The sequence below is a fragment of the Diceros bicornis genome, chromosome 21 (genome assembly GCF_020826845.1).
Source record: "Diceros bicornis minor isolate mBicDic1 chromosome 21, mDicBic1.mat.cur, whole genome shotgun sequence".
Taxonomy (NCBI): domain Eukaryota; kingdom Metazoa; phylum Chordata; class Mammalia; order Perissodactyla; family Rhinocerotidae; genus Diceros; species Diceros bicornis.
In genome coordinates, this window is record NC_080760.1 from 19,658,014 (window position 1) to 20,811,446 (window position 1,153,433).

The following is a 1,153,433-nucleotide window of genomic DNA, read 5'->3' on the forward strand; positions in this document are numbered from 1 at the left end:
CAGCTTGGCACAAACAATGTGACGTTTATATGAAAGCCTGTGAATAAAGGCATTTCAAAATTTGATCTCTAGTGCCTTTTGCCAGATATTTTAAGTCTCAGTAGGATAAAAAAAAAATTAAATAAAAATAGATTCACTGTCTTTAAAAGACAAACCTTACCAGTATCACATGTTCCCATGTAATGAGTAAGAATTTCTGAGTATCATAGTTTTTTTTAAAAAATCTACATTTTAAAAAAGCACTTCAAGGGAGGCCGGTCCGGTGGCGCAAGTGGTTAAGTGCGTGTGCTCCGCTGTGGCAGCCCCGGGTTTGCCGGTTCGGATCCCGGCCACGCACTGATGCACCACTTGGCAAGCCATGCTGTAGCGGTGTCCCATATAAAGTAGAGGAAGATGGGCATGTATGTTAGCCCAGGGCCAGTCTTCCTCAGCAAAAAGAGGAGGATTGGCAGATGTTAGCTCAGGGCCGATCTTCCTCACAAAGAAAAAAAAAAAGCACTTCAGCTGTTTGACATAGGTAAGCTATAAACTAGTTGACATGTGTGAGTAAAAGGAGGCAATATTAAGATTTATAATGAGGCACCTTAATATCTGATATTAATTTGATATTTAATATTTAAATTAATATTTAAACCAAGACTGTCTCTGGCAAACCAGGATGTATGGTTACCCTAGCTATAAGCCTCATTTTGAGAAAAACTGGCAAACCAGGATGCATGGTTACCCTAGCTATAAGCCTCATTTTGAGAAACACTGGCAAACCAGGATGTATGGTTACCCTACCTATAAGCCTCATTTTGAGAAACGCTGGCAAACCAGGATGTATGGTTACCCTAGCTATAAGCCTCATTTTGAGAAACACTGTTATATTGTTAGAGGATATATTATTATGGCCTCCTTCTTACTAACTAAATTTTAGTAAAATAGAATCCAAAATGCAAGTCTCATTCTGAAGTTTGCAACACAGAAGGGAGTAATAAAGGGAGGTACTTAGTCTACAAAAACCTAAGCCATTATTAATAACAACATGTATAGAAATAACCATGCTGTCTACATAAATGATTAGAAAGTAATATGATTTTAGCATAATTACTTCACACTGTAAATATGCCCATATGGACATAAATAAATGATGGAAGTCTGTCTCTATATGCGCAGGTTTTAATTTGGAGCCATATTACGTACAAAAAATTAGAGCTACAGAATGGCTATTCAAAAACAAAAACAAACAAAAAATCCCCAAAGGATGGTAACTCAGCAAACAGCTTATCCAAAGAACATTTAAAATAGAAGACATTTAATTTTCAGTTTAATATGGTAATCCACAATTAATAACGACAGGTTGAAGTTTTATGAATAACACATCTATTTTCTCAGTTAAGTAGACAGATGTTTTAGTAAATCTACACATTGGAAGCGCTTAAGATTTTTCTGAAACTTTTACAATACATAAAATTAAGCTATCCTGAGAGATTTCAGAATGTAAAGTCATAGTAAACACAACCCCCTAGTGTTGATCTTCATTGCTATACACTCTAAAAAGTATATATCTCTGACCAAAACCAAACCAGACCAAAAACTACCCCCAAAATGAAAAATCTAGCACAAATGAATTGATTCAGATCCAGTAATTTAAATATGGTATTTCAGTTATAGTTTGGACTGTGGTTGATCACTGTATTATAGAAAACGGCCTCTACATTAACCACATTTCAAAACAGGTACAGTATATTCCACATATGAATAAAAACAAAAAACAAGGGGTTTTTTTTTTGGTAAAATAGTAGTGTTGGTAAATTCTATTTTATTCATGCTACATACATCTCCGGTTTGAATTATGATGTGATTAATTAGCTATACAGTATCTTAATATAAAACCAAAAGCATTACCTCAAATCTCAGTCAATGTCATTAAGGACTTATCATCCATTCAATTCAATTAACTGACCTAACCATTTTTCACTTCAGTATTATTTTTATATTAATAGCCAATTACTTCCCACTTCCAACAACTTACACTTATTCTATACAGCAAGGTTTCAGAGCAAGATTTTTCCTTTCATTCTTAAGAAATATTCTTTAGAACCAAAATAGACAGACTGCAGAGCAAGCAATGAGAAACGAAAGAAACCTCTTGCCACCCTTAGAACTACCGAGCTCTACACTCAAGAGACAATTCTAAGAAATAAAAAAAAAATGGGAAGAGGCAATATGAAAAGTCCTAAAACGTAGAAGACATTAGACTAGTTTAGTTTTCTTTAATATCTTCTTTAATAAGACATTACAGCACACAACTGAGCCCCACTTTGTCAGTTAAACATGGGGATGTAGATCCATAAGAAGGAGAACGGAAACAAGTTTAATCTCAGCCCCATTCCTTTTGGCAACTAATGGACATACAGAATACAAACGGACCATTTCTCTCTCCGTGTATTTTATCAAGTCTTTGAAGACACCATAACAGTTTTATAACAAACTTTGCCGTGATCTGTTAAAGAATCTTCAAATTAAAAAACAAGGATGTTTAAGAATTGTAATTTTCCGCTTATAGCAGATTTAACTCAAACACAATAAAAAGGGGATTGTACTAATAATCCTCAAAGTATGAGAATATCTTACGCAAGATCAACGCAGCTCTTTCCCTATAACTGAGATCTAGAGTTAAATATGGTGTCTTCAGCTGCTTATAAAAAAGGGTTAAATACAAGAACAAAAAGCTTTTATTCTAAATTACAGTCAGTAAAACAAACGGAAAAAATATTAAACCAAAACTTGCGAATGATTTTTAAATGATCTGCTCCTAAACATAAACATACATATGCTCAAAGCACTTTTCCAATGCTTTAAACTGTAATTTAACCAGAACTTCTATAATACTCACCACAAGCAATTAGGGAAATTCTAATGTTCTGGTAACCAACATATTGGGAAATAACAGATACTAAATCTGAAACTTAGGAAATTATATACACGAAAAAAATGACTATCTCAAAGTAAGAGGATAAAGATAGGAGTTGCTAAGAAACTATCACCACTGAAGCTTTTCCTTGGAAATATCTGATTTTAAACTTCCAGTGAAGACAAACAAGGTGGGCAGAATATGCACAGCTACAAAACAAATGCAGTGATGAGTTACAGCAGAGAGAGGGAATGCATTTTGTAATCCACAGGATCAGATTTGCAGCTCTAAGCAATTACCAGTAAATATTTGAGTGTTCTTCCTATTAACTTTAAAATTTAAACTAAGTTACAGCAGTTTCACTCGTAAAGTTAATAGCAGACAAAAACAATTTAGAAGAATCCTAAAATTAGTCTTAACTGAGTACGATTTACCTCATTCATCTGAACCAACCCACTTCCCCATCCTCAGAGCCACAAGAAAGAGGATATTGGCCTATTTTAATGCTTTTCTAGTTCAGATGGATGTCATACTATATACAGTCTTTGATTTTAGGAACCAGCACAAAGGAAACTCTTAAAATCAACTATTCAATTTAAAAGGAAAGGAGGGAGAAGGTTCTGGAAATTAACCCAGCCACACGTCATTCCAATCTTCCTGTTAATGCAAAATCCATTCATAAAATCGGCCAAATCACTAACAACTTCCAAAGACTCCTTCAAAACTTGAGTTTCAATGACAAATTAAAGAACTCAAAGAATTTCTAAATAATCCAGGATAATTTATAAAAGACAGATCTTTACCAGTTCACGTAAGTTCCATCGTATTTTGTATTAAACAATAGGCTTACTGATTATTTCATTATGGCATATGCTTCAGAATGTAATCATTCAGAAGGGCTCACTGACAATCCAACCACTTTAGGAATTTATCAGTTATCTACAGGGTATACCTGGCTGGCAGCTATAGCCAGGTCATACAGCAAGCTGAAATATTCCAACCTCAAACACAGCAAACAATCAGGGGGGGAAATGACACATGATTGCAATATACTAAGGCAGCAGGTAAGTCATTCTTCACCTAGATCAGCAGCTGCCAATAAAATAGTGTGCACAAATTTAATGAATGAATCTGCTTTAGTTTAACTGATGAATCTACCACTGAGCTGAGAAAGGGAGATAAGAATTGCGCTTGCTATTCTAGCTGATGAATTCATTAGATTTTTATAAGGCAAATAATGTGGAAAGTTAGAACAGAATTTCTAGAACCATTTATCCTGTGATGTTGTAAAATCAAAGTACTACTTTATTAAATGAGTTATTTTACACAATATGAACATCAATATAATTACAATTGTAAAAAAATTTTTTATAACAAGGATGGACTGATTTTCAGATTTCCAAATCAGAGTCAACTGTACATTTACACAGAATTGTCTTTGCATGAAGCCCAAAAGGGAACAGCATAAAAATGAGTGTTTCTGTAGCCCCTTTATTTTTGCTGATCAACAGTTTGTTAGAAAAGCAGCTGCAGGTTTGTTACCTAAGGGCTGAGAAGAGTCAAAGCTGTCACGAATTCACCTACAAAATATAAGCAAAATTTTCAGTGAATGTAAGCATTGCACAAATGCAACTTAAAATGCATACATTTTAAATGTCTAAAAAAAGCACGACATGCCTAAGCTATCAAGTTAGTCTGACAGATCTGTCAACCGGATTTTATAAACAGATATTTGATGAATTTACTTATTTATTTATTTATTTTTTTGTGAGGAAGATCAGCCCTGAGCTAACATCCGTGCTAATCCTCCTCTTTTTGCTGAGGAAGACTGGCTCTGAGCTAACGTCTATTGCCAATCCTCCTCCTTTTTTTTTTCCCCAAAGCCCCAGTAGATAGTTGTACGTCATAGTTGCACGTGCTTCTAGTTGCTGTATGTGGGACGCGGCCTCAGCATGGCCGGAGAAGCAGCGCGTCAGTGCGCGTCCGGGATCCGAACCCAGGCCGCCAGCAGCGGAGCGCGCACACTTAACCGCTAAGCCACGGGGCCGGCCCCATGATGAATTTACTTTAAAAAGAAATAATTCTTACAATCACTCCATCACCCACCATTTAGGGGAAAAAAAAGCCAACCACACAGAAAGTGTAAACCGATTATTTTCAAGCAACTACCAAGTTTACACAGTATATCCCTACATTTTGCCTTACATTTTAATGCACTTAGAAGCTCTGCTAAGCACTAAGTAAAATACTTGCATAAAGGCACTCAGGAACATTGGTCTGCAGCATTTCTGGGAGCAAGACCCTCAAATACCTATGTAACAGTTATTTTCTTTAAGCTGAAAAGTCTCTTCCCTCTTTGGACCTGGGTTGGCCAACATTCCCTCATCCCATTTTTGGCTATAGTAGTAAAAACTAAGGTGTTTCAAAGGTACTGAAAGGATATGGTCTGGGAAAATGGACTTTTAACAATTATAAAGTTAAACATTAACTTAAAAAGGAGAAGAAATCAAGTCTCAGCTAGAAGGTAGAAATTAATTTCATAATTACAGTATTTTGCTCTTGTATATATCCATGAGATTAACAAATAAAAAGAAGAAAAAGTCAATTACCTGTAAACAGCTTTATGCCTGAACATCAGCCAATTCTGGAGGAAGTGGAGTCTTAGGATGCTTGCTCTCAAAGTGCTGCTTAAAGGTCTTAGGGTCTGGCATTTGTGTCTAATTTTAAAAATTGTGCAAAAAAAAAAAAGTTAGACCTGATTCATGAAATAAAAGTGTATCAACTTTTAAAATCCTAAGCCTGCTCATGAGAGATAATTATTGCAAAATACTTTTAAATTCCTATACCTTAGCGCTGGCATGTGATAAAGAACCTTATAACAAAGAAATAAAAGTTTTTTGTTGTTTTGAGTTTTTAAATATGTGAACTACTCTAGTACTTTTAGGTCAAAGTATTTCACAGTAATTTAGTGAAATTTACTTTTACCCTGCTTCTTTCCAAACAGAATCTGAAGCTGTTCCATTTTCAATATTTTGAGTCTATCAAAGCTCAATATAAACAAGATATTTAACGTAATAGATTTCCTCTCTCTTAGATTAATGAGAACTTTTATCTAGTTCAGAACTTCCATTTCATCAGTAATGACTTCGATAGATGATCAACTTTAGTCTAGGAATCATGTCTTATTAAGACCCCTTCCCAGCCATACCACCAATCCAACCCGTAATAGGGCTTTGGGGAAAATATATACTGGACCAACCTCACTATGCATTTTTCCATTGGCACTTTTATTCACTAACTTCAAGGGTGGAGAGACAGAGACTCCGGATTGGAATTAAAGAAAAACTTCTTTGAGGCAGTGTGGTATAGTGGTCCACAGGGTGAACTCTGGAGCAGGACTGCCCGGGTTCAGATCCCAGCTCTTCTACATACTAGCTAGGTGTCACTGCACAAGTTATTTAGTCTCCATGACTGTTTACCCTTCCGTAAAATGAGAATAAAAGTACTGTATCTCACAGGGTCGTGTGGATTAATGGGCTCATACATGTAAAACACCTGGACCAGTGCCTGGCAAATGGTAAGCACTCAGGAGTAGCTGTTACGATTATTCTTCAAATCTAATAAAACACAATTCTAGTAAAAACCCTCCATGTGAATATACTCTATATAGTTTTGCAGACGTCCTAACTATGGTCTTAGTGAAGAAAGAAAAAAGCCAGTTACAGAAGCAGAGGTATATTCACTAGTATCTTACATAGCTCTAAACTAAGAATGTAGATCTGACTTCCTTACAAAGTTCAAAGTGGATTATTTGCCCTTAAGAAGACATCTTAATTCTCCAGGAGAAAAGGGACTTTGCTTTGTTCACTCTTTTCCCCAATACCTAGAGACTTGTGCCTGGCCACAGGAACTATTCAAAAAAATATTTGTTGAACAGATGAATGAAGATGGATTACCAGCTCTCAAATCTACTATTTCAAGTAAAGCATTTATTTTGCCATGGCTGCAAAAATTTAACCTATACAAACTAATCTCTAATCCAAGAACTGTCCACAGGAAAGCTATGTCTTTCAATTCCCCTTACCCTACAGACAGTGCAAGTATATATTAAGGCAGCTTTGGCAGCAGCCTTTTGGTCATGTCCTTGTTTCTTCTTTTGTCCAGCTTGCTTTTTGGCATTTTTCTGCTGAGACTGAATCTTCTGCTGTCCACGAGCCATATCTAAAAACAGAGGTTGAGGCATTAGAGTGATTTATTTACTTGAATACAGAGTAATCTAAGTATGATAACACTTGCAGAGTTGAAGACTTAAGATTTACAGAAACAGTTGTCAATTAAAATGCATGGGTTTTCAAATTGTCACATACCATGCCACGAGAGGATAAGGTGGTATAACCACTGTGGAAAACTGTTTGGCAGCTGTCTACTCTTTACCCTAAACCAAACAATTCCATTTTTGGTATACGGTATCCAAGAGAAATGCAAATGTATGTACACCAAAAGACACTGTACAAGAATGTTGAGAGCACCTGTTTCCAAAACTGTCCAAATGCCTATTAATAGTAAAACAGATACATAACTTGTGGTATATTTATACAATGGAATACTACACAGCAAGCAAAAAGAAGGAACTATTATTATAAGTAACAACATAGTTGTATCTCAGTGTTAAAGGAAAGAAGCCCGATACAAAGAATATACGCTGGATAAAGTTCAAAACAGGAAAAGAAAACCTAAGACGTAGTGACTGGGAAGAAAGGGTGTGAAGGGGGATTTATAGGGTGCTAATAATGTTCTATATCTTGACCTGGGTAATGGTTATACAAGTGTGTTCACTTATAAAAATTCATTGAGCTACACCTAAGATTTGTGCACTTTGCTACACATAATCTTCAAAAATTCACCAAAAAAAGTTTAGCCCCCTCCTCCAATCATTTGTCTGATCACTTTGCAAAGGTACTTTCCCCTTCTAATACTCATTGTTGCGACTTGAGAGTCTTACAACTGTATGAGAAATAAGAGCTGTCTTCTAAAGCTTCTAAAGGAGATCACAGGAGCAATGGAAATTGTTCCCTTAAATACTTAAGTTTCATGAAACTCCTGTGCTATTCTAAATCATCTATAAAGTTGGTCTTTGCAGGATTGCTGGACATATTATTAAATAAGATTAAATTAGTTTCCAGAAGAGAGAATGAACCTCCTAAAAAGGGTAAAGGTACCTTTATAAAAATGAAAGATACCACTTTTTACTACTGATGATCTGAAATGTACCTAAATGGATTAAAAATAAGTTACTGAAAAAGTTACTTTTACTTTTTTCATTGAAATTAAAGTCTTCTATTAAACAACACAAGTTAAACTTGTTCATAAAGGGTCTATGAGTCTCAGCTGCTTTTTAAATACATTAAAAGTGAGGCCTAAGTAGAATTCCTACCTATAGCTCTGACTAGCACTGCAATTAAATTTTAAACTTTTAAATTGTTGCAGGGCATGAACACACGATAGATCTACATGAACTTGACCAGAAAACAGTGCTGGCTTTTTCTGACTGGAACCTTAATTAGTTAACGGATATGAGGTCAAAGTATTTCACAGAAACACCTGAGCTTCTCTCCCAAAAAGAAAAAAAAAAAGGAAGGGGCCAGCCGGTGGCGCAAGCGGTTAAGTGCGCGTGCTTCGCTGCGGCGGCCCAGGGTTCACCAGTTCGGATCCCGGGCGTGCACGGATGCACCGCTTGGCAAGCCATGCTGTGGCGGCGTCCCATATAAAGTGGAGGAAGATGGGCATGGATGTTAGCCCAGGGCCAGTCTTCCTCAGCAAAAAAAAAAAAAAAAAAAAAGAGGAGGATTGGCAGATGTTAGCACAGGGCTGATCTTTCTCACCAAAAAAAAAAGGAAACAAAAAATAAATAGACTGATTGGACAAGTTCCCACTAGGATCTAACACTGAACTCAAAGTCAAATAACATATAGAAGATGATCAATGCTTTTCTAGGAAGCCAGCTGAATATTTAACAAATTACAAAAATGTCTAGTGTGCTAGCCTAACATAAGAACCCCATTCCCAAATAATGATAAATATTACCAGATATGTTAGTTCTTGAAGACTCAACTTCCATCTAAGTTGTTTTTTTTTTTTTTAAAGCAAATCCTCACTAATTCCAAGCCAAATGGAAAGATTTTTTTTTAAGTATATTTAAGTCCAAATCTTATGGCAAGCTTACCAACCTGTTCCCATGGAAACAGATTTGGATACTTATGTATCACTTGGATGACAGTAGTCTCGTGTTCATCTTTATGTATCCCAATGTTTTATAAAGCTCTTAATGTCTCAATGTCTTGGTATCAGTACCTTACGTTAGACCACTTCAGTCCTCTCATGCATCTGAATTCTTCCACACAAAATATGCTGTGCATGTTAATACACTAATTTTGTGGGTAACCTCAATTGTTTTACGTTGAAAAAAACTTATAAAATGGCAGGCCACTAATTCCAGAAGTTTCTTTGATAACTAGAAGTCATTAACTATCTTAATAACATTTTCATGCAGTGATCTGTACACAGCAATGTCATTAGATGTACACTATTTTTAACTTTTGCATTTAGAACTTCTCCTAAAATAAAACATTATGCAACAGATTTAACCATTTTCCCGTCATCTAACAATGGTAACGAAAAAGCCATAAAAGCTTTAATAAATAAAAAACTGTAGTTGCTTGTTCTTATTTTTAAACAGAAAACTTACCACCAGGTAAAGGAAATCGAATTAAACAGTCTAAAAGCGTGAGGTAGGCCCCTAACTTCTAACAACACCCTGCATCGACTTCCTTTCTGAAAGAAGAAATGCAAACGAACAAGCCACCTGCTTTTGGACAGCTCAACTCAGGACTTGCTCTCCACCCAATCGAATTTTCTACAAAATCTTAAGCATAACTTCTCCTTGACTAAATGCGACAAACTGAGAGGAAAGAAGTCATTTACAAATACCTACTCGCTGGTCTTGAACATAACTCTTTAGTACGGTTTTCCGAGGGGGCTGCAAAGAGGGAAGTAGAACGAATAACGAGTTCTTCCAGAATGAGGAGCTCTTACAGGAGGCAACAAGTAAGCACTGCCCCCAACATCTTCTTAAAACCAAAACAAATGAGTAAGAGAAAAAATTCTGGATCCAGGAAGTAGGATCATTCTCCATAACCATCTGAAGCGAAGTGGCCCGGGCAGTGATCAACATCCTGACCCTAGCTAACTACATCCTTCTGGGGAGGGCAGAGGACGAAAGCACCAGCAGCAAAGTCTGTTTCGCCCAACACCTCACTGACCCCAGGCGCTGCCCGGCCCACCTTCCTTCCCAAACCGGCCTCTGCCGCCTCGGGGAGCCGCCTCCTCTTCTCGGCCCCCAAGAGCCACACAGCCCCCACCTACCCGCCACTCCTCACGGACCCCGGCCCGAGACGCGCCTCCTGGAGGCCCTGGCTGCCCGAAACCCGGTCCCTTCGGCCACGGGGAGCCCCGGCCTCGAGAAACCGGCCAGCTGCTGTCGCCAGGGGGTAAGGTTACCGCTCGGCTCCCGCGGCCGGCCTGCGACCCGGCCACCTGCAGGGCCTGGCAGGCGCCCAAGCTGGCCCTCTCCCGCGGCCCGCGCCGGGACAGGACGGGCCCGGCCGTCCCCAGGGAGGCAGAGGAGCCGGCGGCCTCTCGCGACCCGCGGTGACCCCACAGTCCCGGCCGGCGGGCCCCCACCCGGTTCCCAGGCGTCCTGCGGCGTCAGCGCCGCCCCCACAGCTGCTCACCCGGGCCGGGACAGTCTTGCGTCGGAGAGACCGCGCAGCGCGAGAGGGCCGGGGGAGGCGGCCGGAGGGAGAGGAAGGGGCAGCGCACCCAGCACCGCTTCGGCTCCTTCACTCGCCGAGCAGGGAAAACACGAGAGCCCAGAGCACAACAGCCCGCGCCGCGCGCCCGCCGCCACCGCGCGCGCCCGCCGCCGCCTCAGCCGGGGGAGGCCACTCCGCCTCGTGCCCGCGCACGCCGCGCAGCTCTCCCAGTAGCCCCAGCGCCCGCCCGCTCCTCGCAGTCCCCGCCCACTCGCCTTCACGCTGCGGCCTCCTCCCCCGCCCCCACCCCGCTCGCACGCCTGCGCCCTTTCCGGTCGCGTGGGCCAATGGCAGCACGCCCCTATTACATAAGCGTGAGGGGGCGGGGCTTGGTGGTCCCTGGGAGACGGGAACTGCGAGGGACGTCGCCCTCTGTCTCCGGCGCCGCTCTTCTCCCACGTGCTCCGTCTGGGCGGTTTCAGCCGGCCCTGCGAGCCCCGTGATCTCGGTCTTGGAGGGTGACGGCCCGCGGCGTTTTCACAAGTCACCCGCCGTCTCGCTCCGGCAGTGGCCAGGCCTCGGTCCCTGCGTCCCTCATCACGCGCCTCCGGTCTCGGCGGCGCCCTCTTGTGCAGCAGCCCGGGGAGTGGCCGGGAGAGCAGCGCCAGCGCCGCGGCGGCGTGGGCCACCGACAGGGAGCCCGCCACCCGGGCCCACCGCCGCCCCCGCCCCCAGTGAGGCCGGCGGGCCGGGCGGCCCGGAACTGGGACATGCAGTTTTTGTTCTCTCACCAGGCGCTCTTTACCCGGTTGCCACGGAAACCCCTGTTATTTTACCAATCTGGGGTTTATCTGGGGTTTTTAGTGAGTTCAATTCAAGCCTGACTGTCTAACTGAAAATTGCTGGCTGGGCCTCCCTGACCGGTTTAGGCTGACTACTAACGATATACTGAATTGCTAACGTTTGGGAGAATAGTTAGGTTTATTTTTTTGCCTTCTGATTTACAGGCCGTGACACCTAACTTCCCTTATCTGGATCAAGAACGGTGGCGATTGTAACGATTATTAAATCTGCTGATTATCTGGAAACGGTATTTTAGACATTGACTTTGTTCTGCACCTCCCCACGCACAGACGCACATTGGTTTGCACCCTGGTTTCTAGTTACAACTGTCTGTAACAACAACAAAAAAAGAAGCTTTGGCATTTGATGTTCCCACCTTTCCCACAGCTTCCACTCTCCCAAATTTGCCTTTCAGTGCCCTGGAAGTTTTAGTCGAATATAAATACATCCCAAGGTACCTGGCCTGGGATATAGATATCACAGATTTGTTTACAATAGCCGGGAAGGAGTTAGCTGCTTATCGCATTTGGTTGACATACAATGATCTGGCTGTTCAGTCCTTAGTTTTCACCCTGATTTCAGCTCCTCTCATCTTCACTTTTCACAGCCTCCCTCCCATATTGCAGGTTTAAATTATGTATTTAAATTTTATTAATATCTCTCCAGTACTAAATTGTAACCTGATTTTCATCGTTATATACCCATTGCCTAGCAGTGTGTTAAACATAGTAGACATTGAATAAATGGACACTGACCAAATGAACTAGATATGTCTACAGGAAGCAGGACTTTTATTGACATATCATGAAGCCATAGCTTAATCATTCATAGTCGCCATTACCATAATAATTGTATTAACCTGGCTAATAGGAGCTAGAAAAGGTACCTGGAAGACCTAGAGACAGGAAATCTAAAAAGCTGTATTTGTCTAGCCATGAATGAGAGTGGACAGTGGAAAAGGACAGAGAAATCCGGCTGGCAGAGATGTCTTCTTAACTAGAGAGATGATTTCTGTTGTGAAGCAGAATTAATATGTCACTTGTTACCCAGGCCTAGAAGAAATATCCACTAAAGGCAGTGTTTCTTAAATTTTGAGTTATATTACCTTTGAGAATTTGGTAAAAACTCTGGACTTTGGCCCCAGAACGTTCATATACAGTCATGTGCCACAAAACGACATTTTGGTCAGCAACGGACTGCTTATAGGACAGTGGTCACATGAGTTTAGTACTGAAGGGGAGGAAGACTATCAACTACCCACTCTGGGTCTTTTCTGGCTGGGCTACAAATTAAATTGACATGAGACGGAATAGCAGGAGAAAATCAAACAAAGCTTTATAATTTGTATACATGGGAGAAACCTGGAAAAACTGGGTAACTTGACAAAATGGCGGAGGTTCTCCTCTTAAATACTATACTATCTTCAGATAAAGACAAAGGAGGATGTTGGGGCTGGGGGGAGTCAGTTATGGGAGATTACCAGAAAAGCACAGTAAACAAGAGGAAGGTTGTTATGCAGATTTGAGGCCTCACCTAGCACATTGATAAGTTTCTAGTGATGAGGTCATCCCCCCTTCTTCCCTGTACAGAGAGGGAGATAGCTTTACAAATGGAGATTTTCATTATAAATGTAAATGTTTGGTAAATAGAACTTTGATAAGAATGGGCTTAGCAAGGACCCTCCCAGTCTATCCATATGCAGAGTTATCTATGGTGATGGCCTGTCCTGGGGACAGGCCTTCTATCTTAAATTTTTTTAGGCAGTTAGTGTGAGGGGGAGGTCAAAATTTCAGAGAAAATAATCAAGGTAAAGAGACATATTTTGAGGTGGCCAATTCTGATCCATCACAGTACCATATAGCCTAGGTGTGTAGTAGGTTTGTGTAAGTAAACTCTGATGTTTGCACAACAACGAAATCACCTAACAATGAATTTCTCAGAACATGTGTCTGTCATTAAGTGGCATGTGATTGTACATTTAACTTGTCCCCATCAGTAGAGTTTCTTGACCTTGACACTATTGGGCTGGATAATTCTTTGTTATGAGGGGCTGTCCTGGGGATTGTAGAATATTTAGGAACACTCCTGTCCTCTACACTCTTGTTGTCAATAGCACCTCATCTCCAGTTGTGACAACTAAAAATGTCTCCAGACATTGCCAGATGTCCTCTGGGGGTCAAAATCTCCCCTAATTGAGAACCACTGCCTTAAAGACATGGTATTACGGTAACTTTATATGATGGTTAGGACATTTGAAATATGAAGGGAAAAAATGAAAAAAGGAATGGATAAGCTTCAACATCTGTGAAGTGACAAACAGTAAATGAAAGACGGGTGAATTAGCATTACTACCAGCTGGTGTCCTACTTATGTTATAGAAATGTGACAGCAAATGGAATATGAACTCCTTACAAGGATTTTTATATGCATTTCTAGTTTTAATTGTGAATGCTACAGTACTTCTACTGACTGTTTTTCTCTTTTGCCTTTAGACAATTACTCTTGGTTAATATGCAATAAGCGTGTGCCTATTTTATATCCAAAATCACAATCAGATTAAAGTGCTTCTCTGGGGGCCAGCTGGGTGGCGCAAGCGGTTAAGTGCAGGCACTCAGCTGCGGTGGCCTGGGGTTCGCTGGTTCAGATCTCATGTGCACACCGACGCACTGCTTGGCAAGCCATGCTGTGGTGGTGTCTCATATAAAGTGGAGGAAGATGGGCACGGATGTTAGCCCAGCGGCCAGTCTTCCTCAGCAAAAAAAGAGGAGGATTGGCAGATGTTAGCACAGGGTGATCTTCCTCACAAATAAATAAATAAATAAATAAATAAAATAAAATAAAATGCTTCTCTGAAGATGTGAAAGCCTTGTTTCTATGTTTGTATTCATGTTGGATTTTCAGGGGTGAAAGAGCTGGTGGTTAATCAATATATTATTCTCAAATAAACATAGATTATTCTGAATCATTTTCCCCAATTTACCTGTGGCATGTAGGTTAATATCTAAATGTAGTCAAGTGCTTGGCTCAGGGGTTCATTAGAGAACAAAAGAGGTGAGGTCCTGGCCCTGTAAGTCCTTCCATCTAGTGACAAATAATAACAGCAGTAATGATAATAAACTCAAAGCAAAAATGTTTCTTTTGATGGCTCTTCTTCCTCTACTCAACTTGTTTTTTTTTTGTGTGAGGAAGGTCAGCCCTGAGGTAACATCCATGCCAATCCTCCTCTTTTTTTGCTGAGGAAGACTGGCTCTGCCTAGCATCCATGCCCCTCTTCCCCACTTTGTATGGGACGCCGCCACAGCATGGCCTGACAGGTGGTGCATCAGTGCACGCCCGGGATCCGAACCTGGGCCGCCAGCAGCAGAGCACACGCATTTAACTGCTATGCCATGGGGCCGGCCCGCTCTACTCAACTTCTACTTGTTGAGATTTTTTCAGGGCTGCAACTTGGATTCTCTGGTCTTCTCTACACTCTTTCCCCCAAAGGAATCTCATTCTCTGTTGTAGCTTTACATAATGAATTTCAGATTGATACCGAGCAATGAGCTCGCTCTGCTTGCTGCAATCTGAGCCAATTAATCACAATGAGTTAGAGATCGAGAAACAAAGTTTAATTAGATTGGCCGGCAAATTGTAAGACAGGTGACTAATGTCTCAAAGACCCATCTTCAAAGATTACAGAATCTTGAGGCAGTTATATAGGGAAATTGGGCAGTAAGGAGAGGGTCCAGGGATGTTGGTCTCCAGGCGTGATGGGCTCCAGGCATCACATTGTTCCATTCTTCTGTCTGCTGTGATGGATACCTTGTAGGTGTGTTTCCCGCCTGTGTTCAGCCTGTTCCTGGAGAGAAACTCATAGAAGAAAGTTTTTAATTTATCAAGCTATTTGGGAGTACATACATAAATGGAGGCCATAAATTAGGAGAGCATATGAATTTTTTGGAGTACGTGCAGAACAGCGAGTAGTCACACAGAGGAGGGGCTGGGGCCATTTAGTGTAACAAGATAGCCTCACTTATGCTCACTTACAAGGTGACTCCCACATTTCTATGTCTAGTTCAAGCCTCTCTTCTGACTTCTAAATTGATATATCTGAATGCCTATTTTTCATTTCCACTTCAATGTTTTATAGACATTTCACATTTAATACCATATAGTATTGAATCTAAGAAGCTGTTGATTGTAAGTCACATTCATGTCCATTAAGATAAAAAAATTACTGCCAACTGAACTATGGCATAATGTTAAAATATCCTTGATTGTAAGATACATCTCAATTTCAGAGATGTTAAAATAGGTTTAAAAAAATAATCTGGTTTATTACAATAGCATCAAAAAGAATAAAATACTTAGGATTATTCCTAAGTTTATACTTACCAAAAGAAGTGCAAAATTTACATTCTGAACACTAAAAAACATTGTTGAAAGAAATTAAGGAAGACCTAAGTAGGCATTCCATGTTCATGGATCAAGAAACATAGTATTGTAAAGATGGCAGTATTCCCCAAATTGATCTGCAGATTCAATACACCCCCTATCAAAATCTCAGCAGGCATCTTTGCATAAATGAATAAGCTTATTTTGAAATTCATCTGGAAATTCCAAGGAACCCAGATGTGCTATAATAAGAAATATATTTGGACTTTGTCCCCCTTCCTGGCACAAAACTTTTGAAACCTTTGGGATGTTCTGAGTGATAGGAGTGTTTTTTGTCATTTATAAGGACCCCCTTTTGAGCACACCTGAATTTATGCTAATAAGGTGACTTAGGGTGGGGCTGGTCACCAGAAAGATGAGTGATTAGAGGATTAGAACTTTCAGCCCCACCCACTGACATCTGGGAAGGCAAAGGGTGTGGGGGTGGGGGGACTAGACATTAAGCTCTATAAAGACTCTTGAACAAGGTTTGATGAGTTTAAGTGTTGGTGAATGGGTCATCCACATTCCAGGAGGGTCGCACACCCTAGTTCCATGGGGACAGAAGCTCCTGTACCTGGAACCCTTCTGGACCTTGTCCCATGTAACTTTTCATTAGGCTGTTCATCTGTATTTTATCCTTTACAATATCTTTTATAATAACAGTTTAAACATAAGTAAATGTTGCTCTGAGTTTTGTGAGCAGCTCTAGCAAATCAGTTGAACCTGTGGAGGTGATCATGGGAACCTCTGATTTATAGCAGGTCAGTCAGAAGCACAGGTAATAACCTAAACTTGCAATTGGCATCTGAAGTGGGGAGGTGAGGCACAGGCTTGTAGGACTAAGCCCTTTTAACCTATGGGATCTGATCCTATCTCCAGGTAGTGTCAGAATTCAGTTAAATTATAGGATACTACCTGGTACTGCAAAATTGCTTGATGTTTGGAAAACCTTCATATCTGGTGTCAGAAGTGAAGTGGTGTTGTAGTGAGTATTGAGAGTAGAGGAGACACACAGAGGAAGAGTATGTTTTTTCTCACACCAGAATAGCCAAAACAATGTTGAAAAGAGGAACTAAGTTTGAAGACTTACAGTTCCCAACTTCAAAACTTGCTACAAAGTTACAGTAATCAAGACTGTGGTACTGGCATAAGAATAAACATACAGATCAATGGGATAGAATTGAAAATCCAGAAATAAATCTTCACATTGATTTCAACACAGATGCCAAAAATTTCGGTGGGGAAGGGACAGTCCTTTCAACAAATTGTGCTGGAACAACTGAATATCCACATGCAAAAGAATTAAGTTGGACCTTTACCTCAAGCCATATAAAAAAATTAATTAAAACAGATCACAGACCTAAATGTAAGTGCTAAAACTATAAAATTCTTAGAAGGAATTATAGGAGTAAATCTGCATGACCTTGAGTTAAGCAAAGCCTTCTTAGATATGACACCAAAAACATTAGTGACAAAAGAAATAACCCAATTAAAAAATAGGCAAGAGATCTGATTAGATATTTCTTCAAAGAAGATATACAAATGGCCAATATGTACAAGAAGAGATGCTTACCATTATTAGCCATTAGGGAAATGCAAATAAAAATACTGAAATAGTATTTCAGTAGCCATCTTAGTACTGGCTCATCATCAGTACTTAGTACTGAAGTAGCCAGTAGCCACTGGCTACTTCAGTAGCCAGTGGGTGTGAAGTAGCCCACTAAGATGGCTATAATAAAAAAGACAGATAATAACGAGTGTTGGAGAAGATGTGGAGAAACTGGAACCCTCATACACTGCTGGTGGCAATGTAAAATGGCACAGCCTCTTTGGAAAACATTCTGGCAGCTTCTCAAAAGATTAAAGAGAGTTACCACATGACCCAGCAATTCTAATCCTAGGTTTATATCCAAGAGAAATGAAAATGTACATGCACTTATACATGAATGTTCAAAGTAGCATTTTGGTTATTCATAATGGCCAAAAAGTAGAAACAACCCAAATATTCATCAACTGATGTATTGATAAATAAAATTGTATATCCATAAAATGGAATATTATTCAGCCATAAAAAGGAATGAAGTTCTGATACAGGCTACAACATGGATGAATCTTGAAAACATTATGCTAAGTGAAAGAAATCAGTCATAAAAGACCACATACTGTATGATTCAATTTATATGAAATGTCCAGAATAGGCAAGTCTATAGAGACAACGTAGATTAGTGGTTGCCTAAGGCTGGGAGAACTGGTGGGGAATGGGAGGTGACTCATAATGGGTATGGGACTTTCTTTTAGGTATGATGAAAATGTTTTAAAATTGATTGTGGTGATGATTGCACAACTCTATGAATATAATGAAAACCCTTGAATGGTACACTTTAAATGAGTGATTTGTATCTTTATGTGAATTATATCTCAATAAAAAAAACTTGATTTACAATAATGAAAAGTGGAATGTCCAATATTCTCTTTATTGCCATGCCCAAATCTCCATCTCATCTAGTCTATTGTACCTCATCAGTAAAGGCACCGCCACCCTCTGGGATAACCATTTTAAACACCTTGTTGTTAGCCCTGGCACTTCTCGATCCCTCAGCCTCCACTTCCAATCTATTGCCAAGTCATGTTGATTCTACTCCAAAATATATATTGACTCTGTCCACTTTTCACCATCTCCACTGCCACTATTCTAATTCAAATCACCATCTTTCTTCTAGTTTGTCTGAGGTATTAACCTACCAGAAAGTGGAGAACTTCTCCAGCTCCTGCTTAAAACAATCACTTCTAGGCAATCAGAATGATCTTTTAAAAATGCAGATCTGCTCAGGATGCTTCCATGTTTAAAACTCTCCACTGGCTGTCCACGGCACACAGAATAAAATCCAGTCTTCTTATCATGCCCCGCGAAGCCTTTCCTGGGCTCCTGAAATTCTCTCTTGCTATGCTCCAGAATCAGTGGTCTTTCAGTTACTCGAGCCCACCAAACTCTTCTCCACCTTAGGGCCTGGGTATCTGCTCTTCTCTCTCTTGTAACACACTTCTCCCCACTCTGGCTACTTTCTAGTCACTCTTCAACTTCCAGCTGAAATATCACATTCTCAGAGAAGCCTTCCTTCCTTGAGCCCCCATCTAAATGAAGGTTCTTCTGGTTTAGTGCTCTCATAGCCCTTTGTACTTTTCATCCTTAGCGCTTGTCGTGTTCTGTACTTTATTGTAGATATATAAATATACAGAGATATATACATGTGTATATGTATACATATATGTGTCTAAATTTGTAGAATATATATGTGTATACATATATAAATTTCTCCTTTCCATTTGACTCCTAAAATAATAACAATATGTAACACAACATATTTCCCACTATCTACCAGGCATTGTTACATGTGCTTTACATACTTTGATTCATTTAATCCTCTCAACAACTCTTAGGTAACTAAGGTACAAAATGGTTAAGTAAGTTACCTGAAATTACACAGCCAGTGAGTGGAAAAGCTAAGATGTGATCCCTGGTAGTCTGGTTCCAGAGGTTGGGCCACTGTCCTCCACCATAAGGGTAGGTTCTACATCTGCTCTTTTTACCCTTGTGTAGCTGGCATTGCGCACAGTACCCAGCATGATATAGGCATCCAATAAATACTTGTTGAATGAATATATGTCTGAATGATCCCTCCAAACTAGGTTAGGAGGCCTCCTAGTATCACAGAGCGTGCTGTGAATAGCATTTACATGGTGACAATGATGTAAATATAGATCTAACCACAATTATAACTACAAGTATAACAACTCTATTGGGAGGATGGGGGAATTATAAGTCTATACGTGTGGACAGGCCAAGTGAGGGGAAGAGCTGAAAGATAGTTAAATTCTCACCTACCATAGTGGGAAGTCCATAAATAATACCTAAAACTGGAAAAAACTTTCAAGAAATAGTAGTATAAGAATGTTATTTAGGGGCTGGCCCGGTGGCATAGCAGTTAAGTGCTCGCACTCCACTGCGCTGGCCCGGGGCTCGGGTCCCGGGCGCGCACCCAGGCACCGCTTGTCAAGCCATGCTGTGGCAGCGTCCCATATAAAGTAGAGGAGGATAGGCACGGATGTTAGCCCAGGGCCAGTCTTCCTCAGCAAAAAGAGGAGGATTGGCAGATGTTAGCTCAGGGCTGATCTTCCTCACACACACACAAAAAAGAATGTTATTTAGAGATGTATAGATAAATACCCAAAGAATTGACTAAAAGAATTTTAAGTAGCTGTGGCTGAAAAGAGAGAATTTGGCAGGTGGGAAACTGCTGTTTTTTATAACTATTCTTGCAAGACTAGTTGAATTTTTAAACCATGCGCATGTACTACTGTGATAAAAACTAAACTAAAAAAAAGATTTTTGTTTCTAATAATTTTCTGACCATGTTTGTTTCCAGGTGTTATGTATGTCTTCACCAGTGCTCTGTGCTTCAAAAAGATGGATAAGTCCAGGTATTACAGTAAGCCCAGGTATTATCAGCACCCATGGCATCTCCCTGCAATTTGAGTCTCTAATTTTCCTTCCAGGTAAGGACATGCCCTAAGTTCACTATTGCATTTTCCTAGTTCTCTACGTATCATCCTTATCATTAGATCCTTCCTAGCTGAATGAACTAGGAAGAAGAGAGTGTCCAGATTGAACATGCCCGTCGTTGCTGTTGTTCCACGATTACTCTTAAGCCGAGGAAAAACCAAAACAAAACAGCCAAGTCAAGAATGGAGTGATTCGTTCTTCTCCAGACAGGAATTCATACAGGTGTCTGTTGGGTGAGGGCCTTTGCCTTGGTTTAAACCAGAAAGCTGTCTTGGTCCGGTTGATGGTCTTGATTTCATCTAAAGTCCACTGACTATGCTGGTGATGGAGGGATGGTCCCGGACAGAGAAATCTGTCCTGAGTGGCTCCCATAGTTTTTCCTGACCCCTGATGACCTGCAGAGGCTTTATTCTAATGTCTCCACTTTGAACTGTTACTTTGGAGAAGACAAGAAAAGAAAAGAGTTTAGTTACAGTCTGAAATTTAACCACTTTTTGGCTGAGTGTGGTTACTAATGCTTTTAATTACATGCTTAATTATATTCTATGCTTGATTTTAGGAGTAGTTAAGCCGTTAAGACTCAGAAGAATTTTTAATGACTGATTCCCCAGATATGAAATGAAAAAGTTGTTCTGAGTGACTTCCAAGAACCCTTCTAGTCCTTGGACTTCTATGACTTGATGCCTCAACATGAACTTCAGGGTCTTTTAAGAGAACTCCTTTTATGAAAGGCAGAATAAAAATCACCCCAGACTCCGTCCATATGAGAATTTGAAACCAAAGCTGCTTACTATTTACATATAAAATGAAAATGAAATTTCTATATAGCATAGGGGAGTACTAATTGATGGAGGGGTTTGTAGAAAATATCGTGAACTAAGGGGAAATAATTGTGTGAAACCTCCATGACTGTATTAATCATGTTTTTTATTTTCTGTATCTTATGATGTTTTCATATGTTGAGGGCCTTCCAGCCCCAGGGAGAGACTGCTGCTCCCACGGCTAGCTAATTCCTAAAGATAACAACAACTTGCCTAGGAATATACCTTTATGTATGCAAGCCAACCAATCTTGAGTCTAACTCGCACCCACATCCCCTTATCTAACTCTCACATTTCCCCCGCCCTAAATCATCCCAGGGCCAGGTACCAGGCAACTAGAGACCACCTCTCTAGCCCAAAGCCTGCTGCTTACTTCGCCCTGCCTCGCCTTTCCCATGCAAACTCCAATAAAGGCTCGGGCCCAAACTTTCCCCTCACCCCTGCTTCCGCCTCCTGACCAAAACCAGGCACTCCCCATGTGGCCCTGCGTGGTGTGGCATGCCCCCTCCTCTCTGGAAATGTAAGTAATCAATTCTTCTTTCAATGGTGCTGACCTCTCTGTGTCATCACTCAGTCACCTCCATAAGTTAAAATCCCGTGGGTACAAATGAGACAGTGACCTACATTCAGTTTTTGTTGCATGTGTAAACGGGGGTTATTCCTTATAGCTGTGGTTGGTTGGTTCACTTGCTTAGGGCATCTTACAAATGAAACCCAGACTTCTGACTCAGTCTCCCCGTGCAGGCCATGTAGCTTTGCAATGCAGTATTTCATAATCACACATCAAACCCTAGACTGGGCCAGATTCTCAAAATAAATGACTTTTATCTTAAAGTATAAGGTGACAAAGGCATCTGGGGATAGGAATGGAGAATGACAGATAATCTTGTGGCTATAACTTGTTTCTTCTGGAGCAATTAGTCATAGAACATGCCCTAATGAAGCTAGGTCCCTAGTATTATCTTCCCACATAACATTGAATTCATTATTGCTCAAAGACTCCTAACAATAATAATAATAGCTTCAATTGATTGGGCACCTGCTGTGTGTCTCTAATCCTCACATCAGACCTTCACAATAGGTCCGATTATCCTCAATTTATTGATGAAGAAATAAAAACTCTAAGAGATTCATTTTCTCATTGTCACACAGCTAGAAGGTGGAGAGCTAGTAAGTAAAAGAGCCAGGATTGAGAATCCAAATCTATGTGATTCCAAACCCTACCTTCTTTCCCCTACACTACACTGCCTCCAGAATGAATCCCAGCGTGGAGAATTCCTCTTCCTCTGGCTGTGAACCACTGGTACTGTGCATCAGACTTACAATGTTGACATGGGCACCAAGGTTCTTTCTTTTATTCTTATTATTATTATGATTATTATTATTTTGCTGGGAAAGATTTGCCCTGAGCTAACATCTGTTGCCAATCTTTCTCTCTCTCTCTCTCTTTTTTTCTCTCCCCAAAGCCCCAGTACATAGTTGTATATTCCAGCTGTAGGTCCTTCTAGTTCTTCTATGTGAGCCACGCCACAGCATGGCTACTGAAAGACGAGTGGTGTGGTTCTGCACCTGGGAACTGAACCCAGGCCGCTAAAGTGGAGTGCACTGAACTTGAACCACTAGGCCATCAAGGCTGGCCCACCAAGTTTCTTTCCGTTGTCATGACTATGCCCTGCTACTCTTCTGGGTTGCATGGGGAAATCTTTTATCATCTCTGGCTCTCGTTCCTTAATCTGGAAAATGAAGTATTTGGAGTAGATGTTTTTTATGCTAACAATTTGGATTCTTAAAATATGATTATAACTTTACTAAGTATGAAGTATGAGAAATTTATTTTTTATACCCTTCTTATTTCCAAAGTAGATTCGGAGTACCCAAATACTCAAGTGTTAGTTGTTTTTAAATTTTTTGTTGTTGTTGTTTTTGGTGAGGAAGATCGGCCCTGAGCTAACATCTGCCAATCCACCTCTTTTTTGCTGAGGAAGACTGGCCCTGGGCTAACATCCATGCCCATCTTTCTCCACTTTATATGGGACACCACCACAGCATGGCTTGCCAAGCGGTGCGTCAGTGCGCGCCCGGGATCTGAACCGGAGAACCCCGGGCTGCCGCAGTGGAGCGCGCGCACTTAACGGCTTGCACCACCGGGCGGGCCCCAAGTGTTAGTTTTATTTAGCTGACATTTTAGCTTTTTTTCTTTCATATAATTTCAGAAAATCAACAAAGAACATGAATTGGTTAACCTTAAAGAGAGCTATCTTTAGTGGGTTGGAATTTAAAGCACAAATAAGAGAAGAATGTCTTTAATAAAGAAACGATGTGTCATTTGGGACAAATGCAGTATGCTGTGTGGGTTCATCCAACATAGTCATCAGGATACTTCAGCATACTTGGCGTAGTAAAGATTTCCAGGGTGTATGTGTGGATGTGTCAACCTTAGTAATTAATTTCACCACCGCTCGGCCTCGGCACTGCTTGTGCTTTCAGCTGTCTTTCTGTCAGTGGGATAAATGGAGATACACAGGTCCTTCTCTTGCCTGATCCATCTTTTGACCTATGGCTTGCATGTGTCAGATGTTTGGCTACCTAGAATCTGTGACCATAGTAGCGCATTATTATCTGGCCCACCACGGGATTGGACCCAAGGCTTGTCCCATTAGCCCTAGAGTCTAGTCATCTGACCTCACCAATCACTCATTTCAGGAGATGTGAAATTTTCGTATGAGCTGGGCAAGTCATGCTACCTTATTGTGCCTCAGTTTCTACATTTTTTTCACAGGGATAATAATATCTCTGTGACACTTAATGGAGGACAATATTTTGCCTGATAGTATATGTCGACTGCAAGTAGTTGACTGGCTTATAAAATAACTCAGTTCACCGGAGGAAAAGACAAAACATAAAGTTAAAAACCGTTGTATTGTCTAAAACCTAATTATAACTAACTTGAAAATTGGCTTTTTTAAAAAATAACTTTTTCAGTTGGAAGAAAATTTGATATGGGGGAAAGAAAGAGAAAGAAAGTGAGGGAAACAGGAAGAGAATTTTTCCTATTTTTGAGTCATAAGTTTTTGAGGAAATATACATATTCTAATCATTTCTTTTGCTATTCGGTAAAATATTCTATTGAATAAAACTTGCTATAACATGATGATCTTGAGTTCTTTAATTGTCAGACAAGCTGTCTTTTGCTGTTGTATATTATTGTAATTATTAGAGTGTATTTTTCAGCTGGCACAGCATTTCTTTTTTCATAAAGAAAAAAGTGTAAGTGCTTAGCCTGAATTGTGATCAAGAAGTGGAGGAGTTAAAACTTCAGGTCATAAACATGTGTCGAAACGTGAATGAAGGTAGCAAGTCCAAAATATTGGAAACACGGCTGAATAAGCACTTAACACAGGGTGTGATCCTAAATAACACCAATATATCTGGTTGCTGCCCAGTTGGGAAAGGGATGAGTCGACTTGCTAGACAAGTCCAACAGAGACAAGCACGAAGCTCCGAAATTGTGAGCGAGTTCTCACGTTCTGTTCCCACAGGATGATATTTGTCAGGTTAAAAACAAAAATGCTATGCAACGTGCTTTTCAACAAAACATAAGACAGGCTATAGGATTTTAGTGTTACAGCAGGGTTTTGGTATGATCGGTGGAGTCAGTTTCTGAGAACAGTTGGCTGATGTTTTGCATCTTATAGCTGAATACTCCCCATGCCATGTCGCTGATTCCTTTACTGAAAATCCCTCGAGTCTCCCAGTAGCATAATGCACCTGCAGAGTTACTAATGACTGTCATTTTCCATCATCTAAAAATATGATCAGTCTATTTGCTAAAAGGAATTCTGGCTCCACAAATTGGATTTTTCTTTTCTTTTTTTTTTTGTGAGGAAGACCACCCTGAGCTAACATCCAATGCCAATCCTCCACTTTTTGCCGAGGAAGACTGGCCCTGGGCTAATATCCGTGCCCATCTTCCTCTACTTTATCTGGGTTGCCGCCACAGCATGGCTTGACAAGCGGTGCATCAGTGCGCGCTGGGGATCCGAACCTGCAAACACTCGGGCTGCTGTAGTGGAGCGCGCGCACTTAACCACTGCGCCACTGGGCTGACCCCGGATTTTTATTTTCTTATTCATCTTTTTCCTCCTTCCAAACGAAAATAAGTTAGATAACTGTTGACATTTTCTTAAATCCTCGCTGCTTCATTGCCATGCCAAAGCATGTGGCAGGGAAGGGAAGTGTAGAGGGATTGTCTTAATTAGTGTGCAGACGAATTAGGAATCCCTCTGGAAAATGATAGGGGACAAATCAAGGCCTGCTCAAATGGAATAATCATGAAGTCGATCTAAGGTATGGAATTTATGTTGATTTCTATGAATAACTCAAAATGTCTTGTCTACTTAGCCTCTTTGTAATTACATTGTAGAGAATATTTTTCCCTTTCTCTTTACATCATTTACTTCCACTGCTACTTTGAAACCGTCATCACAGCAGGTGAAGCAGTTGCTTAAAGTAAGAAGAAGAGTGCTTAAAGATCTGTTAACAGATGAAGAATTTGGAAGCTTCGTGGCTTCTGGGTCCTGGTGGGAGTAGGGAGACTGGGACCGACAACTGTGAGACGAATGGGGGTGATGGATGCGCTTGGTTCCTCATGTGGGTAGTGAGAAGGGATAACTGCATAGTCATCCTTTCATGCATAAATAAAAGATAACCTCCAAAAGAGAGTGAAATTGTGCAAACGAGCATGGCAAATCAGAATAATCACCATTTTTTATGCAAGCAAATATCCTCAGGCAAAGGTTGGAGTTCAGATTTAGATCGCACATTAAATTCCGTGTCCTATGTAGTTAATTTTATGTTAAGAATCTGCAAAGCTTTTCTTTCTTTTAATATTTTCCATTATCCATTTAAATTAGGAATGTGTGCATTTTCTGGGATTCCTTTTCTCTGCCACCTGGTGGATTTTACTTCCAACTGCAGTAGAAATGTCCTGAGTTGAACATGTCAACTGTTGTTTTATGTTTTATGGTTTATCTCATTTGAACTTTTCAAACACTGTTAGTAAACATTTTTTAAGCCCATCATAGGTTAATAATAAAAATCCCAAGGATATCTAGGGCTCTTTTAAGGCTCTTTTTAAAAGAATTTTTATTATTAAATTATTTTTTTATTTAGGCCCATTTCTATGCAGAAATGGAGTGGTGATAACTTTAGACAAGAGTCTTGGTTTTGTATTTTTTAAAATACAAAAACTTTCAAGCGTACAAAGAATTTTACAGTACATAACCGTATACCCACCACGGAGAGTCTGCCATTAATATTTTACTTTACTTGCTTTGTCACATATCACACATACGCCTATCTCTCTGTCCATCTTTATTTTTTTATTTTTTATTTTTTTTTCTGGTGAGGAGATCAGCCCTGAGCTAACATCCGCCAATCCTCTTCTTTTTTTGCTGAGGAAGACAGCCCTGGGCTAACATCTGTGCCTATCTTCCTCCACTTTATATGGGACGCCGCCACAGCATGGCTTACCAAGCAGTGCGTCGGTGCGCGCCCGGGATCCGAACCAGCGAACCCCGGGCCGCCGCAGCGGAGCGCGCGCACTTAACCGCTTGTGCCACCGGGCCGGCCCCCATCTTTATTTTTTAATGAAGTTTAAATTTACTTGTAGACATCAGAACAGTTCCCCCTAAATGTATTTCACTAATGAGAGCTCAATATTTGTTTATAGTTATTTTTCTTTCTTTTGAGGTAAAGTTTACATACAGAAGGATGCACAAATCTTAAGAGTACCATTGGATGAGTTTTGGTCCCCTTTAAACTTCTAAAAATATAGAACATTAGCATCACCCCATTTCCCTTCCCTGTCCCAGTCCATCCCTACCCCACCCCACCAGAGGTAACTGCTGTTCTGATTTTATCCACCATAGAGGGTTGGATAAGATGTCTATTCTACAATTTCACATAAATAAAATCATACAGTATATACTTTTTTTTTTGGTGAGGAGAGTTGGCCCTGAGCTCACATCTGCCAATCCTCCTCTTTTTGCTGAGGAAGATTGGCCCTGGGCTAACATCCATGCCCATCTTCCTCCACTTTATATGGGAGGCCGCCACAGCATGGCTTGCCAAGTGGTGCATCGGTGCGCACCTGGGATCTGAACCGGCGAACCCCAGGCTGCCGCAGTGGAGCGCGCGCGCTTAACTGCTTGCGCCACTGGGCCGGCCCAGTATATACTTTTTTAGTAAGGCTTCGTTCACTCAGCATAATGTTTTTGGCAATAAAACATAATAAATTTATTACATGATGTTCTCCTCAGACTATATTTCTTTTTTCTCCCCTCTTGCCGATGGGTATCTTTTTTGATTTGATTCATGATAATATTATATTTGTTCCACACTGATCTTTACCAAGTACTTTCAAATCAAGATTAAATGAAAGGCAGCAAGTTACAGAAAGATATATACAGATAATCTATATGTAAATTTTTAAATACAAAATAAAATCACATCCCATGCTTATTTAATTCTCCAATCAGGGATTATTATTTCCATTTCCCCCATGACAAAGCTGAGGCGAGGTGTCCTGGACATGGAACTAGACAAGAATCCTCACCCTGATTCAACTCCAGCAAGCTTTTAAGTTTTCACATTATTTCCCTCTTTTACCAAATTTTTATCAGCAGAATGTTTTTGAGATTCACCCATGTTGTTGCTTGAATAACTTGTTCTTTCCTTTTTATTGCTGAATAGAATTCCATTGTTTAGGTAGACCACAGTTTGTTTATCCATTCTCATATTGATGGACATCTAGGCTTTTTCCAGTTTTTGATTGTTATGATAGACTGGAGAAAGTCTGGGTACTGCTCTGAACATTCTTGTGCAAGTCCTTTTGTGAACATGTGTTTTCATTATCTTGGGTAAATACATAGGAGTAAGATTTCTAGGTCATATGATAGATGTATGTTAGTTTTTAAGAAACTGCCAGAATTTTTCTAAAGGGCTTGTACCGTTTTACATTCCCAATAACAATGTGTGAGAATTCCAGTCGCTCCTCATTCTCACCAACATGTGAGGTTGCGTGGGCCTTCTAATTTTCACAAAGGGATGTGTGGCCTATTCTCTGCTTACAAGATTGTCCAGTAAATCTGTTTTCCCTTCATCAGTAACATGGGCAAAGGGCTTCCAGGTTCTTCTCAGAAAATATAACCTAAAATTCTCTGCTACTTAACTCTTATTAAGAATTTAGGAGCCAGCCCTGATGGCCTAGTGGTTGAAGTTTGGCGCTCTCACCACTTCTGCCGCCCGGGTTCTTTTCCTAGTCGCAGAAATACACCACCTGTCTGTGAGTAGCCATGCTATGGCAGCAGCTCACATAGGAGAACTAGAAGGACTTACAACTAGAATATACAACCATGCACTGGGGCTTTGGGAAGAAAAAATAAAAATTTAGTTATAAGAAATTGTAATTAAGAAATAATTCCTTGAGCATATGTGGTCTATTCATTCCTCTTAAGATCCAAATTTTATCCCTAGGGCAGAGAACTGAATATTTGGACATATTTACTCCCTCCTCTTACAGTTATTTTTTTCTGAGTTCAAATTTATCTTATACCGTTAGGTTCCTTTGAGCAGCACTGCAGGAAACAGCCACGTGAAACTCAGTTTGTGTTTACTCTAAGGAAGTTAGTGAAGACAATCTATTATATCAAATGGTTCTCCCCAATTCTTTTGTAATTCAACACTGGGAACATCTGGGCTTCTTTTTCCTGAGCAACTGGTAGTTTTTATTTGTTTGTTTGCTTATCCTATAGATCCTATGACTCTTATGACTGATCCTTTCTTTCTTTGTTTGGTCATTAGGAAATTTAGAAATTATGACCTACCTACTTTGCCAGAATTTCTGGTATATTATACATTTTTGTGTATGTTACTGCCAGCTTCATTTTACAATACCATCTTTGGCTTTCTCTTCATCTTCTTCTTTTTACCTATTTTGATTCTTTTGTATTTTGTAAACTTCCTCAAATAATTCCTGGACTGAGGTTAAAATTAAATTAGCCTAGTTTGGTAAACTGTTTAAACCACTGATTATTAAAAAAGAATGTTACTAGTGATTTCCATATATATATACATGAAATTGGAAATGTTTGGAACAGAAGTGAAACACAAAAGCAGGTTAAATACCATTCTTTTATAATTAGGGTAATTAGAATTGCTAGTCATTTAATAATAGCAGCATTATTCACAGTAGCCAAAAGGTGGAAACAACCTAAATGTCCATCAACAGATGAATGGATAAACAACCTATGGCATATACATATTATGAAATATTATTCAGCCATAAAAAGGAATGAAATTCTGATTCATGCTACAACAATGATGAACCTTAGAAACATTATAGTTGTTTCTAATGCTTTCTTGTATCAATGCTAGTTGATATAAGCCAGACACAAAAAGACAAATATTGAATGATTCCACTTATATAAGTTATCAAGAATAGACAAATACATAGAGACAGAAAGTGAAATAGAAGATACCAGGGCTGAGAGAGGGGGGAACGGGAAGTTATTGCTTAATGGTTATAGAGTTTCTGTTTGGGGTGACAAAAGAGTTTTGGAAATAGATAGTGGTGATGGTTACACAACATTATGAATGTACTTAATGCCACTGAATTATCCACTTAAAAGTGGTTAAAATAGTAAATTTCATGTTATATATATTTTACCACAATAAAAACATTTTAAAAACAGGTTAGGGCCGGCCCCGTGGCTTAGCGGTTAAGTGCGTGTGCTCCACTGCTGGCGGCCCTGGTTCGGATTCCGGGTGCGCACTGACGCGCCGCTCCTACAGCCATGCTGAGGCCGCGTCCCACGTACAGCAACTGGAAGGATGTGCAGCTATGGCATACAACTATCTACTGGGGCTTTGGGGGAAAAAATAAATAAATAAAATTAAAAAAAAAAACAGGTTAAATACCATTCTTTTGTGGTTAGGAATAATTAGAGTTGCTAGTCTTGTAATGGAGTGTTAGTGGTTGTCATCCACTTTTTCCGTAAGGAATTCTAGAACCTAGGCCATAAAGTTGATCATTATGAAGAAGATCATATTTTATTAAAGGAACATTATAATTAAGATATACATTTAAGAGTACATGACCGGGGCCGGCCCAGTGGCGCAAGTGGTTAAGTGCGCGCGTTCCACTGCAGCAGCCCGGGGTTCACCGGTTTGGATCCCAGGCACACACCGATGCGCCGCTTGGCAAGCCATGCTGTGGCGGCGTCCCATGTAAAGTGGAGGAAGATGAGGCACGGATGTTAGCCCAGGGCCAGTCTTCCTCAGCAAAAAAAGAGGAGGATTGGCAGATGTTAGCACAGGGCTGATCTTCCTCACAAAAAAAAAAAAAAAAGAGAGAGTACATGACCAAGGAAGCAGTATTATGTAAAGTGCAGAGATGACCAGAAATATGCATAAGAGCTGAGACACTATAATTGTCATTGCTTGGGACTATTGTGTATGTTCATACACAAAGAGAGAGGGCAGTAGGGAAAGGCAGCACCTGACTCCAGACACCCACGAGGGCAGGGGTGACCCTGTGCAAGGGGTCTGGCAATTTCTAATATAGTTCAGAAAAATGGTCTGCCCAAGGAGTCAGAACAGTGGGGCGAGAATCTAGAAAGAGAGCCATGACAGATACACAGGTAGACAGGTCTACCTGTGACATAGCTGTAGCCATGACAGGTAGAGGCAGACAGGAAGTGGGCATCTGGGAGGGGCGCAGGACAGGGCTCCAGTTCCAGGGTGGGGTTAAGGATCTACTCAGTTTCACAGATCAAGAACTCAGAAATAGGGTGCCTGGGAAAGCCATCAAAAGCCTTGATAATATTTATATCCTTCAATTTAAAAATTTGTTTATAAGGAATTTATCCCATAGAAGTAGTTATTTAGTACAGATACAACTATTAATACCAACATTTTTATAACAATAGTGCTTAAAATAATGAAAAACTATGATTAACTTAAATGACGAACAATAAGAAAATCCATACAGCAAAATAACTTGTAGCCATTAAAAAGGCTGTTGTGGAAGAATTTGCAAAGGCACGTGAAGATGTTTCCATTTTTGTATATGCTGTAACTCTTCCTTGGTTAGATAATACTTCTGTAAGTTCTCCACTGAACAAATAAAAGGAGATTACTCTGCCAACATTTTATGTCTGAAGCTATCTATGTTACTCACAACTTCTTTTGGTTGCAAAGTAAGCTCAGGGGATAAGAGAAGTCTTTCTTTCGTTCTTTTCATCATGTTGCTCCAGTGTTTTATTACCTTCGTACAATTTACAGAAAGAACACCTTTACAAAGTCTTGCATGAATGCAGAGGCAAAAGATTATATTAGAAAGTTTGCTTCTGTTATTGCAGGGGGGCCCTGCTCGGTAATAAATACCACTTTCATTCATTCATTTGTTGAAACCTACCATGGGCCCAGCATTGATTAACACCAGAGCCCCTGATTATAGGTTGCTTACATTCTAAAGGGGAGGGTGGGGCAGACCACCAATAAGTAAACCATACACGATTGTAGATAGTGATAAATGCTATTAAAAAGTCGAACAAGAGAGAGCAAGACTAGATGGGGCGGCTGCTGTAGGTAGTGTTCAGGAAAGCAGATACATAACCAGCCATATATGTCAGCATGCCAGGAGGAAATATCCTGCACTTGACACTTCTATTAAATAATAAACCATGTTATTTTATATGAGGTATACTTATATGCTCTGTGTTAAAGTATGGCAGGATGCAGGTGGTGTATTATTGAGAAGAAATTTTCAATAAATGTCATTCTTGGACTCTTTGGTCTCCTGCAATTAGATACTTTGAACTTCACTGAAAAGCCAGAAAAAGTATTACCAGGTCATTAATTCAGACTTTACAAAATGACTCTCAAAATTCTTCTGCCCAGAAAATTTCTAGGACGCTACTCTAAATGGACTGTGCTCCAAAGCTACCGGCCCAGGGTGCGAATGCCTGACTGTGACAGGGAGACAGGCTGTGACATCCGGGTGGTGATGCTGGTAGGGCCCAGCCAGTGCCAAGATAGCTCCTCCTCTTCCTCATCTTCCCCTGTCAGACCCTACGGTGAAGCCACGTCTGTGCCAGCTGCCCTGCTAGAGACAACAGAGTTCATTTTATTCACTCATTTAGTGAATATTTACTGAGCGTCTAGTGTGTGCTAGGCTCTGGGGATAAAACAGGAGGAAGACCAAAACATTCCTCGTGCACAAAGCTTGTGGCCTGGTGGGAAAGGCAGACAGTTAAGTGAGCAATTACAACAAGTTGTAAATGTCGTGACAAGGTGCTGTGGGGATGCTGAACATGGAGCGCAGGGAGAGCGGTGAGAAAACGGAAACCAGAGTCTTAGCCGTTCTCTCTTCTTTTTTTCTGTGAGGAAGATTAGCTCTGAGCTAACATCCGATGCCAACCCTCCTCTTTTTGCTGAGGACTATCGGCACTGGGCTAACATCTGTGCCCATCTTCCTCTACTTTATATGGGACGCCACCACAGCACGGGTTGACAAGCGGTGCGTCAGTGTCCCACTATGCCACGGGGCCACCCCTTACCCGTTCTCTTCGCCCATCATATTTTCAACGTAAGAATTTCAAATACATACTGAAGTAGAGAGAATAACGTAACGAACTCCCATACCCAGTGCCCAGCTTCAATAATTATCAACTCATGATCAATCTTGTTTCTTTATATCTCGTGCGTTTTACCAACTGCCCCTCCCCCAGTCCTTGGGTTATTTGAAGCAAATCCTAGACGTGATTTCACTCGTAAATATTCTTGTATTTATTCTGCACTTATTTTATCTCCAGATCCTGGTATGGTATCTGCTCATGGTAGGTGCTCAATAACTAAATTGATTTGTTTGCTGAACCAATAAACAATTGAGTGGATGAATGAAAGGCAGTGAGAGCCATACGATGAAAGGCGTTGTCTGCTATACCCGACTTTGGACTCAGTTCTGTGGGCACTGGGAAGTCAGTGCAGGGAATTGAATCGGGGAGTGACATGAAGTGGTCACTCTGCCTAAGTTGAGGAAGCATTGGAGGTAGAAGTTGTGTCTGCAGGATTTTTAGGAGGCTGTTGCACGAATCCAGGCAACCAGATTACAGTTATGTGTGGGAGAGGCTAAGAAACTGGAAGAAGGGGAAGGGGAAAAAAAGGCAGAAAAAAACCCCAAACACCCAAGGATAGAAAAAATAAGGGGAAGGAAAGTAGAGAGTGAGAGAGAACAAAGAAAAGGAGTAAGTCAGAGAAAGATGAAGGAAAATGTATGAAAGAGGAGGATGCTGAGAAGCACTGAGGGAGAGGGGTGCAGAGGACAAGGGGACCAAAATGTTCTCATCACTGATTCTGGCTGTGCTGTGCCAGGCAGATGCCTGCTGAGAGGGGGATTGCCTGTTTCCTGCCAGTTCTCTTTGCCCCTATGGGTGAAGTGCCAGCAACAGTCAAGGGGAGAAGTCTGGTTTTAATATTTGATCCAAGGAGTCGGGAGGAAGGGAGGGAGAGAAGGAGGGAAGTGCAACGACAGTAGTTCTCAGGGTCTTGTGGGTATCCAAGGAGCATCCAGGACAATGTGGGGGGAGGTGCAATCTAGGCAGAAAAAGAGCTGGCAGAAACCAGGCTGAGAGGAAAGAGGTTCCAGCCAACCGGGAAGAAGTTCAGGGCCAAGGCCTCTCCCAGAAGGAGCTGGAAGGGGAACAGAGCACGTAGGCTCTAGTTAGATGACCACTGTCCCTGGCATTCTGAGTGGTGTTGAATAGAATGCGGCGCTCCCACAGACACTGGCGGCAGGGGAGGGGGCAGCTACCCTGTCCCCAGGCACCCACTGCGCCACAGGTGTGGGAGCCACCTATGGTTCCTAGCCCCCTGCCAGACTTTTGGGCTCAGTGCCTTGGCAAAATAGCTCTTACAAGTGAACAGCCTTTAGAACCCAAAGATTGGCAGGCAGGGGACCAATATTTGAGATTTTTGTATTTTCTAAACTGGCAAGGTTTAATGAAGTTTCCTAACCATCATGAATGTTTGTTTGTTTTAGGGGTTGACAAGGCTGCCTGTGCTCCCTGAGCCAGACGGTGCTCTGAAGGATTTCCCTCAGTACAGCTGGCCTCTTACCACCCCCCCCGCCCCCGTTCCTCTGTGATCTGGGGCGGGCGAGTCCTCGGGTGGTGGGTGACAGTCGTCGGCCCGTGTTTGTTCGTTGGGCGCAGCGGTCTCCCACAGCTCCTCAGCGTGGGTGGGCGGCATTTGTTCTTGTTCTTCACTTTCCTTCTGGGCCAGCAAGAGGCTGCCGCCTGGGAGTGTGTTTGCTGTGCAGATTCCACTTTCCCCTGGATGGAGGCTGACCTTGGACTGGGGTTAAGAGGCTCATTGCAATGACCCTGAGCTAGCCTCGCTAACCCAGCTTTTCTCGGCAGCAAAGGTAGATTTTGGTTAGCTCTCTGCTACCTCTTCTGAGCAGAACTTGGGCGCTGGCTATTCTCGGTCCCCTGCAGGACCTGGAGAGCATTGGGCAGCCAGGCCTTTGGAAGCAAGGCGTGGCCTCCAGCGGAGGAAGATGTGCTGACCGGGTTTGTTACTCCTCCTGGGCTGACCGGGTTTGTTACTCCTCCTGGGCCCGTGGTGAGAGCCACCGACAGTGTCTTTTTGGCTTATTTGTGATGTACCTGGACAAGTTTCTCCCAAACTCTTTACGGAGACATTTGTATCAAAAGAAAAACTAATAGGAACAGTAAACAAAAGGGGCCCTAAGGGGTTAGAGGATGTCACTCATATTCCCACAGTCCAAAACCACACATATCCTACAGAAAAGGAGACAGCCACCCTCAGCTTATCTTGCTCAAGAACGTCGGTCACCATCTGCTGTGCACTTTGCTCCCGCGGGAAGGACAACCTGTGCATTGCAGGTGCTGGGAGCTTCAGGCCCCGTCTGATGCTTTTCTCTCTCTGTCCCTCCAGACACTGCTGGATCAGATCAAACATGAACCTCTGCCCTTTAGTCTGAATGTCTGTACTTACAGCTGGTGATCCTAATGGTACGAGACAGTAATGGCTCATCATGCCTTAGCAGAGAGTAGTTCTACATAAGGACATTTTCTCTGAAATATTTAATTCAATTAACAATTTAATTCCTGAAATTCATAGTTTGTAGCCATTTTTAAAAAGAAAGCTTTCAGTAATACGTACTCATTACCTGCCTTAGTTAACAGAGTGGGCTGGAGCATAACTTACTTTTCTGTTAATTTGGGATTGCTATTGGACACTCTCACATCGTACTCGGCCCATGGAAGAAACACAGCCTGTCTTTTCCCTGAATTCCACCAGATTACCTCCTAGGCAGCCATCTTTGTCCCTACTTCTATTTTAATAGTTTAAGTTCAATAGTTTAATAGCTTAAGTTTAAGAGTTAAGTTTAATAGTTGTACTTCTGCACCGTTATCCTTTTAGTAGGCTCTCTGAAACCCCAGATAGTCATAGAAGGAGACTTTTTAGAGCTAGAAGGAAATGGGAGCCCCCAGTCTTTGATTATCGCGTAGGGAAGAACTGCAGGTTGCTAAGGAAACCAGAGAATTCAGTATTGTTTGTAACACTAAGTCAAAATCGCTCTCTGTGCATCTGAAGGAATAAAGTATCACCACTTTGTCACAGTTGCCACTGTTGAGGTCAGATGTTTTTTAAACTAATTTACAGTTTATTTTCATGGTCACCGGTAATCTGGAGCCAGGCCCAAGGAGAACGCTACTGCACCCGGATTCGATGCCATCTACAGCAAGAGTCAGTGTCACAGGGTTTGGAACCATCTAAGTTCCCATCTAAAGTTCATGTGCCTCTTGAGTTGGTGTTGGACGCAGCCTTAGGTAACACTGGGCAGTTAGGAGGCGTATGAAATTATCCAAGCCAGAGCTTAGGGAATCATGATGAGAAGAGAGGAGCATCCAGATGTGCTAGATGTTCCACAGTGAGAATTGGTAGGTGTGGTGACTGGTTTCTGGGTGAAGTAGGGGGGTAGTCTCAGATAAGCCAGCTCTCTAACTTGGGTGTGACACAAACCAAGATTTAGAGCACAAAGATAGGAGCTGTTTAAAAAGTGTAGATAGCAGGTTTCTCTTTGTACATGTATTTGAGGGGACATGGGGGGAAATACAGGCATCCATGGCTTAAGAAACATTCAGATTACAACTGTTCTGAAAGATGTTTATGGAATTGCCCCACCTTTGAGGGTCACGTTGTGGAAAGAGGTGGGACATTGGTTCTCTTAGACCAGGTTCTTCCACTAACCAGCTATGTTACCTTAAGCAGGTCATAACTTTTCCGGAACTTCCTTTTTTTTAATTTTTTGCAGGGAAAGATTTGCTCTGAGCTAACATCTGTTGCCAATCTTCCTCTTTTTTTTTTTTTCCTTCCTAAAGCCCCCGTGCATGGTTGTATATCCTAGTTGTAAGTCCTTCTAGTTCTTCTGTGTGAGCTGCCACCACAGCATGGCAACTGACAGACGGGTGGTGTGGTTCTGCAACCGGGAAACGCCAAAGCGGTGAGAGCGCCGAACTTGAACTACTAGGCCATGAGGGCTAGCTCTGGAACTTTCATTTCTTTAAGTCTCTAAAATGAGAATATTTTCAAGGTCTGTTTTTAACTGTGACACCCATAGCCAGATGTGCTTTGATTCTCTCTGTCTCCTTTTCCGGGGTGGTATACTTGCGTGTTTTTTCAATCAATACGTTTGGGTATTGCTGCTGAGACGGCTATGTCAGTCAGTCTCATAGCTTTATCAGCTGAGTTAAGTAGAATCCTTGTCTCTGTGTCAGAGTACCGCTTGCCTGGTATGCTTTGAACCTAGTGCATTGAGTGATGGTTACTTTCTAAAATAGTTGCAGGACCTAAACTTCCAGTACTGTGCTAATTCATTTGCCAAACTATCTCTGGGATTCATTTGCTATTGTGCAACGTTAGGAAGGTTTTTTTTTCTTTAAATTGTGGTGAAAAATCACATACCATAAAATTCACCATTTTAAAGTGTACAATTCAGTGGCTTTTAGTACATTCACAATGCTGTGTGGCTTTTAGTATATTCACAGTGTTGTGCAACCATCACCAATATCTAGTTCCAGAATATTTTCATCATCCCAAAAGGAAACCCTATACTCATTAAGCAGTCGCCTTCTGTTTGCCCTCTCCCACCCCTGGCAACCACTAATCTGCTTTCTGTCTCCATGGATTTGCCTATTCTGAACCTTTGATATAAATGGAGTTATACAATAGGTATCATTTTGTGTCTGGCTTCTTTCACTTAGCATAATTTTTTCATCTATGTTGTAACGTGTATCAGTGCTTCATACCTTTTTAGGGCTGAATAATATTCCATCGTGTGGACATACCACATTTTGTTTATCTATGCATCCATCGATGGACATTTGAGTTGTTTCCACCTTTTGGCTATTGTGAATAGTGCTGTCATGAATATTAGTGTACAAGTTTTTATTTGAATACCTGTTTTCAATTCTTTTGGGTACCTTGCAATGGAATTTCTGGGTCATTTGGTAATTCTATGTTTAACTTTTTGAGAAACTGCCAACCTGTTTCCCACAGCAGCTGAGCCATTTTACATTCCCATGGGCAATGTGCGAGGGTTCTGGCTTCTCTGCACCCTCGCTAACACTTGTTATTTTCCATTTTTTGATTACAGACATCCTAGCGGGTATGAAGTAGTATCTTATTGTGGTTTGGATTTGCATTTTCCCAATGACTAATGATGTTGGTCTTTCATGTGCTTTTTGGCCATTTGCATGTTTGCCTATTACAATTTTTTGCCCATTTTTTCATTAGATTTTTTGTCTTCTTGTTGTTGAGTTGTAAGTGTTTTTAATATATTCTGGATACTAGATCCCTATCAGATATATGACTTGCATATATTTCTCTCATTCTGTGGATTGTCTTTTCACTTACTTAATGGTGTCCTTTGAGTACAAAAATTTTTAATTTTGATGAAGTTCAACTTATCTATTTTTTCTTTTGTTCCTTGTGTTTTTGGTGTCATATCTAAGAAACCATTGCCACAGCCAAGGTTATCAATTTACCTCTATGTTTTCTTCTAAGAGTTTTATAGTTTTAGTTCTTACATTTAGGTCTTTGTTCTATTTTGAGTTAATTTTTATATATGATCTGAGGTAGGGGTTCAACTTCATACTTTTGCATGTGTATATCCAGTTGTCTTGGCAACACTTAGGAAGGTGTTTATACCTGTTGGTTTAATTCCACAGCAGCTAACCATATTAGCTGTGCTATGATTTCCATATATTGTGCCCATGTGTAGTGGACACTGTTCGTTGCCTACCAGTAGCCATTATTCCTTCTTTCTTCCTAGCAGAATCCTAGTTTTTTTAGGTATCTACTTCTCTCTCACGTGATTCAGGGTAGAGCCATCCCACCCTGAGCTCCAGATCCTGCTAAGCATAAGCCTGCTATTGTCATAGTGTAGTCCCTCTGACCTTTTCAGGAGTTCCATGAGATCAAAACTATCTTTGTAAGAGCCCCCCTGATGGCCTAGTGGTTAAAGTTTGGCACTCTCACCGCTTCAGTGGCCTGGATTCGGTTCCTGGGCACAGAACCACGCCACCCGTCTGTCAGTAGCCATGCCATGGGGGCAGCTCACATAGAAGAACTAGAAGGACTAACAACTAGAATATACAACCATGTACTGGGGCTTTGGGGAGGAAAAAAAAAACAAAAAAGAGGAAGATTGGCAACAGATGTTAGCTCAGGCGTATCTTTCCCAGCAAAAAAAAAAAAAGCCAAAAACACAACTATCTTCATAATAATACTAAGGCATTATTTGCCCTTTCCACTGTAGCTGACATTTGCACTGATGATGCAAAGCATTGGTTGGTAAAACTGCTGGCGCCTTAGCACAAAGCAAGTCAGCGGCGCGTACCATACATACTGCAGCAGTGGCATTGTATTGTTGCATACCACCATGCACTTGCAAGAAAAAAACCCAGCTAGTTTCACTTAATGTCCTTGATGAAGAAGTAAAAAATTTTAATTCCATTAAATTTTGACCCTTGAATACACATATTTTTGAGCTATCTTTATGAAAAATATGGCAGGTATTTATAAATCCCTTCTCTGTGTATTAAAGCATCGTCTTGAGGGAAAGCACTTGTGTGATTGTTTGGGTTGTGAGCTAATTTAGCTTCTTTTTTACTTGAAAGAATGATTGACAAACTGTGGGTACTTACCCTTGAGTATTTGGTAGATGTTATGTCAAATTTGGACAAATGAGCAGCTTCAGGGAAAACAATGGACAGTATTTGTTACCTGGGGTAAAGGCTGAGCTTTTGAGCCAAATTAGAATTTTGGAAAATTTGTATCTGCTACTGTGAGCTTGACAGCTTCCAATATTTACTGACAGCTTCCCAATATTTAAAGACTTTTCTGACAAGATCAGTGGTGATATTAATTAATCTGATTATTTTGATACCGTATAATGAAACGTGTCAATATTTGGAAGATCAGCATGACTCAGTGAACTAATATTTTCCAAATGGCCAGTGTTTGACTTTACAAAATTGTGCAGAGATTAAAGATCCATTCAAGGTGCAAAACATACCAATGGATATTAATATACCAGAATATAAAAAGTTCATTGAAATGGTTTCAGATCCACATTATAACTAACCTTTAGGAAACTAATCTTGAATTTGAGGGTAGTATCAAAGAAGAATATATACTACTATCTGAAAAGGCTATTAAAATATTTCTCCCTTTCCTAACTACATATCTGTATAAGACCAATTTTTTTCCATATACTTCAACAAAAACAACATTAACTATTCCTCAGTTTTAATTTTTACTACAATAAATATTGATAGATATAACCCACATAAATAGTGCAAAGGGGTCCTGACACCAAAAGTTTTGAGAACTGCTGGTTTAAGCTATAATGGTATCATTGAGTCAGTAATTTTACTATTATTGGAGGCTGCCCTAGCTCTATGTATCTTGTCTTGAGTGACATTAACTTTCTTCCTCATTAAGCCAAAGTAAGTAAAGGTTTATTATTGCTTACAACCTAAAGCATTCTAATAGATACACCATGGGACAAGTTTCAAATCAATGGACTATTGTTCTCTGATGAAATTGTATCTGATGCTAAAATATTTTCAGCTGTTTTTGTTTTGTATATTTTTCAAATGCATTTTCATCATGTTTTTCTGTGTCGCAAGCAGCATAATCATTTAAGACTAAATAATTTAATTCTTGTTGCCTATCTTCTACAAAATACAGTGAGCTTAACACTACACTTGCTTCCTTCTAGCCAGCCCCTGCTTTTTTCAGCTTCTCCAAGATGTTAGCTTAATGTTGTTATCATTCTATTTGCAGTATCAAATTCTTCCAATTCCTGAGCCTATTCTGAGTATGGCAATAAAGATCTCATGAGCCTTAGCCTAGGACCCAGTGGGGTCTAGAAAGAGATTTGCTGCTATTGGGGCATGGTGGTGAGTTCTGGGTTTCAGGGAGCTCTTACTTTCCTTGCTGTTACATTCTCTGACCCTGTCTCCTTGTTAGTTTCCCTGCTTTGCCTTTCAGTTTCCTATGAATCCTACAGTGACATCCAAGTTTTTTCCTGCTCAATATCCATGTTGCTTCTTCTGGAAACAGCATTAACAGCATTCTGATTTTCCTTTGAGGAACGAAGTTTTCACTGAATACATTCAGTTTTCTGGGGACTGTTGTTCAAGGTACTCCATCCATCACCTGCCAGAACGATCAGGCTCTCTCCTGCTTGGAAACTGAACCTTGGTTGAAGAGAAGAAAGGATAGAGAACTGTTGAAGTTGACACTGGGAAGAGATTTTCCTGTTGTCCTTATTACCTGAATCCTCAGAATCGTCCTAGTTCCTGTCCCTTCTGAGGGCTGGATGTTCAAGTTTTCCATAGATTTGTGAGCCACTTGCATTCTTAATAAATTATTTTTTGCTTAAGGGAGCTAGAGTCCTATTCTGTTGCTTTCAACCAAGAACTCAGACAGAGATGTGGAAAGCTGCTCTGAGCCACCTCCTGCTTGGCCGGGACTCTGATGCTCTCCCTGCCTGTGGGCCTGTTGTGTCTCTCACCCACAGACCAGGGACTTATGAATAACATTGTTAGTGGACAATGGATGGAATTAATTAACCTGACTACCAGCTACTTACCTAGTTAAACATTCACCATCCTTCAATCAGATCCACTCATCAGATCATGTCACCGTGGATAGGGATCCCCTCTCTGGGCCAAGGCTTCTCCCTCCGTGTCCATTCAGACAGCGTGTAAGTAATATCCTGGATGCCTCCTTGAGGACTAAGTACAGCCTGGTCCCGATTCTTTTCCCTCTCCACCAGTTCTGTGCTTATGAGTCCCAACATTCTTTAGACGCAAGATTTCAATGAACTTACAGTAGAGAAAGGACACATACATATTTTATATACATCTTCATCATGCATTGGAATGAGCATGGGACCAGGCAAAAGAACACCTGAATTCAAATCTCAACTTTACTACTTGCTATGTGGCCTTGGCAAATATTTAGTTTCTCTTGAGTCTCAATTTCCTCATTTGTGAGAAGGGGGTTGTAATTATTCACGCTTACTTGCCTTTCAGAGAGGTTGCAAAGATCAAATCGGATGATGCATGTAATAGCAGCTAATTCCACCAGACTGAGTTTCTAAAGGATCAGGATCTATCTTTTACCTGCATTCCAAGTACAGGGCACAGCGCCTGGTTCACAGTAAATACTGGCAACATGTTGGTTGAGTTAATCCATTTTGGCTGGGAGCTGTTCCAAAGCTCAACTAGAATTGGGACTAAATTGGTGATGGGATAAAAGAAAAAAAAAAAAAGAGCAGATCCGGGAGCATGTGGCCTCATTATTCTGTCGTCTTGTTCTTTGGCTCCTCTTTCAGGACGCTTTATACTGGGCTGAATTTTCACAAGGCTGAAAACCTGGGGTTTTTTCCTCCCCTAGTTGCCATTGAAACCGGAAGTGCCTGAAAGAACAGCTGAGCAATTCATCAGGCCCTTGTGGCTTAGAAGGAGATGCGAGCCCACTCTCAATGAGATTTCTAATGACACACAGACTCCAGTGGGGATGTTACAATTTCATGGTCACACGTGACAAGCATTGTTCTAAGCTTGCATGAAGGTTTTTGCTAAACCCAGCTGCCTCGAGCTTCGCATCAACCACTTGGGCAAACTGCCAGTCCCGCTGCCACATTCCTTCCAGACCAGAAAGATTGTTGAGTATCCTTCACAGATTTTTCTAGGGTGAAACGACCTAGCAGATGTAGGTACATGCACCCTTGGAATGAAGCAACGGCCAATGGGATATTTTTTTGTGAATTAAAAATTTGTTTTTACTGAGGTAAAATTTACATGCAATAATACTCAGAGATCTTAAGGGTGCAATTGGATAATTCTTTCAAATGTAATCACCTAAGTAGCCAACCCCCCAATCAAGATGTAGAACATTCCTGTCACCCCAGAGAGTTGTCTTCTATCACCTTCTTTTCAATCCCTGCCCTAGCCAGTAGGCAGTGATTTTCCTGTCTTCCATTGCCGTAGATTAGTTTTGCCTTTTCTAGAATGTCATATAAGTGAAATCTACAGTATGTCCTTTTTTGGTCTACTTTTTTATTCTGAATTCTTGTTTTTGAGATTTATCCTTGTTGTTGCATGTATCTGTAGATCATTATTTTTTAATTGCTGACAAATATTTCTTTATGTAAATATACCACATTTGTTTATCCATAATGTTTTTGAGATTTATTCTTGTTATTGTGTGTATCAGCCTTTCATTATTTTTTATTGCTGAGTAATATTCCATTATACAAATACACCATAATTTGTTTACCTCTTCTCCAATTGGGGGACATTTGGGTTGTTTCTAGTTTTTGGCTGTTATGAATAAAGCTGCTATAAAGATTCTTATGGAAGTCTTTTTGTGGGAGTGTGTTTTACCTAGGAAGGCAATTATTGAATCACACAATAGGTGTATGTTTAACTTCATAAGACACTGCCAGACGTTTTCCCAAAATGGTTGTACGATTTTACATTCTCACCAACAATGTGTGAAGTTCCAATTGTTCCATATTCTCACTTATACTTGCCTTTCATTTTAATCATTTTAGTGGGAGTAACATGTTGGTATCTTATAGGGTATCTTATAGGGATTTTAATGGAATTTTCTATATTTGCTACACACAATTCTAGGCAGGACAGATGAGAGCAATAAGAGGACTCTAGAAGCAGGTAGGGGTTTTGGTACTCCACACTCGCCTTCTCCCTTTCCTTCACCAAGTTCTGCTAATTTTCCTTCATAATCTCCCCAAATCTAATCCTTTTCAATTTTCAGAGTTATTACTATAGTTAATGCTCTGAAAGTTTCTATTTGGGCTTGAATCCCTGAACCTAGGCCAAGCTCCAACTGCCTTTCCAGGAGAGAGGGGGTCCTTGAGGGCAAATGGTATCAAGAAAGGTATTTCCTTCTCACCTCCACCTCATCTCAGCCTTTTGGCCTCCTTTAGGATTATACTTTCACTGGAGTATGCAAATCAGAGCAGACCTCATGGAACAGAAAGCTCTTTGGGTTTTGAAGATGATTCCCAGGAATCATGCAACTTAATCTAGTGATCATCAGAGCTTCACCAAGAGGAATACAGTCAAGGATGACTTCAAGGTTTTGATACTAAACTTAAGGATAGAACTACCATACGATCCAGCTATTGCACTGCTGGGTATTTATCCAAAGAACAGGAAAGCACCAATGCGTAAAGATGCATGCACTCCTGTGTTCACTGCAGCATTATTCACAGTAGCCAAGACTTGGAAGCAACCTAAGTGCCCATCAAGGGACGAATGGATAAAGAAGATGTGGTATATACACACAATGGAATACTACTTAGCTATAAGAAACGATGAAATCCAGCCATTTGTGACAACATGGATGGACATTGAGGGTATTATGCTAAGTGAAATAAGTCAGAGGGAGAAGGTCAAATACCGTATGATCTCACTCATTAAGTAGTAGATAATAACAACAACAAACAAACACATAGAGACAGATTGGATTGGTGGTTACCAGAGGGGAAGTGGGGAGGGAGAAGGGTGAAAGGGATAGTTAGGCACATGTGTGTGGTGTTGGATTGTAATTAGTATTTGGGTGGTGAACATGAGAATATGATGTAATCTATGCAGAAATAGAAGTATAATGATGTATATCTGAAATTTATACAATGTTATAAACCAATGTTACTGCAATAAAAAAAAAAGGTTTTGATACTAAAAGATATCTCTCTGTAGAGATATCTTAGTCTAAGAGATATCTTAGACTTTCATCTTTAGAAAACCACTGGTTTAGAAAACCACCGGGCCAGCCCAGTGGCGCGAGCAGTTAAGTGCACACGCTCTGCTGTGGTGGCCCAGGGTTCGCTGGTTCGGATCCCGGGCGCGCACCGACACACCGCTTGTCAGGCCATGCTGTGGCTGCGTCCCATATAAAGTAGAGGAAGATGGGCATGGATGTTAGCCCAGGGCTAGTCTTCCTCAGCAAAAAAAGAGAAGGATTGGCAGATGTTAGCACAGGGCAAATCTTCCTTACACACACAAAAACAATCATTGGTATGTGGGAGCTCTCCAGGGTACTGGACTTCTGCCTGAAATCATCTTTCACACCAAAGACTATTGTTCCATGCCTACATCTAACTGCATCAAAACTGTGTTTTGAACATTGTCCTCCTTATACCACCTTTTAATCCCAAACCAAGTTCTAAACCCAAACCTATGACTATCTTTAAGACATCCCCTCCTCAGCCACTACATTAGGCCAAGCTACCATAGTCTTCCAACTTAGGGCTTCTCAAACTTTAGTACAAATGAATAATTTGGGGATCTTCTTAGAGTGCAGATTCTGATTCTAGATTTGGGGAGGGGGCCAGTAGTTTGCATTTCCAACAAGCTACTGTGTCAATCTGATACTGCTGGTCTGCAGACCACACTGAGTAGCAAGGCTCTAACTAATTTTCACACTTCCACTTTGCCCCTCAACACTAGAGTTATTGTTTTGAAAACATAAAAGCTTTCAGTGACTTCTAGTTATGATTAAAATTAAATCTAAACTCCTTATTGTGGCCAGAGAAACCCTGCTGTGTGGACTGGCATCTGTTTACCCTCCTTGCTGCGTTAGGCACATCCTTCCCCTCATTCTCTACACTTTAGTTACACTGGACTTTGACTGCACTTACAGAGCACCACATTCTTTGCAAAGCCAAGGCTTTGTGCATGCCATTTCCTCTCCTTGGAACCCCTTCTTTTCTGTAGGACTGCGTCTTTCTAATTCTTTAGGGCTCAGCTTAAATGTTCCCATCTGAGAAATACCCAACTAGAAGGTAAGCTCCATGGTGATAGAAACATGTCTATTTTATTCACTGTTGTAGTCCCAGAATATAGTCCACACTCAATACATATTTGAGTGAATAAGTATAAACACCAAAAACTCTACCTGTACTGGTCTTGGGTTCAAGTTTTTCACCAGTTTCAAATAGATAACTTGGTTTTCTGGCTGGTACTCCAATCATTGATTATTGCACCCCTGAACAATTGCCTATAGCTTTCTAACTGCTTTATCTCTAGGATTTCCACTTGTTAATTCATCTTATTCTCCATCATCAGTTAATGAACCCAAAGCACCTAAATATGTCTACCTCCTAATGCCCAGAACTTGTTAATATGGTACCTTATAAGACAAAGGAGACATTGCAGATGTGATTAAGTTAAGGATCTTGAGATGAGAAGATTTTCCTGGGTTGTCTAGAATCAGAGTCAAAGAAAGGTAATGACAGAAGCAGAGGTCAGAAAGAGAGAAAGGCAGAGAGATTTGAAGTTGCTGTGCTGTGGTTTTTGAAGATGGAGGAAGGGGTCATGAGCCAAGAAACACAGATGGCCTTTAGAAGCTTGAGAAGCCAAGGAAACGGATTATTCTCTAGAGCCTCTAGAAGGAACACAGTCCTGCTGACCCATTTTAGACTTCTTATCTCAAGAACTGTAAGATAATAAATTTGTGTTGTTTTAAGCCACGAAATTTGGTAATTTGTTACCTCAGCAACAGCAAACTAATACAGTTAGTAACATAGAGAATATTCCAAAAGCCAAATTCCTGTATACTAGCCAAGGGTCAGCTCTGTAAGCACGTCCTTCTAAAGAGCAACACCAGGCCTACAAAGTTAACTCTTTCCTGTACAAGCCTATAGCCAGCCAATTACCAAACACATGAGAGGGATCAGCAGAGTTGCCTGCCCAGCCAACAGCAGGCTGCAGAAGAATTAGTGAGCCTAGCCAAGACAAAAAGGACATCTCAGCAATATTATTATTGTGGGCAATAATAAATGCTTACTGGTTTAAGCCACTGAGTTTTATGGTGGTTTGTTATGTAGCAATAGCTAACTAACTCACATGGAATTCAAGGCCTTTGAATAGGAACTCATGAGCCCAACCCATACACCCTATCTTATCTCTTCTTCAGAAACAAGAGATATTTATACTGGTCTGTTTCACGTCATCCAAACAATCCTTGTTCCTTCCTCTCACTGTACTTTCTTCCATGTCATCTTCGTATTTGGAATGTCTTTTCCACCCACATCTTTGCCTACTATTTCAGAATGTAATTGACAGACATTTGGCATGAACTTTTGTAAGTATCTGAGCTTCCAAGTCTAGTCAACTGATGTCATTTGGAATTTGGTTAGGATCATGTAGTATGTTACTAGTATTAAAAAGGCATTTAAGTCATTGCCATCTGTAAGCTCTCAAAAGCACAAATAGAAAACACTTTTCCCTTTGATGAGAAAGTAGAGTTGGTGAGAGAGCTGCCAAAGTTATTTTTTTCTATTAGTGAGAGGGAGGTTTGTTGACCCTTTGAGCGCTCATGGAACTCTTGTTTCTTCAGTCTCATAGCGGAACTGTCCAGTATTCTCACTGGCACTTTGATTATTATTGTATTTATAAAAGCTGAGAGCTTACCTGGCCCCAAGTTAGGCAGCTTATTGTAGTATTTCATTGCCATCTGAGAGTTAGAACTAGCTACAGAGTCCTAAAACCAGCCAGTGTTCTGCGGTAAGAGCTGCAAATCTTGTTGACGATCCTAAAATGGCGAGTCGGCAAATGCTTGTATTGGGTTGTAAAAAAGAAAGACAGCAACCAATACTTTTGGAGTGCTTACTCTGTGCTGAGCCTTGTGCTCAGTCATGGGGATACAGAGAGAATAATACAGAAATAGTCCTTAACCTCATGAATTTATAATATAGTGTAAAAACAATCAGAAGGTCAGAAGTAGGGGCCGGCTTGGTGGCGCAAGCGGTTGAGTGCGCGCGCTCTGCTGTAGCCGCCCGGGGTTCGCCGGTTCAGATCCCAGGCACGCACCGACGCACCACTTGGCAAGCCATGCTGTGGCGGCGTCCCATGTAAAGTGGAGGAAGATGGGCATGGATGTTAGCCCAGGGCCGTCTTCCTCAGCCAAAAAAAAAAGAGGAGGATTGGCAGATGTTAGCACAGGGCTGATCTCCTCACAAAAAAAAAAAAAAAAAAAAAGAAGGTCAGAAGTAAATAATTTCCTTAGGTCGGCAATGAGATGTAAAGGCATTTGAAAATGAAAAAAAATCTGACAATCATGATGTTATCCCAAGAATATCCCGATACCCTTTGTATAACATAACCTTTTCATTTCTAATTTTGGTGCCAATATTCCATAACAATCCCATACTCAATAAATATTTATTGAGTGCCAACTATATCCTAGGCACTCTGTTTGACTTCCAGGAAAACATAGAAAAGACCAACATAACCCCAGCTTTTGTGAATCATATGTTCTATCTAAACATTAACAGCAACTAGGACAAAATATCTGGGCCACAAACGTGTGGTTCATATTACATTATTTGTATGCTTTACATTATTGAACTTTGTATATTTTGTTAAATCATGAAACACATTCCTAAAAGTTCTTTTCTGTCCAAACTCTTAGATATAGAGACATGTAGATTAATTGGATGGTCAGAGTTCGATGACAAATGAACTGCAAGAATGAAAGGGCTGACTCTGGGCCTTCTGAGAATGTTTTCAATGGAGTCCCCAAGTATCTCCCTGTTTGTATGGTGAATGTCGTGAAAAGAGCACTGGACTTGAAATCAAGAGTTCCAGTTTCCACTTTGCCGTGAAACACAGCTGTGTGATTTTGGGCAAATCACCTCACCTTTTGTCTCCTATAAAAACAGGAATTTGGGGGCCGGACTGGTGGCATATTGGTTAAGTTTGTGAGCTCCACTGTGGGTGGCCCGGGGTTCGCAGTTTCGGATCCCAGATGCAGACCTACGCACCACTCATCAAGCCATGCTGTGGCAGCGTCCCACGTACAAAATAGAGGAAGATTGGCGCAGATGTGAGCTCAGGGACAACCTTCCTCAGGAAGAAAAAAAAAAAAGAGGAAGATTGGCAAAAGATGTTAGCTCAGGGCCAATCTTCCTCACCTTAAAAAAACAAAAACAAAAAACTATTAAAAAAACACAAACAAACAGGAATTTTGGCTCTGCTCAGCTCCAAAGACCTGTAACTCTCTGATCTATTTTTCACATATAGTTGTTGTTTATATTCGTCTGTGACTTCTGGAAGTTTAAATTTGGTAGAAAGAACCAGCTATTTAGAGACAGAACTGTCCTATAAGACCAACATCATGTGTTACTACCATTCATTTCAACAGCAAGAACTTGAAATAGCAAAGAGCATTTGCTCATCCAAGAAGACTTCTTTGTATTTAGGCAAACAGGATTTGGGGCACTAGCTATGTAGGATCAGTGATTGTGAAAGCTTGTTTTAGCAACTGTTTCAGAAAGAACACTCGGCTTTAATTCCAGGATGTTAGTCCTGGCATGGGGACCAGAACAGAGAGGAGTGGAGCTGGGGCGTGTGTGGCTTTTGTAATTCTGCCCACCCACAGACCCATGGACTGAAAATGATGCATGGATTTGCCTTTTTTTTTTTTTGTGAGGAAGATCAGCCCTGAGCTAACACCTGTTGCCAATGCTCCTCTTTTTGCTGAGGAAGACTGGCCCTGGGCTAGCATCTGTGCCATCTTCTTCTACTTTATATGTGGGACGCCTGCCACAGCATGGCATGATAAGCAGTGCATTGGTGCCTGCCCGAGTTCCGAACTCCAGGCCGCCACGGTGGAGCGCGCGCACTTAACTGCTACGCCACTGGGCGGGCCCCTGGATTTGCCTTTTAATTGTTTTTCTGCTGCAGAGCGTGAGTGGTTTCTGCCTTAGCAGCCAGGGAAACTGGGGATTCAGGCTTTGCAACTCAGTCACCTTGAAAGCCACCAGGGGCAGGTTAGGGAGATTTCTTAACTTGAAGATGTAAAGAAGAATCAAACAAAATGAAAAATACAATAATATTATTAAAATCCTCTGAACAAATATTGATGCTTAAAGAATTTCAGGATACTTGTTGGAGGGGAGCCCATAGATTGCTTCTCACTAAGGAATCTTGCACACGAAATCCCTGACGGCACCAAACTGGTGGCTCCCTCCTCAAACCCTGGGTGAAGAATGATGACATGGGCAAATAAATGTTCATGAGGCTATCTAGGGCATCAGTATTTATGGAGAACCATTAATGTGTGAAAAAAAAGAGGGCACTGGTGGTAGAGTGCACACTACAAGCTCCTATCAGGCTGCAAAGGAATTTTTGCACCTCACTGAATAGCGTCTTCCCAGATACTCATTCTCCCCGCTCCTACTCCTAACATGGCCTCATTATTTAGAGAGTCAACTTCTTGTTTATACAAAAGATATGTTGGTCATCTGTGGTTGAATACCTCTTCCTTACATCTTCCAAGTGTGACATCTCCTATACCCCAGTAGATTCTGGAGTCTTCTCCTGGTATCTGTTATGGCTGCTCAGGAGATGGGAGCACTTTTTAGTATTAGCCTGAGTAAAACATAATGTGAAGGAGAGTCTGTTCTGTGCAAAGAAGCCTTTTAGACACACAGGACAACAAAGTTGTGAGAAGGGTGTCTAGAATGAGGGACCTGGGTGTGCAGGCCAGCTCCGCCCCCTGCAGGCTGGGTGAGGCTGGCCAATTACTTAACCTTGCAGCCCGTTTTTTCCATCTCTAGGGTGGAAACTCTAGAGTAATGCTCCTTACATCCTAGGGTTGTTATTAGGATTAAATGAGCTAATGATTATGAAGTTCTTAGCACAGCCTCAGGCATACGGAGGCCTTGATACACTCTACCAGTGTATCCATCAGGGCCCCGGCAGGAGCCAGACAGCACATTCAAACTGGGTAATCTGAGGAGGGTTTAATAAAGGGTATACAAAGGTGTGGGCAGAGTTTAAGGGTTAAGGACAAGGGATATTGCAGCACTGTGGGGCCACTGACAGTATAACCACTAAAGGGGTTAGGGGAGTGAGTGGTTCACACAACCCAGAAAGAGGCTGCATGGAGCACCTCCCGACCTCCCCAGGAGCTGTAGCCCTCTTAGAAGAGTCTGGCTGGTCCACGTGTTCTAGAGGGAGGGCGCGTCATACCCTGGAGACTAAATGCTCCTCCTTCACTCTCCTCCTTCCTCCCTCCCTCAATTCCTGCCAGTACCTCCTTTTGGGCTGAACCCAACTTGAAGGGAATCTATTTTTACAGTCTACATGGGTCAGCCTCCCAGGGCTCAGAGTAGGATGGAGAGGCAAGCAGAAAGCACCCGGTAGGGCTAGTATTAAAATCTCACCTGTTACAAGTAGCTGAGGAGACAACTAGTCAATCTAAGTTAGAGAGACATCTGAACTACCAACCAGCCAAGGAAGACACAGCATGGGAAACAGGAGAGTTCCCTGGTGGCTCACCTCAGTAAATAAATAAGAAACCACTTCTAATTAGCACCTCCATCATATGTAAACAGTACTTCTAACCCAAATGAGAGTTTGAAAACAATTTATTCTCTTTAGTAATGTATACATGCTCTTTTATATTGTTTATTCAGCAAACACGAAGATAATACAGTAGAAAATTTACTCAGTGCTCTTCTGAATTTATCATAATTTCTGATCCAGTTGAGCCCCAATGAATAAAAATTCTATTCTGACACATTTCAAAGATCCAATCAAATGATTCTGAGATATTCAAATTTGGAATTTGTATTAATTTGTTAGAGCTGCCTTAACAAAGTATTACAAACTGAGTGACTTACAGAAATTTATTGTCTCATGGTTCTGGAGGCTAGAAGTCTGAGGTCAAGATGTCTGCAGGGCCATGCTCCCTCTGAAGGCGCTGGGAAAGGATCTGCACCAGATCTCTCTCCTTGTTTCTGCTAGTTCCTTGGCTTGTGGCATCATAACTCCAATCTTCCCTTGGTGTTCTCCATGTGTGCATATTTGTCTCTGTGTCAAATTTCCCCTTTTTACAAGAATGCTAGTCATATTGGATTAGGGCCTACCCTAAGGACCTCATTTTAGCTTGATTACCTCTGTAAAGACCCTATATCCAAATAAAGTTAAATTCTGAGGTATTGAGAGTTAGGACCCCAACATATCTTTTTCGAGGAGGACACAATTCAACTCATAGCAGAATTCTTTGGGCCACTGTTTCCTCTTCAGGAAGATAATGAGAGCTGGCTGTGGACTCATCTCTGTGACCCACTTTCATTAAGCTATAGAAGCATCTACCTACATGGGATGATAGGCTTTAGCTGGGGGCTAGTGTCAGGAAACATTGGGCCCCAAGTGGGATGACTCCATGATAGTCTTTAAGAAACAAAGAATAAGGGCAAAGTTAATATAAATAAACCAGATTAAAGGAAATAGAGAGTTGCATGTGAGAAATCAAAGCCCTCAAATGAAACTGAACCTCTTATCTCAAATTCTTGTGCCTAATGTGCAATAAGCCAGTCGTTGAGACACTGATGCTTGGAGATGGAGAAAGGTTTATTTGGACTGGCCAAAATGAGAAGGAGGGAGGATAGGTTCTCTCAAATCCACCTTCAAAGAGAAGAAAGCAGGGGGTTTTATAGAGCTAAGGGGCTTGGGAGGAGGAGTTTCAGAGAAACAAAGGGGAAATCTGTGTTTCTTTCACGCCAGATAAGCCCCTGGACAATCAGACTTCTGGGCATCAAAGGCTGCTGGGGGCTGGTTATCTGGTGATCATAAGTAGTCCTTAAAGGCATTCTTTTCCTTCTGCAAAACAAGCTCATAAACCCTTGTGACCCTTGAATCACCCCACAGGTTAAACAAGAAAACAGCAAATTAACAGGATTAACTTCTTTTTATCTACCTCTGTGTGGAAACAAGGTCAAGGGTAATCACGTTCTTAGTGAATATTTACAGTAACCTTCAGGTACCTGACTTCACAAACAAAGCACCCGATGTTACAGTAGCAGCAGGACGAATGTCCCTCTTGGGAACTTTTGGAGGCAGCCTTTGCCCAGAGCAGCCTTCAGCACCCCCAAGAGAGCTTCTGGGAGTCCACAACATGTCTCATGCCAAGCTAGACACTACCTGAAACACTTAGACTGTTTCAAGTCCAAAACAACTTGAACATGGTTAGCCAGTAACTTTCTAACCAACCTCTTTCCACTATAATCCTTGGTCAGTGATAAAAGGCAACCCTCTCCCTGGCCCCCTTTTTCCTCCTCCCCTTCCCTCATCCCCAGTGTCTCCTACCCTTTCTCGTATGTTTATTCCTTTACTGTTAAGCATCCCACTGAATGTTAACATTTTCCAGGATTTTGTCATTGACCCATCCACTTTTCTCCCTTTGCACACTCCAAAAATAACCTTATTCAGTGTCATGGTTACAACCACAGTCTATGTCCAATTTCTCTGTCCTCCAAGTCTGTGCCAGACAGAGCTTTGCATTTTCTCTATTAGACAACTTGCAACAGTGAATGTTTTTGTCTCCTCCACTAACCCATGTCTTGTTCGTCATTGTATTTCCTGGTTCCTCAGAATAATTGGCATGTGATTGTCACTCAATAAATATTTGCTGAATTGTACAGGACAGAATGACTTTAAAATATTTATCTTGACGTCCCTCCTGAGCTTCAGACACCTACTTACATCTGCCATCTCGTTCCATAGGTGCTCATGTATCCCAAACTGAACAAACCTCAGTCTGGTTTACCTGTCTCTGGATGGCCCAACCATTGCCCTAATCTCCCACACAGGATGCCTGAGAATCCATTCTTTACTCCTCTCTCTCTCACTCTCCATATCTAATCAATCATAAGGCCCTTCCTAATCTATTTTCTAAATATCTCTCAAATCCATTCTCTCCCCAGTCCACTCCCTCACTGGAATATAAACTCTATGTGGTCAGGAATCTTTATCTGTTTTGTTCACTGCAGTATCTCCAGTGCCTGGGAATAGAGCCAGGCACATAATAGGTGCTCAAAAACATTTGTTGAATGAGTAAATGCTGCTAACTCCTAGATCAGAGCACACACCATCTATATCAGTTATCTGTGCTGTGTAACAAAACTCCCCAAAACTTAGTGGCTTTAAACAACACTAATTTATTATTTCTGATTGGTGATTCTTGGGCTGGTCTTGCCTGGGCTCACTTATATAGTTGTAGTCAGAGAGTTGCTGGAATGACTATCCGACTGGGGTGCCTCAGTTCTCCACATGGCCTCTCATCATCTAGTAGACTAGATGGACTTCTTTGCAGCATGGTGGTCTCAGAGTTCCAAGAGGAAGAACGTGGAAGCTGCATGGTCTCTTAAGCCCTAGCCTTGGAAGTCACATAAGGTCACATGTGTCGCATTCTACTGATAAAATCATGTCACAAGGCTAGGGCAGATTCAAAGGTGTGAGGAAATAGACTCAACCTCTTGATAGGAGGAGTGGCAATGTCACATTGTAAAAGAGTGAACACAAGAAGGCATGGTTCATTGGAAGCCATTATGATAACAATGGACCACACCATCTCTCTCCCAGTGTCCTGCAGTGGCCTCTAACTGCCTGAGGTTGTGCACACTTCAAATCTATTTTCTACATAGCTTCCAGGATGATCTTCCTGCAGGACAAACCTGATCTTGCTGTGATCTTCTTTCATTTTTTTCTGAAAGATGGAAGCTGCCAAAAAGATATCCTTTGAATAGCAAACGATTAGCTATAATTACAGCTCCATCTACCTTTCACTGACAGTATTTTGGTGCAGTGCGGAAGGAAATCCATAGACATATGCATCCACCAACCGGTTCAGGCGATGGCCTGCAAGGATACCTGAACGCTTTGTGGGCAACACAGAGACACCCCCTGCTGAGCATGGCGCAAGCAGCCTGCAGTGTCTTTTGCAACATGGAAATCTCCCCGTTTTGACTGAACTGAAATCTTACAAAAGAGGGAGCGGCAAAGAGAAAAACTAAACAGAAGGAAGATCCAGAAACACATGACAGGTGGTTTGGAAAAGGCAAAACCTGTGGGAAGAGGAGGTGATAAGGGGAAGGAAACCAACATCTTTTCTCATTCCTGCTTCAGTTCTCTTTCAGTAACTATGACTTAAAATATGAAGCTGAAATGATGGACAATGTGCACTTTCTTTATCTTTTTGTTGTTTGTTAATTTCAAATATGAATTTTAAGTGTTTGACAGATATGGCAGGAAACTCAAATGCTCTTGCTAACAAGCTTCATAGAGCTAATTTGCCATCATTAGCATCTTGGGGAAATGCTTCTGGAGCATCCACCAAATGCTCCTGGGGAGTGTTTCCTGGTTTTGTTTCTGCACAGGCTGTGTCCTCAGAACATCCAGCAGCAATGATGGAGAATCCCGAGGTGAAAGGAATGCAGTGATGGCCTAAGATAAACAAAATGCATCTCTGCTTATTCTGTTGGCCTCGTGCATGGTGAGAGACTGTGGGATTAAGGTGGGATGGCAGATGGATCTGGGTTACAGGGAAAGGTTGTAGGATAGAGGGGGCAGAAGGGGGTCAGCTCAACATGCACCTCCTCCTGCCTTCATTCATAGGCCCCAGCACCAGGGGGACACTTGGAGGTTCTTATCACTCGGAACGGAACAACAGAGTGGGAGGGTGTTGGCAGCTGAAGTAAAGAATTAGTTGTGGATCTAGGACAATGGGAAACCAGAAAAGAGGATGTGCACTGGGGACAATCAGGATGGGGCACCAGAGTGTCACATGTTTGAAACCTGGCTGCTTCCTTATCTTACCTAGTAGGGTGGTGAGAGGTAGAATGCCCATGTGGTGGCCACCAAGACAGATAACCCTGGGGCTGCAGGAGTCTGGGACCTTGGTAGCTGGAGACACTAGAAGACAACAGACATCCAGGCTAGAAGGAATGGTACTGGAGTAGGGGGCCCAGACACACCTACCAGCTGACTGCCTTCACCCCTTGCTACAACTTAATCCTGAGATAGAATTTTCTGAAGCAGGGGTGCCAGTTCCTACCCATGGAGCAAAGTTTCCTAATGTAACAAAGGTCTCTTGCCCTACAGGTTGGTACAATGATTCCCCCTATATCAGTGATTTGGGGGTAGGACTGACCCTCCTCCATCTAGAGGTAGACCCTAGAGCTGTAGCTCCTCTCTCTGTGTTTTCATAGCAGGCCTCTCAAATGTATCTCTTTAACAGCACTTTCCATGTAGCCTTGCTATTATTTGTTTACACATCTCTGTCTCTGTCATTTTGGGGTCTCAGAACTTGTATAGCGCCTGATATAGGATAAATGTTTGCTGAATGAATCAATGAAAGAATGTTACCTGAGGAAATATCTACAATCCCAGCTTATATTCATATAGACCTGCAAATGGGTAAAGGAGGCTAAACTCTTCAAGTTACATACGGGGCATCAAAAGATGTTACTTAATTCCCTTACTTTGGAAATTAGAAAAATATATGTTCGAATATTAAAAAAAAAAAAAAAGAAAAGATAAATGGCTTCTTCAATCCTCTGCAGTTATTGGTTCCGATGGCTACTATGACTATGATTTTACATGAGGAACCTGCGGCTCAGGGTGGTTGAGTGACTTGCCTAAGGTAACACAGCCAGCAAGCAGTAGAGGTAGGTCCTGTACTGAGACTCTCTGCCTCCAAGTCTCTTTCCACTAGACCACTCTGCTTCCTTCTGACCCTTCACGTAAAGGTTGATGGATCCATTCATTTATCCGCTAGTCTCCCAGCCCGGATTGGGCAATGTTCTAGGCATTACAGATAAAAAGATACATAGAGTTCATACTCTGGTAGCACAGAAAGAAGAGTGATTCATCCCGCCTGGTGGGTCAGAGAAGGCTTTACAGAGTAGTGGCATCTGAGCTAGGCCTGCTCTCCTGATTAAGCCGATAAATTCTCTTTTTGACTTAAGCTAGCATGAGCTATGATACGGTAACTTACAACTAAGAAGTTCCTTGTGTATGCTGTGTGGATGCACCGGAATTTATTAACCAATCTCCTATTGTTGGACATTTAGGCTGTTTCTAAAATTTCAGTATGATTAACAAGATTACGATGAACTGTTTTGCATATACATGTTTGTGCACATGTGCTGTGGGGCCAGAGTTTATGTCTTTGATCTCTGTTACCTTATTGCCTTCCAGAAATATTTATCAATTACTCTTCAACCATAATGCAAAAGAATGTCAATTTCTCCCCAGCGACCTGCTGGGGACCTCCTAATTGCAAGGCTCTGTATTAGGATCAAGATAATATGCATAAAAATACTTTACAAATAGTTATCAAATTTTAATTCATTATAAAACAGAGCTTTCCCCTTAAGAAGGGAAACTATCATTTACTGAGTGCTTCCTATGTGCCAGATGTTGCACTAAGAACTTTATAAGTATTATGCTTTTTAAACTTCACAACAACTCTTTGAGAAAGGGACTATTATGATCCCCATTTTGCAGATGAGAAAACAGGCTCATAGAATTGAAGTAATTTATCCAAGGTCAAATGCAAAGCCAGCATGGAAACCCAGGTCAGTCTGACTTCAGATCCTCATTTTTCTCATTACTTATGTAAGTCGACATGCGGAAGGATGAAAGAGCGGGGGTGCCAGACATCTACAAAGTTAACAATACAACCAGGCAAAGTGGGACAATAGGCAAGCTGAACAGATGGATATATAAGGTACATGTGCGCCCTTTCTAGGATCACTCAGCCTCTGCACTAGGACAGCAGTCGAAGAAATAAGCAGCCTGGGAAATAGTGGTTTCCCAAGATCTTTTCTCCTCAATTTTCTTTCCACCTCTAGGCACACCCTGACTCATCCTGAGCATCCGTCCCTCACTAAATACAGGGCTGGAGAGGGTCCAGAACTTCTTTTATCTCATCCCCATCAAAATTCCCTAGTTCATAAAAAAAACTTAAAAGATATTAACGTTCCTACTTTATTCTTAATAGTAGCTAATTATTATACAGCTATTAGCCTAATAAAGATCAGTTTTTCCTCTCTTCTCCCCTTGTATTTTTACTCGAATCAAAAAGCCTCACTTAATTATAAAAGTAACTCATTTTTATGCTGCTAAAAAATGAAAATGTGAGTCAAATACATTTCTCTCCTTCTAGCACTTATTAGGATACTTTGAAAACTGCTCACAAGTCTTTAGAGACAACCAGCTGGCTTCCATTCTCCTCCCAGACTGGGGCTCAGGTGCCCAAGTCCCAAGCGATGGCTGTCCATTAACACAAGATCAGCCTTATCGGGTTGTGGACAGACGTGCCACCCTCCCAGGTCACCCCTGTGGGACAAAGTGGGGTGAGCTGGCTGGACACTGCCAAGGCGATGTGAGACCTTGTAGCTGCCTGGTAAAGGGATACAGGGACTCTGCAGGGACATTTACGGCCTTAGGCCAGCTTCTACATCTCAGTTTCCTCATCTGCAAAGATGGTGGTAAATGACATCCTCAGGGCCTTTGTGGGATTAGATGGGAAAATGTGCATTAAACTCTTAGCCCTGTAAGAAAACTCCTAGCACCGTACCCGGCACAGAGAGTGTTCAGAACATAGCCATAACGAGTGGCTTCACACTGGGAACAGGAGGAGAAAAGATGTCCATTGCGAACCCGGTCCTAAAACACTCAAACGGCTCTGTCTCTCCATTCGCTTGGCTCTGTACTCCTCTGACCTTTGGGGAGAGGAAAGCAACAGTGAGGGCGGCCACAGCACCTCTCTCAGCAGTCCCAATGCCGTCATTATAGATTTGACCACTGTCTCCTAGTGGTACTCTATCTCCGTATCAGCTGTTGCCTCTGTTCCTGCCTGTCTTGTGCATATTCCTGTAGAGCAAATGCAGGGGCACTTAGTTCTCATCTCACCTCGCCTCCTGCATGGTTATTGCTTGAAGAACACTTGAAGCTGCAGGATTTAAGAAAAAGAATGAAAGTGATGGATTCATATCCATTTGCACATAAAAAGCATCTGCTTTCATCAAAGCAAAAGATAAAAGAACATTCCCAATCTGCTTCAAATCATTTGAAGTTACATTCTTATAACAATAGTAAAGTCAACAAAAGATTTGCTTATAATTCACTATCATGCTCTTCTCTCTTTTAAATCAGCATTTCTCAAAATATACTCCATGGAATACCTCTTCTGAAGAATGTTAGGAGTTAACACAACATTAAAAAGAATCCCTAGCTAGTAAAATATGAGAAAAGATGGGCTAAACAAAATTTAAATGGAAGGACCTCTCAGAGCCTTGAAATGAAAGTGTACACTGTGAATCTCTAAGGGGGGTTATGTGTGCAATATTTTTCAAATTGGATTTCCAGCTCTTTTTGTGGGAAACATCTCATAGGACTCATGTTCTTCTAAATCTACTTTGGAAAACAGATATAAACCCCAGGGAGATGAAACCACATTTACTGATTGTTCTATAAAATCAAAAGTGGAAGTGAGGCTGAGAATGACATACTTGGGGACAGCCAGAGAATCTGCCCTCCTGTTGCCAGATGACAGGAATTTAAGAGAGAGGGGAGGACAGTGGTTAGTGATGGGCCAGCCAGTCAAATTGGGGCAGCAAGTTTTGAGGACAAAGCAGCACATGTGTAGAGAGCTTTTCTGCCTTGGATGCGTGTCATGGAAGGGAAAAGAAAGTGAGCCCTAAAGAGAGTATATGCCACATAGACATGGGATGGGGGAGGGGGCAGATGGGCATGGCACGGGGGTGTGTATGTGTGTGTGTGGGGGTACATTCCTTTCTTTAGCTTTTTGGAAATATCATAGAACTATGCAAAGAAATTAAGCCAGTGCCATAAATTATGAAACAAAAGGCCCAATTATGTATTTCTGCAATAGTATATAAAAATCACAAAATTTTTAGCCATATGGAAAACAAAAACTGTGAGCAGTTCCATTTTGCTCATTTAGACTTATCACTACTATATCCCAGTAGCTTGTCCCTCTCCCCAGCCCCCTCCACTGTTCAGTCAAGCTATCCCTACATGTCCAACCTGTGTACTTGGCCACTGACTTTTTCCCCACCTCTGCACCTCTTCCCAACCTCAGATAAGATATGTCATTTTGTTTAGGACTATTTCACTTGCCTGTGGCAACAAACAAACAAAATGAAATTTTAAAACAAAGCTTGGCTTGAGCAAAAATGGAATTTATTGGATCATCTAACTGAAAAGTTCAAGAGGAATCTGATTTCAGGCACAGCTTGAGAGGGCCTCCAACAAGGTTATCAGGGCCCAAGTTCTCTCTCATCTTTTGGCTCTCCTCCCCAGTGTGTTGACTCCGTATCCAAGCTCCACAGCATGGCAAGATGGCCACAGCTGCTTCTCATAGTCCTCCAGCTCCAAGTCCAGCAAATAGAATGGTCTCTTCTTGGAAGTCCCTGCGATGGTCACTGTTGAATCTCATGGGCTCTGACTGGATCCAATCACTGCACCTAGGCAATGGGATGCTCTAGTTGGCTTAGGCCTAGATCACGTGCTCCACCATCCCAACCAGAGCACAAGGATGAAAGTGGAGAAGGAGCTGATTTCCCAGAGGAAAATCAGTGCTCTATTTAATTACCAGAGGAGGTGAATGGCTGCTTGGGGGCACAAATGAGGGATGTCCACCATACTAGACTTGAGAGGACATTTAGTGCTATGGTCTATAGTTCTAATGTTTGTGTGCTCCCAAAATTCATGTGCTGAAATCCCAACTCCCAAAGATGATGACATTAGGACGTGGGGCCTTTGGGAGGTGCTTAAGCCATAAGGGTGGAGCTCTCATGAATGGGATTGGTGCTTTCATAAAAGACTCTCCAGGGAGATCTCTAGCCTCTTCTACCATGTGAGGACACAGTGAGAAGTAGGCAGTCTGCAACCCAGGAGAGGGCCTTCCTTCACCATACACGACCGTGCTGGCACCATGATCTTGAACTTCCAGCCTCCAGAACTGTGAGGAATAAATTTCTGTTGTTTATAAACCACCCAGTATGTGGTATTTTGTTATAACAGTGCAAATGGACTAAGACATTTAGTGTAGTGGATAAGAGCTCGGATTCTGCAGCAGATAACTTGTTTGAATCCTGGCTCTGCCCCTTGTTATCTGAGTGACGAGTTATTTAACCTCACTGTGCCTCAGTTGTCTCCCCTGACAAATGGAGATGATGATAGTGTTTACCCCTTAAGATTGTTGGGAGGTTCCAATGAATTTCTATATCTGCACCGCTTAGAATGTGTCAGGCACTAGTGTATGCTACCGTGATATTAGCTATTACCCAAGAGCTATTGCCCTGACGTCAAGACTTTCCTCTGAGATGTCTGCACTCACCTTTCCTGGCTATTTCCTCATTCTTTTTAAATTGTAAAGAATGAGTCAAGAGGTGGCGGCTGGTAGGTTTGTGACCGTGGGGCCTCCCTTCCCATCATGCAAGGCCTGAGGCGGCATCAGCACTGCCTTATTTGATTGGGGAACCTCAGCAACTTGGAGTCAATAGATGCCAACAGAGTCATCCATAAAAATGATCAAGGTTCGTTCATTAAGTTAACAAACACGGAATGAGGAGACATTTATTGACTGCTCTATATACTCAGTGCTGAGGTTGCCAAGTTGAGTGAACATGTGCTTGCTTTCTAGAACCTCAGAGACCAGAGGGGAGGACAGAAATGAAAACACATCACGACAATGAAGAGATTTTCTGATAGAAGTGTGTACAAGATGTCAACACTCTGGGGAGTGGGGAATGGGTTCATTGCACACAAAAGAAAAGATGGTTAAGCTGACTCTTTTAAAAGAAAAAAATGTGTAGAAAGGAAGGGGAGGAAAAGAGGAGAAGTCATTCAAGGCTGAGAGATCAGCACGTGCAAAGGCAGGGAGATGTGAAAGAACAATCTCAACAAACCTCTGTGTGGGGATCAGCTTGGGTGTCTAGGTCTGTACTTAAGAATCTAAGAGGAGAGCTGAAGACGGAAGGAAGCTTAAAATTTCTAAAGGCCTCTTAGTGTTTGCTGCTGTGAAAATGTTTGTTACCCTTGAAGAAATGCAAGTGTTATAATCAAATTTCTTTTGATTGCCAGCAACAGAAATCTACTCAAGCTAACTCAGTTAAAGATGTTTATTGAGGCCTCATGGGAAACAGTCACAACAAGACCACTCTCTTCCTTTCCATCTGGCCATAGATCTCTTGTTCAGGCCTCTCCTCAGCCTCTGCTCCAGGCTCCCCTCTCTGCAGATGAGCACCCTCTCACCCCTTTCCCATGGCCCAGAGTCACCTCAGCTCCCAGGCCTACATGACCTCTCAGCTCCCTGGCTCCCCTACTCATTGTCTCAATTCCCAGGCTCTGAGAGAAGAATCAATTGGTCCAGTTCATGCAATCCTGCTAGACGAAAGGAGAATTATTTGTTTAGGGTTTTCTTCCCTGTTGACTATAAACTTTCAAAAGGAAGAGACTTGACACTATTATTCTCCACTATATTCCCAGTACGTATCACAGAGCATGGCATATGTTTGATCCTCAGAAGATATTTGCTACACGAGTGGATGGCCTGTTTGTGGAAGGATTGCCTTCATCTAGCCAGCTGTGGGCATAAGTGAGGGTGGGCAAGAAGGGCCATAGGGCCCATGGACACAGAATATCCTCTGCAGGGCCGGTAGGCATGAGGCACAGCGATTGATATCTCTAGTGCCTATAAGATCATTAGAACCTCATTGAGTTGCTGGCTTAGACTTGGTGGCCATACAGCTCAGATCTAAATTTTGGGCTTAATTTTAGCAACTATCTTAAGCTTAGATTTTCCAATACAAGAATTCCTGTCTGCTCCTTGACTGACCTTCCCCTCCATCCAAAACTTTATGAATTTTTCATTAATGATCACTTTAATGGCCCATTGCCTCTGTGTCTTGATGAACTTCTCTATATCTTAAAAAGTTATAAATCATAGTAACAAAATAATAAGTTATAAAGAATACACGAACAGTGTAGAGACAGATTATTCAGGGACATGAAGGCCTGGCACCAGAGGCACTGCCTGGACTGAGGGCACAAGAGAGTGATTCTCCACTCCAGGCCCAGAAGGGAGTAGGGATCCTCTTGCCCTCCATGCCCTGAAGGAGGTCAAGGGCTGTTGCCTTCCTGCACTTGAGGAGGCCATTGGGTTCTACAGTCAAATCTGATGGAAACAGAATGAACAAGGATCTTTGATCAAACTAGTGATGGAGTAGAAGCAGGCTCTTTCTTGTTTTAATACCTTTGTCTCCTTCTACCCAATATTTAGAATATTCTAAAACCTTCAGCTTTACCTTTCAACCATTCACTGGTGGTTCATCACAGGATTAACCGGGCTGACACGCATAATTCACTAGTGTGAATTTTGTGGCTAAGGTTATGTTCTGGGTTGTCTCATGTTTGGTTCTGTGCCAGCGATATTCTGGATCCAGTCTTCATCTTGCTAGGTAGCTGCTGTGTCCACCTACCCCACACTCCTCAACTCGCCAGCATCCCTCTCCCTCATCCCACCTCTGTCCACGATCTGCCCTGCCTCTGCCTACCCTGCACCCCGCTAGGAGTATATAATAGGGTCCCACTTAAAGGTTCCCTGGCCACGGGTGACACAGGATATTGCACTGTCCCTGCAGCCTTTTCAGTTGAGGTCCTGGAGAGTGGGCAGCTGAAGGCCCTCCCTATCCCTCCATCCCATTTCCTCCTGCTGGCAGCATAGCAGGTAGATAGATATGCTGGGCTCCTCCACACCCACCTCTGTCCTGTTGCCTTAGCAACGAGACTGAGAAAGTTGGGTTTCCTGGTATCCAAGGTTACACTGTGTTCAGACGACTGCTACATGCTACATGTACATAGGAGAGGAAGTTTTAATTGTATACAGGTGTATACAGGCGACGCATTGAATCTGGGTCTGATCATGAGATTCCCTTTCATTTGTGTAACTAGAACTCGAGGTTATAATTAGGAATATTTTGCAATGTTTAATGTGACCTTCCCCCAGTAGACAGAAAGAGCTGCCCTCTTTCTCCCCAGGAGTAAGGGAAGAGGGTTCTTAACTGCAGGGGTGAGAACTGGGGAGAAGGTGGGTGGAGAGACACAACGAAATTTATTATTTACTTTTTATTCAGTATTGTGAATTTACAAAAGAAAAAGAGGGGGAATCTTAGTACTTTACAGTTCATAGCCCTGGGTGCTGTTTCTGGGGGTCCCACAGACTATCTCCCCCAAGGTAGCCAAGTGTCAAGCCTATAGTTCAAGGGACACACATGGCTCACTCCTGATACTGGGTCTGAGCACAGGCAGCAGACCCTCCGCCCGTGGTCCTGTGGTGCCTCAGCCCTGCTCGGCCTTCCCAGCTCTCTCCCGGAGCGGAGGAAGCTGCCTGGGGCCCAGGCTCTTCTCTGGCTCAGCCGTGCCGGTTTCTCAGCTGGGTTCCTGCACGGGTTTCTCAGGCCCTCAGGTCCAGGGCACCTGGCTGCCAACTTGGTTCACAGCAGACAGCTCTTGGTGGTTTCCAGAGCAGTTTCACAGACATCTCACATGATCCTGCAAAAATCCCAGGGGGAGAAGGTTTTATCAGGCCCATTTTGCAAGTGAGCAAGCAGGGCAGCCCACTCGTTGGCTTGGAGACTTGGCTGGACCTAGCGCTGCGCATCCTGAGGCCTGGGACCGCCCCCACCACTGCTTTACCCCATGACCTGGGAATGGGGTCCTGCTGAAGGCAAGCGCCATCCAGTTGCAAAGGAGATTTTGCCTACCCCTTTTACTTGACGTTCTCTCAGAGAAATTGGAAGAAATTAAAACAATCCCATCAGTTCTAGCAGTACAGTTCTCAATAAAAAGAAAGAAAAATAGGACATGTGGTCTCACCAAGGGTTCTTGCTAATTTCTGAATTTGGTTTTATGAAAAAGAAAGCTCATAAAATTTAAATCTCATTCAGCTGTATATTTAGCCAACTGCCATCAATGGAAAAACTGTAATTACTTGAATCAGGATTATTTGGGACAGTTATAGCTGTACTGATGATGCTCTGAGGTATATAGCCATGCTTACTTACTTTTTTTGTTCTTTCAAAAAGATTAATGTGATTTATAAACAAATTCTATTAATACTTTTGTGAATATTGAAATCAAGTTCAATAGAAATTGATTACCTACCAGGCTTTTTCTAAGAAACCTAGCAGAATTAACATTTAAGAGGAATCATAGAATTCTGATCATTAACTACACCTTTTTTAAAAAATTCAGATTGGGGGGCCAGCCCCGTGGCTTAGCAGTTGAGTGCGTGCGCTCTGCTGCTGGCGGCCCGGGTTCGGATCCCAGCCGCGCACCGACGCACCGCTTCTCCCGCCATGCTGAGGCTGCGTCCCACATACAGCAACTAGAAGGATGTGCAACTATGACATACAACTATCTACTGGGGCTTTGGGGAAACAAAGGGGGAGGACTGGCAATAGATGTTAGCTCAGAGCTGGTCTTCCTCAGCAAAAAGAGGAGGATTAGCATGGATGTTAGCTCAGGGCTGATCTTCCTCACCAAAAAAAAAACCCAAAAAAATTCAGATTAGGAAATTTGTAAAGTCAAGAGTTCAAACTTGAAAAAAATGATCTTTGATTTATGATCTTGATCACAATCTTTGATTTATGTCATGATCCATTTTCAAAGGCTTTTAAAGGAAATTTTATCCTACTTTTCAGGTTCTTTTTTTTCTGGTTTCCTTTCAGGGAAGTTTCGGAAGGATTTAATAAACATGCAGGTCAGGCAAATGTCTAGAACTTCTAAGAATGAGATTGTAAACTCTTTGCCACCAGAGCTCTCCTAACAATAAAAGCTGATGACAGCAATGTGCCAAGAACTTTGCTTTATGACTATTAGAAATAGTGAAATTTTAGTATTAACTCAATTAAGCTATGCTCCAGAAATATGGCAGCACAGAAGCCATATCATTTCTTAGAGGTTTTAAAATTAATAAAAACATAATTGCAGTATCATTTTATTACATTTTCATATTGCTTGTAAAATTATAATTATACAAATATGAAGATAGGCTTCTGTTATCTGAATTCTCTTATTTTGTGCTGCTCTTGGAACAACTCGTCCTCTAATATAATACTAAGCACCTTTAAGTCGCCTATCTTACAACATCAACAAAATTAACCTCCCTGTTTGTCTTAATCTAGAATATTTTGCAAGAAAACGTTCTTCAGATTTAGTAAGTGTTTTACAGATTTAAAGAGAATGGAAATACACGAGTCACATGATAGCTTTTTAAAAATGGGATTTGCATTCTCTGCAGATTACTATATAAAAAAAAGAAAGAATGGAATCTTGGAACCATAACATATATTATGGAAGCTAAGACTCTGCAGTGTGTTCCCGCCTTGAACACACATTTGTTCTTGTTTAGCCTTTAAATTGTAAATTACCAACCGCCACGTCTAGTGTCATTTGTGGCCGTCCGTCCAGGACCCTGTTTCTTCCCTCTTTGGAGATGCCCTCTGTGAAACTTACATAAACATTCAGAAACTCACAAAATGGGTATGGCCACTGTTCACAAGGATGGTCGTGTCTCCGGGCATCTCACCGGCGTCACGTGTTCTGACTCTGAGCAGGCGAGACACACAGTCTCTCCTGGAGTCCAGGTCTGCTTCCTGGGGAAACCACACACTGGAGAGAAAGCTAGTACCCAGCATCTCGAGGTTGAATCAGATTCTAAAAACCACCACCAGATTTGCCCAGATTGGACTCTATGACACAACCAAACAACCCCAGTTAAAATGGGTCACAAACAGAGCTTGCGTTACACAAGTGACTGGTCTTTCTTTTCCCTTTCTCTCCTCCTCACTTTCTCTTTGGCTGGGCTACACACCAGCACAACTGGACCTTTGTTCTGCTGCCCACATGCACAGTCAGTAGGGCTTCCTATTCTTGTGTTTTTCCTCTCTCTGCACAAAAAAAGCCCTCCTCCTACCCTCTCAATCAAGATTCATGCCATGGGCAGCAGCTTTGCCTAGTAGAACTTGAACTTGAAAGATGAAAGAGAAAACAGAATTGAGTTGCCTTTTTTGAGGGTTAATTGAAATTAATCCCGGATGGAATGAACGGCTTGAATGTCACTGCCTTCCTTCCCTTCCCTTCCCCAGCCTCTCCTGCCCCACACTCTGCTCCCAATGCTATGACGCCTGGTTCCTGACACACTGTCCTAATGCCAGCTTCTTAACAGAGCCTTTGCCCTGCACATTCGTTGTCTCCAATCTGCACTTCCGAGTTTGGTCAGCCATTTGTTCCTGAGTTCAACACACTTACTGACCTTCTGCTACAGTCAGCATTGCGCTGGGGATGCAAAGATCCATTCATTCAATCAATCAATCATCAGTATTTGCTCAGCAGCTATTGTGTGTTCTAGGTGTCAGTTATACAGCAGAGAACAAAACTGCCTTCATGGAGTTTATAATCTCTGGAGAGGGTGGTGGAGACAGAAGAACAAATTACACACATAAATTATATACTACGTTAGATAAACCTGAAGATAAATAAAGGTGGAAAAAGGATGGGGAGTATTAGGTGGGGTATTGCAATTTTAAAAGGGGTGGTTAAAGGCTGGCCTGGTGGCATAGCAGTTAAGTTCACGTGCTCCGCTTCTGCTGCCCAGGATTCGAACCTGTGAATCCCGGGTGCGGACCTACGCACTGCTTATCAAGCTATGCTGTGGTGGCATCCCATATAAAGTAGAGAAAGATGGGCATGAATGTTAGCCCAGGGCCAATCTTCCTCAGCAGAAAGAGGAGGATTGGCAACAGATGTTAGTTCAGGGCCAATTTTCCTCACGCACACACAGAAAAGGGGTGGTTAGGGAAGGCCTCACTGTGATGATGACATTGTGTCATCATCCTGTGGGAGGTAAGGGAGCATGCCATGTAGATGTCTGTGACAGAACCGTCTAGACAGAGGAATAGCCATGCAAAGGCCCTGAGGCAGAGGAGTGCTTGGTAAGATCGGTAAGGAGTCAGTAGCGTGGCTGGGGCTGCGTTTGTGAAAGGGACAGTCGTAGGAGATGAGATCAGAGAAATAAGAGGTGGTGGCAGATCATACAGGTCTTATAGGACGTGAAAAGAACTTCGACTTCAACTCTGAGTGAAATGGGAGCCCTTGGAGGGTTTAGGGCAGAGCAGTGGCGTGATTTGCCATGGTGACAATAGACTGGATGGGGGGATCAGTTCCAAGGCCCCTGCAGTAACACAAGTGAGAGAAGGTGGTGGTGTGGAGCAGGGTGGAGGGTGGGAGTGGTGAGAAGCATCAGAGCCTGGATGTATTTTGAAGGCAGAGCTGACAGGATTTGCTGTGGATCAGATATGGGATGTGGAATAAAAGAAAGGAAGTATGACGAAGATTTTAGGCCTGAAATCTGAGAAGATAAGGCTGAGACTCAACAGCTGCCCAGAAAGAGCTCAGGCCTCCGAGGGCCCTCAGGCGGAGGAATCTCTGCTGTGTAGAGTTAAGCGCAGTGGGCAAGGCCTGTGCAGGGCGCTGTGGAGGAGTCAGGTCGGCACAGAGGAGGTGCAGTGAGCTGAGCCTGCGAGGAGGAGTCGGAATTTGCCAGGCTGGCAAGGTCGGGGAGGATATTCCAGGCTGAGAACCTCAGGAAGGGCATGATGTGTTCTGGGAACGGTGAGTCAACCCCACCAAGACTGGGCAAGGAGGAAGCGGCTACCAATGAGTTTAAAAAGCCAGTGCGGCTTTAGTGTTGCCAGACCGACCCAACAGTCCTTCCCACTCACTCTTCTCTTGACAGGTCACTGTGGTCGGAAAAGCGAAACCCACATTTCACCATCTCCTTTGCAGCTAGGAGTGACCACGTGACGCAGTTCTGGCTAATGACAGGTAAGCTTATATCTGCCGGGGGTTTGCAGCAGAAACGTGCTCTGCTCTCCTAACGGAGACAGTCTTGGCTGCTGGTCAGGGCCTCTTGTTCCTGCTCAGAGTGCAGTCGTGTCGTGGAGTTGCAGCTGTAAACCCACATGCTAAGGAGAGTGAGAGGAAAGTTGGAAAGAGAATGAGTCTTGATGAGGGTGACCCGCCCCTCCAGCTCTGGTGGCCTACTTCTAGAATTCTTGTTTGTAAATCATGCAATGTCTTTGTTTGCTTAAGCCTCTGTTAGTTGAATGTTCTAGAAGTGCCCAAAGCATCCCTAAGAAATGGAGCCAGAGCCCTGTAGACCTTGCAGAGTTGCTCTGACTTATGGGCAGTGGGGAACCGCTGAAGGGTTTATGGGAGTGTGGCAGGATCTGATTTTTATTATAGAAAAATCTCTCCAGCAGCAACGTGGAGCCAAACTAGAGATTGGAGGCAGGGAGGCCCATGAGGAGGCTGCTTCACCCCTTCAGCAGAGCTCAAGGTGGGCCTGGCCTGGGTGGGGGCAGCCATGGGTGGGTGCTTCTCGAAGTCCTGTTGGCCTGTCCCCTCAGGCCCTCCTGCTCTCTCTGACCTCCTTCCCCACAGGCCTTCACTTGGTGCTGGGCCTTCCATCATGCTCCCTCAGGTCCCCCGCCCCACTATAGCCAACCTAGCAGGAGGTCCTGTTTGCCTTTTCCTTTCCCCTCTGAGATTCACGACCTTTCCCGGATTCTGGCCAATCCATCCACGCTGGTGACTGTGGAACTATGTGGGTCAGCGGGCCCTGGTAAGGGGTCAAAGGGCTGGATTCTAGACCAGGCCCTGCCTGTATTGTGCTGAGGGGCCTCAGACAAATTACTTTAACCTCTGCAGGCCTGGGTCCTTTCCTCTAAGATCAGGGGTAGAAAGAGAAGGTCTGTGCTGCTCTAACCTTCTATAATCTGGGGACATCTGGCCCTAACAAGCAGTCAGACAGATGACTGTCAACATGGTGGACTGGGAGGCATCTCCTGGAACCTTACTGTCCCCAAACAGTGTCCTGTATTCTACTTCATGGTGCCTGAAAACCCAGCATTAGTCATTTCATTCCTTTGGGTCCTGAAGACCTTGAGACTTTCCATACGCTCCTCCTGATGTGCAAATACCCCTGGAGAGGGCACCCTGTAATCTCTATCCACTAGTTGGGGGTGGGGGGGGAGAAGAGAATGCCTCAATAAGAATTTATAAAAATTTCCTCCTATGAGGGGAACACTGGGGCAAGATTGGTTTGAAATGTCCAGAGCTAGACTATCCTTACTTAGAAAACCACTTGTAACTGAATCGTCCCTCTGTCCCACCCTCTCTCCCTTAGCACCTGGGCCATCTGCAAGCCTTTCCAGTTAACATGTTGACTCAGTTCTTGAGTCCACTTCTTATCAAGACCTCACTCTCAACTGCCCTCTCCCCACGTTAGATAAACAGTTCAGGTGACGGCTCGCTCATTTCTTTTCCAGCCCTTGGGATGGCTGCCAAATGTTGATATTTTTAAAGAGAGAGGTTATAGGAGATACTGGAAGGATGTGGAATTCTTCCTCTGAACAATTCCATACCCTTGTTCCCCCCACACATAGACCCTCCAGGTATCCCCCAATCCATCTGCTACTGATGTGACAGAGTGGACTAGGGTTAACTGTGGAGGAGCCAGCCTAGGCTTTAGTCTCCTGTGGAGCCTCTGAATGCAAGAGAAGGATGGGGGCCCTGTTCCATGCCTTCTCCAAGCACTGTCTCTACTTGTGGGGAAAGCAGGAAAAAGGGCAAGAAGAAATTCTAATCATGGACCTTTTTTACTATAGTGGTTTCTATGCTGCATAACAAATTACCACAAACTTAGCAGCTTAAAACCACACCCGTTTGTTATCTCAGAGTTTCTGTGGGCCACAAGTCCAGGCATGGTGTAGCTGGGCTCTCTGCTCAGGGATTCATGAGCTGGGATCAAGATGTCAGCCGGGGCTGTGGTCTCATCTGGAGCTTGGGATCCTCTTCCATGCTCATTCAGTTGGTTGGCAGAATTCAGTTCTTGGGGTTGTAGGACTGAGGTTCTTGCTTTCTTGCTGGCTGTCAGTGAGGGTGCTTTCAGCTCCTAGAGGCCTCCCTCAGGTCATAGCCATGTGGCCCCCATAGGCAGTTCTCAACATGGCAGTTTGCATCCCTCTGTGACCAGCTGGACAAATCTGTCTTATCAGCCTGGTAAGATGGATCATGTGTAACACAAAGTAATCACAGGAGTGCTATCACTATCCCATCATATTCCTGAGTCCCACTCACAGAAGAGAAAGGACTAGACGGGGCATGTATGCCAGGGGGTGGGAATCTTGGGGGCCACTCTGAATTCTGACTGCTCTACCCACTATCCTCCTTTCCCCTCCTCTCGCGTTTGCTCTCTGCACTCTTTTGGAATGTAATCTCTATGTACTTCCTACCTCTAGAAAAATGTAAGTCATATTCTAGAATAGGAATTTTATTGTCAAAGGGGAATTTGAAGTGAATCAAAGGAATTTGAACAGAACTGAACCCCTGGCTAATCTGAAGTCCACCAGATTTGTTTACCAGATCACAGTATTCACTCTGTTCTAGGTACTGCTGTTAAATGCTTTATACACATGATTTTGTCCAGTTGACTCAACAAGTATATGAGGGGAGCATTGGTGTTCCTGTTGCTGAAAAATCAGGACCTTGTCACCATAGCCAAATCAATGAACGCAGCGACAAGGAATTGAGGAAAAAAAAATTTTAATTTTGCTATCAAAATGAGGATGTAAGAAGCCAGCACCTCAAAACCCACTGTCCTCCTGAAGTGCTAATAGCGAGGGTTTTTAAAGGGAAATCCATGGGAAAGAATGTGTTGTACAAGGTTTTAGATAGGGGAGGGGGAGCTGTGGCTTTGTAGGTCGGCGCCTTCCCATCAGCCTGTGTTTGGCCTTGTGAGGCTTTTTGTAGGGTGGAGGATGGTAAGATAGGGGAAACTGCAGGTGGGTGTCCTCGGTTGTCTGTCTCCATGACACATGGTGGATTTTGGTGCCAGGAAGCCAAGGAGTAGGGGTCTGGAAGCCTCATCTTCTTGATATTCTCTGGATATCAGTTTCCCTGTAACAAACCCAAGAATTGGTAATTAGCCAAAACATCATTGTGAAACCACCTGGGCTTTTGACAATTGGTGACTTCTATTTGCCTTGTGAAGTTCAGGGATACAAAGATTTAAAAAACTGATATTTACATGTGAATGTAACTTAGAGAAGCAGGGAAAGGAGATAGTGCTTTTGGTTTTAACCCCATATATGCTGGTTTAACATAGGGGAACTCATTTCAGGGCCAGCATCATTCCCATTTTATAGATGAGGAACGTGAGACTCGAAATGGACTCACTCAGGCTCTCACAGGCGCCAAGCAGAGGGGGCAAGTCTGTCCGAAGGTCTGCTCTTAACCCCTGTGCCATATTGCTTCTGGCTATCACCTCACCAGGGGTTGTGGGGTGAGGAGCCACAAAGGCACCTCTCGGGATGACATTCCTCCACTGCATTAAATAGCAACTGCACTCTCTCCTGAAGCTCTTCACGTCTGGAGCATTAGACGCCCCTTTTGGCTTCTCTCTTTGTGTCTCGCATTTTCAAATCAGCCTTGAAGCATCTTCATTAGAAACACAACTTTGAATAAGAGAAGAAGAATTTAAACCTAAAAAATCAGAAAGAAGAGACTTTGTGTGGGCTAAACCCAAGGCAGAGCTTCCAGCTTTTAGGACTTGCATAAATTTCAGCTGGAAATCAATGGAGCATGAAATAGAAGTGCTGACCGACCCTTAGCAAAGCACACACCTTCCCTGGGCCGATCGCTCAGGCCTTTGCACAGGCCAATGACGCGCTGGCATCGCTTCTTCAGAATTTAGCTCCTGATTGGCTGTTGCTAGGATTTTGACCAAGGCTTACACAGGAGACAGGGAGCTATTGGCACAATATAGCCACATTGCTTTGTTTTAGAATCTTTGTCTACACATGTGGACTGAGAAAGCACCACAGAAAGCCTGGTGAACACGAGAGGGAAGTAACTGAGCACAGTGGTAAAGACCACGGGCATTGGCCCAAGTCCTGTGTTTAAACACCTGCTTTGCCATTTGATAGCTGTTTGACATAGGGATTTTTTTTTTTGTAATGATACAACTTTATTTCATTCACTGTTATACTGCTACAATTTAACTATAAGTGAGTACTAGGGCCGGCCCCGTGGCTTAGCGGTTAAGTGCGCGCGCTCCGCTGCTGGCGGCCCAGGTTCGGATCCCGGGCACGCACCCACACACTGTTTCTCTGGCCATGCTAAGCCCGCGTCCCACGTACAGCAACTAGAAGGATGTGCATCTATGACATACAACTATCTACTAGGGCTTTGGGGGGAAAAAATAAATAAATAAATAAATAAATAAAATAAAGTGAGTACTGATCTCCTTTTTTTTAATGAGGTATAATGGACATATAACATTATATTACTTTAAGTGTAAGATGTAATGATTTGATATTTGTATATATTGTAAAATGACCACCACAATAAGTCTAGTTAATATCCATCACCATACGTAGTTACAACTTTTTTCCTTGTGATGAGAACTTCTAAGATGTACTCTCTTAGCAACTTTCAAATATACAACACAGTATTATTAACTATAGTCATCATGCTGTACATTACATCCCCTTTTAGGGAAGTTTTTTTACACTCTCTGAGCCTCAGTTTCCTTATCTGTAAGCTGGGCACATGAATACCTACCCACGAGAGAATTTAAATGAGATATTAAATCACCTCGCCCATGGCAGAGCCCCTGCCCACCCTGAGGGTTTGATGAGGGACAACTCTTGATGGATTGCTTTTCCAGCTGATGCTTTGCTGCTCTGCACTGTCTGCCAAGTTCTAGCAGAGGCACCTCCATGTCCTAGTGCAGCTTAGTCAAACTGCAAGCAGGAAATGTCACTATTTTGTGTGTGTGAGGAAGATTGGCCCTGAGCTAACATCTGCCAATCCTCCTCTTTTTTTTTGGCTGAGGAAGACTGGCCCTGGGCTAACATCCATGCCCATCTTCCTCCACTTTATATGGGACGCCTGCCACAGCATGGCCTGACAAGCGGTGCATCAGTGCGCCCCCGGGATCCGAACCGGTGAACCCCGGGCCACTGCAGCGGAGTGTGCGCACCTAACCGCTTGCGCCACCGGGCTGACCCCTGTCACATCTTCTAAGAAACCTTTTAGGTTAAGCTCCTGTCGGGGAAGAGGAAGAATCCCCCTCCGCCATTTCCCTTAAGGTTCTTCTGGCTGGCCAAATAATTAAAAGACAGGTTAGCAGGAGAAAATAATACCAAGTTTAATAACATGTATAAATGGGAGAAACCAGGGAAACTGAGTTTCTCAACACAATAGCAGGGATTCTCGTCTTAAATACTATCTTCGGCTAAAGACAAAGGAGGATGTTAGGGGTGGGTGGTGTTTCGGAATTTCAGAGGGGAAGAAGACAACTTACATGAAGAGGGAAATGTAAATGTTTGTCAGACAATGCTTTGCAGGGCCACCTATAGAGAATGTGGCTGGAGAGACAGGAATTTTAGTAATCAAGAGTATGTAGATTTAAGTCGTCTTCTTCCGTCCTGATAAGAGTTTTCACAGATAAGGCCATCCCTCCCTTTTCCCACTACACAGAGGGAGATACCTTTACAAATGTAAATATTTGGTAAACAGAACTTTGTTAAGAATGGGCTTAGTGAGGACCCTGCCAGTCTGTCTACACCCAGAGTTAAATTCCTTTAGGCAGTTTGGGGGAGGTCAAATGTCCATCAGAGAAAATAATCAAGGTAAAGACATATTTCAGGGTGGCCAATTTTGATCTCCCCCACTCGTAACCAAGCCTGGGACACCAGAGAAGCTTCTAGCATGAGAGGATGTTCAGAGCTACACTGATGGATGCACGGGAGTTAGCAAGAGAAGAGAGTGCAGAGAGGACGCCAGGGAGAGGGAGCAGACTGGGCAGAGGCCTGGGCCTGGCAGGCGGCGGGTCCCCAGCGCTCTGTGGTTGGTTGTTGCTGGAACTCAAGGCCCTTATGTTTTACCTGCCCTGATGTCTAGAAGAATGCATGTAGGACTTTAAAACATATGGAGTGTCACCATCCATATCGCTTAGGGATTTAAAGTGTTTTGAAAAGTGTGTGTAGTGTATGTGAGTGCACACACACACACAGGAACAGTTACTTTAAGGCAACACTCTCCTTAAGTTCAATGATGATTCCAGCCTAAGGAATCAGAACCTATTTTGCAAACTGTGACCTAGAGGAGAAGCCCACTGCCTCTCTGATGCAGATACACTGTGAACAACACTTCCCTGCATTTTTTAAAGAGGCGAACCTGTTATCTCAAGATCCAGGCGCTGTGGTAAGCACTTTACCTGTGTGATGTCTTTATCCATTTCCCCTTAACTCAGTCTGCGGGCAATTTCATTTCCTGTAGACACAGAACATTTGACAGGAAGACCAGCTTTGTAATAGCCCAGCCCTGCCTCACCAGGGTTTCTGCCTGTTTGTTTGTTGCTCTTGTTGTTGTTGTCTGGGAAGCCTGAATGGAGGCTCTTTGTATCCATGGCCTCGTGACCTGGAAGGGACAGAGACCAAAGGACTGACTGCACTGGTGAAGGGGATGAGCGCTTACAGCTTCAAGGTGTTGTAGCGATTCCTTTCTGGCTCTTCCAATTCATCCCTACATTGTATTCAGCTTTGTTTGCATTTGTCTCTTTCAAACTATGCCACAGAAGGACACCATCTGAAAAGAAAAATAGCTTCCCCCTAGAGCTCCTGAAAAAGGAGGAAGGAAGGGAGGGAGGGAGGAAGGAAGGAAGGAAGGAAGGAAGGGAGAAAAAGAGCAAGTTCTCATGTCAACCAAATGAAAACCAGGGCAATGTCACTGTTCTTGGACCACCAGATACTCTAACTTACAGGCAAATACAGCTGCAAAAGAAATCACAGACCACCCCCACTCGCAGGGCCCAGATCAGGCCGGGCAGAGACCCCAGGCTCTCCTGCAGGGTCAGTTCAACCTGCCTGCCCCCGCTCCATGCCCCTTTCTGAAGCTTGCGTATCTTCGCGTTTTCATCCTCTTCTCTCTGGAGTCTGCTGTTCACACCCAGGGGTTGCTATGGTAATAGAAAAACCCTGTTGTGTTAGAAATTTTGTAGGAATATAATTTAGGCAGAAGCATGAAAGCAGTGTGTTTATCTTTTTAGGAGGTTGGGAGCTGGAATTCTGACTTTCCCAGGGAGTTGGAGGAATTCGGGTCTGAGCACAACCGTCTAAACCCCCTGGAAGTAGGTCATCACCTGAGCCACTGGACAGGAGCGGAGACTCTATAAGGCCTGGGTGACCAGAAATGGCTTAGAGTGGGCAGTGGACAGCAGGCCTGGCCCTCACTCCTGTCAGGAAACTGCCAGACTCTGGGCGCGCTTGTCGCCCCTGCACCTGAGAAATCTTTGTGAGTGAATAGATGTGCGGGCCTGGTTCTTTGTTCCTTCCCCAAGCTTTCTCTTCCTCCCCTTCAGAGGTGTGTGGGGGGAGGAGGCTGAACTGAGAGCAGGGCCTGAAGCTTACTTGGGTTTTGCCCCTCTTCCCCTGCTCCCCCTCCGGCCCTGATTCTGGGCTCCGTGGACGCTCAATAAATGCTTATGTTGACTTAACCCCCAGCAGCGGAGGACAGGAGAGACATTTCATCAGTGATGCAAAAGGAGTAAGGGAAATGCACAGCCTACTCTGTAGAGCCCTGTCTGAGCAGAGTTCCTGGGACGAGAGGAGCTTTGGGTTATGACCTGAGTCTTAAGACATCTCTCTACAGGGGTTGGGAAAATGATCCCCACCCCTCCTCTAGACAACCCAGACAGTTCCAAATGACTCTATTCTGCAAAACACTCCTATGACTCATGACCTGACCCAGTGGCATATTTCCCCCACCCCCACTCCCCCACTCTTTCTACCATTTTCATAGTTAATTGTCTTTTCCTTTGCTCTGCAGCATAAACCATAGGGAGGTGACTTAGCTGTTCACACTCATGAAACATAAGCACTGCCGTGGATCTTGAAGATCATGTGGCACAGTGAGTGATTCACAATCTTCTTTCCACCCAACATTCCAAAGGGATGAGACACACTTCTATCAGCAGGAGGAGGTTTCTTCAGCAGCAATTTGAACTGGGGGTGGGATGGAGAGGTCACACCTGGAATCTCAGAGGATGGGGAGCACCTGTGGTACCTGTCAGTTTTGCTTTCTGTCATCTAGAAGACAAAACCCTGAGGGAGGCGACACAGGACAGATACATTTTCGTAACGGTGACCAAGAATAGCCTAGACCACACAGTGGGAAGAAGTCCCAAACTCCCTACACCCCGTGATTCTGATACCCTTTGTCTACGTTGAAAATCACCGCTCAAGTTAACACTTCATTTTTTAGTTGTGGGAAGCCAGGGAGACCAGAGAAGTGAGGCAACCAGAAACACACAGTAGAAGTCAATGCTGTGTGTCAAACCCAGGTCCCCCGACTCCCAATCCGGATTAGGATGTAGCTCAACACATAACTCTCTACAAAGGACTGTGCTTTCTGAAGGAGAGGAACAAAGGGTATTGATCGATTCACTCATTAGTTCAAAATCTGGGATGAAGCAGGAGCCCGAGAAGTTCTTGAAAAGAGGCTGAAGAATGCGAGGGAACCCGGGCCTCAGGTAGAGGCAGGGACAGTAGGGACTGGTACTCTGTATGAGAGCAGAGGCTGCGCTCTGAGATCGGGGGGCTGGGAAGGGGTGGGGTGCAGGTGTGCGAGCCGGCTCTTGCTGGCATGTCTCTCCCCAACTCCCTCTTCCGTGATGTCATGTTGGTCACACACCAGCTCTGCCACTTACCAGTTAAGTGACTTTGGCAAATTTCCTCATTGGTAAAAATGAAGATAGTAATGCAAGTCCTCAACTGACAGGTTACTGTAAGGATCAAACAGGTTAATAAGTGTAAAGTGTTTAGAAGAGTGACAAGTTGAAAGTGATCAACTATATTAACAGTGATGACTGTGAGTAATACTCTAACTGGCTTACGGGGCCCCAGAAAGCCAAACAAAGAATGTCAGAGTTGTTATAAAATGTGAGCAGTTACTATAGAGAAAATGCAGCGAGGTAAACTGGAGGTTGACCTGAGCCACCAGAATCCATCTTGGGCAAATCAATGGAGGAGGACTCGAGTGTCGAGGCCGGTGATGTGCCTGCCAAGCTTGGTGCTGAATACTTTCCATTCATTTTCTCCAAGTCCTCCCTACTTTTGGAGCCTTCCACCCACCTCCCAGGTGTCTGCTCGCATCCCACTCTCTGGCAGTGGGTACAACCCCTCCACCACCCGGGGGTGGCTCCCCCAGGCAGGGAGACTCATATTTGCAACTTTACTGAGAGTTACCATCAGACCTTCCCTATGCGCAGATCCCTGTCCCCTGCTAGGTGACAAATAGCTGCATCGATGAACAAATCCTAAACATTCATGAGATCCTGCTTTCTGAGTGCCAGAGTAACCCTCATAACGATTTCAGGTAATGGTCACAATTTTTAAAATCACTATTCCAGAGAAATACATGGTTTTGATAAGAGGAAAACAAATCGCTCATCAAGGAGGATTCTGATCACAGTAAATCAAACTATTCTTTTAGGGTGATCTCGACTACTCTCACAGTTTCCCCTACCACCTGATAAATCCCCAATGCTGCTGCTCACATCTACCTATAAGTCCCAAAGACACCTCCAATTCCATCTGTCCCAAACTGATGCGTCATCTTATCTTCAAAATCAAGTTCTCTTAGGTTTCTTTTCACAGGTGATGGCAGCCCCCATAATTACCCAAGTCTGAAATAGGTCATTCATTCTTGATCCTTCCCTCTTCCCTAACTCCCTGCCACCATTCAGTCAAGTCTGCTGAATGTAGGGTGACCAACTGTAAGGTCTGAATGTTTGTGTTCCCCCCAAATTCATATATTGAAATCCTAATCTGCAATGTGATGGTATTAGGGGGTGGGGCCTTTGGGAGGTGCTTACATCATGAGAGTAGAGCCCTCATGAATGGAACTAGTGTTCTTATAAGAGAGACGCCAAAGTTCCCTAGTCCTTTGTGCCGTGTGAGGATACAATAAGAAGCCTGCAGCCTGGAAGAGAGCCCTCACTCAACCATGCTAGCACCCTGATCCCAGACTTCCAGCCTCCAGAACTGTGAGAAATAAATTTCTGTTGTTTTTAAGCCACTCATGCTGTGGTATTTTGTTATAGCAGCCTGAACGGACTAAGACACCAACTGTCCCAGTTTTCCTGGGACTGAGGAATTTCCCAGGACATCAGACTTGCGGTGCAAAAATTGGGAAAGTGTCGGGAAAACAAATGAATTAGTAACCCAGATGAACGTCACCTCCAAAATTTTTCTTGACTCCATCCCAATTCCCATCTTCATGGCTATCTTGCTATGGTTCTTCTCACCACTCATCTGGACCACTGTAACAGCCTCCTGATATATCCTGATGCTCTCAGTCTTGCCTCTCACATTCATCTTCCAAACATCCAGCAGAATGATCTTTTTAGAAGCAACTCTGAGCAGTTCACTTCCCTTCATTGCTCTCCTCTGACCCTATTGACTTCTTGGCTCCCCATTGCCTAGAGGGTGGACCCAAGTTCTTTACCTGACACATGGTGGCCTATGTGATCTTGCCACTGGCAACCACTCCAGACTCTCAACAACCTGCTGGGCACCTTCACACACCAGTAAAACCAACTGGCCTCTAGTATCTTTCATGCCCTCATTCCAAACTGCACAGGTCTTTGCTTTTGTATCTTTGTTCCTGCTGTTTGTCTTGATTTGGACTCCCCTAGAAGCAGAGCCTCAGACAAGGATTTGGATGCAAATAGTTTATTTGGGAGGTGATCTAAGGAGGCAGGAGTGAGAGAGTGGAAATGGTGAGACAGGGAAGGAGAAATAGCCAATCCATAAGTGTGCATGGTCTTCAACATCTTTTTGGGAGACATAATTCAACCCATAATAAGGGGAATGCTCTCCACACCCAGGCCCTGCTCTTAGTGATGAGTGGAGAGCTTGAGCATTTGCACTTCAGAATGTGTTGGCATGTAAGCGAGCACCCAGGTCACCGCACTGATCAGGCTTGTAACCTCTGCGGTATATCCACAACATCTAGAATCCAGCACAACATCTCTTTATTTTTCCTGTCAATTGGTCTTTCAGACCATGTAGAATCTGTCTGTCTAAGCACCTTGAGTTCCTGTTCTCTCTCCTTTCCTCTCCCTTGACATCCCTCAGCATGTCCTGCTGCAGGGGCTGGACCACTCTCTACAGAGTGACACAAAATCAAGGTCATGGACATAATGCTCCAGGCAAAATTCTGGGAGGAAGGTGAGTCATAAGCATCCGTGTAGTGCTTGGTGTTGTGCAGTGTCCATATATCTCAGACTTTTGGGGTGCTCTGGTCAACTTTCACTGCCAGTTTCTGGCTCTGAACCTGAAGGCTTCTCCCCGGACCCCAGCCCAACCTTTGAAATCTCTGCCCACCTGCAGGTAGACCAGAAGTGCTAGGAAACTCATAGCCCTGGAAGCAGTTCACAGGAATGGTGTACAAATACCCCAGCTTCTTCTCTTTGGATGGGATAATTCTGAGACGTGTATTTTATACCATCTTTCAGTTTCTCCGCAGATTTAAGCAGGTCATTAGCTGCCTGCCCTTCTCTGTGTCACTTCCCTGCTGGTGCTCCCTGCACTTTTCAAATAAACTACTCACACTTGAATCTTTGCCCCCAAATCTGCTTCTGGGAAAACCCAAACTGAAACAGCCACCATAGGAGGAGCCCCTAGGCCTTTCCGATCGTTGGATTGAAGCTCGTAGATCAGCTCTGTCCAACAGAACTTCCTGTGATGATGGAAATGTTCTAGATCAGTGCCGTCTATATGGATAGCCACTAGCCATAGGTGGCAATGGAGCACTTGAAATGTGGCTAGTATGACTGACAGGTTGAATTTTAAATTTTACTTAATTTTAACTAATTTATATTTATTTAATTTTTTTTTGGTGAGGAAGATCAGCCCTGAGCTAACATCTGTTGCCAATCCTCCTCTTTTTGCTGAGGAAGATTGGCCCTGGGCTAACATCCATGCCCATCCTCCTGCACTTTATACGTGTGATGCCTGCCACAGCATGGCTTGATAAGCTGTGCATAGGTCCGCGCCTGGGATCCGAACCTGCGATCCCCAGGGCAGACGAAGCAGAGCGCGCGAACTTAACCACTGGCCCTAACTAATTTCTGTTTAAATAGCCACATATGGTTTATGACTATTGTGTCATTTATAAATGTCTAGAGGACACTCATAGCTTTCTGTTGCCCACCCTTCATAAAACTAAAAAATGTTTCGATTTGTTAAAAACCAAAGATTGGAGGTTGATAAGGAGAAAGGGTAAGGGAAGGGTGAGGCAAAAACCTTGGCTTTTAACAGTTCCCTTTCACCTGTTTCTCTGGAAGAAAGTTGTGCGGTTGGAGGATCGGGATTCACTTAGGCAGATGTTGCCACTAAGAGAGTCCCCCTGGCAGGACTCACAAATCACAGCCTTACCTGAACTCATTACAAGGCTTGTACCACTCACGGTGCTCGTAGGTCTTGTAATTAGTTCAAATAAAATCACTCGAGTGTTTTCTTGGCAAAGTCCTTAAAAATCCAAGCTAATTTAATACCTCTTGTTCTTTTAGCCACGTGTTCTTAGCGACAATGTTTCCCATGACCTTGAGTTTATTAGGTCGTCACGAGAGGTTGAGAGCAGTCTCCTTTGGAGAAACATTGAACACATTTTCCTAGGACGGAATGTTTGCTAATAACCATTTGTAGTGCAGAGAAAGAAACCAAAATCTCTTCTGCATAAAAGGCCAAGTCAGGCTGTCCACAGGGCCTGAGGGCCCTCCTAATTATGCAGGGCTTCGTATTGTGATCAGTTGGTCGGGTCTCTTGCTGTTCTTGAGACAAAGGATGCAGTACAGTGACAGGTAAGTGCTTGGGCTTGGGGGTTGCCCTGACCTGAGGTGGACGCCTGACTCTTCCTCTATGTGACTGTGAGACTTGGGGCTCGTTACTTAATCTTTCATCTGCAAAATGGGCATAATCATAGTACCTAGTAGCTGCCCCCTAGCGGTGGTGTGAAGAGCAGATGAAGCAGTGGAGGGAGAGGTCAGCATGTTGCCTGGCACTTAGAAAGCACTCAGTAAATGCTGTCGTCTTGGGGCCGGCCCCCTGGCGTAGCAGTTAAGTCCATGCGCTCCGCGTCCGCGGCGGACCGGTCCGGATCCTGGGTGCGGACCTACACACCACTCATCAAGCCATGCTGAGGCGGGGTCCCACATACAGCAACTAGAAGGATGTATAACTATGACATACAACCATCTACTGGGGTTTTGGGGAGAAAAAAGGAAAAAAAGGAGGAAGATTGGCAACAGATGTTAGCTCAGGGCCAATCTTCCTAAAAAAAGAAAATACTGTCATCTTCACCATTGTCTGCAGACAGACCCAAGTTCCAATCCTGGCTCAGTCATTTGTTGATTGTGCGACCCTGGCCGAGTTGCCTAACCTCTCTGTGTCTCAATTTCTTCATATTTAAAATGGAGATAATATCTAGCTTGAAGTGTTATTACGGAATAAAGATAATTTGTAGGCAGTACTTGGTATGCAAAAGGTACTAATCATGTAATTATTATTATATCTTTTTTCCCTGTAGTGACAGGCACATGGGAGGAATGTAATAAATACTTTCTGACTTGATTTTTTTCCCCTCAGTCCTCTTTGAAATCACTTAGGTGGACTCTGAAATTTGTGTAGTATTCTATACTTTATTAAAATATGTCCAGAATATTCTCTCGTTGACTTCTTGTTTTTACTGACTGTAATCAGGGATAAATTTTGTATTTCACATGTTAATTTCAGTCATATTTTTGTGTATACTCAAGTCCACTTCAGGGATGAGGAGTCTGGGCTAGGAATAAACTAACATTACCTGGGCACTTGGTGTCCTGCACTGGGTCCAGATTTACCCCTACAACCTCATTTTGTCTTCATAGCAATCCTTCATTATTCCTCTAAGGGGGCTATTATCATACCTGTTTCACAGATAGGGAAACTGAGGCAAAGAGTGGTTAAATAGGTGGTCCGAAATCACACAAGGCAAAGCCAAGTTTCAAAGCCAGGCTGTCTCCCTCCAGAGCCCTAATTCTTCATCACTCTGCTATCTCGCCACACTATGGGCTTTATCCTTCTTCCTCAAGGATCTCTACTCTGGTGACATCTTGTCAAAACGAGTCTGGCCATACCAGCCTCAGCTCTTCTATGAGCTCCTCTGCTGTTTCCTTGAACCATTGGGTCCCAGCAGCATTTCGACCCCCGGCTCCCCTCTCCCCTCAAGGTCTACGTGGACTACAGGTGTCCCCACTTGCCATACCATGGGGATGGCTCCTGTGCTCACTTCTCTGCAGTGAAAGAGCTCGAAGAAGCATATACTGTGATAATGGATGTCCTTTTGCTTTAGCTAGCATCTTGGTAAATCGGTTTCCCCTGCAGGCCTTGTTCATTCTGGTGGAGACCAGGCAGGTGAAGATTGGTGGGTAAGTGCGAATGCAATGTGTCCTAGTAAGTGTGTCACAAGGAGGCAAAAGCAAGTTTGCTGGTTGTGTTTAATCTCTCTCTCTCTTTTTCTCTCTCTGTCTCTCTCTCCAGCAAACTGAATGGATGTTATTTCACAAACACAAATGTGTTGCAAAATCCCTTTTCTTAAAGCAAGATGTCCTCTTGTTTCCAGGCTTGCTGTGGTGGATTGAACGATAAGTGTGCATGGGCTCCATCCGGGCTGCATGTCACATAATTCACATTCTTGGTTTCCTGAGTCACTGTCATTATCTAACCTTTCCGGAGAGCCTGCAGTGTGTGGGTGTAGATGGACAGGAAATCAGATAAGCCCCATCTGTGTGCACATCTGCTCAGGGACCTCTTTACCTGATTCTGGAGAGAGTTTCACATTTAAAGTTACGTGACTGAAGAATTCTCATTTAAATTGCTTAATCCTTCGCTGGAGTCAGTGGACATTTCTGGAGCGGAAGACATATGGCTGCCATGAAAGGCTGAATCAGAAGGCAGAAAGCAGCTCTTATATCCAAGACCTCTTTAATTGTGGAGTGAAACGTCAGAGACTCAAAATAGCGACAGATTGTAAAACTGTTCTCGGAGTGAGAATCATTCTCCAAGTCTAGTTTTAATTCCAAACCTGTTCCTATTCTCTTTAATCTCACAACTGTTGGGACAGATTCTTCTACACTAAATCAGCCCTCTTCAAATGGGAAGCACCTTTGGAAACCTTCTCCTGGAAGGTTATCCCTAAGTGGTGGAAGACTTCTGTGCCCCTTTTTCCAGCTGCCCACGTGACCACTCCGTCCATCTTTGCTCCCTGGTGTGTGTGGAAAGCCTTAATAGGAAACAAGCCTGTGCAAGTCTTCAAGGGTCTGCAGTGAGGATGCGGTGCAGTTGTTCATTATACTCCACAATGGTCTGTCCCTTTGTGAGATCCAGGCTTAGGACCGGGACACCCATGTTCTCCTGAGGAACTGGTCCGCTTCTTTCTTAGGGACCCTGTAAACTAATCCTGCCGGTCACACACTCAGAGGCCCATGCAGGTGACAGATGAGGAGCATGGGCTGGGCGGGCCACATGGTGAACTGGAGAGCATGTGTGTGGTTCAGAGGGGCAGCTCCATCAGCTCCAGCTGCTTGCTGCCAGGTGGGAAGGCAGGCCTGGTGTTGCTGCATCTTCTGATTTTTTTAAAAAGGGAAGCCAGAAACTTTCAAACAATATGAAATATCCCAATTTTTAAAGGTTGGCAACCAACCAACAGAAAAATAAACAAACAATACGGGAAACGCCCAAACAGAACATATCCAGGGGCCACATTTGGCACACAAGCTGCCATTTGCAACTTCTGGCAAAACCTCCTCCCATTGACCACTGGAACCCACGTGCATGGCCTACCCTTGGCCAGCCTATTGGAGTGTCTTGGATTTTTTGTCCTTGACCATATTTCAGGTTCATTTTATGTATCCTTGGTTTTTTTTTTCTCCATCCTCATCAATCCTGTTGAATATTATCTTGTTAACTTGCACGTGTCACCAAAGGGAGCTTTTGGAGTAAGAAGAGGAAGTCATCAATTCGTTAACTGCATAGAGTGAGTTCTCCTTTGTTCTCCCAGGTCCGCTCATTTGGACTAGTCTTCGGGTGAATGCTAATTAGTCTAAGATAATCATGGTAATTCTACTCCCCTGGCCAGTGATTGGGTTAGGCATGGTCATGTGATATAACTCTGGCCAATGAGATATAAGATAAAATCCAGAGGAGGGGGATGCACCCTGGATAAATTTTCCTCCATGAAAAAGCTCCTGAATGTTGACGCCATTGTGAGTCCCAGAGCTGACAACCCTGGGCCTCCCTCCGTCTGCTTTTGGTTAGGGAAGATCATCAATTTTCCTTCTTATTCAAGCTGACTTTAGTCAGGTTTTTCTGTTGTTTGTAGTCAAAGCACCTGAACTGATACAAAAAGAAAATTTCTGGGTCACTCACCATGCTCCACTCATGAGATCAGATGACCTACCCATCCGTGCACAGACTGGCTGCCTCTGGAGGGCCATTAAATCAAGAAGACCAAATGGAAGACTCAGTCCCTCTCTTGCTATTGTCAGGTGGTGGAAGCAGGTCGTTGCAGGCCCATTCATTCATGTGACAACATTTACCCAGTGTCTACATGTGCTACCCTCACCTCCAACGATCGTGTGAATAGGGGCAGGAGGAGCTGGATGTGTGTTCGGGGACAGCCTCACGAAAGTCAAGTCCAGAGATGAAAGCTGAAGGGAGTCCTTGCTGAAAAGGGTCAGATAAATACATTTTCTTCTCAAAACCTGTCAGGAGTCCTAAACTATCAGAATTGGGCCTGTTTTTGCTCATTTTCTTTCTTGTATCAACATTTTAGCCATATTTGACACTCTTACTGTACAGTAAGCTAGGAAATGTGATTGGTAACACCTAGCAGAGGCACCGAGGGCTCAGCCATCCTTGAAGGGTCTACAGTGAAGATGAGGTTGAGGGTGTTCATTGGAACATTCCAAGTGGCCACGGTGCTCAGATGTGCCACCCTCTGGTCGGGGAGTCCTCGTCCCTAATTCTACCTTCCTTCTGACACTTTCCATTTCCTGAGCCCATCAAGCCCATTAACGATGATGGTGATGATAGTAGCAGCAGCAGCAGTAGTAATGGCTAATCCATACTGGGACTTTGTACACGTCAGACACTGTTCTAAGTGCTTTATGCATATTAACTCATGTAACTCGCACAACAAACCTATGAGGTAAGTTATCCCCATTTTACACATGGTGGAACTGGGGCCAAAGTCACATAGCTAGTTGCCCCACAAAGCTGCAATTCAATGCCTAGAGGTCTGGTGCCAGGGTTTGTGACAACACTGTCCTACCGAGTGCTGATGGTGCTCACTGCTGGGCATGGGAAGAGGGACAGGAGGCTGTGAATGTCTCACTCTATGCATAATTTGGATTTTCAAAAATCTTGAACATGAACTACTTTTTGCTGGGTTAAAAATATTAGACATGACAGCCAGCCACACTCTTGGGAGTATGTGTCTAAAGACTGAACACCTAAATGTCTGACGTGCTAACCCTCATAAAAGTCTACGTGTCTTTTTCCTACAAACCTCCACCATTCTCTCCACTGATGAGATACCAGAAGAGGAGAGAGAAAGGGCGGATTCTATAGGAACAATTTGTGGCTCCCATGCGGTCCTTGGATATCCTTGGCTAGAACACCTCTGACTTGGGGGTGGTGAAGCAGGGAATTAGTCAAGTCAAGACATGGGGAGGGTGAGCTAAGGCAGGGTGTTGATCTGGACTCTTAGCTTGCAGGGTTTATAGCACAAGTCAGGGGCTATTGATAAGTTTTTACGAAGTGAACATCTGATTTTCTTGGTTCGATGTCTTTCTTCATTTAGATGTCATTGGGTACATGTGTTCCAGTACTATGGCTGCATGAAAATTACCCCCTACACTTGTTGCAAAAACCAGCCATTTATCATGCCCATGGATTCTGTGGATCAGGAATTCAGTCAGGGAGGGGTGAGGATGGCTTGCTTGTGTCTGCTCCACAATGTCTGGGCCTCAGCTGGAAGCCTGGGGGCTGGGATCTTTTGAAGGCTCATTCATTCACGTATCTGGTGGTGGATGCTGGCTGTTGGCTGAAGGCCTCCGTTCATCTCCATGTGGTCTCTCCACTTGAACTAGTTTGGGCTTCCTCACTGCATGGCAGCTGGATTCCAGAAGTGAGCGTTGAGAGGGTGGTAGGGAAGGCAGGAAGAGAGAGAGAAATTTGAGCACCAAGTGGAAGCTGTAACCTTCTCATCATCTAGCCTCTGAAGTGACGTAGCATCACTTCCACCATTCTCCAGGGTTGGAGCAGTCATAGACTTGTGCCTAGACTCAAGGGGGAGGGGAAGCAGACCCCGCTTCTCAGTGGCAAGGTGTCAGTCACATTGTGAGAAAGCATGAGGGATGGGATAGATATCTCCATCTTTGGAAAACACAATCTGTCCCATCATATGATAGTGGCAGAGTGGCAATAATGGCAGCAGCAGCAGAATGAGACTTGACTCTCCTTCCCGCATCTACCAGAGAGCCTGCCCACCCCTGTTATAGTTTTGAAAAGTCTCCTAACACTAGTTTTAACAGGTACCCATCCTATATGCCTTTCCATCAGAGCCTTGTTCTGAGCCGGTTAATCTGAGAAACTCATGTCTGTTAATGGGTGCTAATGAGTTACTCATCCCATGAGACCTAACTGCAGTTAACAGGGATCTGCCTTCTGGAGACACAATTCCTTAACCTCAGAAGTGACTTAATAATGGCCCTAGAAGGAGGGAGTGGGTACAAATGGCTTTCTTTTGGTGCCACTCAGCTCATACTGTGTGGGCAGACACCTGTCTCCCCAAATGCAAACCAGGATCTGTGTGACAGTTCTATTAATGCCAGATTGCTAAGTGCAGATATCCACTACCACATGAGCTTAGAGAAGTCATTTATTTTCTGGATCAAAAATTTCCCTTTTGATCTGGAAAACAATATGATGTTGAAAATGATTTGTTTGAGTGGTAAAACTCAAGGTGGTTTTTGTTCTCAAATTTTCTCTATTTTCTAATTTTTTTCGTGAGTACATATTACTTTTATAATGAAAGTAAAGATAATTATTTTTAAAAATTCCATCAGTAAGAAATAGGAAAACAGGGGACCTGGCCTCCAACCCTCCTCTGTCACTATCAGCTCGTGACATCTGCCAGGGCCCTAGACAGCTCTGTAACTTTGTTTCCACAAGTGTCAGTGTTGGCACCATTCCTAACTCCTGCTACTTCACAAGGTTGCCATGATTATCTCATAAGTGAGTAGATGCAAAGTATTTGGGAAAAAGCATTATTGCAAAGATAAGATTTATTATTATTTTCCCTTTGTCTTCCTGAAGAAACTAGACCTCTTAAAAACAAAAGTGAGGTCAAGTTGTCTACTTGTTTACCCTAACATGCAGGGCCACTGCAACATCTGAGGCTGAAATAGAGGATTCACGATATGTTTTGAAATCCTATGAAGCTCTTGAATCTCCTGAATACGTATATTCGTATACTATATATATATAGTAGTCTCCTCATCTATAGGGGATATGTTCCAAGACCCCAGTGGATGCCTGAAACCGTGGATAGTACTGAACCTTATAGATGCTATGTTTTTTCCTATACATACATACCTATGATAAAGTTTAATTTATAAATTAGGCACAGTAAGAGATTAACAATAATAACTAATAATAAAATAGAACAATTATAACAACATACCATAATAAAAGTTGCTGTAGATCTTAGCAACCTCAGTATACGACTCTTTTTCTTTCCTTGTTAAGTCAAGAACTTTCACCTAAAGGAAGCACTTTATGGCTTCTCTCTGGCATATCCGAATTGCCAGCATCACTATTCTTGTGCTTTGGGGCCATTATTTAGTAAAATAAGGGTTACTTGAACACAAGCACTTCAATACCACGACAGTCGATCTGATAATGGAGATGGCTACTAAGTGACTAACAGGTGGGTAGTGGATACAGCATGGATACGCTGGACAAAGGGATGATTCAAGTCCCAGGTGGGATGGAGCAGGATGGTGTGAGATTTCATCACGTTACTCAGAATGGCTTGCAATTTAAAATTTATTAATTGTTTATTTCTGGAATTTTCCATTTAATATTTTTGGACTGCAGTTGATTGTGGGTAACTGAAACCGTAGAAAGTGAAACCCTGGATAAGGGGGGACTACTGTATACATTAAATGTGATTTGTGGTTAACGGAAAGAATAGTTTCAGAGGCACCAACAGAAATAAATTTCCCTGAGCATTTCTTCTTTGGCCTGCTTGACATCTATCTTATAGCTATATGCAGCACCTGTGAGCTAATAAATAATGTATCCAAAGAACTCTGCAAATCCAGAAAGGTCACCGTTTGTGCATCATCTGTCTGTCAAGAGAAATTTTGGTTCAAAGCAAAAAAGCAAGTTTATTTTGGGGACTGGTGACTTAAAATAACAGCTGCAAAATGAAATGGGAAATAAAGACCTGCCACTTAATCCTCTTTCTAAATATTCACTTAAAGTCCAGGTTTCATGAAATTTGATTGGTTTAAATGGGCGAAATCTTGCCAAATGGGGCCGAGAAGACTGGGGAAGCAGTATAACCTGGAATTCAGAATTGCTAGATTTATACAAGCATTTGTTAGGAACTGACTTGTTCTTAACAGTATTGACTTGCACTAAATGACTTCATCACTGGTTTCTTAGGCTATAGCAGCTCCTTCCTTCCTGTCTCTCCCTGCGTTATTAATTTGACCTGCAACAGGTGTTCTGCTATGGAATCCTCAACCCCATGAGGTAGACGATATCCTCATTCTGCCAAGGAGGAAGCTCTAACTCAGAGAGGTCAGGGGGCTTGTCAAAGGCACACACAATTGGCCAAGCCGAGAGCTCCTGTCCCAAGTTCCTCCCTTCTGACCTCCGCGCTGAACTGTCTCCCCGGGCTTCCGCTGGGTCCCTCATGTGAGTCTCGTCTCCACCACCTTGCGCCCTCACCTGAACGGTGCTGGTTTGTAGGTTAACACCTGTGTCTTCCTCTGGGGCACTTCCCTGTTGCTTCCCGTGTTCTGCAGCCTGGCCATTTCAGGGGTGTAATCATTGAGTGTTAGTGAATTGGGCATTGAGAAATTTCACCTTTGTTGGGAGAAAGGAACACTTCCATTCCTTTCTCAGCCTAAACAAACGTAGATCACAGCCAGGGAACAGAGTATTGGCAATTTCCTCTCTCCAGGCCATGGTGCTGGATGGGAGCCTAGACTCTGGCTTCAATGTCTGGCCCAGGGCACAGCTGGTTCCCTTGCAACAAGGGGCCCTGTTTTCAGAAAATGGTGCCCTGACCTTGGAAAAGTCATGTACCCAAATGTACAGTGACTCCCACAGTGAAAAAGGGAAGACCTCAGACACAGAAAAGCTAATGCCCCAGGCTACACTGTCTCCTCTAACCTACTTGACCTCGGCAGTCCCATGGAAGGCCAAACAATGGCAGGCCTGGCGTGTTTTCAAAGCCACACGTTTTGTCTGTTTTCGGTCAGAGTAGGCTAGTTGACAATGAACAAAGCCTTTCATATGGCTAAAAACATATGGAAATTCCAAACTGGTTTTTAAAATTCAAAATTGAACGTTCCGCCCAGGAATCGTACTCTACAAGAGAGAAATGTGCATTTGCATATTCTGTCTCAGTTGCTTGAGAACAGACTCCCCTATCTTGTGACCAAAGGCCTCGGGTCCCAGAGGCTGCACTGGTCTGGTTCCTGACAGCCCTTGAATTCCGGCTTCTAATCTTTTACAGACCACACTATGGACCGGCAACTCGAAATGTCCTCAAAGGCAGCTCTGTGGCATTGCATGTGCCAGCTGTGTTCGGGGCTCAACCGCACTCCTTGAAGTCGTGAACTGTCTTCCCGAGAGAGGCAGACTCATTCCACTGCAGCTCTTTCATCATTGTGTGAGGCTTGATCAAACTTTCTGAAGGGCAAGTGATTTTAAGTAAGTAATCACAGGCTCAAGTGAAGCCTACGAAAGACATTTTTATTCTGCCACCGTGGAAGGGCACGTGTGAAACTGCACAGGGATCAGAGAGGGCAAGAGAGAGGAGGGTCAGCTCAGGACAGGAAGAGAAAACATTTGTCCACAAATTACATAATCCACAATTACATAATACCTCAGCAGGGAACACATTAGGTTCCAAACTCTCTGGGAGGAAAAAAAATAATTTGTTTTCCTTTTCCCTTGTCCTTTTTTCCCTTTTAAATGCTGAAAATGAGTTATGATGCAGAATCAAATTACTTTAAGCCTGTTGTCAACACCTACGCTCGGAGACAATATTAAGCAGGCAGAGAATGACTGTTGTTCGTTTAGTTTCTCCTGTAATCCTGTTGCTATAACTACCACTACTGACTGTGGTATTGGAATAGGTTTCCTCAGATTACAGAGCTCCTCCTGCTCCACGTCACCCCAAACAACACTGTGACCCCCCTCTCCATCATTGCCACTTCAGAGATGAGTCACCTCATCCGTTTATCACTGTGTGGAGGGGGGATCCAGATCAGCACTCTCGGATAGTACCACAGACTGGGATTTGTGGATGGCTGCCCCCTAACTTTCCACCTTCAGATCCTAGAGAAAGTGACTAGCACACAGTGCATGGAGTGGTCACCACATTCGATTCTGGTTATCTTTCGCTGCATTCCAGACTACCCCCAAACCTAGAGCTTTACCACCACAACCACTTGCTCATAGCTCACAGTGTGGTCGAGCAGGAATTCAGGGAGGACTTGACAAGGTGGTTCTTCTCCTCCCCGTGATGTGGACTGGGTCACTTGGGGGTATTCAGCTGGCAGCTGGGCTGGGCTGGACGGCCCAAGACAGTTTGCTCACACACCTGGTGCCTTGGTAGGGACAGCTGGAAGGTGTGCTCAGCTATGCCTTTCTTCTCCTCCTAGTAATCTCTTGGCATCTCCATGTGCTCTCTCCAGCAAGGTAGTTGGACTTATGTGGAGAATCAGGGCCCTCGGAGCCAGTATTCTGAGAGACAGGAGGTGAAAGTTGCCTGGCTCTTGAGGCTTGGCCCTGGTCACAGCAGTTACAGAGCCTGCCCTGATGCAAGGGGGATGGCAAATTCATCTAATGTTTGCACAACCCCAGATAACAAGGGAGGCCCCAAACTGATGCTGTTTGATGAGGATAACTGAACAGCTATTCATGAATAGATGCTCACAGTTTTGAGCAATTTCCATACACAAGGGAGAAAAGAATACATGTTATCTGTTTTGGGGCCCACAAATTTCTACCCTCAGACAAATGACCAGCTCTGGATTTCCCAGAGCACAGTGGATGTGATGGTCCACTGACCACCCCCGGGAAGACTTTACAAGAGGAGACAGTTCCGAGGTGGTTTGTAAGGCCTGGCTTTCCAACAGCTCTTTCCTCACCTGTGGTAGGTTGAATGCTAGCCCCATGAAGATGTCAGAATCCTAAGTCCTTGAGCCTGGGAGTGCTACCATATACAGCAAAAGAGACTCTGCAGATATGTTAAAGATGTTGAGATGGGGAAATTATCCTGGATTATTTAGGGGTGCCCAATATAATCACAAGAGTCCTAATAATGAGGTGAGAGATCAGAAGGGGTAGTAGGAGAGATGGCAGAAGCGAGAGGTCTGAGCGACGTGAGGAAGGGGCCATGAGCCTGGGAATGTGGGCAGCCTCTGGAAACTGGAAGAGGCAAGGAACAAATTCTCCTCTGGAGCCCCTAGAGGGAACCAGCCTTACCTACATCTTGATTTTACTCTCATAAGACTCATTTTGGACTTCTGATCTAAAGAACTGTAAGACAATAAATTTGTGTTGTTTTAAGCCACTAAGTTTGTCGTAATTTGTTACAGCAACAATAGGGAACTAATACATGCCCCTAAAGCATAGCTAAGAAACTACCTACAATATCTCATGGGCTTCATATCAACAAAGACTCAGTAAATAATAAAGTATAGGAAAATCTCTCTCTGCCCAGAGATAAATTATAATTCAGCATCCTACCTCTGACGAAATCCCTGTTAACAACTATTTGATTTTGCTCTCCCTTCCTAAGTGAACAGCCTATAGGGAAAAGAATTAAAACTAACAAGGGTGAAAGACCATCTTCTAATGACTGAGGGAGGGAAGAACAGTGAATTTTGCTTTTGTTTAAACTTCTAAATGCAAAAGAGCGGTTCAACTGGGAGGTCTCTTTTAAGAACAAGGCCATTAAACATTGAATGCATTTCTTAAGAATTATCTGGGTGGTTCGGTTGACTTCACACCAGAGAACCAAGCTCAACTGATAACTTTTTTACAGGGAAATACTGTTGGAGATTTGTGTAATAATGTTTACTTACTTTTTGTGTGTGTGTGTGTGAGGAAGATTAGCCCTGAGCTAACATCTGTTGCCAATCCTCCTGTTTTTGCTGAGGAAGACTGGCCCTGGGCTAACATCTGTGCCCATCTTCCTCCACTTTATACGGGATGCCGCCACAGCATGGTTTGACAAGCAGTGCATCAGTGCGCACCCGGGATCCGAACCTGCCAACCCCGGGCCGCTGAAGCAGAGTGCACGCACTTAACCGGTATGCCACCGGGCCGGCCCTACTTACTTTTGACGAGTACTTTCACAGACTACTCTCCATGAATTTTAAGGATTGTAACAAGTAAGCTTGTCTTCCCATAAGAGAGGCTGGGAAGGGAAGGCTTCATCTAGAACCCACACTGATCATGAAGGAGCAGATCTGGGATTGAGTCTGAGCCCATGTCCCTGGCGCCTTCCACTAAGGCGCTGAGGGACAATGTCGGAGGTCAATGTCAAAGGTATATGTTCTTACCTAACTCCCTGCTCCTCGCCCAACAAGAAGGGTTGGAGAATTGAAGGGGGTTACACAGAAAATCACTAAGATGTTTGTCTGTATCTCTAAGAGAACTGACCTTTGAGACAACAGGGAGATAGGAATATGAACTAATACGGTATTAGATAATAAAGGCCTGGTGGGTATGTTTAAAAAAAACTATCTGTTAAAGATGTCCCTCTGATATATTGGTGAGTAAAATGACGTGTTGTCTCAAATGTGCTTTAAATTCTCCATCCCTGCCTACCAGAGTTATGACAAAAGATGACATAAGATTGGCAACCTGATGTAACTGAGTGATGGGTTCCACGGGGCTTCACTTTACTATTCTTTCTACTTTTTTGTATGTTTTGAATTTTCCATGATTAGAAGTAAAGAGAAAGAGAACTGTGGCCTTGGGTCCAAGGACAAATACCACGGCAATCTCGTTACAGAGGGTTCTCTTCCCCTAGCATGCCTATCCTGGGCCTAGATCCTGAGACTGGCCTCCTTGAGCATTTCAGTGTCTGAAAGCAAAGATCTGCCCTGGGGCACAAGCCTGAGGAAGGTGGATGTGGCGAGCTGCTCACTGACGGAAAGACAATCCCAGCTTGTCTGAAAGAGAAACAAGGAAATGCTCCCAGGGGCAGCCAAGCGGCATCTGTCACCACCTCTCTGTTGGGCACCAGTGGAGGTGGGACCCGTGTGTCCCAAGGAAGACAGAATGGGGGGCAGCAGCCAAGGGCTGGAATTTGGCTGCAGGAGCACAGCTGTGCCCACTCATCAGTTCCAGAATCTACTTTTTTTTTTTTGTGAGGAAGATCAGCCCTGAGCTAATATCTGCCAATCCTCCTCTTTTTGCTGAGGAAGACCGGCCCTGGGCTAACATCCATGCCCATCTTCCTCCACTTTTATTTTTATATGGGACGCTGCCACAGCATGGCTTAACAAGCATTCGTGGGTGCGCGCCGGAGATCCGAAACCCCGAGCCGATGCAGCGGAGCACGGGCACTTAACCCTCTGCCACCGGGCCGGCCCCAGAATCTACTTCTTTTTTTTTTTTTTTAATAATCTTTTTAAATTTATTTATTTTCTGCCCAAAGCCCCAGTAGATAGTGGTATGTCATAGTTGCACGTCCTTCTAGTTACTGTATGTGGGCCGTGGCCTCAGCATGGCCAGAGAAGCGGTGCGTCGGTGCGCGCCCGGGAACCGAACCCGGGCCGCCAGCATCAGAGCGCGAGCACTTAACCGCTCAGCCACGGGGCCGGCCCAGAATCTACTTCTAAGATCCCCTTTTCCTTAAAGATGCTTAATGAATTCCAGAGCAGAAGGAGGAGAGGTAAGGAGTTCAGGCACAAGGTCAGAAGAGGTGGGGGTGTGGGAGGAGGTAACCTGGGGAGCAAAAAGGGTGCTCCCCTCCCTAGGGCAGAGAGATGGCAGGACAGCCCCCCTGCTCCCACGCAGGCCACTTGGGTGAACCCACATGGGGGTAGGAGAGGGCAGTGGCCAGGTCTCCCCTGCTCTTCAGAGAAGTGAGATGAGGACTGGCAGAGCACGAGGCGTTTTCTGGCTGGCTGAGTGAGCTCTGCTGCCCTGCTCGACTGGATTTCAGGTCACACCCTGGGACAGTGCTGCTACCGGCCTGGCCCCAACCCAGGGCCTCTAGGCTGCAGCCAGCCATATTTCAGGCAGCAGCAAAAAGAGTCCCTGACACCTTTTTGACCTTCTGAATAACAGACCGCTTTTCATTCAGCTGCAGGGTAATTCCCTACCAAGGGGCATGATTCCCTGCTGAGACATTTAGAATTAATGGTTCTCAACATGGCTGCACATTAGGATCACCTGGGAGAGTTAGAAACCCCCAGTGCCCAGACCCCACCCCAGACCATCTAAGTCAGCAGGCCTGGGGGTGGGCCCCGGGCACCAGTGTTGTCAGCTGCCCAGGGGATTCCACGGGGCACTTGAGGCTGGAGCCACCTATTTAGAATCATTCAGGCCTCTGCTCTCCTGTTGCCTCCCCAGAAAGGCTGTCTCAGACCTGCCCACTAAAAGAGCCTGCTTATTTTTCTTCTGAGTACCTATTGATGCCAAACATTACATGATAAAGTTATTTGTGTTTTTATGGGACATCATTTATTTTTGCTCACCACCATGTCCCCAGCTCCAAGAACCGCACCTGGCACACGGGAGGCATTCACTGGTTGCTGAGCAAATGAATATATTAGTGGGAAGCAGTTTTTATACGTTTTCTGACCCTTTCACAGGCTTGTGGTAGATGAATAATGTCTGTAAGATTGCAGAGGAGAGGAGAGTGAATCAGAGCAGAGACTGGCCCTAACTCCCGGCTTTGGGGGCAAAACCCTTCTGTTCCAGGGTTGGTCGAGTCGGTCAAAATCACCTTTAGATCGCTCTGCAGAGCGCGGTGCGTAGCGCCATCTGCTGGATAAAACATAAAACTGGGTTTATTCTTTTAAGATCCTGGAGGATTGCTTCAAAGCAGCTCTTCTTGGAAAAGCGCAGCAGGCAAGCCTCAGCCTGGACGCGTTCACCAGTGTGGGTGCACACCATCATGGATGTGAGTGTGAATGTGTGTGTGTGTGAGTGCGCACATATGTGTGTGTGTGTAAGTGGAGAAAGTGATTGAGATATCACCTAATGCACAAATGCAAAACCAAATCCGCTGCTCTTCCAGGACTGCTCCAGGCAGTGAAGAATCTCTGGGTCTGTGCCGGAAGAGTCAAAGCTAAGCATCTTCAAATAAATCTAGAAAGTAAAAGCTGCCAGGCTTGAACTCCGTGGGAGTTTCTGTTTTCTTTCTCTTTCGACATCTGTTGCTCCGAGGCCAGACTGAGGTGACCACATAAAGGGCTAATTTGTGGTCTTTGATCAATTTCCTGGAGCTAAAATGACAGGGGGCCCAGCTGGTAGGAGAACTATTCCAAGTACTTAAGTGGGTTTGCAAATGCTTACCTTATGTTCATTAAACTTGAGACTGGTGTGGTATTTTTATACCGTAACCTGATCTTTAGAATGAAAGCTCCGTAATCTCTCAGACACACACACACACATGCCACACACACCACACTACACACACAGACACACACACCACACTACACACAGGGTTTAATATATTTAGAAGCTTCTCTTAGACCCTTACAAGAATATTGTTTTCTATTTCAACTTGAAACTATTGGACAAGGCCAGAAATAATCCCTGGGAGAACTGAGATTAACTCAGAGGAGAAAGTTGGTTTAATGGAATCTTCAAATGAAGAGCAGGTCTTGATTAGGTGGAAATAGGACTAAAATGTTTGTGTGAGCTGGTTACACCATGCCGGCTTCCACCTCATGGGGTTCTGTTCAGGGGTCATCACGCTACCCTGAGTGACAGCAAATCATGGTGTAACAGAGTCCTGAGGTCTCCCAGAACCGTTACGCCAAATATGGGCACCAGCTGTTCTCCAAAGTGCAGAGGTGATAACAATAATGGAAAAATCAGCTTCCAATGTGGCTGGAGAACTAAATTAAACATCAGGAAGAATTTCCCAGCAGTGAGTTATTAGATTCCAGACCAAGTCATAGAGAGAAGCTGTGAAATACCATTTTCTGTGAGCCTTTGCAAGATACAACGGATTCTTGTTTAAGATTTCTGGGATCTCAGAGTCTTAGGAATTGGAGACAATGAAAAAAATTAAGTAAACTCTGCAGGCATTCAGCAAATATTAATGAGTAGCGGGTCTATGTCAGGCCCAGTCCTGGCCCCTGGGGGGCACGCAAGCATGTACATGACCTGGTCCTGCCCCTCTGGGGTGAGTGTGGGAGGGGCAGCGAGGAACGATGCAAATAAGCACTACAGGCCCCAGGAGGGGCTGCTGCTCATGGAAGTGATGGTTGTTCTTGACTTGAGCCTGGAAGGATGGGTCGGATTTTGTTTGATGGACAGCTGGGAGGGAGGTGAGGCAGGTGCAGCCAGGTCAAGGCCAAGGAATGAAGACCCGGACCTCCTAGGAATACACAAGTCAAGGCTAAAGGGTGGTGGGCCATGTGGACTGCAGAAGAGGTGTCGGGGGGGAGTGGGAGCAGATGAGTTAGGGAAGGTAGTTGTGGGTGGCCTTGAAGGCCAAGCTTAGGAATTTGGGCTTTGTTCTGTGATATATTAGTTATGACCTTCAAGATGCCAATGGTCAGAAAGAACAGTGCGACCCACATAAGTTTTGAGCCTGCATTTTATACTACTGGGTGTTGGGACTCGTGGGGGCCCCCTCTGTGTCCTGACACATCTGGGAATAGGCAGGGGGGAGACTGCTGGGGCCTTTTCAGCAGGAAAGGCAGCTGTGACACAGGAAGATGCCATGTTCCATCAAACATGCTTGAAACCCAGCTCAGAAGGCATAACCTGAACAGCATTGTGTCATAAACGGATTTCTACCTTATTATGCTTGTAAATTATAATCTTATACAGATAATAACTCTGCTATTCTAGAGACTAAGAGGTCTATAAACTTCTTGTTATTCTTCTAGGAGGAACGCCCTTCTTTGGTATTTTGAGTGTGATTTATCTCCCTTATTTTAGGTTTTTACCTACACTGTATTTGCTCTCTCTGACAGGCCTAGTGCTATTTGGAGGCATTTTTAAAACTGAAGTCCTTCCAGTATTTCTGGGATAAGAGTAGCAAAGTGGTTAAAGTCGGGCTCTTGAGTCAGACTTCTTGGGGTCATATCCTAAAAACATATTGTGGGCATTTTACCTACCCTCTCTAGGCCTCAGTTTCCTCCTCTGTAAAATAGGCATAATAATGGTAGGGCTGTGAGGATTAGTGACCTGGCGCATGTAAAGTGATTACAACAGTGCCTAACAGAGTCAAAGCCCAGGAAATGCTCTTTCCATCTTTTACTTCCTGTATGTGGGTCAAAGTCAGCCTCTTTGTTAACACCACGCCTGGCTCCCGGCTGGCTCGGTGCTCTGATTCTCAGAACAAGAGCCCTCTCTTGCCTGACTCCCGCCTCCTCCCTTCACACTGCACACTGGACAACACCAAACTCTGCTCCCCTAGACACATGTGCCCTTTCATGCTTCAATGCCTTTGCACATATATTCCCAGGACTTGTAACATCTCTGCGTCCTTCAAACCCAGCACAGGGGGTGGGTGCCTCCCCCGTGAAGACTGCCCTGCTCTCCACACCATGCTCCGTCACGCCCCACCCACCCCCGGAGAGAGAGTTGTGCTGTCTGCTGTCATGGCCTGGGTCTTACTCCTATTTCTATTACCCCGTCCCTGACACTGGTGGGTAACCACATCTTTACAGGCCTGTCTCCCTCACTGCACTGCGAGCCCCCTGAAGACAAGGACCTCATCTTATTCATTTCTGTATTTGTAACACTGGCATAATGTGAGACAGAGCTGGCACCCGGTAAGAGTGTGCTCACCCGAACTAAATGGAGCTGAGAAGATTCAAATCCCACTTGGAGCCCCGGCTTGTAAAAGATGCTGTCTCAGGTACCTTGTGGGGGACACACAAACTCAGTGAGCAGTGTTCCACGAAGCTTACGGTCTAGTTAGGGACTCCATAGGCTTGTAGGTGAAAGGGCCCCCGAGGAGCCAAAGAACAAGATAAACAGGTACAACATAATGAAGAGCTTGGTAAATACCAAGGGAAAGTGCTGAAGATGAGATGGGGTGAATTTGAGTCTGGAGATAAGGGAAGCAGAGACCTGGATTTGAGGAGGGAGGTGGAGGGTGAGGCAGCGTGGGCAGGGCAGGGCCGGCGGGATTCCAGGATAAGGGCAAGGCTGGAGAAACACACACGTCTGGAGGGCAGGACACACATTCTCTGGGCGGGGCAATAGTCTGCTGGAGGAGTCTGGTGAGGGTGGGGCTTTGAAGTAAGAATTAGATGGGGAAGATTACCATACATTTTTGGGCAAGGGACCTTCATGATATGTGTCTTATTCTGCTAGTTTTTAGGTTCTTTTATTTTTTATTTATTTAATTATTTTTGTGAGGAAGATCAGCCCTGAGCTAACATCCGTGCTAATCCTCCTCTTTTTGCTGAGGAAGACCGGCTCTGAGCTAACATCTATTGCCAATCCTCCTCCTCTTTTCTCCCCCAAAGCCCCAGTAGACAGTTGTATGTCATAGTTGCACATCCTTCTAGTTGCTGTATGTGGGAGGGGGCCTCAGCATGGCCAGAGAAGCGGTGTGTCAGTGCGCCCCGGGGATGGAACCCGGCCGCCAGTAGCGGAGCATGCGCACTTAACCACTGAGCCAAGGGGCTGGCCCTAGGTTCTTTTAATAAGAGCCTTTAATAATTATTTTTAGAATGAATAGCAAGGAAGGAAGCAACATGTAGAAGAAAGAAGATGAGCTGTGGACTCAGACCCCTGGGTTTGAATCCTGGATCTGCTAGTTCTGTGACTTAGGCATGTTCCTTACCTTCTATAAGCCTCAGTTTCCTATCTGTGAATTGAGGATGATACATGCTTCATTTTGGGGGCAAGGTAAGTTTTATTTAGGTATAATTTACATATAATAAAAATTCACCAATTTTAAGTGGTCAGTTGGATGAGTTTTGTATTATATATATAAGTGAGTAACCACTACCACAATAAAGATATTGAACATTTTAATCACCTCAGAAAGTGTCCTTGTGCCCCTTAGTCAACCCCCTACCTTAACTCCTGGCCCCTGAGAACCAATGGTCTATTTTCTATTATCATAATTTTGCTGTGTCTGGAATTTCATATATATGGAACCAGATAGTATTATAATCTTTATGTCCACTTTTTTTTTACCTTTTGAAATTCATCCACGTTGTTGCTATTATCAAGAGTTCATTCCTTTTTATTGCTAAGTAGTTTCCTATTTTATATGTATTCTACAATATATTTGTCTATTCACCAGTTGATAGCCGTTTAGCTTGGTTCCAGTTTTTGGCTATTATGAATAAAGCTATTATGAGCGTTGGGTATAACTCCTTGGGCAAACATATGTTTTCACTTCTCTTGGGTAAATACCTGAGTGCAAAATTGCTGAGCATATGGCAAGTATATGTTTAACTTGATAAAAAACTGCCAATCTGTTTTCCAAAATGGCTGTGCCATTTTACATTCTCACCAGCAACGTATGAGTGCCAATTTTTTCACATCTTTGCCAACATTTGATATTATGTATTTTAAAATTCTAACCATTCTGATGTGTTTATAGTAGTGATTTATTGTAGTATTAATTTTCATTTTTTCTGATAATACTTTTTATGTGCTTAGTGGCCTCCTGTATCTTCTTTGGTATAGTGTCTGTTCAAATATTTTTCCCATTTTTAAAAAAATTGAGTAGTTTGTTTTCTTAATATTGAGTGGTAAGAGTACTTTATATATTCTGGATACAATCTTTATCAGATATTTGATTTGCAAATATTTTCTCCCATTCTGTAGCTTGTCTTTTCATTTTTTAGCAATGTTCTTTGAAGAACCGAAGTTGTTAATTTTGATGAAGTCCAATTTATTAATGTTTTCTTTTGTAGTTCATGGTTCTTGTGTCCTATTTAAGAAATCTTTCCCCAACCCAAGTCACTAAGATTTTTTCCTGCATTTTCTTCTAAAAGTTTTATAGCTTTAGCTCTCACTCTTAGGTCTATGATTTATTCAGGGTTAATTTTTACGTATAGTGTGAGATAAGGGTCAAGATTTATTTTCTTATATATGGATAACCAGCTGGTCCAGCAACCATTTGTGGAAAAGATTGTTCTTTCCGCAATGAATTGTTTTGGCTTCTTTGTCAAAAACCAATTGGCCATATATGAGTAAGACTATTCCTGAACTCTCTAGTCTATTCTGTTGATCTCTATACCTATCTTTACACAAATACCACAACGTCTTGATAGCTGTAGATTTGTAGGGAGTCTTAAAATCAGGTAGTGTTACTCAAATGTTGTTCTTTTTCAAAATTTCTTTGCTTCTGCCCCTAACAAAGATGGCTGCCTACTCTGCCTTACCCCGCCCTTCAGCAGGTGTCAATAGGAGTCCTTTGAATTTCCACATATGTTCTAGGACCAACTTGTCAATTTCTATAAAAATCCCCCCAGGATTTTGATTGAAATTGTGTTGAATCTATATATCAATTTGGGGAGAATCGATATCTTGACAATATTGAGTCTTCTGATCTGTGAACATGATATATTTATCCTCCTTTAATTTCTCTCAGTAATGTTTTGTGGTTTTTAGTGTACATGTCTTATACATATTTTGTAAAATTTACACTAAATAATTTAATATTTTAGTGTTATTGTATATGGAATTTTTTATAATTTAATTTATGATTGTAGTTAGAAATACAAATGATTTTTCTGTATTGACTTTGTATCCTACGATCTTGCTAAATACACTTTTTAACTAATAGCTTTTTTCTAAATTCCTTAGGATTTTCTACATTAACAATTATGTCTTCTGTGAATAAAGACAGTTTTACTTCTTCATTTCCAATCTGCATGACATTTCTTTTTCTTACCTTATTGCGCTAACTTCACTTCTAACACAAGCTTGCGTAGCAGTGGTGAAAAAGCATCCTTGACTTGTTCTCAATCTTAGGCATACAATCTTTCAGCATTAAGTATGATTTGCTGTGGTTTTTTCATAGATGCTCATTATTAGGTTGAGGAAATTTCCTTCTATTCCTAGTTTTTTGAGAGTTTTTAAAAAAATCTGAATTGGTATTAAATTTTGTCAAATGATTTTAGCTCAGCTATTGACATGATCCTATGGCTTTTCAATTTTAGGCAATCGATGTAGTGAATTACATTGATTTTTGATTGTTAAACTGACCTTTCATTTTTGGAATAAATTCCACTTGTATTATCTTTCTTGATTGCTAGATTTGATTTGTTAAGGATTTTTGCATCTATGTTCATGAGGGATTCGTCTGTACTTTTCTTTACTTATAATGTCTTTGATTTGGTATCAGCTCTGTCTCCTCATTCATGGAGTCCGTTGGGAATCCCCCTCCTGGGACTGTGGCCCACATACTCTTTCAAGGCAGTAAGCTGGGGCAATTGTAGGACTCACCTTATTGCTTTTCTGTCTCTAAAGATCACTGCCCTTCATTGCCTAATAATGGCTGTTGTTTCAGGTGAGAGGGAAACCCAATCTCTGTTACTCCATCTTGGCCAAAAGTGAAGTCCTCTAGATGCTTTTAGATTTTCTCTTTATCACTGGTTTTCAGCAATTTGATTATTCTGTACCGCGTGATTTTTCTCATGTTTCTTCTACTTGGAATTTGTTGAGATTCTTATATCTGTGAGTTTATAGTTTTCAGAAATTTTGGAAATTTTTTTCAGTTATTATTTCTTTTTTTTTTTTTTTTTTCTGAGGAGATCAGCCCTGAACTAACATCCATGCCGATCCTCCTCTTTTTGCTGAGGAAGACTGGCCCTGAGCTAACATCTGGCCAATCTTCCTCCACTTTACGCGGGATGCCTCCACAGCATGGCCTGACAAGCGGTGCGTCTGTGCACCCGGGGATCCGAACCTGGGCTGCCAGCAGCGGGGCACACGCACTTAACCGCTATGCCACAGGGCCGGCCCCTCAGTTATTATTTCTTTAAATTTTCTTTTGTTTCCTCTTTTATATTAGTTTGCTAGGGCTGCTGTAACAAGTACCATAGACTGAGTGGCTTAAACAACAGAAATTTATTTTCTCACAATTTTGGAGACTAAAAGTCTGAAGTCAAGATGTTAGCAGGGTTGGTTTCTTCTGAGGTCTCTCCCCTTGGCTTATAGATAGATGTCTTCCCCCTGTGTCTTCACATGATCTTCTCTCTGTGTGTGTCTATGTCCAAATTTCCTCTTCTTCTATAGCGACATCAGTCGTATTGGATTATGGCTCAACTTTTTTTTTTTTTTTTTAATTTTATTTATTTATTTTTTCCCCCAAAGCCCCAGTAGATAGTTGTATGTCATAGCTGCACATCCTTCTAGTTGCTGTATGTGGGACGCGGCCTCAGCATGGCCGGAGAAGCCGTGCGTTGGTGCGCGCCCGGGATCCGAACCCAGGCCGCCAGCAGTGGAGCGCATGCACTTAACCGCTAAGCCACGGGGCCGGCCCAAGGATTATGGCTCAACTTAAATGACCTCATTTTAACTTAACTACCTCTTTAAATGTCCTATCTCCAAATACAATCACGTTCTGAGGTACTGGGGGTTAGGACTTGAACATATGAATTTTGGGGGATGCAATTCAGCCCATAACACTCTCTCTCTCCTCTCCTTCTGGAATTCCAATTACATGTCTGTTAGATCAATTTATATTGTCCTACAGGTTACTGACACTCCATTCCTACACATTTCTTTTCAGTCTTAATTCTCTCTATGTTTCATTTTGTATAGTTTCTGTTGTTCTGTTTCCAAGTTGACTAAATTTTCTTCTTTCCCGTCTAATCTGTTGTTAATCCTACCCAGTGTATTTTTCTTTTCAGATAACATATTTTTCACCTTAGAAATTCCATTTGGGTCTTTTTTATATCTTCCATTTCTCTTCTTATCATGTTCGTGTTTTCCTCTAACTTTTTGAACATGGAATATGTTTTTAACAGCTCACTTAACATCCATATCTGTTAATTTAGTTCTATCATCTGTGTCATTTCTGTGTCTGTTTCATTTGATAGTGTTTTTTTCCTGGTTGTGGGTTGTATTTTCCTTCTTCTTTCCATACCTGGCAAGTTTTTATTAGATGCAAGACATTGTGAATTTTACATTGTTGGATGCTGTATATTTTAAATATTCTTTGAATATTGTTGGGCTTTGTTCTGGAATGCAGTTAAGTTACTCGGGAAGAGTTGATCCTTTCAGGGCTTGATTTCAACTTTTTTAGGAAGGGGTGTTCAGAACAGTCTTTAATCTAGGACTTACTTGATCCCACTATGAAGCAATATCCTCTGAGGAGTACCCAGTGCTCCACGTACTTGGAGATTTTCCCACTTGGGCTAGTGTACATGAACTAATCTAGTCACTTTGTGAACTCTTGGAATTGTTCCACTTACCCTTTTCCAGTGATTCTTTTCGCCCTCCTCAGTGGTTTCCTTACATCCATGTAGAGATCAGTACAACACGACCAAAGATATAAGTGGATCTCTCTGCAGAACTCTGAAGTGTTCTTTCTCTCCACATCTGTGTCTTCTCCATTATTATCTCTCCAAATTTTAGCTGTCTTTGCCTCCCTGTACTCTGCATTCAGTCTTCTTAACTCAGTGAGACCACTAGGCTCTGTTTGGGGCCACCTTCTCTGCATTGCAGCCTATAAACTTGTTCCAAGTCCCAAGCTAAGGCACTCATAAGACTGACCTTGTTAGTTTCTTTTCTCTCAGTGATCACTATCCCGTACTGCCTATTATTTAATGTCTGAAAAGCATTGATTTATATATTTGGCCCATTTTCCTGTTGTTTAAGGCAGGAGGGTAAATCTGGACGCTGGCTGGAAGCAGAAGTCCTCATATTTTTAAAATTTATATTAAACTGGGTAATGTGCCGAGAATCTGAAGCACCTAGCACAGCACCTGGCACTTGAATAGAGATTAGCTCCTTTACTCCTCCTCATTTTGAAATGGTACAGGAACAATCTGAGCCATTTGAGATGGTACAGGAAATGAGTGGTTAGAAGAACATGCAGTCTTTGTGCCTTAGATATATAACTCAATTCCAGATGCATTTATTGAACACCTACTGATGTCAGTTGCTGTTCTAAAGCAAAATTTTTGCCAACAACAGTGGTTTAAGAGCTGTCAGCATTCTCTCTCTTGAGACTCTGCCTAGATTCCATTTTATGAGAAACTGAGGTTTGATAATGAAGTAGGGTACTTCCTGGTGAGATTTACTGCTAAAGACTTTATCAGAGTAGATTTCTTCTAATGATCAGCCCTCTTAGTAAAATGTATCTTCTACATTTCTAATTATAACTGACCAGGGAAATAAAGAATTCCTAATCAATATTTGTGGAAGTTGAAGCCTACACTGCTATTATATGGTGCTTGTCTTTCACGCCTCCCTGCGTTCTCCTTGTCCCGAATGCCTGGTTCTGTCTGTGCGATCCCAGTATGCGGTGCGTAATGCTGTTAAACTCTCTGTGCTTCCATTTCCTCCTGTATACAGTGGGGATAATAATGGTGCCTACATCATGGGATTGTTGGGTGGATTCAGTGACTTCATATGTGTGAAGAACTGTGGACTTTGCCTAGCACACAGTGAACCCTCAATTAATGTTCTCTATGATTATTGTTATTGTTATTATTGCTGCATTGTGGTTTTGTTTATTATTTTATAATACACAGGGAGAGCAGGATGTGCTGGAGAGGTTCGTTATTTTCACTAGACTGATTTTCTTGAGGGCAGGGTCTGTATTTTATTTATCATTGTCTCCCTAATGTCCACCTAGTCCATGGGAGCACTATGGTGAAAGAGTTAAGGTCAGAAGTCAGCAAACTTTTTCTGTAAAGGACCAGATAGTAAATATTTTAGGCTTTATGGGACATATGGTCTTTCTGTTCTTGTAGCACAAAAGCGGCCATAGACAATGCAAGTGGCCATGGCTATATTCCAGTAAAATTGTGCTTACAAAAACAGGCAATGGAACAAATTTGGCCCATGGGCCATAGTTTGGCAACCCTTGGTTCCAAACTGCCTGGGTTCAAATCCCAGCTCTGCTATTAACCTTGTGACTTTGAGTTACTTCATCTATCTGTAACTCAATTTCTACATCTGTAGGGGGTGAAATGAAGTAAAGTATACAAAGCATTTAGAACTTTGCCTGGTATGTAAATATTAAGTGTTAACTTATTATCAGAATGCCTGACAGACAGTAGGTGCCCAATAAATGTTGCCTAAATGGCAAACAAATTCTCTTTTCCTTTAAATATTACTCGTCCTTGAAGACCAAACTCAAATCTTCTTCTTTTGGCAATCCCCCCTTGATGGCCCAGCCTCAGGCCACCTCTGCCTCTTACTGTTCCTGGCAGTTCATTTAGCATCACACTCTACGTGGCTTTGGGTTCTCCAGAGCACTTTTCGCCATCTAACTTGTCGCCACATATTTTCCATGTTTATTTTGTTAATTGGCTGTCTCCCTCAGAAGAATGTAAGGTCCTCATCATTATTTCTCCAGCACCCAGCAGAGTGCCTGGCACATAGCAGGTCCTCACTATATTGTTTATTGAATGAATGAATCCTTTGTATTGTTGTACCCTATTGTTTTTTTTTCTTTTTTTTTGAAGCCTATGATAATTTCTTTTTTTTTTTTTTGACATCCGTTTCGTTTATTGCAGTAACATTGGTTTATAACATTGTAAAAATTTCAGGTGTACATCATTGTACTTCTATTTCTGCATAGATTACATCACGTTCACCACCAAAATACTAATTACAACCCATCACCACACACATGTACCGAATTATCCCTTTCACCCTCCTCCCTCCCCCCTTCCCCTCTGGTAACCACCAATCCAATCTCTGTCCCTATGTGTTTGTTTATTGTTGTTATTATCTACTACTTAATGAAGGAAATCATGCGGTATTTGACTTTCTCCCTCTGACTTATTTCACTTTGCATTATACCCTCAATGTCCATCCATGATGTCAAAAATGGCTGGATTTCATCGTTTCTTATGGCTGAGTAGTATTCCATTGTGTATATATACCACAGCTTCTTTATCCATTCGTCCCTTGATGGGCACTTAGGTTGCTTCCAAGTCTTGGCTATTGTGAATAACGCTGCAATGAACACATGGGTTCATGTACCTTTACAAATTGGTGTTTTCAAGTTCTTTGGATAAATACCCAGCAGTGGGATGGCTGGATCATATGGTAGTTCTATCCTTGATTTTTTGAGGAATCTCCATACTGTTTTCCATAGTGGCTGCACCAGTTTGCACTCCCACCAGCAGTGTATGAGAGTTCCCTTCTCTCCACATCCTCTCCAACACATGTTGTTTCCTGTCTTGTTAATTATAGCCATTCTGACGGGCGTCAGGTGATATCTCATTGTAGTTTTGATTTGCATTTCCCTGATAGTTAATGATTTTGAACATCTTTTCATGTGTCTGTTGGCCATCTGTATATCTTCTTTGGAGAAATGTCTGTTCCCCCATTTTTTAATTGGGTTGGTAGTTTTTTTGTTGGTAAGATGCATGAGTTCTTTATATATTTTGGAGATTAAGCCCTTATCAGAAGTATGGTTTGCAAATATCTTCTCCCAATTGTTAGGTTGTCTTTTCGTTTTGTTGATGGTTTCCTTTGCTGTGCAGAAGCTTTTTAGTTTGATGTAGTCCCATTTGTTTATTTTTTCTATTGTTTCTCTTGCCCGGTCAGACGTGGTGTTTGAGAAGATGTTGCTAAGACTGATGCCGAAGAGCGTACTGCCTATGTTTTCTTCTAGAAGTTTCACAGTTTCAGGTCTTACATTCAAGTCTTTAATCCATTTGGAGTTAATTTTTGTGTATGGTGTAAGGTAAGGGTCTACTTTCATTTTTTTGCATATGGCTATCCAGTTTTCCCAACACCATTTGTTGAAGAGACTTTCTTTTCCCCATTGTATGTTCTTGGCTCCTTTGTCAAAGATTAGCTGTCCATAGATGTGTGGGTTTATTTCTGGGCTTTCGATTCTATTCCATTGATCTGTGTGTCTGTTTTTGTGCCAGTACCATGCTGTTTTGGTTACTACAGCTTTGTAGTATATTTTGAAATCAGTTAGTGTGATACCTCCAGCTTTGTTCTTTTTTCTCAGGATTCCTTTAGCTATTCGGGGTCTTTTGTTGTTCCATATAAATTTTATGATTCTTTGTTCTATTTCTGTGAAAAATGCTGTTGGAACTTTGATAGGGATTGCATTGAATCTATAGATGGCTTTAGGAAGTATGGACATCTTAACTATGTTAATTCTTCCAATCCAAGAGCACGGAATATCTTTCCATTTCTTTGTGTCGTCTTCAATTTCTTTCAGAAATGTTTTATAGTTTTCGGTGTACAGATCTTTCACCTCTTTGGTTAAGTTTATTCCTAGGTATTTTATTCTTTTTGTTGCAATTGTAAATGGGATGGTATTCTTAATTTCTCTTTCTGCTACTTCGTTGTTAGTGTACAGAAATGCAACTGATTTTTGTATGTTGATTTTGTATCCTGCAACTTTACCATATTCGTTTATTACTTCTAAAAGTTTTCTGGTGGATTCTTTAGGGTTTTCTATATATAAGATCATGTCATCTGCAAATAGTGACAATTTCACTTCTTCCTTTCCAATTTGGATCCCTTTTATTTCTTTCTCTTGCCTGATTGCTCTGGCTAGGACTTCCAGTACTATGTTAAATAGGAGTGGTGACAGTGGGCATCCTTGTCTGGTTCCTGTTCTTAGAGGGATGGCTTTCAGTTTTTCACCATTGAGGATGATATTAGCTGTGGGTTTCTCATATATGGTCTTTATTATGTTGAGGTACTTTCCTTCTATACCCATTTTATTCAGAGTTTTTATCATAATTGGATGCTGTATCTTGTCAAATGCTTTCTCTGCATCTATTGAGATGATCATGTGATTTTTATTCTTCATTTTATTAATGTGGTGTATTACGTTGATTGATTTGCGAATGTTAAACCATCCCTGCATCCCTGGAGTAAATCCCACTTGATCATGGTGTATAGTCTTTTTAACGTATTGTTGTATGCGATTTGCTAGTATTTTATTGAGGATTTTTGCATCGATGTTCATCAGTGATATTGGCCTGTAATTTTCTTTTTTTTTGTGTTGTCCTTGTCTGGTTTTGGTATCAGGGTAATGTCAGCTTCGTAGAATGAGTTAGGGAGCTTCCCCCCCTCCTCAATTTTTTGGAAGAGTTTTAGAAGGATAGGTATTAAGTCTTCTTTGAATGTTTGGTAGAATTCACCAGGGAAGCTGTCTGGTCCTGGACTTTTATTTTTGGGGAGGTTTGTGATTACTGTTTCGATCTCCTTACTGGTGATTGGTCTATTCAAATTCTCTACTTCTTCTTGATCCAGTTTTGGAAGGTTGTATGATTCTAAGAATTTATCCATTTCTTCCAGATTGTCGAATTGGTTGGCATATAGCTTTTCATAGTATTCTCTTATAATCTTTTGTATTTCTGAGGTGTCTGTTGTAACCTCTCCTCTTTCATTTCTGATTTTACTTATTTGTGCCTTCTCTCTTTTTTTCTTGGTGAGTCTAGCTAAAGGTTTGTCAATTTTGTTGATCTTTTCAAAGAACCAGCTCTTGGGTTTATTAATTTTTTCTATTGTTTTTTTGGTCTCTATTTCATTTATTTCTGCTCTGATTTTTATTATTTCCCTTCTTCTACTGATTTTGGGCTTTGTTTGTTCTTCTTTTTCCAGTTCCTTCAGGTGCATTGTTAGATTGTTTATTTGAAATTTTTCTTGTTTGTTGAGATAGGCCTGTATCGCTATAAACTTCCCTCTTAGAACCGCTTTTGCTGTATCCCATAAATTCTGGCATGTCGTCTTTTCATTTTCATTTGTCTCCAGGTATTTTTTGATTTCTTCTTTGATTTCTTCATTAACCCAGTCGTTGTTCAGTAGCATTTTGTTTAATCTCCACGTATTTGTGGCTTTTCTGATTTTCTTCCTATAGTTGATTTCTAGTTTCATACCGTTGTGGTCAGAAAAGATGCTTGGTATTATTTCAATCTTCTTAAATTTATGGAGACTTGTTTTGTGGCCTAATATGTGATCAATCCTGGAGAATGTTCCATGTGCCTTTGAAAAGAACGTGTATTCTTCGGTTTTTGGATGGAATGCTCTGTATATATCTACTAGGTCCATCTGTTGTAGTGTGTCATTTAAGGCCAATGTTTCCTTATTGATCTTCTGTTTGGATGATCTATCCATTGGTGTAAGTGGAGTGTTAAAGTCCCCTACTATTATTGTGTGACTGTCTATTTCTGTTTTTATGTCTGTTAATAATTGCTTTATATATTTAGGTGCACCTACATTGGGTGCGTAGATATTTACAAGTGTTATATCCTCTTGTTGGATTGTTCCCTTGATCATTATGTAATGCCCTTCTTTGTCTCTTTTTACAGTTTTTGTTTTAAAGTCTATTTTGTCTGATATGAGTACTGCTACCCCAGCTTTCTTTTCATTGCCATTTGCGTGGAGTATCTTTTTCCATCCCTTCACTTTCAGTTTGTGAGTGTCTTTAGGTCTGAAGTGTGTCTCTTGTATGCAGCATATATATGGGTCTTGTTTTTTTATCCAGTCAGCCACCCTATGCCTTTTAATTGGAGCATTTAGTCCATTGACGTTTAAAGTAGCTATTGATAAGTATGTACTTACTGCCATTTTTTAACTTTTTTTTTTTCTCAGTGTTTTAGTAGTCCTTCTCTGTTCCTTTCTTCTTCTATACAGAATTGATGGTCACTTTAGTTTGACCTCTGTCTGAAAGCTGTACTCTTTAACTCCCCTCCTCCCTCATGTTTTTGATATCATATCTAACCTCTTTGTTGTGCATTTGTATCCATTACATTCTAATCATGGAAATAGATAATTTTTCCTATTTGTGGTCTTTTCTTTTCCCCTTAAATCAGTCCCTTTAACATTTCTTGTAGCACTGGTTTCTTGGTGACAAACTCCTTTAATTTTTGCTTCTCTGGGAAAATTTTGATCTCCCCTTCCATTTTGAATGATAACCTTGCTGGGTAGAGTATTCTTGGCTGTAAGTTTTTTCCTTTTAGCACTTTAAATATATCGTGCCATTCTCTTCTAGCCTGTAAGGTTTCTGCAGAGAAGTCAGCTGATAGCCTTATGGGGTTTTCTTTGTACGTAACTTGACATTCTCTTGCGGCTTTTAGGATTCTCTCTTTATCTTTAATTCTGGACATTTTGATTATGATGTGTCTTGGTGTGGGCCTCTTTGGGTTTATCTTGTTTGGGGCTCTCTGTGCTTCCTGTACCTGGATGTCTGTTTCCTTCCTTAGGTTAGGGAAGTTTTCATCTATTATTTCTTGAAATAGATTCTCTGACCCCTTGTCTCGCTCTTCTCCTTCCGGGACACCTATAACACGGATGTTAGTGCGCTTGATGTTGTCCCAGAGGTCCCTTAGACTGTCCTCAGTCTTTTTAATTCTTTTCTCTTTTACCTGTTCACCTCGGGTAATTTCTTCTAGTCTTTCGTCCAGCTCACAGATCCGTTCTTCTGTATCCTCTACTCTGCTTTTGAGTCCCTCTAATGAATTTTTCATTTCCAGTATTGTATTCTTCATTTCTGATTGGTTCTTTTTTATATCTTCCATTTCTTTGTTGACATTCTCACTGAGTTCATCTATTCTTCTCCCCAGAGCAGTGAGCATCCTTAACACTCTTAGTTTGAACTCTCTGTCGGGTAGGTTGCTCATTTCTGTTTCACTTAATTCCTTTTCTGGGGTTTTGTCCTATTCCCTTACTTGGAATGTATTCTTTTGCCTCTTCATTTTGCCTCTTTCCCTGTGCTTGTGTCTACGTATTAGGTAGGTCAGCTACATCTCCTGCTCTTGGATAGGTGACCTTATGTAAGTGATGGCTTAGGAGGCTTCCAGTGTGCTTCCCTCAGTTCTCAATGTTCCAGGCGTGACCCCTATGTGGGCTACGTGTGTCCTTCTGTTGTGGCCTGTTTGCTATCCCTGTAGGCGCCCAGGGAGGCCGAGTTATGCTCCTGGCCAGCTGTTGTAATGCTCAGCTGCTTGTAGTTTTGTGGGACCTTCAGTCTCTTTATCAGGTGTGAGGATCCCCAGCACAGTTGGCTGCAAGTTCTAATACCACATTTGTGTTGCAGTATTTCTTTTAAGTGAGTAGGCCCCCACCGTGGCAGGTTGTTAGGCTCAGGGCCTTACAATTGCTGTAAGCCTCTAGCCTATTAGGTCTCTTGTCAGCTCTCTGAGGACTGCAGCTGGGTGGGGCTGGCCTCAGGCACAGGAGCACCCAATTGTTTCAGGTTTTGGAAGGTGGAGCAAACCTCCTATGTGGGTCTTTGAGAAGGACAAGTCTTCTGCAGCTGAGAAGCCCTGCCGCCCACAGGTCCACACACACAGTCAACACAGTCCTGCCCCGTGTGAGTGCCCCGACCTCCCCAAGCAGACCCAGTCTCTCCACGGCGGGAGCCCCACACTCTCCACCTGCTCCTTGTGCACACCCTGCCCTGCTCAAGTTGGCTCAGTTGCCAGGCTGGAGAGAATCCAGTCACCAATCTATGCAGGCCCACAAGTTGCCTGATGGCTTGTTGTTGGGTGGGGCCAGTCTCTAGGGTGGGCTGCCTGCCCTGGCTGAGCTGGATTAAATCGGTGCTCTAGCGGGTGGGGCAGACCCTGGGCTAGCAGGCCTCAGGGAGAACTCCAATGGTGTCTGTGTCAGCACGCCCACACCAGGCCACAACAATGGCTGCCGCCAATGTCCCAGTCCCTGGAGAGGTCTCACCCCTCACCGAGATGCACTCAGGGCCTATTAGGTGAGTCTCTTGTCACCAAAGCACTGTACACCTTTCTTTCTGGTGATTTTAGGGTGCTTCCTGAAACAGGTGAGTTTGTGCGCGGGCCCTTTAAGAGCCAGTTTTAGTTTCTTCGTGAACCGGGTTTTCTGGGGGTGCTCCCCAGTGTTTTAGCAGCAGGCACAGTCAGATATTATGCCTCTGGTCTCGATTGTGCTGGGTCCACAAAATGCCCACAGCGGGGGCGCTCCCGGCTCAGGGCCCCGTGCCTCCAGGGAGGCTGCGCACCTGTGAGCTGCTCCCGGCGGCCGTGAAGCTGGCGGCTTGTGAAGGCGGCGTTTTTCCTCTCCCGAAGGGAGTCTCTGCCTCTTCTACCCCAGTTAGGATTGTCCGTTGTTGCAGGAGTTCCTCTCATCCAGTTTTCAGTTCTGTCTCAGGGGTAATTTTTCCACAAGTAGTTGTAAATTGGCTGTGTCCACGGGAGGAGGTGAGTTCCGAGTCTGTTTACGCCGCCATCTTGACTCCTCTCCCTACCCTATTGTTTTTATCACTTAACTTTTCTCCATTATGCTTTATCTCCCAAACTAGAGCCTAAGTTCCTTGAAGATACCTCTCTGATCAGTTCAGGACTATTATAAAGGTTAAATTTAGTTATATGTGAAAGTGTCTAGCCTAGAGTTTGGTGTATATAGATGCTCAATAGAGATCAATTGCTTGTTTACTAATTCATACTTTCTTTTATATGTTTAATAAATGTTTACTTGCCGGTCACCATGAAAGGCACTGAAAGGCAATGTTCTCAGAAATATGACATCTAAGACACTAACTGAGGTATGTCATCAGTGTAGCTACATGAAATTGCTGTATTTTAAACTCTGCAGTTCTGGAGGAAAGTGGTGATATTTTTGCCACAGCCCACATCAAAGTCCAGATGGAGTGAGGGCGAGATGGAAATGGGGCCCCATAACCCCCAGGAACTCTTAAGATTTCGTCTCCTAAGTAGTATGGTCCATCTGTTTCTGCAACTTTCCTAGCAACTCAATAAGTACATCTTTAAATAGTAACTGCCAGCAATATTTCAGGGTTTTTTGTATTTCTTATTATGTATGAGAGCCGTGAAGGTAGCCCTTTATAAACTGTAGCACTATTTGAGTCGTCTGTGAAACTGCTCTTCTTAGACCCATATGCCCTTCCAATCTGCCTCTAAGGGGAGGCCTGTAGTAGCTGTTAATGAGCCAACACCCGCAATCCTGAGTACGGACATCCATTGTTTCTGCCAGTCGAGCATCTAAGACCCCTTCATGAGGTAGCAGCTCCATGATTTTCCCTGAGATCCCTCCCAGTCTCAGACTACATGGTTAGTGTGAGGTTGGTGCCCCTTGGATAATTATTTCTTTAGGGAATCATTCTGAGAAGCACATCTCTTTTTTAAAGAAAAATGTAAAAATAATGTTTGTTCTTGCAACTGTGATCTCCTTTGATTCTATCTTTGAAGAGTTTTCAAAAAAGAATACAGAGAAAACATTTTGTTATGCATTGTGGTTCGATTGGCAGTTTGCTGGTCAGGCCTGGGGATACGATGAGTGTGTTCAGACATCAAATAGATTTCTTGTCTCAGATGATGTTTTTCAAATCAGAGCTTTTTGTTTTTATTTTATTATTTTTAATATGACTCCAGTTTCAGTCACCACCAGGGTTCTCATTTCTTTATTATTCAAACTTTCCGGTAGCTGGAATCCAAACCTGGGAAAATGTGAGTGTTCTAACATTGCTCACCATCATGGAATGACATCAGTAGATTGGAACAGGAGACTTCATCTTCTTCATGTTGGTTGTTAGGCTCTGTCATGAGTCTAACCGGATTCCCGGTACATGTGAAGCCCAGATATGACAACCATACATATTTTCAGATTTTTCAGTCCTGATTTCAATAATGTCCCTTTGTCCCCATCTGTATTTGGTTGGCCAGCTATCTTGATTTTTGGATTGGGATCTAAAGTCACTGTAAAGCTAGAGAGCTTGGTTTCATCACCTGGATTCTTGGCTCCACCACCCCACTTCTCTTCTTTTCGTCGACCTCTCTTGTTCATTCTGCTTCTGGAATGTGGATCTTCAGCTTTCTGTCATTCTTTTGGAAAACTGATGACCTGCTATCCTGATGACCATTGTAGGGACAATGCCATGCTTCTCGATCCCCTTGGGTCACTTAAAAAAATTATTTTGGTGTGTTTGTAACCACACAAAGATACACACAGTACTGAAAGTGCCTATGAGTATCCATCCCCTCCTTCACAACCCCAAGGCCATTAGTCACTGACTGTCAGTGCAGGAGCATGAAAGCCCAGCTTGGGTGGGGACAACTCTGAGGCATTCCTTATACCCACAGCTCCCCTGAGGGGTGAGGCTGAAGCTGCCCCTTTTAGAACCTTTTGCCTGAGATCTCACCCTTGCTTGGTGTTATGGTTTGGATTGTGTCCCCACAAAATTCATGTGTTGAAGTCCTAACCTCTGGTACCTCAGAATGTAACCTTATTTGGAAATAGGTCATTACAGATGTAATTATTCAAGATGAAGTTATACTAGAGTAGGGTGGGCCCTAATACAGTATGACTGGTGTCCTTATGAAAAGGGGAAATTTGGACACAAAGACATACATACACACACAATGCCATGTGCGTGTGAAGGCAGAGAGTGCAGTTTCTCATCCATAAGCCAAGGAACACCAAAGGTTGCTAGCAAATCACCAGAAACTAAGAGAGAGACATGGAACAGATTCTCTCCCATGGCCCTCAGGAGGCACCAACCCTGCCTAGACGTTGATCTTGATCTTCTAGCCTCCAGAACTGTGAAGAGTACGTTTCTGTTGTTTAAGCCCCTCAGATTGTAGTACTTTGTTATGACGGCCCTAGGAAACTGATACACTTGGCTTCTTACCCTTCCCTGTCCTACTTCCCACTCCCTTACTGGTCTCCTCTGGAAGCGCTTACATGATAAACCACTTGCACATGAATCCTCATCCCCAGGAAGGGCCTGCTTCCTGGGAACCTGATACAGATACCAGATACACATCAGATGTCCCCTGCCAGCCTGGATCTCCTGAGCTACGGGCCGCAGAGCCAACTGCCTACTGGACGCCTCCACCTGGATGCCCCTCAGATATGTCAAATTCAATGTGACAAAACCAGATGTATCATTTCCAAAGTCTCTATGTTCCCCAGTCCTGCTCCTCTAAGGTGTAATGGCACCATCAAGCTTCAAATGGCTCATGTCAGCAACCTAAAAACTACCCTTGCCTTCTTTTCCTCTCTCACTCCCTTAGAGCTTGTTATTGTCCAAAGCCTGTCAGGTTTCCCCTCAGCTCCCAAGTCTCTCCTCCCCACCCCATTCCTACCTGCTACTGCCCTGGCTAGGCCTTTATTTGTCTCTCTTGGACTACTACTCTAGTCTTCTGGTCCCGAGTCTTCCCTCTTCTATCCCTTGTATGACTTCCAGAATTTTTCCATGACACGACCCAACAGTGTTGCTCTTTCTCTTAAAACTCATCAATGGCTCCCTATCACCAATAGATGAGATCCAAACTCCTTGGCACAGCAAGCCTAGCACCTGCCCTATGTGATGTCTTCTTCATGGGCCTCACTGAACCACCAGGACTTCCACAGGTATGTATGCCATGCTCTCTCCTCCTCCTACTCTGCACCTGTCCTCAAGTCTAGGACCCCTTCCCTCTTCATCCCTCAGCTGGCTAACTCTCATTCACCCTCCAAATCTCTTCTGAAGCTTGACCTGCTCCATGGAGCCTCCCAGACACTCCACATGCCAACTCTCCTGTGCACCCTGGATGCCTTGGCCACACTCCGGGATGTTGCCCATCACTCTGGACTGTAATTGTTTGCTCTTCCTACTAGACTGTGAGCTCTGTGAGGAGCAAAGGAGAGAACATGGCAAGAGCCAGAGCAAGAGAGCTGGGCAGAGCCTGGAGGAAGGCTTTCCAAGACCTGCTTTCAGTGTTGGCTATCAAACCTCCTGGGAGAAGCCTGAATTCCATCTGGGTGTCACACATTCGCTTGAAAGATACCCCAAGTTCTTTGTTATCAAACCAAAGGTGTTTTCTTTGACTCTACGTTCCTGAGCAGTACAAGTCCAGAATTAACCTCGTCCCAATCTCCCTCTCCTTTCCCCTATTGGTGCCACCCTTTGCCTGGGACAGGCAGACGGCTGTGCCCGTTAGTCTCTGCTGGCAAAGGACAGACAAGCTTCCTTCTAAGGCCTCAGAGATTACAGGTGTCTTCTTGGATAAGCGAGGACCGTGAAATCAGAACTCTGGAGAGTGAGGTTAAGCTCAACTTTAGGCCCAATTAGTCTTTTTGTTTTCTACTTCTTGTCTGTTGTTTTAATATAAAGGTTTCCATGCTTAAAGAAATGAGAAGTCATCTGGACTTTGAGATTAGATTGCAGGTACTAAGTATCCTTAATGCACTACTTGTATAAAAAGCATTTTAGTTTTATCCTTACTGAGTTTACACTGAAATGTTTGTGCTCTGTGACTGTCCCGTGTGATAGTCATTCGTTGGGTAAGCCTTTACTGAGCACCTCCTATGTGCCAGCACTGGGCTAGCTTCTGGGGATGCAAATGTGACTAAGAAATGGTGTGTCTCCACAGACAGACACTGAAACACTAAAGAGAGCACAGTGTGACTGGCAGATGGCCAGTTGTTCCCCAACATCTCTTCTCTCCTTCACAGCAATAGAGTTTTCTCAGCCCCTTTGGGTACCTGGGGCCAGTAGTGAGAGAGGGGCTGAAATTCTGAGAGGCCAGGAGGGAAGAGTAAGGGTGGTAGCAGGTGTTGGGAGTGGAGGTAGTTTGCAAGAGCAGAGAGGAAGGAAACTTTGCAGTCGTAACACGTGACCCAGACTTCAGGTCTGTAGGTCCTCCCCTTCAGACCCATTCCATAAATGTTAGTTGAAATTCATTTTATACTCCTAAGTTTTATGCTTATGGAAAGTCATGTGGCAAGCTTGCTTAACCAAGTGGTTGTGAGAATGACCCACAGAATGAATTTGTTCCGGAATCAAATGCAGTCCAGCTGGGTCACCATGGCCTGATGCTATGGCAGACTTGTTAACAGCTTTGAAATAAATAGAGAAATTGGAGTTACATGGGAATAAGAAATCCAAGGGACCTCCTACATCCTCCACCTAGATCTTCTCCCTTCAATCTTCCCTGTGCTGAAAAAATTAATTGTTTCTAATATTTAAAGGTTTCCTGTAAAATAAATTGCTAGCAGCTATTTTGGAGCCTGTATTCTCTGCTTCCAGATCTGGGTGTCCTAGTCAATCCCAGGTCTCTTCAGGCTTCAATATTCTCCTTTTTATCTTCTATAATGTGTGAAAGAACAGTTTGATCTTTGGATGTAACTCTCTCTCCTCCAAGTTAAGGAATCTCAGTTCCAGGGATCTCGCCTTCCCTGCCTGCCTACGATGATTTTCCTTGATGGAACCCAATTCCACCCTTGCTGTCCGGGCAACATTCCTCCCACGATCAGTGACTTGAAGTGGAGAAGGGTCTCCGAGAGACAGTCTACTCCCTCCTCTCGTCTCTGCTCAAGCTGCAGAAAGCAAATCCCTTGCCTCAACCAGAGAAGGATTACTTGGTGTTCTCTTTCATTCCTCATTTTAATTCTCATTTAAATGCATTAAAATTCACCATCTGAGCCTTTGTTTTTCTTTTAACTGCACTTCAAGGCGGTTCAGGATTTAAAGACTAATCTTTCTGTCTCCTGTTTTTGTTTTGCCATTTGGATTAGTCAGACAAAGTCCTTTCTTTGTAAGGAAATTGTCTTTGTAACTCGGGGGTTATTCATCTCCTAAAAATATTCTTGGGACACACACAAAGCTACAAATGCATACACAATATGCTGAGTGAGTAAGTACAGAGCCACAGAATCTTTGTACATAATATCGGCCTTCCAGCTATTCACAGCTTCGTGGTTTCTAATAGCGCTTTAACCTTTGTTAGCCACACTGTGGAAAACCCCCATTTCTTTTTTTTTTTTAAATTTTTGTTTATTGCAGTAACATTGGTTTATAACATTGTATAAATTTTAGGTGTACATCATTATACTTCTATTTCTGCATAGATTACATCATGTTCACTACCCAAATACTAATTACAACCCATCACCACACACATGTGCCGAATTATCCCTTTCGCCCTCCTCCCTCCCCCCTTCCCCTCTGGTAACCACCAATCCAATCTCTGTCTCTATGTGTTTGTTTATTGTTGTTGTTATCTACTACTTAATGAAGGAAATCATACGGTATTTGAGCTTCTCCCTCTGACTTATTTCACTTTGCATAATACCCTCAATGTCCATCCATGTTGTCACAAATGATTGAGAAATGGGGTTCCTGACGAATTGTTTCTTTGGGTTACCAAAATGGCATCAGTGATGATCAATGTTCAAATAAGCCCACAGCAAAGTGTACTTAACCCTAGAACCACCCAGAACATTCTTGGATCTTTCTTTGATGATTCAGGAGGTCTTCTCAGTCTTATAGTTTATTACTCAGAGCATCGCTAGACTGTTGATTATTCATACTGGAAGAAATATCCCAATTATTTGAACTTCCTAGAATTTAGCATTCTGGACTTTTCTAACGTTAGTAAATGTGTTGATGTATAAATGGCCACATTTTGAGCAGGTTAAATATTAACAGGTAAGAAACAATTTGGCCTTAAAATAGATTAACAGATACAGATGATCAGATCCAGTTCCTTTATTTATTTTTTTTCCAGGGTGGAAAGCAGCGAGAAAGAGCAGCAAGGAAATGCAGCCAGTTAGCCATCCAAACTCCGGAGTCCCCCTTCACAGTTTTCAGAAAATTCTAAGTATGGAGGCCATGAGCTCGGCTTATAATCAGCTTGGCTACTCGTTCATTTATTCTGTCTTCTAAAGATGTTTAATGCTAGCATTGTTCTGACAATATGCCTGGGATCTTCAGCTGATACATCCCTGCACGGCAAATCAGCTGATATCCTGTCTCATTTGCTGGATGTCTGTTCTAGTTAGTTGGGCTCATGCCATACAAGTTGTTAAATATTTTGAATAACATCCCAGCCTTATAAAATTGTAATAGGATAGTAGTTTGTAATATCAGCCAAGATTTGCTTGTTTATTTCTTTTCCCCTCAAGGATCTCACGTGCTTCTGGTACTTCCTCAATCAGTTTGCAAGAGCATCATTCTATGGTATAAATCAGTATAGGCTAGATTATGCCACAATAACAAACAGCTGCAAAAGTCTTCACAGTTTAACACAACAATAGTTTATTTCTAACTCATGCTATATATCCAGGGTGGGTCCGTGAAAGACTCTGCTCCACACAATCACTCAGGGACTCAGGCGGAAGGAAGTGCCGTCATCTTGTAGTTGCACCATCTGCGCACATGTCCTTGGCAGCCACAACAGGAGAAGAAAGCACACGGAGGCTTGTGCATGGGTGCAGGGAAGTGACACTCAACACTTTTACTACATTTTATGGCCAGAACTGGTCAAGTGGCCCCATTGAACTGCAAGGTGTAGTTATAGGGGATATAGGGGACCTAATGGAATTTTTACCTCAGGAAAGAGAAGATCCAGCAAAAACGCTGAGAAAAGGAAAAGAGTCAACTGAGTTTCAAAATAAACTATCAAAATATTTGGTAATGAGAATAGCTTGGAGATAAAAAGGTATGGAATTACAAGTACCCAGGCTTTGAACCTCAGAAGCCATACCTAAAGAACTCAAAGCAAAAAAAAAAATTCATAAATATAGACTGGAGGGAAAATAGGTGAAGAGTTCTAATGATTGCTGAAAAAGAGAGGAAAGTCAAAGAGAAAAGTAATGGGGTTAGATGTTGATATATGTCTCTGAAAAGGGTCCTCTCAGGTTGAGATCTGGGTCCAGAGAGTCGGGGGTTCATGTTGAAATTCCAAATAGGTTTGGTGATATTCAAGAGCACAGATGACCTGTATCTATGTCTTTGATGATCTAACCTTGCAAGATCACACAGACCCACTCGGGAACAATGTAAGAGAGTACCACCCAAGATTGTAAGTATCAGGCGGCAAGGACTGGGGCCATCTTGAAGGCTGTTTACCACAATGCCCAAATGATGTAATCAGTATCCAGTTTTATGTGTTCTCTGCTTTCTTTTGTTTTGACTTCATGCGCAGACAGTCTGTCTAAACATGGGGAAGACGGATCCCAGAAGCTCCAGCGTTCTGCACTTCAAGTCCAGCATTCTTTTCCCCAATTTGTTCTTAATGCCATTGAGTGCATTCTGACTCCTAGTGACACTGTGTACAGCAGAGGAGAACCCTGTCTGGTCTTTTGCACCATCCTCTCACCTTCTGGTGCTATATCAGACAATGCTCTGCTGCTATTCACAGGGTTTTCATGGCCAATTTTTTTTTGGAAGTGTGTGGCCACATCCTTCTTCCTAGTCTGTCTTAGTCTGGAAGCTCCACTGAAACCTGTCCACCATGGGTGACACTACTGGTATTTGAAATACTGGTGGCATAGCTTTCAGCATCACAGCAACACGCAGCTGCCACAGTATGATGACCAACAGACGGGTGGTGTGGTTCCATGACCGGGGAACAAACTCGGGCCGTGGCGCACCGATTCTTAACCACTAGACCAGGTCTGGCCTTTTCCCCAATATCTCCAACCAAATTCCTGGAGTATAGTCTTACCGGCTTGGATTGGTCTGGCTTGCACCATTTTTCAACCAATAACTGTTATTGGGGGGAAGGGAGGACTTGATTCCCAAACTTAAACCATGGACTTACCTCTATATCAGAAGAATGGGGTCAACGGCACCAAAGTCACATGGTCTGAGAGTCAGGAAGATGCAACGCCCTCAAGGGGAAACCAGGGACTTATTAGAAGAAAAGAGAATGGATGCTGGGTAGCCAGAAACAGCAGATGTTCACTACAGCCTGTAACCTGGACCAATCTCTCTACTTCTTCCTTAACCAAATCAGCTTTTAGAAAAATGGAAATGGTCTGAGAAATTCGCCATGATTGAGGTGTTAAAACAACTGATGTCACATGAAGAGTTACTCCTTTTTGCATTTTAATATAGAATGTAATTTTAATCCCCCAAAATGAAGCTATGATGAGGTAATTTCAGGCATTCATGAAAACAACATGGCCATATTTTGGGATAGGAAAGTTCAAGTGTCCTTGTGCCCCTCCAATGAGGCTATTTCCATAGCTACACTTCCAACTATTCTGTATCTATGCATTTTATATCACTTTTAAAAAACAGCTTTATTGAGGTATACTTAATGTACAGTTGTTCACATTTAAAGTATAGGATTTGATATGTTTAACATATGTATACATCCATGAAACTAATCAAGATAATAAACATATCTATCAACCCCCAAATTTCCTTCTGTTCCTTTTGTAATCCCTCCCTCCTGCCCTACCCTCAGTGCTACTCTGGCCCCAGGCAAGCACTGGTCTGCTTTCTTTCACTATGGATTAGTTTGCACTGTCTAGAATTTTATATAAATGGAATCATATAGTATGTGCTCTTTTTTGTTTGGCTTCTTTCACTCAGCATAATTATTTTGAGATTAATCCATGCTGTGGTGTATATCAATAGTTCATTTCTTTGTATTTCTGGGGAGTATTCTATTGCATGGATATATCACAATTTGTTTATGCACTCACCTGTATACAGCCGATATACATGTATTTTGTCAATTTATCCCTAAGTATTTCGTGTTTTTTGATGCCATTGTAAATGGTATTTTTATTTCAATTTCTGATACTCATTGCTAGTCTATAGAAGTATAATAGATTTTTATTGTATTCTGCAACCTTGTTAAACTCACATCTTTGTTCTAGTGACTTTTTGTAGGTTCCACTGGATTTTCTAGACAGACAATCGTGTCATCTGCAAAAATAAAGATAATTTTATTTCTTCTTTTCTAATCTGGATGCATCTTTTTTCTTACTTTATAGCATTGGCTAGAACATGCCGTACAATGGTGATTGAAAGTGGTGAGAGAGGACATCATTTTCTTCTTCCTGATCTTAGGGGGAAGTATTCTATTTTTCACCACTGAGTATATTATCTGTGAGTTTTTCATAGATAAGCTTTATCAAGTTGATACAGTTCTCTTCTATTTCTATTTTTCTGTGAGTTTTTAAAAAATCAGGAGTGAATATTTCATTTTGTTAAATGCGTTTTCTGTGTCTATTGAGATGACTATACAGCCTTTCTTTGTTCGTTTCTCGATATGGTGAAATTACATTGATTGATTTTTTTTTTTTTTTTTTTTTTGTGAGGAGATCAGCCCTGAGCTAACATCCACCAATCCTCCTCCTTTTTTTTTTTTTGCTGAGGAAGACGGCCCTGGGCTAACATCTGTGCCTATCTTCCTCCACTTTATATGGGACGCCGCCACAGCATGGCTTACCAAGCAGTGCGTCGGTGCGCGCCCGGGATCCGAACCAGCGAACCCCGGGCCACCGCAGCGGAGCGCGCGCACTTAACCGCTTGCGCCACCGGGCCGGCCCCTACATTGATTGATTTTTGAATGTTAAACCAGTCTTGCATGTCTGGGAGGGATAAACCCCGTTTGGTCAAGATTTATGTATTGTTGGATTTGAATTGGTAAAGTTTTATTTAGAATTTTTGCAACAATATAGTTAAATCTACATGAGGGATTTTGGTCTGCAGTTTTCTTGTAAAGTCTTTGTCTGATTTTGGAATCAGGGTAATGCTGGCTTCATAAAATGAGTTGGGAAATCTTTGATTTCCTGGAAGATAATGTGTAGATTTGGTATTATTTCTTCCTTAAGTGGTTGATAGAATTCACTAATGAAGCAGCTGGCCAGGAGGCTTCTTTGTGGGAAGGTTTTTAACTATAAATTCAATTTCTTTAATAGATTTAGGGCTCCTCGCCTTTTCTGTTTCTTCCTGAGTGAGTCTTGTTAGTCTGTGTTTTTCAGGTAATTTTTCTAGTTCATCAACGTTGTCGAATTTATTGACATAAAGTTGTTCATATTATCCCATTATTATCACTTTAATGTCTGTAGAGTTTGTAGCAATGCCACCTCTCTCATTCCTGATATTGGTCACTTGTGTCTTTCCTCTTTTCTTTATGATTGGCTTGGCTAGAGATTTATCGATTTTATTGATCTTCTCAAAGATTTTGGTTTCACTGATTTTTCTCTATTATTTTTGTTTTTTTCCCCCTTTCATTGATTTCTACTCTTATCTTTATTATTATTTGTTTCTTCTACTTTGGGTTTCACTTGCTCTTCTTGTTCTAGTTTTTTAAAATGGAAGCTGAAGTCATTGATTTGAGGCCTTTATTCTTTCCTAACACAAGTGTTTGGTGCTGTAAGTTTCCTCCTAAGTACCGCTGTAGCAGAATCCCACAAATTTTGTGTTTTTTTTTTCATTAAGTTCAAAATACTTTCTGTTTTGCCTTTTGATTTCTTCTTTGACCCGTGAGTAAGTCAAAGTGTGTTATTTAGTTTCCTTGGGGTTTCAGAGACCTTTCTGTTACGGATTTCTAGTTTAATTTCATCGTGATTAGAAAACATACCTTGTATAACTTGGATCCTTTTATGTTTATTGATTCTTATTTTATTGCCCAGAATATGATCTTTCTGGTAAATGTTCTGTGTGCATTTGAAAAGAGCGTGTGTTCTGCTGTTGTTGGGTGTTCTATAAATCCCAGGTCAAGCTGGTTGATAGTGTTCAAATCTTCTATATCATCACTGATTTTCTGACTACTTGTTGTATCCGTTATTGAGAGAGACGTATTGAAAGCTCTGACTATAATTGTGGATTTGTCTATTACTCCTTGCAGTTCAGTTTTTGCTTCCTATATTTTCAATCTCTGTTATTAGATACATAAACATTTAGGATTGTTATGTCCTCTTGATGAGTTGATCCCTTTATCATTAAGAAATGACCTTTTCGGGGCCGGCCTGGTGGCTGGTGGTGCAAGTGGTTAAGTGTGTGCGCTCCACTGCGGCTGCCCGGGGTTCGCCGGTTTGGATCCTAGACGCGCACCCATGCACCGCTTGTCAAGCTATGCTGTGGCGGCCTCCTATATAAAGTAGAGGAAGATGGGCATGGATGTTAGCCCAAGGCCAATCTTCCCCAGCAAAAAGAGGAGGATTGGCAGATGTTAGCTCAGGGCTGATCTTCCTCACACACACAAAAAAAGAAATGACCTTCTTGTTCCTGGTAATATTCTTTGCTATGAAGTACATTGTTTGATATTAATACAGCCCCTCAAGCTTTCTTTCGATTAGTGTTAGCATGGTATAGCTTTCCCATCTTTTTACTTTTAATCTATTCGTGTCTTTATATTTCAGGTGTGTTTATTGTAGGTGGCATATAGTTGGGTCTTGCTTTTTAATACAATCCGAGAGTCTCTGCGTTGTAATTGGAGTATTTAGACCACTTACATGTGGTATGATTATTGACACAGTTTGTTTAAATCTACCATCTTACTGTTTGTTTTCTAGTTTTCTCATTTGTTCTTTCTTCCCCTTTTTCTTTTTCTGCGTATTTTTTGGATTAATTGAATATTTTTAACGATTCCATTTATGTCCTTTGTTGGCTTACTGACTGCAACTCTGCTTTGTTTTATTAATGGTTATTTTAGGGTTTATAGCATACACTTTAATTTATCACGGTCTATCTTCTGGTGATAACACACCTCTTCACGTAGAGCACATGAACCTTACGATAGTGTGTTTCCCTTTCTCCTTTCGGGCCTTTGTACATCTACCAGAAGCCTGGCAAGTGATTCTCTATTTCAACTTATTATTCAGAATAATACTATTATTAATATAATAATAATGCTAACATTATTATTGAGCACTTTGTATAGGCCAGGCACTAGGTATGCACTCTGCATGTATTTGCTCGTTTTCATTTGGGAACTTGTTTCATCCAAGTACTCTCAGAGTGGCGTTTCCTGTTACAAGACATCTTTATATAAACAACATTTCTGAGTACTCACTTTGCACCCGGCACTGCTCCAGCTGCATGCAACTGCATGAATTAATTCACTTAACCTTAGTAATAACCCTACAGGGGAAGGTGGAAGGAATTTAGGTAGCTTGCCCAAGACAGGGATTTGAGCCTATCAGTCTGACTGTAGAATCCACCTCTTAACTGGTACACTATTAATAGGGACTATATTGATCTATTAAATTAAAATAAATAATTATAATATTTTGAGAAGGAGGCACTTCATATTAAGATAATGGATACACAAAGATAACTAGGAAAAGTTATCTATGTTCTCTGAATGCAACATTTTTCTTTTGAAGACCCACCATCTAGTCTCCCATTTGAGATTTGCCTACTCTGACAGCCCAGAGAGGTCATGCACTCAGATCTCTTTAGCTGTCTGCTTCCTCAGATAAAAGTGTTAGATTTGCTTTAAAAATAAAATTATGTTTGTAAGAGCACAATCTTACTGCACTATATTCTATTTCTTTGATAAGTTATCCAGTGAAAATCAACGTCCATGAGCCATGAAGTTAAAAAAAAGACCAAAAATCTATTCTACCATCTGAATTTTGCTTTTACTTTTAAAGTCTTGTATGAGATTTATGCTTTAAGATCATATTTCTCTTATGATAGTTTTAGAGGAAATATGGCAGACGGGTGTGTATTTAGTTAACAGAATGATTGTTTCTTTAATAGAAGAAAGCTAAATCAATATGTACTAAAGTACTTGTGCTGTGCACCATACATATGCTATTTATTTTGCAAGACTGTCCTCTGTGATAGGTATTCTTATTTCTGTTTTACACATGAAGAAACTGAGGCTCAGACTTACTCAGCTGATGCGTAGGACAAGGGGATTGTGACACTAGGTCTCTCTTCAGCACGCACCCTGCTTTCCTTAGCCCTGTTTACCACCAGATAGTGAATCAATTATTATTTTCTTTCTACAATTCTTATTTATTAACTGTAAAGGCTAAAGTAAATTAAAAATAAAAGACAACCTTGTGGTTTGGTGGTTTCTTATTTTAAGTGGAAGTATATTGCTGAAGAACTCAAGAAAGGAAATGTAATCTGAAATTGACGCTTGCCTGGGTGAAATTGAGAACTATCATAGTTATTTTGAATTGACACACAAATTGCCATAGTTTGTACTTAAAGTTGGTAGCTACTATTTTCTGCACACAATTGTACTATGATATTTTGGTCAGCAGGTGGCGATATTGTGTCACAAAGGACATTCAATGTTCTTAGATGTACACAATGATTTTATTCCCATATCAATTACTGCATTTTAAAATAAAATAATGGGTTACGATTTGATCCCTTGAATCTTGCCTCTTCACATGAACAAAGCAACACAGATATTTCAGACAGCTTCCTTCAGGTGGTGCTGAGACGGCAGGTTGCTCCCCCAGGACCGCAGTGAGAAATGGAATCAACATTCTCAAACTGGACTCTGATGGTGACTTCTTGCCTCCTGAAAGCAGGTGCCAGTCACAAGGTTCAGAGTCACCTAATGGAAGAGTAGGTTCTTTGAGTGACGATGGATATTATAACAATTTCTCACTTCTTTAGAGACCCCCAATCCAATAATTTCAGCTATTAAGATCCCATTCAAAAAGTGAAGCAGGCTGGGGGGAAAGGAAAAGCATTTGTAACAAAATCGTTGCTGAGTAGATGCATAGAGACAAATTCTTGTAACTTATGCCTGAGAGAGCTGTTTACTCTTCCTATAGACATAATTCTAATCTGGCTATTTAGTTTTCTGGTACGTATCAGATTAAACAACAGCTTTTTGGAAGAGGGAAAAATTGTTACAGGCAGGTAAAAAATGGACTCATGTTCAGAAAGCAGGGTAGTAAGACTGGGAACAGAAGGACGAGAGGAACAGAAAATAAGAACTTGAAGCCCTGGGAGTACAGTGCAGGGGCAGACAGCCCCCAAGGGCACCACTGTCGCAGGGCTGGCCCAGTTATAGAGAAGGCCCCTGAGTTATCCAGCTGATGTGCGAGTTATGTTTGCAATGCTCAGTTTCATAAGGCAAGTAAGTGTGTAATGAGATAGAGATGAAGAAATTTCTATAAAGTGGGAGAAATAGAAAAAACGGTTTCAGCAAAGAGCAGTTGCAGTGACGGGAAATGAACTCCTCACCCAGTGAGCAGCAGTGTGAGCTCTTGGGCTCTGGAGGCAGACAGACCTGGACGCAAATCCTAGCTGAGATGCGTGTTACAGGAGCATCAGTTACTCAAGCTCCCTAAGCTTTGGTTTCCTCATCTGTACCACATAGATTGAAGGGTTTTGGTGAGCATGCAAAGTGCTTAGCCCAGGCCAGGCATATGCCAATCCCCATTATCATTTTTTTATTCCAGGCAAACCAAAGTGTAAACGTGTGGTCTCGACCTCCACCACTGTTGGGGTCCCTAGGACCACAGCCACACCTTGGGTTTCTCCCTTCCTGTGACAGGGATCAGGCTGGGTCCCACATCTGAGTCCAGGGTTCTGACTGCAGCCTGCAGGACACTGTTCTCTGTGCTTGCTGCAAAGCATGGCCAGTGGTCCCACCCCACCTCTGTAGTTAGGGATCCCTGGTCATTGGCTGCTCTGCCCCCTGCGTCCCTGGTCACTCTTAGTGCTGCTTCCACCTCGTGCCCGGACACTGCCATTCCATCCCACTAGCAAGGGCCTTGCCGAGGCCCTAGCTTATAGGTGGCCTGCACTTCCAGCTTCCAGCAGAGGCTCAGCAAAGCCAGGGTTGCAAGGTCGAGCCCGGCCTCATGGACAGCACTGACCTCATGGTGAGTCCTCCCAACCCGGGTAGTCCCTGACAGGCTGGGCCTTGTCCCCTTCTTTGTGTGAAATCTTCATCCCCCCACATCACCCCTCCCTGCTTCCCCCAGGAAAGTATTTTTAGCACCTGGTAGCTTTGCTGACAGCTCAAGGTTCCCACTCTGGACTACAGAGTAGAACCCTGGCTGTGCCTGGTTCTCAGATATGTTCCGTATTCGTTTCTCGTGGCTGTAGTTAGTTTCTTGTAACAAATTACCACATACTTGGTGGCTTAAAACAAGATAAATTTATTCTCTCATAGTTCTGGAGGCCAGAAGTCCAAAATCAATATGTCGGCAGGGCAGCGCTCCCTCTGAAGGCTCTAGGGGAGAATCTTTCCTTGCCTCTTCCTGGACTTCTGGGGGCTCCAGGCGTTCCTTGGCTTGTGGCTGCATAACTCCAATCTCTGCCCCCTCTCCATACGGCCTTCTCCTCCTCTGTGTCGATGTCTTCTTCCCTTCTGTCTCTTATAAGGACACTTGTGATTGGATTTAAGGCCGACCGAGTTAATCCAGGGTGATCTCATCTCGAGATCTGTAACTTAATTGCTTGCGCAAAACCCTTTTTTTAAATAAGGTCACATTCACAGTTACGAGGACATGGACACATCTTTTTGGGGGCCATCACTCAACCCACTACACACTCCAGGCCTCGATGGCCACTGAGGGTGGAGGGAGAGCAGTGTGGACGGCCCTGAAGTTTCTGGTTTTGAATGATTTTCCCAGGCTCTTATACTAGTCCATTCAAGGTATCTACTCACCCCTGCCCCACTCCACCTCCATCTTTCTTCTCATCTCCAATGCCCTCCATCAATCCAGGCCATTTTCATGCGTGCTAAGAACTGATTAGAAAGATCTTCAGCATCCCAAGATCTGCTGGCCTCATGCCACACTGTTTCCCCAGACCAAGGCCCTGTGACTTCCACTAGGAGAGCCCCCCGCCCCTCTCAATGCTCTAACCCTGAATCTCTGAACCCGGCCTGAGCCCAAGCACTGTTCCTGGATGTTGACATCACACTGTGAGCATCCAGCTGCAGCCTCACCAGGCTCTTTGTATTAAACCAGCTCCACCAGGTTCAGTCCTATCAAAAGTCCCTGAGCACCTGATGTGTGTCAATCACACACACATACACACACACACACACACACACACACCAACTCAATGCCTCAAGGGGGAGAGTGGTACTGTTAATCTCCATTTTCTGAAAAGTATTCTGAAAAGATTATATCCAAATTTGACTTTTGGAAAATGGCTTCTATTGTCCTATGGATTTTCAATATTTTAGCGATGATCTACATTTCCTTTCTCATTTATTTTTCTCATAATTTAATGTTGCTGTAAACTCCAAGTTGTGATTTGTAAATGTCAAAGCAAACATTCCAAAGTCGTGCAGGAAGAGTGACCACACTTCATCACGTAGGACTGGCCTACACGTTGCAGGCTGTCTCTCAGCCCGCCCCCTTCAGAACCAGCAGTGCCTCATCATCACTGACAGCAAGGGCACCCCTAAAGAGCAGAATGGCGCAGTGTGTATGAACGAACCCCCCTTCCTCGGAGCGGGGCAGGGGGAGCTGTCATATGTGCGCTGTCTGCCGAGGGCAGAGTGCTCAGGAGCACTGAGGCTTGTGTAGTTTCCTCCAAATTTGTTCTAAGCTGTAAGAGTATTCCCTACCTTTAAAATAACTACAGATCTTGGTCCTCTCGCATAAATCTTGATGCCTACTAGTTGGCTACACTGATGAGTGCTTAATAGACTTTAGGTTTCAATCTTACTAACATTCAATAATTTGAAGACCTGCTAGATCTTTATGCCTTATATATGGAAATTTACCTGTTTGTAAAGCCATTTACCTGCATGTAAAGCCAGCCCTGGCCGTCTAGTGGTTAAGATTCGGCACTCTCGTGCCACAGCTCCGGCTCGTTTCTTGGTCAGAGAATCGAAGCATCATCTGTCGGCTGTCATAGGACCTGGCCAGCCACTTCCAAAAACTGGCCATGAAAATCCTGTGAACAGCAGCCGAGCACCGTCTGATAGAGCGCGGGAAGGTGAGAGGATGGCGCAACAAGACCCAGCAGGTTCCTCTCTGCTGCACGCGGGGTCGCTAGGAGTCGGAATCCAGGGCACTAACCACAAACCCATATGTAAATGGCCACATCTGCTGAGCCCATATGCAAAGCAACCTTTGGCTCTGTCAGAGGATTGGTAGCCTCTGGGAGAGTGGACAAGCAGAATCAGCAGATCCTTGCCCAAGGGGGAGCTGCTCTCTTTCCGACTCCTTCAAAGTATTTAGTGGGGACCTTCTAGGGAGGCCCCTGCTTTGTTTATCGTGCTTTCTAACCTGCAACAAACTTCACATCTGCATCGCTAATGATCCATATTCCCAGGTGGCCTGTATTCCCCTGGGGTTTTGAAAAGCCCTTAGAATTTTTACTTTTGGGGGAAGATTATCAGGCCACCAGCAACCAGGTGCTCCCCAGCTGGCCACTAGGAGCCTGCTTTCCCTGGCCACGCTCAGCTGGCAGGTGACTCCCGGAAGCTGTAACCGGGGGAGGAGGAGACGCAGCTCTTTCCCGCTGGGTCAATATTGATTTGTGGTTTCATATCGTGGCAATCAAGGCCTTTTCTGCCCCGACCTTGCCACACTCTGGACTCCCACTCCCTGTGTACACTGCCCCCCACCATTCTATTACACAGACTATTAGATTTCCCATAATAAGTTGAAAAATAAGCATAAAAATCTCTTTGTTTCGTTCACTCGGGCCCTTCTCCTAGATTCTCTTTACTCTGTTTCTCTGTCTAGTAGAAGCTTCCTCCTGCTTCCTGGCCTCAGAGAAGCCCGGTGGCCGGCCCGGGTAACACTCTATCCCATAGAGCAGCACTTCATGCACAGCCTGAGCAGGACCAGGTCCCAGCCTTGGGCAGCCTTCCTCTGAGAATCCGGGTTAGCGGCCCCTCACGTGTGCTCTCAGTGTTCTGGGCATGAACTCCACCAACGCCCATCTCCCTGTATCGTAATGGTCCCTTTGTTCTTTGTAAGGCTGTGAGCTTCTGGAGGGCAAGACCACATATTTGTTTGATTGCTTGTTTTTATGACTCCAATCCCTAGCAAAGTAACTGGCACAGATAATATGTGCTCAGCTAAAGCTGATTGAATTAGTAAATGAGAACTTCAAAGCTGAAGGAAAGATCATCTACTTCAGATCGTCTCCTCCAGAGATTATCACAGGTCCAGAGGAGCAAACTGGCTTGACTAAACTCACCAGTAAGTGACGGTAGAGTGAAGAGTAAACCAAGTTCAGTGAATAAATGGTTCTGGAACACTTGCTTTTTATTAGTCCCCTGCACGGCATCATGGGATCAAAAGAAAAGCAAGGACATTTTTTTCCCATGAGAAACTTACACCACAACCTATTAAGAGCTAGGTGCTCCAATCACTATTGCATCCAAGCCTCAACAAACGTTCACTGAATAAATCAATGGATAGATCAATGAATGAATGAACCACTTATCTCTTTATTATTTAAATTCTTTAATGTGAAGTACACACATAACACAGAAAAATGCACAAATTACAAGTAGGCAACACAAAATTCTCACAAAGTGAGCATGCATTTAACTACCACTCACGTCAAGAAGTAAAACTATGCCAATACCTGAAAGCCCTCATTATGCTTTCTCCCAATTACTGCCTATACCCTCCTCTCCAAAAGTAACCACTTTCCTGACTTAACCATAGATTTGTTTTGTGTGTTTTTTATTTTTATGTAAATGGAATAACACAGTATAATTCCTGTGTGTCTGGCTTCTTTTGCTTAATGTCATGTTTGGGAGACTCAGGTATGTTACAGTGTATTAGCTGTGGTTTGTTCACTTTCATTGCTGTGGAGAATTTCGTTGTACGATTACACTGTGGTTTATCCATCCTTCCACAGAGAGATATCTGGGTTCTCCCTGGTTTGAGGCTATTGTGAAGAATACTGCTTATGAACATTCTTGCCCATGGATTTTGGTGCACATGAAATGCATTTCTCTCTAGAATATTCATGGGAATAGACTTGCTATGTCATAACGTATGTAAATATTTAACTTAAGTACATAATGCCAAGCTGTTTTCCAATGTGGTTCTATCAATATACATGCTCACCAGAAGCGTGTGAGCATTCTCACTGGTTCACATCTTCACCAACATTTGGTATTGTCAGTCTTTTTAATTTCAATTACTTTAATGGGCATATTGAGTAATCATTGTGCTTTGTTTTTGCCTTACTAATGAATCAGTTTGCTGACCATTTGAATATTCCTTTTTTTTTGCAGGGGTGGGGGAATGAAGTGCCTGTTTAGGTGTCTTGTCTATTTTTCTATTGGGGCTGTCTATTTTTTAAAATTGATTCGTAGGAACACTATATATTCTGGAGACATTTTGTTGTTCATATGTGTTGTATATTCTGCCACTTGGTGGCTTGCTCATTTCACTCTCTTATGCTCTCTTTAGAAAAAAATTATGGAAAATTTCAACCTATACAAAAATAGAGGAAAGTGGTATAATGAATCCATATACCCATCACCCAGTTGCAACTCAAACCAGTCTCTGTTCATGTATACCTTAACCCATTTCCTTGCTCTCTCTTTCTTCCCCACTCCTGCGATTGCAGAATGTTTTATAGCAAATCTCAGATGTCATAAGCTTGCATGTGTGTTTCAGTATGCACCACAAAGACATAAGGACTCTTTTTAAATGTAACAATACCATCATCAAGCCTAAAAATATTAACGAGAATTCCATAGTAACAATAAATGCCAGTTTGTTTCTAAATTTACTTGATCATAGTTTTTTCTCCCCTGTACGTGTTTATTTGTCTGAGAATAAAGACAATGTTTTCATTTCCCATCTCTATGCATTTTCTTTCTTTTTCTTTGCTTATTGCACTCTAGTATAATGTTGAATAGAAATGGTGAACGTGAATAGCGTTTAGTACATATTCCACTTTATCTTCACTACTGGCTTTTTAAAAAGTGGTTTCTTTAAGACTTACAGTACACACTTTGATCTTTACTCTCTGTGCTTCAGTTTGGATAGTTTCTATTGTTATTTCTTCTAGTTCAGCATGTTTTTTTTTTGCAATGTCTAATCTGCTATTAATCCCATCCAATGCAATTTTCATTTTAAATGTATTTTTTTTAATCTCTGGAATTTCCATTTTATTTTGCAAATATCTATCATGTCTCTTCTCATTGTGTTTTTTTTTTTTTTCTTTTTTTTTTTAAGATTTTATTTATTTATTTTCCCCCCAAAGCCCCAGTAGATAGTTGTATGTCATAGCTGCACAACCTTCTAGTTGCCGTATGTGGGACGCAGCCTCAGCATGGCCAGAGAAGCGGTGCGTCAGTGTGCCCCCGGGATCCGAACCCGGGCCGCCAGCAGCGGAGCACGCGCACTTAACCGCTAAGCCATGGGGCCAGCCCTCTCATTGTGTTTTTGTTATTCTCTATATTCTTTTTCTTTTTTTTGTGAGGAAGACTAGCCCTGAGCTAACACCTGTTGCCAATCCTCCTCTTTTTAGCTGAGGAAGATTGGCCCTGGGCTAACATCTGTGCCCATCTTCCTCCACTTTATGTGGGACATCTGCCACAGTGCGGCTTGATGAGCAGTGTGTATGTCTGTGCCCGGGATCTGAACCTGCGAACCCCGGGCCGCCAGAAGCAGAGCATGTGAACTTAACCACGAGGACAGCAGGCAGGTCCCTGTTATTCTCTATATTTTTGAGCATATGGACCATATTTAAATAGCTGTTTTAACATCCTGATCTGTCAAATTCATCACCTCTGTCATTTCTGGGTCTGTTTCTATTCACTGACTTTTCTCTTGATTATGGGTGATATTTTCCTGCTTCTTCATAGGTCTATTAATTTTTTATGGGATAGTAGACATTGTGAATCATGCTGTTGATAGACAGATTTTGTTGTATTTCTTTAAAGAGTGTTGGATTTTGTTATGGTAGTCAGTTTGATTAGTTTGGATCTGTTTGATCATTTAGCAGATTATTTTTGAGCTCTCTTAGAGTGGGTCTAGAGTAGGCTTTACTCTACAGCTAATTTAGCCTCACTTCTAAAGTGTGAACCTTCTGCTGTCTCTACTGAATAGTTCCTGTAGTTAACAAACCCTTTCCACTCTGGTTGGTGGGAACTCAAACAGTCCCTGTCCAATGTTAACTCTGGGAATTATTTGGCTTATACCAATTTCATCAAAGTTTGAACAAGATTCCAAGTTATTACAAATATTTTCCATTTAATATTTCTAATTTCTGGAGATGGGGGAGTTGGGAGGATGGAAGAATGGTACTGCTAAAACCAGAATTCGGAGTTGAAAGATATTCAGCAATAAATCTGGGAGTCTTCCCTGACCTATCCCTCTTATTTATCCTCCACATTTAGTTTTGTAGATTCTGTACGCTAATACCTCCACAACTATTTCCTTGTCTCCATCCTCACCACCACTAACTTAGTTTGAACCCTAAATTGCCTGGTTTTAAACACTGGCTCCACCACATAGTACCTGTGTGATCGTGGGTAAATTGATAAATTTCTTGTGCCTCAGTTTCTTTATCTGTAAAATGGGAATAATGATAGTATATAATATAAAAAGGATTATATTATACTCACAGGTCTGAATCTTGCATTTTAAACTTGTTTTGGCTATTTTTACTTTATCTATACAGATCTTGTGCAGATCTGCATCATTTAAAAAAATGGCTGGGGCCGGCCCAGTGGCGCAAGCGGTTAGTGCGCGTGCTCTGCTGAGGTGGCCCGGGATTCGCCGGTTCGGATCCCGGGCGCACACCTACGCACTGCTTGGCAAGCCACGTTGTGGCAGCGTCCCATATAAAGCGGAGGAAGATGGGCACAGATGTTAGCCCAGGGCCAGTCTTCCTCAGCCAAAAAAGAGGAGGATTGGCAGATGTTAGCACAGGGCTGATCTCCTCACACACACAAAAATAAATAAATAAAAACTGGCTGCACAGTATTCCATTATATGAATGTATTATAATTTATTTAAGCAGTCCCTTATTGATAGACATTTTAAGTTGTTGACAGATTTTGCTATTATAAACAATGCAATAATTACTATAAATATACCTTGCTGTACTTTTGCAAATGTATTTTGGGTTAAATTCCTAGCAATAGTATTGCCAGATCAAAGGGCATGCGTATTTTAAATTTTGGTCAAATTTTTCTCCATAGATATTGTACCAATTTATACTTTCAACAGCCACGTATGAGACAACCTGCATTCTCATCAACAATGAACATTACCAAACTTGTCGATTTTTGCAAATTGGATGGGTATAACATTTTTATCTTATTGTTTGCTTTCACATTTTTAAAATTATAAGTTGAATATTTTTACATGCTGAAGAACCATTTGTACCCACCTGCTCTTATTTTTAGTTTATTTTTCTACTAGATTATTTTCAGTTTTGTAAAAAAAATTTAAAACTCTGTATAAATTAAAGAAGTTTCTAAATTAAATAAGTGTACGTGTTGCATATAGTTTCTCCGCCAGCTTGTTATTTGTCATTTGATTTTGTTTAACATACATATTTAACTAGATTGTTGTACAACTTATCAATACCTGCCTTATGGCTCTGGATCTTGTGTTTTGCTATGCCACTCTGAGCTTATATTTTAGTTTTGTATTTTTATGGTTTTTAAAAAAATGTTGAAATCTCTGTCCTATTTGGGATTTATTTTGGTATGAGGCAGGAATTGGACTTTATGTTTTTTCCAGACAGCTAGCCAGTTTTCCCCATAATTTATTGAATAATCTAAATTGTCCAGCTGGTTTGGAATGCTATCTTCATAAGATACTGAGTAAGTATATGTATGTGTTTAACGTTCTTTGTTGATTCTCTTTTCCATTCCATTAAATCATCTATTTATTTCCTCTCCAGAAGAAAATGGACTTTATTCATTCACAGACTTTAATATCTATGAGGGCCAGACTCCCCCAGCCTTCTCACTGCTTACTCTCCCCTCTCTCCCAGGAATTTGCTTTGCATTCATTCCTTTGAATTCCAGTATCAGTTTGTAAAATTTCATCTCTTCCAAAATACTATTTTATTGGAGTAACATAAAATTAATGGGGTCATTTAAAGAGATTTGACTTTATATTATAATTTTATTTTCCAGGAATAAGAGAAATCTGTTACATCGCTTAGCATTTAAAATTTTTCTGTGTATAAATTTTCCATATTATCTATACAATTTATCTCTTAGTATTTTATTTTTTTACTTGCTCTAGTAAAATGAGATATTCCTTTTATTATATTTCCAAGCTGGTTATTATTTGTTTATATTAAAGTTATTAATGAGCCAGCCCTCATTAGGTCTAGTGGTTAAAGTTCAGTGCTCCTGCTTCGGTGGCCCAGGTTCGTTTCCCGGTGGCGGCACCACACCACCCATCTGTCAGTGGCCAGGCTGTGGTAGTGGCTCATGTAGAAGAGCTAGAAGGACTTACAGCTAGGATATACGACCATGTACTGGGGCTTTGGAGAGAAAAAGAAAAGAGGAATATTGGCAACAGATGTTAGCTCAAGGTGAATCTTTCCCTGAAAAAAAAAAAAACTATTAATTTGTGTACTTTAATAAAATAACCACCTTTTGATGCTCTCTTCAGTTCCCAAATTTTGAGGTAAGCATTGTGAGCTCTCTAAAAATACCATATCATCAGTAAATCATGATCATTTTGCCTCATTTCTGATATTTGTATCTCTTATTTTCTTCTCTAACTGCATTGAATCGTGTTTCCAGAACTCTGTTAAGTAACAGTCAGAGGGATAGTTCAACATCTGCAAATCAATCAACATGATACACCACATTAATGAAATGAAGAATAAAAACCACATGACCATCTCAATTTCAGAGAACGCATTTGACAAGATACATTTATGATAAAAACCCTGAATAAAATGGATATAGAAGGAAAGTACCTCAACGTAATAAAGGCCATGTATGACAAACCCACAGCTAATATCATTATCAATGGAGAAAAACTGAAAAATATCTCTCTAAGAACAGGAACCAGACAAGGATGCCCACTTTTACCACTCTTATTTAACATAGTATTGGAAGACTTAGCCAGGGCAATCAGGCAAGTAAAATAAATAAAAGGGATCCAAATTGGTAAGGAAGAAGTGAAACCGTCGCTATTTGCAGATAACATGATTTTATATATAGAAAACCCTAAAGAATCCACCAAAAGCCTTTTAGAAATAACGAATTAATACGGTAAAGTTGCAGGATGCAAAATCAACATACAAAAATCAGCTGCGTTTCTCTACACTGACAATGACGTAGCGGAAAGAGAAATTAAGAATACCAGCCCTTTACAATTGCAACAAAAAGAATAAAATACCCAGGAATAAATTTAACCAAAGAGGTGAAAGATCTGTACACCAAAAACTATAAAACTCTGTTGAAAAAAATTGAAGAAGACACAAAGAAACGGAAAGATATTCCGTGCTCTTGGATTGGAAGAATTAACGTAATTAAGATGTCCATACTTCTTAAAGCAATCTACAGATTCAATGCAATCCCTATCAAATTCCAACAACATTTTTCACAGAAATAGAATAAAGAATCCTAAAATTTATATGGAACAACAAAAGACCCCGAATAGCCAAAAGAATCCTGAGAAAAAAGAACAAAGCTGGAGGTATCACACTCCCTGATTTCACAATATACTAAAAGCTATAGTAACCAAAACAGGATGGCACAAAAACAGACACACAGATCAATGGAACAGAATTGAAAGCCCAGAAATAAACCCACACATCTATGGACAGCTAATCTTTGACAAAGGAGCCAAGAACATACGATGGAGAAAGGTAAGTCTCTTCAATAAATGGCGTTGGGAAAATTGGACAGCCACATGCAAAAAAATTAAAGAAGACCATTATCTTTCACCATACACAAAAATCAACTCAAAATGGATTAAAGACTTGAATGTAAGACTGGAAACCATAAAACTTCTAGAAGAAAACATAGGAAGTACACTCTTCAACATTGATCTTAGCAGCATATTTTCAAGTATCATGTCTGACTGGGCAAGGGAAATAGAACAAATAAACAAATGGGACTACATCAAACTAAAAAGCTTCTGTACAGCAAAGGAAATCATTGACAAAATGAAAAGACAACCTACCAATTGGGAGAAGATATTTGTAAACCATACATCTTATAAGGGGTTAATATCCAAAACATATAAAGAACTCACACATCACAACAACAAAAAAACTAACAACCCAATTAAAAAATGGGCAAAAGATCTCAACAGACATTTTTCCAAAGAAGATATACAGATGGCCAACAGGCATGTGAAAAGATGTTCAACATCACTAATTATTAGGGAAATGCAAATTAAAACTACAATGAGATATCACCTCATGCCCATCAGAATGGCTATAATTAACAAGACAGGAAATAACAAGTGTTGGAGAGGATGCAGAGAAAAGGAAACTCTCATATACTGCTGGTGGGAGTGCAAACAAGTGCAGCCACTATGGAAAACAGTATGGGGAGATTCCTCAGGAAATTAAGAATAGAACTACCATATGATCCAGCTATTCCACTGCTGGGTGTTTATCCAAAGAACATGAAAACATGAATGTGTAGAGATATATGCACCCCTATGTTCATTGCAGCACTATTCACAATAGTTAAGAAGTGGAAGCAACCTAGGTGCCCATCAAGGGACAAATGGATAAAGAAGATGTAGTATATATATACAATGGAATACTACTCAGCCATAAAAAAGGATGAAATCTGGCCATTTGTGACAACATGGATGGACCTTGAGGGTATCATGCTAAGCGAAATAAGTCAGAGGGAGAAAGTCAAATACTGTATGATCTCACTCATAAATAGAAGATAAAAGCAACAACAAACAAACACATAGAGACAGAGATTGGATTGGTGGTTACCAGAGGGGAAGAGGGGTGTGAGGAGGGCAAAAGGGGTGATTAGCGCATGTGTATGGTGATGGATGGTAATAAGTCTTTGGAAGGTGAACATGATGTAGTCTACACAGAAATGGAAATACAATGATGTAAACTTGAAATTTATATAACGTTATAAACCAATGTTACCACAATAATAAATAAATAAATAAAAGTAACAGTGGGAGAGGGAGCACCTCGTCTAGTTCCTGATTTTAATGTTTTCTCTTTCGCGTGTGGGAAGACCTGTGGTTGAGTCAAGATCAGAGCCACTGTTTTACTTCTAGGCCATGCCGAGAAACTAAACGTTGGTAAGGGAATTCCCCAAAGGGCCCAGGCACTGCCCTGGAGCTGTGCAGTGGGGTTTGAGGTCAAAACCTCCATCAGTAAGAAAATATTTGTTGGGCCGACCCCGTGGCTTAGCGGTTAAGTGCTCACGCTCCGCTGCTGGCGGCCGGGGTTCGGATCCTGGGCGCGCACCGATGCACCGCTTCTCCGGCCACGATGAGGCCGCGTCCCACATGCAGCAACTAGAAGGCTGTGCAACTATGACATACAACTATCTACTGGGGCTTTGGGGGAAAAAAATAAAATAAATAAAAATTAAAAAAAAAAGAAATAGCAGCATCATAAAAAAAAAAAGAAAATATTTGTTGCCTTGCTTTGTTGACCAAGTGTATCTCTCTCTATTAGAGTCTCTGTAGAGATGGACGATGTGAACAGAATAGCTGCCCAAGACAGGATTTGGGCTTCCTGGTCTCCCAGCCAAGCAATGTCTCATCCTATTATGTTATTTCCAATGATACATTTTCACTTGTTAACTATAACTCATTTACCATTTGACATTTGTACCTTATGTATATGTTTATTCAAATAGTCTGTTTGTCCAACTACACTTTAAGCTTTTAAAGTTCTGGAATCAAACCATATATGTATATTTATATATGGAGAGAGAGACAGAGAGAGAAAGAGATGAAGGAGGAGGAGGAGGAGGAGAGGAGGAGAATGGAAATTCCCAGGTGCCTGAAATAAGAAGGGAGCTTAAATCCAGAGCCATAAAAAAAAAAAAGCTAAAACAATTGTGAAAAATGTTGTATTTGTTTTAAGCTGTTGCTGAGTACATGAGTGTCTGTTACATTATTTTCTTATCAGTATGAAATATTTCATTATTTTAAGTGGTGATTTTAAAAAAGAAGAAGGATTTGGATCTGGATTTGGACTTAGCACATCTGACTGTAATGTCAGCTGCATGATCTTGGACAAAGAGTTTCACTCGGTCTCCTCATCTGTGAAAGAAGGATAATGCCACCTACTTCAAAGGGTGATTGTGAGCATTACAAGGGAGAGGCTACATCAAGTGCCCAGCACAGGGGCTCCGAATCCTCAGTTTCCTGTTGTCCCTTCCAGCCTAACAAAGAGCCCCAGGAGACATGGGTCTTGTTCTTGGAGACTTTTTCTGGACCAAGGCAGTTGGACACATTAATACTTGCCTCTGACACTTACAAACATCAGAGGCCGTTACAGCCTTTCCCTTTCTTTTATAATGCTAACATTTTTGAAGAATCCAGGCCAATTTTGTAGAATGTCTTTCCACTTGGTTCATCTGATTGTTTCCTCATGTTAGATTCAAGTTACATATTTTGGCAAGAATACTACACAGTGATGTCCTCCTAGGACATTAATGTCCTCTCAGGACATTATCAGGGGTCACATGTATACTGTTTGCCCCTTTATTGATGATGTTACTTTGATCTCATGGTTAAGGTGGTGGCCACTAGATTTGTCCATCGTAAAGCTAGTTTTTTCCTTTTATAATTAATGAAGAAGCTATGTAGCTAAACTTTTAGTCTATGGCAATATATTGTCCCCAATAGCATTTCACACAATGGTTTAACATCAGTTGATGATTCTTACATAAATGATTATAATGGTGCTTGTAACATTCTCTGGCTTCTTTTTGTCTGATTGCCCATTCCTTATATTATTTTCCAGTTTCCTGTTTGAATGTCACACATCCCTTGTGTGTCAGCACTCCCTAATCCCTCACTTCTGGAACTCATTTACCATTTTGTCTCTGATTCACCTGATCCTCTTGCCTGCAATCCACTACCTCATCTGGTTGGTGGCATTTCTCCTTCAGAGTTTATAATAGCTCATCTTGTCTACCCAATTCTTCGACCTGCCTAGTTTGACCTGCAGTCCCTCTCTCATGACTATACCTCCTGTTTACCATGGATAGCCCGAAACAATGGGATTTGAGAGACCCTGTCTGGTTTTCAAGCTTTCAGAAGAATTTTTTTTTTTTTACCTAGATTCACAGTAAATAACACACACACACACACACACACACACACACTCACATTCACACTTATCCTTCCTACTTGTGATGCATTGTGTTTCTATTCAACTTCATTTTTTAAAATGTTAGTCAACTCACTTGATTTCATAAGCTGAAATGGCTGTAACCCTGGAGTTTGAAAATCACTGCGTTAGAGGTTAATGTGACAGATGGTCAGTGACTTCTCCTTCCTGTGAATACACAGCATTTCTTTGGTGACCACTCTGTTCCTGGCTTATGTGAGTTTGAATAATGGACCCTAGGATTGGAAGAGCCCTTAAAAGTCATCTAGTCTCACCGCCCATTGCAAGTAGTAGATATATTACCAGCTTCTCTTTGAACACCTCCAGTGACTAAGAATTTACCACCTTCCCAGGCAGCCCATTCCTTCTTTTGGTAAGTTCCAGATCTTGGATAAGGTCTTCTTTATATTTAGGGTCCTGGAGGCTATATAGAACAAGTTGACTCCCTTTTCCACTTGATAACCGACTGGAGATGGCCATCATGCCTGCTGGGTCCTCCCTCCCCCATTTTCCTCAATGAATCCTTCTAGAGGTACCATGTGGTTTCCACTCATTTATGTCTTTGTGGTCCTTCTCCTCAAAGCACTTTGTGAATATCCTTCCTGAAATGTGACACATGCATTTGACACATCATGCTAGCTCTTTCCTTCTCTTATTTTACTAATTTTTCTTATATCGTTATCTAGCTTCTCATGGTTTTATGCTTTGCCTGCCTTACTAAGCTATATCCTTTATATATGGTGACTGCATTTTGTCAGGTGTGACTCTAAAGTAAGAAAGTTTTTATCCCCCAATGAAACACAAGTACATCTAAATGAATGGTGTACTGTAGGGGCTACCTAGTCATTCCAATGATGCCTCAATCACCCAAATCACCCTTTAGAAATTGTACTCACTCTGGGAAAGAGGGAAGAAAAAACATTTGGAGCAAGGCACACAGGGCTGTCAAATTCAGGGCTGCCTTCATGGGAGAACAACCTGTATAGTCGCATGGAGCCCCACGCTCACCAGGGCTCTGCACTTGGTTTAACGTTCGGCTGTTGTGGTTTGAAATTCTTGACAGTGTTTTATTTGAACTTGTGTTTTGTAAGTGAATTCTGATGGGATAATGGAGTGTGGACATGAGCAGAGGAGAAACATGAAAGAAAGGAAAAAGCTTCATTTTTTAGTACATTTAATAGCATGTTATTCCTGCTTTTTGAATAAGGGGCCCCTCGTTTTTATTTTGCACTAGGAGCTGTAATCATGTAACCAATCCTGGGTAAAGTTCTATTTACCAACCTAGGTGGTAAGCTAGGTTAAGCATACAGATGCTTATTATTATTCCTTAAATGGTTCATAGTTGCTTTATACTCTTCTGACTGTGTGATACTTTTTACAAGAAAAAGAAAAGAAGAGAAAAGGAAAAAGACAGTTAAAAGTGCTCTCAGAGCCTGAGACTCTCTTTTCTATAACCTCAGTGAGGCTGGCCTTTCTTATGAAAATGGATTTCACTTTTGGATACAGCCAAAGTAATTTGGTTATGAGTCTGGTTAATGACTTTGCTGGAAAATGCCACTTTAATTCACACATAAAATTATTACTATGACTGATTTTATCACATGGTTCATAAACTAGTTCTAAAGAAACTCTGAAAAAATGCTTTAAACATACTTTTACACATAAACATCACTAGATTGTTTACACGCTTCGGAGTTGACTCTTTGGATGGGATCAGTGATCTTGGAGAGTGAGTCCTGATATGACCGTTTACAAATTAGGCAAATGACTTCAAAGTCATTTCTCCAAACAATCCTTGAACACTGTCAGAGCATGATAAAAATTTATTTCACAATTTGTTTTTCCAAACAATTTAGGGAAGATTCACCATACAAGGTAGCATAAATGCATCTTTTACTGATTTAAAAAAAAAAAAGATGTCTTCATTATTTGGCTATAATTTATGTGGAAAACATGAGTGTATAATGTACACGGTGTCTTAAATCTATACCATGCTCCACCTGTAGATATGAGATATAGTTTGAAGATAAAGGTCTCTACTTCTAACTAATAAACACCTTTTCCTCTGCTCTGCTTGACATTTGGTAGGACTCTAGGTTTTATTTTGTTTTCTGTGACAATTTAATCATTCTTGCTTAATAATTTAGATCAGAATGGACAAGCCAATTCTCATCATGTCTGAATGCGAATGTAATTTCTACCACATTTAACCTGCAACCTATGCTCTGGTAACGCAGTGGACATAATTACATGCTAACAGCATTCATGGGCTACGTTTTCCATGACGCTGGTTTCTTATTTTTTCTGGAGGAGGAGTAAAACAGAAGAGTCATTAAGGTCATAAAATAAGGCACCACAGCCCTTGAGATGTGCCATCTGTCTCTAGTCCTTTCCTGCCTGGCCAAGTCAACAGTGGGCCTGCCCCTCCACCTCCCTGCTCACCAGAGAGAGAAGCTGTGGAACTCGGGCACAGTCACTAGGGAGCGGGTCTCCAGGGCTGAAGCCAGTGGTGTGCTGGAGCCAGCTCATGCCAGCTTGCTGGAACCGACGATGCACATCTCTTTCCAATTCCGTGTTCAATGACCTCACGCTGATAGCTTGAAATAGGCCATGGTGGGTTTATTTACACTAAGGGAATTAGCAAACACAAAGCTTTTCTTTTTGGAGAGCCTGTTGTTAAATGTTTACCAGCACGCCACTAGCTGAAGCCCTGAGAGCGGAGCCCAGAGCCCATTAGGAGATGAGGGGCAGCAGGCCTTGGGAAGCCTGGGCTGACATCCCTCCAGTCATGATTTAGCTGGTCACACTGCAAAACAAAAAAAAAAACCAAAAAAACCCACAGGGACCAAATTGGCAGGACTGTTCTAGAGAGCACAAACCAGAAGCTTGACTGATCCTTACAGGCTAAAGGTGAACTGGATTTGTTAAATATTCCTTTCATTTTCCACCCAACTGTTTTGGGAGAAGCGAAGCACCTGTTCTGTGTGCAGGCCTGGCCTGTCATGAGAACCAAAAAGATTTCATCAGGCGTTTCACCGTGAAAATAGGTCCCTTTTTTTATGAAAACCATGTGATCCCTTTTGATATGAGTTATCATTTTTTGGTTCTTTTGTGTCTAAATATCTATGAAAAATAGGAAATTAAATAAAAAACTAAATTTTACTTGAAAAAAAGTTAAAGAAAACCTTTTTTTTTAATAGTTTTATTTATTTTATTTTTTCCCCCAAAGCCCCAGTAGATAGTTGTATGTCATAGCTACACATGCTTCTAGTCGCTCTATGTGGGACACGGCCTCAGCATGGCCGGAAAAGCGGTGTGTCCATGCACGCCTGGGATCCGAACCCGGGCCGCCAGCAGCGGAGCGCACGCACTTAACCGCTAAGCCACGGGGCCAGCCCTAAAGAAAACCTTAACAGAACTGATACAGAAGAAAAGGGTTGCATAGCATTTTTTTATATGTCTTTGTCATGTTGTGAAGGTGTTTCCTTAATTTTCCACTTGACTTGCGTGTGTTTATATATCCTACTGGAATGTGAAAATGGAAACCATGATGAAGGCTACAAGCACTGTCACCCTTGGTGAGTTTGGATGGATGGAATATCTGCTGCTTAAAGACAAATGTGGAAAAATCCAGGCTAAATATGTATCGGATAGTCTGTCCCTGCCGTTATTACCTTTACCGATTTGAAGTGTAAAATGTTGCTTTCATTCCGGCTGACGTTATCTGAGCTGAGCAGAATGATGGATTGAATTCACTTAGCAAAGTGACATAGACACAGTAATCCTCAGAAATGTGTAGTTTTAAATATTTTTGTCTCTGCAAAGTAAAATGATTTCTTTTTCTCCTCTCAAGACTAATATCCAGTTTCTAGACTCATTAAACTGTCATTTTTAAATCCAAAATTGATGTTTCTGGTCACATCAATTTTATTCTCATTTAAAATTATGAGTACTAAAAAAAAAGTCACATAAAACTCCCGCTTCACAAATGTCTGGAGATTCTTTTTTGTTTCCATGTGAATATAGATGGAGAAGAGTCTGGGCTAACAGCTGTAGGAAGTGTGAGAAATAGGTAGCGTTTAACTAAACGTGTTCTGGATGTTTGGGGAAAACGGTCTAGGTTTATTCAACATTTAGACAACTGCCATCTTTGCAGACTACAGCTAACATTGCACTCTGGAGAAGAAAGCTCCTAATCCCAGAATTTATTAAATGTTAAATACTTTGTTGAGGAAAGGTTGAGACTGAAAATGTCAATTCTAAAATGTCAGAAAATTCTGGAGTTCTCACGGCAATGTTAATTTGCTCTTCTCATAAGGCATTTTAATGTTAGTAAAAATGCTGTTAAAAGGGAAAAATGCAGCTCCCTCTGAGTCATGTTGAGTAAGCTCATCTTAATAAAGCTACAACGTTCCTCCGTTTTGTGGCTAGACACAGAAAAGACTTTGTTGGTGCTATAGAACCAGAAAAAGAAATGCGTGGAATCTATGGCTAAGAAGCGTCAAGAGAGCAGAAATGCTCTTGGAATGGCTCTGAGATCAAAAGGGCCACGGCCAGCTGTAATTGTTTTATCAGGAAGCAGGTTAACGGCAATTGGATTTTATGCTAGCCCCACCTACTGGGAAGAAGGTGTCCTTGGGACTCCGCGGGGCTTGAAATCCTGGGAGGATTGCGCAATGATGTGGCTTTGGAACCCAAGGCCCACAGTCTGCCTTAAAGGACTAAATCTCAGAGCTTTTCCTAACTGTCCTTAATCCCTTACTGGCTCCTAAAGCTATAGCCAATGTCACTGGTTTCAGATCTATCCTTTTGTGCTGCTTGCAGTAGACCATCGATATAAAACTGCTAAAAATGGCACTCAGGTCTATGGTTAAATCTAAAATAAATCTTCGAGATCATCCTGATGCAAATATCTCAAAACCGACCCGGGCAGGGCAAGTGCCCACATCCCCAGGATTGAGACAAGGTTGCTTCCCTGGTCCTTGCTGGCTAACTGCATGATCCTGGACACATCAGTTAAGTCTCTGACTTGGATCTCATGTGAAATACAGACAGTAATACCTAGTCCATATTTTTTTGTTTGTGTCAAATTGAATGAAATAGTACATTCTAAATACTTAATCAGGTATCTGGCCTAAGACATATGATTTATTTACTTAGATTCCTCCTCTCTCCCACTCCATGTCCCCTTCTCCCTGGCTAGATATACATGTTGTTCTAAAAAGGATTTAAAAGGGAATGCTTTATACATATTGTTTGCTTCCTTCTCTTCCTAATTGCAAATTCTTTGTTTATCTACCTACCTGGGATTTCCTATTTGAGGAGAACAAGATATGTTATTAAAGTGATGTCCAGTTGGCTAACGTTCATTGCAGCTAAAGACATCCCAACTGCTACATCTGTGTCCTTTGAACCTGTAAAGAATTTTGATTGAGATCAAGTCGAAGCAACTGTCAGTGGTGATTTGAGGTATATTCCTTAGGGAATGAATCAGAGGCATTCCATAAACCAACACAGTGATTCTCCACCACGGCTGCACATCATGATCCCCTGGAAACCTCTAAAAATACTGATGCCCATAAGAATCAAAAGCCTTTAAAAATTTTATACCATTTGACTCAAAAATTCTACTTCTAGGAATCCTTCTATTCTAAGAAAATAAAGATGTGGACAAAGATACATGCCCAAGGCATCGCATGTATCTTTTTAAAGCATCTTCCAAGTCCAATTAAAGGAATGGGGAATGGTTAAATAAAATATGATATCTCCATAAATGATTTCAGATCCATTAAAAATTACACTTATGCTGTGGTGTTAGATATCAGGATACCATTACCCTTGGGGTAGGGACAGTGACTAGGAGGGGGCATAGAGGGGGTATAAAGAGGGCTTATGCGGTACCAGTAATATTTTATTTCTTCACCTGGGTGCTGGTTATACAAGTGTGTTCATCTTTTAAAAATTCAAAAAGAGTACTATTTTGATATATACATTTAAAAAAAATTGTGGTAAAATATACTTAACATAAAATTTACCATCTTAACCATTTTTAAGTATACAGATCAGTATATTTAAGTATAGTCATGCACCACATAATGACCTTTTGTTCAACGATGGACTTCATATATGACAGTGGTCCCATAAGATTAGTCCCATATAGCCTAGGTGTGTGGTAGGCTATATCAGCTAGGTTTGTGTAAGTACACTCTATGGTGTTCGCACAATGACGAAATCGCCTAACGACACGCTTCTCAGAACGTATCCTCGTTGTTAAGTGACCATGAGTATACATTCATATTGTTGTGCAACCAATCTCTGGAACTCTTTTCATCTTGTAAAACTGAAACTCTATGCCCATTAAACAACAACTCCCCATTTGCCCCTCCCTTCAACGCTTGGCAATCACCACTCTACTTTCTATCGATATGAGTTTGACTACTTCAGGTACCTCATACAAGTGGAATTATTAACAGGGTTTGTATTTCTGTGACTGGATTATTTCTCTTAGTATAATGTCAAGGTTCATCCACCTTGTAGCATATGTCAGAATTTCCTTTCTTTTTAAGACTGAATAATATTCCATTGTATTGGTATACCACATTTTGCATATCCATTCATTCATCAATGGACACTTGGGTTACTTCCACCTTTGGGCAACTAGGAATAATGCTGCTATGAATATGAGTGTACAAATATCTCTTCAAAACCCTGCTTTCAATTCTTTTGGGTATATTCCCAGAAGTGGAATTGCTGGAGATATATATACTTTTTTATATGTATGTTATACTTCAATAAAAATTTACTTAATACTTAAAAAATACTTAAAAAAATATTGATGCCTGGGTTTCACCTGTAGGAATTTTTCATTAAATGGCCTGGGGTCAGCCTGGACGTTAGAATTTATTAAGCCTTCTCAGGGGATTCTAACATGCAACCCAAGGTTGAGAACCTCTGACTTAGATTCATTTAGCGCATTCTTGCATGCAGCTTTCAGAGAGCTGTGCAGAAGTAGGCATCAGGGACTGGCGTATCCATTCTTTGTGCCAACCATTGCTATCCCTTCAATCTTTTAACTTAGAATCATTCCCATTACATGAAGACTTGGACCAGAATGGTATGTCAGTCAATGCTTGTGCCTACCATCCATTGTAGGTGGGAGAGATGGCACACCTAGGTCTTCATTTCAGCCCTTGCCAGAGTGAGTGGACAGGGCTGGTGTCTCTACGCATGGAACAAGTAGGTGGATGCCTTCGTGATGAGACCAATGGATTAGCCAGAAGGGCATCCCCAGCACACACATACAAAACATTTCTCCCTGTAGCTTCCAAAAGTCTTTCTTTCCTTTTTTCATATGATTTAAGGTCTTGCCAATAAGCGACTGACCAACTGACCATGGAAGGTTGTATGCGGACTATAAGCCATTCAAGTCACATTGCAAATGAATTCAATCACATGCTTTTCAATAACATAGCCATGATGTCAGGACATGAAAGTGGGGTTTCAGTCTCATTCCTGGTGACATTTTGGGCTGGATAATTCTTTGATGTGGGGAGCTGTCCCATGCCTCATAGGATGTTTAGCAACATCTCTGGCCTCTACCCACAGGAGATGCCCATAGTACTCCAATCCTCAGTTGGAATCACCAAAAATGTCTCCAGACATTGTCAAATGTCTCCTTGGTCACAAATTCCCCCCTAGTTGAGAACCACTATATTGAAAGAATGGGAATTTTGATGGAAGAAGAGAGGAAGAAGAAATTTTGCAACATAGGAAGAATTAGAGGAGGTCAGGCCTGGGTAAGGTTGGGAGGATGGGTGATGATACCCTCTTACTTCTCATGATCCACAAGTTTCTCAGCCCCAGAAAACCTGCCTCACTGTTCTGGAGTGAGAGACAGGTGCACCCTGGGAAACAGGAGGTCACTAAAGACAAGCCCATCTGTACAAAATGGTGCCTTGTGCCTGCGTGGAACTGTGTGTCCTCTGGCACCCGATTGGTCTCTTCTCTGCTCCCTTAGTGACTCCAAAATGTGAAACGTTTCGAAGTTAGGGTTTATTATGGGAACCATCCTGCCCCACGCACCCCACCCAAGAAATTTCCAGCTTTTCCTGGTGACAAAGCTACCTCTTGTAAACGCCACAAATGGGGTTTCTTCATTGACACTTCACATCACTTATCACAGGTGAGACCATTATACGCATTCCCAAAGTTCTCTAATTCTAATCTGCCCAAATTCTAAAGGACTCTGTGTTGCTAAAGTAGAGGCATCTTTAAGTACACAGATGGAAGGCAGAGGAGCATTGCTGGCTGAAGGCTGAGGCCCTGCTTTCCAGACCTGGAACCTCCGACCCTGCTTTTGGAGAGGGGTGAAGTCCCTTCAAGTCTTCTAATCACCCTCTTTGCTGTCAGGTCCTTTTCCCACCTTGGAGCAAGAATCTTAAAAGCTATTACCAAGACAGTCTCTAACTGACAGGGCGTGTTTTATGCCTTTTTTCCTTTCATTTTGTTCTCTTCACCTGAGGCCTCTGCTTTATTCCGGTTATGGGATCCCAAGCCCCTCTCTTGGTGAGGAATATGCAGCCAACACTTTCTCCTGCAGGCAGGGGAGCCAGCACACCCATGGATGTAGACGCTGGCCCCATTGCCTGAGCCTTCTCTGTCCCCTGCTCCACCCAGCTCAGCTTATGACCCTAATGGGGTGGCCATTTTGCAATGAAAGACACTGAGTAAACAAAGCATTGGCCCCGGGAGATTGGCTCAGATTTAATAGAGGATGTGTGCAGGCTTTCAGTGCTCCTCGGCCCACAAGCTTTAACCACTGTACAAACTGATTTAGAACACTAAAGCCCAACTGTTTGTTTAGTGCCTTTATTGACTCAATTCCCGCCTCTAAGGCAGGTGGCCTCGGCCAGCCACTCAGTCATTGTTCTGACTCGGTTCTCCTCAGTGACATGGTGGCCTCCCTGTTGAGAGGTCTTTTTTTTATTTCACTTTCTGGTTCTTGAAAAGACGGGCAATTAACTCACACTTAGAGGTGTAGTGTTTCATTTTTAAAAGGGCATAATTCACTCCAGTCAGAATTTTCAGCCGTCGAGTTGGGTTTGTTGCGTAATAGGGATTTTTTTCTATTTTCCTCTTGGAAAGCCAAGGGTTGACTTCCTGGGTGACTGTGAGGAGTGTTGTCACTGTTCTGGTATATTAACTCTTTCTGACCCTGGGGCCTCACTTGTAAATGGCTTCCAAAGTGCCCTAATGTATAATTAAGATGGACCGAAAATCTTCTGCAAACCTCCCGCAGTGCCAGGCTCCACAGTGAAAGATAATGATTTGGCCCAGTGGCAACTTGGAAGAAAGACACAAGGTTATTTTATTCATTGTTCATTGGAACTATAATATCATTTATCATTTATTGAGCACATATTTTGTGCAAAGTACTATACCTAGTGGTGTTTTTTTAGATGCATGGGTTCCTTTGATCTTCACTATAAAGTTTTGTGGTGGGTATTATTGCTCCTTTTTATCAGATGGGGAAACTGAGAGCAGAACAGTTAAGTAGCTTGCCCATAGCCCCTTAGCGTCCAGAGGCAGAGTGGGAATTTGAACCCAAGTCTGTTTGACTCCAAAGCCTGTGTTATTCCCTCCCTAGCACCTGACCTCTTCACTCCACTCATCTAGGAGAAGAGGAAGGCTCACAAGTCCCCAGGTAGCGGGCAGCGCTCACATGGAGTGGTCCAGGGAGCTAGGCTGGCAGGGGCAGAGTGGTTTGCTATGTCCCACCTGTCAGAGAGCACTTGGCAACTCCTCCCAGTGGTGCAGAGTTGACGTCCTCTCTTCTCTGTGGCCAGAGCTGTCCTGGGGCAACTTCCTCAAGCTGTCTCATCAGAGGGCAGAGCTCACGTGTCACTTGATCTTGCTGCCAGTAAAGGAAGTTGGGAACAGCACACAGTCTCAGGCATTGACACACACACATGCAACACACACAAGCACACTCACCTGTGTCACCCAAACATGCACTCATATTCATTCAGACACACACACGTACACACACAGACGTTCACACACATGCACGTTTGCATGCACACACACATATATGCACATGCACTTACACTCATATCTCCACACACATATACACACTCAGACACACTCACACACATCCACCTTCAATGCATTCCCTCGCACACTTATTCACACTTTCACTCACACGCACACACACACATTCACGTACATCATTCCCACACACACCCACAGATGCACTCACGCAGTCACAACCCCCCTACATAACTTCACACCCACACACTCACATATATTCACTCACACATACTCACACGCACATTATTCACACACACACACTCATGGACTCGTGCACACGTACACCTCTCACTTCCTGCATAGAAGCTAAGTACACACTGTGCGGCAAGGTCAGGAGGCCAACACCCAATGTAATAACCTGCCACAGGGGTGGTATACTGTGGGATTTTGTGACTCCAAAGCCACTTGAAATAATTAGAGAGCGTATAGCAAGGACACTGGCTTTGTTTTAAGGAAATTTGGTCCCCATCCTAACTTTATTGCCCCCAGTCTCCATGAGTCAGGTTTTTGGCACCAGGCCCTTTGCTCAGAGTATCCACTTTGGAGCCTCACATACTAGCTCTGTGACCTTGGGCAAGCAGCTTAGCTTCTCTCTGCCTCCATTTCCTCATCTGTAAAATGGGGATAATAATAGTGCTTGCCTTATAGAGAGTTGTGAGCACTAATGGACAAATACACGTGAAGCTCATGGACCAGGGCAAGACACATACGTGTTCAATAACAGTGGGCTATCAATGGCTTGGGTTTGCTCTTTGTCATTAACCAGTGAGAATGGTATTAAGGGCGGACATCAATTTGAAATTTTAATATGGAAGTGAGATCCAAGGAAAGATTTACCAAGTTTTAAGGGCTTTCTGCTCTGCTAGCTGCAATCTGTAAGCCCTTATCCTTGAAAAACTTCAGGGCAGGAGACAGTGTATCCTTTCTCAATCTCAGAGTGTCCGTGACTCCCTTAGGCTAGTGAGCGATAAATTCAGTACTCTGGGTCAGATGGGCAGCATCTCAGACTGCTGGGAAGGCCAGATTTGCGCCTTACTGTCCCCCATCCCCCTCAGTTAAATCAATCCTCATCTTGTGAAAATTTTGCTCAACTCTTACAGAAGGAGCCAGGCAACAACTAAGAATTTTATTTCTGTGCTGCAGCTTACTTAGACTATGTTTACTGAGTAGGTAGAGTGTGAGAATTAGCACATTTAATCTGTGATCCCAAGATATCTTCTCTTAAAAATTAAGAGACTGGAATTATTTTAATTAAGAGTATTGAGACCAATGACACGTTCTATTTCTTTCCTTTGATCAGATCCAGGAACATTTTTCAAAGCATCCAGGTCTTCACTATCCAGTCACCTTACTTTTCCTGCTCACTCGTCTCCTCAGGCCCCAGCAGTTTAGTGCTTCGGTGTAACTCCGGGTCGTACCTGCTCGTCCTTTCTTTGCTCTGTGATGGTTTACACCTTGGTTCTGTCTTTCCTTCAGCAACTCCCCATGGCGAACTAGAGGCTGTTCCTCTCCTTTCCATCGGGCCTCCCCCCTCTTAGGCCAACGCTTGATCAGAAAGACACTATTTGCCTTAGAATTCCAACTATTTCATTATCAGAGCTCATCTCATCAAAAGAATGACCAGAAAGAGGCTGTTTTACAGTCTCTCAAAGCACCCGTTCCTCTCTCTTCTTCACCACAGATACGAATGGAAATTTCCCAAACGATTTTCCTTTGTAATTTGTTTTTGGGTGAAGTTGGCACCCATGTTTACAAAATAATTCCTATCTAGAGACTTGTGGGATGATAGTCACTTGACATTAGTCACAGTGACTTGGGAGGTGGCATCAGGGGTGAGTTTTATTTAACATATTGATTTCTGCTTTGTACTGTTCTATATCGATTGACTTAGATGAACATGCATCGTTTTGTAAGAAATAAAGCCATTTTAAGAAGGAATTTTTAAAAACACATACACAGTAATAAGGCCATACTTTTTTCAAATGCTTTGAAATGCACCAGTTTTTTCTGCATTAGTTTCTGAACCCCTCACGCAGCTGGCCAGTGAAGCAGCACTTCTTTCTGAGCTCTGTTCAAGGCAGGTTTTGAGGTGAAAAGAAAGTTACTAAATATGAAGCTAATGTTTTCCTTCATTTTGGAAGGCATAGTTGAATTATCTCAACTCATATAGCTTTTGTAAAATACACGTTATGGGTAAATCTTTTTTCAGGTATTTTTTGTCAAACCTCTTTGACCAAAATGGTCAGCTGGGAAAAGAGTGTTCAGGGTTACAGTGTGTGGGCTCTTCCCAGCATCTTTCTGAAAAGAAAGCGATCCTTCTATAAATAAATGCCAGCTTTCCCCTGGTGAGCATCATCAGCTATACTTCGGATATACATCCTTGGGGGTGATTTCGACTTTTAATTGAAGTCTAGCTTTCATTCAAACTCAAGTGTGTGAAATTCATCTAATTTTGCATGTAATGGTAGGTAATTCATTTTCTTTGCTGTATAGTATTCTGTTGTGTGAACATGTTATGATTTATTTATCCATTCTGCTGTGGATGATCATTTGAGTAGTTTACACCTTTAAGCTATTATGATCAATGTGACTATGAACACTCTAGTACATGTCTTTTGGTGAACATATGTATGCATTTCTGTTGGGTATGTGTGTAGAAGTAAAACAGGATATGCAAGTATTCAGCTTTGCTAGAACTACTAAACAGTTTTCCAAAGTGGTTGTACTGATTTACATTCCCACCAGCCACGAATGAAATTTCAACAGACCTTTTTTTTTCCACAAGATTTGTGATGGACGCTAACCCTGGAGAGAAATACTTGTTTGAACCAAAAGATGATGAATGCACATGAGTTCTTCCAAGAAATCCAAAGCAGCGTTCATTTTTTACATTAATTTTCAGATCAAAACATCCCCGTGAGAAAGATGGAAGTATGTCTTATCCCACTTCCTCCTGAAGCCGAGGACATGTGACAGAAGCAGCTGAAATGCTCTTTCTAAAAGCCCTGTGAGCTCCATGTCTCTCACTCCAGCCCCAGAGCTTTGATTTTAGGTCCAAATGCCTATTTGCGAATTTGTTACGGGAATGTCACGCTCCTGTTAGCATTTCTACTATAACATTATTAGTCTCAAATAACATGGTCTAACGCCATGAACTCTCCTAGCGCTTTCCAGGCATTCAGCCAGCAAACAGGGGCATATGCATAAACTCTCAGGCCTGACCTTGAAGGTCTTCTGACAGCTCTAAACGGAAAAAGACGCCTGGCTAAGCTTCCTGGCCCGGCTGCTCATCAGACTCCCCTGGGCAGCTTTTCAAAATACAGAGTCCCCATCCCCACTCTAGAACAATTGCACTGAATCTCTCGGGGTTGGGACCCCGCAATCTGTATTTTATAAAGTTCTCAAATGATTCTGATTCGACTAGTCAACCTTTGGAATCACCGTTGCCCTCAGATAGTTTAAAAAATGATAGTTATCTAATGCAAATATGATAGAAAAGTCCTTAAAATGAGGAGAAAAAATGAGTAAAAATCAGGCCTTTTTCCCTCCTTCAAAATATTCTCTCCAAGTACAATGTTTTGCCAAATAAAACACAGATGAGAGGGTTCAGTTAAAGGGTAATAATAATTATAAATAACATACATGGCACTTAATAATATGCTGAATGCTGTCACATATATTATTTCACTTAATCATTCAAGACCTTTGCCTTACCTCTTTAAGGTAAAGTAATCCCCAATTTACAGAAGGGGATACCGAGGCTTGGAGGTTAACTGCCTCCTCTAATGACACACATGCATTAAGTGGTAGAGCTGGGACACAAACTCGAGTTTCCTGAGTCCAAATTTTACGTATTTCTCACTATCCACCAGTGCTCCAGGGGTCAGGAGGCTACCTGAAGGCCACGGGACTTCAGTGTTTCAACAACTCTGAATGAGTTCCATGGGTCTTACTGGACTCCCTTCCATTCTCCTTCCATCCCTCCTTTTCCTCTTCTCCCTTCCTTCAAGATGCCTTTTTTTTTTTTTGCTGGGAAAGATTCACCCTGAGCTAACATCTGTTGCCAATCTTCCGCTCTCTCTTTTTTTTTCCTCCCCAAAGCCCTAGTAGATACTTATATATTCTAGTTGGAAGTCCTTCTGGTTCTTCTGTGTGAGCTGCCACCACAGCATGGCTGCTGTCAGATGAGTGGTGTGGTTCTGTGCACAGGAACCAAACCCGGGCCACCGAAGTGGAGTGCGCCAAACTTGAACCACTAGGCCGTCAGGTCTGGCTCTTCGACATGCCTTTAATGTCGTCCTACAAAACAGATAATCTGCAATATGCTCAGAAATAAAAGATTAGAGAAAAAGTCTCTACCCTCAAAATGTTCACATTCCAGTGGGGAGATAGATAAATCGTTATGTGGTGATGCACCGAATATCACAGCCATATCTCGTCAAATGACAGACTACCACAATTATGGGAAGATGAGACTATGCCGTGATCACCATCCAGTTGGGCATGTGGATTCATAGTCTCTACTCAGGAGAAAAGTCTAAATTCTTAAAGGTAAGAAGAAGTTGCTTTGATGTACTCTCACTTCAAAGGGGGACTGTTTTATTTTGAAACAATCCCACTGCCTCCAATATCCTGTTAGTACACCTTTCAAAATCTTTAGATCTTTCATCTATATTCTATAACATGTGCTTTCCTGACTAAATTTAGAAGCATGCCGTCTTAGTGGTTCATTTACACGCCCTTTAAAGAATTATTAATGTTCAAAAGAGGTATAGAGGCCTTAAATAAGTGTAGGGAGGGGCTTAGAGATTCCCTTCCAAGCCTAATGCATAGGAAAAACAATTTCTGATATACCAGCTTTGTGTATACTTAGCAACTGGGCTAGATAGAGTGGGGGTAGGTAGGTGTGTGTGTTCATGTGTGTGTGGTGGAGGTTGATGGCAAACAGATTTTCCAACATACTATTTCGTTAGTGATGATAAACTACCTACTTTGCTTTCAAACACCTAAGAACTATTCAACAATAATAAATAGTTGTCGGGTGGCTACTGGGCACCAACAGCTTCTTAAACATGGAGTCCACAGTGGTGAATGAGACAGATGTGTTCCCGCCCCCCACTTTCCAAGTAGACTACTAACGACCAATTAAACATTTCTGCAAGAGTGAACATGAATGTTGATCTTAAATCTGACGCTTTCCGTCATTGCCTAACCCACTTGACATTTCTGAAGCACTGCACGCTGTTGATGGCCTATTTATCACGTATTTGTTCACCTTTGGTTTCTGCACCTCTGTTCCTTCCAAGTTCTCATTTTTCTGAGTGCTTGGTCTCCTTCTCGTCTTCATCATATCTCCTTTGGGCAACTGTGGCATCATCTTCCCTGCTTGTGCTGCTCCAGGATCTCCAGCTTTTAATCTAGTCTCATCTTTCCTTTTCCCATTGGAGTTATCTTTGTTTTTTTCCCTTTCCAACTCTAAATAATAATAACTGACAATTGCGCAGGTTTAAAAAACATTTACAGAGAAAGTTCCATCCATTATCTGACTCAACAAGCACTCATTGAGAGCCTTCTGTGTGCCAGGCATGGCACCTGGTACCAACCGCAGTGGTAAATACCGAGTGTGGTCCAAGATAACATAGCCAGGATGTGACAGGCTCAAACAGTTTTTTCATCCTTCATTCTACTTCCTTCCATCTGTTTCAAAGTGGTTCCCTAGGAGATAAAGATTAGCGTGCAGGAGGTTTATGAGGAATACTCTTGGAACCGGAGCCCATAGAAGGGAAGGAGAGGATACAGGATGGGGCAAAGGGAGAAATCGAGTCTTGAAGGAAGTCTTGGAGTTCTGAAGGTGGATGGCTCTCTAGAACTGTCTACTTGTGAAGCAAGACTGACGGCTGAAGGTTGTCTGCTGGCAGCACTCATAGCAGTGAGGGGAGTAAGTCCTTCAGTCATGAAGGGGGATCTGAGTGGTGCATCTCAGCGTCCACAACACCATCGCACATTGCTGAGATTTGCTGGAGGCGACTGACTTGACTTGTTGCCTTGAGCCTTAGCATAAAGGCAGGGAGCTCATGGAGAAAGAGAGCTGAGTTCCTTAGGCGAAGACCACTGCCCTTGGTGGTGGCAGAGCAGGAAGAGTTTGGAATAGTTCTGACCAAGTCCCATGAGATAAATGAGCAAAGGCCAAGGTCAGGCCAAAGTGGGCAACCCTATTTCCTGCCTCAGGTCTTCCTTTACAGATGCTGTCCCTTCTGCCTGGAATGTTCTCCACTCAATTTTCAAGTCTCTGTTTACATGTGACATCCTCTATCCTCTCTCCTTGGGCCCAATTTAAATTAAGATCCTAGAGCCCTACTTTCTTCATATCTTGAAATTTGCCTTTGTCATATCTGTCACTCTATGGTCCGTTGGGGGACTATTTGCTCAATGTTTTCTTTCCTATTTTACTGAAAGCCTCACAAAGGCAGACATTCTTCTTTTTTTTTTACTGTGGCATCCCGCATGTCTAGTGGGGTGCCTGACGCATAGTAGGTGCTCAATAAACACTTTTTACACAATTCAAGTTGCAGTAGGAGTGACATCAGGGTCCTTTGGTTACAAGCAACAGAAACTAACTCTGGAATGATTAAGCAAAAAAATGGAAATACAGAAAAAATGTAGAGGAACCCCAAGATCATAGGAAACAAGGGTGAAAAGAGGCAACAGCCAGCAGCTCTGGGAGGAGCGGGTCGAAAGGCAGGAGCTGCTGGACAAAGCAATCGTCTGCAGCCTGCCATTCAGCCCCAGAGTCCATTTCCATAGGGGAGAGCAAGTGTCTGATTGGTCTAGCCTGAGTCATATGCTGGCCCCTTGGCTGAAAGAGGACAGAGAGCTGGTAACAATCCCACCAGACTATATCCAAAAGGAAGTTGGGGGAGGCTGAAAAAGAAGTGAATTAAGGGCAGCCAACAAAACAAAAACCATTCCCATTACAGAAACCAGAGGGAGGAAGGCGAGTCCTGACAACCTGGGAGTCTCAGAGAAGAATCCATGGGGGTAGGTAAGGGTCTACCTTGTTTACCTCTTATCTCAGTGCCAAGCATCATGCCGGCCACCCTGCAGATGTTTTAAAAATCTATGTGTGCTCATGGCTTTCCCATGGTAAGCATCTGAGACTCTGGCCACTGGACCATGCTTAGTCTGTGGGTGGGCCTGCTGGGAGTTTAGGCCCTGTGAGCAGCCTGCAGCCAGTGACAGATGGAAGCTGGTGGGTGACTATCCCAGCTTCCTCGCCCTTGTTCTACACAGTCACCCACAGGTCCCACTGTGATCGACCCCCAGTTGCCCACAGCAGGAACCTGCTCTTTAATGCACACTCTATAGGCTTCCTTCTCTTCCCTGTCTCACTTCTCCAAGTCCCTTCTGGTGCTTCCTGGGATTACTTCCCAAACAAACTACTTGCATTCCAATCCTTGATCCCAGGTCTGCCTCCTAAGACAGCAGGCAAGAAGGAAGGGGCAGCGGGGAGCGGCTGGCTCTCAGTAACTACATGAAGATGAGCAACACTGTCAGGGGGTGCCAGAGAACATTTGCTCTCAGGTTGACTTGTTTTTCTGTTCCTCCCACCCCTGAAAACTTCCCCTCAATGACGGACCTTCCACGGTCATGTCCACTGGTGCCAGTGGGTGTGTGCCGAGAGTGGTAACTCAGTTTTCAGTCAGTCTGAGGAGAATGTAATTAGATGAGTCTTAGTCCATTCAGGCTGCTATAACAAAATGCCATGGACCAGGTGACTTATAAACAATGACAATTTACTTGGTTCTGGAGGCTGGAAAGTCCAAGAGCAAGGTACCAGAGCAGATTCAGTGTCTGGTGAGGGCCTGCCTGCTGGCTCGTAGATGACCATCTTCTCGCTGTGTCCTCACGTGCTGGAAGGGGCCTCTTTTATCAGGGCACTAGTCCCATTCATGAGGGCTCCCTCCTCATGACCTAATCACCTCCCAAAGGCTCCTCCTACTAATCCCGTGACCCTAGGGATCAGGATTTCAACATGCGAATTTGGTGGGGACACAAATATTGAGTCCACAGCAGGTGGATAAACTGCTGTCAAAGAGTTGAACGTACACACTGTGTGATGGTGACTGCCACAGCTGATGGGACATGATCTGGAGTCCTTGCTGCCCACATGGCCTCTCTCGTGACTCTCCTCCTTGCCTGGGACATGGGATTTCCACAGCTGACCCCCATACGATCACCTGCATCACCCCTAAAACGTGTGACCCCGTAGAATGATGTCACCTCAGGATCAGGTCAAGGTTAGGGCCCTGTCTCCAATTTGATCTTTCTTAAACAGAGATTCAGTCTCAACTTGCTTTTGCTCAGAAAGTTTTAATGGCTCCCCATTGCTTGTAGGATGACATTCAAATTTCTAAGTGTGACTGTTCAGGCTTTCCATACCTGCCCCTACCAGCCTCTCTAGCATCTTCTGCGGCCACTCCTCCCCATGGCCCTGGGGGAGCCACACCAGGCTGCTATTCTCACGTCCTACAAATGTGCAAACTGTTGCCCTATCCCTTTGGTTTTGCTTTTGCTGATCCTATCACTTGAATGACCCTCCCTCTCTCATCTGGGTCTGGTAAAACCTCTCTTCTATAAAGCTGTTCAGAACGCTCCGTCCATACCCAGCTGGAAGTAATCGCTCTTTCTGTCTGTTTTGTTTACTCTGTTATAGCAGCACTTACCAAACTTTATTGCAGTGAGTTGCATGCAAATCTGATTTCCCTAATGGAATCCAAACTACCTGAAGGCTAGGTTTGTAGCTTCAGATTCCCCATGTCACTAGAGTCCATAAATACTTTTCTGCTTTAAATGAGTAATGAATAAGCTGTTTTAAAGATATCTTTGTCCTTCATTGTTATCAGGTCATTCCAGGAAGAATAAGTTAGAGACAAATTGTTACTCCTGAGAATTCATTTTAATATAAGGCTCCCTGAGAAGAGGCTCTGAAATAAACAATATAGCCGGCAGCATAAAGAAATCCTAGAAATGTTCCTGGTACAAACCTGAGGGGTCAAAGAGGAAATGAGGTGCCTAGTGCCAGAATCTTGGGTAATTTCCTGGGACGATCTTTCCCTTAGAAAGAAAGTTAAAAAAAGAAAAGCTTTTGAGATACTTCTTTCAAGTAAGAATTTAAATATACTCAATGCATATATTCAGTTCCTCAAAAGGAGCTTCACAGCATTCATTTTCTCCTGCTGCTATTACCTAGACAGGATCCTTTGGCAACTGCAATTTCAATATTCTTGATTTTGCTTTAAGAAATGGGTGCAGTCTACAGAACAATTAAGAGTCTATTGGTACCAAAGAGGGACTGGGCTCTAAAAGGATAAGCAGGTGCTTTGCTGAGTAATCTCAATAATTTCCACCAAATAAAGTGAGGTAGAGCCAGCCCTGATGGCCTAGGGGTTCAATTTCAGTGTACTCTGCTTTGGCGGCCCAGGTTCAGTTCCCTGGGCGCGGAACCACACCACTCGTCTGTCAGTAGCCATGCTGTGGTGGTGGCTCACGTAGAAGAACCAGAAGAACTTACAACTATACACATCTATGTACTGGGGCTTTGAGAAGGAAAAAAGAAGAAAGAAAAAAGGAGGAAGATTGGCAACAGATGTTAGTTTAGGGTGAATCTTCCCCTGCAAGAAAAAAAAAACAAAGAAAGAGAGGGAGTCACTGCAGCCAGGCCTGCTGAGCCCCAAATGCTGTTCTTTAAGCAAAGTGGGCACCCATCACCAAGTAGGAAGACCAAATCACAACTTGTAAAAACCTTGTTGGTTAACTTAGGATTTAACGTGTGCCAGGCACCAGGAGGTGAGCCCACTGCTTTTGTATCTCATTTAATCTTCACAAGAACCTAGGAGATAAGAAGGACTTTTATGGCTTGCGTTTTGCAAACAAGGTTTAGAGAAGTTAAGGAACTACCCTCGGTCATGAGATCTCTCGACTGCGAGGCAGGACCGGAATCCAGATCTGGATAACTCTGAAGCCTGTGCCCTAAACCTGCTCCTTGCCAACCCGGAAGCATGTTAGAATCACCCTGGGATCTTGGAAAAATGCACAATATATCAGACAAATAAAGAACCACAACAAAACAACTAAAATATATAGTACGTTACATCGTGATAGGGCTTTAGAGAAAAATAAAGCAGAGAAGAGGGACAGAGTGCTACGTAAGAAAAGGGTGGTTTGCCATTTTAAATATTGTCAGGAAAATGGTCAGGGAAATAATCAGTGAGATAACATATCAGTAAAGACCTGAAAAAATAATGAGGGCCCCATGCGGATATACAGGGGAAGAGGCCTCCAGACAGAAGCTATATTGCAGGTATAAGGCCCTGTTATAGAATGGGCCAGTGTGGCCCGAGAGACTGTGTGTGTGTGGGGCGGGGCGGGAGGGGGGAGCAGAACATGAGGCCAGAGAATCATGCAGGACCTTGTAAACCCCGTAAAGACTTTTTCCCTCTTACTGTGTAAGTCTACTGGGCAAATTACTCATATTCAGTTTTCTACAAACGTTTGAAAAATCTCATATATGAAAGTAGAATTGGCCTAAACTACATTAAAAATATATCTTCAAAGTTGGAGCACCTGAGCACACGTTTGGGACCAGGGCCCAGAGAAGGGAGGAGTCAGAGAACTGGGGAAGACGGGCAAGAGGAGCAGCGGGGCCCAGCTGGGGCTCTAGGGAGCCACCACCACAGGCCACCCTCCCTTTAAGATAACAAAGAGCATCGTAGGGGCTCTTCAGAAAATCCAAACTCCTTCATTTAAAAAAGTAATGGCATGTAGATTTGTAAGCACTTTCTTCCCACTTCTCCTCTTTATGAGAAATGAGTAATTTCTCCTATTCATTGCTTAGCTTCTGCTTTGCCATCTACCTGCTTTCTTTGGTTTTTATTCTGCTCTCTTTACCGTGCTATAGATGGTATCTGTTCAACCAGCCAGAGTCCCTTTGTTGAGCTCCTTGTCCCCACTCCCACCTCCAATTAGGCCATTGTTTTGGGTGGCGGCCATGTTCCTATCGTGGCCTCTGCTCCTGGCCTCTGCCCTGCTGCATCCTTCCCCCGCAGCCCCCTTCCACACCCTCATCTCACCCCATGTCCTGGTCTTGGTTCCTGTGGTAGACTGATGGATTGGTGTCCCCCAAAAAGTCACACCTGGAAATAGTCACAGCCTGTGCTGCCCCTCCTACACTGACCTGGGATGGGCCGTGTGACTTCCTTGGGCCAATGAGACCTTGAAATACGAAGAAGAGATACGCTCCATTAGTGCTTACACGTCGAGGCTTACATTTGGAAGTCACCTGCCTCACTGTAGAACTGCTTGGGCCAGACCACCAAGTGTGGAGAGGCCTCGTGGAGAGTCCCTGATGGAGGAGATGCCGCCATGGATACCAGGCCCAGCCACGCTCCCAGGGGAATGGCCGCCCTGTGACATCACGGCAGCAGGTGCAGCTGAAAAGCAGCCCAGCTGAGCCTGTTCAACCCTCAGACTCATGAACAAATAGTACAGTATTTGTTTTAAGCCACTACGTGTTGTGGTGTTTTGTTACACAGCAATAGATAAGGAAAACAATCCTCATCTGATCTGCTCCAAAACCTGTTAGTCCCAGGCCAGGCCAGGCCGTCTCCGCCTGTGGCAGCCACAGTTTCTGCGTGTCTGCGTGCTTTCACCGAGACCCGCCGACGCGGCCGCGCCTGGACCTGCGGCTGCTGTGGGCAGCTGGTTTGGGACAGTTTGGTGTTCGGGCTCTCTGAGCGGGAAACAAATTGAGAGAAGACTAGGTTTACAAATATTCATTACTATCACGCTACCTTATGACTTGTGCATGACTCTCCTCGCTCATTCCTAGGCCTCTATTCTATCTGTCATTACGCTGAGTCATTGTTTGGAAATGAATTCATATTTGCTTTGTCTATCAGCGGGGTGCACAGCGCTCATGGTTTCCTTTCATACATGCACTTTTATAACAGTGCTGTCTTCTGTCTTACTTTCATCCTCCTCACATACTTTAGGGTAAGAGATTGTTGGCAGCTTTATTATTATTATTTTTTGTTTTAAAAAGGTTAGCTGCTTTAAAACAAGGTTTAAAATTTTCAAATTTAGTTCCAGAAGAAATACTTGAGAAAAACTGATATTTTACTTTTCGGGAAAAGAGTTGCATTCTCATTTTTGAAGGGTCACTTACAAGCTCATGAGAATAAATTGATGTCTGGTGCACTAAACGTGCAATAAAAGGCTCTAGAATTTTGGAGGAGCGGCATCTGTCTGAGAATTGGTCACGCTATGATCTGAGTGGTGGACTGCCGAGACATCCACATATCTGATAGGAGTGACCTGGCTGTGAGCACCACGAGGGCAGGGTGATTGGTCTCGTCCACTCCCGTGTTCTCAGCCTTGGGCACAGTGCCTGGCACAGAGGTGGGGTTAATAAATATTTATTGCACGAGTGAATGGATTATCTTTATGAGGAATTTGGTGCCTTGGAAGTGATGTTCAATTTCCTATAGGAAACCATACATCTTAATAAGTCAAAAAAAAATTGGGATAAAGAGGCTGCCACTCCACATACGCTAAAAGCAAGTTCAAGAACACACTCAATTTCTGTGTCAAGTATCGGTGTGAAAATAAGTTCAATATGTGAACATATGAACTCTACAGAATGAGGTCAGAAAGAAATGAATTGTGTGTGCTTATAAGCATTTCATTTGAAATTTGAAAGGGAAGGTGAAATTTTAAAAGCAAATGAGATTTTTTCAAAGTACCGTTTTTCTGATTAAAAGTGATATGTTTGCTTTAGATATTTTAGAAAATACAGATATGTAAAAGTGAACGAAATAAAAACTACCTCTAAAAACAATAAAAACAAATTGTTTTCTACCCAAATTACGTATAACAAAAGTGAGATTATGTTTTGCAATCTGCTTTATTCTCTTACCAATGTGCCACGCATAAATTTTCATTTTGTTAAACATTCTCCTATGCTATCTTTTTGATAGTTGGATTGCATTAACTCTACTCCATTTAGTGTGGGTACTAAGTTATTTTAGCCAATTTTCTAATTTTGGATGTTTACAATTTTTTTTACCATTATCAATAGTGCTATAATAAACATACTTGTGTATGAATCTTTGCAAATATACATGATTGTTTTTCAAGGCCAAATTCCAAGAAAAGGATTTCCTGAGTTAGGTGGTATGCATTTAAATCTTTTGATACATATTGTTAAGTTTCTCTCCAGAAAAATATTGTACTTATTTCTATTCCTCACACTTAGCTCTTTGACATTCATCACCACTAATTATTATTACTGTTTTAGTTATCTTTGTAAATATAATAGGTGAAAATAATAGCTCATATTTGAAAATTCTCTCATTATTAGTGAGTTTGGGCATTTCTCTAATTACTTCTTTGATCATTCATGAAATTAGGTATTTTAATGTTTGGGGACTATTTATGTGTTGTCCTTTGTCAAGCGCCAGTACATGTCCTGTGGCCACTTTTTCTCTTGTCGTGTTTTCCTTTTATGTATTACGTAGGAATGATATTGACTTCTTGTCATATAATTGCAAATATTGGCCTGCATGGTCATTTGTCTTTTAGTATTGTTTGTGATGATTTTCACAGATTTTTTAAAAAAAGTAAACGGTCAAATTGATCTATCTTTTCCCTGTATAGTTTCTGGCTTTGATGCCACAATTAGAAAGCCCATTTGCACTCCCACTATTAAAGAAACATTTATATTTTCTTTTAGTGCTATTGTGGTTTCTTAAATTTTTATTTTACATTTAACCTTTTTTCTGCTTTTTAATATGTCTTTCCTTATACCTTCTTTGAGTTTAATTTCTGTATTTTGCCAATTTCTTGAAATGGATGCTGAGAGTATTGACATTTAACCTTTCTTTTTTTCTAATATGTGCCTTTAAGTCTATATCTTGCTCTTAAGCATGGTGTTAGCTGTATTCGAGAGGTTTTGGAATGTATTCGTTTTCCTCCCACTCAAAATATTTCCTAATTTCCACTGAGATTTCTTCTTTAACCCATGGATTATTTAGATGTGTATTTTAACATTTCCGAACATATAGAGGATTTCTAGTTAATCTTTTTAAAAGAAGTGATTTCTAGCCTATTCCACTCCAGTCAAAGGAACGGTATGACTTCCATCTTATATGGACAGTTTTTTGTTCCGTGTGTGCTTAAAAAGAATATCTATCTGCAGCTGTGGGGTGCAATATTATATATATGTCGATTAGATTAAATTTATCTATCATTGTGTTCAAGTTTTTTCCCCCTGCTTCTATGAGATACCTACAGAAATGAGTTAATACCTCCTGCAGTGACTGTGGCTTTCTCTGTTTCAGTGCTACTCAATATGTGGTCTGCTGGCCAGTGCTAGTCTGCAAACTGTTTGTTACCTGTGCAATAACACATACGTAGGAAATTTAAATTAGCATTTAGCTACTTTTATAGCAATTTGACATTGCTGAAACACCCATGCATGTGATCAGTGGACTTGTATATGGTGGGTTTTTGTTTTTGTTTTTTTGTGAGGAAGATCGGCCCGGAGCCAACATCTGCCAATCCTCCTCTTTTTGCTGAGGAGGACTGGCCGTGGGCCATCATCCATGCCCATCTTCCTCCACTTTACATGGGACGCCTCCACAGCATGGCCTGCCAAGTGATGTGTCAGTGCGCCCCAGGATCCGAACCGGCGAACCCCGGGCGGCAGCAGCAGAGCGTGCGCACTCAACCGCTTGCACCACCGGACCCACCCCTTATATGGTGTGTTTTTCAAATTAATTTTTTCTATTAATCCATTTTTATTGTAGTTTTATAGAAGTACTAATATGCAACAGATTAGAATTTTTTTAAACATTCCTTCACCACAGAGAGTTTGAAAAGCACTATTTTATCTTGTAGTTCTGTCACTTTTTCTTTGCATATTTTCATCTATGTTATTAAAGACATACAATCTTAGAACTGCAAAATCTTCCCAGTGAATTGAACATTTTACTATTATGAATTGTCCCTTTTTATCTCTAGTAATACCTTTTGCCATAAAAATCTCCTTTGTGTAATAATATAGCTACTCCAACTTTGTTTTTCCGTACATCTCTATATCCTTATACTTTAGATGAGTCTTTTATAGGCTTATATTTATAATGAGCTTATAGTTATTTTTTTAATCCTGGCTGACAAACTTTGTCTTTTAATTGGAGCATTTAGTTCACATCTTAAAAGTAATTGCCAATGTGTTTAGATTAAAAGCTGCCATTTTATTATTTTCTTCCTCTTTCTTTTCCGCGTCTACATTCCTTTCTTCTCCTTTCCTAATTTTTTGAACTTAGTGTCTTTTATTATTCCATTTTCCTCTTCCATTAGCTTGACAGTGTTGTATAATTTTATTCTTCTGTTTGTGCTTACTTTTGGGATTACAATATGCTTCCTTCATTTATCAAAGTCTAATATTGCTCTTTTACAAGATAATGCAAGAATTGTAGAACACTGTAACTACATTCACCCCCTCAAGACTTATGCATTGTTGCTGTTTAGTTCTCTCTCTCTCTTATACCCTGAGACAGTAGTGTTATTTTTTTAGACTGTCAATAGTGATTTAAATTAGCCACATATATTTACCCTTTTTGTGTTCTTTATTCCTCCTTGCATCTCTGACCTTCATTATGAGAAGGGCTCTTTTTTCCTTCTGTGTGGAGAACACCTTATAGAATCCCTTTAGTGATGACCTGCTGGTGACATAACATATCTCTTACTTCTTCTTGGCTACATTTAGAATTCTAGGCTGACAATTATTTTCTTTCAGCATTTGAAGATACCATTCCATTGTTTTCTAATCATTGTTTTAGTTAAGGATTAAGCTTTCAGTTTGTTGTGCCTTAGAAGGTAATCTGTCTTTTCACTGGCTACTTTCAACATTTGTTTTTAGTCTTTAGCTTTGAGAAGTTTTACTATGATAATTTTCATTTTATTTATCCTGCTTTGGATTTATAGTGCTTCTCAAATCGCTCTTTCATCAGTTTTCGACAATTCTCAGCCACTATCTCTTCAAGTATTGCTTCTGCCACTTTTGGACTTCTCTCTTTTTTTTTTTTTTTTGTGAGGAAGATCAGCCCTGAGCTAACATACAATGCCAATCCTCCTCTTTTTGCTGAGGAAGACTGGCCTTGGGTTAACATCTGTGCCCATCTTCCTCTACTTTTTATGGGACACCGCCACAGCATGGCTTGACAAGTGGTGTGTCGGTCCACGCCCGGGATCCGAACCTGTGAACCCTGGGCCACTGCAGCAGAGCACGTGAACTTAACCGCTATGCCACTGGGCTGGCCCCCAAAGACGTCTCCTTTTGAAACTCCAATTATACATATGTTAGAACTTTTTACTATATATTCTATTTAATGCTCTTTTCTATGTTTTTCCATCTTTGCTTTCCTATTTATGCTTTATTCTGAGCTAGCTTCCAGTGTACTAATTCTCTCTTCAACTGTGTCTAAGCTGTGGTTAGACTCATCCATTGAGTTCTTAATTTTGATCATTTTCATTTTCAGTTTTAGAATTTCCATTTGATAAGTGTTTTCATAATTTCTACTTCTCTAAAAGAATCCTCAGTCTTGTATTTTATCTCCTTAAACATAGCAAGTACACTTATTTTAAAATTTGTGATAATTCCATATTCTGCATCTCCTCTAGATCTGTTTCTATCATTTCATGTTTTTTATGGATTTTAGTAATATCATCTAGTCTTATGTATGCTTTGTTATTTTTTTGGTGAGTTTCAGACATTGTATATGCAAAATTACAGACTAATTTAAGGCCTGCAAGGATGCTATCTTCCCTCAGAGTGGATTTATATTTGCTTCTGGGAGATAGTTTAGGATTCTAACAATCCAGGATCAACCTAATCTAATTCTAGTGTTTGAGATGATTGGAAGCTGTGTTCAATGTGAAGATACATCTATTTCCACACACACCTTCCAGGTGTAGCCCTTTAGGATCTCAAACCAACGTATTTGGAGTTTACTAGAGGCTTCCCTTTTCAATTATCCTTGTACTCCAATTTTTTTTCCCTTAGCTCCTCAAGGCTCTCAAAAGTACTGTTGTCTACAGCGTGCCAGCCACCTACTTCGGAATTAGCTAACACCTCTAGCATTAAAGCATCCCCAGAGTCTGGGCTTATGCCCCTGAGTTTTCTTCTTCTTTTAGATCTTAATTATGCCATTCTTCACTGACTTTTCAGCTCTCAGATGCCTTCAGGTTGATGTATTTTAAACCTCGGTCAGATTTTCTTATTGTTTTCAGCAGAAGAGTTGATTTCAATTGCCTAGTCTGCCACTGCTGGAAGACTGAAGTTATTTTTAAAACATTAATGCATTTGGAATGCACTTCATTGGGGGTGAGTTATCCTTTCATTTCCAGTATCATTTATTGAGTAATATGTTCAGAATTATATGAACAATCACCATTATCATACTCTACATGATTACATAAATATTTGGGTCTGCTTCTGGACTTTCTATTGTTTTCTGTCCTTCTATATATTTTTGTACCAGAACCATGTCATTTACTGGTTACAGTCAATTACTGTAATTTTATAATACATTTTATTATTTATTTATTTATTTTTTTGTGAGGAAGATCGGCCCTGAGCTAACATCTGCCAACCTCCTCTTTTTGCTGAGGAAGACTGGCCCTGGGCTAACATCCATGCCCATCTTCCTCCACTTTATATGGGACACCGCCACAGCATGGCTTGCCAAGCTGTGCATCGGTGCACGCCCGGGATCCAAACCGGCGAACCCTGGGCTGCTGCAGTGGAGCATGCGCACTTACCTGCTGCGCCACCGGGCCGGCCCTATAATACATTTTAATATCTGGTGAGAGAATTTCTCCTTAGTTCTCTGTCTCTCTTTCACTCACTTTTTTTTATTGGGCAAAAGAATTTTTTGGTTCTCATGTCTTTGTTCTTTTGGGTGAATTTTAGAATTTTTAAATTACATCTCCCCCAAAGAATCCCATTGAAGCTTTGATGGGAATTTTATTAAATTTATATGTTAATTTGAGAATTTACAATTTTCTTTTTACAGGTTTTTATTTTTATTTATTTATTGGTGAGGAAGATTGGCTCTGAGCTAACATCTTTTGCCAATCCTCCTCTTTTTTGCTGAGGAAGATTAGCCCTGAGATAACATCTGTGTCCATTTTCCTCTATTTTGTATGTGGGACACTGCCACACTTGGCTTGATAAGCAGTGCATAGGTCTGTGCCCGGGATTTGAACCTGTGAACCCTGGGCCGCCAAAGCAGAGCATGTGAACTTAACCACTGTGTCACCAGGCTGGCCCTGAGAATTTACAATTTTCAATATTAAGTTTTTAATGTAGAAACAGGGTATAAATCTCTATTTACACAAGTCTTTTAAAATTTATCCAAATAAGTAAGAGTTCATTATCTTTTATTTCTGAGCTCTCTTAATATTTTTCGGTTCATTCCTGGGGTTTTTAAATAGTCAGTATCTGCTAGTAGTGATTAATTTGTCTCATCTTGCTCATAGTTACACCTCATTTCTTTTTCTTATGTTATTGCATTAGCTAGAATTGCCACTGTTCAGAACAATGTTAAATAATAATGGCAATAATGGACATCCTTGTATTCTTCCTGATTTTTCATTGGCTTGCTTCTAGGCTTCTCTTCATTAAGTATAATGTTAGCTACTGATATGAGAGAGATATTCCATTACATGAATTTTTGAAAAATAAATACTGATAAAAGCTCCATGATCTCATGTAAAATATAAGATATAATATAGATTATAACGCATATACTTCCTATATCTTATATTTGTGTCTTAGCTTGGTTTATTAGCTTCTTAGAGATGCTGTAACAAAATGTCACAAATTGGGTGGCTTACAACAGAAATTTATTCTCTCACAGTTCCAGAGGCCAGAAGTCCAAAATCAATGTGCTAGCAGGATTAATTCCCTCTGGAGGCTCTGGGGGAGAATCTGTTTCATGCCTCTCTCCTAGCTTCCGGTGGTTGCCAGCAATCCATGGCATTCCTTGGCTTGTAGATGCATCACTCCAATCTCTGCCTCCATCTTCACATTGCATTCTCTCTGTGTGTCTGTGTCTCTGTGTCCAAATTTTCCTTTCCTTACAAGGCTACCAGTCTTATTGAATTTAAGGCCCATCCTAATCCAGTATGACCTCATCTTAATTTGATTATGTCTGCAAATAAGGTCACATTGACAGGTCCCAGGTGGACAGGAATTTTTTCAGGACATTATTCAACCCAGTACGTTGGGTTCTCCAGAAGTAGACTCTGAGGTGAAAACTCATGTCCAAGTCATTTAGTTAGGAAGTGCTCCAGGGGAGGCCAGTAAGAGGGTGGGAGGGGGAAGAAGCCAAACAACAGGGTGACGACTGGTGAAGTTTCTTAGAGGAATGATGCTTCAATATGGTCAGGAAAGCTCTGATTTAAAAATTATGCCTCATATTTGTCCTAAACTGAGGCAAGGGAGCTGGGCTTTCACACTCTCAAACTAATCACGGGATAAGGGTTGCCTGGGGAGGTGTAAAATACCAAGTACTTCTGTCTCTCTGCATGTGCAAGTAAAGTGCTCCAGTAACTTGAGGGAAATATTCCAAAGAAAAGTCAGAGTTGTAAGCTGTGAGAGGTAAAGCTCACCAAAGCCAGGCAAAGGGCACACAGAAACAGTACGGGGTCCCGGGGGTCTGGTGGAGAATTGACCATGTCTGCTACAACAGGTGTGTCTCTTTTTGGTGTGTGTACACTTATCAGTCAAAAAGTGTCATCAAATATATCCCTTATTTTTTCTGGAAATCTGCCAAGCCTACTCAGAGTAGCTTCTAGCACCCTTCCCTGGGTAAATCTTACATTAATTAACTTTCCTGTTTCCCTAATTTGGGTATCCTCTACAAACAAAGTATTGTAAACCCTACTTTAATGTACTCCAAAATCTGTAACTCTTTACATTTTATTATAACCCTGATTCTAGAAGTGTCCAAAAAAGCTTTAATATATGCAGTGACAAAAAATAGTCAAGTAGAAGTATTGGTAATAACAGGAGAACATCAGGAGGTGAAAGCAGACAGCTGAAGCAGCAGAGAGGGTAATGGAGACAGTGCGAGACAGACACTTTCTTATCAATCAAAGTGACAGATAAGGAGATGTCATGAGGCAAGAGAGATAGAAGCAAAGATTACACAAGTTCTGTTACACACCACACACACACACACACACACACACAGAGAAGTAACAAACATACAAACAAATGAATCCACAAAACCCGAACTACAGAGTATGATGGGCCCAGTTTGGGCCTATGCTATAATCACTCTGGAATTTAGACATGTCTGGGGATTCACAAGAAGACTCTGAATGGAGGACTAAGGAGTAAGGAGTCTTGTAGGAAAGCACTCATCTGAAAAGATAAGAAAGTCAGGCTCTTCCTGCACCAGAAAAGAGGCACATTTTTTATATATACCTCATCTGTCACCAAACTGGTCCTTCAGCTGAGGACTGAGTCAAAGTTCAAAGGGAAGGAGACTGTGGGTAAAAATGGAATGACCCCACAAAAGGTGAAATGTGACAATGGGAGCACCAGGCAACTCTGCATGGGGATCCTTGTAATGAGTGACAGTAAGGGACTCTTCAGAGCAGATAGGCCTGGATGCATCTGTCTGCAGTGGGCGTGGCCTCAGATCAACACAGGGTTCTGGTGGCATCAGCAGGAAGTGGGTTTCAGGGGCCCCACAAATAGGAGAAGAGGTGGCAGCAATAGCAGGGGAAGTCATGAGGCTTTGGGAACATCAGAGACTGTGGTGCAGGCATCTCTCCAGAAAGCCGAGGACAGAGCAGGACGGGAGGAAGAGACTGGGTACTGTGTAGCTCACGTCCATGAACACATGTGAGACACTGCCTGGAAACCGTTGGGACTGGGTGTAGCAGACTTTAAAGGAGAGCAGGCTAGAGGTTCCTGTGTGAGTTAGGTCCTCCAAGAAGCAGACGCCAAGTCAGGATTAGATGTGCAAGGGATCAACTGAGGGCAATGCTTGTGAAGGAAAAAAAGAGGGAGCCAGTGAAGGCAGGGGGAGCCTTCAGATCATGTTGCACGTCTGACCCCTGCGAAGCATGAGTAGGTAGGAAGAGACTCAGACTGCAGGCCAGTTCTCAGAAGGTTTCAGCCAGGCTGATGGAGAGTCCTTGAGCCGACATCTCCCAGTTGAGAAGTCCCATCTTCCGCCATGCTCAGGAAATCCATCGTGCTTAGTTGTCGGCTGGGAGCAGCTCACAGGAAACACATCTATGGTACATACATGACTGGTGATCCAGAGGGGCAGCAATTAGAGCCGTCAGACAATCGTGCTCTCGTGGCAGGAGATCTAAGCAGCTCATCTTCGTGGCCACCACCACCCCTTCTAGCAGATGAGGCCAGCACAGAGAAATAGCACTTGTTATAGTCTGTGAAGCCACATTTTTAAGCTCAGGCCTGTGTGATCTACATGGAGAAACTTGGGTTGCAAATGGTTACAAATTTTAAAACTCTTTGGAGCTTAAAAAGTTATACTCTTAGATATCTGAGTTCCTTTATCCAGAACTATGAATTATTCCCTGATGATGCCTGTTAACTGAGGTGTATCTGTTGTAGATAATACTAGAAGGCATCAAAGAAATTTTGGAACTACAGACAATTTGTGCAGAGATGATCAGAATGAGATTTTCTGGCCTCAGAATATCAAAAGATAATAGATTGTTTGCATTTGTCTAAATGCACAGAGGGTTGGCTGGGGTGATAAAGGTGAGGATAAGCGAAGGAACCCAGGTAAAAGCGAGGAAATAACCAACAACTCCTACTCCAGCTGCTCAGCTGTCTAAGGGGTAGAAAAGCTGCTCTGTATGTCTGGGATTTCAGAACACTGGTGAGGAGAAAGAGTTTAAGGGACTGAAAACCTGAGCCAATATGCATTTGCAATGATGTCATTTGTCAAGACTGTCAGTTCAAGAATGATTTGCTCAACTGGTGCTTCAGGCACATCAGGTTGAGCTTGTTTACCAAGACACCATGCCCAGGGGTTACCCCTGAAAAGTGCAAGAGGTAAATATAGGACAGGGAAAAGGAAGTGAATAGACGGTGGCAACTTACTGAACTTGCTATGTCAAGAGGAAATGACAGCCAAAAACATAAATAGCATCACTATTAAAAGGTTTAGATAAGTTCACGCCTGACAAATCACTAGCTGTGATTTGGGGGTGCCCTTCCTTGGTCTTTTGTGAGTGACATCAGAGAGATTGTCCTGTTTGTCCCACAACAGTATCTACTGCAGCCTCTGTGAAAGCCAGATTTCTGGACCAGATGTACAATGGTTCTAATTTAATTATTCTCAAGTGAACGAATGGATGTGAGGAAATTCTAAGGCAGCTGCTAACTTCTGTGGGTGTGCTAAGCTTAGACCATCACACTTTTGTTGGTGTTGCAGGACTTCTCAACTGAGAAGACAATTTCCTGGGCACCACCCAGACGTCTTCATCTGCTTAGCTCTAGAGGCCCCTGGAGCCCACCTGCTTTCTGAGTTCCCTCTCACACAAGGTGTTGAACCAAAAGCTGGAGCCCCTGGAAGAACAGAGGTTGTTGAAACCCTTTTCAAACAAGTGGTCCCAACCCACAGAAATGGAGCAGCTCCGGTGGAAGGAATGGTCGCGGGAGGATTGGAGAATGGGTGCAGACAGCAGGCGGCCTGTGCCCATCCTCCTTCTCTGTCCCTACTGAAGTCCCTGAGACCTCTCTTCAAGGCATGATTTGAGAACCACTGAGGCAAAGGAAATCACTGTATTTAGAGTTGGACTGGATGATCAGTGACACCTATCCAGTTCTAGGATTGCATGTTTGACTGGATGATTACAGAATGCCACACCACATATGGCAATCAGAGCTCTCTGGTGAATGTGGATGGACTTTTCTAACAGGCAGCATGGTGAGCTGGACAGGGCACGAGCTTTGGAGTCAGAAGACCTGGGTCCCAGTCTTGACTCTGACGCTTACTAGCTTTGTGACTTCGGCAAATAATTTCTCCAAATCTCAGTTTCCTGGCCTTTACGATGGGGAGAATAACATCTCCCTCAAAGAACCGTAGGGAAGGTGAAGTCAGATGCCCATGTTGTCTCCGCCGAGATGGGACAGTCCTGCTCACACAAACGTTCTCCAGGAGCTCTTGTCTGGTTTTCTGACACCGTTTTGTACCTTGATTCCCAACATTCCCCTCAGGGCTCCTGTCTTAGCCACTTACTTTATACACACCATTCCAGCCCAATATCAGTGTTTCTTGGGACACAACCCTGATGTTCACCCCTTGAGTCAGCCTACCACAACCATGGATAAAAGTCATGTGGGCAGCCCTCAGACTGGCCTTGCAGGGCTCTGGCTGCTGGAGAGGGGGGCAGTAGGTGGGCCCCAAACTAAGGGCTCAGAGTCAGCCTCCTACTGGGACTGGGGTTCTGGGCCCTACCCAAGCTGAGAGAACATGCAGAGAATTCACCTTCTATACTACAAAACCTTCTTCCAGTCCAATTCAGGCAGCCCATTTCCTCACTCCAAATAAGCATCTGTCCTGACCACACGCCACTAGGGACAATCTTTAGGTCTGCAGAGGAGGGCATGCACAGAGAAGATCAAACATTAGCCAGGACCTAAGCGTAAGAAGGCAGGTTGGGCTCACCCCAAATGAGTCCTGGCTGTACAGAACAATCTTCTGAAGGCACCAAGGAGAATCCACTCCAGCCATGAGCATAGAAGGCAACAAGAGCTATAAGGAAGAAGGAATGGTGGCCTGAGAGTTAGGACACCTGGGGTCCTGTCTGGGCTCGGCTAGAATCCAGCTGTCACCATACTTCTTGACTTCCTCATCAGTAACTGAAAAGGTTGGAGGAAGTGATCCCATGGACCCCATAGGTTCATAGGAAAGAACCTATGAATACAGGGCTTGAGTTACAGGCGTTACTTATTCCCCAATTGCCCAGCCATATGGGCACATGGGAAAGCAGGAGGAAAGCCAAACCTTCCAATCTGGTTTATTTGGGAGAAGAGACCCTCAGTTCTTAAGAAATTGAGCGGAAGCAACACCTCGGCCTTTTAGCACAATGTATGCTAAACGATACACCACTGATATCTATAACACATGTTCTTGTAATTCCTGATCCCAGCAGATAGGCTCCCTTCTGTTCATTGTGAAGGAGTTAGCAGAAGCGAAAGGATGTGGGTAGCGAGTAATAGGAAAAGCAGGTTTGTCAAGCCCATCACTGTGGAAGCGGTAATTTAATCTGGGGAATGTCAGATAAGCAAACAAATCTGTTAATGGTAGGAAATGGAGTCCAGCTCTGCCAATTTAGAATAGATTGGGCCAGATATTAAAGAGGCTATTCCTCTTCAGAGGCCGTCATTTCTGTCTTCTTGCTGATAAAGGGGATGAGACAGGTGTTTAAATTTTACCTGGTGGTTGTAGCCGCATGTTCCAAATGTTGAGAAGCCTGACAGGAAACAAGAATAACAGAATTTAGCAGAAAGGAGGTGGGAAAACAAGAAGCAAGAATCCCAGTGATTCTGGAGGTGAGAATCAAGGCAGCCAGAACACATGCTGCCTTCTGGGCTCAACATGGCGGCCTTTGGGGCAGGAGGAGATCCTGGTCCATGGGGGCGCCCACGGGGATCAGCCTCCACAATCCTCCTTGAGCCTGCGCCTTGTCTCTAGCTTATCGGAGGAATTTCACGACAACCCAAACCCATTTTTACCGCCATCTGATCAAATCATTTGTGTGGAAATTCTTTATCTTCTGCGTGCCAAGTACGCATCTCGCTGTGCTTACTATGTTTCAGCCTGTCTTCAGAAGATTTTTGGGTATTAGGGAACCAATGAATAATAATGATAATGATGATGATGATGATAACAACAACAACAACAACAATAATAATAGCTAAGTGCTGGAAACTCTCCAAGCACTTTAAGTACATTTTCTCGCTAAATGCTCACAAGAGCCCCCTGAGGTAAGTACTATTATTATCACTATTTTACATATAAGAAAACTAAAGCTCAAAGAGTTGAAGTCGTTTTCTCATGGTTACAAGGCCACTCAGTGGTGAAACTGGAACTCCAACCCAGAACTGTTTGCACCCCAATCCACTTTCATATGCTTAGTTCATGTGCTATCCAACGCAGCCAACAGCAAGCAGGGGCATTTAATGAGCATTGACTAATACTCAGCTCTCTCAGGCACTTTCCATCAATAATCTCATTTAAATACTCACAGCAGCCCACATGTAGGTACCATTATTATCCGTCTTTTTAAAATATTGTTATGATTACAGAAGAAGACAGTGAGGCTTGAGAGGTTCAGTAACTTGCCCGAGGTTACCTGGGGACTTAAGTAGCAGATTTTGGATGCAACCCTGGGCAGCCTAACTGGCAAGCTCATGCCACTAATCACTGAGTTACACTTGGAGAGTACCCTTCCAACTCTCACTGACCCAGCAGTACACATACTGTGTGTTGCCAATAATCTGAATTTCCAGGGTAAATCCTATCTATGCAGCAAGTTCAATTTTGTATTTTTTTTTTTTTTTTTTTTTTGTGAGGAGGTCAGCCCTGAGCTAACATCCGCCAATCCTCCTCTTTTTTTTGCTGAGGAAGAGGGCCCTGGGCTAACATCGGTGCCTATCTTCCTCCACTTTATATGGGACGCCGCCACAGCATGGCTTACCAAGCAGTGCGTCGGTGCGCGCCCGGCATCTGAACCAGCGAACCCCGGGCCGCCGCAGCGGAGCGCGCGCACTTAACCGCTTGCGCCACCGGGCCGGCCCCTCAATTTTGTATTTTAATTGCTTAGGGACCTTCCCGCAGGAGTAACATTTGGCACCTGGTTGACTGCCAACAGTACAAATCTTGGGGCACAACAGTCCAGATCTCTCCCCTATTTCTGCCTGGGCTTGAATGGCGCACCACCAGTGATTTCCCAGGCAAGGGCAGTCCTCCTGTGTGAATGGAAGGATGATGAGCTTAGCCCAAACACAGGGAAATTTGTCTAATCCTTCCTGAAATCGATATGGTGCCAACTCCACACTTATTTTCCTCCTCTTTACCATCCTGCTGGGACGTGAGCCCTATGACTAGAAAGGGCCAACCTCCCAGAAGAATGCTGACTAAACTACGTTGAACCTCTGTGTCGCGGAGGGCTTTGAGGTTTTCCAACGCTAGACCTCCATTTGACTGAAAGTCCTAACCTGTTCCAGGCTTCTTTCCCCAGTCACAGCACTGCCTCACCCCTTCCAGACCTCCTACAGCTTTGAAAAGGCCCACTAAAGCGTTTCTAATGTGCACCTCCATTTCCTGCAGCGAATCTGGGTGTGAGTTTCCTGGAGTCTTATCAGCATGAAGAATCTCGAGCCATTTCTGATGTAATCTGCCCACTTCCCAAATCCTCCTCATCAATCCATCATAATTTGATCCCAGATTAAGAAAATATCAGTTCTTCACACAAATGAATGCAGGGTGCTCCAAGGGTTTCATAATTTCTTTGTCTTATCTCTTATACAACACATTATCCTTTGCCATTTGAGAAAGAAATGACTTTTGCATCCCTAATCTTTTGCTTATTGTTAATTGTTTTTGTCCTTGTGGATGCTTCAAAATGGCCATTTGCATCTTTCTTTCTATAACTGTGCTTTGTCTTTTTGAACCAGGACTTGGCCAAGTCAGTTCACTCTGAGCTTTAATTTCTTCACCTGTCAAGCAGTTGGATTAGATTAGGGCTAGCAACCTTTCTTTGCAAAGGGCCAGAGAGTAAGTATTTTAGGTTTGTGGGCCATACGGTGTCATGGCAGCTGCTCAGCTCTGCCGTTGCAGTGTGAAAGCAGCCATGGACAATACATAGACAAGTGAGCACAACTGTGTTCCAATAAAACTTTATTTATGGACACTGAAATTGAAATTTCATATAATTTTCACCTTTCATGAAATATTATTTTTTTACCAACCATGGAAAAATGTCAAATTTCTGGCTTGCAGGATGTACAAAATCAGGCAGTGGGCCAGGTTTGGCCCCTGGACTAGATGATTCTAAATTTCTTCCTTATTCTAAGTATTATGACATTTCAGAACTAAAGGGAGCCTTAGAAGCCATCAAGTCCATGCCACAGAAGGAAAAAATGACCCAGAGAGGCAAAGTGTCTGACCCACGCTCACACAGATGGCAGGTGAGTGGCAGTTCAGGATCATAATGTGAGTCTGTTGGCTCTCAGTCTGGGTCACACCCACCACTGTGTACCACCTCCAGTGTGTAAATACATATGCTGGGTTCCATTTATTAGCAGAATGAGATCATTTTAAAGAGTTACAAGTTTGGGGTCCAGTCTGCCTGGAAACAGCATTTTATATATCCTTCTATTTAAATAAAAGCATGACCATGAACATTTTATTTGAATGAACGTATAAAATACTTGCTTCTATAAAACACTAAAGAATTTGTGTAGTCTGTGCTTTTTGGTGTTGTTATTATGACTAAGACCAAATCACACAATGGATTAAATCGACTCAGAGCAACTTACAGACATCCAACATTTGTGATGCTTGAACTAATAAACAAAGCAAATGTATCTAGACCATTTTCTTGGGTGAATTGGACTAAAGTACTAAACAGAAGAATAATCACACATATATGCACACACACAGAAGGAAAATTTTTGGTTTGTCTCTTCAAAGACTGGTAAAATTAGCACAAATAAATAAAAAACTACTCTAGACAAGCTGTGTGCAGGACATGCCACCTGTACCCTCCAAGGAGCTCTACAAAATATTAGTGACAAAAACCTTGTTTCTGTAGCAAGAATGAGTCAATCACAGTGCAGCCCACTTAAAATATGAGGCACTATTGTCAAATCTATCTGTCCTCATCCCAAAAGGACTGACCAGGCGATAAGGTAGATCATCGCAAAAGCCTGCATTCTGCTTTCCCTTTTCATCTGCTAAAAATGGATAAAGTGTTTTCCAGTTGTGTGTGTGTGTGTGTGTGTGTGTGTGTTGGGATGGGGACTGGGCAGCTGCTTTAAAAAGTCAGTGCTCTCCCTTCCTTTTTAGCGACCAGGAAGTAGGAAGTAGAAGTTGGGATAAGAAGGAATTTCATAAAAATAGCCCATAAAAACACGTTTTAAGACGGTAGTGAGGGGAGGAGGAGGCGGCCCAGAAAGAGAAGACTGTTCCAGCAATTCCCATCTGGAACTTGGTTTATACTTCCTGAATCTTCACACTATCTCTGCAGCTTCTTGACTTCCAGGAAAGTCTTTGCCTTAGCAGCCAACTCTGGCAAGTATGTCTAGTGATCCAGGGAGAGGCATGATTGCAAAGAGAGAGATGAGAGATACCTCGAGCACCTTGTCAGATGGCCCACATCTCTCCATAGTCACCCTGTTGTGGATTGCAGGCTCACTCAACGTTTCTGAAACCTTCCCTGAGCCTTTCTGCACTCACACCTGGGAAGAAGAAGAACTGGAAGTTCTAGCAGAAGCTAGAATGATGCACGTTCAGGTCTCTGCCTACCAGAGGCGAAGCTGACAACATACCATAGTCAGGCCTTGGTGCTTCAAGCATTCAGCAAGATGCACCAAAGTGCCCAGTCAAGAGGCTAGGTCCACTCTTATACGTGGAATGGGATCTTGCAGGTGATAAACCATTTCTCCCTGTTCCCTTAACCACACACAACCCACTCAGCACCTGGGAAGGAGAACCTGCCCAAGTCCACTCAGTCAGAAATCCTGGGCTTTCTCACTTCCTGCTCATCTGGTTCCATTCTTGGGCATATTTGGCTCCTATCCTCTCAATGTCGTCTTCCTTTTCCTACCCATTTCTAGACCTGTGGACCTTTATTTATGTTTGTTTACTCATTTATTATTTATTCCTGCCACTAATATTGGGTGCTGCCGTGTGCAGGCATTGTGCTAACGCTGGGGATGTATGTGGTGGAGAGCAAGATACAGGAGATTCCTGTGCTTGGGACTTAAATTTTAGCAATGTAGAAGACAGTCGAGAAATAGTTCCCTAAGCACTTACATCCTTACCATGTGGTGAGTGCTATGAAGGACATTAGCTCACTGAATATTTATGAAGAACCTACTAGTGCCAGGCTGAGGGCACAATGGTGACCATAAAGAGACCGCATCCTTATGTTCATGGAAACCAACCATTATTCAAACAATCACCCTCACGAATGCTACAACTAGGATCTGAGTACGTGACGGGGGAATGTAGAGTCCTGGGAGTCAGGGAGGCTTTTGGGAGGAAATGGTGTTGAAGCAGAGACCTGACAGCTGAGTAGGGGGTGCTGAGGCCCAGGTAACTCCTTTGGCTTCTCTGCCCTATACCCACTGGTGTGTGTGATTCCTGGAACCCCTCCATGGACGCGACTTCTGCACCTGCCTTCTGCCTGTCCATGGACTTGCCAGGGAACCACCCAGACTAGTCTAAACCCTCCCCTGGGACTACACTAGGGCATCAGCCCACCTGGCCAGCATCCCCGGTGGTCCCTGACTGTAAGTAGCTGACCATCCGACTGTTTCAGCTTTGCTTACCACCTAGAACAGGGCCTGCATGTAGTAGCCACTCAGTAAATATTAATATTTGCTGTAAAGTAAGTAATTTCTGTTTCTTTGATAACTAGCTCTGGTCCTCTATGGGTGGGTGTCTCCCCTCACATTATTCTCACATTCCTTTGCTCTCTGGGGAGAACTTATTGCTAACATGCTTCTATCTGCCTTAGCTAATTACTACCCACAAACACAAAGCCGATAGCTAATTTCTATTTTAGCCTCTGGGGTGGGTTCATTACTTTGATGAACTTAAACCCATAGCAGTCCATTCTTCCTTGGCCTCTGTTGGTACAGGCTAGAAGATTAAGCTGGAGGAATACATATGGTTTGACGGATTTGTAATAATAGGAAGCTCAGAGAGTGAGTGGTGCACGGGAGCATGGCTGCTCGCTCACGGCAGAGCGGGGAGCACAAGTCCTCATTCCCCTTCACCATGCCCTCTTTTCAGTTCTCACTGGCCTGAGGCGTCGGCTGGGCTCAGCGAGCTAAGAAACGTTCTGAGCCTAGGAACACAAAGTTCCTGTTCCAGGTCTTCTCCCAGGGGGTGTCTGAGCAAGGCACTTAGTGACCTGTTGTACCTCACCGGGAAAGAAGAGTCACAGGACAGCCATGAGCTGACCTCCCGGCGGGTGGAGGGGAATCCTCATTAAGGTAATTTGGAGGCACTTAGCAAAGATGAAGTTCAGGGTCAGTGCGCGGTGTGGTTCCTCATAAAACCTTTGGAGATTTTAGGAGGAGAGTTGTTGAGGAAGGGCGAGGTGCTCTAGAGAATGGACCGGGAGGGCAGCGCCTGGCCCGGAGCCAGCCACCTGTGCTCACTGGGAGGACACGGCCCAGCCTTTTCGTCCATTTCACAGAGATTTCATGACAGTATTTCTGCAATGGGAACAGGCTGCAAGATCTGATTGTGCTTAAGTGGTCACCTAGTTCTCCTCTTGGGTTTTGTTGAGGGACTGTAATTCATGTCCCCAGCCAGCAGGTAGGTGTCTTCTTTGATGCGAACAACCACTCCCTTTGACAGCCTTCTCTGGTCCCAATTCTTCAGCTGACTCCTTCCTTCCTTTTACGGCCTCTCAGAAACTATCCAAACTGCTCAGGTGGAAGCTTTAGGAAAGAGAAGTTTTTTAAATTGTCTACATAAAATAGCCACATTTTAGAAATAAAATAGAGAAAATAAGGGGAAAACACATGTGACCCCATTAACCTAACACATTCTTAGTATTACCATTTTGGTATATTTTCCCCCATCTTTCTAAAATGCGTTTTTTACAATGCCATAATAATCTGCATTAAAATCAGCATCCTATTTTGCTTTATGTTTCTATCTAGTCTTCCTCCTAATCAATTTGAATGGCTAGATACTATTCATTGAAAGAATAGATCACATTTATCTGAATTGTTTCTTATGGCTTCATATTTTCTTTTTAGCATTTTTTTTGTGTGTGTGTGTGTGTGTGTGTGTGTGAGGAAGATCAGCCCTGAGCTAACATCCGATGCCAGTCCTCCTCTTTTTTGCTGAGGAAGATTGTCCCTGGGCTAACATCTGTGCCCATCTTCCTCTACTTTATATGGGACGCCGCTACAGTATGGCTTGACAAGTGGTGCATTGGTACGCGCGCCCGGGATCCCAACCTGTGAACCCCCGGCCGCCACAGCAGAGAGCGCGCACTTAACCACTGTGCCATCCGGCCGGCCTCTGGCTTCACATTTTCTTGCATCCAGTTTTTCCACTAGTGGAATGGCACTGTAAGGAACATTTTTGTACAAGATCCATGGCACAGTTCTAGAAAAGGGCCTGGGTCACATGGCAGAGTAGCTCTCTGCTAAAGGCTGGCTAAAATCAAGGATGCCTTCTGGGGTATCTGGACTGAGGCTAATTGCATTATGAATCAGGCAGTGCTCCATATCATAGATAAGACTCTTTCCTGGACCCTGGATTTGCAGAGTCACCAGGAATCTGTCTCATTTCTCATCTTTGCAAGCACCTGCTTCATACTCTCCCCACCTCTCTGAACACATGGTAGATAGAAAGTGGCCACTCCCTAGCTCCTATGTTCAAACCACCATTCAAGAGACATTCTCAGATGAACCTCTGTCTCTTAATCCCTAGTCCAAATTCCAGGGTGAGGGAATCTGATGGCCCCATTTAGGCCTGGTATATCTCTCCTCTTTTCTGAGAAATGTAGGCAGAGAGGTAAAGTCATCTAGTACCCACTGGAGGCCTACCCTGTTACTATTATGGGTGATGTATCCCTGTCCCTATCCAAGGCCACCTCCTTCAATTGTGCCCTGCATCCTACTCCTCACCTTCTCAAGGACTGACTCCTGCAGCTATCCCCTCCCTCTTTTGCATCTCAATCTCTCCCATTATTCATGTCATTTTGTTTGTCAGCAAACAAACATGTTCTAGTATCTCTCAACTTAAAACAACAAACCTCTTTGGCCCCATGTCTTTCTCCATTTAACACCCAATCTCTCCACTCCTATTGCCTGATAAAAAAATCTCAAAAGACTTATCTGTACCTCTATCTCCATTTCCTCATCTTCCATTTTCTTCTCAGTCCCTTCAATTGGATTTGCATCTTTTCAATTCCACTAAAATTGCTCTGGTTGAGGTCACCAAGGCCTCTCTCTTGGCATGTCTCTATCCTCATCTAAGTCAACCTCTCAGGAATATTCCACACAGTTGACCACTCCTTTCTTAAAATATTCTCTTCTCTTGATTTGAGGATACCATTTATAGTAGATGCTCTGGTGTGCTACCCAGATTTCCCCGGCAGGGCCAAGAAACCCCTTCTCCCAGATGTCAGGAGCATTGATGGTTGACATCTCAGGGCTCGGTCTATCTCCAGAAATTGCCCTCAGATGGGCAAACTGCCTTGCCCAAACTTATGCCCCTTCCCAGGGATAGCCCATATCCAAGGGCTGGTTAATGTGAGGGTACAAAGGCCAGCCCCTTGCCTCAGTTTGAGACAACTCTGAAGGACCATCCCAGCTCCAGAGCTCTCAGTTGGACTGGATGGGCTGAGGCTTCTGTTGCAACAGCATCACATTTGAATTTCTCCCTCTGCCCAATTTTATTTCCCTCACTTCCTTAGAGGTGGTCTTCCTGTGATCTTCCCAAATCTCCATCTCAGAATTTGTTTCCAGGGGACCTGACCCAGGATCACAAAGTCTCCTGGTTTTCCTCTTTCCTCATTTCCTGCCACCTGGATTTCTTACAATTTCATTCCTGTATGTCTTCATTCCTGATTTCTTTTCTGCTTCAACAACTTTAAAACACCTCTTTTTCTCTCTTCCCCTCACTCCTTCTGTCCTCTCCTTGGCCTTCTTGTTTTCTTGTTTGTCTTATCTGGTTGTTACACAGGTGCTTAACAGAGAACTGAGAAGATAGTGGTCTCACTAGAACTGTTTTCCTTAGAAATCACCACACTTGGCAATGGCTGTGTTGGAGTTTTCTGAAATCTACGGAAGAGGGAAATTTCAGCATGGATTTTATCCACGGGGTCAAATGACATGAACACAGCAGCAACTGATCCATTTATTCTTCATAATTAGTTAAGTAAACAGCACTTACCCATGGCTGCACACCTGAGGACCTGATATACAAATCAAACCAGCGCTGGTGAAATGATGTACTTAGTGCGATTTTGTTGTAAGCACATTTCATTCTGTCTCTTCATTCAGCTCTAAAATAAAGAATAAAAAGATCAAAGGTTTGGATTTGGAACAGCTGTAAATTTTCCAGTGGGGCAGAGAGAAATAGAACATTTTTTACAAAGAGCTTCACAACCTGAGGCATCAAAGGGAAACTGGCTTCCTGGACTGTTATGTATAGATGAGATCATCTAGAAAAGCAGAATATCTGTTACATAACATAGTGTCCACATCCTGCAGCACAGTACAAGTACATATACGACCGATGGGGATCTTAGTGTTGACACATGTCCCATGGTCATGTAAGATGTTAACATGAGGAAAAGCTGGGTGAAGAGTATAGGGGAGCTCTCTGCACTAGCTTTGCAACTTTTCTGTAAATCTAAAATTAAAAGTTTAAATAATACATAGTTGAATACGTGAGCCCAATTTGATTAGTAAGCTGTTAAGAGGAAGTTCCTCTGCGATGCTGAAATCAGGTATTTGGTGACTCCAGGCATTCGGAGTATAGCTATGAAAAATAAAATCAGAGAAGTGGTCTTTGAGCAGCTGAAAGCTCTCCAGAACTCGTAGGAAAGGCAGAGTCATCCTCAGGCCTGCTCACAGCGGCTGTGCACGAAGAGATTGAAAAGACTGGAAACTGCTGAGAAACACAGATGGCGGCCAGCAGTGCCAGAAGGAAAACTACCGGTAAATACACAGCTGGCTGGGGACACTTGGTGTAGGGGCAAACAGGATCACATACTTCAAGAAGCGTAACTGAATTATAATGCATTTCAGTGGATGGCAATCAGAATGATGTTCTTGGATGACAAAGAAAGGTTGAAGTTATTTTTGGCTCAGGCAGGAAATGCTTCTTAGAAGTTCCTGCTCATGTCTTCTCACACACTCTCACCCAGGTGGAAATGCGCTGGAGAAGGAAGAGCAGGGCTGTGGGGCTAACACCCCATCCCATCTGACCTTGGTCAGATAGTGCAGAGAGCTCCCCTATCCCCTAATTCCCTCGTCTTTTCGAGTCTTAGTTTCTCCATTTATAAAATGAGGATAATGATAAGTATCCTGCAAAGGTTGCAGTGAAGATTCTGTATTAGAATCTCTATACACGGTTAGCAAACGCCAGGCACTCAATGGGTGAGAGGGGCTCAGGGCGGTAAGGAATGCACATCCGACTCTCTGGGATTTAGAGTCCTGCTGCTCAGATCCCCTCTCCAGCTGTGGCACTTTGGAGCACCCTCTCCAATCTCTCTGAGCACAAGATGCATGATATGGGTCAGGTCAACGACTTTCTTAGGTCTCAGTGATCAAGGTGAAACTTACGGGGTGAACAGCAAAGAGGTTAGAGGCATCTTTGTGGCCTTGGCTTGACTTTGTGTCATCTTCTCTCTTCATTCTTTCTCCCTCTTGAAGTTCCCAGGAGGCTGGCAGAGTAGATGGGTCCAGGGCTGCCACTGCTTTCCAGCTCCAAGACGGCGGTGGGTTGCTCATGCCAGCTCTGCTCTGAGCCTTAAGGAGAAGTGCTCTTTCTGTAGATAGATTTTTTTTTTTTTTTGGATTAATCATTCCTGACACTTTTCACCATAAGAGTAATATGATCCAGAGGGCTAAGATCAGGGGCCAAGGAGGCCATTAGTCTGGTTTTAACCAAGGCCAATTGGGCCTGCCCATTCTGGGAAAAAGAGTTCTCCCTGCTCCATGAAGTCCATCCTCATTCATCAGGGCCAAAGGCTCCAGGTGGTCATTTGGGGCCAATGCTTGAAACAAGGTCTCATCTGCAGAGCTCCCTCAGAATCCTCAGCATAAGCAGCAAGTGGAGAGTTCTTTCTTGACTAACACGGTCCCTAGAACCCCTCCAATCTGCAGGCGTTACTCGACTCCCTAAAGGGGTGATCTTTTACCTGCTCTGACTTTTAGGACCAGTCCTTATCCCTGGTCTGGGCTGAGCCCTGGCTTATCAGTGCTTCTATACTATCCTCTAAGCCTTGCCTCAAAGGACCTGGTCCCAGCCTCTTCCGTTATGTCTACAGTCCAATGCTGTGGTAAGAAATGTATACCCTATGCCTTAGAAAGATATCTGTTCAAAATGGCTCAATAGACAAGGATTGATGCTCAAGGAAGAAAGTACTGGATATCATGAAAATTCATGCACATGAATGTCTTATGGATCCAGACATAAATGAGCACACAGTCGCCAAGTATATTTTCCCTGACTGTGCTCAAATGAGTTGACAGTTTAGGAGACAGAGTTGTTCAAGTTCAGCCTGTCTGTCTTGAGGGCACCCATCTCTTCCCACCTCTCACTTTGCTATTGATTTCCTGAGTCCTTGCTCAGATGTCCCCCACCTTCCCTACCTCCCTCTGGGTCTTAGAACTGAGGAGACCAGACACTTCCCAACATACTTAAAACAAATTCTTAGTTGCCAGACTCTCATTTCTGATCACAAATCTATAGCATCTTTTCAGGTCTAAACTTAAGATGATAATAACTCACAAGATTTTGTTGACAGCAGTGTCCTGGTTTGAACTGCACAGAAAAAGAAGGTAACATTCGAACAAACTGAGCCATGAAGTTGGGAGTCTTGTTTTCTCTGGAACTGCTGATGTTCAGCTCACCTCCTTTATCAGGAGGAGGGGACAAGTTCCTATCATTTTACCTCCTTCCCTCTTCCCTGCCAGATCTATCCTTGTCAGTTCCCACATATCCTTGTCAGTTCCCACAGGCATCTCCTCGTTAGGTTAGTGGCTCCCTCACCCCCATCAGCTCTTTCATTTGCTCCTTTTCTGTCTGGCTCACCTTAACAGTGTGACCCTCGCCTCCCCTCCGAGCACAGTTGCTGAGACCTTCGGCCCGCAGGGATCCTCGGCCAACAGCCACCTCCCCTTGATCAGTGTGCACCATAACAACTAGACTGGAAGGGGTGAGTGAATAGACTTGCTTTTTACTCTCCTTTAGAGGCAAGTATGGATAGTGATGCAGGGAGATGGAAATTCTATTTCCGCCAAGCAGTGGGCAATTGTCAGCACACATTGAAAAGGTGAACTCAACGAAATGTTTTCGAACATCAAGCCCCACACATGTAAGATGAATCTACGGGAGAACCTAAGCAGAAGCAGGAAGAAATCATTTGTTTGTTGTTGTGAAGATGATTTAAAAAAAGGCAAAACTGAGAGGAGAACACATCTGTCTTTAACATTCCTTTCTTCACCTCGGTGCACCCCCTCTTCACCAGGTTCGGCTCTGGCTCAGTCCCTCCTGCCTGCAGGAAAGCTGGCCCTGGAAGCTTGTTTTCACTATGGGGACAGAGAACCCCAAACACATGGCAGTGCTTGAAACAGAAGAATGGGTTACTAATGGAGAATTTAAAAGATCCTAAGTGTTTATTTGTTTGAATTAAATACAGACCAAGGAGATGGGGACAAGACCTTGCCAGCCTACTTAATTATGCATGCTGGTGTCTTCCATGTGTCAAGCTGGCCCAGAGAAAGGGAACAGCTTAGACATGTGCAGAGACATTCTGGGGTACCAAATCATCAGTGTGAGACTTTCTGAACCCTTACCCATTTTCATCTGATTTCCCCAATCTTCAGATGTGTGGATGCCAAATAAAGGCAAGGTTCCAGGTAGTGGGGAGACAAACATGGCAAAGACACATCCCTGCCCTGCAGGGAGCAGACATACGTGTTCATTTTTTTGTGAACGGTTTCAGCAGGAAGAGCTCAAGACAGGACAACAGCAGGAAGGGCAGAGAGGGGGACTACCAGAGGAATAGGAATACAGGAGGGTCCTCTGCCCCAAGCCATCTCGGGCCAGGCTCAGGGGTCCACCAGGGTGGGAAGGTGGGATTGGGTGAGACCCAGCTGGTCTCCTCTTCTTCTCTGGGGGGAGCATCTCTCAGGAAGGCCACTTTCCCACAAGCCTCTCCCATTTCACCACCTGAATTCTTGGGCCTCCGAGCCCCAAAGGCCTGCTGTGATTCTGCTGGGGCTACCTGACCCTCTCCTCAACACCTGAACTGAAGTTCTCTAGGAAGACACTAGGACATTTTTCAAGAATGTTCTGCATGAAAGCTCAGTCAAATGGCAACTCCATCCTTCCAGTTGCTCAGGCTAAAACCTTGGGGTCATCCTTGACTTCTCCCCTTCTTTTTTTTTTTTTTTTTGGTGAGGAAGATTGGCCCTGAGCTAACATCTGTGCCAGTCTTCCTCTATTTTGTATGTAGGATGCTGCCACAGCATGACTGACAATTGGTGTAAGTCCGCGCCTGGGATTCTGGCCCGCAAATCCCAGGCCACTGAAATGGAGCACTCAAACTTAACCACTACACCACCAAGCCAGCCCCTCCTTCCCATTTCTTGAGACACCAAGTACACTTCTGCCTCAAAACCTTTGCCCTTGCTCTTCCCTCAGGGTAAGACATTCTCCCTCAGAAACGGATCCAGCTCCTTTCTCACTTCTTCATGCCTCTACTCCAATGGTGCCTAATCAGTGAGGCCCTCCCTCATCACCCCCAATACTGACCCTGCTGTCTTTTCTCTGTACCACTTATCATTATCTGACATGTGTCTTTGCTGGTTTGGTTTTGGTGATCTCACCCACAAGAATGCTAGCTTGATGAAGTCAGAGACTTTGTCTGCTGATTTACTACTGTGCCTCCAGAGCCATGGACAGGAGGTGCTCAGGAAACAGTTTTGAACAGCTGAGTGAATAGAAATTAATTGGGGCACTGTGAGGCACAGTGGGGGGTGGTGGTAATCTAGATCTAGAACTCTGGTTTTCAAGCATTCCCTATCCCTGGAATACTTTCTTTAAGTGAAACAAAAGGTTGAAGGAGGAGGCAGAGTTGGGGGACTGGAGGCCCATTCATGGGTCTCTCCTGTCACTCCTCAAGGAAGTCCCCAACATACCTTGGCTGAACCTACAGGGATCTGAGGAGCGCTATGTGAAGACCAGTGATCTAGGAGATCATTTTAATATTGTGACTGTTTATAGTAGTTTAGAGGTTGTTTTGTCCTTTGGCTCTAATTTTGGGCATATATATGGGTTCTTTTAAGAGGTTCTCTGATTAAATACCTTTATCTCAAAAGAAGGTCACCCTCCTTCTGAGAAAATAGAGTTTGCTTTGTAGCGATCAACTTTATGGTGTGGTTTTCTGGAACACTCTGTGGTAAAAAGCAGGGACTTCTTGTGATGGTATTTTGGCAAGGCATCATTGAACTAGAACCCAGGAGAAATGTTTACACTTGACTTTTTGATGATAGGTGAAGAGTAAGAAACCAAGGCATTCATTTTCCAACAAACTTTTATGAAGTGGCTGTCTTGTGCCAGGCATCTCTAGGTGCTAGAGATTCAGTCGAGAACTAGACAGACAGAGTCCTTGCCCCCTGGGAGCTTACATTTGAGAGGGCCAGGCAGATAGAAAACACATACACAGATAAACACATACACAGAATTGTTTATTTTTAGATAGTATTGCATGCTATAAAGAAAATTAATTAAGACTATTTTATGGAGAATGACGGGATTTCTCAAATAACCACAGATTTATTCATTAATCAATTGTCAAGAGAATTAATAAAACTAATTTATGTATCACAAGGCTGAACAGTAAAATTTCATGTTCAGAATTATTTGTCCAGAAGAGCTGAAAGGTTAAATTATATCCCTTATGCTCATTTTTAAGAAGGAAAGGAGAGGAAATAGAAGGGAGAGAGGAAGAAAGGAGGAAGGAAAGAATAAACTATGTTCCAGAAAATTTTCTTGCAAGGTGGAAAAAATCCAATTAACCAAAGCATGCCACTCCCAAAGAATTCCAGCCAATGAAGGATTCATTGCACCAATTAAAGCTGTGTCCTATTACTTTGACTACTTAGATTGAAAATCTAGCAACAGTGCTTATATTTATTCATTTTTCCTGATTTTAAAAATCACCTTCTCTCTTTAATAGAGAAATCCTGGTGTGGTTTTTATAAATATTGTTTTGATTTCAAGTATGTCTCATTCCATAATCTAGTTCCTTTTGGATTTACAAATGACATCCTAATCATCTGTGGTCTTTATATAACTGGAAAGAAATACGTCTGCAAAAGTGAAACATTTGTAAAAGTTACAATGTTTTGCAGATCAAAATTGATTCGCATTATTACTGACTTTGAAAACAGTTCAAGGCACTTACTAATTGCTTCCATTTTTCTTGATTGACTAATAAAAGGCAGAGGCATCCTTTTCAGAGTGAGTCCAGTTGAACTGAGTGTGACACAGGCAGGGCCCACATGATTTAGATGCAATTTCCTTCCCATGGATAAAGACAGCTTTTAAAGCCAAGGATAAAGGATATGACCCTGAGCTTGGGGCAGGACTGAGATTTTTCCAAAGCAAAATTTTTGTTATATTGGATTTCGTGGAGAAAACCAAGTGCTTGGTCAGAGTAGAGGCACTCTGGAATGTTCCTCCGTGTGGTGACACCAATCTAGACAGATATAAAATCAGAAGAGTGTAACCAGTAAGCTCTGGAGTGTTAAAATGTGGTTCCAGTGGAGATGCATGAGCCATGGTTGGGGATTGGTTCATCCTCTCCTCCACCATCAGACACCCACACGATAATTGCTAACTTTTGAGTGCACACTAGGTGCCATTTGTCATATTCCTTAGCTCGTGCAACTACTCTGCCAGGTGTGTACCATTATTATACCCATTTTGCAGATGTGGGAATTGAGGCCGAGTTGGATAATTTGGGCAATCTCACATACTAGTGGCTTAGGGAGTTAGGATTCCAACTGAGACCAGTGGTTCTAGAAGCTGCATTCAGAAACACTGCATGATGAAGGACTCTGCTTTAATCTCATCATATGTTGGAATTTCTTACAAAATTTTGTTAAAAGAGAAATAATCATCCTTTTGAATTATGATGTTAAAACAAACCACCTCCCCAAACCAGGTTTGAAGACCACCCACTTAGAGTAATTAGAACATCTCTACCTAGTGTGGCTGTACCTAGCGAAGAGGAGTGAACGGTGATCTCCACGAAGAGGTGAAGCCTTTGTCCTGGGGAAGGGGCTTAGAACCTTCTCACTGAGCCCAGACACCTGGGATAAGAAGGAGGAGACAATGGCAATAACCAATGACAACATCCATCATTTATTGAGTGCTTGCTATGTGCTAGGCATTAAGGCATTATGCTAGGTATGTCACATGGATTATCTCAATTGATCCTTCCCCCAACCTTTTGAGGTCAGTACTGTTATTCTGAATTTTAAGAGGAGGAAACTCAGACTTAAGCCATGTGCCCTGCCCGAGGTCATGCAGGACTCCTAAGTGACAGGTATTTGAACCTTCATCTATTTGATTGCAGAGCCTGAGTCCTTAACCACTGAACAGTCCGAGGTCAGACCAAGCTGAATGTCACAAGGAGCTGGGGTCAGGTTAACTGCCTGAGTCAGAAACAGAAAGATATGAGCCTGCTAAGAAGAAACTGAATTAGGGGTACAGTAGTTTAGAATTTATTCATCAATCCATTGATCCATTCTATTATTCAACAAATATTTCTTGCAAGCTCCCTATTTGTTAAGCTAAGCTAGTTCCGCCCATGAGCTATTTAATTCGTTCAGCAAACATTTACTGACTGCTCCATCCAGAAGAGATAAAGATAAGCCAGTCCCTGTCCCCAGAGGCTCCAGCCTAGCAGAGAAGTTGTGTTGACACATCCCTAAGAAAATAATCACCAACCCAAACAAACAAACCAAACCCCACCGACCCCGGAGCCTTCCTCTCTGGACGGCTCCCTTCCCACTTCCAGAGCCTAGTGGGAGAGGGCGCTCCCCTCTTCCTGTATGTGGGGGAAACTGGTTTCAGTGCTCCCGCTGTTGACGTATGCTGCCAAAGGGTGCGGATCTGTGGGGCACAGCACTTTTTTATTCATTTGTGAGTTTTGGATATCCAAAGGCAGACCCAGATCGTAGTTAGGGGGTGGAATGCAGACTGAAACTGCATAGGGAATTGACAGGAATTAGGGCTGGTCAGTGGAAAGAGGATGGGCGTATGTCGATGGGCTTCAGGGTGAGACAAGCCTCATAACAGGGCAGACCTGGAAGGGGGCTCCCTGAGAGCTGTAGCAGAAGGCAGGGAAAGGCTGGGGGAGTTTTAGGACACTGCCGTTTGACACACACTTTGAAGTTGCTGCCTGTTATGCTTGACTGCAGTTTAACCCTTCCCCCCAAACTTTCAGTCAATATCTGATATTCTGGTGTTACTTGGGGCAAGGAGGGGTAAGGCTTGCTGTGAGAACCCAGGAAGCAGTAAGGAAGCTGGATGCAGACTGACCTGCAGGCCCAGATAGGCTCAGAGACCTGAAGTGGGGAGCTCGACTTGCCAGGACAGAATACCAGACAGATAGGGCGTACTGAGGCTCAGGAATCAGGCCAGAGCTGGGAGGGGGGACTCAGCTGCTACAGCAGCACTTCTGAGGTCTAGCTGACTGGGGTGACTCTGCAGACCCCACACTTGGGGGCACGGGGAGGCAACTGGGTCTGAAAATTAAGGACTTTGGTCAGTACGATACAGTAAGAGCTCAAAAAGAGATTTGCAGGGTGCTATGGAGCAGGAAGTATGGGGCGGAGAGGGGAGAAGGCAGGAGCTTCAACAACCAAGGGCTTCCTGGATGAGACCGTGCCTAGGCTGGGCCTTGAAGGGTGAGAAGGGTAGCACCTCAGAGAAAGGTGGCATGTGAATTCTGGGCCCAATGGGAGAGAACAAAGGCGGTGGGCAAGGAACAGTAAGGTCTGTGGGAGCAGCTGGAAGCATCTTTGCATTGCTGATTCCAGGCAGGGGTATATGAGAGGCGAGAGAGGGCACAGGTAGAGGAGGCCAGGATGGGAAGGTGGGATGCATCCTGGGGAGACTGGTTATCCACCCACTGGCCCATGGCGCCTCAACAGTCTTCCATGATGGAGTTTTCACAGGCTCTGCTGAAATGGGAAAAATATGACAGCTGTCTAATTTAAAGGACTTTTTTCCCCCTGAAATTATATTCTTTTTTTTACTCTTTGGTTACAATGACCTTTCTTTTATGAAAAGATGGTAATCGTTAAGTGGTCACTGTTTTGAATGCCTTCTTTGGCAAAAGCAGATGCTGACAGCTCTACGTGGCTCTCCAATATTATTTTATTTTATTTTACTATTTATTTTATTTTACTTTGCTTTACTTTACTTTCTTGTAAACTTCCCTATGGAATCCAGATGTCTGGAACCTGGGTCGAGGGAAATGGAGAGGCATTTAGCAAGAGAACGACACAGATTTGCATTTTGGAATGAAAAGCGGTCAGGGTGTGAGGGTGACTTCAGAGGGTGCGGCTGGTGGCAGGGAGATAAGGAGGCTGGAGCCACAGCCCAGGTGTGGAGGAGGTCTCAGCCAGGGATGGTAAGGGCAGGATGGAGAGGGCAAAGGCAAGAAATATGTGGGAGGTAAAGCTTAGAACCTGGCGGGCCTGCTTGCTCACCTCTCGATTCCTGGTGTCTAAGACGGTGCCTGGCCCAGCTGATGACCCGCACATGGTTGTTGAAGATGAATGAACTTGGAGGTTGATTGAACGTGGGAAGTGAGGGACAGAGAGGGCAGGTTAGTGATTCCTGGCTGTATGGCTGGGTGGATGGTGATGCCCACAGCTGAGACGGAGGAAAATAGGAAGCGGCAGGGTTGGGGGAGATGAAAACTTCTGCTTCAGAGGTGTTGGGTGTTAAGGGCTATGGGACATACAGGCGGAGAGGCACAGCAGGCAGGCCCATCAGAGGCCTGAAGATCCGGCGAGAGGTCCAGGCTGGGGCTGAACTTGAGAACACTCCCTGACACCCCTTGGAGGTGAGGGAGAGGGAGGGAGGGCTACCACATGATGCTTAAGGAGCTCTCTGACATGACTATAACCCGGCAAGCTAAATTTTATTGAATATACCAGAACACATCAGTATAAGAAACACTTGTCATACTCAATGTTGAAGTACAACGTGGTGACATTGTGTCATTGGTGATACATTGGGGCTTAGAGATTTATACCACTACCACAGCTTCAGCTACCCAGAATCTTCTCTCTCCTCGATATCACCTGACATCCTGTAGCAACTTAAATGTATCCTATTTTTGCTTATTATGAAATTCAAATCTTGAATACACGTAAAAGCTTTCCAAAAGATGAGAAGATATTTTAAATAATTAAATGTATACATCATAGGCTTTACCAGACACATAGTCTGAGCAGGTTAGAAAAAAAGTCTGGGACTGTCCTTTCCTCTCAAATTCAGACTCTGCAGGTTAACCTGGTATCTTCCTCTAGGTTGATGTGATATTTATTCTAACCTGCCTTTATTGCAAAAATTAGAGGGAAAAAAATAGATGAATGAATAAGCATTTGGGATGGGGATGAGGAAGGACACCTCCTTTGGGGCATTTGGTATTTGGCAGGCACTGTGCTGGGCACTTGAAATAGACTCTCATTTAATCTTCACCAGCGCACTGCTGGGCAGGACCATTAGTCCTTACAAACGAGGGAACCAAGGAGCAGAGAGGCTTCCAAACTTGTCCTCAGTCACATGCTCAGGAAAGCGGTCGAGATGGGATTCGAACTCAAATCTGTCTGGCTCTAAAGCCCTCAGAAAGGCCCAGCACATATTCTGATTTCTCATCTGCCGTTTGCCCCAGGTCTTGTTAGGCAAGTCCAGGATCTGGAGAGAACTGTGCTTTGGGCTTATTAGGCCTTGATTTGAGAGGTTCCAGGACGGAATCCTCTCCCCAAATCCTCCACCATCATATTATCCTACTCTATTTGAGAAAAGAGGAGGAGAGGGAGAGAGAGAAGAAAATCAAGAAAATCTGTCAGTTTCCTCCCTGATAGCTCTTAGGAAGGAAGGCAATGCTCAGCCTACGAGGATACCTTCATTGTCATCAGGGCAGGAGACCCAGAGAGGGCATCCAGATCAGGGCAGAGGTGACCTGTCCAGGCAGGTGACCTGCTCACAGAGGTCACTGCAGGGACCTGGGGGGACCCCAGACAGTGATGGGGAGGCTCTGCCACCACTCAGCCTTGTGATCCAGCAGTCTTCACTCACTTGGCAAAAGACTAGGGGAGAGAAGGGGTTTTCGGAGGAGTTAAAATGAGGCTTGTGGCCAGCATTTGGGGAAATACTGAAAACCCGGGCTCTAATACAATAGGACCTGTTGCTGTAGGGCCTATTGATCTATCTCTTTAACAAATATTTTTTGAGTGCCAATTTTGTGACTGGCACTGGGACCACTAGTGGTGAATAAAACAGACACAGGCTTTTGGCTTTGTGAAGTTCATAGTGTGGAGGAGAGGGCATAGATAACAAACAAATCCGTTATAAGACTATGAATTATAATCATTGCTCTGCGGCGGCAGGGGCGTCGCACCTCTGGGAGTCATGCATTCAAATCACAAACTCTGGGAGGCCATGTGGTGTGGGGTGAGGCACCCTGCAAGGCTGGCTGGAAAAGACAACTCTGTCAAAACCAGCTCGTGCTGCCTGAGCAATAACGTGGGACAGTCCGTGCTAAGAGATACTGCCTTGGAGGAAACAGAACATGGCCTGAGAACACAGTATTTGGACCTTGAGGGAGGAAGCTTAGGATAGATGGAGGATCATGCTGCTCTTGGGCAGATATGGGAGAAGGCGGAATGTACATGAATACAAGGGTGGAAGCTGGCTGGTTGTTCAAGAATAGTCACTCCTGCCCTGCCACCTCCATGATAGGAGTATATTTGCCTGTCCCTTGACTTTGGGCTCAGCTATGTGACTTGCTTTGGTCAATGGGTTGCTAACAGATGTAACACAAGCCCGGACAGTTGGGATTGCCTTTCTGCTCCTCTGCCATGGCCATGAAAAGAGCATCCCCGGATAGCTGCTGCCCCTTCTGTCTGGGCCCCAGAGTGAACACACAGACCAAACCCAACCCACAAGAGAAGCCCAGCCCAGCTGGGGCTGGAGCTCAATGCAGTCACTGCTGATCCAGAGTAGACGCTCACACTCAGGAGCGTGAGAATAAATGCTTGCTGTTGTAAGTCGTTGAGTTTTGAGGTGGTTTGTTACACAACATTATGCGGCAATCATCCATTGATACAACCAGTAACAGTGCCAAAAGGTGGTTGGGAGAATTAACCCCCTCTTGCTCAAGCCACCCCAAAACAAACAAGGGAAGTGAAAACAATGGGTATGCTATGCAAATGCAGCTTCAAAAAAATCCCTTAGGGATTCCCTTGCCACCATATCCCGGCTCTCAGCTCCCATAGGAATGCTGGAGCCACCACTGTTGAGAACATCTCTCCTGCCTCCGAAAGTGGGCATTGCTGCGTGAGCATAGCCATCTCCAGGGGCACAGGTGACTCTCTTCACGCCCGTTTTTGGCCTCATGGTGGCTCTGACCTTCAGGGTTAAAGGCAGAAACTTTCATTTCCACTGTGCCTTGACGTGTTTGAATCCCTGAGAGGGTGTAAGCCAAGGCCAGTCAAGGCCTCCCCCAACCTCATGGAAGTCTGTCCTCTAACAGCTCTGTGAAAAGAGCAGGGCGGAGCACAGGGGCTACGGACACACAGCAGCCCCAGGACGGCATTCAGCATGGAGGGAGAGGAAACGGGGACTCCTGGGGAGGCTTTCAGTCCAAAGGGCCTGTCACCTCCTGCCAGAGTGGATGTGCTGCTACCTTCCATCTCTCAAGCACTGTCCCGGAGCAGGACTGGGAGTCTGCTGTCAGGAGCACTGGGGAAAATCTGTTTCTCTCTCTGCTTCTCCATAAGTGCCCATTACATCCTTCTCCCACAGCGTATCTGCATTCTCTGCCATGCATTGCATGTGGGTGCCAAAGATTGTCACATAAATCTCTGTCCTTTTGTCTGGCTTCTCTTCTCCTCCCACTCCCCCTTCTTTCTCCTCCTCCTCCCCCTCCCCTCCTCCTTTCCCTCTCCTCCCCCTTCTCCTCACCCCCTTAAAAATTGGGGAGTGGTCTATTTTTCTCTCATGTAAAAGAAGTCTGGAGTTCAGGATCAGGATGGTTGCTCCACAATGATAGCAATGACCCTGGCCTCCTTCCTTCTGGCTCCACCATTCTTAGTGCTGGCTATTGGCTCCCACCCTTGCGGTTGCTAAATATTTACCTACCACCTATCTATATGTGCTTGGATGCCCACGTATATAGAATCCAGAGACCTCCAGGAATTTCTCCAGGCACCTTGTCTGTGAAGTCTTCTACAGGCAGAGTTAGTAATTACCACCTCTAGTGCTCATTCTACTTTGTTTATATATGTCAAGCATTGTGCCTACCACATTATATTATATGTCATCTTTCTATATATCACATAGATCTGGGCTCTTGACAATGGGTACCATGTCTTACTCTTCTCTGGGTTCCTGGTACCTAGCCCAGTGCTCAGCATCCAGCAGGAGCTTGGTACTTGTGGAATGGATGGATAGATGGAAGAATCAACACATCATTGTGTCCTCAGCTCCCACAGCCCATCTCTAACAAATGAGAATTAGATTATTTGGTCATGTTTGTTTCCCTAGGGGAAAGGGAGAGGAGGAACAAGACACAGCTGATTATCTACAGGTCTGGAGCTCCAGGAGAGGGCTGAGTTGGACGTAGATTTGGGAATCCTAAACCTACATGTAGCAGTTAAATTTATGGGATAGATTGAGATAACAGAGTGGGCCAATGGAGAAAAGAAGACAAAGAGAACTCGAGCAAACACCCACACTTAAGAAGTGGGTAAAAAAAGATGTAGCAAAGGAGACTGGGAAGGAATGCAGAGGTAGGAAGAACATTGAGGCAGGAGAGAGCTTCAGAAGGAAAACATGGTCAGCAGTGTCAAAAGATGTGACGAGGCCAAGAGGTCCACCTACTTGGTCTCCTCTTGACCAGTCTCTAAAATTATAGGGAACCAGCTGAACTGAACACCAATCCTCACTCTCAATACCCTCTGAAATAAGCACATTTTCCAGAAGTTCAGAGAAATCTATTCTCCATACTCAGCCCCATCTAACCATCACAACCACACCTCCTCCACTATAAGGTAATTTTATCCATAGCAAAAGCCACTTACAACCAAAAAATATATTTAAGGAAGGGAGGCAGTTCTTGCTGTGGAGGTTTTATGGCTGGATGGGCATAGCTTAGGTTCGCCTGGGGGTAATAAAGCCAAAATCAAACCATGAGTCAAGGGAGCAATCAGAACCTGAGTCAGGTCTCCAGGCTGGGTTACAAGTAGAGCAGTGTTTCCCAAAGCGTGTGCCAAGAAGCACTGGTTATAGGGAGATGATGAGAAAAACAATATCAAAAAAATCTTGTGGTTAAATAAGAACCAGGAGATGAGAATCAGCTTGCAGAGCCGGAGACTGGAAGATAGAAGCTCGGAATCAAGAGTAAGAGGAGAAGCCCCAGAGCTGGGCCTCAGAGGGTAGAGCAGAATGACAGCCCTGCAGTGTAAAAACTCCAATAGAGATGGAGACAAAGTGCTAAGACAGCGCTGGGGAGAGAAGGATGACTCACACCAGGGAGACCTAGGACAATTTCCCAGACTGGGACATGTGCCTAGCATGCAGTAGGCATTCACGCAGAATCAATGGTTTAGATGGGATTTGAGCTGTACTGGGAAGAATGGCAGATAGGGAGGTGGGAAGGTCATTTGGGGCAGAAGAAAACATCTGCACAATAGCCTGGAGTATGGGTTCGTTCTGCCTGCAGGCGGTTGGAAAAGTGGGGATAAGGCTTTAGCTTTGTGCATTCTCAGCATCTCCCCAGGGAAGGAAGAGCTGCTCTCAGCCTTGTGCTGTTTCAGGGCACAGCCTTGGAATGAAACAGGACCCACTGCTCTCATCAATGCCAGCTTTTGACTGAGAATGGGCCGAGACTGGGCCAGGCAGCCCAAATTCCTGCCTGGACAAAGCAGACACCCAAACTCTGCCTGCCTGGGCCACCTGTGTGGGGCCTGCTAGGCCCAGCTCCTAGTCTCCATTACTCTGAGCTGCAGGCTCCCAGGCAGAGCCCCGGCTGCTTTGTTTGCGACTGCTCCTTTGAGACAAAAGGACTGTGGTGCTGGGATCTCCTCCCCAGCAGAGATGCTTTCTTTGTTCTGCAGGACAGCGCCACCGTTGTGCACTCTGTCACCCGTCCCAAGTTCTTTCTCTCAGTCCACACTCCAGGCCCAGGGAGTGGGAGGTGTCGTGTCCTTGGTTTAAAAGGCTTAAGAGCTGTTGGGAGGAAAGGGAGTGCAGAAAAGATGCACAGAGTGAGAATGTCTATGGAGAGTGCAAACACCCAGCACTGAGCCTTCTGGGAAGACTTCAAATGAATTTTCACATTTAAAATATAACATAAAACAAAATTAGAAAGCTTTCCCTTCATCCAGTAATCACTTATGAGAGACTGAAGAAGGCTAGGAGACATTAATTAAACAGTCGGAATCATTTTCTGGTCTCCTCCAGTGGTTGGTCTTTAATTTCTTGGCAGTTCTATGAGGCCACTAATAGTTTTTCCTGCCTGCAAAATGGGCCACCTCCATCCACAAGTCACATGCAGCTATTGTGACATATGATGAAAGTGTTGATAGAGACACTCAGAGAAGATGAGTATGTCGGGTGAAGACTAGGGAAACAGAGGAGTGAATTCCTCCATCCCAATGGAGGGAACCTTCCAGTGGATGAACAATAACTGCATAGGTGAGTGAACAGAGCTATTTCAGTATTAAGTCAGGGAGATTTGCTGGGTTGCAGTCTTGGCTCTGCCATCTCTCTGCTGGTCAAACCAGGTCCAAGTACTTAACCCAGTCTCCTCTTTTGTTAAATGGAGATAATCACATCTACTTTAAGAATAGTTGTGAAGAGTTAGTGAAATAATGGGTACAAAGCATTTAGCCCAATGCCTGGCACCTGGTAAGTGCTTACTAAGCGTTAGCCCCTCAGTGTGAAAATCACTGCCCTACATGTCAAGGCCACCCTTTTATATCAAACAGATGCACACACACATCATGGCCTTTGATCCAGTAATCCCTCTTCTAGGAATTCACCTGAAGAAATTATACAACCAAGAGGAAATAAGAGGTACATGTAGTAACTTTCTTTGCAAAGTTAATAATAACAGAAAAAAAAGACTAGAACAGTTAAATGATAAAGTATATTTATTATGAAACATCCATTTTATGGACTATTCTGCAACCACTAAAAATTGTTAGAAAGAATAGGCACAAGAATTTAGAAAAAGAAGAACAAAGGTGGAGGATTTACATAAATCCTGTACATGTACAAAGGTACATGATTTTAAGACTTCTTAAGGGCTACAGACATCCAGACAGTAGGGTATCGGCATAAAGATAGACAGGAATGAAGCAAGATTGAGAGTCCAAAAATAAACTGTTACATTTATGGTCAATCGATTATTGACAAAGGTGTCAAGGCAATTTAATGGGGAAAAGATAATCTTTTCAACAAATAGTGGTGAGACAACTGAATAGCCACACGCAAAAAGAAAAAAACTTAGACCTCACATTACAGTAGACACAAAAATTAACTCAAAATGGATCATAGGCCTAAATATAAGAACTAAAACTATAAAACTTTAGGATACAACAGAGGAAAAAAGCTTTCTGACTTTGATTAGGCCAAGATTTCTTTTTTTTTTTTTTATAATTTTATTTATTTATTTTTATTTTTTCCCCCAAAGCCCCAGTAGATAGTTGTATGTCATAGTTGCACATCCTTCTAGTTGCTGTATGTGGGACTCGGCCTCAGCATGGCCGGAGAAGCAGTGCGTCGTTGCGCGCCCGGGATCTGAACCCGGGCCACCAGCAACGGAGCGCGCGCACCCAACCGCCAAGCCACGGGGCCGGCCCCAGGCCAAGATTTCTTAGGTATAGATATCTTAGGTACCAAAAGAGTGAACTATAAAAGAAAAAATTGATAAACTGAACTTCATCAAGATGAAAAACGTTTCCTCTTCAAAAAAGTACCACTAAGAAAATGAAAAGAAAAGCCACAGACTGGGAGAAAATACTTGCAAATCATATATCTAACAAAGGATATAAGTCCAGAATATATAAAAAAACTCTTACAACTCAGTAATAAGAAGACAAGCAATCTAATTTAAAAACAGACCAAAAATTTGAGTAGTCATTTCCCCAAAGAAGATATATAAAAGGCTAATACACACAAAAAGATGGTCTACATCATTAGTGATTAGGGAAATGCAAATTGAAACCAATGAAATATCACTTCACACCTACTTTAAAGGCTACAGGCAAAAAGAGAGACAATAACAGATGTTGGCAAAGACATGGAAAAATTAGAACCTTCCATACACTGCTGGTGGGAATGTAAAATGATGCAGTCACTTTGGAACAGTTTGATTGTTTCTTTAAAAAGTTAAACACAGTTACCATATGACTCAGCAATTCCACTCCTAGTTATCTATCTGGCCAAGAAAAATGAAAACACATGTCCACACAAAGACATATATTCATAGCAGCAGTATTCATAACAACTAAACACTGGAAACAATCCAGTGTCCATCACCTGGTGAGTGGGTAAACAAAGTGTGGTACATCCAATCAATAGATCATTCAGCAGGGCCGGCCTTGTGGCTTAGTGGTTAAGTGCACGCTCTCCACTGCTGGCAGCCCCGGTTCGGATCCCGGGCACGCACCGATGCACCGCTTCTCTGGCCATGCTGAGGCCGTGTCCCACATGCAGCAACTAGAAGGATGTGCAGCTATGACATACAACTATCTACTGGGGCTTTGGGGGAAAAAATAAATAAATAAAATTATTAAAAAAAAAAAGCTTAATTAAAAAAAAAATAGATCATTCAGCAATAAAAAGGAGCCAACTACTGATACATACTACAATACGGATGGACCTCAAAAACATTTTGCTAAGTGAAATAAGCCAGACGCAAATTTACATAAAATGTCTAGGAAACACAAATCTATGACAGAAGCAGATCAGTGGTTTCCTGAGGCAAGGGATGAAACCAGGAACTACAAGTGGGCACAAGGGAATTTTGGGAGTGACGAAAATGTTCAAAAACTAGATTTTAGCAATGATTGCACAACTCTATAAATCTACTAAAAGTCCTTGAATCATGTACTAAAATGGGTTAATTTGATGGCATATAAATTATATATCAACATAATAACTTTAAAAATTATCATGAAGGTTGTGTAGCAACATGAACAAATTGTATGATATATTAAGTAAAAACAAAAAAGCTAATGCAAAATATATAAGTATTTAAAATATAAAGTATGTAAATGATTACAACCATAGATGAATCAGAATAAAGATGAAGGAACTATAGAGCAATAAAAGTTGTCATATTAGTAAAATGGGGAATTTGTTTTTTTTGTCTTTTAACAAAATGTTCTTTAATCATTTTTTGTTATATTAAAAAAGATAAAAAGCTAAGACAGACTGTTTTGTGTTTGGTCTTTCAGCTTTGCAGGGGATGGGGGAGGCGATAATAACACCTCCTGGTTTTCCAGTTCTTTTCTTCTGCATTGCTAGAGAGCTTCACAGACATTAGCTCATTAATCCTCAAGAATCCATGAAGTAGGCAGAGAAGACTATTACCTCTCCCACATTGCTTATTCTGGTTCATTTAAAGGTATAATTTTTTTGAATTTATGATGAGGGCTTTATGTGAAGCCAGTTATAATCACATTTTTATATATTATAAATCCCCACATATGTACACACCATAACAAACGGATTATATTTTAACCACCTCCTCTCAACTAGGTTATTTCTAGTTGAGATACTTTCATTGTCCTTTTATCCTTCTGAGCTAAAGCTGAGGTGTCATGTTACCTTAGCTTCCAAACAAAAAACACTAGGCCTGCTAAATGCTTCTGGTGGGCCAAAATGGAATTTCTTTTTGTGCTCTCCTTAACTTATCTGGACAGTAGAAATGAATGTTCAGGCACCAACTCGCCAGCTGTTTAATAGCATCTCACTTTGTTTTGGTCGGACTTACTTTCCCACAAACAGGTGAGGTCCTATATTCTAGAACAAACGATTCCTAAATAACAAATCCTGAAGAACATCCCTTGTTACACACGAATTCCACTGTGTGTGCTGTCCCTTTGCCTAAAATGCCCTGTCCCACCTTATTTACCGAGTGACGTTCCTTGATCTTTTCAGATGTAGCATGCTTTATAACCTTTTCTCTTTTTCTCCTTTAAGTACCTTCCCACCCTCCAAATTGTAAAGCAGTCCCTCTCCCTTGCTCTAATGGGTACAGACCTCTATTTTTGTCCTATTATTAGCCTGTATTGTAATGTATATTTGCCTATGTGCCTGTCTCCCACTGGGGAGAATTCACAATTTGTGAATTCATTGAAAAAGAGTTAATGGCATAATCATCTCTGAATCCCAGCACATGGGGATGGTGATGATGATGATCGTAATAGTCTGCTGGGGCTGTCATAACAAATACCACAGACTGGGGGGCTTAAACAACAGAAATTTATTTTCTCACAGTTCTGGAGGCTAGAAATCCAAGATCAGGGTGTCTGCAGAGTCAACTTCATTCTGAGGCCTCTCTCTTGGCTTGTAGGTGGCCATCTTCTCCCTGTGTCTTCACCTGGTCTTCCCCCTGTGCCTGTATCCTAATCTCCTCTTCTTATAAGGACATTAGTCATATTGGATTAAGATCATATGACCTTGCTTTACCATAATCACCTCTTTAAAGGTCCTATCTCCAAATATAGTCACACTCTGAGGTACTGGGAGTTGAAACTTCAACATATGAATTTGGGGGGGGTGTGACACAATTCAGCCCATAACAATGGTGATGAAGAGGATGATAACAGCTATCACTTATTGAACGATTACTATATTCTGGGCACTTGACTTTCCACTTGCTATCTCTTTTAATCTTTAATAACCCTATCACTATGATCAATATATTGTCATTCTGGTTTATAGATAAAGGAACCAAGCCTTAAGGACATTAAGTCACTTACCAAGGTCATAGAGCTAATGTGTAGTAGAAACGGGATTCAATCCCAAGTTATTTTGCCTCCAGGATTATACTCTGAATCACCATGTTCTGTTCCTGGTACATAAGAGGTGTGCAGTGCTTGTCTGAAGAAAGAGTGACCGAGTAAATGAATGAAATAATGAATAACGGACACGTGACACAGATTCCGTTGTACCACAGATCATAGCATAGTTTCAACAACTTACAAAAATTACACATGTCAACGTTTGACAGATGATTATCCTAAAAGATAACTTTATCCTTGTCTTCTAATGCCAGATTTTTTAAGGGATTCTATCAAATTTAAAATCTAGCAGATTTTTGTTTAAAAAGTAAAAGTTGAAGGCATACAATCAAAGAACTTCAGAGCCGGCAGAAGTTTCACATATCATCCAGTCCAAGTTCCATCTTATTCAAATGAGGAAAAAAAGGCTCAGAGAGGTTAGCTGACTTGCCATTATTTTATTAGACTGAAAACACATTATTAACTATTGTTTTCATTATTTATCATCACTGAGCTCTTAGGTTTGGAGTAATCGAATTAGGTTTTCCTTTTCCTCAAGATCATTCCAGAGTGGTTGGGAAGTTAGACATGAGGAGGCAATAGAAGTAGTTAAGTCAGCAATCTTTCAAAGCCACCTTCCAAATTCCTTTTTCCTACTTGCCTTTTTTTCCACTGCAACTCATCCCAACTAGAGAAAGGGGGGCTGTTTCTTTCATACACTGGTGGGAGGGTTATTCCCTAACCATTGCGGATGAAAGGAAAAGCAAAATTCTGCAAAATTCCCAGGAAACACTTTCGTTGAGTGGTCCAGCGAACTACTTGTGTTCATAGCCACACTGTTCTTGACAGTGTCTCCTGCCACACTGCTGAGCCCTGCAAGAGAATCCTGGGAAATCACAGATCATTAGTGACAGAAAGGAACTCAGAGCCTATTTAGTCCAACTTCCTTGGATGAAAAAATGAAGTTGTAGGAGACGAGTGACTAAGCCAGGATTGATCAGCCAATTAACGAGGGTGTTGGAACCCATTAGCCTCTTCCAGGGATGAACTGGGCAGACTGCACCAAGTTTCGCTCACACCTAGCATCCTCCTTATAGCCACGCAGTATGCAGTATTTTCCAAAATGTGATCTGCATACCACTCATGGTTCCACGAGATGTTTTTAGCTTTTTTTTTTTTAAATGGGCCAACATTTTTTTCTTTTAATAGCTATGTATTTGTTTCAATTGATATTAGAAAAAAATAATTAGCCCATAAAAGCTATGAATCCACTTTGGAAGATAAATGATTTGGAAGAGATTGATGATTTTATTCAAAAAATATTCTGTTTAGATTTAAAAAAAAAGCTAGCGACTTTAAAGAAAAAAATCACTAAATAATATTACAGATGGTATGGTCAGATGGCAAAAATCGTGAGGTCGTGTGCAAGTTGAAGAGTGGGACACACTGAACTAGGATAATTAGCTCCTTTTTATAAATGTGTTAACTGATGTGTGGAGAAGAGAAGGGATCTACTCATGAACAGAACAAAAGTGGGCCAGCCCAGGGGCATAGTGGTTAAGGTCACAGTTTCGAATCCCAGGTGCAGACAGATGTACCGCCCATCAAGCCATGCTGTGGTGACGTCCCATGTACAAAATAGAGGAAGATGGGCACGGATGTTAGCTCAGGGACAATCTTCCTCAGCAAAAAGAGGAAGACTGGCAATAGATGTTAGCTCAGGGCCAATCTTCCTCACTAAAAAAAAATGAATAGGACAAAAGTATTTTTACTTATAGTTCAGGGGTCTGGCCTTGCCCTGTCCTTACAAACAGGCATGAGGATTGCTCATTTATGTTTGACAGGTCACAAGATTACAACAGTTAAGAGCTTTTTTCCCCCCTTAGGGGGAATAAATACTGTAAATACATCATGAGAACAGTAGTTGTCTTGAACTTTTATTGATACACAGATTTTGGCACTGAAATGATGAACCAGAAAAGATCCTGCTGCAAATATTCTCATGGTAATCTGTCACTTATCAGATCCCAGTCTTTTATCTGAAAATTGGCAGATTGGACAGCAACCAGTCTACACTTGTCCTATGCAGCTTCTGTTCTGACATGTTTACCGCGAACAAATACACTTTGTTTTTATAGGGTGAATAATATCCTGAAAGGGCAACTTAGGTTTCTCATTGCCCAATTTAAGCTGGTCCCAGATATCCTCAGCCTTTAAGTAACTTCTTTCTTTATTTAAAATGCCTCATTAAGTCCTCAAAATACACAAAGTTGAGTAATGAGTTAAGGTAAGGCCTTCTGTAGAGTTTTTCTGTGGTTGTTTCTGTTGTTCGCCAAGTTCCCTCCTTAAAGATTTGTATCTGGAACACTTGTAATCAACCAGCAGAGGCTTACCCCCACCCCCTTGGAGGAGGATCAAGCATTAATCCTCAGATTTGAAGACTGTGGGCCCAAAACTCTAGCCCAGAATCCTCTTCTTAGTCCAGGCCCTGGAGGCCCATGGGTAATTTGTTAAACCTCCCGCTCCTATAGAGAGACTTGTGGTAGTGTTCTCTTGGAGACACTATGTCAAAGGAGTATTTCAGAACAGATTGCAAAGATGCAAGTCCAGCCCTGGGGTCGGATCCCACAGGCATGTGAATGGCATGCAAGACTACAACAAATTATAGGGCAATCCCTGGGTTGGTTTTCAAAATTTCACAAGGAACATTAGGTTCAAGGCATTTCTAGAATGTTCCAGTCTCCCTTGTGTTAAATATGGTTTAAGACATTTACCTGGTCTTAGAAATATATCCTCCTTCTTACCTCTGTACTTCTCTTTAGTCAGAGGCCATGAGACCATAGTAGCTAAGAATTTACAAGTGTTCAAACTGAATACAAGTTGACAATTAGAGTCTCACAAGATAAACACAGCTCCAAGCCTAGGAGAGATCGTACGTGCCTAGTACCTAGCTGGCACTCAACACAATCACTGGGGTCGAGCCCTCACCTAGCTCAGCTCTCTCATATAGCTGACTCTCTGTACTCTTTTTCTAGTTTCACTCTAGATATTCTGGGACCCAAAGTGGTCTGGTTTCTTGTGTGGTTTCTGGCTCGGCTGGCTTTCCTCTCACTCCAGGCTGCAGCTCCCATCTGACCTCCCATTCCTACCTAGGTCTCGCTCAACTCCCTTCACTTCTCACTGTCATCTTCTTGCCATTCCCATGGCCTGAGGTCCTCCTACCACATCTTCTTCAACTGGAAACCAGAGCCCTTCAGTCGAAACACTTTAGTGCTAGCTCAAGAATTTTACACAACATATTAGAAGAGCCAGTTGCTTCAAGTCAACATTCTGTATCCACCACAGAAGGGAGATTTCCATGTTCTCAAAGGAGATTTTCTTCAAGGGAAAACCACATCCTAAGGAATTTGTGTTGAAGATACAACCCTTAGAGATTCTCTTTAAAGACTGGAAGAAAATGGTGGGAAAATATACCTTAAAGGATTTGTTTAATACATAAGAATGTATCTTGAATTTTGATATCATCACATGCCTCTTACCAAATATTGCTAATGTTTCCTGACCAGTCCACATCTCCTGCTACATGGGTAACAGAGAAAGTGAGCTTGTCTCCCCAGACTCAGCTAATTGTACTTGGTGAGGACACAGGTCTCAGGGATGGCCCATCAGTAGCCTGTGACATAGCCTGGCTCAACAGCTAAGCCAGTCAAATCCTTCTCTCAGGACTTAGGTAAAGACACACAGAGGGAAGTTAGTTATGGTGGCTGGACCTGGAAGATCATGCAGATTTGGGGACTCATTGGCCATTTGAGGCCATCTATAAACAAATAACCAGAAATAGCCAGCTGGCAAGGAAGAGGATAAAGGAGGCAACGTGCAGAGAGACTTGGCTATGAGGGGGAGAGTTGGAAATGTGAAAAGAGCTTATCACAGAGCTGCCTTGATTCCTGCCTTTCTTGAGGCTGGGTTCCTTGGCTCCTCCAGGGTTCCCATGCATACGTGTCCTTTCAATAAAGCCCATTATTTCTGGAACAACTTGAGTGAGCCTCTCTTCCTAATTAAGACAAAACCGTGCTGGAAGCACTGAGTGAGTTAGTCTTTATGGACACTAACCTGAGTGATCGTCAGAGCTCTCTCCAAGGTCAGGCTGGTTAGTGACCCCTTCTCAATGTTGGCTTGGACATCAGACCAGGGGATGCACCCAACCGTGTTCAGTCCTCATACGAAGACTATTGCCTCTGCCATTTGGCTTTAAAGGAGCTGCACATCCTTAAAGACAATGCTAAATCTCTAATATAGAATCACCGACTCTCAGTGTAGGTAAAAAAATGAGGCCATCATGTCCAACCACGCATCCCATGGTTGAATCACCTCTGTATATCCCTGGGCAATGATTTGCCAGTCCGGACTTGAATACTTCCCATGATAGAAAATTATAATCACGTCATTTCCATAGCTACCATTCACTGAGCACTACTATGTGCTAGGCACCATGCTAGCTACCTTTCATACAGTATCTCTCAATTTTTTTGAAAACAGAAAATTTATATTTCAGAGGAGAAAGAGAAGACAACCAGCATTTATTGAGCACCTACTATGTGCCTCTCTCTTTATAGATGCTATCTCATTTTAGACTCTAAAACCTACTGGGATTATTTTCAAATGAAGGAACTAGGGCTCAGAGAGGTCAAATTGTTTCCCACGATCATAGCCACACATCTAGTTAATGGTTGTGTCAGTTAGAACTTTTGCTCACATTAGAAAAACACTTCTATTAAGCAAAAAGAGAATTTATTGGGAAGACATAGGTAGATCGCAAAATTGAGAGAATATTGAAGAATAGGACCAGGGATGGTAATAATCCTCTTCTTCAAGGGCAAACCACATCATAAGGAATTTAGGTTGGAGATATAATCCTTGATGATTCTCTTTAAAGCCTGGAAGAAAATGGTGGGAAAATATAGCTTGAAGGAGATGTTTAATGTATAGGAATGTATCTAGTATTTTGGTATCCTCATGGGTCATTGGTATCATGTTCAGGGAAGAATCAGCTCCAGCCATGTTTCCACCCTCATGTTACTCAGCTCAAGACAGAGTGTCTTAGGAAAAAGAATCTGACTGGGCCAACTTGGGTCACACGCTCAACTCTTGGCCCAGGGTAAATGGTACAACTTGATTGATTGTCCCACGCAGGTTGCTCTCAATAGGGAAATGCTATTTCCCCAAAAGGAATCAGATCATTGCTTTCAGAATAAAGAGGAATGGACTCTCGAAAGCAAAAACAACAAGTGCTTAACACAGTGATGGAACTGGCATTCAAACATTCTTTCCACCACTTTCTACTCTGACAGATAACAAACATCTTTATATAGGATCAATATGTTTCCCCCCAACTTCCTCTTATTGGTACTGGTTTTCCAACTTGGAGCCACACAACACCAGCCTATTCTTTCTTGCATCTGACAGTCCTTCAATTATTTCAATCCTATTAGCATACTCTCCCTCCCCAATACCCCAGCCCTAGTCTCCTCAACTCCTGCCTGTAAATATTTCTGGTTCTCTAAACTCTTCCTCACGTGACATGGTTTGAGTATCTCTCCACTCTGATTGTTCTCCTTAAAACCTGCTTTGGATTGTTTATTTTCCCACTTAAAGCACGGTGACCAGAGGAACCCAAGGTGACACTTCTGATATGCTTTGTTCAAAGCAGAGTAGAGCAGAACATCTCAAAATCACACAACCTTAAAGACAATGGTCAAGTGCTTCCACATCCTGCCTGATGAGTCTAGTTCTGCATCTTAGCATTGCCATTTGTTAGCTGTGTGACCTCAGGTAAGTTATTTATACTTCATGAGCAAGCTTCCTTTCTTGTTACCTGTAATCATAATATACACCTATGGCCACTATAATTATTAAATGAGACAATGCATGTGGAGTGTTGGCACAGTGATTAGCCCATAGCAGGCCCTCGGTACACTAATTACTATTACTGTTTATTATTATTACTCTACCCCCAGTAAGTGGCCATTCAGCCTTTCCATGGCCACTGAAAGTGGTTGATTGCCAGAGAAGCCATGTCTGTCCTTCAGAGTTTGCTCAAAGGCACACAATGGATGAATTGGTCAAAGAGCACAAAGTTCAGGATTTATGTACACTATCAGAAGGAAATGTCAGTTGGGAAATAAAAACAACCTTGTAGGAAAATGTGCAGTGCTATAGGATAAGGAAACCACTTTAAGGTTCTTCCCTGTGGGTAGGTAAAGTACAAGCTAATTTTTTTTTTTCAGGATTTGCAGGGAGCAGTCATTATGTCAGAATCCATGCAGATCAAGTTCTAATTATCAAAGGGTGAAAACCAACATGCAAATATTTGCTATTGATAAGATACTTAGTAATCAGAGTGGCTTCTCACACCCATAGTAAGCTCTGCTCACAGGACTTGCAAACTTTGAGTTTACTGCTCCCACACTAGTTCGGCAAATAAAACAAAGCAGGGCTGGAGTGTACATGTCGTATATGCCCCGGAAAATGGCCATTGTCCTTTGCTGCACTGAGACACTGCTACTGAAGGTGTCCCAGCACAGCTAGGAAATGGCGGAGGTGAAGGTCGTGGTCTCTGGTATGGTAATTGGTGGTGTCAGAGACAATGGCAGACTTTGAAGTGTGTGCACCACGAAGAGGCCATCGAGAGGATAGTGAAGAGAACTGGTATTGGAGTCAGAAACAATAATTAGACTCCGTGAAGTCTAACTTGTCCATGAAGGACCAACTCTAAGAGTTCATCATTGTCTTGTGACCCCCCGGGTGTGCGTGTCTCAGAACAGGAGTTCAAAACTGTGAATGAACGAATGAGCTGCCTGGGTTCAGATCCTCGCTCTGCCACTTACCAACAGTATGATCTTAGGCAAGTTCTGGAACTTTTCCGTGCCTCCATCTCCTTGCCTGTAAATGGAGATCATGATAACACCTGTCTCAGGATTGTTGTGGAGATTAAATGAGAAAATGTAGACAGTTGAGCACAGCACATAGCACATAGACAGAGCTCAGTAACTGTAAGTTGTTATTGCTCTGACTTTTCATGATTATTATTATTACTGACTTCTGATCAGTTCTGGTAAGTGGTCTGCACACAATAATCTTCACATTACACAAACACCTAAAGAGTTAAATTGCCACATTAGCAGCTGTTTTACCACCAGCAACAGTCAACAATGAGACAGCTAAGTTTTTATTTGCTTGTTTGTTTCTGCCAATTGAATTTTAAGATCCTTGGCTTCACTATAATTAACTCTTTGAACTGGCAAGGCGCTTTCAGTGTAACCACCAGCTGCGGTTCTTCCTTACCTCACACCTGGACCCCAGCGATGTGTGTCCTGGGACTCTATCTCGGGACTTCAGAGTTTTGAGAGCACGCAGAGGAACGGGAAGCACCTATCATTTATTTGGGGGTGACAAATAATTTCTGCAATGAAGAGAGACGATGCGAAAGAAGGGGAGATTTTATTTGTTAGAAAACTAACTTGGTAAGTTAAAAAAAATTAATGACTTGGAAATTTTCAGAGTTTTGAGTCTGTTTGAACAATGTTCCCTATAATATTGCAATTTTCAGGTCCCAATCTCCCCTGGCTTGATTTTCCCCTTCTCATCAATGATAAATCGGACACAGGGAAGCTGAAGTGATATTACCAAAAACCCCTTTGAATCAAAAGGGAAGTCATGTTATGGAGCTGGGTCCATGTCTGTGTAGCCTGTCCATTATACTGTATATTTTCTATATAATATTATCCCAATCTCCTTCTATTATTTTAAACACCAAATTACTTTCTTTAATTATGTTTTATCAAAACAGTATTTTTAACTTTCAAAATATACAGATTATGTACAATTTATTGAGGAAAAAAACCCAGAACTTTGCTTTTCTGGGTGTCTTCTGCAGCTATGCTAAGAAAAATAGCAAACATTTCTAAACTGTCTCAAGTCAAACACCATCCTTCAAGGAGCCTATCTTTCATTCTCAATAATAATATGATCTCTTTAAAAAGAAAAAGGGAAAAAAAAGTCGGGGGAGGGTGGAGTGACTTCAGTTCTATTATCTTTGGCATTTTGTACCAGTCTGGGGTTTCTCAAGTCTTGAGACAAGAAGCACATATTCATTTTAGACATTAAAAAAGAAGTTCTGAATGCCTTTGCAGTTTCTTCCTTGAGCTGTCTGGAGGGAACTATTTATTTTGCTTCTTTACCTTGCAAATAGCTAACGGCTTCCAGCCAGGGCTCAACCCAACCCTTTTGTGCCCTGCAGTCATGGCTGTGTCTTTAAAAGAAAACCGATTCTCTGGAATGCTGTGCGTGCACATGCCTGTCGGACTCAGCAGGCCCCACCTGCCGAGCAGGTAAACCAGATCCTCCGTGCCGGCCTCTGCAGCCACATTCCAGCCAGGCAAGCTCCTGCTCTCTAATTGTTACCTGTCAAACAGGTCAACCAGGCACTTGGGTCCAGTCCAAACACGCGCATGTTCCCACGAAACCCTAAACCTGCAAACCTTTAACCTTTCCATAGGACCCGAGGTCCCTTGATTATTTTAACCGGGGCTGATTTAAATCCGAATGATGACTTTTTCACGGGCACACAAGTTCTTTTTTCTCCCTCACCATGGATGGTAAAGCTGATCATGTGCTGTTTGGGGTTTCTGGACTAGCACACCATGGTAATTCAAGATGACCGGAAGGCAGAGCTTGGGGTAGCAAGGGCTCCTGAAATGAAATCCACTGGCCCTAAATCACTCATGGAAATCACAGGCTGTCCACCCTGACCAAGTGAGGAGTGAATTCCCTAGGGTGGACTAAAACGGAGGTGACTCACAGGTGAAAATTCCCTTCCTCTCCATTCTGGTACTGGGCTGGCAGCTGAGACTGTGGCCTATGGGCTCAGCTCCAAACCTGCGAGGCACCTTGAGCAAGGGATGTGAACTGTCTGGACCTCAGCTTCTCCTCTTTGGTAAAGAAAAGGAGGGCTACACTGGTCATACGGCCCCTTCCAGCACCGCCTTTATGTTCTTTCCTTTCATTGACGCCGCTCAAAGTATGGGGATCATGTCATAGCAATGCTGATGCCTCTGTACCCTTGTTATCTGGGGCTGAGTTGGGGGCTTGGGTGCTGCTGGGGGCCCCTGGATCAGCTGAAGGCCTGTTTTGATTAGGTTACCAGGTCTGGGGACTTCCCTCAAGTGTGGAAAAACCTTAGGCTTCCCCTCTTGGCACATCAGGATATCCATCTTAGCCTCAGTTTCCCCTTTGTATCTCATCTTGTGAGTTCAGTCTTTTTTAACTGGGATAGGTGACTATTTCGATTGTTTTTGTGGCACATCCTATCATTTTTACTCTACTGCTAATGAATTCAGAATCAAAACTACAGGCTCCCTTAATCCAAACACTTCATTTTACAGATAAAGAACCTGAGGCTTAGAGAGGGGGTATGAGCTGCCAGATGTCTCTCAATTAGGCAGGCTCCTCACTTAAGGGACCATGGGAGTTGGTGAACACTGTGGGCTAGCAAAATCATTGCCAGAGAAGTGACATGGAAAGATGTTCCCAAGACTGCTCCAATTAAGGAATTTCAAAAATCCAGGCAAAGAACACAAGCTCTCGAGGAGGTTTCTGAGATGGGCGGTGCTGTCAGGCCAGTTTGCTGGGGGGTTTCTCCTCTTGGGCTGGACAGGTTATTCTACAAAGAGCTGAGGATCACTCCACGCAGAGCAGGACCTGGCACTTCCTGCTCCCTCATCCAGCTCAGACTTGTCCACCAGAGCCAAACCAGCTGGGCTGGCTCCCAAAAGAGAAACTTCCTTGGGGCTCCGGGATTGTGGAGTCGGGCAGTCTGCAGGCCTGCTTAGCATCCTGCTTACCAGCTGTTCATTTTAGGGACAGCAAAGTGTAGAGTGCATGGGCTCAAGGAGGGAGATGCCAACTGGAAGCCTGCCTGGCTTGTTCTCTGGGGCGCCATTCACTCATGAGGGCTGCTGTATGCTGGGGGTGCCATGTCCCCCCACAAAGGAGCTGTAGGTACTGAAGCTGTATGCCTTCAGAGGTGAAACTGGAGGAACGAGCACTTTGTCTCCTTGTAAAGACCTAGGGGGAACATATAGACCACCGCGTAGTTGCTTTAAAATAAATATTACACAGTTTTTACACAATATAGCTGATTAGCATTATTTTCCCATTACCAAATATAAAACTTCCCACAAATAATAAATTCTTTAGCTATCAGCTTCTATCAAACCCAAACGTCCTAATTTTCATGCTCTTCCCCTGGTTCACTCCACCATGTATGGGCTGTGGAATACTGAGCAAGTTACATCAACTTTCTGAGCCTCAGTTTCCTTATCCGCAAAATGGGAACAACTGTCCTACTTCTCTAATAGCATCATTGTGTGGAATAAATGAGATCAAGTTCCCTGACTGGTATGGGGCCTCGCACATAATATGCATTTAATGTCAGCTATTTTTGTTGCTGTTGTTAATATAAAACTTATTAAAATAGTGACCCAGGTGGCCCAGTTTCAGAATGGTATGTCTGATGATCAAAAAGTAACTTCAGAATAACTCAGAGTGTTTTACTTGTTGTTCTCCCACACTGTGAAGAGGGGACTCAGGTTCTTCACAACCATAGCAGTTCCCATCCAGGCGCTACTTTCACTTCTAGGCTCTTTCCCCTGCCATCCCTCACACTACTCACTGCCTCTACTTGCCATTTGTCGGTAAGGGGTCAGAGGTTTTAGACAGATTTTAGCATCAAAGAATCCAAAGCATGATTAGAAAAGGCACTCTGAAGGAGAGAGGATTTTTGGGTGATGGCTTGGGGTCTTTCCCACCATAGTCCTCCTCCGTTGGCTCAGCTCATTCAAATGACCTCATGGCAGTAGCTCTTTTGGGTGATTGTCCCTCTCTGACCCTTTCTGTAGGCCACCACACTGATTACAAAGCAGGCTTTCAGAGAAAGGAGAAGAGTCTAAAGACTGAGAGAATCCACTAACTGGGTAATCAACTCTCAAATCCTCAAGTGTTGACAGCTCCTTTAAAGTCCTGGCTTTTCTAAAACAAGAATGGCCCAGAGCTACCCTGAATACACTCCATAGGGCAGGGCCTGCCCCAGGCAAAAGCAACCTGGTCTCTGGGGATGGATGAGGATGGACAGGTCAAATGAGGTTTGCTGGACATTTGGCCTAGGGGTTGATAAGGAAGTAAATCAGTCAAGGTCCTGCAAGGAACAGATGGTGTCCTCAACAAGTAGTTGTTGAATCCATGCTGCCTGAACCCACTGTATCCAATGAATCACCAAATCCTGTCACTTCTACCTCCCAAATCTCTCTCAAACCCATTGACTGCTCCACATCCTCATTGCTTTGTCTCCCATTTAGAGCACCAATGTTTTGCATTTGAATTAATGCAATAGCCTCCTAACTGGTCTTCTAATTATGGTTCATGTGGCCTTTGATGGTCCTACTGAGATTTCTCTCTCCAGCCTCACTCCTGGCCTTTCTCCTTCTTTGCTCCAAGGCACACTGCACATGCTGTTCCCTCTGTCTGGAACACCCTCCCTGCCTAACTCCTACTCAGCCTTCAGGTCCCTGCTTACACAGCCCTTCCTACAGGAATAGCTACACTCTACCAAAACCAGTCTGTAACCCACTCCCAGGTTCTAAGCAATGTGATGACAGGCAGGGCTTCCGTCCTGGTCACTGAACAGCAGACTGTTCAACATGTGTTTTCTCATTTAATCTGCATAACCGCCTTAGAACACAGGTGTGATCATGCCCACTTGACAGATGAAGAAACTGAAGTTTCAAGATGAAATAACTCGCCCATGGTCACCCAGCTAGGACAGAGGCAGAGGCTGTACTTTAATCCAGGTCTATGAGATTGAGGCCTATGCTTTTAACTTCTACAAGGAGCTGCTCCAAGAATCCTCAATTCGCTCCATAATTAAACAAGTCAGGGATCAAATAGTTAGTTAATGAGCCTCTGAGTCACTAATGAAGGAAATCAAAAGATTCTAGCTCCCCTCAAAGTCAAATTCCAGGAAACATGTGACCTTTCAGAAGAAGGTGTGCAGGCCCCTTGGGAGCAGTTGCTGTCTGAGCCACACACACAACATTAGCCATTTTTACTCCCATAAGTATTTAAAAAACACATTGAAGGCCGCATCCTGAAAAATTTTTTTATAATGATTAAAAAAGAAGTGCAGACCCAGATGCATATTTTTGCTTTTAGTTTAGACGCTAGCAATTAGAAAGTTTTATGGGAGAGTGAGGTCTGAAGGGCAGCCCGCCAAATGCAGAAGTGTAGGGAGTGGCCCGAGTGGCCTCACGGAAGCGGCCACCCGGAGACTGGGAAGGAGAGCCCGAGGGAGAGTGACAATGGAAGAGCTCGGAACAGTGTGTAGGGAACACAAGAATGCCAACACTCTACCCTTCCAGAGACTCCCAGAGCTCCCCAGTTCAAAGGGGAAAGACTAAATTTGATGCAGAAGAAACAAGACTGTCCTGGCACTGGCGATGGTTAGAGACACAGCAGAGGGAGCTTGAATCTGGGGTGGTTTGGCCAGCTTGGTAAGGACACAGGAAAGAGTATGCACCAAATGCTGTCTAATGTCTCGCCCAGGTATTCCTGCGAGGGCTTCAGGATTAAAGGCCAGAGTTAGTGCCAAGGACATGGAGACATCAACTGATCTGGCCTCCTGCCTTAATGAGAATGAGAGGCAACATTATTTAGCCAAGGGCTTTCATTAGGAATAAGTATGAACAGGAGCAGACAATTAAGTCTCTGAGCGTGAAGGGAGTCACAGCTGGTCGCTTTTGCGCCTTCCCATCCTGCCTTCTCTTAGCCCCACAGCCATCACTGGTGGGACCTCCCGCTTCTGCTCCAGAGAGGAGGGGATTCAAGATCTTGAGAGAATGAATGAGAACACTGATTAGAAACTTACACAATGTAGAAGGATTTATTAAACAAATGATGTGAGGAAGGAACATTTTTCTTAAACTAGCCATCATAAGTCCTTTCTGAGAGAAGGTAAGGTACAAAATAATGAAATGAATTAAAAATTAATATTGAAGTTAAAAAGGGGGGGGATGGTGTTTATAGAAATTCCTCAAATACAGAAATATAGAACTAGAATCCACCGAGTCATCAGTAGCACCCAATGGGTCAGCTAAAGAAAAAATCATGTCACAAGGGAAAACATTCTTTACAGAAAGAGCAATGATGATCTGCAGAAATCAGTTTGTACTTTAAGAGTGAGCATCATATAAGAATGTGCAGGCTATATCCCCAAGTGGAAAGTATTGCTCCTGTTTACGGAAACAAGACATTTAGACTTGAATGTCAGATAACTACGTGAATCAATTAGTGGCTGAGTGAAGCAACCGAAATGCATCCAACTTCCTGCCTGTAAAGGGTAATAATGTTTCCTAATAATGAATGATAATGACCTGCGATGGTATGTGGACACTGGGAGGCTGAAAAATCAAGCTAAAAGGCATGTGTGTGTTTTTTTTAAACAAACACACACATGCACATATTCACACAAACACAAAAGAGTTTGTGCTGCTCAATTACTTCAACAGGAAGTCCCTTCATGATAAAGCTAATAGGACTGAAGATCTGTCTGTGTCCAAAGCAAATCAACGCTGACCCTGATGGGAGCTTTGGAGAGAAAGAAACTACACCGTGCAGTAATTGGCTAAAGCTGGCTACAGAAAAACAGTAGCCTAACTTCGCTAGGGAGGCAGAAGGAAAAGTTATACTGTTCAGGCTTCATTCATACATTATAGAATGTATTAAGAAAATACAATTCTTATGCTAGCAAAATTTCACTGGGACTTTGTAAATTCATACAGAAAGAAACATTCTACCAGTCTAGTGTGTGTCTGAACTTGTCAAGAGCTTTCTGAGATTCAAAGAAAATGGAAGACACCGTCACTTCCCTCCAGTTTCAAGCTAGTTGGGTAGACAAACGCACACTGAAACATGGACTGCCTACAGTAATGGGTGCATGAAGGAAGTCTGTGTGGGGACACAGGGAGTCAGACAGAGAGCAGAAGAGCATGTGCTATGGGACTAGCCAGAGAAGGATAGTCCCATAAAGTAAAGGGATCTAAGGAAATTACTTGGCCTTAAAATGTCCCAGTTCTGACCAGGATGTCCACATAAATCATCACCAGGATCCTTGCTGAGTACCTCCAGGGCATATGACACTCCAGGGCCTACTATGCGCAAAGCACCTCATGTGTGTTATCCCATTTAATTCTCACACCACCACCAAGGCAGGGCCTAACACCATCCCTGTTAACATTTGAGGCTTCTGGTAAGGCAGAAAAATTACCACAATTCTCAGCATTAACCTAAATACTTTTGCTAAAGTAACAACTGCTTTAAAGCACAGAAATGGTTTGGAAATATCGTAGATGTCAGTGCATTACATAACATGACTGCTGTGCAAAGAATTTTCAGTGAACTACTACCACTCGGGATATTGCCAATTAAATACTGAGGTCTTCTCTAAAATTCCATTTAGCTTATAATGCTAATTGTAACGAGCAGAGTTTTGGCAAAATGTCCTTCTTTCCCGAATTAGAATGTCCGATTCTGCCTAGTTTTGTCAGTGAAGATTAGGTTTAATACATACAACCTGATTTCTTGAGCCAGATTTAGTCTTTGCTTCTTTTGACAAAACTTGTAAGAGGTTCACCTAAGATCCATAGGAGTTGGAAGTCTAACCTAATAACATTTTGGAACAAAACAAGAAGTGGTTCAATTTCACTGAGATTTCATTTAAGGTGATCCACTAGTCCTGCTGGAGACCACCTCCTCTACTAAAATCCCACCTGATACAGTGTCAGGATTAAATGACACTGAGATGCCAAGATTTCCAGCTCTTTCCATGGCATTAAGGGTGTGTTAGATTGTTTTCTATAGCCACTCACACATACTGTTTGGGTCTCATTATTATAGTCAATATATTATGTGAACCACTTGGATTTTTCTTTTTAGTTGTATTGGTGTAAAAGTATCCATTATGCAAAAACACATAAGTAATGAGACCTGAAATACATAGCTAATAGACCAGAGAGGGTACTTTTCCCAGATCAATTCTCACGCAGGTGCACAAGGGGACCTACGCAAGGATGGCTCTCACAGTGCCCTGGTGCTGGTGAGCTGGGAGCAATGTGGGTGAATAGCACTGGGGTGTGGCTGGGGAAAACATGGTGGAACCACAGGCTGGAATACTCTGCAGCAGTTAGGAACAACTGACTGGATGTACCCAAAGCCAAACGGATGAAGTGAAAAATTAACAATCAGAATGAGTCTAGAGCACAATACCTTCACATAAAATCAACGAGCAGGCATAAATAGCAGCAGAAGGCATTTTTACAAGAATACATATGAACACAAGTATACACTGTATATACATCAAGTACATTAGAATGGTTGCCTGCGGTGGGGGAAGAAACTTGGAGGGAGAGTGGAGATAAAAGAGAATAAATAAAATAAGAGAGGGCCTTGCACGGACCAGTGAAGACAATGTGCTATGAACTGATGAATGTGATAAACTCAACTCTCCGCATCTGAGGTCCAAAAACCAGAGAAGAAAGACATTTAATGCAAAAAGGATTCAATCTTGGGTGCTCAGGCCCGTGGCTCCTGAACGAGGTGTTTAAGAGCAAGGTTAATGATTGCTGGGTGGGTTTCTTAAGCTCCTTGGATGTGCTTGGGTGCTCTTTAGGCCAGAAGCTCTCAACCTTGGCTGCACGTTACAGATACCTGGAGAGATGTAAAAAATCCATGGCTGGGCCCCACCCCTGGAGAATCTGTTTAAGTGGCCTGTGGAGAGGCCCAGGCATGAGAATTTTTCTAGAGCTCCTCAAGTGATGCTAATGTGCATCCAGTATTGAGAACCATTGCTTTAGGCTCTTGCAATTTTTGCTAGTTGCAAATGTTGCATACTTTGGTTTTGAAAAGAGACTACTGAAATTGGATTACTTTCCTATTGACAAACATTAACTTCATTATTAACAGAGAGCATCAGACATAACAATTCATTTATTCATTTGATCATACAATCAAAAAAACTTTTGGCTGGTCCACTGTGTGTGTTTAGGGCGGGCACCACATAATTCTAGGGAATGTGTCCACAGGGCAGTCTTTGCAAATTGGGGCCCCTGGAGCTGATCAGGGCACAGCCTGCCCTGTTGTACACAGCAGCCTGCCCGGGTGTCCACTGTGAACCACGCACTGGGCCCAGTGCCTTGGCCACATTGCTGGACAAGATGACATGGTTGCTGCTCTGGTGGAACTTCCTGCCTCCAGGGAGGGCGGTCACATGTGTAATTTCTGTGAGATGTGACTGTGCTATGGGGGAGGGGCACTGCAGGAGCTCGGGGCATGGCCCCTCACCCAGTGTAGGTGTCAGGGAGGTCTTGCTGGAAGAACTGAAATTTGAACCGAAACCTGAAGGATAAGTACATAGGAAGGTCTAGGGTGGGGGAGAAGGACAGTGCTCTTCACCCAGAGAGAACATCCCTGAAAGGGCAGGGCAGATTTTACCGTGTTCATGACATAACAAAAGAGCTAAAAGGAACTCAGAGTGAGTGAGTGTGACAGGCAGGGATGAGAAATGGGGACTTCAAAGGAAGACAAGTTCTGGTTACAAAGGGTCTTGTGGGCCAAGTTAAGAGGTCTCGACTTTGTCACATGGGCAATGGGGAATGAAATAATCCAATATGAGACTTAGAAAGATCATTCTGGCAACAAGTGGAGTTGGGGCTGCAGGGAGCCAGGAGTGGACATGCAGGAGTGGTTACGGGGCTATTTGTGCAGACTAGGGTGAGAGATGGTGGTGGCTTGGACAAGGGTAGTGGTCTGGGGAAGAAGAGAAATGGGCACGTGTGAAAGATGGGAGAGACAGGACATGGAGAGTGCCTGAGGGAGAGGGTTGACGCTAGACAGAGGTGGTGCCATTCACTGACAGAGGCATAGAGAAGAGGAGAAGATGGGGTGGGACGAGAAAGAAGGTGACTTTGTTTGAACATGTTGGTGTTGGGGGAGTAGGTTGAGTTCCCAGGAAGTAGGTTCTGAGACATGGTTTAGTGAGCAGAATATTTCTTAAGGTGTGCTCTTGAGGGTGACACAGAGGGAGGGAAAGGAGACAAGAGTACGCAGAGGGAGAGATCCAGCTACAGGGCAGGCATAATGACAGCCTTGGCTGTGGCAGATTATAATTTCCAAAGATGGCCACACCAACTGTGTCCCATTCTACACGTTCTCCTCACAGTGTGATGTTGATGCTCTTCCGTGGAGAGGTGAGCTCTACACTCCACACTCTTGAACTTGGGTGGACTTTTGTAACTGCCTGACTTGAGTGATGCCTCATGACTTCTGAGGAGAGGTCATAAAAGACAATATGGCTTCTGCCTGGCTTCCTTTCTTGGGATATGCATTTTAGAAGCCCTGAGTCAACAACTAAGAAGTCTGTCCATGCTGAAGTCTCCATGCTGGAGACAGTATGTGGAGAGACCATGCAGAGATAGAGAGAGATGCCCAGGACCCCAGCGGTTCGAGCAGTCTGAGAGTGCCCAGTCCAGGTGCCAGATATATGAGCGAGTGAGTGAGCTTTTACATGCATCCAGCCCCAACCTCTAAGCCACTCCAGCAGACACTGAGTGGAGCTGAGATGAACTATCTCCTTGCCCCTTCCCCCCTCGGAGCCTGGCTCAGACTACAGATCCATGAGCAAAATAAATATTGTCATTGTTTTAAGCCATTACATTTTGGGGTGGTTTGTTACACAGCATAAGGCAACTAGCACATCAGCTCACCCCTCAGGGAACTCTAGAGTTAGGCTGGCCTTTCAGAGCTGTTCCAAGTTGGGCCAAGATGGTGGAGCCTTTGTATTCCCACACTGATCAGTGATCGGACATGGGCTGCCCTGAGAAGTGACATGACCTTGGACAGAGAGGTTCTCACCAGCTGGGGGAATCCTGGAAGGGGCTGGCAGCTGAAGCTGGATACAGACAACTCTCCCTGAAGCTGGGGCAGAAAGGCCTTCCCTGAAGGGAGATCTGAGCAGCACATTACTGTGACTGCTACAGCCAAGGAGACATCAAGCCAACCACATGGTGGGGAGTTGGCTATTCCGGTCTGGAACTCAGAAGGACATGGTACTGGGAAATATTAACCTATAGCACAGAGTGTTCATTCCGTGGTCTGAGAACTGAGAACAACCTGCGTTGAATCATCTGAATGTAGCCACCTCTCCTGACCCGACAAATCAGCAGTCAGGATTATTACGAGGCTCCCTCAGATCATCCTCACTCCCACCAACATTGAGAATCTCTGGATAAAGACGTTATCAAAACCATGGGAGAGTAGATGAGGTACCCCGGGGAGACTGCATGGGATGAAATGAGAACCCTGGAACACCACTATTTGGGAAGAAGAGGCTGCAAAAGAGATGGGGTAGGAGTGAGGAACACAAGTGGTTTGCAGTGGGAGCATCACTAGCAGGGAATGGATGTGAATCCAAGCAGGCTAAGAGCACTGGAGTGCCCACTGGACTTGGCAACGAGGAGGTAACTGTTGGCTCTAGCCAGGCGGCCAGGGTGGCTATTAATTACATGGGGAGCTCTGGTGATATTTATCCTGAGCTGCTTCTCGGCTGTGGTTCCTGTGGCAGAGGAAGGAACTAGAGCTAAGAAGGGCTCCAGAGGACTGGACGGGGGTTGTTTTGGGATGGGTTCTCTGCTCAGAGCAAAAAGAAACGGACTGAGTAAACAAAGGCACCGCAAAGTCAGATAGGAGAAAGAAAATGAGTGAGAAGCTCAGGGGAAAGGAAACAAACTATCAGGAGACGAAGGACTTAGCTAAAGGAGTGAAACCCAGAAAAAGGCTGATTAAGCAAGCACCCTTCAGGGTTTACATGACCCAAACACGGCAACCCAAAGGAGGCTTTCACCTGAATACAGTCTTGTGCCGCATAACAACATTTCAGTCAACGACGGACCACATATAGACGGCGGTCCCATAAGATTAGTACCGTACAGCCTAGGTGTGTAATAGGCTGTACCATCCAGGTTTGTGTAAGTACATTCTATGATGTTCGCACAATGACAAAATCGCCTAACGATGCATTTCTCAGAACCTATCCCCATCCTTAAGCCACGCACGACTGTAGTCACTTTAGGAGCCAAGAGAGCAAACGTGTTTGGAATCGACAGACTTGGGCTCAATTCCCAGTGCCACAAAGTGGAATCTCCTTGGAAAGACATTTAACTTTCTAAGCATCCATTTCCTTATCCTCCACTAAAATGGAGATTATAAGGCCTAACTTGCTACTTTGCTGCAAGGACTGTAGCTCATTCATTCATTCAGTGAGTATTTATGAAGCACTGCCATCTGCCAGACACAATGCTAGACGCAAGTGACACAACATGGAACAGCACAGACCTGGCCCATCCCTTCCTGGAGCTTGTCCTCTAGTGAGAGAGATAAATATTAAATAGATTATAGCAATAATGGCATCACTGCAATTGTGATAAGTGCTATAAGGGAGAAGAAAGACGAAGTATGTTAGATGCCGAGTAGTGCCTGGGACCTGGTAGGTGCTCAAGAAACAGTATTTACAACCATCCTCACCATTGGGAAGATATTTCATGGGACCTGTTCAGTAAAATTGGGAAAAGAGACATTTTGTATTCAGTATCTGCAGCTTCCCTTTCTCTGCTGTTTTCCTCTTCTGGGAAACTGTGGTATTTCATGTTTTTCTTATCAAAATTAGTACCTAATTGGCACCATTAAATACTTCCAGGAAAAAGTGAGCAGATTAGGGGGAGAGAGGGCATTGTTTCCAGGCCTTCAAAATCACACGTGGAGATGGCTGCCTGTGTCACTCATCATGTAAACTCACTCTTGAACTTCTTACACATAAAAACAAAGGTTTTCGGGGCCGGCCCGGTGGCGCAAGCGGTTGGGTGCGCGCGCTCCGCTGCGGTGGCCCGGGGTTCGCTGGTTCGGATCCCGGGCGCGCACCGACGCACTGCTTGGTAAGCCATGCTGTGGCGGCGTCCCATATAAAGTGGAGGAAGATAGGCACCGATGTTAGCCCAGGGCCGTCTTCCTCAGCAAAAAAAAAAGAGGAGGATTGGCGGATGTTAGCTCAGGGCTGATCTCCTCACAAAAAAAAATAAATAAATAAAAACAAAGGTTTTCAAAGCATTTTCACCTCATGCATTCATTTATTAGAAGTAGCACAAAGGTGCTTTCTTGTGATGGTAATCTGTGTAGTATATTGGCGCCTCTCTTTTAAAAATTTTTCGAGCAACGTTGACACAAAGCTGACTCATCTGGAAGGAAGGTTTGCCAGTATGAGTGGGGACTGAGTAGGAGAGGCATTTTACAACTTCTCCGTCAGAGGAATCTCTGGTAATAACCCACACTGCTATTGCACATTCATCTCGAGCATGAGGTCTGATAGTCTCCACGACTCCATGACATCTTAACTCCATTTTACAGCTGAGGAAATGGAGACTCAGAGAAGCTGATGCAGCTCACCCAAGGTTCCAGAACTGTGACTTGACCCAGGCCGTGTGTTTCCCAAAGCCCCGTCCCCACACCAAGCTGTCTCCGGAAGAGGGTGAAGATGGAATGGGGCCAACATGCTGGGTGGTCCCTGCGAGAGGGTCAGTGAAGGGGTTCCTGCCCTCCACCCCGATGCCCACTCCCCCAGCACGCTCACTCCTACTTTCAGCAGCCTCTAGTCTCACACACACACATGATTTGAAGTCAGGGACAGTGTGACCAGACTCTGAGGGAAAGGAGAGGACAGCAGGGCAGCTAAAATGAGCCTGGGCCTGGGAAAACGCTGACTGGGGCTGGGCACCGAAAGAAGCTTCGGCAAGTTAGTGCAGCTGCAGCAGTTCTGCCAGAAGTCTGCTGTGCAGGTGAGAGAGAGAGACAGTGACGGAACACACGTGTGTGCGTGTGTGAGAGACAGAGACCACGTGTACATGTGAACGTGTGAATGTATAAGTGTTCTGTGAGCTGGTATGTGCTTTTGCATATGGATATATTGGAGAGCAAGAGTGTATCAGACAGCATGTGCTTGTGTGTGTACATGTCTGAGAGCATGTGTGTGTGACTGCGAGTGTGAAACGTGTTATGTGTGCCATGTCTGAGGGTGTGTGCATGCCAGTGTGTGTGAGAGACTGTGCGTGTGTGAAGACTCCCTCTGAAGACATTCAGAGATAAGGGCTCTAGCGGCCCTGGGTTCCTCTGAGGCAGACCCTCCTGACTGACTAGGACACTGCGATCATTTTAACGTTTCTGGAAGGGGGACTCTGAAGGAACACAGTCCCCGAGTTCCCTGAGCCACTAATCCCCAGGAGTGAAATTCCTACACAGCAGCAGGTATCATTTAGAGCCTTTCTCAATTAGCGATCGTAACACCTGAAGCTTTGAGCAGTTGTTGTATGTTTATCTTTCTCTTCAAGTTCACTCAGTTGGCGCTCATAACCAGTCAAGTTCAAACAACCTTCTGTCTGGCAGCCACAAAGACAGCACCCCAGCCCCCATCCCAAAGCAGTTATAACCAGACAGAGGTTGGAGCTGATTTCCATGATCTCTGTGTGCATTCTCCTGCCTTTTTATTTAGCTTTATAATGTGCCTACTTCCATCAAGGATTTGCAGTGGCTTACAATATTAAAAACACACACTCCACAGAAACGCTTCAGAAACACAAAAAACTCAGATCAAAACCCAAGCCATAGGAAGAGAAAGATGTTCAGTGTGTGTGTTTTGTTGCTTAATGTTCATCTATGGTAAAATAGAACAATTAGAAGTGCAAAACTGGGTAATGGTGAAGAATGTGTCTTGAGGAGTTACCCCGTCTGGATTTTAATTATTGTGCTGTTTGCTTAAATTCCCCATACCTCACTTTCCCCATCAGTAAAAATGGGGACAACAATAGTAGTACCTACCACATAGGATTGAGAACAAAGTAAGATAATATAGGCAAACTGCTTAACACAGTGCCTGGCACCCAGTAAGCAATCAATTTAGTTGTGTTGTTGCTGTCATTTTCACTGCCATTGTGGGATTTCAATGACACTCTTTTTGGTTGTATGCACAGATGTAGGAGGGCTTGCACCTTCTCTGGCCCAGTGAGAAGAGAGGTAAAGTGTTACCGGAGTCCCATCACCCAACAGCCCACGAGTGGACATTGTGGCCTTGCTCTAGTGCACGGCAGCAAGATTATTCAGGCTGCGTGAGAGACTTCATGACTCGGGATTTCTTTAATTTTCTTTTTTAGTTTTAGTTTTGTTTGCAACCTCTGTTGGACATTTGCGTGGGCCAGTTTGGCTTATGGGCTCTGTGATCACCAGACATGGAGCTGAGTCGAGCTGAGGTGATGCCACGTGCCCAGCTGCAGGTCAGGCCGCATGGAGACTAATCTAGGGGTATGGTTCTGGGAGACCCACAGGCCTCTTTCCAAGGCCTACTATCGATGTCTGTGGAACAACTGCTCTTCAGGGCAACTAAGCTCAGAGAACACTAGAAGTCTATTTGACAAATACAGCCTATAGCACAAACACCTCCACAAAACACACGTGGGTTCTTTGCTCAACCCAAAATACCTAGACACACAGTCATCACGTGCATTCATTTTTCATGTCTCCAGTGGGTGAGTGAGAGGTGATCTATGATCTTGAATATCATTAAATGCTCAGGAGAATCCCACTGAGCCCTCTCACCCATTCAAGAATGCCCTCTACCTCCCAGCTCCCTCGTGGCATTGCCTCAATTTCCCAGGTTCCTGAGGCAAGCACCATCTAGACAGGCACACGTGTGGGAGTTATCCCAAGAGCTGTCAATCTAATCCTGCCCAGTATTTCTTTTCCATGCGGATGTCTGTCTCGTCTCTCTCCCTCCATGCAGCAAGATAGGTTCAAGGACTGCAGTTATTCATTCCTTATCTCTTCATCCCCAGCCCCATCTCTCACCCCAGGTCCTCTTGGTGCCTGCCACTTAGTAGGTGATCTATAAATATTTGTTGAATCAAAGCATGAGTATGAAAGCAAGTGAGCAAAGGAGTGAAGTATTTCACAGAACGAGAAAAATCTTAAGGCAGAAATAAACCCTAGAGGCCATCAGATTGAGCACCTGTACCTAACAGTCAAGGAGACGGAGGCTGCGGCTCCCCAAGAGGTGATGAGCCTCAGAGGCAGGACTAGAGTCCAGGTGTCCCACTCTCGCTGTGACCCTGTGCTGCTTATCATTCCCTCTTTCCATCTTCGTCTATTGTTCTTCTCGGAGAGAGACTCCAGGAGTCCACCTGGGTATCTGTCAGTGCCACCTCTCACTGAAGTCACTAGTTCATTAACTAGGGAACAACTTAGCCTGGCCTCATTACAAAACCAAATCAATAAATATTGATTGAGTGCCTACTATGTCGATAGCCAGGTGAGAATGAGGGAAGGCAGGAAGCACAGAAGACAGAAGCTGTGTGCAGCTTGTCTGCCTTATTAATGGTCAGCCTGACCCCAGCTCACGTCCACAGCACAATCCTGAGAAGGCAACAGGCATGCTTGTGGGCTTCCAGCTAGGAAAGAAAAGGGGGGCGGAGGGTCCTACTGGCTCAAGGAAAAGCCCTTTTCTCCCTCAGGCCAGAGGGAGAGGAGAATGTTGTGTAAATAATGAGTCCACAACTACACTCTGTTCATGTACAAAAATTCCAAGAATGATTAAACCTGACTGTGGCTCCAGGATAAACAGAAATTTAACATTGCAATTGCCCAGTGCACTTTCTCTCCGTCTCTGTCTGCCTCTCTCTGTCACATATACACACACACAATGTGCACATCTGCTACCTTGTAACTGGTCCATAAGGAAGACAGTTTAGTCTGATGGAAAGGTAACACTGCGCACAGTCAAAAGACTTGACCATTGTCCCTGCTCAGCTACTCATTCACTGTGATCCTGGGAACATTGATTAATTGCTCCAGGCCTCTACTTGTCCATTGTTGAAAAGCATAATACTAATATTGTTATTTATCTACCTTACAGGGATGCTGTGTTTACATAGCTTCATGGATATTAACCATCCTTAGAAGTTTAACTACTGTACGTTTTGCACAGCCAAAGTATTCCTCAAAGTTGACTATAGACTGCAGTACCCCACAGAAAATCACAAGGAAACAGAAGACCTGAACACCACTATAAACCAACTAGACCTAACAGACATGTACAGCACACTCCACCCAATAAGAGAATATACATCATCTCAAATGCATATAGAACATTCTCTGGGGTAAACCATATGCTAGGCTGCTGCTATGGACTGAATTATGCCCCCTCCCAAATTCATATGTTGAAGCCCTAACCCCCATTATGACTATAATTGAAGTGAAAAAGTAATTAAGGTTAAATGAAGTCATAAGAGTGGGGCCCTGATCCAATAGGATTAGTGACTTTATAAGAAGAAATACCAGAGAGCTGATGTGATCTCTCTCTGCCATATGAGGACGCAGTGAGAAGACGGCTATCTGCAAGCCAGGAAGGGGGCTCTCACCAGGAACCAAATGGGCCAGGACCCTGATCTTGGACTTCCTAGCCTCCAGAACTATGAAAAAATAAATCCCTGTTATTTAAGCCACTCAGTCTATGATATTTTGTAATGCCAGCCACAACACAAACCTCAATAAGTTTAAAAGAATAGAAATGATACAAATTATGTTCTCTGACCACAATGGAATGAAATTAGAAATCAATAGCAGGAAAAAATTGGAGAAACTCAGGAATATGCAGAAATTAAACAATACACTCCTAATTAACCAATGGTCAAAGAAGAAATCAAAAAATACTTTAAGATGAATGAAAATGAACACATAGCATATCAAAACCTATGGAACTCAGCTAAAGCAATGCTTAATGGGAAATCTATAGCTGTGAATGCTTATATTAAGAAAGGATAAAGATCTCAAATCAATAACCTGAACTTCCACCTTAAAACACTGGAAAAAGAAAAACAAATTAAACCTAAAGCAAGCAGAAGGAAGGAAATAATAAAACTTAGAATGAAAATTTAATGAAATAAACACTAGAAAAACCATAAAGAAAAATTTATGAAAGTAAATGCTGGTTCTTTGAAAAGATCAATAAAATGGACAAACATTTAGCTAAATTGACCAAAAGTCATCTATAAACAGACTTCACTGTGGATGGGGCCCTCAGACCAATGCTCACTCTTTACAATGGCCAAAGAGGCTGAGGCTTTAAGGTGGTGGTGTAGTCAAGGCAGAGGCAAGACTAGAAACCAAGTGTCTGCACTCCCACCTGGGGTTTCTGACACTCCACCCCCTCATCTAACATATGTGAAAGGCAATGGGAAAGCCAATGAAGAGAATTTTACCATGATGGAAGATGAGAAATCCTTGAGTGAGTCAAATCATTGCCTCCTACTTTGTCTTACACATGAATCAAAAGTATCCAATTTTTGAGCCAGCCCTGGTGGCCTAGCAGTTAAAGTTTGGTGTGCTCCCCTTTGGCGGCCCGGGTTCGGTCCCCGGGCATGGAACCACACCATGCGTCTTTCAGTAACCATGCTGTGGTGGCGGCTCACAGAGAAGTACTAGAAGGACCTACAACTAGGATATATAACTATGTACTCGGGTTTTGGGGAAGGAAAAACAAGTGTCCTATTTTGACTCACTTGAAGTAGGGATTACTCCCTCAAGCATTGGACTTGTTTTCTCTGGTTGCTTAAGAGCAATCCAGAGCTATAACAGATGTGGCAGGAAAGAGTGTAAATCATGCTTCTGTAAACGGCTATTCTCTTTCAGGGTCACAGTGACTCTTTTGGGATTATAATCCTGGACAGGAAAACGTTGGGCAGTAGAAGAGCCATGGCATGCACTGTACTAGAAAATATGGTCTAGTTTAGGGAATCAGAATCCCCAGAACATTCCCTGTGTCTATCTTGTTGTTATAGAAGCACTAGGTGTGTGGCAGAAGCTGAGACAACCCTCCTCTGTGATTTCAGAGAGAATGCTTGAGTCTCTTCTGAGGAAAGATGAGCCTGATATTACTTCTAAGAAAAAAATTAAAATCTTAGAACACTGCTGCAATGGGGGACCCTACATTGTTCTCCCTCTTGAGCAAGCAGTTCATGGCAGCCCAAATTAACCCAGGTTGGGGCATGACAACTCAAATATCTGGATTTTGCCCCTTTTTAGTAACAGTTTCTTACAGGGTTCCAGCAACAGACATGCCTTCATAATACCACTTGAGCTTGCTCTTCTCCTGGATATGATTCTTTTTCAGCTAACGAGACAGTAGAACCTGAAGGCAGTGAAGGGTTTTTAGTTGTAGTTAAACGAGCTTGGGTCAAAGGAAGGAGTCTTGGAGTCATAATAGTAACAGGTAATATTTATTGAACACTTGCAATGTAGCCATGTAGTGTTTAGAGTACTTTACATGGATTAACTCATTTCATCTTCACAAAAACTCTATGATGCAGGTACTATTATTGACTCCATTTCACTGATAAGAAAACCGAGGCAGAAAAGTTAAGCAATCTGCCCAAGGTCACAAGAGGCTGAGCTCCATTAAGTCTGCATTCTCAACCACACCACATAACCAGCTCTTTGAGGGAGTCAGCTTGAAGACTTGGCTCTACAAAGCACTGTTTTTTATTTATTTACTTATGTATCTATTAGTTTACTCAGTGAGCCTTTTTCAAATTCTTACTTACTTCCTGTAATCCTCTTCAGGAACTTGAGTAATGAACAAATTAAGAATCATAATATGCCAGAAAGTCAGAACCGGGAGGGACCTTTGAAATCATAATCTCCTCTATTTCACAGTTGAGGAGATCGAGGTCTAGAGTGTGCATATAGTGTTAATGATAGAAGAGTTATTTATGTAAGGCACAATCAAATAGCTCTAGTTGCAGTAGAGACCACCAAACAACAAATCTACTTTATAGATCCTTTAAAAATAATTCTGGATCTTTCTGGGAAAGGAGAGAGCCTTGCCCAAGGGTTCTAGACCTTGGCTGCTCATTAAAATCCCCTGAAGAACTGTTTAAACATACTCATGCCTAGGCCCAATGAATCAGAATCTCTGTGGCAGAGCTTGGACAACTACATGTTTTTTAATCACCCCCAGATGAATCTTATGCATAGTGAAGGTTGAAAGCCATTTGCTTAGCCAATATTTGGTATATTCTTGCTGCTTGGCAAAACCAACACTTTATCTGGTCAATGACTCAAATGGTGATGGTGGAATAGTTTTTCATTCCATAGGTAGTCCTTCCCAAACAGAGTTTGGGCCTCTTAAAAAAGCAAAGTCAGCATGGCTGTCAGTGTCTTGAATTCTTTCTGTGAATTAAGAACCACTTGCATCGCATCCGACCACTTCCAGGTACTCCAGAAGCACGACATGAGGTTTAAGAAGACGAGGGTGCTGGAGGAAATACAGCTTTTGGAAGTAAACTGGCTTGTGTTTGTCTAATCCAGAAAGGCATCAGCAGCTGCCCTTCTCCCTGATATCTGTCCACATCTCAGCCTTGGCCTTTCCCTCCCTCTGCATGCAAATGCCTGCAGGTCCCAGACCAACCATCTGGCCCCAAAGCTCAAATCAGGCTAAAATCTAAAGATACTTCGTTGTAAAAAAAAAAAAATTCAAGTGTGGGCCAAATGTATGGCAGGTAGTCTCCCAACAGAAATAATCAGCCTGCTTGCCCAGAGGGCAAGTGCTAATGTACAGGAGCCCAGGAAAGAGGTGGGGAGGAGAGAGAATGCCATCTCCCAAGCCTGCCCCCCACCACGCCTTCCCACACTAAATAAACAAACAGCCATTTGAATCACTTTGCTTCTCCTTTTTGATTCTGCACAATGATAAAGACCATTCCAATAGTCTTTTTAGGGCTAGAGTTGTGTAAAACTGCATTTTGTCAGTTTGAATCAGTCAGTTTGAATGCATCAAAAATTTTTTTAAAAAGCCTGAGATCAAACAGAGGGTGAAGGAAAGTGGGGGGCAGGGTTCAATGGTCCATTTAAGATGTTTGCCTCGGGGAACACGAGAGAGAAGGCAGAACATGTGCCACCAGGCAATGCTGGGCTCTCCCAGCTTCCTGAGACCCTGACAGTAAGGAGAGGCACAGGGCTTCACTCCAATCACCGAAGGACTCAAGGAAGCGTGTCGGAATCCAGCTCCTCTTCTAAGGCAGAATTAGTCTGAAGACGTGAGTTAATGAAAGCTCTTTGATGAGCAGGAGGAACAGTAACTCAAGCATCAGAGTCCAAAGAAAACAATTACAAATGGAAACAATAGCTGAAACTGTTTCTTATACTTGTAAATGAAAAGCAAAGAGTGTGCCAAGAAGGTAAATGTCTCAGTGAGCTGGACCTGTGATCAGCTTGATATTGATGAGGGAGGATGTCAATAAAATGATCACATCGACACATTATTGATCTTCCCTGGGATTCTTGAAGGGAGCGTTTCTGGATTCTGAAATGGGTGTGAATTTTTATGAATTGCCTTCTTTTTTTTTTTGCCTATTTCATAGCATGCAGGAAGACTGAGCTGCAACACCGCCATTCCCCTGCAACACCGCCATTCCCCACCCCCCCACCACTGTCTTTCCTTTTAAGTTTTGGCCCATGTGCTAATGACAAAGGGAGCAACGCGAGGGAGGGCTTTCCACTCCAAGATCCTTTGGGGCTCAGCATGGGCTGGAGTCAGGAAAGGAGGGAGTTCACCTCCATTGGAGACAGAGTGTCTCAAACAGAAGCCTCTGCTTTTTTCTAAGGTGGAAAGCCCTTGAGATGAGGCTGATCATAAGCAGAGATAGGGACACCACTGGCCAAGATTTCTTAACATCTCTTTATTTTTGGTTTGCATAGTCACCGACAAAGATCCTCATTGTTCAGAAGCCATCTGAAATCTTTTTATATGCATTTAAGCAAAGTGAATTTGCTTTCTCTAATCCCTAGGAGGAGGGAGGAGAATCAATATTTACTAAATTCTTAATGTGTGCCAGGTCCGTTACAAACACCCTCATTTTAAATCCTGCAACTACTCGACGAGGTCAGCATTATTAGTTCCCTTTTATACAGATAAGGAAACCAAGGCTCAGAGAGGGGAGGTAATTTTTCCAAGGTCACACAGTAAACCCGTGGCGGAGCCAGGTTTTAAGCCTAAGTGTGCCAGGCTCCAGGATCTTTGCTCTGGTTCTGTATTCTAGGCAGCCTCCTTCTCTGCCATTTTCTCCTTTTGGCCCATCATTATCTTCCTCCAATTCTCTTGTCTCCTGTCCTGAAGGGCGGTTTTACCAAGGACAGGGTCTTCCCCCCACACTCTCCTTATGCCTAGTGACTGAGCCCCCCAAAGGGCCTTACTAAGGGCAGAGGAGTTTCTGAACAACTGCAGCCTTGATGACATTTTACGACCAGAAAAAAGGATAAAAGATAAGCCTATCTTCTGATGTTTCAACTTTGCATTTCTCTAGCTCTTCTTATGCTCCTTCGTGATAATAAGATGACATTTCTGTTCCATCTTAGGTCATTAGGGTTAAAAGCTTGGGCTCTGGAATAAGGAAGAGCCAAATTAAAATGCACCGTGTGGCTTTGTGCAAGTGACTTCAGCTTGTAAAATGAGGATAATCATGGATTTTTGTGAGCGGCACATGAAATAATGCACAAAGAGCTCAGAGTGGTGACCGGCTCACAGAAGGGGCCTCAGTGAATGCTTCTCCTCCTCATTCTCCTTGTCCTCCTCCTCACCCTTCTCCTCTTTGTTATTATCATTATTTCCCCTGGAAATTGGAGGCAGAGCAGGGGTGCAGAGTTGTACGTCTGCCCAGATGGCACAGTGTCACCTGCTTGATTCTCAGCCGTCAGCCGGTTCTCAGGGAAGGTGAGCAGGCGACAATGGCGATACATCGGAGGCAAGTCCTCTCGTCTCTGCCCTTTCCTCTGGCTCCAGACCTCACTGGTAACATGATTAAGAATTGGGGGAGGAAGCTGGGGGCTTGCGGGCAGCAGAGCAGAGGAGGCTACCAAGATTGGAGCTTATGTTAAATACAACTGTAGGAGCACAATGGAAATAACGTAGGCTTTAATTTAACCAAATATACTTGAGTTTGCTGCCATTGCTTATGAGTTGTTATCATGAGGCACATTATTTCACCTCTTTGAATCTCAGTCTCTCCATCCTCACGTTTATTGAGCTGCTACCACATGCCAGGCACTTTTCATACATTTCATACACGTGTATATTTCATATATGTGAGGACTTACATTCACATTCACTCTGCAAGGTGTTATTAACATCCTCGTGTTTTTACGCCACTGCTTCGCATCTACTTGTTTAGTGACTATCTTTTGGGCCATCTATTGTGCTGGGAATAGGGATATGATTGTCAACAAGGCAGGCATGCCCCTTGAACCCTTCTGGCTTGTATTCTGGGGAGAATTCAAGGTATGAGTGGGTTATCAGGCCGAGCACATAGTGTGTCTTCAATAAATGTCAGTTCCCTCCTTCTTTGCCCTGATTCACCCCACTGTGCTCCAGAGAGTTCAACTATTAAGTTGAAAGACATAAAACTGACATTTTTAGAATCAAAATGGTTACAGAGCAACAATTGCATATGGCCCAGCATAACACAGAAGGGCGAAGGCCTGACTTAATTTAAAGCAGTAACAGTAACAACAACCTCCCAGTGGAAGCTGGAGTGGGACCGTTTTTCTTGACTTCCCAGGAAGGCAATTCCAACTCCTGCTTTGTTAAACGCGGCTCTGAAAGCAAGGTATCAAAACAGATGGTTGAACGCTCACCGGGGTAGAAAACCAGAGCACACAGCAGTGTCCACACGGAGCCACAGGTGGAAAGGAGGGAATGGCGAGATGAAACAGCAACAGAGGAAGGCTGACCGGCACCCTGCCCACCTAGACAGACTGACCGAGGCCACCAGCCTTGACCCAGAGCAGGGGCACGCTGCTGGCGTCATTGCCTGAAGCCAATCCAACTGAGAGACAAGCACCCAAGCGAAAACAGTACCACTTTGAACTCAGGCAAAGCACTGTCTAGGGGGACGCCCAGAAAAACATACTCCGCCCAAATGGAATGCTCTTTCGGCAAAAATTGGGCAGCTCAAAGAATTCCACCCTATTAACATCTCAATGCCTCCAAACAACCATCTGATCATCATATCTCATCAATAGCTGCTCTCAAGGACAATTGTCCATCATTATCAATGTATTTTGCCTGATTGTTTTAATTAGGATGATAATGTCCAGTGTAAATAAAGCCTTTGCTAATTTCAATGGCGCACAATGAACAGCTCTTTTTTTCTTTTCCTTTTTTTCCCTTTCCCCCAGGGTTCTTTGGACTGAATTTACTCTGGTTCCTGAAGTGTGGAAAAGGTAAACAGGTTTTGTTTGGATTCTACCCTTCAGTTTCTCTAGATGAAAACACACAAAAGTGCCAGAAAGTTATCCCCATGAAAACAATTGTCCTGCAGTATGGGAATAGTTTCAGAAAATGTTAGGACAAAAAAATCCAGAGATTTTTATAATTAAAGATATGGGGGGGGGGGAATGTTTGGCCTATTTCCAATTGCTTTAAATTTCCACAGAAAGGTAAATGGTTTTAAAATTCATGTTAAATTTTAGCTAAATGGATATTCAGGTCATTAAAAATAGGATCGCAAACGGTAGATTAACTCTTTCACATGATTACATCAAATTTTGATACAAGAACTTAAAGTAATCAACATAAAATTTCTAAAAGAAAGAGATGAAACAAAACACATGCGTGAAGAAACAAAAATCATCTGAAACCAGTGACTTTAGTCTTTCTTTGCGGCCCTTAGTGATCTGTCTAGAGGAGTCTAGTTAGTGAGAGTTGACTTATCTCTGGGGAATGTGCTAATGGTTCCCAGGGCACAGGTGTCCCTCATGTGACACAGCCAGCTTGTCTCCGGCCAAGGGCAGTCAGGAGTGGGCTCCATGCCTCGCTTACGGGAACAAGAACTTCTCCCTGGCCTGTTATGAACGTTGTTTTGAGGCTAAAATGGGGCAAGACCTATTAAATGGCTTGAAAGTCTAGGGCAGAAAATAACTTGAGACAAAAATGCCAACAGTTAGGCGGTTAGATTGTGAATGATTACTGTATTCTTTCTTTCAACAGTGATTATTGAAATGAATTCCATTGCTTTTATAGTAAAAAATTAGGAAATAGAAAAATACAGGAAGCTACATAAGGTAGTTTTAAATTCTACCTTAATTGGCCCATTTAAGGGGGGTTTTACAATGGTTAATTCTCACCCCACTTCCCATTTGTATATAGAGGCTTGCTTTATGCAGGGTAAACCCATAAAGGTACTTCAAAAATCTATAAAACCTCTCTTCTATCTACCATTACCAAAAAATAGATTTTTTTTCTCTTTCTAAGTCTCTTTTATCAACAAAATCCTTGAAAATTGTCTCTAGTATACTGCTAACAAACATCAAAAATATATAGAGGGTGAATAATGTACAAATAAGTCTTTAAAAACATACACTTTTCCTTTGATTATAAAAAGTAATATAAGCCCGTGGAAATTTTAGAAACTAGAAAATAGTACCTAAAAAAAAAAATCACTCATAAACCTACCAACTGGACTCAATCCTTGTCAATATTTCTGTGTGACAGGCAGGAAGCCCCCTGTGGCTGGGGCTTCTCTCCAGAAGACTTGGGCCCTTCAGCTGAGGGGCAAGCATGGCAGGGCCCAGTAGTGTTTGTCACCAGACCTGTTTATGCCCCTTGTAATGGAAGTGATTTACTTGAATGCACATAAATTAATGAAATATGAATGAGAAAACAAAGAGAGTTGTTTCTATGCAAACTAAATTGAATACTTTGGAAAGACTCCATCGAGGCAAGGTTTTTTAAGTGAAAAGTATTCTGCACTCAGGTTGCCTTGCAGGGGTCCCACTTGAGACTAAGATGGCGTTCCTCCTAGGCGCTGCATGCCTTGTTCTAGGATGGCAGCAGTGGGCAGGATGGGCACATGTGGCTGAGGCAGCCACGCGCGTCACCAGAGCCTGCTGGACGGTTGCCTCCGTCCAATAAGTCAGGATCTGGAAATGAACACTGTGTGGACTTCACCTTCCCTCCTTTTGTGATAAGATCACCTGGCTGGAAATCACCAAATCTAGAGGACGGGAGAGACTCTCAAGGGCATCTGCTAGGTCCCTACACTTTTGAGGATCTACTCCAGGTCCTGCAGTTGAGTAACCCACTGACTAAACTGATTCAAACTTTAAACACCAGCTCCAGTTTTCCTCTGCTGCCCCACAGATAGGCCCCCCTTTCCCCCACGGCTTTACCTTTTGGTTTTCATGATTTGGAAAGTGCCCCAGGATGGTTAGGGATGAGTCAAACTCAACCAAAGCCGTGTTGTCTGGACTCTAATCCAGACCTCCTATTTCAAAATGTTGGATAGCAGGGAGCACAGTCAGCTGACATTCCTGGATGGATTCCCAGCTAGGTGCCAAGGCTGGGGGAGGCCTCCGCCTTTCCTGAGTGCCCGTGTAGGGAGCTTCCCAGAGACTTTTTGACAGGCAAAATGAATAGACCCGGCAGCAGCCAGCTCATTTTCCATCTGTACTTCACTATAGGTATAACTGCCCTGATAGTCAGAAGGGATCTTGCAATGGGCCCTGTTGTCTTTGTTTATCTGGACTGTAGTCCTCTTCCTAGCATGCGGTGGGGATCCTACTTTGTCCCATTGGATGCCATTTGGTGGGACTATAAGTCAAGATGGGGCAGGGGGCCATTTGACCAGAGCTGTCCAGTTAGACGCCTTCTCCCTGGGATCTGAATCTTGAGCTAAGGGGCAGAAAATGGTGTGACAGAATCCCAAGGAAACCATCAACTTGTTCCTGCTGACTCAGAACCTGAGAGAAGCCATGGTTCTTGTCCCTCCTGAGCCTGGATATTCGGATTTCTCCTTGATTCTGTCAGCTATCCATGTGTTTCTATTGAAACGTGTTTCCGGTTAAAGTAGCCAGGGCTAATTTCTTCTGATTGTAACTGAAGAATCTGAAGGACATAACTCATAGCAGTGCATGTGTGTGCATGTGTGTGTACACATATGCATTTTGCCCTAGAAGAACAGCCTAGATCTGTGCGTTTTCATAGTCAATGATACAACAAATATATCTTCAGCTTACTACATACATTTCTTTTCACTAACATCTAGGCCACTGAGCTAGGTACAGAAAACAGAAAAAGGAGTAAGATTCAATACTTTTCTTCAAAGCTGTATGTGGGGTGTGTATGTGTGTGTTTAGCCAGGAGAAAAACCACACAAACTTACTACACCATGTTTTAGTGGATACTGACTGGATTATCAGCCCAGTCCTTCTAAATTGGTGGTGGTAGTTGGTGGAGAGCAGGCGGTTGATGGTAGCTGTTTGTCCTGCATGATGCTGCCTGTCTGGCAACAACTGATTAGTCTGCAGGGTGAACACCTGATCTAATCTGGGCCAATCACATTTTTCTCCTAGGAACGTAGAATGGAGATGGGGCAAGAGGGGTGGGAGGGGAGGGGAGAGGGAGAGAGAAGGGTTGAGAGAAAGATTGAGAGAGTTAGTCAGTTTCCTCCACGTGGCTCAACCCTGAAAACTTGAGCGGAAAGGGAAACTATCTTCCACCCGTCATGTGGATGAGTAGCAGAGCAAGATAGTTTACAAGAAAGAAGAATGAGTGGACCATCAGAGAGATTCCAAGGTGAGAGGCAGCCAGAGGGTGCTCTGGGCTCTGTGGCCACCCAGCTGCTGGCCGCAGCCCCTTTTTGAGACCTGGCTGCTTGTCTGTCTTTGGATTCTGTGTGACCCCTGGATCCTGATAATAGAGTCCTGCTTGCATAACCAGCTCAAGTGGGTTTCTGTGCTTGCAACCCAGAGTTCAAACTAACACAAGCATAAGTTCCAAGTGCTGGGAGAATTCAACCTGCAGAATGACATTCTCTAGGGGTGAGAAGAGGCTAGAAGGCTGCTTGTACATAGGAGGTAGCATTTCACTCCTCTTTCATTAGAGCCACAGAATGCTCACCTTTCCTCATGCCCCAAATGCTATCTCAGGTCTTGTATTTCACGTTGTACCACTCCATGGAATCCTCTAAGTGAGATTAGTCAAGTTCTACTTCAAAATGGAAAACAACTATTTACAGATGTAGGGACCTGTTTTTGTATTTAGGGTAACTACTCTCAATAAACTTACAGAATTAAATATTCCAATATTGGCATATTACACTTCAGTTGCCACGTTGTATTGCAGTTCAATAGCTTCCATTTGTATGTTTCATGAACGTAGAACATGTTGCCACCATAGATTAAGATTTGAAGCAACCCTGTCCTTCACAAGGACACCATCAGAGGTCACACTTCTGATGAATTTTACCAATGTAGGCTTATACTGCATAGGACGTAAAACCAGATCTTCTCCTATCACAGTTGCCTAAGTGTTGTTGTCTAAGTTGCCTAAGTTGTCTAAGAATTCTTTGGTCCCATCTAAATTCTCATTCATACCATTCATCAATACAGCTAACTGGAGGGTCCTGTTCTTAACCATGCTTTCATCAATAGAACATGCCTTTAGTGATTTTACAGTGACCTACCTGATTTGAAAATTCGGGAAGATAAACTGGACATGTTGTTTTGGCTTCTCAATGCCTTTCTTTCTCTTGAACAAAGTCTGCCTGCAAGGAGCATGGGTTTTCCTTTGCTCTCCCACACGTCAGTCTGCAGGCCTGGGATCCGGTGGGGACTGGGCACTGCACTTCAGGCTGCAGGCTCGCTTCGGCTCTCCCATTAAGTCGTGACCTCAAGCATGCCTCTCTCAATCGGAAACGTGACATTTTGGCCTCCATCTTTAACCTTTATTTTGTTTCTCACCTCATTTAGAACCTAGGTGGGAAAAAGGAGTGCAATATATTGGGGGCCTCTTCAGAGACCCCAACAAACCATTCCTCTAATTTTTCTAGTCCTATCTGGCACGTGCTGAGTTCCAGTGTTTCCCAGTTGCTGGTCAGGGAAGACGTATTTTGCTACATTCAATAGATACTTTTATAAACTCACCATCTGTAAACGGTTTAAACGCCCTGACATCAAATTTATAATGCATTTTGTGGCAACTTCACTGACTTTATTCACGTGTAGAAACAAAGCTTGAAATGTCTATCTTTTTCAGTTTGGTAACACTTTCATCCTGTATTGTCTCATTTAGCCTAGTTCTTATTATGGATTTTTATGACAATTATGAATTTGTGTTTTTTAGATACAGTCATTCTTTACATAATAAACATAGCAATATTCTTTATGTCCATAGAGAAATAGACTCTCTCACAATTTTCTTAAAATATATTGGTGGTCCTCTCAGTCTAAATGCTTTTGTCCCATTTATGATAAAGGTATAAGAGCAGAAAAAATGTTAGAAAAATAGTAGAAAGTGATTAGAAATGGCAGCTGAGATCCAGGATGATGATTGCAGAGACAGAGGGCGTGGTAGAGGCTGAGCAAATAGGAGGATCTATCTTCAATTAGGGCCATTATTGTCATGTGGGCTTAGTCTTGCCAGATCATCTGATTTTTAAAAAGAAGTTGAAGTCAGATTTTTATGTGAAATTTCACTTAAAATTATTTTTAATTAAAAAAATACTACCTCAATTTAAAAACAAACTCACTGAGCATATCAACAAAATACATTCTTTGGTAGAATCCTCCCAGCCCCCCAAGGCCTGCTAGTTTGCCTATTATCAGAGGCAATAGGGAGCTTCTGAGGTGGTTGGGCATAGATGGCTACATGGATTTCACGGATACATGAAATCTGTTGCGGGGAGGATTGGGGCCCCTCACAGGGACAGGCTGTCTTCCTTTCAGAGGGCTGAGGTGCCCGGAGCAGGGAACAGAGGGGGTTGGGACGGTGGGCTGATGCTGGTTAAGGACCTGTTTTGCATTTTCCTGGGGCAACCCAGGCAGCTGGTGACTCACCAGTGCTCTCTCCGAGACTCCACGCTGGCAAATTCCACTCTCAGACTTTCTTTCCCTTAATTTTTCTTTCCCCTCTCATCTGCCCATTCTTACTGCTTCTACTTTTTAAGTCAGAGAAGTTCAGCTTCAGCTCAGGTTCTGTAGACTGGTGGATACTTGGTAAATTCCTACCAACTGAGGGACACATCTCAACAGCCGGAACAAGAAGGACACAATTAATTAAACTAGAAAGGCAACACGTCTGGAATAATGTATAGCAGCCAGGAAAAACCAAAAAGGCTTTTAACTACTGTGGAGAAAACATAATCCTTAAAGAATCCAAAATGAACACTACTTTTTATAAGAGACATGTAGAATACTTTAAGCTCTCCTGTAAACCTGATTCGATATTCTGAGACGCATACACACCTATATGTTACACAATATCCTCACACATTGTATTACTTTCATGAGCCTTTTGTTTTAATAAGTTGTACTGAAAACAAGTGTGTGTGTATTTTTGAGTACATTTTTATGTTTATTGATTATTTGTATATCTACTTTTTTGGAATTGTTTATTCAAGTTTATTGGCTCATTTTCCATTGGATTGTCTTTTTCTTATGGATTTGTGGAAATGTTTCTCTTTCTTTTCTAAGTTATCTTCTGAAAAGTTTACTGTTTTACTTTTCACATTTAAAATTACAATCCACCTGACATCAATATGTTTTGGGTGAGGTAGGGGTCAAGTTCATTTCTTCCTTCCTTCTTTCCTTCTTTTCTTAATTTGAATATCCTATTGGTCCGGAGTCATTTATTAAAAAGACTGTCCTGTTCCGACTACACTGCACATAGCTTTGTCATAAATGAAGATGTGTCGGTCTGTTTTATCCATTAGTTTTTCAAGTTTTTGGTTTTTTTTTCTTTTAAGCTTTGAAAACTACCCATATGTGGTTGGTGGCCTCCAAGATGGCTCCCATGATCTCACTTCCTGAGAGTCACACCCTGATGTAGTTCCCTCCCACACTGCACCAAGATTGGTTTGTGTGACCAACAGAATCTAGCAGAAGGGGTGGTATGTCACTTCCAAAATTAGGTTATAAAAGGTGCTGAGGCTTTAGTTTTGTACATTTTCTCTCACGCTCTTTCTCCCTCTCTTTCTCTGCCTGTCACTTGTTCTAGGGGAAGCCAGCTGTCATTTCTTGAGGATATTCAGACATCCCTGTGGAGAGATTCACATGGCAAGTAATTGAGCCCTCCATTCAACAGTCCATGGAACAATCACGTGAAATTGGAAAGAGATCCTCCAGCCTTCAGATGACTGCAGACTCGGCTGATGGTTTGAAGACAATCTCATGAGACACTCTGAGCCAGAACCACCCAGCAAAGCCACTCTTGAACTCCTGACTCTCAAAAACCATGTGAGATAATAAATGTTTGTTTTTTTAAGCTGCTAAATTTTTGGGTAGTTTGTTACACAGCAATAGATAACTAATACGCCATTGTTTCATTTAAAAAATGCTTACATATTCAAAAATACAAACAGAACTCCTAAAACAATTTCTTCTTATGAGTTGCTTCTGTTGAAATATCAAAGGCACTTTTTAAATTTTTTGTAAGGAAGATCAGCCCTGAGCTAACATCTGTGCCCATCTTCCTTTATTTTATATATGGGATGCCACCACAGCTTGGCTTGATGAGCTGTGGGTAGGTCTGTGCCCAGGGTCCCAATCTGTGAGCCCTGGGCTGCCAAAGCGGAGCACACGAACTTAACCACTACGCCACCAGGCCCACCCTCAAAGGCACTTTTAAGGCAGAGGATTACCTAATAATTAATGCCTTAAGGTCATAAAATTACAGGTAGCTCTGACTTTGAGCACATCATCGCTATAGAAAATATGTGGCAGCAAGTGACAGAATGAGAAAAAAACAAGATTAAATCCGAGATTCCAAGATAATTTCCGTGGGTCCTTCCTTCTGGACAATTTATGATTCTAGTGGAGGCCTAAGAAGCCTATCTCTTTAAAACTCTTAGAATAAAGAACAATCACCTTTCTTCTTCCTTATTCCTCTCTCTTCATTCCTACACCAGTCTTAAGGAATTTAAGTTAAATTGTTTTAAATACCAGCTGGAAAATGCAGTGAGTATCTAAGACACAATGTGCAGAGCAGTATGCCTGGTGCACAGAGTGGATGAAGGTGAGTGTTAGCAGGTAAGACCAAGAAGAGTGAGTTGATCTTCTTTTGCTCTTGGTCCACAGAGCTGGGCTGAGCAATACGTGAGTCTCCATGGGCTGGCCTCATCACACCAAGGCCCATGCGCTCATCCTCTCTGACTCCAGAGCCCGACTGTGAACCTGCCCCTGATAATTCCTTGGGCTCCTTTGTTTCTGGGGACCTACCTGGCTTTGGGGCACCTGTTTTCTCATCCAGTTTCTGCTCCTTTTGCTTTCTTGTTTTGGGCACCACCTGATATTTTGGGAAAAGAATTCTCTGCTGCAAACTTGGTCCTTAAGAACTTCATCCCCGGCTTAGTCCTCACCAGCTCCCAAGCAAGAGTTTATCATTTTGCATAAATAGCATATTTTCAAGTTGAATGCCCCCCAACACACACACACACACACACACACACACACACACTTACCAAGCTCTCACCCACCCATGCGCCACTGGAGGATGCAGACCCCAGCTGATTCCACCTGCTGGTTCTTAAAGCCTTGTCTAAAGCCCCCCATACCCATCTCCACCTGTCCACTCCCTTCCCTGCAGCCTGATGGCTAGACAAATATAGAAACTGAGTTCTGGATTCTGTTGCTTTTAAAAAAAATTCTGCTTATGAAAAAAAATGAAACTCACACAGTAAGTAGAGAGAACAGTACAATGAATCCTCATATCCCCATTCACCCCAATTCAATAATTATAAAAGGTTTTGCCACATTTGTTTTATCTATTCTTCTTTCCCTCCTTTTGTTGAATTATTTTAAAGCAAATTTCAGATATCATGTCATTGCACCTCTATATATTTCCATGTACATTTCTTAAAAATGTGGCCAATTTCATATATAACCATCATGTCATTATCACATCCAACAAAATCAAGAATAAATCTTTGACACTGCCTAATACCCAGTCCATAATCAAATTTCCCCAATTGTCTCAAAAATGTCTTTTAAAAGTTAGTTGTCTAAATCAAGATCCAAACCAGGTCCACAAATTACATTCGGTTGTCTTTTAAATCTATTTTAATATAGATTCCTCCCCTCCCCCACGGCACAATTTTATTTTTATGTTATTGACTTATTGCAGTACTTATCTGTTTCCTATAGGCTTCTAAACATTCTAGATTTGTCTGTTTGGCTCCTTGGGCTGTCATTTAACTTCTTTCCCTGTCTTCCTATTTCCGGAGGCTTGATTAGACTCAGCTTCATTTTTTAGGCAATAATACCTCAAAGGTGGTACCACAGCCTTTGTCATTGCAATACCTCAGAAGGTCCACAGTGTCTAGCTGTTCTACTTTTAGTGATGGTAAGATTGATCAACGGCTTTAGGTGGTGACCACCTGATAGCTCAATCTAAAGTTTCCCATTAACCATCCATTATATTAGTTTCATCCATTGATAATCTCAAGTGAGTTTTGAAGAGGAATCTCTGCTACATATCTGGTCCACTGGTTACAATTTGCCTACAGCAATCCATTATACTTCTTTGCCCTGAAGCCTCAGGAGAGATGGCTTCCACTCGTGGCTGTATCTTCAAGCCCTAGACAAGTGCTTCTCAAACATTAATGTGCATATAAATCTTGTTAATATGTAGATTAAATTCAAGGAGACTGAGATTTTGTATTTCTGACAAGCTCCCAGCCAGCCCTGGTGGTCTAGTGGTTAAGATTTTGTGCTCTCACCACCATGGCCCGGGTTTGTTTCCTAGTCAGGAAACCACAGCACCAGTCTGTTGGTTGTCATATTGTGGCTACTGCCTGTTGCCGTGATGCTAAATTTACCAGCAGAGTCACCAATGGTGGACAGGTTTCAGTGGAGCTGACAGACTAGACAGACTAGGAAGAAGGACCTGGGCACCCATTTCCAAAAAGCTTGGCCACAAAAACCCTATGAATGGGGGAGCATTGTCTGATACAGCCCCGGAAGATGAGAGGATGGTGCAAAAAGATGGAGCAGGGTTCAGATCTGCTGTACACAGTGTCTCTAGGAGCCAGAATTGACTCCACGGCACTAATAACAAAAAACAAGCTCTCAGGTTCTTACAATATTCCAATATTACTGGTCTGTGGCTCCACTTTACATAGCAAGTGTATCTCTAACACCTAATATCTACATCCCACAGGAGCCAGAATGAGCTACAGGCCACTTAGACATTTTCAAGAAACTCTGATAACTGCCAACTGGTTCTAAGAATCAGGGAGGACATCTGAACTGGGCAACACCACAGAGCTCTCTTCCTGGCACATTTGGCCTCTTCCAACCCGGAAAACTACTACTTGGGGAACACTCATGGCCTCAGAAGGCCTCCTTCATACGGCTTCTGCCTCCAATGCCCAAGCCCCTGACAATCCCCTTCCTGCTGGGCTGGGCCACCTAGACCTAGCCTCCTCCTCCCCTCCTCATGCACATCTAAGCCTGAAGCTCTGCAACTGGAGTTGGAAAAAGTAAAGTGAAAAATATACTTTGCTCTTGTTGTGTCCAAAACCTATTATACTGAGAAGGGCATGGACCAGTATGTGCCACAGAGACCCGCCTACTATCTCCAGAATACCCTGGAAAAGGCTAGGGCTCCTTGCCAGGACCACCCAGGAAGAAATGAGACCACGTGATGCTGAGGAGGGAAGAGGCTGTACCAAGACCAGGGTAGATAATAAAAGCAAATCATCCCTGTCAGTGACTGTCACAGATGATTGCCCTAGATATTTTGCTGTCTGACTCTCAATGCTCCCCACTAGCTTCCACTTGCTCTTATCTCTTGGCTTGATATCTTAGATCCACTGCCCAGTTCTAAAATCTCCTTTGGGCCCACTTAAGCTTTAAGGTCCCTCCAAATACCATTTCTAGTATTTTTAATCCACCTCCCAATTTTCATTCATGGATTTATGTCTCTGCTCATACTTGTGATTTGGGGGGTCTCAAGCCTTGGACAAGGACAGTTCACACCAGTCTGTACCCCTGCAGACCCCACATCAGGCCACACCCAACTCAGGTCTCCTTATGCAGAAGACCAGTGTGAATGGATTCAGGTGATTGGAGTTAGATTGGGAGATATCTCAATTGGTAGATTAGGTTGCCATATGTGTACTGAGGAATTGCTGAAGGGTTTCAACTGGAGAAGGGACAGTTTCATGATATGAGGTTATTTGACTATGTTTTTCCAGGCTGAGAGATTTTCTTTTCTTTTCTTTTTTTTTTTGGTGAGGAAGATTAGCCCTGAACTACCATCTGTTGCCAGTTCTCCTCTTTTTGGTGAGGAAGATTGGCCCTGGGCTAACATCTGTGCCCATCTTCCTCCATTTTGTATGCAGGACACCTGCCACAGCATGGCTTGATAAGCAGTGTGTAGGTCCGCACCCAGGATCTGAACCTGCAAACCTTGGGCCGCCAAAGCGGAGTGCACAAACTTACCCACTATGCCACTGGGCCGGCCCACGACACATTTTCAAGAATATATTGAGGCATCGACAATGTGCATGCCTCATTAAAAATCTCAGAGAGAACATTCTGTTCTGCTGTGGCCCCAGCCATGGTCTCTGGGTTCTCATTTTGGCATGTTCCCTTGGGTAAATGTCATCTCTTCTCAGTCTATTTATAGTTCGTTTAGACCATCAAAGCAATAATAGGGAGAAAGGCTCTGATGATCAATGGGATACAGGAAAAGCATTTTTATACAAGAGTGAAAATGAAGATGGTGGTATTAATATTCCATAACCGCCCTCTCATTCTCTCCATCAACCCTATTTGCATAATTTCCTTCAAGACCTTGCCTAAAGTATTTTTCTTCTGTGAAGACCTTCCTGACTAAATCTACCACATCTGGATACAGGAAGAACTTCTTCATGTTCAAGGCTAGGAGGTGGCACGGTACAGGCTTTGAAATGAGACAAATCAAGATTTGAATCCCAGATCTGCTACTTACATTATCCAAAATGAAGGTCAAAATTATCATCTGTATTATGAAGCATTCAGTACTGTGGTATCACTGTGGATTTTTTTTTTAACCAAACGCCAGTCTCCCACTACTTTCTTGTTAAGGTAACCCTGATTTGTTCAAATATTGAGTGGAGATTCCTTAATCTCATGGAAGGTGGATCCAGCTCCCTGATCTGTATTGGTCATGTGACCCAGTTCTGGCCAATGAGAAATAAGGGGAAGTCTGACGGGTGCTTCTGGGAAAGATTTTCTTCCTTGAGGTGAGTGCCCTGTCTACCTTCTTCCTGCTTTTAAACTTGGTTGTTTAAGGACATGATACTTCATACTGTGAGAGGTGAACAAGTGCAAAGACACTGACCAGCACTCTGAGTTATGGAGCTGTCAATCTAATGCCAGCCTTTGCCTCCCCCTGTTTGAGTCCCAGACTTCTTAAAATGCAGGAGAAATGAACCAGTCTTGGGTAGAGCCCCTCCTAGCTGGCTGCCCTTTGGTTTGCTGCTGAAAGCATTCTTGATAGCTATAATTATCTACGTCATAGAGTATTGTTGAAACTTAAATGAGGAACCCAGTTCGGCTCCTGGAATATAGAAAGTGCTCTATAAATGCTTACGGAATTCATTTATTTTCTCAACATTGCTGATGAAGTGCTCAGTTTGATGTCTCTCTCAGTTGAAGTTCCTCAACCGTGGAATAGTTATAGAATGGGAAGGATGCTCATGATTCAGAGTATTTGTCATTTATTCATTCCTCAAATATTTACTAAATGCTAGGTATGGTGTTAGGCACAAGGGATTACAATGATGAGCCAATAACAGGCATCATCTCCGCCTTTGTGGAGCTTAGAGTCTAGTGGAGGGGGATGGTCAACGATCAAACAGCACACAAGTAAATGTGAGGTGAAAACTGTGATGTGTTTCCAAGAAGAGGAACATGTTGCTACATTAATAAATAATGAGAAAGGTATCTTCCCAATATACCTATCCCTAACCTGGGAGAGCCGAAGAGGCCTCCCTGAGGACAAGATGATTGAGCACTGATCTGAGGGCAAGTTAGGAGCTAGTCAGATGAGGGAGAAAAGAGAACCAGAGTTTTAAGGAGATAGAAGAGTAAATGCAAAGATGCTGGGCAAGAGGGAACATGATGTGTTTGCAATCTGTACTTTAATTTCAATTAATTTTATTTTGATCAAAATTGTATATATGTATATATACCACATATATGTATAAAACTATATACATAGTTTTAAAAGTCAAATAATTATATTGAGTAATAATATTGAAAATAATATTATTGAAAGCAATCCAGGCATTATTCCTCCCCACTTTCCAATCCCACTCTGTTTTTTTTTTTTTTTTTGAGGAAGTTTGGCCCTGAGCTAACATCTGTTGCCAATCTGCCTCTTTTTTTTCTCTCCCCAAAGCCCCAGTATATAGTTGTAGGTCCTTCTAGTTCCTCTATGTGGGATGCCACCTCAGCATGGCTTGATGAGTGGTGTAGGTCTGCACCCGAGATCTGAACCGGCGAACCCCAGGCCGCCAAAGCAGAATGTGTGAACTTAACCGCTACGCCACCGGGCCGGCCGTCCAATCACACTCTTAAGAGGCAACACTTTTTCATGATTTGAGTTTTCTTTGAAAAACTCTGAGATTTACTTCCATATTTCTAAATAATATGCTGATTGGTTAACCCAGAACACAGGTCCAATTTTTTCTTGCATGCTACCCCCACCTCAGGGTTTGGAAGAGCTAGATATTCACTTTTCTAGCCACCCTTGCAGAGAGGGGTGACTGTGTGACCCAGTTCTGGCCAATGAAATGAAGGCATAGACGAGGCTTCTAACCTCAGCGCTTGCACAGCTTTCCTGGTAAATGACATAGCTGAGGCTGGCACCACCCCTTCCCCTTCTTACTGCCTGAAGCATAGATGTCATGGCTCAAGTTGAAGGGATCATCTTCTGTCCACAATAAAAAGGCTAGGAGAATCTCAGAGATGTCACGACTGAGCCTTAGGACCAAAGCAAGCGGCTGCTAACTTTCCGACCACTTTTTTTTTTTTAATTTTTTGTTTATTGCAGTAACATTGGTTTATGACATTGTAAAAATTTCAGGTGTACATCATTGTACTTCTATTTCTGCATAGATTACATCATGTTCACCACCAAAATACTCATTAAAACCAACCGACCATTTTTTTAAAGTGAGAAAAACAAAATCTTCTTTTTCTAAACTACCGGGTGTTTTTTTTTTTTTTTTTTTTTGGTGAGGAAGATCAGCTCTGAGCTACCATTTGCTGCCAATCCTCCTCTTTTTGCTGAGGAAGATTGACCCCGAGCTAACATCTGTGCCCATCTTCCTCTATTTTATGTGGGATGCCGCCACAGCATGGCTTGATGAGCGGTGTGTAGGTCTGTGCCCAGGATCCAAACCCACGAACGCTGGGCCACCTAGCGGAGCATGGAACTTTACCACTGCACCCCTGGGCTGGCCCCTCTAAACTACTGTTAATCAGCCTTGATGTTACTAGCAGCCCAAAGTGTTCCTAGCTGATGTTTATGTTGCGAATTCTTGATTGAGGGGTTTTAGGCAACAACTGCTGACTTTCTGTTACAGTAGATGAAGATTTAACTCTTTCACAAACTTCCACTTCCTCTCCACCCACATGGCACAAGTGTCTTCCTCCTTCCACCTTCCCAATTGAGTTTTATTACCAGTTTTAGTAAATTATCATTCAGTAATTCCATTGTTATGATCATGTGAATATTGTTCACTGTTGAGCCAAGTATGTACTAAGATTAATATGACTATATTTCCATTCTTGTACAATATTTTTTCCCCTGGAGCTACTGAATGCCAAATATTTGCTTAGTTTTCTCTGTACCTGTTACTAATACTTCCCACAGCCTCAAAGGATTTCTCAATATAATTTTGCACAACGTTAAATTTAATAGTTGGATTCCACCTTCCACCCCCACCCAGAGACCTCTGTTGAAAGAGTTTAGCTGCTTTCTAAGCCTGATACAAAGCCATCACTCTGACTTCCCTCAAACTTTCTCTTCTGTTGGCTCCCGTTTTCTGAATCCAAAACTCAGTTTCTTGGTCCTTGCTTGTTCTCCTATGTCTTAATGGAGCACATCACCCAATATCTTTCTGAGAAAGGGTGCATGAGAGGCAATTTTTGAGACCTTGCATTTCTGAAATTGAATTTTATTCCACTTTTATACTTCATTGGTAACTCATCTAGGCATAGAATTCGGTATTTAAAGGCATCGCTTTCTAGTATCTTCCAGCTGGCAGTGTTGTTGAGAAAGCTAATGCAGTCTGATTCCTGATCCTTTGTGTCTGTGCAGTTTCTCTTTGCTCGTTTCATTTTATTTTTATTCTCTGGAAAGGTCAGCCCAGAAATTTGATGATAATCGCTTTAGTTTACATCATTTAGAATCCACTGTGCTGAGCACTGGGTGGGTCATATCAATCAGAAGACTCATAACACTTGAAATCTTAAAAATCATATTTTATCTTTTTTCTAATAATTCTCTCCCCACCATTTTCTCCATTCTCTCTTTCTGAAACACTTGCTAGTCACTTATTAGACTTTCTTGAGTGATTCTGCAATTTTCTTATCTTTTCTCTTTTACTGTCTATTTTGCTGTCTTTTTGTTCTACTTTCTGGGAGGTTTCCTAGATTCTATCTTCAAATATGCCATGAAAGGCTCTACTTCAGATTTTATATTTTAATATCCACAAACTCTTTTTGATTTTCTGATGGTTGTTTTATTGCTTTTACATAGTATGCTATTCTTGTTTCATGGATGCAGTGTCTTCTCGTATATTAATTATATAATCCTTATCCTCTCCCTGTACTATCTGCTTTCCTCAAAAATCACTGTTTTAGTTACACTTTTGTTCTGGTCTTTATACTTCATTTTGGAGGCTTTTCTTAAATGTTTGTTGATACCTGTCCTCATGCTTATATTTAAGAACGTGGCATAAAAAGCTTATTAGAAGCTCTCTTTGTTGACTGATGGATTTTATTGAAAAGAGATCTGGTAGAGAATAAGTTTCCTTCCTTCCTCCCTTCCTTCCTTCCCCTTCTTGCCTTTACTTTTCTTTCTTTCCTTTCTTCCTTTCTTTTCTTCTCTCCCTCCTTCCCTCTCTTCCTCTCTTCCTCCCTTCTCTTTCTGTCTCTGTCTCTCTGTCTTTTTCTGATTGGGGAATATCCACATGTCAGTATCTGTACATCTTTTCTCTAGGACTTCATAATTTATTCAAAGAAAGATCCTCTCATCTCCTACCCCTGGGGAGAGGCATGGGTGGTGGTGGTATAAACTTGGCTTCTGGCTCACTAACCTGGGTGGAGGAAGGTAGGAGACGGTATCTCACAGATTAGCATATGGCCTTTCACTTACTCTCCTTGCTATAGATCCAATGCCTCACTCCTGATGGTTCCCTTGATATACCCAAGCCTGAAGTCTTCCTGGTTCAATTTGACTAGAATACACTTCTGTCTCCTGCCAGCATGGAAGAGAGGAGGTGTTACGAGGTGAACTGTGTCCCCCCTAAATTCGTATATTGAACTCCTAACCTCCAGTACCTCAGAAGGTGATTGTATTTGGAGACAGGGCTTTTAAAGAGGCAATTAAGGTAAAATGAGGTCATATGGTTGGGCCCTAACCCACTATGACTGGTGTCCTTCTAAGAAGAGAATATTAGGACACAGACGTGCATGCTCACGGTGAAAAGACCGTGTGAGGACACAGGAAGAAGATGGCCACCTGCAGGTGAAGGAAAGAGGCTTCAGAAAGAAAACAACTCAGGCAAAACCTTCATCTTGGACTACCAGCCTCCAGAACTGTGAGAAAATACATTTCTGTTGTTTAAACCATACAGTCTGTGCTGCTTTGTCATGGCCGCCCAGGTAAAGTAATATAGATGGAAGCTTAATTATGCTGGGTGGAGGAGGGGACCTCCCCTTTGAATCAGGATTTTGAACCCATCCCTCTGGTTTCAGCCTTACCACTCACTCGCACCTTCAATGACAACTGATACTTGATTTTCCGTGCCTTTATGAAGTTCCACTGGCTAAATAGGCTTGGTCCTCAGAGTCTACAGATGCTCAGGTTCATCTCTCTCAGCCTGACTAAATCAGCTCCTACTCCTTAGTCACTTTCCACTTTCCAAATTTTGTTGTCATCTTTAACCTTCTTATCTCCTCTCTTATTCTTCTATCAGTGGGACGTCAGGAAGAAGTACAGCTAAAGACATGTATTCAGTGTACCATATTTTAACAGGACCATGCTTTCTCCTAAGGAGTTATCAATGGCCAACCCAAGCAACAAAAATGTTCACTATCCTGAAGGAAATATGCAAACCTCAGCTGGCTGCTAGTTAAATTTCACACTGCTAGTTCAAGAGCCTTCATGGAATCTGTGTGTCGATCCAAATACGCATATTCACGCAACCATGACAAACAAGTGGCCCCCAAATGCAAGGGAACTGCCATTGAATGCTCAGTTAGTTAAGTTATAAATCTCTATGTTGACTTCAAATTCAGGCATTCAGGTACATTTCATTCTTTCCAAGGTTTCTTCTTGGGGATGATAGCCAATGGAACAACTTAGTGTTTTTGTACTACAAAACAACCCAGGAGATACCACCTGTCATTGGCTCCACAGTAGATCTGACGACAGACCTACCATAGTGGCCTTGTGTATAACGACATGCAGTGGGCAGACAAGCATAGGCAGACTCATTTGTCAAGATCTGTAGCCCTTAAGACTACAGATATTTCTACCCAAATGCCACAGAAGTGGAATCCTTCTCCCCAAGTCTCACTATAAAAGACTTGCCATAATCAAATAACAATTTAGCATCAAATACTAAACTTTTTACTTTAGGAAAACAAGATTAGCCATCATAATAGATGCTAAAGACCACTACTAAGATGATAATAGCCATAAACAATACTATTTTTCTTCCCGGGGAATTTAACTAAAACTTTAATCTCATGCATGAAATAATTTAGTCTAAAAACAGTACTTTCCTATCACCAGCTCTTTTTTGAAAATTTACTTTGTTGCTGCCACCTAAAATGACCATCAAATAAACTGTGCCAAAACTCCCTAAGTCTATGATGAATACTGTGGCAGATTCCAGGCTCATTTTTTGGATTCACTAACTGCTTCAATTAAAGACAATGGTCAACCATTATATAAACTAGCACTAGGTTGGGAATGGAATAATCCAGACAGGTAAAATCCACTTCTTACCCCATGGTCACTGAAAGTTGTTGGAAAACTCCACGTCCAGCATAATTTAGGATGATGGCCTTCAATTGCTAAGGATGTGCTACGTTTCCCTGTCAGGATACTGTACTGGTGTGTTTCACACTCTAATATGCACCAGAACAACCTGGAGGGCGTTTTCGAAACACACTGCTGCCCATCTCCTTGAGTTTCTGCTTCAATAAGTCTGGGGTGAGTTGGTGAATTTGCATTTCTAACAAGTTCCCAGGTAATCTCATGTTGATGGTCCATCCAGGAACAGGGACCACAGTTTGGGAACCACTGCTGTCTTAAGTGTTTATGGATAAAGATGTTTGGAGAGAGAATAGGACACTCATTCTTACAATGAGTGTGGCAGCAATTTTCATATTCATTTACAACTCTTCTGCCAAAAGCAGAATCAACTAATCAAAGTTGAGTCGTTAGATGTTGGAGAGAGAGAAAGGAATCTTGACCATCATAGACCAATATAAGGAAAGGTTTGATCATAAATGTTGTTTTGTTTGCACAAACAAATTTGGGACAGTTTGGTAAAAGCTTCTGGGTAATTTTGGAAATGCCTTCAGATTAAAGATGACAGATTGACTCACACTTGTTTATCTTCATTGTCTCCTGAAAAGGACAGTAAAGGAACATAAAAAGATAAATCCATAGGGACAAAGAAGATGGAGGAGGGATCATCTGCAAAAGATATATTTCAACACAATTCTGGAAGATGGGGTGGATGGAAGAGTGGAAAGTGGTCTAACTGGAAGCTTATTCTAATGTTGCCCCAGAGGTCAGCACAGAAACAGTTCAGTTATCCTACAAGACCTCAGAGTAGCCTAGATCTTGGAGATGACAGAGATCATCAAAGGGAGATGCTGATGAGAGGCCCCAGGATCCCAGAGTGAAGGAGAGGGGCAGCGGGCTGAGTGAACGTGGGCGTTTGGAGTTGTTAGATCCTCAAGTCCCTGTTCCACTCCTCGCATCCAGGTGATTACTCCAGCATGAGAAACAGGAGAGAGGCTTGCACACCAGCCACAAAGAAGGGCAAGAGTAATGCACTTACAAGAAAGAAAAGAATGTGCAAGACTGCATACTAAGCAGTGACTCGCCCAGACCCCTTCCCCTCAACTGCTTCCAGAATATTGGCAGCCAGGTGAATGTCCCCTGAGGCAAGAGGTTGCAGATATTTCTTTTGAGAAACTGAAGAGCCCGAAAAAAAGATCTCTAGTTTCTGACAGTTAGGGGATCTTCCTATGGAAAGACCAGCTTTCACCTGATCACCATACAGCAAGCCCACCCATGAGCAAGTGCCCTCCCTCCCACTCCTACACCTCACTCTTAAGTGTGAATGGAGTCAAAGGTTTGCAGACATTTGATGAAAGCCTCCAACGTGAGGGGACTAAAACAAATATATGGGAAAAAGGAAGCAGAGAGAAGGTAGGAAGCAGAAGAAAACCCTCAAAAGACAGAAGAAATTTACTGCAACCATGACATAATCATAGAATTCTATTTAAAAAATAACAGAAAACATGAAAAGAGCTCTTAGGATAGCTGAGCTAAAAACTTCAGTAGAAAGTAAAGTAAGGAAATAGTCCCTAAAATAGAACAAAAGATGAAGAGATGTCCAACAGAAAAGAACATTCTAAGATTAATCCAGAAGATCCAAGATCCACCATCCAATTGAGAAGAGTTTCAAAAAGAAGTAAGAGTGGGCAATAATTGGAGACTTACCATGTGTGTGATAGTGTTCTAAGTGGCTCAGGTATATCAGTGAGGTAACTACTATTACCATCCCCATTTTACAGACGAGGAAACTGAAGCACAGCAAGAATAAGTGACTTGCCCAAAGTCATGTAGTAGAGACAAGATTGGAACTCAGGCAATCTGGTTCCAGAGTTTTTATGTTCTTTACTTCTCTGCTAGGATGAGAGAAATGCTAGGATGAGAGAAAGAGAGAGAAAATTTCTCTCCCCAAGAAGAGAGAAAATCATTAAAGAAATATTTCAAGAAAATTTCCTGAACCGGACATAAGCCTTCAAATCGAAAGGGCATAATTATCTGCCCAGCAGATAATTATGAAATTTCAGAATATTAGAGATAAAGAGATTATTCTACAAGTTTCCAGAAAGAAAAATTCCAGGTCACAAAGGAATGGGAATCAGGAGGGCACTGGAATTCTCAGCAGCAATACTGGATGCTAGAAGATAAAAGAGCAATTTTTATAAACTTTTGAATGAAAAATTTCAACTTAGAATTCTCATCTCCATCGGAACAGGAGGACAGTGGACTTTTGGAGGGATGTTTCCAGGGGGGAAAAATGGAATTGATTGTTAGATCATTTGGAAAATAAATTTGATAGTCATGTGATAGATATGTTGTAGAAAAAGTATCAGGATGGGTACACACCAAAGTAAATAGATAAAAGGTTTTATAAGAAAGACCACAGCCATAGTATACTAGTTGGCTCTGTTGTGACTAGTACTTGCACAGTCATCGACTACTTACTACCTCCAAACTGTGAAAGAGCTATATTGGAAGAATGGCAGAAGGGAAAACTGGGTGGGATGTGAAAAAGCTAAATCCATATCTAAAGCAACAGGGGGTCAAAGCACAACATCTAAATTGATAAGTCAAGAGATAGCAGTATAAATTATTTAGAATATGGGAGATAAATGACAGAAGAGACAGCTAAAAGCGGAATGTGGTTGCCTCTAGAAAGGAGGTTAAGAAGGTAGAGGAGAGGTGCGTACTGTATCATCTTAAAATATTATATTATTCTTAAAAAGTGTGTGTGTTTATACTGTCTTTAAAAAGTAAGAATAAAATTAGAGTGAAAACATGGAACAACCAAACCTTGTTTCATAATGAAATTTTCAGGAAATATCTGATCCGTGAAGATTCAAATAGAAGTTGTTTCAACTCTGGCAATGTAGCATTAACTCGAAACAAAATATGGTAAGCTTTTCATGCCCTCCTTCATTTCCACAATCCATATGTACCGGCTAGATTCCTGTCAGAACTTCCACAAATACTCTCTGGGAGCAGCGGTTATGAATTATACCTTTGCTAATTCGTGTTGTTTCCAATCAGAAGAAACAGAACCACAAAAACGTCAGTTTCATCCTGAATTGTTTCCGTAGCAACCATATTAAGCTGGAAGGATAAAGCACCTTTGTAGTCGCTGCTTCTATTGAATTACAATGTAAATGTTGATGCCTGCCTGGAAACGTCAAATGACAACAGGTTTATGGAACGGATTCAGCGGTTGTTTGCAGCTCTGGAATCCCAGGCTGTAGAGACGGAAGAGGTGCGCCTGGGCCATCTTAGTGTCTGTTCAACCATATCTCCTCACCTCATCAAAACCACACCACTCTCCATCTGCCAAGCTCATGAAAGGATGCTAACCTATTTGAAAATCTGTAATCTACCTAGTATCTTTTACACATCGGGACACGAAAAGTGTTTATTGTGGATAAGAATGTTAAAAATGCAATTACGCAACAAACCCGTCAATCTTTGTGTTTTGCCCCCACTCTGAGCACAAAGTAAACTTCAGTTCTGTACTCTCCTGACACTGTCATACAGTTCCCTTAAAGTGGATATTAAAAGCCTTGTGGTTGTGCTGCGCATTTGATTCCGGTTGGCTTGGGATACCTGCGTTCAGCTCTCCTTAGTCCTTCCGTTCGACCCACAATCCCTAGTGGTTGCAGGTGTTGCTTTTTTTCCTGGTTCCTTCTTTCCCTCCAGGCACCCCACCCCCACCTCCCACCCCAGGCCGGCCTCCGGGAAGAAAGAAAACATAGCGTGAAGTCTACTCGAAGCACTGACCCTCAGCTCCCACGGGTTGCCACAGAGCTGCAAGCGTGCCGCCGCTCCACTCAGGTAAACTTCGGAATGAGTTACCTGCACTTGGAGAAGGGCCTTACCTGAGCGCGCCTCTGCCAATGGCAGCTCACCTGAGGGAGCTCCGCAGCCAATCACCGCGCAGCTCGTCCCTCGGGCTTGTACCCTTTAGTGAAAGAATTCAGCTCCTTGCGAGAAAGTTACCTGTGGCCGCCCAAGTCCGCCACTTTCTGCTCTGTGGCTGCCCATTGCCACCATCCAGGAGGACTCCGCGCCGCCCGGCCGCCTCCGAGCTCGGGCCCCATGTGAGGGGCCCCCCCTTATCCCACCTTTCCGGCTAGGTGAGGGCGCGAGCGGGCGAGCGAGCGAGAGTGGTGAGGGGGGACGGAAAAGCAGAATTACCTGTAGCTCTTGTTCTGCCATCTCGGGCGCTCTCACACACCTTCACCTGCACAGACTTGAAAGTCCAGTTTCACCAGAGGCTGAGGCTCCAGGAAAAGGGGAGCGAGTTCATTGGATCAAACATGTCACAAGAGTCGGACAAGTAAGTGGATCACACGCGCCGGCTGCTGCTACTACCACTTTGGGCTGATGGCAACTGGTTTGTTATGTTTTTGTTTTTGTTTTTTTTTTAAGTTGCTATTGTTGATATTTTTTTCCTTCTTTTTTCTTTTTCTTTTTGGTGTATCCAGACTTTTCCAGATTATGTTTCTATCCTGATTAAGGGAAGAAACCCTACAAGTATGTGAATGTTTAATATCCACTTTGGGCCTTGATAGTAAAAGTAGGTTTTCCTCCTTCCTTCCTCCCTTACGAAAGATCTCAGCTCCCATTTCTCAGAACGAATACTTGGATATTGACAGAGGTTTTGGTAGATGAAACGGGAGGCTGTTATTCCCCGGTCTTTTAGTTGCTCCACCGCTTCAGGGTTCTCGGGCCATTTGGAAATTCAGCTGAGTTCCTTCGATTTGTCCAAAGGGCCTGCTGGAAAAGCGGGTCTTGGCGGCTTTTGTGTGAGCGTAACAAAGAGCCTTTATATTGCAGCAGAAACGGCCATCTTCCCGCACTTGGGCAGGAGAGTGTGCGTGTGTGCGCGCCCGCGTGTGCGCCCCCGACGGGAGGCGAGGCGCCGGCGCGGCCAGGAGCCGGGGTGTCGCCCGGCGCCGGCCCCCGCCCCCTGCCCCCGACTCCCGGCTCCCGTCCGCCGCTGCATTGTTTGGCCACCTTACGCAGGTGCGGGAGGACAGGGCCTTTCGGAAATGAGGGGAATTGATTTGAGGGCCCGAGTTTGCGCCTCCGAAGTGCGCAAGGGGCGCCTGCAACTTATCGATTCGCCCACGTCCGGACGGCTTCTGCGCGCCCCTGCGAGCCCGCGGCCTTCCGCGGCCCGGGCGCCCCACGCTGGAGGCCGCCAGCTCGGGCGTGGCTCGCGGGACTGCGTGGGTCGCGCCGGGCCTTCTTGGGGGACTCTCGGACGGAAAGGCGGGGGCCCGGGGCGGCGGGGCCGGCTTGCCGCGCCTCGAAGGGCGAGCGGGGAAGCGCGTCCTTCCCGCCCGGGACGGGCACTGGACTCGCCGGGTTCGGCGGCCTGCGCGGCCCGCGTCGCAGGGAGCCAGGCCCGGGTCCAGTCGCGTCCAGGCGGCCTCCCAGCAGGCCTGGCCCCTCCTTCGGGACGGCTTTGTGCTAGCTGAGGGAGGTGGGGCCGAGGGCGGGAGCGAGAGGGAGCCGGAGGTGGGTCCCGCGGCCTTTCTTGGGATTCGGTGGCGACACTCCCTTCCCCCTCCTTTCGGGCGCGCACCGGGCTGGGAACTGGCAGCGTCCCATTGGAAGTGCGTAGGGGCCACCTTTTTGCTTTCTTTGCTAACTTTACCCTGCTTTTGTGGCCACCCCAAGGAGACCTTCCTGCGGGTGTCTCCGCCGGGGCAAGGGCCGGGCACCTCTCCTGGAGAAGTGGCCGGGACCGGTCCCAAGCTGAGGGACCCTGAGGGGGCAGCGGGAATGTGCTGCGGACCTGTCCACGGGTGGGCGGGAAGGACCATCCTCAAGTAAAGCCGCTGGTAGGATAGGCGTATCTAACAACATACGTCGTCGTACTCATATGCAGAAATCCACCAGATATTAGCACCACGTTACCCACCAACGAACAATTAACTGCGTGCTACACAGCGGAGGGGAGGAACTAGTGTTACAAACACCGGAAGAGGGTAGGAGTGGGGTAGGGGTAGAAGGGTGTATGGTTGTGTGAGTGTACCCTGACTCCCACCTCAGGTTCCCTCTGGAGCCTTTAAGAAATCACTACCCGACTTCGAAAACTTCAGTAAGCCAAAAGCCGAGGTGACAGCAGGTTTTTTTGGTTTGTTTTGATCTTCGTGTCAAAAATGGTTGCAAATCTAGTGAATATCGGATAAGATATTGTAATTCTTAATTAAATCACACAATTAATATTTGTTTGCATTTCTTAGTTTTGTGATACAACGTGATTCAGATGAATTCAGAATGCAAACGTGTCGGTTTTTATTTTAACCGGTTATAGTTAGCACCAATAACGACTATTTATTTAGTATTGAAAATAAGTTCTGAGCACTAGCAATCTGGTTTCACTGCGATGCATTACCTATTTTTTATGGGTCATAACTATCTGGGACTACGTATACTTACACTTAAAGAAAGTAGCATTTATCTAGTCATGGTTTCCAAGACTTAATTTTGTATCCTGGGAAAACTAATACTAACAATACCCGTCAAAAGAGCGTTAGATTCCACTTTCCTCTCTCCGCTTGGGCTGTTGAGAAATGCTTAAATTAATAAATGATTTGGGGATCATTTTTGGAAATTTTAGTCTAGTTTTCTTAATGTTAATATTCTAATGGAGAACTGGCAGGTGTCGGCCTAGCTTTTATGGGCCTGAAGCTTATGCAATTGTGTATATTAGGAGGGATGGGGGTGTGGGCTCTAAGAAAAAGAACATGTTGCTGGGGCTTCTTGCCAGAGCAGAGGAGGTCGCTGAAGCTGGAGCTTTATCAGGTGCATGGTAAATCTACCTAGGAGGCCTGGCTGTATTTTCTGGAAGTAACCTAAAAGAATACGCACAGATATTTCTCCATAAACACATCAAAGTGTAGGTAATCTTTTGGACTGCATACGAGGATAATTCCAATTAGCAAGTCTGGACTGAAGTAGCATCATCTTTCTATGGTTGTGGACTTTTCAGATTGTGTTCTGCAGTGTTGATGCTATCACTAATTAAAACAAAGTTTTTTAGGACAGTTTGTCTTTGTACATATTTAAAAATTCTCTGCTCCTCCTTTCTTAAATTTTATGAAGATTTGTGATCTTTGTCAACAAGCATGTGTATTCTAGCAAGGCAATGATAGATTTAGAAATTCTTATTTTACTGCCAAAATATATAAAATATATTCAGAGAGAATATGATATATAAATATATGTTACATATTCATTTATATAAATATATGTATATAAAATATAATTATATATAAAATACATATTATATTCAGTCTGAATATATTTTGTCTATATGATTTTTAATATATATAATTTTATTTGATGCTCACAGGTGTTTTTCATTACATAAATGTGTTTTCTGACAGCACATTCAGATAGGTATTATAGGAGAATAGAAAGATGTATAAGATGGGCCATGTCCTCAAGGGGCTTACACTCTAATGGAAGGTGAGTCATGAACAGAGATAATTTTAATTAAGGTAATACCTGATAAGTGCCTAAAAGTTACAGAGAAAATACAATACTATATTTATCAGGTCATGGTATATCAATCTCACTTCTTCCTACTCACCCCATTTTTGCCTAGGAAATTACTTTTAGTCATTTTGTGTGTTTTATCTTAAGGAGACCAGCCATCACTCTAGAAAGGAAACAGAAAATGCCCAAAGTTATAGGTACTTTAGGTGGATAAGCTTTCAAGTAATGGGATGAAACATTTTAGTTAAACTTTCTACTCTTTAGTTTTATAAATGCATATGTGTGTTTCCATTTGGCTATATAAAATATCTTTTAAGATCACAAATATTAAGAATTAATCATATCTTCCTCAAACCAGTAAATATACCCACTTATTTATTCAGCAAATATGTCTTGAATACCACGATATACTGGGCATTGATCCTGGCATTGAGATTCACTAGCGGATAGAACAAAGCCTGTGCCATCATGGTGTTTACATTATAGTGCCAGGAAACAGAGAGTAAATGGATCAAGAGGTAAATACATAACAAATTAGATAATGGTAAGTGCTATGAAGGAAAGCAAAGCAGGTTATAGGGATTGAGAATAATGGGGAGCTGTTTTATATGAGGTGGTCAGGGATGGGCTCTCTGATGAGATAACCTTTGAGCAGAGACCTGAAGAAAGTGAGAGATCAAGCACTGAAGATTCATGGGATAAGAATGTTACATGCAGATGGACAAGTAAGTGCAAAGGCCCTGAGGTGGGAGTGTTAGCATATTCCAGGATCATAAGGGAGCCCAGTGGGTGAACCAGAGAGGTAGAGAGATAATGGTCCCTTTAAGTAAATTAACATAATCTTTTCTCTACCTAATAGTCCAGACATTTGTATACACTCAAAACCAGACAAAATTATGCTTATAAATGGCCGTGGCAGTCAACAAGTGAGTAAATAAAGAATCAGCTAATACCTCCAGTCTTGTCTTTTTCCTTCGTATCACCAGTTTAATGGTTAGGATCCAGTGTTCTCGTCCATACTGTGGATTAAATTCTGCATGCCCTTCGTTTGGGGATTAATAAATGCACACGTCCTAGAAGACCCCCTGGGAATTAGAGCTGAAGGAGAGGGACCAAGTACAGATGGTGTTTGCGCTGACACTCTTGATTCCCCCAAACTCTTAATTTAACCTTCCACTCTTCAGCCGCTATCTCAACCCTTTAACAGGAGCCTCCAGCAAAATAAGGCTTGTCTTTCCTGCCTTCCTCCTGTCCTCCAATTTCTGCAAACTTGCATCCATCCGAAAACATAGGCTTGTCCATTGTGTTTAGAAGTGAGCTGCTGCAAACAGTGTGCTTTGGTTAGTTTCACATTTTCAGTGAAGTAAACAAATATACAGGTAGAGTTAACCTACTTGAAAAATAAGAAAATGCTGGGCAACAACATGAAAATCTGGAATGATTTTTAAAAAGTTGAAGATAATTACATATGTGCTTAATTAATAGTAAGAATCTCCGTAGGAATCCTTTAAATCACTGCTGCCCAAACTCATCTGATTACAAAAATATCACCAGAGGCACTTAGTAGAACTACAGATCCCTGGGCCCCACCCCAGAACCGTGGAATTAGATTCTCCAGTGAGGGGCCAGGGCATCTGTGTTTAAACAATGTCCAAGGTACGTTTTATGATTGGCTTAGCGAAATAATGCTGTGAGTACCTAACATTACTTTACATAATAAATTCAATTTATATGCAGCTTCTCAGGTGTATACGCAGTGTGTAAGTGAAATGAAATGTGGGCTTTATTTTACGTTTGTTATTCTCCTTTCTGATATCATTTTAACTTGGGTTTAAGAATTCTTAGGTCTTCTCCTAATGTAGTTTGCTTTCATTGTTTTGCTGAACTGCCCCTTCTCGAAGAATGGGGTCAGTTTGAGAGGTCATATATTTCCAGATCTGCTAGAAACCTGATTTTGAGTGATATTATCCATGTGGGCCTCTGCTAGGCCGGTAGCTAAGGGTCAAGCTCAGATTGTAGGCTGGATTCCACCCACTCGGGAGCTGGGATGGAGTTAGAAGGCTAACCTTGTCCTGCTCCAGTTTCACATTAGAATCTCAAAGTAGTGTTCGTTTTTGGGAGCACAGTTATGAGTTCCGATCTGATGTTGGTCCCTGCTGAAATGACTTAATGGGATGATGGTTGCAGTTTCATTTCTAGGTCTGATGGTAGCTTTAAGTATTACCCTGATAAGATGGTACTAGACCTTCTGTTGGCCTGTCATTAGGTCGTGTTTTAAACTGGCTGCAGAGACCAGGCCATCCAAATGGGCCCAGTACCATCTGATTTAAGGAGGGTTAAAAGTAAGTGCTGGAAGGGGGGGCCCGGCCTGGTGGTGCGGCAGTTAAGTGCTTGCGCTCTGTTTCTGCGGCCCGGGGTTCGCAGGTTTGGATCCTGGGCGCGCACCTATGCACCGCTTGTCAAGCCATGCTGTGGCGGTGTCCCATATAAAGTAGAGGAAGATGGGCATAGATGTTAACCCAGGGCCAGTCTCGCTCAGCAAAAAGGGAAGGATTGGCATCGGATGTTAGCTCAGGGCTGGTCTTCCTCACACACACAAAAAAAGTAAGTGCTGGAGCAGTTGCTGAAGAGCTGTAGCTGGCAATATCCACTAGACTCTGCAAAGTCAAAGGGAGAGTTGAGACAAGTAGCCAGGTAAGTCAGACATACCTAGAAACATTTAAACAACAACACCCAAAACCCCGAGAAGTATTTGTTTGAAATCTATAGATAATTTAAACAAGATTAATATTTTTATGGTAGGTTATTAAATCTAGTTTTTAAAAAGTCTTAGATAAGCAAATACTGCAGTTCCTCTTTGTGACTTTGGTATAACTAGGCATACATTTCTGGTTATAAAATGAAGAATTTGGTTAATTAGTATTTTCCCTCTCTCTTACTTCCTCCCTAGTCTGAACCAACATTTTTCCTCCTTCCCTTCCTCCCTTCCTTCCTTCCTTGGTCTGTATCTGGATGCCGCTTTCCTGATTTTTATTTCCTCCCATATTACTTGGTGGGAATTGACACACGCAGTTTCTATGCATAGAGATAAATGGAAATCTGATTTATGTGTTGTTTTAGTTAGTCAACTTTGCTGTGTTCTTTTAGCATTTACAGCAGCAGCAGCCCATCCTTGTTACCTGAGCCAAGAGTTAAGATGATGGCAGCAGGTGATGTCACCCTATCTAATTTAAGTCAACTAAGTTTAAGCTTGGAAAATATTTACTTTTAAGTTTTTCTTAGTATAAGGAAAGCCTTATCCTAAATTACTTAGGGCCCTCACTCATGATCCCTGGCATTCACATTGGGGTGCAGACACTCTCTTCTTCAAAAGGTATTCAAGAATTCCTGCTCAATTACAAAAACTAGGTCTAAGCTGAAATACGGTAGCGATTGGTTTGGCAGACTTGTCCAGGAAAAATTCCTTAGCGAGCAGCAACAGGCTGAATAGGAATTTTTGCTTTGGCCCAGGAGGACTAGAGGGTTGCTTAGTAACAACAACATGCACCTGGGAGTCCCTCAGACGGCTTCACAGGTCTTCAAATGCAGGCCCCAAAACTCAGATTCACCCTACCTTCCACCTGTGCTGCGCATTTCCATCCTTTAGAGAAGTCCCGGCTACTCAGTTCAGACCTATCTATCTATCTATCTATCCATTTATCCAACCATCCATCCATCCGTTACCAGGAAATTATATTTTATGCTGTAAGTTTTTAAGTGATGAATGGTAAAAAGGCCTGGACTCTAATGGGTTAAGTGGGATAGAAGCAAGAAAGTATCTCTCTGGGGATTTACCCCCAACTCCCACTGCCATTTATATTGGGAAGAGAGTTAAGTGTTTTAGCTTGATGTGTTTTGGTGAGTAGCAAGATTAAAGCTATATTATTTATAAAAAAGGCACATTTTGATTTGCCATATACAATATCAACCAAATACACACGTTTAAAGTTCTATATAAAGTACTGGAAAAGTTGGTACATTTCAGGGGATTTCTAGGTACCTGTAGACAGTAAGTCGGGGTTGTGAGATTGTTCGTGCATTTGAATGGGCATTCAGTGGAAAGCAATCGCTGCCTGTGGTGGATGAAGAGCCTTATTTTACTTTGTAATGAACATGGCAATGACCTTTGTGGGAAGCACTTTTAAAGTGATCTGGCTTCACATTCACTCCCAAGGAAATGCTTCCTTTACAACTGTGAATGCAGACACCCTCCAGAGCAGAAAAGAAGAGCAAGATTCTCTCGTTGCTTCTCTTTATTTTGGTGCCCGCTTTTCATCCCAGCACTGAATGTACAAATATAACTAAACCCCCAGGGCTGGAGTCTCCTGTTTTTTAAGGCCCCTGATTTAGATCGGGGTTTTAGAAAAAGGGGAGAGGTTGAAATGAAGGGGAGAGGAATGGAGAAAGAAAAAGAGAGCAAGAGCAGGAAGAAACTCTGTTTTAGTCACTGTTGAGGTGCCAGCATTTTCTCGGTAGAAAGAGAATCGCTGTGCAGGGCTTGCAGAGCTGGGGTCTAGCCATGTGGGGTGACATGGCTATTTATCTTCCTGGGGAATCGATACTGCTTTTAACTTGAAGCCTGGGGTCCTAGAGCCCGGACGAGCCTTAGAGATCTTACAGGGCATGTGAGTAACCAAGCGTAGGATTTGGGACTAAAAGTTTGGTTTGAGGAGAAAAGTGCCTTACATTCTTTCTTCTGTGTTGCATGTTAGGGTTGTAAGTATGAGTTGAAAATCTGAAGTTTCGATTAACTTGAAAAAAATATGCTGCTTCTTTTGGTAGGGAGATCAGGAACAGGGGATGCCTTGCCTTTTGATTATTTAAAATATGAACGTGAGTATCTGAAATACCTGTTTCAGATTCTGATAGCATTACTGTGAGTTAGAATGGACTTTTCTTCCCACACACCCCAAATCATTGTTTTTAGTTCTCAGTTCAGTGAGCCCCATAAAATAACTGCTGTCTGTTCTTGGATCTAACTTTTCAAAGAGGCAAGGAACAAAGGTAGCTTTGCTTCTTTCCTGTATTGCCAATAAGATAATTAACATAAGATCAGAGCATTTTCTTTCATTATTTTTCATCTGTAAAATGATGCTGAACTGAATGATCTCAGGATAATCACCTGCTCCAACACTCTGTGAGTCCCGTTCTCTCCCTCCAGAGGGGTCTGGGCTGGTGGCAGCTCACAGAAAGAGTGATGGATGTTAGCAAGATGGGAGAGTACAGGGCACAGTGGGACCTGCTCCCCTCCCGTGCCCTCTCACTCCTTTACCAAAATAAAAGGTGGTCTGACTAAGACGACGAAGAAACAGACTTCTGACAGGCAGGAAGAATTCAGAGGGCCACATGCAATTCAGAAGGGCAGCTGGGTGGTAAAATCAGTGGTTCACTTAGAGGACCCCCACACAGACTCACTGAGTTGGTAGATAAACGGGACAAGAAAATCCACGAAAAAGGGCTGGCAGGTACTCTGAGAACTCTCTTCCCAGAGAGAGCCCGGAAAGTAGTTTACTCTGGGCAAATTTGTGGAGTAAGAAGAGTATCGGAACAGATGGAACACTGAATAAAATTTAGTAAGCTGAAAACCTCAGGCAAGTGGGGCAACTTCTGCTTCTCTTTGCCTTCTCTTTCCACTTTCTCCCTCCTCCTTCCCTCCTGTTCTCTTCCCCTCCCCTCCTCCTCCCCCTTATCTTCCTCCCCCCACTCATCCTTTTCTTCCCCGCTCCTCTCCCTCTCTCTCCTCCTCTCCCTCTCTCTCTTCTTCCTCTCCTCCATCCTTCCCTTCTTCCCCTTCAGCCTCCCCACTTCCTCCTTCTCTGTTCTCCCTGCTCCTCCTTCCTTCTTCCTTTTGCTTCTCCGGCTCTGCCCCCCTTCCCTACTCCTCCTCCTCTTAATAAAACGTATTTCAGGGACACCCACTGTCAGACAATATTGCCAAGCCAGTAGTTTAGTGTTCATAAAACATATTAAATAATTTAAGGATAAGAATAGCATCTGTGGTTTCACTTCAATTATAAAGCAATATATTATTTCACTTCAGGGCACACAGTGATGTTCATTTGGGTTAGGAATAAAATCTTTTCTGGTATCCTACTGTGTTAGAAGATTTAAAAGTCTCTGAAGTCTATTTTCTGTGAAGCCAGTACTGGTAGCAGGACAAAATGGACTGTACCCCCTGGAAGGTTCTCATGTTGGAGAACTTTTGATAGATTACAAAACCCTTTAAGTATATTCATGCTTCCAGTGCAGACCATGATTTTTTACCTACTTTGGAGTCTTGGTGTCTACTTTTAAAAATATGTGTATCTTACATAGTTTTGAAACATTTTTTAAAAGGACTAGTGCTTCAATAGAAATATGGTCCAAGAACATGAGTAGACAATTTACAAAAGCTAGACAAGTGGCTAATAAACATATGAAATAATGTTTAGCTTTATTAATAATCCAAGAAATACAGATTATAGAACAAGGAAGTTCCACGTTTCCCTGTAAAATTGGCCAAGGTTAACAAAACTGGGTTTGGGGAAAATACATTTCTAGAAGGATTATAAATTATTACAAACTTTATGGAAGGCGATTTGGCAAAACCTGTTGAAATGGGCCCACCTGTTGACACCGGAATTCCAGTTTTAAGGATTTATCTTAAGGAAATAATCAAGGATATTAATTGTAGCGTTATTTTTGAAAGTGACAAATCAGAAAAACCCTACGTGCCTGGCTACAGAGGATTGATTTAGTAAATGACAGTTCAATGAGATTATGGGATACTGTACAAGGATTATGAATCATATTATGGAAAAATATTTAATGACATGATTCAGTAGACTGTTTATAGGCATAGAAAATAAATAATAAATAATAATAATAAGAAAACCATAGTAGATTAACAGTGGTTTGCTCTCTGCATGGAGAAATTATGGGTACTTTTGTTTCTTATTTGTGCTCTCCGTGTTCTTCTAGTTTGCTGAAGTGAGCTTGTTCTGTTTGTAATTAAGGAGAAAATTTAAAGGTTATAAATAGTCATTCTGCCATGGAGACATTTAAAAATAACACACACATACCACCCTAAATAAAAGGGGAAAGCCTGACTGCTTGCTTGTTCCGGGTAGAATTTGTCTGATCCTCTGCTGAAGTCCCTGCTGCCCTCTTCTTGTTCCAGGCACGCCACCGTGTGCTTCTGTGCTGGCGGGCCACGTGGGCCTTCGCACTATGCCTCCCTCCCCTGTGGATTTGTTGGGTTTGTGGCTCCACAACTCTGTCTTTTTGGATTTGCCCAATTATCAAGTCCAGCTATTTTTCAAAATAGCACGAATAAGTGTAGGAGTTTCCAATCTTTGTATAACTCGAAGCTGGGGAATGACTAAGAAGAAGAGAAACTTCCTTTCTTCCACTCAGTAGGCTGCATGCGCCTGCGAAGTTTCCCTGAAAGAAAATTCTCTGTAGGCGAGGCCACCTTCCATACCATCTCAGGCCCCGCCTGAGTGTTCTTGGGCGAGACTCCTTGGTGGGTCCAGTTGTATTCAATCTTTTGGAGGCGTAGGGAGAGCCCAGAATATGACTCCCTTTAAAAACAAAAAGTAGTTGTAGGCAAGGTTGAGTTTTTATTATTTTTTTAACAATTTACTTTTTCCATAACGTAGACTTGCTTTCCCCCGGAGGGCCGAGCGTGTGACTCATCTACCTGCTTCTACAAGCTGGTACATAGATCATGCCAGACGCGAGCTGGAGTCTGTTAGTTAAGCTGTATGAGATTGCATCACTGGATTTCCTGCAGGCGTCTTTAATGGAGGCTTTGTTGCAAATGTGAAATTATTTGCTTATCGACATATCCGAGGAGCATCCACATCAGGGAACAAAAAGTACACGATGTGAACTTGAGGGAGAAAATGGCCTCCCCAAATCATTGAAGTTGCCAAAATTGTGTCAGGAAAAAAAAAGGGAGGTTTAAAAAAGTGGAAATGAACTTGGTAAATGTGAGCAAAACCAAAGCAATGTTTGGCTGTGGGAATCCCCACAGAGTTTGTGAAACAGGTATACTTTTTGGTCGAGGATTCAAAAGTGAAATTTGCAGTTGCCCCCTTCTCTCCTACCTCTCCCCTCTCCATACTTTTCTTCTCATCGTGCAGAAATTCATCAGATCTCAAATACTTTACCTTACATTTTCAAAAATCATTACTTAGATATTCAAAGTCTAAATAAAGTCATCCTTGCAGGGCTTGTGGGAGGGAGATGAGCTAAGGGCTACAACTGGTTCCTCTTTTTATCCTGTGTTTATCTTCAATTTTAGTAAACAACCTAAAAGCTGCGGTTTGTATTCTATTCAGCCACATGAAACCACAAATTTGCTTTTTGAATTTGCCCACAAATCTGGGGACACAATTCATTGATCACTTCCGGTATCCTGAAGTTGAAATGAACTGGCGTAGCACCTGTAGCCTTTCTCTTCTCTTTTCTCGTTTAAAAGACTATATGCTTTTTTTTTGTCTTCCTGATCCTTCCTCAACAATGAAATACCTATGTGGTCGCTACCCGGACACGTTTAATCACAAGCTGCAAGTTTTTCTACTGCAGCATACCCACGCTTGGCCAGCTGAACCAAATTGAATGTGCTATTCAGAGCTTCCAGGACTAGCCAGATTTTCTTGTACCAAATATTCCTGGAATATGGAGAAATTTGAAAATGTGCTTATGATTCTGAGATTTTTATTGTGCTGAGTATTTGATGGATTATTTTATAAATCACTGTTTTGAAGCATTTCTGAATGAATGCTGCTTTCAATGCTCTCTACCAGGCTGACTTTTACTGTAACTGTTTTATGATACAGTTTTATATTTGCATGTGTTTTTTTTAAGCACCGTTTCTTGAGAAGGCTTTTTTTTTTCTGATAATGAAGACAATATATGCTCATGAGGAAAAACTGGAAACTAGAGAAAGGTATATAGATGAAAAATCACTGATAATTCCAGGACTCTAACACTTTATGTATTTTCTTGCAGTTTCTAATATGTGCATGCATATGAATGCTGTTATAAAAGCCACTCTGCGCTTTCCACTGAATGCTGTATTATTAGCATTTACAATCCCTTAAATATTCTTCCACGTGGCATTTAAAGATGAAATCTACCATCTCCTATTTTTTCTGTTTAGATTGTTTTATTTTTTCATTATTATAAATCATGCTAATACAGTACATAAATCTTTGTGTCTCTAGTTATTACTTTAGAATAGATTTCTAGAAGTATAAGAACAAAAGACATAAATAGTTTTAGGTTCTTGATACATAATTTGAAAGTGAATTCTAGAGAGATTGTAAAAATTTATATTTTCTCCCAACAGTGTTTGAGAGTGTCTTTCTCACATTGTCTCACCTGCAAATGAGAATTATAATGTTTTTGTCAATTTGAAAGGCCAAAAAAAGCATATTTTTATTTTAATGCACTTTGATAGTTAGTGAGGTTAAACATTTTCTCAGCTGTTTATTGGTCATTTACATTTCTTTTTTAGTGAAGCTCTTGCTCTTGCCGTGGGTACTACATGTGGCTGTGTTGTTGTATCCTGGACAGGGGGACTTGGGGGCTGAGATCCAGCTGTGCTTCCCTCTGGCTTCTGCCCAAGGAAAAAGGGCCCCTTCCAACGTCTGTACAGATGTACCATGTGGGTTAGCAGTGCTCTGTTCTTACTTTTCACTCTGTTTTTAAAAAATTGGGATGCTGATATTTTTATTATTGATTTATGAGAACTCTTTACACACCTACAATTATCAACCCTTCTGTCAAAATTCCGGTTATCATTTCCCCAACTTTTTGTTTATCATTTAATTTCATGATTTAAAAAACGTTCAGAGCTTTAAATTTTTGGATGTCAAATATATTGCTCTTATATGGGTGTGAGTACTTTCATTGCCTTCAAATGTGGAAAGTTTGAGATCAACCTTTACGGATTTAACTCATTAAAATTTTTTTCTTTATTTTAGCCTTATTTTTAAGGTTACTTAAGAGCCCCTTTAAAAAGTAATTAATTCATACTTAGTTGTAATAACATTAGAAAATACAATTACTCTCAAAACTACCACCCATGATGTTAACACTACTAATATTTTGACATCTATATTTTTACTCTTTTATATGCATGTACATACAAATATAGTATGTACACAGAGATGAGACAGTAATTTACATACTGTTTAGTAACTTATTTTTTTAATTAATATCCATCACAGATAGCTTTCCATGGCGATAAATGTGTTTAATGGTCCCATAGTTTTACACTGAATGGAAATATCCAAATTAATTTAACCATGGGCCAGCCCCGTGGCTTAGCGGTTAAGTGCGCGCGCTCCGCTGCTGGCGGCCGGGGTTCGGATCCCGGGCGCGGATCCCGGGCGCGCACCAACGTACCGCTTCTCCGGCCACGCTGAGGCCACATCCCACATAGAGCAACTAGAAGGATATGCAACTATGACATACAACTATCTACTGGGGCTTTGGGGGTAAAATAAATAAATAAATAAAACTAATTTAACCAGTTCCCTGTTGTTGTAAGTTTAAATTTTTTCACAACTTTTTACGATTAAAGTGAATATTAAATGATTATCTTTATAGCTAAATCCTCACACACTTCTTAGTTATTTCGTTGAACTACTTTCCAAGGAATAGAAATTCCTCATTAAAAGGTATGCTCTTTTTAAAGGTATTTGGTTCACATTTCCAAATTGCCATCCACATATTTTCTTCTCATTAACACTCCCACCAACAGTGTATCTGAGGGAGAAAGAGTCCACGTTCCTTTCCCAACAATGCATATTATCCTCTTTAGTCTTTGGCAGGTTGATGCGGTAAAAATGGTAACTTGTTTTGAATTGCATTTCTTTTCATTTGCTCATATTATATTTTCTAAGAGAGCTATATGTTTTGTTTTTAATAGATATAGTATTTTGATATCTTAAAAGGTCTTTTTGGGGTTTTGTATAGAGTTCAGCGCCAGTAAAAAGAGTTTATTAGCAGAAAGTCCAGCCATGATCTCTTCTCTCAGTACAAGTCACTGGGTCTGAGAACTGTTCCTAATTCACAGCCCCCATCCTTTGCCAATGAAAACAATGACCCAGGTCTGCACTCAAGCTCCCTAATCAAAGACCACAAGTTCAGGGAACTTAGTCAAGGGATGGAAGTCCTTATCTCCAAACAGACTGATGATGACTGAATTCAGGATGAATCCGTCCAAACAACAACAAATGAGTGGTTCCCACACATATCTACTCCACTTTATGGTTTATTGAGTACCTATAGGCCAGGCACAGAGCTGGGCACCATGCCAGCGGCTGAGACCACAAAGATGAAACAGACTACTAGTTTAAGGTCTGAGAACTTTAAACAATATAATTAGAAAAAAACATAACTTAAAAAAAATGCACATTTACCTTCCATTCTTGAGGTAATTAGTTGTGGGAAAAGTGGAGACAGGTCCAACATAAGACAAAATAGTGCAAGTCTTCAAATTTTCTGCTTTATTTTGATTTGAAAAGACCTGCCACTATTTTTCATCTCTCAGGTTTGGTCAGGCTTTTATCCATTCACTTTTTTTTTTTTTTGGCCTATTATTAGCGGTTAAGAAACACTTTGGTTGTTTATCTAAATCATAGGGCTATTTAAAATGGAGTCACTTTTCAAAGATAAATCTCCAGGGCTCTGTAATTAAACTTTATATTAAAAAATTCTTCTAGAGCTACAGGTTAAAACATCTGTTTGTATTCTCTGTCACATGCATGTTGCATGTAGCGTTAAAGGTAACATCTGTGGAAACTAGCAATTTATGGAAGTAATTTGGTACTTTTCTAAACTGAGATATAACATTAAAACATCTACAACAATTAGGAATTTATTTTAAAAGAGTTGGTGGCATTAGAGCTAGCTGCATTAATAAGGAACTCATTATCTAGGCTGTGAATTATCGATGCTGTTTTCTTCAATCTCCCTCTAATGGTTTTAGATATACAATTTTTTTCTCCCTAGAGATCTAACAGAGAGGACATGAAAAGGAAAATTCAGCTTAATTAGTTTGGCTACTGATTAAGGGAAAAAAATATTTAATTCCAGTAGAAGGTTGAACTCATTATTTTAAATACCCTCTTCTATTATCTAGGATTTCATGTTATACATGCTACACTTTCCCCTCTGTTTTCAAATCTTCTTGAAGAAGTAAATTCAAGGATTGCTTGCTTAGGAAGTCTATCATTTGCAAGGTACAAAATTGCCTTCACCCATGAAACCTATAAAGAACTATGCCAGTGAAGGACAATCTTTAGGTAACTGGCCATATTGCACATTTCTCTCTTTTTTTCAACCTAATCTATAATATAAGTATTTGTCTATGATTTTATAAATTTTTCCTGAACATTTTAATGGCTGCAGAGCATTATGTGCTGTGGATTTACTATTATTCAATTACATTTAGGTTACATGTAGGTTGCTATCATAGTTTTCACTATTATAAAAATCCTCAGACATAAAAACTGTCAAAATTTTTAGATCATTTCCTAGAATGAATTTCTACAAGTGGCATTTACTGGATTAAAATTCACAAATATACAAAATATATATTTCATTATACAATAACTGAAAATTTGGACAGGAAAAATAAATGCCCCTTTGTAATTCTTTCCCCTACTACTTTCAACAAAATTTTGACAGTTTGTTGAATAGCCTTCTGGATGTGTTTCTAGGTATTATTTCACATATGAATGTGCATATATTTGAGAGTTTTAAAATATTTCACTTGTTTTGTTTTTTTTACAGAAATGATTTTGTACATATTGTTTTATGATTTTGATTGTTCCATGTTAATAATACAGAATCACCTCTTTTTTTATGTTCGTAATATTCCACAGTATGCATATATGAGTGACTAAAGGATAAATTCATAGAAGTGGAACTTCTGGGGTAGAGGGTATGCATACTGAAACCTTAGACAGATTGTTCTTCAAAAATGCTACTTTAGTGTATACTCCAATTAATGTTGAATATGCCCATTTCTGCCTACCTTCAAGGCAATGGATCTCATCAGTCTTTAAAATTTTTGCTAACATGAAAAATAATATCTTATTATTCTCTTAATTTACATTTCTTTAATTCTTTTCAAATATATAAAAGCCATTTGTATTTCTTTTCCTGTGAACTGTCTGTTATGTTCTTTGCTTATTTTTCTATTTTGTTGTTGGTCTTTTTTTTTAATAGCTTTATTGAGGTATAGTTGATATACAAAGAGTTGCACATATTTAGTGTATACAATTCGATGAATTTGAACATATGCAAACCACCATGATACCGTCACTACAGTGAAGGTAATAGACATATCCAATGCCTCCCAGAGTTTCCTTGTGTCCGTTTGTGTGTGTGTGTGTGTTAAGAACACATAACATGAGTTTACCTTCTTAATAAATTTTGAAGTCCATAACACTGTATTGTTAACTATAGGCACTATGTTGCACAGCAGATCTCTAGAACTTATTCATCTAGCATAATTGAAACTTTAAACCCATCGTATAACAACTTCCCACTTCCCTCTCCTCCCAGCTGCTGGCAACCACTATTGTATTCTCTGCTTCTATGAGCGTGACTATTCCTCATATAAGAGGAGTCATACAGTACTTTTCCTTATGTAACTGGCTTATTTCACTTAGCATGATGTCCTCCAGTTTCATCCCTGTTGTCAAAAATGGCAGGATTTTCTTCTTTTATAAGGCTGACTAATATTCAATTATAGGTATATATAGATATATAATATCTATGTATATATATCACATGTTCTTTATCCATATATCTGTTGATGGACACTTGGGTTGTTTCCATATCTTGACTATTGAATAATGCTGCAATGAACATGAGAGTGTAGCTCTCTCTTCAAGATCCTGATTATAGTTCTTTTGGATATATACCCAGAAGTGAGATTGCTGGATCATATGGTGTTCTTGGTCTTTTCTTGATGAATTTTAAGAGCTATGTATGTACTGAGAGATTAGCCTGTTGTCTACCAGTTTGTTATTTGTCTTTGATTATGTTGTGTTTTTGCTCTCTTTGCAGAGATTTTTAATTTTTAGGTAGCCAAATTCATCTGTTTTCTTAAATAGTTTCTAGGTTTTATGCATTGCTTAGGAAGGCTTTCTCTCTTCTAAAATTACAAACAACCCCTCCTCCAATACAAACTTCTCCCAAATTTTATCATTCTATGATGTTTATGATTTCACATTCCCATTGACAGCTTTGATCCACCTAGAATTTATTTGATGAAGAAATGAGGTAGGATTCTTACTTAATTGCTTTTCTACATGGCCACCATATGTTTTGGTGCCAATACTATTTATTGAATAATACATATTTCCCTCACTTATTTAAAATCCAGCCCTTATCATATATTAAATATCTATGTGTATTTGGGATTATTTCTTCACTCTTTATTCTGTTCCATTGATCTACCTTTGATGCTTCAGAAGCAACTATCTACCTGTCTATTTATTTATTTATCTTTATAAAACGTTTTAATATCTGAAAGTGCTGTGCCATCTCATTACTCTTCTCTTTAAAAATCTTCCTGGTTATTTTTGTATTTTTTTTTTATATAAACCTTAGAATCAGCTTCTATAGTTCTCAAGAAATCCTGATTTGGGGGTGGGGAGGAAGGGAGGGAATACATTAAATTTTATGGGTAACTTCGGTATAGAGCTGATGTCTTATTAATAGTGTATCTTTCTATTTCAGAATAGAGTGTCTCTTGCTCCATTTGTTTAAATCTTCTTTGATGCTCCTTAGTATCTTGAAAACATTTTCCTCCTATAGACTTTGCACTTTCATTGTTATGTTTATTCAAAAAATTTGTTTGCTCAAAACAATGTTATATTTCTGGTACCATTTTAAGTGGGGTCTTTTCTTCCTTTATATGTTTTAGCTGGTTGTTTTTATATAGGAAAGGTATTGATTTTTCAAATGTTATTTTGTATCCAGCCACCTTACTTTCCTGCCATATGTTTGTAATGGTTGTTCAGTCGATTCTTTTGGGCGTTCCAGGCATGCTGTCATATTGTGTGCAAATGATATTTATTCATCTCTTCCAGTTTTTATACCTTTTATTTCATTCTCATCTCTAATTGTATCAACCTATCACTATAGAACAATGTTAGCTGATACTAACAGGTGTGAGAGTGGACCTCCCTGTTTAATGTCCTTCCAGTTTCAGCATTAAATATGATCTGATCTTTGAAAAACTCTTGGTTTTATATGATCGTATATCTAACCACCCAACTGGACTCCTCTCTTCTAATATCTCTCTGTCCATCCATCCACCCTTCCCCTTCCTCTCTTTTACTGAATCTCAAATTGTCTATTAAGTAATTATATTGTCTACAGATAATGATTACTTTTTCTCCTTCTTTCCAGTATTTAGATTGGTTAAATCTTTTTCTTTTATTACATTGCTCAGGATGTCAAGTACAAGGTTGAAAATTAGGATGGCAGAGGACGTTCTGTAAAGGAAGTGGTTTTAATGTCTCACTTTTAAGTGGTAAGGTACTGTAGGTTTCTTGGCCATCAAGAATGATTTTCATACTGGCTTTTTTTCTTTGTTATTTTCTTAATGTAGTGATATCCTTAGAAAAATTTCCTAATTTTTTTCCAGAACAATCTTGCATTCCTCAGATAAGCTCTATGTGGTCATGACATATTTTTTAAAAATATATCAGTAGATTCAGTTCATCAATTTTTTTTTAGGATTTTATATCTATATTCATCCCAGTCCCACTGCTCTCTGGTGGTGTGACCTTGGGTAAATTACATAATCTCTCTGTGCCTCAGCTTTTCCTCTATAAAACGGGGATCATAGTAAGAGATCTTGCCTCCCAGCATTGGAGTGAGGTATACAACCTTTAGAACAGCCCATGGTACATGGTAAACACTCAGTAAATGTTAGCTATCATTATTATTGTTGTTGTAACTGACCCTGGTCCCTTGTTTTCTGGGTATCTGTGTGTGTCTGTGTGTGTAGGTGCATGCTATCTTTGTTGCATTTTGATATCCATGTTATGCTAGCTGATTAGAATAGTTGGGAAACTTTCCATGTCTTATTGCGTTCTGCAGTAATTCAAACAATGTTGGAATGATCTATTCCTTGAAGGTTGCCTGGGCCTGGTGAAGGTCCTTGACTAACCTTTCAATTTCTTTTATTCTTCCTTTATCTGGTCAAGCTTTCTACTTGAGGCCAAGTTTTAGCATTTATATTTTCCAGGAAATCGTCAGTTTCAGATCTCTTTTGTATCAGTGGTTATGTCTTCTTACTATTTCTTTATCAAATTTCACCTCTCCTACCATCACCTTCACTGCAGCCCCACCCTTACACACACACACACATACATACACACACACACACACACACACACACACAGGACAGACAGCTCATCATTACCTTTACGGATATTTGACTTGAAGAATTGGGCCACAGTAGATTAAACTTGTGCAGTGATTCCTGTGGATAGAACTGGGACTAAAAGGTGAAAATGAGATTTTATCTCAGTTTAGATAAAATATACAAAAGATTTTGTGTTAGTTCAAATTCTCTAAGAAGCAGTCACCAGGATGAGATTAAACCGAGGATTTTCTTAAGCGAATGCCTGTGTGAGGGGGTGTAGAGAGGGTGCTAGGTAAGCAGGAGCTCCAGGCCCTGAGGCAAGTCTCCCTGAGTGGGAGAGAGGAAGGGGAGAGTGGGTGGAAACCTCTTGCCTGCCCAGCAGTCTGGGCAGGCTTCCTCAAAGCCTTGGGAGTCCTCTGCTTGCTGCCATCCGAGTTCTGCATCTGCCTTAGCATCTGGTCTGAGCTCAGTCACTGGCTGGGGCAGTCTGTGGGGCAGGGACCCTTGCAGTTCTCTCCCTGCAGCTGGAGATCTGCAGGGCGCACTCGAGTGACTTCCCACCAACGAGAGCTTTCTACCAGGGGAATGAGTAGCTTTGTAAGGTAGTGATTTCTCCTTACTAGAGATGTGTAGGCACAAGGATGTTGGGTGTGGGGAAGGGGGGGTGTTTTCATTTGAGGGAGAGTCTCAACCTTTAAGTACCATTTCTGCCCTCCTTCCCCTCATCCTCGTCCTCAACTCTTCCTTTTCCCTCTCTTCCTCTCTCTTTCCTCTACTCCCTGCTCCTCCCCCTTCTCATCCTCCTTCCTTCCTCTTTCCCTTTCTTTTTTCTAATTTATTTTTTATTGAGGTAACATTGGTTTATAACACTATATAAATTTCAGGTGTACATCATTATATTTCGACTTCTATACAGACTACATCGTGTTCACCGCCAACAGTCTAGTTGCCCTCTCTCCGACTCAGGGTCAGACTTGCCTCAGAGCCCAGGGCTCCTCACCGTCCCCAGCACCCTCTCTACACCCCCTCACACAGGCATTCCCTTAATAATGCCCGTACACATGTGCCCTTCTACCCCTCTCACCCACCCCCTTCCCCCTTCCCTCTGGTAACCACCAATCTATTCTCTGTATCTATGGGTTTGTTGTTGTTGTTCTTTTATCTTCTACATATGAGTGAAATCATACGGTGTTGGCTTTCTCCATCTGACTTATTTCGCTTAGCATAATACCCTCAAGGTCCATTTATGTTGTTGCAAATCCTTTCTCGTTCTTCTCCTCTCTCCGTCTTTCTCTCTACATACGTACACACACACACTCACATATGTGATTGAGGCGTGTGTAGTTAGTTGCTTTTCCTACTTCATGAACTTTGTTTACAAATAAAAATGTCTTTTAATATTGAAATTAAACAGTTCAGCACCCCTCCCCTCTCGCTGCCCTCCTCTTCCCCTCAGACTGCCTTTCTCCTTGCTCCTTCTCCCACCGTCCTGTCTCTTCATTAAGCTCATGAATCTAGCTGCTTACTTAGGTCAGGGTTTCAGTCCTGCTTACAACAGAGTCAGGAAAATAATACTGTGAAATGGGACCAGGAAGCCTTGACCTTTCCTGCCCTTTCTGCTTTTGCCGCCCTTTGTAGTCACTGTTGAAAACCAAGGCGTGTTGTTTGTTGGTCACTAAGTTTTCAGGTTTCAATGAGAGGCAGTTTAAGTGTTCTAGCACACGACCCTTTTTCCCCAAGGTGTGCCCACAGTGCTTGAGGCTGGGGCAGGAGAGCTTTCCAACCAGGTAGGGTGCCCAGGAAAGCCCGGGGATTGTACCCTGGGCAGCCTGAACATCCTCTCTCCTTCAGGTGAGGCTCCTGTTAGAAACTCCTGGTATTTCTTGCCAGCTGATTGCTGTTGGGACCGCTCTAGTCTAACAGAGATGGCTTAATAATATTGAGCCTTAAACTAATGTCAATGTTAATAGCTAATATGGAGATAATGCTTATTGTGACACAGGTACTAGTCTAAGTACTTTGCCTCTATTAACTCAATTATTTCTCAAACCAAACCTCTGAGGGTTGATGAGAAAATGTGGGCACAGACAGGTTAAGTAATTTTCCCTGGGTCCCAATTGGAAGCCCTATGGTCTGACTCTACCATCTCTGAATTTAGTCCTCATGCTTCCTTACCTGTCAAAAGGAGCAAGGAGGGGTCCTGATCGCCTTCTCAGAAGGTTCCTGTGCCACTCGCCTGCTTCCTCTCACCAGGAGCCTGGTTGTTTAGTGGGGAAAACTGGCAACCATGGGCTGCCTCTAGGCTGCAGACACGGTTCCTATGACCCACATCGTATTTTCTAGCACATATTTTTTTATTTTTATCAAAGAAATGTATTTGGTTTAAAATGTCAAATGCTACTAAAAAGGTTTGTGAAAAGTAGCAGTTTCCTGAGACCCACTCAGCTCCCTGGATTCTGGTCTCTAAAGGCAGCTATGTTCCACTCTCGGCCTCTTTCCCTTCTGACCTACCTCCACGCTCTCAGTAATAAATACTGCCATTTCTTGATCTATCGTGTTAGGTATTATCTATTGACTTCTGAAGATAAAATTCTTTTTTTTCCCCCCAACCAAAATAAAAAATAGTGTTGTTAATTCTGGTGTCTCCCAAGCAAGAAAAAAAAGACACAGAAACCACCCTTCCCCCATCTCAGCCTCAGGTCCAGGTCAGGGGCTGCCAGTGCACACCCAGGGGTCAAGTCGGTCCGGCCATGGGCTCGCAGCCAGACCGGCCCATGGGTTTGGCTCTTAGGGCTTGGCTGGGAGGCTGCCTGGGGAGCCCAGGCCTGACTAGGGATGAGAGATCAAGGTCAGAGGTCTCGGCCATTCAGTTCTGGTGCTCCTGCTACGGGAGCCAGCGGTCCGGTTTCAGATGTGGGAGCCAAAACCACTTAGTTCTGTGGTCCAGCAGAGACGGCCAGAGACTGAGGTTCGAGTTATTGAATCCCGGGCTGGGATCCAGGGTGCGCCAGGCCACTCGGTACTGATGCTCCACTCAGTACTGACCGGTAGCCAGTTCCTCAGCAGGGGCTGGCCGGTCACCAGGCCTCCAGGGCCACTCTCAGGAGCACTGCTGTCCAAGCAAGGAATGTCCCAGGCTGCTCTGGGGGGTGAGGCTGAGGCCTAGGGGCGCTGTGCCTGAGATTTGGGGGTGCCTCCTTTGGGGCTCCCTGAAGTTGGCACCCCCTCAGATCTCCCCAGGCTCCACTTCCCACTAGGACCCTCAGAACTGAGGAGCCCAGGGCTAGGTGGCCTGAGGGCCAGGGACCCTCAGTGGGGGCGGATAAGGGGGTGGTCTGGGAAGTCCAGGGGCGCCCATCACCAGAGCCGCTCAGGGAGGGCCCCGGGCCCGGCCAGGGCTGGTAGCAGGGACTGGTCGCCATGCCTGCTGTGTTCTCAGGTGTGGGGTATGCCAAGGGCCCTGGGTGACGGACGCAGCCGGGCCCAGGCTGACGGGGTGGCTGCCCATGGCTGCGCACGCGCAAGGACCCCGGAGCCGAGGGGGCGCCGGCAGAGCAGGGTGGAGGTGTCCTCGTCTCCAGCACTGCCTCTAGTAGGTTCCCGAGAAAGGATAAACGAAGGGGAGGTCAAGTTTTCGGGCCCTTGCATATCTTAAAATGTATTTTTTCTGCCATCATACTTGATTGATAATTTGATTAGATACGAAATTCTAAGTTGAAAATAACATTTCCTCGGAATTTCAAAGGCACTGTTTCATTTGTTTCTAGATTCCAAAGAGGCTGATCCTTTGCATTTTTTCTCTCTGGAAGCTTTTAAAATTGTCTCCATATCTTTGGTTTTCTGAAATTTCATGATAATATTCCTTAGTCACTTTCTTTTTCCACTTTTTGTAGTTAGGTACTCCATGCACTATTTTTTTTTTTTTTTTTTTTCTCCATGGACTTTTTGATCTGGACGTTCAGGTCCTTCTGTTCTGGGGAATTCTCTAATATTATTTCTGTGATAATTACTTCCGGTTAGTTCTCTCTTCTCCTGTTACAGAACTCATATTCTTCTCACATTGGGCCTGTTGGATTAATTCTCTAATTTGCTCATATTTTCCCTCCTGTTGTCCATTTCTTTGTCTTCTATTCTATTTTCTGGAGACATCTCTGCCTTTATCATCCAACCCTTCCATAGAACTTTTGTCATTTCAGTCATCTTTTTTTTAATTTACAAGATTCTAGCTCTCTCTCTCTTTTTACAGCCTCCTCTTTTTACTACATAGATGCAATAACTTCTCTTCGTTTTTCTGAGGATATTACATTTTTTTCTCTGTTCTCTGCGTTGTCTCTATTACCTGAGGCTTGTTGTCTGTGTTTCTGTTGTAGTTTGCTTTTGTTTGTATCTTCGTGATCCTTGCCTCTCCATTGGGCTATTCAATAGCCCAGTATATTCAATAACTGAATGTGATAGCCGCTCAGTAGCTGACTGGAAGCTTTGTCTGTGGGGTGGTGGAGAGGGCAGCAAACGGCGGGCTTGCTGACTGGCTCATTTCTCTGGATAGTGATCAGGCAGTGAGCCTTTTCTTTGGGGCTGGTGATTGTCTTCAGAGAAGGACCTTCTGGTTATAAGTACAGGGATAGGATTTTGGAAACTGGTGAAGTGGGAGGAGTCTCATGGTTTGTTTGTGGTCCTTTCATTCAGTTCCTCTGTTTTCAGTCAAGGGCTCTACTTTCTCCTAACTGTGCTTGATACTCTCCAACTCAGGGCTTTTTGGGTTAACTATTACCAAAGAATTAACCTTCCATCCATGCTGGGATGTGGGAGAGGTAGATGCTCAGCTATTTGGGGTGGGAAAAGAGATCTGGGGAAAGGGGTGTTTATTCTTTTATATACTTTTAACCAATTCTGCCTTCAGCCACTCCACACACTGCCACATTCCGATGTTCCTAATGCTTCCAGTTCCTCAGCCTTTCATATTCTGTGGTACTGTTTGACTTCCTTCTTGCATGGCCCTCTGCATGCATTTCAGCTTCATATTACTCCACTGTGCTGGGCCAGTTGCCACTCTTCTAAGTTACATCTCCTCTTATTTAATTGATATCTCTAATAGACTTTTGTCTCCTCTCCCAATCCTTTGACCTGTTTGACTACCATTTTAATGAGGTTTCAGATAATGTGTTCAACCTGCCATATTTAATTAGAACTATCTTGGTACTATGAATATTGGTTTTCTTTTCTTCATCCAGTGTTCTACTTCTGGGACATTTATTATCTTCATATTTGTTCCTCTTTGTCTCTGATTATCTCTTACCTAATGACTCTACTTTCTCTCTTTCTCTTCTCCGTTCACTGTGATCATCTCAAGCCTTTCCTCCTTCATTAATTCCATTTTCAGTTCTCTTGGTATTATTTTTTCTACTAATGCTATTGTTTTGGTCTTCTGTTTTCCTAGCTGTGCAATTTCTCTTTTTACCTAATTCTTTTGTGCCGTCAGCTTTGCACTTTTGTTTTATTGAATTCATGTTCTCATTATGTTTTATAATATAAAGCAATTTCTGGGCATTTTATTGTTTTTTAGAGGGGGTTAATTCAATTTTCTTATGCATGCTCTGTTCTTTCATTATTTGTTTGATCTCCTGTTGTATTTTTTGCCCTATTGCTACGCCATTTCTATTTGACTTGTTCATGCTTGACATGTTCTGTTCAAACCTTCTATTGTTGTGATATAGTCAAAATGAATTGTTTCTTTCTGTCTTTCCTCCATCTGAGACCTCTTTGCATGCCCTTTCAAGGCCAGCTTGAGGCCTGGACGTTTGAAGATGTGGCAGGGTGAAAAGGCTCAGCTTGGCCCTGCGTAGCCTATGAGTGACTTGGTTAAATGATCTGTATCAAGTTCACTCCACATCTGTAGGACAGCGTCCTCTTCCTGTGTGTGTGGGGTGTCTTTGGGTTTTAGGTCAGTCCCCTACTTGGTCACGAAGTCCTGGGGCCTCTGCTTCTGCTGGAGACTGTCACCTTGGTTGTTCACATCTCATTTCCATTCTCACTCTCATCAGTCACTAGGGTTAAAAGAAAAAGGTGCCTGAGAGTATGGGCCCCGTCATTAATCGTTAGCAGTGGAAAGTTGTCGCGAAACTTCATCTGGAGCTTTCATCAGTCTTCTCCCTGCCCCTTCCCCAGTTTTCCCTCCTTCAAAGAGTTTTATTGCATTTGTCTACTACATTGTTTTCAGTTTGCTAAGCTCCTCTTCACTGCTGGGGATATTTAGTGCTAGCTCCTTTTTCCACTCAACCTAACCCCTGTAGCTGGACCAGAGTTCTCAGGACAACAAAGAGAGCAGGGAAAGCATCCAGACAGCTGCCACAGTAACCCCAACACATCACAAAAGCCGCTGGGACAAAGGGCTGTGCTGACTGTCACTCCCATGGCCTCTTTCTGTCAAAGAAATCAGGCTGCTTGCTGTATTTGACTAGCTCTGCAGGACACTTTTATCGAGCAGTATTCTAACATTTTTTGGAGAGTCTACGTAATTTTTTAAAATGCTCACTTTCCTCAGAGACAAGGCAGATAAGACAAGGTTTTCACAGAGGGTCAAATAATATAAAGAGTACAACACTGGCATTTGTCTTTTCTCTAGACTTAAAGTAGTCTGACACAAGCTTCACAAGCATTGCCATTAAGCAGCTACACTCCTGGAAGACTGCTTCTTGCAACCCCCACTCTCTTTCTAACAGGCTTAGCACCAGTTTGGCTAGCATCCACTTGATGTGACTGAGGCTGGGAAATAGAGCTGCACATTTTTACATAGCAGTGATACCAGATAGAAGAGGCAAGGCAACTCGGATTCACCAACACCTTGCTATGCTTCTTCACGCTGACCCTGTCCCATGGCCAGCAGGAGCATCGATGTGTCTGCAGGGTCCTAGAAGTTCTAGAGCTTCCAGGCTCAACGTGGTCCTCTTTGTTCATAATACAGGCTCGTCCTCTGTGATTTTGTGCTTTGTCCATGGTATACCACGCCCTTTCTGATCTGTCTTGCACAACCTCCCACAAGGTGGAGACACCCATGTCACATTATAGCCCTGCTCTCAATTTTCACTTATTATACCTACAATGTGACTTTTCCCGTTATAAAACCATTAATATGGGGAAGGGGGCCCGTTGCTAGGGCACCCAGGAATGGTGCCCACACAGAATCTCCTCTTCACTTGGTGGAGCTCCACCTGGCTTCTGGTCTCTCCTCTGTGTTCGATCACAAGAACGTAACCATTCTGCCAACTCTTGGTCCTTATCTTAGATATTTCTGCCAGTGCCTCCCTGCTAGTTACACAATACAACATATTATCCTTCTATGCACTAATCAATGTCGCTTCAATACAGAACGATTCACTCTTAGCCAATGACAGTTACCTATACATGGTTGAGATCATTCTGCACTTCTTCTCTTTCCTCCCAGACTAGAAAGACCTCAAGTTTTTTCATCTCTGCTAAAGTCTGATGGTAGAGGTAATGACTTACCTCAGAGGGTATTCCCAAGCTGTTATTTACTTGTCTTTCGGCTTCTCTCTGATTGGGGAGATATTAGGGAGAATGCTCCATAATTTGTTGATTTAACTTCTGTCTCCTGTACTGCTCTGGTGAGGCACATTGGTAGCAGAATCTTCTGTTTCTTCTCTTTAACACCATCTGTTGAACTGTATGACATGGGGTTGTGCATCTTTGCCGTGCAGTTGGTAAATTTTTGAGATACACACACGTACACACACAGACACACACACAAGCTGCTTTTTGTCCATTCTTGTTAGGTTTTATGGGAGAGAGAGTTTGTAATACAGCCTCTCTCTGATATCTTTAACTTGAAATCCCTACACATTTTTAGTGGTTAAGTGGTCAAAGTTATCTATTTTTCCTTCATAGATTCTTCCGTTATTCTATGCTTAACAAATTCTTCCAAATCTGAGAGCAAATTGAAGGTCCATCTACATATTCTCCTATTCTGTGTGTGTGTGATTGGATACTAAACTTATCCAAAAAATTGTTGGTGGGGCAAGCCCCATGACCTAGTGGTTAAGTTTAGCACACTCCACTTTGGCGGCCCAGGTTTGGTTCCTGGGCATGACCTACACTACTTGTCAGCAGCCATGCTGTGGCAGTGACCCACATACAAAATAGAGGAAGATTGGCACAGATGTGAGCTCAGGGTGAATCTTCCTCAGCACACACACACAAAAAATGTCAGGAATTTATTGTAATGATCTCAAGTAAGTGTCCAACTAAACAAACACACAAATAAAGTAAAACACCTTAACTACATGCCCCAACATCATTTATTGGAAGAGAAAGTCTTTCAATCACCTTCCTTCTTTCTTCCCTCCATCCCTTTCTCTCTTCCTTCTTTCCTTTCTTCCTTCTTCCTTGTAAAAATTTTTTACATGTATATAATTTTGCACACACAGATAATTTATATAAAGGCATAAATGTGATCATATTATACACAGTGTGTTTTTTGTGTCTTCCTCCCTTTCCTGTTCTTGCCTCTTCTCTCCCACACTACTCCCCTTCACCCACATCATACACACCCCACCCCAACCTAAGTATGTATATATAAAGATATATGTATGTATACATATGCATATTCATGTACATTCACATAATATATGCAATTTTTTTTGCTAAATTTTTTTTGTGTGTGTGAGGAAGATCAGCCCTGAGCTAACATCCATGCCAATCCTCCTCTTTTTGCTGAGGAAGACTGGCCCTGGGCTAACATCTGTGCCTCCCTTCCTCCACTTTATATGGGACGCTGCCACAGCATGGCCTGACAAGCGGTGCGTGGGTGCGCACCCAGGATCCGACCCCGGGCTGCCAGCAGCGGAGCAAGGGCACTTAACCACTATGCCACGGGGCCAGCCCCAATATATACAATTTTTAAATTGAGTATTTTAAACTTCAAGCACAGATCTAAGGCCAGAGGAATAACTGAATGCTTTTGATCATTGTCCAGAAGAGGAAAAATAAGTAATTGATTCTTCTTTTCCTGATAGTGTTCTCAAAAGCCCATCTAGTTTCTAAGGCAAACCAAAGTTTAGCTGGTTTTTATTATTTCCAGCATTTTGTTTTAGATCAAGTTTGTCATATAGTAAGGCCCATTTAATGGCCCTATTTTGTTTCATAGAAGGGACATCTTGTGTAATCAATGTGTTTAGTGTGGACTTTCCCATTACTTCCTTGTATAACATTTGTTAGGTCTCTAACCTATTTCCTGGCTTACTAGTCCTGCCATGCTCAATCTGTGGCTAGAAGTAGCCCATGAGGAAGTGTGGCCTTCACACAAACGTCATGATAGATTTCAGAGCCGGAAGCAGGACTCTTGATCAATTATGTTTTCTGTAGTTGGGGGAACATGAGGTGTTCATGACCACCACTAGATCCCCAGGACATATTCTCTCATAGCACCTTGTGTGTTTTCTTCATTAATACTTTGTCACATCTGAATTGTGTATTCATCTGTAAGAGCTTCACCAGGGGAGACATCAGGTCTGTCTTTTTTGTCATTGTATCCGAATACTCAGAGAAATACCAGCCCATAGTAGGCAGTCAATTAAGCCTGTTGAATCAATGTTATCTTGATTTCCAAGGTTTGTAAGTAGAAGTGCCTCCAGTATATGGAACTATATGCCTTCCATGATGCAATTTTCTATTACATCTTTAAACCTGGACCGCTTTATCTAAGGATCAGAGCCTATTACGAAAAGAGGGCCTCAAAGTATGAGCACTGGGATGAGATTTTTGTTAGCTTCTAGAGGAGGGTCTGGTGATAAGATTAGTTGAATGAATGAATGAGTGAATGAACAAATAGCAGAAACTTTGTCTCCCTTGGTTACCACTGTGTCCCTTGTACGTAGAGCGTTGCCTGTTGCACAATAGGACCTCAATAAAGGTTTGTTCAATGAACTGAGGGAGAAATTAACGGTAGGAGGTGTGGGTGGAGGAGGGAACCTTTTGCGCAAAGATGCATATAATTTTCACTTTATCCTCAAATAGAAGAGTGCTTGTGTGTCTACAAAGCACTACAAATTAGCCAATAGCATATGTGTCTTCCAGCAGCTTGTCCTCTAATCATTTTGATGTTAACAAAGAAAATAACTATTTTTCCTAAAACAAAAGAATTTAGTGAGAATAGTAGTATTGTTTTACACTGTTGCAATTCTCTTTAATGTCTAGCTTAATAGATGACTACTGGATTCTCATAACTGCTTCCTTCAGTCTGTTGCAAATATTATTTTGGTTGAAGTATATGGAAAAAATCCTGCTTCTGCTCATAGTTGTTGGAAAATGAAAATGTATTTTCATAGCCTTTTCAGATAATTCTAAATATCCTTTGATACTCCACCAAAATTCAACAAGTGATAGTTTCTTAAAGGTTCATTTCAATGTGGAAACTGAAATCATACTTTCTGTACTCCGTTAACATTAAATCTCTAGGTCTGTCTTGTACTTTGAATGTATCTTTTACCTGTGCATGATTTTGTAATGTCATGCATTGGTATTTGGAAATATTGATGAACTGAGTTATTGAGATCTTCCAAATGTTAACATGTTTCTTGATACATTAGCAAAAAAAAAAAAAAAAAATCCATTAATACTTCTATTGATCTCATCAGAAAATTTTTAAGTTCATACTTAAGTTGTGAATAGTAGTGGATGCAAGTTTTCAAATATAAATGAAAGCTTGAATTTTATTATTGACTGCAAATACTGTCAGTTGTTTTTCTTGAAGTGATAGACTCACACTTGGTTTATATTTGAGAAAATGTCGGCCCAACACCCAAGTCTGAATACGTAGTTTGTCGGTCTGTCATTCTTTCATGTGAAAGTGGAGTTCTATGAAAAAAGCAGCTAGTTCAGTTTCAGTTCAAACAATTGCACAAGTGCATTTCCTCAAGGCAATCATTGTTCTTCGGTATGCAGTAGACGTGCTTTATATGTACTACGCACTTTGTCACACAAAATATTAAAAAGATGTGTACCCACAGTTTGAGATTAATAAAATTAATATTTTATACTGCTTCATCAAGGACATTCTCAAGTGAAACTAGCATTCCTTTTTTTGTTTGTTTGCTTGTTTTGTTTTTATTGTTAATGTATGTCGATAAGAATACAATGACTCAGGTACTGTTTTATGTCACTGCCTTGATTCATGTCAGGAACCAGAACTTTTACCCACCATTAGTTTTGTACCATCAGTGCAAATGTCAATATAGTGAAAAGGCAAATAATGGCTTAATATTATTATGAAAATAGTTTTGACCTCACAGACCCCTGAAAGTATCTAAGTGACCTCTAAGTGTTGGCAGACTATACTATGAGAATTGCTGCTCTAAAATTTCTATATCCTATCTTTGTTCCAGTAATTGTTACCATTGCATTTTTAATAAACATATTTAAAATTTTATTTTCTATCAATACCAGGAATTAATCTTTATCCTTTACTTTTCCTCTATACAAACCAAACTGTAAAATACTTGTTAAAGAACTGCTCTATCACCTCTCTGATATTTCATTCTAGTTTGGTATTATCTTTAAGAATCCTTTCTTAGTGGTATAAATTTAATTTCCATGATCAGAAACTGGTTACAATTAATTTAACATTTTACTGGTTTATTTGATACTCTGATTTCTGTATCACTTTTCTTCCCTATCCATAAATCTCTTTTTTCACTTTGACTTGAGGAATAATTCTTTCAAAAGGGATGAGTAGAATAGTTTTTGAATCCTTTCATGATCAGACATATCTTGATTTTTTTTAATTTACATTTTTTTCCAGTTTTATTGAGAAATAATTGACATACATCACTGTATAAGTTTAAGGTGCACAGCATGATGGTTTGATTTACATATGTGTGAAATGATTACCATGATAGGTTTAGTTAACATCCATCATCTCATATGGAAACATGTCTTTGTTTTCTCATCACGCTAATTGATCTTTTGCTGTGTTTAGAATTCCATGTACCAATCCCTTTTCTCTTGTCTTGCAGCATTTAGTGATGTAGATGAGATGTTTACTGGCTGGCTGTTTCTTGTTTTGTTGAAAGTTGCTTAGTTTTTTTCAAGTGTTTGTAGCATTTTCCACTTGATTTTTAACATAGAAATTTCACCAGGATGTGAATAGATGTATTTCTTTTTATTATCCTTTCAGCCTTTCATTCTCAAGACCCAAGTTTTTTTTCTGCTGGAGGACATTTTCTTCTATTATTTCTTTGATTATTTTTTCCTTTCATCCTTTCATTCTTTTCTTCTGTAACTCTTGTTAGTTGAATATTACACCCCTGAGTCTATTCTGCATGCCTTTTAACTTTGTCTCATAATTCCTTTTTTTCTTTAAAAACTGGAAAAATCCCTTTCTTGGATCTCCCAGATCAAGTCTTTTTTTTCTCTTTTCTGTTAAACCCTCATACAAAATTTTGTTTTTATTTCAGAAATTATGTATCTTGTTTGGTGATTGTTTCTTTTTCATAGTAGCCTGTACTTGCCTTCTAGATGCCATATCTTCTTTTTAACATTATTTTCTGTATCCAACATTAATTATTTTCCTCATCAATAAGCTGTTTTGTTCATCTTGGGGCTTCTCTTTCATTCTTGTTAGATTTCCTTAAATATCTGTTGATTCTTAGTTCTATTAAAAACGAAGTGTTGCTCATCACCTTTCAGAGCTGACAGGGTTTGTTGGCAGAGTGGAGTTCATTCTTGCCAGGGTGAGCTGTTTTCTTAAGTGTAAGGAGTGGCCACAGGTGCTGAGAGTACTTGGAAGATTCTTCTGCTTATGCACAAGTGCAGTCCAAGCAGGCAAGCTGGGGGTTGGACATTTTGGAAGATTTTTCCTTTGTTTTAGGCTGAATTTTTTCCTTGGTTTCCTTTTGGTAGTTTAAAGTTACTCTAGGCATTTTACTAAGTTATTTCTCTCTCTAGTCATAGGGCCTCCCAAAGGCTGATTCCTTCTGTAATTAAGAAGTGAATGCTGTAGCTAGTTCCTCTGGGTGCACTTTACTGGGACTGGCATGGTCATAGGCACTGAGTTAGAGTTTTCCAGGCTCAGCGGGAAAACCAGTGCTCACTGGTGCATTAACCTCTCCTGCACCAGAGCTGGGATGCAGCCTTCTTAACTTGGTTTCTCCTCTATTCCAATCTCTTCTGCTTTTTATCTTCTAGCATTGCAGAAAATTTCTGTTTCCACCTTGACTATACACATTATTATTTCCCTCACTTAAGGGAATCTTTGAGAAAGAAGTAAACACATGAAATGATCTTGAGATGGAAGTCTGTCCTGAAGCGTTTAAGAGGCTTTTGTATTTTGTTTTTTTGCTAGAAATTTGAGCATAAGTTCCTCCAAAGAACTTGATTCTTTTTTAAATTTTTTAAGTGTATTTGGTTTTTAAATGATTCTTTCCTGTAAAAATTATATTTTTGGTCGCTATCTAATGTTTCCAATATTTTTTAATTATTTAATTTATATTTCTATCTTGTGAATTATTTAATATTTTTCCACAGGACATTTAAAAACTGATAGCCTCTAGCTATGGCAAACTAAAGAGGAATGAGGAGTAGTTGCTACCCTACCCCAACACAATTTACTTGTGTTGCCTGCCTGGTATGTACCCTGCAGGATGTTTCAGTGCCTTGGAATTCTACAAATAATTTAAACCCATTGTCTTTGTTTTCAAGGAGCTTATAGACTGCCCCTTTGCACAATTTCTCTAGAACTCTGAATTTGGGCATCATCTCATTTACTTCCATGTAAGAAATCCCCTGTCATATTGGTCTTTTGTATACAATCTGTTTCCTAGTTCCCCCTTTTCAAGTAACTTTTTTTTCTGATTTTGAAAATATAGTGTAGTCAAGAATCTGAAACAGAGAGGGATGCTGAAGAGCTCAGGCTGTGGGATGCAACCCTGGTCTAAGCCGACTGCTATGGGACCCTGGGCAAGTGACTTAACACGCTCAGGTCAATGTCTCCATCTATGTAACGGGCCCGTTTGCCATGCCTGACTGTAAGGTTTTTGTAAGGAATAAATGCATTAAGCCATGTCGGGGGCTTAGAACACTCTCTGGCATGTGGTAGGTGCTCAATAAGAATGTGTGACTTATTATCGTTGCAGACTATTTGAAAAGGGAAAAAGTAGAAAGAAGCAAATAAAAATTCACCTGTAATCACTGGTAGCATTTCGGATTTTGATTCACATACACACACTCATATTAACCAATTTTAGTTATTTCAGAGATTACGATTTCTGCATATTTTCTGCATTTTTTAATTCCTTTCTTGTCCTCTTCCTTCCACTTTCCATTCTGATATCTTGCTTCCTATGGTTGTTTCTATTCCTTGATGATGTGCCTTTCCTGCAGCGTTTTAATTATATTCCTAATTCTCTCAGTCCCCGATTACTTACTAAGTGGACCAAGAGCATGCTTAGCGCACGAGCAAAGATTGGGCACCAATTAGAGAGAGAGAGAGAGAGATTACGCCTCAACCAGTGAATCAGTATATTTTGCAATTAGTATATCTAAAATGGAACTATCTTAATTTCAATAGACGTAAGTTTTGTTTTTCAGTTCATTATTTTTAAAAACTATGCATTTTATGTAGTGGAGGGCATCATAATATTTTCACTGAATTAATTGAATCCTCTCTTTCTCAAACATAGCCACTTTAATGTAAAGATTATCAGTTTCACCCCAGGCTGTAGATTCATTTCATTTCCCTTGAATCTTATACAGATTAGGTCAAGGCCAAGAGGTTAGAGTCATTAAGAACAAGTGCTCAGTGTAGAAACTTCCTAATAAGTTTCAGTCCTTGTTCTAACATGGAAAGTATCTGTTATCTCTTGTGATTTGCCTCTAGCAAGCACCAAAAGGAGGGGTATTACTGAATGTAGCCAGCAGTGAAATGACTAACATTGTTGGCATTTAAATTGTGACATTAACCCTGGTTAGGATGATTGGTTCATTAGTTTCCATTTGAAAGTCTTATTCTGTTAATGGAAAAAAATGCCAAGATTCCAAAAGAAAGAATAAGTGTTAATTCTTGAAACTTTGCTCTTAAGTTTAGTGTCTGAATATGGTCATTTTTTTTTTGTCAGAAGCTGAAGTGGTTGTATGTCAGTGATCAGCTACCGTAAATTAGCTACACGAAATTGAAGTGGATGAAGACTCAACTCCAAGCGCTGAAGACTCAGAGTATAAGATGACACATTCTATTCGGAGAATAGAATTCATACAGTCTCAAGATAAAGGCTGTGTGTGTGTGTGTGTGTGTGACAGAAAGAGAGAGAGAGAGAGAGAGGGAAGATGGGGCAGAGGGAGAGGATTGAGGCAGAGGATGTAGCATGAAATCCTGAGAATTATATAAAAGCTTCACTTCTTTTTAATGAAAGGGAAATGCCTTGTCCTGGGTGAAAAAATTCTTTTGCCCCCAGCTCAAGTCAGTGTTGGGAATGATGGACAACAGGTGGGAGAAAGGGTCATGACGATCAGACCTTTGCTGATTGGAATTCAGTCTCCCGGTTGTCTTGCCTGTCGTCTGCATGTAAATATGCTTGGTTTCCGAGTGCTGTAGGAAACCACTACCTTAAAGGTGGAAAGTGCTATCCACCTTTAAGGAGGATAGAAGAATGAATCCTCATTTTGTTTAATTTGAAGGTGAGAATTAGGAGGTGAGAGAAAGATAGTTCAAATAGGATCGATGCTTATTAAATTTACAATTATGGTTTCTAAAATTAAGGCTACTTACATTTGTGTAGCACTTTATAGCTCACCACCAACTTTACAAATATGCTATAAATTAATTTTATGAAAAATATAGTTCCCCTATTTCCTTCATAGTACTTGAAACCCCAATTTATACCTCAATTCCTCAACTGAACTTTTATTCACTCATTCAACAAATGTTAACTGAGTACCAAATATATGGCAGGCACGATTCAAAGTGCTTATGGTGTATTCACGAGCAAAACAAGGAATCCCAGCTCTTGTGGAGTGGACATTTTCATGTGGGTAGACAGACAATGAACACTGACCATAATAAGTAAGTAAGCTATATTGTATGTTAGAAGATTGTGACTTCTAGGGAAGAAGGTAAGAGTAGAGAGCTGGGTAAAGGAGGCTGAAAGTTTTATAAGAACTGGAAGTTCCAGGGCGGGTGGAGGCAGGTCGCTGCATTAAATAGGGCAGTCAGGGTAAGTCTCATTGTGGTGTGATTTGGACAATAGCTTAGAGGAGCTGAGAGAGTTAGCCGTGGGTATTGGGGGGAAGAACATTCCGGTAAGATGAGACAGCTGGAGCCAAGGCCCTAAGGTGGAGACATGGTGACCAGTGCAGCAAGATCAGAATGAATGACAAGGAGAGTGTCAGGAGAGAAACATTTATTATTTCATGCAGTTCCTGATGGTCAGGAATCTGGGAGCAGCTTAGCTAGATGGTTCTGGCTCAGGGTCTCTCATAAGATTGCAGTCAAGTTGTCATCTGGGGCTGTAACTGATGATAAGACTTGACTCTGACTGGAGAATACACTAAGCTCACTCACGTGATTGTTGGCGGTCCTCACTGGCTGTTTGTCAAGGCTTCTGTTCCTCACCACATTATGGCAGTTTACTTTCTCTAGAGCAAGAGATGAGAGAGAGAGAGAGAGAGAGAGAGAGAGAACTCCAGGATAGAAGCTGCAGACTTTGATTATCTAATTCTAGAAGTGACATACTGTCACTTTTGCCATATGCTATTGGTCCTATAAACCAACTCTGGTACTGTGGGAGGGAACTACACAGGGTGTGAATTCTAGGAGGTAAGGATCATTGGGAGGCTGGCTACCACAGAGACAATTGCAATTATCAGAGTACAAGATGATGCTGGCTTGGACCAGGATGCTTGCAGTGGAATGGTGAAAAGTGGTCAGATTTTGGATATATTTTGAAGGTAGAATCAATGGGATTTTCTAATGAAGTGGATGTAAGAAAATGAAGAATCAAGGATGATTATAAGTATTGCAACTGGAAGGATGGAGTTGCCACCAACTGAGATAGGAAAAGCTGAGGACAGGCAAGGATTTGAGGTGGGGTGTGGTGGTGGCTGAAGATGAGATGTTTGGCTTTCCGACGTGATTTATCTTGCTCTTCTCTAATCTTCATAGTGGCCCAGTTAGAGGGCCACTATGTGCCTGGTGCTCTGCTAGGAGGATCATATACATTACTTCATTTAATTTATGCAACAATTGCTTCACACATCAGAAAGCTGAGACCAGACAGGTTAAATAACTTGTCTTATGTAGTAGGGCTGATAAGGGGCAGGGCCAGGATTTGAATCTAGGTCCATCTCCTGTGGGTCACTTTCTGCAAAACAAATAATCTAACACATTTTTTAAGCTCTGTATCAGATGCCTTTTAAGATGTAAGTGCCTAGGGCCGATCTAGGTGTCTAGGTGTATTAGGGATGGGGTGGGGATTGGTGCTTCTAGAAGAAAGCAGACGACAAAGGTGGAGAAGAAGTGTTCCCAGATCTTTGAGTAAAACCAAGTGGGTTGGGAATCCAAGGTGGGTCAGGGAAAGTGCTGCAGGACAGAGGCAGTGGACTATGTATGGGGACTACTGGGTCTTTTCTTTAATGGATGTCACTTTCTTGGTGTAGTTGGTGGATCTGACAGCTGAATGACAGTTTTCTTTGCATAGTCAGTAAGCTTTCATAGTAAAAATTAAATAGTAGATTATTATACATGTAAATAATATACATTCTGTAGGAGTTCTTAGTAAAGGCACGCCCTTAAGGGCTAAAATAGGGAAAATCAGGGAAGATTTTCTGGAAGATGGGATGTTGCAGCTAGACTTTGATAAGAGTCAAATTAAGATAAAAGAAAGAAGAGGATTTCAGGCAGAGGAACAGTCTGAGCAAAGACATGAAAGTAGGAACGGGCATCTTTAGGGAACTTCAGAGAAATGGCATAATTCCTTATATTAAGCAAATAGAAAGAAATAAATTTTGAGAAGTAGGTAGAGGCCTGATAATAGAGAATCTTAAATATCAGATGGACGATTTTGGACTTGATATTATAGGTGGTAAAGAATCTGTACACTCTTGAAAATTATGTTCTATGAAGATTGTTCCACAGGCTTCAATGTGGATTTAAGAGGGTAATGTTGAAGGATAGAGAGGCTAATTGGAGGCATGAAGAGATAAGATTAAAGCTGTGCTAATGAATGTGGTGACTGACTCTATATAAGGGACAAAGAGAAATAATAGAAGCTAACACATATGCAGATTTTACAGTCAGTATTTAATTCCAACAAAAATACTAGGGAGTAGATATTATTATTCTACCTCATTTAGGGTACATCTCAGTTTTACAGATGAGGAAACTGATGCACAGAAAGGTTAACTAACTTGTCCAGGGTTACATAGCTAGTGAGTGGTGCAGCCAGGATTTGCATGCAGGCAGTCTTGCTCCAGAATCTATATTTTAAACCAGTACATAAGATTTGGCTCTAGATGACCGGGGACAGGTGATGGGTAGGAGCGCCCAACTGAGAAACCATAATTAGCTTAGTTTTGGATTCATTGAGTTTAAGTTGACAACAGGACATCTAAGTAGAAGTGCAGAACTTGCTTTCAGGCGATACACCTCTGTTAGTCATTAAGGTAAAGGATCAATGAAAGCCATATGAATCATCAATGGCAAGAGTACAGCAAAGGGCCAAGGAATGAGCAGAGTTAGAGGAATAAGAAGAGAATTGAGTAGAATGGAAACTAGGAAAGGATGATTGGCTACAGAAGAAAACCACCTTCGTAAGGTGTCTTGGAAGCCAGGCAAGGCAAGATTTTACAAAAGTAAATGGCCAAGAAAATTCAAGTAAATTAAGAACTGAGAACAGTCTATTGGATTTTGAGCAGAGGTCATTAGGAATCAGTTCTAAAGGGAAGTAATACTTCTAACTCTTATTTATTGAAGATCTGTAATGTGCCAGGCACTTCATATGTAAACATCTGAGTTTTTCCTTTAGAACAACTCTGTGAGATTGATATCATGATACAGACAAAGAAATGGAAGCTCAAAGAAGGAAAGTAACTCATCTAAATTCAGTAATTGACAGAACTGAGCTTTATTCAACTCCCAAATCACCTTCCACCTGGATTAAGACAACTTCCCTCCCAAAAAAACAAAACCCCCCAAAAACTCCCCAAACCAAAAACCAATGGCCTTCTAGGAGTTATAAAAGAAATAGATGGTGAGAAATGGATTGAAAGTGATAATTTGTGTGAATACTTTACTGTCCTAGTTCTTATTTTGTGGTCCCAAGTGAAATGGATATACATCTGGATTTGTTGACTATTACTACACAAATTTTTAGGAGATGAAGACGTTATGTGCTCAGTTGCATATATTTCTCCCCAGCAAAACATCCCTGCTTTAGACTCTTGTTAATACTCACAGGGGGGTGGTAGGTTGCCTCTGGCAGAGTGATCTGGAGCTTTTCTTGACTTGTTAGTTCTGATCTCAATGGCATAACTGCTCCACATTTTTCACTACTTCAGCTGATGACTCATTTCTCAGTTTCCCCCCAACATCAGCAAAATGAAGTAGTGGATTAAAGAAGACAAACGAGAGAAAAAACGGTTATACAGTAGCCCATCTTATCCATGAGGGATACGTACCAAGACCCCCAGCCTGAAACCAAAGATGGTACCAAACCCTACACCGAACCCTGTACCACAGCAGTCAATCTGGTAGCTGAGATGGCTGCTCGGTGACTAAGGGGCTGGTAGCGTATACAGTGTGGATATGCTGGACAAAGGGATGATTCACTTCCTGGGCGGGACAGAGCATGAGATTTCATCATGCTACTCAGGACAGCTCATAGTACTTATGAATTGTTTATTTCTGGAATTTTCCATTTAATATTTTTATACCGTGGTTGACCATGGGTAACTGAAACTGCAGAAAGTGAAACTGCAGATAACAGGGGACTACTGTATGTGTGATGGAACGAGGCCTTAGCCTTGCTGTGAGTGCTCAGGTCCTAATCTAAACTTTTCTCCAAAGAAGGACCAGGGATCACGTTTATAGTTGCTGTTTACAGGTCTGTGTTGGAGGGCACCCAGGACCTAAAATACCTAAAGCTACACAAAGGATATTTAAAAAGTTGACCAGAGCAGAATTAGAACTGCCATTCCAAAAGAAGAGAAATGAAACTCAGTCTGAGAAAGTGTTCCAAACTTTGGTAAAAGTTATTCTGTGAAAATTTCCTCTCTTTACAATTCTACATTTTTGCTCAGTGTACCAGAGAGATTATTCTGTTTTTATTAAACCAAGGTTTATTCAACACTGCTCTGTACTGGAGAGATTATAATCTGCGAAGAAAAAAACGAAGTCATTACGCAACTAAAGGGAGGAGCATAAAAGGCTCCTTTGGCCATCAAAAATGTGAAAAGAAATGGCTAGTAAAGTTGTGCTTTCCCGGAATATTTCTTTCCAGTGATCACATAAGGATTCGTCAACCATTTCATCGCCGGGGAAAGGCTGATGAGTTTAAATTTAGGAGTGAACACTCGTGCTGGGAACAGATGAAGTCAGCAAGCCAGGAGACTCAGCAGGAGGGCGTAGGGACTTGAAGACAGAAGACTCAAGGGAAAATCTCTCCAGTGAATCAGGACGCCACTTAGTGTAAATCCAGAATTGGCTCTTATTCTTCAGCCTACCGCTTCCTGCTACACTTTTGGAAATTAGCCAGTGTTACATTTAACGCTCCCTCTCCACCAGCAATATGTGCTTCTTTCAGGCATGAAAGAGAATAAAATCCTCATCTTTTTTCATGGCAAGGTCACTGCAGATAACATGAAAGTCTTCATTCCTTCCTGTAGGACTGAGCATTTTCGGAAGTGTGCATGATGCCTGGGCCCTCATGAGTAATAATTAGGGTTTAGAATCCTCTATTTCAGCCTCTAAGTGAAGGCTGCAGATCAGACACCCAGAGTGGCCTCAACTGAACAGCTGTGGAAGGGGCGGTGGTAGCCCTGCTGCAACATGAGCCTGCCACCTCTGCCTTCTTGCTCTTCCCCAGAGGCCTCATTTCTTCCCCTTATAAACTCTTGGGAGTCCACCAACAAATCTGTCTCCAAATCAACCCCTATCCTACATGATTAGTAACTTGTACAACACAGAAATGCTATTTTACTGTTAGATCAGAATATATAAATTTCTCTAGCTGACTCTCCAAAATGAATACAAATGTGCACCTTTTGTCAAAAATTCCGTTATTCTGCATTACCAAATTATTCTTCACGATAAAAAATATTTCCCACGTCTGCTCACTTCAACATTGACCAGCACATTCCTACCTACCCTTCAGGTCTTTGTGGAAACTTTGGTTCCTCCTTGATCCCCTGATTAGGTTAGTCTCCTCTGTCATACACTCTCATGACACCATCCATTTCCCTTTCTCACATTTATTGCCCCTGTAATAGTGGTACTATCTCTTCCCCACTGGACCGCAAGCTACATGAGCCACAGGGCAGTGTCTTGTTCGCCACTGTATCCTCAACAACTAACATGTGCCTGGCATCTACTGGACTCTCAATAAGTACTTATGGAATATTGCTAAATGAACAACTTCAGTTTCCCTTTAATTAATGATTATCTTTAGCACTTTTAAATTATAATCAACTTTACCAAAAATTGGTATACCCACAAACTTTACAGAAACAATGAACTGTGCAGTGATAGTAATACATGTCATTTGTATAGCATGTGCCGTTTACTGAACTCTATTTTATCCATTATTTTATTTGATTCTCACAATCACATTGTCAGGTAAGTAGGGTGGGCATTGTTATCCTTATTTAAGTTGTGAAGAAACTAAAACTCAGACAGTTTCTGCCACTGAAAGTGGTGAACTAGGACACACTTCCAGGGCCTATGCTACTCCATGTCACCATACTGCCTAATGGTTAGTAAGCCTTTCCACCCAAGTTTTTCTCGTTTACTTCCAGAAACTTGATTGTACCATTTTAATCCAATTCATTTGCAATTGGGTCATTATTCGCTGCTTCTTCCCAACCGGTGCCACCAAACCACAGGCACAGAGTTCAGATCAGGGACCTGGAGACCATCTAGCCTAGAATTCCACTCTGCTAAATGTGAATTCCCCCCTACCCCATCCCCAAATATATCTTAGCAATGTCAGTGTCATTTTCTGACCTTATACCAATGTATGGCACCATGCCAGCACATGAAGGGCCTTCAATAGTCTTTGTTGAGAGTTCACATCAGTTCTCTGTCACAGAGTAAGCTGAGAGACCATCTACCATTGGAAGGTCCTGGAGGAGTGTCAGTAAAACAGGACCTCTTTTAGAACTGAATGACCATCAGAAGGCCCTTGGTGGCTGAATTTCCATTGATTAGTGTAGGTGTTACCTTCACCAGTCCTGTCACTCGTATGTGTCATATTACTATGAGTGGACATAGGTGTTATTAAAATACAATATCATTGTTCCATTTTGGTTCCATTTCAATGAACAAGCCTGGGGAGCTGATGAGGACTGAATTATTATCACTTCCTCCTTAAGAAATTGCCTTTTTTTTTTTGTCAATTGCTGCTTTACCCAAGTTTGGCTTGGTTAGGATTGATAATTGACTCCAACCCTTTTCTGTTTCTACTGAAAATTCTCCAGATTTACTCCTCACTCTCCACGATAAATTTTTATAACCTGTAGCTTCCATATCATTTAAATATAGTAGGATCCTGTGGCAACACAGGATTCATATATAGAGTCTATCTCATTACTGTTCCTTTGTATCATTACCGTGCAGCATATCTGTGATATATCTTGTTTGCAAAGTAGCTTATATTGTCTTTTTTAATTAAGAGACTCGGATTGGTCTATAATTCGCTAGCAATTTCAACTGTAGATAAAATAGTTTTTAATAATCATTAATGTATTGATTATGTTTAATATATTGTATGTTTTTATAATTAGAACTCAGTGAGTTAAATGAAACCTGCTCCCTCACAGAATATTCTAATATTCTTTAATGCAGAATAATTAAATAAAATGATTTGGCTCTTAGAATGATTGGATGTGGAAAAGCAGTGTGAAGAGGACCAACTTACACTACTTATACAACCTTTTAAAGCTCATTATTACTTCTCATACGCGGTGAAAAAATAAATCAGTGGCTTTATAAATGCAATGTGGCAGTCACTTATTTGTAATCTTCCCTTCTCCATTCTGGGGAAGTACAAATTAACCATATTGTGCATTTTTTTAGTGGGAAAAGGAATGTTTCTTTGATAATGAACCTCACATTTCTCTTGCTTACACAGTAATAAACGACTGGTGGCCTTAGTGCCGATGCCCAGTGACCCTCCATTCAATTCTCGAAGAGCCTACACCAGTGAAGATGAAGCCTGGAAGTCGTATCTGGAGAATCCCCTGACGGCGGCCACGAAGGCGATGATGAGCATTAATGGTGACGAGGACAGTGCTGCTGCCCTTGGCCTGCTGTATGACTACTACAAGGTAGAGCCCGCAGCCCCACCTCCCCCTCTTCCTGCCCCCAGGGCCTCCCCTCACTGGTGGGAAGAGGGGACAGAGTCTTCATCCCAGGCCAGAGAGCGAATAGTATCTCCGCACTCACTATGGAATTCAGCCTCTTCCTGTTGTCATTGCCTCCCTGCTTTTCCATCGATGAAGCACAGCTTCCCAACCCATCCAGAGGAAGTTTTCATTTTGGGATAATTCTTTCTGTGTCCTCTGTTCACATGTATACACATTATCTACATATAATTCCTACTTCATATCATATTGCAAATAATTCCTTGCTGCCATTTGTAATTTATGATTGATTTTTGGTGAATAAAGAATACTACATTGTGTGGCTGTACCATGATTTAGTCATTGCTCAGTTATTAGGCATTTAGGTTGCTTGTAGATTTTCCATTTCATGAGAAACATTCAGGGCTTCTAGATTTTTTAGTCTTATAAGGAATATTGCAATGAATGTTTTTGTGGTAGACTTTTGCAGCAATTCCAAAACCTAATTTTGTTACAACCCTGTCTCCATTTGTTTCAATGGGTGCTAAATATTTATTTTGAAAAGCCCTTAAACAAAATGTGATTCACTTATATTACAAATTCACTTATATTACAAAAATACCTACCATACAGTACCTTCAAAATAGGAGTATTTCAGGAAATCAAACAGCAAACAATGGTCCGTCTCAACTATAAAGGACTATATCTGGTATGACCTGCTCCCTTAGAACCAGTGAAGTGTAAAAAATCAACAAGTGTTTACTGACTGAGGAGATTTATTGTCTGCCTTGATTGTAAACACCATTGACTTATGCTGGGAATTGGCACAAAGGTGAGAATGGCTATGTTTATTTTGCTGGTTGGGCACAGTGAACTCTTGATTTTAGAATAAGAACTGAATCCCTGCTTCCGTCTCTCCCTCCATTATGAGAAAATCACCCAAGAGGAACAATTTTCCTTTCAGTAAGTTTCAGTTCTGGCTTCCTATTTCCTTCCTGCTTCCTATTTCCTGTTTCCTTTCAGCAGCCTCCACTTTTGCAAGTTGTGTTGGCTCCTGTCTCTCTCCTAAACCAGAGTTTTCAGGCTTTCCAAAGATCTACCATCACCACCAACTCTGGCGGTACCCCCAGGCATAATTTTTTGCCAAAGTTCTTTAAAATTACTCATTCCTTTTCCAGCTTCCTCCCATTTTTCCTATTAAAACATCCAGGAGGGCTTCCTCCGTGGGAGATAAATGTAAGCAAAGCCAAGCCGGCGTTATCTAAGATGCAATACAAGGCATGAGTACTTGACAGTTCAGCCCATCCAGGGTATATTAAATGAGGACTTATTAACTCACATAAATGCTTTTTGTTTTATTATTAGACAGTGCTGGAGAAATATATAAAGGGCATTCCACAGGCATCCTTGCCAGCCTATGCTGACTTTTCCCTTTACCAAGAGAACTGGAGTTGGCAGATTTTGACAGCCCTCCTGTGAAGGTATACAGCTCCCAACACAGTGCCTGACATAGCAAGAAGGGACTTTAACTCTGGGGGACTTGGGCTTTAGATGAAAGGATGTTTTATGGCCTAAACTACATTTCATGTATGTAGGGCAGTTTTCCACAGTGAACAGGTAGTGCTTGAAAAAAAAAATGAGCCTGAAAAACAAAGATGGTTTCATGGTAGGCTTTTCTTTGTGGTGGTTTTATATTTTTAATCCTTTTTGACTGAAGAGCTCATTTGAAAAACACAAGGATGAATTCTAAATGTTTTGGAGTGAAAAATACCAACATTTATTGAGGATGAAAGGGAAGAACAGAACTTAACAAATTAGACTGCTTTCTGTACTAAGCCATTTCTTGAGGGTTCAGCTTTATTAGACTTTTGTGTTAATATACAATGTTCAGAAATGGTCTCATTCTTAGAAAGAAATGAGAAAGCCATTTTTATTTATGATAAAAAATAGTTAAAACTTGACAGTTTTATCGATCTTTAATATCTAATGAGATACCTTTAAAGTGACTCTGATTCAATCACTTGGGTTATTACAACTTCTTTTTCTAACTTTTATGACTATATTAAACTACTAATATGTTAGTTAATATTTTGTAAAGCTTACAAGAAATATATTATGATATATTTTGAAGAAATAAATCGTTCTTATTATTTTTTTGTGTGTGTGAGGAGATCAGCCCTGTGCTAACATCTGCCAATCCTCCTGTTTTTGCTGAGGAAGACTGGCCCTAAGCTAACATCCGTGCCCATCTTCCTCCACTTTATATGGGACGCTGCCACAGCATGGCTTGACAAGCTGTTGCGTTGGTGCGCGCCCGGGATCCGAACCGGCGAACCCCGGGTTGCCGCAGCAGAGCACGCGCACTTAACTGCTTGTGCCACCGGGCCGGCTCCTGTTCTTATTTTTTTAAATGGACTTTATTCCATCACTGTGAAATGGACATAACTTCAGATACCTGTTCAAATACCTAGATGGCGTTTCTTTTTTATTAATGAGAAAGAGAGTCATACCCTGAAACGAAAATAATTAGTAATTTATAAAAACAAAGTATTTTATTTCCCATAGGTTCAGAGGATGGTTAAGTATTAGTAAATATGTTACCTAGATTACCTCTCCTCTTGCACATTTTTAATATTTAAAGGAAAGTTAAAATATTGCTTTCTATAAATATTTTGGGATGCAGAGTAGGGAGTTTACATAAAACTCAAGTTGTAGCCAAGTCTATAACTTTCTGTTGAATTAACATTTTCCATGATTAATTTATTAATTTAGGATATAAAATATTTAAATAAAATATTTTCTAAGACTATGTGGGCCAGTAGAGTTACATGGCTCCTTTTATTTTACACGAGCTTTACTATATTTTTGCTTGAAACCTTTTAGTGTCTATGGAAAGAATTAGTCTTGTTTCCAAAACTCTGTGTCCAAATGATCATTCTCAGGCCTTAGTCAGCCCTCTGATGTTCACAGCTTATATATGCCGGTATTCAAGTTATAACAGAGTTCAATCTACTCTGAGGATGGGCCTTCTTTCTGTAGTAAAGTAAAATGCTAATGGTATGGTAAAAAACGGGTTCTATTGTTTGAGTATAAACTTTGGGAAGTTAAATTATTGTAACAATTGCTGCCTCCTTATTCCTTTAGTTCTATAGACTTTTTATACCTCTTTGTAAGCAATAATTGATTCTTTTTGTAAAATACACCATTTTTCCTTGCTCCTAAGGTTAGAAAGCACCGCCCTCAGGGGACGGTAGCAGGCTTTCAGAGAGAGGAGTGTGTGTGACACATGGTGGGCGCTCAAGAAACGGAGGTTCCTGTCCCTGGAAACGCAAAGGCACACTCGGTATAACACGTTATACATTGCAAAGTCTTTCACCTACGTCTTTAGACTGTCACCATAGGATCACTGCAGTGAAGCCCATCAGGTTTTCTATTTTATAGTTCAGGCAACTAACTGGGACTTACTCAAGTAGGACAATCCTGTACATTTCCTAATATCTGCTTCCTTACACTGTCTTAGTCTGCTCAGGCTGCCACAATAGAATACCGCAGACTCGGGGGCTTAAACAGCAGAAATTTGTTTTCTCCCAGTTCTGGAGGCTGGAAGTCCAAGATCAAGGTGCCGGCAGGGTTGGTTTCTGGTGAGGCATCTCTTCCTTCCTGGCTTGCAGATGGCTGCCTTCTCACTGTGTCCTCATGTGTCCTTTGTGTGTATGTACTCTTGGTGTCTCTTCTTCTTCTTCTTTTTTTTAAATTTTATTTATTTATTTATTTTTTCCCCCAAAGCCCCAGTAGATAGTTGTATGTCATAGCTGCATATCCTTCTAGTTGCTGTATGTGGGACGCGGCCTCAGCATGGCCAGCGAAGTGGTGTGTCGGTGCGCACCCGGGCTCTGAACCCCGGGCCGCCAGCAGCGGAGCGCGTGCACTTAACCACTAAGCCACGGGGCCGGCCCCTCTTCTTCTTCTTCTTATAAGGACATCAGTCCTATTAGAGTGGAGCCCCACCCTTATGACCTCATTTAACCTTAATCACCTCGTTAAAGGTACTGTCTTTAGATACAGTCACATTGGGGGTTAGGGCTTCAACATAGGAACTTTGGGGTCACAATTCAGTCCATAACACTATCCATCATTAAAAAAATGCCTTTTCTTGAACCCATTTGAAAATGGGTTCAAATTTTTAAAGTAGACATTTGAAGGGGCCAGACTGGTGGCGCAGCAGTTAAGTGCGTGCCATCTGCTTTGGCGGTCCGTGATTCACGGTTCGGATCCCAGACGCGCACCGACGCACCGCTTGTCAAGCCATGCTGTGGCAGCGTCTGGTATAAACTAGAGGAAGATGGGCACGGATGTTAGCCCAGGGCCAATCTTCCTCAGCAAAAAGAGGAGGATGGGCATCGGATATTAGCTCAGGGCTGATCTTCCTCACACACACACACACACACACACACACGCATGCACACACACTATATATACACACATTTGAAGCTACTTAGACGGTATCTATTATAAAAATAACCCAACTGCTGGAATCTCTTATAATTTAGGGGCTCAAATGCCAGCCCAGTTTTCTATCCAGTTCAAGCTATTTACCAATAGCAGCTCCAAAGTCAAGTGTGACATTTTTATGAGTTTCAGGCAGGACAGAAAAACATGCCAGACTCCATTAGTTATTTTTATTTTATATGCTATTTTTTTAAAGTGGTTTGATTTACTTCATCTCACTTTATTTTTCCCCTGAGGGTGCTGGTGGTTCATAATCACTTGATTCCAGTTCTAGTGAAAATGTGCTTCCCTGGCTGGTTGGTTCCTATCTGTTCTGTTGACCTGGTACTCCTGGAAGCCAGTTTGTGCCAGTTTGTTTGTTTGTTTCTCTATCCATAAAGCCATCTATTTATCTATCCATCCATCCAACAAATATTCACTACTTAGCTATGACCTTCCAGCAATGTTGATAGATATTATAGGGGTGGATTGGACACCCAAAGGCAGATGGGACCCAGTTTAAGACCTCAGAGGGGTCACAGTCCATCACAGACCCAGTTCTGTAAACCTATAACCACTTTGTGGTAAGTGCTGTAAGAGGGGTGTTCTCCAGGAGCAGTGAGCAGAGTGTGACAGCTTCCTAGAGAGCTCAGGCTTCCAGAGGAAGCAATGCTAGCTCTACTGGGAAGCAAAGGAGGGTTTGTCTGGTAGAGAGATGAAGAGAGAACCTTCCAGGCAAAAGAAACAGGAGATGAGAAAACATGGGGTATCAAACCCCAGGTTGCACTCAGTGGAATGCAAGTCATCAGTCTTGCTGCGTTGCTGCACTGTGGGGGGTGAGTGAAGGGGATGGGCGGTCAGGAAGGCAGTGGCTCCCTCAGAAGAGGCCAGGCTCGAGGGCTGGGCTTTATTCTCCCAACGGGCGTCCAGGGCGAGGTGCATGGCCTTGTTTTTGCTGGATGTATGAGTGAATAAGTGACTTAATAAATATTCATAAGCTGTCGAAATTTTAAAAGAAAATCAACTTTTTATTTTAAGCTTATACATATGCATTATAGAAAATGCAGGAAAACTTAAAGAAGAAAATGAAATGTCCTATCATACTATTTGGTATCATTTCCTCCAATGCTGAAGGATTTTGAACATAAGCCTGCTAAATTGGAGAAATGATTTACACATATTACAGCAGCAGCAGCAGCAGAGAGGTGGGTAGTGGGCAGAGAATCCAGGGAGCAGTCCACTGCAATAGTCCAGATAAAAAATGATTAAGACCTGAAGTAAGAGATTGTGGTGAGGGTTCCCTGGGTCAGTATTTGTAAGGTTCTCCCTAGGTCAGCCACTGAAATAGACACTAAATAGAGACAAAGCAGTGTATTCAGGAAATCATTAAGTATTTGTTTGAATAAAAGCTGGCAACTGATTGTGTGTGTTTGTGTGTATGAGTTGGTGGGGGGACCCCATAACTAGAAGCAAGATGTCTAAGATGGTTCTCTGATTAACCAAGGCAGGCAGTACAGAAGAAAGACTTTGGGGAGAAAGATAACTGTATGTTGAATTTGATGTGCCTGTAGGATGTCCAGGTAGGGATGTCTGACAGACAGTAATGTGGGTCTAGGCTCAGGAGACTGAGCTCAGAGGTCTCAGTTTCTCTAAGAAGGACAGTCTTTACAGGGCCGAAGGTAAACATGGTTCAGAATGGCCCAGATGGAAGCAAAACCAAAGGTTAATAACCACTTTCGTTGCATGGGCCCAACCCTGTAGACTGCGCAGTCTGCTCAGAGCGCACATCGCATTGGTGCGTCTTGGCCCCAGTAAACGTTTACTTCTATGGGTTGCTAACGTGTTAGTGTTTGGAATCCCTATTTCTTCTACTGCTTTGTTTCTGCTTCTTCTGGGCCATTTTGATTGATTGATTCATTCTTTCAACAAGTGTGTAGTGAGGGCCTGCTACATTCTAGGTACTTGGGACATAGCCATGCACAAGGTAGATACTCATGGAGATTGTAGTCTAATCACAGATGTGGACATTGAGATGGGACTTGAAGTATGCTCATGAGTTACCCTGGAGAAGCATGGGTAGGGTGGGGTGGGGAAGTGGGGTGCAATCCAGGCAGAGAGGACTTTGTGTGATGGCTCTGCTGTGAGAAGAAGCATTGCAAGTCAGAGATACAGTGTGACTGTATGCACAGCAGTGATGGGGACCACCCAAGTTGAGGCGGGAGACTTTTTGGAGGCTATGTTCCTTCAAGAGTTTTAAGTAACAGCCTAAGGGGATCAGACCTGTATGAATCTTCTTAACGGATCCAGCATGGATTTGCAGGGACTAAGTGAAGGAGAGGAGAGACCAGTTAGGGGGCTGATACAGCAGCCCAGGCAAGAGATGAAGGCTGGAGCAGGAGGTGGGCATCCAGAGGGAAGTGGATAGATTGAGTCACATGGGACTTAGCATAACATCTTCAAGGTTCATTCCTATTACAGCATGTGTCAGAATTTCATTTTTAAGGCTGAATTATATTCTATTGTATGTATATATCACATTTTGTTTATTCATTCATCTATAGATGGACATTTGGCTTGTTTCTACCTTTTGGCTGTTGTGAACAATGCTGCTATGAACATTGGTGTACTATATATCGAAATTCTGTGTTTATCTGTCACCTGTGTTTTATTCATCTCATTTATATCTAACACATAGCAGTGCCTGGTACATTGTAGACCCTCAAAATTGACATTTGATGAAAGACTTACAATTGATTTATTTTATTTAACAAATACTTAAAAAGTGCCAGACACTCTAAGTGCTTTAAAAAAATTAACTCATTTAATTTTACTAAAACCCCTGTGAAGTATAGGACTATCATTATGCCCATTTTACAGATGAGGAAAGTGAGGCAGAGTTTAGTTAGTGGTAGAGCTGAGATTTGAACCCAGACAATCTGGTCTAGGTCTCGACTCTTAGCCACCCTGCTATTTTGCCTCCATCATCTGCTGACTGGGCTTGCATATATATTAGGTGAGTGGAAACCATAAGAATGACTAGAGGAATCCAGAAGACAAATTCTTCTCATAATGCTCTTTTATGTCAAAGTAGTGCAGATTGTATTTTGGATGCAAAAGGTTTGGCTAGAAGGAAGATCTGGAGATCTAGCAAAACAAAACAAAACAAAAAAAACAAAAATCATCCAACCAACCAAACAAATCCAAACCTACTACTCACATGTTTTAAAACTATGGCAGAGATTTGTAAATGATGCATGGTGCAGGAGGGCGATTAGATGATGGTGAGAAATGCCCGCCAGTGGAGGTGTCCCTTCTCTCAAGTAGCACTTTTTCAATAATATTTCAGGCAATATGTTGGCATTCTTGTTGTCAAGACAATAATAAAAGTGCATTAGAAGAAAAATTGAGGAAGCAAGTCTGCCAGCTATGTAGGGAGGGTAGGGAAAGGGTGGTCCAGGAGTATTAAATGCTGCTCCCCCATTGGACAGTGCAGCCCCAGGCCCAGTTTGCTCCCCTCCAGGTCAGCATCTGAAGACCCTCATCAGTGGAGGGTCAGTCCCTGTTCCTTAAGAAGATGCTTGTTGTAACTCCAAGATGTTTTCTGTCTGCTCAAGGACATGGATGTCACCCTCCACACGCGGTGCTCCTTTCCCCTCATCCACTTCCAAGGTGGGGAGAGCTCGGGAGGTGCTCAGATCCAGAGAGAGGTGCCCAAGTTAGCAGTGCACAGCAGAATCAGGATTGGTATAGCCCTGTGTTTATCATCACCCTTTAGTGTCTAGTCCCCTGTCATTGCCTCTTGGGCTACCCACCTTTAACCATCTCCTGGCTATAGCAAATCTGCTACCTCTCCCGGAGAATGTTTCATTTCAGTTTCTTTGTTCATGCTGGCGTCTAGCTCAGGACACGGTCATGGTTGCATCTGTGTAAGTCTGACTGATGGTTGGTGATATTTCCAGGTTCCTCGAGACAAGAGGCTGCTGTCTGTAAGCAAAGCAAATGACAGCCAAGAAGACCAGGATAAAAGGTATGATGTTATGTAAAAGAATATGCCTGACTCCAAAAATAAATTTTTCCATGTTTTTTTAAAAAAGTATTAAACTATAAATTTTGTTCTTGTGAAGAGGTGGGATCAAGAGGCTTAGCCTCCTATATCTGTCTTTTTGGAGTCTGGACCAAAACCGGATCTCAGTAGGGAGAGCAAATTGCATTTTTTGGTTGTGCACCCAAGGGTCATCAGCAGGCTCTTCTGATACCCTCAATCCAAGGAGGCTGAAAAATCCCAAGAGTTAGAGGTGATATGCTGGCAAAGTAGCCCACTGCTGGGGTGAACGTGTCTGTCAATCCCATGTCTGTATAACTGTGACCAGGCCCTTGAGGGAGTGAGACACTTGAAGCTCGATTTCAATGAGGGGAGAGGAAGGGGTTGGGCTGTTTCTCAGCCCAAGGAAGCAGCTGGGGGAGAGCCAGGGGTAGCAGGGACACTGTCAGGGTGCAGGGGCAGGGAAGATGCTAGGAGATCATTATGTAACACCTGTTTCCTGCAATCCTGAGTTAAGAACCAATTGAAAAACAAGACACAGTCAGACAGATTGACATTAAAAAGGAAAAAAATGAGAATCAGTTTTATTTCTGATAAAGCCAATTAGAGAATGTGATTTTGAATCCATAGTTTGTAACATTTCAGTTCTGACTTAGATACATCTACTCCTCCAGTCCCAGGCAGGACTTTAAGCCTCCCTGAAGGGACAGGCCACTCATGGCATGGCAAGGGTGACTCCAGTGTCCCCTCTCTTTGGCCAAGATGACCTAGACATAAAGAGGGTACCAGAAGGGACTGAACCACCTTGCTTAGCTACTTCTCCCAAAGTCACCAATCAAATACGTCTGTTCCCCCGCAGAGGGATGGAGAAGCCATATCCAATGCTTTTTTGCTACAGATTTTTTCACGTGGAAATATGAAGCCGTGAGAAATGAAATCTCCTGTTAGCACATATGCAGAATCCTACCTGGTCTTGATAGGAACTGCTTGTGACATTATGATCTTGTTATGTGACTAGCAGTGAAGGCCACACCACTAGCCAGCAGCCCTTTGCTGTGTGTCACCTCCAAGGTACACCCCCAGGAGAAGATTAAAGCTGTCTGCATCTGATTGCAACTCCTCAGGGATTTTCTGATGCTCCCGGCTGCCCTGGGGCTCTGGGCCATAGTTGGCAGCAGTGATGACAGGGAGAGAGAGGCTGACCCTCTTCAGGTCCGGTAACTTTTCCTCCATCCAGCCAGTATTTGTTAAGCTAAGCATGTGCTGTCTGCTGAGACCTATCCCAGTAATCATAGAGCGGTCAGGGAAAACCAAGTCTAAGATGTGTGCTCGGTGCGCATCCTCATAGACAAGAGAGGTTATTTTTTGTTCAAGTATCTTTTAGAACAACATTAAAGAGTGGCAGCCACTCATTGTATTTTAATGGTTATTTTTGTGATTTCAATGGAACACTTTAAAAAAAAAACTGGCAGTGAGGTATAGACGAAACCACCTTTTATAGACTAATTATGACTTAGTTGACTTCTGGTTGGATGTAAGTTGGAAGGATATCATTTGATCTGCTGTGTATTCATGAATTAAGGTGCCATGTGCTAACATGACATCATTACACTGTTTGTATGCAGAAGTTGGTACTTGGAAAAATAACAGAATCTCAGTGATATTATCCAAGTTTTTAAAAAAGTATATTTCATGTACCATTCTTAGCATTGCATTTTTTCTTATATTATAATATTTGGTTCAATTTTAAATTCTATTGCAGGTGAGTCGGTATCTCACAATAATTGTTACTTTGTTCTAATCATCCATTTCTTGGATGCCTTTCTGAGGCTCTCTGGCATCAGCTTCTAAAGCTAATGCTGTTCCACAGAGGCATAGTTACACATTGCAGGAGGGTGCTGAGTCTATTATTACCTTATCATATGGTAATAACGATTCGACTAGATTTATACAACTCTATAGTTCGCTTATTTGTTCGTTTATAAGAAGGCCCAAAATATTTTGACTTGTGATTTTTGTTTAAAATTCTTATGTTTTGCATGAATTAAAAAATTAAGAAACTTGGCCTGAAATGAACTCAACTATAGAGGAGTTAGTTAATTTTGAATATTTTGGCAAAGCCCAGAGGAGCAGAAACTGAATAATTGCTTTGGTAGCTAATGAATGTAGACCAAGCCTTCTACACCCAACTTGCAGGACATTATACACAAGTATTAATGGCTAATCCTCCGCAAAAGAGTCTGGGGCAAATGAGTTTGGGAAATTCTGGCTTACACTTAAGCAGGTGAGGGAACACCTGGGGGCCTTTACTGTGTTAGTGATGTTTGTGACCCACCCAGGGTAGTCTTGTTATGGCAACGGTTTTTGTAATACTGATTTTATCATGAACTCCTTTCTTTGAGGAACATCTATTAACATTCCATGCAATGTTCTAAACAATGAAGTTCAGGAAATGCTAATATAAATGGGTGGTCTGGGCGTTGGCATTATCCAGCTAACTGGATTTCGATTAAACATAATATCTAAATTTTCACTGTGTCTTATGTACAGGTTCACTGCTTTGATTTGTCCATGAGAGCTGGTTATTATTTAAAGCCAAAATGTTGGTAGACTTGCGATTTTATATGGATTATTTTCTAGAATGATTTCTACAGATCTGTGACAGCCTCAGAGAAGTTTAGATATTTTTTTCTGTTGGCTTTGTTCATGTGGAGCCATTCTTTCCTCAAGCTTCACTTTGAAGTTTTATCTGAAAAATCAAAGCTAAAAATACCAAGTCGTGCTTGTGAGTTAGGCAAGCTCAGAGGCTAATGGACTTCCCTTACAAAGAGGAGCCAGCAGAGCTCAATTCTTGGAAGAACCAATTTTATTCAAATATTTCTCTCGATGAGAGATGCCAAGAATCCCCAGAAACACATGCTAGTTTTAAAAAAGTAGACATAGAAGACAGGGCTCCATGCAAAACATGTATTTTCTCTCTATATCATTCAGAATAATTCATAAATAAGTGCGAGGTGGCCCCAAATTTTACTAACCACAGGGAGTTGGCTAGTGAAATCATTTTGCTATCAACAATACTCTTTCATGAACGAGATTCTCTTTGCTTCTGCTCTGTCCCGGAATTCTATAGTGTAAATGAAAGTATTTCATCCTAGCCTGGCAAGAATTAATTTTTTAAATCCTCTCTGTTTTCTTTGTACCAGCCGGGAGGTCTGAGATCTGAGAGACCTGGTTTTACATAAGCCCAATTACACCACCTTCTTAAGCCCTGGAAGTAATTCAATGCTAAGGATATCAATGAGCTCATGGTATTTCTCAATTTAGTGAAAATGGTTTAATGATAAACTCTTATTATCTTATATTTCCTGCAAGGAGTTGAGCCCACAGAGCAGTGAAAAATATCTTTCCCACTCCCTCCTTTTAAATTATTATCCTGCTCCCGCCTTTTTTAAAAGTTATATTAAAACTTTTTCTTTTGAAAGCTTTCAAGCATATCCACAAGAGGATAGAATAATGAACCTCCCAATACCCATCCCGTCCTCCAGGTTCACCAGCGATGACTGTTTGTTACACCTGCTTAATCCCTACTTTGTCTCTCTTTCCCGTCTTTCCTTTTTTTATTGCAGTTGCATTTAGAATAACTCCCTGACATCATGTCATTTCACCTCTAACTACTTCTGATTTGTATCTAAATCAACAAGGACATTTTACTACATAATCTCAAAATGATTATCACACCTAACTAAATGAACAGTACTTCCTTAATAGTACCTAACCCCCAGTCCATAGTCAATCACCTCAAAAATCCCATTGCCTCATAAATGCCTCTTCGGTTTTTCAGATCAGGAGCCAAACAAGATCTACTCGTGATATTTAATTGTTATGTCTTCTAAATCTCTTAATCTAGAGCAAGCCCCCAGTCTTCTTTCTTTTTTCACGCCTCTGACTTATTGAAGAAAGCAGGTCAGTAAGATGCGCTACATTCTGGTCTGTATGACTGTTTCTTTTTGATGTTAAGTCGTTCTTTCAGCTCCTGTATTTCTGAGAGCTGTAAGTTAGCTATAAAGGCTTCTGAGATTTAGGGTCAATGTTTTTTCTTTTTCACAATAACTCTTTGTAGGTGGGGCTGACTGCATGATACCAGGAGGCACAGGTGAGTAGTTGTCCTACTGCTGGTCATGTAAAGATCCATTGCATTCCATTGAAAAGTTCGCCATCAACTTTTTCCCTAATGGTATTAGCATCCACTGATTATTTCCTGCATCAGTTCTTTTATTAGGAGTTGCAAAATGGTGATTTTTCTAATTCTATCATGTTGTGGGGGGCGGGTTTAAACACACAGAAACTGTCTTGGCACCAGCGAAGCCCAGAGTAATTTGAGTGGAGGAGAAAACCGAGTGCAGGTCCTAAAGACTGTTCCTGTGAACCTTTCCCTAAATCAAGACCACCTGGAGAATTCAAAACGGGAACAGTACAGCACGAATGTCCCCGAGAGCGCAGCTGTCGTCCCTGTGTCGGGAATCACGGTGGTGAAAGCTGAAGACTTCACACCGGTCTTCATGGCCCCACCGGTGCACTATCCCCGGGGAGACGGTGAGGAGCAGCGCGTGGTTATCTTTGAACAGACTCAGTATGGCGTGCCCTCCATGCCAGGCCATAGCACCTACCTCAAGGATGACCAGCGCAGCACCCCGGACAGCACCTACAGCGAGAGCTTCAAGGACGGAGCCGCAGAGGTGAGTCCCTCGCTCTTTCCTCAGCAGCTGGAACCCAAACCCAGAACCCCCAGCTAATTTTTTTTTTCGCTATTTGCTTTTTAAGTGGGATAAATGAATTAAATTGCAAGTCTAGGGTTTTTTAAAAAATGATGTTTGTACCTTTCTCTATAAGCAGGTTTTAATAAACCATTGGTCTATGAGTGTGGAGGAATATTTCTATTTTTCTTGACTCTTAGATGACAGATTCCTTTCTTTGTTTTAGTTTTAGTCTTAAAATTAAATATTTATGAGAAATGAAGAGATGCTTGTGTGGAAACTTCCTACTTTGTCAAGTTTTCACCTTGATCTCTTCCAGTTTATAACCTTCCAAATGGTAGCTGACGAGTTGCATGTCCATTCTTTTTTAAAATATAACTCTTTAAGAACTAGTCTGATTGAATACTCAAAAAAGAATTTGTGTTATCAATAATCAAGTGTGTATATGTGTGTGTACTTTATACCTTACAAATAGAGACCACATATTCTTCTCATGTGCCCGTAGAATTTACAGGAACATGATCGTTGCTTGCTTATTTGTTTTAAATTCACACGTTTGAAGTGCACAGTTTGAAAATTTTGGTAATTGTATACGATTGTGTACTCAACCTCAGAATCAATAGAAAGTTCCTTCACCCTAAGAGTTTCCTTGAGCCCCCTGCACTTGAAGCCCTCTCCTCTCCCTTGCTCTTGGCAAGCACTAATCTGCCTTCAGTCACTATAGTTTTGCTTTTTCTAAAATGTCACAAATAGAATGATAGAGTATATAGTCTTCTATGTTGTCTTCTTTTGCTTGGCTTAATATTTTTGAAATTCACTTATTTTGTTGCTTGTATTAATTGTTCTTTCACATTGCTGAATAGCGTTCCATGGTAAGCATATATCACAATGTGTTAATCTGCTCACCAGTTGACGATTGGTTGCTTCCTGTTTGGGGCAATTATGAATAGTGCTGCTGTGAACATTCATGTGTATGATTTACTGTGGACATGTGCTTTCCTTCCTCTTGGGTAAATACCTAGGACTAGAATTGCTGGGTCATCTGGTAAATGTATGTGTAACTTTATAAGGTACTGTGTACAGTGTTTTAAGGTGGCTGTACCATTTTTATTCCCACCAGCAAAATATGAGGATTCTCACCCAAACATGGATTGTCAGTCTTTTTAACGTTAGCTGTTTTAGTGGATATGTGATGGTGTCTCGTTGTGCTTTGAATACACATTTCTCTGATGTCTATGATGTTGAACATCATTTCATGTGCCTATTTGGCCACTCCTATAACTTCTTTTGTGAAATGTCCATTCAAATATTTTGTCCACTTTTTAAATTGGGTTGTTTGTCTTCATTTTCTTAAATTGTAAGAGTTCTTCAAATAATGAGAAGTCAGTTATATGTTTTACAGTCTGGTAGCCTTTTTGTTTTCTTGACTATATCTTTCAAAGAGCAACAGTATTTAATCTTGAGGAAGTCCGCTTGATCAATTTTTTCTTTTATAGTTTGTACTTTTGATATACTGTTCAAAAAGTCTTGGCCTAACCCAATGTCACAAAGATTTTCTCTTGTTTTTTTTTTCCCTAGACTTTTAATAGTTTTACCTTGTACATGTAGGTTTATGATCCATTTTGAGGTAATTTTTACATATGGCATAAGGGAAGGGTTGAGGTCTGTTTTTTTTTCCACATTGACATCCAGTTGTTCCAGCACCATTTGTTGAAAAGACAATTTGTCTCCGTTAAATTGCCTTGAGATCTTTATAGAACTGGTGTAATTGTGGATCACCTCTCCAATTTTTAACCCAGAATATATAATGCATTTATTTTTTATTAGTTCAGGTCAGCTTCTTCAACATTTAGGAGCAGTGCCTCTGCATTTGAGATGATGGTCATTGGCCTCCCAATTTTCAGTCCACCTGGGTCAAGAGAAAACAATGGCAGAAGGGGAAAATTTGTGGTTTATAATTTCTTCAAGAGAAGTTAGTGTGGTGGCAGCATGCCAAATACTTGCAGTCTGCTGCCCCTTTAGTTGCCATTGGGACGAAATGTGGCTACCTGGAGTTGAGATTGCATCCCTAAGTTTAAAAATACTAAACATTTGATGAGCACTACTATGTGCTGGGCGTCATTCTAAGTGATATACAGTCATTTAATCCTCACAGAACCCCTATGAAGCAGCTACTATTATTGTCTTCTCTATTTTCCAAATGAAGAAACTAAGGCACAGAGAACACAAGTATGCCCATGGTCATACTGCAGTAAGTGACAGAGATGAGACTCATCACAAACTGTCTGCCTCCGGGACCTACATCCTTAGCCATTACCTCTGTACTCTCAGAGAAGACTATGGGGCCTTCTGATCTCAGTGATTCCATTGCTTAAGACAGTGACTCACCCAAACTTTTTTTTTTAGAGCTGAGTGTTTTTATCTATGTCATTAGATATTCCTTATCTGTTGGATGGGGAGAAGAGGAACAAACGGGACCAGCTCTCTGCAGCGTTGGTAGGGAGTTAGGGGAGACGAGTGGCACTAGCTACTCTTCTGCTCCTAGCCTCAGTCATTCCTGAGTGCCTGCTGTATGCTAAGAAATTGGGGAAGGAGCAGAGCGAGACATGATAAATTCCCTGCCCTTAAGAGGCTACCATATTTCTTGAGTTCTGGTAGCTTTATAATCAAACTTTCAATGTCCTTGTAATAAAAATATAGTGTTAAAGTTAGCTTCCTTGCTTCCTGTGCGGTATTGCTCAAAATAGTTAACAAACTTCTTTTTTTTTTTTTTTTAAACTAAGCAAGGGATCTCATAGGGTTTTTGGTATTGTTGAATATGTGATTTGTCCTCAAGCAGTTGGGGTGCTTCTGTAGGAAAACCAGATCATTCCACATGGGAATATCAGGTACATGCTTTTTCACTACAGTGTTGCCATCGATGTTTTTCTCACAGGGTGTATAAATATTACATTAGTCACAGAAGTGTCCATGGATGTGGTCCAATGTCAATAGAACCGTCATGCTATTTGGGGGATGTGTTATCAGTTGTATTTGTGTTGTAGATAAAGAGGCTTGTGAAAGGAAGCTATTGTATTTTGGGTTTTATTTTGAAGTGGCTGAGAAAGTAACTTACCAGAAACTGAATGTGAAGATTATTCCCACTGAATTTGGTTTAGCTGCTCTCCTAGTCTTGGAAATCAGTATTTACATTGCATATTGTATTTCAATCTGATGTAAATTAAATGGAATGATCTACAGCCATGGCATTGCCAACTGGTTATAAGATTAGGTGAGTACAGAGTAATTTCACCAAGTAAATTTCACTAAAGAAAATTTGTCTAAAATTTAGTACTTCTTTTAAGCAAACTATTAAAATGTCTAGGACTCTTGTTGAATTAGCAAGTTTCGTTGCTATTAGAGACTGATTCCTCTGTGTGTGTGTGTGTGTGTGTGTGTGTGTGTGTAGTGGTATCAGAGAAGGGAGCAGTTTGATTCAACTCAGGTTGGGAATTTTTTTTGAGGAAGATTTTCCCTGAGCTAACATCTGTTGCCAATTTTCCTCCTTTTTTCCTTTTTTCTCCCCAAAGCCCCATAGATAGTTGTGTGTCATAGTTGCGCATCCTTCTAGTTGCACTATGTGGGACGCCACCTCCGCATGTCTTGATGAGCGGTGAGTAGGTCTGCGGCCTGGATCCAAACTGGCGAACCCCGGGCCGCTGAAGTGGAGTGCGTGAACTTAATGGCTACGCCACCGGGCCAGCCCCTAGGTTGGGATTTTTTAAGACAGTGGTAGCATTAAAATAATTCTTTAATAGATTGATTTTAGCTAATTTCTTTAATATTTTGTTGTACATCCTCTTGGTAATAACACTTGGTAAATATTTGTTTATTTATATGGGTGTTAGGCATTGTGTTAGATGTGGGAGTAGAGGACAGAAAGAGGCATGCCTTGGTTTCTGTCCTCTAGAAACTTATTATCTGTCTATATCTGCAAAGAGAAATAATGATTGCTGCCATCTCTTGAGTAGTACTCTGTGCCAGGCACTGTGGCTTAGACTTTTTATTTCTGATCCTTACTACAATTCTGCAAAGAAGGTGTTATTTTTCCCATTTTACAGATGAAAAGACAGAGGTTCAGAGAGGTTAAGAAGCTTGGCCAAAGGTCACACAGCTAATAAGCAACGAGTATAGTTGATAAATATAAATCAGGGTGGTAATAACACCTGGAATGGTTTTAGAAAACATCTAAAACTTAAGAGATGGAAGAAAGAATTTTTATAGAAAAATTATACATATGTTGCCATAATAAGAATTAAAGTAGAAGGAAGAATTTGCTTATTCTATATTATGATTTTGTACAAGTCAGTTAATATTAGTCTATCTAGCTGTAGAAATAAAGGAACACCAAATCTCAGTGATTCAATACACTAAAAGTTTATTTCTTGCTAATAATAATCCTGATACGTGTCTGCAGACCTCTCTTCCAATTAATGACTCAGGAATCGAGATTTTCTCCATCTTATGACATTATCATCTCTATATGTGGCTTCCAGGGTCACCGCAGCTGGGGAAGAGAGATCATGAAGATGGCACACTGACTTGTAAATACTTAGACCTGGAAGTGATACATGTCACTCCTGATCTCATTTCATTGGCTAGAACTAGTCACACGGTCCTACCTAACTGCAAGAGGGCTGAGAAGTTTAGTTCTCCCATGTGCTCAGGAATGAGAACTATTTATGGGTGACACCAGATCCTTCTACCGTGTATTTCATAATTCAATCCCTGTTTTATTATTTATCAAATTAGCATAGTTTGCAGAGAATCCTGAAATGAAAGCGGAGAATGATATTTGTCATACCCAATAGACACATGTTCATTAATCCATTGATTTTATATTCATCTGTAGACTGATACTGGAAATTATCTGAATCTAAACCCTGAACAACATGGTTAATTTTTAACTGGGAGTCCATTTCCCACCACAAATTTAAAGAAAAAAATCTTTAAAATGTTGATTCAAGTACTAAATTGGAACATGGCTTCACTTGTGATTAATGCACTGTTTTATTATGTTTATTTTAAACATATGATATAGTGCGTGTGGTACCCCCAAACTTCTATCATTTTATTAGTTTGTTTTTGCATCAAGCAAATTTGGGAACATTCCTAGCATATACATTTTATACTTTAGGAGGATTGAGGTTTCTCTCTGTATAGTCAATTTGATGAGATTGGATGACCCATTCTTCAGAATCATGGTGGTCATCCGCCCACTTCATGAATAGAGTGGCTATGGAAATTCCACTGCTGTTAAAGCTATCACCTTGCAGCACCACTTGATACTGTGATCATTCTTGCCTCTTGAAAATGCCCTTGGCTTCATGTCCACAGCTTTAGTTATCATGATGTCCTAAAAACTTTCAAATGTTTTTCTCCAGCCCAGTCCTCTCCTCTGAGCTCCGGCCCTTTATATCCAACTGCTTATTTGACTCTCCACCCATCCAAATCTAATTTATAGTCTTCCCTTGTGTTCTCCACCTTAGTGGGTGGTACCTTCATTCTTCTGGTTTCTCAAGCAACCAGGATTTTTTCTTAATACTTCGCCCTCCCCTCATCCCTCATTATCAATTCTATCAATTTTGCTGTCTAAATATCTCTGAAATCCATCCATTTGTCTCCATTTTGCTTCCACCATAGCAGCCCAAGCTATCCTTCTCTCCAACCTATAATACTGTCTGCTTTTGTACACTGTACCTGGGATGTTCTTATGAAAAATGCTTATCTGATCGTGTCACCCCCTCACTTAAATCTCATTGCTTTTAGGATTAAGATCTAAATCTTTAACGGGTTTACAAGGCATTGCATATTCTGCTTCTCCTTTGCCTTTCCCGTCGTCTTGCACCACTTTCCCCCGTGTGCTCTCTGCACTGGGCTCCATTCAGTTCTGGGAACTTGATATGCTTCCTCCTGCTTCAGGACCTTTGTGCGTGCTGCTCCATATTCTAGAACTGTTCTGCATAATACCATAGCCGCTAGTCACATGTGGCTATTTAAATAAAATTAAGAATTGAGTTCCTCAGTTCCACTAACTACATTTTAAGTGCTCAATAGGTACATGTGGCAAGTGACTGACTACCATATTGGACAGTGAAGATATAGAACACTTCCATTTTCACTCAGAGTTCTCTTGGACAACTCTGTCCTAGAATATTCTTCATCACCTTCCACACCTTTCCTCCTGTGTGACTTCCTCAGGGAAGTCCTCTGTGTCTTCTGCCTTCAGTTCCTAGTAGAGTCAATTTTCTTTGTATCTACGTCCACCAGCCAAAGACAACCATGAACACTTCTGTAGTCAAAGTTACATTTCTTTAGCCTGCTTCAACAGGGAACCCTTAGTGACAACTCAGTAAGAGAGTTGGGAGGAGATCTTTATAGTGTTAGGGCTTTTACTGGATGAGTCTAAGTAGGGATTATGGAAGTGGCAACCAGCTCTGGATTGGATATGTCAAGATGTTGGGGCAATCTGGAAACTGGGTAATCACTGTTCAGGAGATGTGATGAACAAAGCAGGATTTAGGATGTCTTTACTAAGAAACCAGCAATCCCTCAGAAGGGGGGTTGTTATTCACATTTGTAGCTGTGTTATTGTCTCTGGTGTCCTGTTGGAAACATTGCTTAGCTTCAGTGTGCCACTGGAAGTCCATTCTGTTAAGACTATGGAGGCTGATTGTCAGGGGGACTGATTTGCATTTTCTCAGTTGTGCTGTGCTCTCCTAGAGCTTTGTTGCTCTTCTTCAGAGTGTTTGCACACAGTTTGTAAGTTTTTGAATGAATGATTATTTGATTACTGTGTTTCTCCTGCTAGACCAGAAGCTCCACGAGAGTAGGGACCTATTCTCTTTTTGTTCATTATGGTACCCATAGCACCTAGTGCAGTGCCTGATACAAAGCAGATGCTCAGCAAATATTTATTGAAAGAGTGAATGAATGAATAAATGAATAACAAGACCTAAAAAATTGGTGGCTGATGCAAGATATGGAATTGTTTAACTATATCATTTATCTTTTTGCAGTAGATTTTTAGCAGATGTCTCTTTCCTCCCACCCAAGAAAAAAACTAGAATTCTAATACTAAAAACTTAAATATAATATTCTAATGTTGCCTGATGTCTACAGTCCTTTAAGTGTAATCTATAAATTAGATGTTATCATACCTTCTTTACTATCCTTTTTCTCCATCATTAAGAAATCTATAGATACACCACATCAAATCACAGAAAGGTACAGTGTTGGCTGTCTGCCTGCCTCTTGGCATCCTACAAAACTTGGTAACTCTAGCCAGAATGACCCAAGCATGTTGGTTCTAATTATTTTTTTTTCTTTTTTTTCTTTGTGTGGAGGACTAGCCCTGAGCTAACATCCAATGCCAATCCTCTCCTTTTTTCTTGAGGAAGAGTGGCCCTGAGCTAACGTCCATGCCCATCTTCCTCTACTTTATATGGGACGCTGCCACAGCATGGCTTACCAAGTGGTGTGTCGGTGTGTGCTCAGGATCCAAACCTGTGAACCCCGGGCCGCCGAAGCGGAGTGCGCGCACTTAACAGCTTGCGCAACCGGGCTGGCCCCTTGGTTCTAATTCTTAACACTAAATCATTTAGGGCCATGTGACCCATCAATGTGATCAGGTTTCCTAAAGGATTGTGGTGTTTTCCAGGTGGACTATACATTTAATTTTTTATAATTATAAAGATAATGTAACAGAATAAGCATAAATTTTTAAACCTGAGGAAAAGTAATAACCATGTTGGTAACATGTAAACTATTTTTATATTTTCATAGTCCTTGTCCACATGCACTCATGTTATTGGAGTAAGATTCTTTCAGTCAGCATATAGTTGACAGTCTCTTTGAGTCTGAACGATCACAGTATGTCATATCTTTTCACGTCACCGGGGGAATTAGAACTGTAGAATTTATAAGTCCAATATGTTTTAGTAGGCTAGCATATCCCTCAGGCTGCAGAGCTCTATGGCATGGACAATAAATTCGTTCAGGGCCTAGTTCATTAACACTGGCTCACCATGTGTTGTTATGGGTTACTGCATACTCCTTCAAAGAAGTTCTTGGAAATGCATCTTCCCTATCTCAAAGTCACTTTTTTAAATGCCTTTTTCTTCATGCCACCTTCCTACTCCAAAATTTCCTAATTCTTAATTATACTAAGTGTAAATACCTTTTCACAGATCAGCCCTGTCCAATAGAATCTTCTGCAGTGATAGAAATTTTCTTTTGTGCTATCCAATATGGTAGCCACTAGCCACATATGGCAATTTAGTACTTGAAATGTGGCTGGTTGACTGAGGAACTGAATGTTTCATTTTATTTAATTCTAATCACCTTCAGCACATGTGGCTAGTGGCCACTGTAAATGTTTAGGTCCTCCTTTCATAATCAGATCCAGCCCATGTCCTTGGCCCCATATACGTACCACGTTTGTACCCATCATTTTGTCTTGACTCATGGTGGTCCTTTCTCACTTGGATTAGTTTCTCTCAATTTCTTCAATTAATCTAGGTTCTCTTTAGCTTCTCAGGGTCAGAGCAAAGTTCACAATCTCCATGAAATCTTCCTATAATTTTGCTGATCTTCCTTTCCTGGCAACACACATTCTGTGCTTTTCCAGTCAGGACACCTGAATGAATGAATGATTCAACATATGCTTTCATATCTAGTCATTTACTTTATTTTAGTTTCTTTTGTTGTTGTTGTTGTTGTTTTTCGTGTGAATTTACCCATCTCCTCGACCAATTTTTATATCTTTGAGGCCAAGATAGTGTATTATATATTTTTTGTATTTCTCTTGACACCAGTCAGATGGTGAAGCCCCAGAAAATTCCCATTGAATGCTTTGTTGATTGATTGATTGCAAAAGAAGTAAAAATATGTATCTTTGATTCTCTGTCATGATTATTGAGCCAGTCAACAAGTATTTGTAAAACGTCCCTGGGGTGCATTTGGGTCAACTTTGAAGGGCAAATCATTTTCTTGGATACAAGGAATTTATAAGACTGAATAAAAAGGAAGATCATATGTATGTACACATAAACTGTGATGTAAGAGTACACTGAATTCTAGAGATTGTGGTTAGGGGTGAAGAAAGTTTGGAGAGTATCTGTGAGTAACCCTTTCCTGAGAAGGAAACCTTTGAACTGCTGGTCAAAGAATGGAAGTTTATAGCAGAGAAACGAGAGGCAGGAAAGTTGTTTTTCATAAAGAGACACTAGAAGAAAGGTCACAGTGGAAGGATCAGCTGTGTCTGGTCCACCAAATGCTTTTCATCAGTATTCTATTATATTCACTTTAGGATCAAGACATAGGGCTTTTGTGCATCTACTTTGGAAAAGGTCCTAAAATATAGCGAAGTGCATCCTACTTGCACTAAATGTACAACAACTGAACATCTCTGGACCCACGCTTCTCCACGTGTAATACTAAGACTTAGAGTTTCCCCCCAAAACTTACTCTTAGAATATTGTGATAATGCAGATCTCAGAGAAGGATGCTGGATATGGTGAAGTGATTACTGCCTAATAGAATTTAATACACGTATATAGAGCTCACTGTGTACTGGGAACTGTTCTTAGTACTTCACTTCTAGTAACACATTGAATCCTTCTAATCACTATAAGTAGGCATTCTACAGATGGAGAACATATGGCACTAGCCTCAGTTTACACAGGCAGCAGGTTAAAGAGCTAGAACTTGACCCTAGAAAGTCTTGCTCAAGAAACTATGCTCCTAACCACTCTAACTACTGCTTTATGCTATGCTATGTGGCCTCTCCGTAGTTGGTGTTCTATTAACTCAGAATTTGTGCTTTGGAATAGTGTTGGAGATAATAGAAAATGTAAAAAAAGTGTTTTATATGTTTGAGGAAACAATTTCCAGTACCTGCAAACACTTTAGGAAACCTGCGGACATGTGAATAATATACAAAGCACAAATGCATTTTCTGTCGAGTGTAATTCTCAGTGTGCAGGTGCTATGTGAGTTCTGTGCACAAGTGGCAGCTATTTTCACTATAGTTGAAAACATAATACCAAAAATTATATGATTTTCTTTTCTAAAGGATAAAATAGTTTGGATATATTTGTCACTTTTTTTTTTTTTTTTGGCATAATGACTCATCAATTTGTTTTAATTTTGATGATTTTTAAATTTTGCAGAAATTTCGGAGTGCTTCAGTTGGCGCTGAGGAGTACATGTATGACCAGACATCAAGGTAGGTTACCAGGAGATGCCCCTAGAAATGGATGAACTAATAACCCTTTAAATGTATCCCCAAGTTATACTTTTAAACCTTTAAAAGAAAATTCTTTTCTCTACACAATGACTTCCAAATTACTATTTCTAGTCTTGACCAATTTTCTGAGGCCTGTATTCTTTCTTTGTCCTGTTGGCAAGACCTCCCTTCTTAGGTGCTCCTCTGAACCTCAAACACATGGCCTCCAACACAACATGTGCATATGGAACTCTTTATCTTTGTTTTTCCTCTTCTTTCCTTCCTTCTCTATTTCTTTCACATCTGGTCTTCTGCTTTTATTTCCTATTGTGGCTAATGATGCAACCATCCTCCTAGCCACCCCCTCTAGAGGTGTAAGGGTCTTCCTGCCTTCTTGCTACACTTTCATAGCACTTGCCAAGTGCTGAATGTTCTAGTCTACCTGTCCTGTCCCTTCCAACCTACTCTTGTTCATGTTCTCCTGAACTATTGTGATATAACTGATCTCTCTGCCAACGCTTTCCTTTCCCTTCCATTCCACTTTGCTCATATCTAGCTACCAGCTGTCATACACTCTGGTGCCTTCCATGTACCAGCAATGTGATAGGGATTGGAGATAAGATATAACCTCTCCTTCCAAGAGGCCTATCAACTTTTGGAGGAGACAAATGTGGTGATGGACAAATTGCAATACATTTGCTAAATGATAAGTCCTGCTATGGAGATATTAAACAGAAAGCTGAGAGGACTACAGGCCTGGGTGTGTGTGGAGGTGTGTGTGTGTTGGGGGGGCAGGGGCCAGGCAAAGCTTCACAGGAAGTGGCGTTTGAGCTGGATCTTGAAGGATTATCAGCAGATGTTTTCCAGGGAAAGAAGGATGATTAAGGTGATTAAGAAGGGATGATTACCCCTTCCAGATAGAGGGGCCTGATGTTCAAAGCTCTTGGTCATAGGCATGCCTGAAGACAGGAGAGAATGGCAAGAAATGAATTGATCTCTCCCATTTACAAAACTTAGTGATTTCACCATTCCAGGCAGAATTAAGCACAAATTCCTTATGAAGGCAGTCGGGGCCCTCCATGTGCAAGTCCCTTTTCACTTGAAACCTTGTCTCCCACTGTATTTCTTGCCCCTTTGCTTGTACATGTATGGCTCTCTTTGATTCTCTCTGTTCCACTCGAAATCCTCCTGATCGTTAAGGGTCTTGCTCCAACCTGGATGATGGCTCCCAGTCATCCTCCCCAGATCACGCTAGTCAAAATCTGGGTGTGTAGTGGTCGTGAGGGGGAGAGGAGAGGTGGAGAAGATAGAGTTCCAAATTGCCTTCTAAAATGTGGAAATACATATGTAGTTTGCATGCTCTAAATCCAGATCACCAAGTAATCGGCTATCAGGCCAGTGAAGAGAGCATTGATCTATCAGTCACTTGTCCTGGTTTCTCTTTCTGCTGCTGTCATTGTCCACTGGAGTGAGCAAGTTTCTCAGCCTCTCTTCAGCTGTGAAATGAGGAAAGTGGTTCTTATCCTGTGATAGGTGTGGGGGACACGAACCCCCTGAAATTATATTTAAAATCATTTATCTTCATAGGTGCTTTTCTCTGGGAGGGGGTTCATAGCTTTCTTCATGTTTTTTAAGCAGTCTGTGCCCTAGACAAGTTGCAAGCTACTGGTCTAGGCGATTCCTAATATCCTGTCTGGGTCTCAAATTTTATGATTCAATGATTATATTGAAATTGCTTCTTCCAGGCAAAATGACAATGAAATTGGTTCTGTCTTGAATGATTTATTTCCCACCTTGTTCTAAGACATATATTCTGGAATTTGCTTAGTTTATCAGCTTAAGCCTAAGATTTTTATCATGTAAGAGTAATGTTATTTTGCCCTTCAAATTTCTTTTTCACTGTAAAAGTTAAAAGAAATCAAACATTGCAGAAATATTTAACAGAAAGCAAGAGTCCCCTGTAAACTTGAAAGTAGACCATTTTAAGAGGCAAACTTGAAGAGTCAGTTTTGCCCACAGCCCTTCAAAGATTATGAAATTAAAGAGCTAAAAAAAATAGATAGATCCAGTAAAGAGCTTCTGCTAATTCAGAAAACACACAAAGCATTTGTTACTGGGTCATCGCTGTGTGCCATCCTGTAGTGTAGCAGAAATAAATATTTCTGAATGAACATGTTAAAAAAGATTGTGGTTCTTCCTTGCTACTCATCTTAAACCATGGATATAGTCTTCAAAGTTGGGAAAATAAAATGTTTTTATTTTATAAATTAAATCATATTTTAAAAATACCAGGGAAATTATTTAGAGCAGGGATCTGGAAACTTTTCTGCAACTAGGTAGCTAGTAAATATTTTAGGTTTGGCATGCCATACAGTCTCTGTCACAACTACTCAGCCCTGCCGTTGTAGAGTAACAGCAGCCATAGACAAGATAGCAATGAATGAGCATAGCCATGTTCCAATAAAACTTTATTCACAAAAACAGGCAGCAAGCTGAAGTTGGCCCATGCGCCATTGTTTGCAAGCCCCTGACTTGGAGCAGCAACGTTGTTGTGAGTTCTTTTGCAGGCTTAAAAAACAAACAAAAAAACAACAACAGAATCCTCCCAGTTATGGAACTGGATTCTCAGTAATGAATGTTTGAATTTTAGATTTTCAGATTTTGAAAGGTTTTAAAGTGGGATACAGCTATTTGCAACACCTTGGTTAGACAAAAAGAAGACCAGATATGTATATGAATCAAACAAAAGCATTCACACCTTTGGTTTGTTGCTAGGATAAAAGTGGCAAATTCTATCAAGTCTTAAGCTTCGGGCATTGCTGATTGCCAGCTAAGACCTCACAGAGGCTCTCCTGGCGAGGCACTGCACAACTGGACAGGCCCATCGTGGACTTTCTCCCCGTCTAAACCATCTGGTTTATGGGCCACTATTAGGAATGTTGTATACATTGTACTAGCAATGACCTTTGGTCTGGTCTCATCTCTTTTGCCATATGCTGTGTTTTGTCTCTGAAATAGAGTAAATATTGGTTAATATTCATACAAAATGCTATCGATGTGAAATTGATGAGAAAGGCGGAAATGTCCAAGTGAGCCTGACCACTGTTTGTTTTCTGTTCACAGTGGCACGTTTCAGTACACCCTGGAAGCCACCAAATCTCTCCGTCAGAAGCAGGGGGAGGGCCCCATGACCTACCTCAACAAAGGACAGTTCTATGCCATAACGCTTAGCGAGACCGGAGACAACAAATGCTTCCGACACCCGATCAGCAAAGTCAGGGTAGGGGCCTCATTCCTCTAATAAAGCGCAGAGGGATCAGATGAATGCAATTGCTACCTCACAGCCCTGTGGGAAGGGCACGGAAAAGATTCCAAAAGAAATAGTTCTAGAACAAAAGTCAGAGAGTTGGGGCAAGAGAACTTATGGGCTTGTAGTTTATCATTTTAATCAGTAACCAATAAACCCCAGGGAAGGGATGTGTTTGGATGGTTGGAACATGCTTTCCGACTGTATCCAAGAAATTTCCCTGGCTTCATTCATTGCCTGTGTGTTATGGGGTTGTTGTCGTTGTTTTCAATCCACTGATCTTAATTTTTCAAATAAGTATCTGTAAGTCAGAAACATTTGTGGGCAGGCAAGAGCCGGCTGCTGTCTTTTGTAAAGGAGGATGCAATTCATTCTGTCTCTGGGCCCTTTGCAACTTTGTTTAAAAGCCTTCTGCAGCTCAGCACTTACTCAGAAGTCAAGGGGTGAAGCAGGATATGATCCCCACCAGGAGTGACTGGCAGGAAGTTTCACATTCATGAATGTTAGCCCTATTTGTGGGAAATGGAACTGCCCTGGAAGCCTGCCAGCTTCTGGAATTCTTGCTACTGCCAAGAAGGGAGGGAATTGGTAATCCTTCTCTACTGAAAAGGAGAATTATAGCAGAGCTCTGAAAAGAGGTTGAAGGACTTTCCTGGCCTGTTGTAAAATGATTTACGTTACTGTGTGCATGGTGCCCACCCTACCTTATTTTGTCCCTAGCTAGCTCCTCCTAGTCTCTTCAGCACACTAAGAGAGAAACGCCATGCTGTGCCTAGAGTGTGCTGAGTTTACCGCACTCCAGATTTCCATGCATAGGTAACAAATGAGGTAGACGAGAAAGAAGAGTATCCGGGCACCTGCTGGCCAACTTGCCTCTTACTAGCTTTTGGTAAAATCATGGCAATGGCGATCTCCAAATAGCTGGGTTTTCTGGTTTGTTTCAATGAGAAAGACAAGGAAGGATTGCTGCTCATTTCACCATCCAGCAGGCCTTCCTCCCTCCAAGGCTGTCCTAGTCCCAGACCAGAGTTGCAGGAGGCAGGGCAGTTGAGAGTAAGGGGAAGATGTGGAGTTGATGTCCCGCCCAAGGCTGAGCCTGTTGCAAGTAGAAAGGTGCTCAGTGTGTTGTGTGCTCTCCAGGGGAGGCAGTATGTTCCCACCCTGTGGTTAAGGCTGTGATGGAGGGATGCCATAATAATAATAATAATAATAATAATAATAATAATAATAATGATAGCAATAACAACGATGAGCCACAAAATAACAGCTAATATTTACTGAGTATATCTTCTATGTGCCAGGTACTATGTTAAACACCACACATCCGTTAACTCATTTGAAACTAACAACAGCCCTAGGAAATAGGCACTATTATTTTTATATTATTATGGAGGATGAAACTTGGCCTTTTAGAAGCTAGTAACTGGCGAGGGTTACATAGCTAAACTGTGAGGGAACCAAGATGTATCCAGGCAGTCAGACTCCTGGACCTGTTCTCTTAACCACTAAGGTGCTTTGTGTTGAGTAGCATGGAGGGCGAAAAGGCAGAAGAATTTTAGCCTGGGATCCATCTCTGGATATATATCCCAGAATTTACATGCAACACTCTCACGTGTGGATGCCTGGTAAGAAGACACTGGATAAATTTCCTTTTTTAAAAATCTTATAAATTACAGGTAAGTGTATAATCCATATACAGCCTCTTAACACCATTATCATCACTCTGAAGAGATGGGGGATGTTTAGTATTCTAAAGCCATGGCGACAGTTTTGAGTTCAGGGACTTTTCCAAGAATTCTACTTCATTGAAATCATAGAAATATTTTAATATGGAAATTTTATTTCCTTCTGTTTCCATTTTGGCTAAAACGAGGAGCCCTCCTTCTCTTAAGCACTTCAATCTAACACCCTTGGAGAGTAGGATGGTGCCTCTCAGAGAGGATCTTTGTTACTTCTCAGCTCTGGAGGAGCAGGCAGTCTGGAGGAAAGGGGGATGCGCTTGGAACCTTGCAGCATTGATTTCCGTGAACAGTCTTGCATTCCAAGTCAAAGCACCGGCTTGGTAATAGCAGTTTCAAACAGCCTTTTTCTTTATCACTGAAGAAATAAATTTCCATACTAAGAATATGCCATTATTTATGCTAATTTAATCATTTGCTAGAGAAAAAATTACCTTAAATGTAATTTTACTTTGGAACAGACAGAAATAAATACCAGGAAGCCACAGAGTAAACTTTTACATAGAAATGGAAAAGTCTGAGGAAGCTGGAAGGAGAAAAATGAAGAGCTGCCTGAGCTCATAGTTCACCAGCACAGCCAGTGGTTCCCTTTCTCGTCACCTCTCCTCCATGCCTTTGAAGGTCACACTGCTTGTGAATTCGAATAATACAGATATAAATTTCTAAACTAGTTTCTCTAACAAACATCTACTTTCTTGTGTAACAAATTGTTCACACATACATTGGGAATAAGCCACGTTTTGAATTGATACAGCCATAGGCGCTTATTCCATATCTATCATTTGTCAGGCACCACCGGGCCATCGTGGTGGGTGACACTGTCTCTGTCCTCACTGAGTTAGAAGTCAATGGAAAGACATTGCTATTGACTGAATAATTAAGTAAATGACTACAAGTGTGTAAAATGCTACAAAGGAGAAGTTATTAAGGAATGAGAGTCAATGAAATATTCTTCTGGAATAGTAGGAAAATGTCTCAGAAGTATTTTGTATATAGAGGAGGGAGGGAGAGAGCCATATTCCTAATACTGTGATTAAAGGATTTTTTTCGGTTTGTTTGTTTGTTTGTTTTGGGTACCTTCTTCATCTCATAAATGACAGTGAATTGATGTATATTTAGTTTAACGAGGCTGTTTATAATTTAGAACTGAAAGAGATTTTGGATTCTTATTTCTACAAGATATAATTAGTTTCTCAAGCTCATTTTCAAAGTACGTCTACATGTTTAAATAAATAGCAAAGTTGACCTTGTATCTTTGGTTTATGAAATATCTGTGGCTTAGATCTATGTTCATCAGTATGAACTCATCTTTTAGTATTTCTCTCATTACTTCAGTATTCCAGCCTGAGGCACTTAATTAGGCCAGAAACAGGTGTTTGCTCCTTTACCAATGGCACCAAATTCTGTGTTTAATGGTATGAAATTTCAAAAATGTGCTTGTTTTTGGTACAAGAAAAAAATTTTTTGGTATTCTTATTTACCTCACAAAATAATAAATTTGCTGGTAATTGGTTAATCTGGTTGTTTATGACTCATGGTAAAAATGATGTAGGATTCTTTTTTTCTATGTCCTCTTCTCATTTCTCAGTCATTTTTTAAGTACGCCCATTTTAAACAGAATAAACTATACAACTGAGCTTATCTGGGCTTTTGTAAAGCTAGAAATACAACATTACAGAAGCACACCACTGGTAGAACTTCCAGAACTGGAGATTGTGTGAAGCAACAGAGGCACTGAACAGAAAGTAAGATCTGTGATTCTCCCCCTGCAGAGCGTGGTGATGGTGGTCTTCAGCGAAGACAAAAACCGGGATGAACAGCTGAAATACTGGAAGTACTGGCACTCGCGGCAGCACACAGCAAAGCAGAGGGTCCTCGACATCGGTAAGTTGGCCTGGACCTCCCTGCATGGTCTTTGGTAAACTGACACGTTGTCACGGTGCCAGGGAGAGCCCAGCACAGAATCGTAGCCGGGACCCACATTGCTCTTGTGATGTGCCAAACACTATTCTGTGCACTTCTCCTCTGTTACTCCTCTGTTAGTACATTTAGTACAAATCAGCCTGGGAAATCAAAATCAGCCTAAGCTGAGTGCAAAGCACTTTTTGTTCTGTGAAAATCAACTGTCTCTCATATAATAATTGTAATACATTTAGATTTGCAAGGACCATGTCAGTTTCCAAACCATGTTTCCATGCCCTCCTGTGTTTGAGCCTATAGGCAGTCAGGCAGGACAGATGAACTCTTATCCCCCTGTGACGTGAATGACCTCAGGCTCATCTGGCTCTAAGGTACTTGTGAAGGTCGCATGACTAGATAGTGAGTTCTAGTTCTGTAATTCTCCGTCCAGTGTTCCTTTTGCCCCAAAACCCACCTGGTGGAAGTAGTACCAGGTGGTCAGGCAAATGAAATTGTTGAGAGACGTTCCCTGGCAGTCAGGAAGAAATGAATCTGCCGAGTACGTTTTCTCCAGTCTGTATTCTCCTAAACATGAGGTCTGTTCCCTAGAGACCTGTAGCCTCTGGATGGGACTCGGGGCCCAGTCAGGAAGGCAGAGCCCATGCCAAGTGGTTCCATGTAGGGATTTCATTGCAAAGGTTGGGAGGGCTGAGGCACCATGAGGCAATGCAGAGATGAGCAACAGCAGGAATCTGCTGCTATTACTTGTAGGGCTGAGATCAAAGGGAGGAGGTGAGGGCTAATGGGGGAGCCACCCAGCGGGAGCTGGAACCATGATGGGGGCTGCCTCAGCAGAAGCTGGGACCACTGCGGAAGCAGCCTTCCGAGAGGAGGTAGACTCACAGAGGAATCGCTGCCAGAGACGCTTCTCAACGCCGGGAGGGAGGAGAAGGAGTGCCCTGGCTTCTCCCTGTCTCTCACTCTCCCACCAGTGCTTCTGACTGGCCAAATTGACCCTGAAGTCAGGGGGCACAGGACCCTAGCAAATGCAGTTTGCAGGAATCAACCTCTGAGACACAGAGCAAAGCAGGGGATATCAGAGAATGGATCTTAAAATTTCTAGAAATTACTTAAAAACACAGACAGTAATATATACATTTCTAAGTAATTTTAATACTTTACATGCTGTTTCCGTAAGCAATAAGGAATTTCTCGTTTATTGGCTTTATTACCCCATTTTGCAGACCAAGAGGCTGCAGTCCCAGTTAGTGCAGGCAAAGTGAAGGTTCCCATCATGTTGAGTATCAGAAGGTATTACTGAGCCATTAAAAGGATGTTTGCTGGGGCTGGCCTGGTGGGGTAGTGGTTAAGTTCACGTGCTCCTCTTCAGGGGCCCGGGGTTCGCAGATTCAGATCCCGGGCACGGGCATACGCAAAGCTTATCAAACCATGCTGTGGTAGGCGTCCCACAAATAAAGTAGAGGGAGATGGGCACAGCTGTTAGCTGAGGGAAAGTCTTCCTTAGGAAAAAGAGGAGGATTGGCAATGGATGTTAGCTCAGGGCTAATCTTCCTCACACACAAAAAAAGGATACTTGCTTTGATTTCTTACACACTGCAATGATGGATTTTTCAGACCTTCCACCTCATCCTTGCTAGAACCCCTTGACCAGTGGCAGAGAGGTTGGTGACTAGGTCAGGGTTAGAGACTCACCACAGAACATATTGAAACTAATTACTGGTTTATCCTGCAAAATGATTATGCCACTCTTTACCTACACCACATGTACACACGCACACACACATGTTCTATTAACTAGTCAAACATATTTATCTACTAAACAAGGAAATTAAGGCCTAGAGAGCCTCACTGACCCCAGTGACCTGTCCTCAGATAACTAGTGTAAGAGCTGGGGTGAGAACAGTCTTCCTCACCTCGGCCAGACAGTGAGCCTCCGAGACCAGCTGACTAGGACAAGGGGTTTGGGAATGCTTGTCTTAACCTGCCTTGTAGCCAATCTGCATAGAATAGAGGAACAATTTTATTTTATTTGAAAAGGTAACCTTATAATTATTACCCAAGAAAATGAGAGGAGTAATTAGATAGAAATATGGACTAGGTCCAAATAAGGCAAATACTAAAAGCATTTTACTGACATACCTGTTGGGTCAACTTTGATATTGTTACAAGGTTTACTTTCCTTAGAGCAGAAAGATTTCTCAGATCTCATAGGACTTCAAATCTTATCTCTCTTCTTCATCACCTCCTGCCTGCCTTCAGACTTCACTCACATAACCCTATACGCACATGCATGTGTGCACACACTCACATATGCTTTATCTTTGAGATTCGTGACTTTTAATAAGTGGCTTTATGTTTTTCGTTCAGCATCCCCTCCACACTCATGCTCAAGGATTGCTCTGTAGCCTCTTGTACATGGTAATAATAAGGCCTGGCGAACATTCTGTCTTTCCTCGCATAAATTTGTCTCACTTGGACTAGACTGTCCATTGTTCTTTGAGGCTGCTCCTCATCTTCCACATACTCTTCATCCTCTGAGTAGCCCCTCAGTGCTGGTTGCCTAATGGTAAGAGGACCCTCGGTGTCCCCGATGAGTCCTGTCTGTGGGAGCCTGAGGGCCCAGGGCCCAGGAAGGAGGCTGCTCCTCAGAGCACGTGGAGCCTCAGCTCCCAACCTTGTGCCCTGAGTGGAGTTCCTGGTGAGGCCGTTCCTGCATCACATCATGCACTTCTCTCCTTGGCCGAATGCTTGCACCTGCATGGCTTGTTCCCTCACTTCTTTCAGGCCTCGACTTCTTGTCATCTTATCAGAGAGACCTTCCCTATCACCTTACCTAAACGCCACACCCTCGTCACTCTCCAGATCCCTTCCTCTATCACCACCCAGCATGTTATTCATGTATATGTTGCTATTTCTTATTGTTTTTTCCCTTCTGCTAGAAGGTAAGCCTCATGAGGGCAGACACTTGAATGTTTTGTTTCCTGCTCTAGTCCCAATGCTTAGCACAGGGCCTGAGATGTAGTGAGCATTCAATAAATATAAATATTTCCTGAATGAATGAATGAACGAATTAACAAATGTGTGGATGAAACTCTTATTACACTGGCAGAAGGCAGGCCTCTCGAAGGAGTGAACCATGTCTTAATAACAGCTCCCATGTGTTCGTTGCCTTCTATGTACCAGGCTCTTTCTATACGCCATACACAAACATTTCATCCTCAAAACAACTCATTTTGTTGTTTATAAACTAAGATAGTGAGGGATTAAGAATTTTACCCAAGGTCACACACCTGATAAGTGGCGTAGGTGGGATGGGAACCCAAGAAGCCAGAGTCTGCAGCCCTTGTTTTTCATTCTTCTGTGTCCTCCCTCCACTGTGTATCATCTTCGTATCTCAACCCCTAGATAGTTCTTAGCCCCACCGGGCGCTGATTCATGTGAAGTGATGGGGGACATTCATTACTGACCTTGCACAGACCTTGCTTCTCCCTGTGCCCCTTCCTCTCCAGACATGAAGAACGTTTCGCAGTCTGGGTGGTGAGACTCTTGGCTGCTGCTAGTTCTGACGTTTCTGAGAGCCAGTTCAGATATGCACTTCTTGTCCCTTAGGCCATAAACTATTTTTTGGGGAAAGGAAACATTAGCAATTAGCTCTTACTTGATATAAGTAAAACAAGCCAACCCTGGCCCAAGTGGATTCTGCTGTGTTTCAAAGCACACGCGCCAGTTGCCCAAGTCTCACAAGTTCCTTCTTGTGAGCTTGTTGAAAAACAACAATTATTCCAGGTCATAAATAAGTTTACATTCTGCAGCCCAAGGAGCATTCCTGTGCCAATTCTACCTTCTGTTTGAAATAGCCACTTAGATTGTATCTGTCGTTTGCTTATCTCTGAGTGTGAAAGCCCCTTTATACCGGGACGTGGAGTTAGCGTTGATCCCTATTAGTTACCACCAGCTTGTGGAAAGGCATAGTTATTCCACACTCATTCAGCAAACATGCCAGACCCTTTGTTAGAAACTGGCAAGTCAGAGGTAATTGAGGCAGAGCCCCTGTGCTCCAACTGTTCAAGTCTGGAGGCAAGAAGACGAAAGGCTAAGATAACACGGCTGAGTGGCAGCTAAGAGGAGGGCTTCCTGGAGGAGAGGTTTCTGAGACCCTCGGAAAGGATAACAAGAACATATGGGTCAAAAAGCTGGGCGAGGGTGCTGCAAGCCAAGGAAACAGCATGTGCTCGGGTACAGGAATCAAGACAGAGAAACCAAAACGAGATTGGCACATTATTTTATAAAGTCCAATAAAGCTGTTAGCAAAGATGGGAGGGGTGGAAACTCGCATACATGCTGGCTGGAGCGTTAACTGATTCGACAAGTACAGAGTCAGGGAAGGAAGAAAGCGCTGAGTCAACAGGGTTGAGAAAATGAGAGAAGTGTTTGGTAGTTGAGGAAAGGATCATTTTTTAAGGAGAATCTTAAGGTGACAGGGACATGAAGCATAGATGGCATTTGCTGGTCTCAGCTCTCAAAGGAGCCCTGGGTAAAGCTGTTTCCACGCCACACGCACTGAAGCTCCAGGTCCCTGGTGGAGGCTGATCAAGCCCAGCAGGGTATCTAAGGGTCCCCAGGCCTGAAGGTTCCAGGTGTTAGAGGGCTGTTGCCTCTTGCCACCCATGTCCTGGTGGCAAAGCTCAGAGCTGCAGGTGGAATGTTAGGGAATGTTCTCCCAGGGTCTTTGCAGAGGAACACCACCACACCAGATGTCGAGGGTAATTAAGCTCAGAGTTTCTTGCCCTCTGCTGCTCTAACACTGCTTGGCTCCATCAAGTCTTATTTTGCAGTTTTGTTGGGGAGATATTCAAATGTGTGTGTGTGTTTATACTTTTTTTATATTAAAGTGTAACATGCATATCTTGTTTTTAGCTAATCCATGTTTTTCTATTGTTGAATGGAGTAGATTTTAGAGATCCAGGAATATGTAAGAGAGATAATAAAAGTATTATCATTCATCCAAGTAGGTGTGTTCCATTCACATATCAGTCCCCCCAGAATTCTGGTAAGGACAGATAGAGGGGAATGTACAGACCTAACAGGCAAACAGAATATTGTGATGAAGTGGCATTTCTCTTTAATGAGTTACAGTACTTGATTTCAAAGGCTTTGGATTAACCATTGAGGATGTTTAGCAGGACTGCACTGGGATGATATCTGTATTTCCGAGAGGTAATTCTGGGCCAGCATCGGGGATGGGATGAAGTGAAGGAGAGACTGCAGTGAGGAGACCAGTTCTAGTGGGTGAAAGATGAGCACCTGGAGGAGTGAATTGTAAGGGGAGATGCAAAGGTGACCCAAGAATGAGAGACACATTCTAGAACTCATAGACCTTCCATGACTGCGGGAATAAAGGGAAAGAAAGGGATCACAGAAGAAAATCATGGTCTTGTAACGAGGTGGGTGCCCTGCCCTGAGGTAGGGGACTCGGGGAGCAGCTGGCCAGGTGCGGGGTGCGTGGAGCTTGGCCAACCGCTGAGTTCAGCCAGGAGCATAAGGATTTTGAGGCATGGTGTACACACAGAACGGGGTGGGAGTTCCCTGAGACTGCTGTGCACAGTGGAGTTATCCAGTTTTGCAGTGTGAGCCATTTAAAATATATTTGAGGGCTGGCTCCGTGGTTAAGTGTGCGCGCTCCGCTACTGGCGGGCTGGGTTCGGATCCTGGGCGCGCACCGACGCACCGCTTCTCCGGCCATGCCGAGGCTGCGTCCCACATACAGCAGCTAGAAGGATGTGTAACTGTGACGTACAACTATCTACTGGGGCTTCAGGGAAAACAAAAAAAGGAGGAGGATTGGCAATGGATGTTGGCTCAGGGCCGGTCTTCCTCAGCAAAAAGAGGAGGATTAGCATGGATGTTAGCTCAGGGCTGATCTTCCTCACACACACACAAAATAAATAAATAAAATAAAATATATTTGAAATGAATTACAAACCACAAAATGAGCTAGACTACACACCAAGTGTCTCAAACAGTAGATAATTCCAAAACCACTTTCTGGGGATGGGACATTTTTCTATTTGTTCCCTTTTAAGCAGGGAAGGAAAATTAGAAGAGGTTCAACAATGAATATTAACTTTATTGAATGAAAGCCAGAAGCTGCAACAGACAAACTGAAGCACATGCACATACAATTCTCTCTCCTGAACAGAATTGAGTTACTTTACCTCTTTACAATGCAGATGTTCCAAAATAATGAGCATCACAATTTTTGCATTTTCAGAATGGGTGGAATGGATTGTAATGTAATGAGACTGATTCCACAAGCACATCAAAATAAGCATCATTACTTTTCAGTCACGCCCAGTGTAACCATTATTGATATAATTTTGTAGTTAATTATGAAGCCAACCATTTGCTTTTATTCAATCTGTCTTTAATTTTGATTCATAGTAATCTTTCCCTGTATCAGGATGTATTTGCTATATTGTTAATATTAATCCCGTAGTTTTCCATGGTAATTAGCAGGCAATTATAGTACATCTTTGGTTACTAGCATGTGATTATAGGATTTTCATGTGTGCCCTAATACAAATCTATTTCTTAAGAGTCAATTTTTAAATTGTGCTGTTGATAGCAGTTTTATATTAAGATAAAGCTTTCCATGATAAGTTCCAACTAAATCAAAACATTTCTTCAAGTTTAGTTTTAAACAGTTTTTTTTGAGAGTTCAAAGAGAAGCCTTTCAGAAGACTCTCAAACACAGAATTTTGCTGACCTCTGTGGGTTATTCAGCTTGGCTGTTCCATCCATGCCTAGGAGCTCTCTTCAGTCTGCAGTCATAGTCTGCTTTCAAATAGGAATTGTGATTAAAATGAAGTAACACTTTTTTTTTTTTCTTTGAGTTTTCTAGAGGAGGCTGGCTTTGGGTGTGCCCTACAAATGTGCTTTCTTGCAGTTTTTATGGCCAAACCTGGGCTGGGCTAGTCAGAGCTGTGCAGACAAGTGGGAGGATGGAGATTAGGGTCAGGGGCTAGGGAGGCAGCTGCTGCCTTTCAGGGGATCAGGAAGCCAGATAGTCAGTGTGAATTCAAGTCCTCAACAGGCCTAGGAGACAAGAGTGACCTGTGCCTCACCTCTCTCTTCACTGAGATACCCCACCCTGCCATTTAGTTTTGTTCTCTGGGGGGCTCTCCTCCCCCAGAATTATACGAACTTGCTTTCTTCCTGCAGGCGGGCCGGTATGGGCCTTCCCTCTTTTAAAAATAACTCGAGTAAATGGAATTTCCATTTTTGATGTTTTCCTAGACTGTTTCCACCCTTCTGAATAGATATGAAAAGTAAATTTGATTTAAAACAAAACAAAACCTCTTGAGAGCCACCAACTTGAAAAAAAAGCCCAGAGCTGGTGAGAGCCAAGGCAGAGTCAGAGCTAAGTCAGCAGTGACCTGGATCCCTGCTCCCTCCACGGCAGGGAAGAGGCTGGGGGTGCGCCGGGCACTCCCCAACAGGCAGGGGCTCCCTCCAGCTGTCATCACAGCCGGGTGCAGTGTCAGCCACCCTCTGTTCTTAGAGAAGTGCTGTAGCCAGTTCCTGAAAGTTCCTTTTCCTCTTCAACTTTGGTTAGAAAACATTTATGTGATAAAAGTATGGCAGGCCATTAAGGTTATATATTTTAAAACATTATAAAATGCAAGTATTCTTTAAAGTTTAGTCTTAGACAGAATATGTTAATTTTCAATAATAATTGAGCCACTGTAGGTTTTCATTTCTTGCATGCGTGTCTCCGTATGAGTCCTAGAAGCTCATTTTGTTGGGGACAGCAGCTCTGGGGAGAATCACTTCCTCCTTGGCGTGTGTGCCTGAGGTGATCCAGGGGTCCCCCCTTGTTCCCTCCGGGGAAGGGTCCAGGACAGGACCAGGGTTCACACACTGCCCATACGTTCCTGATCCTTGCAGACTTCTTTCAACCTATCGGTAGGTCTTCCTCTTTCCTTCTACTCCTCGTTTCCTAAAAGAGGAGTCCACTTCCTACCCCACGTCCTAAACTATTACTCATGTCCCAATCCAGCATAATCTGTCTTCTATTAAATTTTCTTAATGCCAAATCTATAGGTCTATTTTCACACCTCACTAGTTTCTTAGTTACTTCCAATCTCTCCTTTGTTCCTTCTCTGAGGCTCTCCTTGCCTAGAATGGTCCTCCTTCCCTCCTTCACCTGGCAGATATCTTGCCCCTTAAGACCTTGTTTCCCTGTCCCCACTTGGGTGAGATCTTCCTAGTCTGTCCAGGCAGAGTCAGCCACTCCCTCCATGGGTTTTGGTTGATATCTAGACAATAGCACTTTGCCATGTTTCATCTGGTTTATCAGTTTACATTCTGTCCATCCCACTAGGTGCTGAACTGTTTGAGTGGAGAGAGAATTTTTTTTTTTACCTTTGTACACGTAGCACCTGGTACTGAGCCTGGCATAGAATAGATGCTCAGCCAGTGTTGACTAGCTGATGAACGAACTTCCATGTATGTTTTGTATGTATAGGTAATGGTTATGGTAAGCAGGCACATGTCTAGTTAACTGGGAAATCAGACTGGGGCCACACTCTCTTCTCTTCCATGCTGAAAGAATCATTTTCGGTAGTATTTTTCTAGATGCCAGGGGGCTAAATGTGCATTTGATACTTTAATTACTTATATTTTAAATATTATTTATTATACTATAGCCCTTTTGATGAAACTTGTTTAACAACTCTAAGACTTAACTGTTAGTGTAGAGGTATAATACATATACTAATAAACCAAGGAAGTTTCTCCTTTTTAACTAGAAATTATTACTGTTTCCCTGAAGCAAACAAATAGGAAATTGTTTAAAAGCAAACTTTCCAAAAAAAATTGGGAGCTGGATTTGGAAATTAAAAATTACAATGATTGGAGCCCTATACGATTTTTTATTCCCTGCTCCTAGGAAGTGTGTTTATCTGGTTCCAGGACATTATTATTTAATAAACCTCTTCTGGTAAAGTATTTCTCTGTTGCTGGCAATTTTAAAGCCCTGAGTGGTTAGCCAGAAGGAATGTTACAGAGAGGATTAAAGCATGGAATGGGTACTTGAAGACCCCTCTGGGAATCTATTTTAATGAGAGGGTAAAGCTGTACCATAAAGAGATACTGGTTTCAATTATGAGCTTTCAAAATTCACACACACACACACACACATACACACACAGATAGCTAGAACAACTTAATAGACCTGCCGTATTTAATACCATAAAATGCATTATTTCCAGTCTTCCATCTTTTTTTCCGTTTACTGGGCACCGTATTGTTTTTCCCCTACTTGGTGGGCCCTTTCTATCGCTTCAGCTTATATAAGACCATGGTTTCATCTCAAACACGTAATCTATGCTTTTATTTGATTTCATATTTTCTGCTTGGGGCCTAATTAATTTCTTTCTTCAGAGATGCGTTTAATGAAACCTCAGATAACCTGATGGTCTTACATTTTCTTGGTATTATTTGGTTGGCTTAAAAATTACAAAAAACACCTAGAGATACAGCCTGATAATTTCATGAGACTCATCTATGTACTGAACAAAACTACAGAGCTGGTCTTTTCAGCCATCCTCCAACATTTACTAGAAGCCTCTCTTTCACCATACCTTTCAACAGAAACAAATTTATGTCTTCACAATACCCCCAAGTGTGAAATTAGGCAAATCTAAAGTTTTTCTTCTTTGTTTACAAAACCTAAAACTTGCCAAGAGAAAGTTTTTCCAAAATTAGAGTAAGCTCTTTGAGGTAGTAGAAGCCAAAATAAGGTGATGCTAATCTGAAGAAAACTCTTTGAACGGGCTCCAGGAATGCGGAGCCACCACCAGTTTCTCTGCTCTTGAAAAGACAAGTAGTGAAATAACCGAGTGCTAAATAAATGAGTGCCTCATCATTGTTAGCGAGCCTGCGAGGGAGGTGCTGGGATTATCGCCATTTCACAGATAGGCAAACCAGCTCACAGAGGTTCGGCTGTTTTTCTAAGGTGGCTGCTGATTCATTTGAATCCACACCTACAGTCCCCAGATGCCGCGATCAGCGTTACGAAGGAAAACAGTTACAGCAGTAACACCTTCCCTCCTTTGAAGGACAATTTATCTTCTTGAAGAAATATATTTAAGAGGAGTAGAATTTTTTCCCCCTCCCCATAGAATTTTAATTTTGAAATAATATCTAAATCCTCTGATAATTGATGGAAAATAAGTAAACAGGAATAGCAGCATGAGGAATTCAAATAGCAGTTAATGCAAAAATCACTCCTATAACAAACTAGAATAGCTAATGGGGTGTCCCGTCGTCCTGTCCCCTCCCCAAGCCCCCTCGCGCCCATCACACACATAACAGACTTACCTTCCTGTGTCTGTGACCTAGTTTGGTATGTGTGATTGGGCAGCTGGGGGCAACTGAGGAGACTGAAAGTGGAGGTTAATCTTAATGGAACCTGAGCTTCTGAAAGGATTGGGTTTTTGCTTCAAATTTAGCAAAAGATAATCCATGTGAGGAATTACAGTTCTTGTAATGTGTTTGTGTCCTGCACGACCAATTACCCCAAAAGTCATTTCTTTTGTTTGAATCCATTCAGTCTGCAACTCAAAGGTACAATTATGTATGTTTGATTATTTATGACACTGAGGGCTCTAGACACTAGAACAGGTCTTTGAGAGAGACTGTGGAATGTCTTATCATAGAATGGCAATTCTCAAGACTCTTGCTAGTAATAAAATAGCATCATTTGAGAAAGAGTTCAGTTTTGTTTTGTAAGTTAGTGTTGGTTTAACTGGAAAGTATTATAGTTTCTGGAAATATCATCAGGGGTGGGAAGAGGTTGGAGACTGTACTGCTAGAGAGAGGGAGGCCTGTTTGTTGGTCTGAGATGATTTCGGCTAATTAGCCATTTTGGGCAGTAACTTCTAATCCTATGTGCCTATAACTTCTTGTCCCAGACCTCCCCCCCAAAGAATGTTAGTATAGTATTAAGTAATGAGAGGAAGAATGGAAAACTGGAATAAAGCATGGGTAGTTCATGCAGTGTACAAAAATAAATTATTTACTAAAGCACCATCCATGTCTTCATTCTTTTCGCAAACTGTCAGAGAGTGCCAGGCACTATTTCTTTTTGGGAAGAAGGTTAGCCCTGAGGTGACATTCGATGCCAATCCTCCTCTTCTTGTTGAGGAAGATTGGCTCTGGGCTAACATCCGTGCCCATCTTCCTCTACTTTATATGGGATGCCGCCATAGCATGGCTTGATGAGTGGTGCGTAGGTCCACGCCCAGGATCTGAACCTGCAAACCCCCAGGCCGCCAAAGTGGAGCACATGAACTTAACCACTACGCCACCAGGCCAGCCCCGCCAGGCACTGTTTTTACGAGACAGTAGTTTGAAGAGATAAAATAGCTAGATCGAAGTTAAGTCTCACTGAGTAACATAGACTTATGAGAAGAGTTTCATTCTAAGCCTATGCAAGTTGATTTAAATTCAGAGCTAGAAGCCGTGGTGCATGTATGGGCACATATGCATGTGTGCTTATGTGTCTACATATAGGCTATGACCTACCATCAGTCTGAAATCAAGTTTATGGGTCAGGACCAGCATTCTTGAAAGATGAAATCAAACAGATAAAAAATACTAGCATACATGGAGCAGAGTAATGAGTTACATACGTTGCCAATCCTCCTCTTTTTGCTGAGGAAGATTGGCCCTGGGCTAAGATATGTGCCCATCTTCCTCCACTTTATATGGGACACCACCCCAGCATGGCTTGACAAGCGGTGCATTGGTCCATGCCTGGGATCTGAACCTGCTAACTCAGAGCCGCAGATGTGGAGCGTGCGAACTTAACCACTATGCCACTGGACTGGCCCCTAAGATGCTTTTCTTACTCTAAACTTATGGCCAATGCAATTGAAAGCTATAATATTGGCCTATAAAATTCCTTCTCTAGAAACAGAAAGGTGAGTCAAACACAATAAAACATTAAGCTTAGCCTAAAGAGAAAATTCCAAGAAAGATTCCATCTTGAATGATATCTGTGAGGGTATTAAAATAAACCATAGAGAGTAAATAGTAATAATATTATTAATAACCCCAGCTTTAATAATACTGAAGAGTCACATTCTATGAATCACAAATTATGTCTTCAGAATTTCAGCCATCGTTGTTCGGGATTATGTATGGGAAGGTGCTCATTTGAAAGGCTGTAGATCACAGAAATCAGAGGGCTCTGGCTGTGTCTGTAGACAGAACTTTTGAGGTTCCATTCCCAGCTGGGCCCTTTACAAATTACATGACTGTCGGGGACGGGAGGTACATTTGCCTGGTACCCGTTCTACAAAGCAGGAATGATAAAGAAGCTGCTACTCGGGATTGTCTGAGGTAATGTCTGTGAGGGTGTGTATTTAGCACACACTCGGCTCTCAAAAACTGGTGGCCGTTCCTATTATTTGCTCAGGAGCCAGGACCAAAGGATGGAAATACATTTAGTGCCTCTAAAAATCAACTCGAGTGTCAGCACACTTAAGGAAACCCGGGTTACCTTGGACTTGATAAAAGGGTTATGAGGGAAATTATGAACTCGCTAGAGTTCTTTTGAGTCATTCGGGTTTTAAGAAGCTGCTTCTTTGATTTTGAAAAACAGAAAAAAATCTCAGAACCTACTTGGACTAGGGTTTATTTATTCCATGTGTTTCTAGTCAGAGTGAATACTCCTAGAATGACCCTCGACTGTTTCCTGAGTTTGAGCTGATCCTATTTGGCCGTTGCAGGCAGAGGGAAGCAGATGTGTGAGGGCAGGTGGGATGGGGGAAAGTGGACCAGCGTTGTTCCTGTCACCCGCTATAAGGCTAGTAGGGTCTGTTCTCTGAGATATTGTCTCTCTTGTAGATGAGGAAATACTAGTTCAGAGAAGTTCAATAACTCACTGAAGGTCTCAGGGCTTGGTGAGAGGAGGGCAGAAATTAAATTCAAGTCTTTGTATCTCTACCACCAGTGTGCTTTCTCCCTGAACTTTGGGTACTGCTCTATAAATGGACTCCTTGTAGCATCCTGAGCCCAAATATATAAACTACCCCCAAGTTCTTGGCTTTTTTAAAAAACCATTTTCTTAGGCTGCAATGTATTGTGCACTGAATTGGCAATAGTACCCTGAGCTGTTTTCAGCATTCCAGGTCCATTATTTCACTAGTCCAGACAGAATCCACGCCTTTCAAAAGAGAAGCAACTTTTATATTAATTATACCAATCCTTTTAATCTGCAACAATATATACAAAAAAATAATTAGCAGGTGTAGTTATAATTTACCAAGCACGTGAAGCTTAATTAAAGTGAAGGAATTAACAGTTCCTTTGACAGCATTCCAGAATCACGCTTACACATATAATCAGTGTGAACAAAACTCAATCTACAAGAGTTGGAGTTTAAAAATCTATTAACAGACCACTGATTATATGCAAAAAATAAAAAGATAACAAAAGGATTCACCATCATGCTTCCCATAACAATTAAAATAGAATCAAATCCCATAATTTCTGCACAGAGTGTAACTTGCCAGAAACATATAGAAAGTATTGCACATTCACACATACATAGGAGTCCTTTGCTGAAACACTGTAAAGTTTAACATCTTTTTCCCCCTGCACCTCTTGTTTGGCACCTCTTGTTTTCTCAGAAGGGCTAACTTTTGAATTTTTGTTTCAATCTTCATGGTGGCTGCAGGATATGGAGATGTTTTCTTTGCTTCTTCTCCGCTGTGGCACCCCCAACCTTGCCCACCTTTGTCAAGGAATTTGCAATGGTCCAAAAATGTCCAGCCCCTCTACCTTGTCGAACTTACATTCCCACAGTGCTTCTCTACCAGCTAGTTGCCCCTGTGAGATATGTTGTGATTATTCTCTACAAAGTGTTAATATCTGGTGACAATTTATTATTTAATGTGCAAGATAAATTTGCAAGGTAAATGTAGACAGTGCTTAAAAGGATGGCCTGTGGATCAAACAGACCCAGATTCAAATCACAGGTTGGCCTGTTACCAGCCATTTTCTACAAGCAACTTGACTTGTCTGTAGAAGGAGGATATTAATGTCTTCCTCACAGAGTGGTTGTGAGGATTAGATGAGTGACTGTTGGTAAAAGGCTTGGCACTCAGTAAGTTCTTGGTTTGTGGCAGTTATTGTACCAAGAGCATTTGCATTTTAATGTCACCAGGTGACAATGCCTTTACCCAAAAGAGTGAGTGGTTTAGGATGGGATCTCCGGCATGAGAACAAGCAGACGTCTTGGAGCAGATGGTACTCACGTCTCACTGTGTGGGTAAACTACGTGGTCCTCCTATATGGGTATTTATGTCCACCTAGGGGAGGAAATCTTTTGGGCAGAAGAACAATCTGTCACATGCACTTCATTGATAGTTGATATAGGACCTCGGTGACAGGCCCAGTGCTTTCTAAGACTGTATGTGGAGTGAATCAAATGCACCTGAAGGATTCAGTCATTTCACTTTGCCCAGTGCTACCCACTGTGGTCACCAGACCAGCAGCATCAGCCCGGCCTGGGAGGTTGTTAGAAAGGCAAATTCTTTCCCACATCTCTGACCTACTGAGTCAGAATCTCTGGGAGTGGGTCCAGAGATCTGTATTTTACCAGAGCCCTCAAGGTGCTTCTGACGTATCCCAACATTTGAGAAGCACTGTTATAGAGCATCCACACAATCTATAAACTACGGGAATCCAGAAACACTCATTCTACGTCTTTGGTGGGCATCCTAACTGGCCCTAGAGAATGCACATGGCTGTGCATTTCCATACACCTCACTGTGCTATTCCAAGGACACACACAGCCTTAGAGAGGACCCTGGAAAGTTTGGCTCTTTCATTAGCTACGTGACATTAACAATGACATCAACTTCATTCTTATTTCATTAGATAGACTCTCATTTCATCTTCCTATAGTTTCATTCTTTTTGATGCTTCAAGCTAGTGGTACTTTAGGATTGTTCCTTTGTGTGTAAATAACTAAGATTAATAAGAACTACCTTTCTAACTCAGACTCAATTGGCATAAATTTTTTTAGAAATCCATTTCAGCCAATAATAATTTTGTTCCATCATGCCAGTTTTTGGAAACATCTAAGCCATTTTTCTATTTATATCCCCATCTTCACCAAGTAGATGTTAGTATTCTATAGACATTTACAAACCAGTGTACAAAATTTGCAAGGTAAAATTATATTGCTTCATTCTGTAGGAAAAAAAGTCCACTCAAAATGTCATATGTTCGTGATTACGTGTTTTATAATTCTTTCCAAGTGAGGTGATTACTTTTCAGCTATGGTGGCTATCATGCAAGAACAAGCCACTCACTCAAATTACGTGACTTCCAATCACAGGAGGGAATCCCAGATGCAGGGCGTTGAATAGTGACCCTCAAAAATGATATGTCCATATCCTAACTCTGAGAACCTATGAATATGACCTTATTTAGAAAAAAGGTCTTTGCTTATGTGATTAAATTAAGGATCTCAAGATGAGATCATCCTGGATTAGGGTGGCCCCTAAATCCAATGATAAGTGCTTATAAGAGAAGGGAAGGGAAGGGGAAGGCAGGGGAGGGGAGGGAAGGGGAAACAGACACAGAGACACAGAGCAGAACACCATGTGAAGACAGAGGCAGAGATTGGAGTGATACATTTATAAGCCAAGGGACGCCAAGGATTGCCAGCAAGCACCGGAAGCTAGGAGAGAGGCATGGAACCCATTATCTCTCACAGCCTCTAGAAGGAGCCAACCCTGCCAACACCTTGATTTGGAACTTTTGGTCTCCAGATCTGTGAAAGAATAAATTTCTGTTGTTTTAAGCTACCAAGTTTGTGGTAGTTTGTTATGGCAGCTCTAGGAAACCAAGCTCATTACAATACTTTTTACTGGTTGCAACTATCAACATTTACAAAATGTGGGTTTGAGAAACTTTCTTGAGGACATAAGGAAGGCTTAACAACAGGTTGCTGAGTTCCCATTTCTACACCATGGGTCATAAATCCTTAAGCAAACAACGCTTATCAAAGGACATTAACACAGTTTTCAGAAACTGGAGATACATCTATTAGCATTTTACTCATTGGACAAAAAAGTGTGTGGACAAAGCAACATCAATGTGCATAAGCTATTTAGTCTTTTAGAAAACTTTGACAGTCACGAAGTGATAGCAGAGCTATTTTACCATCTGTAGGTGAATGGCTTAGAGACTAACAATAAAGGGTGGAGAAATCTTGAGTGTGAGGACACTGCCTGGCACACAGAGGGCACACAGTAAACATTTGTTCGATATATTTGGTGATTGAGTAAACGAATATGATAGAAACTGACGGAGACCGTGTGCAAGATTAAGGCACCCAGAAAGCATTTTATTTGTATTTGTATTGCATTTGTTTTTAAAATCTCTTCCTTTTCTAAGCTAATACATTTTCTAGGGGAGAAATTTTTCAGGTGGAGGAGCTAGGGAGAAATAAAACCTAATAATGCAGAAACTCGTGAGATCTAGGATAAGTGTTTGACCAAACCACTTTGGTTTGTCTTTATTTTAAGATATGATGTTTGCTTTTTTAACTTATGATTGACCTTGAGAGCTTTTTTAAAAAAATGCTTATTAAAAACTTCAAAACAAAATTGCAAGACTCTTTTAAAACAAATAGCTATGAAGAATCAGAGAACTCAATTTCTTTAAATTCAGTGGTTTGCTTTTCTCTCGAAAATTTTCAGAGATTGGCTAGCTTGCTGAAAGCACAAGTTTTTAAAAAATCATTTCAAATATAGTCATAAAAGCTTATTCTAAATTTGTAAGATATAAAATGGTTTTCCTTTGCTTTCTATTTTATCTCTTAGCTTTAAATATTTATTTTAAAATCAATAAGAAAATTTGAATATTCTATGAGAAAAATGAGCAATGGACAGAACAGGAAACTGTTGTGATAAATGAATAAATTTTAAAAACAAGGAGAAAGAATGTAAAAAAACAGAAAGAGCCAGAGAGCAAATGAAAGACTATCTCTTTAGTAATCAAGGAATTGCAAATTAAAATAATAAGTTAGCATGTTTTGCATATGAATTTGGAAAGAAACAGTTTTAGGAATACAGTTATTGTGAATATAAGTTGTTTCAACTTTTCCAGGAGCAATTTGGCAAAATGAATCAAAAACCTTAAAAATATATTTCCCTTTGACCTATTAATTTCACTTCTGAGAATATATCTTAATGAAATAATGAAGTATATATGAATATCTAGCCATAAAGATTATTAAATGAAGTGCTATTTAAGGTAGCAAAGTATTGGACACCATTTAAGTGACCAACAAGAACAAAATAAAGTTATGGCACTTTATTTTAATCCAATATAATAGTATTTGGTCATTAAAAATATTTTCCATAAGTTTATGTGTTGACGTGGAAAGATGCTGAAGATGTATTAAAGGGAAAAAGAAAAGCAAATTAAAAAATAATTGTTACAATATTGTGTAAAAATATGTACATATTTTAGAGAAGAGGAGAGTCTGAGGTAGGAAAAATGAAGTATACGCAGATGGGCTTTTTGTGGGTGAGTAGATTGTAGCTGCTTTTAAATATTTTTCTTATTTGTTCATGGTCTCTGACTTTCCTATGGTGAACATACAAGCTTTTATATTAAAATATGTGTGCTTTATTTAAAATGTAAAGATATGTATTTTGCTGTGAAGTTTCCTTGGAGAAACCAATAGAATCATGGACAAAGGGCATGAATAGGCAGTTTATAAGGAGACTCCTGGTTGACTATCTTGGATGAGGAGATGCTTGAACTCATAAGTGGTAGAAGAAATGCAGATATAATGTCATTAGGATACAATTTATACCCATTGGATTGGCCAAAAAAGTAGAAATTTGGTGAGAAAGAGAGGAAATGGAATTCTGGTTGAAGTCTAGATTGACATGACCCATTCTAGAGAGAGTCTGGAGGGTCATTTTGGAGAGCACATCTAAGTAGGTTTTTCTGTGATTAACCATCAATCCAGATCCCAGGAATAAGGAGTTTTTAAAAACAAAACAAAACAAAATAAAACTGACTTTGTTTTATTATGGATTATTATGAACCTATTATTACTATGGACTTCGTTTTATTATTATTTGTATTATGGATAGAAAAAGCAAGTAGGAGTACTACTTTTCTCAACCTAGTTCACACAAACAAAATGAATTGTTTTAATAAGAGAAAGTAATTAAAATCTTGGTAAAGGGTCACATGAACTTAGATTTTGTGATAAATAAGGAGGAAATGGCTAAAAATTGATCAGATATATGAACTTTGGGAAAACAGATTTCAAAATTTTACAGCATTAACACGGAGAACTTGTTAAAGCTTCAAGAAGCCCCCAGCTCTGGAGATACAGCAACTTAACAGAGCAGGATGAGGAAGCCACCATTTGGCCAGAAACAACATGCTGGATTTTGTAGACAATGAACAATTTCTATGTCTTGGAAGTCAGTCATAATACCTAACTCCTATCCTAACTCAGAAAGAAAAACATTCAAAAAGATTTTGTAAACAAAAAGACCTCCTATGTTGTTAGAATCGAACCTTCCTGACCCCCATTGCAGGGCTGCAGTGTGATGGCACAGAGATGTGCAGGGCCTAATTGTGAAGGACGTGATAGCTCATGGTGTAAGTTTTAGCCTTATAAAAAGTTATCAAAAACACACGATCAGAGTTTCATTTTAGAAAAATGATTATGGAAGCTTAGAGAGAAAGAATATGTGATTAGGTGATCAATTTGTGAATGACCCAGGCCCCAAAGAAAAGCAGACGGCCTTGACCATGATGCCAGCCAAGCAGGGCATGACCAATGTTTATTTAGTGCACAAGGGACAGAATTAAGGTTGGGTATCGTGTCTAAGGAGGCCAAGAGTAGGGGGAAAATCCAGGTGGTAAAGCAGAAGCTGAAAACCTCAGGGAGTACAGGAGCCCCTCCCTCATCCTCGGGGGATATGTTCCAGGACCCCCAGTGGATGCCTGAAACCACGGACAGTACCAAACCCTATATGCGCTATGTTTTTCCCTATACATACATACCTAGGATAAAGTTTACTTTATAAATTAGGCACAGGAAAAGATTAACAACTAATAATAGAACAATTATAACAATATACTGTAAAAAGTTATATGAATATGCTCTTTCTCTCTCAAAATATCTTACTGTACTGCACTTACTTCTTGTGATGATGTGAGATGATACACTGCCTACATCATGAGATGAAGTGAGGTGAATGAAGTAGGCATTGTGACATAGTGTTGTTTTTGGACTTCACTTGACCATGGGAAACTGAAACCATGGAAAGGGAAACCATGGATAAGGGGGAACTGCTGTAGTGAGGATGAGGATTAGGAATATCATGTCTAGACTTGAAGATCTACTAAGGCAGTGACAGTGGAGACAATGAGTAATAAGAATTTTTAATCACGGTGTTGTTTGTGGTATCTGAGAGCTAGAGACCACCAAAGGCTCCATCTTTCGGGAGAGGAGTAAGTAAACTGTGGTCCATGGTCACCACGGAATTCTGTGCAGCTGCAGTTAGAAATAGGCGTGCCACCAGCAGCGTGGTTAGATCCGAAAAGGTCCATAGCTAGTGTTGCCAGATAAAATACGGGATGCCCAATTAAATTTGAATTTCTGATAAACAATAAATACTTTTTTAGGATAAATATGTCCCAAATATTTGTTAAATCTGGCAACCCTAGCCAAAGCACAACACAATTTGTGAAAATGAAAGCTATGTACACAGGCAAATCAACTCAACTATTTCGTGAGAATACACGGCACACACGTTGATAGCTATGGTGTTTGTGGGAGGATAATGGAGATAAAGCAGAATAAAGAAAGATTACAGAATAAAGAAATAAAAGAAGAGAGGGCCTTGAATGGACGGGCAGTGATAGTTAGCTGAGTATGATTAACTCAACTCTCTGTCCCTAAGTCCAAAAAGATGTAGAAAAAAAGTTTTCCTGCACAATCCTGGAATTTCTTCCCTGAAGTCCCGATGAGACTGCCTGGCTGATAACAGAGTATTCCGTTCTACAAAACAGTCCCTATGGAATACTCTGGCACTTCCCGCAAAACTGAGTGCAGGAAAATGAGTAGGTGACAAGGGACTAAGGAGGAAAAAAAATAATGATTTTATAAACCTAGTCAAAAAGGAAGCTAATGAACAAATCAGTTAGGAACACTGCTTCATCTAGATTTACTCTTTTAACAGGTACATGCTTCCTTTCTTGTAGAGTAAATATTGGTAGAAGAATATCAGTAAGCACGAATCCTGACCTGTTTCCGTAAACACAGCCAAAGAAGAGGCAGTTTCAGTTTCCCCATTGGAAAATGATAGTTCAATACATGTCACCGAGTAACTCTTACTCTTTTAAAACCTTTTTCATTTTTTAATGTTACAGCCGATTACAAGGAGAGCTTTAATACAATTGGAAACATCGAAGAGATTGCATATAATGCTGTTTCCTTCACCTGGGATGTGAATGAAGAGGCGAAGGTGAGTGAAAGAGTTGCACTGACTCCTTGCTCATGTCTTTTAAACAACGTATCCTTTCTCTGCAGATGATTCTTTTATCAAAGCCTCTATAGGTAGGGAAAGATCTGTTAAATGGAGACAGAAAAAAAGGAAGTGAACCTATTATCTTTCTCTAGAAGTCACATTCAATTATGTGCAGCTAAATTGCCTTTTGAGGGGTAAAGGAGAGAAGGGAGCGTACTTGTTCCTCTGTGGCCTCCTGCAGGATGGGCCTGGCTAAGCCACATGTCCCTGCCAAATCCTCCAGGCCCCTGAGCTCCATTTTAGCACTTGGGGCTGGCAAGACTCGGCCAGAAAACCTTTTCTCCCTGCACTGCAGGTTCTCCCAAACCCCTCTCTAACTGCTGCCTTCTTCAGAGGCAGGAAGGTGTTCAGAGCTAATGTCTTCAGAGGCAGGTGACTGGGCATGCCTCCTGATCCCTGACTCCTTCTGGTCCAAGCTGGTGGAGGAGGGTGCAGGAAGCAGGGCTGCAGGTCTCTCAACTTCATTCTCTGAGGTAGAGCCAGTGTGACCTTGAGCCATTTCTTTCGTATTGACTGTTAAGCTTTCTCTATTTCTCTCTGGTGCCAGTACGGTTCAGAAGGGCTAGGGTAAAATCTCCTGCAGGGGTTATTCCGAGGGTAGACGTACACTGTTGCGCTGGTTTGGGTAAAAAAGTAAGATTCCCTTACACTCCGATTTGCTTTCCAGCCACGAATCTCTTCGAGTTTATGAAAACTGCGAAGGGTTCTGCTATGCCTCTCTCCTCTCTGTGTTCGTAGCTTCTGCTTCTTGATCCTTGTTTTGCACTAATGGGAAGGTTCCAGATGAAACCTAAGCTTGTTTTCTGCTTCAGTTATGTACCATCTGAGGGTGTTAGAAGACTTTGTCTTCAAACTAGTGAAAAGGTCAATGTAAACAACTCCCTTCAATGCTTTATTGTCTGCGAGCAGGGGGAAGGCTGGGTGAGAAAGGAAACTGGATGGGAGTTGTGGGCATGACTTACAGAAGAAGATGAATTGCTCAGTGTCTCACTTCACTCATGTATAAAACAATGTAAATGAAATTGGCTTTAGGCCCAAGAAAGGTGACCTAAATGGGCAAGCAGAAACAGAGTGCCAGAGCAGCCTGGAGAATGTTCCAGTGGCTCAGTGCATCTGAGGGAAGAAAGGAGGCCTTGCAACGCGATGGGAGGTCAGGTCCCACACAGAACTGTAGGGAATGTTTGTCTTCTAGAGTCCACCCGGCCTCCATTCCTAGCCCAAGCCTCGTGATTTCTCTTCATACTCCCTTCTCTCAGAGGCTAGAGTGCTGGGCTAGATAATGAAACGGCAGTCTGTGCAATGGCACGAAGAGGCCGGAGCTGGAGTCCTTAGCATGACATCTGACCTCTCTGGGCCTTGGTTCCCTCACTCAGAACAAAACAAACTTTTCCAGTAGTCTCTGCTGTACCAAGCATGTGCTGGGGGTGTGATGTGTGAACATCCGGCGCTCTCGGGGAGGGAGGCAGAGGAGCCAATAACCACACAGCAGTGTGAAGAGGCAGAGGCAGAGGCAAGTGTCTTGGGAAGACAATGGAATCCTGTCATGGCAAGTGCCTTGTCAATGACAGCAAGATATCAGTGTGAGCTGTAATCTAGCCCTACTTTTCATTATCACGCAGTCTATGATAATGAGTGCTACTGGGTGAATGTGTTAACTGTTGCATGTCAATAAGGACCTTTTAAAGAAAATGCCTAAACCAGAAGCGACAGCGCGGATGATGGACGAGGATCTGTGGTAAACCAGTGAGGTAGTTAATTTGGGGTTGAGTTCTTTCAGCCCTGGTCAGAGATATCACTCATTTCCTACAGGTCGGAGCTCGCTTTTCTTGTTTAAATATGTTTGTGCATGTGTGTTGTTCCAGACTGACAATTTAAGCTCCCATATGCTTTGACAAATGGCAGTGTTTGCTTCTTGCAGCAAAATTTGTTTGTTTTTTTAATACACATTTTTAGTAACCATTACTTGGTTGTTGCAATTGTGTGCAGTCTGAGTTAATCGATAAGTAATAAAAAATAGTTCCAAATAATTTTCCCCAAACTACTAGAAAGGGCTTTTAAAGAAAAAGCATAGAAGTTAAATCCATTTCATTAGGGAGGCTGAGAAGACTTTTTTTCAACCCGCAGATCCTAAGGTATTTCTTGAAAATATTATTGATTTTGCAATAAGCAGCCTGCAAAAAACAAAATCGCGCGTTGAGAAAAAGATTTTTAACAAAGCAAGAAGTAGAAGGCGTCCGTCTCGCAGTGGAATTGTTTGTGATTTTCATATTGTGGACTTCTTCTCAGGAACAGTTGCATTTGCGTTTGAGTTCCTGCCGGCAACATCTACACAGAAATCTTTCATGGGCTTCAGGGCCAGGGCCCCATTCAATGTCACGTGATGTTTTTGGTTTATGAGGACACAAATTTGTGACCTACAGCCTTCATATGGTCCACAGAACGTACACATCTATATGTGTATTATACATTTATGTACTTATATTTCATATTTTTAAATTTTTTGCCCACATTTAATAGTCAAGAGATTTTTTTTTTTTTAATCTAGGTTTCCAGATTTTTTTAGATAACTAAAGATTCTGGCAACCATGAGCCTGAGTGTTTGCAAGGCCATGAGTGGCTCTTGTGAGGTGCTGGCTGTTCTCTTTAATCGTTTCTCTAGACTTCTCCCTTCTGGAACTTTCCCTGCTTGGTGCTGGTGAACATTTGAGTTATCATGACCCAACTGCGTCCCCTCAGACAACTGAATATACATTTTACATCTTCATTGGCTTTCAGTTTTGGGGAAAGTAGTGGCACAATGGAGGCTGACAGAGTATGGCTGCGAGGAGTGGGACCAGGCACCCTGCCTGCATGCCCTGGTTCCTTTGGGCAGTCCTTTGGCAGCACCCCAGAGGTTGACTTGTGTTGGCATGTTAAAGAGAGTTGCTGTGGCATCCTTTTGAACACCCACAATGGTGGTAAATCTTGATCTTTGAAGATGTTTTAAAAAGACATCAGCAATCACTTGGGTCCAAATATAAATACATATCAACAAGTTGGATAATACCACTTCAGGGTTAAAGATGAGATTTCTTGGGGCCAGCCCAGTGGCGTAGTGGTTAAGTTCACATGCTCTGCTTCAGTGGCCCGGGGTTCGTGGGTTCAAATCCTAGGCGCAGACCAACACACTGCTTATCAAGCCATACTGTGGGTGCGTCCCACGTATAAAATAGAGGAAGATGGGCACAGGTGTTAGTTCAGGGCCAATCTTCCTCAGCAAAAGGAGGAAGAAAAAAATGAGAAAAAACAAATGAGATTTCTTTTGCACAAGACCAGCTTTGAAGAAGGCAATGTAGAAGTGACACTGCAAGTACACTTTGTATCGCTTGAGAAAACCATATGTCTTCCCAAGATGATTGTGCTAAATGATAGCTTTTATTTGGATATTTAGTTTTGCCGCATTTATTTAAAAAAAAAACAGTCTAGGGACCGGCCCGGTGGTGCAAGTGGTTGGGGGTGCACGCTCCACTCTGGCGGCCCGGGGTCCGCCAGTTCAGATCCCGGGTGCGCACCAACGCACCGCTTGTTAAGCCATGCTGTGGCGGCGTCCCATATAAAGCAGAGGAAGATGGGCACGGATGTTAGCCCAGGGCCAGTCTTCCTCAGCAAAAAAGAGGAGGTTGGCGTCGGATGTTAGCTCAGGGCTGGTCTTCCTCACACACAAAAGAAACAGTCTAGTATTTGGTGGTCTTACCACATATGTGTAATCAAGACCCAATGATAAGGTTCATAGATTTTTCCAGAGCACATTCCTACTTGTTTCTTTTGATGTTGACCTACATTTTATTTCTACCTCTCCTTTAGCATGAACAGAAGGATGTGGAACTTTAATTGTTTAGTTTAATTTAATTATAGGAAAAAGTTTGGCTAGGAAAGGTGTTAAATCTATTAGTTAAAATAGGTTCGGGGATAAACTCCGGATTTCCAGTCTCAATTGCAGCATGATTCTGGCAAAACTATTACAGAGTTCTTTCACCCAGAACTGGTTTTGCTGGTTGTCCACAGTGTCTCTCTACACAATGACATGAGCACCAGAAATAGTCTCCAACAGGACATTCTGTCCCCCTCAGGGTCTGTGCGGCCTGGAAGCTCATATAATGTAAACAGGTGTCCCTAATAACTCAGGTGACATCTAGGTGGGTGAGGTTCTGAGCGTCCACACTGTCACAGCTTAGAAATTGATGGGGGATGGGGCACAGGATGATACAGAAGTAAAAGCACTGAAATGGGGTTCAAGCAACCAGGTACTAGTCCTCACACTGGAATGGCTTGCCTTGTGACTTTCCCCTTCAGAGCTTTAGTTTCCTCAGCTGGAAAATGGCAGGATGGGGGGCTGGAAAGGGTTGACAGAGTATTAAGGTCCCATTCATATGATTCAAATGGGAGGACTGCGGTGCTACATTCTTTTACATGACTTTCATTTACAAGGTCGTTTCAATTTTTCTTTCTCCTCTTAGTCAAACACAGGTATCTACAAAGTAGATTTGTTGCTCACTAATCCCCAAGATGAGGCGTTCCCACGCAATGCCCTATTGAAGTATTGAAGAGTGGTGAGCTCAGATTCCTGGCACCAAGCGCCCTTTCTCCAGGCGATGACATCACCCCCAGAGCAGGAGCACAGCAAACCCTAATTACAGGCTCCCCTTTCTCCCAGATTTCTAAGGAGATTCTTGAAACCGGGCCCCTTCTATTTGTCCAGTGCTGTTTTCTCTGTTCACAATGATTTCAGATTAAACCAACCTCAGTGTGTTACGAAGGCCTCTCTCATGTGACCACAGAGAATTACTTGAGCATTAAGATGCCACTTTGTGTTTTGAGGAACAAGTTTCTTTTTCCTGTCTTTTCACTGGAACACCATACCAATTTCCCCCTATTTCCATTCTCCCCTCCTCTCATGGGTTATAAACTACCTAAGATGAGGGGAGCTTCTTTCTGTGAGCCCTTTCTTTTAATACACTATATTTTTTATTGATGTAGAATACACGTAATGTAAAATTTGCCATCTTAACCGTTTTTACATGTACTTGTCATCAAGTACGTTAAATTCATTAGGTACATTTTAAGTGTATTAAATATGTTAATATTGTCGTGCAACCTGACTGCAATTCATCTTCAGAACTCTTTTCGTCTTGTAAAACTAAAGCTCTATACCCATTAAGCAAAAACTTCCCATTACCTGCTCCTACCAGACCCTGGCAAGCACCATTCTACTTTCTGTCTCTATGAATTTGACCATTTGAGGTAGCTCATACAAGTGGCGTTACACAAGCTTTGTCTTTTTGTAACTAGCTTATTTCACGTAGCATAATATCTTAACGGTTCATCCATGTTACAGCATATGTCAGTATTTCCTTCCTTTTTAAGGATGAACGATATTCTACTGTATGTATCCACATTTTGCTTATCCATTCATCCCTGGACAGATACTTGGGTTGCTTCCATGTTTTAGCTATTATGAATAATGACGCTGTGAAAATGTGTGTTCAAATATGTCTTCGAGACCACACTTTCAGTTCTTTTGGGTATATACCCAGAAGTGGAATTGCTGAATCATATGGTAACTCTACTTATAATTTCTTTTTAGGAACTGCCACACTAATTTCCACAGCAAACTATGGCATTTTACATTCCTACCCCAGTGCACAAGGGTCCCTTTTTTAATTCCTCTGCAGCCAAGCCTTTTGGAATGATCTTGAGTCAGTGAAAATGTTCCTCTTCCCTCACTACCAGCACTGCTAAATAATCAAGCAAACAAATAAATCTACCCTTAGTCCCTGTCTCTATGATTTAAAAAATATCTATTATAATTCAGTAATATGAAATTCTGTCTCCCCTGAGTTACTCATTGCTGCCTTCTAGCCTCACCCCTCTGCTTGCAGAAGTGAAGTGATTACCCTCTGAGCGGTGCCTACCTTGCCGCTCCGTCCACCCTCTGTGTTGAGTTGCAGGAGGGGCTTCGGAGGATTGGCTATTCTAGCTCTCTGCTTTGCAAGATCAGTGGTAAAAGTTCTTCCCGAATTTTGTGGTCTGGGAGGAACTTTCGGACAGGAAGTTGTTGCAATTTTAGAGAGGGCCAAGGACACAGATAAGGCATATGTTTTCATCCCTGTTAACAAATTTTTGTGGTGAGATTGGAGTGGGCAGGGCTGAGACCTGAGTGGGGTGGGGTGGGGAGCAGAGAGGCTGCCAGACGTCATGGATCATTTTCCTGTGCATCTCAGATTCTGATTCCACTAAGTGTCAACTTTCTGCATAGCGGGCACTATGAGATTAGGCAAGTGGAATAGTTGGACTTGGAACCCACGCCTCTCTGAGGCCAGAGTCCATGCTCTTAACCATCCCTACAGAGGGAAATCTGTAATTTTTTTTAAGACCAAAGCATGCTATGATTTTCCTTCTCAAAGAAATCTATGCGGGTCCAGAAAGAAAGAAAACAAATGATCAACCCTATTTCCTTGAGCCAAGCAGTTCAATCTTGTCATCCTACTTTTCCCCCTATCCTCCCCCCTTCCCACCAACAAAGATGGCTCACGGACCCAACACTTCCAGCACATAGGTCTACCCTATCCACGTCCTTGTTGCCCTGGTGCATTACCTGTTGATATCATACATATTAGTGACCAGAATGGATATGGGAGTGAGGACTATTTGGATTCTTTGACCTCTTCTACTGAGTGTGTGTGTGTGTATTAGCCTTATATTAGTAATCTCATTTGCATAATCACTACCTCACTGTCTATTAATTGAAGATCAGTACATGCTTTCTAATATTGCAACTCTGAGGATTATCAGAGAAAATGAAGGTTGCAGAAGGCACGCAATGGTTGTCTGCTTTATGTTTGCAGTTTAAGAAACCCAAGAAACAAAAACCCACATTTACCAAGCTGGTACGTTGGAAGGGAGTATTTACACATAGGCGATATTCATTTTATAGACAGATTCCTGTAACTTTGGGTCCTGTGGATACTTTAAATGACTTGCATTTAAAAAGAGATTTCCATGTAAGTTTTGAAACTGTGAGAAAATGCAAGGTGTGGGGGGCATGCTGATATTTTCTCTGGACCCTATCTCCCTTAATATTTTTGCCTTATTTATTGCCTTTGTGTCTGATTCTGCTTTAATACCAGGGAGATATCATATAAGAAGTGAGGCCCACTCTGAGGGATGGAAACATGCATGTGCTAAGATAGGTCAGCTGGTGGAGCAGGAAAAGAAAAGAGAACGTTGAGAGTAAAAAGTTCTCTCCTATATTTGTAAATCCATCCTACAGGAAGAAAATGAAGTGGATTTAGTGCCCCAGCACCGCCCTGCACATAGGGCATTTGATGTGGCCCATGTAATGACTTGCTTCGTCTCGTGAGATGTAACTAGAGCTATCCCGTAAGGCGACTTACTTTTTCCATATAAGCTCTAAGTCTCTTCCGTTTTCCACTGTATGGGTCAACTCTTTCTTTTTCCAGTGCTGTCTTTTCAGGGTAGACTAGTGGTCAGCAAGCCAAGCCTAGCTTTTTGCTCCACCAGCCCCTAGTGGATAGGAAAATCAGCTTCTCTGTCTTCATTATCTCAATTCTAGTAGCTTACAAGACAGGATGGTGGGAACAGCAGGGCTTTAATCACAGCCTATGAAAAGGCAGTAAATTGGAGAAAACATAGACGTTCTAACCTTGTACACTGCAAATTATTCAGTCTCTTTGGGTGGAAAATAAGGTTACAATAATTTCAAGGCTGGTTTGAAATTCAGTACCAAATCATGGCGAATCCATTAAATCATCCCAAATTTATTATTTCTCTCTCTCTTTCCTTCTCTGTCTCCCAACATTTCTTTGTGGTCTAAAATATTTAATCAGTTTTTATTGCCCCACCCATGTGTCAAGCACAGCGCTTTAGAGAACTACAGCTTTGGTAGTCTGGATGAATCATGCCTTCCAAGGGGATATTTGTAGAGGGACTGTGTTCTCTTTCTGCCAAACTCCAGTGCTGGACACCAGGGAGAAGAGAAGATATGTAAATATTGATTTTCAGAATGAAAAGAGAAACCAAAGGACCAGCCACAGGAGACCGTATTCCTGAGTGCCTGTGAGTTCATGACCTAGTTCATCCCCCTGGACTCCCACCTCCCATCATCTGTCTGAGGAGTTCTTTTCCTGCTTGCAAGACAGTCTAGGATGAAATGGGGTTGATAGATATTACTGATTAAGAAAAAGTCACATCCTAATTTTTTGCCTAAGTAGGGCCCAATTTTAAACAGGTCATCGTGTGGAAGGTTACAGAATATTATAGGACATCTAGAGCATTGGAGGGGGGCTGCTGGGAGGGGTCTAGAAAGGTTGAGATACACACTGCGAAGCAGGGCAAATGGCATTTTTATGTGCTGGCTGGGGCGTGGTGTGGGTGAAGGAGGCTTTAAAAGGGAAAGGTAAACATTTACTGGAGTCTTTGGTATTGAACTTAAACAAAGCCATGCCTTTGTTCCAGTTTTATAAGGTAATGGATGGCAGGAAAGCTATAAAGCTGGAGTTAATTCATATATAGAAGGAACTCTGGAAGGCATCTCACTGAAGATATCAACGGCTTGATCTTTTGTTAGAATGTGGAGAATCCATGGTTTCTGGCGTGAATTCTGCTTACATGCATGAACTGTTGTGTGTATGCAGAGAATTAGATTACAGACTTAGATTTCATAGACTGATGGTGTGTGTGTGTGTGTGTGTGCGCGCGTGTGCGCGCGCGCACGCACCATGGCTAAAGTTTGTTCAGTGATTACCATATACCAGGCTCTCTGCCAGGAGCTTTATAGATATTATGCAATATTCATATTTTAAGTGGATATCATTTTCCATTTAAATAATGGAGAATTTGAAGGCCAGAGAGGTTAGCTAGCTTACCCAGGGTTGCACAGCTAATGTATAGCAGAGCTGGAATCCCCACCCTGGGCTCTATGAAGCATGTGCTCTTTCCATACTGTCCTTTTGTATTGGGAAGATCTAGTAGTGATATGCTCTACATTATCTCTGGCAAAGGGGCAATCACTCCTTCAGAGCAGTTTGCCTGCTGCACATCATACACTAGGCCAGGCAGTAGGAATTCAGAGACAGGTAAGCCAGGCGGAATGTCTGCTCTCAGAGGGCATTTTGGCTAGGTTGAGAACTAAGACATGGCTGTAATAACTGTAATATGAGGAAGAAAGTGACAAAGACTCTAATGAAAATCGAGTTAAAGTGCCAGGAGAGTTCTGGAGAGGGAGATCACACTGTTTTTTATTTTAAAATTTTTCCCAACTTTTTATTTAAAAAAATTGCAAATGAAAAGTTGGAAGAATAATACCATTAATACCACATACCCTTCACCTAGATTGACTCATTAATGTTTTCCCAGATTTGTGCTATCCGCACCCCCCCCCATACCTCACTTCTAAATACTTTAGCATGTAGTGCATATGGGCTGTGTCCTAAGGGTCAGGTGGAATTGAGGCGTGTGGAACTGGGAAAGAGGAGCGTGCCGAGTGGACAAAGGGGGTGCTCAAAGGTGCAGAGACTGGAAAGCACAAGAATAGCAGGGAATCGTGGCGCTCAGGAGAGAAAAAGAAGGGGTGACAGAAGTCAGGAGAAAGGATGAGATTGCTGTGGAGAGAATTGGAGGGTGGGCAAAAGAAAGTCCAGGACAGGACTTGAGACCCCCCCATGTAAGGGTTATGGAGGAAGAGGAACCAGAGACAGAAGGGGTGCTGAGTAAGGAGAGTAGGGAAGAAGGAGGTGGGAGAGGAGGAGGAGGAGTTGGCTGAGGAAGTCAAACGCGGTAGGCAGTGGTTGCTCATAGCACGCTCCAAACAGCATCAGCATCAACCTGGGGACTTGTTAGAAATGCAAATACTTGGACCTCCCACCTCAGACCTACTGAATTGGAGGCTCTGGGGGGCGGGGCTCTGTAATCCATGTTTTAACAAGACCTGGAGGCATACTGAATTTGAGAACCCCTGCTTATAAGGATGCTATTGAAAAGGCTGGCCTTGAAGAAAGCCATCTAATTAGACTAGTGAAGTCGAAAGTCAGATTAAAAATAGTCAATGACACAGCCTATACACTGCCAGTAATTTGTATGTGCTCATGTGTATGAAAGCCACGTTGAAAGACATGCATTGCAGCATTGTTTATGACATGAAAAGACTAGAAACAACCTAATGTTAAAGAAATTGTTACTCCATATTCATGGTTTTTTAAAAAAGAAAAAGAAAGAGCTATCTTCAAAATGTACGTCAAATGAAGAAAGCAAGATGCAGAACTGTGTGTTTACTATGCTACCATTTGTATAAAAAGGAAAAAGATATGTATTTGCATAGCATACTGCTAGAAGGAAGCACGAGAAACTGAAGGGTACTTGAGAAACTGTTGGTTGGGGAACAATGCTGGCAGGGAGGGAGGTTCCACAGTTTACCCTTTTGAACTTTGTGGTATATTCAGGTATTACTAACTCAAAACAAGTTTTAAGTATTAAGTGTGAACAGAAAATGTTTAAAATAACAACAAATGATCAGAAAGTTGAGTTAATCTTTCAGTCTATGCTTAAATTCCTCCTCTGACTGGGAGCTCATTATTTATAAAACAGCCCAACCAATAGTTATGCGACGTCCAATTCTTCCTCATCCTGAGGTGCTGTTTTACAAGATCTGCTCAGGTGACAGAGCGGAATGGCAGAAATGGGCAGTCTGAAGAGCAGTCAAGACTCTGCCTGAGAGATTCCCCCCTTGCTCTCTCCCCCACACAGCCTGTGCCTCTACCCCCCGACAGTGTTGTGCAGAGATAGGTTTTATGTTTTTAAAATGAATTCACCTTAATTAAATATCTGTTCAAATTAATATGAATCATAACCAATCTACCTTTGAATCATTTGGAGATAGCACTACAAAATGCCTCAAGAGAGAATCCAGATAGGAAGCTATTGTAGCAGTCCCACAGGAAGGAGGGCTTGAACCGGGGGCCGAGGCAAATGCGAAGGAAGTGAGCCTGCAGGAACAGTTGGGGAGGTAAAGTGGATGGGGCTTTGTTTGCTATGATGCGGAGGTGAGGACGAGCTTGGACTCAGAGAACAGGACCAGCTGGATGACTAGTTGTCTGAGAAGATAGAGACCATGGTGATGATGGTAAACGCCTTTAGATTTTCATGGCACTTTACAGTTTAAAAACATGATCTCATTCTAAAGTGTCACAGCACCAATGTAGGGATTGTTGTACCTATTTAAAAGATGAAGCAAATGAGGCCCAGAAAGGTTAAATAATTAGTCCAAGGCCCTAGTGCTAGGATTTGCACCGGGTACGTAATTTTGAGCCTCTTAGTACATGTTTTCCTCACTGTGCTTTCCTCTCGTTTTGCCCTCCAGCTTCAGAGAAAGCTCTTTCTTCTTCTTACAAAACTCCACTTGTGAATTGGTCCCATTTACTCTCTGCTTCCGGGGCTCTTAGCTCCCACAGCTCCTGCTTTCTGCAGCCTCTTGCCTTCACCCTCTCCGATTGTGTGAACGCCTCCCCCATCCTGGAAGGACACCTCTGCTTGGCCCTGATGCCTGCTCCCTGCGTTCCTGGGCTCCCCTCCTTCCTCTGCCAGGCTTCCCACCGGAGGTGCTTCCCTCCATCTCCGTCTCCCTTGCCCCCGCAGTGTAGCTCCACGTGCTTGCCTCCTTTAGTCTGGCCTCTAGAGAGCGGGCAGCCCCTCTTTACTTCTGAACCCGGTGGCCTTTTCTCAGTCCTCACACTCCTTGTCTTCTCTGTAAATTGGATGTTGGATACTGTGGGCACAGTTCTGTCTGCTCTTGGCCTCAGTGATACACACTTGACCTCATCGAGTGTTCATTACTTGATCACAGCAATACAAGCATCTTGGTTGGCCTCTTCCCTCACCCCTCACCTTTTCTCAGGCTCCTTCTTAGCCTCCCCAACACAGACCCTCCTCTCCCATTAGGTTGGTCTTTTTGCTCGTTTCAGAGCCAGCATGCACTTCCTTCTCCTCTACCTCTCTTTCTTTCAGCTTAAGATGCTTCCAGAAAATCTTCCCTGACTCACTTTTTGAGCTCTCTCCTTTTCTTGAAGTTCTTGCAGCATGGATAGTCTGGATATTCAACTTAGTATCTCATTTTTATATTCCACAATGATGAAAACTGTTATATCCCCCCTTTTCCTTGAGGAGAGGGCCATACCATAGACTTCTGTATCTCCCATAGCATTTATAGATAGCATCTTCTACAGCACATATGCATGTACAGACATATATACATTTGTATATCCATACTGAATATGTAGTTGATGCTCAATTTATGTTTGTGGGTATACAGTCAAATAACATTTTTGGGGAATAAATCTGGTTAGAGCAGCTAACTCTGCTGTATTATCTTGACAACTTCAACTACTCAAAGCAATCTCAGCTCTTAGGAGTTTTGCTTGTGAAAGCAAGAGCATGGATAAAGAGGAAAATGTGTGTTTAGAAAAGTAATTTCCTCAATTCATTGGACAAATATTTGTTGAGTATCTACCACGGGACTGGCCCTGGGAATAGAGAGAGCTTGAGGCAGACAAGGGCCCCCTTCTTATGGGCTTACAGCCTTATGGAACAGACAGATAGCACTAAACGGGTAAACACTGAGATAAACCCAAATAATGTTAAGTCCTATGAAGAAAACAGAAAAGAGCGGTGTGATAGAGTGTGCTACTGGTCATGGGCTGAGGTGGGAGGAGGAGGAGGAAGACGACTCTAGATGGAGTGGTCAAGGCAGGTATTTCTGAAGAGCTGACATTGGACTGAAATTTGCATGAGAAGAAAGAGCTGGCAATGTGATGATCTGTGACAACAGCATTGGAGGGCACAGCATGTAGCAAAGGCTGTCAACTGGGAGCAAGCTTGGTATGTGCTGGAAATGGAAAAAATTAAGTACTAAAAAAATATGGAAAACTATGGTAGAAAATGTGAGTAAACCAAATGTGTATCTGTGTGTAACAGATGTACCCACAGTATCTGAAGAAGAAAATAAAGAAATATATTATCAGGTTTTGACTCATTCCCTAAAAGTGCTATATAAACGGAGGTGTCAGGAAATCTAGGAGTTTCTTAGATCCTCAACAAAAGAGTAAGCTCTCTGAGGACAGGGAGTCTGTCTCGTCATTCTTATGTCTGAGTGTAATGCCAGGCACAGAGAGGAGACACTTGATAAATATTTGAGGAATTAACGCGTGAAGGAAATGAAGGAATGCCCAAGACTGAGATTCACAAGTTAATATCGTCTACTTTTAGTCTATCTTTCTGTCTCAATTTGGCATTGCAACTGCACCCAAATACAATCATGTAAAATGGAAGAAAAATGCTGAAATGTAAGAAAACCATCTATAAGGTTTTTAATAATTCCAAGAACCAAGAAGAAAACAGATTAGGGAAATTGGCAAGAGCACTTTTATGTATTTATATATTGTTTGTGTTTTAGAGTGAAATTGCTATTTCTTGATGTATGTCATGTCCCCATAATTTGGAGGCTAATGCATGTTCAATTCCTTGGAAAAGAGCTCTTTAAGTCTGAACCTTAGGAAATGAGTAGCTTTCTTAGTCTTTAATCAGAAAGATCTTTTTGAAAGTGCAGAATACAATTGTTTAGAGGAAAATAAAGACTTCTCATCAAATCATGAAAATTATGATTTTTTAAATCCCAAATTGCTTTGTAAATCAAAGATTGGCTCATTTATTTTAATGGCAAGCTCTCAGAAAAATCTTGGGAGTTAATAATTAAGTTAATACAATTCTAGTAGCAATTCTAAAGCCAATCGATCTGTGTTTATTTTAATAATCTTATTACACACAGAGTGAACAACTGAGAGGTTGGGCAAAGTCACTTGTCTTGTGTAGGAACTACAAAATGGGCATTGCAATTCATATGTAAAAAAACGATTTTATTAAAAAATGTCAATTGTCCTGAGACTGCCTCTATTTCTGGAAAGGTTTTGGTACATTTAGAAACAATCTTTCTCTCTGAATCAATCTTTGAACCAATGACAAAATTAAAATTGTGTCTATTGTCTACCTGGATACACCTGATTTAATGAATATTTTTCTAAAAAATAAGTTATGTACTGTTAGAATTATAGGAAAACGAGTAACTGAGGTTTTGAAAATATTATATGAACGTATGTAATGTTCATAACTCTTGGATGACAGACCAATTGTTCATGGCATTTATATGCTCTTTACATAATCAGGACTCTTACTGAAGTTAAAAAGAACTTTCTGTGCTTGACATTTGGATGAATATTTGGTGGGGGAAAGTATACCTTTCCCTAAGTTTCTGTAACACACATTTACAAACAGTGCTTTGTAGATAAACTTCCAAGAAATTCGCTCTGACATTTCCCTGCTCTGCATGGACCTGGGGCATGGTTGGGTTTGCAAGATGAAACAAATTAATGCTTATCAGTTCCCAAGCTAAGATTTTAGTTAATGTCCTTCCATGCCTTCCCAACCCCTTCAACTGCTGTTAAAGTTCAACCATTTGGCTTTTGAGTGCATCACAGCGAGACTATGATTGATACCATCAGACAGATACCATAGGCAGCCAGGCAAGAGGAAAGTGGTGCCAACCCTGTTACAAAATCCCTGCCTGTTAGGATAACTCTGGGAGCTGCCAAGACCATGGAGCAGAGAAGGCAGATTCTCATGTTGTTTACTTTTTATAGAATCAGGATGCCATGAATCAGAGAGCCCATTTGACCCTCTACTAAGGACCTTCCTCTATTAAGAGGACCTAGTCTTTGTGTCTTCCAGTGGAGTCTAGTATATTGTAGCTCATTTGACCTTTAAAGACCTTGTCCACAGGATGGCTGATTGTTATAGCTCCTCCAAGGAGGATTTAGTCTATTTATTGTAGTGTATTGCTAGTAAGCAGCTGTTATTTCAATGGATCTGCCCTACTCAAGTGGACCTTGTAAATATACACATACCATCAGCCTAGTTCTCTCCACTTGAAACCTGGAGCTGTCAAAGCCACAGTTAATATTGCTTCCTGCCTGTCTGAGTGCATGTCCACTGTGAGTGATGTGTGGATAAATCAGTGAGCCAACTGTGAATCTGAATAGCTTAAGAAATATTTATCAGAACACTTCTCTTCTGGCTTCTGCAGTACTAGGCAGGCTCTATGAGGGAGTGGGAAAAAACCAGTCTGGGTTCAGGTCCCCCTGGATTACAGCCACCAACAGGAAGATTTCCATATGAAACACTTGACCAAAAATATGGACAACGGCATAGCTCACCAGAATGATCATTTGATTTGTGGACATAAAGCTGTGTTTATACATTCTGGCCAAGATAACCCCATCGTTGTTCATAACAATATCGATAAAGAAGTCAGGTGTTCCTAGGAAAGTATGCTTTTATTTTTTTGACCTAAAGATCAGTGTTTGGTGAAGTTATTGTAAGCTTTAGAAAGCACCATCATATTGTCTCTCTCCCCATCTAGCCTCTGACTTCTGTGATTACAGGACCATAATTAGTGCACCTGTGCACCTAGCACAGTCTCAGGGACATGGTCGGTATTTAAAAATATTTGTGGGCATGAGTGAATGTTCTCTGCAGTTAGGGCATCTCCAGGAGCAGCAGACAGCATTTTTTGTCTACTTCTACCCTGCAAGTTCAGGAGGCGAAACAGGCATGGCAAGTTCTTTCTTAGTGGTCTCTGTCACGCAGCTCCCCTAAATCATTTGACATTTGCATCTTTAGTCACTCTTTGTCTTTACCATTCCTAAATATGAACAAGTATTTGTGGAATCCCTGATCTTATCCTGGTGTCTGTGAAGGTTTTGTATTTCACTTGCGTCCTCTAGGTTCAGTGCTCTGTTCTGTGTTCTCATGGCCTCTGTATACACATCTCTCTTTGGAGAGCCTGACCACCCTGTGTTGGTCATTGCTAGATTACTCATCTGTCTTCCCCTTGGACTGTCAGCTCCGTGAGTTTGGGGTCTGGCTTTCTTCTCTATCCTCAGTGTCTAATGTTGTATTTGACCCATTGTTAGCTTGTGTTGATGTTTATAGAATGAATGAATGAATGTATCTTTGGTTAGATCATCTTTAGGCACTTGTTTTCAGATGGTGGCTAGCAAAGTGAGAGCCTGTGGCACAATTCATAAGGTTGTTGTAAATAGCATGTCACTAAGACTTGTCATCTGGCCTTGACTGCTATTCATGTGGTGCCTTGCTAATGTGTTTCTCATTGCAAAGTAAGGGGCTCAAAAATAAAATTAAAAATGATCTTTATATAGATATAGCACTAAAAAAGAGATATCTGGTGGTATAAGTTACCAAAAGCCTGTAGGCATAGGGCTTGAAATGAATTAGATCAGGCCTGGTAGTTAAATTAAAAATTTGAATGTCCTTTAAAATGCAGCTTATGGCCATAGCTCTTTGCTTTCTGCAGGGCTGTTCTCTGTGGTGTTGCTGGGATATGAAAGGTTTCAGGTCAAGGGTTTGAAGGTGAATGAAAATTTCAAGGGGACCAAATAAAACAGGGTCAAATAACACATCCGATGAAATGGTTTTCAGAATATATAACTGTATAATTTTAAAACAGTGAGTGATGTAAAATTTTATGTTAAATGAAAATAATACATATAGTATCAAATGAAAATAGTACCAAGAGTGTATTATAGTACGCCTGGTTTTTCCCAGAGACCACCTCTTGATATTCACGTAGTTACCACATAAATCTAGGTGCTGTACTCATATCTCTCTTTCATGATAAACCAACTTTAAGTGGTATGTATTGACAGCCACCCATTATGTAAAATGAGGATACATTTAGTCATTTATACTCCTCCCTCAATTCCTCCCAATATTGTATAATAAAATTATTATTTTTAGTTTTTCTGTTGGTCAGTGCTATAATCTTTACTATTTACTTGAGTTTCTAGTTTTGGGGAGTCATGTCATTTCCGTTGTGTCTCTTGATGCCCCGTGTTGTGAGATGACAATGCTGATGCCTTTACTACATTTCCTCCCTCCTGTTTCATGTCTTACCTGCATCAGCTCCCCTTTTACTTTTTCACTGCAGGGAAATATGTTAGTATTTGCATTCTGTCCTGCGGGGAGAGATTTGAAGGGAAAATTGAAAAACCAAAGACAGTAAGTGACTTGCCTGAGGTCTCTTAGCTGGTTAATGTTAGAGCCAGGACTAAAACCTGGGGCTTTTGACTCCTAATCTAGTGTGCTTTCTGCAGCTAAATTCATCGATTCATTCATCAAATGTTTATTGAATGTCTATTTTCCACCAGGCACTATGTTAAGTACCAGTAATACAAAAATAATAAGAAGTGGTCTCAAATCTTATACTTCATAGTCAAGTAGAAGAGACAGATATGTAAACAAATAATTAGGTTTCAGTGCAATAACGCACAAGAGAAGGTTTTACTTAGTTGTTGTTTATTTTCTTTTTTATCCCACAGGTCAGAGATTAGAGAACTTGCTATAACTATTAGAAGTGACAGCTTTAATATGTTGAGGAGACAGTGTTTTACCCAGCTAACTTATGCATGTTTGAAAAATAAATAAGACTTTGCTGATATACTTTAAGGAAAGTAATTTTAATTGTCTCTTTCAAGATTAAATATGAAAGCGAAAATTTTTATAAATTTATAATTATAAATTATATATCATGTTTTATGTGCTCAATATATTTTTATGTGAGAGCATCCAAATATTCTTCGGTTATCCTTATAGATTTATTTGGTACTTTGATTTCAAGTCTAAGACTTATGCATTTTTTTATAGATCCTTTTTATGGTAACTTGTGAACTTTTTCCTTTCTTTCTCCCTCCCTCAGATTTTCATCACCGTGAATTGCCTGAGTACAGATTTCTCCTCCCAAAAAGGGGTGAAAGGACTTCCTCTGATGATTCAGATTGATACATACAGTTATAATAATCGTAGCAATAAACCCATTCATAGAGCTTATTGCCAGATCAAGGTCTTCTGTGACAAAGTGAGTAAAGATGACAGTTTGTCATAAAGGTATCTTTGTTATTAGACATTACTTTTAATGACATTTCTCCTTGTCACCTTTTCTTGTCCAGTGGTGTCAAAATAATCACCTTATCAATCACAGTGGGAGTGGTAATCTTTCATTTTCACTTCCTATTAGATATCTCAGGAGTCATCAGTCAACTGAATTTTTTTAGTCAATCATTTTTACCACTAATTTAATGACTGATTGCCATTGCACTGTGCTGTGAGTCTAATTCACTTAGATAACTGATATAATAGATTAATAGTTTTTATTGGGTATAGATCCTATCCCAGAACATATCGATGTAACCTTTCTTATTTTATGGGTTAACTGGACTCTCATCTAGAGCTTTTTGGGATGGAAATGGCACCTATGAAATAAGTTTGTTAGTAAACATGCACTCAGAAGGACATATAGTTTTTGAGTTTCCCTAAATCCCACCATAAGAGACAGAGCAATTAGAGTAGCAAAGCTTAAAATCCCATGATTATGTGACAAGAGATCCTTACAAATCCCAAATATGAGTGGAACTAAGAATCAACAATTTCAAGACCTGTGTGATATCAGCAACATGAGGGAAAGCAGTGGGGCCACATGATGACCAAAGAAGAGGAAACCTATAAAATTGCCCCAAGGTACTCACTGGAGAGTGAAGTGGGCCATCTGAGGACTGTATGTGAAACTGGGGTGGGAGAGTATGGATTCTGCAGACTGTAATTTGTTGCTGGTGCAAGGGGATGTAACATTGGAGTGTTTTGAGCTCTATGAACTCTGGAAAGTTACATATTGAAGTTCCCTTCTAGAACAAAACCCTGCTCTGAGAAGAAGCTGCTGGGAGTAGAATTCAAGTTGAGATGGAACAAAAAAACAATAAGTACAAAGGAAAGAGAAGTTCCAAATAAAAAGAAAGAGGGGGGAGGATACAGAGTAGACAGATCTCAGGAAATACAAGACTATTTTCTTTTATCACTTTGTGAACACACCGGGAGCAGGAGCATGAGAGCCATGAATCTAGAAGAACTATCCTGGTCCTCTCATTTCACTTAAAAATGACCAATAGAAAAGAAAAACAGTTGAATCTCATACAAAGTCTCATGAAAAAAAGAGATGAATATCAGACTAACTTCCCTGTGGACAATGGATGCATGCCAGAAAGATATGCCCACAAAACAGGTGAAAGCCTTAGACTAATGTTCCAAAATGAACTAAATGAAATTAAGAAAATCATAGAAGTTATGAAGATCAACATAAATCACAATTTGAAAAATTCGGATATGAGATGTTTGGAAAATGGAATGATTTGAAAAGAGATGTGATAGAATTCAGGAAAAAATTTAGAAATGAAAGATTAAAATATTTCAGAAGTAAAAACTGCACTAGAAGAACACAAGAGTGAATAAATATAACAGATAATGCCTTAAGGGAAATACAAGCTAGAGCAAAATTTTAAAAATCAGAAGAAATGAAGAAAGAGATGTGAGAAAAAATGATAGATGTAGAAGACAGGTAAAGAAGATCCAATATATGTGTAATAGGAATCTTTGAGGAAGAAAGCCAAAACAATGGAACAGAACAAATGCTACACACAATAAATCAGGGAACCTTACAATAGAAAGTATACATATTTAAATGGCCTACTGCACACTTGGGAAAATTGACCCAGGATAACCAATTCCAAATTGTCAAGCTATTGGATTAAAAAAAAAAAAAAAGAAAAATATTCTTTGGGCATCTAAGTAAAATAAAATAAAATAAACAATAAGTCACTTATAAGGAAACTTTTATCAAACTTTTCAACAGCAGCACCTTGTCAGAAGACAATGATATTTAAGGTCATCAAGTAAAGAAAATGTGAGCCAAGGATTTTATATCCAGCCAAACTGACTTTCAAGTGTAAAGACTATAGGCAAAACCAAAACAAAACAAACAAACAAACCACCAAAAAAAAAAAATAACCCCACAAAAAACAAACAAGCAAAATTCCAGAGAATATCCTTTCTTGGGGAATCTAGTAGAGAACAAACTGTAGACGACGAATATGGCTGTAAAGACATTGATAAAAGGACTGATGGTGAACATTAATAATATATTTTCCTATAGATCTAATTCTAAACGATGGGAGAGAGCGTAATGGCAATATGATATGGTCTGACAATGTAGACACAGTACAATTGTTTAAAAATTGGGGAGGATGGGGAGAGAATATGAAAAATAGAATAAGCTGGCTAACTGCTTACAGGTATTAACTGGATGTGAAAAGATATGACTTTAGCTTAGATCCTAGGGAGAGGAGAGGAAGGGGAAAAAGAGGTCAGTAGCTAATTCAGTATTGCCCAGCACTCTTAAAGGTGCTGCCGTCAGTTGTATCGAAGGTCTGCTATGCCATTAAAATGTCGGGAAGTTCTGGTTCAACAGTGATGGAGTGTAGGGAGAAGTGGGCTTCTGTGAACAGATAGCAGAGATGGTCACGAGAAGAGAGAAGGACACATGAACTAGAACTGCACTGGGGTGTTGGGACGTGCAGCAGAGTGGTAAATGTCCCCAAAATCTCAGTAGCCTTTCAGGTCATGATGATTTCAGTTAGTGCCAGTCATCTAGCCTTCCAAGCGGCACAGCACTCTCGGGGAAAGCAGGCAGCCTCCACAGTACAGAGGTCGGTTCAGTCCATAGACAAGGTTGTTGTGTACATGGGGGAACAGTGGGTCAGCAAGCACAATCACTTGCCCACAGTCGTACACTAATAAAGTAGAGGAGCTGGGTGCAAATACAGGTCTGATTCTAAACTCAAACTCCTTGACTTGGTGAATAACTTTATACATAAAATACCAGAATGACGACTGACGATTTAAAACGTCAACTGAGAGCCAAGGTAGCCTTTAAAAACGAAACAGAACATTCGGTCTATCTTTAATTCGGTATATTAAACATGAAGAAAACATTTTCAAATGATGTACAGCATGGTATTTTTAACATACAAATGCACGAGCATTTAAACAATTTGAATTCCCTTACTTTATTCCAGATGTTTCAAGGGAGAGTGTAGAATCCCCCTCCACGAATCTCCTTAGAAAGGAGAAGTAAGACCAGAGGCAAGGAGAAAGGGAGGGAAGGGTGGGGTGAAGGCCCTGGGCAATCCATTTACTTTATGTCCAAGGTGGAATTGAAAGTGGGAAAGAGAGGGCTTAGGGGATGCTCATATAATTATTTTTTTCTACTATGTTGATGTAATAAATACTGAAAAACAAAACAAAAATGCAGAATGAATAGAGAGTGTTATATGGTTGTTCACCTGTGACCTAGAATGAGAGGGACTCTGAGAAACTAGAGATGTAAAGAGTTTCCAGTGGGTAGCTTTTAGTTTACATATCCTGATGTGGAAGGTCAGGAAACTCATGAGGAAGAAATCCCGAGCAGGGTGTATTAACCTTAACTACTGTTCATGTTTGTAATAAGCCAGATACAAAATCTTGTGCTGTAATTTGTCATCATATTTGCAGCTCTAATTTCAGAACCCAGGCAAAACTCACTCCTGGGAGATTAAAAAGAGAAAAGGTTTAATTTTTGCACTTGTCAAATGGGTGTGTAAATGCAAATGATTAATTTGAATCATACTCTAAAACAAAAGAATGAAGAGCTATTCCATTTTAAAACTGTAAGTTTCTCAATCACAGTCTAGACTCTTAAACGATGGAATTCTGCACTGTTTATAGTTCTCCAGCTTAATTTCTAACTAATACACTGGTGAGATTACAGATGAAAATAAAGACCTTCTCTGACTTTTTTTGATATGATGCTTCTATTGAAATACATATGTTTATGTATTAAAAAAATTTAGGATCTGTCTATATATCTGTCTGTATCACTACCTATGTCTATACCTTTGTATCTATATTCAATTACTTCCATTATCTTTCATGAAAAACAAGAATTATACTACTGTAAACAGTAAATATATTATATTGTGCAAAACTTGAGAAAGAAAGCCACATTTTTTTAAAATAGACTTTTTTTCTCTATTAATTCTTATTTGGAATGATCTTGGAGGAAATGACTGTTGAAGATTATGAAAAGCTAAAGCTATCCCTCCAAACCACCTTCTTGGTTCCTTAGTTAACTTTAAATAGGTTAAAGCCAAATTCTTAAAATACATTTAAGAGAAACAATTTAAACGTCAAATGAAAAACAAAGATAGCCATCACCTCTCAAGAGGTGGCAAAAGTGATCACAATATAATCAGCAAATTTTCAGGCTTCCTTTTCAAATTTAACACCACAAAGTGAACATTTAGGTGGGAGAAATTATTTTCAAATGATAAATTTGATACTGGTTATAGTGTTATGGAGGAACTAGACTTTTTTATACTTTAATAAGAGTGGAAAGAATATTTTCTAGAGGCTTTGGGTCACAAATAATCAAAGGAAGGAAAGGAATTCTTGGAAAGTTATGTTCAAGGAAGACTTCTCCATCTTAATTGATCGTATCTAAGCTTCCCTGGGCCATTGTGAAGTCGAAGCTTTATGTTAGAAATGAGAACTGGGATTCCCCTAAGAGAACCTATCAGAATGGTTTAGTCATGCTGCTATCTGGGCAGGAAATTTCTTATATAGACATGGCACCAAGACTAGGATCTATGGAGAGCTACTCTATGTTATATGTTAATCCTTTGGGTTTGGCATATCAAAGAATGCCTGTAAAATAATAAGCAGGTGACTTTATTTCCTAAAAATTGATATTGAATATTTATAAATCTTGAAACAGATTAATTCCATACCTTTTCCTCATAGAAATAGTACAAAATGAAACACTAAATTAGAAATAAAATTGCTTGACAAACCTTGGAGTGTGTCTTGGGTGAGCTGTAATTTATATAGGTAGATAAGTTCCACATTTCTATTTACATTAAATATTATATTGTACAGAACTCCAAATACATAGAAAAATGTCTTATATGGACCCAACCAAAAAATCAGTAATAGGAGCCTTTTGCTTATATTTCACACCCATCTGAACAAGATGATGTCTGTGCATTTAACACTTTATTTTCTGAAAATATTGTGTGTTATCTAGACACAAAAACTCTATAAAACCTTCAGGTATCTTGAAGAGACTTCCAAAGGAAATATTTCTGTATTTTATCTCCCTCTTGCTGTGAATTTCCATGGTTTATAAATGTCAATGACAATTAAAAACTTAAAAGTGAAACACTGTAAAATAATTACTCCCTTTATATGTGAACAATGCTGTGAATTACCTATTTCATGACTCCTGTCCATTTTACTGTTGGTACGTTAGGTGTTTTTTTAATTTGAATCATTGTATATTAAGGATTTAACACAGCATATGATAGTTTATTGTATTTTCACCAATTCGTCCTTTGCCTTTTCATTGATTTTGCATGTGTGCATATAACAGAAGATTACATTTTTGTATTGTCAAATCTATCTCTTTTGTGTGTGATGACTTGAGGCCAATTTCTAAAGGGTTATAGGTTGCTGGCCAGTCCGTGCTTCTCTGCTCCTTCAATATACTTCTGCAAAGGGCAGGACTGTAAATGCGGATCTGAAACTTAGGGGAGGAGTTTAGGCTGGAGGAGTCTGTCTGGATGTCACCTGTCTAGAGCGTCATAGAAACACGGACGCAGATGAATTCCTCTGCAGCAAGAACGGAGAGAGAGAGAGAAAGAGGAACGTGTGTTGGAACATCTGTATTTGGGGAGTGAGAAGAGGAAAATGAATTAGCAAAGCTGACATAGAAGAGAGACCAAAGAGAGAAGAGAATCAGGGAATCCTTGAGGCCAAGAAGGAAAGAGATATAAGGTGACAGTCAACTGGTTACATAGGATGGGATTTGGCAAGAGAAGCCAAGGAAAAAGTCGGATTACAAGGAACAGAGGAGCAAAAAGGAGATGAATAGACCAAACTTTCTTCTATTTGCTTGGATGAGCACCATCTCCAAGAACAAGTGAACATATTAAAACAAAAACAAAAATCATACTTATATGTACAAAGTGGTCTTACACCCTGTGTAGTTTCCTTATGCCCTCCCTCATTTCTACTACTATAATGATTTCTAAAACTTCCATAACAATGAGAAAGGAAAAGTTTTACAGAGAACACACACTTAACTTGAATGCCCTCTCCATGCCTAAGAATGATGTTAACAGGCCAATGCTTCATCTTAGGACATTTTATTATAATCACTCAAGTTACTTAACCGGCTTCACTGGGATAGGGAACTGGGTCTGGTCTTTCTGTGTGGATTCAAAATTGAAGTTGTTTAAATAGGCAAGATACCAAAAAAAGGGGAAATCTGGGAGAAGTGGGATCACTAGGAGGTCAGAAATGTGGTATAGACTAATGATCAGTCTCAGCCTTCAGACCCAGGGCCCGACCCTGCTGGAGGGATGGAAATGGAGCTGCCCACTCTCCTTCTCCCCACCCCCAACCCCCATTTTGTTTCTTATGCCTGTGACTTGTGTGTGGACAGTATTTTTGCATGCTCTGATAACATGCCTGGCATTGTCTGTATTTGTTTTTCCCTGTCAGGGAGCAGAAAGAAAAATCCGAGATGAAGAGAGGAAGCAGAACAGGAAGAAGGGGAAAGGCCAGGCCTCCCAAACTCAGTGCAACAACTGTGAGTGTCACTGGGGAGGGGTGGGCTCCAGCTGGGGTCACTGGGGGACAGGTGGAAAGAAGGGTTGCAAGTAAAACTATGGATATGCAAGGATGGCTTGCTTTTCCCTAGTAGTGGAGATGGGGTGAATTGTCCCTGTGAAAAGCAAATAGTCAATGATCACAGAGGGTTTGAGCTAGGAGGGGCTTTGTAATATCATGGAAACCAAAATTCTCCTTTTACAGACAAGGAATCTAGGGCACAGAGAGGGACAGGAGGGCATGAGGGGACCAGAACTCTGCCTCAGGAGTGCTCACTCGGAGTCTGAGCTCTTCATCTTGGTTTGGCAGTGGGAGAGGGGGTCTTTAAAGTGTGTTCACATCCATGGCATTTGGAAAGCTTCATAGGAGAAAATCATCAAGTTTAGCCAAGACTAGGGCTTAAGTTGCGAGTCCTTTATCACGTATAACCCTCTCCTTTATGGGTTTTGTGGTCACGTCCAGCCTCTGATGGGAAGTTGGCGGCGATACCTTTACAGAAGAAGAGTGACATCACTTACTTCAAGACGATGCCTGATCTGCACTCGCAGCCGGTCCTCTTCATACCTGATGTTCACTTTGCAAACCTGCAGAGGACAGGACAGGTATGACCTACCTGCTAATATCCCCCTGCCATCCATCCATGGGGCTCATAGAGCCTTAAGAAAAAAATCACTTCAGGCAGTGTTGACCTTAAAAAGAAAACCCACACTCCATGCCTTTGACAAAAAGTCAGTCATTCCCCACAGAAAATGGATTTTTATGGAAAGGAATGTCTCAGGAGAGGAAACCAGCTTACTAAGGGGAAGAAGAGAGTGAGCTGATATTAGTGAACTGTTGGCAAAGCAATGAAAGAGGAAGAAAGTAAGGCTGATAACCTATAAGTAGTTTTGTTTTGTTGGCTCTGTCATGTGGGATTAGTCTGATGCAATAGAGCTCCACCTAATGGTGGGAACTTGAACTGCGCCTATCGTTTCATAAAGTTGCACAAGAGGAGAAATTCTGTGATTAAACGAAACCCTATCAACAATCTTTCCCTTAGTAAACTAACAATTCCCATTGAATAGGTAAATCACTTCATACCAAAAGAAAAATGAGACTGTCGACAAACCTTTTAAAAAACAATTTCTATCTTCTAGGTATATCTACAAGTGAAATGAAAGAGCTAATTTTAAAATAACATAAATGTCCAATAATTAACTCTTTGTGGTAGCTCAAGTTGATGGGATATTATGTGGCCACTAAAATTATAATTATGGAAACTATATAGCAACATGGGAACTAGTTACGATAATGTTTAGTGAAAAAAAGTAGAATACCCATTTGTTCTGTACAGTGATTCCAAGTATATATCTGAACTTGAAAAATTATAACACTTGGTAAGTAGGGCTAGGAGATATGGTTTTTTCTTTTTGTAATATCTTTAGTATTACTTATTTTATGGGATAAAGTTGCATGAAAAAATAATAATTACTTCCCTAGCATTAGCCAGAATTGTCTTTCGCCAAACCAGTAGGGTTTTAGTGAATCTTGTATTGGTTGGTTTTCTTTTAAAACCAAAGTCCTTTGGGGAAAGGTCCATTTTGAGAAGTAGGGGCATACGTGAGACACACTCAAGTTTTTCTTCCATTCTAAGTGTTCAGACACTCATTGGAATTGACTTTAGTCTAGGAGGAGAAATCATTATTAGCTTCACTTTCTCTTTCTTGAGAATATTTTGTCCCCTTGTGTTGTTTCATTATATATATGAGACAAAGCAGTTATACAATAGGGGCTTTTTTGTTGCTGTTCATGACAAACATGGTGACAAAATACCCATAGTTTTTTCTTAGGGTGCATTCCACTAAAAACTAATTTAGCGTTCCCATCTTGTCTTACTTGTTAGATAGGAACAAGGACGCAAAGGAGAAAGGAAGAATGTTAAGATTTATCAAGATATGAGGGCCAGCACCTGATTTTATTTATTTTTAATCCCCAAGAACGTGGTAGTGATTTGTGTATTTGCCCCATGTAAAGGTAGTCTTTGCTCCATAGGATTTTATGAAGCTAGGTCCACACCTTCCAGAAGAGGAGATAATTGAGTCCAATTGTTCTTATTGCTTACTGCCATGACTCTGGCTTCAGCTCCGCGTCGAAGCTGACAGCCTGATCTGTTCTCTTGGCAAGATTTCTCTGAAATATAAAAAGCTGTAAGGGAATCTTAAGAGGAAAAGCGACCCTCATGACTGGCAGTCCAGTGGCTTCACTTGCCCTCTCCTCTCCTGAGCTGGGCTCCTAGCTTGTGGCTGAATCAGAAAGCATAGCCTTTACAGTGTGCTGGTTTCGGCATTTGCAAAGCATCCCAATCAGCGTCATGTCATGTCCCGTGCCCGTCCTGTCCGTCCGTCGTCCCCTCCCACCCCCCCATAGGTAAAGTTAAGTTCTGCTATCTGGGCCTCCCCACCCCCACCCCTTGCAGAGCCCTCGGGCTTCCCCTGTGGCCTTGGAGTCAGAATTAAAGCGTGAGACAGCCTGCCTGAGCTCCGGGCAACAAAGGAACACGCTCTCCTGGGCCCTGGAACAATGTGTGAATATTCTGTGCTTGATCAACTTGCTTGGCCAAAGGAAAGGAGCACCTACAGTAGCTGGCTGGGACTTGAAAGGCTGCCTTTTCTTACAAGAGCTAGAAGCCTGGGAGATGGGTCCAGAGGCAGGAGGGAAGATGGCAGTGCCATGGCATTAGAAGTGGGCATGGGGCAGGGGTTGGCTGACTTTAACGTGCAAAACAAGAGCTAGCAGTGGCGGGTCAAAAGATGGGCCAGTCTCACTATGGGGGTGGGGTGGGTAGGGGAAGAAGGCAAGTGACAGTGTGCAGCTGAGTAACCACTGTAGGCATGAGCCTTGTTAAAATCAGCCATATTGCAGCTCTGCACAACTCTAGCTCTGAACAGTCAGTGAGACACCCCAAGCCATGCTGAAGGCACATGAGCTATAGTACAACGATTCCTAGTCACCCAAAGATGGGGGCTGGGGAGTGGGTATTTTCACTGTCAGCCCACGTGTATCCTCCTCCTTCATTATCCCATTGAGTCACATGTGGGTTGGAATATTCATCAGACAATTGTCAAAAACTAATATGAGGGAAAGAACCCAATATGCAGGCATTGTGAAGATCTTCAGTCTTCCTTTTCTTACATTAAAGCCCTGATATTCACTGTGGCTTTTGTCTGGAATGCCTTTAAAAACAAGTGATAAGGGGACCTTGGGAGAAATTGTGGGATGCAGAGGCATCATCTTTCTGGATAATGGATACTTTGCAGGTATCAGCTTCCTCAGGGCACCTGAACCCCAAGAGGACATCACCCTTCCCTCACACCCTAAAGAAGTCTCCCCAGTTGTGGTTTGTAAATAGTCTGCCGCCAAGTTACAGGAGTTCTTGATACCAATTTAGGTTCCCAATTTCCATTCCAGGTCTTTCAAGTTAAAAATCTCTGAAGGGAGTTCCAGGAATTTGCATTCATGACAAGGTTGCCAGATATTTTTTTATGCACTCAAAGTTTGAGAAACACTCTCTAAAAATTAAACTCAGGCAATAAGCCCTTCAGCAGACAAGGAAGAAACAGCGGGTCATTACGTGAGAGGAGGAGAAACGACAATGCAAGGACGGTGACGGGGACAGTGTGGTAGAGGCCACTCAGGAGGGCAGGAAAACACTTAAGAGAAGGCTGTTTCCGTCTTCGGGTCACCAATCAACTTTGCAGAGAGCTGTCCGTTACCCTGCCATGTGGTCAGCGGGGCAGATGCATTATGCCGCATTTAAAGAAACCAGCAAAAAACAGGCTTACATCAGGAAATTTTTCCAAAAAATCCAGTTGTGTGGCCAGTGCTGTAGCCCAGACTCCCTCAATTATGTGGGTCACTCTATATGCATCTAAATAGATAGTCCCATTTCTAGTCCATCACAATAAGGATGCTCCCTTGCCACACGGAAACTTGGGGCGTGGGGGAGGAAACATCTCGACTTCATTGTTTTCTGTTTAAGAAGAAACAAAGTATACAATACAACAATAGACATAAAAAAATTAAAGAGGAAAAAATTCCCCGTGGAAGTCTGAACTAATGACTAGAATGACTTGTTCCCAAAGAGTTCCAGGTAACCAGCTTTGTTATGGAGCTACATCTGGGCTTGGCAGCATCCCAAAAACTGCCGAGAGCCTTTGAGAAAGTCTGAAGGGAGGGTGTCAGTCTGGGCACAGCTGTGTCTCTCCCAGGTGACTGGGGCAGGGACAGTGATGAAATGTACTAGAACCAGAGGTGACTTTTGAGGTCAGTAGGTAAATGTCTGGTACTAACTTGGGTATTGTTCTTCACCCAAATGAAAATGGTCCTGAAACACAGATAAAGATCATGAAAGGCCCGCAATTCATTTAAGCAAATAGTTGGGTCAAGAGGACCTATGTACACAGCAGATCCCTTCTGGATTTCTATAGTTTTATAAAATAATCAGGATGCTTCATAATTCCTTTAAATCTGATTCTGCCTGCCACTGTGCTGACCACCTAAAGAAGTCTGTTCTCAGAGTCTTCTGGCCAGGAATACCTCCTGGAGCTGAACGACCTTTCCGCAGTCTGAAGACAGTTGACTCCTAGATTTTTGTGGTTGTGGGAGGCCAGAGTAACCCAAGCCCCTTTGGGGGATAAAGACAGGCCTGGGGTTCCTGCTGTGTGGCCACAGGACCCTCGTGCTCCCGCCCCCTCACCGAAGCACAGTGTCTGCCGTCAGTTCACCTGTGGACCAGATGGGGTTGGTAACTTGCAGACCTTGCTCCAGAGCCTTTCTCAACAAAGATTTTTAGATCCTGCAAAAATATTTCCTTAATGTCAAAAGCACAATTTGGCTTAGGGCTATAGGTAATCTGATCAGACTGACTTGAGCTAGAAATAATCAGATTTCCAATTTTATTTCATTAAAGTCTAAGAATTAACCCTAAGGAGAATGTGAGGAGGTTAAATTTGTATTTCCTTAGAGACTTGCACACAGTGTCATTCTCACACACACATACACACAGCATCATTAAACAGGTTGTCTTTTGTCTTTCTTAAGAGACAGTGTAAGGCTTTAGGAAATTCTGTGCATCACATGTTTCCATTTCTTGTGTCTGACCTACAGTGAGCCTATTGTTTTGTTCCACAGGTCTATTACAACACGGATGATGAACGAGAAGGGTAAGACACTCGGTTCTTTCACGTAAACACCCAAAGTCAGTTCATGTCGGTAGAAATGGCTCTTTAAGCACAGGGTGACCACGGGCGGGGACTGGGATCCTCCTCTCATCTCTGGACTCAGAGCTGAGAAACGCTTGATTCTGGGTACTGTCTGGGAAGAAGGCTGGGGGAATGCCATCCTCCTTCCAAGTCTCTCTTTATTCCTCTCTCCTTCCTGTGATCTGCCTTTAAATAACTAGCTATTTTTCTAAGTGACACATCTCTTCGATTCTGCCTTTTCGCCAATACTCCAGTTACTGAAATCTTTGGACCCAACATAAGATCAAGCTGAGCTTGAGGCAAAAGCTAAGGAGACAGACTGCCCTACTTTAGGTACTACCTGGACCCCCCACATATCCCTCCAGAGGCCCTCACTCTGCCAAATGAGCCTGGTGGGCTAGTGGTAAGGCTGGTTTGAATGGGAGCGGGGAAAGCTGAGAACCTCGTCATTGTCCTTAGGGTTGTAGGTCAGAGAGGGTTTACAGAGGGTCACTAAAGGCTCCCAATGTCTTGCACATCAGGTCTTTGCATTGTGCTTTCTATCCATTAACTCATTTTATAGACTCCTAGAATTTTAGAGCCAAAAAGGAAACTTCAAGATCATTTAGCTGACTCTATCCTAGGCAGTGTAACATCTATACCACATCCTTGAGGGGTAGTCAGCCAGCTTCTACTTGAATAGGGATATTCTGAATATTCTCACTGTGTGTGACATAGCTTATTACACTGTTGGATGGTTTCAGCTCTCGGAAAGATATTTTGTCTGTTGAACTGATGTTGCCCTTCTTTTGACTTCTGCCCATTGGCTGTAGTTCTGCTCTCTAGATAAGTCTCATCTTTTCCTCCTCATTCAAACATCTCCTTCCTCCCTGCGACTACACTTTGTAAAACATAGTTTTACCTCTCAACATCTTAATTCCCCCTCTAGCGGATGCCACCAAATTTGTTAATAGTCTCCTTAAAACTGGCTCTCAGAAATAAACATGTGTTCTGAACCACATGAGTTGGAGATTATATTGGGCTAATTTCTTCTTATGACCTGAACACTATTTTTCTTTTAAAGCAACCTAGAACTACATTCATTTTTCAATATCTACATTACATTGCACATATAGAACTAAAATCTTGATTTTAGTTACATAGGTATAACTAAAATTTCTAGATCATTTTTTTTCAAACTAGAGTCAAATGAGGGCTTCCCTGTTCTTATGTAATTTATACATTTACTTGTGAAACATTTGAAGGTGAAGTAGGTGGGGCAGACATTGCTGAGCTCATTTCCAGAGCAGAGGTCAGCAGACGACAGCCTGAGGACCAAATCAGGCCCACCACCTATGTTTGTACTGTCCAGAAGCATTTTTAAACGGTTGAAAAAATCCAAAAGAATAATATTGCATGACACATGAAAATTATATGAAATTCAAGTGTCTATAAATAAAGTTTTATTGGAACACAGCCATGTTAATTCCTTTATATCTTGTCTGTGACTGCATTGGTGCTACAATAGCACCGTTGAGTAGTTGCAACAGAGACCATATAGCCAGGAAAGCCTAAATATTTACTAATCTGGCCCTTTACAGAAAGAATGTGCCACCCTCTGCCCTAAAGAATAGAGAATCTCAAAGGAGTCAAATAATTCCCCAGCTGGTTAGGAGCAGAACCTTGTCTAGGATCTGACCTCTAAATTCTGAGTTCTAAATTTTCTCAATGCCTCATTAGATTGTTCTTTTTATCTTGGCACATAGGTAATATATTTCCAGTGGCTGGAATGAACAGAAATGATTAGCACTATCAATTCTAATCTGTTATTCACATATTTTACAAGGAACAGGGTGGCGTCATGGAAAGAACATTGACTCTGAGCTTAGGAAGCCCGTGTTCTACTCCTGGGCTGCTGTTTACCTGTGTGAAGCCTTGGGTGGCTCCTTGACTTCTGGAATTTGGTTTCTTCAACTGTAAAATGAGAATTTTATATCAGAGACTCTTTAAGATCCCATCCAGCACTACCATTCTATTATTCTCATGGAAAAACTTAGCATTCTGAGTGACAGGTGTCTGAGACCTGAATGCTGCTTCTGTGCAGACCTCAGCTGTAAATCCACCTCGGCCTAAACTGTCTTTCCTTGCAAGTTGGCAACATTTAGGTGGCCAGTTGACCTACTTCTGACTCTTTTGGCTTGGACTTTCAGTAAAAATTGCCCTCTGTTATTGCATAATCACGAGGCCTGAGGACCAAGTCTCTTATTCTTACACGTTTTATAGCGAGAGTCCAGTTGAGCTAATATGGGCGGCCGTGGAACCTCCGTGTTAATACATAGTAGGTACTTGGCTATTGTTATCTGTAAAAGTACTAATTAACATTCACTGGATACTTTGGCTAGGCACTGTGCTAAGTGCTTTATATGCATTATTTTATTGAATTCTCCCAAAATTCCCATGGGGAAGATGCTGTAATTACCCACTTTATAATGAGGAAACTGAAACTTCAGGAGATTGAGAAACTTGTTCTGAGTCACACAGCTGGTAAGTGAGAGGCAGCTTTTGAAGTAGGAGACATTATTGGCCTAAAGTGCCAGCAAACCTGAATACGTTATTAAAGAGGGAAACTACAGAAAATTCAGATGAGGTGGGATGGGGAGCAATCATCAGCCGGGCGCTTAAACTACACAAAAAGAGGAACATTTGTGTGTTCTTGCCTCCCCGTCTGATGATAAAGTGAGTATTTGGGGTGACTTCTGCTGCTGAATTTGGGAATCGACAGACAGACTCCGTGCAGGTTTGTTTTGTAGGCAGAGACACTTAGGAAAGGTTTTTGGATGCCAGTTTTCAGCAGCAGGTCTCTTTTTGCACATTGGAATGAATACCTGACGAGTTAAAAAATACTCATGTCCAGGTACCACCACCAGAAAGTTTGATATAATTGGTGTGGGGTGCAGCTCAGGCATAGGGACCTCCTTCAAGTCCCCAGGTGATTGAAATGCTCAGCAATGTTTGAGAATCACTGCTCTAGAGCCAGTCAGCAGTGGTTTGATCTGACCTTGACCTTACAAGCTCTGTAACTTAATACAACAACCTTTTGGAGCCTCAGTTTCTTCATCTAAAATTAGGAAATAATAATACATACCTGATAGAGTGATTATATGGATTATTATGTAAAATGTCCTGACACATGGAAGGTGCTTTAAAAAAAATCATAGCTATTGTTATTGTTAAGGTTCCTTTTCAGGCCTTGAATAAATGATACTTAATTGAGAAATGGAAGAGGGGGAGGGAAGAAGAATGGAAAGAACAAGTCAAACAGAAGGAATTTTCTGTAGAGCATGGGCCTTTAAGCAGGGATTCAGGAATGGCTCTCATAGAAAGGAGAGAAGGGCTTTAAACCCCTTGAAATAATATGTAAATTGATATGCAAATATCATGCATGGTGAGAAAATTCTATTTCCATTACTTCTGAGGATCTGGTCTCCATCTCTATCTGACCTCTGGTTCCTGGAAAACCTTTCTGGCCTTGATCTAACTTAGATCTGATCCACCAGTGTGGACAGATCTAACTCTGTCCACACTGGTCCCCACTGAGGTGCTGCCTGCTCCAGCCTGCTCTGAGGTCCCCGCAAGCCTAGCAGCTCTGTGGCCCCTGCATTTGGTGCACGGGGATCCTCGGCGGGTTTGGCCATCCCTGTGTCTGGAGAACAGTGGGTTCCCTCTGAGATCCTGCTGTCACTGTGGGATGCTGCTTGGGACCCTCAGACCCCAATACTCTCCAAGAGTTTCTCTAGTTCTCTTGGTTGTTCTCAAAGGCCCACCACTATCTCTCTTGGGGCCACCTTGTATAACCTCCTCAAAGCTGAGCCTCTAGGAAAACAAAAGCCAGAAGAAGGCAAATGTTGGGCCAGGCCACTCTGTAGATAGGTTACATACCAGTTTGGAGAGTCAGCTCCCCAAAGTGACTTCATACATCAGGCACTGAGTGACTCCAGCAGAGGGCCCTGCCTTTCCTCTTGCAGGAGGGAGGGTCCTGTAGATGCTGCCAGACCAAACCATGAGCTTGGTTACAGTGTTGCTGAGAAAAAGAGACGCTTCTGGTTGTTCATCTTCCACGGAAGCCAACACTTCGGCTAGAACTCAATACCCTTTAGGGAAGTTAGGGATCATTAGCCAATCACCAATGACTGCATTTAATCAACATAATATTAAACCTAAAAAGTATTCACTCTGTATTCATCAGCACAAAATAAAATTCATCTAGAATTCTGCACTATTTCTCTTAAAGGAGCAATTTCTGAGAGAAGTAAGTGCTTTTCTTTAATAAGGTTCTCAGGGATGCTAAGCAAACCATCAAGTGTGGGGTATGATGGGCGATGTTTTACCATATTCACATGAATATAAGGTGATTACAAATATAGGGCAATTTCCCCAATTTCCCAAGGAGAAGACGAAAACATAAAGCTTTTGGGCTGACTGGAATAGGTAAATCTTTATGGATATAGCCAAAAGAATCAATGATCTACTGACACTTTGTTAATTTAATTACACATACATTTAAAGAATAACATATCATTTAGAAATATCTGTCACATTTTCTGAAACAGTTTTATTCAAATTCTTCACAATTCATTTTTGACATCAGTGTCTTTCTCATCACTCAAGTTTCAGTTTATATCATCTCACACCTTTATTAGGGCAATTCTTCTCTACTACCATCAAAGTGGAGACACAGCACTTTTTAAATCCATATATATGAGATTGTCCTCAGAAATTTTATCCCAAGGCACAAATATTGATTCTCATAACATTAGAAATAGTTCCATGAGTGACTACCACAATGTTGCCTCCCTGTTTTTAATTAAACTTTTTATTTTGAGATAATTGTAGATGCACATGTAGTTGTAAGAAGCTTGCCCTCTTTTTGATTGATATATTTTTATTTTTCACTGTTAAATATTGCATTTAAAAACTCACCCAGTAATAGTCAAATCTGTATCAGATATGCAAGGGAGGTTTTTAAAAATATTTAAGGAAAGGAAAATCATTTTTACCATCCCTTAGAGTCACAGATTTTCATCAGTTTCTTACATTAGTACTAGTTATTCTTGTTTGTACCAGTTTGCCATTTTGTAAATTGGGATATTTAAACTTAAGACTTTTAAAACTGAACTTTACTTCCTTTTATAAATTTAACCTACGTGTACCCTTTCTGTTGCTCTTTTATTTCTGTCTCTTTGGGATCTTTTTCCTATTGCCTGAAGAACTTTGTTTAGTATTTCTTTTTCTGTGGAAACTTTGGCAAAGAATTCTCTCCTATTATTTGTTGGTTGTTTATTTGTTTGTTGTAAATGTTTGTATTTGTAATCACTTTTGTAGAATATTTTTGCTAGGTATCAAATTCCAGGTTGGCGGTTACTTTCTTTCAGTTTTGGTTTCCATCATTTCTGTTGAAAAGTCAGCTGTCTGCCTTATTGTTGCTACTTTAAACGTAATCTATCTATCCTTTCTTTCTGTCTTGTTTTTGGAGGAAGCTGCTTTTAAAATTTTCTCTTTCTCTTAGGTTTTCTGAATTTTTATTATGATGTTTCTACCTGTGGGGTTTTTCTTTTTTTTTGTATTTTTTTCCTGCTTGATATTTTATAGCACTTATTGAATCTGTGGGTTGATGTATTTCATCAGTTTTAGAACATTCTCAGCTGTTATCTTTTCAAGTATTGCTTCTCTGTTCTCTCTCTGCACACCTCTGAGACTCTATGTGTATTAGAACTCTTTATTGTGTCCTTATGTTTTTCTCTGAAATTTCCATCCTCTTTGCTCACCATGCTTCAGCCTGGATATTTTCTACTGACTTAACTTTCAAATTGTCTCTTCTGTTGTGTCCAATTTACTGTTAAACTCATCTATTGAGTTCTTAATTTCAATTATTGCAGTTTTTAGTTCTAGGATTTCCACTTCATTGATTTATGTATTTTGATAGATTTCAGTTCTATATGCCTTGTCATTTATTTTCTTGAACACAACAATCACAATTATTTTTAAGTTCAAATCTCAGAATTCAAATAACTGTGCTATAAGTATGTTGTCTGTGGGTCTGTTTCTATTGTCTATTTTTCCCTTGGTCTTATTCATTAGTATATTTGATAAACATTGATTGAATGGTGAACAATGATAATAAAATTATGGAGGCTCTGGATGAGCATGTTTTTCTCTTGTGAAGGTTTTCTCTATCCTCTGGCATGCAGCCTGAATGAGTGCAGATCACCATAACTGAGGCCAGGACAGAACTGACTCAAAGCTGAGTTGCAGTTTGTATTAGCCTCAGACTACCTTTGGTTCATCCTAACTCCTGGAATGTAGCTCTGAGGAACTTTCCATGGGCCCTCTTCCTTGGTGGGGCCTGAAATCTGATTTTTGTCTCCTTAGCATAGGGAGACTGCCCAAAACTCTGCTGTGATCTTCAAGGTCTTTCTACTTAACTTTTTAGTCTCTTGTCCTGTGCAGCTTAAGAACTTGGCACATACCTCAGAAGGAATACTGCAGAGTGTCTGGCTTATTTCTCTGTGCTTCCATACTTTCTGGAAATTTGACCATAAGTCCTGGATACCTTTACAGTTCTAAACACCAATTTCTGTTTCTCTAACACCATGAGATTGCCAAAAGCTTGCAAAATTCTTTGCCTCTAGGTATGTGCTTCTGCTGGGATTATCATCCTCTACTCCCAGTCAAGAAATGGCAAATGCTTTCGGGGAAAACTGGCTCATTGATTATCAGCTCACCTCTCTGAAGTTCTCTTCTCTGAGATCTCAGCCCCTCAAGTTCTGACTGACTGATCAGCAGTCTCCAATACCTTCAATAAGATATTTAAACATTTTTTCATACAGTTTTTCACATCATTGTCAGATAGAACATTGGTTTGCCACGAGCTACAACATCTTAGCCAGAAACAGAAATATCTGTATTTCTTCTTAAAATGATACTTTTGGGTCCTACTGACTTAGTCATTTATTGCTTGCAATTTTTTAGCCCTTAACTACAGTAATTATTACTAAATCTATGTGTGAGTTTTGTTTGCTTGTTGATTGTTGTTTTTGTTTTTTTTTTTTTACTAATTCTGTCCAATGAATTCTATCAATATTCCCAACTGCATCGATTAAAGTCATTTCAGGATGATGGGTTCTTTCCCAAAGAGTAATTTGTTGTTGAAAATAAATTAATTAAGATCCTACTCCGTAATGTGAGAGACTTTGTGAGAACTTGAATATAAGAGGAATTCCTCTTTTTTGAGGTTAACATTGGGGAGGAACCTCAATTTATTTAGGGCACACATAGATCGTAAGCAGAGTTGTAAAACTGTGTCTCCGTGGTGCCTGCAACTCCTGTCTAGTGCAGTTCTGGCTGGAGGGTGGGGCACAACACTGCCTTTCCCAAGTGTGGCCAGAGACCCAGGCTTCAGACCTGAACTCCTTCCCAGTTCTTTCTGCTCAAACTTGGCACGCCTTTGTTTATACCTCAGGGACTTGCTTTCCCTGAGATGGATCCCACAAGGCAATGGCTTACTGTGCTGCTGAAGCTTGAGTCACTGCACATATTTCACACATCGTGCCAGTGGGATGGAGCTTGATGTCAGAGAAAGCACCTTCTCCTTGCTCTCGTGTCCTTTTGTGTACAATCCAATATAATCAGACAGGGCATCAGGAGACCTGGAATTTGTGCTCTTTTCATCTGTCAAATGAGGCAGTCATATCTGCCCCTCTTTTCTTGCCTTGCTTTGAAAATAAATGAAACAGTTGAATTCAGACCACACAAACTTATTGACTCCTACTGGGATTATAGATTTGAACGTGTGAAAAAGCATTTTTGAACTCCCAAGAGAAACATAGTTTATCCAAGATGTTATTTTAATGGCAAAGTTTGTCATGGCTTAGAATGGGGTGCCACCAAAAGTCAACAGCACTAGAAAAGTATAAATAAATCTTGCTTGGTGAGAAAAAGAAAATCACTAGTTTGGGAACCCTCACACAGCATGAGAGAGTGTCTGGTGATGTTACAGGCTGTTTATCCATTATTAACCTACTGGTCACTGACAGCTGTGTGATTGGATTTTTAATCTTCTGCTCCTGAGGTCATGATCACTCCAGTTCCAAGATGTGACAGAATAATATGACCCACTTTTATGATAAAAAAAAAAAGTGAGGGGAAGACAGAGGGAACAGTGCTCTAAAAATTTATTATCACCTTCAGCTGGGACTTGAGTTGTTCCTCTTGTTGTTTGTATAGTTTGACTTACTAGGGAATAAAATAGAATGCTGACTCTTAACATCATTTCTCATACCCTCACTCATCATCATCTCAGATTTATTGAGTACCTTAATCATAAGGTTGTCCCTCAAAGCTGGGTTCTCTGAACAGCCTGTTTCACTTATTACCTGCATTGCCCTGCATAAGACACTTAACACACTGAGCCTTAGTTTGATCATCACTGAAATAGGGATAACATTGCTCTTTGCCTTGGCTGGCTTGCAGAGTGTTCATAAGACTCGATTGACCAAGGAGATGAAAAGCATTTTGTACAATGTGAAGTCTTATTCAGGGTGATAGACATAATTTTGGACTGCCTAGAGTATGAGATGGTAAATTAAAGCATTGTTGGTTTGATAATTTAAACTATTAGAATTAATAGAAATACTTTTTGAACTGTCCACAGTTTTGTACCACGTGCTCTTTCTACCACTGGACCGACCATTAGCTCAACTTGAGAATTAGTAAATAGCTTCTTAATGACAATGATGCCAATGGGGAGTTGGCTTGCAAGCTGGGCTTTGGTATTATCTTGGAAACTTGGGATTGATATAATGTCAACTTCCCATGCAGGAAGCTTTTCCAACTTTAGTCCTTAAAGTGGACCAAAGTGGTAGTTTGGACTATTTACTATCTGATGGTAAATGGAAACCTTGACCTCTTTCAAACTGTCTGCCTTATCTACTCTTCTCCATATCTCTCTTCCTCAAATCTCTCCAACTTTAATCATCATCATCATCATCATCATCATCTGTATCTAACGTTTCACTAGCACTTGCAATGTATCAGGCAACTTGGTGAGTGCTTTACATATGTTGACTTCATTTAATTCTCTCAACAGCCTCCTGTTAAAGATAAGGAGACTGAGGCTCAGGGCAGTTGAGGAACTTGTCCCGTGGTTGGTAAATTATAAAACTGGGGTTTAAACCAAGGTAGTCTGGACCCAGAGCTCATATCTTAACAATTCTATCTGGCACTGCTTCATGTACCTGGTTCCAAGAATCCCCTGAGATGTTAAAAATTTCTAAAAACCTGCATCTATTCTCTTGAGGGCTTAAAGAATAGTAAGACTCCATTCAGGAGCATTTTTAGTCATTTTGGGTTGCTATAACAAAATACCATAAATTGAGTGGCTTAAACAACAGAAATTTATTCCTCACAGTTCTGGAGGCTGGAAGTCTGAAATCAAGGTGCCAGTATGGTTGATGTCTGGCGAGGACCCTCTTCTGGCTTGCCAACAGCTGTTTTCTTGCTGTGTCCTCACATGGCAGAAAAAGAGAGGGCTTCCCTTTCTTATAAGGACACTAATGTCGCCATGGGGGCTCCACTCTCATGTCCTAATTACCTCTCAAAGGCTCCCACCTCTGAATACCATCCTACTAGGAGTTAGAGTTTCAACATATAAATTTGGGGGGACACAAGCATGCAGTCCGTAACACTCAGCATCAGTGACTTCTCTTCAGTGACAGTCTATTCCAATTTCCATTCCTCTCGAACAGTCCTCCCCTTCCTTTGAGTGCCCAGGAAGGACAGGAACTTTGGGATGAAATGCAGTACCACCAGAAGTGGCCCAGTTGGGGACATTTAGGGCTTCAGGAAGTGGGACTGAAATCCTCTCCCAAAGGGGAGGAAAGGCTGGGCAGCCGAGGCCTGGGTCTCTGGGAGCTTCCACCACTGCAGCCTCATCTGCTCCAACCAGATGGAGCCGCAGAACAGCAGGAAGTCAGGGCAGCCTCATAACAGAACCAGCTGAGTAGGACTTTGCCATTTCCATAGGTCCCTGCTGTGCCCTCGGAACTGGCAAGAGAGGGCCGGACACCCAGGCCCCAGCTAGATGGGAGGGGCTGATGTAACTTGGAGACCACACAGACACCAGGGCTCACTCCTGCTACCCCAGCCCTGATCTTCTGAGCAGGAAGGGGGGTTAGGTGCAGGATGGAGTGGGTAAAACCTAAAAGTCTCACTTTGGTGGATCTGTATTCATCAATGGGAAGTGTGTCTTAGGTCCACGCCCTAAAGATACCAGTGTGTGTGTTCTGCCTCAGACAGGGATGACTTGGGACCTGTAAGGGGGGAGAAGAGGATTGGTGAGTGGATCCAGTTGTGGAGAACTAGGGATGATATAAGCAAAGGAAAAAGATAGGGCCTGACACATACATGAACTTTTGTTTTGGTACCCTGCATGCTTTACTTAATTCCTGCTCATCTTTTCTAGCAGCAGTGTCCTTGTTAAACGGATGTTCAGGCCCATGGAAGAGGAGTTTGGCCCAGCACCTTCTAAGCAGATGAAAGAAGAAGGGATGAAGCGAGGTATCTCCCCTGTTGGGGCACTCCACTGGCGTTGCTGAAGTAACCCCTCCTTCCGTCGGGGTTGGTGGGGGCGTTTCACCAAGAAGACCCCTGTGGTTCACTGCGGGCTGGGAGAGTCTTTATTGACACAGGAAGTCCACAGTCTTCTCCTTTGCTTTAAACACTGTCCTTTTAAACACCTTAAGCAAACGTTTATTCTTTCTGGACACTGGTTCTTTCTTTTGCCTTGGGAGAAGTGTAGTGAATATACTGACTCATCCAGCAGTAAGATACAAGATTTTTAAAGAAATGCTTGCTGTGTATGTGATAATAGCATCTCATAAGCACCAGCAATTGAGAGTTAATTGTTCAATAGATGAAAATTATTAATCTCACACAAATAAATGAACCTGTTTTCTATGACATCACCACGTATTCATTTTCTCCCAGTCAAGGGTCTTATTCCACTTCACCAAGAAAGTAAGAAACGAAGCCTGAGCGTGTCAATGTCTTGCTTATGATGCTGTCCAGAACTCACTGCTCTTCCTCCGAGTAAGAGGACAGTGATGAGGGTGGCAGTTTTTCCTCCATATCCTGCTGTAGCCAACACCAGGAGCTTCCAGAGACCTTCAACTTTTACAGCACTGGACTTTTTTAATGAGTCAGGTTGCCATTTAAATATAGCCACCATCCGCACAGGCTTGAGTTTTTTGTTATTGAGAAATTTAATTTTTTTCCTAATTGTTGAAATGAGATTGGCCTACTGGTCAAGGGTATCCCCTCTGAAGCCTCGCTCAGCCATGTGGAGTTGTGTGACCTTGGGAAGGTCCTCGGCTCCTTGGAGTACTCATTTGTAAAACAGGGATGACACTGAGTACCTCTCTCATAGAGTCACTGTGAGGATTGATGAGTTAGTGTGTGTAAAACACTTACGTCAAATGCCTAGCACACAGTAAGCACTCGTGTTCACTATCATAACTATTAGTTTTATTATTAGGCTGGATCTAGTTAAGGTATATTAATTGTGAATAGGTAATTAGTGTTTCAAAATGGAAAGAACAGAAATAGCTGGGTAGTATTAATTACGTTAGCAACATTTAAACCTTTAAAAGATTTTCCGACTTCACAGGCTCATCATCAAATATTCAAGTGCATTTTGATGTCCATTCCTGCATGCCTTTTATATCTGAAACTTTGCAATGAGGGCAGAGTTATATGAAAATCAAGAATCACACAGGCAAAAGTAAGCGTAGCTTGTATCCATATGGTGCGTGCTGGCTGCTCCAAAGGTTGTGCTTTTTAGATTATTTTGAGATGGTGAAGCCAGTACAAAAATTGCCACTAGGAATTGTATTGGGCTGTGATGAAAAGCAAGCCTGTGGCCTTTGAAACATCTGAATGGTAGACACATGAGGGCGCTGTAACCTACCAGCAATAGAGAACAGTCTCCCAGGAGTGGCTTTTCTTTGGAAAGGACAGTGGAGTTCCGACTCTGAGCTGGTCTTTGACAAGCACAAGGAATCAGGGTCGCTGACAGTTCCCATTGTTTATTTGCTAGAAGTTCTCCAGGAGAGAAAATGACCGTAATTATCACCAATGCCATTATTTGTTGTTTTGCTTTTGTAGCCACTTCTCAGGGTGGCTCCGTGGGAGTCATTTGGGGCCACCCCCTGTGGCTGTCTGCCTTTGTCTGCACAATATCTGGGGTGCGTGATGGTAGTTATTGCTGTCCCTGGCGGAGCGATGATTATGAGTGCTCTGCCACAGACACACAGATGATGAAAGCTGACTCCCTGGGCAAGCCGTGGGGGTGTGCTGTAAGCCCAGCATGAGAGTGTGGCAGTCAACAAGCCCAGCAAGAAAATGGGGGCACTGCCCTGAGGGTGTCTCTCCCACAGCCCATCAACATGCCACCATACCGCCTTTAACCCTTTCCAGAGACGCCTGCAACAAGATCAGCAGCCACACTGTATCAAAGACAATGATTTTAAAAGAAGAGATTTGTAAATCCAGTGGAAGCAGTCCTCATTTTAATAGAACATGACTTGGGGTTTCCTTAGGGTCAGCTTGCTGGAAATTGTATTTTTCTGTTGGGGGCTGTGGGAAGAAGTTATAGAATGTTCATCTGTAACAGCCATCAGTGGGTTGTTTTGTTTTGTTTACTGTAATTTTTCTCATCTAGTTGTATTTGAGGTCCTATGGTCTCATTATTTCTCATTATACTGCTAACATTGAGTCTTTCTGTAGTGCCATTAGGTCACTAGATCATTTCAGCTGAAATGAAGGCTATAAAATGTTCCTTCCAAAGGACAAAATTTGGAAATTCTTTAGAGACACATCAATATGTTTATTTAATTGTTATTTTATTTTTATACTAGGTAAAGAGAAGAAACTGTGCAATACTTTTTTTTTTGTCATACACCAACTGAACATCGGCTGGCTGCAGAAACAAAATGCAGGCAGAACTCCTGTGCACCCATGTAGACTATGCCTTTATAAATCAGGCGCTGTAATAAAGTCCTTAGGAATTGGGGTGGAGGGGGAGGAGGAGTGGGAGATTTAGTTAGAGCTGATTTTATTTCTGGCTCCAACTTCATTCTTCAGGTGGATGGCGACAGTAGCTCAGTTGGTATCTGATTGTAGTCAAGATCCAGGCTCAGCTGAGTGTTTTGACCTGTGCATTCTTCCTATAGCGGCTGGGTGCATGGGGCTTCATCCTTGGCAATCTTGCTTCCCTCTGAAGGAAGAACCAGAAGCCACATCACTGGGAAGAGGGAGAGAGAAATGGCAGTCAGCTCTCTGGGGCTGGAGGGTCGCATATGAATGGCAGTTCCCAGTTCTTTCTGGGAGCTAAGCCCCAACGAGGTTGCTGTTAGGAAGGTACAGGCAGGGAGGACAATGGTGGAGCATCTTCATTCTCTGAGGCTGGGTTTGCGCATCTCTAATGATACTCGGGGTTCCTAGCATCTCTCATATCCTGTGTATTGTCAAATTCAGAATTTTATGTTATAGAGAAATGAACAGAAAGCTGCATTCGCCTTCTCTGGGGGCACTAGAATCACGACAGTCACTTCATGAGAGCATCCACTGATTGAGGAATGGGTGCTTGCTGTGTGCCAGGCACTGTGCTAAGCGTCTCACATGGATGGTATTTCATTTAACCCTCACAGCAGGTGTATGAAGGAGATATTATTATTATCCCTGTTTTACAAAGAAAACCAAGGCTTGGAGAGGTTAAAAGACCTGGACCCCACAGCAGGCTGAACTGGGGTCAAAACCAGACTTGTCGTGTTCCTCAACTTGCCTGTGACACACACTGTCTCCCTCCCAGGCCTTTGCACATGTTGTTCTGTCTGCCTGGAGTTTGCTCTCCCTGGCTTCTCTTTCTCCCCGCCCTCCCCACCTCCCTTGCCTGTGTTGAGACCTACACATCCTTCATAACTCGGATCTTTCCTTCAAGGTTACCTTCGGGGAGCCCCACCCTACCCACCCCGCTGAAAAGCTCAGGCCCCTATAAGCACTCTCTCATTTCTTTTTCATTCATGACTCTTATAACTCCATCTGGTTGTCCGCGTGTTTGAGGAATGCCTGCCTCTCTAAGGGACTGCAAACTCCTTAAGGGCAGGCTGTGTCTTAACTCGTTGCTCCTAGCACACAGCCTGGGACCTAGGGGCCCAGCAAAGGTCACAGAAAGAGATGTCTCTTTATAGATCATGTCATACAATGACCTTGAGAAGTTTAAATGTGAGCAATGTGTGAAAGCATCTTAACAGCCTGTTAGGTGTTACCCAATTGTCAGTTTATTTCGTCGACCCACTCCTCAACAGTCCCTAGCCGCAGATTGTCTATGGAGGTGCCTCATCACCTTGTAGGATGTTGTCTAGGTCGGGGGTTCGAGACTTAGTGGATAATGTCAGACTCCCAACACCTGTGTGACAGGAAGCAGTCTCCTGTGGCAGTCTTGTAGGCTCCTCAGTCACGGCTTCCCTCCGCCTTCTCTTTCAGTGCTTTTGTACGTGAGGAAGGAGACTGACGATGTGTTTGATGCTTTGATGTTGAAATCTCCCACGGTGAAGGGCCTGATGGAAGCGGTAAGCAGTGAACCCTTTTCCACCTCCAGGAAACCTGTTCATATTCTCCTGAGCTGGGATCCATTTATTAAAATGCAGCCTTTGAGATGGCTCCAGAATGAGCTTTATAAAGGAAAAGAAAAAGCAGAGATTTATGGGGACACAGATCTCCATGCTGTCGTGGCTTAGAAAACTGAAAAACTGCCAATTCCCTGTCAATTTAAGCCTAATCAGAGTAAGATGCCATAGAGGATGGTTAAACTATGAGTTTCCATTTGTCTCTTTGCATGAAACCAATTAAATATGTTGACTTCCAAATAAGTAAAGAAGAAAAACAATTAGGAAGTATCTTGCTAGTTGCGATGGTGTAATCCAAAATAAAAATTTAACTTCTTTTGGTTAAGAAAAAATATATATTGCAGAGTTATAGTGATTTAAGTAAGATTCTGAATTCCCTCCCTCCCTCCCTTCTCCTCCCCGACTTAGTGTAGCATTATACAACCTGGGCTCAGGAGAAGTTCTTTTATGTTTTATCCATATATTATCTGTCTGAATATGGCTTAAATATGACTCTACTTTTAATATGATTTCTAACTTGCTCCTGCCTTATTTTTTTCCTGTCCAACTATGTTGTAGAGGATCCAGGTTTTTTGTAGTGATGGAGACAACAGGGCTGCCAGGGGACAGTCCAAAATCATTTGTTGGTCTGGAAAACTGCTACATTGACAGCATCTTGGGTTATGGGGTGAAAAATTAAAATGTAGAAGATAGTGCCTATTGGTGGAATCACACAATATGTGGCCTTTTGTGGCTGGTTTCTTTGACTTAGTGCTTTTGAGGTTCATTCATGTTGTAGTATCATCAGTACTTCATTCTTTTTTATGATTGAATAGTACTCTGTTGTGTGGATATACCACATTTGGTTTTTCCATTTATCAGTTGATAGACATTTGGATTTTTTCTACCTTCTGAGTATTGTGAATAGTGCTGCTGTAAACGTTCATGTACGAGTTTTTGTTCGAACACTTGTTTTCAATTCTTTTGGGGATATTTCCAGGAGGGGAATTGCTAGCCAGCCTCAAAAGGCCATATTGTATAACTCAACTTATAGGAAATATAAAAAGAATAGGCAAGTTCGTAGACACAGAAAGCAGATTAGTGGTTGCCAGGGGCTGGGTGAAGAGGGAATGAGGAGCGACTGCTTAATGAGTTTCCTTTTAGGGTGATGAAATTTTCAGAACTAGATAGTCCTGATGGTTGCATGACATTGTGAATGTACTAAATGCCACTGAAGTGTACCCTTTAAAATGGTTAAAATGGCAAATTGTATGATATGTAAAAAAAAATTATTCATTGTTCATCTGAAACTTTAAAAAGAAATGCACAGGAATGTTACCACCGCAGATTTTACACTGCCCCTATGGTTGGCATTATTAACAAGTCCCCAGGGCATCCAGGACCACCCTCTAAGAAACACTGAAGGAGGGCTTAGTAATCTTTCCTATTCCACAGGATTTTTCATTAGAATGGAGTTAATTGTTACTGAATCTACTGTGCATAAAGGAAAAACAAAAACAGAAATGAACACAGCAAAAACTATGATCTATATCTCTTCAAATGAACCATAATTTTAAAAATGACCCCAAAATTGCCAGAGGTAGACACATGAGCTAGAGAAGCCTATAAAATATTCAGGCCTCTTTGGGGTCCTTTGGACAAATTTCATGCCCCCAATCTGGCCTTTAAGATCATGTTACTGAAACTGACTTACCTAGGACAGTGGTGAATATGAAAATCCCCTTAGCAGTTGTCTCACATGTGTGTTTGCAGAACTCAACCCCAGATTCTGATTCTGCTGGACGGGAGGTGGGGTGGTGGTGGAGGATCAGGAGTCTGTATTTGTAACAAGCTCCTCAGGGTGTTCTGAGATCAGCCAGGTGTGGGAACCTCTGATCTAGACCAACCCTGAACTGATTCATCATACTATGATTCATTACGCCTTCTTCCTTGGTGTCTTCCTGTCCTGCCTGTGACATCTGGCCAGTTCCACAAGTGTTCTATAGCAGTGGTCTCACTGGACCACAGTGGGGTTAAATGTCACCTTCACTCCCACCCAAACAGCCACCCAGCATCCTCTGGCTGCACTCCCCGCCACAGCAGAGTCAAGCTTTTAATCCCTTTTAGGGGAGCTCGTTACACCTGCCTTGCTTTGCTTAGCTGGGGGCGTGGGGAGAGTAATGCATAGCGTCCTTGGACCTTGTAAGCTGTAGAGAGGTCAGCTTCTCTAGGCTGGCTCTGTTCAGATTCTTTACGGCAAGTTTGACTTCACCTCTCCTTTATTAAGCCTCGCAAGAAAAAGTTTAATTAAAGCACCAACACAAGCTATCTCCTTGCTGCCTAAGTTGTGCAAATGGGAAAGCAGGGCCAGAAAAGCTCCTTTGGGCTCCTCGGCGGGTGCAGTCTGGGGGTGAATTCTGAAGGAACAACAGTAGCAGCCCCTGCCATTGGGGGGCAGCCATGAAGGACAACAGGTTCTATCTCAGTGAAGCCGTGAGCACACCGTGAAGTGAGAAGGCAAAATTGTGAAGAACCCTGGATCCTGCTCACTGTAGTTGTACTCTAAGTTTATTTCTTACCCCACCTGGGGGGGTAAGAAAGGGCTCTCTCTAGGGTCTGGGTTCTCTGAGGACCAGCACCTCAGTAGTGTACGACATTTTACGGCCCTGACACTTACCAACACACACGTGTGGAGGCAGCGTAGCCGAGGGAGCCCAGCACAGAGGCTTTGGGCTCAGAAACCTGCGTTCAAATCTTGACTGTGCTGGGAGCTGGCCCCGTGGCTTAGCGGTTATGTGCACGCACTCCACTACTGGCGGCCCGGGTTCGGATCCTGGGCGCACACCAACGCACCGCTTGTCAGGCCATGCTGAGGCGGCGTCCCACATACAGCAACTAGAAGGGTGTGCAACTATGGCATACAGCTATCTACTGAGGCTTTGGGGAGAAAAAGGAAAAAAAAAAAAAAAGGAGGAGGATTGGCAATAGATGTTAGCTCAGGGCCGGTCTTCCTCAGCAAAAAGAGGAGGATTGGCATGGATGTTAGCTCAGGGCTGATCTTCCTCACACAAAAAAAAAATCTTGAGTGTGTCTCTTACTAGCTGGGCAAGTTCCTTAATTTCTTCTTCATCCTTAAAATGGAAATAATAATAGTACCTACCTCACAGGGTGGTTGTGAGGATGAAACGAGACACTTCAAATATTAAACCCTCTGCCTGATTCCTAGGTACCCAATAAAGATTAGCTTTTGTTACTAAACCATTGTTTTGAGTAGCAATCAGAGCTAGAAAAGTCACAGTGTGACAATTTCCTCCTTTTGCTCAGATTTTGGATTTCTCAAATAATCAGCTTCTTAGAGACGCTGTCCAAAAGATAGAAAGTCATCTTGGCTGGTGATTCCATTACATAATTTTCTGCTAATTTGGCATTTCAGAGGAGGCATGGAGCTGTGGAAATGGTGCAGGTGACTGGGTCTGAGACTCTGGAAGTTATGTGGAGAGTTCCCCTCCTGAGTCTAGAGGCAGAAGGCTGCTTCCTAGAAATGATCTTGATGCTCCACAGTCCAAGGCCCCACACTAAACGAAGTCTCAAAACAAGTAGGCAATGGGACCCCAACCTCCATGCTTTATTTCAACTCTTAATTTTAAAATAATATCATCATGTGTGGGGTTTTATGTTTTTTAACAAAGCCACATTAACAAAAAGTCCCTAACTTTTAAGAAAATATGTTTAATCAAGAGATATTATACTTGACCTCAAGCCATCACTTTGAACCCTGTCACTGGTTGAAAATGGCTTCTCATAAAAACAGACACAGTCCCCCACTCATGGTGGACCTAGCATGTCCTGTGGGCCTAGGGTGTTGCTTCTCTAAGTGGGAGATTCTACTGGAATCTCTTAGGGCACTTTTCAATGATGTCATCCCAGAGCCCCATGCTTGACCTTCAGAATCAGGCTCTCTGGGGGCAGGCCCAGGCATCAGCATTGGTAACAAGCTCCCTGGTTGACCTTGAAGCACACTAAAACTTGGGAGCCTCAACTTGGTGTGTACCTTTGCTGGAAACTAGTGTTAGGGTCTGATTCTGCCCTAAGGTCCTATGTGCATATTCACTTAGAATGGGAATAAACCCCCTTATTATACTCTTTTGGGTCAAAGGTCCTGTAAAAGTCCTTTGGAGCAGGGGAGTGGCCCTGCAGGCTATTCCTTGTGCATAGCCCCAGCCCTGTGGGTTTTGGAAAGTGGCATGGATCTAGGCTACCTCCTTCATCCTTCATCAGCAGACCTCACAACTTCAAAGGTAAAAGTGCGCCTTGTGTCAAGTATGTGTGTGTATCTGACAATTGTTTTTGAAATAGAAACACTTGCTTCATATCAATATTCGTATTGTTTTATTCTCTCCCTGAACTAGTTGTTGAAAGGTTGGTTGTGCCTCAACTTCTTCATCTGTAAAATGGAGTCACTCAGAGCATTAAATGAGTTAACACAAGCATCAGTAGATATTAGCTGAGCAGATGATGGCAACGACATTGGTGACAATGCAGCTGCTTCCACAGCAGGAGGATTTGGATTGCTTTCCAAATCTCTTCTCTTACATCTCCTGCTAAACTCCAGATTCCCTATCCCAGGCACCTGACCTATTCCCCGGTCAGGCATTATTTAGATGTAAGAGAAAATCTCTACTGGAGGATAAAGAACCAAAAAAAAGTCTTCCATTTTTTCCCTTAAAAAAAAATAATTGCTGGCAATCAGTGAAATGTTGATTTGTCACGGAGACAGAATAGAACAGTGTCGTTGCCCTTCCTTCAGATGGGAACTGAGATCTGAGTCAGAAGGTGCCACATCAGACAGATTTATTGAACAGTGTGGAGATGGTGACCGTGTTCCTACAGCCTACACAGATTTCCTAGAGCCTGTAAGTCAGGTCACTTAATAGGATGGAGTACTTCTGTTATCTAGAAATTGGGTTGTTTTTGTACTCAACAGACATTATACTCTCTCTTGAGATAATATTACTGAGTCTGCCTTAAAGACGTGTTCTGTAAGACCGAGGTCTCAGGGCCCCCTGTAAGCGCATGTGCAGTAGCATGTAGAGAAAAGAGGGGACGGGAGACTTGACTGACTTGGGGTCAAATCATTAATGTGTAGTCTTGAGCATGTCAATCTCAGAATCTTTGGTTTCCTTCCTTGCAAAATGTGGACAATGGCTACCTTGAAAAATTGTTTTATTGGTACTACCTTTGACCTCTCACTGTCTTAGAAAGAACTCTTTGACCACAACAAAGAGGAATGGAATTATTGTTTCATCTATGCCAAATTGGGCCACTTTTCTATAGGACAGACTAGGTGATTCTTCCTATTCACTGGTCCTGAACCTCCCAGACCTTCATTTCACATGCCAGAAAATCATTATCTGTACAGATCTAGACACCTAGATAGAAAAAGAAAACAGTTCTCTGTCGCCAGATGTTACTGAATATTCCCATATTTGATGTCATTTGGATGAACTAGAATGTTTCTCTTTTCATCTGTGTGTTTGGTATCATGTCAATCAAACTATCCATATAACTTTGAGGATTCACTTTGGCTTCTTCATTCTTGTAGTTAGGGTTTAAACTTGCTTACAGACAAGAATTTGGTGATGATCATGATGGTAGTGGTGGTGACATGAATTTTCAATTTTTTTTGGCATTGTTGAGTGATTTTGCCTAGTAATCTGACAAATAAAGGAGCTCCAGCCACTGTGGCCCCTTGCTAGTCCTTGAGCCCACCAAGGCTCCTCCTCCCTCAGGGCCTTTGCACTTGTTCTTTCTGCCAGGACTGCTCTTCCTCCATATCTGCAAGGCTCCCTCTCTCACTTCCTTCAGGCCTCTGCTCACACATCCGTTTGTCAGATGGGCCTTCCCAGGCCACCTACAGACACAGCATCTCTATCACTGTTCCTTTACCCTTCGTAGCATTTATCACCACTCGACATAGTTAACATTTGCTAGATGTTTGTTGTTTCTCTCTTCCCAAATAGAATGTAAAGTTCATGAGCACAGGACTTTGTCTCTTGTTGTCTTCTGTGTCCTTGAGCATAAATATTTGCTGATTGAATCGAGCATCTGCTGTACATGTGCTGCCATGCTGAGTGCTCTGGGCAGCCTGATTTCACATGCACTGCTTCATTTGATCCTCACAATATCCCTGCGAACTTGGCAGGGTAAATGCCCCATCATCACCATTTTACAGATGTGGAGACTGAGGCCCAGAGAAGGGGTTTCCCAAGGGCTGATAGCTCCACAGAGTGGTGGAGCCAACTTAAGCCTTCTAGCAACTTAAGTCCAGTTAGGAAGATGTCCACATATGAAAAGTTATTACAAGAAGAATGAAGTTCCAAGTCACAGCTCACAACAATGAAAGGAAAGAAGATGAGGCAGTAATAAGCCATCAGGCAAGAGTAGTATGTGTAGTGGTTGATCCCACACAGTCAGGGGTCAAATCCTGGCTCTGACACTGATGAATGGTGTGAACTTGGGCACATTACTCAACCTCTCTATACCTCAGTTTCATCATTTCTGAAGTGAGAATGATAATAATTTGGGATATTATTATGAGGACAATGATAAAATGAGATACAGGATAGTTGTAAGGATTAAATGAGTTCATATATAAGGTGCTTACAGTAGCACAGAGAAATACTCTATAAATGAATGTCTATATATTAGATGACTGTAAATGCTATGGGTGGGGAGGCAGATTGGGATTCCTCCAAGCCCAAGGGGCTAGAGAAAGGGGCAGGGATGTTTTCTTCTGGTGAAGCTTGCTGATGCATATAAGGAAAAAGGTCACCCATGACCCAGTGGCACCCTCTTCTATCCAACTGAGTTGTTCGTGCATGGAAGTGAAGGCCTGTCCTCCCTGATTCTCCTGACAGGTCAAATGCAGCACCCAGGCAGAGTTTGCAAGCAAAAGTCCTTTTCTCTTTAAACGTGCATCTTAGAGCCTACACTGAACAGTTTATAACTCCAAATAAAAGTCCCAGCTTCCAGAGCAGGCAGTCCTGTTGGATGCCTCTAAATCAGGCAGACTGAGTCCTGCAATGGTGAAAACCAGTGGGAATCTCTGAGTTCTGCTTATCACATATCTGAAGTTTCTGGGCAAAGAGAACTCTCCACAGAGTTAAAGTCTAAAAATTACAGGTCATCAGACAACCAATAGCACATTGAAGAGATACATCCAAGACCTAGGGTCCTCCTGGATGTCAAGGAAGTCTTTAAAAATATTAATAGTGGGCTTTTAAAACTTATGAGAGTATATGCTCTGTTCAGACAACCTGAGGAAAAAGAAAGTACTCCTAATCCCCCTGTTCTGAAAGCACACACACAAAAGACAAGGGCTCCCAATCCCCCATCCTGAGAGAACCATCATGAGCACATGCTTTCCGTGCTTAGAAGGGGGCGTTGTATGGTGAGATCGTCCAGAAGGACAGAAGGAATCCTTCTGTAAGCCCCCCACAGATGGCCAGCTTCCTCCACATAATAGCCTTGCACATTCTCACTTCTTTCCAGGGTTCTGAATTTGGCAGACCACACTTCCTTGCCTCATTTGGAGGCAGAGGACGCTGTGTCAGTGTGGCATATTATCAAGCTGTCTTTGCCTTTGACCACTGCACTGAGGGTAGGACTTTGCCCTCCTGCAGACCGTTGCCCTCGGCCTGATGCACATGTGTCAACTTTGCCCATTGCTTCTTAGTACTGGATGGGGTCCCTTGGTAAGGACGGGGGCCCCTTGCAAACAATCTCAACGTGCCCATTTTCTCTAACAGTTCAGAATCTGAAGCCAGACTGCCAGCTTGTTACCTTTCAAATCCTGTCTCTGCCCCTTACTAGCTGAGGAACCCTGAGCAAGCTAGTTAATGCCTAGAAACAGTACCTATTCCATTGTAATAAGAGGTTTGAGCAAGTAGATAGATGCAGAGCTCCATGCGCCTGCGTGCTAGGCACTTGGTTAGCACTCAATAAATGCCAGCTGCCTCACTGCTGCTGCTCCCAGCAGACCCAAGTCAAAACTGGAATTGTGCAGGTTTTGTGCAAATTTCCTAGTTCTGACTGTTACCAACTGATTTGTGAGCCAAGGTATATGCATTCATGCCTTGGGAAACTGGGAACCAAACCGCTGAAATGAAAAGATCCAAGAATCAAATTCATTTCTCTTTCAGAAAAGGGGAGATAACAGATGTGAGCTTGTTGATGTTGAGTAGAAAAAGGTTCTTATTTGATTTTTCCATTTTATTTTAAAAAGAAGTTCCAAATGGTGCAAACCGAAGTTCAAAAACCCAACTCTTGCAGGCCAAGCAACTCACAATTAGGTACGAATAACATGGACCCCAGGACTCCGGGCAATAGCAAGCGCTATGTACAGCAAAGAATGCTTATCACCTTTTTGTGCCATGGATGTTTTTTTTTTTTTTTTTGTGAGGAGATCAGCCCTGAGCTAACATCCGCCAATCCTCCTCTTTTTTTGCTGAGGAAGACGGCCCTGGGCTAACATCGGTGCCTATCTTCCTCCACTTTATATGGGACGCCGCCACAGCATGGCTTACCAAGCAGTGCGTCGGTGCGCGCCCGGGATCCGAACCGGCGAACCCCGGGCCGCCGCAGCGGAGCGCGCGCACCCAACCGCTTGCACCACCGGGCCGGCCCCTGTGCCATGGATGTTTTTGGCAGTCTAGTGAAATCTGTGGACCCTTTTCAGAATAATGTTATTAAATAAAGTACATAGGATTACAAAGGAAACTGATTATATTGATATGCAGTCATCAAAATAACAAAAAAGCACGTTTGTGATTTAGGAATATATGTGCTCCTTACTCATGATTAAATATCATGATCTCTGGGTACAACTAATAACTACTGTGATTTTGAAGTATGAAGGATGAAGGTACTCAATATTTTGAAATATCTACAGAATTTTAATATGACATGGAAATATCTATGATTTCCATTGGTAATAAAAAGACAAGTACTGCTAATATTACCGTACGTTCGTAATTGCAGGTAATGCTCAGTTCCAGTCCTAGGTTAGTGAAAATAAAGATGGATATTTTCCCCATGCAAGGTCATGGACGTGCTCTTGGGGCATCTGTAGAGCCAGGTTAAGAAGCCCTGGCTTAGAGCAGCCTGGCTGAGGAAATGGCCTCTCCAGAAACGATGCTGAAGCAAGTTACTCCTCAAGCATTTTCTTTGCTTTGCTTTTGCCTCAAGCTTTCTTTGCCAGCTGTGTTAACTGAGCAGTTCTAGAACCCCAGGGAGTGGGGAAGGTGGTGAACTCACTTCTGAGAAATGCCACACCTGGATCATCCTTCCTTTGTCCCTTCAACAAGGCTTCACTCAGAGCCCTCTGGGTGCAGAACCAGCGCACATCAGCCTCTCTCTCTTGCTGTACGTGTGCAGGTGTGGACACCAGGAGGCCTGACAAATAGCATGGGCTCCAGGCTGGGGAGGAAGAGAGCTAGAAAGTCAAAATTCTTCCAAAAGGAGACAGTGTCGAGCTTTGGGGAAGAATGACGAAAACTATGTCAACCCTACATCAGTCAGAGTATCTCACTAGATTTGGAAACAGCATTAAGATGCTCAAAGAAACCTACTAGTATTAGAGTTTATGTAGGCAGATATAACATAGCATCGTCCTAAACAGTTACTGAAGGAATTTGAGTTTCTGAGGAAGTGATGCTGAGCTTCGATACAGCCAGGGTTCTATAGGAATACTTCCAAATGATTAGGCATTTCTGGCAACTTTAAATTTTTATTTCTAATTTTATTGAATTATGATCTGATTTGGCTTATCTTTGTTGTCCAATACATGATAGATTCTCTTTAGGAGATGTGATGTTTGTGTGTGTGTGTGTATCTATATCTATATCTATATCTATATCTATAATATTAAATCTAGTATATTGATTATGTTATTCAACTGTTCTTACTTATTTGTCTATTAGATTTGTCCAATTCTAAAAGAGGTATATTGAAGTATTCCACTGTAATTAGGTTTTTTCCAGTTTTCTGTACATCTGTAATAATTTTCACTCAAGTGCTATGTTATTGGATGTATGGTTTTAGGAGTGCTGTACCTTTTTCATACACTGTGCTTGATACAATATCAAGCATGTATACACTGTAATGATACAATATCATTACACAATGTCCATCCTTTCCTCACCAACCTTGACTTCTGCCCTGTCCAGTGTTGATCTCATCTCTCCCATCTTCCTTCTGTTGAATTTGTCGGGTGTGGCCATCCACCAGTCATCCCCTTATTCATCACATTGGGTTAAGTGTTTTCTTTCTTTCTCCTCATCCTTCTTTTATCTTTTTCTTTTCTTTTTTACCCACTCTGACACTCTGGCTTTTAATGGAAAAATGCAGTTCATTCTAATTTGGTATAATGACTGATATACTTGATTTTATTTCTTCCATCTTACTTTTTCTTTATTATTTATCTCACTCTGTGGTTTCCTCTTCCTTTCTCTTTAGTTTCACAGTTGGATTAAGTTGCTGTTTTTCACCTTTTCTTGATTCTTTACTTTTCCTAAATTGTTTCAATCACTCCTCCTTTATATTTCTCTATGATTTGAAAATAAAATTTCAAGTTTTCCCACCAATGCTCTCTACTCCCCAACTCCTCTTAATGAGGTGAGACTTCCAGAGCTTTTGTTTCCCCCCTCTCCTCCTCTCACTAGGATGATTCCTTGAAGTGTTTACCCCATACTGGCCCCACAAACTCCCAACTTCTTGATGTTGCTGAGATAGTTTAATACTTTCTTTCTAGGAAACAGATTTTTCCTTCCATTATGTCCTTTTTAGCACTTATTTTACATTCCCAGTCCATCTAACTAGTTTCAGGATTCAGGATACCCCTCCTATCCAAAAACATGGGTCTTCTATTATCTGTTTAATTATTTCCTCTTCTCCACCTGTTCCTTTTTCTCTATCTGGGACTTTGAGTATTCACATCTCTTATGGCCTGCCTCTGTTCTTCAGATCTCATTTCTTTTCCTTCACGATTTCCATCTATGCTCCGTGTCTTTGCTTTGCACTTTGAAATTATTTTTCTAGTTGATCTTTCCTAACACTGTTGGTTTGCTGTTCTGACCACCTATCCTTCAATTCATTTACTGAACTTGAAAATTGTTTTAGTTCAATAATCACATTTTAGATCAGAATTTTGCACGTAGGTGCTGCACAGCAACCTTCATAAGTGTTTTTTATATTCTTCGTAAGCGCTTTTTTATGTTCTGTTCAAATAGATGCTTTCAACACGAGTTCTGCCATTGTCTTCACCGCCCATAGGCCGTGTTATTTTACATACCGGGCTCACTCTAGCTTAGTTGTGGCTGTGGGGCAATCCCAGCAGCGCTGGAGCAGTGATGAGCAGCAGGCAGAAGGCTTGGTCCCCAGTCTCCTTTTGCTCTCTCAGCCCTCACCCCACCTGTTCCTCTCCTTCTGGGCTTATGAGGGTGAAGGAGTTCTTGTGCAGTGGTAGGGATAGACGGGGGGCACCTATGATTCTCTGTAGAGTAAGCTCTTCCCAGCATCCAAAGCTATTCTGCCTCTGCTCTCGGGCTCTTCAGCCTTTTTCTAGCCCCTGCTAGACTGCCAGTGGCCCAAGTCCCAAACCTCAGCTGCCCCAGCCACGTGTGAAGCCCCCCCGCCCCGCCGCTTGGCTCAGAAGAGGCAGGCGGATTGGATTTGGGAGAGAGAAGTCCTGAAAGGCGTTTAGGGTAGGTCTCTCCAGAATCCATCTCTCGACTGTTATTACTTTGCATTTATAAAAGTGAGTCACAAAAAAAAAAAAAAAAAGAACAAAGTGAATCACAATCATTGCAAAAATAAAATAAACAGTACAGAATTGTGCAAGATAAAAAGTAAAAGAATCTCCTTGTTTCTGTCCATTCTTCCAGGGTAGCCACTGTTAATAGATTGGTGGTCTTTCAAATATTTTCTGTTTACTTACTTACATATATTTTATACATACAAGTGGGGTCACGCTATATATACTGTTTGGCAACTTTTTTTTTTTCCCCTTAGTGTGTTAGGAACATTTTTTTCATATAGGCTTCCCACATTTCTTTTAATGACTGCATGGCTTTCAACTGTGAAAATATCAAAATGTGCCTAATGGATGTTTGTTAGATACAGTTTTCTCTATCGTGAACAGTGATGCTTTAAAGCTCCGCGTACATCCGAGTGTATTTCTGCGGGCCAGGTTACTAGATGTGGAATATGTGGGTCAAAGGATATAGGCCTTTTAAACTGGAATAGCTTCTTCCAAATTACCTTCCAAAAAGGTTGAGCTCTTTGCTCTCCCATCTATGGAATATGATTTTCGCTGTTTCTCATACTCTGGCTGACACTGTATTATCAATTTTTTAGTTTTTGTTAATTTGATAAAGTAAAAGTAGTATCCTACTGTTGCTTAAATTTGAAATTTTAAAATTAGGAGTGAGGTGGTGTATTTTTTCATATGCTTATTGTCCTATTGTATTTAAAGCCGTGAATTACTTCTTTGTGTTGCTTTCTTCCTTTTCCCATTGAATGATTAGTCTTTTTCTTGATTTGCCTGAGTTCTTTCTCACTTAAGGAAGTTAGTTCTGTGTTCCATTTGTGTTTCAAAAATGTTTCCTCATATATTTGTCTTCAGCTTTTTATGATGGTTTTTGCTATACTGGTATTTTTAATTCAATGTTGCTTTATCAACCATTTAACCTTTTCTTTTTCAGGTTTTCTCTCTTGCTTGGAAAGATCTTCCTTACTTGAAGATGATATCTATACAAAGCATTGACTCATAGTTTCTTCTTGTACTTTTATGGTTTTATCTTTTACATGTAAATCTTTGATCTATCTGAAATTTATTTTGATGTAAGTGAAGAAGGAATCCAGCTTAACTTATTAAATTTTTTCTATATGGCTGCCTGTTCAATCCAACATCATGATTACAGTCCATCTGTTTCCAACTGGTCTGGAATGATGCCTTCAGCATAGATTAAATTCCCATGTGGCTGGATATTTTGTTGAATGATTGTCAAAAGGGAGAGCCTTGCAACTGAGGTGTTTTGAGAGCTTGACTCATGAGTATAGGGCACTAGCGCCCAGGAACACCTCTGAGAGAATGAAATTGGAACTTTCTTTCTTGCCTCTGCTTGGGCTTCCCTTCCGTGCTCATCTGCCTTTTTGTTATTGGTGTTACAGATATCTGAGAAATATGGGCTGCCTGTGGAGAAGATAGCAAAGCTTTACAAGAAAAGCAAAAAAGGGTAAGAAAGAAACTGAACTTAAATTGACTTCCAAATCAGATGTCTACATAGTGCCTTTTAAAAAAATGTTGTCTGTCTTTTGCCTACCTTTCATCAAAATTGTGTGTCATCCTTCCAAAGGATGGCTAGCAGCTTGCAAGTACGATGCATTTTGAAGACTTTTAATGAGAGAGGGAGAGTGATAGTGCATTGACGTGATGTTGGTTGAGATGCCCTATTCCAATGACAGGATGGGCATGTGGAACAGAGGGCTCTAGAAGTGGGGAGGGAGGCAGGGTCACTTCTCTGCAGAAACTGGGGGTTATTGGGAATCACAGACTGCTCCTGGGGTTGGTTTCAGGGTGGCACAGTAGGAACAAGAGGGGTTCGGGGCATACAGGATTCTTCTGAGGTAATTATTAACAAAATGATCCAAACGATCCTTGGACCTGCTTGTTCTCAGTGTTAAGAACAATAGCTCTCATTTATTGGGTGCTCAGTAGGTTCCGGGTCCTCTGCTAGTGCTTTATCTGCATTGGTCTGTTATTCCTCACCACTCTGTGAGGCACATTCTTATCCTTAATTTACTGATGAGGAAACTGAGCCAGATGGAGGTTAAACATCTTGCCCAAGGTCTCATGTTCAGTAGGCGGAACAGAGATTTGAACCCAGGTCTGTGGCCCCAAAGCTCAAGTGCTTAGCTCCACATTCTGCTATCTACCACCTCCAGTCCTCCTGGGGCTTCCTGTGTATGAGGTTCTAAGAGTAGAGGCTGCAGGAGCTAGATTTAGTGCCAGGAGAGGGTCTCCACTGAGTCAGCTTCCAGGGCTATTTTCCTACAAAAAGCAGAAAATCGGTCTTTAAACTCTTCTCTGGGCCTCACACATAAAGGAAATTGATGAGCAGGCTTTCTGAGTGATGTGATCTCTTGGTTGATTGGGAGTCAAGCAGGAAACCCTCTCCACTTGAGGCCTGGAAAGCTCGCTAAAATGCAGATTACAATTCTTTGCAAGGTCAGTGCAATAGGTGGGTGCATTCCTTTGATGGTGAGGTTTGAGCCATGTCTCAAGGTCTTACTGCTGGGCACAAAGCCTCAGTGCAGATGGACACGCCGATGGTGCTAACATTTCACTCTCGTTGAGCGTCGTGTCAGGCCCCGGGCTAAATACTTTAATCCTAACAAGAACCTTCTAAAGCAGGATTGTTATTCGTGTTTTTGAAAAGAATAAACTGAGGCTCTGAAAGGCTAAACAACTTGCCCGATGACACATAGCTGTAAAATGATAGAATCAGTTCTTCATTCCCAAACTGAGATCTGTCTGACTTCAAAGAATGGGATTGGCCCAAGGACTTCTAAATCATGGACAGACCCTGGAAGTTGTTGGTTTTCTTAAAACTAAATCCACTGGGGATAGTTAACCAAGGAGTGGGTCACAAGTGGTTAAGTCTGAGCTTCAGAGTGAGGCAAAACTAGTTTCAAAACCTAGCTCAGCCCCGAACGAGCTGAATGAACTTGGGGAAGTGATTCAACTTTCCTGAGCTCAGTTTTCTCATTGGCAAAATGGCGACGATCACACCTACCTTCAAGGTTGCCGTGAGGATTAAATACAAGGGCTCTGAAACACGGGAACACATTACACGCTCAGCAAAGGCTAGCTGCAGTTCTTGCTTATTTTCCTCTTCCTCCTAAGTGCAAAGTACTTTTTTAAAATGCATATTCAAGAGGCAGTATGGTTTAATATAGCAATAGTTAGGGGACCTAAGTATTTAGCTCCTGGCTCTGTTAATAGCAACTCTGATTTCAGGCTCTATTAACTGCTCTGGGCCTCAGTTTACCAATCTATAAAGCAGGAGGGTTGAGTTGAACGATCTCTGAAGTCCTGTTTAATAAGGTATCATGAGGTTAGTTCTGAGAAAGTGAGGCTTTGCTTTCCTCACACTGCTTTCTGGGGAAAGAAAATATGAGGGTCTTCTTTTCCTGCCTTTTCTCTTCTCTCCTCCACCCCTTGCAGCCTCCCTTAAAAAGAATGGCTAAGGGAACCCCCAGCCTGGAGCCTGCCCTTGTGCTGAGCACGTTGTTCATTGCATCTTTGTTTCTCCCCCGGCACCCCTCTGGCAGCATCTTGGTGAACATGGATGACAACATCATTGAGCACTACTCGAATGAAGACACCTTCATCCTCAACATGGAGAGCATGGTGGAAGGTTTCAAGATCACGCTCATGGAAATCTGAGTCCTGGTCTCAGCATCCCCTTGGCAGGAGCCCTCAGTGCATTTCTCCCCGAGAGAGATGGAGGCCCCAGAACCCACAGACCCCCCTCCCCCCATCGCACACCTGCTGTTACACAACCGCGCTGGGGAGCGGGGCCGGCCACAAAGCCCTGTTCCTTGTCAGTGTGTTTGGCTCATCTACCAGCTCCTTCTGTGGAGCTGAAGCCGAGCCCCTTGGGAAGGGGCCTTGCACCTGTCAGATCCTTATTTATTGTCCACCTTTCTCCAGAGCCTGGGGTCCAGGCCCGCCAGGGCTCTGCAGGTCACTGCTGGCTCCAGATGACACCGTCCAGAGCCCTCCCCTTCAGGGGAGACACGCCAATCCATTCATCCTGAAGAACTCGGGAAGTCTTGTCCCTTCTGTCTCACCTTTCCACTTCTCCTGAGTGGATGGACAAAACAAGCTGCTTCTCGGCGCAGTCGTCAGAGGTGGGGTGAGAGGTGGATGCCCCTTTACTGGTCAAAATCCTTCAGGTTGCTCTGGGGAGGGTCATCTTGCTAAATACCTCCAGGGTTCCTAGCGAGTGGCCACCAGGCCTTGTACGGGAAGACATTCAGCTACCATGTAATTAGTAAGGAAGGCAGAAGGTGTGTCTGGCGATCATGTACATAGTGTTTATAATATTGCAATAATATATTTTACCTGTGGTATGTGGGCATGTTTACTGCCACTGGCCTGCTGGAGGCACGTACCTGAGGACTCTGCTTTCTACAAGAGGTTTCTGCCTCTGTGCTGTTCAGGAGGTGAGCTGGGTTAAGGATGTTGTTTTTGGGGTGTCAGGTGACTGCAGCGGGGGCCAAGATGGACGTTCCAGTGGGCGTGCCCGGGGTCTGGTTCCCTGTCCACAGAGGCAACCCTATTCCCTCTCCAGGGTATGACCACCCTGGACGCCACCGTGTTCATCTATCTCCCGGTGATGTGCTTTGCTTGACTCTCCTTCTCAGATTATCTGAGGACCCAGCTCCTCCAGCTTTGGTGTCAGCACTGCCCGAGCTTTCTGGAAAAACTGCAGGGGGTTTGCCCTCAGGGCCCTGTTGCTGGGCCACTGCAGAACTCGTGGCTATCATGTGGCTCCTGGCCACTGTGTAGTGCCTCACAGTTTACAAGCATGTCCTTCATCTCAAGTGATCCCCTTAAAGCCCAGCTGCGGTTCTGAGAGCAGTGCCAGCAGCTCAGCTCTGAATCCACAGGCAGACTGCCTCCTGGGCCTCGGCCGGAGAGGAAGAGATCAGTTGCCTCTGCTCCAGACTGCTGGATTTGGAGGGAGGGTAGGAGTGAGAATGCCCCAGAACTCCGGAAACCAGCCTCCAGAGAACTGGGAGAGAGGGGTCTTGTCCTCCCGCTCCATGCCCTGGGAGATGAAGAGGAGAAAAATGCTTCCCTAAACAATCACGAGATCCTGACCCATCCTGGGCCGCTGTTCTCTCAGCAGGGACAAGTGGGGGTCTAGGGTTTGCATTCACCCATGTGGGTTGAAGCACTAGCTTTTTGGTAGCCAGGCACATCCCCCAGCCAAGGTCCCGGATCTAGGACAGGTTCTATGTAAGGGCCTAGATCTGTTTGTAAAGCACTTTGACGTCTTACCTGGGGGCTCCCCCTCCAAGGGCTCCCTGCCCCTCCACCCCGTCTGCCCCTGAGGCCCGGAGCAGGATGGAAAAGCTGCTTCCAGCCCAGCTGTGTCTCCTTGAGGCTGCAGAGGATTTGAATGGAATGGAGAGCAGGTGCTGTGCCTAGGAAGATCTCTCGGGGGTGGTAAGGGGGCCCCTTTCTATATGTCTTCTGGATACATTACTCCTCCCTGTGGTGCCAAAGGTTTGCATCCTGGATCCAGCTCTTCTCTACTCGGTGACTGCCATGCCCTAGAGCAGCCACTTGGGGACCCTCCTGGGTACTAATGGGGCTCTGTTCTAAGATGGACACATTCAGTGTTGGAAATACATGATGTACTATGCACTTCCCACACTCCTCGCCTTCGGGGTGGTTTCAAGCATGATTGGCAGTCGTAATGGCAGATACTATTGGGCTGGAGCATAGGACTCCAGAGCAAGGAAAAGACAAAATTCTTGGCAGTCTGACACAGGTTCCCTACCCTTCTCTCTGTAGCCTCTGTGGAAAAGTGTTTGCTCGGCATGCCCTCAGCAGAGGATGAATCAGAGATGCTTTTGTGTTTGTCCTCGGTTCCTGAGCAATCATTATGGTGACCACTGCCAGAACAAAGAATATGAGGTCAGGGCCACCGAAGAGTGGTTCTGAGTGTCACCTCCCATCTGATCTGTCTCTCTTCTTGACCACGTCCCCTCTGCATTCTCAGAGTGCCCATGGCTTAGCTTTGAAGTATCCTACGCTGTGTATGTTAGCAGAGCTTTGATGAGCGAAATTTCCCAAGCAAAAACACTCCAGAAAGATAGGAAAACTTGCCTCCTCTTTTTTTTTGGTCCCTTAAATTAATCACACTCAAATAAATAAGCTTTTTCTTTAAAGTCCATGTAAGATGAGGGACACATGAAACAAGTGTTTTTCTTATACATACCCAAATTACTTAGACTTTACAGGTGTTTGGAAATTGAGACCAACAGAAAAATGCAGTCAGATGTCCATCTTGGCATTGGATCCTAAAATACTAAGCGTGTTCCAGCCCAGAAACTTAGGGAGCCTGAAATGAATCAAACATTTATTTTCCTTCTTATTTAAAATCATGAAAATGCAAGAGAAACAGAGGGTTTGTGCCAAATTCTGTGAACGGCCCTTTCTTAAAGTTAAGTGAGGAAGATTGACGGATGGACAATTTGCTCTTGTTTAAAAAAAAAAGGCAAATGTAACTTAATAGTTTTGTAAATGGGAGAAGGGGAATCTATAAACTATAAATACAGTTATTTTATTTTTTGTACATTTTTAAGAAGAAAAAAATAAATATTCATAATGTAAGAGTAATCGACAGTGTCTGGTGCTTTCCGTGAGGTGGGTGTTGGGGCTCTTTGCCTCATTGGAAAGAAGGCTTGGTGTGACCTGGAAGATTCTCGACTCCTCTTGGGCACCTTCAGGTCCTGGGCTTCAACACAGCAGGCATTTCCTCTTCTGGCTGCCTTGTTGAGCCCACCCCAGGGTGAAATAAGAGGCCTGAAGAAATCAAGGGGCCTTCAGTGTGACCATGACGGGCCAACACATAGTTATTCTTGACGACTTCCTCAGCGTGGGGAGTAGGGTCTATCTGTCCACTTCTTCCTCACACCCAGCTTACTCACCCCCACTTGAATTATCACAAGAGCTTTCCGGTTCCTTAGTTCATCTGCATCAACCTCTACACAGAGGCTAAAATCATGTGGCCGAAACTCCAATTTCATCACAACAGTCCCTTGCCCTGGAACACAGAGGCTCGCGCTAATATCTGTCAGCTCAAATGCAAACACCCAGATTCATTATCCAAGTACTTATTGGTGTTTCCTCAGTGACTACCCACCCACACTCCTTCAACCGTCACCCATGATTATTTCCCGAGAGCCTCTCTGTTCCAAACAAGCAGCGTTTCTACGTTCTTCCACATCTCACATTCTGTCTATCCACGTCCATAGCTTCCAAATCTTGGCTAAAAATTTGCCTTGAGAAAGCCTTCTCTGACTAACTTCAACCCCAGTGGTATCCCCAGCAGCCTCTATGCCTGGACCAGTGGGCAGAGAAGAGGATGCTGGGAAGTGCTTATTGAGGAAGCTTCTGGAGAGATCATGGGATTAGAAATGGGCCACAAGGCCTTTTTGTCATGATCCCTGTTCCACAGCCTCAGGGGGGGTTCTGAATGCATTCCCCCAGAGGCTCGAGGCCTGCTGAGGATGCAGCTGCTCTCCACATCTCCCCTGAGACAGCCCCTCCTTTGGCCTGTGGCTATGGTCCTGCTGTTTGGTGAACTTTGCTCACCATGTATGCCACCCCCTCTCCCACCTCCCTGTACTGGGACTCTGGTTGGGTAGGTGAGGGTGACCAATTGTCAAGGCCATAGGGTCCAGTACCAGCTCTTGCCTTCGGCTCCCTATACTAATTCAGTCCAGTCACTATGAACCATGTGCTGTGCCCCATGCTGAGGACAAAGAGGCAGGTTAGAGCAGTCTGCCCTCAGAGGCGCTGATGTACAAAGTGATAATGGCCTGGCATCATCAGCATAATAATAGGGGCTTACCCTGGAGGAGTCAGGGCTCTGTCATCACCCCACTCCTTAGGCATACAAACCACTCTTCCCCTCAGCCTTTCACAACGTGATGAACAGTCACCAAACGTGAACCCCACTTTGGGAGAGCTGCCAACTCCAGTGTCTGAGCCCATGTATCTGAGAGTCAACAGGAATGGGGAAGGAGATGGTCATTGTGTCAGTTCAGATCCTCCAAGAAGCAGAAGCCAAGATGGGATTAGATGTTCAAGAGATTTATTGAGGGAATTCATGTGAAGGATAAAGGGGAAATGAGCAGGAAGAGACAGGGAGAACGTGCAGACTGACCCCTGCAAAAGGAGAGAGGGAAGGAAGCTTGGGCAGGAGGAGCCTCAGACTGCCTCAGCCAGGCCCATGGAGAGTCCCCCAACAAAGGTCACCTGTGGGAAGAATCCCATTTGGGGCAAGAATGGCCCAGTTCTAATACCCTTGCTATGGGCGGTCATTGACTGGGAGAAGTCCCGGTGATGTGGCCTCAGAGTGAACACTGAGGTGGCTCCAAAAGTTGCAGCTGGAGCCTGTCAATCAGTTGTGCTTCCAGCAGCAGGTTCTCGTAACGGAAGATCTGAACCGGCACCTCTGTGGTCACCACAGCCAACCCCTTCTGAAAAGGTCTCCAAGAGAGATTCACTGGGGCTCTACTTTTATAAGTAAACATACTCCAAGTGAGTTTTCTGGTCTACCACCTTAGTATGATACACCCTGTGTTCCAGGGGGTCCTTCATCTCTACACTTCTCTGAGTTCTGCTAAATGGGTGCATGGGTTCATTTCGGAGACTCAGGAATTCTAGGAAACACAGTGGGGGGCCTCTGATCAACCAGAAGCAGCGAAAGATGAAGGGGATGTCGACAGGACACTAACAGCAAATGTCACCTGCTTGTTCCCTGGGTAGCAAACACCTCTCATGCGCCACTCAGGAAAGAACTTGATTTCTGCTCTGCCATCAGACAGAGGCGTAAGCTACTTTGTAATTGTTTTCAAGGTGCTGGACCGAACTTACCAGCTGAGCTGCGAGCTTGGTCTCCTACTTCCTTGCTAATAACTCCTACCACCCCTCAACATACACACACTTCCAAGAATATAGGTCTTGGTACTGTGTTGGGTTGCCATTAAACACTCAATGTGAGCTCTATAAAATGGTTAAATACTGATATTGGAAAGATACATTTTGAGAGATTCTGTCCATCTGTCTGTCTACACATGTGTGGTATACTGGTAGCAGAGCTGTGAGTAATAGGAGTATGCAGGCCAAGCTGCCCAGAATTTTGAAGTATTTTCACAATCTCTTCTAGAGCTCTATTAAAATGCCATCCATCTCTCGGAATAGTGCTGAGAAAAGAAGTCATGGAATAAGCCTCCCTGAGGCCCTGGCCCCCTCTGAGATGCCCTAGGGGGTTAGCTCCACACTGTGGAATGTTCTTAGAGGGATCATTGTTTGCAACCCCAGGGATGTCTGGGACCATGCATGGCACATTAACACCCAGTGCAGCAAGCGCCCAGGACCTATGTAAGTCCTGGAGACATGGTCAGCATTCAAGTGTGCAGAAACCTGTTTGAAATGCGTATACCATGGGTTATACACTTGGCCTGAACATCTTTTCACTCTGCAACCTTCTCTATTTTAGGTGGGCTCAATGTTCTTCTTGTTGTTTCTCCTTTCTCTTCTTTCTTCAGCTACCTCAAAAACAGAAAATTTCAGGAGAGTGTTGAGCATCCTCCGGACAAAGACAAGAGAGGCGTGTGTGAAGCATCTCCATTTCTTCCAAAGACAGTTCTTGTGATCTCCTCCCTACCTTGACTGAGAGAACACTCGGTCTCCTTCTCAACTGGTGTGTACCCTCCATGCCTGAACTAGGCTGTGAGGGGATCCAGTTGGGTTGAGGTGTCGGGACAATGCCCTGAAAATAGGAGCCTCAGGCTTGGAAATTTGCTGGAAATTGCCAGATTGGCCTCCAACAGGTGTGGGAATACAGGCTTCTAATCATGTTGGAGGCTCCCAGCCACCTTCTCACCATCATTGCAATGAATGACATGATATTATTCATGCTCAACACTCATGAGTATCAGGGCCATTGTGGGTCCATAGAGAGAAACTGTGTGAAGTGGAAAAAGACTCCCCTCCAGGCCAACTCAACTCCTACATGAAGTCTAGTTGGCCCATGAGGCACCTACACTTAGCCCCTTTTTCCTACATGAATGGCCTTCTGTGCTGGAGGCAGGGCCAGTGACAAACAAACACCATGATCTGAACTGGCTTGGAGGGTGTGGGCTTTGTATCATGTCTTTTCTATTGACTCTTCTCCAGACTGAGAGGTGGAGAGAGGGGAGAGGAGGATATTAATTTCCCACTGAAGAGGAAGTTGCCTCAGTTTCTCCTTCTATTGTGCCTAATGTTCGGACTAGAGTTTGCAGCTGCAGTTGTGAAGAAGGAGAGGATGTGAGAAGAAAATGAAGGCCAGGAGTGGAGGGAAGTAAGGAAGCCCATATATAGACCAAGAATGCTTTAGGACAGGGCTTTGGGCTCAGCAGCCCCTCCCATCCTCCCCTTCACAAACCCTGGTTCCTTGTGTCTCTAGGGCAGAAACCATACCCAGGAGGAGGCCAGTGTCAGCACCTGGACCCTCACTCAGGCACAGATTCAGCTGGAGCAGCAGTTAGGCATGGAAACTTCATGTCCCAGACAATCATACTAAACAATCAACATGCTTGAATGGCAAGCTAGAGCGACACAAAGTCAGCTGATATACAGGCCACTTCATATGATGGGACTTACAGATATACATGTTGTTAAATCCACTTGTGGAAGTGCCCCCTGGGGCATATAAATGGGATGAGACCGTACCCTCAGCACCCCTTCCCCACCCTAAACAAGAACATAGACGGCTACTCTGGATCATCTTTCAAGTCGTAAGTCACTTTATTCCAGTCCCTTGAACATCACAGGCTGGCTTGATTTCAGACAGAACAGACTCCATTTCCAGAGGTGTCTCGACGCAGCAATGACAATGGACAGCCCAGCACAGGAATGACATAAACCTTTAGGCATTCAGCCTTCCGGGTGCTGCTGAGTCCCTTGGCCAAACTTGAGTGCATTGGATTAGACACACAGAGGCCTGCCTGGGAAGGAGGAGAGAAAAACAACCTTCGAGAAAATACAGCCACAGTCAATGGCAGGCCAGGACAAGGACTATTTTGGTACATCCCAGGCATGTTGGCGTTCATTAGCCATGCATCTGGCTTGTTGTCCTTCCTACGCAGCTGGAGACCCTCTTCCCTGCTCCTCACTCCAGCTCTAGGTTCTAGGGAACAGAGTGAGTCTGGCTCAACAAGATGTCATGACCGAGGCAGAGCCCAGGTGGGCTTTCCCAAACATTAACTGACTCCACCGTTTAAGGAGAACTAAAAGGAAGAATTAGGCCTTCAACCCGGAGCAAGATAAAGTGGGACACACCTCTGGAACACAACCGATAGAGGTGCTGGGCCCCCTCACCCACTCTGCTGCTCTCCATGTCTTAGGTTAATTCCCTATTTTTCAAAACCAGATTTTACCACTTGGCCCATGGAGGAATTTGGCAAGTCTCAGTACAGAACCACTATGAGAAACTGACACTCGGAGGAAGATTATGATTATTTTACCAAGTCCAGGTCTCAAAATTTTACCCTGCAAAGTTGGTTCATTTTAGTCAACCACACAAATTCCAATTTTTGCTATCAGTTAAAATGGACTCAAGTAACACAGGAATCTGGAGGTTAGAATGGGCTCAGCATCATTTTCCTCATAGTTATGATGTTTATCTTTCTGTGGTTCATGGTCTACAGGAAGTAGCTTGGCAACAGACACACCCACTGGAACCTCTCTGCCCTCTCTTGGGGCAGGTTCCCCCCATTTACATCCTTGAGTATTGGGGCTTCCCCTGCCTACTGTTTGTGAAAATACGACTCCCCTGTTACCAGCAATTTTTACTTGTAAATTTCAAGTTAGTGTGTATGAGGTCACCAGACCAAAGAGCAACTCAAATTTGTGCTGTCACTTCTAGAAATAGAAATCTGCCTTCAAAGAACATGATGATAAAAAATACTTTTGGATTCCCCACAGTGGGCCTTGGAAATCGCACACGCACTTGCCCATGCCTTTTTCTTGGTGAATCAGATGATTGCCCAACCTCTGAGTCTTCGAAGGGCCACTGTGGCATGGAAAAGTCAACATTCCAGATATGGCTCCCTAACCAACCACATGGATTAAACCATTGGAAAGTCCCGAGAAGTTATGCTATATTTTTTTTCCGTTCTACAGAATATTGATCTGCTGAGAAAAACATCACACCTCCAATCTAATACTATCAATGAGCAGCTGAGCTGAGAGCAAGCCATTGCCTCACATCTCTCATAAATATTAACCTTCAGTGGTGCTCCAACTGACATAGCCCACTTACACCTGCTCTGCCTTATTCTCCAGGCACTATCACTCTGGAAAAGCATTCAAAATTAAGGTTGGGCCCTAGTCATGGTTACTTTGTACTTTTCTGGAATATATAAAATATACCTGTTGATTGGTGCATTTGTGCAAAGACAGATATGACTTTAAAACAAGACATAGACATTCATTATAGTTGGCTTACTTCACAATAAGCTACTAAAAACAGTCTTCTGTAATAAGATTGTATTAGTGCTCACTAAACATGCATTTCATTTAAACAAGGCAAAACACTTAATTTGGTCTGCAACACCCGATATTTTATATACAGCAGTCTTTTTTTTTTTTTTTTTAATCACAATAGGCAACAAGATGGGTCTGGTTTTGGAATATAAGTTACCATTTGTGTTTAATTTCCAAAGAAACTCATCTTAGCTCAACTAGTGTAAACCTGTGAAAAAATAGCTGAGCTATCTTTTTCCTCTATTAATTTACCTTGAAATGTTCACAGCTTAGAAACTGCAGTCTGCGGGGGAAGAGGGCGGCGTGGGCCCCCACCGGGGAATTCCCCAGGTCCCTCTAATAGCCTGGCCCCGGAGGGTGACTTGCCCTTGGGGAATCCAGCATCTGGTGCCATCACCCCTACGGCTGTGTGACAACAGACCCCGCTGGGGAGCTTTCTTTTTCAGACGAGCCTCTGGAAGCTTGCAATTAGAAGCACTGGGACTGGATTGGTTTCCCTTCTCTTGCCTCCCCCAGTCTTCGGTTTTAGAACAGAAACATTAGAATCAAAAGGAAAATAATAATAACGACGAAAAATCGTCAGAACAATGAACACCACAAAGTCTGCGCACGACAGCACTGTCCATGCTCTCCACAAGCGCGTTGGGGCTCTGGCCATTCCCACGAAGCGTCCACGACAAAAGAAGCTGAAGGCGTCACGGAGGAAGGTGCATCTGACCGCACGGGGGACAGCATCACCGTCGATATTGTTTGGCAAAAAAAAAAAAAATTGTTAAAAAGAAAAATCAAAAGGGAACACAAGCGGCTCTGCAACGTGGGGTGCGGGGCTCAGAACTGGCCGGCGCTGCTGGGGTCGCACTGCAGGAGGCGCACTATGGACGGGTCGCTCTTCGCCCCGCGGATGAACTCTTCCAGGGAGAGTTTTCCTAGAAGGCAAGAGGACGGTTGAGGCGGCTGGCGGCGGCTGCGCGAACTTACACTCTTCCCACTGCCTCTTGGTGGCAGCGACGCTCGCCTCCCCCCCGTCTCACTCACACCTGCTGTGACGCCCACGCTGTGTCTTTCCGCTGTGAGACCCGCGGGGCAGGGTCTTGTTCACAGTCGCAAAGCCAGCACGTAGCCCGGCACAGTGCTTCCCGGGAGCCCACTGCTGCCCGGCCCCGGCGCGGGATGGGTGGCCCTTCCCGCCGCAGGCGCCGGCCCCGGAGGGGCTCACTCAGTATTTGTGGGACGAACGGCCCCAGCCCTTATGAGACCGAGCTGGGCTCTCGCAGCACCGGGGCCGTTCCCACGGTGTCCCTGGGAGCCTTCCGGGCTCCTTCAGGTCACTCGGGTATACTTAGGTTTGCTGCGAGGGCCCCTCGCCCTGCATGTGGGCACAGAGGCCTGCACAGATATCTGGGGGAGGAGCCCTTCTGTCGGAGGTGTGAGGACGGCTGCACCCCCATCCTAGGTAAGGCGAAGGAAGGGTGATGTGCCTGAGGCAGAGGGGTGACCCCCTGGGTCCCTCCCGTCAATCAGGGCACTTTCCTCCTGTCCTGAGGGGCTGGAGCAGGGAGATGAGGCCGCCCCGGACCCCACTCCTTCCCCGTGTCCCTTTCCCTCCTGCGTAAGCTGGAGAATGTGTTGAATTCCCTTCCAGAAGTTCCCTCTGTCATATTTTTTTGGGAGGAGACAAAGCTTCTCCCCCATTCCTGGTGCTTCCAGGAGGGTCCCTGCTTGGGAGGAGCTGTTGAGCATTCTCACTCTGCTCCGCCCTCGTTCTCTCTCGCGGCAGGAGCTGCCCCAGAGAGGACTTGCTCCGCCTGCCCTCCGAGGATCATGGGGTGCCTGCCCTGCTCCCTGCTGCTGGGGGTTTGTGCGCATGTCCTCAGGCTGGAACACTAAACCGCTCCCTCCAGTGAGGCTGAGTCCTCCGGCCTCAACTAGTGCTCTTTTATTTCTCAACTTACTTCAAACCCAGACCGAGGGGGTGCTATCTATTGGAGACCTCACCTACCCACCCCTCAGAGACACCAACAAGTATGTCTTCCCCTTAGCCATAACCTCCTCCCCCAGAGCCTAGTTCTGGCTTAACCAAATTCACTTTATCTACAAGATAGAGAAAGACAGGAACTTATTTATCTATTTATTTTTATTACGTAGAGCAGCCCCCCTCCAAGCTTTGTGTCCTGGCCATTTCTTACAAGCTGTGCCCCTGCTGAGGCAGTGGTAAAAGCGGTGACTTCTTGGGTTCAGAAGGCTGGCGTGAGGGAAGAGAAATGGGAGCGATCGCTTAACACCTCAGGATCTCTGGAAGGAAGGTGCTGGGAACCGCAAGCCAGAAGTAGCAGAGCAAACCCTGCATTCAACCCTGCATTCAACATCTGGCTCTCTTGGCTTAACTACCCATGTGCTTCCAAGTTGACTCCTGGGCTAACTTGCCTGTGGGCCCAGAATGTTCTCTTCAGTCAGAGGCCAGGGGTTACATGCAAAGAGCTTCTACCCAGAGGAATCTGAGGGCAGGAGACTCTAGGCGACGCCTCTGCTCCAGGCAGGAGGGCGACCTTGCCCTCGGGGTCCAGAAGCTAAGCACTGAGCTGTGCACCAAGTCTCCGGGTTGGCTAAGATTCCTCTGACAGCTCTCAGACTTAAACCCCCTCCTCCTTCCCTATACAGCTCCCACCCCCATATTTTCTTTAAACCGAAGACTTTCCCTTGGGAAAGCACAGGGCTTTCAGCAGTGAGGTGCATTCTGGGAGTGCTCACCCCACCAGGGCTCTGTGATCCCACTGTAGCAGAGCCCAGTGGAGAGGCCCTAACTTCTCACCTGGGATCGACACACAGTGAGGGTTTCATCCTGCGGCATCTGGATCTTCTCCCATCCTGCAGCCCTATTCTAAGGAGGGGGCTGGGCGAGAGCAGATCGCACACCCACCTATGCTCCCCTGGAGCTCCAGCAAAATGCGCAGTTTGACATCAGTGAGTTCATTAACTATTAAAATAATCCCGTTTGTTTTGTCTTTGCAAAACAAGCAAACTGTTTGCTGTGCATCAAGAGGCATAGGGGAAATAGGATGTCGTGGCACCTTTTTATAGAGGAAGCAAAGCCAGCAGATCGGCCTGCACCCTACAAACCCAGGTTCTCAGGCAGCTGGTGCCCCGGAGAGCGTGGGGACAGAAAGAGAGGCTCACTCTGCTACAAAGTCTCCCAGCATTCTGTCCACCAGCACCGTCTGGGGCACACGAGTGCATTTGCACATCGCTGACAAGAATTGCTGGGGACGCCCCGCAGGACAGGGGAGCAGGTAATAACAGCAGGAGCCACAGGTGACCCAGGACTTCTTATGGACCAGGCTCTGTGCTTAGCACTTTACACTCAGGTCTTACGTCTACATAAGGTTGCCGGATCTGGCAAATAAAATACAGGATGCCCAGCTAACTTTGACTTTCAAATAAACAACAAATTTTTCGTATAAGTATGTCCCAAATATTGCATAGGGCACACTTATATGAAAAAATCATTTGTTGTTGATCCAGAATTCAAAGTTGATTGGGCCTCCTGTATTCTATCTGGCAACCCAACATCTAAAATCCACTCTTCTTGAGTTTGAAATCCAGCCTGCCTTTTAACTTTGTTCTGCATCCCTTTGTTGGATTTAAATTGTGGGTGGCACTTTCAGAGTGGAACCTACTGGCCACCTCAGTCCTCTCTCCTCTAGGGGCTGAAGGAGCCCCCTTGACCCCAGAAACTCAGCACCTTAGAGCATGCGCAGGAGACTAACCCCCTGGGCAGGCTGAGGTGAAAGCTCTTGGGGTCTGGGTGGAACAACACCAAGCCCCTCCCTGCTCTCTGATTCGCTGGCCTGCAGGGATCCAGCCTGCTGTGGCCTAGGCCTGTCCCCATCTTGGTCCTCCATCTTGCCCTGGCAGAGAGCATGCAGGATGAAGGGCTGTCAGCCGGATCCTTGTGGCTAATATCGTGTCCTTGAGTGGCATTTCCCTGCCCTGCCGCCAGCCCCTCCAGCATCCCCCGCTCTGAGCAAAGCAAAGCAGCCCCGGCCTCCTACCATCTCTGTTGGTGTCCATCTGGCGGAAGATCTTTTCTGTCCTTTTCTCTGGGGTTGACTCATCTTCAGGCATTTTCATTACGGAGGAAACCATTTTATAGATCGCCTGGGGACAGAAGCAACATGGTGGTAAGGGAAACATGGCTTGGTTCAGCACACAATAGCCCTATCATTAAACTTCCCAAATACAGGGGTGAAGGGAATGTCCCCCATTCACACAGGGAGCAGCCCTGTTCCTGCTGATTTGTGGTTGTAGAAAACAGATGCACAGTCCCTGGTGAGAGGAGCCAGGCAAGCAGAGCTTGCTCTAGCAGTGAGACCCTTCAGGAGTGACAACTGGCAGGAAGACCCACTAGACTCTTTGTGTCTGACTTTAATGTGCCTATGAATCCTCTGAGAATCTTGTGAAAATGCAGAATTGGATTGAGTAGAGTGGGGTGGGAGGGCTGGGGGGGCCTGAGATTCTGTGTTTCTAACAAGCTTCTGTGTGATGCTGATGCTGCTGTTCTGAGGACCCCACTTCTAGGAACAAGGCTGTAGGTGACACTTCTCAGGCCAGAGAGACAGGTCGGCGTCTACCATGGGCTCCACCTAGGTCCCTCAAGGATGATAAACACCTGACACTGTATAAGTGTGTGTCCTCGTCTTCTCCTGGGCAGACGTTACCAATCTATCCCAAGGTTCTTTCCCTTGTATGTGGCAATCGCTTCACATTCCTTCTCAGCAAGTTCCAGGGTATCCCCAGGATGGAAATCTGCCATCTGAGCTTCGGTTTAAATAATTATGCAATCATAGGCTTGAGATAAACTGAGTACATCTGAAATCTGATGGGCAAAAGAGGGTTCTACTGAAAGAATTTTGTAAGCAGTACTGAAACTATCTCCCCACCACCTGTGGACCCCCGATGGTACTCAGTAAGAGGCTGGAAGTCCTCGGGTTTTTATTTTGCAAGACTAATGTAAAGTCATTGTTTTTATCCCTAGAGTATGACTTTGCTCATCGGATTCACTTTGGGAGCTTTAGCCCTCGGAAAGAGTTTTAGAAAAAGTAGATTTTTGCCAGAGGATGGGCAGAAAAAACTGGAAAGTTCTGGAGCTCCAGATGCAGTGGGATAGCTGGAGGGAAGAAAGGAAGGCAGAGGAGGAGAAGCAGCCTCCAAATGGGAAATGTGGGAGCAAAAACTGACACTAAAGGCTAAATTTATCTGCTTCACAGTCTTGTTTAGGATCAACCCTACCTCAAGTCCCTAAAATATTCTGGAGAAAGGGGAATAAATATTCTAATCTTAGTTGATAAACTAGGAATGAAAACTGGACTCAGTCTGCTGACCCTTGGGCTGATCACCCCATGGGGACCCCTCAGGCCAGGCTCCCCGAGTCTCCTTGAACCCACCCAAAGCCCTCACTGACCTCCAGCACTCCCTCCACAGGGATTCTGTCTGGGAGGAAGGTCAAGCTCAGAGTTATGACCTTGTCTGGGATTATGGGTGTCACTGGGGTAAACTCAGCCACAGTCAGCTTTCCCAAGAAACGTTCACTGAAGTGCGCTCCAGAGGAGAGGCAAGCCATACTCTGTCTTCCTCCTGGACCCTTACTTGCTGTCCCCTCTAGCCCAGGTCTACACCACCATCTGTGCTGGGTTTATAGTGCCAGGTGCCAAGCCATTTGTGGAGACCTGATTCCTTGGGGGAGCTAGAAAAGGCCATGGAGATAGAGCCCTTTTTACAAATAGGAAAGCAGAGGGGCTGAGATTTCATGGGGCAGGGCGAATATTCAGCAGCAGGAATAGAAAGCAGGAGTCTTTCCATACCCGCCATGTCTTGAGCTCTAGCACTCTCTCTTCAGCTTTCTTGACTCCCACATGGAAGCTCTTCTGTGACTCTTGACCCAGTCAAAGAGGAATCAGTGGCACCAACTGATGAACACACACACACACACACACGCACACACACACACACCTCACACGGATTTCAGGCTTGCACAATCTAAGTATTTTGTTATTCATAAGCCCACAAATCTTAGAACAACAACAAAACCATATCTAGAAATCAGTATCCCACTGGATCAGATAAGCACAACCTCCTTAAAGAAGCAAGAGCTGACACCTTTCAGGAGTTGTAGAGGTGATATGGGAGAAGCATTGATGCGCAAACGATGTTTATTTTTTGCCAGACGTCTTAAGGATGCTCTGTAATTACAAATCCTCAACCTTTTTTGAGGCTGTGTTGTTCCTTCCCCGAGTCTATTCTGGTCTCAGTAAGGTCATCTCAATTGGTAATTCCAGGTGCCACCTGCTTTGTGTTTATGATAGGCCAGTGGGGGCATCTCCCAACTCAGATGCTTCACAAAGCCTGTCAAGACCCCAAGAACCTGTCCAACACACACCTTGGTTTCCTGGACCAGCAGCTTTGTTCACACCCTCCTCTCATTTGAGTGTTCAGCTACTCCTCCCCTCCTTGGAATCCTACCTGTGTTAAGGGCAGATTGAAATGTTACCCTCCTCCAGGAAGACTTCCATGATCTTCCTTCTTCTGCTATGTATAATCCGTGCTAGCAAATGGCTCCATCTAAACCTTTCTTGGATCATTTTATTCCACTCACCCTGAATTGTAGTTACCCAGGACACGCTCCTTTTAGATGCGAGAGTGGCAATCAATCAGAACCCCAATAGTGCCTAACACAGGGTCTTGCACTGAATTGGGCTCATTAAGTTTAGAGAGTTCATTCAGGAATAATTCCCCCGATGGTCTTCACTCATGCTCTTCCTCTCTCTCAATCTTCTTCTATTCTGCTTCTCATTATAAAGTTACCCCTTTAACCTTATATAATTTTCCCCTCAATTTTCCATCTTCTTTTCTTTTTCTCCTCCCTTTCTTTATATAATTAAACATATTCATGTGAAACCCCTTAAAGAGTCTTAGTCTGTCAAAAGCTATGGGCTCGCACCTTAGAAAGCATGCAAACGTGCTCATGGAGACACACTCGCCATTGCAAATGGTTTCAGGGGCTCATGGGTTCAGGAGCCCATCCAGGGACCCCAGGTTAAGAAAACTCCTGCTCGTAATTTACTTCCTCCCCAATTCTCACCCGTTCAAATATTTACTGAGTGACTGCTATATGCCAGGCATTATGATCAACCTAATCCTTGCCCTCATGGGGCTGACTGTTAAGTAATGCAGACAGACATTATTAAAACAATCAAACAAATAAATGTAAAACCTTTGCAGAGAAAAGTGCTACAAAGGAGGGTGTGTAATCTTATGAGATGAGGCAGTGGGGGAATTGGGCCTTGTCAGGAGGGTTAGGGTAGACTTCCCTGAGGACTGATGGTTAAGCAAAGATATGAGAAAGCATAGGACTTAAAGAGGTTCAAGGCAGAGGGAAACACATGTGTAGAACCCCAGGGTGGCAGGGATGGCCAGAAGGCTGAGACAGAGTGCAGGGGACTGTGGTACAGGATGTGGCTCTGGAGCAGGTTGGGACAGACCACTGGGGCCTCACAGACCGTGTTAGGGTATTTACATTCCTCCAATGAGCAACAAAAAGACGGAAGTCATAATAAATTTGATTTTCCTGTTTACACCTACTTCCAAATCCACCTCTATTCCCTTATTTGCAGGTAATTGTGTTCAGAGAATTAAAAATGGTCCTTCATAATTTATTCAACAATTATTTATTGAGTGTCTACTATGTGCTAGGTGGTGGAGATTCAATTGGAAACATGACTGATAGTTGGGTATAGTGATTGCAGTAATGCCTTAATAATTGTCATGAAAGTCCTCACCTAGACTACCTCTGGGTCCCATGGTGAGAAGTAAAACCCACCGGCCTGGGCTTCTTGGAACTCTCAGTCTCTTAAGAGTTGGGGCTCATGAAATTGTCCTTCTTGGGATTCTGATGGGAAAGCAACTGTGTAATAATCTAGAGATTATTCCCCTAATACTCTTGGTTGAACAAATGAATGAAAGACCAAGCAACAAATGTGTGGTGGAAAATGAGGCTCTCCCTCTCAACAAAAAATCTTTAAGTGTTTTAGTCTTTAGCTATTAAGCTAAAGGAGTGGGGTTATGACAGATAATTGAGGACAGGTTAATAAAAAGAAAAATCAAAACAAAACAAAACAAAAATGAAGAATGTCAGGACACTCTTACATGTGCCTATTTGCAAATGAGCCTTCTGGAATAGGGCAAGAGATGCAATGTCTGTGTATATTGTGAGGTTGAGGAGGAGTGAGGGCTCCTTTAAGAGGCTCACTTTCCAGATGGCTCTTTCATAGCACTCAGACTAGATTTTTTGTTTTAATGTGCATCAACTCACAGATAAGGGATTAGTGGATTATTCACAAAACCAAGTCTATGACGTGGCTGGGACCAGCAGTGAGCAAAGAGCTGAGGTGACAAGTCCCAGTGGTCTCAAGAGTAAGTGGATGACAGTCTTCTAAACCACATTTGGGGAATTGTCTGTCCCTTTGCTCCCTTCCCATGGCATCAAGAACCCAGCGCTGATCGTATTAGAACTTCAAAATCTAGGACTCCACGGCACAGGGAGAGAAAGACACAACCCCAGACAGCAATCTGAAACACATTATGTCTTTTATTAGCTCCAGTTTTCCCCTCAAATTTAATGGGATTAAATCACAAAGAGGCCAGGCTACTCCCCTACTTTATTTTTAGCAATGTCAATGAGAGGCCCAGCAGAGACATCTTGTTTTTAATTAAACTTGAAGAGCCCTATTCCTGTCTCTGGGTAAACGCAGAGCTATGGGACACCTAGGAGCCCAGCTTGGCTCTGCTCTACGCAGGCCTGGGACAGCGTCATACCTGTGGCCAGGGGTCTTATCAGCTTCTTCATGGCCTGTATTTTTCTTTCCTTTTCTCTCTGAATGAACCACTTCCTGGAACGTTGGAAAGGAAAGACTCATGTCTGAACGGATAAAGGTTGTGGGATCGACTGAGGTCAGGCACAATTCCAAGAGTGGAAGTTGAACCTTCTCTCTGAAGGAAACCAGACTGACTCTTTTCATCAGAAGATGTAGGGTCGTCGTCTAACGTGACGTCCATGGCCCAACGACAACCGAACAAGGGCAAAAGAAGTTAGGCAGAATAGGGCTGTTTTTGGATTGTAGATAAAGAACAGCATCCTGCTTAGAAAGCTAATACATACCAGGAAAGGAAGATGGAGAGAGGTCATGAGGATCTTTCTTGGACACACTTTTAAAATAGGACAAATATCTATATATCTGGAATGGCATAGTGTTTTCTTGTTTACAGCTGGAAGAATACATTAAATCAGGAACTTTCACAGTGTTCTACCGAAGTGCTTTAAGGACTTTCACAGGCGAGGAGAGGAGAAGGGGAGAATAAGGGCCCTATGCCTTTTCCACCAGAGTACCTCAATTCTTCTATTAGGTTTCATGTAAGATTTCACTTGAAAAAAACAAACTCATCATCGCTCCCCTAAAAAACTTTCTTTTTTTTGGAAAATACCCCTACCATCCATCCTGTAATCAAGTGAAAGACATCTTTGGTGCCTCTCCACCAACTAGCTCCATAGCCAGGCAGTCACCAGACCTATTAAATCTGCCTTCTTAATATTTTTTACATCTATCACTCCTGCCCATTCCACCTGCCACAGTCTTATTTCAAGTCAATGGTGCTACTCATCATTTTTAGATACGGGCAATTAATATTTTTTTCAGTCTTATGCAAAGGCAGCTTCAAACAACCCCTTCCAAAGAGCCCTTTTATTCCCTTAAACAGACTTTCTGGAGCTGCTGTATTTTAGGCCTTCACATTTTTGGGGGGCAATGATGAGTTTGTTTTTGGAATGTTGACTTTGAGGTACTAGTGGGACCTAGTGGAGATGTCAACAGTTGGACATAGTAGAGGAGAAGAATTGGAAGTAATCAGTCTCTTCATCCATAAAATGGGGCTAATTAGGTTGTTGTGAGGATTAAACAAGATAATACATGTATACCAGGTTGACTAGTATCCTGCAAAAATTCATATCCACTCAGAACCTGTGAATGTAACCTATTTGGAAATAGAGTCTTTGCAGATATAATCAAGTTAAAATGAGATCATGCTGGATTAAGGCGGGCCCTTATCCAATGACTGGTGTCCTTATAAGAAGAAGGAAATTTGGACACAGACACATAGGGAGAACGTCATGTCATGGTGGAGGCAGATTGGAGTGATGTAGCTGCAAGCAAAGAAACGTCAAGGATTGCTGGCCACCACCAGAAGCTGGGAGAAAGGCATGGAATAAATTCCCCCTCAGAGCTCCAGAAGGAACCAACCTTGATTTTGGACTTCTGGCCTCTGGAACTGTGACAGAACCCCTTTCCTTTGTTTTAAGCCCCTCAGTTTATGGTAATTTGTCATGGCAGCCCTAGGAAATGAATTCAGCATGGAAAGCACTTGTCACTCTGCCTAGCCCATAACAAGCACTGAGAAGACGAGACTTCCCAGAGGGAACAAAGGAAAAGAGGGCTGTGGCTGGAACTTGGCTTGGGACTATCCATGTTTAGGGAGCAGGAGAAGGAAGAGGAGTCTACGAAGGAGACTGGGAGGGAGCAGCTAGAGAGGGGTGGCTTCGGGTAGTAGGCACTCACTCATGTTGCCAGATGGCATACTTAATGCTGAGTTAACTCAAACTCTTCAACTATAGTGTGGCTTGCCATAATAAGATTAATCTCCTATTAAGAAAGTGATAAAACAAACACAACTGATAAGCAAGCACTAAGGTTAATTCTTAGAGAAAGTCACTAGCCTAAGTAAATGTTTTAAAGAGTTTTCTCCAAGAAAGAAATCTAAGTTGCATTCCAGAGTAACATCTGCGGTCCACACTCATAATTGAGAATTAGGCAAGAGTTTGGAGCTGAATTCCCAGGGGCTACATCAAGATGGACTAGAAGCTCTCGCCAGCCACTCCTCCCTCTTTTTTTCTCATAATCAGAAAAGCACAGTGTTTCAGGTCTTCAAGGCACAAGCTAAAAGTGACATAGTATCTATGACACCAATTTAGAAAGATCTTTGGAAGAAAAAATGCAAATACCACTCAGGAAGTGATTCTAAAAATAACGTAATGAAGTCTCTCTGGTCCGTATTTTGATCTTCTGTGGCACAAAAACTCACAAGCTGGTTGTCTGAATTGGTCACAGTTGGTGCTTTTGAGACCAGGTGGGATTAATCTGTGAGTCTGGTGCTCATGAAGGGCAAATCTTTGCATGGCCACCACCATCGCCTCCTTCCTCCTCATCTGGTTGCTGTGTAGATGTGTATGCCTTAATTCACCACCTGAGTGAATCAGAAAAAAAAAATTTCCCCTACTGCTCAAAGAAACAAAAATGAAATCTTCTGTGATGGGCTGTCAGTACACCCCCCCCACCTCCTTCCTTCAGATTTTGTTCATTCAAAAGGTGTGAAAAGGTAAACTAAGGGTGTTCTGGAGTTCACTCTACCTTCATCACAAGTGCCAATTAACCTTGAATCACAACTAGGAGGGAGAGTCTGATTCTAAGACAACAGTTATTTGAACACCATGTATTTCAAAGCAATCATTAATATCCAAGTAATGAATATGCTAATTAGAAATTATTCCAGGGCCAGCCCAGTGGCTTAGTGGTTAAGTGCGCAGGCTCCGCTGCTGGCGGCCCGGGTTCGGATCCTGGGAGCGCACCAACACACCGCTTCTCCAGCCATGCTGAGGCCGAGTCCCACATACAGGAACTAGAAGGATGTGCAGCTATGACATACAACTATCTACTGGGGCTTGGGGGGAAATAAATAAATAAATAAATAAATAAAATTAAAAAAAAAAAAAAAGAAATTATTCCAACCCGGTCTTTAAAGTAAGTTCCCTGAGAACTGCTATGAGTAATGTTACGTCAGCCTATATGTTCCTTTCGGAAAGTCTCTACCTTGAATTTGAGAACAAATCCAGACAGGCTGTCCCCAAACAGTCCCAATGTGTGAAGGGCACCTGTGGGCTCAGGTCAACAGTTCAGATTTGGGGAATTCCTGGTGCCAACCACATTCTGTCCCAGAAAGGTGATCTTTTATTTAAGTCCTGTGAGCATCAGAGCAGCCCAGAAGTTTCAGCTTATTCCCAGATGGGCTGGTGTTTGGTAGGAAAGACAACAGCTGAAGAAGGCTGGGAACTCCTCAAATCGTCTGTACAAGAATCTCTCTTCTGTAAGTTCCACCAACGGGAGGTTTAGTTGGGTTACCTCCCTTTTCTTTGTGAACCTACATTTTATAACTAGGTAAATTTAACTTAAAATTTAATGGAAGATTCCATTACCTTGTCTTTTGAATGGAAAATGACATCCTTTTATTTTGCAGGGAAATATCCTGTCCCAGCTCTGGAAACTTCTATAGAATAACAGTAGCCACCATTGATTGAGTGATATCTCTTGACAGGCACTGTTCGAGGTGCTCTACTTGTAAGAACTGTTTAACCCCTACACTAACCCGTGAGGCAGGTGCTATGATTAGCTCTAGTTCACAAATCACAAAAACAATGTACTGGAAGGTTAAGTAACTTACCCAAGGAAGAGAAGGAAAAGGGAGATTGAAAAAGGAAAGAGGCAGATGACATTGACCTGCTTTGCCCAAGACACCCACTCTCACTCGCCAATTCTTCCCTTGGCTCCCTCTTCATCTTTGTTTTGGATACGGGTGACCAATTTTTGTCTCAGCCTGTGATTTTCATTGCATCGTAAGGGTGACGCAATGCCGCCTATATACTCCTAACCGATGACAGCCCTGTAGTTAAAAACTTCTTCTTTCAAGGGTCCTAGTTACTCTCTGAGAACAGAAGCGGGGCCAGTTGAACTCCATGTTCTTCCTACGTTCTCTCCCTGGGAGAGCTGCGGTCCCATCAATGGATCCCTAACTTCAACATTCCCTCAGCCCCAAGATCCCAGACTTCAAGGCCGAATTGGCAATGCCACTCACGTTCTCGCTTGGTCCCTTCCTCAGACACAGTCTGTGATGTGATGGATGTGGGTGTCCAGACCTGCCTCCAGCTGGGCCGAGGGACAGGGAACTGTGTAGGGCAGGAAGGATCGTCCTTCCTCCTGCAGCGGTGGGCCGACCCTAGCCCCCACCCAAAGGTGAGGATCTGCTGTAACATGGGGAAAGGTCAGAGTTGTTGTCTGGCTTAAGACTCCTGAGAGGCGGTTTTGATGAAATAAGAAAATATTGGGCCTAAATTTGTCACTTAAAAAAAAAAAGCAAGCACACGAATGTAAAAATGTTCGTTTAGGACTCTAAAAATAAATCTGCATGTGGTTTTGCTTGTTCATCCAGATGTTGATATGGCACAAAATTATTTTTTAGAAAAGGAACACAACCGCATTTTGGCCTTTGTGGTAGACTGAATAATGGTCCCCCAAAGATGTGCATGTCCTAATTCCAGAAACCTGCAAATGAATATGTTACATTACACAGAAAAAGGGACTTTGCAGATGTGATTAAGTTAAGGATCTTGAGATGGGGGGATTGTCCTGGATTATCTGGGAGTCCCAATGTAATCACAAGGGTCTTTATAGGTGGAAGAGAGAAGCAGAGTGAGACCCCCAGAGGAATGGCAGCATGAGAAGGACTCAATCAACCCACTGTTGCTCGTTTTGAAGATGGATGAAGAGGGCCACAAGCCAAGGAATGCTCCAGTAACTAGGAAAGGCAAGGAAACAAATTTTCCCCTAAATCTCCAGAAGGAATGCAACCTGTGGACACCTTGATTTTAGCCCAGTGACACTGAATTCAGACCTCTGACCTCCAGAACTGTAAGATAATAACTTTGTATTGTTTTAAGTGACTATGTTTATGGGAATTTGTTATAGCAGCAAGAGGAAACTAATACAGTGTATTTCAGTATTACAGAGTCCACAATAGAGTCCTTCCTAGCAATGTTAGGAAATACGAAAGGATTCCAGCTTGTCACCATAAACAATATTCTGTGGACACCAAAGCTAAACTACAGGAAGCAACATCAGGGAAGAAAAACTAGAAAATTTATAAAATCCTACACTCCTTTCATTGTCAAGCCTAATCATAAACTTGTTTGGAGCTCAATCTTCACCCTGACCAGTTATTAGTGTTTGTAGGTGGACACCATGAATTTGCACTTTATTAAATCGTTTGAATTTCTGAGTCTTGGAAGGACGAAGTTCAGCCAAGAATTTATATATTGACACTCATAACTAAGCTGCAGGTTTTACTCACTTGAACAAATAGAACCTCAATTTGTGTATGATGCTGCTGGCCTACAGCTTGCCTCCATCTCATCACTTTCTAACAGATATTCATCCAAGCACAGAGCAGAAACCTAACGGACAGTGACTCCTCTGAAGTAAATGTAGCATCTGCCACTGTACCTTCTCCTATATGGTGTGGACCAGATAGAACCAAAAAAAGAGAATCCCCACGAAGGCACACAGCTTCCTGGGACAGTGACAAGGCCTGGAGTTGGGCTTTCAAAAGTAGGGGTGAGGAGGAAAAAAGTAGAATTGGGGGGCCAGCTCTGTGGCCTAGTGTTTAAAGTATGGCGTGCTCCACTTCAGTGGCCCAGGTTCATGGGTTCAGATCCCGGGTGTGGACTTACATCATTTGTCAGCCATGCTGTGGCAGTGACCCACATACAAAATAGAAGATTGGCGCCAGCCCGGTTTAAGTGTGCGCGCTCTGCTGCGGTGGCCTGGGTTTGCTGGTTCGGATCCCGGGCACGCACCGACGCACTGCTTGGCAAGCCATGCTGTGGCGGCGTCCCATATAAAGTGGAGGAAGATGGGCATGGATGTTAGCCCAGGGCCAGTCTTCCTCAGCAAAAAAAGAGGAGGATTGGCAGATGTTCGCACAGGGCTGATCTCCTCACAAAAAAAAAAAAAAAAAAGAGGATTGTCATGGATGTTAGCTCAGGGCTAACCTTCCTTAAGCCAAAAAGAGAGGAAGATTGGCAACAGATGTTGGCTCAGAGCGAATCTTCCACAGCAAAAAATAAAATAAAATAAAATAGAATCAGAAGTTCGGTAATGTCTTACAGCAAATTCCAATTCATCCAGAATCATTGAAAACCAAAGATTAGCATAAGAATAAGACAGAATACATGAATTGTCAGTTTGCAAAGCAGCAGAATAGAATAACACAGCCCTTAACAGGAAAATGGTTCTAAATTTAATTTAATCTCTTTGGCGATTTGGAAGTCGCCTCAGGGTGCTGCGATGTTTCCTTTCTACAGTCATGAATATGAATCATCAGGGTGCAATCCTGTAGAAAACAATTTAGGAAATTTGAGCCTTCCGTTTCCAGGCTTCTTAAAAACCCTGAGTATATAAGTGTTTATTAAGGAATCTGTGTCCTTCCAGGTATGACTGTGGGCCTGTGAGTGGACCGAGCTACTTTACAGTGAAGACAATGCCTTGTCGGACTGAATGCGCCTTCAGTCATCCGATGACTTCACATTCCGTGTTGAACACGGCGTGAGTCAGAGAGGGCTCAGCAAGAGCTTACCAGCACCTTCTACACATTCTCTGCAAGGTCTCCTCTCTCCCTCGCACCCTGGGCTCCACAGCACAGGGAGAGAGTCTATTTTCTTCCCCCTACCGTGTATTCCCAGTGCCAGCCACTCAGGAGGTGCTGAAGCACAGGTGTGGACTGACTGCGTGAATGCTCTGATTTCCATATGCCCGCGTGGTCTGGAGGGTCCTCCCTTGCCAGGAGGTCCGCATCCTCCTCAGTCCTGGCCACCAAACCATGGACCAGGGGCAGCCAGGAAAACTGCGCAAAAGGTGACATAGGAAAGAACACAGTGGCCGACAGGAATTTTTTTTCTTAGATCCCAGTGAGGAAGCAATTCTTTCTCCAAAAGAAGAACATGCTCCCTCCTTTCCCTGCTGAGACAGAGAACGTGGGGGCGGGGCACGGCACTCCCAGATAAAAAGGAGAGACAAAGTAAAGCCAATGAAAACAAATCACCTTTTAAATGTTAATGTTTGTTTAATTAGCAAAGATTCAGAAAAATCAGAAAAGTGCAAGGATATGGGTCACCCTTCACTCACTCCAGGCATACATTTGGAAAAACAATTTGGCAAAGTGTATCAAGGGCCTTAGAAATAAATGCTCATTCTCTTTGGCCCAGTAATGGCGCTTCTGGGAATCCATTCTAAGGGAATAATCCTAAATATAGAAAAAGCTTCATGCCCAAGAATTATTTGCTATTTTTTAAAGTTACAGTATTGTGTATAATAATGAAAACTGGAAACAACCTAAATATCCAACAATAGGGGAAAATTAAGTAAATTATATCATATGACTATTATGCAGCCATTAAAATATCTTCATTAAAAGATTTTATGACATGAGAAATGTTTGTGTTATTATGTTAAGTGAAAATGGCAAGATACAAAATTTCCTATATATTATGAAATCAATTAGATATTTTTAAATCCATAGAAATAGCATCAGAAGGATATATTAGAAAATTATTAGCAGTGATTCTCTTTGGGGGTGGAGTGGGATTATGGAGAATTTCTCTCTTTTTCTTCTATATTTTTCTATACTGCCCATATTTTTGCAGTAGACATTATATTTTTCATATATTTATCTTGAGGGGAGGGGAGAAATCTTTTATTTTTGTTTAAGATCCCTGTCTCAGGGGCCGGCCTGGTGGCGCAGACAGTTAAGTGCGCACGCTCTGCTGTGGTGGCCCAGAGTTCACTGGTTCGGATCCCAGCCACGCACCGACGCACCGCTTGTTGAGCCATGCTGTGCAGCATCCCATATAAAGTAGAGGAAGATGGGCACGGATGTTAGCCCAGGGCCAGTCTTCCTCAGCAAAAAAGAGGAAGATTGGCATCGGATGTTAGCTCAGGGCTGGTCTTCTTCACACACACACACACACACACACACACACACACACACACACAAAAAGATCCCTGTCTCTGAGGGAGTAATTTAACACAACTTATTCAGAGAGTTACCGCTCTGGGTGAAGGAAAAGCCACCGGTGGCCCAAGCAGAAAGGAGACCTAGCTGGCAGATCTTGGACAGTTTCCTCACACAGAGGGATCATTTGGATTCCTGCTCCTGCATCCCTGCAACGTGTGCGGTGTCACTCTAACTGCCCATGTGGGCTCAGTCCCACTGGCCCAGGGGTGGACCCCAGGCCTCAGCTGTAAGGCTCAATAACAAGACAGTTTTGTGGGTCTCTTTTGGGCTCTTACCTTAGTTTCTGTAACCAGGTCTCCTTGGGTCCTTGAAAGCAAGTGCCCCAACACCTCCACCCTCATCGTGCCAGCAGCTGAGTCCTTCCTGTCTGCTTGTGTTACATCCCCTTCCCACTCTTCCAGCACCCTGCCCCCACAGTTCTCCCAGAGGCTGCGGCTCTACGTCTCAACACAGATGTCCTGGGATGAGTGTTGGCCTCTGAGATGAGTTCTAAGGAAGCCAAATGCCCACTCTCTTGGACCTGCTGTCTGCTTCCAGATGCTTCCCTATTGTGCCCCACTTGCCTGCCAAGTTGGTGAGTGACTGCCAGCCCTTCCTGGTGCTGCCCGCCCACCTAGGCCTTCTCATTGCCTACAGCTAAGGCTTTCCTGACCCTCTCCCGAGCCGTCTCCATCTCCTTTGGTTTGTCTCTGGTCCCACTCACTGCTTATCAAGCTGTCATTGCCATGACCATAGCTCCTTATGCTCCTTCCCCACTTTCCCCTGGGGTCCCAGAAGGAAAACGTGGCCAACACCAGGGCCCTTCTCCAGTTCTGTTCAGGAAATTTACTCCAGGTGAGTGATTTGGGGAAATAAAATGGAGTGCCTCCTATTATAATGATGGAGGCCTCGATTCTACAATGTGTGTATCTCTGATGAGACAGAACCTAGACTACAGAGCCCTACCTTTATTCAAGAGTCCAATAAGGTTGTAAGTTAATGATGATGATGATGATGAGCTTTTCTACATGGCTGGGACTGTGCTAAGTGTTGAAATGGAGAGTCACATCCAATCTTAAAATAACCCCACAACGTGGGTGGGCATTGCTGGCAGTGCCATTCTACAGATGAGGACACTGAGGCTCACTTAAGTGAACTAACTTGGTCAAAGTCATAGAGGTAGTGACTGAAAGGGGCAGGGTTTGAGCCCGGGTAAGAGTTTTCATCATTAAATACCACTTCAGAGGACATAACCCCAAAGGCTCCAGGTCATTGCAATGAGTGGATGGAGTGGCCACAGTAAGCACGATCAACTGAAGAGTGCATGTCCATTTTTAGGATGGGGGTCACCACAAAGCAACAGGTGACTTATGTCAGGCAAGAACAGGGGCCCAGTGTTGCCAGATCTCCTGAGTTTTCAAGAGATGCCAACCAATCTACATTTTTGTGTGCAATCTCCCTATTTTGTAATATGGGTTCAACACTTTCAGACATACTGGGGAGGCCTAATCAACGCCCAGGTGGGCCACCAGTTTGCAACCTCTGCTCTGTGCCATACTGTGCACCTTCGTATTCTTACTTGTGATTCATGCTCTTCTCTTTGTAAAGGGCGAGGGCCACGTACCTGCACAATCTCTAGCATTTCTGCCTTGCTGATGTAGCCATTTCCGTCCAGGTCATACATGCTGAAGGCCCATTTCAGCTTCTGCTCCAGCTTCCCCCTCGATGTTACACTCAGGGCTATGATGAATTCTCTAAAATCTATTGTCCCATCTCCATTGGCGTCAAAGGTGCGGAAGACATGCTCTGCAAATTTGGAAGCATCCCCGTAAGGGAAAAAGTTCCCGTAAATTTTCTTAAACTCTTCCATTGACAAATGTCCACTGGGGCAGTCTCTCAAGAAGCCTTTATACCATTCCTGGATCTCGTGCTCTGTAAAGTCTGTGCTTTCCAGCAAGTCTTGCATGACCTCCGGGCGCAGCTTGCTGTTCTGTTTCCCCATCCTGGCAGCAAGAATTCAGCTGCAGATAGAAAAGAATATATATGATTTTTAGATCTATTCTTTGGGGACACATTTTATAATTTGTGATTGTTCCTTTGGGATAAAGGAAGAAACTCTATTCTAGTCCAACAACGTTGTCTAGGATTTGCAACATTGTGGTCAGCCAAACAAAATAAGAGAAGGACAGGCAGGCATACGATGCAGAGCAGAAATATCGCTGACCAGACAACTGATATTTCTTTTATCCAGAGCCAACTTGAAAATAAGAGATTCATAATGAAAGAGAGAGAGAGAGAGAGAGAGAATTGGTTACTTAGTTCTGCCTTATCTATTTGCAAGAGGTTGAGCCTGGCCTCAAGAAGACTGGGATTCTAACACCCAATCTAAGTATTAGCAGGGAGAATTAAAGGATAGGAAGAGAGAGCAAAAGAAATAATTGACCATGTTTTATCGCTAGAATATTTACAAGTAAAGTGCCACTTAAGTATCTTCTGAATACTACAAACACAGACGTGAGTAAGGAAAAGAGAAATCTATCTAATACCGTTAAATGCTGCCAAGCTAGGGCAGTGGTTTAAATCCACAAAGTCAAATCACTGTCAACATTGGGTTTAGATGGTATAGATGATGCTTCATAAATTTGTTTGTCTTATGATTGTGGCTTATGGACTAGGCCAAACTTTCCTTTTTAAAATACAAATAACTTCATATTTTCTTTCTTATCATAATAGTAGCACACATTCATAGCAAAATAGTAAAACAACATAGTGATGCATAAAGAAAAAAGGTAGTATCATTTCATATCTTCATACTCAGCATTTTGGTGTGTGTTCTTCCAGATTTTTTGAATGCATACTTATCTAAATATGCTATTAATGTATGTTTTAATATATTTACATTTAAAAAACAAGAATATATACCTTTTTGTTACTTATTTTTAAACCTAATATGATGTAGAGGATAAAGGTAACTTTTATTAGATGGGAAAATACCTGTAATTACCATCTATGCATTCACACAGCTATTCAACATTTATTGAGTGCCATATGCCAGACATGTTTCTGGTGCAGTAGATGCAAAGAAGAGTAAGACATGTTCCCCCTTCCTTAAGGGGCACCCAGTTGTGTATGTACAGGGGTGGTGATGGCAGGGAGGGGACAATACAATAGATTGGGAATGGACATGGGGCTGTGAGAGTATATAGATAGGACACCCAAGTCAAATGGGGTATGGGTGCTATCAGGGGAGCATTCTTGGAGGAGGTGATATCCGAGCTTAGCTCCTATTTCCAAAGTCTTATGATTTAAGCGTGGTCAAGATATACCTCTTCTAATAAAGGGGCTCTGCACTTAGATTTTGCATTTTTCTTATATTGGAAAAAATCCTGAAAGTAGGGCTTGGAAAATTATAGAACATATGAAAGATAACACATCTTCATTTTAATCATGATTTCCAATTTCCTTTGAGATTTTATGCTTTGTGGTATTTATTTATTTATCTCTGCCTCCCTCCCACTACAGGGCTTGCCCTTTGAGACAGAGTCTCTATTGGCATTAGTTTCTCTAGAGCCCACCACAAATAATGTTTGGTGAGTTAATGAACAAGAGATAAATAATTACAACATGGAAATATGGAATAATCTTCTTGGAAAGGAGTCTTTCTGCGACAGATGAGGCCCTGGCTTTCAGAACACTGACACACTAAAGCTATCTGGTAGTCAAGACTTAGCCTTGGGATCTCTTTTTCCTCCCCCAGTTTTAATGAGATATAATTGACATATAACATTGTATAAGTTTCAGGTGTACAACATAATGACCTGATGTGTGTATATACTGCAAAATGATCACCATAATAAGTTTAGTTAACATCCATCACCTCACATAGTTACAAATTTTTTTTTCTTGTGATGAGAACTTTTAAGATCTACTCTCTTAGCAACTTTCAAATATACACTACAGTATTGTTAACTCTAGTCACCATGCTGGACATTACATCCCAGAACTTATATATCTTCTAACTGGAAGTCTGTACCTTTTGACCCCCTTCACCCCATTCCCACACCCCCACCCTTGGGATCTCTGATACTGAAGCGCCTGTACTCCTATCTGTTGCCTCCACTAAAAATAAATTTCTAGAGGGCAGTGTTTGCATCTCACATTGCTCAAACTTCTTTCATCATATCCACAGTTCAGGAAACGATGAGCAATCCTCATTCACTGCCAAGTTGATTGATTTTGTTTTTTGAGTCTGCACTGGAAGCAGAACTGGTTGCCCTCTGGCTGGTAGGCAGGCCTCCCCACAGGGGAGGGAGAACAGAGCCTCTTCCTATCAGCAGGACCAACGGCTGCAGGAAGGAGCGTACTTCAGAGGTCCCTCTTCATGCGCAATCAGGCAAACACCATTTTATGCAAGAGCAAAATTAAACCACAACTCTGAATGGAGCACAAACAGATTTTATACATTGAACCTGCCAATAACTTTCACTTCCTTCTTGTGTCCTTTATTTTCTGGAGGAGAAAAGGCAAAGTTGGAGAGGCTGGTTTGCATTAGAATTTTAAAACTGTCATTTAGTTGCTAAATTGGCAATTTGCCTGAGGCAAGAATTCAGAAACATGAGGTAATACATAATACATGGGTTTATGGAGCTCCGAGACATTTTGCGGAATTTACGAGTCACTTGGAGTTTTCCTTTTGGGGAGTTCTTTAGCATAGGGCTCTTTGGTGTGGGGGTCAATCAAATTGCTGTTATCACACTTCCGTTCCTCGCAACCCCCTGTGTGCCTGGCCTGGGGAAAAAACACCATTTTGATATTTAAATCTACTCTCTTCAAGAATGATTTATTTCCCTGGATATATAAAGCACTGTTTCTTCAAAACCAAACTTAAGTTCCTTTCCCAATGTTTAAAAAGTGCTTCTCATTTATTAGCTGTTTTTGCACTAGAAACAAATTATCCACATTTTGGCTAAGTCTCCCACTGAGACTGATCCGTGTGCAGCTATTTTTCAGTAAACAGTAATTAAACAACATTTACAAATTCATTAGCACAGAAAGGCCGCAACACAAACAAGGCAGAAGAGCAGGGAATGAGTTATTTGGGAAGCTGGTGTTTGCAATTTAGTCCAGAATGTGTTTCAGCAGATAACTCCAAATACTTCACTAAGTATGAAGTCTGAACTTGAGAAAGCCATCTGGACTCAGTTAGACTGCACAACAGACATCTCAGGGGACATACGATAGTTTCATCCCTTAGGGGAGGAAAGGAAGATAGAGGAATGCCTGACAGTACCTTTTTCTTTTGGAAGACAGGAATTTCTGCCTGTTTGAGTTGAAGAGGGGAAAATAAATAATATCAGGGAAATGTTCCATTAATTAGCAGCAGTCAAGAAAAAATCGTCTGGAGACAAAAGTTGCACCTCAGGTCAAATCCTTTTCATTACTCCACGCAGTCATTATAACACTTATTTTGTGCCACTAAGACATGATAAATAAATAGCAAGCAATAGGATATATTGGAGCATATGAGCAAGCCATTTGGTGTAAAACTAATTCAGCCTGACCTTGTTTTTCCAAAAGGGGCCTATGGCCTCTGAATATTCACTGTATATCTGCTTTAAGCAATTAACATGTCCCAAAGACAAGAGCAAATGCCCTTAAGATATGGATGCAACTTCCCCCACATTGGCATTTCCTTAAGGATAAGCATTTCTCCCTAGGCTGGGATTTGACTGCTGCACTCATCCTGTGACCACCCAACTCGAGACAACAGACCTGCCACCAGCCCCACCCATCAAGACAGCAGACCTGCTACCTGCTGTGTCCATCAATCACTATGCTGACAGGACAATCTGACAGGGCGATCTTGTGACTATTGTAAAATGGACATTACATTCATATGTGATACATGCTCTTTGACATTATACAACTGCTCTGGACACCCCACTTCTTTGGTGCCCTTCCTTCCTTGGGGAAGGAAGACCCTGGGCTATATGGTCTCAAATTTAGCTCATAATAAACTCACCCCAATTTTGACTTATAGACTGACTATGGATTATTTGCATCAACAGATATAATGGCAAAAGCTTAGGCCATGGAATAAAAATGCTTGGATTCAAAGCCTGGCCCTATTGTTGATGAACTCTTGGGTAATTCACTTAACTTTTAGTGCACCTCAGTTTTCTCATCTGTAAAATGTTCAATAGTACAAGTTCATATCTCATTGATTTGATGTGAGAATTAAATGAGACAGTCCTACATGGAAAGCTCCAGCACTGAGTTACAGCCAGACACCATGGTAAAGGAAAGCCACATCCTATTCCTGAGGGCCCTTTATACATTATTCCATTGAACCTTCACGGCAACCCTGCGATAGGCAGGGCAGCTTTCTCCATTTTATAAGCAAAGAAAGGAAAACTCAGAGAGGCTAAGTGACTCATCCCAAGTCACACAGCCTGTGAACGAGAGAGCCAAATGGTCAGCTTGAGTTGTGCTTGGCTGTCCACTGGTTTTACCACTATGCCCTACTAGCTCCATGGAGAAAGGACACAGAAATTAAGACAACAGTTCCATAAAAAGTCAGAAAAAGTAGTTAAGAGGAAGGAGACAACCTCCTATTAGAACTCATTCATTCCACACACATGTGCCAAGTGTCTCCCAGGAGTGAAGCCCGGCTCCAGGCACTGGGGATTCGGTAGGGAATAAGCACCAAAACCCCCGTCCTCATGAGCCTACAGTCTAGCAGCAGAGACATACAATAAATAAGGTAAAAAAGTGAAACGTTAGATGGAGATGCGCCATGGAGAGAAGTAAAGAAGGATGGAGGTGGGTGGGTGTTGAAATTTTAAATAAGAAGCCAGGGAAGGCCCCAGTAAGGAAGGAACATTTGAAAAAGACCAGAGGAAGTAAAGGGGGTAGCCATGGAGATAACTGGGAGAAGCCTATTCCAGGCAGAGAAAACAGCAAATGAGAAAGGTCTAGACTGGGAGCGTGCTTAGCATGCTCAGGATATGGCTGAGTGAGGGCGTGAGGAAGTGAAGGAGATGAGATCAGAATAGTAATGAGGGCCAGGCGATGTGGGACGTGGAAGTGACTGTGAGGACTCTGGCTTTCACTCTGAGTGAGACGGAGCCACTGCAGGATTTTTAGCAGAGAAGTGATAGGAGTGATTTACAGTCTAACAGTCACTCTGCCTGCTGTGCTGAGAGTCCGCTAAAGAAGTGTAAGGGCGGAGCTGGGGAGACCAGCTGGGAGGCCACTGCAGTGACCCAGGCAAGATATGATGTGGCTGGAACCAGGGTGGTAGCAGCAGAAGAGGTGAGAATTGATCGGGTTCTGAACACAGCTTGAAGGCAGAGTCAACAGGATTGGTTGATGGTGCAGACGTAGGATGTGAAAAAAGAGAACAGTCCAGCATAACTCTAAGATTTTGGCCTAAGCAACTACAAGGATGAAGCTGATACTTACTGAAATGGGAAAAAGGCAGGAGAAGCAGGGCTTTTGGATGAGGCAGAGGGCACGGACATCAGGGCTCAGTTGTGCATGTGTTGATTCTGAGATGCCTATTATACATCCAATTGGAGGTGTCAAGCAAGTAGCTGGATATGTAAGTCTAAAGTTAGAGGAAGATGGCCAAGGAGGCAAAATGTGGGAGTCATCAGTACATGGATAGTATTTATAGCCAAAGACTGCATGAGAGCACCAAAGAAGTGAATGTGGACAGAAAGGAAAAGGTGATAAGGACTGAGCCCTTGGTTGCTCTGACATTCAGACTCTGGGAGATGAGAAGGAACCAGTGAAGGAGAATGAGAAGGAATGGCCAACGCAGGGGTCGGAAAACACAGAGGGTGCAACGATGCCCTCTTCATCGTGGTGTCCTTCATGCCCAGCTCAAGCAAGGTGGCACAGCAGAAGTCCTCAAAACAGCGAAACAATGACAAGTGGAGCTCTCAGTTTCCTCTCTGAATCCTGTGCTCTCCCCACCCCAACGGCCCTGTCTCAGCAGAGGACGCCATCTTCCAGCCCATTGCTCACTCCCAAACCCTAGGACTCACCTGTGATTCCTTTCACTTTTGCTCCATCAGTACGTGCTGTTGATTCTGTCTACAAAATTTGTCTCAAATCCATTTACTTTTCACCATCTCCGTTGTCACCCCCTCAGTCCAGACTACCATCATCTCCTTCCTGGACGACTACCACGCCCTCCTCACTGGAATCTCACTCTTCACTCTTGTCTTCCTTCTCCCACCCTGGTCCCAATCTACTCTCCACTCAGCTCCCAGAGTGACCTTTTAAAAATACAAAACAGACTATGACACTCCTCTGCTTAAAGCTCTACACGGGTTTCCTAACACACTGAGAATAAAATCTAAAATCCTTCTTTAACCCACAGGCTCTGTATGAGCTGGTCCTGGGCTGTCTCAGACTTCTCTCTCAGTCCCCCTCTGCCCCAGGTACCCTGGCCTCCGGCATGGTCCATCTTTTACCTCTTAAGGGTGTTTGCTTCAAGGCCTTGAAGAATACTTTTAAATAACAAATAACTCTTCAACCTTTTAGTATATATAACCTTAAATATATACATAATATATTATATTATATATAATGTATATTATATAGGACATGTGATATATTTTGCTGAATCCGTACTGCATTTCATTAAGTGAAATGCACACCTATTTCTTTAAACATCAGCATTCTGTTACTTGGTAGTTTACTCTGACAAGGGCAATGTGGAATTTCCCAACTTATTTTGAGTCACATCCAGTCTCCCAGGGTCCAAAAAATAAATCTGGGGTTAATATTGACCACAGATGAAAAAGAAAAAATATACAAGAAGAGAAGACACCAAACCACCAACAAAGAACCAGGACCAGGAATCTAAAATACGAAGCTAACTTTCCATTTAAAAAGAAGATAAAAAAGAATAGCTCTTAAAAATGTTGCCACAGAGAAAGGAAATGGCAACTGGTGAACTATCTTTTGGAATGCATGTGCTCCCTTCTTTATTTTGTTATATCTGTGGAGTGAAAGATCTGCAGCATTTCATTTCTGCAATTCCTCATAAGCTTCTAAAAACTCTGTGAGCTAATTCCTCAGATCCCAGAGTTAGATTTTCCAGGGAAAAGTCCATAACTTACCCTGGACAGCCTGCTTAACTTCAGAGGAAAAGTCTCAATGCAAAATGCACTGAGGTCTCCTAAAATGGAATTTACAAGATGCCAGCAGCTGAAGTCAAGTTTAGCTGCAACAAGGAACACAGAACCCACGGTGGTTTCAGAAAGAGACCAGGTTAATTAAAATGTTTGCTTCTTTAGGACATGTAACTTTGTCCTCTAAGAGTAGCTTTGAATTTTCAACCAATGGAACGTCTAAATTATGAAAAATTTACCTAGAAAAAGGTTCTAAAATGTAAGGAAGGAAATGATAAAAGTTACAGATGAATGGGAGCAAGCATTCATTTCCCATAACTCGGACATCAGATATTTTAGCCATCTGAATTTCACAGGCAGCTAAACTCCAGCAAAATCATTTCTAGGTTGGTTGTCCCTGATTTTCGCTGAAAAAAAAAAAATGACTTTATAAACCTGAAGAGCACACTGCTTCAGAAATTTATCTTCAATGGAATTTGTCTCTCAGTGGGAGTTTGAAGGGAAACCATATATATAAACTGACATATTTATATATAGTGGGAAAATTAGGAAATAAAACGCTGTGGTGCATAAAGGGAAAAATTAAAACATTACAGAGGGAGAATTGAAGTTATATAACAATTTCACTAACTTAGTTTTAACCTTGACCAAAGAATGTTCTCGCCTCTGGCTTCTAGTAAGATTAGCTGATGTAAGGAAACCAGACCTATTTCCTACAACCTCATCTGGATCACAAAAGTGGCTTTGCCGAAATTGCCTGACGTATGTCACAAAGACATTGCTTGCAGAGAGGTCTTCTTCCCAACAAGGATAGACACGGGGACTCCCGCCTGTGACTCCTGGTCATACACCCGGCACTTGACCCCCTTGCAGAGAGGTGACAGGTTTTGAGATGAGAACTGAGCTGGTACAAAATATGTAGCAAGCAGGAGGCTCACTAGAAACAAATTTGCTTTTCCTTCTGGCTCCCCCAGGCCATGAGATAAAGCCCAGGAAATCCATCTGGTCCTCTCAGAGTGAGCAGGTCTCTGAAATATCTGGGCCCTTGTTCCACAGAACTTGCATTTCAGACTGCAGAGGGCCTGGCCTTGGGCTCTTTTCCAAGTTTTATTTTCCATAAAAATAAAGTACAACTGCATTACTGCCAGTAAAACATATATTTTTGGTGGAATCTGAACAGAACGTTGTCTAACAACAACCCTCTCCCTCTCCCCTCAAAATGGAAATATCATTTTTGGTTTTGCTAATTACCAAAGTAATACATCATTATTGTAAATAATGTAAGTAATAAAGGAATATAGAAATTAGAACATGAACACCCTCGCTCTGATCCAACATCACTTCATAGATGATAACCACTATTAACAGTCTTATTTATATGCATCCTCTTAGGCATTTAAATGCATATATATGAAATCTGTACAGTGTAACTATAAATGGTATCATATTCTCCTATTCTGCAACCTTCATTTTCACTTAAAAGTATATTGTGGATATCCTTCCATGTTATACATACAGGTGTATGTCATCTTTCTAAATCGCTGAACTTTCATTGATTGACTGATTCCATAGACAGCCTGAGCGCTGACCTTGTGGCAAGCATTGGACAAGGTAGCTGATAGAATGGTTAGTAACGTCAGGCCTACATCCCTTCGGTATTCCATTGCGTGGAATTTATTTAACTAATGCCTCTTGATGGACATTTAGGTTGATTCCACTTTTCTTTTATTCCTTTGGTATTTACCTTGGTCATGGTTCCAGGCTTCCTTGGGCAGTATTTATTGCAAAGAGGTTCTTGATGTCTTTGACAAGTACCATGATCTCTAGACCCTCCCGTATAAATTCTCCAACAAACCATTTTCCTCCGGAGCCTTTACATGCTAACCATGCATTTTGCAAGAGTTTACACACCAGCTAGGATTAGAATTGAATTAGAACTGGAATTGGATTTGGAATTCCACCCCACCTGCTCTGGTCTGCCTGTGCTACAGGCACATACGGGCAAGTCTGCCATTTGCTATTTCTAGCACCTAGAAGGGCGTGTCCACTCTGCTGTTTAAAGAGTGCCCTATTGTAACCATGTAAACGCTCCCTCTCTCATTTCAGCCTAAAGAGATATTTTACCCAAACAGCACCCTAAATCCTCTATTGCTTGATACTCAACTTCTGACTTTTTACGCCCACTCCTTTTCTGGTTACTTCAAGGGAAGCTAATGGCTGACTGCCCCACGACTCCTTCCTAGGATGCCAGCAATTCCAAGTGAACTTGCCTTGCATGCTTAAATTGCCCTTGAGTAAGTGGCCCTCAGCAAGTAGATAGGAGCCATACTAAACGGTTATCTTCCAGGCCTGCAGAAACTACAAAACCGTCCCAAAGAAAGAAATTGTTGGAGTGCCTAAAGTCAAGGGCTTCAGATGAAGGGCATATGTCTCTTCGCCATCAGACCACCTGGCCATCAGATCACTGCAACAGAGCTGCCTGTCTGGGCTGCCTTGAGGCCAGATGCCAGGTCAGTGCCCCCTGCAGGGAGGGAAAGAGTGGGGAGCTCTGGGGACCCTCAACAGTCCTCCAGGGCTGCCACAGGCTAAGACCCTGTCTTGGCTGACTTTTGTGTGGAATTCCGATTGCGATAAACATCTGCTTAGCTCAAGGTACCAAATATTCTCTTATTTGAAAGTCAGAAATTATTACTTTGGGTTTTGATAAAAACCATAAAGCAGAATAGGGAGCTGTCATAGACTGAGGAGGGCAAACAGATCAGCTATGGGGGTCCAGGCCTTATCACTCGACTAGCAGCCAGAGGTACTCCAGGAGCTCAAGTCCTCATTTTTAGACATCCCCCGGGGGCCACAAATGCATTTAGTTAATTGATACAAGCCCTTCCATAGAGTCTAAGAATAGTTCATAATTCTTTTTTTATTTATTCAGCAAACATGTGTTTAATATCTACTGTTTCCTGGCTTAGAATGAATATTCTTATAAAAATAGCATCCTCCATGGGATAGGGAAAGGAAGGGAATCTGGGATTCTGGATGCAGCTCAGAGCATTTTCATTAATTTTATTTTCCCAATTCTGCAGTAGAGTTGGTGACGGGGATATTATGTCTTGGTTTTACTCGAAGGACAAGGGGCTTAGAGAAGCCAATTGTCATGACAAATTCATGCAGCTTGTGATCAGAAGCACCCTCCAACCCCCGCTTCCCCATCTCTGGCTGGATCTCTTTTGGTGTTTGAAGGGCTGCTTCTGTTGGAAAGTACAGATTGATCACTCTGTCTCCTGGCCAGCATGGCTGAAATAGTAATGTTTGTCCATCAAACACATATACCATTAAGGTAGTCCATTAACTGGCTAACAAGGGCCTATGAAGTAACTTCTTTAAACCTCCTCCACCTTTTGTGTCCTCCAGCCAAGTTTGTGGAAAGAGCATTGGACCTGGTAGCAGAGGAACTATATTGAAGTCCTTATCATAGTACCATGTTATGTGACCTCGGGGAAAGTCATTTGACCTCTCTCTCAGTCTCATTCTTCTACAGTAAAATAGGAATAATAACACCTCTCTCATAGGGCTGTTTGGAGAACTAAATGAGAAAAAGGAATCCCAACAAATGGGGAAAAGCTCCATATCATGTCTGGCATCTAGCAGGTTCTCAATGAACATCAACTATTAATCTGAATGAGAGAAGCGTTGAGTTTAGTGGATTGTTTACAAAGATGAGCCCTCCAGATTTGGAGACATTCTCTCCCTTGCTTTAATGGAAAATTAGAAATAACAAGAGCAGGAAAGTGACACGAGAGAGGGTAAGAAAGAGTACCACTGTTAGCTTCCAGCCTGACTCCTGCTCTGGGATCACTTGCCAGATGTGAAAGACATTTGTGGGTTGGCACCCCAGAGGACTCTGCCAGACCCCCGGCTGAGTGTTTTCTTGCATGGAAGTCATTATTCTAACCTGACATTAAGCAAAGAGGTCCTATTAGAGAAGCAGCTGACAGAAAGCAGGACACCGTGTGTCCTTCTCTGCTCTTCTCTCCAGAGGCTGGGGAGAGCTAAGTAGGGTTTGTGCAGAATCAGAGCAGCTTAGAGAAGCCCCATGGCAAATGGGTCATCTAGCTCTGGGAAGGTACTAGAGCTGTAAGGAGGACTTGTAACACATTCCCAGAGTCTGGCTGGACAAGAATGGCATTTTCAGAACAAATTGGATACCACTAACAAACGTTGGATATCAATAATTGGCTGAATCAATTCTTCCTTACCTGGGGAAGAAATGATTCTCAGTTGTTTTATTGCTTTTTTTAACCAGCATGTCATAAGAAGATCAGAGGTGAAAAAGAGGAATAAACTGGTTTCAAAAAAAGCTTCATTTCCAATTACTGCCTCCATTTCTTAATCCAGGCCTTTGTTATCTCCCACCTGAACTCACAAATATTAACTGCCCTCCATCTTTAAGACTCTGTATCTGATCATGTCTTGTGAGTTCTCAAAAATCTTCCATGTTCCCTAATGATGAGAGATTAACCGCTAAACCCCATAGCCTGGTACTCAGGGCCCTTCAAGGTCATGCCCCAATCTCACTGAAATCACTGAATTCCTCTCTCTACCCTGAACTTGCCCAAGTACTTTTATTGCCACTCCGATCCTCACAATGGTCCAATGAATGAAGCTCATGGGAGAATAAACTCAAAACCCTTGTAAACATTAAAGTGTTTCCCAATAGTCAATATTATAACTATGACTGTCCCTTTCTCGACCTGTTGAAATCTTACTTGGTGTTCAGGTGGGTGTTATTACTTCCTTCATTCAGCTGTCCTTCCTCTTCCAAGTGGGCATTAAGCATATCTATGGAGTTTTGCTGGTTCTTCTCTCTACAGCTCTGAGAGAGATGCTGGCATGTGGTAGATGATTAAGAAATGATTGGCTCCATTCTGTTGAGCCTATTTCCTATTGACCATAGAGGGTGTTACATTGCTTGTGTCACTTTTAAGAATTCCATGAAGCAGAGGGAAGCTGGGATATTTACACATTTTGTGTTAGGCAAATAGCAAGATAGCTGGCAAACATTCCTAGCAATTGTTCAGTTGCCAGTAACCAAAGCTACTGTCTATGGACTTCTCCTCAGTGAGTCTTCCTTCTACTAAAAACATCTGGGGAACTGAGATTTTTTTTGTCTAGGGCCAAAGTTTATCAAGAACAATATTAGCATTTGTTTTCTCTTTACATTGTTTTTTCCTAGGAAACTAAGAGTAGTCTCAGGGGATTTTTCTGATGGTAGTCTAGTCCCTATAAGCTGGCTAAGGAAAAGAAAAAGTCCCCCAGAATGCCTCAACAAACATTTGGTGTTTGGAGCATATCTGCTTACACAGGAGAGGTGATAAAGCACAATGCTTAAGTACATGGCAGTTGGAATTAGAGGGCCCTGGGTTCCAATCCTGGCTCCAAGACATACCAGTTGTATGACCCTCAGGAACTTACTTTTGCTTTTCCATGCATTAGTCTCCTGAACTATAAATGGGTTTTTTTGTGATAATCAAGTGAGATAATGCAACAGAGCCTGGCAGAGTAAGCATTCAACGGTATCTTCATCTTCATCATCATCATCATCTTCATATCTTCATCAATATCTTATTCTCTCTCTGACCATATATTCTTCTATCTTCAAGTTTTTTCCCTCCACTTCAGCTTCAGTGGTTTCCTTCCTGAAACATGCCAGGCATGTTCCCTCTTTAGAGTCTTGTATATGATGTTCCCTCTGCCTCAAATGTCCCTGCTCCCCCATGTCCTCATGGCTCGAATGCTCCCCAATCTCCCCATATCCTCATGGCTCAAGTATCCTTCCATATCCTTATAGCTTGAGTGCCTCGCCTCATATCCTCATGGCTCAAATCTCCCTACTCTACACCTCCAGAGCCTCATGGCTCACTCCTCACCTCCTTCAGGTCTACTCTAATGTCATCTTCTCAGTGGCACTCTTCCTCATCCCCCAGTAAAAATGTTAACACTTGATCCTCTTTCTCTACTTTATTGATTGCCTTAACACTTATAACTTCTAATATACTATCAACTTAATTTGGTTTATTGTCTCTCTTCCCCCACTAGAATAGAGGCTTCATGAGGTCACAGATTTTGGTCAGTTTTGTTCACTTTTCTAACCTCAGTGCCTAGAACAAGGTCTAGCACATAATAGTCACTCAATAAAAATCTGTTGACTGAATGAATGGATTATTAAATTCAGTTTGGTCTCAATTCTAATTTAACCTACTTTCCCTTTGCTCCCAATCTCATCATACAGATTATAAAAGTTTTAAATACAATGGAGGACATTGCTTTTGGAATCATGTGCAGCTTATCTGTTAAACCCACTCCATCTTACCACTAGTATTTACTGGATTCAAAGCATCTGCAGGGCACCGTGTCAGCCACCACAACAAAAATGATTACAGTAAAAAACATAATGAAAATAAAGCACAGTCTCTTGCATGAGTTGACAGGACTTTCACATATACTATTTCAACAGATCCAGAAATATTGTGAGAAAGGAAGAGGCAAGGTTAATTACCCCTATATTAATGAAACTGAGGGTGAAGAGTTAAGGGTCACATGGCCAATAAGTTTCAAAGGTGGAAATAGAACACAGATCTTCGTACTCTGTCCACTCAGCAGTGTCTCACAGTAGAAGACAGAGCAAAGCCTCAGGAAGGATGTTGCCAAGTGTTTGAGGATGTGTGCATGTTTGTGTGCTTAAGGAAAAGTCTTCCTGTCTAGCTATTTACACTCTGGTTCCTATTTCCATTTCTTGTTAAGAGAAAATGAAAATGGAGGCTTCATCTGAAGAGAGGGAAGGTGAAAATATATCCACAAAGTGATTAAAATGCAAAAAATCCAAACAACGGATCCCCCCATCTCTAAAAAAGATGAGATCTAAAAGGGATGGTGTACAGCCCTGCGTACAGCCCTGTGTTCAGCTAGACTTTTTTAGGCTGTGTGTACCTGAGTGGCTTTACTCACTTATCATCCTGCACACCTACCCACCCCCTTCCCAGCAGGAACCTCCTAATGTTTTTCCTACTCCTTCTATGTTCTAATAGGAGTGATTCACTTCTGAACTACTTTATTTTCTCTAGTCCTTACATTACAGCAAACACTGTAAAAAGAAAAACACTGTAGAATCAGCATAAGATATAAATATTCTCCAATCAATCTAAAGTTTTACAAAAAAGCTTGTAGCATGTTCCCGGCATGTCAACTACCTGGGTTAGTTGGATAGACCCTACGCCCTGCTAAGTGGCAAGGACACGCAGAGCAGGCCTCCTGCATTCTGTCACTGCACACACACAGGAACCCACGTCAAGACACCCACGCTGCCAAACCACAAAAGGCACCAACTTCATTAGAAGAACTTGTAAAGAAAATTACATTCTGCCTTTTCCTGATTGATGTAACTTCTGGCCTTTTCTATTTAATCTTGTAGCACCAAAGGGCTTTTTAGTGCACATAGCTTAGTAGCTATGGTGTCAGCAAATACAGCCGCAGTGTGGAGCTGCAGAGATGATCTAAGGAGAGGAGACTTACGGACTATGCATTTATCATGTGTAAGTAGTAAACACCCTAAATTTATGAAACAGGCAAGTACGTGTACTCAGAAGCACCAATATAATCATATTACGAGTGGCTAGAACTGACAACCTAAATCTTTCTCACTGGTGACAGATGCAAAGATTCAAATAAGCCTACTCCAACAGTAAAACTTCGACTTTATGGACAGAGTTGGAACAAAATTGATTATAGTGAAAAAAATAATGAAAATATTTTATTGAATAATTTTACTGAAATAATTTTAATAAAGAAGAAAGCAATAAAGGAAGAGTGTTGTATTATATGTAACTATTCTATTTGAAAATGGTGAAGATAAATTTGTAGTACTTCTTTTTCCCTCCATTAATGAATGATGATGTGCAACGATGTGTAAAATGATACAGAACATTATTCCAATCCTTTCAGTCTATTGCTTATTTCTATAAGAGAAGCATTTTCTATTATAAAAGATTACACAAAAAATAGAATTTGATTGTATTCACACAGAAAGTGACAATACAAGAACATAGAAGCAAAGTGAAAGTACTAAAATTAACACACTTCAGTGATCAAAACCAAGTTGGATCCATTTTTACGTAAAAGCCAAAAACAAAAATTTAAAAATCTCAATTTTGATCATGGTTTGCATGTAGTTTAAATCATTTCTTCCATTTAGATTACACGGATTTTAAATATGCATTAAAAGGTGTATTTTTAAATGTTTAAATTTATCCCCAGTAATGATCAAATAATACAATTCAAAAGTTAGAACGAACACTATTCCTAGAATGAAATTGTGAGCTATGTACTATAGTTACAGGAGAAGGTTGGAGCAATGTCTTCACTCAAAGAGATTCCATTTCCCTTTGAATTATTTCACAAGAATGTCCTGAGAGTGCATTGTATGCCTAGGACTGTGCAAGATGTTACAGTGGAGTCAAAGAACTATATAAGACTTTTGGAATGGCAGGGGAGACTGGTCAGCTAGTAAACTAGATAGACTATTGTTTCACATAAAAGACGTGGTCTCTCTACTCAAGGAGGGTAAGGTAAGGTACCTTACCTAATCTAGGTAAGGTAATAACACATCACACGTGAAACAACAAGAGTAGGAGTTCTTTTCACTATGAGATTGAGTGAAGGAGTAGTTAGAATGATTGGATTTTGCCTATAACCCTACCTATTAAAAAAGGTAAAGGTGGCTTTGTGGTCACAGAGGGATGGGGCAGTGCATATGGGGTATGTTGATAGGTGAGTATCAACTTTCAAGTATTAAGAAAAGCATCACTTTCTCTTGAACCTTCCCTGCCCTTATTCCTTAAATAACACTGAACTGTGGGTGACACTACAAATTCTGAGGCTGTTTTCATTAGTCACAGATGCCAGAAGAAACAGGACGACAATAAACCAATCTCTTCATGGATTTATGAGGACATCACATCAGATTCAAATTATAAAAATGCCCTGAGGATGAAGCTCTCAGTAAAACTCTGGATAGCGCATCTCATGACCAAGTTTTGTGAAACCTGCTCCTCTCTCATTGGGTGGGAAATGCAAATGGGGTGAACAAAGATCCCCCTCTTCCGGAACAACAACAGTAGGTGGGAAAGGACCCCTCAGGCCAAGGTTTTGGATGGGAAATCCCAGGGTGGCTTGGAGTGTGAGTCCTCACTCAACCCCTGAGAGAAGGTGGAAAAACATTGAAATGCAAAGAGCACAAGGCATTGATTTGGAGAAGTATTCCATGTGACTTCCAAGGAGAATACAGTTTGTTGGTGGAGGGAATCAAAGATTGATCAAGGCTCAGTCCCTAGGCCATCACTCCATTTCTATTTGCCCTTTCTCTTTTCCTCAGCTCCCACCATCCTTGGCTTTCAGGGTCCTCACCATCCTCTTCAAGGACTCCAGCCGAACCCCCACTCCTCCATCCACTTCTTTCTGCCATCCTCCTTCCACCAGTGTTCACCTGTTGGAGGCAGTACAGCATGGCAGTTGGGAGCTGGGTCTTTTTGATAGATGTGGATGGAACTGCAGCTCTGCCTTTCCAGCAGAATATCCCCCACCCACCTCTTCCCAAAGCAAACAAAAATTTAGCTTCTTCAAAGGAGAGCATTTTAAACATCTCCAATTCCAAGAGAATCATGGCTTTACATTTGCATAATTCAAAGCTCACTTGAGCAGTTTTCATAGTCAAAGAAATAGCCCCAAAGTAATAGAAAAGTCTCCATTTCCAGACAGATAGTGCTTGCAGATTTTTAAATGACTTTTCATTTTTTTAAAAAAAGCTTCTCCCTATCAAGGTTTAAAAATTTTAGGATTGGAGTTTCAGGCTGAGCAGGGATCCTGTTTCACACCCATCTTCATTGTCAAGGTCAAGCTTAACCAGGAAACTACCTGTGAGAATTTCTACTAACCATGAGTTCCCGTTGTGGAGCAGGATGCAGCAGTGCTTCCTGGCCTTTTGCACCTCTCGGCACACAGGGAAGATGACCCTATCTGTGCAGCGCCCTGGGGTAGGCGGATGAGAGTGCTGAAGGCTCGAGGAGGCTGAGAGCTGCTGCCACCTGGAAGGCGAGGGATCCATACCACCCCATTCACAGCTCACCAGTGGGCCCCACACCCGGGCCAAGAACTCCTGGCTTAAATGCTCAGAAGAAAATTTAGTAATTGTAGAAAAGAGGAAATCTCATGACTCTATTATGAATGCCCCACCATTGATTCAGAATAACTCAATTGCTTTTCTTTTGATTAGATCCACTTCACCATTTTAGCCTGTCATCTCTCATTGTATAAAATACACATAAATCCAGACTGGTGATGCTCACTCATCATGCTCCAGCAAATGGTAGTTTCAATCATGTAGAAATTTGGTCACTGAAATTTCGGGGAAGAAAATCAGTCAACACAATCTTTTCTTTTCATCTCACAGCCTTACTCATAGTATGTGAAGTTTTCTTTCAACATACAAAACCAGATATAAGACACCAGAGAGTACAGCCCAGCAGTCTTTCTAAGCACTGGGGAGTGGCTAGAGCTAATCAGAATCTTTTATAGATAGGACTCAGTTAAAACAAGTCTTTTTGGGGGAAAGACAATTACAAAGTGATATCCCAGTGTAATTAGTGAGTAGGCCCAGTCTGCGGAAGTCTGTTCTTTCCTCGTTATTTGGCATTATCACAGTCACCTGCTGTGTGATAGTCTAACTCATATGAGGGCCTCTTAGCATCCCCAGGCCTCATGATCACTCCCACTTCACCACTGGTCACATGCCTGCATTGTGCCAAATGTTTTACGGACATTATCTCATTTAATCCCTGTAAGGACCTTATGAGGAAAGTACAGCTCACCCATTTCACAGATGAGGGCACTGAGGTTTAGGGAGGTTAAATAATTTCTTCAAGATCAGGCAGATAGCAGCAAGTGGTCGAGCCAGATTTGAATCCAACTGTGCCAGACTCCAAGTACCTGATTTATCATTACGCAGCATGTATCACATTTAAAGAAAGGCAGCCGGAAATGAAGAACTCGTATAATCCTTTACAGTTTTACAAAGCACTTCCACATCCGTTATCTTATTTAATCCTCCACAATAACTGCAAACTACTGATTATTAGCCATGCTTTACAGATAAGGAAGTTGAGGCTCAGAGAGGGGAAAGCCACTGAGCCAGAGATTCAGAGAAACTTCAGGTCTCCAATGAAAAGTTGAAATCCAGAAAGAGTAGCATGCAATGAGGTTGCATAATGATAAGGAATGAACCTGGACTTTGAGGTCACAGATTTGAATTTGAGTTCCTGTTCTGTCACTTACCAGTTAAGTGACCCTGGGCAAGTCATTTAACCTGTTGAGCCTCCATTTTGCATGTGTGAAATGGGCATAACAATATTACCCTATAGATGTAGATCCAGTGAGGTACTGTACGTGAAAGTGTCGTGTAAATTATCCAGTACAATACAAATATTAATAATAACAATAGCAATAGCAACAAAAGTTGTGATGCTTTTGTGTTATTTCATGTTCATTTCAGCCTCTGCAGGATGCAAACATGAGAACAGACTCAAGACAGAACTTCAAACAGCTCACGCCGATCATGTTGATTCAGATTCTTGTGATGAGAGTTGAAATTTAGGTCTTCAAATGCAAAGCATGATATTTTTTCCCGAACTTTTGCTAGGTGGATGTCCTTGTTCTCTTTTCAACCACCAAAACCAATACCCCAAATTGTCATCACCATGTGCTTCTCTAATGTAATTTGCACATTACATTACATTTACATCTTTAATGTAATTTTAATTAGATAAATCTTTGAACAGTAATAATGACAATCTTGTAGTTAGCTAAGCATTCATTTCTCACTTGATCTTTCCTAAAATCCCAACAAAAAGATGCCGGATTGAGAGGTTATGCCAGCTTGATGGAATTCTAACGTGGTTCTAGAATAGCTCCCCTCATTCTCGTGTGTATTAAGGGGATAGGAAATCCATTTGAAGACAATGAATATGTGCTGAGGGACAGATATGACCCAATCTCAATTATGTCAAGACGAACATGGCACTCAGAGCAGCCAACTCCACAATATCTAATTACAGTGGTTCCAAAGGATCAAACAAGAAGCCCAGTTTAGACACCTCTGCTTTTGAAAGTCACTGCAGTATGTGCTGTTGGATGCATACCCAGCGCTCTTCTCCTGTTCCATCCCAGCAGAGCCCTGATGGGGTTCTGATGGCTTCTCCTCCTCCCCACTGCAACTCAGGCAAATTCTGATTAGTCTAAGCCAATGATGGTGGTTGTATGCCTCTTGCAAGGAATTGATTTGTGGAAGGCATGAGCCCCAATTCTGGCCAATGAAACACAAAAGGAAGGTCATAGGGGCCTTTGGGGGAGGTTTTCCTCTCTAATAAAATGGCAACACAGGAAAAGAAACAGCCTTCTTCTGCAGCTCAGTGTGATGGCTGAACCTGCTGTGGTCATCTTGTGACCACAAAACGTTAGGATGAAGTGACATTGAGGACGTGAGAAAAGAGAGATAGAAAAATCCTTGATGCCACTATTGAGCCACCACTTGGGCTGTTCCCCATAACTTTCAGTTGTGTGAGATAATAAATTTCCCTGTGGGAGCCAGGATTGGAGATACTGAGACTGACACCTGGAAGCATCCCCACTGGGACACCACGGAAGCAACCACGGTTACACATCCCTGCAGAGTGTTTCCTCCCTAAGTCTATTTTCTAGCTGAGCTTGAGGGAAAATGATTATACACTAAAAACTGTATGAGAAAAGCTCTGATTTGAAGGACTTGCTACCATCAATTCAGACCTTCCTCCTCCAATGAAATGAGACACATTTACTTAAAAAAATATCCCAAAGGCGTGGATTTGATCCCAGAGATTGAGGAGGTTTGGCCGACTTCCTTTTTTTGTGTCCCTATGTCTTGTAAAAAACTGAAGAAATGCCAAAACAGACTTACAAAAATTTTGATTTACTCTAAGTATTTATATTTAGCAAATTTATGCTTTTATAATACTTGTAAAAATTCAATGCACTATAATTATAATATTTACAAGTGAATTATAGGATTCATAAAGAATATCAAGTCATTGTGCACCATAGGTGCTGTGGTCCAGGGACCCAACTAAAGTCGCAGGATGAACATCCCATTCATCAATCTTGTCAGGGTAACTCTATGAGTTGACGTGTAAACTTAAGTGGAGATAATGACAAACGTCTGAATGTGTGAATATGAGGCCCAGGTTATAAAAAAACAGAACATCTTTCCCCATCTGCCTCCTGTCTCCCCCATGGTGGGCTCTGGTTGGCTGCTGTGAATTTTTATTACTTTCCATATTCCTATAGAGCACTCCCTATGAACCCGTGCTTTATACACACTAACTCATTTAATCCTCAAAACAACCCTCTCAAGGAGGTCCTACCATCATCCTTGTTTTACAGATGAAGAAACTGAAGCACAGAAAGGTTAAGTGAGATATTCAAGGTCACACAGCTAATAAGTAGTAGACTAGGATTAAAAGGCAGGGCCATAGCTCCAGAACTCATGTTCTTAACCAGCACATTATACAGTCTCTGTGCTGATACAACCCTAAAACTAAGTGAACCTGGAGGACAGCCCGGAGGTAGGCTCTCTCAAGGCCAGGGAGCACGTAAGATTTGTTGGTGGCACAGTATAATCACCGTGGAATGCGGGTATGGTCTCTTCTGTTCCTCTCACCCTGGAGCGTGTGCATGCATGTGCACGCATGTGTACGTGTGCATACGTGTTCTGTATGCCGGGCATCAACGTAATTGTGCGGCAGCGTCTCGTCAGCTCTGTGAGCTTCACTGTGTGTTTTCACAGTCTCCTCAGTAAAACTTCTCAAAGCCGTCGCTTTGCTCTCTACTGCTTATTTCTAACAGGATTTGACAGTTGATTAGAAAGAAGCCCTTAAAATAATTACATTATTCTGAAATAAGGTCATTTGTCTTTTTCTTTTGAAACAATTTTCATGTTATAATCACTTCAATTGTTTCTAAATTAAGCCTCAAAATGGCTCTGCAGAACGGATGGTCTCCACGGTCAGAAATGCTTGCCAAAAGAACCAAAACTTGTTACTGGAACTGACCTCTCCCCAAATCCCCATTCTACCCTCTGAAGAGGTTAGAAAGAGGACTGGCCAAGTTCCATGTGGATCTCTTTCTGGGACCAAGTTTGACAAAAAGATTATTATGGACTAACTGTTGGATCACAGACCGTGGTGCCCGACAGATCTGGGTCTAAACCCTGCGCTGCCACTCAAAGGTGTGGCGGCTGTTTATGTACACCCTCAGAGCCTCAGTATCGTCACCTGCAAAAGAGGGACAGTAGTGTGTGTTGTATATGGTTGTTGTCAAGAAACACACACACAATGCCTGTACATATACAGAGCAAGGAGGAAACTTTGCCCTTTCCTCTGCTTCTATTTAGGTCACTTCCCAAGAAGCGCTGATGTCACTGGGTGAGTGTCTAGGCTACTATTCGCCAGAGGCAAGAATTACAGTTTGCTGAAGTCCTATACATTCCCTCTGCTTCTTGCTTTCACCTGGCTCTAGAGATAAGCAGAAATCTCTGGTGCTTTCTCCCTCATCCCTTCTGTTTACATGTAGTACAGTGGCTCTGTCCCTCCCAGGTGAGCAGCTGAATGGTGGGAGCACTGAGATTTGAGCTGAGAGGGTGGAGGAGGCCTCACTTGGGCCTTGAGCCTAACCTATCCACTCCAACCTGATCACCAGAGAGGCCTGCCTGGTTGTCCAGCTAATGATAAGAGGCACCTCGCATACTTAAGCTCTCAGGGAAACCCCAAGGAGAGAAGAGGGGCTTGGATATTTCCAGGTCTTTGACTACAATATCAGCTAACACTACCTCACGGAACAAAATGGAAGCCCGCACACACCAAAAACAAGCCTCAGTCTCCTAAACAAAAGCTATACACGATCCTTCTCCGAGTTGCTTCAATCCTAGAGACAGCGACACTTCCTTATCCATTTAAAAATTCCCTTTCCTGCAATAGCAACCAGACAACACTTGGGCTGGAACTTTCTGTCAGATGCTCAGAAGTCCTTCCGGCCCAGGAGTGGCCAGCGGGAAGTGCGCGGCCCCTGCTTCTCATCTTTAGTGAGGTGGTGAGGCAGGGCCGCCTTTTCTGGGAGGTGTTTGCACTGAGCCCTGGGAAATAGGAAGTGCAAAGAGGTCTCCACTTGATAACATCAAGTGGAGGCAGGGAAGTCACAATTTTTTAGAGTGATAACACTTGGGTTTCTTTTTTTCATCAGAAATGGATCCAAATGCAGAAACAGCTGGAGTGTCATTACATGTTTTCAGGCTCTATTAAAAACCACACAGCGCCAAAAGGTGGAAACAGTGCAAACAGTCCATCAACAGATCAACGGATAAACAAAACGTGATACATGTGTAGAATGGAATATTATACAGCCTTAAAAATGAATGAAGTGGGGCTGGCCCGGTGGCATAGCAGTTAAGTCCACGCATTCTGCTTCAGCAGCCTGGGGTTTGCCAGCTTGGATCCGGGGCAGGACCTACTCACTGCTCATCAAGCCATGCTGAGGTGGCATCCCACATAGAAGAGCTACACTCTACAACTATGCTACACAGCTATGTACTGGGGCTTTGGGGAGAAGAAAGAAAAAAGAGGAAGATTGGCAACAGATGTTAGCACAGGGCCAATCTTCCTCAAAAAACAAAAAAAGAACATCTTAAAAAAAGAAAAGGAATGAAGTTCTGACACATGCTGCACCATGGATGAACCTTGAGGACATTACACTAAGTGAAATAAGACAGACATAAAAGGACAAATATCACGAGTCCACTTACATGAGGAGCCTAGAAGAGGCAAATTCACAGAGACAGAAAGTAGAACAGAGGTTGCCAGGGCTGGGAGAGTGGGGGTAAACGAGGAGTTGGTGCTTACTGCACACAGAGTTTCTGTCTGGGACGAAGAAAAAGTTCTGGAGATGGATAGTAGCGATGGTTATGCAACATTGTGAATGTACTTAATACCACTGAATTGTGCACCTAAAAATGGTTAAAATGGTAAATTTGATGCTATATATATTTCACAACAATAAAAAGAAAGAAAGAAGCACTCAGCAGTTCTGGGATAACAACTCCATGGAAGGGGAGGGTCCCAGATTCTATCCCATCTTCTTGGCATCTACATGTCACCAGGGCAGAGCTTTCCTGAGCAACCTGAGGAAAGATCAAAGCCAAAGGAAACAATGCTCTTCACAAGACCTGTCAAAGAGCATTTATTAGAGCAGTCCCCTGACAAAACAATGGACTCCGGGATTGTCTCTGCTCATTCAGGGGGCCAGCACGCCCCAGAGGCAGCAAGTGGCAGGCAGGACTCCACTTTCAAAGGCTCAAAGGCTGCTCGGGCCCTTTGGCCAGATAGTAACCAAATCAGCCTGTTGCAGTCTCCAGCACACGATTTATGACAATGGATACCATTTATTCCCAAATTAGAACTATAAATTCTCCAGACATTTCTGAAAAAAAGATGATTTCCCCCAACAATGACATTTTTTGGCTACTGCTACTATAAAACTTAATTCCTTTATTTCTGCTCATCGAATATTAAAAATTTTTTTTATTTCATTGTGCCATTATAAACAGATTTCCTCCTCAATGTTTTCTAGAATATGTTCATTTCCTTGGTCTTCCAAATAATCCTGGCTAAGAATACAATAAATAGTAAAAAATATATATATATATAATTCTTTTATCCATGAAAAAAAATGTAACTGCCAGCTGTAACTCAGTGGAGTTGAACAGAAAGAGCACAATTTACATCTGTTTCTTTATTCCTAATAACGATCGTAAAAATAACTAAAATATTCTGGAGGTTGTAGTCATGGAGACACCACTACTTTTAAAGTGTAAAATGTAATTTGTTGAGGAATGTCTAATAAGACAGAATGAAAACTGACAGAGACAAGGAGACCTAATCAAAAATTTAAAATTCTAGTTTCTCTTCTTTCAATTTGGATTATTTCATAATAACTTAGTGCCCGGAAGTAACCACAACAAAGAGTGATTTCCAAACCTGGCAAACTTAAAAAAAGCTTCAGACTAGTTGGAACACAGAAAAGAAACCCGTGTGTCAGAAACCAGAAGCAATAGTCAACAACATGAAATCCTCCTGTGCTCTTTCATCTCCAAATCGAGTTGTCTCATACTTTATTTAACCAAGTAAAGTGTTTTGGCTAGGATCCAACTCTGATGGACCCTGAGGTGGAGAAAGGGAGCTACGTGATGAATGAAGAATAAATAAGCTGCAGCCCTGATTCCGCAGGAGCCAGCAATCTAGAGCACAGAAATACAGTGGGAGCTACAAATATGAACCAGGTAGGTAATTTAAAATAGTTGAGTCATCACATTAAAGATTTAAAAGAAACAGGTGGAATTAATGATAAAAATATATTTCATTTAGGGGCCGGCCCGGTGGCGCAAGCGGTTGGGTGCGCGCGCTCCGCTGCAGCGGCCCGGGGTTCGCTGGTTCGGATCCCGAGCGCGCACCGACGCACTGCTTGGTAAGCCATGCTGTGGCGGCGTCCCATATAAAGTGGAGGAAGATAGGCACCGATGTTAGCCCAGGGCCGTCTTCCTCAGCAAAAAAAAGAGGAGGATTGGCGGATGTTAGCTCAGGGCTGATCTCCTCACAAAAAAAAAAAAATATATTTCATTTAACCAAAATGTATCCAAAACATTATCATTTCAACATGAAATCAGTTTAAAAATTATTAATGAAATATTTTACATTTCTTTTTTTTTTCTTTTTCCTTTTTTTTTCTCCTGAGGGAGATTTGCCCTGAGCTACCATCTGCTGCCAATCTTCCTCTTTTTGTATGTGAGCTGCCACCACAGCATGGCCACTGACAGACGTGTGGTGTAGGTCCACGCCCAGGAACTGAACCTGGGCTGCTGAAGCGGAGTGCACCGATCTTAACCATAGGCCACTGGGGCTGGCCCTATGTTTCTTTTTTTGTTGTCCTAAATCTTTGAAATTCAAAGTGCGTTTTATACTTACAACACATTTCAGTTTGGGCCAGCCACGTTTCAGGTGTTCAGTAGTCACATGTGGCCAACTGTCTCTCATCAGGGCTATAAAAGAGCCATAAATGAAATATCTGGGGTAGCTTTAAAGAGGTTGCTGCATCTAAATTGCGTCTTGAGAGTCTTTAATTTAGGAAATGGTATAATCAGACGTGCATTATATAAAAGGCTGACTGGCAGTTGAAGGCAACATTGGATGGTCAGAAAAAGGATACAGACAAGGAATCAAGAGTCCAGGCAGGAGATGCTGGGAACCTGGGCAAAGGCCAGGGTGGATTTAAGAGATATTTTGGAGGTGGAATTAGGAGAATGCAGTGACTGACTGGAGATGGAGACAGAGTGTGGAAGACACTGTAGGTGGTCGCCCAGCAACCATTTCTCTTTCCTTCCCTGATAACGGAGACTTGATTTTGTTCAGGTGTGCTACATCCTCTGCAATGTCAATTTCTATGGAAGTTGAAAGGATTCCAGCCCCAGGAGGTTGGATCTTGATTAGCATAAGCCAATTATAGTCACTTCATCTTATCACTGACTGGCTTAGGAAGGACATGGAATCCAATTTCAGCCAATGAGACTTACAGATAAGTCTGCAAGTGTGGGGGTGGGATTCTGAGAAGGGCTTTTAGATCTTAAGACACAAGAAGAGATAGTCTCCTTATGCTTCTAGTGTGTGGTGTGGTGAGCATGTAACGCCTGGAACCACTGCCGCCAGTGTCACCCTGAGGTGAGTCAACCGACACCTGAGAACGGCAGAGTGGGGATATGGACGCATGAGGACATCATTAAACCATGGAATTAACCACCACGGAAACCCTCCACCTCTAGACTTCTTGTTTTACAAGACAGTGTATGTACGGATTATTTAAGACGTGTGAGGTTATCTCTTATTTACAGTTGTCACCATCCTAATGGATAGAAAAGGGAAGAATCTAGACAATGCTCCAACCACTGGTGGTCCCATGTCTTTCCTCTGTTCAGCACGCTGTATAGGCTGTGAAGCTCTTTCACCTAATGTCCTAATGAATTCTCCCCCTCACAGCCCACAGAGGGGTTTAGGCAGGTACTATTGTCTGCTTTCACCTGCACAGCATCCCTCTCCTCCATTCTCTTTTGTATTCCTGGCAACTAGTACAGTATCTGGATTGCTATTATTCTTGCCTTTTTTTTTCTTTTTTTTGCTATCATTTCTTGAGCTTTTTCTATGTGTCAGAAACTGTTGAATGTTTTACATACAAAATCTCACTTTATTTCCTCCCTTACAATAGCTTACAACAGCTCTATGCATGGGGTATTATTTTCATCGTGTAGCATATGAGGAAACTGAAGCTCAGAGGGGTTAAATTACAAGCTCAAGGTCTCCAAGTTAGTGACAGAGCTGCATTGAACGCAGGTATGTCTCTCTCTAAAGATTATGTTCTTTACCACTGTGGTACCATGGCACAGAGCAAGAATAAATTTTATTGAATGAATCAATCAATTAAACAAAATAAATGGATGTTCAAAGAGATTAAGTACCTTAGATAAGGTCACCCAGCTAAAGACAGGTCCATGACTTGACACAGGTCTTCTAACCCCAAGGCCATTGTCCTTCTTACCACAACCTATGACTATTATTTATTTTCCAGCTTTATTGAGGTATAATTGACAACCCATGACTATCATTTATTTGGCACTTGGTTAGACACTATCTTGAGTAATTAACTGGCAATTTCTTTGTGTATGAGTCTTTTCTCTAAGACCAGATTATCAGTTCCTTCAGGTGGCATAGCTGTTTTGTAGCTCCCACAGCAATTGGAATAATGTATTTTTCACAGTTAAGAGCTTGATCTTTAAATAAAGTACCTTCAAAATACAGATCTATCATGGTTAGAACGACCATAACTCCTGGTTCGCCCACAATAGTCCTGGTTTACACCTGTTGCCCTGGCTTTATTATTAATACTCTCAAAATATTCCTGTTTAGACAATAAATTGTATGGTCCCCTTAATCATAGTAGACAAGAGCTCAGTTTGGCCCGTTGAGCTATCTCGGTCAACCATGCCCAGCAGAGCTATCTTTGCATAAAGATGGATCCAATAGTCATCAATGTTCATACTCAATACTGGAACACAGAGAGCTCTCATGCATCCACCACACTCACCACCTCTTTTCTCCACCATTCATCCCATATTCTCCTTTCTCTCAAAATCCCTTCTCCTTTGTATCACTGGTTTCCCTTCCAGCATGAGAGCCTGCGGCTCACATCCTAAGTCTTGCCAGCAGAAATGGAGTAATAGGTTTTGAAAAGCCAGGGAAATACATTGTAACATTGCTGCTACTGTCTAGCTGCTGTTCTTGGCTAAAACCTTTTCAACTAAAGATCAACACCCCTTTATAAACAGCAAGATAGGAAAAAGCAAACATTTTGTGGCTAACCGTGTACCTTTTGGCCTCCATGTCATATATGTGAATATGTGTATGTTTGGGAATGTGGGGTCACATGGTAAACCAGAGTACTCTTTTACCAGTGAAAATGTATAGTGGTGGCAATAAGAGTTCCCAACAGCGTAATGCCATTGTGAGCTCAGCTTGAACTGCTTTGAGTTCTAGAATCACGACTGATGTGGGGGGAATAAGAAGCAAAACAATTCTTAAACACACCGTGTGTACTAAGGTGTCTTATTAGAGGGGACCTTATCAGAGATTAAATTTTTGTCCCTCCTCTTTTTATGAAGACAAATGGCAGAAAATCAGATCAGAAGTGGCCTCATTTATAAGTATAAATGTAGAACTAGCGGCCCTACTGTCTTTGGAGAGAAGTGTTTCAAGATCCTTTATTCTGAGAATTTAATAGAAAAGCTGGTCCACTGTTTGAATGAAGAACTTGGGAAAAAGATTTCACCTGCCATTTCAGTGGCCGCTGCTCAAGAGGCCATGACTCAGCACAACTGGAACTGATCTGTGTCCCAAGAAGTGGCTGCAAAGGTGAACCCTCTTGGTTGGGATATCCTCTTGGTCTGAGTGGTCAGCAGGACCACAACAAGGATTCCCTACAGCAATGGACAAGCAATGACTGTTAGACTGCACAGATCAGTGTGTTACGTCACCCCTGTGCGACGGTGAGAAGTAAGTAGAGGGTAGACCAGGAGACATCAGCAATCTAGGCTAGCCATGTGGAAGTAAGGGCCATTTTTTAACTGATTAAGCCCTGGAGATTGTCGAACAATTAAGGAGAAGGATCAGATCAAGAGAGATATACTGGCTTGCCTGCTAATAAGACATATGAGAGTTCTAAAGATTTAACTGAAAAATAAGAGACATGCAACTTCACTTGTACCCCAATTTGTGGAATAGTTCTCACCAACTACAAACACATCTGACAAGAGCATCTGGATGAATGAGATTATCCTGGTAAGAATCTGGCTCAAAAACATACTATACAGAGTGTGTTTTGTTCATGATTATTAAATTTATCCTATTAGAATCTCTACTATGCAGTATGTAAGTTATTGACTTTTATTCATCCTTGGCAATAAATTGTGCCACAGTACCCATGGCCATCTTTCCGATAACTTCTGGAAGGATTAACACAGTCAAAGACAATAGTGGCTCCCTCCTCAGTCTCATATGTCTCTGTCTTCTCTTTAAGATTTTATTTTTCCTTCATGAACAACATCTTTCCACTAAGCAAAAACCATCTCATGCTGTAATCCATTTTCCTCTCCTTGTTTCCTCCAGGGTTCCATGTCAATATTTACACATCACCACTCACTCCTACTGTTTACCTAAGATGGCCTTCAGATCCCATCATCAATCTCTCATCAAATAACCTCACATTTTCCATTATTCAATATCACCTCTCATAACATTTCCACTTTGACAGGAAAACAACTTTCCAAAGTCAAGTACTAGTCTCTCTTTTAAAAAGAAAATTAGTTGAACATTCAAGGTGCCATGGTGAGCCATGAGAATATTGGCCAAAGCTGTTCATCACTTCCTCACAGTTCACTCAATTTTCATTATCTCTCTGAGAGCTGATAAAGAGCATGACCCGACCTCAGAAGACCGCTGGACCAACTGCTCACAGACGGCTTGCCATCACTAGCCCCTGTGATTTCCTTTCCAAAAGAATAAGCAGAGGAGGAGAAGGGCAAGAAGAAAAGTGGCTGTTTTTCTTTCTTTCCTAGCTCTGATGAAGTATTTTGAATTCCAACGGCCCAAAAGATCTCATTTTCCCATGAAATTATTTTTCACTTGGCCTTCTCCATCACCCCCACTTCCAGATAGTCACCAGTTTCTATCAATCCTATCTTAGAAAAATTTATTGTATTGTTTCCTCTTTCTCCATCCCTTGCCCAAACTCTGCCTTCATTTGTTTCTAGCACAATGCCCAGACGCAAAGGGCCTTCAACAAATCCTGATAGAGGGAATGTGAACATAATTCCTTGCTTGCACTAACGTGCTCAGTTCCTAACTAGTCTCTCTTGCAGACTATTCCTCACACAGCTGTCAGAAAGGCTATTCTTCAAAACGTACATCTCTCTATGCCACTTTCTTGCTCGCAAACACTAATAACACCCTACTGTCTTCAATGTCAAGTCTAATCCCTCAGTCTGACATTACAAATAGCTTTACAGTCTGGCCCCAACCTGTCTTTTCTAATGCTCTTGACCCTCTCTCCACTCACTCTTGCCCCAACCACAGAGAGGGGCAGGCTTTTCTTAAGCGACCGTGAGCTCTCGCCTTCCCACAGGTGTCTCCTGCTGAGGTCTCAGCCCTCACTGCTCTTCCTCATACCACCCAGTCTTCTACCAAATAAAGCCTGAATCAACTGCTTACTCTCCAGTTACAAATGATCAGTCACTGAGCATGTTCTAGGTGTCAAATGCTGTCCTCAGCATATTCTATACCATTCCAGTATTTCTTTTTATCCCAATACTAACAATGCAAGTTAGGTATTAATTCATTCACTAACTTGTTCACTCAGTTAATAATGGCAGATCCATATGTCTGCCATCAAAGACCAGGTGATCTTACTTACCATGTATACTGCCTCCCACCCCACCCCACCTCTGCCATGTGTCTCGAGCTCTATGCACATATCTTTACTATAGTGCTCACCACACTGCAAGAGAGTCACTGTTGACAGATGAAAATTCCCTGGAGGGATTATGAACACCTCAGTAGCAAGGCTGGTTCTTATATATCTGTGTATCTCTAGTGCTCAGCATAGTGCTGGCACACAGTGTGTGCAAAACACTTTTTTTTTTTTTGTGATTGAATTAGAATCTGTGAATCCAATGGGAAAAAGTTCAATTCCAACTTGAATCGGACAGCTGAGCCACATGTAGATCTCAGACCTCTTTTATCTAGAAGGAACAAATCCAGTGACTCAATTGGATAATAAGGAAGCTGAATCTCTACTTCCATCTCCAATCTTCTTTGTAAATTAATATTTTTAACTCACCTTTAGGAACTTGGCATTGTAATACACACGGCAACCATTTGTAATTCAACCAGCCAAGCATACAAGCAGAAACCACTCACGTTTTCAATGACAGCATTGCTTAATCTGAAATGTTTTTTGGAAGACAAAGAAGCATTCATAAAATGAAACAGTAGAAAATGTTGATAATGAAAAAGTTTTACACCAAAGCGTCTTGCTGATTTATACAGTGCTTCCATGCCAATGGCTAGAAGAAATTTTTACAAAGATTCTCTCTCCTAAGCCTAGGCAACATGGCAGAAAAGTTGTCAGTGTCTTTAAAGATTAGGCAACTGAGGGAGAGGAGAGAGGAAAGGAAGGGAGGAAGAGGGGAAGGTGTGGGGAAGAGAAAGAGAGAGGGAGAGACTTGCTTTTAATCTCCTGGTACATAGAGAAGGGAAATTGTAAGCAAAACAATTAAGAAAACACGCCTTTTTTCTTTTTTCTGGAAGGAGCTCTCATCTGAATTCCAGGCAGGTCTTGAGAATATCCTGGGGACCTGCCGACTCGCAGGACCAGGATAATAGTAGTTCTTTTCTACTCTTATTTCAGTTCAGCCATACAACAAAGAGTTCTGGAGAGCAAGGAGCCACAAAGCTAGACATACATCCCCAAAGAAGACCAGAAAAGAATCCCCAAAATTTCAGGTTTCCAGACTGAATTTCCAAGGGCTACAGTCACTATTATTTCCTTCCCTTGTATGAAAAAATGTGAAAATATACAGCTACCCCCAAGCTTGACTTGGGTAGCAATATCTGATACTCAGAGTGTTGGGTAAAATGTATCATCAGTAGGGCACCTCAGAGGAGAGGCTGACCTCGTCCCTGATTAAACAATGCCCCATACTTACTTTCCCTTAGTAATTCAACAAACGGCAGCCACTCCTGCATTCTGCTGCTGAGTTTCCAAGGCCATACCAGACCCCAAGATGTTAGTCAAGTCATGATGGTGGCCAGTAAATGAGCTGACCCAAGGTTATGGCTCCAGTCCCATTAGCCTGGTTCTGACATGATTCTCCAAGAGCCACTGACTGATAATACACGAAGTAACCCTAGTTAGAGAACATCTCATCCCATTTCTCCCAGGGGAACAGCTCACATACTGACCATTTGTCATTCCAAGAACACATAGCCTGGATTTTCCACTCCTCCCACGCTGCTTGGCTGGCCTGGATAGCAATGGACTTTATTTTTACAATGCTTATCACTGCAGCTTTACCTCCAGGCTAGTGGGCTCTGATGCAGCTGGACACAAGAGTCAGCTGGCTGCCCAACTGAGCAGCCAGCCACTAGGAGCCTTCCACACTAGAAGAAAAAGATTGGCCAAAGGCCATACTGCTAAATATTCTGGGAAGGGCAGATGACAACATGAAGGGGAAGGGACCTCCATTCATTCTAAAGCAAATACAAACTGACATCTGGATTAGGGGCAGCTGAGGTTCCGGGAGAGCGTCCGGCTTTCTTAACCAGATGCAGCAAACTCCTTGCTAATTTGGATAAATGAAGAAAGGCCAGTTTGCGTTAGTAAAATTCCAATACCGTAGTGCATAGACTGTTTCTTTCAAGTCCATAGAGCAATTCAACTTTATCTTAACCATAAAGTTCAAAGTGAGGTGTGGTTTTGCCCCCTGCTATTGAAACTGTATCTCATTTGGCATAACGAGCAGTCATTTCAATTCAATAGTTCATGAAGTTAAGTCCTGCAAAGGTTTGCTCTCATGGATATGATAAACATCAGCCCTTATACTCTTGTTTATCATATTTATTCACCCAGCTTGGCCTTGCTTCAAAGGCATCATAGAGATAAACCCAGGGCCAGTTCAGGTCAAATGATCAAAAACTGCCAGTTAGCAGAGTGCAAGTGGATGAGGTTTTTCCTTTAGAGCTCGAAGCCCTGTGTTCCGTCCCTTCCTCATGGGAGCTGTGAAAAGTGTCAACAGATGTTGAGATTCAGAGGGAGGGATGCTTTACTGCTGCTCTATTTACTTCCTCCAGCAGGATCTGTTTTCATTTCCTTATGGACTAGAGAGAACAATTCTACCAGCCTGACTGCTACCTGGGGGAGGGGAGGTCTGGGATCCTGGTTCCCATGAAGCGTGATGAATTAAGAAAGGAATGCAGTATGCCATGAAGCACACTTACCTCTGGCTTTTAGTTCCCAAAATTAGGTCAGCAAATTTGCTGGAGCAGTAGCTTAATCTCTGGGTGCATTAAGGAAGCAGCCGGTTAGCTGGGACATGAACTCATTTAGTCCAAATCTATCTTTTGCATCTGTTTTACTACAGGACGTCTCTTGAGCACAGACTGAAGGGGTGTGTCAGTGTCCAGAGAATGGATCTATGACCATGGTGTCCTGTGACATTTATTTTCCTGCAGTATTTACCCTGGGACTGAATATGTTTGTTTTGGGCGTTATAATAAAAACTCTCTACAAATCTCTTGGATGAAACTGCAATAACCAAGTCACCTGATCAACAAATATTTGTTGAACACTCACAATGTGCAAGGTGCTGAGAACATAAGACGCAGCCCTGCCCTTCAAGACCTTATTATTTAGTTGAAGGCGACAGAAATATTTACAAATATGGTCAAGCAGGGACTTTGATTTGTCTCCCAACAGTCAGTCTCTTCTTCCTTTTAGTAATAGAAGCTGGGCATGTGGCTACCCTATAGACTATGTTTCTTGGCTTAAGTATGGTCATGTGGCTAAGTTCTGTCCAATGGGATGTGACCAGAAGTGACATGTGCAACTTCTGCATATCTTTGAAAGGAAACCACTTGCTCATTTTTCCTCCTTCCTCCTTCCCAGGGCCTAGAATGTATATGTGCGAGTGTGAGCCAAATTCTACCATCTGGACAAAAACAACATGGTAGGGGCCTGTGGAGCAACAACACGGAAGGAGTTGGGCTCCAGATGATCTTGGGAAACAATCTCGCCCTTGATTGCTTATCTGCTGGGGAGGGAGAGAGAGAGAATGAACCCTTCTATCTTGTTTAAGCCACTGTTATTTAGTCTCTATTAAAGCAGCTGAATCAACATCCCAACTAATATATACACATTTACCCTGATAGACTGGGAGTTTCTGGAAACCTCTTAATTTCCCCAACCCCATCACAAAGCCCACATAGAGTAAGTGCTTACCTCGTATTAGTATATTTGCTCACCTTATACAAAGATATAGTTAATAAAATACCATTTTTCTCTTGTGAAATAATTTAATACCATTATTAGTATTATAAGAAGATAAAAGGATTAACTTATAAGGAAAGCTCCAAAGTGATGTCTTGCTTGGCTTATTGAGAGCTAAAAAAAAAAGGCATGGGGAACATAACATTAATCTATTAGTGTCTGAAGGATGAAAATATTTCACAACAAGGTGATGTTATCAGATGACTGAACGGCATAGAGATAAGAATAAGAGAATAAACCTTTTCCTATGGTCAAGCATAATCATACACATTAGCCCTGCTCTACAGACACTGCTATCTGGATAAGGTCTACTTTTAATAGAAAATGGAAAATAGGTGCCCAACAACATTACTGCAGAAACTTACCTAACGTTAGCACTCCTTACCTGTGACTCTGTTAAGTACTATTTTAGAATAGCTTTACTACTCACTGTGTCCCTTAGCAAATTACTTCATTCCTGTAAGCTTCTGTTTCCTCATCTCTGCAATGGCAAGTCATCCAACAAACATTTATTGCGTGTATACTACGTATTAGGCACTGTTCTAGGCATTCTACCTGAGGCAGACAGGAAAGTGACAATCAGAATAAATAAGGAAATTATACGGCATATAAAAGGTGAGAAGCACAATGGACAAAATTAGAGCAAAGGGTAGTACTGGTAGCAGCAGTTTTAAATATGTGGCTCATGTTAAGGTAGAAGAAATGGAAGTGGCAAGCTATGGTTGAATTCTGGATATATTTAGAAGGTAGAGTAAACAGAATTTCCCAACAGGTTGTATGTGAGATGTGAGTGGAAGAGAGGAGTCAAGGATGACTCCAGAATGACTCTAGCTTGAGACAAAGTGGAAGGACGCAGTTGCCAACCAATGACAGGGCAAAGTGTAGGTAGAGTCGCTTTTGTCCAAAAGATCAAGTCCAGTTTTTGGACACACTGTGTGTGATGGTTAATTTTATGTGTCAGTCTGACTGGGCCACAAGGTGCCCAGGTATTTGGTCAAACACTACTCTGGGTGTTTTTATGAGGGTGCTTTTGGATGAAATTAACATTTGAATCAGTAGACTGAGTAGAGCAGATTGCCCTCCCTAATGTGGGTGGGCTTCATCCAACCAATTGAAGTCCTGAACAGAACAAAAAGGCTGAGTCTCTCCCAAGTGAGAGAATTATTCCTGCTTGAATGCCTTCAAACTGGGACATGGGCTTTTTTCCTTCCTCTTATTTTCCTCCTTTAGACTCAAACTGAAACATCAGCTATTCCTGGATCTTGAGCCTACTTGCCTTTAGGCAAGAATTAAACCATTGGCTTTCCTGGTTCTCAGGCCTTTGGCCTCAGACTGGAACTAAACCGTCAGCTCTCCAGGGTCTCCAGCTTGTCGACTCACTCTGCAGATCTCGGGACTTGCCTGTATCAGTAATCCTCATAAAAACACATACATGCATCCTACTGGTTCTGTTTCTCTGGAGAACCCTGACTAGTGCATGGTGCTTGAGATACCTATTAGATATTCAAGTGGCGAGTCCAGTAGGCAGTTGGATATGAGTCTGGAATTTGGGACTGAGTTTAGAGCTGGTAATACATATTTGGGAATCGCTGGCAAAGATGGTATTAAAGCTAGAAGACTGAGTGGGATCATCGAGGAAATAAATATTGATAAAAAAGAGGAACGGTGACCGAGTCCTGGGTCCCTGCAATGTCTAAAGACCAGGGACTTCAGCCATGGAGACTGAGAAGGAGCAGCCACTGAGACATGATGAAACCGAGGAAGAGTGGTGTCCAGAAGACACGGGGAAAATCATGTCAAGGAGGAAAGAATGATCTCTACCAAATGCTGCTGATTGGTAGCTGCCAGCAGTAAATGCCATTGCATTGAGCAATGCAGTGGCCACCAGTGACCCTGACAAGAAATGTAGCATTGGAGATGTAGGGCCAAAGCCCATTGGAGTGGGTGTAGGAGCAAATGTGAGGAGGGAAGTTGGAGACAGTGAGTATGGGCCCTCTTTGGAAGTACTTTGCTCAAAAGGGGTGTAAGAAAACAGGACAGCTGTGGCAGGGAAAGGGGGGGTCAAAAGAAGAATTTTTTTTTCTAATGAGAGAGCTCACAGCATGCTAATAATATCATTAGCTGCCATTTATGGAGCATTTCACTGTGGTGCTAGGTGCTTTCCATGTGACACCTCGTTTAATCCTCCTAATGGTTTTGCAATGCAGATATTAATACCTCTATCTTTCATGCAAGGAAACAGATGTCAAGAGAAAGTGAGAAACTTTAGAAAACTGCAGTCAGTAAGTGGCTGTGTCAGGATTTAAACCCAGGTTGTTCTAACTTGAAAGCAAGGACTCTTTACCATACAGTGTCTTTATTGCCTCCCATGACAGAGCCTGCCTCCCGCAGGGAGATCAGGCCTGTGAAGGCACCAGGCAAATGCAACTGTCAGATTCTCATCAGGGTATGGAGGAAGCTCTTAATTGTGCAGACCAGTGTGCAAAGAGATTTGTATCCTCCTCTGGTCCCAACCTTTAGGAAGGAGGGATGTAATACGATATCCTTACATGGACTTCTATATACAGCACTCCATGCAAACAGCACTTACATCACATCCAAGGAGAGGAACAAACAGTAGTGTGCAAATTCTATTTGCAGTGAAAAGAAGTCCTGTCCGTTCTTACCTAGCACACTGGTGTGGATCCAAGGAGCTTCATCCAGATTTGCTGCTCCTGCAGTTGCTACATTAAACTGAGGGGGGAGCTGTTCTGGAGACGGGATGCTGTGGGAAGAGGCTCATGCTGTCCTTGGCAATGAGAACTCCTGGGGTCTCCGGCTGGTGTCAAACCTTAACATGTACCAATATCTATCCCACCAAGACTCAATCGGGCTGCAACATTGCAGATTCCTTTTAAAAAATGCATGACAAAATTTTTTTCTCTCAGTTAAAAGTAAGAAGCTCCTGGAATCTTTGTTCACATTCAGAATAAGATTTGATTATAAAGCTGTATGGAAATTCCCTTCATGAAGAGACATGTTGGGGACGAGGTAGGAATGAGGAGAGAAAGTGTCTTCCAAACCCAAAGTTACTATGTAAAATGATGATCCTGACACCTCAACTCAAGGGACAGCAAGAGTGAGCAGGTGAAGAGCTTAAGGAAACTCCCTTGGTTAAGCAGAGGGTGCCCTGGAAACAGCCATTTCGATTAGTGCCAGACTGACTTGAAATGAGGATTAAGAGGTCTTTCCAACGATAGCCCAAGGATAATTTGCTTAGCATACAGAGATCTGCTACAATATACTTCACTCCTGTCCTCTGCAGTGTAGCATCAACCTCATTTACCATTCTGTTCCTACAGAGCACACATTACTAGTCATAAAGGTCCCTTTAATTCTCACATAAAGGACTCCACCAAAAGTTGCACGCACACATCGCGTTCATAGTGGAGAACATTGAAAATGATTTTAGACATTCTCTTTATGGTTTTCACCCCACCCCCTCCACACCTCCTTATTTCCAGTTAACTTACAGGGGAAGTTTCTTTTTGGAAAAAATAGCCCACATTTAGTGCATCACAAAAGCGTTCTTTAAATTTTTTCAGAGGTCTATCCATCATCTCTGGGTTATGACACAGGAAAACATTAAGAAGCCTGGTCATCAGGAGAAAAAGAAGCAGTAAATTCCATTTTAAATTGGAAACACTTGGACTTCGTTTATAATCTTAAAATTTTTTTCTTGATTATACAAATAATACATGTTCGTTGAAAACAAACTCAACCAACCCAGAAAAACATAAAGGATAACAATGAAAAACATCTTACAGTCTCATCCCTCAAAGAGCATGATTAACAATTTGCTGTAAATCTTTCCAGATTTTTCTTCACATGTAATACATATATATTTGAAGTCCCCAACTTGAAATTCTTCAAGCTGTGTGTGAAATTTTACGTGCTTGTATACGTATGCATTTTTAAGGAAAAGGGACCATAACTTTCTTCAGTTTCCAAAAAAGCTTAAAAACTATATGTATAAAATATATATACATTCCTATTTAGTGTACAAAAATATAATCATAATCTACATATACTTCTGCAAGTCATTTTTTTTTGCATTTTTGGACTTTTTCTTAGTTGTTGCTTTTCCTCATATTATTTTATTATCGTTTGGTTTTTCTCCATTTAAGTGCCGGAGTCTGAGGCTTGGAGACAGAAAGATCTGGGTTGGACTCCTGGCTCCACCACTTACAAGTTCTGTAAGTTTCACAAGTTACTCAGTCTTTGGAAGTCTCAATTTTGCCATCTGTATAATCTATTAGAATTGTAATAGAATTATTATCAGGAATAAATAATAAACTGTATTTTAGCCGGCACTTGCCTTGACTGGCATAGAGCAGATATTCAATACACATTGGTGCTTTTAGAAGGTAAGATGCACTTGGTCAGATTCATATATATGGCAACGTCTGGAGAAGGTTTTTAAAATCAGGATTGAGGGTGAGGGTAAAGTAGATTATTGAGAATAATGCTGAAGCCACCCTCCGGGATAAGATGGTATTATTTACCACTCAGGAGTAAGTCAGCAAGCAAATGGTGATTTATACAGCTGTAAATGTTACAAAGGATCAGGAATCGGATGGTTACGACCAGCATAGCTAAGGGAACTGCCTCCTGACTGAGCTGATCGGGACTCCTCTCCTCTAGATCCCAGCCCCTCTCCTCTATGATATTGAGAAGGTCACGATCCATACCATTCCATGTTGAGGTTTGCCCCCCCATTTCTGGGTCTCATTACTAAGTTCTCAGACTTTGCATCTGCAAATGCTGCAAGTTCAGTGTAAGTGCAGAATTCCATTTCCTTTGCAGGATGATGGCAGCCTGCCTCATTTATTAACACTAGAGTGGCTTTGGTCTTTGGCTCGACCTGCAGCTCTCTCCACTCCCAGTGCTCTCTGCCCTGCTTGTGTCCACTTTTGACCTCTGCTGTACTCGGCAGCCCAGACCAGGGGTAGGCCTGGTGGAAGGCTCTACCACGACCACCATTCACTGGGCAACGACCATATGCCAGGCATGTGCTAAGAACTTCGCACATTTTATTTTCATAATCTCACAGCAATTCTGGAAGTTATCATCTCTGTTTTTCAAATATAGAAATTGAGGTTTAATTAAAATAAGAATCCTCTGCAACATTATATACTTAGTAAGGGACAGATTTTGTATTTGGACTGCTTTATTACAGAGCCCTGAAATTATGAATGCTGCCACAACGGCATTTAATTCTGTGTGGTGAGCTTCATGCCATACTGGCAAGATTTTGGTGAAAAAGGAGAAAACATCAATTTGGTGCCTGCTGGAAGTTTCCCTTGGACAGAGCAGATTCCACAGTCGGCCTTCTTCTCGTAAGAGGTCTTTCTGCAGGATGGCATGTTCAAATTCACAGTACACCCCTGCAGATTGTAGCTGTAATTAACTCCTTCAGCTTTGTGGAAGGTCAATGAGAAGACTGATTAAAAAGGCTATATTAATTTATCTGTGGTAGGCAAAATATTGGATCCCAAAAATGTCCATGTCCTAATGCCTGAAACCTGTGAATATTTTACCTTATGTGGCAAAAGAGACTTTGCAGATATAATTAAGTCAAGAATCTTGAGATGGGAAGGTTATCCTAGATTATCCAGGTAGGCCAATGTTATCACAAGGGTCCTTATAAGAGGGAGGCAGGAGTGTTAGAGACAGAGAAGAAGATGTGACAACAGAAGCAGAGGTCAGAGTGATGCGGGCAACCTCTAGAAGCTAGAAAAGGCAAGGAAACAGATGTTCTCCTAGAGTTTCCAGAAGAGAACTTTGTCCTGCTGACCCATTTTAGGCTTCTCACCTCCAGAACTATAAGATAATAAATTTGTTGTTGCAGGCCACTAAATTTGTGCTTATTTGTTACAGCAGCTATAGGAAACTAATACAATGTCCATATCCCAAGTATCTTATAACAATATTGTCCAGAATTAAACTTCAAGTCCTACACGAAGTTTGTTCAAATCCATGGGATTAGTGTTTCCTGGTATTTCAAATAGCCCATTAGTGATATCCTGATGGATCTGGTTCTCCACCTTTATAAAGAAAATGAATTATAATATACTACCTGTGAGCTTTTAAGTGAACACTGCACTGAAAACTTTAGATATTTCTAAAACCTTAAGAGTAGAAGGCCATTTTCCTTCGCCTTGGAAAATAATCTAGGCAGGCTATCCTCTAATTGACACACATTCACTCACTGAGCCACAGCTTTACAAATTTAGAACAGGCAGGCCTGATTGGAAGTAAATGCAAATCCCTTTGTTTGCCGAGACACTTGTGAACATTTTCAACACCCAACTACAACAGCAACTTTCATCAACTCAATTGTACGAAAGTTAAAAACTCTTCCTAATTTTGACTCTAATAAATGACTTGAAGAAATGGGTGTCCCTGTTTGTTTACATATATAAATTTAGAAGCACTGTGAAATCTCAAACAAAATTAGCCACTAGGGAGAAAAAAAATCAAATAACCTAATTAACCAAGGCTGAGCCACTTACATTCACAGGACTCTGGGTAATGCCGGCCAGAATGAAGGGAAAGCAGATAAGCACTGACAGAAGAGCCAGCAGCCCAGGAATAGAATTCAAACAGAAGCGAGAATCATTAGCAGAGTGATGAGGCTTTTGTCGTCCCTGTCACTGAGCGTGAAGAAGAGTCCTGTAGCCCTGGAAGGTTCCTAACATCATCATTGTTATTTGAATAAGCCAGGAAACATCAGATTGCAGAAATGCATCCTTTGGGGCCATATATTCAGAGAGAAAGCTTTGGTTTTTGGAAAACCTGCTCTGTGTCCCTGTGCTCTCCAACTGGACATGGAAGCAGCCCATGTTTCTGTGCAGATACCAGACTGCGTTGGAATAGCCAAAGGAACATTAGTTGTTGTCCTTACATTATTCATTTCTCCGATCGAGAGCTCCAAACAGCTGAATGCGCCCGGCACACCAGACTAACCCCCTTAAAGTAATCTCCTCTAGAGTTGGTGTTATACTCATTAGCCAAAATTATTGTAATTATCATTTTTTTCTGGATTTTCTGCATTATCGATGGTTTCCTTGTAAACAGGCTCTTTTTACTGTCTATAGTAACAATTTACACCGAATGAATGATTAAAAATACCAGATTCACTATGCAAATACCTTGTTGCTTTCCTGCAAAGAAGAAATAGGCCGGCAAATACTTGCTATTTTTTAACTAGGAAAAAATAAAGTTACAGCAAGTGGCTTGTCTGTGTGTGCCAGCTGTCATCTGGGACAGTGGGGATTCTTGACCCACTTGGCAAATGGCATGAACTTCCAAGGCACAGTCCAGATTTCCCAAAAGTCACGATTTCAAAAAATTTCATTTTCAACACAGTGATTTGTTTAATCTAAAAGTAAATGTGGTTTAATCCTGATGCCGGTTGAAGACTGTTCACATAAATGTTTAAAAAATAGATAAAATATTTGGATAAAATAATAGGTAAAATAAAGATGTTTAGAAAACAGAAAAAAAAACAGATAAAAGATTCAGGGTTAAGAAAATGTGGTCACTATATTTTTATACATTATCATGTGTAGTACTAAGGTTTAAATTTAACCCCCAAATCAAACATAATTTACAATGCACAAAATTTGAACGAATGAGCTCTCTTTCCTAGTGGATCTGATGCAGCTGTGGATCTGATATAAGTCCCAAATCCTCCCCATCAGAGTTGCTTTCCTTCTACTCACCCTTTCCAAAATATAAAAAGTGAACTGCTACAGGATAAGTGCAGATGGATGAAACCCACCAGCAATAACAAGCCTGGCTCCCACATGAGGCAGTGCGTGGGTTGGGCTGCATCTGATGTGACCCTCCGCAGAGTTTTAGCAGGAACCACTCTAGCATCATGGTACCTCCAGATGAGCAAGTTCAGGGCAGGGGTGGAGTAGGGTGGGTGAAAACTCTCACAAAAATGCATCGTTCCCAGGATGCAGTAGCACAAAGTATAGAAGAAAAGCTTTACTTATTTGGGAAACTGCTTAAAATAAACATTACCCACAATAAAACAGTCAAAGAAAATAGCCCATTCCTGTTCCTTCTCTCTTCTCCATTTAAACTTGCAGAGCTTACGGTTACAAAACCTCCTTGAGGGCAGCCTTTACTGCCATATGTCTAGATATTCAGAAAGAATCAGACTAGATACTCAAGGGCCCAGCAGAACATTAATAGATGAGTCTAATTCCTAAGAGATACACTACGATTATATTTTATATTTGTGGAGAGTTTAATTTTTGCAAACTATTCCCATGACTGTTTTGAAGTGAGATGGGCAGGATTACTATGAAGTCATTTTGGATAGGTGAAAGAGAAAGGCACCAAGCTAGGCCCAGAACTCACATCTCCTGATTCTTAGTCCTATATAAAATAACCTCAGAAAACACTTGCCCCACAAAAAGAGTGGGTCAATTGAGTATTTAACCCTACCACCCAAGGCACTACCTATGGTAGTGGTTGGAGTTTCACATAAACTAGATTATTTCACTCATTTAATGAATAATCCTTCCATAAATAGGCACTATTTGAGGCCCAACTACGTGTCAGAGAGAAGACGAACAAGACAGGCAGGAGCCCTGCCCTCATACAATTTACAGCCTCACCTTATGCTTCCTCCTGAGCTGTAGGGACCTGGGAACAAGGCCACATCCCACAGATGACTGTACACACCCCTGAGAAGAAAGGAAGGGGCCTTACAGCAGAAGCTCCAGGAGTTAAGATGGCAAAAGAGTCATAGGAGTTAGGGATTCTTCTCAAGAAGAAAGGGTTCCATGGTCAAATTAGTTTGGGAAACACATCTTACCATATCCTCCTCTTAGACATTTACAAGCAAATTAAAAGCACTGAAAAGTCCTCCAATCAAGAAACATGCTAAATTTCATTCACCTACAAATATGCTTACGTGGAACATCCTATAGAACCAGCCTTCTGTGGTTCCCGCTGTGAAACTTGCTGATAGGTCCCACAGGTTTGACTCTTAGAGCAGAGTCAAAGGGCTCCAATTTAGAAACCATGTTTTCCTAGCAGCACACACGCTAGTCAGAACGGCCTGCTGAGATATTTCCTGGACCCTCTAGGCTTAAGCCACTGTCAAAGGAGGCAGAGAACAAAGAAGCCCTGCTGGTTCCCAACAATGAACTCTAGAAGGCTATTCCTGAAACAACTTCCTTCAGCCTTGGACCCCTTCCCTGGTTTCTGGGTCATGGATTTTCTTGGGAGTTGGCTCCATAACCTCTGACTTTGGCAGCTCTCTGCGCTTTTTGAGCCACATCTTGTCACAACCCTATTTGGCTTCCTGGTGCCTGTTCCCATGCTTTGGTTCAAGGACACAGCCTGATCCTGGGCCCCACAGCTTTACCCTACAACTCTGAGGCCAAGGGCCTCCCTTGTAAGATTTCATCCATGAAGTCTCTTGCTTCTGAGTCAACACGTGGCTCACTTCCTTAAATCTAATTTGGCATTTCCTTGTGAGAATTAGTTTGAAGGAGAGGGTAATGGTCCATGCCCATTTTAATCAAGAGAACTTAGCAGTGATCTGATGACCCTGGAAAGTGGGGGTCACTGATGTATCAAATCCTATTATTAGCCCATTTCATTGCCCCAACAAATGATAAGGTGGTTGCAATTTTTACATCTCTTTACCAAATTAAGAAATTGATCATTTGAGGGGTAGTAACTTGCCCAAGATCACAGAGCTTCAGTGATAGAGCCAGGATTTGAACACAGGCAGTCTGACCACAGAGTGCATGCTGCTCTGAACCAATAAGCCTCCCTTGATTTCTCCTCTCTTATCAAGATCTACCTATTCACCTTCTGGAACCCCTCCCAGGAGCATGGCACTCCTATGTGGTCGTGACCATGGGGCAGCACAGGGTTCCCAATACCACTCCTCCCTCACTGATCTGATCAACACACCATACCCTCGGTTTGTTCTCCTCTCCCTATCTCTCTGTCAGAGCGATATATTTCTACTAGAGTTAAGTGGTAAACCACTCTGTGCTAATGTTCCCTTTCTGGTAACAAAATGCTTTAACTCAGGCTAAGTATATATGTCTCCAGAGGCTCCATATGCAGAGGTTCTAATGGTAAGATGGTGGAGACTTATGGAGAGGAGACTATTAAGTCAGACTTGGAACTTAAGCATTCCATGAACCCCTGCTTACTTTGCCTGGATCAGCATTCTCAACCCTCCCTGCACATGAGCATCATGGAAGATTTTTTTTTTTTTTTAAACAAAAAACTTATGCCCAGGTTTCCCCCCAAACCAAATGACTCAGAATCCCTGGGAGTGGGACCCAGTACTGGCATTCTATTAGAACTCTCTAGGTGATTCTTACATGAGACTAGAGATGAATACTTTTTTCCTAAACATAGGGCTAACTATGTAAATGGAAACACATTTTCTAGATTTTGGTCTTTGTACATCCCACTGAGGCCGGTGAGAGATGACAAAGGTGCTTACTCAGAGGAGGGAAGAGGTTTAAGAATCATAGATCTGACTCTGATTACCACGTGCTCTTGGGCCAGAATCAACTTCTTTGGGGTTTGCTTTTCTTACCCAGGAATGAGGGATTCATACTAGCTTACTTCAAAGGTTGGTAATGAGAAACGACTGACTCAGACGGCCATGGGGTACTATATAAGCAAAGTTAAAATGCTTCTGTGATAAGCAAGGGGATTTGAGTGACACGCCTCTTAAATATTGCCAAGAAAGCCCCAATAATTATAAATAAGGAGCCAGAGTGGAAAGCAATGAAGCAGACAGCACAGACTCACTAATTACCTATAGATGGCTGCTACTCTTTCCTCCTGTTAATATCTTTCCTCTGGATAGCAATTTTGGAAAACAAATCAAAAGAAAAGAACACAATATGTTGAAGCTTCTTTGGCACACTCCCACAAAGCCAGTGCTGTCTTGTTGACAAACTGTTTCCTGGAAACAGGTGTGCCCCGACTTAAAGAAAGTGGGGACCTACAATGAAGGAAATAGCCAAAGAGTTCTTCCACTGTACAAAGCTTTCTTGAACTAGCTCGTGCACAGGCTCTTGTGCATAGTTCATTAACTTATTGCCCTTGGGGAGAAAGAATCAATCCAAATGGAGATGTAGCTCTAAAATGATCACGTTAACCAATGGGGAAAGGTGATTTAATTTACAAGATCTTTATGGTAACTCATGATATTTGAAGTGAAGTTTACTCCCATGAAGCCAGAAAGAGCTCTAAGAGAAATAGACATATTCAGGTTGCAAGATACAATTTTCAGCCTCTGCTAATCACCATCTCATCTCATAAGAGATGGAGAGCATGGGCAGTGAGTCAGGGTGGAAGCACTCACCGCCATGGATGTGAGTAGATCTACCTGTGGCGTGTCAGTTCTGCTGGCCAGGATCTCCCCTCCTACAACTTCCAAGAGGCCGGCACCACCGTTAGCCTCCTTTGAATAAGAACCATTTAACACTGACTCCCTGTATATCTATTATAAGCTGAGTGCTATGCTAGGCTTTCTATGAAAGATGAAGATAATAGGGCATGCCCCTTGCCCTCTCTTCTTGTCAACTTATGATGACCAGATATCCAAGTTTGACAGCCTTGATCTTTTGGGAAATGTCCCAAAATATAGGACACCCAGCTAACGCTGAATTTCAGACGACCGATCAATAATGTTTTAGCATAAGTATATCCCAAATGCATTATGGGACATACTTATACTAAAAATAAAAATTCAATGTTTATCTGAAATTCAAATTTAACTGAGTGTCTTATATTTTTATTTGCTATATTTGACAACCTGACTAAGGGCATCTGTAGGTTCTGTTGTGAGCTTTGTGAATTAGCCCCACCCTTAGGTTGCTCCTCCCAGATAGGGAACTTGGGGTTGTTTTCTAGTTGTGGTAGCGACCTGAGCTGATGACTGCCTATTGGCATCAGATCTCTTTGTGACCAATGGCATACATCCACAACAGGAGATTTTAGTGATGCTAGGTGGTCGTGGTGGATTGACGGTGCAGATAGTGACTTCATAACTTACTGACCCCTAAAGGCAAGAGTTGCCTTTGAGCCCTAAAGCAGTGCCTGAACTCTAGAATCACTTGTTAAATCCAAGGGCACAGAACCTGCCTCCTCATGTTACGTGCTGACCAGCCAGCTTGGCTGAAGTTCTAGGTGCTGGGCAGTCTGTCCACAGCAAGGGATCCTTGTAAAGTAAGGAGATTAAGCAGTGCAGAGGCTCTCAAGGTTTAGTTGGTGTGAGTTAAGAATCACCTGGTAAGTTTTGTAAAGAGGCAGATCCCAAGCCCCAGCCCTATAGATTCTGATTCCAAATTTGGGAATTCAGCCTCAGGAATCTGCATCTTTTAGCCACACCACTGTGATTCTGACCCCAGTGGCTGGGGTGCCTGTGTTTAGACCTGCTCCTCTCCTCTCAGGCTCCTGGGAAGATTCCAACCAGCAGCCCTTGGGGTCAGTTCGGGCTGGCACGCCTCTCCACTGACCCAACAGCTCAGATCCAGCTGGGACTTTGAACAATGAGATGACTTCAGCTTCTCTTCCTGTGGCATCTTTGTGCAGTCCTTTCTCTCCTTATGTCTCCAGCCCTGACCACCATGAGGGCTGCCAAAAATGTGTCCCATTTTGCCAGTCACTTCATACTGTTGGCATTCCCAGACCTCATCTTCCTAATAGCACGGCCTGGCATTTCACTGAAGGTTGCCAAGGCGGCTCCTGAGTCATACAGCTGGGAATGTCTGCTGTACACTATCCTACATCTAACGCCAGACTGCTGAGCAGCCACAGAGCTCCACTCGTAAAACACGGCCCAATTGTCTACTGAGAAGTTAGGGGTGTGATGAACGTGTCCTCTGAGTCAGGGTCTCTGCCTCGGCAGGTGGGGAGTGAGCCCACAGGGAACAGCATGTCCCCAGACAATCCTGTGTTATGGACAAATAAAACAACCCTACTGAGACGTCTGTAGTGACATTCTAAATCCTGGGATGAATTATCTCAAAAGACAAGAGATAGATGATGTGTGTGGTACATGATGGGACTGAAAATGGCTAAACCGGGAAGAGTGAATGGCCTGCTGTCAAAAGCAGATACTTGCACTTACCTGGGATAATTTCCACCACACATGCTCCTTAACTCTAATTTCAGAAAAGGCAAACCCAGTCTCTCCTTAAATGTTTCATTCATTCTTTCACCCATTGACAAGTATTTATTGAGCACCTGCTATGCGGATAGAATAACACACCTCGAAATTAAAAGACTCATTTTAATTAACCAAGGATTGAGCACCTACTTGCTTCTGACAACTGGTAGTTTTCTATTAAGTTACCAGAAATAGGAGGCGAGGCATTCAGACCTCTGGGGAGGACTTGCAGTGCTGGTCAAGTCAGAGGCCTTTGAGTAAGGAAGGTCTGCCTGGCAATTACGGGAGAGGCAGAGCTCTGTAACTGAGGGATTCGGGCATCACCAATTTCCAGCAGGCCTACAGGAGCCCCAAGATTACTGGAAAGCTCCATTCTAAGCTGTCTGTGGTTTCATATTGTTCCTATGAAGTGGAGCTCAATACAATTAGTGATAATATAAGTGTAAGCGGATCCTTTAATGTAAACCAGCAAACAAGATCGGTGTAAGTTTTAAGTCATGATTATAAAGAGCCATGAAGGAGAATTTATTGACACACATAGAATTGAGGCATCAGCATTTCTGCTAAAATGCAACAGTTCTAATTAGACCTGCACTCATTGAACTGGCGCAAACTGAAGAACCCTCTCATCGGACTGCTGCTCAGCGTGATGGACAGAGCAGAGATTAGAGATCACGTCTGGATGAACTAACAACCTACAGCCCTCTGGGAACAACCTCCTCCAGTCCCCCAGCAAAGCCTCACCCCAGTTTGCCTTTGAGCCTTTGCCCATACTCTTCCCTCTGCCTGGAACACCCTTCCCCAAAGCTTCTCCTGGCTAATCATTCCTGTTGGGACCAGAAAGTCTCAGGTTCAATGGCTTTCTTTTTGACAAGCAAAGTGGCGAGCTGAATGATTATTATAAAAATTATACTGAATATGGTTTAAGTAGGTGGTTTGGAACACATGTTTCAACCCATTATCTCTGTTGTATGTCTGAGATCTCTGTATCACGGAACCCTGTGTAAATGTTGCCCACTTGTGTAAACCTAAGAAATTTCCAATTATTTCGAGACTTTTAACAGGAACTTTATTAATTGAAGAGCTTATGCAAGAGAACGAGGAACTGTAGGTTTATTTTAAATTTCCTTAAAATGTTCCTGTTCAAAGAAAGTAGAATGGTGGTTACCAGAGCATGAGGGGGAAGAGAGAATGGGAGTTAGTGTTTAAGGGGTATAGGATTTCAGTTTGGGAAGATGAAGATGTTCTGGAGATGGATGGTGGGGATGGTTGCACAACAATGTGAATGTACCTGATGTCTGAACTGTACACTTAAAAATGGTTAAAATGGTTAAAATGGTTAATTTTATGTAGGTATATTTTACCACAATAAGAAAGTCCATTTCTTAAATCTAGATATGATTTAACATGATTTCAGTGAGACATTTTCTTTGTTTACAGAATCTCAAAATCAGTATCTTTTTGTCAACCTGTAGCACAACTTAGTTTTGTGCCTTTTACAAGACACTTTGTGACTTTAACAAAGTAATCTTCCTGGTGAGGATGGTGATGGAGCAGTTAATGGCCTCTTGAGCAGTTCTTGGCATTAATTCCTAGGCTGTTTTGAGGGCCAGAGGACGAAGAGAGTTCTTTTCCGAAGAGCAATGGGTTGGGCTTTTAAAGTTGGAAGTTGACCGATATTTTTGGAGGTGAGCATAGCAGATTTTAAGACAGTTATTTTCACAAAGTGGAATTTGGACCAGAGGCTGCCTCTTTGTTAAATAGCTTCTATTTTGTGAAAACATGTGAATATACCAGAAAAATAATTTCATGAAAACTGTAACTTCAGCTGAAATTTCTGTTCAAGCGGTCTATAAAGAAAACTCTGAAGAGTTTGCTTTAACTGCCCCCAGCAGTTGGCCGTTTAAGAGAGCTCGGGGCTCACCAAGGGCCCTGTGGCCCATTCACTCCTGAATGGGCAGAAGGCAGCAAGGACCATCAACATGGACAAGGGCCTCAGGAGAGAAATCAGTTTCCAAACACGCACAATTGCCAGTAGCAATGTTGGTGATGTTCTATAAGCATAAAGCATACCTTTTACTCTCCATCAGAGACTGAGATAACTGACTCTCTGTCCTCAACTGGTTTAAAATCTTTATGTGATTGGAGATTAAAAAAAATATATCGCAGATTCAATGCCGGTGAGGTGCTGGACTTTAGGGACAGAACTAACCCCCAAGCTGCTGTGGTGAAGTTATCATTGATATAGACGGGTGAACTTAACTTCACTAGAATGGTTAACAAATGGTGTTTTGTTAGGCACACAGGGATTTATTTCTTTTATTCTTTATACTGTACATATATATTATACACAGTTTTGCATGTACCATGTTTTTCTTGAGAACAGGATGCTCTGATTAAGAATATTCTGATTGGGCTGGCCCCGTGGCGTAATGGTTAAGTGTGCGCGCCCCGCTGTTGGCGGCCTGGGTTCAGATCCTGCGTGCACCCTGACGCACCGCGTGTCAGGCCATGCTGTGGCAGCGTCCCATATAAAGTAGAGGAAGATGGGCACAGATGTTAGCCCAGGGCCAGTCTTCCTCAGCAAAAAGAGGAGGATTGGCATGGATGTTAGCTCAGAGCTGATCTTCCTCACAAAAAAAAAAAAAAAAGAATATTCTGATAGTTGCCAAACACATATATTGATGGTCAGTTTTTAAAGGCTTCAGATTTAATGAAATGGACTTACAACTTACAACTAAAACTTCACTGAACATAACTTAACGTTTCGTCAATGACTTAAAAGATTTATCAGATCAATGGTGCAATGTCCCAGGGGGTTCATTCTGAATATCAATTATCATTATAGTATAGTTCTATAAAAAAATGTTACGAAGGTTTGAATTTTTCAGTTAGTTTGGGTTTTATGTGACTATAACTTTGCTAAATAGATTATATTTTTAAAACTATGAAGGTACACAGCTCTCCCCACAGATATCACCCACTAAAACTAAAGGGCCACTCACACAGTATTGAGGGCAAAAGAGAATTCACATTTTTTTTAATTTAAAAAGTTAGAACCTTTCTATGAGAAAAATTGAGGAAAAGCAAACCCTTAACACATATTTAGGATTTTAAAATAAGTTGTCTAAAGAAAAGGAAACAAGATAATTAAAATACAGTAACACCATTTGACACGTATGTCACTTACCTGCTCCCAACCTTTTACTAGCTTCCTACTGTCCATCAGATCAAATCCAACTTATCTTAAATTGATAAAGTCTAGATCCTCCACAGACCCACCTTATGGATTGTACATGTTTTCCTTCCCAACCATTTCCTCGATCTCAGATGGGTGACTGTCTATTTCTGTTGCCAGGATGTGCTCATGGTATTTCTTACTCATGGACAATCCTTTCACTTCTGTTGGTCATGCCAAATATTGTCCATCCTTTAAGGTCCAACTCAAAGCTCACTTCCTCTCTGAAGTCATCTCAATGCCACATATCCTTCTATAGTTAATCTATTCATTAATCACTCAGCAGAGATTTAATGAGTAGATATTATCTCCCCAGCACTACACTAGGCACAATGAGAGGTTGTAACTAGCATAGAAGACACAGCGCTGGACCTCAATTGCATATGCTGTCTAGCTCCTCAACTGGACTGTAACCTTTTCAAAGACTGGCTGGTCCTGTATTACCTGTGTAGTATCCTACTTAGCTGGAACATCTTGGACGAGATAGGACATGTGCTGGTCATTGAAAGGTGTGGGTGATTGGACCACATCTGCCTGATGTTGATGGTAAGCAAATGAGAGACAAGTGGAGGAATGTTACCAGTCCTTGGACACGAAAGAAATCTTTTCATAGGTGCTCAACAACAGGACCTACTATATGGAATTAATAAATGTTGAATAAATACATGAATGAGTGAACAAACCAATTAGCCTTTTAAAGGGAAGGTGGGAAGACCAATCAGGATAGGGTGACTTTACACAAGTAAGTCAGGGGTATTGATTTCTTTGCAGCAAAAGAGACAGAGATCCCTGTTTTTGTTTTTTTTTTTTTGGTGAGAAAGATTAACCCTGAGCTAACATCTGATGCCAATCCTCCTCTTTTTGCTGAGGAAGATTGGCCCTGGGCTAACATCTGTGCCCATCTTCCTCTATTTTATATGTAGGATGCCTGCCAGAGCATGGCTTGATAAGTGGTGCATAAGTCTGTGCCCAGGATCCGAACTGGCAAACCCGGGGCCACCAAAACAGAGAGCGCAAACTTAACCACTATACCACCAGGCCGGCCCCAGAGATGCCTCTTTGAGTGAGGACACAAGGACCACATTTCTGAGTATTCCAAGTGCTAGGTTTGACCAACACATGGAGCCACAAGCCAGTGGGACAGCTGCCATTTTGGCAGCTTTGTCAAGAGGAAAAAGACTTTGCTGAATGAGCTAAATCTTACCTGGCCAAGAGGAATTCCCTAGCTATACTATAAACCATTAGAGCAGAAAAATAGGCTTAGAAGCATTGGAAATGGGCCAACAGAGAATTTCAAGGAGACAGCAGGGTCTCACAATAGAAAACTAGGCAGCAGATTAAACAGAGTAGATGTGAGAGAAGGAAACAAAAGCAGATAAGGAGGACTAAACTCTAACCAAGAGAAAATGACTCAAATACGGCCATCTACACGGACTCTCCTGCAGAGAGGGTCCCAGCCAGCAGAAGGCAAGGAGGGGGATTTTACTGAGGCATACAGTCCAGTCTCAGTGCAGCTCAAATCATCTCCTAGAACCAGCAACAGCATTAATACGTCAGACACTGTTCTGAACCTACAAACAGGATGTGGACCTAAAGCCCATTTGTAATTTGATTGGTAACCGAAATATATTTTCCTCTGGAAATCATTTTAATTAGGTTAGATATTTATGCCAAATCACAAAAATCTATTTAATCTGTATGAACCTAAAGTTTAGCCCTCTATACAGGTATTTCAGTCATCTCTAATTACACATATGTTCCAGTTACTCTGATTGCCTAAGAAATCACTCCAAAACTTAAGGGCTTAAAACAACTTTTATTTTGTTCCTGAATCTGCAATTTAGGGCACGGCTTGGCAGGGATAGCTCATCTCTGGTCCACTTGGCATCAGGAGAGGTAAGGGGACCCAATGGCTGGGGCCTGGACCCCTCTGATGGCTTGCCCACTCACATGTCTGTGGTCGATGCTGGCTGTTGGCTGAAACACCTACATGTGGCCTCTCTATATGGTCTGGGCTTCCTCACTACATGGTGGCTGATTTCCAAGGGCAAATATCATGCATGAGAGAAACGAAGAATAGCCAAGAGAAAAAGAAATTGTATTCTTTTTATGATCCAGCCTTGGAAGTCACCTAGCATTGCTTCCACTGTGCTCTATCAGTTGGACAGATCACAAGCCCATGTGGATTTAAGGAGGGGCATAGACTCTACCTCTTGATGGAGAATGGCAGGGTTCTAGAAGAGCGTGTGAGAGTGGATATAATCATTTGGCCATTTTTGGAGAGTACAATCTGCCACAACATACAACATTACTTCTAGGGAAAATACAATATATTCCAGCTTGAAAGGCAATATAGCAGAGTGAAGAAAGAGCCGAATATCCAGAGCTCCATTATATACTGTGTGACACTGGGCAATTTGCTTAAGCTCTCTGTGTCTCCGTTTCCTCATTTATAAAACTGGGAAGTTGTGGGAAAAAATTGTGATTTTGAAAAGAGCTTAGAAGACTATCTAGCTCCCTGAGTGTTAGCTATTGTCATAACACCAGGGACATACCTCCTCCAACTTTGGCAGTGGTACTTCCTGGTTCCTGGGGGGATGAGGAAGTTGGCAGCACTACCAGAGGTAGGAAATTAATGGTAACAGTTCACATGATTGAGTACCTAATACCCGTGAGTTACTATGCCAAGTAAGTTGCTTACAAATCCATAAGGTAGGTACTAATATCATCCAGGTAAGAAAATTGACTTAGGTAACTTGCCCAAAGTAACATTTGCAAGTGGTAGAGACAGGATGTGCTCTGAGATCAGTTTAACTAGGTAGAAGGAGCCTTAATCCCTGGATAACTGTGTGGAGCAGAACCCTTCCCCGAATCTGATTTGTGGGTGAGTGACGAATGAATGCTATTGTATTATGCCCTGGGGATTTGGGGCTGTTTATTACAGCAGTGAGCCTGTCTTGACTGGGTGCGTACAGGGAAGATGGAAGAGACGTACTTGAGCACGACTAACTTAAGGATTCCTTTCATAAAATAAAACGGCTCTCGTTATTTGCATAAGACCGGGTATTTGCATAAAAGAAAATCATTCTCTAGGCCAGTCCCTCCCAATCTCATTTTCTTCTGAACTAGAGGACAGACAGCCTTTGATCCACTGGGAATAGGGCTGGGCATACTGATCTGGAATCTTTGACACTGATATGAACAGATTACTCCCAAATAGGCTGGCTGTTCGCCAGCTGAAGAATGCCTCTTCTGAAGTTTGACTCTGGTGTAAAATCTAATGGTTCCCAGGTTGTTTGCTTGCCTCTTTTGTTTTGATGTTTGTTCGTTTGCTATTTTCTTTTAGTGAGGATTCTCTTTTTGACTACACTGGCCAGCATAGCTGTAAGGGAGAAAGCTTGGCTGCTGATATACACAGGCCTCCGGGCAAGGTCGCTATGTAGTTAAGACTATTAAGTTCCAAGATGGTAGGACTTGCCTATCTTGTTCATTACTGCACCCCTGCTGTCTAGTTTAATGCCTGGCACACAGTAGGTGATCAAAACTTGTTGAATGCATGAAAGACTAAACGTTTGAATAAAATCTCAAGCAAACAAAAGTCAGAAGTCCATAAAATAACTTGGGATCTTTACGCCAGTGGCTTGTATCACTCAAGTACCACACGAGGGAGGGACCTAAAATGCCTGCTGTAATACTATGGATGGTGTAGCCAGGTAATAAATGCTTGCTGTGGGAGTGATGCTACCTCATGCTGCACCTGGTCCATGGTAAGATGTGGAAAGGTGTAGGATGCGATAACTTTTATGGGATGCCATTTTTTATTTTATCTCCAAGGATGTTGCAAATATGGTCATCACAAAATTGGTTGTAGTTTTAGTTGTATGAATCACATGAAAGTCTGTGGGAGTCAGCTGAGCAGACAGCCATAGAACATAACACTCTTCTCAACATTTACCTCTAATGGAGAGGGTTTAAATTCACAAAAGTAAAGAAAATCCAGAATCATCCTTTTAAAAATTCGTCCTTGCCTAAAAGCAATATGCAACCTTTGGTTTTCCTACAGTCATTGGGAAAGAATTCAGAAACTATGGACAATCCTCCTGCTAGGATAAGAAGCAGCTGGAATATCTTTCAGATTAGAGATTTCTTTCCTGCAAATCAAAATAGAACTTTAATGTTAGCTGAGCATACTATGTTGTTCATTAGTGTAAACTAAATTTTTTTTTTTTTTTTTTTGTGAGGAGATCAGCCCTGAGCTAACATCCGCCAATCCTCCTCTTTTTCTTTTTTTTTGCTGAGGAAGATGGCCCTGGGCTAACATCGGTGCCCATCTTCCTCCACTTTATATGGGATGCCGCCACAGCATGGCTCACCAAGCAGTGCGTCGGTGCGCGCCCGGGATCCGAACCAGCGAACCCCGGGCCGCCGCAGCGGAGCGCGCGCACTTAACCGCTTGCGCCACCGGGCCGGCCCCTGTAAACTAAATTTTAAAGGGATTCTGTGTCTCTAATTAAAGGAATTTATAGAAATATGTCCAAAAAACCTGAAGTTCACTGCAGAAATAAAAAGAACAAACTGTCTGGTTCCAGTGGAGAACTGGAACATAGCTCCAGTGAATTTAAATATTTATCATATAATTTTTACGTCAAAGTCTTAATGAGCACTAACTGTTATGGCATCACTTCTAGACACAATAAAAAATATTATATTTCAAAATGCTATTTCTAATTGGATTTCCATCAGGGGGCACCATTTAAATAACAGTTGATTTCACAAAAAATAATGGCACATTCCTTTCTGAACTTAAAATTTCAAACACCTGCCATCAAAGAAGCAGACAGTACAGCCTGGAGTCAGAGATTTTAGACTTTTTCCAACTTTCTTTAACAAGTTGCCTCAGGGATTCAAAGTCCCTAAAGCAGGTGTTCTTTTCTAGTCCAAAGAATAAGAAATGTTTAAGAAAATCCTTTTGTGATCCCCCCAAGAACACACGAAGAAAAATTGCTAAGCTTCCATTTCAAATGTTAGGGATTTGGATTGAGTTTAAACAACAGCTTGTGCAAAATGTCATAGCTGAGATTCTCTTATGCTGAGATGGTGGATGCTGATGTAATAGACAGGATGGCTTTGGACACTAAACACAGGGCTGGAACGGCAATGATATGTGACGTCAGCCAACTAATTCCAAAGTTACCTAGTTGGTTGGAGAGGAAAATTAGGCAACGTCTTCTACAAATTCAAAGTGACATGACGAGTGAGACAATTACTCACACAGTCACACTAAACAATAATATTGATACCTCTTGTATTGTTCTTAAATATCAAATAAGTCAAATAAGATTCTGAGTACAAATTACTCGGGAAGTGTCTCCATTCCCCACTTCATTTCGAATGTGCCTCATCCTGGGGACCTCTGGCAGATAAATTTTCAGGCTTTATCCTGAGTAACTGGAATTAACATTACAATTATCAATTCACACGTATGTGCTTTACATTAAAACGGAAAGTTATGTAAGTTCTTTAACACTCGTTTCAAATGTTGTACACAAAGTACCTTCTAGAGCTTTCCTTCAGCTACACTCTCGTATAACATCCTGTGTTCTTCATCTAAGAACTACTTGCTTATTTCTCTGAGTGGATAAAGGTCCCTTTGTAAATAGCTATAGTCTTCTATGGTCCATGGTTTTAACTTGCATAACTTGCATTAACACTATGAAATTTTCCTTTTAACCACTATATAACCAGGTAAGAATTTCTCAGTCCAAGTAACATAAGACTACTTATGGATTTCAAGGAGGAAAATAAAGTTACAGTTTGATAGCTATATAGATATATCATCTCTTTCCACACAGAAATTAGAGAATATTGTGCAATTCACACAGAGAATAAAATCAGATATGGTGGAACTGAACGTGGAAATGGTGGTGTGGATTTTATCTGGTGCAGTTCTCTGACCTTTCGGCATTACTAGCTTACATATCATTTAACTCAGGGCTGGATAGAATTAGAGGGAATCCAGAAACTTGGATGGGAAAAATATTACATCTTTAGTTTCACTAACCTCAAACTGAAATTTAGTATTTCTTTTAATTAAAATGTAGGCCACAAACAATAGTACCTGTGACTTGTTGCCAAGAGAAATTACAGATATTCTCATATCACATTACAGTCATTGTAGATATCTAAAATATCTTTTATACTCATCACTACCTCAAAATTATAGTAGTTATATCTGCCACTAGTTTGTATTCCTTAATAACGAATTATTAACAAAGTACATATCATAATTTTAAAAAATTTGGTTAATGTATTTCAATAAAAGTGATTTCCTTTGTAATCCAGCATACTTTATCTTACGCATTTAAAAACATCACTCTGAGAAAAGTCTATAGGCTTCACCAGGCTGTCAAAGAGGTCCATGGTACCAAAAAGGTTAAAAATCCCAGAAACTATACACAAAGCATTTAATAATGCAACAGCCAGGTTTCTAGAGTAAATCATTCCTTGCTAGTATCTTTTGAAGATGAAACAAACTTGAATTTGAAATCAACACAATCTCACTGCTGTAAATAGATGATTCTGATGAGAGTCATTTTTTTGTCTTATTTTGCCATAAGAAAAGACCTGTAGAATCTAGGGCATCTCCGCCTTCATAGCATAGGCTGCTTTCTTCTAATGACAAACTTTATCACTGACATATTGGCATCAACACTGAATTGTTCTCTTACATTTCATACTGCTGAAATCCAGTCTATTTTATAAGGGCGTTGAATATAATCATTTCATAACTTCAATTTAAAACATCATAGAGAAAGTATTAAGAAAATCTTCGCTACCTGGAAAAACTATAATGATAATTCTTTATTTTCAGTAAAAGAAGTAAACATCAAAGATAGTGCTTTTAAATGACAGCACTACTGGTCCTACCCATGCTCATTTGAAATGTTGCAAATCAATTGATGTATCTAGGGCTTTAAGAATCTGTCCTCTGAGTTATTATAATTATGAGATAAATTATATGATGAGATGATGCCTCAGTAGAAGTGCCTTGAGTGTCAGCACATTAGACTTTTTGGAAAATCCTCCATGGAGACTTTGGCCAAAAATAGACACAACAAATGCCAGCAAGTTAAAAGAATATTCACTCATTGAAAGCTATGGAGAAATTACTGATGCACCACAATTATTCACTTATCACTGAACCTAAACATTGTTTAAAATTCTCATCTCCAAGAGCAAAATAAATGCAATCAGAATTCAGAAAGTAATAAAGAACATAAAAAACAACAATATATTCTTGCATTAAATTGACATATAATTCACATACCATAAAATATATATTTTCACACACATAGTTAAACCATTATTTTCTAATCATCAAAATAGTAGGTACATTACATGAGCTGCTCTAAAATTTGTTTTTTTTTCCTGTTAAATTTGTAAGATTTAGAAACCGGGTTATAAATTTGTAAGATTTAGAAACCGGGTTTTGATTGACTTCAATACCAGAGATTTTCTTTGAAACACAGGCTACAAAATGATCTAACCTATGTGTAATGATAGAAAATCCAAAATAATTAAACTTGAGAAGGAAATAAACTACAACAATGCAAATGAAACAATTTGTATTGTATAGTGCTATAGGAATAAGAGATAAAAGGTCTTATTAATCACAATTAGCAAATTATTCATCCAAGATCTGGAGCAAATTTTTAATGAATATTTATATCTGTATTTGAATCAAAGTAGATCTATCAATGATAATTTTGCTTTAGGGCTACTGTTTTCTTCTGTGGGTAATTATTTCAGTTTCTAAATATAAAGACAGCTTACAAGACTCCTTAGTGAAGACTATCCAGTGCCTTCTCTTCACAGCTGAATTTTCAAAGGAAGATACTGAAAATGTGCACTTTGCTTAACAACCAAAAAGCAACCGCATGTACACACGTAAGAGGTTCCACCCAACTTCCTTGGCATCTTCCAGATTATTTTTCTCTAAACAGGAAGCTGTTGACACTTTTCCCTGGTATTTTCAGAATACCCTATTTACAAGAGAAACCCTAACTTTTGCTTCAAAGTATAATGTTCTTTCCCACCGTGCCTATTGTTGCTAATTATGAATGCTGCAAACGAGATAGAAACCAAATTCCAAACTATTCCAGGCTGATTCAGAATAGGGTAACAACTATAAAGAAAAAGCAAAGTTAGCAACATATTGCAAGGCTATGCTGGAGTCTTTAAACGCAAAACAATACAGAAGAGAGGATTCCTGGAATTCAATGGGGACTATTTGGCTCAAGCTGCAAAATCTGTGTCTCTGAATAATGTCATGTTAGCAAATGTTGAGCAAGAAAGGCGATTATATTTTAACCTACTTCACAGAACATTAATCCAAATCTAAGCAAATTCCAGAGACTCCGCACAAAATTAGCAACTAGAAGCTGCTTCACATTTTTCCCCTGGTACAACAATAATTGCTCATGAAGACAAACTTGTAGGAGGTAAGAGAGAGTGGAAAACCACATGATCTATAAAACATCGAACTACTGTATACAAAGCAAACTAATTACCTTACACGGAAGAAGTGCAAGATTTAACAGTCCATGCTCTGCAGCCCCTGGGAAGCAGCAGCAGCCGTGGCAGTGTTCAGAGCAGCAGCAGCAGCGGCAGCGGCAGCGGCCAGCATCCACCAGATTCTCACAGGCCTTTGGCTATGTGGACTCAGCCACAGACTCTGCCTCCAGCTGACGTCAAAGTCCCTGTCACATGGCCAGATGAAAGCCAAGAGAGCATTGGTTGTCGTAGCAACCACAGAACAGCTCTGAAATTATTTCAATAGGTCATCTGTCACTGTGATGTGTGTGTGTGTGTGTGTGTGTGTGTGTGTGTGTACACACACCCACAACCATCACGGACAGCTCCCTGACAACCTCAACCCCTGAAGTGGTGACTCAAGAGTGCCTGCAACTTTCCTCTTTAAGACTTCGGTGTCTGTTCTTAACAGTTACTTGCGGGGAAACGGCCTGCCACTCTGAAGTTCCCATTGGTCTCACTATCACCAGGATGAAGCACGTGTCTCTCTCTGCAGAACAGAAAGAAAGAAACTGAAAAACTCTGGGGGTAGTATTCTGAGCTAATTAAATCTATTTGTAAGCAAATGGATAAAAACAGAAGCTCAAGTGGAGATGGAAGGAAAGGTATTTTAAAAACTCTATAAGAATCCACATCTATGTTCTGAGACCATGCCAGCGATGGAAAGAAAACCAAGACAGGTTTTCTTGGGGGTGGTGGCCCAGAGTCAGATAGAGAGTCTAATGATCCTGACATCAACTAGGATGGGGAAATTGAGTGAGACCAATTCAGAATCCCTGCATTGTAAAACGTCTATGCAAAAATGTTGACCAAGAGAGTTTCAAAACAGTGCTACTCTAAAACAACCTTGTGGGTACATTTAAAACTTTTTTGGACCTTTGCTTTGGGGTCCATACAGGTGCCAAATCCTCGCCTCCTAAACGTTCTCATCCACCCTCCTTGCAGGCTCAGCGTGGAGTAAATGGGCCGGCGTCCTGTAAATACAAAGTTCAGTGAAAGCCCAGAGCAGTAGAGTAAAAAGACAGTCCTGCACATTATCTAACTTCAGCTTCCTCTCCCTTAGGACCACCCTGGCTTACTTCTAACTCCGCACGTGCTTATTTCCTAGTTCATTCTCCCTCTTAATTAACAGGAAAACAAACAAAATGAAATGAAACCCACAAGAAGGTACTCTGAAAAATACATTCAGAAGATGTATACTCATTCAAAGGGCAAAGAGGCTACAAGGCAGGGGAGAAGAGATTGCTCTCAAAATGTCTCAAGACTTTCCACGCTGGAGTTATCAGGATTTCTATGCCGGCTTCTTTAAAAACAAAAAAAGAGTCGCTCTGGGGTGCTACAAAATATAAATGAAAGCTAAGCCAGCTGGGCAGATGACATTTGTGTCACTGTAAAAGAATGAAATTTCTTCAGAGTCAGAAATTGCTTCTAGAACAATAAGACTAATGTCCAAATTGTTTGCCACAGAATCCTCCTATTCTGTCTTCCTTTTCCTTTACTTCTGTCTCAGCCCCAACTGGGAGAAAAGATAAATTTTCATTTGAAAAGTTAATTTCCTGATGCTATTAGCTGTAGCACTGCAAAAGTAAAATCAAAGTATAATGCTATAATGCACCCTCTCCCTTTAATTTCAGATCAATGACAGCTGGGAATTTACCTGTTTGCACAAGGACAATTGGTCCATTGAATCAAATATCTATCTCTGTGGGTTAGGATGTTTCACCAGGGACGGTTTTCAGCAACAGTCACAATTCACAAATTCTCAGTTTGTTTCAGTTATGGTCCTGGTTTTCTGTTCAGAAATGCACATCATAGTAACGAAGTGGATGGGAAGAGAGGAGAAAAATCATGTCTTTCCACACTTCCAGGGTCCCACGTTCTCTGAGCTGCCTGCTTTATCATCTCTTTGACTGCAAATCCATAGCTGCCTGGTCAACTCTTCCTCGATATGCAGCTTCAGTATCTAATAGAGTAAAACTGCAGTACCACACTTTGCCAATAGGTGATGTCCTCTGAAACAAGAAGTTCTCAGTTCTAAAATTTAGGACTTTAATTAATTTGAAATTTAGCAAAAACTAACATGTTTTCATTTTGAATTTCTATCATTTTTAAGACTAAGTGTACCTTACTATATGCTGACCTGGCCTTACACTCATTATAACTTAAAATACAGTGGACTGACCTTCAAAATGAAAAGTGGATGCATGTAATCCTTTTTTCTATAGCATGCTTCCAACCTGCCATCACTCATTTCCCTTTGCAAACTACCTAGGATTAGGAAGATTCCTCTATGGCTATGGAAGCTAATGTTCTCCTGCAGGGTTGAGATCATGATGTTGATCTCTTTGGAGCTGAGGTTTCTACCAATTTGGCTAATTAACCCAAATGTAGTTGAAAATATCATGGGAAATATACACAAGGGCCTTCTTCAATCACAGCCCACCACACTGAAGAGAATATGTGTCATTTTATTTTCTAAATGACAACTCATTTTTTTAGGTGAAAATGATTCACTGTATTTAAAAATACCCATTCAAAAATAGTTCTGCACCAGTTTTCACTTGCTGTATGAATGTCAAGGCTGCCTATTATTAGTTTGACCACTTTCTGGAAATAACTGGTAAATGCCACTAAACAGGCAATCTGACTCGGGTTCACACATCTGAATTAACAGGTGGTTTGGGCCATGAGTAGACAACTATAATCAGCCTTTTATTTGCTGTTTCTAAGTAGAGATGTTGTTGTCTCCTTGTCTTAACATTAGCGGGAAGGTCATGGACCTATTGTTTGGAGGCACTGAGTTCAAATCTCATCTAGGCAAGTTACTTAAGTCCTCTAGGCCTCAGTGCCTACATCCTAAGGTTGTTATGAGGCTTATAAAGTTAATGTATCCCAAAATTCTGACACCCTGCCACAGGGTAGATGGTTCAATGTGCATGTCATTTCTTGTTTATCTGACTGACTCTGATAAGTCTACAAAAACCTTCAGGGAAAGGATGGACTCTTATTCATCTCTATAACTCTCTGGTTAGCACAGGGCCCAGAACATAATGAGCACTCAATAGATGTCAGGTGACTCAATTACAGTCATGTGTCACTTAAAGATGGGATATGTTCTGAGAAATGCATCGTTAGGTGATTTTGTTGTTGTGCAAACACAGAGTGTACTGAAGCGGAACAAAATTTGCCACCCCAAAATCGTCTCTTTAACATAAGGATTATTTTAGGCTAATTATTTTTAAGAAACAAAAGACTCAACGTTTTTCTTGTTACCTCCCCCTTCACTGCCTAAAAGAATTCAGATAAAAACATCTGTCTCAGGAAGCAAGCTACCACCCTATGAACTAGGTGGTGGACAGGGAGGAACCCAGAAAAGCCTGTCTGTTGGGCTCCCCTCTGTGTTCTTCTGTTTCTGTGTGGCCAAACCCTTGTTTTCTAAATGTTTGCTCCTTTTCACCTGACTGTGAATTGTTTTCCTTCCCTTTGAAGTACCTGACTCTCCACACCCCAACGTCTTCTTTTGTCTTTAGCTAAGGGTGGTATTTAAGGTAAGGACTTCAGCCATTTTGGTGAGTTACTCAGTTTTCCCGGGTTTCTCCCATGTACACATGTTACTAAACTTTTGTTTGTTTTTCTCCTGTTTATCTGTCTCATGTCAATTTACTTTTTAGACCAGCCAGAAGAACCTAGAAGGGTAGAGGAAAATTTCTTCCTCCCCTATGGTACTTACACAAACCTAGACGGTACAGCCTTCTACACACCTAGGCTACATGCTACTAATTTTATGGGAGCACAGTTGTATATGTGGTCCATCGTTGACCAAAACATCATCGTGGGATGCATGACTGTATTGGGAAATAAATGCTGAGCAATAGAAAGAAATGGTTCCTTTTTCTTTCTGCTAACCAAAAAGAGAGCCTCCTCTCAACCCCCAAAAAAGGCAAAGGAAGGAAAAAGAAAAACAAAAATGTTGAGTTATCACAAAATTTTCTAGCAATAGAGGGATCCAAGTAAATTTACCAAGTAAATCAAACCCATCTCTACTAAATCATAACTATTTATTATGAGAGCACGTAAGTTATATACTGATGTATTTTATGGCTGTAAGTGTTGATGCTGGATAATCTTTTACATTAACTGAGCACTTACTATGTGTGGAGCATTGTTCTAAGTGCTGTAGATGTATTAAATCATTTACTATCACAAACCTACGAGGCAGGTATTATTCTTTTCCACATTTCACAACTGAAGAAGCTTATGCATAGAGAGATTAAGTAACTTGCCAACCTAGTACCTGGCGGAGCCAGGATCTATACCCAGGAAGCCAGGCTCCATAAATTTTTGGATATAATTTACATTTGATATGTTTTTAGAAAGAAGTGAATTATTTCTTATGTTTATTTTATACTTGAGGGTTGTTTTTATTTTTAATTTCTTGTAAGGGAGAGAAGACCAATTTACTTTTCTGCATCTGAAAACTCTAATGATCTTAATCTAGCTTTGGCCTAAGGAGTAATATGGCAAGAAAACTCTAATCAGGAAGATTTGAATCAAGGAAAATTAGCAAAGTAAAATAGTGAAAATATCCTGAATCAAACTTTCCCCGAATTATTTGGTCTTAACTGAAGCAAATATTTGGATTACACCGGCTTCGGTAACTTCTGTTTTCCACTACGATGGAGTTTTGTGTGTTCAAACCAATATTCTCACTGAGATAACAATAATAGCTGGATTTTTTAAAAAGTGGTTGGAAGGCATCAAAGAGTAGCAAAAGCAGCAAAAACTTTAAGTGCCAAGATCTCAGATGAAAGGAAAATATATTGATGTTAGTTCAACATCTTCCATATGATCTGCTGCTTTTCTCCTCAAATTATTTGATAATTCGTAAGTGGTGTAGGGCTTTTGGCATTCTCAGAGACTGGAGAGATAAGAATTGGGATACAGGTCTTCAAAAGCATCCAGGACTTTGGGGATTGAGATCCTGGTTTGAAAAAACAAGAATCACAGAGAAGTGATCCCAACATTCTGAACTGTTTTCCCTTGACGCATTTGCCCATTCCTAAATGGCGTAAGACAAGAGAACAAGAAGTAAAGCAGAAAAATGCAGCAAAGAGGATAAAAACATAAAGGGAGAGTTTAGCAGTCTTGCAGTGCTGGGGAGACAAAAATTGGAGTTCATGATTCTCCAAGGAGTTGGAGCTGGTAAACACTCTAAGTTTTTAGGTCTCGTAACTGAAAGACTACACTCTAGAAATAATGGAAAACAGGAAATAAATGCACCTTCACAAAAAACAGGACCCATTCTAGAATCATTACAACCTCTAATTGGATCAAGGTAATTTGCTCCTGTTCTAACTACCTTCCAGAGAAAATCAACCCTCTCTAAAGGAAGACAACATCATCCAGAGCCTCTACCATTTCTCATACACCACTTTCAATTCAATCCAAAATCATTAATCGTAACAGAATATAGATCTAACTGACCAAAATCCAAGAGGAAAAAATAGACAATAGAAATAAATCCTTAGGCTACTCATCTTCTGTAGTTATCAGACAGGGACTTTAAAATAACTATAATTGACGTGTTCAAGGAAATAGATGGCAAGATGAAGAGTTCCACATGCAAAAAATGAAATCTATAAAAAAGGAACATTTTAAAATTAAAGAACTAAAATATACAACAACCAAAATTAAGAACATAATAGATGGGTTCAAGAGCAGAGAAGATAGAGCAAAAAAGAAAATTAGTGAAATGAAAGATAGATCAGCAGACAATATTTAGACTGAAGTATAAGAAGAAAAAAGAATGGAAAATATAGGAAAAATGTAAGAGACATTTGGGACATGTTGTAAACGTTAACGTGTATTTGGGAAGAGAGAGAGAGGACGTAAGCATTATTTGAAGAGAATCGGCTGAGAAATTTCCAAAACTTACAAAAGATACAAAACAACAGATTTAAGAAGCCCTATATATCCCAAATAGGATAACTACAAAGAAAATCACACATAGACACATCATGACCAACCTGCTGAAAACTAAAGACAAAGATAAAATCTTCAAAGCATCAAGATGACAGTCATATTAACTTTGAAGGAGCAACAAAAGACTTTTTAAGAGTAAAACTCAACAGTAAAACAAATGATCCAATTAGAAAATTGGCAAAAGACAGGAAGAGACATTTCCCCAAAGAATATACACAGTTGACAAATAAGCATAGGAAACGATTTTCCAACATCATTAGCTATTAGGGAAATGCAAGTTGAAACCATAATGAGATATCAATACAGACCTATCAAAATGACTAAAATAAAAAATAGTGACAACACCAAATGACGGCAAGGATGCAGAGAAACTAAATCACTCATACATTGCTGGTGGGAATGTAAATGCTACAGCCACTATGAAAAACAGTGTAGCAATTTTTTAAAAAATTAAACATGCAACTACCATATGACTTAGCAACTTAACCGAGTATTCAAGAGAAATGAAGACTTATGCTAACACAGAAACTTGTATGCAAATGCTTAGAGCAGCTCTCTTTGTGATGGTCAATAATTGGAAACAACTCAGATGCTTTCAATGGGTGAAGGGGTAAACAAATTTTAATACATCCATACCATGGACTACCACTCAGTACCAAAATGGAACAAACTATTGATGCACGCAAAAACCTGCATGAATGTCCAGAGAATTTTGCTGAGTGAAAAAAACAATCTTCAAAAGGTCACATACTGTATAATTCCATTTATATAACATTCTTGATATGACAAAATTATAGAAATATAAATAGGTCAGTGGTTGTCAGGGCTTAAGAAGAGTGTGGGGTGGGAGGGAAGTGTCTGTGGTTGTAAAAGGGCAACGTGAGGGATCCTCCTGGTGATCGAAACTTTCTGTGTCTCAACTGTACCAATGTCAATATTCTGGTCTTGATATTGTACCACAGTTCTGCAAAATGTTACCTTTAGGGGAAAGTAGGTTAAGGGTATATGAGTTCTCTCTGTATTGTTTCTTACAACTGCGTGTGAATCTACACTTATCTCAAGATAAAACTTAAATTAAAAATTTTAAAAATGAAGGTAACATAATACATTTTCAGTCAAAAAACTGAGAGAATTTGTTCCAACAGAATTACAGTAAATTTCCAAAGAGTTGTAAACAAAAGGAAGAAAAATGATCCAAGATGGAAACACAGAGATACAGAAAGGGCAAATACATAGGTAAATGTAAATGAATATGGGTTTCATAAAATGATAATGTCTTGTGGGGTTTTAAATATATGTAGATTCAAAATATAGGGCATCATTAGCACAAAAGGTAAGAGAAGATGGATAGAATTAAAGCGTTCTAAGCTTCTTGCATTCCGGTAAAAGTACTAAGTAATAATAGTCTCTAATAAGGTAAGGGTGCACAATGTAATCCTTGTAGTATCTACAAAAAGAATAACAAAATAACGTATAGCTAATAAACTAAGAGAGCAGAAAAATAATTTTTAAAATTACTTGATTCTGGAAAGAAGCAAGAAAGGAGGAAAATGGGGAAAAATGATGGGATAAATAAAAAGAAATAGTAAGATTAAAGATTTAATCTCAAACATGTCAAGAGTTACCATAATATATAAACTTATTAAATATTCTAATTAAAAGATAATAAACATCACACTATATTAAGAGCAAATTCTAACTCTTTTTTTGTTTTGTTTTGTTTTGTTTTGTGTGAGGAAGATCAGCCCTGAGCTAACATCCATGCCAATCCTCCTCTTTTTGCTGAGGAAGACCGGCTCTGAGCTAACATCTAAAATTCTAACTCTTTATTGCACACAAGAGACACACTTTGAAAATAAGGGCATGGAAAGGTTAAAAGTAAAAAGATGGAAAGCCATATACAAACTACCTGGTGAAAGCTGGTATAGCAGTAAAAGAAACAGTACTTGATAGTAATATAAGCAAGAAACACTACTAGCGATATAGAGGAACACTTCTTAATTCACTTTTCTAAATATGTGTACACCTAATAAAATAGCATCAAGATAAATAGAAAAATTCACAATCATTGTATTGATTTAACATACCTTTCTCAGTAACTTACAGAACAAATAGAAAAAAATGGAGTTAAAGACTATTTCAATGACAAAATTAACCAACCTGACTTAATTACCATATGAAGAATGATGATCTCAACAATTGCAAAACACATTTTTTCTCGAATGTATTTAACAATATTGACTACACGCTGGGCCATAGAAATGTCTCAACACACTATAAACAATCAAAATCACAGTGTATACTCTGTACACAGTAGAGTAAAGCTAAGAATCAATATTAAAAAGACAAATAGAAAATCCCTAAATGGAAACTAAGCAATATGTTTCCAAATAATCCGTAGATTAAAAATATTTACATTGAGATTTAGAAATATTTTGAACTGAACAAGAAAAATATATCAAAACTTACATGCACCGAAAGCATTATTTAATGGAAATGCATATATATGTTAAACACACACACACACACACACACACACACAAAACACTGAGGTTCCACTTTTAGCAAGGCACTTTGAGGAGCTCCATGGACCTGTTGCCCAGTGTAACAGGCATAACTGGTGAAAAATATTTTAAAATGTCATATAAAGTCTCTAAAAATGGTCCTTAGGGCATACAGCCAACAAAGAAACATTTATTCAAGAAAATATACTAAAATTTGATAAGAACATTGAGAATTTATGGCACTTGAGTCACGGCCCTCTTCTTCCCCAACCTCTTAGCTCAGCTTGAAGGAAGCTCCATCCTGGGAAGATGTGACCAATAACACTGGGCTCCTTCTCCCCTCAGCTCTCAATTAAGGAATCTCACTGGGAAAGGCAGACCATCCACATTTCTCCAGCTCTGGTGTTAAATTCCTGGTAAGTGCAGCCAAGGGTCTGGGGGCTCCCTTCTTCCACCTAGCCCCTACTCTTAAGGCAGAAGCTCTATTCCACGTGCAATAGGTCAAAAATCCTGGCGTACTTATTGCCCTAGACCTAGCTCACTTGTAGGGCAGAGGTTCTACACCAGAGGCAATCTTAGAAGACCAAAGGCTACCACCAATGTCCAGTGCCCAGAGTAGTTACTCAGAGCCTTTTCCCAGAGGGAGAGGCAGTCTATAAGAAGAGAGAGCTCTGAAGATCTTCCTAAACGAACTGACTTTATTTGAAATAGAGTATGAGGAAGTTCAAGTTTAAGGGTGCTCTTGAAAACAATGAAGATTTTGGTGGTAAACAATTGAGAGGAGGCTGATACAAGAGTAAAAGCTAAGCTGTAGACCAGCTAGTTCACTAGAGAGAACCAGGGAAAGAGACAGCTAAAAAGAACCTTCCTGGGGCCAGAAAAAAGCCTCAAAGATTGGCCTCAAAAACTGCCCCTGATGAATTTAATTGGATCAGTCTGTGGAGCAATTTATACCACAGAGCATTGTAAGAAGTATCAGAGCAATCAGCTAAAGATTAGTGGAGCCTAACAGCTGGGTGGGACGCCAAATGTAGCAGACAGCATAACAGAGGTCAGGGAAAGAGACAAAGAGGGCCTCGCTCAAACTAGTCATCCCAGGGTGACTGGGCACAGTCACTGAAACAACGATAAGAATAGCACCCTTGTATTGTGCTTTATGGTTTACATAGCACTTTCATGATTCTGTTTCATTTGACCCGAATCAATAAAAACATTTAATTTTTTAAAAGGCTGAAAATCAATGATCTAAGCTTCTACCTCAAGTAATCAGGCAAAGAAGAGCAAAGTAAAACCAAAGAAGGTCAAAGGAAGAAAATTATATAGAGAGCAGAAATTAATTAAATTGAAAACAATGCACAATAGAGAAAATGAGAAAGCCAGAAGTTGGTTCTTTAAACAAATTAACAGAATTAATAAACCCCTAGAAAAATGAGCAAGGGAAAAGAAAAGAGAAGTCTCAAATCACCAATACCCGTAATAAAAGGGGGACACCATTACAGATCCTATAGATGTTAAGAATAGATTTCACAGGCTCTTAGGATAGAAGATATTTTAGTGGTCACCCAGACCTATCTTCCTTCCAGTGGAGGAAGCCCCTCTATACCATTCCTGAGAGGTAGTAAGCACCTGTTGCTTGAATACCTTCCAGTAATGGTGAGTGCTCCACTACAAAATGTCAGATCATCCATTGTGGGAATGTTCCATCTGTTAGAATGTTCTTCCTTATGATGAGCCAAATGTCCCCTCCCCATCACTTTAATATCAGGCTCATATTTTGCTCTTTGATACTACAAAAAGTGAATTACATTCTGCTGTTCACATGATGGCCCCTCAGGGATCTAAAGGAGCAGCTATTATGTCTATGGCAGTAGCCTGCTAATTGTCCCCCAATACCCATTTTCTCCTTCTTCCACAGACATAGAATCTTTAGCTGGGAAATAGCTGCCCAGAATAATGACATTTTCCAGCCTCCCTTGTAGCTCTGCAGCTTTGTGATTAAGGACAGGCCAATTGGACGTAAATAAATGTCATAAGTAGCTTCTGGAATCTTCCTCAAAAACAAATGAGAAAATAAACTTGTCTGAGCCCTTTTCCCTTTTCTTCTTGATTCCTTTTTGCCATACTACTGCTTGGGAGCATGGAGGTGATAGCCACCACTGTGGACAATGAGGAAGTGCACTGTACACCCTAGAGATGGATGCTGAAGCTGTGAACTGGAAGAAGCCTGGGTTCCGGAAGACTTCATGGAGAAAAGCTGCCATTCCAGTCCTACATTGCTTTCCTCTGAACCTTTTACATGGGAGAGAGAGACACACAAAGTTTTATCTTATTTAAGGGACAGTTAGAATCTGTCAAATCTATTCCCAACTATTAGAGTTTCCACCATCAAAAAAAAATCAGAAACTTTGTGCAAGTGAAATGTCACATGTTAAATAAGCTTATGGAATTTCATGAAATTCCCAAGAATTCTTATAGAAGAAAACAGAATGCACTGCATTCAAAAGCATTGCAGAAGAAATACTAGGAAGCAGCTCTTCATTTTTCCAAGTAATTAAATTAGTAACCTTGAGTTAATATTTGGTAATACGTATTCATGCAAAGACTCTTTAAAGTCTTTCTGGACACTGAGGAGTCACACAGGTTGAAGGTAAAGAAAAAAAGGAAAAGAGACAATAAAATCACTCAAGGAATAAAAATGGCCTCTCCTTTCACCCTGCCTGCCTTTTCATAGACTGAATGAGAGGAATAAATTCTTTTCTCAAAGAGACTTTCTCACATGAAACTAAAGATTTTGTTTTGTAGGAAAATGGTCCACAAATCAATTATTTATATTTATTTTCCCATACAAAAGGAAAGCAGCAAAATGTGACTTTTCCATCAGCAACATCCAGTACAGTTAGAGCAAATATTGTAATAGGATCTTTGTTTTTGCTTTTTTTTGAAAATATTGTTTTAGAATCATAACTCTCTCTTTGCTGTCAGACTGACGCTGTTGCACATTTCTAAACCTGACTTTTACAAATCATCAAGGATTCTCTTCCTTCCTACTTTGACGAGATAAAGAAATGGGCCTGAAAAGCGTGAAGAATCTGGATGTTTTCCTTGTGATGCCTGTGTTGAAAGTGCAACTCTAAACAAGTACAGAGAATCAATCCTGAAATTCATCTCCAACCCAAAATCATACATTTTCTTGAGCTTTTGTGCAATATGCCGGAATCAAGGATTCTTGCTGTGTTATAAGGGAAAGGGTATGAACTTTGGAGTTGAGGACCCTCAGATTTAAATGTGGGCTCCTTAAATGTGACTTTTCATCTCTGTGACCTTGGACAATCTACTTAACTTCTCTGAGCCTTGATTTTATTATCTGTGAAATGGAAACACTAAGAACTTCCTGCAGGATGGTTATAAAGAGTGATGCTCAAATTTAGTAGGGCATCTGGTATATTTAAAGAGACAGAGCTAAGCTTCAAAATTAGGAAGAATGATTAAGAAATGTGCTAATTAGAGCCCAGTTTACCCTAAGTTTATGCTTTCTAAAAAATGAATTTACTTGAAGTGTGATTTCCTGTTCTCATTGTATTCCTTAGTAAGTAAATTATAATAGATCTTAATATCAGAACTGTGAATTTATATTATATTTTCATAGCTTATATTTCCATTTAATAGCATTTAATGACAGTTGAAACCACAGCATAGAATCATAATTAGCCTAGTAAATTATCTATTCAATATAAAGGAGGAAAAATAAAAGAGGGAAAATTAATTTATTAGTTTGCTGATATTAGCTTCTCTTCTAAAAAAGCTATCCTTAAAAAAGCACACACCACATACTCCAAGAACTGTGAATGCCTAGTTATTTTTTTAATGCAAATCTTTTCCATAATAACCCTTACACAGATTTAAATAAAACAAATGTTCTAATACTGTAAAAGGTGTGAATCTTGCTTTAATAAAATCAAACGTGCATAAATCCTAATGTAGCAAAATAATTAATTAGGACATTTAAAGCATAACTACCTCCTCTGGTGAATATAAAATGCAATTCAATTACAGAAAAAATGATTTTTTACAACTTTTCAGAAAGACATTTGACTAAAAGAGGCAGCCATCTACCCGACTATTGTTCTAATAGACTACTGATTTCAATTACTGTGTTTGGGCAACGTGATAGGCAGATTAATGTTCTCCTTCCTCCCTCCCCCACCTCCTGAGATGTCCCTGTTCTAATCCCAGGAATCTATGAATTTGTTACCTTACATGTCAAAGGTGAATTAAGGTTGCCAATCAGCTGACCTTAAAATCAGGAGATTATTCTGGATTATCTGGTGAGCCCAATGTAATCACGAGGATTTTTAAAAGTGGAAGAGGGAGGGAGAAACATGGGAGCATGAAAAGGTCTAGGCCCAATGTTGCTGGCTTTGAAGATGGAGAAAGGTGCCATGAGTCAAGGATGTAGGCAGCCTCTAAAAGCTGGAAAAGGAAAGGAAATTGCTATGGTCTGAATGTTTGTGGCCCTTAAAATCCATATGTTCAGAACCTAACCACCAATGTGATGGTATTAGGAGGTGGGGCCTTTGGGAGGTGCTGAGGCCACGAGGGTGGAGCCCTCCGGAATGGCATTAGTGACTGTATAAAAGAGGCTACAGAGAGCTTGCTCGCCCCTTCCACCATTTGAAGATCTAATGAGAAGTCTGCGACCTGGAAGAGGACCCTCACCCGACTCTGCTGGCATGCTGATCTTGGACTTCTAGCCTCCAGAACTGTGAGAAATAAATTTCTGTTGTTTATAAGCCACCCAGTTTATGGTATTTTTGTTATAGCAGCCTGAATGGACTGAGACAATAGTGAATCCTCTCCTGGAGTCTACAGAAGGGAACACAGCCCTGCCTATACTTGAGTGTAGCCCAGTGAGACCCGTTTCAGATTTCTGACCTCCAGAACTGTTACATATAAATTTGTGTTGTTTTAAGCCATTAAAATTGGGATAATTTGTTACAGAAGCAATAGGAAACTAAGGGTGTGTCCCAGACTGGCTGGATTGGGGTGGTCCATATCCAGAGCTATCCTAGAGGTCTGTCTTCTCAAACCTGCCTTGAGGATATTTTAATTTCCTGTAATCTTATTTGTGGAATGCCACAATATTTTTTATATTGGTATCAACTAAAGAACCAAAATGTAAGTTCTCTCTGAAAAGGCAGCATGACCATTCAAAGGGCACTGGGTAGAGAGTCAGGAGATACATAAATCCCAGCCCCTCGCCACCATCACCAGAAGAGTCTGACAGTCAAGCTCATCACCAAAGTTTTCAGGGCCTTGATTTTTTTTTTTTAACATGTAAAATGAGATGTTCACAAGGATAAGGAGAACAGATTAGTGGTTACCAGAGGGGACGGGGGGCTGGCGAGTGAAGGGGTAAAGGGGCATATATGTATGGTGATGGATAAAACCTAGACTATTAGTGGTAAACACAATGCAGTCTATATAGAAACTGATATATAATAATGTACACCTGAAATTACACAATGTTATAAGCCAATATGACCTCAATAAAATAATTAAATAAAAGAAAACCTAAAAAAAAAATGTGATGTTCAATTATTGAGTTTTTCATAATGTAAAGTTGTTAATGTCCTCAGAGCTCAGCCATGAGATCAGCAACCTCACCAAAAAGAAGTGAGAGCCCACGGGGCCTGGATGCACTTGTGCCAGGGCTGGAAGTGACTCAGAAAAGTTTCTGGAACAACAAAACTTGACACTGGCCTTTTCTCCAAGAAATTTTTTATAAGGAATTTCACCATGGAATACCCAATTGCCAGTAAAGAGCGTTGAAACAGGAATGGGAGTGGAGAAGCAATGGAGGGGGAGTATCCTCACGAAAGGAGGAGAATCATGAAGTCAAGATGAAAGGAATATTTCTGACACATTAACGCTGTCCACTTGGGAATGGGTAACAGTGGAACCTTCTAAAAAATGATGCGAGGCTTGGAGTCAGAGTCCTACAGCATGAGTCCCCAGTTACAGTCTGTGAGCTTCCCAGCATCTCTCCAGTTCCTATGGTTACTCCTTAGGTTCTAAAGCCACATCAACATCGTATCAATAACTTCTCTTTTTGCCTAGCCAGCTTGAGCAGGTATTCCATCATTTGAAAGCACATGAGCTCCAATACAAACACAATCAGCATATCTTTGTCCTTCACTGAATTAGTGTTGTTAATTCCTCAAAACTGAAAAAGACCTTGGAGATTATCTAGCTCAGTTCATTCATTCATTCATTCATTGAAAAATCTTCAATGAGTGCATCCTGCATGTCAGGCACTAGGCTAGGCAGGGAGGACATAGCAGTGCATAAGAAAGACACAGACCTTGGCCGCATAGAGTTTACAGATATTGAAGAATTGCAACATTTAATAAATAATGAGTGATAGAGGAGAGCTACCTGGAGTTAGTTCAGGAGGACCTAACTCAGTCTGGGATTTCACAGAAAAGCTTCCTGAGGACATGACCCTTGAATGAAAAGAGGAAAAGTGAGTGAGTTGAGGAGTTGGGAGGTGTGTTGAGCAGAGAAAACAGTGGGTTTAAAACCTCAGAGATGACAGGCAGCACGACACATTAGAGGACTTGAAAAAGAGGCCAGGACGGCGGAACGCTAAGAGCAAGTGACACATGACGAGCAAGCTGATTGTGGGAGGCAGCTCATGGAGGGCTCCGTAAACCAACATAACGAGGTGACTGAGCCCCTACTCAAGGACACTCAGCTGGTAGGTGGCAGATTGGACCCTAGGTCATCTACAAAGAACATTTTAATTCATGTTCTTTTAAAATTTCTCTTATGACTCTGAAGGTAACACGTGCTGATTATAGAGCAAACGCATCTTCTATCGGCAAAAAACCACTGTGCAAATATTCCCCAGGTGCACGGTACACACCATGCATGATGTACAGCATCACAGAAGCACCCTCCGCAAATCTTCCTCCCCAGACACTAGCCATCTTTAAAATGCCTTTAATTATAGGATTTGTCCAGATTGAGCCATAGAAAAGTCTCAGGATTAGGGTTCATGGTGAAAATCTGATTATTACACAAAGGACACTACACCTTTCCCCACATGTCAGCTGCTTGCCCATTTTTACTGCATACAACTGTAGACTTGAAGATAATCTAGTGATTATATTCAGAAATGTATCTCTGAAAAATTACATCTGCACAGTTCCTTGTCTCTTCATGGCTTGGTCTCCAGAAAGCGTCTATCCACTTCAAAATCAGAAGCTGGTGTTGTCATCACTCAACCACAGAAGCCATTTAGGATGTTCCTGCCTCTTTCCGCACTCTAGCAGCTCCAATTCCTTAGTGAAACCCAAACTGAGCACTTCTAATAAGGATTCTTGTGCCAGAAGAGAAGCTCCTGTTCTTCCTCCTCGGAAGGCACTCTGCAAGGCTAATGGAATCAACTTTTCCCTCCTAGTTGGTGTGGCAAGCAGACAAGCCCTGGGAAGCCTGGGGAGCAGAAAAGGGGCTTGATTCAGATGCCATCCTCTTCATAGTTAACTGGCAGATCATTTTACGAGTTCATCATGCCTTAGAATGTGTTCTTTCTGGATTGTCATTTTATTGTCCTGCCACCCACATTAAAAGAAAGTCTCTTTGGCCTGTTTTTGCAGCTCCCAAGCCTAATAATAATAATGGTTTCAGCCTCTTGCCTTGAGTTTTTGACAGCAAAAATAATACAGGTGCACAGAAATGAAACGTAGCTATGCTGGCTTTTGCTCCTCTAGCCAATCCGCTGCCAAAAAAAAAGCAAAGAGACTGAATTGTTAGAAAGATGCATTTTACTGTCCAGCTGCCAAGAGGGCATTACCGACAATGAGGATTTCAGAATAATAACCCTAAAGAGAGAAGGTTCAGAGCGTCCCATTCACTGCGCCGGCAGCCTGAAAGAAACATTGTTCTGGACAGGTCAGGTGGAAGACCCCTCCGGTGAATGCAGCATTCTGAGGAAACGCTAAGCCATCCAGTTTTTTTAAAGACCCTCTGACACCAGAAATTTCGAACATGATTTGGTTCTCAGGGAGCAATCATCTGTCCTCACAGGTGTGGGATAATCAGGCATCTAAGAACAGCAGCTTCTCTGAAAACAGCTGCGGAAAGGATAAAGATACAATTGGTCCATTTAAAATCTGCACGGTGGACTCCCCTGCTCAATGTTTGCACTCTGTGTGCTGTGGCAGGGTTGCAAAATCGGGCTTTCCAGCTGCTAGAACGAGGAGGGGCCTTGATATGAGGACTTGGCCCTGGGAAGCATCTGGACTTAGAAATACAGTCTTTAAAACATCAACATATAAAACATTATAAAGTGAAATGCTCAAAAATAAAATATTCACCCATTCCATGATCCTGCACAAGACTTTTCTCCCATTTTTTTTCTCATACTCTCTTCTAATCTTTAATTTGACAAAGAAGAAAATAAACACAGTTACAATAATAATGTCTAGGTATGATTCTTTTTTGGCTTCTTTTGCGCTTGGCACTCTGCTGAGTGCTTCCTGTGAATTATCTCATTTGACGTTCACAATAGCCCATGGGGTAAGTACCATCACTACAGACACAGGAAAACGGAGTCATGGGAGAGCCCTCATCACTAGTCTGAGATGCCCGACTTAATCTATGCAGTTAGTTGGTGCAAGGGCTGGCACTCAAATCTAGAAGCCAAAGATTTTAGAAGCCAAAGGTTTTCCCTTTTTTCCACTCAGTGTGGGCTAATGAATGCCTTCTACAAGCCTTCAAAGCTTCCATATTTATCCTTTTCAGTTGCTACATAAATTCCAATGAACTGCTAGGCCATGGAATATTTCACCATGATGGCTGCAGAGTTCAGTTTCTTCTAGATCTTCCTTATTATTTATAAATAGCAACACATAAATATTTTTATACATTTACTTTTTTCCTTTGAGTTGTTTCCTTGGGAAAAAGTCTAATGAGAGTGGTTACTAAGTCAGAGGTATGAAAATTGTTGTGCCTGTTGATACTATTTCTCTTTAGACTTTTAAATGAGCTATAATTGTTTTTATTGCCACCAGCAACAATTGAATAAACTATTTCCCTACAGGCTTGTCAGCACTCATGAGATATATATGTATATATACATATTTGTAATAGTAATACCACATATATGTGTTATTTATTTATTGTTCTTAGTTTAATGTGTCAAATAATAATCTGTCACTATTTGGATTTTATTTTTTAAACTACTGGAGAGGTTTAATATTTTTTCATATATTTGTTTGTCATTTGTATTTCCTTGTCTGTAAATTGCATTTAGGACATCTGTTTCTTTATTCATTGAAACCTGTATTTCTATCCCTCACCAGATATAGCTTTACATACTTGCCAAACTGGTATCTTTCTCTCCCCAATTCCCAATCTCCCCTGCTGAGATGATGATGATGATGATGGTGATATCAGCTGTATGTTGGTCTCCACCTAAATTCCTTCCCACCCCATGGGTTTTGCCAGAAGAGTTTGTGTCAGTGCCAGGCCATTTTTGACACTTACTGTCACACGTGTACATCTGTATATATTCTTTAAAGGATTTTGCATCTTGAAGGAATGATCTCACTTGCTTTTACGCTGTTCTAAGGCTCCCCATTAGTCACGCCTGGTGAGAAAAAGAGCAGCAGCATCCTTTTCACCAAGTGAAGAGGAAAAGAGAGAACCCACGTCCCAACCGTAAGCACGCTGCTGTAAGGGAAGGAGCTGTATGATGCCGCTGATGTTCCATGAGAATTTCAGAAAAATGGGTCTGAGGCCCGAACCCCTCATAAACCTGTGGATGCAACAGTGCTAAAAGTCACTCTGCCTCTCAATTTCTTGTTTTGTTTAACTCCCTTTATTGTCTAGACCATTTTGACTTACGTTACCTGTTGCTAGCAATCACAAGCATTCTAACTGATATAGCATGTTCCCCTTTATAACTATGAGGGCAAATATTTTGATTAATCTTTTATTATTAAGAGGGACCTCAAGTATGAAGCTGTGTTGGCTTTCTGGAAGACAACAACCATGCTCCACCCACCACCTGCTGACCTCCAGTAATTCTGTACACAGGTGACTGTAATCCTGCTTTAACGAAAAGATAGCATCAAAATTTAAGGTGCTTTTGAAGTATTAAGAACTTCAGGATTACTTAACGTCAACATTTTTAAACCAAGGACTTTGCCTATTTTGCTCACTCTGTATTCTCAGTAGAAAGCAGTGCCTGGCACATGGTAGGTGCTCAAAATGTATTTGTATGATGAATGAATGAATGAATAGGTGAAAGAATGAATGAAAAATTATTTTCTAGGGTGAAGTCTTCCAAAAAAGAGATAGACGTATGATCTGAATTTAGAGAGCTGAATTAAGTGTGGTTTCTTCAACTAGGACTAGGATTTAGAAATGTGAAAAATAAAAGAAAACCGACTGTTATCAGTGTAGAATTTTCTGAAAATTGATATCCAGTTTCTATAGCTTTGCCAAAGTAACCTGTGGCCTGGTAAAAAGGAATGTCTGCTGAAGACTAGGACAGGCTCTGAAGGCATTATGGCTATGTCACGATGCATGAAAAGGCTAATTTCAAATTAGCCTTTCCAGGTTAAACCAAAGCTACAAATGTCAGGATGTGCTGACCTTTGACCCTTGCCCCTCAACTTCTCCAAAACAATACACTTGAAGATATGCAGCCAATATTCGAGTTATCTACATTGGCATCAGCCTTGTAGCACGTTCATAGCAGGAAATGGCAAATAGCCAGCAACTGGGAAAGCAACAAGAGTGCAAGGCCAAATGGGGACATTTTAATCATCAAGTGTATAGAAAACCCTTGCTGAGTAAATCTGCCCATGAAATTCCAAAGCATGGTTTTACAGAGGAAGTGAATACCGTGTGTGCAAGTACAGGCACACATGCATGCACACACATGATTTGATTTAGCTGCTACTATAGACTGAATGTGTCCCCTCAAATTCATATGTTGACATTCTAACCCCCTAATGTGATGGTGTTAGGAGGTGGGGCCTTTGGGGGGTGAATGGGTCATGAGGGCAGAGCCTTCACAAACAGGATTAAAGCCCTAATAAAAGAGGCCCCAGAGAGCTCCCTTGCCCCTTCCCACCATGTGAGGACACAGCAGGAAGACAGCCATCTAGGAACCAGGGAGCGGGCCCCACCAGACACCACAAATATGCGGCACATTGATCTTGCACTTCCCAAGCTCCAGACCATGAGAAATAAATTTGTGTTGTTCACAAGGCACCCAGTGTGGTGTTCTGTTACAGCAGCCCAAACAGATGAAGACACCTACATTTGCACCTGAAAACTCAGATCATTTCAAATTCAACCAGTTGCTTTTATCCCCAGAAAGCTTCCAGATACTCAACATATAAAAGAGGTAAATGTTATTTATTTATGAGTGATTTCTCATTTACAAATCTCTTTTTTAATCACTTAGTCACATTTTTTATTGAGTCCTAATCAAATTGATTTTTATGTTTGTTAACTTCAATAAAAAATGATATAATGGTAAACTGGTATTAATTAAGTGCTTAGCATATGCTAGCTACAGTGCCAAGAACTTGATATACATTAACCAATGTATTCTTACGATGACCTTTGAAGGGTGGATGTTATCTCCATTTTATGGAAGAGATTACAGAAAAATTAATAACCTTCCCAAGGTCACACAGCGAGTAAGTAGTGAAGGCAGGATTTGAACCAAGTGGTCTCTGAAGATCATGGTTCCTGTGCCCTGGTCCTGCCTGGCATCGGCAATTCAATAGCCACACATTTTTTGAGCCCCTCCTAAGTGCTAGCCCTCTGCCAGGCCCTGTGTGGGGTCCAGAGATGAACGTGACCACCACTGCAATCCTCAAGGTCCTTTCAATCTATTGGGAGGAAATGACAGAGAAGTAAATGCAAAGTATAAAAGACATACTGAAACTTGTGCTGTAAGGATGTTCAAGCGAAGAGCTCTGGAAGTTCAAGTTCTATGCACTGGAGCGTACAGTGTACATTGTGTCTTTGAGCTCATAGTAGCGTTATAGTGGAAAAAAAATACTTTGGCATCTTATTCTTCCCGCATCCTGATATCTCTTGGGGTGCAAGTAAAAAAATTGCAATTTTTTCCAGGATACGAAGCTACCAGTATTGGCTGGAAACTGTTAGGCAGAGTTCTTGCTCCAGCTCTGGAAATTAAGAGCTGTGAAGCCTCTTCTGCGACACTGCTTTCTGGGGAGATAAAAGAAATTCCAACCTCATAGAGTTGCTGTAAGTATTAAATGAGAAATATTTTTGTATCGCCTAGCATCTTTGTAAAAGGATAAGTTCATGTCAGTTGCCTTTCTCCAAAACTTTCTAAAGAAACAAATTACAAAAGATAGACTATAGAATGTATTGCTTGATATTTTTTTCATTACATTCCATCTTTAAATATCAAATAAGTGAAAGCTACTTAAAATTAAAAAATATTTTGGAAAATGAAAAGAAAACCACATGAACATTTACTCATCCATGAAGCTGGAAAGGGGAGTGTGACGCATCGTGTTGTTTTCTATCAGGTTCATCTAGAACACGTCTCACTTCTGTAGGAAGGAGAGAAATGAGCTGGTCATTGCCTGTTTGCCCTCAATTCCATTCCTTTCCTTCTATGCTTAGCTCTGCTTTGCAGGGAGCTGGACCCGGCAGGTTACATTTTCCAGAATCCTGCCAACTGACTTCTAATTAGATCCAGCAGCGGGAGACACTGGTGTGTGTCTGGAAGGTGGGAGGAGGAGAGAAGCCATTGTTCTTATTCCCTCTGCTCCCGGCTGCATGTCCGGCAGAGGCAGTCAGTTCTGGCAGTGGCAGCAGCAGGCGACTCTGGGCTCCAGTGGTGCTGGCTGTCCCAACAGCAGCAGCAGCAGAAACCTTGGGCTCCAGGACAATTCCGGCAGCAGCTTCGGGAGGTTCAGAAGCAGATGCAGACTCCACCAGTTCCGATGAGCATACACTGGGGCTCTGGGGCGCTACCTCTGCCCTCGTGTTCTTCCGGCTGTAGTAGTTTTATGCTCTGATCACTGAACTCTCCCAACTTTCTTTTTTGTCCCTTCAGCCCTTACTTTTAGAATCAGTCCCCTGTTTTAAATCTCCTTGTCTGACATACCGAGCATGGCTTCTATTTTCCTGATTAAAGCTTTACTGATATAATTAATCAACAGAATGAATCAGAAATCCCTTTTTGATGACTAGAATCATATTCAACAAAAACAAAGCCCGGAAAATGCAGTCTAATTGCTTTTACAAGCTTTGTGAGCATATAGAAATGTCCTTTGATATTTTGCATTTATACAGAGTTCAAAAGTTTTCTGGTGACAAATGGCATCTCCTTGTAGAATGCCAGAATGGTTTTGGCAAGTGGTTAGTTTTAGGAAGTTAAAAATATAATGAGCATGTAGAATGTGAAAATTCTTTTTTCCTGCTGTTAGCAAGGCTATGAAATTTTCTACTTAATCAAAAGAGAAGAAAAAGAGAGATCTTGGAAGTGGCTGAAAAACTAGGTGCTGGAAGCTCCATTTAAAAGGCTTCCATTCTAAGAGGCACCCACACGGAAGACAAGAAGGATTCTTCAATGTTCTTCCTTCAAGCCTAAGTTTCTATAGATAAGGTCTCTCCATTGGTGAATATCACTCCAACCAACATCCTGAGTTTGACCTGCCTTGTAATTTCATAGAGCACTTTAGGACAAAGGTATTAAAACAATATTTTTGCCAATCCTGGCAAGACTAAGCAAATAAAAATGTAAACATCATCACTCTCCAGGCTTCTTAAGGTCAACAACATGGAAAAAAATCATTTCTAGAAAGAAGGAAGGAGCCAATGGATGTTTACAGGTCTAATGCATTCTCGAAATACTCAAAAATTCAAGACTATATTCAGAATGTATTGTCCTTTAACTGGGGTTTAAGATCAGAATTCAGGGAAGCCCTAGAGAGGAGCCAGAAAATTCTCTGAGTATGGTAGAAGATGACAACCATCCCAGCAGCACCGTTGAAGCAATTATATAGGGCAGCACCAAGGGAGTCAACCGAGAAGGAAAATTCTGGAAAGATCCCTCAGTTTGCCTTCCAAAGTCCTGGGAAGAAAATTAAATGTAGCAGCTTACTTATTGATCCACATGGGGGCAGTTTGCCTTGCAAATTTTCATTTCCTTTTGATCAACTGTCAAAAGGAAACAATGTAAACCCTACAGTTATTCTGAACAAAATGTCATTTAATTGTCATGAAACGTCTATATCCAGTCAATTGTTTCTTTGTTCTGATCCCAAAGAACAAGGGAAGAAAAAATACCTCTTGTAAGTAGAGCACGGAACCCATGCTCTATTTAGCTGTCATCTTGGCCCATTCCCAACCTCTGGCTGGAATATGCTATTGTTACTGGCAGTATTTGTTACTGATCCGCGACAACCTCGCTGTCTATTGAGTCCTCCCAGTTTCCACTGGCATTTTGTACCATGGTCCTGATGGGGCCCAAAACCGCATCCTTGAACAAAACATGATTATTGCTGTTCTCACAGGCCAACAACAGCTTCCAAATTACAAATAAAACCCCCATACCGGAGTACAGATATCCACAGACCCTGCTTTCCCTTAATAACTCACTATAGATCTATCCTCTTACTTCATACAAATCCTTAGAATTTGTTTTTTTGGTTGAACCACTGCTCCTACCACCTCTTCAGACAATGCGCTCATTAAATTTACTACCCTCATTGTGAATTTTTCATAGCTCAACAATAAGACCTACTGAAAAGGGCAAAGAATTGAGTGATTACTATTGGCCCAGCAGTGTGTGGAAGTCTTTTGTATTAACTCCTAATCCTGACACAAAGGCTGTCAGTCAAAAGTATTATCTTCACCTTACAGGTGATAAAACTGAACAAATAGGATTTAAGATCATGGCTTCTACTTTATTTCTGCAATTATGTGAATTTGTGACGCTCCTCAATGGCTGGAGACTTCTCAAAGATACAGATAGATACATGTCGGTAAATCATCACAGCATTGCACCACCTCAAGGATCCATGCTGCGTTCTGTGGGAAAGGCATGTCCTGGAATTGTACAATGCGGTGATTCCAAGGGTTACATCAGACTGAAACTGTTTTATGTCTGATCCAAATTGCCCAGAATTGTGTTGAGAAAGGAAGGATTTCCTTAAAATCAGCCTCAGTGACCAACGATATATTCCCCCAATCATCCTCTTTCTCATAATAACCCACTATCGACCACTTGTTTTTCCTTTAGTCCTTAAATAAATTACCTTTTCTACCTCAACACCCTCTCATTCACAATGTGAGACAATTAGCTCTATATAATCCTCAAAATGAGCATAGTGCATTTCCAAAAAGGAGATACTTCATGATTTTTACGAGTGAGGCACTGTGATAGGTGCTGGGAACGCACTATGCAGACGGCAGAAAAACAACAAAAAATAAGTAGATAATTTCAATATAATACAGGGATTGAGAATCCAACCCCCTCTCACCCCTCCATTCTGGTCCCAGCCACCTTGGTCCATCCCTCCTTGATTACTGCAATGTCTCCTAACAGGTCTCTACTTCTACATTTGCCCCATGTTAGGGACTGAATGTTTGTGTCGCCAACCCTTCCCCCAAAATTCAAATGTTGAAACCCTAATGTGATGATGTTAGGAGGTGGGGGCTTTGGAAGGTAATTAGGGTTAGATGAGATCATGCGGGATGGGATTAGTGTCCTTATGAAAGTCGTGAGAGCACTAGCTTCCCCTCTCTGCTCTCCACCATGTGAGGACAATAAGAAGTTGGCAGTCTGCAAACTGGAAAGCAGTCTGCTCTCATCAGAATCTGACCATGCTGGCACCCTGATCTTGAACTTTCAGAATCCAGAACTCTGAGAAATAAATTTCTGTTATTTATAAGCCACTCACTCTATGGTACTTTGTTATAGCAGCCTGAATGGACTAAGACACACCCATTTAGTCTATTCTCTATAAAACAGCCAAAACAGTCCTGTTAAAACATGTCATGCCAAGTCATGTCCTCTGCACAGAACCCTCCAGGGACTTCTCATCTCACTTGGAATAAAAGCCAAAATCTTTGCAAGGCCCCCAAGGCTCTGCACAGTCTGCCACTGCACCCCTCCCTCTGCCCTTCAACCCTCTGACCTCAGCTGCTACCTCTCCCCTCTCATTCAGCTCCAACTAAGACCCGAAGCACAGTCTTTCCTCGGGGATTTCGTCCTCACTGTTCCCTCTGCTCAGTAAATTCCCCAGGTATCTGCAGGACTCACCCTCTCACCTCCTTCGGGTCTTGACTCAAACATCGTATTCTCAGTGATGCCTTCTCTGGTTATCGAATTAAAAATTGCAATGTATTCCCTGGCACAATCTAATTTCCTTCTCTCCTTTGTTTTTCCCCATAACATTTATCACCATCTAACTTACTATATATCTTACTCCTTTTTAAAATAATCAGTTTCCCCTCCTTAGGATGTAAGTTTCATGAGAGCTGGGATTATTGATGGTTTTTCACTGTCTATTTTGTATACCCACCATCTAGAATGCTGACATCAAGTAAGTGATCAATATGTATTTGTTGGAGGGATGGGTGATGGACGGATGGATGTATAAATGGATGTATGGATGGATGCATGGATGAGTAGATGGATAGGTGGGTGGATAGGTGGGTGGATGGATGGATATGTACAGAGGGTAATATAGGAGTGCAGAGAGGAGGAGGGCACTTAGCCTAGCCTGAGGTGATGGGCTTTGGAAAGGCAAAGTGCTCTGTTCACCTGGTCACACCCTTCATGGTGCAATTAAACAATGTCTAATTCCCACCTTCATTCTTCATGACAGTTTTACAGTGTTTTTTTTTTTCAAAAACTATTTTCTAGGTAGCATAATTGTCATCACAGAAAAGGTCTGCAAATTTGGGTCTCATATTTTTACGAAAGAAAAACTAGTAACTCATCTTAAGTTGAACAATTCCTCTAATATTTTGACCAAAGGTAACATACAAGGAATTTACAAGGAACTTCTATGTATTACAAAGGATTTTCATGGCCACTATCCCTCTCATTATACAATGTTATAAAGACTCCACTATATTTTAAAGGTCTTGTTTTTATAAAGTTAGCCTATATGGATGACATCCTGTAACATTTTGTGCCCTTTTGGCATTAACTACTTTGTTATAAAATCTTTCCTGTGTATGATTCAGAGAATGACTTTCACCTGGCCCTATCTCTGTCTCAGTGGTCATATTTACCAAAGTTTTCCCTAAAACATTTTTTTAATTAAAGGAATAATTTAATTGTTGAAGATATATCATTTACAGCACATTTTCCCATGTGTAGTGCATGCACACACACACACACACACACACACACACAAATTTCTAGGTTCTGAATTACTGAAACAGAATCTAGCAAATATTCCAAGCTGAAACATATCGACAACATACATGCTTTTATACACCTACGTGGAAAACATCCTCCACGGTATCATCTGTTCTATCCTTGCATCCTCAGACATTCAGAAATATTTTCTATTTCTATTCCAACAGTATTCTAACAAATAAAGGCATTTTGCTTGTTACTATATATATTCTAGGTATTATTTCAACCATTTTTAATAGCATCCAGAAGAACAAGTATTTATCCAGTCATATGTGACTTTTTTGCTAATAAGTAAGAAATCTCAAAAGAGGCTTTTAAACATTTATCAGTAAGTTTGGCAAATTTCTAAAGTACTATTGAGAATCACATGTCTTTAACCACCACTGGTTGGGGGGAGTGGGACTGTAGAAGTCTGTCCTCATGTCTTGGATGTTTAGTTTTTAAATTAATTGCTAATCACGATGGCTTCCTAATGTCCTTGAGCTTATGTGGATACTTGGGTGACATTCATCTTCAAGGATAGTGAAGGTAATTCATATTTCAAACTATCTTCTTCAAAACGGCAACTTGTTAGCTCAGATGAGATTCCCGTTGTTTTCAATATCGTGTTATGGCTGACAGTGAGCATGTCCCAAGAGTAACAGAAGCATTGGCTTTGCTGTTCTTTGGGTTTGACCTGTGCTTGCTTCATCAGTATTACCCCCATTCGGGGTTTCTTTGCAAGAATCGTTTTAAGCTGCTGGTTCACTCTGTCAGAGGAAGGAAGACAATGACATCCATATATTCACTTTACTAGACCTGAGTAAAGGGCAACATGGGGCGATGTGCTGACAGGAAACAAGCATGCCGGGGGTTGCTCTGACCCTCTGAGATGTGGCAAGTCCCTCGATCCTCAGGAGACCTTACTTGGGCATTGTAATACGGGGCTGTCTGACATACAAACATGGAATGTGCCAGGCTCAATCCATATTTTCAATATTGCTAAATCTTAATTTCTTTCTGATCTTTAGAAAAAAACATCTAAATAGTTTCTTTTTGCAAGCAGTGGATTATCTTATGCACTATCCAGAGTGTGGTGGGCCATCTCAGAGGCCACTGGTCTAGTGGGAGGAGCACTAGCCTTAGAGGGAAATTCCTGCTAAGATTGCCATGAGAATGGTCTATAAACTGTGAAAAGCCATGCCAGTGTAAGAAACGATTATTACTGCTCAGAAGATCTGTCTGTGTCATTTGGATTATCTTAACCTGAGTCCATTACCTTGCATATACCCACTCTCAAATTCATCTCCAACTCCCTGGTGAATCAGAATGGTAATAATTTGACCGATGAAACTTATCCAAGGGTATTTGAAACTCTAAGTTCCTCATTGCCCTCTGTCCTCCTCCCTATTTTTATACCTATATATTTTCCTTTAAAGAAAAACTAGGATGCATTAGACAGACCATTTTTCCCCCAAAAGGTTGTTTGCTTTGTGGGCTCATCATAATCTTTCCCGTGAACCCTGAGAATCACCTCCTGAGGGTGCTCTGCCTGTGCCCCCAACACCTTCTCTTCTGCCCCAGGAGTCTCAGCACAGTGGACTAGGTCAGAACTGCCATGTGCTCCCTCTGACCTCATCTAGAATATTCTAGATCTGCATGGCCAACTGTGGATCATGGTTGGCTCTGCTCCCATCATTTCAAGATGAACCCACAGAAACCCCAGTCCTTGTCAGGAAATCCAAATTTCTTGTGACCCCAGAGGCACAGAGGTTCTGTATCTGTTGCTGCTGTTCCCACGAAGCAGCCATGATTCATACAGCTGTTCTTTTATTAGTAACAATGGAAACATTCTCCTTTATGTTTTGCCAGTACAGATAAAGCCCTCTTGAGCAAACCAAATCTACTTCTGGGATTTGCCAGGACTGTGTCATCAGCCTGACTCTCCACAGGAAAGAGAGAAGGGAATGAGGAAAGAAGACATATTGAGTGGCTCCTATATGCCATATTTTGTGATCTGGTCTGCATTTTCAAGCACATTATATCTCATTTACATGCATCCAACCTTCAATAACAAAGGACTGTTTCCTCTCTCTGCTTCCTCCAGGGGAAAGAAACACTCCTTCTCGCCTTCTCTCCCTCCATCCCTCTCTCCAGGCCCATGACCCCATGGGACCTCCTGTTTCAGGCCTCTGATAGCCTGACCCTTCTGCCTAAGGCACAGAGTTTAGACCCGTACAGGTGACAGGACATTTTAACTTCTTTCTCTCCTATCAGAAATACATGATATTTTATTCTCTCCATCTTGGTTTCTAAAATAATTGTTTTCATTGCTTCCCAGCACATAGCATGATTTGACAACCAGAAATGATTTCTTTTGTATAGTGACAGTAAAATGTTAGAATCCACACATGGGTGGCCAGTTCTGTTGAATTTATAGTCTTATTTACAGTGAAAACAAAATCCAACACAGCCCCAAAGAACTAGGCTGCCTCAGGTAGTAACCACATCAAACCTGAAATATGAGAAACAGGTTATGTTTATTGTTCTAAATGAACACCTGATTTCAGAGACCTGCTCAATAATAGGGGATTAATAACGATGTTTCCTCATATAAACAGAGAAAACTCCAAGATAAATATTGTGGGTTCTGACCTCCAGCTTCCTTGTAAAGCAGACAACTGTGCTCCTGCCACCACTGAGAAACTGTTCACAGCCCAGGGGTCTGAATAGATGGCGACTCATTATTTACCTGACAGGTCTGAAATGACCATGTCAGCCCACGTCTGTCCCACTGGGGTAAGTCTTTCACAGTTATTTTTAGAAAAGTGCCTACCAGGGAAGCAGCTCTAGAACATTCTGTTGCTTCGTGGCCACGTTTAACTATAGTCGGAAGCAGACATCGCAGAGTTTTCAGCCACCCCGTGAGCCTGCATCCGGAAAGACTATGAAGTTCATGGCAGCTTGCCTTTAAGATGGAGCCCTTCCTCCTGAGCAATAGCTTCCATCAGGGAACCTGCCTGTGCCTCGGTTTCCTCAAATGTCAGATGAATGAGTAGGACTAGTGTCTCACATTTTAACGCGTAGACAAATCACCTGGAGATTTTGTTAAACTGCAGATTCTTATTGAATAGGTTTGAGATGAGGCCTAAAATTCTGCATTTCTAGCAAGCTCTTAGGTGATGCCAATGCTGCCAGTCAGTCCATGGACACACTTTGAGTAGCCAGGAGCTAGATGACTTCTAAAGAAATTTTTAGCACTGCAGTTTTTTCCTATTCAAAATGATGCAAAAACGTTAAGCAACAGATGTTGCAACATAGAGAAAAACCTGAATACCTACAGATTGAAATCTCTTAACAATAACCCAGTTCAGCAGACTGTCCAAATCGCTTTGTCCAAGATGGTTAATAGTTTAATTTAACAAGGCACATAGCACCCCAAATGTCTACACATTCCTTTATGTTTTTTCCCACAAGCAATTAAAATGAAATTATTTTTTTACAATGTTATTGGCCTCGGACAATTCAACGATTAACCCCCAGCACACACATCCAGAGGCCTGAAGTTTAATTCTGAGAACTGTTATCCAAACTGGAAGCAAAACAGAGAGAAGTGTTTAAAACCAGTGAGGATCCTAGTTTAAAATAAAATTTGTAATTCTCAAAGAGTGAGGATAATTGTTCCCCTTTTCCCAACTTAACTTTTGGCTGGAAGGAATAGTTAACAGAAGAGAAACACAACTGATTGGAAGGTATTTCGCAGTGGCAAGGCAGAAACTCAGCCTTCTTTGGTGGGTGAGAGCCTGGTTTCGCTACTTGTGAGAATTTATAGAAACTTAACCACCTGGGACAGATGATCATTGTTTGTATAACCCGAGGGAAGGTAAGCCCATTCTTCTCTCTATAATTGGCAAGAAAAAGCTAAAAAGGGACCAAATTGTGGGTATCTTCTGGGAAGAATTTGTAAATCCAGGAGTAGCACCCGAGTCCACATGTCCAGAACTGGCTGTGGGTGGCAGGATAAAGGGAACACGGAATAGAGAAAGGAGGGTGTAAAAATGAGTGTAAGGAGCCTTAGTCGGTGCACTTGCTTTACAGCTTGGTGCACTTGCTTTACAGCTTTCTCCGAAGGACACTTCTGTAACATATGAAGAGGTGTCAATGCCTTCCTGCTAGGACCGGCCTCACCCAGAGGCCCTGGGAGTGGCCTGCAAGCTTAGCACGCCCAGGGCCTGAGCCAATGAGAGTCAGGTCTCAAGTTCTGCTGGAAACATCTTTTCCACCAGCAACTAGGCTTTTCCCTCACTCAGTGCACACACCAGGTGTGGTGAGGCCACCTGACAGGCCATCAGCTTCCCTGGTTTCCTTGTTCCTCAGTCCTCTCCTCATCTGGACTGGAACCCCATGCTGGCCTGGTTTGGGGGACCGACCTGCTCGGGACCTCATTTTTCCCGGGGCCTCCTTATTCTTCTGAGTTAGCTGACTACTCTAATAAAGGATCTATACTGATGGGTAGCACATTTAATAGCATTATTCCTCCTAGGAATAGCTTGTATTTTAACAGGGTCTTTGAAGAGTGAGGCAAAGCCTTACCCCCAAATAGTGACTCAGGTGATGTAACACAATGAACAGGTAGAATAAACATGATGGGGTGATGAACTGAACATGATGGGGCGATGAACTGAAGCTACTTTCTCCACCAGTCCTACCTACAGGACTAGGCTGACATCGGCCCAAGTTTTGGACAAGTTAAACTGCACCCAGGTTTTTGAGACAGTGCTACTTTGCAATGTGGCTGGTATTATCACCTCCATCTGTTGTTGACTGGAGAGGGTTAGAGGTAAGGGACTTCAGGTTAGGGCACTGGACGAAGCCTCTGGAGGCCTTCGTCCTGGGCTTGCCTCTGCAACTCACTAGCTGTGTGAACTTGGACAAGTCACCTTGCTTCCTTGTACCTGGTCCTCATCTGCAAAGGGAAGATGCTGAACTGGGTCAAAAGTTTCCAAAGGTTTGGTTCATTTCACTCTTTTTGAGGAAACCCTTTCTTTAAAAGGAATCTCACACAGAAGTCCAATTTGCAAAGCAGATCAAAGCAGTGTGTTTGGTTAGGTACCACCATGTGCTGTAACCAACAAACCCCAAATTTTCCATAGCTTACTCATCTAATGCAGTAATTCCTGGTTGGCTTTCTATGTCATGGTGATGCAGGGACTCATGCTCTTTCCATCTTGTGGCTCTGCAATACTCTAGGCAGTGGTTCTCAACCAGGGGTCATTTTGTCCTCCCTCTCCCGCCAAACCAGGGGACATTTGATAACGCCTGGAGATATTTTTGGTTGCTACAACCAGAGGGAGGTACTACTGGCATCAAGTGAGTAAAGGTCAGGGATGCTGCTAAACATTCTGCAATGCACAGGATAGAGACTCACAACCAAGAAATATTCAGCCCCAAATGCTAATTGTGCTGAGCTTAAGAAACCTTGGTCTAGGGCCTTACGTTCTGCATATCCAGTGAACAGAGAGGGAAAACGGCTGCATGGGAGGCTTTGATTGGCCCAGCCTAGAAGTGGTCACATCACTTCTACTCACATTGCAAGAGCTAGAACTCGATTACGTGGTCATACCTAACTGTGTGTGTGTGTGGGGGGGGGGATGATATCTCTGAATGAGTAGCTACTTCCCAGAAACAAACCTATGCTACACAAGAGGAGCATGAAAAGCTGGTGGACAGCTAGCTGTCTGCCGCCCAGAGTCTCCTCAGCAGAACACACCTAATAATGAAGATTAAAAATGACGGAACTAGATGACCTAAATGTTGGCAAGGCAGAATTGTGTAGAGCATCGTTCCCCAAAATCTGGCAACACCTGAGAGTCTACAAAGGACCCCATCCCTGCCCCCTGTCCTCATAAAAAGCGTGGGGAGAGCCAACCTGCACTACCTACTGGATAATCACAGAGAAGCTCTCCAACACATAGAAGCTCTCCAAAAAAGAGGCACATGGAAGTCTACCACCTTCTGTGGAACTGCATTTCCCACTGAAGGGAATGGCTGGGGCTGGGGTTCATGGAAGGCTCTCTTTTCTATTTGAAGAGCAAAGATGAATACAGTCAAACACAATAAGAGGATTAAGAAAGACACAGTGGATTTAACCTATTTGCCTCTCAGCCCAGGACACAGCAGTCATTCTTTTCCCCAGTTACTATCACTAATCAGATAGTGGCTCAGTTTCAGAGGACATAGGCATTTAGAAACACAAATGAAAAGACAGACAATTGTGTTAGGTTTTCAGAGGAAAACTCAATGAAATAAGTCAAAATATCTGAACCTGGACCTGTTTCTGCTTCTGACGAGCAGTACTTTGCAGAGATACACTTGCCCTTCCTGGGCTTGGCACCCTCATTGGCCAAATGTGGAAACTGACTTGGAGCAGCAGTTTGCAAAGTATGTCCTGGAGAAGCCCTTGGAGACTCAAATGGTCCAACTCAAGGGAGATTAGTCCCCATATCCAACTCCACTTTTGTCTGTCTGACACACCACACTTCAGTGTAAAATTTTGTTTAAACAAAGGATTCTTTGGCTAAAGAACATTTGAAAACCCCTGAGAGAGATCATCACTCATTTCCAATTCTAACATTCCATGGTTAGCCCACATGACTGAAACAATTTCAGTAAAAACCTCCATTCATGCCACAACAATACAATTTTTTATCTTTAAATTACCATGGAAAAGGCAAAATTAGATTGGCCCAGTCCTTTAATTCTCTGTATATGTTTGTCAGGAAGCCTGTGTAGAAAAATACACAATGAGACCCTTCATTGTCCTGAAGAGACTCTTGGTAGATCCTAAATAATTATTAGTTAAACTGAATTTCACATATCAAATGTAGATAATCCTGATCTCAAAAATCCATAATAAATTTGCTTTTTAGTGTCATCTCTGCCAGTTATTCTCAAGCCCAGCATCTGCTATTATCAACCAAGGGATCCTTCCTCCTGTGTCAAGACCTGGGGCAACTCTCTGTTACCAATCACTCCACTGGGATGAGCTTTTAAAACACCCCAACACAATAATACTCTGGTTTTCCCATTAGGAACCAAGATCTCATTCCATTCACAGTTGGCTTTCTCCCTGTAACCTTGAACCTGCTTACCCTGTGTCCTTGGTTGATGCTATTCCTGAGCTATAAACCCGTTAAATACAAAACAGAGCTCCCTCAGTATCTAGCATGGTTCTTCGCACACAAAAGACACCCAATAAATAACTAAACTTTAGTGTAAGACACATGTGACAAAGACGAATAGATGTATATCAAACAATTTAATTCCATTACTTACTAACATTTGGATATCTATGCAGTTCAATCACATTTTGTTGCATAAACAAAATGTGCTTCTAGAAACTCCCAAAGTAGGAGCTTTTGCTCCACCTTCCAGCAGCAGCAATTGCTTCCCACTTTCTTTATTTGATCACAATCATTGCCACTGGGGCTGTCGTTGGTGACTGCCCCCTCCCGCTACTGATAGACATCGCCATTCTCCTCCACAAACCACTGAGATTACAAACATAAATCTCATTACCCTTAGCTAGCTCCCCAGCCCTACCACAAAAACACCAACAATAACCAAGTCCAGAGAGGTCACTGTGAACCCTCATTGAAACTCCGATCCCTGCCACCAGAGCAATACAACTGGCCCTTGTCTGGGTTACAATGATCTCTTAAGCCAATGATGGAAAGGTCATAGGAATGTCAAGTGACCTGGCAGAGGTAGCCAATGTTTTATGAGCTGGTGAAGGTCTCAAAACTGAAACACATTCTCTACTGTTGCTCTGTCTCTCGTCCCTCAACATGAAGACCTCAAGGTAAGAATCATGTCTATCTTGTTCACTCTTAGGTCCCCAGAGCCTAGCACAATGCCTAGTACATGGTACTTGTTGAATGATTGGATGGATAAAAGGCAGGCACAGTCATTTGGTGAGCCATTATTAATACAGTGTATGGCCACTATTAATACAGGGTATAGCCATTGTTGTTGTGACAACAACTTGATTCTCTAAAGGAAGTGAAAAAACGTAATATAGTTCAAGGTCATATGGCCTTCTGCAGTCACTGAGTATTTAAAAGTCTCCTTCCTGAAAATTAATACTTTTCAGAACAGGAAAATTTTTGAAGTTGACACTAAATGATCTAGGGAAAGATCAATGTATTCCAGATGTTTTATAAGCCAAGTCAACCTGCATTCATTCACTGAAACCAAAATCTGACAGACTTAGCATTTGATGTTTCATTGGGAGATCATTGAATGGACCAATGCTTTGTTTTGTCAATATGTACATTTTATTAAAAGAGCATTGATTGACACCATTATTTCATGGCACCTTCATAAGTCATGGAACACTGCTCCTATTAGAGCTCAGTGTAATAACCAATGCTCACAACAAGAGTTCTGAGTCATGAGGCAAAGCACATGTTAGTCCTTTTTACTAAGGCAGGGACATTTAGCAAATGTAAGTAAGGCAGGAAAAAAATCAAAATTGTTTTTCATCCAGAAAATGTTCAGCATTATAGGGTTCTGTTTTAGCTACTTGTTCACCATGTTATTGGGGAACGCCTCCTTCTCCATTGGTGCTGGTAAAGATAGAGTACCATAGTAACAATAAAAGCTTATGGCAACATGCCTTTATTGAGCTCCAGCCAAATGTCAGAAGCTGTCTGGGCATGGGTGATGTCGAAATGAGTAAGACATGATCTCTTCTTTAAAGAGCTCACCATCCAATGCTGAGAATGCTGTGTGTTGGACAACTAGAATTCCATACCAGACCTGTGATGACTGCAGTGTGGAGGAAATGCTGTCGGCGTACAGGAAAGAGGGTGTAATTAATTCTGTCTGGGGAGGGTTGGAGATGGTTTCTCAGAAGTAGGGTTTTAACCGGGTTTTGGTAGAGGTGCTGGGTGGTAGGGAGGGGGAGAGAATCTAGACCTTGGAAACACCAAAACGAAGGAACAAAAGGAAAGAAAAAGCCGTGTGTCCTCTTCATGGAACAGTTACAAGCCCTGTGTGGCTGCAGCTTGGCTGAGTGGGAGGTTGGGGTGGGCAGGATGGTGGAATGTAAGGGCCGAAAGATAGGTTGATAGTATACTCTAAAAAGCTACACTAAGAGTTTTGACCCTCAATGGCGGCACCAACAGGGGCTTTCCGTGAGAGTAAACAGTGGCTCTGCCAAAGTGGGGTTTATCCTCCCCTCTCCAACCAAATATCCCTCAGCCTCCCCACAGCTGCCTCGAAAAGAAAAATACAATTAAAATAAAACAAAACACATTTGCCCTTTAAGCACACATTCCAGACAAGTCTCCTAGCCTTCTTCTGTATTGCTACCTCTAAATACACAGAAATTCAAGAGCTGCTCCCTGAGGGCTTCCATATCCCGTGAGGATGGGGGTGAACACAGTCAAATGTGTCTAGAATAAAGTAAAACCTAGGAGGTAGCTTGCCTTCCTTATTTCGGTCATGGCACCAAACCAAAATAAGCCGGGGCAATGAGGGACACTGAGGTCACTGAGAGGAAAGCTGTCTCAGAAGCTCATTTTGGATTCAGTTGTGGAGGGCAGGGATCTCATCAATTAGCTCCAGGCTCCTGGTGGCATAAGCTGTACATATTGGCAGTAAAATAACTGAGAACCAATTGTGTCACCCCAGGCAGCGCCTAATTGGATGTACAGTGCATCTTCCACAGCTATTAATAGTAAGGCGCCTGGAGCCAGTTAGAAATATGTCCATGTATCGAGGAAATGAAGCGCTTTTAAATGTGTAAAACATCATTATCTGTCATCCATAGGCAACTAAATAGAAAAACACAGCTTAAGAGCATCTTTGAACTGAACAAATATTCCTATGACGACCCTACATCTATAATAAACTGGAGACTTAATGACAGATGATGGTTCTGGCTTCTAGACACTGCCTGGTTAAAGAAAAGAAGTGAAGGCAAGGGGCCGGCCTGATGCTGTAGCGCTTAAGTGCACAAGCTCCGCTGCGGCAGCCTGGGGTAAGGATCCCGGGCGCACACCGACGCACCACTTGTCAAGCCATGCTGTGGTGGCGTCCCACATAAAGTGGAGGAATATGGGCATGGATGTTAGCCCAGGGCCAGTCTTCCTCAGCAAAAAGAGGAGGATTGGCGGATGTTAGCTCACAGCTGATCTTCCTCACAAAAAAAAAGTGAAGGCAAAATATGTATGTGAATGCACAGGGGCACATAGAAGTGCATACATTAGTGATGATTCTTTAAAGAAACGAATTCCAGTGTAAACTCCTTGTGAACTGATTAAATAATGTTTAAGCAAAAGTGCTGCTTGGTGCGACCTGTAAAGTGCAGCCTATAAAACAGAAAATGCTTTGCAGTTGAAGCTAACAACGCGCTTTTTGCTATATCCAAAGCTGATACATTGTGATATGTACAAAAGTAGACGCATGATCACCTTTAACAAAACCAGACACCATGAAACTGTTAGCCAATTTGGCCAAAGTCTTCTATGTCACTTCTTTCATTTTTATTTGAGGGGAAAATGTGATCTTGCAAACAGCAGCCATAAAGCAAACAGGACAAATTATATATTTGCAAATGAAATTGCAGGTCACAGCATGATTTTTTTTTTTAATCTAGCTACTTTTGTAGAAACAAGTGTGCCTATCATTCACATATAAACCATATTTAAGTATGGTTTAAGTTTGCAAAGAAGTTTAAAAACTGCTGGGTTATTATTTAAACCATAAATACATTCTATCTTTTATACTTATGCCAAAATGTCAAGATGAGTGGATATAAAAAAACCTAATCATTGATTATAATGCTTAAAGAGCTACTCTTAGAAATTATGAAAGTAGTTTAAATGCATATCAATAATATAGCAAAACAAGGTTATTAATATCTTTTAAATATTAAAAAGTATTAATTCTACATAATGACTAAGGCATATTATACTCAGAGCTAGTGAAATCTGGTGACTAGAGTGACAGGGTGCCATATTTTTATATGTTTAGTTCTATTTATGTGTCAGACGGCAGTCTCAGAGGATCTAAATAGGCATATTCAAATTTATTTTCAAATCATCATTTGTTTTCCTCTTTCTAATTTTAGTCTGCACAAATCTGACTCAGCCGGGTCTCTGACACACGGCTGTGGACTGAGGGCCAGCTGGCCCCGTCACCAGATCAGCCTCCACACTCGGGGGTGCTGTGGCCTGAAGCGGGCTAGCCTGACGGGGAGGCGCCGCACATGTAGCTCCACCCGTGGCAGACCCTGCTTCTCGCCCTCTCAAGAGCCACTCCCCTTCCTTCCTTCCAACACGGGGTTCCTCAATCCCGGCACTATTGACATTTGGGCTGGATAATTTTTTGTTGGGAGGTCTGTCCTGTGCATTGCAGGATGTTTAGCAGCATCCCTGGCCTCTACCCATTAAATGTCAAAAGCAACCCTCCCCCCACCAGGTGTGACAACCAAAAATGTCTCCAGACATTACTGATTGCCCCTTGAGTTGGGGGGTAGGAGGGCAAAATTATCCCTGGATGATAACCAGGCTTCTTTTTTTTTTTTTTTTTTTTTTGTGAGGAGATCAGCCCTGAGCTAACATCCGCCAATCCTCCTCTTTTTTTGCTGAGGAAGACGGCCCTGGGCTAACATCTGTGCCTATCTTCCTCCACTTTATATGGGACGCCGCCACAGCATGGCTTACCAAGCAGTGCGTCGGTGCGCGCCCGGGATCCGAACCAGCGAACCCCGGGCCGCCGCAGCGGAGCGCGCGCACTTAACCGCTTGCGCCACCGGGCCGGCCCCAAGCTTCTTTTTTTTTTTTTCTGTGAGGAAGATTGTTCCTGAGCTAAAATGTGTTGCCAATCTTCCTCTTTTTGCTTGAGGAAGATTGTTCCTGAGCTAACATCTGTGCCAATCTTCCTCTATTTTGTATATGGGATGCCACCACAGCACGGCTTGATGAGCAGCGTGTAGGTCCACACCCGGGATCCGAACCCCAGGCCGCTGAATCGGAGCACACGAACTTAACCACTACTCCACTGGGCCAGCCCCAATGACCCTGCTTTTTACAGAATACTATTTATGATCTTGTCCCCAACATTCTGTGAGCATCTTTGATCTTTAAGGGAGGCAGCCTCTATTCTCAGCCAAAGAGGGTGAATCTTGACTGGTCCAGATCAAATATGGTGGTCCCATTGCCCTTCTCAGCTGTTGGTTTACACAAGGGCATGTGACACAATTCTGGCCAAGGAGACAGGAGGAGAAGTTTGTGAGAAGTTTGCTGAAGGACCCCAGTGAAAGGATTCCTCACTCTTGGGTGTCTCTTGGGTACACTACATATATATACGTATATATATACACACACAAACACACACCTCTTGGGTAATATATATATATAAACATCCATTCATATATATATTTGGGTAATATATATATATAGGGTAATACACACACACACACACACACATATATATATAACAAATAAAGGAAAAGAATTAATAGAAATAACAGAGAGTGAGAAAAGGGGAGGCAGGAGCATACCAGTTTGTTAGGGCCGCCATAACAAAGCACCACAGACTAAGTGGCTTAAACAACAAAACTTTATTTTCTCACAGTTCTGGAGGCTAAAAGTCCAAGACAAAGGTGTCATCGGGGTTGGTCTTCTAAGGCTTGTAGGTGGCCATCTTCTCCCTGTGTCTTCACATGGTCTTCCCTTTGTACATCTCTGTGTCCAAATTTCCTCTTCTTTTAAGGACATCAGTCATGTTGGATTAAGACCCACCCTAATGACTTCATTTTAATTTAATTACCTCTTTAAAGACCTTATCTCCAAATACAGTCACATTCTGAGGTACTAGAGGTATGAATTTTGGTGGGGACACAATTCAGTCCATAACAAGGAAAGAAGAAAAAGGAAAAAGGGAGGCAGATGAGAAAAAGAAAAAAAAGGAAAAGGGGATGTGTCAGTTGAGAATGATGGAAATTGACAGTATTAAAATAGGGCTTTGCTTTTATCACTAACATTGTCTGAATGTGCATGGTTTGCTAACATTGGTTCAGATGGTAAAAAATGTTGTCAAAGACCAGGCTGTTTCACTATTTCTACTTTGCCATCTTTGGATTTTTCATTCTAATGCTGGTTGCCTCATGGTCACAGATGGCTGTTGTAGCCCCAGACATCACATCTGCCTTCAAGATAGGAAGACAGGGAAATAGGCTGTATCAGTGATCTTCCTCTTACTCCTGTGTCTTTTATATAGAGACAAAATCTGTCCCAGAAGGCCCCCAGCACATTTCCACTTAAGTCTCATTGGCTATAACTGGATCATGTGATCAGCCACGCTGCCAGGGAATCTGGCGGAGCAAATATCTGGCTTTCCAGAACCTTTGGTAACAGGTAGCAAGGAAGCAGCGGGTTGAGATAGCTATTGGACTGGTCAATCAACCATGTTCATCCATGGGAGAGAGGGAGAGAGGGAAGAGAGAAAAGAATAGGACAGGACTGGGGGAAGGCAAGAAGAGAAAAGGAAAATTATCTGCAATCTTTATTAATTACTGTATACAAAAAAGCAAAGTCCTCACACACAGTCCTCCCCAGAGTGTTCTCCTAGCCTGCTCATTAGCTATTAACATCCTACAGCTTACTTTAGCGTCTAAATGACTTCTCATCTTTTGGCTAAACATATAAAATGTATGTAATGATTGCTTCTTGATAAGGAGTTGTAAGTGTACAGTAAACTGCATATCTCCAGCATGTAACATAGCACCTGGCACATAGTGGGTACCTCCTAAATATCTGTTGAATAAATGCATCAAGCCAATCCAGATCATTGTGGGAAGAGCACATGATGTCTACTTGACAAGACATCAGTAGGATTTCTTTGATGCGAGAACTTACTAGAAATGCAAATTCTAGGGCCTTACCCCAGACCTACTATGTCAGAAGTAGGCAGAGCCAGTAATCTGTGTTTAAAACCTCCTACAGGGCGTAGGTGCCTGCTAAAGCTTCTGAACACACACACACACAACTAAACTGTCTCTGTCCTTCATAGTTTTAGGGCCATGAATATTATATTTACTGCAATTTCTTTCTTGTGTTACACTGATCTTCTGAAGACAATATTCCATTCTAAGGATATTGTTTAAATTTCTTAAATATTCAAATGTAACGAAAAGTACCGAGAAAAGTATAAAACACATATATACTCTTAGGATTGAACAAATGTTAACATCTGCCATAGTTGCTTCCGTGTCTTTTCAACGTTGCCAGGCCCAGCACTGTTCTCTGCCGTCCTTCCAGCCCTCTCTGACATCTCGTCTCTGTTCCTAAGCACCCTGACCTTTTCCCGCTGCTTCCTCAATTCCCAGGCTAAGAGACCGCAAGCATGTGATGGAAGTGCGTTCTCCCCAGAGGCCTAGTTACCAGCAATTTCCATCACCTGGAGCTTTTCTACCCTTCACTTAGGTTCTGATGATACATGCTGAGATTGGCTCCACGTTGGCTCCAACCTAGGAGGGAGGTTGGGAGTGAACCGAATTGTCAATATAACATGCTTCTCACCCAAAATGCAAGTCTAAATTCTTTTGCCTCTTCTTAATTTTAAGAACAATGTTCTTTCACATGAGACCCACCAGAGAGAGAGAAGAGAACGAAGCAAATTCCGCTAATGGCAACGATACTGGGAGTGGTGTGTTCTAATTCTGGCAATATCGTGCAAGGTACTTGTTCTCTTTGCACCTTTTATTCCATCTAATGGAGGAAAGAGAACACTACCCGACTCTTAAATATAATTAGGTTTACTAAGTACTTCCACCCATACATTCCCATTTGATACTACCATCTGATGACAACAGATATCCTCACAGACTGTTCTGTTGCCCACTGTGTCCTGAGCACCCCGCACAGTACTTGGTACACTGTAGGCCCCAACTTAACGTTTGTTAAAGTAATGAAGGACAGGAGGATGCTTAGAGTGGCAGATCCAGAATTTCCAGGAAGGAAGGGCCAGGAGGCTGTTTCCTGGAACGGAGCCATTAGAAGAACAGTGCTTCTCAAAGGAGCCAGTCTGCCAACTATGTTTCTCTCCTGCTCTAATTTCTTCCTTGAGAAAGTCTTAGTATGAAAAAAATGTCCAGCTGAACTAAACAGAGAGCTGAGTAACATATCTGATTCACCTTCTAGTTCAAGTTCTTCATCTCGTTGCAGACCAGTAACAAAGAGTTCTCAGGTGGGATCCACGGGGACCACGCTTTGAGGAGGCCTGGGCCACAAGACCTAATTCAGAGTTGCATGTGCTCTGTGAGCACTTTTTACTTAATAGTATTACTTAGTTTTGGGTTCTTTGGAGATGTGGATGGATATTACGGGATAGCTAAAACCTCCTCCCCACAAGCCACTGAAGCTTAAGGATTATACCTTTCAAATAACCTTTAACTACAAAATCCTAGAGTAATACTTTCTGTTTTGCTACTGCACAGGATAGAAGCCCTTCAGCTGAGTAGGAAGGAAGATGGCATCTGAAGAGAAGAAGCCTTTGGCATTTGCCGTCGTGCTAAAGTTGGTTGGCCTGGTTCTACTTTCATACAGGTTTTCCTTCAAGTTCCTCCTGCACCCAGCAACATCATGACCCTGGATTGTCCTGGCTCTATTTGGGTGAATTTGAATTGCTTTATAAAATTTTCTAGTGCCTAACTTGGCCACCAACCCATCCCAGCCTACTCTGATGATGTCAGGATGGGAAGAGTCTGAGAGGCTAGGACTCCACGCACAGTCATTCCAGGCCGGTGGTCCTCAGATTTTAGCATGCATCAGAACCAGAAGTTCCCAGGTGATGCTGATGCAGCTGGTCTGGGGACCACACTCTGAGAACCACTCTTCTGAGTATTCAAAACAGTTCATTTGTAGGAGGTCTCCCATTCCGTTCAAAAGCAGTATTTTTGCATTCTTACCTTGTTAGAGATTGCAGATTGCCTATCAAATATCCATTATCTCTTTCTTTTTTTTCCCAGCAGGACCCCAATTTTATTAAGAGCAACAACATACCTAGCTCTGAGAACCTTGCATTTTTCAGACCGCTTTTAGCTATGGATGTCCATTTGACGCAGTTTTACCAATGAAATGGAAGGGGAAGTGACTGGGTGGCACTTCTGGGATGCCCTTTTAAATGGGATTGGCTGACTATTGCTTCGTTGGTGTCTTCCACCAACAAGTTTATCCGCTACAAATTGCCCATTCTCCTTCCCCTTCTTGCCTGGAATGTAGACATGATGCTGGAAGGAGTTTGGCTATCTGGGGACCACAGGTGACAAGCAAATGCTAAGAATGCTTGAATAGACAAAGGTGCTTGGGTCCCTGATGACATCATGAGCTGTCATGCCAGGTCTAGACTGCCTACCTCTAGACCTCTGATTATGCGAGAAAAAGAAAATCCCTAATATTTAAGCCATTGTTTTGGGATCTGTGTTATTTATAGCCAAAGGGATTCTTAACTAGTATACCTACCATATTAAAGACCAGTGCTAGTTGTGGAGATGGAAAATATAAGATATGTTTCCTTCCCTCAAGGAGCTTATGGTACAGCTGTGAAGACAGAAAACAGACACGCTCCTGGGTGAATGTGAGACCCAAGGGGCCTGAAGGTTAACAGCAGCCAGAACACCTCCCAGGCAGTCTGAGAAACTGTTTTAAAAAGATTTAGATCAAGGAGTAGAGGGTGGAGTGAGGTCTGAGGTTGAATTTAGATATCCTGAGATAAAAGAGTTTAACTCTAGGCATTTAAGCTCATGAGAAACAGCAAGCCTACATGAAAAGAGGGTGCTGTAAGTGTTCAGGTCTGTCACAGGGATGGGAAATGGTGCAGAACTACCTATGGTGCAAGAGGGCAACGAGGAGGAACAAGCATTACAAAAGTCTAAGAAAGACAATGTCTTGAGAAAGAAGAGACATGATCCAAAGTTGACGTAAAGAGACTTTGCAAGTTGGGCAAGTAATGCCGAGCAAGACAAACATGTGGTTTTGATGGAGGAAAGCAGCGCTTTGCAAATGTTTTCAAAGCCATGGAGCCCTTATTTCAGGAAAGCAAAATAAGAAAAATAGCTAAAAATGGAACTATTCTGGTTAAATAAGTCATAGAGAACCTATAGGTTCAGCTAGCAACCTTCCCTCTCCCATTGCATCCCGGAACCCCCCACAGAGAACCAAGGAGCTACAGGACCAACTTACAGGGGAGAAGATAAAGGTACAGATGGAAAATGGAGTGATTTAGATACCGTGAAATAATTCAGAGATGAAGGAGCAAGAGAAAACTTGAGAAATGTATTGTTTGAGGACTCAAGGGATCTGAGTTCTAGGTCTGCTGAACTATTAACTCTCAGACAGAAGCAAGCAAGCTGTTGGACCTTTCAGAGGATCCATGTTCAAGGTGCTTTCCAGACCTAAAAGTATTTTATCCTAAGTTTGGAGAAATGGAGAAATTTAGAAAAGAAGAAGTCATGGTTCCCAGAGTCTGTGGCTTTTACATAAAGCGTCACATTGAAATGGTCCTAAGATTTTTAATGTTCAGTTGCTCTTTCCTCTTGAAAGTTAAAGTTTCTTTAACTGAGGCCTTTCTCTACTTTCTGTTTTAAAAGAATAAAATCTATGATACTAACTTTGAATTTTTGCACATATCCAATAGTAACGAAGAAAAGAGAAAGATAAAATCCAGCCTGGAAAATGTTGTCCTACAACATTGCTTCTAAAAGTTTTAAGACAAATAAATAGAATTTAGTATCTGATTCAAAGTGTGCCAAGAATCTGTGACCTCCCTGTTGTTTTATAAGATAAAAATTATATGTTGATAGCATGAATATGGAGCTGTTAATTTGTAACATGTCCTGTAATAATTTTTTTGTCAATTATTCATAATGTTGCTCTGTAAAAGGTCTTCATTTCCCTGCCTATTTTCCACATAGCAAACCAGAAAACACACAAGGTAAAATTCACTTAATACAGCTTGAGGATGGCAGCAACTTGCCTGGCTGCATTAGCATAGGAACGGAAGTCTCCTGCATTCTAATCTTTCTAAAATTAGCCAGCACAGCCACTACGATGGAAAGAATCATTCATTTCATGAACTGCCCTGGACAGAATTATAAGGGAGCAGAGACAAGCTAGTGCCAACTTTTATCTTTGCCACTATGACTGACGTGGAATTTGAAAGGAAGAGTGACCACAAAAGAACAGGCTCTCAGCAAGGCAGTTGTGGTACATTCCCACTAAAGACGGAGATCCTTTCTGGTGGCTCCTTGTCTGCTCACATAATTCAGGAAGCTCTCCCACATTCAATATAACTAATAAAATTTTTAAAGTTTTTTTTCAGATGATATTAATTCAAAGTCCTTTCCACATCTGATTAACCATACCCTCGTCACATCTGAAGAGGCCTACAGATTGTGCAGGACATGATCCAGCTCTGGGGGGCGTTACTCAGAGAGACCTGGTACCGCCCTTTGGAGTGCAGGTCATTGAAGAGGCCTTAGGCTTCAAAAGAGCCAAAGGAGGGTCACAGGCCCTGCATCAGCCCCTGCCCTGCAGAGGAAGACTCTCGCTGTGTCTGGAGTCCTATCTCCTCTGGGCTGATACCCAGAAGCACTTCTTCTATGGGGCACTACCCAGATGAACCCTCAGTCGAGGCACTTCCAAGATACAGGGAGATGGCTGCCCACACATATAGCCAGGACACACCAGCTGACCTGCTATGTAAATGAACCTAACATAGAACAAATTGCTTTCTAATAGGTTTTCTGTCAGCAAATGATGAGGGAGAAGTACAAATGTGTGCAGAGCCTGTGAGGAAAAAACACACTACATACTTTTTCTGAAGAAGAATTTGTGTTGGGTTAATGTTTTCCTGGAATGCAAGGTTACTTGGGGAGGAAAAGAAATATGCAAATCTATGAGTTATGGGAGGGCTCTTGGATGTTTTGACAAAAAACAAAACAAAATAATACCTTGAGCCATTATCAGATACAAGATAAAATGTTGAAAGGCTTAGAACAACTTTTATGTATGTTGTACACAAGCTTTCTCCTTAGGTAGCCTTATACCTTCAAATATGAGTGAAGCAGAGGGTAGAAGACATGCTCTTCTGATTTTCTCTTTTAAGTTAGGTCTTTAGAAGTTAGATAAATCTATAAATATACAACATGACACCTTCAGTGAAAGCAGTAGCAACAATAATCAGTCCCGTTTCAAGGTTAGAAAGTCATGTAATGAGCAGACCTAAATCACCAGTCTCCAAGTGTACCCAGCAGGGTGTTAATAGGGTTTACTTGGGAGAGGATAAGTTCCACAGTAAATTACATTGGAGAAATATTGGATTACAAGGTTTTGGTTTTTTATAACTTCAAGACAACTCAAAGCCTTGTATATGTTTTAACATGCACAGCAAACCTCAGAGCAGGACATAAAATATGAAGCATTTCCCAAATTTATTGGACCACAAAACCCTCTTGTTCCTGGAGAATCTGGTGGGATTAGTGTTTCTTGGCTTACAATTTGGGAAATGCTAGACTAGATAAGACAAATCTGTGAATTGCTGTAAAGAAAGAAGGAGTGAGGGAGAGAGGGAGGAAAGAAATGAAACGCAAAATCTTAGATGATTTGAAGTGGCATGCATCTTATAGAATAAGATGTCCATGCAATATTTCAAGGCATAAAGAAAGAGGGAAGTGTATGTCATTCTAACCAAACTTTTCAAAAAGAATATAAATAGTAGGTGTGATAAAAAAACACTTATTATCACCCACAGGTCTACCCTTGCTCGCTCTCCTGTCCCATTTACTTTTGAAAATAAAAATAAACTAAATATAAATAAATACACTCAAAATAAAAATAAAATAAATGATGGCAACACAATGTTAAGTTATAAATAGTCAATCTCCGTCTTGGATTTGCCCCTGAGAATTGATGAGACCCACCCACACCCCGAGCACCCTCTCTGCACATAGGCAAACAGCAAACACCTCCTTATATTCTCAGCAGTCACTCAGGACCTCCTGCGTTCTTTGGGTTACCATGGATCATACCAGGCACCTACTAAGCACTCAGAGTACATTGTCTCATGGAATCCCTACAGCAACTCTGTGAGGCTGGGGCATTGGTTTCATTATAGGACAAGGAAGTGTAGGCTCAGCAGACACTGAGTAACTTTTTCAAGGGAGTCGTATCTGCCAGACTTGAGTTTCTCCTCTAATCCTACATCGTATTGTCTTTTCTCTTCTTTACTCTCCTAACTCCTTCTATGCCCAACTCTGAACTTCTGGCCTCTGTGATGCCCTTGGTCATCTAAACCTTGACCTTGTATTGACCTCAGAACCTTGCCTTTCACCACTGGACACAAATGTGGCTTGTCCTACAATCCAGCTCACTCTGGGAAACCAACTCATGCCATCAGCTGCTTGGCTAGAACCTTCTCCAGAACAATGCGGTTTTAGACCTCAAGCCACAGGGAGTGACTCATTCCCATTCAGTCTTTATTTTGGGGACAGATCAACCATTAGACATAACTTACCAGAAACCCAGTTGCTGGGAGAAGGGAGGAAATTAGGTATCTAAAAGATCAAGGAACACATTTTGGAGCTGCCCTTGCTGTATTGGATCAGTGTCCACACGTACGTCAGCCAGAATAGAGGTCACAAGCTCACAAGCTTGGAGGAGTCAGACAGGAAATTTAACTGGACGCTGTGGTCTGCTGTGGTGGGGACTGTGGCAAACTGGGGTGTGCATGCCTTGTCCAAAGAGCTGACTATTGTCAGCTTTTGTTGCTGAGTTGGGAATGCAAACTTAATGATGCCTGGTATCCCCATTTTCAAAAGAAGTCAGAAAAATCCAGATTTCTCTGTAAATTATCTGAAATTTTAGATTGTGAATGGGTCATGTAAAATATATTTGTGGGCTAGTCTACATCCTCTGATCTAGACTATTAATTGGGAAAATAAATAAGTTGCTTGAGAGGCAGCATAGCATAGTGGTTAAGAACATGAAATTTAGAGCCAGATTGTCCCTGTCCAAATCCTGGATCCATCACTCACTAGCTGTCCTGTAACCTCACTTTGCCTCAGTTTCCTCATCTGTAAAATGAAGATAATATTAGTACCTACTAATTGGGTTTTATGAGCATTAAATAAATTAACACCCGCAAAGTGCTTTCAGTAGTATCAGCACTTAGTTAAGCGCTAAATAAGTGTTTGTTTTAAAATTTCTAAAGAACATATCCCAAGAAAACCTGCCCAGGCCAGCTTTACACCTCTATACGTTCTGGATGGAAAATATATTAAAATTTCTCCCTTGTCCTTAAGCTCACCTGGATGGAAAGACATTTGGAATAAAAGATTCCACAAAAATAGGTTGGGAGAAAAGAGGAAACTTCAATATGACATTTTCAGTGGCAGAGGGACTTCAACATCCAGGCCTAAAATTTGACGGTTTTACACAGAAATGAGATTTGAGTTGATTATGTTTTTCTTTCTGGTCTAAATAACCCTCCCCAAGACTTAGGCAATTTTAAAAGAGACAAAGCAAATGGTTCCTCCCATACACAGGAAAAACAAATAATTGTTTAATTTTCGAATTTGGACTGAACTAAGTTGATCTGCAGGTTTTTGGTGGTGGCCACAGTGGGAAGTTAGGCACAATGGCTGGGGGCTGGCGCTTGTTCTTTGCTAACAGGCAGAAAAGGAGCCACTGACCGCGGGATGAAAGCTCAATAGTTTCCTGTCTTCTCAAGAGACAATGAACTTCCATCTGTTTAAACCTCCCCAGGGGAACCCGACATCCCATTTAACCTCCTTTCCACCAACCCAGTGTGAAGTTAAGAAAACTAAACCCATTTGAAACACTAGCCCTCACACATCAAAAGTCATGGGAGAGGTCTGGTTGACCTACAGGGCACCACATGAGACACAAGAAGCAAAAAGGGACTTTTAGGAACAACTGCTGCTTCAAGGATTATAAGTCAGAGACTAAACATCTGCGCTGGCCCAAGAGCCAGCTTGAGCCCCACAAGATGATATGAAGTACATTAAAAAAATGAAAGCTTTAGTTCCACCTGTTGTTTACTCAGAAAGATGAAAGTGTTCCCTTGTGCCAAAGAGGTCTCTCTGGGGGGTTTGAAATAGAGTAGCAGGCACTGCTTGGGGCCCCTCTAAGGGTCGGGATATGGAATGTACACCAGCTGCTGGCCCAGAGACGAGTGTTGGCGCCTGAGGACAAGCAGCCTCCTTTCCTTTAAATAGATCAAATGAGTCTCATGATGGCAAGACTGGAGACCCTACTTCCAATCTGGTTTCAAACAATTTGGTTACTTGCAACCTAAGACACAAGACAGTGTTTGGGGGAGAATTGAAATCCTGAAGAGTGCAGGACAGGAAGCTCCTACACTCACTTTTCTCCTGCCCATATACCTATTCTCTCCCACTAATGGCCTTTCCACTTCCCCACACAGCCTGCACTTTATTATTCTACTACGAATTCCCCTGGTCTCTCCAGTAAGCCTCATCTTATTTTTTGATGCTTAATTCCTTATAACAGAATACCAGCAGCCAATCAATAATTTATTTACATTCAAAACTGTATTTTACTGCTGAATAAACATATAGTTTTTCCAGTCTGCCACAAAATAATATAGGGGTCTTATGCTTAAACGCAGGGATACACAGCCATTATCCTGGAGCATAACAACATGTTTTGTTACAACATCATATGGCTTTTTTAAAAGTTTCATAAAATAACTGATTAAGACTGGGCACCTGTATCAGTGTTTTAGCAAATTACAACATTCACGCATTCACCTAATACAGCAAACCTTAACGAGTACCTACCTGTACCAAGCACTGTTAGTGCTGGGGATACTGAGATCCATAATGCAGTTACTGAGCTAGCACAACTAGGGAACTGGTGTGTCCCACACAAGTAGAGCAGTGAGGGTGGGGCTGGGTTAAAGCCAAGCACAGAGTACCTTGGAGGCGGGGGTCAGAGGGACGAAGGAGAGTAGTCACAGAAGACAATGGAGATGATACTCAAGCTGAGCATGAAGGATGAGTAAGCGTCAGGCAAAGTCAGAGGGGACTGGCATCCCTAACAGAGAGAACAGCAATTGCAAAGTGATGGAGAGGGAGTGCACAGAGCTTGTTGCAAGATCTTCCAGTTACTGGGTCTGGCTGGAGCATGTGGGAAAGTGATGGGAAATGAGGCTGGACAGGTAAGTTTTCATGAGTCAGCTCAGGAAAGGTCACAGTAAGGGAATAGAGATTACAATGAAGGAGATGGGAGCCGCTCAAACACTTTACATCTCTCTGGAGGCAGTTAGGGGGTAAATCGGAGGAGAATCAGATGGGAGGCAGGTTTATCTGTTAAGAAATTATTGTTTTGATGTAGGTGAAACATGATAAGGATCAAAATGAAGGCAGTGGTGATGGGGTAGATGGCTGGAGGAGATATTTAGAGACAATGAGTAACAATGACACTGGGCTAAGTGACTGATTATATGTAGCAAGTAAAAGAGAAATTTAGGATGATCCTAGCTATCTGGCTTGGTAATATGGTAGAAACTTCTATTGTTGTGCTATATCTGGTTCCCTGCTAGGCACACAGGAGGATAATACTCCATTCCCTTGCTGTTGGGTAGGACCATATGACTAGGTCTAGCCAATGGACTATGAGCAGAAATGATACATGTCATTTCTCAGCCAGATCATTTGCTTGCTAATGTGAGATCCTCTAGCTTTATCTTTCCTTGGAAGCATATGCTAAGAAGGTTCCATAAGATGAGAAGCAGCCTGGAATACTGAGCCAACACATGAATGAGCTACCCTGGTGAGTCACTTGGACCCATAATGGATTTCATGTGGGTGAGAAATAAATTTTCACCGTGTGAAGCCACTGAGATGTGGGGGTTGTTTTTCTATAGCAGCATTATTTAGTCTATCCTGACAGATGTGGTCAGTTGTATTTTGAGAAATAGATACACTCAAGAAATGGATGCTCAAGTTTATTTACCATTTATTTTTAATTTTTTTTTTTTTAGTTTAAAAGGCTTATTTCTTGGGATTATTTCTATTCTTATTTCACATTTGTTTCAAGTTTTAACTTGTATGGACTGCTCATAAAACAACTGTCTTTTATGAGTACATGGATAAGTACAGCTCATTCCTGTTCTTGCCACGCAAAAACTCAGCCACTCTAGGCTCCTTCTGGCTATATGAAAGATTGAACATCCACTTCAATGCCCTTATACTTTTGTATGATTTATCCTGGAGAAAGTTTCATGTACACTTGAAAAGAATGTGTATTCTGCTGCTGTTGGATGGAATGTTCTATATATGTCTATTAGATCCATTTGGTCTAACGTGTGGTTTAAGTCCCATGTTTCCTTATTGATTTTCTGTCTGGATGATCTATCCATTGTTGAAAGTGAAGTTTTGAAGTCTCTTACTATTATTGTATTGCTGTCTATTTCACCCTTCATATCTGTTCATATTTGCTTTATTTATTTAGGTGCTCCAATGTAGAATACATAAATATTTACAATTATTATGTTCTCTTGATGAATTGATCCCTTTATCATTACATAATGACCTTTTTGTCTCTTGTTACAGTTTTTGGCTTACAGTCTGTTTTGTCTGACATAAGTATTGCTACGCCTGCTTTCTTTTGGTTTCCGTTTACACGTAATATCTTTTTCCATCTCTTCACTTCCAGTTTATGTGTGCCCTTAAAACTGAAGTGAATCTCTTCTAAGTAGCATATAGTTGAATTTTTTTTTTTAAATCCATTCAGCCACTCTATGTCCTTTGATAGGAGAATAGTCCACTTACATTTAAAGTAATTATTGATAGGTATGGAATTACTATTGCCATCTTGTCAATTGCTTTCTGGGTATTTTATAATTCATTTAATTTCCTTTTTCCTCTCTTGCTGTCTTCCTTTGTGATTTGATGATTTTCCTGTAGTGGTATGCTTTGATTCTTTCATCTTTATCTTTTGTGTACATACTACAGATTTTTGCTCTGTAGTCACCATGAAGCTTACATAAAACATCTTATAGTTATAACCATCTATTTTATGCTGATAACAACTTAACATTGAACACATACAAGAGCTCTATATTCTTACATCCCTCCTTCCCACATTTTGTTTTTGATCACAATTTACATCTTTGTATATTGTGTATCCATTAGCAAATTATTGTAGTTATACTTATTTTGAATACTTTTATCTTTATACTAGAGTTATAAGTGATTTACCCACCACCACTACAACATTAGAGTATTCTGAATTTAACTACAAATTTACCTTTACCAGTGAATTATACTTTCAAATGTTTTCATGTTACAATTAGCATCCTTTCATTTCAGCTTGAAGAACTTCCATTAACATTTATTATAAGGCTGGTCTAGTGGTGAAGAAGTCCTTTAGCTTTTGTTTGTCTAGAAAACTCTTTATTTCTCCTTCAGTTCTAGAGGACAACTTTTCCAGGTAGAGTATTCTTAGTTGGCAGTTTTTTTCTTTCAGCATTTTAAGTATATCATCCCATTCCCTTCTTGCCTGCAAAGTTTCTGCTGAGAAATCCGCTTATGGTCTTATGGGGGTTCCCTTGTATGTAACAAGGTGCTTTTCTCTTGCTGCTTTTAAGAATCTCTCTTTGTCTTTACCTTTTGACAGTTTAATTATAATGTGTCTTGGTGTGGGTCTCTTTAAATTCATCTTGTTTGGTACTCTTTGGGCTTCTGGGATTTGGACGTCTGTTTGTTTCTCCAGGTTAAGGAAGTTTTCAGCCATTATTTCTTTGAATTAGCTTTTCCCCCTTTCTCTCTCTCTTCTCCTCCTGAGACCCCCTATAATGCATATATTGGTCCACTTGATGGTGTCCTGTAAGTCCCTTAAACTATCTTCATTCTTTTTCATTTTTTTTTATTTTTGCTACTCTGATTGAATGAATTCCACTGCCCTGTCTTTGAGTTTGCTGATCCTTTCCTCCACTTGATCTAATCTGCTTTTGAACCCTTCTATTGAATTTTTCAGTTCAGTTATTATATTCTTCAGCTCTATGATTTCTGTTTGGTACTTTTTAATATTTTCTATCCCTTTGTTGAAATTCTCATTTTGTTCATGCATTGTTCTCCTGACCTAGGTGAGCATCTTTATGACTGTTATTTTGAACTCTCTACTTGAAAGATCGCTTATCTCTATTTTGTTAAGATTGGTTTCTGGAGATTTATCTTGTTCATTTGTTTGGAACATATTTCTTTTTTTCTTGATTTTCCTTGACTCTCTGTGTTTGTTTCTATGCATTAGATAAAACAGCCACCTCTGCCAGTCTTGATAGACTGGTCTCATGTAAGAGATGAACCTTGTCAATCAGCCCTACCCAAGCTCCTAGTTGCCTCTCAAACCTTAGATTTCGTTTGAAAGAAGCTTAGACAGAAGATTATCTAAGCTTCTGTCTTCATTGTTAGTGGTTCCCAGTAGTTGAGGGTTTGCCAAGACCCATCAGTGTGCCAAAGGGGAGGACTGCAGCCAGCACCTAGATACAGGCTGATTAGAAGCCCAACCTTTAGGCAGCAGCTGAGAAAGTATGCAGTCAAATTCCTTCCAGGGAGAAACTGGGTGATAGACATTTTTGCCTGCTTCCTCTGCACTGTGGATGCTCAAGCTTAGAAGGGACAATAAAGAGAAAGTGTTTGACAAGTTAAGTTTGAGATGACGATGGCACATCCAGATGGAGACGTGTCAGGGGCTCAGATGAAATGTGTGGGCTAATTTGAGAGTCACCAGCGGAAAGGTGGAAAATGAAATCATGGGTGTAGAGAAAACATGTAATATAAGACATAGATTAAAGGGGAAAAGGGAAGATCCCCAGAACAGACAATGAGGGGCCAGAAAGATGGAAATAAGAAAGACAATGCTGTCTTAGAAGCTCAGTGCTCTTAAATGTCTATTGTATTGTTGATGCTACATTATTTGTTTCTAATTATAAGGTCTTAGCAATCATTTTCACTTCTTTCCTTTGAAGTCCAGAGATGGTCAAATGTTGATATCTTCATGAACTCACACATTCACACTTCTTGCTGTGACATCCTCTGGGCTTCATCTCAGGCTGAGTCACTGGGTTTCAAATAGTCTTTGCAGGATAGTAGAGTTCCCTAGAGGCATCTTGGAGACAGGAAAACGTGAAGAACGGGATCTAAGTCCCATCCCTACAACATATACTATAGCAGCTCTGATCTTACTTGTTTCTATATTGGGCTTGTGTGTAACTTTTTATTGGAAGAAAAGGTTTTGCTATTAAGAAAAAAATGGCAAACTACTAGTCCAGGTAAATTAAAATATCACAATTTATTTATATAAATATGAAATCTTATGAGACAAATAATGAGCAAAAAAATTATCCTCTGGGGTAGAAAATCTTCCTTGTTACCAAAGTATCAGGGGCCCCTGGAATCCAGGGTCATCCTACTTCCCAGCCTTGTAGTTTGCCACTCTCCACCAAGCCAGACTTACTCCCCAAACATATCATAGCCTCTTAAAGTGTTGTGTCATGACACACACAGATTCTTTATGAAGGATGTCCTACTCCTCTACCTCCCAGCTCCTGCTTTTCCTTTAAGAGCCAGTTCAGATATCTACCTTCAGTGAAGCCTTCCTTAACTCCCTCCTCACTCTTCACATAAATTATTCCTTCCAGTGTGCTTATACTTATAGCACTTCACTAATATCTCTGTGGTAATCTGTTTTATATATTTCTGATTCTCTTCCCTCCCAGTTTGTGAATTCTTTCACCTCTTGGTCCCAAGTGCCTCGTAAGTGAATAAATGAAGACAATATCAAAATCACTCATCAGCCAAGCATTACTACCACAAGGTTGTGTCATAGCAAAACGATGAACAAATAATAGGATGCCAGGATTTGTTTCAACTTGTAACTTGCACTTAGTACACAACAATGTCCAACTTCCTCCTCTAACTCTGTCTCCTTTTTGACTAATACTTGTTTTGGTTGAGATAGTGTCAATAACACTTATTTGGAGGCACAACTACTCAGTTTCTCTTTGGCATGGTGAATTTCCAACATGGGTCCCATCCCAAACACAATCTAACACCGACACAGCCAAGATGATACAGATGCACATATTTACTCATTCAAAGGCAATCTGACTTCTCTCTCCTACAGAACTCCGGCTTTTCATTGAGTTCTAGTCTTCAAGCCTAAGGCCAGAGGAAATAATATAATCTTGGCTTCAGACTTTTCTTTTAATGTCATTCATCCTGCTATTACACTTCCTACACCACCTCCAAAATGCTCCTCCATCTCCAAAGGAAAAGGGGGCAGAGATTTACATGCAGAATAACAAGTCAAATCCTGGTGTTTGTTGAGCAGAAGGAAGCATGGAGGAAATGGAGGTGAAAGAGGGAGAACAAGACATAGTTCTTTTTCTTCCAGTGTCAATAATTACCCCAGCTTCAAAGAGTTTTGGAGAACCCATAAGTCAACTAAATGAAAGCAATTAGTAGGGTGACCAACTCATTTTGGTTTGCCAGTTTTAGCACTGGATGTTCCACATCCCAAAAAACCCCTTTTGTATATATTTTAATTTATCTACAATAAAATCACATAATCTATAATCAACTTATTGAATAAAAAAGGTTAATAAAATGGTAGGCTAGATGCTTAAATACAATGACTCTCAATTTTAGTGAGCATAATAATCACCAGAAAGACTTGTAAAAATGTAGTCCTGGGCCTTGCTCACAGAGATTCTGATTCAACTGGCTTCGGTAGGCCAGCATTCTTTATTGTAATGAGCACTGACACTCCCTCCACTCCCACCCAGAGATTCCAATGCAGCTGGTCTGAAGGCCATTCTTTGAGAATGATTGTTCTAGGGGAGCTGTGATAGGCAGAATAATGGGCTCTCTGAAGATGTCTACTTCCTAATCTCCAGAACCTGTGAATACGTTAGGTTACGTGGCAAAGGGGAACTAAGGTTGCATATGGAATTAAGGTTGCTAATCAGCAGACCTTAAAATGGAAGATTATTCTGGGTTATCCAGGTAGGTTCAATGTAATCACCAGGGTCCTTAAAACAAGAAGAGGGAGACAGAGTAAAAATCAGGAAAGGAGAAGTGATGACAGAGGCAAGGTCAGAGTGATACGATATGAGAAGGACTGAACTGTTGCTGGCTTTGAAGATGGTGGAAGGGAACCATGAGACAAGGAATTTAGGCAGCTTCCAGCAGAGGAAAAGCAGGGAAACAGATTCTCCCCTAGAGTGTCCAGAGGGAACCAGCCCTGCCTACACCTTGATTTTAGCTGAGTGAAACCCATTTTGGACTTCTGACCCCCAGAACGGATAATATGTAAGACAATAAAATTGTGTTATTGTTAAGTCGTAAAGTTTGCAATAATTTGTTACAGCAGCAAAAGGAAACTAATACAAGAGGCTTTGTTGTTCTTGGCTTGAGTTAATTAGCAGGGCTGAGGGGCCAAGACTGGGATATCTGTGCTCCCAGGGGAAGTTCACTGTGAGCTCATTAAACTCTTGCCCCCTCTGGGTCTTTGGGGTTTTCAGCCCCCACTGGGGTAGTCCCACTGTGGTTCTTGCTGTCAGAGCACAATGTATACAGATGCTAGAAGCAGGGGTTGAACATAGGGATGGGAGGAGATGAGGGAACAATGAACTCATAAAGACACTCAGCCTGAGCAAACCAAAATAAGGATTTTAAGACCACACATGTGATATTTTAAAAAAGAAGAAAAAAACTAACCAAAGTATATAAGTGCCCTACTTCAAGAAAAGTGACACATGAAAACTGTAATCTAAATGAGCAAATACACTGAATGGTAATGAATCATTGCACAACTGTGTGTTGAATACCCGCCATAGAGACAACCTTAGATTCCTATTGTCTTCTCACATATTTGATTGCATTGCTCACATATATGATTCCATCTGAGACTCTCTGGCTTCATGAGACAGAAAGGGAAATGAGAAAATTAGTGCTCACCTAAAGTAGGTACCTGATCCACAGCAAGTTAGCTGTCAAGGCTGTGTGTGTACCTAGGTCTTGGCTTCATGTCTAGGTGTTACGTTTTTTTTCACTGTAGGGCGCTGTGGTAGGCAGAAGATATAATCCTTGTCCTCAAAGAACTTATGATCACTTATTATCTCATAATTGTATAATTGTCATTACAAAAAAAAAAAAATCCTTCAAATTGCAAAGGGTTCATCACCAGGCTGCCCTTAAGTAGTAAATAAGACCATTACATTCCCTGACAACACCCAGTATACATTTACAGGTTTTTAACGGCAATGTTTGACAAAGAATTAGAAGTTGCTGTGAATTAAAATCAATCATAAACAAAGACAACGTTTCACAGATATTATAAATGTAAGTTAATGGGGAAATGAATATAGTTATAAAAATTTGTTTTAGGCACAGTTGTTCAGGAACACAGTTAGTAGATAAAGTATGTCTTTACAGTAATTAATGAACTACTATGCAATTGTCACATTTTCTGGGACTTTGCAGATTTCCCCTAACCAAGTTATCATTTTGAGGCCATAGGCACAAAGCCTATAATTTGGGGGCTGGTTCCAAATGAATAGTGTTTTCTTAATTATGACCCATGAAACCTTTCTTGGGCTTGATCTTTCTAAGTCTTGGACAAAAGTTAGAACAAGTTTAGCATGTGCTTCACTTTACTATGCTTTTTCTAAAAGTGAACTATTCAAATTACAAGCAAATATTAACTAGTGATTAATTTCTAACAGCATAATAAAGAACACAATTTGGATAAACATTTTTAAAATGACAAATACCCAAGTACAGCTTTGCACATTTCTCATAACTTGGACCGCATCACTTGGGGTGTAACCTGACACTAGTTTTCCCTAACAGGGACAAATAGAAAACCCTTCCAGGATTTGGGGAAAAGTCAAAGTCTGGGTCACATGTCTTGCTCCAGGCTCCCCGGGATTAATGTCACGTGACTAAAAGAAAACTTTTTCCAGCTGTCTCTGGAAGTTTATACTTTTAAAAAAGGCATTAATAATAATAGATGTTTGTAAGCATTTGCTATTTCCCAAGTACTCTGCTACAAACATTTCCACATTGTTTCATTTATTCTCCTCAACAACCCGAAGAAGCAGGAGCTCCTGTGACTCTCTCCTCACAGGTGGGAAGCGAAGGCCCGGGAAGGAAAGTCTGCATCTCCTCACAGCTGCCTGGTGGCTGGGGCTGGGTTCAAATCCAAGCAGGCTGACCTTGGCACTCGCTTCCCCACCAGTGTGCTTGCCTCTTCAGAATTCCCACCAAGTTCCCCAACCGCCGCCCCCACCGCCCCACTCCATCACCTTCTTATTGCCTCTCATCAGGGTGTGAGGCGTGACATGGGAGAAGGATGAGGCATATTTGTCTCTCATGCCCATTTTTTCCCAACTCTGAGGTTTTTCCTTGACCAACCAGATTTATTCACTCAGTCTGGATGGCGGTTCTGCAACTGCAGGGATAAGGTTTCTTTCCATTCGTCAGCTTGGCCTCTGCCAAAGACTTGCTTTCAATTTTTCGAAAGGTTGGATATCTTCCCCTTTCTTTTTGGAGTGTCTTCAAACCATGTGTCTCACTTTTTTTTTTTTTTTAACCCAGGCTTCCTCTATCATCTGCTTTTACCCACCAGCCAGGAGGATTTAGGCTAGCATGCCATTCTGCAGTTGGTATTCTTAAAATAATAGGGGGTTGGAAATTTAGGGATGACGCCTTGAGAGAGCAGGTCCCCATGCCGCCACGGAAGTGGAATTCAACTCCTTATCATTCCACGTATATTAATATTGTGTCAGGTGGCCACGAAGTGCTTTGAAAAACACAAAAGCAGTTTGAGAAGATAGAGCTGACTCTAACATGCAGCAGGACAGAGAAATGAACTACGTTAACCAGCAATCAGAACACCACCTTATAATCAGACAGTATTACATGTTTTTGAAAGCATTCTCACATATAGTGCATAATGTCAATTAACTTCAACCAGCCTCATAAGACACATGAGGCAAGTCTACTTACTGCCATATGGTGGTTCAAGAAACATTTCCAGGAAGATTTTTGCTTCAAGTCACCCGTGAAGGCAAATCTGAGCTCCAGTCTCTTTCCAAGAGACCAACACAGTGAGTGAAAATGCATCCACTGATTACACACGGATATCAACAACCAACGAAGAAAGAGGATCCCACCAATAACAGCCACCATGCGGTTAGGGTGCTGGAATGCCCATGCTGACTAGAGTCGGCGGATGAATTATGGACACCTGCACAGAAGACTGAACTCTTAAATGCCGAGGGAGAAAAAGGGAGCAACCAGGAGAGGGGAGTGAGCGAGGTAACAAGAAACAGCATCTTTCTTTATAAAGATTTGACAAGAAAAGCCATATTGTATATGACCTGATAGAATTGTTCTAATTTCCTAGAAGGACAAAGAGTACTTGTAATCCTTATCTATCTTGAATGGAGGACTCAAAATAGAATTGCTCATGGGTTAATCACAAAGATTGGTTACAGTGACGTTACTCAATGTCTCCCATCAGCAGGTGGGACTCAAGGACTCAAAAACAAGGAGTCAAGGTCTTCTAGTGTCTACCTGATCATCGACAGACCTGCACACATGTCCATCTAAGATTGTGTGCATTAATACTCTAAACCCAGTTCTTGATTTCCCAGAATAAGAGAGATTTTGAATAATGAAAAGTCACTTGTTCCTAATTTCATTTTAACCAATGAAATTTTATCCTTGTTGCCAATCAAATTTATACCAAAGAATCAACCAAATACAATAGTTTGAATTTCTTTCCCTGTTGTGTCTGTTGGGGCTTGGGGTGTGGGAGTCAGATCCCTTTTCTTCTGACTTTGTGCTTATGTGAAGACTTCTAGGAAGATATTCCCAGCCTCTCTTCTCCCTGCCCCACCGACCTAGAGGAGGAGCAGTGCTTTGGCAATAGCAACTAGGCATGTGTGCCCTCAGCCCTTCCTCACTCTTGTTTTTCTGTTTGGGGTACTAACCGCCTGCAGGAAGCATGAACTCTTGTACGCTCTCAGCATATGCCTCGGGAGGCAGCTTTATCCTTGTGGGGCTCTCTCTCTCCTCTTTCTGGTGGTGGTGGTTCTGGTGATGTGTTTGTGTGGTATTTCTCCCAATTAAGCGTGAATTCACTGGTCATTGTCTCCAGTATGGTAGACTCACCGGATTCTGGTGAAACAGAAACCAAGATTTTTCTCCAGCTACCCTCCTTCACTCAGTGCCATTGGATTTCTGCTATAGTATTTGGCAATACCAAATACTTGGTTTGGGGAACATCCTTGTGCCTGGAATAACTTTTAGGAACCATGGGCTACCTTGTTTTCTAATTTCACGTGTATGGGGCCACTGCTATAATAATATTAAGTGTTCTTTCAATTCTTCAGATTTATTAAAAAGTGATCACTTGATTTCATGTCTAATTCTATTTCTTAGTACTTTAATACTAGAAGAAACTACATCCATCCCATGGAAGACAGCCAGGCTATAGCTGCTGAAGGAACCTCAGCTCTACCCAGGCACCAGAGTGTCCATCTGTCAGGCTGAGGCTATTCTTATCAAAGTCTCCATTAACTTCCTTGTTGCTAAATCCACTGGTCAATTCCCAGTCCTGACCCTCCAACCTCCCAGCAGCGTTTGACACAGTTCTTCAGTCCCTTCTCCTTGAGACAATTTCTTCACTTGGCTGGTTTTCTTCCCACCTTCCTAGTTGCTTGTACTCATTTTCCTTTGCAGGTTCCCCCTCATCTTCCTGATCCCTACGTTGGAGGTCCCCAGGGCTTAGGTTTTGAAATTCTTCTTTTCTGTCCACATGCACCTTCCAGGTAATCTCATTTAGTCTCATGGCTTTAAATAAAATCCACATACTGATAATCACCACATTTATATCTCCTGCTGGGCCCCTCTCCCCTGAATGCCAGGCCCATATGTTCAAATGCCTGCTCACCTACTTTCTCATGTTTAATAGGAATTTAGGACTTTGTATTTAAAAACTGGCCCCTTGATCTTTTCTTCTAAACCGGTTCCTTCTCAGTCTTTCCTAGTCTGTTAATGGCAATTCCACTCTAGTTTCTCAAACCAAAAATCAGTGTCATGCATGACTCTTTTTCACCTCACACCCCAGACAAATTAGAGAATTCTGTTGTCTGGACCATCAAAATATATCCAGAATCTGACCTCTTCTCATTACCTCCTTTTCACCACCAGGTTTAAACACTACAAACCGTCGCCAGGAGTATTGCAATGGCCTTCTAACTGGTGTCACCGCTTCTGTTCTTACCCCCCTTCAGCCTCCTCGTAAGACAGCAGGCAGAGGGCTCTGACTTACACTTTCAGTCAGATGACGTCACTCGTCTCCTCAAAACCTTCCAGCGGCCCCATCGCTCTCAGTGTAAACACCAAAGTCCTCCTCTTCAAGGCCCCACGTGATCTGGCCTCCATTGCCTCTCTGGCCACCTCCTCCTATTCTTTCCCCCCTTACTCTCTCTGCTCCAGCCACTCTGGCCTCCCACTCTTCCTCAAACACACCAGGCCCCACCACAGGGCCTTTGTATTTCATGCTCCCTGTGCCTGGCATGGCCTTCCTCCAAAAATCTGCCAGGCTATCTACCTCACTTCCTCCAAGTTTTACTTAAAAGTCACCTTCTCAATGAAACCATCCCCAGCTATTCTGTCTAAAATCCCAAAATGCCCCGCCCCAATTGCCCTACTTTTTTTTCTCCTCAGCAACCATCACTAAAATACTATATATTTTAACTATTTACATTGTTCATTATAACTCCATAAAAGCATGATTTTTTGTGTTTTCCTCTCTGCTCCATCCTGAGTGCCTAATACAGTGCCTGGCATATAGTAGATGCTCAATAATTATTTGTTGAATGACTAAATGACTGTGAAGTAATTTCTTAGAAATTTCTGAAGTAATTTTAAACTTTGCCTTAATGATTAGAGCTTTGATTCCTTTGGGTTTTTAACTCACAAGGGCAAGAGCTTTTGGTTTTGGACCTTAATTCCTTTGGACTTCAACTTTGGAGTTTTAATTTATAGATTTTACTTTCTTTCTGTGAAATTCATAATGGAAAAAGTTTATACCAAATTGAGGGCTTCACCATATTGTTGGTATGTCATTAACATTTATCTTAATATTGTTATTTAACGTCCCTGCCAAATTTCCAATGTTGAACAATGCAGCATGATTAGGGATGAATTGTTCAGCTTTGGGTTATTTAATTAATGCATCATCTCTGAGCTTAGCGTTGACCTTCATTGTTCACTCATTCAATATAATATTGTTTATTCCTAGGGATTCTGTGCTTATCCCTTTAAACCAGAGGTCAGCTGCAAATTTGAGAGCTGAATGGCCCCATACAGACTTTTTTTGGCTGACAGAGCGTTTAAAATAAAACTAAAACAGATTTCTACTTTGTTCAAAAAACTCAGAAGATGTAGCAACACTGAGTGCCCTTCATCTGGTTCTGTGTATCTGCTGCCTCCTTTAGAAGGGGCAGACAGTCTCCATTTTCCCATAGTCTATCTCCAAGCATTCGATTATGTCACCTGTCTGGCTGCTGGAGACAATACTGTTACAGACGTGAGCGACTGGCCACTGCTCTGTCTGAGCCTCTAGCTTTAGAGGGCCCTACTCTGGCCTTTTTCGGCTACATTCCTCCTCATGGGTCAAGGAATCTGAGAGCCAAGGATACGCACCCATTTCGAGCTCGCACTGACCTTCTTCTAAACCTAGACTACATACAGGTGTGCAGAATTCCAGAATTTGCTGTCCACTGGTCCAAGCCACTTCCAGGACCTGTATAAGACCTTGCCTGGGTTGGCCTTCCCAAGGGCAGACTGGCAGTGCTGCTGCTGTTCCCAAGATCAGACAGGGCAGCCCTTGTATATGTGTGTGTGTAGGGGGGGGTGATTAGAAGCTGGAAGTTGAAAATGTGGAACTGTAGAGTTCACATACATGATAGGCCTCCCAAAGATGTCCACACCCTAGTCCCCAGAACTTGTGAAGGTTACCTTACATGGTAAAAGGGAATTTAGAGATGTGATGACGTTAAGGATTTTAGGATGAAAAGATTATCCTGGATTGTCTGAGTGTAATCAAAAGAGTCCTTGTGAGAGGGAGGCAGGAGGGTCAGTCAGTAGTAGGAAATGATGACAGAAGCAAGAAGTTGGAATGATGAGAGAAAGGGGCCATGAGCCAAGGAATGTAGGCAGCCTCTAAAAGCTAAAAAAGGAAAGGGAATGGATTCTTCCCTCAGGGCCTCCAGAAGGAATGCAGCCCTGCTGAGACCTTGAGTTTAGACTTCTGATCTTCAGAATTGCAAGATAATAAATTGGCGTTGTTTTAAGCCATTAAGTTTGTGGTAATTTGTTACAGCAACTACAGGAAACTAGTGCAGCATGCTTGCATGGGAGGCCTCTCCTGAGGGGCCAGAGACGAGAAGGGAAGGGAAGAGAAGGTGAGGGGCTGCTAGCCAAGGCTTTCATCTGTACGTTTGTCTCGGGCAGACTCAAATAGTAACTTATAATAGTATAGGCTCAAAAGATACTGTTTCAATGAAAGACTTAAACCAAAGTCCATACATGTCATGTCTGTACAGTGGCCAAAATGCCAGGTATTGTTAGCACAATAGTAATTAAGAAATCCATCCACTTATGTATTAGTCATAAAATTATTCAGGAGTGGGCTACAAAGAATAATTTCATCAAACCATGATAAACCAGATGCAAGGAAGAACAACATTTTATTGAGGCTTGATTTCATGACGTTTTTGACAAGCTCCAAACCAAATTTCCCTATATCAAGTTTCTCAAATATTTACTTGTGTTTTCTGTTCCTAGGAAACAGACACCATAATATGTTATTCTACAGTTCAAAAATTGAAGAAATTAGAAACAGAAAATACACCAGGCTGTCGGCATGGGCACAACACTAATTCACCAGGAGAAGGGAGGACCGAATTCGATGTTCTGATCTCTTCAACTCAGACTCCCACGATCCCTTCAATACATATACGTAAAAAAAAATTGTCCCCATCAGAAATGTGACTGCTTCGGTGGCTTAGATCTACAGAACAAAGACTCTTTTTCTGACTAGAAAGCTGTGCTAGAAATGAGTGTTTTGGAGAACGGGCAGAACAAACACCTAATAAGAAAACATGTCCCTACAGTTTCTGTTTTATCTTAGAGGATTCTCTTAGATTTTGATTTGCTTGTATATATACTCACCACAAGTCACTTTGTTCACATAAAGTTCATATGAAACAAACAAATGAGAATCAAAATTGCATAAAAGAATCTGATATTTTTTCTGGTCCAAATCTAAGTTGTTACGTTGCTTGAATCATTCCAGGAACCAGCCAAGGGCAGCCAGCTGAGCTGTAAGATTCACATGAACTCAGTGGCCCACATCTTGTGATGAATGCTCTTCTGGAAGATGCCAGCTCACCATGGAGGCTGTTGAGATTCATGGACTCCACACAAAGGTTTGACTTGGCCAAAGCCTTGATATAGTCTTGAAAATTCTAAAAAGTCAAGGCATATTCAAAAGTTGTCTCTTTTTTTTTTTTGGAGGGGAAAGGCCTGGAGAAATAAAATTTTGTTCAAGTGTCTGCCTCTAAAGAGAATCAAGTATAAAATGGAGAAGAGAAAATAAATGGGGAAAGAAGATAGGGGACCTTCAAGGCACAATGCTCTAAGCAAAAAAGAAGGAAAAAAGTTTTCGTAAGTTATCTAAAGAACATCTGGCAGAAATTGACCTGAAAATGTAATTTCGGTGTTCTCTCAAGTCTGGAAAGAAACCAAAACCTTATTATAAATAACCTAGTTGAGGTTTTGGAAGAACAGTATATGATACTGCGTTTCATGAGCTTCAAGTGCAATTTAACTCTTGGGCTTTTTCTAAATTGATCTCAGGAAGGGATAATCAATAGCATTCTTGGTGCAGCTTGACAAAGAGCTTCTTGTCTTTGGCTGAATCTGTTCTCTTGGAAGTGTAGACCATACCCAGTCTCCTCAGAGCCTCCCAGTTCCTGTCCTCTTTTGGAAAGGATGGAAACTATATCGGCACTCCCTCTTAGCACTATTTTTAAATAGAAAAATCTGGAAAAATACAAAACAACACAGAAGTTTTTCCTGATTGGCCTTTGTGCAGCTGACTTGTCTCCTAACATACCCCGTTCCCCTCCAGTCACGATTCTACAGTATTAGGACTCACCAGCTTCTACAGGAGACCAGTGTAATGCATGCTGGACCGCAACACGATGCCCCCCGAACAGGGCTGCGACCATCTGCAGGCACTTACTTCAGCTGTGTGCCAGGGGAGATGTTCCCAAACAGAGATATTTTAATCCTCTGGAATTCAGATTTTTTAACAAAAATATTTACTCTTTAAATCTCACTGACCCTTGCAGATGTGTGGGTTAGAATCAATCAGATCTGTATCGTGATAAAGGCTAAGGTCCTTCTCTCTATTAAGTGGGAGAGGATGCTAGAGAAAAATCTAGACTCTTTTCTAACTCCTGCTGTCTGATAGTATTAAATCTGTCTTTCATGCCAAGGCCATATGTCGAGGAGGAGCTAACCTGTTTAGTGCAAGATCCCGTTAGCACGGAGTTTATTGGAAATCACCATCTTTTTGGCCCTTCAAGCTGACCCTCAAGTGTATCCAATCAGTTCTCACACCATGAATGAGAGTCCAAACGTCAAAAAGGAGGAAGATATGAGGATCTCTACAAAGTCTTTCAGGTTTCACTCAGCACTCTGCTTCCTTGAGCTAATGCATTTCCCTCCAGTATTTTCCCTCACTACCCCTCTTATTTTCCTGTCACTTTATCTTGCTTCGGTTAATTGTTCTTTCTCTCCAGCCCTTTCCTTTGCCATTGACTCCTATTTTTTAAGCCAGCAAGATAACTTTCTTTCTTTCTTCCAGCTCCCTTTGGGGCTCTCCCTGAAAGGGAAGGCTTTGTCACTTCTGTACTTCATTCCAAACCAAAATAAAGTGAAAAATCCCCAATGTCTTAGAATGGGATCCCCAATAATTTCATTGAAAAGAATGGCTTTTTCTTTCCTCCCAAGCTCTAAGATCACTGGGGAAAGACGTGGACGGCAGTGAAATCTCCAGGATGCTGCCCCTTGCCTTCAAAAAGGTGTTTCCCAAAATGTGGCATGCACACCACTAGTGTTACTCGAGACAATTTTAGGTAGTGCATAGTTATGGTGGATTTTGCTTAGGTATTTATTGTAATGTGCACTAGAAAAAATATAGCTGGCATATCAAATTTGCGATTTCACAGCTATTTACTGCTTAGGGCAAATGTAAGTTAAAATATAAAGGAGTAATTTAAAGAAAGATATTAAGTAAAAAATAGTATAGACAGAATGTGGATATGGCAAAAATCATGAAGATTGGACATGTATGACTAAAGCTTGGGAAATGCCATTTGATGGAAATGACTTGGAACTAAGAAGAACGGGGCATGATGTCAGCTTCTGGCCATATTGCCGCCTTCCTTGCAAAGCCCTGAGCTTGGGGCAGAGGGTGGGAACACAGCTGTTACCCAGGCAGGGATTCACAATTTCACACTAGGAACCAAAATATGTAGAAACGTTTGTGAGTAGATAAATCAAATCAATCCTGCTATAACCAAGGATAACATTCCATTAAATTTGTAAGTAGAAGGACTCTGGTCCAACTCTCTCAGTTTAGAGGCTCAAAAGCCCAGAAAGGCCGCATGACTTGGCCAGTATCACCCCAGTGAATAGTAGCAGAACTAGAACTCACACCCCAAAGTTTGCTCATTCTACATCTTTCTACTACATTATTGCTGCTAGATGGGTCTTTCTGATACTGAACAAGTCCTATCTATTCTTGATTATATCTAGCTAGATTTAAGAAAGTAGTAGGAATTAAAATCAGAGAGGTGAAGTGAAGTGCAGGAGGGAAATTGTGTCAGGACTTCAGGCCAATGAGAGGACTTTTGGGAGGTTCAGTCCAAAGGTGGAGCTGACAGCTGTATCTCATCCAGGCCAGAGAGCCAGAGTAAGTGACGTAAAGACTCAGAGAACAATCACTGGGATAATCTGGTAATATTGTTATAGACATAGTCCTTTTCCCAGAGCCCCCTTTTTTAACTTTTTATTTTGGAATCATTTTAGGTATACAGATGGGTTGCAAAGGTAGTACAGAGAGTTTCCATAAACCCCTCACCCAGCTTTCCCGATTGCTAACATCTTATGTAGCCACGGCATATTTATAAAACAAAGCAATTAACACTGGTACAGTACTATTAAGTAAACTATAGGCTTTATTCAGATTCCCCCAGTTTTTTCATTGCTTTATTATTGTTGTTTGAGAATGCAGTCTAGGATGCCACACTGCATTTGTCACCGTGTCCCCTTAGTCTCCTCCAATCTGTGAAAGTTACTGGACTTTCCTTGTTTTTCATGACTTTGACACTTCAGAAGAAGTCAGATATTGTGTAAACTTTCTGTCAGTTTGGGTTTGTCTGATAATTTCTCATGATTAGACTGGTATTAGGGATTTGGGAGAAGAATACCACCAAGGTGAAGTGCCCTTCTCACTGCATCCTATCAAGGGATAGATGCAATCAGTATGAGTTATCGACAGTGATATTAACCTTGATCCCTTGCTTGAGGTAATGTTTGTGAAGTTTATCCACTGAAAAGTTCCTCTCCTTTCCTTTCCATACTCTATTTGTTGGAAGCATGCCACTAAGTCCAGCCTACGCCCAAAGAAAATTAAACTCTACCTCCTGGATAGAGAGCTATCGAAGAATCTGTGACCACATTAAAATTGCCACAGTAATTCGTAAATATTTTGGGAGAGAGACTTCGAGGCTATGCAAATATTCTCTTTCTCTTTAAAGTTTGCCCAGTAATCTTAGGATTCACCAATGGATTTTTGATGCAGAAATCATTGCTGCGATGGTCTAATGATGATTTTCTATTGCCCTCATTTCTTCTACATTTATAATTTGGAATTCTTCTGTAAGAAAGATTTGTTCCTTCTCTCCCATTTATTTATTTATTCTATCATTTATTTATATCAGTATGGACTCATGGATATTTATTTTATTATTTTGGTTATAATCTGATACTATCTACTTATTTTTTTGCTCAAATTGTTCCAGCTTTGGCTATAGGGACCTTTCAGACTGACTCCTGTATCCTTTTGACATGATGTATTCTTAAAAAAAAAAAATGCTAGTACTTTCAAACTTTCTAGTGCTACAAAGTTCTCCAAATTCATCTTGCATTTCCCTGCCTGAGGTCTACAATAAGCCATTCCTCCAAGGATTCCTGGTTTCTTTGATTGGAGTATGGTATTTAGAAACCAAGATCTGGGAGCCAAGTGTGTTCATTGCCACTGGGGTGTCATTGCTTCTAGGTTCTCTCAATACACAAGAGCTAGAAAATACATGTATGTACATGAACCCATAAGTATATACATATTGATATTAATTTCTATACCTATTTATCAGCACATATACATATATGTATGTATTTGTGTAAATATACATATGTATACATATATGCATAGCTATCTATCAGTATAAATATAAGATTACACTGATATCCTCAGAGCTACTTTGAATCAACTGGTCTAATTCTGACACCCAGTGTCATCTTAAAGGCTCCACCTTGCATCTAAAATCCTAGATCAGCAACTGTTATGGGTTGAATTGTGTCCCCCAAAAAGATATGTTGAAGTCCTAACCCCAACTATCTCAGAATGACCTGATTTGAAAATAGCATAGTTACAGATGTAATGAGTTAAGATGAAGTCATACTGGAGTAGAGTGGATCCTTAATCCAATACGACTGGAGTCCTTATAAGAAGAGGAGAAGACAGAGACACAAAAGGAAGATGGCCACGTGAAGACAGAAGTAGAGATCAGAGTTATGCTGCCACAAACCAAGGAACACCTAGGCTACCAGAAGCTGGAAGAGACAAAAAAAAGATTCTTCCTAGAGCTTTTGCAAGGAGTCTGGTCCTGCCAACACCTTGATTGCAGACTTCTAGCCTCCAAAACTGTGAGAGAATAACTTTCTGTTGTTTTAAGCCACCCAGTTTGTGATACTTTGTTACGGCAGCTCTTGGAAATTACTACAGAGCCTATCTATCCGATACTAATATTTTACCCTGTATAATCTGACAATACATAAATTAAAATAATACACAAAGCCTTTACTCCAAAGGCTTCCTCAGTTACATCACATTTAAGACTATCTGAGGGCCGGCCCCGTGGCTTAGCGGTTAAGTGCAGGTGCTCCGCTACTGGCAGCCCGGGTTCGGATCCCGGGCACGCACCGACGCACCTCTTCTCCGGCCATGCTGAGGCCACGTCCCACATACAGCAACTAGAAGGATGTGCAGCTATGACGTACAACCATCTACTGGGGCTTTGGGGAAAAAAAAGGAGGAGGATTGGCAATAGATGTTAGCTCAGAGCCAGTCTTCCTCAGCAAAAAGAGGAGGATTAGCATGGATGATAGCTCAGGGCTGATCTTCCTCACAAAAAAAATAAAAATAATAAATTAAAAAAAAAAAAAAGACTATTTGATGCCTCCTGAACCTCTGCCCTTGGTTGCAAAGATGGTATCTTATTTTTTGTTACATCCTGGTACAGTGCCAGGTGCAGAGCAGTTGCTCGCTAAATGTTCGCTGGCTTGAATACCTATCAGGCTCCTCTGTCAATCTGGTAGGCTAGCCAGGAAGGCCTCCTCTCTAAGACTATTTTTTTTTTTTTTTGGCCTCAAGCTCTGCTGGGTAAAGTTCATCCCTCTGTCCATCCATCCTTCCTTCCTTCCTTCTTGCCTTCCTTTCTTCCGTCGTTTCTTCTCTCTTCCCTCCCTCCCTCCAACTAATATTCATTGGACACATACCATGTCCATGGCATAGTTCTAGACACTAGAGAATTAGCAGTGAACAAAAGCGACAAAAATCCTTATCATCTTGAAGGCTTGCATTTTAATGAAGAAGAAAAGTCTAGAATCTGAAATTGCAAATCACCTATGTCTAAATGACAAATAAGTAGTAGCACAGGATGAGAATATGCACTTTGGGAACAGTTTCCATGAGTTATTTGGCCAGCTGTGGTCTGATGGCCTCCTTCCCAACAACCAAAGGCCCCATCTGAACAGCTGCACTTTTCTTATACAATTTCAAAATTCCTCTCCTCTCCCTGAGAGGAAGAGTGAAGGGGGTGAGGGAATAAGGGAAGGAAACAAACTGGCCAGAAAGAGAATGGAGAGGAAGGGATGGGAATAATAATTCTCCTACAATGTATTTTAAAGCCAACCCTTCCTGAGCTGTGCCATGCTAAATACCTAACCTCTGTTAATATCTTTATTATTATTACATCATTAAGTTGACAATATTCCTGCATAATAATGGTTAGCCAGTACTGAGAGTTGCTATGTGCCAGGAAGTGGTCTTGACACTCACCAACTTGATCCTACTTACTCCTCACCACAATTCTATGGGACAGGTACTATCATTTTTCATTTCACAGATGAAGAGCTGGGTGCTCAGAGAGGTAAAGTCATTTGCTCCAAATCCCACAGTTAGTAAATGGCAGAGGCCAGACACAGACGTCAGTATGCCGGACTCCAAAGTCCTGGCCATTCCCCCTGTTTTCAGAGAACTTGCTTGCCCAAAAGGAGGCCCCAGCTGGCTAGGGCTGTCCACCCAATACAGCCTTCAAACAGGATCTCCTTCCACAAAAATGTTCTTCCAACACAACACCCTTTTGTTGGCCTTGTTCCTTTCATCACTTCATTGTGAGCATTTTTTTTCTAAGCCCTCTGTCCCAGTGCTCTGTCTCCCCTGGTTACTGAGGTAAGAGATATCCTTGGTGATGTTTGCTGGATTTCCAATGGTCATGGTCTCTCTATCTTTCCCAGCACCTCTCAGCTTTTTAATTCTCTCATCATTATTTAAGACAGCATGGAGTAATTTTCCAAAACATCCAATTAGCAATTGCACAGAATGAACTGGGTCCATAATTAATTAGTGATTCTAGGACACACCAAAGCAAAAGCAAAACCAAAGACGTGGAAAGCACTGAAAACTGAAACTACAGGAAGAAGATGTACACATTCCAGGACCCTCCCCAGGAGGGACAAAGAATCGAACAATCTGCTCACTAATTCTCATCCCAAAAGCTCCTCCACATGTCTTGGGATTGAACAGACATCAATCACTGGGTGACAATCCCAAGTGGAACATTTCCCCTCCAGGATGAATGGCTGCCTCTGTTCTAGCAGTGAACTGATTCTTTCCCCGTTGTTTTCACTCAGGAAGGTTGGCCCCTCTTTCCTCCCACAATTGTTCAAGCCTCTTTAGAGACAGTCTTTCCTGCAAGATGGCCCCAACCCCTGGGATTTCTTGCTCTTCATCAGAGCAGAAGTCGAGTTAAAACACAAGGATTTAAGAGACCGAGCTAGGATAACTGTGGAGGCAGAGAAAGGGAAGATAGTAGAAGAATGCCAGGATTCCAAGATGTACAGTTACTGTTCTAATTTGGAGAAGAAAGGAGAGCTTGCGTAGAAGTCCATCCAGATCAAATTCTCCCCAGACGCCAACTGGTTTTCCAACACACGTGGTAAAGTGTAAATAACAGGGGTGTGCTAGCACTGTTATTAGTGAAAGTGTTACCTTTTCATTAGGAAGAAATAGGGATTATGTTCACTTTTGGTTATTATGAACTCTAGTTAGTGCCTGAAAGACAAGAGCCAATAAAAAAATTCTGAACAGCATTATAGCAAGTTCCCACATCTCACAGGGGTGACATCGCCACCATCACATACTTGCCAGCAGTAAAAATTAGAAGTCTTATATAGAACATTAGAGTTGTAGAAATCTTTTACTACTTTTTCTTACCTGCAGTCTAATTTCCTTTTGTTCTAGATGGCACTAATGCTAGCTTTCAGGGTTGATCTCTGTCCTTAAGGGAGTCTACCTAAACCCCCCACCAAGCCACAGCTTAACACCATGACAATGGATGTAAGCAATGTTACTTAAAAAGGAAAATGAAAACACCTGCCAGGACATTCGCAAGACATACTAGTTGCTGCTGCTTAAAAGAGTAAATACTGTGATGCATGTTGCTAAGCAATGTTGCATTTTCAGTCCTTAATAACTCCATTAGTAACACAAGATGGGACAAACTATGTTCTGAGATTGATGAGATGCTTTGCCTTACTTCTGTGAATAATCAGCCTCTCGGCAACCATGGCTTCCAGCACAAAGCAAAAGAGATTATCCTTTGTCCCCTGGCAGGAATGCGAATTAGAAGTCAGTGATAATTGTCCTATTGGGAAGTCTAAGGTTCCCTGCTAACCCACTCCCCGACAGTGTCTTAGTCTTAAACAAAAAATCAATTAATTAATAAATAAGTGTACATTCTTTTCATGAAATGTCTCCTCTCCGCTACTGTATATGTGTATGTAGCAAATGCTAGAAAATTGTGAATTTTAAATATACTTAAAGATTTGCAGTAAAATGGTTCTACAAATATTCATCCTTCTGATTCAAAGATAATGCTGCTTTTGGGGATCCTGTGTGAGGGTGACCAAGTCTGCAGGACAGTTCCAGATCCTGTATTGATGACAACAACACTTTGGTTTACAGATACTAGAAAGTTGCTCAGAAAGAGTTGCCAACTAATGGCTTCTTGGCCCTTTCCCCCAGTTACCTAACATTCTCTGGTTATCTAGCATTCTTGATTATCCAGCATTCTCTGGTTACCCAGAATTCCCAGTTACCCATGATTCATAGTTATCCAGTATTCATCAGTTACTCAGCATTTCCCAGCTACTAAGTAAATATTAGGCAGAAACAGTCTGCAAGAAAATAACCTCTTCAGCAGGATTCTACCAGTGGAATTCTGGAACTTTTCATCTACTTAGAGGAGCAAAGCTGCACAAAAGACACTACTGTATGAAAGCTAGTGCACCGAATCTGGAGACAGCCAGAATCTGGTGAATCTCAACTACGTATTTTCCCATTGAAGTGACTTAAGGTAAATCAGTGTCTTCATGCCTCTGTTTTCTCACCTGTTACTGCAACGACTAAATAAGTTGACATATGTAAAGTGCTCAGAACAGTGCCTACTTCTTGGGCAGAGCTACAAAAGTGTTTGCAAGAATCTTCAATCAAGAGTCCTCAATCAAAACACGCAAATTCCACAGTTTGTAAAGGAGGAAAAAACTAACTCCAGAATGCACCCTTAGGATCTGTATTTGCTGTTTTTATATTTCAGAGGAAGCCACCGATCTAATAGAGCTGGAAATTGGTAAAATTTGAATTCCTATAACATCAAACTGTTACTAATTATGGTTCTGATCATATGCCGTATGTTTCCCAGAAATAACAGATGTTCCATGGAAAAGTAAGTGGCTAATAAGGGTGGGAAAAACATATAGTAAATGGCCTTGTTTTTCTTGGCTGTTAACTTTAATATAATGAAATATTCAATGAAAAATATGAACACTCCACTGCAACTACTTCTTACCACTTTAGAAAGACACTCTTGAACTACTGAAAGCTAGAAATCTGTGTTCAAATAGCACTGTCAAGTAATGTATTCTGAATCTCTTACATTTTAAATTTTGAAAAACGTTACTCATGTCCCAGGTGTTTTCCCAGTAGAAATTACAGTGATAGACGTTAAACTAACTCCACGTGATCCTCATTTTCAAAAATACAATTTTGGACTGCTTAAGGGTTTTGCTGTATCCCCTTGAGCTGCAAAAAGAAAGCCATTTTGGTTTTAAATATGGTTTTGTTTTTGTGGGTTGTATTTTTTTTCTACTAGGAATACATTTCTCCCAGACAATTTCTCAGTATTGCTATTTAACAGGCTACGTGTTGTAGATTTCTTTTAAGCTCCCTTTGTTTTACTTAAATGAATTCGAATGCAGTGAATTTTTGCAAATATTTAGTGAAAGACAATTAAATTATTGACCAAGTGATCTTCATTTATAACAGCCGTACCAGCACTAGTAGGCTGGAGGTATGTTTTATTTCAGCAGATTTTATACTAAAGAGCATGTATTTTTAAAATAAATGAATTGATATTCTCATTCGTTCTTACTTTCTGATACAGGTAAGGCATTAATACCCTGTGGGTGCTAAAAAGTGATCAAGATCTGATCCAAGCGACTTTGGAGACAGGTGCTATTATCTATAGTGTGATACTTCTACATGTAATAAGTGTGCTTACTATGTGACAGGCCACACCAGGTGCTGGAATTATAATGATGAATAGAGCAGATCTAAGCCCTGTCCTCAGAGAGCTTATAGTCCATGGTGGTGCTACTTAAAGTGTGGTCTGTGGACCAGTGCCACCTCACAAACAATTTCTTATCAGGCTGTAACAGGACAAGCACAGATATTGCCAGTAATTGTTTAGACATTTTTACAGCAGTTAGACATTACTGCAACATCCAAATGTGTGATCAAATGGAGTGTGTGATCAAATGGAGTGTGTGATCAAGTGGACTCATCTCGTTGAATGGGGTATGGACCAGTTTGAATATTGCTGAACTCGCATAGCGAATTTCATGTGGCAGGATCTAAGTTCTGGTCATGGACAGGAGGACACATATTGGCATGTGACAAGGTGAAAATTTAAAAAAAAAAAAAACCTAGTCTTTCCCATAGATAGTTTAAGAAGCCCTAGTCTAGTGGTCTCCAAACTTGATAGGAAAGAGGGAGAGTTTAATTCCAACTGAGAAAATTTGGGAACGTTTCATGGAAGAAGTGAATCTTAGGCATGGGTTGGAATTTGAAGGGTAGAGATTACAGCATGAGACGAGCTATGAAGGCAGAAAAGTGCAAGGATGCCCAAGCCATCTAGATCATTGCAGTTGGAGGGTGATATGGGGACAGGGGCAAATGGAGATAAAGCAGATAAATTTGAAAAGGTTGATTGCAGCCATTAGTTAGTCAAGTGCCATGAAAAAGAATTAGAACTTTATTTTTGAGACAATTGGAAGTTCTTATTCCTGAACATGAACATGATAGTAACAAGGACGAAAGCTCTATTTTACAATATAATATGGGTCTCATTTGAACTATATGCAACACTTTGAGGCAGGAGGCCTTTAGGTAAAGTAAATAATAACAGTAAAAAGGAATATTTGAAAAACAGTTCTCTTAATGGTGGCATATATTAGTCATATGTCTAAGTAAATTTATGCAATCTTAAGTCTCCCCAGGCTCTATAGCATAGTAAAATACTACTTGAGAAGATCTAACCATGTATGATTAAAGCGATTTTGAAATGCCATTTCTTAGCTTAACAGAAAGAGCACAGATTCTTCTCGTTTTCAGAAACTGATTAAATCACAGATATTAAGGAAACATTAAACCAATATATTATTGTAATAACTTACACTAAAATGTCAAGTACCATCCCCAAAGGACACATGAGTGGCAGTTTTTTCTCTCTGTTGTTCTCGGCTTTCTATAAAACTAGAATTGAACTCATTAAATGGGCCTCATTTAAGTTTCTATGTGTCACCAAAAGGCTATTAATTCTCGCAGCTGACTGAGTTGGAGTCTTTGCGGCATTGATTCCCATAAATGTACTTTCAAAAGAATAATTGAGCGACCAAGTTAAGTTTTAAATTTTGAGGGTAAAATTTTATAAAGTTTTAACAAACAAAACAAGGCTCTCAAACTGTATACCCCCCTTCCCCACAGAAAAATGTATTACATGTTAGGATTTCATACGTCTAGCTGAGTAAAAATCTATTTATTTAGTCTTCTAATTCTGGTTTCATAATACTATTTTTAATTGTGATATAAGAACCATAGAATTATACAAATACCATCCTGTTAAATTGAAAGCTCTGCATTCAGAATTGGACTTGTTCACAATACAAATACAACACAAAGCTAAAACACGGCATTGTGAGTCACTGACTATGATATACTAAAGCAGTGGTTCTCAGCTGAGAGTGAGTTTGCGCCTCCTGGGAGACATTTGGCAATGGCTAGAGATGGTTGTCATGACTGGGGGGATACTACTGGCACCAGGCTGCTGCTAAACATCCTACACTGTGTAGAACAGCCCCCTACAACAGACTAATCTGGGCCAAAATGTCAACAGTGCTGCAGTTGAGAAACCCTAACAACATTTCCATTATTCCTCTGTAGAAATTATCACTCCGATTCATGCGATTTGAAAATCAGAAACAAGGAAGTTCCTGAAGATTAAAACAGATATTATGCCTCCCTTTGATACACTGAACTACTCTGATTTTTGCAAGCAAAACCTGAAGGTGACCCTCAGAGGTGCCCTGGTTTAATTCCATTGGTGGTAATACTTTATATGCAGATATGCAAACATTGTCATCAGGAAATCTTCAAGCAGATCTTCAGAAAAGGCAGGCATGACTGAAAACTCAAACCAGTTTCCAGATATCTATTATTTTCTGAGTTGTAAGTCACTGATGATTTTAAGATGCACCATCATTTGAATAACAGTTTTAGAAATGTGACAAAGAAATACCTTTCCTTAAATGTGTACCTTCATTGTAAGAAGTGAACCTTTTTTAGAGATGACAAATGTGCAAAATCTATACAGTATATTAAGCGTATCATAAGATATATGTACTAAGTTCTTTTTGTAAAAAGAAATAGAAAGACTCTGAAATACTTTCCCTCTGAGATCCTTCTCGACCAGTGTTAGCCTCAGTTATTTTCATTTAAGTCTTTTCATTGCTCCTCTCATCTTCCCCTCGCCACTCCAGGAAGAGGTGGTAAGGGGCAGGGTGGGCAGGGGAATCACTAGCTCCTCAGAAACAAGAACAAATACAAATCCCACAGCTTCCCTAGCTTATTTTCTTCTCTTGGGATTTCTCCCAAGTCTCTGACTGTGAATTGAGTACTGTAAGGAACATCTGTACTGAGCATCTTAGTGCTGCTAGGGCATTTAACTTTATTTAACTAAACAGAGGAACAACCACACTTAGATGCAATTCAATGCATATTAGAAATTATTTTTTAAATTCCATGTAAAGACCACCCACACCACTTATTCATAAACAAAATATTACTATAAAACTTGTATACTTGCTTACTGGCATATTATCTGCTTGTTCCACTAGAATTTAAGATCCATGTGAACAGAGATTTTGTCTTATGTTTGTTGGCTGAAGGAGTGAATGAATGAATGAATGAATGAAGACCTTCTCCCAAACAGCAGAGTCATTACACAATTACCTTTTCCTTTCATTTTCACCCTACAGACAGGAGACAACAGGACTCACTCCATGTTATAAACTACTCATTTCTGTTCATTCATTCATTCCCTACCAAGTCTTTCACGATCCGCCCCGGCCACGTTTCTAGCTTTCGCTGGCATCATGCCTCCCTTGCTCTCCAGCAACGCTGGCCTCCATTCAGTTCCCAGTAAGCTCCACGCTCCCTTCTACCTTCTACCTCAGGGCCTCTGCCCGGAACACTCTCCTCACCATCCCCAGCCCTTTCAGATGTCTTCAGGGAGCTCTTCCCTGGTCACCACTTAGACTACATGTCGTGCCTGTATTTTATAGTCTCAGTTGCCTGTGTTTTCCTTTTTTCCATCACAGTAATGATCACATTTGTAAAATGCATTTGTGTAATTATTTGATTACCCTCTCCCCCCCAGCCCACATCACTCAACTGTAGCACAATGCTTGTCATACAGCAAATGCTCAATAAATATTTACTGAATGAATAAATAAATTATGTTTCTAGGAGCAAGATCTCTTACCAAATATATGAGTCCATGTTATACCGTATCATTCTTCTCTAGGGCTCAAGTTAAACAGGCGCTTAATCAACACTTTTCGGTCAACTGAAATCATCATTTATCTGCTGAAAACTACATTCTCCTAAGTCTGCATGACACTGAACTTATTGCAAAATTGCTGGGAAATCAACTGCTCTCTTTTTATTCTTTTTTCTACGTACTAATAAAAAAGCAATCTGTTTGTTTGTTTGTTTCCCTGAATTTACAAGGTGTTTTGGCATTAAGAACATGACTGGATGGAAAATGGTCGTCAGGGAATCAATTATTTGGATGATCAGTATTTGTCTCTATTTGAAAATATCTGGAAGCATACTTTAATTATCCTCTAGATATTTCGTATCTTGTGCTCTCAGCCTCTGAGATAATCTCTCCCCATTACTTTTCCTGAATGAAAGATATTCTGTTGACAAAGTAGGTGTTTTTTGATAGAGGGAAATTTATGGGATATTAAAAATAAAGAGTAGTGAGCTCCTAGACTAAGAGGATTAAAATGGTATTTTTTTTAAGAGGAGGAAGAAAAAGGTCTTTAGCACAGAAAATTGTACAAAAATACAATTCTGTGTAATATCATGTAACTAAGAAGCTAGTCACATAGGAAGCCTTGGCAAAGACTATGGATTTCTTGGGGATCCAGACAAAATGATTCTAGCCTAAGAGAGCCAAAGAGAGACACCTAGACAACAGGAAATCAGAAATAGGTTGTAAACCTAGAGTCTGTTCATATACTTCACCGTAAAATAGTTTCTTTACATATCTGTTCCCTATCTATTCTTATCAGGATCTCTGTCCTTAGGCAATTTTTACTAGAGTGCCTGGAATTCTTGAACAAAATTCCAGAAAGCCCAGGAAATTGGGGCAGTATTTGCTAACTCAGGCCATCCTTTTGGAAAGCCCCGGTTAGGAAGGTTAGCCTCTGTTATAGAGGTCATCCCCTTCCCTGCCTTGTCCATTCCTCTCTTGAGCCAACAGTAGCTGAGCAGGGAGTGGCTCCCTCACTGCCCCAAGAGCTTTTCTGTCAATTTCTCTTCCAAACTGTCCTCCTTTGGGTCTGGCAGATGCCTCAAATCTGCAGCACGAACTCCTGCAGCCTCTCCTTGCTCCACACAAACCAGAGGTGACATAGAGCATATTTGGGGCTCACTTGAGAAGGGAATCTACAGTGAGGAACCACCTGGCCCTGAGATCACAGACACAGAAGAGAGACCTGGGTGTTTGAGGAGGGGCAGAAAGGACCAGAAGCCAATAGCAGACACATTGATTCTCTACACCTCCAGGTCAAGGGGAAAGGTTCTTAGGTTGAACCATGCTCGTGCTTTACTGTCTTTGGGGGAGAATACACATTTGCCTATTATTCTTTAGTTTGATGCCAGAAAGATTCGAGGAACTAATGCAATGGCTCCAATCATGTTTAGGGTTGCGATATGCATAAGTAGTTCAACCAGAGTATCACAACAAGAAAGAGGCCCTCGGGCTGCCTGATCCCTACCAACGTAAATGCACAATTCTATCTTGGCTTCCAGGAGAAGAAATGCATTGAGATTGAAGCTTAATTCTCAAACTCATGAGAGGGGAAAAAAAAAAGCCACATGAGATTTTCTTTAGCATGACTTCAAATACTTTATTACCGTTCTACAGATCTCATTAAAAGGACTGGCCTACCAAATTTACCAAATTTGGAATAAAGATTTTTCACTTTCACTTTCCTGTTACACCTAGATGAGCCATGTTGTTCATCTAACATTCATTAAACCACAGAGACTTAATGGGGATAAAGGAAGTTGGATAAAAAAAGCTAAGTACATTTAAGTTTCATTTTATATCAAAGTTATCTCCCTTCTTTCCCTGCAATATCAGCAAAATAAAAAATAAGGTTTTATTCTTGCTCACATTTATTTTATTTTTGCCATTTGTTCCTCATATAAAATTATTTGGCCAAGTACATGTTAATCAATATTCATGCCTTGTTTACAAACAGCCACAAAATGTATTACTGGGACCTAAGCCATATTACCTTGCCTAAAATCCTGGCTGGCTCTCACCTGGGCCATTAGCCTATTTTGAAAAATTTCCAAAAAATACATATACTAGTAGATTTCCCTTCCTGAAAAGCTAGTTTCCTAAATATTCGATGAGCTGGCTTTCGAGACCCACATCAACAAATTAGGAAAGTAATAATGTTCCTATCTTAACAGGAAATTCAGTACTGCGGCTGCTGCTGCCCTAATTATACTATAATAAAATTTCCAAAGGATCTTTTCTGAATTAGAAAACATCCCATCTACTTGCAGCACAATATCCTCTTCAATTTTCCATACCAAATGAGTAGATTTGGAAAGTAAGGAGGGGCACGTATGTATTGCCTTTTTTTCCAGGAAGCAAGTCAGGGTTTTACTTCATTATAACTTCTGTTTTTTGATTTTTTTCTAAGTAAATCTTTTATACTTAAATAAAGTTTCCATTTAATCAGAGTCACCATAAAAGAGAACAGATTTTTGTTTTTAATTAGAATGAGTGCACGGTTTTCTTTTCAGTAACATACAAATTCATTAAAGTTAACAATGGAAATGTATACCCCACGACAAAGCTTTAATGACAGATATAAGTCAGCATTTTCTATTTACTAAATATCAAAACGTATAAACACAGAACAACCTAACTAGGACGCAACATCTTTGCATTCTGAATCATAATTTATACAATTTAAAACCCAGGCATTCCGAGAGGTTAGAAAAGTAACTCACAATATGCAGTCACACGGCGCCTTGGATCTCAGAGCCTTCCACGGGATCACAACAGATTTTATCACCAGCACTTCAATGGCCCTGCAACTGAGATCACTCATAATTAATGAATATTTTACTTGAACATTTGACAGCTCAGTAAGCAGTTTATGTAAGGCTATTACTTTTATTTCTTATGTAGTTGCTTTTGCAAACAGGAAACAGGAAACACACCTACAAGAACACTGACACATCTCAGCCTAATTGGTCTTTGGGTCAAAGTACTCAGGGGTGAGTCTTGTGCTGCAGGGCTGACAGGTACAGTCCCTAAAAGAGCAGCACTCAGGTCCTAGCATTTCACAGTCTAAAATCCTCTAGACAGATGCTATGCAGGCAATTTATTACAGGAAGAAACAGGATTTCTTAGTAAATTCAAGCCTTATGGCCTTAATCCTGGAAGGATGGTAAACTTCAGAATAAACTCATATATATATAAATATATATATGTACATATATACATAATATATAATATATTTAGTAATATATTATTTTAAGTATATACATTATTTAAAATAATAAATAATATAATATATATAATTTTTTCCTGGAATATATATAGAAACTATCATTTAGGAATCTCTTGGTTACAAGTAACAGATAACCCAACTCAAACTCATTTATACAAATAAATAACAAAACAAGGAAATATTTTTGTTCATTGATCTGGGGGAAAAAAACTCAGATGTAGGATTGGTTTGGGGAAACCAGAGGTTCACTATATCATTTGATTCTCTGCAATTCTCTTGGCACGGGTGTTCGCTGTAGATTGACTTCACCTTCAGGCTGCCTCCCATCATGGTGCAAAAAGTAATAGCTGCAGCAGCTCAAGACCACACATCCATCTTCCAGGAGGATAGTGTTAGCATGCTGATAGTTCCCGGTTCTGAGGTCACTCAGATTGCCCATCGCTGACTCAGTCACTATACTTTGCTGAATCACCTTAAATTAATCGAGGCTTATCCCTGGAGGTAAGGGTAGGATCACTCCAACAAAAATCACATGGAAAGACATTGAGGGTACTGAGAGGAAGGGAAAAGGGGGAAAGAGATATTGGGGAGAAAACTAACAACTGCCCACTATAACAATGTCAGACAATAATCTGAATCTGAAGATTGGTATTTGAGGATGTATATCCATGGAAACGCTAGTTCTTGGGTTATCTGAAGATATCTGAAAGAGAATGAGCTGAAGTTCAACAGATATTGATTATCCAAGGCTCTACATTTAGTCAGACTTTCTATTAACATTAGATTTGCTCTCTGAGAAAATAGGTCAGAATGCTTCCCCTTTGTTTATGAAATACATTTTGTAGTGTATGGAGTGCTCTTGCATTTGAGCTTCCATTTTGTCATTCAAACAGCCATGCCCGGGGGCAGGCATTCCCACTGGATGCTTAGAGAGTGGGGCAGACACTGCTGGTTACCCATCCAATTCCCAGACTACCCCTTTTTCTTTACACAACCTTGATTTGTTCAGGCAGTGATTTGCCCTGTTAAATTACAGCTAAGGATGGGCAGGTGGAACATTTTTGGCTCTGGAGATGTGAGCTGAAGTTATTATGAAGATCTCAAGGAAAAGCTCTTTAAAAGGGCTCTGGCATTCACTTTTTGCTCTCTGCCCTTCTTCTTTTCCATGCCTGAATCACTGATATAATGCCAGAGGTAGAGCCATATCTTGCAGTCATGAAGTGACAAGCATGAAGACAAAAGCCCCATGCTGTGAAGACTAAATGGAAAGCAGGAGCCACTACACTGGGAGTACAGCCTGGTTTGTCTCCTCCTGGGCTGTTACAGGAGAAAAAATAAACTGGATTTGGTTTAGCCACTGTAGAAAGGTTCTTGTTGCACACAGCTGAACATACTTCTGATAGAAAGAGGTTTCATAACCAGGTAATGACAGATCAAGGGTTAACCCCAGGTCTCTTGACTCCCTGTCCAGCGATATTTCCAATAAACTGCATTTCCTCTCCAAAAGCAGAAGCCATACTTTGAATGCTATACAAACAGGTATTTTAAATTTATGCTTTCTTTCTCAACAAATAGCTCATTTAAATGATCTGAGCCGTAGTAGGAGCATGGTGAGAGGGGATTCATTGCTTTTGTTTTGGTTTCTTTAGCTTTTTAACATGTGACTCTCAAGCACTTGCAATATTGCTAATGCAAGAATGCCTTGGTGACAACAAAGGAAACCTAGGTCATGTGACCAAAATTTTTTCCAGGCTGCCTGAGGGAAAATTGGCTATCTTCTCAAATCTTGCCATGGAGGACTTTTCTTCCCGAACTTTCTCATTCACTTAGTTCTTAAAAGACCACAGAGGACTTCTAGTGTCTGTTTCTGCACGTAAGAAGCTTGGAAGTCGCCACTCTGTCCTAACAACAAGTGGAAATCAACAGCTCTTCTTGGATTTGTACACCGCTGCCCCCAAGATTGGAGGGACCAACAGGAATTCAGAAGTCAGACTCACCAGTGGAAACTGCTGTGGGAAGCAGTGCCAGGGCAGGAAAACCTGAACTGTAATTGATGAATTGCTGGAGTCTCCGTGGGGACAACTCTGGTAGTTAAAAACTCCAGGGGGACCCAGTCCTAGGGGGGCCCTCACAATACTGTGAGATTTACTTCCAGGAGCTCTACCAGATTCCCACAGTCAATGTTAGAGAAAACTCCCCTTGGGCTTCTAGAAGGGGGAGTGAAAAAGGAGCCATTTTGAAATATGCCAGAGTACTCTGTTCTTAACAAGGCCTGCCCAGAGGAAAGTAGTTAACCAGAGCCTAACCTGCTGGAGTATTATCAGAGCCTAACTGACCTGGGGAAGGGAAATACTCAACTCCAGCCTCCTCTAGCCTTCCACTGTGGGAAAAGGGATATACTCAACCACAGCCCACTCTAGTCATCCTGTCCCTAGGGCGGGAGAGAAAAAAACTGAGAAACACTTGTGAAGTTCACAGTTCAGAGGCATAGGCTCGCTAAAAGACTGAGACCTAATCATAGGATAGGATAGGATAGAATGCTTCCTCTCCCCAAAAACCTCATCAACATTACTGAAGATCTACTTACAGCAGTTCCTTTTACCTGGTACATCATGTCTGGCTACGAAGAAAAATTACAAGGCATACCAAAAGGCAGAAAACACAATTTGGAGAGAAGAGCAAGCATCAGAACCAAATATGGCAAGGAAGTTGGAATTAAAAGACAACAGAGCTCTCATGAAGGTTGGAATAATTTACTGAGCCAAAAGTCAAAGAGGAGAAATACCTAAAGATCAGTTCCAGAGGGATTAGGTTTTAGTTGTGAAAAGCAAAATGTTAAAACTTGTAGGAGAAAATATAGGAGAACATCTTTCTGATCTCCAAATAGGAAAGGAGTTCCTAAAGCAGGAAAGAGCCAATCACAAAAGGAAGGTTGATAATTTGCCTACTGTAATATTAAGATCTTCTATTTATTGAAAGGTACAATAAAGAAAGCAAAAGACATGCCAATATCTGAGACAAGTTTGCAACATGTAAAATCAACAGAAGATCAGATTATATAAAGAAATGTTACGAATCAGTCAGAAAAAGACAACACAATAGAAAAATGAGAAACATGTCTGACACATACATAGTCACAGAGGAGAAAAATACGACTGGTGAATAAACATATGAGAAGATGAGCAACTTCATTTGTAATCACGAAAATGCAAATTAAACTGATGGTGGGAGTATAAGTTGATATAAGCACTTGGAAACAATTTAACTTTATCTTATGAAGTTGAATATTACATACCCTCCAACTGAGCAAATCCACTCCTACCTATATTCTCTAGAGAAACTCCTGTATATTTGCACTGGGAGACGTGCACAAAGTGTTTATAACAGCTTTATTCAAAACAGCAAAAAGCTATATTTAACACAAATGTCCACCGAAAAGAGAGCAAATAAACTGAGTTATATTCATACAATGAAATATTAGACAACAGGGAAAATCAATAAATCACAGCTATATGCAATAACTTGGATGAACCTTAGAAATAAAATGAATAAAAAAAGCAAGTATCAGGTAACTACACACAGATGATGACTATTTTATAAATAAAGCCTGAGAATAGCAAATCTGAACAACATTTTTGTTTAGGTAAACCCACATGTAATCCATTTTTTACAGTTATAAATCATTTTATCATATGTGAAGATTCACATAAGCAGCACTGCAATCAAGATATAGAATTATTTATCACCACACAGAACTCCATACTATTACCATTTTATAGTCACACCCATCCCCTCTGCTCCCATCTCTTACCCCTGGAAACCACTAATCTGCTCTCCATCTTCATAATTTTGTAATTTCTTGAATTTAATAAATGGAACCATACAGTGTCTGACCTTTTGATATTGGGGTTATTTTTACTCAGTATAAGGCCCTTGAGATCTATCCAAGTTGTTGCACGTATCGATGGTTTGTTCCCTTTTACTGCTGGACAGTATTTCATGGTTTGAATGTACCACAGTTTGTTTAACCACTCACCTATTGTAGGACCTTTTGGTGGTTTCCAGTTTGGGGCTATTACAAATAGTGATTTGTGTACAGGTTTTTGTGTGAATATAAGTTTTCACTTCTCTGGGATAAATGCCCAGGAGAGTGATTGCTGGGTCATATGGTAAGTTCATGTTTAGTTTTTAAAAAGCTGCCAACCAATTTTCCAGAGTAGCTGTACCATTTCAACCACCAGCAATGTATGAGAGATTCGGTTTTGCTTCACCCTTGCCAGTATTTGGCATTACCACTATTTATTTTAGGCTGTTCTAATAGGTGTGTAGTGATTATCTCCATCATGGTCTTCATTTGCATTTCCCTAATAGCTAGTGATCTTCAACATCTTTTCGTGCGCTTATTTGCTATCTATATATCCTTTTCAGTGAAATGTCTCTTTCTATCTTTTCTATCTCAGTCTATAGTTTGCCTTTTCATCCTCTTAAAGAGTCCTACATAGAGCAAACATTTTTAATTTTGGATAAATTCAAATTAATTTATTTTTTTCAAATTAATTTATTTTTTTCTTTTAAAGATCATGCTTTTGGTGTCATGTTCAAGAACTCTTCATGCAGACACAGGTCCTGAAGATTTTCTCCTATTTTCTTCTAAAAGTTTTATAATTTTATGTTTTATATTTAAATCTATGATCCATTTTGAATTGTATAAGCTGTGGGATTTTTAGGTTGAAATTCTTTTTTATTTTTTTTGCCTATGGACACCCAATTGCTCCAGTACCATTTTTTGAAAAGAATATCTTTCCTCTATTAAATTGCTTTTACGTACTTGTCAAAAATCAGTTGGCTATACTTATATGTAGCTATTTCCAGGTTCTCTATTCTGTTCCATTGATCTCTGTGTCTATCCTGCTGCTAATTCCACACATTCTTGACTATTGTAACTATATACTAAGTCTTGAAATTAGGAAGAGTTATTACTCTCACTTTATTCTTCTTTTTCAAAATTATTTTAGACATTCTAGTCCTTTGCTTTTTCATATAAATTTTTAGAATAATATTGTCTATATCTAAAAGATCTTTACTGGAATTTTTATAAGAATTGCATTAAAACTGAATATCCATTTGGGGAGAATCAACATCTTTACTATGTTGAATCTTCCAATCCATGAACGTAGTATGTCTCTTCATTTGTTTAGATCTTCTTTGATTTCTTTCATTGGCATTTTGTAGTTTTCAGCATACAAATTCTGTATATGTTTTATTAGATTTACACGTAAGTATTTCATATGTTTTTGAGTGATTATAAATGATACTGTATATTTAATATAATTTCAGTATCCACTTATACATTGCTAGTATATAGAAATACAATTGATTTTTCTATGTTTATTTTATTTCTTGCAACCTAGCTGAATTCACTTATTAGTTCTAGGAGTTTTTTGTAGATTCCATTGGATTTTTCTAGTAGACCATCATGCCATCTGCAAACAGGAGCAGTTTTGTTTCTTTCTTTCTAATCTGTATGCCTTTTATTTTCTCTTCTGACTTTATTGCACTGTGTAGAACTTCCAGTACTATGTTGAATAGGAGTGGTGAGAGAGGGCATGCTTTCCTTGCTCGTGATCTTATGAGGAAAGGATTCAGTCTTTTGCTACTAAGTATGCTGTTAGCTGCAGGTGTTTTATAGATATTCTTTGTCAACTTTAGCAAGTTCCCCTCTCTTTCTATTTTTCTGAGGGTTTTTTTTAATATCATGAATGGGTGTTGAATTTTGTCAAATGATTTTTCTGCTTCAATTAATATGATTTTAATTTTTTATAGGGTAAATTACACTGATTGATTTTCAAATACTGAATGAGCCTTGTGTCCCTAGAATAAACCCCACTTTGTCATAGTATATAATTATTTTTATATATTGCTGAATATTATTTACTAATATTTTGTTAAGGAATTTTGCGTTTATTTTCATGAGAGTCGTTAGTCTCTAGTTATCTTATGTGATACTGCTTTTTCTCATTTCGTATCAGAGTAGCTTCATAATGAATTGGGAAGTGTTCCCTCTTCTTCCACTTTCTGGAAGAGATTTATAGGATTAGTGTTATTCTTCTTTAAATATTTGGTAGAATTTTCCAGGGAAACCACCTGGGCCTTGAATTTTCTGTTTTAGAAGTTTCTAAATTACTAATTCAATTTCTTTAGTTATAAGGCTATTCAAGTTATCTATTTTTTATGGTGTAACTGTGGTAGTTTGTGTTTTTGGGGAAATTGGTCCATTTCATATAAGTTGTGAAACTAATATGTGTACAGTTACTTGTAGTATTCCCTTATTATTCTTTTGATGTCTGCAGGTCTGTAGTGATGTCCTGTTTTTTATTCCAAATATTGGTAATTTGTGTCTTCTCTCTCTGTCTTTGTCAGTGTTGCTGCAGGTTCATCACATTTGTTGATCTTTTCAAAGAATCAATTTTTGGCTTGATCTATTTTCTCTTTTCAATTTTATAGATTTCTGCTCTTTATGATGTCCTTCCTTATGCTTGCTTTGGGTTCATTTTGCTCTTTTTTTCTAGTTTCTTAAAAAACTAGTGTCTGGAGATGGGAGCTTAGGCTATTGATTTGAGACTTCTCTTCTTTTCTAATCTAAGTATTTAGTGCTATAAATTTTCCTCTCAGAACTGCTTTTGCTGAGCCTCACAAATTTTGATATGTTGTACTTTTGCTTTCATCCACTTCAATTTATTTTTTAAATTTCCTTGAGACTTCCTCTTTGACCCACAGATTATTAAGAATTTTGTTGTTTTAGTTCCAAGTGTTTAGAGATTTTCCTGTCATCTTTCTGTTATTGATTTCTAGTTTGATTCCATTGTAGTCAGAGAATACACTCTGTATGATTTCATTTAAATTTTTCTTTAAATTTGTTGAGGTTTGTTTTATAGTTTATGGTCTATTGACATATTTTGTGGTGCTTGAAAAGAATGTCTTTTCTGCTGTTGTTGGGTGGATTCTATAAATGTAAACTAGATCTAGTTGATTGATAGCGTTTTTGTGTTCTTCTACATGCTTCCTGGTTTTCTGTCTAGTTGTTTTATGAATTGCCAAGTGAGGTGTCTTGAGGTTTCCAGCTCTAACTGTGGAATAATTTCTCTATTCTTTCAGTTTTATCAGTTTTTGTTTCACATATTTTGTACTGTTTGGTACATATTTAGGATTTGCAAGCAAAATATGTATGTTTGCTATGTCTTGTTGGTGGATTGACTCTTTACCATTATGTAATATCCCTCTCTGTCCCTGGTCATTTTCCTGGCTTTGAAATTTTCATCTGATTTTAAGACATTGACTTTTAGATTTTAAGATGCTTTCTTCTGATTAATGTTTGCATGGTATATCTTTTTCTAACTTTTTACTTTCACCCTCCTATACTGTTATATTTGAAGGTAGTTTCTTGCAGACAGCATATAGTTGGGTCATTTTTTTAAATCTGTCTTATAATTTGTATATTTAGGCCATTTACACTTAATATAATTATTGATATGCTTGGGCCAAAGCCTGCCATTTTATTTTTCATTTCCTGTTTGTTTTCTATTTTCTCGTTCCTTATTTTCATTTTCCAGCCTTATTGTGGATACTTGGAAATTTTTCAGAATACCATTTTTATTTATCTATGAGTTTTTTTAGTACAACTTTTTGTACAGCTTTTTAAATGGTTGCTCTCCATATTACATTAAAGATATATAACTTGCCAGAGTCTATTGTTGTCGATGTTATACCAGTTCAATTAGAATCCTTACCTCCCTTGAAGGTCAAATACCGTATGATCTCACTCATTAAGTAGTAGATAATAACAACAACAAACACATAGAGACAGAGATTGGATTGGTGGTTACCAGAGGGGAGGGGGAGAGGGAGGATGGCGAAAGGGATAATTCGGCACATGTGTGTGCTGATGGGTTGTAATTAGTATTTGGGTGGTGAACGTAATGTAATCTAGCAGGAATAGAAGTATAATGATGTACACCTGAAATTTATACAATGTTATAAACCAATGTTACTGCAATAAACAAAAAATTAAAAAAATTAAAAAAATAATAATAAAAAAGAATCCTTACCTCCCTTTACATCCTTTTACTCACCCTCATTTATAAAATCACTTTCTTAAATATTTCTTTTACATACCTTGAGAGTCACATCAGACAGCATTATAATTTTTATTTCAATGATCAAACATAATTAGAAAACTCAAGAGGAGAAGGAAAGTTTATTGCATTTATCCCTATCTTTACTCTTTGTATTATTCTTTCTTCCTTCCTGATGTTCTCTCTTTTATAATTTCCTTCTTGTTTAGAGAAATTCCTTTAGCTATTTCTTTATGATACGCCCGCTGGTGACAAATTTCTAGGTTTTCTTTCAGCTAAGTATATCTTGATCTCTCCTTCATTCCTAAAGGATGTTTTCACTGGATATAGAACTTTGGGTTGACAGTTCTTTTCTTTCAGCATTTAAAAAAATATTATGCCACTTCCTTCTGGCCTTCATGGTTTCTGATGAGAAATCTACTGTCATTCTAATGTTTTCCCGCTATCAATAAGGTCTCATTTCTCTCCTGCTGCTTTCAAGATCTTGTCTTTGACTTCATTTTTCATGAGTTTGACTGCAATGTGTCTTAGTGTGGATTTCTTTGGGTTAATCCTGTTTGGGGTTTTACTCAACTGCTTGACACCATAGGTCTGTGTCTTTTGCCAAATTTGGAAAACTTTGGAAAACAGCCATTGTTTCTTCAAGTCCTTTTTTAGCCTTATCCTGTTTCTCTCCTTCCAGGATGCTGATAATACACATGCTAAATAGTTTTGGTCCCTGAGGCCTTGTCCTTTTTTTTTTTTTTCTTTCCATTTTCAGTTTACTTTCTTTGTTGTTCAGACTGGGTAATTTCTATTATTTTATCTACAACTTCACTGATTCTTTCCTTTGTCCCTTCTATTCTACTGTTGAGCCCGCCCATTGCATTTTTTTTTACTTCATTTATTATATTTTTCAGTTTCTAGGGAACTGAAAGATAATAAAATAAAATAAGAACACAAAAATCAAGTGAAAATATACCTTTTTGAAGCTGCAAAAGGAAACAACTCTCTTCTGCTTCCTAAGAAATGAATACATTGATGGGCAGGCAAGGGGTCCAATGACCATGCAGACTAATGCAACTCACATTTGGAATGGTCTTGCTTCCATGCAACACCCCTCTGTTTGAACATGTCCTGGGAGTTCTTCTCCAGAGCAATGTGTCTATTCTGAGCATGACTGACTCCAGGAGACAGGACAGGCAGTTGAGGCAGAAACAAGCGTGTTTCAGCATTAAGCTGTAACTTACTATGGTGCTATGGTGCTATAGAGCTTTCCTCTTCTGGCCTTTTCAATCCCTTCTCCACACTATCTTACTTTAACCCTTCAGCTCCATCAGATCCTTGACTCTTTGCATGGATTATTTTGTACTTTTCTCTCCTCTGGCATCCTCTTCCACTGGCATTCTGCTTGTTTACCTGGTCTCTGACCCATTTTTGCCTGCATTATGACATTTTGTGCATGTGTGGATTCCCAGACCTAGCTCCTTGACTGAGGCCCTTGACCTAGCTAAACACCACTGATGCATTTTAATGGGTTCACTTTCACCAACACTTGTGTTGCTCTCCAAAGCTAATGGAATACAGATCTTTCTTTCTTCTCTTCAAGGTGGGGGTGGGGAAGATTGATTTTAAAGGGTCACAGTCTCCTCTCTCTAGGAGATGTTTCTATGAGGTCACCAGCTGCTTCTTATACGTGCTCCTTCCATCCTAAGCCCAGCATGCGGAGGCAGGAAGAGAAATGAGTGGGAAGACAAATTAACACTGAAAAGCTTGATAAATACTAACAGCAAATACTAAAAATAACTAGGCAGAAGTAGTCTACTTTTAGGAATTTCATTTTTCCCTTTGTGTTGAGGGCGAGGAGGAGGGAGAGAGGGGGCTGTGGAGGAGGGCTGGAAATGTTAATATTTGCTGGAGGTGGAGGCACTAAGAGCTTCCCCAGGCAGAGAGCCCCACCTCACCCCCTCCCTGAAATAACTCTTTCTCTTTCTCAGCTTTTTCAGGCTTCTGCAGCTCTGCAAATGGCTCCCTCCCTGTGCTGCAAACAGCATCCTGCTCTTGCCAGCAGAGAGGAAAAGCAGCTAAGAGATTCCAGGCTGCTTTGCTCCTCAACCTCACCCTCTCCCAATTGCAGAATAGCCTGGCCATCTTTTGACCTCAGCTCACAGAGAGCAGAGGGTGATCGGGATCAGTGTGTGTTGCCTGTGCATCTGTGAGTGCCTGGTATGCTGGGTATGACATGGCAAAGCCATTAACTCCACATGACACAATCTGCATGGTGGAAACAGGAACTCACAGACTAGCAAGTCCACATGTCCCCAAAAATGCCTTCTGCTGGGCACCTTTACTGCCCCCTTCTGGGACGAGGGACATGGATAAATGACCCTGATCCTTTCATGGCCAGGGTCTCCTAATTGAACAAAATAGAGGAGAACAAGTCTGTTCAATTCTGTTTCTGTCATTTTCCCTTCCCTTGTGAGCAATTCAATTATGTTATGAATCGATATGGATCGTTAGAGCTGGAGGAAGATACAATGTGAGGAAAATAAATGGTTCCCACTTGGATGAATTATATACACCTTTGAGCTCTTCATCATATCTGTCCTGGGAAATCAGCAAAGAGGGAGTATCTTGAGCCAGAGTCTTCCCCTCCTGCTCCCCAATACCTCTGCCATAACAGGCACTCTCAATAGCATAGTTGGATAGCAAAAAGAAATAAAAACTGTTCTTTCCTCTTCCCTCCTCTTAAAATCTCCACATCTTTATCCACTGTCCCCTCCTTCCTTCATCACTTGGATGAAGAAGGAGCATCCTCCATGCAAAGGTTAATCTCTCCATTTATGTCCTGATTCTCCCCTCCAGCATCAGCGACAGCTTGGTCCATCCCTTATCCCCATCATTCTTCTAAATCTTCAGGATGCCACCTCTCTGGGGTCCTTCTCTGAAGCTGGAAAATAGCTTCTATTTTGCAAAACTGCCTTCTATTTTGTTACTCTTTACCATCTCATCTCTCTCCTTCTCTTCTCCATCACACTTCCTAAAAGGAGAGGCTACACTGATTATTTCCGTCTCCCTTCCTTTATTTACTCCTTAACCCACTGCAACCAGACCTCCATCTGCTTTTTCCAAGGTCCCTAATGACTTCCAGGTTGCCAAATGCAATGGCCTTGACCTTTCTGCTCAGCCCTCCTGAAAACCACTCTGCCCTTTGATGTCATGAAAGTACAATACTTGAGCTTTCCTGGGACCTATTTGTCCACTCCTAGGCTCTTCCACTATCTCCCCCTCTTTTGACTATCCTATAATTATGGGCAATCCTCACAGTCTACAGTTGTCAGATTTAGCAAATAAAAATATAGAATGCCCAGTTAAATTCAAATTTCAGGTCAAAAATGAATAATTTTTTTAGTTTAAGTATATCCTAAAGATTGCATGGAACATTCTTACACTAAAACATTGTTCTTTGTTGACCTGAAATTCAATTTTAACTGGGCATCCTATATTTTATCTGGCAACTCTACAATAGTTGTTTCTTCAACTCTCATCTCTTCTCTCTAACTTCCTCCCTTATTGATGTTTTCTATGCCCGTGGCTTTAACGATTATCTTTTCTCAGACAATTCCTAAATCTTCATCTCTAGCACCAATTTCTCTCCCTCTCTCTCCCTCCCTCCCTCTCTCCCTCTGACGCATTTCTCGATTTTCCCTTGGATATTTTACAGCATCTTCAATTTATTAAATATAAAACTGAACTTATTGGTTTTGACCCTCAAACCTACTTCTCTGCCTGGCTTCTCTATCTCTATTAATACTTTCTCTGGCCTCCCAATCACCTTAACTCCAAATCCAGGAGCCCTCCCTAATCAAGTGGCTAAATCTTGGTTGATTTCACCCTCACCGGCACTCTCAGATCTGTCTTTCTTCCCTTCTCCACGGATACTGCTAACTTGAAGCCCTTGTCATCTCTGTATGACTACAAACCATGCCAGGCTATAGAAATCGCCTTCTGATTAGTGCCCCTACTTCTACTCTCACCCACCGTCCCCCCTTCCACAAGCTGCCACTCAGTTACATCCTAAGTAAAGCACAGGATGGAGATGCCACTTCCTTGACTAAGGAAGCTTCCTGCTGGCTCCTGGTTAAAGTTCAAGCTCACTAGGCAGCGTTCAGGGCCTTCCAGGGGTTGGTCTTTCTCCTCTTGTCTCCCTGTGGTCTCCTCCGTGTACCCCAAACTCAAGGCGCATCATAACATGCTGTCGGGGCCCTCCTGGCTCTGTTTGCTCACCCTCAGAAGCAGACTACTTTGAGGGCGACTCTTGCAGTTTCCACATAAATATATTCTCACTAAATGCTTGCTGAATCTGTGAAGTCAGTTCTGAATTATCCACATTAACAGGATGATGTAATTAAATACACAAATTATTTACGTGATAATGCAAAGGAATGTGCTTTTTCACAAACTCACTGTTTGCTTACTGCCAATTATGGGCGATGTCAAGCTCTCATAAGCTTCTCATCTCCTGTGCTGTCATGTCACAGCTGGACTCTGATAGGACTCCCTGGGGCACAGACAGACACAGGCACCACGTACTCTCGGCTGCCTCTCTTGATTTACTTTTTGAACTCTTATCTCCTCTCCATTTCCCCCACTTCTTACACATAGAAGGTTATAATATTCTCTGTAAATATCCTTGAATTCTCTGTTACATAAATCTCCAAATCACTGTATATTCTAAACTGCTGCCAACCCCACATGCTGATCCAAAAACATCTCAGTGCTTTGATAATCAAAATCAGGGGTCCACAACAGGCCAGAGAGTAAATATGTTCGGCTTTGCAGACCATACGGTCTCTGTTGCAACCACTCAATTCTGCCATTGTGTCACAAAAGCAGCCATAGATGACACAAAAACAAATGAGCAGGCCTGTGTGCCAATAAAACTTTACCTATACAAACAGGCAGCTGGCCTGAGGGTCATTGTTTGTCAACCCCCAACTTAAATCAAGCTTCTGATGAACAATTGACTTCATGTTTTCTTTCCAGACTATATCTTTCATTGTAGTCACTTGAGTAGAAAGAACAACAGAATTTCCTTTGATATGGTCTTTTCTTTTTTCACAAGATTTTACTTAAACCAAACTCAGGACCCCAGAGTGGGTGAGGGGAAATAAGGAGTAGGGACTTGAAGCCCCTTCTGGGGCTTTCCTCCCAGCCCAGAGGACATCACCCCCGGGGCGGCGGGCAGGGTGAGGCGAGTGGGGTGAATAGTGCACTCTCCTTGGGTCCAAAAAACTCAGTAATCAAAATAAATAATATTTTAATGCAATATTTAAAAAATAAAAATTAATGAAAACTTCCATGATGAACAAAATATCAACGTTTTAAGTAAAGACAGGATTACTATTACTGACTTTTTCTTTTGCCTTGGGCTCCAATGTAGCTCTGCACAGCACTGTTACTGATCCTATCTTTATTTAAAATGTTGATATTTTGTTCATCATGAATTTTTTTGCATTAATTTTGATTTTTAGAAAATATTGTATTAAACGTTATTTATTGAGTATTATGGCGCCCTCTTCAATTCTCTGCTGAAGCAAGGGCCCTACTTACCCCCCTCCCCACCCCTTAGAACCAGCCTCATGTCAGTGTCCATCCTCATTTCAGAGAATGATGCACATCTATTTAATGTTACCTCTGGACTAGATTATTCCTCTCTGCTGCTTTGTTAGCATTTCGGTTACTGGACCTGCCTCAGACACAGGTGGATTTGAAGCATGGGGAAACTCTTGTACTAGATTCTCTAGAGCCACTTCTTAAGGGACATGTTAAAGCGAGAAGGGAACTAACACTTTATTAAACACAGACTAAGTGCCAAGTGGCACTAGGCTAAGGGACTTTATATGCGTCATTTCATTTAATGTTCATGACAAGCCAATGAGATTTGATTACAGTCTTTTGTATGGATGAGGAAATGGAGGCTCAAACAAACTGAGATCATAGAAAATATTAAAACCAGGTGGAAGCTTTCTGCTACGTCACATTATCTGTTGAGAACCTAACATTCTGGACATAGTTAAGGCACTTTCTTGCCTTCCTGCCTTATCTTTGCACAGAACCTCTCATGTATAAAGAGCTTTCAAATGCTTCATCTCATTTGAGCTTTATGATAATCCTGGGAGGTGAATAGTCTCATATTTAAGACACGCTAGCATGGACTCATCAATTCCATTATATGGGTGAGGACGCATTCAGAAAAGTTAAATAATATAATCCAAGGTCATCAGCTAATAAGTAGCAAAACTAGAATTAAAAACCCAGGTTGTCTGAGGCCTGGTAAGTTGTGCTTTTCATTACATCCTTCCCACCTTAGAGGAGCACATCCAGCATGGGTATCTTTGACCCAATACTATCCATGTTTATATTGCAGTGAGTACCCTAAAGGAATAATATCCGGGACTGGAAATTTTGATAGGAGGAAATTAGCAAGTAAGGGAAGGACCCTGAAGTATTGAGCACTATCTACCCTGATGAGGAAGATCTGAGGGAAAGAGGGGCATCAGAAGCAGAGAAGGATTCCTATTGGGGTTGAGGATGTGTTAGGAGCCCCTGGAAGGATGGAGCCATGAAGAGGCACAGAAGACAAGGTCAACCTTGTCCTGCTTCCCCATTTGGCAAGGGTCATCTCTCTCGGTGCTAGGAGCCATTATAATTGCATTAAGGCAATTGTAATCAAAGCAACTTCTGCTCAACCCTTCCAACCTTTCTGGAGTCCATGCTTCAAGGAGCAAAGGAACAATTTCCAGCTTCAAGTTCCCATTTGTCCCAGATGCTACCATGATTTTGTGATCAGAAGCATCATCTGAAAATAGGGAACAGAGGAGACCATTCAGACGGGGGAGAAGGATCAGACCAAAGTGAGAACAGGATCAGGAGCAGAGGAGAGGGACAGAAAGCATGAGAACATCATTTCCAACCTAATTCTGGGGAGAAAATGGCAGGTGCTCCACTTTGGAAAGAAATAACATTTCATGTTACTCCAGGCAACTTCCAAGGAGGCATCAGCCCATGTGAGAAGTCACGCCTGGTATTATATCTCTGTAATGAGATGCACAACAAGCACTTTCAAACATTTAAAATACTTGAATGTGCAAAGTTTCACAGTCGGTCACAAGTTCATAATAGCTATGTGCCTCTTTCACTGGGGAGATGCCATGCCACGCTGGGATTCCACGGGGCAGCATTGGCTTCCCCATTCTTCAAAACAGAGCGGCTTGAAGAACCCTCTGGCAATTTTAGCTATACAAGAATAGAAAACACCCCAGGCAGACTGTGAGAGACCAATCTTGTAAACAGCAGGATGGCAAGGTGTAAACAAGAATGGGAAGAAAATATACAGCCTTTTAAAACATCGTTGCTTTTGACAAAGACAATAAGATGGGAATAAATTCAGCCCCAAATATCATGAAACAACAAAAGCTCAGAGAAGTGTTAAATCACAAGCCAGGTGGCTGCAGGAATTCACAATGATCCATTCCAATCTGCCAACTGATCCCTTTTGGCATCAAGATTGATTTTACACTCTTCTTCCAGTTTTATATGCTTGGGATTTTTTGTTTTTCCCTTCATGCATCACAACCAGCATTTTCAGGGCTGTTGCAACTTTCTTAAGTCACATCTTTCTTCTTCTCTGACCCCACAAAAAATGCTGCTTCGGAGAACCACAAACCACAATATTTCCATCTTTCATTTGACTGAATCATGTTCTTGCATGCAGGGAAAATATGTTCACATCCTTGTACTGAGTCTTTGTAAACCCTTTATATGATCACTTGTGTTGTTAGAAGATGAGGTGCAGCAAAACTCTAGCATCTTCTATCCTTTCAATCATTCTACAAATAATTAAGTACTGAGCATGTACTCTCAATAGTGGCCTGGGGATAACAGGAATGAACTGTCAGATCCTGGCTTTGAGGACCACACAGTCCAATGGAGGACAGAGACTTAGAATAAATAGTTATGAGAAGGGGTGAAGCTAGCTTTACTTCTCCGCTCTACAGTGATAATGTGTATGGGTCCCACTCATACTTTTTCCACTCCCAGCAGACTGCTTCCAAGCCAAAAATGCCCCTGCAGGCCAACTGATGAGGGGATTAGGTACCTGTGGCTAAGCAAGCACAGATATTGGTCAGCACCTATATTCTCCCATGAGGTAAGGTAGTCCTTTCTAGGCAGTTCTCCTCCACCTCCATCATTGCCTTGCTCTACGTACCTGTTCTCAGTCTCAGACCTCCAAACTGCCTGCTTGGACTTACAATCCTCCCTAGCTCAACTTGCTATTATTGATGGCACCCATGTTATGCATATTTACCATGTGCCAAGAATGGCCCATACATTAGCTCAGTGAATTTTCATTACATCCTTGGGATGGGCTTTGTTATCCTGGTGTTAAAGATGAAGGAAGTGAGCCACAGAAAAATGTTAAAAACTTGTGCAAGGCCACACAGCTGATAAGAAGAAAAACTGAGGTTAGAAGCCAGGACCGTGTGATTAGAAAGGCTCATAAACAGTACACTAGTCTGCCTCCGTAGGCACAAGTATTCCAACTCTCCTGCTAGGTTATTCGCACTGTAAGGACAGATATCAACATTTCCATTCTTTTAATAGTCCCCAGGTAGGGTAGACCTGTAAGCAAGCAGAGTAGGCATCTACCTGTGTGGTGTTATTTAAGGGAGGCCAGACAAGGATGGGTTAAAAATATCTCCACCAGGGCCGGCCCGGTGGCGCAGGCGGTTAAGTGCACGCGCTCCGCTTTGGCGGCCCGGGGTTCGCTGGTTCGGATCCCGGGCGTGCACTGACGCACCGCTTGGCAAGCCATGCTGTGGCGGCGTCCCATATAGAGTGGAGGAAGATGGGCACGGATGTTAGCCCAGGGCTGTCTTCCTCAGCAAAAAAAAAAAAGAGGAGGATTGGCGGATGTTAGCACAGGGCTGATCTCCTCACAAAAAAAAAAAAAAAAAAAAAAAATATCTCCACCATTGCCTATCATAGCATCTGGAGTTTCACCACTGGAGGTGCATTACTTTGGGCCTTGAAGTCTTTCTGGTCTTCAGGATTGCTCTATTAGAACATGATTGCCCTAGGAGGGGTCATACTCAGCCAACAGCTCAGTGAGGGTCAGGGCCTCGGAGAATGAGTCATGGGAGAGATGCCTAGAAAGGAGCCTGGGAGCTCCAAGAATGGGCAAAGTGGTCCTGAGAGGAGGATGGGAAATTCTGAAGATAGAGGTAGACATTTTATTTGGCTGACCACATGTGGCCCTGAGAACAAGGCAAGGCAAATGGAAAGCACATAATTCTCTTGATTTAAGGAAACACTGTTTTGATCAGGTATAAGAGTTGGAGGCATGGGGCATCGGGTCAGGTGGGCATCAAGCGCTGAGGACTCTGGGCATTGTGAAGGCATAAAAGACAAGAAGACAGAATCCTTGCCCTCAAAGCTTACAATCTCTTTGGTGAGAAAAAATATCAATAGCAAACAATGGGTGAATAAGACAAGACAGGAATGACCAAGCAGAGAATATGTGTCTAATAGGAAACTCAGGAAAAGAAGAGCTCAGTGTGGGAGGAGGTGGTGTCAACTTCACTGGGGATATGGGGCCCCAAGAAGAGTACCAAATAAAGAGATACGATGAATGAGTTGGTGAATGCCTGTCTTATGCCAAAAGAAGACCCAAACAGCCACAACCACGTGCTACCTCAGTACACCCAAACAAGGAAATTCAACTTGGATTTAATTACCATGGTGCAAAATGATGTTAGGATGGTCTAGAAGCAAAATCTGAAGACAGATATAATGTACAGAGATACCATTTAGAAAATATATTACTTCAAATTAAACCCAGATCTTTTGATAAAAAGATCTAATGATTGCTCCAATCATATAATAAATAAATCCAGAATTTTAGTAATAGGTGAAAGTACCAGATTTATATATTAAGGCACATGGCAAATAAGTCTGATGAAATCATTAGGCAAGTCTAAACCCCTCAACTAAAACCTGAGACAGAGATCCGATGACCATCACGGGCCAACAACCTTGGCAAATTCCAAGACCTTCCACTGGATTCATCTCTGATAAAGAATCGCTTTATCCTGTGACCTTCCAGCCAAAGACAAACGCTCTTCTTCTGGGCTTTCACTTAATACTTCTTTCACAAGCAGAAAAGGTTACTTCTATTTACTCTAACTTATTTTGTATTTTTTAAAAAGATCCCTTTATTTAATTTCTACAAAGAAAACAATCCCAAGGGAAAAAGGAAGGAAGAAAGCAAGCAAGCTTTGACCTTTACTTGCTAAATGAGTTATTTTACCAATAGCTACAGGTGATTATGTTCTCATCATTCTGAATCTAACCTTTGTACCCCTTGGCATAAAAGAAACCAATAGCTACAGCCTAAGGCTTAGTTGTGAATAAGCAGAAAAAGAAAAATATAGGTAGAAAGAGACCTTAAAAAGAGGTGAAGGGGTGGAGGAGAAGGAGCCAGAAGAAATCTTGCCTCTTCCTAGTTTCTTAATTGAATTATTGTAATATATATTTTCTTTTCCTTTCAACTTGGCGGCTAATGAGCTTCGTTCCCACAAGTTGCCTGTTTTTTTCAAGAGAGCTGTGCATCTGAGACATAAACACCAAGGTCTCTGGTTCAATCTGCTAATAGGTTTGTACCAACCTCAGCGGAGACGCACAGATACAGTGATCACGTTATCCAAACGCACAATTGGACACAGGGTCTAACAAAAGATGCTTCCGCTTTATTTCTAGATGCAAGCAGCGACCCAGGCGAGTGCAGTTCCAATACCTAAATGGTAGGATTTGGGGAACATTTTGGTGTCATAGAGAGCAATCAGAAAAAAAAAATCTGAGTTCCTGAAAATCTAGGTGGTGATTAGAATAGTGGAGCAAAATGATAATCCCAGTGTTTCTGTATTTAATATTTTATAAGAAAAGGATTCAGAACCCATAAAAAGAAATCAGTGAAAATGAATATTTAATACATTTGAAATATACAAATTTATAAGCATCATGTAAAATGTAAAAAATGCAGCCTAAACAGTATCATCCTATTAATAATTATCAGTAGACAGAATTTTAAGATATAAATATTAAAAAACTAAACAGTCTCAAAAATGAAAAAAAAATAAGTCATGAAAAGTTGGCAGTGAGACCATATGATTAGAACTTTTATAAAGAGGGTTCTTAAAGTACATAAACGTTGCCATTGAATTGAGAATATATTTTTGTGCAAATTTCTTCACTGCTAAAAAAAAAGCACTAGTCAGGAAAATGGTGATGTATTTATGAGCTATTTCCACACATTTTTCTCTGACTCCTTCATCTTCAAAGAATCCTAACTTTCATTTGATAACTTTGAGGAGCGTTTTTAAACATAATTTTGTGTATGTGTCGGGGGAGGGAGAGCAGAGATGAAACCTATTTATTTACCTCAGGCTGTTTGCTTGCAAGCAAGAAGCAAGCATTTCCGATTTGTTCTCCTCTCCTTTAGTTTGCTCATTTACGGTGGAGGTCCCAGTGCCCAGCTGCCTGTGTCTGTTTCTCATGTTGTAGTGGACATACCCCAGTGAGTCATGCCCTGGTACAATCCCCTTCCCTGGAGGTGCTGACACAACCTGTGACTTACTCCTAACGATAGAACACAGCAAAGCCAGTGGGATAGTCACTCCCTTTATTAGGTTGCATTATGTAAGACTCCGTCTATGCAGACTGGAGTAAGAGATTCTCCTGCTGGCTTTGAAGAAGTAGGCTGCCATGTTGTGACAGGGCCGGTAAGAAGCAGGCAGCCACATGGCAAGGAACCATGAGTGACACCCAAGAGATGAGAGCACCCCAGGTGACAGCCAGCAAGAAAATAGGGGACCACAGCCTTACAACCTCAACTGAATTCCACCAACAACCACATGAGCTTGGAAGAAAAGACCCAAGCTCCAGAAAGGAACACAGCCCAGCCGACATCTTGACGACACCCTCGTGAGACCCTAAGCAGAGGACCCAGCTAAGCTGCATCCAGATTCCCAATCCACAGAAACTGTGGGATAATAACTATATGTTGTTTTAAACCACTAAATTTGTGGTAATTTGTTATGCTGCAATATATAACTAATGCACATGTCATAATCCACTTCAAACTCCGATAGCGATTATTCTTGAAAGAAAGTTTTGTGTTGCCAGGTGTTATTTTCTTCCTCCTTTTGAGGATTGCAGAAATGTAGCAGAATGCTTTATAGATGTGTACACCTTTATTCAATTCAGAACTTTAATGCAGAATATCATTCTCCACATATGAGTCTCAAAACAAAATGAGTTGAATTTAACATTTTCAAAACACTATTATCTTGAAAGTTGAGAGTACTTGAAAATTGGAGAGTACAGCTCCAAAACAGCTTTTTTAATGTGAATTCATTACTTTTTAAAATAAACTTTTTATTTTAGAACAGTTTTTGATTTACAGAATTATTGTGAAGATAGCACAGAGACTTCTTCCACACCCAGTTTCCAGTATTATTAACATCTTACGTTAGTATGGTACATCTTTCACAATTAATGAGCCAATATTGATACATTACTATTAACTAAACTCCATACTTGATTCAGATTTCCTTAGTTTTTACCCAATGTCCTTTTTCTGTTCCAGGACGCCATATTACATTTAGTTATTATCTCTCCCTAGGCTGCTCTTGGTTGTGACAGTTCTCAGATTTTCTTTGTTTTTGATGACCTTGACAGCTTTTAGGAATACTGGCCAGGTGTAGGATGCATCTCTACTGGAATTTGTCTTATGTTTCTCTGATGATTAGACTGGGTAATGTGTTTTGGGGAGGAAGATCACAGAGGTCAAGTGCCCTTCTCATTACATCACATGAAGAATACCTACAATCAACACGACATATCACTGTTGATGTTGACCTTGATCACTTGGTCTAAGGTAGTGTTTGTTAGGTTTCTCTATTGTAAGTTACTTCTTTTGTGTTTCTCCCTTTCCATGCTGTACTCTTTGGAAGAAAGTCACTATGTGCAGCTCCCATTGGGAGCTAAGTTTTACCTCCTGAAAAGCAGAGTATCTACATATATTATTTGGAATTCTTCTGCATGGGAGATTTGTCTATTCTCCTCAAATATTTATCCAATTATTTATTTATATCAGTACAGATATTTATTTTATACTTTGGGTTATAGCCCAATACTACTTTATTTATTTTGTTGCTTAAATTACTTCAGCTTGGGCCATTGGGAGCACTTTCACTTGGCTCTTGTATCCTCTTGACACACACTGTGTCACACTTACCATTGTGAATGTTTTGTTTGTTTTTCTTTTAGTACTTCCCTACTTTCTGGCACTATAAGGTGCTCCAGTCCTTAATTAGCCATTTCTCCAAGGAACCCTCATTCCTTTTGTTGGGAAATAAGTATTGGAAACCAAGATTTAGGTAGTAGGTGTGTGTATTGCTACTGGCGTATCACTACTTCTAGACCAACCCAGTTTTTCAGTCTCTTAATATGGGACCTCAAAATGTCCCTATATGCTTAATTTATTTTAATTTATTCAACAAACATTTTTACAGAGATTACTATGTGCCAGGCATTATTTGAAGCATTTTGCAAATATTAACTCATTTAATCCTAGTAATAACCGCATAACAAGATAAGTAGTATTATTAGTCTCATTTTATGGATGGAAAAACAGAGGCACTGAGAGGTGTGGACATGAGCCCAAAGTCATGCAGCTAGTAAGTGGCAGAGCCAGGAATTGAATCCAAGCCTCTGGCTCCAGATTTGGGGCACTAACCAGTGTGCCACGTTGCCTCACAATGGAGGACTTCACAGAGCATAAAATTGATGAATTAATTTATCTACCCATTCATTCTCCAACAAATATCTATTATGTGCTCATTAGGTGCTGAACTCTCTGCTAGATGTTAATTGGTTCTCAATGCCATTTGAGATACTTCTTTGGTTATGGCCCAATTTAAAATGAAGGAAGAGGCTGTTGGTAATGTGCCCCTTGAGAGGACTCTGGCAACTTACTGGGATGAAGATGGTATATAAAAACCACTCCACTCAGTGATTGCAAATATAATTTATTATGCTATAGGTAATAGTCAAGAATTATAGGCAGTGCCTTACTTATTTTATTTCTATCCATTATCTTTTCCACAAATTTTAGAGAGGGGGTTTAATATCTTTTCCTATATATGAAACCCCCATTCATTATGTTCCTATTCACTGATAAAATATTTGAATGAAACTGTCTCTTGTGAAAATCAATGAACAAAACTGAGATTTCCATTTACAGCTGATTGAAAGAAAATTTTAAATGTACGCTTACTTTGTGACTGTTGCTAGTGGGTCGTTCCGGGACACCAAAGTTGAGATGATTTAAAAGAAAACAGAAAAAATAACGATGCTGAGTGCATCGTTAAAGGACTGTTTTTAAGGTCTTTTATCCCCACCTATTTTAGTGGCAGAGGCTTCTTATGAGCTGGATTTAGTTGTCAATAACACCTTTTGAGAAAGAGAGTGCAAATGGGCTGGAGGTGAGGCTCGGCAGTAAGGACTTGCCTAGAAAAAGAAGGCAGAGGCTAACATGATGGGGGGCCTGGCATTGACTTCTTGTTGACATTTATGAACTCCTTGGAAGAGGATATGGATCCAAGGAAGGGACAGTCAAGAACATGGGCCTTCATAGTTCAGTTCAGAACAAGTACCAAATAAGCCACCTTCCAGAAATGTATTAAATTTTCGGAACAAATTAGTAGACATAGTGCCTTAATGCAACAATAAGAAATCACAATAAAATAACTCAATAAATGACAATAATGTATTGGTTAGATTCATGGATCAGAAGAAAGGAATGTTCAAAGGGATTAGCCTGTGAGCAGCCTAGCTCAGCACGTCTGATTGAGGTTTCCAGGAAGAGGATATGACCTATTGGATCCCATCACCAATGAACACGGTGTAGGGGGCATGTCTCTCAGACTTTGTTTCCGGCATTTATAACCTCTCTTTGAGAAAAAGTACATTTAATACCTCTGGGAGCACCAGTCTAGACAATCTAATTAGTCTATCAAATACAGCTTCAAAACTACCAACAGGGTCAAAGCTCTCTTGGGAAATCTGTTTAAAAAAAAAATCCCAACTCATGTCATTAAACTCTTAAATATCAGAGTGTCACTTTAATTAGGAATAAAATATCAAGAAATGTGCAATTGTTTGTGTTTCTAAATACTCTTCCTTTTTTATTAAAAAAATCAATTGTAATAATTCAAGAAGAAAAGGTGTTCCAACAGACGTGAGGAAAAAATGTAACATTCTACCGATTTCTGAGTATTTGATGATGTACCAATCATTGCAAAATGCATCTCAGTCAATACACCAAGGACTCATAGTCCTCCAAGCATTTAACACAGAATTGAATACAGTTAAAGCAGAACTAGTAGCTTTACCAAAGAGTTAATAAATTTGTTCCTTTGAACACAGAATAGAGGCAATATATTTCAGTGGTAAGGATCTCAGGCTATCTTGAACCTCTGGATGTTCCACAAATGATAGTTATTATATTATTTTTAGTTCCAGTAATATAAAAATTCTCATCTAAGACAGATTCTTAATTTTTTTCTTACTTATAATAACATGTACATTTTAATAATATAGATATTTAGAAGAGATTTTGGCTTAATAAAATGTAATCTTTCCAAGCATGATTTTTTTTAACTGAAAAAAATCTGTGAAGTGGTTTTTATATATTTTCCTTTACCTCATAGTTACTTTGCTGACATACAAACATATTACAACTTGAAAAGCGATATTTTAGGGTTTTTCATTGTTATGATGTGAAATCAAATCGAAGGGAATTCACAATGTTTTACATTTTAAACTATGTAGAGTTAACTCTGTTTCAGACCTTCAGATTTTAATGAAAAATAAAAGAAAACAGATGCTTGGTTAAAATGGCAAGGTGAATAAACAAGCAGTTACCAGAGCTGACCCTGACATAGGACCCCAAAGGCTTTCTCTAGTGTCAGAGTGGATAAGCATTCAAGACCAAGCTAGTTGTGGCATCTAAGTCAGCTTGGTGAGACCAGGAGAGGACATGACATGAGAGGTATTAAAGCTCTGTCTGTTCTCTATGCCATTGGACAAGTTTCATTGATCTGCTCACAGAAGTACATTGAAACTCTTATCTATTTTTTCTCAGAGATTGATAAGAAAATGATGGAGATGGAATGGGTGGGGCATGGACACATCAGAACGCAGGTGTAAATAACTGAAGGACTATATATATATATATATCTCACTGTTTATGTAACAGCTGCTTTCACTGAAACATATACATACAAGAAATTTTGTAGATTACATATGCATCTTGCTAATTTGAATAACCATTTCAGGGAGACAAAGGATAAGGTAGAAAGAACATAGGACTGGAAGTCAGGAATTCTGGGGTCTCACCCCAGCTTGGCTATTAGTTAGCAGTGGGCTAACTTGGGAGCCATCACTTACCGTCATTAGGTATACACAGAAAAGCACGTTATCATTTTAAAGTCCCTTTCCAACATCCATTTCAAGTTGATCCTTACTTCTCCTTTATAATCTCTATCAGGAAGTTTATAGTTTATGAACAAAAAAATAAATACAGCTGGCCAAATTTGCTTTTCCAGAAGCCTGAAGTGAATCCTTTTTTAATGGTGATAGTGCTTAAAATAGTTACTTTATCTTATTTTGGTTTGCCTATACAAATCTCAAGGTTTATGATATGAAAGTCTGAGAACACTTGGATAAAAACTGCTTTGAAAAGTTTTAAATGTTTTATGAAGATACTATATGGTTACCAACACCACTTACCCACTACTTCTAACTATTCTATCAGTCAGCTGTACCATCCATTCACGCTAATGATGAATGAAATCATTTCTGGTCTCACTGTTGGTATCTAATTTTTTGCCCAAAACATAGCATTTTCACTGAGCAGTATATTCTGACAAGTACTTGTAAATAGAGTCAAATAGCTCTTTACATTTCATTTTAATTTGATTTAATAAGTCTGGTAATTTGAATTTCAGAATCCAACCCTAACTTTCCTCAGGAAGTAAAAAGGGCTTAATATTTGTTCATCTGGAAAAAAAAGTGCACCATGCTCTGAAACACAATTAAACTGGAGACAGCTGATATTCATCCTCTCGGGGGCATTGAGCATAAACTACATATACTCACAACACAGCTAACCATTTATAAACACAGCTACCATCACAACCAGAGAGCTGTGTCAATGGCAGTGCATTCATTGGTCCAAAGTGAAAAGCCATGAATCCTGCTAGGGTGGAGGCCACATCTGAACATCAGGCAATCAACACTGCTCTATTTTACACAAATGTTAATAAAAATATTTTAAAGCATTCCGTTGTCTTGATTTCTACTTTTAGATTGAGTACTTACATGGAGATTAATCTAGTTCTCTCCACTTTAGGAAATATGGACATTATGTATGGAAGGAGCAGGTTTAATAGGATTCTAGCTTCCCTTCAAGGACCTTTGCTATTGCCCCTATTACTCACAGCACAGCCTCACTGGGGCTAGGTGCTCGGTGCTCTCCTGAGCTTCCTTCAAATGCTATGATTCATTCTGATGTCATGATTCTGTGACTCAAATTGTGAGGAATGGATATTTTTCTCATTTCTTTCTCAGAGCTGGTCTTAAATTCAGAAATCATGTTATGAAAAAAGAAAAACAATAATAACACAGAGAAACCAACTTGACTCCAGAGAAGAGAGACTGGCTAAACAGGGGTTAAACAAATGTCTTATTTAGCCAATTGGTCAGTTAACAACATTTACAGAGAATCTGTGAGGGCAGAGCCCAGAAGGAATTCTCCCCTCTGTCCAGGCTATCTGCAATGCCCTGCTTGGGAGAACAGCTGACCGGCTCACAAGCAGAAAAATACAGTCATCCAATAGCCATACTATAAGGGCTGTGTTTACCCACTCATTCAACAAACACTTATTCAGCATCCAGCGTGAGGCAGGGGCTAGGACTAGAAATGAATGACGTGACTTCACCCTTAAGGTGCTCACTCCTAGAGGGGGGAACCCAGCTGGTCATTTATGACAGACAAGGAAACGAGGTAATGAAAATGTAAACAGTTGAATGACAGACTCATATAAACATGAATAACCCATCTGAGCAATAGCCCAACACACTCTTCACTCCTTCCTTTCCCCTGACATAACGGTTTTCTCACTAGCGCTTGGTCATTCACACCAATGCCACTTGACGTGATATATTTATTTAGGCCTGGTTGTCTGTCTCCCCCACTAGAAAGTAAGTCCTTGAGGGCATGGGATTTCTTCCGTTCAGTGAGGTAAATCAGCCCGCAGAACAGAACCTGACACCTGGCAGACGCTCAATAAGTATTTGTGGACTGAATGAACGTATGTATGAATAAATAATATAGAAGTCATTCAAAACAAGGAATGCTTATCTAGAAAGATAGCAAGAAATGATGTTAGGTTATTACAAAAGGCACTAAAATGTTGCCAAAGAAGGAGTGGAAAAGTCAGTCGAGAGAAATTGGCTTGGCAGGTCCTCAAGAACACCCAGCAATTGGTCTGTGGAGAACAGGTAGTTTTGTCTGCCCAGTGTCCTGTCCTCATGGCTTTGGTGGGGCAGCCAATCTCACACTTCTGCTCCTCTGACCACAGGGGAGGGCCCAAACCCGAGCCGGGCCATCTGATTCTCCCTCCTGGGCATTTAAACCCAGAGCCAACAAGAACGAGAGGCAACGGCGGCCACACATCCCCAGCGGCAGCACCTGTGAAAGACAGTTTCTGCATTCTTGCTCCCAAGACTCCCCATTGCCCTGTCCCTGAATTCCCCGAGGCCTGTTTGGTTGTCTCTCCCCTTAGTTCTTTAAGCTATTAATATCCTTCCAATAAACTTTTTTTTTCTGGTTCCAATAGTCTCAGTTTTTTTCTGTTGATTATATCCAAACCTCTCTATGACCACAGGGGCTGATTAAAGATGAGTGTGGTTTGGAAGGACTCATAGTCAAAACCTTTTATTGAACACTAACCATGTGAAGGTACTAAGCTAAGCTCTTCACAGGAGTTATTCAATTTAACCCTCAGAACCATCTCTATGAGGGCCAATTTCCATTTTAAAAATGAGGACATCAGGCCTAAAGAAGTTAAATAATGTGTCCAAGTTCCCACTCTACAAGTGGCAAAGCCATCATCTGACTCCAAAGACCAAACTTCTCCCCACTGTCCTCCTGGGAAACGCAAGTTTTAGCGTGTGATAGATAACTAGAAATGCCGCTGCTGTCATGGCCCGGTTAGGTGGGTGAGGGTGAGGAAGCAGGAGGCGGTGGGTATCCTGGGGAATGGGGAGAGTTAAGGGTAGGGGCACGAGTTTCCACGGTCACCGTCCTGGGCTGCTCTTCCCACACTCCCAATTGTGTTATGGGTTTTGTTTTGTTTTTTCTATACCACGCAAGGAAATTAGGACAGTTGGTTTCCTACTGAGAATTACTAAAACAGGTGCCTGGAATGGGTGGTTCTGAAGTCTCTCTTCACATAACAGACACCGGCCCTGTTCTCCCTTCTGGCTTCCTCTTTCATTCTAATTATTGCTGATTTGCAGTCCTTGCCAGCAAGTGCCAGATCCCAGCCAGTTTATTGACCCTCCAGCATTGGTCCTCAGCCTGCCATCCTCTATCACCCACCCACGCTCTTCCTCCTACCTCATTTTATCTTTTCACCAATTTATTATCATTCAGAAAATATGTGACGACCTGAACGTGCCAGGCTCTGTGCTAGACACAAGACATGTATGGCAAATAAGACCAGCAAAGCCTCCACCCTCATGGAGCATCCAGTCTAGAGAGGGAAATGGACAGAACACAAGAAAGCATATACATCAACATAACACGTGCACATGTTGTAAGTGCGATGGGCGGAGAAGCTGCATCCGAGATGGAGCCTAAGAGAGAGGGTCTAGGTAAGATGAGGGACTCTGAGGAAGTATCTTCTAAGCTGAGAAGTGAAGGGTGGGAAGGAGGCCGCCTGGCCAGGAGTTAGAGGAGAACAGTGTAAGCAGAGGGAACAGCTCATGCAAAGGCCCGGAGATACGAAAGAGTTTGGCGTGTTCAAGGATCTGAGCAGTGAGTTCAGAGGAGAGCAGCAGAGATGAGCCGACTGAGGTGGGCAGGGCCCGGTTCGAGTTTGGATTTTATTTTGAGTGCAACCTATTCTCCTAATACTCCTGTAAGAAAACATATCAAAGAAAACGAACCTAAAAAAAAACAAGGAAAATATTTTTGTCTATTTAATGCCAAAGCAATTGCCAAAGTGTTGTACTCTTGCAACGTTGGAAATCTGTCATGGCTGCAAATTCAATGACAAGCCAGGAACTGACTGGAAAATGACCCTGCAAAAAAAGCCTCACACAGCAACTGCTTTATGAATCTTTAACAGAAATGAATTAATAAATGGACATAGATAATAACAACAACAAACAAACACATAGAGACAGAGATTGGATTGGTGGTTATAGAGGGGAAGGGGGGAGGGAGGAGGGCAAAAGGGATAATTAGGCACGTGTGTGGTGAGGGATTGTAATTAGTATTTGGGTGGTGAACATGAGAACATGATGTAATCCATGCAGAAACAGAAGTATAACGATATACACCTAAAATTTATACAATGTTATAAACCAATGTTACTGCAATAATCAAAAAATTAAAAAATATTTAAAAAAATTAAAAATAAATAAATAAATAAATAAATAGACAATCTCTCAAAGACCCCACGAGGTGGAGATCATGACCCTCATTTTATACACGAGGAAAACGAAGCTCAGAGGAATCCCATTGTTAATTAGGTGGAAGAACCAGGATTTATGCCCAGGCTTGTCTGATTCCAAAATTTAGTCTTAACCATTATACTACACTTCCCCCTAATTCCAACAATTAGTAAAGTACCATCTTGTTTGCTCAACATTACCGAAGGATGATGTATGCTATAGAAGTAAGCCTTCTGGCCCACAATATCCTGTAAAAATTAAAACTTTAAAATATATACCTCTTTGGATGAGAATTTTTCAAATTTTCTGCCCTCTGTAGACCAAATGCCTGTGTTAACCGTATGAACTTCAGTGATTCCTTGATGCTGCCTGCCCTCAGGCACTGCCAAGTGCAAATACCTATTTGCTCCTAAACAAAATGAACCCAGCCTCAGGGCATCATATTATTTTTTGAGTTTTCTGTGTTTTATTCTCTTCCTGTCTCTTTATTCATTTTTGGGACTTTATTTCTTGCAATTTTCAATGTGGTTGCCTCTTGAAACTTTTCCCTGAACATTAGCATGCTAGTTGTTATTTACTTGGCATTAAGAAACTCAACAATTTAGTTTGTTAACCTTCTCAGTAAAAGAAAAATAAAAAGAAGCTGAGCAAAGAATATTAAATGTGAAGACACAGCATTGTGGAAAACGTGTCCTGGGGGCCTGATTTGAAAGGGCAGGAGTGCAGGGTGTCCTCAGAGGAGGGTTGAAGATGAGCTAGAACACGGAGTAGAGGCCAGACCGTGTAGGAGACAGTCGTTACCCAGAGGGTCCTTCCAAGGTGGCAGTTCAGAACTCAGGACACACTCGTCTATGGGAATAGCATTTTACATGGTGGTTGGGTTGTCAAACCATTCTATAAAATCTTATTTAATCTATTATATACATGAAATGTTTTCCCCTTGATTCCATGAGAAACTGAAATAGGTGCAAGAAATCAGAAATCCATGTAGATATTATAAAGCCCTAGCCTGAAGGAGGGGGAGGGGGAGGAGGAGGACGAAGAGGGAAGGGAGGGAAGGAGGGAGGGGGAAGGGAGGAGAGATATTTCCCTGGGGGTGGAGGGCAGATCCAGGTTTGTGGTGTGAGCTTATAACAATTAGAAACCCCTTTTTAAAAAAGAACAAATTATGAATACAAAATTAAATATAAATGTGAATATTTTCAGAATGAGAAAACTAATTAGAGAAATTACAAATTTAAAAGACTGAAAAATAGCTTAGCATAATAACATATTTTTATTAATTAATTACCAGATACATGTATACATGGAAGTGATTGTAAATCACATAAGTACATTTTGTTAAACCCAGACAAAATGTATCCCCAACTCAGCCTGCCCTTAGACTGATCTCAAAAATGCCTCTGGCTACACCAGCGCCTCCCCATATGAGGGTGAATGAAGTCACAGTGGAAAGAGCAAGTGCTGTTAACCAGTTGTAGTCAAAATCTCTTTGTTTTGAAAATCTTACAAAAACATCTGGCCGTGTGGGCCCAACGCTAGGGTGCCTTAAGCTTCCAAGCCCTCAGTGGATCTGGCCGGTGCTTTGCCCTCCTCCAAGTCTGCCCTAACCCCATGATCAGAGCGTCCTCTTCCTCCCACATCTCCCCAAACAGGATCAGAAGAGGGTCCATGCTCCTGGTTTAATGTCAGGAGTCCTCGGGTCTCTTGATCCAGACCCATCCAAATGTGTTGCCTTTCACAGGGAACATACTGGAAGCTGTGCAGCAGGGAGAGTTAGCAACATCCATCCCACTGGAGTTTTATGGAGCCTTGGCTGTACAATATCTCCCCAAGATAGCCATCAAAATAGCCACGTCCAAATCATCCTTCATCAATATCAGTGTGTGGGTGTGTGGGGGTGTGGGTGAGTGTGTCCCTCCGCAGGCCAGGACATCAAACGCCTTGGCTATTACTCCGACTTGTTCTTGTCCGGGGAAGTGGTGACATGGCTGGTCTGGCACTCTTTATTTGTTTCTATTGCAATGTTTGTACAACTCCTTGTTTGGGGATTTTCACCAGCGACTTTGCCTTCTGAACTAGAAGCTCCTTATCAGTGTCATATAACCAGGAGGAGAAGGCTGTGTCCCAAGCATGACTGTTTCTGACATCGCTGAGCCTGAGGCCAGCCTGGACCATTCCACCAACTTTCTTTACGGGCCTCGCAGTCAGCCGGCCCACAGCAGATTAAGTACTAATTATCAGCATTCCAAGGATCAGTGAACAAGTGAACGTCCACCCCAAGGCGAAAAGGCCGTTTGCTGCCAAATGATGATTTGGACTTTACATGAGAACCTGGTTGATGACCTGGAGCAGTTCACTTATCTTGTGTCTGGGTAAGAAATCAAGACTACTCCAATGGATGAGGGCTGGCCTTTCTTCAACAGGCTGGCCAGGTCATGACGGCAGCCCGAAAGCAACCCTGAACTGAGGAGTATGTATCTGAAGTCAGAGCTCTACCAGTGAAATACCAAGGAAGTGGAATGCGGGGAGCAGAAAGAAATCTGGACTGGGACTCAAGCAAAGCACATGCTTGACTTCACGTCCTGAGCCGTGAAATAGCTGCAGACATTAGTTAGCAAGAAACATGAACACATATGACTTAATCTTGTAACACATGTCTCAAGTGACAACCAATAACCTTCCTTTTCTTCCTCTTTCTTTTCTTTTTTCTTTCTTCTTCTTCTTTTTTTTTTTTTTTTTGGTTTGTTTTTTGCTGTCTCTTTCATTTTACTTTTAGCACAACATTTATGGGTATAGGTATAGCCCAGTCCCCGTGCAAAGCATTTTACATACATGATCTCTTTTACTTCACATGACAGTCCCAAAAAGGGGACATTGTTCCTCTTATTTCACATATAAGGGAACAGAGGCTTGGGGAGATGACAGCTGTATTAATGGGATGCGACCCCATATCTGTCTCACTCAGAGCTCAGACTGTTCCAATGGGAACACTTGGCATCTTTCTCTTGATAAACAGATGGCCATCACAGGGTCCTTGCTGCACACCACCTACCATTTGAGAAGAGATTTTTCCGTAACTCTTGCCTTTGGCAGTCTGCATCACATCCTGCCTGCCCCTGGAGTCTTGGCTCGACAATATTTCCCTGCGATAGCAATCAAAATAGCTGCATCCAAACCATCCTTCATCAGCACCAGTGTGGTAGCGTGTGGGGCGGTATGTCCCTCTGCAGCCAGGACATCAGGTGCCTTGGTCATTACTTCAAGTTTTATAGTAAAAAGGGGGAGTGCGGAGGAGGGGAGACGGAGTACAGACTCCTCTAGGGCTGGCAGTGCCCTCTCGGTCATACCCCTGGGCATCTTCCTACTTCTGCCTCCTACTTTCTGCCTCCAGGCCTTCTCCAATGTGGCAGGACCTACAGTCCGCAGACGCAGCCAGGAAATGGGGAGAAAGCCCCAGGGATGGTCCTCTGCCAGTGGAGAGCGGGAGCTGATGGATAAACGCCCCACCGCCCTCCAGATACAACTCTGGGAGACATGCTAAAGTAATCACCCCATTTGCCTACTCAAATCCCTCCCTCAAAATTTGCTTCTGGGAAGAAACCAAACTAAGACATCTTCCAGTGATCCTTTTAATTCCATTTGCCTTGTTAGCAGACCTTCTGCTTTAATGTACATGTGTTTTATACAGCTGGCAAGCTTCTCAAATGAAGGACTTTCTTCCTATTTTTTTTTAAATTAACCAGTTATTTCTCTTAACCACAGCTCCCGTTAAAGAAAAGGATGCAAGAAGAAAAAGCAAGCTATAAACATCTCTCTCTTCCTTTGCTCAGAGTCCTGAAGCTCAGCTTCAAAGCTCCATTAATAGGAGAGCTCACACTAACATCTCCTGCTTTGTTAAGTTGGGGAGCAGACACCTGAGCGTGCTGTAATCAAACAAAACTTAAATGATGATCATCTAACAGGTTAATTAGAGAATATTATTCTGTTGTCAGATATTTAGGGATAAATCAGAGGTAGTTCATATAAATGACTCTAAGGTCATTTTGCACAAAAAACTATCTAGAATTTTCTCCCTTGACATTGTTAGTTTTCGATTACCTAGAAATAGCACCAATAGCAACAGTTTTTCTTCCATGACACACACACACATACACCTTGACCCTTACACCTGCTAAAAACCAAAGATCCTGGATCTCCTTCCACTACAAGTGGAGAGACTCTTGCTTGTATCTCCACCCTGACCCAGGACCACTATTATAGGTTGACTAAGGGGCCCTCAAATATGTCCATGCCCTAATCTCCAGAACCTCTAAATGTTACCATAAATGGCAAAAGCGACATTGCTGATGTGATTAAATTAAAGATCTTGAGATGGGAAGACCATCCTGGCTTATCCAGATGAGCCTAATGTAGTCACAAAGGTCCTTATAAGAGGGAGGCAGGAGGGTCAGCGTCAAGGGAGAGCATGGTGGCAGCAGAGACTGGAGTGATGAGCCAGGAACCAAGGAATGCTGGCAGCCTCCAGAAGCCGAAAATGGCAAAGAAATGGATTCTCCCCTTAAAGCCTCCAGAAGGAACCAGCCCTGCTGACATTTGGCTTTAGCCCACTGAACCTCATGTCATACTTTTGACCTCCAGAATTGTAAGAGAACAAATTTGTGTTGCTTGAAGTCTCTAAATTTCTGGTATTTTGTTACAGCAGCAATCAGAATCTGATACAACCACCCTCTAGTCCTGCCACGTCTCTTCCATGCTGACCTCATCAGCGCCCTCCTTTGCTCCACTCCCCCAACCTACACACTACATCCAAATGAGGGATTTGTGAATAGTTACCTCCTCATCAACGCTGAACATGTCCTGGGTGTTGGAGACACCCAGAAACCGTATACTGTGGTACAGAAATTCTGTACCATGAGGACAAGAAATGCTTGCATGCAAGAGGTAGGATGTGCAGAAATAACCAGTTTAGGACAGCAGCAGGGGCTACAGAAAAGGACTTAGGAGTCATCAGTATTGAGGTGATGGTTGAAGTCAAACCACAGCTAGACCACAAAAATATATGATAGTGACCTTGCTAGAACTAGGAAGTGGATCAAGGGGATCTAGTTTGCAAATGATAGGCCTATCAGAGATACCATAGAAAGTCAACAAGAGAAAATGTGATCTATAGTATAATTTCTAAAAATTTTTCTTGAGCTGAAATACAATCTCAGCTAGATGATGAAGAGGATTATGCCTCATTCAGAGAGAAGCAAGCCTCAAAGAAGCTCTTGAGTTCTGTATTAGGCACAAGGATACAAAAATAGTCATAGTTCCTAACTTTAAGGAGATAACAGATAATTTCATTATAATGTAATGCATGGCATGACAATGGTGTCAGCAAGTGTACTCTGGGGTCATGGTGGAGAGGACAGTTAGTCCGAGGTAAGGACTGAAGAAAACTTTCCTGAATGAAGTAACAACTACGATGAGTTTTGAAGGAAGAGTAGGAGAGAAAAGGGAACACTGAGGGAAGAGGAAATCGCACAGTCGTGCGGGTAGTTAAATGAATATGAGTAGATGAGTTCCACCAAGAAGATTATGTACGGTGAGAAGAAGAGAGGAGCAAGGACAGAGCCCTGCAGAGGAGTTAGGTTAAAGAAAAAGAAAAGGAAAACAAGACCACAAATTAGTCCAGAAAGAAAAAGAGGAGCAGGAGGGAAGTTTAGAGAAAACAGCGTCATGGAATCCAAGAAGGTAGAGAGCTTCGGGAAGGAGGGAGCTGAGGAAGATAGGTACTAAAAGGGATGAGAGAAAGCCATGAGTGAAGTTTCTCAGAGCAGGTTCCTCAGATTATGAGAGTAAACACCGCATCACAAAGGGTTTAGAAGAAAATGGAAGTAAAGAAGTGGCCGGTGTGTTGCAGCCACACTTGCAATTATCTTGGTTGAGAAGGTAACGAGAACCATGCCTACTTGTCAGGTTTTTAAACTTTAAAAATAGGCTTTACAAGCTGCCACTAAAAAGAAGAAATAAGGTTTAAATACACAATGAGAAGATAAGAATCAACTTGGACCATCCTCGTGAGACTTTGGCAAAGCTAAAAGAAGTGGAAATATCACCACAAGAAGAGTGGGGCAAGCTGGCTGGGAAGAAGAAAAACATTTTTGTGTGTGTGTGTGAGGGAGATCAGCCCTGAGCTAACATCCGTGCTAATCCTCCTCTTTTTGCTGAGGAAGACTGGCCCTGGGCTAACATCTATTGCCAATCCTCCTCCTCTTTTTCTTCCCCAAAGCCCTGGTAGATAGTTGTATGTCACAGCTGCACATCCTTCTAGTTGCTGTATGTGGGACGCGGCCTCAGCATGGCGGGAGAAGCAGTGCGTCGGTGCAGGCCCGGGATCCGAATCCGGGCCGCCAGTAGTGGAGCGCACGCACTTAACCACTAAGCCACCGGGCCAGCCCAGAAAAACATTTTAAAAGTAAGAGATTACATACAAAAAACTTGTCAAAGAAGTCTCAAATTAAAGATCCCAAGAAGAATAAAGGAGATCTGGGAGCAGATTGACTAGAGAAATAAGTGGGAATGGTTAAACAGGCTTAAGACAAAGGAGTGGATTCTACATCAAAGAGGCAAAATTAATAATAATAATTAGACAAAATGTTGCAAAAACTACAAGGTAAAAAAATTAGAAATAAGTACTGAATTTCAGACAACTAAGATATAATGATGAAGTAGGAGACAGAGGAATATTCCAAGAATCCAGTTTCCACAGTCAATCCCAAATTTAGCAAACATCCCCTGAGCACTGACCTAGGGGGATAGGATTACATTTATGTAATAGCATAACTCAACAGCAATAAACACAAAAATGAAAACTGAGTTTAATCGTGATACTAAAATATTCTTTTCATGAAACCAAACAGCTAGATAAGATTTTGATGGATCTAGTGTAAAACTAAAGAGTTTAAAGTCCACAACAGAAAACAAGTGATTAAGTGATTAAAAAAAAAAAAAAGAAAGAAACCCCCAAGATGAAGGGAACGATTGGTGGCGTCAAATGCTGTTGAAAAGGCCAGTAGGATGAGAACTGAGAACTCATCCTCAGAGTTAGCAGCATGGAGGTCACTGGCGACCTTGACAAAAGGTTTTAGTGGAGGAGTGGGGATGGAATTCTGAGCAGAGTGAGTTCAGAGGGAAAGGGAGGAGAGAAAGTGGAGACGATGGGTCTGGACACCTCTTTTGCCATCAAGGGGAATGGAGAAATTGGGCTATAGTTTGTAGAATCAAGAGACTCCTTTTTCCAAAGATGAGAGATATTATGTTATGATTGTAAGATGATAGGAATGATCCAGGGAAGAGGGGTAAATTGATGATTAGGGGCCAATTGCAGGAGCCAAGTCCTGAGCAAGGGAGAATATGGCATGCAGGGCCCATGGAGATTGCTGGCTTTAGTTAGCAGCAGGGACAATTCATCTCAGTTAACAAGAGGGAAAGAAGAGCACGTGGTCCAGAAACAGGTGGGTGACGAAATTTTGTAGCAGGAATCTGTGGATGTTCTTTTTTGATTGCTTGCTTTATCTCAGTGAGGGAAGCAGGGTCAAGCAGAGCTAGGAAAGGGTTGGCTTGAGGTTTGAGAGAGGAGAAGGGGCGAAACAGTTAACCAGGAGAGTGAGAGAGTGAGGTGACTGGGAAGATTAGCAGGGTTCCCTGGTGTCACTTTCCACTTGAGGTTTGCAGTCATGATTTTCAGCCAGACCACTCAGCGTGGTTGCATGGTTTTCTCCAGCCACAGCCAGTCTCTCTTCAATTTAATCAGGGTTGGAGTTTGTCAGCTGAAACAGGTGGAGGCATTAAACTATACACAAAATAGAGATTACTAGAACAGACCACGAAGGGAAAGGAGAAAATGAGGGGAGGAAGAGCCAAAAGGTGGTAATGTCAATGGATCAGAGGTCCTAGAGGGCAAAAATGTGGCAGGGGGGTTCTAGGGGGGGTAATTTAGACATTCAGAATGTAATGATCAGAAAGTAGAAGGCTAGAAACAGATTATGGAAGGTGTGTAGTTGTTGGTAAGGACAAAGTCCAGGGTAGAGGTTCTTAACCTTGCCCATAAACTAGACTTGCTTGGGGACCAAAAAAGCAAAAAGCAAAATGAAACAAAACAATACCTGGACCTTTCTCAAAACTAAGTTGAACCAAAATCTCTAGGGGTGAGTCCTGGGCCTCAGTATGTTTTTATCTGTTTGTTTGTTTACCAATTCCCCAGAAGATTCTAATATGCAGCCAAGGCTGAGAACCATTGGTCTAGAGTAGGTTTACATTAAAAATCCAGCATGATGTAGTGTTTATGACTCAGATCAGCATATAGTCAGCTAAAACCCTAAGTGTCTTCCACAAGACCTGTTGCAAAACCTTGTCTCTACTCAGGTGGTCCTTGCATCCTACCTGGGAAACTGAATTTTAGAATCTAAATGTAGGCATTTTTAGTTTTTCCTCTTCATTCATTCAATTGTACTGACTCAGAGTTTAGCTTACTGAGATAATTTTAAATTTTATTTCATTATATTAGCTATATCTTTCAACTCCTATGACTAATAAGCTTTCTACGTCTTCCTGTAAATTATTAAACTGTGAAATGAACCCAACCAAGGAGAGGTCTGTGACATTCTAATAGAGACCTCTTTCCAAGGATCTGGACTTTTTGAGTCACACCTTTTTTATTGGCCAAGAATTCTTTCAATTCTTACTCATTCCACAAATATTTCCTGACCGCCTACTATGGGCTAGGTCCCGTATTAGTTCATGGGGACACATATGTGATCAAGACAGGCGTGGTTCTGTCCTCAGGGAGCTTACATTCCTGTGAGGAGACAAATAATCTATAAGGAAATAAATGAATCAGCAAAATAATTAGATACATGATAAATATGATAAAGGAAAACAGAATGTTGTCATAAGGAACGTGGGGAAACATTACTGGACATATGGTCCCCCAAGCCATGTATTAGCCCCAAATTCTCAGTTCTCCACAAGGGCATTGTGACAGACTTAAAACGATGTTTCCGAAACCCACAGACCCCGAGTCTAATGCATCCTCCTGCTCTAACCATGATCTGGCGTGACTTCTTATTTGTGAATCTCTACTGCTTCTCTCCAACTCTGCCCATAAACCTTCTGCTTAACATCCATCCTGAAGCTTACTGAGTTCAATGAGCAGTTGTTTCAAGAATCCACCATTTTCCTGTTTAAACATCAGAACACTTGGCCCATCAGACTTCGAGTAGTAATGATAAATTAGTACTATTTATTTTGTATTATCTATTTTTATATATAAATATAAATTAAATTATTTATAATATTTATATAAATATAGATTAAATTATTAAATTATATATTAAATAAATAAATATAGATAATACAAGATAATTTAATTTATATATAAATATAATAATTTACATATAAAATATATAACTATATAAAACAAAATAAATACTATGTGTCACGTTTATATATGTAAGTATATATATTTTTGAAGACCCATATTAAATAGTTTAGGTGTAATATTGCATTTAACCTTTATAATACTCTCATAAGGTATATACTCTTATCCCCACTTCAGAGCTGGGGGAGCTGCAGCTCAGAGGGGTTAAGCTTTGTGGTTACATAGTGCTTCCATGAAGTCATGGAGGTTTGAACCCAGACAGCTGACTCAGAGCTAGAGCTCTTTAAACAATTATGTTCTACAGCACCTAGTAACAGTCCTGCCATAGCTTGCAGGCTACGCGTATCTGGATAATATTGTGAGGAAAAGGTCAAAATTGTAGCATCAAGATGTACAGGCAAACAGCTGATCCAACTGAGTCTTGTCATTTCTAATCATTTCTTAACAACTCTGAGCAAGCAAAGAAAAAAATGGTAAAAACTTGCAAGTGGCAATAGAAACACACAACAAGTGATTGCATCCCTGAAGATGTCTTAATAATGATAATGACCTACAGTGTCTTCTCAGGCCTGAAGCTGAGGTCAGACCTTCCACCTGTGCTGAGCAGATCCCCACAGATCCCCAGTAATTACCTGGTGATCACCAGTGTCCGTCTGGCTTTGCCACAGGCCTGGGTCATCTTTGTATTCACAACTGGAAGTCAAAGTTGCCTTGTCCTTATTCATTCAAAGGATGGAGTATAACGTGCAAGAGATGTCATCATTAAACCCTCGTTAAACCTGGTCTCTACCAGTGCTTGGATCTGATCGGGATTCCCACGTCGAGGGAGAAAGCACATTTTCACTGTGAGAGAGGCAAGCTTTACCTCTGTACCCTCATGCCAGAAGAAAGAATCTCCTACTGTAATTGAGTGCCACACCATTGACTGGCTGTCAATAAACGTTCCACGAATTAATGAAGGGAGAGGAAACAGGAGGGCAGCAACAGTGTAAATTAGTATAAGAGAATGAAGGTGCTTCCCGCAGTTTTGGTGACAGATGGAGAACATGTTACCTTGATTCAATGTTCCATTTTTTTCAGCGTTAAAGAAACTCCTGAATTCAGGTTAATTGAAAGGAAAGCACATTTTAATTGATGAGATGTCTGAGATACAGACTAGTTTTAACGAGGCACGCCTTTGTAAATCACACAGAAACCATCCCACACAAACCAGTAGCAAGCATTACTCAACAGGTTGTCTCCCCAACCCTTTCAGTGACCTAGATAATGATTGTTTTTAATTAATTCTTTCTCTTTAATGGCAAATAGGACTTTCTAAAAGCTTTAAGTAGCTTAACTTTTCTCCTTATCACCGTCGTGGTTGACAGAAAAATTTGCTTAGCAAATAGCTTCTTCTTAGCAAAAAAATAAACTTCTGCTTAGCTCTTGTCTGAACAGCTACAAATTCTGATTAAACTAATGAGGCTTTGTAATAATTAAATTTAGTGTCCTTATCAAGATATAACATAACAGCAGCATTGAATTAACAAACCTGGGAGAAAGAAACTAACATTGTGGAATTCCTACCATTTTCGAGTATTTTCCAGTTGATAATGTCATTTGATCCTCACAACAATTCCATGAGGCAGCTACTATTATCCCCATTTTACTGATGCTAAAACTGAGATTCAGAGAAGTGAAACAATGGCCTTAAGATCAGACAGCTAGTAAGTGTCAGCAGCCAATATGATCATAGGTCAGTCTTACTTTAAAGTCCGTGAGTGCTTTCCTCATCGTATTGTAAAAAAAGACCCAGTGCTCCAGCAGCTGACTCAGTGCATCAGAGGAGCTTTTAGGAGAGTGACAGAATGCACTTATCACTATTTTTTTTATCCCTTAATATTCTTTTCAAGGTTGACGTGCTCTTTGAACACATATCCACATCTTGAGCCTAGCAGATTTTGTTCCATTTGCAATTTTGAGAGGAGGAGTACCTTGAAGAATGTTCTGGACTCGGCATGTTGAAATGAATCTCAAACAGTTTTTAGAAAATTAATAATTAACGAAGAGATCCAGGGAAAACTGGTTGCCTTGGGTAGAAATAGGAAGGAATTGGGTTAGATAGTAAGGAGAACTTACTGACAATAAGACAAGATAAGCATTGAAATGAATCAAGGAAATTTAGTGACACCCATGCATGAAGATATGTAACAATCAGTAACCTATCATTTCACAGGAAATGTGTATGGAAGTAAAAGGGTAGTTCATTTGAAATGACCTCAACATGTCTCCATCAAATGTTGACACTAACAGTTAAAATACAAATTGTTCTGTGTTCTTTTATGTGATGGTCAGTCAGGTATGGCCACAAGGGGAGACATAGGAGAAATTCAGGAAAACAAGGTTATTATACTCACACTTCCTAGAGATTGGAGGCCTGCCATGCCATGCAGAACCACATGGGGAAGCCTCAGGGTGGTCAGAAGGCAGAAATAGGAACGAGGGGAAAAGTTAGGCTAGAGCCTTTACTGGGGTTTCCATGGGAAAGGCAAGGCAGGGCAGAGTAAACAACTTTAAGACTGGCTAGTTTGAATAATTCCTGCAGGCTGGGCTTTGGGCTAAAGAGATGGTCTCTAGCTGCCTGGTACCTGGCCCTCCGACGATTTAGGGCAGGGGAAATGTTGGCTTCGTTTGAATGGACCAGACGGAGGAGGTAGGGCTCTAGATTGGTTAGTTTGCATATCAAAGGCATGCTCCCGCTGAGTCCTTTGCTATCTCTGAGAATTGGCTAGCCCAGGCGGGGCAGTCTCTCCCCAGCCAGAAAGGTTTTTAAGATGTAAAAACATCACAATGTACTGAAAATAAAAATATAAGCCATACACAAATATAATAAAAAGCACTAGATATTTGAATCTGGATAGAGCCCCAGCATCTGTTTAACCTTCGGTGTGACAGCCTTTTTCTCCCCCTGAGACTGTGCAAACAGCAGTAGGCACAGCTAGTTTGGGGAAACTCAGAGGGCAAACACAGTACAATGAACACAGCTGTGAAGCCAACAAACAATCCAAACCCAGAACGAGACAAGCTCTGGGTTTGGACAGAAGATATTACAAAGCATCACAACATATAGGATAAACTGCACAGAACCTAACTGGCCAGCTGCTGAATGGAAATCACAGAACAAAGCTGTAAATTAAAGGCACATCGCACAGAACAGCCAAACCCACCACTGCTACAGAGAACACACGTGGATGGATCCAGAGGCTCCTGAACAGAACGCTCCACCAAAGCAATAAAATATTTTAAGATAAAATTAAGGATGTTTACGAATGTTTTTTAAGAAGAGGGGAAATACCAACTTTTCACTAACAAACAAGGCCAACACATTTAAGATTTTAGTTTAGTCTGAAATAAATACAATGGAGAAATTCCATTGGATATATTTCCCCTTGCAGTCTAGGTTATCATACATTTTAAACCTCAAAAGTAATTTATGCTCCTCTTTTATCAGAAATCTAATATAACATTCATACATTTGCTATCTATATAAACTAATGTTTATGATTATTCTGATGTGTAACATAAACTTATGAACCAGATTGCAAAAAATAACATCTGTGTATCCTTCCAATGAATATGACAAATAAGAGCTCACGTTGGGCATTTTGTGGTGCACTCGTCATGTACATGCTCCTGCAAATATGTTCACGAGGGAGCAGGGATGACAGGCTGACATGGGGTGTTGACTGAAAGCACTATCTCAGCCTTAACTACAGCAATTTCTGAAGTAAATCATTGTTTGATGTCAATTCTTTTATAGTCATTAATATATCACAAGCACAGGCCAAATGGTTTCAAGTTAGAAAAAGATATATTTCTTTTTGCTTAAGAAAAACCAAAAACAGGAAGTGATAAATAATTATTTATTTTCTTTTTTTTTTTTTACCCCCCCCCCAAACATCTCCAGTCGTAAGCCTGGGGAGGGAATTTAGTTAGCCATCACCTGAATGAGTCATCTTTGGGATATGGGTGCCTTCACACAACCACTTCTTCATGGTGGCAGAATTCCAATTTGAGTTAAGGGTATGAAACCTACATTTGAAACTAAGCAAACATTTTACATAAAGGGGAGCAGAAATGAGAGGCCCCAAGTCTCACTTAACATCCTTCATTTCAACCACTGTATATGGCTTACCTAAAGAATAGGGGAAGACCCACTCTCACCACTAGGATTCATGTTCTGACTCTGCACTTGGTAAACCATGTGATCTGATGAGGGAGGCAGATACACTCAAAACCAGAAGTCTTAACCCATCTGCTGCTGGCCTCTTAATGAACAAAGAATTTCACTGACAAGCTATCAACATCAATCTGGAGGCCAAAAACCCTGCTGAGCTAGGGCAATTTTTCATTCTAACCAATCTCGAACATTTATTAATTACCTACTCTTGCCTGTAAGGACCTCGAAGTCCAATATGGAAGACAGAATCCAAAGAATGACAATACAATGTGAAAAACGCTATTAGAAGTATGATCAACATACTATGGGAACACAGGGGACAGACAATCTCTCCCTGGCTTGTTGGAGAACAATAAGAAAAATGCAACGTAACAACAACCACCATCATTAATTGAGAACGGACTTTGGGTCAGACTTGATTCCAGTATTTTATATGTTTTACCTAACTTAATCCTTACAACTCAATGAAATAGAAAATAATGAAGTACAACATTCATTAAAGATTACCATGTGTGAGACATTGTTCTACGGGCTTTTTCTTTAAGGAACTTATTTAGTCCTCACAACAAATCTATGCAGATCTTACCACCTCTATTTTACAGACGGAGAAACTGAGGCACTGAGCGGTTCATTAACCTTCTCAAGGTCATATAGCTAGTAGGTGGTCAAGCCAGTATTTGAAACCAGGCAATCTGGCTCTGATGCCTATATTCTTAACCACTGTAATATGCAGCCTCACCCATTTATCATCCCATATTTACAAATGAAGAAATTAAGTCCTAGCTGATGAGAGACTGGACTAGATAAAGTGCAAGTAGCTACAGAGCCTACCCTCCTAAGCACTGTCTCATGGGAAGGGGCATTTGAACTGAGACCTGAAAGATGAGAATCTCACAAGATGGAGGTAAAAGGAAAGTGTGTTCTCCAGGGTGGGAAAAAGTGTGTGGACAGTTCTGACACTGAGAAATGGTCTGGAATGGCTGAATAAGTAATCTTGGATTGCCCCATTGGTTCTGTTCTCAAAGGGGCTCCGAAGAGACTTCACACCAGGGAGAAATGAGCACTCAACAGAGAAGAACATCCTTGCCGCCAATCAAGGCTGCCGTCTTGTAACTTGACCAACAACCAGTTGCTGTCATTTTTTGTAAATTCAACTTTCAACATAACCCAAAATGCCAGAAAACATTCATTTACTATTTGCAGGAGGTTTTGCAGAGCTGATTATGACTAAAAAACAACATGCCCTGTTTCTTTTATCAGGAATCTCATTGACAGAGTCATTTACTTTTTATGAAGACAAATGAATACGGTACTCTGATTAGAAGCAGAACAACATCAGCTCATGAACCAGACTCTGAACACAACATCTGGGGCACAACAGCTGTCCCAGCTAATCCCAGAGCAGGGGAGGGAGCTGAAGATGCATCACACAAGAGGAAGCACCAATGCTGACCACATTTGGTGAATCTAGTTGACAGAGGCAACTTGTCCTGTTTTAGTAGAATCTAACGGTGAGCATTAGCTAGTCCTTCTCAGCAGTCTAACTTGATATTATTATCCTTCATATGGGAGGCCGGTCATCTCAAGGGTAGAAGTGGGGGTGACAACGTACTGAACGTACAAGGTGGCTTCCAGTCAGACTGTTTCCTCACAGAAGTCTGCAACCCATAACCCTTTTTGAGAGATTCTTCATCATAGGCCAGCCTGCTTTGTAGCTAATTGGACCAGAGACGTGTGACCCAAAGGCAGTGTTTACAGACTGGCCTGTGAGTACCCTGTCCAATAGTAGAGGATGACACCATCAGATTGTCTCTGGAAGAGTCTAAATGCAAGACGTGTAAAGAATAGCAGACAGCAGAATGACAAGCAGAAAGACAGGGAAATGCAGAAACTAAAGTCAAGGAACAGCAGACGCCATGATCCAACCGGGTGGGGGTGAGCAGAATAAAGTTGATCACGAGCACTCTCTCTCTATTTAAAGAGAGAATCTCTTACTGACAATAATAGCACATGCTAGCTTTCTTCCCGTCCCCACTCCCACGTCCATCCCCTGCCCTCTGTGCCCCAGGAGGCTGACCATACAGGTTGCATCCCCTGAGATCCCTCACTCTCTGGCTTCTCATTAGGCTGTGCTGATTGGAGACTCAGCAGGAGATCAAAGGGCAGGAAGAGAGAGAGTTTGGATATTTCTTCCTTTTTCCCTCCCTGCTTTGCATTGTGCTTCTGTGAGGCACAATGACTATCCCTCTCCCAGCATGCCCCTGTCGATGGCCCTTTCCACACCTCCAGGGCCATCAGCTCCAGCTTTCACCTCCAGGCCCAAGAGCGACAACAGCTTCTCACTATCGCTGGTCTCTGGATGTTTCGCAGCCTTTGGCTCCTGCTCCTGCTCACACTTCTAGAAACAATCCCTTCGCTAAATTCTCTTCCAAATCCCAGCGCAGGAGCCTTTTCTTTCAGTTGGGGCTGATATGTGGAAGAACACAAAATAGGGAGCAACTGAGACAAAAATGAGTGAAAAGACTGTGAGACTATCAGAGCAATGTTTGTGTTCCACGTGAGGTCTGCTAAGAGGCCTTCTCACTGTCCTTCCTCCTCTGGTACAGTAAATCTTCTTACCTGAGGGAACCAGTGCAGGCCTCTCGGGAGAGCCTCAGTGATCTACGGAGAGGCTGGGGCGTCACTCACACGCTTTCCACCTTATGATGTCCACGCACCCAGTGATTGTTTACACATGCATTTATTGAGCCCCTGCTGTGTGTCAGGCATCATGCTAGCTCTGGGGATCAAGTGCAAACAGAATAGACACGATCTTTGCCCTCATGAAACTTACAGTGGTGGGGGAGCAGGGGTTGAAGTAGGGAGTGGAGCAAACAGCAAACAAATAATCATGCAAATAAGCTTATAATTACAAACCATGACACGTGATTCAAAGGAAAACTGGAGGGAGCTAAGAGAATAATAGGTCTCATTTAGAACATCAACTCTGTTTACTGACTGGAGTTGCTATTGGTCAACTATCCACCTCATGATGAAGAAATTGATAAAAAGGAAACTAAACCACAGGGAATATGGAGAAGAATGTGAGATAAGAATGCGTAGGTAAAAATGCCCAGGCTGATACTGTGAAGCCAGGTCACTTCCAACAATGCATCTTCTGCTTCTAAAAACAGACGAAACTGGGTTTCCATAAGTATGTTAGGTGGAAGACAAGTTTTATGATGGCCAGGGTTAGTCCAGACACTGTCCTCAATCCCTGCTTCCAAAGCTTCCTGTCTCCAGAGAAGCTGTCTCCAAGGAGGCAAGGATTTCAGTGTTTGAAGACGTGTGAAATGAGGCCAAAGGGTGTGCCGGTCGCTACCTTTGTTCAGTTTGGAAAAAGGTTCATTTCTCTTTTTCTGAGGGCACAAAGCATTTAGAAAAACTCTCCAGAAACCCTCCCACCTCATCCACTATTGTCTCCTCACCATCTTATGGCTTCCCTAGGGGTACAAGTGATCCCAGTTAATAGGGCATCAGAATTTCTGAGAAAAAAAGAGGAGTAAAGTCTTCCCCTTACTTCTTTTGTTCCCCAAAGTCTTGAATAACTAGTAGCAAAGATATGTCTTCAGTTTGTCTTATTATGTGGTAATCTATGAGGAACAAAAGAGCATTGAATTTTGGGGGGTCTTACTTTGGGAATGAAGAAATTTACAACCTTTGATGTTTTTATACAATATTCCTTTAAGAGTCAATGAAAAATTATTGAGTTCCTATTATGTGCCAGACATTGCGCTAGTCTCTGGGTTTACAGTAATGAGCTAGATCTACATGGTCCTTGCCCTTAAGGGATTTCTAGTGTAGCCAGAGAGACAGACAATTAAACAAGCAACTGCAATAAATTATAGTAAGTGTTACATAGGGTACTTATAAGGCATTTAATAAAGACTAAAAAAGTCAAGGAAGGCTTCCCAGAGAAAGTTCTGACTTTAAGTTAATACCTGAAGGATGAATGGAGCTGGACAGAAAGGTGTAGTGGTTAAGGGATTGAGACTGTTCTAGGTAAAAGAAACAGCTTCATGCACAGAGGTACTGAGGTGAGATAGAGGTGCATAGAGATGCTGCAAGAAGTTCACTATGACTTCAGGAAAGGATGTAAGGAAAAGAGAAATGGGAGCTGAGGCTGAAGCTGTAGGATTTGGCCAGGTCAAGATCAGCCCTGGAAACCAAGTTACTAGGAGTCCCTCAAAGAGTTTTAAGCAGGAAAATATATGATTAAGTTTATGTTTTAGAAAGATCATATTGACTGCAATGTGAGTTAAGGACTGGAGGGTTGCAAGACTGAAGGCAGGGAGACTATCTAGGGAAGATTTTGCAATAATCTAGATGAGAGATGATGCTGGCCTGGACTGAGGTATTGAGCCGACATAAAAAGTCATAGACGTCGATGAACTTTCTAGGTGGCTGAATTGGCAGGACTTAGTGATAAACTGGATGGATATAGAAGGTGAATAAGGAGACTCAAGGATAATACCAAGACTCTCCCCGCCCACCTAGGTGAACAGCATTGCTTAGTGGATGAGAAGGAAAATTCACAAGTAAAACTTTAGGTATGATGAGTTGGAGGTGATTTCAAGGTATTCAAGTGAAGATACTTCGTAAGCAGTTGAACAAACCTCTCTGGGCACCAAGAGAGAGATCTGGTTGGACACAGATCAAGATGGAAGTCTTTAGTATATGGATGGTAATTAAAGCCATGAATACATAGTGATAGTTCAGGGAGAGGATGGTAAGTGAGATAAGGATAAAGCCTGAGAGAAAACCCTGAAGAACATTTAGTTGGCCACCAGAGGAAGAAGAGCCCAGAAAGGAATGGCTAGAGAGAACAGAGAATGTTCATGGAGGCCATTCCACAACTGGAAAGCAGGGCAGCAGTGACCCTGTAGACTCTAGAGCCAGGCTGCGTGTGTGTGGGTACTGGCTTTGCTACTAAGTTAAGCAACTTAGTTAACTTCTCTGGGCCTCAGTTTTCCTCATTTTAAAATGGTGATAATAACATCTGTAGAACCCACTTCATAGATTCTGAGGATTAGATGACTTAAAACACACAAAATGCGTAGAACAGGGCGTGGCACTTACCAGTGCTCATCAGGTGTTAATTATCACTAACTGCACCTGATAGTGAACAACTTGCAGAGTTCATTAAGCTTGCCAGGAGTAATGTGCTCCAAGTAACGGAAGGTACATAGAAACAGGTTTCTTCCTACCTACGAACCTTGTATAAACTACTTATGTTCATTTGAATAAAGCTTTTATTTAGCAAAGAGCTTTCATTGTCTCCTTTCATTTTCCCAACAACTCTATGAGCAAGGAGACTTGTCTTCTCATGCAAGAGGTCAAGAAAATTACCCAAGGGAATACAGGATGTAAGAATTGGAATCAGGATTTGAACCCCAGTTTTCTAATTCAAGGTTCGCTAATCATTACAGATCAGTCTCTCTTCTTCCCCTGCTTGGAAATACATTTGTAGGTCCCTGTCGCAATAGACTCCAAAATGTTTACATTCAGCTTTGAGATGGCTTTCACCTGTAATAACTCCTTCTGCTACTCTAGCTGTGTATACCCAGTGCTGTTAGAGAGGCTGCAGTTCAAACAGTTTAGGATGAAATGTTATTACTGCTACGGCACTCTTGTTCTGTCTTCCCATCTATCAGATGGTAAGCTCTAATGGTCAACTAACACTTGGAAAACACAAAAGAGCTGATCGACTGTGAGTTATAGAGTATCCCTCTCACTCCCATTATTTCCCAAGAACTGATAGGAAAAGAATGAAGGCAGTCAAAATAGATCAGGTGGGGGCCGGCCTGGTGGGGCGTAGCGGTTAAGTTCATGGACTCCACTTCAGCAGCCTGGGGTTCGCGGGCCTGGATCCCGGGCACGGACCAACGTATGGCCGGTCAAGCCATGCTGTGGTGGCGTCCCATATAAAGTAGAGGAAGATGGGCACAGATGTTAGCCCCGGGCCAATCTTCCTCAGCAAAAAGAGGAGGATTGGCACAGATGTTAGCTCAGGGCTAATCTTTCTGATTAAAAAAAAAAAAAAAAAGACCAGGTAGTTATATTTTGTATTCTTTGCATTTCAACTTAGTATAAGAAAATCCAGCTTGTTGTTATGTGTTGTGCATGCACATGTGTTTGTGTGTGTGTGTGTTTTCAACTGAATGATTCTTATGCCTCAAATTCAGATAAAAAATAGTGATGACATTCAAGACTCTGAAGAGGCATATGATTTCTTAAAATGTATCTGTGTTTATGGACACAACGTTGAGTCAGAAAGGGTTATTCTGCAGCTGACAGTGTGTTCTAACAACCAGCCAGACCGAGAAGTGAGTCACCACCCCATCAAGCACTTCACCAGAGTTCCTCCACTTGGTTGTCTCCGGGCAACAAGGGGCTCTGAGCAGCGCGTAATTAAAGCCAGAGTAGCTGAATAGGGAAAGAGGCTGATCGTTAAGGTGTCAAGAAAGAGCCAGGTGGGAATGACGATGAATTGAAAACATGCATTTAGCCTTACTCTCTTCCAAACTCCAAGAAAATGACGTAAAAGGATTTTATTACAGGCATAAACTCACAAAGAAAATGTGAAAAGAGACAAAAGCAATGAAATTTTGGAAGGTGGAAAGCAGATGGGCAAGTGGCAACTGACTCAACAAACCTGAAAATATGAATCCTAAGGCGATAGTGGGAAAGGCAAGAAGCAATCAGATTTACATTGCATAACCTCCAAATGGCTCAAGAATTGGCAGGACCAGGCATTTCTGGAAGGAGATGATGTTGGGGCTAAAAGCCAGAGGATGAATTGAAAATCTTCTTAAGAGACTATCAGATCCCCAGACAGCCTTCCTATGCAGTGGGAATACTGTAATAGACCTCATCATCTTCTCAATTCTTCATCCCTCACTTTGCCATGTGATGTTGTAGTTGCCACCACTAGAAACAGTACATCTCTGCCTCACTGATGTTGTGAATGGCCAATGGAATCTGGGCAGAGGTGACAGTGAACAACTTCTGAGCCTCGACCTTAAAAGACACTGTGGACTTTCACTTGTCCCTGTCGCAGTTCTGTCATGGCCGTGACAAGACTATGCCCCCAGGAGCCTGCTGGTCCAAGTAGAATGAGAGACATGGAACAGACCTGATTTAAGCCCACAGCCTATATCCAACTCCAATCAAGCCCAGTTGATCTACAGTCACACGAGATAGAAACAAGCACTTGCTGCTGTAATATGCCACCAATATTTTGTGGTTATTTGTTCCACAGCATAGTTGGCTGAGACAGCAATAGGTTTGTGCAAGTGGAATGCTGCTGTTACTAAAACTAAAGTATGTCGTATTGGCTTTGGGAACAGGTCACAGGTGGTGATATACATACATCGTTTATATATTGCAATATATATATTTTGAGAGGCTAAAAAAAATGAGGAGGAAGATACAGGAGCTGGAAAAATGGTGCCTCATGTTTTGTAATGGCAAAACATTTGGTGTAATTATGTACAGTAACTTGGAAGATAGAATCTAAATCTTGAGCAAGGAGGCAGGATGTTGACAGAGGTGACTAGAGTGTCCTCAGCTATATTAGGCCAAAGCTCATAAGAAGTAGGCAAATATGCAAGGATTTAGGGGGATGGCCATGCTCCATGAATGCATGGGAGGTGGCACACGTGACGGAGGGAGGCTGGAGTCAGGCAGAAGACTGAGCACAGACCCCAAACTCCCATCTCCCTTGGCTGGAATGTTCAATGATGTTTCCCAGCTTTATTTGGAGGCATCTGGGTTTGAAATGGCTCCTGTGCCTGCCACTGGGCATGACCAGAGCATGCTGGAACTTGTAACTCCTAAAACACTTTATTCATATCATATTTTAACATTCCTCTCAGTGCCTGGAACTCAGCAAATGTTTCTTGAACAAATAAATAAATGATCTAAAGTCACTTAACTCTTCTGACTTCAATTTCCTTGGACTCTCCTAATGTTAAGTTTCCACGATGGATATTTGTCCTAATTCTCAAGCTATAGCGAGGCCTGGGAACTTCTGGGATCTGTCTGTTCAGCTTTAGACTGTCCATCAGGCATCTGCTGGTAGGAGCCAAGCAATCAGTCCCCTCCACGCTGAGTCCTTGGTTCTCCCAAAGTCAGGACACCAAAGTCAGCTAAGATTGACTAAACAAGAGAGACCGGGGGATAATTTAGTTTATATGTTGTTTAAAGACCTTAGTTCTAGTCTCGCTACCAAGGATTTGTAGTCATTGCAGCAAAAAGGAGCAAATTCTTCAGAGGCCAGTGTTAGATCCAAGTGCTTCTTAGCATTCCTGGAAGACGCCAGGCAGGAGGCAAGTGGGAACCCGCCCCTGCATGGATTTGGGAGGAAGCCCCAGACAGCTGCCCCTCTTTGTTCTCTATTCCTGAGGCAACTGAGAGTGCCGGGTGCAAAGAATGTGAAAGTAAGTTAGACAGGACTCCAGGTCTGTAAAATGAAACCACTAAACAGCTCCCATCTTCATAGGCTCCTCTCTTCTGCTTCATATGCTCACCTCACACTGGACCAGCTGAAAATCGATCAGGCTTACACATCGCCTCTCTTTTGCCAACCTCTGGCATCTCTTTCTGATTCCAGCATCTCCCTCTCCCTGTGACCTCATCTTCCACAGGGCCGTGGCTGGCGGCACCACACTTCATTTTACCTGCTGGCTTCCCTGGCTGCAGGCAATGATGAGACACACTTTGGCCCTCATACCAGGAGAAATGTTCCTAATGTGGACACCCCTGGGCCTGTGTCCCCGTGCCCAACTCTGGTCACAGCTGCAGAGCACATTTGTTATCAAGGGGATCCATCAGCTCCAGAAGCACAAGGAGGCTGAAAGCATAGCTTAACCCCCGACATGCCCTGGCTGAGGAGAGGCAGAAGGGAACGCGGCAGGAAACATTTGACATGCATGTTGTGGTGATGAGAGAGATCCAAGCGTGGCTGGCACTGAGAGGTTTCCTGGGGCTAATTTTTTCCAGGGTGCTAAGGAGTAAAGAGATCTCCCCCTTGTCAAGATTAGAGACTAGCTCGCCATGTGGGCTTGCTACCTGCCAGCCAGCAAACGTGTTTGACAGAACTAGCTGTCAGGAGGCAGCCAGAGACTCTTCTTTTTAGAAATCACACCTTCTCTTTCCCACTTTCCCTTCTGTCTTCCTCCTCTCCTTCATCCCCATAGGTTTTGAGAAGTTTGGGTGGCTGCACATCCTGGATCTCTCTAAGGAGCCTGGATTTCTTTCAGGAACGCTCTGCGGCTGCCCGGGACCCGGATCTCTCGCTGAGTGGAGGGGAGCTGTCGGGACAATCACGCATTCGCATTTGGAAGAACCACAGCATCTCTTCCAACCTGAGGGACACGTGGGGCAGCGGCTGCCCCTCCATCACCCACTTCATCTGTCACCAGATGAAGAACAGCCACTGCTGATGGTGATATGGTCCTCGATTTGCGAGTATCAGACTGCTGGCTCTCTTCCAAACTTAAACAACATCATAAGAAGCACGAGGTTGCCACAGACCCTCTGAAGTTTTCGTGACATAAACTAAGGGTCAGCTGATGGCTACTAGGACCTTGCCTTAATCCAACCATCTCCGTCAGCATCTCTCTTGTCTCCAATCTGGAGAGACACTGAGGGTCAGGCAAAAATCGACTTTGCACTAAATGCTTTGTGAAACCAAGACGTCAGTGCAGTCATCACTCTGTCCTTCTCAAGAGCCGAGGAAATCTTACTGTTTTAAAATGAAGCATCAGAGACCTCAAGAAGATCCTGCAATAAAAACAGTTTAAAAGAGCCACTCACATAGAGAAACAGGGCTTGGCCAGAGCCGTGTTCATGACAGGCACGAGATAAATGCAGGCTGTATTTGATGAGATGGAAGGAGAGTAACTCAGGTTGTGGTGCCGTTTATGAAATGACTACGTGGATTTTAGAGGGCACAGCCCTCTTTGTCTTCCAGCGCTGTCACTGGCTTCCCTTTTGTTTCGATGCACAGGGTCTTGGAATAACCATACCTGGAGGACCATTTGTTAAATATTTGCCTTGTGAGAAGCCAACCTTCAATGGCTCTCTACTGCCAATGGATTTATGTACTGGCTACTCAAGGGTGTCCCTAATCTGACTCCATTGGCCCTTGGCTGCCTATCTCCTTCTACTCCCTCATGCTCAGAGTCACATTAAGGGGCAGGTCAGCCGGATGTCCAGTCTATAAAATGTTCATAACAAAAAGAATGTAAAAAAATGCAAGCAAAATCTCCATTCTCAGTATAAAGCCTTTGGCATTCAACAAGACAGAAGTCCTCAGAGGCTTGGAGTCTACAGGCTTGGAGTAAAGGATTGAGAGGCCCAGGAAGGGGCAATCTGAGAAGGGAAGGCAGGGAAGGGGAAAGCTGAGTGTGGGGAGGGAAAAAAAGGGAGAGGAAACCCAGCAGCAGCAAGGTGGAGAAGCAAGATCTGAGAGAACAGCCAAATCATTTCACGTGGAAGGACTTAACATTTTTCCTCCTTCTCCTCTTTGAAATGCTGAGTAATAATGATATGAGGTAACTTTCTACCACATAGATTATGGGCCAGGCAGTGTGGTGGTTTCCCTATCTAAGCTTGTTCAATTCACACAGCAAAGCTATTAGGTAGATACTATTATTATCCCCATTTTATTATGAAGAAACTGAGGTGCAGGGTGGTTGAGTGGCTTGTCCAAGGTCACACAACTAGAGATGATGGATCCAGGTGCAGCTCTAGGCTCCATGCTCGTCACCAATCCACTCTACCTTTTCTGTCCACTCCATGTTGCTCACACGTTGCTACAGATTCTGGGGGTGGAATTTTGTCTTGGAGAAGACCAGAGAAGGGGTGAAAGGGTCCATTGACACATGGATTAAAACATAAAGGAAGGAGTAAAGAGTTGTTATTAATAGGAAATAGATTGATGCCCTCCCTCACTATATTTTTGAAAGGACACAACATACGGGCCTGCCTGCAGCAGCCACATGTTTTGAGTTGCTGCTGATTGTGCCTCCAACACTCATTCCCTGAAAACACACACGAAGCTTTCCCACCCTGGGGCCTTCCCATGCTCCCTTCCCATCTCCCTTTCCTGTCCCTTCTCTACATTCTGCCTGGCAAAACCCTCCTGTCATCCAGCTCACTCAGATGCCACCCTCTCTCAGCACTGTGAACACAAAGTGGTCACCCCCAGGCATGACAATGTTTCTCTTAGGCCCCATTTTATAGGTGTTTATAAACCCATCTTATTCTTTCTTTTAGAATGAACAATGCTTTCTTGAGCACTCCTACTATATAATAATGAATTTGGCCTTTGTCCCTGGTTCCTAGGAGGGAGTCTCTCTAGCCTTGGAATTTCCCAAGTGACAGGAGTGTCTTTGTTACTCTTGGTGGCTCTTCAGACCACATCTGATTTTATGCTAACAAGGAGACTCATGGTGGGCCCCTACATAGTTTCAGGTTGGGGGATGGCCATGCTGGAAACATGAACCACGAGATTAGAGGGCTGGTGCTTTGAGCCACGTGATATTAGCCTGCCCTCCAGGGAGGGGAGGGAGATTGAAGATAGAGTTCAACCACATGGCCAATGGTTCAATCAATTATGCCTGTAATGAAAACCCACTAGAAACTCAGGACATCAAAGCTCAGTTGAATTTCCTGATTGGTAATATATATCAGCGTGCTGGAAAGGTGATACGTCCTTAAGACGTGGAAGCTTCATTTTTGGGACACTCCCAGACCTTACCCTGTACATTTCTTCATCTGGCTGGTCCTGCTTTGTGTCCTTTATAAAACTGTGATCATAAGTAATAGCACTTTCCTGAATCCTGTGAGTCATTCTAGTGAATTATTGAACCTGAGGGGGTAGTGGGAAGCCCCAAGTTTGTAGCCAGTTGGTCAAAAGTGCAGGTGACCTGAACCCCAGAGCTTGTCCCTAGTATCTGAAATAAGGGGAGTCTTGCGGAGGACTGAGCCCTTAACCCATGAAGTTTGACCTAACTCCAGGTAGTTAGTATCAGAATTGCAGTGCAACTCCCAGTAGACTCTGTTGACACATGGTAAGAAAGACAGACACAGACCCTGGCCTTCATGGGGCTCACAGTCTAGCCAAGATGGCAGACACTGACCAAGCATCAGTAATCTGGGAAAGCTTTGTTTGAAGTGAATTACAGGCTGTGGTGGGGTGTATGGCAGAAGGAGCCTCTGGCACCTAGGGGTACTGGGAGCAGGTCTGTCTCTTACTCATCCATATCTTGCAATAATTAGGATTATGACTTGGCTATCACAGGTGTTCAATAAATTATTCCTGATTAAGAGTTGATGGAATACAACAGCACTTTGTTCAGACCAGAACATTTTCTGCCTTGAAAATTCCTAGGTGAGCAACCCCTCTCACCTGCCCAGGTGGGTCATGCCACATGGAGACCACAAATATTCCCACCCCTGAGCTCTCCTTGTTCCCTGACTCCCCTGGCTTACCTGCCCTCTGCTTTTCTTTCCCTTCACAACACATTCCTCCCACTTCCCCCCTTACCCTTATTCTCTCTCTCTCTCTCATCAGATAAAAATATTCTCACTTGGGGGAGGAACAATCATCATCCTCCCTCAATCTAAAGGATAGCTAAATTGTTCTGCAGGAACAATCAATAGTGATTTGGATGTGAGAGAAGAGGGGACAAGAGGAAGAGAGAATTGGGCCAGAACTCTCCCCGCGCAGAGCTCCAGGCAAGCCTTACAAGGTGACCCAGCGAGCCCTTGAGATGAAACTACCTGCGATGAAACTACCTGCCACTCCTGGCAGCGTAAAGAGACAAATAGACTAGAACTTGTGCTAAAGATAATATAGAAATAAGAATCATCATCGTCATCATGAATCTAAATACTGAGCACTTACTATGTGGCAGGCATGGTTCTAGAGTAGTAATCGTGAGCATAAGTGATTATTCCAGGAAGGTTAGCCCTTCCTCTAGTAAATGTCAGAGCTAAGATAAGGAGTCTTGTCTCTGAAATAGTCTATCTATGGTTTCACCCAAGTCCTTGATGCTCTCTGAGCCTCAGGTCTTGATCTGCAAAGTGGAGGTCAGATCTGTGTTCAAGGTCACACTAACAGCCAATAAAGGATCCAGGGCTTGACTGAGTTCATGTGACTCTGAGCCCAGAGATCTTTCATCCACCCCACAGCTCCCTCTGTCCTCTTTCAAATCACTGCTGTCTTTTGCCAAGCGAATAAATGGCAGAAGCAATAAATGCCATAAGCGTGAAGAAACACTTTAAAGAAAAAGTATCCCCAAATGCCTCGTGGTAGTTGATTAAATAAGAATTTAGAGATGAGACAATAAAATCCCTAGACCTAGTTTTATGTTTTTGATGGGAAGGAAGATGTGGGCCCTGGAGAAACGGAAGTGAAATGCCCTCCACGGAGTCCGCCATCTACTCACTTCACAGAGAAGGCAAATATGAGTACACACAACCTCACTGAAAAGCACAGACCTGCTGGGGCTCTGACAGAGGCCACAGAACACGGGGTAAGCTGAAACACAAGGAGGTGACTCTCAAGGGAAAAAAGTCATAGTAATTAATAATTAGGAAGCTAAGGCATCTGGGATCTAAAACCGGGCTATTATCCACTTGTTCATTTAGCAAATAAAGGTAGCAAATTAAGGGCTCTAGGAGATACAAAGTTTAACATTCATAAGTTATAAGAATCTGCCCTTACAAAACTTGGGCTCATATGCTTATAAAAACTTCCAGTAAAATATAAAGCAGTGCTTTAGAAACCAAACAATTCTTAATATAGTTTCAGTTCAATTAAATATGATAATGAGGGAAAAAAATGGCCAAGCAATACAGAGGTAGCAAAACCAAAACTCTGTGTTTTAAAACATAATTGATTTAAAAACATAGTTATAGAAGATATTGGGACAATTGACAAAATTTATATCTAGACTGTGGATTAGATAATAGTATTAATGCTAAATGTCCTAGTTTTGATCATTATAATGTGGTTATAAAAGAGAATGTGCTTGATCTGGGAAAATGCACACTGAAGTGTTTAAGGGTAATGGTGTATGATGTCTCCAACTTACTGTCAAATAGTTCCGGGAAAAATACAGAGGGAGAGAGAGAGAAGATTAACGCAAATAAGCCAAAATGTAAACATATGTAGAATCTAGGTAAAGGAATTAAAAGCATTATTTGTACTATACTTGAAAGTTTTCTATAAGTTTAAAATTATGTTACAATTTAAAAGATCCCCCCTTCCCCACAACTGATATATTAGATAAATCACAGCTATTAATGGAGCATCTCCTATCCCCAAAGAGGCTCCCTCTGGCTGGTGCTGGCCTGAATCATGGTTTTCTCATCTTCTGCAACCAAAACATAGGAAAATCTCAGGCTGGTTGCATGCCAAGCAAGGAAGGGTAACGTTTTAGAATGTGAGTCAAATGACTGATGTTTAAGTGAACCAACTCAAACAGTTTCTCAGAGTTTATACAAACACAGCTGGTAGAGACACCTTAATCAGAGTGGAACTGTCCAAGTTACAATAATCATTAACCCCCAACAGTCCCTAAGCTACAAATGCTGCAGCAAACATACACAAAAGGCAATTTCTTTGCAATTTTATAGCAATACAGTATGTATATGTATACAATATATAAATACATTGTGGGGAAGGAGGAAAATAAATATTTGGAGAGAGAGAGAAAGAAGAACATCTACTATGGACTATAAGATAATGCTCACTTGAAGGACAATCAAAAAATAATATGGACAATCAGTTAAACTCTGTAGTCCCCTACTTAACCTCACAGGACACAGCATGGAAAATGATCAACAGAAGAACACACTTGATAGGGCTGAAAACTCTGTTACCTAACCCACACCCTCATGCCCAGCTGGAAGAATATAATCAATGTAACAATTACACTTCACCTTCATTCTCAAAAAACATTTTACCCAAAGTTCATTGTACAGCTTAATAAAATATAGAAATACCAAATGGGGAAAAGCTAAATTCTGAACACGCCATATTTAAATAAAAACTTTATTCTCCCCCCACATCACACAAAGAAATAAATGAAAACGGGAACAATGTCTTCCTGAATGGATCTCCAAGATAAACACAGATGCTATGGGATTTATGAAAGTAATTTTGATTCTTGCATTATTGACAGGGATCCAGTTCTGGCATACTCTAAATTCTAATTAAACAAACAAGGAAAAAAGTTTTAAAATGAACAATACAATCAAATATAGACATTCTATTTAGACACAGTAATGTTAGCATGACAAGTGAGTTAAAAAAAGAACAGGGAAAATAATTATTAAACAGATGGGTGGTGAAAAGAAAAGTTGAGGTTTTTTTTTTTTTTTTAATGCACAAAAGCCTTAATCTGAAGCCAAGCAGAGATGAAGATAAACAAGAAGTTGCCCTTCACAGCCAAAGAGCATAATACCCAGGAAATCAAATGAAATCAGTCTAAAATACTGACTGCAGTTAATACGAACTTAGCGTCCTGATGCCAGATGAAACATTGAGGCCAGTTCTCTATTTTTAGGGCTCTGCGTCTGGTGGTTGTATGATGAACTAGGATGTGTCTTGGCAAACTCACTAGCAGCCTGGAGGGTATTTGTTTTCCCACCAAAAATAGTTGGAGGCTCCTAAGCTGTGGAATGGACACAGAGTGACCAGACCCCTTGAGGAATCCAACTTAACCATTGAATCAGAAAGACCAGTGAAGGCTAAGGGCCTGACACCTTGTCTGGCTATGCAAGAACCTGCTGGAACACAGTGACGGCAATCAAAAGATTAGGCAGCGCTTTGTCTATGGCGTGCAAGACACATTGTACAGATCTCCTGAGAAAAATGGGGGTTCCAGAGCTGAGACCTCTCCAGGCTGTGGAAATGGAGCCCCCAGGCTGGAATGCAGTAGGTCAGGACAGAGGTCCCCAGTTGGAATCTGGTAAATTCCTGCACTACCACCTGAATGATGAGCCTTTCTCCACCAGAAACACTTTTCTCCTTCTGTCACGGGACCTCATCATCGCTCCAACTATTTTATCTCTGTGTCAGGATGTCTCCTAACTCCAGTGGTATGATCCTACTTGGGGCATCCTTCACCTCTCTGGGCCTCAGTCCCCTCATCTATAAAATGAGAGGATTGGACCCAGTAGTCTCTAAGGTCCTTTCTAGTTCTAAAAATGGAATAACAATGAGCAATTCTGGATTTCAAACCCAGAGAAATTAACTTTTGGCCTTCCACAGTCTTGGCCGTGGGTACTAGCAATCAACATGATTCTATCTGGCCAAATCTCACAATTATGTCTAGATGGCCAAAGATGGACTGACGGTCCCACAAAAGCTCTTAGGAAGTCTATAACCCTGTCACCATAATCTCAGAGTGCTTGTGGGAATTTACTTTTAGAGCATAATTGGTCATATAAACTGGGGCTTAGTTATGACACCACCGAACATAGAGAGCAGTCCAGTACAAGGAAGGACCTTCTTGGAGCTCATTCAAGGGAGCTGTGTTATTAAAGGACTGAGGAGAATAAATTACATAAATGTTTTACCAGCTTAAGGAAAAGTAAGAATAATAGCTAATATTTGTTGACTGTTTACCATTGCCAAGACCCGTTCTAGGATCTTTGCATGATTATCTCACTAAAATCCTCTTCAACCCTAGGAAATACATTATTATTCCCCATGTGCTCAAATAGATGAGGAAAATGGGCACAGAGGGGATAAATAATTCACCCAAGGGCACTCAGAACTAGAATTCAAACTCAGGCAATCTGGTTTCAGAGCCATCATGTTTTAAACAAGGTTTCATTTTAAATACACCTATACATCATATGAAGGACACCAGTCCCTTGAGCCTCTAGCCTGCAATTACTGAATTTTTTAAAACTTTTTTTGGAAACAATTCCAAACATACGGAACAAGTGCAAAAACAGTACATTTGAAACATTTGCTGGCATTCTGCCTTATCACCTCCATGAATGCTTTAGTGTATTTACGCTGTAATCATAATACAACCATCAAAATCTGGAAATTAACAGTGAAGCACTGCTATCATCTCATCCTCAGACCCCATCTAGGTTCACTCACTTGTCCCACTGATGTCTTAATCTAGCAAAAGGAGCCAGTTCAGAATCATAGGTTGCATTTAACTGTCATCACTATTTAGTCTTCTTCAATCTGCAACAGCTTCTGGATCATTCCTTAACTTTCATGACCTTGGCATTTTTTGAAGATTACAGACTACTTATTTTAAAGAGTGGCACTCAATCTGAGTTTTTCCGATGTGTCCTCATGATTAGATTTTGGTTATGCATCTTTGCAGGGATATCATAGAAGTGATAACTGTATTCTCACTGTACTTATCAGGTGGCATGTAATTTCAATTTGTTCCATTACTGGTGATGTGCCCTGGAGAAACCTGACAGACCCACCAGTGTAAATTACTCATTTTCCTTTGTAATTTATAAGTACTTCATAAGAAGGTACTCTGAGACTGTGTAAATATCCCATTCCTCAAGAAACTTTCAGGTTATTTATGTTTGTTTGTTTATTTCTTTATATTAATATGGATCATGGATTCCTGTTTTATACATTGAGTTACAATCTGTTATCATTTTTTTATGCTCAAAAATTGGGAGACCCTTCAAGCTGGCTTCTGTGTTCTTCAGATATGCCCCATCATTCTTTGAGTATCTTTTTACTTTTTGGCCCAACATGATGCTCCAGGTCTGTCTTGTACCTTCCACGCCCCAGCTCTGGAATCAGCCAGTTCTCCAAGGAGTGCTGGTTTCTTTTAGTGGAAAATGGTAGCTGGAAACCTATATCTGGGCACTAGGTGTGCTCATAGCTATGGCACACTGCCACCATTGCCCTCCCCGCCCCCAGTGTAGACATCCTTTTCACCCCTTTCAGTACCCCATGACTGTGCAGGCACTCTCCTTACCCCACTTGGACTCCAACATCCTGTCTAAGCCACCTCAGCATCCCTCTTCTATTCCCATCATGCCCATCCCCCATGCACACTGAATGAATAGCTACCTTGCTCAGCTGTATCTAATGGCTTTTGGACTAGACTGTTCAGGAAGGACAGAGGAAGAGGATTTAGCCTGACTTTAGATCACCTTGTTTGCTAATTCTTTCAGGTTCACAGGAAGGGACACCAAAGAGCTCCCACATTATTAATTTCCACTTTCTGTACACTTCCACTGAGATGCACCAGTGCCCACCCTGCTGCTTTAGCCTGGCCAGCGTCCAAAAGATAATGGTAACACCAGACAGAACAAAATGCATTGAAGCAGCTGCTGGAAGCTACTTTCAAACATCAGTATCTACCTAAGGAAAAAAATAAGGTCCTTCACTTCTTTAAGAGCAGAATGCAGTGAAGTACGCTGCCCATGACCCATTTATCAGGGAGAAAAATGAGCTCAAGCACTTAAAGTAAAAAAAAAAATTATTTAATGTACTAGTATAACTGTTTTACATATAGGAATAGTGTGAGTACAGGGAAAAATGGAAAACAGCACAGCATGGAATCAGGAGTTGTTCAATTCAGAGCTGATGACACCTATGCCACTTAGTAGCTGAATGACCTTCAGCATGTCACAGAATTCTGCATACCTTGGCTTCTCATTTGTAAAATGAGGAAGTGATAGAAAAGGAACAACAATAATCATAAATTGGATCATTTCATTTCTCTGCTTTTTAAACCCTTCAAAGGCTTTCCACTTTTCCAAACTCTTTACCTCGGACTTGAGGCCCCTTCGTATCTTATTTCACTGCTACCCTCCTCACCAATACAGTCTGATGACTCTGACGTGATTCCTGTTCTTTGAATATACCAGGCTCCTTCCCTCCTGGGCTCCGCACGTCCTGTTTCCCCTGCCTGAAACCCTCTTCTTGTTACTCAGATCTGAGCCCAAATGTCACCTCCTCAATTTAAAGCCGTCTTCTTCCACCTCAGACATCCTCCATTACACCAGACTGTTTTATTGTCACCACAGCCCTCATCACCATCTGAAATGATCGTATTTTTTGGTTTACTTCATCATTGTCTCTTGCTCCCAGTAGAATGTAAGAACATGAGCACAGTAACTCTGGTTGTATCCCCAGCACCTAGGACAGTGGCCAGCACATAGTAGGCGTGTAATAAATATGAATAACATAAATGATTGATTGAATGGTAGTTATTTTATATAGTTTTATGAGTATTCAATGTGATAATAAAAGTAAAATATTTAGCATAGACCTGGTACGTAGTAAATCAACAATCTGTGGTATAATAAAAAAATCGGGATACCCAAGTTCTAGTCTTGGGTCTTTCTCCAGCCAGCAGGGTGACATTGGGAAAGCCATAAATTCTCTGAGCCTTAGTTTCTCATCTATAAATTCTGCAGGGTGGGTTAGAGCATCTCTGAGGTCTCTTCCAGGATTCAAGTTCAATGGTTTTGCATATCTCACAGTCAAAGTTTCCAGCCTTGCCCAATGCTAAGTTAATTCTTCATTGGTAAAACTGAACTACTGTTGCCTTAGCAGCATCTCAAAAAGGCTAATTGTGGTATGCTTTGATATTCCAGTTTCCATTTGCTAGCTATACTTTTAGCTCAAGTTTACAAGGGGTTTCCAGGCAACTTCACAGATTTCTTGCATTTTCCAGTTCACTTCAACTCTTTCCTCCTGCCTAATTTCCAGACACAAAACATAGACTGGCTTTAGCTTAACAGTCCTTTGGCCTGGACCACAGTGAAAGATTTGTCAAAACAGAACCCAGGAAAATTTCAAAAATATCAGTAACGATTGGCATTTCACCCAGATATTCTTAGTGGAATTTCTGGACCCTGGATAGAAATCTACAATTCTGGAGACATCAATTTATCTCCAAAGAGAGAGTTCCTAGAAACACTATTAAAGCAGAGAATCAAACTGTGGCACATTTATTTTGTTATTTCCAATAAGGATGCAGAAGCCTACAGCACCCACACAAAAGCCCATGACAATCTCCTCAGTGACACTGAACTCAGTGGCTTAGCAATCATCCACCCTTGAGAAATAATTCCTGGGCAACAAGGTTAAAAACAAAGCAATGTGTCTCATAGACATAGCTGTGTCATGGGAGAGGCTGCCAAACTCAAGTTGGGAGTTTGCATTCATCTTTTTACCTTGATAGTCCAACAGAACATATGATCTACCTACAAAATAAAATAAACAAAAAAGAAAAAGGATAAACATCTCTTCCCATTCAGCTTGCTCTCATTTCTTGATTTTTTTGCACCAATCAAGCCAATTTGGTTGCTGGTCTGTTCGGTAATGAGCTTCAATCAAATCACTTTTAGTGCTTCCAACAGTCTGCTTCCCAGGTTAGTACCTGGAAAATCTCCTTCCATTTAATTAACTTAACCAAAGTCAGTTTCCTCAGCAGGGCCAGACATAAAAAGGATAGTTCCTTGTCATCACTGCAAAATGTCACCAGAAGAAAGGACCCCCCTGATCTAATACTTTTGTTGTATAGTAACAGTCTCACTCTCCCTTTTCTCCTGCAACAGATTACAAAAACTAAGGGCTGAAGCTTTGCTACCCAAAGTCCCCAGACCAGGAGCAATGGCATCACATTCAATTGTTAGAAACACGAAATCTCAGACACTTCTCCAGATCTACTGAATCAGAATTTGCATTTACAAGATCCCCAGGTAATTGATATGCACACTAAAGTTTGAGAAGCATTAGGTTAGAATCACACACCTTTCAGGTATTTATTTCAAATGAAATAAACTTATTCCCAGTCACTACCTAATCATTTGGGAAGAAGGAGAATAGATTATTAGGTTTGTTTGTAATAGAGCAATAACTGATTACTAACCCCACAAAGTCTTTTTGTGGTATTATGTTGGTCTTAGAATTTATTTTTCCTTTTTATTTAGCAGGATTTCTCATAACCCTGGAGCAGGTTAAGAAAACCAGATGTATTAAGTACACAGCGGTGTGCTAGTAAACTGGCTTTCTGGAGGGGAAAACCCTGATTTGTCCCATTTGCCAATTTCCATGGTGTAAATATTCCTTTATGATCAATTTCAAGCTACCAATGATTTAACAACTATCAAGCTAAATTCCAGAAACTGTAATAATTGGCTTTTACAAGCTGTTCTGAACTACTCCAACACACCACTGAAAGACCCTCCAAAAGGAAACCTGTTTTCAAGTCGTGGCCGATACTTCTCATTACGCCATGCCTCTGTTCAAGAACCCAAGAAGCTTCCCTATTAATTATCAAGCACCTATATCTAACCTTCTTCTTCTGTTTTTCAAAACTCTCTCTCATTCCTCATACCCTATTTATCCCACTTCATTTTCTAGATCTCCTTAACATGCATCGTATTCCCCACTTCTGTTTCCTGCAACCCATGAATTCTTGATGCCATGATTAAGGAAGCATGCTACTCTAGTTGTTGCTAGCATCTAACTTCCAACAATGAGGGACAAAACTGCCACAAGATAGAACTGGCAATGCAAGCAGGAGATGGATAGATGGACAGAATCTGAGTGTTGTTAACATCTTTGAGTTGCTGGATCAACCTTACCTGAACTCGCCCTTCTTATGGACTTTCCATTATAAGAGCTAATAAATATCTAGGTTTTATACCTGCAACTGAAAGCAAACCTAACAGTGGGCCTAGAAGGAAAGTTCCTTGATGGAACAACAAGCCACATCACTGTGAAACCAAATGAGGCCATCACAAACATCCTGTGATGGTTTCTACCAACCCTGAAATCCTAGGAAGAGAGAAACTGTTTGGAAAGATATTTAGATCAACTAAGGAGTTGATCACGATAACAGTAAAAGTAGTTCAGAGTCTCATTGAATCTTAGATATGGAAAGGATCTTAACAGTCTTATAATTCTACTTCCCACCAAAGGCATGCATGAGGGTAATTACCAGCCTCTTAAAGTGAATGGGAATCCATATCCTTCCAAAGAAGTACATTCTATTACTTTAAATTATTCCCGCCCCCCGCCCAAAGCCCCAGTAGATAGTTGTATGTCATAGCTGCACATCCTTCTAGTTGCTGTATGTGGGACGCGGCCTCAGCATGGCAGGAGAAGCGGTGCGTCGGTGCGCGCCTGGGATCCGAACCCGGGCGGCCAGCAGCAGAGCACACACACTCAACCGCTAAGCCACGGGGCCGGCCCTACTTTAAATTATTTGTGATGAGCTGAAATATGCCTTCCTGTAATTTCTAGTCACCAGACGTAAATCACACGCAAAAAGACCTTGAGATATATGAAAATATTGATCATGGTTCTCTTCTAAGTACCTTATTCTCCAGTTTCCAGACCTCACATTTGCAGAGAGGACAGAGCCCAATAGCATGCCTCTAGACATATCCCTACACATTGACGTTAGCTCATAGAATATACTTTCTTTGCACACAATGTTTCAAACTGTTACAAATCTAGATTTTCTCTAACTTGACCACAAGAATATAGTATTAGTTAAGGTAACACCAGTTGCCCTAACCAAACTTCAGTGACTTAATCCAATAAAAGTTTATTTCTGCCTCACAAAGATTCAAAAGTGGGGTTCTGATTGGTGATGATTCAGGGTCCCAGGATCTTTCCATCTTGTGGCTCCACCAACTTCAACACCTGGCTTCCAAAGATACCATGGAAACAGAAAGAACATGGAGCATTTCAGAAAAGATGTGGTTACGGGTCAAGTCTGAAAGTGGCGTACATCACTTCTGCTCACATTCCATTGTCCATGACCCAGTGATATGCCACATCTGACTAAAAACACATGCTTGAGAAACATATTTAGTTGTGTAGCCAGGAAGAAGAAGACACAAGCTTGGTGAACAGCCAGTCAATCTCTGCCACAAATACCATATGGAAACATCAAAACATCTGTCTAAATGTCTAAACATTTACAGAAATCCAAATTATCCATAAGGACAGTGAAGGACTTGTCTAACTCTGAAAAGAGAAAAGTGGAGTCCCACAGGGAAAGAGCTATGGCAACGCATTCTTTATATTTCATGAAAATAGAAAATATTTTGGCATGGAATGGGAAACACCTGAACAAGAGTACTTCCAAAAGATTTCCTAAAAAGTGTATTAGGAAAATTCATTTCCTCTAAAGCATAATAAAAGAGCAGTAGTAGGTCAAAAGTAAGAACAGTTATTTTTAGAAAAAGATTTTCTGCTGCCTGAATTATTTGTAAAGAACAGCAATGGTATGCCGTTATTCTCACATCATTATCAAAACTTATTCATTATTTAGTAAAGTGAACTAGATCATAAAGTGTAAACTGATAGATTTGACTATGTGAAAATTAAAGCTTTTATGTCAATAAACAGCATAAAAATTAGGAAGATATTTGCAACGACTGTGACAAAGCTAATATCCTTAAAATACAAAGAACTTTTGCAAATAATAAAACAATGAAAAATAAATACTCTGATGGGAAAAACAAAGAAGTGATTAGACAATTCAAAAAATATAAATTATCAGTATAATAAGATAGTTTGACTCAATAGCAATCAAAACAAAGGAGTGAAAAAAGTTACCCATATTTTACCGATCAAGTTGGTAAACTTTTTTTAAAGGTTAGTATCCTGTCGACGAGAATGCACTAAACCTAGCATTCTCTTCTAGAACTGTTTGACATAGGTAGGAAGAGGCTTAAAATTGCTTTCTGATCCAGAAATTTCATATTTGGGAGTCTACCTTAAAGGAATAATCAGAGAAGGTCACAGAAATTCCCATGCAAAGTTGTTCATCATAGCATTATTTTTAGTAGTGAAAATGGAAATATCCAATGTGTCTAAATGTTGCTTAAATTATGGTGCCTTTATACAAGAGAATACAATGCACCCATTAAAAGTCACGCTTTTGAAAAATATTTAATAACAGGAAATAATGTTATGTGGGAAAACAAATTAGGAAACAAAATAATATATACTGCATAATCCTGATTTTATAGAATATATGTGTGTGTTCAGTAGTGTTTGATAACACGTCCATGCTAACAAGTAGTTGGAATGCTTGATGAGGAGAAAGAACTGGAGCTTTCAAAGCAGCTGGTGAAAAATTTTGGAAAAAACTAAATTCTAACTATTTCCACTTCTTATCTATCTGTTGGTGATCACGTAGTACTTACTATAAGACCTTAAAATCTTAAAACTTTGCAATTGATCCATGAACAACATTATAAACCACAACAGAGGCTGCTAAGGAAGTGTGCTGAATGCCCATTTCTTCAAGAGGAGAGGAGCAAACAGGATCAAGGAATTCAAAGACGTTTATTAGGGAACCAAAGTGCTTCTTCACTACATTTTGGTGTGAAAACAATATAACTCCAGGACTGCTTCCTCTTTTTAAGGTTAAGGAGGTCTTTCTTCCCCAGGAACTCCCATCTGGGTGGGCCGAGAATCAGGGGGGCCCCTATTCAATCCAAGCAGTCAGATGTGGTTACTACCCCTTTGCAAAGGAGGAGGTAGAAAGGTGGATCAATTGGTTGAAATACCCCATCACCCGCCACTGTAGACAACCCACGGTGACGAAGTAAAAGCAGAATCCAGCGCCAGGGCCTGACAACTATTGGGTGGCCCAGACACTGAGGGCCTAAGGGTTTATCAATCAATGCTAGTAAGAGTTATGGAACTGAGGCCCACCCCACCGCCAGTATGACAGCTGTGAGTAAGAATTCTCTCCCAGACTCACTCTCTTGGGCACTCCAGAGCAAAGCAGGCCTGGATTCTCAGCAGTAGAACTACTTGTTGATACAGGTCTTGTAATTTACTCACACACACACACACACACACACACACACACACACACAGAGCCATTTTCAGTCCAGGCTGCCAGGAAAAGAAGTTAGATCCTCAAAGGGAAATAGAAGATGAAGCATTGCCCTTTAAGAGGCCTTATGCAAATCTGCCCAGCACTCATCCCAGGAACCTTTCGAATCTGCATAACATGAGTTTTGGAGAACTCATGACCATCTCTACCCATCTATAGAGCTCCAGTTTTCTCCAAGCCCCAAACTCTCCTGTTAGATTCTCAGAACAGTGGGTGGGTATTTGTTTTATATCTGCAGAACTAAAGGGGGCTACTCAAGTGAGTCTTCTCAGAACAAAGGGATTTTGATCCCAGGTGAGGAAATCACAAAAGCTGCAAACAGAAATGGCCAACAACCTTAAAGGACAGTTTGTCTTGATGAAAAGAAAAAGAATAATAGGTTTAAGCTCCACTTCACCCGGCCCCCTGTGGCTCATAGCAACTTTTCTGGATCCAACAAGGAAATCAATATGTACTTTTTGTGACAAATAGATTTTTCCATGCTGGAGTTTTAACCAACTAGGACTAAGTCATGGTAAACAAACGTCAACTCTTCAAGGTCAGTGGATGAGACCAAGGCACTGCTGAGAGTGCTTTGCTATTGAAACTCAGTCTTTTTATCTGTAAGATGAGTCACAATGCTTCCTGCCTTGTGGGATGTTGTGAAAAACACATGATATAATACATGCACTGTGTATTGGATGCATGATATAACACATGCACGATAATCTAGCACATGGACAGTGCTCAGAGTTTCCTGCCCCACTCCCCACACTCACCCCCAAACCCTACACACCCTTTTCATGTAAAACAAACAAAGGAAAAACAAAAATAAAATACAAAATGCTCGTCCAAATGGCATGTGCTTTCTACATAGTGCTCTTCAAACTCTTTTGGAGAACTTTTCCCCCTCCAAATAAAATCTCAGCAAAACCCTAAAATGTAAACGAAAGAACTGATGAACATATTCTAGAAGCAGCTTGCTGAAAAGCTCCATTGCCTGGTGAAAAATACCTGTTAGCAAAATGCAATCTAAGCGTCTCTGTGGACTCCAGGTTGCTTTGGAATACAGTCCCGAGTGAATGGTGATTGAATTCTCCCATGTTCACAGGAGGAAAAGCAGGTTGGAGCTTCCATTGGCTCAGTCGTTTAAACCACCTTGGAATTTGGCAACATGGGCGTTCTCTGCATGTGAGGAAAGCACCCAGGGAGAAGCTGACCACACCACCTGTCTCTGTTAGATCGGGGGACATACAGAACCATTTGTTCCTTGCTGTTCTCAGCACAAAGCTAAAGATATTTTTAATTAAAAAGAATAATAAGGTGCCATTCAAATGATGTCTCCATTTTTATCTAAACTGAGCTCTGCAGGCCCATCCTCACATTAAGGGAAGAAATCTCTCGTCTGCATTAGCTGGTGGATATACTGCTAAGAACAAACGGAGAAGTCTGGATAGTTTCTCTTATTCAAGATTACGTTCTCCTGTCTCTGAATAGTCTCAATCAAATTCCCCACACTTGGTAATGATGATGCTAACACTATGTTATCCAAGATAATTTTTAATTTTCGAAGCCATTCAACACTTATTTCATTTGACCATAGGACATACGTGGGAGGAAGGTATTAATTGCACTAATAATCATCTCTTTTAATGAAGACATAAGTAGAAACTGAATCTCCCGACTCCCAGGTGGGCCCACTGGCTATGAGAGCCCAGGATGGCTCCTGCCTGGAGAAAAAAGCAGAATGTTTCAAGATAAATCTCAGAAGGACTTTTTAATTTCTTCCAGTATGAAACTTCGTCCTTGATAACTACCAGCAGATAATGAATGACATTTCACTACATTTTGTGACACATCTAGAGTTGACCAAGCCTTTCACGTATCAGATTGAGTCATGTGAAACTGCTGCTCTCTGGCTACTATTCGACCTAACACTTTACAACTTCCCACCTTCTCTAGAATAAACAGCTCCAAGCTCTTAGATTTATTGTAGGTCTAGGAAATGTCAAAAGCAGGAATAAATCTAATTACATGTGTGTGTTTCTAGATAATAAAGCATAAATCATTTGGCTTAGCCACATAGGCACAATCCCAAAGTGCTCTCGAAATAATAATAAATAAATAAACAAATAAATAAATGAAAAGCAACTATAACAGTAAGCATCTTACCTCTAACTTGATGCCTGTTACCTTTATTTTTCTAATCAATGTTGATCTCTGGAGGTAATTTAGCTAACCCACACCTTTTCCAAGCCCAGCTCCCTACTTATTTCAGCCTGTACTCTCCAGATACTTAGACTACAGGTAACAATAACCTCTTGTATGCCTTTTATTTCTTATTCTTAACAAGGAAATTATGGAGCTTTGTTCATTTATTTAAACTGCTTCTGCTGATTTCTACTTTTCCTTCCAACCTCTTTTCAGCCAGAGGGACGTTTTAATTGCATTATGTATTGCATTGTAACAGTGTTGTAATAACAAAATCTTTCCGTGCATATTTCTCATTGCTGCTACTGCCTGCCCCCTCCTGGAGGGCAGTTTTTTACATTCGAAGAGTTGGAATATTTTGCAGACTGTGGCCCCAACCAGGGAAGATCTATTTGTGTGGGATAACCATGTGCTAGCAGCATGTTACTCTACACAGTTGTTAAGTTTCGGGGCTCAGACTTAACATGTGGTTTAACAAAAACTAGGCTGTTCTTAAGAAGGCACATTACAAAATTCTGCTTCTACCATTATTGTATTAAGCTGGATTTTTTTGAAAAATTCAGAGGAAACCCATAAACCCACTAAGTTGGATCAGCTGTGCCTGTTACAATGTTGTTTAAATTTCTCCTCCACTGAGGTCATTTCACTAAAAGGTTCTGAAGATACAAAGCATAAGGCTTCAGAGTCTATCATGGTCTTCAACTTCTGCTGTCTTTGTAACATCACCCCTTCCCTCAGAGTGCAGAGGTAAGGTGATGGTCCAAAGCTGTACTGGACCCACAGGGGGCACCAAAGTCTTGCCTCTGTTTACTAAAACGGCCTAATAAAAGATGGAAACCCCAGAAGGACTGGCCTGGCCTTCTGACTCTATTTTTCTCCACTTGGTGGTTCACCAGACCCTCTTCCCCTCATCTTACAGCTACCATGTATGAGAGCTGGAAAAGTCATGGGAAAATATGCAACAGAGAAGAAGAAAACCATGCCATCTTCTGCACCTGGGAGAGTGGGCCCTTAGACTTGTCTTGGGTGGGAAGAGAATCGACCCTTGGCCTTTCCACGTGTTCTTACATGATGCCCGGTAGGAGTCAACCAATTCACTAGAGGTACGTGACAAGAAGGAGGATGATAATACTGAGAAGGAGGAAAACCAATGTGTAAATTAAAACTTCTATCTCTGGAAAGCACTGGCAACAAAAAAAAGGAAATGCCAAGGACCTAGACAAAATCTTGTGCTTCCAATGACACAGGCAGCAGGCCTGCTGGAGGGGCTGGGTAAGGAGGTGAGTGGAGCGCAGGCTTTTGGGTCAGGCAGCACTGGGGTCCAGATTTGGTTGGGCCACTCATGGGCTGCACCACTACACACAAGTCCATTCACCTCAGCTTCCTGTGTAAAGTTGGGACAAAAATACATACTTCAAAATGTTGTAGGGATCCAACGAGATAAACTATGAACAGTTCTAGTAAAGTGTGGGTAAATATCTTTTCCGTTTTTTCCCTTCTTTTTCTTGGGATGGCCCTCATGAGAATAACATGGGTCAGAAGCCACTTTGTAACCTAAAGAGAATTCTCTAGGAACGATGAAATTTGAAAGCTCATGTGACATCTGTTATTCAGTGAATGCAACTTATCTTAGAGCCTTCATCACTGAGCACATTTTTTGTGTCCTCAGCATCTGGCAGTGCACTGGAAGTTATTTTTTCCCAACCTGCTTACATAGTTTAGAAATATTTCAACGTTAACTTATGGGGTAAAACCATGTGATTAATATTGAGGAAAAGTCTTAAAAGAAAAGCAAACCTTCACTCCACAATAAGCATTGCTCCTCTTGGTACAATTCAGCTCTCCTGAGCTTGGTCACATGGAAAGACTGTGATCCCAGGATTCCCAAGAACGGTGAAGGTGAGCTGGATCTGGGCTGGCGATCAGCTCTGTCAGTTTGTTTGTTCATTTGCAATGGGAAGAAACAGTAATTATAACTTCAAGAGCAACTGGAAGAGCTAGAGTGAAACAAAGACTCTCCAAAGTGCTCTGTGAAAGAAATTAATGGAGATTAGTGGGGCAAGTATATTTAGAGATGCCCCAAAGCAGGAGAGGTATGAGGAGGAGAAGGGCAGCGATGCGGCCAGGCAGGATGCCAGGCCCAGCACCTGGATCAGGAATGCAAAGAGGAAAATTGGCAGAAAGAAATCTTCTGTTTTAGATATGCGACCAAGGGACTTTTCTTTTTCATTGATAGACTTTACTTTTTAGAACAATTTTAGATTTATGGAAAAATTTGGCAGACAGTAAAGAGAGTTCCATATACTGCACCCCCTCCCCATGTAATTGCCTCTGTTAATATCTTACATTAGGATGGTACATTTGTTATAATTAACGAACCAGTATTGATGCATTGTTATTAACTAAAGTCCATAGTGTATTCAGATTTCTTTAGTTTCTGCCTAATGTTCTTTTTATGTTCCAGGTACCATTCTACATTTAGTTGTTACATCTCCTTAGGCTCTTCTTGGCTGTGACAGTTTCTCACACTTTCCTTGTTTTTTATGACCTTGAGAGTTTTGAAGAGTACTAGTCAGGTATACTATAGGTTGGCCTTCTATGGGATTTGTCTGATGTTTTTCTCATGATTGGACTGGGGTTCTGGGGTTTGGGAAGGATGATCAGAGAGATAAAATGTATCACATCATATCAAGGGTGCATACTATCAATGTTTTACGGCCATTGATGTTGACCCTGATCACCTGGCTGAAGTACTATTTGTCAGGTTTCTCCATTGTAAAGTTATCCCCCCCCCTTTTCATACTGTCCCCTTTGGAAGGAAGTCACTATGTGCTGCCCATATTTAAGGAATGGAAAGTTATGCTCCCCAGGAGAATTTTTAAGAAGAAAACTAATATTTAACCCTAAATTATCTATGTGCTGCCATGCTCCAACTAGTGTCTCTGAATAGTTAGAAGTCTACTGCACACAAATGCTATATATAGAGTTGTTTGGGGGAAACCAAGGAGAGGGGGCTGGTAACTGCATGTGGGTCCACACACGGCAGAGAGAGGAAAATAGCCACCGACGAGCCATACATGTGACCAAGAGCTCAAGAGCAACCAGAAGTCAGAGCAAGAGTGGAACAGGAGACCATGAGACTCCAGGACTTTGGAGCACCTAGAATGGAGTTCAAGTCCATTTTATACACATTTCAAAGAACAAAGTGACCCAGCTAACATCTGCGTTAACATTTATCTGCACTTCAAGTATTTATTTAACAGCTACTAACAGGCAGGCACTGCGCCAGGTGTGGAGGAGCTGGGGAAAGACACAAAGATGAATTGAACACACCTCTTCTCTAAAGAACCTTAAGAAAATATAAATACTACCAGCATAATAATCTTCTGTTCTTGTACTTGATCAGTTCTTTCGTTGGTGTATTATCTTCACAATATCCCAGAGTCACTCAGGAGCTATGTCAAGAAGTGGCTGGGGGTAAGAACTTTAGTCCTTCCTGCCCCAATAATTTCTCCCCAAAAGCCAATCCAAAATTTTTTCTAAAAGAGTATTCTTTGAGTATTCTTTGATTATAATTAATTTCTACTTTATTAATTTCCATATGGTATAAATAAAAGCATCTTTGGAAGACTTTTCTAATTTTATGAATTTTGATATTCAAACTAAGGAAAACAATGTATGATTGCTTTACAAATTTACCTTCAAGTCAAATAAGTCCCTATCCTACTCCCCACCCCCAGCAACAAGTTTACTGCCCCCAGCCCTCTTCTATGTGGAAATTCTGGAGCCGCCACATGTAACATAGGCAGGCAACATATTATTATGGCTTTATGACAAAGAAGAAAATGCAAGCACAGAAATGGTGGGCAATTGCCCAAGCTTTTGGATTTGTAAGCCAAATACAGAACCAGGATTAGAACAACTCTGAGCCTGCCTGCTGAACCATACCACTCTCCATTTTTAAATATTTAATAGCCTAATGCTTACATGCTCAGCTCTGACACACGACTTGATGCAGGCAGAAATGCAATAACACTTTCTGAAATTCTTTGTTTTCAAAACAGCAATAAGATGAAACAACGAAGGACATGCTGCCAAGGAGTAACTGCCATTCTGGAAATCACACAAGCATTCACGGTAAAAGCGTTCATGGGCACACCCCTTTAGCTGCACCACGAAGGACAGGAAATGGAAAAACAGCACCTCTGGCCATAAGTCAGTGTTAACACTTCGAAACGAAACAAAATGCATCCATGTGAGCTACAAATATAGATTCCATACAGACTGAATCAATGTAACTGACAGGTATGCACAGCACCATGGAACATTTGAACAAGAGGGAATCTTTGGTCATCTCAAACAGGGGTTTTCAAATGCTTCTTAAGCCTTTGAACCCTATATTTGCATGAAATATTATAAAAATAAATTTGTTATTCTAGTTAAGTGGATTGGCCCAGTGACCTCCCTGGCTCTGAAGGGGATCAGATAAACACTGTTTGAAAACCACTTCTTTAATCCAGTTTTGTTTTTTACAGGACTATTTAAAAACACACCAAGATTAAGACAAAATTGTGTGAACTGCAATAGTGTGTGTGTGTGTTACTCATACCCCTGAGCTTATTTCTTCTGTTCCAAAACTTAATAATATCTGCTAAAATTTATCAAGCTTAAGCCTGCATAGGAATCACCTGGAGAGCTGTTAAAACACAGATTTCTAAACCCCAACCTCAGAGATGCTGATTCCTTAAGGTCAGGGTGTGGTCATGGATGGATTTGCATTTCTTTTTTTTTTTTTTTGTGAGGAAGATCAGCCCTGAGCTAACATCCATGCCAATCCTCTTTTTTTTTCGCTGAGGAAGACTGGCCCTCGGCTAACATCTGTGCCTATCTTCCTCCACTTCCTCCACTTCCTCCACATGCTGTGGATGCTGCCACAGCATGGCCTGACAAGTGGTGTGTTGGTGCGCGCCCGGGATCCGCACCCAGGCCACCAGCAGCGGAGCGCCCGCACCCAACTGCTACGCCACGGGGCGGCCCCAGATTTGCATTTCTGACCAGCTCCCAGGTGTTGCTGCTGCAGCTGCTGGTCTGAGGACCTCACCTCGAGTATCTGCACTAAAGGACGGCCTACGGATAGAGCCTTGCACTATTGGAAGATGAGGGCACCAAAATTCTCCCTTACGAGGCTCTCATGGCCAGCACATCAAGGTGCTTGCACATACTAACTCAACAAACGACCAGTTAGTGAGACCTCTAGGATTTGAGGTTAGCTGCTGCCACAGAGCATCTCCATGACATTGGATATAACACTTCTCCTCAGTGGAACAGTGCCCAGGTTGGCCCTCTGAGGCCTTCACATAAATATCCTCATTCCATTATGGGATTCTCACATCTTCCAGGCTTTCTGTGTCCTCTGATGGGTTTCAATGAAGAGGATGTGATCTGTGTCTTCTATCTTCTTTTACCTTACATCTTCCGTTTGTGCCTTACATTCACTCTCCAACCTGCGCCACCCTGCTCTGGGCCCAGCACAGCCGACCATTATGGACTAAATCAGTAGGTTCCCTTACGCCCTGACTTCTGGTGGGTTGTACCAACAGAAGGCACTGGCAGAAAGTTAGGAGGTGGGAGAAGAGTGAGGGTGCTGATGCTTTCCCCCAGCTTCCTCCCTGCCCAGATGCTATGGGTTGGCTGTGCTCCTTATCAGCTTCTGTCAGGTGGCTGTCTCCTTCCAGCCACCTTCTATGGGTTCTGGTGACTCTCCATCCCCTGACCTTTCAGGACTCGAGGGAGTACAGGCTTGCAGCTGTAGCTAGCCCTGGGGTACCGCACTATCAATCGTTTCTATAAACTCTATCCTCACTTTAGTAGGTCATCATTTTGATAAATTCTCCTCATATTACCAGTTCAAGAGTGCCTTCCACTTCCTGCTGGGCCCCTGGGTACACAAGCATGTCTCTTTGACGGCTCTCATGAGAGACCAGGACTTGGGGACCCATCCTACCAATGACTTACTCTCCCTATGCTAGTTCCAAGTTAGTAAAACTATCCACACTTCTCTATCTCACACAAGGATGAGAGGATAAATAATTTATTTGAAGTCAGTTCACACTTTCAGAAACTCAAAGGTTCATATCCAACTTAGTTGTAGCATTTGATGTATACATGGCTCAAAAATTCAAAGCTACATACGAAATAAATCTCACACATGGATTTTTTGAGACTTTATTGGCAGTTTATATATTTGATTGTTTGCAAGTATTTTTTTTTTTTTTTTGCTGAGGAAGATTGGTTCTGAGCTAACATCTGTGCCCACTTTCCCGTATTTTATATGTGGGATGCCTGCCACAGCATGGCTTGGTAAGCCGTGCATGGGTCCGCACCTGGGATCCGAACCTGTGAATCCCAGGCCACCGAAGCAGAGTGTGCAAACTTAACCACTACACCACCAGGCTGGCCCTGTTTGCAATAATTTTGAAGCCTGATTCTTTGGACAGTATAAACTGAGCCCCCTCCTTTGTGCCAGGCTCCAGGCCAGGTCCAGCGTATACCAAAGTGAACAGAACGTCTCCTCTCCTGCCCTCGTGGAGATTACAGCCTAGCAAAGGAGGGAGATATTAAAAAACAAATTACAAAATGTACTCTTAAATTACTACTGTAACAAGGGCGATGTAGGAGAAACACCAATGCTAAGAGTACACAAAGTGAAGGGGCAGGATGGGGGAGGGGGTTGGGATGGGGGGGTGCCAGGAAGTTGGGGGAGGGTAGGCTGACCACGGAGGAAACAGTGGGTTTACATGGACTTACTTCTTCTCACTATGGCCTTTCTCAATCTTTTTCTAATGGAAATTTAAATTTAAAGAAGAAAGAAAGACACCCAGAAATGTAAGTTCTTTGAAAAAAACTGAGGAAGGGAATTAGAAGATGGAGAGAAGGAGAAAGAACTGTTTGCCCAGCATGAAATATTATTCAGAAATGGTTCAAGTGGAAAAAAAGACAAATATTGTGATTGTGACACGTGTTTTCACACCAGGAGAACAGGTCTCTGTCTTCTATTTTTGTCCTAAACTATTTTTATTCAATATTCACACTCTACTATGTTTAGATACCTCTGCTGAAAAATAAAATGTATTCTAAGAGAATTGGAAGACATTTTTCTTTCCTTTAGGATATTTTTGGTGAAACCGTTAAGTCTCCCAAGAGTCATTCTAAATGCTCAAATTGCTTAAGAGGCACTAAAAAAAAGAAACTAATTTTCAAATAAGCTGAATTTTTCAAGCAGTAAACTTGGTGTTAATGAGGGGATTTCAACATGGCCCCTTAGACACCTAACTGCTTTGTAACTATCTCAAACAGACACCCCACTGAAGGCCACACACATGTGAACACTCGCAGGCAGCCCCACGTCCTTTCGGGTGCGTTCACCTCGCCCTGAGGGTTTCTGGGGTCTTTTCCCAGGAGAGCTTGGCTCCAGCACCCCCAGGCACTCACCCTCCCATTCTGCAATAAACTCCCTCTTTATGACACTCTGGGGTCCGCTCAGAGTGTGACACGTAGGATTTTCACCCTATTTCAGCATAGGGCAATAGGGCATATTACTCACTTTCATGTAATTTATGGAAGGTCCTGGTACTTAAAATGCTCTTCAATTGTTTAAAGATAAGGCTATAAAAGCTATAAGCAAGTCATGGTAAATAGAGCAGGAAATGAGACAGCCCAGGGGCTTTGTCGTCTCTTCCTTCTCTCCTCACTCTGCACCCTCTCCCCAGCAAGCCCCTTGTCTTGCTCTCAGTAGCTTTTTTGTTACAGGAGATGTGTGGTCCATATACACAGCAACCAGTGGCCCAGATGCAAATACTCTGCCCCCCCTCAGAGAAGCACATATGCATGTTGTCAGACTACCGGGCTGATTTTTTGAGTTCAGAAAACATGATCACTCTACTCATATGTATCCCAACGGTCTTCACCTCTTTTTCCCTTTTGTTTGTTTAAACAGATCCTGTTATCCTTTGGTCAAGCAACTGAAGATTGAGAGCATGTGTATCATAGGCAAGGTCAAACTACACCCAAACGCTCCATCCAGGCCCCCAGCTGTTATCACCATCCTCACTCTATCAACGTTTAGTAAGAGTCAGGTCCTGTCTGAAGCGCTTCACCTCAACTGTATTTATTTCATCTTCCCATGAATTCTGTAAGGGGATGCTAATCTTCTCCCCTTTTTACCAGTGAGGAAGCTAAAGACTTAAGATATTAAGTTACCTGCCCAAGGCCACCCAGGAAATAAATGGAAGACCTGGGATGTCAGCCTAGGCCTGTCTGATTCCACAAGTCAGTGTCCACACCAGAATGACATTTGTTAAAACAGAACTTAACCCTTCAACTGAAGCATGATATGTGTGTGTGGGTGGGGTGGGTGAGGAGCATCTCTAATACACATTTGTGATTATGAGCTCTGAGAGGGCAGGCATCCTGCCTGTCTTATTTACCATGGTATCCCCGGAACTTAGCACAGGACTTGGCATGAAGTAGGTGTTCAACAAATGCCTGTCGAAGAAAAGAAGGGAGGGAGAGAGGGAGGACAGGAGAGAGAGAGAGAAGAAGAGAGGGAAAGAGGGAAAAAGGGAGGGAGGAAGGAAGGAATAAAGGAAGGAGGGAGGGAGGGAGAGCGGGAGGGAAGGAAGGAAGGAGGGAAGGAAGGAAGGAAGGAAAGAAGGAAGGAAGGAAGGGAGGAAGGGAGGATGGAAGGAAGGAAGGAAGGGAGGAAGGGAGGGAGGGAGGGAGGGAGGAAGGAAGGAAGGGTGGAAGGAAGGAAGAAAGGAAGGAAGGAAGGGAGGATGGAAGGAAGGCAGGGAGGGAGGGAGGAAGGAAGGAAGGGTGGAAGGAAGGAAAGAAGAAAGGAAGGGAGGAAGGAAGGATGGAAGGGAGGAAGGAAGGAAGGATGGAAGGGAGGTAGGGAGGAAGGAAGGATGGAAGGGAGGAAGGAAGGAAGGATGGAAGGGAAGATGGAAGGGAGGGAGGAAAGGAGGAAGGGAGGAAGGAAGGATGGAAGGGAGGAAGGAAGGAAGGATGGAAGGGAGGTAGGGAGGAAGGAAGGATGGAAGGGAGGTAGGGAGGAAGGAAGGAAGACCTTCAAAAGAAAACAGTATTGTGGTAAAGACACAGATAGAAATGTATATCTGTCTGAAGCTCAATTCCTGGATTTGAATGCTGTGGCCCCTTAAGAAGTAAGGAGGCAGTTTTTCAGTTGTTCAGGGAGATAAAGGAGTAACGTACAAGACTGGGAGCAAAATATTTGTCATACGGTAAACAGAGTGATCAACTCAATCTGTTCAGGCCACATATCAACGGGCAAAAAATACTCAGAGAGCAAAACTCCAGGGAAGAATAATGCAATGGGCAGCTTTTCGTTCCAGAAAATTCCAAGAGCAGGGTAGGCAGATGACCATTGGTGGTGGGACCCTAGGAGCAACCACAAGGAACTAGCGAGTAACCAGGAGGCATCCTTCAGAGAGCACTAATTATGGAAAGGTTTCTCTTTTTGCTGAAACCCAACAAGGCTCATAAGGCCACTCCCACTCCAAAGTATGGAGAAGAATGCATTTTACACCAAGAATGATGTAACATTCATTCCACAAATATCCACTGTGTGTTGTGTCTACCATGTGTCGGATGCTAGGGACAGAGTAACAAACAATGACAATGTTTCTCCTCTCACGCAGCTTACAACAATCAGCAAATAGAAATATCAGGAAGTGAGAGGTGCTAGGCAGAGAATTATGACACGGTGCTGGAAGCTCTCACGGAGCTTACAGGAAATCAACAACCAAATATGAGAAATGTCAGAATGGGATGAGGGCTCTGCAGAGAAAGCATGCTGCCAACTTGGAAACGACACAGAATGAAAACAAGAAGTCATTCTGAGTTTTCTCAGTAAAGCCAAAAGCGACACTCTCCTCTTCTTCCCCGAGTTTATAGATAGTTTTCCTTTCAGAATGCTGCAGTCAGTGTGCTGAGTTGGACTCTAACAGCTCAAATCATTATGAGACAGAGCGAGACCAGCAAATAGAAGTAAATGAGAGTCAATCTATATAGTGTAAAGGACAGATTCGACAGGCCTCGGTCATCTGTCTTTCTGGGAACTAACCTATTTTCCCAGCCAGTCTAAATGCCACATAAGCTCCCGATAGCCTCTCAAGGAGTGGTGAAAATCAGAAATGGCCAGCATAGCATTTGTGTTACATCAGGGCCTGAGGGCCCTCACAAGCTCACACTCGGGACAGGGGCGGAGGTGGCATTGCCTTGGTCAAAGCTGTGGCAGCTGCGGGCAAGATATAGTGTTGTGCTGAGGCCGGAGCAGGGGGGAGGCCTGGCAATTCCATGTCAGCCTCGGCATCCCTGGAAGCCACCACACAGTGGCCAGAGCAACAAAAGAGCAGGACTTACAGTACTCGGCAATGACCTTGCTCCCTCACCAAAGGAAAAATAGCACAACCACAAAACCCCACTCCCCTTTTTCTCTCTCCCCCACCAAGAACCCCAGGAGGTGGGGACGCATTAGATGCCGCATCACAGTTATGCTGTGTCTTCTGGTTAAGGTGGCATTCTACAGAAGGGGGGACATGGTGCAAACATTTTTGGTTCCCATTGGGGAACTATGCCACAGGTACTGGGTAAACCAAGAGTTCGCATTTATTCTGTGGGCACTGGAGAGCTGCTGAAGGTTTTCAATGGTGGTTTTCAGTACTGGTAAAGGGAGGGTCTCGAGATGCATAGAGAAAAGTGACCAGGATGGCAAAATGTCTAGAAATTATGAAAAATGAGGAATGACTAAAAAAACTGGGGAAAAAAGAAGACTTAGAGGGGCATAAAACAGTCCTCTTCAAATACTTCCAGGACTCACGTATGGAAGAGGGATTTGAATTTCTCTGCAAGGAGAGAACTCGAATGGAAGTTAAAGAGATGGTGCAGGGAAGGGATACAGATTTCACGTGAAGACCAAACAAAAGAAATTTCTGATGACTAATGCTGAGCAAAAATAGAGCAGGTTACCCGTGGAGGCGGTGACTCACTGCTGGTATTCACGTCCAGGCCAGATTACATGATCATGAAGATGCCTGTCCATTTTAAGCTCTATTATTTTGTGATTTTCTCCTGTAATGCTCAAGGCCCTTCAAAGTCTATCCAAGTCCTACTCACTCTGAAAAACCCAACTCAAGTTCCATCTCCAGCACTTTCCAGGCCTTTCAATAGTCATCTTTCACTTTTCTGAATGACGCACTTATACCCTTACGTTTATCTTCGAGACAAGAATGCGTGGCTCTATGGCATTGTTTCCACTGAAGTTACTTATTTCTTGTACATCAATTAGTTTTCATGGGTTTTATCTCTGCAAGCAGACAATAGCTTCTTGAAGGCAACAACCTCATCTTATATTTCTAGAACTAGCTCCATGCCCTGCACATAGCGAATACCTGACCTGTTAGTGTACTACCAAGACTCTCTGTGCCTACTCCGTGTAACTATGGATCTCAGTATAAATCTCTTGTGTGCATCCATACAAGAAGACTTGTGGGCTCTTTCAGATGTCTCATCCTGATTATTTCATTTCCTTATTATACTCAGTTATATTTTAGTTTTATTGAGCTGAATATTTCTCCTAATTAAAATAGTATTTTTCCAGAGCATATTTTTAGAGAAGGGAAAAAAGATTGAAACTTTTAATTAAAAACATTTTTAACCTTTCTTTCTATCACAAAAATAAAAGGAATGGAACAGCAGCAGAAAATGTCGTCCAGAAAACCAGCTACTTATGAAAGGATTAATTTTTCTCACGGTTGAATTAAACAAGTGCAATTAACACTATTGATTTACTTTCCTACACAGAGGTTGCCTTTGTGAATATTTGAATTCAAGGCCAATAACAAATTAAGATGACTTTCACATAGAATGACCATAAGGAAATTTTCAGCCCCTTTGAGTCTTTCCATGGCTACACTTGCTGAACATGGCTCCTTCAGGACATAACCTATTTACATGAACATTTCTTTTTCTATACACAGCCTTCGATAGATACATATTCCCAGTATCAAAAGACAATTCACATCCTTATTTTTCAGAGAAGGAGCCAGCTTCATCCAAATCCTAAGAAGATGGAATTGCCCCAAGATACTGCTTTTGAACAAGTACCATGAGCTTACCATATACCAAGTCCTTCTGACACTTTGACATTGAGGCAAATTGAACAGTAAACACCACAGATCCACTTTACATGTTGAAAGCCTTGAAAATCCCTATGATTTCTTAAATGTAAAAAATTCCATACACTGTTTCCATGTATTTTCCATGACATCACATAATTAGCATACCTTGGAAGCTGTAAAGGCCTTGACAGACACACTCTCTTCCCTTCTATCTGGGGCTGCTTCCTCAATGAAAGGCAGCCTACATGCCCGACTGGGTATGCAGAGTTAGCCAATTCCATTTACAAAGGAGAAATAAACCATGGTGTGAACAGCCCCAAACGGCCAGATTCTACCAGATAAATACACTTTAAGATAAAGTATATTTTGAATGCTTCTCAGAACTTGTTCTCCCCTTTGATCGCATTTATCACAGAAGTTCACCTACCTCTGCAGTCCTGCCCCTCTGCCATCAGGCAATGAGGGGTTTGCAGTCTAATTGATGGGCATATTTCCTCCTCATCCCCATCTCAGGGGCTCTGCCAAGGGTTTGTTTCCCGGTACAGAACCAGGATCTCCTTTTATTGAGGAAAGATTAATTCCAAACACCTTAGCCTTCTTCTGCTATCTAACCTCAGAACTCCATCTCCACACCACGGCATGAAAAAAACCAGAAATATGAAGTCTCAAATTCCCTTTGTCCCCAAGCTAATGAAATCTGGGGGGGAATTTTATGCAATCTGAATTTTCACCCTTAACCTATTAGAGGGAAACATATTAAATTCATCATGTAACCAGGCCCACCCGATGAGCTTGTCTTTGTGAAAAAAACAAGAACAAACAAACCAAAATGGTAGGGTCGTGTTTATCCATTGTGATAGCTATTTTCCATTGGCCCCTTCAAATCCACTCTCTGTGCTTCTCCACCCTGCTCTATACCCCAGAAGGCTAAATTTTACGGAATGTAGCAATGGGCTTCTTGCCTTCTCTCTAGGTTTTGGTTGGGGTCTGCTAATGGAAGGCCTCAGCAGGTTATCAGAAGGAAGGAGAAGACAGGCTGGAGGGTTTACTCTTCCAGTCTTCTTCCTGGAGGGTGGATGTGTTCCTCTGCCAAAAGCACAACCCCATCCAATGTCCTCTCCCACATTCAAGTGTGGTGCCCTCCCTATGCCCCTTTAGGTCCAGGGGTGGTAATGGCCCCCAGGATGCTTTCGTTGTCCTTTGTTGGTTTCCCAAACCATGAGCACCTAGGGAACCAGGTGAGAGGAAAGAAACCAACTGGTTATATATTGTTTATAAAAATGATTCATTCCTTATTCCTGGGACTGTTCTCCCTTAATTGTCTAACCTTTCTAAAGGTTTTAATGCAAAAAAAAAAAAAAAAAAAAACTCTGCTTAATTAAAACATCATATACAACAACTCCAGGCTCTGCATCCAACAGAACAAGCTCCTGCTTCCAAGACTAATGGTACAGACATAGCCTTCGTCCAGCATATGTTTCATGACATAAATAGCTTTGATAAATATCAGTATAACAATATATACTATTATGACATCTGATAGTATTATTTATAGAAGAAATGGCCTAAGCCTTTAAGAATAAGAGTAAAAACCTGCTCTATAAGACACCTGACTACTAAATGTTGAAGCTCTTCAGTGAAAGGAGTTTGGAATTTTTAATACGGAAATGGTTCAGCTATTTCTAAACGACTCAAAAACAATTCTCAGAAACTTGGGAGATCAATAAGCACTGAAGCATGTTCTTTCCATCAGTGGAAAGGGCTTAAAGGACCCTCCAAATAACATCCTCTCTCCCCTGTATTTGAAATTAAAGACAAGCCGGAAGCTATCAAGTGTAACTTCAACCATGCAGAACCCGTCTGAAGAAAATAGAGTACAGGAACATTCCCTTGATTAAGTTTCCTTAAGAGCAAGGTTAAGGGAGTGCTGACAAACCAGCACTTGACTTTCAAATCACAGAGAATGGTATTTTGTGATTGGCTCTGTGACTCTCTAAGACAACTCTACCCAGGGAGTTTCCACCATCATCTCAGATCATGTCTTTGCAGCTCAGCTTCTCACCTCTGCTGAGACCTCAGGCATCCCACACACTTTGGGGGCTAGAATATGTCAAATAGACTCCAGCCCTCTAAGTAACCTGTGATGGTGGACACTAGAGTCAGGGACATCGATTTTATGGAACTATGCAGCTGGAGGCCTATCCAGAGATTATCTACTTTATTAGAGCATAAAATATCTCAAAACAAGGTCAGTCCCATATGCCTTCACTAAGAACTGTCATTTAAACACCAGCTTCAAAGATGAAGGACATCCTCTAAAGCATGTTTCCATTTCTGACTCATATGGATTATATCATCATTTATCCTGCCCTTAAAAAATAATCAAGGAGACTAATTGGACAACAACAAAAAAGAGTTATGGGACACTGGTGATGATCTGCTTCTCCATCCAGCCAGAAGTTGCCGATTGCTGGCTTGGGAGGTTGGGTCCATCTGCTGCAGGTGAGGAAATTTCTCTCCTTGACATCACTGTCACCCACACCCTGCTTCATCATCCGCAGGAGCTATCTGGCCCTGTCCTAGATGGGGTTTTAGGTTCACTCCTATGAACATGTAAAGATACAATTAGAGACAGGGGAAGATGAACCGAGAGGGGAGGAGAGAATCCTGTGGATGCTGTGGTGGTTTTAAAACACGTTGGCCAATTCTGTGACATTTCTCCCATCTAGAGATGGAGTCAAATTCCCCTCCTCTTGAATATGGGATGGCTTAAGTTATTCACATGCCCCACCTCAGCCTTCTGGCAACCTCTGCGCCTGAGCTCCCAGCTACCAACTAGAACCAACTTGCTAGCCGTGTGAGTGTGCCATCTTCGAAGTGGATCCTCCAGCCTCCAGTTGACCTGCCCCAGCTGATGTTCTATGGAGCAGAGAGGAACATTCCCACCCAGCTCAGCTCAGATTGGAGATTCATGAGGCATATAAATGATTGTTATGTTAAGCCCCTAGGTTTTGGGGTGATTTGTTAAGCAGCAATAGATAACCAGAACAGATACTTAGACTCAGAAACTTTTGCTGGTAATTCCAATATGGAACCTGTTAAATATGTCCTCATCCAGTGAGAGGACAGAGAAACGAAAGATGAGGCAGATTCTACAGCTGTCATGTTTTTTAAAATCATGAGAACCTAAATATAACCAAGAAAAGCACCCGTGACCTATCACAGTTTGACATTTTCCTCACTTTTAAGGGCTAGAAAAATTGGAAAAGGAAAGAGGATGAATGTTAATGATGCTGGGACTGGAGAACTAGACATGAGTGGGCACACCAATCCTCGTCCCTTCACTTTAAGATCCTTCAAATATTTCCTTTTTCTTCCCAAGTTGCTTATTTTTGCTAGTAAGATTATTTATAATCAACTCTTCTTCCTAGAAGGACATCAGATCAAATTTCAAAAACACTCATTCAATAACATTCAGGGGCTAGGAGTTGAAGCTCTGAAGCCTTAGGGGCTGTTTTCCCTGAAAATTATCCTGCACACTCCATCGCAGGAAGTTCCTGAAATGCACCCATCAGCATGTCACTCTCTCATTCAAAAACAAATGATCTCTCCCTTTTACTTACTGTATTAAATGTAATTCTCTTTGTCCATCTTTCACGGTACCATTGCTTCATCTTATATTGAACTGTATTTCCCAACCAGCCTTGGCAATTACCACCTCTAAGCTTTGATTCATGCCAAGCCATAGACCCTTACCTACGTCTTTTTTATCAGTCAACCATCTTTCCAAGCCATATTCAAGCCTGATACCAACTGAAAAAAAAAATTCTCTGACCACTGCAGCTGACGGCAGTTCCTCTCTCCATTCAAACTCTTACAGCACTCATAATCCATGGTGCTCATCTGATATTTATGCAGACTTGCTAATTCTCCACCACTTATTATGGGCCCTTCAAGTGCAGGACCATATTTTACTCATCTTGACATTTCTCCCTACCATTCCAAACACACCCAGAGCCCCACTCAGTATCTTGAATATCTTATGTGCTAAATTACTGCTCATTGGATTAGGTAAATGAGCTAAAGAATATGAAAAATAGCTTACAAAGCTCCTTCTAGGAATATTTTTATTTTCACCAGTGCCTAATCTTAAGGAATGAATCTTTAATTGGGCAATTTTGAGCCTGAGGCAGCCACTGAGGGTTAGTAAGGAAGTATTTGGGGGGAGGGGGACACTCCAAACAGGGAGGTGGCTGCCCAAGACCTGTTAGACATGCCCAGGACCCCTGGAATTTCACCATCATAGAATGGGCAGGATCTTAAGGATTATCCAGCACAGAAATTTGTCTTGTGTTTATTAGTATGAAGAAAGGTGTAGAGATTATTTAGTGTAAACCTTCACTTTATACTTACAGAAGACAGTAAGACTCAGAGAAGATAAGTAATAGGCCCCAGAGCAGCTGGTTATGAGCAGAAATGGCCTTGACCTCAGGTCTCCTGACTTCTGTCCCAGCATTCTTTCCACAATGAAAAACTGGAGGATGCTGCCTTTTCTCAGAAAGCACTCTTCTTTGCAGAGCAGACTACAGGCAGTGTTTCAAACTGAATGTTTGAATGACGTTTTTAAAGTCAATTTTTACTGTGAAGAGTGACCTAAATTGCTAGATGTTTTCCTCTCAAGCAAACAAAAAAAATCCATTTTTTTTCCTTCGACTGAGACAGATGTGTTCATGTATCTAACTTGCAAGGAATTTTTCCAAAGGAGAGAGGATTCTCATCTGAGCACTGCATCGGACACTGTCTCTGAGCTGAAAACAATGAACCAGACCAAGTAATTGGCATATCCGAAAGATAAATTAAAATAGGAAAGCTGAGCATTAAAAACAAACCCAGGGGGCCGGCCCGGTGGCGTAGTGGTTAAGTTTGCGTGCTCTGCTTCGGGGCCCAGGGTTCACAGGTTTGTATCCCGGGTGCCGACCTACGCACAGCTTATCAAGCCATGCTGTGGCAGGTGTCCCACATACAAAGTGGAGGAAGATGGGCACAGATGTTAGCCCAGGGCCAATCTTCCTCAGCAAAAAGAGGAGGATTGGCAACAAATGTCAGCTCAGGGCTAATCTTCCTCACCAAAAAAAAAAAAAAAAGAACATAGATAGGACATGTGCATTTACTTGAGAAATTGATAAAAAGCAACCTGAATTACCAATCCTTTTATTTAAGAGGCTCAGCAGTCGCTTCCTGTCAGTATACTAGCAAATCCTTTTTTACTAGATCTATATTTGAGATTCTAAGATGGACTACGTCTTTCTATTGACCTTGTCAAAATAGGGCTTTCTCATAACAAGAAGTAATAAAGGTAACTCCATGGCCTAGATCAATAAGATCAGACGGGTAGACTGACACAGACAGTAGCACAAAATGCTCACGTGATTTTTAATTAAAAGAAATAACTCATGGGGCCAGCCCGGTGGGGTAGTAGTTAAGTGCGTGTGCTCTGCTTTGGCAGCCCCGGGTTCAGATCCTGGGCACAGATCAATGCAACACTTGTCAAGCCATGCTGTGGCGGCGTCCCATATAAAGTAGAGGAAGATGGGCACAGATGTTAGCCCAGGGCCAACCTTCCTCAGCAAAAAGAGGAGGATTGGTTTCAGATATTAGCTCAGGGCTAATCTTCCTCACAAAAAAAAAAGAAAAGAAAAGAAATAACTCATACAAAATGAGCACTCCACTTTGTTTTCAAGTTCTTGCTCTGTATTTTGATAAAATAGGGAAAAAGAGAAAGAGAGAGAGAGAGAGATACCATATATATGCTAAAATAGAAATTTAAGGAGTATAGTACAGTAGTTAAGAACTCATACTCTAACGCCAGACCACCTAGTTCAAATTCCAGCTCTGTCACTTACTGTGTGACATGGAGAAAGTTACTTAAAACATTTTCTAGTTCAGTGTCTTCATCTAAAACGTGGAATTGATAATATTAATTAATTCATAAGATTGTTATGAGGAATCAGTGGCAATACATGTAAGGTACTTAGAACAATGTCTGGCCTAGAGTAAACACTTATAAACATTAGCTGGTATTATTATCCATGACAGGGACAAAATTATTAATACATAACTATGCATGGTCTTCCCCTATCTCCTCCTGCTCCTAATGGGGGTATATTTTTGCTTCTCAGGTCAGCTCCAAGGTTTTCTCTTGTTGTGTGAAGTTTGAGTCTAGGTGTGAGAAAATCCACCAGAGAACATTCAGACTATATTTCTCAGAAGAGCTTCTATGCAGCAAAAAAGGTTGTGTATAGAGTGTGTGAGAAGATGGCTGGATGTATGTGCCAGACAGCATGTGTCAGCAAAAAGGAAACAGAGCAGCCATTTGGAAAGGAGATAGCCATGTGAAGAGAGAAGGAGAGGTTTCAAGCAACTGCAGCATGTAATAGAATTAAAAAGAAGAGAAAAGGTAGTTTTAAGAACTTCCATTTAATGTTCTTTGAGAGACACAATAAAGATTGGAATTAATTTTTTGTAATTGCTTTTGATTGTTGGACATTATTCCCTTGAATGTGATGCTGTACTGAGACTGAACCTCATGGGAACCCAAATTTTACATGGGTTGCATAACAAGTTGCAGAGAGAGAGCAATTTGGAGTCCATAGTTTCAGATTTATAACAAGAATAGACTATCACAAAGTGGTAAATATCACTGAGCAGAGCACACAGCTTTCAAAAGGAGCTAAAATATTCCCTAGATGTACTAACTACAGCCCTTTAAAAAATATTTTGGCAATAGGTATTCAGAGCCATAAAAATGTTTATCCCCCTTGATGTGGTACTAATTCATCCTAAAGGAAAAAAACTTTCCTAAAGGAAACTTTGTACACAAGAAAATGCTCATGGTAACATTATTTATAATGGTAAAAAAATGAAAATAACCAACCAGCTAACCAAAATAGAGCACGTTGATTTAACAGAATGATATAACTTTGTTTAAAATGATAATGCTGAAACTTGGGAAAAAATTTATGCTATAGTATTAAATTATAAAAACCCAGAATACTGATGCTAATTCTGAAGCTGTCCACATCCAGTTTATAGGCCACAGAAAATATCACTGCCCTTAGAATCACGGGCTGTAGCCCTGTTTGCTGATGCTTTTCTGGATAACCCACTTCTCTAGGCCTTCAAAACTCTTTTAATTTCCTCAGACTAAATGACTTTATGAGATTAACCCTCATCCAGCTAGGCTAGTATCTGCAATTGCCTACCCACTTTAAAGAGGTCTGGGCTTGGCTCCTCTCATTCTCCTTAGTTCTAGTACAGAAATAACAAGAACAAGCTTTTGCACTTATTCTCCTGGTTTTGAAGCTTTTTAAATTTCACATTCTCTAACAATTTGATTCAGAGAGTTAATGAGACCTTTCTCAACACATTTCTTTAAATACCAGTCCCGGTATGCCTGGGACAGCAAGTAGAGGACCAGGAACAACGCTTTTGTTGAGAGCCTATGTGATCCCTGCCACACAATATGTAGACTTAGACGCGGTTTTTTATTTAAGGAACTTGCAGAAAAAAAGAGAAACATAACATCTTAACACTATTCATTCATTCAGTCATTCATTCCACAAGTGAGCACCAACTCTGCGCCAGACACCATTTGGGTACAGATTCTATCACAGTCCCAACTTGCAAAAGATGCACGGAACAGGTAATTCTCAGCAAATGTGATGAGTGCCTTGAGAGAGAAAGTGCGGGGAGACTGAGGAGGCACAGCTAACCCAGCCTTGAGAAAGTCAGGAGAGGAGATAACATTCTACTTTAATTGAATCCTAATGAATTCAAATCAATCGTGTAGAAAAAAATAAAGAAATAGGCCCAATTCAGACTCTGTGTTCTTGTTTCTAAGCCATATGTCTCCGACTCTGATGGCATTCTCCAGCTATCATTTCAATAACAGACACCATGAAAGTAATTTGTGAAACAAACTCCCCTCAGCAAATAGCAGATGAACTAACATTCCAACTGCCCACTGTGGGCCAGGCCCCCACCAACTGCTACTCTTGCCATTTTGATTTTCTCTGTCCTAGATGAAAATATGCTCTCTCTCCATCTTGGTTTGGTTTTAATTCAGCTGTTTGAATGACAGTAGTAGGAAGTAGTCTATTTTGGTTTGAAGTAGAAAGGAAGACATATTTTGTTATTTTATTAAGGGTGGCAGAGGACGTGCTGAATAATCTTCTTTTGCCTGGCATCGTATAGACAACATGCTATTTTTATAGAAAAGATTTATCTTCTCCAATTCTGATGGTGTCCTGAGTAACCTCAGTGTGACAAGTTGGAGAAACCACACATTGACACAGCCTTGTCACAACCACTATAAATTATCAGGTACCCCTCACCTCTCATGGAAAAGCCACCAATGCTACTGGCTCCCATGAGGCTGAGACTCTTAGAACTTCACACAAGATGGGAAGTTGAGGAGAAAGAGAGTCAACATCGATCTATCTCCATTGTAATCTTGCTAATACAAAAATCCTAACCTTGAAATCTTCTTATTTTGGCCTCTCCAATAAAATTTCAGGAGAAAAAAATAGTTTTGAAACATGCAGAAGTTTGCAATAGTTATTTTCTTGACATAAATAGTACTAACTCATGTGCCTGAGTTCTCTACCCAGGCAGGTAGGAGCCAAAGAAGTTCAGAGAGGACCGAGGGGGCAGAGGTTTTGATGCCAACAGAAAGGCAAGACAGGGTCAAGGATACAGGGAAAGAAATAGTTCAGCAAACCATCACGCGCAAACGGGCTAGTTTAAGAGGAGGAATGCAAGTAGAGAGTTGGAGAAAATAAAAGCTAATGGAACAAATCTGAAGGTGCTTTCTGTAGGGTGCCTGTGGACAAGGCACGAGCCAGGGAGGGCCCAGCACCATCTCAGGAGGCACAGTCAAGACAGTCAAAACCCTTGCTATGCTCCTCCTGACCACTCCCTGCCCACCATCCAGGGCATTTGAAGAGGTAGTCACCTTGAAAATCCTTCAGGAAGGTGTCTTACTGGGGTCTTGCCACGCCACTTGTCAACCATCCCAGCACAGCTGGTTCTGCACTGGAGTGAATCCCTGTTTCTTCAGTTGAGCACTAGCTGAACTAGCTGGCTTCATTTATAGGCCATGTTGTATGAAAGGTACATTACTAAAACTCCATGTGGCAAGATGCTCACACTATGGAAGTCACGTGAGAAGTGAAGCCATCTGAGCAAAGAGCGTGGGCTGGTGACCTGTCCTGATGGAAGGGCAGATAGAATTGCCGATAGTATTCAAATGTGTAATGGGCTTGTTCTCTCTATGTCTCTCCCTCACTTCCTCCCTCCCTCCCTTGGCTCTAATCACATAGATTTGAATTATAATAAGTAAAAGTATATAACCTTTTCTCAAGGTCAAGTGAGTTAATGAATTTCTATTATTAAGCTAAAATTGTATGTATTATTTAAAAAGGCTGAAAAAGTAAACTGCTTCTAAGAAATATTAAAATACATAGGACAGCCAATGCATGGTGGGTTGATAAAGAACATCAAACTATCAGGGAGATCTTCCCTCTATTTGTGACAACCATGCTGCTCTGTGCCGTAATAATACACATGGCCAACATCCCAGCCTGGCCACTTACCAGCTGGCTAAACTTGGGCAAGGTAATTAACATCTGTGTCTGAATTGTGAACAGGACTAAGAATGGGTTGTTGTGACGATTAGAGAGTTAAAGCATGTAAAGTGATCGGAGCAGTTCCTGGCACAGGGCCATGGCATCGCACAACTCTGGGGGTGATATTCATATGGTTGCCTATGCGGATGGCACCCCCAGGAGCTGTGCGGTGCACAGCCCAGGCCCAGGCCTGGCACAGAACAAATGTTTACTCAGTATTCACTATTCTTATCATTGATTGAGTCCTTACTATGGACAGAATAACACGCTGAACCATTTTCAAGCATTTTCTCGCTTAATCTTCAGAATAACCCTATGAGATAGGTACTCTTATTATTCCTATTTTAGAAATGAAGAAACTGAGGTGCAGAAAGTTTAAATAACTTGCCCAAGATAAGGCAAGGAATCAGGATTCAGACCCTGGTAGCCTAACTACAGCTCAGGCTCTCATTGGTCACATAACCTACCATTGCCCCTGGCAGGGATAAACATAGGGCCAAAGGGACCAGGTCATTCTAGGTTAAGTCAACTAGTTAATGCAAGTAATCCACAAGCATACTCTATAGAACAAAAAAAAAAAAAGGTAATAAATCATCCCTTCATTTCCAGAACGTACAGTCCAGGGCTCATTAGCTGTTGCACCACATTTTCCCTGATGCTATGAAGAATTGGAGCGCCGTACTGAAAATTAACTAAGGTCATCTTGTCCAGAGCCAACAAAGATCTTTCTGTGCTCACAGCTCCTAACGAGGGCACCTGTCATTAGTTAAAGAAGCAAACCACCAGGTTGGTAATAAAAAGGTAGACACAAAGATATCTGCTAACTGGCTGATGAACGCATATCCCAGCAAACCTGAGGCGAGCTCCACTACCCAGAAGCTTCTGGACCATGTCTTGCTGTCCAGGGAATAACACTGGGTGGGAACACCATTTTAAACAGTTAACTCCCAATGACGCATGCAAAGAGGGTGGATCTGATACAGAATAGGGGAGGGGTGGATGAAGCTACAGTAAGTCCTCTCCTCTTGGTCCCTCCACTGCCCTTCTCTCCCCTGACTACTGTCCCTCCATGGCATTTGACTGCCTGCTGTGTTTGGGACATTCTGCACTTTCACAAGCTAAAAGGACACAGATTTCTTGAGGCCATGTGGCAGAAGAGGCTCTGGAATCAGACAAACCAGGTTGAAAACTTGGCTCTACCACCACTAACTGTGTGACCTGCCCAAATCACTGGAGTCCTCTGAGCCTCAGTTTCCCCATCTATACAGTTGGGGCAAGAATAGTATCTACCTTATGGGATTGATGTGAAGATTAAACACATGTCAACTCCCAGAACTCCATAAATAAAAGCTGCTATTCAGGACTCTGGATTGATTGAAAGTGGTGACATATTTTTTCTTTAACTTATAAGGACATAGACATTCAAATGAGCATTATGCTCTTCAAAGCAATCACCTTAAGAATATTTCCAGGCAGCATTTTTTCCCCTAAAGCTTCCTTTGCTTAACACATTTCTGGAACTTCTTTGGAATTGCTTCCAGCCTGAGTACCTTTGTGATGACAAATGTGTTTCCTTCGAGGATGCATTATGACCAGAATGGTCATTCAGAGCCAAGTGCAGTATTGAGAAGAGGAGCATCCTTTTGGTCAAACATGAGGGGTGACTCTGAAGTCCCAATCTGGTCCCAAGACACATGTCCAGCTCTATCAGTTGCCACCACTCCCCATCCTACACACTCAGAGTTCCTCAAACCTCACCATTCCCTGAATGAGCAGTCTTTCCTGTTCCCAGGGCTCTGTGTGGGCTACTCCTCCTGAATGGAATGGCATAGCCTGCTCTCCCTGATCCATCTGGAAACACCCTACTTATCCCTAACCCTCATTCAACCCTTTGGTGCAGCTTCTCCTCTGCCAATGAGGCACAATAATAGCACAGAGCTTAAGAAGACAGACGTGAGAACCCAATGACAAGAGCTCAAGACAAGCAGCAGGCAAGGTAGCGATGTGCATGGACCGTGGAGCCGGGCTACCTGCGTCTAAATCCTGCCTCTATGATGTGGTCACGAGCTCTGTGATCTTAGATGAGTTACTTCATGTCCCCATATCTGAGTTTCCTCAACAGTGAAATAAGATAAAGAGTGGTAGCTACTTCAAACATCTATATTGGAATAGTACCTAGCAAATGTTTGTTTAATAAAGTCCTAAATCTATCATCTCCTAGCTGAGTGATATTGAGTGGGTTATTTAACCTTCATAGGATTGTTGAGGACTAAATAATGCATGTAACTTACCTAGGACATAATGCATGTAGAGCCTTGTATATGGTAGGATTTCAATAAAATGGTAGTTTAAAAACAGTGACTAACGTTGTGAGGCCGGCCTGGTGGCGCAAGCGGTTAAGCGCGCGCACTCCGCTGCGGCGGCCCGGGGTTCACCGCCCGGATCCCAGGCGCGCACCGATGCACCGCTTGACAAGCCATGCTGTGGCGGCGTCCCATATAAAGTGGAGGAAGATGGGCACGGATGTTAGCCCAGGGCCAGTCTTCCTCAGTATAAAGAGGAGGATTGGCATGGATGTTAGCTCAGGGCTGATCTTCCTCACCAGAAAAAAAAAACAGTTAGGTGTTTCTTCTGAACTCCATAACACCTTATTTATATCCCCATTATGGCACATACAAAATTATGTTATAATAGCCTAGACTGGGAACTTCTTGAGAACAGGAACTTTGTCATGATTCTTCTGATAAAGGGAAAACCAGTTCTACTGGCAACTAGGATGTGAAGGGGAAACTGAAAATTGAAACAAAAACCATAATTTGCAAAATTGTATTATGACTCAAAAAATAGGAAAATTGTACCAAACCATGACATACAACACAAACTAAGTTCACACTCTTAACACCAGCTCATTCAGACCCCTGGTGTTCTAAATAAGACCATAGACAAACCAACCTAACAATAATTCCACACAAAGTCACGTGTCCTAAAGATAAGATCACTGATTGTTCCAGCAACTTCCTAGTTTACAAATGCTGACCAATCTCTGCCAGGACCATCCAGTCCTGCAAACTCTATAGATATTCTTCCCTGACTTTCACCTGTTGAAATGTTGAACTCCCCACCGTGTGTGCTCTCCTATGCTGCAGCAAGCTAATAAACCTAAGTGTGTTTGACTACGATGTGTCCCTGGTGGTCTTTGTTTGGTGGGCTTTAGCACAGCTTGGAATATGCCAATGACTTGGCACTGCGCCTGGTACTAAGCAGGCATTCGATAAATTGTGTCTGGAACGAAAGCATGGAATAACAAGACTCTTTTGCTTTCATAACTTAGGAGTTCTGAAGACAATTCTAAATAGAGAGTTTCGAAAATACGAGGAGCCACATCAAGCAGCCTGGACACAAGGGGGACTAGGAACACAATTTTCCAAGCTGCATACTGTAAAGAGCATCCTCCACTGAAAACACGTCATGAGGAACACTGATTCAAAGCCAGTCTTGCTGCTGTGCACTTCCACACATCAGGTGTAATTCCTGCTCTGTGAGAAATGATACACTAATCGAGGACACGAGGTGAACAACAAGCAGACGTGGTCTGTGTTCCCACAGAGGGCCCTGCTCACAGCAGTGCTCATAGAAATTGAGTCAGTGGTATTGGCGGGGATTTTACTCTGTAGGTCACAACTGGCTGAGAGTTTCTGAGAAGAGGCAGATCCTGATAAATATGATGGTCTGGGAAGCTTACCTTCTAGGACCAGGGAAATGCTCTGAGCAGGCAGGCTTGCAGGAGGTTATCTTGATAACCAGGCCATTAGGAAGGTCCTTGCCTTTGGAGGTAACAGTGGAAAAGGAAATGAATGTATCCTGCAAAGCTGGAAGAGGTCACCACGGTGGCTAAGTGACCTTGGAGCGTAGAAGGCACCAGAGTTAAGACACATCGATATTTACCACCACAGTGATTTAGAAAATGATCCTGGCACAGACAGGAATAGCTGCCAAGAACAGAGATGATTTTTACATCAGTGCTAATGCCCATTATCATGGGGTTCGGGTTCTTAACTTAGATTCAAGCAAGCTAGCATGGCCTTCCATTAACCACTACCTACCTGTTCTAACCCCTTACCCAGGTCAGATCAATAAGAGCAAAAGAGGTCCTTGTATCCACTTACAGTGACTACCTATCAGCAGCTGATTGATTCCAGCTACTCAGAGTAACAACACTCCCTTCATAAGGCATGATCCACAGATTTTTTTTCTTTAGCTTTGCTCAAAATTGCAATTAAACTCATTTAAGTTACGAGTCAAAGATCCTTGAACTTTAAGCCAATCGACCATGAGAATGAATAGCTTATGACCATTTTCTGACCTTTTTACTTAACATTATCATGATATAAAGAGATCAGCCGATATAGCTGAAGACAAAGCAAGGCCAGACATTTTTCCAAGCTCAGGAAAGAGGAAACACAGTCAAGAATAATAACAATGTAAACTAACTGACATAAATAAATAAGCAATATTTTTAAAGAGCACAATTTTATTTTATTTTTCCTGGACCCTTTAAGATGAAGGTAGCATTGCCCAAGAATACATTACAAATATGAAAAGGAAAAGTAAGGTTAAATAGGACAAAAATATCACAGCAAATAGGAGACTGATAAGCTTCCACTGCATCATATTTAAAGATTTGATGTAGAGTATTGCAGATACATAGTCCACCAGGAAAAGGAAAATTGAATATGAATTTCTTTTCCCAAGAATGCAATCTTCTGGGCCGATTTGTCACTCACTAAAAACCCCCCGCTAAAGAAAACATGTTCAGGTCCGTCTACTGAAATTGCTGCAACAGGTCTATTTTCAGCTCTATTCCCCTGAGCCTCCCAGTAAAAGTTCTTAAATGATCCTGGGACCAGGCTTGGTTAAAGTTGCCAGAAGCATTTAAGATTGTTTTGTTGCTTTGCTTTTATTTTCAAATAACCCACAACTGGGGATATGGGCTAGAGTGAATGTTCTTCCCAGAAACAAACCTTTCCACCACGTGTCGTCTGGGCCTATTTTCTTTAAATAATTCATGCACAAATAATCAATGAACAACTGGAAGTGATTATTTAGTAATTACATTTCGCTCCAACAAAAACAACCCATTAAGACAATGAGAGCATACACATTATGATGGCCATTTTTAACTCTGAAAATGCCAGTTGGGGCGCCCAACACCACAAGCTATGCTGGTCCCCCTCCCTCAGGGGCCCTGGAGGCCAAATGCAGGCTCCACGCTATGTTAAAGGTCAACAGCTTTCTCACCACACACTGGGCTTGAGAAAACAGGGTCTTTATGCACTAAAACTTCAGAAAAGGCTAGGGGAGTGATATTTAAAACAATGAAATTGGCTCTATAGAAAATGGATTTGCTCATTAATTTAATGCGTCTACTTTGAGTTTCCTCCAAACCTAATGTCACAAGTAATCATTCTGGGGGCTCAATAACAATGGACCATATTGCTGGGTATTCCCCATCCCCCGTCCACGACACCTCCAACCACACTCCACCTCTCCTGCCCCCGTGTCACCCGTCCTTCCGGGCCCTCCAGCTTCCCAGTAGGCTTGACTAAGGGGGGTACCAGCCAAAGATGGGAGGGTGGGAGGAGAGTGATGGAGGGGGCTGTTTTCCCTACTCTCTCCCTGTTTCACTGCAGTGTCTGACAACAGTTACATCCCTTCATAGCTATGGCTCTGTCCAGTGGCCCTTCCTCCATAATTACTACCCTCACTGGACTCCACTATTTGTTCCTCTTGTCCCTTCAGCCTGGGGTGGCAATGGCTTCCTGCTGCTGCTAGTTCCTGGGTGCTAGACCGCCCTTTGCTTGTTCCTGTAACCCTGCCCACAGGTCTGCAATAGTCCCTTCATTAAACTCGCTTCATTCAAACTCTCTGAGGTAAATTCTGTTTTCTGCCAAGATCCCAATGCAACCATTTTGAAAAATAAATATAGAAGTGCTTGTTTCCTGGCTGAGGACAGTGAGAAACACAAAGGAAGACCAGAAACTATGAAAAACATGCATGAGCAAAACAAACCTCCACCAAGCTTTCTGCTTTGGCAAACTTAATGTATTTAATGTCAAAAATGGCAAAATATAGCTAACATTCCTCCTGTCTAAGTTCTACTCCTTTTTTGAAATGAGGGGAAAAAAAAAATCTCACCCGTTCACTTACCAGCCCCCCCACCATCAAAAAACCCCCATTGGATACAACCCAGGAAAGCCCGGTTCTAAAGACTAGTGACTCTCTGTAAGTCTCACGGATGCTTGAGAAAGATGAGCTTTCTTCCATTCTCATTCTCTTGCAATTACAAAAAGAAGAGGAACATTTTCTAAGTCTTTTTCTGTGGGGCCCAGAATTTAATTCACTATACTGCAGGAAAGTGACAATATTGCCTTTCAAAAACTAGAACCAAGTAACAAAATTTAAAAAACGAGAAAAAAAAGCACTGTTTTATCCAAATCGTACAAGGCCGTATATGAGACTCTTAAAACCCATTATCAATTCTAAGACTACGTCTCAGATGGCACTTCTTTTTCTTCAGTCTGGATATTTATTTATTTAGCTGGAGGCTATAGTTCTCTTTATATCATCAACCCACCAAAAGGATATTTGCTGAATTTGCAACAAGTTGATAAATTGTACAGTTTCCAAGGCTAAATGTAACGTTTTTATTGGATCCCCCTTTTTTTTAATTAAGCTATAGACCTCTAATAACATAGTAGCTATGAATTAATAAGCAGAGCACACATTTTAACCCAGGCACGACTAAGTAACCAGGCTATCCCTCTTGTATCTTGCTTTAACACTGTGCTGGTTATTCTTACCTCAACCCCTCTCTAAATCCATTCTCCTGATCCATTCTCCACCATTCTCTCCCTCCTCTGTGCCCAGGAACTGTGTCATCTATTCCTGACTCTCTGGCTTCTTGTCGAGTTCCACCAAGGGGAGGCACCAGCAGGAGATCCAGGGTGGAGGAGACAAGATCCCGGTCTGCCATCCCCCATGTCCTCCACACACTAGGGTCTCGTATTTCTGGCAGTGGCTAGTTCCCCACCGACACATCCCTGACTACTGCTCCACCTGTGTGGCCCCTACTCCTCTTACCCCAGAGTAAAAGCTTTTCACTGCTGAGAGTTCCTGGTTGTCCTCGTATCCCTTATTTGTTCCTTTCAACTTACCTACACTTCTGTAAATAGTACTTTTGCTAAAATCTCTCCAGACTCCTCCAGAGTGTCCTTTCTGTTTCCTGCTGGGTTCCTGACTGACAGGAGCATGACTTGGGATAAAAAGTACAAGGTGCCACCCAGGTAAGCAGTGGTCCCCCCATGCACTTCCTTCTCAACACTTGTCAGGTGCGCCCAGGTCTGTCCTGGCTTTGAAAGAGCAATGGGTGTTGAATTCTAGTGTCTGGGAACCACCTGGGGAGCTTATTAAAAAAGCAGATTCGAGGAAAGACTAAGAAACTATCACAGATTCGAGGGGACTAAGGAGACATGACGACTAAATGTAACAGGATATCCTGGATTGAACAGATAAAAGGACGTTAGCGCAAAAACTGGTGAAATTTGAATGAAGTCTGTAGCTTAGTTAGTATGATTGCACTGATATTAATTTACTAATTTTGACAAATATATTCTGGTCATGTAAGAAGTTAACATTAGGGGAAGCTAGGTGAAGGAAATACAGGAACTTTCTGTACCATCTTTGCAACTTTTCTGTAAGTATAAAATTATTCCAAAATAAAACGCCTATTTAAAAAAAGCAGATTCCCAGGCCCTGCACCAGACCCCTTGAATCGGAATTTCAGCAGTGGATACTTAAGCAGGTGGTTTGAGGACTAAACCTTGAAAAGCATTGCCCCTAAAGGACATGGAAGCCATTAGCTTTGGCAGAGATAAGGATAGAATCAATTGTTTACTGATGCTAAATTACAGCATAATTGCTTGACTATTTAAACAAAAGAGCCAACTGAGGCTTTGTCAAAGTTCTCCTTGTATTCCAGTTAATGACAGTGATTCATCCCTCCACCAGTTGCTGTATTTAGTTTCTTGCATGAAAACACTTGAAAAGGTAGAGGTAATTATAGAAGCAAACAAAGAAAGTGGCAGGAGAGTTCTTCCACGTCCTCCTTCCTCTGAGATGAAGGGTTTTTGCAGGGTGTGTCCTTTTTATTTCCCCCAACTTCGAGTTTCTAAGAGAGCAGGGCCAACCAAACAGGCTGTTGGACGATGGTGATTTTCTTCATCATCGCCATGGTGGGTATTCTGTTTATCTAAGTTGATTTTAAGCTCCCTGAAGGCAGCAGATATATTTCCAGTTCCTTCTATGTTTTTCTGCAGCTCAGTTCAGTGTTCTTCACCCAGTACTTTGATGGATTGACAACCTGCACTTCCGCACTATGCCCCTATCTTTGCCTATTTATTTTAGATATAACTCTTAGACTCAGCATTTCCTACGCCATTGGAATGTGTAAGGAGGGGATAGGTAGAGGTGAAAATGTTGGCATTATTACTATTCATTTATTAACAAAAATGTTAATTAAGCATCTACTATGTGCCAGGTACTACTCTAGGCACTGGAATCAAACAATGAATAAAATATTCTCCACCTTCAGGGAGCTTGAAGTCAAATCAGGGAGACAGATAATTACCAAACAAGCAATAGGTTCTCCCTTGCCATCCTCACCCTTCGCCCACCATGATATGGCAACTCAAGTCTGAATGAGGAACAGGAAGGGTAGGTTCCAGTTCCATGTCTACCTCCTGGTAAGAGCTGATTTTAAAGGAGGCATAATCTTTCTGATTTTCAATCCCCTCATTCAAAAAAATGGGAATTAAAAAAAAAATCTGGGGGCCCGCCCCGTAGTGTAGCGGTTAAGTGCTCGCGCTCCACTGCTGGCAGCCCGGATTCAGATCCGCACGATGCAGTGCTTGTCAGGCCGTGCTGTGGCGGCGTCCCATATAAAGTAGAGGAAGATGGGCATGAATGTTAGCCTAGGGCCAGTCTTCCTCAGCAAAAAGAGGCAGATTGGCATGGATGTTAGCTCAGAGCTGATCTTCCCCACACACAAAAAAAAAATCAGTCTCTCTGCCTTATAGGGGTTGTTACATAGCTCAAATAACAATGGATGTAAAGTGTAAAAGTACTTTGAACACTGCAAAGTGTTGTACACATGTCAAGCAATAGAAATTAAAGACTTAGACCCTGCCTACTAAATCTAAAGCAAATGTTAGTGGTTCAGTGGCCCTTCCATTAAGCGGAAATTTCAGAAAATAAGATTTTACAAAAAGCAACACTTTCAAAGATCTGAGCTCTGTTGCTTTGGAGTTAGCAATTAATGAGAATGAGATTATCATCAAAGAACTGTGTGAGGGGAGAAGTGGCCTGTGAAGAGGGCAGGCCTGACATTTTATTCATGGTTAGACCCATTTTTGCTTCACTCTCCCTGAGTACACAGGAGGGATTAGTTACTTCAACTCTTCTCTGAAATTGAAAGGGATTTCTTAGCCAGAGCTGTTCACTTTCCTATTTTACTCAAAAAGAAGTTTCCAGATCAGAGATGAAAGAAAAGCTGCTACAAGTCAATGCTAGAGCATATAAACCTGTGAGCAGTTTTTGGCAAGTATCTTACAAAAGATTATGTTTGAGAGAAGTTTTGAAAATCAGATTTGCTGTTTCAGATAAATATAGTGTCTATTCTCAGCTTCTAAGGTAGAAAATGTTCTATCAGAGCAATTTACCATCTTTCTCTCTGGAGAAGTCAATGAGCTTCCAAGGGCTCTCTTTGGATGCCATGGTAACCGCATGATTCTGGTCAAGTTCGTTGTGTCTGGGGTACAGCTTAGGGAACTTAAAAACGCTATAAGAAAATATGCATTAGAGGTGCTCCTGGTATGTTTGAACTGGACGTGCGACACATTCCCTTCAGGTGCACACACTGGTAAGCCTCTACTGTGTCCTAGCACTAGGCCAGCACTTGGGCAACCAAGTGAATATCAGACACCATCACAAAGAACTCACAGTGGGTGTGGTGCCCAGGGAGCAGCAAGTTAATTATAAAATGCACAAGAATATTTAGGAATGAGATCGTCAAGTTTTAGCATTTATTCCAAAACTAAAATTTGATTCTCTAGTTTTTGCTGTGACTTCAATTGTGGAAGTCTTTCATGAAAGTTACTTCAGCTAAATATAAATATAAGAAAAAGTTGAATGTTGAGCAGGGGAACAGTAATAGGATCAGAAAGAAGTTTAAATTGCTCCTTCAGGCCTTCAAATGTGCTTAGCCTGAAAAATAATGAGAAGCGAAAGGAGAACTACTGGCCTATGGAAAGGAACAGCATTGGGGGCTTTACTGGGAAGGGAAAATCACATCCAGCATGTGGGAGTCTCTGAGGTCGCCCCAGACTGTCTCCCTAGAGATAATAATTTTTCTTCACCTGAAAGTAATGAACGAATATCAGATGATGGAGACTTCCTCTTCCCCATAGTGTGTGTGGGGGTGTTCACATCACCGTCAGAGGATGTCAGGAATCACCTTCGAGCTCACCATATACAGGAACCAATGAGCACCTCAGTCATTTCAACATATGTGAAAGAAATCTGATCACTGACCCCAAATGATCTTCACAAAGCCCATGAATGAGCTGAATTTCTTCAGAAAATATTTAGGGAGCACGTGCTATGAGCGTCACACTGAACCAGGAGCTGAAGGAGACACAAAAGAAATGTCATGCCTGGCCCTTTTTTGTCCTTTCCTTGAGGAGACAAGACAGACCCGCAGGAAACAGTCACGTAGCATTTTGTTCTCTCTCTCTTGCCCTTTATCCCCTCTCCATTTCTTTGTTGACCTCATGGAGTCCTCCTGTCTTTGGCCTCCACCCACCCACCCACCAATGCACCATGTCCATTAACTGCTTTCTCCATCTTCGTGATATCCCCTGACCACCCCCCCCACACACACACACATGCCTTAGCCTCCCTTCCCTCTGTGCCCAAGCTGAGACACTTATGGTCTCTCCATAGAACCTTCAATATCTTTGTCCTTTTGTCTTTCCAACCCTGGAAAATCCTGTATTCTGTTTTCTGCTCCAACACTGAACACTCTTGGAGAAAAACCACACAGATGTAACCACACGGATGCCTTCAAGGTAGCCATGAAGAAAGGACCACTGGAGAACATTGATTTCCCAGTTAGAATGTAGGCTCCTTGAGGGCAGAAACTGTGTCTCATACTGCTTTGTTAAGATGGAGGGCACCCCAGCAGGCTCAATAAATCCTTGTTGCAATGAGTTAATACCAAAAGCAAAAAATTAGAAAAGAAAGGTCCATACTCCTTGAACAAATAAACTGATGTTTAAAAATTTCATACACAGTTTACATGCAAATAAACACAGCTATTCCAAAATAAAGCATTCAATAAAGTAGCCTTAGATGGGACCACTACTTAAAAAAACAGCTGGTAAAAGTTATTCTATAGACTTTACAGTTGTAAAGCTCTTCAGATTTATTGTATAATTCAGAATATTTTATAACTTAAGATCGTTCTTCCAGTTAATTAAAGCAATGTAGTGAAATCTCACTAATCTTCATGGCAAACCACCTCTACACCTTCACCAAATAGGAGCCATCCTCAGATCATATCTGTGTTTCTCCCAGGGAAAAATGAAAGGGTTTCTCCATATTAGCCATGAAAGGTAAATATCAAAGGCATCCTGAAATAAACATCTCAATTCAGAGAGAAGAAAGTCAGCATCCTATTAGGTCAATGGCCACCGTGAGGTATAAAAGGTCAGCGGGACATTGCTGCCTGAACAGGGGCCCTGGTGGAGTCTGGGTACTCTGAGCCCACGCTGGGAATGGAGAATGCCCTTCCCTCACGCCAGTGGCAAACCTTTCGCAGAGCTGGGTGGGGGCCACTGCTCTGCCAAGCCAAGGGCGCCGCAGGCCTTGATCCTCATAACAGCTTGGCAGGAACAAACTCAAATGTGGCCTGATTCTCCTACAAATGTAATAATATCCAACAAGAGGTTGATTGGACAGCACATGGTGTCATTTCCTCTAATTAAGGAATGCTGGAGAAAAAACAAAATAGCCACAAAGCACCATCAGCAAAACAATCAGCAGCAACGATGAGCTGTCAACTCACAGTCCTGAGCGGAGCCTGGGGTAGGGACCCAGGCTGTTGTCAATCAGCGTGACAGCAGGAGCCAAGGTTGACAAGGCCAAGAAGAGGGACCAGAGCCTGCTGCCCACCAAGGGGGTCTGCATCAGCCCCTCGGTGAGGGGAGGAACAGCAGCTCGTTTGTTTGTTTCTGTATGGCCATGTGGGAGACTCGCTGAAGAACCCTGCAGCAAGCCCCCGAAGCAGCTGGAAGTCTCCTGGCTGCAGCCCAGGCTGTTTATTCACCCTGAATCACCCTTCTCCTTCTCTACCTGGAACAATTCTACCCACTTTTTAAAATCTATAAGCTATTTATCTCCCTCTCCTTTGTGAGGGCTTCACCACTTCAACACATGTGAATTCTCCCTTTTCTCAACTCCCGTAACAAATTACTACAAGGTCATTAATGGCAGGAGTTGAAAAAAATATATAAAGAACCAAATGTAACACAACTGTCACAATATGTCATAATATATAGGAAGATATTGTGCATGTGTGACACACATATGTATCCAACAATTTTTAGGAGAGGCATCATTCTCTCCTTCTAGCATCCCTGCCTGGGCACACAAAACAAAACTGTTTGTCTTCTTAAAACTATTGGAAGGTGATTTCTACCCTTCATTCCTCAAGGGAGTGACTTCTTGAACAGTTCCAACTGAGTGAGAGAAAATGCGTGGAGGTCTGGTCACCCTTGCTTCTCTCTATTTCTGGCCTCAGCAGCGTGTATTTCTCTTTTCTGTGAAAGAAGATCTCATCACTAAAAGTAACAAGAAGCCTGATTCTAGCTGATCCTGTCCACTATTTAAGCTCATTCAATCCAGGATCCCTGGGAGTAAAGCTGATACTGAGCTCCCTGTCTCTCTGATGTCTGCATTGAGTTCTCTATCCACAGCCAACCCAGCTCTGGTTTCTTTTGCAGCAGCAATATGCCCAACTCAAAGACACATTTCCCAGCCCTCCCTTGCAGTTACGGGTGACCACTGAGATTAAAGCAGAATTCACTGGCCCTGAGCAACTAGGACAACTCTTTACCTGGGCTGACGCAGCTGGGAGGCATGACCTTGTGCCCTTCCCTGTCTACCTGCCCAGAACACTCACATGATGGTCCCAAGTTGAACGAGATATGTTAAAATAATTTAACGATATTGTCAGAACTCTTTGACTTCATGTCTCTCACTAAGGGGCAGGGAGGGAAGTGGGCTTCAAAATACCTGGATACAAAAGCAAAGGAAAAGAAGGCAAAATAATCCAGCAATCCCGGCCAGCATTTTTTATGGTGTCAAAGGAAAGAGGACAACCTAAGAATGGGGATAAATGTAAAGTAACCTTTATTGAAAATTCCGGAAAAAAAAAAGAGAAGATTAGAAGTCTGGCAGCAGAGGCCCATCATTGCATCACAGGATTCTCAAAGTTGGGAAGATTAAAAAGCTGAGGGTCTCTTGTCAAGAACCTTTACAGAGAGATGGGTCCTTGCTAGAACATTTTGGGCCAGATTTTGAAGCATCAGTAGATGCTTCATGCAGGAACCTGTTGCTTGAGCTGAAACCAAGGTGGAGAGGAAGACAGTACTGCCCACAGGAGACAGGCTTCATAGGTCTAAGAAATCCCTTTGTAAGAGGAAGCAACAGAAAAATCCCTGCTACAAGAAAGAGTCAAGATTTTTGAGAGCTAGGAACACAAAGCTCAAAGAATTTGAAAATAAGAAGATTTAAATATACATATCAATGATAATTGTTCAATTAAAGTCAATAATTTAACTAGAAAATGCATTTAAATGCCTTAATTTTGTGCACTATATCCCAGTTTATTCTTAAAGTAGGGTTACCTTCACAATATTTTGACTTTGAAGGATTTTAATCTCATTATTAAAAGCACAGTTGGCTAGAAAAAAAAAAAAGAAAGAAAAGAAACTGATTCTATGAAACCTCATTTCTCAAAGATTCAAATGCCTGAGAATCCCTGGGAATCCTGTTAAAATGCAGATTCTGATTCATCAGGTCTGAAGGTGGGACCTGCGATTCTGCATTTCTGACAAGCTCTCAGGTGAGGCTGATGCCGCTGGTCTCCAGACCACCCTCGGAGTAGGAAGGATGTAGAAGGTTAAATAAATTTGAGGTGACTGTTCCTGAGATGGCTGGGGAATCATCACGATCTGTCTGGAATTATGATGGTGCACTCCTTGGCCCCATGGACATCTGCAGTTCTTTAGGATCTTTCGTTTCACATCCCTTTTCTGGGAAGCTGCAAACCTCCAGAGGGCCTGTTACACTGTCTCTTTGTCATCTTTTCCTCTGTCTCCCTTTCTCATCTCCTTCTCATGAAGGCAATTATGGCAGGGAGAGCCATCTTCTTCTTTCCCTTACCCTAGACCTCAGAACCACACTATTCTATTGTGCTATTCCTCCCACTGTAGGCAGGTATTTCCTGAGAAGGAGAAAAGAATGCCAAGTACAGCCAACTCAAGAGAATAAGAAAGTTTAAGTCCTTACAGTTCTCCTGTTAAGTTTTGGACTGTGGTTTTATCAAATTGAATTTAATCAAATTTAATCAAAAGCCTTCTTTTGATTCAGCTTTCATCCCTTTCTGACTGGCATTTTTATTTACAACCAAAATTTTCCTTTAATACCAGTGGCTCTTAAAAAGCTGCAACACAGTTCTGCATCCACATAGGTGAGAAGATATCACTTCCAACTGAACAGCGAGAAAAGGCTGAGAAATCAACAAAATCATAACTCGTATTAAGCCCATCAGAGAGCTAAGGTTACAAGACAACCAGGCGAACTAATTTAGAGAATAACATGGTCCTCCAGGGAGAAATGAGACACACTAATTGCTACCTTGGACAGAGCACAGTAGGAAGAGGTGGCCATCATAAAAGCAGGTAAGAAGAAAACAGCTGAAATTTTGATGAATTCTTAAAGCATGTGTGGGCTAGTGTGATAGTATAGAATCCCTGGGAGCCTCTCTCAAGGTTTTTTCTATGGGTCTCCAATAGGTACTCATGAGAAGGAATAGGGCAGGGTCAGAGACTGAGGAGTGCTCTCTTTAGTGGGGCACGGAAAAGAAACCCCATCCACTTCCCAGAACTTTGTTTCACATTAAGCAAGAGCCTTAAACCATGGGAAAGGAGCAGAAAATCTTCCCACTCCGGAGGACCAAGCAAAGACCCACTGATTCTTGGAAAGGGTAGAAGCAAAAGCCATCTGCCCTGATGGAAGGACAAGAAACTCTCAGGGCCAGAGACACAAAGAAGAGGTCTGCTACCACTCAGGGAGGCAGACCTCTCTCCCACCCACAGATACAAGGCAGAGATTGGCTGCCATGAAGAGGAGCAGGAACATGGACCAAGCCCAGGTCCCAAGGCCTAGACACACAGGCCTGCCCAAGACTGAGGCTGGACCAGGAGAACTGAGGACCCTACCACGCCGGTGGCCACAACTTTGCACTTAGCAATGAGAAAGAGCAGGTCCCCTCTAGGAGGGGAGCACAAACACGGGGAGAGAGTCCCCCAGTGGAGCAACTGGGAAGGATCTGCTGAAAGCTGAAGATGGAGTCTGGATAGTGAGAAAAACCCTCTAGCACACCAGGCCACACTAAGCATAAGGTCAATACAATCCACCACGGGAAAACTTTGGAGTCTGCTGAGCTGAAGATAACCATAGCAATCAGGAGCCCAACCCCACCCCAAATCCCTACCAACTACTAATCTTATTGACGGCTAACAAGATTGACTCAACCCCTCTCACATCAACAGCCTTGCAAAAGAAGTGTGCCCATTTCTGGGTAGCAATATTATTTAGTTTATTATCAATTGCTCTTCTATCAACAATGTCCAAAATCCAATCAAAGTTATGAGACATTCAAAAAACCAAGGAAAAAATAACCCATTGTTAAGATAAAGCAAACAACAGAACTAGACAGGTGACCCAGATACTAGAACAAACAGACAGAGACTTTAAAATAGCTATGATTAATATGTAAAAGGCTCTTGTGGAAAAGAAGGATAAAATCGAGGAAAAGATGGAGAATTTCAGTAGAGACATGGAAACTATAGTAAAGAATTAAATAGAAATCTAGAAATAAAAATGCAATATCAGAAATGAAGAATTCCTTTGGCAGGCTGATGAGGAGACAGGACACAGTTAAAGAGAAGAATCAGTAAACTTAAAGATAAGTCAGTAGAAATATCCAAAGAGAAAGGAAAAAAAAATTTTAAAGTATCCAAGAGCAGGGGCCGGCCTGGTGGAGTAGTGGTTAAGTTCATGCGCTCTACTTCAGTGGCCTGGGGTTCACCATGCTGCGTTCAAGCCATGCCATGGCGGCGTCCCACATACAAAATAGAGGAAGATGTGCACAGATGTTAGCTCAGGGCCAATCTTCCTCACACACACAAAAAAATTATCCAAGAGCTGTACAACAATATCAAACCATCTAACATGCATATAATTAGAGCATCAGAAGGAAAGAGAGAGAAAGGCGCCAATGTAATTAAAAGGGAAAAGGGATAGCTTTTCCAACACATGGTGCTGGAAAATTTGGACATCCATATAAAAAATTGAACCTTGACTCTTACCTCACACCAGATACAAAAATTACCTCATAATGTGTCATATAATTAAATGTAAAAACTATAAAATTTCTAGAAAAAAATAAGAACATCTTTCTATTCTTGATTTTAGCAAGAATTTCTTAGGACACAAAACTACTATCCATAAAAGAAAAAAGATTGATAAATTGAACTTCATGAAAAGTAAAAATATCTGCTCTTTGAATGACATATTTTTTTTGGAGGAAGATTGGCCCTGAGTTAACATCTGTTGCCAATCATCTTTTTTTCTTTTTTCTCCCCAAAGCCCCAGTACATAGTTGTATATCCTGACTATAGGTCCTTCTAGTTCTTCTGTGTGGGACACCGCCTCAGCATGGCTTGATGAGCAGTGAGTATGTCCGCGCCCAGGATCCGAACCTGCAAACCCTGGGACGCCAGAGCGGAATGCGCGAACTTAACCACTACATGCCACCAAGCCGGTCTCTGAACGACATTTTTATGAATATGAAAAAACAAGCCACAGATTGGGAAAAGGTATTTGCAAAGCACACATTTGATAGAGGGCTTGTACCCAGAATATTTTCTAGTATAGCTCAATAATAGAAAGATAGATAATTTTAAAAATGGGTGAACGATTTGAACAGATTCCTCACTAAAGAAGATATACAGATGGCAAAGAGGCACGTGAAAAGACGTTCAACATCACTAATCATCAGGGAAATGAGAATTAAAGCATCAATGAGATAACACTATACACCAACTCAAATTGCTAAAATTACAGAGACTGATAACACCAAGTGCTGGAGAGGCTGTGGAGCAACTAAAATTTCATATATTGCTGATTGGAATGTAAAATAGCACAGTCACTTTAGAAACAGCTGGAGGGATTTTTTTTTTTAATGTTAAACATATACTTGCTACACTTGCCATATGACCCAATGATCCTACTCCTAGTAATTTACTCAAGAGAAATGAAAACACATATCCATACAAAGACCTATTAATAGACCATTACAGTAGCTTCATTCATAATAGCCAAAAACTATAAATAACCCAAATGTTCATCAATCGGTGAATGGATAAACAAATTGTGGTACATCTACATGATGGTATTCTACTCAGCAATAAAAAAGAACAAACTATTGGTACAGGCAACAACATGGACTAATCTCAAAAACTTTATGCTAAGTGAAAGAAGCCTAAAACAAAAGGCTATATACAATATGACTCTATTTATATATTCTGAAAAAGGAAAAAATCTAGGGACAGGAATCAGGTGGTTGCCAAGTGCTGGAGGTACATTTCCTAAGGAGCATTCTTTCAGGTGCTGGATATGTTCTGCATCTTGATTGTGGTGGTGGTTACATGACTGTACATTTGCCGAAACTTATCAAACCATACATTTCAAGGGAGTGAATTTTACCGTCTGTTAATTATACCTCAATAAACACAACTAAAATAAATAAATAGATAAACAGTGCTATGGTAAAGGACGGTGCTTGGTCACGTGCATATCCACATGGGAAAAAGTAATCTTGACCCTCTAGTTCATACCATACACAACAAAACCAATTCCAGATGCATTGTGGATCAAAATGTAAAAGTAAAATAATATAGCTTTCAGAATAAAATGAAAAACATCTTTGTGATCTTGGATTGGGGCCAAGATTTCTTAACTAGGACACAACAGATAATTTACACTATTTTAAAGGAGTTTCTGTTCATAAAAAAAGAATGAAAAGGTAAAGCGCAGAAAAAGAGAAGATATTTACAACACATGTGCCCTACCAAGGCCTCAAATCCAGAATGCATATTATTAAAAATGTCTACAATTCAGTAAGAAAAACAATTCAATAATACAACCCAATTTTTTTTTTCAAAAGACTTGAATAAAGGGGGCCGGCCCCGTGGCGTAGCAGTTAAGTGCGTGCACTCCGCTGCTGGTGGCCCGGGTTCGGATCCTGGGCGTGCACCGACGCACCGCTTGTCAGGCCATGCTGTGGCGGTGTCCCATATAAAGAGGAGGTAGATGGGCATGGATGTTAGCCCAGGGCCAGTCTTCCTCAGCAAAAAGAGGAGGATTGGCGTGGATGTTAGCTCAGGGCTGATATTTCTCACACACACAAAAAAAGACTTGAATAAGCACTTCACTTTTTTTTAATACTTGAAAGGGCTTTTCACAAAACAAGATGTCTAAATGGTCAATTAACATATAAAAAGGTACCCAACTTCATTAGTCTATGGGGAAATACAAATTAAAACTACAATATGATACTACTACACACCCACCAATAGAGCTTAAATAAAAAAATCAAACAAAACAGAAAATGCTTTGTATTGGAAAGGATATGGAGAAATCAGAACTCTCATACACTCCTGGTTGGCACATAAATTCTTCAAATAATTCAACCATTTTGGAAAACTGCTAGATAGTATCTGCTAGAGCTGAACATATACCTACCCCATGACCCAGAAATGTCCCCCCGCATATATATCCAACAGAAATGTGTATATATAACCAAAAACAAAACTTACCAAAATCGACTCAAGAAGAAACAGAAAACCTAAATAAATCAGAAATTAAATCAGTAGGTAAAAATTCTTTTTCCCTCAAAGAAAACATCATGTATTCCACTAAGTATTCAAGTACAAGTAATTCCAGTATTTTGAAAACCATTCCTGACAAGGAAAATACCAGAAAGGAATTTTTTTTTATTGAGGTCACATTGGTTTATAACATCATATAAATTTCAGGTGTACATCATTATATTTTGACTTCTGCATAGACTGCATGGTGTTCACCACCAAAAGTCTAGTTGCCATCTGTAGAAAGGAAAATTTTATCCAATCTCAGGACTAAAACTTAGCAAACTAAATCTAGCTAAATATTGAAAGGATAATGCATCATGACCAAGTTGGTTTTATCTCAGCAATGCAAGGTAGCTTACCATTAGAAAATCAATTAATGTAAATTACCATGAACAGATAAAAATCATTTGATCATCTCAGTAGATTAGAAAAGCATTCAATAAAATTCAATATCTAGGTGAACTAATTTACTTTTAGAAAGTAGGAATAGAAGAGAAACTTCTTAATCTGATATAGACTATTATTTAAGTTCCTCCATCAAATGATGTACCATAATTGATTTGATACGATTTGCCTACTCTTGGATATTTAGATTCTCTCCTCTTTGTTTTGTTTTATTTGTCTATTATAATTTATGCTGTGATGAACATCTTTGTGCATGTCGATCAAGTTGCCTAACCTCTCTGTGTCTCAATTTCCTAATGTATAAGATGGAAATAAAATAGCACCTAACTCATAGGGTTATTAGAAGGATTAAATAAGATGTTGCATTTAGGTCTTAGGGAGTCTTGGGAGAAAAACATCGTTTATAAATCTGAGGAAAACTTGTTCTGTATTTACCTGTGGTGGATCTCTCAAAGCACACTGCTGGCTTAAGTCAGAAGAAGTCACTCTGTCAAAAATAAAGAAAGTTATTGTCCTAGGTTATCAGGAACTAAGGATATAATACCTGAGGAATGCACTCAGTGATGGGGACCATTGCTTGCTTCAGGATTCCCTTGCCTCATTTGATATCTTCTACCCATTCTGGCTTCCATCCCTCTAATCAAGTGAGGATGAATATTACTATGCTCCCTTCATCCACCTTTGACTCACAACACTCCATTTTCGCACAGCAACCGGAGAGACAATTCTAAAATTTGAACATGACACACTACACCCTTCCTGAAACCCTTCCACAACTTCCTCTTACCCTTGGGATAAAGGCCAACCTCCTTGCTGTGACTTACAAGATCCTTCATCATCCGATGCCTGCCTACTTCTCTAGCCTTGTCTCTCATCTCTGCTCCACTCTGTGCCCCAGCTACACTGGACTTCCTCCAGGTCCCCACTCCTTGCCACCTCCCAGCTTTCAACCCACACTGCTCCCTCTACCAGGACTACCTTCCCCGCTCACCTCCACCTGACTAACTCCTACTTGTCCTTCCATTCTCCACTTAAATGTCACTTCCTCAGTCAGGCCATCTGCTCCCCTTGACCTTCTTAAGCTCCCCTATTTACACTTTCAAAGAAGGCTGCACATCTTCTTCTGTAACATCATACATGCAACTACTTATTCAATATATCTTGTCTTCCTTATGAGCCTAGGGATCACGTCTGTTGTGTTCACACTGTATCCTCATGCCTAGCCCAGCACTGGTCTCACAGTAGAAACTTAATAAATATTTATTGAGTAAAAGAATTATTAAACTCATTCCTTAGTCCTTAGCTTTCCAACTCATCTTTTGATTCATACTGATAATAGACTTCCTACTTCACTACCATACATCATTGATTGTTAAGATTCACTGACTGTAAGAGACAATGCTGTTTTATATAACAATAAGAAAGAAAAAAATGGCTACAAATTAAACTATGATACAGCACTAAGATTTAGAATTTTTATTTCATACTTATTGAAAGAGCTCTATTAGACTTATTCAGGCATGGGTTTTATTATATCCATAAAAAAGGAAAATGTGAAAATTTACATGAAATAAATTGGTTAGGTATTCCAATATAATTTGGTTTAGACGTTCACATTCAGAACCCGTTCTTCCGAAGCACTTTTGACACAAGGTCCAACGACTGCGTTTTTCCACACGATATTGTCCTCTATGCCACCAAGAACGTTAGTGATGCTCTTAAAACAATGCACAAGTATTATACGTGGGATTTTCTTCTAGGCTTCTGATACTTTTCCACAAGTGTTGATGTTGGCAAGAAAATCTCACTAATAGATGCTAGCAAAAGATTTCAGTCAACACGTAGGACTCACGGTCTTTTCTCAGATGGTCATCAAATGGATCGATGACGGAAACAATAGGGGTTTCAGTTGTCTTGCCAGGCAACCAGAACTACCAAGTTCACACATGCACAGGCAATGCAACTACAGCACAACCACCACATGACCAATTGCAATAAAAAGTGCTTTCGGTTGTACGACATATCCTGGTATCAAAGTACTAAAATATGAGAAAAATAAAATGTCTTAAAATCAATGAAATGTGAGAAGTCAAAAAAGACTCTTCAGAGAACTCAGGAAAGTTAATAAAAGGGAGAATGCAAATCCATTCTCTCTCTGCCTCTGTCTCTCTCTCTCTCTCTCACACACACATATACACTCATTCACTCACACATGGTCAAAGGCATGAGGGGAAATTCTGACTTCTCACACGTTGGGTGGGGAGACGGGTGCACAAGACACTGGGCTGAGAGGAGGGTAGGGGATAAATTTAGCCTACACTCCTCTAGCCCAGCCCTGGCACCAGGTGCTTCCTCCCTGGAGGAAGAAGGCATTTCCTGACTTTCGGCTAACCCAGGCATGCCCCCATGGACAGTGTCCTCCCAGAGGAGTCTCCTCTCTCTAACTACTTTTTAACCTATTAAAACACCTTTTTTTTTTTTTTTTTTTTGCTTCTTATTCTTTCATGTGTGTGTGTGGTTAAAAACAACAAAAACAAAAACATAACATGAGATCTACCCACTTAACAACTTTTTAGCTGTATAATACAGTGTTGCTAGCTATAGGTACAATGTTGTACGGCAGATTTCTAGAACTTATTCATCTTGCATAACTGAAATTTTATATCTATCGAACAGCAACTCCTCTTTCCCTCACCAGCCCCTGGAACCACCACTCTGCTTTCTGCTTCTATGAGTGTGACTACTTTAGATACTTCATACAAGTGGGATCATGCAATACTGGCTTATATCACTTAGCATAAGGTCCTCAAGGTTCATTGATGTTGTTGCATATGACAGGATTTCCTTCTTTTTTAAGGCTGAATAATATTCCATTGTATGTTTACCACGTAAAATACCAATTTTAAGGACACCATTTTTAAATAAAAAGAAGTTTCTTAGAAATGTGCCATCACATTAGAGCAGAGCAGACTATAGTGCCAGAGGTTTCCTCAACCCCAGTCCAGCTTTCTAGGGCCTCAGGGTCTCAGTGTGTGAATACTCAACCATGGCTGGGAAAAGGAGGAGCAAGGGGACACCACTGGAAAAGCCAGTGGACTGCTCTTTGCCTCAGTTTCCTCATCTGTAAAATGGTCACATTCAGGGTCCCAGCAGGAAAGAGATTACACACTCAAATGGGAGTTTTAATGAAGGAGATTATTTACAAGGTATAGACAGTGTTATGGAAACCACCAAGGGCTGGTGAAGCCGGTTCCTCCCATTGGCCAAATCCAAGAGAAGCCAGAGGTCAGGTAAGTCCATTGATGTGGTCCATGGAGACCAGCCTCCCAGGACCCAGAACAGCATGGAGAAGGAGGGAGAACGGATCTGGAAAGACAGAGAATATCCTCTACAGATCATCTCTGAGTTCCCACAGATCTCCAATATTCTATGACCATTTTGGTACAGAATTAAGCTTTGCTAAAGCAAGAAAAAATTCTATTTTCTCCAAAGATTTGACAAAAATCCACTAGGATGCAGTTTCTCCTCATTTCGTGTGCTTAGCTCACGTAGCTCTCGTTCGCTGCTCTTGGAAACGGCTCAGAGTGAGAACATCACACCCAACAGTCCCTGTTTTTCTTTAACTGAGCTCTTCTTACAAATGAAGTGGGGTTCTTTTCTGAGCTAGTAATTGATGTTTCTTCCTCCTTGTCTCATCCCCTTAGACCTTCCTCTTTTCCCGAAGGAGGCTGCTGTAGCGTCCACTGCCTCACAGAAGAGATGTTCCGGCAGGAGCAAAGGCTTTTGGCTTTCTGCACTCAAGCACTTAGAGTCTCAGAGCACAGACAACATGATGAGCCACAGCAATGATTTCCATCTGCTCCCACCCCCAACCCCACACCCAGACCAGAAAGACTATTTTGTGTTGGGGAAAGTCTGGAGAGAAGACTAGGACTGAGTAGACATTGTAGTTCCTGAGAAAACGGTTCCCGAATCCTTCGCCCAACAAGCTGAGACAGTGCACAGTGAGCGCCCCATGCGTTCTTTTCATCTTCTCACTCACAGCTCATTTTGACATCTCCCATTCTTTCCCTGGACTGGGCCATGCTCCAAGCACCACTTCGCCCCCCGCATGCCCGCCCTCCAGTGACAGCGCAGTCTCAGGAGTCACAGGGGTGCTCAGTCCTAGGACGGAGGTGTGAGATTTAATTTCAAGAGTCAAGGATCCTTTCAAAAGTTTCATTTTGAGAAATGGTTGCTTCTAGGGAAGTTCCTAGTATCACCCTCCCTAAAGACCCAGGCAATGTGCTGACCAGTTTCTAGCATCTGTCCTTCCCTGAATTTAGAGGCAATGCTATGCCTCTATAGTTTTGCTGTAACTGTGACACAGACGTCCAACTGGGCAGCACCAGCCATTAGAGAGATGCCACACTGTACTGTGAAAGCTCTCTCAGAATAGAGGGGAGTCACACTGGGTTAGAACAAAAACCCATTTGGAAAAAAACAAAAATAAGTTTTTTGAGTAAAACATGTTTTTTCTTCTTTCAAGGGAGTTAGATTATTTCCAAGAGGCTTTATAAAGTGAAGGAAGACTAACTTCTGGCAAATAAAAAACTAAAAGGAGGAGGGACGCTGCCATCCTGCCCATTCTGAAGGAAGAGTCTAGCTGGACCCGAGAGTTCAGTAATTGGCTACATGACTGTGGCAATATTGCTTAACCTTTCTGTGACTCGTTCTTCTCAACTGTAAAAATGCCAGGGGTTTGGATTAAAGTAATTATTGAGGTCCCTTCCAACTCCAAGAACATGACTTTCAAGCTGGGAAAGGGACTTTCCAGTTCAGGGTCCAAGGATTTGCCATTGAAAAATGAAGCAAAGAAGGAAGAACTGCCATTATCAGCTAACACGGCCGTAGTATGACTAACAACAGAAAAGAAGTGCTCTGCGGATCCTGTCATCCTGGTGCCTTGACACGTTATAGCTGCTTTTCCATCTTGGACAAGACCATACAAATGGGCTATTCCACGCATCTCAAGAATGCCCCGGCCATATTAGGAATTCTCCTAAGTGGCTCCTCTGTAACATTACACAGTGCTGCCCCTGACGTGGCCATTTCAGTCAGTTAAGAACTCAACTCTAGATGAAAATATTACAACTGGATGATTTGTCAAGTGTTCAGTCTAATCCTTGCTGCTCTTTTTCCAGAGTCCTTAAAAGAGGAGTGCCAGATGTTATACTTGTATATTTAATGCGAAACTGAATGGGAGAAAACAAAACGTGGCAAGCCTACTTGTAATATTTAACTGCTTTTGAAAACCCACCATCTAAACATACCAGAAATAACATATTTTCAGAATTGCAGACAAAGTCAAATGTCTCTCAAATACAAAAAAAATAAGTCTGTCATGAGTAATTCAGAATCAAGAATCTGTCAGTTGTAAAATGCAAGTATTCCTTTATAAGTGGTTTGCTTCCAACTCTCTCAATAAATACCATGTTAATATATCAAAAATATTCAGAGAGAATTCCAACAACTTCAGAAAACATGACCTAATCAGTTAGTTACGTAACATCAGGCTGGAGCTCCCACAAGTGCTTAGCACTTCTCAGGAACAAATCTAACTCATCATCTACTGCCCATTCTGTCCCCTCCTCTTGCTATCCCTTTCCACTCATCACATGAGCCAGGAACCTGAACATCATTTAATCTCCCTCCTCTTCCTCCTCTCATCAATAACCAACTCCTATAGATCGTGCCTACTGAGCATCTTTGCTTTCGATTCTCCAACCCTACTGTCAGTGCCTTAGATCAAGCCTTCATCCTCTATCTAAAGGCAAGATCTTCCAGCCTTCGACATGTTCAATTAATTCATCCATCCTTGAGTTTTTCTTTCTCAAATACACATTTGATACGTCATACCCCTGCTCGTGTGCACTTGTCAATGTTCCCTGTTAGTTACAGGAAGAACTCAAAATTCAACATGGTGTCCTCCCTGACACCCCAGGCTCTAGCCTTGTCGAATTACTTACAATTTCCATTGATTGTGATGTTCAGGTCTCCATGTCTTAACCAACGAACCCCTCTACATCCCACCTCCAAAAGGGTCCATCTAACAATTCTTCTTTCAAGATGAAAACTCCTTACCTCAGGCCTGCATGGTCTGTCCACTGCCTCTCCCTTCACTTGGCACTACCCTTCTCCTCCACTGCTCCGCTCCAGCTCTACTAGCCTTGTGGGGTCTGCTTCCCTCCTCAGGGCAGTCATTTCCACATGGTGGAGGCCCTTTCCCAACTACTCTTCACTTGCTTAACTTGAACTCATTCTTGGGGTCTCAGGTTCAACGTTGACTCAGTCAAAGACAACTTCCCCCAAAATTTGGTCCTTCTGCTACGTATTCTGTAGCCTACTATTCTTTTCCATTATTGCACTTATCACAACCAATGATTATGTTTATTATTGTGGTTATTAATTCAAAGCCCACCACCCTCAGTGGACACTTACCTCTGTGAAGTAGAGATAGTTCAGGTCCAAAGTTTACCCCCAGAGGCTGGCACAGTGCCCAGCACTCAACAAGAGTTTTTAAACCAGTGCATGATGTCTCCAGCCTCACATCTAGGAATAATTTTCTGTTCACTCCCACTCTGCAGGTAACAAGGAACACTTCCTCTCCTGCAGCTCAGCTGTGCCCCACACAGACTGAAGTCAGAGCCCCCATGATGTCTAATGCACTGCCATGTTCTTCTTCTGCTAGACCGTATACTCCTCGGGGGCAAAAATCATGTGATGTCTTTGAGAAATATGAATCCTTAAAACACAATAAAAGGGGTACAGAAGGGACATATGTCCTTAGATATTAATTTGTGAGAATGCCACAAGAATGGCAGCAAGATAATTTTGTACTTCATTTTGCATTTTAGATTTTTTTTCAACATCAAATAACAAACATGAGCCTACTATGCTTATTTATTTATGGGCAAATTCTAGCTAGAATAGAGAAAAAGGGCAGAAATACATTACATCGCTCTTGGGTACCAGGTACCCTCGCTATGCCACGGATCTAGCCCCAGCATCCAGCATAGCATCTGCATATTGTAGGTGCTCAATAAATGTTTGAGGAATAAATGAAAAAAAATGAATAACAGAATGATAAATGAACGATTCTTATCCTCCAAGATTACTATTTAAAGAAATAAACAGCAGACGCATAAAAATTTTGAAATTATTATAGGCATCTCATATTAGGTTGAACCAAATGAAATTGCTGCTTTTGGAGAGCAGTTTCATAAGGTTTAATCGAATACTTATATTCAGTAGTGTACACGCATACATTTTTTCATCATGTTTATTTATAATTTCTATCCATTTGTACAAGATAAGTTGTAGTGCAAACAACAGGACCATATAACTAGGATAACCATGTTTTGGTTTGCCTGACACCATTCTGGTTTAAGCCTATTGCCCTGGAATAATTATTTCACTATCATATTCATATTCGCTATAAATATTTCACAATCAAAAGTGTCCCAATTTGGATGATAAAACTCTGTGATCTGCTAAAATCTTCTAAGACATTCTCAGGCTTGAGATCATAGCCATAAGAAAGCTTTCTCTCTCTATGGACGCCACTACTTTCTCATTTAAAGAGAAAGGAGTGTGTATGATCAGAACAAATACTGGCTTCCCATGAGGCCACATGTTGGGGGACTGTCACATTCAGGGAAACATAGTCCAAAAGTAGCTAATAAATAAGTGTAATCTTTACTCGTTCTTGAAGAATCCAATACATAACTCACAGCAATACTTCCTTCTCATCTCTAAGCCCCCACATCTGAGAGCTACTGGGTTGCGGTGGGCGTAGGGCAGAAGCTTCGCCTTTCCAAAGGCCCAGGACCAACTTCCAAAGCACACACCTCTACTCCCACCTGTCCTTCACTACAGCCCATTAACTTGTCTCCAGATTCCTTATCCCCGAATTATAAAAAGCAAGGAGCAGATCTGGCAAAGGTGGAACTTTCTTTAGAGGAGAGGGCAGGAGGAAGAAGCTGACTGGGCAAAGGCAAAATTCTTTGAGGGGGAGAGGGGGAAGAATTTCAAACATTGCATGTTAATAACGTGTTGCTCACACACACACACACAAAACAGGCAGAGAGACTTTGGGAGATTAAAAGAGATGAAAGAGACATAATGGATCAAATGGATTCTGGATCCAAAAACTGTTTGAGGACATTTGCGTATGGACTGTATGTTAGATGATTTTGTGGAATTATTGTTAATTGTCTTGGGTGTAATAATGGTATTGTGGCTATGTAGAAGAATGTCCCTATTCTTAGGAGAAGCATATAGAAATATTTAGGGGTGAAGTACCATGATGTCCTCAACCTATATTCAAGTGGTTCAGAAAAAGAATGTGAACAATTATACATCAATCTTGCTTCAACAAAAACTTTAACCTACGTGTATGTATATGGAGCGAGTGAGAGAGAGAAAGCATGTAGCAAAATGAAGGGACCGTGACTATGTACTATTTGGTCAACTTTTCTGTAGGTTAATTTTAAAAATAAAAAGGAATGAGAAATAAATAGATAATAAGTAAATAAATAAAGTCCTTTCACATGTGTATTACATAGTACACACAATGCCCAAGTATTCTTCTTTAAAGCTCTAACTGCATTGGTGAGGAGAAACAGTGCCCACAGCCCTCCGTGTTGGGAGGGATTGTTTATTAAACCCTCAGGGAACCCAGCTCTGATGGGAAAGTAATAGTTTCTAGGCAGTGCCATTAGGAGGACTAGCTCTGGAAGGAATCAAAACTAATCTCTTTAGCATTTTCTGATGGCTCTGCAAAGTGGTCCCTGCCCCAGGACAAGGCAGTCTCCTGTCTGTGAATTTCTTTGCCTACCATACGTGGGTTACACCACCCCTCCTGCTAAATGACCAGAGATTCAAGCGCTAGTATGATGCAGCCCCAGTCCTCCAGCCACGTATTCCAAGGGTAATCACTTAATCTATTGTTCAAATCAAGATGCTTTGGGGAGTGCAAAAAGGGGGGGCAAACCAGACAGGGTGCTAGGACAACCAATGTAAACTGGGACTGTTCCAGGAAAATTAGAACAGTCTCAGGAACATTTGGATGTATGGTCATCCTATTTACCCCCCATGAGTGGGTGTATTAGACAAATATATGAACATAGCAACAATAATCATTAACCATATATCTAAATAATACAAAGCAACTGCTTTGTATTATAAACAAATTGCTTGGGAGTTCAAAGGAGGGATAAAGTAATTCCTTTGGAGGAATCAGGAAGAAATTCATGGAGGAGGGGGAATTTCAAATTGGTCTTAAAATAATAATAGAATTTCTGCAGGTAGAGATGGAAAGGAAAGTCATTCCAAATGGAGGGAATTGTTTGGGCAAATGTCAAAGTAGGAAAGCATGGGGTATGCCAGGGGAATGGAAGCAATCTAATAGCCAATCTGAAGAGGTGTCCAAAGGAAAGACAAGCAGATGAGCCTGGAGAGGTAAATTGGAACCACAGTGGAAAGCGCATACTCAGTCCAAAAGGCAGTATGGAGTCACTGAGGTATTCAGGAAGGAGAGTAATAAGACTGTGGATGGCCTTGAATGTCAGGCTAAAGACCTAAGACTAAAAAAAAAAAAAAAAAGACCTAAGACTATAGAATCAGACAGATCTTTTTACAGAAGAGTGTAAATCCGCATTAGCCAGCCTGCAAACATGAATGATATAAACCAAAAGAAAACTGTCACAGACATTGGTGTCATGAGCTTCTCAAAACCACCTTTACTCTCTCTTGTGGGTGGTTCTGTTTTGTGTGCTGGGTCAAGTGTTGCTCCATCTGTCAATTTTTCATCATGAATATTCCTACAGGAGCCTTATTACCAGAGAGCTGCTGTCACAGTAACAGAAATGAGAGAGTTAAAATGTTCAGAATTGTCCAAACTCGAGAAAACGGAAACAGAAAACACAGCATTTGAGCTAAAGGAAAAGGAGGTTACCAAGAGGGGAGGGATGTGATACATTTCCTTTGAGGATGGGAAATTACATTTTGAAGGCACAGCTCATTTTAATGCAAGTCCTTCTGCATCACACAAAGAATCCTGAGGCAATCTCACATTTAATAAGATTAATTATATTTTTTCCCAAAGGTTAATTTATAGATATTTACTGGACTACATAGAGAATTTCAGGGGGGAAAAAAAATTAGAAGACAATGTTTCAATTGTTTTCAATTTTATCCCAGATATTTAACTAGACAAGAGCACATTCTCATAGAAAAAGAAGTCATTCTACAGAAAACTATTAATATCAAATCTTTCCGGAAAAGGTGGACAACGTTGGCAGAGCAATCTCATCTCCAGAGGAGAATGGCCCAACAGGAAGCCAGTGCTCTGGTCTCCAAACACAAAGCCAGGAATATTTGTAAACAGAAAGAGCATATTCCCTTTCTATAGAGGGTGTGCCCTGCTCTTCAAAACATATTCCCTGGTCAGTTAAGGCCATAAACAAATGGGAGAAATGGCTTGTCTAGAGAAGTAGTTCTTGAGTTTTCAGTCCTTGGAGTTTATATCTACAAAGGACCTCCAGGAAAAATAAACAGGAGCCAACTTTAAGAGGCTTCTGCTGGGATTTGAGCTTTCAAAAAGATAACTGCAATTAAATGGAACCCATCAAATATGCTTAAGTCCACAAGTTCATGCATGTATATATACCTTTGGAGGATGAAAGGGAACCAATTCATTATTTTGAAACCTGGTAAATAAGAGGGAAGAATCAAATATTTATCTTGTCTCTCCTACATGAACTGTACCACTGGGTGACCAAAAAGTAGATGAGGGGAAGCAATTCTTTATAAAAGTATTCCACCTGCTAAACAAAAAAATAAAGTCTAAATTAGAACATCACCTTTTAACCAATCCAACTAAGTAAATGAATCTAAGCATTGAGTATCAACAATTGTTAACATTACAAAAGGAGGGACAAGACAGATATTATGCGCTTCCTGATGGAAGAACACTCCTATAGTGCTGCCAAAGGAATTGTATCTGAGTCTGATCAAACTTCTAAATCCAGCTACCACATTGCAGGAAATACAGAAGACAGAGGAACACAGTGCAATGTACCACAAGTATGCAATCAGCAAAATCCAGACTATGAGAAACTCTACCGGTCAGAAGGCTGAGTTCACACACAGATAAACTATAAGGAAAAGAAAAGGATAGAGTAGGAATCCATATATTCAAAGAAGTAAGATTGAATGAAATCTTAGAAAATAAGCAAAGTAAAATCAAAGAAATGAGCAAATTCACTTAAAAAAACTATTCAACTGTATCACCTAGGGATGCACATTTGGGAGATTACTATAAAAGCCTGGATAACAGTTCCTTATGAAGGGAAGTAGGGGATCACGATTGAGATAGGGCTCATGCAAGGGTCTTCTGGAGTGCGTGGCAAATTTTTACTTCCTGACCTGGGTGGTAGTTACAAATGTGTTTGCCTTATGGTAATTTATTAAGCTATATATTTGATTTGAAAGGGAGATTCTGTCTGTATTTTGTTTTACATAAAGTAGCTTGATTAAAAAAAGAAGAAGAAAGAAATTTCCAGCAAACTCCTTAGAAGCATGAAAAAGCATCTAAAGAAGCATCTTATATTGGGCCGGCCCCGTGGCTTAGCAGTTAAGTGCGCGCGCTCCGCTACTGGCAGCCCAGGTTTGGATCCCAGGCGCGCACCGACGCACCGCTTCTCCAGCCATATTGAGGCCGCGTTCCACAAACAGCAACTAGAAGGATGTGCAACTATGACATACAACATCTACTGGGGCTTTGGGGGAAAAAAAAAAAGGAGGAGGATTGGCAATAGATGTTAGCTCAGAGCCGGTCTTCCTCAGCAAAAAGAGGAGGATTAGCATGGATTTTAGCTCAGGGCTGATCTTCCTCACAAAAAAAAAAAAAAAAGAAGAAGAAGAAGCATCTTACATTTTCCAAATTTTGAGGAAGCGTGATAGATGCAATAGTCAATAATGATCCCTACTGGGGGAAGGTGAGTTAAAATATACACAATACATTTCCATGATCAATACTAGAAAAAAGTTAGCTAGGAAGGAATATAATTCAACTAAGAAAACTTGAAAGGAAAGATGTTCATTGATATGTAGAACTCTATGGCCTCCATTCTCAATGTATGTCCCTGTGATCACCAAAAGTGTTGTAGCCCATCTCCCATGTCCAAAAGGGGATCGTGTTCTTACACGATCCTGGGGCAGGCCCTATAAAAGAATCACAACTTAGAATACTAGTGTTTTGGAATAAATACAGCTTTTTCTGCTAATTTTCCCCCTCTGAGAAACAGCTGCTGATTTTTCCCCTTGAAAGCCAGCTCCCAGGCTCTTGTGGAGGCAGACCTCCTGGCCTTGGCCACCTGATAACAACATGATCTGAGCTGCCCACCATAAACTAACTGTGTCATGTGATCCGCCAAGCCATAAAATCAGTTACATGCAGTCACACTCTGTCACCAAGTGGAAATGGTACATAAGATAGGTCTGTAGCAGGTCCTGAAAGTACAAATAAGTTGCATGATTAGATGACTCAGATTCCTATGGCCACCTATTCCTGCTGCATTGCTTTCTCTCTCTCCACCCACACCTATGGCCACATGAGCAGTTCCCTGTAACCAGCTGATGGTGGAAAAAAAACTCAGGCGTGTTTTACAGATGATTCTCCATTATACATCAGCACTAGCTGGAAGTAGGCTATTGCATATTCACGCAGGCGTAGCCCTGAAAAACAGTAGAGAGAGAAAATTCTCCCAGTTGGTAGAATTCCACAGTACATCTGGATATCCACTTTGTCTAGACTCAACGATGGCCATAAGTACAAATCGATACTAATTCATAAGTAGTGGTTAATGATTTGGTCAGATGGTCAGAGAATCAGAAAGAACAGAATTAGAAAATTGGTAAAAAGGAAGAGTGGGGAATAGGTATACGGACGACCTTTTGGAACACGCAAAGGGTATGAAATATTTGTATCCCATGTGCATACTCACGAAAGAGCATCCACTGCAGAGGAGGCTCTCAGTAATCAGGTGGACAAGATGACACATTCTGAGGATGTCAGTCAGCCTTTTTTTTCCAGCTACCCCAGTGCTTGCTCCAAGGACTTATCTTCAGAGCACCCGTGGCAGCAATCAGGCAGGCTATGCATAGACTCACCAAGGCAAATCTGGCTACCATCATTACTGAGTGCTCAACCTCTCAACAGCAGGAGCCAACAATGAGCCCCAGTAGACCAGCTGGCCATCTGATAGGAGGCTGATTAAACTGGTCCCTTTCCATCATGGAGGGGGCAAAGATCTGTCCTTACTGGGATAAACACATTCTGCATATGAATTTGCCTTCTGCAAGCATCAACAACCATATACTTAGACAAGGCCTTATTTACCATCATAGTACCCCTCACAACATTTCTTCCGACCAAGGCACTGATTTCTCAACAAAAGAAGTGCAGCAACTGGCTTAAGACCATGAAAGTCTTTGGTCTTGGCACATACTCCATCGTCCAGAAGCAGCTGCCCTGGCAGAATGGTGGAATCACCTACTAAAAGCTCAATTATGTCACCAACTGGGAGATAACACCTTGAAAGTCTATGGCACTATCTTACAGGATGCAGTATATGCTTTAAATCAACAACCCATAAAGGGTGCTATTTCTTCCATAACTAGAACACATAAGTCTGGGAACCAAGGGATAAAGTCGGAGGGTCTGCTTTTATTTTTACACCTAATAACCTAATGGCAAAAAATTTTGCTTCTTGTCTCTGAAATTTGGGGCACTGCTGGTTTAGAATTATTAATTCCCAAGGAAAAATATTTTCATTGTGAGCACAAGAATGGTTCTATTAAACTCAAATTTGAGACTGCCCTCTCATCATTTTAGAGTCCTCGTGCCACTGAACCAATGGACAAAGAAAGGTTTTACTGTATGTACTGAGGTGACTGGTCCCAATTATTAAGATGAAATAGGATTGCTGCTGAACAACGGAGGCATGAAGGAGAATGTTGGTAATCCAGAGGATTCTGTGGGGTTCCATTTATCACTTCTATGTCCAGTGATAAAGTTAATAGAAGATTTTACCAGACCAATAAAGGAGAAGTAACTAAGAAGAGACTCTTCAAAAATGAAGATTTGTGTCAACCACCAAAAAAAGAATCCTTACAAACCAAAGGGTTAGTTAAGGGAAAAGAAACATGGAAGCGGATAAGGGAAGAAGGAAAATATATAGCTACACATATAGATCTATACATGTAGATCCTATATCTGTATCTATCTATATCTATAGCTAGATAGCTAGATAGGTACAGATATAGATATAGTTATAGATATATATCAATTATGGTCTTGTGATCACTTACAGAAATGAGAACTGTAGCAACTACGCGTATTTTCTTCCTTGTTTTTTATGTACATATTTGTATACAGAAATCATTTTCCCTTTTTTCCTTTTTCCCTACTATGTCATATAAGAAGTGTTGCTTGGGGCTGGCTGGTGGCATAGCGGTTAAGTGCACGCGCTCCACTGCGGCGGCCCCGGGGTTCAGATCCTGGGCGCGCACCGATGCACCGCTTGTCAAGCCATGCTGTGTCAGCGTACCATATAAAGTAGAGGAAGATGGGCAAGTTAGGCGTCGGATGTTAGCTCAGGGCTAATCTTCCTCACAAAAAAAAAAGTGTTGCTTAATAGTTAACTTTATAATTTAGTCTTTGTGGTTATAAAATAAATAGGATTTTGACTAACCTACAAAAGGAATTAACATCATCCAAATATGGATACATCAACTGATGGAACTTTGTATCTGCTTTATCAGGAAAAGGGTGAGCATACCTTCATTTGTGAAAGGGATAGTTGTTCTATCAAGTTTCTATTTGGGTAGAAGGCAGCATATGGATGCAGAAGGGACAAAGGAGTGGACTGTGCCTAATAGTGCCTGCTCTCACTCAGTTCTACATTCACTCTTCTATGGACCTTCCTCTGATAGCATACCACATTTCTCAGACTAACTCATCAGCTGGCTTCCTACTGGGTTCTATCAATTGGGACACTAGCAGGAGACTGGAAGACAAGAAGAAGGTCGAAGCATTTTTGCTCGTTTGGATTTGCGGCAGTGCCCACAGTAGCAGTGGCGATGATGACCTCATGGCCAGCTAATGTGGGTCCTGGGCCCGTGCTCAGGCACCCTGGTTCTAATAGCAGAGGTGGACTGTGAGCCAGCTGAAAGCAGGGAGTGTCTTACACTTACGTGTCCCCTACAGTGCCTGGCCCAGGGCGAGACTCATAGGAGACACACGGTTGTTTTGTTTTTATTGTGGTAAAAAACACATAACATAAAATTTACCATTTTAACACTTTTTAAGTGTACACTTCAGTAGTATTAAGTATATTCACATTGACGTGAAACAGATCTCCAGAACTTTTTCATCTTGCAAATCTGAAATTCTATACCTATTAAATAACAACCCCCCTTGCCTTCTCTCCCCAGCCCCTGGCAATCACCATTCTACTTTCTGTTGCTATGAATTTAACTGCTTTAGATAAGTAGGCATAGGATTTTTTAAATTTACATAGCTGTAGAATCTCAGAGTTGAAAAAAATCTTAGAAGTAATCCAGCTCAGGGTCTTGCCCAGTGCGTAGGTCCTACCTTTTTCATCTTAAATTCAGTAACCTCTACTTTCTGATCACCAGATCTTTGCTGGAAGAATTCCAGCGACTTCAAAAAGGTGAGCTATGCTATGAGTGGACACTTGTGATAAAAAAAAAAAATTCCTCCTGGGGCCAGCCCAGTGGCGTAGGGGTTAAGTTCATGTGCTCCGCTTTGGCGGCCCAGGGTTCGCAGGTTCTGATCCAGGGCTCGGACCGATGCGCCACTTATCAGGCCATGCTGTGGCAGGTGTCCCACATATAAAGTGGAGGAAGATGGGCATGGATGTTAGCCCAGGGACAATCTTCCTCAGCAAAAAGAGGAGGATTGGCAACAGACATTAGCTCAGGACTAATCTTCCTCTCCAAAAAAAAAAAAAGTTCCTCTTTACATTAACCTAAAATGTTGAACTTCTACCCATTGATCTTGGTCTATTTTCCAGAACAGAACGTTTCCTTCATTTTCCAAAGTTTACATGTTTCTGAGCTACTTTAAAAATATGTTTTTATCACATGTGTTTTAGCCTGCCATGAAACAGCAAGATTTGCATGGAGAAAATCAGGAACACAAATTAAGAATATCAACTGCTGTTGATACTCAACACCCAGCAACAGTGTATTGTGTGGCCAGAGGTCTCCATAGCCAAGGGGAAGGTAGCAGAATTCAGGAACTGATTAAAACAGTGAATCAGCACTTGTGCCTGAGGACTGTTGCACATCCAGGCCTTTAGAAATAAATATTCCACCACATGTTCACAAGATTACTGAAAGTTTCTCATTAGATGCCCACTTAGCTCTTTAATAAACCAAAAGATTCCTTCCCAGGTAGTCACAATATTTACCATGATGCAAAGACAAAAATTGTCACTAATGAAACTTCATTCACAAAAGCCTATCAATTCGAAAGGATTTCTGAAGTTACAGAGGCAGGATATAGTCTCATTCTTGTAGCATTTCTACCAACGTTCATGGCAACCCCTTCCTCAAATAACTGCATGGTGTTATTTACACCAAAAGTTGATACTGTTGCTATAGAAACATAATCAGAAAATAATAATAATAAAGAATTTGAAGAACACGGAGACCATGACAAAACATCTCTGATGGAAGATCACAGGCTGGACCAGGCTTGCTCGAGAACTTGGCTATAGGGGGGCTGCTGCTTCTGTTGGATGTGATATATGCCTTGAGCAACTGTCTTCATCATCTTCATCTTCATCATTGTTAAATGTAACCTATATGTCTTTGATATAGAAGAAGCACTTAAAGTCACTTTAAAAGACAAATGTAAAAATAAAGTAAAGGCCAGGAAGCAACAGTTTATAAAGAATAAATGTAAATCGCAAATAAACATGGAAAAGTATCTGTCTGGCTTGTGAAATGCCAACCAAAACAACATAAGATACTACTTTTGTCTCAACAAGTGAGGGTAGGTGGAAACAGACACTCTCTGTACCGCAGGTGGAAGCGTAAACTTCTACAACATTTCAGAAGATTAATTTGCCAATAAATAACAGAAACCTTAAAAAGATTCATATATTTTGGTCCAGAAACATTACTTCCTGGAATATAGCCTAAAGAAATGATGGAAAAAAAAGGGGCACACAAAAAATTGTGTACAAAGGTTTCATAATTTGTAATAATAATAAATTAAAAACATCCAAATATCAAGCAATGGATGATGAATAAATTATGGCTCACCCAGACGATGGAATTCTATGCAACCATTGAAAAAAGCAATCACCATATAGCATTTACTATGTGGCAAGCTCTATTCTAAGCAACTTAGAGATACATTAACTCATTTAGTCTTTACCATAATTCTGTGAAGTTAGTACTATTATTGTCCCCATTTTACATAGAGAAAACTAAGGCATAAAAGTTAAGCAAGTTGCTCACGGCCATCAAATTAGATAATGCTGAGCCAGTATTTAAACTCAGGCAGTCAGCTCTGATCCCAGACTCCATGTTCTTAACCATTATTCCATTACACTATAGAAGAATATTTAATGCCATGTTAAAAAATGTCAAAATATACTTATAAAAATTTTTAAATGAGGTTACTAAATTGTTGTGTATATGTATATGTAATATTATCCATATGTATGCCAAAATATCAACAGCTTTTATTGGAATCATGAGCATTTTTTTTTTACTTTCTTTTTTCTTCTATTTTTCCAATTTTATGCTTTGCAATGAATGTGCATTACATTTATAATAAAAAATATATACATATACAAGCACGCTCTCAGTACCATCATTTAAGTATTCCTGATAGGCCACTGCCCTCAGCCTAGGACTGGAGAGGACCCAGTTCTCAACAGGACTATTTGAGACACACTGAGTACTTCACATCAGTTTACCTCCTTTCTGACCATGAGATGCAGTTGTTGCTATCGTTATTGCCATTTTTAAATCTTCATGAAAACAAAAGAGCAAAGGATCCAGACCTGAGCTGATAGCACTTTGGAAATAAATACATCTTATGCCAATAAAAGATTTTTATTATTTCAATACCTGAAGTTTCAAGTAGCCCAATCTGCGTCCAAATAAAGTCTCTTTATTCTCTGCCTTCATCCCTAAGTCATCTGAGTTTATCAGTTTGCAGATATTTAACTTCCCAAACAGAAGCCCCAGCCTGGTGAGGACAGTGCTGCTTGTTATAGGGCCTTAGCCGCATGACTCACTGGTACTTCCCGACGGCCTCTGCCTTACTGTAGGAAACTGACCCTGGAGCTCCTCCACAGTAATTCCTGACGGAATCAGTTTTGAGGTTTAAATTGTCCCCAGGAATATGTGAGACATGACCGAAATTAAACCAGCACCGATCCACACAAACTTTGCCATGCGGAAAGAAAACAATTGCCTATGGGTCAGTGAGACAGAGGCAATAATTATATTCTCTCAAAGAACAACTCCTGCTCTGGATAAGAAAAGTTTATCCCATAGCACTCTGCATGGGGCTTGCAGAGTCTGTAAGAAGCAGGGAGAGCCTGTGAGCCTGCAAAGGATGCTGCATCAACTGTCATCGGGATCAAGTCCCATGAACTGGGCAGTTTTCACCACGTGTCTTTTGGTGGCCTTGATTATTCCCACAGCAGCAAAGCCCCCAGAAGCCCTAAGGAGAAGAGCTCTAGATTCTGCAGCATTAACCAGAATGCACATAAATACATTTTGGTGGCACATCCATATTCATTAGTAACCCCTTCCATAATTTTCTCACAATTCACTTTAGCAACATTGCTGAGACCCCCATGGGCTCCAAAACCACAATAACTGTATTGGGCAGAATTCTAAGATGGCCCCCAAGATTCTCATCCCCAGGTATACACACCTTGTAAATAATCCCCACCCCTTGAGTGTGGATGGAACCTATTAATATGATGGGATGGTCACTTCCTCAATTAGGTTACATTACCTGGCTAGTGGTGATGGGATAGTAACTCCATCCTAGCTAACTAGAGAGAGATCAGAAGTCGAAGGGATGCGCTCCTGCTAGGCTGGAAGAAAGTAAACATCCGTATTGCAAACTGCCTAGGGGAGCCGCTTGGCAAGGAAGTTCAGGTGGCCTCTAGGAGTGGAGCGTGGTCTCGGCCAACTGCTAGCAAGAAAACAGAGACTTCAGTCCTACGGCTTCAAGGAAATGAATCCTGCCAACAACCAGGGAGCTGGCAAGATGACCCTGAGCCTCAGAGGAGATCACAGTCCCTGCTGCCACCCTGATTTCAGCCTGGGGAGACCCTGAGCAGAGGACCCAGCTGGCCTGGGCTGGACTCCTGACCCCTGGGAACTGTGACATAATATATTTGTGTCGTTTGAAGCCCAAGGCCCTAAATTGTGGAAATATGTTAAACCGCACTAGAAAACTAATACAACGACCACACTGGTGACATTGTCAGAACATGTGCTGCCGCTGTTCTTTCTCACACTTCCACTGTCTTCAGAAGGAATTCCTGCCCATGACATTCACCCCCAAGGAACCTAAAGGAGAGCAACAACTGATATTTGTACAATAGTTTGGAGTTCGTTTAACTTTCAAATACAATCTCATTTGAATTTTACATCATTAATCTGAGCAAGTCCAGACAGCAGTGATCAGGGACAAAGATTCTGGAGCCAGGCTGCCTGGATTTGACTCCCTCTTCTGCCATGAGCTCCCTAGATGAGCTCAGGCCAGTTCCTCGACCTCTCTGTGCCTCACTTCCCCCACCTGTAAAACAGGGATGAGATAGTCCCTACCTCCTAGAGGTTCGTGAGGATTAAGTGATATTACGGAAAGTCTAGCTCCTCCTAAGCATTGGATAAGTGTCTATTGTTATTGTTATCAATGGTATGATCTAAACGCACTAGGAAAGCAAAGTTAGCTTTGTTCACCTCCCACTAAAACATGCTGCAACTATTCCAGCCTAAGGTTTTAACAGGCTCTGCAACAGTGAGCGTGTGCATTATCCTGGAGAAAGGTAACCTGCAGTGGGAAAGAATGGGCCCCCACCCTCTAGCTGTTGTCTTGAGTAGAATGGAGGGAACACAGGCAAGAAAGGGTGAGCTGTCTGCACATCCCAGAAGGACCACAGATCCACAGGCAAGCAGAAATGGGATGGCCTCCTTTGACGGCTTTGTAAATAGAATCTTAGTTCCAACAGAATTCTGAGTCTGAGATGAGAACACAGCCCAGGTGGGTTCCTGCCACTATACTTGGACTCACACAGCCTGCATCACACACAGTCTGAAGCAAAGGTGGGCTGCCTCAGGTTTGATGCCATGTTGATCAGCTCCAACAGGTGTTCCTTCTAGGTGGACTTGGCAATAGTAAAAACCATTAAAAACATTTCCCCTAAATCCTTCTGGCCAGTTAGGATCGGCAGGGGAAGGTTGGCAATGCCTCCTGAGGTGCCACCAGATCCACATGTGACAAAGACAATAGTGGTCTTGTCACTGGGACTGCTCAAGGTGAACTGCCTGGTGTACCCGCTTTCATAACATAGAGGCAGGCTCGTAAAAGGACACCTTCTAGTTCAAAGAGTACCCCACCAAGCCGGGTGGGGTGTTGCGTATATCAGGGCTGCTGTGGCTCAATTGTCGTGTCTGGGTTCTTGGGCGTTTCTGCGGTTATACTCCATGAAAGTTTAAGGGGTAGTTAAAGTTGTATTTTCCCCGTGTAGTTTTTGGTCTCATTAAAGTATTATTGACCAAAGGCCCACTTAGTCACCCCTCACCTGTTTTACTAATTTCTCAATTTAAGTTTTAAAGAATTCTTGGTGGGGAGAAAAATAGTTGTGAGCATCTGAGTAAATATCTAATTATCTCCTATGTTGGGGGTACAATGAATACCCCTCTTTTGTCTCCAGCCCACACCAGTGCAGCCTTCTGCCACAGACAGAGACATGCCCAAGGCCTCTTTTCTATCTTTTTGCTGTTTTCCCATCTCTCCTCCTCCCCAACAACAAATCAATCATTGATAAAGGAAATAGAAAACTACAACCAGAAGTGCTTTACCTCATCTCCCCATTACACAAAGGCATATTGGTTTGTTTCTGAGAGTTTACCTTAGTTCCCACTGGAAGATGTCCTAAGAGACCAAAAAGAGGCAGCAAAGCTCCAGTACCTGCAGGGCATGTGCAGTTAGCATACAGAGCCAGTGTAATCTAAGTTAAGTCTTAAAACCAACAAGCCTAGATGACTTGCCTTTTAAAACACTGTGCAGACCTAACAAAACAACCACAGAAAATCCCACCAGGGGGCCATTACAAACTGGCCTGGGGCCACTAGTTTGTAATGACCCCTGACCTAGAGAGTAGGAGGTTCTTTCAAAAGCCAATTTGATAGAGAGAATGCAGACCCCCAGGCAAAGGCATGAGAAACTCAAAGAGAAAGTCAAGCAACTTGAACTGCCTTTCTGAAAATTGCCAGCCTTGTTGATGTGTGAGCTCAGAATTCTCCACTTGGCACAGCCTTAGAAGCCCAAAGGAAGGCTGGAATAACACAGCAGTCTAAACACAAAAGGCCACAATCAAGAGGAAATGCCTCAGCTGCTGCCACCAAATTACCCTTGATATTTTGATCAAAGAAAAATGTTTCCTCTTTCTAATCAAAAAATCCAATCATTTGCTATGGTAGGGTGGGTTTCAAACCGGTTAGCAGCAAGATCCCACTAATCAGGGCATTACCTATTGAGTAAAAAGGTCTTTAAAGTAGGCTTTTTCCCTGGAAGAATTCCCTGCTAAAATCCCTTGAGAGCACATTTCACCCCAGCAAAGCCTGGTCTAGGCCTATGAGCACATGCAGTCCTCAAGGAGTTTGGTCTATTTATTACATGTATAACAGGACGTCAAAATGGAAAATTTTCTCTCAGTTTAGACATAATAGACCTCAAGGCAGAATTTCAAAGTTAGTATCTAAGAACTAGTTAGAGGACACAGACCCCTCACCTACAACAAGAATATCCAAGTCTGAGATGAGAGAAAGGCAACTGAGAAAAGAATCTGTGAAGAGGATTAGTTTGGAGAGAGCTGTACTTTAACCCCTGGGAAAGGGGGTGTCTATTCTCACATCAAGCCTGGTGAAGGGCAATTCAATGAGACTGTTCAGAGAGCTTAACACGTGACTCCTGCATTACGGAAGTCACAGAGGACTGAAAATCCTACAGGGCAGGATGTAGACTTGAGCTGCCCGCATGAGCTCAAGGAAAGGTGGCTGTGCTGCAATCTGGATGGACCTGCACTCCCAGACTCATCAGCACAAAGCAGGCCTACATATTTCCCATGATGAGATGGACCATTCACCAGGTGTGAGATCACATTAGGTCCTGTCTTGTACGGTCTCCTAGATGCTTGATGAGACCTCAGCAAATGAAAGCTGGAGGGGACTACCAGATTCCTTGGGATGAAGAAGGAGTACCTGAAGAATCAGAGGAGAGAGAGTATTTCATCTGCATCAAGAGAGCCAAAAGTGAAAGGGTCTCAGTGATTAGGGTGATAAGAGCGGGGTGCTGGGGGTGAGGGGGTGGATAGACTCTGAAAAATCCACAAAAACATTCAGGAGAAAAAAAGCTAGCCTTAAACACCGCCAGGCCCAGAAAGTATAAAGTCATCCAACAGCAGTGACATCAAGTAAAACCTCTGGCTCCCTTATCTTTCCATTCAGACAAGGGGGACTCGGACACTGTCATTGGGATAGAAGAGGTGAACACAAGTGAAGGAGACAACCACACCCCTTCATGTGTGTTCCAGCTGTGCATCCACTACAAATAAAATGCCACTCCAACAAAAACATCTCCTGAGACTTATCTTCGATTTGCTGTTGCCAATGTGTTAAGAGCAAAGTATAAACTCCCCTCTCACACAAGGAAGCCACATGGATCACACTGGCTTATTCTTCTTTTAACTTTCTCTTACAGAATTATGGACATTTAACCGGATTCCTCAATTCGAGTATGGCTCATATGGATTCTTTACCCTTTTCTATTTGAGGATGATATTTTATTAAAGTTTAAGTTTTGGAAATTCTTCTTGAGTGAGAAAGGACTTGGAATTTGGGGGTTTTGTTTAGTTTTGGTTTTTTGGTATTCTTCCTGCTGCTTTCTATAATTGTTCCCATAGAGTTGACAGTTTTCTTGCCTTTAACCCAGCAACAAGTATCTGTATCGTTGATTGAACATTAATAGGCTATCATAGGTTGAAAATCTGGATGTGAGCAAAATGCTGTAAAAATAATTAAAGGCTGAGAATTGTGGGCTTGGAAAAGGAAAAGTCAAAGGAATTGAGACTATTAAAGAGTGACCTAAAATTGGACTTAAAAAGTGTAAAGGGCAAAATGTTAGGAGGTTAGCAAGCAGCTTTCTTCATTTCCATTATAGACAGAAAATGGAAAAAAAGAAAAAAGAAAAAGCTACATATATTGCACTAAGTCAGGCTGGAGTTAGAAGGATGGGTTGGAAGGAGAACATTTCATAACTACTCATTTTCCTTGCTTCCCTAGTCCTATAGCCCTACCTGAAGTAAAGGCCAAGCCAGAAAGAAGACATCTGGTGGTGACTCCTAAGCTCTAGGACTCTGGTGACATCTCTACCAGGAGGAAAAATAATTTGAGTGTTTGTTCAAATACTCTAGTTTGCCTCAAATGACTGAAGATAAAATGTTACCAGAATGTCTGAGCACCAACACTTGGAATTTCAACATAGTTTCACTTACTTGCAGCCAGTTACGGCCTTCATTTTAAGAAGAACATGTTAAAACAACATATGGACGATTGCTACATGAGTTACTTAAACATAATCCTTTTTTAAGAATTTAAGCCTGATAAGTTGTCTGGTAAAATACTAGAAGAGACAGAGAAGAAGAAATGAGAAGATGGTTGGAGAGGCTGTAAAGTTATTATTTACAACTTTAAATAATGAATAAAGTAACAAAAAAAAAAAGTTAATCCCTGCTAGGGAATCTAAGGACACAGAGAAATGGATCCAGGAAGAGAAGAACATCTGGAAAACTACTCCTGTGGGCTGAGGGAAAGGCTACATAACTTCCACAGGCCTGGGAAGGAAGGAGCCACACTTCATTCACAAATGACAAGGGATGGTGTAACACTATTAAGTGGATGTTTCTATAGGTTAGAAAGCAATTTCATGGCCCATCAGAAGGGACTCAGACAGGTATCCAAAGAGTTGAATGGGGAAATTTTAAGAAGGATTCCTTTAACCTTTATGGAGGATCTTTAGTGTCATGATTAAGAGTGTACTCTGGAGTAGGTCTACATGGGTTGAATTCTAGCAATGCCTCTTAGCTGTGTGAGCCTGGACAAGTTACTGGACATTTCTAGGCTTCAGTTTTGATGCCAGTAAAACAAGGATGCTAACAGGACCTACTAGGTAGGGTTCTATGAGAATTCAATGTATTAGTACATGGGAAATGCTTAGAACAGTGCCTGGCACAGAGTAAGTACATTTAAGGGCCCGGGCCTCTCCCTAGAAAACAGCCCTACCAAAAAGAATGAAGAAAAGAGAGGAGAAAGCCAAGACTAAAAAAGGGCAGCAACTGCTCAACATCACACTCAGCTCTAAATCTCTGTTTCTAAATTCGAGGCTTTGTACCATAACACACTGCTGCCATGAAACCAAGGGTCCTGTGACTAAAGGAAATCAAGCCTAGTTTCACCTCCTTTTGCTTCTTGGGGGTATACTCTGATGGCAAGATCACTGAGTAACCATAAAAAGATTGAGAATTGCCATATTCAAAGGGGGCTTAGAGTATAACATGGTGATTCTAATTCATTGACCCTGGAGGCAGAGAGTCTTGGTTCAAATCTCAGCTCAACCTCTTCAACAGCTGTGTGACCTCGGGAACCTCACTTTAACCTCACTGAAACGTAGACTGGGAGTAGTAAGTGCCTACCTTTCTGCGTGTTTGTGAGAATGAAGTTTGAAAATCCTTAACATTTTATTCTTTATTACATAACTGAATTATATATAGCATTTTCCAAATAACATGTGATCTGTGTAAAAAAATAAAAGCAAAAAAATAAAAGCACTGCACATGGTAAACATTCTAATTGTAGCTGTTCTTGTCATCATCCTCATCAACAACAGGGTTCAACTATCCAACTGATGCTTGAATTTCCTCTACATGGCTGGCTTTTAAACATTTTCGACCACAACCCATGGAGAAAAAAAGAATTCTCTGTGACCCAGTAGTCCCCTGCATACATACTTGAAGCAAACATTTTGTAACACAATATTTTCCCTTAATACATGCAACATACTCTGGTATTTTCCATTTTATTTCATTTCATTTTATTTGTTAAATGCTGGTCATGACCCACTAACCTGATTCTATGATCACAAACGGGTCACCACCCACAGTTTAAACAGTGCTGCATTGTACCGTTTCCACCAACTGTTTCTAGGAACTCACAAAGACATTTGGTTTAGTTCACCAATCTTCATTGAGCCTATAATATGGTAAGCACTTTGCTAGAAATTAAATGCTTAGATAACTTTCAAATTATATCACTCCCCAAAATAATTTAGCATGTGTGATAAAAATTATTCCAGATACTTAGTAAACAAGTAATGTTGTTATCAATTTTGCTTTTATAGGTCACAATTTACTTTAGACCCTGTCTACCAATTACATTAAAATAATTTAGATGGATGTTCCCTAATATTGCACCAAGTATCTATAAACTCCACTACGCCAATTAAGAATAATGCATAAATCCCCCCAGAACCTTAAAGGATCCTTGTGAAAAACATAAACTCAGCATGTTATCAAAATGATATTAGTCTTTCCTTTACAGTATCTGACCTCCCCATACCTGTTTAAGCTTCTCTGTTAGGATCACATACTCATAAGTACTTCTCTTACTTGTTCTTTGGCGACATTGACAAACTAGAAGAGTGATAGCAATACATTCCACTACCACTATTAAGTTTTACCAGGTAGATAAATATCTAATCCTCTGGCCACATTTATTATTATTATTATAGCTTTATCCTAGTTCATCTCACAATGAGTATTTTATAAATGTTATAGAAGTCATATCTGACATGGTATTAATTCACTAATTAGTTGACATTTGAAAGATGACTCTTGGCTTATGAGTTTATAATGCCATTAGGTATATTTCAGAGCAGCACTGTCCAATAAACCTTTCTTTGATGATGAAAAGGTTCTATATTTGCAATGTCCAATATGGTGGCCACTAGCCACACGTGGTACTGACCCCTTGAAATGTGTCTAATGCAACTGAGGAATGGAATTTTTAGTTTTATTTTATTTTAATTAATTTAAATTTAAATAGTCACATGTGGCTAGTAGCTACTCTATTAGTGCAGATCTAGAGCATTTATCATAGTACATACTAATGATCCTGATGATAAAGAAAATGATAATAAAAAGCGCCACTTATCAAGCATCTATCAGGGGCCAGCCATTAGCCCAAGCCCTTTTTATACACATTATATAACCCACTTCTCACAGCAATTCTACCCGGTAAGTACTATCATTATTCTTCTCATATTTAAGCTGAAGAAACTGAGATCAAACAGCCAATAAGCCATGGAGCTGAGGTTCAAACCCAGGTCTGCCTCCAGAGCACAGAGCAGAACTGCGTCCCTTCCCACAACAATGTTCACTGGCTGTGTATGTGTCTGTTTTTTAATTTCAGCAGATATGAAAAAGAGCTGTACACAGACTTGAGAATAAATGACTTTTTTTCTCTGTCCATTTAAAAATCTCCTCCACTTAGTGCCTAAGACAGCCACTAAAGGAAGGAAAATTCTGTGACGGAGGACTCTTCCAGTTCTAAAAACAAATGTCTCTGTGATTTAAATAAAAGGTTTCAGATCAAAAGGTGAACTAGAACTCAAATTGTATTTATGGTTTGGAGAATCTCCGCCCACTTGAGGATACGATACTATTTTCACATTTACTTAAGATTTATTCTTGCCTGCTCCTGAGAGGATTTGAGGGGGCTTATAGATGAAGACATTTAAGAATCATAGAGAGTAGAGATCACTTGGAAAAAAATTAATGGAATAAAGATTTTTAAGCACCCAATTTCTGAGATAGAGAATTGACTAAAGTTTTCCAGTTAAGGCAAAATATAAATAGTATATAAATATAAATAATAACTAATTAATAAAAATGTGGGGGCATTAACTTGTACACAGAATCTGCTGTTCTCTGTCTTTTTCTTGACAAAGAAATCAATAAAACCGGTGTGCAGGTTTCACTAAAGACCCAGGATGCTCAAGTAATTCTCATCTCTCCTCCTCCATAAAAGTAGACAATATTGTAGGAAAATATAACTCAGTAAAGGCAATTCTCTGAGGAGAGAAGTCACACAGCCCAGGAGCTCATCTTTTTAGAGCATAAAAGTGTCCTTCTGCTCATTCAGCACTAACTCAGATGTGGCTTCCGCCTGAGCCCCTCTGAATGGCCTCTTCTGTCTATTGTTGCTGCTGACCACTCAGAGACTGGACTGCGGGGTTAGTGGCCCCCTCCTCTACCAGCAAAGGAGAGTAGATAAGAAAAGTGGCCACTTGGCATTACAAGCATGCTCTTTCATACCAACGTGGGAAATCTTTATAAATGGAGAACTGCTTGTTGTCACTTACTTTCAAATGAGCTGAATGTGTGTGTGTGTGCGCGTGGGAGAGAGTGAGAGAGAGAGAGAGAGAGAGAAGAGGGAGATTGAGGCTTCATTAAGTGTTTTGAATTTGTTTGTGGGTTTTGTCTCCTTATGTACTTTCTTCTCCCTATTTGGAGAAGAGAAATAATCACAAATATATACACACAACACACTTTTTCTACTTTGAAACAATAACTTCCATGGGGATTTACAAAGAAGAGGTACTTTGTCTTTATTGGTGAATGGAGTGTCAGGTTAAAGAGGATAAGGGAGTAACAAAGCCTTTGACAGCCTTCATGAGCCTCCAATTCCTTAGGGAGATAAAAGGAAAAGTTTATCTATAACTTGTATGTTTAATATGTGTAAGCTGCTTTCTATGCTTTAATTTAATCCTCACAGATCTATCAATGGTAGGTGTGATCCTTATCACCATTTTAGAGATGGAAAATATCGAGGTAAATCGCTCAAGATCCCACAGCCTGTGGCGTCAAAGCTAGAATCAAAACCAAGGTTGTCTGCCCCAAATTTCATGATCAAAATCATTAGACTGTTGGTCCTTGAGGGGAGAGACCATGTCTGTATTGAATACGTGTGTACCTGGGCCTAGCACACAGCGGCGTTCAACAAATACTGGCTGGCTGACTGCCTCAATGTTCTTTACCTCTCTTTGGTTACAGCACAACTGCACTCTAAGTCAGAAACTTGAAAGGAATAGAAATTCAAGAAACTTTCCAATCATTGCTAAGGTACACGCACTCCTTCAGAACACTTAAAAGCCTCAACAGTCTTCTTTTGTTCTAAGTAAAAGGGATTCCTCAGTCTACTCCATTCATCCTTCCATCCCATTCTTACCCATTCCACTCAACAAATATTTCAGTCCAATGTGAACAACAGTGGAAACATACATTCTAATTAATTATGTCTCTTGGTTATGTAAGAGTGGGTAAATTACTGTTCTTTTATAAATTAGATTGAGAGTTTCAAAAATTAATGAATGTTAACAAGAAGAGAAATAGATTAAGACCTAGATGTTGCTATTATCCCTTGCTATTATTTGTTTTTAACCAATAGACTTCATTTTAGGTTTACTGAAAAATTGACTGGAAAGTAGAGCTCCCACCTGCACTCCCTCCCACCCCCCACACAGTTTCCTCTACTATTAACATCTTACATTGGTGTGTTACATTTGTTACAATTGATGAGCCAATATTGATAAATTATTTTTAACTAAAGCTCATAGTTTACATTAGGGTTCACTCATTGTGTTGTACATTCTATGGGTTTTGACAAATGTATAATGACATGTATCCACTGTTATAGTATCACGCAGAATAGTTTCACAGCCTTGAAAATCCTCCATACTCTGCCTATTCATCCCTCCCTCTTCCCTAACACTTGTCAACCACTGATCTTTTTATTGTCTCTACAGTTTGACCTTTCCCAGAATGTCATATAGTTGGAATCATACAGTATGTAACTTTTTAGATTGGCTTCTTTACTTAGCAATATGAATTAAGGCTCCTCTTGTGTCTTTTTATGGCTTGATAGCTCATTTCTTTTTATTGCTAAATAATGTTTCATTGTATGGATGTACCACAGTTTATCCATCCACCATTAAAGGACACCTTGGTTGCTTCCAAGTTTGGGCAATTATAAATAAAGCTGCAATAAACATTTGTCTACAGGTTTTGGGTGAACATATGTTTTCAGTTCATTTGGGTAAATACCAAGGACTGTGACTGCTGGATCATATGGTAAGAGTACGTTTAGCTGTGTAAGAAACTGCCTAACTGTCTTCCAAGTGGCTGTACCATTTTGCATTCCCACTAGTAATGCATGAGAGTTCCTGTTGCTCCACAGCCTTGCCAGCATCTGGTGGTGTCAGTGTTTTGGATTTTAGGTGTGTAGTGGTATCCCATTGTTTTAACTTGCAATTGCTAATGATGTATGATTTTGAGCATATTTTCATATGCTTATTTGCCATCTATACTTCTCCTTTGATGAAGTGTCTGTTAGATCTTTTGCCCATTTTTTAGTTGTTTTCTTATTGTTGAGTTTTAAGGGTTCTTTGTATATTTTGGATGTGAGTCTTTAATCACATTTGTGTTTTTCAAAGATTTTCCCCCAGTCTGTGGCTTGTTTTTTCATCCACTGTTTTTGAGTAAAACTATCAGGGCGTAGTTAGCCATGTAGCTATTTTGGTATATTTTAAATGAACAGAGTTTATGTTATATAACTGAAACTGCAATATAAGATGCTAAAAACTGAAAGAATTACCTTTGGTCAGGGTTTTGACTTATTCTATGTATTAAATAATGATATTACTTTCAATAATCTACTATAGGGCCTCTCAGAGGATGAGAGAAATGGAGCACTTCTATTTTTTTAGGTTCCAATCTTATTAAAAATATGAACACAGTGAAAAAAAAATGGATGATGAAAATTATAGTATGTTTATATATTTTTGCATAGTATATACTTTTTTATATAGTTGATATTTAGTACCTATTATATATACTAAACATATATACAAAAAGTATTTTTTATAAAAATCACAAAAAATCACAATGAGTGTTTCTACACCCTCATTTGGAAGTGATACCAAAAGCCTGAATGTGAGGCCCAGGCCAACCCTCCCCGACCCACCCCTTAACCCCCCACCACAGCCCCTAATAGGTGTCCTTTCTTCCAGGTCTTGTTTGGACCTGCTTGTAAAGTTTAGTTGACCTCTTTGATTCTCTGGAGCCAGATACCAGATTTGGATCCTGGCTCCACCCCAGGAGTTGTGTGACTTTAGGCAAATAATTCAACCTCTTACCGTCTTAGGTTCCAACCTCAAAATGCAGCTAGTCATAACTCCTACCTGGAGTGCTGTGGTGAGGATGAATGAGGCAATGTGTGCAAAGGACACAGACAGGTATCAATGAATGATAGCTACGAGGTCAGTAACAGCTGGACAGCAGCCACTGTGTTCCCCAGAGCAACTCGCACAGCTCCTAACCCTGTCAATTTAGTCAGTCACCTCAAGTGTTCTTAAGCACTTGTGCTCATTGTCTCGTTGTTATAAAAACATAAAGCTTTCTTCTCTGCTCTAGAATTCTCTTCTTCCTTCTGCCAGCCGGGTGTGGCAACTCCACTGCTGCTGCTTTTCCGATGCAGCTGAGCCCACTCTGACATCTGGGTTAACACTTTACTCAGCAGCACTGCACTCCAAAGAGCAATGGGGAAAGGCCAACCAGAAGAAATAACGAAACCAGCTCAACGAGGCCTTGAACAGTCTCAGCCCACAACCAAGCCACCAGAACACAGAAGTCAAAAACCACGGTGTGCCACGTGGAATCCAAACTACAGTGTATCAGGTTAGCACGTGCTCCATTATCTCAGTGTTTCCTAAACACGAGACGTCCTGAAGGTATCATTTCTCTAGGGTGTTCATTGCAAACAATGATGAGGAGCTATGTCGAAAAAGAAATTTCAACAAGAATTTAAATCAAGTCGGTCTTCAAATGGGCAGAAGAATGAACACTTGTAAGACGCAACTTGCCCCAGAGAATTATATCCATCAGAATTCTTCTATCTTGAAAGAAACTGAATTTAATGTTCTTTGGACTTTTAGCAGCAGCGATGTAAACAGGAAGAAGCTCTCAGAAGCACTTTACAAAGTTACACAAAGAACTATTTTTTAAGCATTTCATGGTTGGCAGCTTAAGTTAATTTTTTATTTTTAAGGAAAGAGTTTCTTAGTTCTTTTGACATTTTGATAACATGTACCACAGATCTCAGTAATTACAGCAGATAAATCTGATAAAGCTGTTGAGAAGATCACAGCCTAAGAATATCAGAGAGGAAGAGGAAAAACACTCCCACTAGGTTACACCCTTTTTATCTAATGCATTTGGGCCTAAAAAAATTACAGATTACAGACTTCTATTCACAGGCTCCCTCTTGCCTGCCTAAGCAGCAGGCCCATCTGCCAAGAAAACCTTTGGATATCACCTCTGAAGGCATTTCCCCTCTCTCAGACGGTGCCTCACTGTCTCTAAGTGTTCTCACTCGCATTACCCCGGAAGGTAAGGAGGACTTGAAGAGGTTAAATCCACACATAATCCAGGTACTTATTCCACCTAAAGGCTTCTGTCTTCGACCTCACCTGCTAACAGATTCCAAAATGGACAAAGCTGAATCTCACCTCTTTGCCACATTTGGAACTGAACAGGTGTTGGAAAACCTTTGCTGTAAAGGGCCAGATAGTTAATATTTTAGGCTTTGTGGGCCATACAGTCCCTGTCACCACTACTCAGCTCTGAGCTCTAGCATGAAAACAGCCATGGACAACGCAGAGAGGAATCTGTCTGGCTGTGCTCCCATAAAACTTTATTTATGGACACTGAAATTTGAATGTCATATCATTTTCACATGTCATGAAATATTACCCTTCTTTTGATTTTTTTTCAACCACTTAAAAATGTAAGAACCATGCTTAGCTCAAAGGCCATACAAAAACAAGCCCTGGGCCAGATTGAGCCCCCAGGTCATAGTCTGCCTTAGAAGAACTCTCAAAGCATTTGACAATCACAATATAGGCAGTAGCCAGATCTCCCATTGCAATAACCTGTGGAATCCTATAGAGACAAGCCTCCAACTTACAAATATAAAGAACAATATGCCCAGGAAATTTTTGGTATGTATATTTAAAAAGTCACCATATTTATTTATTTATAACACCTTATGCTATAATCTCATTTCATATGTGCTATGAAATTCAAACCCAATGAAGAAATCTTGATTTCTTTAAAATCGAATTTAATACATCCCCTCAAAAATTGGGACATTCTAAAATAAATATTTAAATACTAATATTAAATATGAATTTAATGTTTTTAATATTGATTTAAGCACTAAATACATAAAACTAGGATATTTAAAAATATTATCTCTGTTCTCAACTGGCTATTAAAAGTGGCATGTTAAAAGTTAAATGTGAAGAGAAGTGCTAATGAGTAACACTGCTTAACCACTTACTATACGCCAGGCACTGGATTCAGCATTTAATTCACATGTGATTCATTTAATTGTCACAGCAACTCTAGAGGCTGATCTCTTTTATCCCCTTTTTACAGTGAAAGAAACTGAGGCACAAAATCAATAAACAGTGGATCCAGGATCCAAACCCAGGCAGTCTAGATCCAAAGCCAGCATTGTTAACCATCTGGCCAAACTGACATACATCACATTGGTTAGATGCCATTTCTCTTTGACTGAATCAGCAATCTCTTAGGATTTAAACAGCTTCTTGTTCCTTTAGGTATTTATATCTTACTTTTACTGACACATGACTGCTTGTTTTTTCAGGACTCTCAGGCTTAAAGTTGTGGATTCCCCAATTAAGGTAAAATGTATATAAGGACCCCACCCCATCATTCACAAAAGTTCAATTCTTTATTCCCATACAAATTGTATCCTTTCCAATTCCATCAGTATGTGACACTTTCACAATTTGAGATTCTTTAATATCTTTCTTTCTAAGATATTAGAACATGTTAACTGAGATTTCCTCACTTGACCCTATGGCATCACTCACAGTTAAAGAACTAAGGCGTTAGCAGAGTTATGTCTTTCTTTCAGCCATTCATTCATACATTCATTCAGAAACACTTGCACCGAACAAGTTTACTATGTGCAAACCATTGTCCCAGGGACAGGAATGTTTAAAAAATGAATAATGTGGGGCCGGCCCGGTGGCGCAAGTGGTTGGGTGTGCACGCTCTGCTGCGGCGGCCTGGGGTTCGCAGGTTCAGATCCCAGGCGCACACCGACCCACTGCTTGTCAAGACATGCTGTGGCAGCGTCCCATATAAAGTAGAGGAAGATGGGCATGGATGCTAGCTCAGGGCCAATCTTCCTCATCAAAAAAACATTAAAAAATAAATAAATAAAAAATGAATGATGTCCTGTGATGGTTAATTTTATGTGTCAACTTGGCTAGGACATGGTACCCAGATATTTGGTCAAACAGCAGTCTAGGTGTCACTGTGACGGTACTTTTTAGATGAGATTAACATTTCAATCAGTAGGCTTTAAGTAAAGCAGATTACCCTTCATAATATGGTGGGCTTCATCCAATCCGTTGAAGTCCTTAAGAGAAAAAGATTGAGGTCCTCCAAGAAAGAGGGAATTCTGCCTCCAGACTGCCTTTGGACTCCAGCTGCAACATCAACTCTTCTTGGGTCTCCAGCCTGCTGGCCTGCCATGCAAGTTTCAGACTTGCCAACCTCCACAGTCATGTGAGCCACGTCCTTGAAATAAATCTCTCTCTCTCTCTCCATATATATACACATAGAGAGAGAGATGTATATGTATATGATATGATATGTATATGCACATATGTGAATATATATAGTATATATGTGTGTTTATATATGTGTGTGTATACATATATGTATATGTATATATACATCCTATTGGTTCTGTTTCTCTGGAGAAACCTAATACACATCCCCTCAGATCCATCAGATTGGGGAACAAACCTTAAGCTCACCAAGTGTTGATGAGATGTGGACAAAGGGAGCTCTCCCACGATGGTGGTGGGAGTACAAACTGTACAACAAGTGTGGGGTGCAATCAATCACTATCTGGTGGAGATAGAGGTGCACTCCTCCTGTGATTCAGCCCCAGAAGAACCACTGTGTAGCACTGCACAGCCAGACCCCCTGGGAATCATTGCTGAGTTGACAAAAATAATTGCCAAGTTTATTAAGAAAGATTGCACTTAGTGTGATGGTTTCAAAACTATCTCAAATCTTTCAGAAAAGAGAGACTTGAGTCACATTCATTCATGTTAAGCTAAAAAAAGCCCATGGAACCGTGTCTAACACTCTCCGGCCCCACTGCTCCCCCAGACAGTGGCAGCAGCTGTTCACACTTACCAGCCACCCACAAATGGCCCGTTGTTCCCACACGGCAGAGTGAAGAGCCTACATTAATGACACAAAGAGAAGAAAGCCCCTAGAGCAGTGTCTGCATATAATAAGTGCTTGATAAACATCAGCTATTATTAAGGATATAAAAATACACATTTCATTGTTTTCCTTTTAAGTGACTTGCTAAATAAACTGCCTGCCTTCCCCTGGCACTTCCGCCCTGTCTATGGTGGTGCCAAATGTGCCCTCTTGATAGAATCACTCCTTTCTGTTGAATAGTCAATTTACTGAGACACAGCTGGATTGATTCTTTTTCCACCAAAATAACAAATGGTGGGAAACGATCAATCATCAGGCAGTCAGTTGGTGTGGGGGCTACACCATCTTATTCTTAAATACACAACACACCATTGTGTGAAATTTCACAATGAACAGTTGATAGAACAAAAGTAAACTAAAATCTAATTTTTCCTTCAGCATTCTTGTTGCTCTCTTTTTATTTCCTAGTGGATCTTGGTGAACCAAACTATCATTAGAGCCTCATTTTCCCACCCCCTGTTGTCGTAGATCAAAACAGAGCCCTTCAAACTCAGTACCGCGAGCACACGGTAGGCACAGAACAAACACTCAGAGGGAGTTTCATTCCCTCCTCAGTTATCTTTTGGATACAGGTTAGTATGAGGAACATACATTTTTGGAAGGTAACTTGGTACTCTTCCTGGAGGTCAGTCTCCCAGATCCATTTTTAAAGACAACATTTTGTATTCCTTTTAACTAAGCAATTCTACCTCTCAGACATTATCCAAAAGGAAAAATAACATCGTCAAATATGTGGAAAGATTTAACTGCATGGTTTATTTTCTAAAATTTCTACAAAGAATTTGTCTCTTCTCTACTGAGAACAATGAGGCTTATGCTTGTGTTTGTTTGTTTGTTTGTTTTAAGAGCATGAGCCTTGGGGTGAAGCAATCCTGAGTCAGAATGCTGAGGCTGCCCCCTTAATAGAATCTTGAGGAAGTCACCTGGTTTCTTTGAGCGCCAGCTTTGAGATCTGTGAAATGGAGATTACATACTCCTCTCTCAGGAGGATATTGTACCAATCTGAAGAGATAAAGTTCATTATAGAGCCTGGCACACATACACTTCACCATCGGTGAGTGCATGAAAGTGTATTTTTGAAGGAAAGGATGGATGAATGAGAGAACAATTGAACAAACAATCCCAGAGGCTCTATGCAGGGCTGCTGGGTCATGGTGAGGAGACCAGGCTGTTCATGGACCAGAGTCCTCCGTCCTGACCACAGATTCCTGGGCTGAGGGAAACCACGAAGGAGCTATGGCTCCGTTACCCTCCCCCGCTATTGCACCAAAGCCCTGTTCCCTTGTCCCACCCTGGCTGGTGAAACTTCAAGACTCTTTAGAGAAAGAAGCCTAATATTGCACACCTACTGTGTGCCAGGCACTTGGCAAGGGGCTGGGTGAACCTTGGTCAATGAGATAGATGTGATTCTCGGGGAATAAAACTTCACTCTATTTCTTAAACATTAGGTGAAGACAGAATGTACATCGTTGACTATTCATGCTTAGAAACAATACTGAGGGCTATGGAGCCATCATTTCAAGTGCTTGTTTTATTTTTGAAATACAAACTTTGAATTTATTGAGAAGAAAACAAAATGTGACAGTAGTCATTCATGAAGAGCCCTAACAACTGTCTTTGAAAGATTTCCTACAACCCTTGAATCAAATGAAAACTCTTGACATGACCTACAAAGCCCTTTGTAATCTGCCCTGCTTACTCCTTTGGCCTCAATTGTGGGCAGTCTCACGTTATAGACACACCAGAAAACCTTTAATTCCTCTATCCCTCCCTGCTACCTCTTGCCTCTGGGCCTTTGCACATGTTTTTCCTTCTTCCTGGAACATTCTCCCTCCTACTTGGCTAATCCCTACTTTCAGGCCCAGCTGCTCCCAGTTCTTAAGCTTACTCTAGTTATTAATACCAGTATTGTTGGGGACTACTCTGTGGTGGGCAGTGTGCCAAGTACTTTTTATGCATTATATCACTGACTCCTCACAACAAGCTTATGAGGTGGCATGTAGCTGTCATGGAGTTTGCAGAGATGAAACTCACAGAGTGTTACTATCATTCACAGGCAAAAGATACAAGTCACCTCTGGTAAGGGAAAGAACACAGCATTTAACTGCATGAAGATGGTTTGCAAAGCAGGGGTCTCAGCAGCATACCACATGACCACCAAGGACCCAAGAAGGTACTCTCTTGCCCTTGATACCACCAGTCAGGAGTGAGGATCCCATCTGGTCCCTCCAGTTTCTCCACCTGGGCCCTTCCTAAAAGAGATCTTTATACCTTTGTGACAATTCTGACTATTCCCTTCAGAGCTAGTGCAGCCAGGTACAAACTCTAAATCAACACTATCAGAATATAAGTGCACTTCTCTTGAAAATATTCACCAGTGAGCTTGAGCCTGACCACTCACATTTCAGAGCAACCTCAGCAGGTCGAATCAAAGACCAATCCTAGGTGTCCTTGAGATCTGACCATCAAGGTAACCAGCCTTCAAGATGGCCCCCAATGACCCCCTACCTCCCAGCATTCACACCTTCATGTAATTCTCTCCCACACTAGTCCAGGGTTGGTCACCATTTGTCTCTGTGACCAATAGGATATGACAGAAGTGATGGTATGTCCCTTCTGAGATTGGATTATAAAGGACTACAGCTTCCAATCTGGGGCTGTATCCTCTTGGATCACTTATTCTGGAAGAAGCCGTATCCTGATCAGCTCTATGGAGATGCTCATCATGTAAGGAACTGAACCCTCCTGACAGTAGTCATGTAAGTGAGCTTGGACTCCTCCAGCCCTTGTCAAGACTTCAGCCCCAGCCAACAGCCTCACTGCAACCTGATGAGAGACTCGGAGCCAGAACCACCCAGGTAAGCCACTCCTGGATTCCTTGACCCTCAGAAACTGTGAGATAACAAAGGTTTGTTGTATTAAGCTTTTAACTTTTGGGGTAGTTTGTTACACAGCAATAAATAACTAATACACTATCCCAAGTAGAACAATCTTCAGACTTCAGTATATATTATTATTGGACCCATTTTACAGATAATGATACTAAGGTATAAAGAGGTTAAGGGACCTTCCTAAGAGCTGCCCAACTAAAAAGAGGTAAAACCAGGATTTGAATATAGTTTGTCTGAATCCAGAGCCAGTGCTTTTTAACCACCACACTATATACTGCTTCTGCTTGCTCCTTACAATCCCTAAGTCTGGGATGGTAGCCTGCCCATGTGCTCCCATAGCACTCCATATTTCCTCTGTCATAGAAAGTACTTACCACATTGTATTTTAATTTTCTGTTAAAGTTTCATTCTTCCTCCCACTAGACTATAAATTCCTGGAGGGCAAGAACCTGTCTATGTTCATTTATCCATTTGACAAATGTTTATTGAGCATCTACACTGTACTGGGCACTGGGAACACAATGACAAACATACATAGATAAGACTCCACTCTTGGACAGCTAACAGTCTAGTGGAGGAGACAGGCATCCACCAAATAAATATAAAATTACAACTGCACAGTGCTACACCAGGGCTCTGGGAAGCATCTGAGCTGGTCAGGAAGAGCAGTGAAGACTTGAGGCTGTGATTGAGGCTGAAGTAGGAGCTGCAGCTGTTACTCAGGGGACAGGCAGAAGCAGAAGCCCTCCAGCAGAGGACACCACACATTTCAAGTTCTCCAGAGGGAAGGAGAACCCCGAGTTTGGCAAACTGAGAGGAGGCCAGTGGGAGGGAGCCCAGAGGCACAGAGTGAGGACACTGGAGGGGGAAAAGGCTGGAAGAAGTAGATGGGGCCAACCATGGGTTGTCACTCTGCAGACCATGTTCAGGAGCCTAACTTGCCCCTAAAAGCAGTGGGACCAGTGACAAGGGGTGGGGCTGCAGGGGTGACAAGATCATACTTAAGGTTTAAAACAGTCACTCTTGCTCCAGGGACAGCCTGGAAGAAGGCTGGAGTGAAGGTGGGCGGATCATTAGGAGGCAGTTGCAATAGGCAGCTGAAGAGGGTGGAGAGCGTGTTCACATCGGACCCCCACGGTGTCTTGCATAGAGTGGGCCCTCCGTAAGTACTAACTGAAATGAAATACTTATTGAAATGAGTAAATGGCAACTTACTGCAAGTCAGACAAGAGTAAAAACAGCACTTAAGAGCTCTGAGAACTTCAGTGTCTCGAGACCTCATAGGAATCTCCCCAGCCTCAAAAGGGAAGGAACAACATGCTTCAAAACTGACAGGTGGAAAAGCCTATTACGCTTGCCTGGTACAACATGTCAGCCCTGGTATATCAATTTCTTCTTCCAAAACTTATTATATGTAAGTCATCCCTCCTGATTACACTTAAAATAAGAAACAAATAAGGACTGTCTGAGACATGAGGCATAGCCTGGGCAATATTTAAGCCACTCTAGGATCCCATGAGTGTCTGCCATTTAGTCAAGACCACCCCAGAGACCATTTTTTTAAAGATGAAACAAAACATGAAATAGTGTGGTGCTGGGCAACTCTACAGTTTATAGAAATTGTGACTACTTTGCTAATTTTATCCAAACCCCAGCAAAATAAAAAAGAAGCAGCGTTAGAAGCTTTAATTTTATGTTTTACCCTTAAAATTTAACATCCCACAATCATATATGTTTCAAAAAAAATTATTTGTTATTTATAAATCCCTCCTACGTTTAAATGATCTTCAATGAGTCTTGACCCCTAAAGGGTTCCTTGTTTGCTGAGCAGCATGAAGGGTATGAATTTACAAGTTTAAAGGAGGTTAGATTAAGCAAAACTGCTTTGCATAGAAAAAGGGAAAGACTGAGAGATGGAAAGATAATGGAAGAGGGGGAGGGATAGTAGAAGGGATGGAAAGAGATCCAGTCACTGATAAGCTAAAATCAGAGATTTAGGTGAAATGTCTAACGGAGATTTTTTTAAGTGGAAAAAACCTATAGGGTATGTGATGTAACTCCCCACTCCACCTCCCAACTCCATCATGAAACCGTCAATAAAATCTAAGCGGATATTGTGGAGGGAATGCAAACAAGTGCCAAGTCCAGCTTCATGGGTGGCATGAGGCAAGACAGGGGTTGCCCTGGAGCAGCAGCAGTATGGGTTATTCTTTGCTGAAATAAGCAGTGAATTATCTGATTGATAGCTGGGCAGCAACAGCCCAATGTGTTCTGCCTCTCTCCTCTCCACAGACCTGCCTATCCTCAGCGAGTGTGCATTCTCCAGTAGTCGTCTCTCTGCCTTTGAAGTGCATATATTCTCATTCTAGCACTGTCTGTGACTGATTCAGGGAAGGCATCCACAAACCCACTCAGCCTCATGTTTAAAGCCTGATAAATGCTAAATTGAAGAATGTGGCTTTAGATGTGAGGCTAAGTGGGTTTGCAGATATGTATATATATAAATATATACAATTTTTTTCATCTGTCTGGCTCCTGTGTTTCTTTGTTAATTAGTTCTAAACTCAAGCAGGAAAGAAGAATGTTATTTATAGAATCCCTCAACTTATGACCTCAACATCTGTGAGTATACTGAAGAAAGTTTGCAAGAATACACAACTAGATATGTAATAGAAGTCATCTCTGTGTAAATAAATTTGACTATATTTTATGGTTGTCCTGTTAGAAACATGTATTACTAAAATTTTCAAACTCCAGCCACTACTAAAAACTGTTTCATTTTACATTTTCACTCATCTTGATGAGCAAGGATTTAAACTGAAGTCAGTGCACGTCCCAAGCCCATGCTCTTTCACTATGTCATCATAAGTTTCTTCCTACCCTGATCTACTATTCTTCCCAGTTTGGGTGAAAATTACTTCTTTTGACTCCACACCCTCTACATTTATTTCTCAGGTCCATCTAACATTCACTGTCTGATTTTCTTCTCTCTTATCTCTTCCCAGTGGTGAAGTACTAGGGGAAAAATATTTTTTAATAATGATAACCTACTTACATTCAGGGTAAGTTTTGCAGTATGAAGCACTTGAATACCAAGCTTTTAAAATGTGAGCTTTAATACAATAAAATATTTGATGGAGACTGGATCAGAAGAGGGTGTGTAGTTTATGGCCAACTAAAGTCCATTACTGCTCAGGATAAGTATTCAACAAATACTGGCTGATGACCATTTGAAAATGCATTCTAGAGCATACTAAGGAAGGTGACTTCCCAGCGAAGGGACTTCAATGTTAGGGACTTTAAAACAGCCAGCAAGGTCTTTAGTGATATGCCATCTTTAACTGGGAAAGCACCTAAAAGAATGAGGACACAGGACAAACGATGTGGTTAGAAAGGAAAGTGAACAAGATTTACTGTTATTTCACTGCAAAAGGACACTATGTCCATCCTGGATGAACCCCTCAGATACTGTGCATATGAAGGGTTTTTTTACTATAGCAATGCAATGCTAGTTTATATTGAACAGCAAGTCTATTGTACCAAAACTCCTGTGATTCACAGTGCTTACCCAATAAATTTTTGGTGAGTGAGACAGATAAATAAAGTAAGAAAAACTAGAAAAAGAAGAAATGGAATTTCTCTACCTACCTACATCTGTCCCTGTGGCCAACATCCATTTTTTTCCTCTACGAAGAAAGGAATTATTTTTCTAAAATAGCCAGTCAACTGAGTTAATTCAGCCACTAAAATTTTTAAATCTTGGGCCTTTGCTGAGAGCATCTCTGTTCCATTTTGCCATATACACATTTCCATTTCTCAGTAGCACTTGCTCCCTCACTCCCAGGCATAGCACAGCTACAGTGGGCTTTCTTATTCTTTCTAACATTCTCCACACTCAGGCATCTACGCTGTCCCTGTGGTAGGCAGAATGATGGCCCCTGAAGATGCCCTAATTCTCAGAATATCTGACTACGTTACCTCACATGGCAAAGGGACTTTGCTGATATAATAAGGTTAACAGCCTTGAGATGGGTGACTATCCTAGATTTTTCAGGCAGGTCCAATCTAATCGCATGAGTCCAGACAACCAGATAGGTGGCCAGCGTGAGAAGGACACCATCTGCCATTGCTGGCTTTGAGGACTGAGGAAAGGTGCCACAGGCCAAGGAATGCAGACAGCCTCTTTTAGTTGGAAAAGGCACAGAAACTCATTGTCTCCTACAGCCTCCAGAGAAAACTGTACTCTTCCAACACCTTGATTTTAACCCAGTGAGGCCCATGTCAGACTTCTGATCTATAGTATAATAAATAAGTTTGTATGGTTTAAGCTACTAAGTTTGTTACAGCAAATACAGTCCCATATGTATTCTCTCCACCTGGAACATTCTTCCCTACTTTGACTACCTGGTAAATGTTTCATTCCTTTAGGTCTCTGCTCAAAGATCACTTTCTCCATGAAAACTTCCCAAGGACCATCCTTCTTTCAGGTTCTATGGGTCACTCCATCCTCTGCTCCCAAAATTTCTTTGTATTCACCTCAGTTGGGCATATTGCAATACTTGTTTTAACAGAACTCCATCATCTACCCACAGTACCCATTGTTAATAGCAGAGACCATGTCTTTTCATCTAAGCACAGGGTTTAGCACATAACAGGTACTCTGTTTTATTTGAATGAATGAATGAAGTCACAGGTATGAGTTCTAAAAGAAGTCAGGGCAAACATGAAAGAAATCAGGCTATAAAGATACAAAACTATTAATAAAATATCAAAATATGATTTAAGCACTCCTTTTTCCAAGTTTGCAATATGCTATGAATCACTGCTATGCTGTTGTAACACGTAGAAGGAACAAATGAATGAGTAGTTAATGATCTCTTAAAAATGACCATCCTGCTAAATTTGTTAACTATTGTGTAGGAGGGAAATTCCTCTTTTCCGTGATGAGACTTGGACACCCCCCTTTCAGTCCTGGGTGACAGATTTGGGGTCCCTGGTGCCCTTTTGTCCTCATTAGGGCTGTGGTTCTCCAACTTAGGATCTCTGGAGGGCTTTTTAGAACAACTTGTCTGAGGTCTCACATGCAGAGTGTCTGATTCGGCAGGCCTGGAGTAGGACTGTGAAGCTGCATTTCTACCAAGTTCCCTGCAATATGGAAGATGCTGGTCAGAGAACACACCTGGAGAACCGCTGCTCTAGGGCAAGGCTCACCCCAGGCCTCTGGTTCTGACCTCTTCCTTGGACAGTGAGTCTAAGGAGCCCTCACTGGCCCAAATCACCTGGCCCAGGCCCTTGGGGGAGGGGTGATTAGGTAAATAAAGATTTCCTTCCTCTCCCTCCCCAAGCACATGGAGGTCTTTCTTATGGAACCAGACTCTCAATTTAGCTTCAGTTTCACCAGCGCTTAATCCTTTCCTACTGACGTTGCCAACACCTTGACTGAAACCCAGAGTCTGATCATTGAAACAGACCAGCCACAGCCTCCAGGCCCTGGGAAGCAGCAGGCTGCCACAGAGCTGGGGAAATCCAACAGCTTTGAGAGCAGAGCCGAGGAGATCATATTACAATTGGGCAACTGTGTCCTGAGTACTCTAGGCTTAACTCAATCAGAAAGAACCCATTTACTTCTTTATCCAGAAATAAAACATTGTTCCTAAATGGATGAACCGTTTCCTACCTAAACATTCTCCTCCAGTTCTGCATGGCCTGGCAATATTCTCTACATCTGGAAACAAAGTGATAGTGTCTGCCTTTCCTCTTTTCTCACCATTTAGGTTGACCATGCTCCTCCAGACTCAGGATGGCCCAAGCGCCTCCCCCAACAACACACCCACACACTTGCACTCCACTCCGGCCTCACTTCCCCAAAAAAGAAAACTCAGCGAGATACAGCAGAGATTCTGAGAAAAAACAAGAAACATCATCCCAAAGATTATGGTGGGTTGAGTGTAGCAGGGGTGTGACTGTCTATAGAATGCACAAACGGGGAAGCAGGATTCTCTCTGAGAGTGGACTTCCGCTTACCAGTGGATCCCCAGGGTGGGTGGATCTTTTATGGCTCCAATGGACATCCAAGTACTTCATGACTGTGTCAATAGGGTTACCCCACCAGCCCTAGACCATTCACATTTGAGAACTAGACAAAATGGAGCTGGACATCAAAGCAAAAAATTCCAAATTTCACTGCATTCCAAAGTACAATAAATTATTTTTCAAACTCCCTGCTGTTTGTTATTACCTATCCAGCACCCACCTGGACAGGCAAGCCCTACATCCTTTCCTACAAACCTGAAACAGGCCTTGCAGCTTTAAGGCCTCTCAGAACTGAATATATACAGCTGCATTTCAGCCCTGCTCTCCATGAAACAAGAAATGTGAAATTTTGCTGCTGATTCCCAATAGTGCTAAATTCATAAAACTACACTTTTCAGTCATTTGAATAATATTTTTAAATGTATTCAACATTACATTCAAATTCCTTTCCCAGGATACTGTTTTCATTCCAGACCAGCCACCACAGACCTCCACCATCGGCAGAATTTTCAGACATGCGTAAATATGAGTGCACACCCAGCCACTTAGCCTGGTGAAATTTCACGTACGCAGGGAGATTATTTATAGTTATGGAACCCAGTCAAAACTTTGTAGAAAACAAAATCAAGCAAGAGTGAAATTGGTAGACAAAGTGATGATGTTCTTATTTTTTTTCATCTATTTTTATATTCTTTTCTAGACACTTCTAGATATGAGTCAAGAGAAGTAAATGCCTTAACAAGAGTAGTTTTGATGAGAAATGGTGGCAACATCAGCAGTCAAGTTATGTCCTGACTTTTTGTTCAATATAAAATCCATATGTAGACAAGATCACACCTCTCCAGATAACTGTCACCTTCCAAACATGTCAAAGTTAGTTTGCATTTTTGGAAAAGAGAAAAAACAAAGCTTTCATCAGATACATAAATAGTCAAGCAACAGTTATTGAACATCTACTAGAATGTGCACTCTCTAAGGGCTGAGACTTGGTCTGTCTTGTTGACTGCTGTGGCATCTACAACAATGACTGGCCCATAGTAATTGCTCAATAAATCCAAGCTCACACATTCCAGCGGATGGCTAACTAATCAATATGCTAGCCCATATCAATCAGCTATTGCCACAAAAATGCTGTGTGACAAACAACCACAGAATCTCAATATCATGCAACAGTAAGCATTTCTTTCTTGCTCACACATCTGTTGGTTGGCTAGAGTTTAGCTAATCTAGATTGGGCTCAGCTGGGTTCAGGTCAGCTCTACATGTCTGCCATCCTCTTTGGACCAACAGCACCTGACCCATGATCTCCCAAAGAAACGGAAGAGTACAAGAGGCCAAGCCAAACCTTTCAGTCCTCTGCTTTTGTGTCTGCTAATATCTCACTGGCCAAAGCAAGTCACATGGCCATGCCCAGCACCCCTGGGGTGGGGAAGTGTACTCCTCCCATGGAGATGGGGTGGGGGAGGGAGAAGGGTCTCCCACAGACCAGCATTTCCAAAATTTGAATAAGGTACTTTTCCTTTTAAAGAAAAAAAATTACTCCAGGATTGGCCAAAGTTATTTTTATTATAATTGACCTAAATATATAAATACAAAATGACTTACATACATCTTGTGCTGGTAGTCTCATACTACTATAAAACAAACGTACAAATTAAACTCAGGCAAAACTGCCAAGCCAATAAAACTCAAAATGCCATTAGTGCATGTAAAGGATTATGTTGTTTTACTGAAACTAAATTGCTGCTTTCAGTGTGACTATGTGCTCATTGCTATGGCCCAACTGCCCTTGCATTCACCCTGCCTATGCTGCTATGTGCTGTATGAAGACCCCATTTCCCAAACGTTTTTCTCTCTTCTAAAAACAGCACTCTTGTGATATCATTTGGTCTGCACTTGACGCAAACGCTTTATTTTTATATTAAGCCTCTTTCTATGTTTTTTCTCGTTAGATCACGACAATTAATGAATTTCTATTCAGAATCAATGTTTCAGAAAACCTAATGCACCAAAAGAAATGGAGAAAGGGATCAATGCTTGTGGTGTTAAGTATCATCAGATGATCCAAAATAAGTTGATAAAGGGATATATTTTTAAGATCATTATTTAAAGGAAATTTCAAAATTTTGAAGTTATCATTGAGAATCCCCCAGAGAAACACAGACCTCAGTTAGAGAAACACTGAGCTGGCCCACCATCTCTGATCTACGGCCTCCTAACCATAGAGCATTATGCAGCCACTCTGAGCGCAGCGTCACGTTCTGGGATCCACAGCTCCATCTCTGCCTCCTTGTTGCTCACTCAGAGTTACCAACACATCCACTGCAAGCCCAAACCATACTCTACATGCTCAAAAGTACTCTTGATAGACTACCGAAAACTAAATAGGCCAGAAAGATTAGGAAGAAGGAGGCCTGAGCAATACACCCTCATTTCATCATCGGGTGGACATCTGTCAGAGTCTGCCTTCCCAGCGTCCCCCGGGACTGCCCTCCTCAGCTGCTTGCAGTCTTGGTGGGCCTTTTGGTAAGGAAACGGGCAGAATGACCCAGCCGATTCGCTCTTCCAGGAATTTGAATCTCCAGGGGAAGAACGTCAGGATGGAAAATGATTGGTGCTGATTCATCCTGATGTGAGTCCTGAAAAGACTACCCCCTTAGAATTCCAGAACTGCCCAACTTCCTTTCTGAGGCCAGCTCATGTACAATTCATGCTTTTCCTTCAATTCTGGGAGCTGCCCAGTAGCCTTCCAGTGGATTTCTTTTTGGCTTAAGTAGCCAGAGTTAGTTTCTGTACCCTAACTGATAAATATTGCAACGTGACTTTCTAAACATCAACAGTCTCAAACAAGGCAATGATTACATGAACAAATGCAACTGTGTTTGCCTTTAGGTTCCCAAAACAGAAGTGATCTCATCCCCAAATGCTGTTTATGCTGTATATTCAGCTGCTGCCGCTCCATGATTAACCCTTCCTCTTCCGTCCTCAGGCCCCAGGGCTCTGGGATTCTCCCACTAAGAGGAGAGAGCACAGGCAAATGTCACTCCGCCACACGGCCAGGGTTCAGGGCAAGGGTCACCGGATGCTTGTGCTAGATGGGTTTATGCTCCTCTAACCCATCCCCAGACCCCTCAAACAGGTGCCACTGGGGCAAGGAGGGCTGAGGGAGAACCAATGGGTGGCTCCCCACACCTCCATGGCACAACTAGGTTCAATTCTAAATACAAATAATACCTGATGAACCACTTTATATTCTTTCATTCTGTGTATGAACATTGTTCCCTCTCCTGCTGACGCATTTGTCCAGCCCTTTCTCCTTCTACAATTGATGCAGGTCAAAACCAAACAGCATTCCAGACAGAGAGCCCCTTGGGGATAGGGACTAAATCTCACTGACTTCCGAAACTTCAGGGCCAAGCAGAGTGCCTACATGTAGCACCTGCTCAGTGAAATTGTTCATTGTGCTGGATGATTGAATCAATTACCCCATCAATCCCAGGATACACACAGGTACTTCTGGAACATCATCATCATCGTCATCATAGCAAACCCTGACGTAGCACCTACCCTGTGCAAGGCACTCTTCTAAGAATCTACGTGAATTAACATTCAATCCTCATAACAGCCCTACGAGACAGTTACAATCATCATCCCAATTTTACAAATTAGGAAACAGTATAGACATGTTAAGTACCTTGCCCAAGGTCACCCAGGTAGTAAGCGGCAGAGTGGGGATTCAAAAACAGGCAGTCTGGCCCCAGAGTCCCTGTTTTCAGTTACTATACTGCATTGTCTCTCCTATGACAAGAATATGCCAGCCCAAGTCCACAGCAATGTCTGGAGAGTAGAGAAGCTGCCTTCATCCCCCACAACACCTGATACAGCAGGTGCTGATGAACTGACTGGCTCAAGAAGGACACAGTTCACTCCTATTCCTTCCAACACCTGCTACAAAAGGGACTCGAGAAACAGTGGAGGAAAAAACAACTACATGTGTATATTTTAAACATGTTGTATCCTGAATACCTCAGGTGCCTACCCAGTCTTATATCCATTAATTACAGCTATTAACCAAGTCCACTGAGAGACACTTGATGAAATGTAACAGACAATAAGCCAAAGCTGAAGTTACTCTTGGAACACCTTATTTTTGAATGACATGAGAAGATTTATTATTTTCAATTCCATGTCTAAAAATAGACAAAAGGAAGAAGATATAAACACTCTCCTATAAGATGATAATGATTTTGAGGAGGAAGGGCTTTTCATAAATCATGGCTTGAAGATGGGAACTGAAACAGAAACTCCAACATCACTTACTGTCATTAATACTGTAACTAACCAATTAAAGGAAAAGCTCAATCAAAAGCACTCAGTACGATTAATGGAGAGATACACTTAAGAGATTAATGCTAGGATATTTCAAACTAGCAAACTTCAACCAGCAACGTTAGCAAAGTTGGCCCTTAAGAGGAAAATAAAATGAAAAGATAAGGAAAGAGTTTTTGAAATTTTAGTGTTCCCCAGAAATAAAATACCGCCACTAAAAATAATTCTAAACATCTTATTTCTTTATGCCTTGCTTCAAATACCAGAAAGAGCCTGTATTTCAATGCTCATGAAACGCAATTTGACAACTTGTGAGTTTTACCTCTCTCAGTTCTCCCATCCCAGTAAATGGCCAAACACCAAACAGCTGCTCAAGCCAGCAGAGGTATAGAGAGGGGAAAAATACATATACATATATGTATGTATATACATATAACCTTAGCCAGCTAACCATTGTCTATAGCAACTAAACTGAGTTTCTGCTGTAGTGATGATATGAAATGCACAAAAATTACATACCACACAGGAACACAAACTTTCTGTCATGGATGTTTGAGCCAGTGTGCAAAGTTAAGTGTTGTCAGTGGGAAGTGCCCTTGCAAAGTGCCCAGGACTGAATGATTCTCTTAATGGAATTTTGTACTTTATCCTTTGGTGTTTTTTCTTCTGCGTGTGTGTCCCCATCTGCTTGTGCACCCACTCATTCAACTAGTATTTACGTAGGACCCAGGCCTGCTTCAATCTGAGATCTCTTCAATGGAGTCCAGCCTATGATAAAATATCAAATTCAACAATTCTTCTCAGCCCAGAAAACAATCTAGAAACCCCAGGCGAAGGACTCCACAGCACTGGAAACATGAAAAATCTAAAAAGCAGAAGGGGCTTTGAGGCTTGAAGGGAGAGTGGAAAAAAGAAGAAAGAAACAGTTGGAGAGATGCTCTCCAGACCCAAAATAGAAAGGCTGAGCGGCTGCAACAGATTTCAATCTGCTAATCTGAAAAGTCACATTACTGTGTCCTGATGTGAATCAGTGAGGCATTTTTTTCGTATCCATCCACAGGCACTCCCTATGAAACCCATCTGCAGGCTGCCTGTTACCTCCGGGACATGAGGGGGCAGGGACAGAGTGACAGCAGCGAGGTGGGAATGTGAACAGCTCCAGGGACCACTCAAGCCCCTGCCCCAGCTACTGGCAGATCCTCAAGGAATGTTCTCTTCAAACCTGTGGGAGGTTATTCCTCCATTTGCAAATGCATCAACACAAAGCCGAGGCTTCTAGTGTCATCAAACGGGAAATGCCAAGGGCAGGGGGATGGAGCCTTTTGGAACTCAGCTTTTTTGTCCCTATTACCTGCATCCTCCCTTCCCGACCTTGTCCCCAATTTTAACCGCCCCCCCGGGCTATATGAGTTATCTACTGAGCACGAATATTATAAATATCACTGCTGCCCTCCCACACAAAAAAAAATCCAGCACATTTCCACTCCACTGCATTTCCAAGTAGATAGGGTTGAGGGGTTGTCTGGACAATTTTTAATAATGTTATAACCAGAAACAATTTTATCACTATATATAGCTCTCAATTATTCACAGGAAGACAAATAATTAAGTCTTTAGAAAAAACCCCACCAGGATTCTTTCAGCTATTTTGCCTTCCTGGACCCAACACACAGATACTAACAAGTAGTGAAATGAGTCGTTTTCTTCACACTCCCTTTCCCCTGATGGTGAGGACAATAAATACTGAAATGATCAAAAAGCAGGCAGCCCAGAGGAGTCTGAAAAGAAACATCGCAGGTGGTGTGTTCTGGAATCATCACAAGGACATGAACTGGAAATAATTCTTTTTTTTTTTTTTGTGAGGAAGATCAGCCCTGAGCTAACATCCGTGCTAATCCTCCTCTTTTTGCTGAGGAAGACCGGCCCTGAGCTAACATCTATTGTCAATCCTCCTCTTTTTCCCTTTTTCTCCCCAAGGCCCCAGTAGATAGTTGTATGTCATAGTTGCACATCCTTTTAGCTGCTGTATGTGGGACGCGGTCTCAGCATGGCCGGACAAGCAGTGCCTCGGTGCACGCCCGGGATCCAAACCCGGGCCACCAGTAGTGGAGCACGCTCACTTAACTGCTAAGCCACGGGGCCGGCCCCCAGAAATAGTTCTTTTCCCAAGAAGGCCAACTGCCTCCTCACTCACCTTTCCTAAAATGTATTGGATTCCAGTTTCCTAGGACCTTATTCATTTGCTATGAAGATTAGTTTAAGCTTTTTGCCCCAGGTGAGAGAAGGTTTGTAGCTCTAATACCATCTTGCATTAATCAGAGCTCTGTTGAGTAGTTCCAGAACCTTTATGGAGCCCCTGCTCTGTGAGCTGGGCGTGGAGGACACACCACAAACAAGATAGAGTGCTGCGGGCCGGCCCCGTGGCTTAGCGGTTAAGTGCGCCCTCTGCCACTGGTGGCCCGAGTTCGGTTCCCGGGTGCGCACCGACACATGGCTTCTCCGGCCATGCTGAGGCCGCGTCCCACAAACAGCAACTAGAAGGATGTGCAACTATGACATACAACTATCTACTGGGGCTTTGGGGGGAAAAAAAAGGAGGAGGATTGACAATAGATGTTAGCTCAGAGCTGGTCTTCCTCAGCAAAAAGAGGAGGATTAGCATGGATGTTAGCTCAGGGCTGATCTTGCTCACAAAAAAAAAAAAAAAAAAAAAGAGTGCTGCCCTTGTGGGGTTGGGGTGTAGCCTGGGAGGAAGCCACTAATTACATAAATAGCCATTTAATTACAATTGTGACATAGTTTTAAAAGAATACCGCTCATTTCCTTTCAAGACTTGCAGTTAGGAAGGAGAGGGAGAATCAGCAGAGAGGCAGGCACGTGCCCACAGGTTAACGTCTGACTCTGGGGCACGTCTGAGAAGGAACTTTCACCTAATTCTTTTTGGTACTCTGAGAAAGCAACATGGGCTTTGCACCCCAAGTCATCTGTGCAAGATGCACAGATTTATGGTAAATTAAAATATTGGGGGAAAGCCTTCAGCCACAGCACAGTTCAGAAAGAGAGTCTTTCTGCCCGTGGCCTCAGATCATGAAGGAGGCATTTGGCCTTGATGTTGTCCTTCCACAGCTCCTGTCAGCACTTTGTCCTCACCCCTCCTGACCTCCTCCAAGCTTTACCCCTCGCCATCTGTCACTGGACGCCTACCCCCAAGCTCATTTCTACTAATTCCAGCAGAAACATTAACTGACAACGTAGGTATTGGGTGATAACAACCTGGCTCTGAATTATTTGCGTTTTAAAGGAGGATTCCAGAAGACTGAAAGAAATCTTTCTGATTCTAGAAACTAAAATGATAAAATGATGTTGTCTGCTTGACCCATCAAACCCCACCTTAGATAGAGAGTCTCCCAAACTGTTGCCCAGTCCTAACCCATGGAGAGAAAGGGGTCCACCCATGAGTTCTCCCTCTCATTTGTGCAAACCATGGATGGTTTCCTTATTTCTATTTATGCTTATTTCTAGCACTTTGGCCTCTGGAACACTTAAGGTGACAGGGAAACATGGGAAGCCATTTTAAAACAAAAACTGAACCTAGGGGCTGGCCCCGCGGCCCAGTGGTTAAAGTTCCACGCACTCCACATTGGCAGCCCGGGTTAGCAGGTTTGGATCCTGGATGTGTACCTACTCCACTCATCAGCCATGCTGTGGAGGCATCCCACATACAAAGTGGAGGAAGATTGGTACAGATGTTAGCGCAGGGCTAATCTTCCTCACCAAAAAAAAAAAAACAAAAAAAAAACTGAATCTAAATCTGCAGCCCATATCAGGATATCAAACTCAGATCAGATATGATTAAAAAAATGTAATTCGAACATTTAACTTCACTATGGCTTTTTTCTCATCTTTCAACTGTGTACTTTTAAGTGATACAGAATCAGTCTTGTCCCAAACACACACACCCCAATTGTCCTTATATGATCTTGACATAATTTCCTTTTAACAAGGACTTTCCAGGAAGAGAAGCTAGTAAAGTACCACTAGGAGTTATCTTTCTGAATCACCACAACTCCTTCCTGATACCACAGAACACTGGTATTTTTGAATAGTAAAATAATATAAACCCCATTCAAAAAATTAAACATACACCTTTTAGGCAGCCTAAGCAGTATCGTTTGTACCTCTCCTCATAATTAGAGGAATTTGTAGCTCAAGACCTCATTGTAAACATTGTGCATTAACGTGCCTCACAATCCTGCAGCAGGAGGCTGAGTCCAATGGAAGAGGGAGCAGAAACATAGAACATAGAACTAAACTGAATCGCGCTAAGCAAATAGACTTCCCCACTCATATTATACTGGGGCCTGGTTTTCCTGCCCTTCTATCTTTCCTAGTCTAGCCATACTACTTTCCATTGTCTTCACAATGCCAGGATCCTTTTCATCACATATTCCACAATTGCGCTGTTCTGTAGAATTGCTTTTACATTTCCAGTCCTCCAGTTTTATCAGTCTTGTTCTACACAATTGGCTTTATCTTCCGGTGGTTCACCCACAGACATACATGAGTACTAATTTTGTGGTCTACCATGATCCAAAGCCCAAAATGTTTAAAGGAGAGAGAGCTGACACTTCACACATTTCTATGCCAGGTGCATACTATAGAGGGGTAGCAAGTTCATCAAGAGGCTGCACACCAACCAGCCACCACTGGCCAGACCCAGAGTGATTGGGAGATCTCATGCCCCAGGTTAAACCCTCCTGTGCTGCCCAGTGCACCCAGAAAAAATTCCATTCCTTCCGTGGCCTACGAGGCCCTGAACGACCTGCCTGTACCTACCTCTCCAGCCTCACTTCACATCATGCACCATTTCTCTCTGCATGCTCAAGCCACTCGGGCCTCTCCCCTATTCCTCTCACAAGCTAAGCCGTACACCACTTCGGGGTCTTTGCACTTGCTGTTTTCTCTGCCTGGAATGTTCTTCCCACTGCTCTTCACAAGGCTAGAGCTGCTCTTGCCTTGGATCTCAGACTAAAAGTCATCTTCTAGTGCCCAGAGAGGCTTCTCCTGGCTACCCAATCTAAAATCACCTCCTCGGTCCAGCCCAGCTACTCTCAATTCTATCACTCTGCTGATTTCCTTCATTCCATTTATTATTTCTGAAATAATCTAGTTTTTTTCACACATCTGTCTTGATCACCACTGTATATCAATGTCTAGTCCATAGTAGCTGCTCAATAAATCTTTGCATGACAAGATAATTAATTAAGAAATTAACTTATGTTTCTTCTCTTTGTATTTCTCTCTCCTTTGTTCCATGAAAGAAGCTAAGTCACTTTCTCTTGGAAAAATCTTGCTTTTCAAAGTTCAAAGTGAAGTTGCTTGCAAGATATTTTCCATCCTGACATTTTTCTCTAAAGCCTGAGTTCATTAAAGGTATTAGCTAAGTGTCCTTAAAGACAGAAAAAGGATATGGGCAAAAACTCATTGACGTTGGCAAAAAGAGATGGGGTGTGGTAGAGATAGCTGACCTACCACCAAAGATTCATATTCCCCTTCCACAGTGTAGAATGCTGCTGGGAAGCAACTGCTTAGCCAGGGACCACATTTCTCAGCCCCCTTGCCCCTAGGTGGGGCCATGTGACTAGTTCTCACCAACGGGAAATGAGAGGACCTGACATGTATCCTTTCCTGGCCAAGGCTTCATCCTCCATATTCTTTTCCTCCTTCCACATGGTGGGGAGCAAAGGACTCTGAGGCCCTGGAAGATGGTGAATTCAGAAGATGGAAACAGCCTGGGTCCCTGAGTCAGCCCCCGGAAGAGAGCTGTCCAACCAGAATATCTGCATTCAACATTGCACGAGGAAAAAATTAATATTTATTATGTTAAGCACTTAGGTTCACGGGTTGTTTCAAAAGTTGTCCATTATCGCTAGTACAAGTTGGGCAGGGCTGGGAGACACAATGAGAGGGGAGGACCTGACTACCCCCTGGTGACAATGTCCTGAGGACAATGGCAAGGTGCGTGTGTGGCACAGCTAGGAAGTCTGGACCCTATGCTCAGGTCCAGGTCCCACTGTTTACAATTAGAGGCCTTCTACCTGTATTCTAAATACCTTAACTATAAGCTTCCTTGACTCTGGTGCAGGCCTGATAAGGAAAGGGGCCTCAAGAATGGCTGACATTACATTTTCAGCAGTCTGGAAGATAAGATCTCCAAGTCACATTTAAACTGGTTTTTAAAAACAAATGTAATATTTTTTACACGTCTAAATTTTTAGACTGAAATTTCTACCTGCTACATTAGTTGAATAAATAAATTAATAGAGATTAGCAACCCCATAGTCACAAAGACTGGAAAGCAAAAACAAAAAAAAACATTCTTAACAAAAATAAGTATAAAATCAATGAAATTCAGTTCATCGCTAGTCACCCAGCGCCACAGCAGAGACAGCTTCCTGATTGGAGCACGGATGGTGGGGAGGCCGTCCAGGATGGCGGCTTGAGTTCTGAACTCATCTCCTCTCCTGGACACACTGAAGCTACGTATGGAACAATTTCCTCTGAAAACTAGCTGTGCAGCGGCTTCACACTGGCAAAACGAGCAAAGAGCCACGTCGGGGTGGGTAGCATAGGCTGAGCTGCAGTACCGCCATTAATCCCACCCCTGGCAGCAAACCGCCATAGGGAGGAAACTCAAACCCAGAGCTTCTCCTTGAGGAGTGAAGGGTTCAAACCCTATCAGGCCCCCCAACTTTTAAGAGCTGTACCTGAGAGATGAGCCCCCACAACATCTGGCTTTGAAAAACAACAGGGCACGCGTCCCCGAGACCCAAATAGCTGGAGGGAACTGAGAAATGCCTCTTAAAGGATTGGTGCAAAGACCCACCTGTCCCAGGGCCCAGTGCAAAAGCAGCCGTTGGAAAAGTGCTCAGACTTTGTGTGAAAGAGATTGATCTACAATCTTAAAGTTCCAGCCAGACGGGCCAGGGCCTGTTGGGATAGTCTCTGGGGCAGAGGAACCGGCGCGTGCCGTTTTCATGCTCTCCCTCTACCTGGATGAAGCAGGCAGGCACCATCCTTTTTTTTTCTTTTTCCTCTGAGGGTACCATCTTTGAGCTCCCCCTCTGCCACACTCCACAGCACCAGTATCTCCTGGAGTGTGACTATTGCCCAGGGCACAGATCACCTGGTCTAGTAGCCGGCGGGCTTACGTTTGTAGTTGCATACTTTAAAAGCTGCTGCCTGAGGGTCTGGCTTCCAATCAGCCTGACTCTAGGAGCTGACTGAGGTCTCCCTTTTGAGACACTGACAGGTCTTGGCACGCCCTCAACAACTGGGAGCCATTAAAAATAAAACATGCTGCTGGGATAATCACAAAGGTTCAAGAGACAACTAAGAGCTAGAGCAGGGTGGAAAGATGAGGTTAAACTCCTACACAAGGCCACTCCTTGAAGACTGGGAGAGGCAGCTGTTTCACCTAATACATAGAAACAAATACAGAGAGTCAAGCAAAATGAGGAAACAAAAGAATATGTCCAAATGAAAGAACAAGGTAAAACCTCAGGAAAAAAAAAGCCTTAATGAAACAGATAAGTAACTTATCTGATACAGAGTTCAAAGTAACGGTCATGAAGATGCTCACTGAACTTAGGAGAATGGATGGAGCAAGTATGTCGATGTCTTTTAAACACCTTTATCTGTACTCTCGACACAGACTATTCAATTATTTAAGAAATATTTATTGGGGACCGGGCCCGGTGGCACAGTGGTTAAGTGCACACGCTCCACTTTGGCAGCCCAGGCTTCACAGGTTCAGATCCTGGGCACACACCAACGTACCACTTGTCAAGCCATGCTGTGGTGGCGTCCTATATAAAGCAGAGGAAGATGGGCACGGATGTTAGCCCAGGGCCAGTCTTCCTCAGCAAAAAGAGGAGGATTGGCAACAGATGTTAGCTCAGGGCTAGTTTTCCTCAAAAAAAAAAAAGAAAGAAATATTTATTGAGCACCTACTATGAGCCAGGCACTTGTCCACAAGCTTGAGATATATCAGTGTGCAAAGCTTACAAACATACCTCCCCTCTGGAGCTTAAACTCATCCAATAGTAAATATATATATATTATTTATTGTTTTTAGAATAAACTGAGTTGATGTACAGAACTGATAAGATGATAAGACTTGGTTATATCAGTAGTGATGTTCTAAGATTAAAATAAAAATAACCCATATTATCTTCTAATTGTCAAATAAAACTAATTGCCAAATGAAGTGTACTATTTTTGATTAAGTGTACAAACAAAAGCCAAAAAAGACCCTTAGAAGAAGTAAAACTTAAGAAAACTTGACATCGAGAATATAAATTGTTGCAGTTTTTAGGTAAAATAAAAATAAAATATATAAAGAGAAGCACATTTTGAGGACAATTTTGATGGGAAAAAGCAAACGAATGAAAAATCTTTGCTATAAAAAGTCAGCTAAGAAATGCAGTTCTAAGGGAGGCTGAGACTTCAGTTTCAGTTAAGAATGTTCAATGCCAAGACTCAACCACCACTGAAAAAATTCCAGGGAAAATAAACCTCCTTTCCAGGATGCCCAGTGTTATGGTCATCTCCACAGGACACCACCCCCAAGGGAAAAAAGGAAATTTAAGTCAGATCGGAAGAGCACACCAGGCCCCAAATTAAGAATGTGTCTGATTAAGGACAGAAGTGATTTGCTCCAAGGCTCAGGTATGAAATAAACACCTTCTGTTGTGCTGCCCACCTTCACTTTGTTTCTACTCCCGTCAGACCTCTTTTCTCCTTCTTTTACTCCCAGTCTCATTCACTCAGGTGGTTACAACTACAATCTATCATACGTTAAAGACCTCTAGCTCCACAATCCAGCCACGTCCCCATCCTGAGACCAAACCCATATTTCCAGATATCTGCTTGACATCTCCACTCGAATGTCTCACAGCAACACATCTTTATAATGTCCCAAACCGAGGCCATTATCTTCCCCCACCAAGCCTTTGCCTCCTTCAGTCAACGGCCTCCGTCAACGGCCTCCCTGTCCACCCAGAAACCTGGAGTCAACCTTGACACTTCCCTCCTTCCACTCCCACTTCCATAAAATCAACCCCCAATTCAAACAATTCTGCCTCTGAAATTCCTTTAACATCTGCCCACTTCTCTTCGTCTCCACAGCCAACACTTATCCAATAGAGGTCAAAATCACTCAACCCCAACCGCACCCCAGGTTCCCGGTCTCCAAGGACAAAGTCCAAAACCTTTTAGCTGAGCCTATACTGCCCCACCCTCCTCTAGCTGCATCATGTTCTGCCCCAGCCTTCTTCTGGTTCCTGGAAGGTACTCCTTTTCCTTTCATCTCAGGCTTCACATATGAGGCTCCTGCCACACTGATTTCTCTTCCCCAACCATCCTTCTGACTGGCCAACTCCTCCTCGTTCTTAGGTCTCAGCTGCCTGCTCTCTCCACATATATCAGATGAGGTCTCCATACTATGCTTCCATTGCACACCACCCTTTTCCTTCTTAGTACTTATAATAATCAATGTAATTAATTAGTTGTATAATTATTTGTTTATTGTCTGCTTTCTCTACTAGAAAGTAAGTTTCAAAAGGGAAGAGACTGTGTCTGTCTTGATCGCTGTTTGACACATAGTAGGAACTTGGTAAATAATTGGAGAATGAACAAATATACAACCTCATTGTCACACTCTGTAGGATCCTCTCATCTCTTGCCCTCAGTCTTGGCTCAGCCTGACCCCTGTGATGGCAGCGCTCCATTAGTAATAAACTTAGACCCTTCGTGAATCCTGACCAAATTAGCCTGGAATCACTCACCACCCCCACACATAATCCCAGATCGTGAGTCTGCTCCCCCATTTGGATGTCCATCTCCTGAAAGGTAATTTCATGTAATCCATGTACACAAAGTCAGCATTAAGGTAAGATGAACCTCCTAACTGACAACAACACCTGATAACTGTATGGTGTTGTATACATTTTAACGCATCACTGACATCATTTAGCTTATTATCCATAAAGACACTTAGGAAAGTGATTAAAAGGCTCATTCAAGATTATAAAGTTAGTGATGGAGCTGGGACTGGAGTCCAGTTTCCTAGACTCCCTGCCCAGAGCTCCCTGACAACTGGGTCGAGTCAGCCCTGTGCTGAGGCCCAGGGAAAAGAAGTTTACCCAGGAACACCCTACAGAGTGGAGAGCCATGGTGACTCCTATCACCATAACTCAAATTTTAGAGGTATCTAGAGAAAGGGACTTAAGGATAGAAGATTCGAGTAAAAGGAAATTCCTTCCCTACATTGCCATCTTCTCCTCCTTGTCCTTCAACATCAAGTTCAAATGTAACTTTCTCCTCTGAACACTCCCAGGACTAACTGTGTTGCCCCTTCAATAAACAAACATTGACTCGGCACCAGGCCCCATGCTAGTCCCAAGGAAACAAAGACAGTATGCCCCCTGGCCCTCCCAGAGCCTGTGGTCTCCCCCAGTGTCTGTCTAGTTCTGCTCCAGCACATATCTTCCTGAGTATAAATATTTGCTCATCTCCCTCACTAAACTGAGAGGGCTTCAAGGGTAGGGACTTATTTGTCTCTGTCCCCTCATTCCAAGTTCAGAGGGAGCATCACAAAAGGAAAGAGGTGAAGGAGGAAGGGTAATGGTCAAAGGTGAGCTGTACAGTTTCACATCAAACCATAGGGCCTCCATGGTACATTTGCCTTTGTACATACGCTTTGTGTGTGTGTGTGTGTGTGTGTGTGTGTGTGAGAGGAAGATTGGCCCTGAGCTAACATCTGTGCCAATCCTCCTCTATTTTGTATGCGGAATGCTGCCACAACATGGCTTGATGAGTGGTGTGTAGGTCTGTGCCCAGGATCCAAACCCACAAACCCCGGGCCGCTGAAGTGGAACACGTGAACTTAACTGCTATGCCACCGGGCCAGCCCCATGTGCACAGGCATTTTAAACCAGAGTTTGTCCTAACTCTCCACTCCTTGGTAAATTGCCTGAGAGTAGGAGCCGTATCTGATCAGATTGCTGGAACTACAATTTATCTCACTTGTTCAGACAGTACAACATTCCACGTATTTTGCAGAAGTTAATGAAACTCTAACTCATACATTAGGAACAAGTTACTAGCATTACGTGTGTCCATGTGATATGAAATTACAGCAGGAAGCACACAAAAATGAGCTGTTGAACTAAGCAAGATCAACTGCTTTTGCATAATAATGTTTAAAAACGTCACAACTTCTTGTTCATTCGTTTTGTCATCTGCTTGTGCTTGCTGGCAGAATAAGCAATAGTAGTTACCAAACTTAATTTCATTCTATAAGTTAACTTCTTTCTTTAACATTTGGAAAATATCATTCTTTGATTTGCGCTGGGAAACCAAAAGTCCAATTCATGAAATCGAGGTCTGAAGAAGCCCAGTTTGGGATTCACTGCTATGAAAACTCTAGCAATTCATCCATCACGTCTATTCTATGGGCGGCCAGCAAAGCCTTCTGGATGCTGTAGAAGCCAGCGGCTGATCAGAGCATGCCTCATCACATTTGCCTGGATCTCCAGAAGGAACCCTAAGAAAAACATAGGTCCTACATCCCAGACTCAAATCCTAACCAACAAGCAATGACATGTGATCTTAAGTTGTTGCCCAAGTAGCCTGCACCCGCTTGAGATGATAACTTCAGTTCACCTGAGTTGGAAATTCCCTTTTTTCTTACAGAATAAGTGATTTTCCAACCATAGGAATGTTTAGAATTTTAAAAAGAGATGAGATAACTCAAACTTTTACTGTTGTGTTGAATTTAGGAATAAGTTTCGTAATCTCCAGGACACTCTACATGCACGTGATATTTAACTGCTTGTAAAATTTAAGAGCATCTGACATTAAGAAATCTGACAGATTTTCTTTGAAATTTCAATTTAAAATGTGTGATGACTTTAGACTTAAGAGCCTAAAGATGAATGTGCATCATTTAATTTAGCTTTTATTCATTTATTGAATAATAATTAGGCACATTCTTTGTACCTAGAACCGGAAGAATACAAATGAGTTAGTATAGCATCTTAGGCTGAAAGAGCCCTGTTTTAAAGAAGTTTATGTCCTGGTGTTATAGGTTGAATTGTATGCCCCAAAATTTCATATGCTGAAGTCCTAATGCCCCATGCCTCAGAATGTGACCTTATTTGGAAATAGTCATTGTAGATGTAATTAGTTAAACTAAGATGAGGTCACACTAGAGTAGGATGGGCCTCTAATCCAATATGAGTAGTGTTCTTATAGAAAGGGTTAACACCTTAATTCCTGATTTCTAGGCTCCAGAATTGTGAGATAATAAATTTCTATTGTTCTAAGCCACCCAATTCCTGGTACTTTGTTATGGTAGCCTGAGCAAAAAAATACAACTGGTTATTGACCTATTGTCTCTTAGCTCCAAGGCCAGCATTCTCTTTTCTGCTCTATGATGCTGAGGCTGGAACTCCACAAAATTGATTTCACTTACTCCCTTGTCAGCTGGCTTCCTGGAAGTTTCTGCCAATACAAGGCACTAGAGAGACTGGAAGGTGAGAGGAGAGAGAAGGGACTTCCTTCTGGTTTCCAGTTTCTGTTAGCATCACACCAAGGACAGCATGAGACTGGCTTCAGTCCCCAGCTTCCCCCTGTACTCCCAACACCAGCCACCCCATGCCTCCTTGGATGGGCTGGCAGCCTGGCCACACCTGCCTGGTAGTCGAAGCGCCAGCTGCTGCTCTCTCTCACCTCAGGTCCAGCCCATCCCTGCCAGGCCCGTCCCCAGAACTCCTAGGTTCTCATCATCCTACCTCCTCCCTTCTCTCTCCCTGCTCCTACTTCCTCCCTCCCCTCCCCAGCCACGGGGAAGATGGCTGCTCTTTGCAGTTACTTCCTCTGGGCAACTTCAGCATTTCCTTTTGGTTCTTTCAGATTTCCAACACATGTGGAACCAATTCCCTGTATGAAATCTCCACTATTTGAAATGCCTAGTGTGCTTTTGGGTTTTCTGACTGGATCTTGACTGATTTAGCTTACAAGCCCCATGAAGAGACAAATATACAAAAATTCAAACACACAAGCAAGTCAAGATTCACAGTAAATAGCGTTGGCAATGGTGCAGGTAAATTACATTCTCAATTTGGTGTTGGAATATAAATTAATTCAGATTTTCTGCAGAGAAGTTTGACAAAATGAATCAAAAGATAAAATATACACAGTTTGAGTCCTAAAATCCCACTCCCAGAAATTTATCCTAAGGAACTAATCAGATAAATGCTCAAGATTTATGTACAAGGATGCCCATTGCAATATTGTTTATAACAGCAAAAAAAAAGAAACTAAAACAAAAATATGTATCAACAAAAAACTAGTTAGTTAAATTATTTAAGACGCACACACAAGAATTCCTAAGTAGCTATTAAAATAACATAGCTCTATATTTCTTGACATGGAAATATATACATATTATAGATTGTTAAGTGACAAAAGCAAATTTCCAAACAGTAGCTACAGCATGGAAAAAAAGTTTGGAAAATAATTGTAATTATTTCATAACAAATTATTACAAACAGTAATTATTTCTGGGTGGTAGGAATTCAGGTGATTGGGCAAAGTACCCGTTGCTGGGAACAAAGAGAAGTTTTTTATTATCAATAGTCACAAAAACACATATAGAACACTGTTTTAATGTCAATATGTAAGTGTTTAAGAGAACCAAGTATATAAAATAGTTGAAAATTTCAAGTATTTGAAAAAAAGTAATCACCTTGCATTTATATTATTTAATCTAAATTTATAAGAGTATGAATTCTTTGATTTTTCTCTTTCCATTATTTCTGTTACTTTCATTTTTGTTCAAGGTGACCCATATTTATTCAATAGCAAAAACATAATTAGCTCATTCATATGCTAGCTCTTTATCAATGAGTGAGCCTAATTTGATAGGAAAATGTCAACCAAAGGGGAGGAGAAGACCAGAGAGCCGTCCCTGTGGCCTCGAGTCAAAACTGCCTTAACTACTTTACCAATGTACTGTTTAAACAGCTAACAGCATGTCCGCAGCTTGCAAAGAAACAGTGGAGTTGCCTCCTTAGAAACAAACTCACCATGCAATGGAAGAAACAACCTCTTCCAGCCACATGGGCAAAGGAATCTACAAAAGAGAAATGACTACTGCAACCCAAACGCACAACGGATACAGTAGTCCCACCTTATCCGTGGGGCATACATTCCAAGACCCCAGTGGATGCCTGAAACCCTGGATAGTACTGAACCCTATACATACTATGTTTTTTCCTATACATACATACCTACGATGAAGTTTAATTTATAAATTAGGCACGGTAAGAGATTAGCAACAATAACTAATTATAAAATAGAACAATTATAACAATATACTGTAATAAAAGTTACCGTAGATCTTAGCAACCTCAGCATATGATTTTTTTCTTTCTTTATTAAGTCAAGAACTTGCACCTTTTCACTTAAAGGAAGCACTTTACAGCTTCTCATTGGCCTATCCGAATTGCCAGTATCACTACTCTTGTGCTTCGGGGCTATTATTAAGTAAAATAAGGGTTACTTGAACACAAGCACTACGATACTGTGACAGTCGACCTGATAACGGAGAGGGCTGCAAGGTGACTAACCAGCGGGCTAAGTATATAGGGTGGATACCTGGACAAAGGGATGATTCGGGCCCCCGGTGGAACGTACTAGGGCTGACTGAGATTTCATCACGCTGCTCAGAACAGCACACAATTTAAAACTTGTGAATAGTTTATTTCTGGAATTTTCCATTTAATATTTTCAGACCTCACTCAACCGTGGGTAACTGAAACAGCGAAAAGCGAAACTGCGGATAAGGGGGGACTACTGTATCAAAGTCCAGTCAGTGCTTTTGCTCCTGCCCTTGGTGTCCGCAGCTCACAGGCTGCCACTTCACAGCCCCATGAATGTTCAGAAGAGGCAGGAGCAGCTGCTTACTGGGAAAGGACCGCCGCCCACTCACGTGAGCCTCAGCCTGGCTCCTTCATACAATTTCACTCACAAACTCCAAGTGCATACTAGAAATCTAAAAATAACATTGCTCATTGGAATTTAAAGGCTCAAAACTGAAAATTTCCCAGGCTTCACTCCAGTAATATTGAAAATGCAGATTTTTTTTTTTCTACATCAACAGAAGCTTGGGGAATTGGGACTGAAGGCAATGAGGTCCAGGGATCCATCTGCTCCGTGCTGTCCTGGGGAGAAGCAGTCACTGCTGTTTTGGAAGTCTCAAACTGCTTAGCGAGAGTCTTATAGAACACAACGAACACTAACATAACATCAGAGAAGCATCCAGGACCTGGGAACCACAAACCAGGCAAAAGGACTCAGAGAGTCTTCAAGGCACCTGTCACAACCATTGCAAATCAAGATGTATCAACTCATAAAAATGAGTTTTAACCAGCATCCTTTCTCCTCGTGGAGTTTCACTGACCATGTAGAATAGTAAATTACAGCTTCAACTTCATTGTTTCTCTCATCATCATTTACATAGTCAACCAAAATTCTCTTACTATCTCCCATGTTTGAAACACCATGGGAGGGCCTTCACCTCCAAGGATCTTGCCTCAAGTAGCTTACAGTCTGGTGAGGGAGGAAAGAGATGTACAGAGATTTTGCAATAAAGCAAGAAAAGAAAAGAAAGGAAAGGCATAAGACAATTTTGAAAAGAAAAACAAAGTTGGAGGGCTTAAACTTCAAGACTTTAAAACTTACCATAACACTACAGCAATTAACACAATGGGCAAAAAACTGGAACAGACACCTTACAAGAGAAGATATCCAAATAGACAATAAGCATATGAAAATATACTCAACGTCATTATTCATCGTGGAATTAAAAACATATGCCTCATTAAAATCACAATGAGATACCACTACACATACAATAGAATGAAAAAAATGTATACCATCAAATGACAGGGAGGATGTAGATCAACTCTTATATGTTTCTGGTGAGAAAGTAAAATAGAATAACCCCTTTGGAAAACTGTTTGGTGGTTTCTATTAACATTAAACATATGCCTACCTTATGACCCAGCAATCCATTCCTAGGTATATGTGCAAGAGAAAGAAAGATTTGTTCAAGAATATTTATAGCATCTTTACTCATAATTCTGAAAAACTAAAAACAACCCAAGTTTCTACCAACAGGAGAATGTAGAAACAAATTGTTATATATTCACACAATAGAATTCTACACAGCAATAAAAAAAAGAACAACCTATTGATAGACACAATAGCATAGATGAAACTCAAAAGCACTATGTTGAGCAGAAGTAGCCAGACACAAAACAGTACATATTGTATGATGCCGCTTATTTGAAGTTCAAGGACATGGAAACTAATCAATAGTGATAGAAATCAAAACAGTCATTACCTTTGGTAGCCGGCAGCAGTTATTAACTTGGAAGAAGCATAAGGGAACTTTCTAGAGTGATGGAAATGTTCTGTGTCTTGATCTGAGTGGTCGTTGCACAGGAATATGCATATTTAAAAATTCATCAAGTTGTACAATTAAGATTTTTGCATTTACTATATGTAAATGATATCCCAATATAAAAAGAAAGTACAGAAATAACCAGATGGTGGGAGGAGAAAAGTTCCAGAAAAGAAGTGCATATATAGGGCTATTGGAATGGTGAAATTTCTATCCGAGCTGGTAGTGAAGGATGGGGAGGCGGCAGTGATCAGTAAAAGTATTACATTTAAAATGACTCTTGAAAGAGGGAAAAGATTTGAATCTAAGGAAATGTAGTATGAAAGTAAGAGAAGAAGGGGAATATTGCAGCAGAGAAAACATTATGCATTGCTATGGTCTGAGTGCTTATGTGCCCCCAAAATTCATTTGTTGAAGTCCTAACCCCCAAGGTCATGACATTGGGAGGTGGAGCCTCTGGGAGGTGCTTAGGTCATGAGGGTGGAGCCCTCATGAATGGGATTAGTGTCCTTATGAAAGGGACCCCAGAGAGCTAGCTTGCCTCTGCCACCATGTGAGGACACGTGAGGAAGTGTTCTTTCACCAGACACTGAATCTGCTGGCGCCATGATCTTGGATGTGCAGCCCCCAAAACTGTGAGAAACAAATATTTGTTGTTTAAAAGCCACCCAGTTTATGGTATTTATATTATAGCAATCCAAACAAACTAAGACACACATTAAGAGAGTCTGCGCTGAGATAGATACAATAGGAACAGAGATGTGCAAAATATTACAGAGCCAGTGTGTACCTGACTTGCCAACTCAAAAAATACCGACATTGGAGCTCAGGAGAGAAGTCAGAGCTGAAGATCGTTAGGGAGTCATTCTTAGAGGGGTGACATGTTGCAGTTGATTAATAAATATTTTTTGAGTGGATAGATGGATGGACAGGTAGAAGAATGGACAGACAATGGAAGGGAGGGAGATTGAATCATATTGTCAAAAGAAACATATCAGGTTTAACCATATGAAATTGCTGGGATGTGATCATTTTTTGACCTTCTAAAAATTGCAGTTTTATATGTCACAGTCTAATAAGTAAAGAAAAATAGGAGTCAAGGACAGCTCTCTGGGGCATGCCTCTATTTAGGGAGAAGAATAAAAGCCAGAGAAAGAAGAGACGGCAGAAAAGGAAAATAATAATAATAGTAACAATGCAATACCTTTAATAGGTGCTATGTTATTTTGGGAAACATATTGCCTTAAGTAAAAATTATCTAATTAAACACTCTTGCCTAAGGACATGAACTGACAATTTAGAGAAGATGCACAAAGCAAAAATGTATATAAGAAATGTTCAGCATCACAATAATCAGAGAAATAAGCATGAAAACCAGGGGATACCATTCCAAAGATTTTGTTAAATAATAGTATGTGTTTCTGGCAAGGGTTTAGGAAAACATTCTCACTCATTTCTTTCAAAAGTATAAATTCACATAGACTTTCTAGAGAGCAGCTTATCTGCATGTATCAAGTTCTTTAAATTTTTCATTTCTTATGACTCAGTAATTTTACTTCTAGGAATTTATCCTAGGAATCTATTATGTGCATAATAAAAATGCACATAAAGATATATGTAGGAAGATGTTTACCACAACTTATTTATAACATAAAAGATATTAAAATAACCTAAATGCCCAATAATAGGGAATTTAAGAATATTATATAACTACTCTCAAAAATCACCCTTTTATAACACTGTCTAATGATATAGGAGAAAGCTCAACATAAATCTAATCTTTAAAATAACATTTTGAAGTTGTTCCCCTTTTGATGAGGGGTAAATAGAAATATATATATATATGTCTCAATAAAAAGAACATCTGAAAGAGAATACGCCAAAATTCCCACATGGCAGGATTCCAGTAAATTTTTTTTTGTTCTTTTTGTTTTTAACAATAACATGGGTTACCTAAACCATTTTAAAACAAACTAATCATTATTTATTAATATATATATAGCTCTCAAATTGTCAGGCAGCATATGAGGCAGTCCAAAGGGTGTACATATGCACATCTCTCTGAAGAAATGGACAGAGATGCATTTACCATAAAGCTAAAGAAGCTTGAGTTCAGGACCATTTCTGAAGGCACACGGGCCTTTCTAAAACTCTAAGAGGGGTCCTAATAGTGTGCCTACGTGGTCATTTGTTCGTTTGTTTCTAACTTTGCATAAACAGGCTATTTCAACAGCAATATCTCTTTCCACCACAATTTCTCCTCCATCATAATTTTTCTCACATTAGATGGCATTGGAATTGCCCTGGGCATTTTTAGGATCTGGATAAGAGGAAGTTGAGTTGAGACACATTTAGTTTGAGGCTTCACAGGATATAAAGATGTTTGTGATCATTTCCAAGTACAGTTAAGTTATCACTGGCTGTCCCAGGGTAGATATGGCTTTCAGGAATGCTCCTAGCACCGACTGTGCCGACTCCCCAGGTGTCACTTAGTGAAGGTTCAAGGCCAGAGGATGTGAACATGTCCTAGGTGCCCAGCACTGGAAGTATGAGGCTGGCAGAGGAGGACTAGGTTTGAAATGTACAGAGCCAGAAGCTAGGCCGTAGAAAAAATCTTCCGATCTTCAGAAGTATAACAGAAGGTTCAGTTCTCCTTGACATCTGCCCTCATCTCTCAGGACTCCATGGGACTGTAGAGGTACCAAGGCAGGGGGAAAGCTGTTAGAGATTTAGGTGGAGGAAACGGCACCAGAAGTACAGCCTGGTGTCCATGGATTGCTTCTCTAGTGCTGATCCACCCATCTGGACAAATTCCTAATAAATTCTAATCCGTCAAGTTCTAATCTGTAAAGTTCTCCCCGTCTTTAACTTTTACCTCAGAAGTTCCTGACCTTGGTGTGACAACTGATTCTGAACCCCTAAGAGTCTGACCTAACTTCCTGTTTGTCACATTTTCTTCCTTTGAGACCTTAATCCTTGTGTTCCAAAGCCAGACAGGTGACCTGTATTCGTCCTCATTGGTCTCTGAGTCTCAGAAATGAGGCTTCAACCCTGATTGAACTTTACCAGCAACTGTCATGTCTGTTCCATAGGAAATCCTCAACCGCTTCCTGTGGGCATACTGACTTCCACAAGATACTTGTAATTTATGTGTATACAGATTTATTCTTACCTCTTTCTACAAAGGACGTGAAGAAGCTTGTAAAAATATATGCAATAAACTAGAACAATGTTTTTTGACTCAATTATGGGTATATCAGGTACAGTTACATTCAGCTGTGTATCTGACATTACTGCTCCACCATTCCTTATGGTGGCTTTCTTCCCCAGGTCATAAGAAGGCTGTGGTACCTCTACACATCACAGCTGCATTCCAGGAAAAAGGAAGGAGGAAAGGGAAGACATAGCACCCCAGACTTCTGCTTACCTCTTATTGATCAGAACTGAGTCCCATAGCCACCTTAGGTGTAAGGCAGCCTGAGAAACTGAGTTTTTAACTGGGCCCATTGCTGCCCTGAAAAACATCAGGGTTCTGTTAGTAAGAAAGAAGGGGGACACGTAGCAAGTAGATACCAACAGCAGGTGCCACACCAAGAAAAGTACAGACCATGTAGATGGTACCAAAGTCTGTGTGGTCCCAAAAACTTTTCCTTGTGTGTCTATGAATATTTATATAATATTATATGTTTATATAATACTATATGATTATGTAAATTTGCTAAAAATTAAAAGTGTAATAACCTAGATAATGACTTACAAACACCTTAGGGTTCCCTTTTCTCCTTCATATTTCTCTCTTCTGAAAATTTCCTTATTTAAATCAATAATAGAATCTTAATGAGAAACTTAAGAGAAGTTTGTCAGTGTGTATCAAGACTCATGAAAATGTTCCTACCTTTTGTCTTATAATAGGGTTGCCAGATTTAGCAAGTAAAAATACTGGATACCCAATTAAATTTGAATTTCAAATAAAAATGAACACTTTTTTTAGTACAAGTATGTACTGAACATTACACGGGATGTACCTATACTGAAAAACTACTCATGGTTTATCTGAAATTCAAATTTAACTGGGCGTCTGTGTTTTATTTACTTTATCCTAAGGAAATAACGCAAAAGGAAGGAAAAGAGCATACAGGGGCAGAATAGCGAGAAACTGGAAGCAAAGTAAATGCTCTCAAAAAAGAGAAAAGTAAATAAACTATGGTCATTCCAATCTATGAAATAGTATGCAGAAAAATAAAATGATTACATTATAAAAATTATAGAATATGCAAGTTTTGTATATGCTATATTTAAAACTCTAAAAATACACACAAATGGTAGAAAAACCAAAAAGGAGTAAGGAAGGAAGAAAGTTTTGTTTATTAGGAAAGATTTGAGAGGTTTTCCTTCCCTCTCAACTTTTGAAATACCTTTATAATCTTTGCAAAATATTCTGCTAGGAGAACACTGGTGAATTACCATTAGTAACCAAGTTAAGCTGAGTGAGCATAGAGGTTTGCAGATGAGGAAAGTCACACTCATTATCTGAACAATTATCTGAACCTGCCTTCTAATCACTTTGCTGGTCCTAACAGAATGCCCCTCTGAAAATGAAACCTAGGGGTTGGGAGCAGAGAAACGGAATAAGATTTTAGCAGCCATGTAGCATTTGCCACATTTCAAGGACATTAAACTCAATAATCTGAGTGAGAAAGGTCAACTCTATTATCCACAGTTTATATGTGAGAAATAAATGCTCAAAATGACTTGCCAGGGAGAATATATCCTCTCACAGCAAGGAGAATCTAAGGAACTAACACGAAATAATACCCATATTCACCTAAGAGGCTTCTGGATTGAATAAGGACTCTCTGATGGTATCTCTGAGCACGTCCCTCTAATGCTGGTGAACGGGTGACTGTAACTGCATACAATGAATGGTATGCCTTCCTTTTTCAAGAATGCACATTTTAAACTGTTTTTCTAATGGTGATGGTAGATTTGTACAATCACCTGCATTTTTCACCCTGCTGTGCCTGTGGCCCACCCACAGCTCACATCTGCACAGCGACCTGCCGGCCAGGATGGAGAATTCAGTCTGAGGCCAGGGAATGGAGTGAAGCAATGCTAAACCAGCTTCCCCAAACAACCCTTTCCCTTAGAGAGCCCCCCTGAAATCATGTCAAGTCTCTTAATCAACATCTGCTCACAGCATTCCCCAACTTAAGTAACACTCTCTAATCCTTCCCCGTCTCTCTTCTGAGGGGAACTGTTCATCTAGACCCTTGGGATGTTAGCACTATTTGGGTGAAAGATTTATTCTGACAGAACCTGCATGAGGTTGAGAGGTTCGTTTCACCACTGCCTGGAGAAGTGCTAACAATGATGGTCACCTCATCCAGTGGTTCCTTCACAGGGTACAAGATACTTGGGATTATAGACACTAGATTGTGTCCATGGATGTGGACTTGGAAAGGAAATTTCTTTAAGGGCCAAGAAAGGAGAGAAGACAGAAGTGGAAAGAAATTCAGATACCGGTGGTACCAAGGGCTTCTAAGATCCTTTGGAAAGTAAAAGGTAAGATAGAACTAGTAAAAAGTCTGTAAAAATAAGACAAATTAAAAGAAAGCTATGCTAAAAGAGAGAGAGAAAGAGAATGAGAATTAATATCCTTAAGAGTTTGTCAACAAAATTCCAATTGTATTTCAGGCAAGTTTTAGAATGCCCATCCTATCCTTTCCCCTTAGGTAAGTTTTAGAATGTCCATCTTGTTCTTTCCCCTTCTCATGAAATCTGATAAAATCCTGCCACAAAACTCAGTGGACAGCAGGCCTCATACCCCCTTCCCTTTCCTCACGACTGACTGGGCCAGCGTACGTAGCAGACTTGAAGGACCTGCACCTTGGTGGGCCAGGTATCAGTTGAATTCACTGTCTCTGGAATTTGACTTCCTCTTCAGTCTTCTTGGCTGGCTTCTCTCCCCCTCCCCACCTCTAGATGTTGGAGTGCCCCAGGGATTAGTCCCAGGCCTTCTTCTCTGTCCTATAAACACAATCTTTCTAGGTGATCTTAGCTGGAACCCTAGTTAAAATTAGCTCCCAAATTCTCATCACCAATCCTGATCTCTCTCATGCTCCAGATTGAAATATCCAAGTAGCTGCTTGACATCTCCATTTGGATGTCTAGTAGGCATCTCAAAACTTAACATGTCCAAAACTTTAATTTAATTTCTCCTCTCTATACTATTCCTTCCCAGTCTTCCCATGTCAGCAAATGTCAAGTCCATGCAGATAGTTCCTCTGGAAAAAAGGTAGTCATAAACCTTGATTTATCTCGTTCTCAACACCCACATCCAACTCACCTGCAAATCTTGCAATATCCCTAAATGGCCACTTCTCACCAGCCCTACTGCCACCAACTGACCCAAGCCACCATCATCTCTCACGGGGATTATTGCAATAGTCTGCTTCCTGGTCTCCTTGCTTCACTCTCACTCTTTTATATTCGATTTCTCACATAGCCACCAGAGTGACCTTGTAAAAATGTGAATCAGATTGTATAAGATTCTCCAACTTAAGATTCTTCCACTGGCTTTCCATTTCACTTAAGAAAAGTCCAAACTCCTGACCATACCACAAGTCCCTTGGTGAGTTGCCCCACTCCTCGCCCTCCGGACCTCATCTCCCAACACTGACCCCTCAATCGTTATGCTCAGCCCCTATGGCTTCTTGCTGTTCCTTCAACCTATTGCTTTCATTCCTGACTCAGGGCCTTCACACATGCTGATCCCTTTGCCTGGAATTGTCTTTCCTAGATCTCTGCATTGCTGGCTCTGCTCTTCATTCAAGTCTATTCAAATACTACTTTGACCTCTTTCTTTCAAGTGGCACAATATCCCCCATCTCTATCACTCTCTATCCCATTATCTTATTTTATTTTGTATTCATTCATCTATATCTGAAAGTGTATTGTTCATTCATTTGTTTGCTTGTTTACCTGATTATTGCCTGAACCTCCCGTTAGAAGGCAGGACTTAAACAGGAACTGGATCACAGTGGGCACTCAGTAATACTTGTTTCAAGTTTTTTTTGTTTGTTTTTTTTTTTCGTGAGGAAGATCAGCCCTGAGCTAACATCCGTGCTAATCCTCCTCTTTTTGCTAAGGAAGACCGGCTCTGAGCTAACATCTATTGCCAATCCTCCTCCTTTTTTTCCCCCAAAGCCCCAGTAGATAGTTGTATGTCGTAGTTGCACATCCTTCTAGTTGCTGTCATTAATACTTGTTAAATGAATGCATATGAGTCTCAGAGTCTATAGACAGTCAGCGGTGAGTTCTAGACCTCATAGGTCAGAAACACACAAGGCCAGGGCCACACTGAACCTAGTGGAGGAAGCTGGCTGAGAAGAGAAGACACGAGCAAAGGTGAAAGAAGCCAGACTACAACTGAGGGCTAAAGACCATGGCTTCGGCTTCTAGTCATTTTCCTGCTGCAGCTCCCATGTAGCCTGGCTGCATTCCAGTACCTCTGTTTGGGAATGTCTGTTGAACTTGTCCCTCCTTTACCGAGCTAGCTTCAGTGAGCTTCCGCTTCGTGCACACAAACAGCCTTGAGTACCAGCGTAGAGCAGGGACTGCAAAGCTACCAGCCGCCTGTTGTTTGTTCTTTTCTAACCCTAACAAGGCTAAGTCACCCTGAGGAAGTGAGCTGGACAAAGAGGATACTCTGCACAAGCATAGTATTTCTCCATTTTACAGGGAGAGAAACTGAGACCCAGAGGTGTATGTGCCTCTGGACAGCCAGCTAGTCCTCGGCAAAGTTAGTTAGAATTTGAAGCTAGGAACGTTAACTCTTCCTCTCATGAAACTGGACCTCCATCCCTAGTACACGGAGCCCACTTTTCTAAGGACAATCACAGCATGAAGCTTCACTTTCCATAAAAGGGGGAATATAAGCAACTCTGCCACCCAGAACGCAATTTTCATTAAATAAGGCTTCAAAGTTACAGCTGTGCATTTCTTTAAAAGGTTGTGGGCGTAACAGCAATGAGTCCTATCTATAGCAGCAACTGCTGCCGTTTTAGCAGTCCTTTCTCGAGCATCTCCTACAGCTAATCACTTGACAGCTTTAAATGAATATTAACTGCAATGCATAATTAATAAATTGGATTATTTTCCCTTTGCAAATCTGAACATATAAAGCAATCTGCCAACATTTAAGGAAATCCCATCATGGAACGAGGCGTTAAATCATATTTAAGGAAGGGAGAAATTAAGACACAAGGATAATGGCAAACTTGCCCAAATATTATAAAGCACATCCAGCGAAGTGCCACAGCAATGAGGCAGGACTGCTGACGCCTCTGCCTCCGATTATTCATGCCTTGTCAAACAATGGGAAAGACCTGATTGCAAACACATAGCCATTTCATTGCACTTCTCAAGCCTTTTTAATAAAAATAGATCCCTGCCACCCACTTCTTAAAAAAAAAATCCACCCAGGAAACACAATTCATCTCTCTTCCAATGACTTCACATGAAAGGTTAATGGCACAGTGTGCTGCCAGCAGCCAGCAGTGTTTGCTATTTTCATTTCTCACTTAAGAGTTTCATTATTCTGAACAATCCCAAGCAGATACCTTTATTTAAACCACCCCCAACCGACCTTTATAGCCTAATACTGGGGTTCATCTTGACAGCTTCCTATAAGTATTCATTTCAAGAATGGCCTGCAGAATTGTCCGAAAACAATACACCGGGTAACACCAGATTCTTTCATATAGCACCAACGTAGGGGGAGGTGAGCCAAATATTTTACTGAGGATTTTAAGGGTTGGCTCCTGAGCATATTATTGTTCTGTTCCTGTTGGGGCTGGTCAGGTAACTTCAAGGGACCTCAACCCGACAGGATTGAAGTATTCTTGTCAGAGGCTGGGTAGGGCAAAGGAATTTAGCAGGTGTTCCCATTAATCAAAATGAAAGCCTTGGGAGTTTATTTTACTTGAAGGAAGGCTTTCAAATAAAAGCATGGGCTCTGGGGAGCCTCTGGGGGACACTAAAATCCTGTGACCACTCCGCAGGGTGGGCATGAAGGGCTTGGGGCTCCCACAGAAACCGCAATTGCAAGGAGACATGGGGATTGGCAAGTGTCATACCTAATCAATGGTTCTCAAATTGTATACTACGGGTGGGGTCTGAGGGTCTCCAGCCCACTCATTAGGCATTAAGGCAAAGCTTCTAAGAGCACACTAAGGCCTAAAGGTTTGAGACATGAGACAAGTTTTGATGCTAGAGAAAGGCTGGAGGTTTTATTTACTTATTTATTTATTTACTTATTTTGCTGAAGAAGATTTGCCCTGACCTAACACATATTGCCAATCTTCCTCTTTTTGCTTAAAGTAGATTCTCCCTGAGCTAACATCTGTGCCAATCTTCCTCTATTTTGTATGTGGGTTGCCACCACAGCATGGCTACCAACAAGTGGTGTAGGTCCATACCCAGGAACTGAACCCAGACCACTGAAGCAGAGTACACTGAACTTAACCACTAGGCCACAGGGCCGGACCCAAGGAGGTTTTATTTTTTAGTTTGGTTTGGTTTTTTTCCCCCCAATGTTTGATACTCAGACCACCGGCATCATAGTCACCTGTAGCATTTGTGAAATATTCAGACTTGTGGGCTCCCATCCTTATGTTCTGAATCTAAACCTCTGGAGGGTGGGTCCCTGGTATCTGTACTTTATGCATGCTCCCCAAGTTTGAGAACCACTCCCTTAAGAATAGAAGCAATAAAGGGGCTCTGTTATGATCCCTTCTCTTGGTAGTTGGTCCCTTATTGTCAAAAAAAAGGTAGAACAAAATATTCATGCTTTTAATAATGTTGAAAAATGTACTGTTTACCACAATGTCAATAACTCACAGTTGCAGGAGCAGCCTGCAACTGGGTCTGCTTAGAATTCAAATGCATTAGCACATTATTTTTGAGGTTAAATCTCTAATGAGTCATTTGGTTTTCACTGTCTCAACAAAGCCCCTTTCATACAGAAAATTGCTCTTTAATGTTGTTGGTATCACACTGATGAAAACAAGACTGTACTGTGGCACAAACAGTCCCTGGGCTTAAAAATAGTTTAGCCCATTTATGCCTACTATTGATTTAATGTTGAGGAGCTTTCAGATAATGGGAAGGTAAAAGCCCATTGGTTTTCCACATGTGCACACTCTCCTCTTCTGAATCAGCGCTCCTTTCCCATGAATTCTCCCACTGATTCAGTCAGCCAGCTACCGTACTACGCACACACCTTAAGCCAGGCATCATGCTGATATTTAAAAGTGATTCTCTTTTCATCATACGAAGAAAATCAACTAGAACATTGGTATGGACTGAATGTTTATGTCTCCCCAAAATTCATGTTGAAGCCCTGACCCTCAGTGTGATGGTATTAGGAGGTGGGGCCTTTGGGAGGTAACTAGATTTAGATGAGGTCACGAGAGTAGAGCCTCTAGGATGGGATTAGTGTCCTTATAAGAAGAGGAAGAGAGAGAAATCTCTCTCCACATGCCTGTACCATGCACGCACAGAGAAATGGCCACGTGAGCACACAGTGACAAGGCAGCCGTCTGCAAGGCAGGAAGCGGCCCTCACTATAATCTATTGGTGGAACCTTGATCTTGGGCTTCCCAGCCTCCAGAACTGTAAGAAATAAATATCTGTTGTTTAAGTCACCCTGTCTATGACATTTTGTAATAGCAGCCCAGCTAAGACAGAAATCATTTGATAGACATAACAATTAAAAAAGGTAAAGAGCTCAGCTATGAGCCCTTTACGAGGCACTGGAGAAATGCTCAGCTGGGTGTGGCTGGAGCTTTCACCAGCACCAAGCCTAATGGAGCCCACCAGCTAGCTGCTGGCGCATTCCTGGAGGCCACGATTTGGTCTGTTGGTGGGAATGTAAGCTGGTGGGAATGTGAGCTGGTAGTGACTGGTGGCCCCAATCATGTGATTCTGACCTACTGCTTTGCCTTGCGACAATCACATGATGAAAGGAACAGAGTTGAGTGTTGTATTTAAACTGCCTTCCTAAATCTGGCTTTACAATCCATCACTCCCCTCCCCCTCATTGAGGATGTTCACTAATGCTGCCACAGCCAAGCTAGCCGCTTGGTTTCTGCCTCTAAGAGTGCAAAAGGAATAAAAAGGCATCAGTATTTGTCCTGAGACACCTTCTGTTGGTGCTATTATTTTTAAATAATAGCCGTTTGGAGGGGCAGTTATTTGAGAAGTAAAGCTCTCTGTGGAAACATGATTGACACATGAACTCTCTGTTCCTGCCAGAAAGTGATACAAATTAAAAGGCATCTTCAAATGGCAGCTTCTCCCCAAATCCCTCTCTAACTAAAAGAGATGTGGAGCATCCACCGCCCTCCAACTCCCCTTCCAAATGGTCTAAATATGCAGCCTCCATAAATACCCAAAAAGAAACTTATCCCTAGGTGGTGTTTAATATTTGAAATTAATATTTCCTCAGTCACTGCTAGAATCATTATTTTTCTTATGTTGGGGGCATCCGTAAAGAAATCACCAGCTTTTTAAAAAAAATGAGAGGAGGGAGTTTTCAAGATAACATGTGGTTGAATAGGAGCCTATTCAGTTCAGAAGACTCTTCCTGGCATCAAGAAACCAAGCGCTGCCTCCCAGCAGGGTGCATTCTTCATGGGGCTGCAAATTCTTGCCAGCCTTTGGCCTGCCTCCAGATCCCTGGCTAAGGCTATGCCTACTGTGGCTTTGATTCAAATCATTCTCCAGTCCATGGGTGAATAATGCAATGGAGAGCTCAGAACAAAAATAACCATTACTACTGCCCCTTAAACATCTCCTCCCCCTGCTTCCAGAAGGGCAAAAAGAAAAGTCAATGTATTTCACTCCTTGTCTTTATTAACAATGATTTTTTTTTTTCTTTTGGTGCATAAGGAACAAAAAAATAACTGCAGGAGGCAACACTCATAAAAGAGAACTACAACCTGAGTGTCTGCCCTACAGATGAGTTCGTAAAGTCTGACTCAATTCTAAAGTGGCGACTGGCCCCACAACTTTGACTCTGAAATTGTCTAATTAAAACTGCAAACCAAGCCAAGAAGACACTTTCTTTCAATTGAAATAATCCATGAATAGCAGACCAGTATTTCAAAATGGCTCAGTGTGATTTGGGCTTATCTTTGGCAATAAACAAACCCTTCCGTAACCCCTTAAAAACCTTCCCATAACCAGTGCCAGCTTGATGGCCACAGTCATGAGCATAAAAGAAAGGTGCAGTGCCTCTGAGGATGGGGACAGTGACCCTTTCCTTAGAGTCCAACTGGGTGATCCTACATAAGGCCAAAGGGTTCCTTTATTCTTTCTATGTCTATTTAACTTGTATTTTTAATCAAACTAACATTTTTTTAAAAAGTCAAATCACACTACAAAGCTAAAAGGAAAAAAGAATAGCCCATTATCCCGCCTCTCCCCACCTCCCAGTCCCATTCCCAAGTAACCACTCTCAACTCTTTTTGGCTATTTCCTATGATCCTAACATCCATATTTTTATATTAAATGTTTCGTTGCTATTTCTTGTTTCCTTTTTCCACTTGGACATTATCTGCTACTTCCTACTATCAAAGATTAGAATTTAACAGTTACGTTATTTCCTCCCGTTTCTCCACCCCACCATCACCTCTATATAGTAATGTCCCTATTTGGATTAAAGCAATACAGTATTTCCATTGTTATGACCACGAACCCAGACTGCCTTGGTTCAAATCTTGCCTCCAACAGGCACCAGCTATGTGAACTTGTGCATCGATTTCCACGCTTGTGAAATGAAAACAGTATTCACATGGGATTGCTGTGAGGGTTACATAAGTAATTGTGTGCGAACACTTATAACAGTGCCTAGTACAAAATGAGTGCTCTCTAAATCACAATAGATTTCCTTTCTTGTCCATCCTCTTTCCTTTGTCTTTGCCTTATTTTTCATTTACTTAACTTTCTATATAACTTTCACAAATGTATCCTGAACTCCCACAAGACTTTAAAATTGCTCTCATTACAGATATTACGTTATGTAGTATTTGTTTGCTTTCCTTAAAGACATCCTTCTTGGAGTGCTCCAGCCTCCTGCTACAATCTGCCCAAACTCTATGGGCCTAGTGCACACTTTAAGTTGAGTATTCCCTTCTCCTCTTCACTGCGCATGTTCCTTGACCTGATCCTATGTCCCATGTCTTCCTCCCTCTTGATTTATACAGCTCTTCCTCAACTTACGATGGGGTGAGGTCCCAATAAACCCATCATAGTTGAAAATATCGTAAGTCGAAAATGCATTTAATACACCTAACCTACCGAACAGCATAGCTTAGCCTAGTCTACCTTAAACATGCTCAGAACACTTACAGTAGCCTACAGTTGAGCAAAATCATCTAACACAAAGCCTATTTTATAATAAAGTGTTGAATAGCTCATGTAATTTATTGCATACAGTACTGAAAGTGAAAAACAGAAAGGTTGGATGGTACAGAATGGTTGTCAGCATATCTGCTGTTTACCTTCGTAATCATGTGGCTGACTGGGAGCTTCGGCTCGCTGCCCAGCATCACAAGAGAGTATCGTACCGCATATCACTAGCCTGAGAAAAGATCAAAACTCAAAATTCGAAGTATGGTTTCTACTGTGTGTGTATCGCTGTCACACCATCGTAAAGTTTGAAAAATCATAAGTTAGGGACCGATGTGCTCCTCTTTGATGGAGCACATCCCCCAGCATATTCCTAAGACAAGGTACATAGGAGGTAAATTCTTTTAGTCATATAACTTTGAAAATGTCTTTATTATACCTTTACATTTGCCTGAAGTTCTGTAGAATATAGAATTCTAAGTGGAAATGATTTTCCCCCCAGACGTTGAGAGCAATGCTCCATCATCTTCCAGCTTCCAGTGTTTCTGTTGAAGAGTCTAATGCCCCTCTGATAACTGATTTCTTTTTCTCTCTAGTAGCTTATAAGATTTTTCTTCATTCCTGATATAAAATTTCACGGTGATATGCATCTCTTGTACTGGGCACTTAGTGGGCCATTTAATCTGGAAACTCATACCCCTTGGGGAAATTTTCTTGTATTTTTTTTCTCTGCTGATTTCCTTCCTTCCACCTTCTTTTTAGAATCTCTATTAGTTGGATATCAATCTTTTGGACTTTCCTCCGTTGCTGTCTTTTCTCTCCTATTTCCCCACCTCTTGGGCTTTATGTTCTACTTTCTAAGAGTTCCTCAATTTTACTTTCCAATCCTTCATTTTTATTTCTGCTCTCATATTTTTAATTTTCATTAACTTCTTTTGTTTTCTCAATATCTCTTTCTTATTAATAGCATATTGTTCTAGTTTAAGAAGTGCAATAGCATCGTATCTCTCTGGAGATACCATAATCAAGTTATTTTAAGGTTTTCTTCTGTTGCTTGCATTCTTTATTTTTCTTCTAAATTCCTCTTTTTTCTTTTCATTTTTATCTCCATTCTTCATGAAGATAGTTTCCTCAACTATCTGGTGAGACTTGGCTCTTTGTTCATATGTAAGAGAGTCTCAAAAAGATCAATGGGAATTCTGGGAGTGTGCGTGGAACTTACAGTGGGTGATTGGCAGGGACCTGTCACATTGCAGGGAGATTTCCAGATGTCGGTATCTTTCTCTTTGCTAGTCAACTTCCTAATAGAGATATTCTCCCACCTCCTGCAGTGCCTGTGTATGCACATGTCTGTGTTGGGTGGGGAAGCAGGAAGTCTCACCCCAGATTTTCACTTAACTCAGAGTTTCTCAACCTCAGTAGTATTGATATTTTGGGGCCAGATAATTCTTTATTGTGGGGGCTGTCCTGTGTATTGTAGAACATGTAGCATACTCTCTGACATCTACCTGCTAAATGCCAGTAGCAAACTCCCACCAAGTTGTGACAACAAAAAATGTCTCTAAGCATTGCCAAACATCTGCTGAATTGTCCTACAATCTGGGAGCTCCTCAGTTCACCCTTTCTAGACAGTAAACTACCGATGCAGAGTGGAGGAAGAGTACTTGCCTAGCATCCGAGCAGAGGGAGGGGATCCCTTTTAAACTAACCCTCCTATCAGCCCCACTTTCAGAAGCATCTGGTGCCACCCACATCTGAGCCTGTCTGGAGTTTTGTGGCACAAATCAGCTTGCTTATTGTTGGCCATAAGGTTTTAGCCAAGTAGAAAAAGCTAACACTCAAGTCAGTCACTATTCATCCATCTGCTTTCCATATCTCAAAATTTTGTTGGCATCTCTTGTATGCAGTCATCTCCTTCCCTATTCTGTTTATCCTCATGGGTCAATGTTGCTTAATCCTTTTTCTGACATTTTAGTGGTGTTAAGTGCAAATAAACATTGCATTTGGGCACCATGTTTAACCTGAAACCTCTCAGTTCTTTAATTCTCAAATTCTGGTAAATGAAGAAAGGTAACAACTCTCATAGAAGCAAGGAAAACATCACCTAAGCATCTCTCATCTGAGTGTACAAGAGCATACAAGTCTTTGGTGTATATTTTATACTTTACCAAAATCCCAGAGTTTAGGATTGGAAAAATATATGAAATCACAAATATTTCACTAAGACCAAATCTCACCCCAACCCAGGTCTGGTGAAGCCTGGGTTATTTTGAGTTTGAACAAACCTCTAGAACAGAACCCTGTTACTATCAATAAATCTAATGTAACCATTTTCTCTTCCATGTTAAAGATGACATTCTGTATCTCAGAAAGACACATGGAGACCATCATTAGCCCTCAGAATAAAGCAGCTCTAAGAACTACATTTGTCCTCCTGAATCCATCTACTTCTCTCCACACTCACAGTTACCATCATTTCTTGCCTGGACTCCTGTCTGGTCTGTCTACCACTATTCGATCCAGTCCAGTCTCTGGGAGATCAAGATTTGGCCACCCTGAAATCTATCTCTACCTTGGTTGTTTTCTCTGAGGACATTTGACCTCCCCCACTAACTGCCTAAAGAATTTGACATGGTAGCTCCTTCCTGGAATAGATCTATCATGATGGCTGTAAAGATAACGTAGGGTAAATGTTACAATAGGAAAGGCACCAACAAGCCCCTCTTATCAGAAGTTCTGTCTCTCTGGCCACATTCTCTGGATGACCCTGCGAAGAGATGCCAGACAATCATTTACATTTATAAGGGAAATCTCCATTTGTAAAGGTATCTCTCTCTCTGTTTGGAGAAGAGAAGGGGGGTGAGCTCATTTCTAGTAACTTATCAATGTGGAAGATGAGGCCTTGGGGCTGTATAATAAACCTTACTCTTGTTTACTGTGCTTTAGTGGTAATCTCCTGTAACTGACTCCCCCCATCCCCAAAATCCTCCTTTGTCATTGGCTGAAAATGGTATTTAAGACGAGAATTTCTGCTATTGTGTTGAGAAATGCAGTGTCCTTGCTTTCTCCCATGTATACATGTTATTAAACTTGGTATTATTTTCTCCTGCTAACCTGTCTTGTTGATTATTTGGCCAGCCAGAAGAACCTTAAGGGAAAGGGCAGAGGGAGATTCTCCCTCTTCCCCCGACAAGTCCATGCTCCACCAGAAAAATCTTTTCAAAGAGCAAATACGATCGTTTCACATGCCCCTAACCCCCACCCTCACCTTAAAACTCAGTTTTAAGGAAGACTGAAATGGTTAACATGCCTAATGAATCCCCACATGACTAGTCCCTGCCCACCTCCCTAGTTTCATTTCATAATGTGCTTCCTCTTGCTCCTCGTGCTCCAGCCACACTAACTAGCCTTTTTCCATGCTCCTCCCACCACTGGCCTTCATCTGTACTATTCCCTCTTTCTGGAATGCCTGGAATTCCTGGAATGCTATTTACCCACACATCCCCTTCAATTAGTTATTTCCTATCCATCCGTCAAATTGCAACTTATCCATGGAGTCAGGAGGCTTCCCCAACTCTATGACCAAGAGACTTCCTTTCATTATACCTAAGATATGTCATTCCTTGTCACCACAATAGGAATTCTTTGTATCTTTATGTGCTTCTCTGATTCACATACCTCACCTCCTCCACTGGACTGTAACTGGGAGAGAGGGGACTATGCCTGTCTTACTTGTTGCTGTATCCTCAGAGCTTCTGACCTTGCCGGACATTTAGGAAACATGCAAACTTACTATTTGTTACATAAATGAATGATTTCACTAAATTTCCATGAGTTAAAGAAGTATCTTAGGTGCACTACAAAAACCTACTCTTTAGTTAAGAGTGACTCCTTTCAGTGTAAATGATCATTTTGGTTGGATAGTAGGAAATGCATTTTCATCATGAAGGGGGTGATCATTGGACTCAACTCAAGGAAGCTGAGTCAGAGATTGCTAGCTGCCAACATATCCATTCTCTCCTAGCTATATTATTGGGTGGCAAAGTGCCCACATAAAAATATTTGCATTTTCCCAGCCTCCCTTACAGATAAGTGTGGTTGATGAGATTTAAAAAACAAAGCAAAACAGAAGGTAAGACTTTGAGTAAGAATCCTTAAGAGGGTTGACTCAGCCAGGAGGCATGGCCTTTTGCCTCTTTCTTCTTTTCTCCATCTTTCTACCTGGAGCATGGATGTGATGGTTCCAGCTCCAGCAGCTATCTTGAGATACAATTATATCTCAGCTTTATTGAGATATAATTAACATATAACATTTTGTAAGTTTAAGGTGTACAACGTGATGATCTGATATAAATATATATTGTGAAATCACTACCACAACAAGGTTAGCTAATACATCTATCACCTCATTTAGTTACCATTTTGTGTGTGTGTGTGGCGAGAACTTTTAAGATCTACTCTCTTAGCAATTTTCAAGTATACAAAACAGTGTAGTTAACTATAGTAACCATGCTGTATGTTAGACCTTCAGACCTTATTCATCTCATAACTGGAAGTTTGTACACTTTGACTGCCTTTAACCATTTCCCCTACCCCTAGGAACCATTAGTTTACTCTCTGCTTCTATGAGTTCAGTTTTTTTGGATTCCTGCTATATATATGAGATTATACAGTACTCGTCTTTCTCTGTTTGACTTATTTCACTTAGCATAATGCCCTCAAGCTCCATCCATGTTGTCACAAATGGCAGGATTTCCTTATTTTTCATAGCTGAATAATATTCCATTATCTATTAAATTGTACTCAGAGCAGCCTAAGTCTTCAAAGTATGTCTTCTTTCATAATTGTTATCAAAACTTGTTATTTTAAGTATCTCCTCATTTGCTGCCCATAGCATCTGCTAGCTGGATGATGATCTGGACTATACCTTGGCATAATCTGAGAAGAGAGGTTAAAGGGTAGTAATAACATTTCCCAAGTTTTGTGCACTTATTTCCAGTTGATCTTATTCAAGGATAAAGATGGCAATACAATGGCTACACGTGACATAGTTGTGATTGAATCTTAGTGTCTCCCTGTGACTTCTTAGCCCTATAATTGCTTTCAACCGTGTTTTTGGAAAAAGGGATCAGCTGCAGCTTTCAGCAATAAAGGACTGCATAATTGAAAGCTTTTGTATTCCTACCCTTTACTTCTACCCAGCACAACAAAGGCCTAACATAAATAGGTTTATTTTCCTAAGAGGACATCTTCTACCATGAAATTAATTTGAAGAAACAAATATTGGGTCAGAGGAATAGATTTATTTTTAGTAACAATAGTACATTAGAAATGATTGCCCTAGCTGTTAAATGTAATGGGAAGAGGACAAAATAACAATCAGTATTTTTCTTCCATTAAAAACTTTTACATTTGTAAAAATAGCAAAGTATCCATACCTTAAGTGTCAAAAATGATCATACCCTTGACTCAATAATTTCACCTCTAAAGAAACAAAGTATTTGTGTGCAAGGATGTTCATCACAACCCCATTTAAAACAGTTAATATTGGAAACGACCTGATTTTCCAACAACTGGGGATTACAGTTAAATGGAACTTATAGTTCATCGTTACAACATAGTGAATAAATTTCGTTTTTCAAGTAATGTTTAATGCATGAAAAATGCTTATGATGGAATGCTCAGTAAAAAAGGTAATACTAAACCACATATTACATACATTATGCACATGTATATGTATGTACATGTATACATATATATGTGTGTGTATATATATATATATTCTGATCCCCATTTTGTTAAAAAATATATTTGTGCTTTGAAATTAGACTCCAAAGAAGTATTCCAAATATGTAAGATAAACATTACAGAACCAAAAAATATAAATTTAAATGTATGATACAAAAGTAAATATAAAAAGTCCTAATAGTTTCCATTCACTCTAAATGGGTTGATAGGTTGTCATACGCACCCCTGGGGTACAGAAATCTTACTTTGAAGACTCAACCCTACTTTGATGCGTGGAATCTGAAGCCCAAGCTTAACCAGGAAAAATCAGTTATATTTCAAACAGGAAGCAGATATTTTCTAATTGTTTCTCTTTCTTGAACTGAATCTTTTCCAAGGAGAAGTGAATACTTTGCTCCCCTTTTCTCAAGGTATAGAAATTTTACATGGTCACAATGACAGGGGAAGAACAATTCATGGTTTGTTCCCCCTCCCTACCTTCTAGGTATAAAGGATACTTCTCTGGCTACATCTTACCATTATACCTTTATTTTCCCTTGTCCTTGAGTTGGTATGTTTTTCACCTTGCAGACTCTATATGGCCAGTCCTGGTGGTCTGGAGGTTAGGATCAGGTGCTCTCACCGCCATAGCCCAGTTTCCTTTCCTAATCAGGGAACCATGCCTTCCATCTGTCGTTGTCATACCGTGGCGGCTGCATGTTGCTGTGATGCTGAAAGCTATGCCACTGATATTTCAAATACCAGCGGGGTCACCCATGGTGGACAGGGTTCAGCAGAGCTTCCAAACTAAGACAGACTAGGAGAAAGGACCTGGCCACCCACTTCTGAAAAAAATTGGCCATGAAAACCCTATGAATAGCAGTGGAACATTGTCTGATCTAGCGCCAGAAAATGAGAGGATGGCTCAAAAAGACCGAGCAGGTTCCGCTCTGCTGTACACAAGGTCACTAGGAGTCGGAATCGACTCCATGACACTCAATGGCACTAATGACAAACACATATATACTTTAATATGTATGTTATTTTCACATTTTCTTTATCCATTCATCCATTGATGGACACTTTGGTTGTTTCCATGCCTTGGCTATTGTAAATAACATGGGAGCACAGACATCTTTTCAAGATCCTGATTTCATCTCCTTCAGATATATACCCAGAAGTGGGATGGCTGGAACATATGGTAGTTCTATTTTTAATTTGTTGAGGAACCTTCATACTGTTTTCCATAGTGGCTGTACCAATTTGCATTCCCATCAACAGTGCACAATGGTTTCCTTTACTCCACATCCTCACCAGCACTTGTTATCTCTTATCTTTTTGATAATAGCCATTCTAACAGATGTGCAGTGATACCACATTATGGTTTTGATTTGCATTTCCCTGATGATTACTGATGTTGAGCATCTTTTCATGTACCTGTTGGCCATTTGCATATCTTCTTTGGAAAAATGTCTGTTCAGAGCCTTTGCCCTTTTTCAAATCAGATTATTTGGTTTTTTGCTATTAAGTTGGATGAGTTCCTTATATATTTTGGATATTAATCCCTTATCAGATATATGATTTGCCAATATTTTCTTCCATATAAAGCTATCTCGAGAACAGAAATGTGCACTAAAGATGCAACAGAAAACTGGAAGAGTCCTGGGTCCCAAGGACAAAGGTGCAGCCACACCTTCCCTGGACTGACTACCTCCAGATATTTTTTGTAAGAAAACAATAATGAATCCTTATGCTTTTGAGCCACTGAATTCATCTCTGTTCCCAGCAGCCAAACACAATTTGTAACTGATGTGATAGTTAATGGAAAGAAACAAATCCTGCCCCCCTAAGAACCTTACAGATTCCTGAGAATAAGCTAGATGGGCCTAGAGCCACAAGAAATCATCAGGGTTAATCAACTACCAAATCCCCAAGGCAGTTGTTTCTAAGTGAGCAAGGGTAGTTGATTATCTATGAAGTCTCCAGTGGTGAACATTCCACCACTCCTTTCATGATGGAAAAGACATTTCCTACTGCATTTCCAAAATTATCAATCACATTTAAGAGTGACTCTTTCGTCACTCTTAAAATACAAAACTTGGGTAATGCTCAGATTGGCTAATAATCTCAACATTAGCCATACAGTTATTACTTTTAAATTCTATGAAGAGCACAGAGAAGTTTGCAAATTCATTTACATGAAGTCAGCTCGATTTAAAAGGGAAGTGAGAGATAACATTAATTGAACACTCAGTCTGTGCCAGTTACTGTCCCAGATGCTTTGTGTAAACCATCTTAGGTAAACCTCACAACAGCTCAGTAAGGTAGATACTGCACTCATTTAATAAATAAGGAAACTGCGGATCAGAAAAAGTAAGTGACTTGCCCAAGGCTTCTCAAACAAGTGGTGGGGCGAGGATTTAAAGACTTCTGCCTCTACATCCTGTACTATTTTCACTACCCTATTCTGCCTTGTGATACTGTGATTCATAACAAGAAATAATTGTTTGATCTTCTTCCCAGTTTCTGGCACAGAGCTCCTAAACCCTTAGAATTTCCTAAGTGATGAGAACAATAAAAGTGTCTTTTGTTATGTTAATGAGGTGACTTTTGGAAAGCCCCTAGGTCACCTAAGGATGGGGGCTGGTCACCAGAGGAAACAACCATGAGATTAGAGGGTTAGAACTTTCACTCCCACTCCAGCCCTCTAGGGAGGGGAGAGAAGCTAGAGATTGAGTCCAATCGCCAATGGCCAATGATTTACTCAGTCATGCCTATATAATGAAGCCTCCATAAAAACCCAAAAGGATGGGGTTCAGAAAGCTTCTGAGTTGGTGAACACATGGAGACGTGGGGAGAGTGGCATGCCCAAAAAGCATGGGAGCTCCACACCCTTCCCATAAACCTTGCCCTATTCATCTCTTCCATCTGGTTGTTCCTGAGTTATATCCTTTTATAATAAACCAGAAATCTAGTAAATAAAATGTTTCTCTGAGTTCTGTAAATCATTCTTGCAAATTAATTGAACCCAAGGAGGGGGTCATGGGAACCTCTTGTCTACAGCTGGTCTGTCAGAAGTACAGGTGACAACATGGGCTTGTGATTGGCATCTGAAGGGAGGGGCAGTCTTTTAGCACTGAGCCCTTAACCCACAGGATCAGTCACTGTCTCCAAGCAGGTAGTGTCAGAATTGAGTTAATTGCTTGGTGGTGTGGAAAAAAAACACTTCGGAGATGGTGTCAGAATTGGAGACTCAAAGCCGGCAATTATTACTATCCTGAGTATGTGGTTGACTTCACCAAGTCCTGTTAACGAGCAAATGCTCTTCTTCACAGGATTAATCAGTAAGAAGTTCTTGTGAGTTGAATTGTGTCCCCCCAAAAGATATGAAGTCCTAACCCCTAGTACCTGTGAATGTGACTTTATTTGGAAATAAGTTCTTTGCAGATGTAATCAAGTTAAGATCGGGTCATACTGGACTAGGGAGGGTCCTATTCAATGACTGGTACCCTTAGAAGAGGGAAATCTGGACACAGACACACAGAGAAGAGAATATCATATGAAGATGGAGACAGATTGGAGTGATGTTCTGAAAGCTAGGAATGCAAAGGATTGCCTGCAACCACCAGAAGCTGGGAAGAGGCAAGGAAGGATCCTCCCCTACAGCCTTCAGAGGAGAATGGCCCTGCTGACACCTTGATTTCAGACTTCTAACCTCCAGAACTGTAGGAGAATAAAATTCTGTTGTTCTAAGCCACCAGCTCAAGGTGATTTGTTACAGCAGCCCTAGGAAACTAACACAGAAGTTAACCCTGACTTGGGGTTGTTTTGGCCTTGGCAGGAACATATGTTTGGTTGAGTGTGAAGTTATGCCCATGTCCTGTGATGTGGGGGCGGTGCACTGGTCAGATGGCGCTGGGGATGTGTCCAATACTTCCTCCTGCCCAGTCCAGGGAGGCACTGAGGAGGATGAGAAAGATGGAGGGTGGCAGATGGAGCGAGGGAGGCGGAACCAGGTGTGGTAGGCGGATTGGCCTTAAGAACTGAGCCGGGCCAGTGAGATATGAACAATCAATTAGCAAGTGTTCAGGATGGTGATGGAGGTGCCCTCATCACTGGATCTGAAGACCTGAAGGACCTCATTTCCATTTGCCCAGAATGGGGCCATGAAAGGTAAACCAACTTAGCCCTGCATTTAGATTTTGATCATCTGTTCGGTTTGCACCAGCTAAAACCCACTGAATAGCGGCTGGCTCCAATTTTGCATTTTGTACAATGCCAAAGATACTGTTAGTGGGTTCATTAAAGGGTTCAATTAACTGAAGCAAATGCTTAGAATCATTGGGGAGATAATTACTCAAAATGTACACCCTGAAATGTGTGAAATTACTAATAATACAAACTCAAGCCAAGAAAATATTCTTGTTAAAATGAAACAAAGTAGGGCGTAATGGAACTGAACAGTATCTCAAACTTGCTTTTCATTAACAGACTTTCATGGTGGAAGCACCCATTTCTAAATAGTTTCTGGAAAAAATAAACATTTCAAAGACAGTAATTTTAACAATATTTATGACATTCTCTTAGACCAGTCACCTTTCAATGAAGCCAGGGGGATGAAATAAATAAATCTTGCCAAAGCTTCCCTCTTATTAGGGTGACCAACTCATCCTAGTTTGCCTGGGAATGCCCTGGTTTTAGCACTGAAGGTCCCAGGTCACAGAAACCCCTCAGTCCTGGGCAAACCGAGACAGTTTGCCACCCTACTGCTAATGAACAAGAGTAATAGCCAAGTGAGCAAGCACTTCAGCAAAATCCAAAATGTATGTTCCAAGCAGTCTGATAAAGTGAACAGGTCCAAGAGATGAGTCCAAAACGAGGCTAACGGGCTGAAAGTCAAAGGTCATTTTTCCAGCACACTCACACTGCAAACCTCTGGCTTCTCCCTGACAGCTCCTCACTGTCCGTCAGCTCGCCGCTCAGAGTCCAGGGCTCAGCCGCAGGCCCTCCTTTCCTATTTACGCCCATGGTCGTCTCACCCAGTCCAGGATTCAAGTACCACCTCTACGCCGGTGACCCTCAAATCTCTCTCTCTAGCTTTCACATCTCCCCAGCAACATACATCCAAATGGTGACTTATCACGCCCACTTGGGTCTAATTGGCATTTTAACTTAACATGTACTGGTTTGCTAGGGCTGCCATAACAAAGTACTGTAGTCTAGGTGTCTTCAAACACAGGTATTTATTTTCTCACAATTCTGGAGGCTTGAAGTCCAAGATCAAGGTGTGGACAGGGGTTTTCTTTTAAGGCCTCTCTCCTTGGTTAGTAGATGGCTGGCTGTCTTCTCTCTGTGTCTTCACGTCATCTTCCCTCTGTGTGTGTCTGTGTCCTAATTTCTTCTTATCAGGACACCAGTACTGGATTAGGGCTCTAATTCTCTTCTCCATCTCCATTACTACTATCGCCCTTTTCAAGCCACCATATCTCGGGTTACAACAAAACCTAATGAGTCTCCCTGCTTCAGCCCTACTCCCTACAATTCGTTTTTATCAAAAGCAACCATTTTTTAAATATAAAAAAGAATATGCCACTTTCCTGCATAAAGCTCATCAATAGATCCCCATTGCCCTTAGGAAAAATCCCAACCCATTGCCGTGGCCTCCAAGCCCGCGTCCCTGGGCCACCCTATCTTAAGCATTTCCCCTTTGCTCTCAGGCCAAACACACTGACACACTAACCTCACTGTTCCTCCCACACATCGAGGTCATTCCCATCTCCAGGCTTTTCCACTGGCTGTTCCTTCTGCCTGGAATGCCCTTTCCCTGCTATTCTCATGACTTCTTCCTTCTCGTAATTCATAATTTAGTTTAAATCCTATTTCCTCAAAGACATTTTTCCTGACCATCCAACAAAATGTGGTCCCACATTCATTCCACTCTGTATGAGTGGTCATATAATTCTACTTTAATTAGAATCCTACTTTTAATTCTCTTTAATTCTATCTATTTTCTTGAGAGTAGAACCCTTGCCTGTCTTTTGCATCCCCATGTTCCTATGGCCTAGACGAGTGGACGGCACAGAGTAGGTGCTTGGTAAAGATTTGCCATTTCTATTGAAACAAATTAGTTACAAGTCCAAGGCAGGGGTGCTACACTTTCTCTAGCATGATGTGGGGAAAAGACATACTAGACACAAGGATTACTTCTCTGATGACTTCTGAGAAATACAGTCACAGCCCTGAAAACATGGGCACAGCAGGAAGTCCTGATATGTAGGGATTTGAGAAGACTGGCAGTTCCCAGATAGCAAACCTAAGCTCGAGTCTTAGCTTACCTAAGTCCCATAGTCTAAGATATTATAAAATGATATGACTGAGAGTTAGGGACCAAAAAGGAAGTAGGACAGGAGAAAAAAATGGAGAAAGGAAAAAATTGGTTCATTCACTGCATCTAACGTTCATACCACACTTGATAGTCTGTGAGTGTTTTGCACCTATTACTTCATTCATCTTCACAATAAGCCTGTGATCCAGCGTTCTCAGTCACAACCAGGGGCCCGCACACCAAATTCCAACCCAAGGGTGCCTAAGCGCAAGGCGATTTTATTATCTCTTGCTACTGAGTTGGTGCCCTCTGCGGCTCATCATCACAAGATGTTTATTCCAGATCCCTCACGCCTGATAAGGCTGACACACAGACAAGATATTTCAACAAAAGTCGAGTGGGTCATGAAGATCAAGGCCAGGGGTCCTGGGCGCCTACGTGAGGCTGGATATAGCTCATTTTTTTAGCATCCACTCTCTGGCAATAACCAATAATCTCTTTTCAAAGTACCTCCTTATTCTGGACTCTCATCGACTTATCTCATCATTTTTACCAATGAAACCTTAGGCCTCCTGCTCTCTGCCCACAGCATCTGTCTGATAACCTTAGAAAACAAAATTCTGCAGCTTTGACAGGTACACAGGTTACTACTTCCAAATTTGAAATGTAAATGTATCAGTTCTAAAATAACTAAATAGGAAGAGATAGGTCCTTATCAAGAGAGAATAGGTCTATATCAAGATACAGAATTGGTCCTAGAAATACAATTTCATGATTAAACCAATTGGAAATGAAAAATGCGCCCACACACATTAAGACTGGCATGTTCTCTTAAAACTGCAAGCCCACTGAAAATAATAAAAAGTAATTATAGTAGGAATTCAGTAATTTAGAGGCAGGGTTGCTGCGTTAGTTTAAAAGTCTAGGTTACAACATGCTTTTAAAGAAATACAATCATAAAGCTTTTAAGAAAACACTAAAACTGGATCCAGCTCTAAAACAAATCTTATGTAATGAGAAAGGAGCTATGAGGGGTCCCAGCTTTGAGGAAGAGAATAGAAGGATTTGTGATTTGCATGTCAAATTGTTTGTAAACTCATACTTTTCAATTTCTGTTAGTACTTGAAAAGAATTTGTTTTCTTAAAGAGTTTAATGTTCTCTGTTCAATGTTCGCTGCTCTCTTAATTTCACAAAGTTATGTCCACAATTGCATTAGTCCAAAATACTAAATAAATATCAGCAACACAAAAGCTAGCCCAGTGTCTACCTAAATAAAAACCAAAATTCTGAGTTGACATCAAGATTTTGTTCACATAATAATGAAATGGAATTGCCATATGCCTGTGTCAGATAATGACATTTAGGCTGATGCTGCCATTAATAAAAAACAAATCAGAAATAGTAATCTCTCAAAAAGAGGAGCAAAAACTTATTCTGACCTTTCCATTTAGCACTCAGTGAAAAAAAATTATACTTTTCCTAGCTTAATATAACCTGAAAATTCAGAAATAAAATCTAAATTATTTTTATATTTCCCATTTATCAACACCTACAAGAAAAAGGTCTCATTAGCATACATAGCACACAGAAGCAAGATGAAGAAGTTTCATTTGGATCAAGAAAACCAAATACATTGAAAATTTCTTTCTCAAATGAGCTTTTCATAACTAAATCCAAGATTGAATAAATCACAAAATGTTACTTCCAGATATATTTATTAATGTGACATTAAGTTTTGAAAATCCCACAGTAACTAGCTTTTATGATTTTAAAGAATCGAAGTCATTTTCATGAGATGTCGAAGGTTTTTCAACACTTCCCACAGAAGTCAATACACTGCACTAGAGCCCACTCCTGGAGTGCTTCGCCTCTGGGACAGCAGAGAAAGAAAGCAAAGCAGGAGCTACAAGGGCATAGCTGGAAAATTGTCACGAAAGTTGTCAAAAGGCACAAATGCTTAAGGGACTCAAACAGATATTTGTACACCCACATTCGTAGCAGCATTATTCACAATAGCCAAAAGGTAGAAGCAACCCAAGTGTCCACCAACAGATGAATGGATAAACAAAATGTGGTACATACATATAATGGACTATTATTCAGCCTTAAAAAGGAAAAAAATTCTGACGCATGCTGCAATAAGGAAGAACCTTGAAGACACAAGCTAAGCAAAATAAGCCAGTCACAAAAGGACAAATATTGTATGACTCCAGCAAATGAGGTACCTACAGTAGCCAAATTCATAGAGACAGGAAGTAGAATGGTGATTGTCAGGGGCTGGGGGAAGCGGGAAATGACAAGTCGTTGTTTAACGAGTACAGAGTTTCAGCTTGGAAGATAACAAAGGTTTGGAGATGGTTGGTGGTGATGGCTGCATACATTTAAAAATAGTTCAAATGGTAAATTTTGTTATGCATATTCTACCATAAAAAAAAATGCAAATGCTTATAGGGGCAGGCAGGCCTGTGGGTGAGTGCAGCGGGTCAGGGTCTGTGACAGCAGGAAGAGAGGAGACTGTGGCAAGCTCGAGCACACGTGTCCTTTCTAAGGAGAACAGGCATCACTCAGCTCCCTGATTGCTGCCGTGTGCCATATTACAGGCAGATACGATTTTTCAAGAGAAGCCTGAAATCCACATTCTAATGAGACGTCTTCTATTTTCTTTTTTAAGTTGGCAACAAATTTTGAAAGTGTTAAAAACACTACAGGTCAAATAAGGCATGTCTGCAGGCCTCTAGTATATGTCTTTTTGATTTAGACAGTGAATTAACAGCATTCTCTTTATGTAGGAAGGCCATACTTGCTCCAGGGGAGCAAGCTGAGTCCTGAACAGCATCAGCTTGTGCAGAGGAATTATTTCCGGCCTGGGCTGCAAGCCTATGCATTCAGGAAAGAAGGCACACGAGTACAGCAGTCTCTCTTTATCTACAGGGGATACATTCCAAACGTCCCCCGGTGGACGCCTGAAACCGCAGATAGCACCGAACCCTATAGATCCTGTTTTTCCTATACATACATACCTGTGATAAAATGTAATTTATAAATTAGGTACAGTAAGAGATTAACAACAATAATTAATAATAAAATAGAACAATTATAACAATACACTGTAATAAAAGTTGTGTGAACGTGGTCTCAAAATGTCTTATTGTACTGTAGTCGCCCTTCTTCTTGGGATGGCGTGAGATGATCAGTGCCTACGTGATGAGGTGAAGTGAGGTGAATGATGTAGGCAGTGTGACTACTATTGTATGTAGTGTTAGGTACTATGTAAGTAGCGTTGGGCTACTATTGACCTTCTGACCATACGCCAGAAGGAGGATCATCTGTTTCTGGAGGCTGTTGACCTCAGGTAACTGAAACCTCGGAAAGCAAAACTGCGGATAAGGGGGGACTACTGTCTATCACAGCTATAACCTTAGTCTAGGAAGCTACAAGCAAGTGGAAATGGAGCGTTTTTATGTGTGTTTAGTTTTGCTTTTACGTATCTAAAATGAGAGCTTTTAGAATTCGTGCACATCTAAGAAGTGGCTGTTCATTTATTGGCCAGTTTAATAGACTCCCACATTAGTCTCAAACAAGAAGTGAATGCTCCATTGAAGAAAGGGTGGGAAAAAGATGTGAGCAGCATTTATTCAAATCACATGAAGGACAACCTAGCAGGGTTAACACCCCTAACTCTTGCAAATGGGGCTGTGGGAGCCTGAATTTTAAAATAAAATCAATGTTTTAACTTTCTATCTCAGGAAATTAGGGGTCTGGGGGTGATAACTTCAAAATAATAAAACGTCTTAGGATAAACTAACATGAGTCGTTAAATGAATGCAACTTTGGAACTGAACTAATAGCCCTTAAAACGCATCCTCTGTTCTTCAAAATAACCACTTTTATTTTTTGTTTGTGTTTATCTTATTATTCCTTTTCTGTAGATAAAGCAAATAATGTCTTTAGTGTAAGAATGTAATTTGAATTAATTGCTTGCTAGGTAGTGACACTCAATTCAATTTAACAGGTGTTTATTGAGTGTCTTTTATATGCTCAATATTGTGATGAGTGTAGTGGATAATACACAAAATTACACCCACTGTCCCCACCATTAACACTCCACCCACACAACCTAGCTTCATTTCGAAGGGCCAACAAGGAAAGCAAACAGAAGGCAGGAGAGGGCAGAATCTACCCTGTGGCTCCCCTTGGATTCCACATGGTGGAAACATTTTGTGCCATAATATCCTCAACCCTTGTTGGGAGTCATCTTGTTAGTGCACAAATGTTAGAGCCAGAAGAGACACCAAGAGGACATTTAGACATCGTCTGCCTTCAGTGGGGAAAGATTTTATCTTCATTGTACAGATAAGGCATCTGAGGCTCAGTTATGGGAACTGTCCAAAGGCACATAGTAAGAGAGAGAAAGGACCAGAACCCAGACCCCTGCTTCCAGGCATGACCCCTCCTGCCCCAGTCCACTGCCCGTTGTTTCACAGCAGTGAGTACTCTTTATTCATTTGAGAAGCATTGAATGAGCATCCTCCTTTGGTGTGCCAGGCTCTGCCCAATCCCACCAGATGTTCGGGGTTCAACTTGTCACACCGTGCAAGTTTAAAGGCAAGAGCAAGGAGGAGGAGAGAAAGAGATGGGCAAGTTCTCTGTTCTCAGCTGGGCCTCACAACGCCTTTGCCTCTGAGGGGTCACCACCGGTCCAAGGCCTGGTCTTCAGCTCTGCACACTCAGGAATTTGATTTTATCAGTTCTCTCAGGGGCGATGAGACTCTTGGGGACTGACTTACGCCAACCAAATGCTCAAGACACTGATTGATAAACCAGGAGGCCAATTTACTCATGAACAATGAGAAACATATTGTTAGGCAGGCCAGGATATGCTTCTATTCTGCTTTGAAGCCCTTTTTGGGAAACTTCTTCCAAGAGGACACTTCTTGGAAAATATAGACTCAGAGAAAGGGAGCCTTGGTGAACTGGGCTCCAGACAAAGCACAGAGCTGTTCACAAATGCCTGCCATGTCTTCCCTCCATTGTTCACACGTCTTCAGCCTGTGATTGGCACCTCTCTTCTCCCCAAACACACCTTACTCCATTCTTTGCCAGTTAAAATAATGTTAATTACTAACTAATATTAGCAACTTACTGAATGCTTCCTACAGGCTAAGCACAGCTCTGGTAGTTTCACATGCATTATTTCATTTAATCCCCCCAATGTTGTGAGACAGGTACTGTCACTATTCTCCCTTTAAAAAAATGAAGGCTCAGAAGGGTTAACTTGCCCATAGTCACACAGCTAGCAAGCCACCATCAGAAAGTCAGACCCCAGGGCCCATGCTCCTGACCATTAAGCAACCCTGCTTGCAAGCACTCTAACTCCCTCCATGCCCACCTTACATGGCACTGGCTCTGGTGAAGCCGTTAATGATCCCCGGACCAGATGTGGTCTCACCGCCTCCAGGCCCCATTGCCCCTCTAGCTTTTGCTGCATATGCAACTACCATCCCTACCTCCCTATTCAAGATTTAAGGCAAATCTACCTGTAACAGTCTGCTCAGGCTGCCGTAACAGAATACCACAGGCTGGGTGACTTAAACAACAGGTATTTATTTTCTCACAGTTCTGGAGGCTGGAAGTCCAAGATCAAGATGCCATCAGAGCACTTGGTGAGGCACTCTTCCTAACTTAGAGATGGTCACCTTCTCACTGTGTCCTCACATGGCCTTTTCTCTGTGCACACACAGGAGAGAGATCTCTGGTGTCTCTTCCTTTTTTTATAAGGACACCAGTCCTATCAGATTAGGGCCCCACTCTTACTTATTACCTCACTTAACCTTAATTAGCTCCCTAAAGGCCCTATCTACAAATACAGCCACTTTGGGGGTTAGGGCTTCAATACATGAATTTTGAGGGGACACAATTCAGTCCATGGCACCATCTAATAATAAATTATACTGTAAAGCAAACCATGTTATTGGAAAGTTTCAGTATATATCTTTAAAGCTTCATTTGCAACTAATAATATTCATTTCCTGGTTATGTCAGGGGCTTAGCCATGGCAGAGGCACAAGGTAAATCCCACCTCCTTGACTTACGCTGCACAATTCATCCCTGAAGGAGGCAGTGTTGGGGGTTCAGCAGAGGTCTAGTTGGCTCCCTATCACACACTACTGATGAGGAGAATCCTCAAGTCAGAGTGCACACCTGGCTCCAAAGGCAGTACTACAGAGTTGTTAGAGGAGTGGGCTCTAGAGACAGGCTTGGGTTTTAATCACTTACAGGCTGTGTGGCTTTGGGCAGGTGGGTTGCCCTCTCTGAGCATCAGATGCCTCACTTTTGCTTTTTAGACCAGCCCCCTGCTTTCATGCAGGGAAGGGATAGAGACTGATGTAGTTGATACTGATGGGGCAACCAAGGACAGTAAAGAGGTAGGTGGTGGGAGGTTACTGGATATCCGCTCAATAAAAAGTAATGAATGTCCCATAAGGCATCAGGCCAGGCGGTCCCTCATGGGGTCGTTCGAATTGTGCTCAGTAGGGAACAGCCCTACTGCTAAGATGGTAGTCACTGTCTTAGAACAACAAGGTATCCAGAGGTAAGTGTAATGATTTGTCATATTTTCTGGCCAAACAGCATTTTTTTGTACACTACTCCCACAGTTGAGAAACTTCCTCCCTATGGGTCTACACTTCCTCACTCAGAAGGAAGTCAGGAATTGGTCTCCTCAGCCTGCCTTGCATCTAAGGTACAGGCGTGTGACCTGGGCTCCACCAATCAGCAGCATCCATGCAAAAGTTCTTTTCAGAAGAGCGTGGGGGTAAAGAAGGAGGTGCCATGTGGAATTCAGTGTAGCGGGGATTGGTTGAGCATGGCAGAGAGACGCCCAGCTTGCAGAGGCGCCAGTGATGGAGTTCCACCAGAAGGACTCACTTGGTGATATGAGCAGAGGGACCTGTGCTCTGTGGTGGCCATACCAGGGTCTCCACTGGAGCCACCAGTCGTGTAATTTGTGTAGCATTCCTAGCTGCATGGCCTCCAAGTCTGACTCTGGTCCTCCTAGAAATTCTGTGAGTTCCTTAATATCCTTCAAAAATTCTCTGTGTAAATTAGCCAGAGTGAGAACTGTTGTTTGCAACTGAGAAACTCAAACCAGCATGAAACCAAAGAATAGTTGCACCATGAAATGAAAGTCAAGAGAGAAGAAACACATTTTGGTATATGAGAGGACTTTTTTAATCCCATAAATATAAATTTTAAATAAGGGAAAGAAATTAAGGCAACTGTCTGCAAAACTTTGATAGTCAAAAGAAGCTGATCGTTTTTCCAAAGGATATCTGGGACCATTGCAGTAAGCACAGTAAGCAAAGAGATATGGCAATTCCTGTCAGCACAAAGTTCTTTCTACACGTGCACGTGCGCACACACACACACACACCCTACTACTCAAGACTTGAGGTTGTATAGATTCAACCTATATCTTCGAGCATGAGGACTTGCTCGCTTAACCTTCCCTGGCCTTGAAGTTCCTGACTTATGAAATAGTTAAAAACCAAGCAATTATTTCCCACTGAGTATCAAGATCATTGCTATATAAACAGGGCAATTTAATCATTACCTAGATAAACTGGGTCTTAAGTCCTAGACATGGCTAACGGTTTATGCAAAGCCTTGATGTAATTCACCAAAGTCATTTCAATGCCACAACAGCTTGGACTTCAAATAGAGGAAAGCTAACAAGAGCCCTTCAAGCTTTATCCTCCTACTTCATCAAAAATTGAAGACACAACCATCATTCAATTGGCTTTCTCAAAAAGATGCAAGTCTTAATAACAATTTCATTTATTTAATAGCATAATCTTTTGGGATTCATGACCTGAAACACATAGGAGATCTAGGCCTTTCCAAACACTTTAGATTTTCCAGGTCTTTGGATTTGTCACATACAAATAAGATAAAGTCAGTGACCCAGACTGCTTACCCTGAGCCGCAAAACCTTCATTATGGATGTCCAGTTATTTTTGTGTGGGTGTGTGTGAGGAAGATCAGCCCTGAGCTAACATCCGTGCTAATCCTCCTCTTTTTTTGCTGAGGAAGACCGGCTCTGAGCTAACATCTATTGCCAATCCTCCTCCTTTTTTTTTTTCTTCCCTAAAGCCCCAGTAGATAGTTGTATGTCATAGTTGCACATCCTTCTAGTTGCTGTATGTGGGACGCGGCCTCAGCATGGCCGGAGAAGCCGTGCGTCGGTGTGCACCTGGGAACCGAACTCAGGCCGCCAGTGGTGGAGGGCACACACTTAACTGCTAAGCCACGGGGCCGGCCCAGATGTCCAGTTATTTATAATAATTTCTTCAGGACTGTCGCTAGAGACCATACTCCCCTATTACCAGTCCATGTGTTTTAATGAGGGGGTGGTTTAACCCCTCTCTGGGGATGGACAGTGACCCAGGCCTAACCAATGAGCCTGGCTGCCATGTTTGGTTGAGAGATTGTCACATAACCAATGCAGGGCAACGAGAATCAAAACCTGGGAATTTTGCTGGAACTATAAGGGAAGAGAAGCTGTCCACTGGCTCACCTAATAGATAAGCCTGGAGCTTCCAGTGGTGTCTTGATATCACGAAAGGAGGGCCTGCCTGGGGATGAAACCAACCCAGAAGAACGCAGAGCCAAGAGATGACAAGAGATAGATTTCTGATGATATTGTTTGAGACCTGGATCCAGCCAAGCCTTTGCCTTCACAGTTACAAGAACCAATTAATTTGATTTTTTTGAAGCCCCTTTGAATTAGGTTTCCATCATTTGCAACTTGAAGAGTCTTAACAGAAGTAGATTCTTTTAAGTTGAGACTTTATAAAAATAGCAAAAGTGTTAAATTATTTAACTGTAAAAATATTAAAGTATAAAATGAGCTTGTACCAGAGACGTTATTTTCCTGCTATGAACAACTTCCCATTCCAGTGTGTGCTGCCTTCCCACAATCCCCTGCTAGGGGAGTCAGTGCTGGAGGTGCTAGGGGCCACCAAGGGACCCGGGGTGAAGTCAACCCAACGGCAGCTAATTATTTTGCTGGCCAGACTCCAGTGGTGTGTGGCCTGGCTCAATGAGCTGGACCAATAGGAAACTCTCACTTACGCATCTAAGCCAGGAGATACTGAGGGAAACGGAGGTCTCAGGCTACAGACTTATGGGTTGGCCATTCAAGGGCCATATGTAAAGTGAAGCAACAGAAGATAGGAAAGAAAACAAGAGAAGCCAATTGAGCAGAGACCACACAACTCTGAGGAAGGTAATGACTCCATTCCCAATCTTCCAGTCCTTTGTTTTGGCCCCCATGATGCCCAGCTGTACTTTGTTTCACAAGCACAGAATCCTTTCAAGGGGCAGAGCAGTACAGTGGTTAGGGACTATGGCTCCCAAGTGACTACCTGGGTGTGAGTTCTGACTCCTGCTTACCACCCATATGCCTTTGGGTGCATTCTCTAAGCCTTCTCCTCCTCAGTAGAATGGGGATAATAACACTCTACCTCCCGCAGTAGGGGAGAAGAGTCTGTGAGATACTGTACTCAGAACAATGTAATCATAGGAGTAGTCACTGTTACAATGAGCCTCTTGTACTTCAATTAGTTTGAGTGACGTCCTAGTCCTTGACCACTGAGAGGGCCCAAACTAAAGCAACAATTTATTAAATGACTAACAAATATAAATATATTTTTACACAATACATATAAAACTGTCAATGTATGGTTGTAACTGCAGTGTAAATTCCTCTGTAATGGGGAAAAACCTGAGCCATGGGTGGCACATGAAAGCGCTGATCCAGTGGCCTATGAAAGTGAACACACTGTTCTCATCTTCATTCTGTACGGTGCCTGTTTCTCTTGGGTCCCGCACTGACCCTCAGGACTAGTTAATTCCATGTGCGGGCTGATAGGCCCACTTCCGGACTTCTCCTCGCTCTGTCTGCAACTGCTCAGAGCTTAGCCACCTCTTCGATTGCATTCTACAGCTCCAGCTCTTTCTGCAGCTCCTTGCTGCTATACAGGAGGTGTCCATGTGCAGTGTGTGTGCCCTGCAAAGGTGCAGATGCTATAGAAGGAGGAGAGCATCTGTGGAAGCCAGCGCCCTGCCTTTCAGCATGAAGGAAACAGCTGAGCCAAATCCAAAAGCCTTCTCTCATTACTCAAATGGCTGTCCTGCAACTACTTCCTGTTCCCAGCCAGCCCAGCCCTTCTGAGGTTGGAAAAAGTTCACCTAGAGGCTGCGGGGTTTTACTCTTTAATGTTTTGTCCCCTTCTGTGAAAACTGCACAAGCAACTGTACAGACCTCGTCCCTTTCCAAATGAGTGTTGTTAAATCATTCTGAACTGCTGACCTATGCTTTCCAGCCTTTAAAAAACAAAATTGATTTTGCTAAAGAAAGATGATATAAATCACCTTTCAAAGAATCTTTTTATTTAGAAAACAGTCTCTATCTCCACAGCAAAAAAAAAAAAAAAAATTCACAGAAATATTCTTCGAATCTGTTCCCCAAAATGCATGAAGAAGAAGAGGCATACAGGAGTCCTGAGAAAGGAACAGAAGTTTGATTTCTTAAGGAAAAAAATAAGGGCCTTTCACAGAGGCCCTGGTGTGATTGGTTTTCCACTCTTTGCTGAAAGGCAATCATCAAGGAATTAAATCTATATACCCAAGGTCTTCCTCTCTCCCTTCTTTTGGTAGAATCAGGATGCGAGTTTTCTGTTATGATTGCTCCTCTAAAAATCAGAGAACTAACGTATTCTTACAGCTCCAGAAGAGGGCTGGGGGAGAAGGGCTGAGCGCATTTGGCACACGCCAATGTTTCGGGCAAGAGGACACTCCCACGTGGGGATAAGCCGCTTTTCAACTTTACAGTCAGTCCCTTGACTTACAAGCTGATCATGTTCTAAGTTTCTTCCTAACCTGGAACGTTTGGAATCTCGAATGTATTCTCCCATAACAACAATGTTCTAAGCACCGACTTATGTCACCCTCAGAGAGCTGTCCTAACCCCAGAGTTCCTGAGGAATCACAGAGTCTTGTCCTGTGGGTCCTGCATAGTCCAGACACAACTTGTGACCTTCCTTCATGGAAACGCATTCAGAGTTCCAAGTAAGACGTAGTGTCTCAGTGCTTCCGACCCTACAGGACTGTCATGGGTGCCAAGACATCAGTGGTGGCCAAGGCCTGCTCTCTTCCCCTCATCCCACCCGTACTGACCGGCCAAGGGAACCAGGAGGGGTAGAGGTAGCGGCGGGAGGGGTCCTTCCTGTCCCTCCTCTGGTCCCTGCATGGCCGCCAGCAAGGGAGGCAAAAAGCAGGACCTCAAGGCCAGCAGGGCAGCCCGCAGGGCCACAGAGCGCAGAACTGGGGGGGAAGGAGGATTCCCGGAGGCCTCGGCTGGCCAGTTCCTCCAGCTCAGCCAGGACGGCCTGTGCTCTTAGCTTTCGTTTCCATTGCTGGTTGCTAAGTGCTATACATAATGCAAAAGTACATAGTTACACAGCGCAGTTTGGGATACACAAAACACACATCAATCAGCCGAGAAAAGAAACTCTCTGGGTTTCTAGGTTTATTTTTAGAACCTGGTTGACCAAATGAGTAACCTAAACGTCCAAAAGGAGAGAAGCTGGGGCTGAGAGTGTATGTAGAAATAGGAGACACTGACACTGCAGATCTCCAGGCCCATCTTAGCTTATAAAACATGCATCAGTCAAGTCCCCACATGTTTTAAGTCCCTCATAGTAGTGCTTTGAATGGCATACAGCAACAATGCGCTCTACTCGCAAGACTTGCTCAATAGAAAACACCATCCCCTGTCACTGCGGTCTCAAGACAGTGGAGTGAGTACAGCACGAAATATTGATGTCGTTTAGTAGAGGACTCAATTCAATGGAAGTAACTAAAACAATGCTGAAGAAATGAGTGTAAATCCATTGAGGAGAGGAAAAGTGTCTTATTCATCTTGTATTTCCCACGACATCTGGCATAGTGCCTTGGACAGAGCAGACATGCAATAAATGTTTGTTGAATAAATAATAATAATGGTCCCAGAAGAGCCCTCAATTCTAGGCAAAACTAACCTTATGACCTTCCTGATATTCCCCACATGGTGATCAAACTAGCCAACCAGACTTGAAGTTTCAAAGATAAATTTATCACTATAAAAGGGAAGCAGAAGGAAGACCAGAACAACAGAGAGAATAATATAAAATAATGAACTCTCAGACTGGAAAGAAGGAATAACCCTGAATAAGTCATTGAGATTTGCTTGGCTTCTTCACCTGTAGGATGAGATTATATCTGTGGCCCTACGAGCTCATGGCAATGCAGTTGACATGGATGAGAAATCGTTAGTGGAAGCACTCGTGTTTCTCAAATTCTGTGCTTCTCAGACTACACCCATGAGTAGCATGGTGATGTTCAAGTTACAAGGCAAAGATCTGGGATCCCAGGGGGCCCAAGTTATTCTCAGTGTAACCACCTAATTCCAGGCAAATGCAAAATATTCCTTTGCTTAGAAAAGACCCTTCGGATTATAACATCTCTAGTTTATAGTTGAAAAAAAAATGCACAAATAAGAGAAGTCACTTGCTTTATGGAAAGTTAAAGAATAAAAGGTGCCATTCACCAAAGATACTGGGACAATTGGTTAGTAAGATAAAGGAGAAAAATAATCAGTTTAGCTCCTCATTTCCTCCTCACTCTACACCAAAATAGTTGTATTAAATAATAATATGGTGTTTTTAAGTTAGGAATTTTTTATAACCAGTAGAAAGAAGAGCTGAGTATTTACCAAACCCTATGAGAAAACAAAACAGGCTGTCCTATCAGTGGACAAAATTATAGTGGAACATTTGCCCACTTAACAATGTAAAACTATGTCAATGCGCAAGTCATACACTGGGGAAGTAACTGCAGCAAATGTGACCAAAGATATTTTATTATATGTTACCAAAGACCTTATGCCCATGATAAATAATTTTTCAATGGAAAACAAAGCCAGTTACAGAATAATGTGTATACTGTGACTGTTTTGGTAATAAAAAGTGAGACCCCTTTGTTTCTTTAAGAAGATGTGTGTTTATATGCACAAACAAGGAGAAATGTGGGGTGACACATCCCAGGCCTTTAACACTGGCTACTGGGGAGCAGAGACAGGCCACGAAAACTTTTCCTTTGTGTATCTTTGTCCTGAATTGTAATTTGAAAAAATAAAATAAAAATTTTCATTTTAACTGATGAGAAACACATCTAAGGGCAAAGAACATGTAACAGAAAATTAGGAAAGGAAGAAATGCAACTAATGTATAATAAGAAAAAGAAATGTTCAGCCTCACCAGTAATCAAAGAAATAAAATAAAAATAAATTATTTCCGTTGCCAAATTAGAAAAAGAATTTCAAAGTGATGATATCCAAGATAAGAGAAAAGAAGACAAAACCAACACAATCACACGACATGAATTAACCCACTTGGAAAGCAAATGGCAAAATGAGTCAAGACTTTTTGAAAGTTCAAACATCCAACCTATTAAATCCACTGGAAATATATCTGAGAATATAATCTTACATATAGAAAAAGTTATTGTACAAAAGTGATAATAGCAAAAAAATTATTCAAAATTTTGACCAAACGACCAATAATGGAATGGCTAAGTAAACTGAGGTATATCCATTCAATGGAACATTATATGCCCAATTAAGCATTGTCTACAAAGAATATATAAGAAAATGCAAAATTCTTATAAAAGTAAAAACTTCCATTTATTTTACTCTCAGTACTTCACATCTGACACCAACGTGTGAGAGTGTTTTCCACACCAACCAATTCTCCAACATTCTGGACACCAACTAAGTATCCTATAATTTAATTCTGACACTAACTACCCAGTGTTAGTGCAGACCCCACAAGTTGAGGGCTCAGTCCCACAAGACACCAGTTGCAAGTCCCAGATTGTCACTTGTATTTCTTACTAATCAGCCCATTCGGCCATAAATCAGGGGTTCCCACGATCCCCTCTTCGGGTTCAATAATTTGCTAGAGCAGTTCACAGAACTCAGGAAAACAGTTTGCTTACTAGATTACCAGGGTATAATAAAGGGTACAACTCAGGAACAGCCAGATGGAAGAGACTCACAGGGCAAGGTATGGGGGCAGGGTGTGGAGCTTCCGTGCCCTCTCTGGGCATGGCAACCTCTCAGTACCTTGATGTGCTCAGCAACCTGGAAGCTCTCCAAACTCCACTGTTTAGGATTTTTATGGAGGTTCCATTATGTAGGCATGATTGATCAGATCATTGGCCATTGAAGATTGAATTCAATCTCCAGCTCCTTTTCCCTCCCTGGAGGTTGGGGGTGATGGTGGGGGGACCTAAAAGTTCCAACCCTCTAATAACATGGTTGGTTCCTCTGGCAACCAACTCCCATCTTCCAAGAATCACCTCATTAGCAAAAATTCAGATACAGGTGAAAGGGGCTTATTAGGAATAACAAAAGACATTCCTCTTACCCCTATCACTCAGAAATTCCGAGGGTTTTAGGAGCTCTGTGCCAGCAACTGGGGACAAAGACCAAATAAATATTTCTTATCATATCACAGTATCACAGCTTGGGGCATATGATTAAATGAAAAAATCATTTTAAAATTATATATAAATATGACTATGTAACTAAGGAAAAATCTCTCTAGAATAATAATGAAAAGAAGTGTTCCAAATATGGAGTCTGGTTGCCTTTGAATATTTGGATTACAGGTATTTTTTCTTCTTTCTGATTTTCTATATTGTGCAGATTTTATTTCATGTTAATACCTTACTTTTATAATGGTGTGGGTGAGGGTACGGAGAGAACAGCACCCAAAGTATGGGGAACATATTCTTTAAATGTCTAGATTAGAAAAACATAAGCACAGTCTTCTTGTTGCTCACTCAAGAAACTTCAGAGGCCAGACTGACTTCTGATTCTCACTGCTTGTCCTCTGACCCCACGTGGAAATGGCCATCATGTTTTCCAAAGGGTGAGGTGGTGGGAACTCAATATCACAGATTTCCCACATCCCAATCCTCCCCTTCCAACAAGTCACCGAGCAAAATCCTATCAAAGAGCTCTTACTTGAAATGTCCTATTAGAAATTTTAGGCCACATGTCTAAAGAGACGTGCACATATGTGTATGTGCGTGTGTGTCTGTCTGTTTGTCTGCTTCCTCTCCTCTTCCTCTATCCTCAAGGGCAGCAAGACAAACTCCAGGGCAATGATGCAGCAATCCGCCTCATTTATCAAATGAGAAACCTGGTTGATAAATGATAAATCTATTTATCAAAATAGAATAACAAAGCAAAAGAGTGAGAACTGAAGGAACCCTAGTCAGGACAACAGCCCAATGTTAAACAATTTTTCAGCAACAACAGATTAAAGTCCATCTCTCCTCTCAAACTTGCCATATGATCCAAATTAATAATCTCAGATCTCGTCTGCAGTATTTCAGGCCCTATCCCTAATACTGAATTAGGCTAAATATTTCTCCTTCAAGTGCATACAACGGTCAGATAAACACTCAAAATCCCCTACAGAGAGCTACAGAGATATGTATCATATAAATCTTTACAAAAATCTTCACATAAAAATAATGAAAGAAAATATCCCAAATATTAACACTGACTGCCTTAGAATTATAGGTGATAGCACTACAGTTATGTTCCTAAAAGTGTGAGGGTAAATTAGAGACTTTTCATTTCAATACCACTATAAAGACACCCAATGGTGTATTCATCATTGAAAAAAATTCTCTGAAATGTTTATAAAAACAAAAAACATTTTAGTAAAGAAAATAATGATCCCCTTAATTTATCTCTTTGGTAAATTTAAGTATTTGCAATATCTTGTACAAAATTATTTTCTGAAAGGTGGTGCACTGGTACCTTTGATATTAAAGAACAGCCACGGCAACAGCGTGACTTCTACAAGTGAGACTTTGCACCTCGTGCTTATATATATTAGCCCACTTAACCTTCTCAACCTCACAACAACCCATGAAGCAGGTACCATTTATTACCCTGTATAAGATACAACCTCCAGGAGGTTGGCAGCTAATAAGCGGCAGTACTAAGACCGAAACCAGGTTAATCCAGCTCCAGAGTGGATGTGCTCTGTCCACTACAGAACTACAGAGTGCCTCTGCGTTCTTTTTCTTATACCAAAAATATCCCTTGCTTAAGCTTGGCTTAGATGACCTGAAAGAAAAACAACTGTTATCAACTAACTAAATAAATAGACTCTCAATACAGATGTAGTAATTCTGAACGAGGAAGGGACTGAATTACTTGGTCAATTTTCAAAAAGTTAACCAGCCCCCAAATTAGAACTAGAGGAAGGAAGCTATACATGGCCTTCCAATAATGGAAACGGAAAAAATAAACCAATTAAATGGTCTGGTGGAGAAAAAGAAAGGTATACAAGGGCCTAAAAATAGTTTCCATTTTATCTCTGCTTTAATAATAGCAGATGAGCACGCATTCTCTTGGGAATGTCACCAAGGCAACCAGAAATACAAAGACAGAGATGTTCGGGAAAATATATGTATATAAATCTATTCTTGCCATCTTTGAACATAAATGAGCACTATTGCAAGAAGGACTGTAATTAGGAGACAATATAAGAAAAAAAAAGTAGGTATAGAAGAAAGTTTTGTAAGTAGGTACCCAGTGTATTGTAGGGTAATAAGGTATGAAAGGAGGTCTCTGTCTGTACAAGAAGCCTTGACCCATTGCCTCAAATCCGGGCCAACAATCTGTTACTAGTGTTAAACATATTTTTTCTATGTTGTTTAAATCTCATGTTTTTATCTCATAAACCAAAGGCAGACTACTACAAAACAGGGTAGGTTGGCAAATTTTAAAACATATTTGGAAAACTATCTTAAGTCCCACTTCACTAGGGTCACCATATGTCCCTGCTTGCCTGGATTTTCTAGGACAGTCCTTGTTTGTGCCTTGTGTTTAGTGTAAGTAGTAAAAAGCTCTCCTCTTTCACTCTCGAAAGTGTCCTGGCATGAATAATAAATTATATGGTCCCTTTATATTTAGCCAAGACGTATTTCTTGACCACTTAACGATGTGCTAGCTGCCAGGTTGGGAGCTTAGATTAATACAAAGAAAATGTTAAGATAGAATCCCTAACCTTCAGAACACTACAATCTAGTTGAGAAGATAGAAATAACACCAAAACAACAGTGAAACAGTGGAAACTTGATAATCATTGGTACAGTCTAGGTTGTAAGTGCCTTAGTTCACATCAGAGACAAAGCAGACAGTGTACCCCCTCGAGTGAGACACTCCATGGAACTAATGGTAAAAGCAACTACACTTCTTGAGCACCTACTCTATACCAGGCGCTGGGCTAAGCATGATGCCCATGTGATCTCACTTCACGCTCAAGACAACCCTAGAAGCGAAGAACCATCATTATGCTCATTTTAGATGAGATGACTCGCCCAAAGTCATACCAGAGAAGGCGAATGCCTGACTCCCAAGCACATGCTTTCCACCACTGTGATGTGGACATACTGCTTCCTGATTGCCCAACCTCACCAGGAGTTGGCACAGAATCACATATTATCAGAGCCACCAGCTTCTCTTTCTGCTCTGCAGCAGTGCAAGGTGTGGTGAAACCCTGGCAAAGCATTGCTGAATCAGTTAGGGCCCAGGCAGGAAAACAGAGGGGGCTCTTTAATCCTACTAAGGGGTGCTGTTGAAGAGGCTATAGAGAAGAGAGCAATAAAGGGTTTAGGAAAGCAATGAAGGCTAGCAACAGCGGGAAGCCATTACCATCCCTAGGCCTGAGTGTGCCAGGGGAGGGCGCAGTTAAAGGGAGTCAATGAGGTGGCTGTATGGAGAGGACGCCTGGTAGGAGCTGTGGCCTTTGCCACAAGCACAAGCCAGCCTGCAGCATGCAACCCAGCAGGAGGGAGCGGGGGAAATAAACACCCTACCTCACCCTTCTCCCACACTCCCAATGGCGGGCTGGACCCACCAGTGGCCAAATTACACCAGAAATCAGAAGACCAAGATGGCCATTGATGCCGATGGTAGGGATCAACCTCTCAGGGCACAGAGCCAGGTGGATAAGGGAAGAGAGAGGACATGGAGGAGCCAACAAGAGATGTCCACCCTGCTTGCGGTGCCCTTGCCCCTACAGAAGAGTATGCTCCACCTGAGGCAGAGTAAACTGTCCTGGTCACTCTTTGGGGGTCAAGAAGGGGCCGTGTAAGCAAGAAGACACCATCCTCAGCATATATGTGAGGCCCGGGCCAGTTCATGGGCAAGTGCCATGCAGTTATACAAGGCCCCGTGCATGCTTGGTCTAATGCTCTGCTGACACCATCTCGAAATTCTTAATTTTTCACAAGGGTCTCATATTTTCATTTTTCACTGGGCCTCGCAAATTATGCAGCCAGTCTTGTACAAGGCAAACCATTTTTCCTCAGCTGGAGAGACTAAATTCTGTAAGTATCACAATATTCCAGGTATATTATTCAAAGCAAACAGATCCAAAGTTAATATTAACCAGAGTAACAATGATACAGCAGAATATATAACATAATAAAGTAGAGGGACATTTCACCTTTTTTTCTTTCCTCTTTCCCTTTTGAAGTCCAACTGCAAAGTGGCTGAGAAACCAAAATTAGCTGCCCCCTGGAGAGAAACAGATCTTAATTACAACTACCTCTCCATAGCGAAGAGGGGATGGATTTTGGCTCTTACCCAGTAAATGGGATCAATACAGACAACCAAACAGAATAATTTATGCCCTGGGGTGGACTCTCTTGGTGTACCGCATTTGATAAACTATAGTCATTAAATTAGCCAGGTAATTGCCAAAGCTACCCTTGCCCTTGCCTTGTGTGCCCAGTGTACCTAGGTCCCAGTTTGGGACTCAGTACTGAAAACACGAGCATAAAATTCTCACTGATGGACCAGCGTCATTTACAAACTATATTTCTAAGCCAATGCTTTCTGAAAACCTAGAAAATTGAGCCAATACTGCTTCTGCTTCTCTTTCCTGAAAGACTCCAACATCCTTAGCCTTCCTCTGAGTAATTATAGTTTTAAAAGCATCTGGGAAAGCCCTAGGTGAGAAGCCAGAACAGGGCCAGTGGCGGCTCTTTCTCCCATTCATTTCCTCCCGGGCCATTGGGCAAAGCACAGCACAGAAAACTTCCAGCCGAGGCAAGGGTCAAAGTGGTTCTGACAGCCTCTTTCACTCACCCCTTCGTTTCAGAAATAAGGGATGGTAGTTTTTTTTTTTTTTTTAATTTTTTGTTTATTGCAGTAACATTGGTTTATAACATTGTAAAAATTTCAGGTGTACATCATTATACTTCTATTTCTGCATAGATTACATCATGTTCACCACAAAATACTAATTACAACCCATCACCACACACATTTAAGTGGTTTGTTTTGTTGTTTAGAGAAAGATTTCAATAGATCGAATCAAAAGCATTTCAAAATCTCTACCTTGTCAAGGAACCTAGAATCCTGGTGGTAAATCCAATCTAGGGGCATCGTGACAGAATCAGAGGATCAAGGGTTGCAGTGTACACTCATGAGCCCTGTGGTATAGTGAATAGTGGCCCCAAAAAGATATGTCCACGTCCTAAAACCCCTGGAACCAGTGAATGTGACCTTATTTGGGAAAAGTGTCTTTGCAGATGTAATTAAGTTAAAGATCTTGAAATAAGATCATCCCGGATTATCCCGGTGGGCCCTAAATCCATTGACAAGTGTCCTTATAAGAGACATACAGAGGAGAAGAGGAGGCCACAAGACCTCGGAGGCAGAGATAGGAGTGATGCAGCCTCAAGGCCAGAAACGCCAACAGCCACGCGAAACTAGAGGAGGCCAGCAAAGAATTCTGCCCCCTAGCCTCTGGAGGAAACTTGGCCCTACTGATACCTTGACTTCGGACTTCTGGCCTCCAGAATGACGAGAAAATAAATTTCTGTTGTTTTAAGCCACTCAGTTTGCGGTAATTTGTTGCAGAGGCCACAGGAAATGAATACAAGCCCTCAGCCACATCTCTTACCCGGGGCCTCAGCTTCGCAACCTCTGGGAATGGAAAATATGAGACCTTTCAAAGCATTCTGTTTTCACAGTGGGCCTAGTTCTAGCCTCAGAACAGGTCTCTCCCCCAGTGCAGTGCTGCATGTATGTGGAGACCACAATGATTAGGCTCCCACAGAGCTTTTTCTGGCTAGAGAGCCCCTTAGTCACGCCTCAGGGGAGGTGGGCTCCATCCCCCACCACACCGGATGCTGGCCTCTGCATTCCCTCCAGCCGGGGCAGCACAGAGGGAACTACCACCGTCTCGTCCTGAACACTCTTCTAACGCAGCCCAACGTCTCATTAACATCGAAGCAGCTGAGTTACACTGTCAGCCCCTGTGAAGCTTTCAACTAAAAGCAAAACGAAACAAACTTATGTCTTTTCCACATGTGTTTCAAAGACATATTGTCACCCCCATCATTATATAGAAAAGATTTTTTACCTAAACATAATCAATCAGCTGTGAAATACATGTTGTTATTTAGATAAAAGGAGGGGGAGGCAGAAATTCTGAGCAGTCACTTTACACTTACAGCCAAGCTAAGTTTGTACAAATCAGATTACTCCCAAAGAATTAAAACACACAGCTTTGGGGAAAACCTAACATTCCAGAAACAAACGGACGTACAGAAGCAGTGTGCCTGGGTTCGAGTCCCAGCTCCACAACTTACTGGCTACTGACCCTGGATAGGTCACTCAACCTCTTGATGCTTCACTTCCCTTATCTGAAGTAAGGATGATCATAATGCTCCCTCGTGCTGGATTCTCCCTGCTTGCCCCTCCAGATCCGCCCTGCTCCCTTCTCCACTCACTTTCGGCCCTGAGAGGCCGATTTCTATGGACAAGGTAGTCCTTGCATCAACAAGCTTTCTTTCCCTCTGGCTTCTGGTTAGTTTCGCCAATTGGGAGGCACCATCAGAAGATCAGGGGGAGGGAAGAGTGGTTGGGGCCTTATTCACCTGGTGTCTCCCTGTCAGGCCACGATTTGGCCATAGCTGTGTTCCTCCACTGAAGAGCAATTCCAGAAACTGGTCTCTCACATCACCCTTTCAGGGCTGGGTAGTAAAGGCTTGTGTGCCTTGCTAGCCACTCTTGGTGATTTCCCTTAACCTTGCCCACATCTTTGTAAATAGTCCCTACTTTAACTTGCTTCAGTTACACCCTTTTGGGTGTGTCATCTGCCTCCTTATGCGGCCCTGGCTGATAAATCCTTCAAAGGTTCATTAATACTTAGTATTTAGAACACTGCTGTGTTCAGAGAAAGTGCATACAGGCATTTGCAATCATTATTATTATTAGCCACAGCAGTCAACTTGTCTGAGTCATCCTCAGCCATGAGATAGCTCAGTGCCATGTTGACCTTTCCTTCCCAAGTCCAATACCATTTAGTGTGGTGATAAATATAATATCCGCCGTTGTATAGATGTGGAGAAAACTATTAGGTTCTCTTTCATCTGGATAATTAAAATAACCTCCTAATTCCTCTGCTGCCTTTCTCCTCTCCACTCTCTCTAATGTCAGGATGCTGCTGATCACGCCATTGCCACGTGCAACCAACATTCAATAGCTCCTCACACCTCTCTGAATGCAATTCAGACTCTACCACTATCCCTCACCACTCGAGCCCAATCTGCTTTTAAGAACGTATTAAACATTTCACACCCATTAGGATGGTTATTATTTAAAAAAAAAAACCTGGGGACCAGCCCAGTGGCGTAGTGGTTGGGTTCTCAAGCTCCACTTCAGTGGCCCAGGGTGCACGGGTTCAGATTCTGGGCGCAGACCGATGCACCACTTACCACGCCACGCTGTAGCAGCGTCCTACATATAAAGTAGAGGAAGATGGCCACGGATGTTAGCCCAGGGCCAATTTTCCTCAGCAAAAAGAGGATGGTTGGCAACATGTTAGCTCAGGGCTAATCTTCCTCACAAAAAACAGAAAACAAAAAACAAAAAACTGAAAATAACAAGTGTTGGTGAGGATGGGGAGAAATCGGAACCCTTGTACATTGCTGGTAGGCATGTAAAATGGTACTGCCGTGGAAAACAGTACGGTAGTTCCTTGAAAAATTAAACATAAAACTACCATATGATACAGCAGTTTCACTTCTGGATGTACACCCAAAAGAAGTGAAAGCAGGGACTTGAACAGATATCTGTACACCCATGTTCATAGCAGCATTATTCACAATCGCCAAAGGTGGAAGCAACCCAAGTGCCCCTCGACAGAGGAATGGGTAAACAAAATGCGGTGCGTCCACACAATGGAATATTATTCAGCTTGACAAAGGAAGGAAAATCTGCCACATGCCGCAATATGAATGAAACTTGAAGACACTATGCTAAGTGAAATAAGCCAGTCACAAAAGGAAAAATACTGTATGATTCCACGTAAGTAAGGTACCTAGAGTAGTCAAATTCACAGAGAGAGAAAGTAGAATGAATGGTGGTTGCCAGGGGCTGGGGGGTAGGGAGGATGGAGAGTTTTTGTATAACAGGTGTGGAGTTTCAGTTTGGAAAGATGAAAAATTTCTGGAGATGGATGGTGGTGAGAGTTGCACAACAATGTGAGTGTACTTAATGCCACAGAACTGTAGACTTAAAAATGGTTAAAATGGTAAATTTTATGTTATGTATATTTAAATATAATAAAAAATAATGTATTCAAGAAATATTTATTGCTTGCCTATCACACAAAGCACTGTATTGGGGATACATCCGTAAACAAACTGGAAGGTCACTGTCCCCATTAAGGGATGCAGCTCCTGCACATCCCCCCACATACCCCTCATTCCAGCCAATCTGTCCCCTAATTATATCTTGCACTTTCAAGTTAGATTATAAATTCCTTAAAGGTAGGGAACTAGATCTTATTCACCCTGTATCCCTAGAACTTAACACAGTGTTGAGCACATAGAAACTGCTCAAAAATATTGGTTGCACAAGTGAGTAAAAATCCAGCCAAAAGAGTTTGTGTCCTCTTTTTTCTCATAGCCTCCAGCCAGTCAGTACTTAACATTTATTGCACTTAGTTAGTTAGCTATATTTTCAGAAATAGAAAGAATAGAGCTTCACGCTAAACGCACATTAAATTGTTCTGTTCACAAATAATTCTAAATAAGGGCGTAAATTGTGGGTTTCAGATCAAAACGCCACTGTTTGCCAGCCATGTGTCCTTGGGCAAGTTATTGAGCGTCCCGAGCCTGTTTCCCTCATCCACGAAGTAGGAAGGCTAGCAGTACTCAGTGGACATCTGTTGTTTTGCAATCCAGAATCCATTGGCTCATCTCCTGGTGACAGGATAGCAATGTTCGGCTGGAGAAATGTCCCTGCTCCTACTCCTTAGCCTATGGCTCAGGGATGGAAACTGCGACCACGCTCAAGCCCTAGTAACCTGTGGAACCCCAACCGCAGGAACAGGCATGAGATGCAATCAAAGCCAAAGAGCCATCGGCAGTCATTGCAAGCAATGCAGGAATAAAGGCTCCCACTTTCTGGCTGGATTTAAAGCCTAGACTATGATTTCCAGAGCTCTTACACCTATCTTACAATGAAATGAGAGCTAAAAATGGTGCCAACTCCAAGAAAGCAAACCAAGAAATGCGGAGAGAGAAATCAGGTCCTGGTAATGATGCTGGAGCCCTGGATCAAGCCACACCTGAAGTATCTTCCTCTGGACTGAGGAGTTATCAGAGTCAAAATAATGTTCCTTTTCTTACTTAAAGTAGTTTGAGCTTTGGGGTTTCTGATACTTGCAACAGAATTCAGTCCTAATTAAAATAAGTATCTCCTGAAAAAATTATTACAAAGATTAAATGAGATCCTTATGTACATATATAGTAGACACTCAATAAGTGGAAGCTATTCATGTTAACTGTGGTGATAGTTTATTGTCGTACTGGAAAGTTCCTAGCTTCTTCTACGTGTCACTTTTAACTCATGTGCTCTGTCCTTAATTTCTGCCATCATCATCCTTCAATGATATTCTGTCATGGTGATAGAGATAGAGGGATGGTAGGGACAAGGCCTGCCTGCCACCACTTCCTAATCTCACAAACTGACAGACATCACTAATTGACCACAGCACTCTTTCCTACTGAGCCTGGACCCAGCCTTGGATTCCTATTCAACCCAGCTCTCCAGGCAGCCACTACCAACCAATCAAAGATGATATGCAAAATGAAACCAATTGTCTCAGCTCCAGAGTGGCAGTTGGCAAAGTTTTTCTATAAAGAGCTAGGTGGTAAGTATTTTAGACATGGTCTCTATCACATATTCTTCTTTGTGTTTTGATTTGTTTTACTTACAACCCTTCAAAAATGTAAAAAGCATTTTTGATCTCTCAGCTGTACAAACCCCCTGCCCTAGAGCCTTGATATCAGACTCTGAGGCTGTCCTGGAGAAGCTGGCACCATTTTATCTACCTCTGCAGGGCTCCTGGGAGCCTCAGTCAGAAGTACACCCACAGAATACACTGAGCTGTGTGAAAAGTAACAGAGGAGCTTTGATGACGGGAGAGTTCCTATCTCATCGTACCAATCCCAGGGCAAGCTGAAATCCACACTCCAATCCAAGGAAGAGCTACAGAGCCCAGGCATGTGGCGACCTTCACCTCTGCCTCCAGAACCAAATTCACTGCACGACCCCTTATAGATTTGGACCTTCATGCCCCACAGTCAAATCTGAGATGTCCAACCTTTTTATGAGGGAAGTGAGGAAAGAGGTCAGACCACTGCCTTTCTCCACTGTTAGTCTAACCCCCTACAATTAAAAAAAAATCTCTGAAATGGTTCCAAGATAGTATGCCACATTTCTTTTGAGCAACCTTTGGTTTCTTACATTTCCCCAAGTTTGTTATTGTAGAATAGTCTATATAAAGATTGGTTTGGTCCTCCTCTCTATTATTCTCCATGTTGGTTTCTGACTTTAGTGAAAAGGACTGAACTTTGCTTGACTGATGTTCATTAATTCATTCAACAAACAATTACTGGTAATCACAATTCATCCCTCAAGGCACGTGCAGCAGGGAAGACTGATATGGAGATGACGATGCGGAGTGATGACAGAGTGTGCAGGGTGATGTACCAGCATGAAGCAAGGGCAGCTCAGTCAGCTCGGGAGGAGGGGGTGCCACGAGGTCTGCCGGCAGGCAGTGCTGCTGCAGCTGAGCGGGGAAGAAGGCATAGGAGCTGACCAGACAAGGAAGGGTGGGAAGATGACAGGTGCTGAGATTCGGTGGCTTGAGCGGAGGCTACACAGGCGGACGCTTGGGAGATGAGGCTGGCGAGGAGACAAGGGTCCGAACTCTATCCTGAAAGCCACAGGAAACCTCTGAGGGAAATTAGGCAGAAAGCCTGGCTTAGATTTTTGGTTGCAAAATGAGCGTTCTAGTTGTAGCTTGGAGAACAGACTGGAGCAAGAGTGTCCTAATGGGGACCAAAGAGCCCAGTGTGAGGCAATTGGAGCAATTCAGGCAAGAAGTGATGAGGTTGTGAACCAAATCAGCGACAGACAACAGGGGCTGAGAGAAGGAAGCACACAACAGCAACAGCAGAATAACAAGAGCTCACACGTCTGCAGCACTTACCAACGACAAAGCACTGTGGGAAGCGCTTTCTGTGTATTAATTCACTTAACCTTCGCAACAAGCCTGAGATAGGTTTGGTACCTATTATCAATCTCGTGCCACAGATCAGGAAACACAGAGAGGTTAAGTAAGGAGCCCAGGGTCTGGGAGCTATTCGTGTCCCGGCCAGAACTCAAATCCAGCAGTCTGGCGGCAGAGCCCTGCTCTCACAGCCCACTCTCCTGGCACGCTTATAGAGGGTGGGTATTCAGGACTGGGCCGAGTGGTTGAAATGGGGGAACACCAGGGCAACGTCCAGGGGTCTTGGCTTGGGTACGGGAACATTTGGGTTTCAGCTTCTTGAGCCTCCTCCTCTGAAGGAAGCCCCATCCCCAAGTCTGTACTTAGCCCCCAACCAGCCCCCCCCATAAACCCACACTCTCACCATCACACCCCTACCCCTTTCTCCTTTGCAGTCCTTGCATCCTGCATTTGACCCTAAAACACAGGCATCTCCCCATTGGAGTGAAAAACCTCACAAGCATTGCCAATTAGGTCTGAGAAACACCGACCGCTAAGGCTGCTTTTGGTAACACAGCTGCTTAGATCTGTTATTTTCAAATCAGTCAGAACTGGGAAAACTTTGAGCAAGCTTGGGTGGTTTCCTCCTCAGCAAATGAGACCTTGGCAACCCTCCTTCTGTGTTCCCACCCTTGTCGCCCTACGGAACAGAACGTGTACCATCATTTGGGGCCAGCGTTGAACAACAGAAGCGCACTCCGCTTGGCCTGCAGCCTCAGACAGACCCGCGGGAAGAAAATGGCCCTGGCCAGGAGACCTTCAGAGAGCCAAATGGCTTTCTTTCTTCGGACATGAAAGTTAAAGCAAGCATCTGCAGCAAGAAACTTGTGTATTTCCTGCAGACAGGGAGACCTCCTGCCCCTCCCGGGTTGATACAACCCACTTTGCACATCCTGCTTCTCTGGGAGCTAAAAATAAATCGGTATGCACTGAAAAACACTCAGACACATCTCCCCAGCACACCCCTTCCCGAGTCCCCCAGGGCAAGAGATACAAATCTTTCAGGTCCTGAGTCCAGAATGCAGCCCACTTCCTCCTCTGCGTTCTACTAGCGCCTTCCAGTCGCTCCCAAAGCCCCCTGCCCAGGCGCCCACCCCTCGCACACTCCTCCTGCAGCCCCTCAGGGCAGACTTGGCAGGCCCGGGAACCAGCGAGTGCCCTCGACCCCAATCCCCCACCTCACCCCTCACCCCTGGGAGGGATGCTACAGAGGTCCCGGGCCACCAGGCACACGAACGCCCCCTTCCGACCCAGCGCGCCCCCATCCTGTCTGCCCCGCGCGCCTCTGCGCGTCCCTCTACAAAGTTGCTCTCTCCTTTTCTGCCGCCCACTCTCAGGGTCTTTGGTTTTGTTTTCTTTTCCCTCAGAGGCATTGAGGGAAGGACAGGGGAATTGACAGGGTGAGCTGCACCCGGGAGCGGCTGCAAGGACGAGGTCCCCAGAACCGCGCGCTCCTCGCGCCCACCCCTGCGCCCGCCGCCCCGGGGCGCGCCGGTCCCCCCAGCAGCCGCTCCCGGCACCACCGCCCCCAGCACGCCCGCCCGGCTGCAACTCCGACTCCGCTCTGGCTCCGGAGAAACGGAGGGAAGGCGCTGCGACTCACCGCCTCGGCCGCTCCCGGCGTCTGTGTCGCCGCGGGTGAGGCGGCGGCAGCGGCGGCAGCAGCGCCTTCCCTCCGCCCGCCTCCCCCTGGACAGCACCGCCGCCTGCCGCGCCCCCCTCCCCAGCCTCGCTCGCCGCCTCTCCCCTCCGGCCGCCGACCCTCCTCCCCACTGCGGCCCCGCAGGCAGCCTCTCCCCGGTGGGCTGGACGGCCGGGGTGCAGGGGGGCAAGCTGAGGTGGGGGGGTTGCAGGTGCAGTGGATGCTTTGGGTGCAGCCCCCAGGCTTATCCCCATTGGGCCCCCTAATCCTAGCCCACCGCCCAGACTTCTAGCCAGTCTGCACTGGTACTTTCCAAGGGGTGCTGTTTTCCTCTCCGGTCGTGGGGAGGTCAGATTCAGCCTACAGCACCTTCTTCTAGGCTTCGATTAGGGGGAGCCTGGGGTCCCTACCATGCCGAAGTGAAGTTCCAGAGAGCCTTGGAAAGACATACCCACGAGGTGGGAGGGGGCTGCTCTTGCCTAACCCAGCGTTTTCTCTACCTAGAGCCTTCTGTGAATCGTCTAGGGATGGCTTAACAAAAAACTCTGTAGGAGGACATCTGAGGAGGGGACACACACACACCCTCTGCCTCCACTACAGAATGTCACCAAATTCTCCATCTCAGCTGGAGATGATGAGAAGCAAATGTCTTGTCAATTCATTCAACCAATATTTATCGAGTGGCTGCCAGCACGTGTTCCTGTCTTGCTGTGTTGGCCACTCAAGACCTTTCAAAAAGCCACTGTAACTTCTTGTGCTTGTCAAGCCCAGCGGCATTTCCAGAAACCACAGAATGTCTCAATAGCAACTCAAATTCATTGATTAAAAAACTTGCTGGTTAAAAATAATAAAAAGTCACCAAGTAAAGCTAAAAGGCACCATGACCTGTCCATGCTTGATATAGTGATTACAAAATCTTTTACTATGACTAGTTATAGAAATGACAGTTACAATTAGGTCCAAACAGCCATCGACTCTAATTTGAAAATCAAGTAAAAGGTTCACCTGACCGAAACTATCCTCTTAGTTCTGCCTTCAATTTCCACATCAATTACTCCTTCGGGCAAAGCATGAAAAACAAACGTTATGTGGAAGGCCATGAAACCATTTTTGGATACTAAAACTTTCTCTTGAATTGGATTAGTAGATTAGAGCAGTGGTTAGCCTCCCTGGATACAGTTTGGAATCACCTCGGGAATTGGGGTTTCGTTTTGTTTTTTAATACTAGGCCTATCCCCCCGCCTTTCCCCAAGATTCTGATTCAACTAGTCAGGGGTGCAGCCTTGCATGGGGATTTTGTACATTGGCCCAGGAGATCCTGACGTGCAGCCAGGGTTGAAAACCCAGGGATTGGTCAATCATCAAACAGGTCCAGAGGCAATGGGATGCTGAACAAGGAAGTTCTGATGCAGGGAAAGGTCTGAGCAGGTGTTGCAAACTCAAATGTCCCTAAGGGATTAAAAAGAAGTGACTAAAGCTGGGCAAACTGGGAAGGGCATCATGCCCTAAAAAGGGCAGTCTCATTTTTCCACATGGGAAATGAAGGTCCAGTGAGGCCATCAAGTGGGATTTTTTTCATTTTGTTTTGATTTTGTTTGTTTTTCCCCTAGAGAAGCCAAAAACCCACATTTAATGTGAACTCTTCTAATTTTAAAATGTTAGTAACTAATTTAAAAATATTTTAAATACTCTATAGGCTAAGAAAGAAGAGTTTGTAGGCCACAAGGGATCCCTAGCTTATCAGTTTGTAAACTGTGGTCAGGACAGTTTAGGGTTGGTCATTGCCTACAGACTCTGCAGGAAGAACCATGGGTGGAGGGCAGTAACAGGAAGGTGGCGGTGCTTGGGGTAGGGGTGTCTCTGTGAGAGAGTGATTTAAAAACCCACTTTATCTATTTTTTAATTTTGCTTTAATGATCGCTGCTTTTCAAAAAAAGCTTTATTGAGATATAATTCATATAGTATACAATTCACCCATTTTAAAGTACATATACAATTTAATGTTTTTAGTATATTCAGAGTTGTACAACTATCACCACAGTCAATTTTACAACTGATTTCACCCCAAAAAGAAATGTCATACCTATTAGCATTCATTCCTTTCCTTCTCCCAACCTCTAGCCCCTAGCAACCACTAATCTACATTCTATCTGTATAGATTTGCCTATTCTGGGCATTTCATGTAAATGAAGTCTTCATACAATCTGAAGTCTTTTGTGACTGGTTTCTTTCACTTAGCGTAATGTTTTCAAGGCTCATCCGTGTCATCAGCACTTCATTCCTTTTCATGAACAAACAACATCCCATGGTATGGATATATCATATTTTGTTTGTCCATTTATCAGTTGATGGACATTTTGGTTGTTTCCACTTTGGGGCTCTTATGAATTGTGCTGCTATGAACATTCGCGTATAGGTTTTTGTGTGGATGTATGTTTTTATTTCTCTTGGATGTATATCTAGGAGTGCAATTGCTGGGTCACATGGTAACTCTGCTTAACATTTTGAGGAAATGCCTGACTGTTTTCCAAAGCAGCTGCACCCTTTTACTTCTCACCAGCAGTGTATGGGGGTTACAATTTGTCCACATCCTTGCCAACACTTGTTATTTGCTATTTTTTAAGTTATATCATCCTAGTGGAGGTGAAGTGGTATTTCATTGTGGTTTTGATTTGCCTTTTCCTAATGGCTAATGATGTTGATCATCTTTTCATGTGCTTATCTCCTTTGGAGAAATGTCTCCTCAGATCTTTTACCCATTTTATAACTGGATTGTCTTTTTATTATTCAGGTGTAAGAGATCTTTATATATTCTAGATGTAAGTCCCTTATCAGATATATAATTTGCCAATATTTCCTCCCATTCTATGGGCTGTCTTTTCATTTTCTTGGTGGTGTCCTTCGAAGCCCATCTAATCTTAACCAAAAGCCCACGAGAAGGTACTACTATTAGCCCACCACTAAATGAGAATTTTGAAAAGGTTAACAACTTGCCTAAGGCTACACAGCTCTGACGATGCTGGATTGGAGTCCAGAATATGTTCATTAGGCACAATAATGGCCCCTCAAAGATAGCCACGTCCTAATCCCCAGGACCTATGAATATGTTACCCTACATGTCAAAGGGGAATTAAGGAAACAGATGGAATTAAGATTGCTGATCCATTGGCCTTAAATAGGGAGATTATCCTAAATTATCCTGGTGGGCCAACTCAATCACAAGGGTCCTTAAAAGTAGAAGGTGGGCAGAAGAAGAGGCAGAAGGAGATATGAGCTACAGAAAACAGTCAGAGAGAGATGCAGCATTGCTGGTCTGAAGATGGAGGAAGGGATCCCAGGGTCAAGAGACGTGGGTGGCTTCTAGCAGCGGGAAAAGGCAAGGAAACAGATTCTCCCCTAGAGCCTCCAGAGAGGAAAACAGCAGAGCCAACACCTTGATTTCAGCTCCTTGAGACCCATCCCAGACTTCTGAACTCCAGAACTGTAGGATAACAAATTTGTGTTGTCTTAAGCCACCACATTTGTGGTAATTTGTTACAGCACCCAGAGGAAACTAATACATAGGGCCAGGTTTTTCTCATTTGAGAGTGCAGGGCCCCATCTCCAGAACTCTCCTCCTGAGTTTTAACTTAGAAGAACATAAGCCAATATTTTTGCATGTATAGCTTGGACTATTTCGCCCTGAATTCCTTACCTTATTCTTATCCACTGTGAAAGGCAACACCAGCCTTCCAACCCTCATGCATCTCCCAGAGACCCTCCTTGTACTTTCTCCCTATGCCCTTGGCATTTCTCAGCTCATCTTCGATTCATCTGAAAACTAGAAGGATTTATTGTATACTGATTTTCTCCTAGAACATTACCCAAAATGTCCATAAGCACAGAGCCATGATCAGAGGGGAGTAATATTTTCATCATCATCATGTCTACTTCTACCAGCCAGGCTACCACTACTGCACCCATCACACCCGGTCCTGCAACTTTTGTAGAACGTGGAGGAAAGCTCAAGTAACCAGTAGCCTTGATAGGAGGCAGAGGTTTGCTGCATTCAGTTAGGCCTCAAAACATCCTTGGTTTGGGCCAAGGCAAGGCATTCTAAAGAAAGAAGAAAATAGCTTTCCTTCCTGCATGTTCAGGCAACTGCCTTGTCTGCAATTCCGTAAGAATGAGTGAAGAAAAAAAACTAGCTCAGGATAGAGGAGACCATGTTTGCTAGCCCCCTGTTGGCTACAGAGCTGCCAACACCACAAGAGCAAGTAAAGAGGAGGCTCTCTCCTGCCTGCTTACCCAGGCCCCAGCAGCTGATCATTTCTTCAGCTTTGTAGTTCATCTTGCAGCCTGTAACACATTCTCTAGGTCTCTTGTCAAGTGGCAACCAGAATGAAGTGCAGTTCGCTAGGAAGATCCTTCTAACAGGCAGGCAGCCGAAGGTGACAGGCACCAACCTTGAGGTCATTAGTGGTGTGCTGGAGTCATGAGAACTGATGGTTAAGTAGTCAGGAATTTTGTGAGCCATGGAAGTATTTACACAACAGAAATAGACAAATGCTACAAATGAGGATTTCTGCCCTCCGCACTCCTGCCCCCACAGCTGGCTTATCAGGATAGCACTGGGTCACACTAGCTGTATGTGTTTTAAGATATTGTGTCTATTTACTTGCTTTTGAAAGCCAGCACCACAAATGAGACTGCCATTCAGCTTACAGGCCAAGAAGACAGAAAAGAAAGGACAGTCAACCACCAAGAAAAATATAGCTTTCAAGCCTAAGTACTGGCTCTTCAACAATTCCTTAAATCCCCAAGACAGCAGGAGTTCAAGTACCAAACATCTTTAACAGACTGAAGATAAAAACCTAGTGTGTTACATTGGTAGGGCAGAAAGTCTCACTGGCGGTCAGAGGAAAGAGAGGATATTAGGTTAAAATCAGAGAAGTCTTTACGAAGGAGTTAGTTGGGGCATTCTTCCTTGTTTTACCAATAATTCCTGAGCGCCTCCCATGTGCAAAACCCTGTTCTAGGTTCTGTGGGGACACAAAGATGAATCTGGATGTGGGCCTTCTCGTGGAAGAGGTTGTGACTTTGAAGAACCTCCAGGAAGGATCCCTGGGCATCTAGGCTCTCATTCAGGAGTTGTGCCAAGACTGTTTTCCTCGATCCTTGCTGTCACCCTCATCTTCAGCTTTTCTGCTCATTGGCACCCTAATTTGACCTGTTCCTTGGCTTCTTTTCTCTGTTTCTCAGGCTTTTGGACTTTGTATCATAAGTCCAGGTGTGCTCTCCCCCCAGGCCTTCCATCCCATTCTCTTCCAGCTGCTCTCAGCTTGTGTGCCAGCCCCTCGGAGAGGCCTTCTTCGCCACACCCTAATGTAGCCCCCATACACATATGCACAAAGACGTCCAGGTACTATTTATCATTTCATTCAATTTATTTCTTTCATGGCAGTTACCATAATCTGTATTTAGGTCGTTCATTTGTTTACTTTTTCGTTATCTGTACTACCACCACCAACTGCCACTAGATAAGTTCTCTAAAAAGCAAGGACCTTACCTGTCTCATTCACCAACATGTCTCTGACATCTATCACCACGCCTGTGCATTGAATCATAAATATTTAATTAATTGACACAAATATAAATGAAGTGCAATGGTTGGATTTCAGAGGAGGGTGTGATTACATCCAACTGGAAAGATCAGGAAAGACTTTACAGAAGAGGTAGGTTTTGAGTTGAACCTTGAAAGATGAGTAGGATTTGGGAGGCAGAAGGTACAAAGTGAATAATAGCTTGCAAGAGTAAGCACAGAGAGCAAGAACTAGCAGAGGAAGAGATAAGACTGCTCCCAAAAGATGGGACACGTAGCTGTTGCCATCAGTTCAACTCTACCTTCAGAACTTATGATTTTGGAAAGAGAAACTTATAATTTTTCTTAAGACAGCGATTTCAAAATTGAGCTCTACAGAATCCTCTTCCCGCACAGCTTGGCTGGAGGTGGGGTGCAGGGAGAAGCATTTATTTGGACTTACCTTCCCCACCTCCCTACCCCCTCCATGCCTCCCCCCAAGTCAACCAGAGCAACTCAGCTTTAATCTATTTTATCTGTTTGTGCTTTTAAGTAAGGTTTGATTTGGGGAAAAGATTCTATCTTTCTTTCTTTATCTTTTCTACATCACAATTGAAATATTTCTTTATGTATCTTTTGTTTTTGTTTTCAACTCTCATGGAAAAACATGCACTTCTCTTTCCTTCTTACATAAGATTTTTTTTCCAGAACTTTGGATGCCTATACCGTATATAGACTTTTCAAAGTAAAGATTCATTCTTTTAAGAAGATAACACTTCTGAAATATAGATTCTTTCTTCTTTCCTATAGATCCTATGAGCCATACATAGGTACATTTGCAAAGTATGTTTATGATTACATTGAAAGACAAGATTGTATTATGGACATGTTTAAAGAAATGGAAATGGAGAAAATATATTTAAATATCTAGGTAGAAAAAAATGCCTTTGGGTACTGGGACAGTGTGCTAAATTTTAAGAGTGAATTGAAATAAATGGAATAGCTGTAAAATATTCTGAATTTCATTCAGAAAGATAATTATTAAAATTCAAAGCACACTTATCAGCTCTGACATTGTTATGTTGCATTCTGCCTCTAACAGGTTTGAGTCCTGCTAGTAATTTCTTTAAAATCAAAAGGAGAATCAATGCCCCTTTTCTTACCCTGTGATTCAAATACCAATTTCTTCACAGATCGTATCTTTTATTTCCATTTAAAAAGCACCCCTACATAAACCCTTATCTGCCATGGCCTGATCAAGAAACATTTCATTTTATCTTGACTGGTATTAAGAATTTTTACATCCAAAAAGATTCAGAAATACTGCTATTGATTAATCCTTACACGGTATTAGACATTGAATCCCTGCTACAGCAAATTCCAGCGTAATTAAAATTTTGTGGTGTCTCATCCATCTAGGAGCCCATTTATTTCAAGAAATTCTAGTAAGCAAAATAATTTGGAGTTCAGTTACAATGGGATTTGGTCAATATTTTTCGTATCTTGGTGAAAAGTATAGAAGTAAAACTGATGGTCTGACATAGAGGTACTAAATTTAGGATTAAAGATCATGATATTCCCGGGTTCCCTTGTCCCATCAAGCCACACAAACTCTACTGCTGATGCTGCCATTCACATTAGAATGCCTTAGTTTCTGGTTCTAGTATACTAAGAATGCAGCAGTGGCTTCACGCCTGTGAAATCCATGCACGCCATCACTAATAGTGGAATGGCTTACCAAAGACTCAATTATAGCACTAGTTGGGAGACAAAACTCTGAATGGATAAGGCAAGATGCAGTTATGCTTTAAGTTAACAATCAGGATAAAGCAATGTCTCCTCAATAAGCAGGATATACAGGGCCAGGAAGCAAAATGTGGAAACAAGAGTAGCTTCTCTCACTACTGCATCTAAGAATCCACTTACAGAAACTTGCGTCCCCTCCCTGCAACTTTGAGCTCTGCTGGTTTGGAGGTCTTCGTTCTTAAGAGAGAAATGTTTCCACCAGGAGAAACAACAAAAGTTCCATTGAACTGGAAGTTTAGATGCTACCTGGTTATTCTGGGTTCCTTGTACCCCTGAACCAAAAGGCAAAGAATAGGATTACCCTTCTGGCTGGCGTGATTTATCCCAACTACCAAGGGTAAATAGGGTTGCTACTACATGATGGGGATGAGGAGGATTATATCTGGAACCCAAGGAGTTCTCTAAGGTGTTTCTTAAAACTCTCAGATCTAAGAGTAAAAGTTAATGAAAATCTACAAGAAAAAAATCAGGGCTACTGAGGATGCAGACTCTTAAGGAATGAAGGTTTAAGTCACCCCATCATGTAAATAACTCTGACCAGCTGAGAGTCTGGCTAAGGGTGAAGAAAACATGGAATGGTAGTGGGAGAAGGAAGTCCAATAACGGCCTCCTTGTGACCATTTATAGACATAAGGACTCTAACGGTTAGGCATATTCCCTTCCTTGCTTGTTATGTGTATTTGGTGCGTATATGTATATGTAGTATATATTTGTGTATATATGTGTGTGTATCTATATATATGCTAATATAATATCTACTATAATAATTAGTATATATGCTAAATATTAGTTTACGATTAGTATGTACATATTTGTAATTTCCTCTACTCTTCTCCCTTCCCTTATTATCATTTACAATGATTGATAGTGATGATTAATTACAATTCACCTTTAGGTAAAAAAATACTCAGATGGCACTGTGACTGAATTTGAGAAGTAATTAACATAGCCCAGAGACGTCTGTCATGATTGTCTCATAAAGATGGATTCAACGGCTTTTGGAACTTTTTATTTCTTCATTTTGGGTATAGGATGAGGAATGTTTTTGGTTATACAAAAATTAGTTGCATTTTGTTAGATGAAAGCATAAAGAAGTTTTTGTTATTGCATGGAACTTTAAACATGGTAGAAAGGTGGTTATGAATGCTGAGTAGCCAAAGCGATGAACTGTGTCAATTATTAAACTATGGCCTCTCAATTTCAACTCACTCTCTACATTCTACTGCTGGAAACTTCCACTCTCCTGTCTCAGCAATAGAAAAACAAGTAGGCAGAAATTCATGGAGGATCTAGAGGTCCTAAATAATACTATTGACTTGACCTAATTGACATTTCTAAGACATTCCACTCAACAACAGCAGAATACGCGTTCTTTTCAAGTATATATGGAACAATAACCATGATAGGCCATATTCATGGCCATAAAACAAACATTAGCAGCTTTAAAAGAATTGAAATCATACAAAGTGTGTTCTCTGACCATAACAGAATTAAACTAGAAACAAATAGCAGAAAGATATCTGGAAAATCCCGAGGTATTTGGAAATTAAGTCCCCAAATGTTTGGAAATTAAATAACACATTTCTAGGTTAAATATTGGTTAAAGAGGAAGTTTCAAGGGAAATAAGAAATATTTTGAGAGAGGTGTTGGTATCTCTGACTACAAATGTGGATTTGTCTATTTGTGCTTGGAGTTCTTTCAGTTTTTTGCTGCATGTATTTTGAAACTCTGTTATTAGCTGCATAAACATTTAGGCTGTTTGTGCTTTGTTTGATATTAATGTAGTCACTCTCATTTTCTTTAATTAGCATGGTATATTTTTTCATCCTTTTATTTTTAACCTATTTGTATCTTTATATTTAAAGTTGGTTTCTTGTAAGCAAGATATAATTGGGTTTTGCCTTTTTATCCAACCTGACAATCTCCACCTTTTAATTAGAGTGTTTAGACCTTTACATTTAATGTGATTACAGATATGTTTTGGGTTTAGAACTTAGAGGCAGTTCTTAGTTCTGCAGTCATCTTGTCCTTATAAGAAGAGAGCCTAGGGCCGGCCCCATGGCTTAGCGGTTAAGTGCGTGCGCTCCGCTGCTGGCGGCCCGGGTTCGGATCCCGAGCGTGCACCGACGCACCGCTTCTCCGGCCATGCTGAGGCTGCATCCCACATACAGCAACTAGAAGGACGTGCAACTATGACACACAACTATCTACTGGGGCTTTGGGGGAAAAATTAATTAATTAATTAATTTAAAAAAAAAAAAAAGAGAGAGCCTAGCAGAGAATGAAACCAACACAACAGAAGTCAGAGCTATGAGATGGAGAGAAACCAGGTCCTGGTGACATTATCTGAGCCACCCAATCCGGCTGCCCCTGTGGCTAGACTAGCCCTAGATCTTCAACCACCTCCATAAATACCCTCTTTAGTTAAGTCAGTTAGAGTTCAGTTTCACATTCAACTTCAACTTCTGCTTGAAAGAGTCCTAACTGATATAAAAGGTTTCTCTCTCTGCATGGGGTTGACTTGGACGTGTTTCTAGGTTGAGAGAAGGCTAGTTGAGTAGACAATTATTTAGGAGATAATAACATAGGAAAACTAGATAATACAGCTTTATTTTATTTATTTATTTATTTATCCAAGGTAATACATATTGTCTTATATTTTATTCCTGATACACAAACATCTCTATTACCATCCAGAGAAAGTGCCTCTGAGACAAAGTAAGAGTTCAATATCCGAAGAATGATTATATGCCATAGTCTACTTACTAAAGGCAAAACTCCCTTTAGAATATCTTTTTCTAGAACTCCCTCATCCCTCATTTATTCATATGGCTAGCTCCCACTCAGCCTTCAAGAATTAGTTCAATGATGTCAAACTCTGGAAGGATGTCCCCTTAATTTTTCCTCAACCCTATCCCACTCCCAAGCTAAATTAGGGGCTTCTCTTTTATGTCCCATAACATTTCCTGCTTATAGGGATCAGAGCCCTTTTAATAGCCACCACGTGATCAATTGATTGCTAGAACCACAAGGGCACCCCTGGCCTGTGGTGAGCTCCATTAAACCATAGAGAGGCACAGCTAATGCAGGGAAATGAGAGTTGAGAAGAAACTAGGTAACCACTACCCTCTGAGACACCCTCTCTTCAACTCTGCATTTGCTAATGAAAGAGTCTGTAATTTGCTGCTCTGAAGTAATGAAAAGCATTAGAAGAAACCCACTTTTTCTTAATATCTAGGGTCTACTTTTATTAACAGCCTTTTTGGTCTGGCTACACTTATCAAACTTTGAGGCTAAAAGGAAAATAAATTGCACCTAATCTACATGAAGTTAAAGGCTTAAGAAGAACGGCTTTCATCTGACTGCGTGAGTATTGCGGAAGGAGAGAAACAGGCACGTACATGTAATTATTTTACTTCTAGGATCCCATTTATTTAAGGGCAAAAAAACCCTACAACACTTCTGAGTGCTTACTTCTATCTGATGTGCTGCTAAAAATCAGAACTGATTAGAGAAGGAAGGGGTCTGTGCCTTTCTTTGTTTGTGGGTTGCCGTTTTAAGAAATCTGCTGAACTAAAGAGAGATGGCACAAACTGCAAGAAGCCCTGGCGGGATGGCGAGATGGAATGCAGGCAAAAGCTTTTCCTGGACCACAACAAAATTTCACTCTGTAACTGTGAAAATAGTCCGTTTTTTAAAAGTATTTTATCTCCCTCCAGCCAGTCAATATGAAATCCAAGAGCAAACTGCCAATTCCATATGTAGTCAAGTTTCCTTCAAATTGATTCTTTCCTTAATCAGTCAATTTTAACATCTACTGCCTTTAGCATGGAGTTTGAGAAACTGGAGGAGGGTATTCAAAACATGACAGGACATGACATAACATAATATGTGAAATTGGCTATGTGAATTATCAATGGTGAACCATGGTTCTATTTGTTATGCTAAAGTATACTCCTCAGAAACTGTTCATTGAGATGGACGCTAAAAGCAAAGATACACTATGAGTGCCATCCCTTTTAGCCCAGGTCCTCTAGGAAGATGAGCCTGAGGCGAGGATTAGGGTATGGATGCTTTCTGTGAGAGATGGAAGCCCAGGAGGAAGTGGGGGTGAAGAAACGTGGAAGTGAGACAAGGAAAGACGAGAGTTATGTGATTCATTACTGTGTGGCTAGTCCTTTACAATGAGTCACAAAGAGATGTAGCAGGTCACTGAGCAGGTTCATTTGCTGGGGCTATGTGACTTTTCTAGAAGGGCTGCAAAGAGGAACTGTACCTCAGAGAAGTGTATAGAAAGAAGAAAGGAAATGGAATTTATCTGCCCACCTCACTCCCATCTCCCATTTCCTATTAATTGAGGTTTATCCCGTGGAAAGCTAGTTCCCCTGCACTGCCAAGTTGTGTCATCCAGCCCCTTGGTGGCCACTGGGAAGCCAGATTCCACACCTGCAAGACAGGATTCCATCCAGGTCTGGAAGTGGAAGAAGTGACTCAGTACAGATGAGCTCTGTAGGGGGTGTGTGGTCCATGAAGGCCTGGGGCTTCCACTTGGGGACACTTGCAAAGACTCTCACTCCTTCCCATTGAGATGTGCCCCTGACCAAAGCTGCATCAGAAGCAGTTCAAGTTGGAAAGTGTGCCAGTCAATAAATACTAAAGGAGCACTCATTAGAAATTCGGTATTCGGTTAGGCTCTGTGAAGGATACAAGAAAGTTTATAACTCAGTCTTTGCCCTTAAATTATCCAAACATAGGCAGAGATCAGAGTTCTGGGCTACCAAGGCCACTGGAATTTCCAGAGCGGGGTCCCTAAAAAGAAGCAGCTACGCAGAGGAGGGGCCCCAGAAGTACGTATAAGGATTCACTGCACCTCTTTGGCCAAGGTTTGATGTATTCGCTATCTATTGTGGCTTAACCTCAAAACTTAGCAGCTTAAAACAACACACATTTATCATCTTGCAGTTTCTGTGGCTCGGGAATCCATTCTTGGGCCCCCTCCTTCAGGACTTTCACAAGGCTGCCATCATCCAGGGCTGAGGTCTCACCTGAAGGCTTAACTGGGGAGGATCTGCTTCCAAATTCACTTACCTCGTTGTTGGCAAGATTCAATCCCTTGAGGGCTGTTGGATTGAGGGCCCCATTTCTTGTTGGCTGCTGGCCTGAGGTCACCCTCTGTTCCTTGCCACATGGGCCTCTCCAATAAGGCAGCGGGCTCATCAAAGCCAGCAAGTATCCTAGAAGACAGAAGTCATGACATGTTGTGACTAATCACAGAAGTGATATGCCATCACTTTTGCTATATTCTATTGGTTAGAAGCAAGTCACTGGGCCCAGCCCACACTCCAGGAGAGAGGATTATGTAAGGGTATGAATACTGGGAGGTGGGGAACCGTTGAGGGCCATTTCAGAACTCAGACTACCATAGTTCAACTGCATATGTGCAAGACAAGATCTACGAGGCCCTGCAGAGATTGAATACTACAGAGCTGACAGCTGGGAAAGCTAGAATGGCGAGACCTCACTGATAGCTAGAAAAGACCCAAATATTTGGAAATTAAACAACACTCTTGTAAATAGCCCATGGGAAAAAAATCACAAGGAAAATTAGAAAATATTTTAAACAGGATGATAATGAATATACAACATTTAAAAATTTGTGGACTGCAACTAAAGCCGTAATTAAAAGGAAAGTTATAACCTTAAATGTTTATATGAGAGAATATGAAAGGTTTAAAATCAATGACACAACTTGACACCTAAAGAAGATAGAAACATATAAGCAAATTAAACCTAAAATAAGTAGAAAGATGAACATCATAAAGATACAACAGAAATCAATGAAACAGAAAATTAATAAAACCAAAAATTGATTCTTTGAAGAGATCACAACTGATAAATCCCTAGCAAACCTAATCAAGAGAAAAATAGAGAAAACACAAATTACCAACGTCAGGATTGAAAGAGGGGTTGTCACTAAAGAAACCACAACATTAAAAGTATAACAAGGGTGGGGGTCAGCCCCGTGGCCTAGTGGTTAAGTTCGGTGCACTCCACTTTCGCGACCCGGGTTCAGTTCCCAGGCGTGGACCTATACCACTTGATGGCGGTCATGCTGTGGTGGTGACCCACATACACAATAGAGGAAGATTGACACAGATGTTAGCTCAGGGTGAATCTTTCTCAGCAAAAAAAATACATATATATATATATATATATATATAATAAGGGAATAATATCAACAACTTTATGCCAATAAATTCAATAACAGACAAAATAGACAAATTCCTTGAAAAACTCAACTAATCAACTAACAGAATTAGTACATGACAGAAGCTTCCTTGGCCCCTGTTTGGCACAAGATCTTAGACAGGGAAGGGAAAATTACAAGAAATGCTAACGGAAGCTCTTCAGAATAAAAGGAAATGACACCATATGGTAATTCAGATCTACAGGAAAGAATGAAGAGCACCAAAAATGGTAGTATATGGATGAATATAAAACTGTATATTTTTCTTTCTCTTCTCTTAACTTATATAAAAGTCATTTGACTGTTTAAAGCAAAAATTATAACACAGTACTGTTAAGTTTAAAACATATACAGGTATTATATTATTCCATTTATAAGAAATGTCCAGAACAGGCAAATCCGTAGAGACAAAAAGTAGATGAGTGGTTACTAGGGGCTGGGAGGAGAGGAGAATGGAGAGTGACTCCTAATAGTATGGGGTTTCTGTTTGGAGTGATGAAAATGTTCTGGAATTAGAGAGTGGTGATGGTCGCACAAATTTTTGGATGTAATAAAAAAACAACAACACTGAATTGTATACTTTAAAAAGGGTGAATTTTATGGTATGTAATTGTACCTCAAAAAATATATAGAGATGTAAAATATATGATAAAAATAGCAAGGAGGATAGGAGGAAATGCAGCTATGCTACTGCAAGGTTTCTACATCTTTCTTGAAGAAATTCAATATGAAGTCTGAGAAGATTGTGGTAAATTAAAGATGCGGAGTATAATCCCTAGAGCAACCAACAAAAAATAAATAAAAAGAGCTATAATTAAAAAGCCAAAGTGAAAATCTTCTGCTTCCAATCATGATGGAGTAACAAGGACAAGCCTTAACCTTCCTTGGTCAGGAAACTGAAGACAATATATGAAACAACAGTTTTCAGACATTAGACAACAGGTAGCACAGGACAGTGATCCATGAAAGAGGAGAAGCTCACAACTGCGCCCTATACTCACGCTGGTCACAGGTATGGGGGGAACTCAAACAGAGACTGGCGGCCTCACTGAAATAAAAATATGCAGATTGGGGCTTGGGGAGACCAAGGCAGCTGGAGGTTGTGGGCCAGGGATCCGGAATGGGGGGAGCTATGCAGACAAGAAGACCCAGAAATTTGCATATAAGTCGGCTTGAGTCTTTGATGAGTGCTGGGTTAGGCATGCATAGAGTGAAATTTCACACAGTGAGGCAAAAATGACCAGGGAGTTGTAAATATAAATTTTCCCAGAATTCACACATGGTGGAAGACAAGAGCTCTGACAAGCCGGGGTGGACAGTCCTCAGTGATCACCCAGGGAATTCCCAAACACAATGAAATATGATCTCAACTACAGCACCTTGCTCAATGGGTAAACCCAGGACATGTAGCAAAAGAAGTAATATCATTAAAAACAGTTTCCACCTTAAGGAACTAGATCTTTCTTCTATTCTAATACATGGACACTCTCATTCATTGCTGGTGGGAATGCAAAATAGTACAACCACTCTGGAAGACAGTATGGTGGTCTCTTACAAAACTAAACATACTCTCATCATACAACCAAGTAATCATGCTCCTTGGTATTTAACCTATGAGTTGAAAACCTATGTCCACACGAAAACCTACACATAGATGTTTACAGCAGCTTTATTCATAATTGCCAAAACTTGGAAGCAACCAAAATGTCCTTTAGTAGGTGAATGGATACATAAACTGTGGTACATCCAGACAACGGAATATCATTCAGCACTGAAAAGAAATGAGCTATCAAGCCATGAAAAGACATGGAGAGACCTTAAATGCATATTATTGAGTGAAAGAAGCCAATCTGAAAAAGCTACATGCTATATGATTCCCATTATGTGACATTTTGGCAAAAACAAAACTGCGGAAACAATAACAAGATCTGTGTTGCCAGGGGTCAGGGGAGAGAGAAGGATGAATAAACAGAGCATGGACCGTTTTTAGCGCAGTGAAAATACTCTGTATGACACTATAATGGTGGATACATGTCATTATACATTTGTCCAAACCCATAGAACGCACAACACCAAGAGTGAATGGTAATGCAAACTATGGACTCTGGGCGATTATGACATGTCAGTGCAGGCTCATCATTTGTAACAAATGTACCACTCTGGTGGGGGATGTTGATACTGGGGGAAGCTGTGCACATGCAGAGGCAGGGGGGTATTTGAGAAATCATTGTACCTTCCACTCAATTTTGCTGTGAGCCTAAAATTGCTCTAAAACATAAAATCTGTTTTCAAAAACTCATATATTCTCTGACCCAACAACTGTATTAAGAATTTATCTCAGATATACCTCTCTATGTACACAAAAATTTCCAAGGAGTTTTATTACAACATTTTTATAGCAAGAGCCTGGAAACATTCTTAATACCCATCAATATAAGATTGGTTAAATAAATTATGGTACAGCCACACAATAGAATATAAAGCAATCGTTAAAAGGAATAAGGCCTTGTGGAAAAGAGATGGCAGTTCCCCAAAAATTAAACATAGACTTGTCATATGATACAGCAATTCCATTTCTGTCATTAATGCCCACAAGAATTGAAGCAGGGACTGAAACAGATACTTGTACACCCACATTCACAGAAGCATTATTCACAGAAACCAAAAAGTGGAAGCAACCACTTTTGGAAGCAAAAAGTCCACTGTCAGATGAATGAATAAACGAAGTGTGGTATATACATACAATGGAATATTAGTCAGCCCTAAAAAGGAAGGAAATTCTCATACATACTATAACACTTGAAACTTGAAGACATGTTAAGTGAAATAAGCCAGACACAAAAGGACAAATACTGTATGATTTCACCTATATGATGTACCTAGAGTAGTTAAATTCATAGAGACAGAAAGTAGAACAGTGATTGCTGGGGGTTGGGAGGGGAGGGAATATGGGGTTAGTGTTATGGAGTTTCAGCTTGGGAGGAAGAAAAAGTCTGGAGATGGATAATGGTGAGGATTGCACAACAATGTGAATGTACTTAATGTCACTGAATTGTACACTTACAAATAGTTAAAATGGTAAATTTTAGCTTATGTAAATTTTGCCACAATAAAAAAATAATTTTGCCCCAAACTGAGATCATTTGGTGATACAACAGAAATAAATAAAAGTTCAAGTTCAGAAACAGGAACAAAATGTCAGTTCTCTATGTACTGGTATGCAACAACAATGAATATTTTAAGTGAAAAAAATTTAGGGCAGAACAATGTAGATAATATGCTATCATTAGTTTAAAAAAAGAAAAGAATATGTGTGTGTGTCTATAAATTATGAGATATTTATAAATACAAGATGTAAACACACACTGTATATGTTTACAACTGTATGTGATAGAATATTCGTGAAAGGATTTACAGACAGCTGGTAGAGCTAAGACTCTTGGATGGAGAACTGGTTGGCTGGAGGTTGGGGGTATCAGGAAAATCATTTAAAAATATATACCCTTTTCTAATTCTTTGAATTTTGAACCAAGTGCATATATTAACCATTCAAACCTTTTAAAAATACATTTTTAATAAGATTTTGTACAGTGCCTTTGCAGGATGCATAGGATTTGGTAAGGCAGACAGGAAAGAGACTAGCCCAGCTGATGAAATAAATTGTATGAAGAAAGAGGCAGAAGTGGGAACTTCCATGTTATTTCTGAAGCCAAGCAAATAAATCATTTTAGCCCACTGAGGGTGACTTTGGGCAGGCACAACGGGATGATGGCGCTGGTGGGATGATTGATTGGGACCAGACTGCAAGGGGCTGGTGGATTGAACTCTCTCTAGAAGGCAGAGCAGAGCCACAGGAAAGATTCTGGCAGGAAAATGACAAGATGAAAAGAAAGGGCATTGGGGAAGATAAATCCAGCTACAGTGTGAGTTTAAACTCCAGGGCGTGAGTGGGCAGCTGCCTGGCGTTTGGCAGGTTGAGAATAGCAGAAAATCACCAGGGAGGACAGATAAAGGGAAATGATGAGGGCAGCAGAGCTATGCAAGAGGCCTGAGGCAGAAGCCCTGAGCCAGAGGAGGAGGGAAGAACAGAGGCAGGCAGAGAGATCCAAGGTGGGGACCTCAGAGGAAAGGAGGATGCGATTTCTCATCCTGAGTCATTGGTTTTGAAACCTGGCCATGCCTTAGATGCACCTATAGAACGTTTTTTAAAATACAGATTCCTGGGGCCGGCCTGGGGGCGCAAGCGGTTAAGTGCATGCGCTCCGCTGCAGTTGGCCCTGGGTTTGCCGGTTTGGATCCTGGGCACGCACCAACGCACCACTTGTTAAGCCATGCTGTGGCGGCATCCCACATAAAGCAGAGGAAGATGGGCATGAATGTTAGCCCAGGGCCAGTCTTCCTCAGCCAAAAAAAAAAGGAGGAGGATTGGCATTGGATGTTAGATCAGGGCTGGCCCTCCTCACAAAAAAATAAATAAATAAATAAATAATAAAATACACATTCCTAGTTTTCATCCTAAATCTACTGAATTGGAAGTAGAGTGGGCGGAGGAGGCAGTAAAAACAGATATTTATGCTATCTCCACCACTTGCCCCCTAGTCCAGAGCACCATCATCTCCCACCTGAAATATGGCAGGTACATACTGGTGGGCATCCTGTTTCCATCCTTGCCCCCTTGCTCATAGTCTATGCTCTTCCACAGAACACCCAGAAAGATCCTTTAAAAACCAAAGTCAGATCTTGTCACTCATGCTCAAAATTTTCAGTGCCTTCCTTATCTCACTTAGTGTAAGATCCTAAATACTTTCTATGGCCTAAAGGTCCCTCCTAATCTGCACCCAGCCTCCAGCTCCCTGCTCTCATCTCCTAAGTCTCCCTCCACGCCAACTTACTCACCTTCAGTCTCTGGCCTCGTTACTATTTCTCGAAGAAGAAATAATTTAAATAAAACAAGTATGCTCCAACCTCAGGACCTTTGCACATGCTATTCCTGCTGCATAATGGCTCTTTGCCCAGATGTCCCCCCAGATATCCACATGCTTTGTCTCACTTCTTTAGGCCTCTGCTCTTATGTCACTTTATCAGAGGAGTCTTCTCTAACCACTTGTCTAAAATAATATATTCCCATTTTCATCACCTCTATGACCCTCACTCTGCTTTATTTTTCTTCATATTACACGTGACCATCTGACATATCATATATTTGTTTATCACTTATCTTCCCACACTCAAGTGTATGCTCCACATGAGCCAGCACTTCGTTTTGTTCATTGCTGTATCCCCGTCTAAAGTACGTGTTACCACTAGTACATGTTAGAGACATGATAAATATTTTTGAATGAATAAAAATTTTTCTAAGCTCCCTCAAGTGAGTTTTATGCAACCAGCCTGGTGTGCAACTACCGGTGTAGTGAATATGAAGTAAATTCTCAAAGATTAACATGTGGCTTTGGCACAGCGTTTCTCTCAATCAGCACTGCTTTCACTGACGTCTAGGGAACAGACATGCACAAGTCTACCCTTTACAGCTATGCCTCCCGTTAGCATAGGGTAGGGCACCAGCTCCAGGCAGATCAGGGAGCAGAACCTCAGCCCATTTTGTTCCCTGTCTAGTTCTCCAAGGCAACCACATCCCCCTGTTCTCCTCTGGATGGAAACAAGACTGCCTCCCCATGGCCCTTGTGAAGGGAGATGCGCCCATTCATGCCAGGAGCCACAGAGTCTGAAGGATTCAGAGCTTGATGAGTGCTCTTTTCTTTGGTTGTGAAATTTGTCGTTTTTGGTTTTTAATTTTCTAATTTGATACTCTTAGAACTTAAAAACTGTATAAGAAGTAACACAACAAAAAATAGAATCATGCTGAATAGCAGTTAAAGGGACAACCAGATAAATAATGCTTTCTATGTAATTAGAACCTCATCATTAACAAAAGATTTTCACATATCTTATCCCACCTGGAACCTCTCAACAGCCCTATGATGGAGACAGTGCCAGCATCGAGGCCCCCATTTTGTAGCTAGGGAAATTGGGGCTCATAAAAGTTGGTTGTCTTCCTAATTAAAATATGAGCCAAAGGGGGGCTGGCCCAGTGGCATAGCGGTTAGGTTCACACACTCTGCTTCTGCAGCCCAGGGTTTGCAGGTTCGGATTCCAGGCACGGACTGACGCACCACTTCTCAAGCCATGCTGTGGCAGTGTCCCATATAAAGTAGAGGAAGATGGGCACGGATGTTAGCCCAGGGCCAATCTTCCTCAGCAAAAAGAGGAGGATTGGCAATGGATGTTAGCTCAGGGTTAATCTTCCTCACACACACACAAAAAAAAGCCAAAGACTTTAGCAGACAGCTCACCAAAGAAGATATATAGATGGCAAATAAGCATATGAAGAGATGCTCCACATCATATGTCATGAGGGAAATGCAAATTAAAACAACGATGAGGTACCACTACACACACTTATTAGAATGTCCAAAATCCAGAACACTGACATCAAGTGCTGGTGAGGACGTGGAACAACAGGAAATCTCATTCATTGCTGGTGGGATTGCAAAATGGTACAACCACTTTGGAAAACAGTTGGCGGTTTCTTACAAAACTAAACACACTCTTATCATATTATCAAGTACATCATGTTCTTTGGTATTTACCCAAAGGATTTAAACTATAAAACTATATCCACACAAAAACCTGCACAGATGTTTATAGCAGCTTTATTCATAATTGCCAAAACTTGGAAGCAAGCAAGATATCCTTCAGTAGGTGAATGGATAAATAAATGGTGGTACATCCAGACGATGGAATATTATTCAGCACTAAAATGAAATGAGCTATCAAGCCATAAAAAGACATGAAGGAACCTTAAATGCATATTACTAGTGAAAAAAGCCAATCTGAAAAGGCTATGTGCTGTATGATTCCAACTATACGACATCCTAGAGGAGGCAACACTATGGAAACAGTAAGATCAGTGTTGCCAGGGGTTAGCAGAGAGGGAGGAATGAATGGGTGGAGCACAGAGGATTTGGGGGGCAATAAAAATACTCTGCATTCTTCTATAATGATGAATACATATCATTATACATTTATCCAAACCCATAGAATGTACAACACCAAGGGAGAACCCTAATGTAAACTACGGACTTTGGGTGATTATGATTTGTCAATGAAGGTCCATCAATTGTAACAAACGTAGCACTCTGGTGTGGGATGTTGATAATGCAGGAGGCTGTACATGTGTGGGGCTAGGGAGTATATGGGAACTCTCTGTACCTTTCTTTTAATTTTACTGTGAACCTAAATCTGCTCTAAAAAAAAAATAGTCTTTTAAAAAAAATTAGTAAAAAAAAAAGGCGACTGTCTTTTCCAAAATGACAATGCCGTGAATGATAGTATTGAGACTCAGACCCTTCTGTTTCCAGATCCCAAGCTATTTCCACTGCACCACTTAATAAGATTGAGAATTAACTTGAATCTATGTAGTAAACACACCGTTTACTACAATACCACTATCATCATGATCACTGTACCTAATATCTATGGAGCACTTACTTTGTGCCAGGCTCATGTTAAGCGCTTTATGTGCATTATCCAATGTAAGCCTCACAACGACCCCAAAAAGGACACATCATTATTACTCTAATTTTCAAATCAAAATTTGAAGCCAAGAGGTTGAGGAACTCTTGCCCCCATAACAAGGCCAGGTAGAGGCGAAAGTGGGTCTTAAACTAAATTCTACCTAATTTCAGAGCTAAGCTCTTAAGCACAATTTCATATTTCCTGTACCAAAATGTTAGTGTCATAATGATAAAACAATTAATGTCACCAAGGTTCATGTCCTCATCTTCTCTTTCCTATACCACAGGAAAATTCCCTCTCCAAACTTTCTCTGAATGTGAAGTCTTACCTACCTCCCCTTCCCCAATACTGCCTCCACATTAAGTCTAAGTAACCTTCCCAAAAGACAATTGGACGGGGAGAATCTCCTATTTGAAAACCTGCACCAATTCCAAATCACTTCCATGACAGAGATTAAACTCCATGTCATTTTGATACTGAACCTCTTAATCTCACATTCATGTGCCTGATGCACAGTAAGCCAATCACTGACACACCAGAGCATGGAGATGGAGAAAGGTTTATTCAAATTGGCCAAAACGAGAAGGCAGGAGAATAGGTTCTCTCAAATCCTCCTTAACAAGAGAAGAAAGCAGGGGCTTTTATAGAGCTAAGGGGCTTGACAGGAGGAGTTTCGGAGAAACAAAGGGGTAATCGTGTTTCTTTAACTCCAGGTGAGCCCTTGAGCACTCCAACTTCTGGGTGTCAGCGGCAGCTGGGGGCTAGTTATCTGGTGATCATAACTTCCTTGAAGGCATCCTTTTCTTCTGCAAAACAAGCTCATAAATGCTTGTGACCCTTGAATCACCCATCAGGTTAAACAAGAAAACAGCAAACTAACAAGATTAACTTCTTTTCATCTGTGTCTGTGCTGGGAACAAGGCTGAAAGATAATCATGTTCTTATTGAATATTTGCAGTAACCCTCAGGTACCCGGCTTCAATCTCACTAAAGGTCCTTCACGAATGGGTCCCAACTTGCCCTTCCAGGTTCATTCTTGCAGCTTCACTCCACTCAACCTATGCTACATTCCCACCACGGTGTCCCCAGACTTCTCTGTGCCTTCTTACACAATGTCCTCTCTGCATGAGATACTCTTACCTGTCTTTTCCCTCTGGCAGACTTGTACTCAGCTGTACTAGTAGGTATAGGTCAGCTTGTGCTGTAGCAAAAAGCAATAAATTCTCAATGACATGAAAAAGGTTTATTTCTCACTCACACTATATGCCTATCATGAGTCAGCTGGAGGTTCTGCTGAGTCCTCCTTATTCTAGAACACAGGCTTATAGAGCAGCCCCCATTTGAATTGTTGTCAGGCACTGGGGCAGGTAAAAAAAAAAGAAAGAATGCTAAATTGTGCATTGGTTTTTAAAGCTTCTATTCAGAAATAATATACATCAGATCAAATCACTTTCATTGACCAAAGCAAGTCACACACTTGGGTTCAGGCATGGAGTCAGCAGAGAGTTAGATTTAGTTAGGTTTGGGATATTCTAGCAGTAATGGAGGGAGAGAGTCAAGGGAGGAGTGTTTAAAATGATGGACCTTGGTGTCTAACCTGGATAGGAAAAGAAGTGAGGTCATGATGGGGTGTTTCATAACGGCGAGTTCAACGCATTGGAGACCTCTATAAGACTGAAGATGAATGGTCTCTGGAGGAATTCCATGTTTATTGGGAAAGACATATGTAAACAGGTTTTGGTGGGGCACAATTCAACCCACAACAACTACTATTTTTCTTTTTTATTTAAATATAGATATTTTCTTAATTTTGGTTTTTCCCTAACTAGATTGTAAGTGCCGTGAGAGCAGAGACCTTGCCTGTCTTTTTTACCGTTATATCCACAAGGGCTAGAATAAAGCCCAGCACATAGTAGCTGGTCAGCAAAAAGCTGACAGCGAATGACTGAATGAATGAACGAGCAGTAGATGTTTTCTACTTCCACAGCACTGCTGAAAAAAGCTGATACATGACCCAGTCACCCTGGCATGATAGATCAACTCCAAAAATGGTACCATTTCTGTCTTCCCTCCTCATATGCCTGTGCCTTTCTTCCATTGAGAAGTGGAATATATTTCTCCTTCTTTTGAATCTAAGAACACCCTAGGACTTCTCTGATCAATAGACTGTAGTAGAAATACATTCTGAGATCTCCCAGCCCAGGCCTTAAGAAGACTAAAATCTTCTATTTCTTCTTCTTGGAAGTCAGCTGTCATGCTGTAGAAACAAACCACATGGGGAAGCTGTATGCAGGAGAACCTAGGTCCTCTGTTTGACAGCTCCACCTGATCTTCCAGCTGACAGTCAGCACCAACTGCTAGGCACACGAATGAGCCATCTTGGACATTCCAGCCCAATATAGCCTCTGCAGCCCGAGATAACATCACATGGAACAAAACAACCTCCTGGCTAAGACAATCAACCAACAAAATCATGAAAAACAATGCAGTGGTCATCTTAAGCCACTAAGTTTGGGGGTGATTTGTTACACGGGGATAGATAGCTGAAACAGAAATTGGCATCTAATCATGTGATGCTGCTGTAAGAAAAACCTTAAACATGTAGGATTGGCTTTGGGAGCAGAAGGTGGGTGGAGGCCTAAACACTCTCAAAAAGACTTGGTGAAGGCTGGCAGAGCAATGAGGAAACTGCTATTGGATGCTGGAGCAAAGGGCATGCAATTTATATACCAAGAGAGATTTTATTGAAACTGTTGCCTGGGGGCCCGGCCCCGTGGCGTAGCGTTGAAGTACGCACGCTCCACTGCTGGTGGCCCAGGTTCGGATCCTGGGCGCGCACCAACGCACCACTTGTTGGGCCATGCTGGGGCAGCGTCCCATATAAAGCGGAGGAAGATTGGCACAGATGTTAGCTCAGGGCCAATCTTCCTCAGCAAAAAGAGGAGGATTGGCATGGATTTTAGCTCAGGGCTGATCTTCCTCACAAAAATAAAAGAAACTGTTGCCTGCAATAATGTCACAAATAGAAAGGGTGCCTCATGAACTTGTGGATCCGGTTAAGGAGATTTCCAGGCAAAGTGTTGAAAGTGTCAATTGGCTTCTCTTAGCTTTCTGTGCTATGATAAAATACAAGAAGTAAGGAATGACTAAATACAGAACTTTTTGAGCAAGATTTAGAGGAAATAGAGAGGGTTCAAGGGAGTCTTCGAGCCAGCAAAATGTTCTTAAAGAAATGGCCTTAAGGCAAAGATTAAACCGAGGGTGCTTTCAATAAAACATAGCTTCAGTGTAAAATTCAGCTCAAAGGTGTAGCTCTAATATCTTTTGCAAAGACCTTAGAAAGATTTAAGTTGGTTCCTGAGAGACCCTTAAGTCAGACGAAAATACTTCTCAAAATCTTAAGGGCATGACTTGTAGCTCTCCAAGAATAAAGCTTCTAAGAATGTCAAGGCTGTTATTCCACAGCATTTTAAAGCAACTTTGATGCCAGTGTATACCTAGTAGACTAGCAAAATTAAATAATCCTGTTAACAATCCAGTGTGGATGTGGCTTCAGGGAAACGTTGACAACACTATACAATTGTTTCAATCTTTCTAGAAAGCAGTCTGGCAATAAGTCACAAGATGTTCAGGTCTTTTTTCCAAATAATTCATCTTTAGGGATATTGACCTAAGGAAATAACCCCAAAAGATAATTTTAAAAGCCATTGGTCTAAACAAACCTTCACAGTCACATTATTTATAATAGAGAGAAACTGGAAACAACCCAGATGTCCAAAAATAGAGATATGGATGAGCAAACTGTGACATATTTACGTGATGGACTGCTCTATAATCATTAAAAAGACAAGTTTATGGATTGTGTTGACTCAAGGTTATGTGGGCTTGAAATATTACTAATAAAAGAACGAAGTACAAAATGGTATGCGTAGCTATTTCAACTCCATAAAAAATAAGTACTGTCTGTATACTTTTAATAAAATAAAGAAAATGTGCATGTAACAATTTAATGTTTAGTATGTTTTAAAATTAAAGTGTTTGATATCTAGTTTGAAAGGGTGAAGTGGATACTTTGGGGAATTCTAGAAAAAAGTTAAGGGAAGTTAGAACATATGTATTTATGTGTATGAGGTGTGTTTGTTAATTAAGAAACATTGACAGGGACCCACAAGTACTCAGCCCTGAGTTAGATTTAGCAAGTAGAACAAAGACAGAACAGAGTATGGCTCCTGGGCTCAATAAACATTCAAGAAACAAAAGGGGCCCAATAGATTACAACAGATGAATTTTTTTTGTTCAGTTTTATGGAAAAGACCAAAGGGTTTTTAGAAACCTAAGTTTTACAAAAACTTGCTAGAGTTCTGTGAGACATTTTGCAAATGGAATTAGGCTTTAGATAATTTTGTGAAATTGTAGACTTTTAACTACTGTTTTTGTTTTTAAAATGCACTTTTAAAACGAACACTGTTGAAAAGAACAAAGAAGGGAGTAAAAAAACACGGCCCCTAAAATCAATCCCATTCCTGAGAAATAATCATTGTTAACATCTTGTAAACATCATTTTAGCTGGGTTCATTTAGTCAGGGTTCAACCAGAGAAGCAGAATCAGTAGGAGACATATTTTCATAGACTTTATTGCAAAGAATTGGTTTACACAATTGTGGGGACCAACTAAACAAGTTCAAAACAGATAGGGCAGGCCTCAGGAAGGGCAGGGTGGAATTCCGGGGCACAGGCAGAAGCAGCTGTATACAGGCAGAATTTCTTCCTTTCAGGAAAACCTCAGTTCAGCTCTTAAAGGAGTTTCAATTGAGTCAGACTCACCCAGATTATCTAGGAAAATCTCCTTTACTTAAAGCCAACTGATCACAGATTTTAATCATATCTAAAAATACCTTCACAGCAACAGCTAGATTAGCGTTTGAATAACTAAAGAGTTCAGCCTAGTCAAGTTGACATGTCAAAAAGACGATCACAGTTCACCCCTTGTCAACTTGGCAGCCATACACATCTTCTTAAACCATACTTAATCTCCAAATAAAGACAATAACAAAGTCATACGTCTGCTTAACATGATACAACTATCCTGTGTACAACTGAAATCTCACTAACCCTTTCCCCAAAAGAGGATGCAAAGTCCTTAGGGTGTTGTTCACTCTTCCTCTTTGACGTCCTGTAAGTTAAATACTGTGATATAAAGTTAGCTATTACTAATATAATCTTATATTAGATGATAAGAAGATAAAAGAGGGAAGAAAACAAAAATATTTGCTTAATGTATATACACAAACAAATTCACAAAAAAATAAGGAAGAAATACTCATAACAATTAGTCCTCATTTCTGCAATTGGTCACTTGGTCATAGTATTTGTAGCTACATTCTTCAACTTCCCATTCCATATTCTCTTTGCGCTCAGCAAGCACCTCAACTGACCACAGCTCTTTACCTGGTGGGGTGCCCAGGCCTTCATTCCTAAAGTGCCTGGGGCATTAGCAGTCCAGCCTGAATTGGGTTGTTGTAGTTTTCCATTGACTTTAATCACAGAGCATGGTAGTACTAAGAGACATCCTAAGGGATCTCCTGTATTCCAGACATACTCTTTGTACCACCATTGTGTAAGAGGTGCCCAGTTTCTTCTCAGTAATCAGGATCAATCACGCCAACCAAGACAGTAACTCCTTCTTTGCCTGCTGATTTGGAGGTGTGAAGACCCCAAAGTGACCAGGTGACAGTCTCAACTTCCAGGTCAGTGGAACCATTGTTGTGTCTCTTGGTAGAAGCATTCCTCCCTTTGGAGCTTAGCCCTCTAGACCAGCAAAGCCTACGGATGGAGATGGAAAGCAAAAATCTTGCAAGTATATCACCAGCCACTCCCATTTCTACCATTTGATTCCTGGGCTCATGAATCCTGGCTATGGGAAAAATAGCCCCATATATTGAGCACTGATTTAGAGCATACAGAAGCCTGGAAGACATTCCCCAGCCCTGCAAGGTATTGTCACCTTGCTGGTGTTGCAATTGAGTCTTCAAAAGGCCATTCCACCATTCTATCAAGCCAGCTGCTTCAGGATGATGGATATTGCAGCAAAATGGTGGCACTTATTCACCAAAGGCAAGGTACCATGGTACCATGGTTACCATGAAGGACAACAGAGTCAAAGCAGTAACCAGAATAGTCTGACTCACAGAGACCTAGGCTTTAACCAGTTCATCATGGGGTTCCATATAGCAGATGAGTACTTGCCAGAGGCTGAGGGGATCTGGGGAGCTACTGCTAATGGGTACAGGGTTTCATTTTGGGAGTGACAAAAATGTCTCCAGAATTAGAGTGTGGAGATGGTTGCAAAACTATCTACTAAAAGTTCCTAAACTGTGCACTTTAACGGGTGAATTTTATGGTGTAGAATTTATGATATATGATAAAATAGAAAGAAAGAATTCACGATGTGTTTACTTTTTTTAAGAAAAAGAGTTAATATAGGCTCATTGTAGAAAATTAGAAAGTACGAATAACACAAAGAAGAAAATGAAATCACTTCAAAATTTTAAAAAGATGAGTAGAAGAATAAGACATAATTTCACCATTCAAGGGACTTATATATTGGTACTCAATATCTTAATATACAAGCTAAAAGCAATACAATATAAAAAGCGCTATTAAAACTATGACCTGTGCACTGCAAGGATTAAATATTTCTGGGTGATCTTTCCCAAGATGTGCACAGATGGGATAAACTGATTGCTAGCTTCCCCTCCACCACACAACCATCCATTATAATTAATGGAGAAGATTCCAAGCGTGGTCCTGTCTCAGGAAGAAAAGTAGATCCACCTTCTGGCAATGGCCTATGCTTTAGGTTGGCTCTTGAAGTAATTGCTGAACTGTAGGTGATATGGCAAAGACTGAGCCAAGAAATATTGATGAATCCAGCTCTAGTCAGAGGAGTCGGTTAAGAAATTTTTGCCTCTTGTCATTTTTGGTGTTCAGCAAGCTCCATTATTTGTGTTTGTTACTCCTACCCATGCCCTTCAGTCTCTGGGAGAAGCTCAAAGATCAAAGTGTGAAGCTTGACAGCACCTCCTCCATCTTCCCAGGTATCCACAGCACATCATGGTCCACCGAGCAGCTCTTCTGGTTGAAGGCACTTTCGCGATTTCTCCAAGAAATCTTCCATGGATGGGGCCATGTCCAATGTCCTGCTAGGTCACCTTAGAGACCATTCTGAAGTCTTTCTCTAATATCAAAATGGAATATTCTGGAGCTTCAGAGACTTTTCTTTCCAGAGAGGCTGAGAAATGATTATCTGTAATCACTTTTCTGTCTTCTCTCTCAGCGCCCTCCCCTCACTGTCTTCAGCCAGCTAGCATTACTCCTGGCGGCTACCATCACATCCACCCTGCGGGAGGCAGCCTGAAAGCCATTCTTTATAAAAAGCCTGTTACTAACCGTGCATTTTCAATTGAGGATGCTATGCTCATGATTTTGTTTTTTGACTCATCCTGCTTTCACTTTTGTGATACAAAAATGTGGTACAAGAGTATATCCCTTCCCCTGTCTCTTTAAACGGTGTTTTGGTTCTGATGGGTCAGCTAAGTGCAAGAAAGATTAACTGGCTTTGTATCTTGAGAAACTACATTACAAAATCTTAACCAAGTGTTATTTGATAGAGAGAATCATGTGGCAACACTGTGCAGGGGGAGCAGGAAGGCACCAAACCTCAGGCTTCAAAGGGCCTGTTTCCTAGTATTCACTTCCCACTCATCGCTTTAAATATCTATTCTTTTGTGTTTCCACATCCTTGTAATCAGTTTTTGTCAGCAGGAATTGTATTGTGAATTCACACCTTTAATTCCTTAGTTCCGTGCCTAGGTAAATTCATAGAACCTAGAAGATCAACCTGAATCAAGTCTGAAGAGGAGAGATGGAGATAAAAGGGAAGTAAGAGCCCGTGGATAGTTCTCCCAGAGGAAAGGAAAGCTGAATGACTTAGCACCACTAAAGGCCTAAGAGAGTGGTGAGTGTTCAATGCTCTGAATTAAGTTGGCAAGTGGGATCCTTTGTTGGGGCCTCTATTATAGGCTGGTCCCACAGAATTAACAAAGCATTATGTTCAGGGTAGGGTACAGACAGCAGAATCAGTCCTACTCTTAGTCCAAGGGTTTAGTGATTGGGCTGGTTTGCATCAGAATCACCTGGGAAGGGCTTTTAAACTTTCCACATTCATGCGCGCGCACACACACACACACACACATCCCCAAGCTATTCTAGAATGGATCCTGCTACAGAAGCAGAGCAAGAGAAGTTTAAAAATCTCCCTAGGTTATTCAGCTATATGACCGTATCTATGACCCAGCCATTTCCCTGGCTTAACAGACAAAACCACAGGAAACTCTCTTGATCCACAAATGCCACTTCCCTCGATGAGCCATTTACAACAGTAAGCACAACTCACATTGGCTTAAGAAAAGACTAGGGAATGTAGTGGTTCACTTTAGTGTGGCTTCGGGTGCGACTTGATCTAGGACTCAAATGATGTCACCAGGACTTGATCCCCATTTCCTCCATTTCTCTGTCTCCACTTCCTCAGTCTTGGTTCCAGCCCCTCATCCCATGTGGCGAAAGATGGCTGCAGCACTTCCAGCAACTACATCCTCTCTCCTTCATGTCCAGCAAGGAGTAAGAGTCTGTTTCCCAGGATTCCTGGTGACTATATCATTGCACATCATTGGCTCACTCCTGAACTAATCACTATGACCAAGAGAATGTGACATGCTGATCAGCCAATCGGGTCCACCTCTAGACCTGGGGTTTGAAGTCGATCCCATCCAAACCACAAAGCTGGGAATGAGAGAGGTAATTTCCCAAGGAAATATGGCATGCTTTTGTCAGAAGGAGCGAGGGATGCTTGGCAGCAAACCACTGGTGACCACTACACTCTTAGTGTGCAGTTAACCAAAGCAAGCATCGCGGGAATTGCTCTAAGTGTTGCTGGTCTGTTTTACACAACATGCCATTCCTCTGACACATCACTCTAAGGCTGACAGAAAATAAATGTCGAGGAGACTCAGACCCTGACCTCAAGCAGCTTACAATCTAGTCAACAAACATGCGTTTTCACTTTAAAAAAAATAGAGAGAGAGAAAAATAATTGATCCATCTAACTGGATGTTCCCTCTCTTAGAATTCAACTCTCAGTGACCTAGCAAAGTTCTGAAAGTAAGAGTTTTTTTAAGTGGCTCATTTTCTTCAGCCAGGTGTTTAATGTCATTCATTTCAAATCTTCCTTCTGAGATTGCTGCCTGTTAAAATTGTGCGAGCCATCTCCACAGAACCACTTAATGCTCTTACGATTGCTTGGGGACGGCTAGTGATGAGAGGAAAGAGCAATGGATTAGGAGGCAGAAGACCTGGCTTCCACCCACTTCTCAGCCATCACTTGTGACAGGATGTGGGTTAAGTGGCTTTGTTCTCTAAATAGGAAAGGGCTTTTAAAACTGTACAACATGGAAATCAAGGGAATTCTGTTCCTCTGAAGGAGCTAACCTTTTCACTTTATATTTAAAAGAACTACAGTAAAAAATGAACTTCCGCTTTTAGGAAAATAAAGATACTCATCCATAGATAACTATTGCACCCACTAGGTGCCAGGCACAGTGCTGGGCTCTAAGAATAGAAATATATAAAAGGCCCAGTTACTATCTTGGATGAGCCCCCATGGTAGTCAGGGAGGCAAATGGGTAAATAACCTATTCCAATGCAATGTGCTCCAGACTATAGTTGAGATATGCGCGGGCTGCTGTTTGAATTACAGGCTGGGCACGAGTCTTGATCTTTGAGGATGAGTTTATCGTGTGAACAAGGCACAAAGAAAAGAGGATCATGTCCAGGTGAGCATTTCAGGCAGAGGGAAAAGCACGTGCAGAGGCATGATGAAGCACAGCGTATATGCTCCATACTCTGTTTGCCTCTCCAGAACCACTCTCCTGTCGACCCTGCTCTGTGCCCTGGGGCTGGACTCTGCAGAATGCATCTCTGGGGCTCCCTTGCCTTCTGGCTGCTAATTGGGTTCAGCCAATCGGACACACCAAGTGGAGAATAGAGGGAAGTGAGAGACAAAGTTCAGATATGTATCCCCCCAGCTCCCTCCCCTCAGAGCAGCAGGGAGGCCACGGCTCCAGCTGTGGTGAAGCAATGGGAACGTAACCACTAGTCCTATCATATTGCACACCACTAGAAGCTATCAGCCTGGGAGCAGCAGAATAGTCTTTTCAAGACATATATGAGGTGCCAGTTAAGAGATGACAAACTGAAAGGATGGGTGCCATCCCAAATCAATGACCATTGTGTGGAGCTGTGTTCCATTTGGTAGAATATATGAGCTCAGGAGACCAAGGGATGGAAGCAAGAGTAGCCCCATTTATCTTCACTCCCCAGAACGTAAGACCAACTAGAATCTCATGAAAGCTCTTCCCAAGTGGGGCAAACTTACCATGAGAAGCAAGTCAATCTGAGTGATACAAGAGTGGCTGCAAAGGATTCTATGGTACTCCACCCAGATCTCTTCAGGGCCAATGCACTTATTCCCACAGCTACTAATATCAGCTGCTGACAACTCACAGGTATGTCCCTCATTGAATATTGTCCTCAGCCACAGAACTCCTTGCCCAAGGCTATGCCCTTTCCCAGAGGACAGCCCATAGCCATGACTAGTTGATGAAGGCTATGAAGGCCAGACCCCTCTGCCTCCATGTGGGACAACTATGAAGGGCTTTCCCATCTCTAGGGCTCCTCAAAGGATGAGCTAAAGACTCAGCTGCATCCACATTGCTGGTTAGCTTATCACTCTAACCAATCCTGCCTTCTTCGTGTCCTTACAAGTATATGTTCCAAGAGCACTCCCCCTGAAAATCCTTCTTCATACAACTCTCTGTCTCAAAATCTGTTTCCAAGGGATACAGATAATATAAGATCTAAAGCTTCCATTCATTCTAACAAAGTAAATACCCTGGAAAAGAAAACAAGAATTACTTTAATTTTAGGTTAGTACTAGGTGCAATTAGACTTTCATTTTGAATTTAGGCAAGTTTGTTTTTTTTAAAGGGAAATATTGTACATACTGACTGGAATTCTCACAGCCACCTCCGTCAGTTCTTTCTTGACGTGTTAGGCACCCACGAGTGTTGTTCAAGCCACCTGATCGATGGTAATTTGTTACGGCAGCCTATGCAGACTAACAGAGGCAGCCCAGAAACTGGTCTGAAGGGCTATCAGGAATCCCCCAGCATGGAAAAGAGGACTTGGTTCTAGCCGGCGGGAGAGAAAAGAAGGTGAGAGTTTTGTAATCCACGTGGGCTTTATTATACTAAATGCAAAGTCTACTGTTTATCACCACTGGAAATTTAATTTGTGGCTGCCTCTTTCCTAGAGGGTTTTGCAGTGGCAAGTGGGAGTACATAAGAGTATGAGTCACAATAGACTAGGTCATCCTGTGGCAACAATGGCTCTAAACACTTCAGTGGCTTACAAACACAAAAGTTGGTTTCTCCCTTACTCTACCCGTCCAGTGAGGGTCAGCTGCTGCTCTGATCCAATTAATTTCCCTTTGGGACTCAAGCGAATGGAGCAGCCTCATAGTGGTATTATGAACCATACACACTGGCTCTTACAACCTCTGCTCAGAAATGGCCCACATTAGGTTGGCAAAGCAAGTCACATGGCCATTTCTGAAGTCAACAAGGCAGAGATGTATAATCTTCCCACCAACAGGGACACCATAGAGAGGAGCACCAAAACTATGGGTAAACAGTAATATAGTCTACCACAGTGAAGTGTTCTCTTGTGCTCCCTAAAGAGTGGACCATATACTCAGAAATTCAACCAAAATGAGCCTGTGACTATAATGCTCTTTGCATTTCTATATTCCTGGGATTTAAGGATTAACAATACAAGACATTTAATCTAAAGACACCAAATATTTTGGATGTGTGGTAGACATCCTACAATCTTTCTCACAGAAGAGCATTCTTACATTGCTTTAGTGTATGATAAACATATTGCTATTCCTAATTACCAGAGAATTAGAATCTCAAAGTCTAAATCTGAAATGTAAGGGGTCAAGTTAAATAGATATACATACTTTTCCTGTAACATCACTCTAATTCATAACACATAAAGGGAGGGAGGTAAAGAGAGGGACAGAGGGAGGAAGAGAGAGAGAGAGAGACATGGCTAGAAATTCAGCACTGTGTCTAACACTGCAAAGTCGTAATATGACTTGTGAGCTCTGTAAGGAACCACCATGGACAGTTCCCATGGTAGGCCTCTGCTGCAGAGAAAGTGACCATAGTTCTAATTGAGAGCTGTGGAGGTCTGGGGTAAATTGCTAGGTTTATCATCGTTCCAAGTAAGAGGGCCATCTAAGTCATCGAAAGCCACCTGCAGTATCTAATAATGTAAATATGCTTGGGATAAAAACATATTTGCTTTTATCAAGTCATAAGCATTTTGGCAGGGTTACAGACGTCTCTGTATCTTCAGGTGTCAAAGAAACACCTGCAAGGTGATCTCGACAAGGCAGAGGAAAATGAAAAGATCTTTGTCCGTGATCTTGTCTTGGCTGTGTCCCTGGAATCAAGATGTGAGATTCAGCCCTGTGAGTAGCTCAAAAACCGGTCCAAGCATGTGGAGCTCCACGACTTGGTCTAGCAAAGTTAGCGGCCTTTGGAGTCAAGCATACCTGAGTCTGAATCCTGTGTCTGCCACTCACCAGCCACGTGACCTTGAACAACCTAACCTCTCTGAGCCTTGGATTCCTCATCTGTAAAATGGGGATAATAATAGCACTTATTCATATTGTTGTGGTGAAGATTAAATGAGATAATGTTCCTGGCACATAGTAAGCCCTTAATAAGGTGTAACTGTCATCATCAATCATCTTCATCAGAAGCATCATTTTCTTCTTCATCTTCATCATCATCATCATGAACCAATCTATAGAAAGAACTGGGGAGATACAAAGGTAGCTCAATCATGAAACATTCCACAGGCTGTGGAGGTAATGTTTGTTTTCACAGATATGTTCATAGATAGTTAATTACATGTCCTAGATTTCTGATTTCAAAAACATTGTGATTAATTATTATCTCATTAATTAACTGATTAATGGTTTAATGTTTTATTTAAAAGCATTTAGAAAAATCTGGATATTACAATGTTAATTGTTTTTTCCATTAAATTTAGCATCAACCACAGCACCACAAAAATGAGTGTCTTCATAATCAAACTATTTCCATTATCATTGAGAAGTGTTTGAAATTTGTGATTTCACGAACTGAAACAATTTCTTTGTCCCCATTCAGAAAGAGAAAGCATCTGTTTTCCAATAATAATGTCATGGAAAAATTACCATAGAAATCAGTTACTTTGTACCTCCTCTTTGGATAAATTTGCAAAACTTCATAACTTTGTAAGTTTCCCTCAAGGGAAAAGACAAATTTAAATCTATCAAAAAATATTGCCTTCTAAACTTAATTGCTATCAAGCTATTTTATTTGCATATTTAGACCGTTAGCAAATGAAGTACAATTTGTAGAAGGGCATTTTTCAGAAAGGTACAGTGGAGAAAAATTAATTATAGAGCTCCATTCACCCAAGTGCACAGAAAATATACTTTAAGTGACTAACTAGAATCCATAGAGCATAAATATTTCCCTTCTTGAGATAGGAATGAATTTTTCTTAGGTGCTTTGATAGCCGTGTACTGTATAAGTAGAATATAGTCCATAAATGGACAGGCATTTTAGCTTCAAAATGACATTCTATGTTAGTTCTCTGTGTGGCCATTTCACTAAGAGTTTAATTTAATCTAAATCTTATTTTATTACTTGAAAAGACCCTTATCCACTGTTGGTAAAACTATAAACTGATATAAACTTTTTGAAAAGTTGGTACTGTGTCTCCAAAACCAAGAATCTGGAAATCTCATTAAAGGCAGGTTAAAGCCATGGGCTCTAGAGTTTGAAGTCTGCCTTCAAATCTCTACCCATTACCTGCTATGTGACTCCGGGCAAGTTTCTCAACTTCCCTGAACCACAAAATCCTCATTTATAAACATTGGAATAATATCAATTGACTTCTCAAGGCTGTTGTGAAAATCAATTGAGACAATATCTGTAAAGTATTTATTACAGAGCATATTAGTTTTCTATTGCTGCATAACAAGTTAAAGCAAATTTTGCAGTTTAAAAAAATACTCATCTCTTATCTCAGCGTCTGTGGGTTGAGAGTCTGGGCATGGCTTATCTGCGTCCTCTGCAAGGTTGCAGTCAAGTGCCAGCCAGAGCTGGATTCTCATCTAAAGGCTCAACTGGAGTAGGGTCTGTTGTTGGCTCTTGAATGGAAACCACTCTCATCTCCTAAAGGCTGCCCTCTGCTCCTTGCCACATGGGCCTTCTAACATGGCCACTTCTTCAAATCCAACAAGGGAAAAAGTCTCTAGAATGAGTCTGCTAGCGAGACTGAGTCTTATATAATGTAATATAATCACATCCCATTACCTTTGTCGTATTCTATTGGTTAGAAGTAAGTCATAGGTCCCGCCCACACTCAAAATAAGGAAATTGCACAAATCCATGACTAACAGGAGTTGGGGATTATGAATGCCATCTTAGAGCCTATCCACCAAACAGAGCCTGGCAATAAATGTTAGCTTTTCTTTATACATGAAGAAGTTCAGCACAGAATTGTTTTTGACATTGAAAAATGTGAAACAACTTAAATGGCCACCATTTAAGAAATGCAAGCTCAATGTGGCTGAAGTATACTGTGTGAAATGCATGAGAGTAGTGGAACTACCAAACCAGAAGGAGCAGGTCAAAATTCTCCTGGCTCCCCACTAATGCCTTCAGACCACAAAACACATACTTTTATCTGCAAGTTGGCCTGAGTGTAACTGTACATAATCCTCATAATAGTAACAGGAGTAGTAAGAGTAGAAGCAATAACGGTAATATAAAAATAACTCTTTTCAAGCTCCAATCATCTGGCCATACCTGCCCCCTTCTCTCCTTGTCACTAATGTCAGATCTCTTCATTCCATCTCTACATTCCTTGAGGACAATCTCAGGTGCCGAAGTTCTGCTCTCCAATTCTGTCCTATCATTGTCCTTGGTTCCAACAAGATCTAAGTAAACTACCCATCCGATATCCTGGCTTCACAAATCCTTTGATTCTCACAACCCACTTCAGTCATTTTTAGCTATGGTCATGCTCTCAATTTTGACAGAATCTCATAAATCTTAGATTCCATCATCCTCGCTAAGCATACTGCTTAACGCTTCCAGCTCCCTCAAGTTTTCACTCCCATTTCCTCAGCCTTCTCCTTTACCAAATCTTCCAGAGACTGGACCTCTATTTTATCTCCTACTGAATCAGATTCTTTCTATCTTTATCTTTCCCAGTCCAACCGATCCAGTGGCCTATCCTTTCAGATATTCTCTCAGCTTTTGACCTTCTTGTCTTATTTTATTTTTACTTTCATATTGTTATTATACAAATATGCATATGTGTGCTGGTTATTTTCCATTCTTCCACCCAGAGTTCCAATCCCTAATTTTCTCTGCTCTGCTCCTGTCCTGGGAGGCTGACCTCTGTGGACAGCACCTGCCAGGTTCCCTTGTCATCTGGCTTCTGGCTAGGTTCAGCTAATGGAAAGCACCAGCAAAAGATTGGTGGGGGGAGAAAAGAGAGGTCAGGGTGCCACTACTTCCCCACACCCACCCTGCTCTGACGCTGTAACTCTAGGAATAAAAACATAAAACCCTACCTGGACGCTTCTCCTCTACAAAACAAAAGCCTTAAGTCACTAAGCATGGGGCAGCAAACTCTGTTGCCCCCAAGGAACAAGTGAAAATCCTTTGTAGCTGGTGAAAGCATAAAAGAAAAAGAACTCTTTCCCTGAGTGAAGGGCAAGAAACAGTCCTGGAACCAGGAACTGTATCAATGCAATTAAAGGTCTCCTACCACTGAGGGGGGTGCAGGAAACTCTCTCTCACACAAGATCTGCCAAACATATAAGACAGAGTTTAGCTTCCACGAGGAGGAGGAGCAGGATGACTGAATCTCCAACACTTCCTGGCTCAGATGTCCTAAGACTAGGACTTGACCAGGATAACAAAGAAAAACTCCGGACCTCCACCACCAGACTAATAAGTACCAAGTAAGAAGCAATAGCAGTCTACTGCTAAGGAGGGGCAAGAGCATGGAAACAGACCCCTTGTGGCACAGATGCACAAAAAAAGCAGGAAGCTAAAAGTCGAGCAGGAACATTAAGGAAAACTCTCTGGTACCACAGCCCCCACCCGTTTCCAAGCACAAATACTATATGCCTCACGCTCTACTGTCCTACATACAACAGAATTCCATCAAAAGTTATGAGACACATATACACACAAAGGCAAGGGGAAAAACCCACCATCAAAATACAAAGCAATCAACAGAACCAGACTAACAGATGACCTAGGTGTCAGAACTATCAGATAGGGAATTTAAAATTACTATGATTAATGTGTGAAATGTTCTAGAGGAGAGACTATACAACATGCAGGAAAAAATGGAAAATTTCATCAGAGAGATGGAAGCTATAAGAAGAATCAAATGGAAATACTTAGAACGTGAACACACACACACAGAGATGAAGAATGCCTTCAATGATATCATCAGTACAATTGACACAGTCAAGGAAAGAAAAAGTGAACTTAAAAGTAAGTCAGTAGCAATTACCTAAACTGAAATATGAAGAAGAAAAAGAATGAAACAAACACAACTAAGTATCCAAGAGGTGTGGGACAATATCAATGGTCTAACATACGTAATTAAAAATCCAGAAGGAGAAGAGGAAGATAATGGGGCAGAAGAAATATTTGAAGAAAGAACAGCTAAGAATTTTCCAAAAATAATGAAAGACATCAAACCATAGATCCAAAAATCTCAGAGAACCCCAAGTAAGATAGACACCTCCCCCAAAAGCACACAGACACATCATATGGAAACTTCTGTAAACCAAAGGGAAAGAGAAAATCTTGAAGGCAACCAGAGAAAAAGGACATATTGCATGCAAAGAAACAAAGGTAAGAATTACAGAGACTTCTTGTCAGAAACTATGCAAGCCAAAAGACAACGAAATGATATCTTTAAAATAATGGGGGCAGGTGAGATCTCTCAACCCAGAATTTTAAACTCAGCAAAAATATCTTTCAAAAATAAGTAAAATAAAGACTTTTCAGATAAAATCAGTTCTGAACACTAAGGATTCAAAAATAAATAAGAAACAATACCTCCTCTCAAAAAAATCATGGAGCCTAATCAGGAAGAGATATTGAAAAAAATAATTTCAAACTAATGTTGTAAGTGATAGGAAAGATAATGAGTTGGACTTGAATGACATCTGGGTCTGTAGGGTATCTAGCGAGTAGGTGGAAATGTGGGTCTGGAGTTTAGGAGAGAGGAAGAGAATCTGGGAGTCACTGATGTGTGATTAGCAGTCAATGCCATGGACATGAAACATGAGAAATCACTCTGTCAGAGTACGTAGAGACAGAAGAGAAAGAAGCTGGCCCAAAGATAGAACTGGAGAACTCCAATATTAGAAAATACAAAGAAGGAGAGCTGCACTGGGCTCCATTTTCATTTGCTTTCTTAAAATATCCATGAGAAACAGGGGGAGGGGGCAGACGAAAGGGAGAGGAAAAATGAACACCAATTGAGCTCTCAGTAATGCCAGGCATTGCTCTCAGCACTTTACATGTATTATCTTATTTAACCCTCACAGTCGCCTGCCAGGCAGGCACTTTTATCCCATTTAACAAATGAAAAAATGAGGCACAGAAGTTAAATAATAAGCCCAGGGCCACATAGTAAGTGGTAGAGCTGGGATCCTAAGCCAGATATTTGGCCCAAACTCCTTCTTCCCACTGTACTCTACTACTTCCAGAGAAGGTAGGAAAGAAGCACCACTGTATCCATAACCACTCAGCCCTCAATCACAGCAGAAATCTAAAACCTAAAGGGGCAATGGAAGCCCCAGCTTTTTTTTTGAGAGACTGACAGAGGTTCCTGACGGAGGGTTTCTGGCAGCGACTTTCCATGAGATAGAGGCGCTCATAGGCACTGACGGTGTCCAACTCAGACCCAGCTTCATGTTTGGTTTCCTTCTAAATGGCCCTACGGTCATGATTTCTCATTCAACAGAATCCAGGTACATATCTACAGAACTCCCCTAACAGAACAATACAAGTAACCCAAACCTGAGAGGATGAGATTATTCACGGAATTTTTAAAAATAATATAAGATATTTCTTTAGCCATGAACATAATGTAATTTCTATCAGTCATAGAGAGGAGAATTTGGCTCTAAAACACTGGTTCTGAACAGCCAGAGGAGAAAGTTTATACAGGGAAACGGTGATATATAATAAATTAAGGGTCTGTTTGGTAGCAGGAGAGACAGCCTTCTTAACAATGCTCTATCCCAAAGATATTTTTTCCTGCTAAAGATGATAGGATCAGTGTGCTGAGAGTGTGGAACTAAAGAATAAACTGAGCTTTGTATTGTGTTTTAACCATCATACAAGGGGAGACAGAGAACTGGTATTTCACGTAGCAGAAATCAGAATGTGGTTTTTGGAGTGTTAGAACAGGAACTTAGCTTTTGGAAGGAACAGAATTTAAAACTCTCAAAGGTTCATTTCGAGTTCAGTTATATCTGAATTGACCAACAAATATAGTTTCTGAACCACTATTACCTCCTATACCAGTCATGCTTTGTAACTTCTCATAATTATCTAAAACATACTTCATGGTTCTTGAGGCGCACAAACACATGGTAAGTTTATACATCAGATGGGTAAAAATAGGTTCTTGTAATAAAATAATTTGGCATCAATAGAGTCCTTATCATGCTACTTTACACTGAACGGCAAAGAACTTCATCACCTAGAATAGCAGAGCCAAGTTTATTTGAGACATTGTCTCCATCTGATTAATGAGTAAATATTTAGCTCCTGAAGATCAAAAAATATACCGAACACTTTGGCTTTTCTTATCAGCAAATAGAAAAGAAAGAAATTTACAAGTGGTGTTGGAATAAATGGTTCCAGTGTTTTCTTCTGAGTTTCCCTATTAAAACTGATTTCCTTCTTAAAAGAAAACTCATATTTCTGTTTCCTACTTTTCTTTCTCAAAGAGAGAATTTGTATTGCTCTGTTTCCAGAGAAGATAAACATACCGACAGACTGAAGGGGAAAGGCAATTAGAATAAACCGTAGGAATATGACCAGAAGGATAGCAATAAGAATACAGATTCCTAGCCAGTAGGTCTGTGTGTGACCTTGGATTCTGTGTGGCTAACAAGCTCCCAGGTGGTGTCTACAGTGCAGGTCTGAGGACCTCACTCAGAGTAACAAGGATCTAGAGAATAACAAGGATATAGGGAGAGTGAGGCCAGAACTGGCTGAGAGGCTATGCTAAGCTGAGTGGGACAGCAGAGCTCACCAATCAGGGAGGTAAGCAGGACCAGGAAGAGCTAGGATACCAGTGCAGACATCAACTTTATAGTCATGTGACCAAGGCAGGCTCCACTAGAGCACAGCATCCCTACAAAGGTACCCCAGGACACTGACCCCTCCGTCTTCAAGTGGCTGGATCTCCAGGCTGGTCATCCCCATCCCCTGCAGCCTCCACTAGGGCTCCAATAGAAACAAAAGTATCATTTTCTTGGTGTGCCATGGTGGGTAAAATGTTGGGAAATGCTGCTCTAGAGATCTGAAGGCTGAAGATTTCGCTTTCATGAGCAGATGCCTAGGAAAAAGTCTTCAGAGGCCATGCAGAGGGCAAAACATGGAAGAAAATGCAAGCAAAAGCAAGCCCAGAATGGAAAAACCCAGAGGCCAAGAAAAGATGAGGCCAGAATAGCTGCTTAAGGATGCATTACAGGTTGGCGGCAAACACTCGTGATGCCTTAAGAGGTACCGAGGATATTCAGGAGTCTAACAGGTAAAGATCATGTGAAACTCCAGCGATGAACACAGGCCGGGACCAGAAGGACAGGATTCAGAAAAAGTGGGCTAAAATCAGATTTGAGATTAGCCATTCACGGCTGGAAGAGTTTGCCAAAATCTTGAGAAGGAATTGGAATTTAAGCAAGAATACACTTGTAATGTGTATTATCTTCATTATTGACATGTATGTGAAGGCTCTTTTTTTAGCAGACTACGTATCACTCATCCATAGTTATGTTTTTGTTCTCAGCTAATACTTTTTGTTTTTTCCAAAGACTGGAACATTAAAGAATGTCTTCAGATAAGCCAGTCCTGGGTAGTGAACCCTGGGCAGACCCAGCTGAGCACCTGGTCTTAATCTTGATGTCTCATGTAAGGACTCCTCTTAGTCTGGTTGCCAGGAGCAAATGAATTGTACGGTTAACTTCTCCTTTCAGATCTTTCTCCAAAGTCCTATACCAAACAAGACCTTTATCAACCCACCAGTTCCCACAAAGAAGATAGCCATGATCTATCTTTGTTATGTTAGTGTCACAATTCCATTCGCTAGAGAACCTTATCTTCACTCTCCCAGCAACATCAGTTGGGCTCTTTCCAGAGCTTCAAGTTTATTTTCCTTCCTTGCCCTCCCTGGAATCCTCCTTGATTGCTTGTAACTCTTCAACTTAGAAGTCCCAGTACATGAATTAAACCTGTTTGCTGTTGTTCAGGTCTTGTAAGGTAAGTTCATTCAGTTCATTCAACCCACTTAACATTTCAGAGTCTCTCATTTCCTCCTCCTTCATACGTTAAATAGGCACAAATTGAGTTGTAACCAAAATGCAACTTTATTTTTGTCACCTAATGACATTTTAAAATTAATTCAATGAGCATACTATTTCCCTGCCCCTGGATGAAAACTTGGTAGGTACCAGGGCCTTTTCTGTTCCTTCTTGGATTATAGACTCTCCTAGGGTCCATAAATTGCAAATACAGATCAACTGAGTAATTTGAATGTCCAGTCTAAGACATCAATCGAAACTTCTAAATTGATTTAGCATTAAATCTATCAAATACACTCCCCTCCTCCAGTTCAAACCTATTTTCTTGCAGTGGAAAAAAGCAATGTGGTTGGTTTTGTCTCAGGACCATTATAACCATGGGCTGTCTAGGACCAGTTCAGCTGACCCCACCTCATCAACAGAGTAATCAAGACTGGTTTTTCAGGAACTGAGAAACGACCCCTTGTCTAGTTCAGGCCTATTGAGACCACCAACCCATCAACTGGGCCTGTGCAACTGCCCGATAAGTGACCCTTTTGAAGTCAAAGGGCTGAAAACTCCACCCTCAGGTCATACTAACACCACCATTTTGTGAACATGCATCCTGTGAAGAGCCATGGAGCTTGACGGCGCTTGCGCAGATCATCAATTACCTCACCTCTCCTTACCTCCAGTCATCTATCTCCACACTTCAGACCCTGCCTTTCGTCCCATAAATTTTGCCCCAAACTCTGGATAGGGGAGACGGATCTGAGAGCTTATGCCTCCTGTCTCCTTGCAGATCGATCTTGCAATAAGGCTGTCTGCTTTTCTCAAAAGCTATTGCTGTCATAATTGGCATTTTTTATGCACATCAGGTAGAAGAACCCCATCTTTGTGCCGTAATATCACCACTTATAATTGTGCAAGTTGGGCACGGAACAACTCCAGGGCAAGTTCATATTCATAGACTTTTCCCTAATTCTCAAAAAGAAGCTGTTTGGTGGGGCGCTTCTTGGCTTCTTCTCTACCTCTCCCTCTGCTCCAGATTGCCTGGGTCAGAACAGGGGGAAGGTGTAGTAAGAGACAGGAAATTGCTTCCTGAACCTGGTACCTTCTTCAGCTAGATTTTCACTCTCTCATCTGACAGATATTCAAGCTGGCTCTTTCTTTCGTGGGCTCTTCTGAAGATTTGGGGAGGAGTCTTCCGTGGGCCACTCCACTTGTAATCCCATGACGTAGGCAATGCCAGCTTTCCCCTATCTGGTAGCTTTCAGTCCCCCTCAGCTACTGCTTTCCTGGGGGGCTGCCCCTCACATCCTCTTGCTGTTGGAGTGCCCTTCTTCTGGCAAAAGCCCTCTTGGTTAGGACTCAGGTCCAGGCCAGCTCTTTCTTTCTGGTCCATGGGAATTCCTGCAAGTCCACCCCACACAACCACCTCAATTCTGCTGCCACAACACTTGAGTTCTCTCAGTGGCGAACACAGATTCCTCCCCTGTGTTTCTCAACTGCAAGGAACACACATCAAGCTCTCCAAGGTGTCCCATGGGAGCCCCCCACTAGACTTGAAATAGAGGTAGCACTCACGTTTCCCTGGAGAGGAGTGGGGCTCACAACAGGACAGCATTTCTCTCCAAAGAAATCCACCTACATCTTCTCTTTGTTCTACTCTGACCCCTATTTATATCTTTAATTGGGCTAAAGGGCCCAGGCATTATGGGATGGTTCTGCACAATCTCCTGGGTACATTCTGAATCTGGGGGGTTGGTCTTACATTCATTTTGGTATCTGATGGCCATTGTATTGTGGTCTTGTGAGGTTAAGCCCCAGTTACATCCATTTTAGAGTCACTCCACTCTTCTCCCAGTATTAACAAAAGCAGTAAGACTAAACTTTCAGGGAAAACCCTAATTCTCCTTTTAGATTTAATAGGAAAGACAACAGCAGAGTTCACTGGGTAATAAGCTCTGTCCAGATCCCTACGGGACTCTCTGGGCAGCCAGGCTGAAGGTCAGGTTGGGCCTCTCTCAGACGCCAGCTCCACAAGAGGCAGGCTGCCTTCTGGTCCAGTTTGTGATGATGTGATTCTTTCCGTCAAGCTGGTAATTGTCCCAGGACTAAAGAACCAAGTGCTAATACATCAAGTTAAAAAAACACTGTGATTGAGAGGCACATAGCCCAAGGCATTGGCTATGAGATGAAAGTGAATTCTTATAATTAAATTTTAAAATACTTTATTTAACATTTGAGAAAGCCCCCTCAGACTCTCCCTGCTAGCCACAGAACCATCTCCAAAATGTGTTTTCTGAGGGTCCAAACATCAGCATCAAAGGGCTCCAAAGATGCCCTCTGTGCTCAAAACCTCACGGCCAACCTTCTTGGGTGAAACCGAGGTTGCAGAGCAAAATGACCAGCTTAATTTTAATTGCAAGGAGGGTGTATGGGAAGGAGGGAGATCTCCCTATGGCTACTGGAGTCCTGGCTCTACCACTGGACTATCGGCTAGAAAACCTAAACACAGAGCACCACTGGGGGTCTCTCTGGCTGCTCTGTGAACAGAGGACAGTGGCGGGGGGAGCCAGGCGCAGAGAGGAGATGGCGGCACGCCCCTGTAGTGGCTGGGCCTGACAGACTGGATCGGCAGCCACATGAGACAACCTATGCCAGCCTCTAGAAATACCTGAGGCTGGGGGACTTCACAGGAACAGATCAGGGCAAGAACAGGAAATTTGGGAGATTGATTGTAGTGGGGCTTCGTTTGCGCCACAAACTGACTCAGCCTTGATTTCCTGACTCTCGGCCAAGGAGAAGCATTTACAAAATGGAAGCATTTACAATCACAGTTGATCTTGGTTGTAACGTCACGTACATTGCATGGATTGAGGCTTATTCTGGGGCAAATCCTGAATGAAAACAAATCCACCACCTATTCAAACCTTGGGGTACATAACAATGACGTCCAGATTCTCTCTAAGCATGCAAATTCCAGACCCACTCCTAGAAAGTCTGATTGAGCAGATCTGGAGCAGGCCCAAGAATCTGCTAGCAAGTCACTCAGGTGTTTCCGATGAACTGAGGCTCAAGCTTTGACAAACACGGCCTTACAGCGACGCACCACCAGGCTTGCACATACAGTAGTTCCCCCTTATCTATGGGGGATACTTTCCAAGACCCCCAGTGGATGCCTGAAACCACGGGTAGTACCAAACCCTATAGTGTATATACTGTTTTTTCCTATACAGACATACCTGTGATAAAGTTTAATTTATAAACTAGGCACAGTAAATTAACAACAATAACTAATAATAAAGTTGGCTCGGGAGACATTATTAAGTAAAATAAAGGTTACTTGAACACAAGCACTGCGATACCATGGCAGTCATCTGATAACTGAGAGGGCTACTAAGTGACTAACAGGAGGGTATACAGCTGTATACAGCTGTATACAGCTGAATACGCTGGACAAAGGGATGATTCACATCCAGGGTGGGATGGAGTGGGGCCACAAGCTTTCATCACACTACTCAGAATGGTGCACAATTTAAAATTTATGAGTTGCTTATTTCTGGAATTTTCCATTTAATTTTTTTGAACCACGGGTAACTGAAACCATAGAAAGCAAAATCACAGATAAGGGGGTATAGCCAAAAGTTGGGGACATTTTAACTTCCCCAATGAGATTGAAAGCTGAGGATAAATCTGCGCACCATGACTGCTGAGACTACTACTCAGGTCCCTCTCTGCACACAAGGTGCCTCTGGCAGCACGTATAACCTTTGAGGACAGTCTTGCTGCTGCAAGTCTCAAAAGTGACAAAAGTTCCACTTGGCTGCCAGGTGAAGAGGTGACCTTTTTAAACAGGAACTTTCTCATCCAAGGGCATCTTCAACTCCCCAGATGGTTGCATTTGGATTAGAATGAGATGTAGTGAAAAGATCCTAGAACAAATGGATTAGGCAGATAAGTGAGGTGCCATTGCTTTGCTCTGAGGGTTGGGTGAAGAAAATGTGTCAAGTTGCCTAGTGATGGGGAAGACACAAGGAACCAGCCCCAAGGATGGGCACTTCTGTGCAATTGTTTCCCTGAGCCTGTAAGAGAGAACCCAATGTTCAGGAAGCTGAGCCTCCAAGATTTCAGAGCCTGGAACCCAAAATTTGGGTGGTATGGGAGGTCATAGGCAAGAGGAGGCTATCTAGAAAACAGTGTTACCAAGATGGAGGAGGCTGGGATGTGCCTCAGCTCAGGACAGAGCCAGAGCGCATGAAGGAGTGGGAACAGGAAGAGGAAGAGGAAGAGGGAGTGAATAGCGAGCTGGAGCTGACGGGAGGCGGAGGAGCACCAGGGGGCGGGGCAACAGCCCGGCAGGCAGCCCTTGCCAAAATACCAAACTAAGCTGGAATTGCAACATGTCTGGCGGTACTGCTGTTGACTTATTTCCTGCTGTTCTTTAGCTGATATTCCAACATCCTCTTATGAGAATAAATTACTGGTTTTACTCCATTCCATAGTCCAGTGGTTCTCAAATTTGAGTGTGCATCAGAACCACCTGGAGGGCTTGTTAAAACACAGGTCTATGGGCCCCAACCCAGGGTTTATGACTCAGGAGGCCTGGCACAGGGCCAGAGAATGTGTGTTCTCACAAGTTCCCAGGTGTTGCTGATGCTGCTGGTCCAGCTATCATACTTTAAGAACGATGGATATAGCCCATCCTTCCCTCAAACAGACGAATAGAGGAGGATGGGAGGAAGCTGGAGAAGGAAAAAGGAGAAAGGGGCCTGGGCAATACGTGACAACGTGGGTAGGGCAGGTTATTCTGCGATACTGTGATTTCAGTGGCTGTGGGAAAGTTAAGAATGAAAGAAAGTTTGTATCAGCTTATTGGTGCAATAAATTTCGTATGCAGTATTTACTGCACTGATTTGAAAGAACACACCCCTGATAGAAAATACTTAAAGAGGTTATCAATCATCTACACTTTACTGTGAACAAGTTTAAAAATTAATATCTGTACGTAAAATTGTCATCTACAACAGAGATAGTTTTACTTCTTCCTTTCCAACTTGAATGCATTTTATTTCTTTTATTGCCTAATTACTCTGGCTGAACTTCTAGTACCACGTCGCACAGCAGTGGTGCGAGTGGGCATCCTTGTCTTGTTCCTGAGCTTGAGGAAAAGCTGTCTATTGAGTGTGAGGTTAGCTGTGGGGAAAATTCATAGCTGAGAAAGTTCGGAGGGTGAGGAGAGGTGAAAGGGCACAAAGGGTGGGGATGGCCTGTAATTTCTTCATTTTACCTCATTTTGCCCATGGCTGGCCTGAGGCTGAAAGTTTTAAAAGCCAAGTTACCAAGCAAGATTTCAGGTTAAAGTGGATTACCTAGGTCTAGTTCCAGTTACTGCTGTACCTAACAATAGCTGTGGGACCTGGGCAAAGTTCTTGACTTTTCTGGACCTTAGTCTCCTTCTCTATAAAATAAGCCTGCAAGTGGCACTAGGTCACCCTGAGAGTAACCCACTTTAAGGAGGGCCTGGCCTGACCACAGGAGGGTGAGCTACCACTTTAAAGTATTTAATGGTTGAAACCCGCCAGGACCAGCTCAACCACAAGCCCCACCCCTCTCTCCCAGCGCACTTCCCTTTCCACACCCAGCTCAGATCTGGGTTCCTCTTATTTTACTGCAGGGAACTGCATGCCTTAGACTGCAACTTCTTTAAACCTCAAATCAAAATGCACCCCCATTTTACAGACAGGAAAACTGAGATTCAGAGGGGTTTAAGCCACTCATCCAAGGTCTACTAAAGTATTTCATCTTTCCACTTTAAGGTTCTCTATGACTCCCAGCCCAGCCTTGTTTTCACTGCACCACACGCTGGGAACATTGGTCTCTGCCAAGTGCACCTGCAACACCCCTACCTGAGCCTCCGCCCCTTCCACTCTCGCCTCAGTTATCGAGTTCTAAGCCAGGAAGGGGGCATCCCTTACTGCCGCCCCTTCCCACACCAGCCACTCGGGATGAGCACACGCTTCCACAGTCTCCCGTTGGGCTGTTTGTGAAAGGTGTGGGCTACAGGATGGAATAAGCCCTGTAATTTATTCCCTGTCACAGGAGACTTCAATATTAGCTAAATCACAACAGGAAACCAGCCATTCAGGACTAATGCAATCAAACATTTCACTCCATCCAAACATAGCTGCAGAAGGAGAAACGATTCCTGCTGTCTTTGAATTTGAAGGGATCGCTGAGTCCTTTGTATTCCAGGCACGAGCACTTCATGTACTATTTTCAGGACAAAAGTTCTGCTTTGAACATTAAGCATTTCTAACTTGGTCTCAGTCAAAAGGCACTAACACAGAGACCCCAGTCACCGTGACCCCTCCTCGGGAAGGAAGGGCGCTAGGGTGCAGTCCTGAAATGACAGGCTGGCAGGGCTGCCCAAGAGCAGAACCCAGGAGTGCCTCAGACACCTTCTTCTCTGACTTTGCTGCCACAGCGGGGGGTTGGGGGAGGCATGGAAGCATGAGGCATGAGGAAGGCAGATGAGTGCCTGGGGCTACCTTGTGTCCTCTGCCAAAATGTGGAAAAGCCAGGCTGAACCAGGGCTGGGTGGGAAGGAATGTTTGTGAAGGATTCCGGAATTGCTGAGAAATGAACCTGGGTGTCTTACATTTTTAAATGGTTTGTAAAGAATGTAATCAGAGTGGGAGTACTGAAACCACCCTATGGGTGAGGGATGCAAGATGAGAAGGGAGGGATAATGATCTCATTTTGAATTGTTTAAAAAAGGGGAGGTTGTTTCAATTAAGATGCATTTGTTATAAGTAATAGAAGCCATTAGTAAGAATGGCTTAGTAATCTTGGTACTTATCGTTTCATGGAACAGAAAATGGGAGATGGGAGGTTCCAAGGATGGTTCAGCCACGTAACAGTATCTTCAAAATCCAGACATCTTTTGCCTTTTACCTCTTTTGTCATCAATATCTTGGCTTCTTTGTTTTTCCTCATGCTTGTTGCCCCATGGTCACAGATGGCTGCCACTATTCCAAGGATCACATCATCACACCAGTTGCTTGAAGGCAGGGCACAAAGGAGTAGGCCTGGCAGAAATTTTCTTCTCACAAGCCTCACTCTTACCAGAGAGGAAGTGTCACCTCTGTGTGGTTTGGATCCCAACCCGGGCAAGGTTCTGTGGAGCCACTCTTTCCAGGTCTTTCCACTCTTTCCTCACCCTTGTTCTGCCTGGGCTATTATTAGGACTGGTGATTTGTCCATTAGCCTTAAAAGGGAATGTTCATGATAACAGCAACAATAATTACACCATTACAGATAATTACGGTGAACTGAGTCTTACTTGCTCCTAATGCTGTAAGCAGAGTAAAGGTATCCTATTTGTTAAGGAAACACAAATCAGAATATATTTCCTGGCCAACTAAAATGCTGGCTACTAAGACCATTTAGAAATGTATGCTAAAAATTTGAACAACCAGTCTATAAGATGAAAGATGAAACCTACACAATGATGAAATTGTTAAAGGTGACATAGCAAGAAGCCCACAGCTCAGCCTGAGAGGAGCGATTGACTTGAAGGTCTCTCTAAGCCAAAGGGAATGTTCCAGGCATAGAATTGGAAATTTAGTGCTAGATGATGCTTTGAGATAACAGCTCCAATTATTGAGTGCCTACTATGTGCTGGGTGCTATTTTAAATGTTCTGCATATTTATACAACACAATAAGTCCACACTGCTGTTCTTCCCAGTGTCACAGATAATAACTTGTCAAAGTCATCCAGACAGTAAATGGTAGAGGTGGGATGTGAACCCAAGAAGTCTGACTAAAGCCTGTGCTTTTCCACACCTCAAGACAGCAGTGTCCTGCATTTTAAGGTACTTTCTACAGGTTGCAAGTGAGTTAACTGGGTCAAGGTAGATTTAGGTTTCATAGGATAGAGCATCATTTAATGACCCCTAGCTCCCAGGAAACCTGCTCCCCAGAACCGAATTGTGAAAATATCTCCACGCTGCCCTGACCATAGGTATCACTCTCCTCAGACTGAGGCAGACAGCAGCTTCAGGTATCCAGGGCCAAAGGAACTCATGTGACCCATTCTGGCACAACAGACAAGAGTTAATATGTTCCCCTCCATCCCCAGATCCTCCCAGAATGGGCCATAGGGTAAGTGCCTCTTTCTGCCATTTCTGACTGCCCCCTCTTCACCATCCCCTCCTCCCAACTGATGGATAAGCAAATACCAAAGTCACAGGTGACTAGTCCAGGCCTCCTGGTAACTCACGAGGATGGGCGGTTTTGTCAGTTGTTTCATAACTACTCAGCATTCATTTATGGAAAGAGGCTTTCCTCTCTCAGCTGGTACAGAAACGCGGGCTTCCCTTGGGGCACTGTCCCCTAGACTTTCCTTTCTATATAGCCAGCCTGTGGTGCAGTTCCCCCAGGGCTCCTGCTGCGAGTTCGCCCTTTGTAAAGGACCAGTGCTGAGCATGAATTTCTTCTGTGTGTTCGGAGGCCTCACCCCTGCCAAGCAGCCTAAGTTCATCTGGAAACAGAATCTTCCTTCTTTAAAATCTCCCTCCTCAGTTCCTGCAGTGAAGGAGCAGCCGCTGAGCTGAGAAACCGGCGGCTCAAGGGCTCCACCACGAGGAAGTCAGGAAATGAGACCCTGGCAAAACATTTCCCTGATCTTCCTGAGCAGGTACCACCTGCAGGAAGGCAAAGGCTGGAGAGATGGGGAACAGGAGACCGGTGGAGCAGCCAGTCGTGGTTCTGGCCTGTCTGGTGGGGAGAAGGACTTGGAACAGTGTCTCCCTTCACCCCTCCCCCATCCTCTTCTGCTTCACCCGGCCCCAGGGAAGGCAGCAGGCCACAGCAGCCTCCTTTGGCTTTCTAGCTCCATGCAGGACACCTGGGGATGGTGACTTAGCTCTACACTAGTAGCAGCTGGCAAGATGCTGCAGCTATTCTTCCCTTCTGGAGAATTAGATGGAATTAGCTTTGCTAAATTCTCCGTCAGCCCTGCCCACCAAATCCCCCACTGATGGCACCAGGGCTGCCTGCCAGCTGCTAGCAGGACGCAGCAATGTCCGGTCCTCTCCTCCATCGGCCTCTCCGCTGGGGCCTGAGCCACACCTGCACCTGCTGGATCTCACCACCAACACCCCTGGCCGTGCAGCCCTTGGAGGCAGGTTGGGACTCACTGCCCCTGGGGCCTGGAACTCTGTGCCCACCAGAGCTGCAGTGATAGCTTGACCAGAGCATTCTGGGGAAGGCATGAATGTTGATATCAAGCAGAACTGGGACAGAATTCTGGCTCCATCTGTGCTACTTTAAGCAAGGAATAGACAAGGAGTAGAACCTCTCTGAAAGTCATCTGAAAAATGGAGGAAATAACATTTTCTTTACTTTGCTTGTTTATCATGTGTCTACCCCACTATGCTCCATGAGGTAGACGTCAGGTCTGTCTTTTCATGGTTTGATCTCCAGCACCTAGCAGAGTGCCTGCCACTTAGGATACACTCAATAAATATTTGTGGAGAGAAGGAGGGAAAAATACCTTCCCAATAGGGTTAAGAGCATTAAATGAGAGGACATGCGGGGTCACGTGTGCTCTGTAAATGACAGCTTCTAGCTACCAGCTTATTTTGATTACATGACACAAGGCTTCATGATTCGACTGTCATTCCTTCATTCATTGAGGAAATACTTATTAAGCAACTGCTACGCATCACATGAACAATAAAAATGTAAAGAACACTGACCTCACTTGAAAGTGGCTCAATTACAATCTTAATACACCGTGTGCCAGATGAGTATAGACAGCTGTGAGCACACAGAGAAAGGGACCTTCCCAAAGGACAAATAGCGACCAGCCAGCAAAGAAGGCAGGAGCAGGGGAAAAATCTGGAAGGTGTAAACAACTTTGTGTCAAACTCTGGTGGCCCACTGATGAAGCTGAGTCCCTGGAGATGAGTAGACGATGAATTGTATCACACACAAGAGACCTGCTTGGAAGAGATTTTTACTTATCTATTTTCTCAGACATAAAGCCTGATTGTATCTGGATGTTGCCTTCAACAAGGTAGACTCTTAGAGAACTGAGTGAAGGACAGTGCAAGTCCTCTGAGATGTCGGGTTCCAAACCTAGAGATCCAAACCAACAGAAGGCAGGAATTAGAGGCAGATGCTGCCTTACGGTCTGGAATTTACACAAATTGAAGCAGGCATATCTTTATTTGCCACACTTGATAACCCTGAGTTCCGGGCAGGACTTCTTAGGAAGGTCCAACCTGAGCAGCTCTTAATATTTGAGTCAGTAGAGATGTGGTTTAAGGTTTCCAAAATTTGTCATATGCCACCACTGTCAGGATATACCATTCTGAGTTCCACCTGTACTATTATTTTAATATTTTTAATTACTTTTTTTTTTTTTTGGTGAGGAAGATCAGCCCTGAGCTAACATCCGTTGCCAATCTTTCTCTTTTTGCTGAGGAAGATTAGCCCTGAGCTAACATCTGTGCCCATCTTCCTCTATTTTGTATGTGGAACACCGCCAGAGCACGGCTTGATGAGCAGTGCGTAGGTCCACGCCCGGGGTTCCAAACCTGTGAACCCCGGGCCCCGGAAGCAGAGCGCGCAAACTTAACCACTACGCCACCGGGCCGGCCCCTTACATTACTTTTTGAAGAAATATTTTTGAAGATTTCCCAAATGTGATTAGCAAACAAGTATCAATTGGCCTTGCAGTTCTGATGTCTTCAAACATTATTGCTACTCCAGCCAAGCCCCAGCAGATAAGCCCTCATCACCCCCTCCATGAAGTGATGCTCAAACACAATTCCCAACCAGCTCTGGGGCAGAACCTCAAGATGGACAAATGAAACTCTAAATTGGCACCTGCCAATGGAGTGTGTTAGGGAGAAAGTGTAGGTCAAGGGGATCATATCCCACCAAAAGTCTCCTTGAATACCACCAGCAGTAGAAAGAGAAATTTGGGTGCACTCACTGAAGAAACAGTGGGATTTAAAGCCATGACACCTGGGTTGGAGTCCTGCCTCTAACTTTTACTAGCTGTGTAGCCTTGAACAACTAACTTAACTTGTCTGACCCTCAGGTCCCTTATCAATACTATTATGACATAGTAATTCCTCATAAAATTAGTGAACCACTGAAATGATTGGAATGACATGATTGCAAAATCACCTTATAAACTCTGAAGTATGTACAAATGTTTATTATTTTACTAGGAATTAAATTTTCAAGATACAGTGAAGCACACATTTGTACTCTCAGAACTTGGACACTATCATTAATGATGAGGGAATATCAAGAACACACTCATTGACCATTACTCAGACAAACTGGAGGAGACTCTTGTTTCCCAGGACGTGTAAATATGCTAACCTGGAGAAATGAACAGAGAGCAGATGTGGTTGTGAGCTGGCACTGGGTACAGAAAGCCCAGATGCACAAGTCACCTAGAAAGTTCATCCAAAACAAGGACAGCTATTTCATTGCAGGATGAACATGCAGACCACGGACGCCACATTCTTGTGTAACAACCCTGCTCTTCTGAGACTCACAACTCAGCTGTACCTCCCTCTCCTACTCGTCATCTTGTCCTCCAGACAGTACTTCTGTTTCACTTAAAAAGCTGGCTCTCGGGGCAGGCCCGGTGGCGCAAGCGGTTAAGTGCGCGCGCTCCGCTGCGGCGGCCTGGGGTTCGCTGGTTCGGATCCCGGGCGTGCACCGACGCACTGCTTGGCAAGCCATGCTGTGGCGGCGTCCCATATAAAGTGGAGGAAGATGGGCACAGATGTTAGCCCAGGGCCATCTTCCTCAGCAAAAAAAGAGGAGGATTGGCGGATGTTAGCACAGGGCTGATCTCCTCACAAAAAAAAAAAAAAAAAAAAAAAAAGCTGGCTCTCAGGGGCCACCCAAGGTGCAAACTCTGGGCTCTCAGCTCCTTGACTGATGCACACATGAACACCCTCGTTCTTTCCAATCGCTTTGTTTCTTTTTGTTTCTAGGAACCAATTTCTGTTTTAACTAGGGTCCTTTTGGTTGCAAATAAAGAAACTTACCTTGAACTATCTTAGGCAAAAAGTAGGCACTTATTTATGAAAGGCTGCAAAGAATCAGGATACAGTTGGGCCTCAGGGGAGTTAGAACTAGGACTCTTTCTCTAGCTTTGTCATTAGAATAAAAGTGATCCTCTTCCTTTAGTTTCAATTAGAAAAACCCTAGGTAAGGACCTGGCCCTGCCTGGATCACACGCCTAACCCTGCGCCCAGACAGGTGGGGTGTGTGCCAGTGTTGGCAGCCCCGCGAGAACCACGTGGTGGGAGCGGGGGGCAGCAGCTCCCAGAATTAAATGGCTGTTGTTCCCAGAAGAAGGGAAGGCAAAACAGATATGCTTCATCACTCTCTCATTGTAACGACTCCACAGAAAAGAAATCATGCATAGAAATTTGTATCTTGAATTCTACTGCCAACTTCTTAGGTTCCAAATTTGGGCTCCTATACTGTCAAATTTTTCTGCTGACTCGGAGAATATCTCTTATGTGCCCGTAGTCCACAAAGAAAAAGCAGATGATAAAGGCACCTCTTTGGGAAGTGAGAGTAGGAGCAGAGTGAAGACTGAAAAAGCAATTGTGGAGAACGGAGAGCAAGTTTATCAGGAAACTGTAGTCGGACTGTCAGACAGCGCTGAGGTAGGCGCTATAAACTGAATGCTTGTGTCCCACCAAAATTCAAGCTGAAACCTAATTCCCAATGTGATGGTATTTGGAGGGGGGGACCTTTGGGAGGTGACTCTGCCCTCATGAGTGGAATTACTGCCCATATAAAAGAGACCCCAGAAAGCTCCCTTGCCCCTTCCTCCACGTGAGGACACAGCAAGTAGACAGCTATCTATGAACCAGAAAGCAAGACTGACTGGACTCCAAATCTGTCAGCGCCTTGATCTTGGACTTCCCAGCCTCCGGAATTGTGAGAAATAAATGTCTTTTTTAAGCCACTCAGTCTTTGGTAGTTTTTTATAGTGGCCCAAATGCACTAAGGCAATAGGGAGTCATAAATTTATAGTAGATTCAACATGTCTTGCATGACTTTAGCAGCATTCGGCTGCTGGGGTGGCACATATGAAAAAACTGGATTGCTGCATTCATACACAGGGTGGGGGAAGTTCCTTGATTTTTCTATGTGAGGTACAAATGCAGAAGAAGAACAGAGTTCAGGGTACTGATAAAGAATCTTACTACTAGGAACATGACGGATTGTAGACTCTCAGCTAGATACAAAGAGACATGAAGAAAGGCTCATGGATTGAGAGAAAGTAGATGAGTGAGACAACTGGGGGGTGCTGCTTAGGTCAAAGAACAGCAGTGGGGGAATAGCTGAATAAAGTAATACCAACATGTATTTGTCTGTATACACAAATAGAAAATACATACATTCCTTGATTAGGGTAGCCCCTGCACTTACAAAGAAACATTCTTACCCAAAAAGGACATACACAAAATGATGTAGCTATGATACAGTTTATTTTAACATATTAAGCCAAAATAAATAACATTTCTTTGAGGGAAAAAACCCAAATCCTATATATGCAGGGGTGGCTTAATTGACCATAATGTGTTTTAGCAAAAAATATTTAAGTACACCACACCTAGTAAAGCTCTCTCTATACACAGTAGATATCAAATAACTTGCTACATGACCAGAAATTAGAAAAATCAAAACACAGTTGCAAAACAGAATCAAATGCATAAGTTAAGAATATCGTGAACTTCGTCAGAAAAAGGCTGATTTCTTATATTTTTATCTGTACAAAAAAAAAGTCATTCTCCAGCTTTCCATTTTCACTGATATTTTCTTTAACTGAATTAAGCCCCAAATTTGAAGGCTCAAATCCTTTCTTTCTAAGGCCTCAGGAATATCAGACTTTCCTTCAAACCTGTAGCTGTCTAAAAAGGAGCAAACCATTTAAAACAAAGATATACAGATTTCACTTCTGTGCCACTCACGCAGATTCTGCTGGGGAAGATTTCCTGAGCTGCCTACCAATTCACTCAACTCAGTTCAGAAACATAATACCTGATTACAGGACTAAACTGCCTTTACTGCAGCCCATCAGCAGCTTTCTTTATCACTGAAAATCAGTTAGTGACATTTAGCCCTCAGTTTAATCTGCACAAATGCAATTTGGGAATTCTATGACAGTGATGGTAGCATATTTAAAAGTAAAATGCAAAATTCTGAATATTAAATAATTTATTTTTTATATATGCAAGCTGCTATGTTTTCTCAATTATTTTTTCATGAACAAATGAAAAATAAAACGGCCAAAGAAGCAGAAAAATTTGGATGTTCCAAAATTAGACAACTGTAAAAAATTCATATATCAAGACATGACTGGGATAAGCTTATGTTGTTAGAATAATTGTTTATTGTTGTATATAATTGGACAGCAAAACAGCCCTGTCTGAAAGCACTGGGTCAAACTGTCTTCCCAAGTACTTCCAAGCCATGATACTACACACTACAATGAAACATTTTTAATAAATGCAATCTATCATAGCACTACAAGTTTTTAGATTCCGAAAGAATGAACTTAACTTTAACTACTATAGCAATGATTTAAATACATTAAAAAAAAATTGTAAACATACTCTGAATTTTTTTCTTTACCTGCAAGATAACATTAAAAAGAAATTCTACAACTTCTCCATTCCTTAAGAACTAAGAACCAAAATACTAAACATAATAAATAAATATGCAACCTAGACGCCTGGAAAAGGGTATAGAACATTGAATAGAATAAACCAGTGTATTAAAAATCCAGTATTTCGATATTAAAACTTCTTCATCTCAATATAGTTAGGTTTATTGCTACTATATAGAAGCTTCATATTAAGGCACCTGTCATTACCTATCAGAAAGATTTGGATTCTAAACAAAGGAAATATGAACTGTTAAACTGTTTTTCTTTCACTCTGATGTCATTAGATATTATCAATTTTTTTCTTTTAATTTTTATTTATTTATTTATTTATGCTCCCCCAAAGCCCCAGTAGATAGTTGTCTATCATAGCTGCACATCCCTCTAGTTGCTGTATGTGGGACGCGGCCTCAGCATGGCCAGAGAAGCGGTGCGTCGGTGTGCGCCCGGGATCCAAACCTGGGCCACCAGCAGCGGAGCGCGTGCACCCAACCGCCAAGCCACGGGGCCGGCCCAGATATTATCAATTTTAATGTTAAGTTTTTGTATGGCAGTAGATAAATATCTTAGAACATATTACCTGAATATAGTTAAAATATTTATACTTTAATACTTTAATTAAGGTAAAGTATGTGATACTTTAATGAGGAAACAGGCAAAATCAAATCAAGATGGATGGCAAAGGACTAAATACAAGAAATATGATAACCCCCAAGAAAAAAAAATTACATTGTGGTGACTAAGAGCAGATCTTGGCCAAGCCATTTAATTTCTCTGAGCCTCATTGTCTCCATCAGTAAAATTCCAATACTAGCTGCTCTGTCAAGCTCCTAAGGTAGCTGGGAGATCAAATGAGGAGATGTAAAAACACTTGGTAAACTATGAAGCACTGAACAAATAAATGGTATTATCGTAGGCCAAAATATCTCAGGTTTCTGATATTCTCTCTAAAAAATAAAGTTATGGTCTGCTACTTTTGCATTCACTTGAAAACTCCCAATTTTAATCAATTAGATAGTTGTGGCATGAATAGAGCAAAAATTTATGCAAAGAGAAAATTTCTAATTTTTAGCTTCCAGAATTTTATAAAGCAGTTTGTTGTGAGTGGGGAACCACTGCTTGCTGGAGCTCAGGCTACCTCTTGACACTTCCTAATGACACAGAGGGGCAGACTTCTCAGAGACCTTGGCTCCTGGCTTTTCCTCAAGCTCCTCCACAGAGACCTCCGTCTCCCTCACCATCTGCTATCATGCAACAGGCACAGTTCCATGAAAAGAACTATATTTCAATAATGGCATAAAAGAGTTTTAAGAATATTAAAGAAAAACAGCTGAGGTCAATCACAGGTACATTACACAGCTTGGCACAAATTTGAAATGGTTCAATAATCCCAACCAGGTTCTCCCTAGCTTCATCCACAGCCCTTCTTCTATGTATAAAATGGTTCTAGGGCAGCTTTTTCCAAACTATGTTCTGAGGAACACTAGTTAGGTGAGATGTTGAGAGGTGAAAAACAGATCTGTGTTAAGTAAGTTTGGACTATGCAATGAGAAATAAGTTTACATACTGCAGAATTTCTCAGTCTGCGATGTACTGACTGTACATTCTAAAGAGAAATGGAGTGTACAGCATTTCCCAAACTCATTTGACCACAGAATCCCTTTTTTTTCCCACAAATATCTAGAGGGGCTGACAGCTCTTGGAATACTCTTTGGGAAATGCTATTCTAACTAATTCACTCTGGTTTTAAACATTCTAGGGCTATGTCTGGCAATAGTTACCTTTTTAACTTTAGAAGGAGCAGAAAATCCTTTTGCTTACAACTACCATGATAACCTCCTGAATTCCACTCCATAAGTATGTTGCCCAAAGCAACTAAGAACTAAATTTCCTTCACACATACCGAAGAATTCAAAGAAGTTCTTCTCGAGTTAATGAGAATTATAATATTTTTTAGGAAATCTTTATATTCTTCCTCAAACATTAAACACACAAAGATCTAATCCTAGATCTTAGGACCTAGAATCCAAATTACTTTGAGGAGATGGGAGCATCGTATCACAACATCAGTGTAATTAAAACAACAATAATAATGATAATAATAAGTAGTCACAGTAGTGGTGGTGGTGGTGGTAGTATTGGCCAAGCACTTATTTTGTGCCTTAACCCTTGTATCCACTCTATGAATTTAGGACCTACTGCTACACTCGTTTTAAAGATAAGTACACTGAGGTTTAGAGAGATTAACTGACTTGCCAAGGGTCACACAAAGTAGTAAGGACAGCTTCTCAAACTCCTATCTGACCCCTCGCCCCATGCTGTTAACCACTACATAATGCCATCTTATATTTTAGTGACAAAACAAAAGCATTTAGGTCACACTCTGGTTGTCAGGAAAATTACAGTGTATTTATATAAATCCAACTTGATTGCAATTGGGTTTTGGATTCCTTTTGAGCCAACTCTTATTCCCTAAAGGAGATACTTAAAGTTTTTTTTTTAAAGCAGAGAAAAATAGACCGCTATTTACCAATGACAGGTTTAGATATGGGGAGGGTTTTAAAAATCTGCATCCAAGGTGAAGACGTGATCTGTGGTTTCCGCCATAACTGCAAAACGCTGGTACTCTGAAACTCGTTTCTCAAAGAAATTTGTTTTCCCTTCTAAAGAAATGTTTTCCATAAAATCAAAGGGATTTTCTGCCTGAAAAACCTGAAAAGAAAAGAAGTGTTATTAGACATTCTGAAGAAGTCAAAGTATATCCCACAAGAAGAGCAACAGATAACTAAAACAGGGCTCAGGTCTCCCATCACCTGTCTAGTCACCTACAGGATCACGATCTTCCCTAAGGTCCTGGAGACACTCAAGGCAGATAAATTTTAAGATGACTGAGATCACCTACTAACTTCCTCAAGAAACTATAATAGCACCTCTGGTATTCTAAGAAGTAGAAAGGAAAAAAAAAGATTATTTCAGGAAATGAAAGATTTAATACCAACCAAACTAAAATGTTTTTGCAGCTTGAGAGATCCAACACACCATAAATATTATAGGCATTTTCACAGGTATTACCGTTAGATAGTCACAGGTACACGATACTACAAAATATTAAATTACCAACAATGTACTGTGGACCTAAATACGATTCTTAGTTCATAAGAGAATAGATAATCAACAAATTGATGTTAAGGCACATGATGAGGGAAGATAGAATAAATGCTATCCATAGTGACTCCATATAAAATACGTGCTATCTATAGATGTCTCAAATAAAAAGTGGGACATATGTCAACAAGAAGCTTTTTTACTGCTTCTGAATTTAAGAAGTAGACTTGGAGATATAGCTTGATGGAAACTGAGACATTTCAATGATTCATGAGGGGCAATAAAAGAGGATTTTTGAATTTAGGAGTATTCCAGCAAGAATTATGACACCATAGATAAGAATATATTCAAATAATCCAATTAAAATGGGAAAAAAATCTGAACAGACAAATAGAGACTTCTTTAAAGACAAAAAGCCAATAAGCACATGAAAAGATGCTTAAAATCATTACCCACAAGGGAAATGCAAACCAAGATCACAATGAGATACCATTTCACACCCACTAGGATGGCTGTAATAAAAAAGACGGATAACAAGTGTCGGTGAGGATGTGGAGAAACTAGGACCCTCATACAGTGCTAGTGTTAATGTAAAATGGTACACTCACTTTGGAAAATAGTCTGACAGTTCCTCTAATGATTATAAAATAGAGTTACTATATAACCCAGCAATTTCTCTTCTAGTTATATATCCAAGAGAAATGAAAACATATGTCCACACAAAACTTATACATGAATGTTCATAGCAGCATTATTCATATTAGCCAAAAAGTGGAAACAACCCAAATGTCATCAATCAGTAAATGGATAAATAAAATTTGGTATAGCCATACAATGAAATATTATCTGGCCATAAAAAGGAATAAAGTACTGATACATACTACAACATGAATGAACCTTGAAAATATTATACTAAGGAAAGAATCCAGACACAAAAGACCATATATTATATGATTATACTTACATGAAATGGGATATACAGAATAGGCAAATCTAAAGAGACAGAAATTAGATTAGTGGTGCCTAGGGCTAAAGTCGGGATGGGGGAAAGAAAGGGAAGTGACTGATTGCTAATGGGTACAGAGTTTGTGGGGTGATAAACATGTTCTAAAACAGATTGTTGTTATAGTTGTACAACTCTGTGAACATACTAAAAACCATTGGATTGGACATTTATTAACAGGCGAATTGCATGCTCTGTGATTTATATCATATATATATATATATATTATTTTTTTTTTTACTGAAAGCTCAAATGCTATGTGTGGTTGAGTTGTGGAATTCTGTGAAACTGCCTGTCAGAAACAGTGTGTTTAAGGGGTAGTGAAAATTTGAGCTATCACACTCAGCAGGATCCAGTGGAAAGAGCACTGGACAAACAGCACAGATTCAGTGGATTTTAAAACTGGGGACCTTCCAAAAAATCTGATCCAAATCATTCATAGCACGAACATAGTAACTAAGACCAAGCTAAATTAAGTGGCTTTTTTTGACAGATAGAAGTACTCAATATTTATGGACTAATCCTAAACTAAAAGTTGAAAACATCATTAATGTGGATCCTATTTAGAATTCTGTATAAATGACAACCATTTCTTAATTTAAATAATCTCTTATTTTACCAAAACCTAAAATTATAAGAATATTTCTTTTTCTAGCTCCTTGAGTTCAAAGTTTAGTTCATGTATTTTAAATCGTTTTGTTTTCTTAATATATACATTCAAGGCTATAAATATTCCTGAGGATCTGTTTGGCTACATTCTACAAGCTTTAATAAACAGTAATCTTATTGTCCTCTAGTTTATATTTTCTATTAGTGTATATTTTCATTTCCAATCTCATTTTAAAGGGTATCTTTTCAATTTCTAAGTAATGGAACTTTTCGGCAATCTTTTATCGCTAATTTCAAATTTAAAATCTAAGAGGTCTGCATAATTTCTGCTTTTTAGAATTTATTGAGATATTTTGAAAAACTGTGGAAAAATGATGTTTTATACTGTGTTTAGATTTTCTTCTGTAGGAGGCATGTTTTATATACCTACATTTAGCAAGTTCCCAAAGGGAAAACTAGACCCAGGGGTTCATAATTTTCCAATAAGCAAGGGAACATGGATGTTTGGGTGTGAGGATATGGCGGTGAGTTAAAGGATAGTGAGTTCACTTTAAGGTATAAGTAAGCAAATTAATTTTCCTATAACAAACATATTGGTACAACTTTGGAAAAAATATAATTTTTTTTAATATACAGTTTACAAACTTAAGAGATCATATTAATACTATTATAATCTTGATTTCTCTCATTAACTATTAGTAAACATAGATAGGATCTTGCAACTAAAATAATAAAATATAAACAGTTTATCTTACAAAAAACCTTTGCCCCACCTGACTCTTTCACTACAGTATTTCTGTGGTTATCAGAATATAAATGTATTACCAAGAAAGGTAATGATTACCCCAGCATCATGGATTTCATAAGGCTTCACATTAAATACAATTTAAACTTACATTTCCATGCTAAGAAATCAAAATCTGTAATTTCTAATTACCATGGTATAGTAATAGTAAAGTTCTGTGAATGTTCTACTTATGTTGAACACAAGATGACCATTTGGTGTGCATTTACTGTATGTCTGACACTGTTTTAAGTGCTTTAAGTATACCAATTCAACAATAATCCTTTGTGGTAAGTATTATTATCAGTATCTTCATTTTAGGGATGAGGAAACTGAGATAGAGGTTAAGCAACTTGCCTATAGTCACATAGCTAGAAAGTGGTGGAACCAGGATTCAAACCCAGGTAGTCTGGCTGCAGCCTCTGTCTAAGTCATGTGAAAAGCATACCTCTTTATGAAATTCAGTTATATTACCTCTGATAAACAAAACGACAGAAATAATTTAAAGACAACTGAGTTCAAAGAGTCAAATTATGACAGTTAATGTCTTCTTAATAACTATTTCCTATTTAAAAGTATTAACCCAACAATTACAACATAGACCCATAGGGATTTATATGAAGGTAAACATATATATACATATTAAATCCAATTACTTAAAGATAATCCTATTAAATAAATACCTGCAATTATTACAAAGTAATTTATTGAGCTTTTTAGTTCTAAGATTAATCAGCCTCCTACTTCTGTTATGAATTTCATCTTAAGTTTCGAAGGATTTTGCAAAACCCATTTGTTCATGCAAAACAAGGCTCTGTCATGGACATTTTAAAAGTAGTCTAGTATGTTACAAATGGTTTCAACAAAATGTAATATTTTAGTGGCCTTAACTATAACATTTTAGCTAGTAGCAATACATTTTTTTGTGTGTGTGTGTGTGAGGAAGATCAGCCCTGAGCTAACATCCGTGCTAATCCTCCCCTTTTTGCTGAGGAAGACCGGCTCTGAGCTAACATCTATTGCCAATCCTCCTCCTTTTTCTTTTTTTCCCCAAAGCCCCAGCAGATAGTTGTATGTCATAGCTGCACATCCCTCCAGTTGCTGTATGTGGGACGCGGCCTCAGCATGGCCGGAGAAGCGTGCGTCGGTGCGCGCCCGGGATCCGAACCCTGGCTGCCAGTAGCAGAGCGCGCGCACTTAACCGCTAAGCCACGGGGCCAGCCCAGTAGCAATACATTTTTAAACACTTTACCTTTGAGAACCCAAGTTCCACAAGTAATCTGTCAGCTACAAACTCAATATACTGTTTCATCAAAACACGATTCATTCCAATGAGGTCAACTGGCAAGGCTTCTGTTAAAAACTCCTGAGACATAAAGAAAAACAGAATAAAGTACAAAGACGGAATAATAAATATGTATTTTCCAAATAAAAAAGGGGGTTTTAATTTTATTAATCTTCTAAGTCACTGATCTTGCTCAAGGAAAGTACACGAGGATAAATTCTTTCAACACGCCAACGTCCATTTGTTAAAAAATGTTTGGGAGTATTACTATTCACATTATTTCACATTCTCAAATAGCCAAAATAAAGTGAAACTATCAAATTACTGGTATTTAAAAAAGGAGCACATGTAGGACCTGAACTCATATGCTTTGTCAATGGAAAAAAAAAAAAGATACTTTGTTCTGAAATATCTACAAAAAGATTCACCAAAGATAATCATTGTGGGAAACATGACTATGGAAGGGAACTAGGAAAAAGGAAAAAACTCAATTAACAAAGAAAATAAGAAAGAAATAGAAATGAATCTGAGCGTTGGGAGATAAACTGAACTCCAACTATATTGAAAGACAGCGGTTAAGTGTTAACAGAGAAAAAATAAAAACATGTTAACCATTTGGATTTAGTTCTCAAAATGAGTAAAGATTCCAAAATGCATTTTATGCCTTTTCCCCTCCCAATATGAAAACAATGGCTGTTAAACTATGAGGTGTTAAAAAAAAAGTTCAAAAAATTTATTTTACTTTTAAACTACAGTCATGTGACGCATAATGACATTTCAGTCAACAACAGACTACATATATGACGGTGGTCCCATACGATTAGTACCATATAGCCTAGGTGTATAGTAGGCACCACCATCTAGGTTTGTGTAAGTATACTCTATGATGTTCACACAACAAAATCACCTAATGACACATTTCTCGGAACATATCCCTGTCATAAGTGACACATGACTGAAGTTCTTTCAAATGATAAAAACATATTCTAAGTGGAGCATCCAGATCTTTGTAGTCAGAGATCTTTACACGCTATAAATTAAGTTTACTATTCACTAATTCATTCATTTATTCATTCTACAAACTTTTGGTGCACGCTTCAAGCTAGATACCCTGTTAGGCTTTTGAGAATACAAAACACACCAGAAACTATCACTGTCCTCCAGTAGCTAAAAATCTAAAAATATAAAGCTAAAATAACTAAAATAGTTTGTTATGGCATGAAATTTGACAGATCAATGAGACAGAAAAAATAGTCCTGAAACAGATTTTAGAATACATAAAACCTTAATATATAATACTTACTTATAAACCAAATTATAAACTGACATAATAATTGCAGTATATCACCTATTGGTACTGTCAGGTTCACCATATAAAATTGCTGATATTTGTTTTGACCTACAAAATGGCAATTTCATATGAGTCAACCTAATACAATGTACAAACATCAGAGAAAGAGATTCACTAATCATGTAAACTTCCCTGCTTACCTGCTCAATTTCAACAGCATTAACAATGATCTCCCTGACTCTTTCTTCTGAAGGCTTATTTACTAGGTATTGAAACATCAGGCAAGCAAAGTCACAGTGAAGGCCCTAAAATAAAAGAAAAATACCATTGTCAAAGAACATTTAATCAGCTATTTTCACACAGTGATGTGTCAGGCATTATATAAAGTAGGTTCTAGGAATGCAACAGGAAACTTCTGAAAGATAGAAGAGGGATTAACAGGGCCAGGAACTTCTTTCCTTCAAATCTCATTAAAATGCCGATTATAATAACCTCTAATGAAAATTTTTCAGTGCCAGCAAATCTTAGTTCATCAACATGAAAGCTTAATTAACAACAACAACAAAAAATCTACAAATAAAAGCATTTTAGAAAGGAAAACCAAGTAAGGAGAGCTGAGATGAAAATTCATTCATCTTTAACGTTTAAAAAAATTAAGAAATGATTGAAAAATAATAATAAGTATTTAAAGGACAAGGGAAACTCACTCAAAGAGATTTCAAAAAGATGGCATTTATATTAAATAACAATGGCTCAAGATAAAATGAATTCAGTGCAATGAAAGTGGAAACTGAAGAATTAAGAGTATCATTTGAAGCTGTATAAAGCAGAAATGACATTGCAGATAACTCAACCGAAGAAGAAAACAAATTTGTGACATATCTTGAGAACAGAATGATTATGCAAATACAAGAAATAGGATAGAATCTTAACTAATTGGAGAACAGAGCAAGGAGATTCAACCTACAATAATCAGGATTCCAAAACACAGAACAGATGGTATAAAGCTGAAAACAACAGAAGAAAATTTCAAAAAGTCAAAACAAAAAAGAGAAAGAGGCCAGAGATATACAAAGACGATGGAGTTCCAAACAAAATTAACAGTTAGAGACTGACACCAAGGCTGAGCCCATTAACATTTTTAAACAACAAAGAAAAAGAAATAATTTTGTAAGCCACAAAGCAGGGAAGGGGGAGTAAGAAATGTGCACTTTAAAAGATTACAAATCAGAGTTTGCTTAGGTTGTTAAAAATAAATCAACAAAAACCCAAAGACAATTGAAAGATGAAGACTCAAATCAAAGGTTGTATTCCAATGATTATTTACCTAGCTAAGCTGTCATTCCTAGAAGAGACTATCAGAAAAAAAATCTCTTTGAATAGCTAATCTTAGAAGATTTATTAGTGAAACATTTTTCCCAGACTTGACTCAAGAGGATACTTTAAATTACCAAAGGCTGAATTTCAATAAACTGCTGAAAAGTGTTAAAGAAATTGTTGATTAGAACTGACAGGTAGCTACCTATTACAGAGACAAGTAAATCAAAGGTAGGCACTCATATTGCTAAATCAATGAGTGAATAAAATTAATTTTGAGGTTTAAAGCAATTCCAATCAAAATTTCAATGAGATTGTTTTTAGTTAAAAAATTAATCTGAGACTAGAACTTAGTTATTCCAACTACTAAAAAGAAAGGATAATTATGTAAAGTGATAGAGGTGCTAATTATCACTACAATGGCAATCATACCACAATATATAAATGTATCAAACTAACATGTTGCACATCTTAAATTTACACAATATTATACATCAAATATATTTCAATTAAAAAAATAATCTGGAAGAATAAATAGGCAGAATCTTGTAAGAACACCTTTAATAGGAAAGTTATGACATTTATCCTACTAATTATCAAAACATCAGAAACTACAACAATTAAAATAGTTTGTTATGGAATGAAATTTGATAGTTTAATGAAAAAGAAAAAATAGCGCTGAAACAGATTTTAGTGTACTTAAGACCTTAATGTATAATAAAGAAGACATCACAAGTCTATAGAGAAGGATGGATTACTTAACAAAGAGGATTGGAAAAACTTCCCAAGAGTGGGTGAAATAAAATTAAGTTAAATTCTAACTTATCCTATACTATACTATATTCATACTAAATTCTATACTTATACTAAACAAATTCCGATTGTATTAGAGAGTTAAATGTTAAAAAGCCAAGAAGAAAATATGTGTGATTATTTAACTTATCTCAGGAAGTGGATCACATAAATTTTAAGGTTTTGTATGTGAAAAGAACAAACAAAATTACAAAACAAAGGACAAACTGGGAAACTACTTGCAATAAATATAACAAAGTTCATATTTTATATTATATTCATGCAATAAATATAACAAATTCAATAAACAAATAATTATTGAAAGAGCTTAGTCACTGTATATTGGGAATATATACCAACAGAAATAAAGGCAAAAGATAAGAATAGGTAAATACAGAAAAAAATACAAACGACTAATATGATTATCTAAGTAGTAATCAAACAAATGCAAATAAAACCAATAATAAGATACCATTACCCCTATCAAATCTGTCAAATATTTAACACATAAATCCAAATTCTGGTGAGGGCACGGTAAGAAAAGATATGTTCACACATTGCTAGATGGGGCTGCAAATAGCTATAAAATTTCTAGGAAGAAATCTGCAAACAAGCATGAATGATCTTTAAAATGTTCATACCTTATAATCTAGTGATTCTACTTCTAGGGAATCTAGCTTAGGAAAACAATATGAAACTGGGACAAAATTTATATATAAAGATATTCATTTGCATTATAGCAAAATAAATAAACAAAAAACCTGGGAACAACCTAAATTTTTAATTATAAGAATAGTCAAATAAGTGATACATTCATTCATTAGAATATTATACATCTAACAAAACTAGTGTTTCCAAAAAATGCTTAATGTTGTAGAAAAATGCTCATAGTATTTTGCTAAGTGAAAAAAGAATATTTCTGGGCCAGCCCAGTGGTGCAAGTGGTTAAGTGTGCGCGCTCCGCTGTGGCGGCCTGGGGTTCACTGGTTCGGATCCCGGGCGCGCACCGATGCACCACTTGGAAGCCATGCTGTGGCAGCGTCCCATATAAAGTGGAGGAAGATGGGCACGGATGTTAGCCCAGGGCCAGTCTTCCTCTGCAAAAAAAAGAGGAGGATTGGCAGATGTTAGCACAGGGCTGATCTTCCTCACCAAAAAAAAAAGAAAAGAAAAAGAAAAAAGAATATTTCAGCTCACAAAAATACGAGAAAAGCACATCTCAAATTGTAAAAATATGATGTTTGTATATACCTACATAGATTTAAATGCAGAAAACTGTCTAGAAGGAAATAAAATGAAATACTAAAAGTGGTTATATGTGTTGAGATTGAGTGATTTTATTCTCTTAATTCTATACAATAATCATGTATGACCTTTATAATAAAAATTAATAGAAATTTAAAGACATGAAACAACAAAAAGTAATTACACAGAGCATTTTATGGCACTTAAAAAAGTACTTTCACACATACCGTTTCATTGTATTTTAATAAAACCCTGTTATGGTTTATAATTCAAGAAACTGAGGCTCAGAGAAGTTAAGTAACTCGACGAGGTCACTCAGAAATAAGCTGAGGGACCAGGATTAGTGTAGTCAAATGTGAACTGAATGGCTGTGATGGGCTAAACACTGAGAAAAGAAAGATAAATAAGACAAGGTTTCTGAACTCAAGGAGCTTAGAATCTAGCAGAGGAGAGACAGAAGCAGCACAATACATGTTATGGACTCTAAGATAGGGACAGGAAAGAGTGGCCGATTTTACCTAATTGGGTAAGGAAAGTTTTGAGTTTTAACTCATGAAAGGGTAATCAACAGACCAAAAAAAAAAAGTGGCAGGAAAGATGGAAAGGGTATTGCAGGCAGAGAGAGACAAGATTTAGTTATTGAGTGATGTCAGCATCATGGCAGCATGAAACACTCCCTTTGTCTCTCCCCTTCAATCTACAACTACCAAAACATCTATAACTCAACAAAGGTTCCTCTGTCCCACATACCAGGACACCACAAAGATCCACACATCTGTACATCTGAAGGTGGGTGGATTAGAACACACAGAGGAGGCAGAATTGGGGGAATAGCAGAGGTGATACCCACAGTCACAGCCCTCCCACTGAACCCACAGGTCTAGGGAACCTGGTAGCAGCAGTAGAGGTGGCATACATGACTCTGGCCTCCTGGCAGCAGAAGTGCCCCCACCCACAGGGAACTGGGCAGCAGTGGCTGCTGGACCTGCAACCCCAATCCCTCAAGCTGTGGTGATGCCTGCAATTCTGGCCCACCTGCCTGTGGTAGTGGTGCCTGAGAACTCAACAACCCCATACACAGCAGAGGTACTCGTAGAGCACAGCTTCCTCTGCTTCGGTCCCCCCACCATGGGGGCACCAGAGACCCAGGCAACCTCAGACACGGCAGAGGTGCCCACCATTTTGGTATTCCCAGTGGTGATACCAGCAGCACCAGCAGCAGCAAGACCAGCAACCCCAGAGGCAAAAGCAGCAGTGAGGAGGGCACCAGTGACATCTCTAGCAGAGGCAGTGGAGGGTGGAAAGTGCTGGTTCTCAAATACAGTCAGAGGTAGCTCAGGTAAGAGAAACCAACAACTTATGCTATAGCACCATCTACTGAAAAACAAAAGAAAGCCCTCTAATTACAAACCTATTGAATTGTCAGAACCAAAGTAAACAAAGTTTTACCTAAATAAGAAAAGTGTTCACTACTTCAAATGCACCGGCAGACAAGCAACCATGAAACAACTCAGTAAGCACCAAGAAAAACCATGCTAACACAATATCAAAAAAAGAAAATGACAATTCTCCAGAAACCAAACTTAAAGTTATGGAAGATTGTGATCTAATTAATAGAGAATTCAAAATAGCTGTCATGAAGAAACTCAACGAGCTATAAAAAAACTCAGCAAGGCAGTTCAATGAGTTCAAGAATAAAATTAAAGAACAGAAGGAAAACTTACCAAAGACATTAAAACTCTAAAAAATAACCAAACAGAAAATCTGGAGCTGAAGAACTCAATAAATGGGATGAAGAATGCATTAGAAAGCACTGGAAATAGAGCAGACCATATGGAAGAGAGAATTAGCAAGCGTGAAGATAGAAATTTAGAAATAATTCAGGTAGAAAAGGAGGGAGAACTAAGATTTTTAAAAAATGAAGAAATTCTACAAGAACTGTCTGACTCCATTAGAAAAGGTAACATAAGGATAATGGGTATCCCAGGAGGAGAAGAGAAGGAGAAGGAAGCAGAGAGTTTATTTAAAGAAATAATAGCTGAGAACTTCCAAAACCCGGAGAAGGAACTGGATATACAAGTCCGTGAAGCTAATAGAACATCTAATTATCTCAATGCAAAAAAAACCTTCTCTAAGACACATTATATTAAAACTGTCAAAAGTCAATGATAAAGAAAGAATTTTAAAAGGAGCCAGGGAAAAAATGATAGTAATCTACAAGGGAACCTCCATTAGGATATCAACAGATTTCTCAGCAGAAACTCTAAAGGCCAGAAGAGAGTGGAATGACATACTCAAAATATTGAAAGATAAAAACCGTCAGCCAAGATTACTCTAACCAGCAAAGTTAACCTTCCAGTATGAAGGAGAAAAAAAGGCTTTCCCAGACAAACAAAAGCTGAGGAAGTTCATCACCACTAGAACTGCCTTACAAGAAATGTTGAAAGGAGCTCTTCTACCTGAAATGAAAAGGCAAAAGTACACAAAACTTTGAGTAAGGTGATAGACAAAGAGATTCAGAAAATTGCAACTCTGCATCAGAATAGATTGTTAAACACTTAATTATAGTATAAAGATTAAAGGGAAAAAACATTAAAAATAACTATAGCTACTTCAGTTTGGTAACAAACTCACAACATAAAAATATACATAAAAAGGAATCATTTGTGACACAAAAACATAAAAGGGGAAGAGAAAAAGGATAGAACCTGTATAGGCAAATGAAGATGTTATCAGCAGAAAAAGGACTATTTTATCCATGAGACATGTTATACAAACTTCATGGTAACCACAAAAGAAAAATCTAGAGCAGAGACATAAAACATAAAAAAAAGAGGAAACTAAAAAAAGATCATAGAAAACCACCAAACTAAAATGGGAGATAGAAACACAAGAGAAAAAAAACAATAGAGATATAGAGCAACCAGAAAACAAAAGATAAAATGGCAGTCCTAAATCCTCAAATAACAGTAATCACCCTAAATGAAAATGGATTGAATTAACCAGTCAAAAGACACAGAGTGGCTAGATGGATTAAAAAACAAGACTCAACTATCTGCTATTTCTGGGAGACTCATCTCAGCTCTAAAGACAAACATAAGCTCAAAGTGAAGGGATGGAATATGATACTCCAAGCAAATGACAGCCAAAAGAAAGCAGGTGTAGCCATACTCATGTCAGACAAAATAGACTTCAAGCCAAAAAAGGTAAGATGAGACAAAGATGTACATTATATAATGACAAAGGGGACAATCCATCAAGCAGACATAACATTTATTAATATATATGCACCTAACATAGGAACCACCAAAATATATAAAGCAACATTAACAGACCTAAAGAGAGAAACTGACAGCAACACAATAATAGGGGACTTTAACACCCCCTTACATCAATGGATAGATCATCCAGACAGAAAGTCAACAAGGAAACATCGGTCTTAAATGAAATATTAGACCAGATGGACTTAATAGATATATACAGAACATTCCATCCAAAAGCAGCAGAGTATACATTCTTCTCAAATGCACATGGAACATTCTCAACGATAGGCCATATGTTGTGACACAAAGCAATCTCAATAAATTTAAGAAGATTGAAGTAATATCAAGCATCTTTTCCAACCACAATGGTTTGAAACTAGAAATCAACTACAAGAAGAAAGCTGAAAAAAATCACAAATATGTGGAGACTAAACAACATGATATTGAACAACTGTTGGGTCAATAGAGAAATTAGAAAACACCTAAAGACAAATGAAAATGAAAATATGACATGCCAAAATCTCTGAGATGCAGCAAAAGCAGTACCAAGAGGGAACTTTATAGCAATACAGGCCTATCTCAATAAACAAGAAAAATCTCAAAAATCTAACCTTACACATAAAGGAACTAGACAAAAAAGAACAAACCAATCCCAAAATCAGTAGAAGGAAGGAAATAATAAAAATCAAGCAGAAATAAATGAAATAGGGACCAAAAAGACAACAGAAAAGATCAATGACATGAACAGCCAGTTCTTCGAAAAGATAAACAAAATTGACAAACCTTTAGCTGGACTCACTAAGGAAAAAAGAAGGTTCAAATAAATAAAATCAGAAACAAAAGAGGAGAAGTTACAATGGATAACACAGAAATACAAAGGATTATAAGAGACTACTATGAACAGCTATATGCCAACAAACTGCAAAACCTAGAAGAAATGGATGAATTCTTAGAATCATGCAACCTTCCAAGACTGAATCATGAAGAAATAAAAAATCTGAATAGACTGATCACTGGTAAGGAGATTGAATCGGTAATCAAAAACCTCCCAAAAAACAAAAGTCCAAGACTACAAAGCTTCACTGGTGAATTCCACTCAACATTCAAAGATTTAATACCTATCCTCAAACTCTTCCAAAAAATTGAAAGGAGAGAACACTCCCTGACTAATTTTATAAGGCCAACATCACCTTGATATCAAAATCAGACAAGGACAATACAAAAAAAGAAAATTTCAGGCCAATACCTCTGATGAAGATAGATGTAAAAATCATCAACAAAAGATTAGCAAACTGAATACAACAATACCTTAAAATAATTATACACCATGAACGTGCCGGCCCCGTGGCTTAGCGGTTAAGTGCACACGTTCCACTGCTGGCGGTCCGGGTTCAGATCCCGGGCGCGCACCAACACACCGCTTCTCCGGCCATGCTGAGGCCGCGTCCCACATACAGCAACTAGAAGGATGTGCAGCTGTGACATACAACTATCTACTGGGGCTTTGGGGGAAAAAAATAAATAAATAAAAATTAAAAAAAATAATAACAATTATACACCATGATCAAGTGGGATTTATTCCAGGGATGCAGGGATGGTTCAGTATCCACAAATCAATCAACATGATACACCCCACTAACAAAATGAAGAATAAAAATCCTCTCTTCATCTCAATAGATGCATAAAAAGCATTTGACAAGATTCAACATCAATTTATGATAAATACTCTCCATAAAATGGGTATAGAAGGAATGTACCTCAACATAGTAAAGGCCATATATAACAAACTCACAGCTAATCTCATATTCAATGATGAAAAACTGAAAGCTATCCCTCTAAGATCAGAAACAAAACAAGGATGCCCACTCTCATCACTTTTATTCAACATAGTATTCTAAGTCCTAGCCAGAGCAATTAGGCAAGAAAAAGAAATAAAAGGCACCCAAATAGGAAAGGAAGAAGTAAAACTGTAACTACTTGTGGATGACATGATTTTACATATAGGAAACTCTAAAGACTCCACCAAAAGCTATTAGAAATAATAAACACAGTAAAGTTGCAGGGTTCAAAATGAATATACAAAAATCTGTTGTGTTTCTATATACTAGCAATGAACTAGTAGAAAGAGAAATTAAAAAAACAATCCCATTTACAATTGCAACAAAAATAATAAAATACATAGGAACAAATTTAATCAAGGAGGTGAAACACCTGTACACTGAAAACTGTAAGACGTTGAAAGAAATTGAAGAAGACACAAAGAAATGGAAAGATATTCTGTGCTCATGGACTGGAAGAACTAACATTGTTAAAATGTCCATATTACCTAAAGCAATCTACAGATTCAACGCAATCCCTATCAAAATCCCAATGACATTTTTCAGACATAGAAGAAAAAAATCCTAAAATTTTATGGAACCACAGAAGACCCCCGTATAGCCAAAGCAATCCTGAGAAAAAAGTACAAAGCTAGAGAAATCACACTCCTTGATTTCAAATTATACTACAAAGCTATAGTAATGAAAACAGCATGGTATTGGCAGAAAAACAGACATACAGATCAATGGAACAGAATTGAGAGCCCAGAAATAAACTTACACATCTATGGATAACTAATTTACAACAAAGGAGCCAAGAACATACAATGGAGAAAGGAAAGTCTCTTCAATAAATGGAGTTGGGAAAACTGGACAGTCACATGCAAAAGAATGAAACTAGACTACTATCTTATATCATATACCAAAATTAACTCAAAATGGATTAAAGCCTTGAATGTAAGACCTGAAACCATAAAACTCCTAGAAGAAATCATAGGCAGTATGCTCTTTGATATCGGTCTTCGCAGTATCTTTTGGGATATGTCTCCTCAGGCAAGGGACACAAAAGCAAAAACAAACAAATGAGACTACATCAAACTAAAAAGCTTCTTCACAGCAAAGGAAACCAGCAACAAAATGAGAAGACAACCTACTGGGAGAAGATATTTGCAAATCACACATCTGATAAGGGGTTAATATCTAAAATATATAAAGAACTCATACAACTCAACAACAAAAAAACAACCCAATTGAAAAATGGACAAAGGATCTGAATAGACATTTTTCCAAAGAAGACATACAGATGGCCATCAAGCACATGAAAAGATGTTCAACATCACTAATTATTAGGGAAATGCAAATCAAAACCACAATGAAATATCATCTCACACCTATTAGAATGGCTATTATCAAAAAGACAAAAAATACCAAGTGTTGGAGAGGATATGGAGAAAAGGGAACCCTTGTACAGTGTTGGTGGGAATGTAAATTGGTGCAGCCACTATGGAAAACAGTATGGAAATTCCTCAAAAAACTAAGAATAGAACTAGCATATGATCCAGTATTTATCTGGGTATTTATCCAAAGAACATGAAAACACTAAACCGAAAAGATATCTGCACCCCTGTGTTCATTGTAGCATTATTTACAATAGCCAAGATATGGCAACAATCTAAGTGCCCATTGATGGATGAATGGATAAAGAAGATGTGGTATATATATGCAATGGAATACTATTCAGCCATAAAAATGATGAAATCTTGCCATTTGCGACAACATAGATGGACCTTGAGGGTATTATGCTAAGTGAAATAAGTCAGACAGAGAAAGACAAATACCATATGATTTCACTCATATGTGGAATATACAAAAAAACAAAATAAATGAACAAAACAAAACAAAAACAAACACATAGATACAAAGAACAGATTGGTGGTTACCAGAGAGAAAGGAGGCTGAGGGGAGGGTAAAATGGGTAAAGGGGATCAATTTTACGGCGATGGATGGAAACTAGATTTTGGTGGTGAGCGTGTAGTGTATACAGAAGTCAAATTATAATGTTGTACACATGAAACTGATATAACGTTATAAACCCATGTTAGCTCAATTAAAAAAAAAGAGTTATTGATTAGATGTGGCAGAAAAAGAAAAGAAGCAACCTAAAATGACTCCAAGATTTCAAATTTGGATGATTGGATAGAAGGTAGCACCATTCAACGAGATAGGGAAAACAGAAGGAAGAACAAATTTGGGGAGAAAGACGATGAGTTTGATTTCCGAAATATTAGGTTTGAGATATCTCATGGAAGGCTCCAGGAGAAAAACATCTAACATGCACTTGAATCCATGGGTTTGGGGCTCAGGAAAGAATACATGAGCTAAAGATAAAGTTATAGTTGTTATGAGCATCTAGATGATAGCTGATTCCATGGGCATTAATAAGATCAGCCAGGAGGTCATGTACAGTGAAGGAGAGAGGCTAAGGCACAATGATATTAAAGGATGAGCAGAGGAGACTGAGGAGGAACAGTAAGAGGTAGGAGGAAAATACAGTATTTTAAAAGCCAAGAAGAAATGATTTCCTATTTTCTTTTAATTACCAGGATACTTGTGTCACCATAAGCATTTTCCAGGGGAAAGAAAAATAAATGAACACCAAATATGAATACAAATATAACTAGAACACTTCATTCCTTACTTCATCTCTGCTGATGAGTTCATTAGAAAAAGTGAGTCCAGGCATAAGACCTCTTTTCTTTAGCCAGAATATAGCAGCAAAGGATCCCGAGAAGAAAATTCCTTCTACAGCAGCAAAGGCCACCACCCTTTCCCCTGGGAGACATAAAATAGTTTCACTTTCTGAAATATGATATACTGCAGACATTTTCAAGCTTACATATATATAACATATATTATTTACATATTTTTTTATAACAATACCACAACTATTTCGCCAAAAAACAAAATCAACAAGTTAGTGCCACAGCCAAGGGTCCTCAGAGGACGAGATTTACCACCTCTACCTACTAAAACAGAAAGGCATGTCTACTCCAAATCCTCTGTCAGACATTGGACTCCTATAGGTCTTGGTATCTGGACAAAGGAGAGCTTTCTATACTCAAAAAGAGGTGATTTATCTGTGCACCACACATGCCTGTGAGTGCAGGTACATGTGTGTGAGTGCAATATGTGCATACACATATGTGTTTACTGGAGTGGAAAGAAGACAGATTTTATGACAAATGTCTCCCCGTCTTTGGTTGGAGGAGGAGAGATTGCTGAGGTTTATATTTTTAGAAACTTAAGGTATCTTACAGATTAGCTGTAAACATTTCAAAAAACATTGCCATGCACCTGCAATTTAAAAAAATAGACAGGGGCCGGCTTGGTGGCAAAGCCGTTAAGTTCCCACGCTCTGCTTGGGTGGCCCGGTGTTCACAGGTTCGGATCCTGGGCACAGACCAATGCACCCACTGCTTGTCAAGCCATGCTGTGGCGGAGTCCCATACAAAGTAGAGGAAGATGGGCACGGATGTTAGCCCAGGGCCAATCTTCTCAGCAAAAAGAGGAGGATTAGCAACGGATGTTAGTTCAGGGCTAATCTTCCTCACAAACACACACAAAAAAGATAAATCCAGTTGATGATAATAAATATATCTATTGGATAAAATGTCCCATTACACAAGCAAAAATACTGTCTTCTGCTAAACACATAAGGCCCGATTTCAAAGGTTACTACTGACTGTTAGGCAAGGACTCTGCAGAAGCCTATCTCCTAAAATGTTTATAATGCCATCATGTCTTTAACACTATCCCTGTGGATGATTATAGGTCTCACCCAAAAGATCATTTGCAAGCCCCTATGTCACCACATTGCAAATGCTCAGGAAAAATATCCATATACATGTCTGTCTAGGGAGAAAGGTTTGGTCTATAAGACTGTGAGATAAAGGCAGCTGTGTGCTTGAACCAACTACAGACCTGTTTCATAGATGACATCACAGCTTGTATCCCAGTACTTGTCCCAGAACCAAACACAGCAGCTTAATAAATGGACTTAATAAATGTGTCCTGAACTGAATCAACGGAAACTATATAAGCACTAGATGATAAAAGACATTACAGTCCGTTCCAGAGAAATTGACAAAATTTGATGCAGAAACTGAATAGTTATAACTTCCAGAACAAAAGTAATTATAATACATAAATTTCAGAAAGAAAACTAAGTTTAAATATTTCTGGCTGCCTTTAAATAGTGCTGGTTTGTCCTGGATCTTTTCCCTGATTATCTTTAAACCAAATCAGACAGATCAATTATATCAAATACTTGTCTATTAATAGCCCAAAACATCAGAAAAACTTTTATAGTATTTTATCTTTATAAACATAATTTAAAAAGTCACTTTGAAAACAATAACAATAGAAATTAAATAAGCACTTACTGAGTACATACTGTGTAGAAGGAATTACCAAGAGAAGAATTTTTAGTGTGGTATATGCTACACATTAAAATATAATAATAATAATAATAACTATGTTCTGCTCACTCTCTTAAAAACAAAAATGGCTCTTTAGACTAGTTATATTCTTTTAAGATGGAGATTTGTCATTAGATTAACATATAGACTACTGTGTTTTTCATCTTACTATTAATAAAATAATGGATAGTTATAATTGACACATTTTTAATTGACATAAAGGTGATGTCATGTGGACATTTATCTGTAAGGGAACTAGACTACAATTTAATACAAATATTGTGAATAAGAGAAAAATTGTTATTTTAACTATTCCAAGCATTCACACGAATGCTAAAAAATGAAAATCATAGTTATAGAAGGCTATTCTTTTTTGGACAGGATTAACGGATTATAAGGGGTAAATTTTACAAATTTTAAAGAATAGATGTGAACTAAAAAGATCTTTCCAAAACATTTCTTCTAAAAGCCATAATGAATGTGAAGGTTTCACAATTTGTTTTAGGGATAGCAAAGGAGGATGTATTTCTAAGATACAGCTGACCTCTGCGATGCAACGAAGTAAGATTGTTAACTAATACTTTTTTTGAGGTTTGAAATGTAACTTCAGTAACATACAGTAAGGCTGAATCTAGGTACTTAACATTATAAAGTTCTTCAAAGACATTTTAAAAATTAAGTAGGTATTTAATTAGGAATTTTTAGCTCTACAAGAATTGAGTCTCCTTATAACATGTCAACTTTCAAACAAACTAATGATTTTTTTAAGGAGTAGTCTTAGCCTCTTTTTAGCTAAAGGTAAAGGAATAGAGGAGTCTGGATGTGAGGAAAGAACAGTTGCTATACTGGGCTCTACTCGGTTGCAGAAGTCACCAAGGTCACCAAAAATGCTAGGCAAAGCCCTAAGCCAGATGAAAGATCTGGCTTTGTCAACCTAAAGCTACTAATGGCACAGGTGGCACAATTAGTTCTTAAAACTGCACTTCCAGCTGGTTAAAGGCATGTACAGGTATGCTGCAAAGCAAGACAGTATTTTCATGTTACTGTCTTTTAGCTCCACTCCCCAAGAGGAAAGCCACCAATGTGCTCTTCACTTTTTCCCTTTCCCACCACCCATTCCTCTCCCCCCACACCACTGTAGACCATGTTCTTTCCCCTGAGACCCTGAATCAGAACCCTAAATGGGGTTTACCTTGAGAGTAAGAAATATGGAGAATTTAACTGGAGCCCCCGATGTTGTTGCATGCTGACTGCCACCCTCCTCTATTTTCTCTATTTCCAGGTTACTTTCTTTGGCAGTGTCATGAAATACATGCTTTGTGCGAGCCAGTTCATCATTTTCCATCAGCACCTATCCACACTAATATTTTCAGTGCATACTGAACACTTTGATATTTCTCTTCTTTTTTTCTCTAAGCCAATGTTTCTCATAGTGTGCTTCTCAAACCACTTGTGAGAGAATCAGCTGAGTATCAAACGCAGATTCCTCAGTCCTGCCTGTGCCTCCTAAATCACTCTCTGGTGAGGACCAGGATCTGCAGAAGTTTTCCATAAATTCTCATTTTTATGAACCAAAGGCAATGCAAATATATCTGTTTCTTCCCTGATATACTGCATGCTTGCCCATACCTCATACTGCATCACTGGTTCTCAATGTGTCGTCCGGGGGTCCCTGGAGATCCACAGACCCAGGAGGTCTGTGAGGTCAAAATCATTTTCATAATACTAAGGCACTATTTATCTTTTTTACTACCATTCTCTCATGAGCATACAGTGGTGTTTTCCAGAGGCAATGCGACATATCCACAACAATCTGAAAAGCCTGGGAAAATACTCCTCCCTTCTCTAACGACATACCTGTATGAAGGTGGATTTTCTTTGTATACTTCAACTAAAACAACATTCTACAACAAATTGAATGCAGAAGCACATATAATCCAGCTGACTTCTATTAAGTCAGATATTAAAGAGATTTGCAAAAATGTAAAGCTATGGCATTCTCACTAATTTTTTTTTGAAAATATAGTGTTTTTCCATAAATATATGTTATGTTAAAATATAACAGGTTACTACTATTATTTTAAAACGCATTAATAAATATTTTTAAAGTTTCTTGGTTTTAATTTCTAATATGGAAATATCAATAACCTACACAAATAAAAGCACTTTGGAGTCCTCAATAACTTTTAAGAGTGCAAAGGAGTCCTGAGACCAAAAATTGTGAGACCTGCTTCCCCACATAATGAATAAAACCACAAAGTAAAGATCACCAATTATGAAATAGATGAGAATGAGACAGGTACTTAGAGCTATTCAAATGATATATCTGAATATTTTATTAGATTTAATAAACAGTCATTGAGCAACTATGTATAGCTTACAATGTTAATTGCTTCCTTAAAAAAATGTTATTGAATCTCAACTCATCCAGAAGGGTGTTTGCATTTATTATCTGTGAAAAATAAGCCTATTTTTGCAAACTATTTCTTGCCCTAGTTGAGTACACTAATTTTTAGTTTTTCAGAAACTACATATTTGTTCCCTGAAAAATGTAAAGACTTTGACTTGCTTTAAATCCTTAAAATAAACATTCCTGAAAGCAGATATAAATTGTGGATTGCTATAATACTCTTGTCAGATTCTATGTGACTGACTCCTATTTACCTATAATTACGCACTGACACCTTAACCTTTCAACTTATTAAACAGAATAGATAACAGCTTTAGATTATTTTATCACCAGTTTCTAATTAATTATTAGAAATAGTGATTCTACCAAAGGTGCATATTGAGACAGTTGTACTCCTTTTTCATTCTGTGACTTTGATTAGTACTGGACAGTCACACCACATAAACTAGTGTTACATCACCCAAGGCAAACTTGATCATATATAAATTAAAGCTACATACCAAAAGTAGACTTCCTATCTGCTATCCATTGCAAGGCCCAATCTGCTTTCTTCTTAACATATGGCATTGTTTCAATTGCATTAAATAAAAATTCCCTGAAAAAAACAAAAAAATTAATGGCAAAGTTATTCACTTGTTTTTCTTAATCAGAATAAATTTTCATAGGTTAATCAGAGATAATAATTGCAACTCTATATCGTATGCTACAAAGTCTATAGTTTTTCTGTATTTTTGCATGTCTATACAATACAGAAATGAAAATAAAACTCAGAGGTTTGGATCTGGTCTGATACAAAATTGACTAAATTCAAATACTCAATTGCTAAACAGAATGAGCTCCACAGATTAACAGGTTCTATACAAGTTTTTTTTTTAACCCAACACATTATTAAGCAATAGAAAATATTATACTCCTGGGCCAGCCCCGTGGCTTAGCGGTTTAAGTGCACGCGCTCCACTACTGGCAGCCTGGGGTCGGATCCTGGGTGCTCACAGACGCACCACTTCTCCAGCCATGCTGAGGCGGCCTCCCACATATGTCAACTAGAAGGATGTGCAACTATGACATACAACTATCCACTGAGGTTTTGGGGGAAAAAAAGGAGGAAGATTGGCAATAGATGTTAGCTCAGAGCCAGTCTTCCTCAGCAAAAAGAGGAGGACTGGCATGGATGTTAGCTCAGGGCTGATCTTCCTCACAAAAAAAAAAAAAAAAAGAAAGAAAATATTATACTCTTAAACTTCCATATTTGAATATTTCCCTAACATTTACTTTTGGCGTAAACTCTGCTCTTAACATAATCAAACAATAGGATAAACCTTTGTAAATAAAATCCCAGCAGTAATACCTTTTCTTGGGATCTCTGATGTAAGTGTCTATTAGCAAACTGTACATCTCTGAGTGAACATTCTCGATGAGAATTTGAAAGCCATAGAAACAGCGAGCTTCTGGAACCTGCACCTCCTGACTAAAGCGCTCCACCTAAGAAAATAAAAGAAACAGATATATCCAATTCTGTGAGCTCTCATTAAACGCTGCAAATCAGAATCTGGACATCAGAATTATCACTTAAAAACTGCCTGTCATGCCACAAACCACGCATATGGATTATTTTAAGCAGTACTGTTTACCTATCAACACTGTACAATAAATTGCACAACGTATTCTTAAGCAATTAAATGAATTGACCTGTTAGGTGGAGATACCGTCTATACAGCCAAGTAAATTTTAGAACATCTACCAAAAATAATTATTTTGCTTTGCAAGATTGACCTTAAGTCACTTTTATTTTCTAGTAGTAGACAGCAGATCTCGTGAAGCCCCTACCAGTTCATAATGAAAGTTTGTATCCTTCTATTCTCTTTAAGAAGAAAGCATGCCTCCTGGCCAACCATAATGCAAGTTTAAAAATGGGGAACCAGAACCTAGTGCTCTATTACAGACCTCCAGAAGAGTTATGAAGGTGCAGGTTCTCTATTAGGATTACTATCCAAGGGTAAAAATCCAACTCACATTCACGCATTATAAGTAGTTTTCATTGGTACAATATGCCTGATTTCATGATATTTTGCTGGTGAAATGACAGAAATGTATCCTTTTCTCTGACACTTCATCAGAAAAACATTTTCAAGAGTTAAGCTTCATGTAGTTCCCTTCTTAGACATCATTTTTCAGGCTCAGTCTAATTATCTTACTGCCATTATCATCACTTAACTGGTGAATGGGAACAAAAGTAAAATAAAACAAAAATCTTACCAAATTTTCATTCACAATTCCATCACTGGCTGCAAAAAAGGCTAAGACGTGAGAGATAAAATACTTCTCATCTGATGTAAGCTTGTTCCAGTGAGGGAGATCCTTTGATAAGTCAACCTGAAATAAAAAGATTTTCAAAAATTTTAACTTGGAGTTAAATTCTTTTCAAAGCGTTTGGAAAACAAACTTCCATCTCAAAGTTAAAAGGAGGGACATCTCATCCTCAGTAAAATGTGAAAAAGGAAAAATGTTAACATTACTGCTATAGACTGAATATTTGTGCCCCCCCACCCCAAATTCATATGTTGAAATCTAATCCCCAGTGTGACAGTATTTGCAGGTGGAGACTTTGGGAAGTGATTAGGTCATGAGGGTGGAGCCCTCAGGGATGGGATTACTGCCCTTATAAAAGAGGCTTCAGGAAGCTCCTTCACCCCTTCCGCCATGTAAGCACACATGAAGAAGACAGCTGTCTATGAACCAGTAAGTGGGCCCTCACTAGATACCAAATCTGCCAAGCGCCTTGATCTTGAACTTCCCAGCCTCTAGAACTGTGAGAAATAAGTTTCTGTTATTTGTAAGCCATCCAGTCTATGGCATTATTATAGCAGCCCAAACTAAGACAATTACAAAGGAACACAATAAAATAAAAACATCATGAAGGAATCCATTTTTTGGCTAATTGAGAAGCCGGCCAGGATGTACTTTCAAAATATCAAAATTAACATAATCTATTCTCACCCAAAAAACAAAAGAAATTGTAATTATGTGATGGGATACAGGTGTTAGCTAACTCTACGGTGGTAATCACTTCATATTATATATGTGTATCAAATCAATGTGTTGTACACCTTAAACTTACACAATGTTATATGTCAATTATATCAATAAGGCTGCAGAAAAAAACATAATTTAGTGGCACTGGAACAAATGAAAAAAGGGGCAAAAGCAGGGAGAGAGACTAGAAACTGGTCAAGAAGGAACTGAGGTGAATAAACTAATGACTTTAAGCAGCCAATTTTTTAACATGTTATATAATATTTACTACAGTGTTAGATAATTAGGCACCTGTTAAGCAATCATAGCTGCTACTTTACTGCTGGCTAATCTACTTTTATACCCAGAAGTAATGTCAGGCAGGTAACAACCTGGGTTTTAAAGCAATTCACAGGTATGGCTTCCTCTGGGAATAGAAATATTTTTGAAAATGTTTATTAGAGCTAGTCCTTCAAATTAATAGAGAGATGCACTCTAGAGTTTGGTGGAATCTACAATTTTAAAATAGTCTTTAAATGTACCTTGTAGATATCATTTTGTCTCAGAAGATCTCTTAAGTATGTTTCACAGTAACCTCATAAACATTCGAAATATGTAATTGACCTTTGTCCTTCTTTTATTTATTCTAACAAAGCCCTAATCTTCTTGACCATTCTAGAAAGGACTGTTTCATCCTTTTAATTATTTGTGCTCTTTTCTAAAATCCTTTTTTCCATTACTTTATTCTTTAAATGTTTAATGAGCACCTACACACCAGACACTGTTCTAACTGTTGGGGATACAACGCGGCAGCGAGGGGGAGATATTTGTATACATTTTATAAACTATGCAAGCTAAAAATCAGGTCCTATCTTAAGAGCTCAATTCAGGTTTAACTGAAGGACATCTGCCTGGTTGTTATGTATTATACTCCTGATATTAAATTTTAATATAATATGCTTGCTCTTAAATATTAAACTTTTCTCTTCAAACACTCAGCTTCAAAAGGTCTTATAAATTTTATTTATACATTGGTCATTTTCCATTTCTAAAACATAAACCTTCCTGCCCAGTTTTATCTCATTTGACTAGATTCTCAATTTCCCCATCTAAATATTGATTCCAGACTACTGGTTATCAGAATTGCCTGGTTGTTTTATAAAAAAGAACCCCAAACCCCAGACCTTTGTCTTCTGAATCAAGGTTTCTGATGATTAGCCATATTTAGGAATAAAGCTAAAGCACTGATCAAACAATGAAGTCTGAAGTTGATTAAATTGTAACTTACACAATTTGTTTAAATAAAAAAATATGTGGAAGTAAAAATGTGTTTGACTTCCCTTCAAAATACATATTTGAACCTTCCTATAAGCTGCCTACAAAATATGTACCAACCTGTATATTTTAACTTTTAAAAATTAATGTTTCTTAGCCATAGTACAACACATATTACATTTGCTAAAAGATGCAAGTAATTTTCAAGTGAATTTCAAGAAACCCAAGTATCACAAGTACCTTCTTAACATGATGAATGAAAAAGCCACCTGTGTACTCCGTTTGTTCTCTTACCCATATCTAACAAAAAACTTTCTAAAAACCACAGACAGTTAGGGACACTCCGGTGTGCCAAGCACCATGACCCAATTTGAAAATACTAAATTTTTGTTTTGGCTTTTTGCTCTATATGTTAACTACATTATAACAAAGAAGTTAACAGTGTAACAATACAATATAACAAAGATGGGTAAGTGGGTAAAATCAGTGTAATAGAAGCTTCAAAAATTGGTGCCTTCTCATTTTTAGTGTAAATCTCCCCCATTCTGTGTAAAATAATAGCTTACACTTATTTAGTGCTTACTAAGTACCAAATAACACTCTAAACGTTGCGTTAGGGGCTGGCCCAGTGGCATAGCAGTTAAGTCCGCGAGTTCTGCTTCAGTGGCTGAGGGTTCGCGGGTTCAGATCCTGGGCCCGGACCTACTCACCACCTATCAAGCCATGCTGAGGTGGCGCCACGTCCCACATAGAAGAACTAGAAGGACCTACAACTAGGATATACAACTATGTACTGGGGCTTTGGGGAGAAAAAAGAAAAAGAGGAACATTGGCAACAGATGTTAGTTCAGGGCCAATCTTCCTCAAAATACAAAAATATAAAACAAAACAAAAAGCACCTTGCTAAACATTGCATTAATCTCATTAAAGAGATTTATCTCATTAATCTTCATAACAACCCAATGAACCAGGTACTGTTAGCCCAGTTTACCGATGAGGATACACAGAGAGGTTAAGCAACTTTCCTAGTTCCACAGCTGGTAAGTGGTAGAGCCCAGATTTGTACCTAAACAGACAGACAGATTCAAATATATCTATCCAAATAGATATATGTATCTATATAGATAAATATACACATACACAAAGAGCAAGAGTGCTATGCAGGTATCATCCATCATATTCAAAGATGAAGACAATGACTATTTGTGCATTCAATTAGACTACAGAGCAACCCCCTCATGACCAATTGTCCTTACCAAACCAGCAAGTATTTCCTAATTTGTTGTGTTCAATCCATTTCCTAGGTGGAAAATGCCACATTAACAGAAAGCATTCTACAGCAGTACTGTCTGCTGGGGCAGCTGTGCCAGGTTAGATGCGTCTGAGGGCAGAGCCAGCCTGGGAGGAGCACTGTGAATTCAGGCTGGCAGCTCAGATGTGAGTGCATTGCCTGGGCGGTCACACTTTTCGTGTGACAGCTCCTTCTATACAATCAGATGAGTCTTTCAATTGAAAGCAGGGTCCCTGAGGCTTTTACTCTCATTTTTCTGGCTATAAACACAATTTCATTTATTCTGCTGACCATAAGTAAAGACTAGTTTTATTTGGTGATAGCAAACCAAAAATCTGTTTAAAAATAGAAAACATTCTAAAATATATTGTTAGTAAACATCTGGCTGACTGAATGCCATTTTTGCAGCAAGAGAAGTGTTTATAGACAGTGGTCTAAACACAAAACAATGGAGAACACTGTATTTAGTCTCAGTAATTTGACACATTATCTTATACAACTGATCTTATTCAATGTATCCTACAATATAAAACTTTTCAATGTCCTCTAACAGAAGATGTGAACACTGTACTACAGAACATGAATGCTGATGAAAGTGATACCACTTACCTCTTCTGCTGTCCAGAAGGATGCCTGTGCCTGTTTATACATTTTCCAAATATCGGGGTACTGGATGGGAAAGATGACAAATCGGCGAGAACTCTTTCTCAGGAGTGGCTCTTCATCTGACTTGGCTTCATTTTCGTTGGTATCTGAAGATAACCTCTTTGAGAAATAAAGTACAAACACCCATTTTGTGTAGACATTTCTTCTTTGTTCATATTTAAACACACATCTGGGAGAGTTAGAGAGATCATAGGTTTGGGAGCCAGTCTGCCTGGGTTGAATCCTTACTGTTACCTAGGAGCTGGTTAATAATGTTTGGTTAATTGTGTGATCGTAGGAAGTTGCTTAACTTCTCTGAGCCTTGGTTTCCTCATCAGTAAAATAATACCTACCTCATGGGTTAATTTTGATGATTAAAAGGGCTTTAAACAGAGCATGGTGCATAAAAAGCACTCAAAAAAATTATTGCTACTTTGAAGATAAGCATAAAACTAGACCCATAAATGTCATGGCAGGCAAATTGCTAAGTTTGTAGACAAAATGTCCCTTCGGTCCCTCTCTCAGAGATAGAATGCTGGCACAAATAGGCTACTGTTATAAGCTATTTTGTTATTTTAATATTTTCTTTTCTAATCTTAACTGAAATATTATAACATTTATCTGAGAACTCCTTACCAACAACTTATCAGCATTTGTTCATCTGAACCTTCCCATCTACCAATTTGTTATTGCTATTGACATGTTCACGTTACTGCATAAGGTCTCACTGTCGGCTGTCTCAAAGCTTTGTGGAATAAAGCGAGAAACACATTCTTATATACGATCTGCTTGGAAACATGATGGCACTCTAACAGGGGACAGTGCCACATATATATTTTTTAAATAGTCAGCAAAAGTATCAGAAGAGTTGTGCATGCATGAGAATGAATATATATAAAGTACATACAAATAGGCTAAAAACACATAAGTCAAGATTATTGGGATAATACATTTAAATTCTAGACTCCTAACTCAAACTCTGTCTCTCTATCTCTCCTGTGCCAGGCCCGTCCATCGTGTCCCTTCATCCTCACCGTTGCCTCCACCAACCTCATACCTCTCTGAAGCAAGTGTGTTAACGTAGATGAGACTAAGGCAAGATGAAACAAAGACCCAAAATCAAAGTAGGAGGCTATACAAGTACAGGTGGGATTTGCACGCTTCATACATACTGCCACTACAGAACAGATTGTCTTGCTTTGTAACTACTTATTTAAAGGTGTGAGCCTCCCCAGATAGAGCACTTGAGCCCCTAAGAGTAGAGACAGTTTTTATTTATTGTGGTGTTCCCAGAGCACTGTGTCAAGCATAACGTCAATAAACACTAGCTAAGTAAGTGAATGCACACCTAATTCCTCTTTATCCTGTGCTCAGATTTCTGGATACTTTTAAAAATTTGTAATTTAACATAAGACCACAATACATCAGTGAAATAACCTAATAACCATTCAAATCAAGCCTTCTCTGGGTGCCCCTGCATCTCCCTCTCCCCCCACCACAGGCCTGGATTAGGTCCCTAACATAGCACATGGCTCACTGCCACTTAATTCCCTATTGTTTGTCTATAGCCTCCTCTCGACTATGCTTCTTGAGAGTAGAAACCAACTTTGCTCTCATAGAATCACCAAAGCCTAGCATAGTACCTGGCACTTAGTCGATATTCTTCCACAAATATCTGAGCAAATTTTTAAAATGAAAGTTGTCAACTTTTTTGTTTATTTGTGCTGCCATCGAGGGCTTGCAATCTCAAAAGAACCATAAGATACTGAGACACTGCAGTTCCAGGCTCTAGAACAGAAGGTATACATAAGAGCAGGTCATCTGAGTCTGGCATTGAGGCTGGTCTGAGCCGTCACTACATAGATGCTTTATACACATTATTCTGCCTAATCTGTACAAATCGGTCAAACAGTAATATTATTCCCATTTTACAGATGAGGAAACTAAGTCCTGAAGGATGTAAATAACACACCCAGGCTCCCACTGCTAGTAAGTGGTAGAAATAAGATTAGAACTGAGATATGTCTGAACTCAAAGCCTTGCCTTGGGGCCAGCCCCATGGCCTAGTGGTTAAATTTGGCGCACTCCGCTTCAGTGGCCCGGGTTTGGTTCCCGGGCACAGACCTATTGTCAGCACCTATGCTGTGGCAGGCAACTCACATACAAAATAGAGGAAGACTGGCACAGATGTCATCTCAGGGCTAGTCTTTCTCAAGTGAAGAAGGAGGAAGACTAGCAACAGATGTTAGCTCAGGGCAAATCTTCCTCAGCAAAAGAAAAAAAAAAAGGCTTGCCCTAAGCTACAGCTCTGTATGTATGGATAGCAGCTAGAGTGGGGCTAGCCTACAACTAAAATCCAGATTTCAAAACAGTGAGATAAACTAAAGCTAAAGAGTATACACTACTATCTCCTGCTAAGCAAAGTTAATTTAACAAATGGTAGTGATGTAACCAGTGAAATGACTGGGGGAGGAAACCACCAAATTTGATTCTAGAAAAAAGTAAGAAAAATAAAAATAATTTCCTTGTAAATAAAGTTGGAAGAACCAAGGCAATTTGAAGCCGGTGAAAAACAGCCAAAATGATAAGGTTAAAGCAGTGATTTTTAACTGCTACAGGTTTCAAAATCTCAGAGTAATACTTTCTCAAACTGCATTAGCCTTCTCCTTTACCAGGTTAAAATACAATATGTAGTGAGATCATGAAACGTGTTGAGGGGGATGTGTTTCACGAGTGAATGATGAGACAGGAAAATTAAGATTGAAAATCAGCTTTTTGGAAATTGCCACCTCTACAGTAGAACTTGACGTGAACCAAACGACCACATTTTATTCCAGACAGTTCATTATAGCACAAAATTGTGTTCACTTACAATAAGTGCATAGTATTATTCATGTTTTCAGGCAAGTCATTTAGTCTGCATATCATCATCTGTAAATCAAAGACAATAATACTTGCCATACTTATTTCAAACGAATGTTATAAAGATCAGAGGAGCTAATATAAATAAAAGTACTTTGCACACCCTCAAGTGCTATACACTTTTTAAATCATTATTGTTATCACCGACTATTGAGATGTTTCTGGCTGGCCTTTTAAAGGTTGTTCCTATATTCAAAGAATTGATAAAAGAACTATTATAGTGGTTATTTGACCAATCAATACCTTCTATGATGGCCCTCAAGGAACTTTCATTCATGAAATAATTAGAGAACTTCTGGAAAGGCTTAAAAAGTGAGATATTCAAATTTAAAGCCCAATTTAAAAGGCAGAGGTCTGCAGTCAATGGATATTTCAAACTTGTCTTGGCCTGCATTGTTCTTTCTTTAGTTCTTCTAGATTGTGGTTTTATCATCACCAGGCAACATTTTGATACAATTCTGCACTTTTCGTTTTGTTATATATTTTGTCACTGGGGTACAGGTGTATATTCAGAGCTGAAATTCTCTACCTTCACTATATTTGCTATGTGGGCCATACTGAAACTTGGAAAGGACATTATCAGCAGTGATCCTTTGACATTAATCATCCTGGCCCTGACTGGGGTTTTTAAATGCCGATAAATAATTGATCAATGTCAGGATCTATGAAAACTGCTCAAGACTAGTACCTTTAAATTAGAATGAAAGTCGTATTTGTACATACATTCTTCCTGTTCCATCCTGATAATATGTGGATTATTAAGAGAAGAAGCTGGATTCGGAGGGTATTATGAAAGATTTTACAATGTGAAGAGAGGGGGCTTAACCAACATAAACCTTTGAGCTGGGCTAGAGATGATATTGCTTATTTTCACGATGCTTAGAAAAATCCACACACTTTTTTTTTTTTTTTTTTTTGGTGAGTAAGATTGGCCCTGAGCTAACACCTGTTGCCAATCTTCCTCCTTTTGCTTGAGGAAGAGTGGCCCTGAGCTAACATCTGTGCCCAACTTCCTCTATTTTGTATGTGGGTTGCCACCACAGCATGGCTTGATGAGTGGTACAGGTCTGCACCCAGTATCCAAACCCACAAACCCCAGGCCGCCAAAGTGGAGTGCGCCAAACTTAACCACTGCGCCACCCGGCTGGCCCCAAAAATCCACACACATTTTGATACAATGTCAGGAGGGTCATACATCCCAAAGCTCTAGGCTCTCCAGGGTATCCTCTGTGGACCTGAGCTAAGAATTCATATTTTAGAAGAGAAAACAATGTGAAAAAAGGCATGATGGCCTGGGACATTTTTAAAGAACTGGAAGTAACTTTGTAAGTGTGGCCTTCATGGTATGTGGGGGACAACAGAAGGAGATGAAACCAAAAAGAAGGCAGAAAACACTTCCCAATGACCTTTCTAAAAGTGCTGTGAAGAACTCTGTAGTTCCTCTGTCACAAACGTTAGATTAAAATTTCACTTTTAAATGTGTTTTTACCCTTTAAAATAGCAATAAAAATAACAGAAATGTTTTATACTGTGCAGAAAGGAAACCAAATGCATGAACTTATGTTTCCAGGTTGTCTTTTTTTTTGTTTTGGATGACCTCAGATGAAAGCTTCTCTAGCTATGTCTGCTTAACTAAAGAATATCATTTTAAGACAGGTAGTTAAAAAAACAACAACAATAACAACAAAAAACCTGTAACTATTTGTATCTATTTTTCAGGAGCAAACCAAGATTTTTTTCCAAAACCAAACAAAAAAGAAAAAAGAATAATACCAATATAAACAAAAATACAGTAGAGGCCCTCTTATTCAAAGTGATCTAAACTGGCAGTTGAAAATTGATTAAAGTAAGGAATCATAAGAAAATGATATAGTCTTAAACTATTTGATTTAACTTAAAACATACAAATTAACAAAACAAAAAAACAACCCACCAACTGGGAGAAAATATTTGCAAATCATATATTCAATAAGGGGTTAATTTCCAAAATATATAAAGAACTCATACGTCTCAACAACAAAAAAACAAACAACCCAATCAAAAAATGGGCAGAGAATATGAACAGACATTTTTCCAAAGAAGACATACAGATAGCCAACAGGCACATGAAAAGATGTTCAGCATCACTAATTATTAGGGAAATGCAAATCAAAACCACAATGAGATATCACCTCACACCCATCAGAATGGCTGTTATCAAAAAGACAAGAAATAACAAATGCTGGAGAGGATATGGAGAAAACGGAACCCTCATACACTGCTGGTGGGAATGCCAACTGGTGCAGCCACTATGGAAAAGAATATGGAGATTTCTCAAAAAATTAAAAATAGAAATACCATATTATCCAGCTATTCCATTTCCGGGTATTTATCCCAAGAACATGAAAACACTAATTCAAAAAGATATATGCACCCCTACGTTCACTGCAGCATTATTCACAATGCCCAAGACTTGGAAGCAACCTAAGTGCCCATCAATGGTGAATGGATAAACATGTGGTATTTATATACAAAGGAATACTACTCAGCCATAAAAAATGACAAAATCGTACCATTTGCAACAACATGGATGGACCTTCAGGGTATTATGCTAAGCGAAATAAGTCAGAGAAAGACAAATGCCATATGATTTCACTTATATGTGGAAGATAAACAAACAAACACACAGATATGGAGAACAGATTAGTGGTTACCAGAGAGGAAGTGGGGTGGGGGAAGGGTGAAAGGGGTAAAGGAGCACATATGTATGGTGATGGATGGCTACTAGACTTTTGGTGGTGAACACAATGTAGTCTATACAGAAGCTGAAATATAATGATGTACACCTGAAATTTACACAATGTTAAAAAAAACTTAACTTTAAAAAAAACATATAAATTTACATTTACTTGCTAATCTTCTGCTATGAGGCCAAAGATTTTGTTGTTGTTGTTAATTTGGCTCACTGACTGAAATCTCAAATCTTTCTGACATAAACACACCATAATGCATCACCTACACTTTCTAGTTTTAACACACTTAAGATAGAACAATCTGAGTGCAGAATCCTTATCTCTTTTATGATTCTCCCCAATCTTTTTATAATTGTTTGCTCTCACCTAATTCTATAGAATTTGTTTTCAGCAACTCATCTTTATTGAGTTTTCCAAAGCTTTCAAGTTTTTATAGAAACAACTTTCTTTTCATACTCACGTATTTTTAGTTTATATAATATTTAATTAAACTACAATAATCACAATACAATTGGTAGAAATAGGATTGGAAATAAAGACAACTGATTCTGGAAAAGTATAACTCAATAAGTGGGAACAGAAGTATGGAAGTGCATCAGAGAACAGCCTACTAGCCATATGCATTCTAAACCCTATTTTTTACAGGGTTTAGATATTTTACAGGGTTGATAAATATTTTACATATTTTTATTTTACAGGGTTGATAAATCCAAAGAATTGGCTAGTAGTAAATTGATTAAAAAAACTTCTGATAAATACGCAAAGAAATTGTTTGCTAAGTTTGATATAAATCTTCAAGTATCATCTATGCCCAATTCAAAAATGATGGGTTCATCAAAACAGCCTCACTATTCCATTAACTGATTTTATAAGCAATATTATGTATATTAACTTAAAAAGTATACTAATAAAATAGACAAAAGCAGATTCTGTCAATTAGTGTTGCACTTATGATTTTGTTTGGAAAATGGGCTCAGGTGTTAAAGCCATGGGAGAGCCTTGAATGTAAATATATATGAATTTTGCCACAGCTATTTTCCTATAGCCATTTTGATACAAATGTTTTGACACTTTCTTTCTTATCTATGTCATCATTTTGATGAAATGAAATAAAACCAACAAAAATTTAACTTTCAGTTTTTAAAATACTCCATCTCTAAGCTTTATCTCAGGTTAAGGTAAGTATGCCTATTTTGCATATTAAATAGATATTAAGATGTTGATTCTTTTTAAATTTTGGAGCAGGTCAAAGTGGTCTGCTTCATATAACACTTTGGCATCTGGCCTCTAACATGCAGACTATTGGGAGCCACTGAAAGTTTTTAATCAGGTGAAAAACATAATCAGATCTGTGTTTTAAGATCACTTTTGTAGAAACGTGGCTAGATCAGAAGGGAAATTGGAGGTGGAGAGAACAAGTAAAAGATCATTGCTGTACCCATCTCTTGCCTGAACTAGGATATCAGCAGTAGAAACACAGAAGAAGACTGATTTAAGAACTATTCAGAAGCAGAATTAATCATTCTTGCGAAAAATTTGGATTTTGGATAACGGGATTAGGAAGAGTTGAAGACGCCCTTGAGGGTTCCAGCTCCAGCAACTGGATGATAACAAGAAATAAGAGACACATAGAAAGTGCTCCACACCTGGAAAATAACTAAATAAATCAGACAAAAACTCTTGCTTCTCACATCAGATGTTTAACAAAAGCTTAATTGAATTAACTCCTTCCACCAACCCAAGCCACAACAACAATAAAAAGTTACAAACACACAAGTCTTTAAAAAGTTAATTTGGTCAATAAAAAGGATAATGGGTTCAGTTTCAAGATATCCAGTAGGCAGCTGAAAATATAAGACTATGGTAGGCAGAGGCACTATCTCCACTCCTTCCCTAATGGGGTGGAGATCCCATGAGTAGTCACCAAGGGGATGGATGTGATTATAATTATCCAGGGAGAACGCACAGAGCAGCAGCACAACTGAGGACACAGCCTAGACATGCCGATATTGAAAGGGCAGATGGAAGAAGAGGAGTCAGCTGGGATTAAAACTGACTGAAACGGATGTAAAGCAAAGGCAGAAGTGATCTGATTTGGCTAAAGCAAAGGGTCAACATATGAGACACAGAGGAATTCCATAAAGGATCCACACTCTGGATATCAATCAGGTTGAGGTTAGGAATTTTGTGCACCAAAGATTTTCAAACGTCTGGAGGGCTGGAAGGCTCATAATCAAACTCTCCCCACTTGCCCCCAACCTCCAGGTGCTGACATTCATCGTGGGGCACAGTCTGAAAATCATTCCTATAGATAGTTATGGAGAGTTTCTGAACAGGAATTAACATGAATGGGGTGGCATTAGGAAGATTAATTGGATATCCATGTGTAGAATGAATTAGAAAAGAAAAAAAAACAGATTTTGGTAGCAACTCTGGTGTTAATTTCAGAGGTGGCATTTACAACCTACATTAAGATGTTGCAGTTAGCACAAAAAAGCTGCTTAAACAGGGCTTTGCCAGTTTAAGGAGTTGGGCATTTTTGGTGGGAATTGAGACCCTTTTGGGAGTGTTTATATGGGGGGAGTGCAATGGAGGCACTGGTTTAATGATGGATTAATTTGGCAGTGGTAAACAGGACTGGATGGTAGGTAAGACTGAAGGTAGAGAGACAACTAATTTTTTGTAGATGCACAAGTGTGAAGTGATGAGAATCCGAAATATAGTTTCACACAGACATTCCTCGGCAATATTCCACTGTCTCTTCCAGAATGGTGCCTCCAGTTTCTGCCTGCCTCAGCTTCTGGTCACGTGGTCCCAAGAGGTGCCCGGACAAGAGGTGCCTTGACACATCTAGGTCAAGATTCCCTAGCTAGCACTCTCCATGCCCTGGTCTAGGCTGGCGTTCTACAAGGCCTGTCCCTCCCATCCACCCCCAATTCCACCACTTTCCTTTGTTTGCCTTCACCTCTCTTCTACCTCTCAGGTGAAACACAATATTTGGATGCTGTCAAAGTCATATACTATTTGTAGGTCTCATTTTCATTTTCATTCTTCTATTCTCACCATATCTGACAAAACAGATGGAATGCTGGCCCAGGAGCAAGAACTTGGTTTTAAACCTAGCTCCACTACTGAGTTGTGTGGTCCTGGGCATGTCATTTAATCTTTTCCAGCCTAGACTTTCTTACCTTGAAAATAGGGACTATCAATTAGATTAATGATAGTTAACTTGGAGAAGCTGATGAAAGCTATGGACCCCTTTCTCAGGAGATTCACATCTGCACATACAAAGTCTACAAACTTGAGGAGATTCATAAATCTCCTTCAAGCCCCTGTAAACACTTCAAGGCAGTGTTCTTAAAATATGTGTACCAGGATCACCTGAAGTGCTTGCTAAAAATGCAACCCCAGTGGGCCGGCCCAGTGGCATAGCGGTTACGTTCGCAAGCCTCGCTTCAGTGGCCTGGCATTCACAGGTTTGGATCCCAAGTGCCGACCTACGCACCGCTTATCAAGCCATGCTGTGACAGCACCCCACATATAAAATAGAGGAAGATGGGCACAGATGTCAGCTCAAGGCCAATCTTCCTCAACAAAAAGAGGAAGGTTGGCAACAGATGTTGACTCAGAGCCAATCTCCCTCACCAAAAAAAAAAAAAAATGCAACCCCAAACCTATCCCAAGAGATTTTGATTCACTATATCTGGGGTATAGGCCCAGTAATTTACATTTTTCACAAAGTACTCCAGGTGATTCTGATGCAGGTGGCCCATGCTGCACCATTATATCTACAGAAACAAAATAGTTAAGGCATCCTTGCATCTCAAGTTGAAAACTTTTAGAACAGATGCTCACTAAAATTCATTCTAGATCTAAAGTTCTGCCTCTATCTTTGTGGGTCTGTATCATTGGGATAGGAATAACAAAAATTAACTTCCAGATCTTAAGTCTGAATGACTGCTGGTACCATTAGCACAAAGAGAAGAATGTGAGTTGTCCCATTTGGGGAAATTGGTACTAAGTGTATTTGTTTGAAAAGGGGAAGAAAAAGTGTGACGAATATTTACAAGTTGTTAATTAGTTACTAAATGTTTCCAAAATCAAAACTAAACAAAATAAAATCCCAAATCTGCAACCTACAACTTTCTAAAGAAATGTAGGGATAGGTCATTTCAAAAAGGGCTTGCGTGGACCAAACACTGAAGTTCTCCACAGGATGTAACAGTTACTCAACAGTGCTATGTTTTGCTGAGGAGATATAAGATTTAGCCACTTATATCTATGATGGGTGATGTGGGAAAGTAAATAAAATGTCTCTCAAGTTTCAAAAAAAAAAAAAAGAAATGTAGGACTAAGCATGAGTCTCTGTGAGCTGAAACTCTTATTAAATCAAAGCTACCACACACAGCAACACAAATGCTTTAGAAGTATTTGCAAAATAACAGGATATGAAACCTATAGAGAAACAACTCGAACTACCTCAGTCTAATAAATCCCGGCTTATTTACTGGTAATTATGTACTTCTATTAATACAGAAGCAGCGAGGATGAACATGTTAATTTAGGTCTTATTAAGCACCCACAACCTCTGTGGCAGTCTGCATAAAGCATTTTACTTAATCCTCTGTGAGGGAAGTATCATTTGCCCTGTATAAAGAAAGAAAGTAACACCTCAAAGATTCACAGCTAGTTAAGTAGCCCGGTCTGACCAAAACCGGCTTCCTAACCCGATTACGTTCATTGTTATGAGAATTGCCCGTCGCCCTTCTGTCATCTCCACCCCATCCACCCGTGTCAATTTCCACAGGCGTCCTCCAACACCTTTTAACCATCCCAGAAATGACGTGCGTTTCTTCAGTAGATGCACCAGTCCTCGTTCCTTGCCTCAGTTTCCCCAGCCATGGCTACAGAACCGGGAAGGATGGGAGGACAGTAAAGGAGGGGGTGCGCCTCGCCCCGGCCTGAAGCCACAGAGCTCCGCCCTTGGCTGGCCTCGGAGCAGAGCAGTGGAGCAGAAACCCGGCTCCCTCCTCACCCTTCCCCGGGGACCGTCTCCCGGGCGCTAGCAAAGACGAAACCAGGCTGCGGCGAGGGCTCGCAGCCAGGCCTGCACCGGGTTTTCGACGGCAACGGGTAAAATTTCCTACAGCGGTCCTGCGCCTTGCAAGTTCTCGCCGCAACTTGCAATCTAGAGGCCAGGTGTGACTGCGGGACGTGAGAGGAAGCGACAGTAATGTTTACCTCATCCTGCTCGGGCCAGGCCGCTTCCGGCCTTTCCGGGTCACCCATCGCGCAGACTCCGCCAGAGCTACGGGAGCTGAGGGAACCGAGGGCCGCAGGCCACCTCCAACTAGGACAAGACCCAGGTGGCCCACGGGTCCGCTGAGTCCGCCCCGCCCCCAGCTGCGGAGACCCCTCCTACTCCGGCCAGGCCCGCTTTCTCGCCTGCCCATTGGGGGACTCGCCCTGCGCAGGCCTGGCCCCGCCTCCCCCGCCTCAGGGCCCTGCCTATTCCAGCAGGCCCCGCCCCACAGCGCCGGCACCGCCCCCCACCTGCCCAGTGAGGGACTCTCCCTGCGCCTGCCGACTCCGCCTCCCTCAGGGACCCGCCCACTCCAGCAGGTCCCGCCCCGCCGCGCCGACTCCGCCTCCCGCCTGCCCCCTGAGGAGCTCGCGGAGGGCCTGCGGGACCGCGCCTCCCCGCCCGCGGTCTGAGGGACTAGGCCTGTGGCTCTCAGCCCCGCCCGCCTCGCCCGCGCCGGGCTCTACTCACGTGGTACGGGAGGTGCCTGGACATGCCCGGTCACCTCCCCAGGTCGACGTTGCCCAGCTAGCTCTCGCCGTGCCTCGGGAACACGGTATGTCGCGCTAACTCGGCCTGTCCTGAGAGACTGCCAGGTGGCGGTGGGACCACCCACAGGATGAGATACGAGCGCTATTCGAGTGTGAAGTGGTGGTGGCGAAAAGCCACATTATTGGTGAAAAAAGAAAGTCGCACGGTTAAAAAATATGAGAAAAGGCTGCCTTGTTTTGTATTTAAGCAACCGAAACGAAGTGGTTGAAGGGAAAGTGTGCCTGTGAATGGGGTAGATGGGCTTGAGAGTGAGAAGGAGAGGGGAAAATGACTCGTCAGGAAACTATTTTGAAAGTTCTGTGAAATTGTTTCAACAAGCTAAGCTTTTAGTAATATTTATTGAGCTCTTACAAAGTGTCGGGCGCTACACTAAGCACCTTCTGTCAATTAAGTCATTGCATCTTCAGGACATCTCTGTGAGGCAGAGGGAGCAGTGTCCCTCTTGTTGCAGAGGAAGAAATTCAGTCTTGGGATAAAGAACTCAGATGATCCAGCTACAAAGTTGTGGACTCCACACTCTCCTGCCACATGTGCTTTTCAAGGCCCAAAGTTAACGTAGTGGAGAGAGGAGATACTCCCAGGTCATGGCAGTAGGCAGTGGCTACTGATGGTCATGATAATTTGGTTAAATTACTAATAGCAGTCTCTCAGGGGAACTATCTAAAGATAACTACAACAGAAAGAAAAAATAGTCTGGTGTAACAAATAAAAATGAGGTGACAGAGAGATTTGTTTAAGTAGCTTGAAGCTGAAATACGGAGGGAACCTTGTCATGCTTTGAACGACATGCACCTGTTTTGTGGATAACTCACTGTGTGAAGTATGGTAAAATAGGATAGAAAATTAAGCTTTGAAAATGACTGAAAGCTCTTTCTAAAACCTGGCCTAGAGTGGGGGATGAGAGTTATCCTTTCTTAGGCAACTACTAGTGGTCAAGTGCTGAGTAAAATTTTATACATATATCAACTTTACATAATAGTTAAATTCTATGAGGAAACAGTCTTAAAGAAGTTAGATGATTTATCATAGGCCACATGGCAAATAAACTAAGAGCAAGGATTCTATCATTTAATTAAAATCATCGAACAACCTGTCTGCTGGATGTCAGGCATCATATTCGGTATTGAAGATACAAAAATGAATAAGCATAGTGAAAAAGAACGTGGATCCTGGAGCCATATCGTTATGGGCATGAATTCTAGCTCCCCCACTTATTAGCTGTGTTACCTTGGACCAGATACTTAGCCTCTTTGAGACTCAGTTTCCTCATCTGCAAGATAATAATAATTCCTTCCTTATAAGATTGTGGTGTGGTTTAATATTTTACTTGTGAGGTAATTATTGGGGTGGGAAATTACAGTGGTAGCTTCCAAGTACACTACTCACTGGGCCATCCTAGAGATCATGGAACAGAAAGGCTCAGATCAAAGTGAGTTGCTTGAAGCACACGGTTTATTAAATTAATTTAAAACACATCAAGGGGAAATTGATGGGGTAGCTGACATATTTAAGATAGAGTGTGGGGAGGGGAGGGAATAGAAGGACCATACTATCCAAATCTTAATGTTACTAAGTGTTCAAATATCCTGTCTTTGCTGCATCAGCCTTCCTGGCTGGTGGTGTAGTTAGGAAGACCAGAGTTGAAGATGAACAAGGGGTCTTAGCAGACAGAAGGTGGAGCCAACACACATTTGCTCCTTTGGAGAGATGCAGGAGCAAGTAGGCCTTGTCATAGCTGTAACTTGCCATAAATTAGCCTGCTGAGCAGCTATGAGTTTTATCTGTATTTTTTGGGAAGAGCACATGTGGGGCCAGAATGGATGTCACCAATTGGTGGCTGATTTAGGTATGACACAGTTGGCAATCTAGAGGTGACATCCTTACCTCATGAATATTGAAGATTTACTTGGTCTTTCTAGCCCTTTCTATCTGTGACATTTGTTCCATGATTTTTATCTATGTTCAACACAAATATGTTCCATTTATTCTACCTTTAACATGCCTCACAGGTTAATAACTTATTTACTGTTTATACTTAACACATGTTATGAATTTCCTTATGTCTTACAAGCTCTTTGCTCCCATACTTAGTTTCTTTCAGTTTTTATAGCAGAATCAAATAATCTTAAGTAATATAGCAAAAACACATTACAGTGCTTATAACAGTGCATAGTAGGAAATATGTATTTGTTTCCCTCAAAATGTTTAAAGTTAATAGGGAGAGCAAATGTAAAAAATTAAATGTGTAACTGAAAGATCTCTCAGTGTGAGAGGATTCTGCAACTTCATATAGCCGCTGTGGATTTTATGTTTTCCAAAAATAGCCACAACTATATTTCTGGTCCCATATGCTATTCCAGAACCTTGATGCTCCTCTCATCAAAAGGTGGAGTCTAATTCCCCTTCTGCTATCCTCTGAATGTTTCTGTCCCCCAAAATTCATATGTTGAAAACCTAATGCCCAAGGTGATGGTGTTAGGAGGTAGCACCTTTGGGAGTTGATTAGGTCATGACAGTGGAGCCTTCTTGAAAGGGCTAGTGCCCTTATATGGTATTGTTTGGGTTTTTGCTATTGAGTTGTATGAGTTCTTAATATATTTTAGATATTAACCCCTTATCGGGTATATGATTTGAAAAATTTTCTACCATTCAGTAGCTTGCCTTTTCATTTTGTTGATAGATTCCTTTGCTGTGCAGAAGCTTTTTAGTTTGGTGTAGTCCCACTTGTTTATTTTTGCTTTAGTTGCCTTTGCTTTTGGTGTCAGATCCAAAAAGTCATTGCAAAGACTGATGTTAAGGAGCCTTTCTTTTAGGAGTTTTATGGTTTCAGGTCTTACATTCAAGTCTTTAATCCATTTTGAAATGATTTTTGCATGTGGTGCAAGATAGTGGTGCAGTTTCATTCTTTTGAATGTGGCTGTCCAGTTTTCCCAGCACCCTTTATTGAAGAGGCTCTCCTTTCCCCGTTGTATATTCTTGGAAATTAATTGACCAATTATGCATGGGTTTATTTCTGGGCTCTCTATTCTGTTCCATTGATGTATATGTCTGTTTTTATGCCAGTACCATACTGTTTTTATTACTATAGCTTTGTAATATAGTTTGATATCAGGAAGCGTGATGCCTCCAGCTTTATTCTTCTTTCTCAAGATTGCTTTGGGTGTTTGGGTTCTTTTGTGGTCCCATACAAATTTTAGGATTGTTTGTTCTGTTTCTTTGAAAAATGCCATTGGAATTTTGATAGAGATTGCATTGAATCTGTAGATTGATTTGGGTAGTATGAACATTTTAACAATATTAATTCTTCCTATCCATGAGCATGGAGTATCCTTCCACTTATTTGTGTCTTCTTCAGTTTCTTTCATTAACATCTAATAGTTTTCATTGTATAGGTGTTTCATCTCCTTGGCTAATATTATTGCTAGATATTGTTTTCTTTTTGATGCAATTGTAAACAGGACTGTTTTCTTAATTTCTCTTTCTGATAGTTCATTATTAGTGTATACAAACCTAACAGATTTTTGTATATTGAATTTATATCCTGCAGCTTTACTGAACTTGTTTGTTCTAACAGTGTTTTGGTGGAGTCCTTAGGATTTCCTGTATTTAATATGTCATCTGCAAATAGTGACAGTTTTACTTCTTCTTTTTGAATTGGATGCCTTTTATTTCTTTTTCTTGCCTGAGTACTCTGGCTAGGACTTCCAATGCTATGTTGAATAAAAGCAGGAGTAGGCATCCTTGTCTTGTTCCTGATCTTAGAGGAAAAGCTATCAGCTTTTCACTGTTGAGTATGATGTTAGCTGTGGGCTTATCATATATGGCCTTTATTATGTTGAGGTGCATTCCCTCTATACCCACTTTGTTGAGAGTTTTTATCATAAATGGATGTTGAATTTTGTCAAATTCTTTTTCTGCATCTATTGAGATGATCATATGATTTTTATTCTTAATTGTGCTAAAGTGGTATGTCACACTGATTGATTTGCAGATCTTGAACCATCCTTGCATGCCTGGAATAAATCTCACTTGATCATGGTGTATGATCCTTTTAATGTTTTGTTGAATTTGGTTTGCTAATATTTGTTGAGGATTTTTGTATCTGTGTTCATCAGAGATATTGGCCTATAATTTTCTTTTCTTGTGGTGGTCTTGTCTGGTTTTGGCATCAGGGTAATGCTGGCCTTGTAAAGTGAGTTTGGAAGTGTTCCCTCCTCTTCTATTTTTGGAAGAGTTTGAGAAGGATTGATATTAATTCTTCTTGGAATGTTTGGTAGAATTCACCAGTGAAGCCATCCGGTCCTGGACTTTTGTTTTTGGGGAGGTTTTTGATTACTGATTCAATCTCCTTACTAGTAATCAGTCTGTTCAAGTTTTCTATTTCATCATGATTCAGTTTTGGTAGGTTTTATGTTTCTAGGAATTTATCCAGTTCTTCTAGATTGTCAAATTTGTTGGCATATAACTGTTCATAGTAGTCTCTTATGGTCCTTTGTATTTCTGTGGCTATCAGTTGTAATGCCTCCTCTTTCATTTCTGATTTTACTTGAATCATCTCTTTTTCTTGGTAAATCTAGCTAAAGGTTTGTCAATTTTGTTTATCTTTTCAAAGAACCAGATCTTAGTTTCATTGATCTTTTCTAATGTCTTTTTAGTCTCTATTTCATTTATTTCTGCTCTGATCTTTGTTATTTCCTTCCTTCTACTAACGTTGGGCTTCATTTGCTCCTCTTTTTTCTAGTTCTTTGAGGTGTAAAGTTAGATTGTTTATTTGAGACTTTTCTTGTTTCTTGATGTAGGCATTCACGCTATGAACTTTTCTCTTACAGCTGCTTTTGCTGCATCCCGTAAGTTTTGGTATGTTGTATTTCCATTTTCATTTGTCTCAAGGTATTGTTTTGATGTCTCTTGATTTCTTCTTTGACCCACTGGTTGTTCAGTAGCTTATTGTTTAATCTCCACATATTTGTGAATTTTCTTGTTTTCTGCTTGTAATTGATTTCTAGTTTCATACCATTGTGGTCAGAAGAGATGCTTGATATGATTTCAGTCTTCCTAAATTTGTTAAGACTTGTTTGTGGCCTAACATATGATCTGTCTTAGAGAATGTCCCATGTGCATTTGAGAAGAATATGTATGCTCTCGCTTTTGAATAGAATGTTCTGTATATATCTGTTAAGTCTATCTGGTGTCACATGTTGTCTCAGGCCAGTGTTTACTTATTGGTCTTTCTGACTGGATGATCTGTCCATTGATGTAGCAGTGTATTAAAGTCCCCTACTATTATTGTATTGCTGTCTGTTTCTCCTTTGAGTTCTGGTAATGTTTGCTCTATAGTTTTAGGTTGGGTGCATAAATATTTACAAATGTTATATCTTCTTGTTGGATTGACCACTTTTATCATTATGTAATGCCCTTCTTTGTCTCTTATTACAGTCTTTGTTTTAAAGTCTATTTTGCCTGATATAAGTATAGCTACCTGAAAGCTTTCTTTTGGTTTCCATTTGCTTGGAATACCTTTTTCCATCCCTTCACTTTCTGTCTGTGTGTGTCCTTACATCTGGAGTGAGTCTCTTGTAGGCAGTATATGGGTGGGTCTTGGTTTTTTATCCATTCAGCCACGTTATGTCTTTTGATTGGAAACTTTAGTGGATTAGTGCCCTTGTAAAAGAGGCTCCAGAGAGCTCCCTTGCCCTTTCTGCCATATGAGGGTACAATGAGAAGTTGTGACCCAGAAGAGGGCCCTCATTCAATCATACTGGGACCCTGATCTCAGATTTCCAGCCTCCAGAATTGAGAAATAAATGGTTGTTGTTTATAAGCCACCCAGTCTGTTGTATTTTGTTATAGCAACCATAACAGACTAAGATACCTTCCTTTGAATGTAAGCTATCCTTAGTGACTTACTTTTCTTCCCCCCAGTTTTATTGAGATATAATAGACATTGAGCACTGTATAAGTTTAAAGTGTACAAGATATTGATTTGACTTACATAAATCAAGAAATGCTTACTTCAAGTTTAGTTTAGTTAATATCATTATCTCATATAGATACAGTAAAAAAGGAAAAGAAAGAAAAAATATTTATTTCCTTGTGATGAGAACTCTTAGGATTTACTCTCTTAAGAACTTTCATATATATCATACAGCAGTGTTAACTATAGTCATCGTGTTGTATATTACATCCCCTAGTACTTATTTATCTTATAACTGGAAGTTTGTACCTTTTGACCACCTTCCGGTTCCCTCTACCCCACCTGCCCCGCTGCCTCTGCTAACCACAAATCTGATCTCTTTTCTGTAAGTTTGGTTTGTTTGTTTTTGTGTTTTAGATTCCACATATAAGTGAGATCATACAGTCTTTGTCTTTCTATATCTGACTTATTTCACTTAGCATAATGCCTTCAGGGTCTATCTGTGTTGTCGCAAATGGCAGGAATTCCTCCTTTTGTGGCTGAATAATACTACATTATATATACATATACCACAACTTCTTTATCTGTTCATCTGGCAATGGACACAGGTTGTTTCCATATATTGGCTACTGTAAATAATGCTGCTATGAACATAGGGGTGCAGGTATTGCTTCGATCTGTTTTTGTTTCCTTCACATATATTCGCAGAAGTGGAATTGCTGGATCATATGGTAGTTCTATTTTTAATTTTTGAGGAACTTCCATACTGTTTTCCAAAATGGCCGTACCAGTTTACAATCCCATCAACAGTGCACAACGGTTCCCTTTTCTCCACATCCTTGCCAGCATTTGTTATCTCTTGTCTTTTTGGTGCTAGCCATTTTAACAGGCATGAGGTGATCTCGTGGTTTTGATTTACCTTTCCCTAACAGTTAGTGATGCTGAGCATCGTTTCATATACCTGTTGGCCATTCCTGTATCTTCTTTGGAAAAATGTCTATTCAGATCCTTTGCCTATTTTTAAATTGGATTATTTGGGTTTTTTGCTATTGAGTTCTTTATGTATTTTGGATATTAACCCCTTATCAGATAGATGGTTTGCAAAATTTTTTTCCCATTCCATAGGTTGTCTTTTCATCTTGTTGATCATTTCTTTTGCTATGCAGAAGCTTTTTAGTTTGATGTAGCCCCACTTGTTTTATTTTTGATTTTGTTGCTTGTGCTTTAGATGTCATATCCAAAAAATCATTGCTGAGACCTATGTCAAGGAGCTTTTTTTCGTATGTTTTCTTCTAGGAGTTTTATGGTTTCAGTTTTTAATTTTTAAAAATTTTTAATCCTTTTTGAGTTAATTTTGTGAGTGGTCTAAGATAGGAATCTAGTTTCATTCTTTTACAAGTGAATATCCAATATTCCTAGCACTGTTTATTGAAGAGACTGTCTTTTCTCCATTGAGTATTCTTGGCTCCCTTGTCAAATGTTAGTTGACCATATATGCATGGGTTTATTTCTAGGCTGTCAATTCTGTTCCATTGGAGTAACTTATTTTTAATGAATAGAATACATGACTTCAAAGCCTAGTTCATACAGGACCATATAGACAACATTTGCCTGGTATTCTGTCTCTCTTTTGGGAAATTTGCCTTTGGAACTTAGGTTCCATTCTACAGGAAGTCAAAAACCAGCCCACAAAGAGAGATGACATGGAGAAGACTATGTGGGAAGGAACTGAGGCACCCAGCCAACAGGTAGCATCAACTTCTAGATGTGTGAATAAATGAACCATGAGAACCATCAGCTACCAGCCATCAAGTCTTCCACTTGAAACCCCAGATATCATGGAGCAGAGACAAGCTGTCATGGCTGTGTCCTATCCAAATTCCTAACCCAGGGGGCAGCCCCATGGCGTAGTGGTTAAGTTCAGTGCCCTCCACATCGGTGGCCCAGGTTTGTTGGTTTGGATCCTGGGCGCAGACCTACACCATTCATCAGCCATGCTGTGGTGGTGGCCCACATACAAAATAGAGGAAGATTGGCGCAGATGTTAGCTCAGGGCTAATCTTCCTCAAGCAAAAAAGGAGGTAGATTGGCAGCAGATGTTAGCTCAGGACAAATCTTTTTCAGAAAAAAAAAAAAAAAAAGTTTTAAAAATTCCTAACCTAAAAAAAAAAAAACATTCCTAACCTAAAGAATGCATGAGCATAATAAATAGTTGTTTTATGCCACTAAGTTTGAGGATAATTTGTTATGCAGCCTTAGTAACTGGAACAGCCTCCATTACACTTACAGAAATTTGTGTGGTAATGACCTAAGAAGGCAGTTTAGCCTATAGTACAGAAAATATGTAACTTCAAGCTACTCTTGGCTTATTTTATACCATTCAGTGGGTAGATACTCATCTCTCAAACATGAATGATGTCTTGAACTCTTTTAAAGAAAAAAATTCTCATAGCCATTTAGTATTGACTTAAACTATATATATTGTTACTTAAGTATGTACAAACATAAGACCGGTTATAAACTCCTTATTCTTAGAGCTTTATACAATTAAAAAAATAAAAATAAATTAAATACAAACAAAACTATAGAAATGGTAAAATTCAAATTTACAACATTAAGCAATGGATGATGTTTTGCAGTAACTATATTGCATCAGTGTAAATTTTATGGTGACTGTTAATGAAACGTATTCTTTTGCATTCTAGCCGTATGATAGATGACTCCGTTTTCCCACAACAATAGCTCACCTGTATATCACTTGCCTTTCATGAGGAACAAATGCATCATTTATATATTGTTCACCTCTTTAGCTTTCAATCATTAAAAGGAATATCGCTTGACATAAGTGCCGTTATAAATGGTCATCCTATAATCCAAGATATGTTTGTTAAAAATCAAAATAAAACCCTTGCACAAAAGTGGCAGATCCTGAACCCTAATTTAAAAATCATTAGAGTAGATAGTTCTTTATTTAATGAGCCATTCATTTATCATGCAGGAAGGCCTCCAGTGTGGGGCAAATTTGGAGGCAGGGAGATTAGTTTAGAGCCAGTTGGAATAGGCCAGGTTAGGCAGGATAAGGCAGGCTTGAAATAAGGCAGTGACAGTGGGAAATGCAAGAAGGAGACATGCATGGGAGTTAAATAGATATACTCACGATGATTTGATCAGTGGTTGGATATGAACTGTATGGTATAGGGATGATTCTAGGATGACTGCAAGTTTCTAGTTGAGAGACTAGGAAGTCAGCAATGCCTTTCACCAGTCAAGGTTTAGTAGGAAAATTTTGATGTCAGTTATGGACATGTTGAGATCATGGTGTCTATGACAAATCCAACTGGAGGTGTCTGGTAATGTGGCCCAGAAGTGACTGGCTCAGCCGTAGATCTGATCTAGCTCTGCCAACTTCAAAGCCATACTTCACATTTACTATAAATAAGGCATTTGTCTCAAAAGAATTGGCAAGCAATGAAGATTTTTTTTTTTAAAGTTTCAGGTATAGTACAAAAAACTCCCTCCCCATCCCTTTAACTATTTCACAGTAAGTTCCTCACATGTCTAGGCTGAATGCAGAATAAAGGAAGCAAAGCCACTTTCTTTTACTCATTATAATAAGTGTGAGAGCACTGGAAGGACAGTAGTTTTTGGTCACAGAGTGGCATAGTAAGACAGTATTTCAGAAGTGCAGAGCTCCAAGCGATGATAAAATCAACAGGGAGCTCACAACAGTATGTTCCTAAATTGGATTGAAGTTGGTCACTGGAATTCATTAATTCATTAATTCATTTAATAAATATAAACAAACTGGGCACTGAAGAGGCAAAGGTAAATTAGCCACAGTTCTTACTCTTAAGGAACTTACAGACTAGAGGAGGAAATCAAGCAAATACACTGTTCTGGAGGAGTACAAAGGAGGAGCATCTAAACCAGCTTTGTTGGGATGGAGGGTGGAGGGCAGGTCAGAGAGAGCTTCTTGAAGAGGTGGCTAAACCAAATTCTGAAGTATGAATAGGGAATTAACCATTCCAAGATGAAGGGCCGTGAAGAGAGGGCAGTAAGGTCAAGCAGTATGTGTATAGGCCCCAAGGTAACAGAGGACATAATCCATCAGGGGACTGCAAGTCATTCAGTATAGCAAGGGAGCAAGTATTGATAAGGCTGTAAAGTAGGATTCCAATCATGAAAGGCTTTGTATGTTGTGTTAAGGAATCTGGACTTTTAAGGGGCATGGGGAGTCAATATATTTAAAACATGTGAGTGACATGATTAATATGCATTTTAGAAAAATTGCTCTATCTCTACATATTGAAGGGTAGCAAAACAACAGAGCAACCAGCTAGTAGGCTGTTGAAGCAATGTAGACAAGATGATGTTGATTTCAAGTTAGGTAATGAGGGGCTGGTCCGGTGGCATAGGGGTTAAGTGCATGCGCTCTGCTTCGCCGGCCTGAGGGCTCGCAGGTTTGGATCCTGGGTGCACACTGACATACCGCTTGTCAAGTCATGCTGTGGCGGTGTCCCATATAAAGTAGAGGAAGATGGGCACGGATGTTAGCCCAGGGCCAGTCTTCCTCAGCAAAAAGAAGAGGATTGGCATCAGATGTTAGCTCAGGGCTGATCTTCCTCGCTAAAAAATAAGATATAATAAATAAATAAAGTTAGGTAGTGATAGTGGACCTGGAGAGATGTAGATGAATTTAAGAGATAAGGATTTAATGACTATAGGGCTTGATGGTTAATTTGAATGTGGGGGTAAAGAAGAAGAAATTAAGTATGATTCCATGTTTCCGACTTGGGAACTAGAAAATTTATTGATTCATAAATGATTTTCAAGCCAGGCACCATTCTAAGCACTAGGCTTAAAAGAAGTGAATAAGGATCAAGATTCTGATGGTGTCTGCTTCTGAGGGTCACTTGGAGAAGTTAGACAATAAGCAAGTGAACTAGTTTCAGCTAATGCATAGACAAAGGACAGTGGGAATTGTGCCTATGCCTCTGAAACTTTAAGGGTAGTCATAGCTGTGGGGGAGAGGGGCTGCCAGTCTTGTGTTAATCTCATCAACTTCCAGAGGTCTAAGGCAAGTGGGAGGGGAAAAGCGCAGAACAAAAAAATTGCATGAAAATCCTGGTTCTCCTCTTTTTTTTTTTAAAGATTTTATTTATTTATTTTTTCCCCCCAAAGCCCCAGTAGATAGTTGTGTGTCATAGCTGCACATCCTTCTAGTTGCTGTATGTGGGACGTGGCCTCAGCATGGCCAGAGAAGCAGCGCGTCGGTGCGAGCCCGGGATCCGAACCCGGGTTGCCAGCAGTGGAGCGCACTCACTTAACCACTAAGCCACGGGGCCAGTCCCTGGTTCTCCTCTTTTACTTCTTCAAATCAGTTAAACCTTCAACTGCTGTACCTTAAAATAATATTGGCAAGTTTTTACTTCCCTTATTTAAATGTTCCAAGTAGTTCTGCGAAAATTTTATTTAAAAATTAAGAGAATAAATCTGTTTTACAATCTTCAGAATGCTTCCAAAAAGTTCCTATGATCAAGAAAACTTACATTACTTATCCAAGTCAAGGACCATAGCTTTTTTCTGTTGTACTTTACTACTTCATTTATTGTAAATAATACAGTAGTTCCTTATCTATTAGATGTCTTCAAGGAATAAATTATTTCTTTCATTCAACACATATGTGAGTGCTTACCTTATTCAAAGCCCTATATTTCAGATTACAGAATTTCTTTTCACATCCTAAACCTTAGCAATTTTGGATATATCTTTTTAAATAAAATGCATGTTTCTCTGCCTTCTTCCAGCATATACAGCGCAGTTTTTAGTGAAGTGAATAATTATCCTGAGCTGAAGTAAATGTTGGTTAGCCTTGGGTGCTATTTTTGAATTGGGTAGGCCTGCCGGCATGACATTCTTTTGTAGCAGACGTATTAATGTTTGCAGTATTCAAATTTTTTAGACCTGGTACCACCAAATGTTTCTACATTAAATAGTTTCACTCTACGGTACTTTTTGAATGTTTGCCAGCTTCCTTGTTCCTAATTTGCCACTTCTAATCCATCAGGAAGCAGAAACCTGATGTTCAAACAGTCTAGGAATCAAAGCCTCTGCTTTCATTACTGTACTTAGACTTCGGTGCCTGTTTTTTGAGACAGCTATTATAGCTGTTTTATTTTCACTCACTCTCCCCCACCCCAATCCATTTCTTAGTAATTGAGAGGATTATTATGATGTTTTTATGTGGGCAGAATTCTTAAGGAAACATAACACAAATTTAGGTGTTTATTATTTAAAAGTACTACATGAACGCGTTAAAAGTGATCAAGACTTCCATTTCTCTAGGTTGTAACAGTGCCTATGATTTCATTACACAAACAAAATTTTTAAATATAATGTGTTACCTGAGAGCTTGAGGCACTTTGTTTACCAAGTTACTTTCTTAGGGCTAACTGTAATATTCAAAACACATGTAACCACAACCATGTCGTAAGTTCGCAATAGAATGACAGTGCATTTAATCTTTATAAATAGCCAGATTTCATCTTCCCCTTAAAGAAAGCATTTCAAATAGAAATACATGGCCAAATCACTAAATTGAAATTAAAAGAAAGTGCTGGGTAGGGCCTTTATGCTAAACCATACTCAGATTTGGGTCAATCTGAGCTTCAGCTGCTAGCCTCAAATCCACCTAGAAAGGGAAAAATTATTCAGGGGTAACAGAAAGTACCTCTAAGACCTCTGGTCATCAAGAAGGTAGTCAATGTAGGGGGCGGGCAAAACCAAGAAACTATTGAAATCAGGGGGCATAGTGTGAACGGGTTGTTTCATTTTGTCTCGGTATCATCAGCTTCAAGAAGAACCCTTAATGAAATGGATTGTGAGAGTAACTAATTTGGGCTGTGCCTTTTGTTTAGAATGCCACAGAATGGAACAGCCTGTTTGGGTTGATACAGCACTATGGAACAATCACAGATGGCCATATGTGATCTAGACACACAGCAGGTTATTCCTAAGGGAACAGCCAGCTTGGTGAACTGGATAAAAGCCACTAAGGTCTGTTTACCCTGAGAATGGGAACTGTCCATCTACCCCAATGTCTGCCAAGTGGAATACCCCAGATGAAGCAACTGATATGCTTTGCATGCAAGCCATGTGGAACTGGCTTTATGGTGACCGGGATATTTACCTGCTAAATATGCCTGTTACTCAGGTCATGGTAAATGCTGTGGTTAAGGGGGCTTCTTTCACATGGGCACCCCATATAACCTTATGGCTGCAAAATCAAAAAACAGTTCAGGAAGCCTTATTGAATTTGCTGTCCCGGCTTCCCTTCATGGGTCTTACAGATGCAATAAAAATATTAGGTTAGTTACCAAGAGAATGGGAAGAGGCCCAGGGGAGAGTCAAAGGACTCTTACCAAAAATGTGGAAATTTTTAAATGGTTATTAAGAAATAAGGTGAATAAAGCAAATATTGATAGGGGCAAAACAAAGAGGAATCAGAAAGGAGAGAGTCACAGCGCTCGTCCCAGCAAGGTAGAAATCTTTAAATGGTTATTAAGAAATGGGATGAACAGGGGCCAGCCCCGTGGTGTAGTGGTTAAGTCGGGCGCTCTCTGCTCCAGCAGCCCAGATTCATGGGTTCAGATCCCCAGTGTGGACCTACACCACTTGCTGCTGTGGCAGCAACCCACATACAAAATAGAGGAAGATTGGCACAGATGTTAGCTCAGGGCTAATGTTCCTCACCAAAAAAAAAAAGAAAGAAAGAAAAGAAATGGGATGAATAAAACAGATATTGATGGGGTTAAAACAAAGGTTTTAATATAGCACTACCTAAGGTTGGATGGGCCGAAGAGACCCCCTAGTGGTCCCCCAACATTAAAGGACCCCAAACAAGTCCACTCTATTTACCCCTGTTTGGAGAAATTTAAAAAGCTGGAAGGTAGAGATTCCTAGGAGAAACCTGACCAGCAATTGCTTGGGGCAGTGGTTAGGCAAATTAATCAAGTTAAAGATTGATAAAAGGGCCAGAGTCCCTTGGCTTGCCCCTCACTGGGGATCCAAAGCCTTTGGCACAAGAGTCAGTAAAATGGTCAGGGGATGAAGAGAAGTTTCCAGGACTCCTTGATACAGGAGTCCCTTGAACTGTAGTACCAAAACCTACTGGTGAAGCCCTGACTCATGCTACAATTAGATTGAAAGAACCTAAAAATGTGATGGTTGATAGGATTATAAAAGTTGGAATGTTTAAGCAGGTATTATGTAAAGAAATTGTAGTGTCTCTTTTACCTTAATGTTTTATGGAAATGGATATTCTGCCTGGCTGGTGAACACTTCCCCTACTTAGTATTGTAAAACCAAACTTGTTGATTAAGTCCTATTGGAGGCTACAGTTAGGAAGATAAGAGTTGATGGAATTATAATAGAAGTTTGTAGGAGAAATGGTGTGTTTGAACAGGCTTTATGTGAAGTGGTTGCATCTCTTCTATCTGACTGTATTTTGAGGATGGACATTGTATCTAACTGAGGAACATTTCCCCTACCTAGTACTGTGAAACAGAAGGCGTGTAAATCCCCACTCTTCAAGCAGTGTTAATTGGAGATGCTAAATGGGAATCAGTAAGATTGCCTGAGCCCACATGTGGAGTAGAAGCTGGATGCTGGTAGGGACAGATTCTCTGTGCAGTAGCCCTATGTATAGGCAGCGTAGATGGGGGCTTCTCGCAAGAGCCTGCGAGTGCCTCCCAGGGACGACTACTGGAACTTTGGACGAGAGAATTTCCATTTGAGGGGCATTTACTACCTTGCTATCTGGCATCATTTATTGAAGCTGCTTCTGTGGCTGAAGGACATAACACGATCTTGAAACCTGAAATACCCACATATCTTGGGTGATGTTTGAGAAATGCTCTAATGGGGATTGCAGTGCCCAGAAAGAGTTCCATAATAAAATGGAAATGTCTTATACAGGATCATGCTGCCTGGGGAATGCAAGGAGGAGAAACTCACAAGCAAGGAGCCTCTTTTCCCTTAGGACTGACTCTGGAACTATGTGAGGAGCAACTGGATTCTACTGTCACTTGGATAGTGCCCTGTAAACAGCTCCTGACTGGTCATCAAAGAGCTGCTTGGTTTGTGGATGGCAGTTCCAAGGTGAATGGACAACATCCTGTTTAGAAAGCCACACTCTGATCAAAGAAGGTAAAAACAGATCAGCCTGGTGTGCTGAACTGCATATTTTCTTAGCAGTGGTGGAAGAATTGAACACCAAAAGCCCCTATATTTGGATTTTTACTGATTTGTGGGCTGTGGACAATGGCCTGACCTCAGATTCAGGCAGGATGGCAATGGAAACCTGGCTTATTAAAGAGATGGCCATATGGGGCGCAGCCCTATGAAAATTTGAGGGGTGCATTAAAGTAGGACATGTCGATGCCCATAAGAACTCCCTTCCGGGTTTGGAACTCCCAGGTGACTGAAATCGAGAAGCAGATGTACCCATGTGCTCCCTTGAGATGGCTACCTAAGTCCATGAAATGAATGGATATGAGGGCACTGCAGCAATGCAGAGATGGGATGAATCTAAACATATCCCTCTTGCCCCCTCTGAGGCACAAAATGCCAATAAGAACTGTTCTGTCTGACAAGAGAGACAGAGACTACAGATGGCCATGTGGCAGACTCCCTGGTGGGAAGGCCCTGAACATAGCTGTCAAATCAGACTGATGCTGGTGCCCCTGGGGGGCTACAAATGGGTCCTGACAGGAATAGACACTGACTCTGGACTGGGCTTTGCTTACCCAGTGATAGATGCAAATGCTCAGAGTATTATGAAAGAACTGGAACAGAAGATATTGCACCAATTTGGGTGGCCAACATTTCTTCACACTGTCGATTAAATAATCCATAATCAATCTATACATCAAAATTGGGGTGAGTTTATTATGAGCCAGATCTGAGGACTACTGCCAGGGCCTTCCTTCCCCAAGGAAGGAAGGGCACCAAAGAAGTGGGGTGTACAGAGTGGTTATATACCATCTTGGAACAAAGAGCATACATCACATATGACAGGAATGTCCCTTTTACAACTGTCACGAGATGCTTAGCTGGCATAGCAGGTTGGTGGTCAGCAGGTCAGTGGTCACAAGGTGAGCACAGCAGGTCGGTAATTAATCCTTAGTTTCCAGGAAGAAATGCTTATCCTTAAAGAAATGCTGATATAGGGAGAAGTTACATCCCTATCTTTAGGGGCATTATTCTTGTCTTTGGGACATTGTAAATGTTTACAGCAGATGTATAATGTATGCTCAACAGGCCACATTAGGCCCTTTTGGACAAACAAGGTCAGGCCGAATTAGTTTTACACCAAATGGCTTCCTCATATACTCTAATATATACTATTGATTTTCATTTATTTATCAACACCAAGGAACAAACACACTTTACAGCCCATAATATCCAACAATGGGCAGAGCATTATCCTCCTCAGAGTAATAGTTCAATGAGAGTTGGAATGGGCAATTAAAACATTGGTTGTTTAGGGGGCTGGCCCCGTGGCGTAGTTAAGTTCAGCGCACTCCACTTCGACAGCCCAGGTTCACTGGTTCAGATCCCGGGTGCAGACCTACACCAGTTGTCAGCCATGCTGATGCGGCGACCCACATACAAAATAGAGGAAGATTGGCACAGATGTTAGCTCAGGGAAACTCTTCCTCATCAAAAAAAAAAAAAAAAAAAACTGGTTTAAAATGGGGAAATAAAGGCATGAAGGGCTGGCTTACACGTCTTCAGGAGTGTGTGCTCACACTCAACATGAACATGAGTTGGGGCAAAGGAGTCCCTGCTGGATAGATTTCTCTTTTTTGTTGGATGTGAGGAAGAGAAGGTGGGGAAGGTGGTATTCTTTCTTCCCCACATCAACTCTTGTTTCCTTCCTACTTGATGCATTGGTCATAGGATCAGGGCTGCTGCAACTACAAGGGCTGGAAGCACAGATGATTCCTAAATCAGAAACTGTATTTTTAACGTTTATGTCACATTCTTAAGGGCCTGATCTGACAGGATGTGCCTTCATGCCATCTGCCAAATTGGGACTAACAGTGAATTCAGCTATATTGCTTGGTGGTAAAAATAGCCCACTAGTTCTGCACCTGTGTAACCTTAACTTATCTGAATAGAATTGGACTGAGGGGGAGGGACTTGCTAGACTAGTATTGCTGCCTGCAATCTAGACAAGCACACTGGCCAAACCTGATGTCCCTTCCGAAGGTGGAAAAGTTTGGGTATAAATGGAGAGAAGGAAAAATAGTAGGTATGGGTAAAGGAATGAATAAATGAGTTTAGTAATGAGGGAAATCCAAATATTAACACCTTGAAAGAGGCTCAAAGCAAGAGACAATATTGTCTGTTAGCTCAATTATAGCAGATGCCTAAAAGGCTGAAGCCATATATTGCTGACACTACTCCTGCTTTTGGACAAGATCAAATGGAAGCCTGCAAATCTGAGTGGCCTGCCCTAAGAAACATTTTCATGATATGATGATGGACTGGATAGTTATTAATGACTGAATGGGATGCTAGTAATGTGCCAGTATCTGTTGACCTTTATCATTGTTTTGATTTATAAGAGATCCATGTTCGAAGACCAGAGGGTAGACTGTGATATTGTGATTTATAGTAAGAAATATATATTTGGTCCTCCTATTTTTTGGCACAGAGCTCCTACTAAAACTATTGGAATTTCCCAAGTGATGAGAGCAATAAAGGTGTCTTCTGTTATGTTAATGAGGTGACTTTTGGACCACACCTAAGGATGGGGGCTGGTTGCCAGAGGACAGCATGTGACTAGAGGGTTGGAACTTTCAGTCCTGCCCCCCCACACTTCAGGGGAGTGGAGAGGGGTTGGAGATTGAATCAATCACCAATAACCAATGATTTGATCAATCATACCTATGTAATGAAACCTCCATAAAACCCCACACAGACAGGATTCAGTGTTTCCGGGTTGGTGAACACATGGAGATGTGGGGAAAGGGCCTGGAAGCTCTGCACCCTTTCTTCATGCTTTGGCCTACGCTTATCTCCCATCTGGCTGTTTCTGAGTCATCTTCTTTTATAATAAACCAGTGATCTAGTAAGCAAAATGTTTCTCTGAGTTCTGTGAGCCACTCTAGCAAATTAATCAAACCCAAGGGAGAGGGTCATGGGAACCTCTGATTTATAGTCAGTCGATCAGAAGCAGCATAGGTAACAACCTGGGCTTGCAATTAACATCTGAAGTAGAGGATAGTCTTGTGGGACTGAGCCCTTTACCTGTGGAATCTGATGCTATCTCTGAGTAGATAGTGTCAGCAGTGAGTTCAATTATACGACACCCAGCTAGTGTTGGTGAACTGCTTGGTGGTGTTGGGGGGAAATCCCCACACATTGGAATTGGGTGATCAGGACCTTTAATGACCAACTCACTTGTTAATAATCATACCTTCCACAAAATAGTATAGCCCAATATTTAGGAATGCTCCAGAATGCCTGGAGACAAATCTCACTTCAGCATTTATTAGCTGTGTAACCTTGAGCAAGTTGTTTAACCTATGTCTAGTTTCCTGTCTGTGAGGATGGTAATAGTCCCTATCTCATAGGATAAAATGAGATAATACATGTAAAGCACTTGACAAAGTACCTGGCACATAGTAAGTACTCAATAAAAGTTAGTAATTAAGAGACTCTTAAACTTCATGTTGCACAGTCGTAACAATCCAGTATTTTTTTTTCTGAATTTTAAGAGAGGTAACATAAGATACTTTGCTTATATTTAATCCAAGGTATCTTTCCATGAATAAACAAGTCACATTTTAAATACATTTCAACATTAATCAAATGATATTTAGAGAAGAATTAATCTCTATGATCATGCCTACCTACTTACGTTAACGTAAACATTGAAAATATTCTCAGTCACTACCCAGGAACAGTCTATAGAAGGCACTTCCAACTAGCCCTTTATCAAGAGGCAGAACCTAATCCAGGATTAGATAATGAACATAAGCACATTTTCATAGGTTATAACTAGGGAAGGTTTGGCTTTAGGGAGTTTACCAACAAAGGGATTTATATTTGTGAATAAAAAGGAATGCTTGGGGGGACGGCCCCAGTGGCATAGTGGTTAAGTTCATGCACTCCGCTTTGGCGGCCCGGGCGCGGACCTACACACTGCTCGTCAAGCCGTGCTGTGGCAGTGACCCACATACAAAGTGGAGTAAGTCTGGCACAGATGTTAGCTCAGGGACAATCTTCCTCAAGCAAAAAAGAGGAAGATTGGCAACAGGTGTTAGCTCAAGGCCAATCTTCCTCACCAAAAAAAAAAAAAAAAAAAAAGGAATGCTCTTTGGTCAGTTTCAGAATCACTTGGGATGCTATTTAAAGATTTCTGTCCTCCACTTAAGACTTATTGAATCAGAATGTGATTGAAAGGATGAGCAAAGTTTAGGAATATGCTGTAACAAACTCCACAAGAGAATCTTATGCATAAAAGCATGAGAACTACTGCCTTAAGGGGAGACCTCACTTTGAGTTTAGACCTAGAAATTGCTGACTACCTTTAAACAAACACACAAAAGTAATCTTATCTTTAGGAAAGAAATGTTCAGGGGCAAGTACTAAATAGTGAAATCATACTATTAAAAAACCCTCAAGTCTGCCCCAGTAAGCCATTATACTGGGTAGCCTTGATATTCAGATGATTTAGGGGGGAAAAAAAGTAAAAGTAGCAAAACTTTGAAAACCCTGGTAAAGTTCATTCTTGGTCTTCTCTTCCTAAATTTGTTTTCAATTCTATTAGATTTAATCACTAAACAAGACCAAAAGAGAACTTTATTTTACATGACTTTATTTTACATTTAGAACCATTTTATGCTTTACTTAAAAAAAAAAAAAAAAAAAAAACTCACTCTGCTTTTAATATTCCTAAAAGCATTTCAACCAAAATCTTGATTTAGGAAGACTTAAGACATTGTGCATTATTTTAAATATTTTCATTCTTTCAATAACTATTAAAAATAAGTTCACAATTAGGGTTTCAAATGTCCTAATCATATCTAGTTTGTTCTCATTTAATATTTTATCAGTCTCATGTGCATACAGAAGTTAAGGTGATATATAAATTTTATCTCTTTCAGACACATTGATGATAATCAGCTCTTAATCTAATTACTATTTCATTTATTCAGAAATAGCATTTAGACATAAAAACCAATGTCTTACTTTGTAAAATAACCTTTGGTTAATTTACATAAATCTAATACAGCATGTTGTGTAAGTTTTAAATAATACAGAGTTTCACTACTGTAATTTTAGTTTTTAATATTTATTGTGTCAGCAGGGCTAAGAATATCATGTGGTTCAGTCTTCTGAAGTTAGTTATATGATAAAAGCATAGTGCCTTTAAACATGAAAAATGTCCCAAAGGCCAGGAGTCCTATAAAGGAGCTGAAAAGTATAAGAGATTTCAAAGAATTTTCTCATTTTCAATATGTATCAAGTGGCTAGTTTAAGTCACTTCATTGAAGACTTAGTGAAGAAAAGTGTTCCTTATTATGCCATGGAATAAAGCTACTAAAACCACAAGAATTGAGAGATATTGGTCCTAGGCTACAGAATTAATGGGTCATCAAGAAAGAACCTGTGACTCAGTTATTAAGTATACGTGAATAAATTAATTTCCTATGCCAAGTAGGGGTCACACTTCACTTCCCCCATTTGTAAAAAGAAAAGGTGGCCTGGCCAGTGCCATTCAGGATTCTCTGCTAACTGTAAAATGTGGACTGATTTTCTTCTGTTTCTTATAGTCCATGTGTATATAAACTTTCAGTTCTTTAAATCAAAATTTTTTACGCACATAACCGTGTCGGTGTATTGCCCTTAGTTTAAAAATGTACAACTACATAAATAAAAACTATTGTTTCTTCAATATTACTTGACATTTCTTCTGTAATTTCTTTATTTAAAAAAGTAAATGTAACAAGATACTTAAAAAAGGCTAGATACAAAAGTAGTTAAGCTGCTCACGAACATTTAAAATTTTCCAAAATGTATCTTCAATAATCATGATCTTATAAAACATTTTACAGTTATCAGAAAGTGCCCAGGCTGAGTTTACATAACTGAAATACCTTAGTACAAATGTCTACTTAGAACTGAAGTGCAGTAACCTCCTGACTGACTGCTCATTGAAATAGGGATACAAAGAAAAGTTGATTGTGATAAAGTATTGTGCATTGGCCCCATCATATGTACAAAAAAGTGCCCTCACTCAAATGAACAAATTACATGCAAAATATTAGTGATATCATTTAATATCCTAGAGCTCAATGCAGCCAAAATAAACCGCAATAAAAGTGGTTTTCATAGGTAAAAGTGATTTCATCTCTAAGATCTGAATGTCCAGAACTTTTTACAAGTTCCATATACATGATACACAATTGCAGCCAACCACAAATTAAACACCATAAAAAAAGTTAAAATGAAAACACAGAACATACTTAATTTTTTATTTTGAAATTCCCTATTCCCTCTATACAAGAACCTTTGCTGAAACACTTTCCACAAAGGCAGCAGTGAATTTTCAGAACATTTTACATTTTTTTTCCCCTCAGCAAAAAGATAAATCACAGTGTAAATTATGTTGTTCTGCTGTCATCTTTGGCTGGGGTTAGACCCAGAAGTTGTTGACTAGCAAACCATTATAGGCAAATGTTGCTAGTGCTTCTCAGGCCTTTTAAGCTACAAACTCAGCAAGGAATGTTTGCATTTAATCTCTTTAAGGTACCACCAGGGGGTGTGACAGCATTAACTTCCATAAACTTTTATAGACAAATGGAAAAAAATCTACAAAATTAGCTAGTAATATTACACAGCAATACACACTTTTTATACTCTACACAAAACCAAAATTCTTGGTCTTAATGGCGAGTAGCAATTTCTGTTTGAGAATCTGTTTAGAGGAATAGAGTGGGACGTAAAGTCGAGAAATACAAGTATTTGCAGTAGGAAGATGTTGGTCATCTGGTGGTCTTATTGTGATTGAGGGCATGGGCTGAAATCCTTCTTCACTGGCTGGCAATGATGGGCTTGATGTCCAAAAGTAAACCTAAACAGGAGTATAATAATTGTAATTTTGGCTTTTAACAGATTAACATTCAACCCTTAATTCTGTCAATATATACATTGAGTCCCATTCTTGTGTTAAAACCTACAAAGAGGTATTATTTTGAACTGGGTTTTTAATTTATTTCTTGTACTGAAAAGGAAAGGTTCAGGGTCAGGAGAGAAAAAAGTGTCACATATGTAGAAAAAGGACCGTTTCAGGCCCTAGTTTCTCATCTGTAACATGAGGCTGTTGGACCAAATGTTCTCTAAAGGGCCTTTGTGGTGGCTAAATTCCACAGAGTATCTCTCAGTGGAAATAAGGCACAAGGTCTCCAAAACAAAAAGGTTCAAAATTCACATAGGTTATCAAAAAAGTTACTTGACATTTTATCTACCAGCAGCATAATCCAGTATTTTCAGTGTGTTGTGATACAGAATAATTTTATAATAGTAATTAAGTGTTGGGGAGCATCTATTGTACATCAAAATCATGCAATAAGCCATACTGAGTTTTACTACACATCTATTTTGTGGGACATAGTGTAAATGAGATAAATGTTAACTTCTACTTTACTTTCCTGAAATATTTATTTTTATTAATACATACCATTCCTCACTGATCCATACATAGATACATATATACCATCCTTTAATGATAGTTAAGACAGTGCCTATTTCTTAAAGTAAAGCTTTTTAAATCTAATGCATTTATAGTGCACAACTAAACAGACAAATATATCCCAGAGTGACTAGGAAACCCAAATGAACCAATCTGCTATTTCCTGAAGCATAATTTTATGAGAAATCTCATCTAGAATTCTATAGAAGGGGGCAGAAAAAGAAACTCTGGTAAGTGTCAGGGTCTGGCCTGTAGAATCTTCAAAGAACCATCAAAGGACTGGAAAGTACTCTAGAGATAAAGCTGGCCCAATCCACTCATTTTACAGGTAAAAAACAAGCTTAATATAAAGGGTTTCTCCAAGAATCAATGTGGTTAAAAAGGCAGATGACTATATCACTGGACATCCAACAAGTTGGAAGAAGAAAAACAATGGAAGACTTCTCAAAACTTTTACCAGTGAACTGTGACTCTCCAAGAGGGAAATAACTATGTAGTTTTACCCAATAACCCTAGAAACTGTAAAATTTGCAGGACTAATAATTCAAGGAAGAACAGTTTAGGAAACCGTGTTATATTTTTATGTCCTTCAGCTCTTCCCCTCAGACACAACAGGATAAAACCAACAATATGTGAAGGATGACCTCCCAAAAGAGGAAGGAGAAGACTAGAAAAACAAAACTGCCTTTTATTTCTGACCTTCTATAATTTCCTTAGCCAAAATTAAAATGACCAACCATAAAACCTTAAAACAAAAGGCTGTCATACACAGTATTTTAAAATTTTATATTTTCTTCTACAAATTTTGTGAAGCTTTTAACTTACAAGATCTTGTCGTTCTGTCATGCTCATCTTCTCTACTATTGACCAGAACCAACGCTTGAACTGCAAGAGCTTCTCAGCATTTTCTCCTAAGAATGAAGAATATAAATTCAGTATACTGTATTAGTTGTTATATTTTTAGAATAGTGCTTCTTATAAAAAAATATAAAATTAAAATGTTACTTAGGATGGGGGGGGGTCTAATTCCTACTACAGGAAATTAGGACTGTTTGCGTAATGTAAAACCTCTATAGTTCCTTAGTCAATCCTGACTCAAAATGACCAAGACTATAAAAATGAACCAGTAGCCTCAAAATTGATAATCACATGACTTTAATCCTATCTGTAAATCATGATTCTTCTCATGACCTTAAATCAGTGCTTCTCAAATTTTAATGAGTTTACAAATCACTTGGGGGATCTTTTAAAATGCAGATTCTCATTCAGTAGGTCCAGAGGAAGAGAAGGGAAAGGAACCAGAGATTCTGCATTTCTAAAAAGCTTCCAGATGATACTGATGCTGCTGATCTGAGGATTATACTTGGAGTGTCTTTATATATATATTTTTTCCCTTCTCGGTTTGTGGTTTGCAAATGAGACAAATTCTTACCTCACAAGTATTAAAAATTATATTAAAAAGTAGCACAAAAGCTATTATCAATACAATAATCTATATATTGCCAAGCATGAAGGAAAAATAAAATTTATCCAAATTTAACTTACTATAATTTGGCTGAAGCTGTTTGCAAGATATGAAAAATATAGGGGAAAAAACTAGTACCTTCATGTATGCAATAATTTTAAATTATAGGTATAATCCTCTCATAATGAATTTCTTGGAGCTTCCAGTGTTTTACTGGATAGTCACAGCTAAAAAGTCTATTCCTAGACTATAGGACTTTGAAAAGAAAGAGTTGCAGCAAATCAAGCACTGAAGCAAAATGTTATTCTAGGAGGATTATCACTACCTCTTGTTATTCTTTCTAGATTCTCCATTTGTTTGTGTGCTATTATGCCTTTGTAAGTGTGTTGGGGTCCAGTTCTACAAAGCAAACATCATGCAAATTCTTTAATTAGGGAGTTTAAGAGACATGAATCGAGAAAGGCCAAGAGAATTGTCACATGGACTGTTTTTTCTTAGTATATAAAAATCCTTTTTACACAGTTGCTCAACACACAGAATTTTTACTTGTATTCATACTAAACCATATATTCTTTAAAACCTAGAATTAAATGATAAAAGAATTAAGAATAAGCTAATGCTAAACTGTCATAGTTCAATATCTTAAAAAGATGTAAAAAAAAATTTTAAACCTCAGTAATACTGCATTTCTCAAACTGTAAATATATCTAAGGACCAGAAACTCAGAAAATGCTGACTGATCAAACTATATAGTTTATTCCTTAAATAAACATTGAAAAAATTCCATACCTGACTCATCATTGAAAGAGGTGAAACTGATCAGCATTTGCACATTAACTTCACCACAGCCATTTACCAAAAGCCTAAAATCTTCTGCTGTTAAATCTTCTAATGAATTTTTCGGAAGCACATCCAATAGACCTTTCCTCATTGCCTAGAGAATTTCAAAAGTTACCCTTTTATTACTATCAGTACTTTATTTTCCATGTAGCACTTTTATTGTTGTTAAATCCCACTATCTAAGGCTGTTAGAGAGGCTGTTAGCAGCCTCTCTAACAATACTAGTTCTCATTTTAAACGAGAGAAAAAATTAAGTTCTATATTCTGAATTTCTTATTAATAGATTCAAAAGAGGCAGAGGAAAAAAAAGACATTGTGAATAGGCTACATGTTCAAAAGTGAGTTAGTATTGTTATATACCAGGAGTTAACTGAAATAGTTTTAAAAATTATGTTAATAACAAACAGGCTAGTCATTAAATAAATAAGAGTAGCTTCTCGTTGTCAAATGTGCTATCCCATCAACATACTAGGAAAAGTAATGATAGTGACCAAAAAACATCCCCGACACAAACCCTAAATCTAGAAGCTTACTGAGGAATTACCATGTGCCAGGAACCGCTCTAAGCATCTTACATGTAATAATTTGTTTAATTTTATCCTCATTTTGCAGAGGAAGGAACCAAGGCACGAAGTACTTAAGTAGTTTGCTCACGTCATACAGCTAGAGGGTAGTGCAGCGATGATTTGAACCCTGACAGTGTAACTCCAGAGCCTGCACAATTATTCCCAGCACAGGGATCAGAAACACTTGACAAATATTTTACCATAGAAGGGGAAAGAGTTAACATAGTAGGTCTGATGTTGCTCTTCAGAAGGGCCTGACTAGGGGGGATGGCCCTTGGCTGGCATTTCCAAACTTGGTTTTTGGAATGTTCCCTACATTACTAACCGATATGGCTATTTTGAATGACTGGGACAATGAACCCTGCTGTACCAGCTGGCCTAGACTATTTGTGCAAACAACGTGATTTATGAACACATGCTTTCCTCTAGGAGTCTGAATTTCAGTAACCATAGCTGGTTGCACAGGCAGAAAATGCTTACAGGACTGGCTTCCAATAAAACCCTAGGCTCTGACTCTTAAGCAGGCTTCCCTAAGCACAAACACTGCACACGTGTTGCTGTAATTCACTGCTAGAGGAATAAGTGTGTTCTTTGTGCCCCCAGAGAGAGAACTTTGGAAGCTTGCACCAGGATTCCTCTAGACTTGGTCTGATGTATTTTTTTCCCTTGCTGAGAATCGTTTTGCTATATAATAAACCATAACTATGAGTACAACTGCCTCTGAGTCCTAGGAGTCCTTCTAGTGGGTCACCAAAAGTATAGGTGGTTGTAGGACACCAAAACAGTAGTTGTTTCAGTCCCACAAGCATCCTTTCCATACTTTTACTTACTAAATCTACTTTGTGATGATTACATGGTTTTTTCAAGTAGTTTTACCCAAGAGAAAGTGAGTACTTGGTCTGGATTTAGGTGTAATTTACACTGTACATAAAGTCATTTTGGTTTAAAAATTTTGACCTTTTTTTAGGCAAGCTGAATACACTCTGAGCTAGTTTACCCACAGGAAGACACAAATAGCCTCATCAGATCAAGTAACACTTTCTAGAAAACACTTACATGTAATGGCTGTTCTGCAACTACCAACATTCTGTGCTCTGCATATTTCCGCACATACTCATATACATTCTGGGGAGTGACTGGTATATTTACACCATTAGGAATAAGTTCAACCTGTGAAAAATTTAGCAGTTCCTTTAAAAGCAATTTTGTCAAAGCAATAAGTTAACAGTTCATAAAACAATTTCCTAAAATTTTTAAATCTAAAGATAATTCTATATCTGACAAATATCTAAGAGATGCAAACATTTTAAGCCTTAAATAAGTACAAAAAACTCTTCTACCTGTCAGTCTGTCTCAGTAACTGTCCATTCATCTCTCTCTCTCTCTATTCATCTCCAAGACTATCTTTTTTCTGTGTGTATTTGTGTGTCTCTCTCTCTCTTTCTTGGTTACTATCTATCTAAATTGTTTCTATATAAGACAAGCACAACAGACCAACCAAATTCTCTTGCCAGTATCAGAAAATTACATATTTGTTTTACCTGTCCTCCACCCTCTTCTTTACACAGATCAATTGCAAATGCCAAATCCATTGCTGAGAAAACAGCATCAGCATCTGAACTCTGAGAAGCGAGGATAAGCTGCCGCAAACTCTCATACATCACAGGGTCAAAAAAAGCAAAATCATGCCAATTGACCTAAGAACGTAATCATATGAAACTCAATTATGAAAGAAACATCTTTACTGAACTCATTAGTAAATTAAAGTCTATGATAAAGAATTTTATCTAATTTGAGGATATACTGATAAAGAATAATCTTCCACTAAATATATAACTGATTTGGAGATGGAAAATTTTAATACATCTTTGGCTCTGATAATACATTTAGAGCCAAAGTATAAAAAATATAATTTTGAAAAAACTTTAAAACCAATAGTCTAATAATTATTTTAAGTTCCAAAATAATTTATTTGCAAAAACCAGCACTAATTATTAAACAGTGATTATGCTGAGCAGCTGGTCCTGAACTAAATACACATCCAGTTGGGTTTGACAATAATCATAAAATACACATTATTAATTCCAGATGATAAATCTGATGCTCAAAGGAATTCAGTAACTTGCTGAAGGTCACACTTGAGTCTATTTCATTTCATGATCTTTTCCATAAACCTTGTTAAAGGCTCAACATATCAACATTTCTGTGTTGCTGAACTTTAAGTCCAGTTCCTCTTTGCACAAGAACATTTTAGCTGAAACACTTTAAGAATAGGGTCAAAGTTAAAAAAAAAAAAAGAATAAAAAAAGAAAAAATATATATCATAATATGATATGCAGTATTAATAGAAAACAATATTCATCACTGGGTTTGATTAAAGAAAATTATTAGTAGACTACAGGTTTAACAATGCTAATTTCATATCAGATGTGTGATATGCATCGCTGGAAAATACTATAAAATATTTTATTGTTTTGTATCAAGTAATTTCTTTATAACACCTTTAGCAACACCAGCAGTTGTGTTTTAAGTCAAAAGCTGCATAATTAGTATTATACATTAATTTTAAAGGATGTGGTATTTCCCCTCCTCCCAATCATAAAGCAATATGCAGGCTGTCAAACTATCAAAATACATAAGGACAATAAACTAATTCTATCACCCAGAGATAAATATCAAGCATGCTGTGCTGTATTTTCTTACATTCTTTTGTCCCACCTCCTCCATGAACATCTTACATATATTTTTGAAGCTGGAAATGCTCTTTTCAATACAATTTACTTCTACCTCTACTACCACCTGCTAGAACAAATAATAGTGGTTAAAATCTACTGGTGCACTAACTGTGCCAGGCACTATACTGTTTTCTTTACCATTTTAGAAATGAGGAAATATGCCATACATGTCAGGGGATTTGTCTGCAACAGGAACCAGGTCTGTCAGAACCCCCCAAACCCACCCGTGTCACTCACTCTGCTATGCTCTCTCTTCCATTATTGAGATTTCTCTCATATCATTAAATGTTTGAAAATGATTTATAATGGCCACAATGCTTTAAAGTTTAATATTAAGTTAATGCCATAAACAGTATGATAGTATATAATTATTTTATAAAAGAAAAGTTTTACAATTGTAAAAGCAGCTAGGTTCATTAAAATCACTTACTTTCCTACCAAGCAACACTTTAATTACATGTCTATTCAGTGTGATAGGACACAGTTCATTCTGTAACAGACATAGTCCAAGAATCCTAAAAATAAAAACAGAAATAATATTTAAATTCAAAAATAATTCTAGAACACGTATAATCCCGCACATACATACGATATTTTGAGAAATTTTCTACAGCCTCATTTCTAATCAGTACGAAGTGGAGCATATACACATTTTAAAAACTAATATATTTTAGTTTCATAAATTGAAATTTAAAAAAAATTCAAATATAAGATTAGAATTATTTTACCTGCCAATGTTTCTGAAACAATTCAACCTTGCCTCTGTGTTTTTCCCAGGCCTTGGAGTATAAAATCCTCTTTTTCCAGGTTGGTAAAACAAAGGGGCATTGTCATCCCCGTCATCTGTATCATCTAAATCCATATCTACTACGCTTCGACTAGAGCCATGACGCTTTCGGTTCTCCTAATAACAGAATATCAGAGATTAAGCCCTGAGATTGAGTTTGAAAACAAAACATATGAACTCGTTTTCTAAAATCACTCAAAGTGAAGTCAGGTAGGTACAGCAACATTCATATTTAAATATAAATAAACTTTTTAATTCATCGTTTCAGAATTGTAATATACAAAGCTTGTGCCTGTTAAGTCTTTAACTTCTCTGTCCATTTAAATAAAATCACTTCATGAAATTCGGGTTGCTTCTTTCATCTTAATTCCTTAAAGATACTTTCGCTGGATACAGAATTCTGGATTGACAATTCTTAAAGCATTTTAATGATGATGTTCTATTGTTTTCTTGGCCTCCACCGTTTCTGAGGAGAAATCCATTGTCTTTCAAATCATTGTTTTCCTATACATAAGGCACTGTTCTTTGGCTGCTTAATTTTACAGCAGTTTGATTATAATGTGTCTACACATAGTTTTCTTTCCGTTTATCCTGTTTAGGGTTCACAGACCTTCTTGAATCTGTAAATCTATGTCTTGCACCAAATTTGGAAGTTTTCAACTATGATTTCTTCAAATATTTTTCTGTAGCAATTTCTCCTCTTCTTCTGAGTACCCCAATAACATAAATGTTTGATCTTATGATGTGGTCCCACAGGTCCCTGAAACTGTTCTTCTGTTTGTTGTTTGAAATCTTTTCTCTCTCTATTCTTCAGAATGGATAATTTCTATGTATCTTCAAATCGACTGACACTTTCCCCTGTCATCTTCATTCTGCTATTGACCTATCCAGTGAATTTGTTTCTTTCAGACATTGTACTTTTAATTCTAAAATTTTCCCTTGGTTCTCTTTTAAAGTTTATTATTTCTCTGCTGTGAACCTCTATCTTTCCATTCATTAGTGTTTACCCATTATCTCATAGAACACAAGATAAAGTCTTTGATAATTCTAACAAGTGGGTCATCCCAAGGTTAGCAAATTGGTTCTTTTCCAAGAACTGGTCAGTATTTCCTAGGTCTTTGAGTATGCTGAGTAATTTTTGAGTGTATCTTGGACATTCTGAATATTAAGTTGTGAAACTCTGGGTCTTGTATAAACGATATGGAGAACATTCATGTTTTTTGGCTTTAGTAGGCAATCAACCTGGTTAGGTTCAGATTGGAAGTGTCACCTTCTTAGTTTTCAAAGCCTTTACTGTTTGGGTCTACCCTGCATATGCATCATTTGGGATAGTCTGGGACCTGGACAGTGGTTTATACTATTGTTTAGTTCTCCGAGTCTTTGCTATCTTCCAGCTAAGATGGAGTAACAAAGATCGGCTTTACTCTCCACCTGAAACAATGCCATACGGGTTTTTCAAGTTTTAACTTCCCTCTCCAATCTGTGTGTTTTGTTTCCTTTTCAGAATCCTCAGGCAGTTCCTTTTTGTGTTTTGTCCAGTTATTAGTTGTAATCAGTGAACAAGATTGGGTTTGCTCCATCTTGGCTGGCACTGAAGTCCTCAGGTAGCTTAAGAATGAAATACGTCATGCACTAAAAAGCCTTCCTTATGGCTATACTATATGTCATGTTTTCTCTGCATCTTGGGCACTCACTGCTTCCTTGGGGAATAAGCCCAAGGATTCCATACTGCCTCTATCCTTCTCTACTACTAATTCATGACATCTCTAAATTAAATCTTAATTCAGGCTGTGCTCAATTGGATGCAGCCAGTGAGTGGCGTTACACTGAGCCCTAACTAAACCAATCTTATTATTTGATTCTGTACATGACACCTTTATACCTATCTTTACTTTTTTCTCTACTGTAATCAAGCATGTTACTTATAAAGACATAGTTTCTTCATAAATACAGCTTTCCTCCCCCTTCTGTAATTTAAATTCCAAGTGCTTATTATTAGTACATGCACAAAACATCCCTTACCTGTACCTTTTCTGAGGAGTCTAATAATCCAAGATCCAAGATACTGTCAGCTCCATTTTCCCTAAAAACAAACAAAAAAACCTTTCACATTCCAGATAACTGAAACTTCTAGAATTTAGTGTAGAGAAAACACAGGCATTTAAATTTACAAGAATTTATAAATTCACTTAAGTTTTGAAGTAAATAAATATCCAGGATACTTAACTGGTCTTAATGCAGTTCTAGGAGCAGAGAAATCAATAATATACACAAAACAGCACTAGATGCTACATGTATGATTCAAGATAATGAGCTAAATAAAGACTACCTGATTTCAGACACAATAATCAGTTTTCATAGGGATACCAAAACTTAAGTTCAAGGGGAGCATTGTAAAAGAACAGAAAAATGCTCAGAAAGCAATCACAATAGGAATCAAATTCTTTAATGTATTTAACTAGTCTACAATACTAATAAATTCACTGTTCACTCCATAAAACTAGGTGAAAGCAGTCAATATTATATATTATTTGCATTCAATAGAAAATACTACTAAATTAGCAACGCTTAAATATATTTATAAAAATCTTTATATCAAAAATGTACATTCCTCATAACTTTTTCTATAATGGGCTAAGCTGTATCAGTGTGCTGGTACCTCTAGAGACAGGGAGGAGGAATAAAGAAACTGTACATAGAAGTCCAGAGAAGAAAAACAGTAGTAACAGCAAAGAAAATAAACTTTCAGCAATAGTCTTTGGCTTGGACCATTTAAAGGCTCTGAAACAGGTTAAGTGGCTGGAACAGGTTATGTGGCTATTTAGTTTCAGTGCTTAGCCTACCTGCTTATCCATCTCTAGGACTATATCTAATTTAAGTGCCTCATCCAAAATTATAACCAGGAAGAAAAAACAGAAATTTTCATCGAAAATAATTAACACTTCAAAGCCTCAAACTGGATATTAGAGTAGCCCCAGGATAGAAGGCACAGAATAAGTATGGCATTTTTTTTTAATGTCACTTTTACTTGTCACATTGGGAAAAGAAGGATAAGTAGCTTAACTGTTAGATATTTTTAAGTTCTATATTAAAACAAATATATTACACAATAAAAAGCAAAAACTTGCATGGATTTTTAACATAAAAAATCAGGAGGCCTAAAAGAAATTTCACGCTTATGGCAAGAACTCAGGGACTACACCGCAATTCCTTGAGGTATTTGGCCTCTGCCATTAGCGGTATTCTGGTAGAGAATTTGAGATGTACTTCTTACAAGTAATTTCTAAATATCAGTACATAAAAGATCTTCAGAATGTAAGTAACTGCTAAAATTCTATCTTTCTAATACATGTGAAACTCAGCTGTCTCACTCATGAATTTTTAAGCCATCTCTTAAAAGACCGTTCAATGTCTTGCACTTTATTGTATAAATTTTAAGATATGGTAGCACCCACATTCTAAAAATAAAGTAGCTGATATTTAAACTGAAATGCCTTCCCAATTGTACGCATTACCGGCCATGTGCAATAATGAGTTCCATGGCTTCATCCACTCTTGCTCTCAGAGAATCTTCACTTGCTAGAAGGAGCAGCAGCTGAGCTGGGGATAATTCCAGCAGCATGCCAGTGATTTTACTTGCAAATGCCTGTAAATAATGAACAAATGTTATTTGCCCCTACCCTCTGAAACCTATTGTTTAAATCAACAATCTCTTATCCAAAAAAAAAAAAAGGCGGGGGGGGGCCTGGCCTGGTGGCATAGTGGTTAAGTTTGTCCACTCTGCTTTGGCAGCCTGGGGTTCATGAGTTTGGATTCCAGTCACGGACCTACACACTGCTCATCAAGCCATGCTGTGTTGGCCTCCCATATACAAAATAGAGGAAGATTGGCACAGATGTTAGCTCAGGGCCAATCTTCCTGTCACACACACACACACACACACACACACACACACAAAACCCAAAAACCTTGGATAACAAATAGAAAAACTGCTGAACCAGTGAGGTATTTTATTAAACTGGAAGCTTAATTATAGAGAATTTTGGTAGGGAATGAATAGTCCATGCACTAGCACAGTCTTGTAAAAGCTAGTTTAATACTTGTATGACAGCCTTTTTTAAAGGTTTCTGATATCCATGAGTAAACATACAAATACTCAATTTCCACTTTTTTTTCCTCGTCAGAGAACCAGAGACATTTCTTTCATTTAGGGAGGGAAAAAATAGAAAGAAAGAGGGAGTGAAGGAGGAAAAAGAGAGAAGATGCCTCTATATATCTATTTTTTGTTATTGAGGAAGACTGGCCCCAAGCTAACATCTGTTGCCAATCTTCCTCCTTTTTTTTTTTTTCTTTTTGCTCCCCAAAGCCCCAGTAGATAGTTGTATGTCATAGGTGTATATCCTTCTAGTTGCTGTATGTGGGATGTCGCCTCAGCATGGCTTGATGAGTGGTGCCTAGATCTGCGCCCAGGATCCCAACCTGCGAACCCTGGGCCACTGAAGCAGAGCACGCAAACTTAACCACTACACCACCGGGCCGGCCCCAAGATGACAGTATTTAAGGCTAAGGATTTACTGAAAGAAATATATAATTGGTTTTCTCTGTTTTATTATTCTTTTGCTTAACATGTACATACAGTTATATATATAGACAAACAAAAAACACAACTAGTTTATATGTTTCATATTATATGAAAGAACTCGGACAGAACATTCAGAATAAAAATCTTCCTGCATACATACCAGCAAAGTACATTATTTGTAATGTGTTCTAGCTACAGCTTGCTAACAGATAAAAAGTCTGCTTCAAAAAGTAACAATATGTACAAATAAGGGTACAAATAAATACAACACACAGATAATTCTTTAACACAGAAGGAACTTATTAGGTAGAATGCCAACCTGGCGTAGGTAGGGAAAACAAACAAACCTCAACCTATATACAGTTACCCTTCAGCAAATGTTGCTCCTTTCCCTCCTAAGCTTCCTTTTTACTGCAGTCCTCAACCACATGGCGTGCCCAGTAGCTGACAACTTTTAAAATACTAACTTTAATTCAAAAACAAACACAGCACAGCCAGTTAGGAGGTAGCCAAGTGCACCATACATACTGGTTGCATTGCTTGTACACGGGGATAAAGCCTCTCTCCAAGTGCCTGACGATGTGCTGGCAGAGGATCAGGATCATCACTGGGATTTCCTTCAGAGGCTGGTCTGAAGGGCCTAGTGTCAATGGAAAGCTGCCTTCTAAAGTCTCTGAAAAAAAAAAACAAAGCTATTATGACTTCATTTCCCTTGTCTGCAAAATGAAAATATCAGCACAAATAGTAATGAAGCTGGAAAACCTGAGACTATAGGTAGCTCCAGTTATGGTGCCACAGTGGTAGAATGCCTAAATAGATAATAGTTGGGAAATGAAGATTATCTAGATTTTGTTACTTGAAAATCAGTATATTTGCAATGCATAGTTCAATTTGATTCTAACAGAGTAGGACCCTAAAATACCAGAAATCAAGAGCCCACCCATAATTCCTGGAAATTTGAGTCAAAAGTAGAATGCCACCCATCCTAATAGGAGAAAAATCAAAAGGTTTAAGTAACACAATTGCCACAATTAAAATTTTAAAACAAATTTAGCAAAGAATGATATAAAGTTAATAAAAACTTCAAAGAAGTGCCGGCCCCGTGGCTTAGTGGTTAAGTGCGTGCGCTCCGCTGCTGGCGGACCGGGTTCGGACCCTGGGCGCACACTGACGCACCGCTTCTCCTGCCATGCTGAGGCCGCGTCCCACACACAGCAACTAGAAGGATGTGCAGCTATGACATACAACTATCTACTGGGGCTTTGGGGAAAGAAAATAAATAAATAAAAATTATAAAAAAAAAAACTTCAAAGAATTAGGAACTTGAGTGAGATAAATAAAAAGCCAAAAGAATTTCAACTGCTGGGTTTTTAAAGCAGAACATTTCAATAACAGTTGACTAGACTATTTTAGCTACGATACATATATCCACATATATCCAAATATTAAAACTGTCATTTTCTAAAAACAATCCGTAATTGAGACTCTTATTTACAGGCCTACCTCTAATTCATCCAAAAAGGTGGTATTCAATACAAGATACAAAATTGTCTCACCTATCCCGATCTCTCCGAGAACCTGCTCGCAAGCCACTGCTCCTCCTCATTTCCCTTTCTCTCTCTCTTTCCCGATCCCTTTCTCCTCTATTCCTTAATCTCTGCATTAAACCTGGAAGAAAAACACTTTGTTTAGATGAATGTAAATGCAACTACTTTAAATTTTAAAGTCAATGTGAGGACATGAGACAAACATAATAAGAACATGACAGCTGAAGATCATCTTCCTAAGCTTCTGTGTTGGTGCCTTCCTCTCACACTCCCTATGGTTTGATGGATGTGGGTGATTGTGTAGAATGTGCCTGGCACGTAATAGATGTTCACTCAGTATTTGTTTAATGAATTTATCCCCTTATCATGTCAAAGGTGTGAAACAATATGTAGCAACTGGGGCTATGTTAGTTTCACCTTAAATGATGCTGAGATTTCCTACATGATCAAAGTCATATTTGAGTATCTTCTCTATTCTTAGTTTTTGGCATTGAGCATTGTAGGCCACCCAGAACAACAGCTATTATTATTTTTAAAACTGTAAGCATAAACTGAAGTACAGTTTCTTCAAGAGTGTGCAGCCAAGTTATTTCTGAAATGTTATGACTTCCCAGGTTTCCTCATTCACATTTACCAATTTCTTTTTATTATAGGACTAGAGAAAGTCAAATGGTGAAACTAATGATGAAAGGCTGGGCTACTCTCCCCATCTTTTCATCCTCAGTCCTTTGTAGAGCTCATTCAGCCTCTATGGAGGCAGTTTACAGAACCCCAATAAGATGCAGCTACAGCCTAGGTAAAACAGGAATTTAGTAACTCCCTCTCCCTCAATTACTATATCCATCCACCTACAAGACTGACAGTCTTCTGCCCCTACTTTTCATTAAATCCCCAATCATCACCTATGTAAGGCTTTTGTAACTTTCACAGATTTTTAAATTTGCTAATTATTATCTTGAAAATTAGGTAAGAATACCAATTCCAAAGTGCTGGTCTGCAGGGAGGCAAAGAGCTTGCATCAGGGTGTTAATATAGAAATTCTTACTACTAAAAAACAAAGTCTGGCTAAATTAAACTGTGAGGTTAGTGACGTAGCCAATTTACATTTGGTTGCAGGTTCCATATCTCACCGAGGACCGGCAGCAACTCTGCAAACCATACTTTCAATAGCAATGCTCTAGAGAACAGCATTTTCTTCTCAAGTATCTGTACTAATTAAATACAAGGGTGGGGGAAGTACTGCAGTTTGCTCATTGCATTTTTATACTACCACAGATCTTACAACCTCTCACTCCCTAAACATGTAACAGTTGAGATGAGAAACTCACTAATCACCAACATTTATGAAAACAAATGTGTCAGTAAAAGAGCAAACTGCTAAAATGTCGATTAAACAAGATTAAAACATTAATCTAGAATAAAAGTGTATAAAAATGTAAAAGTACATTAAAGTTCTCCCACTATAAATACATATAAAACCATGATTATTAATGTTTTGATCAAACAAGGAAAGAATTTTTATGATGCTTTTTATCTGTAGAGTACTTACTTGTATGAGTGCCTTTGTTGGCATTTTGGATACAATCTAGATTTGGCAGTTTTTCATTTGACAAAAAAGCTTGTGCAATGGCTGTATAAAAACTTCGTGCTACACCACTGCCCTCTCCTGGCTCATCCTTAAATGTGACTTTTACTCTGTGTACAGCCATTGGTGTAGTAGCGCATCTTCGACCAAAGTGATTGTTAAGCTGCCTCATGGTCTGCTGAATAAGAAGATCTCGATCCCGATCAACCTATTAAAACACACCAAAGAGCACTAAAGTCAGTGCTTGGAAACCACCTTGAAATTTTTCTATGTAAAATCTGAAAATCTAATTTTACGTTTTCCTTGACAGTTTAAATAACTACAAAGTAACGTGGGTTCTCAGAGGCTTATACATTCCAAATAAACAGCATTCTAAAGCATGAAACAATGTCTTGCATTAAATCAGGATAATGGAATTTAACTCAATTCTAACATTTTCTTAAAAGGTCTACTGGAAAATGGCAATTCATTCAATTTTAGAATATACCAGAGATAAATTCCAACTAGATCAAAAGTGTAAATGTTTTTTTAAAAAAATAGCAAATACTAGAAGAAAACATGGGATATTCCTTTGGTGACAGAATACCACTAGCAAAATAAGAGAAAAATAACAAACTGTGAAAAATATTTGCACATTCTATTACAAAGATACATATTCATGAAGAGTGTACATATCACCTAAAGATAAAGTGCTTCTAAAAAAACTGAGAAAAAACTAACTCAATAGAAAAAATGGGCAAGATATATCACCAAACAATTCACAGAAAAAGAAATACCCTTAAACATATGAAATAATGTTTAAATTTTGCTCATAATAAGAGAAATGCAAATTAAAACTATACTAAGATGCCATTTCTTACCTATCAGATTGGCAAAAATCTAAAAATCTGACAACAAACTGTTGGCAAGACTGGGGAATCAGGCATTCTCATATTGATGTTTAAAGTGCAAAAATATACAACAATTACGCAGAGGTATTTGGCAGAATTATATATGCACATGCCCTTTTACCCATGTCTAGGTTCCATGTCTAGGAATCTATCTCATAGACACGCTAGCCAAAAAGAGAAACACACATGAGGCTATTCGTCACAACACTATTTGTAATAGCAAAAGATTAGCAACAGACCCAAATGTCTATTAATAGGCAACTGGCTGAAAAAACTGTGATACAACCATAAAAAGCAGTACTAAGACTAAGCAGCTATAAAAGGAAGGCAGAACATCTCTATATACAGCTATGGCTTTATCTCCGGGATATACTGTTAACTGGGAAAAGCAAGATGGAGCAAAATGTATAGCTTGCTTAGCGTGGGGAGTCAAGGAGAGAGATGGGTAAATGAATACACACAAGATTATACTTTTTTAAAAGGGGGGAGGGAAATAAACAACAACAACTAAAAACCTAAAAGGGGGAAGGGGACATGGTAAAAGACACAGGAATGGAAACTATATCTCTCTGAATACAACTTCTTCTGTAGAGCCAGCCTTTCCACACTGTAAATATTTTACATTAATTTGGAATCAAAACAAAAAAAGCAATCCCTAAAAATTGAAATCAAAATGAAACAAAAGGCCCTAATTGTATGGAGATGGTAGCAAAACCACACCAACAGTAATTATTTCAAATGACTTTCAAAGTAATTTGTAGATGTCCAATTGGATATGCTCTAAGGACAAAAAACTGCAAATAAATCTTAAGCTATTTTCAATAATCATTTTGTTGGTAGTAGTGTTGATGCTGTGATTCTAAGACTGCTATGTGTATGCTGTGGGATAAAAGCACATGAGTAATTTTATCAGTGTTCTGAAGTTGAATATTCAGTTAGGAAGAAAGGAGATAAAGACTAAGAGGTGAAAATAAAACACCCTTGTGGTCCTAAATCTTGAATTTGAATTGGTAATAAGAACTCATGATGTAATTTTCTTCTTCTTTTTAAAAGAGCATTTCCTAACTCTATCCACTAAAAAGGCCTAGAAACAATGACCAACCCAATAGGCAGTGAGCAACGCTAGAGCTCAGATTATAATCTCAAAATACAATTTCCTACTAAAATGAACCAGGGCTGCTTGAAGAAATGGCTGATTTAAGGTCTGTGACAGGAAATACACAAGATGAGACATATCAAAAAGAAAGTTATCAAAGATTATTGGAGTCATGTCAAAAGGACTCAGGAGCCAGAAAGGACCCAGGACACCCACTAGGCAAAGAAGAGACAATTTGAGCATCAATGGAATAATAACCTCAATGGAATGAGGCACATCAAAAATGTTTAAATCCGTGTATTCATAATGATACGTAAAAACAAACTCTAGAGGATGTTAAGAAACCAACTGCCAGAGGTAAGCGCTACTCTAAATTTGGTAATTACCATTTATTTTCTTTAAACTTTTAATTACACAGTACATATCCCTAAACAAGATTATTTTTTGTTTTAAACTTTATATAAATGGCATACCATATGTATAGTATAGCAAAATCGAAATACCTTTACCTCTAGTGATAAATCTCTTGACTGCTGGTTTCTCAGTTTTTCCATTTCTCTACGGAATTTTGATTCTTTTACCTCAAAACCACCCAATTCGGTTAGGATCTTTAAAAAAATAAATAAATGCATGACACAATTATTCTCTGAAATATGTTCTTATCAGGCAGAATAGAATTTAAAGTGCTCAGTATACATACTGATCCAGGTTCTGCTCCAACATCTTCCATGAATACTCTGCCGAACAGTTCTAAAGACAGGCGCCAACGTCCTAGCAGCATATCATGGGAAATAACCATCCCCATGAAGCTACACTGTGGCCTGTAAGAGTTTAAGGGGAGAGGGGGAAGTAATTTAACCAACTCTAAAAATTCCCTGGTTTTTGATCAATGACAGTAATTTACTTGGTCTTTTAATATTCTGAGGTGTTAAGTACTTCAAACCAAATCCTCTCTAATCAAACACTTCTATAGCTACCCATTCCTTGCAGAACTTCTCATTTTTACTCCATTATTCCTTCAGTCCTTTACATAAAGATAAATCCCCAGGCTGCCTCCCATCCTTATCTTTCATTTTACCCCCTCTCCTTAAAGTGCAATGTCCACCTCCATCTAGGTGATTCCGAGATCCCTCTCTAGTTCAAACTTCCACAGTGGACCAGAATTTCCATTGTGTTAAATATATCAATTTCAATGATAGCTCAAACTAAACATGGTGAAATGGAATATGGTCTCTTCACTACAATGACATTGCCTCCTGATTTTTCCTCTATTTCCCTACTGCACACACTTGAAACAAATTTTAATTTTTCTTTCCCCTGTTCCTCCAGAGTGATCAAGTCCTTCATAAATTTCTCTTCCTTTCATGATTTCCTTTCCATCCCCAAAGGCAGTATTCTACTTCAGCCCCCCCCCCTTTTTTTTAACCACTAGCCAGAACTAATAACAGCTTTCTAACTTGTCTCTCTCCCTCTCAGTCTTTTCTCCTTCAATCTGTCTGCTTCTACACATTCTAACCCTCTCAGCTCAAGCCATAGTGTCTCTAGGAAGCTTGGGACACCCCAGTCAACAATTATTCCTTGCCTTTTAAGGTTGTTAGACTGTGTATATAAAATGTATATATAGTTTCTTAAACTAGCTTAACTCCTCCTAAGCAAAAAAGTTATCTGACATTACATAACCAAAAAACAGAGAACATAAACAAATCATTTGGGTGATTAGCCATACTGAGCCACAGTATATACTAGCAGATTTTTATTGGGAAAGCAAAGAACCTACCTCTTGCAAGGGAATTACCAAGTGTGAACCTGGCAAAGGAGCCCAAGCAAGTGTTAGAATTACAAATTTAGAAAGCTCTTTCTAGTTATTCACATGTTCCCCTTAGCTGAGCTGCTGGTAACATCTATAATTGGCAATTTGACAAGGATATATACTTCAGCTCAATACTAAACATTAAAAACATAGTTTTAGAATTTCCTCAATAAAGTGAGGAGCAAATGAGAATGCTGATCAATGACAAAATAGTCAACACACACAAAAGTCCAGAGAACACAAATTTAATATTTAAATATCTGATTATATATGAGGAAAACACAGAAATAATAAAATAACATGTAATTCTATTATTTATATACAAATTAAAGAAAATTATAAAATTTCTAAATAAAAATTCTTACAAGAATTGTAATAGCCATAAAGTAATCCAGTAGAAAAACTATCTTCATGTAGCAAATACCTGAAAGATGTAAGAGGTGGTCCTTCACTTTCAGTCAGTCCTATTTCTGCTAGTAAACTGCTTTTCAATTGTGCAGCAAGATCATGAGCAGACGGCCCTGGTTTTGAAGTCTCAGCTTCTTCTGGCACCATGTTCTGTTCTTCCCCTTCCTTTTTTTGCCGATTTTGCATGTTCATTACATTTTTCAAATTGGCAGCATAAGACATTTTAGTTGGAAGAACCTATGAATTTTCACATTTAAAAGTTACACATTTAAAAAAAAACTGACTAGATTTCCATTTCAACTTACTAATACTACACAGAAATCACATGGAAGTTAAGTAATTCCTTTCTGGTGCTTCAACTACAAAGATGCAGCCTGCTGCTTGTCTGTATGATTCACCTGGCTGACCACCAATTCCAGTGCGTTTATCACAGCAGCCTCAGAGAACTTGAAAAGGAATCTTTATAGTATCTGTGGTTACTGAAGTCTCTTATGTATTTTCAATATTTTCAGTATTGCATTCTCCTTTATCACGTAGATAATAAAGAAAATTCTATTCAACTGCATTTCTTCTATGCCTACTCTTAAACATTTGTTATTACTTTTTCATTGGAAAAATAGTATGGTATAATTTTAGGCTCTCAAATCAGACTTTTATCTGAAAATTGGATCTCTCACTTAACTAGCTGTGTAACAATTGACATTCTCCCATGAAATTTGTGTAATCTCTCTAAGCCTCAATTTCTTACCCATTAAATCAAGATGATAATGTTTTCTACCTAACACGGTTATAAAGATTAATTGAGACAGTGCCCAGAAGATAGAATTATTCAACAAGTGTTAGGTATCATTATTAGAATTACCTTATTTATTCACATTCTAGATTCAAAAAGAAAAGTTTCAGGTCAATATTATATATGCTCATATATACAATATACATATTTATATATATATATAACTTTAAATTTTCAGCAGCAATACAATAATCAACTCTGTGAACTAGGCAAAGCATGTAATGAAACTGCCATTTTATAAATGAAGTAACCTGACATAGAGCAAGTTAGTCTCAAAATATGCTAATGACACTGTTGGAATTCCTTTGGTTATGTCATAAGGTAAGATATTTCTGATACTTCCAGTATTTGAGGAAATACAATATTCTGAATTAATGCATTTCCAAAAATCTGGATGCTGGAACAAGTGCTCATTCACAAATATTATATCGTGAAGACTTTTACTATCTTACCTCAAGGCAGTTTCTATCCACTGTAACCTCCATTAAGCATTTCCCACTACTGGCAGATGAAGAATAAAGACCCTGACTTGGACGGCCAAAAAGATCCTCCTTTCTAGCATTTGGCTGGAATTTTAACAGAAATATTCTAGTTACTTTGAACACTTTAAAAAATAAAGTCAATTAAAAAAAAACCTTAAGACTAGTTTATTTAAATCACCTGCAACAGATGTGGCTGATCAGCCAAGGGGATGGCTTCAGCCAGAGGCACTTCAAAGGGATTTGGGGGTATACACCCAAGGAACGTCATGGAGTCTGAGCGTCGGAAAAATGGATGGTTTTGGCCAGTTTCTGCAGGAAGAGAGTCATCATCCTTATCATTCAAAGTAGCACCTAAACATAAAGAGAAAATATTTGTTTTTTAGGGAAATTAATTATTGGGGAAGGATAAAAGAATCTTAATCTGCTCAATCCAAAATTGCTATTATATCTTTATAAAAGATATGCCACTCAAAAACAAGTTAATAGTACAAAATTTGGTAATATCTTTAAGTGATAATTCAGAACATTAGCAGTTTAAAATGGTTATAATTGTAAATTTTGTTGGTGTATTTTAACATAATAAAAACTTACAAAAAAATATTAGCAGTAACAAATATTGTTCCATTTTTTACTGGACAGATGTTTCCCATATCCTACTCTTGCTCTCTCTAGAGACTCAGACCTGAATAAGCTCGATTCCTGACCATATTCAGGACCCAGGTCACTGACAACACCAAAAGGAGGAGATGGTCAGGAGGTGAAATCTGAGCTTTTGCTTACTTGTAAGTTCTGCTTCCTCTTTAAGGAGATAAAACAGAAATGTCTGGGCAATTCATGCTTTCCAACAGGAAGTCAGCACACCGGCACTAACTCCCCTTAATGGAATAAGACTGTGGACAGCGTTTACAGTGTGCAGTGAAAACAGCAGTGAGCTATGGCTGGGTTCTCAAGAAACAGCAGTTAGGTCAGTTGTCTTTCCCTGGGCTGAATAAAAATATTAACTGATAATAAGAAACAAGCAAGTGGACTATTTGACCCTACTTTAAAAATTTTTTAATTCCACTTGAAATAATAGCTGAAAACTACAAATAGACTGCAGAAGACCCCCAAATTTCTTGAGTTTAGAATATTTTCTCTCTCTTTATTGCATTAACTGTTAAAAGTTTTGATATCTGGGAGCTAAAATTGGTATTTCTCTTGACTAAATCTATTTTGCATCAATATCAACAAACGTTCTGCTAAGACATTATTTAAATGTAGTACCTATACACTTAAGAGAAAAGGTAAATGAGAAATGCGAAGGGGAGATACAAATAGAAAAAATATCGATTGTTGAAAGTTCATAACATTTCTTTAATGCATCCTTATTTATGAAGCAAATAATGCAAGGATGTATAAGGAAAAATGGACAGAAAATGCAAGAAAATGGGACATAGAGAAGAAAAGAGAAATTCCCACCCAGACAGAAAATAATGAAGTTAAAAAGCTTGAAGGGGAAATACTGAGGCAGCCATTTCTTGAAGTAGATTAGCAGATTTTCTGTACACTAACTTTGATTGGTGTCATCATCATTTTCATGTTCTGAATCTTCATTATCAATACCCAGTTCCAAGAGTTCTCGCGTCCTTTAAAAAGACAAGTGAGTCATTTCACATGAAGTATTTGTACAATGTGAACAGGAGGAAAGGTGATGGGAACTATAAGCAAAAAATACTGGAGAGGTCAGTTAAGTATCTAACCTATTTCAAACACTGTGATAAAGTTTCAGACTCTGGGAATGGTAGACTGACTAGCCAGATGTACTACAATTATAAAATAGGCCCTACAGAAGGAAAAGCTAATCACACCAAGAAATCATGAGTGCTTACACAAACTAATAGAAAACATGATCAACAATCAGGCCAAAGTATCTCAAATGTAAAGCTTAACTGTATTCTCAGTTTTCCTGTTTTGTGAGGAGTAGCTCTGGAGAGAGACTGGATAGACTCAAGCCCACTTTCCACATTAAATGTTCCTGTACTATTTCTCTTTTGTAATGCTGTTCTCCTTACTCCAAAAATCGAGCAGTGTACTAATGGAGACCACACTGACTGAGCAAGTATTTCTTAAACCAACCTCATGGCAAGTATGGATACCTTTTGCGTTCCAGTTGAGGTGTATCCAATGTTGTCTGCTGATTCATTGCTTTAATCCAATATATAAGGGCTTGAAAAACATATGCCACATGCTTCAATGAGCAAACATCCAAAACTGGAAGAACATCAGAATGCTCATCATTATGAGACCGCATTAAAGACAGAGCATAATTTAGGAAGTCCCCTCGAGCAGACATCATTCCTTGGCGGGCACTAAGCAATGTGGCACGTCTATAGGAGTAAAAAGAAATGAAAATGTTTAGAAAAAGAACACAAATGTGAAATTTACCACTATCGTAAATATGCAAAATTAGGATCTGAGAATATCCATAGATAAAAACTCATTAAAAGCCTATGGCTCTGCTTTAGAAATATAACCATTGTGTATGATTATAGTCCTGTACTTTTGTACAGGAAAGGAATTGCAGTGTCCTTTGGAATGGCAGAAGGAACTCCTTCCCTAAAAACAATGGTTCTCAAACTTCTGTATCCATCAAAATCACCTGGAGGGCTTGTTAAAACAGATGGTTGGCACCACCCCCCAAGTTTCAGTAGGTCTGGAGTAGGGCCCAAAAATTTGTATTTCTAACAACCTCTCAGGTGATGTTGATGCTGCTGTTCTGGGGACCACACTTGGAGAACCACTGTCTAAAATGACACCAAAAGCACAAGCAACAAAAGAAAACATAGATAGCACTGGACTTTATCAAAATTAAAAACATATGTTTTCAAAGGATAGGCCATCAAGAAAGTGAAAAGACAACCCACAGAATGGACAAAATTTCTGCAAATCATATGTGATAAAGAACTTCTTATCCATAATATATAAAGAACTCATACAACTCAATAATAAAAAGACAAGCCAATTAAAAAATGGGCAAAGTATCTAGACATTTCTCCAAAGAAGATATACAAATGGCCAATAAGCACAGGAAAAAATGCTCAGCATCATTAGCCATTAAGGAAATGCAAACCAAAATCACAATGAGATACCACTTCACACCCACTAGGATGGCTATAATCAAAAAGGCAGATAATAACAAGTGTTGACAAGGATATGGAGAAATTGGAACTCTCATAATACTGCTATTGGGAACAGAAAATGGTGCAGCCACTCTGGAAAACAGTCTGGCAGTTCCTCAAAAGGTTAAACAGAGAGTTACCATATGATCCAGCAATTCCACAACTAGGTATATACCCAAGATAACTGAAAACACACATCTACACCAAAACCTGTACACAAATGTTCATAGCAGCATTACTCATATGAGCCAAAAGGTGAAACAACCCAAATGTCCATCAACTTATGAACAGATAAATAAAATGTGGCATATCCATACAATGGAATATTACTGGGAAATAATGTATTGATACATGCTAAACATGGATGAACCTTAAAACCATTATGCTAGGTAAAAGAAGCCAGGCACAAAATACCACATATTGTATGATTCCATCTATATGAAATGTCCAGAGTAGGCAAATCTTTTATAAAGACAGAGAGAAGATCAGTGGTAGCTTAGGGTTAGAAGGTAGGGAAAAATGGGAGGTGACTGCTAATAGGTATGAGGTTTCTTGTGGAGATGATGAAAATACTCCAAAATTAATTGTGATGATGGTCGCACAGCTCTGAATATACTCAAAACTACAGAACTATACACTTAAATGAGTGAACTATATGGTATATGAATTATATCTCAATAAAGCTATTAGAGTGAGAGCAAGAGAAAGGGAGAACCCTGTCACAAATGAAGATCTATTATCAGAACTCTGTGTTCTTCAGGTGACAAGCCTAACGAAGACAAGGCTTGTGCCTATTTGTGGGGCAGGATTCCTAGGACAGGAAAGCTGATGCTTCCCAAATCTTTATCTCTAGTCCAGATCCCTCTGCCAAGCATTCAGTTTTGCATACTAGACATGTCCACCAAATTCTCTCCCAGTTCTCAACATGTCCAAAAGCAAGTATGTCCATTCCACTCCTCTAGATTTTTCTCTTAATTTTCCTATTAGTTACTCAGAATCGAAGTCTAAATGTAAATTCTGCCTCCTCCTGCTCCATCCCTCAACAAGGCCCTAATTCTATTTATATGATTTCATTGCTTCTCCTTCCTCCTTCCTGGCCTTCACTGCCCTACTTTAGTAACTGTTACCTCTCCTGTAGAATCCAACCATAGTCTTGTTAAGTTTCCTAAGCAGTCTCCTAGACCCTTGTCTTTCCCCCTTTTATGATCCACTCAAAGTAGCAAGGTTGTTTAGCCTGAGGCAAAGCTAGACTAAATCCTGGGACTTTGACTTTAGGTACTTTGACTATATAGTATTGCCAATGGCTCTAGTGTTCAATGTTTGGACAAATTCGTAGTCTTGAAAAAAGTCATTTTATAACTGAATAAAAGAACACAACAAATACGTGAAGAAATATACTTTAATTATGATTCAACAGGCTGGGGGAGGTAGAAAAAGAAATTTGATTGGAGAAACCAAAGAGCAGCTTTGGTAGTTACACAGACTTTCCCCTTCTGAGTACAAAGAACATTCATATTCAGTCATGGTCAAAATAAGTCTTTCCATGAATATATACCTTTCAAGGGGGAGGGAGGAAGGCCTGGGGGATAATGTGATAAGGATGTAGACCAACTACTTCAAAAGTGAAAAGTATTTAGTATAAGATTCCTACAATACAAATGAATTTTTTAAAAATAGCATGGATTATAACTACCTTACCTCGTTTCAGCTACACAACAATTTAAAAAGAAGTAATGCAAGGCACGTACTTCCTCCTTCACAATAGATTGAGGTCTATGTCACAGCAATCAAAAAGCTCTAACTTTCTAGGACATCAAGGGCTAAACATATAAGCATATATGAAGAATTTCATACCGTCTGCCTTCAAGAGTTCGTAAACTAGCCTCTTCTCGTGCAGTCATCCTCTCTCTTCGAGCTGAATTCTGAGAAGCATGAAGAGGATGATTTGGATGCCCCGGATCACCAGCAGATGCTAATGCAGAACCATAACGTAATTGAGCTTCAGTAGAATCCATAATACTGACCATCCAGTTCCAAGTGGGAATAAGCTTTTCTTCTACATAGTTCTATGAAGACCAAACTAAAATAGTTAAAACTATCCAAATAAAGTTAAATTCGATATAGTAGTATTATGTAAACATTTAAATATCTGTAACATTAATTCCCTTTATACTGGAATTCTCATAATTGACAGCCAAAAAATACATCTGAATGAGTAACTTTCTGATAATTTCATACCTGTAAGTTTACTGCATCTTGGTAAGTCAATTTCACAGCTGCTGGAATCTGGGAGTACACTAGGTGATTATACTTAGGAATAAGGCCCATCAAGTCTGAGATCTGTCTGATGACAATGCTGTAAGCCCTGGCTAAACTGCTTGCAGATGTTAAGTAGCTGCTGGCATTGCTAGCTTCCAAAGCAGCTGCTGCAGCTGCAGCACTCGTGCTGATGGTGCCGCTCCGGCGTAAGTTTGAAGGATCAATATAAATCAAACCCGCTGAACTTGCTATAAGGAAAAAAGGACAACCACAATAAGCTAATGTCAGTTGCTAATTGTGTTTCTCTGGCACTGTATTTAAGTAAGCTAAAAGACCAACTGCATTAACAAATGTGGTAACTGAGCAAAACACTCTTCTTAAACCACACTAACTTAGGGAGGGGAATGATGATAATGTTCTCAACCAGATGCAATTTTGCCACTGCGCCCCCCCCTCCCCGCAACCCCCACCCAAGTGGACATCTGGCAATGTTTGCAGACAATTTTGGTTGTCACAACTGGGGGCAGGGTGGTGCTACTGGCATCTAGTGGGTAGAGGTCAAGGATGCTGCTAAACATCCTACAATGCACGATCACAAATAAAGAATTATTCAGCCCAAAGTAGCAATGGTGCAGAAATTAAGAAACCATGCTATAAGCATATATAAGTAATTTTTGTATTTGAACTCAGCAAAACAAAAGAACTATTATAAAACTATTTAATTTGTTCTCTAGGATGAACAGGCATCATTTAAAAAACCTATTTTAAGCACTCTTAGGAATACCAAGTTTTCAGACTTGCCTGCTGGCGTGGATGTGCTGGAAGGGGCTGTACTGGCTGCCCGCTGATGCTGGGTGTTGCGGACAGCCCACTGCATGGAACGGGGAGCTTGGGCAGCACCATTGGCATGGGAGCTATTTGTGGTTCTCTCCAATGGCTCATCAAGCATAAAGGTCTCCTGTTCTATGTCGTCACTCTGACTACTGCTGCTGTCAGAATCACTTGAGTCATTTGATTGCGAATCATCTTCAGAAAAGAAGGCAGGAACACTGCTTGCACCTATATTTTTCATTTTTAAAACCAAAACCACTGTGAGTTTGCTGATATTTAAAATTACAGTGTACCTCCTCATTCAGGAAAATATACATATGAAACAGAATGCCAGGATGTATTCAACAGTCCACAAGATCCATCATTAAAATAGTTTAATTAGAAAAGTACTCTTAAATGAATCTTAAAAATTAACCCATTAGAGGCTGGCCCGGTGGCATAGTGGTTAAGTTCGCACGCTATGCTTCAGCAGCCCAGGGTTCACATGCTGAGCATGAACCTATGCACCACTCATGAAGCCATGTGTGGCAGCATCCCATGTACAAAACAGAGGAAGATGGGCACAGATGTTAGCTCAAGGCTAATCTTCCTCAGCAAAACGAGGAAGACTGGCAACAGATGTTAGCTCAAAGCCAATCTTCCTCACACACACACAAAAACATAATACCCCATTATTTAAAAACCAGAAAAGAAAAAAAAAGTCATTAAAATAATATCTTCTTCACTAATATGCATTGGGAAAAAGGATGAAGTTATAAAAAGGCTTAGCCACCCTTGTGCATATCATACTGAGTATAGTTTAACCAACTCATGCTGAATACACACATAGCCTTAGTATAAGCAAGAAAGTTGCCAAAATAAGGTAACATACCTGCTTCTGAGCCAGCAGTTGCTGCAGTGACAACACTTCTACGCCCACTAGCATTATCTTGGTTGCTATGGTTACTTTCACTGTCACTTTCAGTTTCAGCTGCTGCTAACAAGTCCAGCTCCATGTCACTCCCTAGCAAATATATTTAAATAAGACAAAGAAAAAAAAGTATAAGCTCACTATGGATCAAGATAGGGTCTCATAAGCCAGCATATCATAATGGTGAGAACTAAGAAGGTAAGGGCAAAGAGAAGTGGTAAGTGCTACAATGAGCATAACTGCCTGCTTAGCAGGAAAAGAATGACTGGTAAATTATGGGATTCCATGGCCCATTACACAGCAATTCAAAATCTGTCCTGCACAACCTCAGGTAAAAAGTGTTGGGCAGGAGGACTTTAGCCAGTGGGCAGAGCCCTAGGTTAGGTCCACTGCTCCATTTTTATCTATTTTACATATTGGGATTCCAAAAGTAGAAGGAAGTTAAAAATGTCTATCCTCTATATTTTCATGGTATATACACATGGCAATACATGTAAAATTATAAACTTTAAATATGTGCAGTTTATTGTATGTCATGTACACCTCAATAAAGCTGATCCCCAAAAAGTCTATCCTCTGACTACTAATAAGAATGGTATTATAACTATGTGGCAAAAAGGCCAAAATGATTATTTTAAGTGAAAAAAGAAAGTCACAAAAATTATACATATAATATCTAAAAGACATGCATGGGAACAGGGCAGTACAAGGGAAGACAAAGTAAAAATACAAACTGTTAGTGTCTGGATGGGATTATGGGTCATTTGTTTTCCTTTTCTCTAATTTCCAAATATTTCCTAATGTGGTTATGATTATTTTAATTTCTAAAAGCCACTTAAGAAAAGAGAAAGTGACTTAAACCAAAAGGTAAAGGGAGAAGAGGATAAATTATTTTACACATATAATATCCCTCTTTAAAGGTACCTGATTTATTCATATTGAATAATTTCTCAAATAACCTGCATACCGTCTTCATCATGCTCATCATGTTGTCCTTCTGCCTCAGCATTTTCTTCCCCGTGTTCTTCCTGTTCATCATGATGATCCTCTTCTCCAGCCACACCCTCTACCACCTCAACCTAAATCCAGAATCTTATTTGTATACAAAGTACATAATAAACCCGCATCTCTAACAGTGTTCCTTCACAGCAATTAGTAAACTAAAATATAAAGATCCCTACCTACAGGGAATTGTAACACTAACCAGTTTTGAAAATCTTCGTTTGCTAATGACAATTTGCTATCAAAAATCATGCTGACATATCCCAAAGTTTATGATTACTGTCTATGTACAGAACCTTAAAATTAGAAATGTAACATTTATGTGGGGAGTGTAAGTTTTTGTAAGCTTCTGCAATTATAAAATTTACCTAATATGCAGTATCCTCTCTACCTTCAAATGCACTGCACAAAACTACTAAAACTTTTTTTAACATTGAGAATATCTTTTCTATTAACCCTTAAGTAAAAACAAGTTTATGTCTCCAATTTTGTATTACCCAGTAAATCAAAGATTACTAAAATATTTTAAGATGCATAACCACAAATGAGAACATCTAACAAAAGTCTAAAAGCTGGAAGCAAATACATATAATAGTAGTAAGCTAATGATTACTTTCCCCTTCCCTTCCAAATAAAAGCCTCTCATCTACCACAGTTAAAACAATTAAAACCACCTCTTCCACATCTGCTGAAACAATATCATCCTGTTCTTCATCTCTGCCCCGAACAGGCTGCGACTGGCTGATGCGCCTCTGCTGTGGATTCCGGATGATGTAGGACGACTGAGACTGGCTGGAGCTGTGAGGATCAGGAGGTTATGAGTACACTGCTGCCACACCTCTGACATACATCACAGGCTTTACGCTTCTCAGTGTTACTCACTGTGATGCTATTTTAAATCTGACCTAAAAATTCCTGGAAACCAACAATAATTCATCTATAGTATATCAGAAAATACGAACCCCAAAGAAATTATTTTACCATAGAGATTTAACTTAAATATCTCAGAATTGTTCTTATTTTTTTAGTAAGTCATTTCAAATTGGTGTTAAGTCATGTACTTTTATGAGTCTCTCCCACTGAAATATTCTACAAGGAAGATTTTTCCTTTTCCATTGCTTTTAACACTAGCAGTCCTCAACTTCCAAAGGCTCCGATAGCAGCATTCATCCATTAACAACTGTGCTTATTACAAGTGATCTACTCTTTAAGAGACTGGACGTGACCTACTTTGCATCAGCTTATCAACCATTGACTCGCTGATGTGTGGGGGGAAAAAACATCAGTTCATAAGTATGACTTTAAAATAGAACCATAACGAAAGGTGGAATAGCAAAATAGTTTCATTTCCCTAAAAATCTGACTTGGAAACAGGTGAAAGGACAGAGTGCCTTCATCTGTCCTTTCTTGGACAGAAGGGGAGAAAGCAGAGGATGCAGCTTAAAATGCAGGTCTGAGATCAAAAGATGGTGCTAAATAACCCTGTGACCTATTATCCTTTAACAGAGAAACGCAGTCTAAAAGAGGTTAAAGTTAAAGGACCTTTAAGTGTTTATACTGATAGTGTTCTTTCCTCATCTAAGCTGCTCTGAGAAATAAGAATCAAACCAGTCTGCCTTCAAATCAACAGACAAGTCGTCTCAATATGCTGTTTAATACTAGAAATTTAACTAAGTAACTGGTAATTCACAGAGACAGTGAATTACCAGGCATGTGAAGAGGCTAAAAGAAAATCTGAAGAGATGAAAAGGGTATTTCCAATCACTAAGATTTCAACATTTTCAATATTAAAAGTCAGCATTGTGTGAAGCCACAATTAATGAGTATTTCTTTCTTTTTTTTTTGTGAGGAAGATTGGCCCTGAGCTAACATCTGCCAATCCTCCTCTTTTTGCTGAGGAAGACTGGCCCCGGGCTAACATCCATGCCCATCCTCCTCCTCCTTACATGGGACGCTGCCACAACATGGCTTGCCAAGCGGTGCGTCAGTGCACCCAGGATCCGAACCGGCGAACCCTGGTCCGCCGCAGCGGAGCACGCGTGCACACTTAACCACTTGCGCCACCAGGCTGGCCCCGAATATTTCTTTTTTAAAAAAACAACGTGAACAAACACTCATAAGACCTATAGTCCCCTCAAAGTAGTTACTTTAAGAAGTTATGCACTTAGTATGTATGATACTGCCAATACACAAAACATATTGTAACTCCCCATTTAGAAATGGAGCTTCAGTTTTCTTCACACCACAATTCAACTTTTTTCCCACGAGACTTCTGGCACGATGAAACACCACAGTCCTGAACCCAGTCCAACAGGAGTTGTTAAAATACTTTTTAAGTTTTTGGGACTTCTATTTCCAGCAATTTGCCAGACTGCGCAGAGAAATCACTCTTAGTATGGAACACCTAAGTAGCTAAATAAAATATTAAAAACAAAGCACCACTATCCTGGTGATAAAGGGAAACAATCATACTGAATAAGCTTGAGAGTAATGGTGCCACCATTTACACCCAAGGCATCTACTAATGAGTCTCAGGCTAGAAGAGTTCAAGGAACCATAGATCCCACAGGAGACAGTCTGGGGTCTAAGCAAGATAGGAAGTTACATCATAGAAATCCCCTCTTCTGTCTCCCTCACATCCATAAAGCCAAATATAAATCATAGAAGGGCAACAGGTTTCAAGAGACTTACCTATATCAGCCATGGCTGGATGGTGACAGGAATAATGTCTCTTCAGGGAACAAGCCTACGCTCATGAGAGTTGAGGACTGCAATTTGCACTATGAGGTACGGTGAAATTCAGTGTTGGCTAATCTGATGCCTCAACACTAACAGTAAGCACCAAGCAGCAATTTCTCTCTCTATTCTGCCCTCTAACATTCAGGAGTACAGGAAAAAGAAAAACATCTGTCTAGAATTATCTCTAAATATATCTAAACTTTAATAGCTCTGTGACCCTGGACAAGTTACCTAACCTCTCTGAGTCTCAGTTTCTTCACTTTTAAAATTAGGATGATAGTGGCTATCTACGAGTTATTGAGATTAAAACAAGTAATGCATCTACAATGCTTAGGAACATTCCTAGTTCATACTAAAATTTGGGTAGCAGTTATTATATGAGGCATAGAGATAAGAGTAGAGCAAGATTAATTAATAAAGACATAAGAGTTTTAAAGAGGTGGAGGGAAGCAACAGAAACAGCAAAACTACTAAACTCAAGACTTTACACTCAATGGAGCGATATACATCATCTACCATCCAACACAAGGAAAATCCCAGGGACTGGTCAAGTGGATACTTTTTATTTAAGACATGCTTGGAACACTGGTCAAAATACCCCCTTATGAGAAGGAGTGATTGTACTGTATTATAATGAAGGACTACTATATTATATCAACAGTTGTAGAAAACATTAGCACTATTACCTCTTGATTATCAAATCAGATCTCCTTCTGGGAAAACATGAGAGATTGGCCCAAGAATCAACCAAGGGGAATGGAGCTTAAGAGTGCACAACTAAAGAGACTAAGAAGCAGGGCAAGGTGACACAAAATTTTGAAACTTAGTAGGAACAGGCTCATGGGCACTGTTTAGAGATGAGATGATGTGATCCCAAAATCTGTTCAACGGATAAAAAAATTTTACGTTCTGGAACAAAACCAAGGGAAAGGTACAAAGAATTCACAAGGTAATACCACTTAAGTAATTAGGGGTTTCCTCACAGGAGATCAGATCAGGAACATCATGTGGAGCCCAAGCAGACTCTGCTAGCAGAAACAGTGGATATCCTAGGTGTATTTGGCAAGTCTTATACATATGTAGCTTATTTATAATAGTTCTCAGCAAATCCTGGAAGTATATCAGTGACAAGCTACTACAGGAGAGCTTTGACAGAAAAATCTGGATTAAGATTGCAGGACATCCTAGGAGACCTGACAATAAAAAAAAGTTGGGACACATATACTGGCATATGGCATAATAAGGAGAACAGTGAGAGAGCAGATACTCAACATCAAGGCAGATGAAACCCAAGGATGAAGTCTTGGGAACTGTTCCAAATGCCAAAGCAGCCCATCCTTAACATACAGATGTTTCCAGAAAAGAGGAAGAGGGGTCTTTAGGTCCTAAAGATCCTTATTAAAACATTATTACACAAACACACAGTAACAAAGTCAGACTTGAGAAAACCAAATAAAACAAATATTTGCTAAAGATCTCTAGAGCCTTGCCTTGCAACTCACAAGTGCGGCCCCTAAACCAGCAGCATTGGCACTGAGAGTTTATAAGAAATACAGAATCTCAGGCCTCACCCAGACCTCCAGAATCAGCCTCTGCATTTTAATAAGATACCCAAGTGATTTGCATGCATATTAAAGTTTGAGAAGCACTGTGCTAATAAAAGACACCAGAATGTTCTAGTTTCTAAACGTTATGACTCAATAAGCTTACAGTCTAGTTAGGAAAACTATCAAACAAATGGAAAAGATGAATGAGATTTAAGAATAATCTTATAACTAGAAACTTTAGTATTATTGAATTGTTTTAGCCTTATCCTACATAATATGGTTGTTGTGGCGAATATTAAAAAATTCCAGCATTCTGGCTGTTATGTGGCTTATACAAATAAGCTGCCCCCCTACCCCAAGCCTTTGGACACAGTAAGTTATAGGTCTTTTCATTCCTCAGCTTGGCCTTACAGCAGGCTATATTTAAAGGTAAGAAAGAACAAAAAGTAATGATGTCTACAGAAGTCTAAAATAAACTTTTTTACCAGATTATTTTATTGGCATAATAAAAATAGTGCCTTTCCAAACCAAAAACAAAACCCACAACTATATGTCTATTAGATGTGTACACTTAGATGTGCAGACATATATAATTTTTAACGTGCTTTCACACGTTCCAAAGTAAAATCTTTACCATTTGTTACACAAATGATCATGTATACTATTTGAGTGTTTATGCAAAGGTTTTAGTAAGCCGAACATGACATTTCCAGAGAAAGAATTAATCAGAATCTGCTACCAGGTAGAAATTTACCTGCTAGACTGATCAGATGATGGTCGTGGTGGCAATGGTTCCACTGAAAACAGTTCCTCACTGCCTTGCATGGCATCTATGCTAGTACTAGCCAGAGTGAAAGGTGCAGTCGGGCGAGCGATCCCCATTCTGACAGGAACAATCAGTGACTCTGCTACATTGCACAATTCCTCCACAGCGTAAGGTAGCAGTGCTTGGAATACACGCTTGCATTTTCCAATTGGCTGTGGAATAAAGTTGCTAGAGCAAAAAGGAAAATATACGAATCTTTTATGAATCCTTTCATATCCATGACATTATCATTATCACAAGAAATGTGTGCAACATGATATAAAAGCCAAAATCAAAAAGGATGCCTTACTTTTTCTTTTTGGATGAAGCCATCTCCACACTAAGAATGACAAAAACTCTTGCTACTGAACGCAAAAACCTCATTGTCACAGCAATAGCTTCTTCTCTACGTCCAGGTGTATATTTGTTTTGGAGTTCTTTCACTAGTGTTCCTAGCAGAGTATCTAGAAGCTTTAAAAAATTGTAATCATTCTATTAATGTTGAGACATCCCAAAATGTTTATACATTTAAAAAGTAAAAAGTTCTAACATTTTTTCAATACTAACATTTCATAATAAAAATCTCAAAATAAATTTAACCAAACATTTACAATGTCAGTGATTAATTTATGCCACATGCCTTCCACTGTGATTAACCTACAGTGGGTCTAAAATGTGATTTCTTATTTTTAGTCTCCTAGTCCTATGTATATCAATTAATATTTAGAAGAACAATACCATATAAATCAGAGGAAGAATATATTTCATTCACTATAGGGTATTTAATGGAACAGCAAAGTAGAATCAGATACATTAATAAATTCATAATCCCACCCCTCTCACTTAACCATTATTATTACTTTCTAGTCCCATTTCTATGCATGGTCTATCATATAGATATTAGTTACAGAGAACACCCGATTTCATGTTCTGTTTTCTCTGTTTTTCTTTTAAATGCTACTTATATTAACCTTTAACTTTCAAATTGCTGCATTACATTTTAGTAAGTGGTTGGGCTATAACTGATTCAATAGTCCACTATTATTGGATTCATAAAGCATTTCCATTTTTTAATTTTACATTATTGTGTGACAGGATTTTTTCTTTTCTCCTATTATAAATTATTTCTTTATGACAAGTTTGGAGGACAATGATTTACTTCTATGGCTCTTGACATTGCCCATTTGTTCTCCAAAAGAGCACCAAAAGCAATGCCATCCCATCAGTGTCTGAGTGTGTTCTTTTTACAGTAACCTCATCAGCACTAGGTTTCCAGTTTATATTCTTTTCTAATTTCATAGCAAAAAAGAGGTACTTTAAAAAAATTTGCACTGAGTTACTATTAATTTTGAACACTGCTCCATATATTTTTATACTGTGGTATTTTAAACACATTTTAGGATTTTTATTTAGAATGAAAAAATTCTAATCACCTCCAAATTCCATTCCCCTTAAGGTACTGTTTAATTAGAGCTTATCAGTACTTAGGAGTTTGAATTAGTAAAATTATGGGAGGCAAAGTAAGAAAAACATCCTTTTCATGTGCTTGTAAATAAATAGTCAAAGGACTTACCAAAATATCTGCTGTACACTTGACTATAAGGCAATGAGTGAAACAGTCCAGCCGAATTGTGCCGCTTTGCTGATTGAGGTATACTTGCTCTTCTGGCAAAAGATGGCCTATCCTACTGCTGGCACTGAGACTTGAGGGTGGAAGGAAAGACAAAATGCACTGTAAATGCCTATACTAACACGCCAAAGACATAAATCTAAAAAGATAATACCTACGGATCTTTATTCTCCTGTGACCCAAACATAATCATAGATCTCAAAGCATTCCAGTCCTGCAGAACACGCTCCAATGCAAGCTGGGCAAACCTTGGGGGTTCTAAATCATGATCAGGCATATCTGAATCTAAAAAGGAAAAGAAATAATGGGTAAGACAGAAATAAACATAATTATAAATGTTTAGTGTGTTTATAGTTACAAATAAACATTCCGAAGTCATAATTGTCAAATGTACTCACCTTCAGGATTCGCTGTCTTCCGGTTCCGATCCTCCCTGATTCGAGGAGGTCTGTACTGGCAGTGCTCTACTGTCTGCCTCGCAACTGTCTGCACTAAAAACAGTAAGAGGTGCTCTCCCCTGCAAAACAGAACATTGTTGTGAGTGGGGGAAAAGCCTACTTAGATGTGCTGTGCTTTTTCAATTTAGTTTATGTCCTAAAAATCTCACTTGCCTGCTGTTTGGCAGAGTGACCAGATTAGTAGCAGTGAGCAGGCGATAAAGTAGATCAAGACGAGCAGATTTCTGTCCAGCAATTAGAGTTTTACATTTACATTTCTCCCAACAATCACAATAGGCTGTGGGTGACGTCCGTTTGAGTCTAGAAAGAATTCATACACAAGTACAAAAACTGAAATTTAAAAAAAATACAAATGTCTGTATTGAAATTATGGATGCATAACTCATTGAAACCAGATAGAATGCATGTTAATTTTTAAATGTGAAGTATAAATGTTAAAGTATACATAACAAGAAGGATTACTTATTGGTATGAAGCCTATAAATCAACACAAAACTCTCACAAGAAGAGGTATCTTGTCATGACTCAGGTATGTCCACTTCTTCTGGAGCATCTTCCCTAATTCCTCACATCCCAGTTCAGTTTCAGTGGTCCAACTACGTGCATCTGACAGGCCCTAACACCCTATGGGCAGGTCTTTCTTGCTTGTGTCCTTGGACAAGATCGTAAATCCTGTGAGGACAGGGACTATCTTGTCACCACCCCCCTAGCGTGTAGCCAATGAGTGCACTTATAAGCATGAATAAATAGATTATCACTTTTAGATGTTTAAAATAAGGAAGACAAACATATTAGCCAAAATTCTTTTAATAAAAATCATAAATAATCAATGCAATATCTATAAAAATCTTCTACTTGTCCTATATACTTATTTTAAAGCACAACAGATGCGTTTTACAAACCAATTCTCTACTGACTATAACACCTACACATGTGTAGCAGTTACAGCTGATGTCCCTATTAAGAATGAGGCACTGCAAATGTTAGTGCTGGGGTGGAGGGTATTTGAGAGCTTCTTAGGTCTGTAAAAACTAATACTAGCCATGGTAACTCTATTGCTAGATGAAAGGTTATTACATTTAGTTTAAGAAGTAAATAATGCCCAGGCCTAACATTCACCACGCTTCTCTTAATGCCTGCAGCAATTTCCTGCTGGCAAACCCAACTGTTGGGGGCCAGAGACTGGCTGGAAAATACAGACAAAAATACTCTATAGACATGTTTCTCAAGGGGCTAATCTGATCCTAGTCACAATGTGTGATCACATGTTCCTTAGCATATTAACCTACTTTTATTTAAAGAGGGCTACATTAGAACTAGCAAACAAACATTTCAAAGTACACTTTAAATCAAGAACCACATTTTAATACATAAACTAGCTTAAATAGGGCAACTTGAGAAAACCTCATGCTTTCTGAATTATGAAACAATTAAAACATGACTTGGTCTATATAGACTATTTTAATACAGCAATATGAATCTAAACAGTTTATAATATTAATGAGAACTAGAATTGTACTCACTTGCAATCGTGACCTTTGTGACAAACCCTTGCACATTCCGTACAACAACAGAGTGACTCCAGCAAGCCACAAGTTCGACACTCAAAAATATCCTAAAATTAAAGGAGTATACTTTTTAAAAGAATAATGATATGTATATCTCATCATAATGATTATTTCTGGTATTTTCTAAAACAATTCAATCACAACAACAGCAAAGCAAAATTAATGTGCTCCAGAAACAAAGAGTCATACATTTTACAATATTATACAAATGGAAATCAAATACTACCAGTAAGGCAAAAATAATTTGTATCACCAAAAAAAGGAATTATAGTTAAAATCTATATCAAGAGTTGTGGATCAGATTATACTACCCAGTGAAGATTTCTAATTTTCATGATATCCCATAACTAATTTAACAATCAACTCCTCTGCCTCATTTATTTAAGCATAAATAAAAATTAATATTCTTTGGAGAATTTTATAACTCAGAGTACAAGGAAATATCAGACTTGCAATTCCAAAGCTAAGAACTATTAACTCTAGTGATGGTCACAGGGAAAGAAAGAAAACCTGAAGATAGCATAAATACAGGGAAATGTCAACTAACTTACCTGATTAATGTGCTCTGCTCCAGTCCACGTAAAACTGCAGGTATCATTACAACATAAGACATACAAAGGAGAGTCATCAGGGTTGGTGCCTGATGGGCAAACCATTCCCATAAATACATCTTCCTCTTTTTCATTTGAGGATACTTCAGCTAAAAAGATTAAGAACACAATTGTTTATGTATCAAGGAAAGACTTGATCACAGCCATCTACTACTTTCCTCAAATGGAAAAGCTCTAACATTTACACAGCATAAATCAGAAACTACTATATATTAATTTAAAAAATTGATATACAAAGTCAACATGCAGGGAAATCTAATCAATTCTGCTGCAAAGGGGGGCAAAGTGTAATTATATCATAACCACACAGGAGGACTATACAAATACACCATACATCAGCCACCTGAATCCTTAACTCTGGGTTATACAGTTAAGATTCAAGTTCTAGCTCTATTTAACAAATTATAGATAATAACAAATTATTTATAGCCAGTATTTTAAAAAAGATAACCACTTTAATCTTTTAAAGGCTGGATGGCAGGAATTGATATTCCTTAATGCTTTCTATTAAGCAGGAATTCCAAGTCAGAAGGAAGAACATTAAGACATCTGGCCTATTATTTCTATAAAATTGTATCACTACCACCAATTAACTGCTGACAGGTTCTATCAGTAATCTATCTTTATTTTCAAAAGATTAGTCATTACACTATCCATTATGGAAATTTTTTTAATTTAAGAAATTTATACCAGCTGCTTTTTGATGGAAAGTAGATGATACAATATACTTTTTAAAGTATAAACACATGAATTTTACGCACACAAAAGAATTATTTTGATAGTTTCTAATCAAATCTGAATAATTATATTATGTGTGTAGAAGAGAATCTATTCAAATTAAAAAATAAGCAACTCATTTAAGACTTGAAATAAATTACCTTTTGCAATTTTCTGGGCTGTTTCTAAGATGGTAATTGCAGCAGGATAAGCTCGGCCACTTACAGCTGACATAAATGGGGTCATCCCTCTTGCATCTCTAAAATGAGAAAAATTGTACATACAAATATTATAAACTATTTTCCTTCCCAGTTATAAAAGAAATATCTGTTCCTGATGAAACAAAAAAACTAGTTTTGTTTTATTAAATAATGTCCGACCACTCAAAGAAAATCATGGTGGTGTTTTCTGGTCTCATATTATCGCACTTAAGAAAGCAAGCCACCTCTGTGGAGTCCCTGTCTCTCTAAACCACGCTCTCCTTTCTTGGCCTTAGTGACACTAAAGAATAGATCAGCAAGCGGTCCGGAGTCAAACTAATACTTTCTAGATGTGGGGATAGTAATAGGCTCTATCTTATACAATTGTGATAAGGATTAAATGAACTATTGCTTAAAAAGTTTTTAGCACAATGCCTAGCAAATAACATGTCCACAATAAATGTGAGCTGCTATTATGTATTTTCTCTTAAAAGTGTACCTTCAATATTCTTCACTGAATTTCTATTCCCTCCTGCATCCTTTGCATTTCCCAAAATTGAGTCCTCAACCATTTGTGCCTCCCTCTCTCAACCACCTTAGCAACTACCACTTCTATGATGATAATACAGTTCCAACATCTACACTTGCTTGCTTGATAAGTCTACTTGGGATTTCCCAGTGTTACCTCACATTCAACATGTCTAACAACCAACATCATCTTTCTCCCCAAACCTGCTCTCTACCTGATTTATCTATGGCAGACTACAGTATCACCACCCCTAGTAACTAAGACAAAAAACTTGCATTCTTCATGAAGTCTTCCTTCTAAATCAGTTTTTTACTTTTGCATCTAATCTTTCTTTTCCATTTTCAACAACTCATTAGTTGAGTTTATTGCAACACATATTGAAGGCTACAGGTAGACACACAAAACATAGCCTCCATTCTGGTCTCTACTCTTGCCTATTTTAATCCTTTTTTATACCATCATCACATTATTATTCTTATAACCCCACTTTGATTCTATTACAATCTCACCAAAACTATTATTCAGAAGATTTGAGCCCAAAGAATAGAAGTGGTGGCTTTAACCTAATTTTTCGGATTCACTGGCTATTTATCTCCTCTTCTAATCCTCCACTTTTAATTGGATAAATCACTGCTGCTGAAAATATTTATACTTCTCCATTTCTATGTTGTTGCTCACCCTTCTCCCCTTCTATTCCTCATGGTTCTACTCAAACTTCATCCTCATAAAGCTGCCTACTACAGAATAAACACATTTCTCCCTTCTGTTTACTCTAAAATACACTTATGTGTCCCTCCTACCCCAAATTAATATACATGTTACAAATGTCTAACATATATCCCAATTTAATTATGGGCTACTAGAAGGCAGAGATAACATTTTATTCTGCAATGCAATGTTTTTCAATTTTTCAATAACACGCCCACACTTTTAATTAAAAACAAAACCAAAAAAGCTTCATATTACTTCTCTCCCCATATTAAGTATGAGTTGGTTGAGAATAATAGAATACTCTGCATCTTTACTAACCAGGATGATTTTATCAAAATTTACTTTCTTTAGCTTATATTATAAAAACAAACTCCAACCACCCACACCTGGAATTGGAGGAAGGTTGGGGGGGGGTGCATCCTTAAATTGAAAATAATGAATATTCTTTTATTAAATCCGTCATCCTCAACACGCTCACATGCAGCCCGCACCCCCCCATCACCACCATGCTCAAATTGAGATTCAGTGCTCTGATGTATTCTCCCACACTTTACATACTGCCAAACACAATTAAGAAAAAACTTTTCTTAATTGAGTCATCCGTATGGTAACTAATTTCCAGATATACCACTTAGGAAATTTTATTAGGAAAAAAAGGACCAATTTGAGAATCTCTATGCTTATCACCTAAAAGTCAGGCAAAAAAACCTTGCCTCTCCTCTAATTTGTTTCAAAGCTGCCATCAATAATATCAGCTTATTAATGGGATGTCATATTGAGTGTTTTCCAGATGTTTTATATATTTTCTCAGATAGAGGGGGAAAAAGCAACCATTGTGAATACACTATAATAAAGGACTAGTGAAATAGAAATTAATTGTAGAAATACAAAATAGATTAAAAATGAAGAGTATAAGAACATACAATAAATTTTTAGACAACACCAAATGATTGTGAGGAAATTATACAAAGATGATATGCTTAAAAACACCATAAATAGAAACTAAAAATGACAACTGAGAAAACAAAAATAGAAAGTTATACTGTATTTGTATATACACCATTTTTATCTATGCCTCAAACCACTAATAAATTAGTGAGCTGGTTCTGTAGTAATAACTTTTCTTACAATCCAGTGACTTTTTTTTTTTTTTTTAACTAGTGGAGCAGCCTTCATTAAAGTAATCATAAATTCATAAAATGGGTCTTTTTCATTGTAAGGTCGGTCAATAAGGCTTAAACATAAAAACTTGCTGTCCTCAAAAGTAAAAAACTCAAAACACTTCCTTGTACTTAATTATGGGGAGGTGGCATAAGGGTGATAATTGGGAGTCTCAGTTCTGGAATCAAGAGATAGACGAGGGCTGGAATTCCAGCTGTGCCACTTGCTAGGGTTTTGTGACCCTGGGCAAGTTAGTTAACCTCTAAGCACACTTCTTCAAACGTAAAATGGGGATAATATTATCTACTCCAGATGGTTATTGCTAAAATTAAGAGTTATCGCAAGTAGAGTTTGGTACAGATAATAGCTAACTTTTATAAGAATGCTTATTATAATAAGTTTATAAAAGAAGATAAACAATCATGCTGAAAGCAGAGATATAATCTATTAATGGTTACTGAGCATTTATCACAAAATACTTATCAAAAACCCTGCGTACTCTCATGATAATTCTGCAAGTCAAAAAGATTTCTCAAGAAACCATCAGCATCATCCACGGAGTTTTAAAATAGATTCCAGGCCCCATCCCAGACCTACTGAGTTATACTTCTAGTGTAGAGCTTGGGGAAGAATCTGTATAATTTTTAAAAGTTCTCCAGGTGACAATGATAGAACTAATTTATGGATTCACACTTGAGAATAACTACACTGTGATCTTTTAAACATAGATACACCCTGATCAAGCTAGCATAAAATTGATTTGTATTTAGTGTATACTACATTATACTGAGAAGGCCTCTTTTCACTGAAGAGAGCTTAGTAACAGAGCTAGATCCTGATTTGTTGTTAGTGCCATCAAGTTCTGTCGATTCTACTCCTAGCGACCGTGTGTACAGCAGAGCAGAACCCTGCCTGGTCTTTTTGTGCCATCCACTCATCTTCCGGTGCTATATCAGACAATGCTCCATTATTCATAGGGTTTTCATGGCCAGTTTTTTCAGGAGTGGGTGGCCAGGTCCTTCTTCCTAATCTGTCTTAGTCTAGAAGCTCCACAGAAACCTTCCACCATGGGTGACCCTGCTAGTATTTGAAATACCAGTGGCATAGCTATCATTATCACAGCAACATGCAGCTGCCACGGTAGGACAACTGACAGATGGGTGGTGTGGTTCCATGACCAGAAAACAAACCGGGCCACAGTGGTGAGAGCTCTGAATCTTAACCACTAGACCACCAGGGATGGCTTGGATTCTGATAAATTATTTTAAGTTCACATGAGATAACTGTTGTCCATACATTGCAAGAAGATCAACTTGAACAGTAAAAGGAAATAAGCTAAATTTTCATATCAAAAGTATATTAAACTTCTTACTTGGCAGAGAGGAGTTCTCGTAGATAGGGCTGCAGAACAACACTGTCACATAACAGTTTTAATATAAAGTGAGCATTGGCCTTTCGATCCTTAGATTCTACTACAGATGGCTCTGTGGAAGGACCTGTAATTAAGCAGATCTATTTGGTAACAAAATAAGAGTAAACAAGACGGACTGAAAGAATATTCTGGAATAACATACCAAGTATCTATTAAATAAACCACCAGAAAAATATTCTACTATTGGTAGTAAGTAACTTCATTACAGAGAATTTAAACACATTAACACATTTTTACAAATCTCAAGTGATGAATTATATGTACACACACCACAATTTCACTGACATATAGAAGATAATTCAGAGAATTAGATGCCTTTCAACCCAAGGAAAGGCTACTTGAGATAAAGTGTGGATCTGTAAAAGCCTATATCCAAAGTGTGTCCTTTTATCTTCCAAATGCCTGGGCAGATAAAATAATAGATTCTCACCTGGAATGGTGGAGGTGCTTGGTCCTTGACCGGTGCCAGTCGCTGCTGTGGTAAGAGATCCCACAGCAGGGGCCAGGATAAAATCAATGTCACCATCTTTCAGTAAACAGAACAGCAGGATGTACATCATTATAGGCAACATATCCCTAAAATGTTCTCTTAACTGGCCTTAAGGCTTTTCTCTGCAAGCCAAAGGTCAAATCGGACAGAGGTTTAAGTGGAAATTTCTTTTCCCAACTATAAGAGAAGGAATCCACTAGGCAAATTACTGACTTATCTTGATATGTTACTAGCTAGCTTGTTACCAGTATGGAAATACATATTTCAATAAAAGAGGGATACCTGACAAGAGTTTCTAGAATTTTAATTTTTAAATTACAAACCCCTTAAAACCAAATCTTTATAAATAAATTAGTTATAATAATACTCATTATGTTACTTTTTAAATATTTCAGATTTCTAAATATCCTATTAAAATGTTCAATTTCTTTTCTTTCATGACCTTGTCTTTTTGTTAAACACTAAATAAAATAATAGATCTTACCAGGATCCATTGCAGGAGGGTCAGGAACCCAACTAGGGGGAGCTATGGGGGGTGAAACTGGATCCTGGTGGTCACTGGATGAAGCTCCAGCTTCATGTCTACCCAAACCAGCCGCTCTCAACGAACGTCTCATCATTTCCCGTAATCTCAAACTAGAGGAACATAGACAAAATCAGGGCTCACCACTATGTCTAAAAATGACAGAAAGGTGCACAGAACTTCTCATCTGAAATCAAAGTTTGCTCTATAAGCAAATAATCCAGGCAAGGGAAGTGAAGGACAAATGCCATTCTGGAATCACAGAATAAGTCAGTGAGGGATAGAAATGCAACTGGGGGCTCCTAGTACCCAGTTGAGCACTAAAACCACTAGAATAAGCTCCCACACAAACTTAAGCACAGGGAACAAAAGTTGCGGTGAAGTAAGATTAAAAAATAATCTTTTATACAGTTAAGATAAATGAACAGCTAAACATTGAAATAAAAAATTTTTCTGTCCCCTGTTTATAATCAATAAGAATTAAGTTTAATAATAGACATCAGCAAACATACTGATCAGCACAAAACCAATACTGTTAGCCCACTAAATCCCTTTTCTGTGATCTCAAAAGCAACTAAACTAATAATCACACAGTAAGTAGTTTTAAAACAAAGACCAATTTAGATTTATTTTTTACACAAAAAATGTTTTTTTAACAGTACAACTTGCATCCCAAGGAAATTATAATGAATGAAACTGGAGCTTGTAAAATGTGTTGTTAATGTCTGGGCGTGATATTTTTTCTCCTGCTATATCAAAAAAATAATAATAATACTGCACAGGTGTGCACATCACTAAAAAGATCACAAACACAGACCTCATTAGGGGAAGTGGTAACTACCATACAAAAATCTATACCTCTGAATAAAAGCTTACAAAGGCTATAAAATTAACACATTAAGAACTAACAGCAATTGAGAGAGAGCACATAAGGCAAATCCCTTCACTCAGCCACAATTTTAAAGCTTCTAAATGAATAAAGAGTAAAAATTTGATTTTAAGGGCCAGGCAACACACAAGGGACTTCATTCTCCCATGCAGATTTAATCCCAAAGACATGACACTTCAAATGATGTGCAAGACCTAACACCTTCAGGTCAACATTATATGTCTAAATAAGTAATTTAGAAAGATTTTTATTAACGTTTGAATGTTTAATTATAATTATTATTTAATCCAAGGGTAAATGTGTTTTTCCATATCCATACACTTTCAGTTTTATAAGAAAAAAATTTTTAAAGCATTTACAAAAATTTCTTTTAGAGGCTACTACTTGCAGGAACACGTCTATTTTATAAGACTTGTGTATGATGATGTACCTTAGGGAACAGAAACATTCTTTGCAAGATGCTACAAAGTAAATTTTAATGTCTCAAATAATATATTAGTTATTATAGTATTCAGTATTAAAAATACTTATAGTTAATTCTTTTATGGAATCAACATCTTCTCTCTCCCAGTTTAGAAATCTGAGTTTACGAGGTTTTATATTATGAAGGAGAGCAGGGCACAGTGATCATATCAGTTGAGGTCACTTCTCTGCCCAAAGACATCACCCACAGAGAAAGGCAGGCTCCTTACCAGTAACAGCACACACCAGGGTGACTGTTCACACTGTGATGCTCCTATACAATTTTAATTAAACTCAACATAGACACTCGGTACCCTAATGGGTCTTATTCAAAACACAGAGAGAGAAAAAAAAAATCAGCAATAATTGGGAAGCACTGCAAATAACCTGAAAATAAATGCATGTTTTGGGCTTATCAAGAAGAATGCTTACACCAGGGTCACAAACTCAATGCCTACTGGCCCAGAAGGTAAAATAAACTGAGGAAAGGGCAGTCAGGTGTAAGTAGGGAGCAATGGCAAACTAGAGGCATACATGCTCATCTAAAGGCATTCAAATTTTAAAGAAAAAAAATTTTAACATAGCACAGGCCAAACAAAACATGTGGGCTATTCTCCAACCTCTAGCTTAGAGCAGATTAAGAATAAATGAAGATAAATTGAGACCATAGTCTCATCTTGAACTTGCAAACTCCCAACTTTGTTGTTGTGATGTAGTCAATTTCAATATTAAGTGAGGGGGTCATTCCTTGTCATTTAAAAAATTGTCCTTAACCTCTTTTCTTCATTAGGTCTTGGGAACATTTTTAAGTACAATGCCCAGCTCCTCATATAGATTCTTTAAAAACAAAAAACAAAAAACAAAAAAAAGAAAATTATTCTTCAAGATGTTGTACACAATTCATGAAGATTCACCTGTATCCTCAGTGGCTGAGGACAATACTGAGGAGATACCACCTTGGCTGCTAAGATTCAGAGTTTTGACATTTCTTCGTATAGGCTTGCCTGTAGTCATCGTATTTTCTGACAATATGGAAGAATTCAAGGATGATGTAATTTCCTCTTTGTAAGCACGTAATATCCATGCTACAGAAGCCTTAGAATCCAGTCATGTTCAAACATAACACTGTGACAAAAAAGCGAAGGTCATGTGTCTTCCAGATTAACAATCTCTAGAGTACATACACCTGCAATCAGATGCATCAATCAAGCTTTCCACTAAATCTGCCCTTTGTACTCAGGAACTATTGAGTCACATAACAAAACTTCTGAGTCAAATCATCATCTGAAGGCATTTAACAGTATTCCATTCAATATTGAAATTGCATCAGTTTTGAGCTTACAGCTCATGAATCCCAGCCTGCATACTCATCAAGGGGCATCGCCTAGAAAATCCATTGTAGGCTAGAGGAGGGTTTCACTTCAATGAAGCAGAGTCTGTGGACTTCCTACTGCCCGGCGTGGATAATAAGACTCCTGTGCTTTCATCTGTTCAACCGGCAGCCCTGAGTTTGAACTGGTTAAGAGCACTGCAGTGAAATCTTCGGCAAATGCCTCAAAGGAGCTTACTCTGCAAATTATTTCTGTGAGCAACACATCACCCACTCCTGAAGCTCCTTTTAGTCTTTGCCTTCAAAATAATCCTTACATGAAAAAAAGATGGCAGCACTGGCATTGGACCAACCATATCAGAGTCCAACTTGATTTGCACCTGTATTTTCCCTGAGGAAATGAAATAGCTGAAATAATTCAGACACTAATTTCTTCATGAAGAATTTAAGTTGCTTTCCATTTTAAACCAAACACTTTGTCTGCCTAGTACAGTCCTAAACAAATAAGCTGGTGATAGTTTCCATTTTGTATAGTCTACATCATGTTTTTGTACTGTTTTAAATTATAATTTGGTCACTCATAGTTTTTGATAAATCTCACTTCAGGATGTTTTTGAACCTTGGAAGCTATCAAGTTGGTACCAGTTTTAGAAGAATCATTTTTTAAAAGGAAAGCTGAATATGGAACAGAAAATAGGCAAAGAGAGTCTTCATTTTAAGTAGACTTTACAACCTATCACCTTAGCACAGTGAGCAGTGCTTCCAATAATGATCTGTCACGTATCCAAGAATTTTGGTTCTCATGTCTAATATGAATGTGCATTTTTCTTCAGAAAAAAAACAGCTATATCCTGAATTCCTTATATTCTTCATCTATTCAAACACCTAGTAATTTTTAACGTGTTATAAGATTTGTCCATCTCAAAACTCAGAAAGCCTGAAAATTTAAAATATCAAACATTCATAACACACACCAGCTTTTCATTTCTTCCCAGATCTTTAAGACATCTGAGAAATTGACCTAAATAAGCAATCTGAAAATAAAAGATTGATGTTCTTCCATTTATTGTTATTACTTGTTCTCCAACTAAAGAAAATAACTTCCTAGGAAACAAGAATGATGAATTTAAAACACATTCAAAGAATCAAGTTTGAACTGCTTGTCTAAATTATCTCAAATTTTTGAAGCATTTTGGTCCTACTGTTCTATACTTAAACTCTAATTAGATATTATCAGGTATTTTTCCCAGGGTGATATTGGGAGGAACAATAACAAAACAAAAAGACCCACCAATTCATGCGTATGATGGGTAAGAGATACATTTTTTCCTGTACTTGGATTATGTTTCCGCCAATTAAACTTTCCTGGTAAAAATCACATTACCTTCGGCTACTTGATGATCCAGCCCGATTACCTGGGCCATTGCTTGAAACGACTGATATTGCATTCGCAATGGCCTCAACAGCAGAAAGCCTTTCTGCGAATGTATTTCTTTCAGAGCGCTCTGCTTCTGAAACATAAAAAGAAAAATTAGGATCAATTTAAACTTCAAAAATAACTAAGTGATTGAGTATGTGCAGGCCATTAAATGCTAAGTGCTCTGTATTTCAGTGCTCTATTCACATACTAGAGACAATTAATAGCTTAGTTTTTCCTCCTCAGAGCAACAAACACTTAAGACAGATTGAACTATGACCTTTAATATGTGAATTATTTCCTTATTCTGCATTATTATGCATTCATTAAACATTATGAATTACACAGCTGCAATTTAGGTTTTCAGTTTCTACCTTCATTTAGCCAATTTAAAATTTTAAAAAAGCTTATTTACTTTTCCAAAAACATCTAACAATTCACTAGGTTACTCTTGCCTCTCGATTCTGAAAACTGGGATAGAAGGTGCCTCAATATAACTTGCCTTAACTTGCTAAATAATTCTCACCGTAACAAAAGTCATCTGCAATTATCAGATCAGTAAAGCTCATTACGTATTATACATATAGTTTGTATATATCATAGACAACAGGACTCAAGACAACAAAAACATATTGATAATTTTATTTGCTTATGTTACATACTCATTCTAATAAGAGGACAGGCATTTTTACCTTCTCAGAATGTCAAAACTCCTAGATTTTACACAACAAAGTACAGTACATACAAATTATTTATAGTGATTTCCTTTTCTTTCCTTTAATAGTTGTTATCTTTTCAAAATTGCCTAAAATTCCTTCTAAAGACCTTGTTATAGTTCTTAATCTCACCCTCTTCTTCTTTAGTTTCCTTATTGCTGGTTGGAAAGCAAACTGATACACAAGCATGCAAAATATTTCGATTTCCATCACATCTGTGGCTGATGAATGTCTGTAGCATCTGTAGATTCTGCTCTAAAACAACCGCTTGCTCAAGATTCATAAGATACTGTCGACAGGCCTCATAGTCACAGCGCAGGATGTGTTGCATTAAGGTTTGCTTCTGTGCTCAGACAAATTAGGGAAAAAACTTCAATGAATCTGAATAGCACATTACACATTTCAAAAATTTCTCATGGCCAACACAGTAATATAATCAGCTCTGCAAATAAGTAGAGACAATTTCAGGTAGCCCGGCAAAAGGAGTTGAACTTAAGGGTACCCTCTAAGCAGAGTATACAATTGACAGGAATGGAAAAGGGTGGGTAAATTTTCTGTAAAGGACCAGTAAATATTTTCAGCTTTTGCAACTAACCCAATTCTGTGGCTGCAGCCGGGAGAGCAGCTATATAGAATGCACAAAGGAATAGGAGGGGCTGGATTTGGCCTGCAGGCCATAGTTTGCCAACCCCTGGTTTATATTATATATTATATAACTACTGAATTAGAACACTATTAGTATTGTTAACCAATTAAGCAAAGGGCACATATTTTACTTCAGGCTTCCTTATAGCCTCTTAGGCTCTTAAAGGCTATATCACACTGTGGTACCTTCAACTCCCCAGAAATCATGACAGATGCAATCCCCTAAAGGTGACAAATAATGTATTCCACTGTCAAAGACATGGTAGACTGATAAAGTATTTACAGAACATATCATTAACTACCTGAGAAACAGCATGCTATAGACTAAATATCTGTGTCCCCCTCAAAATGCATATGTTGAAACCTAATCCCCAATGTGACAGTATTTGGAGGTGGGGCCTTTGGGAGGTGTAGGTCATGAGGATAGAGTCCTCATGACTGGAATTAATGCCCTTAACAGGGGCTGAAGAGAGTGGAGATCTCCCCTTCTACCATATGAGGACACATGGCTGTCTACAAACCAGTAAGTGGGTCCTCACCAGACACCAAACCTCCCACACCTTGATCTTCGACTTCCAGCCTCCAGAACCGTGAGAAATAAACTGCTGTTGTTTAAAAGCCATTCACAGTCTATAGCAGCATGAATGGACTAAGATACAAAATGAACATACCAAGGAGTTCAAATGTACTTCTTTCTGAAGGTGAAACTATTGTTATGGGATATTTAATGGACTAAATATAAAGCATTAGTTTTGGAAAACAAGTAAATTTGTTCATTTTAACTAGAATTAGGAACTGGAAAAAAGCAGGTGGAAAAAGAGTGTGGGAATATACATGGAAGAAGAAAGATGCATCTGAACAACTTGGCTCCTCCCCGCAAACTGCCTAAACAACCTATGGGAAAGAGGAGAGGTAAAAGTGGGGGGAAAGGGGATACAAGAAAATACAGCTAAAAAACTATTTTCAGTACCTGCCACACGTGAAATTGGCCATTTTGATTGTGGAACTAAAGCTGTGAGGTGACCCCATAAATTGCAAGCTCTAGTTCAAGAGTATGAGCTGGGCCACATAACACTAAACTTGCCAAAGTCTGGTGACATATATGCATTAATCAATATGTTGAGAGAATATGTCAAAGTCTCTCCAAAGAATAAAAAGCATAGTACTTTTAAAAGTAACTAAAATCAAGATACTCTGCTGGACACTGCTGTGACACAGAATGTTTTCAAGCAATCAGCCAGTCATTTGTTAGAAGCAGCTACTCCTACAGGGAACTTTCATCTCCAACCTCCTGGACTGTACATGGGCTCACACTGAGAGTATCAATACCACATTTACTGCGTTACAAGCAAAAAAAGTTAATTCTGCATCACTAAATGCTGTATTTGTCACTTATTCTTTTGGCAAAAGGCAGAGAGAGTTCAGTAAAAAATTTCTTGCAGGTCTACTAGGCACCAAGCCCCAGTCACTGAGGTACAAAGATAAATGATGATACACTTTATGCCCACCCATGGAGATGATGACACATTTTACCTTTACCCTTCAGATGCTGACAAAGTACAGGGGTCATAGAATCAAATGCCTACAGAAGTATTTGAAGTAATATAAATGAGTGGAGGAGGCTGGGTGTAAAAAAGATAACACAAGCTGTACAATAAATAAATGGCAACAACATCTGGACTCAGAGCAATAAATTTTAAGTAGTGGGAACTGCAATGAATTGGAAAGACCATGTATAGCCTCTAAAAGGGACTGACTAATGTTTTTATGATGGCCCAGTGTTACTAGATCTTCTAATTTTTTAGAGCAACAGAAAATCTGAATTTTAAATATAAATCCTGTGAGTTTTTAAATGTTGGGAACTCATCAAGAATTCTAAAACGATGTGAAAGCTATTTCTACGAGCTAAGTTCAGGCCACAGCCACCTCCTTAACCCCACACCACTACCAGTTTGGAACCACTAGTCTAGTGAGGTTACAATCTAAACTAAATTAAGAATATGAGCACTGTGTCTCTAAACAAAAGCTTACAGGCAGCTCTCAGGAGCACCTGGATTCAGACTATTTTAGATGCAGTTCTAACAAGTTTGCTTGTCACTCCCAACCTAATGGAAGGTAAATAAGCTCCCATACTGAGCTCCATTTCCATCCTTACGCTTGTTAATGCTCCTTCTCAGTCTCTTGTGCAGGTTCCTTGGGATCTTAAATTTAAATGCTGAGACTATTCTCATGGCTCAGTCCTTAGAACTTTTCTCTTCTCCATGACCTTGGTAATCTCATTCAGTATAATTCCTTTAAACGTCACAGATGTACTGACAACTCTTAAGTATATTTCTCCACCTTGGTCCCTCTCTCCTGGTCTTCAGACTTACACATCTAACTCTCTATTCACCATCTCCCCTTGGATATCTGATAGGCATCTTAAACTTGACATGTCTAAAAACAAACTCTTGATATCACCCCCTCTCCCTCCTGAATCTGCTTCATCCCTACAGTCTTCACCTCAATAGATGGCAACTTCATTTTTCCAAGACCTTGCACCTGCTTACTTCCTCTATTTCAGATCCTATATTTAGCCATAAGCAAATCCTGTTGGTTTTACCTTAAAACCTATCTAGTATATCTAGAATCTAATCACTTCTCACTCATAACTCTACCTGCTGGGCCAAGCCACCATCACCTCGCACCTGGATTATTTTAATAACCTCCTAACTGGTCTCCCTACTTCCACTCTGTCCCCCTCGCATTCTCAGCATGTCAGCAGTGATCCTGAATGTACACAAGAATGTACACATTCTCCGAACATATTAATGAGATTCACAAAGGCTGCTTCCTGCCTGGGATAAAACCTCTCACCTTCATCTGGTGTCTAGCAGACCCCCATCTGATTACGCAAAGCTGTGTCCAGGCCTCACCTCCTCAGAGAAGCCTTCTCTATAGTCACAGTCTGGTTTATAACCCTCCCTTTTGTGTTCCTACAACACTGCATCCCTCACTCAAACACTTAAGAGTATAATGTAATCAATGGTTTACTCAACTCTCTTGTCCTAATAGACTATTAGCTCCTGTAAGGAAGGGGCAATGAATGATCTAGTCAAGATTATTTTCCTAGACTAGCAATGTCTTCTGAATTAAAATGCCAAGTAGTTTCAAAAGTCAAATTACCTCTACAGCCATGATGATAATAGCAGCTTTCTTTTTGATTGTTGAATTGGCAGGAAGATTTATTAAAGAATGTACACCCATCCCAAGACTACTAATAGGTGGAAGATCAAGCCAATCAGGATCCCTTATTCCTCCCATGCAATCTTTGGCCATGGGGTAGATAGTACCATTTCCATCTCGAAGAATAATAGGAGACTCCTATAAGAGAGGGAAAATAGTAAGTTCAGCTCCCAATCAAAAATGTATCTCTGTTTTTTACAACAGATACATTTATTTTCAAATTAAATTAGTTATATATATATTAGTTTGTAATACTGACCAAATAAGAAACTTAGTATTAAAATGTGCTGGATATTCTTAATTTTTCAATAGTTTAATAACAAGCAAACTAGAGCCAAACCTTAAGCTTCACAAAAATGCCAATGTTGTCATATCACTTTCCAAAAGCAAAAATAAGCCTCTATACCTGCCCAGCAGTAAAAATGGCTACATTCCTCTCATTCTGACCAAGGAAAGCAATGCTGCTTGTAGGGAAATTATTTTCTTGTTCTGCTTTTCCTGTAGCAAGATCAAAGATACAGTATCGTACCCAATTTCCAGTCTTCAAAACAGCATGCACACCTTCAGAAACACATACATGTAAAAAAAAAAAACAACATTGTTACAAAACTTCAATAATCTCTAATAAGTACATACCAAATTTTAACATCTCTGGCCACATTTGAAATGTAGATACACTTCAATCCATAACATGTCACAAAAACTGCCAAACGCCCCAAACCACTTTATCCTATTCCCATATACTGCACAAGTATTAACAGGATATAGAATACGCCAGTTGAGAAAGTTACAAAATCTTTACCTTTGGAATCCACATTCACTGCTAATATTTCTGTTTTTTCAGGTATACAAAGTTTTTTAGGAGTCCTTTGGAAACAGTCAGGAACTTTTGGTGTTCCACCAGTTTTAACAACCTGCATGACACAAAAGGAATTTTGCTCTCAAATTCCATGACCTACTCAAGGAGTCCATCCCAATATTCACCTGCTGGGTGACTCCTCTACACTTACCTGCAGCTCATCAATTCTAAGTAACCTACAATCTTGCAGGAGAGAGGAAGGGTCAGCATCGGAACCAGAGCTGCTCTGACAGTTTGTATTACTGGATGTTCCTGGGAATTTTACAGCAACATAGGCACCATCCACTTTTAGCACCTAGAAGGACAGGTAAATATGCTGAATAGTAACACTAACTTATGTGAAATCAATAGGCAAATTATATTCATTGAACTAATTTAACATTGAAGGCATTTAATTCCTTATGAGTATGTTTCTTCAATGATCACTAAGTTATAAAATTAACCTGAACAGACTCATCAAAGCTTTGTTGTATGTTTGAGGCTTATTTTCTAGAGAAAAACTGACCCAGTAGCCAGTAATTACAGTCTGTGGATGTTTAGGAATCAATTGAAAAAATTAAGTATAACCCACACAATCCTCCCATCCTCCCTCTTTATTAGTTTAGAGCCCCACTCTGCAAAAGAACTTTTGCAATGATGTTAATAGTCCATTTCTGTACTGTCCAATATGGTAGCCATTAGCCATAAGTGGCTACTGAGCACTTGAAAAGGAGCTAATATGACTGAGGAGCTGACTTTTTAATGTTATTTAATTTTAATAAATTTGATTAACCACATATATAGCTAGTGGCGACTATAGTGGACAACACAGATAAAGAGTCAGCAATGCACAGAAAGACAAGCACAGGACTTGAAACTAGAATACTTGAGTCCCACACCTCTGCTACTTACTGCTTTTGATTTTGAGCCAGACTAATCTTCTCAGAAGACAATACCTGCCCAGAAACTACAGTTCTACTTTGAGAATCAAATGGAATAGTGTACGAGAAAGGCCTTTGTCAATTATAGGGCATGGTATATCTACTCTTTCCTTTAAGTCAAAATCAAAGACTATCACATTTCAGAAACTAATGAGCAATCAGGAAAACCTTTACTTTGCAGATATCCTACAGCTATAGATCCATTTTGTTTTTAAGTATGTGTGGAGAAAAAGGTGGAATTAATGGCATTCCAGCTGATGGACTCAACTCACTAGGTTTCTCAGAAGGCAAGACCCCCTCCAGGATGAAGGGAAGAGAAAGTAAAAGGTGAGTTAGAGTAGTAAGATTTTTAAATGTTATGGAAAATAATCTCCATTAGAACTGTCTAATAGTTCCAAAGAATGGACTGTATCAAAAAGTAGTACATCTCTTTGCAAATTTTCTGTAAATATAAAATTATTCCAAAATAACATTTTTTTAAAAAGCAACATATCACCATAAATGCTCAAGGAGAGGCATAAGAATCATCTATTTATCTGTGAGGGACAGAGGAGGCACCTGCATCAGAATAAGGGATGGGATTAAAGAGATCACTGCAGGGGATAAATAAAGCAGCTCTGAAGAAAGGGCTCATCAACACTCACCAACAATAAACTCTTGGATAACCAATACCATCACAATTCAGTTAGCAGTTAACTCTTAGATACTGAACAAACCTTGCCAACAGGAACATTCTTAACATCTTCTACAAAAACGACTTCCCGAAGAGACCACTGCTCTTCGTTCACCTTTTCCTCCTCCTTCGGGGCAGGGGTGGACCGTCGTCGTTCTTAGACAACAACAAAATGGTAAGTACCAAAAAGAAAACGTGAAAGAGACTTTATAGATTTCATCTAAATACAGGAAAAAAGATCATTTTTAAAGGGATATATAATTGAGATATCTAAATAGAAATTTCGTGAACTACTGCTTTATAAATTGAGGTTTTATGACCAACTTTCATGTCAAATGAATTCATAGTGAAAAAATGGCCATATCTGTTAATGCCTAACTATATTGACACTACTACAAACAACCGCAAAGAAATAAAAATGTATTTTGGGCGCTCAAATTAGGGCTATCTGACCCAGGTTTAAAACGGAAGATCTGTTGGGTTGTTCTTAAAACTATCACATAACTATTAAAGTTTAACTTTCATTTTCCTCAGGTGCAAAGCAACTGCACTGTAAAACAAATTTATTTTGAAGAGCCTTAAAAAAACTCTTTAAATCCAAAGTGCAGTACTAAGTCTAGACTTATAAATTCTACAAATTCTGAGCAAAAGTTGTGACCAAGCCATAACCAATTTACAGTAACAACAGTCTCAACAAAGATGGGCAGATATTCTACTGAGTGGCAGTTATTTCCTTCTGTTACTGCAATGCATTTTACATACTATAAAAAATTATAAGTCAAAAACAACAGAAATAGAAAACACTGAAAATACTATTGTTCTATTTAAATAAAGCTGCACAAAAAAATAAAACAAACTAGTAGAAACATTTTTATATAAAAAGATATTAGAAATGGTATGAGTTGTCTCAAATCAGAAACAAACCGAACACAGATGTCTGCCTGGGACCTTATCTTGACCAGTGTGCACTACACATAACACTTACTATATGGCATCGATGCACTGCTGGCAATTGAGGAGGCATCACTGCACGTGGATGCCGGGGACGGGGGAGGACCCATTTCCGTTTTCACTGGTTCCTGCTTACTTTCAGGCCTGAGATTAGAAATAAGATTCTCCTTATAATTAAGAAAATGAAATATTAGGAATTTATCAAATGGTTTATTTTTAAGTCAAGTTTATTCTTATAAGGGAATGAAATATTAAAAACTTGTACAAAATGGTATGTTTTTAGGATTCTAGGTACTGAAAAAGGTACACAGAGCATACTTCAAATTTTTAATAATATTTTAAAATAGGAAAGAAAAATATACCATATATAAAGCTATCAACAACTTGGAACAATGATTCAGATAAGCCTTATCTAGGAATAACAACAAAAGCTACAGTCAATTTATCAACATGGCTTTATCATAAGCGTCTTGAGCAAACAAGTTTCACACTTCAGTGAACCCTGCCTTGGACACAGCAATTTAACTGAAAAAATGGTAAAGGCAAATAAATAAAAAGCCCACTAGATCATTAATTTCTTAGAGTTCAAAGAAAGAACTCTACTCGCAATGGTTTACAAAAAACTTATTCTTGAACCACCTGGTGATGAACCATCACCTGCTATAACTGAAATGAGAAGCTACAGGATTAATAAACTACCCCCTTCATTGAGTTATTTTATTAATTATAGTCAAGAAGATACCTACAGCAACTATATAATATACTACAGATGGTAAAAACATAAATATTTTTATTCATTCAAGGGCAGAAGTCAATTTTTAGTCGGAAAAATTACATATTACTCAGATATTTGTTATATAGAGATCATTCAGGTATATATTGTAATCAGGGCCATCATCTTAACCCCTTCATCTCCTATTACCCCCACCTGGAATTTCAGCTGAGTTTAGAAATAGTCCACAGCATCTTAGCAAATCACACAGTATAAGCACACGTGGATACTCATGGCTGCTCTGCAAATCTGATGGTGGAGGCAAGCCAACACTGACTCATCACTAACATGCCTTCAAAGGGAATGCATTTCAATGACTAGCAAAGAAGACTCTCTTGACATGAAAATGATTATCTTCTTAATGTCTAATTTCACTTAGCTCTTCTGCTAAGTTTATTAATATAGATGGCAAATGTCAAGGAAGATCTTGAAAAACCTCATTATGTTACAGGATTTAAATAGCATGTTCTATTTTAATCTTGTTTATATTTGTACATGTCAAAAATATTTCAAACACTCTTTACAAAGTTTCATGAACAATGAAAATGTGTGTTACTTTTATTTTTAGGATAAAAATCAATGTAATTAGGAGGATAGTCTATAAATCTATTTTTTAAAACAAGATAGAGCATTAAAACAAAGCAAAAAACCTTAATTAGGCATAAATTACAATAGCTTTGGTTTATTAAAGATTATTTTTTAACTATTTAACAGTAATCCCTGTGTTTTCTGAATTTCAATTTGCATTTTTAACATTAAGAGGAATAGCAACAAAGGTAGCAAAATTACAATCATTAGCATCATTTGAGCAAACTGAAAAATTTCAAAACTTTAAAAACCTATATGTATACTACATCCCCAATCATTTCTCTGCAATGCCTGCACACATTTAGAAAAAAAGAAAACACATCAAAATATTTAAAATGTTATTCTGGAATGTGATATTATTACTCTTCCATGTTGCTGTAATGGTCACATCTTTTTATAAGATTAAGAAAAAAGTTATTTAAAAACTTTACTAAGATTTTTAAGTTCATGTAACAAACAACTAAATGATACTATACATAAATATTTTTCAAGATGAGCAGATGCCTCCAAAAGTACAGGTGTTAAGATCTGTGTAGCTGGTTCCCAAACAATAAGCCAGCCCCAGAACGTGGGCTATACACAATGCCGTGGTATTTCTGTGTGCATAGCCCTCCAACTCAAATCCTTTACAAATCCTTTACAGAGTTTCCCTCCCAGCACATTAACCTGTAAAACCCTTCCAATCATCAAGATGCAGGCAGGATGTCACATAAAAACTAAGATGATTAACACAGAGAGAGCAGGAGAAAGCTGGCCTTGCATTATTACCGATATACACACCTGCAAAGCACATACTCTAATGACAAAACAAGACATCAAAAGAGAACTGAAGACTGTCATTCTGGCCACTGAACATCAGGAACAACTATAATATACAAATATTAACCAAGTTGCAAACAGTAAATTTTACCAATTCCTTTCAAAACTCCTGAGGACCTTAACAAGACCCCATCCTGTTAGCACTTTTATACATCACTATACACCTCTAAGTCTCCCTTGATTACCCCCCTTCATATACAGAGCAAACTAGAATGGTGTAAAATCAAGATTAGTTAGGGTAGAGTACTTACTTAGCTTCAGTAGTTTTGCTAGCTTTGTCCATGCTTTTCAAGCTCTCAGGAGATCTAAGTTGAAATCTACAGCTATCATTCATGTTCCAAACTGACTCCATTAAGACACCAACTTTAGGAATCCCAGCACTAATTGAAAATGCAACTGCTCCAGCATGATAAAGAGGATTATTTCTTAAGCATACCTAGTAAACAAAAGAAAAATCACCATCAAGATGACATAATTTTAAAACTATCAGAGTTATTTCAAATGTATGAAAGTACAATATACGAAAGTACTGCTTCCAGGGCCAGCCCGCTGGCACAGTGGTTAAGCTCATGTGCTCTACTTCGACGGCCTGGGATTCACGGGTTCGGATCCCAGGCGCAGACCGACGCATCGCTTGTCAAGCCATGCTGTGGTGATATCCCATATAAAGTAGAGGAAGATGGGCATGCATGTTAGCCCACGGCCAGTCTTCCTCAGCAAAAAGAGGAGGATTGGCAACAGATGTTGGGTCAGGGCTAATCTTCCTCAAAAAAAAAAAAAAAAAGTATTGCTTCCTAGGTTTTCCAAATACAATATTACACAATCAAGAAGGCTGATAAAGCATTGACCTAAAGGTCTCTATCAAGAAAATATGTTCCCAAAATTAAGGAGCAGGAGTAATTTTAGCACATTTGCTAAAAATTAACTTTAAAATTTCATGCAGCAAATATCCTGACCATTCTGCTACAAGAAAACAGAAAAGACACAGCAGAGAAGAAACTAAAGAGGTGGTCATTGAAAAAATGAAATGTGAACAAAACAATTACGTTTTTTGTCTGTTTCTTATAATTCAAAATTATTTTCTTCCTGAATTCATGATGCGCTGTAACTTCATCTCTACGGATGTTTGTTTACCCCAGAAAACTGCTGTTTTCTACAAGCCAGAAGCTTTCTGGCTTCTCTCTCAAATTAAAAATTTCTCTCAAATTAAAAAATAAAATGTAGACATTAGTGTTAGAAGTTAATGAGTTCAGGAGTGAACATCCTATAAATTCTCACTGCCAGAGAGCACCATCAGGTCATACTCTGCAACCAGTAACTTGCAAGGTGACACTGTCAAACATACCAACAATAGCTCCAAATAAGATCTGAACATTACTTTTGGAAATCTCTTTTGATTTCTCCAGTAGCCCAATCTTACTGACATTCTGTTCAGTCATCCAACAACTAATGATTATGTTGTACTTGACTGTGGCATATATGAAGATCATGTTTTTTGGTGGTTTATAACAAAATATAAGTGACATTGGTACATTTGAGAAGTATGGGAACTGAAAATACTGGCATAGAGCTGCAGTTCCATCAAATAGTTGTGTCACTAAATATAGTTTTGTGGCACAGAATGAATAGTCCATAAGAGCCGACTTCTTAAAAAAAAATGTTATGTCCTGCTTAGCTGTGACTTAAAGGGAAGTTTCATCCACAAATTTTCAGAAAAGACTCTGATGAAAACTTAAAGCCTGAAAGAGGATCAATAAGAAAGAAGGCTATAATTGAAAGAGAAATGTGGCAAGATATATTAGAAGGTAAGTTATTTATTAATGCCTTCTTATAAAAATAAATGCACCTTACAGACAAGGAAGTGTGTATTCAGGGTCCGGCATATAACAAGACATGCAATGAATATTTGTTAAATACATTACTCAATAATTATGATCTGTGAGTGCAGGTGTAGCTGAAAACTCTAAGTGATCAACAATCCTTTCAGATATTAACATATGAATGCTTTCCTTGTTGTCGCTGTGACTATCTTAATTGTCCAGTTTTCTACAGCTTTAAAACAAAATCTTAGTTCTATACCAATGTATTTTAATATGTTGGTATCTTTCAGCAATTTAGTGCCAAGCTATTTTGTTTAAAGCTTTTCTTCAGTGCATCTTTAAAGTATTTTTTTCACCCTCTTTGTCTATAGGAATGTCATCCTACGTGCCAATAAGGCAACTGCTAGGATATCCTGCCATTATGTGAGTCCAGTGAACAAGGAACTTTGAGAACATCAGAAATCAGTATTTGAACTTAATAGGAAAAGGGGAGCTCCTAGAAGAGAGAGATCTCTCCAAAGCAAGTAACATAAATAAGGAAGGCTGAACAATAATATTCGAAAATAGTAGGTAAAACAAAGGGGTCAGAACAAGACAACCATGAATAAAACAAAAAAACTGAGCCACAGATAAAAAGAGAAGGTACATTTAAGGTACCACATTATGTAATAAAAACCACCATTTGTCTAAGTGTTAGGGATTATAAAATCCTTAAACTTCGTTGCAGCACCTGCTATAACGAATATAAGCATTAAGTTTTATCCTGAAGATAAACTTGTCTAAGAGTCTAATGAATTAGAAGTATAACAATAGTTGTCAAACTCTTTTCATCTCCGGACCCTCTTTCTCTATTAAATATTGCTAAGGACCCAAAAATCTTTTGTTTATGTGGGTCATATCTAGGTGGTATTTAATGTATTAGTAATTAAAACTGAAAAACTTAAAAATATTTAACAGTAATAAACCCCATGTCAATATAAACAATTTTTAGGAAAAATAACTACATTTTCAAAAAAATCATCGAGAAAAGTGGCACTGTTTACATTTTTGCAAATCTCTTAATGTCTGACTTAATAGAAGACAGCTGGATTTCCATGTCTGCTTCTGCCTTCAACCTGCTGCAATATGTTACTTGGACTAAAGTATATGAAGGCAGTTCAGCCACACACAGATACGTAACTGGAAAAAGGAGGATTCTGCAGACTCCCTGAAAGGGTCGAGAAGCCAGCAGGAGTCCTTGGACCACACCTGGAGAACCACTGGGGTATGAGAAAAATGACCTTCCATAAGATATGTATAGGAACCTAAAATCATCTCGGAGTCAAAAAACAGAAAACTGGTAGAAACACAGGGATTTGACGAAGTCTCCTGCCTCACGCTGACAATACCTCCAGAAAGCAGTATCTTGCAAACTGCTTGGTCGTAAGAATCCCCTGGGATGTTTGTTAAACACAATGATGCCTGGACCATAGCACCAAAGAAACTGAAGAAACATTTCAGGTAAGGGGCTCTTGACTCTGCATTTAAGTACCAAATGATTCTTAAAATCAGACAAATCTAGGAACCCTGCCCCATAGGGAAACCAACCTACTAACATCAGGGCAGCATCTGTACGTTACTCAACTACTGAATAAAGAGGGATGGGGCACATACATGCTACCAGAACCTGGCCCTTCAAATGACATTCATTTATAAAATTGCTTGTACGGAAATTACTTACAGAGGAAGAAAGTGATTTTGAAGAGAAACAATGTCCCTTAGAACAGGCTTAATTCTAATCACTCACCTGGGTACCAACAGTGATGTTTGGCATGGAAGAAATACCAGCACTAGATTTGGGCTTTTTATTTTTTGCTCTAGCTTTCTCTAACATTTTTTTCCTTTGACTAAAAGGGACTACACCCCTGAAAAGGAAAAGCATAAATTGGTCAAACAAGCAGCAAAGAAGCCCATTAAATAAATCTGAAATTACACATTATTTACTATTTAAGCACTTCTGGTATATTCCTTCTCTAATATTTTTGCTTCAGAATAATATTAACATGTACAACTTATTCTTAATCGTAACTTGATCATAGATTTAAAACATAACTGGATCCATTTTACTTAAACCTTTAGGATTAAAAAGTGCAGGAAATTCATCATTTGTTATTTTTTTCCAAATAATTATATTTCATCAGTAGATTCCCCTGTATATTATTTCTGCCAATGCATATTTACTGATAACTCCTTAAAACATAACCGAGAATACATTTAAAGTTCTTTTCTAACAGTAAAGGAATAATTGAGGCATAGAATATGCATAGAATGAAATACTTTAATATCTTTTAAAATTATATTTTAAGTAATACTGTTGAATGAAGAAAGCATAACCTATGCTTCCAATTATGTAAAAGCAAAGCACACATTTATGTATAGGAGAAAAGGATTAAAATACCCCTAAATGTTAACAGTAGTTATCTTTGGGTTCTGGGATTATAGGTGATTTTTGTTTCTACTTTATACCTTTATAAAATTTCATAATTATAGTCACCAAGTATGCATTACTTTGATGAGCTTTTCTTTTTCTAAGGTTTTCCACGTTCCTTTGCTCCAGAGTGGAATTTCCCTCTCTGTCTGGCATTATCTTTCGACTGACCTTTCACACTGGTATTCCAGCACTCAGAGCACCTATCTCTGCACGTAAAAGCCATCACAGAGAAGAAATCCCCCTCCATGCATACTCACCACCAATATAAATTGTTCTCTAGCTGGGCGCAGGTGTAAAGGGCACAGCAGTGTAAAGAAACAATCCGTTCGCCTTGAAGTTCTGAGTAAGTCTGAGCAGTGTGCTCTAATTTAGAAGCCACAGAACTTAAAGTTTCATCCACCCATGTAGCAACCTAAAGAATAAAATATTAGAGATTTAAATAAAAACGAGTATTCTTTTCACAAGGATTGTGGTCAAAACTAGGGCAAGCTATACATACTCTATGGACGGAATTCTAAAATGTTTTAAGCTAAATGTTAGAAAAATAAGTAATTAACAAAAGGTTCTTAGTAAGAGTAGAAACTAAAATACTTTCTTCACACAAATAAATCAAAAGAGCAGTTATTGAAAGGAATGTCAAAAGCCATCTCTAAGGCATTAATCAAAAGTAAACATTTGCTCCAATAATTTTTAAAAGAATTTAGTGACTCTAAAGCCAGACTGATCATCTGAGGTATAACTTTCTCAATCTATCTATTATGGCTTTTCAATATCTCCTCCTTTGTCAGCACTGATCTTGAATACTTTTTTCCTTCCCTTAAAGTAGAAAGCTACCCTAAAGTTGGATTATAATATAGAGATAAACCAGCAACAAAAAGATTATACATTAGATTACTTTAACTATACTAACGCTTGAGACACATTATATTCGTGGATCTAGTTAGAAAGATAGAAAATGAAAAGATGGAAAAGGGGCAGGGAGAGGAAGAAACCCAAGAATTTAAGCATGAAATGGTTATCATTCAATGCAAAGTGTTTCATACCTTGTTATTTTCTGTAGCTACAGTTGCTCTTATGCTATTTGCAGACAGGAGGACTATCTTTTCATTGGTTAGCCCCAAAAATGTTGCTCGTGGATGATGTAATGAAGGATTCTTTGAAAGTACAAGAAAAATGATTACCATTTTGTATGTTGGTATGTAGAGCTATTCGATGTAAGATTTAATATAGTAAAATACCTGTGCATTTCTGTACGGCTCAGATTCATTCCACTTCCACTGATAAAGTTCTCCTTTACTGCTGACAGCCAAAAGCTCAGAATATAAAGCCCCAATACAGATGAATTTTGTTCCATCCTGTAATGTAAAAATAATACAATGGTATATAAACATAACAATTGCCAAACCTGATGATTTGCATACGACACTTTAATCACTACATCAAATCTGGATTAATTATGTGAACACACAAACCATAGCTATGCAAAGTCTTTGGCACAGCCTGCAAGGCCCTCCACAATGTGGCCCCGCTCCCTGCCTGAACTCACTCCACTCCAGTCACACTGACCTTCTCCCTGCTCCTGGACCATGTCCGCCAGGACCCCACCAGGTCCTTGTTGTTCTCTTGCCTTGTTTCTCAGGTGACTCACTCTCTCTCCTCAATCAAGTCTGCTTAAACAAGACTTTCTCTGACCACACTATCTACAAAACCACCACTCTCATATTCTAGCTTATTACTCTGCTTTCTTTTTAGTTCATAGCATTTCACAACTTGACGTATATTTACTTGTTTATAGTCTATCTTACTCGAACATAAACTTTGTCGTGTTCACCACTGTATCTTGAGTTCTTAGAATAGTGCACAAAGTAGGTGCTCAATAAATGAACTGTTTAAATGAAGGGGAAAAACCACAATAAGGAATTGAAGCAGGGAAAGCCGAGTGTCAAAACAGGTGATTCCTTCCTGTAGGCTCTCCCAAGCTGCTGAAACAAATGTCTATGTTGTTTTTTAAGGTAAAAGTTCATCTAGTTTTAAGGCAATGCACATGCAATGAGTTGGAATGCAATTAAATTATAAAAAGCATGGATAATAAATATAAACAAACAGTATCAATGATAATTTTTTTTACATAAGACCAATATGATCAGAGTCATAAAACTACCCAGAAACCTCACAGCAAAACTTGCCAAAAACAGACTTTGGATTGTACTTTTTGCTTTGGTCTGTACACCACTTCTCTGCTCTCTGGAATCCTGGCTCCAGAGGATGCTAAGCTAATGGTGTCTTTTTGGTTTTCTGTCAAATTTCAACCTTATTTTCTCAGATGGGTTATGGTGCTCAGCTAACGCCCATGACATCTGCCAAGATTTGTAATACAAGAACAACAGGTTATGCCTCAGAGTTGTACAGAAAGAACACTAATTTTAATCTTCTATTTTACCAGTATCGTCAGCCCTGTTTTCCAGTCACTTCAATAGAAGGATGGGAAAGAGACCAAATTTGAAATTCTCCAAGTTAGCAATTCCTCTCTTCCTTTCAACATATCTGAAAACCACTGTCTACTTTCTCCATGGCTGCTGCGTCAAATCTTAACATTTCTACTTCACACTTCCTTCCCGACACCTTGGTCAAAAAGATGCTGGAATCAGACCAAGTGAGTCCAAAACTTGGATCCAACACTTATTAAGTATGTGATATCAGCTAAGTTATGTAATTTCTCTGAACCCAATTCTTCACCTCTAAAATGGGTATAATAATAATACACTGGGGGAGGGGATAAAAACCAAATAAAGTAACATATAAAAAGTAAACAGCACAGGCCTCAGCACAAATAAGTGCTCAAGGAAATTCAACTATGATTACTGTGCTCCCCTGACTTCATCTCCTACTCACCCAGAAAGCACAAGCTTCCTGAATATTCCTACTTCCAGATTTATTTAATGAAAAAACACCATTCTCTCCTCTCCCCACCCCCACCATCTCAGAGAAAGAAGTGTCCTTCTCTCCTCTTTAAAGGTAAACCTCACACACAATGGATGCAACCCTCTCTCTCATAACCCCAACCACCATCCAAACTCATCTCTTCTTCAATCCTACTCATGGTAAAGTGAACTGTTACTTACTTGGCATATGTTTCACCTTACCAGATTTCACTAACAGCTGTAACTGCACTTTCAACATCCATATCAAGGCCCCATGCACTTTATCAATCCATCTTCTCTTTAAACTCTTCAAACCATTTGACCCTGTTCATCGTCAGTTTGGAACCTCTCCTCTCCCCTGTGCACAGGTCACCACTCTTTGTGGGTCTTCCTCCTATCTTCATGACTATCTTCTCCATCTCCCTCATACCCCACCATGCACTCCCTGCCCCAGATTCTGTCCTTGTCCCTTTATTCAAATTATGCTCCACTCTCAGCCTTAGTGACTGCATCCACGAGGGCACCGTGCTTTTAAACATGTAAATCTCCTATCTCCAGACTGCCCTGCAAGAGCTCTCTACCTGGATGGATGTCTTAAAAGCACCATAACATCTCCAAAATGAATTCATCATCTCCTCCAAAGCTGCAGGTCCTCTGAAGGCCCTATCTCCATGAATGACATCCGCCACCCCCCCGTACCAGGAGAGAGACGAGAGAACCTGGGCCTCTCCTCAACTCCTCCTCCTCTTCTCTCAACAACACGATGACTAGCGAACCAGTGCCGCACCTTCCTCAAACCCCTCTCAGGTTCTTCCCTTCCTCTTGTCCCCACTGCCATTGCCTTGGTTGAGATCCTCACAATTCCTTTCTTTAACAATTATACCAGTCTCCTAACTGACTCTAGATTTTTCCTGTTTCTGTCTTTCTCCCACAATGCCAACAGTGTTCACTTCCTTAAAAACAAAACCAAACCTCACCAATCTCATCATGTTACTTCTCTAAGAATTCTGTTGGCTTCCTAGTGGCTGCAGAGCATCTCAACTCTCACAGGTTGTCTAGGGACCCTTACAGCCTTGCTCACCTTGCTCTTCTCCCACTGTCTACCACGGAGCAGCAGTTCTGAATTTCTCTTTATTCTGCAAACACAAACACACTGTGACCTTTCATGACTCCAGGCCCATGCTTGATATGTTTAGAATGCCTCTGCATCTTGGTCAACACCTACTTAACCTTAAAAATGCTGCTTAAATGTCATCTCCTCTGTGAAGTCTTTGCCAAATCGCTCAGGCGGTATTAGTCATTCCCTACTCTGAACCCCTAAGCATTGTATTCTCACCTCCAATCTAGTACTGATCATACTGTGAACACATTTCACTGCATGTGATTTTTAACAAAACTCAAATCATTATAATCAGTAAATTTGCAACTATCTGAATAACAATAAACAGGTTACCAATCAAACTAGAAACTCTTCCCCAAAGAGAGAGGAAAACTGCCAAAAATATGATGAAAATTACCTAGTGGCCAAAGCTTAAAAAAAAAAAAATCACTCAGCCCAGAAACATGAACTCCCACCCCTACATCTGCATTTAGTAATCTATATTTTGAAAAAGTTGGTCTTTCTATTCTTAAATTTCTCCCCACAAAACTTGGTTTTCGGGGCCGGCCCTGTGGCTGAGCAGTTAAGTGCGCGCACTCCGCTACTGGCGGCCCAGGTTCGGATCCCGGGCGCGCACCGACGCACTGCTTCTCCGGCCATGCTGAGGTCGCGTCCCACATACAGCAACTAGAAGGATGTGCAACTATGACATACAACTATCTACTGGGGCTTTGGGGGAAAAAAAGGAGGAGGATTGGCAATAGATGTTAGCTCAGAGCCAGTGTTCCTCAGCAAAAAGGGGAGGATTAGCACGGATGTTAGCTCAGGGCTGATATTCCTCACAAAAAAAAAAAAAAAAAAACACAAAAAAAAACCTTGGTTTTCATCTTTTTTTTTTTTAATTTTCCTATTATCAGCAAACACTAGTTTTCCCATTAAGTACCAGCTCCAACAGTGACGTCCTGTGTATTATGCTGAAATGGATGGCATACAACTACAGGTTACGCAGCACAACTTGGTCAACTATATTTATTCACACTTGGTTTCTCCTTGCCTATCTACTTTTCCATAGTCTCCTTATGCCTGGCTTCTTTTCCTTTTTATGACCATTTCTCCTTTTGCCCTTACTTCATTATTAAATTACATTTGTGACACACCTAGCTAATTCTTAACGGATACTTCCTGGAAGCTTCTAAGTGTCAATAAAAAAAAAAAAATAAAGACCTCTCCCACCCAACTTCCACTGCTAGAACCCTGGAGGTGAAGCACTGTGACCCACAAGTTTGGTCGACTAGTTACAACAAAAAGGCTGCTCCAAACAGCTTAAGTAAGGAGCCAAATGTCATGGGGCTACTTCCTCTCAATACCATTCAAAGAAACTGAGAATAACAACTCTACAATTCAAAAGCCAGAGGGAATAAATTATCTTATTTCTCCTAGACTGTATGAAAATAGGTCCAGAACAGTAAGGGATGTGACTGTTAATTAACAGTACTGACTTGCTGAATCAGTTTTATTTCTTCATCACCCACCATAAAACTCTCAACAAACTCCTCTCTGACAGCTTACTGAAAATCAAGCATGTGTGCTGAAAGGGTTTATTTTGTTACAGGGCACAAAGTGAAGTTTCAATGTTTAGTTTCAGCAGATTTACTTAGCATGGATTTCCATGTAATTTTTCTCCCTCCTCTCCCTTCAATATTGATTACTTAGCTCTTATCTTTGCATTCTACTCTAACAGTCTTTGTTACTACTGTAACTGCATTTTTCTTCCCCTTGTAAGTCACTTTAGATTCTGGTTGGAAGTAGGTTGGTATAAATACATGTATAGTTACAATTTACATGTACACCTTCAGCAACACAAAACTGCATTTCTAGTCCGAGAAAAGTAAATTGCAAAAATGACTGAGAAATGAAAATGGAGCCATGTCAGATCATCACCTAATTGAAAGATTTCATCTTCTCATAAAACAAACTGCATTATCAAAGCTACTTCCAGAAACATAAAGTACAAAAAGCAAAGAGAGGGAGGAACAGAGATGGGGGGAGAGAAAAGTGGGGGGGAAGGGGGGGAGGGAAGGAAGCAAAGGTGCACAGATGGATGGATTAGGGGAAGGACAGAATTAATAAGAAAGTTGGGTAAACCAACTCACAAACTAGTATAAACTTGGCTGGTGAACATCAGAGACTTGGACTTAGAGGCACAGACTTAGGCACTCCCTCCATGTCTCACTTTGGTACATAAAGACTGCCTGTTAATTTCCTATTATGCTAAATTATTATTGTAATAAAATGTTTTCATTCCCTGCATTCTAGTCCAGTCAGACTAGGGGCATGGCATGTATCTCTTTCAGCTTGTGCCAATTCTCTACTGGCAGAGAACCTGGCACACAAAATACTACTGCCACATGGACCTACTTGGAATATCCAAACCCACTGGGCTCTCTCACCCTCCAGGACCTGCAGAAACTGCCTGTTCACTTTAGGGAACAGAATCCTGCTTCCCTTTGCTCTTTACACTTTACACATACTAACTCATTTAATTCTTATGACAATCCCCTGAGGTAAAAACCATTAAGCCCATCTTACAGATGAGAAAACAAAGGCCCAGGGAGGTTAAAGAATTGACCAAGCCGCATAGCTAGTACGCGGCAGAGCCAGGATCCGAACTCCAGCAGTCTGGCTCCAGAGTCCACACTCTTAGTAATCACTCCATGTGGCCTCCTGCAATTCCCCAAAGAGCCTTGCACCTAATTCTATTATTTTACTTTCTTGAAAGTATTAACATCATTTTTCTGCCTTCCTACAAAATTTTCACCCTAACACCTAAGCAAAAGGCTTAACAGACAGTATGCATTTAATCAAGGCCACTAAATTAATACTGATTGAGCGACCCTCACCTCTGTCTTCATGGAGTTTTCAACATCACTGTGATAATTTCCAATTATGCTTTTATACTAGTTTTGGCATTAAAATGAAAGAATAATTCATGGAAATATTTAAAGTTTGAAGTTGCCTCAAATATTTTCATTTCAAGATTATACTGTATTTAAAGAAAATATTTCACCATTAAAGGAGCTTTATTAGACTACAAAATGGTGAAATTCTGAAGAAGTGGCTGTTCCTCTAAATGGAAAAGTCTATAATTCAGATAATTTATCAATAGAATTTCTCATGTACCCTAAAAAAATGAAGAATGAAAATTCTACAGACACTAATCAAACTTATAATTTAAAAATATTACATTAGGTCATTTCTGAAACTAAGCTGGAATGCATATTTTGACCAAAAAAAAGAGAGAGAGAGAGACTATTTCCAAGTAGTGCACTCTGATGCCCTATCTCCCTGCACTCTCCATCCCCTATTAAGCCTTCCCCAAAAACCTTCTACTCCTCAGGGATCACTACCCCCAATTTTGGAGGACCAATATGGTCCTTCATTATTGCCTGTTTCTTTTTTTTTTTTAATAATTTTATTTATTTATTTATTTTTCCCCCAAAGCCCCAGTAAATAGTTGTATGTCATAGCTGCACATCCTTCTAGTTGCTGTACGTGGGACACAGCCTCAGCATGGCCGGAAGAGCAGTGCGGCGGTACGTGCCCAGGATCCGAACGCCAGCCGCCAGTAGCAGAGCGCGCGCACTTAACTGCTAAGCCACGGGGCCGGCCCTTTTTTTTTTTTTTAATAATTTTATTTATTTATTTATTTTCCCCCCAAAGCCTCAGTAGGTAGTTGTATGTCATAGTTGCACATCCCTCCAGTTGCTGTACGTGGGACACGGCCTCAGCATGGCCAGAGAAGCGGTGCGTCAGTGCGTACCCGGGATCCGAACCCCGGCCGCCAGCAGCGAAGCACGTGCACTTAACCACCAAGCCACGGGGCCGGCCCTTGCCTGTTTCTTAAAGTGGTATTTATCCTATGCACCCCCATGATAGTTTTGCATATTGTCCTAAAGTCACCTGAAGGTAAGGTCCTTTTTTCCTTTAATAACTTTCTGCATTCTCTTTGTAAGTGTAGCATTCAGCCCTGCAAACAAGCATCTACTGGTATTTGTTAATAACTGTGATAATGTTCAATAGTTTAATTAGGCTTAAACTGTTTTCTTTCCCTGAAATAAATTTTTGATGTCTAAATTTCAATCATTAGTTAATAAAAAGTGGTTCTTTTTCAATGACAAGATTTTTTTTTTTTGAGATAGATCAGCCCTGAGCTAACATCCATGCCAATCCTCCTCTTTTTGCTGAGGAAGACTGGCCCTGAGCTAACATTCGTGCTGATCTTCTTCCACTTTATGCGGGACACCGCCACAGCACCGCCTGACAAGTGGTGAGTCGGTGCATGCCCGGGATCCGAACCCGGGCCGCCAGCAGCGGAGCACGCCCACTTAACTGCCAAGCAATAGGGCCGGCCCCTTCAATGACAAGATTTTAAATTAGGTGTTTGGTTTCTAGGAAAAAAGGTATAGGTAGGAGGTAGGACACACTTTGTTTCACATATTGCTATTCCTGCCTCGTTCAACGTCTAAACAAACCAAGGAAATAATACACTAAGTAAAGTCTGTAGCGTGTCAAAATTTCAGGATGCACTTAGTAACTATCTCTGAAAACAAGTTGTACCTAAAAACATGCCTATCAGTAAAGGCCAACAAAGACTGGCTAAATCTAACAGAGGGTACACTGGCCAGGGAAAAAGTGTGCTAAACTTGTACTGTTCAAAACACTTTCATTAATCAAAAATAACACATGATAAAGAAGTCTAGACTAATATATATGCGATGCAACTATTAAAACAAGATTCATGAGTCCTCTATTACTTCCTGCCAATGGAAGTAGACACAGGCCTAATATGATCCAGGCAAGAGAAATAGGAAACACAGAACAACGTATTAAAAAAAAAAAAGAAGAAAAAGCCCAGTGGTTTAAATCACCTCCTGCCATTTGAAGTAAAAGTAGAACTTGAGACATTTCTAGTTTTATGGAAATAAGTAACAGAATGCAATTCAGGGAAAGTTTGTCAGCTGCCAAAAAAACCAGAATAACCTTTTGTTTACGAAGAGACTGATTAAAATTCATGTTCCTTCTTGCATTCAAGCTTTCCACATGAGCTGAATGCAGAGGAAAATAAACGAACTACCTCAAGATTCACAATAACTATGAAAAATAAACAAATTCAGAAAGTTAAACAATATTTTCCTTTAATACCCCAAATATAAATTCAACTTCAATGAAAGAAAAGAAATCCCTATCAGAATCTCCCTGTTTGCTAGAGATTAACCTCAAAGTTCTTATCTTCTCTTTTACTTTAGTTGTACTTAAGAAAATTTCCTACTGGCTCTGGAAATAAGAAGAAACAGGCACTCCAAAAAAGAGATGAAAAACATACTGCTTCCTATAGCAGCCTTTGAAGATGAATTACCAATCACCTAAAACAATGAAACCTATGTACCATCAATAGGATGCACAGGCTCTGTTTCACTTGTGGCCGTGATGGATTTTTAAACATTCAAATCAACTTAAATTCTGGATGCTTTCTAGAATAGAAGCCAGTCATCGTACTGCTCGGGATGCAGAGCAGAACTCCCCCAAGTCCATTCCTGTTCAGCCTGTTTTGTCTCCCACAGCATTTAGAGCAAAAGCCTGTCAGAATTCGCTGCCATCAAACAGGACAGCTAACTAATCAAAGAAACACAGATCCCTAATCTTGCCCCGACATGCATGTATCAATGACCACAAACCCGCCCTGCAGAAACTGGGGTCCACTTGACATTACAAAACAAATTTCTACCAAGGGATACACCATCAGTTACTGGAGTATTTATCACAAAAAAAGAAGTCCTGAAACAGAATGCTGATGTGTTATCTGGAACTACCATTTCAATTTCTCTGATTTACTTCGTCAAGTAGAAAAAAAATAGCACCACTGAACAAATATTAAGATGACTCATGTGGTGCCAAATTAAAGATGCTCTACTTATATTTTAAAACAAAATAAAAATATCACTTTATGTCTGTGTATGTGTGTGTTTTTTAATATATAATGGTAGTACAAAAATCTGAAATAAAATAGAGACCTTTTTTATGGGGGGGAGGTGCCCGGGGCGGGAGGGGGAAGTTGCCAGAAATCCATTTAAATGGAACGGGTGGAGATTTTTTTCCAAATACCTTATCAGGCCACCACTGCAAATCTTCTCCTAGAGATACTGGACTTTGAACAGGTGTATTCTTCTTATCCAAGTTTGGCTCTCCTTCCTTGCTGGTAGAGCCCCTTTCATTATCAAATGAGGCTCCATCAAGCCACCTTCGTTCACGTAAACGTAAAACAGATTCACGTTCACGCAACAGCTCAGAGTCTCTCTCTAAGGGAAGAAGGAGAACTGGTATGCAATTGGGTCACACCAGTGGGATAAAAGTAAGCCACTCTCTAGTAAAGACCCTTCAGGATGCAACTAACAGCAGTTTATCTACTCACAAAAATTTAATGTAAATGTATATCTAATAAGCCTGACATGCAACATTCAAAACATTAACTCTTTCAAGAGAATCTATGAAAATTATCAACTAGTATTTTTCAGAACTATGTAGAGGCAGACTTTTCTGACTTCCAATTACATGTTTTTAGAGCACAACTGCTTTACTTTAAACTGGGTTTTTTAAATGGAGTTTAAAATTTTGGGATCTCATTAAAAATGCTTACCATAACTTTTTATTTATCTATTCACAAATGTGCATAAATTAGAATTTCAACACATTAGATACATACAAAATTTTAAAAAAGAGTATTTGTTAGAAAGTCTTCAGTTATTAAAAAAAACTACACATACAGGAAAAAAACTCGACAAGGTTAAACTACAAACCCATTAACATTAACTATAAAACTTTTTATAATCAAAGCCCTTGTTTAGAGTAATTTTATAGGCTGGATTTTTATGGATAAGTCTTACTTAAAAATTTTTGGGAAAACAGACAGGAAATTTTTTTCTTTTAAGAATCTTTATAGAAAGATTTTCTTACAAAATGCTTCCCCTGCAACCGCCCTACGAACTCTCTAAAGCCAGTTTTTTTCAGTTTGCTCATATATTATCTTTTAAATAGGTAATCAAAATATACTTTCCAAGGCTTGGATAAGAAGGATTAAAAACAATATTAAGTTGAACCATATGAAATTGCCACCCATGCAGGTCAAAAATGGTCAAGTACCAGCAATTTCATATGGTTCAAACTAAACAATGCTACAGAGAATGATGACCTAAGGAAACACAAACGGGAGAAATTTAGAAAGAATTATTTGTGTTAGATATTGAATATTTGAAAATGCAATACTTGATGCATTTAAGGCAGTAAAGTATGCATTTATTTAAAAAATTCTTAAAACTATTACATAATAGGTTCAATATATTAAAAGATCATCATAGGTTCATTATTTTAAAACTCTGCTTTTAAGTACTAGGTATTTGCAGCAAGGTCTTAATATTATATGGTATCTTTTCCAGTTGACTAATGATTAGTAAATAATACAGCTGATCCTTGTCTGTTATTTGAATCAAGTGGTTTGACATTCTGGAAAGTAAAAATATTGTCTTAAGAAAAGTTAAAATGCAAGCTAAATCTATGCCAACATATACAAAGAAAGTCTTATATTTGTATGATTTCAAAATCTTCTTTCTAACCTCTACTATGTACTATATCTTTTAAGGATTTCACACTTTTGAAAATAGCATTTTAATAAGCTAGACATTTCTATATATTTATTATTGGCCAATCCCATTCTAGTAAGTTTTTTCCTATTTCACTCTTCCATCTAACCAGGATTTAACATGAACCGAATAATCACTTTATTTTAATCAAATAAATTAAAGAGACTTGTTTTCTGAATGCTGCATGTCACTGTAAAGTAGAATTCTGCTTTTAGTTCAGAATCCATATGCCTAATTAAAAATATAGTTAGGTAAGTCATAACTCTTGAGAAGTATTCCACAATGTAGATAAGATCATCTCTAAAGTCCTATTGTGGCTCTTCAAAATCAAAAATAACTAGTTTTAATGCCAAAGCATCCAAAAACACTAAGTAATGATTTCATCTACTGTAATATTAAAAGTTCAAATATAGTGAATCCTACCACTATCTCTCCATACAGCCAGCCAATGATTACAAGAAATAAATGCAAAATTACCTCGAGAGGAGCCTAGCCTGGAAAGTGATGAACGACGAAAAGAAGGGTAACCAAAATAGCTAATGTCTTCAGAAAACATGGCATCCGCATCAATAATGACACTTGGGTGGGCAGAATGAATGTCAGCATCAAGAAGAGACATAAGATCCTCTATAAACAGAAACAAATACAAATGAAGCAGATATAGAGAAAATATCTGTAGACCAATTGAAAGATCTCTAAAAATTACAACAGATTAAAATCAGGGACTGACTACTGACATAACCTGAGGGAAAAAGCAACAACTACCTAGGAAATAAAGTTAACATTATTAACAAAGATTTTAAGGAACATCAAATGCACGATTGCCCCTTGGGCTACCTACTAAATAATCACAAGAAAAAAGATCTCTTTTAAGATACTTGTGACATCACGGAGATAATACAGTCAAAACGTAAATACAGTTCAGTTATTACATATTCAGTAATAAGGGCATCAAAAAACAACATTCCAGAGTCATCTGTGAGCAAGTGATAAAGCCATGCACACATATTCATGTCTTTATTAGGACCAAACACAAATCCACTGAGCAAAAACATTTCTCCATTTTCCCTTAAAAAGAATTTCACAATCAAATCAAGCATTCTAGTGAGAAATATCTACCACCTTGGAAAGAAATGTCAGAAAATCCACTGTACTTTAAAATTCTATTCCGTAGGTAAAAAAAATCTCTCCCTCCAGAGATGAGAAAACCATGATGGTGATCCACCAACCTCCAGGCAAATAAGATTCACTGGCTGTATCATCCCCATCATCTCCATCTTCATCATCCCGGCTAAGTAAATTATTTACAGCAAGGTTTACATCGAGATTTGTTCGTTGAAGTTCCCGAATAATGACACTTCTGGATTTGCCTTGTAAAACGACTTGCGCCTGAAATAAAAGAGTGCTATGCTAATTTTCTTTTGATAAAGTCTTTATCAAAATCGGCTTTCTAGGATCAATACAGAAAAGCAGCATCTCACGATTCATAACATGAGACATGACTACAGCCCACTATATTCAGTTAAATCTCCCTTGTCCTGTTGTCTTACATTAAGTGTTCTACAAGATCCACACCTGTGAAATTAGCTCCTCTGGAATGACGGATGCTGGAATAACTGGCTGGGGCTGACTGCCCAAAAGCCCAGACCCTCGATCCCGTCCCGTCCGAATAACTCGAGTCTGTCGGCGGGAATCTCGAGCTCCAGCTGACGACCTACCAGAGGATCCTCCTCCACTTCCACCTACTCCAGAACTCCAGCGACTTCTAAATATTGGAGAATTTGTAGAATTAGCAAAAAGATCGCGTTGGGTCTCATTTTCATTCTCTTAAACTAAGATAAAGCTATTTGTCTAACTGACATATTTTATAGTAGCATTTTGATAGAACAAGGTGATAGAACTGACCTTTAAAATAACACAGTTTCAATTTGTTTTAATGCTTACATATACATTCACATTTTAGAAAGAGAACTATCACACTTTTGCATCTTTTAAATAATTTCTTAAAGATCCACATACCAAGTATTTCTATAGTCACAACTCTAAACTGAGTTGCAGAATACATCTCGCCTTTGCATGCAAGACTCATCAGACGTAACTACCAACAATCTGTTACACAAAAAGTAAAATTCATTTAGGACTCAAAGTGCTTTGCATGGAATAAAACATTCATTTGCAAAGACAGCAGTTCATTAATATTTAGCACTATTAACCACCCTGACCAAGGGGAAGCTACTATTTAAAACATACATGAATTTTTTCTTAAGTATCTTAGAAAGGGCATGCCTACATCTTCACATATTGCCCCAAACATCAGAATTAAGAATCTTCAGACCAAGTGAACTAGATAAGCATAAAACAATTGCTTTTCTGCAGTCATCAGATCTAAAAGAAAATGATGACACAAATCACATTAGCCTTTTAAATTATGACAGTGCTGGTTCTCTGAAAAATGCATCTACTATGTACTTAGAGATCATTCAATCTAGAGAGGGGTACTTTACTCCCAGCCCTCTTCACTGCAGTCAACTAAGGCTGAACCTTCAACCACCCACTGCAAACAGATTCAGTTTACATTTGATTTTCCAAGCCTTTCTTTTTTTCCCTTAAAAATGTTTCAATATATTAACCAGTAACAATTCTCAAATCAATATACAACAAACTTCTTGGTCTCTCTTCTCACTTAAATGGAAAGCCCAATCTCTGTCTAAACAAACAAAACACTTTTTAAATACTTTCCTCAGTTAAAAAAAAAAAACTCCAAGAAACCTGGTGTCAAATCTTTTTCCAGGTTTATCAAATGAAATGAAAATTTCATTTATTATTGCATATTATTTCAGAATTCTATCATACATTTTTGTTATGTTATGTTAGTTGTGTGCATAGAACCATTAAAAGGAGCTACATCACATTTTAATAGACCAGAGCTATGTTTCCTATTAATAGCTCTAGCACAGAATGAACTAAAAACGATGCACTCATCTAAATGACCTTCCTCTCACCTCAAAATAAACTTAGTTCAGCATAAAAACAAAGCAGCAAAGAAAGTAAGCATCTTGGGATCTCAATTTTTAAACCTAACTTTACCTGGAAAGTCAGTGTCAAAATAAGAAAAATGTTTAAAACCTTCCTCCACTCCTTAATTATATTTTGAAACAATCTAAATTGCTTCTAGTTATATTTCTCTGATCAGCCTTTGAACACATATGCTGACATGACTGATTTAGCATTATCTAATCGTTAATTGGGTAATTTCAGAAAATCAAGAATCAAGGTATAAAATGAGTGAAATCATCTGGCATGGAATTTGTATATGATTTTCTTTAAGTTTGATAGCATATCAACTTTAGATAAAATGGAAGAAGAGTTGAGTATCTAGTTTAAAAGGTAGATATTTTATAAATAATTTAACAAGTAAAAGTTAAGTACAGACTTCCAGTTACAAAATAAATAAGTTATGGGGATGTAATGTACAGCATGATGACTATAGTTAATAACACTATACTGAATATGTGAAAGTTGCTAAGAGAGTAGATCTTGAAAATCCTAATCACAAGGAAAAACAAATTTTTTTAACTATGTGTGGTGACGGATGTTAACAAGACTTACTGTGGTGATTATTTCACAATATATAGAAGTATGGAGTCATTATGCTGTATGCTTTAAACTAATGTAACATTATATGTCAATTATACCTCAATTTTAAAAAAGTAAAAATAACTTTATTAAAGGCTGTAAGATTTAGTTACATGATTTTCAAACCTCACTATATTAATTCAGAAAAAACTGCCAGATTTGGATACCAGAAAGGAATAAATGTTAAATTTTTTCACCCAAGAATAAGTCACAAATGAGACCAAAGATGGTATCTTTGAAAATTTTAAATAACATAAATGATGTAATAAACACATGTAAACATTAGACATTTTTAAAAGATCAAGAACCTGGGGTAATTGTAATTAGCCTGTGTGGGTTATTTTTATCATGGTGGGTCACCATGAGCAACAAGCTCCTGCCCAGAGTTCAGGAGAGTTTCCTCATTCCATCGCTAGATAATATTGAAAACGATCACTCACAGTGAGCGTTCTCACACAGCGGTGGCCCAGACCAGTGGAGGCCATCATCTAGCCAGAACTTACCCCAAGGTGTTGCCTGCCAGCCTGCCCAGAGTCTCAGAACCTGAGAGAAACCATGGGGAGTCGCTTGTCCTTCCAGGCCTCGATGTCCTCCCCGCCCCCGAGTTGCTGTTCAACTTTGACCTGGGAAAAAACAAGAGGTAGAACAATCACAGAACAGTCCCAAACTACCTAAGAACAAGCACAGAATTCCAGGACTCACTACTCTGGGACCTACTGTGGTAAAATACTACCAGCCTAACAAGTGTCTGATTACTCCTACTGAAATGTATACTTCACATCAAAGAGCAAACCTAACAACTTGTAGCCTCATAACAATCCAAGGCTCTTCCTGGTTGAAACTGTTTTCATGGTTTAACAGCAAATGAATTCTTCTTTAGATTTTTTTTTTTTTTTTTTTTTTTTTTTTTGCTGAGGAAGATTCGCCCTGAGCTAACACGTGCCGATCTTCCTCTGTTTGGTATGTGGGTCACTGCCACAGCATGGCCGTCAATGAGGGGTGTAGGTTTGTGCCAGGGAACCAAACCCGGGCCACCGAAGCAGAGCATGCCAAGCTTAATCACTAGGCCAGGGGGTGGGCCCCTTCTTTAGATTTTTAAAAAGTAATCATGCTTTCCTTAAAAGCAGTCAATTGAAACTCAGCATACATTATCTAGCAACCTTTTTTATATGCCATCATTTATAAAGACAAAACTTTAAAGACCCTGTCATTTCAAATTGAGTTACATGATTTGGAAGTATTAAAAGGGAAAAAACGTTATCTAAAAAGTCATTTTAGGGCCGGCCCCGTGGCTTAGCAGTTGAGTGCATGCACTCCGCTGCTGGCGGCCGGGGTTCGGATCCCGGGTGCGCACTTTCGCACTGCTTCTCCGGCCATGCTGAGGCTGCATCCCACATACAGCAACTAGAAGGAAGTGCAGCTATGACATACAACTATCTACTGGGGCTTTGGGGAAAAAAAAATAAATTAAAAAAAAAAATTTTTTTTTTAAAAAGTCATTTTAATCAAAGAACAGACCTGACTTAGGACCCACTAAATACATAACATCATTCTTCTGGAAACCTATTTCTGTTACATGATCATACACTCTTCTGCTACTTTTTTTTTTTTTGTGAGGAAGATCGGCCCTGAGCTAACATCCATGCTAATCCTCCTCTTTTTGCTGAGGAAGACTGGCTCTGAGCTAACATCTATTGCCAATCCTCCTCATTTTTTTCCCCCCTAAAGCCCCAGTAGATAGTTGTATGTCATAGTTGCACATCCTTCTAGTTGCTGTATGTGGGATGCAGCCTCAGCATGGCCAGAGAAGCAGTGCGTCGGTGCGCGCCCAGGATCCGAACCCGGGCCGCCAGTAGTGGAGTGCACGCACTTAACTGCTAAGCCACCGAGCCAGCCTTTTTTTTTTTTTTTAATTTATTTTGTGAGGAGATCAGCCCTGTGCTAACATCTGCCAATCCTCCTCTTTTTTTGCTGAGGAAGACTGGCCCTGAGCTAACATCCGTGCCCATCTTCCTCCACTTTATATGGGACGCCGCCACAGCATGGTTTGCCAAACAGTGCGTCGGTGTGCACCTGGGATCCGAACTGGCGAACCCCGAGGCAGCCGCAGCAGAGCACGCACTTAACTGCGTGCGCCACCAGGCCAGCCCCAGCTACTTTTAATGCTAATATTTTAGCTGAAAATCACTACCTGCATAAAATTAAAATCAAACTACAAAGTAACCATTTCACTCTATCTTAAACATCTTTTAACTTGAGGGTTACCAAAATCAAAACACGGGTTTAATATAATACCTTTTAAGAGTTAAGTGTTAATTAAACAGAAAGGACATAATGTCTTACCCATCATTATTATCAGGTTTACCCAATTCCAATCTGTCTGGCTGTACTGAAAAACCGATCCTGCAAACTCTACCATCCTAAAAGCAAAGAAAATAGAAGAAATTTCCAAAGTAATAATGTGAATTTTTAAAAAATTAAAAATTTCTTTAAAAATTAAAAAATTTTTAAAAAAATTAAAATTTGAATTCATTCAACTAACAGATTATGTATCTATCACTGTCCATTCAGAAGACAACAAACAAGCTCCCTTCCAGGAGGTGCTGGTGCCTGAGCCGGGGAAATCTGATTTACATATACTGTCAAGAAAGCAGTAAAAATCATTTAAAATATCCCAATCTAACAGAATTCAGACTAAGGAAATGACTGGATATCACGAACTTCTCCATTCTGTTACTAATTAGTTTCAAGCTCTACTAAATCATTTAAGCTTTCTCTGGACCAGAGAATTTACACAATAAGGAAACAGACCTGAGTGATCTCTGAAATAACTCTTGCAAGAAACTGCTGTTTTCCGTGGTTAAAAAGGAAGACACATGATGATGCGGAGTTGTACTTTAATTGTTCATTTTCATTTCTCTATCTTAAACAATTTACCTCCAGAAGAAAGGCAGCATGATTTGGTCCCACCACACACTGTTTAATAGTAGCCTGTTCCAATACATTCAAAGGTGGATGGCTGCAGAATAAAAGAAAGAAAAGTATGCAAGTAAAATTATTTTTAAATGGTAAATACATCCTAGGTGTTTTTCCTTTTTAATTAATTTTAATTTCAATTAACAAAAGAAAAAAATAGCTGGCAAACTCTGTTTTAAAAAACTAATATTTACATATTTTAAAGCAATAATTGAAAAATAATAATTATGATATCCCCATAGTCATTACAGCTCCTTGGTATGCTCGATTTTTAAAAAACCAGTATGAAGAGAAACTATAATTCAATTGAACCCAACTTGTAAAAAAATGATAGTTAGATTAAAATATTCTTATTAGTTGCCGCCTAAATATGAGTTATTTTTTCCTAATTAAAAAAATCATTCTTTGTCAGGAAATTTAAAATATCTTAAAATTCTTACCTGTTTAAATTATATTTGTTCAGTTTCTCTGAAACTTCTCGTAACCTTTAAAAACAAAACAAAACATGAATAAACCACATGTATAGATCTTTTGTAAATAAAACAGTTCTGATAGGTACTTGTACCATTATTTTGATGATTTCTAATGATAGTATACAAAAAATTTGCTATAGCAAGAATGCTTTTATACTATCTTTGATTTTTGTCCCAAAAAAGATCACAAGTCAACTCTACAATCCCTTCCCTCACCACCCCATCAGCAACCTAAATAATAATAATAATCCCATTTTACAGATGAGGAAACTGAGGCCTCTAGACTTTATATAACAAAAAGTGGCAGTAGAGCTGGTACTTGAACCAATGCTCAATGGAAAGCCACTTGTTTAAACACTGTGCTATATAGTCCAAAAGAGATTCTTGAATGTACATGTATGTATATCATGAAATGAAAATATTTGGAAAGCACAAATCTATTAAGAATTTAATATAATGAGACATAAAAAGTCTGAAAGCCTAACTGACTTAAGACAGGGTCTCAAGTTCTTAAAGGACCTTATGACACAAAATTGTACAAATTAAAACTTCCATGTGCATATCTATAAAATAAGGATAACATCTCCCATTTTTAAGAGTACTGAATACTTAGAAAAATCTCAAAAGGCTGCACAAGAAAAAGATATTAATTCGTATTATCTATTATGATTTTGTTGTTTCTCTCAAGGAAATAGTCTTGAATTAATATAAAATATCGTAATACTCATTTAAACTAGGTAGTTTTCTCAACCTAAGGAAGTCATTTTAAAATGTAAAGATGTAATCAAATGTAGAGACTTTAAGAGTTCAAGTCTATTAAAGTTACCAAAAAAACCACTTGGTTTTTCAAAACTTTTTCAGAAATAATTCTCTCAAAAATCAACAGAATTTTAGAAAGCAATGGAAAAAATTAGAACATTAAATCAATAAGAAATTTCATGAATTTTGCTTTCAAAGGGTGACAAAAATACATGAAATCAAATTTCCATCATTTGTACTAACAGATGAAAGTGGTATACATACTCCCAAAATAAATCACACCTTAAAGCCAGTTTAGGATTAAAAAGCTGCCACAAATCATATATGGGCAAATAATTACTTCAATAAGAGATTCTAGTAGGAGCCAGCTGTCCGTCAACTTTACTTTATCCTGTAAGTTCTATCCTCTGTTCAATGCTGAGGAGCATCTTTCAAACACTGACATACGTATAGTAACAGTCCCACAACGAATCTCATTCGTAAGCAAGAATAACTTTCAAATGATGCCATATTTAATTTCTCTCCCAAGAAGTAGATAATAACTGGTAACTTTATTCTCACTCCCAAAGATTAGCATCTGATCATGTGTGATGTGGCCCCCAATAAAATACATTTTCATTTTTGTAGCCTAGTGTTGTGTTTACTTTAACAACAATGTGTTTTCACTGGTCCTATAAAGTCAAGCCTTTTCACTAAATCCCAGTTTGCTCATTTACAAGGCACGCTTCTTGGTTCCAAGACGAGATAAAACATCATAAGAGTAGGGCACTGTGGGACTCATGAGCTCTGAGAGAAGGCTGACTAGCAAATGGGAAGAAAATAAAGTGGGAGGCTCCATTCTGGGCCATAACAACAGCCTTCAGAAGACCCAGAGCAGAGGCGGGGGCGCTCATTCCCTCCAGCCCACATTTACTACGAGTAATTTAAAAACTTATGCCAGGACTAGAGCCAGAGAGTGAGAAAAGGCTATGAAAGGTTAACTTCCCAAAACCACAATAGTGACACTTTCAAAAGGTACTTGTTCACTGGCATACGACTAAACCATTCATTTCCATTCCTTTTTTCTTAGCCCAACAATTTCTCTCGAGTGTTCAACAAAGTATACAGCTTGGGGGGCGGGGGGGTGGAGATAAAATTTGTCCAAGCCTTTTCAAAACTGGACAATAACTGAGAATAAAAATTAAATGCTGCTTTCACGGTTCCAAATATTCCACATACACAGTATTTATAAAGCTGAAATAAGCTTTGAGGACATCAAAATGCAAGAAAGTAGTAACTTAAGAACTCAACAGCAAACTTCAGGCTTTTAAAAGGGGGCAGAGGAAATGGTTACTGCCATCAATTAAATTTTCTAATCTTAAAAATCATAGTGGACTCCTAACCACATCAGAAATGCATATCTATTTGTAGTGGAAACAATACCTGCTGGACAGCAAGAAATCTGGGGTTTACCCCCAGCTCGTCTACTACTAACTGGGGTCATTTTAAGCCCATTAGGTCTCAGGCTCTCATCTATGTGAGGAAAACACTAATGGTCATCTCTGGTTCTTTTCGGTCCTGAAATTCTTATGAATGTATGAAAAGCAAATGTATCAGTGGAGGATATATATGTAATGTTTATATGGAAAGAGCACTTACTAATTGTCATATTCCATTCCATCTGAAACTTGCACATACAAACTGATTTTTCATGGAAATTTAAACTGTTTCCTTAAATATCAAATTTTTTAAATTTCTTAAATTCAATTCCAAAAATTTACACAAAATATATCATTCTTCCAAATCTCAAGACAGTTATCATGACTAAACTGGCCCTCGACACACTAGTCTACAGAGATCCCAGATAACAGTGACAAAGAAACCTTCAAGTGAAAAAAAGAAGTATTATGAACTAAGGAGTATTTAGTTCCCTTTCACATTATAGACCCCTCAGCAGACACACAAATTGCAGAATCACTGCAGGCCAATGACCACATTTATTTAAATTTACTAAGTTACTGAATGTCTCAACATAATTATTAGGCCCTCATCTACTTTAAAGGATCTTCCTCCAAAAGTTTACAATGCTTAGTTATTAACTATATTTCCTTTCATAGCAACATTAACAAAAGTTTTCCTTGTTTTTAAAATAAAAGGAAAACCACCCTAGAGCTCACCAAATTCCATTTCAGAATAAATCTTTACATGTAGTTGTGATGGAAAACAATTTTAAGAGTACTGCATAATATTACAAAATAACCTCATAACTCAGCATTTAATCACATTCGGGACAGACTGGAAAGCCTTTGTGAAGTGGCTGTAACACACAAAGGATAGGTTAGCAACAAGCTTTTGACAATCCTTAGTACTCCTACACCAAAGATTTATTCTATATTCCAATTTAATAACCTATTTTATTCCTTTAAATTTATACACATTTTACAGATCCAGAGGCTGCAATTTTTTTTAAAGCACCAAGGTAAGGTAACAGCAAACTGATGCTAATAGACAAGAAATCAAAGTATAACAGTACTTGCTAGAAGCTAACAAACTTCATTGCTGCCCTTGAAATCCCCTATAATTTCAGTCTCCTTTTCCCCAAATTTAACATTATCATTTCAAAGATAATTCATCTTCTCACTGATCCTCAATTGGCAATAGCACTTCATGCAGGTTCTTCAGTGTTGTAATTCTCTGCCTACTCCTGCCACATAACACACCCACATGTCAGACACACACACCCTTAAACCGAATGAAACCTGATGGATTTCTAGCTGAATTTCTAAAACTAAAAAATTTAGGCATATTTAGACCCCTAAAAGGCTTCAATTCTCCAGGACAGAAAGATATTCCTGACATCCCATGTTCTACAAGATGATGGTTTTCATCTATCTGGAACTGTAAGACAAAGTACACTGACCCAAGTTTCGTGTGTATCAGGAGTCACCTTCATGGTGGAAAGTGGCATAACCTGTGACCAGTACGTTCCCTCCAGTCTCACTCCCACTTATTTCAGGCCCAGCTCGAATGCTACCTTCTCCATGAACTTTCCCCGGTAGCACTAATTTTCCTCCTACAGAAGTCTACAGCTTCTCCCTCATACAGGACCTTCACTGTCTACTTTACACTCTCGCCATTTGTGTTTCTGTCTGAACTGGCTTCATAGATGCTAACCAAAGACAAGACAAAACTTACCAAGTCTTACCCCACTCTTTCACTTGTTTAGATACAGTTCCAACCATGAAAAATGTACAATAATACTTGTATACAATCCATTTCAGAGGCAGAAAAGGTTCCTGATCTTTATCTCAATGAAACTAACTCCCCAGGTCTTCCACCTCAAAGCTTAGAACAAGCAAGAAAAGTGTGAATATACAGATTTCTTTTAGAATAGCTGCCCATACAACTCTTACAAGCAGGGCAGGTAACAGACAGAAAACATTTAATGATTCACCACTTACCCAATAATCATATTAGCAAACTGCCTTTAAAGTGTCCTCATGCTAACCTCCAGATAGCCACCCACGGAATAAAGCTTTTACATACCCATATAATTTTATTTTGGAGTAAAGGGCTTAATAATCCATACAAAAAACCAACAGCCAACAGTCAATAAAGGTTACCTACAACACTAAATCACAGATGCCCACAGAAAATGTCTTAAAACTCACCTATTGTCATCCATGTCAGGGAAGGCAGGTAGTGCCAAAACACAAATGGGTACATTCAAAATCTGTGCCCAGATCATTTTCTTGTAGAAAAAGAAATACGGTAGGACTATTTCTGGCATTTCTCCAAAAGCAAACTCTTTAAATCTTAAAACCTAAAACCCAAGAAGCAATGAAATTGCACATATATATATGGAGCAACGACTCTATTACTATTACTAAATAAGATGGTACAGACAGGAGCCAAACCCACCTCTAAGCACAGAACACGGTCTCTCCACTGGTATCAGCATGCACTTTCCTAAGTAAAGGCAGTCAATCCTTAACTTTCACACCCTGTTCTTTTAGACAACTCTTGCACCATATTATACACACTGCCACCTCTGAACTGCTTCTTCCATGCCAACTGTTCACATTATCTCTGATATCAATAAATTCATGCTGTCACATAGTGGTCCCACCTGCCAGCCACTGTCATGGGGAGAAAAGGCTCTGCTTCAGGCAAAGTTGCAGAGAATGTTTTGAGATGGTCATTTACTTGAGCCACATCTAGTAGACACATCTCTACCCTCACCAGTAAACTTAAAGTCTGGAGCTAGCTTATTATTCCAGGCCAGAGGGCATCCAACCCAAAACCCCTTTTCACACAGTCCTGGAGCAAGCCAATGGCAAACCACCTAAGGTATGCTCACAGGGGAGCCCCTTTAGGGGGTGTCTTGGGTGTAAGATGGTCAACTGAGTTTTCTCCTCATGCTGCACTGTAGATTTGTTTTTGTGTGAAGGGAATAAAGCCTTTCCCCCACCTACCCACTCTCTGTTGTGACTTAAATATTAGAAGCTACCTTGACCCATGGGGCTGAGCATGGCAGGGAAGAGCCTGGAAGGATTAGGGTTGCCTTGACCCAAGCAAGAAGCACCAGCACATTAGGGATGAGTCTCTTCATCCGTGTGATTATGAAAGACTTTCGTTCTATGTCTAAAATTTGACTTCAACACATTCGATTTTCAGATACATTCTTTGAAATCCATTTTGTACTGCTTCTATCTGAATCTAACTCTAATCATGGGTTCCCCAACTTTGGGATTTCACAGACAGTAAAGAGGAGTGGGGTGGGTGAAAAATGAGAGATATAACTATTTAGACAACACACACAGAAAAAAAAAATCACAACACCTCATTTTCACAGCAGAAACATAAGACCATAATCTTAGAATAAATAAAAATTAATTTAGCTATACTAAAACTCTCTATTTTGTCCTTAATTTTTCTCATGTCACAGCTGACCACAGAAAACTTCAAAATTGAACATTAAGGAACCAATGAGTAAGAATATTGTAAAGGCCACCCAGGAATTAAAAATGTTACCAGAAACAAACAATCTTAGGCTTCAAGAAAGCAGAGATCGTAAGTTTATTTCTTTGTATCTCCTATAGAAGGGTATTCTCTAAAAGTACATAAGATTCTCTGATGCATATTCTTCACCTTCCCAAATATTCTTTAAAAGTCCTCTCAACAGCCTCCCTTCCCAACCTCTCATAATGTATTTTAATGATTCTCAAACTTCTTGATCTCAGGACCACTTTACACTCTTAAAAATTATTAAGGACCCCCAAAAGCTTTTGTTTATGTGGGTTACATCCATGATATTTATAATATTAAAGTAAAAACCAAGAAAAACTGCAAATATTTATTTTAAAAATAATAAACCCATTACACATTGACATAAATTACCTTATGAAAAATAACTATTTTCCCAAAAATATTTGTGACATGGGACTGTTTTACATTTCTGTGGACCTCTTTATCATCAATCTTAATATAAGGTAGCTCGATTCTCAGATCTGCTTCTGCATTCACTATGTCACACTATATTGTTTTCACTGAAGTATATGAAGAAAAGCCAGCCCTACATAGATAAGTTGCTGGATAAGGGAGGAATATTTTAATACCCTTTTCCGATCATTGTGGATATTCTGCTTTGATATTACACCAAAACTTGACAAGTGATAGTTTCTTAAAGGTTGGGAGCAATGTGAAATCTGAAACCTATCAATGAACTTTGAATAAATCTTTTGCCGATGCATGAGTCTATAATGGCACACGTTGGTCATTTGGAAAATATCAGTTTACTGACTTATGCACATCTTTAAAATCACATACATTCTTTAAAATCACATTTGTTAAAAATCACTATCAATGTTCTGTGCCAAATTCACAGAGATTGATACAGGTTTCCCAAAATTCTATTTTTGCTTGAAAGCTCAATTTTATCACTGGCAACGAACAGCTTCAGTTGTTTTCCTTGAAGTGACAGGTTCAATTCGTTCATTTTCAAGAAAATGTCTGTCAAATACCCAAGTCTGAATAGCCAGTTTGTCAGAGACTCTTTCAAGCAAAACTAGTGTTCCATGAAGAAAGCAGCTAGTTTAGCTTGCAACTAAAACAACTGCAAAAGTGCTTTTCTTCAAGACAGCGAACGTTCTCATTTTGTCACACTGAATATCAAAATGACATACACAAAGGTTAAGATTTAATAAAGTTAATAATTTTTACTGCTTCATCAAGAACACCCTTAAGTGAAACTGGCAAAAAGTGAAGAGTACAATAATTTTCAATACAATTTGGTGCCACTACTTTGATTTGTGCTAAGAAGCCAGTATCTTACCCACCATTGCTTCTGAACAATAGCACAAATTTCAAAACAGTGAAAAAGACAAATAAAGTCTCAGTATTACTGTCAAGACAGTTTTGACCTCAGAGCCCCTGAAAGGGTCTCAGGGATCCAGGGTCCACAGACCACACTCTGAGAACTGCAGTACTCTATTCTAAAACACAGTGCCATTAACGTAAGCAATACTAAATCCATGTGGGGAAAAAGTCAGTAATTGTTCATTCTTCTTACTAAAACAGCCACAATTGTCAACCAAAATAACCTCCTAATTACACACTTTTAAAATACTTTTTAAATTATGGATATTCTTCCATACTAAACCAAAACTCAACAATGATAGTTTCTCAAAGGTTGGTTGCACCGTAGAATCTGAAACCCTATCAATGAACTTTTCATATTGTTATACTAAAATCCATTGGTCCATCTTGCACTCTGAATAAATCATTTCTCCACGGATGATTCTGTTTAGATATAAAATAGCACAGTAAAGTAGCATGAAGTAGCATAAAGCATATTTACAAATTTAACACTGCCTCCTGACAGTATTAGACTCCCACAAAGGGCACTAAGTGTCTATCATTCATTTGCCAGTGGTTCTCAATAGAAGAGGAGGAGGCAGTAGGGGCAAGGACACAAAAGAACCTCTTTAAGAGTTACATGCAAAAGCTACAGTCAACTAGAAAAGGGGCAGGCAGAGCTTTAAGAAGATGTCACACACTGCCAGCCCACAGATGTACACATGATGTTGAATCACACGGCATTTTAAATTTTTTAAAGATTCTTGGCTAACATTTAAACTTGGAAGATTTCACACAGAATTTCAGATTTCTAGGTTCTTTTGAAAAATGAGATCTAACAACTGAGCTTATATTCCCTCGTGGTGACTCGAGGTGCCCTTACCTGCCCAGCACCTTTAGGCACCTGGTTTTGAGATGGCTGACATAGGAGGATTACTCCTCCCACTCTCTGAAAAAGGATATTCCCTTGGTGAAGAGGAATCTGATCACAGTTTTATAATTCAAATCTCAGCTTGTACATTGATCTCTAATATATCTTTGCTCAGCCGTAAGTCTTAACCACATTTTATTTCTTTAAATTTGACGTGACAATTTCTAAAATAGCAGTCTGACTTTTCTCACTTTTTGCCTACCGAAAAAGAACTATACCAAGTAGCAAACATCTGACTTTACTCTTAAAAGACCCCAAATTACACAAATGACAGCTTTTGCAGAAGGAAAATCCATCTGTCAGCTTCCTGAATAATAATTATAGGTAGGACTTATACATATTTTATGCTTATGGAGATGACAAATGCCAGTTTATATAATGTGTTCACTCTACCCTAAATAAATGATATAGGATATTCACCTTCAAGATGCATTAAAGACCAAAAAGGAAAGAAGTTTCTAAATAAATATTATAAATTTATAAAATGATATGAAATTTTTAAATGGGAAAATCTTGTAACTATTCCCCTTAAAATGGTTTTCAGTTGAAACTGTTAAAAGATTTCTATAAGACTAAGATGAGAAAATTCATGTTATAGAAATGCTCTGCAAACTATCATAGAAAAAAAATGACATTACACTTAGAAACCATTTCTTCCTCTAACCTGGAAAACATTCTGGTTAGAAACTCTTATACAGTGTCATAAATAACATTTTTCCTAATAAAATGAAAAGAAGACCAAAATCCCAACCTACTGTGCCATTTGAAAGATAAACACATCTCTGAGAAAGTAAAGGCTGAACACAACAAAATAAGTCATTTTTCCTTAAAGCCAAACCAACCATGTTATTTTCAGCTCCATTCAAAACAGGAAAAGGGAAATACACATGCCAAATGGACAAGAAGAAATTTGGTAGAAAAAAATACAAGATATGGCCTTCATCCATTAATTCTTCTTGATAATTTCATAAGTCCTTCTGTCTCATCTAATTTCATTTTCTTAACAGTAAGACTATAAACATCCATACAAGAATCAAACTGTGCTAACAGATAGGATGAGAAAATTTCTTTAGAGCTCCTGTCTAAAAAGTGTAGCATCCGGCCAAAATTTCAGGAGAAAATTCTTGGTTTTCTTCACCCTTAGGTCATATCCACATTTTCAATACCTGAAACATCATTCATTAAAGTATCCGTCAAATGCAAATAATGTATTCCTATCATTACAAACCCAATTTTACCTCTATACACAAATCAAATGTCTCATGAGATAACGGATGCACTTCATAGCATAAATACTGCCATTTGGTGAGTTATTCAGTCCTTGCGATAGAATTGTAAACTGAAATAAAATACTCGTAATGAAATCCGATTTTTCCACAGAAACAAGACAATTAGGAGGTTATATTCCTGACCAAGGATCCTGATGCCATTAGATTCAGGAAAGCTTCTTTAAACTAGAGCTACTGGGATGGCTTCTTGTTGCCCTTTTAACGCCCAAGATGAAATAGCAGTTTTCCTGCCTTTGAACTAGTCATTTCACCTTGCTGAGCTGCCGTTCCATCTGCCCCAGGAACCACACCTGCAGTCTTGTGAGGGGCAGTATGGTGGAGTGGGAAAAGAAAAAGCTGTGGTGTCAGACAGACAAACCTGGGTTCGATTCCATCCCTACTGCTAACTGGCTCTGAAACCTTGGGCGAGCATACTTGAACCTCCCAGAGCTTGGACAAGATTTCATGGTCTGTTAAATGGAGATAAAACCACTTGTCTGGTAGCACTGCTGTAAGGATTAAAGGTAATTTTGTAATGTACCTTGGAAAGAGCCAAGCACTTAAATGCTCAATAAATGGCAGCCATTATCATTATCACTGAACTCTATTTTTCATCCTTAGATAGCTTGCTATATATATTGCTTCTTTAAATCCACCAAGTTCTGGCTTGAGCTGGTTGCCAAACTAAATAGGCCCACTTTGAATGCTGAGATCTGGTAGGAACCTGAGGGTCCAGGGAATGACAGCTAAGTCTGGGAATTCTTGGAACCGGAAATCTGTAGTTTTCTGCACTGTAACTCTCTATGTCCTGTGCATGAATTTTTATTTCACAAAGAGTAAGAGATTCCTTCTCTTCTTGCCCCTACTATCTCCAATCTCATCTCCTCACTCTTCCAGAGCACTCTATACTCTCACAATTCCTTAACTAAATTATACTCACAAACTACTCTCTCTTTTCTTTGTGGTGGAGGGACACACCTATTCCTTCAACCTAGAATAACTTACACATGGCGCCTTCTACACAGCTAGCTACTCCTCCCTCAAGGCTAGGCGGAAAGAACCTGTGGGAAACTTCCCCTTTCACTCCAGGCTAAACCAGGCATCTCTTGGAGTCCCAATTATACCTGGGGCACACTTCCTCCATAGCACTTCTAATGCTGTAACTACTTGTTTCATGGAATATTTGTCTCTTTTACCACCTGACAAACTCTATGAAGACAAGAACCATGTCTTAGTAATTTCTAAATCCCCAGCACCTGACACAAAATAAATCCTGAGTAACTGTGTGCTGGTAAATGGGTGACTGAACAAACGAACGGACATTCATATGCCTTGGCTCTAAGTCTTACACCACCTCAAAACAGCGGATTCACAGCTTTTTTATTCTTTTCATAGTCATTTTTTAAGATTTTAGATGTTCTGATATGCTCAATATTACGAGACTGGGTTTTTTTAAATACACCAAAGGAATGTTGTCCTATAAAATAACCCCTCTGGAGGCTCTACCCTAATTCAAAAAGTCCTTGCAATACTATGAAGAATTTTTGAAACTCTTTCTTTGAGAATCACCTACCAGACAGACAGGAAAATCATTCAGTACTTTATGGCCTGGGAGACTCTCCCAGTCCCCTCCACTTGGAGGACAGTCTTCTTTCTCTCTCCCTCCCTCCCTCCTCTGTGGTTTAATCCAGTGTTAGTAAATGTGCTGAAGGGGCCAAAAGGAAGGTGGAAACAAAGGGAAGAGGAAAGGAGAGATCATTAGGAAGCAAAATTATAGATAAAAGTCTGTGTGCAGCCTGCCTGCTTAAGTGCCTTAAAATGCAAACTACAGAAAGTCTCTTCACCTATTGGCACGTAATGCAATAAAATATTCTAACATTTAATGCTGTATCAAAACAGGAAGAATTGGACATAAACACTTATATTAATTTTTCATTTGTTTGTGTTGTTGTTGTTTAGCCAATGTTTAGCAGCACTGTAGCCACGAAAGGCAAAATTAGTGTCAGCCTGGTCCTACCCAGACACCCAAAAAAAGCCCTGGGTTTTGAGTCTCAGCTCCACCATTAAAAGATGGAGCGTGACCTTTAGTAGGTCGTTTAACATCATCTGCTCTCATGTTTCCACCTCTGCCCAAAATGGTGGTTACCATATCTGTTTCACAGAGTTGTTTTAAGAATATGATAATATGCCACAGGCAAAAGTAATGTGTACCATCTAAAATAACAGTGTCTAAATCTGGCTAATCATCACAAGGTCTAGGGAACATTTTAAAGACATATTCCTAGGCCCCATCCAAACCTAAATCAGAAATTTCCAAATACAAGGCTCGGTAATTTATATTCTGGCTAAATAAATTATGGCACATGCATGAAATATCTCTGGAAGGAATAACATTAGTCACCTATGGAGGAAAGGAAGTAGGCAGCTAGGGAACAGAGCAGGAAGGGAAAGTTTTCACTGTGTGCCAATGTACACTTTTTAAATTTTAAACCAGGTATCTATATTATCAACTCAGAATTAAAAAAAAAAAAAATTTCCAAGCACCCAAAGTGATTCTGATTATCAACTAAGTTTGGAAATCACTACTCTAAAGTACCATAAATACATCTAAAGATTGCTTAAAATAGGCACAAGATTAGTAATCCATTTAAGGAGATATCAATAACCCCACTATTTCAAGTTTTGGAAATGTTGCTTAGGACAGCCCCCTCTTAGAAACTCACAATTCACACATCTCTATTAGACTCTGATAAGTCCTACAAAAAAGAAACCCATTTAACTATGCTTAATCTTGTGTTTTCCAAATTGAAGTTGAACATGGAACACTGTTCAGGTCATTCTTTCTAGTAAGATCTTGGGGATCCAGAGGACAGTGGTTTGAGATTTACGCTCCCTGAGGCCGACACCATGTCTTCCTCACCCCTCAACCCCAGCACCCTGGAGAGTGCCTAGCACAGAAAAACCCCTCCAAAAGGGAGAGCGCCACATGACAGACTGCGTTCCCTGGACTTTCTCTTTAGATCCCCCAATTTTCTTATTGTCTAAGCAACTTCCAGGATAAAAAAAGTAAACAGCATAAACAATCCCACTCTACCTAAAATTATATTGTTAAAAAATGCAAACTATCCACAGCAGATATTTTTTAAATTAAAGTAAGATGGCAACAGGCATTTTTATTCCTTTAACTAAGTGGAAAAATAAAAGATCTTTAACTACGATTAAAAATCATCTACTTTTAGGAGACAGCAATGGATTTCAGCATCATTTTCCTTCCACAGTATAAGCAGACCTTGCTGGGCATCTTTCTTCCCATGAAGCCAGACTAATCAAGTGAGCTTTACGATCAAACTGCCAGACAACGTCACTTATTACTGAAAACATGCTCAGAGGTACCCAGGGGGTCTGAAAGCTGTATCACATGGCTTCTCTGAAATCTGCACCTACTAGTGTCCCTGACATTGGGTCTCTAACCCAGAAAGCCTTCCTTTAGGTATAATCCAGAGAACTAAACCGAAGGAGTCAAACAAATGTCATCAAAACTGTAAACCACCATAGCCAAATTTAAGTGCTCGGCCAGATCCCTAGTGTTTTATCACTATGGAGCACAAATGAACACAAATTTCTCCTCTCTGGCAACACAGCTACCATAGCAAAGGCCTGGCTCCCACATCTAGCCTACAGGAATCCACCATTAATGCTTCCAATCCGTCTAACAATAAATACTCAACCCAATATACACTGACTCAACAGGCAGTCTCTGATTTACAGACTGACATTCCTGGCAGACAGGCTCTCATCCCATCTCAGTCCCCACTCTCTTCATTTCCCAACCACTAAAAAAAAAAACCCTTGGTGCTTGTAGATAGTGTGTGGATAGGACAGAGAGCAAACTCTGGGAAGGATTAGGAAGGAGATCTGCCTATCTGTCTACCAATCCCTAATCATCATCCCCAAATCACTGGCTTTTTTCTCCATGCCGTTTTTTTTTAATGCCTCAAAATCACTTACTAGTCAGAGATATTATGTTCTTAATCTTGGGGCACCAGGCACTAATAAGTTTATTGTTTAATCAGCTACCTCCTCTCTTCATAACTAACTTCAACTTCCTGAGAGGGGGAGACGGTGGCGTGGGGAGTGAGGTACATCAAACACTAACTCCTCTCCTGCCTGGCGCTCTGCACACTCGCCACAATCTCAGACCTGTCCTAGCAATCACTAGGTCAGAATAGGAATGCCTGAAAAACTGTCACCACCATCAGAGCTATAGCATACAGTGCAGCCCTTCTGTTCCCCATAAAACAACTGGCATCTGTATAATGCTTCACTGCTTACAGAGCAAAACAGTTAACAAACCTAACAAAAATGGATCCAGCCTACAATGAGAATACTTTTAATAAATATCATCAATTCACACTAGGACCCTACAGTTGCTCTGAACCAGACTAAATTCTCTATACCTCCTTCCTCCTCCTAACACTGATCACCCCACCAAGCCTGATGTGGATAGTCAGGGAAAAGGCCATTCCATAGGTTTGGGTGGTCCTGTTCTCTCCACTTTCTCCCTTTCCCATCTAAAGCTAAGAAAAAGTAAAGTGGGTCAAACTAAAACAGAAGGCACCAAATGTATAAAATACTTATCAGTTAGCAAGTATTTACTGCATATTATGTGCAGGTATGCAAACCAGAGGGGTGGAAGAATGGGTGAGTAGAGACGGTGCAGGGAGTTCACTCTGGGAAAACATCTCCTACTCTAAATATGCAGCTACAGAAGACAACTGTAAAAAAGAGAAACTCGAAGACAAAGCCAAGATCAAATGTAAGACAAATATCTCCACAGAGGGGAAATGAGCTAAAAGTGCCCCCCAGTGAGAGGCTGGGTACCAGAGTCAGGTTCATCCTGGAAGCACGAGTTTGGCTCACAGTTTTGTCAGAAAACATTGCAGCTAAAAGTTTTAATAGCGACCACTAAAAGAACAGAAACACAATCTATGGCTTCCAAATCAAAAGAGGACGGGAAAGGGAAGGGAATGCAGGAAAACTAGGACTCTAACAGAAAAAAAAAGCAAATAAAAGATCAGAAAATGAGAAATTCAGACAGTAGAAATAAATTTACTTATTGGTTCATCTCATATTAAAAGTCAAAGATTATCAGAGTAAATCTGGAATATCTGGAAAAGAAATATTCTGGGAAAAAAATAATCTGGAAAAGAAAGTATTAATAGGGATAAAGAGAGACACTATACATGTAATAACAAAAGGAATAATCCACCAAGAAGAACATCCAACATGCGTGAATTGGAACCTCAAAAATATGCCTAGTAAAAACTGACCATTTGAGAAACTGTCAACTCCACTGAGAAATTTAACATAATTCTATCAGAAAGTGATAGTTCAAGCAGAAAAAATATTAGTAAAGATCGAAACTTTGAAAAGGAACACTAACAAGCTTGATCTAACAAATAACTATGTAGAAACCTCTCCTCCCAACTGGGGTGTCACACACTTTTTTAAGGCATAAAGCATAATGTTATCTCTGACTTCTGGATTTAACAGATAAATAAAATTCCTTCAAATTATAAGGACAATCATAAGGTTGTCAACTTTTCATTTTGCCAAGTAAGAGTCAGAAAAAACAACCAACTACTATTACCAATATTTCATAAAAATAAAGATGAATTTAAAAAGTAGGAAAGATGATCTGAAATAAATGTTTCTCACTAACCATGGACTGCGAAAACTTTCTTAGAAACTGGCACCAGCATAGAACTGTACTTAATTCAATATTTCTTTACTTTTCTTTTGATCTCGGGAAAACAAACACATACAAATATTTTCATTTAATATCACATCTTTGATATAATAGTCTCGTTTGCCATTTGAGAAAACAGAAGACTACATAGGTTAAGAGGTTTACCTATAATTACTCAATTAGAAGGTAAGAGAGAAAGTGTAAAACAAAACCTCTCCAGGCCTCCATTCTCGCCATCATACCACACCTGGCAAGGGTCCAATTCAATCAACAAATACTTCCTGAACGCCCAGAGTATAAAGGCCTGGTGTTAAGTATTACAGAAATAAACTGCACTATAAAATACACTGGGGAAGGGCAAGACTTAACAGAACCACCTGAGGCAGGTTGCTACATACTTGGGGATAGCGCCCCTAATCGTGAGCCACAGCTACAGAAGACAGCGTGATCTTCCCCTTGGGAAGCCTGAGGGAAAAAGGAAAGTTGAAAACCACTGCTTCAATCCATGTATCTTAAGTAGTTTACAATCTACTTTTAAAAACAAAATACATACATAGAAAGACAAATAAAAAATAAAACAGTAACCCAGGTGCCAAGACGAGTGCTATAAGCAAAAATTACTAAAAGAAGGCAGACTTCATTTTGGATTAGAAGAGTCAGTGAGGGCCAGCGTTCAGGGGAGTCAGGATTTTGAAATGGGCCTTGAAGGGGGTTGGGATACATCATCTCAGAAAAGGGGACATATTCGAGTGAAAACATTTATAATGATTTATCTATTAAACAAAACAACGTTTGGCTCTTAGACAACTAAAAAAGTTAAATTTCTCCAAAACACTACAGGAAGCCAAGAAGATAATTCTAAGATTTGAAATCATGTAATTTTTCTTACAAGTCATCTGAAATGGATAGTACTAGAGAGTCTGCTAGTCAAGATACAAGTGCAAGAATAAAAAAGACACAAACTATATACCACCTTCCTATGATCAAATAATTATTCTTTTTGAAATCAAAATCTCTCTTCAAATAAGACTGAATAAATATCAAAATCTACTATTTAAAGTCAGCCAATGTGACAAAACAGTAAAAAGGAAAGACCAATGACAGACGCAGATCTCAGGACAGCAGATACAAAGGACACAGATCCAGCAATCCTTCCACTTTGCTACCTGGTGTGGATATGAAATCACACAAAACGAAGGCTGTAGAGAAGAACACGAATGCTCTGAGGAGAACCTTAATAAATGGGAAAGCAAAGAAAAAGAAAACCTTTCTTCCTGTCCCTCATCAGATGTAGAAAATAAGAAAACATTCCAAAAAAAGCAATAAAAGAAAATATAAGCCCTGATCATTATAATAAGTTTTGAAGAACTTTTTCCATGCCGGAAGACCAACAGAGGCCTTCCAAAATTAAATTTTGAGTCAGGCTCGAGTACATTTTGAAAAGTTATTAAACCTGCACATGCTGGGATACTCATTTTCAGGAGGAAAATGTAGGGTTACTACAAAGCCAATGGTAAGCTTCAAGCCTCTCCTGAGAGCACACAGGGCCATGGCCAAGAACCACAGATACGTGAGCGGAGACTACAGGAGAAGTGTACAAGCCAAAGAGAATCACATAAAAATCACACTGGGTGCTACAGGGTGAATGTTTGTGTGCCCCCAAAATTCATATGTTAAAATCCTAATCCCCAATGTGATAGTATTTGGAGGTGGGGCCTTTGGGAGGTGATTAGGTCATGAGGGTGGAGCCCTCATGAAGGGATTGGTGCCCTTATAAGAGACAGGAGAGAGCTTGCTTCCTCTCTCTCTGCTGTGCGCCATGTGAGGCTACAATAAGACACTCATCTACAAGCCAAGAAGCAAGGCTTGACCAAAACTCGACCGTTTACGGCACCCTGATCTTCCAGCCTCCAGGACGGTGAGAAATAAATGTTTGTTGTTTAAGCCATACAGTTTATGGTATTTTGTTACAGCATCCTGAGCAGACTAAGACATCTAGTGTATTGAGAGTAAACAGGAATCATTTTCTTGTATAGAACTTCTAGTTAAACACACGTTTATCTCCACTACCTCCTGCAACCCCCCTAAAATGACAACAAATGAATTTTAAAGTTTTAAGGACAAAGAGAAAGAGAGAAGGCTAGAGCGTTCAAGCAACAGATGCCAACAAAATTTTGGAAGCTGGAGAGGAGATACAGAAGTGAAAAATGACTCAGCAGACAAGAGAAAACTGAAACCTAAAGTCTGCAGGGGGGGAGCCAAAAATGAAGAGACCAACTCTTAGAAATTGGAGGCACCAGGTACCTCTGAAATCTGGGGGTAACCCCAAACAGGGAGACTGCTGAACATGTGGATAAGAAGCAGTTAAGATCCCTACCCTACAGACAGGAGACAGCCTCTCCTAGACTCTTGACAGAACTCTTCCCTACTTACAGAAATTCAACCAGAATAATAGTCTGGGGATACCTAGCTAGGCAGGTACGGGCACACTGGAAGCAGTGAAAGCTGTTTATTGTTGAAATGAGGAGTCCACCAGCCCCCACCCCAGAACTGCTGCCACACTTACCTTCCAGGATTCCTCTCTGGGGAAACTGGCCCAACAGGAGAAAAAAATCTTCAACACAACATAAAACAAAAAATCAAAGTGATGGAAAATAGGGAGAAAAGGTAAGTGAATCAGAGTAGCAATGGAGGTGTCAAGCATCCAACTCCAAAAACTACCAGGAGCTCCAAAAAAAGAAAAATGAGAAAATGGATAACAGAAAAAAGTATTAAAGAAATAATATATCAAAATTTCCTAGGGGCCAGCCCCGTGGCTTAGCGATTAAGTGCATGTGCTCCCACTGCTGGCGGCCTGGGTTCGGATCCTGGGCGTGCACCGACGCACCGCTTCTCCGGCCATGCTGAGGCCACGTCTCACATACAGCAACTAGAAGAATGTGCAGCTATGGCATACAACTATCTACTGGGGCTTTGGGGAGAAAAAGGGGGAAAAAAGGGAGGAGGATTGGCAATAGATGTTAGCTCAGGGCTGATCTTCCTCACAAAAAAAAAAAAAAATTTCCTAGAACTGAATGATATGAGCTTTCAGAATAAAAGGACCTATAAAGTGTGTGAGGCTCAAAATACAATGAATGAGAAAAGGACCTACATCAACATGAAATTTCTTAGCACCAGGGATTGAGGAAAGATCCTAAAAGCTTGGCAGGAGTGGAGCAGGAGCAGGTCAAGTAAAAAAAAAAATCAGGACTCAAAATGGCACTGACCTCCTCAAAAGAAATACTGGAATCTATGTGACAATGGTGCAATGTCTTCAAAATTTTGAGGAAAAATTATTCCCAACCAGAAATTATATACCTAGCCAATAACAATGCATAGACAAAAATTAAATTTGCTTTCACCTAAATAAAGTAACAAAATGGCACACTAGTGACAGAATAGGGACAAAAAAAAAAACTTTTAAAACAAATTATCAAAACTAGATCCAAAATTCCTTAAAATATCACCAAAACTGTTAACTAAGTTAGAAACAAAAACAAAAAACTTCCACCCTCCTGCCTTTTTGGATACAGAAAGTATGTAGACTGACTTGTCCAACCAACCTCACAGCAATGAATGCGGCCGCATCTATGAAAGTGATAGAAAAAGGTACTATTTGTGTTTAAAACGTATATGTGCAACTTTAAACACCTTTAAATAGTCTGAAGATTACTGTACATCAACAAAGCCAAGACCTGGGATAAGGGAGAAGAGCAAGTAACAGAGCAAAGACCAAAATCAAACAAACAAAACAAAAAAACCCTCGGGTCAAAAGTCGCTGAAAAAAACTAAGGGGAGAGCTCTCTGAGCTTGCAAAGGAGGTCCTTACAGGCTCTCCCTGAAACCAGCAAGTCTATAGCGCCTTGACCGTACTTCTTAAAACTCTCTTAATAGTTTCTTGAGTCATTGGTTTGACGAGAGTCTATAAAGTAGACAAGCCAGAAAAATTCTAACCACAACAATCAAGATGTAAAAGCCTGACCGTTAAACTAAATCAAGAGTTTTGATCTGAAATACCCAGAAAGGGCTGCTGAGTCCCTCAACACATCCAATAAATAATTTAGACCATAAATTCACTTCTATTATGGCAAAGTTGACTCACACATTTAAACCAACGGGGTATTGTAGCACATAATGTGCTTAATACAGAGCCTGGTACAAAATGTTAGCCGCATCTCCTACTACAGTCACGCCGCTTAATGATGACAGGAATACATTCTGAGAACCACGTCGTTAGGTGATTTCGTGGTTGTGCAACCATTATAGAGTGTACTTACACAAATCTGGATGGTATAGCCTACTACACACCTAGGCTATATGGTACTGATCTTATGGGACCACTGTCATCTACGCAGTCCATCACTGACTGAAACGTCATTATGCCACCATACATGACTGTACTGTCGTTACCAGGCTAACTGAAGGAAAGAAAAGGAACCGGTAAATGGGAACTAGTGAAAAGGAATTTGGGGACGCAGAACTGCTATTACTAACGGACAGTACCACTTTGGATGAAGACAGCAAAGAGTGAATCCAAATATCTACCATCATACACCATTAAAAAACCAGCACTGAAAGATATCTGAAACAGATCTCATGACTAACACATAACAATACCAACTAGACATAACTGCAGTTCACGTTCATGGATAAAACTGTACTTCTCAGTTCATATGCATCTATTAAAATCCTGGTTATCTCAACTTATCCAAATTACATTTAAAATTGCCTCTATCCTACCCAAGTTACATATCAAATATCTACAAAAACTATAATTAAGATACTACAGTCCAGTAGGCACTTCCTCTTTTGACCTCCTCTAGAACTTCTCATCAATGCTATTCAACTTCGCAATTAATCATTTACTGCTTTGAACTGTTGTCTCTGGTACTGCTGTTCTACTTTTTACATTTCTATTTTATTTTCCCAACTACAGAGTAAGAATCTTGAGGATATGACCTATTAACTTTTTTCACACCTGGGTATTTAGTACACTGTAGGTACTGCACAGAGTGACTAGAGATACTAGCATATTCTTCAAAACCAGAGACAAACTGTTCACCACCTTCTTACCCAAACAGCACATAAAGGATAGAAACAATTCAGTGTCACAGAAACAATTCAGTGTCACAGCAGTAATGATTCTAATGTGTCCCCAGCCCACCATCTCACACTCTAGCATGTCAGGATGGGGAGTGCAGGAGAGCTTAATAAGTAAGTACTGGCATACTGGCTTCAGAAATGAACAATGGTCCTACTTTCTACAACACTCAACTGAGCGTGGAAACTATGCATCACTTTATACATGGTCCCCTCTTCTCTATCAAACCCTAGGCAAGAGAGAAGACAAGACGCATGGCGACGATCCTGTCCTCTGCAAAGAGACCAGAATTTTAAAGCAATAAAAAAACTGTATTCATGTAGGCACAAGATAGTTAATTACTGCTTTTAAAGGCTAGAGCATAGTCCTTTACCATGATATTTTATCTACACATGTTTAAAACTTTGGTTCACATAAAAGTACCCATGAGCCTCAGCAGCAGAGCCTGTTAATGAGACTTAATAACTAAGGGTCTGTGCTCAGAGACCTACCACTCCACAGCCTGGGAACCACACTCAATGTCCTTCAACTCAAATTTCCTCCACAACAGTGCTGCCAGGTGTTAAATGAGATAGTGGAAAATACAGTGCTTCGTACATGCTAAGGAGTAATAACGCTAAAAACAATGTTTAAAATGAGCAAACCTCATGGATTTACAGGATCAGCCTCTAAACATTATTAATTCTAACACAGAAAGTTACACTCCTCAATCCCCAAAGAGCGGCCTCCACAAAACAAGGACTTACATTTTAACTTCAGTTTTTACGAGTGCTCAACGCAGTCACATAAAGAAAACTTCTGTGTCCATTATAAAACTCGTTGTCCACTGGGCTTTTTAATATCTCTAAATGTAAAAGATTCACTAAAAATTTATCTCAGAGCATGATGAGGAAAGTTTCTCTCTGATATAACATAATAAAGCAGTGTAATTTTTTAGTCATTGCTTTTTGTCTTGGCTCCCAGAAAGTTCAAAATATGATTCAACTTAAATTAGCACTTCACTGTCACCTCCTACCATCGTTACCTTCCAGAACTTCTACCCACTCTCTCCCCGGCTTGGAGTGTATACTTGAGAAGGCCCTTAGACACTGTCCAGTCCCACATCCTCATTTTCTAACTGCAACAATAAGGCCTCTTTTGATTAGAAACAGACAAAACAACAAAAGGTACTGTATGGACAAAATAAATACAGGGTCTTTCTTTTTCACATTCACACAAAAGATGCTGCAATTTCATCCCATATTCCATTTGATAAAAACTGTAAAACACCACGAAAAATGACACATGACTAATATACCTTTAAAATTGACCACAAATAATATCAAAATACTACCTTAGGCAAAGCTATAAAATAATAAGGCCTATTTCTAACAAACTTGACATGCAAATAGATGTCATCCTCATATTAATCATACTGGTAAGCTACACATACATTTCAACACTAGTGACCTTGTCCAAAAGATTTCTGGAACTCTCCTTTTGGAATCGGCTGTAAGGTTTCTTCTGAATGCCACTACCTAGCCAGCGCTAGTACAATGCCTGGCACACAGTAGGCATGCAAATGATTATTAAAATAAACAGACTCAGCAGCAAAACCTAGTCATTTCAGGGCAGATGTGTCTCTGGAAACAGAAAACATTGAGTCCTAAAACTGACTAATCAAATGGTGATGAAGCTAAGTAGTAGTTGACCAAAGAAAATTCTGTTTCACAGGAAACAACACCCTGCAAGTCTGAGCCGTCACAGTAAAGAACTAATCACTAGCCCACATTTCAATCTTTAAGTCTCAGAATATATCAAATGCTTCACATTTTCTAAATAATGCACCCAACCAACCACCTGATTGTATGAGTAATACCAGTGACGTCAAAGAAAACACATTTATATTGACTTCCCTTGTGATTCTGACCTGGATGCTACTGGGGGCCTCTGTGATGTTAAGCTGTTGAACTGTCAATGTTAATACTTCTGTGTGGAAATACTATGTTCATTAATAGTCACTACTTCCACAAAACGCATTATGTCCAGTGCCATAAATGTCGTCTTCATTGCTTCTATTTTCAAATACACGATATCAATCTTTTCTAAAACTTTCATGGTACCCAAATCTCCTTGTGAATACTTATACTTTACTATTAGTTTATCATTTTTTTAATGGTTGTGGTGGTTTAAAAAAAAATCTATAGAGGCCAGCCCACTGGCGTAGCAGTTGAGTGCATGCACTCCGCTTCGGTGGCCCGAAGTTCCCAGGTTTGGATCCCAGGCATGTAGTGACGCACTGCTTGTCAAGCCACGCTGTGGCGGCGTCCCATATAAAGTAGAGGAGGATGGGCACAGATGTTAGCCCAGGGCCAATCTTCCACAGCAAAAAGAGGAGGATTGGCATCGGATGTTAGCTCAGGGCTAGTCTTCCTCACAAAAAAAGAAAAAAAAATCTATAAATTCTTTAACATTCCTCCCATTGAGAGGTAGAGTAATCATCTCCCCTTGAATATGGGTCTAATGACTTGCTACTTGAGAAGGAATGAGGCAGAAGCAAGTCTGCATGATTTCTGAGGCTGTGTCATAAAAAGGCACTCCAGCCTGGCTCTCTTTCTTGGGACACAGGCCTTTGAAACTCTGAGCTGCCACGTAAGAAGTCTAGCTACCTCAAAGGCTCCCTGCTGCAGAGACCACCCAGAGAGACCACCCAGAGCAAGAGACGCCTGAGGAACCTCAGCTGTTCCAGATCCCCGCTGAGTCTTCTGGATGACTCGGCTACCATTTGACTGTAACTGCGTAAGAAACCTAGGGTAAGAAGCACCTAGCTGAGTACCGCCAATCCCCAGAAATAATCACCATAAAGGATTGTTGTTTTACACCATTAAGTGTAGACAGCAATAAAAAACCAGAATGATCAAAGAAAACCTCAACATTTTCTTTGGTCCTAGTTCCACTGGTATATGAATAAAGCCTCAGTTATACTTCATCTTTGATATCTTCCTGTAACTGTGCTAAGTTTAAAAAACAAAACTTTGTATTACCTATACCTGTGAACTTCCTTAAACATTTATTCCAAGTTATCTTATTTACAAATCTATTTAACCTTTGATTCATCTGAATAGTAAACCTTTGCTCAAAATAAAAGCCAATCTTTATGTAACATCAACAAAACCTCACACTTCTATATTCTCTAGTGACTGCCCAACTTCCCGTCGATCACACCAGGAAACATACACTGATAGAATGTTCTCATTTCCTCATCCCTGCAGTCAGAAAACTGCAAAAGGAAACAAAAGCGGACAAGGCCAAAACCTGCACCAGCCACTGATCTCTTATTAAAATGGTCTCCAAACATCTCTGCACCTTTAACAAGTGCACAGCCTGGCCTATCACTTCCACACCTTTTGGAGTCAAGATGTTGTTGATTATAGGATGTTATCTGCTAATACAATGTAACCCAGTGCAAAATACACACACAGTGAAACTGCAAAACTTGCAAAAGATGCAAGATTCTGCGAGCTCTAGGAAGAGCAGTACTGGAAAAGTCATCAAAACACACACACCACTGACAAATGAAAATTATATACACAGACCAATTAAAAGTTCATGAAAATTAAAAACAATGACACAATTGTGCTTTCAAATTAAAAAATTTCATATTTCAATGATTATGTGTGGCCCTTGGAAAAACTGCAAATATTTTTGTAAAAATGACTCCATGACAAAATTCAAATGAAGCCAAACGCTTGACTGAATTCTGGTTTGAAAAACTCAGCCATTATTTAAGACATTTTGAGGACAAGTGGAAAAAAGTGAATATACACTGGCTATTGGATGGCATTGAGGCATTCTTGTTAATTTTCTAAGGTGTGATAACGCTGTGGTGGTTGTATGGAAGGTCCAGATTCTTAGGAGATGCAAGCACATGTATTTAAGGACAAAGCATTATGATGACTGCAACTTCCAAATAGTTCAACAAAGTCAATTACATATACATGTATATTTTGCAAATTTGGCAAAATCCTAACAATTATTGAATCTAGAAGGTGGATAACCAGATAATTCATTGTTCATTCTTTCAATTTTTCTGCATGCTTGAAAAAAGTTTACTATAGAATGTTAGAGGGGAAAAAAAAAACCAACCTTACCAAAAATACATACACACACACATACACAGAGTCAAGGACCAAGATTTAAGAAAGGCCTCCTACATAAAATATAGAGGGGAGAAAAAAGTCAAGTGAAGTTAGACTGTGGTATCTTTCAATGTTATACTGGAATAGTACATGCCAAAAAAATCCAAACACTTAATTCATTCCTTCTTCTAAAGATTGGAATATAGTTCTAAGAACTAATTTTTATTAAAATAAATTATTTTACTTACTTTTGAAGTTCAAATTAATTTAATAAAAAAATGTACTAAAATATACTAGGTCAGATCCTAGGAATGCAAAGACCACAGTGAGCCTGTCTTCAGAGAGGCCACCTCTCAGCTCTCCTGATGGCACTCACAGGCTCACACTGAGGAAGGGCAAGTTTAACGAGTCGCCCTGCACTACAATGAGAATGTTTAACAAACATTCTCTGTTTGTTTAACAAACATACGGATATTACAAAGAATATCAGTGGGCTTGGGCATCATCTCTAACTCATCACAATTTTTAATAAGAACACATTTTAAATAGATGAAATATATGGAAATAAAAACCACATTTTTCAAAAAAAGTGTTTCATAATTACTAACAAGCAAAAAGCATGTCACTAGAATGTAAGCCCCACAAGGGCAGGCATTTTTGCCTCTTCTGTTCACTGATGTAGCCCAAGTGTCTGGCCCAAAACTAGCCCTCAATAAATATTTGTGGACTAACAATGAATAAATTAATGGAACTTTAAGTCGAATTTTGGCTTTCTGGCAATGTTCATTTATATTTAAGTCATGATGAAAATTCTGGTCAACTTACTAAAAAAAAAGAAGTACTTAAATTTTACCACAATTATTTTTACAAGCTGTCTTCTCCCTGGGTGAACTCTGAATGTACAACAGAAATGGTAAATTCTTGTCCAAAATCCAAAAGGCTTTCATTACACACCATTTCTTTGGGGCAGAGCTGTGAACAAATATTCTGTAAGCTCAAGTCAGAAATTAAGAACATATGTCTCATCCTAATGGGCTTTGTTCAATATCAAAGCTCAAAATAAATTTTTAAAAATAATAAATCTATTTACAGAATCATCCTCAGTTTTACACAAAGAATTATATTTCCTGTAAGAAGTTTCTAGAGAAAAAAAATTTTAATGAAATTAAGTCAGTATTCTTTACTCAATGCTTTTCATGTTCTTGTCTTAGGTGAATAACTAAACTAAAACACTTTCCTAAGGATTTATTCTTTTTCTATTATTAAAATAATAACATAGGGCCAGCCCCGTGGTGCAAGTGGTTAAGTGCGCACGCTCTGCTCCGGCGGCCCGGGGTTTGCCGGTTCGGATCCCGGGCGCACACCAACATACTGCTTGGCAAGCCATGCTGTGGCGGCGTCCCATATAAAGTGGAGGAAGATGGGCACGGATGTTAGCCCAGGGCCAGTCTTCCTCAGCAAAAAAAGAGAAGGATTGGCAGATGTTAGCACAGGGCTGATCTCCTCACAAAATAATAATAATAATAATAATAATAATAACAACAACATACTCATATAGAAGTATATTAAAATACTGAAACATAGTGGAAGACATCAAAAGTAATTATCCATAACCCAGAAACAAGTTCACTGTCATTTTCTTTCATCACTTATGAAACTTTTGTCTTTACATGGTTAAGACCATAGACTGTTTTATCTCTTAGATAGACAAACACTCCACCTTTTATTCATCTCCGTGATATTACTGGCCCATCCGCAGGATTTACAGTGTTTTCCCAACAGCAATGAGGCATTTGAACTGAACCATCCATCCAAACTTGTTCGTCCTCATTAACAATAGCAAACACTAAGAACTTGGCTGGACAGAGGTGAAGGATGCTATTTGTAGCCATAAAATCAAGCAACTGGCCTAAACTGAGATAGAATTCACATCCTTTATTGCACTGGCTCAGTTACTTTAACTCTAACCCACTAAATTAACCAGTCACAGCCAACATATGACCCAGCACATCAAATTTATTTTTTCAAGATAATACCAAGTTCATTACTAAAGATAGTTCACAGGGTATCCTTTTCTACAAGAAAACTATTCAACTGATTTGAAACCCTATATACTTGTTACTACAAGCACTCTGGGCTTCTTTTAATTCCTCAAATGTACTGCACTCTCACCTTAGTTAGGGTCTTCACACATGCTGTTCCTTTTGCCTAGAAAGCTCTTCCAGTCCTCAACGCCCTGTCCTGCATCATACAGCTCCCCCACCAGCCCCTCAGCCTACCTCCTATTCAGAATCCTGATCCTCCTTTTACAGTAGTCTCCCCTTATCCGCGGTTTTAGTTACCTGTGGTCACCACAGTCCGAAAATATTAAATGGAAAATTTCAGAAATAAACAATTCATAAGTTTTAAATTGCACACCATTCTGAGTAGCATGATGAAATCTCGTGCCCTCCTGCTCCGTCCCATCCAGGACGTGAATCATCCCTTTGTCCAGCATATCCACGCTGTATCCACTACCCTCCCATCAGTCACCTTGTAGCCCTCTCTGTTACCAGATCAACTGTCATAGTATTGCAGTGCTTGTGTTCAAGTAACCCTTATTTTACTTAACCATGTCCCCAAAGCGCAAGAGTAGTGATGCTGGCAATTCAGATGCCAAAGAGAAGACATAAAGTGCTTCCTTTAAGTGAAAAGGTGAAAGTTGTCGATTTAAGAGGAAAAGAAAAAAATCATATGCTGAGGTTGCTAAGTCCTACGCTAACTTTTACTATATTGTTATAACTGTTCTATTTTATTATTAGTTATTGCTGTTAATTTCTTACTGCGCCTAATTTATAAATTAAACTTTATCATAGTTACGTATGTACAGGAGAAAACATAGTATATCTCGAGTTTGGTACTATCTGCGGTTTTAGGCATCCACTGGGGGTCTTGGAACATATCCCTGCACATAAGGGGGTGGGGGGTACTGTAAACATCTCTTCTTTCAGTAAGCTTTCCTTCTTTGCAAGACTCAGCTATGTGCCTCCGGCGAAGAATCCTGAACTTCCTCTTTCACTGTGCTCATCATACTGCCCTGTAATGGCCTGTCTTTCCCATACACTAAGCTCCACCACCACACACCTAAGACTACAACTCACACGTAGCAGAAGCCCCCGAACATTTGCTGAATTGAATGATGAGATATTATTTTAATGGCACACTATACACACACACACACACATACACAGTGTATGTGTACATGTTAGTATTTAATTGCATTTATATATATATATTAATATATGTGTGTATCATAAAAACAAGTAACTTCCCACGCCCGTTTCAAAAAGAAAAGGAAAAGCAATAAAGCTGAGTTACTGCAGAGTCTAGTCTTTGCCACTTAACTAATCATCTGGGTACTCCAGCCCTCAATTTCCTCAGCTGTAAAATACAAAAATCCTAAAATCCTCCTTGGTGTAAATTTTGAACATCTCAAAAATGACTTTCTGCTCAGCAGTCGAAGTCTAATAAACCTGCAGTCTACTCAAGTCAAAACGTAACAGCAATTACTACAGCCTAACACACAGAATGATAATAGGTATCCTGGAAAAGAGAAGATAAATTCCCATTGAGCACCTGGCAGCACTAGGACCTACTAAACAGCCTTCCAGAAGAGAACAGTCAGTCTCAACCCACTAGAAATCAGAGGTGAGCAAACACCCCCAACCCCAGGAGGTGACACGCTGTCAATATGCTTTTGCTTTATCACACATTATTTCAAATAGGCTTTTGCTACACGGAACCTTCCCTCATTAAATTTATATGGAAAGCATAATTAAAAGATAATATAGTTGTACTAAATTCATTCATGTCAAATTAAATACATCAGCCCTAGCAGTTTAAAATTAAAAAAAAAAAATACAGGAAGAGTTGGGCTGGTTTTTAAGAGCTCCCCTCCAGTTAAACCAACAAGGTGATAAGAGTTTAGAATGTCCACTGCTTCTGAATACCCACTAGAACGAGTACAAAAGGGTAAAAGCGCAAGTCTGAGGTAGGAAATAAAAATCAAATCTGAAAACGGCAAAGCTGACCAACATACATCAAATACAACTCATGAAACAGTATCTACAGGCCTAGAGTCACACCGATTCAAAGCTGAAAGGAACTTTCAGATATCAAATACACCCCTCATCTTACAAATGACTCAACTAAGACTCGCTGCAGGGAAGTGACTTGCCCACAATTACACAACTGGTGAGCAGAAGCATCAAGCTCCTAAATCCGGATCTAGTGTCTTTCCAGTCCTCAGCTCGCTCCCCAGCAGGACCTGGCTATGGTACACAAAATCCTGCAGACATACAGAAACACTCCCAACTTCTGTAAGAATTGTAATACTTGATAATGAATATCAATATCATAAAACAAACCTTCCGAAGATAAAAATTTATTACAAAACTTAAAGGATTAAGCAGCTACATCTGAATTCAGAAATGTATTTTTGACTATTTCATCTCATCTCAGGGTCTTAGAAGACTAAATCTGATATGAAATTCTATATCCATTAAAATAGTTATATCACATGAGTATCTATAACCATAAACAACCTTGAAATATTTACTGGCAGTGCATTATATGAAATTAAGTATTTTAAACAAAGACAGTAAGAATGAAAGAGTCAGAGGACACTTAGTCTCATTTTAAGTGTCTCTGTGCTACGTCACCACTCTCCTGGCAGCATTCAAGGTGGCCACAGGGTCAATCCCAGCCTGTACATAATGAGTAAACAGAAAGAAGAACAGAGTCCCCATAAACTCTTCAAGTGACCCCTCTCCCCTCCTTGCCAACTCCTAATACAGTCACTTCCAGCACTAAGTCAAAGCATTAGGATGAAGCAACCTGTTTTCACATTCTGATGGGCCATTATCTTCTTGTCTTCTTATCCAGAGACAGTATCTTTCGCAAAGAAAAAGCAAAGGAACAAAAAAATCACTGTCTATATGTAAACCGTCCTCATACAGTGCAAGAGTTCTGGACTATTATTAAAACTCTCATTATCAATATCAAATACAGGGACCTATGATGAACCCCTGATTGCTAACAGTATCTTCAATGCCTGTAAATGAAAATTCCTTCGGCTCAAGAGAACACTCTGCAACCTTGTCTTCAAAGCCCTTCGTAAGCACCAGGTTTAATCATCAGATCCTTCTTCCCTGTCATTTATATTATCTATTAGCACTTAATTCTTTATTTACAAGTCTGTCTCCCCATTAAATTCAAAGATCCATGAGGGCAGAGGCCATCATCTTTGTATCCCGATATACATAATTCAGTTGGCAAAATACTCACTGAATTGAGTAAAACTAAAATTTATTTTCCCATTTTCCTTGTTCACTTTTTCCATTTATCAACAAAATTTAAGAAAAGAAATCACGGACAACCATACACTCACAGTTCTTTCTCCCTCTGAGCCACTTTACAATAAAAAACCTTTTTCCCTACCACAATCCTAAGAGCATAGAAATCAGAGTGGGAAAAACCTAAATGATCTGGCCCAATTCTCTCACTTTACAAATGCGAGTTATGTCATTTATCATGGTCACATGGCCAGTTAGTGTCAGACACACACACACACACACAAATCCCTGACCAACAACTTCCTCCAATTTATATTCTATTCACCATCATATCAAAGACAGACTGACTAAAAACTCAATCACTGCCTAGTATATATCTCATCAATTCAAAATCATCTAAGAACACCAAGTTTTCTTTACATTTGTGTCTTCTGACCCATGTTAATCTTAACAGATAAATTTTTGAAACCACATACGGGGAAAACGCTCCTTTCCATCTCCAGTACTTTGACAACGATGTCAAAAATACTCAGCACAATCAAGATGTTACCACTGGAGGAAGCTGGGTTATGGGGACATAGGACCTCTCTGCACTATTTTTGCAACTTCTTGTGAGTCTATAATTATTTCAAAGTAAAGTTAAAAAAAATGCATGGCACGCCCTCCTGATGCCACTCCCTGGGCCCACTAATCTATCACCTCACTCTTCTCCAAACCTTCCCAATGAGCCATAAAAAGTTCCAACTACTTCTCAACCCTAAGTTCCAGGAAGGGCTGGTGCAGCAAGTGAAACACAGCAGCCACCCCTGGCCTAACGCGGTGTTTGAGAAGCACATATTTACTGAACAAGGAAAACTAATCTAACAGCGTTCTCAAACTCTATGCAGGCAACAGCATGGCAAATATTTACCCAGGCCAAACGCGACTACCTCTTCCACCAGGCTCGCACAGTCTGCCACTGGTCTGCGGATCAGCTTCATGCCCCCAACTAGACTGTAACCCTCTGAGCACTGACATGTGTTTTAAAAAGCTATCCACTCAGTGTCTTACAGTTCTAGGGAAGACCAATATTTATGAAACTTAACCCGAATTTTAAAAATTTCATTTGTAAAACAAAAAAGCAAACAAACACAAATTACTCTAGTTTCAAGGAGCAGGAAAATACCCTATTCTCAAACAGACAGCTACAGAACCTTTAGGGAAAGGATGGCTGCGGGCAGTGAGGAATTGGCAAGCTTGGCCCTACCTGCTGTCATCAATCAATTTTAAGATAAAAAAATGTGGGTGAGAGCCTTTTATACAGTGGTCCTCAAGCTTTTGTGCTCCTGATGATGGTGGTCCATTGAGACACTATGAGAAACACTACTTTAAATCAAAGAACCTCTTAATCAGGAAAAGCCACCACAAATGATTTTACTACTATTTGGTTAAGTTCTATTACTCTTATAAAACATCAACATTATTGTCAGAAAAACCTTCTATTTAAAAATAAATGGTTTAAACATATCATGCCCAAAATCAAATGCTATCACCCCTCAAGAACGTTCTATGCGACAACATGGATGGCCCTTGAGGGAAGTCAGAAGGAGAAAGGAGAAAGTCAAATACCGTATGATTTCACTCATAAGTAGAAGACAAAAGCAACAACAACAACAAACACATAGACAGAGAACAGACTGGTGGTTACCAGCGGGGAAGGGGGGAGGGAGGAGGGTGGAAGGAGTAATAGGGCACATGTGTGTGGTGATGGATGGTAATTAGTCTTTGGGTGGTGAACATGATGTAATCTACACAGAAATCGAAATATAATGATGTACACCTGAAATTTATATAATGTTATAAACCAATGTTATCTAGATTTAAAAAAAAAAAAGAACGTCCTAGAATTCACCAAAGAATGACTGAATCTTCATGTCAAGTGAAAAGGCTTTTTATATTCCCAAAGAGTTTTCTAAGGAGTCAAGAGGCCCCGGGGAAGAAAAGTGAAAGACTAACTGCCCTAGAGTCCCTGCCATTCAACAGAGTTTTGTGAAACCACAAATGTTCTAGGATGGTATGGGTGGCTGCTAAGCGCACACTGATTCCTGTTTCTGGATGCGGGTGTTGTATGTATTTGTCAGTAGCTCTCAGCTCTCAGAAGTAGCAGAAAGATGAGCAGCGGCCAACAAAATCAGCCCATGTGTCAGCTCTGACCTGCAGACCATGGGCTGCTGACCTCCCCTACAGAAGACACCCATTCCTCGTTCTACATCCCCTCAGCAGTGACAGGAACCTGACCGGGAATCAAGAGGAACACGCGGCAGCGATCTGCATTCATCCTTGCTGGCAACTGCAGGAGGCAAAGCAAAAGTAGTTCCTATACCTCCCCAAAGAACCACCACAGAAACGGAAGGTCACACCGTCCACGTCACTGTCACCGTCCAGTGACTCCCTCTCCCGCAGTGTTCTCCATCTATATATAATAATCAGAACACCTAAGAGGCAGAAAAACACAATCACTTAGGGAAAACATCAAGGGATTTCTAGGAGATGAAGACTTAAGTTTAAACACCACTGGAAACATAAGCATACTTAGAGAATGAATGTTTAAACTAGATTTGTACGCGGTTTAAGAAAAATCACTTGATTGGTGCTTCCTTTACAAAGCAGGGTTTCTATATGCAGATGATGACACAGAGGATAACTGGACTGGTTCAAATGACTTTGGACAGGAAACAAAGCCACTCCTACAACATAAGAAAACAGATGATGAACTGCACAAACCCCACCCCTCCCCCCAAAGCCTTTCATATAAAACCCTGTTCTCATCATTGAGACCTTAAAATAACCCTACCACATTGTCTCTGCTTTTTTGACTTTCTTCATCAAATTAACTTCCTAATCTCAAATTTGGCTTTTTCTTAAGGCTTTACAAAACCCATCATCCTCCATTTCTCACATTGCAGCCAACGGGTTCACAGAAGAACACTCAGATGAATCTCCACCATGCCCCTAAGTAAGGGTCCTGGAGACGCTCATGCAATGGCCAGCTCTGGAGTTTCAGATTGTCTGTGAGGAAGACCTGGTATTTGAGTTCACATAAAGAGACCTGGAACACCTCGGGGCCTGAATTCTGGACCAGCAGATACATGCTGGACCAGAGCCAATTTCTTGAAATGGTAGGTTCTCAAAACTTTTTCTTCTATACTACAAAAATGGGGCCTGAGCTGATGGGAAAGGAAATAAAAATCTATTGATTCATGCAATTCACAGTGCTTCCTAGACTGGACACTATCATAATCCTTATAACTAGCAATCTAGAATACCACTATTACTAATGAAATTCTAAAATATAATCTCTTGATATATACTAATATATATTTAATTAACACAAAACTTTGCTACTAGGAAATGTGTAATTTTTTTATTATGAATGGCTTTTTCCTATGAAAATTATAACATTAAAGTCAATAAAATTTGAAATATATAAAATTATACTCAGGATGATCACAACTATATAAAAACAAAAAAAAAATCCATGTATAGGGAAAAAAACAGACTAGAAAGTCACGAAAATGTTAACAGTGATGGCTCTATTGTTAGACTTTTTAAATTGATCTTCTGTACCTTCCGGATCTTCTATAAGAATGCTTTTTATAACAAGAAATTAAAAAAAAAAAAAAGACTAGGGAATAGCCAGAAACTAAAAACCACCCAAATTTACATCAACTAGAAAACATTTAAAAACTGTGGTATGGGGGGGCCGGCCCGGTGGCGCAAGTGGTTAAGTGCGCGCGCTCCGCTACGGCAGCCCGGGGTTCGCTGGTTCGGATCCCGGGCGCGCACAGACGCACTGCTTGGTAAGCCATGCTGTGGCGGCGTCCCATGTAAAGTGGAGGAAGATGGGCACAGATGTTAGCCCAGGGCCGTCTTCCTCAGCAAAAAAAGAGGAGGATTGGCGGATGTTAGCTCAGGGCTGATCTCCTCACAAAAAAAAAAATTGTGGTATAGGGACCGGCCCGGTGGCGCAAGCCGTTAAGTGCGCGCGCTCTGCTGTGGCGGCACAGGGTTCGCCGGTTCGGATCCCGGGCGTGCACCGACACACTGCTTGACAAGCCATGCTGTGGGGGCGTCCCATATAAAGTGGAGGAAGATGGGCACGGATGTTAGCCCAGGGCCAGTCTTCCTCAGCAGAAAAAGAGGAGGATTGGCGGATGTTACCTCAGGGCTGGTCTTCTCACAAAAAAAAACTTGTGGTATATCCAAACCATGAAATACCACCATTAATACAAAAGAAGAAAAACTGCTACATGTGCTAAGTAAAAGACACCACACACAATTCCATTTCTATGATGTTCTAAAAAAGGCAAAATCACAGTGAGAGAAAGCAGAACAGTGGTTTTCAGGGACAGGGGATGGGGGAAGAGGGGAAGGGACTGAGAATGCAAAGGTGCACCAGGGAACTTTCTGGGATGATGAAAATATCCTATACCTTGATTGTGGTGGTGGTTACACAGCTGTATACATTTGTCAAAACTCATCAACCAGTACACTTAAAATGGGTGAATTTTACTGTATGTAAATTATACTTCAATAAAGCTGATTTACAAAATAACTAAGAATAGAGAAAGTTGAAAATATTTTATTAAGGTGAATGATACCATCAGAAACTAAACAAATAACACCACTTTTGCTATGTAGGTAAGATAAATTGTCTTTATTTTCACGTGACATAACATTAATTTTTAAAGCTTTATTTAATATCCTGACAAAAATGAGAATGTCACAAAGCAGTTATCTAAAAATTTACCATATTTCTCATTTTGAAGGGGTTTATTACCACTACACTGACTCTATCAAGAAAGTAATATGAAGAACAATCTCAGACAATAATTTCTAATAGCCACATTCAATTTACTAACAGTCTCACCTCTATATATTAACTTAGAATGTTGCAAACTTTTCATGACAATGTTATTCCTCAACGTGCCCCATAAAAAATCACTTCATTTTAAGAGCCCATCTTACTATCACTACATAACCATTACGAGTGACTGCTGATAAAAATGCTATCACACTGGAGGCTAAGTGACAGCACCAGGCTGTAAGGAACCTTAAGATTCCAGTGTGAGGCTGCCCCTCCCTCTAAGGCTACAATCCAAACAAGTTTTCCCTTTTTCTTAAGAATGTCAAGTTTTGTAACATGTTAGAACCCAATTAGTTTTATCATGTAAAATTATCAAAACTGTCAATCAAAAATAAGCATTTACGTGACAACAGGATTTCTAAACAGGTTGACTTTTCATATTAAGGATTTTTTTAGGTGGGTGTGTTTTTTTAAAATCTTCACCTTTGAGAAATACACTAAAGGTATATCAATCATGGGATGGAAGGGAATCAACAGGGAAGAGGCTTGAAACCAGACTGGCCATGAGCTGATATGTTGAGATTGGTGATAACTGTTGCACGTGGGTGTGTTCATTATACCATCTCTATTTTTGTATATGCTTGAAACTTTCCATAATAAAAAGCTTAAAAGTAATTTTCAGAGTAAAACTTAAAACTCAGTTATAAAAACAAATCAACAATTCATAATCACAGTGAGCCAGGAGAGGAGGCTGTTTTCATTTGCTCAGGAAGCCAAGGTGTAAAAATGACAGAAACACAGACTATAATTGGAGTTTGTTTTCTTAATTAGAAGTACGCATAATAAAAAAGGGAGGAAGACGACCTAAGCAGATCCTCCTGCAACATAAAATTGCTCCCCTCAATACACCCTCTACGATCTACTGAAGTGTAATTTGACAGAGTCTTCAGTGATTCAACAGACAATTTAGAAACTATTTAGGAAATAGTCTAATTGTCAGGGAAAAATCCTAACCTTTCTTAAGTTCATCCCATTACTCTTAGTTGTACTTTCGTGTACTGTGTCATTTCTTTCACAAGTGTCTATTTACTCCTAAGACTACAATTTAGTCACTGATTTCTTGATTTATAAAATTGATCCGCCCTTGTTTCTTCTGATTTTCAATTTTTTCTTTGGCTACTTCATACCCTGTCTTTAACCTTACCTTCCTTAATCAACTTCACTTCATCATTTTAGTTAAGCTCACCTGTACCTTCCCAGGACAGTCGCTCTAGTATTATAGTTTCTAGGTAACAACTTCAATAATCAAAGAGTGAGATTTCCTGCTGGTTTAGCGATGCGATGCTCTATCCCACACAGACTAGTACTTGTGTTTTTGGTGTAGCACACTGAAATTTTAGGCAGCTTTCAACTACTATAACTTCTACCCACCACAACCTTCGTTCAGCTCCACGTAATCCCTGTCATATTTTCTGACTCCTACTCAGAGGGTGAGCGTATGCCTTAGTCTTTAAAACCCAACAGTTTCTAATAAAAACAAGGGCCACTTACTAAATGCCATGCTCTGTGCAAAAAATGCACTTTCCACATCAACGCCGTCCAACAGAGCTGTCGGGGACGATGGCACTGTTCTACACCTGCACTGGCCAGTATGGCAGCCACCAGCTACTCGCGGCCACAGAGTGGCCGGCGAGCCACTCTGGCTCGTGGACATGTGGACAGCATTACTAAGGAACTGACTTGTTAATTTCACTTCATTTTAACTAATTTCAATGTAAATAGTCACGTTTTGAGACTAACAATTTTTATTGCTCGAATTTTTCTTCATAAAAATCATTTCCATTTAGTTTTACACCTATATCCACGCATTCAAGATCTAGGACAGAGTTTCTCAACCTCAGCACAACTGACATTTTGGACAGGATAATACTTGGTTGTGGGGGCAGTCCTGTGCACTGGAGGATGTTTAGCAGCATCTCTGGCCTCTGGCCACTAGAGGCCAGTAACAATGCCCCAGCTATGACAATCAAAAACGTCTCCAAACACTGCTAAATATCTGGGGGGCAAAACTGCACCCAGTTGAGAACCACTGATCTAAGACTGAGAGTCTGGATTCTGCACTCGCTGCTAAGGATATTCTAGGGCAATTTCTCTGAGTTCTTGCTTTTCTATTTGGAAACCATAAACACATAAAAGTAGTTAAAAGTAACCATCTCTTCATAATATTTTCCCCGGAAACTACATTATAGTATTTGTGTTTTCCCACCCACTATCTCAACAGTTCCGCACCCACCTTGAGGTGGGTACTCTGCCTGATTTAGAGACGGAGGTGTGTAGGGGGTGGGGAGGAGAAGGGACAGGGAGTGAGGTTCTAAGTGGTTAAATGACTCACCTACCATAACACAGTTAATAAGTAGCAGGGCTGAAACAAACCCAGATTTAGAAATTCCAAATTTCAAAGTCCCATCTATACTCTCTTCCCTTGTAGCCCTACAGCACCTAAATGGGAAGCTCCTTAGAGAAAAACCCTTTTGACATGACAATCTCAACCAAGACTGTTTATGACTGCGCAACACATTACAATGCCAAAAAGCTCAACGGAAAATTCCACATGTAGACAAACAATGGGAAATGGTTTGTATTGTAACCAGTCTGCATCCCGAGGAGTAATTCAGGACAGGGACAAGTCATGCCATACCTACATCACCCTAAAAAGGCCTCTCCTAACCTAGTACCAGGAGAGAGTTAAGAGGGTCAGCCACTGACAAAAGGAAAAAGTCAATCTGGAGCCCTGGAGGGAGGAGTTGAGGGGAAGGGGAAATCAAAACTCTAATAAGACAAGTGGCTAAGGCTGGGATACCTCAGAAAGCAAAAACACGCCTGAAGATGGGCCACATGGAATAGTGGAAAGAGCTCTGGACTTTAAAACGTCAGACCTGTCAGTAGCTCACTGTGTACCCCTGGATAAACTCCGTAAATCTCTGGGCCTGTTTTTGCAGCTCATTAGTGAAAAGACTGGTCTACATGACTTCTTTGACATTTTCCAGGTCTTAGTTAGCGGGCACTTCCAGCTCTCCCCTCAACCTCAACATGAGAACCATGTTCATGGAATCGTTTTTGCTGTTTCTCTGAGACAATGTTTTAAGCAGGAACACAGCATTAACTCAAGAAATTCACCAGAAAGAAAATCAAAATGTCACAAAAGTATCTGAGCACTGAATGGTTTGAATTCAACACAATGAATATTTGCTGAGGGCCAGTCACTCTGCACCAGGGACCTTGTAATCACTTCAGGAAGCCATAACCAACATCCTAGGCTCTGTGAATTCCCCTCCTCTGCCCTAGCCATCCCCACCTATAATCATCAACTCTATTCATTATTTGGTCTCCCAAGGCCAATAACTGAAGATTTTAACCCAATATACAAAGACTATCAAGTATTAGCCAGTATGAAAACACAAAGTAAGAGAAAAATATCAGATACTTTTTTTTAATGCTGAGTACATTTTGGATGTTTGAGACATCACAATATTTCACTGAACAAAATATTTGACTTTTAACAGGATGTGGCTATTTAAAGAAAGAAAACATTTGCAGAAGAAAATACTGATGTTTTGAGGCCCTAAGTTTTAACTGAGCAATTTATTTGCAGTACCATACTGCCTGTCCAATCTCACTGCTTTTCATGTATAGAATAAAGTCTACCTACTTAGTCTTTTTCATCCAAAACTATCATTTATCATTTCATTTGTGACAATCATAGATCACACAAAAATCAAGCTATAGTAGAGAACTCTTTTCTATTACCAAAACTTACTAAACCTTGGTAAAGGTTTTATCTGAAGGCAAAAATATTCTGGGCTTCTTGTTCTAGTTAGTTAAAAGTTTCCAGAAAATCAATCTCTTTTGGAAACTGATTTTTCTCAAGCAATGCAACATAAGTTGATCCTATTACTTTGCAAGTAGGTATGGAAAGATGATCTTTCCTTTTGGAGGAGAGACACAGAACAGCTCCACTAACAAGTCAACTACTTCAAAACTTAGGGTGTATGGCAGTCTCAGATGCTGCCTTCATAAATGTCAACAGACCAGCCATTTTTACTAGATACAATAATAGATCTCTAGAATTTTACCTAGAGCCTTCTCCTATTTTTTCAAATATTTGCCACTTTGAGGTGCACATTTTATGATCTGAATCAAATCAACTTGTCTTTTCTTTACTTCATGAAATGAAAACTCAAGATGATCTAAATATTCTTAATATTGTATACTGACACTACAGAAATCAGAAACAAAGCTGATTACTTGTTTACACTAGGAGTGCAAAAAAGAAAAGGTAGCTTAAAAAAAGATACATTACTTGTAAATTTCTCAGACTAGCTAAAGCAAAAGGCAGGCTCAAAAATGAATCAAAGTGCCCAACACAACTGCAAAATAGGTTTTGGCATTGCATAGTCAGGATTCTTGGTGTATAAAGTTAGGACTAATATAGAAAACATGCCCTACTTCTCTCCTCCCTGTGCAATTTTCTCAGTTACAAGTTACATTACAAGCACTACCAACTTGGTTCTACCAATGACAGGAGAGCTGTCCTCACTACTAGCCTGGTTCTAAAATTTACAAAACAGTCTTTAAAAAGATCTCTAACGAAATAAAATCAGAGTAAGGATCACATAACAAAATGTTAAAATAAATGACTTAAAAACTTATTTCAGTATTTAAAGGAACTATGTAACAACTCCAAATACTTAATATTTTCAGAAACTATTCCAAAAGTTTCGCAAACATGTTAAATACAATATGGCTACAGCAAAGATTAGACAAATCCGAACCCAGTGCCAGAAACCAAGCCTCCAGCTTTCAGATTGAAAAGCTGTCCGCCCTACCTGAGGCGGTTAGATTCTTGGGGACAGAGGCCAATATCTTAGCAGCAAGTTAGGCCTCTTTCTCCCTCCGGGAAGCGCATGACAAACAGGGCGTCATGCAATTTATGTCACCCGGTCACTTAGCAAAAATAGCTAACTTCTGAACTTGGGTCCAGGTGGCCTTCTATACTCAAAAGAAATAGAGAGCAGCGAAGTATTGGGAGAGACGTGGGCTTAAAATGCCCCCCTTTCTAACCCTATAAACATTTAGCCCATCATTAGATCTGAGTCCTAGATTCTAAGACTTGCTTTAATGGAGGCCTCCCTCAACCTCCTCGGAGTCTCTGTTTTGCCACAGTGAAGGAACTTTTCCTGCTTTATCTCCGTTCCCTGTGAGCATGCGGCCCTGCCAATTCAATATCCTAAACCGGCAGGGAACGGTGGAGGAGGGAAGGGGAGAAATCCACGGCCAAAACAGCCCTCTTATGAAAGACAAAAAAAAAAATCTTAATTCCTCCTCCGCCCATAGCAAAACCCATCGCAGAAATTTACAGCGCGTTAAGAAAGGCAGCACTGCGAACTGCAAACGTAAGAGTTTTCCTTTGACTCCACGCACGGTTTTCAGCTGTCAAATTACAACTCAGGAAAACACTATCATTAGAATAAAAAAGGAAACAAAAAAGCTCGCACCACAGGGGCTGGGAGCAGGAGCTGCCAGCACCGTTTCGGAAGAAGGAGAGCAAAGGGAATCCAATCCACTTACCCACCCCCGCCTGAATTCAACCCCTCCCCAGGCTGGCAAACCTCACTGCAGGGGCTCAAATTTAATAATAATAACAATAATCATGGCGCTTCCTCCCTCCCCCCACCCCCACCGCGATCTGCCGGGAATCAGCCTCCCCCCTCCCCCGGGATCTCCAGGCTTGGCTGGTCCAGACCACCCGACCGGACACAGCTCCCGGGGGCCCGGGCGAGCCGAGCCTACCCCAGGGCCCCTCGCCCCGCTTCTCCTCTTCCCTCTCTTTTTACCTCCACCATCCCCCATCCGCATTGTCTGTCTCAATTCAACTTTGACTAATATGGATTCCTCGGGCCTGGGCCGGGCGGTAATTACAGCCCGCCCCCCCGGGAGCCGGATCCCCCCCCATCTCCGCGGAGTTCAACGCGGCTCCTCGGAGGGGGACGGGGGGGGGGGGAGGTTGCAGCGCGCTTTCCCGTCTACACCGCGCTCCCCCCGCGGCCCCGGGCCCCCAGGACCAGAAGTTTGCCCCGGAAGGGGCCTAGCCAGGGGCAATGTGGACCCCCCGGCCGGCCGGCCGGCGCGTAAACACGGGCGCCTGCCCCGGCGCGGCCCCGTGGGGGAGGGGAGGGCGGGGAGGCGCCCCTCCCCCCGCCCGCCCGCCCGCCGGCCCCATTACCTGTCATTGAGCTGGTCCTCGGTGCCCGGCAGCGGGTGAACCACGAAATGGATGGACGTCATGGTGCTTCCTTCTCGTCCTCTCCTCGAGGACGGCCCCCTCCCGCTCTCGCCCGCCCCCCCCAAACCCCCTTCCCCTCCCAAAACCCACAGCCGCCGCCGCCGCCTCCCAGTCCCCAAATGGAGGGAAGCAAATGCGCAGGGGCCGCCGCCACCTCCCTGCCGGGCGTGTGTCCGCGGCCCCGCGGTCCGGCGGGGCGGGCGGATCAACACGCCACCCGCTCCCCCGGCGACAGCGCGCAGGAGTGCAAGGCCGGCGGCCGGGACACGGGGCGCGCCGCCGCCAGCGGCAGCCGGGCGTCGGGAGAGGGGGCGACTGGGAGGGCGGAGAGGGGCGGGCTGCGGGGACGGTGTGGTCCCGGCGGCGGACGGGGTCCGGACTAGGGAGGTGGGGAGAGATGAGCCCGCACCGCGCGTCACTGGCGAGAAGCCGCCGCCGCCGCCGCCAGCACCGCCGCCGCCATCTTCACTTCTGCCCCAGTTTCTCCGTCTCGCAGGCTCCGCTCCCGAGCGGCGGGGGAGGGGCGAACGGGAGGAGGAGGAGGAGGAGGAGGAGGAGGAGGGAGGAGACCGGCGGGCGGGGGCTCGGCTGCGAGGGGGCGGGGCTCCGGGAAACGGGCGGTAAGGCCCTTCCGATTGGGCGGCTCAACGTTGTCGGGCCACGACGCTGTAAGACGCGCGCGGATTGGTCCGCTCGGCCCCCGAGCCCGGCCCCCGGGAGGTGGGATGTCTCCCGAGTGAGTGTTCCGGAGAGCACGTGTTAGGGAAGGAGGAGGCGCAGGGGCGAGCCCGCCGGCGGGGAGGGAGTCCGGGAGGAGGCTGAGAGTGTGTCCCCGGGGAAGTGGGAAGCAAAAGGGGCTCCCGCGTCCGTCCTCTCTCTGATTTCCCTGAGGCAGCCCTAATTATTTTGCAGACCCTTAGGGGTTTTTTGTTGTTGTTTCTCGTCCTTGATCCGCAATTATATTTAAAGTGGCAGTGTAAAATCGGTGAAAGGGCAAGAAATACACAGCCTTTTATTGGAGAAGTAAGGTAGTTATATAAGGACCTTTCCAGAAAGTCCTATCGTAGGATCATAAAGCTGACTTTGCAGCAACTTCTTGATCACCCTAGTCTCCCCGATTTCTCCACCACCACCATCACATACCGGCACAAAGACAAAATGTGGAAATTTCCACCGATTTCCTGATGTAAATGATTCATGATTTTTTGTTTTTACTACTTTTAAAAGAAAGATGATATATCACTTTTACAAAGGCGTTCTTCAACTTAGGATCAGTGGGATCGTAAAGGCAAATTCTTGAATGGATCTATCTGCTTTTTTCTAGGGAACCAGCTCCTAGCTTTTTTCTCAAAGGCTTCTATGACTCCTTCAAAAAATCAAGTACTTCTTTCAAGACAAAAAGTGAAAACATGAAGCTTCTTCTCCAGCCTGTGTGGATGTTCGTTAAATCGGGGGTCCTGTGAAACGGTCTTAACGTTAAGTACCACTTTTCTTCTGTTAATGCATTATATACACACAAACTTTTGCTTAGGACGTTCCTTTGAGCAAAATATATGAAAATTTATTTATAAATCAGGATAGAGTAGGTACCCCTTGAGACAGATAACGGAACACTTTTGTAGGTCACCAGCTCCAAAATTGGCCCAGATTAGTTTAGACTAAAAAGTGATTTCAAGGCCGCTATTTATTAGAAGTCCACGCCAGCCATGGGGAAGCAGGGTAGATCAATGGACACTGCTAGTTTTAGAGCCATACAGACCTGGGTTTGTGTCCTGTTCCTGCTGCTTTGCTTTGTGACCTTGATTAAATTATTTAACCTATCGTAGTGTCTTTTCTCAATTGTAAGATATTTCATAGTAGTAGATCTACATAGGGTTGTGGTGAAGTCTACATAAGATAATGTATGCCAAGCACCTGGAGCACTTCATAACACTTAGTAGGCTCAGAAAATGGAAGTTTTTATTTGTCAAGTGCTCACTATGTAACACTTTATACACATGTCTTTTAATGCTCAAATCACACTATGGGGTAAATAATATCATCCCCATTATGAGGATGAGGATACTGAGGCTCGACACCTTAGGTAAGTGCTGAAGCTGAGACTTAAACCCAGGTCATCTAACTCTGATTCCATTGCTCTTTCCACTATAGCACAGCTGCCATCTAGTTAATAATTTAGAAGGAACAGACTGTTCAAAGCCAATAGGAAAAATGTGATATGATAAATGCAATAAGAGTGCCATGGAAGTTAAAGGAGGAAGCGATTGCAGCCAAGAGAATTAAGAAAAGTCATTTAAGCTGAGCTTTCAAGAATGTCCTGGGCAAATAGAGTATCTGGCTTAAACCTAGTCATTTTTAGATTTGCCCCTAAACAAACTCCACACCATACCCATACTTGCTTCATTACTCTTTCTTCCAAATCTGTCTTTCTTCATCTTTTCATTATGCTTCCACCCTGCTTCCAACTTGATTTACCCACTCCTAGTTTCCTGGAACAGAGACTTTCCCTCCTGGTTGAAGGCTGGTCCCCTGCCTCCAGGCAGCCCATTCAAACTGCCCAGTTGGTTTTTGACTGACAACCATCTTGGCATTGCAACCTTTTTGTTGTCCCAGGCTGGCGTGTTAGGGAGAATTTTCCTCTCCCAGGGCCCCAAAACTTTGGTGGGTCACACTTTGAACAAGGAAAAACAAGAATAAAGGCATGGAGTTGTGCAAGCCCATCACATGGATGGAGGAGGGGGGAATACAAGTAGGGAATGGTGATAAGCAGGGTTCAAGCAGAAGCTGTTTGAAGAGTCAAAGTGGAATACTCGCCTAGAAAAGATGGCTGAGGGGCCTCTTTTCTAATAATTTGGACTAATTCTCCCTTTGAGAACAGCTAGAAATGTTAGACAAAATATTTCTTTAAGTCTGCTTAAAAGCAGAAGAATGTTAACAAAATGATGAATTACCAAACCAGGATCCAAAGGATGAATAAGACCCAAAGAAGTGAGTCCTGGTTTGTGTTTGGAGCCACTTTTTCCGCTGGGATAAGCGCCAATTCCAGAAAGAGGGAGAAGCCAAGAGGCTAAGCAGTTCTTCTGACAAGCACTGAGGGCTAAGACAACAGGGATTGATGTCCAAGCTCCCCCAATGCAGTGGGGAGTGCTAATGACCTCTCTTACTTTGTGCTGAGCCCTGAAGGACTGCACCCCTGAAAAAGGTCATGTCTTTAGATTTGGTTTCCCCCAAAACAGACCTGGAAACAAGGATTTGGCTATAAATAGTTTATTTAGGAAGTGATTGCAGGAAGCACTGTGTGGGGATGGAGAAATGAGACAGGGAAGGGAGAAAACCCAATAAAAGATGGGCTGAAGAATGTTTTACCACTGTGGGCAACTGGAATTCAATCCCACTGGGGACCATCTGAGAGACTGTGTGGGACACACCTCAGAGTTATTGCCACTGAGCGGGGAGCAAGCAAGCTGGAGGTATTTATCCATCAACCCATCCCTTGGGTTGTTAACTCCCTGACACATCAAGCTTTCCTCACTTGTGGGCAAAGCACATTTCTACAGCTAAAGAATAGCCTCAAGAATGAAAGAAAAATAAAGACATTCACAAAAAGAAAAAGAAATGTGAGACATTCTTAGCAGGCACCCCATACTAAAGGGTATTTTTCAGGCAAAAGGAAAATAATTCCCCAGTGTAAGTTCAGAAAGGCATAAAAGGAAGAAGCCGAATGAAAAGGGAAAATACGTAGGTATATGAATGTTGGTTGACTAAAACAATGGGGCTTAAAAATCCAAGACACTAACAACACCAAATGCTCGCAAGGATGTAGAGCGACAAGAAGTCTCATCCATTGTTGGTGGGAATGCAAAATGGTGCAGCCACTTGAGAAGAAGTTTGGTGGTTTCTTACAAAACAAAACATACTCTTAACATATGATCCAGCAATCATGCTTCTTGGTATTTACCCAAAGGACTTGAAAACTTATGACCTGCACAGAGATGTTTATAGCAGCTTTATTCATAATTGCCAAAACTTGGATGCAACCAAGATGTCCTTCAGTAGGTGAATGCATAAATAAACTGTGGTTCATCCACACAATGGAATATCATTCAGCACTAAAAGAAATGAGCTATCAAACCATGAAAAAATGTGGAGGAATCTTAAATGCATATTACTAAGTGAAAGAAGCCAATCTGAAAGTCTACATACTCTATGATTCCAGCTATATGACGTTCTGGAAAAGGCAAAACTATGGAGACAGTAAAAAGAGAGAGAAGGATGAATAGGCAGAGCACAGAGGATTTTTAGGGCAGTGAAAATAGTCTGTATAATACTATAATGGTGCATAAATGTCATTATAAATTTGTCCAAACCCATAGAATATACAATACCAGGAATGAACCCTAATGTGAACTATGAACTCTGGATGATAATGATGTAGCAATGTAGGTTAATCAGTTGTAACAAATGGACCACTCTGGTGGGCGAGGCTGTGCATGTATGGAGGCAGGGGGTATATGGGAAATCTCTGTACCTTCTTCTCAGTTTTTCTGTGAACCTAAAGCTGCTCTAAAAAATAAAGTGTATTTTTAAAAAATCATAAATAAATATTAACAAAACAAATTCATCATGATATAGCAAGGATACTAGGTCATGAACAAATTGGATGATCTGACATATAAAAATCAACCAATGTAGTTCACCAAATTAACAGAATAAAGGAGAAAAATCATTAAATCATTTCAATAGAGTAAGAAAAAGAATGTTATAAAATTCTATAACCATTCATGAAGAAAATTTCTCAGCAACCTATGAACGGAAGGGGACTTATTTAATTTGATAAAGTATATTTCTAAAAACCCTATAGGAAACATCTTTTGTAAAGGCAAAATGTTGAAAGCTTTTCCACTAAGATTGGAAACAAGGATGTCTGTTCTCACCAATGCACTAGGATTCCAGCTAGTGCAATAAGACAAGAAAAAAAATTCTTTTAATATAGGGGTTAATTTTCCAAGGCAGCTGCCAAAGTTCGCAGAGGGGCAGATCCTGGTGCTCAATGGTTGCAACCATCTCCAGGACCACCACCAGGAGGCCAGAGTGGCCAGGCAGACACTGCTGGTCTGGAAAGTGGTGGTCACGCACTGTGAGGACATTAACATTTCTGGAAATTTCTACAGAATTAGCTAGAAGTACTAGAAGGCCAAGGCCTTCTTCCAAAAGCATATAGACACCAACCCATCCCCTGGTCCCTTTCACTTTTGGGTCCTCAAGCACGTTTTCAAGTAGACTGTGCAATGCAAGCTGTCCCACAAGATCAAGCATGGCCAGGTCACCTAAGAGCACCTCAAGGTGTTTGACAAGAAAAAGCAGAGGGTAATTTCTGCTCAAGTTTTTGTGTCTGAAGCCCACATATAAGTTTGCCTACCTGAGGCACCTGACTTATTAGGTTGGCTGGAAGTGCCAGGTTGTGCTAGCTACCCTGGAGAAGAGGAGGAAGGATGAGACCAAGATTCACTACAGGAAGAAGAAGTGGCTCAAACAGGCCAAGAAGAAATGAAGGAGACAACCAACAAGTAAATAGGGGTCCTCAAGACTCATAGACTCCTGATCTGAGCCCAATGAAAACTGTTTGTCCCTGAAAAAGAACAAAAAAAGTTTTGGAAAGGAAGACATAAAAACATCATTATTTTCACAGGACATATTTTAATATATCTAAAAATTAGAATTAACAAGCAAGTTTAGCAAAATAGCTAGAAATAAGGTGAATGTCCAACAAAACTCAATTATTTTTATGTATGAAAAACACAAAAAGAATTATAAAATGAAAATTTTTAAATACTATTTAAAATAAATTAAAAACTATCATATATCTAGCCAGGTCTGATGGCCTAGCGGTTAAAGTTTGGCGCACTCCACTTCGGCAGCCTGGGTTTGATTCCCAGGCTCAGAACCACATCCTTCATCTATCAGTAGCCATGCTGTGGCAGCAGCTCACATAGAAGAACCAGAAGAACATACAACTATGTGCTGGGGCTTTGAGGGGGGAAAAAGGAAGGAAAAAAGGAGGAAGATTGGCAACAGATGTTAGCTTAAGGCAAGTCTTCCCCTGCAAAAAACAAAAAAAAGCTATCAAATATCAAATATCTAAAAACAAATTCAATAAAAGATGTGTAAAACCTCTACACAGAGAACTGTAAAATATTTTTGAGAGAAACCAGAGATGATCTTAAAAAATGGAGGCATTTGCCATGTTCATGGGCTATTACAACTAACATTGGAATTTGTCAAGTCTCCCTAAACTGGTCTATAGATTTGGTCCAATCTCAATCAAAATTCCAACACTTCTCCTCCACTCCAGTGAAACTTCACAAGTTGTTTTTCAAACTTATATAGAAATGTAAGGAGAGACAAAGAGATCAATGAAATAAAATAAAGAGCTTAGATACAGATCAAGGGTTAATGAACACATGACTGACAACATAGGTACTTCAGGACAGTTTGGGAAGAAAGGTGTTTGCAATCAGTTGTGCTGGGATGACTGGCTATCGTTCTTTTAAAAAATTAACTTAACCTCTACCCACATCATGCATAAAGTTCCAGGTGGATTGTAGACCTAAATGTAAAAGGCAAATCTCTAAGAAGACAATATAGAAGGATATCTGTATGACCCTAGGATAGGAAAAACCTTCCTAAACTGGACATAAAAGCTCTAATCATAAAGAAACAGGATCATTATGTTAGACTATGTTATAAATAAGAATTTTTGTTCATCAAAAAGGCAACATTAAGAGATGGAAAAACTAAGCCACAGAATGGAAGAAGATATTTGTAATATGTATTATTGACAAAGGACTTACATCCAGAATATATTTTAAAATTCCTAGAAATCACAGATTAAAGGAAAAGGCAGAAGACCAAAAATTTTTTTAATGAGCAAAAGACTGGAATCGGCACACCACCAAAGAAATATACAAATGACCAATAAACATATGCAAAGGTGCTCAACCTCATTTGTAATTGGGGAAAAGCAAATTAAAACCACAATGAGATATCACTACACACCCTCCAGGATGGCTAAAATCAAACAGACTGACAATAGAAAGTGTTGGTGAGGGTTAGAACGAGAACTCTTATTTACAGCTGGTGAGAGCTTAAACTGATACAATCGCCTTGGAAAACAGTTTGTCCTTTTCTACTAAAGTGAAGCATACACATGTCCAACAATTCCACGCGAAGGTATATACCAAATACACATGCATGCCAGTGCACCGAGAGACAAGGAAAAGAATGTTCATAGCAGCACTATTTATAAAAACCCTAAACTGTAAACAACTCAAATGACCATCAAAAATAGAATATCATGGTATGTTCATGCAAAGTAACACCATACAGCAATAAATATGAATGATCTATAGCTACTTGCAAAACCTGAATGAATCTCAAAAAAATGAGTAAAAGAAGCCAGAGATGGTACAATTCCATTGATATGAGCTTCAAAAATCAGCAAAGTCACCCCTGTGTTCATTGCAGTGTTATTCACAATAGCCAAGACTTGGAAGCAACCTAAGTGCCCATCAAGGGATAAATGGATAAAGAAGATGTGGTATATATACACAATGGAATACTACTCAGCCATAAGAAACAATGAAATCCAGCCATTTGTGACAACATGGATGGACATTGAGGGTATTATGCAAAGTGAAATAAGTCAGAGGGAGAAGATCAAATACCGTATGATTTCCCTCATTAAGTAGTAGATAATAACAACAACAAACAAACACATAGAGACAGAGATTGGATTGGTGGTTACCAGAGGGGCAGGGGGGAGGGAGGAGGGCGAAAGGGATAATTCGGCACATGTGTGTGGTGATGGGCTGTATTAGTATTTGGGTGGTGAACATGATGTAATCTGTGCAGAAATAGAAGTATAATGATGTATACCTGAAATTTATACAATGTTATAAACCAATGTTACTGCAATAAACAAAAAATTTTTGAAAAATTAAAAATTAAAAAAAAAAAGTTTTTTGACCTCAAACTGCGTAAAAGAGAAATCAGGAAGAAAATTGCTATTCCATGTTTGAAGATGAAATTAAATTTTATATTTTACACACACAAAAAAAATAAATCAGCAAAGTGAAACTATATTGTTGGGGGTGCAGGTGTAGGTAGTAAAACTAAGAAAAGCAAACCAAGGGGTTACCTTAAAGGGTAGCCGATACTCCATGAGGGACGGAGGGGTACTGATTGTGAAGTGGCACAAGGGGACTTTCCGAATGCTGACAGTGTTCTATTTCCTGACCTGGATGCTGGTTACAGGGTGTTTGTTTTATCATAATCTATTCAGCGGTACATTTTTATTTTATGTACTTTCCTGTATGTGTGCTAAATTTCACTATAGGAAAGGACTTTTAAAAAAAGGAAAGTGGCTCTACCTCACACCATATAGAAATATTAACTCAAAATGGATCATAAACCTAAACGTAAGAGCTAAAGCTTTAAAACTCTTAGAAGAAAATGTAGAAGTAAATCTTGGTAACCTCAGATAAGGCAATAGTTGCTTAGAGACAAAAGCACAAACAACTGAAAAAAATAGGTAAACTGGATTTCATTAAAATTTAACACTTTTGTGCTTTGTTCAAAGGATACCATCAAGAAAGTAGAAAGGCAACCCATGGAATGGGAGGAATATTTGCAGATCATATATCTGATACAGGACTAGTGTCTAGGGTATATAAAGAATTCTTACAACCCAACAATAAAAAGACCAATAATCTAATTCAAAAGTAAGCAAAGGAGAAAGAGGAGGCTGAGAATGAGTTAAGTTTACGCAAGAAGAAGATAAAGAGAGGCTAAAGGACTGGTTTGTGAAGCTGTAATAACATAACAAGTAGCAGAGAGAAGGCAGAATATGTTACTCCTGACTGCGGCATCAATGAGTGCAGACTGGAAAATACAGGAAAATAAATATTGTGAAGGTGAAAATTAAAGCTCATATTACGAGAAAAGACTATCAGACAGCATCGAGTTGTCTTTTTTTTTTTAAAGATTTTATTTATTTATTTATTTTCCCCCCAAAGCCCCAGTAGATAGTTGTATGTCATAGCTGCACATCCTTCTAGTTGCTGTATGAGGGACGCGACCTCAGCATGGCCGGAGAAGCGGTGCGTTGGTGCGAGCCCGGGATCCGAACCCGGGTCGCCAGCAGCAGAGCGTGCGCACTTAACCGCTAAGCCATGGGGCCGGCCCCTCGAGTTGTCTTAAATGAAGTCAAGCCTCCAGACCCAGATAAACTATATGCTATAACGCACAATAAAGTTTAAAAAATCTTAGGGGGAAAAATGGGCAAAGGATTTGAACGACATTTCTCCAAAGAATATATTCAAATGGCCAATAAGCACATGAAAAGATGCTCATCATCAGTCCTTAGGGAAATGCAAATCAAACCCACAATGAGATACTACTTATCCACTGGGATGGCTAAAATAAAAAAGATAGACAGTAACAAATGTTGGAGAGGATATGGAGAAATTGAAACCCTCATACATTGTTGATGGGATTGTAAAATGGAGCAGCCACTTTGGAAGACAGTTTGACAGTTTTGACAGTTCCTCAAAAAGTCAAACATAGAGTTACCATAAGACCACCCCTAGGTATATACCCAGAAGAATTGAATACTTATATCCACACAAAAACGTGTACGTGAATCTTCATCGTAGCGCTATTCATAATAGAGGGAAAAGTGGAGACAACCCAAATGTCTACTGACTGATAGATGGGTAAGTAGAATGAAATATTATTTGCCATAAAAAAGAATGAAGTACTGATACACACTACAGCATAAATGAACCTTGGAAACAGTACAATAAGTGAAAGAAGCCAGATACAAAAGACCAAATATTATATGTTTCCATTTATATGATGTATCCAAAATAGGCAAATCCATAGAGACAGAAAGTAGATTAGTAGTTGCCAAGGGCTGGGAGGAGGAGGGAATGAAAAGTGACTGCTAATGAGCATGGGATTTTTTGGGGGGTGATGAAAATGTTCTGGAATTAGATAATGGTGATAGTTGCACAACTCTGTGAATATACTAAAAAATGAATTCTACACTTTAAAAGGGTTAATTTTATGGTATGTGAATTATATCTTAATAAATTTATTATTCAAACAAAAGAAAAGAAGAGTGTTTGTATGACTTTATACTCCCACTAGCGGGGAATTGAGTTCAGGTTGATATACACAAATTTTAATTAACTAAACTAGCTTCTACCTTCCCATTGCATTTTTTTTGTAATTTTTTTTTTATAATTTTATTTATTTATTTTTTCCCCCAAAGCCCCAGTAGATAGTTGTATGTCATAGCTGCACATCCTTCTAGTTGCTGTATGTGGGACACGGCCTCAGCATGGCCGGAGAAGCGGTGCGGCAGTGCTCGCCGGGGATCCAAACCTGGGCTGCCAGTAGCAGAGTGCGCGCACTTAACCGCTAAGCCATGGGGCCAGCCCTCATTGCGTTTTTAAAAATGTCTCTATCATTTTTCCAAAGAATGATTTATTGAGTGACTACTGTATGCCAAGCACTAAGTATTACAGATATATGCACTGGGATAGGCAAAGTCTCTGCCCTCATGGGGTTTACAATCCAGTGGCGAATGTGAGAGAATGGGGTTACAGATACTTTAACAAGAGGTGAAACACTTGCCCAAAGTCACACAGTTAGTAAGTAGCAAGATCAAGTCCGACAAGACCCCAGTGGTCGTTTAATCTAATGCCCTCATGTCACAGAAGAATCTGAGGCTCAGAGAGGTTAAAGTGCTCATGGATACATGGTTTGTTACACACTGTCATGAATATACAAGCATCTCAAGTTTGGGAGCCCGAGGGGACTCTAGAAAACTTTCCAAGCCAATCGATCTAAGACCTCTTTCATCTAACCTAATGGGCCTTGGCAGCTCAGGGTGCCCCTTAGAAATGGAAAAGCCCTCCAACACGCACTCGACAGCTATTCGTTGTTTACCCATGCTAGGCATTGTGTCACACACTGGGAACGGGGCAGTGAGCAAGACAGATGCATTTCTTTCCTCGTGGCTTCATGGAGTCTGGCAGTTCCCGAGTGCAGGTTGACAGCTATTTCAGTGGCTACCTGAAAGTCATCTTGGGAGGCAAAGATACCTACAGGGTTTTGGATCCCTCCCAGATTGGGATTCCAGTGGTCTGGAGTGGGCCTTGGAATCTGTGTTTTTGACAGTCTCTGAAGGCAACTCTGGTGAGCAGCCAGGTTTGGGAACCACTGATCTAGTGTACCCCACAACTTGGGTTGTAGAGCTGAGATAAGCATGACCTGGAGACACTCACCCAATCCCACAACTAGATAAAATCTATTTAATGCCCAAACCCTGGGGCAAAGCATCTATTCATTCTTAAACAAATATTGGGTACCTACCATGTACCATGCAGTATGCCAGGAACTAGGAATACAGTGAAGATAAGACAGTATGTTCCTGCTCTCACCGGCAGGTGGGGGCAGGGGTGAGAGGCAGGGAGAAAGCCCAGAAAGAAAGAAACCAGATAATTTAAACTCTGATAATGAGAAGTACTACAGAGTGAGACCAAGTGAGTGCCAAGTCAGCAGAAGAGAATACATTAGGTCAAACTGCGGAAAATTGTCAATATTTGACATTTTTGGTCTACAGAAACAGCAATTTCATGTGGTTCAGCTTTATAAATAGGAGTTAGAGAGAGGTTGAGTCCTTTCTCCCCAAGAAAAAAAGCAAAAGTGGTCTGACAAGATAGAGATGATTTGAACATGAGAATGACAGATAAAAGCCCAGAGAAAGTGTTCTGTTAGAGCGGAGTCTCTGAGGAGAAATTGTGGAAGAAGGGCTGGACAGAAGGACATTCGTTCCAGATATGTATGGAACACTGTGTAGAAGCTGCAGAGTCGTAAAAGAAGTGTAATGCACAATCACGACTCTTAACAAAGTTATTTACACCTTGATTAAAGACAAAGTCAATAAACAATAAAAAATCCAATACTCACTTGCGCATAAAGATTCATGCTATACCCACTGCGAAAAGCTGCCCGTCCTCAGTCCCCCACCCAATGCCACTTTCTCTATGATGTTATCCCTCATCCCCACAGTCAGCTGTGATTGCTCCCTCCCCTAAACCTCCACAGTTCACTCTTCACACTTCTCCTCTCTCCGTCCACTGTACCACAGTTATGTAGGGGCTTAACTCCCATCTTTACTCAGTGCACTTCCTAGAGAAGAAATGAATGAATGGATGAACGAATGAATGATGATGATCCCCGAATTCTGTTTTGTAGTTAAGGTTATGTAAGGCTGCAGTCAATTGTCCCAAGTGACTAATTTAGGGATTAAAGGACAGCTTAGGTCTGCAGTGAGCTACTTGCCAAACTAAGGTCCCCATCCCGTGGGTACCTTTAAGCTCCATTTCACCAAGATAAAACTTTCAGTGTTAGAGGTTAGCCCATGTTTGCTCAACATGATTCCACTCCATGACAGCGCCTGCCTTGCGGCTACGTCTGGAAGGGGCAGTCTGGCTGAGTGCACAATCAGCTCACAGGCCCCCTGGCGCTGGCTTTAGCTGCCCCATTGCCCTATTGTACAGAAATCTCCCGTCCTACTGACCTCAACAGATCCTCATCCTCGCCACCTGCAAGTCCCAGTTTCTGTGGAAATGGCACACAGCTGCTCACCACATTTCCCACAGTCACCCTGTGTGTGCTTGGAAATCATTAGGTTCCCTCCCATCTATCTTTCTGTAGAGGAAATAACCCCTTCAGCTTTTCTGCATAGGCCCCATTTTCCAGCCACTGAAGTTACCACCAGGGCTCTGTATTGGACCCAGCCTAGCCAAGTCTATATGATTCACGAGCTGATCATTCCAGTTTGTGAAATTCCCAGGACTTTTGCTTTTTTTCCTCTCTGCTTCTGCTATTTATGTGTGAAGAAATTTTACTGCTCAGTAACATCTCCCTCAGTGTCTGGGAGGAATACTAATACTTGTATTTGTTTAGTGCTTTGTAGTCTACAAAATGACATTACCTATACAAACTTATTTTAGCTTCCTTAGAGTCCTGCGGAATAGATTTCATTACTCTCTTTTTCCAGCTAAGCAGTGATAAGTGACTTGTCTGTGATCACACAGCCAGAAAGTACGACGGTTGGGTCTTGAACCCAGCTTCTGATTCTCTGTCCAGGGTTGTTACTGCTAAACCCATCAGGGAATGCAAATTTCCCACTTTGCTATCCATTAGAAGTCATAGAAAGAGCTGGATGGGAGAGTGGGTTTCCTGATCCTACAATTAGGAGTTATCCACAGATTTATTTCTGTCGGTCCAGCTGGCTGGAACTTTCCACCCTGGCAGTAAATCTGTGGTGTCCACCCTTGAGTGGCCCACAGATTCAACAACCATACGGCCTTGGCCTCAAATTGATACACTTTCTGAGAAGTGTGTCTTTTCAAATTTATTGTCACTCCTGGGGGTAATAGTGTGCATCCTAGTGACATTCTGTCCGCTGGATCACAGTGACCTAACCACTCAAATGAACAAAAATCAACATCTACTTTGTGCTTTATGACTTTCAAAGCATTTTGTAACAACCCTCTGAGCTATGTATGGAGGGAAAATAACAATATTAATATCCCCACTTTAAAGATGAGAAGAAGGCGGCTCAGAGAGCAACTCTGAGCAACTTGCCAAGGTCACACAATTGGGGGCAGTAAAGGGGAAAGTATCTTCTGACTCCAAATTTTATGCTCTTTCCAGAAAGATTAGTTATCCACAATATCTATATATAGGGATAATAATTAACATGTGTATAGGGTTTTGATGTTTTACCAGACATTTTCACATATATTAGTTGATTTAATCTTCAACAACCCCTGTAGGTTGATATTGTTGTTAATTACCCCAATATTGCTTTTAAATTCTCAGCCATATTATCATTATATCCTTTTACCTCAGAGTAGTAAATGCAACTCTCAAGAACATTCATTTATTCATTCAACAGATGTTTTTGAGCACCTATGTGTAAGACCCTGCACTGGTTACTATGGTCAGAGCCTATGATTTCTGCACTCCTGATTCTCCTGGTATACTGCTGCCAGAGTTGGGACATCATGTTGGTGATCAGCTGAGAAATGACAAGGGCAGATAGACCAACGTGGTATTTTGTAATCAGAAATGGGGTGACTAGTTTTACAGAAGGGAAGTGACTTACCACAGGGCAAAAAGGGCAGGCTCACGTATGGCCCCAGATGCTTTAAGTAGTGCCTGTTTCCACAGACTAGAAAATAATTTTTACATGTGCAGCCTAAAAAGGAACATTAGCCTAGCCTTGGTCTATAAGCCATGTTCACACACAAAGATACCAATCATTATGAGTAATGTCATCATCAACTGCTGAGAATAATATTACAGTCCTTGGTTATTGAATCAACAAATGATTAAAGGTTGGCTCTGGAGCCCTCCCTTGATGGGGTTGAAGTGTTCATGGTCCCATGCATAGGGAAATTGGTAGTGCATCATCTCAACGATTAAGAGAGGAAGAGGAAAAGACCACACACTATCTTGTCTTTGCTTTTTCCTTGTCCTCTTTTACTCTCTTTTCTCTATAGCTACCCAGTGAGGAAAGGTCAACAATCAAATGGAGACACAAGAGACTAAATTGCAGAGAGTGTATTAGACATGGGTGCCTGGGGAGACTGGATTCTGTGGTCAGAGCCTATGATTTCTGCATTCCTGATTCTCCTGGTACTCTGGGGAAATGACAAGGTTGGTGGAGTTCTAGGTTTGCTCTGATATTTTTTTTCTCAGGTTTTTTTTTTATTGGTGTCATAATAGTTTATAACATGGTGAAATTTCAGTTGTACATTATTATTTTTCAGTCATCATATATATCTGCCCCTTTACCCCTTATGCTCACCCCCCAACCCCTTTCCCCTCTGGTAACCACTGAACTGTTCTCTTTGTCCATGTATTTGTTTATCTTCCACATATCAGTGAAATCATATGATGTTTGTCTTTCTCTGTTGGGCTTATCTCACTTAACATAATACCCTCAAGTTCCATCCATGCTGTTGCAAATGGGACGATTTTGTCTTTTTTGTGGCTGAGTAGTATTCCATTGTATATGTATACCACATCTTCTTTATCCATTCATGCTCTGATATTTTACCCCATACAAGGGCAATTCACCACTGCTCCTATTGTTCAGTGCCACTCTGACTACTACCAAGCTGCTGAGCAATCAGCCAGGGGACAGGCTTGATTTCTGTCACCTTTCCATGAGAAGTGTAGCAGGGAGGAGCAAATGGGGAATAGGGAAAGCATTTACACCCCCTGAAGACAGTCTCCAAAACCGGTGCCTTTTCAGCAATCAATGACATGGTAAGTCATTGGCAGAAGCAGTGTGAAAGCAAGAGTGTGAAAAATGAAAATAAGAGGGGCTGGCCCTGTGGCCTAGTGGTTAAGATTGGCACACTCCGCTTCAGCAGCCCAGGTTTCGTTCCCGGGCACAGACCTACACCACTTGTTGGCGGCCATGTTGTGGCAGCAACCCACATACAAAAGAGAGGAAGATTGGCACAGATGTTAGCTCAGAGTGAATCTTCCTCAGCAAAAAAAGAAAAAAAGAAAAAAGAAAAGAAAAGAACGTAGTCAAAGAGTGCTAGCAATCTGTGTGTTTGCCCTGCACCCAAACTAACACACAAGCCCGCCAACCAGTGGGGTAGGCCCACCCGTGCTGGACAGTCCACTGCCTCTCCAAATCTACTCTACATCTCATCACAGTGCTCCGGCCCTAGGAGGCTGACCTTTGTTGACTGCATCAGTGGGGCTCCCTTGCCCTCTGGTCTCTGCTTGTGTCAGGCCAATGGGAGGCACTAGCGGCAGAGCAAAGGATTGAAGGAGAGAGAGATGGGACATTTATTCCCCAGCTCCCTCCATGCTGGGCTGAGGTTTCACAGGGATTGGAGTCCTGGCTGCAGCCCACGCCTGTCTCCTGCAGCTGTGGCTCTCTCCCGCTTCCAGTGACTGCTCCCTCTCCTTTCCTCTTCAGGCTGCGAGTGATAACAGCTTCCAGCTGTTGCTCACCCCCTGATGCTTCACCAAGTCTTGCTGGTTTTTCTAAATATAGTCCTCCCTCAGTATCTGCATCGGATTGGCTCCACGACTCCCACAGATACCAAAATCCATGGATGCTCAAGTCCCCTATATAAAATGGGGCAGTATTTGCATATAACCTGTACACACCCTCTGGTATACTTTAAATTATTCTAGATTACATATAATACCTAATACAATGTAAATGCCATGTAAATAGATGTTATACTGTATTGTTTAGGGTATTATGACAAGAAACAAGTCTATACATATTTGGTACAGATACACCTATGGTAGGCCTTTCGATCTGTGGTTGGTTGAACCCTCGGATAGGAACCCGTGGATAAGGAGGGCTGGATAAGGAGGGCTGACTGTAATCCCTTCATTAAATTTTATTTAATCACCTCTTTTGAGAGTGCCATCTGATTTCAGGCAGACCCCTGACCATTACACTCTCCCAAAGCTTGCTCCTCCTAAGGTTTCAGCCTGTCTGTGTCAACTTTCCACCCCCTTCACTGAGATCCCACCTCCTTTGGCTCCTTTCCTCTGTTCCTTACTCTACAAACTCAAAGCTCCTAATCTTTTTCCTTGCCACTTCCTTTAGTGCTCATCTGGGTCATTCCAATTAATCTACATGAAAGTAATACACCCTAAAGCAATGTTTCCTGACCTTAACCGCCCCCACTCCCAAAAAATCCCCTTTACAAACAGGATTGTCAGGCTCTCTTTTAAAGTGAATTTCACTGGACAGCCACATGCAAAAGGATGAAAATAGATGATTATCTTACACCATACACAAAAATTTACTCAAAATGGATTAAAGAGTTGAATGTAAGACCTGAGGCCATAAAACTTCTAGAAGAAAACGTAGGCAGTATGCTCTTTGACATCAGTTTTAGCAGTATCTTTTTGAATATCATGTCTCCTCAGGCAAGGGAAACAAAAGAAAAAATAAACAAATTGGACTACATCAAACTAAAAAGCTTCTGCAAGGCAAACAAAACCATCAACAAAATGAAATGACAACCCACCAACTGGGAGGAAATATTTACAAATCATATATTTGACAAGGGGTTACTTTCCAAAATTTGCAAAGAACTCATACAACTCAACAGCAAAAACATCAGCAACCTGATCAAAAAATGGGCAGAGGATATGAACAGACGTTTTTCCACAGAAGATATACAGATGGCCAACAGGCACATGAAAAGATGTTCAACATCACTGATTATTAGGGAAATGCAAATCAAAGCTACAAGACATCACCTCACATCCATCAGAATGGCCATTATTAAAAAGATAAGAAATAGGGCCCGGCCTGGTGTCATAGTGATTGGATTCGTGTGCTCTGCTTCTGTGGCCCAGGGTTCGCGGGTTGGTATCCCGGGCGCAGACCTACGCACTGCTTATCAAGCCATGCTGTGGCAGTCTCCCATATAAAGTAGAGGAAGACAGACATGGATGTTAGCCTAGGGCCAATCTTCCTCAGCAAAAAGAAGAGGATTGGCAACAGAGGTTAGCTCAGGGGTAATCTTCCTCACACATACACTCACAAAAGACAAGAAATAACAAGTGTTGGAGAGGATGTGGAGAAAAAGAAACTCTCATACACTGCTGGAAATGAGAATGTAAATTGGTGCAGCCACTATGGAAAACAGTATGGACATTTCTCAAAAAATTAAAAATAGCTATTCCACTTCTGGTGTTTATCCAAAGAACATGATCCAGCTATTCCACTTCTGGGTGTTTATCCAAAGAACATGAAAACACTAATTTGAAAAGATATATGCACCCCTATGTTCATTGCAGCATGACAAGAAATTTTCACGTATTGAGGTATATGGTTTAAAACTGATTCGGGCCGGCCCCGTGGCTTAGTGGTTAAGTGCGCGCGCTCTGCTGCTGGCGGCCGGGGTTCTGATCCCAGGTGCGCACCGATGCACCTCTTCTCCGGCCATGCTGAGGCCGCGTCCCACATACAGCAACTAGAAGGATGTGCAACTATGACATACAACTATCTACTGGGGCTTTGGGGAAAAAAAAGGGAGGCAGATTGGCAGTGGATGTTAGCTCAGAGCCGGTCTTCCTCAGCAAAAAGAGAAGGATTAGCATGGATGTTAGCTCAGGGCTGAACTTCCTCACAAAAAAAAAAAAAAAAAATTAAAACTGCTTCAGCTTGAACTAAAGAAGCCTAGCTTATGGCCTATCAAACATACATTGTACATGTGCTTTAACCATTAAAGTAAAAGAATGCACTCTTTGAAGATAAGAATGCATACTTACCCTCCTACCAGTATTGGTAACGCCTGTATCAATACTCCTGAAGATAAGTTCCCTTTCCCACACATTAGGGTCACGTTGACCTGCTAATTTGGAACTGAATATCTCTTTGAGACTTTGATAAATATGTATCTTGGGCATGTTTGATGTATGTTCTTATTCTAAAGAGGTATAAACTGCACTGAAAACCATGCTTCTGCAGAGTGCTTCCTTCCTTTGTGGAGACTGCCTTCCTGGATTATAGCCCTCATCCTGGCTCAAGTAAAGGTTACCTTATCTCTCTCTCATCTATAGAATGGTTATTGGTTATTTTGCATCGACAAGCATTATTCACAATAGCCAAGACTTTGAAACAACCTAACTGCCCAACAATGGATGACTGGATAAAGATGAATGGAATAAACGGAATATTCCATTCCACAATGGAATACTACTCAGCCATAAAAAAGATGAAATCATGCCATTTGTGACAACACGGATAGATGTTGAGGATATTATGCTAAGCGAAATAAATGACTGAGAAAGACAATTACCATATGACTTCACTCCTATGTGGAAGATAAACAAACACACACACACATAGATAAGGAGACCAGATTGATGGTTACCAGAAGGGAAAGGGGTAGGGGAAGGGCGAAAGGGGTAAAGGGGCACATATGTGTGGTGACAAAGGGAAACTAGACTTTTGGTGGTGAACATGATGAATTCTATAGAGAAGTTGAATCATAATGATGTACTCCTGAAATTTATATAATTTTATAAACCAATGTAAAAAATAAATAAATAAATTCCTTAGTAAAAAAAAATAAAATAAAAATATGTTTAAAAAAGTGAATTTCACCCAAAACAAATGTAGGCAAATCAAAGCAGTGTGTCAAAGGGCAGCGCTGTCAACTAGGGCCTCCCACTTGCTTTAAGATATCTCCTCGCCTCCTAAGAATCTCTCAAATATGGATGAGATTTAACCTTAATAGGAGTCATTTGAATTTAAAAACAATTTTTTTTCATTCTGCATGAACCTGCAAAAATTAGAATAAAAGGACTGGAGATTTGGGGCCTTTTCCCTGGAATCTCCTCCCTGGGGTGGCTTCTTGTGCTCTATAATTAATGGTAACTGGAATATAAAATACTTAATCCAGGAAATTTGTGGTGGTGTTTATTATATAAGAAGGATGCCAAACCAAGTGTGGAACTCCTGTCCGTATTCCAGATGCGGGAGTCTGTCTGGTCTGAAAGATCCAACGGAGAGAGAGAAAAAAGAAGGGAGGGTAGAGAAACTGCATGGGCTTCATTTCCAGAGCTATCAGGGGGATTAGATAACAGAACACCTCCTGCCACAAACTCCTTTAAATGCTGGATAAAACACTACAAACATCCCTTCAAATGTGTAGCTGAGCTCCTGAGAAAGCCAGAGAAATCTCCAAAGGCCCAAATGAAAGACGGAACTAAAAACTAGAGAGACAAAGGCTATGTCGCTGCTGCAGCATCTTGGTCGGAGATGTTTGCCCCCATGGAGGTCATCAGGGCACTTGGGATTCTTGGCCACAAGGCGACAGTAGAGTAGGCAGAGAGTGGGAACTGAGAGCACTGCCTGTAGCTACAGCCCTTGAAGGGTTGTGTCCTTGGGGGAAAGGAAGGACTAGAAAATATCCACCCACCAGCATAGGGAGACTAGAAGAAAGCATGTCTGTTTCAGGCCAGGCTCTGGGTGGAGATAAAACGAGTCAGAGCTGATCATTTCTCGCCATGGCTCACTCTCACAGGACTTGGGGCTCTAGTGTATTCTACTTTTGTGATTTGCAGATCTGCAAGCTAAGACATTAACATAAAACGTGGTTCTAGGCCAATGATACACCCAGGACTCCAGCACAAGTGTGTGAGCTCGCATGTGCGTGCCCACACACACGCACACACACATCTGAAAAACACACCCTCAACTCACGTTGCACAGGAACTCTTCTGGTAAGAGCCTGCTGAAGATAAGATTACAACAGAAAATTCAATATTCACGCTAAGTTCCAAGCAGAATAAATAAAATTAAATCCACACCTTGACATGTTGTAGGAAATTTCAAAACACCAAAGAGAGTGCGAGAGAGAAGAGTTTACCTACACAAGAAGAACACTTCGGCTGACAGCAAAAGCAACAATAGAAACTAAAAACTAGTAGAATAATATTTTCAAAGTGCTGGGAGAAAATAACTGCCAACCTACATTACCCATCACTGTAGAGAAACAGTGAAATATAGACATTTTCAGGCATAAATGAGTGCTCCCCACCAAAAGAGCCTTACTGAAGAGACTACTGAAGAGACTACTAAAAAGTAAGTTTAGAAGGACGCTGAACACAGAAGGAGGGAGTAGTACTCAAAATGCAAAGGTGATCAAAGAAATCAATAAACATATGGAAAAGTCCAAACAAGGATTGATTATATAAAACAAGAACAATAATAACTACTTGGGGAGCATAAAAAAGTGAGACAAAAACACTGGACAATATGTAAGCCACAGACAGAATGATGACCGTGAAGTCACTCTGCAGTCAGTCTGGTTTGAGAGAGGAGTAAAGACGTGGCAGTGGGGCCACCCATAGCAGTTAAGTTCACGAGTTCCACTTTGGTGGCCTGGGGTTCGCTGGTTCGGATCCTGGGTGTGGACCTACTTACGGCTCATGAAGCCATGCTGAGCCGGAATCCCACATAGAAGAGCTACAACTCTATAACTATGCTATACAACTATGTCCCGGGGCTTTGGGGAGAAAAAAAGAAAAAAAAGGAAGGTTGGCAACAGCTGTTACCACAGGGCCAATCTTCCTAAAAAAATTAAATAAATAAAATTAAATAAATAGATAAAAAAATGAAATTAAAATATTTTTAAAAAAAAACGATGTGGCAATATTGATTAACATAGACTTTGTCAAATTACATAACACTTAATTAAAAATTTAAGGGTAACCAGGAAAATAATAGAGACTAAATGAATGACTCCTAAACCTGAAGAGAAGAAAATGGATAGTGGTTTCAGAGAGGAGAAAGGCTATTCCATCAGGGCAGTTCTGGAAGGAATTTCCCACCCACACTGGCCATTGCTCATAGAGAAGTCCAGGCCCAAGATGAGAGGAAACTTGTTCTTAGATGACAATGCATCCAGAGTGGGTCTTCAAAGAGACCAAGGTCAGTGGAATTCCAGGAAAGCTGAGAAGTCTGAATAGAGACACAAACATCCGAGCTCAGGGGTTAAGGGTGGAATGAATGGACATTTCGTGCCAAAGTTGTCCAGGAAAGCTGTCTCCCTAAGCTCTTTACATACTTAGTGCTTGAATTCTATGTGCTACATACTGTTTTCTGCTGATCAAACTTCAAAAAATAGCATTTATTTCTGATTTAAAAGTGGTATAGGTTTGAGCCAGCAGTGATGGCCTAGCGGTTAAAGTTTGGCGCCCTCTGCTTCAGCGGTCCAGCTTCAATTCCTGGTTGCGGAATCACACCACTCCTCTTGTCAGTAGCTCTGCTGTGGTGATGGCTCACATAGAGGAACCAGAAAAACTTACAACTATACACATCTATGTACTGGGGCTTTGAGGCGGGAAAAGGAAGAAAAAAAACGGGACAAAGATTGGCAACAAATGTTAGCCTAGGGTGAATCTTCCTCTGCACACACACACAAAAAAGTATTCAAATGCTGGATACTCTGTATTCAAATGCTCTGAGAGAGGAGACTCCTGCCATAACTTCACATTGTCTCTGGAGGTCTATTCTCTCTTCCACTGTGAGAGGAAATGCAGAAAAACAGGGTCATAGCTCAGAGAAAGAGCATGGAGCCATCTCAGTAAAACCTGAGTATTTTGAACTGGAAATCAAGTCCACAAATGCACAGAGCCCTTTCTATCTTCAAATTGCCCAAGGAAGGCTAAATAAACGTCACTTTGTTCATACAATCTTCTAAAATTGCGTTTTGTTAAATATATCAGTTTTATCCTTAATTTTTCTCCCTATTATTGTTAAACAACAGTTCTATGCTAGGTCATTTGTGGTCCATTTATCACTTGATTTGTTTATTTTTCTTTTTAATAATTTTTATTGATTGATTGATTTTTCCCCCAAAGCCCGAGTAGATAGTTGTATGTCATAGCTGCACATCCTTCTAGTTGCTGCATGTGGGATGTGGCCTCAGCATGGCTGGAGAAGTGGTGCGTCGGTGCACGCCCGGGATCTGAACCCGGGCCGCCAGCAGCAGAGCTGGCGCACTTAACCACTAAGCCACGGGGCCGGCCCAATTTGTTTATTTTTCTTACTAGACATTTTGCTACCCATTGAAGTGGTTGTCAATAATACCCTCACCTCTGTAAGCCTCAACTTCCTCCTTGTGTTATGGAGATGATTGTACCTACTGCATTGAGTTACTTGAGGTATAAATAAACTTATTTTATGTCTATTAACTGGCACTTAATAGGTGTTCAATTAATCTTAATGTCATCCCTCTTCTGGTAATCTAGAGATGGTCTGCAAGCTGAATCCAGACAGCATATGAGTTCTATTTGACTCATAGGTTTGTTTGTTAATTAAATTATTTGTTGGGGCCAGCCCCGTGGTGTAATGGTTAAATTTGGCATACTCCACTTTGGCAGCCTGGGTTCGAAGGTTTGGATCCCAGGCGTGGACCTACACCACTCATCAGCCACACTGTGGCAGCGACCCATGTATAAGGTAGAGAAATATTGGCACAGATGTTAGCTCGGGACTAATCTTCCTTAGGAAAAAAAAATTATTTGCTGAATTACAAATCAAGAGATGTCACATAAAATCCAGATATCCAAAATCACTTAAAAATTTTTGAGATGCCCTCACCCGCATTCCCATATGTCGACAGCTGGCCTTTCAGATGGAATGCACACTCCCACTTGGTCCGTATCTCCACTATTCCTCTTGTTGTTGTATCGGGCCACCCTCATTGACTGTGTCTCTGCCTGGCCCCACTAGGCATTTGATTTTGACACTAATCTTTTATTTCTTGTATTGGCTTACTGCCTAAAATAATTCCTCAACAACTCAATAGTTATGATAAAACAGTCTTATTTAAGTGCATATAAGTCATAAAATGTCAAAAACTAAAGTCCCCTACTATGGGTAACATTTCAATTTCATCTAGTTACCAAGGTTACACTACCAAATATTTTTACCCTCAGTATTAATAATTAACCCAGGAATTATACAGGTCGTCTATTTGCAATTATCCTAAATTTTCTTTCTAGATATTGCTGCCTCTGTTTTCTATTAGTGAAAAATTGCCTCCTAATCACTTCCTGCTTCAAACTACATAGCATCACAACACAGTGTCTAAAATTATAATTGTTTCAATATCCCTAATCTTCAGCAACTTCAGTAATCTCCAAAATAGAGTGTAATAAGGGAATTAACTTTTAGACCTTTTGGTTATTCTTTGCTTGAAACATGAAACAGGGCTCTTTCTGGGCTTTTGGTTTTGAAACATTTCAGAAAGTTAGTTTTTAATTTCTATCTCCACTACAACTCTTTAATTTTCTTACACAATTATCCGTTTACAGTAGGTTTTGTGAAAAAAGACATGTAACTGATGTCTAATTTTACACTTGGCCTATTTGCTTTGTTTTAGCCGGAGTTTGGCAGACTTTGTAGAACAAAATGAAACCCCACCCTAAAACTTTTAACACTTAAGTAGTCAAAATACAACAGTTTTTTTTCTCTGCCAAAAATCTCTGTGCTAATGTTCTAATGCAATTGAGCTGTGGGAAAGAATATATACAACTTTTTCTCAAAGAGATTCAGAAGTCATTCAAAATTAATTTCTTACCAATGATTGGAGAAGACTGTTTCAAGAAGAATTCCTCAAAAGCACTTGGAAAATTTTCGTGACCCTCTGCAGGGTATAAAACAGCATTATAAAAGTCATCGAATATAATTTGAACTTACTTTTGAGCAGGCTGTGTACCTACAATCTAGAAAACTATTTTTTCCAAGTTAGTGATTAAAAATTTCAAAGGCCTTTCCTACTGCCTTTCAAAATTCTTATTTTCTTCTTCTTTCTTAATTTTCATTTCTGCCTTGTTCAACTTCCTCTTTTCTTTTCTTGACTTTCTTTCCACGAAAAGTATACTGGTCCTCCCAGAGCTTCTGGTTCCTTCTCACTATACGACAATACAATACAATGACAAAGGAGTGTATCAGTTATTCTCTAAAATGTGGGGGAAAAATGTTTTGCTATATTACAGAGTTCAACTTTACTTTAGGCAACTGCTTGTAATTAATATACCTTTCAGTTATTTGTAAAATTGGATTTTTTTTTTTCAGGTAAGGTGGTCTTAAAAAAATGGAAAAACAAAAGATCTAAAATGCAGCTGGTAGTGGGCGTGAACTTAGTACCAGCGCTCACCAATAGGCATTCCATTCTCCTTTTGGCAGGTGCTCTGGTTTGTCACTGGACTTAGCACTCATTCTCTGTTGCTTACACCAGCCCCGTTACTTCCTTTCTCCTGCTTTTCTCATTCAGGTTACCTGCCTCATCCCTAAAGCATTTCAGTTTGCAGCCCCTGAGACAGTAAAAACCTGAAATGCTGAAGCCAGGAATGTATCATCTCTGCAATTCAAGGACTTCTGTGCAGCGGGCAGAGACTACTCCAGGTCCTACCCAATCCTGGTAAAAATTCATGGCACCTAATGAAACTTTCTCACATTTACAGCATACGCAGCTGCAGATGGAGAGTCACAAGTCATCAGCCCAGAAAGGCAAGGCCCTCGCAGGATAACAGGCACCCTGCCGCAGAGAGCGCATAGTGAAAGACAGCATTGCACAAACCTGGTGTAGCCGCTAACAACAGGAGCATAGGACTTTAGGAAAGCTGTTGATAATTCACTACTTTACAGGAGAAGCTCTCTTATCAGAGGCAATCAGGACTTATAGTTTGTCTATTAATTGAAAAACTTGCTTAGAGCATGAAATCTTTAAAAAAAAAGACATGTAGGTAACTTACACATTTTATTGTAACTTATATAAACACTAGTCTTTAAATGCAGAGCTGAGTTCTTTTCTTTTCGTATGGATCAATGGATTTCTGTTGTCTTTCCTGCGAATGCCATACTTATAATATATTGCCCTCAGTTTCCAGTTTGGGTGTGATAAAAGTGGAGCAAAACCTTAAGAGCATTTGTGAAGCAAATGGAATGTATTTTTCTGCAAAATTTTTGCAATCTTCTTTCCAATCTTTTACAATTGTCACCTTCACATCAAATTCAAAAGCTGCTTTTTTTTTCTCCCCGAAGCCCCAGTGCATAGTTGTATATCCCAGTTGTAAGTCCTTTTAGTTCTTCTATGTGAGCCACCACCACAGCATGGCCGCTGACAGATGGGTGGTGTGGTTCCACAACTGGGAAACAAACCCGGGCCCCTGAAGCGGTGAGAGCGCTGAACTTGAACCACTAGTCCTGGCTCTCAGCAACTCATCTTATGAAATCTTTTCAAAGTAATAAATTTAGTTTTCAATGATGTTTTAGTTTCAAACAGCTGCTGTTACAAATTACCACAACATAAAAAAACACTCATTGGCTATCTCATAGGTCTGTAGGTCAGAAGTTTGGTGGGCTCTGCTTAGGGTCCACAAGGCTGAACTCGAGGTGTTGGCAGAGCTTCATTCCTCACTACAGGCTCTTGGGGGAAAACTGCTTCTGGAATCATTTGGGTTGTTGGCAGGATTTGGTTCCGTGAGGTTGTAGGACTGAGGTCGCCTTTGCCCGGTGGGCTGTTGGCTGGGGGTCATTCTCACCTTCTAGAGGCTGGCGACATTTCTTGGCTCTTGGTGTCCTTTTTCCATCTTCAAAGCCATCAATAGTGGGGTAGGTCCTTCTCACACTCTTGATCTTTCTGATCTCCCCTTCTGCCTCATCTCTCCTGCCTTCCTCGTCTGCTTTTAAGGCCCTGTGTAATTACTTTGGACCTATCTGGGAATTCCAGGATAATCTCCCTATTTTAAGCTGATTAATAACCTTAATTCCATCTGCAAAGTCCCTTTAAAGCAGTACCTAGATTAGTCTTTGAATAACCAAGTGATGAGAATCATGGGGGAAATCTTTAGAATTCTGCCTAGTCCAAATAGAATTAATAGCTCTTTTGCTTCATACTATTACTATTATTTTGCTAAATTATGAAATATTTGATTAAATTAAATGTTTAAAATAACAAGTACAAGTGGCAAAAAGCAATTTGGGGACAAACAACAACTGAACAAATCAATCTATAGGGACAGAAGTATGTGGTTATATGAGAGAGTAGCCTACTAGCTGTGAGCATGCAATATACAGTAGTCCCCCTTCATCCTCAGTTTCGCTCTCTTCGGTTTCAGTTACCCACAGTCAACTGAGTTCTGAAAATATTAAATGGAAAGTCCACTACATCCCAATGCCTATGTCACTCACCTCACTTCGTCTCATCATGTGGGCATTGTATCATCTCACATCGTCATCATCAGAAGGGTGAGTACAGTACAGTAAGATATTCTAAGAGAGAGAGACCATATTCACATAACTTCTATTACAGTATATAATTGTTACAGTTATAATTGTTCTATTTTATTGTTAGTTATTGTTGTTAATCTCTTACTGTGCCTAATTTATTAATTAAACTTTATCATAGGTGTATATATAGGGGAAAACATAGTACATATCGGGTTTGGTACTATCTGTGGTTTTAGGTATCCACTGGGGGTCTTGGAACGTATCTCCCACAGCTAAGGGGGGACTGCTGTACCCCAAACATTTATGTTTTCCCGAGAGATGGTGAGTATTGGTCAGTAATGTGTAAGCTGATTGGGAGAGTTCTGCTGTAACAAGTGAAAGGAGAAAAGTCATGTGATCATTTTGATAGATGCTGATTGGAAGCTCTGAGTGGTTGGGGATTGTTCTGATGGCATTTTCTAAGGGTAATTGAATGGAGTGCCAGCCTCTTTTTGGCAACCCTCCCACATTAAAGTGTCTGAAATTTCGTCTTTGTGGCTGATCACTTTCTCTAGAGGGTAATCCTCTAGAACTTAGTCTGGGGTGGAGCTGGTTCTAGGAATAAGCCCAACCTCCAGCGTTATGAGAGCCAAGCTTGGGAATGGGGCCAGACCAGAGACATTTAAATTTTTTCTGCCCTCGTTTTCAGCCTCTGTACTTCTTCCCTGTATTCAGAATGACCTGATTGCTGACAATTTCTTGAGTTCTGCTGGTTCATGTTGGGTTTCCTGCCTGAAATTACCTAGGTTTCAGCTCTCTCCTCTCTGTTATCTCTCAGCTATGTACAGCTTTAAAATTTTTGTTTCCTCTTGTCTCTGTTTCTGCAACATCTGGAGCACACGTCCCCTTACTTGGCACTTGGTGCACTTTTCAAAATGTTTACGCATGATTTGGACATTTTACTAATTTTATTGGGAGTGTAACTTGAGACTTCCTTCACTTTGTATTGTTAAAAATATTGCACTGAATTTGGGGAATGTAAATATAAATTTTTTTCTAAATAAATATTAGCCAAAAAATCTTGTACTGTAATATATGCAGTATGACATTTGGATATTAAAAACTAAGAAACATTTTATTGATAAAACACTAACTAGAAAGGTATTCTGTAGGGTAAAGCTTCTTTATGAGAAGAAAATTTATTCTACCCAAAGGAAAGAAACAAAGAAAAAATCATAAAAAATAAAAGTAGAAATATCAAATAAGAAATAAATCCTAATATAATATTAATTAGAACAAATGTAAATGGTAAAGTTACTGTATTAGAGCTCTCTAGAGAAACAGAACCAGTAGGAGATATCTACCTATGTATGTATGTATGTGTCTGTCTGTCTGTCTGTCTATCTGTCTAGCTATCTGTCTAGCTAGCTAGCTATCTATCTGTAGTAAGGAACTGGCTCATGCAATTATGGAAGCTAACAAGTCCCAAGATCTTCAGTAAGCAAGCTGGAGACCCAGGAATGTCCACGATGTGTTTCTAGTCCAAATGCCAGTAGGCTTGAGACACAGGACGAGGTGATATTTCAGTTCAGGCTTGAAGGCAGGAAAGAAAAACATCCCTGCTCAAGACAGTCCGGTAGGGGAAAATTCCCTCCCTCTTGCTGGAGGGTCAGCTTTTTTATTCTACTTGGGCCTTCATCTGATTGGATGAGGCCTACTCACATTGGGGAGGGCAATCTACTTTACTCAGTCTACTGAGTCAAATATTAATCTCATCTAAAAGCACTCTCACAGACACACCCAGAACAACATTTGGTCAAATATCTGGGCCTAGTCAAGTTGACACATAAAATTAACCACCATAGTTACTAATTAAAAGACAGAGATGTCCATGTTGGATTAAAAGAAAGATGTTATATATAAAAAACACATGTAAAACAGAAAGACACAGAAAATTTAGAAATAGAAGGATAGAAAAATATATTCCAGGCAAAAATAAGAAATTAAATACAGCTGAGGTAGCAATCTTAATATCTGACAAAATAAAATTCAAGTAAAAAAAAGCATAAAATTTAGTAAGGTTAGTAATAAATATCAGATGACATAGCCATCATGCACACATACACACTTAATAAAACAGTCTCAAATATATAGTAAACAACTGACAGAAACACAGAAATCAACAATTGTAGATGGAGATTTTAACTGATAGATCAAGCAGATAAAAAATAATAGAGATGTGGGTATTTCTGAAAAATGTAGTTAATAACCTTGAGCTGACTGAAAAAAGTAAAAAAGAGAATGAGATCTTCAGCACAATATCATTTGTGTAGTTTTTAAAAAGTTCACAAAGAATAATGATACATATTTTACTGGCATACATACGAGTAGACGGATATGTGTCACCTAAGGTAAAATGGTTGCCTAGTGGAAGGAGAGGGAGAGGAGAGAGGAATGGGATTAAATACATCTAAAAAAGTAAGAGAGAGGCCTTGCATGAACCAATAATTACAGAAATATTAACTCAGGTCTTAAAAAACAATGACAAGAACACCCTCATACCCATAACTCTTGATGAATAAATAACAAGCAATAGGATATATTGAAGTCTATGAGGAAGCCATTTGGTTTAAAACTAATTTGGCCTGACCTTTTTTTCCCAAAAAGGCCTGACGTGGCCTGTTGAGCATGCATTGTACATCTGCTTTAAACATTTACAATGTCCCAAAGACAAGAATATTGCCCTTAAAGATAGTGATGTAGCTTCCCCCTATATCGGCACTTCCTTAAGGATAAGCATCTCTTCCTAGAGACTAAGGATTAATTACCCACCTGCTGTGTTCACCTTGTGACCACCAACCTGCTGAGTTCCTATCATATGTGATGCATGCTCTTTGTTCCAACATGGTAGATAACCACTCTGTACACCCCACTTCCTTGGAGCGCTTCTTTCCTTCATGAAAGTACTCTCCCAGGCTATCTGGTCCTTAGGGTTGGCTCATAATAAACTCACCCCAATTTTGATTTATATGTTGATTATAGATTATTTGCATCGACTTTCTTCTTACCCCTCCCAAAGGAAACACTCCTATTTATGAAGCCTAAGTCTCAAACAGTGTTAAAAATGAGTTGAGCCTTCTGTTTCAAGATGGTGAACTGATGAGGGAGGCCATCAATCAATGACAATTTCCACACATTTCTGGCGACAGAAAGCAGAAAATGAAGTGGTAACTGGTAAAACATGGTGTAGGAAACTGCTTCTTGGAACACAGAAGAGGTGACCCACAGCCAAGGAGGGGACTGATTTTCCTGTAGAAACTCAGAGAGGTTCCAGACTCAAAAGACTCAAAAATGGCAGCTACAACAGAGGGCAGAAGTGAAGCGTGGCAGAAAACAGGAGTCTGCATATGGAACAGTCACCTTTCCTCATCCTGGTCACAGAATATCAGGCTGCCTCGTGTTTACCCCCAAGGTTAAAATAAATAGGAAGGTACTTCTCTAAGGAAATTGACCAATCTGCCTGGAGACAACAAGATAACAGTGCAGGACCTCTGCATTTTGGTATTTTGGAGTCCCCCAAGCAAGTTGGCTGATCCCCATCTGCTCAGCTGAAAACAAAGCCTGCCATTCAACAAGCCCATCCACACAGCCAAGTTCCCAATGAATGAGCTTTTCTGTTGCCTCGTTTTTAAGTATGAATGAGCAACCAAAGATCACTAGACACTGGAGAAAAGACTGCAACAAGAAAAAGAAGGAGCAAATTAAACAGAGAAATTGATCCAAAAAGAGACAAGTAATTCAGAGAACGGTGGATAACTAAAAAATATATACCCTTTTGTATATTCAGAAATAATTGAGAAATAAGAATTGCACCTTTAAAATCAGAAAAAGATGCTGTAAAAATGGTAGAATTAGAGAAAAAGAAAGAAATCTTGGAAATTTAAAATTATTGCTCAATTTAAAAAAATTCAATAGAAGGCTTAGAAGATAAAGTTGAAGAGTTGTCTCAGAAAGTAGAACAAATAAACAGAGAGGTGGGAAATATGAGAGTAATGAGGTCTAGATCTCAATAATTAGAATTACAGAAACAAAGGAGTAGAAATGAAATCATGGGAAAAATTGATTTTTAATGAATTATTGTACCTGTAGACAATCTAAAGTTGCAAGTCACTAATGAATGTAATTCCAACACGAATGTTGGTTATTATTTTTCTCTACATTAATGAGTAAGATAAAACTGAAATAACCAAGAGGTATGTTTTAACTTCACTCATTTGTCAATGATATGAGCAACTTTGCTGAATTGGATAATATTTTTCAAACATTGGAAGAATATTTCCTCATTTTTCTCTGCTGTTTACCATGTAGTGGCTACGGATGTGACATACTTTTAAGTTTAGTCTGCATTATTGACATTTTCTCCATTACTTTCCTAAATCTAGAAAATCAACAAAACTCAAGCCCTGACTTGTAGCATTTGTCGACTTCTGTTGTGCAAATGGATTCAGCCACCATGGCCCATTTCAAACTACCAACATGACATCATTGAATGCAGAGTTGGGAAGAGATATACAGTGACATATGTATCTATATATGGTATATATTTCCATCATACAGATACAATGCACATAAATGACCTCAAGAGCATGAATAATAGTAAAATAATTAGGAAGTTTTGAGTACTCTTTTTAGTATAATTTATTTAATTGTAAATTTATATATTTTAATGATGGCTGTGTTTAACAACCTACTCACAAATTCCTAAAGATTAAAACAATTGGGTCTCAGAGCTGGTTTGCGTGGACTGCAGCCACACCACTAGAGCACACCCATGCTACCAGTCCCAGGTGCATCGGACACTCACCAACACCCCAGAAGGTCCTCCTGCCCTTTCCAGCATGCCACCTTTAAGGATTACCACTATTCTGACTTAACAGGGTGTACTTTTGAGGTGAAGAATGTTATTTGGGAAAGTTCTAAACACAATTCGAATGTTTCTAAACGCCATAGCAACAAACAAAAACAACCATAAGAATTAATGAACATTTACAATTCATTTAAAATTATATTTTAACTATGTTTTTATTTGCTTTTAACTATATTTCACAGAATACCTTGCTTCTTTTTCTATTTTGCATCTTTTTTTTTTAAGTTTGTTTCGTTCATCTTCATTTTCCAAGATGAACTCCCAGTCTGTATTTGAGATCTCTGCTTTTCATTCTGGTTAGACTATCACTTAGACTCATAGCACAACTTTTGTGCAAGAAACGGATGTCCAGGCCCAAAGGGCCATTGAGACTTTATGAAGCAGGGAATACCTTGGTGTGGAGATCTTCCTCGGAACCTGGGAACATCAGCCTAGGGGACGTTGGTGTGTTCCCAATCCTCACCTACGTGCACGATGTTTTACAAAGAGATGTCATTAGCAGACAACAGTGACCATTTAAGCTGGTCACATTGTCATTTCTCCTCAGTTTTTCTATGAGTGGTAATGCACTGTCGATTTCATTGACTTTGAGCCCTTGATTTGCACGTGAAATGGTTCAGGCTGTCTTGAGCTCATCTTTGCAAGTTCTTAACTCTGCAAGGAGTACTTCAGTGGCTTGTGAAACCATTCTCGTCCCCTGTGATATCCTTGCCACTTATTTGTGGATCTGTGGCAAACAAGGACATTTGATATTCTGCTACTAAGCTTTGCTTCCTTTCTTTCTAGCTCCTTTTGTAATCTTGTCGTTTCTTCTCTGAAATCATTGTCAAATGCACTTGAAATCATACTTTAAAATCTTACTCATTAATGACCACATTAATCAGGAGACCAGCCTCCCTTTTTCAACTACAGAATAATAAAGTACTTAAGCTTTTATAAAAAATACCATATACTAAAAACCAGGCTTATGCTTAAGTGAGTATTATTTGGTTTCTCAAAGAACTGCATAAATATCATGTCAAGGGAGGGCAAGGATAGGGTAGTGGTGGAGATGGGGGTGTGGTGGGCCTGGGCCTACCCAACATTCCAGACGAAACAATAATTATGGCTCAAACCAGCTATGTAAATTATAAAATGTAAGTTATAGGGGCTGGCCTCGTGGCGTAGCAGTTAAGTGCACGCGTTCTGCTGCTGGCGGCCCGGGTTCAGATCCCAGGCATGCACTGACACACTGCTCGTCAGGCTGTGCTGTGGTGGCATCCCATATAAAGTGGAGGAAGATGGGCACGGATGTTAACTCAGGGCCAGTCTTCCTCAGCAAAAAGAGGAGGATTGGCATGGATGTTAGCTCAGGGCTGATCTTCCTCACACATAAACACACACACACTAAATAAAGAAAGAAAAAAAAATGTAAGTCATAGTTCTATTTATCTTGTGAAAATGTAAAAATATGCAATTTTTCACATAGACGAAAAATGAAAATAAAGAAAAACTAGGAACATATTATGGACTGAATGTTTTTGTCGTCCCAAAATTCACATGTGGAAGCTCTACCTCTTAATGTGATGGTATTAGGAGGTGGGGCCTTTGAGAGGTGATTAAGATTTATTGAGAAGTGATTAAGATGGGGTCGTGAGGGTGGAGACCACATGAATGGGATTAGTGCCCTTCTAAGAGTCAGAGAGCGTGTGCTTCCCCTCTCAGCTCTCTGCCATGTGAGGATACAATGAGGAGTCAGCTGTTTATGAACCAGGAAGTGTGTTCTCACCAGACACTCAATCCAATGGCACCTTGATCTTGGACTTCCCAGCCTTCAGAACTGTGAGAAATAAATTTCTGTTGCTTATAAGCCGCTCAATCTATGGTATTTTTGTTATAGCAGCCTGAACAGACTAAGACAGGACACTATTGAGCATCTTACCTAAGATGATGGCGAGCCCTGGCGTTGTTCTGCGGTTGATGTTTTGCCTGTGTCCCCATGTGGACTCGTTTGTTCCTGTCAACAATGCACAGTTTTGCAAGGCTTGGTCCGCACATTTTGTTGTTGTTCTTCTTTAGCAGTGTGATATTTCAGTCATGGTAGTTGTGTACGCCTGTGGGAGTTTTGTTTGTTTTGGAACTGTGGTTATTTTAGAACACTGTGAAAACAAAAGTCTGTTGTTATCTTTAACAAAATGTGCTAATATTCCATTGTAAATTGAAGAATGATGCCAATGATGGTAACATGCAACGGAGGGCCTTATCACCAACAAAATTAATCAGAGCTCATCTATGGGCCAGGGAATGAATCAACTTCCACTTGGGATCCTGCATATAGTTTGAAGTTCAGGAAATGATATGATAGGCAGTATCAACACAAATTTTTCTGAAGACTAGGAAATATCCCAGGTAAATTGCAAAGCTTTAAGGAAATTGTTTCAGTGTTGGAATATGGTATTACAAAGAATGCAATATTCTGTTACTTATACTTATTGGTCTCTCCCACTTGAAAAGAAATCAGTCATGAAGAATTTCTGATGGAAAACAGTTTTGAAAATTTTTTGGAAGTGTTGAAAATTTTCAGAAAGCATGAAAAAGTTGAAATATATTTGAAAATATTGCAACTCGAGAGAGAATATTGATTTTTGTGGTAAAACTATTGACAATAGATTACCTTCACTCATTCAAGACAAGTTGAAAAAAGTATAATATACCTGACAGTCTTAGGTGAAAATATTTTATTTTTCTTGGAAATATCATTTACTTTTAGGAGTTTAATTCATCTGAATATAAAAGCAAATTTTTAGCATTCACAAGTTGATTTCTATAAACGTACAAATTTACAATCACTGGAATGATAGAGGATAGCTGCAGGATGTGATAAAAAGATCATTTTCCTTGCTTATTCAGTACTATTTTACAAGAAGAATGGTAGTGCAAAGAAAAAACAACTATTGATTTATGCAAGATGATCACAGAAAACAAAGTCTACACTTAAAGAGAGTTTCATTGATAATAAAGACATGGCCAAGACTAGCTCACCATGGTTATAAAATTATTTGCAATAAACCAGAGTCAATATGAATTAAATGCAAGACTATGCCTATGGTGCTGCTGCTAACACAAATGGAAAGTTAACAGAGAGTTGCAGTGAAGTCTAAGTAAGAAAAGCCAAGGCTGTTTCCCCATGTGCCGTGTCATGCTCATCCCCTAGATCAGCCACATGAGGTCTGGAGGGAAATGAAGGAACATCACAATTCTCCCAATACTGTCAGTTCTTTGTTTTCTACTACTCATGTACCTGTGAAAATATTGGCAGTATAAAGACATTTATAAACACAGTTGAAAGTGTAACGCACTAGAAGCTGTGCGATTCTTTTTAAACTGTAGAACTAGATATCATAGTTCATTATCAGCAGTGAGGAACTTCCAGAGATTTTTGGAGGACTCAAAAAGCTTTTGCAATTGGCTCTTTAATTACACAGGTAATTAGTGAATAGAGCACTTTGCTGGTATATGCCAAATTTGACTTTCTGTTTGCTTAAATTGTCTTTATCACATACTAAGTATGTGGTTGGATAATACACAATTGTCACTGTTGCATTTTAGAATTTCTAAAATAGTTTACCATTGATGGAATTAAATAAAATATACTCTATCATTTTGAATACAGATATCTGCCTTTGCTTTTGTTAGGTCTAGCTTAAATTGGAAATGTTGAAGGAAAGAAAGTACAGTATGATCAAATTTTTGTGCTTTTTGGTCTACTTTCATTGCTGAATGCAATTAGACACCAAGTTTGGTGCTTTGGATGAGGCAGGATTCTGCCAATGTAAACCTAAGGACAACCAAGTGGAGGGAGCACCTGACACTTCTGCATCCCAAAATAAATCTCAGACAGTGTGGATTCAGGAGAAGAATCCTGTTTTAGAAACACTAGAATCTTATCAAATAGATTCATCTCAAATCAAGAGCTTTATTTTGAAGCATCCTGTAAGACTGCTCATCCTGTTGCGAAGCCAAGGAATCCCCATATGATTGGAGAGACGCTGGCAAAACCACATGCCCAGAAATTGGACTATTTGGGGGGTTGAAGCTGAGGTGGCATATTTCAGTTGATGTCACCCACTCCAAAATGTGTAATATTCCTTTCTCATATTTCAAAGCAAATCTTCGAATAATTGAAAGTGATAACATTTCTCTTTGGCATGGGAAAGAATGAAACTATAAACATTGCTCTGTGACTTTCTGGGTTTTGTTCATTATTTGCATACTGTCCAATGCCATCAGAGAATAAAACGTGTTTTCTGAGCCCATTTTTGAAAATATAGATACCACTTTTTTAAAACTGTGAAAAATCTTTGCCAAGTAACCTTTGATGGAAAGAAAACTCTCAGCTCAGGTTCTAGGAGGCACCTCCGGAACCGCAGCGGCCCATCTGGTCACACTGCCTTTTAGAAGAAAGCAGCTCTGTGTGTGGGCCAGCTGTCATCTGTGCCAAAGACCCTGCGGACAGCCTCGTCTAAGTGTGAATATCTTCATCCTCCTCCAAACCAGGGTCTTGAATCACCATCTTTTCAAGAGATTTTTTCAAATAATAGGAGCAGAATATTGTCAACCACACGGAATAAGATAAGTCATGAAGTGCTTATTGAACTTGAAGCAGAAGTTTGTGTGGGTGCTTAAGAGAAAAAGAGAAGGAAAGCCAGTTCTCCAAGCAATTCTACTGGGAGGAGTTTGCTCACAGCTGGTTTACTAGGCAGGTAGTTTTGATCATTCTGAATGAGGTAAATATTTCAGTTCAAGGTCCTGAAGTCAGCAACCTCATTCTGCTGAAAACAAAACAAAATAAAACAGTACAAGCTCTTTTGGCCAAGCCTACACACTTGGAAGAATAACTTGGAGGCACGAAGCTTCAAACTTTCCGTCTTTTCCAAACTTTCCAAATGCTTCTACAGGCTGGAATTGCGAGTGACAAAGAAGCAGCTTTCTCGATTTCTCTGCAGTCAGAAAACTGTAGCAACCTGAAAGCTCTCAGAACACTTTTGAGTGTTACTTCTGCTCAAACAATCTTCAAGTGGAAAGTGAATCTGTAATCCTTTCCTTGTTGACATAGACAGCAGTGGTGAGGCAGACCTTGCCAAACATGACTTCACTGACTTGAGGACAAAGGAAATGAAGTAACATGAATTCAACTTGAGTTGCAGAGAATCCTACAACTAGAGGACTTGTAGGTGATCTTGATCCAAGCCCATTCTTAACTGGCCACTGATTATATTTGCTACTACAGACTTTAGTGGGTCAGCGTTTTGACATGAGATTTTCACATATTGAGGTATATGGGGTAACTATTCAGGTTCAAAAGTGATTCAGCTTGAGCTAAAGAAGCCTGACTTATGGCCCATCAAACATACATTGTACACCTGCTTTAACCATTAAAGTAAAGAATACAGTCTTAAGATAAGAATGCACACTTCCCCTCCTACGCCCTATTGGTGACACCCGGTATTAGTCCCTTTCCTTACATCAGGGTCATGTTGACCTGCTAATTTGCTACTGCATACCTCTTTGAAACTTTGATGAATATGTGTCCTGGGCATGTCTAATGTATGTTCTTTGTTCTAAAAAAATATAAGACTGTACTGAAAACCATGCTTCTCTGGAACACTTCCTTCCTTTCTGGAAAAGGTCTTCCTGGGTTATAATCCTCAATCTGGCTCAAATAAAACTCCCCTATCTCTCTTACCTATAGAGTGGTTATTGGTCATTTTGCTTCGACATTTCCAACCCTCATTTCCGGCAAAGCAAAAGTTAAAATTGATTGTACGATAATGCTGTTTGTCTTATCTTTTCAAAAACCACACAACTTCTTATTAAACCAAAGGAGCCTCCCTGGAGGCAATGTAGCTGTGGTAGGCAGAATTCAAAAGATGGCTCCCAAGTATCCCAACTCTGGCATACGCAGTTTGTATAATCTCCTCCCCTTATGCAGGCAGAACCTACGAATATGATAGGATATCACTCCTGTGATTAGGTTTCTAATCAGTTGTCTTTGAGTTAATCCAAAGGGAGATGATTCAGCTGGGCTGGACCTAATCAGGTGAGTCCTTAAAAGGGCCTGAGTCCTTTAGGAAGTCAGAACCACATGCTTCTGCTGGCCTGGAAGCAAGCAAACATCCATGCCAGGAACTGCCAATGGAGGCCACGTGGCAAGGAACTTCGGGCAGCATCCAGGACTGAGAGTAGTCCCCAGCTGACAGCTAGCAAGAAAATGGGGATCTCAGTCCTATAATGGGAATTCTGCCCACAATCTGAATGGGCCTTGAAGGGCACCCCAAGCCTCAGGTGACAACCGCAGCGTCCTCAGCTCCACTGTGCTCAGACTTCTGACCAACAGAAACCTTGAAATAATAAATGGGTGCTAGTTTCTTTTTTGTTTTTGAAAACAACAAAGAACAGAATAGACAAAATAAACCAAAGGAGCAGCATCTTTTTTATTAAAATTATTTTTGAACAGAATTAATGTATTTTTTGTTCTATGTGGAAAACTTTTACTTCTTGTAATTTTTTTCAAGAAGTGGTCATTAGTTTTTGCTTGAGACACCAAACTGGGAAAGCATAACTTTTTTGTAACTCTATAAGAGAAAGAAAAGCATTTCCAAGACAATAAAATTAATTATATGCAAAGTTTTATGTATGTGTTTATGTGCATCTTTCTGGGAGTGAAGTCCATAGCTCCCCTTAGGTTCTCAGAGTGGTCTATGATTCAAAAAATGTTTCAAACTGTTACCGCCCAGGGTGGGGGATGTCATCTGCCTGCCGCAAGACATGCCAGTCATCAAGCGGCAAGGTGGTAGGAAAGAAGGGACTTTTTATTACAGCTTGCTAGCAAGAGAGAAGATGGCCAACTCATGTCTAAAAAGAACCATCTTACATAACAAAGACTACAGGCCAGTTATACAGGGGTCTGGTCTCCTGGCGGGGGAGGCATCTGGTCTCTGGGTGGGGGCATCCATCTGATCTCCAGGTGGAGGCAGACATCTGGTCTCAGTTCCTGATAGTGTTTGGTTTTACTGGATATGCATCAGACGGGAGCAATGCCCTATACCGAGATCTTTCAGCTGTGCTTAATGACAGCTATCAGCATAGACTCTCTGCCCGGGGGTCATCACATTCCTAAGGAACTCAAGAGAACAAAGTTATCAACTTATAGCAGCTGGGAGGGGCCATAAAATCCACAGAGCATGTCTGGGTTGGTTAATCAGAGGTATTCAAAGTAACAATAGGGTTTCTTTTCTACACGGCTTCCCTTATGTCAACCTTGTCTTGAGCCGGTATCAAAACCATGGACATAACTAGAAATCACATCCCAGTTCTCAGATTCTAAGTAAGAATCAAGATTGATTTTTTGAAGTCTTTAAGTGGAAACATATATGCACCCATACATATTTACTTTCCCCAACTTCAAACCTCACTCCATTTCCCCTCCTAGCAACTGGATTTTAACATGTTTGGTTTTGGTTTTTATCAGTGGTTGGGGAATTTAAGCCAATTTTGTTTAGATGATCTTAGGTTTCTTTCATCTTTTTATTTAAAGGGATGAGTAGCATTAAGGATAACTTTTAAATGAAAGCAAAGGATATATAAGAAGTCCAGCTCTTTTTTTTTTTTTTTTGTGAGGAAGATTGGCCCTGAGCTAACATCTGTGCCCATCTTCCTCTATTTTGTATGTAGGATGCCGCCACAGCATGGCTTGATGAGCGGTACATAGGTCCATGCCCAGGATCCGAACTTGTGAACCCCAGGCTGCAAAGTGGAGTGCATGAACTTAACCACTACACCACCAGGCTAGCCCCTAGCCCAGCTCTTTTCATTTTCTGATGTATTTTTAATGAGGAGTGATGGACAGTGATAATGACAAAAAAGTATTTGTAAGGCTTATTTATTATATGGACAATGACCAAACACTTCCCACTTAGATGTTATTGAAGCAAGTACAATAAAAAATTACTTATTTGATTCATCAACTGTTCATTGAAAAAACTTTATTGTGCAAAACAGTCTTTCATACATGAAGACACCACTACTCACATACCATCAATAGTGCATGTGCTTTGAAGTTTTATTTTAATAGTAGGAGAGACCACTTAGTGCTGGTCTATCAACAGCTCTCAGTCTATGATCTGCACAGACAGGATTTATCCATGGCTTGGAACAAGAAACCAACTGGCCCATGTGAAGATTTCTTCCATGACCATAGCATCATTAGCATGGCCCTGCCCAACTGAGAGAACAAACTAGAAACTATATTTGTGATAATGATAAGGTTTTATTTTTCTTAGTTCTCCAGTTGATTTAACTGCTATCCCCAGTGGCCCATCCAAGACACCACTTTTTACAGTGCCTTTCACAAAGGTATCAATTCCAACAATGTAGATTTTTTTTAAAGACTTCACTTTTTTAGAGCAGTGTATGGTTCCAACAAAATTGAGAGGAAGGTACAAAGATTTCCCATATACTCCCTTCCCACATATATGTGTAGCATCCACTATTATTAACATCACTCACCAGAGTGGTACATTTGTTACCAACGATGAAACTACATTGACACATCATAATCACCCAAAGTCCGTAGTTTATCTTAGGGTTCTCTCTTGGTGTTGTACAGTCTATGGGTTTGGACAAATGTATAATGACATATATCCATCATTATAATGGATTATAATAAAAATACAGAGTATTTTTATTGCCCTAAAAATCTTCTGTGCTCTGCCTATTCATCCTTCTCCCCCACCATGTCCCTGGCAAGCATTGATCTTAACATTGTCTCCATAGTTTTACCTTTTCCAGAATGTCATATAATTGGAATCATACAGTATGTAGCCTTTTCAGATTGGCTTCTTTCATTTAGTAATATGCATTTAAGGTTCTTTCATGACTTTTGATAGCTTGATGGCTCATTTCTTTTTAGTACTGAATAATATTCCATTGTCTGGATGTACCACAGTTTATTTATGCATTCACCTATTGAAGAACATCTTGGTTGCTATGGGATGTGCTGCTATAAACATCCATGTGCAGGTTTTTGTGTGTATATAAGTTTTCAACTCCTTTGGGCAAGTACCAAGGAGTGCAATTGCTGGGTTGTATGGTAAGAGTATGTTTAGCTTTATAAAAAACCACCAAACTGTCTTCCACAGTGGCTGTACCATTTGCATTCCCATCAGCAATGAATGAGACTTCTTGTTGCTCCACATACTTGTCAGCATTTGGTGTTGTCAGTGTTCTAGATTTTGGCCATTCAATTAGATGTTTAGTGGTATCTCATTGTGTTTTAATTTGTATTTCCCTGATGACATATAATGTGGATCATCTTTTCATATGCTTAGTTGCCATTTGTATATCTTCTTTGGTAAGTTGTCTGCTAAGGTCTTTGGCCCATTTTTTAATTGTGTTGTGTGTTTTCTTATTATTGAGTTTTAAGAATTCTTTGCATACTTTGGATGATAGTTCTTTATAAGATATATCTTTTGCAAATATTTTCTCCAAGTCTGTAGCTTCGCTTTTCATTCTCTTGACAGTGTATTTTGCAGAGCAGAAATTTTTAACTTTAATGAAGTCCAGATGATCAATTATTTCTTTCATTGATTGTGCCTTTAGTATTGTATCTAAAAAGTCATTGCCATATCCAAGGTCATCTAGGATTTTTTCCTATGTTATTTTCTAGAAATTTTATAGTTTTGCATTTTACACTTAGGTTTATGATCCATTTTGAGTTAATCTTTGTGAAGTTCTGTGCCTAGATTCATTTTTTTACATGTGGATATCCAGTTGGTCCAGCACCATTTGTTGAAGACACTATCATTGTATTGCCTTTGTCAAAGATCAGTTGACTATATTTATGTGGGTCTGTTTCTGGGCTCTCTACTCTATTCTATTGATCTATTTGTCTATTCTTTTGCCAACAGCACACGGTCTTGATTACTGTAGCTTTATACTAAGTCTTGAAGTTGGGTAGTGTCAGACCTTCAACTTTGTTCTCCTTCAATATTGTTGGCTACTCTAGGCCTTTTGCCTCACCATATCGACTTTAGAATCAGTTTGTCAATATCCATAAAATAACTTGCTGGGATTTTGATTGGGATTGCATTGAATCCTTAGCTCAAGTTGGGGAGAACTGGCATCTTGACAAGATTGAGTCTTCTTATCCATGAACGTGGAATATCTTTCCATTTATTTAGTTTTCTTTGATTTCATTCATCAGACTTTTGTAGTTTTCCTCATATAGATCTTGTATGTACTTTGTTAGATTTATACCTAAATATTTAATTTTTGGGGTGCTAATCTAAATGGTATTGTATTTTTAGTTTCAAATTCCACTTGTTCATTGTTGGTATATAGGTAAGCAACTGATTTTTGTATATTAACATTGTGTCTCGCAACCTTACTATAACCTCTTACTAGTTCTAGGAGGGTTATTTTTTTGTCAATTCTTTCAGATTTTCTACATAGACAATCATGTCATCTGCAGACAAAGATAGTTTTATGTCTTCCTTCCCAACCTTTATACTTTTTATTTCCCTTTCTTGCCCTTATTGCATTAGCAATGACTTTCAGTACAATGTTGAAAAGAAGTGGTGAGAGGGGATATCCTTGCCTTGTACCTGATCTTAGTGGGAAAGCTTCGAGTTTCTCACCATTAGGTATGATGTTAGCTGCAGGTTTTTTGTAGATAGTCTTTATCAAGTTGAGAAAGTTCCCCTCCATTCTTAGTTTACTGAGAGTTTTTATCATGAGAGGGTGTTGGATTTTGTCAAATATTTTTTCTTCATCTACTGACATGATCGTGTGATTTTTTTTTAGTTTATTGATGTGATGGATTACATTAATTAATTTTCAAATGTTGAACCAGGCTTGAATGCCTGAGATAAATCCCACTTGGTCATGGTGCATAATTCTTTCTATACTCTTTTGGACTAGATTTGCTAATATTTTGTTGAGGATTTTTGCATCTATGTTCATGAGAGATATTGATCTGTAGTTTTTTTGTAACGTCTTTGTCTGGTTTTGGTATTAGGGTAATGCTGGCCACATAGAATGAGTTAGGAAGTATTCCTTCTACTTCTATCTTCTGAAAGATATTGTAGAGAATTGGAATAATTTCTTCCTTAAATGTTTGGTAGAATTCACCAGTGAACCTATCTGGGCCTGATGCTTTCTATTTTGGAATGTTATTAATTATTGATTTGATTTCGTTAATATATATAGGTCTATTTAGATCATCTATTTCTTCTTGTGTGAGTTTTAGCAGATTGTGTCTATCAAGGAGTTAGTCCATTTCATCTAGGTTTTCAAATTTGTAAGGATAGAGTTGTTTATAGTATTCCTTTATTATTCTTTTAATTTCCATGGGATCTGTAGTGATGTTCTCTCTTTCATTTTTGATATTAGTAATTTGTGTCCTCTCTCTTCTTTTCTTAGTTAGCCTAGCTACAGGCTTATTGATTTTATTGATCTTTTCAAAGAACTACCTTTTGGTTTCATTGATTTTCTGTATTGATTTACTGTTTTCAATTTCATTAATTTCTACACTAATTCTTAATATTTCTTTTCTTCTGTTTACTTTGGATTTAATTTGCTCTTCTTTTTCTAGTTTCCTATGCTGGAAACTTAGATTACTGATTTTAGATCTTTCTTCTTTTCTACATATATGCCTTCAATGCTATAAATTTCCCTCTAAGCACTGCTTTCATGGCATCCCACAAAGTTCTAAAGGTTGTGTTTTCATTTTCACTTGGTTCAAAATATTTTTTTAATTGCTTTTGACATTTATTCTTTGACTCATGTGTTACTTAGAAGAGTGTTGTTTACTCTTTATATTTTTTGAGGTTTCCCAATTATCTTCTATTATTGATTTTTAGTTTAATTCCATTGTGGTCTGAGAACAGAGACTGTATGATTTCTATTCTTTTAAATTTGTTAAAGTGTGTTTTATGGCCCTGAATGTGGTCTATTTTGGTGAATGTTCCATGTGCGCTTGAGAAAAATGTGTATTCTGCTGACAAGGCAAATTTTAAAGCTCCTTCTATCTTGTGGTTCTACCACCTTCTAGGGCCTGGGAGGCCTGCACTGCATTGTTTGCATCTGGTGGCAGGTGATAATTGCACCAAGGCCTTTAGGGACCACGCGTAAAGTTGCGTACTATTCTTTTGGGTAGTACACATTCTGTTGGGCAGAACACAGTCACATGGCCCCACCTGGATGCAAAGGGACAAGAAAATGTGGCCTACCAGTGTGCCAAGGAGGAGAGAGCATAAGTACTGCAGAATGCCTTGCCAGTCTCCGCCAACGTCCATGCTTCCGGTAACCAAATGTCTGTTTCATTCTTTCTTTCACACATAGAACACTGCCTCTTCACTCTGCAAAGAAGAACAACCCAAAGTCTCAATCAGTTACTACATTCAGCTCAAAAAGCAGGATCTGTAGATAATGCGTTGGTGTGCAGTCCCTTCCATCAAGTCTGGAAATGGCTCCTTGTGTGCAAAGTCAGCACTTGCACCACCCTGAGAGTGAGCACTTCCTTAAATTTTGCATCCTAGGCATCTCACTTGCCTCACCCTGGACCCAGCCCTGCCTTCTGCACGTACTGATATAAAATGGTGGAGCAGAGAATTGCTGTATTAGTCATTCACATTTGGAAGAGAAAATGGAAAACACACAGCAGTCACTGATAAATAGAAATTTGAAATCATCTAAGCATTCATACCCTCCATTAGGCCCTAATTCTTTTCTCTGGGAGGAACTTTCCACTGTTTTCTGTGGTTCCTGGATCCACTCTCTGGCATGGTTTTCATTGTGCTCATTTTCTTTGGCCACAAATGAAGCATATATTTAGGAGGATGCCCTCCTTGGAAGCAAGATTAGGGGCTCAAAGCTGAAATTGTCAAAACGTTTTTAGTGTAGGTTCCTGGATTCAAAACCTTTGTAGGCTTATCATCTCTTTACTGCCAGTCAATTCCATGTGCCAGTAAACTTACCCAAAATTCATTCCTAGACATAGTTTACAAGACTGTTTTATTTTTTTGTTTCCCATCCTCTTCCCCCAGGCCCTTTAAACTTACTATAAGACCTGGGTTGGATAGGCCACACCCTCAATCTGATCTTGGAGGCAAGGCTAAGCCACTTTGTTCAACTGAGAAATTTTCTTGGGACTTTGTTGCTTAAAACCTTATTTGTTCTTATATCTTCCAGTTTTGAGCCTAAAAAAAGTTGGGTTTTCCAACTCTGTGAGACTCTGAATTTCTGGAATTCTCTATTCTCTTTCACTTTTGCTTGCAAATTAGCCATTTTTTTCCTGTGCTCATCTCTTTCTTTTAATAGCTGGTCAAATGCAGCCAATAACAACATCACACACTACTAATGTGTTGTTTTCTAATTTCTTCCCACAGAGCTACAAGTTCAATAGGCATATGGTCTGCCTCCAACATATCACAGGTGACAATTTTACCAAATTTTTGCCACTATATTACATGGATTTCTAGCCACCAACCTGCTCTATCTATTTTCTTGCTGCCTACTTCATGATACCACAAATTTTGGTGGGTTTTTTAAAGAATATTTTCTGTACTAATTTCTGAATTAGTTGAGATGAGAAATTCTGGTTACTGTAACAAACAACCCCCAAAACTCAGTAGCTTGACTCAGCAAAATATTTCTAGCTGACGTCACGGTCTGATGTGGGTCAGTAGAGGTGCTTTGCACCATGCAGTCACTCAGGAACCAGGATCCTTCTGTCTGGGGCTCCAATATCTTTGAGGGCTTCAGACTCTACCCCTGAATCCTCTACATTTGGGACATATAAGAGAGAGAGAGAGTTTGAGGTATTTTACAAGAAATTTTAAAGACCATACCTGAAGGCAGCACGTAGAACTTTTGTCTACATTCTATTGGCTAGAATTCATTCCCATGTCCTGATGCGAGGGTAACAGAGTAAGTATTCCATAAATGCTTGTTGAGTGAAGACATACATGGTACTTTCTCTAGTGCTTGCTGAGGTGCATGGCTCTTTGTCCTCCCATTAAGTGTCTATGGAAACCAGATTTATTGGAGTTCCTTTCTATGTTTTGTAGATTTTTGTCTTCTCTCCTTGCTGGCAGGTTGACAATCATCACTTCTTGTTGCTGTTCACGTTCCAGTCTGCATAGCCCTCTTCCTGCTTCCAATATGCTTGGAAGATGGAAGCCAAGTAAAATGCTTATTAGAATTGTGTGTAGTGCAAGACTACATAGGCTGTGAGTCAGGACCCAACAGATAGTCTCAAGTTCCTTAGGGAAAAAATACATGAGTTCTTATAACATTTTAAAAATTTTCTCATAGACGTGTGTTTCTTAGCTGCATTCCTGAGAGGCTGCAAATCGCTGAGCTCTAGAGAAGTGAGAGGTTGTAAATAGGTAAAATTTTTATTTTCAAGTAGAGCAGTATCAGCAGATGCTTTTCGATTTTGGTAAATTTCAGACAGTTACTTAGTTCTGAGTCCCTGGGTGTCATGGCAAGTGGGTATCCTAAAATCACAACCCTTTTAACATTGGCTTTGCAGGTGGGTTTTCACATGATATGCTTACAATTGAACCAAACTTTAGAATGAATCTCCTCATATTTGTGGATTTTTCTCTCCATATTTTGGGGTAAAATTATGAAAAGAGTGGATTGGTCACTTGAATCTCTGCTGGCTTCAGAGAGACTGGAGCTTCCTACAGTTTTGAACTAGCTCTCTGGCAAACTGGATATAATTTGTTTTTAACATTTATATTTCCCCTGCCAAGGGCATGCTATTTGCTTGGACTTGTGATCTTTTTGACATAATATTTATTCTGTATTATTCCACAGACTGCATAGCAGATTTAATCATTCTTGGAACCTGACCCTGCTGGTGAGTCAGATCACACTCATTTGGAGCTGCTGGGGAAGAGGAGGGCTGCTTCCTTATGGACCCTACTCTTAAAGACAGATGTAATCATCAAATGGAAAAATCCTCAAACACTGAGGAATGACAGTATGTGAAGGTAAATCAGGAGTTGGGATGGTCACCCATAGTTAGCCTTAGAGATTTTTATCATTGTTAGTCCCAGTGACAAAGATTGTTATTTGCTCCCAATATTCATTCCCCCTTTCTTTCTTAGTAATAGAACAAATGGGTACCTGGGCACTTGGCCATTCAGAATAAGCACTACCTTACCCGGCCTTCCTTGCAGCTAACTGTAGCCCTGTGCCTTAGATCAGGCCAGTGGGAAAGGGAAGTCATGATTTCCAGGAAGTCTTACTCTAGGGAAAGGGTGTGTCCTACTTCTGTCTGAACCAAAATGTGAAAGCCATATGCTGAGAATGAAAAAGCAAGAAGATAAAAGGACCGTGGGTCCCCACTCAGTGCAAAGCCACCATACCAGTTCTGGACTGCCCTTCCAGACTTTTATGTAAGAGAGAAATCAAACACTATCTTGTTTAAGCCACTGTCACTGTGAGTTTTCTGTCTCTTACAACGAGTCTAATCCTAATAAAGTCACCATCTTTGGAATGAATATTCTGGATCAGGCAGAAAGTGATCTTTTCTTTCTCTTTCTGATGCAGAGTCTGACTGCACATGAGATTGGAATGCGGAGGTTAGACCCAGAGTCTTTCAACGCAATTGGTGACCTACTACTGGCTGAGGTCTATTTAAAACTCTGCCTTTGAGGGTGAAATTTCTTCTCTTACCACTTACGAATGAATCGTTGATAACCAAAAATCAGTTCAACCTGCAAAGTGTCCTGGAAAACATGGTAGATACTTTCCAAATATCTGTATTGACAAAGATTAAGGATATATATGTAATCAAATTATCCTCAGATTTGAAGCTTATTATAAATTTCTCATCACATAAAAAAAGTGGGAATTATACATCCCAGTGGGAAGATGTGAGTCTGGCCATCAGAGACAGTGATGAGGGTAGATTATGGGGACAGTTAGCAAAGACATAAACTTGGTGACTGAGGTCATGGAGGCAAAGCTCCCTCCCGTGATATGGGTGACTCCCACTGATTTACAAAACAAGGTCAACTGCTCAGATATTTCTCTTACTGGAACCTGGTAATTGTGCCTCATTTTAAATAGTCAATCAAAAACATCAAGGTGAATAAATGCTTGGAGGAGTTCCCAGCCCCCAAAGTTAGTTGGAGGACCACCTAGAATAGTCGGCTCAGATGATTATCAACCTAGTCCCTTTCACGAACCCCTGGGTATGTTGCTCTCTGGTTTGACCCAGAGTGTGGGTTTTGTGCATTTTTCAAAATGGCCAACTAGGGACTTGTGTTGCTGGGAAGATGACATAGATCTACTTTTCTGTGCTCTTCCCACTAAGCACAATGAAAAACCCTGAACAGTATATATAAAACAAACATGAGAAGACTGTGAGAAGTGGAGAGAAGACAGCAGACCAGCTAGGGACATCAAGACCCAAGGAACAGCATGGTGGTGAGTTTCCTGAGTTTTCTGTTTGCCTCGTATATCTCAGCTTGGAGCTAAAGAATCCAGCAACCTAGAAATGCCAGCAAGCTAAGGAAAAAAAAAATCCCAACAAAAGCCTGCTTTCTCTAGCCAAAAGACCAGAAAAGGGGCAGCTTGGCAAGAACAGAAGACTTTTTGCTGAAAACCACTCTACTGTGGCCCAATACCATAGAAAAACTGTGTCCCCACCGCTACCAATGCTAGCAAAGTTTGAGTGGGGAGCCTAGATGTCTACCCTCATGAGGCTGTAATGTAAATTGTGAATGTAAAATGTAAAACTACTGCCAGGGTAGTGCGAGAGAGGGCAGAATAGGGGCCGAGAATTTCATCCGCAATAGGAGGTAATGAGACCCCCTTCCTGGAATCAGTGGAGACCATGTGGGGACGCTGGACTTACACCCCCTATCCACAGTAGTGCACCCCTTTCTTTCCCACTGGAATGATGTCAGGACTTTCACCACTATAACAAGGCTATAACAAGACCACTCTCTATCATGTGGCATCAGTCGAGACCTCAGGGGGAGCAGTAATGAGGCACCCCTGCCTCTCCCAGCCAGAGAGTCACCAGTGCAGGCCTAGTGGGAAGGCGGGATTCCCACCCACTCCCAGCAGTAATGAAAAGCAAGCCCCCGTCAGTTATCAACAGAGCTGAGTAGGAAATCTGAATTTCTACCCTGACTTGGCAGTAATGAGGCAGCATTTCCCCTTCCTCTGCCAGAACAATGTCAGAGAAAGCCAGTTAAAACAGAGATTTTAATAAGATCCAAAGTCTCATAATATCCAAAAATTCCAGGTTTAAATAAAAAATCACTTGTCATAGCAAAACCCATGAAGGTCACACACTAAATGGAAAAAGACAATCAATAGATGCCAACATCAAGATGACAGAGACGTTAGAGTCATCTGACGAATATGTTGAAGCAGCCATAGTGAAAATGCTTCAATGAGCAATTAAGAAGAGGCTTGAAACAAAACAAAATAAAATAGACTTGGCCAAGTAATAGAAATTCTCAGCAGAGAAATAGAAAATATAAAGAAGAATCAAATAGAAACTTTAGAATTGAAAAAAACAATGACAGAAATGAAAAACTTAGTGGATGGGCTCAGCAGCAGAATGGAGGGGACAGAGGAACAAATCAGTGAACTTGAAGATAGAACAATAGAAATTACCCAATCTGAACAACAGAGAGGAAACAGACTGGAAAAAAAAAAATTAACAGAGCCTCAGGGAGCTGTGGGACCATAACAAATGATCTAGCATTTGTATTCTTGAATTCCTGGAAGGAGAGGAGAAAGAGAACAGCACCGAGAAAGTATTGGATTTTTTGAAAAACAAAAACAACCTTACCACGCCCAATATGAAACAGGTCATTTGAATAGCCTTATAACTATTAAGGAAATTTAATTTTTAATTAAAAGATACCAAAAAGAAATCTCCAGGCCCAGATAGAGTTTCACTGGAGAAGTCTGCCAAACACTTAAGGAAAAATTAACATCAATTTGATATGATCTCTTTCAGAAAATGGAGCCCTTCCCAATTCATTTTATGAAGCTAGTATTATCCTGATGCCTGGAGGGTATTTGAAGGATTTGGGGGATGATCAAGTAAAAAGATATAACCACAAAGGAAGTAACATGCAAGCTTTATTGAACTGTGCTTGGACAGGGTTGCATGTGAGGGGAAGCTCCTCACAGTATGAGACCATCCAGAGGCTTATGGCAAGAGAGCCACCATCCAGGAGGGGAGGAGGGCAAGAGAACTCCCAGAGGAGAGGCGGAGCAGAGAAGGGGCTTATGTGTATAGGTGATGTCACTCATCAGCATGGTGGGAAGTCTCTGGGTCAGAGAACTCTGAAGGGCAGAAGCTTGGGGTCCTATAACCACAAGGCTCTATCTTATCAATGGCCAGCAGATGCTGGATGAAGTTTCATGGGATATGCAAAACAGGCAGTCCCTAAATGGCTAAATATTTGCTTGCTGAGACTATTTTTTAAAAGATTGGGTGTTGGATGTTTAAAAATTTGAGTTTGGTGCCAGTGGGCTTTTGAGCTAATGGGTCTCAGCCTGCAGTGAAGAAATAAACAACCTAGGAGCCAATACACAGAGGCCATCTTTGACTCGTTTGTATAACAGTACAAAACTAGACAAAGATAGTACAAAAAAAGGAGAAAACTACAGTTCAATATTCTTCATGAGTATAGACACAAAAGTCCTTAAGAAAATATTAGCAAAGAGAATTCAGCTATATATAAAAAGAATTATACACCATGATCAAATGGTGTTATACCATGAATGGAAGGTTGGTTCAATATTCAGAAATCAATCAATGTAACCCACCATATTAATGGGCTAAAGAAGAAAAATCACATATCAATTAATGCAAAAAAATCATTTGACGAAGTTCAACACCCATGCATGGTAAAAGCTTTCAGGAAAAAAAATAGGAATAGAGGGGAACTTTCTAAAACTGATCAAGAACATCAACAAAATATCTACAGCTAATGTTACAGTTAATAGTGAAAGACTGAATACTGTCCCCCTAAAGTAGGGAACAAGGTAAGGATGTCTGCTTTCACCACTTTTTTTCAACAAAATGCTGGAAGTTCTAGTCAGTCCAATAAGGCAAGAAAATGAAATAAAAGGCATACAGATTGAAAAGGAAGGAATAAAACATCTCTATTTGTAGATAACATAATCATCTATGTAGAAGATCCTGAAGAATTCATCCCCACCCCCCAAAAATACTCCTAGAAATAATAAGTGAGTTCATCAAGGTTGCCAGATGTAAGATAAATATAAAAATCAATTGCCTTCTACATATCAGCAATGAACTTGTGAACACCAAAATTTAAAAATATAGCACCATTTAAAATTGCTCAAAAAAATTAAAGTCTTAGGTATAAATCTAGCAAAGCATGTACAGGACTTGAATGCTGAAAATTAAAAAATGCTAATGAAAGAAATCAAAGAAGATCTAATAAACGACATACTGTGTTCATGGATTGGAAGTTCAACTTATTAAAGATGTCAGTTCTCAGCAAATTGATATATAGGCTTAAAGCAAGTTCTATCAAAATCCCAGAAAGATTTTGTAGATATTACTAGGTTATTCTAAAGTTTATATAGATAAAGAGAAGGAACTAAAATAGCTAAACCAATTTTGATGAAGAACAAAGTGGGAAAAATCAGTCTACCCAATTTCAAGACTTACTATATAACAATAATGAAAACTATGTGGTATTGTGGAGAAATAGATTTAGATCAATGCAATAGACTAGAGAACCAACAAATAGAACCACATGTATGCCCAAATGATTTTGACAAACATTGAAAAAGAATTCAATGGAAGAAAGATAGATTCTTAACAAGTGGTGCTGGAGGATTGGACATCATAGGCAAAAAAATAGGCCTCGACTTAAGTATCACACCTTATACAAAAAATTACTCAAAATGGATCAAAGACTTAAATGTAAAATGTAAAACTATAAAACTTTTAAAATAAAACTTTTAGAATAGAAACCTTCAGAATCTAAAACTAGTTAAGAATACTTAGTCTTGACACCAAAACCAAGATCCATATAAGGAAAAATTAATAAATTGATAATTCATCAAAATTAAACATTTTGCTACATGAACTATCCTGTTAAGAGGATGAAAAGACAAGGTACAGACTGGGAGAAAATATTTACAAACCATATATTTGACAAAAGAAAGTATCTAGAATATATAAAGAACTCTCAAAACTCAACAGTAAAGAAAACCAAACAATCCAATTAGAAAATAGGCTGACGATATGAAGAAACATTTCACTAAATGGTGAATAATTACCTGAAAAGATTTCAACATCATTATCCAATAGAGAAATGCAAATTAAAACCACAATGAGATATCACTAATACTTACCAAAATGTCTAATCAAAAACAACAACGATACCAAATGCTGGCAAGAGTGTAGAGAAACTGGATCACTCGTGTGTTGCTGGTAGGAATGCAAAATTGTACAGTCACTCTGGAAAACAGTTTGGCAGTTTATTGAAAAACGAATCATGCAACTACCATATGACTCAGTGATTGCACTCCTGGGCATTTACTCCAGAGAAATAAAAATTTATGTTCATGCAAAAACCTGTACACAAATATTTATAGCAGCTTTATTCATAGCAGCCCCAAATTGGAAACAATCCATTTGTCCTTCAACGGGTGAATAGTTAAACAAACTGTGGTACTTCCATACCTTGGAATACTACTCAGCAATAAAAAGGAACCAACTGTTGATAGATGGAAGAACCTAGATGAATCTCCAGAGGATTATGTTGAGTGAGAAAAGCCAGTCCCCAAAGGTTACCTGCTGTATGATTTCATGTATGTATGTATGTACATAACATTCTTGAAATGACAAAATTATAGAAATGGAGAATGGATTAGTGTTTGCCAGGGGTTAAGGAGTGATGGGAGTGGGAGGGAAGTGGGTGTGGCTATGAAATTCTTTATGATAATCCTCATGGTGATGGAAATGTTTAGTATCTTGACTGTATCAATGTCAATTTCTAGGTTGTGGTATTGTGCTATAGTTTTACAACATGTTACCATCGGGGGAAACTGGATAAAGGGACACAGGATCTCCCTATATTATTTCTTACAACTGCGTATGAATCTAGAGCTATCTCGAAACAAAAAGTATAGTTTAAAAAAATGGAAAATTCTTTTCTTTGCCTGATTACAGATCTATTACTTTATTAGATGTTCCAGGCAACAGGTGGCCAGTGTTTACTTTATAAAATGTAAGTCTGGGTTTTTCAGGCCAGTACTTAACATGAGGAGCCTGGAGTTTTAGATGTAACTATTCCACTACAAGCCACTACTAGATTCTTTGCTACTTCGAAGAGAAGTCTATCCATAACAACATAAATGGTGGTTCTTAAGGGCTTTTCCATGGACTCTGACTTTATGAATCTCAATAGGATCCAGGCTTAGTTGCATGACTCCTGACCAGTGATGCTCATAAGAACCTACATGTAACCTACCTTGAGAGTCAGAGTAGCAAAGGTCTCTTGACAGATCAACTAATAATCTCTAATGGAATAAAACTGGAATTGGTTTTGGCCTCTCCTCCTTCAGACTTAGCTCATAACAATATTTGTACTACTTTTGGGTCAGCTGGATGCATGACTTCCTGTTATGGGGAACAGCAAGACAAACATTCTCTTACCTGTAGACTACGCATGCAGATTTATCATGATCTAAGAGTGGCCTTAACAGGTATTTGGTCCTACTGGCTAATTATTGCCAAGCAGAACAGCTTCAGGTCAATTGTGAAAAGCCAAATTCACTGTTTTGAGTAGATATCCCTCAACTTTTTACTAGCTGTCTTGTATAATCCTGTAAGACCAGTAAACTCATTTATGGTCCAAGATTTATGTAGAAAAGGAAGAGGGGCATGATCTGCCCACCTAGAGACGAGGGGCTGTGCTTCTCCAGGCAAGGCAATCAGACTGTTTCTCAGGAGGCCTCAGGTGACACAGGTGACTTTTGGCAATTTTGCATGGTCTGCTGGGTGGCGCTTGGTCTTATGGGCTTAGAAACCTAGTTTTGTTAATTACACTCCCCTTAACCAGGCATACGAGATTAGATATAAAACCAGGCTGGCCTGGTGGCGTAGTGGTTAAGTTCTCATGCTCCGCTTTGGCGGCCCAGGTTTCGCAGGTTCGGATCCCGACATGGACCTGTGCACCGCTCATCAAGCCATGCTGTGGCAGGCATCTCACATATAAAAATAGAGGAAGATGAGCAGAGATGTTAGCTCAGGGTCAATCTTCCTCAGCAAAAATAGGAGGACTGGCAACAAATGTTAGCTCAGGGCTAAACTTCCTCACCAAAAAAAAAAAAAAAAAAAAAGATATAAAACCAAAACACCAATGCATTGATTCACTGAAAGGTGTATTCCACACATGTTTTCATCAATGCTTTGAGGCTATGAAGAAGGTATTCTTTAAAAACCAGGAAATGAAGGTGCCCACTGGGTCTTAAGCTACAAAATCAAAACATAATGGAGACTGTAGACTGGAATACCTAAGTGGGCATGGGTAGCCCATTTTGTCCCTGTAGTCAAGTTGTATAGGAAGCCAAAACATCAACTGAGTTACAATTACATTCATTTACAACATCAAAGATAATTGCTATGATGGGAATACATGATGTTCATATTCTCCATATAAAATTTCTTGTAGGGACACTGACACGGGAAGCCAGAGTAATCAAGAGATTGCTTATAAACATGGAATGAGAACAAGGGGAGTGGGATTAATTGAATGTTTAATGATATCAGGCACACATAGCATGATACATCCCGCTCATCTTAGGGAGGTTCTCATCTAGGAATCTGAACATTTATGGTCACTTGGTGACAATCTCCTGCTTCTACCCCCTCATGGGGAATGGCCTTTCCAGGCAAAGAAATAGTCAAGATTCAAAAGCTGTTGGCTAAGATTTCTGTTCCCTTAAGCAGTGCCCTTGCTGGACACTGCCTATATTTCCCTCCATGCATTTTCCAGGATAGCCCAGCCCTGCCTGGGTAGCATTCTCTTTCTTTAAGGTGGTTTTAAATATTTCCACTTTAACCCATTATGTTTTGATTTTATAGTTCAGCTCTCAGAGGACCATTTTATTCCAAACTCTTGATATTCAGCTTGGTAGCCTACAAATACTGACAAGCAAATATTTTTGCAACTTGTTTGTCTTGGAAACCACCCCAAGAAGCTGTGTGGCTCAAATCAATAAAGATTTTTCTTTTATTGACCCAGGTGGTCATTGGTATAACTGCTCTAAAACCTTTCAAGGTCAAAGTAAAATTTCTGTATTGCTATAGGGGTGGAGGCTTGGGGCTTTTCCTCATGGTCTATATTAGAGCAGGTTCCAAATCATTTTCTAAGCAATCACTTCTACTCTCAGTATGGTGAAAATAAACAAAATAACACAACATTGAGGCTGTACATGCAGGTTACTAAGCTAAACGTTACTTCAAAATATTTATTTTTAGCCTTTATTTTATAAGAGCTGATATAGGAATACAAAAATACTGTTCTATTCCCCCTTTTGAAGAGTCTGTATTTGCCTGTTTTCTACCAGTGGTTCTGATGTCTTACTTTTGCCATGGGGTGACATTGGATGACAAAGCAATTCATCTGCCAGAAAGAAGTACGCAACACCCTTCTTGTGGTTGGGTTCATGAACATTATCTATTCATGCTGCTGACGATAATTCCTCTTTTCAGTCATGCCATTGCTAGTGAAAAGTGCTTACATTTAGCATGGAGTTTTAAGCACAGAATTCCTCCAAGTGGAGTGATAATGGATCTTCGTTGTTGTTCACCCTAATGGGCAGGCGGCTTTGTTCATGAGTTGATCATTGGTGGTGATAAGGACACACACTGGTTTCTTCACCTGGGTCCCCGGTTCAGATCAACTTGAATGATGACATACCTTTGCTGCCACATCCTCTATCAGTTGTCATCAGATGAAAGAACCTGGGCCAGGGATTCAAGTCTAGGTGCCCTCATTGCCAGAAGGCAGCAGCCAGAGGCATCTGAGCCAGGAACTGAATTAGAGAGAGCTTCAGAGCAAGGGTCTCAGGGTTAGGCTCCAGGTGCTCAACCACGTGGAGAGCCTGGTGCCCTGAACTGTGCACAGTTACAAACCGTTAACTTTCAGGGCCTTTCACAGCATACACGTACCAGGCGGAGACCCCCACTGCAAATGAAAACCCAAAGTGTTGATATACACAACACTGCCCCACCATCCCTCTCAGAGTTTTATTTAACCTTCTGTGTTGATGATACAGACTGAGTTGTTGCAGGTGGCCTGTGTTGTAAAGGCATTTCATATAGAAGTTCCTGTCTCATTGTGACCTTCACACATTTCTTTGAAGTTCATCCGTCTAAAAATCACTACATTTTTCCTGGAAAGTTATCTCCTAGAAAGTTACCTGACTGAAGCATTTTTACCCTGATATTTAGTTTTACTAGCAAACTAACTGTTGGTTGTACTAATACATTAGACCACTTGGCTCTCAGTGGAAATGTGTCAACACAGTTATGTCTTTTTTTTTTCCTCCAACTATCACTAACCTATCTCATGCCCTTACAAAAATAATTTGGCTTTTTTGTTCTGGGTAATTACTCTCCTACCAATGTCATTGCGTAATGTGGGGTTATGATAATAAAACTAACACCAACAACCACCACCACCAAAATGATAATAGCATTGAGCATTTCAATGTTTTGAGCACTAAGTACTTCACATATATTAACACATTTCATCCTCACAGTCTCATGAAGTAGGAATTGTTATTATCTCCATTTTATAATGGAGGAAACTGAGGCACAGAGAGGTTAGCTAACTTGCCTATGGTTATATACATATCAAAAGAGACGTGTGCAATTACTCTTTAGAAAAATAATTTTTCTGTTTTTAGTCTATAAAAATGATGCATGCTAATGGCTTAAACAAAAGTTCTTATAAGACTGAGAAGTACAATTTAAAAAGCAGAAAAAAAAATTGCACCACATTCTACCACCCAGAGACGACCACTGATAGTATTTAAGTGAAGTTCCTCCAAACATCTCTTTAGATATTTAGGATCGTATTGATTTATGATTATCACAACATTAATGGGATCAAACACACAATACATCTCTAATTTACTTTTCCCACTTCGCACATAACCTGGACGTCAGCAGTCTTTTGTAGACTTTGCAATGTTACATCAATCTCTCTGGCTGTTGGAATGATTAGGGCTGAGGGGAGCCTCCCAGCCCTGTCAGAAGGGAGGATTCAAGATCAGATTGTTTCCGTTCCCTGAAGGACTCATGCCTTACTTCATAGCAGGTTTTATTTTAGTCTGATATTTAACGTGGGCATCCTTGAGAATGCCACAAAAATTCTTTCTAGAAGGCAGGCCAAGAAGTGCTGCTGGCAAGTGACTCAGACCTGAGGGCCTGACCCCCCGCTCTCCGGAGAATTAGCCGGGCTCTGGGTCTAATGATGTCTGAATCATGTGCCAGCTGGCACCAGGGAAGCCCACCCTGCAGATGCACACCCTCAGTGGGGAAGCTGAGAGCTGAGAGCTGTCCTGGGTTATGTTAGCTATTTCAGCAGTACAGTCATGTGTGATGGGCTAGTGAGGGAAGGAGTCCAAACTTCTCCAGGAAACCAGATAAGTTTTATGATGAGGGCTGCTCCCATACATCTCACTAGAAGACACTATTCACATCAGTCTACGTGAATGATACCCTTGAGTTGTGCAGTGCACAGCATGAGTAGCCTTAAGTGACAGCCCCATTGTTGGTCAGCTGAGGCTGGGCCTGCAGAACAAAGTTATATCCTGCAGCCAGTTGAAAGAGAATAATCCTAATAGAGTTGCAAGTATAAAGCTGATACCTTGCAGGACACCATCACACCTCTGGTCCTCCTTTTAAAAAATCTTGTTGAGAAATCAAGTTAGGAAAGTGGTATTTTAAGAGTAGAGGTGCCTACATGGGAAAATGGATTCCTAGGCTGACTTTTGAAGGAGAGAAGCCTCTGAGCACACACAGTCATCTTCGCTATAATCTCTTCAGGGCAGTTGGTATCGGTAGATGTGGTAAAGGCTCCAGTTCACCAGCAACACTTCTGGCACACTTCAAGAAATGTTTTCAATTCTATCTTCAGACATAAATGAAACCAAGAAAAGTGCAAAAAAGAAAATAAACATCATCTGTAATTCTTTCACCCTCACCCAAAATAACCATGATTAATATTTAGGCCTATTTCCTTCTAGCTTTTTCTATTCAGCATTGTTTTCAAAGAGAGTCAAATATCTATCTATACAAGTTCACTTAATATTTTATATTTCCCATTTCACCACTGGCCTGGTGGCATAGTGGTTAAGTTCACCTGCTCCACTTCGGCAGCCCGGGGTTCATGGGTTTGGATCCCAGGCGTGGACCTACACACTGCTCATCAAGCCATGCTGTGGCAGCATCCCACATGCAAAGTGGAGGAAGATTGGCACAGATGTTAGCTCAGGGACAATCTTCTTCAAGCAAAAAGAGGAAGATTGGCAACAGATGTTAGCTCAGGGCCAATCTTCCTCACAAAAAAAAAAAATCTACCTAAATGTAAAGTGTCATGACTGCATAATATTCTGCTATCCAAAGTTCTATAGCCACCAAAACAGTCCTTTAAAGCAATTGCATTTCTTAAAGAGGTTGTCTGGGAACCAATGCTTAGATCATTTTCCCCCAAACAGATTCCTGACACATTTCCATAAAATATTATCCAAGTAGCCCCTGTAGTCTGGTGGGATGATGTTAGTGAAAAGACATTCCTCTTGCTTTCATTTTTAATTTAAATATTTTAAGTTAATTCCTATACATGGCAAACAAACAAACAATCTCCAGCAAACTTCAAAGTGTTAAAAGAATACATATTAAAGAAAAAGCTCACTTCCCTGTCCCCAAATTCTCCTTCCCAGAGGTGACACTGCTGTCAGTTTCTTGGGCACTCTTCCAAAGATGCACCTTGCATAGGTAAGCATGGATGTAAGAGTCGTCCCCGGTTTGGTGCACACAAATGACAGCATACTCTACAGAGTGCTCTCTCCTTGCTGTGTGCCCTTCATACAGAGAGTGTGGTCTAGTGGCTAGGAGCACAGGATTTGGGAGCCAGACTTCTTGGGTTTAAATTGCACTACCACCATTAATTAGCCATGTATTCTTGACCAAAGTACCTAATCTCTCTGTGCTTCAGTTTCCTCCTCTGCAAAGGGGTACTAACGATGGCACCTACCTCACTGGGTCCTTGCATGGTGTTATGGATTGAATTGTGTCTCCCCATAAAAGACATGTTAAAGTCCTAAACCCTAGAACCTCAGAATGTGACCTTATTTGGAAATAGGGTATTTACAGAGTTAATCAAGTTAAAATGAGGTCATTAGGATGGGCCCTTAATCTAAGAGGACTGACCTTCTTAAAAAAGGAGAAATTTGGACACAGACACGGACATGCACATGAGGAGAATGCCATGTAAAGATGGCACAAGATACCACGTGAAGATGCTACCACAAGCCAAGGAATGTCTGGGGCTCCGAGAGGCTGGAAGAGGCAAGGAAGGATCCTCCCCTATAGGTTTCAGAGGGAACGTGGCCCTGCCAACACGTTGATTTCTGAGTTCTAGCTTGCAGAACTGTGAGAAAATAAATTTCTGTTGTTCTAAGCCACCTAGTTTGTTTTACTTTGTTACAGTAGCCCCAGAAAACTAATACATGCAGATTAAATGAGTTAATGTATGCCTAGAATTTAGACTATGTCTGATACTCTTCAAATAGTGTGTAAGTGTTAGCTATCATTATTAAATAGATCTGCCTCATTCTTCCTAATGACTGCATAATTTTTTTGTGTGGTTTGGCAAAATTTATCATTTAAATATTTCTTATTATCAAAGCAATGCATTGTTTAAAAAATTAGTACTAAAAGGCTTATAACGAGGGGTCAGCCTGGTGGCGTAGTGGTTAAGTTTGTGCGCTCTGCTTCGGCGGCCCTGGGTTCGCAGGTCTGGATCCCTGGTGCAGACCGATGTACCACTTATCAAGCCGTGCTGTGGCGGTGTCCCATATACAGAGTGGAGAAGAAGGGCACGGATGTTAGCTCAGGGCCAATCTTCCTCAGCAGACACACACACAAAAGGCTTATAATGAAAAATAGCAGTATTTTTCTCTACTCATCTTCAAATCAAATTTCTCTACTCACTCTGCAAAGGCAAGCCTTTTCAGTTACTTGAATCTTCCTTCTGGTATTTATCTCTACATTTCTAAGTAAAGTGCTTATACTGTAACTTCTTGATTTATCAGTTTTAGACACTCTCTTCTGCCTTCCGGTTATGATAAATGAGGATTTCGACTTATGACAACTCCTACTCCCTACACATACACACACACACATTTCCCCTCCCATCATCTCCATGATATGATTATATAACCATTTTTGGTTATGTAATACATTGTTAAAATAGATTTTTACGTCTCTGAGATTGAACTGAGACACCAAAGCTGAGAACAATAGGTACAAAGAGCCCCCACATTCTAAATAGAGATTCCAGACAATCCATGCAGGGCTTGCAAATCAAGTGGCCCCAAAGTGATTCTTCCAGCCTTAGTTACTAACTACCTGTAGTCTCAAAAATTAACGAGGGGGTAGAAGCGGCCTGTGTTGGGAATTTCTTTGGAGAGAGTTAGCAGTGTTGCGTTTCCCAGGGCAACATAGGAGATGGACTCCTCCCACTCATCCTAAACTGAGTGAAGGGGATTTCAAGAGGATCCTCAGCGAGAATAATAGGTGTTCCCTGAAGTTTGGGGGGACACTCACATACTTGGTGACTGATCGACACCTGGAAAAGAAAAGTCCGAAGGCCAGAAGCCGGCTGGAGTAGGACAGAGTCGATGTTGGCCAGCATTTCCAGGGTTTGGTGGGGCAAGGGTGTGGTCTTCTGTGGGCCAGGTTGGACTCTATGGAAGATAGCTGCCAATAGGCTTTGAGAAGCTCCCCACTCAACAGTACCATCTGGAAGGATGAAAAATGACTCCAACAAAGAGTGGACACCCAGAAGCCAGGTGCTTAGTGGACAGTTTTCTGTGGTCAGCCAAATGAGGCATCTTTCAGGTCAAGGAAAGTATAGCTAAAACATCCCCAGTGATGGAGGTCCTCCCATGAATCAGCCTTGGACATATGACATATCAAGTGGGTACCCATGGCAGATGACAACTCTTTAGGTCAAGAGCTTTCCTTCCCCTTATTTCTATTCTTTCCATGTCTGCATCTAATCCTAGAGGAGCCAGGGGCAGCACAGTGAGCAAGACGGAATAAAGTGATGTTGACCCTCTACCTAGGGTTGCCAGATTTAGCAAATAAAAGTACAGGATGCCCAGTTAAATTTGAACTTTAGATAAACAATGAATGAGTTTTTTTAGTATAAGAACATGCTATGCAATATTTGGGACATAATTTTACTAAAAGTATTTGTTGCCTTCTGGAGTTCATATTTAGCTGGGCATCCTGAATGATATTTGGCAGCCCTATCCACACTTCTTGCCCACTGCAAATTTCAAGCCTGTGTCAGGCCCAAGCTGTGGGAGAGGAGAAGTATACATTGTACAAGAGCTTGGTGTTCTGATATTAGACTACACTGGACTTTGGCTAACCTGAAATAAATAAGACTATTCATTAATAACCTACAAGTACTTAGAAAAGTTATAGAAATTGTCTAATATTTCATCCACGGGCTGAAAAAAGTGAGATGACAGAAACCTTCCAAATCCATCTCATTCAATAAGCTACTCATAGGTATATTAAGTTTAGCATTTAAGTTATTATTTCTATATAAATATTATTTGTTGCTGAGCCAAGTTGTGAACTCAGATTGCATTTCTTATACAACTTTCTATTTTTTCTTTGAGTTAATAACTGCCTAGTTAAAGCATTTTTCACATTTAAAAGTCATCTGTGTTTCTTTCTCTGTGATCTGCGTGTTGTTCATGTCCTGTGTTGGGTTGTTAAGCTTTCTCTTATTAATTTAGAAAAGTTTCTTTATATATTAAGGAAATTAACCTAAATGAACGCTCTTCTATGGGGAAATTGGAAATGGCAAATAACACAGGATAAGCGGATCTTTTCTGACATTTGTGTTGGGAAGCTTACTTAGATTTTTCACTGTGCCCTGTTGTTAATGTCTAGTCTTGCTCTTCCAGAACAAATTTTCTCAAAGCAATAGTTTCTTTAAATATTCCTTTAATGTTTACACACTCAATTCTTGGTTAAAATTTTCCCAAGGTGGATGAGCATGATGAAGACACAGCCTATCAGCATTTTTCTCCTTTATTTTTTTTTTTGTGAGAAAGATCAGCTAACATCTGATGCCAATCCTCCTCTTTTTGCTGAGGTAGACTGGCCCTGGGCTAACATCCGTGCCCATCTTCCTCTACTTTATAGGGGCCGCTGCCACAGCATGGCTTGACAAGCGGTGCGTCAGTGTGTGCCTGGGATCTGAACCTGCAATCCCCAGGCTGCCACAGCAGAGCACGCGCACTTAACCGGCACGCCACCGGGCCGGTCCCAGCATTTTTCTCCTTTAGATGATCATTCATCCTTGGGATTTATTTCCATGAAATTAACTCACACCAGGAAAATGGCTGCAAATATCACCTCACAGAAATTACGAGAAATTTCTCTCGAGATACGTGGTTGGAACGTGGAACACAAAGATTAAAATTTCAAATTTTTTCCTTCCTCTGCTCATGACTTTATGCTTCTAATCTAGTAACAAATCTCATTATTTTTTTCAGTTTCTCATTAGAAAGTCAGGACCTTACTCCTCAATTTGCTCATGAGATTTAGTCTCTGAGGTATCTCTGGAGTAATGGGAATTGTACCATAAGGTGAATGTTACATTTTAGACCACTGCTGCTGCATATAAATTTCCACTGTAAATGGTTGCAAATCACTCAGCTAATCTTCGCGTATACTTCTTTTCAAAGAATCCCTTTGTTCTTGAGGGAAATAAAACATTCCAAAAACAAATACATAAAAATATGAATTCAAAGACAATTTTAGAGAACAAGAGACAGAAAAATTGCATTTCAGATTAGCTGTCAGTAGAGTCCCACATTTGTCAATAATTCTTCAGAAGAGCCCAGGATGTGCTCCATTTTTTAATTTTTATTTATAAATTCAATTTTAAGACTGCAATGAGGCATGCTGATTCTCCTGTTTCACTGTCTAATTTATTTATTTCTCTAGAATGAATGACATGCAGGAAGGGCTGGATTCCAGAATCCCTTGGCCCTGGAATAAAAAATCTTTGCATGTCTTGCAGATGCCAGCTCTGTTTAGTCTCAGCAATATCGTCCTCAGCATATGTAATATCTCGCATTCCTGTTCTGTTTTTATCTCTCTATTCAACGGGAAACTAGCTTCTTGGGAACTCCTGTCTCAAAAATCGATGAATGTTTCCTTGCTTTGTCCCTCTGCAGCACACAGATTCATCTCTCAGGTTTTGTGCTTATTTGATAGACTGACGACAAAAATCTGATCAGTGCACAAATCAATCAATCAAATGTAATACAGGATATCCAAGGCATTGGCGGGGAAGAACATGAGTGTTTGCTGAGGGCTGGTCACATTCCTGGCACAATGTTGGGTGTTTTCATTTGTGCAGTTTTGTCGACCTCTTGAGACAGCTTCCTCGAGGTAGATGAGAAATCAGAAGGTCAGAAAGTCAGAGATACTTGCTGAAGGTCTCCAGCTGGTCAATGTCGGGGTGTTCCCACTGCTCCCTGCCGCAGACCCAAGACTCCAGCCATGCTGAACTGTAGGCAGTTCTTCTTAAGCTGGTCATCATTATCCAAAAGTCTCCAGTTAGTTTGGGAAACAAAAATCATCATAATATGAGTAGCCCTGATGCAGGGTTTTCATGAAGTGGATGGAAGTGATGTTGGAGAAATGCTAGAATCACAGGCAAACACTGACAAGTCAGAGTCTTGCAGAGTTAGACCAGTTAACAACTAAAGAGGGAAAAATGGACATAATAGGATCTTCAAAAGAGAAACATTTGAAAATCATAGATTAAGGGAGGCAGCTGAGAAAAATAAAGGACTTCAACACATTTGTCAAACAGGCTACCAGACATGATTTTTTAAAAAGTAGACTCCCAAATCACCACTAACTTTGTTTTCTATTCTAAAAATTAGGGTGGACTTACAATTATTACCTAACTTTTGTTAAATATATATAACAATATAGATTATTTTTATATTTTTTTCTTTTCACTTTCCAAGATCAAATTCTAACCAATTTTTCCCATATCTTATATGAAATTTTTGTGTTGGGTTCCCTTCATGTCTCCTTAGACGTGTCTGACTGTGAGACCTCCTGTACACTGTCTGGCTGTTTCATGCTTCTGAGATTCTGTCCACGGTATTCCACTTGCCTGCAGGACCTTTCTCTGTTGTTCTGCAGGGAAACATTTCTTTGCTGTTCTCAACTGTCTCCAATATCATCTCTTGGGTGAGAGTTTCCCCTAACCTTTCCTGCCCTCTCAGTCAAATGTATGAATATACGAAGAAACACACAACTTAACAGAAAAGGTAAATTACAAATGCAGCAATGAATTATTTGGTGACGGGAGACAGTTTTCCGTGGTGGTTTAGAGCACAGGCTTAGGCAAAGATTGCAACCTGAGCACAGATAAAGAATATTTCCACTATCCTAGAAACTTCTACTGGACAGCATAGGAATCTACTTGTGAAAACACAAGCAACGGATTAAAAAAATAACAAAACATAAAGAAAGGAATTCTGGGTTTGTTTTCTTTTTAAGTAATGGTGGTACTGCTGGAATGACTATGTGCTCTGGGAGCACGTTGGAAGGGTCCTTACCAGTGTGGGAGGCTGGATAAGGAAATGACCTTTAAGCTAAGACTTGAGTAGGAATTAACTAAGAATGTGCCTTTAGGGGGAGCAAAGGGGGCTGTGGATTGGTTTGGAAAGACAGTCCCAGGGAGAGGGAACTATAGACAGGGAGAATCTGAAGAGAGAGGGCACAGGATGGATGCCTTTAGAAGAAGTATGACATACCCATCAGGCTCTAATTCTGCAAACGAATTCATGGTTGACGTTATACCTATATTGAAAAATAAAAGAATATGACCTAAATGTGAATTAAGTGTCATAGAAAATAAACTTTTCTGGTTATATCAGGTCAGGATGATCAGAAGGGATGATGTGTCATGAGATTTCCTATTAATTCTTTATTTTCAGTATTTGTTCATTTCACACTTATCACATGTCAAATGGTGGTAAGAATTCTGTTAAGAAACTCATTGAATGCCCCAAATAGACTGGAGATGTTATATAACAAATGGAAGTTCATGATCTTTTTATTCTCAGAAGATTTTTGTTCCAGTTGAACTCACATATTATTGATGGACGTAGTAATTATGAGTAGAATACCAGATTTTGGTTTCCAGTGCAATGTGTCCAAAACATGGCATTTCAGAAGCCCTTGCAATGCTTATTAAAAATGCATATTCCCTCTTTCCCCGCCACCAACGAGCTGGTCGGAGGCAGAGGCTCAGGTGCATTCAAGATTTGGCTCCACTTGTAACCCACGGCCAAGGCATTGCTGCTGGAGGTGTAATGGACGTTGACACTGCTTTAAAGAGGTGCTGACGCATGGGGAATTTGCGAAGCTGCCAATGTCTTGGTGCCAAGCCCATCTTTGTGTGCTTTCATCCAACTGTGATGAGTCTGTGCATGTCAAGTTGGTGGAACAGCACATCAACATAATTAAGGTTCATGACAATAGGAAACTAGGGGGATGGGCAGGCCTTTGTAAAATTGACAGAGAGAGGAAACCCTGTAGGGTGGCTGGTTGCAGTTATGTGGTAGTAAAGAACAAAGATATCAAAGAATCTCAAGGGTGTCATCGAAGAATACTTCAAATGCAACAAATGCACAAATAAAAAACTTGGCTCTTGTTAAAAAAAAAAAAGCGTATCCCTAGGCCCACCAAGAATCTACTCAATCAGAATTTTTTTGGTGGGATCTACATGGCTAACAAACTCCCTGGGAGATTCTACAGCACACCAAAGTTTGAGACCTTCCACTCTACTGAAGTGATTCTGAAGTCTTAGTGGCAGCCTGGAGCCGAGCTGGCTACATAAGAACTGCCTAGATTTGTAAACTTTATACTTTATTTGGATTTCACTAGTTTTTCCACCAATATCCTTTTCCTATCCCAGGATCCTATCCAAGATATGACATTACATTTAGTCATCGTGTTTGAGTCTCCTCTGGTCTGTGATAGTTCCTTAAAGTTTCTTTGTTTTTTCACGACCTTGAAAACTTTGAAGAGTCCTGGCCGGGTATCTTGTAGAATGTGCCTCAATCTGGGTTTGTCTGATGTCTTTTCTCATGGTTATACTGGTGTTATGGGTTTTGGGGAAGAGTACCACAGAGGTGAAGTATCCTTCTTATCACATCATATCAAAGGTGTATCCTCTCAACAAGACTTATCATTCTTGATGCTAACTGATCACCTGGCGAAGGTAGTGTTTTCCAGGTTTTTCCGTGTAAGTTACTCCCTCACCCCAACACTGTACGCTTTGCAGTCATGAAGCACAACCCACAGTCAAGAGGAGGTGGGAATTAAGCTTCACTTCCTGGAGTGGGGGGTATCTACACAAATTATTTGGAATTCTTAGAATTCTTTTGTAAGGGAGATATGTCTCTTCTTCCCCATTTATTTACTTATATAATCATTTATGCATACCAATATGGGATCATGGGTATTTATTTTATACTCTGGGTTATAATCCAATACTATGTTATTTGTTTTATTGCTCAAGTTTTCCAGCTTTGGCCATTGGAAGCTTTTTCAGATTGGCTGCTGTTTCCCTCTGATATGCCCCATCCTTTTGTTTTTTGAGCACTTTATTACTTTTGGCATTAGAAGATGCTCCAAGCTCATCTTGTATATTCCTTATCCCAGCCCTAGAATCAGTCATTTCTCCCAGTACAATTCTTTTTCAAAACACAAATTCCTGCCTACCAACCTCATAGACTCAAAGCCAGTTGGTCTAGGGAGGGAGCCCAAGAATATGTTTTATTTTTTTTTAATTAAATGAAATAGAACATGCTCATAGTAAAAATAAATTCAAACAATGCAAAGGGAATATATATGTGAAAAGTGAGAGTCTATCAGTCTTCCTGCCCAAAGGCAACCTATTGCCAGTTTCTTATAAACTCTTTTAGAAATAATCTACACATATTTCTGAATATGCATATACATACCTATGTATATATCACCCATATTTTTACAGAAATGACAGTACACTGCAACACTCTATTGTATCTTGCTGTTTTCACTTAACACATCTTAGAGATTGTTACATGATCACGGATTGACATCATCCTTTCTACAGTGGCAGAGAGCTTCAATGGATGGTCATGGCATACTTTATTTAACCCATTGTTTATTGATAAACATTTATATTTTCTCTGGGTTTTGCCATTACAAGCAATGCTTCTATGAACTTCCTGTATATACATTTTCAGACATGTGTTAAGACATCACTATGCTGAGCTAATAGCAGTGAAATCATTGGGCCAAAGGGCATACGCCTATAATATTTTGATAGATATTGACAAACTGCCATCCAAAAAGGTTACGGCAACATATGTTCCCACCAACAATGTATAAGAATGTCTTTTCTCCACATTCTTGACAAAGAAGTGTATTGTTAAACTTTTTTATTTTTACCAGTCTGATAGGTGAAAAATGGTACATCAATGTTCATATGTTCATGACTTTAATTATGAGTGATATCAATTGTATTTTCATATGTTAATAAGTATCTAGAATTTTTGTATGTGTTTAAACTCTCTATTCATACATTTTGTCCTTTGTTTTTCTATTGGGTTATCATTATTTTTCTTATTGATTTGTAAGATCTCTTTATATATTAAGAAAACAAGTACACCCTTACTCTCTGAGTTGTACATATTTTTTCAGAATACATATTTTATGTATTCTGAAAAATATCACTTTCACAGGTGATTCTGATGACAGCCAAGTTGGGGAACCAGTGCTAGGGAATTGTATATTAATCAAGGTTAATATGTGCTATGTGTGGGACACCTCCAGTCATAAGCAAAAGTAACTGCTGCCTATCAGGCATCGTCTGAGGCTAACAAAAATTCCTGTCCTAAATCATCTCAGCTACTGAGAGTAGAGATTGCCAGCATTAAACCTACCCTTGGAGGGGTAAGGCAGAGGTTACCAGGGAGATCAGCAGCACACTGACCCATTATTGTGCAACAGCAAGACCACCCCTCCCCCCACCATGTCCTTGAGATTGGATACAGTTCAGACTAGGATAACAGAGGGAGACTCTTTTAGCATAATTAGCACAGGACATAGCCATGGCATTGTTAATCAGGTAGCATGAAAGTTCTGATTGTCTTGTACCATAACACATCTTGAGGGCAGACAAGATGGAAGAGCTCTTCTCCCCTTTTCCATCTCCCACTCCCCAGGTCCTGAAACCTTGTAATATCAAGGTGGAAATGAACAATGCACAGTTCAGCAGAGGAAAGGAACCCAAAGAGGGGCCCTGTAGGGAAAGGGGTCACAGGAGGGTGTCCAGGAGAAAAGGCTTTTCCTCCAAGGGGAGGGAGCTGCCACCTGCATGCCTGAGGGTCATAATGAGGCCCCTTTTTAGTGAGGGAACCCCAAGAGGGGCAAGCTGGTGGGAGGGGGCAGGGAGCCACTCCAGACTCCCGGCCCCTTTGTGGTCTCTAGAATGGATTGGGATGTTCTGCTGAATGTGAAATGAAAGAGCTATTTTATACATAACTTTGGACTCTGTCTGGCTAACTATGCCTGCACCGCCTCCTCCTTCCAAGATGTTTGTGTAGAGGAGGGCTGTGTGTTGAGGGCTTCATTCTGGAGTTGGACCCAAGCTGAGGAATTAGGGACACCTTAGATGAAAAGCACAGACCAGTGGTTCTCAAAGTGTGATCCTGGGACCACCAGCATCAGCATCATTTGGGAACTCCTTAGAAATGCAAATTCTGGGACCCCACCCCAGACCTCTTGAATCATAAACTCTGGGGATGGGGCCTAACAGGCTCTGTTTTAATAAGTCCTCCAGGTGATTCTGAAGCTAAAGTCTGAGAAGCACTGCTCTCGAGGGGAGCCACTGACATCTGCCTCGGCATCCAAGCTAGCAGAATGGAGCCTATAAGCAAAAAGAAGTCACCATGGGCAGTAGGGCTCTCAGGATATTCTCTGGGGTACAGGCACACAGTGTGCAGCTGCTATCTGGACCCTGAAACTTCTAGGTGAGTGTTTGTTGGGAATAAATGTTTACCACAGACAGCTGGCACCAGAGTGCTGTGTGCATTTCCCAGGTGGGTTTCTGAACCAGAACCTCCGCAGGAGGTTCCAGGGGAGGCCCCAGGGAACCGTGGCTTGTCTTTGGGCAAGGAATTCTTCAAGATCCGCCCCACCTGCAGAGGTGGGATTTTTAAGGAGAGTTGTATTGCAGTGGGGATGAGGAGGCTAATTCTTCTTGTTTCAACATAGCAGAGTGAGGGTCTGCATGAGCTTCCCCACATCACTTGGCTTCTCCGGATTTCAGAGTTGAGCTAGCTGGGCTTTATTCACCCAATCCAAAAATAGTTCGCCTTGGCAAAGTTAAGGAACAAGCATATACCTATATCTATATCTATATTGTGATAGATTTTTCGTGGCTCCAAAATAATTCTGGGCCTGGATCATTATATCAGCTCTCTGTGTCAGTAAGTAACCTTAATGAGTACCATCTTGTGATTTATTGCCAAGTCACATTTTTTTGCAAATATTTTCCTATAAAATATTTAAGGCTGCATCTGACTTTGGGTCTTTGGAAGAGATTAAGTTTCCTCTAAATGTCTGATGCATTCTCTAGGGTTTTGGCCACAGCACTGCCAATGGGAAGGCTACTGACGGGAAGCTCTGCACGCAGGGTGCTGGCAGCTCGAGCCCGCCCAACAGACCTTCGCGTCACCTGGAAAAGGTGCAGCAGACCTAAAAATTTTCAGAATTATTTTTCAATGACATTCTCCTATTTTTCTTCCTTTGCCAGAAGTCAAATTCAAAAACTCCAAATACCAAAATGATTGTTTAAAAAAATGTTTAGTTTAGAAAGCCATCTTAGTCCCAGCCTGAGGTCAGGGGGCAAAAGGGGGCTGTGTGTGTCCTTCCCAAGAAGGCTCTGTCCCATCAAGGATGTTGGTGAAACCCTGAGGCCTTCCAGCAAGGGGAGACAGAGGCTGGCTGTGCAGCAAGCCAGAGACCATGCGGTCCCCGCAGGAAGAACAGATATTGCAGTCCTTCTGCAAGACCAAACGAATTTCTCTAAGCCTCCTGCTCCAGGCTGAGGGAAGCTGATTCCCAGGACTGGGCACTGGCATTTGCACTGGCAGAAGCTGGGCTTCCTAAGTCTCGAGTCTCCCAGAATGATCCGACTTATTGATTCAGGACACAAACTGAGAGCTCTCAAGAAGCTGTGCTTATTTTTTTAGGGTTTCAGCAGCTTTTACACACACACATACACACACACACACACACTCATGCCAAATCATCTTCATGCGAAGAGAGCGTTGTATTTATATATTATTTTAACAAGTCTCCCTGGTCTCTTTACTGTGCGTTTCTAACAGCTGCTCTGGAGGTCCAAAAAACCAACCTCTGGATATCCTACAGTACTACAGACTCTTAACCGGAGGGCTGCAAACCCCCTGAAGTTATATGCCACATTGTGCATATGAACATTTTCCCCCCTGGAGTCAAGAGGACATAGATTTCATCAGAGGGGAAAGAGGCCTGTTGGTGTTTAAGAACCTCAGCAAGTTGTTCAAATTTAAATGCCACGGCAGATTAATTTCTATTGCCTACAAGTAAATATTCCTGAAGGACCATGGTCAAGGCTAATCATCAATGCCTCCCCACCCAACACAATACAAGACAACACACATACATATACCCCAAATCAGACTCACAGCCATATTTTTGTTTTCTGACAAAAAAGAATCTTTTCCATATTGAATAGTGTTCTTATATCCCAGCCATCATCCTAAATTCAGTTGTTAATATTTGTCCTTTAGGGCTTTAAGTTCTGTTTTTTGTTGTTGTTTTTTTTTTTTTAGTTAAAATTAAAAAACATTACAGATAACATTTTAAGTCCTCTTGGTTCCTGGTCTAATTCCTCTTTCCAGAAGTAATTACAATGATGAATTTAGCATGTATCCCTTCAGCCCATTGTTTAAAGCTTGTACATATAGGTAGCACTGAACAATATACAGTATTGCTTTTGTATCTTTAAATGGTATCATTCTGAATGCATCATTCTGCAACTTGTTTTCTTCACTCAAAATAATACTTTTGAAATCCATCCATATTGATATGCAAACACCTAGTTCATGCTTTTAAGTTTGCTAGTTTGCATTTTAACAATTAAATGAACCACATTTTATTTATTCATTATTGATGGATACTCAGGTTGTTTTTTAATTTCTTGATCTTATAAACAGTGCAGCAATGCATCTCCTTGAGTGAGTCTCCTTATGAGAGCATCTTCCTAGAGTGGAGACCTAGAAGCGGAACTGCTGGGCCATAGGGCATGTGCATCTTCATATTTAATAAACACTGCCAAATGGGTCTCCAAAGTGGACTATATCAACTTTCACTCCTCCAGCAGCATCTGAGATTGCATGAGTATTTCCCACTGGGGCTCAGGTGGGAGTGTACCTGATCTGAGACCTCCTGCCTCCTTCCACCTCTCTGTGTTCAAACAGCTACTTCTCCAAGCACAGAGATGAGCCCTCCAGACAAAGGCTTTTTGGGGGAATCTTTCCTAAACTGTTTTCGACCCGTGAGGCACTAGTAATTGCTGTGGCCTACACCAGGGGGCTGTGCCCCAGCCCAATTGTCAAGACTCTTAGCTTTTATTTCTCCTGACTTGATAAAACAAGTGGAAACTCTTCATCTGCTCAAACCTGTGTCCTAAACCGACCCCACCCAGAGCCCTGGTACTGACCAGGGAGGGACCAAGTATCTCCTTGGTTTGACCTTAGGCTACCTCAGGTCAATATTGCTGCTTGGTTTGGCTTGTCCATTCGTTACACGAGTATTCATTGAGCACCTGGGTGAGGGGGTGCAGAGACAATACTTGACAGCAGTTGCCATCTGTCCAGGGCGTGCACTGGCAGCCTAGGTCCTTATCTCAGCTGGTCCTTGCAACATGCCTACGAAGCTGGTACTATTATTAACTCCATTTCACAGGGCAGGAAGCTGAGGCGTTGAGTTCAGGAAGATCTCACTTGCCCACGCAAAGTTAGGATTCCAGCCCACATCTCTGTCTCCAGATGCAACGTCTAAATACAGGGGTAGGAGGAGCTCTCTGGAGCTGGAGTGGGAGGTCACTTTGGTCAAGGGGATCAGAGGAGAATGTAGAAAGGAAGTGACAATTGGAGTGGGCCTAGAGGCTGTTACAGATTTTAATGGGAAATGATGGTGGGAAGGGTAGAGGACGCACAAAGGCACGAGGGGGGAAAGAGCGGAATATGTAGAGGACATTGTAGGAGTGGAATAGGACATAAACCAGGAAAACAAGTTGGGACCTGATCACGGACGGCCTGGAATGACAGTAAGGGCTTTTTAACCTAATTCTAATCAGAGGCTCTTGAGCTGTGGAGTGATGTGATTGGAGCCAGAAGCAATAAGGAGAATGGAATTGTGGGGAAGAGCAAGGAAGGTGGGACACCGGCTAGGAGGTGAGGGAGACACTGAGGACTGGCATGCTCAACATCCGTTCTAACCTGTACCACCGAACTTGGAAAGCTGGGAGCCACAATTCACACCCTTCTTAGTAGCTAAACTTCTGGACAAGGATCCATTTTGCTGACATGGATGATACAGAGGCAACATGGTGACGGGGTCACTTGCTTCCTGATTCGAGGACTTCTGTAGCTACAGGAGTTGCTTTCCAATTTTTGACAGAGGTAGTAGGATTCCAAGAGTTGGGTGTTGCCCTTGGAAGCTCTGTTTCAAATGTCTTCTCTAGATTTTTCAACGATTTGTTAGCCACCTAAACCTGAGCGGTGCTCAAACTAGCTTGAGTGGCTTCTTTTTTTTTTTTTTTTTTTTTGTGAGGAGATCAGCCCTGTGCTAACATCTACCAATCCTCCTCTTTTTTTTTTTTTTTTTTTTGCTGAGGAAGACTGGCCCTGGGCTAACGTTCGTGCCCATCTTCCTCCACTTTATATGGGACGCCGCCACAGCATGGCTTGCCAAGCAGTGCGTCGGTGAGCGCCCGGGATCCGAACCGGCGAACCCTGGGCCGCCACAGTGGAGTGCGCGCACTTAACCGCTTGCGCCGCCGGGCCGGCCCCTTCAGTGGCTTCTATTTCTGCAAACGAACCCTAAATGAGGAGGCAACAGAAGGACTAAGGATCCCAGCTTGGATGGAAGCAACAGGGCTGGAAAGAAGGGGGAGTGGGTGTGCACATCTCAGAGGTAGAAATGGGCAGGATGAGGGAGATCTTGGGATGTGGGATGGAGAAAATTGTCAAAGCTGATGCTGAGGCCTTACACGGCGATGATGTGGGGAATCACAGGGTCCTAAATGAGCAAAAACAATGGATTTTGAGAAGTTGACTTTAATCTGGAACTTTGGGGAAGACCTAAATTTTGGGAGGTGAAAAAAAGAGTCAGCTGTGATGTGGTTACCTGTTTAGAAGCCTCTTTCCACTGGAAGCTGGAGCTCCACGAGGTCAGAGTCCTTGTTGGCCTATTCACCATCATAAACTCTGGGCCTAGCTCAGTGCCTGGCATATTGTGGAAACTCAAGAAATGTTTGTTGAGCAACAAAGTAAAGGGTCCAAGGTGCAAGGAGAATTATGCAAGGAAAACATTTTTAGAGCAAGAGGGGAGGAAATAATGTAGGAGAGATAAAAGAGGTGGAGAAGTGAGAAAAAAGACCACCAAACATGACAACTGGTGATGGATAAACCAGGACATTTTTAAAGCTTTTCTAAAAATAAGCTTTTAAAAAAAATTGAAGTAGGAGCCGGCCTGGTGGCCTAGTGGTTAAGTTCATGCACTCCACTTTGGCAGCCTGGGGTTTGCAGGTTTGTATCCCGGGTGCAGGCCTATGCACCGCTTATCAAGCCACGCTGTGGCAGCATCCCACATATAAAATAGAGGAAGATGGGCACAGATGTTAGCTCAGGGCCAATTTTCATCACCAAAAAAAAAAAAAAAATTGAAGTAAAACATACATATAGAAGACATATCATAAATAAAAAGCTTAATGAATTATCACAGATTGTAACCACCTTCTAGATCAAAACCCAGAATATTTCCAGTGTATCTAAAGCCACTATCCTGACTTTGAACATCATAGATTACTTTTGCCTGTTTTGATCTTTATATAGAATCATACACTGTATATTCAGTTGTGTCTGGCTTCTTTTGCTCAAAATTATATTTGTGAAGTTCATCCATGTTGTTGCATGTAACAGTAGTTTGTTCATTTTCATTGCTGTATAGTATTCCATAGCATGAATGTGCTAAAATTTCTTTATCTGCTCTACTGTTGCTGGGCATGTAGCTTGCTTCCTGGTTTTGATATTAATGAAGCAGCTATGAACATTCTTCTATAAATTTTTTGGTATACTTACATACATGTTTATATTATAAACAAGCAAAATACCTGGAATATGGAGTATGAATATATTCAACTTTACTAACATCACCAAACAGTTTTCAAAAGTGGTTGAATTAATTTATACCCCATCCAACAACTGTACTTTACAACTGTTCTGCATTTTCTCCAAAAAGGATTAGTACTTTTTAATGTTCTATTTAAGAAATCTTATGCAACTTCAAAGTCATGAAGACAGTCTCCTATTTTATCTTTTAGCAGATTTATTGTTTTATCTTTCACATTTAGATCTATCATGTGCTTGGAGTTGATGTTTATGTATGTTGTGAGGTAGGGGGTTAAGATTAATGTTGATTCCATTTGGACATCCAGTTGGCCTGGCACCATTTATTTGAAAAGATTGTCCTTTCCCCCTTGTTCTGTGGAACCATCTCTGTGAGCTGGATTATGGACTGTCTGTTCTAAAATTTTGACCCTGTCATTTACCCAGATCCTATAACTTTTCCTTCTTAATATTTTATATTCTTTGTTCCAAGAGGTAGATATTAGTGATCAGTCATCTATCTAATTTGTGATGAATACTGAGATTCACGATGAATGTTGAGCTGGATTGTTCCACTGGGAACCATGTTGCCTAGAATTCCTTTCTCTGTATGATTCTGGGCTGAGTTGGCCAAAAGTGAAGTTGTGTAAGACTTAGGAAGCAGAAATGAAGCACGCATCATTACAGTCGTTGGTAAGAGGTGACAAGAGATAGACACCGACACGTCAGCAGGTACAGTTTGCCCTCACTCTTCCAACTCTGCGTCTAGTTCTCCTTCCTGTCTGCCTGCTCTGCCAACAACAGTAACCCCAGGCCTGCCAGCAGATGCTGTGCTGTGAATACACAGAGGCAGTCCTCATGAAGAGCCAACAATCCTTGTAGACTTCTACCCCAGGCCCTTCCCAATCATACTCCAGCAGCTGGACCTGTCTGGGTTCCAGATTCCCCTGAAAGCCAGGGCTGGTCAGTAACTTTTCTCTGATTCTTCAACTCCTCTTTCTAGGCCTTTACTTCTCCAGCTCTTCCCAAAATTATGTCAGGTCTATTTCCTATAATAAATTCCTTATCCCATAACTCATAGCGGTTGTGCTTCCCTGATTGAGCCCCGACTGAAACGCCCATGCTGAAATAATCAACACAGTGTAATAGTGGCAAGCCCTAAAACTGCATGGTAAAATTTGCAACAGATGAAAAATCGACTGAAGAACTGCATAGTGGTGCTCCGGGCTGACAACACCGGTAACATGATCACATGCTGATTTTGGATTGAAGACCTTGAAGCTGGCTAACGGACCTCTTTGCTTGTCCTTCTTCCACTCCATTCCTAGCTTCCTTGGACCACGCCCTTTCTAAATGTCCATGTCTATCTCTCCCTCCAGACTGTAAACTCATTTAGGGGCTTGTCTTATGCCTCTCTGCATTCCTCTTTGCCCAGAGCCACAGGAATGCGAGGAGGGAGAGATTGGAAGGAGTGATTAGTTCTGGCTGGGAGAGCTCACAAAAGCCTCTGCGGGGTGCTGGCGCTTGACTTAGGCCTAAATGTCTGAACCTCAGTGGGTAGGAAGAGAGGGAACAAGTAAGAATAGGTAACATTTTTCTGGGGATTATGTGCCAAGCACTGTGCTAAGGACTTTACGCATTAATTTACTCATTCTCACGTCACTTCTATGAAGCAAGTGCTATCACATCCTCTTTTATAGATGGGGAAACTGGGAACCAGAGTAACTAGAAAACTAAACCATCACCACATTCCCCTACTAATTAGTATCCAGATGGGGATGGGGGTTGACTTGTCTTAGAATTTAAGAAGAGACTTTCCTTAGGAGTGGTAATTTTAAAACTTTGGTGTGGTCCTTGAATACGCAAGGGAGGCCTGGAAAATGGGAAGAATTTGTGTGCGGGGGGAGGGGGCATGGTTTTTTTGTGTTGTTTTGTTTTCTCCTGAGAGAAAGAAAAGAAGCAAGAAGCTAGAAGGAAAGAAGATGGAGAGGAGGTTATGGAACCCAGCACTGCAGCAGAAATGGCTGAGGGATGTTTTTAACGTGACCGAGGAGGTTATAAAGGATGGCTAACGTTTATTTTGAACTTGTCTGATTTTCTGTGATACAAATCCCTCTATCTTCCCGAATTTTAGTAAAAATAAAGTTTGTCATATACACAAAGATGTATCAGTGTGAATTTATAGAAAATAAGGAAATGGCTGAGTCTCACGCTTGGGTTATACAACACAGAAAGATAAGCCCTAAGCTGAACTAACGCACAGAAGCAGAAGGTCAGAACAGGAGGTAACCCAGAACTTAGGTCTCCTGGGAACTAGCAGAAGGCTTAGAGAAGGCACTGGGCTTTCCAAAGTCTGTCTAATGTCGTATTTGAGACAATCGTCTCTGGATCAAAAGAGGCAAGAAGGTTCCGGCTGACACTTCCATTATTTAAGAACCGGGTGAGTGTACTGAGCCTGGAGGCAGGAGGTGTGAGTTGGATTTGGGGAAGGGCTAGCAGGAAGTGCGGCTGGAGGGTGGGGCCAGAGTGGACTGCTGTAGGGGGTTGAGATGGAAAGTATAGCTCCTATTATCATGGAACTCAACATCTGTTTAGGGACTCAAAATGTACAGATAAAAGTAGGGGCAAGTAATACAAGACAGTGTCTAATTCAGAGGGCTGTGAATCCCTTTCAAAGTCTACTCATCATTTAGTTATTTTGAATGACCTTTGGTAGCGAAGCTTTTGAAAATAGGCAAAAGGATGTTTAAAACCACTAGCCTTAATGTGTGTATACAACATGGACAAATGCACCAGCCATCCGCCATCTTCTCCCACATTGCCCCCAAATCCACCCTGGGAGCTGCCCCTTCTGCCTTCCTGAAGCTTGATCAAAATTAATAAGGAATAAGGAAATTCAGGACCTTTGAAACAGGGACTTCATTATCCCAAAATATTTTTACCTTTGGGAATTTTCATCCTAACTAATCTTTCAGTGTTAACAGTCTCTTATGAATGCTTAACTCAACAAACATTATAACGCATGGACCATGTCAGGCGCGGGTTACAGGGGGAGCCAAGAGCCAGCCCTCCCCCGCCCCCCGATGGGCAGTGACTTACAAGAACCCAGGCAGCCTTTTAAGTATGTAGTGACTTAGCCAAATAGTCTTGGAGAAACATTCAACATTTGAGCTTCACAATGCGCTTTCCTCTGCTTCACTCTCTTTCTTTTGGTGCCTTTCCTTGCCAAAAGGGTTTTTGTTAAATATTAAAATATCAGGATGTTCTTTCTTTTAAAGGAATTTTCAATGGGGCTTTATGTTTCTCAAGAGAAAAGAGATGTACAAATCCAGTAACTACATGGAACAGAATGCTGACAGCATGCCTGAAGTTGAGTGACATTAAATTTATTTTTCAGGCTTAATTAAGCCTGAAGCCCATGAATACCTCCATCTCTAAACCACCACTTATTACAGAAGAGGAAAGAAAATGACTTGAAATAATGAAGAAAAACTGCAAAACGGAATCTTAGGATTTTGTCAGAAACGTCGAATCCTCCAAAGACAGTTAGTAGCAAAATCACCCCAAAGAGCTAATAGCCATCCCTGTACTGTGGCAGAGTGGCTGAGGAGGTTCCCTCTCCTGAAGGTGCTTTTGGAAATCAGGGCGGGCTCTGCCCTCCCAGGTGGGAGGTGCTGTGCGTGGGAACAACTCCACGGCAGGGCCCGCCCGCTGGGCTGCTCTGCTTCTTAGGATTCCTAGAACAATAACATTTACGTTTAAAAATAAAATCTTTTTTCCGATATATTGTTCATAATTTCTACAAACTTGGGGATCCTCTATGTGTACTAGGACATTAAGTGATAACATTCTGTTTTGTGTATTTGTTACTTGATTTTTTACTTTAAAATTTTTATATTGAGTTATAACATAAGTACAGTAAAGTGTATGAATATTAAAAAAAAAAAAGATTGTCTCCCTTTTCAGGCTCATGGAATCAACAGCGCCTTTCCCAAGATTTCTGAAAATTCCCAGGGGCCTCACGGCCTCAAGCAACTACTTCTGTAACACAGGGAACATTCGAGGATCGGCTTGCTGCCCTCAGGTATGGTCCTCGCTTAGAGTCGATCAACCCAGACCTGAAACTCTGCCCCTTTCCATAATCGCCATTAAAAGCCTCTCACACAGGTATTGTGTGTGGGGGTTTGGTAAAATAGAGGAGTCTTACACTTTAGCACACAGCATCAAGCATAACATTAGTGAGACCTGCTCTTAAAGTCTCTCAGGCACCCTACATGGTGCCAGCTCAGGCTCCCTCTCCTTTCTCCTCGTTTCCCTTCTTTCCTTCCTCCCTTCTTCTGACCCAAGGTTCAAATTCTTCCCATCTGTTTATGTGGAACCATGTAGCTCTCCTCAGCAGCTGCCCCTAAACTCAGCTCTAGGCCTCCCTGTGCGTAGCTAAGGACGTGGTTTAAATAGCCAGATTGTGTTCGTAGACCAAGGCCCTGGTCCTCCCATGGAGCTCTGTGGTAGTTTTTAAATACGTCCACAGATTCCCTGATACTTCTTTCAAAGGGTGGCACCTAATTCCCTCCCCTTTAGTGTGGGCTGAACTTAGTGACTCACTTCCAACAAATAAAGCATGGTAGAAGTGACGTGTGACTTCCCAGGGGAGCACATAAAAGGCACTATGACTTCCTCCTCTCTCTCAGATCACTCATCCCGGGGCAAGCCAGCTGCCATGTCACAAGGACACTCAAGCAGGTATGGAAACCCAAAGAAACTTCTCTCTTCTCTGTCTCCATTGCCAACGCTTCTCACCTACACAGTTCTGGGTCGGAGTGTGAAGTGTGGCAGCGGGGAGGGGGAGGTGCCGGGTCACAGCAGAGCAGACAGACAGCAACACGGAGGCAATCAAGTGCAGCGGGGAAGGGCACAGCCCCTGGAGTCACAAAAACCTGGGTTTGAGTTCAGCTCCACTATTACTACCAGCTCCTCTAAGCTTCTGAAGCTGCAGCTTGCTCATCTGTAAAGCGGGGCTTTATCTCCTTCAGAGAGAGGCTGTGAGGAGTAAGGGGGTTGAGGCACAGATAGGCTTGGCGTCAGCCCTGGCCCAATGGGAGTACTTACTTGGTGGTAGTGATGATGATGATGATGAGTACTGGTTGAGCAGCTGCTGTGTGTCAGGCTCTGCGGAAGCTGCATTACATACATTATCATATCATAGTTAACACACAGCAGCAACTCGACAAGGTTGATAAGTTGTACTGGTTGCATAGTGTCCTCCCAAAAGATATGTCCAAATCATAATTCCAGGTACCTGTGAATGTGACCTTATTTGGGAATAAGGTCTTTGCAGATGTAATTAAGTTAAGGATCTTGGCGTGAGATCATCCTGGATTTATTTATTTATTTTTATTTATTATTTTTTTTTTGGTGAGGAAGATTGTCACCGAGCTAACATCTGTGCCCCTCTTCCTCTATTTTGTATGTGGGTCGCCACCACAGCATGGCCTAATGAGTGGTGTAGGCTCACATCTGGGATCTAAACCCATGAACTCAGGTTGCTGAAGCAGAGCGCACTGAACTTGAACCACTACGCCACCAGGCGAGCCCCATCTTGGATTTAGAGTAGGCCCTAAGTTCAACGACTAGTGCCCTTAGAAGAAAAAGGAGAAGGAGACTTGAGACACAGAGGAGAGATACAGGGAAGAAGGCCACGTGAAGACCAAGGCAGAGAGTGGAGTTATTTTGCCACAAACCAAGGAACACCAGAGCTGGAAGGATTCTCCCCTAGAGCCTTTGGAGGGAGCACGGCCTTGCTGCCACCTCAATGCTGTACTTCTGGCCTCCAGAATTATGAAGAGAATAAATTTCTTTTGTTTTAGGCCACTAAGTTAGTGGTCATTTGTTACAGCAGCCCTAGGAAACTAACACATATGTTTTTATCCCCACTTTCCAGATAAGGAAACAAAAGTGAGCTAACTTTCTTGGGGTCTGTTTTTATACAAAGAACCAACTTATGCCAGATAAACATAAAGCTACTGAGTGCCCATAAGAGAAATAATCAGGAACCAAAACAAGAAAATTAGGACAAACGTGTAGCTCCAGGTCTCCAGTGGAGAAAAGGAAAATGAGTCCACATCATTTCACTTAATGTGCAACTTCGCCCAAATACCAGAGCTCATTTAATTAGGTCAGGAGACACGCTCTTGGAAGGAAAAAGCTAGCAAAATAGAACTCAGGGTAACATGTAAAACGCTCAGCCCAACTCTGTGGAAGAGACCAGACCAGCCAGAACCAGCCAGAACCAACCAGAACCTGCCCCGAAGACTGACGATTTAGACTCTTGGGAGACTTCGAGCAGATTAAATTAACAGAGCAATTAGGGGCAGGAAGCGGGCTAAGCCTCTTAAAATCTAGGAATCCAAGGGGAACTTTCAGAACAATTTGGTTTGTAGGGAGGAATCGAGTCTTGTACTTTAATTTCTCTTTGTTTGGTTTCTTTTTAAGATGCTGAAGTAGCAAGTCTGAAGAGCAAAAAATAATCACAGATTTCTTCTGAAATGCAAACAGCAGGGAACCATTAATTTCTAAGGTCCACCCATTTCCCCAGGAGCCAAGTTGCTGAGCCTGGTCTCAAGGGTTTAATCCACTTACACACAGGGGAAAGAGTTGTCCTGACCTATACCCTCATCACCCCATGAGGCTTCTCTTGCCATTCTTTTGAAAAAAATTTGCATTTTCCATAGTTGCAAAAATAACAAATGTTCAATGTACAAAAATTGGAAAACTTGAAAAGGCACAAAGAAAATAAAAGGAAAAAATAAACACCATAATCCCACCTCCAACATATTGAAATATTTTCTTCTGGTATTTTAGATATAGATATAAATACATAATTCAACTGACTGTAGCTGCTCCTGTACGTTCATGGGAAGGGTGGGGCCAGGGTATAATTCATATTTGTGGGAAAAAAATAAAATAGCTAACATTTAATAGTATTTACTTTGTGCCAAACATTATTTTAAGCACCTCATACATATTAACTCAAAGAAACTTTTGCCTACCACCAAGTCCAAAGATATTCTTCTGTATTGAACTCATTTAATTTTCAGCAACCCTATTACATGTTAGCGCCACCCCCTTTTGTAGATAAGGAAACTGAGGCGCATGAAGACCAGTGCCCCAGATTACACAGCCGGATGTGGCGGATCCCGGATTTGCTCTAGACCACTCGGAAGCAAGTGCTGGGCTGGGCCAGCATCCTCCACTACTTCTCAGAGACTGGCGGAGGTGGGAGGGACTCACGGTTCAGAGTTTCCCGTCGTTGGTCTCTTCTGTCCCAGACTGATGTCCGTCAGTCATCAAGGAGTCTTGGTTTGTAATCTAGGGGTGGAGAGCACGAGATAAAGAAGGGAAGGGGGAAACTGAATGGAGGAGGGCCAAGGGAGAGGCCGGCCCTGCCCTGGCACCTGCCCTACAGCAGGTTGTTGGCCACACCCACCCGCGGTGGTCCCATCCGGAGGGTGCCTGAGATGCTCACAGCGGAAAGGGTAGCCACGCAGTGCTGTGAACTGGGAGAAAAAGTCCGCCACACACACACGTGCCTTGTGCAGGTGGTTTTGGAGAAATTCAGAGAGGGAGCTGAATCCCACATCTGAGCTGCGGCGGTGAGGGGGGAAAAGAAGCCTGCTTGGGCTGAGAGGGAGAGTGCGGAGGCGGCAGTGAACCCCTGGGAATCTAGATAAATCTTGAGCAGGATATTGTACATTGTGCTTCCCACGAACAGGGACTAGAGGCTACAACCAATTTTATTTCAGGCCCAAAAGGGCTGAATGACCTCAGCTGACATCTGGAAAAGAGAAATACATTCATACGCGCATATACATACACATTCTCTTAACATGTATATCATGTGTTGTATATATAACATACATGACATAAAACATGTATGGGTAGTTATGTAAATAATTCTTTACAAAAAGTGACATTGGGGCCGGCCGGGTGGTGCAAGCAGTTAAGTGCGCCCGCTCTGCTGCGTTGGCCCAGGGTTTGCCAGTTCAGATCCCCGCACACACCGACCCAACGCTTGGCAAGCCAGGCTGTGGCGGCGTCCCATATAAAGTGGAGGAAGATGGGCATGGATGGTAGCCCACGGCCAGTCTGCCTCAGCAAAAAGAGGAGGATTGGCAGATGTTAGCTCAGGGCCAATCTTCCTCACCAAAAAAAAAAAATAAGTGACATTAACATATGATATAATAAATCTATATGGTATACAATATATATTCTATAAATGTGCCATATGATATGATTATATTATTTAACATAATGTATGTTATATAACATACATACACAACAAAATACACACGCTTTATATATGATATGCAAGCACATATTGATATAATTTTTATTAAAATGTAATTTAACATATGATTTTAATCTTTTCCGTTAAATATTTTTACAAAAATGGGACATTATTATACCTACAATTTTGTGGGGTTTTTACTTAGGAATATACTGTGACTTTTATCATTTTAGTAATATCCTTTTATAGTATGATAGTTAATGTATTTTTATATTCGATATAGAGGCATCATAATTTGCCTAACCAGTCTCCTGTTTTGGCAATTTGGGCTATTTTGTGTTTTTCTTATTATGAATAATGCTGCTAATGAACTTTCTTATAAATAGATCTCTGATTTGACACATAATGCTGGCACCAGTCGGGGCCTGACAGGAAACAGGTGGCACACTAAAGCTGGGTAACTGAGGGACGTCTAATAAAAGGACGATGTACAACGGTGTGCAACCTACAGGGATGGTGCAGTGCCCAGAGACACTGCCACCCCTAGACCAGAGCGGGCTGGGAGGGAGCAGTTACCAGAAGCTGCCGAGGGGGCCGGCTGGGAGGGTCACGTGATAGGAGCTGTGTCCTTTGGTGCCGAGATGCAGCGAACCCAGGCAGCAGAGGAAGCCAAGGGAACAGTATCCTTGCCCTCTTCCCATCTTCCTGGCTTCTCCCCGTGAGTCCAATAAGCAGGGCCCAGCCAGAAGCCCGAGGCCAGTCCACACAGATCAGCCTCCAGGGGCACAGCAGGATGGAGAAGAGAAGACAGTGGATCTGGAGAGGCAAACTGAGATTAATGCACAATAAAGAAATATGTTAACGATTTCGCACCCAATAGCAGTCTAAAAGAGCACCTATTTCTCTATAATACCTTTACGGATACTGGGTCTTACCACTTGTAGGAAGCTGAATGATGGCTCTCAACAATATCAGGCCCGAATCCCTGGAACCTCTAAGTGTTACCTTATATTGAAGAAAGGTCTTTGCAGAAGTGATCATGTTAAGGATCTTGAGATGGAGAGATTATCCTGGATTATCCAAATGGGTCCTATGTGTAATCACAAGTGTCCTTATAAGAGAGAGGCAGAAGGAGATTTGACACAGAAGAGGAGAAGGCAATGTGACACAGAGCAGAGACTGGAGTCATGTGGCCACAAGCCAAGGAATGCCAACAGCCACCAGAAGCTGGAAGAGGCGAGGAGTGGACTCTCCGCTAGAGCCTCCAGAGTGAGTGTGGCCCTGCCAGCACTTTTCATCCCAGAGAATAAACTCATGTTGTTTTAACCCACATGGGTGTGTGAAAATTTGTTACAGCAGTCATGGGAAAATAATACACCACTCTTCTCAATCTGTGTTAGTCATGGGGATAGAGAGGAGGAGACTACTTCATTATTGCTTCATTTTCTATTTCTCTTGTTGCTTGTGAGGTCAAACACTTGTTATATGTTTAGTTTTCTTTTGTGAATTGCCTTTGCCCATCAGGGGATTAGTCTTTTCTGCTTGGCTTGTGGAGTGTTTTATATCATAAGCATATCAGCTGTTGGTTTGTTTCCCCAAACATTTCAGTAGGTTTGTTATTTTTTATAGGTGGCTTTTGGTGTTTTGATATACAGGAGATTAACATTTTTATGTGGTCAAATCTTTTAATTTTTATCTATATGTTTTAGAATGATGCCAATTTCAGTAAGATTACATAAAGAGAATTTATAGTCTATTTTATAGTTTCTTTCTTTAACCTCTCATTCTTATCTTCTTAACCAGAGCTATAGTTATAACTTTCATTGTCAATTAACCATTTAAGCTAAACTTGACAGAACTGAATAAGATTCCTCTCTCCCTAAAAAATATTTTAAATCTTTCAAACACCAGTAATCGTGAATCATTGTATTGACTGACTTTGTGGTCTTCCATTATAGTTTCAAAGCAAGGAAGAGTGAATCTGCTTTTTCTTTTTTTAAGCAAATTCGTCTTCCAGGTGCTACAAGTATAATAAACTCTGCTTCCTAAAGAGCCCACCTGCCTGAGCCGTAGCAAAAAATCCTTGATTTAAAACCTCTAAGTAAAGCTAGAGAATCTTTTCAAGAATCATCTTTAAGGTGAGTATAGTTAATAATATGGTATTGTATACTTGAAAGTTGCTGAGAGTAGATCTTAAGCATTCTCACCACACACACACAAACGAGTTACCTGTGTTAACTATGTGAGGTGATAGATGTGTTAATTATCTTGATCTTGGTAATCATTCTACGTTGTATATCACATCATCACGTTGTACACTTTAAATATATATGATTATATTTGTCATTTATTTCTCATTTAAGCTAGAAAAAGAATCATCTTTAAAATGTTCAAGACAGATTAAGTGGGGAAAAATCAGCCTTTAAAAAATAAAACCAGTTTGTAGAATATGATACAAATATATAAAATAATATATGAGCACAGGCTTGGAGCCAATAAGTCTGCATTTGAACAAATTCACCACTTACAAGCTGTATGACCTTGGAAGTTCCTTAACGTCTCTAAGCTTTAGGTACCCATTTGTAAAGTGATAATAATATCTTCTACCTAATTGTGTTGGTAACAGGGTTAGATGAAATAACAAAACCAATGTGCTAAACACAGTGCCTGCACTCCTCCTCTTCATTTATCTAGCAGGGGTCAGCAAACTTTTCTATAAATGGCCAAATTGTAAATATTTTAGGCATTGCAGGGCCATACGATCTCTGTTGCAACTACTCAACTCTGTTGTTGCAGCACCAAAGCAGCCTTAGATAATTGTTGGGGAAGAAGAAATTTTCCTCTAGCCTTCTAGGTCCTTCTGGCTGGTCTAAGAATTAAATTGACATGAGATGGATTAACAGGAGAAAATCAAATTTAATTTTGTATGTACAGGACTCCCATATATGTGAGAGGGTCAAAGACCCCAAATACATGAGAGGTTCAGAGACAGAAAGGTAAAATAAGGTATATATGCCATCCTGAGCTAAGGAATGGGATAGGGGCCTGAGGCTTCAGAGGGGAGGAGGATAAGAAGATGCAGATGTTCAGTAATAAGGGGTTTGCCCTGCTGTAGAGATAGGTCATAAAACGTTATTTCTGGTAATAATACTTATTATTGACAAGGCCCCCAACTTATATTCTTTGAGGTAGAGGTAAAAGTTTCTCTTGAGCCCGCAGAGTCTTGATTGCTCAAAACAATCTGCAACTCAAAACAATCCACGTGCCAAAATGGCACATATTCCAGATGCCTGTTCTGAACGCCTTCACAACACATAAATGAATGAGCATGGCTGTGTTCCAATAAAACTTTATTTACAAAAACAGGCAGTGTGCAGGATTTGGTCCACAGGCTGTGCTTTGCCAGTCCTTGATCTATGTGAGAGAGGAGTTAGCAAACTATAGCTCGTGAGCCAAATCTGGCCTGCTTCCTGTTTTAGTAGCTTGTAAGCTAAGGATGATTTTTACATTTTTTTAAGTGGTTGAAAAATAGAAGGAGAAGGATATTTTATGACATATGAAAATTAAATGAAATTCAAATTTCAGTGTCCATAAATAGAGTTTTATTGGAATATACTTATCTGCTTATGTATCAGCTGTGGCTGCTCTCATGCTGCAAAGGCGGAGTTGAATAGTCGCAACAGAGGTTGAATGTGGCACCCTCATTGATCTGCACTGCTGCTCAGTGGCGGTTGTATGATAAAGAATTTGGCTGGCCTTTGTTCCCTGAGAGGTACCTTTTAAATTCTTGAAATTTCCCAAGTGTAGGAGTGTCTTTGTTATTCTCAGTGGGTCCAGATAGTTTATACTAATGAGGCGACTCATGGTGGATCCTTGGATAGTTTATGCTGATGAGATGACAAAGAATGGGGACCGAAAGACCATACCAGAATGACCAACCACGTGATTATAACCAACTGAGCCATGGGATATGGTGAGAGGAGGGGGGCTAGTGATTGAGTTCATTCGCTTGGCCATCGATCAATCAATCTTGTCTATGTAACGAAACTCCAGTAAAAATTCTAGACCATGAACCTTGAGTGAGCTTCCCTGGTTGCTGATACACATCAATATGCTGGGAGAGTGACACATCCTGAGGACATGGAAAGCTTCACATGTGGGACCCTCCTAACTTCGCCCTATGCATCTCTTCATTTGGCTAGTCCTGATTTGTATCCTTTATAATAAAATTCAACTGAGCAAATTTTAAAGATCTTATTGGCTTTATTCAACAATTCACAAATCAAGCAGTATCCAAGCTAGCAGATAGAAAGGAGCTCCAAGGAGCTGTACAAAATGAAAGACTTTTATATGCAGAAGGGAGCGGGAACAAGGAAGTTATACTAGACAAAAAAGTGGGTTGGTTATTTCAAGGTCACTTTCCTTTAGGGGATGGTAGGGGTCTATCGGGCAGATTACCTAAGTAGTGCTGACTAAGTGATTCCTGATTGACTCATTTAAGATTCCCTTTCTGGGAGAACTGAAACTGTAATTAAGTTAAATCTTGGTTTGGTGATATGGGGCTTAGCATAAGTGACTCCATTTTGGGCCTGTTGTCTTGTTTTCAACAATAATAAAACTGTAAGCATAAGTATAGCACTTTCCTGAGTTCTGTAAATCATTCTAGTGAATTATTGAACCTGTGGGGGTAGTGAGAACCCCCAAATTTGTAGCCAGTTGGTCAGAAGTGTGGATGGCCTGGAAACCCTGGACCTTGAGACTGGTGTCTGAAGTGAGAGGAGTCCTGTGGAGGACTGAACCCTTAACCTGTGAAATTTGACCCAGCTCCAGGTAGTTACCATTAGAATCACATTGTAGCAGTGCACTATAAATTGCAGTGGCACAGTTAAAATTCAATGGTATTTTGTGTGTCAATCATATCACTATGTGGTGTATTAAATGTATTTTATTATTTCATATGTATATAATATGTGTATATATCTGTATACCCGTCACGTCAAAAAAAAAAAAGGAAAGGGGACTTTGAACGTCACATTTTTAAGGTACAGCAGAGTGTGGATTATTTTGTTATTGAATCTGATGGCAAAGCATGCAATGACACTATAGCTAAAATGATACAGTATACATCGACATTATTAGATTAAGCACTCATCATAATATTCCCAACTCACAGGAAAACAACAATCAAAAAATTACAAAATTTTAAATGGCATATCTCCTGACAGCAGAATTTCTTCACAAAAATAAGAAATGAAAATGAGGCTGCAACCAAAGTGCCTCATTTTTGAGTGGCCCACTGTTAGACAAGGCAGGAAAGCCATTTATTGATGGCCAGTTAATTAAATCCTGTTTGCAACACTCAAAGAAATGCATCCAGAGAAAATAAATATATTTAAGACTATTAGATTTTCTTCAATTACTTGAAGAATTGAGGGATTTGGGAGCAACATCAATAGTCAAATCAAAGACAAAGCAAATAATTTTGAGTCGTTTTCTTTGGCTCTTGATATGCTGATAGACGTTACTGATACTGCTCAAGTGTTGCTTATTTGAGGAGTCAGTACCAAGTTTGAAGTGGCTGAAGAATTAGTCTCTGAATAGTCTGCATGGAACAACTAGAGGTGAGAATATTTTCAAAGAAGTTGAGAAAATTAATTCAGCACAACCTGAAGTGGAATCTGCTAAGATGTGTTGCAACTGACGGTGGTAAAAAAAATATGTGTGGAGCAAAAAAAGAAAGTATTACTTGGAAAAATTTACAAAGCTTGTGAAAATGTAGGGTAATAAAGGCCTATGATTATTCATTGTATCATTTATTAGCAAGTACTTTGCAGAAAGTACTTGAATTTATCATGTGTTATTGAACCAGTAGTGTTATTTGTGGTTGTGGACTTAACCATTGTTTGTTCTGTGAATTTTTGTCACAAATAGAAGCTAAATATCCTGCCTTTCACTACTACACCACCGCTCCGTGGCTTAGTAGTGGTGAAGTTTTATTGCAATTTTTGAACTTTGGCCTGAGATTGAAATTTTTCTGAATAAGAAGAACTTCCTTTATTATTTTTATTTATAGGTTTATTTATTTATTAAGCAATCTTTATTATTGAACACTGAATAGCTTTGAAGATTAACTTCTGCTGCAGGCTTGATAATGCTTCTTAATGAATTCAATCTGAAATTAAAAGACAAAACAATGTTTATATACAAAACTGACATACTGTGATAAAGTCATTTTGATGATGGCTACCGTGGCTTGGAGCACAAGTAATGTCAAGCTGCTTTATACACTTTCTCAGCTTTCGAAAGTTAAAATGAGAAGTGAGATCTCCATTCCCAACAAATTTTCAGTGGATATATTTTCAGAGCTCAAACTATAGTTCCAGCAGCATTTTTTGAACCTTCATGCAAGTACAAAGGGAATTTCCGTATTTCAAAATCCATTTAACTGCAACTGAGGAGATTCCACCTAATCTTCAATTGGAAGTGATTAAACCACATCGCAATGACATGCTAACAGGCAAATAAGAAGAGAATCGAGGGCCGGCCCCGTGGCTTAGTGGTTAAGTACGTGTGCTCTGCTGCTGGCTGCCCGGGTTCGGATCCCGGGCACGCACCGATGCACCGTTTCTCCCGCCATGCTGAGGCCGCGTCCCACATACAGCAACTATAAGAATGTGCAACTGTGACATATAACTATGTACTGGGGCTTTGGGGGAAAAAAATAAATAAATAAATAAAAATTTAAAAAAAAAAAAAAGAAGAGAATCAAATAGAATTCTAAAAATGCCTTCCAAACAATGAATATGCTCAATTAAAATTGTATGCCTGTAAATTGATATCGGTATTTGGTGGTACCTAAGTGTGTGAAAAGACATTTGCAAAGATGAAATACGTAAAATTTCATGAGAGATCAGTATTAACAGATGAACATGTGCAGTAGATTCTGATGAACACTAGAGGAACACTAACTTTGAACCCCAATTAAGCAAAGTGTTATCCTCTCCCAAAAAAGAATTCCTTTCTTACCATTACTAGACCTATATTAGCAAAAATTGTACCCAGTTATTATTATTTATTTATGTTTTTATTATTACATTTTATATTTTGTCAGTAAGAATTTTATGGCAATTTGTATTCTTTCTTGTTATATAAGTACCTACATAATATCCTCAATTTTATCTCTTGGCCTACAAAGGCTACAATATTTGCTATCTAGTCCTTAGCAGGAAAAGTTTGCTGACCTTGTAACTAGAGGATGTACACCAAAATTTCAACAGTGGCTTTTCCTGAGTATTTAGATTATGGATATTTTAATTTACCTTTCATTCTTGCGATTTGTATTTTCTCACTTATCAGCAATGAACATGTATTAACTATGTAATAAAGAAAATAAGCTATTTACTAAATCAGTTCTATAAAGAGAATCTATTCCTCCAACGAAGGTAATAAATGCGTCACTAGTAAAAGTATCCTGTTCCGTTCTTGCCAGGTAAGCAGGCTCACCTCTATGGAATTCATTGTCTTTCTCATCAGGAGTAGAAAATTGCACTGAAACTGAGGACTTCCTACAAAGAGAAGGCCTTGTGTTTTGCTCAGAACCACATCAGAGCAGAAAATTTCCAGGAGGACGCCTTCCTCGGACACAAGGTTGAATCAGACTTTTCAGAAGCCCAGCTCTGCCTTCTGGAGAGCAGGCAGAGTGGGTGGCCCACGGGGTGACCTCCAGTCACAGCGTCCGACATCCTGCCACTTGAGAATGCTCCACAGCAGACTTGACATTTGATTGGAAGTGACTCTCCCAAGACCCATCCATGATCACAGGTTGGAGGTTGTCCGGGCAGCTGGAAGGGGATGAAAAATGAACTCTGTTCATTTTGCCCAGTGACAGTCTGTGCCAATGGTGGTCTGGTATGGTGGTTTGCAAACCTTTTACTTGCTTTCAAAAGAAACTTTACACTGAATTTCAATATATTAAAATCCATTTTTTATCTGTATAGATTTATTTTATAATTTCAAATGGCAATATTTACAGCTTATAATAATCAAACAACAAGGGAAATGAGGCTGTCTAGATAAAAATTAAAAATTTAAATTAGGTTAGATCAGTCTCAGCATCAAGTTTGTCTTGTATTATATTTCTCTTGCACGGAATCAATAAAACCCTGGTTCCCACATGTGTGTGATTGCCGAGGTAACAGCTTTTAACTGTGTGCTTTGGAACCTCAGGATACCCTCCAATTAAACTGATCTAAAAACTTGAAATGAGAGTGGGAGAAAATTTTTGTCTCAAAAATTGAATCACTAGCATTCTCTTCTAACTGCTAATATTTCTTATCAAAAAGAAATATTGAGTGTGTAAAAGCCCATCAAGTAGCATCTAAAACTATAATAAACATTAAAATGGTTAATATGGTACATTTACCACCTGAAGTGCCAATTATTGCACAACTCACTATTATGTTGGGTTTGGTTTTAAGGGAATGGACATGCACAGATCTGAATTAAGAAATCAGGGTAGAGCTATGATCTTCCTGCTCAGTATAGTTACAGGAGGATCAAAGAAGCATATAGTACCTACTCAATAAATGTGGGTTAATTGAATGAAAGAATGAAGGAGGTTTTCTTTACAAACGGGTTAGTCCGGTAGCACAAATTTGTGGTGGTGTCGTGGTGGTCTCCACTATGTTGAAATCTGATAGGGAATTTCAGTGTGTGTGTTTGTTACAGAGACACACATAGTGAAGTAGTTACAAACGAGAGCTCTGGGATCAGATTCCCTGCGTTCGAATCCCAGCTCTATCATTTACCAGCTACAAGGCCTTGGGAAAACGGCTTAATATCTCTTTGCTTTAATTTTCTCATCTGTAAAATGAGGATAATAATAGCGCCCACTTCATAGGGTAGTTGTGAACATTAAATGAGCTATTCATGTGAAGAACTTGATAGAGGTTTGCTATTTAAAGCCAGTAAAATAATTAAAATATACTAAAGAAATGTAAATTATAAGCAAATATTTACAGAATTCTCCTAGGAACCCTAAGATTTCAGGGAACATAGTTTGATAAACAGTGGTTCAAGAGAAAATTAATGTGTGTTTGTGCGTCTCAAAGCAAAATGAACTCCTCCTCTTGGTTTGGTTGCTCATTTTATCCCAGAGGAACCCTCTGGTGGGTTTCCACACCCCTGCTTTTACCTAATTCCCAAATCTTCATTTCTATCTTGTGAGTAACTGAGGTTCCTCTGTAAGAAGGACGGTTTCATAGTTTCCTGGGGCTACCTTAACACAGTTTGTGCTAACAAACTTGGTGGCTTAAAACAACAGAAATTTATTCTCTCAGAGTTCTGGAAGCTAGAAGTCTGAAATCAAGTTTTCGGCAGGACCATGCTCCCTCTGAAACCTGAAGGGGAGTCCTTTGTTGCCTCTTTCTAGCTTCTGCTGGTTTGCCAGCAATCTCTGTCATTCCTTGGTTTGTAGACATGTCACTCCAATCCTCTGTCTTCACATGTGTGTCTTCACATTGTCTTCTGTGTCCAAATTTCCCCTTTTTATAAGGATACCAATCAGATTGGATTAGAACCCACCCTAATGACCTCATTTTAATTTGATTACCTTTGTAAAGAACCTATCACCAAATAAGGTTACATTCTGAAGTGCTGGGGGTAGGACTTCAACATATCTTTTTGGGGAGACACAATTCAACCCATAACAAACGGCAATGAAGAATGTCCAAGCTGCTAGGGGTTTGAATGACAGCGAAGCAACCTAGGTGTCCCAGGCGGACTGAATGGGCCTCAGGGCTTTGGGAGTGTTGAGTCCCTGCACCTGTTTGGAGAAGGGACCCAGCAGGTGTTGAGTGCTGTCGTGTGCATGGTGCTGTATCACACGTGTGGCCAACACCACCTGCTAAATTCACACTATCCCCTTGTAATACAGGTGTTACTGTGACCATTTTACAGATGAGGGAATCAAGGCCTGGCTTTTGACACTATATGGTCAATAGACTAGGACTTGATCAATTTGGGATTCTAGCTGTGGTCTCCTAGAGAAAATGGGGTTTGCTGTTTGTGCTGGTGACTATGTCACTTCCGTTCCCACTTTATTCCTGGACTGTTGGTGGGTCTGGAATCTAGTCAATGATTAGTGTGATGGTCAGTCCCCTCTCCTACTTTTAGACATGACTTGCTGAGTCACATCCTTTACCCAGATTTAACCATGAGCATCAGATGAAAGCAGAAGTGAAATATTTCGCCCTTTTTCCCAAAGGTGCCACAACTGTGGCAGTTTTATGACTAGGCACTGAATTGAAATGTTGATTTCTGAGTGCCCAACATATGCTGCAAGAGGTTTTTAATTGAAGAATAACCTGAAACTGCATGCCCCCAAGACATGTGTCAGAGACGGTACCAAGAATCATCCTGCGCCTGGCCCCAAGTCTAAGCATGTACATATATTTTCTCATTTAATTATCAGAAAATGCTTAATGAGATTGGTATTTTAGCCCCAATTCCAGATGAAAAACTGGAGGCCCATGATCTAATTGAATCTCTTGTAAGTGGAAGAGGCAGGATTTGTCTGATTTCAAAGCCTACGCTCTGAATCATGACTGCCCCCTAGTTATACACATACACACACACACACACACACACACACAACCACCACCAAACACTCAGCAGAGTTCAATTTTAGGGGAATGCAAGGACCTTGACCTTGAGAGCATTCACACCCTGAACTCCAGAACTGAGAAGGGGCCTTACCACCACCCACAGGGTACTACAGGAATGGCTCATCCGCCCAGGGGCCCCCTCCCCCTGCCAGGCCAGGTGGCTATTTCACACTGAATGTCAAAATACACAGACTGAGGTTTCTCTTCATGCTGCATTTCCTTTGTCTCCCCCACCCACACCCACCCTCTTGCCTTGTACTTATTAACACCGCAGGCTTACCCAGCACCTTTTATTTTTAGGATCTCAAGATGTTGGAACAGACATTGTTATTGTTTTCGTGTGCTCATGACTGGGAAAATCAGAATCACAAAGACTCTTATGATCATAATGACTTGGATGGATATGCAACAAACAATTCAAGATAAAGGCTTTGGGGGTGGGGGAGGGCCTGATTGGTGCCAGGCTTGGGGGATGCTTTGGGCTCAGAACCCAGATGAGAGCAGCCGCACCTCTGCCGCTAAACCCGCTGACCTGTCTCTGGGACTCAGGGCTTGCTGATCTGTGTGGAAGCAGTTCCTTCCTTCCAGGGCCCTGTCTGCCTCTGCTGCAAGGGGCATCATTGATAGGCAGAGAGGCCGACAGCTGGGCTGCCTCAAAGTGATGCTCACCCGTGTTAGCCATTTTAACAGTAATTTAAAATTCATTTCAAATACTAGGAATAGCAGTTTGTCACTTTCTCTGCTGTTCTTGTTTTTTCCAAAGACATATTAATATGGATGTGGTTAGCAGGTTCCAAGCTTTGAATTGTGCTCATTAAGTCACAGCTGGCTGGGAATACGTGTCAATCTCGGCCTTTATTTCTCAAGTTGGTTTTATAATGAAATTAAAATGGACTCCTCCAGACACCCCTTCCCTGCAAGCAAAGCAGCTTTACCCTCTGGGGAGTGGATACCATGTTCCGATGATGCTCTTTTCTCAGAAGAAATGCATATATAATTTCAGTAATTAAAACATTTAATTTGGTGATTACCCTCACGAAAAGAAACCACTTGAATTAACCCTGGTGGGGGAACATTCCATCCAGCTGTTACAGCCAGGGCTTTCTGCTCCCGCTCCGTCCCCCCCCCACTTTTCTCCGCAGGAACAGCCCGCCTGCTTAGGGATATCTCCTTGCTGCTCACCGTATACCAGTTTCCTGAGTGGAAGTGTGGCTGGCCCCATGGCCCCCAGCATTACTCACTTTCCTCTGCTGAAATGCATGGTTTGGTTTCTGAAACTCAGTATTTATTTTAAAAGGAGCTAAGGAAAAAGCTGATTCATTGTTACTCCAGAGGACTTCCTTGAGGGCAGATAATACCTGTAAGACCAGACATTTCATGAAAAACTTTTTGGTTTAAGTAAAACTAGCTATAGGGAATAAATTCACCTGGAGAGCTGGTTAAACAAGGGGATGCCCGGATGGATCCACCCTGGATCTGCTGAAACAGGAGCCAGGGCAGAGGCCTGGGATGAGGCTTTTGAACAAGCTCCCCGGTGATTCATTTGCATCCTAAAGTTTGGGAGCCACTGAGAGGGGGGCCACCCACTCGTCATCAGTGCAGGGTTGGGGTGTAGCCATGAGTCACTCAGGGAATGAGGGGCCCAACCTTTGATTGGGTGCAGCTGAGCCCACCTGGCAGCCTCTGTGTTTCATTTGGAAATGACAAATTAGAAAATGGTGTGCAATTAAGCTTTTCACCAGGCAGTTAATCAGTTCACCCCCTCTTGCACCTCAGAGCCAGCCTTTGTGTCCCTGGGTAATCAGGAAATTCACCAAGGCTCCCCACGTGTGTGGGCTGAAGGATGACAGAGCAGAAGCCCTCAGATGACGCCTGCCAACCCAGAAAACAGAACAGGCTGAGTGAGTCCTAGCCTCACCCTGCCTGGGTTCTAACTCTCAGAAGCTGCTGAGGAGGAGCCCAACACGTCCCCAGAGGTTTTTGTAGTGGGTTCCAAACCTCAGCAGACCCGGGGTCCGGTCCTGGGCTGGCTATACCAGAGCCACCTGGGGAGCTTATTAAACATACAGATTCCCGGGCCCCAACCCAGAGCCAGTGATGGAGCGTCTTGGAGGCTGGGCCCTGAAATTTGTATTCACAGCAATCCGCCCAGGGTTTGGGAAACACTGTGGACAGACTGCACTGCTTATTCGATCGTGAAGTTATCAGAAATAAACCCACAGAGAAGTCAATGTAAAGAAAAGAAAGGAGAAATCAGATGGTAGGAGAACTGAGTGATCCCGCAGCCAGCGGAGTCTACCAGAAGTCCTCCTAAGGGGAAGGCAATCCATGAGGATGGAAAACAAAGACGTCCCTTCAAAAGAGGTTGTGTCATTCACATTTGTTTTGCTCCCATTTAGCACCAGCAGCCTCCAGAAAGATGGGGAGAGTGGGATGGTGAAGATTCTAATTGCACAGGCTGCTGGCTCCCAGGAGAAATTTTTTTTTTAAAAAAGGGATATTTCCAGTGGTGTGCTGTAAGTGGGTGCTCTGGGGGGGGAAAAAAAAAAGAAGAAGCCCTGATTTGTAAAGTTTGATTTCCCTGGGGTAAATACTCCCTCTGTGGCCAACTTCAAGCTACCATCGTGATGCCACTGAGCGTGGAGTGGGGAAGAGATGCGCACCATCTGCTCTCTCCGCTGGCACGAGCTTGCTCTGCACACCTCGGGATATTTCCCAAATTCAAAGGAGATCTTCCTGAAAAACGCCAGCAGTATCTGCAGCAACTTCACCGAAATGTGGCCATCCTGGAAGCCCCACGGGACAGGGATGGGCGGAGTAACTGGGCCAGAGAGCACACGTCGAGAGCAGGCTCCTTTCCAGGTTTGCCGAGATCAGCGGTGCCGCACCAGGAGCTGATGCTTAACGGCCCAACACACACGCCCTGAATAAAAAAAGCCAGCAGCCTGCCTGGGGCAGAGCCCCGTTTCCTAAGGCAGTGGGGATGTGCAGAGGAAACAGGAACGAAGAATTTCAGGTGGGGGAAGGGGTTCGTTCTGAACTCTGCTGGTCATCAGTGAGGACCGAGAGTTCACAGTAAGGGAATTGGAGATGTTGCCTGCGGCCCTGGTATATGAACAAGCAGATTCTCCGACATCAGCTGCAGCCGAAGGTGCGGGGGAGAGCTTGGTACTATAACACATTCTGCACAACCTGAATTGGAGTGGAATGGAAAATATCCAATTAATCATTCAAATTTGTGTCTAAGGAACCATGATGCTCAGTTATGAATTTCAAGTACTTTAAAAAACTGCTCTGGGGAGAGATGTAAAACCCGTGATGGATATAAAATTAGCACATATTTTCCCAAATAGGTTAAAATGTGTTGGATAAATAATGGGAAAGAAAGCAGAGGTTTCTGGGAATTACCTCATTTATATGCGTGAAGAAACAATGAAGAAATGAAATTTCAGAGCCCAGCTTTGAGGAGAAATATCTGTCCCACTCTCAGCCCTCAGGGAGAGCTGGTTGACTCTGAAAAAAAGCCAGCCAACTGTGTACAACTCTGCTCTGTTCCTATGTTCTATTAATGTATCGAACAGGTTCGGAGCGAAAGATAAGGGGTGGAGAGACAGCAGAACACATGGATGGCTTTACTTTCAAGTCACTTCCTGTTCTGAGAACCAAAGCCTAGAGCCTGTGGGTGCCCTTGAGCGTGTGTGTTTGGGGTGGGAGTAAGGGAAAGCTAGCAAAATACCATTTTACCAAAAAATAAGCAAGTGAGATGCTGTCCTACAATGAGCTACTCTAAGTATTTTCTCCTGGGCCTGGGTGACGACAGTGGTGAGCTTGAGCCAGTCGGCACTGGCTGGTGAACACCAATGGGGCACGTTTCCTCCCAATGAGACTCAGTGATATCACACTGATAGCTTGAAACTGGCCGTAGTAGGAGTATTTACACCAGAGGAATTGGCAAATCCTACCAATCAGGTTATTTGCCTCTGGAGAGCCGGTTGTTACAGGTCTTCCAGAACACCACTGCTGGCAGGATGTCCTATTGAGATAGTGGATCATAACCGTGTATCTTAGTCTGCTTGGGCTGCCATAACAAAATACCACAAACTAGGTGGCTGAAACAACAGAAATTTATTTTCTCACAGGTCTGGAGACTAGAAGTCCAAGCTCAAGGTGTCAGCAGAGTTGGTTTCTCCTGAGGCCTCTCTCCTGGGCTTGCAGGTGGCCACCTTCTCACTGAGTCCCCTTTTCTGTGTGTGCACATCCCTGGTGTCTTCCTCTTCTTATCAGGACACCAGTCATGTTGAATTAGGGCCTCCTCGCATGACCTCATTTGACCTCAGTTACCTCTTTAAGGGCCCAAGGTCCAAATACAGTCTCATGGGGTTAAGGTTTCAACATATGAATTTGGGGTGGGAGGACAACCCCATGTGACAGGTACTCGAGGAAAATGCATTTTATTTTCAGGGCGGTGTGGGTGTAGGAATTTCAAGCCCCATAGTGTGGTGGAGCATGGGAAGGGATAATGACTGTGTGGAGTAAAGGAGTCTTCGATCTGGCAGTGGTGCTGTTAGAGATATAACTGTTAGGAAACAGTCGTCTTCTCCCAGGGAGCCCTGGGAAGGCTTGGTGCCAGATCCTGCATCATTTACAACTCCGTGAAATAGAATAGAGGAAGAAGGGCAGTGGCTATCAGCCTTCTCAAAGATGGAACCATAGGGAAACACAGACTTTGAAAATTTCAATTCAAGTATTTACACAGGACCTACTGAGCACTATAATAGTAATGACCTTTCACAGCAATAAGGAGTGAGCATGTGACATCAGTTGATGCAATCAGACTGAAGCCCAGGACTCTTGTTGATAGTTGCAGAGTAGATACTGTCTCTCATCCAGGTGTAAGTTAGGAAACATGTAACCTTGGTTATTGCTATTAACCATCCTGTAAGCATGAGGGAAGCAAGCCTGAGCATGAAGCCAACACTCTGAGGAGGGCAGAGAGGGAAGACGCTCAGAGAAATGGAGCTCAAGTCTTGATCAAACCATGCCTGCAGCCCTGATGTACACACAAGCAGATTATGTATGTTAATTATGTAAGTTAATAAATTCCATTTATTGTTGAGTCCAGTTTTCACTGGGTTTTCTGTTACTTACGCTAAAAATCATCTTCTTAGGGGTGATAATACAAGAGTGTTCTGTGTGTGAGTGATAGGGGATGGATGGTGGTTCACGTAACCTGTATGCACCGTTTCAGTGTTTCAGGGACATTATCATACATATCTTCAAATAACTTGCTGTCCCTATCTTGACCAACTAACAGTTCACATGTCCACGTGAATAGAGAAGTGGGAACAGGCTCACGGAGCAGGGAAAGTCCTGCCCAGGACAGGGGCTGTGGCAGTAGAGCCAGGGGAGGGCCTCTTGTCTGTCTCCTTGAAGGGACTAACAGCGTGAGAACCCTTAGAAACCTCCAAAAGGATATACCCTCACTCAGAGTCTGGAGGGGTGTTGGGAGTAGTTGATCTCATTCCATGGCAGCTCCAGGGCAGACATAGCAGTCAACAGCAAAAGGGGAGGAGATTGCCAGGAGGAGGCCGAGGTGCTTCTGTACCTGAGGCGATCCTTCGAGGTGCCTCTGGCCAGAGGGCCCAGGAGCATGCATCTTCCTTTCTGACCCTAACAGAACCTCGGCCTGCCTCGGCTCTGCCTCGCTGCCCTCCGCTTCTCCACCATCAGCGACAGCCTCCTGCCTGTTCTCCATCCATCCCTTCATCCAATCAGTCCTCACCGTGTCTGCTGTGTGACAGGTACTGTGCCAGGCGTGGTGGACGTGGAGGTGTGATTGGCGTGTCTAGTCCCTGGACCTGTAAAGAAACCATTACAACCGTGATGCCTGCTTGAGACAGAGCGTGTCATTGGAGTACGGAGTAGGCTGACTCCCGGGAAGTGGTATTTGGTCAGCTAAGTTGAGAGGGGGTTAAGCGTGGGGCACGCAGAGCAAACAGCTTTGCAAAGGCACTGAGGTGGAAAGAGAGAGGGGTGTTCTTCAGTTGGTGCCCCCTTCTCCCTCGGAACTTCTCCCGATGCTCCCCCATCCCCCACTCAACTCAGAGGAGCCGTGGAGTCCTGGCTTGGTAGGGAGGTGGCAAGAGGTGAGGAAGGGCCCATAGACCAGGAGACGGTAGAGAGCTCTGGGTGGTATTGTTAAGGGACCGGAGTCCTCCTTGAGTTTTAAAAAATCTTCAATTATTATTAAGAGAACGAGAAAGTTGGAGAGTAAGAGATTGTGACAAAAGAGTAGGGCTTCTGTAATTAAGGTATGAGAGATGAAGCAGTTCCAGGAGATGATAGGAGCTGGAGGGACCTGGGGGGAGGGTGCTGAGGCGAAGGTAATTGAAGGCGAGTAATTCAAGAGACCAAGAACTTAGAGAGAAGCCAGCCTGGGAGTGGCCGGAGTTAGTCGGGAGAGACAGGAATGACCTGGCTGAGGAGAGGGGAGACAGCAGGGTGAGAAGACCGCGTCCAAGACCACAGGCCCTCCCGCTGTTGCTGGCACCACTTGAGAGCGTGGGAAGGTTGTACGGGAAGCTTTTACCACCTCCAGCCCTCTCTCCTTTCCTGTGTCCCTGCCTCCGAGTGGGAACAGCATTGCTGTGGGGGTAGCGTAACCAGGACCATGGTAAAGGCCAGGGTTTGGGGACAGAACTTTGAGAAACATCAGGAAAACAACAATCCAGTTTTATTTATGTAAGAGATAAACATTTGTTTGCAAAACTAGGAGTAAATGAAATTTAAAGAGAGAAACACAAACTCAGGCATTAGTAGTATTTTGACTGTACCCTGGTCTCCTGGCCACCCAGAGGCGCCCCCAGAGGAGTAACTTAAACAGTAATAAACCACATGTGTTTGGACGGCGTCCAGCCGTGGTTGAGCACTGCCAGCCTACTGCTGGGTCTTTCCCAGCTATTTCTGGGAGCTCGTGGGAGTGTGTCTAGAAGCTCACAACAGCCCTCTTCACCCTGCTCAGAGTCCATCACTCTGCCCACCTCCTGCTCCAGCTCACTCTAAGGAGATTCCTGGTCCTCTAGCCTAGAAGTCACCTGTGGATTTCTTGTCACTTTCCCTGGAGTGGGTCTTTCTGGAGGACTCGGACCTCCTTGCCATGGTGCCATCTCCTGGGGCTTCCAGCGCTGGTGCTGCCTCTAGCAGCTTCCTCGGAGCAGCGCTGCTCCTGGATGCCTCTGTTAGTACCTCGGGGACCTCCTCCAAGTCAGCTCTGGGCACATCCGGGGCCTCTGCTAATGTGCTGAGGATGGAAGGTGGCAGAGCTTTGCTCTGATCTTGGGAGGCTTTGACATGCCAAAGCCATTTCCTGCGTCACCATTTCCCCGCTTTGTGTGTGATCCAAACGTCAGCTGGAGTCCCTCTGGCCCTGGCGACTTGTAGGCTGGACCCCTCTGTGCATGCCCAAGGTGCCCTCTGAGATCTCTAGAGGAGGCTGGCATTCTCAGTCACCTGGGGACCTGAGCTCCTGGTGTCACAGTTAGCTCAGCTCGTGGGCCCCTCGCCATCTGCCACATGCTATTTTCTGTTTCACAGCAGCTTGGCCCTGCCATGAACCTCAGCTCATTCTTTGATTTTTGTCAAAAAAAACTCCACTCACATAAGTGATCTGGGAGATGTGCTAGATATTATTGAGAAGACGGAAGTTTATATCATAGCAACACACATTCAAAAAGAGACTGAACGTTCCTTAGTCTTAAAAATAACCTACTACCGATTGTATGTGGGTACATGCTTTGCAAAACTGTTTAGCTGGGGCTAGTAGAGTTGAACACATGCACACCCTATGACCCAGCAATTCCATTCCACAGAAACACTGTGAACGTTCACCAAGACGTGAATGATCCTATGGCCCT

The 1,153,433-nt window shown here is 41.1% G+C and overlaps 5 protein-coding genes and 1 long non-coding RNA gene across 18 annotated transcripts; 1 reads left to right on the top strand and 5 right to left on the bottom strand.

Annotated features, from left to right (window-relative positions):
- Positions 1-4,176: 4,176 nt before the first annotated feature.
- Positions 4,177-10,869, bottom strand: ZNF706 (zinc finger protein 706). Of its 4 annotated transcripts, none has more exons than XM_058564727.1 (5): positions 10,690-10,869; positions 9,891-9,935; positions 6,984-7,120; positions 5,509-5,616; positions 4,177-4,479 (listed from the first exon to the last, which is right to left on the bottom strand). In XM_058564727.1, exons 3-4 carry the CDS (start codon positions 7,116-7,118, stop codon positions 5,521-5,523), a joined length of 231 nt encoding a protein of 76 aa, XP_058420710.1. In that variant the 5' UTR covers positions 7,119-7,120; positions 9,891-9,935; positions 10,690-10,869; the 3' UTR covers positions 4,177-4,479; positions 5,509-5,520. The 4 variants fall into 4 exon arrangements, with proteins under 4 accessions (XP_058420710.1, XP_058420711.1, XP_058420709.1 ...); XM_058564728.1 differs by having other exon boundaries at positions 9,887-9,935; XM_058564726.1 differs by lacking the exon at positions 9,891-9,935 and having other exon boundaries at positions 10,690-10,867.
- Positions 10,870-183,174: 172,305 nt separating this feature from the next.
- LOC131419523 (uncharacterized) lies at positions 183,175-213,124 on the bottom strand. Its single transcript, XR_009223271.1, has 4 exons — positions 212,964-213,124; positions 187,366-187,571; positions 185,969-186,080; positions 183,175-183,495 (listed from the first exon to the last, which is right to left on the bottom strand). It is a non-coding gene; the product is annotated as an uncharacterized LOC131419523 (long non-coding RNA).
- A 46,472-nt stretch (positions 213,125-259,596) lies between these two features.
- GRHL2 (grainyhead like transcription factor 2) lies at positions 259,597-417,406 on the top strand. 5 transcript variants are annotated; one of them, XM_058564731.1, is made up of 17 exons: positions 259,597-259,743; positions 259,859-259,946; positions 302,900-303,095; positions 311,558-311,625; positions 315,983-316,376; positions 326,606-326,661; positions 329,785-329,941; positions 333,480-333,591; positions 354,121-354,215; positions 372,154-372,312; positions 378,882-378,969; positions 379,452-379,591; positions 384,159-384,190; positions 394,728-394,822; positions 398,807-398,892; positions 412,159-412,223; positions 414,322-417,406. In XM_058564731.1, exons 2-17 carry the CDS (start codon positions 259,927-259,929, stop codon positions 414,434-414,436), a joined length of 1,878 nt encoding a protein of 625 aa, XP_058420714.1. In that variant the 5' UTR covers positions 259,597-259,743; positions 259,859-259,926; the 3' UTR covers positions 414,437-417,406. The 5 variants fall into 5 exon arrangements, with proteins under 5 accessions (XP_058420714.1, XP_058420716.1, XP_058420715.1 ...); XM_058564733.1 differs by lacking the exon at positions 259,859-259,946; XM_058564732.1 differs by having other exon boundaries at positions 259,598-259,946; positions 394,731-394,822.
- Positions 417,407-421,542: 4,136 nt separating this feature from the next.
- Positions 421,543-810,346, bottom strand: NCALD (neurocalcin delta). The gene is made up of 7 exons (XM_058564737.1): positions 810,308-810,346; positions 693,274-693,325; positions 692,380-692,408; positions 580,946-581,032; positions 441,933-442,329; positions 427,378-427,483; positions 421,543-424,254 (listed from the first exon to the last, which is right to left on the bottom strand). Exons 5-7 carry the CDS (start codon positions 442,308-442,310, stop codon positions 424,157-424,159), a joined length of 582 nt encoding a protein of 193 aa, XP_058420720.1. The 5' UTR covers positions 442,311-442,329; positions 580,946-581,032; positions 692,380-692,408; positions 693,274-693,325; positions 810,308-810,346; the 3' UTR covers positions 421,543-424,156.
- Positions 810,347-865,864: 55,518 nt separating this feature from the next.
- RRM2B (ribonucleotide reductase regulatory TP53 inducible subunit M2B) lies at positions 865,865-907,693 on the bottom strand. Its single transcript, XM_058564738.1, has 9 exons — positions 907,579-907,693; positions 896,648-896,803; positions 892,717-892,833; positions 891,809-891,942; positions 890,961-891,055; positions 886,271-886,404; positions 875,339-875,443; positions 873,815-873,928; positions 865,865-869,773 (listed from the first exon to the last, which is right to left on the bottom strand). The coding sequence occupies exons 1-9, from the start codon at positions 907,624-907,626 to the stop codon at positions 869,621-869,623; spliced, it is 1,056 nt and encodes a 351-aa protein (XP_058420721.1). The 5' UTR covers positions 907,627-907,693; the 3' UTR covers positions 865,865-869,620.
- Positions 907,694-929,623: 21,930 nt separating this feature from the next.
- On the bottom strand, positions 929,624-1,051,950 carry UBR5 (ubiquitin protein ligase E3 component n-recognin 5). Of its 6 annotated transcripts, none has more exons than XM_058564744.1 (59): positions 1,051,859-1,051,950; positions 1,011,063-1,011,107; positions 1,010,584-1,010,665; positions 1,009,990-1,010,066; positions 1,008,150-1,008,269; positions 1,005,586-1,005,775; positions 1,005,240-1,005,399; positions 1,004,488-1,004,637; positions 1,002,479-1,002,672; positions 993,535-993,651; positions 993,340-993,450; positions 992,554-992,708; positions 991,613-991,730; positions 988,258-988,442; positions 985,862-985,971; positions 984,920-985,032; positions 983,435-983,578; positions 983,227-983,338; positions 982,831-982,985; positions 982,365-982,562; positions 978,687-978,897; positions 977,806-977,932; positions 973,702-973,853; positions 973,158-973,253; positions 972,668-972,791; positions 968,856-968,953; positions 967,918-968,066; positions 967,322-967,413; positions 965,952-966,098; positions 965,739-965,857; positions 965,499-965,625; positions 965,284-965,413; positions 964,021-964,181; positions 963,660-963,899; positions 959,294-959,417; positions 958,585-958,696; positions 957,579-957,710; positions 956,678-956,935; positions 955,856-956,124; positions 955,472-955,683; positions 952,595-952,825; positions 952,011-952,084; positions 950,638-950,810; positions 950,430-950,543; positions 949,201-949,421; positions 947,667-947,787; positions 947,476-947,574; positions 944,945-945,188; positions 943,405-943,516; positions 942,377-942,521; positions 940,782-940,912; positions 939,289-939,349; positions 937,208-937,383; positions 936,910-936,994; positions 935,286-935,441; positions 934,801-934,914; positions 933,128-933,272; positions 931,699-931,784; positions 929,624-930,255 (listed from the first exon to the last, which is right to left on the bottom strand). In XM_058564744.1, the coding sequence occupies exons 1-59, from the start codon at positions 1,051,918-1,051,920 to the stop codon at positions 930,043-930,045; spliced, it is 8,379 nt and encodes a 2,792-aa protein (XP_058420727.1). In that variant the 5' UTR covers positions 1,051,921-1,051,950; the 3' UTR covers positions 929,624-930,042. The 6 variants fall into 6 exon arrangements, with proteins under 6 accessions (XP_058420727.1, XP_058420726.1, XP_058420728.1 ...); XM_058564743.1 differs by having other exon boundaries at positions 947,470-947,574; XM_058564745.1 differs by having other exon boundaries at positions 947,470-947,574; positions 982,954-982,985; positions 1,002,479-1,002,690.
- Between the last annotated feature and the right edge of the window lie 101,483 nt (positions 1,051,951-1,153,433).

Excerpts from the sequence above, each read along its gene's own strand:
- RRM2B (XM_058564738.1), bottom strand. The coding sequence starts at position 907,626 with ATGGGTGACCCGGAAAGGCCGGAAGCGGCCTGGCCCGAGCAGGATGAG. Across the intron at positions 875,444-886,270 it reads AACTCATCAGCAGAGATGAA|GGCCTTCACTGTGACTTTGC; the intron begins GTAAGGAATGAA and ends CTTTTATTTTAG. Across the intron at positions 873,929-875,338 it reads ATGCTGTTGAAATTGAGCAG|GAGTTTTTAACAGAAGCCTT; the intron begins GTAAGCAGGGAA and ends TTTATGTCTCAG.
- NCALD (XM_058564737.1), bottom strand. The coding sequence starts at position 442,310 with ATGGGGAAACAGAACAGCAAGCTGCGCCCGGAGGTCATGCAAGACTTG. Across the intron at positions 427,484-441,932 it reads AAATGCTAGAGATTGTGCAG|GCGATCTATAAAATGGTTTC; the intron begins GTACGTGGCCCT and ends TTCTGTCCCCAG. Across the intron at positions 424,255-427,377 it reads GATGGACACCAACAGAGATG|GAAAACTCTCCCTGGAAGAG; the intron begins GTAGGAGGCCGG and ends CTTGCCTTCTAG.
- GRHL2 (XM_058564731.1), top strand. The coding sequence starts at position 259,927 with ATGTCACAAGAGTCGGACAA. Across the intron at positions 316,377-326,605 it reads TCAAGGACGGAGCCGCAGAG|AAATTTCGGAGTGCTTCAGT; the intron begins GTGAGTCCCTCG and ends TAAATTTTGCAG. Across the intron at positions 329,942-333,479 it reads ACCCGATCAGCAAAGTCAGG|AGCGTGGTGATGGTGGTCTT; the intron begins GTAGGGGCCTCA and ends CTCCCCCTGCAG.
- ZNF706 (XM_058564727.1), bottom strand. The coding sequence starts at position 7,118 with ATGGCTCGTGGACAGCAGAAGATTCAGTCTCAGCAGAAAAATGCCAAA. Across the intron at positions 5,617-6,983 it reads ATACTTGCACTGTCTGTAGG|ACACAAATGCCAGACCCTAA; the intron begins GTAAGGGGAATT and ends TTTTAAAATTAG.
- UBR5 (XM_058564739.1), bottom strand. The coding sequence starts at position 1,051,920 with ATGACGTCCATCCATTTCGTGGTTCACCCGCTGCCGGGCACCGAGGAC. Across the intron at positions 963,900-964,020 it reads GCTTCATCCAAAAAGAAAAA|CAACTTTATTCCACAGCCAA; the intron begins GTAAGGCATCCT and ends TTTTTGCTCTAG. Across the intron at positions 931,785-933,127 it reads CTCTTTCAATGATGAGTCAG|GAGAAAATGCTGAGAAGCTC; the intron begins GTATGGAATTTT and ends CTTCATTCTTAG.